General features: G+C 36.3%; 4 protein-coding genes and 1 long non-coding RNA gene across 23 annotated transcripts in view; 2 read left to right on the forward strand and 3 right to left on the reverse strand.

The window, feature by feature from the left end:
- Nucleotides 1–60,200: 60,200 nt before the first annotated feature.
- Nucleotides 60,201–810,626, forward strand: LOC307191226. Of its 5 annotated transcripts, XR_013829650.1 has the most exons (13): nt 60,201–60,307; nt 74,546–74,629; nt 203,076–203,214; nt 231,070–231,144; nt 292,681–292,763; nt 451,656–451,826; nt 452,952–453,042; nt 486,971–487,200; nt 575,530–575,626; nt 708,326–708,373; nt 731,268–731,370; nt 758,136–758,243; nt 810,402–810,626. It is a non-coding gene; the product is annotated as an uncharacterized lncRNA (long non-coding RNA). The 5 variants fall into 5 exon arrangements; XR_013829651.1 differs by lacking the exon at nt 708,326–708,373; XR_013829652.1 differs by lacking the exon at nt 231,070–231,144.
- On the reverse strand, nt 155,443–158,590 carry GPR85 (G protein-coupled receptor 85). Of its 2 annotated transcripts, none has more exons than XM_079932052.1 (2): nt 158,420–158,590; nt 155,443–157,035 (listed from the first exon to the last, which is right to left on the reverse strand). In XM_079932052.1, exon 2 carries the CDS (start codon nt 156,863–156,865, stop codon nt 155,753–155,755), a length of 1,113 nt encoding a protein of 370 aa, XP_079788178.1. In that variant the 5' UTR covers nt 156,866–157,035; nt 158,420–158,590; the 3' UTR covers nt 155,443–155,752. The 2 variants fall into 2 exon arrangements, with proteins under 2 accessions (XP_079788178.1, XP_079788177.1); XM_079932051.1 differs by having other exon boundaries at nt 158,139–158,590.
- Nucleotides 181,251–183,087, reverse strand: SMIM30 (small integral membrane protein 30). The gene is made up of 3 exons (XM_079931668.1): nt 183,065–183,087; nt 182,640–182,707; nt 181,251–182,177 (listed from the first exon to the last, which is right to left on the reverse strand). The coding sequence occupies exon 3, from the start codon at nt 182,130–182,132 to the stop codon at nt 181,953–181,955; it is 180 nt and encodes a 59-aa protein (XP_079787794.1). The 5' UTR covers nt 182,133–182,177; nt 182,640–182,707; nt 183,065–183,087; the 3' UTR covers nt 181,251–181,952.
- Nucleotides 797,834–834,536, reverse strand: PPP1R3A (protein phosphatase 1 regulatory subunit 3A; the record flags this gene model as incomplete). Its single annotated transcript, XM_079931090.1, has 4 exons — nt 833,351–834,536; nt 802,353–802,411; nt 802,132–802,256; nt 797,834–800,212 (listed from the first exon to the last, which is right to left on the reverse strand). The coding sequence occupies exons 1-4, from the start codon at nt 834,136–834,138 to the stop codon at nt 797,834–797,836; spliced, it is 3,351 nt and encodes a 1,116-aa protein (XP_079787216.1). The 5' UTR covers nt 834,139–834,536.
- Nucleotides 834,537–922,270: 87,734 nt separating this feature from the next.
- Nucleotides 922,271–1,153,433, forward strand: part of FOXP2 (forkhead box P2) — a 531,942-nt gene continuing 300,779 nt past the window's right edge. For 9 of the 14 annotated variants that reach the window (XM_079931091.1, XM_079931108.1, XM_079931092.1 and 6 more), the window contains exons 1-3: nt 923,094–923,674; nt 987,483–987,627; nt 1,087,744–1,087,834. The gene's annotated coding sequence lies outside the window, so the exon portion shown is untranslated. Of the gene's footprint in view, nt 922,399–923,093; nt 923,675–987,482; nt 987,628–1,056,017; nt 1,056,127–1,087,743; nt 1,087,835–1,153,433 lie in introns of those variants that run through there. The other 5 variants (XM_079931101.1, XM_079931102.1, XM_079931105.1 and 2 more) reach the window with 5 other exon arrangements.

A 1,153,433-nucleotide genomic window follows, 5' to 3' on the forward strand; every position in this document is an offset into this window, starting at 1 on the left:
CATACACTCTCAAGAACATAGGAGAAGCAAGAGGGAAGAAGTGAAAGCAGATACTGGTGAAATTTAAGATGGAAGATTATGTCCCTACCAGCACAGAGAAGAAGCAGATGAAACACAGATAAACTTCGTAAGAACTAATTGTAATTATGAGGAGAAATTACATGGACATGCCTAATAAAATGAGGATATGCTTCATGAGAATATGGGGGTCTTATTTGGGGGGATTTCATTTGGGAAAAAAGGGAGCTTGAAAAGACATACTTCGTTTGGCTCTTACGTATTTTAATATTTATCGGAGGCAGAAAGAGGTGCAAATATTTGGAAGTTATAATCATAGTAAAGAGAGCATTAAATTTCATTTATACTGAATTGTAGTTAAAAAATTTTTTTCCCTCCATGCGACTACTAGCACATGAATTTTAAAGTCCTTTTAAAAAGTAAAAATTACACTGAAGGACACCTGGAAAATACAGAAAGTAGTAAAGAAAGTAAAAGTGCTAAGAGAGTAGATCTTAAATGTTTCCATCACAAGAAGAAGTGGTAACTGTGATGGGATGGAGGTGGTAGCTAATACTACGGTGGTAATCATTTTGCAGTTTATAAAAGTTTCAAGTCAATTGGATGCCTTAAACTTACACAATATTATGTGTCAATTACATCTCCATAAAGCTGGTGGAAAAAAAGTAAAAGTCACCTGGAAACCCAGCATTGAAAGATAACAGTGCTTTTTTTTTTTCCTTTGCTTGTACATACTTATTTCAAATGAGATATTTCTTATGGCTGTGTGATATTCTATTATATGAATAGCCTATCGTTTTAGTAACCAATTCCCAGCTATTGTATATTTAGGTTTTTTCCAGTTTTTCTGTATTCCAAGTAATGCTTTGATGAACACCCTTGTACACAAATGCTTGTCCATTTCTTTAATTATACATTTCACTAGACTAAGTTTCTAAAAGTTGAATTTCTGAATCAAAGGATCAAACATGTTAAGGTTTTTCACGTATATCGTCAAATTGTCTTTTCTGAAAAGTGGTAGCAGTTTATGTCACCTCCAGCAGTAACTGTGAGTGTTTATTTGATTGCACCCTTACCAACTATAGGTAGTACCATTTACAAAGTCATTAATGAGATTTTTTTTAAAGGTCTCTATTTTTAAGAAACATGTGGGAATTTTCTGCTGTTTCTTAACTGGCTATTCTGGTTGGCATAATTTTTAACACTAAATACTAATATAAGAGCAAGTAAAAGGAACTTATTTAAGACTATCTAGTTGTCATTTTTCAAGCAAATTGAAGAGCTCCACACTTTTAATTTGTTTTTTGATTTCATATTTTCTCGAGAAGCAACTCAAGATTAGAAACTAAACAGCTGGATTTTATTCTAAATTTGAATGAATTCACATAGGGCAGAAGGCCAACATGTCCTGAGATACATCAATACTGAATTTTCTTTGGAGGGCTGTGGCAACCAGCCATAGACCACAGTATAAAAAGGAGTTTATAATCTTCCTCCAGTGTGATTAGCAATATTGGGAAAAGCTTTCTGGCTGTTAAGGTAGCAGAAGAATGGTAGCAATATTTTCCATTTAAGTAAAATAATTGTCCCAATTGCTGGTAAGAAGAATTCACTGCAGAAAGTAGGTTTGGTGCCATATTCAACGAGCATATCCTATGCTCAGGAAAATATCAGCATCTTCCCCCTACCCTCTCTATGTGTGACAGAATTTCATTTACTGTAAATATCTTTAAAAATTTTTTCTCATTATTATTATAAATGGCTCTTGGGAAAAGAGATGTTGGAATAAAACAGTATTCACTGAACGGGACAAAACAGTCTGGGAGGAAGAAACATTCCTAACGACTGCACTAAACCCCTGATAACTAAATTTCTCACCCTCATTCTTTACCTTACCTGATGGACTTTTGCACCCTTTCCCATGCACATTTGGTATGTCATAGTAAGCTTCCTATGTCAAAGGACCACTCAGTATAGGAAAATATCGTTGGCAAGAAAAATACCGTGTCTTCTTTGTTTGCAGCTATGTTCTTTGTAAGGAAAACAAGTTCCCACAGGCAACGAGAAGAGACAACATGTAAAAATAAAATGCATTCTATTTTCAGTATTAGTTCAAAACATATTAACTGGTGATGAAAAGTAAACTTGTAGGATCCATATCAAAATCTGGGTGGTGGCACTGAGTTAGCAAATAGAAAGATTCTGGGTGCACTTTGCAAAAGTGTTGTACTTTTCATTGCTACATTTATTGAGTTTTCCTGTAGGAGGGAGAAGCCTACACAATGGAAATTGGGGTTCTTTGATTATCTAAAGCATTAATCATTGGTATTTTTTACTCCTCTTTGACCCTCTTTATCATCAAAATCTTAAAAGCAATTAGGTTTTAATGTGTAATAGAAGTATTTATATTAAATTTCTGTTTATAAAATACACAGTGGTGTGCAACAGTGCAAAAAGACTTGATGAACCTCTTTATTATTGAAGATAGAGATATTGCAAGCTGGCTTAATCTTTGGCTCATGGCTATTTAGAAATAGAATTTTTAGAAATTCAGTTAAAATGAGGACTGGAAAAGTAAAATCTGTATTATTTTTTTAAATATTTATATATTATTTGTATAACTCTTACCCCTTAATATAAAAATATCCATGAGGTTTAGGTACTTTGTTTCTAGTAATTCAAATTTTTAAAGTGTAGAGGTATCATTAATTGGGCACATTTAGAGAAACTGTTGAGAAGCTTTTGTTTTTCAAATTTTATTTCAAATCACAGAAACTTTTTTTGGAATATGTATTTAATGTTTTGATAGAAACAAACATAGCAGAGAACTAGCAAGAAAAGAAATATTTTCAATGATATATCTTCATTCAGTATGGCAGATTACAACTTTAAAATTCCTTCTATTTATTGAAAATAAAATTATTTTCTTTAAAAATTTGTTTATAGTAACTAGTACAATGTGTCACCTGCAATTCTTAACATATCTGCCAACATAAAAATCTTTAAAATAACAGAGGTTAGCTGTCTTTCCAGAGTTAAAATGCAGAATGGTGTTAAGACTAGTATTAACTACAGCAAGTGGTAACAATTAACTACTGCCTCACTCCAAATGCAACTATAAAATTTACAATATTTTTGTGATTTACTAATTATGAAATACATTTAATTACCACAACAAGGCTAATGTAGGAGAAGATCTACATAGGAAATGGGAAGTATTCTTCTAGGTGATAGATGATGTCCTTATAATGCAGAGTAGGACTGAGAGATTTTCTGCATCTTGATTCCAGCTTTATGCTAACCGCCAGAGCAAGGTACTTGATTTCTCTGAGCCTTATTTTTTCTCCTTTAAATGTAAAATGAAGAGATTGGATTAGACTAGCATTTTTCAATTTTTTATATTCACCACGACTCACAGTAAAAAACATTTTACATTGGGGCTTGGGATGTACCCAAGCCCCAAAGTAAAAAAAAAAAAAAATATATATATATATATATATATGTATATATATATATACACACACACTATATATATACAAATATAAATATATATTATACATATGTATGAATACATATATATTGTACATATACATATATATACACATGTAGACACACATATACAATTAGGACAAAAGTTTCACCAGACAGTACTTACCTTCCCTAAGTGCAATCCATAGTGGTATTTTCAATTCTATTTTAATTTTTAAAACTATGGAGCACACTACATTGATTTTTATGATGTTCTAATGAGTCATGGCTAAAATTTGGAAAATATAGGCAATTTAAAAGATCCCTGTCAACCCCCAAACCACTGTCATTCAGTGACTCACAATGATTTTAAGAATGCTTTGTGACATGTACCTTGCCTTGTTGAGGCTATTCACTCCTTTTTAAATTTCATTTTTATGTTTGGAGAATTTCCCCCATTATGAATGTAGGCTCAAATAAGTGACTGGACTCTGCTAATCATATTCTCTGGAGTGACCTGTCTGTTCAGAAAAGGGCAGAACAATGAAGCAGAAGCTACAAGGAACCTTTTGGTTCGTTGAGGGAGACTGTGCTGGTGTGGGTCTTTTAGGATCATAGTGACCGAGGTCCTGTCTTCTAGTGTCCAACATTTGCCCTTTAAGCCAAAAAACAAAGGTAGTGAGGTCTGACCTAGCACATTAGTCACTGGGTCTGACTTAGGTGTTGATCTGGGCTGGGTAGTCTGCAAGTCTTCCTCACTGGTCCTTCTGGAGATTAGGGGGACACCTAACATCCTTTAATAAATGCCTTTTCTATTCGAACAGCTAGAGTGAATTCTATTTTTTGCACAGAAGTGTCTAATGAAGAAACATCTCAGAAGAGAATTAGGTGACCTGAAAGCAGTTTTCACTAGCTCTCACTGTGACTTTTGGTGATCTGTTATCTGCTGGGTTCCTCAATTTCCTCAGCTGTCAATGATGGCGACTTGTCATTCTTACTTCACAAAGTTGTATGAATAAAAGAAAATCGTGAACTGAAAGTGCTTTGAAAAGTTAAAAAATTACAAAAGCAAATGAATGTGATAGGTATTATTTGTTTTTAAGGGACCTGAAAAAGTGAAATTGCCTGGATGCAGGAAGCTAAATCTAGACATTCTTTTATTGAATGTTCATCTGTCTCCCTTTAGATTTTAATAGTTTGTCACCAAATCACTATTTTCTTTTTCTTTTTCTAAAGGTAGAGCATGCTCCAAAGATCTCGTATTAGTTCTGAAATTACAAGGTGTTATATGTCAAAGAATGAAGCAATTACAATACATTTCCTAACGTTGACCGTATCTCCCCCAAATTTTGAAAGTATAATTAGAATGTTTTATGAAAAGCCAAATCAAAATTCCCCGCCATAACATTTTAATAAACATGATATTTCTAATTTACCTAGAGTTTCTTAAAATTCTTTATTCTAAAACTGAACTTCAACAATTCTTCTTTTATCCCTTAAAAATGTATTCAGCCATTGGTCAGAAGACTCAATGTTGTTAGAATGTCGATTCTCCCTAAATTGTTGTAAAGATTCAGGGTAATCCCAATCAAAATCCAAGCAAGCCTTTTTGTAGAACTTGACAAGCTGATTCTAAAGTTCATGTGGAAAAAAAAAAAACTCAGAAGATTCCAAACAATTTTGAAAATGAAGAACAAAGTTGGAGATCTCAAGATTTAGTATATGGCCACAATAATCAAGACAGTGTGGCAGTGGCATAAAGAGAAACAAATACTTCAATGAAACAGGGGAGAACATTCAGAAATAGACCCATACATGTATAGACAACTGGTTTTTCCACAAAGTTGCAAAGCTTATTGGTGGAGAAAGGATAGTGTTTTTGACAAAGGTTGCTGGAAAAATTGGACATCCATATGCAAAACAATGTTCGTCAGTCCCTGCTTCATGCCATATATAAAAATTAACTCCAAATAGAACACAGACCTAAATATAAAATCTAACACTGTAAGACATTTAGATGAAAATCTTTATGACCTTGGGTTGGGCAAATAGTTGGCAAAAAGTGTGAAAAAGTGCTCAATATCGTTAGTCATTAGGGGCAAGCAAGTTAAAATCACAATGAGCTACCACTACACATCAGTGCTAATGACTAAAATTTAAAAGTTTGGCCATACCAAGTATTGGTTTGAACATAGAGAAGGGAGAATTCTCATACAATGCAGGTGCAAACGTTAAATGGTGCTACTACTTTGGAAAATGGTTTGACACTCTTAAAAAACTAAAAATACACCTACCATATGATCTAGCCATACCACTCCTAAGTATTTACCCAAGAGAAATGAAAGTACATATCTATATAAAGACATACATGAATGTTCACAGCAGTTTTATGTGTAACAGCCCCAAATGAAACAACCAAAATGTCCCTCAGCAGATGAATGGATAAACAAACTGTGGTTTAGCCATACAACAGAATACTTGTCAGCAATAAAAAGAAATAAACTATTGATTCACACAACAAAAAATAATCTCAAAATAATTAAGCTGAGTAAAAGAAGCTAGACAGAAAGCAAACCATACTTTATTATTTCACTTACATAGAACTCTGGAAAATGCAAACTAATCTATAGTGACAGAAAGTGGATCAGTAGTCATGATAGGAGGGATTACAAAGGAGCATGACAAAACTTTTGAGGACAATGGATATGTTTATTATCCTGAATTTGGTGGTAGTCTTATGAGTCTGTACAGATGTAAAAATTTGTCACACTGTACATTTTAAATGCATGTTCTTTGTTGTATATTAATTGTACCTCAATAAATCTGTTAAAAATAATATATTCAACACCTATTATATGCCAGACATTCTGCTAGGTATTGTAGCTTCAGTGGCAAAAAAAAAAAAGAGAGATTGTCTATATTTTCATGAAGTTAGCAGTTACTAGTAAGAGGATGCAAACCAATGGAATTCTTATTTATGTACTATTTATAAAATAAAGTAAGTGGAAATTTGATACAAACTACTTACTTATTTTGCTACCTAGATAAATTTAGTGTAAACATAGCAAGGACTCAGCATATCTGTTAAATGAGAAGATATATAAAAGTGAAAGAGAGATATCAAATACTTCTTGACTATATCTCTTAACAGTGTCCATAACTTGAAAATAGAAAGCGATAGACAAAGTTTTAAATTCTTTTTTTTTTTACATCTTTATTGGAGTATAATTGCTTTACAATGGTGTGTTAGTTTCTGCTTTATAACAGAGTGAATCAGTTATATATATACATATGTCCCATATCTCTTCCCTCTTGCATCTCCCTCCCTCCCACCCTCCCTATCTCACCTGTCTAGGTGGTCACAAAGCACTGAGCTGATCTCCCTTTGCTATGCAGCTGCTTGCCACTAACTATCTACTTTACGTTTGGTACTGTATATATGTCCATGCCACTCTCTCGCTCTGTCACAGCTTACCCTTCCTTCTCCCCATATCCTCAAGCCTATTCTCTAGTAGGTCTGTGTCTTTATTCCTGTCTTACCCCTAGGTTCCTCATGACATTATTTTTTCTTAGATTCCATATATATGTGTTAGCATATGATATTTGTTTTTCTCTTTCTGACTTACTTCACTCTGTATGACAGACTCTAGGTCCATCCACCTCATTACAAATAGCTAAATTTCTTTCTTTTTATGGCTGAGTAATATTCCATTGTATATATGTGCCACATCTTTATCCATTCATCCAATGATGGAAATTTAGGTTGTTTCCATCTCTCGGCTATTGTAAATAGAGCTGCAATGAACATTTTGGTACATGACTCTTTTTGAATTATGGTTTTCTCAGGGTATATGCCCACTAGTGGGATTGCTGGGTCATAAGGTAGGTCTATTTGTAGTTTTTTAAGGAACCTCCATACTGTTCTCCATAGTGGCTGTATCAAGTGATATTCCCACCAGCAGTGCAAGAGTGTTCTCTTTTCTCCACACCCTCTCCATCATTTATTACTTCTAGATATTTTGATGATGGCCATTCTGACCGGTGTGAGATGATATCTCATTGTAGTTCTGATTTGCATTTCTCTAATGATTAATCATCTTGAGCATCCTTTCATGTGTTTGTTGGCAATCTGTATATCTTCTTTGGAGAAATGTCTATTTAGGTCTTCTGCCCATTTCTGGATTGGGTTGTTTGTTTTTTTGTTATTGAGCTGCATGAGCTGCTTGTAAATTTTGGAGATTAATCCTTTGTCAGTTGCTTCATTTGCAAATATTTTCTCCCATTCTGAGGGTTGTCTTTTGGTCTTGTTCATGGTTTCCTTTGCTGTGCAAAAGCTTTGAAGTTTCATTAGGTCACATTTGTTTATTTTTGTTTTTATTTCCATTTCTCTAGGAGGTGGGTCAAAAAGGATCTTGCTGTGAATTATGTCATACAGTGTTCTGCCTATGTTTTCCTCTAAGAGTTTGATAGTTTCTGGACTTACACTTAGGTCTTTAATCCATTTTGAGCTTATTTTTGTGTATGGTGTTAGGGAGTGACCTAATCTCATAATTTTACATGTACCTGTCCAGCTTTCCCAGCACCACTTATTGAAGAGGCTGTCCTTTCTCCATTATACATTACTGCCTCCTTTATCAAAGATTAGGTGACCATAGGTGTGTGGGTTTATCTCTGGGCTTTCTATCCTGTTCCACTGATCTATCTTTCTGTTTTAGTGCCAGTACCATACTGTCTTGATTCCTGTAGCTTTATAGTATAGTCTGAAGTCAGGGAGCCTGAATCCTCCAGCTCCGTTTTTCGCTCTCAAGATTGTTTTGGCTATTCAGGATCTTCTGTATTTCCATAAAAATTGTGAAATTTTTTCTCTAGTTCTGTGAAAAATGCCAGTGGTAGTTTGATAGGGATTGCATTGAATCTATAGATTGCTTTGGGTAGTAGAGTCATTTTCACAATGTTGATTCTTCCAATCCAAGAACATGGTATATCTCTCCATCTGTTTGTATCATCTTTAATTTCTTTCATCAGTGTCTTATAATTTTCTGCATAGAGGTCTTTTGTCCCTTAGGTAGGTTTATTCCTAGATATTTTACTCTTTTTGTTGCAATGGTAAATGGGAGTGTTTTCTTGATTTCACTTTCAGATTTTTCATCATTAGTGTATAGGAATGCTAGAGATTTCTGTGCATTAATTTTTTATCCTGCTACTTTACCAAATTCAATGATTAGCTCTAGTAGTTTTCTGGTAGCATCTTTAGGATTCTCTGTGTATAGTATCATGTCCTCTGCAAACAGTGACAGATTTACTTCTTCTTTTTCGATTTGGATTCCTTTTATTTCCTTTTCTTCTCTGATTGCTGTGGCTAAAACTTCCAAAACTATGTGAAATAAGAGTGGTAAGAGTGGGCAACCTTGTCTTTTTCCTGATTTAGTGGAAATGTTTTCAGTTTTTCACCATTGAGGACTATGTTGACTGTGGGTTTGTCATATATGGCCTTTATTATGTTGAGGAAAGTTCCCTCTATGCCTACTTTCTGCAGGGTTTTTATCATAAATGGGTGTTGAATTTTGTCAAAAGCTTTCTCTGCATCTATTGAGATGATCATATGGTTTTTCTCCTTCAATTGGTTAATATGGTGTATCACGTTGATTGATTTTTGTATATTGATGTATCCTTGCATTCCTGTGATAAACCCCACTTTATCATGGTGTATGATCCTTTTAATGTCCTGTTGGATTCTGTTTGCTAGTATTTTGTTGAGGATTTTTGCATCTATGTTCATCAGTGATATTGGCCTGTAGTTTTCTTTCTTTGTGACATCTTTGTCTGGTTTTGGTATCAAGGGGATGGTGGCCTCGTAGAAGGAGTTTGGGAGTGTTCCTCCCTCTGCTATATTTTGGAAGAGTTTGAGAAGGATAGGTGTTAGCTCTTCTCTAAATGTTTGATAGAATTCACCTGTGAAGCCACCTGTCCTGGGCTTTTTTTTGTTGGAAGATTTTTAATCACAGTTTCAATTTCAGTGCTTGTGATTGGTCTGTTCATATTTTCTATTTCTTCCTTATTCAGTCTTGGCAGGCTATGCATTTCCAAGAATTTGTCCATTTCTTCCAGGTTGTCCATTTTATTGGCATAGAGTTCCTTGTAGTAATCTCTCATGATCTTTTGTATTTCTGCAGTGTAAGTTATTACTTCTCCTTTTTCATTTCTAATTCTATTGATTTGAGTCTGCTCCCTTTTTTTCTTGATGGGTCTGGCTAATGGTTTATCAATTTTGTTTATCTTCTCAAAGAACCAGCTTTTAGTTTTATTGATCTTTGTTATCGTTTCCTTCATTTCTTTTTCATTTATTTCTGATCTGATTTTTATGATTTCTTTCCTTCTGCTAGCTTTGGGGTTTTTTGCTTTTCTTTCTCTAATTGCTTTAGGTGCAAGGTTAGGTTGTTTATTTGAGATGTTTCCTGTTTCTTAAGGTAGGATTGTATTGCTATAAACTTCCTTCCTAGAACTGCTTTTGCTGCATCCCATAGGTTTTTGGTCGTCGTGTCTCCACTGTCATTTGTTTCTAGGTATTTTTTGATTTCCTCTTTGATTTCTTCAGTGATCACTTCGTTATTAAGTAGTGTATTGTTTAGCCTCCATGTGTTTGTATTTTTTACAGATATTTTCCTGTAATTGATACCTAGTCTCATAGCGTTGTGGTCAGAAAAGATACTTGATACAATTTCAATTTTCTTAAATTTACCAAGGCTTGATTTGTGACCCAAGATATGATCTATCCTGGAGAATGTTCCATGAATACTTGAGAAAAATTGTATTCTGTTGTTTTTGGATGGAATGTCTTATAAATATCAATTAAGTCCATCTTGTTTAATGTATCATTTAAAGCGTGTGTTTCCTTATTTATTTTCATTTTGGATGATCTGTCCATTGGTGAAAGTGGGGTGTTAAAGTCCCCTACTATGAATGTGTTACTGTCGATTTCCCCTTTTATGGCTGTTAGTACTTGCCTTATGTATTGAGGTGCTCCTATGTTGGGTGCATAAATATTTACAATTGTTATATCTTTTTCTTGGATCAATCCCTTGATCATTATGTAGTGTCCGTCTTTGTCTCTTGTAATAGTCTTTATTTTAAAGTCTATTTTGTCTGATACGAGAATTGCTACTCCAGCTTTCTTTTGGTTTCCATTTGCATGGAATGTCTTTTTCCATCCCCTTACTTTCAGTCTGTATGTGTCCCTAGGTCTGTAGTGGGTCTCTTGTAGACAGAATATATATGGGTCTTGTTTTTTTATCCATTCAGCAAATCTGTGTCTTTTGGTGGGAGCATTTAGTCCATTTACATTTAAGGTAATTATCGATATGTATGTTCCTATTCCCTTTTTCTTAATTATTTTGGGTTCATTATTGTAGGTCTTCCTTCTCTTGTGTTTCTTGCCTAGAGAAGATCCTTTAGCATTTGTTGTAAAGCTGGTTTGGTGGTGCTGAACTCTCTCAGCTTTTGCTTGTCTGTAAAGGTTTTAATTTCTCCATCAAATCTGAATGAGATCCTTGCTGGGTAGAGTAATCTTTGTTGCAGGTTTTTCTCCTTCATCACTTTAAATATGTCCTGCCAGTCCCTTCTGGCTTGCAGAGTTTCTGCTGAAAGATCAGCTGTTAACCTTATGGGGATTCCCTTATGTGTTATTTGTTGTTTTTCCCTTGCTGCTTTTAATATGTTTTCTTTGTATTTAATTTTTGACAGTTTGATTAATATGTGTCTTGGCCTATTTCTCCTTGTATTTATCCTGTATGGGATTCTCTGTGCTTCCTGGACTTGATTAACTATTTCCTTTCCCATATTAGGGAAGTTTTCAACTATAATCTCTTCAAATATTTTCTCAGTCCCTTTCGTTTTCTCTTCTTCTTCTGGGACCCCTATACATCAAATGTTGTTGTGTTTAATGTTGTTCCAGAGGTCTCTGAGACTGTCCTCAGTTGTTTTCATTCTTTGTTCTTTATTCTGCTCTGCAATAGTTATTTCCACTATTTTATCTTCCAAGTCACTTATCAGTTCTTCTGCCTCAGTTATTCTGCTGTTGATCCCATCTATAGTATTTTAAATTTCATTTATTGTGTTGTTCATCATTACTTGTTTCATCTTTAGTTCTTCTAGGTCCTTGTTAAATGTTTCTTGCATTTTCTCTATTCTATTTCCAAGATTTTGGATCATCTTTACTATCATTATTCTGAATTCTTTTTCAGGTAGACTGCCTATTTCCTCTTCATTTGTTAGGTCTGGTGGGTTTTTATCTTGCTCCTTCATCTGCTGTGTGTTTTTCTGTCTTCTTATTTTGCTTATCTTATTGTGTTTGGGGTCTCCATTTTTTGTAGGCTGCAGGTTCGTAGTTCCCGTTGATTTTGATGTGTGTCCCCAGTGCTAAAGTGGCACTGATCCTCTGTGCGGAAATCTCTCTGCTTTTCCCCCACACCCTTGTTGCTGTGCTCTTCTCCGCGGCCCCGAATCTTTCCCCCTCCACCACCCACAGTCTCCACCCGTGAAGGGGCTTCCTAGTGTGTGGAATCCTTTCCTCCTTCACGGCTCCCTCCCACTGGTGCAGGCTCCATCTCTATCCTTTTGTCTCTGTTTATTCCTTTTTCTTTTGCCCTACCCAGGTACGTGGTGACTTTCTTGCCTTTTGGGATGTCTGAGGTCTTCTGCCAGCATTTAGTAGGTGTTCTGTAGGAGTTGTTCCACGTGTAGATGTATTTCTGGTGTATCTGTGGGGAGGAAGGTCATCTCCGCATCTTACTCTTCTGCCATCTTCCCCCTAAATTCTTAATTTGGTTTAATTCCCAGAAGTTGACAGTGATAGAAACCGGATTTTTGTGTTGAATTGAAATATGTGCTACTTAATTTTAGGAGAATATGTTTTCTTAAATGGAAAAAGAAAATTCCCATTAAAATATCAGACTAGTTAAAGAGAACTAGTGGCAGACCAGTTGAAGAGGAATATAATACATTTTTGTTTTACCCTTTTGTTCACTTTACATGTTTTAGAAAAAGCATGACATGGGGAAAATCTTTTGTTTGTTGATTATTTTAAAATATTTATCTGTCAAGTTGATTTTAGCCTATAATAAATTGGCATATGAGGTTTATAAAGCAATCATAGTTAGTAATTAACTTTTCTCAACTGAAAGAAAGAAAACCTACGGAAGTGACATACACTTTAAAGTAGAGAAATCAAGAAAAGAAAAATTGTGATCTAGATAACCTGAAGCAATATAGCTTAAATTGGATGTTTGGGACTTTTATATGGTGATTTTATACTTTCTCTTTTCTTTCTTTTTCATTACATTCCCATCCTACCTCCTTTTCAGCACTTGCATCTTAAAGATATTCCTATCTGGAATTTCCCTGGTGGATCAGTGGTTAAGAATCCGCCTGCCAATGCAGGGCACACAGGTTTGAGCCCTGGTCCAGGAAGATCCCACATGCTGTGGAGCAACTAAGCCTGTGTGCCACAACTACTGAACCTGCGCTCTAGAGCCTGTGAGCCACAACTACTGAAGCCCACGCACCTAGAACCTGTGCTCTGCAACAGGAAAAGCCACTGCAATGAGAAGCCTGTGCGCCACACGAAGAGTAGCCCCTGTTCGCTGCAACTAGAGAATGCCCTCATGCAGCAATGAAGACCCAATGCAACCAAAAATAAATAAATAAATAAAAAGATATTCCTATCTTCCTTTGTTAAAAGATAAATAACATTAGAAGGAACATTTTGTCCATGCCACTCTCTCACTTCGTCCGAGCTTACCCTTCCCCCTCCCCGTGTCTTCAGGTCCATTCTCTACATCTGCATCTTTATTCCTGTCCTGCCCCTAGTGGCATGGACATATATATACTACCAAATGTAAAATAGCTAGTGGGAAGCAGTCACATAGCACAGAGAGATCGGCTCGGTGCTTTGAGACTACATATAGAGGTGGGATAGGGAGGGTGGGAGGGAGATGCAAGAGGGAGGTGATATGGGGATATATGTATATGTATAGCTGATTCACTTTGTTATAAAGCAGAAACTAACACACCATTGTAAAGCAATTATACTCCAATAAAGATGTTAAAAAAAAAAGGAACATTTTGACCTTTTTTAAAAATAAATTAACCAGTCATCATATGATATGGATTTTGAGGATAAAGATTTATGCTACATGGTAGAGAAGACAAAGTTGGGAAAGTGAATAATACTGAAGCAAGAGATCTTCACAGATAAATTTTGCTTGTTATAATTTTAACCCATATCAAGAAAAGAGGCAGTGATTCATTCCAAAATTTAATGATTTAAAATAGTATCAATCATTTATTTGCTCAAAATTCCAAAATTTAGGCAGGGCTGAGCAATGGTATCAGGTAAGTAGCTCAATTACTCCTAGAAAACCCACTTCCAAGGTGGCCTCACTCATGTTTCTGGCATATTGGTGCTGGCTGTTTCAGCTGGGAACTCAGGACCAGTGGCCTCAGGTCTCCATGTGACCTCTCCACATGGGTAGGTGGGGCTTCTCACAGCATGATGATAGGCTCAGGGTAGTTAGACTTTATTCATGGTGGCTAATTTCCTCCAGAGAATGAAAGACACTTGCAGGCCTTCAGGCCTGATTCTTCAGCAATTCTACATCTCCTCCGGATCATTGTTTAAGTTTTGTCCTCTGCCTATAATGTCTTCCCCATGCCTTTTTGCTAGCCTATGTCTTATACTTCCTCCAAGATCCAGCACAAGGAGCACTTCCTTCATGAAATCTTTTCTAAATTATTCCATATCGGTATGCTAATACCGATATAATCTGTAAAATTCATTTGTCACTGAAAATATACTGTCTTATATTATTACTTACTTTCCTGTGGATAGGATATTCTTTCTCCTCAACCCACAACATGGTTCTCAAAACACAAACCAAGGCCCATATCTCTATATCACAGTGACCACCATGAAATATGCACTAAATAAATATTTGATAGAAAGGGCAGCTGAATACTGGGGCATCTTAGTTCTTTTTAGGAGACGTTATTCTGCTTGAAGTGATGTATGTCTTGAACTTATTATAGATGCTTTGTAAAAAAATCTATTTAAGGAGATGTTTACCTGTACTACCAAAGGAGATTTTTAATTACTCATTAGGTATAATGAGTTTGGATCATTTATCTTATTACATTTTTTTCAATCTTTTTTTTTTTCTCTTCATGTCTCTTGGTCTTTCTCACTGATCCAAAGCAGCAACGGTTTTTTAGGATGTTCAGCATCAGTGAGGTAAGCCCAAAAATGCAAAGATAAAACTAGTTAGCATGCAAATAAATGAGGAGAAATGTTTATTAACCTAGTTGTCTTCAACTGGAGAGAGAACTAGAGTAACATTAATAGTATACATTTTCTGAACCACATAGCTCTATCAACACAGGCAGAGCTGTGATCAACACATTAACTGATTTTTGTCCTCTACTACTCCAGATGTTTGCAACTGTTATGACCTGGAGAGTAATAAATGTACCATTACAGTGAGGAAGGAAAACAGGTGAAAATAGGAACTTGACAAGGAATAAGTTGGAGCTGTAAAACAATAATTCAATCTAAAAAATGTCTTGGCTTACAGATGTGTCAGCATCTTCAAAAGTAGTTTCTTTTCAGGACACTGCAGTGATTTCAGTTTGAAGTTTCTAAACTTTTAACTCAAGGTAATGAGCCAGTTAATAGGAGACTGGGTTTTGTGTAGGAAGAAATTACCCAGATTGATAGGAAACTTGAGAAAATGAGCACAAGCTTTAATGCGATTGGCAAAAGGGTCATGTGTCTGAGAGCTGAGATGGAGTAAAAAGGAATGATAATGGGAGAAATCATTAAAGACCATGGCATGAAAACCAGTAAAAATAAGGATGAGATATAGTACCATTGGATCTACCTCTCTAAGAGGCCACAGGATTAATTTATTTAAAGATAAAGTGATCTCTAGATATTTGGGAGTAAGGAGTCCATGGTTCAATTGGAGCTTTGTCAATGATTTAGTTTTAGTTCAATCCAAAATAATGAAAAAATAAGTTTTAATAGAATAAATCATTCTATGCTGGTATATAGTCTAGTTTATAGGCAACTTTTGGAAAGAGCAGGTCATAAGCACTGCCTCCACTTCCTCTTCTCTCAGTCACTTCTCAAACCACTGCAATCTGGCTTCCACCCCCACCACCCTACTGAAATTGCTGTGAGAAAGGTTAGCAATCATGTGATTGCCAAATACGTTAGCCTCTTTTCAGCTCTCAGCCTATATTTCCTTCCAGCAGAATTTGATATCTTTGATCTTTTTTTTTTTTTCCTGTAAAGCTCTTTCTTGGCTTCTAAGACACAGTTATCTCTTATTCTTCCCTAACGTCTCTGACTGCTCTTTACTTTTCTCCTAGTTCCATCTCTTCTGATGGAGTTTCCCAAGGGAGTTACTATCTTTTCTCACTTTACATGATCTTCCTGAATGATCTCATGCAATCCTAACATTCCAACTATTGCCTTTGTGTCTCTGAAATACTGATTTTTCAACTCTTTCTTGAGTTTTGGATTTGTCATTGGATTTACTGTAACTCTTCAGTCTTGATATTGCCCCCTCAAACCTTGGTGGGGTTTTTTGTTTGTTTCTTTTCTTGTTTTTCATGTCTCAGTTATCAGCAATCATATTTATCCTGTTGCCCAAGCTAGAAATCTTGGAGTAATCTTTTCTTTTTCACCATTCCTCACTGCTTATATTAAAGTCTGGTCCTTTTTCACCTTTCCTCACTGCTTATATTAAAGTCCATCCAACCTCTGAAATGTGTCTGATATCCGTCCACGACTTTCCATTGCTACCACTGCTATCCCAAACCGAGTTCGTTTTATTTTTTTGCTTGGCATTTTTCTTAGTGTTTTCCTAACTCGACTATCTTTCTGAATCTAGTTTGTCTCTATGTATTCTTTATATTGCTGCCAGAGTTATCTTTTTAAATGTTGGGTTTGATCACGTTAATTCCGTATTAAAAAAAATAAATCCTCCTATGTCTTGATGATTTGAGGGCTGCCTGCTAAACTTCTAAAAATATTATCTTCTATGAACTCAGCTAGTGATCCACAGGAATGGGCTTCCAGAAACCATATTTATTCAGTGACAACCCACTCTCCAGCCATAGTTGATTGGAACAGAAGTAGATACCTGAACTGGCTCAATCTCTCTCCCTCCTGTAAAAACTTATGAGCAATGGGGTCACCATATTCTAATACATGAAATGGAGAAGAATTAAACAGACTGGAAAAGAAAAGAAAAGGAGAAATGAGTGACAATAAACACACTATATTCCAGTGCTTCCCAGGCCATTACTTCTTTTTCATTCTTGAATTCTGTAAGACACCTATATCCTTACCCCTTTCATTGTAGATACCACCCAAGTAGATATCTGTTATTTGCAACTCAAAGAGTCTTAATAATTATGGTTGTTAACAAATTAAGTTCAAATTCTTTGGCAGTCATGCAGTATCCTTCAAAAGCTAGCTTTCAAGTTTCATCTCTTTTCACTGCCTCCATTCTCCGTAATAGTCTCAGAAGACCATACAACTTTCGCTCAACCTTATGTCTCCATGAGGTCGTCCTCTTCCTTTTCCAAGCATACTTCCTTCTCAGAAGGTCAAGTATTCATTGCTCTTTCTAGCTTTCTTTATTTTTAAATTTATATTTATTTATTTATTTTTAGCTTTCTTTATTCATAGCTTTGTTTAGCTTTCATATCCTCTCCCCTCCTTGTCCAGCTTAGATTCCACAGGTCATCATTCTCTCAAGGACATCCCAATTACCATGCTCCTTCCTCAGACTTCTTTATTAATACTCCCTCTTTCCCTGAACCATCAGTCTCTTTGTACTAGAGCATCCCCATCAATGTACAAATATGCTGTGGTATCTCCTCTTGATTCAATACCACCTCTCATTCCATTTTTCTGCTTCCCTTTGAAACTAAACTTCTTGAAACTGTTGTCTACTCCTGCTTCCTCCATTGCCTTCCTTCCCATTTACTCTTCAGTCCTCTTTCATCTGAATTTTGTTCCAATAATTCTACTGAAATTGCTTTAATCAAGATTGCAAACAACCTTCAGTTTTCCATATCCAGTGGATACTTCTCTGCCCTTAACCCCATTGAACATATTTGATCACTTCTTCCTTCTTGAAATACTCTCCTCTTTTAGGGAGATTTTTAGATTTTGAGATACCTCATGCTCTAGAGTTCTCTGCTCCCTCTCTGGTTATTCTATATTCTTCCTTGGTTCCTTTTCTATCCAAATTTTAAATGTTGGAGTTGACCTATTCTTCCCCATCTATGTACATATTCACTTGATCCTCCCATTCTTGTAAACCAGAAACCTATGGGTCATTACTGATTCTTCTTTCTCCCTCACTCACATTCAATTCCTCACCAAGTCCTATCAAATCTCTCTTCGGATATATTCAGAGCAGCTCACTTTTCTCCATATGTACTGGAATCTCTGTAATTCACTGCCTCTGTCATCGCTCACCTGGACTTCTGTAAAACTTCCTAACTAATATTCACACCTCCATTTTGTCCACCTTCTAATCTATTTTAAATTTGGAAAAAGAAATCTTTTTAATCTTTTAAATATATAAATTGTATCATGCCATTTTATTGTTTAAAACCACTTAATAGATTCATATTGCCCTTAGAATAAAATCCAAACTTTCTACCATGGCCTACAAGGCTGTGAATTTAATAACCCCATCTATTAATCCACTTTCAACTTGTTCTACTTTCTATTTATGCTCTAGCCATTGGATTCTTTCAGGTCCTTGAACATGCTAAGTTTTTTCCAACCTCAAGTATTTTGAACATATTGCTTCCGCTAGAAACTCTCTATGCACTTTGCATTCTTGACTTCTTCTCATCATTAAAGTTTCTCCCTAGAGAGGTATTTCCTGACCATCCAATACAAAACAGTGCCTTTTACCTGACCCAAATTCTCCATCACAACATTATAATCATTTCCTTCATAATATTTATCACAAATTGTAATTCTTCTTTTTCTCTTGTTTATTATCTTTCTCCCTCACTAGACAGGAGGAGAGTTATCATATTTGCCTTGTTTACCACAGCATATACTGGCACATATGTCCATGACGCAGAGTAAATAATTAATAAATAAGTGTTGAATGAATGAATAAATAGATATATGTTTTTGTGCTAGACTTTCTCTTTACCACTAATCCCTAACAGACTGGAAGCTTCTCAAATGCAGAACTATGCCTTATTAACATTTGTATACCTTACTCTGAGCATAATTCCTGATACATAGGAAATGCTCAATAAATGCTTAGTATAATAATTTTCAGCTAAAATGAATACACATGAACCCCAATGTTCATTGCAGCACTATTTACAATAGCCAGGTCATGGAAGCAACCTAAATGCCCATCGACAGACAAATGGATAAAGAAGATGTGGTACATGTACACAATGGAATATTACTCAGCCATAAAAAGGAACAAAATTGGGTCATTTTTAGAGATGTGGATGGACCTAGAGACTGACATACAGAGTGAAGTAAGTCAGAGAGAGAAAAACAGATACAATGTATTAATGCATATATGTGGAATCTAGAAAAATGGTACAGATGTACTGGTTTGCAAGGCAGAAATAGAGACACAGATGTAGAGAACAAATGTATGGACACCAAACGTATGGACGTATGTGTGTGGGGGTGGCGGTGGTGGGATGAATTGGGAGATTGGGATTGACATATATACACTAATATGTATAAAATAGATAGCTAATAAGAACTTGCTGTATAAAATATAAACAAATAAAATAAAATGAATACAAATCATCAGACATTTTTGTAAAATAACTTCTTCACACTGCTGTATTCTTTATTATCTAGAAGAATTCTGCCATTTTGAACAAGACCAAAATTGTCCTTGGCTTGTAATAACTTGTTTACTCTTCACTGGTTCATCAAATATCGAGAGCATACTAGTGCCAGGCATTGTTCTAAGCTCTGGGGATATAAGAATGAACAAAAGAGAAAAAAATCAAAAAACAGCTCTTCCCTCATGAAGTTTTTATTTCAGGGAGGATAATAACTCAAGGATTCTGCTGTAATTAGTGAGGCTTAAGACTTAGTATTTATTTTTTTACAATCTGCCTAGGTTATTCTAATGTACAGCTGGAGTTGAGAACCATTGCTTTAGGATGACATACTCCTTTATTGCCTTTTGTTTGTTTGTTTTTGACCATGCACCACTAGTGACAACTTTTTCTATCAGAATGTGAGTTCACTTTCAATATGTCACTGTTTTTTTAACTTAAAATATTTTAGGATAAGATAAGTATGCAAGATAAAATGCCATGTTATAAATAATTATTCTCTTTAGCTGGACACAGAATCCATTCCAGAGGAGTGGAACAATTTGAATTCTCTCCCTCTTAAAATGTAAATTGGAATCCTGAATGCAAAAAGGGTCTTAACGAGGAACAGAAAATATCTTTGCAGTTTCCCTCTCCTAAGTAAGCACTGTTTTGTAAGTTTGGAAAATTTCTTGCTCCTTTTTTTTTTTTCTCATTGCTTTCTATATTTAGAATTTATATTTGATTGCATGGAAAACTATATATAGTGATAACTATTCATGGAGGACAATTATATGCAATAGGTCCATATTCTCTAATGATATTGCGGAATTTAAATTTTATAAGTGAGTATGTAGTCTACAGATACTTTCTGATACCATTTTTTTTTTTTTTTTTTTTTTTTTTGCGGTACGCGGGCCTCTCACTGTTGTGGCCTCTCCCGCTGCAGAGCACAGGCTCCGGACACGCAGGCTCAGTGGCCATGGCTCACGGGCCTAGCCACTCTGCGGCATGTGGGATCTTCCCAGACCGGGGCACGATCCCGTGTCCCCTGCATCGGCAGGCGGACTCTCAACCACTGCGCCATCAGGGAAGCCCTGATACCATTTTTATTGAGAAAAATTTACATACAGTTTGGTGAGTTACAACAGATGAATACGATCATGTAAGCATCAATTCAAATAAGATTTGGAATGTTTTTATCACTCCAAGAAATTATACTGTGCACCTTGCATTCAGTCTCCACTCCCCATATACAACTGATGTTCTGATTGTGTCACCATAGGAATGTTTTTCCTGTTCTTCAGCTTATTATAAAAGGAATATAAAAGGAATCATACAGTAAATATGCCTTTGTGTCTGGCTTCTTTCAAATCAAGCCTCCACAAGTTCATGGATATCAGCCAGTAACTTAATTGCCTGGTCACACTAAAATCAACACTTCTCAGAGAAATATAATGAAATCTGGAGTCTTTACAATACATCATCCACAATATTCAGTGTGCAATCAAAAAGTAATAGACATATCAAGAAACAAAGAGTCTCCCTAGTCAAGAGAAAAAAGAATCAATAGGAAGAAATCCCAAGGTGATCTAGATGTTAAAATTATCAGGCAAGTACTTTAAAGAAATAATTATTAAGATGTTCATGACTTAGGAAAAAGATGATCAGAATGAGTGAACGGATAGGCAAATCTCAGCAGAGAAATGAAACTATATAAGAGAACCAAATGGAAATTCTAGAACTAAAAAGTACAATAAGCATATGAAAAAATGATCAATTTCATTAGTCATCAGGAAAATGCAAATTAAAAACACAATGAAATACCATTTCATACCCTTAAAATAGCTAAAATTTAAAAGATGACAATACCAAATGTCAACAAGGATGCAGAGCAACTGGAACCTTCATACATTGCTGGTGGGAGTGTTAAATGATAGAGCCACTCTGGAAAAATTTTTGGCAGTTTCTTATAAAGTAAAATATATATGTCCTATGACTTAACATTTCTATTTCTAGGTAATTAATCAAGAGAAATGAAAACATATGTCCATACAAATACTTGCAAACAAATGTTAATAGCAGAAACAATTCAAAACCAACAACAGTTTAATAAACTAATTATGATATATTTATACAATGGAATACTACTCAGCAATAGGAAAAAATGTCTTAAAATGTATTTCTTCTAGATTGTGTTATAATGCCTCTGTATTCTTCTCCTGGAGGTAAAGGCTAAAATTATAATATGAGAATACTGAGATGTTCCTTCTAATTGAGAATAAATTTCTTGCAATTGTCACAATTAATAAATATCTTATGCCAGTTATTCCTAGCTTGACCTAAAGTAGAGAGAGAAATATTTTGAGGGGTTTCCAATGGATACCAAATATTATAAACTGAATCATGTTCCTACAAAGTTCTTATGTTAAAAGCATAACCCTCGGGGACTTCCCTGGTGGTCCAGGGGTTAAGACTACGTGCTTCCACTGCAGGGGGCACGGGTTCAGGGAACTAAGATGCCACATGCCGCATGGCTTAAGATACCACAAGCTGTATGGCACAGCACAAAAGAAAGGAAAAAAAAGCCTAACCTTCAATGTGACTGTACTTGGAGATAAGGCCTTTAAGGAGGTAATTGAAGGTAAATGAGATCATAAGGGTGAGGCTCTAGTCCAACAGAACAGATGTCTTTATGGGAAGAGGAAGAGACACCACAGCTCGCTCACTCTCTCTGCATATACACACACAGAGGAAAGGCCATGTGAGGACACACTGAGAAGGTGATTCTCTGCAAGTCAGGAAGGGAGGTCTCACCAGAAACCAAACATTGCCAGTGCCTTGCTCCTGGACTTCTGTGAGAAAATGAATTTTTGTTGTTTAAGCCACCCAGTGTGTGATACTTTGTTATAGTAGCCCAAGAAGTATAATACATCAAGGTTGAAATCTTCTTGACTGTTCATTATTAAACTCATGATGTTAATTACTAGGGTTTCTAACTGAAAGCTATTTAGATTTCTTTGACCAGGTAATACTATTATTTTCCTTAAATTTTCTCTTCCTCTCCTTATGCTATATATTTTGAAATAATTCATATTCACAAATAAGAAGATAGGAGCTGATTCTTAATATTTCTTGCATGATTGTGAAATTCTCTAGAAACAGAGAAATTGACAGTGAAATGCAGTATCTCATTGTATTTGAAAACGTGGCATCAAACTTACTTTAGATTCATATAATGTCAAATGTGCCACTCAAGATTATCTTCAGAGGTAGGCATCACTGAAATCCAAACATTAAACAAACAGAATAAGGAATCTTTCATCATTCCTGTGTGTACTCTTGACAAAGTGGTGAGGGGGATTTTTAGTTTTTCCAGTTTAGTTCATTTTACTATATTGCTATTATTGCTAAACAAAATAAATATTTTATCATAAGAATCTATAACCCAATACCATAATTGATTTTTTATAATTTTATAATAGTAATGTATGATGTTTTACTTACTAAGTGTTCCAATATATGGTATAATGCTGATTTATTGTCAGTTTTTTTTTCCAGTTCTAACCACACAAAGGAAATAGTTCAAAATTTAAGTGGGAAAAAAGAGCAATTACATGGATTAGACAGTTGCAACTTCATAGAATGTATGTCATCTTTAAAATTCTGAATACTTTATAGGAAGCTGATTAGGCTTACCATAGTGTCTCTCATATTGCATGTGTTATAATTTTATAATCAGACTATCACTTCGTTCTTCTGTAGACCTGCCACCATAATGGGAAAATCTCATAATTATACCTTTATGGACCTTTCAGAAATGAATGTTTATTAAAAACCTGAATTTAGTAAAGCAGCATGAAAGAGGAGATGCATTTGCTGGCTAACAAATTGCTGAACTATATTATTATCTGATTATATTACCATGATATATCATGGGATAGACATTGAAGTGGCTATTTTAATTTCCTATAATTAGATTTTAGGTTATATAGCTTAGCATCCCTGTTATACAGATGAGGAAAGAAAGTTCACAGAAGCTGATCACTGAGATTCCATAAGGAAGTGAAAAAACATTTTAAAATTGACATCTTTCATTCTCCCATATCTGAATTCAGTTGATAATCATTTCTCCAAGTCTTTCATGTCTCATGCATGTAGAAACATAGAGTTTTCTGTTTGCAAATGTTAAATGTTTATTTCTGGTACTTGAAAAGAAAAAAGAGCTACACTACAAGAGTGAGAAATGGGATTGCATTGATAGCAAATTGATAGCAGTGCAGATTAGATAGCAAAAATGACTTAAGAGTTTTTTAGAGAGGGATACTTAAAAGCTCAATATAACATATATGATCAAATAAAAAAAGAAAATGGGAGGGCTTCCCTGGTGGCGCAGTGGTTGAGGGTCCACCTGCCGATGCGGGGGACGCGGGTTCGTGCCCCGGTCCGGGAGTGATCCCACATGCCGCGGAGTGGCTGGGCTCGTGGGCCATGGCCGCTGGGCCTGCGCATCTGGAGCCTGTGCTCCGCGACGGGATAGACCGCGGCGATGAAAGGCCCCCCGTACCGCAAAAAAGAAAAAAAAAAAGAAAAAAGAAAATGCGAAACTAAATCTTTAAAAATTTAATCAGCAATAACTTAACAATATTTAGACATTTCTAAGTTATTGTATATATTAACTCACTAAGTTATTTTGCACCTTGAATGGCTCTAACAGATGTTAGATTTCATACATAATTTGATAGATGTCAACCTTGCTTTTTCTGGGTAGCATACCGCATATTATCACTATCATTTCTGATGCTATAGAGTCTGTCAGTCATTTGGATACAATACCATTGAGGTTCTTTGCCAATTATCAGAAAGCATTAATTATATATAACTGAAAAATTACCTTGGTTTCAGAATGGAAGAACCCATTTTACAGTCTCATTCATTTATTGACCTATTTGTTCATCCTTCGTCAATTCATGTAAAGCTAAAAAAAAGGACACGGAAAAAAGTTGACAGTTTTAGGGTTAGAAGCAAAATTATTACACAATGAATGGAACGTGAAAAAGATGCTTCAGGAATGGCTTAATCAGAGCAAGAGCTTAAGGGTTCTTAACTTTATGTGATGGCTTCAAAGAGAGGAAAGAGAAATAAGACTACGGTCCTCTCCACCTCCTATAATCTGGGAATATAAAGAAGAAAGTATAAAAGAGATAGTATTTTTGTTGTTGTTAAAAACTGTCAAAGAATTAATGTTGCTATTCCTAGGGTATTTTTCTAGATCTAAATAATAAAGCTTGAAATTTCCATATAGATTTTATTTCAACTTCACCATATTTCCACTGCTGAAATGTTGGCTCTTAGTGATTCAGACAATTGAATAAGGAAGTGGTGTGGTATCCTTGGGGGAAATGGCCTAAGGGAGTAAGGAAATTTAGGTTCTGAATAATTTAGCTTTGACCCTAAGTTGATGAATAACTGAGAGACTTGCTAAACCTCTCTGGGAAACACAGTTTACCTCTAAAATAAGATAATCTGCTGAACCAGATATCTCAGAGACCTTTTACAGATTTTGTTTCTAATAATTGTTAGACATCTGTTTTCACAGATATCAGGTGATCTGAGAGTGTAGTGAGCTCATGACAAGATGTGGAATGAACTGTTTCCAGATGAAAAGATTAAATTTGTTTTGTTAAGGGACATAGGGAAGGATGGTATGAGACTGAAGAAACTCTGATTATAATTTGAATTAATAATGCTAGAGATTGAAACTTGAGATGGCAAGATTGAAATTATCCGTCAAATACACAGAAGATTTAGATTTGCAAAGGTAGGGCATTCAAATTTCTGTGAACTATTCTAGAGACTACATTAGATTTTAAGAAAAAACTTTCTTTTTCATTGCGGAGCACAGGCTCCGGATGCGCAGGTTCCGGACGCGCAGGCTCAGCAGCCATGGCCCATGGGCCCAGCCACTCCACAGCATGTGGGATCTTCCCAGACTGGGGCACGAACCCGTGTCCCCTGCATGGGCAGGCGGACTCTCAACCACTGCACCACCAGGGAAGCCCAAGAAAAAACTTTTAAAATAGACCTAAATGAAATTCCAAGAGTTGATTAATAAATGTACAAAGGATTAGATAATTTAAATTTTTGTATGGGGAATTAAGAAGCGACACATACCTATAAAGTTAGCAAGAAAATAAACTTTGCCCAAATGTTTATTATTTCAGGTAATTCAGGTAGCCTGACAATTCTAAATGTGGACAAATGGAATGAAAACAGAGAAATTTACATTATGGAGGTTCTATTTTTACTGTTAATTTTTCAAGTCAGCAGAGTTTGTCAGGGCTTTCAGCAGAATGATCAAAGGCCCTAAACAAGCCCTTGGGTATTGCAAATTCAGAAACCAGCAGAATACTTAGCATATCTGCAAAAAATAGTTGGTAATACACCTGGCGAAGAGGCTCATTGGGGTGGAGAATTGGGAATATAATAGTGACATAGAAAAGGGAGGATAGATATCTCTATAAGCTTAATAAAGAGATACAAAGACCCTTATCAAAGCCACGATTGAATCTTACATTTTGAATTCTATGTCTATATTTCTGGAGACTAATTATGATAACTGAGAGGGAGGATACCATGCTGAGATTGTTTCCAAGCTTTCTCCTTCTCAGAGCTGCCACCCCTAAGACCCCTATTATAAATGTGTTGTAAATTGACCTAAGGTAATTTGCTCATTCATCATAATTAAGCTTCTGGGGTAGATAAGTGGAGTGACCTCCCTTAAAAGTTAGGTAAGACTGTAGGTCTTCTCCCCCATAGCTTCACTGTAAGGTGAAATGTCATAATGAAAGCAAGCTCAAATTTGCCACACATACAAACATTACATAGAAATGTTTATTGGGAAAAGTCATCATGCTCTATAAATTGCATCATTTTAGGCACTCTGACAGAATCTTGCATACAAGCTTCAATATAGATGAATGTGATTATATATATATATATATATATATATAATTTATTTTTTTGTGTGTGTGGTATGTGGGCCTCTCACTGTTGCGGCCTCTCCCGCTGCGGAGCACAGGCTCCAGACGCGCAGGCCCAGCGGCCATGGCCCACGGGCCTAGCCACTCTGCGGCACGCGGGATCCTCCCATACTGGGGCACGAACCCGTGTCCCTTGCATCAGCAGGCGGACTTCCAACAACTGCGCCACCAGGGAAGCCCGTGATTATATTTTAATGTCAAATATAGCTAACATTTTAGTTAGAGTCAGTTGAGAAAATCTGTCATTAGGCAGCCAAACAATTTATTTATAATCCTAAATCAGTGCTTTATTCTAAAAGGTGTAGGCTATTGGATTGCTTAGATATTAGGTTATTCATTCAAACGTATGAAAATCTGTATAATATTTCTAGCCAATGCATATATCTTAAACACTATTCATTTCACAGTGAAAAATTACTTCTAACATATATCAAAGCCTCTTGTGCTGATTGGAGATAAAGATATTTGAAAGGCTGGTGTAGGTGTTTCTGGATTGTTTTAGTTAGAGCTATTCAAAGCCAGTTAACCACCCATGAAGTGTATGTTCCTGATCAGGACACTTCAATGATAATTACTTGCTCCTACGGTAAAATTAAATAGAAACTCATATATATCTCCATTTACACTGGGGTATTCTAAAGTAAATTACAGATAATATAGAGCAATTTCTTTAAAATGTTAAAAATAACAATAATATGGGTTTATTTATAAATAAGTAAAATAATGAAAATAAATACTGGCCTAAAATCCTATCACCCAGGTAATATGTTGACATGTTAAATGAATACATACTTGAATATAATTAGAAAAATCCATGTTGTAGAGAAAGATACAAACTGAAAGGTAGAGCCTCTTTTTCCCATGTCTCTCTAAACAGCTTCACTCACAACCACAGTCTTCTTTGTGTAAAGTAATGATAGGCACCATTTTCTTGCTTTTTTCCAGAAAAAAAAAAAAACAACTCATTCCTCTTATTCTCTCCTACAAAATGATTCTTTCTTTCCTTATTAATTTATATGAGTTCTTTGTAAATTAATCCTTTTTTAACATGTTACAAATATTTTTTTGTATATGTTCATTAACTTTGTTTACAGTTATAATTTTAGTTTTAGCCATACAGAAGTTTTTTCACATCTATGTGAAACACAATTTTAATATAAAGGACATCTCTGTGCGTCCTGCACACTATTTTTTGACTTTGTTCTGTTTCATTGATCTATTTCTTTTCATGTTCCAATCTGTTTAATTATGGAAACTACACGATGTCTTAAGAGCTAATAGGGCTAGCCCCATTCACTCTTTTGTTTTAGAATTTTCTTCAACATCTTTGTGTGTTTATTTTTCCAAATGATCTTTAGTATAACTTTGTCCAGGTGCAAAAATCATCCTTTTGGTGTTTTGTGACTACATTTAACCTATAGAGTAATTTAGAAAGGAAATGACAATATTGTCTCCCTTGTATACAAGTGGATAGTGTGCATAATAATTTTTAAAAATCTTTTTATACACTCCTCAGTGTAGTTTTAAAGTTTTAGGAATAGAGATTCTGTAAAATTCCTGTAAGTTAATATTTAGACATTTAATCTTATTATTGTTCTTGTAAAAGATAATTTCTTCCACTGCAGTTTGTATCGTTGTTGCTTAAATATTGGAAAGCTAACGTTATTTTTAATATTAGCTCTGTAACCCATGGACATGAATTTTCTTATTATTTCTAATAGTTTCAGTTACCCTTAAATACACACACATTCCCTGATGTGGAAATTGTCAGTAGAGATATAGACATATGTACGACATTTTTTTTTAAACTATTTTTTATTATAAATTTATTTATTTATTTATTTTTGGCTGCTTTGGGTCTTCGCTGCTGCACGCAGACTTTCTCTAGTTGCTGGGGGATACTCTTGGTTGCTGTGGGCAGGCTTCTCATTGCTGTGGCTTCTCTTGTTGCAGAGCATGGGCTCTAGGCATCAGGTCTTCAGTAGTTGTGGCACACAGACTTCAGTAGCTGTGGCTCATGGATTATAGAGCGCAGGCTCAGTAGTTGTGGTGCACGGGCTTAGTTGCTCCGCGGCATGTGGGATCTTGCTGGACCAGGGCTCGAACCCATATGCCCTCAATTGGCAGGTGGATTCTTAACCACTGCACCACCAGGGAAGCCCCATGTATGACATTTTGAATCTCCACAAAATTCAACGCTAAAAGGGTAAGGTATCCCGTAAAAGTTTATTTCCACTTTAAACAGAATGGACAGACCAGATACGTATATTTTATTTAGGTAATGACTATATTGGATAAAAGAGAAAAAGAATTGTGCCTATTTACAACATTGTTATTGTAGCTGAACTCTTTGTCTGAAAGTCCTGGGATTTATAACTATGATTGAAACACTGCAATTCTGTGAACAGTTTGAGGAAAAGGTAATAGGTTAACCAATTCTTCAGACTTTCTGACATGTTATTTCAAGATTTAAGTCTGACAACATAACCTAATCTGTCCATTAGCCTTACTCTAGGTTTTTAATTGAACCTTTTGAAAAAAAATATTTGCTTTTATCATGGGCAAAGGGGAAAAAATGAGCAGAAGATGCAAACACCCAGGTCAAAACTGAGAAGAGGGCAGAAACAGCTCCTTCCGTCTCCACCAAATAGATCTATAATGGGGAGCAGCAATTTTCAGGCCAGAAGTGACTGAGACCGAGGTAGAGGCTTTTGCGTTAGAAGTGCCACCCAGGTAGCCTGGGGTATCCTGGGGTAGAAGTGGGGACCAGGAAGTAAGCCCCAGTTCCTGAGAGTCAGGCAGTAGACCTTTGTAAGGACCACTCCTCACCAGAATATAGGAACATAGGATTTTTTCTAATTTTAATTTTTATACAATATTTTAAAAATAAATTTATTTATTTATTTTTGGCTGCATTGGGTCTTTGTTGATGCGTGCGGGCTTTCCCTAGTTGCAGCGAGTGGGGGCTTCTCATTGTGGTGGCTTCTCTTGTTGCAGAGCACAGGCTCTAGGCATGCAGGCTTCAGCAGTTGTGGTGGGCAGGCTCAGCTGTGGCGCACGGGCTTAGTTGCTCCGCTGCATGTGGGATTTTCCCAGACCAGGGATCAAACCTGTGTCCCCTGCATTGGCAGGCGGATTCCCAACCACTGAGCCACCAGGGAAGTCCTTATACAATTTTTAAACAATTTTTAAAGGTTACACTCTATTTACAGTTATTACAGATTACTGGCTATATTCCCCATGTTGTACAATACATCCTTGTAGCCTATCTTACACCCAGTGGTTTGTACCTCCCACTCCCCTACCCTTATATTGCCCCTCCCCCTCCTCCCCACTATAATCACTAGTTTGTTCTCTATATCTGTGAGTCTGCTTCTTTTTTGTTATATTCACTAGTTTGTTGTACTTTTTAGATTCCACATATAAGCAATGTCATACAGTATTTGTCTTTCTCTGACTTATTTCACTTAGCACAATGTCCTCCAAGTCCATCCACATTGTTGCAAGTGACAAAATTTCATTCTTTTTTATAACTAAATAGTATTCCATTGTGTGTGTGTGTGTGTGTGTGTGTGTGTGTATATATATATATATATATCTCTCACATCTTCTTTATCTATTCATCTGTTGATGGACACTTAGGTTGCTTCCATGCCTTTGCTATTGTAAATAGAGTTGCTATGAATGTTGGGGGTGCATGTAGTATCTTTCTGAATTAAAGTTTTCACCAGACGTATGCCCAGGAGTGGGATTGCTGGGTTATATGGTAGTTCTATTTTTAGTTTTCTGAGGAACCTCCATACTGTTCTCCATAGTGGCTGCACCAACTTACATTTCCACCAACAGTGTAGGAGGGTTCCCTTTTCTCCACACCCTCTCCAGCATTTGTTATTTGTCAACATTTTAATGATGGCCATTCTAACTGGTGTGAGGTGATACCTCATTGTAGTTTTGATTTGCATTTTTCTAGTAATTAGCGATGTTGAGCATCTGTTCATGAAGGCACATAGATCTTGATGTGTATGTCTTCTTTGCATCTTTTCCCAAATTGTATATTCTTTTCTTAGTGAAAATTTCTAAAATAGGTCTTAAAATCAGGCTTTGTTGCCAGAATGCTTGGCAATGCTTGGTCTTTTATTCTTCCACATTCTTGGTAGAAATCAGAGTTCTCTCTTCCCTAAATGAAGGAGAACCCCTCTAAGGTTTCGAGCAGAGGAGAGCAGATTAATGTTTTAATGTCTGTGTTGAAGGCAGACTATAGGAGAGAAAGTATAAAAATAGAGCAGTTGTGAGGCCATTATAGTCCAGTCGTCCCTTGGTAACTGCGGGGAGCTGGTTCTAGGGCCCCTGCAGGTACCAAAATCTGAGGGAGCTCAAGTACCTTATATAAAATGTTGTAGTATTTGCATACAATATACATACACCCTTCCATACTTTAAATCACCTCTAGACTACTTATAATACCTAATACAATGTAAATGCTATGTAAGTAGTTGCTGGTCCACAGCAAATTTGTTTAGCTTTTTGGAACTTTCTGGAATTAAAAAAAAATATTTTCAATCTGCAGTTGGTTGAATCCGTGGATGCAAAATTGGTGCACGTGGAGGGCAGATTGTAATTCAAGGTGTAGTAATTCATAGTGGTCTATAGAGGTGCTGGCACTGCCATGGGAGGTGGAGAGGAGTGAGAGATGGTCAGATTCTGATATATTTTGAAAGAAGAGCCATTAAAATTTCTTGAAGATTGAATGTGAACTGAGGATCAAGGTTGACTCCAAAGGAAATGATGTAGATGTTTTCAAAAGAACTTATCTTCTGTAGCCCTTATGGCTAATATATTATAAAAACCTTTTTACCTTATCTGGAGGCCCATAAAACAGTGTCTCCATGATACATCTAATTCCAAGGGTTAGATAGTCTAAGCTGAACAAATAAATCTTGGAAGATTTCTCAATTAATGATGATTAGATGTCTACACTTCAGGGTTGCTGAACAAGCTGCCTAACTTGGGCAATGTCAAGTTTTGCAAAAATCTTCCCCTTCAGTAAGAATGGAGTTGATTGACTGTAGGAAATGGTTATGAGAGTTGCCTAAGGACATTATTTTTGTCCAACTGTAGTCTTCATAAAGGCTTAAAACATTAGGCTTGTACAGATATAATTTATGTAATCCACTGAGAATTAGAGAGAGTGTACTAAAGGCTAGAGTGAGATGATCTTACAACTAGAAAAATTAAGGTGAAATTCTAAGAGCTAAATAACGAACACCTTCATATAATTGACTAAATTAGCAAATCTGTGGGTCAAGTTAGGAGAATTGCACCTAGAAATATATTTAAAAGTAAGAGTAAATGTGAAAGAAGCTAGAGCCTAATGATATTGACACATATCTGAAGATAGATTGGTTTACAGAAGAGGGAAAATTTGAAACGGTCTGGAGAACAGGACCAAGAGTCTGTGTGTTTACTTGCACACTCTGCTCACTCTGATCAAAGCATAGGCACAGTTTTACAATTGCTTGTGTGGGAGAATGGCTACTCACTAGCTTGAAGAATAAGAACTAGTTTATCTAAAATCTTGTCTTTTGGGGGGCTCTTAGACCCAATTCCAATTTGTGTATGTATGTTGGAGAAGGGTGTTCCCCACACCAACAAGCAATGCTCAGGTTACCAGGTGGGTGTTCTTTAATTCTGACTCTATCTACTGGGAGGTAGCATCAGATTCCACAGGTTAAGGGCTCAGTCTTACAAGATCACTCCTCCTCTCATCTGAGATGCCAATCAGTCACAAGTCCAAGTTTTTACCTGTGCTTCTGACAAACTGGCTACAAATTGGAGGTTCCAACAACCTCCTCCAACTCAGGATGCCAATCATAAGCTCTGGTTATCACCTGTATATCTGACCAACTGGCTATAGATCAGAGGTTCCCACGGCTCTCTCCTTGGGTTTGATTAATTTGCTAGAGTGACTCACAGTACTTAGGAAACCTGTTTACTCACTAGATCACTGATTTATTATAAAAGGATATAATTCAGGAACAACCAGATGGAAGTGATGAACAGGGTAAGGTACAGGAAAAGGGCTCAGAACGTCCATGCTCTCTGGGAGTTCCACTTTCCCTGAATCTCCACATGTTCACCAACCCAGAAGCTCTCCAAACCCCATACTTTTGAGTTTTTTGAAGGCTTCATTACATAGTCATGATTGATTAAATCACTGGCCATTGGACATTGAACTCCAGCTCCTCTCCCTTCCCAGGAAGGTCAGGATGTACAACTGAAAGTTCCATCCCTTTAATCACATGGTTGATTCCCTTGGTAATCAGCCCCCACCCTAGGTTACCTAAGGGTTTTCCAAAAGTTTCCATCAAGAACATAACAAAAGACACCTTTATTGCTTTTGTCACTTAGGAAATTTCAAGGGTTTTAGGAGCTCTATGACTTTAATGGGGATAAAAACCAGATATATGTTTCTTATTATAAATCACAATATCACACAGCCCACTCAGAAGTTTCATGAAAATAAATACTCCGTGCCTTTGAAGAAGAAAAGGATACCTGCATTTAGATATTGCAGGCATTCAAGACTTCATAGACTCTTGCTTCCTAGCCCTGGTCCTAAAATAGGTTTAAGCTGAGTGTGTTCTTCCTCAGGACAGCCTGGTCTGATAATGGATAGGATGTTAATCACCCCATTGAACTATTCTCTAATTTTCTGGATCACATTCTTTGTTTATTCCTGCTTCCTTGGAGAATATCTTGTAAAGTTTATTTACAACTATTTGTAGTTTGGCCAAATTAAAAATATGAATATCTAGGACACAAATTCATAATTAGCTGAAACAGTGTTTCCCCCAAGATTTTTAACCTTAACTTTGAAATGGTGAAAACACCTCACAAAGGAGCAATGCTATATATGGACAACTTTCTTTCCTCTTGTTTCAGACAAAGAAGTACTTTGCTTCCCTTATAGGTTTTACCATTCTGCCGGTTTATAATCTCAATAATGATTTTTTTCATTAAATGTTTGTGTGGCAGTATTTTATTGATATAGCAGCTATTTTGTAAGATCCTGAAGATTATATCTATGTTGCTTACTCTTAAGTATCTTACAGTCTAGGAGGAGATATAGACCTATGTGAGATGACACATGTCTATAACATAATAAAAGATAACAAGTGTTTAGAAAGAAGTGTGGACAAAGACCTAGGAGATCACAGATAGTGCTATAAAAAATTAATACAAGGAAACCTCAGTTAAATAGAGTCAGGGAATTCCCTGGCAGACCAGTGGTTAGGATTCCGTGCTTCCACTGCAGGGGTCCCGCGTTCAATACTTGGTTGGGGAACTAAGATCCTGCAAGCTGCTGGGTGTGGCCAGAAAAACCAAAAACCAAAAGAAACAAACAAAAAAATAGAGTCAGGTGAACAGAAGGGGGAGCTCTCATGCCCTATGACCAACAACACTGGGAGCCCAACAGGAAGAAGACTTCTTCCTCCTTCCTGGCAAGAGCTCAGCCAATGAGAGACAGTCACAATTCAGCCAAGGAAAAGTCATGGAGTCTTTGTTTACTATAGGCCTCCCAAGTTCCTTTTCCCCTCTATGAAAGAATTCTCTCCATTTTTTTCTGGGGACTTGCACATGGCTCGCCACGGTTACACAACCTAAATTACAATTCTTTTTTATTTAATAAATAGGTTTTCTCTATTTTTTATTTTATACAGCAGGTTCTTAATAGTCATCAATTTTATACATATCAGTGTATATATGTCAATCACAATCGCCCAATTCATCACACCACCACCACCACACCCCTGCAGCTTTCCCCCCTTGTTGTCCATACGTTTGTTCTCTACATCTGTGTCTTAATTTCTGCCCTGCAAACTGGTTCACCTGTACCATTTTTCTAGGTTCCACATATACGTGTTAATATACAATATTTGTTTTTCTCTTTCTGACTTACTTCACTCTGTATGACAGTCTCTAGATCTATCCACTTCTCAACAAATGACCCAATTTTGTTCCTTTTTATGGCTGAGTAATATTCTGTTGTATATATGTACCACATCTTCTTTATCCATTCATCTGCCTGTCGATGGGCATTTAGGTTGCTTCCATGACCTGGCTATTGTAAATAGTGCTGCAATGAACATTGGGGTGCATGTGTCTTTTTGAATTGCAGTTTTCTCTGGGTGAGTGCCCAGTAGTGGGATTGCTGGATCATATAGTAATTCTATTTTTACTTTTTTAAGGAACCTCCATACTGTTCTCCATAGTGGCTGTATCAGTTTACATTCCCACCAACAGTGCAAGAGGGTTCCCTTTTCTCCACACCCTCTCCAGCATTTGTTGTTTGTAGATTTTCTGATGAAGCCCATTCTAACTGGTGTGAGATGATAGCTCATTGTTTTGATCTGCATTTCTCTAATAATTAGTGATGGTGAGCAGATGTCATGTGCTTCTTGGTCATCTGTATATCTTCTTTGGGGAAATGTCTATTTAGGTCTTCTGCCCATTTTTTGATTGGGTTGTTTATTCTTTTAATATTGAGCTGCATGAGCTGTTTATATATTTTGGAGATTAATCCTTTGTCCGTTGATATGTTTGCAAATATTTTCTCCCATTCTGAAGTTGTCTTTTGGTCTTGTTTATGGTCTCCTTTTCTGTGCAAAAGCTTTGAAGTTTCATTAGGTCCCATTTGTTTATTTTTGTTTTTATTTCCATTACTCTAGGAGGTGGATCAGAAAAGATCTTGCTGTGATTTATGTCAAAGAGTGTTCTTCCTACGTTTTACTCTAAGTGTTTTATAGTGTCTGGTCTTACATTTAGGTCTCTAATCCATTTTGAGTTTATTTTTGTGTATTGTGTTAGGGAGTGTTCTAATTTCATGCTTTTACATGTAGCTGTCCAGTTTTCCCAGCACCATTTATTGAAGAGGCTGTCTTTTCTCCATTGTATATTCTTGCCTCCTTTGTCATAGATTAGTTGACCATATGTGTGTGGGTTTATCTCTGGGCTTTCTATCTTGTTTCATTGATCTATGTTTCTGTTTCTGTGCCAGTACCATGTTGTCTTGATTACTGTAGCTTTGTAGTATAGTCTGAAGTCAGAGAGTCTGATTCCTCCAGCTCCATTTTTTTCCCTAAAGACTGCTTTGGCTATTCAGGGTCTTTGTTTCTCCATACAAATTTTAAGATTTTTTTGTTCTAGTTCCATAAAAAATGCCATTGGTAATTTGATAGGTATTGCATTGAATCTGTAGATTGCTTTGGGTAGTATAGTCATTTTCACAATATTGATTCTTCCAATCCAAGAACATGGTATATCTCTCCATCTGTTGGTATCATCTTTAATTACTTGCATCAGTGTCTTATAGTTTTCTGCATACAGGTCTTTTGTCTCCCTAGGTAGGTTTATCCCTAGGTATTTTATTCCTTTGTTGCAGTGGTAAATGGAAGTGCTTCCTTAATTTCCCTTTCAGATATTTCAACATTAGTGTATAAGAATGCAAGAGATTTCCGTGCATTAATTTTGTATCCTGCAACTTTACCAAATTCAATGATTAACTCTAGTAGTTTTCTGCTGGCATCTTTAGGATTCACTACATATAGTATCATGTCATCTGCAAAGAGTGACAGTTTTACTTCTTCTTTTCCAATTTGTATTCCTTTTATTTCTTTTTCTTCACTGATTGCCGAGGCTAGGACTTCCAAAACTAAGTTGAATAATAGCAGTGAGAGTGGAAATCCTTGTCTCATTCTTGATCTTACAGGAAGTGCTTTCAGTTTTTCACCATTGATAATGATGTTTGCTGTGGGTTTCTTGTATATGCCTTTATTAAGTTGAGGTAGGTTCCGTCTGTGCCTAATTTCTGTAGAGTTTTTATCATAAATGGGTGTTGAACTTTGTCAAAAGCTTTTCCTGCACCTATTAAGATGATCATATGGTTTTTATTCTTCAGTTTGTTAATATGGTGTATCACGTTGATTGATTTGCATATATTGAAGAACCCTTGTATCGCTGGGATAAATCCCACTTGATCATGGTGTATGATCCTTTTAATGTGTTGTTGGATTCTGTTTGCTAATATTTTGTTGAGGATTTTTGCATCTATATTCATCAGTGATATTGGTCTGTAATTTTCTTTCTTTGTAGTATCTTTGGTTTTAGTATCAGGGTGATGGTGGCCTCATAGAATGTATTTGGGAGTGTTCCTTCCTCTGTAATTTTTGGGAAGAGTTTGAGAAGGATGGGTGTTAGCTCTTCTCTAAATGTTTGATAGAATTCACCTGTGAAGCCATCCTGTCCTGGACTTTTTTTGTTGGATGATTTTTAATCACAGTTTCAATTTCATTACTTGTGATTGGTCTGTTCATATTTTCTGTTTCTTCCTGGTTCAGTCTTGGAAGGTTATACCTTTCTAAGAATTTGCCCATTTCTTCCAGGTTGTCCATTTTATTGGCATAGTGTTAGTGGCATAGTGTTTATTGGCTAGCAGTAGTCTCTTAGGATGCTTTGTGTTTCTGCGGTGTCTGTTGTAACTTCTCCTTTTTCATTTCTAATTTTATTGATTTGAGTTCTTTCCCTCTTTTTCCTGATGAGTCTGGTTAATGCTTTAACAATTTTGTTTATCTTCTCAAAGAACCATCTTTTAGTTTTCTTGATCTTTGCTATTGTTTTCTTTGTTTCTATTTCATTTATTTCTGCTCTGATCTTTATGATTTCTTTCCTTCTGCTAACTTTGGGTTTTGTTTGCTCTTCTTTCTCTAGTTCCTTTAGGTGTAAGGTTAGATAATTTATTTGAGATTTTTCTTGTTTCTTGAGATAGGCTTTTATTGCTATAAACTTCCCTCTTAGAACTGCTTTTGCTGCATCCCATAGGTTTTGGATTGTCGTGTTATCATTGTCATTTGTTTCTAGGTATTTTTTGATTTCCTCTTTGATTTCTTCAGTGACCTCTTAGTTAGTAACATAGTGTTTAATCTCCACGTGTTTGTGTTTTTTACGTTCTTCCCCCTGTATTTCATTTCTAATCTCATAACGTTGTGGTCAGAAAAGATGCTTGATATGATTTCAATTTTCTTAAATTTACTGAGGCTTGATTTGTGACCCAAGATGTGATCTATCCTGGAGAATTCCATGCACACTTGAGAAGAAAGTGTAATCTGCTGTTTTGGGATGGAATGTCCTATAAATATCAATTAAATCTATCTGGGGCTTCCCTGGTGGCACAGTGGCTGAGATTCTGCCTGCCAATGCAGAGGACACGGGTTCGTGCCCTGGTCCGGGAAGATCCCACATGCCACAGAGCGGCTGGGCCCGTGAACCATGGCCACTGAGCCTGCGCGTCCGGAACCTGTGTTCTGCAACGGGAGAGGCCACAGCAGTAAGAGCCCCGCGTACCGCAAAAAAAAAAAAATTAAATCTATCTGGTTTATTGTGTCACTTAAAGCTTCTGTTTCCTCATTAATTTTCTGTTTGGATGATCTGTCCACTGGTGTTAGTGAGGTGTTAAAGTCCCCCACTATTATTGTGTTACTGTCGATTTCCTGTTTTACAGTTGTTAGCACTTGCCTTATGTATTTAGGTGCTCCTATGTTGGGTGTGTGTATATTTATAATTGTTATATCTTCTTCTTGGATTGATCCCTTGATCATTATGTAGTGTCCTTCTTTGTCTCTTGTAACATTCTTTATTTTAAAGCATATTTTGTCTGATATGAGAATTGCTACTCCAGCTTTCATTTGATTTCCATTTGGTTGGAATATCTTTTTCCATTCCATCACTTTCAGTCTGTATGTGTCCCTAGGTCTGAAGTGGGTCTCTTGTAGACAGCATATATAAGGGTCTTGTTTTTGTATCCATTCAGCAAACCAGTGTCTTTTGGTTGGAGCATTTAATCCATTCACGTTTAAGGTAATTATCGATATGTATGTTCCTATGACCATTTTGTTAATTGTTTTGGGTTTGTTTCTGTAGGTCTTTTCTTCTTTTGTGTTTCCCACTTAGGGAAGTTCCTTTAGCATTTCTTGTAGAGCTGGTTTGGTGGTGCTGAATTCTCTTAGCTTTTGCTTGTCTGTAAATCTTATGGTTTCTCCATCAAATCTGAATGAGATCCTTGCCGGGTAGAGTAATCTTGGTTGTAGTTTCTTCCTTTTCATCACTATGTCATGCCACTCCCTTCTGGCTTGTAGAGTTTCTGCTGAGAAATCAGCTGTTAACCTTATGGGAGTTCCCTTGTATGTTATTTGTCATTTTTCCCTTGTTGCTTTCAATAATTTTTCTTTGTCTTCAATTTTTGCCAATTTGATTACTGTGTCTCAGTGTGTTTCTCCTTGGGTTTATCCTGTATGGGACTCTCTGGGCTTCCTGGACTTGGGTGACTCTTTTCTTTCCTATGTTAGGGAAGTTTTTGACTATAATCGCTTCAAATATTTTCTCGGGTCCTTTCTCTCTCTCTTCTCCTTCTGGGACCCCTATAATGCAAATGTTGTTGCGTCTAATGTTGTCCCAGAAGTCTCTTAGGTTGTCTTCATTTCTTTTCATTCTTTTTCCTTTATTCTCTTCCGCAGCAGTGAATTCGACCACTCCGTCTTCCAGGTCACTTATCCGTTCTTCTGCCTCAGTTATTCTGCTATTGATTCCTTCTATTGTAGTTTTCATTTCTGCTATTGTATTGTTCATCTCCGTTTGTTTGTTCTTTAATTCTTCTAGGTCTTCATTAAACATTTCTTGCATCTTCTTGATCTTTGCCTCCATTCTTTTTCCCAGGTCTTGGATCATCTTCACTATCATTATTCTGAATTCTTTTTCTGGAAGGTTGCCTATCTCCACTTCAGTTAGTTGTTTTTCTGGTGTTTTATCTTGTTCCTTCATCTGGTACATAGCCCTCTGTCTTCTCATCTTGTCTTTCTTTCTGTGAATGTGGTTTTTGTTCCAAAGGCTGCAGGATTGTAGTTCTTTCTTCTGCTATCTGCCCTCTGGTGGATGAGGCTGTCTAAGAGGCTTGTGCAGCTTTCCTGATGGGAGGGACTGGCAGTGGGTAGAGATGGCTGTTGCTCTGGTGGGCAGAGCTCAGTAAAACTTTAATCCACTTGACTGCTGGTGGGTGGGGCTGGGTTCCCTCCCTGTTGGAGGTTTGGCCTGAGGCAACCCAACACTGGAGCCTACCTGGGTTCTTTGGTTGGGTTAATGGCAGACTCTGGGAGGGCTCACGCCAAGGAGTACTTCCCAGAACTTCTGCTGCCAGTGTTCTTGTCCCCACCGTGAGCCACAGCCACCCCCTGCCTCTGCAGGAGACCCTCCAACACTAGCAGGTAGGTCTGGTTCAGTTCAGTCTCCCCCAGGGTCACTGCTCCTTCCCCTGTGTCCCAATGCGCACACTCCTTTGTGTGTGCCCTCCAAGAGTAGAGTCTCTGTTCCCCCCAGTCCTGTCCAAGTCTTGCAATCAAATCCCACTAGCCTTCAGTGTCTGATTCTCTAGGAATTCCTCCTCCCATTGCTTGACCCCCAGGTTGGGAAGCCTGACGTGGGGCTCAGAACCTTCACTCCAGTGGGTGGACTTCTGTGTTATAAGTGTTCTCCAGTCTGTGAGTCACCCACCTAGCAGTTATGGGATTTGATTTTGCTGTGATTGTGCCCTCCTACCGTCTCATTTTGGCTTCTCTTTTGTCTTTGGATGTGGGGTCTCTTTTTTGGTGAGTTCCAGTGTCTTCCTGTTGATGATTGTCCAGCAGCTAGATGTGATTCTGGTGTTCTCACAAGAGGGATTGAGAGCACGTCCTTCTAGTCTGCCATCTTGGTTCCAATCCCCCTGTATAACAATTCTTTGCTGAATTCAAATAAACCCATTTTTGATGCAGAAATAACTGGCAATCTATTTGTTTTAGGTCAGCAGTGCAATGCAATAAGTAATTCAAATCTAGTCGTTAATGATGGCTTCATATAGTACCTTTGAGTTGGCCTTGAAAAATAATACCAAATCTGTCAAATGTGAAAAAAAAGCTCAAGGGTATATCAGGCAGATGGATATAATAGCAGGCAGGAAAGTGTTAGCAGAAAGTAAGGCTGAAAAGGTAATTTTTTTCCCATATTATGACAAAGTTAGAATTTTTTCCTGGTGAATAAAGGAAACTATTAAAATTGAAATGTTTTAACTAAAAATGGAGACAACTATATCAAGTTTACTATTTTTAGAAACTATAATTTTACTATTAGGTGCTATCTAAATAGGAATTTAAAAAATAATTTATCTACTGAAAATACAGAGTTTACCTCCAATGACTGAAAGTGTCTGATAAGCTAGTGTGGGATCACAGATATTTTATGTGTTTCCAAATATGGAACATTATTTGTTTTATGAAAAGTTTAATATGGTCATATCATTAAGAAATATGAAATTTCTGAATTTGTAGTTTGTTTTCAAGGAACACTGAATTAGGAAAATGTTGTAGTAGATTGAATCTGTGCTTTTGAGCAGCTGTGAGGACAGTTTATTTAGTTGGTATAGAGAAAGAAACAATTTTATATATCTGTTTAAATGTATGTTATAGTCTGTTTTGAAATGGAAAGGCCATGCCATTTTAAATAACAACAAAAACAAGTAGATTTATGAGTGATCTAAAACCTCCTGTACCCATTACCAAGGGAAAATGCAATATGAGCCTAAGTATACAGTACAAATTTGGAGTTAAACCAGTCCTGGCTTCTTAAAGGAAGAAGAATGGGCATGAAAAAGAAATATGTTCAGAAGAGGAAATTTTTCTGCTGATTTGAAAAATGCTGTCACATGGAAGTTATACTGGGAAATATAGGACATATTCAAGCTTGGGCTCTTTCTGTCAAATCGTATAAGGAAGGAAAAGTTAGAACTCGGAGGCAAAGGGACTTAAACCTCTGGGGAATTCACTAGCTAAGTCAAAGGTAAGCTGAGATCATAGATAACTATTAAAATGAGAAAAGGTGCAGTAAAATTTTAACTCCAACAATTGAGGAACTTTGGACTTCCAAAACTTGAGAACAACAATACTCTGTTTAAATCTGTAGGGAATATAATTGGATTAAGATTCATAATTGTTACAAGTTAATGAAGATGTTCTCAAATTTTGCCCAGTTAGGACTTTCCTGGTGGTCCAGTGGATAAAACTTCACGGTAGAGCCAAAAAAATAAAATTTTTCCCCAAATATTTGTACTTTTTCAAACTTTGATCTAAATTATCTAATCTTTAAAAGCTATCGTTTTCATTTTATCATTTGTTCTAAATTTGTAAGCTCTAAGATGTATCATTATTTATTTTGGGCAATTTAACTATAATATGCTAAACTATTATTTCATTTTGCATATTTAGATTTTAGTGAGTTTGAACATTTTTTCTAGTCATCATCTTAGGTGAACTGTTGATTCATTCATGCCCTTTCTCATCTGTTATTGTGATTTTTGTGACTTTTCTTACTGATTTGATGAATATATTTGTAGGAATGTTAAAACTTTGCTATATTTACTGCTGAAATATAACATCATAATGTGAGTAAATATTTTATAGAAGTAACATAATTGAGTATAAATAAATGTTTTATTTTCATTATACAGTAATGGAAAGTCAGACTTTTTGGATCTGGAGGCCATAGCCTAGGTGTTCTAATTTATTGGCTGGCTAATTACAGGAATTTCAGGTATGTAACTTAGAAATAACCCCTAGAGTTTTTTTTTTTTTTTCAACTGAAGATCTGTAGAGAGGTAACTAAATTTAGAGCATGAAAATTCAATCAGCTTAAAAAATATTAATGATCTCTGTGCAAAATAACCTAAAATAAGAGCATTAGACACCCCCAGGAAAATTAAACATTCTCTAAAAACTTTTTACACCTTTATGATAGCATGAAATAAGTTGTTATTATTATTTATAGTAAGTCCTTTGAAAATGAAACTCATTCTGCAAATGAAATTTTTGAGGATAGTGTTTAGGATCAAGGGAATGAGATAATATGCTTCACAACCCACCCCTCAACTTGCTAAAAGTTCAGGTCAAATCCTAGTATAAAAAGACCTATATAAACAATGGTACTTAATAGTGACACTGAACCAGATTTCCCCCTCTGCCTAAAAATAGCACACCAGTCATGCTTAAAGGCTGAATCACATTCTTTAGGCATCAGAGAAATAAAGTTAGATACTGTGGAGCATTTCAGAGCCCATATAAGCACACTTTTCAGTCTAACTGATAAGATCCAGCTTATCCTCTTAATAGTTCTGATGCTTCTTTATCTGTCACACTGTTGTACAGGCAGCTTGCAGCAGATGTGTTTGACAAATGTTAGGGCATACTGGGATCACGATTGCTTCTGACACCAAGTACATGGATAGAACTTTATCATTTCCAAATACAGGCTGACCCCTAGCCAAGAAAATTTGTAATTTGGGGGCATCCTGACTTACAATGAGGACTCAGTTACGTTGCCATCAACTAGCTCATTTGGCTATGCCTTTGGGTGACAGAAGTGTTTGTTTTAAATGTTTGCTTGCATAGAGTTGGTAGATAAGTCTACCCTTATTTCGGCCTTCCTCTCTCTAGCGCTGTCTTTCTCAGGCAGAAGATATAACCCTTCCACCCAGCTAGAGGGGAAACTCAGAACATTCTGCAGTAATTTATACCTCTATTAATATTTTGACTTTTGCAACAGAAGTATGTGCCTCCCTTGGTTGAGAATTTCCATTTTAAAGTTACCAGGAGTAAATTAGGGGGTTTTGCCACCTGTGACTCTCTTTTTCCTCTCTCTCAAGCTCCATTCCATGGTTAGAATAGTCCTTTTCTTTTTCTTAGTAAATAAGTAGTGGCAATTAATTTCCATATTCTCAAAAGTCATCATTTTTGTATTTTTTCCTACAATACGTATTTTCCTTAGACCAAGTTGTATATGTCTGTGTATTTTGGGGGACCAAGATAAACCTAAGCTTTAGGCAGCTCAGCTACTACACATAGCAGGAGGTTAGAGCAAATGAAAAATTGAAAAGAATTCAAGAGATGATGGTTGTATTGGTAATTGAGTCAGGGCAAACTACTCTCATGCAAAAAAAAGAAAAGAGGATAATTTAAGAAACCTCGATTTCCTTTATGCCTCATGAGTAGCCGGTTAAAGCTCAACTGATTTTTTTTTTTTTTTTTTTGCATAACAGGATGTTGATGAGCCTTGTTAATAATGCATCACAGAAAAACATTTACCCAATGTACAAAGAGCTGATAAAACTTGAAATATATCTACCTGCCAAACATCAGGGTTTCAAGGTCTCTAAGCCCTTGCTTTGCAGCAGGGGGTTGTATTCATCACTTGAAAGAGTGATCTTTTAACAGCATACAGTGGTATTGGCATCTGACATACAACCTAGAGATAAAATTGAGCAAAATGGGTAATTTTTGGAAATGAATACCAGGGTAGGAAAAAAGATACTCTCTATAATTATTGAATAATGTCAATGTTTTCTGTCTAGGGGGATTTTGCTATATGTTAGTAATTGTTCCTGAAAACAGCTTATGAAATTGATCTTAAATATTTTTCATGTTTATACTCACCTCTATGAGGTATATGTGTGTGTGTGTGTGTGTGTGTGTGTGTGTGTGTGTGTGTTTGTGTTTAAACCAGAATCTAATTTCCATTTCCTATGGGCTTTTAAAGACTGTCTCCATAGTGATGGCCAATGAGCGGAGAGAATTTCACAGGTTTCTTTCTCAGTACATGTGGCACAGTCATCTCTTTTTATGTCCTTCTGTTTGTTCCCTGCACACCATTACTGGCTGCCTCCATGGCAACAGCCAATGAGCTCTTGCACATACATCAATGCTCTTCTGTGTGTGCCCTCGTGTACTCAGTGGTATCATAAAGCATCCGAGAGTCATACATGTCCAGTCAGTTGGTTTTGTTTCCCTGGCAACCTCCTTTTCCATCCATACCCTCAGGATAGCACCAATTATAATTGTCTTAAGAATTGTACCTGTTGAGTTGTCCATCTGCATCTGATACACATTAATGTTCTATGACCTAGGTTTCATGGATATAAACTGTTGATATGTTTAGAGATGGAGCTTATTGGCTACATAGTTATGGAAAAGCCCTAAGTTGTAAAATATCAAGTCTCAGTATGATAGCTGTTTAAGCCTAGCAGTATTTTTTTTTTTTAGTCAACGGTATGTCCTTTATTCATATTCTTCAATTCTTTTTCCTTGGCCCTTTTTATCAGTGGACACACAGCTTTGCTAAACAATTTTCACATATTTTTCCATATAAATATTCCATCAACATATCTGCCATTTTAATTTTTAATTTAATTTTTTATACAGCAGGTTCTTATTTGTTATCTATTTTATCCATATTAGTGTATATATGTCAATCCAAATCTCCCAATTCATCCCACCCCCACCCTCACCCCCAAGCCTAGCAGTATTTTCACATGAAAGGAGACATTCTACTCATACATTTTGGCATTTCATGCTATTTCTTACTAGAATTTAAAACACTTCAGCTTCAAATTTTTATTGTTTTATTGTTTGACTGACTTCTCTCTGTGTGGTATTTTATTTTACAAGGAAGCATTAAATTGCCCTCAAGAAGCTTGATTGTTTTGACAATCATCTGATATATCTGCCTTGACGAGATAAATGCCTAATAAGAAGAGTTGATGGTGATCTCAAGCAATATATGGATCCACCAACTAACTGACTCATCAAAAAAATCTGGCCATGAATGCAGGTAACTGAAAGTGTATATTCTTCTTTTTTTTTTAACAAGAGAGGGAAAAGAATAAAAAACAATTTGATATAAAGTCGATTTTTGTGAAAATAAAATAATGTTATTAGTAGCATATTGAACAATTACTGCTATTCCTCACCACACGTATTTGGGAAATGTATAGCTGAAAGATATGATTCTTTTGAATTGATCTAAATTATTCATGGATAAATGATTTGATGGCTGCAATAAACCAAAGATTGATTACTAAAGCTTCTTACATTGATACCTTAATTTGGACTGATGAATTTGATTTAGATCAAATGACATTAATCATAAAACTTTCCAAATTAAAAATATTTGGTTCAGAATAAAGTTATGAACCACAGGATGAAATTAACCCATACAATTATTAATTATTCTTTCAACTTATCTTAATTACTTTCTAAGAGAAAATTTTTACATGCTCTCTCTAAGCTTTATGATGAACAGTAGAAAATGCATATTTACTCATTTGGTACTCTGGGGCTTGGATCCTCATAAATATAATTCTGTTATCAATTATCTCAGAGTAAAGACCCTTTGTAAATAAGGGCAATGTTACTCATTCAAGGTATGAAAACATTTTTGAAGATTCCTTAACTTCAATCACAGATTAAAAGAGTTGCAAAAATGTGAAAGTGGAAAATTTTAATATCTAAATATTACATTTAAAATTTATTTTAGGTCAAAAGAGGCAAAAAATTAAAGAAAACAGAAGTGTTTATTAATAGCTCAGAAGTATACAGATGGTATGTACATTTAAAACATCAATATGAGGGACTTCCCTGCTAGTGCTGTGGTTAAGAATCTGCCTGCCAATGCAGGGGACATGGGTTCGAGTCCTGGTCCGGGAAGATCCCACATTCTGTGGTGTAACTAAGCCAGTGCACTATAACTACTGAGCCTGTGCTCTAGGGCTCGTGAGCCACAACTCCTGAGCCTGTGTGCCACAACTACTGAATCCCACGTGCCTAGAGCCTGTGCTCTGCAACAAGAGAAGCCACCGCAATGAGAGGCCTGCGCACTGCAACAAAGTGTAGTGCCCACTCACCACAACTAGAGAAAGCCTGCACGCAGCAAGGAAGACCCAACGCAGCTAAAAATAAATAAATAAATAAAAATTAAAAAAAAAAAAACAACATCAATATGAGATTAAACTAAAGAGAAGACTACTCTGGTATTTAGATGTTTTTGTTATTTTGCTTATTTTTAACTTTTAGATTTCTCATTGAGATATTTTAACCCTAAAATCATCATTTAATTTGAATCAATTTGGAGTTTGGGAGCATAGTTTAGACTGTTTGAACTTGATCACATCCAGTGATTTTCATCACTTTGTGTTTTTTAAAAAGTTAACAACAAATATTGCAATTGCAATAATATATTTCAAACTGGTGATCAAATGACAATAGGACTCCTTGTAAGGAAATGTTCCAAAGACAACATTCTCATGAAGGATAGGAACCTGTTGAATTGGTTGTCATCCACTGCATGGAAAAGCTGGTATTTGCTCTTCACTGATTGGGTCCTCAGTTCTGCATGGGGGTCCTTCTTGAATGAACGGTTGTAATTGTCTCTCTCTAGGCAAAAGACGTGGGCTGAAGATGTAGTGGACAGGGGAAGATTAAAGAATCACATTCAAGAGTAAGTCTTAAGCAGCAGAAGTCCAGTAGTTCTTCCAATGACCACTCAGAAGTCAACAACCATAGATCAGGAAACCTAGTCATAAGAACATAATAAGATTACTTAAACTTCGTGATTTTCCCATGCATTTTGGTTCTGTCATCCCCTTAAACCAGAAGCCCTATGTGTTTGCCTTTGGGGACAGCAAGAAAACTTGAAGCTGCAGAGACTATTATAGTATTATTCCATCCAAAGTTCTTATTAAGCAATACTTGGGAATCCATGTTATTTGGAAAATTTCTGATGCTTTTTTGAAGCAACTTTGTATTCCTAACTCTCATAGCTCTGTTTTAGCAATTCCTCACATGCCTCCCAATTTCCTCTTTTATTTATCTACTCCTTGGTATCAAACTACCAGTGATGGAACATTTGCAGTCATTCTTTGGTTTTCTCTGTTTGCCAAGTGTCATTTTATGTAATCGTTCAATATCAGCTTCTCTCACCCACCCTGTCTTACCTGCAGGTGTTAGGTTCTATCTCACTGTTATGTGAGATATTAAGCTGTCTGGTAAAATGAATAATTCTTCTAGTGTTAAAAATTATTCTTTGCTTATTGCAAAATTTTTCATCATGTATCCACATTTATTCCTATTTGTTTCCTTTAACTATGGTTGAACGTAAAATTATGCAAGACCAGAGATCTTTTAACGTTTATGTCCTAGCTATAGTTATGTAAAGAAGTGGAAAGTCATTTCCAATGCTAAAATTCACTTGGTTAACAGGGAATAAAATTTTTATTCCTTTTTTAAATTCAGTTTTCACACTGATAATTTAATCTTATTGACTCATAAGTAAATTATAAATTTTGTGCTTTATTATTATTATGGAATCATAATGATTATTAAGAAACCTTTATATTTCTCCATTTACAAGCTGAAATGCTCTCAAAAGGATTGTGAGAGTAAAGACAGCCTTTTTCTGCAGTCTCATTTCCTACCTTCCAGTGACAACTCCAAGTAAACCACAGTATGAGTTCCTAAAGTGCCACAAAAGTTAATATGATGCTTCCAATATTAATGGTCAAGTTTATTGAGGTCTTATTATACGTTAGACTATGTCCTAAGCACTTTATATGAATTTACTCAATTTATCCAACCTTGGAAAGCAGGTACTTATTATCCCAACTTTATAAATGAGGAAACTGAGGCACAGAGAGGTTAACTTGTCCACAGTCATGTAGTTAGTGAGGGGAAGAGCTGAGATTTTGAATCTGGACCATCTGGCTCTTGGTTACCCATTATTCTACAATTCCATGATCTTCACACACATTTTTCTGTTCCTCCACTAGGGGACTCTAGTTCTAATCCTCCCATCACCTGTATATGCTAAATGGACTACAAAAATTGAGATTGGGATCAGAAAGGCTACAAGGGAAACCAATGTGTCCCCAAAAGAAACTGCATAAGCTCTGTTTTTTCCCAAGTCCTCTGGATTTTTGCATAAAAGCCATTGCCTATGAGAATGCTTTTACTACTTTTGCTTCAGCAGAATGCTTTTGTTCTTTTAGTGCATTTATACTGAGAGGAAGAAAGGTGAAATATCTGGGAAAGCATAAGTATGAGGGAGGTTAATGTAAATTGGTGGTCAAAAATTGTTTAATGATTTTTTAAATCTATTTTATTTATTTATTTATATATTTTAAACATCTTTATTGGAGTATAATTGCTTTACAATGGTGGGTTAGTTTCTGCTTTATAACAAAGTGAATCAGCTACACATATACCTATATCCCCATATCCCTTCCCTCTTGCGTCTCCCTCCCACCGTCCCTAACCTACCCCTCTAGGTGGTCACAAAGCACCGAGCTCATCTCCCTGTGCTATGCGGCTGCTTCCCACTAGCTATCTGTTTTACATTTGGTAGTGTATATATGTCCATGCCACTCTCTCACTTCGTCCCAGCTTACCCTTCCCCCTCCCCATGTCCTCAAGTCCTGTATTTATATAGGCCCCACGGCCTATATATAATATGTAAATATTTCTAGCTAATCCTAGGATACCTGGCCTTGAATTGAGTGCTCCAAACAGTTTGTGTTATCTCACTTATCTTCCCAGTCCTCCTTAAAAGTATTAGGCATCCTCAATTAAGAGATGATACTGGGAAACTAAGAAAACACCTCTAGTGAATGTCACTCTTTCATTTAGCTCACTTTATCAACCACTTTTGATGGTGTGTGTAGTGAGTTCTCTATCCCTGGCTGTCCTGGTTGGATTTCATGACCACAGTTTTACAAGGCACAGCCATCTCTCTTCCTGGCTGATTTGCTTTGTCTTTGGGATGCACAGAAGGCTCATCTCAGAATCCCTGAGTCTTATTTCAGGTCTGTGTTCCAAAGAGCTCTAAAACCTACAAGGGAGTGTAATGAGTCTTTGGTAGAGGCAATATGACTCAGGCCAGGATGGAGAATAAGGATGGCACTTATTCCTTTCATGAGGACTCCATCCTCATGACCTAATTACCTCCCAAAGGTCCCACTGCCAAATACCATCACATTGGGGATTAGGTTACAACATATGAATTTGGGGGGGGGGGTGCATAAACGTCCAGTCCATAGAAATATTATTGACAAAATATACTTCTGTCTGGCAGTGTTCAATGAGTATTTCTCAAACCTTTTCCTGGGCAGTGGACAAATGACTGTGTGTTTAGTCTGTGGGAGGTGGTGGTGAGTCTTTGCAGTAGAGGGATGGAGGAGGGCGCTTCAGCTGAAGTTTATTTAGGCCACTGTATATAACTCACATGTGGTACTCATACTTGCTTTAGTATTTGAAGTAAAAGAGAAGGAAGGAGAGGAAAGAAGAGAAGGTGAAGGGAACAAAAGGAGTCTATTTTTTTTCATTGGGTGCTTTTATTCTGCAGTCCACAGTTTTTCTGGTATCCTTTACCTTCCTTTACGACCCATCTTTTTTTTATGACTTTCCAGGGCCCTCTTGTAGTTCCTAGCTTACATGCTTTCATTTGTACCAAGTCCTCTTCAGTTCAACATCCAGGTCTCCCATTGGTAATTACACTCTCTCATATGCTTTTTCTCTCAACAGCAAGTCTAATTTCAGCTGGCTGTTATGAGGATATGTGATTAAACTAACGTTTACTAATGTGTGAAGAGTGGAGAGCCATTTACCCTTTCAAGAAGAATTTGCATTTTAAAGAAAGATGTAAACCAGAGGATTATCTTTTTGGTAGAATTCTATAGTACCATTCTATGGTGTAATAACTGAAGTGAAAAAAACCCAAACAAACCAGGAAATATTTTGGGCATGCAGGACAATATTCAAGCAAGAAGTTCCATTTGGGAAACTGGATTCAGGGTGTGTTCACTGTTTTCACAACTTCTTCCCTTACTCACTCTTCTGAATGTAAGGATTGTCTAAAAAAATTCTGCCTACCTGTACTGCTCCTTTTCTACATCTTATGATAGCTCACCTGGCAATAGTTCTGGGACTTTTCTGTGGGGCTGTTGATATGTCCAAATAGAGGGAGAAAAGGTAGAGATACAGTTCAGGGAATGGAATTTGTGGATCATCAGTAAGTGCTGTTTCTCTTAAGTCAGATATTGCTTCTACTGAGAAGCAACATTATTTGACATCGGGTTGGAAGTTTCAGTAATGAATTTTTTAAATTATAAAAGTAACATGTGATCATTTTTTTTCAACTTTATTTAAATACTTGGTTTAATTTTTTTTTAACATCTTTATTGGGGTATAATTGCTTTACAATGGTGTGTTAGTTTCTGCTTTATAACAAAGTGAATCAGTCATACATAAACAAATGTTCCCATATGTCTTCCCTCTTGCGTCTCCCTCCCTCCCACCCTCCCTATCCCACCCCTCCAGGCTGTCACAAAGCACCGAGCCAATATCCCTGTGCCATGCGGCTGCTTCCCACTAGCTATCTACCTTACTACGTTTGTTAGTGTGTATATGTCCATGACTCTCTCTTGCCCTGTCACAGCTCACCCTTCCCCCTCCCCATAACCTCAAGTCAGTTCTCTAGGAGGTCTGCATCTTTATTCCTGCCTTACCCCTAGGTTCTTCATGACATTTTTTTTTCTTAAATTCCATATATATGTGTTAGCATACGGTATTTGTCTTCTTCTTTCTGACTTACTTCACTCTGTATGACAGACTCTAGGTCTATCCACCTCATTACAAATAGCTCAATTTCGTTTCTTTTTATGGCTGAGTAATATTCCATTGTATATATGTGCCACATCTTCTTTATCCATTCATCAGATAATGGGCACTTAGGTTGTTTCCATCTCCGGGCTATTGTAAATAGAGCTGCAATGAACATTTTGGTACATGACTCTTTTTGAATTTTGGTTTTCTCAGGGTATATGCCCAGTAGTGGAATTGCTGGGTCATATGGTAGTTCTATTTGTAGTTTTTTAAGGAACCTCCATACTGTTCTCCATAGTGGCTGAACCAATTCACATTCCCACCAACAGTGCAAGAGTGTTCCCTTTTCTCCACACCCTCTCCAGCATTTACTGTTTCTAGATTTTTTGATGATGGCCATTCTGACTGGTGTGAGATGATATCTCATTGTAGTTTTGATTTGCATTTCTCTAATGATGAATGATGTTGAGCATTCTTTCATGTGTTTGTTGGCAGTCTGTATATCTTCTTTGGAGAAATGTCTATTTAGGTCTTCTGCCCATTTTTGGATTGGATTGTTTGTTTTTTTGTTATTGAGCTGCATGAACTGCTTGTAAATTTTGGAGATTAATCCTTTGTCGGTTGCTTCATTTGCAAATATTTTCTCCCATTCTGAGGGTTGTCTTTTGGTCTTGTTTATGGTTTCCTTTGCTGTGCAAAAGCTTTGAAGTTTCATTAGGTCTCATTTGTTTATTTTTGTTTTTATTTCCATTACTCTAGGAGGTGGGTCAGAAAGGATATTGCTGTGATTTATGTCATAGAGTGTTCTGCCTATGTTTTCCTCTAAGAGTTTGATAGTTTCTGGCCTTACATTTAGGTCTTTAATCCATTTTGAGCTTATTTTTGTGTATGGTGTTAGGGAGTGATCTAATCTCATACTTTTACATGTACCTGTCCAGTTTTCCCAGCACCACTTATTGAAGAGGCTGTCCTTTCTCCACTGTACATTCCTGCCACCTTTATCAAAGATAAGGTGTCCATATGTGCATGGGTTTATCTCTGGGCTTTCTATCCTGTTCCATTGATCTATCTTTCTGTTTTTGTGCCAGTACCATACCGTCTTGATAACTGTAGCTTTGTAGTATAGTCTGAAGTCAGGGAGCCTGACTCCTCCAGCTCAGTTTTTCGCTCTCAAGATTGCTTTGGCTATTCGGGGTCTTTTGTGTTTCCATACAAATTGTGAAATTTTTTGTTCTAGTTCTGTGAAAAATGCCAGTGGTAGTTTGATAGGGATTGCATTGAATCTATAGATTGCTTTGGGTAGTAGAGTCATTTTCACAATGTTGATTCTTCCAATCCAAGAACATGGTATATCTCTCCATCTATTTGTATCATCTTTAATTTCTTTCATCAGTGTCTTATAATTTTCTGCATAAAGGTCTTTTGTCTCCTTAGGTATGTTTATTCCTAGATATTTTATTCTTTTTGTTGCAATGGTAAATGGGAGTGTTTTCTTGATTTCACTTTCAGATTTTTCATCATTAGTGTATAGGAATGCTAGAGATTTCTGTGCATTAATTTTGTATCCTGCCACTTTACCAAATTCATTGATTACCTCTAGTAGTTTTCTGGTAGCATCTTTAGGATTCTCTATGTATAGGATCATGTCATCTGCAAACAGTGACAGCTTTACTTCTTCTTTTCCGATTTGGATTCCTTTTATTTCCTTTTCTGCTCTGATTGCTGTGGCTAAAACTTCCAAAACTATGTTGAATAAGAGTGGTGAGAGTGGGCAACCTTGTCTTGTTCCTGATTTAGTGGAAATGCTTTCAGTTTTTCACCATTGAGGATGATGTTTGCTGTGGGTTTGTCATATATGGCCTTTATTATGTTGAGGAAAGTTCCCTCTATGCCTACTTTCTGCAGGGTTTTTATCATAAATGGGTGTTGAATTTTGTCAAAAGCTTTCTCTGCATCTATTGAGATGATCATATGGTTTTTCTCCTTCAATTTGTTAATATGGTTTATCACATTGATAGATTTGCGTATATTGAAGAATCCTTGCATTCCTGGAATAAACCCCACTTTATCATGGTGTATGATCCTTTTAATGTGCTGTTGGATTCTGTTTGCTAGTATTTTGTTGAGGATTTTTGCATCTATGTTCATCAGTGATATTGGCCTGTAGATTTCTTTCTTTGTGACATCCTTGTCTGGTTTTGGTATCAAGGTGATGGTGGCCTTGTAGAAGGAGTTTGGGAGTGTTCCTCCCTCTGCTATATTTTGGAAGAGTTTGAGAAGGATAGGTGTTAGCTCTTCTCTAAATGTTTGATAGAATTTGCCTGTGAAGCCATCTGGTCCTGGGCTTTTGTTTGTTGGAAGATTTTTAATCACAGTTTCAATTTCAGTGCTTGTGATTGGTCTGTTCATATTTTCTATTTCTTCCTGATTCAGTCTTGGCAGGTTGTGCATTTCTAAGAATTTGTCCATTTCTTCCAGGTTGTCCATTTTATTGGCATAGTGTTGCTTGTAGTAATCTCTCATGATCTTTTTTATTTCTGCAGTGTCAGTTGTTACCTCTCCTTTTTCATTTCTAATTCTATTGATTTGATTCTTCTCCCTTTTTTTCTTTATGAGTCTGGCTAGTGGTTTATCAATTTTGTTTATCTTCTCAAAGAACCAGCTTTTAGTTTTATTGATCTTTGCTATTGTTTCCTTCATTTCTTTTCCATTTATTTCTGATCTGATTTTTATGATTTCTTTCCTTCTGCTAGCTTTGGGGTTCTTTTTGTTCTTCTTTCTCTAATTGCTTGAGGTGCAAGGTTAGGTTGTTTATTCGAGATGTTTCCTGCTTCTTAAGGTGGGCTTGTATTGCTACAAACTTCCCCCTTAGAACTGCTTTTGCTGCATCCCATAGGTTTTGGGTCGTTGTGTCTCCATTGTCATTTGTTTCTAGGTATTTTTTGATTTCCTCTTTGATTTCTTCAGTGATCACTTTGTTATTAAGTAGTGTATTGTTTAGCCTCCATGTGTTTTTTTTTTTTACAGATCTTTTCCTGTAATTGATATCTAGTCTAATGGCGTTGTGGTCAGAAAAGATACTTGATACAATTTCAATTTTCTTAAATTTACCAAGGCTTGATTTGTGACCCAAGAAATGATTTATCCTGGAGAATGTTCCATGAGCACTTGAGAAAAATGTGTATTCTGTTGTTTTTGGATGGAGTGTCCTCTAAATATCAATTAATGTAGCATTTAAAGCTTGTGTTTCCTTATTTATTTTCTTGTTTAATGTAGCATTTAAAGCTTGTGTTTCCTTATTTATTTTCATTTTGGATAATCTGTCCATGGATGAAAGTGGGGTGTTTAAGTCCCCTACTATGAATGTGTTACTGTCGATTTCCCCTTTTATGGCTGTTAGTACTTGCCTTATGTATTGAGGTGCTCCTATGTTGGGTGCATAAATAATTACAATTGTTATATCTTCTTCTTGGATCAATCCCTTGATCATTATGTAGTGTCCTTCTTTCTCTCTTATAATAGTCCTTATTTTAAAGTCTATTTTGTCTGATATGAGAATTGCTACTCCAGCTTTCTTTTGGTTTCCATTTGCATGGAATATCTTTTTCCATCCCCTTACTTTCAGTCTGTATGTGTCTCTAGGTCTGAAGTGGGTCTCTTGTAGACAGCATATATAAGGGTCTTGTTTTTGTATCCATTCAGCTAATCTGTGTCTTTTGGTGGGAGCATTTAGTCCATTTACATTTAAGGTAATTATCGATATGTATGTTCCTATTCCCATTTTCTAAATTGTTTTGGGTTCGTTATTATAGGTCTTTTCCTTCTCTTGTGTTTCTTGCCTAGAGAAGATTCTTTAGCATTTGTTGTAAAGCTGGTTTGGTGGTGCTGAACTCTCTCAGCTTTTGCTTGTCTATAAAGGTTTTAATTTCTCCATCAAATCTGAATGAGATCCTTGCTGGGTAGAGTAGTCTTGGCTGCAGGTTTTTCTCCTTCATCACTTTCACTATGTCCTGCCACTCCCTTCTGGCTTGTAGGGTTTCTGCTGAGAGGTCAGCTGTTAACCTTATGGGGATTCCCTTATGTGTTATTTGTTGTTTTTCCCTTGCTGCTTTTAATATGCTTTCTTTGTATTTAATTTTTGACAGTTTGATTAATATGTGTCTTGGCGTATTTCTCCTTGTATTTATCCTGTATGACACTCTCTGTGCTTCCTGGACTTGATTAACTATTTCCTTTCCCATATTAGGGAAGTTTTCAACTATAATCTCTTCAAATATTTTCTCAGTCCCTTTCTTTTTCTCTTCCTCTTCTGGAACCCCTATAATTCGAATGTTGGTGCGTTTAATGTTGTCCCAGAGGTCTCTGAGACTGTCCTCAGTTCTTTTCATTCTTTGTTCTTTATTCTGCTCTGCATTAGTTATTTCCACTACTTTATCTTCCAGGTCACTTATCCGTTCTTCTGCCTCAGTTATTCTGCTATTGATCCCATCTAGAGTACTTTTAATTTCATTTATTGTGTTGTTCATCGTTGCTTGTTTCATCTTTATTTCTTCCAGGTACTTGTTGACTGTTTCTTGCATTTTGTCCATTCTGTTTCCAAGATTTCGGATCATCCTTACTATCATTATTCTGAATTCTTTTTCAGGTAGACTGCCTATTTCCTCTTCATTTGTTAGTTCTGGTGCATTTTTATCTTGCTCCTTTATCTGCTGTGTGTTTTTCTGTCTTCTCATTTTGCTTATTTTACTGTGTTTGGGGTCTCCTTTTTGCAGACTGCAGGTTCTTAATTCCCAGTGTTTTTGATGTCTGTCTCCAGTGGCTAAGGTTGGTTCAGTGGGTTGTGTAGGCTTCCTGGTGGAGGGGACTAGTGCCTGTGTTGTGGTGGATGAGGCTGGATCTTGTCTCTCTAGTGGGCAGGTTCATGTCTGGTGGTGTGTTTTGGGGTGTCTGTGGCCTTATTATGATTTTAGGCAGCCTCTCTGCTAATGGGTGGGGTTGTGTTCCTGTTTTGCTAGTTGTTTGGCATAGGTCGTCCAGCACTGTGGCTTGCTGGTCATTGAGTGAAGCTGGGTGCTGGTGTTAAGATGGAGGTCTCTGGGAGATTTTCGCCGTTTGATATTATGTGGAGCTGGGAGGCCTCTTGTTGACCAGTGTCCTGAAGTTAGCTCTCCTACCTCAGAGGCAGAGCCCTGACTCCTGGCTGGAGCACCAAGAGCTTTTCATCCACACTGCTCAGAATAAAAGGGAGAAAAAGTAGAGGGAATTAGTAGAAGTATGAGGAAAGAAAGAAGGAAAGGAGGGAAGGAAGGAAGGAAGAAAGAAAGAAAGAAGCAAAGAAGGAAAGAAGGCAAGAAGGAAAGAAAGGAGGGAGGGAGGGAGGAAGGAAGGAAGGAGGGGAAGAAGGAAAAAAGACAGAAAGAAAGAAGATACAGTAAAAATAAAATAAAGTATAATAAAATTATTGAATTAAATTCTTATTTAGAAAAAAAAAGGGACGGATAGAACCTTAGGACAAATGTTGGAAGCAAAGCTATACAGACAAAATCTCACACAGAAGCATACACATACACCCTCACTAAAAGAGGTAAAGGGGGAAAAATCATAAATCTTGCTGTCAGAGACCACCTCCTCAATTTGGGATGATTCGTTGTCTAAAGGAGGGAAGGAAGGAAGGAAGGAACGAAAGAAAGAAAGAAGGTAAAGCATAATAACGTTATTAAAATTAAAATTGATTATTAAGAATAAAATTTTTAAAAAAAAACATGGACGGATAGAGCCCTAGGACAAATGGTGGAAGCAAGACTATACAGACAAAATCTCACACAGAAGCATACACATACACATTCACAAAAAGAGGAATAGGGAAAAAAATCATAGATCTTGCTCCTAAAGTCCACTTCCTTAATTTGGGATGATTGGTTGTCTATTCAGGTATTCCACAGATGCAGGGTATATCAGGTTGATTGTGGAGCTTTAATCCGCTGCTTCTGAGGCTGCTGGGAGAGATTTCCCTTTCTCTTCTTTGTTCTCACAGCTCACAGGGGCTCAGCTTTGGATTTGGCCCTGCCTCTGCGCGTAGGTCGCTGGAGGGCGTCTGTTTTTTGCTCAGACAGGACGGGGTTAAAGGAGCCGCTGATTCGGGGGCTCTGGCGCACTCCGGCCGGCGGGGAGGGAGGGGCACGGAGTGCAGGGGCGGGCCTGTGGCGGCAAAGTCCGGCGTGACTTTGCACCAGCCTGAGGCCCGCCGTGCGTTCTCCCGGGTAAGTTGTCCCTGGATCCCGGGAACCTGGCAGTGGCGGGCTGCACAGGCTCCGCGGAAGAGGGGTGTGGAGAGCGACCTGTGCTCACACACAGGCCCCTTGGTGGCGGCAGCAGCAGCCTTAGCGTCTCCCGCCCGTCTCTGGGGTCCGCGCTTTTAGCCGCGGCTTGCGCCCGTTTCTGGGGTCCGCGCTTTTAGCCGCGGCTCGCGCCCGTCTCTGGGGTTCGCGCTTTTAGCCGCGGTTCGCGCCCGTCTCTGGAGTTCCTTTAAGCAGCGTTCTTAAACCCCTCTCCTCACGCACTAGGAAACAAAGAGGGAAGAAAAAGTCTCTTGCCTCTTCGGCAGGTGCAGACGTTTCCCTGGACTCCCTCCCGGCTAGCCGTGGTGCACCAACCCCTTCAGGCTATGTTCAAGCCGCCAACCCCAGTCCTCTCCCTGCGCTCCGTCCGAAACCGAAACCCGAGCCTCAGAGCCTCAGCTCGCAGCCCCGCCCGTCCCGGCGGGTGAGCAGACAAGCCTCTCGGGCTGGTGAGTGCCGGTCGGCACCGATGCTCTGTGCGGGAATCTCCCCGCTTTGCCCTCCGCACCCGTTGCTGTGCACTCCTCCGCGGCTTCGAAGCTCCCCCCTCCGCCTCCCGCAGTCTCCGCCCGCGAAGGGGCTTCCTAGTGTGTGGAAACTTTTCCTTCTTCACAGCTCCCTCCCACTGGTGCAGGTGCTGTCCCTATTCTTTTGTCTCTGTTTTTCCTTTTTTTTTTTTTCTTTTGCCCTACCCAGGTACGTGGGGAGTTTCTTGCCTTTTGGGAGGTCTGAGGTCTTCTGCCAGCCTTCAGTAGGTGTTCTGTAGGAGTTGTTCCACGTGTAGATGTATTTCTGGTGTAATCTGTGGGGAGGAAGGTGATCTCCGCGTCTTACTCTTCCGCCATCTTCCTAAAAGCCTTAACATGTGATCATTTTAACCAATCTAAACAAAAAATTTTTAACAGAAAATACATGATTTAAAAGTGATAATTCTCCTCTTTCCCCAGCTCTACTTCCATCCTGCAGAGGCAACCACTGTTAGCAATTTGGGGTATATCTTTCCACACTTTTATCCATGCTCAGCTAATTTTGGCTCTGCATAATCCTGACATTTAGCTTTTCTCGTATTCTCAGGGGCTATCTTGGACCAAAAGCTAGGTCAGATTTACATCTGGGCTATGGCACATAATATTTAATAAAGGAAGCAGTGCTGTAAAAGTGAACGTTTTCCATAACATTATTTTAGAGAGTCAGCAGTGAACATTTAGTCCTTTGTACCCATATGATAGTTCATTATCTTCCACAAAATTGTTGCTTGCAAACGTGGCTATGCCTAAGCTACTAATATGTTCCTGTTTTGTTCTTATGTCATTTTAAGCTTGAAGTCTTTCTTCATGTCTCTTTTCTTTGCATTCTGATTATTTGGTGATACATTTGAAATGGAGAAGTGCATACTGGTTGGAGCACAAAACAAACTAAAAGACCCTCAAATTCAGAAAGTTTTCTGTTCTTCTCCCTATATTGATCAATGATTAATTAACACTTCTGTTTCTTCATCTATAAATGAGCATACATTTTTGGACAGGTTTGCTATTTGGAATACATTTTAAAATAATCCCTTACGTCTTAAATCTATGATTATCTTCCATTTTCTTTTCTCCAGATGGAATAATTTAAGTAATTTTCATGCCAGTTTACTGTCATCTCCAGTAATTGTTAACTTGTTTCAAATGCATCTAGATAAAAACAATTTTTTTAAAATGGGATTTGCTTGAGAACAGAGGTCAGCTTTTGTTTTCTTATTTACATTTTTGAGGTGCTCTCTCTTTAAAAAACCGAATTTACTTGAATTGTGTTGATTGTGCAACTGTTCTGCACTTCAGATACTATTTTAAAAACATAGGGCTGGCAGAAACTAATGAAAATCAGTTATAGGAGAAGAATAGTTAATGGCGATATTGGAAAGAAACTGTAAGCTCTAGGAGTGTTAGCATACTTTAAACTGGATGTGAGTCAGCCATGAAATGCTGTTATCAAAAAAGAGAATGCATAAATGAGGCATCTATGCAAATCTGGCAACAATATGTTGAATTTATTATCATTTTATTATAAAGGATTAAGTAAGCAGTATAATGTAAAAATGGAGAAATTAAAGCCTGTTCAATTGTTTATTTTAAACCAGAGGTAAAGGAACTCTGCAGAAGAACCACGCCTATTTGGAGACAATGGTAACATTGAAGAGGAAAACAGTTTTTATCACGAATCTTAATTACTTGTATAAAATATTTACTGTATTCTATGTTAGGATCCAGGCCTTAAAAGCAGTGCACTATTTATTGCTTTCTTTTTTATACACTGGAGGTGGGAAATGTTATGTCCTTATCTCTGAGAAGATGCCTCTATCAAGTTCTCCCTGCTTTGGAATTAGCATTACTCTTTCCCACATACTAGAGTTAGGCTAGCTTCCGTCTTGATTACCAGTGTGGTAGTGAGTTCCTTTCTTCTTTCTGTGTCTTTATTTCACATTTTGGTGAGCAGTGGGCAAAGGCTGTGTGTAGGGTTGCTGAGGAAATGGTTGAAGTACAGTATCCTGTACTCAGCATGGGCTTAGTACGTAGTTATTGAAAGTGCTACCGACCCTCACGAGTCAGTCCCCAGGAAGGGTGCTCCTGCTTGGTGTCATTCGAGCCAAGAGAACGAGACTCAGTTCGGTTCCGTAGCAAAAGAAAGCTTGATTCTTTGATGAAAGAAGGCAGAGACGCCAGCTCGCACTATAGAGCACAACTCTCCCCAATAGGTGATGGGCGGGGCTGGTTTATAGAGTTCTCGCGGGTGGGTGGGGAGAACTGGAGCGTTCTCGTGGGTCGGGTGTGGCTATGCTGCTCTCGCGGCACTTCAGACTGAAGTGCGGGATACAGCGTCTCTGCACGCTGCAGGCCGCCGCCATCTTGAATGAGGTCTGCTGTGGAAACCGAGGTCTGACGCGTTAGGCGCAAAGCCTCTGCACCCGACCCACTATAAGCAGGTGAAACTGGACCGAGAAAAAGAGGTTAGACCTTATTTTATCACCTAAACGCTATCTTATTATTTTTCCCGGGGACCCCCGTGGGCTTTTCTGGTGACGAAAGAACAGCTGCATGAGCAAAGTTGAAAGAGCAAAGTGGATTAGCGTAGCAGAGCAGACCGCAATCACTTGACGTGATTTGAAAGGCACTAAAAAGACTGCCTGGTCCCTTGATTTGTCAGATGTAATATAGTGCCTGGGGTTCTCACCTTAGGTTTACAAATATTTACTTTATGTTTGGGCCTTGAATACTGTTCAAAAATGGAAATTATTCTGGAGATAAATCTTAATCAACAATTAAAACCTAGTGTCAACCAGTATGGCATTTTAGCTAGTTTGTCATCAGTTGGAGAAATTTAGCACAGAAAAAGCCTTCATTTCTGAAGAAGAGGGATGAGAAATGGAGGAGGGAAAAGTTTAGAATCTGGAATGTTTGTTTACAGAGTCTTTGGAGCAGGAAGGAGAGGGCTGGCCGGTGTGGAGAACCTCTCTGAATGGGGGGCTGGCACAGAGAAGGTGCTCATGACTGTGGTGGTGGCGGGTAGTGGGCTATGGTCAACAGAGAAGAAACTGGACCTCCTTTACAAGTTAGCCCACCTGTGAAAGACAGAGAGCCAGCCCAACTTACTACCTTGGTTTTCTCTTTATGGCAAAGAGGGCTAAAAAGGGGGTGGGGTGGGGGGACATTTCTTCCAACTGGTTATCTGTTGAATTCTCCAGAGAATAGCTGAACTGTCACCATGGTTGCCGCCTTATCTTGGTTTTTGCATTCATGAGACTTTCATTCTGGGGGAAAGGAAGGGATTGTGAGAAGCAAAGGAGGAAGAGAAGAAGAGTGCTGTGACAAATAGTCACTCAGCACTCATGGAGCCTGCTTCTTACAATCGCCTCCACCTGTCCTCTCAGCCATTTTCAGTGCTGTGCCCTGTGGACTGCACGTGCCCTCAGACTGACAGAAAAAAGAGACTAGGTTGGTGAGTGGAAAAAGAGCCCCTCTCCCACTGGAGAAATGTCCTCTCTTAATAAAAATACTCCACTTGCTCCTGTCTCCAGTGCAGAGTCTGGGAGTCAATTTAAGTAGAAGACTTGTGACATTTCTAAAGCTCCACTGGATTTTCCATATAAGGAACTAAGATACATTCTATATAGCTCTATACTTTTATTATATATATATTTTAAAACATTTATTTTTATTTTAGCCGCACCGGGTCTTAGTTGCGGCATGAGGGATCTTCGTTGTGGCATGTGGGATCTTTTTTAGTTGCAGCATGCAGGCTTCTTAGTTGTGGCATTCATGCGGAATCTAGTTCCCCGTCCAGGGTTCGAATTCGGGCCCCCGGAATTGGGAGCGGGGAGCCTTACCCACTGGACCACCAGGGAAGTCCCCTATTATATTTTTATTATACTTTTATGATTATTCTTTTGGGGGGATAATAACAGGTATAATGATAAATAGCAAACTGATATGGAATACTTTCAAGAAGTTAAATTTTATATAGCAACTGATTTTATTTTTAATTGAGATAAAATACAAATAACAAAATTTTCTTAACTGTTTTTTCAGTTTAAAAACTTCATTCTTTTAGAAGAATGTTAGATTTGTAGCAAAATTGAGAGAAAGGTACAGAGATGTTCCATATACCCCTGCCCCCCCCATATATATCGGTATTCCCCTCCTACCCCCACAGTGGTACGTTTGTTATAATTGATGAATCTACACTGACACATCATTATCACCCAAAGTCCATAATTTGCATTAGGGTTCACTCTTGGTGTTGTACATTCTATGTTGGAGAAATTTGTAGTGACATGTATCCACCAATACAGTATCATACAGAATAGTTTCACTGCCCTAAATAATCCTCTGTGTTCCATCTATCGTCCCTCCCTCCCCTAGCCCTTGGAAACCATTGATCTTTTTACTGTATATACTTTTGCCTTTTCCAGAATGTTATATACAGTAGGTGGAATCATACAGTATGTAGTCTTTTCATACTGGCTTCTTTCACCTAGTAATATACATATAAGGTTCCTCCGTGACTTTTCATGGCTTGATAGTGCATTTCCTTTTATTGTCAAATAATATTCCATTGTCTGGATGTACCACAGTTTATCCATTCTCCTACTTAAGGACTTCTTGGTTGCTTCCAGTGTTTGGCAATTATGAATAAAGCTGATATGAACATCCATATGCAGGTTTTTGTGTGGACATAACATTTCAATTCCTTTGGGTAATTTCAAGGAGTGCAGTTGCTGGGTTGTATGGTAAGAGTGTGTCTAGTTTTGTAAGAAACTGCCAAACTATCTTCCACAGTGACTGTACCACATTGCAGTCCCACTGGCAATAAATGAGAGTTCCTGTTGTTCTGTATCCTCGTCAGCATTTAGTGTTGTCTGCGTTCTGGATTTTGGTCATTCTAATAGGTGTGTAGTGATATCTCGTTGTTTTAATTTCTTAACTTCTTTGTATAGTTCAGTAGTAAGTATATTCACATTATTGTGCAACCAATCTCTAGAACTTTTTCATCTTCGAAACTGAAACACTATACCCATCAAACAACTACTCTCCATTTCCTCCTGTCCCTACCACCTGGCAACAACCATTTTATTTTCTGTTTCTGTGAGTTTGATTGCTCTTGATACCTCATATAACTGAAATCATACAGTATATATTTTGTGACTGGCTTATTTCACTTAGCATAATGTCCTCAAGATTTGTTTATGTGTAGTCAGAATTTTCTTGCTTTTTAAGTTTGAATAATATTCCATTATATGTATCACATTTTGTTTATCCATTTATCTGTCAATGGACACTTGGGTTGTTTCCACCTCTTGACTATTGTGAATCATGCTGTTATGAATATGAGTGTACAAATATCTCTTTGAGATGCTGCTTTTAGCATTTAGAAGGAGAATGCCTCCTCATTTAGAAGGAGAATTGCCAGATCATTTGGTAATTCTATTTTTAATTTTTTGAGGAATTGCCATACTGTTTTTCCATTGTGACTGCACCATTTTACATTCCTACCAACAGTGCAGAGGGGTTTCAGTTTTTCTCCAGCCTTGCCAACACTTGTTATTTTCACTTGTTATTTTCTGGTTGTTTTGAAGTTTTGTTTTGTTTTGATAACAGCTCCAGCAAGTGACTTTTTAAAGGTCCCTTTCACCAAGCTATCGTCTTTTCTTTACAGATGTGGAGATTGCAGTTCAAAGGAGCAGTGTTTGCCTTTAATAGAAGCTAAAGGATTGAAACTCAGGTTTTTAGAACCCAAGTACAAGGCTCTTTATACTATAGCACAACACATCAGACAAAACTATTAGAAATGGCAATCAAGAGGATCTTAAAATAAGAGAGATGAGATATTAGAAGCATGATGGAGGAGGTTTCTATTCTTTAGTGTTATGTTTGAGAATCTGTTGATAATAGTGTCAAAGGGAGGAAATTTTTAAAAAATTAGCTATGGGAACAGTAAAGCTTGACCCTCATTAATATGCAGAAATTAGCACTGGGTGATTTACATTTGTATTAGCCCAGGTGTTTGGAAGAGCAGCCAGGAGAATACCCCATATCATTACAAAACTGGAGATGTTTCTTCTGTCTCTCAGGATTTTCAAATAAACATTAATTATAACGGTACCCATTTAGGAATTGCTGATTACATAATTTCAGCAAACTTGTCATTATCTGTAAATATTTCATGAAATATAGAAGTACAGTGTTTTTGATAGCTTCATGAAGATATTCTTTTCTCTGAAGAAAAAAAACAATAACTATGTTCTTATATAATTTCCAGGTCAGGCAAATACTACTTCTGCAGCATAGAATTATACCTACAGTTTCAAATATCATTGTTAATCTTCCTGGCTATATATTTTGGGTACAATGTGGCAGAAACTGCTAAATGCTTATCTGATGACACTTTCTCTCTTGCATTGTGGAGAGAAATAAGGTATGATAATATAAGTGTAATGCAGTGTTCTGCACAGTTCAAAATCCTGCAGTTTCTTTGTGCTCTTCCTGCTTGGTATGCAAGTTACTTTTAAGCATCCTGAAAAAATACGGATCATGGTGAATTTAAAACACTGAGAGTATTGTGTTGAGAGAACAGTGACAGCCCGGTGAGAGTCATGTTCAGTTCATACTTAACTCTTCTTCATACTATTACCTCAGTTTTATGGATGACAAATGTGAAGAAGAGAGAAGTCAGGAGAAGACAATGCCAAACAAATCATAGAAATGATAGACCAATCATTAAATTCATTCATAGAAGAAGTATTTACTAAATATTGTGTGCCAGGGCATACATAGTATTGGACACTCATGGGAGTGATATAAAGATGGAAAGACACCATTCATGATTTCAAGGACCTTAAAAATAATCTCTAAAATGCAGTACTCTCGAACATTAGAATCACATGGAAGTCTTGTTCAGAGGTTGCTGGACCCCACCCCTATACTTTCTGATTCAATAGGTATGGGAAGTGGTGGGGGAGCAAATATTTGCATTTCTAAAACGTTCCTAGAGGATGTTGATGCTACTGGTCCTGGGACCACCCTTTGAGAACCACCATTATAATGGAACTCTTGTGGCAGCAAAAGGAGAGCCTAAATCTTAGAAATTTTTACTTGTAAAAGCCTTGTTTGCTTATATGTAGTAAAAATATTGAAGTTTTAGACAGTCAGTTGAGGCTGTGCAATTAACACTGGCCCTAAAAGGGAACTTAAAATAATTATGCTTCTGCCATATCTATATCCATATCTATACATCTATATCTGTCTCTCTATATATTTATTTCTTTTTTTTTAAAAGACAGGAAGAAATGGGACCCAGTGAAACAATTTTGGAGATTTTGGGAGGATCATCCATTTGTTGAGATAGCAAGTTTCCCAAACAGGCTTTGGTCTTAACCCAATCTAATAGGACATTTCAATGGGTTCTGGAGCTTCTTGAGGTACTTTGAGGTGTTCCTATAGCTCTTTGGAGTTAAGTGTCCAGCTAATGGCAGTGACTAATCCAGCCAGTGTATAACCACTGAGCAGAAAAGGAATTTGTACTAGTCTTGGGGCAGAGGATGCATTTCAGACTGTAATAAGCAGACAGAAGCCAACTGTAGCTTTAAGTTTAATTGAGTTTATAATGTGAGTGGTGGGTATGACAGGGAATAAGGGAATTTGGAGGAAAATTCCTGTGTATTTTTATATTGAAGAATAAAGCTGTTAGTCTGTAAACTATGAAAATAAGCTTATTTTATTTCCTAATTAACAACATCTAGGTTAGAGTTTGCATATGATTATGCTAATTCTTAGGATGCACAAAAAAATAAATCAAAGGCTTTTTGAGGGGTTAATTTTTCTAACCAAGTTATAGAATGGCACCATAGGGCATCCTTCACTTCTCACTTGACTTTTGTAGCATGCTCATAAACAGAGTTATTTTTGCAAAATATTCAAGGGCTTCTTCAAAGCCTCTTCTGAAGCATTTACTTTGTCATCAGATCTTTATTTCTCAGTGGCTTATCTGTTTTCTAATTTCACTTTTATGGACGTCAAGAAAGCCTGCACCTTTTGTAAGATTTTCAGTTTCACTGATAATTATAACATGTCATAATTTTTGTAAGAAAATGTCAAAGATATGAAAATGGTGCATAGGATAAAAGCTAGTGTGAAGCAGGAAAGGATTTTTGAGTATGAACTAATTTTATGTTTGGGAGTTCCTTAGCAAATATTCTTGTGTCATAATAGTTTTGCTTGCCTATGAAACCTTGTAAGTTTGAGAGCCTGAATAATACATATGTAGATAAAAAGGATGGCCTGTATAATTTTGTGTCTACTCAGGGCAGGAATCTTATGGCTTGTCCTTCCTAATGTGTTATTGACAGTAGAAGCGCCCACATTACTTTGATATTGGTTCCAACCTAGTAGCTCTGTTTTCTAGAATTGGGATTTAGAGATTTGATGATTCTTTTCTCAAACCAAAGATTTCTAAAAGTAAAAGGATGCCTACATTCATAGAGTAGTGCTCCAAGTTGTAATTATTTGACACCTATCATAGAGTTGATATGTCTTCAGAAAGTGAGGCTATCCAACTAGATTAATTCTTAAAATGGCAAATCTGTCCAGTGGCTGCCTTGCTATGGTGGCCAACAGATTCCCTCCTCTGGCATAATGGGCCTGGGACACTTGGTAGGGCAGACTCCACTTGGGCTCATGAAGAAAGGATTTGTCGCTATTTGTTCCTCCCTCTCTGCCAGGAAAATCAGAAGGAACTCTCATAAATTTAGACTTCATTGGCTCCTGTAGAGGCCGGATGCTGGGCATCTAAGCAGAAGTCCTGACTATGGTTACCCTCCATCTGGATGTGTTGGTGAATAAAGCCACCTCCAAACAGGCTTACTCATTATTCTTAGAACAAGCTCATTGGGGAGGTTTCTTTCTAATTTAGGCTGAGTCCACTGGCAGAATGGATTTTGCTAGAGTCTGTCCTCTTCCATGGGCATTTCAACAATAGTTTTAGCTTAGTGTCAAAATTGTTATAGAGGGCTCTCCTAAAGCATATAGTGGGGAAATTCACAGGGTAATGCTCAAAGTGCAACTGGAGCAGTGTTTCTCGACCTCAGCACAATTGGCATTTTTGGACTAGATAATTCTTTGTTGTGGCAAACAAAGAATGCTTAGCAGAATGCTTAGCAGCAGCCCTAGCCTCTATTCACTGAATGTCTATAGCATGCTTTTAGTCATGACAATCAAAGATGTCTCCAGACACTGCCAAATGCCTCTTGGGGGAAAATGGTCCCTGGCCGAGGCCCAAATCTAGGCTAATATCGGGAAATCCTATTGACTGTATCTTCAAAATATATTCAGAATTCAACCACTTCTCACCACTTCCCTTTTCTATCTTTGTTCAAGCCACCACCATCCCTTGTCTGGATTACTGCAGTAGCTTCCTAATTAGACTTCTAGCATCTGTCCCACCTTCTGCCCTTACATTTTCAGTGTCTTCTCAAAAGAGCATTCCAGAGTGATCTTTTAAAAACATGCCTGTTCACGGCACTCATCTGCCCACAACCCTCCAATGACTCCCCATTTCCTTTAGAGTAAAATGGTCTACCAGGTGAGTTTAGGATCTATGTGATATACCACTACCACTGGCTGAACCAGGGATCTTCACAGGAGCTGGATGTATGGCAGTCAGTTGCTCTTGACAAAGCTCAAGAACTTTCTAGAAGTTTTTCCTGAAGTTGTCTTCACAGCGAGTTTAGTCAAACAAGAATATTACCCTCATTCCTTATAGTCAGATACTTTTTCTCCCGGTCTGATCATCAACCTGTATAGACTATGGATGACAGTTACCTCTGTCCAAAAATTAAAGTCCACACTTAAAGGCTGAAGATTTACTACCACTGAGTTCATTTAAAATAAAGCAGCAGATTCTAAAGGCAAATCCAAAAGAGGAGTCCCCCAAATTGTTTTAAACAATGGCAAGATCAATGGAATAAAAGTAGAAATTCCTAAGTTATAGTGAAGGAGATAATATTCATTTATATTTTTAATTTTGGGGGGTCAATTAATATGAACTTTCCTTTTTTGTTCAAAATGGCCTCCTAGAATAGTTTAGTAATTTGACATTTTAAAATAATATTTTGTAAAATTTCAAGAATATGCCCTAGAAATGTGAAAAATAAGATAAAAATTCAACAATAAGATAAATCAAGAGATGGAACACCTTAATTACAAGTGAACCAAAGGTATTTTTACCCCCAGATCAACATGAAGTAAGATCCTATGAAAAGGGCAAAAGTAAAGGACAGTTAAATGTGGAAAAGTTACCCCCAAAACCCTTACTTTGATGGAAAAAAATGTTAGCAATCTTTCAGAGCACAGAAGTAGTGAATTCCCCCCCCCCCACTACAACTGAAGAAAATCACATTTGACTTTGCTAGTCTGCTTTCATTCTAGTCTCCTCACATGGGAAAAATAGAACTAACTGGATAGTTTTTTCAACCAGAAAAAAAGGAGCATGAATTCTAAAAAATTATGTAAAAATTGATATAAAAATGATAAAAATGTTTGACAAGTTCTAAATGGGAATGCAGATAAGAAAACATTCTATAGCTGTGTGCAATGGGTGAAGTCAAGCAAAGCAAACTTGAAAGTGGAATATCACAGAGAGTATTTTGATGACAAGCGGCAATGTTCCATTGCATAGTAAGAGCTCCTCGAAACAGGAGAATTTGAATGTAAATTGGAAATGCTCAGAGAGGTTCTCAAAGGTATAATCCTTGTCCAGTGAGAGAGATATAATTCCTTTTTTTTTTCTCCCTGACATAGTATAAACTTGCCATTTTTCAAGGATTTTGTGAACTATCATTAAAATATTTTTTTCTTTTACTGCTTGCTTTTTGGCCATTACACTTCTCTAGGGAGAGAATATGATAATCTGACAGCATGTTGGCTCATACACTTAACTTTAATCTCCTGTTAGTGAGTAAGTCTACTTTTTCTCCAGGCTTTTGGCTTGGGATAACTTTTTTGCTGCCATAGAAAATACTGCCATTTTTCATAGACATTTGCAAAAGTAAATTTCCTCTAATAACATTCTAAAAACTTGTTTATTAAATACAGAGATGCAATATAATAAGAGGCATGGCTGGTAAAATCATTTGTTAAGTGCATTTGTTAATAAAGACACATTTTCCCACACTAGAGACTCCATAAGTGGTTATGGTATCCAGCTAGGCAGCCAATTTTATTTAATTCAAAATGCAGTTGAAACTGAATGTTCTATAAATCAGTTACATTGTCAGTTAATAGGGCCTTTGGGGAGATTGAGATGGGAGGCAGTGAGAGGAATAGTCAGGGAATTTGACTGCCATTGTAAATTATTTCTAAGGTAATTGATATCCAAGTCAGACTTCAGGATGCCAAGACTAAACTAAAATATGTTCTGGGAAACTGAGATATTGAGACAGGGTGAAAAGGAAGAATAGGAGATGGAATTTTCTTCTTCTCAGGTCACATGTGGCAGTGGAAGCTCACCTCAGACTAAATTCTCTCATCATATTACCCAGTATGAAGAGGATTCATCTAACCTCAGTACCAGAAAAGTCACCAGGACAGGATTCTCTTTCTTCCTCCAAACTCTTTCCCTGGAAATCACTGCTTAGATTTGTTGAGAGACAATCTTCCATGAGTCCTGCATTTCTGCACCTCTTGCAAAGCAAGGCACTGACTACTCTTTGTTCTTGACTATGTTTCAAGGATGTTTGTATAAAGAAAAGACTTGGAAGACGGAGATTTTGTCTCCCTCCAGAGAAAAGGGTAGGATTGTTTATAGTCTAGGAAGATAGAGATAGTATCTCTGTCTGGAGCAGTGGGCAGGAACTCTCACAAATACAAGATTTGTGTTCCCTAAGCTCAGGGTACCTCTCTTTCTATTAAATGTTATGGGAATGTAGGGCTGGGTATCAATGCAAATGCTGACAGTCTGGCTATTGCTATTGCTTTGAGTCATTACCTGTGTTTTGTCTCTAAGGAGGTTCATGTCTTCTACCAGTACCCATGAAACTGTGGTAGGCTACCTTTTAACTTGCAAGTAGCTAGTATGTTAGCTTGTGGCAGGCTAATTTGTTAGCTTACTGCTTTTTTTTTTTTTTTTTTGCGGTATGCGGGCCTCTCACTGCTGTGGCCTCTCCCATTGCGGAGCACAGGCTCCGGATGTGCGGGCTCAGTGGCCATGGCTCACGGGCCCAGCTGCTCTGCGGCATGTGGGATCTTCCCAGACCGGGGCACGAACCCATGTCCCCTGCATTGGCAGGCGGACTCTCAACCACTGCACCACCAGGGAAGCCCTAGCTTACTGCTTTTTAATAAAAGCAACATATTTTGATTATATATATATATATATATATATACAGAATTAAATACACCACCTAATTTTTTTTACAGATAAAACTCTGCTCATTTATATACTAAATAATTTAGCATAGGGAACAAGATGTTTTGTGAAAAGGGAGACATGATTAATAAAAAAAAGGTTTGGGGATTAACTGTGACTGTTAATTTTTATGCTATTAATTTTTATTTTCATTATAATCCATAAAGTTTTATACATAGACTTCTACAGTTTTAAGGCTGCTTGTTGCATTTTTTTCCTGGTCTAAGTATTTGTTAAAAAAAAAAAAAGTAGGTTCCGTTATTCTAAATTTGCTCAATGGCCCAAAGGACAAGCTCAACTGAAGTTTCCTTTTCTACCATAAAAGTTTTTGAATTTACTCTGTTGCTGGGAAGCATATAGTTCTGAGTTTTCTAATGTTAGTGGCAGAGGATAGCTCAGTCCTAGTTAGGTGTGGATGAAGGTAGAGCCTAACACATCTTTAAGGGTCAACATAAAAATCAGACCAACATTTTATACCTTTAAACATACTTTATTGTTAGCTTCAAATGTAGATTTAGATTTTTTGGGGGGGTGGTGTGTTCTCAATACATATTCACTCTTTTACTCTCTTTATATTAGAGATTAAGAAAGCTCTTTTAATTGTTGAAACAGCCTTTTTCTCAAGATCTACCAGCTTCTGGTACAGACAGGCTATACAAAAAATGCAGCGGCTTCTCTTGCTTCTTAGTGTCTTAATTACTGTATTTTCAGTGCCTTGCACATAGCAGGATAGAGAAGGATACTGATTAAACACTAGAGTTGAATATATATATACTGTTCTTTAAGACTATCCTAGCGGTAAGATTAGGAATTAACCCAGGTTATTTCAATCAATAAAACAGAACAGTAGCATGTGCCCTTTCCTTCTGTAAATATAGACAAAGAACTATCTTGTCAGATAGGCCATTCTTTTAACTAATTAATAACCTTGGAAAATTCAAAGATTACTGTGAAAATACATATGTGTATTAGGATTTTTAAAAGATTGGATAATTGGAGTTGTCAGGATAATAATCACTTCCTTTAGGGGGTGTTCTGCCAGGTACATTAGACAGATTTGACATGAAGGAATAACAGAAAATAAGTTGAAAAATCATTTAAAATATTTGTCTTTGCTCAAGCTTTGGAGCTCAAGTTTGGCCCTACGGATTAAACGACCCACATGCATAATTATTTAATTGGAGGATAAAACCACTTCTCAAAACATTTAATAATAATAATAAACTGAGAAAATATTTTTCTGCCAAACAAGTATTAACTCTTGTTCCTGCATTGTCTCGTTTAATAGTCACAACTATTATTATCTCAGTATTACAGGTGAGGAAATTAAGACTTAGAGAAATTAAGTAATTTGCCCAAATTTACAAGGTGGTAGAATTTTAATTCAGCACTGTTAATTCTTATAGTCAGAAAATAATAGCATTTTTCAATGAAAATGAAAATTCCATTGTTTTTAAAAATACGGTCTGGAACTTGATATTATCTCAGAAACCAAATTCTGAAGAAGAATTTTGCATTTCTTTTGTTTTATCCAGTTCAACCTTAACGTGGAACTACCATGGAAAAGAAAAGAAAACAAATTATGCATATGTTGGGAATAGCTTGTTAAAAACCCATTAACTTTTAACTATCAGGATTTTAACCATTGAGGGTATTAGGTTAAAGCTATCACTTAAGAAAATTGCAAATACCTCCCTTGGGAAGAAATTAACTCAATTCTATGAAGCTAAGACTACAAGCTCTACAACTAGATGGTATACACTTTAGCAGCACTAATCAATTAAGCCTCATAATCCTGCTGAAATTGAGCTCTAGCTTTCCGGAGAGGACACACCAGTGGACATCTATAAACTTCAACTGCGGACACTCCAGTAGGTCTCCGCTGGGCAGCTGTGAGGCTGCTGCTGGTTCCTATTAGCTGCAGTGCCAGTGCCAGCAGGTTTCTAGATTACCCATGTTTGAGCGATCTAAACTTCCAGTGTTGATCAGGAGATAAAGTATTTGCTCCTGGTTCTGCTCCACCCTCTTTCCCAGCAGTTCTGCAAGGCATATAATCTCTCCAAACATGATTACTTTGTTCAACCAATCAGAATTAAGAGTGGTTTTATGTGCAGTTAAATAAGGTAACTGCTTCTATGGTGTGATTTATGAGACCCTCAGCAAAGGACCTTGATATACCTTGTCCCACCCTCTCACTCCTCACCCAATTTCCAGGGATTAACTTCCTATAAAATTGGCATGTCTAGAAGACCTCAAATTACTTTATTTAAAAGGATATAAATGATTTGGGAGACAGTCATCCTCCCTGGATGAAATCCAAACTTCTGCTCACTCTTTGATTTTTTTAGTTTTTATAATTCCTTGTTAATCAACATCAACCTCTGCTGTATTTGACTAAGCCGTTGGTCTCGCAATTGAGAACTTCTTCACAACCAAAGTGCCCTAGTTTCATAGGCTGTAATCTTCAAACCTCTCAAGGACCACCCATTACCCTCACCATACCAGAAGCCAGCTCTGTGAATGCATGTACCCATTGTTACTGCATCGGAGGCATTGCCAAGGGAAATTGTAATAGAAGAGCCATCTCCTCTAAGTCACCCAAATGAGATTAAAAACAGCATGTACAACTCTGATCTCCCTAACGGCAGTAGTTTCAACCTCTGTTTTCATCAAAACTGTTGTATTCAAACAAAATTTCACCCAGAACCTCAGTACTGATTGATGTGTTCAATAACTATTAAGCACTTATCATGTGACAAGCACTGAATACTTGCCTTAGTAAGTGGAAATGCCATCCGTCCACCAGATAAGTCCGGACCGAAGTCTGGGAGTCATCCTGATTCCTCTTTTTCCTTTACTGCACACGTTCAGTCCATCAGCAAGTTTTGGCAATTCCACTTCTACTATCTATCTCTACTTTTTCCACTTCTCTCTACCTATACCTGATCCAAGTCACTGTTAATCTCCTATATCTGCCAGGACACACCTCCCTGCTGACTCTGCTCTTGCTCTTCTATAATCTAATTCTACACATATCAGGCAAAGTAACCTAATGCTTCAGCATGATCTACAGTGCCCTATGTGAGCTGTCCCCTGCTTGCCATTCCCATTTCATCTCATTCCTGTCATTCACAAAGCCTTAGACACAATGGACTTCTTCATGCCCCTTAATGTCAAAGATTTTCCTGCCTTGGGTCCTTTGCACTTTGTTTTCTCTTTCTGGAGTGCTCAGCCACCAGGACGTCTCACGGCTGTCTCCTTCATATAATTCCCATCTCAACTCGTTACTTCCTTAGAGAGGTCTTCCCTGACCAGCCAATGTAAATTAATCCTCCAACCCTTAGTCACTCTTTATCACATTCCCTTGTCTGTTTTCTTCAAATCATTGGTTACTATCTGAACTATCCCGCTATTTTACGTGTATACTTTTATTGTCTGTCCCCCTCTCACTCTTCTATAATATAAACTTCTTTCATAGCTGTGTCTCTTAAAATGGTGCTTGGCACATAGTTGGTACTGAATGGCTATTTGTTAAACAGACAGTGGGGAACAAAACAAAGTCCCTGTCCTCACAGAACTTTCAATTAGACAAACAAGTAAATAATGAATAAATACAAATTGGTATAGGTACCATAAAATAATGATTTCTCTGTGGTCAGGAAGGTAGCTCCACTCAGGTGACATGCAGAAAGTGAGCTAGAGGGAATTAGCCCTGTGGCTATCTGAGAGAAGAGTGCCCAAGACAGAAGGAAGAGGCAATGCAAATGTTTTAAAGGCCTTTTTGAGGCAAGTCTGGCCTCTTTGAAGCTAGAGTGGAATGGGCCAGAGGGGAGAGTAATAGAAGATGAGGTCAAGGAGATAACGGGTTACAGTGTCAGGGCTATTTCTTTGAGCATAACTCCTAATAATTTAGATGTTAAAGCTCATGTTTTTCTGAGCAGTACTCCTGGCAGGTATTTCAGGCTTCATGGAAGGTTTTTCATAAGTAGTCTTAACTGGTTCCACGGAGGTTGGTATCATTCTGGATGATATTAGATTGTTCTGGTGTATCCAATCACAATATATATAAAAACCCCAGAAAAGAATGCAAACTTGTGAAGAACATATTTATAGTAAAATATAATTAGCAGATACTTCTTCTGATTCCCAGGAGACAGAACCTGGGAAGGAGGGACACATCTCACTGTAAAGTTTTGAATTTCTTTCCATGTACATATGGTATTTAAAAAACAAAAAGAAAATTGAAACAGCAACAACTTTAAAAACTGAAAAGATGGTATTTTTCCAGTTCACAGAAAGATCTGAATCTTACTTCAAATGAAGTACCTGATGCTTGAGATCCCAAGAAAGCAATTCACACAATGGAAGCCAGGTAAGCTAACCCTTGACTATAAGCTGAGGCCTTAACATTAAACCTCAGTGTTACGCGCTGTTAACCTGGACACTAAGATTACCTACAATTCCAGTGTGGTTTGTGAGACAATATGACAGCAAAAAACAGAAGAGTGTGTAAGAGACAGAGGGTTTGCCTCAATGCCCAGGTGTGGTGTGGGGAAAGGGAAAGACTTCCAGGCCTATCTTACTCACTGACTGGAAACAGAGGGGCAGGTTGGAGCCCGGCCTTACCCTTCCAGTCTCTTGGAAGGAAAACCCCCAAAGAACCATCTTTATATTTGTGTAATCTTTCAAACCTGTTTAATACTCTGTACTTTTGTGCTGTAGTCTAATCAAGGAGCACACTGTTCCTCCTTGGAGATAGAATTGAAGTCCTACATTTTAACCCATTTTTAGGAGAGGGGTTAAGGAAGGAAAGGGGACCTTTAATTTCCTATCTAGGGAGGAAATATGGTTGGACAGATGAGTTTATGATGGGGGTAGGACTGGGGGAACAGATGTTGGAGACAGGATAATATGAGGTGAAGTGATTTTGTAATGTCAGGTAGATTATGGAGAGTCTGGAAGTCATTATGAAGAGATTGGAATTTTTTCTTTTAGTTTATTTAATCATTCAGTAAAAGTTCCCTTGGTGCCCACATGATGCCAGGCCTGGGTTGGAGGTGGGGTGACAATGATGAACAGTGTAATCTTTTTGTGCTCAAGTAGCACAGATTCTCTAGGGGGGGAATAGATAAGTAAAGAGGCAATTAAAATAATGTATTAGTGCCATGTCTGGAGCAGATGGAGCTGTTCCAGGAAGACATATGACCTAATTCTGGGAAGACGGAGAAAGCTCCCTAGAGGAGGAGACTTTTGGGAGGTAGTCTTGAGCTAAACCTGCAGAGAGGGTGGTAAAAAGTACTCAGGCAAAAGGACCATCATGCAGATAGATCTGAAAGTGAGCACGACTTATTAGAAGACCTGTATTCCCTTCAGCTTATGTGAAGTGACCAGGAAAACAGTGAGTAATGAGATTGGAGAGCTCTTCAAGGCTGGATAGTCAAAGGCCTCATAAAACACATGTTAAGGGATTTGGAATTTGTCCCAAGAACAGTGGGAGCCATTGGATGACTTAATAGGGAAGTGACCTAAGCAGATTTATACTTTTAGAAAGATCACTCTGTCTTGTATGAATAATGGACTAGAAGGAAGCAAGACTGGAGGCAAGGAGACCAGTTCGGAGGATATTGAAATAATCCAGGCAGGAGATGATGGCCACTGTAATAAAATTATGGGTTTGCAGGACGTGTTTGAAATCTTTTGTTGCATCTCCTGATCCCCCTGTCTGCCTTTCTTGCTGCTACACTGGGCCTTGGGAAGCTGCCCCTTAGGGGCTATATCACCTTTGCCCTACAGCTTCCAGGTATATGTGGCCAATGGGAGACACCCGTAGGTGATCAGAGGGAAGGAGAAGAGTGAGGGTGAGATACAAGTTCCCCGCAGATCTTTCTTAGTTTGGTCACTGCAGGTTGGCAGCATCCCGCCAGCAAAGCCTATAGCTTGTGTCTGGCAGCCCTATCCATATAACTCTTCTCTCCAGGTCTGGTAGCCACTTACTAGTCTCGCCCGTTCTGGCCGAGGTGTGGTAGCTCCCAAGGCATCACTGTATTACCCTTATGGTTTCCTTCAGGCCCTTTGTAAATATTCTCATTATTAAGCTCCTATCAAATTATGTAGCTTAACGTACCATCTGTTTTCTGCCGGGGCCCTGACTGACGCACAAGAGGACAGAAGGAGTAGATAAATGTGGGGCATTGTAATATGGTATAATTGAAAGGATCCTGTGTGAGACAGAGTGTAGGAGAGGGGACAGTTGATAATAATTCCTATAGATAATATAAGAGGTGTTTGCTTCAGTTTGTTAGTTAAAAGGAATAGCTATAATAATAGCTAGTGTCTTACTAAACATAAGGCACAGTGCTAGGTTTTAACATTGTCTTGTTTAATTCTTATAAAGTTCATAAAGTAGGTATTATTTCACTTTATAGATATGAAAATCATATCTCACAGCAGTTACATAACCTGACGTAGGTTACTCATCCATCAGGTGGCAGAGGTAGAATTCAAATTCATCTCTGAATGACTCTATATTATATTTGTATGGAGCTCTGAGGGTATTTTCTGAATGCAGATACTTAGGTTTCTTTCTGTTTTTTTTTTTTTTTGGTACGTGGGCCTCTCACTGCTGTGGCCTTTACCGTTGCGGAGCACAGGCTCCGGACGCGCATGCTCAGCGGCCATGGCTCACGGGCCTAGCTGCTCCGCGACATGTGGGATCTTCCCAGACCAGGGCACGAACCCATGTCCCCTGCATCGGCAGGCGGACTCTCAACCACTGCGCCACCAGGGAAGCCCCCTTTTTTAAAAAATAAATTTATTTATTTTTTGGCTGTGTTGTGTCTTCGTTGCCGCACGCGGGAATTCTCTAGTTGCGGCCAGTGGGGGCTACTCTTCGTTGCGGTGCGTGGGCTTCTCACTGTGGTGGCTTCGCTTGTTGCAGAGCACGGCCTCTAGGCATGCAGGCTTCAGTAGTTGTGGCTCGCAGGCTCTAGAGTGCAGGCTCAGTAGTTGTGGCACATGGGCTTAGCTGCTCAATGGCATGTGTGAACTCGTATCCCGTGCATTGGCAGGTGGACTCTCAACCACTGTGCCACCAGGGAAGTTCAATACTTAGGTTTCTTAGACTAAGTATATACATGACTGTGAATGAACTATGTGTAGAGGAATTGAGATTGAATTTTGGGGAGTCATTTTCTTTAATCAGTTGTTTTAGTATTTTAATATTCTGGTGTGATTATTAAAAGGCTACAAAAACTATTTGACTCCATTTTCCAGGCTGATTTTTTACAGAGAGATTCAGTCCATCTTTGTATTGATTGAACTAATCATTTTTGATGACTTCCAATGGTCACATTAGATTATGCATAGCATTAATAAGTAAGATACAGAAAAAAACTTCAGGCAGGAGGGAAAAAATAAATCATTGACTTTATAAGAAGAGAAATATATACATGTACATTTCTTGAAAAAGATTAACGTTCCATACTGCATTTGCCACCAGAGGGAGTCATATGAATACCATAACATATTGACAAAGGAAAAGGAAAAATCATTAAGTATTTTCTCCCAGTACTACTGATACTTCAACTAGCATTCAGAATTTGGTAGAACTGGTGTAACTATGGGAAAAGACTTAAAACATCTCACTGTAGGGTTGGAAACAGAAAAAATGTCTCACTTAAATTAGTCATGCAGGGTGAAACATAGACATCAAAACAAACTAATAGGCACATTCCAGATTTTAGCAACATGAGCTTAATGTTGTACTAAAACTAAAAAAAGCAAGCTGTGATCTCCTTTGTTCCAAAAATCATTCTCTACTATTATCAAAACACTGCTTCTAAAAAAATTCTTTGAATCAACAATCTAATCAGCAATTTTACTAATGTTTCATTAAGCACATTTTATTTTACCATTATATTGCCTGTACCAGAATGACTGTGATTGTTATTGTCAGTAAGTAAAATAAAAGTACACTGTAAAGAAACTTAATAGGTAGAAAGATTCTGTATCCAAAGACCATTTTATGTATGTATGCTCTCTGAAAACTTGGCCAAGATTTTCTCAATTGGTAAATTGGGGGGGAAATGGGTTATTTAATAACTGGTAGATTTATAACCCAATTTATTTTATATTTAATTTTAGAATTGATCAGTTAATAACATTTACTGAAACCTACTATATACACGGCACTAAATTGTCCATTAAAATCAAGATCCAGTGACAATAAATCTTAGATGAGCTCTAAAGTGGTGTTTAATGTCTTTATATAGATCGCTAGTTCTCAAAATGTGGTCTCTGCTAGCCCCACCACTGTTGCCTGGGAACTTGTTCAAAACACAAATTCTCCTGTCTCATTCCCAGATCTGTGGAATTCAGAAAGTCTAGACATGGGGGCCCAGCAATCTGTGTTTAGACAAGCCCTTTAGATGATTCTGATACACACTTAAAGTTTGGGAATTTGGGAACCACTAATAGAGATGTAGTATCTGATTCATCAAAGTAAGTCTAGCAACTTATGCAAATTGGAACATGAGTTTTCTGTGTTTTGTTGTAATAGTTATTTTCTGATGGGTAAATTAAATTAAAAAATAAAAATTAAATGGATGATCATGGAAAAAATTGCAACTTGTAACACCAAATATTCATTGATTAAAGGAGTTGAATTTAGAAATAATAAACAGATGTGTTAAAGAAGCAAGAGTAAACAATACAAACTTTCTGCTAAGTGGCAGGGAATTTGTTTTTTCTCTGTCTTCATAAGCATTTCTTTGCCTAAATATCACAATTTGATTTTTCCATTTACAATTTTGAGATTACGTGATTGCTTAGGAACTTAGAAGATGATCTAAAAACATATACTTTGCAAGGGCAAAGTAAGATTTCCCTAGAAAACTAGAAACAAGGTTAATATTACAAGGTGACTTTAATTTTGTGCTTTATGTACTTTCATATTGTCTGAACTTTTTACAAGATGCATGAATTACTTTATAATAGAAAATACATTTCTATTAGATAAAAAGTGTTTCAAATTATTTTTTAAAGTCTAGCTGCAAGCGGGTAACTTCAGTGTGACAAAAGAGATCTAGTTTTTCTTTTGTTTACCTAATAAGTACTGAATTACTGATATGATTAGTTGTGTTTTATATTAGCTATTTCAGATATGGTCAAGTACAATGCAATCAATTAGATTACAGGCATACCCTGGAGATATTGTGGTTTTGGTTCCATACTACTGCAGTAAAGCAAATATTGCAGTAAAGCGAGTAACATAAATTTTTTGGCTTCCCAGTGCATATAAAAGTTATGTTTATACTATAGTGTAGTCTGTTAAGTGTACAATAGCATGATGTCTAAAACCGTAATGTACATACCTTAATTTAAAAATACTTTGTTGCTGAACAATGCTGACCATCATCTGAGCCTTTAACAAGTCATAATCTTTTTGCTGGTGAAGGGTCTTGCCTTGATATTGATAGCTCTTGACTGATCAGGGTAGTGGTGGCTGAAGACTGGGTGGCTGTGCACTTTCTTAAAATAAGACAGCGAAGTTTGCTGCATCAACTGATAATTTCTCTGTAGCATGTGATGCTGTTTGATAGCATTTTATCCACAGTACAACTTCTTTCAAAATTGGAGCCAGTCCTCTCAAGCCCTGCCTCTGCTTTTCAAATAATTTTATATAATATTCTAAATCACTTTTTTTTTTGTCCTTTCAACAGTCTTCACCAGGAGTAGATTCCACCTCAAGAAATAACTCACTTTGCTCTTCCATAAGGAGCACCTCCTCCTATATTAAACTTTTATCATGAGATTGCAGCAATTCACTTACATCTTCCAGATTCACTTCTAGTTCTCTTGCTATTTCCACCACAACTGCAGTAGTGGAATTTGAAACACTTTTACTTACTCCACTGAAGTCTTGAACCCCTCAAAATCATCCATGAGAGTTGGAATCAACTTTTTCCAAACTCCTGTTAGTGTTGATATTTTGACTTCTTCCCATGAATGTTCTTAATAACATCTAGAATAGTGAATCTTTTCCAGAAGGTTTTCAATTAACGTTGACCAGATCTCTCAGAGGAATTAATATTTATGCCAGTTATAGCCTTATAAATTGTATTTCCTAAATCATAAGACTTGAGAGTCAGAATGACTCCTTGATCCATGAGCTACAGAATGAATGTTGTGATAGCGGGCAAGAAAACAACATTAATCTTGTGGTATATCTCCATCAAAGCCCTTGCGTGACCCAGGTGTATTGTCAATAAGCAGTGATCTTTTTTTTCTGAGCAATAGGTCTCAACAGTGGCCTTAAAACATTCAGTAAACCAAGTTTAAACAAATGTGCTGTCATAGAAGTTTTGTTTTTCAATTTATAGAATAGATACAGAGTAGATTTAGCATAATTCTCAAGGGCTCTAGGAGTTTTGGAATGGTAAATGAGCATTGGCTTCAAAACTTAAAGTCATTTGTATCCTGCCCCCATTGTTTCATCCATAAAATGGGAATAATAATAGTTCATTCTTCATGTGGGGATTATATATGATAATGCAGGAAAAATACAGCCATTTAAAAATTAAATGTGTTGAGATTTCTTTTGTTATTTCCCAAAATGTAAAGAAATAGGTGAAGTTAAGTTCATGACTTATGAGAATATATAATTATGCCTGAGAGCTTGCCTTGAAACTTGAACACAAATGGTTTTTTATTAATCTTTGATCTTATTTACTGCTATTGCTTAGTGTCAGGTGTGTTCTAATCCTATGACAAGAAAACCATTTCAAATGAAGAGGTTATTATCAGTTGACTACAATTATGCAGCCTTTTGAAAATCCCAAGAATACTATCATATTTGCCATTATATTTTTCAATTTAAAAAATTTCATCGAAGTAAGTCCAGCAACTTACTGAATCAGTGAATCAGTAATAGATCAGGAAATGGAGAGGGCATCTTGTTTTTCTTTGATGTTTACATCAATTGAAATTTGGCATATTTTTTAATTTTAAGAAAAAATTTTTGTAGCTGCTAAACGAGTATTGTTGAAGTTAATATTGACATAAACCTTATTTTGTCTATGAAAGTAAGAAATGTTTGAGGAAGATATAATATAGTTGGTAAAACCATGGGGCACTCAGCTATCACTGGGAGTTATTAAAGGGCTGCCGGTGTCAGGGAACAGGGAATCAATCACCTGACACAGCTCACTTAAGAAGACTATTAAGTAGGGGCTTCGCTGGTGGCGCAGTGGTTGAGAATCTGCCTGCTAATGCAGGGGACACAGGTTCGAGCCCTGGTCTGGGAGGATCCCACATGCCACGGAGCAACTAGGCCCGTGAGCCACAACTGCTGAGCCTGCGCGTCTGGAGCCTGTGCTCTGCAACAAGAGAGGCCACGATGGTGAGAGGCCCGTGCACCGTGATGAAGAGTGGCCCCCGCTTGCCACAACTAGAGAAAGCCCTCGCACAGAAACGAAGACCCAACACAGCAAAAATAAATAAATAAAATTAATAAAAGGCAGAATAGGTGATAGTGTGCCCCGAGCACACTATTAAAAAAAAAAAAAAGACTATTAACTAGAGCTTGTGAGCAGCACTGTGATGGGGCTTTTTCCTCCCTGAATAAGAAAAGAAAGCAAGAAACTGAGAATAGAGAGATTATCTGTCATATAATTTAAAAAGCAGCAGACTTTTGATTCCTAGTCACTAAAAAAATTTTTTCAATATAAGAAAATCCTTACAAAATGGGAAAGGTAGACATATTATGATAAGAATAGCTTCTTAATTCTCTATTTCATTATTTTAAGTGGCATTTAAATCTCCGTAAGATCCTGTTTTTGTTGTGCTGTGAAAATCAGCTCAGATTCAAATAGCATAAGAAAGATAACGATTCAAAGGAAAAGATAGCAATCCTTAAGAGGATTTCTTTTGAACAGATAGTATTGCAAGGTGCAGATGAGGCTAATGTATTAAACATTTTTGCTGTAAACATCTTTCACCATATTTGAAAAATAGTTTATCCTAAAGTTTGGAATTGCTCTTATTTCCAATTTAGTTTTCACTGTGCTTTTGCTTGTCAGGAGAAGAAATGAATAGAAACAAGGTAGATGTTAATGATTTATGAAACCCCTGATATCAAAAGCTGGGCTACTGTCCCACTGCCCCCAAGAGTCACAAGCGATGAATTAGTATGTTACCAGTAGGTTATTCACCATAATGGTGAATTGAATTTGCTGCCTTTCTCCTGTGGCTCTAGGCTTTCATTTTTCAGTCAGACTAAGTGTTCAGTCTAGGGTCATGCTTTAGAGTGACCTAACCTGCCCTTAACTTCTTTGGAACCACACTCTAATTAGCGAGGCAACTCGCTTGTTTCTTTAAATGTTATTTGGTAGTCATTTATCTGTTCTCTCACCAAACATTTATTAGATCCCTATATTTATCATTTTCCCATTTCTTTTAAAAATGATTTTGTTTTAAAAATTTATATAATTTCTCGGGGCTTCCCTGGTGGCGCAGTGGTTGGGAGTCTGCCTGCTAATGCAGGGGACGTGGGTTCGAGCCCTGGTCTGGGAGGATCCCACAGGCCGCGGAGCAACTGGGCTTGTGGGCCACAACTGCTGAGCCTGCGCGTCTGGAGCCTGTGCTCCGCAACAAGAGAGGCCACGATGGTGAGAGGCCTGGGCACCGCGATGAAGAGTGGCCCCCGCTTGCCACAACTAGAGAAAGCCCTTGCACAGAGGCAAGGACCCAACACAGCAAAAATAAATAAATAAAATTAATAAAAGGCAGAATAGGTGATAGTGTGCCCCGAGCACACTATTAAAAAACAATTTATGTAATTTCTCAACAATGGATTTAATTTGTTTTAGTGTAGCTTGTTGTTTGTTTATAGAAGCAAGCCATGAGGTCTACCTTTAATACTATTATTGGAAATAGTAATGCTATTATTATTATCTTCAATAATACAGCCTTCACCTGTACAGTGACTTGTGCTTCTCCTATTGTTCCAAAAAGCTTTTCATCAGCTCTAGTTTTTGCTATTGTCTAGAATAAATTGTTGGAGTTTTTCTAGTGTATTATGACCAACATAAAGATAATTTATTAAATCACATTTGAAAACAATTTTACACTCATAAACCCACATATACTATTATTCTTCTTGTATACCTGTTGCTATTCTTACTTGTGATTTGGTGTGTGTATGTATGATATAAATTTATCCTGAATGACAGATTATTTTATATAATCCAGGAAGACTTTTTTTTTGTTCTTAGCCGGATGTTAAAGGCCATGAATGAGACCATCTTGAAAATAATACCTGAAATATTTCAAATTTTATAATGCCATTTCTGTCAATTCTTCTTACTCTAAAGAAATTTGAAATTAACATTAATTACAAACAGTTATTACTGTAAATGTTTAATAACCAGCTCTCTGGAAAGAAAAAAGCCTTGACTAGTAGTGTTTGCTGATCTCCATGGTGTAAATACTTTCACCAAGGCTGATTTCAGTTACCAACCTGATACCACTGAAAGCTGAGTGGGAAGATATGCACATAATTGGTTCTCCCAAACCAGTATGGGCCAACTGCAGCCAACCAGTGGTTTTAATTCCATTTTTATAAATCGTCATTTGACCTAATGAAAGTTGAAATTATTAGATTGTTTTAAATGAAGTTTTGAAAAATCCTAATAGATTGTGTTATATGCTAAATTAATATATATGTATTTTTTTGTTTCTTTTTTGTTTGTTTTTGAGAGGAGTGAAGCAGGAAAAAGATCTGAGTACTTCTAAACAGATGATCATTGCAGGAAATTCTGTGTTAAACAAATCCCAGACATCAGAAATAGAGCCAGGTAGTCAGAGACATAAATTACCCCAAATCATTTTTTATCTGGAGAGTTATCCCTCCAGGTTAACACTGACTTTTATTGCTATTTCTAATATTTGTGACTTATAACACTGATGAGTAGAAAGCATCCCTCTACAGTGAATTCAATGATTTTGAAAACATACAGCTTTATTTTGTTCATAGAGAGGGTAGTCTGGAGTAGTGCTCCCCAAACTATAGTTCACAAGCGGTGTGGGTCGAAGAACTGTGTGTAACTTCTGTGATGAGAAACAGGCAGAAGTTGAAGTAAGGGTTTGGAAACTTCTATAGTAATTTGACATTGTTGCAACATCCAAGTTCATGATCAGTGGATTTATAAGATAGGATTATAGTCATTGAATGGGGAATAGGCAGTTTGGGTTTTAGCTATATTCTTATAGAGTAATTTGTTATATCTGACTATGATGAGGGATTGAAGATTAATTTTGAAAATATATCACTTTATTTTGTATAAAAGTTAAAAGTGAATATCTCGAGCTTGCCAAAATTGCTTTAAAATCTTTTTCATTCCTATCAATATTCTTCTGCAAGACTGGTTTCTCTACTTTTGAGTGTTATTAAAAACAAAACAGAAGCTGTTTAGAAATACATTGTTGTCAGTCCGATCTTGATTAGATAATTTTTCTTTTTTTTTTTTAGCAGTTTAACACACATTTATTTTCTTACAGTGTTGTAAGAAAATGACACAGGTCGAATCTGACACAGGTTAGAATCATGGTGTCAGCAGGCTGTTCCTCTCTGGAGGCTCTAGATGAAAATGTTTTCTTGCTTATTCAAGTTGTTGGCAGAATTCAGTTCCTTGCATTTATAGCACTGTTTCTTTGCTGGTTGTCATTTGAGAGCCATTCCCAGATTCTGGAGGCCGTTGGATTACTAGGTTCATAGTCTGCTTCCTCCATAATGAACGCTAGCAATGACAGGTCAAGTCCCTGTCATGCTTTGACTTTCTGTTGCCTCTTCTCCCCGGGTTGCATCTCTTTGACAGCTCTTTTGCCTCCTTCTGTTTTTAAGGGCTCATGTAATTATACTGGGCCCATCAGAATAATCCAGGGTACTCTCCCTATTTTAAAGTTTACAGTTTTAACGTTATCTTCAAAGTCTCTTTGGCCTGGCTGTGTAAAATAATACACTCATGGGATTGTTGACTTAAAAAGAATATATGCACAACGTGAGAGCTGTGCGTAGTTTTGTTTGGGGCAAAATGAGGACTGTAGCCCAGGAGACAGCATTTCAGATAGCTCTGAGAAACTGCCTTAAGGAGGTGAGGGGAGAAGCCAGGATATAGAGGAGTTTTGCAACAAAGGACAGGTAGTCAGAAACGTCAAAAGATTATTGTTAAAGAAAACCAGATATTTCAAGTTAAGGAATTTAGCGCTTTTCTCTTTATGGGAAGATGCAAGAGTCTTGGCTCACTGACATCATTCCTGTGATATGCACCTCAGCCATCTGGGGCCAGTATCCTGACACATCCTGAGTTTCCTCAGGACTCACCAGCTGCAGTCTGATGGCTGCTAGATGGCAGGTATTCTTTTCAGCCCTGAGTTTCCTCGGCTAGGCTCACGTTGGAGGGCTACAGTTGTTGATGACTGTGACATCCTTTGTTTGTTGATATGGCAGAAAATATTTCATTTCTCAGATATCCTCCTCTTGGTCAGGAATGCGACCAATATTTGGAAAACATTTCATGACCAAATTTTGTCCCACGGTGCTGGGAGGCTCATCCCAGATCAGACGAAAATTGCTGTTGATATGCCACTCCAGGTGCTAATTTTCGGATTAGGCCCTGTTGATAATTAAAGATTCCTGGATCCTCTGTCTTACTAATTTAATTTGATCCAGGAAATGTTTTCCCTAGTTGCATCTTCCCGTATCTAGAGTTGCATTATTACAATCGTTGATCGCATACAGAACTATATATTTGATCAATTGCTTCAAGTCGCCTAGTCGTCATTATTTTTGTTGGAGGCTCAGTCATATATTTAGTAATACAAGAAATAATAATCTTGTAAAACAGGCAAAATACAAATAATATAGCCAATAACATTAATTGAGTTATAAGTAAATATTTAAGCCAAGAGCTTCCCATGCCAAACCATTTTTCTAAGAGGTCATCAAGACTTGGGAGTGGGTCACTTAAGGCAAAAATCTGATTTTTCATATGGTTAATTAAACGTGTTATATCAGAGGATTCATCAGATATGAAAACACAGCGTTCAGTTTGAATTGTGGCACAGGTACCTCCCTGAGATGCTGTAAGGATGTCAAGGACCACGCAGTTTTGTAGCACTGCTTTTCTCATCATAGAGACCTAAGAATTCAGTAGGCTAGTAGCCTGGTTACTATCACTGAGTGCTGTAAGAGACAACAATCTTATGAAATAGACAGGATAAGTAATGCAGCTAGTAATATTGGCAAAGTCATAATGCAGCAGGGAGACACAATCATAAACAATTTGGAAACAAAGAACAAATTAAAACAATTAGTATAACTAGTTGTAATCTAGTTGCAGTAAACCATCAAGTCCATAGGAGAGCCACTTGGAGAAGCCAAATTCTGGTAGGATCAGGTAGAGCGAAAAAGATAAATGTTTTATCTTTGTTTACAAGTGTTTACTTTAGCAACTTGTAAGTCATAGCATAAGAGAAAAGGTTTTTCTGAAAAACAAAGATTAAAGCTAGTATATTTCCCAAAGTCATAAAGTTATAAATCATATTCATCAGTTCATTCAGTCCCATGTAATTGATTCCTGTTGATTTGGATAAAGTAATCAGGTTTTCCGTCATTTGTTACATAGTTCAGTGGTATTATCTAAAGGCCATCAGAAACTTGTGTTTGTTTAAAAAGTTCTTTTTATGAGTCTTCTTGAAAATCTTCATTTTGTAAAAGCATCGGACAAAACTTAAAATAGCATGGTTAAAGATTTGAGTATAATGCAATTAGTAGAAACTTGGATATTTCTGTGACATACAGCATTTTAGAATAACTGGAATTATGACATTATATCAAGACATATGAGACGTTAGGGATTTCAGATAAATTTCCAAAGCAAATTTAGTTAGATTTTGAGAAGTTCGTTAAAAATATCAGAAAGTTTTTAAAACACAACAGGATCATAGGTCACTGTGAAACAATACTTATTCATTTAACCAAAGTTGGAAAACGAAAAGAAAACAACAAATATGGATCACTTAAGGGCACAGAAACTCACAGTCTGCTTCATATATCTTCATGGTGCCTATTCTCATGTGGAATTGTCCAGATTCGTCTGGACTCTCCGAGGAGGTGGATGGGTGCAAGCAGCCTCTGCTGGTACCAAGGCTCTGGTTCCTTGCAGAGTTCAGGTGAAGGAGAGAAGTCCAATCTGGGTCCCTTATTCGTGGTCGCCATAACTGTTGACTTAAAAAAATATATATGCACAACTGTGAGAGCTGTGAGTAAAGTTTTATTTGGGGCAAAATGAGAACTGCAGCCTGGGAGACAGTGTTTCAGATAACTCTGAGAAACTGCTCTCTTGATTAGATAATTTGACAAGCAAGAAGAAAGCTCATTTATTGCACTAAAAACTTTAAATATTGATATCTTGGTGTTTGAAGTGTGTGAATAGGTATTTAATGTGGGAAGTCACTATTTCCTCAAATACTCTTTAGTTACTATGGTGGAATGACAAAAAATTACAAATGTATTAAATTCTCTATATTAATCACCTGTGCACACACTTTTAAACTTGCTCAGTTTTGCAATTCTTTTTCTCTGCTTTGGTTATGTTTCTTCTGATTACATCTATTGAAATGTAATTTTATGTTTGTTAAATCTGATAATAATAAATTAAGCTTGTTTTCACCTTTTAAAATTATTTTTAATAACTTATTTTTATGTATTTTATAAAAATATTAGTCAACAATGAAAAAACTGGTCCTTCTCCACAGATAGTTTGAAAAGCACTAGGCAGAACAATACCTGGATACAGAAGTTATTCAATAATTAGTTATTGGACAAATGGAAGGTTAGATCTTTCAGTAAGGTACAGATAGAACCAGAGATTTTTGAAGTCTCACATTATTATAAATTAATGGTTAATAGCAAATCTTAAAATATATATGTTGTTAGTCATAAGGTAACTTCTTACTTACAGTCTGTAACTTGCTTTGCTTGGTATCAGTAGTGGAAATTTTCATTTATCTGCCCTGAATGCTGCATTTTCTATTGTGGCTACAATTGGGTCTAAGGTCATATCAGACAAAATCATCTTTACAAAATATAAATCTGGTTATGCTAGTCACTTCTCTGCTTAAAACTCTTTAATGGCTTCTCATCACATTTAGAATAAAATCCAGAATCCTTTTAATAATATGCAAGGTCCTACAGGATCTGCACTCCACCCATCCACCTGACTTCATCTCACCCTTAGAATACTCTAGCCATACTGATCATATTTATGTTTCTTGAATAAGCCAAGCACGCTCTCATCTCAGGGCCCTTTACTTGACGGTCCCTTTGCTAGGTACTCTCTTCCACTATTGGCTAAATCTCATCCTTTGAGATTTCAGATCAATATCACATTCTAGAGTCTTTCCCCTCACCTCGGTGACTCATCACATGACCTTCATTTATGGTCATCATGAACCTATCATTCTCTGAAATTATCTTGGTTGTTTGTTTACTTGTTTATTATTCCTCTTGCTTTCTACTAGAAAGCAAGCTCCATGAGAGTGGGAACCTTGTATTTTTTTGTTTGTGCCTATATCCTCAAAGCCTAGGAGGGTATAGACACAAAGAAAGTTCTAGGAGGATCCTAGCATGTAACAGGTACTCAATAAATATCTGTTTAATAAATGAATGAATGGGGGAGAAGAACCATTTTACTTGTGCTGGCAGCACCAAGCCACTTGAATTGACAATGATGTAAACCGTGGAGAAGACATCTCACCAAAGAGATGAATAAGCCAGTGGAGGCCCTTTTGTTGATATAAAAGCATTCATCTATGGAAATGAGATATGTTTCTCAATAAACGGATAAATTCCACTTCCAATGCTGTATGTAATCACCCCCCAAAATATTCTAAGATTCCATTCAGTAAGCTCACTGATCCATTTTTCCTTTGAGAAGTCCAACACATTTCATACATCCCCTCTGGAAAAATCAAGTATTTGTTATAGACCACAAGTTCTTAATCTGTGTCCATAGATGATCTGAAATTGGATGCAAACTGTGAATATGTACATTTTTTTTAAAAAGGGAAACATCATAGGTATCATCATATTCTAAAAAGATCCATGATTCCTAAAAGATTAAGAACTTCTTTTACATGAACTCCAGAGAACATAAACAGGAAAGGCTCAGAAATAACATACAATCTGTGATATTTTGGCATCAGTTTATAGCATATACAAAGATGAAGGTAGAAATTTATAAAAATACTTATTTCTATATAACTATTTTTGAATACATCTAGAATTAAATTCTCCATCATGCATGTGGTAAGATTGATAAAGAAAGTTAAATGGCAGGCTCTCTGAAGATGAGACACATTTTGCAATTAATTATTTTGGCAAAACAACATAATTGATGAAGCTTACTGCATTGATTTCAGATAAATCAAAAGATACCAACAATCTTATGGGATTTTTTTTTGGTATCTAAAAGTTTTCCTCTGTTAACTGTTCTAATAGCTCTAATCATGACTAATGGCTAAAATCCATCACACTTGATTTTCAGTCTACTTTGACTCTGATCAAATGGTCTACTTGAACTTTGTTTTTAAAAAACTAAGGCCTAGGGCTTCCCTGGTGGCACAGTGGTTAAGAATCTGCCTGACAATGCAGGGGACACGGGTTCGATCCCTGGTCCAGGAAGATTCCACATGCCGCGGAGCAACTAGGCCCGTGCGCCACAACTACTGAGCCTGCGTTCTAGAGCCCGTGGGCCACAACTACTGAAGCCCGCGTGCCTAGAGCCCGTATTCCACAAGAGAACGCACCGCAATGAGAAGCCCACTGCAACGAAGAGCAGCCCCTGCTCGCTGCAACCAGAGAAAAGCCCGCATGCAGCAATGAAGACCCAATGCAGCCAAAAATAAAAATAAATAAAATAAATTTTGAAAAAAAAAAAAATAAAAAGCTAAGGCCTAGAAAATACTGACATGATTTATCATTTCATGTCCACTATTTCATTTCTAGCCTAGGCTGCATTAAGTAGATTTAGATGTAGATTTCATCCTAATTTAGTTTAGAAACAGAGATGCTTTACCTCATGTCATTTTAGTTTTATTCAATCAATTCTAATCTATTTCAGATTATTGACAATATCACACATGCCAGTTTCTGTTGTTTCATTTTAATCTTTGTAATAAAGAATAATGAAAGTGCTATTTTTGGAAAATCTACTTTCAGTGAGTAATATTTATTTTGCACCTACTACTTGCTAGATGTTAATAGGCTGGCTGTTATTGCCTTCAACATTGTATTGTTAGATGGATGAATATATATCTATAACTTTCTATGTTAGTATTTCAAAACACGTAATACATACATATATCTTCTATAATTATTTTTCACAAGATACTTAACCTAAGTTGTTGAGGTCACTACAAACACCAAGTTGATATTATTATGTAACTATATGGTGAATATGAAGTATTCTAAAAATTTAAAGTTTTGCTCCCTCCTTTAATTTTCTAGTGCTTCATGGAGACCTTCTAGCATTCAGGGTATATCCGTATTTCATGTAAGACCAACATACTAAGAACTCATAGGAAAAGTTTAGAAATTTCTATGTGATTTGATACACAATATATCTGAATGAAAAAAGATAAAAATGTAATAAGAATAATTCTAGTATCTTTTTCCTAGTCTTAGCATTAGCCATTTTTATATTCATGCTATCCAAGTTATATCATGTAAAATAAAAAAATGCATCTTCTTTAAAAATAAAGGAAAAACTTTGAGCATTCTTGAGGCTACTCTAATTCCTTCTATGTTTCTCTTAAACAAAATGAAGCAATTGAGGAACCTACCAGAAAAAGTCATTACGTGCTTTGCTGACACAAAAATGCCTTCCATTATATCAAGCTTTTATACTCTTGTGAATCATAGTAAAGAACAGTAACTATAGAGAGATGTTTCTGACCACTGATGCCCTATTTTTTGGTGTTGGAGCTGGACCTATATATAAAATATCTCATGATACTGAGGTCGTGGCTACTTTCTTATCAAGAAGAGTGTCATCTATAGAATGGAATATGACTCAAACTAATAATGAGGTCTGCTGCTCTCTTTCTGTGGGTCCTAAAATTCCACAGTTAATTCTATTGCCACACTGGTACAATTTGTACTATTTCAACCTCTTTGGGTTACTTTCTTTTAAAATATGATTTTATTATATTTTTGATTACAAAAATGTTCTCCAATGAACATGATTCATTTTTATTATCAGGAAAAAAATCACCAATTAAAGTTATTTACTTTTTAAAATTGCTCTTGTATAGAAGTTAGTGTAGTCCAGTGTTGAAGAATGAGGTGATATGATTACAAGTGTTGGTTCTGGATTTGTAATGTATTTCTGACCCTAACAAGTCAGGTGATATGAAAAATTATGTAGTCTCTCTGTGCTTCAGTCTCCTCAAGTGAAAAATTAAAATCATAATTCCTACCTAGAAGATGGTTATGTTGATTGAGTTATTACATGACAAGCAATTTAGGCCTGGCACATGGTATGTGTTCAATAAATGTAAGTTATTAGATAGACATTATATTATGTTCTTTGTAACACGTGCAGTCCATATAGGAGTTTTTATAGGAAAACATTTTCTTTTATTTTTAGCAGATTGAATTGATTCAGATATTGAAAAGACTGTAAAATGCTGACTTTTATAATATACATAATTCTCCTGTCTTTGTTTAGGAAGTGACCAAAAAAATGATATAGAATTCATTTTGATTTTTTTTGAGATATATTTGAAAATTAAAAATTGTATATATTTGAGGTATACAATTATGATTTGATATACATAATGTATATGCTGTGAAATTACCACCACAGTCAAGATCATTAACGTATCTGTCACCTCAGATAATTACCATTTTCTTTACTGTGTGTGTGAGATGAGAACACTTTAAATCTATCATCTTAGCAAATTTCGAGTATACAGTAAAGTATTGTTAACTGTAGTCACATTGTTGTGCATTAGATCTCCAGAATTTATTCATCCTACATAACTGAAATTTTGTACTCCTTAACCAATGTCTCTCCATTTTCCCCTTTGCCCAGCTCCTGGTAGCCACCATTCTATTCTCTTCTTCCATGAGATTGACTATTTTAGATTCCACATATAATTGAGATTATGCAATATTTGTCTTTCTGCATCTGGCTGATTTCACTTAGCATAATGTCCTACAGGCTCATCTGTGTCGCTGCAAATAGTGGGATTTCCTTCTTTTTAAAGGCTGAACGATATTCCATTGTATGTACATACCACATTTTCTTTTTCCATTTATCCACAGACAGGTTGTTTCCATATCTTGGCTATTGTGAATAATGCTGAAATTAACATGGGAGTGCAGATACCTCTTTGAGATACTGATTTCTTTCTTTCTTTCTTTTTTTTTGTTTTTGGATATATAGCCAGAAGTAGGATTTCTGGATCATAAGTTAGTACTATTTTTAATTTTTTGAGAAACCTTCCCACTGTTTTCTATAATGGCTATACCAGCTTACATTCTCAGTAACAGCATACAAGGGTTACTTTTCTCTGCATCTTTGCCAATACATGTCTTTCATCTTTCTGATAATAGCCATTCTAACAGGTATGAAGTAATATTTCATTGTGGTTTTGGTTTGCATTTCCCTGATGATTAGTGAAGTTGAGCACCTTTTCATAAATCTGTTGGCCATTTGTATGTCTTTTTTGATAGATATCTGTTCAGGCCTTTTGCCATTTTAAATTGGGTTATTTGATTTTTGGATGAATTCCTTACATATTTGGGATATTAATCCATTATCAGGTATATGGTTTACAAATATTTTCTTCTGTAGGTTGACTTTTCAATCTGTTGATTTTTTCCTTTGCTGTGGAGAAGCTTATTTATTTATTTATTCTTCAGCTAAGGCAGCAGAAGAGATGATTTATTGTACACATGTTATAGTCAGCCACAACTGAGAACAGAAGTAGCCCAGAATGTCACCAAGTCCAGAGCAAAGGACCAAAAGGGACTGTTTTGGTATAAGCAAGGTAGGTCTTTCAGAGGTGGTCGGTCACAAGGATCAGATGGCAATGGATGTGCTAGATTCAATGAGACAATTCTAGATAGTAGCATCCAGTCCAGCAATTTCTACCTGTGTTCCTGGCCTCCAGCTTCCCATATTGTTGCTCCTGTCTCTTCCATAGGTGCATAGGCTAGCAGTTTACTTTGGAGCTCTGCCTCATCTTTCTTCTTTTGCACTTCAGCCTGTGCATTTGCTTCTCCCTCCACTTGGCTCTCATGATGCAAAGGTTTCTAAGAAGATGGTGCTAAGGCTGAGAGCTGCAGAAGCTTTTTAGTTTGATGCAATATCATTTGTCTACTTTTGCTTTTGTTGCCTGTGGTTTTGGTGTCATATTCAAAAAATCATTGCCGAAACTAACATCAGTAAGCTTTTTGTCTATGTTTTCTTCTAGTAGTTTTACAGTTTTAGGTCTTAGGTTTAGGTCTTTATTCAATTTTGCATTTATTTTTTGATATGGTGTGAGATAAGTGTCCAATATCATTCTTCTGCATGGGGATATCAAGTTTGCCCAACACCATTGATTGGAGAGACAGTTCTTTCCTCATTTTGGCACCCTTGATGAAGATTAGTTGACTGTAGATGCATTGATTTATTTCTGGGCTCTCTAAAAATCATCTATTTTGATTTTGCAGAACCATTTCAGAACAAGAACTTTTTGCTTATAGGATGCTCTTCCCAAAATAGTTTGGTGCTGCTCCTACTACTGCAATAATTAACAGTATGTGTCAATAAATTTAAACACACCAGATTTATAGTCATTTTTTCCCTAATCACCAGCCAGTCTTTACTTGAGTTTATTAACTTTGCAGAGAGAGCCTTTTCAGTTATATTTTAACCTCATATGCAAGCAAATGGTGAGGCTCAAAGGAGCTTGCAAGTGACAAAGGATGTCCTGAGGCAGATTTTTTGTGGGGAAAACTGACCTCTCAAACTTTCCAAATTTCTCAAAACTCAGCATGCTCTGTAAAGTTGTTTCATCCATTTGGAACAAACACAAGCGTTTATGAATAAATTTCTGTTGATAACTACTCTTTCCTCTTTTAAAAAAATGCATAGTGAAGGATGTGCTAATTTTTTTCTGACTGAGGAAACCTTTCACCCTTATACTTATTATGAAGAGGAATATTATGTATGCTGGGGATGTTTTTGTAGCTTTTAGGTCACTGTATTAACATCAGGCAGCAACTGAGCTAGCTCATAGCAGTTATTATTCATTGCCTAAATCTATACAGTTCCATATAAAGCACATACTTGTAGAACACTCATTACATGCCAGGCGTGGTACTGGGTACTTGCAACACAAAGATAAGTAAGACATGATCTCTTTCCCACAAAAAGAAATGGTTTAGTGAGTAAGACAGACTTTAAAAGGGAAATTACAGTACAGTGTAATAAAGGTTGTGATAGAAATATCAATAAATAGTTGTAAGTACTCAATGGGGACCATCCCTCTAGGTGGGAGTTTGCCAAGGGAAAAAGGGAATAACGACACTGAAGGTGGAGGAACCGTATGTACAGATGTGTAGAACTTCTTAGGATATCGTCTCCTGGGATGTATGAAAAGAATGAAAGGCATGGTAGGGAATGGGGCACCAGTGGTTCAGTGGACCAAATTGCATGGATCTTTGTCTCTAGTGCTAAGTATAAGGATGTCCAGATCAGCCATTAAGCAAGTGGAGAAGCAAAAACTTTTAACCAGAGGTATGACATCATCAGATTTTATAACAAAAACTTTGATAAAAGTTCTGGAAGCTGGGAGTGGATAACAGCATCAAATCTCCCACTTTAACAATCTCTAGATCTCAATAGCTCTAAAATTCTCTTCTGTACTTTTAGAGAAACGTTATTGCTGCAATCATTGACGAAACAAACTCTCTCTCTTCTTTACCCTTAGAAGCCCTCTGGTTTATTTCCTACATGTTCCACATGAGGAAACAGAATCGAACCATATAGTTGGCTGAGGAGCCAGGGTGTAACCAGATCTGCAGTGCTTTCTGTTTCACCATTCTGGTAGTTTGTTCTGGTTTGTGAGAGCAGATCAAATTGGGGATGCTGCTCAGCTCACCTGCATTATGAGTACAGCAGAAGATTTCATTAGGACAAATGGATAGTTAAATGAATTCTGATATTCCTGGAGGGAAAGAATGGAATAGAGTTTCATTTGATTTGGGCTTGATTTATTTTCTTTACACCATCTTCAGCATAAAAGTGATATGTTTGACAGTGGCTTCATATTGTGAAAGCCAACTTTACATACAGACATAGCAGTTTGGAAACAGATTGTATATATTAATATAGTGTAGAGTTGCAATTGTACTATATTGCTCTATTTCATGTGAATATGAAAATCATTTTTCTTTCCTATATTTTCTTTACAGACTAAGCCTATTGTAAAGTACCCAATCCTAATCTACTCCTTTAGAATCTTGCAATATATTATAAGGATTTTGAATAAAGGCATACCTTGGAGATACTAAGGTTCTAGACCACTGCAATAAAGTGAATATCACAATAAAGGGATTCACATGAATTTTTTGGTTTCCCAGTGCATATAAAGGTTATGTTTACACTATACTGTAGTCTATTACATGTGCAATAGCATTATGTCAAAAAATGTACATTCCTTAATTAAAAAATACTTTCTTGCTAAAAATTGCTAACCAAAATCTGAGCCTTCAGTGAGTGGTAATCTTTTTGCTGGTGGAGGGTCTTGCCTTTTTATTGCTAGTTCCTGACTGATCAGGTGGTGGCGGCTGAAGGTTGGCATGGCTGTGGTGATTTCTTAAGTAAGACAACAATGAAGTTTGTCACATTGGTTGACTCTTCCTTTCACTTGAACACTTAGAGGCCATTGTAGGGTAATTAACTGGCCTAATTTCAATATTATAGTGTCTCAGGGAATAGGGAGGCCTGAGGAGCAGGAAAGAGATGGGATTAGCCTGTCAATGGAGCAGTCAGAACACACACGTTTTATCAGTTAAGTTCACTGTCTTATATGGGTGTGATTTGTGGTGCCTGAAAACAATTACAATAGTAACATCAAAAATCACTGATCACAGATCACCAAAACAAATATATTAATATGAAAAAGTTTGAAATATCCTGAGAGTTACCAAAATGTGACGCAGAGACATTAAATGAGCAAATGCTGTTGGAAAAATGGTGCCAATAGATTGCTCCAGGCAAGGTTACCACAGAGCTTCAATTTGTAAAAAAAAAAAGCACTCTCTGTGAAGTGCAATAAAATGAGATGTACCCATAGTTACACTGAATAGAAAAAAATAACCTGACAAAAATTTAATATATGTTAGTTAATAGATTTAGTTAATATAAAATATTTTTAGCATTTTACCAGAAAATCTATTTTTGAGGTTATCTATTTTAATAATCTAATAAAGTTGGTCTTTTTTTACACTGTTTAATTTGAACTTTATATATTTCCTGCTTGAGAAAGCAGCTAGGGAATTCATATTGTTTTCGCCAAGGAATGATTTCCAGAGAAAGAAGTGGTCTCAAGGAAGGATATATTTCCAATATAAAACAGAATCCCCAACATAAAAATTTGCATTTGCATGTAATCTTGGAGATGATTAAATTCCTTTGGCTCTTTGATGCAGACATATGTAGTAGGGCCATTTTAAATATGGAAAAGAGTTCATTAAAACGAGTCTGTTACTTAAAGATATGTAATCTCTTAGGGCTTCTTCATAGAAAACAATGAATAGACCTGCTGACAAGAAATAAAACTGGTCTTAGCATGGGAACAATGATCGTTTTAGTTCTTGAGCCGATAAATGCAGATCCCTGCATTGGCTTTTATAATCATATCAGATATCCTTCAGTTTGGATTTAATGCCCCAAACCATTCACACACACAGATGGAGTAGAGGTTTCAGAAGGTTGTTAGATAATTTCATTATTGTAGATGATTAAAATGTATTATTTCTGAACTACTCTGTAATTACTCTGAGGGCCAGCATTATCTAGATTGGTGTTTATTTTGCTACATCCCTAGTTTATCTTGTGAGCATACACAGTGTGAGTCATGCTGAAGTAAAGGCTACCATTCTCCATATATATATATTGTGTAATATAGGAGAAACTTGGGTCATATTGAAAGCCATGTAGTATTTCAGAAATAATCCCTCTGATTAATTTACAGAATGAATTCACCTTGAGTGAAATGCATGTTCTTTCATTCTTTAACTTGTTCAACAAATACGTATTTGTTAACCTCTGAGTATTTGCCAGACACAATTCTAGATGCTGGGTTACAACAATGAACAAAACAGATGAAAGTATCAAAAAGGAACTTTTTGTTTTAGTGAGGGACGACAGACCATAAGCAAATGAGTAAGTAGACAATATGGGAGGTGGTTAAAAAGTGCTCTGAAGAGAAATAAAGCAGAGTAAAGTGAGATGGAAGACAAAGGGGGTGATATGTATGCTGTTTTATATGGGATGACCAAAGAAGGTTTCTGATAAAGAAAAAAATGTAAGCAGAGTCCTGAAGGAAATGAGGTAGACCTAAGCAGAAATCTGGGTGTAATGGTTATTGAGCAAAGAGAACCATAAGAACAAAGGCCCAGGTATGTGGTATTGTTTCATATCTACAGAAAAAGAGACTGGGATAGAAGAAGGGATAGGTAAACATGGTAAGAGTCATAGAAATGGTGGTGGGTGGTGCTGGGATTTGCACCTTGGTTTGCAGAAAGATGTAGGAAGTAGAGAAGATTTACCTATATCTGGGGAAAGAACCTTCTAGGCAGAGCCAAGGCCCTTAGGAGAGCATGTCCATGGTCTGTTGCAGGAACAGCAAAGAAGTCAGTTAGGCTGGAACACAGATTTAGGGAAGGAATGGTAGGAGATGAGACGCTGGAGGTGGCATGGGATGATAGGAGGGAGTGGTGCAGATTGTGTAGAGCCTTGTAGGCTGTTACAAGGGCTTTGGATTCTATTCTCAGGGTTTTGAGCAGGAGAGTGATATGATTTTATTTATGTTTTCCAAAGATACTTTCAGCCTTCATTTATACCAAGAAGGCATGATCAACGTCTAAGGCTCCTGTACAATACATTTATGGAGAATTGTGTATCAATTTTTGTTGCAGTAAACTCTACTGTGGTTATTTTTAGATACTGAAGTCATCTCAAGCCCTGTTATCTACAAGACAGAATCTGGTCTTTTGGTGACATTTTTAACTAATTCAAACATTTATACTCATACACATTAAAAACATAGTGTATTGTTACCAAGTGTAGGGTAGGTGACCCTACCAATTTAAGAAAGCTGAAAATAGCAATTGGAAAAATATGAAAATGAGAGCTCCTACCTAATGCATCTGGAATTATTCAATTATTAAATTTTATGTATTATCTCACATCACCATTTATTTATGTTCTGTTTCCCTTAAGTCAAAGTAATTGTGTGGTGTTAGGCAGAGTAAAAAAAAAAAAAAATCTCTTCTTCAGAGTAGGAGAAGCATTTTTTCCAGTTATAGCGAGACACACGTTAGCATTATGAATTTAATGACGTGAATTAGGTGCTTATACTTTGAATTCTATACCTTATGGAGTTAAAACTGCATAGTTTGTTACATCTTCATGTAGACTCAAATGGGCAGGTAATCAACTCTCTTGTGGAGCTATTTGGTAGTCTAAGGCTTAGGAGATAGATTTGGATTCGATATTGAGATTTGGGATTCATAAGTGTACAGCTGCTTGACATCATGGAACAGATGGCAGGAATGTGTGTAGGAGAAAATAGTGCCTGGTGCAAAAACCTCAGTACATTACAGTATGAAGGGCAGGTAGAAGAAGAGGAATCATCCAAGCAGCTGAGCAGTGAGCAAAAAAGCCAAAGAATTAGGGATGAGAGTCCTTATAGAGAGGTTGGAGAAAATGTTAGGAAACACGTGGTTACCAGTGTTTAATGTAACAAAGAGAACAGATAATACAAGGGCTGAAAATAATATATTGGGCTTGGTATTTAGATCTTTAGCAAGAACAGTTTCAGTGGTGTGCTAAAGACAGAAGACAGATTTTAGTGAATTGAAGAAAAAGTAGGTGAGAAAATGAGTCAGAATACAGAAGCTTGAAGGAGAGAAATAATACGTGATCAATTAGAAGTAGTGAGGGCATGAGTATTATAGGCCAAAAGCAGGAAGCTCATGAAAAGAGAAGGGTGAGGAGGAAGAGAGAATAAATATTGGAGTAAGTCCCTTGCCGAGGCACCGTGTAGAGCACACAGGAAGGACAGGTTTTTGCAGGAGAAAGCTTCTTCCTTTTGATACAACAGTAGAGGAAGCAAGTGTATTTTGTGGGGGTGAATTTTGGGCTGCTTGGGAGGGCGGGGAATGGGAAAGAAGATGCCTGAGTTCAGAGCTGACGTCTCATCTTGTGCCTTTACCAGCACCACACTTCTGTCTGTGATGCAAATAAAGACATTTCAGTTTATCTGAAAGTAATTGGTCAAATTTTCTCCTCTTCATTCCTGCACCCCTCCCACCGGATAACCACCGTATCATTTGTGGAGATTTCCATATGATTTTAGTTATGTATTCTTAGCATGCGATAATGTAGACAGGAGCTGGTATAATGTACATGGAAATATGGACTTGATTATCCCACACATTTTCACAGGAGTAAAAGTACTAAGCAAGCATATCTGAAGCATCTTTTAAATTTCATTTCAAGAATTTATTGCACTGGGAATTACGTTTTATTTGGGTAAAGAGCACTAATATTGAACCAACTGCAGAGTTAATATTTTAGTAGAGTGGGCCAGAATAATTTTTCGTTTCACTGAGGAACCATGAGACATGTGAGAGATTGGTGACACCTCTCAGACTCCTCCAGGTGACCCAAGGCACGAGGTCAGGGTTCTTCCGCCGCAACTGAAGCATTCAGTATATAAGAAGACTGAGCATCATCATTTAGGTAAAAGGCAGAGTGTGACTATCCTCATGGGATAGAATTTCAGTAGCTAAATTGTTTTTTTAAATGATGTCTTGCTTCCATTTTATTATCTAATTTTTTGTATACAGATAGGCTGCAATGAAAACCACACTTTTGAATGCTTGATGTAAAAGCAGTGAGAGTGATAGAGACAGTATTTTCTAGATTAGCACCTTTATCTTTCTGTTTCATTTTTAGTGAAAAGAAACGCACAGCTAAGTTGCATTGTTATAAAAAAAAAAAGAAGAAAGAAAGAAATGAACTGTATGTAGGCCAAATAGGATTATCTTCTTAATGATGCTAATGTGAATTACTTTTAATAGGATTTAATCTCATGGGTCAGAGTAATAGAGAATGATCTCAGCTGTTAAAACAAAATGTGCCCAAGTGGTGTACAAGGATTCTAAATAATATTAGCATTTTATAGGTAAAACAGTTGCTGGACATAATTAAAAGTCATCATTCAAAATTGAAAATTATGTTCCTATTAATATTTAGTTTAATTTCCTTATATCACACTATTCTTTTTTGAGAAATGGTAGGAAACTTTGACTAAAATGTTTATATACAGCACTATCCTATGCAGTGTCACACATTGGAGAGCATTTTTTCAAGAATCATTTTCCAGTGATTAAGAATCCATTGGATATTAGTATATTCAGAAATTAGAACATGATAAAAATGGCATTTCAAAACATCAAAGAAAAGATAGATTATTGAATAAATGATGTTGGGACAGTTGACTGTTTGGGAAAAGATAATTTCCTTACCTTACATATGTATATGCCAAGAATTTCCAGATAAATTAAGCATTATATATTTATATACATATATAATATATATATGTATGTACATAATTGTTAAAAAATACAGATCAATACTGATATAATCTTGGGGTGGAGAAGATCTTTCTAAGCATAACTCTCAAGTCAGAAATCATAAAGAAAAAAGATAAAAATATTTGACCATATAAACTAAAAGCTTCTGTTGTCAAATACCATTAAAAATTGAATATAAATATTACAGACTGAGAAAGAATATTTGCATTGCTTATGGGAGGTTTAGTATTCTTAGTATACAAAGAGCTTTTTAAAAAAGAACAAATCAACCTCCCCCTTGGCAAATCACCCGTATAGAAAAATGGGCAAATACCATAAATTGGCAATTCATAAAAAATTTAAAAATCACCAACAAACAAGATACCGTTATTCACCTTTCAAACAAGAAAGATGAAATTACTAATGATAGCATGTGGCATCAAAGTGAGGTGAACCAGGCACCCTCATACAGTACTGGTGATGTCAGTGTGGGGGGACATTATGCAAGGCTCAGATCCTCCTTCAATGAAGCATTGTTGTTTCAGTTTCTGGGGCTGTCTTATCTGCAGGGATTCGAGGATTGCCTTAGCAGAAGAAAGCCTTATCCAAAGTAACATTCCTTCCTTACATGGTCCACATCCAGTGGTTGATCAGTGTGGATGCATAAATTCCTAAGCATCTCAGCCCAACTCAGGACAATTCTGAAGAGCTATTCTAGTTCCAGAGGGCAACTGTTGTTTACTTTTGTCTGAGGGTAAACTGGGTATGGGTATCAAAGGACTTAAAAATGGTTTGTTGTTTGACTCAGCAATTCTATTTCTAAAAAAATAGTCATGAATGTAGGAAAAGATGTATTCCTAAGGATGTGATTGCAATACAATTGATAATATAGAAACTGTATAGGCAATCTACATGGCCAACTATTGGATATTTGCAAAATTGTTTCAACCATACAAGTAACACAAGGCCATGAGAAATGATCCTGTGGGAAAACATTGACTAGAGTACAAAAATACTTATGATGTAGTATGTAAAAATAACAGATTTCTAAGAAGCATATTCAGCATAATCTTTTTTCAAAGTATGTGTCAATGCATACAAAAAAGATAGAAAGGAAACATAATAAAATGTTATCGTTGGTTTCCTCTGGGAAAGTAAGGTTATAGAGCACTTTTTTCTTTGTGCTCTCTGAGTTTTCTAAATTTTCAGCAATAATAAGAAATGTCTTATAAATTTAGGGAAAATGCATATTTTACTTTTTTAAGTAGATTTTTTAAAACTCCTTCACAAACTCATGAGAACTACCAGGGAAACTTCTTTGATTCTGATTTATTTTGTTCCAGGAAGGGGTCGGGGGAGGGGCTCTCTAGAAACACGTATCTTTTGCAGCCTGTTCATAACCATTTCCAATGGGACACCTGCTCCCCTATTATGTGTATCTTGCATGTGAAATTTTTTTTTTTTTTTGCAACAACACAGTTCATCTGTACTCTAGACTCTCATCATGGAGCCTAAGCTTGAACTGATGACTACTCAGAACCTGTCAAAGGATAGTTGATAGAAGGACTAGTTAGCCAACCAATTTTTCTAGGGCAGTGGGTTTTGAAAAGTGCTCTGAGGAGGTCTGCCTGATCATTGGAGCTGACCAGAGATGGGGTAGGGGAGTAAAGTAAAGAGGGATTACTGAAAGATAGGGTCCTAGTCCTCCTCTATTCCTTCTTCAACCAGAGTAGTTGTACTTTGATCTATTTTCCATGTCTTACTTCTGAGTAAGGTGTACCTGGAACTGAGTTTTCCTTGGCTTAAAGCAATTTTTGAATGAACTTCTGAGTAAGGTGTACCTGGAACTGAGTTTTCCTTGGTTTAAAGCAATTTTTGAATGACAGTTTTCTATGGTCTTTCAGTTCTATCGCTTAGATCACTCAGAAGTAGGTATTTGGACTTTATTAGCTTAGCTACTATTAGAAATGTCTTCAATGAATTATGATTCAACATCTGCTTTATATAAGGGGTGAAATAACTGAACATCCAATTAAGTTTCCATTTTTGCATTGTCTGCAAGTATGCTCAAGTCAAATTGTGTTCAAGTTGTAGTAATTATCTTATTTTTCAACCATTATTCTGCAAATATCTTTCATTTTCAAGATTTATGATAGCTCTTATTTTCATATTTAATGACCTGTATACTTATGATGTGTTTTTATTATAACCTGTCCTAAAACTTTTTGACAATTAAATGGAATATACATTATAAACAATACTTTAAAATTTCATAGACTGTTACAAGTACTATATCAAATATGACTCATTTATAATTACAACTAACTTGTTCATTATCTGAATGCAAATATTACTATAGGCCTTTGGTTAATACTGTTCCATTTTACATACCAGATCAGTATTTCTGCTCCATCCCACCCCTCCATAACCATAGAGTAGTGTATTTGCATTACCAAGGTCCTATATGCCTCCATAGAACATGAACTGCTCACTTTAGACCAGATGTTTTCCTTAAACATTTGTTTTTCTCTTCACAGCTGGAAAAGTAGTTTTCCTGGTACCTAGAGAGTGATTAGAGCAGAACCATGATATATAAAAATGTTTTTCTAAGTTTCCAAACTGTACTATATAGAAAAGAAAAAACTGTGTGTGTGGGCGGGTGTATAAATATTAAATCACTCTCTTTAGGGGAAGTGAAGTTTTGAAATTCACTATGTATGCATAGGATGTTAAGTAGGATGTTTCCGTAGGAAATGAATGATTCATTTCAATTACAGAGAAAGGCATTTCATTAGTCGAAAACTTATCCAGACAAAAATTACATGAATCTGTAATAAGAGATTATTTTTCTATTTTATATCTCTAAGTAGTAGAACAAAGCTTGTTTTCCATTATTCTAGGTGTTGGTGAACATTGTCTCTGTGTCCCTTCTATAATTAGTGGGCATCCCATCTGTTTTTAAACACTTAGGTACTAAGATCTGGAAAAAGAGGTTTCCTCTTCCTTTTTGTTCCTCCAGTGGGGGATCGCAACATTTTGGGGTTGTGTGAAAACTCTGCAGTTGGCTGTTTGAGTGGAATCCTTGGTTCCTAGTGAGGGAGTGATGATGGTGCCAAAGCTTCTCCTAAGTAGCCCTAGTATGGACTCCTCCATTCCCTGGGGCAACTGAAGGCCTGAAAATGATGAAAGATGTAGGAAAAAGTAGATGTGTACAAAGTGTCATAAAGTAGGTATGCTATTATCTTCCCTCTGTTATCAGAACTATGTTATGCAGCTTAGACTAAATATTGTTTACTGTTTAGTTTTTCTACCTTACAGTCTTTATTCATTCACAAATCTTATTCTTTTGTGGAATACCTATTTAGCCTGGGGATACAGTGGGAGCAAGAAGGACATCATCCCTGGTCTGGTGAAGTTTAGAATTTAGTGTAGAGAGGCAGGAATTAAACAGTTTTCACAAATTACATATGCAAGTTGGAACTCTACTATTTTAAAGGAAAAGTTCAAGGAAACTTACTTAAAGTGGGGGCAAGGGTGGTAGTGGGAAATCAGCTTAGATCTAAAAATGAATAGGTGGGTGTAATCCAGGTGAGAAGTGAAGGGGTAGAGTATTTTATGCTCATTTTGCTTTGACTCTTTTCCTAAAAGCTAAATTGCATATATAATGAGCACCTTTCAAATTAATCACACAGATCACAAAATGAGGAATAATTAAAAAGATGGAAATAAAAAAATCAAAGTAAAATCTTTCATATCATTCTCCATGTGTACTTGAAACAATAGTTTCATAGATCATGACGTTTTGTATAAATTTTTCACTGTAGCCTTTTTATTATTTTTTTGAACACTAAAGGGCAAGTTTTCTTATCATTAGATTCTTAGATCTTACTTTTGAGAGATTCCTTGGAAAACCAAAGCTATACAAGGTGAGTATTTTTCTAGATTGCTGACAATCTTAGCATTTTGAATGTTGCCAGCTTTTCCTGAAGGATTAGTAGGCTAAGACCTTTCCAGAACTGATTTCTGCTCTCTCAGGACTATCATTTATTCTCTCTGAGAAAAATCTTCATTGAAGGACGATTTGTCTTCAATAACTTTTAGATCTTGACATGTTTTAATTGTGGTTCATCAACCTCATATTGATTGTCTTGTGGCCTGAGGCTGAACTCTTCCTTTAGTTTTACAGAGAGAGCACCATGGGAATTCAGGATAATATGGTAATGCTCGTCTTGTGGATTATCATACTACAAATTTGCCATCCTTTACATTATTCCCACTTGCAGACTTTGCATTTGAATGACTTGTATATAGTCATTTTAGCAGACAGTTATATGCACTCAGGTTGTGTTTATGAATATATGAATGTCTAAACAGACAAAAAGCAAATACTGTAGTCAGTTATCCAAAGGCTTTGTCTGCATGAGGTCAAACATGCAGAAACTCACCTTTACCTGTTTCTTCTCCATTAGTGGAAACTGTGAGAAGACATCCAGACCAAACATAGCCCCTAGGGAGACTGGATCTCACAGCTCCAATTCCACAAATATTTTGCTAAGTCTACTATCATGGGTTGACTTGTATTGCCCCAAAATTCATATTTCGAAGCTTTAAAAATCCCCCAGGGGACTTCCCTGGTGGCACAGTGGTTAAGGCTTCACGCTCCCAATGCAGGGAGCCTGGATTCGATCCTTGGTCAGGGAACTAGACCCTACATGCATGCCAAAACTAAGAGTTCTTACGCCACAACTAAGGAGCCAGCAAACTGCAACTAAGGAGCCTGCGAGCCGCAATTAAGGAGCACGCCTGCTGCAACCAAGATCTGGCGCAACCAAAAAGAAAAAGATCTAACGAATTATGTGAACAACTATTAAAAAAAAAACCCCAAACCCCAGTACCTCCCAATGGGACCTTATTTGGAAATAATGTGGTTGCAAATGTAATTAAGATAAGATCAAGCTGGAGTAGGGCAGGCCCCTGATCAAATATGACTTGGTGTTTTTACAAAATGGAGAAATTTGTACACAGGCTCACACACACAGGGAGAACTCCATAAGAATATGAAGGGCAGAGATCAGGGTGATGTTTCTATAGGCCAAGGAATGCCAAAGATTGCCAACAAACCAGCAGAAGCTAGGTGAGAGGCATGAAACAGATTCTCCCTCACAGTCCTCAGAAAGGACCAACCCTGAACATACCTTCATCTCAACCTTCTAACCTCCAGAACCTTGAGACAGTAAGTTTCTGTTGTTTAAGCCACCCAGTTTGTGGTACTTTGTTACAGCAGCCCTAACAAACAAATACACCCACATTTCAGTTGGTCCACCAGAATTAGTCGAGTCTCCAAACCCAAGTAAAACAATTTTGCAGCTCTCTTCTTGGATCTTACATCTTCCTTCATCTCTGTGACAGTCAGGGCCTTATCTGCCTCTTATGGAATATATATTTTTTCCATTTCAGCTCTTTTCACAACTGCTCTAGCCTACTGCCTCCCCTCCTCATCCTCTACTAGTTTCTTCCATTGTGCCTTGAGAAAACCTTTCATCTTCTCTGAGTATTTCTTCTGCTTTTTTCACTTCAAATAAAAACTGGCAGTTTAGTCCTGAGCATTGACATACACATACTTTGAAATCTATCGTAATGAAATAATGCTCTGTGACCAGTATCTGGTCTGTGATTCTTCCTCTGTCTGGCTACAACCGTGTTTTCTCCTCCCTTATGCCTATTCTTTCTTTTCCTCCCTTTTGTGATCCTCATATTGTGGGCTTGTCACTCTTCTGTCAGGCCATTGATCCAGAGTATTCACTTGCCTTCGTAACCAGGCTGGCCCTCTTGTATCTCTTCAGTATTTTCTGTGGCATCCTAAAATTCTTTGCAGTCTTGGCTTTCTGACATATCCATTATCAATGATAAGTTACTCACATCACCCATTTTTTTGTTCCAACTTTGTTGGATAAAATGACAAAATAGTGCTGTTGGGTCCAATATCCATTTATGCTGTGTAATCTCAGCTGGGCCCTTGCTATTGCAGAGCCATTATGACATTTTCGTAGCAATTCTTCTGTTCTATTCTCCTCTCTAATCAAATTTACCTCTGGTCCTGGTAAATCATTTTATCTTCTACTTTGGTGAGGTTCAGCCCATATGACTTTGTGCCCTTAGTGTCTAAAAATGGAATTAATTGCATTCCTTTTACAAACAACTCTACTCTTTGAATTCCTTATGATTGTCTGTGCAGTCAGCCAATGCAAGCCTCCAAATGTGAGCCTAAATTTACTTTCCTGGGAACATTTCCTGTTTATATTTTGGATATAGTTAAAGTAGAATATATGGCATCCCCCAAACAGGCTTTAAAATTTCCCAACTTTATGCCTCTGCGAATATTTCATGCTTCTGAATGCTGCTATTTTTCACTCTTCATTTTGTTCATATCAAATAATTTTCATCTTTCGAGACCCAGCTCAAATGCTGCATCTCCATTAAGCCATTCCTCATCACCCAGCTGGTACTGATCTTCTTCCCTCTTATGGCATATATTCCACAAGTTATATGATAATTATTTTATTATTATAAAGTATGCATTGTCCTTTTTATATTAATAGATTCTAAGCTTCTTTAGGGCAGACGTGCAATTTTATTACTCTTTATATCTCCTGTGTTGCCTGCATATGGTATTGAAACAAATATTGATGAATAAATAATTTTAAATGACTGTTTAATAATTATAGCCAAATAACTAGTTGCATGTTTAATTATTCATCTAGATATCGGAAGATTTTTAAACATAGAAATCTTAGTATAGAAACATCATTTAAAAAAATTTATTTACTTAATTTATTTTTGGCTGTGTTGGGTCTTCGTCGCTATGCATGGGCTTTCTCTAGTTGCGGTGAGTGGGCGCTCCTCTCTGTTGCGGTGCGCGGGCTTCTCATTGCAGTGGCTTCTCTTGTTGCAGAGCATGTGCTGTAGGACCGCAGGCTCCGTAGTTGTGGCCTGCGGGCTCTAGAGCGCGGGCTCTAGAGCGCAGGCTCAGTAGTTGTGGGGCACGGACTTAGTTGCTCTGTGGTATGTGGCATCTTGCCGCACCAGGGCTTGAACCCGTGTCCCCTACATTGGTAGGCGGATTCTTGACCACTGTGCCACAAGGGAAGCCCTGAAACATCATTTTTTGAGATGATGGAATAATCAGCCAAAACCAAACTGAAAGGAACCAAACACCCCCCCCCCAAAAAAACAAAACAAAACAAAAAACCAACCAACCAACCAAACAAAAACCAACCAAAAATAAAAAACTAGAGAATCTAATACATGAGGCTCAATTTTTTGTAACCAGTATTCTTTAGCTTTCTCTTACTGTAAGATATTATTTCCTAATTCAAAAGGGGGTTGTGAAGATAAATGAGAAGACAGATCTGTTTTTTTCTGTATATGCAGGAGTAAAGTTGTGCAAAGCATCCAAAAGCACCCTTTTAGTGTGTATGTCGATGATACACTTTATAGATTTACTCTGAATACTATCTGTTGTTTCCCAGAGGAGTTTCAGTGTAGGCGTTGTTCACCTCGTCTTGTCTGCCACAAGACACACTAACGTAATGCTGAGAAATGCAAATAAAAAACCATGAGGATAAATTCTGGACTTCTCAGTTCTGTAACCTCAAAAAAGCAACAGTGAATAAAATGTTGTCATTTGGGAACACAAAAAGAGATTCATGCCAAACTTTTCTTTCTTTTTTCTTTGAATTTTACCTTAATTTTTTAATACAGCAAGTTCTTATTAGTTATCTGTTTCATACATATTAGTGTATATATGTCAATCCCAATCACCCAGTTCATCCTACCACCCCCTGCTTTCCCCCTTTGGTGTCCATATGTTTGTTCTGTACATCAGTGTCTCTATTTCTGCCTTGCAAACTGGTTCATCTGTACCATTTTTCTAGATGCCACATATATGCGTTAATACATGATATTTGTGTTTCTCTTTCTGACTTACTTCACTCTGTATGACAGTCTCTAAGTCCATTCACATCTCTAGAAATGACCCAATTCCATTCCTTTTTATGGCTGAGTAATAGTCCATTGTATATATGTACCACATCTTTATCCATTCGTCTGTCGATGGGCATTTGGGTTGCTTCCATGACCTGGCTATTGTAAATAGTGCTGCAGTGAACATTGACATCCATGTGTCTTTTTGAATTATGGTTTTCTCTGGGTATATGCCCAGTAGTGGGATTGCTGGGTCATATGGTAATTCTATCTTTAGTTTTTTAAGGAACCTCTGTACTGTTCTCCATAGTGGCTGTATCAATTTATATTCCCACCAACAGTGCAAGAGGGTTCCCTTTTCTCCACACCCTCTCCAGCATTTGTTGTTTGTCGATTTTCTGATGATGCCCATTCTAACTGGTGTGAGGTGATACCTCATTGTAGTTTTGATTTGCATTTCTCTACTAATTAGTGATGTTGAGTACCTTTTCATGTGCCTCTTGGCCATCTGTTTGTCTTCTTTGGATAAATGTCTACTGAGGGCTTCTGCCCACTTTTTGATTGGGTTGTTTGTTTTTTTAAATATTGAGCTACATGAGATGTTTATATATTTTGGAGATTAATCCTTTGTCCATTGATTCATTTGCAAGTATTTTCTCCCATTCCAAGGGTTGTCTTTTCATCGTGTTTATGATTTCCTTTGCTGTGCAAAAGCTTTGAAGTTTCATTGGGTCCCATTTGTTTATTTTTGTTTTTATTTCTATTACTCTAGGAGGTGGATCAAAAAAGATCTTGCTATGATTTATGTCAAAGAGTGTTCTCCCTATGTTTTCCTCTAAGAGTTTTACAGTATCTGGTCTTACATTTAGGTCTCTAATCCATTTTGAATTTATTTTTGTGTATGGTGTTAGGGAGTGTTCTAAATTCATTATTTTACATGTAGCTGTCCAGTTTTCCCAGCGCCACTTATTGAAGAGGCTGTCTTTTCTCCATTGTATATTCTTGCCTTCTTTATCAAACAAAAGGTTACCATATGGGCGTGGGTTTATCTCTGGGCTTTCTATCCTGTTCCATTGATCTATGTTTCTGTTTTTGTGCCAGTACCATACTGTCTTGATTACTGTAGCTTTGTAGTATAGTCTGAAGTCAGGGAGTCTGATTCCTCCAGCTGTTTTTTTCCCTCAAGATTGCTTTGGCTATTTGGGGTCTTTTGTGTCTCCATACAAATTTTAAGATGATTTATTCTAGTTCCGTAAAAAATGCCACTGGTACTTTGGTAGGGATTGCACTGAATCTGTAGATTTCTTTGGGTAGTATAGTCATTTCACAATATTGATTCTTCCAATCCAAGCACATGGTATGTATATCTCCATCTGTTTGTGTCATCTTTGATTTCTTTCATCAGTGTCTTATAGTTTTCTAAGCACAGGTCTTTTATCTCCTTAGGTAGGTTTATTCCTAGGTATTTTATTCTTTTTGTTGCCTTGGTGAATGGGATTGTTTCCTTAATTTCTTGTTCTGATCTTTCATTGTCCGTGTATAAGAATGCAAGAGATTTGTGTGCATTAATTTTGTATCCTGCAGCTTTACCAAATTCATTGATTAGTTTTGAAATTTTCTGGTGGCATCTTTAGGATTCTCTATGGATTGTATCATGTTATCAGTGCACAGTAACAGTTTTACTGCTTTTCCAGTTTGTATTCCTTTTTATATCTTTTTCTTGTCTGATTGTCATGGCTAGGACTTCCAAAACTATGTTGAATAATAGTGGCGAGAGCGGACATCCTCGTCTTGTTCCTGATCTTAGAGGAAATGCTTTCAGTTTTTCACCATTGAAAATGATGTTTGCTGTGCGTTTGTCCTATATGGCCTTTATTATGTTGAGGTAGGTTCTCTCTATGCCCACTTTCTTGGAGAGTTTTTATCATAAATGGGTGTTGAATTTTGTCAAAAGCTTTTTCTGCATCTATTGAGATAATCATATGGTTTTTATTCATCATTTTGTTAATATGGTGTATCACATTGATTGATTTACATATATTGAAGAACCCTTGAATCCCTGGGATAAATCCCACTTGATCATTGTGACCTTTTTTTTTTTTTTTGCAGTACGCGGGCCTCTCACTGTTGTGGCCTCTCCCATTGCAGAGCACAGGCTCTGGACGCACAGGGTGAGCGGCCATGGCTCACGGGCCCAGCCGCTCTGTGGCATGTGGGGTCTTCCTGGACTGGGGCATGAACCCGTGTCCCCTGTATTGGTAGGCGGACTCTGATCCACTGCACTACCAGGGAAGCCCCCGTGTATGACCTTTTTAATGTGTTGTTGGATTCTGTTTGCTAGTATTTTGTTGAGGATTTTTGCATCTATATTCATCAGTGATGTTGGTCTATAATGTTCTTTTTTTGTAGTATCATTGTTGGGCTTTGGTATCAGCGTGATGATGGCCTTGTAGAATGAGTTTGGGAGTGTTCCTTCCTTTGCAGTTTTTTGGAAGAGTTTGAGAAGGATGGGTGTTAGCTCTTCTCTAAATGTTTGATAGAATTCACCTGTGAAGGCATCTGGTCTTGGACTTTTGTTTGTTGGGAGATTTTTAATCAGTTTCAATTTCATTACTTGTGATTAGTCTGTTCATATTTTCTATTTCTTCCTGGTTCAGTCTTGGAAGGTTATACCTTTCTAAGAATTTGTTCATTTCTTCCAGGTTGTCCATTTTATTGGCATAGAGTTGCTTGTAGTTGTCTCTTATGTTGCTTTGTAATTCTTCAGTGTCCGTTGTGACTTCTCCTTTCTCGTTTCTTATTTTATTGATTTGAGTCCTCTCCCTTTTTTTCTTGATGAGTCTGCTAAAGGTTTATCAATTTTGTTTATCTTTTCAGAGAACCAGATTGTAGTTTTATTGATGTTTGCTATATTTTTGTTTCTATTTCATTTATTTCTGATTTTATCTTTATGATTTCTTTCCTTTTGCTAATTTTGGGTTTTGTTTGTTCTCCTTTCTGTAGTTCCTTTAGGTATAAGGTTAGATTGTTTATTTGAGATTTTTCTTGTTTCTTGAGGTAGGATTGTATTGCTATACAGTTCCCTCTTAGAACTGCTTTTGCTGCATCCCATCAGTTTTGGATCATCATGTTTTCGTTGTCATTTATCTCTAGGTATTTTTTGATTTCCTTTTTGATTTCTTTGGTGATCTCTTGGTTATTTAGTAACGTATTGTTTAGCCTCCATGTGTTTGCTTTTTACGTTTTTTTCTACTATAATTTGTTTCTAATATCATAGCATTGTGGTTGGAAAAGATGCTTGATATGATTTCAGTTTTCTTAAATTTACCGAGTCTTGATTTGTGACCCAAGATGTGATCTGTCCTGGAGAATGTTCCATGCATACTTGAGAAGAATGTGTAATCTGCTGTTTTCGGATGGAATGTCTTATAAATATCAGTTAAATATAACTGGCCTGTTTTGTCATTTAAAGCTGTGTTTCCTTATTAATTTTCATTTTGGATTAGCTCTCCATTGGTGGTAGTGAGGTGTTAAAATCCCCCATGATTATTGTGTTACTGTCGATTTCCTCTTGTATAGCTCTTAGCGTTTGCCTTATGTATTGAGGTGCTCCTGTGTTGGGTGCATATATATTTGTAATTGTTATATCTTCTTCTTGGATTGATCCCTTGATCATTATGTAGTGTCCTTCCTTGTGTCTTGTAACATTCTTTATTTTAAAGCTTATTTTGTCTGATAAGAGTATTGCTACTCCACCTTTCTTTTGATTTCCATTTAATTGGAATATCTTTTTCCATCCCCTGTCTTTCAATCTGTATGTGTCTCTAGGTCTGAAGTGGGTCTCTTGTAGACACATGTATATGGGTCTTGTTTTTGTATCCATTCAGTGAGCCTGTGTCTTTTGGTTGGAGCATTTAATCCATTCACATGGAAGGTAATTATCGATATGTATGTTCCTATTACTCTTTTCTTAATTGTTTTGGGTTTGTTTTTGTAGGTCCTTTTCTTCTCTTGTGTTTCTCACTTAGAGAAGTTCCTTTAGCATTTGTTGTAAAGCTGGTTTGGTGGTGCTGAATTCTCTTAGCTTTTGCTTGTCTGTAAAGCTTTTGGTTTCTGTGTCGAATCTGAATGATATCCTTGCCGGGTAGCGTAATCTTGGTTGTAGTTTCTTCCTTTTCATCACTATGTCATGCCACTCCCTTCTGGCTTATAGAGTTTCTGCTGAGAAATCAGCTGTTAACCTTATGGGAGTTCCCTTGTATGTTGTCATTTTTCCCTTGTTGCTTTCAATAATTTTTCTTTGTCTTTAATTTTTCCAGTTTGATTACTGTGTGTCTTGGTGTGTTTCTCCTTTGGTTTATCCTTCCTGGGACTGTCTGTGCTTCCTGGACTTGGGTTGTTATTTCCTTTTCCATATTAGGGAAGTTTTCTAGTATCATCTCTTCAAATATTTTCTCAGGACCTTTCTTTCTCTCTTCTCCTTCTGGGACCCCTATAATGCAAATGTTGGTGTGTTTAATGTTGTCCCAGAGGTCTCTTAGGCTGTCTTCATTTCTTTTCATTCTTTTTTCTTTATTCTGTTCCACGGCAGTGAATTCCACCATTCTGTCTTCCAGGTCACTTATCCTTTCTTCTGCCTCAGTTATTCTGCTATTGATTCTTTCTATTGTAGTTTTCATTTCAGTTATTGTATTGTTCATCTCTGTTTTGTTTGTTTTTTAATTCTTTGAGGTGTTTGTTTTTAATTCTTCTAGGTCTTTGTTAAATATTTCTTGCATCTTCTCGATCTTTGCCTCCATTCTTTTTCCGAGGTCCTGGATCATCTTCACTGTCATTATTCTGAATTCTTTTTCTGGAAGGTTGCCTATTTCCACTGCATTTAGTTGTATTTCTGTGGTTTTATCTTGTTCCTTCATCTGGTACATAGTCCTCTGCCTTTTCATTTTGTCTGTTTTTCTGTGAATCTGGTTTTTGTTCCACAGGCTGCAGGATTGTAGTTCTTTTTGCTTATGCTGGCTGCTCTCTGGTGGAAGAGGCTTCCTTCCTTCCTTCCTTCCTCCCTCCCTCCCTCCTTCCCTCCCTCCCTCCCTCCCTTCCTTCCTTCCTTCCTTCCCCCTTTCTTTCTTTCTTTCTTTTTCTTTCTTTCTTTCTTTCTTTCTTTCTTTCTATCTTTCTTCCTTCCTTCCTTCCTTCCTTCCTTCCTTCCTTCCTTCCTTCCTTCCTTCCTTTCCTTCTTTCCTTCCTTCCTTCCTTTCTTTCTTGCAGCAATGGGCATTGTAACTAGTGCTTGAGTGCATTATTTAGACATATCTTTTCTGAGATATGCCTAGGAGTTGCTAGTATGGCCTCTCCTCATTTAATATTAGCTCCCCTCCTTTCTTCTAATCATTCTGTTTGTAACTTTCCTTTTATTTTTGCTGCCTAATTGAGTTGAAAGATGGAACTAGAGGACCTACAAATGAGTAATGCTTACCATTTTATTTTTTGATAGTCTTGAGCCATACGTTGTTGACTTGATAAGACATTTTGTTATTGGCAAATAGAGCATTTGCTTTTGAATTAGCTAAACCTAAATTTGGATTCCAGTTCTACTATATATCCCCAGTGACTTTGAGCAAATCATTTAACCTTTCTCAGCTTCAATATCCTTATCTTTAAGAAGGAGATAAAAACATTTACTTTGCAGAGTTTTTTTGAGTTTTACATTAAATAGTGTATATAAAGCACATAACACAGTGCTTGGCACATAGTGCTTGTAATAAATGGTGGGTATTCTGTTTCTATTTAGGGAGACATATGATAATTTTCATTTAAATAACACACATTTAATTGGCCATAAATTCTCTTTATAGAATGCTAAACAATTCGTAGATATGAATTGAGCTTACCCCATGTCTTCTCCACCACTTTGCCCTCCAAATCCAGCTTCCTTTTGGAAAGTACTTTCCCTGGGAAGACAGAGATGAGCTCCTGTGTTTGATGAACCACTGCAGGTAGAGTGGGGAGGGGACTATACGCTGTCTCTTCTATGCAATTCATATATAACTTGCCCACTTTACATGTATCTTCAGTCTTCTGTTTCCCCTGGATATTACTCCTGAGGAAAAACTATCTTTAGTGCCACATACAGGAACAATGTCTGCTGTGAAGCTCTGGGCAAAGGATAATGTAACTTCTCTCACCACGAAGTCTTGGTTTTACTCAGGATTGGACATCAACATGGAATTAGCTCCTTGGGAAAGGAGAAGAACCACTTAGGACTCTTCAGAAAAATCTTTAGGTATTTGAACCTGTTCTAGGAAATCGATGTTATAAAATTTTTAAGAAAACAATTATTCTTTCATTTGATAGAAATAAATTTTGTGATAGGAAATCTGAACTTTAGCTTACACAGAGCCACTATAGAATTTCACACAAATTAAAAGCATCAAAAGATTTAGTGATTTTTCTTACTTTTATTTTCCAGAAGAATATTAAAGAAAAGAGCCCAAACGAATATTTGACAATGTTTTAAGAATAAACAGAAAATTTAACTTTCATGTGATAATAGTTATAGAACCATTTCACCAGTTCATTAGGTTGATTATACATACTTGTGGTACTATATTTATTGGAATGAATATGCATTGTTTTGCTGTTTCCTTATTACTTCTTTAATTATGAAGTTTCCTGAGATTGTGTCTATAGCCACAGTTACATTTTATTAAAAATAGTTATTTGGCTATTATTTTATATATTTGGTGGTATATAATGTATCTTTATGTGCATCCAGTTGAATAATCATTTCCAGTTTTTTCTATTTTCTAATGAGTCATTTAATATGATATTAGATTTCAGATTATTAGTCATTTAAAAATAAACACTAAGCACTTTTTTAGGATTATTTTTTCCCCAAATTTAAATTGCCATTTCTGTAACCTCTTTTGAAGAGCATGGGATAAAATAGTTATATGGAATATGTGGTTTGTTTATTGGAAATAATTGTCGCTAACTACTTATGGCAAAATCTGCTAATTCCATTCATGCTAAGCCTATGAACGTAAAGTATAAAATTTGTTTTAGATAAGAGTCAGTGAATTTAATATCCACAAATGGTGCCAGGTTGGCAACCTTTGAATGCTACCAGATGGACACGGAGATTTTATTTTATTTTTTGTAATGAACAAAATAGAGAAGCAGGTGCTACAGGACTACTCTCAGGGTTCCGTGGGGGAAATTTGGCTTCTGTTTTCATTCTAGCATTATTTCTTGCTTTGAAACGGCTAAGGACTAGGTATTGAAGGAAGTGGGTGAATGGTCACCAGTTGGGAATTTCTGTTAAATGAATTACTACCATAACTACTACTGTGGTGTAGGTACGCTCACAATCAGGATTTCAATACTGGAACACTCAACGTGTTAGAGCTGTTAGAATCAATTAGTTTAGCATCACTGTATCTCAGTAGTGAAAGAGATTAGGATATTTTTACAGCTGTGACAGAAGAAGCCTACAGAAGTGAGGAGATTTGCCCAATGTTACATAGCTAGTTAGTGGTATACCCAGAACCCAACTCCACATTCCTAACTGTGAATCTATCACTCTTACCATCCCACTACATTGCCAAACTATTAACAAGGAGAAGAATAAAAATATCATCTGTTGGTTTTTCCCTCCTGCAGTATGAACGTATGAAACAAACCATCAAACAAAGGAATTAGCCATCTCTTGGAACATTTGCTTTGAGACAGCTCTTTCTTATTTGGTAGATTCTCCCCAGAGTTTCTATATAGACTTTCTTCTTTGGCAATTAGAATATTAGAAAGGAAAAAATATTTGCAGCCTAGTTTAAATCTTCTAATTAACAGTCATTATTGTTTTTAATGTAATCCAGTTATACTACAAACATTGGAGAAAACAAGGCAAGCTGAGAGAGAGAGAAAAAAACCTTTCACAATCATCACACTGCTGATCTCTTCTAGATCATTTCATATTGTGGATTTTTTCCTGGAGTTAAACAAAAGGTCATTCCCCAGTCTCTTCATATGAGTTGTATGGTATCTGACTGTGTCCAAATAACCTAAAAAAATACTCTGTATTAAATGGTTATAGCAGTGAAAATTCTGTCTCATCACAACATTGTAGAATGACCAAGTTATAGGTCATAAAGTGAACAGCAACATGTATAAATGTGTCTTGGTTTATAGTTAGAAGTTTTGCTAACCAAACTTTAAGTGGTTAAGATGATTTTATATTGCTTATTCTACATAATTCCTTTGCCATTTATTATTTCTATTAGCTGCCATTCATTCTTGGCTGGGTATCTAGCCTGTGTATTTCTCAACTCTGCATCACTGGGACCATGGGTCCTCTGGACAGGCTCTGTCCAGATTGCCTGGCACTCCTCCTCCCTTCTCTTCATGGACCTCGCCTCCCAGTTCACCTACCACTCATCCCAACCAGACTGGCTGCTACTAAGATCAGTCATGGCCAGGGCTGGCTGCAGGAAAGATTCAAGCCCTTCATTTCTAGCTCAGTGCTGAGACTCTATCCCAACAATCCCTTGTTAATTGTGTGGCCCTAATCCAGGACTCGTCTCCTCATAAAGATTAATTTTTAAGAGTGGGGATAACAATGCAAAGGATAAGCATTTGAGCTTTGGAGACAGGCAGACCTAGGTTTAAAATCCAACTCCATCTCTTGTTGCCTGTTTGACATCAGGCAAAATACTCTTCCTTTCTAAGTCTCATGTTCTATCTAATTAGAGTTGTAGGGGGGCTTAAATGAGAGAATTAATGCAATTAATCTGGCAGAGAGGAGTAAGCACCAGTATATGGTGCTTATTATGATGCAAGGCAGGAGATCATGGAAAGTCAGAGCTTGGGCTTGGGAGGCAGACAGACATATACTTAAATCTTGATTCCATTCATCACTAGCAAGTTATTTTTTTCTCAGAGCCTCAGTTTTCTCATTTGCAAAATAAAATGAATAATAGTGCCTATTTCGCATAAGATTTAGTGAGATAATAGTTCTAAATTACTTGACACTCTATGGTATATCTGGAGAAAGAATGCAAGAAATCAAGTTAACGCTGTCTGTCCTACATTGCCTTCTCTGGCTTCTTCACTGTTATGGTCAGCTTTTCCATCAGAAGACTAGGTTACTCTCTTGCCAGCCTCCTAGAGGCTAAGCACATTACCCAGAGAATCAGGAAATCAGCATTCATCCATCCATCCATTTATTTATTCATTCAACATGTATCTATTATTGGGCTGTTGCTGCCCTTTTTTTGATCTCCGTGTTGGATTTCCTCCCATACTGACAGATAGGTCTGTTCCCAAAGTCTTCCACCTCTCACTGGAAAAGCTTAATTTAAAGTCCCCAGCAATTTTCAGTCTTCCCTGTCCTGCTATGGGTACTGGAGCCATATCCCATGGCCGCTGACTCCCTGAGCTTGTCCTTTACACTTGTCCTGATTGACTCTATTTTTAATCCAGAATGTTTTGCTTTTAAACTAATACTCAACCCTTCCTCCCCCTGAAACTTATTTCTCCCTTATTTTCTTCTTTAAGGTCTAGGTTCTCATACCATCTCATACTATCTAACATGACAATGAACTCATTTGATAAATTATCCTGCGCTTACGGGAAAGAGTTAGAGGATATTATTTATTCATATATATATATATATATATATATATATATATATATATTCTAAGGACCTGCCAGATGCCAGGCACTGTAGTACCTGCTGTGGAAGGCAGTGGTGAATTAGATGGATGCAGTACTTGTCTCCACAGCTCTTACAGTCAAGAGGGTAAGATGGGGAAGTAAATAGACAGTTAAAACACTGTGTGCTGAAGATTTCCATGGCAGGGGAACCACTTAGGATGTGCACCTAATCCAGATTTGAGTGATCAGGGATGGCGTCCTGGAAGGAGAAATGTCTTAATCAAGAGAAAGGGGTGGTTGGAAGTCAGTATTCTGGGATAAAGCAAGTATAAAATTTCTGAGTAAAGAGAGGGCATGACTTGCTTACAGGAGCGGGAAACATTCAGTATGTCTGGGGAATGGCATGTAAACAGGGATTGAAAATAGATTAGGTGATAGAGGTACACAGGGCGCAGGTTAAAAGTGGCTTTATAAGATACATCAGAGAGCTTAGACTTTATCCTAAGAGCATTAGGGAGCCATTCAGGGGTTTTAAATAGGGCAAGGACATTATCAGGTTTGATTTTAGAAAGCTCATTTTGACTAATGTACAGAAAATGGTCTTGAAGCGGGGGCTAAATACTGAGAATAGTCCATCCAGTTAGAAAGCTACTGCAGTGATTCAGGTGAGCAGTGAGATTGCTTGAGCCAGAGAAGTAGAGGAAATCTGCAATCATTCATGCATCCATTTATTTATTCATTCAACAAATACATATTGTGCTGGGTACTGTGCTGGGTTTTAGGGATTAAATGGTGAATGAAAGAGGCTAGAGGGTCCCAGGCTTTAGTGGGGGATTCTGACTGGTTGCGATAAGTGCTAGGACTGTGTGCTGAGTATTATAGTGAGGGTATCCAGCTGATTTTTTTTTTTTTTTTTTTTTTTTTTTTTTGCGGTACGCGGGCCTCTCACCGCCGTGGCCCCTCCCGCCGCGGAGCACAGGCTCCGGACGCGCAGGCCCAGCGGCCATGGCTCACGGGCGCAGCCGCTCCGTGGCATGCGGGATCCTCCCGGACCGGTGCACGAACCTGCGTCCCCTGCATCGGCAGGAAGACTCCCAACCACTGCGCGACCAGGGAAGCCCCCAGCTGATACTTTTAGGGGTCAACTGAAAGACAAGTAAAAGAAGTAAAAAGCAAGTTCAGATCTAAATTCAGTTATTCCACAAATATTTATTAAACATTTCTTGTGTTTCAAGAACACTTCTTGGAGGATATAGTAGTGAAGAAGAAAAATTATCTATGTCATAGGGCTTATGTTCTTGTACAAGCTTTCCTTTCTAGTCTTCTGATTCACGGGTATCAGTAAGAACCTAGAATAGGGGATGGTGATAGAGAGATTTTATGAGATAGATTAACAATCAAAGGTAAAAAAGACTAAGAAAGCAAGGCTAATTAGTGTCCAGAGAATTCAGGAAGAGAAGCATATTTGGTTAAGGAATAATGAGCTCAATTTTGTATATGTTGAGTTTGAGGTATCCCAGAGATGTCAAACAAGAATTTTTCAGTAAACAATATTATAAAATGGTTAAACATGTGAGCTTTGTACATAGGTTGCCTGGATTTGAATACCGATTCCACCATTTATAAAGATTGGACAGATTATTTAACCTTCTTGTACCTTTGTTTTCTCAGCTGTGCAATGGAGATAATAGTACCAGTCTTACAGGTTTCTTTGAGGATTAAATGAGCTAATATATGTTAAGTGATTAAATGAGCGAATATATGTTAAGTGCTTAGAACAGTGAATAATGACACATAGTAAGTCCTAAATAAGTGTTAGCTAATGTTATATCTGAAGCTAGAGTAGTGTATTTGGGAATCATACCCATACATTGTTTTTTAAACATCTTTATTGGAGTATAATTGCTTTACAATGGTGTGTTAGTTTCTGCTTTATAACAAAGTGAATCACCTATACATATACATACATTCCCATATCTCTTCCCTCTTGTGGCTCCCTCCCTCACACCCTCCCTATCCCACCCCTCTAGGTCGTCACGAAGCACCGAGCTGATCTCCCTTTGCTATGCAGCTGCTTCCCACTAGCTATCAGTTTTACATTTGATAGTGCATATACGTATATGCCACTCTCTCACTTTGTCCCAGCTTACAATTCCCCCTCTCCGTGTCCTCAAGTCCATTCTCTAGTAGGTCTGCATGTTTATTCCCATCCTGGCCCTAGGTTCTTCATGACCAATTTTTTTTTTTAGATTCCATATATATGTGTTAGTATATGGATTTGTTTTTCTCTTTCTGACTAACTTCACTCTGTATGAGAGACTCTGGGTCCATCCACCTCACTACAATGACTTAATTTCGTATCTTTTTATGGCTGAGTACTATTCCATTGTATATATGTGCCACATCTTCTTTATCCATTCATCTGTTGATGGACACTTAGGTTGCTTCCATGTCCTGGCTACTGTAAATAGAACTGCAGTGAACATTGTGGTACATGTCTCTTTTTAAATTATGGTTTTCTCAGGGTATATAGCCACTAGTGGGATTGCTGGGTCGTATGGTAGTTCTATTTTTAGTTTTTAAAGGAACCTCCATACTGTTCTCCATAGTGGCTGTATCAATTTACAATCCCACCAACAGTGCAAGAGGGTTCCATTTTCTACATACCCTCTCCAGCATTTATTGTTTGTAGATTTTTTGATGATGGCCATTCTGACTGGTGTGAGGTGATATCTCATTGTAGTTTTGATTTGCATTTCTCTAATCACAAGTGATATTGAGTATCCTTTCATGTGTTTGTTGGCAATCCGAATATCTTCTTTGGAGAAATGTCTGTTTAGGTCTTCTGCCCATTTTTGGATTGGGTTGTTTGTTTTCTTGATATTGAGCTGCATGAACTGCTTGTAAATTTTGGAGATTAATCCTTTGTCAGTTGCTTCATTTGCAAATATTTTCTCCCATTCTGAGGGTTGTCTTTTGGTCTTATTTATGGTTTCCTTTGCTGTGCAAAAGCTTTGAAGTTTCATTAGGTCGCATTTGTTTACTTTTGTTTTTAATTTCCATTTCAGTTCAAGAAGGAGCTTGCTGTGGTTTATGTCATAGAGTGTTCTGACTATGTTTTCCCCTAAGAGTTTGATAGTGTCTGGTCTTATATTTAGTTCTCTAATCCATTTTGAGTCTGTCTTTTCTCCATTGTGTATTCTTGCCTCCTTTATCAAAGATAAGGTGACCATATGTGCGTGGGTTTATTTCTGGGCTTTCTATCCTGTTCCATTGATCTATATTTCTGTTTTTGTGCCAGTACCATACTGTCTTGATTACTGTAGCTTTGTAGCATAGTCTGAAGTCAGGGAGCCTGATTCCTCCAGCTCCATTTTTCTTTCTCAAGGCTGCTTTGGCTATTTGGGGTAATTTGTGTTTCCATAAAATTTGTAAACTTTTTACTCTAGTTCTGTGAAAAATGCCAGTGGTAGTTTGATAGGGATTGCATTGAATTTGTAGATTGCTTTGGGCACAGTGTTGATTCTTCCAATCCAAGAACATGGTATATCTCTCCATCTGTTTGTGTCATCTTTAATTTCTTTCATCAGTGTCTTATAGTTTTCTGAGTACAGGTCTTTTACCTCCTTAGGTAGGTTTATTCCTAGGTATTTTATTCTTTTTGTTGCAATGGTAAATGGGAGTGTTTCCTTAATTTCACTTTCAGGTTTTTCATCATTAGTGTATAGGAATGTCAGATTTCTGTGCATTCATTTTATATCCTGCTACTTTACCAAGTTCATTGATTAGCTCTAGTAGTTTTCTGGTAGCATCTTTAGGATTCTCTATGTATAGTATCATGTCATCTGCAAACAGTGACAGCTTTACTTCTTCTTTCCTGATTTGGATTGCTTTTATTTCCTTTTCTTCTCTGATTGCTGTGGCTAAAACTTCCAAAACTATGTTGAATAAGAGTGGTGAGAGTGGGCAAGCTTGTCTTGTCCTGATCTTACTGGAAATGCTTTCAGTTTTTCCCCATTGAGAACGATGTTGGCTGTGGGTTTGTCATATATGGCCTTTATTATGTTGAGGAAAGTTCCGTCTATGCCTACTTTCTAGAGGGTTTTTATCATAAATGGGTGTTGAATTTTGTCAAAAGCTTTTTCTGCATCTATTGAGATGATCATATGGCTTTTATTCTTCAGTTTGTTAATATGGTGTATCACATTGATTGATTTGCATGCATTGAAGAATCCTTGCATTCCTCGGGAAAACCACACTTGTTCATTGTGTATGATCCTTTTAATGTGCTGTTGGATTCTGTTTGCCAGTATTTTGTTGAGGATTTTTGCATCTATGTTCATCAGTGATATTGGCCTGTAGTTTTCTTTCTTTGTGACATCTTTGTCTGGTTTGGGTATCAGGGTGATGGTGGCCTCATAGAATGAGTTGGCGACTGTTCCTCCCTCTGCTATATTTTGAGAGAGTTTGAGAAGGATAGGTGTTATCTCCTCTCTAAATGTTTGATAGAATTCGCCTGTGAAGCCATCTAGTCCTGGGTTTTTGTTTGTTGGAAGATTGTTCATCACAGACTCAATTTCAGTGCTTGTGATTGGTCTGTTTATATTTTCTATTTCTTCCTGGTTCAGTCTCAGAAGGTTGTGCTTTTCTAAGAATTTGTCCACTTCTACCAGGTTGTCCATTTTATTGGCATATAGTTGCTTGTAGTAATCTCTCATGATCCTTTGTATTTCTGCAATGTCAGTTGTTACTTCTCCTTTTTAATTTCTAATTGTATTAATTTGAGTTTCTCCCTTTTTTTGTTGAAGCATCTGGCTAATGGTTTATCAATTTTGTTTATCTTCTCAAATAACCACATTTTAATTTTACTGATCTTTGCTATTGTTTACTTCATTTCTTTTTCATGTATTTCTGATCTCATCTTTATGATTTCTTTCCTTCTGCTAACTTTGGGGGTTTTTTGTTTTCTTTCTCCAATTGCTTTAGGTGTAAGTTTAGGTTGTGTATTTGAGATGTTTCTTGTTTCTTAAGGTAGGAATGTATTGCTATAAACTTCCCTCTTAGAACTGCTTTTGCTGCATCCCATAGGTTTTGGGTCATCGTGTTTTCCTTGTCATTTGTTTCTTGGTATTTTTTGATTTCCTCTTTGATTTTTTCAGTGATCTCTTGGTTATTAAGTAGTATATTGTTTAGCTTCCATGTGTTTGTATTTCTTACAGATTTTTTCGTGTAATTGATATCTAGGCTCATAGCATTTTGGTCAGAAAGATACTTGATATGATTTCAATTTTCTTAAATTTACCAGGGCTTGATTTGTGACCCGATATATGATCTATTCTGGAGAATGTTCCACGAGCACTTGAGAAGAAAGGGTATTCTGCAGTTTTTGGATGGAATGCCCTATAAATATTAATTAAGCCCATCTTGTTTAATGTACTATTTAAAGCTTGTGTTTCATTATTTATTTTCATTTTGGATGATGTGTCCATTGATGAAAGTGTTAAAGTCCTCAACTATGAGTGTGTTACTCTCGATTTCCTCTTTTATGGCTGTTAGCATTTGCCTTATGTATTGAAGTGCTCCTATGTTGGGTGCATAAATATTTACAATTGTTATATCTTCTTCTTGTATTGATCACTTGATCATTATGTCTTGTCTCTTGTAATAGTCTTTATTTTAAAGTTTATTTTGTCGCAGATGAGTACTACTCCTCCAGCTTTCTTTTGATTTCCATTTGCATGGAATATCTTTTTCCACTCCCTCACGTTCAGTCTGTATGTGTCCCTAGGTCTGAAGTGGGTCTCTTGTAGACAACATAATCGGGTCTTCTTTTTGTATCAGTTCAGCCAGTCTGTATCTTTTGGTTGTAGCATTTAATCCATTTGCATTTAAGGTAATTATTGATATGTATGTTCCTATTACCATTTTCTTAATTGTTTTGGGTTTGTTATTTTAGGTGTTTTCCTTCTCCTGTGTTTCCTGCCTAGAGAAGTTCCTTTAGCATTTGTTGTAAAGCTGGTTTGGTGGTGCTGAATTTTCTTAGATTTTGTTTGCCTGTAAAGGTGTTAATTTCTCTGTCGAATCTGAATGAGATCCTTGCTGTGTAGAGTAATCTTGACTGTAGGTTTTTCTCTTTCATCACTTTAAATATGTCCTGCCACTCCCTTCTGGCTTGCAGAGTTTCTGCTGAAAGATCAGCTGTTAACCTTATGCTGATTCCCTTGTATGTTATTTGTTGTTCTTCCCTTGCTGCTTTTAACAGTTTTTCTTTGTGTTTAATTTTTGATAGTTTGATTAATATGTGTCTTGGCATGTTTCTCCTTGGATTTATCCTGTATGGGACTCTCTGTGCTTCCTGGTCTTGATTGACTATTTCCTTTACCATATTAGGGAAGCTTTCAATTATAATCTCTTCAAATATTTTCTCAATCCCTTTTTCTCTTCTTCTGGGACCCCTATAATTTGAATGTTGGTTTGTTTAATGTTGTCCCAGAAGTCTCTGAGACTGTCCTCAATTCTTTTCATTCTTTTTTCTTTATTTTGCTCTGCAGTAGTTATTTCCACTATTTTATCTTCCAGGTCACTTACCCATTCTTATGCCTCTGGTATTCTGCTATTGATTCCTTCTAGAGAATTTTAAATTTCACTTATTGTGTTCATCATTTTTTGTTTGCTCTTTAGTTCTAATAGGTTCTTGTTAAACATTTCTTGTATTTTCTCCATTCTATTTCCAAGATTTTGGATCATGTTTACTATCATTATTCTGAATTCCTTTTCACATAGACTGCCTACTTCCTCCTCATTTGTTTGGTCTGTTGGGTTTTTACCTTGCTACTTCATCTGCTGTGTGTTTCTCTGTCTTCTCAGTTTGATGAACTTACTATGTTTGGGGTCTCCTTTGCGCAGGCTGCAGGTTGATAGGTCCCGTTGTTTTTGGTGTCTGCCCCTAGTGGCTAATGTTGGTTTAGTGGGTTGTGTAGGCTTCCTGGTGGAGTGTACTAGTGCCTGTGCTCTGGTGGATGAGGCTGCATCTTGTCTTTCTGGTGGGCAGGTCCACGTCCAGTGGTGTGTTTTGGGGTGTCTGTGACATTATTATGACTTTATGCAGCCTCTCTGCAAATGGGTGTGGTTGTGTTACTGTGTTGCTAGTTGTTTGGCATAGGTTGTCTGGCACTGTAGCTTGCTGGTAGTTGCGTGGAGCTGTGTCTTGGCATTGGGATGGAGATCTCTGGCAGATTTTCGCCATTTGATATTACATGGAGCTGGGAGGTCTCTCGTGGGCCAGTTTCCTGAACTCAGCTCTCCCACCTCAGAGGCACAGGCCTGATGCCCGGCCAGAGCACCAAGACCCTGTCATCCATGTGGCTCAGAATAAAAGGGAGGAAAAAAGAAAGAAAGACAAAATAAAATAAGATAAGGTTATTAAAATAAAAGTAAAAAATGTTGAAAAGTAATTGAAAAAAAGAAAGAAGGAAGAGAGCAACCAGACCAAAAAACAAATCCACCAATGATAACAAGTGCTAAAAAGTATACTAAAAAAACCCCTCAAACCAAAAAAACGGCTAGACAGAACCCTAGGAAAAGTGGTGAAAGCAAAGCTCTACAGACAAAATCACACACAGAAGCATACACATACACACTCAGAAAAAGAGAAAAAGGAAAAAAATATATATATCATTGTTCCCAAAGTCCACCACCTCAATTTGGGATTATTCGTTGTCTATTCAGGTATTCTAGAGATGCAGGGTACATCAAGTTGATTGTGGAAGTGTAGTCCACTGCTCCTGAGGCTGCTGGGAGAGATTTCCCTTTCTCTTCTTCGTTCGCACAGCTCCTGGGGTTCAGCTTTGGATTTGGCCCTGTCTCTGTGTGTAGGTTGCCTGAGGGTATCTGTTCCCGTCCGGACAGGACGGGGGTAAAGGAACAGATGATTAGGGTCTCTGACTCACTGAGGCCTGGGGGAGGGAGGGGTATGGATGCGGGGCGAGCCTGCGGTGGCAGAGGCTGGCATGATGTTTGAACAGCCTGAGGTGCGCTGTGTGTTCTCCCGGGGAAGTTATCCGTGGAACACGGGATGCTGCCAGTGGCGAGCTGCATAGGCTCCTGGGAGGGGAGGTGTGCATAGTGACATGTGCGTGCACACAGGCTTCTTGGTGGTGGCAGCAGCAGCCTTAGTGTCTCATTCCCGTCTCTGGGGTCTGTGCTGATAGCCGAGTCTCGTGTCCATCTCTGGAGCTCATTTAGGTGGTTTTCTGAATCCCCTCTCCTTGCTCACCATGAAACAAAGAGGCAAGAAAAAGTCTCTTGCCTCTTCAACAGGTCCAGACTTTTTCCCTGACTCCCTCCCAGCTAGCTGTGGTGTACTAGGCCCCTTCAGGCTGTCTTTATGCAGCCAACCCCAGTCCTCTCCCTGGGATCTGACGTCTGAAGCCCGAGCCTCAGCTCCCAGCCCCAACCTGCCCCGGTGGGTGAGCAGACAAGCCTCTTGGGCTGGTGAGTGCTGGTCGGCACCGATCCTCTGTGCACGAATCTCTCTGCTTTGCCCTCTGCACCCCTGTTGCTACGCTCTACTCCATGGTCCCAAAGGTTCCCCCCTCCACCACCCGCAGTCTCCGCCTGCGAAGGGGCTTCCGAGTGTGTGGAAACATTTCCTCCTTCACAGCTCCCTCCCACTGGTGCAGGTCCCATCCCTATTCTTTTGTCTCTGTTATTTTCTTTTGCCCTACCCAGGTATGTGGGGAGTTTCTTGCCTTTTGGGAGGTCTGAGGTCTTCTGCCAGCGTTCAGTAGGTATTCTGTAGGAGTTGTTCCACATGTAGATGTATTTCTGATGTATTTGTGGGGAGGAAGGTGATCTCCACTTTTTTTTGTTTTTTTTCTTTATTTAAACAAAGTCACAAAAATTATAATCATCCTCATCAGTTCACTCAGTCTCATGTAATTAATTTTTTTTTCATCTTGATCTTTTGTTAGCACTTTTATGAATTCATCAGTTTTCCATTAGAGTTCTGAAAATGCTTATTCATTCAGTCAGCAGTACAGTCAGTTACCAGAATCCTGTACTTGTCAGAGTCTTTTCCATGAATTCCTTGAAGATGAAACCCTTTTTTAGGAACATTTTTGCAAAAGCATCAGAGTACACCCAGAACTGTCTGTAAATGACAAAAGACTTAGAAATGACCACGGTTAAAGATTTGATGAAAGTTCATAATAATGCAATCGACAAGGAAATTTAGTTCTTTCTGAGATATACATTTTAATGTAATAACTAGAATTATGACATAACATTATACCAGAATATATAAGATTTTTCGAAATTTCATGTAATGTCTGAAACATTTATATTAACATATTTCCACACAAATAACCCAAAGAAAGTTTACTATTAGTTTTTCTTTTTTTTAATTTTTGAATTGTATTTACTTTTTTATACGGTAGGTTCTTACTAGTTATCAATTTTATACACATAACTGTATACATGTCAGTCCCAATTCATCACACCACCATCCCCACCCCACCACGGCTTTCCCCCCGTGGTGTCCATACGTTTGTTCTCTACATCTGTGTCTCAACTTCTGCCCTGCAAACCAGTTCATCTGTACCATATTTCTAGGTTCCACATACCTGTATTAATATATGATATTTATTTTTCTCTTTCTGACTTACTTCACTCTGTATGACAGTATCTAGATCCATCCATGTCTCAAAAAATGACCCAATTTCGTTCCTTTTTATGGCTGAGTAATATTCCATTGTATATATGGAATATATATTCCACAACTTCTTTATCCATTAGTCTGTCGATGGGCATTTAGGTTGCTTCCATGACCTGCTATTGTAAACAGTGCTGCAGTGAACATTTGGGTGCACGTGTCTTTCTGAATTATTGTTTTCTCTGGGTATATGCCCAGTAGTGGGATTGCTGGGTCACATGGTAATTCTGTTTTTAGTTTTTTAATGAACCTCCGTGCCGTTCTCCATAGTGGCTATATCAATTTACATTCCCACCAACAGTGCAAGAGGGTTCCCTTTTCTCCACACCCTCTCCAGCATTTGTTGTTTGTCGATTTTCTGATGATGCCCATTCTAACTGGTGTGAGGTGATACCTCATTGTAGTTTTGATTTGCATTTCTTTAATAATTAGTGATGTTGAGCAGCTTGTCATGTGCTTCTTGGCCACCTGTATGTCTTCTTTGGAGAAATGTCTATTTAGGTCTTCTGCCCATTTTTTGATTGGGTTGATTCTTTAATATTGAGCTGCATGAGCTCTTTATATATTTTGGAGATTAATCCTTTTTCTGTTGATTCATTTGCAAATATTTTCTCCCATTCTGAGGGTTGTCTTTTCGTCTTGTTTATGGTTTCCTTTGCCGTGCAAAACCTTTGAAGTTTCATTAGGTTCCATTAGTTTATTTTTGTTTTTATTTACATTACTCTAGGAGGTAGATCAAAAAAGATCTTGCTGTGATTTATGTCAAAGAGTGTTCTCCCTATGTTTTCCTCTAAGAGTTTTACAGTATCTCATCTTACATTTAGGTCTCTAATCCATTTTGAGTTTATTTTTGGTGTTAGGGAGTGTTCTACTTTCATTCTTTTATGTGTAGCTGTCCAGTTTTCCCAGGACCACTTATTGAAGAGACTGTCTTTTCTCTATTGTATATCCTTGCCTCTTTTGTCATAGATTAGTTGACCATAGGTGCGTAGGTTTATCTCTGGTCTTTCTATCCTGTTCCATTGATCTATGTTTCTGCTTTTGTGCCAGTATCATATTGTCTTGATTACTGTAGCTTTGTAATATTGTCTGAAGTCAGGGAGTCTGCTTCCTCCAGCTCTGTTGTTTTCCCTCAAGACTGCTTTGGCTATTTGGGGTCTTTTGTGTCTCCATACAAATTTTAAGATGATTTATTCTAGTTCCGTAAAAAATGCCATTGGTCATTTGATAGGGATTGCATTGAATCTGTAGATTGCTTTGGGTAGTATAGTCATTTTCACAGTATTAATTCTTCCAATCCAAGAACATGGTATATCTCTCCATCTGTTGGTGTCATCTTTAATTTCTTTTATCAGTGTCTTATAGTTTTCTGCGTATGGGTCTTTTGTCTTACAGGTATTTTATTCTTTTGTTGCAATGGTAAATGGGAGTGTTTCCTTAATTTCTCTTCCAGATTTTTCATCATTAGTGTACAGAAATGCAAGAGATTTCTGTGCATTAATTTTGTATCCTGCAACTTTAGCAAATTCATTGATTAGCTCTAGTAGTTTTATGGTGGCATCTTTAGGATTTTCCATGTGTAGTATCATGTTACCTACAAACAGTGACAGTTTTACTTCTTCTTTTCCAATTTGTATTCCTTTTATTTCTTTTTCTTCTCTGATTGCCATGACTAGGACTTCCAAAACTCTGTTGAATAATAGTGGCAAGAGTGGACATCCTTGTCTTATTCCTGATCTTAGAGGAAATGCTTTCAGTTTTTCACCATTGAGAATGATGTTTGCTGTGGGTTTGTCGTCTATTGCCTTGTATTATGTTGAGGTAGGTTCCCTCTGTGCCCAGTTTCTGGAGAGTTTTATCATAAATAGGTGTTGAATTTTGTCAAAAGCTTTTTCTGCATGTATTGAGATGATCATATGGTTTTTCTCCTTCAATTTGTTAGTGTGGTGTATCACATTGATTGATTTGCATATATTGAAGAATCCTTGCATCCCTGGGGTAAATCCCACTTGATCATGGTGTATGATCCTTTTAATGTGTTGTTGGATTCTGTTTGCTAGTATTTTGTTGAGGATTTTTGCATCTATATTCATCAGTGATATTGGTCTGTAATTTCGTTTTTTTGTAGTATCTTTGTCTGGTTTTGGTATCAGGGTGATGGTGGCCTCGTAGAAGGAGTTTGGGAGTGTTCCTTCCTCTGCAATTTTTTGGAAGAGTTTGAGAAGGACGGGTGTTAGCTCTTTTCTAAATGTTTGATAGAATTCACCTGTGAAGCCATCTGGTCCTGATCTGGTCCTGGTCGATTTCCTCTTTTATAGCTGTTAGCAGTTGCCTTATATATTGAGGTGCTCCTATGTTGGGTGCATATATATTTATAATTGTTATATCACCTTCTTGGATTGATCCCTTGATCATTATGTAGTATCTTTCCTTGTCTCTTGTAACATTCTTTATTTTAAAGTCTGTTTTATTTAATATGAGTATTGCTACTACAGCTTTCTTTTGATTTCCATTTGCATGGAATACCTTTTTCCAGTCCCTCACTTTCAGTCTGTATGTGTCCCTAGATCTGAAGTGGGTCTCTTGTAGACAGCATATATATGGGTCTTGTTTTTGTATCCATTCAGCAAGCCTGTGTCTTTTGGTTGGAGCATTTAATCCATTTATGTTTAAGGTAATTATCGTTATGTATGTTCCTGTGACAATTTTGTTAATTGTTTTGGGTTTGTTTTTGTAGGTCCTTTTATTCTCTTGTGTTTCCCACTTAGAGAAGTTCCTTTAGCATTTTTTGTAGAGCTGGTTTGGTGGTGTTGAATTCTCTTAGCTTTTGCTTGTATGTAAAGCTTTTGATTTCTGCATTGAATCTGAATGAAATAATTGCAGCATAGAGTAATTTTGGTTGTAGGTTCTTCCCTTTCATCGCTTTAAGTATATCATGCCACTCGCTTCTGGCTTTTAGAGTTTCTGTTGAGAAATCAGCCGTTAACCTTATGGGAGTTCCCTTGTATATTATTTGTCATTTTTCCCTTGCTGCTTTGAATAATTTTTCTTTGTCTTTAATTTTTCCAATTTGATTACTATGTGTCTCAGTGTGTTTTTCCTTGGGTTTATCCTGTATGGGACTCACTGTGCTTCCTGGACTTGGCTGGCTATTTCCTTTCCCATGTTAGAGAAATTTTCGACTATAATCTGTTCACATATTTTCTCGGGTCCTTTCTCTCTCTGTTCCTCTTCTGGGACCCCTATAATGTGAATGTTGTTGCGTTTAATGTTGTCCCACAGGTCTCTTAGACTGTCTTCATTTCTTTTCATTATTCTCTCTTTATTCTGTTCTGTAGCAGTGAATTCCACCATTCTGTCTTCCAAGTCACTTATCCGTTCTTCTGCCTCAGTTATTCTGCTATTGATTCCTTCTGTTGTAGTTTTCATTTCAGTTATTGTATTGTTCATCTCTGTTTGTTTGTTCTTTAATTCTTCTAGGTCTTTGTTAAACATTTCTTGCATCTTCTTGATCTTTGCCTCCATTCTTATTCTGAGGTCCTGGATCATCTTCACTATCATTATTCTGAATTCTTTTTCGGGAAAGTTGCCTATCTCCACTGCATTTAGTTGTTTTTCTGTGGTTTTATCTTGTTCCTTCATCTGGTACATAACCCTTTGCCTTTTCATCTTGTCTATCTTTATGTGAATCTGGTTTTTGTTCCACAGGCTGCAGGATTGTAGTTTTTTTTGCCTCTGCTGTCTGCCCTCTGGTGGATGAGGCTATTTAAGAGGCTTGTATAAGTTTCCTTATGGGAGGGACTGGTGGTGGGTAGTGCTGGCTGTTGCTCTGGTTAGTAGAGCTCAGTAAAACTTTAATCTCCTTGACTGCTGATGGGTGGGGCTCGGTTCCCTCCCTGTTGGTTGTTTGGCCTGAGGCAGCACAACACTGGAGCCTACCTGGGCTGTTTGGTGGGGCCAATGACAGACTCCGGGAGTTCTCACGCCAAGGCGCACCCCCAGAACCTCCGCCATCAGTGTCCTCATCCCCACGGTGAGCCACAGCCACACCCCGCCTCCGCAGGAGACCCTCCAACACTAGAAAGTAGGTCTGGCTCAGTCTCCCCTGGGGTCACTGCTCCTTCCACTGGGTCCCGATACTCACACTACTTTCTGTGTGTCCTCCAAGAGTGGACTCTCTGTTTCTCCCAGTCCTGTTGAAATTCTGCAGTGAAATCCCACTAGGCTTCAAAGTCTGATTCTCTAGGAATTCCTCCTTCCGTTGCTGGACCCCCAGGTTGGGAAGCCTGACGTGGGGCTCAGAACCTTCACTCCAGTGGGTGGACTTCTGTGGTCTAAGTGTTCTCCAGTCTGTTTGTCACCCACCCAGCAGTTACGGGATTTGATTTTACTGTGATTGCGCTCCTCCTACCGTCTCATTGTGGCTTCTCCTTTGTCTTTGGATGTGGGGTACCCTTTCTGGTGAGCTCCAGTGTCCTCCTGTCAATGATTGTCCAGAAGCTAGCCGTGACTCTGGCATTCTCACAAGAGGGAGTGAGAGCACGTCCTTCTCTCTGCCTACTTGGTTCGTTATTAATCTCCACTTCTTACTCTTCCACCATGTTGAAGCTCCTCCCCCATACATTTTTGTATGAGTTGTGCATATCACAAAGGTGCCACACCTAAGGTGATACCATTAATATCATAGACGTAGTAGATTTGCGTATTTATTATAACATCTGTCTGGCAGGTGTAGTCTGTACCAAGGTACTGAAATAGTTAATAATGGCCCTAATATAGTTGATTACTATTGTTATGTCTATGGTATTAGATTTCCCAAGGAGAGAGTGTTAAGAGAGAGGCATGAGAGGCCTAGGGTAGCTCTTTAAGGATCAAAAACAACATTTAAGGAAGAAGTGGAAACTGCAAAGGAGACTGAAAGATCATGGTCAGAGAAGTAGGAGGAAAACCAGATGCTTATGCTATTTTGAAGGCCAAGGAAAGAGCATAATAAGGGCAGAATGGTAAACTATGTCAAATGGTGCTGAGAAATCAGGCAACCTAAGGACCAAGAACTGTCTCTGGATTAGGAGCCAGGACATTATTGGTTACCTTGGGAATAGAAATAGTGAAGGAAATCTGGCTGTCATGGATGGAGAAGTGAATAGAAGATGATATTTGATTGTGAAAAGGTGAGGTGGCATGGTAACTGGAGGGAGATACAGAATTGAGAGGAGTTTCCCCCTTTTACTAGAGGCAGCAGAGTCATGAATGTATTTAAATGCTGAATATAAGAAGCTAGCAGAAAGGTCAAGTTCCAGGAGTGGAGTGGTGGTGATTGATAGAACAAGGTCTCTTGGAAGTTTGGGAGAAAATGGGATGGGACATGGGGCCTCCTCACATCTCCAGTGTCACACATGTACAACTTAACAGTGTCCTTCTGGAGGCTACTTCTCTTACAGGGCAGGAATTTCAGGCCAAGTAAGTGGAAAAAATTATTTTGAGAGACAGAATCTTGTGGCCTCAAATTACACACGGTAAGTGGTCATCTACTCTGTGTATCGTTAGTCTTAACCAGCTGTTGTCCAATTTACAAGCGCCTTTACCTTCATTAACTCTGCTCTCTGTGCGTCAATAACATAACTTTTTCGTTGATTTCAAGCTACAGGTACCTTCTAAAGCTGCAATTATTTTTAAGTTATCTAAGTTCTCTTGAGATTTCATTGCACACTTTTACTTTCTGCCACTATTTGGTTCCTAGAACCATAAATAAAGTAATACCTGGTTTCTACTTTCCAAGTACCCATAGGATCTGAATCTAGATGTCTCATGTCCCATCCATCTAATGTATTATTTCAGTCATTCTCAGACTTACGTCCTTCAAAGTATCAAAATGACATATTATCTTTCTTCCTAACATCAAAAAATATTTTCTCCTTAGTCATTTTATAGCTTGTATAACTTTCAGGATATATAATTGTTTAAAGTTCCTTTCTACATGCTGAGGGGTTTATGTGTGTAGGGCAGATTCTCCATAATTCACACATTTGGAATCTCCATAATTTCTTTTAGAGCATTTGGGTGCTATTTTTGGAACTAGAGTTTATTGTTATTATATGAATCCATTATTCTTTAATCTATTTGAAAGAAACAATGCAGTGTGTATGAATTAAAATTTCATCATGATAGTCTTAGTAGAATAAAAAAGCATAGTTTAAACGGTGGAAGAAACTGACTCTGAGAACAGAAAGAGTTTGTCTCAGAGGTCATTTTAAGAATGATGAGACTGAAGTCAAGAAAGATTGATGACATTGGCTGGGCCACTCAGTAGGTTGTCAGCAGCATTGAATTAGAATTGAATTCAGGTCTTCTGACTCTTAGTTAGAACTGCACTTTTTGTCATGATACTTAGAAAGAAATATTCTTGTTATTTCTAAAATATGCCAGTATAATCAATTTAAAGGTAAAAAATGTAAATAGTACACACACGTTTTTGGCTACATAATACCTATGAATAGGTTAACTAACCTTTTTTCCCATCGAATTTTTTTGTTCTAGGCTAATAAACCAGTGACTTGCTGTCAGTTGATAAGATAGAAACTAAAAGTCATAAATTTCTTTCCAGAAGGCTTTCAGGGTAATTAACAAAATACTTCCGGCTCGCGTGAAGTTTCACTCTATCCAATGATTTGTAATTTCTTTCATTTCACTGAAACAATATGATGTGCTATAATAAGAATTCAGTCTGTTGTGATATTATTGCCTAGGAATATTCATCAGACTCATAAACTTAGACACGATTGGGTCTGTCCTCTTCAGAGCCTTTCAGACTCCATTTTCCCATTAACTCATCCCTGTTGTGACATTTATGCCTTAGAAATGCCTTTTTATTTCCATAGACTTAAGACAGCTGTTTGTATTATTCATCCCACGATGCCATTTATTTCATGAGCAGAAATCATGACCTTTGTTTTGTGTCTTCTCTTCTGTTATTTTGGTTGGTTCATGAGATTGAGTCATTGGACTCCTGAGGGCAGTGTGAGGTGGGCAGCCTTGGTTTTGTGGACCCTGATTTGCCCTTTGGTGGGCATCCATTCACACATGGTTTTATTCAAATCCCTTTTACCACAATAACCTTGAAAATCTTAATTTTACGGTATATCCTTTAGGAAGAGGAAGCATCTAGCAATTTCAAGTCTGTACAGTGGTGATGAGGGAAGAGAAATAGGAAATTGCATTTTTCATTTGCCTCCTTTTGTTGTGATGCAGTGTAGCTGTATCTGAATTTCTCAAAAATAATGCTTGCTAAAAGTTTTGAAATAGTGTAGAAATTCAGAGTGAAAGCAATAGAAATTTGTGCAAAATAGAAGCCTGCATTTTTTAAAAGCAAATTCAATAGGGAAATTTTTGTGTTGGTTGTGGTCACTCAGAACAATCATCTGAATCTCTTGACCCAAAAAGTATTTCTTATTATTGCTGATGTGTTTATCATTGACATGATGGAGTCAGGCTGGTATTAGTCTTTAGCCATTTTATGAAAGGATGGCAGATGCATTGTGGAGTGGGAGAAGTAGAGCTGGCCCTAGAGAAGTAACAGGTGATTTTAAATTTCTTCTGCTTCTCAGAGAATCCAGTTTCTCCCTCATCTTACACTTACTTTTGTGCTGGCTTGTTAGAGTTGCAAAAATTAGAACTTATGTGAGGGCTTCCCTGGTGGCGCAGTGGTTGAGAGTCCGCCTGCCGATGCAGGGGACACGGGTTCGTGACCCGGTCCGGGAAGATCCCATGTGCCACGGAGTGGCTGGGCCCATGAGCCATGGCCGCTGAGCCTGCGCGTCCGGAGCCTGTGCTCCACAATGGGAGAGGCCACGACAGTGAGAGGCCCGCGTACCGCAAACAAAACAAAACAAACTTACTTGACTACCTTGCAGTCGAAGTGGATATTGTGTCTTTGTTTTATTCACTATTGTTATCATTGTACTGAATACAGTGGAACATAGTAGGTGGCGCATAAATGTTTGTTGAACGAGTAAATGAATTCTCTTGAACATTGATTTACAATCATTAAACAATCTTCTTTATGATCTGTCTCTCAGAAATAAACCATAAGCCAAGTTCAGTTAGCTGAATAGAGAAGGTCATTACTTGTAGTTTTTCTGGATTAATAAAATAAAGGCTTATAATTATTTGTCCCTGATTCTTACAATTAGTTAACTTTCAGGAGAACCACTGAACTGAAAGTTTTAGTTTTTTGTTTTTAAAAAAGGTATTAGCTGTAGGAATGGGTTTATACAGATACATGCCCATTTTCCTTTTTCTTTTAAATAGTTGTAAAATCAAGAAATCCAACCATCCATTTTTATTTTTCACTGATTAATACGCAGAGTGTTCATTTTTCTAACAAACTATTGAGATTTCAAGGTTCTGTTACTCTTATGTCCTACTGACACCCAAATTGTCTCCACTTATTTTGATTTAAAATAACTATGATCATAACAATGATATAATAAAATAATAAGTGCCCTCATATACCAAAGTCAACAGCATTTATGTTGTTGTTAACAGTCTATATTTGAAATGAAACAAAATTATTCTAAAGTGTACTTGAATATACCTTAAAAATTTAGTTGCTATTAGAAGGTTAATATTCTTAGCACATAAAAAATGTATTATAAAATTGTAGGGTTATATTCTTTTTTTTAAGTCTAAGTTTCCTTTGTTTTATTTATTTATTTACTATTTATTTTTATTATTTTTGGCTGCATTGGGTCTTTGTTGCTGCATACGGGCTTTCTCTAGTTGCAGTGAGTGGGAGCTACTCTTTATTGCGGTGCGCATGCTTCTCATTGTGGTGGCTTCTCTTGTTGCGGAGCATGGGTTCTAGGTGTGTGGGCTTCAGTAGTTGTGGCTCGTGGGCTGTAGAGCGCAGGCTCAGTAGTTGTGGTGCAAGGGCTTAGTTGCTCTGCGGCATGTGGGATCTTCCCGGACCAGGGATCGAACCCATGTCCCTTGCATTGGCAGGCAGATTCTTAACCACTGTGCCACCAGGGAAGTCCAGGGTTATATTCTTTTTTTGTTTTTGCGGTACGCGGGCCTCTCACTGTTGTGGCCTCTCTCGCTGCGGAGCACAGGCTCCCGACGCACAGGCTCATGGACCCAGCCGCTCCGTGGCATGTGGGATCTTCCCGGACCCGGGGCACGAACCCATGTCCCCTGCATCGGCAGGCGGACTCTCAACCACTGCACCACCAAGGAAGCCCCAGGGTCATATTCTTAATGGCATTTCAAAGAGATTTTTCAATCATGTCATTTGAATCATCTGGTAAAAATTGGGTTACTCTAGAATATATTTTACAATTTATTTTAATTATTGGGGAAAAATACTGATATTAAAACAATATTTATTTATACTTGATAAGCCTAACTCTTGTTCTTAGTGATGTAAAATGCATCTGTGTGCCTTATTCCTCTATAGCTTAATTGATTTCTAAATGATGCTGTTTTTGTAGTCATGATGTGATTATTAAAATCTAAGTCCTTATTGAATAATAGATTAAGAGATATCCTTTATTAACACAATGTGACCACCTCTGAATATTGTCCAACGTGAAGAATGTTCCAACATAAAAATGTCTTTAAAAATTTGAACATGTTGGGGCTTCCCTGGTGGCGCAGTGGTTGAGAGTCCGCTTGCTGATGCAGGGGACACGGGTTTGTGCCCCGGTCCACGAGGGTCCCACATGCCGCGGAGCGGCTGGGCCCGTGAGCCATGGCTGCTGAGCCTGCGCGTCCGGAGCCTGTGCTCCGCAACAGGAGAGGCCACAACAGTGAGAGGCCCGTGTACTGCAAAAAAAAAAAAAAAAATTTTTGAACATGTAGCTTCAATATTGCCTAGCATCTTAATGTTAAAATTGCAGAGCTGTTGTAAATAAAACGTCACATAGCCTTTCGGATTATGTAGGACATTTTTCTGAAACTGATCACAAGGAAACCAAGTGAGAAAGTATGATAGTTCAGAATTCATCACCACTAATGAAAACTTTAAAGTTCGTTTGCCATTAAAGGATTAGTAGCATATTTATTTACAAAGGAGAGGGCAGGATTATCTAGATTTTGATTACAGATTCTCTCTCTCTTTCTCTCTGCCTGTTTTGGAAATAATATTTGAGTTAACTTCTGAACTGGGACAAGGCAAAAATATTTCTAATTTAAAAATATCCAAAATTACTATTTTTGCTCTTCTGTCCTTATATGCAAATAATATTTCTACTTTTTAAGCATTTAGTTATCACCTAGTAGTAAGCTAGGGTACTTTGTGGGGGTGGAAAATAGGTAGATGACAAGGCCCACGAGCTTACAATCTTACTAGAGAAATCTGAAGCAGTTAGAGAACGGCATCATATCATGTAAAACCACACACAGATCACATATAACCTAGGCCTTGGAGAACTGAGAAGTTAACGTGGGTCAAAGTGTTCAAAGATGGAACTTGAGTGGGCCTGTGGATTGGGTTGGATAGCTTGGGAAGAGAAGTGTGTGCCTATATATTGGAGGAGGTGTGTGTGTGTGTGTATGTATGTGTGTGTCTGTGTGTGTGTGTGTGTGTGTGTGTGTGTGTATGTTTATATGGTATTGATAAGGAATGGAAAACAAAAGAAAAAGAGAAGAATATGGATAAATGACAACAGTGCTATATCATAAAATGTCTTATAATGGGGTTTGAACTTGGTCTTATGTATACAATAGAGAGACATTGGAAGTTCTTTAAAGTAAGGTCAAATTCTCAACTACTTAAAATATTAGCCCCATCCTTTTTTCCTATTACTTTCAAACTTTTCTAACTTTCCTACAGATGAAGATTTTTCCCCCTAGTGTCACTAGTTCACATCACTGGAACAATTTTATCATTCTCTATCATTTCTTAACTGCCTTCTGTTTGGTGATTATGTACATATGTCCTGCTACATCTTGTTTCTGCTACTAATAGTGAAATGTACTTAACTATATTTTTCTGTCTTCTGTCATAAATATCTAAGGAGAAAGTTGGGTCTGGTATTTTCTTTATATTTCTGCCTGTTCACTATAATGAACACTCTATAATTGATAATGATTATCAATATAAGTATAGCTTTAGTTGACTGAAAATAGAATAGTTCTCGGTTGAATATTTATGAGGATCTATTTTATCATGTACATAAAATTTAAGCTGCTCTTAAAATTATAACAGAGAGCACATATTCCTCAGCTAAAGTTAATATAGTAAGAACTGTCTTTCTCTCATACTGTTTTTCTTCCTAAAAATGATAGTTTTTCATGCCCATGATGGAAATACAAAGCACTGGGGCTCTGGCACTGCAGAAAATGCTCAAGACCTTCTAGGCATAACAAATAATAGCACTACAGAGAAGAATACAGGTTCTTTCTGCATCAGGGAACTGAGTGGCATCATATCTAAAAGCACTGATGCAATAATTGTACAGAATTCCTAGTGCAGGTTGGGTGTATAAGGGCCATGTAAAAATGGGAACATTTGTTTCCCTGAATTATGAATTCTAGCATGCATGAATATTTTCCCATGCTACCCACCAAATTCTTTATTAGTAGCTAAAAAGTTACTACCATAATAATATTTTTTCCTAGTTCATTCTCTTAAAAGTCAAGCCGCTAGACTCAAAATATATAAAAATGATGTATAACTAAATCATTTTGTTGCTGAAAATCAGAAATTGTAAATTTAAATGCACAGTTAATTATAGCCATTTAAACGTAAGCCTAGAGTGTGATTAAAAATAATAGCAAAACACTTCTGTACTGGGTTGAATTTAAAAGCCAGTGTTTTTATGCATGTAAAGCATAGCAAAAACAACTACAAAGAGAAAACTAGATTTGTGTTTATTTCACAAGTCTTTAAGACTAAAACCTTAGCCATACTAGATGCAATTAAAAGGTTTTTAAAGCATACAGTACAACTCGTTGTACACAGTAGATGCTTATTAAGTAAGCATGTTCAGTGATGGATCATTCAGAATTGCAAACTGGTGGCATACTAAAATGTCTTCCTAAATTTTAAGTTTCATATATTTGAAACAGGAACTTGAAACAAATGTAGTGGCCTCTAAAAGAAATCTATGAATTATTTATAATTGAGAATAGAACATAAAAAGGAATAACAGGGCACAGATATCCATAATTTGATCGTTTGAAATGGAAGCAGAGCATCAAGTCTGTCTGATTAAAACTAAAAGTGCTATTATGGGAGACCTTCAAGATGGCGGAGGAGTAAGACATGGAGATCACCTTCCTCCCCACAGATAGATAAAAAACATGTCTACATGTGGAACAACTCCTACAGAACACCTACTGAATGCTGGCAGAAGACCTCAGACTTCCCCAAAGGCAAGAAACTCCCCGTGTACCTGGGTAGGGCAAAAGAAAAAAGAAAAAAACAAAGATAAAAGAATAGGGATGGGACCTGCACCTCTGGGAGGGAGCTGTGAAGGAGGAAAGGTTTCCACACACTAGGAAGCCCCTTCACTGGCAGGGTTGGGGGTGGGTGGGGGGAAAGCTTCAGAGCCATGGAGGAGAGCACAGCAACAGGGGTGCAGAGGGCAAAGGAGAGAGATTCCCACACAGAGAATTGGTGCCGACCAGCACTCACCAACCTGAGACGCTTGTCTGCTCACCTGCTGGGGCGGGTGGGGGCTGGGAGCTGAGGCTCGGGCTTCGGAGGTCAGATCCCAGGGAGAGGACTGGGGTTGGCTGCGTGAACACAGCCTGAAGGGGCCTAGTGCACCACAGCTAGCTGGGAGGGAGTCAGGGAAAAAGTCTGGAGCTGCTGAAGAGGCAAGAGACAATTGTTTCAGGGTGTGCTAGGAGAGGGATTCCTACTCTGTGCTCCCACAGAAGGCAGAGCACCGCCTAAGCAAGCTCCAGAGATGGGCACAAGCCATGGTTATCAGACCCCAGAGACGAGCATGAAACGCTAATGCTGACACCGCTCCCACCAAGAATCCTGTGTGCAAGCACAGGTCACTACCCATACCCTCCCAGGAGCCTGTGCAGTACACCACTGTCAGGGTCCTGAGATCCAGGGACAACTTCCCTGGGAGAACACATGGCGTGCCTCAGGCTGTTGCAGTGTCATGCTGGCCTCTGCCGCAGCAGGCTTGCCCCACATTCCAGTTATGACTACCATACCCCTCACTCTCCATGGCCTGAGTGAGCAAGAGAGCCCTAATCAGCTGCTTCTTTAACCCCGTCCTGTCTGGGCGGGAACGGAAGCCTGAGGGCAACCTACGCACAGAGGTGGGGCCAAAACCAAAGCTGAACCCCAGGAGCTGTGTGAACAAAGAAGAGAAAGGGAAATTTCTCTGTGCAGCCTCAGGAGCAGCGGATTAAATCCCCACAATCAATTTGATGAACCCTGCATCTCTGGAATACCGGAATGGACAACAAATGTTCTCAAAATTGACGCAGTGGACATTGAGAGCAACTGTAGACTTGGGGCTTGCTTTCTGTGTCTGATTTGTTTCTGGTTTTTATGTTTATCTTAGTTTAGTTTTTAGTGCTTGTTTTCATTGGTGGATTTGTTTATTGGTCTGGTTACTCTCTTCTTTTTATTTTTTAAAATTTTATTATTCTATAAATTTTTAAATTTATTCTGTTTTGTTCCATTTTTTCTCTTTTTGTGAGTGTGTATGTTTCTTTGTGTGATTTGTCTGCTTAGATTTTCTTATACCTTTTGTCCTAGGGTTCTGATCATTCTTATTTTTGCTTTCTTTTTATGAGCGTGTGTATGTATGTTTCTTTGTGTGATTTTCTCTGTTTAGTTTTGCTTTTATCATTAGGTTTGGGATTCTATCTGTTTTTTTTTTTTCTTTACTTTTCTTTCTTCTTTTTCTTCTGAGCCATGTGGCTGGCAGGGTCTTGGTGCTCTGGCTGGGTGTCAGGCCTGAGCCTCCAAGGTGGGAGAGCCGAGTCCAGGACATCGGACCACCAGAGACCTCCTGGCCCCACATTATATCAGTCGGCGAGAGCTCTCTGAGACATCATGTCTCAACACTAAGACCCAGTTCCAGCCAATGGCCAGCAAGCTCCATTGCTGGACATCCCATACCAAACAACTAGCAAGACAGGAACACAACCCCACCCATTAACAGAGAGACTGCCTAAAGTCATCCTAAGTTCACAGACACCACAAACCATAGCACTGGACATGGCCCTGCCCAACAGAAGGACAAGATCCAGCCCCACCCACCAGAACACAAGAACAAGTCCCCTCCACCAGGAAACCTACAAAATCCCTTGAACCAACCTCACCCACTGGGTGCAGACACCAAAAACAACAGGAACTACGGACCTGCAACCTGTGAATAGGAGACCCCAAACACAGTAAGTTAAACAGAATGAGAAGACAGAGAAATATGTAGCAGATGAAAGAGCAAGGTAAAAACCCACCAGACCAAATAAATGAAGAGGGAATAGGCAGTCTACATAAAAAAGAATTCAGAGTAATGATAGTAAAGATGATCCAAAATCTTGAAAATAGAATGGAGCAAATAAAAGAAACGTTGTATTTTCTACATCTAGAAGGACCTAGAAGAACTAAAGAGCCTAGAAGAACTAAAGGACCTAGGAGAACTAAACAGCAAAAAAACAATAATGAACAACACAATAAATGAAATTAAAAATTCTCTAGAAGGAATCAATAGCAGAATAACTGATGCAGAAGAACGGATAAGTGACCTGAGAGATAAAATACTGGAAATACTGCCACAGAGGAGAATAAAGAAAAAAGAATGAAAAGAATTGAGGACAGTCGCAGAGACTTCTGGGAAATATTAAACGCACCAACATTTGAATAATAGGGGTCCCAGAAGAAGAAGAGAGAAAGAAAGGGAATGAGAAAATATTTGAAGAGGTTATAGTTGAAAATTCCCTAACATGGGAAAGGGTGTAGCCACCCAAGTCCAAGATGCACAGAGAGTCTCATACAGGATAAATCCAAGGAGAAACATGCCAAGACACATATTAATCAAACTATCAAAAATTAAATACAATGAAAAAATATTAAAAGCAGCAAGGGAAAAACAACAAATAACATACAAGGGAATCAGCATAAGGTTAACAGCTGATCTTTCAGCAGAAGCTCTGCAAGACAGAAGGGAGTGGCAGGACATATTTAAAGTGATGAAAGGGAAAAACCTACAACCAAGGTTACTCTACCCAGCAAGGATCATTCGGATTTGATGGAGAAATTAATACCTTTATAGACAAGCATAAGTTAAGAGAATTCAGCACCACCAAACCAGCTTTACAACAAATGCTAAAGGAACTTCTCTAGGCAGGAAACACAAGAGAAGGAAAAGACCTACAAAAACATATCCGAAACAACTAAGAAAATGGTAATAGGAACATACATATTGATAATTACCTTAAATGTAAATGGATTAAATGCTACAACCAAAAGATACAGGCTGGCTGAATGGATACAAAACAAGACCTGATATATGGTGTCTACAAGAGACCCCCTTCAGAACTAGGGACACAGACAGACTGCAAGCGAGGGGATGGAAAAAGGTATTCCATGCAAATGGAAATCAAAAGAAAGCTGGAGGAGCAGTACTCGTATCAGACAAAATAGACTTTAAAATAAAGACTGTTACAAGAGACAAAGAAAACATAATGATCAGGGATCAATCCAAGAAGAAGATATAACAGTTGTAAATATTTATGCACCCAACATAGGAGGACCTCAATACATAAGGCAAATGTTAACAGCCGTAAAAGAGGAAATCAACAGTAACACACTCATAGTAGAGGGCTTTAACACTTTCATCAATGGACAGATCATCCAAAATGAAAATAAATAATGAAACACAAGCTTTAAATAGTACATTAAACAAGATGGGCTTAATTAACATTTATAGGGCATTCCATCCAAAAACCACAGAATACACTTTCTTCTCAAGTGCTTGTAGAACATTCTTCAGAATAGATCATATCTTGGGTCACAAATCAAGCCTTGGTAAATTTAAGAAAATTGAGATCGTATCAAGTATCTTTTCTGACCACAATGCTATGAGCCTAGATATCAATTACACGAAAAAATCTGTAAAAAATACAAACACATGGAGACTAAACAATACACTACTTAATAACCAAGATATCACTGAAGAAATCAAAGAGGATATCAAAAATACCAAGAAACAAATGACAAGGAAAACACGATGACCCAAAACCTATGGGATGCACCAAAAGCAGTTCTAAGAGGAAAGTTCATAGCAATACGTTCCTACCTTAAGAAACAAGAAACATCTCAAATACACAACCTAACCTTACAACTAAAGCAATTAGAGAAAGAAAAACAAAAAACCCCAAAGTTAGCAGAAGAAAAGAAATCATAAAGATGAGATCAGAAATACATGAAAAAGAAATGAGGACAACAGTAGCAAAGATCAATAAAACTAAAAGCTGGTTCTTTGAGAAGATAAAAAAATTGATAAGCCATTAGCCAGACTCATCAAGAAAAAAAGGAAGCAGACTCAAATCAACAGAATTGGAAATTAAAAAGGAGAAGTAACAATTGACACTGCAGAAATATGAAGGATCATGAGAGATTACTACAAGTAACTATATGCCAATAAAATGGACAACCTGGAAGGAGTGGACAAGTTCCTAGAAAAGTACAACCTTCCAAGACTGAACCAGGAAGAAATAGAAAATATGAACAGACCAATCACAAGCACTGAAATTGAAACTGTGATTAAAAATCTTCCAACAAACAAAAGCCCAGTACAAATGCCTTCACAGGTGAATTCTATCAAACACTTAGAGAAGAGCTGACACCCATTCTTCTCAAACTCTTCCAAAATATAGCAGAGGGAGGAACACTCCCAAACTCATTCTATGAGGCCACCATCACCCTGATACCAACACCAGACAAGATGTCACAAAAAAAAGAAAACTACAGGCCAGTATCACTGGTGAACATAGATGCTATTCACTGATGAACGTAGATGCAAAAATCCTCAACAAAACAGTAGCAAAAAGAATCCAACAGCACATTAAAGTATCATACACCATGATTAGGGGGAGTTTATCCCAGGAATGCAAGGATTCTTCAATATATGCAAATAAATCAATATGATACACCATATTAACAAATTGAAGGATAAAAACCGTATGATCATCTCAATAGATGCAGAAAAATTTTTTGACAAAATTCAACACCCATTTATGATAAAAATTCTCCAAAAAGTAGGCGTAGAGGGAACCTACCTCAACCTAATAAAGGCCATATATGACAGACCCACAGCCAACATCGTTCTCAATGGTGAAAAACTGAAACCATTTCCTCTAAGATTAGGAACAATAGAACAGTGTCCACTCTCACCACTATTGTTCAACATAGTTTTGGAAGTTTTAGCCATAGCAATCAGAGGACAAAAAGAAATTAAAAAATCTAAATCGTTGAAGAAGAAGTAAAACTGTCACTGTTTGCTGATGACATGATACTGTACCTAGAGAATCCTAAGGATGCTATGAGAAACCTACTTGAGCTAATCAATGAATTTGGTAGAGTAGGAGGATACAAAATTAATGCACAGAAATCTCTTGCATTCCTATACACTGACAATGAAAGATCAGAAGGAGAAACTAAGGAAACACTCCCATTTACCACTGCAACAAAAAGAATAAAATTCCTAGGAATAAACCTACCTAAGGAGGTAAAAGACCTGTACTCAGAAAACTATAAGACACTGATTAAAGAAACTGAAGACGTTAAAAACAGATGGAGAGATATACCATGTTCTTGGATTGGAATAATCAACATTGGGAAAATGACTATACTACCCAAAGCAATCTGCAGATTCAGTGCAATCCCCATCAAACTACCAATGGCATTTTCCCCAGAACTGGGACAAAAAATTTTATAAATTGTATGGACACACAAAAGACTCCAAATAGCCAAAGCAATCTTGAGAAAGAAAAACGGAGCTGGAGGAATCAGGCTCCCAGACTTCAGACTACACTACAAAGCTACAGTAATCAAGACAGTATGGTACTGGCACAAAAACAGAAAGAGAGATCAATGGAACAGGATAGAAAGCCTAGAGATAAACCCATGCACATATGGTCACCTTATCTTTGATAAAGGAGGCAGGAATGTACAGTGGAGAAAAGACAGCCTCTTCAATAAGTGGTGCCAGGAAAACTGGACAGCTACATGTAAAAGAAGGAAATTAGAACACTCTAACACCAGACACAAAAATAAACTCTAAATGGATTAAAGACCTAAATGTAAGGCCAGACACTATAAAACTCTTAAGGAAAACATAGGCAGAACACTCTGACATCAATCACAGCAAGATCCTTTTTGACCCACCTCTAGAGATATGGAAATAAAATAAAAAATAAACAAATGTGACCTAATGAAACTTCAAAGCTTTTGCACAGCAAAGGAATCCATAAACAAGACGAAAAGACAACCCTCAGAATGGGAGAAAATATTTGCAAATGAAGCAACTGTCAAAGGATTTATCTCCAAAATATACAAGCAGCTCATGCAGCTCAATATCAAAAAAACAAACAACCCAATCCAAAAATGGGCAGAAGACCTACATAGACATTTCTCCAAAGAAGATATACAGATTGCCAACAAACACATGAAAGGATGTTGTACATCACTAATCATTAGAGAAATGCAAATCAAAACCACGATGAGGTATCATGTCACACCAGTCAGAATGGCCATCATCAAAAAATCTAGAAACAATAAATGCTGGAGAGTGTGTGGAGAATAAGAAACCCTCTTGTACTGTGGTGAGAATGTAAATTGATAAAGCCACTATGGAGAACAGTGTGGAGGTTCTTTAAAAAACTAAAAATAGAATTACCATATGACCCAGCAATCCCACTATTGGGCAGATACCCTAAGAAAACCATAATTCAAAAAGAGACATGTATCACAATGTTCAATGCAGCACTGTTTACAATAGCCTCGACATGGAAGCAACCTAAGTGTCCATTGAAAGATCAATGGATAAGGAAGATATGGCATATATATACAATGGAATATTACGCAGCCATAAAAAGAAATGAAATTGAGTCATTTGTAGTGAGGTGGATGGGTTTAGAGTCTGTCATACAGAGTGAAGTAAGTCAGAAAGAGAAAAACAAATGCCCTATGCTAACACATATATATGGAATCTAAAAACCAAAAAGAATGGTTCTGAAGAACCTAGGGACAGAACAGGAATAAAGACGCAGATGTAGAGAATGGACTTGAGGACATGGTGAGGGGGAAGGGTAAGCTGGGACGAAGTGAGAGAGTGGCATGGACATATATACACTACCAAATGTAAAATAGATAGCTAGTGGGCAGCAGCCGCATAGCACAGGGAGATCAGCTTCGTGTGACCACCTAGAGGGGTGGGATAGGGAGGGTGGGAGGGAGATGCAAGAGGGAGGAGATACGGTGATATATGTATATGTATAGCTGATTCCGTTTTGTTACAAAGCAGAAACTAACACACCATTGTAAAGCAATTATACTCCAAGAAAGATATTTTTAAAAAATGTTAAAAAAATAAATAATGTGTTGTTATGAAGTTAGCACATGAATAAAGGAGAAGCCTGGTGAAAAGCATCTTAATATGCTATAGATATTCTCTAGCATTGATATCAACAAGCTGGGATTAGTTTGGACCTACAGCTGCTTGGGTAGGAACCTAGTTAGTTGAAATATTGTATGTGAGAATTGGCTCTCAGGCAGTGGCTGTCACTTTAGAAGATGAAATCTCCTTGGTACTGTTACTGGTAAAGTAAGAGATCAAATAAAAAGAATGAAGCTGAATTGGGATGGATATAGGGGAGTTCAAATGGGCAAAACATCAGCTTTAGAAAATGCAGTGAAGGATCACCAGGCATGTAAACAATGACTATGAGTTAATAGTCATACAAGTGTGAGGACCATGTGGATGCATGAATGCCAAGTGGGCAGGACTCATGAGGTAATTCTGCCATTATATTCTCAATTAATCATTCCTTTACTATGTGTAGTTTTGAATGTTATGAATGCTAGAGTTACAGAAGTCTCTGGAGAGATTTCAGAGTAGGGAAATAAGTGTAAGTAGTTGGGACGTGGCTGGGAATGGTGATCCTGAAAGGTGAACTTTAAAGGGAGACTAGGTAACAGATGCCTTGAAAGGATTTTACCCAGCTTACTATAATCATCCCTTTAAAATCTCCACTTTATATAAAATGTGACAAAACTGATGTAGGACTGAAGAATATGAGCTAGATGTAGGTAAAACTCTCCACATGGTATGAGTTGTGTAGTCCACTTTCAAAATTTGAGTGATGTAATGTGAGCAATGTCCTTCTAAATATTCATTTGAAAGATCAGATGGATTCTTGTTTCTGTGCTAATATGATCCTACATGAAAGTGGAGAGGGCTGTTAGACAACTGACTACTTACTATTCTTTGCTTCCTTTAGTGGAAAAAGGGAGAACAGCAAGGTGGAGCTGAAGACTGAGGGCTGGAGCTCTTTTTTTTTTGGAGCTGTTTCTGCTCAGTCACTTCAGCTCCCATTAATCTCTAACCTTCTTCAGTTATTTTGTTAAAATGAACAATAGCAATAGCAGCGGCAGCATAGCTGATATTTAGTGAATGCTCACTCTGGGCTGCACGCTGTACTAAGTGCTTTACATCCATCTTTTGCCTATTACTGTTGGGTTGGCCAAAAAGTTTGTTCGGGATTTTTGGAACATCTTATAGAAAAATCCAAATGAAAATTTTGACCAACCCAATACTTAACTTCTCTGTGCTTCAGTTTCTTCATTTGTAAAGTATGGAGAATAATAGCATCTACTTCTTATGTTAATCAGATGAGTTCATATATGAAAAGTGTTTAGAACAGTTTTTAGCAAATAGTATTTAATTAATAATAGTTATTATTATCTCAATTTTTAATCTTCGAAAGTAGTGGTTGCTGCTACTTACTCCCCCATTTACAGATAAGCAAACTGAGACTCAAAGAGTTTAATGAACTTTTTTCAAGATCATAAAGATAGTAAGGGACAGAATAAGGACTTAAACTTCCATGTCTTGTGCTTTTTAACCCCTCTGCCATTTGGTCCTCCCCTTCCAGGCACCTAAGCCCCAGCCACACAACATTAAACTTCTCTGATTAGTACCGGATCCTTATGTTGAACACTTCATGAGCTTTCAAGTCTCTATACAGTTTGCTCATTTTATTATTTCCTTTCTCTGAAATGGCTTTCCTAACTTTGTCAAGTAGATATAATTAAAATTATCCTTCAAGACTGAGTTCAGCTGCCACCTTTTCTCTCACCTTCCTTCTCCCATCTTCACAGAGTTAATTGCTTGTCTGTGTTTCTTTTACACTTATCTCACATATCTCTCTTTCAGCACTTATCACATTGTCTCATAATTTGTTCATGTCTCTGCTGCTAAATGGTGAACTATGAGAGAACCAGTAAAAATTAAAATTTATTTAAGATGCTAGACTCTCTTCTAAAGGCTTCATAAGGATGCACTCATTGAGTCCTCTCAATAACATCAGGATGTATGCTGTATTATCCCTTTTTTATTGAGGAGGCATAGAAAGGTTAAGTAACTTGTCCAAGATGATATATGCAGTAGCCACACAATAAATGATTGTTGAATTATATTTAAGTAAAAATGCTTACTAAAAATGATCAAAATTTCTTTTTTTCCCTGGAGAAGATGAAATCTCTCAATTCAACATCTTTTAGGATGGAAGAGAAAAGAACAAACTCCTCTTTCATCTAGTCCAATTTTTTTTCTTAAAGCTATGAAAAGAAACAGCTAATTAACTTTAGCTAGTTGAAGCTCAATTATCAATTCAGCTTTAAAGTTTTTAAATAATATAATAACTTTTTCCTGTGCTGTAGTAAATGACTTACTTCCCATTGATCATTATTCCCATGATCTCGAATACCCATATAAGTTAAATGTTATTTTATTATCTGTTCAAAACTTCATAATCCAGGACATGCATTACAGTGTCAATTTTAATACTGTGTCAAGAACCTATAATTTTCCAAACACAAAGAGAAAAAAGGAACTGTTTTCTGCCTCTAAGCCAAGCTTGAGAACCTGTCTTTCTGAGGATGATGAGATCCTATGGCACCAGAAGGAGCTAAGGGACTAGCTGTGAATGCCAGGTGTGATTAATTTCAACCCCCAAACCACCTGTTACTCCTTTAAGGTCTTTTTTCACAGTCACTCAGAGGGAAACACACTCTTTTTTACTTTGCTCTGGGGCCTTTCAGGGCTCCAGCCCTTGTATTAACTACTTAATCTGGTGGGAGGAAAACTAGCTTTAAAAGCCTTTTAATCTAAAGGGTTTGAGCAGTTAATAGACATCATCCTCTTGGCAAAAGGATGTGATATAAAAACTGCTTCTCCATTTTAAAAACAAAGTCTTATTTATATAATCCTTTTATAAAGTTAAAGCCTCTTGGTTTAAATATATTTTTTAGAGCTTGTTACAATGCAGTAAATGGCAAAATGAGTTAGCCAAAACAATCTTTTCTCCATTGCCCCAGTTCTCAATAGCCCTTTAGCTTATTTGACTGCTTCGACTCATGGCAAAAAATAATCCAGTCATTTCCAAATGCTCCCTTAGTTTTAACCACTGTATAGACTAACTGTGAACTTGTGCCTCAAAATTGAGCAATTCTATCATTTTAATATGGTATAAAAAAAGTTTGTGAGAGAATTAGGAAAGTCACAGAACACTAGCATACCCAGAGTTAAGAACAAAAGAAAAATGTCAGCAACAAACAATTATCTTAGTAGACCTTGCAGTTTCCATTAAAAACATTTATGAGACTATTAACAAACATGAAAATGATGCATTTTTGCATAGAAAAACAGACTCACGTGATTCTAGAATCGTAAATAACCCATAATTCTGGTAATCATCGGTCTTGTATTTAGCCAGTACTTGAAACACTGCTATTTGTCGTCTTATCTTTTTAATTTTCTTTTTAAGATAAAGTTAATATAAGCTGGGGTTTTTGTTTTGCTCTGTTTTAATAACAATATAGTTTATGCTACACGTGGAATAAAGAATGGAACAAAGTAAATTTATCTAATGTAAAGTAAATTTATCTACAGAAGTGAAGGGTTTTCGTTCTGTTTGCAACTGTTCTACAGTAATTCCCATTGCAACACAATGCGCTATTACATGCCTTAGCTGAAAAGGATACGTCTCTATAATTTTAAGTACATTTCATTGTATTTGCAATAGAAGTAAATTTTGGAGGCCAAATAAACTTTTCAGCTGATGAGGGTAGGGGTAGGGAGTTTTGTTTTATCTCTAATAAGGAATAAGAAAAACATTGAAGGAGTAGCATGCTTTCATAATAAAAGATATGTACCCTGTGAGCACCATGGGAGGCCCCCTGGGAGTTGACATCTTAGTGCCTTCCTTTGATTGCACTTTACCCAGGCATTCTCATGCTAACTTGCAGGAAGGTATGAGTATGGAAGAAAGAACATCTCCCTGTCATTTGAAGGAATTGAAGTATCTCCACATGGAAGTGGAGAGTCAGGAGTGGGAGGACTTTAACACTCAGGGTTTGCTGTTACTTTGTGTAACCACTAACAATGAGGGAACTCAGGGTTCCAAAACACAGCACGGGTGATTCATCTAAATGAAATGTGAGCAGAATGGGGGGGCTCCCTCTGAATTGAGGGAGTATGATATATAAAAGATCCCAGGGAATACTGGGAAAGGTAGGGGGTAAGGCATGAAGGGAAAATGGAAGAGAGTCCATTTATGGTCATTAATATCAAGTCCATTTTAGAAACATTTACTATTGTAACACTTGTAACTTGTTGCTACTACATATTTAATTCTGTTCTGCCTGTTTTCTACTGTGCTTTCAGCACCAAGCTCAGTGACCAACACATATTTGTTGAATGAATGAATAAATAAGCATTTCAGTTAGTATTCATGGATGTAGAGGCAAATGGATAAGGGGCCATAACCATGTAAAGACAAATCAGTTATTAACCTCTATGAAAAATGCTGGTGTTGAAACCCAACCAGCTAACATTTGAGAAGATAATTCAGTCAATAGGTTGTCCCACAAATAATTTTAAAATCTAATCACTATGGTTAATTTTGTATTATTTAAATGGAGCCTCCACGGGAAACTGAGCCAGTTACTCACCTCCTTCTGCCTCAGTTAATATCTGCATAGGGTTTCACAGTCACAGACTTAATGCCTAGCTCCAGCCAGGCATCTCACAAATAAATCCACTGTGCACAAAAGGAACCAGATGAGATTATAGACACATCCATGCAAACACATTACCACTATTAAGGAAAACAATCTAAAGCCTGTTCAACTCAGATGTAATTAGTCCTAGAGGGACACATTATTACTGATAAAGGGTTTTTCTCACAGGGAAGTTGGACTCCCCAGTGGGAATGTATTTTTATGGGTTGAAGATTAGTAACATTTTCAAATTGAATTAGTTGCAACAGTTTTTCAATATTGAATATTGGAATGGGTGCCAAAATAGATAATGTGATTTGGTCCTTGAGTCACTGAAGCAGACTTTTATTTTATATGATTGCTACCATTACTTATTGACTTACAAATAGCATTGATTAACTGGGGATGTATCTCACCCACTGCTTGCCCCTTGACCTGAAATGCCAAGTTAGTCAAGAGTAGGCTTAAATGAGAGTCACCACAGTTCAGTATTATTCACTGATCACTGGGGTTGATCACTTACCAAAGCTGTTGGAATATGTTGTTCCAAATAGCTAGGTAGAATCAGGCAATCTCACTTGGTTGTTGCTCTTGACTTCCCAGTCTCCTAGTCTTAATCCATGCCGGGTTTTTGTGTATATAATGGAGGCCAGTGTTAATAAAACCTGGTCTCTCTGGCCTCAAGATCATTGTTGAATTTTCTACTGATTGCTGGTGATATTTGAACCTCTAAGCGAAGCTCTTTATAAATATAGTCATGGTAATTATGTCTCTACTGTAAACTTTTTGAGTTGGAAACATAATGTTATCCCAATACCTTTTGATAGCATTTCCTTAATTGTATTTTAGATAATGATTTTAGTACCAAAAGGGGTCTTTATTGCTAGATTCAGTTCACTGTTGTACATTAAATTTTGTCTCAGATCCAATCAACTTTGATATAAAGTAAAAATGAGTTCAAATAGAGTGCTCACTAAATCATGGCTTGAGCTGTCCTTATATGAGCAAAACTGAATTGTTGCATATATCATTGAAATATTTCAATGATTTATTTTTCCTTACTTATATTTATATTGATGTTTTCTTTACAGAAACACTGTAGCAATAAAGAGTTCTGTTCCATTAGATTCCTAATCTTAATTTTCAAGTACCAAATAAAAATAAAACCCCCAAACAAACAAAAACAATGAACAACAAACAAAAACAATAACAACTTTTCTGGTTTTGTCATAATGTAATTGTAAACCATTCTTCTTACAAGTTATGTATTTAGAATCCAAAATTTCTACCATGGCCCAAAATAAAATGTGATGTTTATATTAAAATTCTGAACCAACCAACTAAGCAGGTTTACATCTTTAAATATTACTGGCTTTGTAAGAATAAATAGGATAAATACGACAAAAGCTACCAAATAATGCTTTTGCAGATAATATTATTTGTCAGTTTATCAGCTTTAGGTTCCCCATCATTCATGCATTTTCAGTTCCAGAATATAGTAGCTACAAAAATAAAGAAACAAAACCATAATAAAGCTAGTCTTCCTATTTTGTGCTTGCCTCCCAATTAAAAAAAAAATTAACTGCCAAAAATGTAAAATTTATTCCAAGAAAAGTAACAGGCTACACAAGTAAATTTTGGCAAATGCAACTTTATATTGAAATTCACACATCTGTATCTTGAAGAATGAGACTCACAGACTCTAATGTATTTCTGAAATACTAGAAATCATATTATAAGCTTTCACAAGTTAGAACTGAAATAATTTAAACGACCAATACACTGAATGTGCAGAAAGTATAAACAAGACTGTGCCTTCGGTAGAATAAAGGCTTTACAAATTGTGCAGGATGTCATACTAAGGCTGTGGTCTCCCCTTGACAGCTGACTTAAAATATAAACACACATCAACTGCCTCCTTCTTAGAACACACTAGAATGGGTAGCACAACTCAGAAGAAAATCTCATTATCCCAGTGATGTGCACCTTAATTTTCAAACCATGTGAGGAAAAAGGAAAGAGTATTAAATGATCGTCCATGCACTTCCAGTTGCATGACCATGACCAGTTACTGATTCAATTTCCCATGACTCCAGTTTGCTCCAATGCTAAATAAGATGAAAGATACTAGATAATCCTTTAAGGCAACATGTGTTTATTCTGCATTATTAGAACTGCTCAGTTGTGACCGGTTGGTACCATTAATGTTGCCTCCCAGACCAGTATCTAGTATTTGTAAAATATAGATGAATTGGAAAAACTTTATACCAAATCAACAAAAACCACATAATACAGTTCGATGCTAGCAATTTCACTAGTAGGTAAGGAAAGTGGTATTTAGAAACAGTAATGTATTAATACAAAAAAAGTAAACTCTAATTGGAACCAATATACTGCTTTGGAATGCTCCCCAAAACTTACAAGGCGATTTTTTAAAAGTGTGGTAATCCAATAATTCATGGCATGTCTTTAGTGAATTACAGTACTTTAAGTCCCCAAATATTTTAGTCCTTGCAAAACAATAATAGTATGAAATGTTTTAAAGTCTTCAAACTTCTAAAATTAGTTTTTATCAACACATTTACCTCATGTCAACTTAATTTATTAAGATGTCCAATGCTAATTGGTTTTTTTTTGATGTTTTTTCGTAAGTAGTGATATACACAGCGTTTAGCACTGATACTTAGCACCTGCTACTTTCATTATCTAGTTTTCAACCACATAAAGAAACTTAGGGCAGTGGTTCAGTCCTTTCTTAATTACAAACCTTCGCCGGCAGTCAGCAGGATCACTCTGAGATTTAAAATAGGATTATAGGTGAACTATTGCAAAGACTGCAGAATGTTGCCCAAATCCTTATAACTGCTGATCCCATTCTTGATTTTCTTCTCAAGAAATGGCTACAGGCCACAATTGCTTAGCAGAGAAGGTTAGTGTTTCACAAGGCTAAAGATGTACAGATGCTCCTTCATATAACACAGTAAGGTTCCCTTGGTAACCTGGATTTTCTGCAGTAAAGAAGGGTTGTGCTGAAACAGCGCCTCAGCTCCCTGTTGGAGAAAATGCAGACAAAAGGATTGATTCCTGCTTGGGCAAAACTCATCCAGACAGCAGCTGTTAGAAATCCCCCTGGTACTACAGGCCCTCTTGCAAAAACTCTCCAGTAACAGGCCACCAGGTAGGGGCCCCACAAGGTTAAGAAGAGAAAAGTCATTATATAGAACATTCTGCTGATTCTTTTCTCCATTTTGAACTCATCTAAGACCAATAGCCTTCTTCTGCTCGTGGTGTTTGCATTTTGCCTGATGCCCAGCAAGGTGGGTGGTGTGGGACCCCTTCCAAATCCTGCTAGCCAATTGGCAGCTGCCTGGCCACTGGCTCCAGGGCCATGAAAAGTCCAGTTCTGGCTGACTGCTGCTACAAACTGGACTGGCTTCATTTTCCTTCGGTCGTGGACAAAAAATATCAGCTTGAGGTAGACAAGCTGTGTAGCTAGGAGGATGAGGGCAAGGAGCAGCATAAATCCTAAGGAATCATTAGCCCTGAAGGAGCGGTGTTGGAAGGTACATTGATCTTCTTCCCTAATGAATGAGTAAGTGCCCACATCCAGAACTGGGGGGAATGCCATGGCCACAGACAGAGTCCACACCATGCAGATCACAGCCAGACACGTCCAAAAGGTCAGCCTCTTTGTATAGAAGCGGTGATGGGCAATAGCTAAGTATCTGGTGACACTGATACAGAAGAGCATGAAAGCAGTGTGGAAACAGGACAAAACCCCCAGAAAGGCAATCACTTTGCAAGTCAGAGTCCCATAAGTCCAGGTAGAGCCATTTTTGACAGAGTTGAATACAAATGGGAAACAAATTGCAGATCTGAGGATATCTGAACAGCAGAGATCCAACAGGAAGTAGTAAGGTGCTCTATGCAAGGTCTTATCTTTCACTAGCAAAATGGAGATCAGAAGGTTGCCCACCACGCTGACTCCTATTATGAAACCCAAGGAAGTCAGTTTCAGAAAGGCTGTTAGAGGAGAGAGATTTTGCAAAATGTTGTCAGCTGCATGGCTATAGTTCGCCATAGATGGATGGAGGATAAAGATACAGCCTCAGTCAAGTCTCATGATCTAGATATAAGAACAAGGAAAAGATATATCCATGCATTTTACTGAAAATGTAATCCACAAAGAGAACTGATCCGATCTGCAGTCATGCTTCCTCTTTTCTTCCATTTGATTTGCCATCAGAATATCTGGAAAAAAAAAAGAGCTATCAGTTCTAAAGTTAACAAGCAATGATGTCAGGCAGTGCTAACATAAAGCTGTTCATTTATGGGGAAGCAAATAAAGTTTTAATTTTGAATATTATTTGCTTTAGTATTTTTGCTTGAGATTTCAGAGAATTGGCTTGTTCAGTTTTCTGAGCTAGATGAATTTTAAAATGTCTCTATTTAAAAGAACATACATTTGATTGGGCACCTTTAGGAGAGAAGGAATAAAATGTTCCCCAATTGTAAAATATGCCAGTCCTGGAGTTAATCACTAGTGTTGCAATGGAATCTACAAGATTGCTAATAGGAGACAGAGAAGAGACAACCCACATTTATCTGAGGTCTGTTAGTATCTGTCAGTGTTTTCCCTGCAGCTTCTCTGCTGATATGGATCCAAAGAACCCTTCCAAAATATATGTCTTTTGACTCAAGTGCCACTATTCATGCTGCATATTATAAGAGGAATATTTGTTGATTCATCTTAAAGCATGATTTCAACATTAGACTTCTAAATTAATAGGAACTTGTCCCAGGATTTGATGTGATTTAATCTTTTGTCTTTCCCTCCCCCCCCCATTTTTGGCAAATCTTTTCTCTTTTAAACCCACATGATTATTAAAAATGGTTAATGTAAATATTGGTCAGGGAAACACCCAGAGGAATAATGCACTTACATTTGTAGACCGGGGCTGCCTGAATTCAAATGAATTTAACATGAACCTGTATTTCTTGGGCAATTAAGCTTTTCCCATTTACACTGATTATCTTCGTTGCAAATCGCAAGTGGCTTCATTTTAAAACAAAATGCACATTGTCTCCTAGGTGTTGGGGAGCCCCACCAGGGAAATCGGCTTTCTCTGTTATTCCCACCAAGCATGTTTCCTTTGCCACTTCTCACTTGCCCGGAATATGCTGATAGAAGCCCAGGCAACACTGCGTTCGATGATTTTAATTTCCCCACCGGTACATCCCCGGGTAAATACCGATCGCATCATGCAACATTACGAAACCTGAAATCCGCCACCCCTGGATTTATAATGGGGGGGTGGAGGAGGGGGAGGGGGAGAGAGACATGCATTACATACGCGAAGATGGGGAGAGATTGCTTCTGTGCTGCAAGGGAACTGTTCCCGGTGATTCGCAGTCTGATATTCCTCAGTCTTGCAACGCTTTCCAGAAATGGAGCTCTCAGTAAGCCCTACTGAAGATGCATTGTCTGAATGTACTTCCATTATGCAGTTTATTGTCAAAAAAAAAAAAAAACAAAAAAAAAAAAACTCAAGGAGGGCTCTTTCCCGGTGAACCTGCAGTTTCATCAACAGTGTGCCCCCTCCCCCCAAACTTAACCGAGAGTATATCCTCCTACCTGTTGGTGTTGGATATCCCGACAGACTATAGCTTCTTCTTTCTATAAACTGCTGATTTTTTTTTTGCCTTAGTGCCTTGACTGAACATCCAGGCAGGGCTCGGCGGCGCCTGCGCGCTGGAGCCTCCTTGAGCTCCAGCCGCGTCCTCCCCTGTCGCAGCGGCACCGTCTCCCCCAGTAACGCAGGGGCAGCGGCGGCGGCGGCGGCAGCGGTGGCGAGGGCGGCGGCAGGGGGCTACCTCAGCCTCTGTGGAGCCAACAGGAGCCCCGACCCTTTTCCAGAGCGGGCTGGGTTTATTGAATGTCCTGTCCTGTTGAACTGGCAAAATTGGCCTGTGTCCCCTTGCGGCTGCTTCTGAACTTTTCCCTCCCTGCATTGGGAGTGGGGTTTGGAAAGGCTCGTTCAGGACCTCAGGCCCACCCTCTTCCCTTAGGGCAGCGCACCCCGGAGCCCGGGGTGCCCGCCTCCACCTCAGCTTCCGGGAACCCTCGCTTTCCCCATTTTCCTCCATGCTCTTTTAGGGCGGTCCAAAGCATTGGGAGCTTCTTTCAGCTTTCTTCTTTAATGATTTCCCGAGCTGACTGCATTTGCAGGTTAGCTTGGTGTGGGGGAGAGTGGAGGGGAGGGGAGAAAGGAAAAAGAAAGGAAAAGAAAAAAAAATTTTTTTTTAAAAAGAAAAAAGGCATAGTCAGGAAAAATCTTGTCAATGGGGAAGAAGGGAAGGCAGGTTAGGGCAGCCCTTTGTTAGTCTTCTTCTGTTCTCCAGTGCACGCAGATATGCGTTAAGTAGGAAGAAACTAAGTTCAGAGGAAAGCTGCAAAATGATTTATGTCCATTCTACTTTAACGAATATGACTATAGAACGAGGCTTACACAAATTTTAAATGACTGCTCCTTGCATTCCACCCCACCAAGCAATAGCCTTTCTTTTGCTTCTTGCAAGTAAAGCTGACCAGTAGATTGTAATGTCACAGCAGTTGTATGTATGTGAGTTTCCTTCCCCCCTTTGTTGTTAAGGAAGAAAAATACTAGGAATATAACGATTCATAAAACTTATACCCGTTCAAAAGGTCCGGTGATATCACACGACAGTACATAGCCTGACACCTGGGTGCTTAGGGATGTCTCTGGAATCATGGATTTCCTTATTTTACCATTTCGTAAGAATTTTGTTTGTGGGGGTGGTATAAGATTTTAAACGACAACTCCACCTCCAAAAAACGAGCAGAAATGCTTTCATTAATTCCCAAGGTAAAACGTCTGATTCTCCTCCTGCATGCTTATTGCTTTATAATAATCTGTTAATGAAACAGAAAAAATAAAGATCTTCTCTACAGCAATAATTTGATCTCCAGACAGCAGTAAAATACCTCATTGCTGGGTGGTGAGATTGTGACATTCGGGGGAACTCAAGCCAATCAGCATACAGATAATATGGATTAATTTACATATTGTATTTCTATTGGACATACCGAGGAAAAGCTTTCTCTGTTTAAAGCTTAAAAAGATTAAAAATGAATACTTCACTGTCATAATGTCACAGTCATGTTACAGTCATTACAAAATGCCCTATGTTGGTAATACTGAAATGAAGTTACATTTTCCTGATTTGTTTTGGGATGTCCTAAACCCAGTTAAGAAAAATAGATAATGATTAAAGAAAAAAAGAAGTATCTCTTCACTTTGGCGTTCCCTTAACCTAGAAAAATCAATTCTACAGCAGTACTGGAAATAACTTGAGGGCATTTCGATTCTAGTGAAACATTCCACTTTTTTGCAAAACAAATAAATTCAGAAGTGTTCAAAACTATACGTGGGTTTGCAACTTGTAAGTGAAATGTCAAATTCATTTCTGTGAAACTACAAATCAATTCAGTTTGTTCCTTTTTACTTCCCAATTAGTGTCCCAATGTACTTTGCAAAGAGTTATTATCTCCTGAATTTAGGGAGAAAAATCTAGAAAATGTAAACTTAAAAAAAAATTTTAACTAGAAAAATTTCTAGTTAAAAAATCTATAGAATAAGTGACTTAAGTTTGCTGAAAATTCATGATTGGCCCAATCTTAGGTGGTATGGATTAGGGAAGAGCTATTTAAAAGTAAATTAAAAGGATGACTGCACAGCCTGCCCTTGAGGCAATAATTTACTCTGCCAAAAGGTATAGGGCCAAGATCCAAGATTGATTCCTTAAAAATGAGGGAGGGGTTATGTGTATGCAATATTCTTTCATATCCACAACTCACGGTATATTAGAGCTATTATTTTCCTTTGCAATTGAGTGCAGTTACATCTATTAGTTCTTCGGTTTTTACAGCTGTTAGATGAGAATGTCATTTTCTTGCCTCACAAGGGGGTTTAAGAAATTAGTGAGATATTTTCCATTTAGTTCATTAACTCTACTGGAGAAAACATGGAAGCCTGCATCTTTCATCAACAGAGATTTTTAAAAATATATTTAATACGTTAATGGACAAAAGCTTCATATCATCTACAGATTCTCAAATATAAAATTATCACTTCAGTTGTTCAGATCATAACCTTATTTGATCATAGCTAATTTCTTTTTGATTCCTTATATCACCAAACCTAGAAAAATTGATTTTCAGGTTGAGAGTAAAGAGACAAAGCAAACAACAAAATACTATATACCCTGGGTTTGAAGGATTCTAAAAGTTTGAAGAAGTGTAACGGTTTTCAAACTCTCGTCATACTACATTTACTGTATTGATCAGTGGATTAGGAAGACTGATGTAATCTGCTTAATTTGGTTCTTGTAATATATACAGTTTTTATTTCAAGCAGCAATTATCTTCTTTTCAAAATTAATTGGACATGTCCGATTTTTGCCAAATTCACAGTCTCATGATGGACAAATGCAGTATTTTTGTTCTATGCATTATGTGAAAATGTGTCAGGAAGTAAACAATCCTTCACAAATGCAGAGAATGATAGACTAGGATAAGCATTCTAAAGATTTTGTGACCATTCATTTAAAGTACTATCTCTCCCACTTAACGCCTGTCATTAAACCTTTAAAAATATGTATCTTTGATAGTCCCAACTCTTAGTAAAGTCTAAAGTTATATATGAAAAAGAAGCTTCCATAAAATTTCTGGAACTTGGTAAGAATGGCTCTCACCAGGGACTTTTGCGCAGAAACATTTTCTAATAGATTATTAAAAAAAAAATCACTAACCTAGAATAAGTGACCAACAGAAAGGGAGAGTATGCATTTATATTTTGAAAATGGTTTTCACCTGCTAGTCTGTGGCAAAAAATGACCTTTTTCACAGGGACATCTAAGTAACTGAAAGTTTCTAGGGGGCTTTGTACTCATGCTTGAGGAACAGAATGGTGAAAGAATATACTATACCTAAAAAACTGCCACTGGATTTAAAAAATCATGCCTCTGGAGTTTGGAATAACCATAAGTGTGAACACCTCAAACAGTGAGATTTCTTCAGAATTTTAATGAGTTTTTAAAAGATTAAGAATATGGCATGTTTCTTCCCAAAATACTAAAAGTTCATTTGTCAGATTTTTCTCTTTACTCTGTCACAAAACAGGTTCCGATGTGTAAATATAATACATTTAAAAATTTAAAGCTAGCATCTCTTAAGACCTTCCTTCTCATTTTAAGATCCAGGCTTTTAAAACTTAGCAATTTACCTTTTCTGATCTTTATTGTTCACAATTTCCTTCTCTCTGAAAACTTTAAAACTTGTTCCTTTATTTAATTCATTTAACAAACATTTGTTGAGGTTACTCTCTAGGAATCACTGTGCTAGATCTTGCAAGAAATGAAAAATCAAGACATAGGATCAGTGTACAGGCAGTTGCATCAATGTAGGAAAAGCCTGAACTGGTAGAAGTTGAGGGGGTGGAATGAACAGAAACAAAGCGATAGATCTGATTGGTAAGAGAAGGTAGAAGCTGTGTTTTTTTGTTTGTTTTTTAATCAAGTGATTAGATAAGGGAAGCAAAGGAGATTGAGGAGTAAGAATTGACTCTAAGGTTTGGAGCTTGGATAACTAACTGGGAGATAGGAGATGCCATTAACTAGAGGTAGCAAAAGTTAAAAAAGGGGGAGCTGGTTTGTAAGGAAGATAATGAGTTAATTTTAGACAGATTGAATATGAAATGCTGGTGGAACATTTAAATGCTGATGTTTTATATGCAGTTGGAAGTGAAGACCCCAAATTCAGGAAGTACTTATAGGTAGGTGATGGTGGAAATAGGTTAACTGTTGGATGACATTGCCAAGGGAGAGACTGTTGAGAGGTAAGGTTGAGGTTAAATAAATAAACAGGCCCATCCTTCTCTTTCTGAACAAACTGCAAAGCTAAGATAATGTCTATATTTACGAAACAAGATGGAACATGTAAGAACCACAGCTAGAACAAAGGAAGAAACATCCGTGTCATAGACCTTGAGGGAGGAGAGAATTTCAAGGGAGGAGTGGTCGTCAGTATAAATTGTATCTAGGAGGTTTAAAAGGATGAAGGATTAGAAGATATGATTGAATCTGGTGGTGAGGAAATCATTAGCAGCCTTGGAGAGAGCAGTTTCAGAAGAGCAAGTCACACTGAAAGGGATTAACAAGTGAGGGGCATAGGCTTAAAGGCTTATAAGGTCAGGTTCAGAAACTATTTTGCTATTAATGACAGCACTGTTAGTGATGAAGGTTTCAATGAATTCTCTTGATGTTTTGTGAACAGTGTTAGTTATTTAAATAAATATAGCATGCCTTCTTCTTCTGGAAGTCTTTAAAACTCTTCTTCTATTACGCACTGTTTAAATGTGATGCTGTGAATGAGAGCAAATGCAAGTTTCCCTACCATGCCTGGTAAAACTTTAGAGATTTGATCAAAAGCCCTTGGTCTATTAAAATATTCTAAGTTGTCTCATTCTTTTTTGTCTTTTTTTTAAAGATAAAGTTAGTCTCAACCATGAAAAAGAGAAAAGTGACCTATGTGGTATAGTTTGAGTGAGTGTGGCCTGTGGGTGTAGGGGTGTGTGTGTGTGTGTGTGTGTGTTGGAGCGAGGTAGGGAGGAAAAGCAAGTGTTGGTAAAATAATTAAGAATTGGGAAATTTAATTTAATATTCAGGTTAATGGAGAGTCATACATATCTTATATGGATTATAAATTTTCACAGAATAAAAATGCAATATAATTTTAAAAACTCAAGAAGTCTAAGACATTTTTTTCTTTGATTATTCAGGGTTACCTCAGTAATACAGTGAGTTAAGGCCATTATTATAAGCACCAGTTATATGATAATATGAGTGGATTATGGTTATTTAAGCTTTTGTGGTGTTTAGCTTTTTGATAAATGGGCATTATTAAAACATGGCTGAAAGTAAAGAACCTTAGACTCTAATTTAAGAGCTTCCCGTAGTAACTGTCCAGTCCTGCATTCTGATTTTCTGGTTAGCCCTTTCACTTTCATTTCTCCTAATTTTTAAAACTTTATAATTTTCTCTTTACAGAGTAATAATTCTATAAAACAAGGACAAACACAAAATTCCCATACTTCATAAACATGGTTACTACTTTAACGTGGTTAACATTTGGGAAAAATAAAAGTGTGATATCTGCCTAATTTTACATCGGAAAGGACATAAGTCCTGGCACAACATTATTTCATTCCTTCTATAAATGTCAGTCTCCATCAGAATAGGAACCCTATGAGAGTTCAGACAGTATCTTATTTTGCCCTTTTCTTCCCTGGTGCCCAGATCCAGCACATAGAGGGCACTCCACCCTTTTTGTTGAATGGGTGATTATGAACCTACTACATAAAGGGTGCTGTGCTAGACACTGTGAGGAGGACACGAAAGAAAAAGAAGAAAAAAAACAGTGACACAGGCTCCAGCTGAACTCTATGTTTTCTTAATTTAATAAGGCTGGGATAATTATTTGTATTATGGGCAGAAAGTTTTCTTGGCCAAGGATTTACTCTGGATTTGGGCAAGTTTTGTTTGCTTCTTAGCCTTATTACATTAGCATTTACATGATTCCTTATTTGCCTTACTACTTAATAATTTCAAACCATTTTTTAATAACAGTGTCTGTCATGCAGATTATGAGCCAAGAGCAGAAATTTATGCTTTGAGCTCCTAACCTGGTGCTCACATACATGACAGAATATCTCAGCTTTTATCTGGCCTTGGACTTACGATCATTACTTTTTTTGCGGTACGTGGGCCTCTCACTGTTGTGGCCTCTCCCGTTGCGGACCACAGGCTCCGGACGCGCAGGCTCAACGGCCATGGGTCACGGGCCCAGCCGCTTCATGGCACATGGGATCTTCCCGGACCGGTGCACGAACCCATGTCCCCTGCATCCGCAGGCGGACTCTCAACCACTGCGCCACCAGGGAAGCCCTGATCATTACTTTTTTAACAGCCAAAAGGGTGGTGTGTCCTGAAAACAAATTTAAATCTGATTTACCAATACAGAAGTGAAAACTTGATAATATAAAAAGAAAATTTTAAATGATGAATACTCTTTAATTTTGCAAATGGATTTTCATAATTATAGAACAGACAGGAAAAGGGTTGAAACAGAATCTGGCCATTTAGCTACTTGGAAAAAGACTTCACAAAGGTGATATTACTCTTAGGTGAAAATCAGGATTATCTTTTCTTACACTTTGTCTTCTTTTTAGAAGATATTCCTTTCCCTCCTTTACCAGGCATAAATTAGAGCTGAATATAAGAGGTTCTTCTATAAAATAGTGCTGATTCATCTCATTAATTGAATACAATAAAAAAAGCTAAATCATTCTTTAAGTCCTCTTAGATTGAACAAAGCCCAGAGCTGATGATAGAGTTTGTAATCCTGGAACAAGGAGGGCATAGAAAAATGCTTCCAACAACTTGAAATAGGATGATAGCTCACTTTCAGAAGGTGGTAATGACTGAGAGTGGGTGTATACAATTTCACCATATAGAATTTGTTTGAGATTATCTTTCTCCTTTATCTGATCTAGAATCATGGCATGGTATTGACAGTTGGTATGTGATTTATAGCAGTTTTTTTCTGGCACAGCTATCGTTAATGGGTCATTAATCATTTCCATGGGGTATGAGGAATACTGTTGCTTGCATGTATTATGAAAAATGTGAGTCTTGTTTATAGAGATTCAAAATACCAAATGCCTTATACCTCTAAACTCTATAGTCTGTACTGCTAACTGTTACCCACCATCTCCTTGAATGTCACTGTGCTGTAGAGAGGTGGGCAGGCTTAACAAGGTGGAAATGGAAATGGTTCCATGCCAAGAGTTCCAATATTTGAAATATTTTTTGACTGTGGATTTCATATCACTTGATCCCAATTAAAACTGTAGAGTAGAGCTACGATTGTAGTTGTTAGTTGTTTGGGCAAGCAGTTGTCTAAGAGATACAGACCTGTGTTAGGTCCAGGTAAATAATCTGTCCTCCTGTGAGAATTCTTAGTGTGGAAATTTCTGACAGTTTTAGTTGGTGTAGTGTCTCCTTCAGTCACTATGGGGTTGTGGTGTAGCTCCAGGACTGCTGTCCTTTTATTCTATTTGTATTAAATTCTTTAACAATCAGGAGTCTTTTTAAGCTTCCAGGTCTTTACTATCAGGTTTCTTCCAGTGGAACCATGGATCTCTTGAGTTTCTTTCATAGCAAATCGGTCAGTTAATTAAAAACAACAAATCCATCATTTAAAATTTAAAATTCTCTATTCATTAGGTATTCACTGGTTCAGGTATATATACTGTGTGCAAGTCCAGGTGTATTTATTGCTTAGCATTATATAAAACAGTTCCACGTACATTGGTCCTTCTGTACCAAGAAGCTTGTAAGTTCTTGAGGCAGGGACTAAAAGCCAGTTTGTCTGTACATAAGACCAGGGAATGTTTTCCACTACACCATGCAGCCTTTTCAACATTCAGCCTCTGTTAAGCCAGCCTCTGTTAAGTCAGCACATGCTTAATCTGCGCCCCCACTTACAACCTAAACAGTTCTAAAATTTATCTTTAAAAGGCCCTTATCAACAACATATATAAAATGTGCACTTTTATCTTGGGGCTCTTCAAGATTTCACCTTCCACTTAAAAATTTTTTTTTACCCATTCACGCACTGTTTTTTGCGGTACGCGGGCCTCTCACTGTTGTGGCCTCACCCGTTGTGGAGCACAGGCTCTGGACGTGCAGGCTCAGCGGCCATGGCTCATGGGCCCAGCCGCTCCGCGGCATGTGGGATCCTCCCGGACCGGGGCACGAACCCGTGTCCCCTGCATCGGCAGGTGGACCCTCAACCACTGCGCCACCAGGGAAACCCTCATGCACTGTTAATTCCCGTAAATTCTAATGGGAATTAAGCACACAAATCCTTGGCACTTGGTTGAAAAACTAGGAATCATGCAGAGACAGCACTTTTGTATATAGCCTGCTTATAATCCACTCTATAATTGGTTTGTTTTTTGTGCCATCTGGCATTGAATTGGTGAGATTCTTGCTGATGTTTCATGATGTCCTAGTGCTGTAGAAGATCATACATACATTGACATTTGGTGAAGAGATGGACTGAAGGTTTGATTCTACTCACACACTATGTTCAGAATGATGTTTTAGTAAAGTCAAAAATCAGGATTGATACATGCCAACATCACCCTCTAACTTGGGCATATACACATATGCTCAATATTTAACTTTGTCTCTCAATAATTTTGATACTGCATAGCTCTATGAGTGCAAGATTTCTGTCTATGTTGCTCATCTTTGTGTCCCTGGTGGCTAGAATAGTACCTGGCAAATAATAGGCGTTTAGTAATTATTAGTTGAGTAAATATTTCTGTTAAAAACATCATCATAACTAAGAATTAAATGCTTTTTCTTTTACATATATTTCTTCTACTAAATCTCCAAGTACGTATGGTACTTTGAAAATGAATTAAAGAATAATCTCTTCCTTCCCCTCAGGAGTTGTACCATATATTATGGCTGAACTCTTTTTCTTATAATATGCTCAAATAGTTCTAAGTACAATATGTTCTAGAGAGCCCCAAGTCAACTTAAAAACTATGCAGTATCAAAATTAGCAAGAGAGCAAGTTAAATGCCCAGTATATGTGTATATACACAGCTTTGTGAAAAGGTTGGCATCTATCCTGAGCTTTTTTGACTTTTTACTAAAAGCTCATTCTGAACATAGCCTGCGATAGAATACAAAAAATATGTACAGTAGACTAATCTACTGATACCCTAGGGTAAAGGACTGTAAGTGCTGAACTCATGTTTATCTTGGAGGACTGAAACTTTGTAATGACCATCAGGGTTGCACAGATTTATTGACTTTTAGAGCTGAACGGTTACCAACATTTACCTAGTTTTTATGATTTATAATACATTATTTTATTGAATTCTAACTTCATCCTATGAAGTATCATTCTCCTTTCAATATAAAAAAAGACAAGTTTAGAGATAGGAATAATGAATAGTTATATGGTGTTTATAATGTGACAGGTGTTGTTCTTTGCATTCATTAACTTACTTGATTTTCACAAAACTTTATAAGACAGGTTGTATGATTCATTTTACTGGTGAGGAAACTTAAAGCACAGAATGATATAAGAACCTGCCCAAGGTCAATGGAAAAGTTGAGATTTGTGCTAAGTGACTTACCTCAAGAAGTGGTAAAACCAGAAACTTGATTTAGGTTTTTCTTACACTAAATCTGACTCTAGCATCTAAACCAGTCCAGAGGTGTTTAATGTGAGCCACATACGTAATTTTAAATTTCCTAGTAGCTAAAAAAAAGTAAAAAGAAACAAGTAAAACTAATTTTAATAATACACATTGTTTAAATCAGTATATCCAAAATAGTATCCCAAATATTAAGTCAACATATTATAATCCAAAAGTATTAAAGAGATATTTTATATATTTTTTGTTACTAAGTCTCCAAAATCCAGTGTGTATTTTGCAGCACTTACAGGGCATCTTAATTCAGACTAGCCACATTTCCAGTGTGCAAACCGGCCCTGAGCCATCAAGCCTAAAGTCTTTACATATAGGTAAGAATAAAAAGCTCGGAGAAGTGAATTCCCATACTCAGAGTTAATCAGGTGCATAAACGTCATGTTGGTAACCAGACTTGAAGAGAAAAATCAGTTGCCAAGACTTGAAGCCCGGTGAATCCTCTGCTGCCCTGTTGTGTGAGTTATGGCTCTGAGGGACCTCCTGCATGGTTTCTATCAACAGCCAGTCTTTGGACCTAAATACCCAGAATCCACTGTACTACATTCCATCTTCCACACCTTGAAGGTGAAACCAGCTGGTTTCACTCCAGTGAGACACATGTTAAACCCTATTTGTTTATTTACTGTTGCCAAGTTGCATGAAACGGAAAGAGCGAGCCAAAATTCAAATCTCCATGGAACATAGGAGCCTTTAAACTCTTTTTTTCCTAGATTCATTCGCTGTTTAACTACAAATGAGCTGTGGAAAGCATATTGTCATAAAGTGCTTCTGTTTGGGAAAAAGGCTGGAATCCTATGGACTTCAGAATGTGTGCTGTCTTAGAGATGTTTCCCTATTTCTTCACAGATGCTGTGGACTCTTAAAGGCTTATTACACTCTCCTCCTGTTGACTGTTTGGAAACCCAGAATAACTTATGTATTTTTACCCTAAATTTATTCAAACCCTTCAAGTTGCCAGAGCCAGAATTGATCTAAAGATGCATATTAATAAGTAGAAGTTTAAACTAGTAATTTCTTCAATTCTTTCTTAATAATTGTATTACTATATTTCACAGGACTTGAATTTTAGAGGTAAGAGGGCCTTAAAAAGTTACCTGACAGTGGTTTTGGAACTTTTTTCCTTAAGGTAATAGCACAGGTTTTTTCAGATGAGATCATACTTGGAATTCACACATAAAACAGATAATGGTGGAGCTGCTAGGAGTGAAGTGGGATTGGGGCTAGGGCCATACTCTGTTGATGTTTTACTGTTTGATTTGGCAGCTGCCAAGGCAGCTCTGTGGAGCCTAGATGTCTAATTAACACAGTGAAAAACACAGCTTTAGTCCATAAAAACCCCCTCCCCCCATTTTTTTTCTCCTTGCCAGGCTGATGATAGTCACAGACTTACAATTCTAAAATATTTGACTTTATGAAAAATGGTCCAGGTGTGAGTACTGGAGTGATAGAACAGTCAAGGGAAAAAATTGTAATGAGAAAGAACCAAGGTAAATCAGAATTATTGCCTGGGTATGAGAGTAGAACAAGTTCAAACTTGGCTGGTAGTAGATTGATGGGGACACACACACACAGAGGGGGTGGTAGGGGGAGAGAGAGAGAGAAAAATCAGACAAAGCATTCAGTTTGGGCAGGAAGATAAGTTTCATTTTAGCAAATGAATGTAAAGTAACAGCCAGCCATTCACATGGCGTCATTTATAAGTGCTAGACTCTCTTGAACTGGAGTGAGGAGAGTCAGAGCTAGCCATATGGAGTTGTCTACTCCAAATGGAAGCCCTGGGGCCCTACTCTGAGTGAAGTAATATGGAGACAGGAATTTTCTAAGAAAGAGTATTGGCAGAAGAGAAGGCCAAAGTCTGAGACTTGAAGAATGAATGAACATTAAGGCATCAGAAGAGCAAGAAAAAACAGTTAAGAAGATAGTAAAGGAGTAGCAGAGAGGTATGAGGAAAACAGTCCCACCATTCTCAGCCCCTCCCTGAGGCTCCCTTGACAAAACAACCAGTCTTTCTTCTTAAAGGCACTGTAACAGCCTTGTAATTGGACCAAGTATCTTTTTTTTTTTTTGCTTTTACAGCAAATAAAAGCATAAGTGAAAATTTATTTTATCCATACAATTATTCATTATAGTAAAAGATCTTTAAAATGACTATGGATTCTCTTAAATAGAATAACTTCATTCCTTCCTCCCTCCTTTTCTTCCTTCCTGCCTCCTTTTATTTTTTGAGTTCTGTCATTTGAGTACAATGAGATGTAGTCTCCCTTACCAGGCCCGAGGTAGGAGGGGAATCTCTTATTTGGAAGAGTGCTTCCATTCACATAAAAAATATGAAAGCAACCATTTTATGCCAGTTTTATTTAGAAAAATAAAACATATAAACAAATTGGCAACAGCCAACTTAATATAAAATCATGAAATGCTCCTTCCTTGCTTTGATTTTATATTTTTATGATAATGCTACTAATTTTGAATTTTATTTTGATTTTACTTGATTTTTGCCAGGCTACCAAAGTAGATTATATTTCCTATGAAATCCTTTATTTTGTCATTTAAACCATTTGGGGGTTTTTCTATGGACAGAGTCCTTGAGTCAGTCTTCAAATGTTTATTGAGTGCTCATTATGTTTTATGCTTTATCTTGGGTATTCTAGAATAATGCAAAATAAAAAAGACAAGTTTTCTGCTTTTAAGACTATTGCTATTAGATTGACCTGGTTAATTTAACGGATGATAAAGCAAAAGTTAACCTTCTTTTAAGCAGGATCAATCCTCAGTCACATGGTATAATTGTCTATATATTCTGGGAGCATTGACCACCCCTGACCTCTCCCCACTTCTGGAAACCTTACCCTTCATCCCTCTTCCTAGTCTCAATCTCAGGAGTCTAATCCCAATTTGGATTTCCATTTGGAAGTTCTTGATTTTAGCTTAAGATGCAGCCTCACATCATGTGATCATTCAGTAGACTCAGCCAGAATACCTCTAGGCCTTTAAGACCCAGAAGAGAGGTACCATTCACGGTGGAATTGCAGATATCACAAAAATATTGAAGGGTGTATAGAACAGAGGCATTTTGGTTTTGGGTGCTTCCTGCTGGCTTTTCTTAAATCATGTCGTCTATCAAGGAACCACTTCTGCCTTTTTTCAAGGCTGGCCCCACTTCTGGTAACCTGTTTGCCAAGGCCTTCCTTCACTTTGCACATCCTCCATCAAAGAGGAATTCTTGTTTGAAGTTCCTGTCAGTGGAATAGATATGTTGGGTAGACCATTCCTACTTATTTATATTTTCCTTTTACACATTAAGAAAATGAGGCCCACATTAACTTGTAAGTGATTTGCCCAGTGACCTCTAGCCTGTTTGCAGTGCAGCCAGAACTGGGATCCTTATCTCCTTGACTCCTCACTTACTGCTCTTTTCATTATATCACACAGCCTTTCTTAGCCATAAACTTCTGTCACTTAGCACTGACACTGAGGAAAGAAACACTTCACTGTGTGTGGTTTGCTGTTCATTGTTGTAATAATGATCAAATTAATATGATTTCTTGATAGCTATCATATTGACCACTAACAATAATAAATGTAGGGATCACTGGACAAGTAATGCTTATTTAAATTATGAAAACAATAAGAATAATCTTGAAAATGAATATTCAAGAATACATGATGATTTTTCTTTTCACTTCGTGTGCTCCCAATTATAGACTGCTTATTATAAAAGTACACAATGACTCTGGGCCTCTTCTCTAATAAGAGATTTGTTATCTTTTCTCCCTGGGTAGAAACCTTTCTTTCCACATTAGATTTCAAACAGTCTTTTATAAACCTAGACCTCTAGCATATCTGGTAAAATACTGTATAGTAACCTCAATTATCCTCCACTGTTGATTGTCTTTTTTTGTTTGTTTTTCTTCTGGCCACGCTGTGCATCATGCAGGATCTTAGTTCCCCGACCAGGGATTGAACCCGTGCCCCCTGCATTGGAAGCACGGAGTCCTAACCACTGGACTGCCAGGGAATTCCCCAATCCTCCATTTTAGAAAACATGGCTTCTTTAGAGGTTTAAGATAACAGATACTTTACAAATACGTTTGTGTACATATATCTGTCGAATTATAATCTTAAAATTAATATTTAAACATCAATGTCTACCTCACACCTGTCAGAATGGCTGTCGTCAAAAAGACCACAAATAACAAATATTGGCGAGGATATGGAGAAAAGGGAACCCTTTTGGTGGGAAAATAAATTGGTGCAGCCACTCTGGAGAACCGTATGGAGGTTCCTCAAAAAATTAAAAATAGAACTACCATATGATCCAGTAATTCCACTCCTGGGTATGTATCCGAAGAAAATGAAAACACTGATTTGGAGATACATGCACCTGAGTGTTCATAGCAGCATCATTTACAATTGCCAAGATACAGAAGCAACTGCACTGTCCATCAATAGATGAATGGATAAAGAAGATGTGGTATATATATACAGAATACTACTCAGCCATAAAAAAGAATGAAAATTTGCCATTTGCAACAACATGGATAGATCTGAAGGGTATTATGCCTAGTGAAATAAGTCAGAGAAAAACAAATACTGTATGTTATCACTTATATGTAAAATCTAAAAAATAAACAAATGAATATAACAAAACAGAAAAAGACTCACATATAGAGAACAAACTAATGGTTACCAGTGGAGAGAGGGAAGGGCAGAGGGGCAAGATAGAGGTAGGGAATTAAGAGGTACAAACTACTATATATAAAATGAATAAGCTACAAGGATATATTGTATACCATAGGGAATACAGCCAATATTTTATAATAACTTTAAATGGAGTATAATCTATAAAAATTTTGAATTACTAATGTTATATACCTGAAACTAATATAATATTGTAAATCAACTCTACCTCAATTAAAAAAAGTCAATTTCTAGGCTGGTTCAAAGGATATGAATATCTATTTGGCAACTGGTAAGAATTGCCTATTTTGCTTATTGCAGTGCAGTGTTATCAATAAATGACAAGATGTTGGAAAGCACTGCCATGTCCAGTATTATTTAAAAAATTGATTTTGAATAAATGATGGCAAATGTATGGGATGGAATATTATTTGGTTGTTAAAATATCCATTAAATACTTAAATGTTAAATGCTGGGAAAACAAAATGGTATGTGTGCTCTACCACAGTTTTGTTAAATTTATGTTGTGGAAGGTGGCCTTCAAAAGTGAGAATAGTGTAAAATGTGAGAGCACAAAGCTCTCAGACAATTTGAGAATTATCTCAAGTGGTTGTTCATTCTGTTTCTGGTCACCTACCTTACTTACAGGGCTCAGCACTGATTTACTTCTGGCTCATTTCCAAAACCAAATGCTCAGTGGTGAAGTCTTCCCTTTGTTGGGGATGTTCGAAGGAGCATGTCACAGGCCACATATGCTTTGAGTAATGGAAGCATCAATGAAATTAAGCCCACATTTTTCTAAGAGAACTATTTTATAGAGGCCCAAACATTTGGATGATCAAGTTGATATTTAAAAGGTGAATTTTATTGCTTCTTTATACCTTTAGTCATACCTGGACACTGAATTGATTTACTCTTCAGAAGGGGAAAGTCATAAGATCCAACATAACAGCAAGGCGGAATCATAGAGTGGCTACATGATCCATTTGCCATGGCTAAGGGTGAAAAGTGGAACCCTATTTGGGGCTCTTTACTTGAGAGTCATCTTTGGAAATGTAGAAGGACTTTGAGCTTCAGTTATCTTTTCTTATCTTTTTAAATTTTTGTCTGATAAAGGCTTCTCATCTGAATGAAATGTAGGCTTTGACATCACCTATGGTAGCATCATCTAAGAACTACAGTGTGTTGACAACTGTCTTGTGAGTACTTCACAGTGGATGATTTTCAATGGATGACGTTTCGAGTAAACACGAACTGCTTTCAGATAGACAGAGTTCACACATTTGTGTGTAAAAAGAAAACTCCCGGGCTTCCCTGGTGGCGCAGTGGTTGAAAGTCCGCCTGCCGATGTAGGGGACACGGGTTCATGCCCCGGTCCGGGAAGATCCCACATGCCGCGGAGTGGCTAGGCCCGTGAGCCATGGCTGCTAAGCCTGCACATACGGAGCCTGTGGTCTGCAACGGGAGAGGCCACAACAGTGAGAGGCCCACGTACCACCAAAAAAAAAAAAAAAAAAACTCCCAACCTGCAGTATTATTAAAAAGCAATTATATTAGCTTCAATATCGTACCTTTTTCAGCATATAGACTTGTTTATTCAATGCTGTGTTAATTCTTCAAGATTATTTAGGAAATAAATTCAGTGCACAAATAAACAAGTATTTACTGAAACCTCTAACAGTATAGACAAGGTATGTTAGTACTTACAATGATAAAAAGACACAATCTTGATTTCAAGAAATTTAAGATAAAGGTGACAGGGGCAGGGGTCGATGGGAAGGGGAGGGGTTGGTAGGGCTGGTGGTACAAAAGGGACAATAAGTATCTAAATAACCATAAAACAAGACTACAAGAAATGCAATACGACAGGTATAAACAATGAGCTATGGACTCTGGAGTTTAGATATCATTAACTTCTTTTGGGAAAGACTTCATGGAGGAGATGACATTTATAAAGCAAATGAAATATAAGCGTGGAGGCACGGCAAGACATTTGATTTTGGTAATTCAGGTAGTTTGGTGTTGCTGGAGTAGGAATAAAAGAATGAGAAATAAACAGGAAACATCTTGTGTTTCAAAATGGTGGATCATTTCTAAACTAAATTAAACAAGTCATTAAACGTGTGTACAATGCAAGATATTATAAACAGTGTTTGCAAACATTCAGATCAACTAACTAGACTGTATCTTAAAATTTACTAAAATCATGTTCTATAATTATAATTTAGATGTTCAAGAAAATGTTAAAATCTTGCAGTGAATCTCAGACCTGTCCTGGGCAAAATTTGAAAGGTTGGTAGCACTGTACTGAGGACATTAAGGGCACACACAGGCCCAGTGAGAGAGTGCCATGATCCACTGTGTATCCGGGGCTGGGGTGACCCTTTGCTACATTAACTCTGTAGCATATATTCATTCTAAAAAAGATTGAGCAGCAATTTCTATTTGCCAGGCATTGTGCTAGAAACTAGGAATACAACAGTGAATTAATGATTCAGTCCCTCTCCTCATAGAACTTACAATCCTGAAGATGGGGTTGAGGTTGGTTGAGATACAGTAGACAGAGATTCAAATACAGGGTGGTATGTGCCTGATGCGAGATGTAAAGAATGCTGTGTGAGCGTACTGTAGCCTGCATAGTTCAGAGAGGAGGGGTCAGGGAAGACGTCCTAAAGAAGTGCTGTCCAAGCCTAAGATTTTAGGAATAAGGCAGGTAAACTGGGAAAACTAGGCCAGGCAGAGGAAGGAACATGCACATGAAGAGAGCAGGGTAAGTGGGGGGAATGAGAGAGAGAGGAAAGGAACACACATGGTGCTTTTCTGGGAAGGCAATAGCTTAGTGTGGCTGAAAGCTAGAGTGTGAAATTGGTTGAGGGTCATGGACATAGAAGAGACTGGAAAAGTAGGGGAGGAAATAAGGGTAGATGAACAGTGCTAAGGTTTGTTAAGGATTTCATAAAACTAAGAAATCTGCTAAAAAATTTTGAGCTGGTATGTAACAGGGTCAGATTTGTGTTTTAAGAAGTTCACCATGGTTGTTGTGTTTAGATAAGATTGCAGAGGGTTAAGATGGGAGGTCAGAAGACAAGCTAGGGTTCTGCTGTGGATCTCATCCACATCATGATGGTGGTCTGAACTTGGGTAGAAGCCTTGAGGATGGAGAGAAGTGGGTGGATCCTAGGCATAATTTAGAGCTGGGTTCCATAGGACTTAGAGATGGACTGGATGTGGAGTGTGAGGGAGAGGAAGGCGCCACACACCCTCTCAAGTGTCTGTCTTGGCCACTGGGAAGATGGTGTGTCTGTTAGTTGAGTCTCACCAGTAGTGCCATAAAGGACTGAGCACACGAAACTTCAAGGTTGTTCCTGGATCCTGCCAGGCTGACTTCAATTAGTGTGTGGGCTGTTTGCTGTGAGTGGGAGTGGCAGGGCTACGGTTTGTTTTTATTCTTCCTTCTTGAGACAATCCCTAATCATACTCATTCAGTACAGAAAATGAGCTGCCCCTGCTTCACTAAATTGAAATCCAAAAATGTGCCAAATGACTAGACTACAGTTTTCACTGAAGAGTTCAAAGAGGAAATCAGCTCCTCATGCTGCCATATGAAAATGGGTAATTACAATATTTTTTAACACATTAGACCTTGTTATTTTTGAAATTAGGAAAACTATATGGGGCCACACATTTTTATCACTAGGAAGTCTTTTAGAGATTAGTGACAAATAATTCTACAGATGAAAAATTGTGGAGGTTAAATTATTGGCTCAAGGTCAGTCACCTGGTAGTTGATTAATTTCTTTCTAAGTTGTACTGATGTCTTGAAAAGTGTTGATTAAACAAGTGAAAGTGTGCACATGTCGTCACAGGGCCCATAAAACTGTTTTATGTAGGTATCGCAATGCCCTGGTAATTTTTGTGGCAAAATGAGAGTTGTTCTGACAAATCATCTGAAATAGAATATGGTATAGTTTCTGTTCTTGGTGCTCATGCCTGCTTCTAAAGTCTTTTGTTAAGTGATTTATGCACATTTATCTGGAGCATAATTATCTTGATTAATATTGAGACATATGGTATTTAAAATCCCAGTGTTTAACGAAGCACTTCATGATTAGCCGTTTAAAAATAATTAACCCTCTTGTATATAAAATTTTGTAATTTCATTTCAGATTATCAAGAGCTAACTAATATTTTCAAAATTTTAATCAGCCATATATAGTGGATTCAGTGGAAATAATGTGTGAGAGGGGTATTGTAGCTCTGATACTACAAATCAATGAGAAATTAAACCACATTTTAGTGTTTTACAGCAGTCATATTTTTCTGGTCTGCCTTTTGCATTTAGATGTTTGGTGTATATTAATCACAGAAGCAATTTAGAAAAATGAAGTTACTAAAAATTAGAAAAAAACCTTAAATATGCTATTCTGCACACATATTTATTGATTTGGACCTATTCTCACCTAAGAATAAAAATCCTGTCTGGGGTTCGTAAGTCAATATAAGGGCTTTCCCTACATTCTCCACGTAGGAAACAAATATTAAACACATTTTATGGTGCTTATATCTTTATGACTTCTAATGAGATGAGATATGTTAAGAGTATTTTTCCTAGTGGAATATGGACCAGATCTTCTATTTTCCTGAACAGAGAGAAGCAAATTCCTTGCATCTCCTTAAATGACCTGGGCAGTTGCTGCTAAGCTTTCATTATGTCATTTAGTAAAGACCCATGGTTGAGCACGTTAGGAATTACTAAAACAGATTCAATTATTTTCTTTCTTTTTTTCCTGTTTCTTTTCCTCAGGAGACTCAGGTACAGAAAAGGCTTGAGGAAACTTAGGGAAGCCAAATTTTCTTTTCTTCACAGATATCTTTGAGTTTTAGCAATTTGTAAGCCTAGAATGATGAGGGGAAAACTATAATAAAGAAAACAGACAAAGAAAATGTCAAAATTAAAATATAATGAACTGTTTAATAAGGGATTTGTTTACATAACTTTCTAAAGATGTCTTCTTTATATATAAATACAAAATTGATGCGAGTAGGTTTTTCTCCCCTTGTGTCTAGAAGATATCTCCAAATACCAATTATAATAACATCCAGCATGCCAAGTCTTTCACAGTCATTATTTCATGTATTCCTCACCCATCTATGAGGCACGTACTATTATTTTCCCCATTTAACAGATAGGGAGACAGAAATTTACAAGAGATTAAGTGACCTGTCTAAGATCACATTTTAAGTGATGGAATCTGGTTATCTGTCTAGATCTATTGGATTCCAGAGCTTGGGCTCTTAATCACTATTGTGATACCATCAAAGAGGCTGATATGTATCTCTGGGACGGAGATGGTTTGGTTCCTATGCAGAAAATTCTCCCTTCATTATGTGCTGCAGGCTATATAGATACATCACTTTTCCTACACTCAAGGTTGGAAATGGCATTTGACAAGCTTCTGCAGAGCTTAGAAAGCCTAAGAGGGTTAAGGTACATGGGATGTGTAGCTTCTGAGATTTCCTGGGCCTGGCTGGCTCCTTCACAGGTGGTACATTTGATAGTTTTTCAAAAAGCTGCCATTGCACTCTCAATGCTGAGACAAAATATGGATACAGTTCATTTTTTAAACTTCATCTGCACTCCTGCATTCTTGATTGAGCTTATTGGGTAAGAGACAGGAATAAACAATATATTATTGGATGGGTGAAAAGGGGAGGGTAGATGTGAGCGATCCTAGGACAAAGGTCTGTGAGTAAAATTCCTTGAATCGATCATTTACCTGGTGCTTTAATCCCTCCACTCTTTAAATACACACTGAGGAGACTTGTGCTTCCAGGAGGATGGAGTAGACATCTTTTTTCCTATTTCTCCCACTAAATACAGCTAAAAATCCTGGATATTATTTATAAAACAAACATAAGATTCTGAAAGGTAGAAAGAAGGCAGACTGGCTAGGGACCTTAGGACCAGAAGACACGGTGGTGAATTCTCTAGATTTTCTTTTTGCCTCATAGATCTCTGACTAGGTACTGGACGAGGTGGCAACCCAGAAATGCCAATGTGCTTAGACATGGCCATGGGCCAGTGGAGAACACATGCGGAGTCTGAACTCCTACTCCCACCCAGTAGCCACAAGGCACCCCACCTGCAGGGTCAGAGGAGGGCACATAGGGAACAGTAATGAGGTTCCCTCTGGACTTTTACCTCTGTCTGGCAGTGATAAGGCAGAGTCCCAGAAGGAAAGAAGTAGATGTGGTTGAAAGAGTATTTGAAAAAATAATGGCTGAAAATTACCTAAATTTGGGAAAAAGACACAACAAACCTGTAGGTTCGAGCTGAGCAAATCCCAAACAGGATAAACCCAAAGATATTTATGCCAAGACATACCACAGATCACTTTCTGAAAACTAAGAACAGAGAAAAAATATCTTGAAAGCAGCCAGAGAGAAATGACAGGAAACGCACTGATTTTTGGCATTGGAGGAATAGGCTGGTTACCAGCGCTTCCCTTGTTGATTTTGGCTATTAGTCTTCTTTTTAACCAGACTCAACCAAGCTAACATGTACAGAGCATTTACTAGTTATCTGCAAATTATGCTGGGCACCCAGGGGACATTTGCTAATCCCATTCTTCTTGTAATTGCTCCACAGTGGGTATTATCCCTCAGAGCAAATCAAGGAATTTCAGAATTGGAAAGAACCTCAAAAAAAGGAAATAAAAGGGCAGAAGTTTGTAATTTGGGATTTCTGGATGGGCTTCAGTTCTGCGAACTCCCTGAAATTAATCTAAAAAAATGCCAGCATGTATGTGCCTTTTTCTAGGGGAAGGACCATAGCTTTCATCAGAGTCTCAAAGGAGCTGGTGGCTCCCAAAACGTTAAGAGCCACCATTAAGAGTTTCTGCTCTTTTCAGGCAAAACTATATAATCCAACCTAGATAGAAAAGAGCTAAAAACAGAGAAGGTATTCCCCATCATATACATCAAAATTCCTGAAAGCCACCTCATAATTCTCTACTTTTAAGGAGAAAATAGGAAAATGGCAGTTTTCTGATTTCTTCTAGGCACTTGTGGAAATACAGGTTTATCAAAGAATGTTTGCTTGTAGTCTTATTTTGAACATTTAAAAAATAGTACCTATAGGTGGCTAAATAAACAGTGCACCGTGATTCAAAATGTACTTTAGATTTCCCCTACCCCTGAAGCCATTTTATGAACTGTCATGTGCTACCTGAGCCTCCAGTAAAAACAAAAACAGGCTTTCCTGTTTTTTAAAAAAATGTACTTTAGGTATGATTTCTCCCAATGCCAATCAAAAAGTTCAGACATACAAGGAAGCAGGAGCAGCCTCTCTACATCAGTACCAATAGGCTGGTATTTTATGAGATAGGACAAACTGGCCCGCAATCTGCATTCCTTTTTCCATCTTTCAAAAAAAAAACATGTAAAAAAGTTCTATTATAAAGCAACTAAACTCCAATAAAAATTAAAAAAATTCTATTGATTACACAATGTATAACAGCCAATTTATCAGAATAAAAAACTATCAGTGTTTTCTTTGGTGAAAAAACAAGTATAACAAAAACAGATCCATGTGGTTTCTGTGTCTACAGTGTGGCTGTCCCTCACTCTCTGTACCCTCTACCAAATCCCTCATGAAATCCAGGTCTGCTCACACCTGGAGAAATGCACATTAAGGATTTTAGATTGCTGCTGCCTGTTTTCTGATCAAAATTAAGGCTCCCAGTGTTACCTGGAGAGCTAGAGATGGGATAATGCATTATTTTAGGAAAAAATTTGACTACCTGCTTTCATTAAGACTCTATAGTAGTTTGATTTACTCATACAATTCTATGCTGGCTGCATCTACACAATCAAAGGAATCACTGGAGACCCTTGTTAAACATAGAATTCCAGACCCCAACCTACAATTACTACAGTGCAACCAGGAGAGGAACCTGAGAATCTAACAGTTTTTATCAAGTGCTTTGGGTGATCCTTGGGCTCAAACAAGTTAGAGCAATCTTCTTAAACTTGAATGTGCATATAAACTATCCTGGGTTCTTGAAACAAAAGTTCTGATCCAATTGGTCTGGGTGGGACCTGAGATTCTGCAGATCTAACAAGTCCTAAGGTGATGCTGCTGGTGTGAGGACACCTTAAGTAGCAAGGTCAGGGAGATTACGCCTCATCTGGCTTGTGTGTAAATCAGTATAGGCCATTACATTTTCCTTCTGCATCTGTGGATTCTCTACCAGAGGCCTCTCCCCTCCCTTGATGCTGCCCATTTCTCATTTTTTCACTGATTGTATCTCTACAAGCTAGTGTGATCAGTTAAGGTAAGGCATCCTACTCTTCTCCACTTACTTTATAAAAAGTTCACACAAAGATAAAAGCAGTCTGAAATAAACACCACACAGTAACTTACATAATGGGTTTATATTTAATATAGTACTTCTCACCATGGAGATGTTAGCAGTTTATAAAGATTTTTTTGTTTTTGTTAAACGTTAAATCTTTTCTCCATTTCAGTGTCAATATAAAGTATTTTTTTACATTAAATCTTTTCTCCATTTCAACGTTAGATACATCGAATACATTCTCTAAACTTTTTCCCCCACAAAGAGATAAGTTTTAATTTTTTGACCAACTGTATTTAATATCTAGGTACAATATTAACTTGGGAGATAACAAAACAAAAATGCATTAAAAATATGGAGAAAAGACTCCTCAGTGATGCAGGAGGCAGTGATTATAACTAAACAGTGGCAATTTCCTAGGATTCTGGGCAAGAGTTTTCTTCTTATTATTGAGAATTCTGAAATTATGAAATATTACTTATGCAGAGTTCAGCCATCTCACTTCTTTGACCTTCTTTCTAACTAGCAAATGCAAATTACAGACGGCATTTTTCAGTGCATTATTTGCTGTGAAGAAAACGTTTTGTTTTCCATTTAACATATCAGTTTGTTCCTATTTATAGGGAAATAACCAAGACTATGAAGCTACCCTATTTACTGTTTCTTGAGAACTTTCAGACACCAAAACTCAGTTCTGAACCTCAATAGCACAAAGGTTTTCAGGGCAAGGTTTGATTCAGGAGGCCCTTCAAAGTCACATCTGTCCATTTCTCTTTCGTGCATATACCCCCAAACAAGCACAAATGCCTGTAATGCTGAGAACCACACCTAACAAGAGAGCGATTGCATCTCCGGCTTCTACTGCTTCCACAACAGGCAGCACCAGAAGCAATGAAAAGAGAACTAGGAACAGTTGTGTTGAAACTGAGATCATGATGTCGAGATCTTGAGGTGACTGGTTCTTAAAGGCTGAAGGTTCCTAGAAATTAAAACATGGAAACAAAAAGGAACCATTAAAAATTCCTACCTTTTCAAATGACAGTATGAATACATGACAACAGTTCATACAACCTTTTAAATCAGAGACTTTATAAATTATATTCAGACCCATCTCCTCATTTTATGGTGGAAGAAACTGAGGGAAGTAAATGGTACTTAAAGATGGTCATTTGAGGCTAATCGCCCCTTCTCATGATAATTCCCCTACTCCAGCAATTTTTCCCCACTCTATAACGCCAACACCGTGTGAATCAACAAAACAGAAATTGAACAGTAGAATAAGAAAAGACAGAAGAGGCACAAGATACTAACTTGGAAACTATCCTAGTGAATGAAAATTATATTTTCTTAGGGTCGCTCCCATCCAGGAAATGCAAACAAATCTGGCAAAGTCAAACCACATATAACTCTGTGAAGTCGTGGGGGAAATAGTAAGACTTACCAAAGAAAGCGTTTTTTTTTTAATTCTACCAGTTCAGGATGCTAAGGCTAAGCTCCACGTGACAGCACCTATTATCAGAGGGGCGTAGCAGGATTTAAAAAATCGCACATTATTAATTATTATTTTAAAGCAGCAGCTAGAGTCAGTGCAGAGCGGGGAGGTTGTACGTAAGGGAGAAGAATGGGTAATAACTAACGACAACAGTTTGTTCAAGCAGGGGAACTAGATTTAAAAGTTGGTCAGTTAGCCTATAAAGGAAAAGCTAAAAAAAAACCCAAAACCAAAAAAACAAGTTCGTTCGAGGACTTGATAGTAGGACTTTAAAAAGAATCCCTGCTTTGGCCCGGCAACGTGCAAATCTGCCGCCTGTTTTACAAATACCCTGGGCAATCTAAGTAGCCTTCGGGGACAAGTTCGTACATTACCTTCCAGGAAGCAGCCATTACAGGAATGGCGAGCCGGGCGGAGTCTCTAAACTACACTTCCCACAATCCCCTGTGACGACAACTCACAGGATGCACCGGCGCGCTCCCTTGTAACTGGTTGCGGGAAGATGGTCACGCTCTACCGGAGACGCTGAGGAGCGAGCTCCCGGGGCTTCTTCACGTGGCCGAACCTGTCACTGGTGAAGTAGTTTAGTGTAGTTGTACGGAAGCTGACACCCACACAAAAAGGTAAAAAAAATGACAGCAAGTGTTTTTTTTCACCCTGTTCAAGGTTTCAAGACACAAGAAGTTACGTCCTTTTCTTTGACTGAAATGCAGACACAGCAGCCGGAAGAAATCACCCGAGCAGAGCCATCTGTTTCAGATGCATTTAACCTAGCGGCTTGTAACATTTTTGAAGGAGGGAATCCCCTGACACCATTTTCCAAATGTGCCTTATGATATTTGTTAACTCTTAAGCAATGGTGGAAAACATGTTTAATAAGACGTTTTGGAAAATGTCAGAAACATCTGTAGGGAAAAACAGGCCGTTTGAGGAAAAACAGGTTAAGCACTATAAGAGGGTCTCGGATTCAGGTTCTAGAGTTGTGTTTCCCTATTACTTCAGGAGTGCAGTGTATGGTACGCTTTAGAGATTTCTTCTCACTCATATGTTTATGATACCCACCCTATGTATCCCCAAATATTTATGGAAAGTTGTAAATTAATACTTTTAAGTCATAAGGATAAATTATTTGCATATGTAAGTCTTAGCCCTTTCTGAAAGGCTTTCTTAAAGTCTAATTTAATCTACGAAGTCCTTACTGAACCTTTCTAATCACCCAGTCTTCTGAACTCTCATTTACTGACTAGAGGACTTTTTTGGTACCCTGGAAATGATCAGTTAGTAATGATGTGGGTTAGGGGTGAAGTCACTTGCCCTGTCTGAAAGTCCCCCTAGGACTCTGAGACACAGCAGGTATATTTCAGTTCAGTGCCCATAATTGGCACGTAATTTTTTTATTGTTGTTCATCTTTTTTCTTACACTTTACTAATCTCTCTGGACTGACAGCAAAGCTTTACATTCCTAGCTTCTAACACACACACAGCAGGTGCTCAGAAATGTTGGTTAATAACAATTATTTGAATAAATAAATGTGCCAGCAGGATTTCTTGAGAGACAAAGCAGTGCCAAATAAACCAAAGCAAGGTGTCTTGCAAATTGGAAGTCTATGGAAAATTACACAGTAATGTCAGCATTGCTTCTCTAAACTTGATTATTTTAACAAGTTCTGTCTTTGACTCATTTGCCTTGTGCTACTTCTGGTTTTGTACCTTTCTAATCAGTTATATTTGAAATAGCAGCTCTTTAAAAATACTCTTTTGCATTCTAGTGTGAACAATTTGGGGATTTAATTTTTCCCTATATGTTTATTCAGTTTGCTGAAGTCAGCAGAGACCACAGTAAATTTAGTATTATTACAGACTTGTTTCTGGGGGTGTCAGTGTTGAAGATAATGGGTTAGTTTTAAGTTTGAAGGTCTGCTGATGATAAAATGCTTTTTCTTTATTATGTTAAGAGATCATGATGACCTGGCCTATCTGAAAAAGAGTGGCAGAAGTTTGTGCAGAGATGTTTTGGGCCCGTGTAGTTTCAAAATAAAATTGGTTAACTTTTCCTAACCAGCATCTACCCTCATCAGGCAACTTAACAAAGGTGTTGATGTATATGCTTTTGTCTGCCTTATTACAACCCTAGTTTCCAAGTAGAATGGTATTCTAGTTCTCAGTGTTCTCTTCTTACTACCCTAACTAGTGATTTAAAAATAAATCAGACACCAAGGGGGCAGAGCGGCGGGGGGTAGGGTGGGGGGGGTGGTGTGATGAATTGGGCCATTGGGATTGACATGTATACACTGATGTGTATAAAATGGATGACTAATAAGAACCTGCAGTATAAAAAAATAAATAAAATTAAATTCAAAAATTAAAAAAAAAGTCAGATCATTTATTCCTTGCTTAAAGCTCTCCAGTTCCATCACAATAAGCAGAAGTCTATGCTCCTTATCAAGACTTACAACCCCCTACACATTCTGGCCTCTGCCTGCCTTTCTGACATCAGCCTACTACTCACTCATGCTCATTCCAATCACACTCATCTTTTTGCTGTTTCTTAAGCATGCCAATTTTGTGTTTTTACTGATTCATATTTTTATAGAATCAAATTTTGTTGATTAATGTTTAGTCACTGTTACACTGTTCGTAGTAGAAACTACCTTATAAGTAGGAAGTCTGCTTTTAGGCTAAACCATAAGGTATTTCGACAGATTATTTTGAGTCTTTATTCAAAATTTAGGTCTCACATATTTTCTCCATAATATTAATAGCAAGGCTTTATGTCTATGTATGTATAAGACACAGTAGTACCTAAAACAGGAACTACTTTGTTCAGAAACCTGTCTATAATGGCCCCTATTTACTTCCTCTGTCCACTTGGGGTGCAAATATTGATTAAGCCCATCTGGATGGTGTATTTTTTTCTTAGCAATACCTGAATGGTTTCTTTAAGTACTTTCTAATGTTGGACGAGCAATACTGGCATTTTTAGTGAGACAGTGCTTTGTTGTGCCGACATAATATTGCAGGATATTTAGCATCTTTAGCCCCTGCCTGCTAAATGCCAGTAGAATCCCCTAATCGTGAAGACAATCAACTGCCCTCATGTATTGCCAGATAGTCTTTGGTGAGATACTGTCCCTAGTTGAGAACTACTCAAGATTTCATCAAGAAAAGAAAAGGAGTAGTTGAAAACAATGAAACGGTACATACACACGCACACACACACACACACACCCCAACATCAACACTGCAGTGCTCTAATGTTTTAGATTCTTTCTTCCTTGGTTATGCTGATTTTGTTGTTAACTACAGATTTTCTTCTGTGTCCTATCAGCATCCTTGCCAGACAGTTTCCACTGGTCACTTTTTTAAAGAATTATTTATTTATTCATTTGGCTGCGCCGGGTATTAGTTGCGTCATCGGGATCTAGTTCCCTGACCAGGGATCGAACCCAGGCCCCCTGCGTTGGGATTGCGGAGTCTTAACCACTGCACCACCAGGGACATCTTGGTCACTTTCTTATAACAGCACCGATATGCAAATTGAGGTGAGATTTCTGCTTTTATTTCTGCCACTTAGTCTTTAAGCTGTGGAGAGGTGCTGTGATGTAGTATATGGAATATTAGCTTTTTCCCTTGCTAGTTTTATGGATTTGAGTAGTTAATCTCTCTGAAACTTACTTTCCTTTTATAAAATATGCTGTGTGAGGATTAAATGAAATGTTTCTAAAGTGACCAAAAAGTTACCAGAGCTCAGTACTTATCAATTCCCTCTTATTTGTAGGTCTGTTCCCCTGGTTACTGATTAAGAGTTAGGGTCTTTGGGGTTAGACCAGTTGGTTAGAATTCTGGCCCTGCTGCTTACTAACTGTATGACAATAGACAAGTTGGTAAGTTTTTCTAAGACTCAGCTTATCCATCTATAAAATGGGGTATAATAGTACTTGCTTCATATGTATATTATGAGGATTAAATGAGTTAATTTCCAGAATTAGTGGCTAGCATATAGTAAGCTCTCATTAAATATTAACTGCTGTTACTATTTTCTGTTAAACAAATCCATGAAATATATGGGGTCTTCAGGATGTGGCTTCTCTCCATTGTGAATATGCTCTTCTGCAGACAAACATGGTAAATAGAAAATGTCTGTGGAACTCCCTGGATACAGAGGCATTTTAGGCTTCCTAGGCTTTGGGTTGGGAGCTGACTGGAAAACACTCCCTTGGTACTCAAAAGCTGTCCGTTTGTTGCCTTGATGGGATTTTACTATTTATTTCATACCTACTGGTGGTTACGTTTATGTTTAAAATATATTCTCCATTCAGTTATTGTCACATCATTGATTGATCATGTTAGGTCCAAAGGGTTTTGAAAATGTGATTGGGAGGGTCTAGATACGGGTGAATAGCTCCAAGAAATCAGTCAGCTGGAATGAACTCTGTGGCCACCCCAAGAAAACCCAGCAAACAAACAAAGACTCTTAATTCCTTTTGAATTCTAGTTACAGCAGCTAGTCTATAACTCTGCACTGCTTTTTCTATAAATTGCAGCAAAGGAAATGACAGCATTAGAAGATTTGCTAAGAGGGAATTATAATAACTGAGACTGTAGGCTCAGAGGAATGTATTACTCTTGATAGATTGTTATGGGATACTTAATTGCAGAGCTTGCAGGACAGAAAGAAATACTTTTGTATTACCCCTGAGAGATGGCACTGTGTTGAACATGGTACCAAGATTTTTACCTTACCTCCTTGGCTTCAGTAAGGTCCACTGTTTGAAGAGGATAAACATTATTCTTACAACCCCTACTTAGAACTAATTTGCTTATACTCATGGATGAAGGAACTCTGTTTTCCCAGATAGCTTCAAAAAATCATGTTTGTTTCTTTTAAAGTTTGTCTTTGACTTATAAGTCAAGAGTCATATAATTGGTTTTCATTAGTTTATATTGTATACTGTAACTGGAAATGTCAGCTCAGGGTTTACTAGTATTAAGTAATGTAGAGGCAGGGATTAATTTCTGGGATACAGTGAATATAATGATCTCCTCCACTCCTTTGACCTGAAGCTGCTTTTTGATTTCTGACGTTCTTGCAAACCATCTTAATGAACTGTTATTTCTTAGCTATAACTTAGATTTAGATGTTTTGTCCAGATCACTGACCAGGACAATGACTGCCATGTTGTACATGTGTAGTTCCCTCTTCTAAAAGAGATGATCATTTCCTTAAGCAGTACTAGGGAGATGAGCAGCTTCTTCTGTGCCAAGCGTCTGCTAGCTACAAGTTCTGCCTGTGAACATCTCTGATAGCAACGTGAACCACAGCTCTTCTGAAGCAGTGCCACATTCCATCTCCCCTGACGTTGCCCCGCCCAAGCTGTCTGAATGCTTCTGCAGGCTTTTATATAGTTCCTCTTTTGGCATTAAGTGTCTAGTGTTATCAGATCCAAAATGTAGTCTTTCAATTCGGAAGAACCTAAGCTTACACTATCCTTCACTGAAACAGAGATCACTGGTAGCCGATGATACTCAGAGACAAAGAACCTTACTTTAGACACTTGTCTGAGTGGTGGAGGGCAAAATTTCACAAGTCAATTGTTACTCAAAAGTGGTTTCAGAGAAGAATGAAGAAGTGGCTTCTGCTTATTTTATAATTGTTAGAAGTGAGGCATTGGTAGGCCCTGAAGGAAGGCACTTCTGGTATCAATCAGAGAAGGCATGATAGGCTGACATCAAGATTTTGCAGTCACTGATTTGTGTCAGGAAGTTCATACAACCCAGACTTCCTCATTAGCAATTGAACCAAGCCAAGTGAGTGGAGACATTTTATTGGAGCTTCACAATTAAAAAAGGCCAACCCAGAGTTAATCAGTATTTCCCATCAGTAATAGGACATTCATCACTGAGACTGTTACATTAGAGCCAACTAAGCTAACAGGATGAGATACGCTGCACTTTCCAGAGCTATTCAGCTGCTGCTGAATCTAAACACTCTGGTGTCAGTATCTTACAGACATGAATGGGCAAGCTGCAGAAGGTCATTTTTGACATGGTTCCCGGCACCATCTAGAGCCCGTTGCCGATGTAACCTTGATTTCCACTGATGAACCTCAGTAATCTGTGGGAGTCAGTCACACACACACAAGCCTATGGTGTCCAGGAAGCAGAGGAACCACACCCACAGGCACTGACAGATCCAAATTTAACATTTCTGGGCTTCCAGGAGCAGGCTAAGAATACCTGGACGGGACAAATTTATAGTTTTGAAAAGTTGTGAAATTATCTTTTTATGTAGTACTTTATCCATGGTAATGGACTGATTAAAAACATTGGCTTTGGATATGTCATCAGTTGGCCCATCTCTGCCACTTACTAACTCAGTGAATTTGTACAAATTATCTAACTTCTTTAAACTTGAGTTTTCTCATCTGTAATGAGAAAATCACCAATCTTTTGTAGGACTCCCACTGTAGATTAAATGAAGTGACACATAAAATGCTCAATATGGTCAGTGTCTATAACTCTCATAGATATGAGACTAGCTGATCGGATAATATTTAAGTGCTGCACAAGGAAATTTAAAGTGAGGATTATCTTGCCTCATGGGAGGGTGAAAAAATATTTCTCATGGGAAAAAATATTTTCTTAGAAAACATGGTTTCATGATACATAGGCTAGGACTGATTGACTGATTTATATTTAATAAACACTTAAATAGTGACTAATATGTGTCAGGAACTATTCCACACATTAACAAATGTAAATCCATTTGCTCCTTAAAATAATCCTGTGAGGGAGACACTATTATTATCCCCTGTTACAGGTGAGGAAACTGAGGCATGATTAAGTAATTTATCTAAGGTCACATAAGTGAGTGGTAGAATCAGGTTATGAACCCAGGAAATCTGACAAAGACTGACTCTTAGTCATTGCCCACATGGTTTCATGGGGAAAATGTCCACAGTATCAAACTGCATTTTAATTATCTTTGAAATAAGGTGCTCTAGTGTTGCTTAGGAAGCCTAACTGTGGTGAGTCACTGAAGAGTTGTTGGTGTTTATATACTTCCCCTCTAGGCCCTAGTTTGGTGAATGAATGAATACCAGTATTCACCTAATTTGTTAATTGAGTTTGACTTAGATTTAATAGGTATATACAAAAAATGTTTTTTAAAAATTAAGGGATGTTTGACTGAGGCTCAGAAGAGCACTTACTGATGGGCACAGACATCATATATCAAAGAACATAGATTGTGATGTGTTGGCAAATCTCAACTATCATGAAATCACTGAAGTCCATATAATATACAAGATTCAGAAAGGAAGAAAAGAAAGTCAAAAGAACCTTTTGAAAATCTTTGCTTAGAAGTGAAAAACTTAAACTAGTCATTGCAAAAGTATAGAGAAGTTATTAACAATTTAGTATGTGCAATTCATAAGGAAATAATAATTCCTGTGTATAGACTAGGGGCTCATTATGATTAAGCACTGGTAACCATGGAGACAGACAGCATGAAATTTATAAAATTAAAAACATACCAGATAGAAAATGCAGGTAGCATAGGAGAGTGAATCATGCCCCAACTGGTCTTTGCGTGATTTCTCTTAAGTCTAAAGACTTAAAAAATTTCTGTCTGGGCATTTTCTGAGTAAAATCACTCATTTTTCAAATCCTGAATTTCTTCTTTGGATATCTTAACTTGTTCTTTGAAAATGCTTTTTATCTAGAGTCAGTTTAGACATGATAGAATGTGTTGGGGTAGAGTTTTTATAGGTAAGAAATATCTTGGAAGTGGTAATGTTTAGATTGATCTTGGGAACTTATATGAGTACCTGAACCTTTTATGTAGATATTTACTGTGAATTTTCAGTTGACATGTTGTAAGTGATTGGTCACTTTAGTTTTTAAATCTGTTTCTTTTGCTAAATCATATAGATGGTCCAGGTAGAGAACTTTATGGTATAACACCAGTTTCTGTCATGGAATGATTTCTTCATCCATGAAATTGTGAGCTAGAGAACAACAATAAAGTTGCTTTACTCTTGCCTGTAATATTTTGATTGTTTATAAATCTATTCCCTGACAACAGGTTACTTGCCTGTAGATATTCTAAAAGTGGTATTGTTTGAATTTAAAATCTTCATGAATAAAAAATTATGACAAAAAGATCTTACTTTCTGGAAGAGTGACTTTACTCAAGGAGGTTGCCAGATTTTCTATTCAAAGGAAAATTCTTTATTTAAAAAATGGAGTAGATTATGTTTTAAAAACTGATTGCAGCTGGTTCAGTTGAGGAAAAAGTCCCAAACAGTGCTCTTCACAGTTTCATTTGATTGTGATTTGGACCCACTTTAATGCATTTTAAGCTCTCATTTGTCAAGAGAGTCAAAATAAGTCACTGAACTCAATCTGACAGTCAAAGTGAAGCACTGCTTTTGTGAGCATGCCTATCAACACTACTGCATATTAAAGTGAATGTGGTGTGCTGCATAAGAGTGGAGACATAACCCTTTCATCTGCTCTGCTTTAGTAGAATACTCAACATACCTTTTGGTCACCAGGCTTTTAAAGGGACCTCAAGAGACAACAGAGAGCCCAGGGATGAGTGACAGAGTTAATTCAAGTGATCCAAAAATTGGTCCTGGAAGAGGGTTCTAAACAATGTATTATGTGGTTCATTTGCATCCCAATTACATGGGGAGTTTATTTAAAAATGCAAATTTCTAAAACAAGTTCTCTAGGTAGTTCTTAGGTTCATCAGCTCTTAGAACCTTTGTCATTGGGGAGAATAAGTTATTGGGCCTGATTATTTGGGAAGAGGAAACATAGAGGCAACTGAACAACGATCTTTAACTTAATAATAAGTTTATTAAGACCCAATTTGAATTATCCATCTTGCTCTCATGGACCCCTTTTCAGCTGCTGATGAAGCAGGAAATACAAATATTTCTTGCTATTTGTTCATGTTTCAAGTGGCATTTTTTCTCATTATTTCTTATAGACTTACCTGTCTCTCTCTAAAATTTACTTTTTTAAAATATAAAGTCAATATATCTTATGTTATCTGATACGGAAATAATAGAAGAAAGAAAACAAAAATATTTGTTTAATATATATATATGTACACACAAATATATTCATAATAAAATAAGTAGAATACAAAAAAGAAACTTTTTTTAAAAATTTAATTTTATTTTTTAAACAGCAGGTTCTTATTAGTTATCCATTTTATACATGTTAGTATATATATGTCAATCCCAAGCTCCCAAACTCTAAAACTTACTTTTTAAAAAAATGTATAAAACATTCTGATGACTTCCATCTTTAGAATTGTAGAAACATCTCATTCCTCAGAGAAAACAAAGCCTTTCCTAGCAGTAAAAGGGACTCAGCCACAAAATGGACAGTATCAGCAGCTTTAAAACATAATAATGCAGTTGTGATTTTCACATGGTTACTTTTTACAACAATCTTCTGTTAAAGATTAGGACAAAGCATTAAATGCAACTCGCGGAAGGTGATCAGAAAGGTATTATGTGGTTGGTTCCTAACGTGTAGCTTTCTGGTGATTCAACATTAACCAAGGATTGAATTTTTAAAGCCTTGGACCTATCTTCCCTAAACATTTCTTCTCTCAGTAGGTGTTTGGAAGGGAAATGGATAACCTGGAGTGCTGGTATTCTAAATTGCTGGCTGAAGGCTCATCCATATGCTTTGGAACTGCGACCAGCAGGTAGCAAGCTAGTTCTGAAAATTGAGTAGGTCTAACAAGTGTTCTTGCCCACACAGTTACAGCTGGATAAAGTGGGGCTTGGGCCCAGGTCTTACCTCTTTCAATTATCTCTCACTAATTTCTCATACTGTTCCAAGTATTATAATATCCTTGTAGTAGCATTACATAAATATTTATTGAGTAAATGAATAACTTGTCAACTGAAAAAAATGCACAACATGAGAATTGTGAGTTAAGTTTTATTTGGGGCAAAATGAGGACTATAGACTGGGAGACAGCCTCTCAGATAGCTCTGAGGAATTGCTCCAAAGAGGTAGAGGAGGAGAGGTCAATATATATATGGTTTTGGCGAGAGGGGATATGTGCAATCAGGCACACATTTTGGCAGAAGGTGGCTGCTAGTCATGAAGAGCAGATGTCTCTGTTAGTGATTTTAGTGCTTTTCTGGATATGAGAAGATACAAGAAATTGGTCTCATAAAATCTTCTCTTGAAAATATCTAACTATCTGAAGGCCTGTTGTGCCAGTTTTTCCCAGAGCACAGAGTGCTTCATTCCTGATCTCCACCCTGAACTCCTTTCAGGGCATGTTGAGGGTCAGCGACTGCAGTGGCTACTGACTTCATCCTTGTAGAGGCAGATGGTGAGCAGCAGTCTTTAGTTGACGCACTAAGACTAAAGTTTTAGTCAACATAAAGCTCAGTTTGAATCAATATGTGTGACATAGCCATGGAAACAGTGAATGTAATCATGGGCTGCAGGAATAGATGTGTAGTATCTCGAATGGAGAGGGGAAGTTCTGCTTTGCTCTTTCCACTTTGGGCCAAGTCTAGCAATATAGTGTTCTTTTATGGGTTCCCCACTTTCAGAGAAACATTAACAAACTGGATATTAACCAGGACTGTGCTATGATAACACTAGAATCGTTAGTTGAAAAACATAGTTGAAAGACTATGGGATGTAAAGGAAAGGACTCATTGAGACTAACTAGTATTTTTGATAGCTTATCCCATAGGAGAGGCCTTAAACTAAAGGGAAGGAATTGGAGTTGTTCTGGATTGCCAGTGGGTGACAGAGATAGAGAAGCAAGTATTAGCTCAATATAAGGGAAAGCTTTCTAATGTTTTAAGAGAAATGGCTACCTTGGTGAGCAGTGAATTCTTGATCAGTCAATAGGCTGGCTTAATGAACACTTTACATGATGTAGAAAGGATTCAAACTTCAAAAGGATGATTAGTTTACATGTCCTTGAAGGTTCCGTCTGAACTTGACATTCTCTCATTCTCTTATCTCCTCCTCTTACCACCCAAGTCTTATGCTAGTTGTCTGGTGCTCATTTTAAGAGTTTATTCAAGAGTCTCTGAGACACTGCTATTTCTCTTTTCAAAGGCTTTATTCTTAGTATTTCTTTCTTTATTTCAAATAGGAAGGGAAAATGGACTTCTTTCTCTATTTCTGAAAAGAAAACTTTGTTAATGATTTCTTAATATTTATAAATACATAAGTATATATGACATATTGTTAATATTGTTCATCTTTTATCACCAGTCTGTGTAACTGATACTGTTCCCTAAACTATTGTGTAATACTAAAGTGAACAGATGAAAAGTGGGTTCTGTATATTTTATTCAGACCAGCGAAAGTTTATAATCTGAGGATCAAGATAAAAGCTTATTCAAGCTTTTGAATGTGATGTGTCCCGAAAATGGATTTGTTGTGGAATACCTACAAAATGCTTCCTGCCATTAGTCAGAATGATCTTAACAGACTTGTGGATATCAAGTCATTGTACTGTACATTTGTACATTTCTGGGTGATTAAATCTTGGGCCAAAGTAAGTTTTCATATTTCTTCTTATTCTAAATTTCAAATTGTGCTTTCCTGGGAAATGAACTATTTTGATTTAATTTCTGAATGAGTAAATCCATGAAACATTGGACATCAAAGTACAGTTGACCCTTGGGCAACATGGATTTGAACTGCGTGGGTCCACTTATACGTAGATTTTTTTCCAGTAAATGTATTGGAAAGTTTTGTGGAGATTTGTGACAATTTGATAAAGCTCTCAGATGAACTGTGTAGCCCAGAAGTATAGAAAAAAATTAAGCAAAAATGTGTCATGAATGCATAAAATACACGTAGATACAAGCCTCTTTTATCATTTAATACCATAAAGTGTACACAAATCTATTATAAAAAGTTAAAATTTATCAGAACTTACACATACACTTACAGACTGTACATGGCACCATTTGCAGTTGAGAGAAATGTAAACAAATGTCAAGATGCAATTTTAAATTATAAGCATATAGGGACTTCCCTGGTGGTTCTGTGGTTAAGATTCCATGCTTCCACTGCAGGGGGCATGGATTCGATCTCTGGTCAGGCAACTAAGATCCCGCATGCCACGGCTAAAAAAATAATTATAACTGTATAAAATCTGTAGTACATTATTGTCCTAATGTAATAATTTCATAGCCACCTCTTGTTGCTATTGTGGTGAGCTTGTTTTGTAGCAAGAACTGTATTAGAAATTTTTGTGTTTTCTTAAAGTAACGATGTTTCCTATACTGTATTATGAATGTGACCATAATACTGTATGCCATGAAAGTTTTATAACAATTCATTCCTTAGCATATAGGCTAGGCTACTGTGAAGCACTCCTATAGATTACACTAGGCTACTCTAAAGCAATTATATTGCTGCTTCATTATTAATACATGAATCATTATACCTGTAAATAAAAATGAATTTCTCTTTCAATATTTATTTATTTATATGGTTGTACCAGGTCTTAGTTGTGGCAGGCAGGCTCCTTAGTTGCGGCATGTGGGCTCCTTAGTTGTGGCATGCGAACTCTTAATTGTGGCATGCATGTGGGATCTAGTTCCCTGACCAGGGATCGAACCCAGGCCCCCTGCATTGGGAGCGTGGAGTCTTCACCACTGTGCTACCAGGGAAGTCCCTATCTTTTTGTTTTTGATGTCTAGTGTTAGTATTATGTATAACATCTACAGTGTTTTATACCATATAATAGAGTATTGATGTAGGTACTGACAGTTCATCTTGTCAACAGTTGATGTAAACTTATGGCATCTATAAATGCAGTATAGTACTGTAAATTTTCCTTATGGTTTTCTTACTGTTTTTTCTTTAGCTTTATTGTAAGAATACAGTATATAATACATATAACATACAAAATATGTGTAAATCAACTGTTTATGTTACTGGTAGGGCTTCCAGTCAGCAGTAGGCTATTAGTAGTTAAGATTTTGGGGAGTCAGAAATTTTCAACTGCATATGAGTTGGTTCCCTTAACCCCTGTGTCATTCAAGGGTCAATAGTATATTTGACTTTTGAGCATGTGAGACCAAAATATGTGCAGTGTGCTGATCTGTAAACATGTTGACCCTGCTTATCATACTGTCTAGGTGCTTAACTACTCAGGGAAGCAAAGCCTGAAAAAACACCAAGGTTAAATTTTTGGTGTCTTCTTTTCTAAACAATTCTTTGGAATCAGTTGTTTAGGTAAGAGATTTTCTCCCTGGATTGCCAGAGAGTTTGGGAAGGAAATGTTCAAATTCTTTTTAAAATTAATTTCCTCTTGAAAGTAAGAAATACAGATTTACTAATATTTATCACGTGGTTTAACACTGGTGCCCTTACACTGCCAACTTGTCAAATAATCATGTGTTCTAAAGAGTCTCCCAGCTATTCTAGGAAGAGTGAGAGTCAACCATAGTGCCCATATTTATTAGTTCACTTTCAACATATAATTGTTTACTGTAGTGTTTGTCTTTCTGGTTAAGTAGATGACCATATCGTGCTATCTGGTTTTGATTAACTTTCAAAGATTCTTGCAAAAAAACCATGGGTTAAATATAATACTAACCACTCAAAGGATTGTAAAATGAATTTCATGATTTAATAAACACAGCCAATAATGTGCCTCATCTATTTGGATCTTTTTATCTTTGTTTAGCATTTTATTTTTAGCTTATGACAATCATAATTGAATTTAGAACCATACTTTTGAATCATAGCATCAATAAATGTTAAGCTAAGTTTGAGAGAAATGATGTATATTTGATTGCATTGATCTTTATTTTAGAATTTTTATTAAGAATATTTTAGGGGCTTCCCTGGTGGCACAGTGGTTGAGAGTCCGCCTGCCGATGCAGGGGACACAGGTTCATGCCCCGGTCTGGGAAGATCCCACATGCCGCAGAGCGGCTAGGCCCGTGAGCCATGGCTGCTGAGCCTGTGTGTCCGGAGCCTGTGCTCCGCAACGGGAGAGGCCACACAGTGAGAGGCCCGTGTACCGCAAAAAAAAAAAAAAAAAAAAAAGAATATTTTCGTATGAGGAAAAATTTTTGGACCACTAATTAATAAACTGAAGTTATGTAAAGTTTTAATTTCATTTTTGTTTTATTTTTATAATACTTCTATTATTGTGTTTTTGAAATGTACCTACTAGCACAGTAATGGATATAATTTATATATTATATATATGAATATTTAAAACACTTTTACTCATAAAAGTACATAGTTCAGTTGACCCTTGGATAACAGATATTCAAACTGCACAAGTCCACTTATAAGCAGATTTCTTTCAATAAATATACAGTTGGCTCTCCGCATATGCTGGTTCTGAATCTGCTGGTTCTGCACCCATGGATACAGAGGGCCCACTATGGGACTTAGGCATACTTGGATCATGGTATCCATGGTGGGTCCTGGAACCAATTCCCTGTGAATGCTGAGGGACAACTGTAGAAAAATCTAGAAAAACTAGTCTAGGTTTGATACACTGGGAGTGAAAGAGAAAGACACATATCATTTTATTTTTCCTGTAAAACATAAAAGAATGGATCTCTGCCTCCACTTGCATCTTCCTTTCCCCAACAGGAATAGGGCCTTGTCATTCAGTTATAGGAAACTACTTTTAAGTTAGTGATTCTATTTGTACTTGACAGAAATTTCTACTTAAAGGAAACAGATTTATTTTTGTGGGCAAGCCTCCTTTTCTGTTTGGCAGTTTGCATCTATATATAAAAATTATATTTTCTTAAAAGGATAGCACATCAGCATTTGCTGTTGTACTGTGATCTATTTAGTTTTTGTGTCCATATGCTCTAGAAGAGAAACTTAGGTTTGTATCAACTAAGACAAATGAGACTACAGTTAGGCAGACCAACTGATTTAATTTCTACTCTTCAAAATGGTGACACCAAAACAACAACAACAAAACTCAAAAAACAAAAACAAAAAAACAAAGACAAAAAAGAAAAAACAAAGACCTCAAAACCTAGGATCTTTTCATATCCTTTGGATTGAGAAGTGAATGGAATAAATGAATCAGTTGATTTCATGGCAACCTTTCTTTCATTTCCAAAGGAGATTTTAAGAGATTGATTGAGAACATAAAAAGTAGATTCTATTCTAATAATTCTTTTATATTTTGATCAGAAAAGGCCTGAATCTTTATAAGTCCAACAAAAGTACATTTCCCCTATCTTTGAGAACATAGAGATCTACTGTGGACAAATCATTTTTATTCTCCTTTTCTTCTTATGCTCTTTTAATTAGAATTTCATCTAGAATATTTTTTCTCTTATAATTGGGTGATGATAAAATTATCCAGTAATTTTTGCCAAACATTCAAAATTGTTGAGGATAAAGGGTAAAGTAAGATAACCTATAGTACCAATGAGTTGGTTCCTAAATTTTCTTACAATTAAATGGGAACTGGAGTCAGTTAGTGGTGGATTAAATTTTAGATCTTGTCTTTGCCTCAGTTAATAGGTTGACATCTGTAACAAAAGACCAAGACTGATACCAAGACCTATGAAGTCAGCAAAATTACTGTATACTAGTATATTTGCCTTTCATAGTTACTGACTTGAGTCTTAGATTAGGCTGCCTGGAAGTAGATTCTCAGATGAAGAGGTTTTCTGAGAAGTCGTCTCCAGAAATGCACCTGTTAAGGAAGTGAGAAAAGGAGGATCAGGAAGCGGGAGAACCTGACCCACAGTGCAACTGAGGCATCAGTAGAGCCTTTAGGGAGCTCTTGAGCTGGGATGTTCCTTCAGAGATACTCTATATTGAAGCAAAGATGTTTTTGTTCCTTTGTATGAGTAGCTCATTGACTGTGAGCTCTCCCCTGAGAGGGAGCTTAACTTTAAGTGAGGCAGTTCTTTGTGGCCAAGGGCATTTCTCTGTGAGGGACACAAATGTGAACTGTCAAAAGATGGTATTCCCAACAGCTGAGGGAAGGATGAGGAAGGAATCTGGGTGGAGCATCCAGTACCAATTATACTTGGTTAGGTAGCACAGTATTCTGCACTCAGCCATACAGGATGTAGAATAGCAGCTTGGCTGGGAAGGTGAGTCCTTGTGGATTATGGCTTCTCTTACTGGCAAGATTAATTAGAACTGTGCTTACTGTGGACCATCAAAGCAAACAGAGAATATTCACATTTTACCCCCCTTCCTCACCCATCACCTTCCTCACCCATCATCCTGAAAATCAAAGCTTAGGTACTGTGTTTGACAGTTGAACCTTAGATTTTTTTATCCAAGAGATTCTTCTAAATTGGACAGATACAGAGTTTATATTGATGCTGACTGACTTATAACAGAATTAAGCTTTCACATTAGGAACTCCTAAGTCTTGGGTCACCTTGAAGTTTTTGTTCTAAATTTTTTTCATTAGATAACTAGTTTCATGTTAATCATTGAGAAAGTGGTAATGTTTCTTTTGATTGAATTTGCTTTCAGTTATCACATTTGTTTACATTCAGATAACACTAAGCATGTTACAGCTGTGCAATTCTCTACCCTCTGTTAACCAGGCAGTTCTTAATCACTGTGAAAAGGAAGCAGTTGATAAATTTTCAGACAGTTTTGTGTCACTGAGATGACCCTGAAACAATAAAGGTTGATTTTTATATTAATAAAACTAGAGTGAGCTCTTGCAAACTCAAACCTTGGTTTTCTGGTAAATATAAACCCATATATTTTTATATTTATAGGACTTGACTTTAATGATATCAGGGTCTCTGTCAACCCTTAATAGTATAAAGTTAAAATTGCCTAGTTTATGTGTGTCCAAGTAGTTAAATGTGGGATGCAAAGCTAAGCAGCTTGGTTCATTGTTAGTTAAGTTGGATCTTTATACACATATGCTACAGTAAAACCAACAGTCATGCAACAAAATGATTTGAATTAAAAATTTTTTTTCAACAAATACTTACTGATGTGTTGGGGAAGCTAAAAGTGAACACTGACTGATGATAATCAATTTCTATGGGAGTGCCAAGCAGGTAAGGTAGAAGGCATCCTGGAGGAACTAACATCTGAGATGAATCCTTTAGATTGAGTAAGTTTCAGCCATGTTAAAGGCAGGGATATGGCAGGGAGGATTTTCTAGTAAGAGGGGGCAACAGGTGCAAAGGCCTTAGAGCTTGGCTGTAGTTCATGATAGTGAAAACAGACTACTTTTGTAAGGGTCAGTAAGGTGAAGAGGAGTTGAGATAAGCAGGGGTCTGATTACAGAAACATATATTGTGAGCATACAAGACTATCCTAAGAACATGGGGGAGCCACTGAAGTGTCTTTAACAGGAATAACTTGACCAGATTTGCATTTTTGATTGATTACTCTAGCTGCAGTGTGGTGAGCAGATGGAAAGGCTATGAGTAGAGGCATCAAGGTCAGTGAGGAGACAAGGAAGAGATCGTGGAGACCCAGATTGTGTGGAGACATTGAGATGGTAGTAAGTGGACAGATTTGAGAGTATTAGCAAGAATAGTGGGTCTTGGTAACTTATTGGATATTAGAAGATAAAAAACAAAGGTGACATCCTAAGCTTTTGATGGAGACACCTAGATAGAAAAGAAACAGAATTTTTTCTCTGTGGGTAGGTGATGTGAAGAAGTGACAGGTTTACTCTGGGTGATGATCCATTGGTCTTCCAATGTAGCCTGAGATAGGGATTGCGGTACATGTAGACCTACTAGCACCCATTTTTTTTCACTATTGGAGAAAAGAAAAGACAATCTGGAGAGATGGAGAAAGGGGGAGAGAGGGAGGGAGGGAGGAAGGAAGGAGGGAAGGAAAAAAGGAAGGGGACCTAATGAATTTTTTTTAAAGCCTCATTTTACTAGTCATCAGTTGGAGGTACATAAATAACATCAGATGAGTGCAGCCAGTATATTAGCGTTATCATTGCTACCAGTAGGGATTAGCCTGCATGACACAGAGAGAGGGAGTTCCTTTGTAGGTCATGCTTTGAGAAACTGCAAAAGCCATCCTGACTTCTGCTGCTTTTGAATCCTTTTGTTTGTGAAAACACCTCAGTTTGGTGAGAGGGCATTGTAGGGAACAGTTGACTTGTATGGTATGCTGGTATATATTTCAAATACTTTTAGCAATGGGAATAGTATTGCCTGTTTGGGGGCTGTTCTGTGATAAGTGGAGAATCTAATTTTTTTTTAATTAAAATTTTTATTGAAGTATAATTGACTTAAAATATTACATTAGTTTCAGGTGTGCAACATAGTGATTCAGTATTTTTATACATTACAAAATGATCACCATGATAAATATAGTTACCATCGGTCACAATACAAAGGTATTACAATATTATTTAATTTAAAATTTTTAAATTCATTCTTTTTGCGGTGCGCGGGCCTCTCACTGCTGTGGCCTCTCCTGTTGTGGAGCACAGGCTCCGGATGTGCAGGCTCAGCGGCCATGGCTCACGGTCCCATCCACTCCGCGGCATGTGGGATCTTCCCAGACCGGGGCACGAACCCATGTCCCCTGCATCGGCAGGCGGACTCTCAACCACTGAACCACCAGGGAAGCCCTACAATATTATTGACTGTATTCCCCATGCAGTACATTACATCCCTCTGGCTTATTTACTTGATAACTGGAAGGTTATACCTCTCTTAATCTCCCTCACCTATTTCACTCATCCCCTCACTTCCCTCCACTGTGGCAACCACCAGTTTGTTCTCTGTATCTGTGTTTGTTTCTGTTTTGTTATGTTTATTTGTTTTAGATTCCACATATAAATGAAATCATACAGTATTTGTCTTTCTCTGTCTGACTTGTTTCACTTAGCATAATACCCTCTAGGTGCATCCATGTTGTCGCAAATGGCAAGGTTTCATTCTTTTTTATAGCTGAGTAATATTCCGTTGCATACTACATCTTCTTTATCCATTCATCTATCAATGGATACTTAGGTCCCAGCATGGCTGTCTGCATGACCTGGTGGGTCCTGGGGCTGGTACTGTCCCATTGGTGGGCAGGTAAGCCCCTAACACTGATAGGCTAGAAGGAGGACTCCAAAATGGTGCATGCCAGCACCAGTGTCTGCCTGGTAGATCAAGCTCCCAAAATTGACTGCCACCAGTGTTTATGTCCTCGGGGGAGTCTCAGTTGCCTCCCACCTCTCTAGGAAGCTTTCCAAGATTAGCAAGTTGTCTAACCCAAGCTCCTTTCAAATTACGGTCTCTGTGCTGGGACTGGGAGCATGTGAGCTTTTGTGTGCCTCGAGTCTCTCATTTCCAACAGCCCTTTGGCTCTCCTGTATATAAGCCCTGCTGGCTTTCAAAGTCAGATGTTATAGGGGCTTGTCTTCCTGGTGCAGGACCCCCAAGCTGGGGAGCCTGATGTGGAGGTGGAGCTCAGATCCCTTGCTTCCTAGGGAGAACCTCCACAGTTGTGATTATCTTCCCATTTGTGGTCGCCTACCCAGGGGTGTGGGTATTGATAACATAGTGTCTCTGCCCCTCCTACCCAGCTCATTGTGGTTCCTTTTTTATATCTTTAGTTGAGGAAAATCTTTTCTGCTAGTCTTCAGCTTGTTCCCATAGACAGTTGTTCTGTAAATAGTTGTAATTTTGGTGTGCCTGTGGGAGGAGGTGTGCTCAGGGCCTTCCTACTCTGCCATCTTGGCTACGCCCCAGGACTCTCATTTCTTTTTGTATGCTTAAGGAAATATGTAGGACAATTAAAAATACATTTTTAAAAGCAACAGAAATAACACCATCACTAAAATATCTGGTAGAATTTATTACGAGAAATTGTTTCTTTCCTGTGTTGAGGAGAAAACAATATTTTCACCCTTGAGACATTTATGAGATCCATTAATTTCCCTTTGAATTTCTTTTTTGTTAATTTGTATTTTTCCAGTGTCGAAGCTGGTCAATTTGTGCTAAAGGCCTTTTCTTTTGCACTTATATCACTTGAAATATATACACCATATGCTAAAATGTTTGTGTAAAGGTTTATGATACACACATTGTCATTTTTATATGTGACTGCCATAGATTTTTATTTTCCATTTTATCAAACCCTTTTGCCTCATGTCATCCTGACCATTACCTGGCACACAAGACACAAGCAGCAATTCACAAGCATTGTAAACCTTCATAAACTACTCAGCAAGTTTTGGGGTGAGTCATCTTTCCCAGTTGAAACTTCAGGTACTTATTTTCCCTCTGGGGAACTGTAGAAGTACAATGGGATGAATAAACATGCTACTATGTGTGAAAAAGCAAGACTCTTTAGGCCTTAGCCTACTGTCTTCTGATGTCATAACTCCAGTTTTTTTTTTTTTTTTTTTTTTTTTTTTTGCAGGTACTGAATATGTGACAGCTCTGTATCCATCTGTCTTCATTTTGGCATGTGGTCAGAGATTCTGATGCTCCTGAATGTGGGATTTGGACTGGGGATGGCTGGTCATGAGAAATAAAGAGTTTCTGGTTCCCGATTCCAAGTAAGTCACCTTCATATAATGAGAACCTATTATTTTATCCTGGGAGACATAGTCTTTACTAAATCATGGTAAAATTATGCCAAATAACACTTACCTTCATAGTCCCTCTGATCTGTTTATATTCTAACCATTCTCACTATGTTTCATTATAGTAAGTGGAGAACTGTCACTATAATTATTCTGTGCAATTTCATGATTAATGTGTACAACTAATTAAAATGATTTTATTAGACATTTTTTCCTCTAGATAAATCATTTTATTTTTTTAAGGAAAAATACTTCTAAACTGCCCTATAAAGAATATTGAGATTATTCAAAATCAAAGAACTAGATTTGTAGCCTATGTTGTTGTGTTGAAGACAGTATGTTAAATGAACTTGAAAATCTGTGATCAATTTCAGCAACTGAATTTCCTTTTTTCTTGTTTAATTGTTAGGGACAGCAGTAGAAATTTGACTTTAGAAGGGAATGAATAGCCATTTCCAGAAAGATGCTTGAGATTTAGGAATTGTTTGCATAGATGTTGTATATTAAACAGGTTAAACAAAGGTGTTCTTTTTCAAGTCTGAGAGTTTATATTCATGAATAATATTGCTTTTCTGACATTGGGCATTGCATTTAGAAAAAAATAATGTCTCTATAAACACATTTGTCCAAAAAAGGTACTTTTGTTCACAAAGATCAATATTTGTGACTGAGGCAGTGAGGCTTTTAAACATAAGTTGTTATGAGGTGATTTAAAATCCTTTAGAAGAGCAGTAGGAACTGCCTGATGCACATAGCCATAACTGTGAATCTCAAGATAACATCCTACAATTATAGGAAATGCTAGGTTTCAGGGTATACCTAATAGACTTATATACTTCTCCAAGCATACTGAGCTCTGACTCTGTGCCTCAAGGTGGAGCTAGATGGAGTGTGATGGTGTGGCCACAGACAGCACTATAAAACCAAAGCACTTCTTGTAGATTTATTGCAGATCACTATCTTGTTCCCCACCTTCATCTTTTTGTGACCTCACTTTCCCACTTGTGCTTTGGTGTTTTAATGGAGGAACTAGCAGCTAACAAATTCCTGCTCTACTTTTGATACCTTCAGGGGTCCACATATTTATCTTCCCCCCCCCTCACCTCCTCTGCATAATTCATTGAAACTGTTTGTTCTGTTGTGTTCCTGCCACACTACACTGGAGAAACATTTACGTCAAGTAATACATGATCCACTGGAAGTGTCTGCTCATTTCTTCAGATTCAGTTTGGGGCATCTTTTCCTTCAACCCTTCTTTGATCTCCCGAGGTTGGGGATAACTATTCCTGCCTTGGATCCCCAGAGCATGTTGTACCTGTTTCTTTCATAACCACATAACCCTTTATTGCGCTTGTCTTGTTCTTCACTCCCACTCCAGACTGCAGGTTCTTCTAGGATGGGAAGTGTGTCTCAATCATTTTTAATGCTACTGGGCCTAGCACCATGCGTAACCAGTTCAGAAGGACAAATGCATACATTTATGCTGTCTCTTTTCCTGAATAAATTATTTTAAAAAGGAAATGCTGATGGATAGGGAGGTAGGCATATTCAGTTCATCACCAAGTTCTGCCTATTTTGCCATTTAGACATGTCTTATTTCCTAGTTTTCCATCTTGTTCTCTCCACCCAAGTTCAAGTTCTCATTCTCTTTCTGTTGTATTTTAAAATGGTCTCCTTACTGTACTGTATACTTACAAATTATTAGAATAAATTCATGTTGTTTGTTTTTTACAGTAATAATAATAATAATAATAATAACGACGACTGTCTCCTAATGGACTCCCTTCCCTTTAGTCTTAACTGACATTCATCCTCCAAATAGCTGGCATAATCTGAAGACATTCTTCCATAGTTTATAGGATAAATTCTAAGAGCCTAGCATGTTACACAAGACTTTTTGTGGTCTGGCCCATAATTCTCTAATTTCATCTCTTGTTATTTCCTGCTTCAGTCATACGGTACTTACATGGTCCCGTACAGGGCAGTTTCTTGCCTTTGCCTTGCTCTCAATTTTCCTGTTGCAAAAAATGCTCCTCTTCAGTCTACTTTTCTGGCAAACTCCTACTCATATGCAGTATACTGTAGAGGTTAAGAGAGAATAGGTTCATATCCTGGCTCTACCACTTGTTTATAAATGGTTTAAGTTGCTCACTTCTCTGTGCTTCAATTTTTCTCAACTGTAAATCAGGGCTAATAATAGTATCTGCCTAGTAAGTACATAAATGTAAGCTGTTGTTGTTTCTTTTATTCCTTTAGACTCAACAAAGAATTCTGCTCCTCCAGGAAATCTTCCAGGATTTTCCAGGATGGATTAACTTTCCTTCCTATGTACTCCATAACTTCTTCTGCAAGTCTCTATTCTTGGACTCACCACATTTGGTTGAAATGGTTTCTTTCTATAACTGCCTCCTCACCAGACCAGAACTACTTGAAGGAAGAAATCATGTTTTACTTAGTTTTTTATCTTCAGCACAACACTTGCTAAGTAAATGTTTGATGAATGAATGAGTTGTATAGTGGGAAGAATTCATGCTTTGGAGTCAGACAGATGTGTTCAAATCCAGTACTTACTATCTGCATCTGTAGAGAAGTAGCTTAGTTTCTTTCACACTGTTTCTTTATGTATAAACAGGGATTATACCACCCCCTCCTTTTTTTTAGATTAGTGATAGTATGTAGAGTCTACTGCAGTGCCTGAAATAATGTTGTTATTAGTATTATCTTGAAAATGTATAATAATTTTATCTCAGAGTTAGTAGGAAGATACATTTTTTTCCCCTGAAGAATCATCTTAACTCTAAAGAATATATACTCTATTGCTTGTGTTTTTCTAAAGCTCATCTCTTGTTTAATTTCCCATGAAGTATCCATGGCCTCTTGAATACCTGCATTGTCCGTAACACTCAGTGGATACTTAGCTTTTTTTCCTTGCAATTTTACCAACCTCTGTATGTTTGTTTTGTCTGTGCAAATAGATTGTAAGCCTTTTGAGGACAATAATCATATCTTACATATCATTTAGCTGTCTTCCTATCTTCCCTGTCCATTGCTCTTACCCCGTCTTCCTAACAGAGATCTCTATATAAATAACAGGTCAATAAATGTTGATCTATGATGATAGAGGACCAAGAGCAGGCAGCAGCAACTGGAATGTTTTGTCTCTGGGAAGGTGCATCTCATTTGAAGTAGAATCTCAGCCAACAGTTAATGCAAAGATTGCACTGGATGTGAAGGGGGGAACATTAAAAGAAGTATAAGATATGGTCCCTTCTCTGCAGGAACTGACAATCTATTTGGCAAGATAAAGCATGCCCAAACTGAAATGTTAAGGAGTAACACTGGACAGAATGTGATTAGGTCTACACAGTGTTCAGAGGAAGAAAAATTAGTAATTCATGCAGGTGAGGCTGAAGTCAAGAGATTGTTGGGAGACTCAAAGGCAAAAAAGGCAAAACCTCATGGATATTTGAATACCTGTGATGTGCCAGACATTGTGATGAATCTGTGTTGTGCGTGTGTGTGTTTGTATGTGTGTGTGTGCCTGCACATGTGATAGGAACTTTATATTCATTCATTCATTCATTCAGTAAACATTTTTTTAAATTGTGGTAAACAACACAGAACATAAAGTTTACCATTGTATCTGTTTAAGTGTACAGTTCAGTAGTGTTAAATGTATTCACATTGCTGTGTAACAGATTTCCAGAACTTGTTACATCTTGCAGAACTGAAACTCTATGCCAACTAAACAACAACTCCCCATTTCTTCCCTCTCCTTGAACTTGTGTGGTTTTTTCTAATTCCTACAACAAAATGTGAGATAATGTTAGGGATTCCATTCCACAAGGAATTAAGTGAGGCTTAGAGGTTTAAGAAAATTTCCCGAGGTCTTAGAGTTAATAAAGGTAGAACCTCATGAGCCATGGTCTGGAAGGGAATGAACTATTAGGAACCCACAATTTTAGGCAAGATTGTGGAAGAGCTATATTTTGATTTTTTGTAAGAGTTGGTTTTTATGGGCCATTCAGGGCCACGGTGGCTCTTGCCTCTAAAATGTGCCATAACGCATCTGATACTGCTCTGCTTTCAGTAATTCTACCTAGGCCTTAGGTGTCTGATGTCTGGAATGTTGCTGAGGAAAATGGCTGCTGGATAGAGAACATCAGGAAAATGATAGTGAGTTCCTATGTCTGCTTTTTGGGCATGTGATCCTCCTGGCCACAAGGTATTGAAGACAATTCTTTGGGGTGAAAGGTGTTGGATCAAGTATGAAACATTGCTAGAACTGTTTGCGAAGTGGAAGGAAGGAACTTGAATGTGTCTTAATGGAAAGCCAGCCTATTGGATTGATGGTGGCAAGGGCAAGGAAGTGTGTAGGTGATATTTTTTGCCAGATTTTCAGGATGACAGGGAGGAATGGAAGTGAAAATACAACAGCCAAAATATGGTCCCCAACTTAGAAGATTTCCCTGTTGATTGAGGCCTTATAAATAGACTTTTCCTGCTGAGATATATTCTGGCAATAGATTAGGCCACACATGGGGTTCTACAATGTAGTTGTTTAAGGAAGGCACCAGAGGTGGCAGATGTACTTGGAAGGATGAATCAGGAGTGGAAACCATTAATTGTGAAAAAATGCATTTTATTTTTCAGGCACTATGTGAAGTACTTTATATATATTTTGTCTAATTCTCAAAACATCTTGTGGTAGGCATTATTGTCCTTATTTGACAAACTGTGTCTCCAAAAGGTAAATAATTTGCGCTAGATTGCTGGGATGGTTATTTAAACTATCATCTCTCAGTTTCAAAGCCACTCTTCTATACTTTGCTTTTTGATACTGGGGCTGGGCGTCTGCAAATCACATTTCTGCTTTGTCAATTGGTTTAACTCTGTCATTGGAGGTGCTAGAGGGAGACTGCAAGCAGGAGGAAGTAGATGGAACATGCTTCTTCCTCTTTGCTCTTATTTTCTGTTTTTCTTCCTATTTGTTTTCTATTGGCTTTTTTTCCCCCCGCGAGTGTCACCCCAGCAGTGCTTCTTTACCTCTGTAGCAGCAGTTTGTTCCAATAGCAGCAGTTGAGTCCAATTTGCAGTTTTTTCCCAACACCCATAGAGCCAACCCTTAAAGACCCCAGTAGCAGCTGGATAGCTCCCCATTTTCAGAGCTCTGGGACATCTCCTCCCCAGGTCTGGGATGCCTCCTACTTCTGAGCTCAGGGACCTAGCACCATCTGAGTATCTCCTCTTCTCAGAAATCTGAGTTTCAACACCATGGGGTCTGTCCTCCAGTCTTCTAACAGTTAATAATTCCCAGTTCTTCCTTTATTTCTCCAAACTCAGTGATGGCAGTTGCATCTTGCAGTTAGTATCTCTGTGATAACTTAGAGTTCTCTTTTTGTCTTTTCAATAGCTAATTAACAACTTTTACTGAATTAACAATTCTTTTTTGTACAGTATAGTGATTCACGATTTTTAAAGGTTATATTCCATTTATAGTTCTTATAAAATATTGTCTATATTCCCCATGTTGTACAATATATCTTGGTAGCTTATTTTATACATAAATAGTTTGTACCTCTTAATCCGCTACCCCTTTATTGCCTCTCCCCGCTTCCCTCTTCTCACTGGTAACCACTAGTTTGTTCTCCACATCTGTGAGTCTGATTCTTTTTTGTTATATTCACTATATTCACTTGTTGAAAGACAAACACTATATGATATCAGTTATATGTGGAATCTAAAAAATACAACAAACTAGTGAATATAACAATTCTTTATATTACTTTCTGTTTAAATAAATGATGTGATTTCAGTCTCTTGGTTGGATCATGAAACAAGTATATAACTACTCATCATCATCATCACCTTGTCCTCCATTTATTATTTAATATATGTTTATAAGGTCATAGAACTACATTTCTTTTCTTGCTACTGATCTGGCTGCCTGTGGGCTGGAGCAGAATTTTTCAGGGGCACAGGCAGTTCAATCTTGCTAACACTGGTAGTGTCCAACAGCCCTGTCTTGATGAAGTTTTTTAACCTAAATATTCACCACTACTCAAGCCCCGAAGCAATTCCAGCAAAGCTCTTTACAAGGGCAGGGATGATGCTTGTTTTTCCCTGTTGAATCCATAGGGCCAGGAACAGTGTCTAGCAATGTTTTGTAGGTGTTTAGTATGAATTTGTGAACAAAGGATTGGATAAATGAATGAATGAATGAATGAGCAAGGCTCAGCTAGAACTTTGTCTTTTCTAGTGGATAGATTCTAGAAATTGACTTCCTGGATTTCTGACTTTATACCTGATTTACACTTCTGTTTCCGTCTGGAACCCAGGATGTTTGACTGAGGCATGACTGCCATTCTAGAATTTGTCCATCTCACACTTCTTCCTTTCACTATTTACACCTTTGCGCTAGTGGCTGGGGATTTACTTCCAACCAGGTGGACCTTCCTTGAATCATGGTATTGCTATGGTCTTTGCCTGCTGCTGGGCTCCACTCGAAATGTCTCTGTGGAAGTAACCTCACCCTGAGCACTGGGGCAGTCCTCTTTGTCATTAGGATTTGCGTAGTAGCCAACCTCTCATGCTGTATACTTCCAGCTGCGTGAGCTCTATCTGCCCCTGTCCCAACCCCAGCCTCTTGCCCACCCTTACCCCCCCTGGGATCCTGGCCCATGCTCTTCTCACTGCGTACCTTTGGAGATTCTACATATCATGTGGTTAAGCCTCTACAGTTTAGGATGTTTATATTTCAGATATTTTTTTCACTGGTGCTTATTATATGCAGCACAAGCCAAGAAAACACTTTCTCCTTAACCTCACCTCAGAGGTGAAATAAAATTCACTTTTGTGTTTAAATGTTTCCCGGTCACTTTTATGCTTGAATAAACTTTTCCTGGGTATATGACTATTAAAGCAAGGGTACATTAATATACATCCCTATGTTTATATTTAAACATGACTTAATATTATTTCCCCTCAAATTGGGGTCAAACATGATTTTGTGTAAGATTTAAAAATGAATATCTCATGTTTTGTCTTCACTTTTTATTGTTTCTACTGTTTTTACTTTATCATGCAGAGAAGAACCATTCATGGATGGTTCTTCTTGGTATCACGTTGCTGACTTCTTTCTGGTTTTGTCTTCTCTACCTGTAATATCAGAGAGTGGTAGAAATTTCTGCATGACTCAGAATGTTAGAAAGCCTCATATCATAGTAATACAACATAACAGCATATCCTGAGCAGATTTTTCTTTTAATAATCAGAGTTCTGGTTGTCAGGTTGTACTAGAAAGCTTTTCAGGGTGGGATGCCTTTGAAGTAACCACACAACTGCTTCTCCTCTCTTTCCTCTGTGATTACTGTTGTTTTGGAATGAATAAATAGATGATTGATTTCATGGCCAGATGCAACAATGAGACCTCACAGAACAGAGTTAGTTGGAACACAGAAGTGGAGTAGAACCACAAGGTTCTACCCACAAGAGCAGATAGGGGAAGATATTAGCAGGAAATTACCCAATGAAATCTCAACAAATAGATTATGGTTAGCTGGGAAGTGTGTAGCAGGTAGTGGGGACCCAACAGTGAGGTCTGGAGAATAGGCACTACTGCCTAAGAAAACTGTGGAATGGTAGGAATACAAGAGACCTAGGTCCTGGAACAAAGTTTGAAATCAGGGATTTAAGAGCTCAAATTCATACAGACTGACTCAGTGCTGGGTCACTGAGCTATGGCCTAAGGCTCTGTAAGTCTTTTTACCAGTAACTGGAACAAGCAATCATGAACAATAATTTAGGAGTTAAGTGGGATACATAGTGAGTTGGGTCTGATTTCCCTGTGTGTAAAATTTAGAAATGGTAACATTGCCATTGGGCAAGGGTTAGATACTGCTTAGGATTAGGACAAAGGACTAAGACAGTAGTAATCCTCCTCCAGATAATATCCCTTGCACTTTTGTTCTCATTGTCGTCTGGGTGATTCTGTGATGTATTGGGATGAGGAAATAATTAGTCAGAAGGGATCTTGGAAGTCATTGTAATAAAATATTTGTGAATATCAGGTTGGGTCTGGGGTACCACTTGACTCCTGAAGTGTGGATGATGGTTAATTCTATATCTTAAGTTTCTGTAATCCACAGGTTCTCAACCAGTTGTGATTTTACCCTTTCCTCCCTCTATCTAGAACATCTGTCAGTGTCTGGAGACATTTTTGTTTGTCATGACTAAGGGAGGAGAAAAGGGAGCTGCTGTTACTCCATCTAGTGGGGAGAGGCCAGGGATGCTGTAAACTATCCTACAATGCACAGGAGCTCCTGACGACAAAGAATTATCCAGTCCAAATGTCAGTAGTACCGAGGTTGAGAAACTGCTGTAAACCAAATGAGATCTGTCATTCTTTTTATTATCTTAGGATTCTTTGTCACTATGGACATATTTCTTAGGCAGTTGTAATACCCCCTACAATTTTTAAAAAATTTATTTTGAATGTCACAGAATCATCTTTCAGCACACAGTTATCTACTTGTTCTCCACAGATGAGCATTCTCAAGCTATGGTCCCTCTGTGTTTATATTTGTATGTGCGTAATTCATAGTGGTGGGACAAGATGAAACTGCAGACCTTCATAGACAGACATTCACAAGGGATTAACACATGACCTTGACTTTTTTATTGACCTTGACTTTTGAGGCTTTCACCACCTGAGCTACTCAATGAAATAGGTACTCTATATAGAGATGAAAAATGGTTCTCTTTTTTTTCTCTAAGTTTGAAGCTGCAGTGTGACCTAATATTTGTTTTAATGCTGATGAGTTCTTTCAGCGCAGTCAAAAGCAACAAAACCTGGAGTGAAATCCTATTATTCTTGTAAGCTCATGTGCATATTCTCCCCTCATCCAGAAATAACTTAGAGACTTGGCCTGGATTTTTTAGTGTCTGTATACCCTGGGCTACCAATAAAATGTATGCTGACTGACCAGAGTGGAGGGACCTTTGTTAATCTTTTAATCAGCTGGGTTTACTTAGGTCTACTTGATTTTTTCAGAGGAAGTTTTCAGTAATGGGGAATTTCTGTGCACCTTTAATCCTGGGTTATTGAGGGGCTAGATGAGTTCATTCCCTCTTCTGGTGTTCAGGTGCCTTATATGTATCTAACATATAGAATCATAGATTTGAAAGAGCCTTGACAGGGGTTGGTAAGCTACTGCACAAAGCCAAATCTGTCCTGCTGCTTGCTTGTTTTTGAAAATAACATTTTATTGGAACACAGAAATGCCCACACATTTACGTATTATATATGGCTGCTCTTGCATTGAAACTGCAGAGTTGATTGGTTGCTACAGAGACTGTATGGCCCTCAAAGCGTAAAATACTTATTATCTGTCTCTTTACAGAACAAATTTGTTGATCCCAACACAATCCAACTTTCTGATTTTACAGATGAAGAAACTGATCTTAGAGATATTGACTAGCCCAAGGTCAGAATTGAGGTTTTAAAGCATGATAAATACGTTTTGAGGGAGGATGATGAGTATCAGACCAGTGACAAACTATGTTCTAACAGCAAAATGAGGGAAAAAATAAATATGCTATAGGTCATTTACCTAAGGACGAAAAAACCTGGCTTGATTGATTTATTTCCCCCCACAGAATCGATCTTTGTGTCATGCAGATATAGCTGAAGTAAGACTTGAGTGAAGTGATATCACAATTTTATGCAGTTAGGTCCCTGTTTTCCAAAGAATAGCAGCATATTTATTGGTCAGCCTCCTGTGTCTCAGTATTATATTCCTCAAAAGTTGAATTATTGATGGTAAGTCAGGGAAGACATTTTGGTAATTGCTGAAATCCTGAATGTATTAAGACTGACTAAGTGTTCCTGTGTTCTGCTGTGGCACCAGCTGACAGTGATGAAATCTATAGAAGTAGGACACATTTCCATAACATGAATATTCAGGGTTGGTGATGCAAGAATTATTATTAAACCACTGAGAAGGAACACGTTCTCCTTATTATTTGATTGAATACTAAACGTTGCCTTTTTAAAATAATTCAGTATGAATACTTTGATAATGAGGAAAGAGAGATGCATGGGAAAAAAAATCTCATACAATTTTCTCCTGATACGTAAGAAGGAAATTAAGTTAAAACATATAGCATGTCTAGAGGAACTATTTTGGAATCATTAGCTATATATATATATATATATATATATATATATATATATATATATATATATATAAATATATATATATATATATATATTTTTTTTTTTTTTCTTTTTTGCGGACCTCTCACTGTTGTGGCCTCTACCGTTGGGGAGCACAGGCTCCGTATGCGCAGGCTCAGCGGCCATGGCTCACGGGCCCAGCCGCTCCGCGGCATGTGGGATCCTTCCAGACTGGGGCACAAACCCGCGTCCCCTGCATTGGCAGGTGGATGCTCAACCACTGCGCCACCAGGGAAGCCCCATTAGCTATATTTTATCTAAATCTGTCTTACAAATATTGAAGTATAATGCAGTAGAAGTCAAGATAGAGTTTGATTTAAATGATTTATATAAAAATAGAATATGTAAAGAAGCATGCTTAACCATAAATAAAGACCCCTGAAAATAAGTAAAATGCCTATTACAAATGACAATAATTATCACCTAAACAGTATTTGTTAGATATTGGACATTACTACATTTCTGAGAAAAGATATTTGCTTTTCTGTAAATGAAACAGTTTATACTTTTCAAAGGGCCTTAGCACCTCTAAGAATCCTGAGTATACAGCTGAAGTGCCACCATATATGAAGTACATCTGGTTCTTCATAGCAAGGATTTTATGTAATAGAAAATAAAGGAAACTGATTTCATTCATTTACCCTTCAAACATGAATTGAGCCTCTACAGTGTGCGAGGCGGTGCACCAGGCTCTGGTCCCACACAAATAAAATATACACAGAGTCCCTGTCCTCTAAAAACCCATGACCTGGAGAAGGGTGCAAGCAAATAAATCGTTTCTACAAAGAGCGATATGTGATACTTATTCTGTAACGGAGATAGGCTCAGGAGTCTGTTGTGCCCAATTTACCTCCGCTTTTACTAGTTTCTCATTATTTGTTCTAGCTCTTTTCCCCTAATTAGTTTCCATGGGTTTGTCCCTTAGGCCAAGATTGGGTTTGGTACCCTTCTATTTTTCTCTTTCTACCGCCGCCTCCTGCCTTGAGGGTTTCAACTCTACCCTGATTGTTACAAATTGGGTTGTGTTTCCCCTTGACTGCCCTCCCCAAACTCTCCCTACCTCAGTGCCTTGGACTTTAGATTTTCCACTTCCTCCATCTTCTCTTCGTCTTTTCCCTCACCAAAACTAAGCTATCTAATGCTCCATTACTGAGGTTCACTCTGTTAACTAGTAAATTAAGTAAGTATTCTATTAATTCATCTATTAGGTGTTCCTATCAGGTATAAGCAAATATATCTCAGAATCTATGTAGCATTTCTAAATAGGAATTCTTGATGACCACAAATCCTTTATCCAAAGGGAGTGGAGGGAAGTGAGGCTAAAGTTTCAGGCATTGTCTTCAAAAGGTGGAAGGACATTTTTTTGTTTCTTAGATCACACTATGTAGGTAAAAGGTAAACAAATACGAGACTTGGTGAATCAAGGTTAGTGAGAGACTAGAACGCCATAGATGTTTCACAGGCAGTTCTTTTTAGCACAATGGCCACTCATCCCATACTTTTTTCTTCCCCAGTTTCTTAAAAATATACCAGCTCTGTATGGGGCATGGCAGCATGATGTATTGTGAAGAGATATGGATTTAGTGTTTCAACAGTGCTCAAATCAGACTCAGTTTCTGCAAAAATACAAATGTATGTGCAAACACTTAACGTGTGGTGTGGCTTCAGATGTCAGTATATGTGTTCAGCCCAATATATGTGTTACTTTTTTCATTATTTTTTACCCCTTCCTTTCTTTACTAAGAGGGATAATAAGCAGCAGCTATTTGCACAAGTCTGAGTAAAGAAGCTTTGTAGAGAAAGCAAAAAGTTTTTCTGGAACTGACCTCCGCAGGGCAAATTCGGAAACTGGCAGATCTACATTATTTATTTTTTTCAAAGAGAGAACTGCATCATAATCACACTCCTGGATGTATGGTGTGAATGAGTGACAGCTGAATACCTCAGTCAGGTTGAGATGGCAACCGGAAATGAGTGCCTCTGAGGGAAGGGGCAGGGACCTCCTCCAAGGTTGCACAGAAGCAAGACAGCAGGCGGCATTGCAGGGAAGGCAACTGCTGGGAGATGAGCTATTATGGGATGCCTCTCTCTGAGATAGGGTAACAGGGTGTATATGCTTCAAGATGCTGATCCTATTCAGTGAGCCACTCTGGAAACTCTGGTTTTGACCTCATTTTTTAGGCTTTTAAAAAGCAACACCCTGAAGATAATTTGTTTGTTTTGTTTTGCTTTAATGACTTATAACATTACAACATGGTTTAAGTGCAAGAGAGTTTAGAAAACATTTAGAGAAATGGAAAGTCACCGATGTAAGCAAAGTTGAAAAGGAAACACGAGTCTTCTGTTAATTTTACCAACAGGACTCAGGGCAGAACTGGCTGAACTTTTTGACAGAAGGAGTAGGGCATTGCTGGAAGGTATTTCGTGGCCCTGGCTGAGATAGTGAGGGTAGGGTGTGAGCCAGGAACTGTTATCCTTACTGGGAAGAGGGGAAGAATGTCTGAAACCACTTCTTTATTGAGCAGAGTGTCAGAGATAGAAACAAAAAGAACCAAATTAAACTCAGTCATTACAAAGCATCTTCTTTATCTCTGCAGGCCCACAGCAGAGTTGGGGTAGGGGTGGTCCTGGGGATGAATGGCTATTGTCCAAGATACCGTGGTGGGGCGGCTATGGAAAGATGACATCAGCAGTGATTTCAGGAATAAGTATATTAATTGTGAGTATTTGGACACTACCTGAGTCACTTGTGAGACCGGGAGGACACACTGGATAACCTTCAGGGATCTGAAAGTCAGAAAAAGGGCTAGGAAATGGGCCGGAGAATGGTATATAACCTATGATGTAGTCATGAGCCCAAAATGGGAAGACAAATAGGAAGCAAAATATGTGGGGGAGGAGCAGGTGCTGGGATTAGAGGCAATTCTAGGATAACTTCCAAAGGGTAGAGATGTGCCAACAGTAGCTTGATGATAATCAAGTATTTTGTCAGGGCAGCTTGGTTCTTTCTCTGGTAACCCACCCCCAAAACTGCTGTTCCATCAAAACTATAGCTTCTTTGGTCTAGGAGTTTCCTGAATCTGTCTTGAGAGGTAATAATACCTTCTGGGTAAACTGGAGACTTCACCAGAGCCAGATGGGAGCTGACTCTAAAGAGTCTCCATGATAACTGCTATTGGTCACATTCCTTATGTCTGGGCTCATATAGAGAGTTTAGATTGGGTCTCTTTTCTGTCTTTTCAAGGAATGGAAATCATAACTGCGTATTTCATTTTTTGTTACTGTAAGTGATAATAAAGTCATTGCCAGTATATCACAGGATTAAACAAAAATGACCAGAAAAAAAATGACCTTTCAGAGCATTTGTTTCTTGATGTTCAATGTAGCCAACCTTATTAAGGACAGTATATCAATAGTATTGTTCTAATTTGTAGCAAAATTAAAATAATATTTCTGCCTCATGTAAGAATATATAAAATAAAAAATTGTCATTTTCTGGTATAAATGCAGTGATAGAATATGTAGGAACTTGTGATAACTTACTGTTTTTTAAAGGATGGAATTCAGTTTTTTGGTCCTGAATTAGAGTTGTGATTTGCTAAGTTTATTGTAAAAAAAAAATGAACTCATTAATCTAGAGCTAGAAGCAATCAGTGAGGCAGATAAGGAAGTTTCCCTGAGTAACACTGCTAGAATGTGTCTCAGTATAGAGACTGTGAAGTCAGGGGGAGGCATAAGGAAGCCAAGTAAGAAGAATCTAGACTAGGAGAGGGATGGAGTGGGCTGACCCCGAGGACCAAACACTTCTATCATTCTTATTAGGGAGGAAATGCAATATTTCAAAAAACTCTTCTAAAGGAGAGGAATAGCTATATCTTCTAGGGCAACCTTCTCTCATAAGATATGCTTGTGTCCTGCTGCTGGGTCCTGTTTGCCTTCTATTGAATTGCTCTCCTCAGGCATGTTCAATACTATACCCAGAAGAAGACTGGTCATACAGGGAAGAGTGACTGTTTGGAGGGACTTGGGTCTCATCTGGAGAGTGAGATCATTTAACGTGCGCTTCAGCACATTCTTGCCAATGACAATGGATGAAAATTGCTCTTCATGTTGATCTTTGGAACTTCATAGGAGCAGAGCAGCATCCCAACATGAAGAGGATTTTTGACACCAGTGACTTTCTCACTTTTTTAAAATGAATGAATGAATGAATTTATTTATTTTTGGCTGTGTTGGGTCTTCGTTGTTGCACGCGGGCTTTTCTCTAGTTGCAGCGAGTGGAGGCTATTCTTCGTTGCAGGCTTCTCATTGCAGTGGCTTCTGTTTGTTGTGGAGCACGGGCTCTAGGCAGGCGGGCTTCAGTAGTTGAGGCCCGCAGACTTAGTTGCTCCGCAGCATGTGGGATCTTCCTGGACTAGGGCTCGAACCCATGTCCCCTGCATTGGCAGGTGGATTCTTAACCGCTGCACCACCAGGGAAGTCCCAGAGTTTTTCATTTTTACTTCTTATTCGTTTACTAGGACTGCCATAACAAAATACCACAGATTGGGTGGCTTAAACAACAGAAATTAATTTTCTCACAGTTTTGGAGGCTGGAAGTCCAAGATCAAGGTGCCAGCCAGTTTGGTTTCTCCTGAGGCCTCTCACCTTGGTTTGCAGATGGCCTTCGTCTTGCTGTGATCTCACATGACCTTTCTTTATGCATGTGCCTCCCTGGGGTCTCTTCCTCTTGTAAAGACACCTGTCCTATTGAATTAGAGCCCCACCCATATGACATCATTTAACCTTAATTACTTCTTCAAAGTCCTTGTTTCAAATACAGGAGTTAGGGTATAAACATTTGTGGAGGAGACAAGTTAATCCATAACACTTCTCATGCAGCTTCTGTTGGTGGAGAATGTCAGTAGAGATGTAGCATAAGCAAAAAATAAATACGATTTTTTCTGAGCCTCTGAGATTTTAGGATTGCTTGCTAATTCAGAACAACACAGTCTATTCAGATTAATAACTGTGGTTTATATTTTCTCTGAATTGAGCAGCAGCATATTTTTCCATTTAACAAGACAGGACAACTTTTAGTAGTTCCTGCGCTGCTATGCCCCTGCATATAATCAGGTATACTAGACTCCCCGGAAAGGATGCTTGAGTATGGTGACATTTAGGTGAGAAGCACCAGGTGGCATTGCAACATTACTTAACAACCATTTATTGAGCACCCACTATGCCAGGCCTTAGAGGTACAGTATAATAACTAAGACACTATATCCTTCCCACCCCAGATAGACCAGGGAAGGAGAGATAGTAAACAAACACATAATTTTATTAAAATGTAGGTAACTGCTAATAAAGGACTCTATTTCAGTTTTTATCTTTTCATTTTTGGCTTCAAAGATGACTGGTTTCCTGTAAATCAAATCTGGTGTATCTGGAAGTTAGGACACAGGCAAGCACTGAAAGGGTAGTGTGGTAGGTAGGATGACTGTGAAATTGTTTCAGCTCTTTGTGGTCAGAGTTGAGAGTCATCAGCATAGAGACAACAATTGAAGTTGTGAGAATGGATGAGATCACTCATGTTGGCTGAGACTAATGAGTGAGAAGAAAAGAGGAACTAGAGCAGGAGCCTGAGAACACCACCATTTAAAGAACAGATAGAGAACAAGGTACTTTGAAAATGACTGAGACAGGACCTCTTGGAGAGGTAGGAAAAAAGCCAAGAAAGTAGTACTACAAAGTCAAATGAAGAGAACATTTTCAGGAGTAGGAGGGAGTAGACAGTCCTGCTAATAGTTAAGTAACTTGAGAACTAAAATATGTACAAGGGATTTAGCAATAAGAGATCAGTCATTGGTGAGTTTAATAAAAATGGTTTTAATTGCACGGTGAAGGTAAAACCAGATCCAGTAGGTTGAAGTATGAATGAGAGTTGAGGAAATGGCCACGGGAATGCACACATCTCTTTTCAAAAATGTGGCTGTGAGAGGTACGAGGCAGAGTGATAGGAAGAAATAGAAATGGGAAGGTTAAGGGCAGGTTTTAATGTTTTAAATTAGGAGAAGCAATTACAAATTATGATGAGAAGGGACAAGAGAACACAAAGTGTTAAAGATACAGAGAAGAAGGAGTAGTTTATAGAGCTGAGTCCTGAGATATCAGGGGCAGAGGAGGGAGGGTAAATGTTAGTCAGGAAGGAGGACTTCTCTTGTTATAGGAGGGAAGGATGAGTAGGTGGATGAAGGAAAGTTTATAGATTTGTAGCAGGAAAGTGAAGGAATTTATGTCTGGTGGTGTGGTAATCATTAGTACTTCTGCCAGTTATTTCTGGTTTCTCCAGCAGGCATTTTGGGATTTCTGCCTTCTTGGAGTGATCATGAGTCTTGCTTTGGTCATTAAAATGTGTGCAAAATCTTCTAGGTTGAAACTGCTAGAGCCAGTGGGTGATTTATCACACTCTCTCCTTTTCCCTTTGCCAGTGTGATTAAGAGCATTCCAAAGAGTGGCTGCTCTATTAGCCAGCATTCTAGTGAGGACAGCACAGAGCAGACCCAGGTGATGTACAGTGAATGGGTAGCATGAGTGAAGAATAAATCTTGATTTTTTTTTTTGGAGCTACCGAGATTTTAGGATTGACTGTTGATGCAGTGTAACCTAGTCTATTGGAACTATAATTGCGGCGTGTATTTTCTTTGAGAAGCGAGAAGGGAAATCCTTCTAAGATGAGCCCTGAAGTGAAATTATTTTTTTTAAAGTCTATCTAGTTTATCAATCACATTTATCAATTTTATACAATTGGTTGAAAACAGAAGAAATGACTGACATGTTCATTTATTTCAGGACTTTAATTTTTTTTCACATAGAAGCAGTAAAGACTCACAGTTATAATATCACAAAACCACTTTTTTGAAATATGCAGAATAGGTATATTGTATTGAATAGTTTTAAAAAAGTAAAGGGCAAGCAGGCCATGAAGGAAATGCAGGAAGGAAGGAAGGAAATGCAGGAAGGAAAGCTTCATTGCTAAACACCTACTTTAGAATATCCCCTTTCTAAATTATCATAGAATGAAAAGATAAAAGCATGATATGGAGAGATATACAAAATGAGGGACTTGTGGGTTCCTGAAAACATCAAGAAGACTTGCTTTTCTACCAAAACATCAAGGCACAGTTAGGAATTTAAGGACAGAAAAAGATGGTAGAAAACCAGATCTCGATTCATGGTAAAAGTATGTGAAAGCTAGTGGTTTTATAAAATCCTTTCAACAGATAACTAGTGTCCAGTTAAAAACAATTTCAATACATAGGGCTTCATATACATATATTTACATGAATATGTGTATATATTATATATAAAAAACACAAAAATAGAAACACACATTTATATATAGTTTAAAGAGGGTAGATAGTTTTCAATGCAAACCTTATAACAACAATTTGATAATAAGAGGCTTTATTGTCTTTGTTCCACTTTAGTTTAACAGCATTTAAAAAAATTCCTAAGTGAATGGCTTTGCAAGATGGAGGAGGAAAAAAAATTCTCTTTTACCTTAAACTCAGTCATCACCCAGAATCATGCTTGTGTATATTTAATTGCTCAGATTGTTTAAAAACAAATGAAAAAAAGAATAATGCATCATCATTTATTCTTCCAATTTCTTACCTCCGATGAAGTTCTAGGCCAAGATACTGCTACAGCTTAGATCCTCAGAGATGTTTCGGGATGAATTTGGGTAGGTTCAGAGTTTCACTCTGGACTGGAGTGGAATTCATAACAATATGCTCAAAAAATAGGAATAGATAAACAAGTCAGTTTATCTGAAAAGAAATATGTTTTATTCTAAATAATTTAGAAATATCCCATATAGCTACAAAAATTATGGAAAATGATGGTGAACCTCAGTAGAGAATGGAAATGCCAGGATGTCCTGCTTGTGTTTTAGTGGGGCAGTTGGTATTTGGCTTATCCAGCTTTTATTTGGTGAAGGTTCATAGTTATTAAAAATTGAGACAAAAGAAAAATAAATGAATCAGCAGCAACAGAAAATCCAGCTCTAACTATCTTAACACAGAAAGTCGTTGGTCCCATATTTCTAAATCAAAAGGTGTTGTGGGCTTCATAGTTGCCTTGAGCAGTGTTCTCTTCACATACTTTCCTCCATGTGTATGATTCATCCATAGGCTATAAACAAGATGGTGGCTACAGTTCCTGGCTTTACAATCAATCACCTAGGGAAAAATTCCAAGGAAAAAGAGGAAATGCTTGTGTATCATGGTCATATGACACTGAATCAGTAATAAAGGCTAGGAAAAGTGAATGTTCTGTTTGGTTTAAGCCATATACAGTCATAGTGGGATTGAGTCATATCTGTTGTTTGTGGAAGAGCTAACTGACAGAAACGAGGAAGTAGAGAATGAAGGTTGGTTACAGTCAGGCAACAGTAGTATCTGTAACATTGGTTTTTATGATTGACACAACCTGTTTCTTTCTCTGCCTGTGACACAATCTCTGTTTCTTTCTCTGCCTGTGGTAGGATTTGCTATAGCAAATTTAAGGTGTTATTCTAGCAGCTGAATCCTGCTAGAGGGTCAAGTCAGTGATATAATTGGGGTCCCTTAGAGAGATTAATTTATATGAATGTACTTAACTTTATTGCTAAGGAATGCATTTCTCAGTCCTTCCCCCTCTCTAAGTGCTCAAAGTTATTTGCTCCAAAGGGAACTTTCATAAGTAGTTAATGAAGTTTCAGTGCCTGCACTACAGGGTATTTGGTGATTGGGAAATCTTCACATTTATCCCAAACTCTCTCTCAGCTCTCTGTCATTAAAGGCATCTCCTGATTGGTCAGGTTATCTCCACTGATATTGATCTTGCTGCATCTATTTACAGACCTACCCCTGTCTCACTGTGAAAATGGAAGGCTGTGGAGAATGCAGTACAACCCCTTTCATTCCTCTATTTCACACACACACATAATGCTTTTTCTTGTGGGGATCAGTGAGTTTAGAGCAGTGGTCCCCAACTGTTTTGGCACCAGAGACTGGTTTCATGGAAAACAATTTTTCCACGGACAGGGGTTGAGGAGGTTGGAGGGGTGATGGTTCAGGCAGTAATGCAAGCGATGGGGGGGATGGTTCAGCAGGCAGTAATGTGAGCGATTGTTCAGGCGGTAATGGGAGCGATGGGGAGCAATAGGGAGCAGCAGATGAAGCTTCACTCACTCGCTTGCCCGCCGCTCACCTCCTGCTGTGTGGCCCGGTTCCTAACAGGCCGCGGACCGCTAATCGGTCCGTGGTTGGGGGCTGGGGACTCCTGGTTTAGAGCATCACAGAACCAAGTGGGTTATATATTATTTGGGGCATAATTTTGTTGCCTTATCATTTTTTCATTGCTTTTACTAAGGTTACCCTTTTCACACCCACCAGGACTTGACATTTACACCTCACCTATAGTACCATTTTGCTGTCATGTGTGGGAAGTCTGTGTGGATCAGACACGTCCCTATCATTGTTTCATATCTTCTCAGCTTTACCTCTGAATCTAACCATAGCCATGGAGAACAGTTCTAATCAGACAACCATAGCCATGGAGAACAGTTCTAATCAGACTTCCATTTTTTTTTTTTAAATTTTGCCAGTGCCTCATCACAAGCATGAACTGTGCATCTCCTGATTTCTGCCTTGAGGCTTCTCTTAGTCCATATGGTGGACACCTGGGGGACACATTGGCACTCATGCACATGCAGAGAAATTAATGCCGTATCAGGCAAACCTCAATCAATAGGTTCTGGGATGTGATGGTTAAGCGTTTATCCCTTTCATCCCTTGGGTAAACAGTTTTAAGTTTCATTCCAAATAATACCTTGAAGATCCTGGCAGAATTAAACATTTATTACCTACAGTGTTGGTAAGCTCAATAAAGTTTTTTTTTTTTAAAGATTTTAAAAAATTGAGGCAAAATTTACATAAAACTTCACAAATCTTAGATGTATAGCTTTATGAATTTTTACATTGTATACAAGCATGTAGCTACTACCAAGTTCAAGATATAGAATATTTTGAGCACCTCAGAATGCTAGCTTGTGCCCCCTCTGTTTTAAAATTTTATATAAATAGATTCATATTGTATATCCTGTTTTGGGTCTGACTTCTTATACTCAGTATTATGCTGGTGGGGTTCACCTATGTTGTTTTTAGGTGTTAGTGGCTGGCTCTTTTTCACTCCTGATTGGTATTCTATATCAAACCATTCACTAAGCATTGTTATATTGGCTTTCCTTCCTTTACTCTCCATGGTTCCTCACTTATGTTCCCTGGGATCACATCTCATACTACCTGTACCCATTTTTCCTTCTCTCTCCAAACCCCTCTTGCAGGCTCCCAGTGCTATTCCTGTGAGTTAGGAGATAGGGATTCTTATTTAGCCCTGTTCTTTACTTGATATTTTTATCCTATGGAAGCCACTTCCTCACTTAGGGGCTGAACTTTCCTCATCTATAAGATATGAGGATCTCTGAGATATGTTCTTGTCTCAAATTTCTGCACTTCAGATCTGCAGTTTAAAAGGTGTCTTCTAGGGAAGACAATGCTCAAAAAATGGAAATAAATGGTAGAATTTCATGCACAAGAGACCATGGGGTGAGAGGTAAAATTTTTATGTAGAGACTTTCCTGTTGCCCTGAAGTCTCACCACCTGATTGGTTGCCTACTCTGTGGCTTTTCCTGAGGTGAGTCTGTCATCTACAAAGGAAGTCACTGGATGGAGAAATCAGTACTTCTGTGTGAGACACAGCCAGAAGGAGGCAAAGATCCTGGAATGGAAGAGCAGTGCATAGGCTATGAATTGCTTTATTTCATTTCTCATTTTTTCTGAGGATGACTAAATCTATGGACCACTTCTGAGATGATTTATATGACAAATTTATCCAAAAGAAGCATACATTTTAAGTGGGTGGCTGATGATAGAACTTACCTGAGATTGTAGGAGTAAAAAAGTGACTACACCCTCTCTCATGCTATGATATTTATTTTACATTAGATCAGATAACCCTTTCTAAGTAACTCTTATAAATTGCACAGCCATTATATTAATTGATTTCATATTTCATCACTTGTGGATATCACTGAGGTTTCCCCTTAGTTGATGACATTATTTCCATGGTAACTAATGCATTTTAAATGATTAGAAATGTGACGAGTAAAAACGATCAATTATAAATACATAAATCCAATTAATATATTGCAATGTAAATGTTTGAGGTTACAGATGTGAAATGCAATTTTTCAAAAGTGAACAAAACAGTCCAACAATTGTGGTTGGACACTGGTAGATAGTGCATATACTGGTGATAAAGAAATCTGTACTCTATTGCACAAATTGTTTGACCATGCCACACTTTAGGCTTTTATGTAAATGAGCAAATGTGAAAGAGATAATCATACAATCAGCCATTAATTAATTGTGGTTTTTTTTTTTTTTTTTTTTTGCGGTACGTGGGCCTCTCATTGTTGTGGCCTCTCCCATTGCGGAGCACAGGCTCCGGACACGCATACTCAGCGGCCATGGCTCACGGGCCCAGACCCTCCGTGGCATGTGGGATCTTCCCGGACCAGGGCACGAACCCGCGTCCCCTGTATTGGCAGGCGGACTCTCAACCACTGCGCCACCAAGGAAGCCCAATTAATTGTGTATTATCTTTATGCCTCCTGCCTCCCTCCTCTTATTTTTCTGCCATTTCATTCTTTATTGGCATTTCTATCGTAAAAGAAGGAAGAGAAGGTAAAATTTAAATGATTTTTATTTTGCTTCTCAATAGCTCTGTGAGGATGCATTAATTAATTAATTAATCAAAGGTTTATTGAGCACATACCAGAACTAGTCCATGCTTAGATACCACAGATACAAAGATGCATGGTTCTTAACTGCAAGAAGCTCATTGTCTGTTGGAAATATAGACTAATTAGCAAATAATTGCAGTTGGGTAAAATAAGCCATTTGAAGTTGTCTTTAATCTGTATTTTTGCCTCTTGCTATAGTTGCATAACCAAGGAAGTGCTAGAACTTCCCAAATATTTAGGGAAGTACTTACAGTTACTAATTTAGATAAAAAACATATAACTTACTGGAATTAAAATGCCATTTAAAAATATTAGAGTTCAAAACAGGAAGAAAGCTGAATTGGATTATGGGATTTCATGTAAGTGTCTTTATCCGATGGTTCCCTCAGTCTTACTAACTATAGTACCACTTAACTCAAAACTGCCAGAATAGACTTCCGTATAGAAAATATTGTTTTCCCAAGTAGACTTATCAGAGAAGGGCATGCTTTTGACCGAGGTGGTCTCTGCTGCTGAGGTGGACCCTAAAGTAGCTGACAGCTGTGACTGTCTGCTGCCCATGCTTCCTTAAACTGGGAAGCAAGTCCTTCCTTGAAGGGGGAATTTGGGTGGTGCATTTCCATGGTACTGTCTTCGTCATGACTGTGTTTCATCTGGTCGTTTCTCCTCATCTCCCAGACATCTAAACCTTGGCAAGCTCTGAGTCTCTGGACCTCTTCTCCTTCTACAATAATGTCCTTGGTAATTCCATCCTGTCTTGTCTTTTTGAATATTACCTATGCTCTGGCTAATCTTAAGTTTATATTTCCAGTCTGGACATCTTTTCTGAAGTTCAGAGTCATAAACATCCAATTGCTTCCATGACGTTCCCACTTGGATGCCCAATAGGCATCACAATTTTTGTCTAGCACTGAACTCCTGATTCTTCCCTTGCGCTCACCCCAGACTAATTCCTCCCATAGTCTTCTCCACCTCAGTAAATTAGTAACTTCCTCTGTTTAGTTTCTCAGGCCAAAAATTTTGACTCCTCTCTATTTTTCATACCCCACATGCAATCCATCAGCAAGTCTTGTTGTCTCCACCTCAAAATATATACAGAATCTGATAGCCTTTTACCATCCTGTCTGTTACCAGTCTGGTCCACTCCACCATCATTTGTTGCATTTCATTATGGCATTTCCCTCCTAACTGGTCTCCTTTGTTGACCTTTACCCTCCTTCCGTCTATTCTCAGTTTTGTAGCCACAGTAATATTATTAAAACATAAGCCAGATCACATCCCTCCTCCAGTGGCTTCCCATCTCATTCAGAGTAGAAGCCAGAGTCATCACAGTGGTCTGCCAGACCCTGCATGAACAGCTCCCCCTTCTCTTACCTTTCTCTGCAAATTCCTATTCCTGCCCTTGCTTCCTCCTCTTCAGCCACACTGGGTTCTTTGCTGTTCTTCAATCAGGCAAAACACTTTGTACTCAAGGACGTATGTGCTTAATGTTCCTTTTGTCTGGAAAGCTCTTCCTGGATATCTATGTGGATCACTCACCATTTCTTTTATGTCTTTGCTCAAATGTCACCTTCTTGGAGAGATCTCTGTTATCATTTATAAAATATCAACCCTCACTCCCACCCCAAAACCCTCTGTCCTATCTACCTTATGTTCCTTATTTCTTATTACCATGCAACATAGTCTGATTTTTCTTATTTATTTATACATTTATTCTGTATCTCCCCATAAGATCAAAAAGGCATGTGTACAGAGAATTCACTTGTTTTGTTCACTGCTATATGCCCAGTTTCTAAAATAATGGTATTTAGTAGGAGCTTAAAAACTATTTTTTGAATGACTAAATGAATATAAGGGTGAAAGAGACTCTGTCCCTTCAGGGAACTTATACTGGGAGATTGATAGCTAATAAACAAGCGATTATAGAAAAGAGTACATCGTATCAGATGTACTGGCCAGATTGGTCAGGCCAAGAAGCATATTGCTTTGCTATTCCATTTAGAGCAGAATGTATTCTTAGCCATATTTTATGTGATTGACACATGATTTAAAAAAAATTGAATTTGAATGTTCTTACATGGAATGTGCCCTCTCTAGTTAACCCTAGGTTCCCCCACTCCTGATTATATTATACTCCATAAGATTTATGTATTAAAATTACCTGCATGGACCCTCTAGAAATGTGTCGGCAACCTCTGATTCAGAGGATTCCAAGGATTTGGAGGTTTCCTGGAGTGTTCAGAAGGATGTATGCTGAGCCTGAGGTCTTGTAAGACTTTAGGGTGAATCAGAATAATTGATCTTATACACTAATGCTATTTTATGGTCTCAGAATACATTGGATAAAGTGTCATATCTTGGACTTTTACAAAATTCAGAGTAAATTTTTAAAATGAATGCATGTCTGCTGTATTTTTAGAAGGTAGAAATATGAATCAAAACGGCACAACCATATACTATTCAGAAAAACGTAAGATTTTAAAAATATGCATATTTGAAATGGGCTTTTATTTCCTTCACTGTTCATTTTTGGGGGTGAGGCTTGTGGGGGTAGTGGTTAGCATAGCTTGCAATGTAACAAGAACCAATACTGCAGTGTTTACCTTCATCAGACCCTTGTCTGATCACAGGTGCATCTTGTTTGTGGATAGCCAGGCAGCATGGCCTAGAATTTCGGAATGCAGACTCTGGAGCCAGACTGCTGGGGTTTGAATTCAGGTTTCCCCAGCTACCAGCTGTAACTATGGGAAATTACTAAACCTCTCTGTGCTTTAGTTCCTTCCTCTGTAAAATGGGAATAATAATAGTGCCTACTTGGTAGGGTTGTTATGAAGATTATGTAAGTTAATTTATGTAAAGCACTTAGAATGGTGTTTGTCATTAGTAATCTCACAATAAATGTTAGCCACTGTTACTACTATTATAATAATTATTGTAGAATATCCAAGAAAATTCTGGAAGCTGTTAAACTTTTCTGGAGAAAAGATATATTGTACTGATCATGTTGCTCTTAGGAAGAAGGTAAAATGTAGAACAATAATCACATGACTGAAAATAAAAACATTATAGGGACTTCTCTGGTGGCACAGTGGTTAAGAATCCACCTGCTGATGCAGGGGACACAGGTTTGAGCCCTGTTCCGGGAAGATCCCACATGCCATGGACCAACTAAGCCCATGCGCCACAGCAAGAGAAGCCACTGCAATGAGAAGCCCGTGCAGCAATGAAGACCCAACGCAGCCAAAAATAAATAAATAAAATAAATAAATTAAAAAAAAAAGAACATTATTAAGGCTGCCATCATTTAATTTAACAATATGGCTGTCAACTTACGTAATTTGGAAAAAGAAATGCAGTGTTGTTTTAAGATGCTAGGAAGAAGAACTCTTGCAGAATTTGCCTATCTCAAGATCTTATAAGTAGCTACTTTTAGAAAGAAATATCTAGTAGCCTGAAAAATACTTCACAAAAGCAATCTTGTTATAATCTTACAAGGAGAATCCTACAATTCAATAATGCTTTTGTGTACTTGCATACCTCAGGTATGCCTCATAAGGATAAAGTTGCAAGGGTCTTTTGTGTCCCACTTTTGAGTCTTCGTTAACATCGAATTGGGCAATGCAGCTTTTGGCTGTGCGCCCCCTTCTTAGGTTGTATAACATTTCACCCCATACCTCAAGAAGGATGAAACAGCAGTTCTTGGGGAGTGTATCTGGGCCAACTGCTGGAGGGAAACACCAAGTTCTCTCCCATTCTTGAGTACAGAGTTGCCAGTGGAGGAGAATGGGAACAACGCAGCAGACTATTTCCAGGCTTGGGAAATGGGAATTAACCCTGTCATCTAATTGTGTCTACATTTGCCTGTCTTATTTGTTTCTCTCTAATCAAGATCCACTGAGAACATGGTTGGGGGCCTGCTGGGGAGGACTGGTAATATTAGAAGCCTGGCTCACATTAAATCTGTCAGAATGGAAAGGGGTGTACTATAGCCTCTGCAGACTGCCATTCATCTGTGTGACTCCTGCCAACATTTAAAATTTAAAATTTTAGAAGAAAGTATTTCCAGGCATTTTTAAAGGTATTTAAAAGAATTCAGACAATTAGATAAAGTTGTTTGTTTTTAAACAGCTCTCACTTAGTGTAATATGTTTTGCATTTCTTATTTAAGATAAAGACTAACCTTGTAACATCATGTGTGAGCTAATGCACAACTACATTATCTATTTGAGGGGAGTGGTTATAATAATACTTCAGTAAACACTTACAGTGTGGGATGCCCTTTACCTGCATTCTCTTAGGGAATCCACATGGACAACTAAAGTAAGCACCACTATTAACTATGTAACAGATGAGGAAATTGAGTCTTAAGTACCTTGTCCAAAACACACAACTAGAAGTTGCTGAGTCAGGATTTGAAGCCAATCTTTTTGATTCATAGAGTTTTCTTGTTTAATCATTTGTGTTTAAAAACACCAAAAGATATGTAGGTCAAGAAGTGAACACCAACTCACAAATTGGTTAAGACTGAAAAAAGATATCTACAATGTAATGAAAAGAAAGAATTCTTAAGTAGGTTAAGGTAAAATTAAGGTTCAAAAGGCAGCTACATTTCTTATAGATTTCTGTACAACAGAGATTTGTTTGGAGTGAAAGTATGTAGCTCAATTCTATAGGAAAGCATAAAATAGTAGAATAAAGGAAAAATAACTGGGATTTAAAGCCAGTTTTATTATTATTTGTGCATATATTTCCCTATATGGAAATGGATTCTACGCCTACAATTTTAAATTCATGAGTTAGGGAATTCCTTGGTGGTCCAGTGGTTAGGACTCTGTGCTTTCACTGCTGAGGGTGCGGGTTTAGTCCCTGGTTAGGGAACTAAGATTCTGCAAGCTGTGTGGTGCAGCCAAAAAAAAAAAGAATGGTAGAATTTAAGTTCATTAGTTGTTCATTTGTTAATTCTCATGTTTAAATATAACTTAGCATTTGTGAATAATTAATGCTTTTACTTATACAGGATTGTAATAAGGAAGAATAAATCTGACTCCATAGTGGATCTGTTTCTTTTAATTTAACCTTTGTATTCTATTGTTCTTGCTATAAGTTAAGAATGTTGCCTACAGCTTGAAATATACTGGATAGCCCATTCTCAAGGCTGACCTTTAAAGGTAGCAACATAACACTTTTCCATTCATATAGAAGTAAAAAGTTATAGAACAGAGAATAACATTTGTCTTGTTGGAGGTTTACATGAACATCATGACCTGACCTAAGTGGACAGATGCAAGAACAAAGGATTCTGACACCCAAGAAGTTTTCAACAACCAACCACACCCCCTCCCCTTTTAGTATAAAAGCAGCCTGAATTCTAACTTGGGTAAGATGGTTCTTTGGGACAGTAGTCTACCATCTTCTTGGTCTGCTGCCTTTCCAACCTTTCCAAATAAGGTTGCTGTTCCTTGCCCCAACAACTCATCTCTTTATTTATTGGCCTGTTGTATGGGGAGCAGTACAAACTTGGACTCCGTAACAGGATGACACTATTTCAGGATGTTTTCAGGAGTTCTTTTTTCTCCTAGTTTTCCTACCTGCCTGTCTGCCATGTTGCACCCCCCAGGAGGTTTGTGGCAGTGTTGTTAACCAACTTGTAGTGACCGGGTTGAGAAATGCCATACAGCTCCCCCAGAGTGCTAAAGGAACAACAAAACAACAACAGCAACAAACAGCAGTACTCACAGGTAGCATCTCTCTCTGCTTCAGGTGTCAAAGCATGGGATTTTAGGGCAGAGGCTTCCCATATATGCATCAATACAAACACAGAACCTGAAGATTATGGTGAGTACTTTTTACACTGTGGTTTCAGCTTCTTATCTAAATTTAAAAAATTTTTCCTCCTCTGCTAATGGAGAGGAAAAGAGTGGTTAAAATATAAAGAAGTTTTAAAGTAATAGGCATTAGTGACAATCAAATGATGTACACATGTGCTATTCCTCCCTTCTCGTGCTACAATCTCATTCTTCATAGAGAGTCTACCTTAATGGTTCATAAATATCCTTCTAGACTTATTCTAAACATAAACACATAAGCACATGCACATATAGGCTTGTTAGCTTTTTTTTCAAAAAAATGGATTCATATAGAACATCATTTGCAACTTGCTTTCCATTTATTTAAAGCTATATAAGGGATATCATTCCATGTCAGTACACAAGCTTAGCCTCATTACTTTAAATCACTACATAGTAGTATATGGTATGTGAAATGTTTTATTTAGCCATTCCCCTTTTTTAAAAGATCATAATTCAGATTATTTCTAGTTTTGCTATTAGAAACAAAGCCTAAATGAACAGCCTCTTGTTCTGAGAGATGGTGTAAGTAGGATGGACTTCTAAAAGTAGAATTACTGAGCGAAAAATATATCCATAAATTTTTGGTAAATATTGCCAAATTCTCTTCCTAAAACATTATCTAAATTGTTTGCTCCTACAGTAATATATGAGACCTTGTTTTGGTCATATTCTTAGCATCTAGACATTATCAAGTTTGAAAATGTTATCAGTGCAACAGGTGAAACATGGCATCTTACTGTTTAAAGTCACATCTCTTTACTATAATAAGGCTGAACATCTTCTGTGAATTATCAGTTTATATCTTTTATTTATATTTCTTTTGGGCTATTATTTTTTTCTTATGGATATACATACAAAAGGATTTTATACATATATATTTATCAGTTAAACATGAAAATCTTTCTTCCTAATCTATCAGTTGAAGAATAATTTAGCTAACCTCTTTTAATTTTCCTAGCCCATTTTCTCATGAGCATGTTATTGAGTAGTAAAAGGTGAAATATTAAGCAGCAGGACTGAAATGGAGGAGAGATAAGCTATATAGATAATCCATATATTGTACCACAAATTGTTGAATTAGCAAGTTGATTGGGTCTCTCTGTCTCCCAACTAGCTGGTCAGCCTTGTTAATTTAGTAAAATATGAGATAATAATTACAATGGCTCATAACAGTTTTTACTTAACTGGAATAAGAATTCTTGAGGTTAGAGCCATTGTGCTTCTGTCTATTATTAGTGCTTAGTAGAGTGCTTGTTACATAGCTGGCTCTCGGTAATGATTGATGAATAAGTGGAGTAAGAAGAAAACCAGGCAAAACAGAGGTCTTTTGTTAAAAACCATAGCAATTCATTTTTAAATGACATTTAAACATTAGTAACTGATGTCATGGTCATACAGCCAGTATGATGCTTTAAGCCTACAATAGTTCCTAGGTAGTTTCATTTTTGCCATTTTTTTTTTGGCCAGTTTTAAGTAAGATTATTTTTCCCCCATGACTTGTGATATAAATATGTAAATTATTTAAACATATCTGACTACCTTTCTGCCTATTAAGAACTCATATCAATCCTTGTAATTGCCATTTAAAACCATTACCTTTTAAATGCAAACATCCATATGGAACTCAAGGCAATTTATTACGAAATGGACAGACCTCTTTTATTTACCTTTTTTTTTTCCTCTTGAGAAAACCCTTGGCAAGAGAAACGATCAGATCATTCAGGTGCCTGGGAAATGTCATGAAGGCATTACGACACTAGAAAAAGTCTCCATTTACCTTAGAAAGAAGCTAATTTTGTTATCCCAGGGTCCACTTTTAGTTCCTTCCACCTCATGACTCAGGACATATCCTCAAAAGATGTTAGTGACAATCCTTGAACCTCTAAATTATAGGTTGATCACTCTTGCCTTTCTTTTGGAGAGGGCAGTAGCAAAAGCCTATAGTAAGTCAGCTTGATTGGTGAAAATTTGGAAAAATTGTTGGTCTAATGTTACCACTTGAAAAATAAAGTCAGTTAGGCAGGACTGTGCTACCATCCCCATGGCATTTAGCTTAGTTTGCAAATGCCTGAAAGTGTCACTCATTTATTCTGTCCATCTAAAAACATTTACTGAACATCTACTCTATGCCAGGGGTGGGCTAGGCCTTGGGGATTAAAAGCAATTAAGACATAACACTGCTCTCCAGGGTCTCACAGTTTGAAGTAATAGTTGCTTTACTCTTTTCAATAATGGTAAATTACATTTTCAAATCAATTCTAAGAATAGCTATAGATGTAGTTTAGGTATGGCCAGTTATTGCCTATCTACTGTAACAGGATAGTGCTGTATAAGCAGAATAGAAATCTGAAATTAGATTGAACTATAGGAATAGAGCAGGTGTTTGGAGTACATGAGCAGTTGCAGGTGCTGGGAGGAAATCCAGTAGGAGGCAAAAATGATATCCAGAATTTCTGTCAATGAGTAGGCAAAGAGTCCTTCCTGGAGGGTCTAACAGTGATCAGTGACAATGTGCAATGAGAGATAATTCAACATCAGTAATCTTAGATGTCCAGATAGGCAGGCAGTTCGCATCCAAGAAGTTTGTCAGCAGATATTGAAGTGAGCAAGACATGGTTTCAGAGCTGGATTGTAGGGGAGAGTTTAACCTGAGGCAGGTTGGAAGGGAAAAGAATGGAAAGAGTGTGGAATGTTTCTAGTTCTAAGAATATTTTTAAGGTAGATACTTAGTCATAATAGAAGAAGGCAGAAAACTGGTTAAGCAAACTGGGGCATATAGACTGGTAGGGGGACCCCAGGGCTCTGCTCTTTGCTATTCTTGCCCTCCACCTCCTACCTCACCACCCCCCACCCCTTTCCTGCAGCTCCCTGCACCCCATATGCAGGCACATATTTCCCCCTTAAGGAGGAATGCTGTCAGGGATAGGTCAAGTTCAAAGGCCCTCTTTAGGTCCTAGTACTAGAAGGTGGAACATGCTAAGTGTACTTCTGCCCCAGAGCCTTTGTAGTTACTGTGATACTTCCATCTATCAAGGTACATGCACAGCTTGCACCTTCACTTTATCTTTTTGCTCAAATGTCACCTTCTCAGAGAGACCATCTTGGCTTTGCTATATAAAATAATACTCCAACTCTAGGAACTTCTACTGTCCTTACACATTTTTAGTTTTCTTCATAACACTCATAACCATCTGATGTATTGTGAGTTTCCTCCAGACTTTTATCTGTTTTATTGATTAGAGCAGAGCTTGGCACAAACAGAGCTTGTGCTCAATTAATACATTTTGAATGAAAAAGTTGATGAATTAATGAATAACTCTTAAATATCTGTTTATAACTGAGACTGCTTTCCTCGGCCCCAGAGTCCTGTGAGCCATGAAGAGTAGAAGTTAAGATGATGGACCTTGGGGCCTGACCATCTGGGCTTAGTTTCCAGCTCCATACAATTGTATGACCCAGTTACTTATTCTCTCTGTGCCTTAGTTTGCCATTTATAAAATAAGGATAGTATTAATAGTATTTACTTCATAAGTTGTTTTAAGGGATAAATTATAATGTAAGTGATAGATGTAAAACACTCAGAATAGTAGCTCTTATGTAATAGAAGTGCTCAATAGTTCTTAGCTATTATTATTATTGTTGTTATTACTATTAAAATATCTGGCTACCTGCTTATCTACTGGGTTGTCAAACAGGCATCTCAAACTTAATATGTCCAAAACAGATCTCTTGATGTTTTTCCCCAGACTTATCTCCCCTCCAGTGTTCACTGTCTCAGTCGATGGCACTATCCATTGTCCACAAAATTAGGGGAAATATCTTTGATTTTTCCCTTTCCTTATCTACCACATCCAGTCCACCAGTGAATTCAGGAAGATTCTGTCTTCAAAATATATCCATGTCTCTGTAACTCCATTGCTGTCACCCTAAGACAAGATACCATGCTTTCCCCCTTTAACTCTAGTGCTATCTGTAAACTGGTTTCTTTTTCCTCCTCTTGCTCCCTTACAATCCATTATCACATAGAAGCCACAGTAATTTTTCATAAAGACTCCCCTGCTCATGTCCTTCGGTGACTTCTCATTGCTTGTGGAATAAAATACAAACTCTTTACTGTGGCCTGCAAGGCCCTGACTATCTGAAACCCACCTGCTGATCCAGCATCATCTGTTCCACTTTCCCCTTCATGTGCAGTAATTCAGCCACACTTGCTGTCTTTTTTCTTCCTTGAAACTGTTGTCTACCCTTTACTGACTCAGGGCTTCTGCCCTGATTATTCCTATGGCATGGAATGCTCTTCCCTGAATTCTTTGAATAGTTGTTGCTTTTCATTCTGCACATCTTAGATCAAATGTCACTTGTGCAGAAAGACCTTCCCACAATACCCTTGGTAAAATTTAAAGATTATATGTGCATATTATATGATATTTTAACCTGAGTAGTTTGCTTTAGTGAAATAATTAGCATCTACTTTCAAGCTTTGTTTGTTGTTCTTTGGACAACAGTATATTATATTGAACCTGTCAGTAAGCTATTATATTGAACCTCATTATGTAAAAATGATAAAATCAGAATTGCTTTGCTTACACTGGGATGGGGTGAGGAATGAGGAACTAGATTCCTAACTGCACATCCTTTATGTGGTCCCCCAGAATGATACTGACTTTTTAGGAGCCCAGTTCGAATACCAGCAGTCTTTATAATCTACACATAAATTGATTTTTGAATTAGAAAGTTGATCACAAAAGATCAACATACCTGGTCAATGTAACAAAGTCTCTAGAATAAGAGTTTCTTACTGCATTTTTAAATAATTTTTTTCTCATGCATTTGTTCCTACAGCTACATTTTCCACCCTCTGAGGTCAGTAAATAGGTATCTTTTTACTCACTCACTACTATTAACTTTGTTTTGTCTCATAGGTTTTTTTAGAGATAGTTATAATGAGATTTGACCTACTATGGTCTATCCATTTTCAGTTCTTGTTCTTAAAACTTATCTTTAGAATATGCAATGACATCTATGTCCATGGAGATCAAATCATTTGTCTCTGTTACAACTCCGTAGAGATTAGATGTATGATTTTTCCTAAGATTGGTCACAATCATAGTAGATTAATTTTAGCATATTGAAAAGAAAATAATATCAACACACTGAGTACTGAAAATTTTATATGCTTGTTTAGAAAATTGTATTGAGGGTAAGACGTTTAAAATATACATCAGCCAGATCTAAACTTTTTTTAAAAATGATTTGACATATAGAAAGTATATTTGGTCAAAAACTTTGCTTTTCTCAGATATATTTATGCAGTTATTTCTCTATTCCTTTACTTTCTAATTCTCTCTGAATTTTCAGAGAAGTTATTATTGCATGTCACCTCTCATTTAACCACATATGATAATATACTTAGTTTTTGATACTGCATTTTACACATTATATTATTTTGTGAACTTTTTTCTATGCCATTTAAAAATATTTAAAAATATGTTTTAATATTTGAATAATAACTATTGCCTTATTTTTGTTATGCTGTTTCAATTTTTAATATTACAAATAATGCTGAAAAAGCATTGAAAACTTTGAATTTATGTCTGAAATCAGACCTGGAAATCAATCACAGGTTTTGATATTATGGCCCCATTTTTATTATTTTTCAAGTAGTCTCTCATTATAGATTGGCTTTGAATCAGTGGTTATTTAGGAGAATGTTAAGAGTATTTTCAGTTACCAAGATTTAATTTTTCTCCGTTAAACATTTTTAAAAAAAGGTTTCAAGCCTTAGTGGATTGCAGTTAGAAAATGTGAACTGTGCAGTTTCTGCTTTTTGGAATTGACTGGGACACGGAGGGAGGCAGTTCTTTGAAGCTATATTTATCTAGTTATCAAAGTCAGGAATGAAATAGGATCTTTGAAGTCCCCTGAAAGTGAGATAAAGAATTTTATTAAACATTTTGAAGTTGCATCTGAAACCCTCTCCTCTTCTCTTTTCCTTACAACATGTCTAGTTGATTAAAAACTAGAGGTTTGGATACAATTTATCATTATTAATGTATGCATTATTCACCATGTTTATTTTATTTTAAGAGTAGTTTATACATTTCTATTTAAAGGAAATTTCTGGATTATCAGAGGATTTTTATTTCTGTTGGTAACTCAAGAATTTACTCAGGAGTGTTTGCATGTAGAATACCTTTCTTAGATTTTATTTAGATCTGGTGAGCCACATCTATTTGCATATTCATTTTTTTTAATTCAGAAAAGTTTTCATCAATTATAATTTTGATGTTGCTTCTGTTTAATTGTTTTGCTTATTTTAAAGGATATCCATGATTGTTACGTTGAGTGTCCATTTTTTATTCTTAGTATTTGCATAGCTTTAATGCCTTTCCTTTTCCTCTATATTTTTGATGAAGCTTCTCAAGTTTGCCCTATATATTTCAATAACAGGTTTTTGCAGTGTCTATTCTTCCATTTATTGCTTCCAATAGACATATTGATCCTGTGTTGTACTTTTAGATTTCTTTTAATTCTCCCTTATTTTACTCAGTTCTTTTTCAGTTTCATCTAGGTTATTGCCCTCTTAGGGCTTTCTGCTCTCTTGTTATAGTGCTTCTTCTTGTGTTATAGTGAGGATGGCCAAATGGTTTTCAAAGATTCATTTCTATTCTAACTGTATATTCTATGCTAGAAACCTTGGAATCTCTTGACAGCACTCTATCATGCCTCTCTTTCCACATTTCTAATGAGTTTATCTGTTTCCCTTCCTCATTTATTCAGTATTGAGCACCTATCATGTGCTGACATCATGCTAAGTGCTTGAAATATAATGAATGGTTAGCAAAAGCTAACCCCTAACCCCAGGGGGCTTGACTCATTGAGTATAAGAAATTATTCAAATAAGTTGTCAACAATTGTAAATTTGCACCATTGATAATATTATAAAGAAAAAGTACACAGAGATTGTGAGAGCTCATAAAACGGGATTTTTAACTACTATTCTATTTTAGTCTAAATAATGATATTTCTCAGATGCCTATTGTTGCCCCTCTTCTCATACTATACATTCTTCTTAGAAGCATAGTTTTAACCACTTTTATATTTCAAATGTGCATGTAGGTGAGACACATCTGGGACCTAGAGAGTAAACTGCATGCCTGAGCTCAGCATGTCTCTTAAACTCTGACTCATACATCCTGTGACTCCTAGGCATTGCCCCTGGATGTCTCACAGACACTAAAATTCAGTATGGTCAAAATCTGGCACATCATCTTTCTTATTTTCACTACATCTTTGCTTCGCTTCTCATATTCAGTTTTCTGTTAGGGATATTACCACTTACCCAGAGAAATTATTGTATTTAATTTCTCTCTCTCTCTCTCTTTAGGTCTCTTTCCCTAAATTTCCCTCTCCTAACAGCATGTGTGTCATCTGAAATATTTCTGATACTGCAATATTTAAGGATGTCTGCTCTGGAGTCAGAAAACCCTGGGTTCAAGTCTCAGCTCCGTTGTTTACTAGCTATGGGTTAATGTTAATTAATCGCACTGTTCCTCAGTTTCTAATTTGTAAAGTTGGGATAATAATAGTACCTATCATATAGGATGTCAAGAGGATTAAGTGAGATAAGCATAGTACATTTCACCTGCCTTGCTGCTGTTCTCATTGCTATTATTATTTACAACTTAATTAAAGTGTTTCTGACTCTATACATACTATTCTGATATTTTCTGGCAGAATTGATACTTTTTCCCCTTGTATATTTCTGATACCATGTGGATACTTATATGTACAATACTCTCTTTATTGCATTTGTTTATTTACATGTCTTTCTCTCTTTCTAACTACATTGAGATAACCTTGAAGATAGGTGATATGTTTTTAAAATTTATATATATTCTAAGTGACAACAGTACTTAGTACACAGTAAGAAGTCAATACATATTTGTTCACAGGAAAAAAAACAGCATAAAAAACACTGTTGATATTCTGAAATGAGTAGGGCCCTGTTCCTGGTAATCTCTGATTTAGCACGGAGATTGCCCTGAGAAGTTAGATATTTTGAGCACTCAGGCTCCAGAGGTGTGGAAATCCTCAACCGCAGGTTTGCAGGCAGCTTTCAGAATTTCTATGTGCTGTCTTTGAAGGAAGTGTCAGGTATATATTTTATTGAAGGTGTGATTGAAAATAACACTGAATGCGAGATTGGTTCAAGGTGGCAGAATAGAAGGATGTGCTCTCACTCCCTCTTGCGAGAGCACCAGAATCACAACAAACTGCTGAACAATCATCGACAGGAAGACACTGGAACTCACCAAAAAAGATACCCCACATCCAAAGACAAAGGAGAAGCCACAATGAGATGGTAGGAGGGGTGCAATCACAATAAAATCAAATCCCGTAACTGCTGGGTGGGTGACTCACAAACTGGAGAACACTTATACCACAGAAGTCCACCCACTGGAGTGAAGGATCTGAGCCCCATGTCAGGCTTCCCAACCTGGGGGTCTGGCAATAGGAGGAGGATATCCTAGAGAATCAGACTTTGAAGGCTAGCAGGATTAGACTGCAGGACATCGACAGGACTGGGGGAAACAGAGACTCCATTCGTGGAGGGGACACACAAAGTAGTATGCGCATCAGGACGCAGGAAAGGAGCAGTGACCCCATAGGAGACTGAACTAGACCTACCTGCTAGTGTTGGAGGGTCTCCTGCAGAGGCAGGGTGTGGCTGTGTCTCACCGGGAGGACAAGGACACTGGCAGCAGAAGTCCTGGGAAGTACTCCTTGGCACGAGCCCTCCCAGAGTCTGCCATTAGCCCCACCAAAGAGCCAGGGTAGGCTCCAGTGTTGGGTCCCCTCAGGCTAAACAACCAACAGGGAGGGAACCCAGGCCCACCCATCAGCAGACAAGTGGATTAAAGTTTTACTGAGCTCTGCCCACCAGAGCAACAGCCAGCTCTACCCACCACCAGTCCTCCCATCAGGAAACTGGCACAAGCCTCCTAGATAGCCTCATCCACCAGAGGGCAGACAGTAGAAGCAAGAAGAACTACAGTCCTGCAGCCTGTGGAACAAAAACTATATTCACAGAAAGATAGACAAGATGAAAAGGTAGAGGGCTATGTACCAGATGAAAGAACAAGATAAAACCCCAGAAAAACAACTAAATGCAGTGGAGATAGGCAACCTTCTAAAAAAAGAATTCAGAATAATTATAATGAAGATGACCCAGGACCTCAGGAAAGAATGGAGCCAAAGATTGAGAAGATGCAAGAAATGTTTAACAAAGACCTAGAAGAATTAAATAACAAACACCTAGAAGATTTAAAGAACAAACAAACAGAGATAAATAACACAATAACTGAAATGAAAACTACATTAGAAGGAATCCATAGCAGAATAACTGAGGCAGAAGAAAGGATAAGTGACCTGGAAGGCAAAATGGTAGAATTCACTGCTGCAGAACAGAATACAGAAAAAAGAATGAAAAGAAATGAAGGCAGCCTAAGAAACCTCTGGGATGACAGTAAACACAACAACATTCACATTATAGGGGTCCCAGAAGGAGAAGAGAGAGAGAAAGAACCCGAGAAAATATTTGAAGAGGTTATAGTCGAAAACTTCCCTAACGTGGAAAAGGAAATAGCCAGCCAAGTCCAGGAAGTGCAGAGAGTCCCAGGCAAGATAAACCCAAGGAGAAACATGCCGAGACACATAATAATCAAATTGGCAAAAATTAAAGGCAAAGAAAAGTTATTGAAAGCAACAAGGGAAAAATGACAAATAACATACAAGGGAACTCCCATAAGGTTAACAGCTGATTTCTCAGCAGAAACTCCACAAGCCAGAAGGGAGTGGCATGACATATTTAAAGTGATGGAAGGGAAGAACCTACAACCAAGATTACTCTACCTGGCAGGGATATCATTCAGGTACGACGGAGAAACCAAAAGCTTTACAGACAAGCAAATGCTAAGAGAATTCAGCACCACCAAACCAGCTCTACAACAAATGCTAAAGGAACTTCTCTAAGTGGGAAACACAAGAGAAGAAAAGGACCTACAAAAACAAACCCATAACAATTAACAAAATGGTAATAGGAACATACATTTAGATAATTACCTTAAACGTGAATGGATTAAATGCTCCAACCAAAAGACCCAGACTGGCTGAATGGATACAAAAACAAGGCCCATATATATGCTGTCTACAAGAGACCAATTCAGACCTAGGGACACATACAGACTGAAAGTGAGGGCATGGGAAAAGATATTCCATGCAAATGGAAATCTAAAGAAAGCTGGAGTGGCAATACTCATATCAGATAAAATAGACTTTAAAATAAAGAATGTTACAAGAGACAAGGAAGGACACTACTTAATGATCAAGGGATCAATCCAAGAAGAAGATGTAACAATTATAAACATATATGCATCCAACATAGGAGCACCTCAATACACAAGGCAACTGCTAACAGCTATAAAAGAGGAAATCTACAGTAACACAATAATAGTGGGGGCTTTAACACCTCACTTACACCAATGGACAGATCATCCAAACAGAAATTAATAAGGAAATGCAAGCTTTAAGTGACACAATAGATGAGATAGATTTAATTGATATTTATAGGACATTCCATCCAAAAACAGCAGATTACACTTTCTTCTCAAGTGTGCACGGAACATTCTCCAGGATAGATCACATCTTGGGTCACAAATCCAGTCTCAGTAAATTTAAGAAAATTGAAATAATATGAAGCATCTTTCCTGACCACAATGCTATTAGATTAGATATCAATAACAGGGAAAAAAATGTAAAAAGCACAAACACGTGGAGGCTAAACAATATGTTACTAAATAACCAAGAGATCACTGAAGAAATCAAAGAGGAAATCAAAAAATACCTAGAGACAAATGACAACAAAAACACGATGATCAAAAACTTATGGGATGTAGCAAAAGCAGTTCTAAGAGAGAAGTTTATGGCAATACAAGCCTACCTCAAGAGACAAGAAAAATCTCATATAAACAATCTAACCTTACACCTAAAGAAACTAGAGAAAGAAGAACAAAACCCAAAGTTAGTAGAAGGAAAGAAATCATAAAAATCAGAGCAGAAATAAATGAAATAGAAACAAAGAAAACAATAGCAAAGATCAGTAAAACTAAAAGCTGGTTTTTTGAAAAGATAAAGAAAATTGATAAACCATTAGCCAGACTCATCAAGAAAAAGAGGGAGAGGACTCAATTCAATAAAATTAGGAATGAAAAAGGAGAAGTTACAACTGGCACCGTAGAAATACAAAGCATCCTAAGAGACTACTGCAAGCAACACTATGCCAATAAAATGGAAAACCTGGAAGAAAGGAACAAATTCTTAGAAAGGTATAACCTTCCCAAGACTGAACCAGGAAGAACTAGAAAATATGTACAGACCAATCGCAAGTAATGAAATAGAAACTGTGATTAAAAATCTCCCAACAAACAAAAGTCCAGGACCAGATGGCTTCACAGGTGAATTCTATCAAACATTTAGAGAAGAGCTAACACCCATCCTTCTCAAACTCTTCCAAAAAAATTGCAGAGGAAGGAACACTCCCAAACTCATTCTATGAGGCCACCATCACCCTGATACCAAAAGCAGACAAAGATAGTGCAAAAAAAGAAAATTATAGACCAATATCACTGATGAATAGAGATGCAAAAATCCTCAAGAAAATACTAGCAAGCAGAATACAGCAGCACATTAAAAGGATCATACACCATGACCAAGTGGGAGTTATCCCAGGAATGCAAGCATTCTTCAATATATGCAAATCAATCAATGTGATACAACATATTAACAAACTGAAGAATAAAAACCATATGATCATCTCAATAGATGCAGAAAAAGCTTTTGCCAAAATTCAACACCCATTTATGATAAAAACTCTCCAGAAAGTGGGCATAGAGGGATCCTACCTCAATATAATAAAGGCCATGGGGCTTCCCTGGTGGCGCAGTGGTTGAGAGTCCGCCTGCCGATGGAGGGGACATGGGTTCGTGCCCCGGTCTGGGAGGATCCCACATGCCACGGAGCGGCTGGTCCCGTGGGCCATGGCTGCTGAGCCTGCGTGTCCGGAGCCTGTGCTCTGCAGCGGGAGAGGCCACAGCAGTGAGAGGCCCACGTACCACAAAAAAAAAAAATAAATAAATAAAATAAAGGCCATATACGACAAACCCACAGCAAACATCATTCTCAATGATGAAAAACTGAAAGCATTTACTCTAAGCTTAATCAGGAACAAGACAAGGATGTCCACTCTTGCCACTGTTATTCAACATAGTTTTGGAAGTCTTAGCCACAGCAATCAGAGAAGAAAAAGAAATAAAAGGAATACAAATTGGAAAACAAGAAGTAAAACTGTCACTGTTTGCAGATGACATGATACTGTACGTAGAGAACACTAAAGATGCCACCAGAGAACTACTAGAGCTAATCAATGAATTTGCTAAAGTTGCAGCTACAAAATTAATGCACAGAAATCTCTTGCATTCCTATATACTAATAATGAAAAATCTGAAAGAGAAATTAAGGAAACACTCCCATTTACCATTCCAACAAAAATAATAAAATACCAAGGAATAAACCTACCTAGGGAGACAAAAGGCCTGTATGCAGAGAACTATAAGACACTGTTGAAAGAAATTAAAGATGATACCAACAGATGGAGAGAGATACCATGTTGTTGTGTTGGAAGAATCATTATTGTGAAAATGATTCTACTACCCAAAGCAATCTACAGATTCAATGCAATCCCTATCAAATTACCAATGGCCTTTTTTGACAGAACTAGAACAAAAAAATCTTAAAGTGTGTATGGAAACACAAAAGACCCCGAATAGCCAAAGCAGTCTTGAGGGAAAAAAAATGGAGCTGGAGGAATCGGACTCCCTGACTTTATACTACACTACAAAGCTACAGTGATCAAGACAGTATGGTACTGGCACCAAAACAGGAATATAGGTCAATGGAACAGGATAGAAAGCCCAGAGATAAACCCATGCACCTATGGTCAACTAAGCTATGACAAAGGAGGCAAGGATATACAATGGAGAAAAGACAGTCTCTTCAATAAGCGGTCCTGGGAAAACTGGACAGCTATATGTTAAAGAATGAAATTAGAACACTCCCTAACACCATACACAAAAATAAACTCTAAATCGATTAGAGACCTAAATGTGAGACTGGACACTGTAAAACTCTTAGAGGAAAACATAGGAAGAACACTCTTTGATATAAATAAGCAAGATCTTTTTTGATCCACCTCGTAGAGTAATGGAAATAAAACAAAAATAAATAAATGGGACCTAATGAAACTTCAAAGCTTTTGCACGGCAAAAGAAACTACAAACAAGACAAAACGACAACCCTCATAATGGGAGAAAATATTTGCAAACGAATCGACAGACAAAAGGTTAATCTCCAAAATATATAAATATCTCATGCAGCTCAATATTAAAAAAACAACAACCCAATCAAAAAGTGGACAGAAGACCTAAATAGACATTTCTCCAAAGAAGACATACAGATGGCCAAGAAGCACATGAAAAGCTACTCAACATCACTAATTATTAGAGAAATGCAAATCAAAACCACAATGAGGTATATCACCTCACACCAGTTAGAATTGGCATCATCAGAAAATCTACAAAACAACAAATGCTGGAGAGGATGTGGAGAAAAGGGAACCCTCTTGCATGTTGGTGGGAATGTAATTTGATACAGCCACTATCGGGAACAGTATGGAGATTCCTTAGAAAACTAATAATAGAATTATCATAGGACCCAGTACTCCCACTATTGGGCATATACCCAGAGAAAACCATAGTTCAAAAAGACACACGCACCCCTGTGTTCATTGCAGCACTATTTACAATATCCAGGTCATGGAAGTAACCTAAGTGCCCATTGGCAGATGAATGGATAAAGAAGATATGGTACATATATACAATGGACTATTACTCAGCCATAAAAAGGACTGAAATTGGGTCATTTTTAGAGATGTGGATGGATCTAGAGACTGTCATACAGAGTGAAGTAAGTCAGAAAGAGAAAAACAAATATCATATATTAATGCATATATGTGGAACCTAGAAAAATGGTACAGATGAACTGGTTTGCAGAGCAGACATAGAGACACAGATGTAGAGAACAAACGTATGGACGCCAAGTGGGGAACGTGGTGGAGTGGGTGCTGGTGGTGTGATGAATTGGGAGATTGGGATTGACATATGTACACTAATATGTATAAAATGGATAACTAATAAGAACCTTGTATATAAAAAATAAAATTAAAAAAAAAGAAAATATCACTGAATGCTTTAAATAGTGTAGAGTTGTAATATTACAACATGTCGGGTGGTAAGAAATTTTTAATTAACCTGCATTAATGAAATATTCTTTATAGAAAAAGCAGGGGTTTTTTGGTTTTTGAAAAAAAAAATCACTATCTTCTTTGAGCAGTGACACAGATGAATTCTGCCTCCTGCCCTTAGTGACCTGCACCTGTCCTTGCAAGTTTATGGAACATAAATTAAGGTTTCTTTTTCTGTTCAACATTATCATCAGTTACTTTGATGCAGACATTTGTGACATACCCATCAAATTTGCAGATAACATAAACCCGGGAAGAGTGGTGAATATGTCAAAATACAAAAAGACCAAGAGCTTAACAGTATTTAATATAACATTCTAATATTTGCTCAGGTAACGTGTGAACTTTTAACTAGGTACATAAAACAAATTGTACAAATGTACACATAGCCCTATGTCTTTTTTTAAAACTGAATTTTTCACCCAGGGAATAATGACCCAGAAAATTTCTCATGCTGGTTTGATCTGGATGAAAATGAAAATGGCTTCCTGATTAGGCAAGTGGTGGTGGTGGTGGTGAAGTGGTTCAAACTGGGGTTTTGAGCGATGGGTGCTGAAGAGTGGAGTGAAGTAGGATTCTCTGGAAGATTCATTTGCTTTTCAGAAGAACAGATTTCTGAACAAGTTGTTTTCACATTCCCCCTGTGCTAAGAAGGCTTGCCTGTGCCTGGTTTGGTGGGGGGTGGGTAGATAAAAGAGATAGATGGAGTTCTCTCCTCTCATTATCAAAGAGTTTATTATGAGCCTGCACAGCTAGAGACTAGGGGACAAAGTAGGATATTGGTATAAATTCATTATAACAGAAACATCAAAGAAGCGGTTAGATAATGGATTTGGTAGAGAGGAGACTGAATTAGTATAACAACTCATGTTAGCTATTGATTTGATATTGATATAGAAAGAAAATTGAATTGAAGGTCATAAGTCCTGAAGTATAACTTTGCCGTTACTCTTTATGTGACTTAGTCATTCTGGGTCTTTTAGATGAGGACTGACTTTCTTGTTCCTTTTTTCTAGAACATTCAGTTACTTTATTAAAATATTAATTCTGTCAAAGGAATTGCCAAACAATCCTTTTTCTAAACAGCTGATCTAATTTAGAATTGACCATCAAAATAACTTTATGGGATTGATTTTCTGTCTTATAAGCCTGAGTCAGGTAGTCTATTTTAGGCATGGACAATAGGAGTTGAACTGCCACTCACAATCCAGGTGATTATTCCATCTACCTGAAATCATCAAGTAATTAATTATCATAATTTTACCTGACTCCCTAATATTCAATGTCTAGTTTTAAAAAGGACAGTGTATTTTGATAGAACATATTGAAAAAAGTAAGACAATTCAATGAAATGATAAGCAATAAATTAGCTAGCTTAGTTACATAAAAGATTAAAGGAGAGAGAAGGTTGCAAACTAAGTGTGTAGTAGAAAATCTGTATTTTGAGGGTTTCAGAGAGACATTCTGAAATATGAAATAATTTCTTTGTTTATTCATTCAACAAATAATTGTTAAGTGCCTAGTGTGGTGAAGAAGATATAGAGTTTACAGTCTAATGGAAATATGAACAAATAAATAATTGGTTGATAAAGCAAAGTATGAAGAAGTACAAGGAGAGAGAAGAGTGACTGAACCCAGACATGGGCACCTGGACAGGTATCCCAGAGGACATAATGTCTAAAATGAGAAAGTGTTAACAACAGAGAGTGGTGGGGGAGATGGAAAAGGACAATGTTATCAGAGATGTTTTGTGTTTAGAACTTAAATACCTTTTTTAAAAAATAGGAATATAATAATTTTTAAATTAATTAATTAATTTTTCCAGCTTTATTGAGGTATGCTTGAGAAATAAAAACGGTATATATTTAGGTTGTACAATGTGATGTTTTGATATGTGTATACATTGTGAAATGGTACCACAATCAAGCTGATAAACATATGCATCACCTCACAGAGTTACATTTTGTGTTTGTGTATATTGACTCTCTTAGCAAACTTCAAGTATACAATACATTATAATTAACTATATTATAATTAACTATATTAACTATAATATAACTATAGTCAGTATGCTGTACATTAGGTTTCCAGAATTTATTCATCTTGTAACTGAAAGTTTGTACTCTTCCACCATTAGCTCCACTTTCCGCCTACCTGCCTCTCCCTGCCCCTAACTCCCCAACCTCTGGTAATCTCTATTCTACTCTCTGTCACTATAAGTTGAAACTTTTTTTTAAAGGTTCTACATGTAAGTGAGATCATGAATCATTTGTCTTTCTTTGCCTGGCTTATTTTGCTTAGCATAACATTCTCCTTTTTTATCCGTGTAGTCACAAATGGCAGGATTTCCTTTTTAAAAAAAATTGAGATATAATTGACATATAATATCATAGTAGTTTTCAGGTGTACAACATAGTGATTAAATATTTGTATGAACTGTGAAATGATCACCACAATAAGTCTAGTTAACATCCCTCAATCCATCACCACACGTAATTACAATTTTTTTCTTGTCATGAGAACTTTTAAGATTTGGTCTCTTAGCAACTTTCAAATACGCAATACAGTATTATTTACCATAGTCACTATACTCTACCTTACATCTCATGACTTATTTATTTTATAGCTTTAGGTTTGTACCTTTTGACCCCCTTCACCCATATCACCTACCTCCCACCCTCTGCCTATGGCAACAACCAGCGTATTCTCTGTATCTGTGAGTTCTTCTTTTTTTGTTTTTGTTTTGTTTTGTTTTAGACTCTACATGTAAGTGAGATCATATGGTATTTGTCTTTCTCTGTCTGATTTATTTCACTTAGTACAGTGCCCTCTAGGTCATCCATGTTATCTCAAATGGCAAGATTTCCTCCTTTTTTAGTGCTGAATAATATTCCTGTGTGTGTGTGTGTGTGTGCGTGTGTGTGTGTGTATACTGCATTTCCTTTATCCATTCATCTGCCAGTGGATTTTTAGGTTGTTTCCACATCTTGGTTACTGTGAATAATACTGCAATGAATATGGGATTGTAGATATCTCTTTGAGATAGTCATTTTATATCCTTTCAAGGTACACCCAGAAGTGGGATTGCTGCATCATATGTAGTTCTCTTTCAATTTTCTGAGGACCCACCATACTCTTTTCCTTACTGGCTGTACCATTTTACATTTCTACAAACAGTGCACAGATGTTCCCTGTTCTTCGTACCTTCACCAGCATATGTATCATTTGTCTTTTTGATAATAGCCATCTTAACAGATGTGAGGTCATACCTCATTATGGTTTTGATTTGAGTTTTTCTGACGATTTATGATGTTGAGCACGTTTTCATAGTCTGTTGACCATTTGTATGCTTTCTTTGGAAAAATGTCTATTCAGGTTCTCTGCCCATTTAAAAAAATCTTTTTTTTTTTTGTTGTTTGTTTTGTTTTGTTTGCTATTGAGTTGTGTGAGTTCTTTGTATATTTTGGATAGTGCTCCTTATCAGATATATGGCTTGCTAGTATTTTCTCTCATTCTTCAGGTTACTTTTTCATTTTGTTGATCGTTTCCTTTACTGTGCAGAAGCTTTTAAGTTTGATGTAGTCCCACTTGTTTATTTGTGCTTTTTTTGCCTGGGTTTTTGGTGTCATATCCAAGAAATCATTGTAAAGACTAATATCAAGGAACATTTTTCCTGTGTTTTCGTCTAGGACTTTAACAATTTCAGGTCTTATATTAAGTCTTTAATCCATTTTGAGTTCATTTTCATGTATGGTATAAGATAAAGATTCACTTATAATCTTTTGCATGTGGATATTTGGTTTTCCTAACACCGTTTATTGAATAGGCTATCCTTTCCCCATTGCATATTGTTGGAACTATTGTCAAAGATTGACTCTATATGCATGGGTTTATTTCTGGGTTATCAATTCTGTTCTCTTGGTCTGTATGTCTTTTTTTTTTTTTAATATACATTTATTTATTTTTGGCTGCATTGGATCTTCATTGCTGCCCATGGGCTTTCTCTTGTTGCGGCCACGGCGTGCTTCTCATTGCGGTGGCTTCTCTTGTTGCAGAGCACGGGCTCTAGGGCTCAGCAGAGCACAGGCTCTAGGGCTCAGCAGATCATGGGCTTTAGGGCTCATGGGCTTAGTTGCTCCCCGGCACATGGGTTCTTCCCGGACCAGGGCTCGAACCCATGTCTCCGGAATTGGAAGGTGGATTCTTAACCATTGCACCACCGGGGAAGACCTGTATGTCTATTTTTTATGCCAGTGCCAAACTATTTTGACTATTACAGCTTTGTAATATAGTTTGAAATCAGGATGTGTGATGCCTCCAACTTTCTTCTTCGTTTTCAAGATTGCTTTGGCCATTTGGAATCTTTTGTGATTCCAAGTGCATTTTAGGATTATTTTTTCTATTTCTGTGAAAAATGTCATTGGAAGTTTGATAGGATTACACTGAATCTGTAAATTATTTTGTGTAGTATGGGCATTTTAACAATGTTAATTCTCCCAATGCATAGACATGGGATATCTTTTCATTTATTTGTGTCTTCTTCAATTTCTTTAATCAGTATTTTATAGTTTTCAGTGTAAAGATCTTTTACTTCCTTGGTTAAATTTTTTCATAAGTATTTAGTTGTTTTTGATGTTGCTGTAAATGGGATTGTTTTCTTAATTTCTTTTTGAGTAACTCATTGTTAGTGTATAAAAACACAACTGATTTTTTATGTTGATTGTATGTCCTGCAACTTTACTGAATTCATTTACTAGTTTTAACAGTTTTTTGCTGGCGTCCTTAGGGAAGTATGAAAAGAAATATATTCATGTTATCTGCAAAGAGACAATTTCATTTCCTCCTTTTTGATTTGAATGCCTTTTATTTCTTTTTTTTCTCTAATTGCTCTGGCTAGGACTTCCAGTACTATGCTGAATAGAAGTGGCAAGAGTAGGCACCCTTGTCTTGTTCCTGATATTGGTGGAAAAGCTTTCAGCACTGAGTACGACGTTAGCTGTAGGCTGTCATTTATGGCCTTTATTATGTTGATATATATTCTTTGTATACCTAATTTGTTGAGAGTTTTTATCATGAAATGATTTTGAATTTTGTCAAATGCTTTTTCTGCATTTATTGAGATGATCATAAAGATTTTTATATTTTATTTTGTTTATGTGGTATATCACAATGATTGATTTGCCTAGGTTGAACTATGCTTGCATTACAGGGATAAATCCCACTTGATTGTGGTATAGGATCCTGTATCCTTTTACTGTGCCATTAAATTCTGCTTGCTAGCATTTTGTTGAGAATTCTTACATCTATGTTCGTAAGGGATATTGACTTGTAATTTTATTTTTTTAGTGTCCTTTTCTGCTTTGGTATCAGGGTAATTTTGGCCTGTAAAGTGAGTTTGGAAGTGTTCTTTCCTTTTCATTTTTTGGAAGAGTTTAAGAAAGATTGGTATTATTCTTTGTTAGATGTTTGATAAAATCACCAGTGAAGCCATCTGGTCCTAGACTTTAGTTTGTTAAGAGGTTTTTGATTACTGATTAAATCTCCGTATTCATTATTGAACTGTTCAGATTTTCTATTTCTTCCTGATTTAGTCTTGATAGGTTGTATATTTTTAGGAATTTCCATTTCTTCTAGGTTATCCAATTTGTTGGCATATAGTTATTCATAGTAGTCTCTTAGGATCCTTTGTATTTCTGTGGTGTTAGATAATACAATGAAGTAATAATGCAAATATTCTTCCATAATAAGAAAGATTACATATTTACCCAAGGCCTCCAATATAGTAAATGGTTGAGGTAGAATTTGTATCTAGCTCTATATGGTTCCATATTCTCTTTTCACTTGATTCACTGCCTCTCTTAGTATTTATGACAAGGCTCTTCAAAGTGTGCCTTGATGAGCAAGCACATTCTGCTTAAAGTGACCTAGAAATAGAAATTTACTATGGATGAGTGATAATGTAGCTTTTATTCATTTTGTAACTAGAAATTTTTTTGCTAGGGCAAGAAAGGTGAATAGGCAAGTTGGTGACTTAAACTCCCCAAATTGTTAACCAAAAACAGAGTCCTTAGCTACCAGTGATTGTTTTTCCTCTCCTCTTTAGACTGCTTTTGTTTGTCATCTGATTGTTTGTAAAGGCTGGGCCTGATGGCAGATAAGTAAATTCTGCTTAGGCAGCTATTGAACAGAGATTTTTACCTGGGTAAACCTGGTGACTTAATTACTCCAATGTGACTATTTTTCTTCCCCAGTCTTTCCTATCTTCATATTGTCATCATGTATGTTTGTACTTATAAAATATTTTATTTCCCTATGAAGTATCCTCAAGTAGATGTTCAAAGTGAAGTCTTTTAACAAAACATTTGATTTCTTGACTTTTATATATCTACAGGTTTTGTTTAACAGTAAGAAGAGCATCTGCTAAACACTATGACTCTAGTGGGGTATGATAGATAAATACATAGGATTCTCTTTTTATTTTTAAATATTGTACTTGCTTATACACTCAGAATAAAGCATCCTTTTAAAGCTCTCTTTAAATGGAGACTATACATATAATAATTGTCATGGTCTGAATGTTTGTGTTCCCCTCAAATACTTGTGTTGAAACCCTAAGCCCCAGTGTGATGGTAGAGATGGGGCCTTTGAGAGGTAATTAGGATTAAGTTAGGTCATGAAAGTGGGGTCCTCATGATGGAATAAGTGCCCTTATAAGAAGGGGCACTAGAGAGCTTGCTTTGTCTTTCCTTGAATAAAAGGAGAGGTCATGAGAGCACACAGGGAGATGGTAGCCCCCTAGAAGCCAAGAGAAGGGACCTTAGAATGAAACCTGCCTTTCAGGCATCTTGATCTTGGACTTCGTAGTCTCCAGAACTGTGAGAAATAAATTGCTGTTGTTTAAGCCACCCAGTCTATGGTCTTTTGTTATGGCAGCCCAAACTGATCAATAGAATGCTGTCACACAGATGTTACGAGAACTAAACTTAATATCTAAAACTTTGAGGTAGTCATTTCTTTTAAATACCCACATTTGTATTGAAACTTGTTATTTCTCACAATCTAAGAAAGATTGTAACAGATCCATTGTACTATATAGGTTAGACATTACCAAATTCATTACCTATCTGAATAATAATTGTCAGCCTTCCTCCCTATTATCTGTCTGATTTCTTTACCAGCCTTTTTTCCTTTTCTGACTTTGTGTTCATAATGAGAAATGTTAGCAATAATAGCTTTAATAATGGCAACACTGTCTTGAATTTTTATAGCACATTTCCTCTGAGAGGTTTAAAGTGATTCAGATGAATTTCCTAGTTTTCACTGGCAACTTTCCAATGAGTTAGCACATCAGAATGAATGCAGCCTCAGCTTCACAGCTATCCCTGTTGTCCTCTTCATGACTGCTTGTATTTTATACAAACCTACTCTTTTTCTCACCCTGTCTCCAGAGTCACAGGAGCCTATTATTATTCTCTTAAGTATGGGTGGGATTGTGTATGTGTGTGTGTGTTGCTTTCCACACCTCTCTCCTCCTGCCCCATGCACATCTGGGGGGTTAGCAATGCTCTGGAGTAAAGAATATAAAATGGAAATGAAATGCAAGGAGCTTAACAGAAGAGCCAATTCTGTTTATCAGAAACGTGACTACTTTAACCTTAACTCATGGCAAATGGCAATTTTCACATCTAGGCAAGAATAAGAAAGACTAGGATTCACTAAAACCTAATATAAAATATTCAGTTTTAGAATGAGTTGGATAAGAACACTGAAGCAGGCATTAAAGGCTGGGAGATGCAGGATAACACTTGTTGCATGCTAAGGGCATTTGATTAAATAACATCTCAGTGTTTTTTTGTTAATAACTAGTCACTGGTGTCAGTGCTGAACGTGCGTTTATGAGTCTTGGGGATCACAGTGAGTCCCCTACATAGGAACATTCAAGTTGCGAACTTTCGAAGATGTGAACATGCTACTACCCAGACATCACTGGATTGTTTTTTCAAGAGGGTAGATAGAATTGAATCTAGCAAGGAACCAGAACCCATGCCATCAATGTCAGGCATGAGTGAAATTGCAGCTTGCCCTCCGTCTCCTATTGCTGATGATCCTTCAGCTCTACCATCTCCCACCTTCTCTCCCTCCTCCAGTCAGTAACTCTTCTTGCCTGTATGCCAGCTGTTGTACTGTACTACTGTACTTTCCAAGGTACTGTACTGTAAGATTAAAAATGTTTTCTTTATTTTTTGTGTTTGTTTGTTTTTTATGTATTATTTGTGTGAAAAGTATTATAAACCTTTATAGTACAGTACTATATAGCTGATTGTATTAGCTGGGTACCTAGCCTAACTTTGTTGGACTTAAGAACAAATTTTGGAATGGAACTCGTTTGTATGTAGGGACTTACTGTATATTGCAGTAATATAGACTGAGAGAAAGAAGAGGAATTCTTGGACACAGACGTTAATTTTCTTTCTCGTTATCTTTATTCTAATAATGATTTTTAGTGCTTACATTTAAAGACATATGTAAAAGTAAAAGAGAATCTCAATTCAACCATATTTTTACATCTCAAAATCTTAAATGCATACTGGAAAAACAGTACACAAAATAATATAAAATCATGAAAATAGTCATATTTTAGTCAATCTTTTGAAAAATTTGTAATATGATTAAGAAATGGCATTAAAGTAATTTATATTATGAAAAGGGTAAATATTAAAATATCTATATTTAATTCACTTATAAAATGTTCAATAGTTTTGAATGCTGTTCTACCGTGAAAGTTGGATATCATTTTCCTATGATGCTTTAGTAGCTACTCATTCTTCACTTTTATAACAAGCTTTTTATTTTCATATCATACTATAGTTTTTTGTAGTTAAGGTATATATTAGAACATTATAAAATGCTGAACATTTAGGTTACTCTATAGATTTGTACAAATATATACTTTTAAAATTACAGATAATAATTATAATGTGTTATTAAGCACAATGTTATGTATTACAATGTTATATATGTTCATATATTTTTCTAGAGAATAAAGCTGTGGAATCAATGAAAAACATGTGACATATATCCCCTCAAATTCTAAAATTAATTGAAATATTCTAACTTATTTAAATACATAAACCAATTAGACCCTTATGGAGAACCACTTTGTTTTGACTGGTGATGTTAATTCGTTTGTTACATCTCTCTGATAACGCCTCAATTCAACCTATGTGATGGTGAGTCTATTATGTCAACTTGGCTAGGCTGTGGTCCTCAGTTGTTCAATCAAACACTAATTTAGGTGTTGTTGTGACGGTATTTTGTAGATGTGATGAACATTCATAATCAATTGAATTTAAGTAGGGAGGATTATCCTAGGTAATCAAGGTGGTCTGCTGTAATCAACTGAAAGACCTTAAGAGTAGTACTGAGATTTTCTGGAAAGAGAAGAAATACTGCTTGTGTGTAGCAGCTTTAACTCATGCCTTACTTTCTAGCCTCTTCTTCCTAACAGTATGCCCTATAGATTTCACACTTGCCTAGTCAGCCCCCAAAATTCCATAAAGCAATTTTTTACAATAAATTCATCAGTGTATATCCCCTACTTGTTTTGTTTTTCTGGTTGAACTCTGACTGATACAACCTATTGGTCAAGTTTGACTTCCAACTGCCTTTATTTTTTAACAGTTTCACGCAAACCATCTTTTAGAAATCACTATAAAGAATTACTGAGTTGTTGGTGAGTGAATTACAAGAGCAACCTCATCATTTTAATATAAAGTCTCCATAAATTGTCCTTAGTTTATACCAACATTTACTTCATGTGCCATTGCAGCTTGCAGTCTGTTTTGCCACATTCCTCTTTCTATCTATTGACCAAGATGGCCTTAATATTCCCCTCAGCTTGACTAAACTTTAGCCAGGTTTCTTCCTATCAGCTCTTGACCTCCCTTTTGTTAGAACTCTTTAGAAAACTTGCAACTGTAAATTATTTCTTTGCTCCTTTAAGATGTAAATCTTCTCCCGGTCTTTTGCCAGTTTTAGAACCCAGGAGTATCTTTCTCAAGGAGCAACCATTCTGAAAAGTAATCATCAACGCTAGATAGAACCTCTCTCTCCAAGTCTATGTGGGAGGTAGGAGCTTAATTTCTAGAATCAGTTAGCCCATACAGTTGGCCTAATCACATTGACAACCTCCCCACAAACGTCCTCCAGTACTTTTCCACTAGCTCACCCCACTTTTGTTTTAGAGGAGTAGATTTCAGTCTGTCTCTCCCCCTTGCCATAGTCTTGACCTCTACTGCAATACACTTGAAAAAAGTCTTCCTTGTCTGTTTAACTACATCCAGTGCAATTTTTCTTTGACACTGTGTAGGATGAGATTAGAGTATGCATTTTTCAGTTATTTGATTATTTGGGGAAGTATAAATTCATTTAAATAGAAGTTTGTGTGTGATTATATTGACTTTGGCATAAATATTGATATTTCAACAATATGTACTATTTATCAAAATATATTTTAGGAATTGTACACAATATTTTGTATGTATGAAAACTACAGATTATTACAAGATACCTATTTTAAATTAGTGAAGGTCAGAAGTAGTTTGTGTAATGCTATCACTACTATGAAAGTTAGGGTAAATATTGACTTGCTAATTATCACCATCATTTCCTTCTGGGCTTTTTAGCACTCTTTTGTTTTCTCTTCCCTCTCAAACCCTGTCTGCAAGACTAGGAACGAAAAAACAGTGGCCATCAGTATTTTTGTGACTTCACACAGAGTTTTTGTTGCTATCTCAAACAGAAAACATTTGACTGCAAAATTCTAATCTGAGTCTAATTGCTCATCTTTTGAAAACAGAACTTAAAGTAGAAATTGTGAAAAACCGTAGAGAGAGGTTCTGTTTGGATTTTCTGTTTGAGAAACTACTAAAAAACTTTCCATCTTTCTTCAGTCTCCTTAGAATATAATCATTTCCCTGAAATCACAAGGCTTTCTAGTTTGCGACCATTACTGATTATTGAGTTAACCAAACCAAGGTGGCCACTGATCCATATAATAAGAGTTCAAGGGAATTGTGTGGAGAACAACTCCAGCTCAAAACCTGTATTTTAGAGGCAAAGCATGCCAAACATAAGCAAATAGCTTCTATATGTTCATCTGAAATTTTAAGAGCACTGTCTTCTTGAAGCAAGGTGGACATTGTTATTACAGACATTGTTTATGTTGGAACTTAACAAATAATAACTCTCAAGAATTATCTGTGTTTAAGAATTTTCATACATAGGCTGTTCTTTTGAATATTTCATGGAAAAAGAAATTATCAACAATTTCCTTATGGGGCAAATATCTTTTGAAACTATTTTTCATGAAATATTGTAATCTTATTCAACTATGATTCTAAGAAAGTAAATGACAGAGTACTCTGTTTAGAATCCCCCAAAGGGAGTTAACATAAATATTTCCCCATATCTAACAATAGAGCCTTAACATTAAAAAAAATATACTGTATAATAGCATGCTGGCATTCATGCCTAATAAAGAGACATTCAGGTGTTCCAATTAAAGATATCCAAAAGCAGAAATCCTATGTTTGTTCTGAGTTAAAATGAGTTACAATTTATTATGAGGATCTCTGCTTTTCATTAATTAAAAGTTTAATCTGTAGTTATGTCAAAATAAATGACATATCACTTTCAAAATATCTAATAGTATGTTTGCAGGAGGTATATGTAAAAGTGGGTAGAAAAATTTTTAAATATTAACCAAAAGTTGGACTAGGAAAATGTCTGACTATCTGTCTAAGCATTTAATGTAAAAACACCAAGATATGGGCTTCCCTGGTGGCGCAGTGGTTGTGAGTCTGCCTGCCAATGCAGCGGACACGGGTTCGTGCCCCGGTCTGGGAGGATCCCACATGCCGCGGAGCGGCTGGGCCTGTGAGCCATGGCCGCTGAGTCTGTGCGTCCGGAGCCTGTGCTCCGCAACGGGAGAGGCCCCAACAGTGAGAGGCCCGCGTACCGCAAAAAAAAAACCAAAAAACACCAAGATATAAAAAAATATATCTAGAGAAACAAAGAGAGAAAGACCTGTAATTTAGTTTAAGAAGCAAACATTTATTAAACCAAGATAATATTGTGAATGCTCTGTCTTAGTTCAAACTGTTTTATACCATAGACTGGGTGGCTTATAAACAACAGAAATTTATTTCTTATAGTTCTGAAGGCTGGAAGTTGGAGATCAGGGTGCCAGTAAGGTCGGGTTCTGGTAAGACCCTTTTCCAGGTTGCAGACAGCCAACCTCTCATTGTATTTTCACATGGTGAAGGGTCTAGAAAGCTCACTAGGGCCCCTTTATAAGGGCACTAATCCCATTCCTGAGGGCTCTATCCTCAGACCTAATTACTTCCCAAAGGCCTCACCTTGAATACTATCACACTGGGGGTTAGATTTTAACAAATGAATTTTGCTGGTGGTGGGGGACACATATCCCAGCCATTGCATAATCCACTTCTGGACAAACTACTTTTTGAAGAATGTCTGTAGAATAAAATTCTCCTTACTTAATATCCTTCCTTAATTGACTTCTTTTTATACATTGCACTATAACTGTATCTACAGAGTCCCTGACTTCAGTGTTTTGTTTAAAACCCTTGTGCCAGTTAAAGTCATCAACAGTAAAAAAAAAAAAAAAAAAAAGGTCAAAGGTGAGAAAACCTTCAGTTACTTTACTGCCTATTCAGCAGTATTCACTTTAAAAATATTTGACATTTAGTTTATTCATTTGTTCATTTACCCATTTAACAATATTTTTTGTAATTGTACTTTACACCAAACCTTGGGCTAGGCATTCAGCAGTGATCAAGAGAAACACAGTTACGTACCTCATTTAGTAGAACTTTAGTGGAAGAGATAGAATTTAAATAAAGAACAACACACATAACTATATGATAATGATTGAGTTATCATTCATTCATTCATTGAGTTATCAAGTACTATGAAGGAAAAAACACAGGAATTGTATTTATAGAGCTATTGTTTCTTTTTTCTTAAAAATTTTCTGATAGGGTAGTTCCTCCTGTCTCTTACGGCCAGCTCCAGCCAATAAGGTAGCAGAATGGGTGCCTGGACTGTGAGTGTACAGAGATGAGAGTCTCTTGAAATACCTCCTTTAACTTGAGAGGGAGATTGATTAGGGGTCCTGGTGCAGAAGCAGCTTGGATGATCGTGCTCATTGTCACTAGTGTAGCCAGGGCAGAGATGATACAGTCCTCCTCTGTTGGCACTCCTGCAGCCTGGATCCTTGTGGGCTCTTACAAAAGCAAATGAAGATTGGTAAACTTATAGCAAAGTTAAAGGTTAAGATGGACTTAAACTAAAAATTAAAACTAAGTAGAAAGTTGAGAACTATCTTATATATAAAATTTAAAAGAAGGAAGACTAAAAGACCCAGTAAAAAGTATGGAAGTAAAGAAAGTTAACTAGATGAGGTAAAAAATGAGCTACATAAATGCCAAAATTAGTAGAAAAGTGAAAGAAAAAATTAGAAAATTGGGGAAATGCACTTTAAAAATATTTTAATAAAACAGGTAATATTAATATACATGATAATATTTTAATGTTAAGCCTCTGTTAATAGAAAATTTTAAAGTACTATACCATTAAATAAAGCTAAGGCCCACAATATTAAGCGCTAACCAAAAAAATATGGGGAAAATAGGAACAGGCTACATAGGAGTTATTTTAGGTAAAAGTGTGTCTGTGGTGGAGTCAGGGTGTTGAGGACAAGGAGGGCAGAACCAGAAATGGGGCCTCTGACAAGGCAGTGGCTGTATCCAGAGCATTTGTTTGTTTTTTTTAATCTATTTTCCTGGACAAAGTTACAGGGACCATGAACAGCCCATTGTTCCTTTTTCTTCCAGAACATTCCCAGCGAATCTTGCCTCTTGGAGTCTGTATGGAGAAAGACTGATGCTACAGTTGTTTCGTGCTGAGTTGATAGGGTCCTGTAGTCGCTGGAGAAATAGCCAAATTATTTCCATTTGTATGTAAATGTAATGAATCTATAATGAGAACTAAGCCCCAGATATGTAGCATTTTACTTAATGTTATAGAATGTTTGCCACATAATAAGAGGACATTTATAAACGACACAGAAAATTAAAGAGTATTTTCACTATGGGAAGAATCTCTAAAGTATTTGGGCAGTTGTCTTCCTGTAATTCCTAAGTTTGATGAACACTATCATCAGCAAGTTTACATATAATCTCCTGAGTATGCTATTGCTCTGCATTTATGAGTTCCTTCAAAGACACTCTCAAAACTTTTCCAAAGTTGCTTAATTTCAAAATGCTAAAAAGCAAATCCCTGATATGCCAACAACAGTGTCGATACTAATGAAATGTTTTTGTTGGTTTTTGCCAAAATGCTTAGGTAACCCTTAATGTCTGCCTCAGGCTTGCAGGAAAATGCAGTTTTTTAAGAGCCTTATTGGGCTCCCAACAAGGCAAACCGTTTCTTTCTAGAGTGCTGAGAGAACTATATTAGCAGTGAGAGGGAGTGTGTGGCCTAGTAGGTGTTGTAGGACTGATTCCTGTAACAGACTTAGAGATGAAGACCTATAACTATGTTCAGGAAATTTTGGGGCAAGGGCCCTAGGAATAACACCTGTCATAGAGGGAGGGAAGCAAGGTGGGCAGACAAGGATTTCGACGCAGCGGTGACAGTGGTCTCAGCCATCCTGCAGAGAGCTCTGACCTGGGAGTCCCTTCTGACCTCCCCATGGGGAAAAGTTTCTGTCTAGCACCACACAGGCAACCTTGACTGGCATGTGGAGGCATTGCAGTTAGCTTTGCCACTTTCAGTTACAAGGATACCCAGAAGCATAGTTTTCTCAATAATTGTTTAAATAAATTTTAAAAGGTCCTATTTTTTTTCTCCTTCAAAAAACAAATATTACACCAATACATTGCTAAGTGCTAGAAATCTGTTATGGCATTTCAAATTCTGTTCTGATCTAATTCAATTCTGGTAAAACAAATTTTGACCTGCAGAACATTGATTTTTCTATCTGGTGATCTCTTAAAAAATTACTTGAAACTGGGTTGATATATCAACAGGAAGATTCTATTTCTTCTACCTTCTTTGGCATCATTGTCAGTGCACAGCGAGAGACTAGAGAGGCTATCTTTGGATTATCTGTGCTTTTCTATCTAATCTTGTTTGAGACACTTTTTTGTGAAAAAAAATGAGAGGAAAGGTGTGAAAAATGAAAATTTCTTGAGATACTTCAAAGATTTATAGCTCTTTTTTCTTTAAATATATTCTCCAGTAAACATTTTTTTCTGTTTCTATGTATAAGTATACATAATGTAAGCAATGAAAATATAAGATAATGATTTCATGCCAATTCCAGAGTTCATATTATAAATTAGTTTCAAATTTAAAAATACGTAAATGATGTTTTATAGTGTATGAGACTGACGTGGTGCCAGCTGCACCAAGAGGGCAGCTTTGATATTTTATAGTTTAGGAAGAATTTTACCCCTACGGTATTTTCAATTTTTACCTCATTAGTTTAGTAATGAGCAGGTGTCAGGTATGACGCTAGACCCAAGGACTAAAACTTTCCATCTTCAAAGGTCCTACAGGGTAGTGGGACAATGGATAAGAAAGAGAGATTTACAATATGGTGTGATAAGTGCCTGAGTACATTTATTTCCCAATTTTTCCCATATTATAAATGATGTGGAAAGAAAATAAGTGTGGCTTAGGAAAAAGACTGGATATTTTTGTCTGGTTCTAATCCTGATTTTCTTACTTTGCAGCAGATACAAATTTTGTTCATGGGTAAGGTGGGGATAACCACAATCAAATTAGATGGTCTATATACAACAATTTTTGAAGTGTAAACATTAGTATAGGTAAGTTGATATTAATGTCATAGGTGAAACCTTCAAAAACTGTAGTGAGAATTTAAGAATTTACACACATAGAAAACAAATATAATGCAAATTAGATATATGTTTATACAAATCAATTACAAAAATAGTGTTGTGCAACAGTTTTTGAACATTGACTTATAATTAATTGCAGTTTAAAGTACTCAACAAAATCTTGAAATCCATCAACAATCCTCAGACCTGCTGAGTGTTTCTGAAATCTCCAGCAGTTTTGCTTAAATGAAATAGAAAGTTAAAAATGAAAGAGTGTTTATCTCCAAGAGTCAAGGTTAGCTAAGAATGCAATCTTAGCCTAATCCATTCGAGGTCACAAATTTGCACTATTATTCTCGATATGATAAAGAAGTCCAGGGTATTTCCTAATCTTTCAGTGTTGGTGGAAGAGGTAGTGTGGGGTGGATGTTCACTTCTGGGCTGAGACTATATAAGAAGGTTGCCTACTTCCTCCTTGGCTTAGCAAAATGTTTTTTCCTAAGGTATAGATCCACCAGCTCCTCATGATTCTGGACTTCCTTACCTTCTCATTTGAGCTTGCTTCTGTCAGTTTATGCTACTTGGGACTGAATTTGTAATCCTGTAAGAGGTGTCTCAGTTTTTTGGCCCTACATCAGTGTCTCTGAAATATCAGCCATGAAGTGCCACTTTCTCATACTCATCCAGGATACTTAAGTCATACTGTGTTGGTAAATCCACTCTCATGCTTCATTTGGGGAAGGGGGATCATAGTGGGAGAAACCAGTTAGTTTATCCATTATAAACAAACTAACCAATACTAATGGTAATACTATAGATTATAGACAGATAAACCTTTTTACATATTTTATTTAATGCTCACTACAAATATAACACTATTACAAAATTCCCACTTTACAGAAAGTAAAACTGATACTTGTAGAGGTTAAAAATCATACCGCCAGTAATCTTAGGAGAATGTTTGTACATTTTTACATAAAGAATTTAATAAGCAGTACAATGTAAAGTTTCATTAGTGTACAAAAAGAAAGATTTACTGAAATGCCTGATTAAAAAAGAACATAAACCTTTATTAATATGATCTTTTATAATATGACAGAGAAATAAGTTTAGAGAGTCCCACTTTAGGTAGGCAAGAGAAGAGAGAAAGGTAAACTTTGTAGTTGGAGTTTATAATCAATCTGAAAACTATAAAGGGGGAAAAAATGAGCCAGGCTTTTTAGAGAAGCTTGTTGAAACTTTTTAGTAATAGAACTTGGTGCTGATGACAGCCTTTTTTATTATATGAACATTTGTTGAAGATTAATGCACCTTGGTCACAAAGTCCTGTCAGTAAATTCCTATAGTGCAGTAAAGACCATGTAGAAGTGCCAACTAGAACAGATGCCATTCTTAACTTCATTTTCTCAAACAGGGAAATGCTTAAGGATTTAAAATTGGAACAAATCTTCAGATAAGCAACCATGAATTGGCAGAATTAGGAATTCTGAGAGAAGGCCTAAAAAATCCTGAAAAATTAAATGCATGTTTAGAAAGCTGATTTTGACAAATGTAAAATTATAAGGTAGACTTTCAGTCCATTTTTTAACACCCCTGCAAAGCTGTAGTCACAGATGTTCTTCATTCCAAGCCCAGACGTGAGCAATGCCCTGAGTCAATTCTACCAGAGCAGGGTGTACATGATGAGCCTGAGATGCTTGATTGGAATCAGGATAGACCATATTCATTCATCAGGGTCACACCTGATGTAGCCTGTGCCTAACAGATGTCCCTGTACTGGTAACACCTTCATTGCAGTACCTGCTTTGTTTCCTGGCTAGGATGAGTCCCACTCCTAGTACCTTCTGCAATTGACTGAGATCTTGTTCAGAAGTATCTTATTTTTCATAATTGGGATGATAACATTTACTCAATTTTGAGTATTGTTTATTGCGTTGTATCTCTAGCTTCATACCCAGATATTATCCTTCCTGCAGGTGCTGTTAGAAGTAAGCTGGAATTTGTTGTGACTTTTTGCATACCTTGGACAGGACCTAGCTTTTATGCTAGTCAGCTATTCTCAGAACAACTTGACCCCTTCAGACTTCTGGGCAGAGTTCCCAGCATATCTCATGGGCTTGCCTATATTATCATGTGGTTCTCATGAGATGGAATTACATTAGGGTAAAAAAGTTCCAAGAAAACAATATTAAGGATGTTAGAAAAATCTAATATTATGACTCATGGTATAGAAAACTTGACTTAAAAAATAATTCAGTAAAAATCAAGTACAGTTGAAATAAGGTATGTAATAGGAGCTAGGCTCTGGGTCCAGTGATGAATATAAAGTATAAAATTTGTAGAGTCTCAACACTTGAGTGAGAAAAGCAGGGGTTTTTGAACTTTCAGAGACAAAAGATGGATACTAGAATCACTAAACAAATGTGATCTTAGCAATTATTAAGTAAAATTCATTATATAATACAGGAATTCCTTTCTATGACATTGCGGAAACTGATCACCCACGACTTGAATTTTTGCAGCTCTGGGGAACTTATTACTTGTAAGTAGGCCACTCCATAAAGGAAAATAATAAGGGAATATATTTTCTTCTTAATAAGTGGAAAAGGGCCAATAACAAAACACTAAAGATTTTTTTTTTTTTTGGCGGTACGCGGGCCTCTCACTGTTGTGGCCTCTCCCGTTGCAGATCACAGGCTCCAGACGCGCAGGCTCAGCGGCCCAGCCGCTCCGTGGCATGTGGGATCTTCCCGGACTGGGGCACGAACCCATGTCCCCTGAATCGGCAGGCAGACGCTCAACCACTGCGCCACCAGGGAAGCCCAACAAAACACTAAAGATTTTTAATGGCTAAAAAGACTTTTAATATTTTTTAGCAGGGAAAGCTGAAATCTACAGTGTGAACTAGACTGGGCATGACTCTGGGCCTCAGGGCAAAAATGCTACAATAGGGAAGAATAAATAAATATTTCCTATTTACATTAGCTCCATTCAAATGTGCAGATCTGGATCCCCTACATCTAAGGGGATCTAAGAATATGCTTTAAATCACTGCAGCCACACGGTTATCCTGTTATTCCTTTTTTGATACTGAATAATGGCAAATGCCTAAGATGTGAGAGTCATATTGGAACGCATATTTCTTTCACCATAAAAAGACAAGTTATATATTTATATATAAATATATAAAAATATGTGTATAGATTTATATCTATATATATTTATCTGCATATATATGTGTATATATATTTATTTCCATTGACTGAAAAGACCAGTCAGATGAAAGAAGGAGACATGTTTTCACACTAGCCTTTCCCATGCTAATCTGAGAATCACAGACTAGAGAGAATATCACAGAATCACAGAGCAACAAAGCATTAGTACTGGAAAGGACCATGGAGATGTATTCTTCCTATAAATGGGCCTACAGACTGTTTTTAGTCTCAGAACTTCTTTTTCCAACAAAAAATTATACATGAAAATTCAGTGTTAAAAAAGATGAGAACCTGTCCCTCTCCCCACTTTCCTCCCTCCCCCTTCATTCCCTCTGCCCCTTTCTCCTGCTTTCCCTCTCTTCCTCCCTCCTGACCAGCACTGAGGCACCATCATTGAAGCCTATGACTGTATTGGCTGGACTGTCAAACAAGCCATCCTCTTCTAAAGGGCAGCGCTTATTTACTGGGGCATAGGACCATAGAAATAATTTGAATTACTCTCTTAGAACTACAAGAGGGGGAAAGCAAGACTGAGAATTTCTATCATTCAAGTAACTCATCAGGAATGATGATTTAAACAAATCAAGAAATTCAACTTGTAAGAGCTTTAGCCCACAAGGACACCAAGACCCTAACTTTGCTTCTTAAAGGCCCTCTCGCAAAGGAATGTAAATTTGGGGGGACAAAGCTTATCAAGAATCAAATTATCATTCTTGAAAGATATTGAAATCAATTGGAATCTTTTCTCAATTCATAAACTTGATCAGTTAGATCAAACTAAAATGGTGGTGTCTTTTTTGACATTAGGTAAAAGAATTAATTGAAGATCAGGTAGAAATCCTCAAATTAAAAAAGAACAGACAAGGTAAATATATATTGCACATATTTTTGACCAGTGTGAAGTATGTGATTGATAGTTTCCGTACCACTGAGGAAAATCTAAACTTGTTCACAATTTTGGATTTTCATGATTTTTCATGATTATTAGATGGATTGTCACCCCAGCTCTTGGTGAGGCAGGCAGCATCAAGCACAAATACCCTACTTCTCATTAACATTGAATAAGGGCCTACCTGAAGATTATGACTTTTCAGAGAGTACTGCATTCATTTGATCTCAATTAATAGAATCAAGAAAGTGGAATGTGATAGAAAAGCTTTAGGAAAATCTAAAGCACCAGGGGTTCTTTAACATTGACATGTGACAATTTTTGCTCCTCATAAGTCACAATAGAAATGTGGCCGTTATTCATAAGCAAGGTATTGCAGAGCTTTGTGTGCCCCTTTTCAGAAGGCTAAATTATACGTAGTGCAATAAGAGAGAGGAAGCTGTAATGCCTGCCAAATTTGTAGAAGATATCCCTCTTTACTCAGGAATTATGCTTACTTGTTGATTAACATTTCTGTCAGGGAGTAGAGAGGGAATTATCTCTTAATGTCCTAAACCAGGTAAGAGACTCTGCTTGGATGTCACCTCAGGTCCACTATTTTTGTCTTGATAAAGTAATAAAAAGATCATATGACCCTCTCCCTCTTAAGTGGTTGCTTGTTTTTGTTCATGGAGTTTGACTACCAGCTTTGAGCAAACTGCTGTGAATGACCCCTTGTTCAGATGAGCTATACCAGCTCTGGTTTCCTGGATATTCTGGTGTTGAAAGAAATCTTACCCTTGGAAAATGGCTTAAAGTTGTGCTTAATTACTTACTATTTTCTTGAATAGGAGATAGCTAACACATGAGACTGTACCTTAAGAGCATTACCTAATGTAATTCTTATTTTGCTTATATTTCTAGTCAATTATACTAAAGATATTCATTGAATGAGTTAATATTCAGGGTTAATAGAGTAGAATGAAGAAATGATTTACATGAAAAAGATTACAAGAATCTAAATTTGTAATTTAACAGAGAAAATTGGGTGCAAACAGAAGGGGTGAAAATGAAAACACATTACAAAATATTCTACGGAGATAGAACGCTCACAAAATCAAACATACCTAGCAGTTGCTGGACTGTGACCAACCAATGGTATTTGCAGGGAAAATATTCTTAAGTAAAGATGTCTAACAAACTTCATGGATGTTCTATAAAAGGTCAGAGATAATAAAACTTCTTGGGGCATTTCACTGGAACCACTATAGTGTTTTCTGCTTCATCATGACCAGACGGACTGCTTTGGATTATAGTATAACTTTTTACAGAAGAATGTGGTGTGTGTGTGTGTGTGAAAGAGAAACTATATCTCTGAATGAAATTAGGTGATTAATGCATCTTTTGAACATTTATATTCCATGTCTACTGACACTTTGTTTCAAAGTATTATAGAAATGAAACTAATTGATTATCTCACATGGGAAATTGGGAAAATATTTTTCTTTTTCCACTCCTTTAACTCTGCATCTGATTGGTCATTAGAACATGTTGAGCTTCTTTTAGCTCCTCTCTGCTCCTCTCCTTCTGCTCCTCTCCTCAATTGCTGACCCTGCCTTAAGTTTGGAGCTTACAAACTTTACTAGGTAATGGAATAGCTTACTCCTAAGTCTCTTGCCTCCCATGTGTTCTCCTTTCACTACATCTTTCACATTGCCCCTGAATTCTTCTGAAAAGAGAGATCTGATCCAATTGCTCCTTTTAAAAGCAGACAACTTAGATGGCTCCCCATGGTTGACAGAAAAAGTTTAGCATTCCTTTTTTTCAACTATGAATTCCTCTAAGAAACATTCTTTGACTATGTTTGCTGCCAATGTTCCATACTCTTAAAGATTTTTGTCTTTTCCCTGTCATAAGATCTTAACCAAAATGTGTTATAAATCTTGATTTAATTATTGACCTACTATGACCTACTATGACCTACTATGACCTACTATGCTTACATGGTCAGTCTTGTTTCCAGTTGTATCAGTCTTTCTAATAGTCACTGCTATATAGTACGTGCTCATTAAATATGAAAGTTAAGTCTTGGAACATTTGGGCCTTAATTCGGTTTAGTTGTATACTTCATGCCCTTCTTATGCCTTCTGCAGTACATCTGTTCCTCAACACTTTCCAAAAGCTCTTGGCCTTTCCCCTTGGTACTGTCTCCATGTAACATCTAGAGAGAATATCACACAATCACAGAGCAACAAAGCATTAGTACTGGAAAGGACCATGGAGATGTATTCTTCCTATAAATGGGCCTACAGACTGTTTTTAGTCTCAGAACTTAGCAAAATCTTACCTGTTTTTTAAGGCAGACTTCTATTATAATTCCACATTATCTTTGAGGACTTCTCTCATCTTTTTGGCTTATTTCCTTTATTTTTTGTAATCCAATTGCATGCTCTTTTGGACCTCTACTATGGCACTAAACTCTTTCTGCTTGGGAATGCAGTTAGTTTTTAATCTCTCATTTCTTTCACTTCTTTGAAAGTGTCTTGAGGGCACAGGTGATGCTTAACTCATCTTAGTTGCCTCCATAGCATAGATAAATCAATAATTTCATGAAGAAGAGGCTTACTAAGTTTTTATTAAGTGGAGGTTTGATAGATGAGTATATTTCTATGAGTATTCTTCTGAACTCATTGCTTTAGGATGTCAGAGATACTATATTAGATGAGTTCTTTGGCCAAATAGGTTTGGAAAATACTGCGTTAAACAGAGTCAAACACATTAAAAAAAAAAAAACTGAGATGCTTATCCGAGCCCTAAATGCTGAAGTTTTTTTTTTTTTTTTGAAGAAATATTGTACCTAGCATTTCCAAACTTACCTGGCCACAGAGTCTTCAGTCACAGAATGATGTGCTATGTATGAGTCCAGTGAGATCTGGCTGGTTCCTGTCTTAGAGGTGAGAACAGTTGCAAATTCCAAGCCAGACAGCCTGGGAGTTAAGTAGATTAGGGATTAAATCTTTAACAGAATTTGGCGCCTGAAGATGCTCTGATCTTCCTGCAGCTGCAGCCACTGACTTTTGAGCATTTTAGGGTTACTCAGCAGGTCAGGCATTGTTAGAAGATTTTTTTAACATTCTGAATGTATAAAGTACACTTAGGTGTTATAGAATGTCTCAATATTATGTAATTTATATGTGTATAGGATATTATATGAACATTCTCACAATGAATTGTTACGTGATTTCTCTTAACATATATATATATATTTACATATTTTCTATAGCATGTGAGGACAATGAAGAACAATTTTATAGGTGCACAATTGTGTGGACTTTTTTTTTTTAATTTTAACATCTTCAATGGAGTATAATTGCTTTACAATGGTCTGCTTGTTTCTGCTTTATAGCAAAGTGAATCAGCTATACACATACATATATCCCCATATCTCCTCCCTCTTGCGTCTCCCTCCCACCCTCCCTATCCCTCTCCTCTAGGTGGTCACAAAGCACTGAGCTAATCTCCCTGTGCTATGTGACTGCTTCCCACTAGCTATATATTTTACATTTGCTAGTGTGTATATGTCCAGGCCATTCTCTCACTTCGCCCCAGCTTACCCTTCCCACTCCCCGTGTCCTCAAGTCCATTCTGTACGTCTGTGTCTTTATTCCTGTCCTACCCCTAGGTTTGTCAGAACCACTTTTTTTTTTTTTTAGATTCCATATATATGTGTTAGCATATGGTATTTGTATTTCTCTTTCTGACTTATTTCACTCTGTATGACAGACTCTAAGTCCATCCACCTCACTGCAAATAACTCAATTTCATTTTTTTTATGGCTGAGTAATATTCCATTGTATATATGTGCCACATCTTCTTTATCCATTCATCTGTTGATGGACACTTAGGATGCTTCCATATCCTGGCTATTGTAAATAGGGCTGCAATGAACATTGTGGTACATGACTCTTTATGAATTATGGTTTTCTCAGTGTATATACCCAGTAGTGGGATTGATGGGTCGTATGGTAGTTCTGTTTTTAGTTTTTTAAGGAACTCCCATACTGTTCTCCATAGTGGCTGTATCAATTTACATTCCCACCAACAGTACAAGAGGGTTCCCTTTTTGCTATACCATCTTCAGCATTTATTGTTTGTAGATTTTTTGATGATGGCCACTCTGACTGGTGTGAGGTGATACCTCATTGTAGTTTTGATTTGCATTTCTCTAATGACTAGTGATGTTGAGCATCCTTTCATGTGTTTGTTGGCAGTCTGTATATCTTCTTGGGAGTAATGTCTATTTAGGTCTTCTGCCCATTTTCGGATTGGGTTGTTCGTTTTTTTGATATTGAGCTGCATGAGCTGCTTGTAAATTTTGGAGATTAATCCTTTGTCAGTTGCTTCATTTGCAAATATTTTCTCCCATTCTCAGGGTTGTCTTTTTGTCTTGTTTATGGTTTCCTTTGCTGTGCAAAAGCTTTGAAATTTCATTAGGTCCCATTTGTTAATTTTTGTTTTTATTTCCATTTCTCTAGGAGGAGGGTCAAAGAGGATCTTGCTGTGAATTATGTCATAGAGTGTTCTGCCTATGTTTTCCTCTAAGAGTTTTATAGTGTCTGGCCTTACATTTAGGTCTTTAATCCATTTTGAGTTTAGTTTTGTGTATGGTGCTAGGGAATATTCTAATTTCATTCTTTTACATGTAGCTGTCCAGTTTTCCCAGCATCACTTATTGAAGAGGATGTCTTTTCTCTATTGTATATTCTTGCCTCCTTTATCAAAGATAAGGTGACCATATGTGCGTGGGTGTATCGCTGCGCTTTCTATCCTGTTCCATTGATCTCTCTTTCTGTTTTTGTGCCAGTACCATACTGTCTTGATTACTGTAGCTTTGTAGTGTAATCTGAAGTCTGGGAGCCTGATTCCTCCAGATTCGTTTTTCTTTCTAAAGATTGCTTTGGCTATTTAGGGTCTTTTGTGTTACCATACAAATTGTGAAATTTTTTGTTCTAGTTCTGTGAAAAATGCCAGTGGTAGTTTGATAGGGACTGCATTGAATCTGTAGATTGCTTTGGGTAGTAGAGTCATTTTCACAATGTTGATTCTTTCAATCCAAGAACACGGTATATCTCTCCATCAGTGTCTTATAGTTTTCTGAGTATAGGTCTTTTACCTCCTTAAGTAGGTTTATTCCTAGATATTTTATTCTTTTTCTTGCAGTGGTAAATGTTTCCTTAATTCCTCTTTCTGATTTTTCATCTTAGTGTATAAGAATGCAAGAGATTACTGTGCATTAGCTTTGTATACTGCTACTTTACTCCAGTAGTTTTTTGGTAGCATCTTTAGGATTCTCTATGTATAATATGTCATCTGCAAACAGTGACAGCTTTACTTCTTCTTTTCTGACATGGATTCGTTTTATTTCTTTTTCTTCTCTGATTGCTGTGGGTAAAACTTCCAAAACTATGTTGAATAATAGCGGTGAGAGTGGACAGCCTTGTCTTGTTACTGATGTTAGAGGAAATGGTTTCAGGTTTTCACCATTGAGAAGGATGTTGGCTCTGGGTTTGTCATTTATGGCCTGCATTATGTTGAGGTAAGTTCCGTGTATGCCTACTTTCTGGAGGGTTTTTATCATAAACAGGTGTTGAATTTTGTCGATAGCTTTTTCTGCATCTATTGAAATGATCATATGGTTTTTCTCCTTCAATTTGTTAATATGGTGTATCACATTGTTTGATTTGCATATAGTGAAGAATCCTTGCATTCCTGGGATAAACCCGACTTGATAATGGTGTATGATCCTTTTAATGTGCTGTTGGATTCTGTTTGCTAGTATTTTGTTGAGGATTTTTGCATCTATGTTCATCAGTGCTATTGGCCTGTAGTTCTCTTTGTTTGTGACATCTTTGTCTGGTATTGGTATCAGGGTGACGGTGGCCTCGTAGAATGAGTTTGGGAGTGTTCCTCCCTCTGCTTTATTTTGGAAGAGTTTGAGAAGCATAGGTGTTAGCTCTTCTCTAAATGTTTTATAGATTTCGCCTTTGAAGCCATCGGGTTCTGAGCTTTTGTTTGTTGGAAGATTTTTCATCACAGTCTCAACTTCAGTGCTTGTGATTGGTCTGTTTATATTTTCTATTTCTTCCTGGTTCAGTCTTGGAAGGTTGTGATTTTCTAAGAATTTGTCCATTTCTTCCAGGTTGTCCATTTTGTTGGCATGTAGTTGCTTGTAGTAATCTCTCATGATCCTTTGAATTTCTGCAGTGTCAGTTGTTACTTCTCCTTTTTCATTTGTAATTCTGTTGATTTGAGCCTTCTCTTTTTCTTGATGAGTCTGGCTAATGGCTTATCAATTTTGTTTATCTTCTCAAAGAACCAGCTTTTAGTTTTATTGATCTTTGCTATTGTTGCCTTCATTTCTGTTTCATTTATTTCTGATCTGATCTTTGTGATTTCCGTCCTTCTGCTAACTTTGGGTGTTTTTTTTTTTTTTTGGTCTTCTTTCTCTAATTGCTTTAGGTGTAAGGTTACGTTATTTATTCGAGATGTTTCTTATTTCTTGAGGTTGGATTGTATTGCTATAAACTTCCCTCTTAGAACTGCTTTTGCTGCATCCCATAGATTTTGGGTCATCGTGTTTTCATTGTCATTTGTTTCTTGGTATTTTTTGATTTCCTCTTTGATTTGTTCAGTGATCTCTTGGTTATTAAATAGTGTACTGTTTAGCCTCCATTTGTTTGTATTTGTTACAGATTTTTTTCTGTAACTGATATCTAGTCTCATAGAATTGTGGTCAGAAAAGATACTTGATACGATTTCAGTTTTCTTAAATTTACCAAGGCTAGATTTGTGACCCAAGATATGATCTATCCTGGAGAATGTTCTGTGAGCACTTGAGAAGAAAGTGTTTTCTGTTGCTTTTGGTTGGAATGTCCTGTAAATGTCAATTAAGTGTGTCTTGTTTAATGTATCATTTAAAGCTTGTGTTTCCTTATTTATTTTCATTTTGGATGATCTTTCCATTGGTGAAAGTGGGGTGTTAAAGTCCCCTACTATGAATGTGTTACTGTCGATTTCCCCTTTTATGGCTGTTACTATTTGCCTTATGTATTGTGGTGCTCCTATGTTGGGTGCATAAATATTTACAATTGTTATATGTTCTTCTTGGATTGATCCCTTGATCATTATGTAGTGTCCTTCTTTATCTCTTGTAATAGTCTTTTTTTTTCTCTTTTTTTTTGCGGTACGCGGGCCTCTCACTGTTGTAGCCTCTCCTGTTATAGAGCACAGGCTCTGGACGTGCAGGCTCAGCGGCCATGGCTCATGGGCCTAGCCGCTCCGCGGCATGTGGGATCTTCCCTGACTGGGGCACGAACCCGTGTCACCTGCAACAGCAGGTAGACTCCCAACCACTGCACCACTAGGGACGCCCTCTTGTAATAGTCTTTATTTTCAAGTCTCTTTTTTCTGATATGAGAATTGCTACTCCAGCTTTCTTTTGATTTCCATTTGCATGGAATATCTTTTTCTATCCCCTCCCTTTTGGTCTGTGTGTGTCCCTAGGTCTGAATGGGTCTCTTGTAGACAGCTTATATATGGGTATTGTTTTTGTATCCATTCAGCCAGTGTATGTCTTTTGTTTGGAGCCTTTAATCCATTTACATTTAAGGTAATTATCGATATGTATGTTCCTATTACCATTTTCTTAATTGTTCTGGGATTGTTTGTAGGTCTTTTCCTTCTCTTATGTTTCCTGCCTAGAGAAGTTCCTTTAGCATTTGTTGTAAAGGTCATTTGGTGGTGCTGTATTCTCTTAGCTTTTGCTTGTTTGTAAAGGTTTTAATTTCTCCGTTGAATCTGAATGAGATCCTTGCTGGGAGAGTAATCTTGGCTGTAAGTTTTTCCCTTTCATCTCTTTAAATATGTCCTGCCACTCCCTTCTGGCATGCAGTTTCTGCTGAAAGATCAGCTGTTAACCTTATGGGGATTCCCTTGTGTGTTATTTGTTGTTTTTCCCTTGCTGCTTTCAATATTTTTTTCCTTGTATTTAATTTTTGATAGTTTGATTAATATGTGTTTTGGTGTGTTTTTCCTTGTATTTATCCTGTATGGGACTCTCTGTGCTTCCTGGACTTGATTGACTATTTCCTTTCCCACATTAGGGATGTTTTGAAGCATAACCTCTATAAATATTTTCTAAGTCCCTTTCTTTTCCTTTTCTTCTTCTGGGACCCCTATAATTCAAATGTTGGTGTGTTTAATGTTGTCCCAGAGGTCTCTAAGACTGTCCTGAATTCTTTTCATTCCTTTTTTAATTCTGCTCTGCAGTAGTTATTTGCACTATTTTATCTTCCAGGTCACTTATCTGTTCGCTGCCTCAGTTATTCTGCTATTGATTCCTTTTAGAGAATTTTTTTTTTTTTTTTTTTTTTTTTTGCGGAACGCGGGCCTCTCACTCTTGTGGCCTCCCCCGCCGTGGAGCACAGGCTCCGGACCCGCAGGCCCAGCAGCCATGGCCCACGGGCCCAGCCACTCTGCGGCATTGGGATCTTCCTGGACCCGGGCACGAACCCATGTCCCCTGCATCGGCAGGAAGATTCCCAACCACTGCGCCACCAGGGAAGCCCCTTTTAGAGAATTTTTAATTTCATTCATTGTGTTGTTTGTCATTGTTTGTTTGCTCTTTAGTTCTTCTAGGTCCTTGTTAAACGTTTCTTGTATTTTTTCCATTCTATTTCCAAGATTTTAGATCATCTTTACTATCATTACTCTGAATCCTTTTTCAGGTAGACTGCCTGTTTCCTCTTCACTTGTTTGGTCTGGTCGGTTTTTACCTTGCTCCTTCATGTGCTGTGTGTTTCTCTGTCTTCTCATTTTGCTTAAGTTACTGTGTTTGGGGTTTCCTTTTCACAGACTGCAGGTTCGTAGTTCCCGTTGTTTTTGGTGTCTGCTTCCAGTGGGTAAGGTTAGTTCATTGGGTTGTGTAGGCTTCCTGGTAGAGGGGACTAGTGCCTGTGTTCTGGTGGATGATGCTGGATCTTGTCTTTTTGTTGGGCAGGTCCACGTCCATTGGTGTGTTTTGGGGTGTCTGTGACCTTTTCATGATTTTAGGCAGCCTCTCTTCTAATGGGTGGGGTTGTGTTTCTGTCTTGCTAGTTGTTTGGTATGGGGTGTCCAGCACTGGAGCTTGCTGGTTGTTGAGTGTAGCTGGATCTTAGCATTGAGATGGAGATCTCTGGGAGAACTTTCACCATTTGATATTATGTGAAGTCAGGAGCTCTTTGGTGGACCAATGTCCTGAACTCGGCTCTCATTCCTCAGAGGCACAGGACTGACACTCGGCCGGAGTACTAAGACCCTGACAGACACACGGCTCATAAGAAAAGGGTGAAAAAAAGAAAGAAAGAAAGAGAGAGAAAGGAAGAAAGAAAAAATAAATTAAATAAAAGTTATTTGAAGAAATTATTAAAAATAAAAAGAATTTAAAAGTAATAAAAAAAAAGGTAGGTGAGAGCAAGCAAACCAAAAAGCAAATCCACCAATGATAACATGCTCTAAAAACTATACTTAAAAAAAAAAGGACAGACAGAACCCTAGGAGGAATGGTAAAAGCAAAGCTATAGACAAAATCACACAAAGATGCATACACATATACACTCACAAAAAAGAAAAAAATATATATATTATATTTAATAAAAAGAAGAGAAAGAGAGCAACCAAATCAATAAACAAATCTACCAATGATAGTAAACTCTAAATACTAAACTAAGATAAACATAAAACCAGAAACTAATTAGATGTAGAAAGCAAATCTTAGGTCCACAGTTGCTCCCAAAGTCCACCGCCTCAATTTTGGGATGATTTGTTGTCTGTTCAGGTACTCCACAGATGCAGGGTACATCAAATTGATTGTGGAGATTTAATCTGCTGCTTCTGAGGCTGCTGGGAGAAATTTCCCTTTCTCTTCTTTGTTTGCACAGTTCCTGGGGTTCAGCTTTGGATTGGCCCTGCCTCTGCATGTAGGTCGCCTGAGGGCGTCTGTTCCCTTTTGAGAAGTCTGAGGTCTTCTGCCAGCATTCAGTAGGTGTTCTGTAGGAGTTGTTCCACATGTAGATGTACTTCTGATGTATTTGTGGGGAGGAAGGTGATCTCCACGTCTTACTCCTCTGCCATCTTGAAGGTCTCCCTGTTTGGGCTTTTGATAAAAGGATTGAATCTCATTTTTTGGAGTCAAAATGAAAGGGGGCTTGATAAATAGTTTTTAAAAAGGGGATTCGTTCTGTTACAGTTTTAATACTGTTATCAGTAATATGCATTGTGACCTTCCTTGACAGATCACATATGATCCAATAATTTCTTAGCATTAATGTATGCTCAGTTTTCACTTGGAATCTGTACTTGGACATAATAGCAGCAGTTGCCTTGGGAAAATATGCTTCAGTTTCTGTGTGTCATTCTCTTCATCTCAAGTTCAATCTTTTAAAGAGCTGAGCTGTATCCCTTGTTTCCTTTGTATTTTCCTCTCACTCGAGTACTGTGCTGTGTACCCAGCAGGTACTTCAAAGACATTGTTAGGCTGACTCTCACAGTCATCATCTTCATTAAGTTTTACATGAAAGAACATCTTGATGATAAGGTAGGGTGGAGTGTAGGGGTGGTGGTGGGCAGAAGTACCAGCCCTCTGGAGACTAGGAACAGTATTCAAAAGACCTTGATGAGCAAGAAACAAATATAAGGCCATTCACTAGTACACTCAAAGAAAAAAAACCACATTGTACAAATGTAAAATGAGTAATGAGGAGCTAGATCCAAATACCTCAGAGAAACATCTAAAAGTCATAATGAATTACAAAAGTCTCCATGAGTCAGCAACATGGTGCTTTTAAAAACAGAGCATTTTCCCCAGGATGTGTTAAAAAGGAGTATAGTCTGCAACATTTAGGCTTGAAGTCTATCTCATATTAAATGGCATAATTACATGAGATAACTTGGAAGATATGTTGTGAGCTAAAGAAGTAAAACTCAATTTATATTTTAATTTTGTTAGCCTTCCTTGAAAGATTCCTGAAAATATGGTGCCCATTAAGTCCCTTTATAAATAATGGTAGCATTCATCCACAAGCTAAGATCTCAGGTTCTCAAGTAAATATTAGTTACAGTGCAGATGAAGTATCCACTGTGTTTTTAACCATAATGAAGTGACAGTCACCATACTGGGGAGACATTCCCATGCGAAGAAGAGTGACTTTTTCCTGTCTTTGTAATACCTCTGGTAGTATTAAGAACAGTATTCGCATACTGTCAATCTGTATGCAGCTCTGGTGCTGAATATTCATTTGAGTTCAGTTATGCATGCTATGGGATTTCAAAAATTTGTAACAATTAAAAAAATTCACATATCTGTTTTGGAAAATTTATGTTGAATATTAAAGATGAAATAAAATGATTCTTTCTCTGCCATTAACTCATTAAAACTATTGTCTAACATGTTTAAGAATTTTAAATAAATTATGTAACTGGAAAAAATTAAAGCAAGCACAGAGTTTTACCATAGTTTATAAGCAGTGTGTAAAAGGGCTCACTTTGTCATCAAATGGGTTTCATTAATGGGGAATGTACATATCAAGTAAATTCTAAAGCTGAAGAGTAGAAATTCCCTGTTTTATACAGGCCAGCCAAAACAGAAAATTTAAAGAGGTTTTAGATAGTATAGTTGATACACTGATAAGAAATATCAGCTCAGCTTTGTACTTCATAAAAAAGAATACACATTTTCAAATTGTACCTCTGTGAAAACAAGCCATCATGCTGGGAGAAGCCCAACAAGGCCAAAGAGAGACCCACATCAAGAGGTATTCAGTCCAGCCACCCTAATTTGCCAGTCATGGGAAAGGAGTAAGCCATCTTGAAAGAGGATCTTCCAACAGCCAGTTGAGCTGCCTACGGCATGTTAGGTTTTCTGGAAGCAAACACTGAGATGGAGCTGATGATATAAATGATTAGTAGACTTCAACACTTGTGTAAGGAGGGGCAACAGCAGAACTGGGCAGAGGAAAAATCTAAGCTTCAGTGAAGGTCTGACAAAGCCTTTGCCAACCAGTTGTGAAGATCTACCGTGAGTTTTGCTCATCAGATTTGTTCCTGGTCAATCTGAGATGGCTGGACCTTCATATTGCTGCCTTGTGCAGTTATCAGATGTGAGCTGTTCTGTAAAGGATGTGACCTCAGATGAAGCAGCTCTCTGTAGCTGAGGCCAGGCACTGAAGGAGCTGATCATCCCCCGCCCCACCCTGTAGCTGGACAGCAAGTCCTTCTTTGAAAAGAGGATCTTGGTAGTGCTTCTCCCTGCTGCCGCACTGCCCTACTTGGAGCAGAGATGAGTTGCCCTGGTGTAGTTTATTATACAGAAATATTAACTGTAATACATCAAGAAAATTTGGGGGAAATTAAGTTATAAAATGAAAAACAAACAGCAAAGTCTTTTACTTAATTTAGGTATTTATTTGATGTCCATATGGGTAAGAATTGTTTAGGTATTTACTTATATGGTCTCTGTATATAATGGAAGGAATCAAAAGGAGAAAACATCAAGGGATAAAAAACTCTTTAATGTCAAACTGTCATAAAATGAAAGTTTGAACAATAAATGGGACAATATTTGTAACAAAAAATAGGCAAAGGATTTCTATCTCTTAATATATACTTTCAAATAAAAATATATGAGATTTTTAGTACAGAAACAAGACGTGAGAAAAGATATATGTACAGATAATGAACATATGAAAAATATTCAATCTCATGAATAAAGAAATGTAAATTAAAACTATAAAAATACCATTTTAACTTATCAAATAAACAATATTAAAAGAAAGTGGTGCATAGCACAGGGAGATCAGCTTGGTGTTTTGTGACCACCTGGAGGGGTGGGATAGGGAGGGTTGGAGGGAGGTACAAGAGGAGGGGATATGGGGATATATGTATACATATAACTGATTCACTTTGTTTTTGTGTTAGCAGAAACTAACACAACATTGTAAAGCAATTTTACTCCAATGAAGATGTTAAAAAAAAAAAAGAAAGTGGTACTTATTGCTTATGCTGATGGATAAGGTCATTCACATAAATCCTGGTGGGAGAAGAACTCCTTAAGACTCTTGTAGAAAGCATTTTGGCAATATGCATTAAAAGTCATAGAACCATACATTCTCTCTCACCCAGCAATTAAATTTCCAAAACCCTGCCTTGGAGAAATGTTTCAATATTTATGTATTAAAATATTCATCCCAGCCTTTTATGTTTATTAGTAACCAAATGGGATAGTTATAGTAATTTGTTGGGATAGAACATTATATGGCCGTTAAGCATGCTATTTGGTAAAAAATTTTTATAGTGAGACAAACTGTTTATTATGTTCAAAAAATTCATAAAATCTATATATAATAAAAATTCAACTCTGAAGCATGTTTATACGTGTTTGAAAATGTGGCAGTGTGTCTATCGTTGCTTCTACGGCTAGGAAGATTCTCAAGTGGTGTTGATTTCTATGCACTTGGACAGGGGAAAGATTTTCATGTCAAGCTGCCTGACACCTTAATACAAGGCATTCATGTCATCACTGTCTGGCACTTAAAAGTATCCAGGTTCTGTCAGACATCGAGTGGTTCCCAGGCCATGATTAGCAAGCGGTTCACCCTCAAGTACATCCAAGTGCTGAGCTCTGTCCTCTCACCCTTTGATTCTTGTAGCCTTTCCTCTATTGGACTTCCTTTCTCTCTCTAGCTTCTCTAGGTCCAGTTACCACTGCTTCTTCTTACTCATCTTATCCAATCACAGTTTTCTCCCACGAATTGGATTCAGCCAGGGTTAGAGTGATGTTTAAATCTTTGTTTCTGCTCTAGTGAGAGCATCAGTTGCTACTGAGTAGTGACAGAGCAGAAGATATGGAAATATACATCTACATGATTTGGGCTAATAATTGTTTTGTCTTGATATATCCATATTATTGTCGTACGACTTGTGCTGGCCAAAGGAGACTAGATGAATTGAAAATCTGCTTGAAATCTTATAGTTGCTACTTGAAATCCTATAGTCTGAGAACTTTTGGAAAGTGTATTATATTTAGGTTTTAACATGGTTCTTATTCAGGGAATTTACAAGACTTTTAGAGAGCATTGAAGTCACACTGAAGATTTGTCATCTGAGGTGTAGAGGAATTTCTCAGTTACATCATGAGATCTCTGCTCAGTTTTTCCTCTAATCTGTTTCATGGCAGAAGCAGGCAGTGCCATAGTCTATTACACAACTGATAAGTAGTAGTCTTCTCTTATTCAGAAATTTCTCTGTTCTTGGCTCAGACTTTCTTTGTGAGGAAAATAGATACTGTGTGTGTGGGTTTTCAAGGCTATTTTAGGGGAATTTAGTGACTGTACCAACCTTTTAAGCAACCTCTCTGTTCTTACTTCTTTTCCAGTAGAGGAGAAAAATCAACAGAAGCTGTGTTCACATCAAAGAAAGCATTTCTGCCTGTGACAATGTGTCTGAGACACAAAGCATTGACCTTGAAGCGCTAGTCTATTCATTTGTGGATGTTTTAATCACTGAGTCCTTTTAACAGCTTGGCTGTTTCTCCCTGGTATATAACCCAGTGGTTCACCCTTGCTCTTATTTTCTATGTCTATCTTTATTACTCATCAAGAAAAAGGAAGCTCTAGACTTCCACTTCTAAGGGTATTTCCTCAGTCTTACAAAAACATGGAAGCAATGGAGCAAAATTTGAGAATAAAATAAACTATCAAACCATGCAAAATATTTGTGAAAATACACTCATAGACACAAAGAACTAGAGCCTTGCATATATAATATGGTGAAGATAGTTCTCAGTTCCTATTAAAATCCCTGCCACTTTTTGTAAATAATCTGTGCTCATCAATTAACTTCTTCTGAGCAGCTGGGATAAGTTTATGAAATTGTCTAATATGGGCCTTTAAGAAAACAGTTATATAAATATCCCTACCAGCAGTGTATATTCCCTAAAGTCACTAAACTTTAAATATACAATCATCACTTAAGCTTTTATGGAGAAAAAAACCAAATGACCATCATAGGAGCCAAAGTAAAAAAAGTTGGATTTCCTCTTTGCACCAGTCAATAAAAGTTATAATGGAATAATAACTTTAAAACCTTCAAAGAAAAAAGAGTGTTCTAATTAAGATCTTCAGCTGTGCCATCATTCATAGGTGAAGTCTGCTGAAACACATCCTCTGACTTACAACCATTCGGAATACTTACTACACAAATATCTTTTTTGTTGATATTACCAAAGGAAATTTATCTGCAACTACAGAAAAAAAATTAAATGGAGGTGAGGTAGATGAGTATGTGGAGAAGGAGAAAGATAAGGAAGTTGCTTGAAAATTATGATTAAAAAAGAAAAGAACCATCCAGTTTTAGAGATAATATGATAATAAAAGATGTGTGTGTGTGTGTGTGTATGATGAGTTGATGTTTGCTGAAATGACCATAGTAAAGGAAGTGTATTATTTCTAATTCACTTATCTGTGAAAACAAAAGCAGAACATAAAAGATAAAAAACTTATTTACTATGGAAGTACTGAACCTCTGTACAAAGTAATAAATTTGAAGTAGGGAAAGTTTCAGAAAGGGAAAAAGGCCCCAATTTTTACAAAACTTGAAGGAAATTTTAAAAAATATGTGCTTGATTATGTGGTTATGAATTAATATTTATAGAATGAGTAATGTCTGTTAAATTTGCTATATTAATCTCAATGTTATAAAAACCTTCAATTCATTCTAAAACATAAAAAGAGAGAAAGTGATCCATATTTCAAAACCATGTCAGAAAAATGGCAACATATTCAAAAAGAAAAACTTGAAGGAAAATAGCGTATCTTGGAGCTATTATTAAAATTATGAACACTACCCTACATAAAACTATTGAAAATGTTTGAGTAATATTGGGTAAATTATGTAAATAACTGTCATGTGGAATATAATATCATGTTAGGATAGTGGCACTAATACTATCATTACTATTAAGTTATTTTAATATTATTTTATTCTTTTTAATATTCCTACAGTTCCTTATCCTGAAAGATCAATTGCTTTTATAATCATATACTTGAAATAAAATGTCTTTGAATAAAATGCAGGGCTCTTCAAAAATTTTGCAAAGAAAATATTTATTTTTGTTTGTAAACAATTTTAATTATCCTGTATTATTTTTAATATCTAATAAGCTAACCATTTATACAAAAACATCACATATACAGTTATTTTAATGAATCTATGTTTTTGGTCCATGATAGAATAGAATTTTGGTTCAGATAATTATCAAATACTCAAAAAAATGGCTCTTAAAAAATATTCTTTAATAACCTTGTATGTTTTCCTCATTTGAAGCTATTGCAACATCACTGGAATAATCTGACTCATCTTCAGGCTGTTTCAGTGTATGTTATATTTCCCAGGATTAATAGTCTTAGTGTACATTTACTAGAGCAGAAATGGAAAGTGCCATTAAACAGAGCTCATGAGACTTATTTTTATTGAAGTCTCCCTGAGGACAGGGAACATTCCTATTTATGGTTGTTCATGCTATTGCTACCACAGCCCCAGTAAGTCAAAGAACAGTGAAGTAGCCCTGCAGTCAGGGGTGCACCATATTAAGGAGAGGCAGCAGGATTGGTCAGTGATGTGATGTGTCTATCCAATTAGCAGCATTGATAAGTATGGTCCTAGTAGTGGGATCCAAAGATCTATTGAGGAATTGTGCTATTGCCTGGACTCAGTTTTTGATAGAATACATTTTCTTTGAAAGGAGACATTTTTTCCCCAGTGATATAATTGTTTTCAAATGATAAAGTTCTAAATTAGGAAGAAAATATGGGTAGTGAGTAGCACTCATATTGTTCAGTCATGATCAATTACCCCATGTCCCTGGCACAGTCAATGGTTCTTTTAACACAGAATAAACATTGAGGTCACTGGAACTCTGCTGATGCCATGCAGAACTCAGAGTGATCCATCTTGGACTCTCAGTGAACCTTCAGATCCAAAAACAATGTGAAAATAGAGTGTAGATAAAGTTGATAAAATACCATTAATTCATTTAACCCTTTTGATAACCCTGTGAGGTATGTAAAGAAGCATGGCTTGAGAAGTAGAACCTGAAGATCCTTTGCTCCGCCTCCTAAAATAGACTCCATTAAGGCTGGCTGAGGTACTTATGTTCCCTGCAAAAACTAGTCTTATCTGAAATATACTTGCTACTCCTGCTAGAAAAAGTTACCCTGTTTCCTAACAATACAACAAAATATTATAGGCATGAGTGTTGTGGGCATGCCAGCTCCCTTATTCCCAGGTCTCTAAAATACAACTTTTAATCTACAAATTTTGGGGATAAAATTTAGATGCATCTAACCCTTAGATGCTATGGGTTAGAAATTTATTCCTAGATGAGTATTTATCTCAATCAAATTCTCTTTTATCAAAAGTATTTATAGCTCTTATAGAGTTCAATATGTAATGATTCTGTTATTAGAATTAGAAATTAATACTTCTTACATCAGCACAGGCATCACACTTGGATGTAGCAAGCTATATGAGTCTGATAGTTTTAATCTCAAGCCATAACTTTTTACCATAGAATATATTTATAAATATGGCATGTGTGGACATACACACACACAGGCACACAGACACAGCACATATATGTATGTATGTATATATATATATATATATATATATATATATGTATATGTACATGTATAGCTGTATATCACTTGGTCAATAAATATTCTTTGAGAACCTATCACATGGTAGGCACTGGTGATAAAGAAGATCCCTGTCCTGAGGTTGCTGACATTCCAGTAGGGAGAGACAGACAATAATAATGTCAAAAACAAACAAGGTAGTTTCAGGTACTGATAGGTGTTCTAGAGAGGACAAACATGGTGATATCAAGAGTGACTGTTGCAGTGCGGGGGTGTTACTGCTGGTGGGGAGCCAGTGAATACTTTTCTGAGGAAGTAGAAGGAGGTCTGAGCTGGGATCTCTGTGGAGAGAAAACAATGGTCATCCAAGTCTGGGGAAGAGGGTTCACAAGAACTAGCAAGTGCATAGGCACAGAGATGGGAAAGAAAATCCAGTATTTCTGGAGATTTATATTAAAAAATTGGAGAGCAATAAGGTTGGGGAGCAGTGAAGCTGAGGAAGTAGGCAGGGGCCAGATTTTATGAAGCCTTATAAGGCAACGGATAGAGTTTAGACTCTAATAAGTGTATTGGGAAGCCATTGGAGTGTTGTAAGCAGGTGAAAAATATGAACTTACTTCTCCTTTAGAAAGGTAATTCTGAAAAAATTCCTTCTACCCTTTGTACCTCACGTTCACTAGTTTGTAAGGCCTGCTAATTTTATCTCTGTCATAGCCCTTTCATCTACCTACTCTTCTCCATTCCTACTGTCACTACTTTAATTCAGGTTTTCGTTTTCTTCAGCTATTACTATCACCTACTAACTTGCCTCCCTGCCTCCAGTCTTTTTCCTTTTTGATCCATTCTAATTTCTGCCATTAGAGGTCTTTTATTTAAAAACTCATCAGCCTCTCAATGTTTCCAGAGTTAGGTCCAGAATCCCTATGTAGAAGGGTTTCAGAAAGAAGTCCTGTGTTTGTACCCAGATGTCTGGCAGGGTGGACCTAGCATTGTTAAATTTATTTGAGGAACCAAGTTTCTCAAAGGAAAAAACTAATTTTTAAAAACAATTTCAGCTCACTGGCTTGGTCCAAAGATAAGGGGTCAAAATTGGAGCAAAAGACTTATTTTTGAACGTAGTTAGGCATGCCACACCAGTTTCCCTAAGCCCAGTCCCATGGACTGAAGCAAAATGTCCAGGGAAAGTTAGATGTAACAAACAGAGATTCTTTAAGAGAAAATGAAGAACACAATGTAGCAATAGTTTGTGTCCTCATAAAAGGTATACCATGAGCTACTCCCTTATTTAGAAAACCCATGAATCCCAAAGACAAATACTAGTAACAAAAGTGAGGTTACTAAGCACTCTAGAAAGATTAGACAGTGGGGTCCTCACACTATTTAATGAAGAAAACCATCAGCATCCATTGGAATGATTGTAACAGTTTAGGTTTTAGCTTTACAACATACAAGCTTTATTCAAATCTGGACTAATCTTGTACAACTCAATGAGTTATTCAGGGCACTATTTGGTCTTTAGTGGAAATCATCACAGACAGGCTTGTATAGATAAGTGGGTGATATCAGTGGAGAACACATTGTGCTGCGGGTTTATATTACAGCAATTAATCCAGCATCTGGGAGGAACACAGACTTAGGCCTTAACATCATCTCTCCATCAGAATCATTCCTCATTTAGCTCATTTGGCAAGCCTTGCTACTGCCTGAAAATAAAGGATCACAGATGAAAGTTGCCACATCCTGTTGAGAATGGGCAATTATCCTTTATTTGGTTTCCAACTTTCCTTGTAAACATGCCAACAGATAAAGTGTTGGTTTGAATATAGTGCCATTAGAATTAATTTTTTCTCACCACATGAGTGAGGCATGTCCTCAGGTCTCATTTCCTGGAGATGGCTGTGTTCCTACCAGGCATTACTTTTCAGTATCTATGTCTGTATGACAATGAGTAATCATTCTAAAAGGGAATAAAGTGGTCAAGTCAGTGGACCAATGGCCTATCTTTGTGATCACGCCATACCGACCACTTGTTTTTAGGTAAAAAAAAATAAAGATAGTTTTAATGTTTTCCCTTGGAATATTGGGTCCAAGTATGGCAAGATGGGAACTGCTTCCTCAGGCTTTGTCCTGCAAGGGCCTGTGCTTATTCCCAATTCTTGTCCCACAAAGGATTGCTGATGCATGATTGCAATGGGCTTGCAGTCATGCAGGTGATATAGTCACCTATTATTTGGGGGAATAGTTCTTACAGGGGAATTCAGGGTAAAGAACACAAGATTTTGAATCACAGCCTAACTCTTGAACACGAGATTTTGAATCACAGCCTAACCAGTTTTATATATCTTTGAAATTACATTTATTTTTATTGTGGTAAAAAACACATAATATGAAATTTATCACTTTAAATATTTTCAAGTGTACAGTTCAGTAGTGTTAAGTACATCACACTGTTGTGAAACAAATCTCCAGAACTTTTTCAAATCTGAAACTCTATATCCATTACACAGCAACTTTCCATTTCCTTCTCCTTTCAGCCCCTAGTAATCACCATTCTGCTTCCCGTATCTATAAACTTGACTATCTTAGATACTTCATATAAGTGGAATCATGTAGTATTTAGCTTCTTTTGACTGCCTTTATTCCATTTAGCATAATTTCCTCAAGGTTCATCCACATTGTAGCATATGACAGGATTTCCCTCCTTTTCAAGGCTGAATAATATGTGTACACCACATTTTGTTTATCCATTTATCCACGGAGGTTACACTTTGTTATTTGAAAAATGGGAAATAACAAGTCATTTTTAGCTCAAAGAGTCACTGTCATCTTCTAGTGTAAACTTTGAAGCAGTACATGTTTGTTACTGTTATATTGGAAAGTTATGTTATAGTAGAAAGCATGGTAAAAGATTCATGAAATCTGGGTTCTAATCTTGACTCTGCTACCACTTTTCTAAATATATCAGCAGTCTACATGCTCTGGGGCTGCAAGGTACTCATCTGTAAAATCATTTCTATTAACTACTCAACAGGATTTTTGAGAGGTGAAGGAGGCAGATTCATTTCTCAGAGATCTCTCAGTAATTTTTGGTGCCAGGTGCTCAGCTGTTAGTTCTGGATGTGGCCTTTTTTATCATTCAGGAGGGACAAGCTTGTACCAGAGCCTCAGCCTCCTGATCTATGAAAATGATTGAAGCTAATCCAGAGCAATGAAGTCACTGAACTTTAAAACCACCAATTAAAAAAAAAAATTTATTGATAAACATAGACATTTTGTGTCCTACTCCAGTGTTATTGTAACATTTTAAAAGATGCTATGTGACAAAAAACAAAGTACTTTAGTTATAGAATGTGCTTTTTTCAAAACTGTATGTTCCAATCACTCCCTCCTTTTCCTCTTGAGAGTCTAATAACAACACTGTCCAGCACATACCCTCAAAATATCTTGTAGAATTGAAATAGAAAAGTTTTAAGGCACAATTTAGAATTCTCTGGCTTGTATTTTTGAACTTAGGTAGTTTTCCATTGCCTTGGTTCTTGCATTTGCAAGTTCTTTCTGTGCCAAATGTGTTGCTGGCCTTGTCACTAATGACTTCTGGCAGTGTAACTCTTATCAAAATGACAGACTTAACAGTAGATGGAGAGAGAGATCTATATTTTGAAGGACACTGGATACTAGATACATAATATTAATAAACATTACATTCATTTTTGTCTAAATTGGGTAAAATAAAGCAGTAGTAACATGTTTGAAAAGTGCCAGTCTAAGAAATGTGCTGCCTGTCTAAACATTGAGCAGTAGGAGGCAAGGACTAAGAAGATACAGAAGTTTGCTGAATCCTCGTTCTCTTCTGTTCTAGTGTGCCACTTAATCACCTTGTCACCAGGTTAAGTGTAAGCTTTGTGTTGGAGATGGAGTGGGCAAAGCGCATCAAGGGAGTGTGAAGTAGGAAACCTGTCAGAATAGAAGGAGCTTTCTGATTACAGTTAGAATTTTATTAGCTTGATTATCAACATCTCAGGTTAAATTAAATTCAGTTAGATAAACACTGATTCTCAAAGGTAATGTTTAAGATCTAGCTATCTTAGAATAACTTGTTAATTACATATTTATACCATTTAAATTTAATACTGAAAACTTCTTTAATAAAAGCCTAAACAATTAACAATATATGAAGTATGAATTATGTCTTATTGTGAATATCTAAATGTTTAGTCATCAAGAATCTTAAAAATAATGTCATATATAGTTTTTTACATATTACAAATTAAGACCGTCTATCCTGTTGATAAGCAATTATTTACATTTTGGGGTATTATTAATTGGACATGAAGCTATTAAAAACACACTTTGATAAGTATGTTGATGAAATGGAATGAAAGCCAGAACAAAGAACTTTAAAGAGATATTTTAGACAAGTCTTTTTATTGTATCTACCATAACCACTATCCTAAGTGAACATGATAGCCAGTGCTATTCAATTATAAGTGATGATTTAAAAAAACAAACAACCCAATCCAAAAATGGGTACAAGACCTAAATAGACATTTCTCCAAAGAAGATATACACATTGCCAACAAACATGAAAGGATGCTCAACATCACTAATCATTAGAGAAATGCAAATCAAGACTACAATGAGGTATCACCTCATACCTGTCAGACTGGCGATCATCAAAAAACCTACAAACAATAAATGCTGGAGAGGGTGTGGAGAAAAGGGAGCCCTCTTGCACTGTTGGTGGGAGGTTATTTCTTTAGAAATAAATATTAAATAATACCAGTTTGAGGGAGTGTCAAATTATTGGTCAGCTCTGAAGATGAACATGTTCTAGTCTGGTTGCAAGGACTTTTTATGGAAATCATGTGGTTTTGTCTATGCATGGGAAGAAGGCTGATCAGGCAGTTACAAAGAAGCATAGATGAAGGAGTGATTAATTGTACCTGGTAGTAAGGATGTTTATTCAGGAATCCTCTATATAAAGCACAGTGCTTGAGATGAGCTTTGACTTCTGACTTGGTGTTCACTGGGCAAAGGGGATATGTCCATCACAGAGGATGCAGTGTGAGTGCAAGGCACAGCATGTTGAGCAGTGTGGTTTGTCTGGGGAACTGGCAAGATTTCAGTGTGTACACAGAGATGAGGCCGGGTCAGAGATTGAGGAGACCTTAAATGCTTGCTGAATGATCAGAGGTGGAAGAAAGAGAAAATGGGATCAAAGATAAGGCTAACGTTTCAAATCATATTCATTTTTCCTTGAGAACATTTTTGATTGCTATGTACATAGGTACTACAATGTTTTTGATCAAAATCTTGTAAAAGTATTTACAAACAGGAAATCTCCTTGTCATCATACATTAGAAAAAAAAGGTTTTGTAACAATGATAATAATCCTGTTAAATAAAATATCTTCCTGAAACAAAAACACAAATCAATTTTAAAATAAGGAGTAAACCTCATTTAACCTTGTGACTTTTATGCAGTGTTAGAGATGCTGTCTAAAGTGTGGCAATTAACAAATCCTGCTCTAATCCAGGGAATGTAAAATCAATCTTTAAGCCTTTTAATGCTTTATTCAAGTGTGTGGTGGGGGGGGCACGGAGAAAGGTTTTAGAAATATTAAGAAGGACATATCAGGCAGATACAACATGCATGATCTGCACAGGGTTATAAACTTAATTGTATATAAAAGCAATAATTATTTGGCTGGTTAAATTATAAATGAAGTATGTAAACAACTGAATTTATTTAGAATTTTTTATACAAATAGACACCCATGATATGAAGTTGTAAAATAGAGCAGAGTGCATTATAACATTGTTTTTTCTTCATTGATGATATCAGATGTAGCAAGGATTTATCGCTCCCCCATTTCCTGGTTAAGGTGGTACAAAATTCACCACCACTCCATAAATACACTTAGAATGTCCTCAACTGTTTCTGCAAGACAAGCTAGTGTCTCATGAGTGTTCCTGAATAGGTCCTCTCAGTCACTACATGTTTCTTCCTCTTTTGGCCTTTGTTTCTTTTGGAGATGTTACCAAGAGGATTCATCAAGGTGTGTTTCCCTCTCCTTGCTTCTCAGATTGTCTCCTATGGCTCCCTGTTAATAACCACTGTGCTGAAATCTCACTGGACTGAACTTGTTGTTTTAAAGAGGAGAAGATACCTCCAAACACACACACATCTATGTGCCAAATCCTGTAAAGAAGGTTTCAAATATATGTCAGTTGTATTCCCTGAAACTTACTTCGATCATGCATAAACCATTATTTCAGCATCTGCTTGAGCATCTCTCTTCTTTGGGCTTAAACAGGAGTTCATACAAACTGGCCTGGAAGCTATCAGTCAACACAGGGATTGTTTTTTATGCTAAATCTTTTCTTTTCATTGAACTGTAGTTTAGAATTAACAAATAATTATTTGATTTTAAACTTTTAAATAATCCTATTAGGTAGGTAGGACAGGTATTATTATCACCATTTTATAGACCAGAAACCTGAAACTTGGAAAGCTGCATTTACTCAGCAAGTAAGTTGTAGAGGTGAAACTCAAATCCTGGTTATCTGAGTTCAGATCCAGTGTACTGTGGTCAACTGTCTCCACAAAGATGGAGATATGTCATCCTTTAATGCTTGCTGACTAATCACAGAATGTCATTCCACCCTTAACTGAAAGTAGATTCCCCTCATAGGAACCTCATCAGAGCCATGATTCCTCTCCCCAGAAAAATCCGTATTAGTGGGCAACCCCATGCACAGACACACACTTCACATCCTTTTGTAAGTAGTTACAAGGGTTTTAAGGATGTTGTGAACCACAAAGCCACATTTAGAGAGATGTCTCCCCTGTAGATGCTGATCCTGTCCTCCAAGGCTGGTTTTATAGAAGAAGCTTTACCATGTATATTTTGGTGCTAGTGCTATTTATTTCTTTTGTTTTCAAAATTCTTTATCCAAGGCATATGTCTTCATTTAAAAATAGGTAAACATGCATACAAGTGATTGGGTCTACATGGCAAAAAAGAAATTTAAATACTCAAGAGTTCTGTTTTCCTGGAAGTTGTCGTGACACATTATGGTTTCTTATCATGTTTACAGTATTGAATTGAACTGTTAAATAATACCTATATATTTGAATTTAATTTTTTGTTTATATATATACATATATATATATACACACACACATACATATTTAATTACTTCTTCAAATTACTTAGAGCAGATTTGAACAAAAGCTTCTTGAGCAAACACTTAACTAAATATTTTTAATATCTTAAGTATGTCTGGATGACCCTTTTGGTCAATTGAGTGGTTGACTGACTAGTATCTGATCAATATCAGTAATGTATGTGAACACTGTCAAGGATGGTAGCGGAGGCAGGGGCTCAGACTCAGTGGTTCCCAACCTTGGTTGCACTTCTAAATCACCTGGGGGACCTTTAAAAAAATGCTTTAGACTGTGGCTCCAATTCCAGGGATTTTGATTTAACTGTATGGTGCATGGCCTGAGCAATAGGATTTTTTAAAAGTTTTCAAGTGATTTCAGTTTGTACCTAAGGTTAACAATCACTGCCCTAATGTATTTGTTTCCCCTCAAAATGGGACAATTGTCAGAAAGCACAGGAGAGAGTATATTAATTATAATCTATCAAGCCAGGATAAACTGATATTATTTTGAGGAGAGGAGCTGAATTTAACTGGAGTATAGTAGACCAAAGTGATAAATTCAGCCCACTTTTTTATAAATCAGTCTTTATTTTTCCCTATTAAAAGTCACACAGAACATATAAAATCTGAATCTATAAACTGATGACATAGTCAATGTAATTAGCCTTTCCACTGTGCCTAAAGAATCATAATCCATGATTGTGTTTCATCAGAACCATGGAATGTAGTATCTGTAAGTCTCACCTGAGCTGTGATGCATTTATTTTTAACATACTGCAAAATATCATGTATACCCGGTTACATTTGTGAATCATAGTTTAATAAACCCTATCAAAAGTTTTATTGAAAAACCTTCAAGGCTGATTTCCTGTCATCAGAGGAACTTTCAGTTTTTTTGTCCCATATCTAGAGTGGTTTAGGGAGTTGGAATACTAGTGAAGGGGAAGGAAAGAAAGAGCTTTAGAGGAGCCCAGGGAATATGGGGCCAGCTTAATAATTTTAACTCATATTTATAATGGTGTCTTTCCTGGAAACTTATTCCTCCTGTACCATCATTTCAAGAAATGTAATATAAACAATTGAAGATGTGCAGTTACCTGAGGAGCAAGAAGAGTAGAGTTAGAAGGATGATTTCAGGGCTGACTCCTGATTACCTTGTGCCTCTCTCTACTCCTGCATTTAGCCTATGCAATAACTAGCAGAACTCTACCTGAAAGGACTGGGAGCAAAGAGCAATCTCTGGAAAAGCTTTAGCTTTTAAATGTAGATGATTAGATAAAAAATGGAGTGAATGGGAAAAAATGCAAATACATCTGCATCATTTTTCATATGCCTCCATTCTTTTTTCCTTCCTTCTCCATACTCTCTCATAATGCTAGTTTAGCAATGCAGTCTTTTTCTTAAAGTATAGTGTTCTATTTAATGATGGGCAACAGATACCCCTCCCTCCCCTAAATGATGGTATAAATCCAGGTTTACAAAACTGATAAAAATGATTAAAAGAGAAAATATCAAAGACTATAAAATCATCAGATTAATAATAATGGAAATGTGTCACCATCCTGCTCGAAATGTTAATACCTATGTCTTTTTATTCTATGTACAATTCAAAACAAATATTTTAAAAATGAGAATAGTAAAGAGCACTTCAGCAATGTAGGAAAGTTCTAGTTGCTCCCTGTCCTCATTAATCCTTGGTGCTGTCTTATTTTCATTTTAGTCATTCTGATATGTGGGTAGTAGTATCTCACAGTAGATTTAATTTGAATTCCTCTAGTGAATAAAGAAGTTGATTACTTTTTCATATATTTTTTGGCCTTTGGGATATCCCTTTTTAAACAAGGTATTAAAGTCTGTTACCCACTTTATTATTGGGTTGTCTGTCTTTTTCTTATTAATTTGTAGAATTTCTTTATATATTCTTAGTACAAGCCTTTTGTCAGTTTCATGCGTTGAGAATATTATCTTCCACAATGTGGCTTGTCTTTTTATTCCATTGATGATATCTTTTGAAAGTTTGGATCACCCCACCACTTAGGCCAACAGAGGCAATATCTGAGGGTGGGGGGTTATTTACGGTGGATACTGGAGAAAGGAGAGCATGCACGCCAGTAGGACCCTGAGATTAACCGTGTGACAGAGATGTGGTTCATCCCACTGACCTTCCTTTTTTGGATTTCTCCTCAGGAAGAAAAGCCTGTGAACATGGCACGAGTGGTGGACTGTGGCAGCCATGAGATGTGCCTCGCAGACCTCTAACTGCAGGGAGTGTGAGTAATGATGTTAAACACCTTTTCTTGTTTATCGGCCATTTATAAATCTTATTTTGTATAGTGTCTGTTCAGTTCTTTTGCTCACTTAAAATTTTGGTGTCTTTTTGTCTTATTGACGTACACTAGTTTTTTACACATTCTAAATATGAATTCTTTGTTAGATAAATGTGTAGAGACTATTTTTCTCTTAGTCTGTGGCTTGTTCTTAATGGTATTTTTTGGATGATTTTCATTTTAAAGAAGTCCAATTTAACTTTTTTCTTTTATGGTTAGTACTTTTTGCATCCTGCCCAATGAATTATAATCCATCCTAAGTTCTTTTTTTTTAACACCTTTATTGGAGTATAATTGCTTTACAATGGTGTGTTCGTTTCTGCTGTATAACAAAGTGAATCAGTTATACATATACATATGTTCCCATATCTCTTCCCTCTTCCGTCTCCCTCCCTCCCACTCTCCCTATCCCACCCCTCTAGGTGGTCATAAAGCACCAAGCTGATCTCCCTGTGCTATGTGGTGCTTCCCACTAGCTATCTATTTTACATTTGGTAGTGTATAAATGTCCATGCCACTCTCTCACTTTGTCACAGCTTACCCTTCCCCCTCCCCATATCCTCAAGTCCATTCTCTAGTAGGTCTGTGTCTTTATTCCCGTCTTGCCCCTAGGTTCTTCATGACCTTTTTTTTTTTCTTAGATTCCATATATATATGTGTTAGCATACTGTATTTGTTTTTCTCTTTCTGACTTACTTCACTCTGTATGACAGATTCTAGGTCTATCCACCTCACTACAAATAACTCAATTTCGTTTCTAAGTTCTTGAAAATATTCTGTTAAAGCCTTTAGATTTTAGCCTGCACATTAAAGCTATGATGCATCACAATTACTTTTATACGTAACGTTAGGTAGGTGTGAAGGTTCTCTCTGATATGTAGATGTTTCATAATAATTTATTGAAAAAAACCCCTCTACCCGCCCCACACTTTCCCATTGAATTGTATTGGTCAAAAACTATTGATCATGTGTGTGTGGTTTTTAAATGGACTTTGTTTTTTTATCTTGACCTGTTTATTTTCTTTGCATCAGTACCAAACTGTCTTATTTACTATAGCTTTATAGTAAATCTTAAATGTGATAGTATAAATCCTCCAACTTTGTTCTTCTTCAAAATTTTCTTGGTCCTTTATATAACCATATGAATTTTAGAATTAGCTTTTCAAGTTCCATAAGAAAGCCTACTAGGATTTTGGTTGGGATTTTACTGAGTCTTTAGATCAGTTTGGGGAGAATTGACCTCTTAACAAATTGATAATTGTCTATTCCTGCCTTAGAGGCAAAACTGACACAGTAGAAAACCAACTCAAGGTTACTCAGAACAGGCTGGAAAGAGTCTTATAGATAAAGAGGTGATTGTCATCTGAAAGAAGATGATATACATGAAAAATTTTTCAGAAGTACAGCATATGGCAAATAAAATGCTAAAGGGGAGAATGGAGCTAATGGGACAGAATCAACATTCAAATTCATAGTAGAGCATTTACTAAAGTAAAGCATCAATAAGGCTAATTATATTTTAGGAAAAACTAATAGAGGATAGCTTCATGAAGATAAGATTTAGGGAAGTTACTCAATTTCAAGGACAGAGAATAGTATATTAGATCTCTGGTCAATATGGTGTGCTAAACTAACATAGAAAATGCCACCCCTATCTAAAACACATGTTGATAAATTTAACAACAGACTTTCAAAAAAACATGTCAATTCTTAAAAACAACAAGGAAAGTCCCTAGGAGGTAGAAATAAAGAAGGATTGGAAAGCTATAGTTACAAGTGAGGGAAGCTGAAGCTGAAAGTTTATTAGAACTGGACATGTGCTGCAGTGGCTAAGATTCGAAGACCTGGACTCAAATCAGAGTGAAACCTAGGGCTGTGGTTGGCAGGGGACTAGAACTGAACTCCTTATATAAAACTTAGAACCATCAAGTGTTGTCTAGTCCTTGAAGTAGAGGCTACAAAAACTTAGAGACTAGGAAGTACCAGCATGGTGTGGTGGGAAAAGAACCACCATGAGAAATCACAACTCCAAATATGAATTGCCAGACTTGAGTGTGGAGTTCAAATTTGCACTTCTCATACATTTTAGCAATTATCAGTCCAAAAATAAGCACACATGAGTCTAAAATTAGTGAAATACATGAGGCTGTAGTAGAGCCATATGAAAAATCTCATGAAGAATTTTCCACAACCCAGCACATGTAGACTTCCCAGGAAATAGCACTAAGGGAATGATATCACAACAAATAATAATATATAATAGGAAGTAATGAACAGAGAATGAGAGTAAATGTACAAAATGGCTTGAATGACATGCCAAGAAATATCTGTATGAAATGACCAAAGGACTATTTTCCATATGTTAAAGAGAATAAAAGAAACAACATCAACTATTAGACAAAATCAGAACATTATAGAAAAAGAATAGGGAAATTTTAAAATACTAAAATATAAATTCCAGAAACTAAAAGCATGTGATTTTTGAAATTGAAACCATAGTATATATGACAAAGAAAAGGCTAGCTATAGTTGAAGAGAGGAAGATATTTAGAATACAACAGAGAGAAATTACGTGTTGGAAAATAGGAAGAAGAAATGAAAAGACATGGAAATATGGAGTGAAAAGACCAATATACAAGTTACAAAAGGATAGATAGAGAGTTGGGGAGAAAAAATGTTTGAAAACAGGTTTGATGGTCTAGAGTTTTAGAAAACTTGTGAAAACATAGATTTGCAGACTGAAAGATCCGTCTCAGTTCTGAAATGGAAAAATAAAAACAAATCTATTCCTAAATCTATTTCAAGTCAATAGAGAGAAATAAAGGGGAAAAAATAAAGAAGAAACATGTCAATTAATTCAGTGCAAGAGCAGAAAAAGAATGAAGCAAAGAAAAATCATTATAAAAATAAAACACAAAAGAAGATGGTGGAGATAGGATAAAACATACCAGAAATCATCATAAAAAATAGATTAAATTCACATATGTAAAAGAGACATTCAAATTTGTCAGATACTACATAGATATATTCCATTTGTACTAGATACAAAACATTACATAGTAACCCAGAAATGTAAAATACATTTTTGGAAAAAATGTATCAGGAAGTGCCAGTCAAATAAATACTTGTTGATTAATAAAAAATTATTTAACATGTGAAACATTAATAGAGATGAAAGCATTATCACATACAAGATAAAAGGACTATTCCACCAAGAAATAATAAAATTAAACTTTATGTATCATGGCTTCAAAATATTTGAAGCATATTTAAATATTTTAATATTAAATATTTAAAGAGTGAAGGTGTTCAAAGGTACAAACTTCTAGTTATAAAATAAATAAGACCTGGGGATGTAATATACAGCATGGTGATGATAGTTAACAATACTGTATTGTATATTTGAAAGTTGCTAAGAGAGTAGGTCTTAAAAGTTTTCTTCACAAGGGAAAAATTTGTTAAAAAAGTATATATTTAAAGCAAAAATTGACAGAATTATAAAAAGAATTTGACTAATCCATAGTTACGGCAGGAGATTTGCACATGCCTTTTTTAGTAACTAATAAGTCAAGCAGACAAAAAAATTTTCAAGCATACAGAAGGTCTAAAGAATTCAGTTAACAAACTTGATCTAATAGATATTTATGATACATGACACATACGGGTTCTGACCTTAACAAATAGAGAACCCATGTTCTTTCCAGGTGCTCAGAGATTAATGACCTTGATTTCTAAGTTTGTTAAAATATTTCAAAAGTGACAGATTTCAAAAATAAAGTGTTGTATATACAAAGTACAGCATGACTATTATATATGTATATTGATCTGATGCAATGCAAATTTAAAATGGTATTAATGTATGTAATAACACATAGAAACCTGAATGAGTTGGATGGTGGTTGTCTCCGAGAAGAAAGGAAGCAGAATGACTCAAACAAAGGCTCAAAGTCTGGAATGGTTAGTTTTTTAACAGTAATTAAAAAGAGATCTAAAGCAAAATGTTGTTAGCATATTAATTCTGGGTTGTGATTATGTAGGTATTTGTTATTTTTTTTCTATATGGATAATTTTTTTAAACATCTTTATTGGAGTATAATTGCTTTACAATGGTGTGTTGTTTCTGCTGTATAACAAAGTGAATCAGCTATACATATACATATATCCCTATATCCCCTCCCTCTTGTGTCTCCCTCCCGCCCTCCCTATCCCACACCTCCAGGTGGTCACAAAGCACCGAGCTGATCTCCCTGTGCTATGCGGCTGCTTCCCACTAGCTGTCTGTTTTACATTTGGTAGTGTATATATGTCCATGCCACTCTCTCACTTCATCCCAGTTTACCCTTCCCCCTCCCCATGTCCTCAAGTCCATTCTCTACATCTGCTTCTTTGTTCCTGTCCTGCCCCTAGGTTCTTCAGAACCATTTATTTATTTTTTTCAGATTCCATATATACGTGTTAGCATATGGTATTTGTTTTTCCCTTTCTTTCTTACTTGACTCTGTATGACAGACACTAGGTCCATCCACCTCACTACAAATAACTCAGTTTCATGTCTTTTTATTGCCGAGTAATATTCCATTGTATATATGTGCCACATCTTTATCCATTCATCTGTCGATGGACACTTAGGTTGCTTCCGTGTCCTGGCTATTGTAAATAGTGCTGCAGTGAACATTGTGGTACATGACTCTTTTTGAATTGTGGTTTTCTCAGGGTATATGCCCAGTAGTGGGATTGCTGGGTCGTGTGGTAGTTCTATTTTTAATTTTTTAAGGAACCTCCATACTGTTCTCCATAGTGGCTGTATCAATTTACATTCCCACCAACAGTGCAACAGGGTTCCCTTTTCTCCGCACCTTCTCCGGCATTTATTGTTTGCAGATTTCTTGATGATGTCCATTTGGACCAGTGTGAGGTGATACCTCATTGTAGTTTTGATTTGCATTTCTCTAATGATTAGTGATGTTGAGTATCCTTTCATGTGTTTATTGGCAATCTGTATATTTCTTTGGAGAAATGTCTATTTAGGTCTTTGCCCATTTTTGGATTGGGTTGTTTGTTTCTTTGATATTGAGCTGCATGAGCTGCTTGTATATTTTGGAGATTAATCCTTTTTCAGTTCGTTTGCAAATATTTATCCCATTCTGAGTGTTGTCTTTTCGTCTTATGGTTTTGTTTGCTGTGCAAAAGATTTTGAGTTTCATTAGGTCCCACTTATTAATTTTTGTTTTTATTCCCATTTCTCTAGAAGGTAGGTCAAAAAGGATCTTGCTGTGATTTATGTCATAGAGTGTTCTGCCTATGTTTTCCTCTAAGAGTTTTATAGTGTCTGGCCTTACATTTAGGTCTTTAATCCATTTTGAGTTTATTTTTGTGTATGGTGTTAGGGAGTGTTCTAATTTCATTCTTTTACATGTAGCTGTCCAGTTTTCCCAGCACCAATTATTAAAGAGGCTGTCTTTTCTCCATTGTATATTCTTGCCTCCTTTATCAAAGATAGGGTGACCATACATGCATGTGTTTATCTCTGAGCTTTCTATCCTGTTCCATTGATCTCTCTTTCTGTTTTTGTGCCAGTACCATACTGTCTTGATTACTGTAGCTTTGTAGTGTAGTCTGAAGTCTGGGAGCCTGATTCCTCCAGCTCCGTTTTTCTTTCTAAAGATTGCTTTGGCTCTTCGGGGTCATTTGTGTTTCCATATAAATTGTGCAATTTTTTGTTCCAGTTTTATGAAAAATGCCAGTTGCCGTTTGATAGAGATTGCATTGAATCTGTAGATTGGGTAGTAGAGTCATTTTCACAATGTTGATTCTTCCAATCCAAGAACATGGTATATCTCTCCATCTATTTGTATCATCTTTAATTTCTTTCATCAGTGTCTTATATTTTTCTGCATACAGGACTTTTGTCTCCTTAGGTACGTTTATTCCTAGGTATTTTATTCTTTTTGTTGCAGTGGTAAATGAGAGTGTTTCCTTAGTTTCTCTTTCAGATTTTTCATCATTAGTGTATAGGAATGCCAGAGATTTCTGTGCATTAATTTTGTATCCTGCTACTTTACCAAGTTCATTAATTAACTCTAGTTTTCTGGTAGCATGTTTAGGATTCTCTGGTATAGTATCAGGTCATCTGCAAACAGTGACAGCTTTACTTCCTCTTTTCCATTTGGAGTCCTTTTATTTTATTTTTTCTGATTGCTGTGGCTAAAACTTCCAAAACTATGTTGAATAATAGTGGTGAGAGTGGACAACCTTGTCTTTTTCCTGATGTTAGAGGAAATGGTTTCAGTTTTTCACCATTGAGAAGGATGTTGGCTCTGGGTTTGTCATTTATGGCCTGCATTATGTTGAGGTAAGTTCCGTGTATGACTACTTTCTGGACGGTTTTTATCATAAACAGGTGTTGAATTTTGTCAATAGCTTTTTCTGCATCTATTGAGATGATCATATGGTTTTTCTCCTTCAATTTGCTAATATGGTGTATCACATTGTTTGATTTGCATATATTGAAGAATCCTTGCATTCCTGGGAGAAACCCGGCTTGATAATGGTGTATGATCCTTTTAATGTGCTGTTGGATTCTGTTTGCTAGTATTTTGTTGAGGATTTTTGCATCTATGTTCATCAGTGCTATTGGCCTGTAGTTCTCTTTGTTTGTGACATCTTTGTCTGGTATTGGTATCAGGGTGATGGTGGCCTCGTAGAATGAGTTTGGGAGTGTTCCTCCCTCTGCTTTATTTTGGAAGAGTTTGAGAAGCATAGGTGTTAGCTCTTCTCTCAGTTTTTGATAGAATTCACCTTTGAAGCCATCTGGTCCCGGGAATTTGTTTGTTGGAAGATTTTTCATCACAGTCTCAATTTCATTGCTTGTGATTGGTCTGTTTATATTTTCTATTTCTTCCTGGTTCAGTCTCAGATGGTTGTGCTTTTCTAAGAATTTGTCCATTTCTTCCAGGTTTTCCATTTTGTTGGCATATAGTTGCTTGTAGTAATCTCTCATGATCCTTTGTATTTCTGCAGTGTCAGTTGTTACTTCTCCTTTTCATTTCTAATTCTGTTGATTTGAGTCTTCTCCCTTTTTTTCTTGATGAGTCTGACTAATGGTTTATCAATTTCGTTTATCTTCTCAAAGAACCAGCTTTTAGTTTTATCGATCTTTGCTATTGTTTCCTTCATTTCTTTTTCATTTATTTCTGCTCTGATCTTTATGATTTCTTTCCTTGTGCTAACTTTGGGGGTTTCTTTGTTCTTCTTTCTCTAATTACTTTAGGTGTAAGGTTAGGTTGTTTATTTGAGATGTTTCTTGTTTCTTGAGGTAGGATTGTATTGCCGTAAATTTCCTTCTTAGAACTGCTTTTGCTGCATCCCATAGGTTTTGGGTTGTCGTGTTTTCACTGTCATTTGTTTCTTGGTATTTTTTGACTTCCTCTTTGATTTCTTCAGTGATCTCTTGGTTATTAAGTAGTGTATTGTTTAGCCTCCATGTGTGTTTATTTCTTTCAGATTTTTTCCTGTAATTGATATCTAGTCTCATGGTGTTGTGGTCTGAAAAGATACTTGATAAGATTTCAATTTTCTTAAATTTACCAAGGCTTGATTTGTGACTCAAGATATGATGTATCCTGGAGAATGTTCCATTAGCAGTTGAGAAGAAAGTGTATTCTGTTGTTTTTGGATGAAATACCCTATAAATATCAATTAAGTCCATCTGGTTTAATGTATCATTTAAATCTTGTGTTTCCTTATTTATTTTCATTTTGGATGATCTTTCCATTGGTGAAAGTGGGGTGTTAAAGTCTCCTACTATTATTGTGTTACTGTCAGTAAAATTTATTGTGTTTGGGGTCTCCTTTTCACAGGCTGCAGGTTTGTAGTTCCTGTTGTTTTTGGTGTCTGCCTCCAGTGGGTAAGTTTGGTTCAGTAGGTTGTGTAGGTATTCCTGGTGTAGGGGGTGGTGCCTGTGTTCTGGTGGATGATGCTGGATCTTGTCTTTATGGTGGGCGGGACCATGTCTGGTGGTGTGTTTTGGTGTGTGTGTGACCTTATTATGATTTTAGGCAGCCTCTCTGCTAATGGGTGGTGGTGTGTTCCTGCTTTGCTAGTTGTTTGGCATGGGGTGTCCAGCCCTGGAGCTTGCTGGTCGATGAGTGGAGCTGGGTCTTAGCATTGAGATGTAGATCTCTGGGAGAGTTCTTGCTGATTGATATTATGAGGGGCTGGGAGGTCTCTGGTAGACCAGTGTCCTGAACTCGGCTCTTCCACCTCAGAGGCACAGGCCTGACACCTGGCTGGAGCACCAAGACCCTGTCAGCCACACGGCCAGGTTCGTAAGGAGTTTCTTGCCTTTTGGGAAGTCTGAGGTCTTTTACCAGCGTTCAGTAGGTGTTCTGTAGAAGGTGTTCCACATGTAGATGTATTTTTGATTTATTTGTGGGGAGGAAAGTGATCTCCATGTCGTAGTCCTCTGCCATGTTGAAGGTTCTCTGGTATCTGTTATCTTATACTGTAATTTTCTGTATGTTTGAAAATATAAAAGTATTTTAAAAAGAGTGAGAAAATCTTGTGGAAAAATTAACTGGTAGGTAAAAATTTGCTTTTGGGATATTACATCCTAAGTCATATCTTGATATGTTGATACAAGCTTGATATTATGGGCTCTGATAAAATGCAATGTTGGGAAAATCTTTATATTAGCAACAGGGTTTTAGCAAATTTCTTGGCATTCGTCCAAAAAAGTTCTGTAGAAGTGGAACAGTTTTGGGGCGGTTTATCCAAAGGACCATAGAGTCTTGCTTCTTTATCGCTAAGACCAGAGCTGATCACTTTGGATGTGTTGCAGTGAACCTCAGATATCATAGAGCTGTTTCAGTAATTAAGGGCAGTAATGTATGCCAGGTACATAATACAAATAAAAAACAAAATTATGCTGTTAATATTAAGTATCCAATCAGAAGAAACAGTTTGCTCAAAAATATGTAGAAAATCAAGCTAGCTTCAGTATTCTCTTGGGGACCTTAGATACCAGTAGTCAACCAAGCAATACATAAATACATAAAGAGTCAATAAGGATAGACTAACATGCCCCCAGTGTTTCACATCAGCCATGTTTTCATTCATGTATGAATGTAACCTAAAAATAAATATGCAAGGAATCCTCAGATATATCAACTGTGTGTTCTCGCTAAGAAACTTACCTAAACAAAGAATCCTTCATCAAAAAAAAGGAGCACCTCTCTTTGTTTTTGTTTAATGCTCTGTATATCGTGTTCACTTTTGCCCAACATTGATATTACTCCATTTGTTCTCTTTTTATTTGTATACTTCTGGTTTTCCTTTGCCTACTCTTTTATTTTCATGCTATGAATTATAGTTTAGATATATGTTTAGATATTTTAGATATCATCTTGTGTACAGTATATGTTTGAGACTTATTGTTTGTCTTACCTCTTCTCAATTTTAGTCAGTTTCTCTTAAAAAGTGATTTTTATCTCACTTACCTTCATTGTTGTGATAAATGTTTGGGCTTAATTCTCTTGTACTCATGTTTCTTTATGTATGATCCTATCTTTGTCTTTCTCGCTATGTCCTATTTCCTTTCTGTTTATATATAAACAGGGGGTACCTGTTTCCTTGGTACCCCCTCCCAACTCCTCCGTCACATCCCAGTAACTTGAAAGTATATACTGCAGCATATTTTTAGGTCTACTAATAATTAACTCCATTAATATAAGTTCTCATTTTACAGCTTGAGGAATAAAATGATACATGTTGATCTCCTCTTATAATAGGTAAGGAATTAAGTAAATGTGTAGTTCTGTTTTCTTTTTTTATTCTCTGGTATCATTAATCTTTTTGTCTTTACCTTACGTAGCTTTTGTTTAAATAATGATAACAATTGTATTCTCATTTGTAGAGAGCTATGTATTACATCAGTAATTTGGGCCTGACAGGGCAGGAAGATTAAAACATAGACAAAATGAATTTGAACAATTATTATAAATATATTCATTAATAGAATGTACCATACTTAATGCCCTTAAAAAAGAAACCAAATAGTTTAAATGCTATGATAACTTTACAAAAATGACCATACATTAGTCCACAAAGAAAACCTTAATAAATGCTTTAGATTGGAAAGAGTGCAACTATACCTTCTAATCACAGTGCAATAAAAATTAGAAGTCCACGACAAAGAAAAGGAGTAAACAATGAAAATTATTTTCAAACATTTAAGAAACTAAATAACATTTAGAAAAATAAACATTTCAAACATTGAGAAGAGTAAATAAATATAAAGTTTTAAAAACTTTTACAAAATAACCTTTTTTTAAAATTGGGGTATAGTTGCTTTACAATGTTATGTTAGTTTCTGTTGTACAACGAAGTGAATCAGCTATATGTATATATATACTCCCTCCCTCTTGGACCTCCCTCCCACCCCACTCCTCCATCCCATCCATCTAGGTCACCACAGAGCACCAAGCTGAGCTCCCTGTGCTATACAGCAGGTTCCCACTAAGCTATCTGTTGTGAAATAGAAAAACAAAATATTCACTAGCTGTGTGACTCTGAGTAAGTTATATTTCATCACTGTGCCAGTGTTTCTTTATATGTAATATGATTATCGTGAGGATTAAATAAGTTAATATATATAAGATCATTAGAACAGTGCCTGGCACATGGTTAAGCACTCAAGCAGTGAGGCTGAGATTCAAAATCAAACAGCCAGCTGCCCCAGCCACTGCTCTGAGCCACTCCACTGTGCTTCCTTGGTTTTTGGAGGGCAGATACTGTATGTTTGGCTTTCAACCTGCCAACAAAATTGATTTTTAAAAATTTACTGAGAGCCACCTATGTGCAAGATATCATGAAGACTTTGTAGCTGATAAACACATGAATATGACATATTTCTTGCCCTCAGGAACTAATTCTCTAGCCAAAGAGACAATACCAGTGAATAACCAATTATATTTCAAGGCTGGATGTAGGGTGTTTGACTGTGGCTGTGGGTAGGTCAGAGCTCCTCAAATTACACTTTGGGGATGAAGAGGCAGAGAACCTTCTTTGGAATATCATGCTTTTGGAGTTCCTTTTTTTTTTTTTCCCTTATGGGCCACAAATCTATGGTGATATTCTCTGAAGTTTATGGTGAGTTCTATACTTTCAGTGTTTTGATTGCATGTCCTAAAAAGACAATGAGACTTCCCCACCCAGGCATTTTGTTACTCATATGGCCAAGGAAACGACTTTGGGAGAAACTTAGTAAGTAAATTTATAAATAAATATGACTAAGTAGAATGCAACTTCTGAGCCTCTCCCCTTTCAGAAAACGAAATGAGTGATAACTATAAAAAGAAAGACACTATAATTTATTCTCTAATTTGGATGACCCACTGGGAAAATCTTTGATAGTCATAGATAGGAGGGTGAGAGAAATCAGTCCTGCTAGAATTGCTCTTTCAGTTGTCAGCACATTTTAATGAAATGCCACTCTTTTCATGCCAAATCCTGAAGGAAACCTCTGGGTATGATTGATGAAATGATTTCACTCCCAAATGGAGTCTAAACTATAATAAAGCCTCTCACATTTTGCAAAGGACAGCACTCTGTAAGTTCAAAAGGTAAGATATCCTTTCAGTATGTATAAACTGTGGAGTACATTTGAAAATAAAATTTTTAATTATGTTTGACATCTCAGGCCCAGTGCTGTCATCCTATAAGAAAGTAAAATCTGTTTTGACATTTCTAGTGGTAGAGACTTTAAATCAGTTTCCACATTGCTTATCTGTTGGCTAATCAGAATGGATGTGGCATTCTTACCAACTTATTCACAGGGAAAGAAAAAAAGATACGGAGAGAAGTAAGGTTGGGCTCAAACCGATATGATGAATTTAAATAAAAAATCTAAACCCCTTTGAATATGCTACATCTAACATCTAAGTTTTATTTTTTTTAACATCTTCATTGGAATATAATTGCTTTACAATGGTATGTCAGTTTCTGCTTTAGAACAAAGTGAATCAGCTATACATATACATATACATATATCACCATAGCTGGTCCCTCTTGCGTCTCCCTCCCACCCTCCCTATCCAACCCCTCTAGGTGGTCACAAAGCACCGAGCTGATCTCCCTGTGCTATGTGGCTGCTTCCCATTAGCTATCTGTTTTACATTTGGTAGTGTATATATGTCCATGCCACTCTCTCACTTCGTCCCAGCTTACCCTTCCCATGCCCCGTCTCCTCAAGTCCATTCTCTATTTCTGCATCTTTATTCCTGTCCTGCCTCTAGGTTTTTCAGAACAAATTTTTTTTCTAAGTTTCCATATTTTATGTGTTAGCATATGGTATTTGTTTTTCTCTTTCTGATTTGCTTCACTCTGTATGACAGACTCTAGGTCCATCCACCTAACTACAGATAACTCAATTTCATATCTTTTTATGGCCGAGTAATATTCCATTGTATATATGTGCCACATCTTCTTTATCCATTCACCTGTTGATGGACACCAGGGTTGCTTCCATCTCCTGGCTATTGTAAATAGTGCTGCAATGAACATTGTGGTACATGACTTCTTTTGAATTACGTTTTTCTCAGGGTATATGCCCAGTAGTGGGATTGCTGGGTCATATGGTAGTTCTATTTTTAGTTTTTAAGGAACCTCCATACTGTTCTCCATAGTGGCTGTATCAATTCACATTCCTACAAACAGTGCAAGAGGGTTCCCTTTTCTCCACACCCTCTGCAGCATTTATTCTTTGTAGATTTTTTGATGATGGCCATTCTGACTGGTGTGAGGTGATACTTCACTGTAGTTTTCATTTGCATTTCTCTAATGACTAGTGATGTTGAGCATCCTTTCATGTGTTTGTTGGCAATCTGTATATCTTTTGGAGAAATGTCTATTTAGGTCTTCTGCCTATTTAGGTCTTCTGCCCATTTTTGGATTGGGTTGTTTGTTTTTTTGATATTGAGCTGCATGAGCTGCTAGTATATTTTGGAGATTAATCATTTGTCATTTGCTTCATTTGCCACTATTTTCTTCCATTCTGAGGGTTGTCTTTTTGTCTTATGGTTTCCTTTGCTGTGCAAAAGCTTTTAAGTTTCATTAGGTCCCACTTATTAATTTTTGTTTTTAGATCCATTTCTCTAGGAGGAGGGTCAAAGAGGATCGTGCTGTGATTTATGTCAAAGAGTGTTCTTCCTGTGTTTTCCTCTAAGAGTTTTATAGTGTCTGGCCTTACATTTAGGTCTTTAATCCATTTTGAGTTTATTTTTGTGTATGGTGTTAGGGAGTGTTCTAATTTCATTCTTTTAAATGTAGCTGTCCAGTTTGCCCAGCACCACTTATTGAAGAAGCTGTCTTTTCTCCATTGTATATTTTTGCCTCCTTTATCAAAAATAAGGTGACCATATGTGCGTGGGTTTTTCTCTGGGCTTTCAATCCTGTTCCATTGATCTATATTTCTGTTTTAGTGCCAGTACCATACTGTCTTGATTACTGTAGCTATGTAGTGTAGTCTGAAGTCTGGGAGCCTGATTCCTCCAGCTCCGTTTTTCTTTCTAAAGATTGCTTTGGCTATTCGGGGTCTTTTGTGTTTCCATATAAATTGTGCAATTTTTTGTTCTAGTTCTGTGAAAAATGCTGGTGGTAGTTTGATAGGGATTGCACTGAATCTGTAGATTGCTTTGGGTAGTAGAGTCATTTTCACAATGTTGATTCTTCCAATCCAAGAACATGGTATATCTCTCCATCTATTTGTATCATCTTTAACTTCTTTCATCAGTGTTTTATAGTTTTCTGCATACAGGTCATTTTGCTCCTTAAGTAGGTTTATTCCAGGATTTTTATTCTTTTTGTTGCAGTGGTAAATGGGCGTGTTTCCTTAATTTCCCTTTAAGAATTTTCATCATTAGTGTATAGGAATGCAAGAGATTTTTGTGCATTGATTTTGTGTACTGCTGCTTTATGAAATTCATTGATTAGCTCTAGTAGTTTTCTGGTAGCATCTTTAGGATTCTCTATGTATAGTATCATGTCATCTACAAACAGTGAAACCTTTACTTTTTCTTTTCTGATTTAGATTCATTTTATTTCTTTTTCGTGTCTGATTGCTGTGGCTAAAACTTCCTAAATTATGTTGAATAATAGTGGTGAGAGTGGACAACGTTGTCTTGTTCCTGATCTTACAGGAAATGTTTTCAGTGTTTCAGCGTTGAGAACGATGTTGGCTATGGGTTTGTCATACATGGTCTGTATTATGTTGAGGTAAGTTTCCCCTATGCCCACTTTCTGGAGGGTTTTTATCATAAATGGGTGTTGAATTTTGTCAAAAGTTTTTTCTGCATCTCTTCAGATGATCATATGCTTTTTCTCCTTCAGTTTGTTAATATGGTTTATTACATTGATGATTTGCATATATTGAAGAATCCTTGCATTACTGGGAGAAACCCCACTTGATCATGGTGTATGATCCTTTTAATATGCTGTTGGATTCTGTTTGCTAGTATTTTGTTGAGGATTTTTGCATCTATGTTCATCAGTGCTATTGGCCTGTAGTTCTCTTTGTTTGTGACATCTTTGTCTGGTATTGGTATCAGGGTGATGGTGGCCTCGTAGAATGAGTTTGGGAGTGTTCCTCCCTCTGCTTTATTTTGGAAGAGTTTGAGAAGCACAGGTGTTAGCTCTTCTCTCAGTGTTTGACAGAATTTGCCTGTGAAGCTATTGGGTCCTGGACTTTTGTTTGTTGGAAGATTTTTCATCACAGTCTCTATTTCAGTGCCTGTGATTGGTCTGTTCATATTTTCTATTTCTTCCTGGTTCAATCTCAGAAGGTTGTGCTTTTGTAAGAATTTGTCCATTTTTTCCAGGTTTTCCATTTTATTGGCATATAGTTGCTTGTGGTAATCTCTCATGATTCTCTGTATTTTCGCAGTGTCAGTTGTTACTTCTCCTTTTTCGTTTCTAATTCTGTTGATTTGAGTCTTCTCCCTTTTTTTCTTGATGAGTCTGACTAATGGTTTATCAATTTCGTTTATCTTCTCAAAGAACCAGCTTTTAGTTTTATTGATCTTTGCTTCTGTTTCTTTCATTCCTTTTTCATTTATTTCTGCTCTCCTCTTTATGATTTCTTTCCTTCTGGTAACTTTAGGGTTTTTTCATTCTTCTTTCTCTAATTGCTTTAGGTGTAAGTTTAGGTTGTTTATTTGAGATGTTTCTTGTTTCTTGAGGTAGGATTGTATTGCTATAAATAACTTCCCTCATAGAACTGCTTTTGCTGCATCCCATAGGTTTTGGGTCGTCGTGTTTTCATTGTCATTTGTTTCTAGGTTTTTTTGACTTCCTCTTTGATTTCTTCAGTGATCTCTTGGTTATTTAGTAGTGTATTGTTTACTTCCATGTGTTTGTATTTTTTTCAGTTTATTTTTCCTGTAATTGATACCTAGTCATATAGCATTGTGGTCGGAAAAGATACGTGATACGATTTCAATTTTCTTTAATTTATCAGGGCTTGATTTGTGACCCCAGATGTGATCTATCCTGGAGAATGTTCCGTGTGCACTTGAGAAGAAAGTGTAATCTGCTGGTTTTGGATGGAATGTGCTATAAATACCAGTTAAATCTATCTGGTCTACTCTGTCATTTAAAGCTTGTGTTTCCTCATTAATTTTCTGTTTGGATGATCTGTTCATTGGTTTAAGTGAGGTGTGAAAGTCCCCCACTATTATTGTGTTATTGTTGATATCCTCTTTTATAGCTGTTAGCAGTTGCATTATGTATTGAGGTTCTCCTATGTTAGGTGCATATATATTTATAATTGTTACATTTTCTTGTTGGATTGATCACTTGATCGTTATGTAGTGTCCTTCTTTGTCTCGTGTAACATTCTTTATTTTAAAGTCTATTTTATCTGATACAAGTATTGCAACTCCAGCTTTCTTTTTATTTCCATTTGCATGGAATACCTTTTTCCATCCCCTCACTTTCAGTCTGTATGTGTCCCTAGGTCTGAAGTGGGTCTCTTGTAGACAGCATATATATGGGTCTTGTTTTTGTGTCCAGTCAGCAAGCCTGTGTCTTTTAGTTGGAGCATTTAATCCATTTATGTTTAAGGTAATTATCGTTATGTATGTTACTATTACCATTTTCTTAATTGTTTTGGGGTTTTTTTTATAGGTCCTTTTCTTCTCTTGTGTTTCCCACTTAGAGAAGTTCCTTTAGCACTTGTTGTAGAGCTGGTTTGGTGGTGCTGAATTCTCTTAGCTTTTGCTTGTCTGTAGAGATTTTGATTTCTCTGTCGAATCTGAATGAGATCCTTGCTGGGTAGAGTAATCTTGGTTGTATGTTTTTCCCTTTCATCTCTTTAAATATGTCCTGCCACTCCCTTCTGGCTTGCAGAGTTTCTGGTGAAAGATCAGCTGTTAACCTTATAGGGATTCACTTGTATGTTATTTGTTGTTTTTCCCTTGCTGCTTTCAGTATTTTTTCTTTGTGTTTAATTTTTGATAGTTTGATTAATATGTGTCTTCGCATGTTTCTCCTTGGATTTGTCCTGTATGGGACTCTGTGCATTTCCTGGAATTGATTATTTCCTTTCCCATATTAGGGAAGTTTTCAAGTATAATCTCTTCAAATATTTTCTCAATCCCTTTCTTTTTCCCTTCTTCTTCTGGGACCCCTATAATTCAAATGTTGGAGTGTTTAATGTTGTCCCAGAGGTCTCTGAGACTGTCCACAATTCTTTTCATTATTTTTTGTTTATTCTGCTCTGAAATAGTTATTTCCACTATTTTATCTTCCAGGTCACTTATCCGTTCTTCTGCCTCAGTTATTCTGTGCTTGATTCCTTCTAGAAAATTTCTGATTTCATTTATTGTGTTGTTCATCATTGTTTGTTTGCTCTTTAGTCTTCTAGGTCCTTCTTAAATGTTTCTTTTATTTTCTCCATTCTATTTCCAGCATTTGGGTTATCTTTGCTATCGTTACTCTGAATTCTTTTTCAGGTAGACTGCCTGTTTCCTCTTCATTTGTTTGGTCTGGTGGGTTTTTGCCTTGTCCTTCGTCTGTGTGTTTCTCTGTCTTCTCATTTTGCTTAACTTACTGTGTTTGTGGTCTCCTTTTTGCAGGCTGCAGGTTCATAGTTCCCGTTGTTTTTGGTGGCTGCCCCCGTGGGTAAGATTGGTTCAGTGGGTTGTGTAGGCTTCCTTGTGGAGGAGAGTAGTGGATTTGTTCTGGTGGATGAGGCTGGATCTTGTCTTTCTGGTGGGCCGGACCATGTCCAGTGGTGTGTTTTTGGGTGTCTGTGACCTTATTATGATTTTAGGCAGCCTCTCTGCTAATGGGTGGGGTTGTGTTGCCATCTTGCTAGTTGTTTGCCATAGGGTATTGAGCACTGGAGCTTGCAGGTTGTTGAGTGGAGCTGGCTCTTAGCTTTGAGATGGAGCTCTCTGGGAGAGCTTTCGCCGTTTGATATTACATGGAGTTGGGAGGTCTCTGGTGGACCTATGTCCTGAACTCGGCTCTCTCACCTCAGAGGCACAGGGCTGACACCTGTTTGGAGTACCTAGACCCTGTCAGCCACAAGTAAGGAAGGGAGGGTGGGAGGGAGGGAGGGAGGAAGAAAATAAAGCAAAGTAAAAAAAAATAAAATAAACGTTTTTAAAATAAAAATATTATTAAAAATAGAAAAAAGTTAAAATGTATAAAAAAAAGAAAGTGAAAAGAAGAGAGTAACTAAACCAAAAATGAAATCCACCAATGATAACAAGTGCTAAAAACTATAAAAACAAACAAACAAACCAAAAACACGGATAGACAGAACCCTAGGAGAAATGGTAAAAGCAAAGCTGTACAGACAACATGACACAAAGAAGCATACACATACACACAAAAAAAGAAAAAGGAAATAAATATATAATCTATATATATATATTAAAAAAGGAGGAGAGCAACTAAATCAATAACAAATCTACCAATGATTATAAACTCTAAATACTAAACTAAGATAAATATAAAACCAGAAACAAATTAGGTACAGAAAGCAAACCCTAAGTCTCAGTTGCTCCCGAAGTCCACTGCCTCAGTTTTGGGATGGTTTGTTGTCTATTCAGGTATTCCAGACATGCAAGGTACCACTGTTCCTGAGGCTTCTGGGAGAAATTTCCCTTCCTCTTCTTTTTTCCCACAGCTCCTGGGGTTCAACTTTGGATTTGGCCCCGCCTCTGCGTGTAGGTCGCCTGAGGGCATCTGTTCTTTGTTCAGACAGGACGGGGTTAAAGTAGCAGCTGATTAGGGGGCTTTGGCTCACTCGGCTTGTGGGGAAGGATGGGTGTGGAATGCTAAGCGAGCCTGCAGCAGCAGAGGCCAGCATGACATTGCAGCACCCTGAGGTGCGCCACATGTTCTCCTGGGGATGTTGGATCTCGGGACCCTGGCAGTGTCGGGCTGCACAGGCTCCCAGGAGGGGAGATATGGACAGTGACCTGTGCTTGCACACAGGCTTCTTGGTGACTGTAGCAGCAGCCTTAGTGTTTCATGCCCATCTCTGGGGTTCGCGGTGATAGCTGAGGCTTGCGCCCATCTCTGGAGCTCATTTAGGTGGTGCTCTGAATCCTTCTCCTCATGCACCCTGAAACAATGGTCTCTTGCTTCTTAAGCAGGTCCAGAGTTTTTTCCCCGACTCCTTCCCGGCTAGCTGGGGCTCACTAACACCCTTCAGGCTGTCTTCACACAGCCAACCCCAGTCCTCTCCCTGTGGTCTGACCTCGGAAGCCTGAGCCTCAGCTCTCAGCCCCCACCTGCCCTGGCAGGTGAGCAGATAAGACTCTCAGGCTGGTGAGTGCTGGTCGGCGCCGATCCTCTGCGGGAATCTCTCCACTTTGCCCTCTGCACCCCTGTTGCTGCGCTCTCCTCTGTGGCTCCGAAGCTTACCCCCTCTGCCCACCTGCCATCTCTGCCAGTGAAGGGGCTTCCTAGTGTGTGGAAACTTTTCCTCCTTCACAGCTCCCTCCCAGAGGTGCAGGTCCCATCTCTATTCTTTTGTCTCTGTTTTTGCTTTTTTTTTTTGCCCTATCCAGGTACATGGGGAGTTTTTTGCCTTTTGGGAAGTCTGAGGTCTTCTGCCAGCATTCAGTAGGTTTTCTGTAGGAGTTGTTTCACATGTAGATATATTTCTGATGTATTTGTGGGGAGGAAGGTGATCTCTACGTCTTACTCCTCCGCCATCTTGAAGGTCTCTACATCTAAGTTTTAATTCAGTGCAAAATTTGAAAATGTTCATTTAGTTCCTAAATGTGTAGAGTTTTTTTTCTTTATTTCTGATATATGCTTTTTATTTGACTTAAAACTAAGAGAACATTAAAGTATAGTTTACTTCTCAAACCAGTTGGTTTGATCTCAAGTTCAAGATTTTACTTGGAGAAAGTTGATTTGCTATTATCAATAAGAAGTGCTATAAAAATGGCTGAAATAGATTTTTTTTTATGTTTTGTGTTTCATATTGCAGGCATTTGAAAGGCATTATGTTATACTGTTTCCTTGATGGTTGTGTAGTCTTAACATGTCTTGGCTCATCATGTACATTATATTTAAAAGCATAGTCAGAACAGATTCTTATAGGAGTCATTGCTTCCATATCTTCCATGCTTATGGAGCTTTCTTAAAGATATACTAACAACTTAACTTTAGATATCTCTTTTGAAGAAAAGAAAAGATTTCTACCTGAACAATTTGGGATTTCCCTCAAAGTTTTATCTCTGTTATTTGGGTATTAATCATGTTGCCTCCATTGTCTTCTTTTTATATGTGTAAGCACAGACTTCCTATTTTTACTTAAGCACTGGACTATTAATTGTAAGCTGTTTGTTTGGGTTACAGAGCACAGACATCAAATTATTCAGTCCAGCTGGCCAACTCTGTTAAGCCATTTTGTTAGTACAGATGCAGCTGCAGTTAAGAGAGAAGCTGGGAGAAGCTTACAGAAGATTTTATTGATAAATATGTGGGAGGACAATCATTTAACTAGATTAATACTAAGAGAAACTTGTGTGTTCTTCAAAGAAAAAGGCAGAATTTAAGAAACCTAAAAATAATTTAAATAATTTTCACATTAAATGTACATTTATTGGAGGATATATTTGAATGAGTAAAGATGTGCCATATTTTTAGATCTAATTTACCAAACAAGCAAACAACAGACATGATTGCTTGGATGCAGAATGATTATAAATAATTACCAATACTCATTAATAATAAAGTAAGTTTTAATAGTTTTTCATTGTCTTTGACTCTGTTGATAATGCTTATATAAGCCTGTATTATTTAATGCTAGCGTGAAGGTCAATAACAATAGTATTTTGGCAAATCAGATAATAATTTCTAATGGATTAAAATAGGGAAATGGTTGAGACTTTTTAATTTATAATTATGATGCCATGTTTGGATAATGAGTTGTAAACATAATTACTTCTCTCGTCACCACATCATAGAATTGTTTCTTCAAAATACAGAACTTATGTAATCATCATAATTACTTAAATTATTATAAATGTTTTAATTCTCAGTAGACTCCTAGTGCATGCATGTACCCATAAGAAAGCGTATTATCTAAAAATATTTAGAATTTGAAGCTACATGGAAAGAATCTTACTTTTAAATTATTGGTTGTTTTTTCTTGTTAAATATAACATATTTATTGACTCAAGGAATAAAGGAACTAGCAATCTTCTATGTACAAATCATTTCATTTTATCCTCATAAAGTAAAAAACAGCTTTAATTCTAACTATATTGCTGGAAGGGAATACCACAGATAAACTTTGAACCAAAAAGTCATTTTTGGTAGATGTCATGCAACTTTAGTAACCTTGTTCTGTAAGGTATTTAATTTAGTTTGTAATAATTTTATCTTGGAGGATACAATAGGGAGTTACACTGGTGAAGACTAGACATTTTGTGGGTCTTTTATTGGGTAATTTTTTCATAGCTAGGGTGAATGTTGGATATATCTTCTTAAATATATTATTAACACCACTACAATTATAGCAATAATAGTAAATAACTGGGTTTTCTCCAAGAATTGTCATGAGTTGGTCTTAACCAAATTTCCTTGTCTACAAAATCTGTGTAAGCAATGGGTCAGGAGTGTTGCTGATATTCTAGGTCACATACTCTATGGAGACATCAAGATTTCCAATCCTCTTTCTATAATATTTTTCTGATATTATTGAAAGACAAAATTAATTTGTCAATAACTCAGAAATTAGTAATTTTCCTGGGGGGTTGAGTCTTTATTAGAAAGAATAATGGAATGATTAATTAATGAATTGTGACAACAGCAGATTTAGCTGTTTATTTCTTTTTACCAGCCTGTGATTCCAGTAGTGTGGTTGAGGACCTACAGGTTCCTCCCATTTCAGAAAATTCTCTCCATCTTGAAGTTCAGGTGGGACAAAAGTGAGGAAGACCAAGAGGAAAGAAACATCAAGTATCAGACTTAGGGCATTTTTAGTAGGAGGAAAGACTCTTGCAGACTTCATTTTCTCTACCCTTGCCATTTGAGTGATAAGTTTTGCAGGGTCAGAGTTTTGGAGAGTCAAAGCTAAGACAATGCCCAACAGAATAGACATAAAATGATGTTTAGGCTAGATTTTGGTTTAGACCTTGTCAGAAAAGAGCCAAGGGGTGGTGTCCTCGAGGTCTTGAGTGAGAAAAACTCAGCTTTCCAGGTTTGATAGCTTGTAGACATTGGGGTATAAAATCCTAATTAGCATTTTCATGGACTGAGGCTGATGGAGGCTTTGAAGATCTGAAGAAGCTGTCCATTTCATACTGTGGCCTTGATGAACAAATGCTTGAAGGCCAAAAAGTGTTGTAGGAATATATAGCGTCTGGAGTTCACAGAGCCTCAGAATTGCTTTTCAGGGTTACTCCATCATATTTTCCTCAAGTGATTGTGATTGTAGACAGTATTCTATGAATAGTTGATTTAAATTAGTTAAAATAGAAGTAAACAACCTATAACTCCTCATGTGTAGTGTGGTGAAGTATGAATGTAAGTTTTGGGCACATTTTAGCTTTTCATGTGTCTCTTCATTAAAAAAAGATATCCCATCTCAAGATTAATTTGGATTCCACATGCAATTTTATGTAGTAGGAAAATATAAGTTAGAGGTTTCTTTTCAAATTTTAGGCATTTTAATTATAAAGGAGAACCAGACTAACATTAGTAGCTTAAAAAAAGGTCAACAATATAATTATTCCTTCAATGTAATTTCAAATTCTGAGTCAAGCAATTAATTTTTTGGTTTTACGCCATTTCTCTTTAGGACACATGACTATGTACTTTGAAACAAGTGACACTGGCAATTTTGTATTAATTTCTGTCATTTTATACCATAATATGCATTTGCACTTGATCTATATAGGCTATATTTGAAATAAATAATAACACAATGCTTTAAAGTTTTCTGTGATTTTTTCATACGTGTATTCTGTTTGATATATTATTCCTTTTTGGAATCATTGAAGTTTCGTTGTATTCAAATGTGATTAAATAGAATTTGGACTGTTGCACTCTGTTAAAATAATTGTTTTTAACAACTAGCAATTACTAAATGAACTTGATTAATAAATAAGCAAAAGCAGTCTCAAACCTCCGTTCTGAACCTTGAATCATGTGTTTTTCTTCCTGATTGGATTTGCCAGATAATTTTTGAATCTCCACTTTGAGCTATGTATCTTGTATCTCCTGGCTTTCTTATTATATCTTATAAATATTAAATAGTAGCAAGAGTATTTTTTTCTGAGTTACTTGAGATTAGTTTTTCCTCAGACTTTCTCCCAGCATTTTTAAACTTGAATTCCTTAATGGTATCATTTTATGTTTGTCTTTTTCAAGGACAACTTTTACTTTTGAAACCTCAAATCCCTTTTTTCTATGGGAATGATGATATAAAAATTGCATCTGCATCCACGAGTCCATACTGATATAAATTAATGCATACATTTTTTAAAAGGGAGAGAATGGAGAAATCTGTGTGGAAGAATTCCAAATGATTATGTAGATACTTCACCCTCAAGGAGGGGGACCATGACTTCCTATGCCTTAGACATGAGCTGTGGATAATGACTTTGTTCCTAAGAGTAAAGAGGGAAAAATAATAACTTTATAGAAGAGAAATGTGATAAACATTATCTCAGCCAGGTGGTCAAGGCTAAAAATCAACATAATAAGAAATATTGAATAGTATGTGCCCTTGATATGATGTATTGAGTATCGCACTTTACTTCTGTAGTCTTCCTCCTTAAAACCTGTAGCCTAAGTCTAATCATAAGAAGAACATCAGAAAAATCCCAGTTGAGGGAAATTCTAAAAATTACCTGACCAGTACTCCTCAAAACTGCAAAGGTTATCAAAAGCAAGAAATTCCTGAGAAAATGTCACAGCCAAGAGGAACCTAAGGAGAAATGACAACTAAATGTAGTGTGGTATCCTGGAACAGAAAAAGAACATTAGGTAAAAACTAAGGAAGTATGAATTAAAACAGTTTTAGTTAATTAAAAAATGCATTTGCGGGCTTCCCTGGTGGCGCAGTGGTTAAGAATCTGCCTGCCAGTGCAAGGGGCACGGGTTCAAGCCCTGGCTCGGGAAGATCCCACATGCCGCGGAGCAACTAAGTCCATGCGCCACAACCACTCAGCCTGCGCTCTAGAGCCCGTGAGCCACAACTACTGAACCCACGAGCCACAACTACTGAAGCACGCATGCCTAGAGCCTGTGCTCTACAAGAGAAGCCACCGCAATGAGAAGCCGGCGCACTGCAACAAAGAGTAGGCCATGCTCGCCGCAACTAGAGAAAGCCCGTGCACAGCAACGAAGACCCGACACAGCCAAAAATAAATAAATAAATTTATTTAAAAAAAAATAATGCATTTGCTAGGCAATCTCTTTTGTTGATATATGAAAATGTATTCCTAGACTATTTATAATGCTTTCTCAGGCATTCAGTTTAATTCAACACTATGCTAGAAGAAAGAAAATGACACCATGCTCGGATAAAAGACAATCTGTAACAAATACCAGTACATTTTTCTTTTTCTTAATTTCATATACCAAGAAAAATTAGCCAAAATACCATATGGTATACTGGAATAAGAAAAGGACCAACTATCTGAAAACTTAGTAATGGGAAAAAGCTAAAATAGAAGCATCTCTAAATTAAAGAGGGAAATATCAATACATACATTTATAAAATATCAGGAATAACTACTTAGAATATAAGTTACTTGGGATTCTGTATGAAACATCTGTCTTGGAGACAATCTGTATTTGAAGATATGTCAAAAAGGACATGTAATTATGGAATCGTGCAGTTTTGGAAATTACATCTGCTATGATTCAAAACAAACTATTAGGTGATACCTCCCATACAGGAAAACTTTTACCAAATATGTAAGTTATGATTCTAATTTTTCTTTGATTTCCAAGCTTTATTAGGACTTTGATTAAATTTACTCATGACCCTGGGATAAATGAAAATACACACATTTTACATTTTGCGTCACCAGTGGTATCATCTTAAGAAGAATAGCACCTTTTTTTTTTTTTTTTTTTTTTTTTTTGTGGTATGTGGGCCTCTCACTGCTGTGGCCTCTCCCGTTGTGGAGCACAGGCTCCAGACGTGCAGGCTCAGCGGCCATGGCTCACAGGCCCAGCTGCTCTGTGGCATGTGGGATCTTCCCGGACCGGGACACGAACCCGTGTCCCCTGCATCGGCAGACGGACTCTCAACCACTGCGCCACCAGGGAAGCCCCAGAATAGCACCTTTTGGAGGAACCTTATGACTGAAGCATAATTATTTTTATTCTCTGTGGACTGTAGTGCATATATTAGTAGGCATATTCTCTGGTGAATAGCAGCATAATGTAGAGAAAGAGGACTCTGGAGAACCATATGGAGGTTCTGTGTTCCCATAGCAACTTGAGCATACATTGAAAGGATCTGTTTATATGACTATTCTCTATCTGTTGTATAATGAACTTAGTACAGGGACTGTATCTCGTTTTTCTTTCCTTATTGTCTACACAGTAATTAAGGTGAAACATTCTGATCTTAATTGATTTTAGAGTCAGATAGATGGACTACAACATAATATATAAATATAATCCCAACTCTGCTACTTAGTATCAGTATGGCAGTAGAAAAATTACATTTTCTAATTCATAGAAATGAGGTCATCAGTTTGTAATAGTTTAACCTAGAGTAGATGCTGAATAAATATTTGCCTCCCTCCAATCTAGGTGAGGTTATGGACATTTTTCAATATCATTTCAAGCATGTTTTTATTTCCATTATATAAAAAAAATTTGCTTCTATTACCATTGTTAGAATCAAACCTTATTTTGAAAGAAATGCCTCCATACAGGACAACTGATGGACTAGATGGCAGAGAATATTTTTAATGGTCGATGATTCCACCTTGGGCATAAAGGGAGAATGGGTAATTCTTCACTTGGTTTCTTTCAGGAAATGTAACTGAGTACAGTCATTGGCCTTATTTTCATAACTTTATAGGCTTTAGTTCCCTTTCTGTTTTGATTTTTCCATTTATAACTGTAATAAATACAAATGAGAAATATAAAATATAAGTAGTAGAAGTAAAATATGGAAGTTATGTATATAATGACTGCCTTCATTTTAATAAATATGGGCAAAGTACAAAAGACAATTTGTAACGTTAGGATGATAGACACATTTTTCAATATTTTCTTAAGTTTTACTATGCATTTTTAAGTTAAAAATATTTGAATTTCCTGTTTGTAATTTATTTCTAAGAAAGAACTGACATAGAGAAGGTCAGTTGTCGCTTCAATCAATAACTTTCTGAATTGCTGCTCAGCCTTCTACTCTTAACATTAACATGTGTATTTACTCTTGTCAAGCTGCCTCCCTTGCTATTACCAGACAGCATTACTCCAGGGTTCCACATCATTCTTCTGGAGTAGGGATCTCACACTCAAATATTTCAGGGGACTTCTGCAGGGAAGGCATCCTGTGACGTAGGGAGTGATGGTCCTATTACTGGAGTATGACGAACCTGCCTAGAGGCATAAAAATGTATTTCCTTTTTAACATTTTGGTACATTCTGATATACAAAGACAAATCTCTGGGCTAAATTCTTTTATCAGCTGGCAGTTTGCTAGTTCTGCTCTATCTAGAGTACATGTTCTTAACCTGGGGTCTAGAGACAGAATTCATCTTTATTTAGATGGAAAAAAATTTTTTTTACTCTAATTGAAATTAAGTATTTAATTTTGAATGAAAATAATCACAGTAATATTGGCAGTAATTATGAGTTTGTCACCGTTATAAATCAGAGATGTTTTCATATCACATTACAGCTGGTGTAAATATCTCAGCATGTTTACATTTGCTACTACTTTGAAATGCAGTACTTATTAGACTCAGCATTAGGTCTTGTTACTTAATGTCTTACTAAGGAAGATGGATATCTAATAAGGAAGATGGATTGATTAAGACACAATTTGGGATATGGAGGCTGGAAAATGAGATCAAGAAGCACTTTCTATTGTATTTGTAATATTCCATTTCTTAAGTTAGATGGTGAATTTATGGATGTTCATTTATTGCTGTGTTTTATAACCTACTTAATATTCTCTGTGTTCTTTTGTATGTAAAAATTTTATAACTTGTGAATCTTTTTATAATATCTCTATTAGATGCCAATATTGCCTGCTCTACTCTACCCCTTTCTGAAAAATTCTCACCCACTGTCCTTATTGAGCTGGTAGAGCACCATGTGAACCTATCCTATGGGATAGTATGTTGGACCAGAGGTGAACTCCTGACCTATGGGGTAACCTGTGAGGTACTATGGAGTAATTTTGAGGATGTGGTTTGAAAAGAAGAGCTGACTGGAACTGCCTCATGATCAAAGCCTTGAACGGAGACACAGAAAATTTACCAGTTATTATAGGTAATTGAACCTGAAGGCTTATACCTAATATAAGATACAGCAAAAGGGCCCATGGTTAGACCTTGTAGGCCAATGAACCCCTAAAATTATGTGCAGATTTTTAAGTGTATACTTCAGGAGGCTCATGGCTTTCACCTGGGGTTTCTGATCTAACCCAAGAACCACTGGGGCAAAGGCTTATAAGGAACCTAAGTAGTTAAGTGAAAACAAAGTAGATAGTAAGAGGAGATAGAGAAGCTAGGAGGGACAGTTGAGATAAAGGTGACTAGGCTAGTGCTCAGAGCTGGCTCTGTCTTTCCTGAGATCTTTTTTTTTTTTTTTTTTTTTTGCGGTATGTGGGCCTCTCACTGTTGTGGCCTCTCCTGTTGCGGAGCGCAGGCTCAGCGGCCATGGCTCACAGGCCTAGCCGCTCCGCGGCATGTGGGATCTTCCTGGACCGGGGCACGAACCTGAGTCCCCTGCATCGGCAGGCGGACTCTCAACCACTGCACCACCAGCGAAGCCCTCCTGAGATCTTTTAAATTCTTTGGACTAACAGAGTCCTGTTTATGAAAATGTGGAAATGACACTCAATAATTTTTAAATTAATTTTCAAATTTGCAAGTTTTTTGGAAGAGCAAATTAATGTATGGTTTTTGAAAAACTGTTCATAACTTTGGAGAATAGTTGCAGTGGTTAATTCTTGGCAACTAATTAGCACTTGAGCAAGAACCAAAGGGAGATTTTTTAATTACAGAAAATAGTACAGAGAGAATCCTCTAAGTCACTCTAGGAATATTAGCTGGGTTGAAATACTAGCAGGAATTCTTTTTTCTCATCAGTCATTGGTCTGGGAAGCACTGCTAGTCACCTTTCAAACTATAATGTACTTGGCTGGGTATTCCTTTTATAGGGTGATTTGTGGTTTCAAAGAAAACTCAATGCTTCTGATCACACATACTCAAAAACAAAAATCAACAGGCAAATCACAACAAAATAGTTCTTTCTGAGTTGCAAATCCCTATCTTATTCAACCAGAATGAACTCTGTCCAGTAGAAATAGAACCATGTTCTAGCTTCTAAAATGTAATTCTTTATTGCACATCCTGCTACTTGCTATTGTCCTTGCTGTTTCATTTTTAAAAAATTCATGAGGAAGGGGAACTAGAACTTGCAAAAATCTTTAAAATGTTTTTCTTACCATGTAAAGAATTTATTGGCTTTGTATCCTCCAACCAGTATTTCTGAAGTCCCTTTGGATTTGTACACTTCTATAATCATTCAGAGGAATTATTATCTTACTCATAAAAAGTATTTTTTGTTTTATGATGTTAGGAGACTTTGTCATTCAGCACTTAAGGAGGCAGTCATTTTATTTTTCCAAGTGGCAAAAGCTGCAAGAAAAACATATGACAGTTTGGCACCCTCTTGTAATATAGGGCAATGTCAGTCAGTGGCCCTGGACTGCAGATCTCTCCTTAAGATAATCTAGTAGAAAACAAACCAAATAGGAAGTTAATGGTTTTCTTCCTACCTTTTTCTCTGATTTTAGGCACTCACTCTCAAAGTTGTTGTTTTGGTGCTATTTGGAAAGTAACCAGTTGTGTACTTCACTGTCACACAGTTTGAAGTTAAACAAATGTGATTTCTGAACTTTCAATGCAAAGAAGTGTTACTGAACTGCACTTGGGTACTCTCACCTGCCACGCAGCAAAGCCAATCCACTGACACCAGGTTGTGGTAAAGGAAATTATAACGTTTATTGCAGGGCACCAAGCAAGGAGAATAGGCAACTCGTGTTCAAAAGACCAGAATTTCTCAATGGCTTTCAGGGAAGGGTTTTTGTTTGTTTTTGCCTCACTATGCGGCTTGTGGGATCCTAATTCCCCAAGCGGGGATTGAACCCGGGCCACTGAACTGCAAGTGCCAAGTCCTAACCACTGGACCCCGAGGGAACTCCCCGGGAAGGGTTTTTCAAGGCAACATTTGGGGTGAGGGTTACAGGGTATATGATTTTCCTCTGATTAATTGGTAGTAAGGTAGCAGGGTGATGTTTTGGGAATCTTAATCATTACCCTTCTGGTACCAACCAGTCTGTGGTCTGTGTGCTTGTGGTCAGTATGTAGTCACTATTATACACGTGGGGGGTGGTGTCTTAGTTTCTGCAGAACAACTCACAGATATGAGTCACATTGTTATGTACATCCCATGAAGAGAAACCAGGACTCCGTTGTTTTGCTGAACTGTTGTTTAAGATATCATTACTTTTCTTGCTTGACTGCTTTTCTTTTGTTTCTGCATTCCCTCACTTCCCTAATTAGTTAACTGCTTGAGCCTGCTGGTTGGAACTCAGGGAAGGCCTAGGAGACTAAAGCCTTTTCCTACAAACAAGAAAGAGGGAACACGAAGGAGTTTCTGTACCCAGGAGGGCCCTGCAGGGTCTTGCTCAGTTTCAGAAGTAATAAAAAATGGTACCTTTTAAGTAGGTATAAGTACTATTAAGCATTTTATATCATACATGAACAACCCACTGTAAATAACATACAAAAGCCAGTTTTTCGTGGTTTTAAGTGCAATTCAATTCAAATATATAGGCATCTTCAGCTATGCATGGTTTAATCTGATTTTTTCTATCAGTGAAAGTTTTCTTCTTTTGATATAGTAATATATATAATATCATACCTGTGATCTTGAGTTCATTCAGATAATGTAATTTTGATATATAACCTATGAATTTTATGAGGCTCAGTTGAAAAAGCAGCTTAAAGCGGACAGGCCAGGTGAGTAAGGTGACCAAATGATTCTAATGTTCTGAAAAAGTGTCATTAAAAAATATCACATATGGGAAGCACAAGAAAGGAGCATTGTCTGCATATCATTGGAAAGACTTCCTTATTGTAGGTTAGGGATAAAGGCAGTCTGAAAAATGTAAAGGAGTGCTCAGCATTGATTGCTGTTGCATCTTTAAGAAAAAGAAAGGAGAAGTCATAATGCTTGACTGTTAGAGAAGGTATCAGGATTTGGGAGTAATTCTCTAATGGGAATTAGCAAAACAAACAAACTGAACACAAAGAAGAAGAGATAGCTTTAACTAAAATTAAAAACTTGATGAAAATTGTGTTTATGTAATGTTGTAGTTTGACTCTAGTGGTACATACAGAGTCATTACACTTAAAAACTTGCAGAATGCTTTACATACACAGTATTTAATTATGTGAAAAAGTAGTTTATTATGTGAAAAGTAGTTCAGGTAATATTTTGAAAAGCCACATAACATTTATTACTGGATATGACTCTATTTATGGGTTGAAATGTGTTCCCTCAAAATTCGTATGTTAAAGTCCTAACTTCCAGCCTCAGAATGGGACTTTATTTGGAGAGAATACCTCTAAAGAAGTAATTAAGTTAAAATGAGGCCATTAGTGTGGGCCCTAATTGAATCTGACTGATGTCCTTATAAAAAAAATAGCATACACAAAAAGACACCAGGGATGCATGTGCACAGAGAAAAAATTATTTGAGGACATAGCAAGAAGGCATCCATCTGCCAGACAAGGAGAGAGGCTCTCAGACGAAACCAAAGCTGCCAACACCTTAATCTTGGACTTCCAGCTTCCAAAGCTGTGAGAAATAAATTTCTGTTGTTTAAGCCACCCTGTCTGTGATGTTTTGTTAGGGCAGCCCTAGCAAACTAATACATTCTATCTTATATAAGATACTGAAAGAGGCTAGTTCTAAAATGGCTATTGTAAATGAGCAAGAAACTGCTGCTCACTTGTGTGAGCTTGTTACTTGAATCGTCACAGAATTATAAGAAAAGTCAATACCAACTCAGATTCAAGAAACCTAAGAATAAATGAAATCAATTATAGTATCTCAGACAATATTTAAATGGAAACTTATATATCTCTTTAAAAGATATTCTGAGTATAAAATGTCCATTTCATAATGCTTCATGTTAATTCACATCATTTTATAAATTTAAGAAGAGTAACAAGTTTATTCAACAAGAAAATTTTTAGATGCTGCACTGGAAAGGATTACAACATATTATGGAATTGGTTCAGAGGAATAAAACCTATTACAGAATATTAAATGATACCTTCTTTGAGTACAAATTGGTAATAAATCCTTTTGTTGCCCTCAGTTTGACACTGCTTTATTTTAAATGCACAAGAAGCTTCCTTTTTTTGTCTTATCTTAATTTTAGATGAGTCTTTCATGTAGTTAATTTATCAGTTATTTTTGGTATTAGAGTCACTTAAATGACCACAGACCACCATTTCTAATTGAAATGTCTTTTATCTTCCACTGCAGCAGTGATGTTTGTTGTAGCTTTGATAGCATAGGTTATGCCTGCTTCATCAGTCAAGGCATCAGATTGAATGGTTTAAATAGTAGACTCAGTAAACCTCTCTACCCTAGCTCCTCCACTCTTTTTTTTTTTTTTTTTTTTTTTTGCAGTACGCGGGCCTCTCACTGTTGTGGCCTCTCCCATTGCGGAGCACAGGCTCTGGACACGCAGGCTCAGCAGCCATGGCTCACGGGCCCAGCCGCTCCATGGCATGTGGGATCTTCCCGGACCAGGGCACAAACCCTTGTCCCCTGAATTGGCAGGCGGACTCTCAACCACTGCGCCACCAGGGAAGCCCCCTCCACTCTTTTTTTTGATGTGTGACTCAGTTCATCTTAAATGTCAAACTGTCTTTATTTATAAAAAATATCTTCTTTCACATTATAATACATTTCTCAAGGGCTATTTATAAGATATACAAAAATGTACTGTTCCTTTATGAGTAAAAATGATGATCTTTGAAGAGATTGTGATGCTCAGAGGTTGCTCTAATAATAAATATGAATCTTCAGTTAATATATTTCTGTATGATAGTCACTTTTTAATTAGGGTTGATCAACTAGTGTGTGAAGTATTTTGCTTCATTATTTCTCCTCCATTCATTTGTCTGATCATATATAACCTGTAAAAAATGGTGGGGAAGCGTTATTAAAAGTAAGAAAATTTTAATCAGCATAGTAGTTGTGGTAAAGGATGAATGATTGGAGGTTTTAACTATCGATTAACATTAACTTTATAGGTTATTTATTAAATAAATGGTTTCTATTATATAATGGGAATATATTAACTTTACAACTAAATTCAAGTAATATAGAAAGCAAATTATTATACTGCTTTTTATCATTTTATAGAGGGAAAAATAACTGAAAAATAGAAATACAAAGTAACAATAATAATTAGGGTTAAACTAGACTCATAAAAGTGATCAAAGGGCCCAGGATTTTGTGTCACTTATAATTTGTCTTCTTCTCCCTGGAAAAGTATAAAATAATTGCAGATCATACTAACAACTATGAAAATGCTTTAATACTTTAAAAGCGGCTAATATTGTCTTCAGAAACTCATGCAAAAGAACACAGTTCCCTGTTCTTTTTATATTAGTTGTAAATATATTATGTATGAAATGCATGTGTATTTCACTGATGATTAAGATGGTAACAGAATTCACATGGAATGCTTTAGCCATCTTACAATATACCCTCAAAAGAAAACAAAAACCAAGGTAATGATATAACCTCCCCACCTCAAATCTGATTGTCAGGTTCCAAATGTACAGGGGTTAACGTGTCCATTTCTTCCTTCTCAACCTTCCTATTTATAGACTTAAGAAAAAAAAATTGGCATGACTGGTATAAGAAGAAAATGTCGAAAGGTTATAAAACACTGCAGAGAAGATGTTTTTAATGAGTCTTTCAAAACTCTGAAATAAGAAAGATCAGAAATAAGGTTATTATAATGAAACCAGATAATGAAACTAGTGTTCAGGACATGTTTTCTTGTATTATTTCTGCCTATCTGTACTGCATAATTAGTGGTAGGCAAGTTAGGTTATAAACTGTGAGAAAAACAACATATTTTCCAACTCTGGCTCCTAGCTCTGCTGCAGGCAGCTGGGAGTGTTTTCCAGAAATAGAAGATGGCTGTAACAAACAATAAAATATAGGCAGTGAGAGCCACGATGATCTCTTTATCACATCTGTCATCACTGCACATACTAATGGATTTATCAGAATGCCATGTGAATCTGAAAGCTAAGTGTCACAATCTGTGGGTATGCCTGGTCCTGAAGGATTTATTGCTTCATTAGGGAACAAGGGAAGAACTTAAGTAAAACATTTAAGAATGAATTCATATTCCCTGATAACCTGGAATGAGATTTTTTTTTTTGCGGTAGCGGGCCTCTCACTGTTGCAACCTCCCCCGTTGCGGAGCACAGGCTCCGGATGCGCAGGCCCAGCGGCCATGGCCCACGGGCCTAGCTGCTCCATGGCACATGGGATCCTCCCAGACCGGGGCACGAACCCGTGTCCCCCGCATTGGCAGGCAGATTCTCAACCACTGTGCCACCAGGGAAGCCCCCTGGAATGAGATTTTGAGTGCTGTAAAAAACATGTACTTCAGTTGTACAAATTTACTTCTGCCTTTACTAATTGCTTTTTTTTTTTTAAGTTAAGTTTTAGTTTCTTATAAATCAGGAATACAAAGGCTTGGCTGTTTATACTTAATAGTTTGATGATGCTGAAGACTGCAAAACCCAAATGATAAAACTGGCTGGAGGCTCTATTTTTTTTTTTTAACTGTCTCTTCTTATCAAGTCAGCCAGAAAATTAAACCACTTGTCCACATTGCTCAAGCCTGAGGTCTTATCCCATCATATAGATTAATTATATGACCTTAGGTCTAAATAGGAATGTGTCAAAAAGTGTGCAGATAAAGGTCAGAAAACCTAGGTTCCAGTTCAGCTCTTTGGAACTGTATGACCTTAGAGACTCATTACATTTTACCTCAGCGTGTTGTGAGATTAGTAGAATAGAGTATTGCAGGTCTTTTGTGAAGTAGAAAATGATATTCATTCATTTATTTGTTCATATATCTACATATTATTAAGGCAACCAAATTTTCCCAATGAAAATTATTGGACTGTAGTCAGAGAATTGGGGCTCTAGATCCAATACTATATGTTCATTAAGTTCTTCCAGTTGTGTGGGATTTACCTTAATTCCTCTTCGGAAGTATAAGACTGCTTTGTTGAAGATCTGCTAGTATCCTTTTTTTAATTTCTAAAGATTGTACCTGTATGACCTTGGGTTAGTCACTTAACCTCTTCGGAAAAATAGCTTACTTTATAGGAACACAAAGGGATTGGAGTAGATGATTATTAACGTCCATTCCAGTCTTATAGTATTCTACCACATTCATGCTGCTTATTCTTTGTTTTGAAATCTGGGACACCAGGCACAGAAAGGACCTTCAGACTCAGCATTTCCTCTTTGCATGTGGGTGAATGGAACTGAGATTGCCTCCATCATTGGGTTCCCTATCCAGTTTATCTTCACATTACAGATCCTGTTACAAAGTACTCACTATTTTGGTCATAGGGATTCTTGCTTGTTTTTGCCTGAGGCTTGCAGAGTTATGAGTAAATATTTCATCAGTCAAACTAACACCTAAACTAACCTTTCTTTTTCTTTTTCCCCCCCTGTTTTCATGAAAGATGGTTCACAGAAACCCCTACATACTATTGTTGTCATGGAAACAGACCATCAGTAATTCAAAATTCAGAACCATAGATTCTGGACCGATTGTCAATATTTTGAATTTTATTTTCGGCCTCGTTTGTGATTTTGAATCATGTTAAATCAGTTATCCCTTTTACCCTTTTTAAAATCAGCTTGTGTTCATCAGGGTTCTCCAGAGAAACAGAACCAATAGAGTGTTTATATCTCTATCTATCTTCCTGTCTATCTGGAAAGAGAGAGTTTTTTAAAAAGGAACAGGATTATGCAGTTGTGGAGGCTGGCAAGTCCAAAATCTGAGGGTTGGCCAGCACATTGGAGAATGGAATTGTTGCAGTTTGAATGTGAAGGCAGTCTGCTGGCAGAATTCCCTCTTCTTTTGGGGAGGGCAAGGTTTTTTTTTTTTCCTACTAAGGCCTTCAACTGACTGGATGAGACCCACCCACAATATAGAAGGCAGTCTGATTTATATGTTAATCTCATCTAAAAATACACCTTCACAGAAACATCTAGAATAATGTTTGACTAAATATCTGGGTACTTAAATATCTGCCTAGCCAAATTGACCCATAAAATTAACCATCATACAACTCTTTACATGTGCTTTATTGTTTTCTGCAGCATACTGTTTTTAGCCCCCCTTGGCAATCTCCAAGGCTAAACTACCACATAAAACCTTCAGTTCTCATCTCTTATCATAGTTCCAGCTGTCTCTTGAATATCTCCCCCCTGCATTCTCTTCAGGCCCTTTTGTTCCAGCAGGTTTAAAGCAAAATCTCATGATCTTTTCTCCCTTATATATCTTCTGTTTCCTTTTATTAATGATGACATTGTTCAATCTAGAAAGCTGGGAGTCATCTTTGAATTAATCCCCTTCATCCTTTCCTCTAATGAAATTCCAGCTCACTCACTTACTCAGGATAACATCCTAGGCAATGTAAACAAAATAGTGAGAAGGCAAACAATAAGCAAATAATTCCTCAAATAATTGTAATTGTGATAAATGCTATGATGAAAAAGTATAGGGTGCTAGAATATTGTATAACTGAGGGACCTCATGTAGTGTGAGAGGGTCAGGGAAGACTGATATCAGAAAGATACATATGAGTTAGTCAGGTGAAATTGGGGAGTAAGGAGTTGAAGAGTATTCCAGGCAGAGGAAACAGCGTGTGTAAAGACCCTGATGTAGGAAAAAAATGAGAAAGTATATGATGTCTCAGAGTACTAACTCTGAGTCAGGAACTTTTATTCTCACAATGACTCTATGATATAGGTATTATGATATAGATACTAATTTCAGTAAATTATAGGGGTTCAACAAATGTTTGTTGCATAAATAAATAAATCTTTATTTTAAATGAGAAAAGTGAGACTCAGAAAGATTAAGTAAGGAGTTCAGGTTTAGTCAAGATAAAGTGGCAGAATGAGGATTCTGCTGTTTGCAGGAGACACAGAGAAGAGAACCACTGCCTCTAATCACTCCATTATTGCCTCATCAGCAAGGCTAAGAAACACTGTCAAACTTCTAAATTATTGGTAAATCCTGGTGAAGCAGTGTACAATATTCTGAATTTGCTAGACCAATTTTTTTCTAGTGTTTGGTTTGCATGATCTTGATAACTTTGGAATATATTCACATTAAATAATCCTAGAGATTGATTAAATGATTTGGTTTCTCTTCTGCTCTTTTTTTTAAATTTAATTTAATTTATTTTTTTATACAGCAGGTTCTTATTCGTTATCTATTTTATACATATTAGTGTATACATGTCAATGCCAATCTCCCAATTCATCCCACCCCCACCCCCACCTCTGCTTCCCCCCTTGGTGTCCATACTTTTGTTCTCTACATCTGTGTCTCTATTTCTGCCTTGCACACCAGTTCATCTGTATCTCTTCTGCTCTTAATCTCAGCATTAGTTTATTTCTTTCTTTACTAAAAGTAATAATGACTTTTTTTAACCTACCAAAATATTTGCTTTAATCTCATAAAAATGAAGTGATTATGAATTTCAGATTGGCTAGATTTCAGAATATTTAGTACATCTTTTTTTTACTTGCAGTAATAAATAACACTTCTAATATAGAATACAGTATCTTGTAAAAATAGAATTAAATTTAAGAGAACTCCATTAACATCCCTTTTAATTTGCAGTTATAAGCTTCACCAAAGGAAGAATTAGAATTCTTATAAAGAGAATCACTTTGAAATTAAGAAATTTGTCATAGATTCCCAGCTTTAATATCACTGTGGTGGTAACAGAAAATTTGAAACAGATATGGAACATTCTCTGAACATGAAGATTCATTGCCAATAGGGATCAGAGCTGTTATCATTCTCTTGCCTGTGGCTACTTTTCAACTCATTACACTGAGGCTCTGGCCCCAGCGCTCCACTAAAATTGATTTTGTTCAGGGCCCCAGTGATGTCCAGGTTGCTGAATTCAGTAGAAACTTCTTAGTACCATTAGATACAGCAGACCTCTCTTCATTCTTCCTTAATTATAAGGACATCAGCCACTTGTGGTTTTCCTTTTGGCTTCTCCTAGTGACTCTTTCACCATGTTCTTTGCTGGCGCTTCTCCTTACTTAACCTCCAGATGCTGGAAGGCAGGCATATTGGTTCCTCTTCTTGAGCACCATGTCCTTTCTAGGTGATCACATTCATCACCATTACTTTAAATATTATCTGTGTGTCAAAGGCTTCCAAAGTTATCTTTCTAGTCCAGGTATTTAGAGCTTCAGGATCATTTATTCAGTAGTCTCTTTGATATTTCCATTTGGATTTCTCTTCCATCTCAAATTTAAAATGTCTAAAAACTGAGCTGCTCATCACCCCTCACACCCAAACCTGCTCCTTTCATTGTCTTCCCAGTTCAGTTAACACCTATCCAAAAAACTGTTTCATCTTTGATTTAGCTCTTTCCCTTCCAGCAAATCTCATTAATCTTACCTTCAAAATATATGAAATATTTTCACTTTTCTTCTTTTCACTGCTACCACTCTCATAAAAGCAACCATTGCCTTTTGCCTGAACTCCTTCAATAGCCTTGTAACTGGTCTCTTTGCTTTTACTCTTGCGTTTAGTCTGTTCTCAATACAAGGATCATTTAGAAATACAGGTAATCATCTAATGCCACTGCTCAAGACTCTTTTCATTGTACTTAGAATGGAATCAAATGTTACCATGGCTTCCAAGGCCCTGTGCTATCTGGCCCTGTCTACTCCCCTTACCATATTGTAAATCTCTCCTTGCTCACTATACTCTAATGTTGCTGATTAGCCTTGTCAAGGTAATTTCTGCCTTGTTTCTGTTTCTCAGACATGTAAGGTCTTTCCAGCTTTTGGGTTTTGTTGTTATTGCCCTGACTAAAAAACTCTTTCCTCAATTATTTTTTTGAGTTTTGTTTTTCTTTTTTATAATGGCTGATCCTTTTTTATCCTTTAGGACATTTCATGAAAGTTTCCCTCTTAGTAAGATTATTTCCAGACTGCCCTTCCTAAGTGCTTCTTCTAGTCCCAGTCATACTCTTATGTTGTTCTGTTTAGTTCCTGCCATCACTTACCCCAGTTTGAAAGTATCTTGTTTGTTTATTGCCTTATTCCTAAAGCTAGATTGTAAGCAGTTTTTCTGTAAATTTTAAACTAATCTTAAATATATAGAGTTGTTTTTTTTTCTTTAAGGTGACTGAGCAGACAAAAAATACTTTAAAGTGAGTTGGTGATCTGACAGGAAGCTTAGGAATTTGCAGAGGTCAAAAATGAAAGCAGGAATTCCTGAATTCATTGTGATTGCTACATTGGAAGAATGGTGTCTTTTCTTTTTTCTGAGAAATTATTTTTATGTTGGGATGAGCCGTTGAGGGTCTGTTTGCTCTGGGCCTCTTGTGCATCTGCTTGTCTTGCTGAGTCTTGCTAGGCCAAAATTGCAAGTCCTTGATTGAGCCACTTATCAGTACTTTTTTATGCTGAAGACAGTCTTGAAAAGTGAGGTTCTTGCACTACATCAGGTATCCCTCTGGACAAAGAAGTTGTGCTTACTTGTTATAAAAGCAATGGATTCTCTAAGTTCAGGTTTCCTCTCCTGTAGCACATCCTCATATGTTTGCAGATTTCCTCTAGCTCTCCTCGTTGCTCTGTAGAATTTGGGAATCAGTGAACCAGTGCAAGTAGACTGATAATCCTTGTATTGTTCTTCTGCAATAAAGTCCTTTTCTGTGGCCCAGGAGTCTTGCGTCTTCTGTCAGCTTCTGTGGAACTGTAGAAGGCTTGTACAGAGATTTTGGTGGGCATTCTCTTGGTTCTAGCCCTTCTCAAAACTGTTATATTTATTTAAGCAGCATAAAATCCCCAAAGAATGTCAATTTCCAATTCTTTCTTCTACTCCAAAACTGTGATTAAACATATATTGGCTTACTTATTATATTCTACAGGTTTTTTAAACATCTCTTTTATTTCTTCCATCTCTTTGGTTCCCTGTGTCTCATTATCTCAGTTCTCTTTTCAGTTGTTTTTATTATGCTTATTTAAATTGTCCATTGAGTATTTGATATCAACAATTATGCTTTTTTCTAGAAATTTCATCTGTTTTTTAAAAAAATCTGCCAGACAAAAAAAAGTCTCTTGTCTCTTATTCATGTTTTCAGTTTCATCTTTTACTTACTTTAAACATTTCAAAACACATTTAAAATTTTTGTTTTTGATAATTCCAATATCTGAATTCTTTGAAATTTCATAGTATGTTTTCTTTGCTGTCTCTTCCTCATGGTGCCTTATTTTCTCATGTGTTTTGTAATTTTGGAATGTAAGCACATGTTCCATTAGGCCTGCTTCAGTGACCTAGCTTGAGATCATACCTATAGAAAGGATTTGAATTTGCTTCAGCCAAGTACCCTGGAGGACCCCAATATGAGATCCTTTAAATTAATTACCATTAACTAAAGGTGAAACTATTGCCAGAATTATCCAGGGTGACTTCTTTGCCTGCTGAGCCAGATCCTAGAATCCATAGCCCAGGAGGAGACTGAAAAGTTTTCCTGTTACTTTTACCTGTAGGTAGATATTTTTCTAAGTTCATCATTTCATTAAGATTGTAGCTTTGAGGATCTCTACCTTACCCAAATTACTGTCTCTTTTTCACCTGTAGATTGTTGTACTACGATCTTCTTTCTTCTATTGTACACATAGAGCTTTCCTCCTTTTCCTATTTTTACAGTCCTAGCTTGGAAGTTTTACGTTTGTATTCTTTTGTGGTCACTGTTACCCTTAAATTTTATTATGCATACTTAACAATATTTTAGTCTTTCTATCCTCATTTAGAATAACACAAGCACATTATATCGGTATAACTGTAAATCTTCTCTTCCTATCTTCCATGTATCTTTATTTAGCATGTTAAGTGCTATCATTTTTCTTAAACTTGTAATTGAAATATAACATACATAGAGAAAAATAAACTTAATGTACTTGCTCAATGAAATTTTACAAAGATTTTACAAAGTGAACACAGCTGTGTATTCACTATTCAGATCAGAAATAGAGTATTTCTGAAAAAGAATATTTATAGCACTCCAGAGGCCCTTGTATACCCTCTCAGTCATTACCTCTCTCACATGTAACCACAGTTTTGTCCATTGATTAATTTTGACTGAGTTATGGTTTTGAACTTTATATAAGTAGAATAAATAAAATATTACTTTTTTATGTTTGGCATCTTTCACTCAGTATTATTTATGAGGTTTATCCATATTTTTGCATGTGGCAGTAGATTGTTTATTTTCATGTTGTAAAGTATTACAATGTATGGATATATGTTTTTATTTATCCATTTTATTATTGAGGGGTATGTGTGATGTTTCCAGTTTTTAGCTGATACTAATAACACCTATGCTGATATGATACCAATGATTCTGTGAAAATGCTATGAAAATTTTTATATATGTCTTTGGTTGCATATATGTGTACATTTCTGTTGGAGTAGAATTACTATAACATGAGAAAACACGTTCAACTTACCAGACATTGCCAAGCAGTCTACCAAAAGTGATTATTCCAATTTACACTCTTACATAAAGTGTTTGAGAATATCAGTTGCTGCACATCCTTGCCAATATTTGGTATTGCCAGTCTTTTTCATTTCAGCATGGTGTGTGGGTAGTTGTATTTTACTGTGCTCTTAATTTGCATGTCCCTGATGAATAATAATGTTGAGCACCTTTTCAAATGCCTATTGGCCATTTGTTTATCTGTTTTGTTTTGAAGTCCCCTTTAAAGTGCTTTGCCTCTTTTATTAAACATTTGTTTTTTTTTTTTTAATTATTGATTTGTTGAAGTCCTACATATGCTCTGGATACAAGTCCATTTTCAGATAAATATATTGCAAATATATTCTCCTTGACTCTTCATTCTCTTAATGGTATCTTTTCACAACAGAAGTTCTTAATTTAATGTAGTCCAGTTTATCATTTTGTCTTGTTTACAAAATCTTGGCCTACACCAAAACTTTTATCTTCTAGAGGCTGCATTGTTTTAACTTTCACATTCAGATCTACAATCTACCTGGAAGTGATTTTTTTACGCATGGTATATTACATGGGTCACTTTATTTTTCTGTTATGGATATGTAATTAATCTAATTTTTTTTAAAAGATCGTCCTATTCTTCACTATACTGCAATGCCATCTTTTCCATAAATCAAGAGCCTATATAAATGTAGGTCTGTCTCAGGACTATTTCTTCTGTTCCATTGGTCTTTTTGTTTATCCTTGCACCAATACCACAGTGCCTTAATTACCATAGCTTTAAAGCAAGTCTTGATAACCAAGTTAATCCTCCAAGTTTGTTCTATGTATTATTTAAGATTGTCTGGTTATACTTACCCCTTTGCTTTTCCACCTAAAGTTTGAATTGTCGTGCTGATTAAAAAAAACGTCATGCCAATATTTTGATTGGTATCTCATTAAATTTATAGGTCATTTTGGGAAGGCTTAAAATCTTTACAAAATTGAGTTTTACAATTTATGAACATGACATATTCCTCAATTAATTTAGGCCTTTATTTTCTCTTGATAATGTTTCATGTTTCTTTGCATTATACTACCCTCACCTTTTGTGCTGTTGTCATGCCACCTTGTTTTCAACCTCTCCCCAAGTAATAATTTTTATACTTTTTATATAATTATTTAGATCTACTAATCTACTTTGTAATTTATTTACTTACCACTGATTTTTGTATTCAACTCTTTCCATCGGGGATTAATTTCCTTCCTGTTCAGTATTGTCTTTCAGTGTTAATTTTAGAATGTGTTCATGATGTGTAAACTTTTTCAGTCCATGTTGTCAAAAACAGTTTTTATTTTGGCTGTTCCATGAATTTCTTTTTTAACTAGATTTATAATTCTAGGTTTGATGGTTATTTTTCCTCTGTACTTTGAACACCTATTTCTACCGTCTTCTAATTTCTTTTGATACTAATGCAATGTCTTCTGTCTGTTAAGAGCTCTGTTAGAAGGAATCTGTCTTTTTCCTGCAGGTGGACTCTTTTACAGTATCCCCTTGTAATTGATACTCTTCAGATACTTTATGTTCTTAAGGTTCCATCAAATTCTCTTTGCATTTTGTTTTCATCAGTCCTGCTAAGTATGTGGTGGTTTTCTTCAATCTGAGAATGTTTTAAAATTTTAAAAATTTCATTTTGGAAAACCTTAATCTAGCATCCCTGTAAACAATGACTCTCCTTAATTATCTGTTCTTTCATTTCAGAATCCTTGTTTGAACCAATTGTTTCCTCTTAATTCATGCTGCATGGCTTCCAACCTATCTTTCCTATTTTATATCTCTTTAAATTATTGTGTGGCATTCCAGATAATGTCCTCGGATATAACTTCTACTTACCTTACTTCTGCTTTAGCTGTCTATTCTAGTCACTAACGTAACCATTGAATTCGTCCAGTAGGTTTTTAAAAAAAATTTAAGTAACTGTATATGCAATTTTTGCAATCTCTATCTGGCTGTTTTTCAAATGAGTCTGCTGTTTTCATGTAACTGTAATTGCTTTACAGTTTTTGTTCTTTCTTTCATCTTTTTGAAATTTATATGTGCTAATTAAAATTAACCTTTCAGAATATATTATTTTGTTTTATTTATTTCTTGAGGTTAGAATTTTTCTATTTGTATTGTTTTCTATCTCTTCCTCTTTGTAGTATTCATATTACTTATACTTTGTGACTTTGAGCTCATTTTTAGCAGTGGTTAATTTTAGTGGAGGACCTGTTGCATCCTGGACTACAGAAGCATGAGTCTCTTGGTGTTTCATTAAGTTCTCTGCTGGAAATTTTAATAAATGTTTACTCCTTTTCTTTGGTTTTCAGCAGCAGGCAAGCATCAACGTTTTGACCTGTTTAGCTTAGAATTTCAGTTTCTTGGAAAAACTGTGTTTTCACCCATGTTGGGAACAGATAGCAAGCTTTAATCATGTTCAAAGAACCAGGGAACAGAATTTCTCTAGTTTCTATGCATGGTCAGGGTTGCCCTTTATGGATCTTAGCTTTATATATGGCCTTAAAGTTCACCTCTCTGCTTTATACTGTCTTGAGACCTCTGTTGCATTTATGTGCAAGAATTAAATTTTCAGCCCCTGCCACTAAGATCTATATACTACGATCCTAATGAACCATTTGGCTTTTGCTCCAAATTATTGTTGTGAATAGATTTTGTTTCTGGAACATGGAATTTTCTCTTCCTTCCTTTCTTCTTTCATTCATTCAAATTTGACCATATATTAAAAATATTTTGAATACAATTTATTTACATTTTTATATGTTTGGAGCATGGCAGATCAAACACATTGATCAGATGTCTTAGCCAAGACTCTTCATATATAGGAAACTATGTGTTGCAGTAGATAACATCCTGTCCCTATAATGTATATAATAAAGAACTGTATATTTCTTGTTCTTAAGTTATATCATTATTTTATTAACTTTTTTATATACTTATAAATTTATTGAGAGGTCACTTGTGTTAGACACTGTGCTATATACATTTCACATGAATTATGCTCACTCGCATAGAATTTATTGTCTAGTTGGGGAGAAATACATAAATAAATATTCTTACACATAAATGACTATTACAGAATGTTTTGAGGGACTGATTTTACATTGGAGAGATTTATAGGAAAGCCCTCCCTCAGAAAGTAATATTTAAGCTGATGAGAAGGAACTCATCAGCTTAAGGGGGAAGGAAGAACATCCCAGACAGAAAGAACAGCGTATGTAAAGATAGGAGAAAACTTGATACCTCTGAAGAACTGAAATAAGACCAGTGTTATTGGAGTGTCCTGGGAAAGGGGAGACTACCCAAAGGTGAAACTGTAGAAAAAATTAGGAATCAGGGCATCCAGGGCCTTGTCAACTTTGTAAGGAATATGGATTTTGTTCTGAATGCAATGGAAAACATTTGAAGGATTTTACGTAAGTGGTGATGTGACCTTATAAAATATCACTTTGATTGCTGTTTGTAATAGATTTGAAGGAAACAAAATTAGAAAGAAGAAAAAAGTTATTATAGGAGCCTAGATACAAGATACAATAGTGACTTGAACTAGAATGGTGGGGAAGATGGGCAGAAGTGGAAAGTGGAGAATGGCATATTAAACAATATAAGAAATTCTATAAGTGATAAGAATAATGACATCTAAGTATACAACTCTTTGAGGCTTGATCTAGGGTCAATTTTAGCATATATATTCAGGGGTTCTTAGCCTGGGAACTATATGAACTTAAAAGGGCCTTCAAGACTTATGAAATTTAATGTAAACTTTCGGTCTATAGATGTACGTGTGAAGTTTTCTAGGGAGATGGTCCACATATCTTACTAAATTTTCAAAGTATCTGTGTCCAAAATACCCAGAACTCCTGATATAGGGTAATTATTTATAAATATTGTTTTTCTAAAGTAGGCTTTTGATTAGAATTTTCTAATAAGACATAATTGTACCCCTTGGCAAGAACCTAGAAAGAATATGTCCCATGTAGGTATGATATTAAAAATATTTAACAACCAGTTGGCATATACCAATCTGAAGATGGCACAAACCAAATGGATGCTGGCCACAATAAATGACTGTTTCATTACTGTGCATTGAAGCCCAGATTCTACATTGTTAATTAAGGGAAAGGTTTGTTTGTAATCAACCATGAAGAGTATAGCACTAAAATCCATTTATGAAAATTGAGAGAGGATGCCTACATATGGAGTAAAAAGAAACCCATCACCCTTTATGGTAGTGGGTCATGGTTCCATATTAAGTAGCTTATTTTCTAAAACAATTTTGAATTATAGAACATGAAAACTGGTTAAAAATAGTGTAGATAGTAAGAAGGTATGCCATTATTTTTTCTTTGAGCTTCAGATTCTATAAGATTCATCCAACAGAATAGAAATTAGACTAATATTCAAGTAACTGAAATATTTTAAAATAATGGAAAATAATTTTTTAAACTGATTGACAACAGTAGTTGTTTCTAAGCTTTGTTCCATGGAGATATGAAGTAAATGGCAATTAGAGCACATGAAAAAAAAAAGTGTTGTTATGCTGGATATAATTTTTCTTCATCAGTTCTAGACTCTTCCATTACCTTGAGCAGTGTTAAGGTCTTAAGTCATGAAAGTAATACACGGAGTTTTATTTTACAACCCAAGCAAATTGAAAAAAATACATAGCAGAGAAACTAAAACCAGGCAGATGTTTTAAGACTCAAGATTTTGGACTAATGGAAGGAAAGACTACCCCGTATTCCTAAAAAGCCTGAATGATAGACTATTTGTGAAGACATGCAGTCTTGTTTTTCTTAAAAACACACGGTTATTTAAACAAGTTGTTCTCAAACCATTCCAAGCAGAGCTCCTATGGGTCTTCTTTTAAAGAATTAATGAGAGTGACTTGTAATTAAGAAAATCCATTTATGTAAACATTTGTTAAAAATCTATAAAAAATGATTCTTAGCCTATTTAGAAACACAATATCATCTCCTATAATTTTGTCTACACTGTTAATTTGATGAACAATAGCTTTTTCATAGTACATACTCCAGGTTTAATTATCATAAATCTTAAATTTGTGTAGTCCAAATTAATGAGGTTAGACTGTATTTTAAAATAATGCTTTTGGACTTCCCTGGTGGCTCAGTGGTTAAGAATCCGCCTGCCAGTGCAGGGGACACAGGTTCGAGCCCTGGTCCAGGAAGATCCCACATGCCACGGAGCAACAAAGCCTGTGCGCCACAACTACTGAGCCTGTGCTCTAGAGCCTGCGAGCCACAACTACTGAGCCTGTGCACCACAACTACTGAAGCCCACACACCTAGAACCCGTGCTCCGCAACAAGAGAAGCCACCGCAATGAGAAGCCTGCGCACCACAACGAAGAGTAGCCCCCACTCGCCGCAACTAGAGAAAGCCTGAGCACAGCAACGAAGACCCAGTGCAGCCAAAAAAAAAACAACAGCAACAAAAAAAATAAAAAATACAACATTGTAAGTCAACTATATTTCAATAAAAGTTATTTAAAACTTTAAAAAAACGAATGCTTTTTAAATGTAAACAATCTCTATCTACAAAAATTGATGAAACATAGATCTACAGAAATTCTAAACATATTTTTGACGTAATACTTATTATTGTTTTAAACTGACTTGGCTGGGATAGAGTTGAGAGTTAGATATACCAGCCAGGAGGACTTAGAAACACCTTTCCTTCCAAGTATATCTTTATATTCATTCATTCATTCATTCATTCAATACATATTAATGATGTCCCTTCATACATTTGTAGTACAGTTAGATCCTTTTGTCACATTCTACACTCCATTCTGAGATCCTCAGACCTCCTAAATGTTTTGTTATTTTTAATTAGCATACATTAAGGTGTTGCAAAGTTTTATGGGTTTTGACAAATACATAGTGTCATATATTCATCACAATAATGTCATACAAAATAGCTAAAAATCCCCTGAGCTTCATCTCTTTTGAACTACAGAGTACAGGCTTTAAGTAATCATCTTACTCATTTGTATTTGTGTTTAAAAGCTACCTTTTTTTACAACTAACATTTAATGAGCGCTACGACATGTTAGGTGCCATTTGCAAGGATTAACTCTTTTTTTTTTGCCACACTGTGGCTTGAGGGACCTTAATTCCCTGACCAGGGATTGAACCCATGCCCCGTGCAGTCCTGCGATGGAAGTGTGGAGTCCTAACAACTGGACCGCCAGGGAATTCCCAAAAGTTACTTTATAATAAGAATATAAAGAGGAGGAGTATGAATACGACTGTTCTAGTTATACAGTGCTGCTTAACAAATCACCTAAAACTCAGTCATGTAAAAGAGCAATCATTTTTCTTCTCTTCCCTTCCCTTCCCTTCCCTTCCCCTACCCCTGGGCCCCTCCCCTCTCTCTCTTTCTTATTACAAACTTTCAATTCATGCAAGGCTTACTGAAGAAGGCTTATCTTGATTCCTGTACTATGTGATCCAATTTTATTTCTTTGGTGACTGGTCTACTTATATAAAGATGTTATGTAATGAACATTTGGAGCGGTATGTTCAGTGCAACAAGTATTTATCGAGTACTCATTATGCATAAGGCATTCTGCTAAGCAAGATGATGAATACAAAAGATTCAAAAAGAAGATGTGATTCCTGCCCCTAAGGAATTTGTAGGACATACTCATTTTAATGGAGATTTAGGTTTAACAAATCTTTGCTTTAACAAAGACCAAAATAGCAGTGGATTCAATAAAATAAAGTAGTATTTATTTTTCAGATTATAATATAAGTGATTCAGGGTTGATACGGTGGATCCATGATGTCAAAGACCCAGGTGTCTTCTAGTTGTCTATCTAGTTGCTTCACCATTTCTAGGACTAGAGCGTTTCACAAACACCACCACATCCTGGGTAATAGAGTGCTAGAAGAAGGGACAGAAAGACTAATACATCACTCTTTTTAAGGCGGTGATGTGGAAATTGCTCATATTACTTCTGCTTGCCTCCCCTCGATGAGATTTTTATCATATGAACACACCTACATTCAAGGGAGAATGGAAGATTATCTAGGAAGCCGGTTCAAAGATTATGTTACTGAATGTAGATGGGGAGAATATTTCCACAAAGAAAATACAAATCATTTTGAAAAATGTGTATGATATAAGGAAGAATGATATAGACATTGTTCGACTGATATAAACAATGCAGTTTGGAAATTCAGAGGAGATAGAGATTAATTCTGGATTAATAAACAGGGAATTGGAGATACACTAGTGTGAACATTCAATTAGCCATAAGAATACGAAAGACAATTCTCATCAGAGTCTGAAAGATATAAAGTTGAATTTTGGGTGAGCAGAAACTCCAGGCTAGTCTAAGTCATGCTTCAGTAAAAGTATCAATAGCTGAAAATAAAGCTAGAATGGAGACAGTAACCAGTTGAAGAGGACCTTTAATCTTAGGATATATTCTGGAATGAGGTTTGTGGATGGACACTGCTTAAATGTATAGCACATTATAGATTATTAATAAATACATTTTAATAAATATCAGATATCCTTTCCTTTAATTCTACATTATTGAATGTGTTATTTTTAAAGGAAGTGACATATAACCTACTTTGGAGAAGTTGCTTCAATAGTGGGTGTCAGTCCCCCATGGCCAGTGGGTCTTTCCCAGCGCAAATGAAGGGCAGTTGGCCTATGCGCCCCCCTCTCATGCTGTAGTGGAAGGAGCTATGTGTGGTCTCCACAGAGTACAGATATAACAGTGGGGTTGGCCAGGTGCTTACGCAGAAAAAAAGAGCATATATTGGGCTTGTAACAGGGAAAGATATTCTTACACAGGTGATAAGCCCAGCACAGACTGTGAGGCTCTTCATCTCTTGGTAAGGAAGTGTTCCAGGCCCAAGGCCCATTCTTAAGTGACTGATTGGGGGTAAAAAGACTCCATGCATCTTTCCCAACACTACTTCCTACCATAATTTTAGAAAAGGTATAAAGAAGCTGATAAAAGATAAATTACCTAGAGGTACTCTTTTTCTTTAAAATAATTGCTTGGAAAAATGTCAATAGATAATACTGCAACATAGATGTTGCAGAAATGGCATATTCTATTATATGTAGAAATTATAAATAATTAATAAACATCATGTCATTTAATCTTCTTGATTCTAATAGTAAAGTACAAGCTTGATTTAAGTACTATGGCATTGAAAAATTATTTTTATAGCATGGTATGATTCACTGAGTTTTTCTTTTTGGTACTGCATTGATTTCTGCTTTTATCTTTATTCTTTCTTTCCTTGTACTTATTTTGAATTTATTTTGTCCTTCCTTCTCAAGGTGAAAACCTAGATTAGTTATTTGGGCTATCTGTTGTTTTTTAATGTAAAAATATGTTACTATAAATTTAATGCTTTTATGGCAGCCCACAAATTTTGTTATATTGGGTTTCTATTTTCATTATATTCAGAACATTTTTCTCATTTCCCTTGTGATTATCTCTTTGACACATGGATTATTTACAGGTGTGTTATTTAATTTCTGAATATTCGTTTTTTTCACATTATTTGTAGTTTAATTCCATTGTGGTCTGTAAATATACCTTGTATGATTTCAATTCTTTTCAATTTGTTGAGGTTCATTTCCTAGCCCAAAACATTGTCTGTCTTGGCGAACATTCCATTGTATTTGAAAACAATGCACATTCTGCTCTGATTGGGAGAGTGCCCTATAAATATCAGCTAGGTTAACTTGGTTGATAGTGTTCTTCAGGTCTCCTGTATCTTTATGAATTTCTTTCTACTTTTTCTGCCTTTTACTGAGAGAAGAGTGTTGAAGTTTCCAGCTATAACAATGGATTTGTCTATGTTTCCTTGGTTCTATCAGTTATTCTTTGATGTGTTACAAAATTTTGTTTTTAGGTACATAAACATTTAAGATTGTTACGATCTATATAATGCTAGTGAATCTATATAATTCAACAATTCTTGATGAATTGATTTTCTTCTAATTATGTAAGTCCTGGTACTATTCCTTGTTTTGAAGTCTGTTTTTATTTGACACTAATACAGTCACTTCAGTTTTCTTCTGCATAGTGCTTGCATGACATATCTTTTCTAACCTTTTACTTTTAACCTCTGTGTGTGTTTATGTTTAAATTGTTTCATAATTTCTTTATTTGGTTCTTATCCCATTGTCCAATCTGACAGTTTCTGCCTTTTGATTGGGATTATCAGATCATTTAAATGTAGTGCAGTTATTGTTACTTACGTTGTTTTAAAAGATTTATACCCACCATCTAGTTGTTTTCTATTTGTCTCATCTGTTCTTTGCTTTTTTTTAATTGAGTATTTTTATGATTCTCTTCTGTTTCTACTATTGGTTTATTAGTTAATACACTTAAAAACATTTTTGAGTGAATGCTCTAGGATTTGCAGTATACATTTGTCACATATCACAACCTCCAAATATTACTATATCACTTCATGTAAAGTTTAAGCAGCTTGTAACACTACCATTGTATCTACCCCCTCTCATTTTTTATGCTATGGTTGTCACACATTTTACTTCTGCATATCTTATAACCCCACAATCATGTTCCTATTTTTGCTTTAGACAGTTAATTTATCTTTAAAGTGATCAAAAATAAGAAAAAAAAATCTTTTGTGATTATATTTATTTTACTATTTCCGATCTTCTCATTCTTTGTGTACAGCCACATTTGCTTCTGGTATCACATTTCTTTTGCTTGAAGAACTTCCTTTAACATTTCTTGCTGTAGGTGTGTTATTGCCAATGAATTCATCTTTATTTTATCTGAAAAAAAAAAAGACCACTTTGCTATCAGTTTTGAAGAATACTTAGAATCAATAGATTTTTCTGTTTCAGTGCTTTAAAGATATGCTGTTGTATTCTGACTTGTTTAACTTCTGATAAGTCTGTGGTAAACCTTATGTGTTTTCCTCTATGAAATGTTTCATTTTCCTTAGCCTGCCTTCAAGATTTTCTCTTCATCTTTCAGCAGTTTGACTAGGTATGTTCAGTTTTGTTTTGTTTTGTATTTGGAATGTATATTAGATTGATGTTTTCCAACAGCTCTAATTTCTTTATTCTGTGTTTTCCAGTCTTTTTTTCTCTTTTTATTTTAGTTTGGATGATTTATTGTGCTCTGTCTTCAGGTTTACTGATTCTTTCCTTAGCTGTTTCTGCTCAGGTAATGAGTACATCAAAGGGATTTGTCATCTCTGTTACCATGTTTATTTTTATTATTTTTAGCATTTCCATTAGACTCTCATAGTTTCTATCTCTGTGATGAAATCCCCTATCTGTTCATACATATTGTCTATTTTTTCCTCTGGATCATTTAACATGACTATTATAGTCATTTTTAAGTCCTTATCTGATAGCATAGACTTACAGGTCAACTCTAAGTATGAATCTGTTGATTGCTTTATCACTTCACAATGGGTCATTGTTCTTTTTTTTTTAATTGTCTCATAGTTTTTTATTGAATTCTGTCATAATTTATAGAATAATAGAGACTGAGGTTAATTAACAGTGTTTATTCTAGAAATTCCTCTTCTTCAGTATGTATTCAGTACATTCGCTATGCATCAGATCATTAGTATGCATCAGTCTAGTCAGGAATTGAGCATGGTTTAGGATTTGTTGTTGTTATGATTACCTTCAGGGCAACAGGGGCTTCAAATTTATCCAGTGGTTGGAAGGAGTTACCTTGTGTTTTTCTCAGCATTCTTGCTGTACTTCAGCTTTAGAAATTTCTGCACACCTGAACAATAGAGTGGAGCCTTTGTGCTCTTGCCCCTTCTCTAGTGTTAGGCTGCTGTTGCTTGTTACTTGGTGTTAGTCTCATGTTAAGGATCAGGAGGGGTTTCTTCTTTTACTTCTTTTGTGTGTGTCCATCTTCAGTATTTGGCAGGATCTGTGTCCCTGGGCCTCAAAGGTGGGCCTTTGCTTTCATTCCTTCTCTTCCTTCCCATGATAGCCAGACTCTGAGTTGTAGCTGCGGTTGGTCTAGGGCAGAGATAATTTCTTGCCCCTTATTTAATGCTAGCTAATCTCTGCTTGCTATTGGTATTGAATCCTGGGTTCAGGAGGCTTTTCTGCACTTGCCTCATGAGTGTAAGGCTTTTGCTTATATACCTCTCGCAGCAGCAAAGTATTTTTGCCTGTGTCCTGTGACTGGGGAGTATTTCTATCCCAACCCTAATGGGTTTTCATTCTACCCCTGTACCAAAATAATGGATTTTTTACCTACATCTCAGGGAATGAGAGAGTTTGCTGCTCTTCTCCAAGTAGCTTAAAACTTAAGAAAGAAGAAAGAAGAAAGAAGGGTATAGAAAGAAGGGTATAGGGAAATAGAAGAGACTTTGTGCAATAGCAGGTTATATCCTGAATGCCTGTGCCAAGTGGGGAAAACTCTCTCCAGTCTCCCTCCCTGTACCAGACTTTCTCAGGATCACTAGGGGAAAGCCACAGAAAAGAGCTTGCAAGTGAATGCAAACTCCTCTTGTTTCTGGCTTCCCAGATATGACAACTGACAGGTTCCCCATACCTGTCCTTTAAAATTTTGTTAAAATTTTAGCTTATTTATTTTTATCTGCTTGTTTGATGACCACCTCCTTCTCCTTTGCTCTGTCATAGGTCAAACAGTCTATAAGTCCTGTCTCTACTCTTATAGGCTTGTCACTCTGTAGAATTCAGTTTCCTTGGTTGTCTGGAGAACTCAGCTCTCTGATGGGCTCTAGAAAAATTATGATTTTATAGATTATCAGTCTCTCATTATTAGTGTGAGAGCAGCATTCTCTTGTGGCCTTCTACATCTTTGTTCTAAGTGGAATTGAACGAATTATGGTGGATTCTTATTTTCATGCTTCTTAAGCATTAAGCATATTTTTTTCCCTATTTTATCCATAATTTTAATTGTTTTCAATGGAAAGGTCTACACAATGTTTAGTATTCTATGCCACTGGAATAATATTGATTGTCTTTTTTTTTTCTTTTTAAAAAAATTTATTTACTTTTTATTTTTGAAGTAGCCTCAGGCATTTTTAACGAAACATTTCAGCTTACATAAAAGTTTAAAACTTTACAAATGAAAACACATATTTCAAACATATATATAAATTGGAGGAATAGTATAATGAACCCCTGTGTACCCATCATCCAGCTTCAACACTTATCAGTACACAACAAATCTTGTCTCATCTCTTCTTCCATCCCCCTTCACCCACTGGATTATTTTGAAGCAAGTTCAGGAAGTCATGTAACTTCATTCATAAATACTTTAATATGGCTCTTTAAAAGGTAAGGACTCTTTTTAAAAGGATATAAGACTGAACCATATGAAACTGTCATTTTTGTAGGTTGAAATGTTGTAATATCAGCAATTCTATATGTTTCAACCTAAGCACAATACCATTAGCACACCTAAAAATTGAAGAAAATTCTTCTAATATAACCAAATTCAGTCATCGGCCAAATTTCACCACTGGCCTCATAATGTTTTTTCGACAGTTGGTTTGAATTGGATGCAAACAATGTCCACACATTGTATATGGTTAATATTTATCTGGTTATCTCTCAATTTTGTGATGTTAAGATTGGCTGAGACAATCCAACCATTCATTGTAAAGTTCCTCATCCTCTTTCAGTCAATGATAATCGTTTCCTGCATCAATTATTTCATTAGGAATTGCAAAATGGTGATATTCTAACATTTCTTCAACATTTATTAGACACTTTATAAAGCATAACTTTTCCTTGTTGCCTGTTTGCTTTCCCTGCAAAGGCAGAGTAAATGTTCACTTCTTTCCCTTTCCTTTAATTATCAGTTCTCAATTTGTTTCCTGGTTTCTTCCAAAGGTGGAAATATCATTATGAATTCATGAATTTTTACCATATTTGATGAGCTTTCTTTTAATATCTTTATTGGAGTATATTTGCTCTACAATGTTATATTAGTTCTGCTCTATAACAAGGTGAATCAGTTATACATATACATATATCCACATATCCCCTCCCTCTTGTGTCTCCCTCCCACCTTCCCTATCCCACCACTCTAGGTGGTCACAAAACACTGAGCTGATCTCCCTGTGCTATGCAATAGATAGCTTCCCACTAGCTAGCTATTTCACATTTAGTAGTGTATATATGTCAATGCCACTTTCTCATTTCGTCCCAACTTATCCTTCCCCCTCCCCGTGTCCTCAAGTCCATTCTCTACGTCTGTGTCTTTATTCCTGTCCGCCCCGAGGTTCATCAGAATCATTGTTTTTTTTGCTTTTTGTTTTTTTAGATTCCATATATATGTGTTAGCATACGGTATTAGTTTTTCTCTTTCTGATTTATTTCACTCTATGACAGACTCTAGGTCCATCCACCTCACTACAGATAACTCAATTTCATATCTTTTTATGGCTGAGTAATATTCCATTGTATATATGTGCCACATCTTCTTTATCCATTCATCTGTTGATGGACAACAGGGTTGCTTCCATGTCCTGGCTATTGTAAATAGTGCTGCAGTGAACACTGTGGTACATGACTCCTTTTGAATTACGGTTTTCTCAAGGTATATGCCCAGTAGTGGGATTGCTGGGTCATATGTTAGCTCTATTTTTAGTTTTTTAAGGAACGTCCATTACTGTTCTCCATAGTGGCTGTATCAATTTACATTTGCACCAACAGTGCAAGAGGATCCCCTTTTCTCCACACCCTCTCCAGCATTTATTGTTTGTAGATATTTTGATGATGGCCATTCTGACCGGTGTGAGGTGATCCCTCATTGTAGTTTTGATTTGCGTTTCTTTACTGATTAGTGATCTTGAGCATCCTTTCATGTGTTTGTTGGCAATCTATATATCTACTATGGAGAAATGTCTGTTTAGATCTTCTGCCCATTTTCGGATTGGGTTGTTTCTTTTTTTGATATTGAGCTGCATGAGCTGCATGTAAATTTTGGAGACCAATCCTTTGTCAGTTGCTTCATTTGCAAATATTTTCTCCCATTCTGAGAGTTATCTTCTCTCTTGTTTATGGTTTCCTTTCCTGTGAAAAAGCTTTTAAGTTTCATTAAGCCCCATTTGTTTATTTTTGTTTTTATATCCATTTCTCTAGGAGATGGGTAAAAAGGATCTTGCTGTGATTTATGTCAAAGAGTGTACTTCATATGTTTTCATTTTTCTGTTTTATAGTGTCTGGCCTCACATTTAGGTCTTTAATCCATTTTGAGTTTATTTTTGTGTATGGTGTTAGGGAGTGTTCTAGTTTCATTCTTTTACATGTAGCTGTCCAGTTTCCCAGGACCACTTATTGAAGAGGCTGTCCTTTCTCCATTGTATATTCTTGCCTCCTTTATCAAAAATAAGGTGAGCATGTGTGTGTGGGTTTATCTCTGGGCTTTCTATCCTGTTCCATTGATCTATATTTCTGTTTTTGTGCCAGTACCATACTGTCTTGATTACTGTGACTTTGTAGTATAGTCTGAAGTCAGGGAGCCTGATTCCTCCAGCTCCGTTTTTCTTTCTCAAGATTGCTTTGGCTATTTGGGGTCTTTTGTGTTACCATACAAATTGTGAAATTTTTTCTTCTAGTTCTGTGAAAAATGCCAGTGGCCGTTTGATAGGAATTACATTGAATCTGTAGACTGCTTTGGGTAGTAGAGTCATTTTCACAGTGTTGATTCTTCCAATCTAAGAACATGGTATATCTCTCCATCTGTTTGTGTCATCTTTAATTTCTTTCATCAGTGTCATAGTTTTCTGCATACAGGTCTTTTGTCTCCTTAGGTAGGTTTATTCCTAGACATTTTATTCTTTTCGTTGCAGGGGTAAATGGGAGTGTTTTCTTGATTTCACTTTCAGATTTTTCATCATTAGTGGATAGGAATGCAAGAGGTTTCTGTGCATTAATTTTTCTGTGCATTAATTTAGTAGTATCCTGCTACTTTACCAAATTCATTGATTAGCTCTAGTAGTTTTCTGGTAGCATCTTTAGGATTCTCTATGTATAGTATCATGTCATCTGCAAACAGGGACAGGTTTACTTCTTTTCCGATTTGGATTCCTTTTATTTCCTTTTCTTCTCTGATTGCTGTGGCTAAAACTTCCAAAACTATGTTGAATAAGAGTGGTGAGAGTGGGCAACCTTGTCTTTTTCCAGATCTTAGTGGAAATGCTTTCAGATTTTTACCATTGGCGACGGTGTTGGCTGTGGGTTTGTCATCTATGGCCTTTATTATGTTGAGGAAAGTTCCCTCTATGCCTACTTTCTGGAGGGTTTTTATCATAAATGGGTGTTGAATTTTGTCGAAAGCTTTCTCTGCATCTATTAAGATGATCATATGGTTTTTCTCCTTCAATTTGTTAATATGGTGTATCACATTGATAGATTTGCGTATATTAAAGAATCCTTGCATTCCTGGCATAAACCCGGCTTGATAATGGTGTATGATCCTTTTAATGTGCTGTTGGATTCTGTTTGCTAATACTTCGTTGAGGATTTTTGCAACTATGTTCATCAGTGATATTGGCCTGTTGTTTTCTTTCTGTGTCACATCCTTGTCTGGTTTTGGTATCAGGGTGATGGTGGCCTTGTAGAATGAGTTTGGGATTGTTCCTCCCTCTGCTATATTTTGGAAGAGTTTGAGAAGGATAGGTGTTAGTTCTTCTCTCAGTGTTTGATAAAATTCGCCTGTGAAGCCATCTGGTCCTGGGCTTTCGTTTGTGGAAGATTTTTAATCACAGTTTCAATTTCAGTGCTTGTGATTGGTCTTTTCATATTTTCTGTTTCTTCCTGGTTCAGTCTTGGAAGGTTGTGCGTTTCTAGAATTTGTCCATTTCTTCCAGGTTGTCCATTTTATTGGCACATAGTTGCTTGTAGTAATCTCCTGTGATGCTTTGTATTTCTGCAGTGTCAGGTGTTACTTCTCCTTTTTCATATCTAATTCTATTGATTTGAGTCTTCTCCCTTTTTTGTTGATGAGTCTGCCTAATGGTTTATCAATTTTGTTTATCTTCTCAAAGAATGAGCTTTTAGTTTTATTGATCTTTGCTATCGTTTCCATCATTTCTTTTTCATTTATTTCTGCTCTCATCTTTATGATTTCTTTCCTTCTGCTAAATTTGGGGTTTTTTTGTTCTTCTTTTTCTAATTGCTTTAGTTGTAAGGTTAGGTTGTTTATTTGTGATGTTTCTTGTTTCTTAAGGTAGGATTGTATTGCTATAAACTTCCCTCTTAGAACTGCTTTTGGTGCATGCCATAGGTTTTGGGTAGTCATGTTTTCATTGTCATTTGTTTCTTGGTATTTTTTGATTACCTCTTTGATTTCTTCAGTGATCTCTTGGTTATTAAGTAGTGTATTGTTTAGCCTCCATGTGTTTGTATTTTTTACAGGTTTTTTCCTGTAATTGATATCCAGTCTCATAGTGTTGTGGTTGGAAAAGTTACCTGATGTAATTTCAATTTTCTTAAATTTACCAAGGCTTGATTTGTGACCGAAGATATGATCTATCCTGAGAATGTTCTATGAGCACTTGAGAAGAATGTGTATTCTGTTGTTTTTGGATGGAATGTGCTATAAATATCAATTAAGTCCATCTTGTTTAATGTATTATTTAAAGCTTGTGTTTCCTTACTTATTTTCATTTTGGGTGATCTGTCCATTGGTGAAAGTGGGGTGTTAAAGTCTCCTAATATGATTGTGTTACTGTCGATTTCCCCTTTTATGGCTGTTAGTATTTGCCTTATGTATTGAGGTGTTCCTATTTTGGGTGCATAAATATTTAAAACTGTTATATCTTTTTGTGTTGGTCCCTTTATCATTATGTAGGGTCCTTCTTTGTCTCTTGTAATAGTCTTTGTTTTAAAGTCTATTTTGTCTGATATGAGAATTGCTACTCCAGTTTTCTTTTGGTTTCCATTTGCATGGAATATCTTTTTCCATTCCCTCACTTTCAGTCTGTATGTGTTCCTAGGTCTGAACTGGGTCTCTTGTAGACAGCATATATACGGGTCTTGTTTTTGTATTCATTCAGCCATCTATGTCTTTTGGTTGGAGCATTTAATCCCTTTACATTTAAGGTAATTATTGATACAGATGTTCCTATTACCATTTTCTTAATTGTTTTAGGTTTGTTATTGTAGATCTTTTCCTTCTCTTGTGTTTCCTGCCTAGAGAAGTTCCTTTAGCATTTGTTGTAAAGCTGATTTGGTGGTTCTGAATTCTCTTAGCTTTTGCTTTTCTATAAAGTTTTCAATTTCTCTGTCAAATCTGCATGAGTTCCTTGCTGGGTAGAGTAATATTGGTTGTAGGTTTTTCTCCTTCATCACTTTACATATGTTCTGCCACTGCTTCTGGCTTAAAGAGTTTCTGCTGAAAGATTAGCTGTTAACCCTATGGGGATTCCCTTGTGTTTTTGTTTTTTTTTTTCCCTTGCTGCTTTTAATAGTTTTTCTTCGTATTTATTTTTTGATAATTTGAGTAATATGTGTCTTGGCGTGTTTCTCCTTGGATTTATCCTTCATGGGACTCTCTGTGCTTACTGGACTTGAGTAACTATTTTGTTTACCATATTAGGGAAGTTTTCAACTATAATCTCTTCAAATATTTTCTCAGTTCCTTTCTTTTTCTCTTCTTCTTCTGGGACCCCTATAATTTGAATGTTGGTGTGTTTAACGTTGTCCCAGAGGTCTCCGAGACTGTCCTCAATTCTTTTCATTTTTTTTCCTTTATGATGCTCTGTGGTAGTTATTTCCACTGTTTTACGTTCCAGGTCACTTACCTGTTCTTCTGTTTCAGTTATTCTCTTATTGATCCCTTCTAGAAAATTTGTAATTTCATTTATTCTGTTGTTCATCACTGTTTCTTTGCTCTTTAGTTCTTCTACGTCCTTGTTAAATGTTTCTTGTATTTTCTCTATTTTGTTTCCAAGATTTTGGATCCTCTTTGCTATCATAACTCTGAGTTCTTTTTCAGGTAGACTGCGTGTTTCTTCTTCACTTGTTTGGTCTGATGGATTTTTACCTTGCTCCTTCATCTGCTGTGTGTTTCTCCGTCTTCTCATTTTGCTTAACTTACTGTGTTTGGGGTTTCCTTTTCACAGGCTGCAGGTTCTTAGTTCCCGTTGTTTTTGGTGTCTGCCCCCAGTGGCTAAGGTTGGTTCAGTGGGTTGTGTAGGCTTCCTGGTGGAGGGAACTGGTGCCTGTGTTCTGGTACCTGGGGCTGGATCTTGTCTTTCTGGTCAGCAGGGCTGCTTCCGGTGGTGTGTTTTGGGGTGTCTGGGAATTTAGTATGAGTTTAGGCAGCCTCTGTGCCAATGGGTGGGGTTGTGTTCCTGTGTTGCTAGTTGTTTGGCATGGGGCATCCAGCACTGGAGCTTGCTGGCCGTGGGTGGAGCTGGGTCTTAGCACTGAGGTGGAGATCTCTGGGAGAGCTCTTGCTGATTGATATTACATGGGGCCAGGAGGTCTCTGGTGATCCATCGTCCTGAACTCGGTTCTCCCACCTCACATGCTCAGACATGACACCTGGCCGGAGCACCAAGTCCCTGTCTGCCACACGGTTCAGAAGTAAAGGGAGAAAAAAAGAAAGAAAGAAAAATTTTAAAAATAGAATAATTAACATCAAGATATTTTAAAAATTATTAAAATTAAAAAAGTAAAAAGTAATAGAAAAAAAAGAGCAATAAACCAATAAACAAATCCACTGTTGATAACAAGCGCTAAAAACTATAATAAGATAAACATAGAAATCATAAACAATTCAGTCACAGACAGCAAACCTCAAGTCTGCCTTTGCTCCCAAAGTCTACCACCTCAATTTTGGGTTAATTTCTTTTCTATTCAGGTATTCCACAGATGCAGGGTACCTCAAGTTTACTGTGGGGATTTAATCTGCTGGCCCTGAGGCTGCATGGAGAAATTTCCCTTTCTGTTCTTTGTTCACACAGCTCCTGCCATTCAGCTTTGGTTTTGGCCCCACCTCTGCATGTAGGTCACCCTCAGGCTTCTATTCCCTGCGCAGACAGGACGGGGTTAAAGTGGCAGCTGCTTAGGGAGTCTGGTTCACTCACACAGGGGGGAGGGAAGTGTACGGTAGTTATAATTGGAACGCGGGGCAAACTTGCGATGGTAGAGGCCAGTGTGATGTTGCAACAGCCTGAGGAACACCGTGCGTTCTCCCAGGGAAGTGCCCCTAGATCATGGGACCCTGACAGTGGCAGCACAGGCCCCTGGGGTGGTGGACGCACATGTGGATAGTGATGTGTGCTTGCACACAGGATTCTTGTGGGCCACACCAGCAACATGAGCGTTTCATGGCCGTCTCTGGAGCTCTTTTAGGTGGTGCTCTGCCTTCTGTGGGCAGACAGGGAAGGAATCCCCTCTCCTCGCACACCCTGAAACAGTGGTCTCTTGCCTCTTCGGCATGTCCAGAGTTTTTCCCAGACTCCCTCTCAGCTAGCTGCGGTGCACTAACCCCCTTCAGGCTGTGATCACGCAGCCAACCCCAGTCCTCTCCCTGGGATCCGACCTCTGAAGCCCGAGCCTCAACTCCCAGCTCCCACCCACCCTGGCAGGTGAGCAGACAACCCTCTCAGGCTGGTGAGTACTGGTGGGCACCGATCCTTTGTGCAGGAATCTCTCTGCTTTGCCCTCTGTGCCTCTGTTGCTGCACTCTCCTCCGTGGCTCCAAAACTTCCCCCCGCCGCACCTATCCCCCGTTTTCACAGTGAAGGGGCTTCCTAGTGTGTGGAAACTTTTCCTCCTTCACAGCTCCCGCCCAGATGTGCAGGTCCCATCCCTATTCTTTTTTCTCTGTTTTTTCTTTTTTCTTTTGCCCTACCCAGGCGCGTGGGGATTTTCCTGCCTTTTGGGAAGTCTGAGGTCTTCTGCTAGCGTTCAGTAGGTGTTCTGTAGGAGCTGTTCCACATTTAGATGTATTTTTGATGTATTTGTGGGCAGGAGGGTGATCTCCACGTCTTAATCCTCTGCCATCTTGAAGGTCCCCCCTGATTAAGTCTTAAAAGTGGTAGCAAAACTCTACTCTTAAATATGAAAGTAAAATGTTTAGGATAATCACTAAAGCTTTATAATTAGCATATGTAATTTGTAACACATTAAAGGGGAAAAATACAGAATTTGACTAATTTAACTAAAGGTAGAGTATGTAATGACACTACTTTTCATCAGAAAAAAAAGTCCTGCATGTATTATTTCAGAGAATCCTCTTGAGTAGGAAACATTCTGCACATGTTATATTTTATTTATTTATTTTCTAAAGTCAGAATTTTTAGAAAACAATATAAAAGTATCTTCTCTGAAGAAACAAATGGGAATTTTTCATTTCTCTTAATGTCTGTGCTAGAGAAATGGACTTGCATTTTGATTAGGCTATTTATTATTAGAGTTGTTTTTCGTCATTAGCCCTCCAAGAGCATTTATTAAAAATAAAGAATCCAACATTAGGGACAGCTTATTCTACTGAAAGGTGGGATTTTCAGTACTTCTTCTCTGCAACCCTTCCCCTCGGGAAAAAGATCTTTTCTGACCTTTGCTTTTAGTACTAACAGAAATGTCTTTTAAGTGATGTGAAAATGTATTATACTTTCATGTTTGTGCTACCCAGCTCAAAAATGTAGTCAGTGTTATTTCCCTCTTTGAGGTCATTTTGTATGGAAATAATGGAGAATTGTGTTACTGTAGTACCCCAAAGTCATCTTTATATAGGTGAGCTGGTAATGGTGATAAATCCCTTGAAATGCTTAGTTAATTCTCATAGTTTACATACAGGTGGTTTACATTGACCACTCCTGCACCAGATAAAGGTGACATCGTTATCTTTTTTTTTTTCTTCAAATTCTGGATTTTCTTAAGAAAAAAAATATACTGGAAACTTGCTCTTCTCTCATGGAACCCCTCTAGCTCTAAAATTCAATAACTCTCTAGTCTCAGTAAATAAAGAGCTTAGTATAATGGTGAACCTGTCTTAGACCCCACCCGAGATTTTCTAACTTAAGTTTCAGTATATGACAGTTCCCCAATATGGAACCAAGAATAGTGAGATATGATAAAGCTTATCTGTTGTAGCATACTTCCTGGAAAAAAGAATCATCTCTTTATTTTATAGTGTGGTGAACAATTTAAAAGCATACTATTTGCAAGCTCTCTGATTTAGAATTCTAAACTGAATTCATGTCTATAAATTGTCTTTAATATGTAAATGTCTTGAGGAAGCATTTGTAGAACATTCAGTTTAGAGAGTGTGTTTAAATCCATTTGTTAGGGTAATACTCTGAGTTATGTTGAGTTTATTGCCATCTTACAGAGAAAAAAATAAGTATAGAAGGGTTTTTCAGCTGTCCTAGCATGATCATTAATTAAGTAACAATGAGACCTCCATTCTTTCATTCATTCACTACATGTTTATAGAGGATCTCCTTTAATATATAGGCACGCTGTTAAATACTGATAACACATAGATGAAACCTACAACTCCTGATCACAAGATGATTATGTAGTCATAATCCTCGTCTGGTAGGAAAGTAAAACCTAAAGTAAATAATGAATACAATATAATAATTGCTGTAATGAGAATATGGACAAAATGCAATGAGAGCATAGGCAAAGGAGAATCTAATTGTATTTGGGAGTGTTAGGAAAGACATCACTGAAAAATTACACAGAACCCTTGAATAGCACCTTGAAGAAGGAGTAGACATATGCTAATCACATATCGGGGGCTAATGATTGGGTGGTGAGAAGAGCTTTTAAGGTGTATGAAACAGCATGTCCAAAATTTGGGGTAATGTGAAGGTTTGAAACATTTGGGTAACTTCCAGTGTTTCCGGATTCATGAAGCAGAGATTGAGTGCAGAGATGGAAGAAAAGGAGGCTGGAGAGAGGGATAGGCCCAGTAATCAAAGATTTTGCATATTTTCCAAAGAGTTTTAGGCTCCTGCTTTAGGAAGTAGAGGCCATTGGAAAGTTTTAAGATAAATTGAAGGATTTGATTTGCATTTGGACAAGATTTATTCATTCTTTCTTTATGCCCCAAACAGTGTTAGAGAATGGGTGCTGTGTTAAGCACTGGGAGTGTAATAATAAAAAAGGATAGCCAGTGGAGCTTACAGTCTAGTGGAGGAGATGCACAAAAATCAAGCAAATATATACCCTTTAGAAATTACAAACTGAATGAAGGAAAGGGCTTCAGAACAGTCAGAGAAGGAGACTGAGAACTTTCATTACTGTAAACAACATATATACTATTAGTGACAAACCTTACAACTGATTACAGCAACTAGGTTGTCATGGCACTTGAGCTGAAAGCACTAAGGAACTCTCAGGTGACATTCAGTCTGGAATTTGCTCTCTTACTTCCCAAATCCAGGAAGATTTATAAAATCTTTTTCACTGCAGTTGTACACAGAAAAAGTTATTTTTGTAATCTGTATTTTTTAGGACTTGAGTTGGAAAATAGCCACACCTCTGGAAGTTACTGCATTGTTTGAATCTTTGTATAGGAATAGAAATACTTGAAGTCTGTATTTTAAAGATTTAATTTTGTGCAATTACAGAGGTATAAAAAGATGCTGCACTGTAGTTAGCATATGAGGACTGATATAACAGAATAACCAGATCTGTGTGAACTGGCAGAGATAATGGTGAGCCACGGACTGGTGTGATATACTGAAGTGGGTCAGGGCATAGCAGAGAAACAGCTGTCACAGAGAAGACTCCCTTAGGGAGTAGGAAAGACATTTCATAAGCTCCTCTGGCCAGTGATGGGGATTTGTGATTCAGAACAAAACCACAGTCTACTGCTTTTTATTTGATTACATGTGAGATTTTAAAAATTTTATTATACATATGCATGTCTATTAAAGTTACATATTATATAACTATAAAACATGTATTTTATAATGTAGGTTCTGTTCTTCTCAACTAGAAAATTTTAAATAATATTCCAAGTGATCTTTTACCAATGTATCTGGGTTGGTTAGATTCTCCAGCAATTGTGGAGAATTACATGAAGTAAGCAACACTTCTTCCCTAATGACATACAACCTAGGCCTCCTCCTGTGTGGTATATTGGCAAGTAGTTGATACTTGTTACACTAAAGGGATGTTTATGTCTTTTGGGAAGTGTCATGTTTTAGTGACTAAGAGTGATGACTCAGGTCTCAGATGGACTGGGTTCCAATCCTGCATCTGCCATTTGTTAGCTTGAACTTTAGGCAAGTTACCTAATCTTGTGAAGTCTCAGTTTCTTCACATTTAGATTAGGGAGAGAAATGCTTCCAATACATAGGCTGGTTTTAAAAGTTCAACAAGATAAGCCACAGTCTCTGCCATATGTTAATTGCTCAGTGTTTTGATTTATGATTATTTAGCAAAAACTATACACACGGTCTCCCTAAAGAAAATAATTTACTGGTTAAAATCAAAAGTGAAGTTTGAGCTTCCCTGGTAGTGCAGTGGTTGAGAATCTGCTTGCCAATGCAGGGGACATGAGTTCGAGCCCTGGTCTGGGAAGATTCCACATGCCGCGGAGCCACTGGGCCCGTGAGCCATGGCCGCTGACCCTGCGCGTCCGGAGCCTGTGCTCCGCAACAAGAGAGGCCACGATAATGAGAGGCCCGCGCACTGCGATGAAGAGTGGCCCCCGCTTGCCACAGCTAGAGAAAGCCCTCACAGAGAAACGAAGACCCAACACAGCCAAAAATAAATATATATTAAAAAAAAGTGAAGTTGGAAAATATGAACTTATTTTGCTCTGAATAAAGTAACAAATTTATATACAATTATAAGGTCATCTCATGATGAAAAGGAGGAGAAAAAAAAAAACCCTAAACTTTATCCATTTTAAGAAGTTTCATTAAAAAGCTTTCAATAATCCAGGTTTCACAATGTGGATATATAGATAACATAGTATTCATAAGGTATTCATTTTTAACAGGCTTATCTAGTTGATACATTGTTAGTTTTTATTAGTATTATCAGTTGGCTGGTCATGAGTATCTTGTTTGAAGACCAAAATCTCTTAGCATGTTTTAAGTATTTCAAGAAATGTTTCAAAAATCAAAGCTTACATTTATAAACTAAAATGCTAATAAAAGAGTAGAAGCAATAATATAATAAATGAATTGCTGTTTAGTGAAGTGCTCCCATTAAAATTAATGTCTTATTTGGGGCAAGAGGTGATGAAGAGAAAAGAATAAAGTTGAATAAAAATTCTCCTTGGTTTTTCCAGTATGCAAATGATGTCAAAATGCAAAAATGATGACCACTATTTTATTCCACTCCTAGGAATGTTTGAAATGTATCTGAATATTCATAGGAACACAAAGAAATCTTGCTATTGCCATGTCTAAAATGTTTGGGCATTATAGTTGAAAACATACTATAATGAAATTAACATTGTTATTTAAAAAATTATGTGTACTTTTCTTATATCTTTAGAATATTTTCATCTAAACATCTTGAGAGCAGTGACTATATTTTTCTTATTTTGTGTTTCCTTCAGGGTAAGGCACGTAAAAGTTTGTTTAACCATCATAATGTTCATAACATATTTCACTTGTACCAAGTTTTACTCTAAATAGGATGTGTTCTAATTAGATTCTAATGTAGTCATCAAATATCTCCACTTTGAATTTCACTATGAAGTAGATTTTCTGTCACTGTTAGGGCTTACTGGGAAGATGAAAGTACAGAATATTTTTAGTCTGTACTGACAAGTTTTCTAAACTGATATTTATTGACCTTTTGCAGATACACTAGCTATTAGAAATGTTGAAAAAATACATTTCAAAGATCTGTCATATAGATTGGAAAAGAAAAGAAACAACTCAAATTAATTTTGATGGCTATAAAATAATGAGAGCCAAATTTCATTTGAAACAAGGCATAAATTTTATATTTGGAAAGTAATAAAATTAAATAGATATACAATTAAAAACTTGATCTTCATGTGTAGTCTATATTTTTAGAGAGAACTGGTGCTGAGGTTATGTTTGGGAAAAAAATCTTTTAAATGAGGTGTGAGGGTCTACAGTGAACATTTTGATTGTATTACTTGTGTACAATAGAAAAAAATGTATAGAATATGATTAATCTGGCCCTTATTTCAAACAGAAAAGCTGAACTCTTTTAGTTTTATTTTTTCTTTTTAGTGTAATAATACCTTTATTTTGCAGTTGAAAATATCATTAGTAATGTTGAACTAGCCCCGCTAACAATGTTAGTGCTATGAAGTTTGGTCTAACTCTCTTCCTCCAAGCTTCAGTTTTCTTTTTTAAACTATTTTCCAAAAGCTAGCAGTTCATTAAAACATCATGACTTATACACTCCTTTTCTGAACACTTTTCTCTTGGCAATGGAGAATAGAATGTTAACCAAATCTTTGATTAAGTGGATATAGAAATTAATCTAATACCTTGCCATTTTTGTTTTATTTGGAACCTGTTAAGAGTTTGGAGTTTCATAATACATTCTAAGTGGCTTTTATATCTGAAGAGTAAAGTCCTTTAAGGGTGTTCCTAACATCCTACTTCCACTTTTTTTCTACAAAATGTTTGACTCTACATGCAACTTAAAACAATATTGTGTCAAATGCTGAATTTAAACTAACATTATCATTGACAGATATTTCAATATTGCCTTTTCTGTGAAAAATGCTAGTGTCATGTAGAAAGACAATTACATCTTTCAGCCTTACCAGAATCAATCCTTATATTTCTTCTGGGATTTTTTTCTGTCTCTCTTAATTCATTTGTGAAAGTAGATACTGCAACTAAGACCACAACTAAGATATAATTGTACATCCTGCTTCCATAAGAGAGTTTTATTTTTAAGGAGACATTCCTTTCTGTTTCAGGGTAGAAGTAGATATTTTTTAGTGGCATATTTGTCCTAAATCCAGCTGTGCTACCTTGGTATCTGGTTTTAATTATTTTTGGTGAGGAAAGCACTGTCCTAAACTCAAATAAGGACATGTGAATACATTTAGTTGGTGTTACAACTCAACACTTTGTGCTTATTATTAGCTGCGACTGTGTACAACCTGGAGTTCACGTAATTTGACATCTCTCAAATCTGAACTAAGACACACAGAACAGTTCTTTAAACACAGACACAGAAAACCTCCATTCCAAAATGATTATTTTAACCAAATACAACTGGAACTCTGCAGTTTTGAAATGTATCATTTTCCCCCAAAGGAACTTCTGGGAACAGTGCCCAAATCATACTTTTATCTTCTGAAACGAAACTTGAAATTTAGCAAAGATGAATTTCTTACCACACGTACATATCATTATATGAAAAAATTAAGGACATCACATCATCCCTATAGTGCCTGGATTGGTTGACTTACTGTTTAATTTTAAATGAGAAAAGGAAATTTTCTTAAAACTGAGAGTTTTCCCCCAAAGACCTAGTTAAAAAGCCTTCCAAAGGTAAGGGGGAAATGTCATTAGATGACAAATAGAATTTTCTTCAGAGAAAGAGAGATTCATGATCATTATTTCTTAACCTTACCAAAAAGTCTCTTGATTTTTATCCAGATTTAGTAGGAAACAGTTTACTTCTTTCATTTATAATGATAATTCTGTATAAACAACCATATTTGTATCTATTTATGTCTTTATCCATATTAATCTTTGTGTCAGTCAATACACCCTTGAGCATTTTGTAACAATCTCATAAAAGCAACATGAGCATTTTGTAACAATCTCATAAAAGCAACATGAATAATTTCTATACCTTTAAATACAAGTATCTTTGGTCATATGTAATCTGGGAACTCATAGGTGGTAATACCATTAAAATGAATTATTTGGAAACTTAACATTTGTAGATGAATTTCAGGGAAGGCTCAGTTTACACTAATTCTACTGCATGGAAGCTATTGACAATTATTATATATAAATTCCAGCATATATGATTCTTTTAGGTTATTTCTGATACATTAGGGACAAAAATTGATGTGTACAAAAGTCCTAGTGGAAATAGGTTATGTTCTTATGGATTCTGTGAATTAAAAATAATTCCTACAATTTGTACTCTATATTAACACAAATTAAAATTCTCAAAGTACTACTTTCATCATGCTGTACCTCTGCTCAGAAAAAAAAAATTGCTAACCCCCAAGATTCTACAGAAAAATTATTGCCCTGTATTGAAGGAACTTATTTTACCATATGCCCCAATTTGTCTTTTTTATTTAAACTTTGACCACGTTCCTACATAAATTATCACAAGTAGTCATATTTGTTTATTAACTTCCAAACATTCAGTCTCTTCCTTCCTGGTCCTCCAGTTTATCATCCCTGGTGAATCAAGTGTAGAGATTGGCATTTCAGCACAATGGATAGTTTTGTATTCTTGAAGTCCTTGGCCTCCTTTGATAAAAAAATCAGTCTTGATAACTTTATCTTTAAGCCCTTCAAAAAGCTGAGCCTTGTAACTCTGAGGGATGCTCATGGTCATTATCACTGAATATAGATAATGTTAACATTCTTGAGAAGGATATGAGTCTACTCTATGGTGTCCTGAGTTCCCATTCATTGAAGTCTTCTTCTCTGAGGTTTTGGGCCCTATTGGACCCCAGGAAATAAGTGTAGACATACATTAGGATTCAAGTCCCTTAATTTTTAGAAATGACTCTCTTCACAACACCAAACTAATTTAATAGTTTTTCATCATTCTTATGCCTAAACCAGAGGCTCAAAATGAGATGAGGATGGAAATGGGTGAAGCTTCGTTGAGAAGTTGGAACTTTAACCATTTGCCACTTCTCTCTGCTTTTTCCACAGTAGGCAGTTGTAAATATCATAACACCCTGAATCACACAGAAAGAAGAATCATAAGTTACAAACTAAAAATGCATGGAAGGGACTGTAAAATTACATACTTATGTAATTAAACTTTGTATAAATTCTGAAGTAAGTTTTAGATTTTTTTTTTTATTTCTGGATGGCTCTGTTCAGTTGCCCAAGGCTAAGAAATCTCAGTCCAGAACTTTTGTGAATCCCAAAAGTCCAATTTATTTTCTTCTCTTTACCTTGAGTTTAATCCATGAATGTCACGAAGGCCTATTTTTCTTGGTGTTTGCATTTTAAGTAATCCTGTCAGTAATGTGTCCCTTTTACACACATAACGTCTTCATCTTCATTGCAATCTCTGTCATTTTTTCAAAGAGATCTATGGTTTATAAAACTTTATTAATTTATTGGGAGAATCCAATTACATATGTGTAATGTTGGACATAACTGGATCCATTTTCCTGTTTCAAGATGAAGAATTTACCTACACAGTATTTCTCAGTTTTCCAGTCTGTATTTACATCTAACCTGGCTGCATCCATTTTTATAGTCGGTTCTGGTTGGCTAACAACTCTTTATTTATTTATTCCTCCTGATTTATCTCTTCTTCTTTTTTGTCTTTTGTTTACTTTATCCCTTTCACTGGAACCTGGATTCAATCTGGTATCCACTTATTTTCTCTTTTCCCCAGTCACCCTCTTAATTAGAACAAGTTAGCAATTAGAAACAGGTTTTGACATTAAGAATTATCAAGTCTTTCCTACAGCCAAAATCATATAAATAAAATAAAGACTTTAAAACTTCATACATTTTAAACTAATTTTACAATAGCAATATCAGGGATTTTAAAGAAATATAAAGTACATGATTTATCATTCAGTAACTTGCAAACTAACCAGAAATATAAGGAAGCAAGCACATGGATAGACAAACAGTAACATAAAGCAGAATAAAGACTGGATATTATTAATAAATGGCTCTTGGGTAGGTCCTTCTTGATAATGGAAATTTTTAGTTCTCTTCATTTGCTGAAATTTCTAATATCTGTCTTCCCTTACATGGAACTGATTAAATTAAGCAGGCTTACCATTCAGGCTTTAAAACCAAAGCCTATATATAGGATTTCAGAAGTAAAAGAGAAAAAGTGCAGTTCTGCTTTTCTCATCTTCCCCTGTCCTATTTCACACCTACTCCCTGATCCTAGACCATTAGGACTCCTCAAGATCATGGCTTTTAGGCATGTGAATCCCACAGATAAGGACACTGTGTATATAGAGAGATTTAGTTGATTTAGATGTGAATGGATCTCCCTTGGCAAGTCAGAGGCTTCCATATAGAATCCTTCTAATTGAGATCCTTCCATATGGGATCGTCCCATCAGCTTGCATGGGGTCTTTCTGTTTGACTGCTCATTTCTTTATGTCAAAGGAATTGTGTAGTACAGATAAATTTACAAATTGTCCATCTTTTACCCTCTCCAAGTTTTTCTGTGGAATCTGTTACATATTTACCCATTATTAGGCAACTGGATCATATTGTACCTGGACAGAACAGGGCCTCTGAACACACTGCTCGGGCAAGACATTACAAGATAGTTGATGGTTCATTTTTATTATCACTGATGAGTTTATGTTTGCAACTAAAACATCTTGTGGTTTTCAGTCTTTAAAAAAAGCCTTGTATCGGGAAAGTACTTATTAAAAAACAATAGTGAGGGGCTTCCCTGGTGGTGCAGTGGTTGAGAGTCTGCCTGCCGATGCAGGGGACACGGGTTCATGTCCCGGTCTGGAAAGATCCCACATGCCACGGAGCGGCTAGGCCCGTGAGCCATGGCCGCTGAGCCTGCGCGTCCGGAGCCTGTGCTTCGCAACGGGAGAGGCCACAACAGTGAGAGGCCCGCGTACCGCAAAAAAAACACACACAAAAACCAATAGTGAGGTATACCTTTAAAGGTGAACTTTTTGAAAGATCTTACTGCTTAGTATGTGAGGTGATGCCAAGTATTAAACTTAGAGTGAGCAGATATAAAATTAGTTCTGCACAGTAGCTCATCTTCACCTGAATGTCATATGAGTGTCATAATCTTTAAGTGATTTTAAACTATAGAGTGCCGTAAATGTAAAACACTGAAATTATTGTTGGTCATTGATAGTAATACGTTTTTATTCAGAAAAAGCTATTTAGTGCAAAGTATATTGGTAAGATTTAGGAAAATCTCATTGTGGAAATAGGTCTTGACATAGGCTGCAAAGGAAAATAAGAGTTGGATAAGCCATTCAGAATGGAAAGATATTAAAGACAGAGAAAACAGGATGATCACAGTCTCATAGACTAAACTGAGCGGATTGAGCAACAGCGAGATATATCATCAGCTGGTATGAAGAATGTGTCAAAAGAAGTTAGAAAACATATACCATACCTCTGATTAAAGAGATCTTTTTTCTAAAGAGATTATAATGTTACATTAGGTTGCTATGGCCAAAGATAAAAGAGGGATGTATGAAGTATATATTAAATTGTTCCTAATATCAAATATCAGTCAACATTTTAAAATGCTTTCTTATCCAAGGAAGAGAAGCCATTTATTGCCTCTTGGAGCACTTTTAACAAACCTAGAATGTAACGTATATTATTTTCCCAGATTTACATATAGACTAAAGCTTAAAAATGTTAGTTAACTTGCTTGATGTTACAAAAATGGTTAGGTATAGAGCTGGGATTTGAACTCTGACGTTTTTAGTTTGGAGGACAGATTCTTAATCATAAAGCTATACTGGCTCTCTTGGCCAAAAAACTAAATGATAGTATGCAGGAAATATGAATATTTAGCACAACTCTCAAACTAACATCGCTTTAATCATTCTTAGGATAAAATATTTCAAATACATAAACAATAATATAGAATATTTTAACAATCACTCCCATACCCAGGCTTAAGAAATTTTAGTATTGTACTATATTTGTTTTATATCATTAAACTAAAGAAAATATTATAGCTATAGTTAAGGTCTCTGGGAATCTTTCCTGATGCTAATTTCCTCACCTCCTAAAAGAAAGAACTACCAGGAATACAGTATTTATTATTCCCATGCAAGATTATTTTCTCTTTAAAAATAAATTTATTACATAAATTATTATATAAAAATAATATATGATAACTTTTACAAGTTTAAATATTATATGAATGGCATACTAAACTCAGTATTTTTGAGGATTATACATGATTATACATACAGCTTTTGTTCATTCATTTTAGCTTCTGTTGAGTCTTCTATATAACTTCTCTTAACCACTCACCTCTGATAGATAACTAAGCTGATTCCAACTTTTCTGTTTCATAAAGAATTCTGTCATGCATACAAGGAACGCTGCCAACAAAATTTTTTTTTATTGGCAACATTTGCAAAAGCTTCATGGACGCATATACCAAGAGGTGAAACCCCTGGATCCTGGAATATGAGCATCTTCAGCTTTACTACATGTTGCCAGATTACTCTTCAAAGTGAGTGGACCTATTTACACTCCCATCAGCAGTGTATGAGTGTTTCCATTTCCCTATATTTTAGTCAACACTTCCTATTTTTAGACTTTTATTTTTTAATCCAATGTAATGGGTATATTATATCACACAGTTTGCATTTTCCCTTTGACTAATGAGATTGAGAATCTTTTCATATATTTGTTGGAAGACAGTTATCCATGGGTCTTTTATGTTTTTGAACATCCTGCAAGTGAGGCACTGACTGCTCTTTATTTAGGACTTTAAATCGATGTTTGTAAAGATCATTATTGGGTATTAGAGACACCATTTCCCTCTGGAGCAAAAGAACAGGTTTTCTTACTTTCCAGTATAATATGTCTCCCTCTGGAGTGAAGGGCAGGCATGTTAACTACATACTATAAGAATTTGGGTTCCCTAAGCTCAGTGTTCCTCTCCTGTAATGCAGTCCATTGTATGTATAAGTGTCATCTGCTCCTCTTTGATTGCCTGTGGAAATTTGAGCTCAGGGAATTAGCACAAAAATACTGGCATTCTGGTACTTAAATCATTTTCTAAACTTTCTTCCTGTCCCTTCTATCATGGTCCAAAAGAAATGATATGGAATCCCATGAGAACAAAGGAAAACCTTTATTTAATTAGTGTTTCTGTTAATTAAGAACTTAAAGGCAAAGAGAAAGTGAGAAATGCATATCTTAATACAGCCACTTAAAAAGACTAACAGGAGCTGGAGGCTTATAGTGGTTTATCGCCAATAGTATTCAGTTGTATCTCCCAATGCCCTGGGTGTTTAGACACTGAGACTGTAACTTTATCTATTGCAGAGACTGATGGCACTTGTTACACAGTCTTAGACATGGCCAAAGTGACTTCTTATTTTTTCCTATCTCATTAGCACCTGTTTACGTGGCAAGGCGTCAATGACATATATGTTTTCAGTACTCCCTGGGAATATCCAAATTCCCCTGCTCTTTGCCACCAGTGGATAGTTGAGGGTTTAGCCTCTGGCTTCATGCGTGTTGATCTGTACCAATGATAGGAGTAGAACTTCTGGCAAACTCTGCTTGTTTCGGAATTCTAAGACTCACCGGCTTTCAGGTCCTGTCTCACACAGTGTTTCTGTTCTATGTCTTGACCGCAGAGCTGCTTATCTTTTATTTGATCTCAATTATGTCTTTTAGTTTTCTCCTTTTCTAGTTTGCCCATCCTTGCTATGTGATTATAGCATAGGGGAATATCAAAGCATAAACTTATTATATTATCTTGGTCAGGAGCTACCCCAAATATACTTTTTATACAAGGGATATGTGGTTGAAATAACTCCAGTCAATTCTGAAGACAAAGGAAAATAAATTACGAAAGGGGAGTCTGAGGGGCGTTGTGACTATTAAATGAATTTAAAGTCCGTAGACATGTCAAACACACCATCTGAAATATGGAAGGTATTTGGTAACTTTTTGTAATTTCTCTTATTCTTTTACCCCTCATTCCCTCCTTTCTACCTTTCTTTCAGTAGGTTGTAATGGCAGAGGGAGGAGGAAGTGGGAGGTATGCCTAACTGGAGATATTTTAACCCCAAGACTCTGAAAATTAGGGTTCTTCTTAGGATTAAATAAAATAATGTAGGTATATAATATCCACTGTTATTAATTTTTATTTCTGATGCTTCCTTTCTCATTCCCTTTTCAATTCCATCTGATTCTATCTCAGCAAAGGCCAGGTGGATCTTTTCCTCTAAAAGGCAATTCATACCTGAAGAGTAAATCAATGCCAAGTTGTAGGTGTTCCCTTTGTCTCTGAGGACCTCTAAATTGGGTTGCTCCACTGGTTTCCTGTTCTGCATGTAAGAAGCTTGAAGTCACTACTTCATCCTTACAAGAAGTAAAAAGCTGACCAGACAAAAATCAGCAAGTCTTCTTGGATCTGGAAGAGAGGGGATGACATAGGGTAAATCCTTGTGTCCAAGACTGGAGAGACAGACTGGTGATACAAGGAGTTACAGCTTCCTGGAGCATAGACACATGAGTGGAAACTGTGTGGGAACCAGTGTCAGGGTAGGAAAACCTGAACTGTAATTGACAAATTGCTGGAGGCTCAGTGTAGACAACTCTAAGAGTTAAAGACTGTAGAGGACCCTGTCATAGGGGGCCTCTATTCTATTGTGGGAATTACCTCCAAGAGCTTGATGCTGTTTTCGATAGTAAATACTGGAGAAAATTCCCCATATGCTTTCAGCAGGGAAAGAGGAAAAGGAACTATTATGAAATACACCAGAGCACTCTGTTCTTAACAAGGCCTGCCCTCACCTGGAACTTGTCCTGCTGGGGTTTTATCAGAGCCTAACTTACTTTGCAGGAGGGAAATAATTCAATTCCAGTCAGCCCTAGATTCCATGTGAGACCAGAGAATTATCTAACTTTAGCCCACTCCAGCAATCCTGTCCCACCTGAGGGGTGGGGGAAGGGAGGATTGAGAAGCATTTGTGAAGTTCGTAGTCTAGGGTTACAACCTCACTGAAAGACTGAGACCTAATTATGGGACTATCGAATGATTACCCTCCTGCCACAACTTCCTACCACATTTCTAAAGGCCTATTTACAACAGTTCCTTTTACCCAGTACATCATGTCCAGCTATCAAGAAAAAATTGCAAAGCATATTAAAAGGAAAAGCAACATAATTTGATGAGACAGAGCAAGTGTCAAAACCAGACATGGCAGGATTATGGGAATTATCAGATTGGGAATTTAAAACAACTCTGATTAATATGCTAAGGACTCTAATGGATAAAGTAGACAGCATACAAGATCAGATGGGTGATTTAAGCAGAGAGATGGAAATCCTAAGAAAAGTCCAAAAAGAAATGCTAGAGGTCAAAAACACTGTGACAGTAAAGAAGAATGCCTTTGATGGGCTTATTAATAGACTGGGTTACTTCTCTGTTTATGTGGTCTTTATAAAGACTTGCTGTAAAGACCCGGACATTTCCTTGTTGACAAGATGTACCAGAGGAATGAGGTAGTGAGTGCCAAATGTGTCTCGGAGGGACTTATCCTTGAACACTGGTATATGTTAAGGTGACCTTTCCATCCAGTGTCAGAACTGCAGTGTAGGGTGGCTGTTTAAATACATCATGCTTTTAAAAGCCCTTTTTAAAAGTCCTTCATGTAGGGTAAAGAACCTTTGAAATTGTGAGCAGCAAGGCACTGAACTTGTATTCATGTACTCTGGGGTAATTCATTTCCCAGAGGATTTCTAAAGTTGATAATTCTAAGAATTGGTGCACTTCTATTGGACTAAACCTTGATTGCTTGATTTCAACACTATGCTTTGAGTTTGTGAAGAATGAATGCAAGTAAAGCAGTGAAACCTTGAGTTTCTCTCATCACCCATTTGTTGCACTTCTATGTGACCTGAGCCCAAGTGAGCTGCATAGCTGGCTTTCTATGCTTTTTATGACGTATAATGTGTACCTCAACGGCAGCATCCTTATCTCCTCAACTGACCTTGAAACTTAGAGGAAACGTTTTATCTGCTTATCTTGTCATTTCAAGACTTTGTTGCTTAAAAATTACTTAACTGCTTTACAGAGTCGGCTTGATTTTCTTTATTCACTAAGATCTAAAGACCTGCCAAGTTTGAATGTTATGGCTTTAGAAGATTTTATATATATTTTTTCTCTGCATTCTAACAAAAAAGGTCAATATTCTTTCCTAAGTTTACATATTTGATAGTTGAGTGGCTTAATTAAAAATTATAGATAAACATAGGTTGAAACCACAAAATTCTGGAGTAATCACATTAGCTAATTTCTGAAAAAGCAAATCTGGGAATCAAGCTTTTAAACTTTAACTATTGTCATTTGCTTTCCATATTACATAATAATTGGGGTAGGGTGAGCCTTAGACAGTAAGAAAATAATTGGATTCAGTCTTATAAAGTGGACTTGGGAAGGTACTGAGAATGATTTTTTTTTTTTTACTGTGCTTCGTTAGCATATGTGATTTATAAACAATTGTATAATGTTGATGTGATTCGCTTTCTTTTATGCTTCCCCATGAATGTAACTAGTCATGTGTTGGTAAATATTTAATATTCGAGTCTTGGGGTGGGGGCAACTTCGTTTTGTAGAATTTGCCAGTTTCTGTGGTGTAAATACTTTTACCATGGCTGATGTCAACAAGTTTGCAAAAGTTCTGAAAATTTATCAGTAAGCTCTCAGAAGCTAAGCACACCTCATGTCTACTTCCATGAGGTGATATAAATCTGTGAAGCCATCTTATTTGGTAATGTTATTTTTAATGACATGTTTGTAGATCAAAAATAAATTTGAAGTATTATGAGATCTTTAAAATGAGGTAACTTAAACTCAAAATAAAGCCTAAATTGTATCTCAGTCTATCATTATCTTATTTTTTTGTTCAGTAAAGACAAAGAGATTTGTTTTTTATCCTCACAATGGACTTATTTTATGTTAAAAATGACTTTAGTATAGAGATCAACTTTTTAGAAATTTATATTTAATCTTTTAATTTGGTAGATTCTATATAATTTTGTGATTCAAAATATTGGAGAAGAAAAGAGGGCTCATTGTTTTTTGAGAGATAAGAAGATTTGGAACAAGGCTCCTTAGACTAATCTAGTTGTTTGATGGTAGGCTGGCTCAGTGATTCTCTAAGCGTCCAGAATTTTAAAGAAATGAATCAACCCATTATCTTCAGACATGTTCATATTTAGTCTGTACCTCTCAAATTTCTGTATCAAGATTGAATGAACATCAGTAGGACTTGATTCCTTTGGTCAGTAGGTGATTGCAGATGTGGCTTTATTTTCCTCCTTTAGTACTTGCCGAAGCTTTGGTCCCTTCCTAAATAATTATAAGAAAATAATTTTATTTCTTGAACCAAGGAAGAATTACTTTAGCAGTAAAAAGCCTTAGCTGTAGTAGCCAGTAGGATATGAAAAAGTTGAATTTTCTCTACTTCCCTCTACCTCCCTGGTATGGTTGCCTTGTTCTTTTTTTTTTTCTTTCAGTATAGTAGGACATAATCCACCAAATATAGTAAAAGCCTGGCTGATCCCATTTTGTGAATTCTTTTAGGTTCTAGAAGTTTCCTGATTGTACCATGCTCCCTAGATTCTAGGCCTTTGCATATTCTACTCCTGCTTTCTATACAATTATCCCTTTTCCTTGGTTGGCTAACTGTCATCACTGTTTATTTCTCAGCTTTGACATTGAAAATTTTTTGAAAAATTTTTCTAGGATAGCTTCTTTAATTCTATAATTCCAAGTTAGATACCTATACTGTGTGTTCCCATTATTTCATGTTACTGCTGGTATTGTTATTGCCTATTTGTTTGTCTTTCCCAACTAGTCTCACCTGTATTGGAACAGAAACCATAATCAGTCTTAGTTTTGTTATTCACCCAATATCTTGCATCATGCCTGGCACATAGTAAACTTTCAAAAAGAATTTGTTAAATAAATGAATGGAGATCTGGATAAATTATCTTGGACATTACTTTGAAAGTGATATAGCTTTCTTGATCAGTTATGAAAATTTGTTTCCTTATAATTCTAACTTTCCCTCAATGGGCTTTACCAAGTGGAGATCCTCTCATTGAGGATTCTTTATAATTAGACTGCTGTTAACTGAAACTTATAGATATATCTTAATTTCTCAGAAGAGCATATTTGGGGAATCAATTAACTCAGTTATTTCCCAGTTGAGAGCTGATGACTTTTTAAGCAGTGGTTTGGTAGGAAGGAACAATATTAAATGACAAGGTGAGAGAAAAGTAGCTTTAATTTTGTCATTTCCTTGAGATGTGTCAATAAATAGGAAAAAGAAACTGAGATAGACTCAACTTGATAACATTTTCTGAGATAATGTTATCTAGAATGTATTTTACAATTTAAAATATGTTGGGTAACATAGTCTTGCAATTTTGGTAGCCAAATTGTTTTAGAAAAACAACAAAAATAAACTATAAGATGGTCATATCTATATGCAAGTCGTTGATCTAGAGAGTTCCAGATTTTCGTGAGTGGAAGATTTTAAATAAAATAGCTTTCAGTATCTCTACTATACTGTCTGGTTTGAATTATTACATGGGATGGCCTATGTGACTATGTTGTCAAATCTCCTTTGAAAATATTGTAAAAATAAAAAATGCATGTGTGTGTGTAGTTTCTGTATAATTTTTAAATTCAATTCAATCTTGGTAGGAAAGTGTAATTCCAGCAAAAGCTACAAGCCTCAGTTAATGGTTAATCCAGCATCTTGCAAGAATAGGAGTCTGTGTTCATAGCTACTTTAAAGAGATAAGGTGTGTTTAAGGCACTGCATCTTATCATCTAAGGTTAGACTATTCTAGAAAATATGTTCTGTGTTTCACACTTCTCTTTGTTTGAACTATTTCTTCCACTAGAGTGCCTTACTGCTCAATCATGCAAGCCAAAATATCTTCATGCTCATCCTTTCAAGGCCTTTTTCGGATTCCTTTCCAGAACAATACAACCCCCATATATCCTTCTGTTGTTCTGAACTATAAAATAATTATTTTATTTACCATTATTTCAGCAATTGTGAATTAAAATAAATGCATGATAAATCAACAAATATTCATAAAAAAACAAAACATATGTAAGACTTTACCCTCCATAATTGTAATTGTTCACAATATTTTTGTTACATCACTCTTATTGACTTCTGTTGTTACTACTTTTCATTGTTATTGTATTGGCTACTCTCATAAAACTTGTAGTTTCCTCCCCAGCATACATTTGAGCCTTCTGCCTTTGTATGGTATCCATGGGATACAGGTGATATTAACTCCACCTCCAGCCTCAGTGATTAACTCTGATTGATTTTTGCGTCAGTATAATCTTATTGATTGGTTCAAGGATGGGAAGTAACTGAAGCTTAAGCAGATCAGTACACAATATATTCATAGCTGTAGTGATTGTTTGGGTTTGGTCAAATCATGTCCAAATAGGACTTTGATGGTTGAATATGTAGAAGCCCTCTTTTTTGTGACGTGCGGATATGAACCTGGAACCACTGCAGCCATTTTACCACCACGAGAAAAGCCAGCATGAGAATTAAGCCAACCTAGGTCCCTGATCAAAATTGAAATCTGCTTATACTCTCTATTGGTATTAATCAATAAGTTATCTTAATTTTTAAGCTATATGAGTTTTCTGATTCTTGCAAATGAAAACAGCCTAATTGATACAACTACCAAATGGACAGTAGGTAGAACAGGGTCTGTGTCTCATAGTTCTTTATGTCTCCAGCACCTAGGAAATGTCTAGTTACCAGAGTTTTACAGTAAATATTCAGTAAAAGTGAGAATATTGGTGAGTTCCAGGCCTCCAGTTTCTAAGTTTATCATAGCTGACATCATTTGGGAAGTTGTCAATTTCCAGCAGCCAATTTCACAAATTTTTCAACTGAAAAGTTTGCCATCTTGCCTGGGACATGTGTGATACAACCTGAGATCTGAGAGAATCTATCTCTAAACAAATTCTGGGAATATTCATTTCATGTTTTTCATCATAGGATTGACAAAAAGAAAAAAATTTGTTGTGATTCAACCTTAATGTATAACTTTCTTATTATGAAACTATGAAGATAAATTTAGTAAAAAATTATGAGAAGTGTGGCCTTTAAGAAGGAACTAATCTTGCCACTTCTAATGAACATTTCTGGTTCACCAGATAGATTTTGACATGCTCTCCTTCTTGAAATCCTTTTAAGGTATTTTAGGTACTTCAGTTTGGAATGGCAGGCTAGAACTAGCTTATCTTTTTGAGAAAATAATTTAAAAAGAGTAAAACCATATCCAATGACATATTTTTAAGACTAATATTTAGAAACAGTAACATTTTCAATGTTTCAAAAAACATTGTGTTAGAGATATAACGTTTTCATTGTAAATGTAATATATCTATGTTAAAAAATAGAAAATAAAGAAAAAAGGAACCACAGTGAAACTAGCACTATTTGTGTATTTTCTGTTTTTCTTCCTACTGAATATGCTTTTATTGCTTTCTTGTAATCAGAGGTAAGTTACAAAATTTAGGTTATATTTTTTGATGTAATCATTCATGTAAATGAACTGTGGTACCAGCAAATTCTTTAGGTCGTCAGACTGCAGATTTTAAGTATGATAGCCTTAGAGATGAAATCTGAGAATGACATTTGTTTAGACATATGAAGATCTTGTTTGCCTTGAGCAACTTTATGGAGCTATGGAGGCTGAAAAAAAAATGGATGACTGGAAAATAAAACACAGAGCAACTCCTTATACAGGTTGCAACAAAGGAAGAAAGCAGAGAAGGCTTTAAATCCTAATAGTCCATTTTTAACTAAGACACAATTTTTATTCCCTTTTCCAAATTTAAATAAGCATGCAAAATTATTTTTATTAACTGTATTTTGGTATGAAAATAATTCTATATCTGAAAAACTACCTTCGGGTGGCTATTATATTCCTCCATTTCAGATTGTATAATTTTATAAGGCATAGTAATACTACTGACAGTTTTTTATCCCTAAGAATTCTAGATCTTTATTTAGAATAGGATTAAAATACTTTGTGTATGTTCCTTGTGATGATCTGAACTTTGAAGAAGTACACACACACGCACACAAACAAACAAGTAGGAATAAAAATTTAGTAATGCTGGTATTGTTGATGAAGTAGTAACCTTAGGACTAAATTTGATTGTTCTTTCTACTGGATCACAATTAACTGTTGTTCTTCCCTGTTATTTCCAAGAGAAAAGTAGGTCTATGTATCTCTAGTTTTTTTTTTTTTTTTGGGAATGTTAAATCAGCATCTCAAAAATTCCATGGTTAGTTTTTCAATCTTTTACTGACCCCTCTTGTCTTTTGCTGGTTAGTCAGTTATTTCATGAAGTGACTGATAAGTTCAGCTGATTAAAATAATATAAAAATAAAATCAGTGTAATGATTTGGTGTGTCAGCAGGAATGATAAATAAGTTGTGCTGTGCGTTTACTATTACTCTCCACTCCTGAGTTCCTGGCAGACAAAGATTATCAGTTATGGAGCGTTTTTCAACTGGGTTTGAATATTGAGACATTTCAGTTGGCACTTGAGTCAAGACATATTTGCTGGCTTGATGTGAACCGCAAATTGCCTTTCCAACCCTGGTCAGCTGTCTTGCTTGGGAGAGAAAGTACAGCTGGGGTTAATATGAATGTATTGCCTCTACTAGAAAAAATCAATTCAGAGAGCATGTACGGATGATATATAATCAGAACTGCTGCTGCGTATATAAAGGACATAACATTATTAATGACCTAAACTGAGGGGGCTCTATTGGGACCAGCATATATGCATGAGCCTAACTGAGAGGACTCTTAGCTAACCTCACTCCTAGCTCTGGCAAGACACTGGGTGAATGCCAGGGAGCAGGGATTTCCCCATTTATCAAATGATTATATTGAGGTTTGAGGCAAGTTATTGAAGTAGAAGAATAGAGAATCTTTATGGTGACTAAGGTCAGTGTCTGAATTCCTTTTTAACCAGAAAAAAATCAGCTTAATACTATACCAGATCCCCTTTTTAATTAGTAATATTTTACACTCTTGTGCTAACAGTACCTATGCCCTTATGCTAATGGTGAACATACTCAATAGACATTTTAAAAATTTTTTATTGGAGTGGAGTTGCTTTACAATGTTGTGTTAGTTTCTACTGTACAGCAAGGTGAATCAGCTGTCTGTAGTCATACATCCCCTCTTTTTTGGATTTCCTTCCCATTTAGGTCACTGCAGAGCACTGAGTAGAGTTCCCTGTGCCTTACAGTAGGTTCTCATTAGTTATCTATTTTATACATAGTATCAATAGTGTATATATGTCAATCCCCATCTCCCAATTCATCCCACCCTCCCTTCACCCTTGGTTTCCTTATGTTTGTTCCCTATGTCTGTGTCTCTATTTCTGTTTTGCAGATAAGATCATCTATACCATTTGTTTAGATTCCACATATATGCGTTAATACATGATATTTGTTTTTCTCTTTCTGGCTTACTTCACTCTGTATGACAGTCTTTAGGTCCATCCACGTCTCTGCAAATCACCCAAATTCGTTCCTTTTTATGGCTGAGTAATATTCCATTATATATGTGTACCATATCTCCTTTATCAATCCACCTGTTGATGGACATTTAGGTTGCTTCCATGTCCTAGCTATTGTAAATTGTGTTGCAGTGAACATTGGGGTGCATGTGTCTTTTCAAATTATGGTTTTCTCTGGGTATATGCCCAGGAGTGGGATTGCTGGATCGTATGGTAGTTCTATTTTTAGTTTTTTAAGGAACCTCCATACTGTTCTCCACAGTGGCTGTATCAATTTACATTCCCACCAACAGTGCAGGAGGGTTCCCTTTTCTCCACACCCTCTCCAGCATTTATTGTTTGTAGATTTTTTGATGATGGCCATTCTGACTGGTGTGAGGTGATACCTCACTGTAGCTTTCATTTGCATTTCTCTAATGATTAGTGATGTTGAGCATCTTTTCATGTGTTTATTGGTCATCTGTATGTCTTCTTTGGAGAAATGTCTATTTAGGTCTTCCACCCATTTTTTGATTGGGTTGTTTGTCTTTTTGATATTGAGCTGCATGAGCTGTTTGTATATTTTGGAGATTAATCCTTTGTCCGTTGATTTGTTTGCAAATATTTTCTCCCATTCTGAGGGTTGTCTTTTCATCTTGTTTATGGTTTCCTTTGCTGTGCAAAAGCTTTTAAGTTTAATTAGGTCCCATTTGTTTATTTTTGGTTCCCAACAGACATTTTAAAATACTTTTCCTTTTAGAAATGAAATCTCAGGACTAAGAGCTATCTGTGACTTAGGTACTTTATGGCCTTTATTTAAGTCCTTACTGGTGAAATTTTATATGTTCTGACCAGATGATAGTAGACTCTGTGTACTTAATTTGGATACCTGAAAGAAAACAATGATAGTGCTGTACTCATGTTCACTTCCTTTTGGCTTCATGCTTTCCTCTTCATTAAAGCTTTAGCACATTCTCCTAGATCAACTAACCAGGACAATTGCATTATCTATAATCATTAGTTTCTCCCTGATTCATTGCTTTTAATTGACATCACCACATTTTGTTAAATTAAATTTGAAAAAGTGTTGTGATTAAAAATAACCAGTTAAGTGAACCAGCTAGAATGAACAGTGATTAGTAATAAAAAAGGTAATGATATGCATTGTGACAGTTATTGCAATGCTTTCTTATCAAATGATCCTTTTACTTTCTCTCCCCCCGTTTAAAAACTAATTAGCATTCTTTCTGTATTTTTAGAATTGAGTGTTTATTTTAAAACTAGTTGAGTCACACTGGTTGTGACATTCATTTTTATTGATCCTGACAATGAATTGAGACAAATGGATTAAGGAACTGTATTAGTAAAAAAAAAAAATGTAGTCTTCCCCCAGCCCCCATCACAGTTTCCACTCCCTCTGTGAATCTCCCTGATCCCTAAACATCACCTGGCAGTTTTGGCATTGGCCCATAACAAAATTTTCCACAATTGATCCATCCCATCTTCCAATGAAATATTAATAACAGAGCATAAAGCCAACTCAATAGAATATGTCCTTCCATAAAATAAAGTTTTTTTTGTTTATCATTTTTCAATGTCATTATCAATGTCATGGATGTGGCTTACAGCTACACTGCAGAACTATTTGTGATATCAGAATATACCATTCTTCTCAGGTAACCTACAAAAAGGCAACCTGCCTTTGTTATTCAATCTAATTTTCTGCTTTCAACCTTGAGTCCATCTAACAATTGGGCTATTATTGTTAGGCACAGTTATTTTCAGAGCATTTTCACCCGTTTCATTTAATTTCTTTTGCAGTATTTCTGTAAGTGTTAGCAACTTCGGGATTTTACAGTTATTCTTGGCATTTTAATTTGATGGCATTAGCTATGTCCCACAAGATAAAAACAACCTACTAGTAAATGAATAACACCTGAACTTTGAAAACTGGTCCTAAAGTCCAAAGACATGCGTTTCCCTCTGGATTCTTACAATTACTGGATATGTGACTTTGGATTGGGTTCGTTGGGCCTTAGTTTATTTAGGTTTAGTAGTATACATTTAAGAAGGTGATTTTGGGACTTCCTTGGTGGCACAGTGGTTAAGAATCCGCCTGCCAATGCAGGGGACACGGGTTAGAGCCCTGGTCCGGGAAGATCCCACATGCCCCGGAGCAACTGAGCCCATGAGCCACAACTACTGAGCCTGCGCTCTAAGAGCCTGTGAGCCACAATACTGAGCCTGAGTGCTACAACGACTGAAGCCTACGCGCCTAGAGCCGAGCTCCACAACAAGAGAAGCCACCGCAATGAGAAGCCCTCGCACCACAATGAAGAGCAGTCCCCGCTCGCCGCAACTATAGAAAGCCCGCGCACAGCAACGAAGACCCAACAACGAAGACCCAATGCAGCCATAAATAAATAAATAAATAAATAAATAAAAGGTGGTTTTGAGAATCAGTTAAAATAATGTGAAAATGCTTTGTAAAGAATTATGTTTAGCAGCTTGGTTGACTCTCCTGCATTTCACATGCATATGCTCATCTGAGGAAAATTGAGAGAATTCCCAATAATAGATTTATAATTTGTCAGAGTTGCAAACAGTTGTTCTAATGGTGATATACTGATATAAGATTTTGGATTTTTTCCCCCTCTTTGTGAAATTTGGTTTCCATGTGAATTTCACATTTATTCTAAATATCCTGATTATCTCTATGTTTACTTCTGGTAAAGATTAGGGACAAAAGAAGGGACCATTTTCTAGGGTAAATATTTACAACAGAGTACACATGGCTAAGCCTGTCCTAAGCTTCCACTCCCAAATTGTATTTTTTGACCAGGATAAAGTAGTTGAATTGAGGTGCTCTTCTCTTAACTGGTACCTTAGGATTTGATCCCAGAAAGAACCCAAAAGATCAAGGAGTGCCTTCCAGAAACATAAGAGCATTCCCCTGTGGGCAACAATAAACCTGCTACAAAAGAAAAAAATTTACAAAAGTTCAGTATATTTACGTACTTAAAATAGTGGGGGGTGGGGGGAGGCAACCAGAAAATGCAGTAGCCCTTCAAAATATTACTGATTTTCTATCTAGTCCTTGCAATTAGTTCTGGTCATGGTTCCCAACTTGACCATGCAATTTAGAGTTGTTACTCATTTTGAGAAACATGTTTGCTTCTCTTCCTAGAGTACCTTTTATCCCTCTTACCAATGGCAACGAATTATCTCATCTTTGATCACTTGTGTCAGCATTCTAACATTTTCCAACTCTGCCCTGAAAAATAGCCCCCATACGTTCAGGATTTTAAAATCTCTTCTCTTTTTCATTGAGTAAACTCAGAGCACTTCAGGATTGAATGCTGTCTGCTCTTGTGACTGTGATCCCTTTCATGCTAAGTATGTTCAAAGGGCTTTAACATACATATTTAAAACGTGGTTACCCTAGCTTTTAAGAGGGTATGCAATATTTTACTGTCACTGCAATGAATGCAAGCTTCTTTGAAGGACTACCAATATCAGTTACTTTTGTCAAGACATATTTATGCACTTACTCTGCTTATGAGAGTCTGTTATGCTCATTCTAAAAAAAAAGGTCATATACAAATGCTTTTAGTTTTTTCCCCAATGAATCAAGAAATTTTACCCCCATTTTAAAGGAAAACTCTATTAATATTAGAGGTGGAGAGACGAGTAGGTCATTGGAGTGTGTCCCTTGTGAAAGCTGGACAGTGTCTTAGTTTGCTATTATTTCTTCTTTAAAATGGGTGAAAATGGTACATACAGATTGGACTTTTATTTATATGACTGATACAGATGATCCGAGCATTTATGAAATTAAGCTAGGTAAAACTCTCTCTCATGATATCTCTAGTTATTTTGCCACAAATATAAATGCTATAATATTTTCCTAGAAATGTGATGGCAGAATTCATTCTTCTATTAAAAAGTACTGATGGGCTCTGTAGAATGTGACCTGAATAAACATAAAAATATATCCACATTTTAAAATGCTGAATACGGTTGTGTAAATTTCCTATGGCTGCTGTAACAAATTACTATAAATTTAGTGGCTTAAAGGAACACATTTATTCTCTTACATTTCTGGAGGTCAGAGGTCTAAAATGGATTGGCAGGACTGTGTTTTTTCTGGAAGCTTTAAGGGAAAATCTGTGACCTTGCCTTTTACATCTTCTAGAGGCTGCCTGCATTCCTTGGCATGGACTGACCCACGTCACTCCAACCTCTGCTGCTATTGTCTCATCTCCTTCTCTGACTTATTCTTTTGTCTCCCTCTTATAAGAACCTTATGATTTTATTGGGATAATGCAGAATAATCTACGTACATCAAGGTCTTTAATTACATCTGCAAAGTTGCTTTTGCCATGTAAGGTAACAAATTCACAGGTTCTGGAGATTAGGATGTGGACATCTTTGGGGGTCATGTTTTGTTTACCATAATGGTAATTTAAACATATGTGTTTATAAAAGATAAAAACACTAAATCTAAGCGGGAAAATTTTTTTGGTGCTTTTTGTGAGACCATTGTAGTAACCAGTTTAGACCGAGGCAATTTTACTTAAATCAATCTTGATTTAAAACTAGGGGAGAAGAGACATAATCATGGCTTATTCCAGGCGTTGTAAATCAGAAGGAGAACGACTTGTCGCTTCTTTTAACAATGACTAGTAGCAAAGTGCATTTTTACCGGATATCTAATCTCCAGGTGGAAGGAAAATGTACGTGATTGGGGTTTTGTGAAAGATTGCTTTTTTCTGACTTAATGGAGACGCGTGAACATGAACTATCCCCTTCACAGGGCAGGATTGTGTTCACCTCACTGACCACTAAGGAAGCATTTGCCTCCGGTAATTATATGAATAAAAACACACATTCAGTCCTCTGAAAATATCTCCAATAGCGTTTTTAAGATGATTCAACTATATCTTATAGTTGGGATTTTTAAAAACCTGAGTATTACTCTGCCACTATGGCAACTCATTGTGGCACCTCTAATAACGACATCCTGAAGAACATGATTAATGAGTTTTATTTTTTTCCTTTGTCTAGAAGGAACTTAGTCCAAAGTTTTAGATCTGTTTCATAAAAGCATGTAGAGTGATTACTGTCACTGTTCAGTTTTGAAATGATATTGGTAAGGATATTTGATATTTGGAACCCTAAATCTGAGCATTTGATCATATCCCTATCATCATTCTAAAAGACGAAATATAGATGTACCAGTTAGATTTTCATTATAATTTTTGATCAGAGGAGGGACAAAAGATAGAATTTTAGATATTTGAACTATTATTTTGAGAGAGATTTTTGGAGAAACTTAGGACAATATAAGCACAGTGAAAAAAACCATGAGATTGATGTGTATAGGGTGTGAGGGTCATCTTGCTGGAGGCAGTTGGGTCAAGGTGGTCAGAGGAGGTTAGCCTTCCCTTGATGATGCACAGTGACACCCCACCCTGAATCTCTTTTCCACTGGTGAATAATGTTCCTGACACATGAGATGCAGTTAATAAACACTTCTGAAAATAAAAGAAGGAAAGAATATAAAATTAGGGGATGGAATTACTGGAGCTTAGGTCACTCTCAATTTTATTTTTATACAAATATGAGTATATTAAGCTGAAGGATGAGAATGAGCATGTTTAATTTGACTAAAAATGATTAAACCTCTAAAATTATGTTATTTAGGACAAATCATTTGTTTCTAATTTCTAAATCTCTATATGAAAGAGAGGTAAGATTACAGGCTAGATGGAGAAGGATGGATTTAAAAATAAATTTCGTATGACTTATTTTTTATTTTTAAATAATATTACTAGATATTCTGATTGGACATAGTCACAATTGATGAACATAAATGAATTATATCTGCTTGTCATCCTGATATTGGTTATATAGGTGTTTGTATAATTCAAATCTGTAGTAGGTGAGACAAGTAATGCTACAGATATTGGATGTTATGGGGTCACTCAGATGACTATCAAGGGGCTCTGGTCCTTAAAATCCAAATGAAATGTACCTGAATCCCAAGGGGGCTGTTTACCTTTTTCCTAGATGTCTTTGGCTACAAACTCTTTTCCTAGCAAATTAGTCTGTTTCTGTATCTACTTTGAATTCTCACATATGCTAATATGCCCAGCAAGATCTCTATCCCTTTCCTTAAATCACATGCATTCACAGTCTCATTAGGTCAAGTTTTCAAGTGTAGAGAGTGAGCCTTGATGTTTTCGAGCCATGGAAAGGATTTTAAATCACAGGGCAGAGAACTTGTAATTGAATATTAGACATGCCTGTTCTTAAAAAAGTGTTTTAGTTATTTTTGCCAACTTTAGTCTCTAGCCTCATTAATTCTTGTCGGATCAATTCAGAACCCTTTAGCCCAGTCTTCCAGCTCAGTTTTGGACTTCTCTTCTCAATGGCCTTTTGGCCCTGAATCGCACCTTTTCTTTTTTTTTTTTTGCGGTACGCGGGCCTCTCACTGTTGTGGCCTCTCCCGTTGTGGAGCACAGGCTCCGGACGCGCAGGCTCAGCGGCCATGGCTCACGGGCCCAGCTGCTCCGTGGCATGTGAGATCTTCCCGGACCGGGGCACGAACCCGTGTCCCCTGCATCGGCAGGCGGACTCTCAACCACTGCGCCACCAGGGAAGCCCTCACCTTTTCTCTTTTTCCCACTCATCTCTCCAAAGAAAAAGGAGCTTGTTTCCCCATTGATATGAATTATGTTTTCCCCCACAAAAAGAATCACTACAGGCAGTTTATGGATTGAAATAACATTTTTGTCTGTATCTTGTCTACTATTTAAAATCTTAGTTGAAAAAAATAATAAAATAAAATATTAGTTGAAGGTATGGTACTGCTGTCAATGTTAGATTATAACCAGTAGAGATAAGAAAAAAGCCTGGGAAATTCAAATGGCTTAGAGCTTGTGACACATGACAGCTCTTTCTGTGTTCCTTAAATAGAGTAAAGATTAAATAAAAATGATTTTGTTCATAACGCTTGGGAAATTGAATAATAGAATATATGTGCAAGACTAATAGAGAATCAAGTTAGAGTTGTTTGGCTGGGAGCTCTCAGGAGCCTTGGTTGCTTGTATTCCTCCAAATATATGAACAGGATGATCACCTTGTACAGAGAGCTCAGCTCCCTCCTAGCTAGTAAAGGAAACACCACAAAAACTCAGCTTCATGCTCACAGAAACATTGCTTTGGGTTCCATTGTTACCAAGGCAGCAATGAGCTGGGACCTTTCTTTAGGTACATGAAAACATCTGCCATTGAAAGTTGGTATTTGAGAATTTCACAAGCTTTTCCCCAGAAAGGGGTTAACATGGTATAGATACACAATGAATCAAGTATTAGATACTCTGTTCAGATACTTCCAAGGAGAGGTAAAGTAAATTACTTCTTCAGTATATTTACATGTTAAGTGATAGTCCTTAGGTCTTGAAGGAGTTCATGAAACCTTCATAGCAACATGAATTCAAATCCAAATAGCTGCTTATTGAAATGAGAAGTTTTTTTCAAGTGATTGTCCATTTGTGGCCTAGAAAAGGTCTTGCCTACACAGTTTCAGATTATGCAGTAACTTGACTCAATTCAACAGCCTATTTGAAATTAGGTAGAAAAGATTGATTATTTGAATAGTTTTCAATGCATTGTTTTGGTGACACTTGAGATTAACCTGAGGCAGAAATTTAACCCATAGTCAAAGCCAGTGAAGATAGAATAGCACAGAAGACACAATGCCAGACTTGGGAGCCAGACAGCCTGGGTTTGAACCCTTCTTCTGTCATTCATTAGCTGTTTGAGTTTGGGAAAATTAACCTCTTTTTCTGACTTTTTCATCTGTAAAATAGAGATGTTACCAAACCAAACTTGGGTCTGCTTGCCTGTGCACAGTAAAGCCAATCTACTGACACCAGGTGGTGGTGAAGGAAAGTACAGTTTATTGTAAGGCTAAGCAAAGAGTATGGGCAGCTAATGGTCAAAAGTCCCAAACTCCCCAATAGTTTTCAGGGGCAGGTTTTTAAGACAGTGTGAGGGAGAGGCTTGTGGGTTGCGTGATCAGCTCATGGACATTATTCTGATTGGTTGGTTGTGATGTGGTTAAGAGTCAACATCATCAACTGTTTGATTCCAAACAGTCTGGGGTCTATGTGCTTGTGGTCAACATACAGTTAACTTCTTCCACCTAGTAGGTGTTTCAGTATCTGAAAAATAGCTCAAAGACATGGCTCTGAATATTATCTATAACCCTTGAGGAGGAACTAAAGGTCCTTGACTTTGTTTAATGGCTATACGATTATTATTTTGTCTCACTTGTTTTCCTTTCCTTTTGCATTTTCTTACTTCTCTTATTAAATTTGTTCTTTAGAACTTGGGGAAGGCCCAGGAGGATAAAGTTTTTCTACAAACAGCAGGCAGGTGAAGGACCAGGTTGGGGAGGTCTGTCCTGGGAAGGCCCCATGGGGTCCTGCTCAGTTAAAATCCCCCCTTTTCTTTGGTACTTCTCAACTTTGAGGGGGAACAGGTACAGGGCAAGAAAGGGAGTAAGTCTTTAGACAGAGCAGTTAATCATAAACTTGTCAGAGGAACTTGGGTTTAGGGGCAGTCAGTTTCACAGATAATAACAGATTCCTCTTCAGATAGTTGTTGGGGGAATAAATGAGTTAGTAAGTAAAGTGACCGGCAATAGAAGCTTTAAAAACATTTTTTTAATTTATGTAGTATTTTATCTATGAAACAGACATGCAAAAACATGTATGGAGAACATGCTAATCTTAAGCTATTTAGATTTCAAAATGCTCATTTCTTTTAAATGTAAGAAAGTGAGTGTTAATATGGAATTTTAATTAGACTGTCAATTGAGTGAATTTTTACCTTTTGGTTATATTTCTAGTTGGAGTAGCATATAAAATACCTATTAATTTTAACAAGCATTATAGTATAATAAACACTGAATATAGAAAATCTGTTAATTATCCAGGGCTAAATAAATTCACATAGCAGTGAGTAGAGTTCAGCCTTAGGTTGTTTTTCTGAGACTTACACTGTGTAATAAAGTGTTGCTCATAGTCTGTAGTTTTGTTGGGAAAAATATTAATTTAAGAAATAGGAGAATGAAAGTTTTTAATGGCAATAAATAGTGAGAAAATTGGTTTTGCAGTCTTCATGGAAGTGAAGCTGTTTTTTCTCTTTTAAATTCTTTTTACATTAACACAACAATTCATCTGTATTTAAGGGATAGTTGGTTAAATCTTAAAATAGCCTTGAACTGTTGAGATAAAACTGACTACAGAGTTTCCACGAAGGTTAATTTATCTTGTAAGATTAACCTTGTGACAACCATTATAAAATTTCAAATCTATTAATATTTTTGCTGTTTAAACTGAAATAAAACAGAGTATGTCTTGAATAGCATTAAGTTAATAAAAATGCAAATGAAAGAGTTAAGTCAATTAAAGATTGTAGGTGTTCTTCATTACTGCTGAATCATTCAAAAGAAAAACAGGCTGATCCTACAAACATATATATATATATATATATATATATATATATATATTTTACATCATTATTGGAGTATAATTGCTTTACAATGGTGTGTTAGTTTCTGCTTTATAACAAAGTGAATCGGTTATACATATACATATGTTCCCATATCTCTTCCCTCTTGCATCTCCCTCCCTCCCAACCTCCCTATCCCACACCTCTAGGTGGTCACAAAGCACCGAGCTGATCTCCATGTGCTATGTGGCTGCTTCCCACTAGCTATCTATCTTACGTTTGGTAGTGTATGTATGTCCATGCTACTCTCTCACTTTGTCACAGCTTACGCTTCCCCTTCCCCATATCCTCAAGTCCATTCTCTAGTAGGTCTGTGTCTTTATTCCTGTCTTACCCCTAGGTTCTACATGACATTTATTTTTCTTAAATTTCATATATATGTGTTACCATTACAGTGTTTGTCTTTCTCTTTCTGACTTACTTCACTCTATATGACAGACTCTAGGTCCATCCACCTCATTACAAATAGCTCAATTTCGTTTCTTTTTATGGCTGAGTAATATTCCATTGTATATATGTGCCACATCTTCTTTATCCATTCATCCGATGATGGGCACTTCGGTTGTTTCCATCTCCGGGCTGTTGTAAATAGAGCTGCAATGAACATTTTGGTACATGACACTTTATGAATTATGGTTTTCTCAGGGTATATGCCCAGTAGTGGGATTGCTGGGTCATATGGTAGTTCTATTTGTAGTTTTTTAAGGAACCTCCATACTGTTCTCCATAGTGGCTGTACCAATTCACATTCCCACCAGCAGTGCAAGAGAGTTCCCTTTTCTCCACACCCTCTGCAGAATTTGTTGTTTCTATATTTTTTGATGATGGCCATTCTGACTGCTGTGAGATGATATCTCGTTGAAGTTTTGATTTGCACTTCTCTAATGATTAATGATGTTGAGCATTCTTTCATGTGTTTGTTGGCAGTCAGTATATCTTCTTTGGAGAAATGTGTATTTAGGTCTTCTACCCATTTGTGGATTGGGTTGTTTGTTTCTTTCTTATTGAGCTGCATGAGCTGCTTGTAAATTCTGCAGATTAATCCTTTGTCAGTTGCTTCATTTGCAAATATTTTCTCCCATTCTTAGGGTTGTCTTTTGGTCTTGTTTATGGTTTCCTTTGCTGGACAAAAGCTTTGAAGTTTCATTAGGTCCCATTTGTTTATTTTTGTTTTTATTTCCATTTCTCTGGGAGGTGGATCAAAAAGGATCTTGCTGTGATTTATGTCATAGAGTGTTCTGCTTATGTTTTCCTCTAAGAGTTTGATAGTTTCTGGCCTTACATTTAGGTCTTTAATCCATTTTGAGCTTATTTTTGTGTATGGTGTTAGGGAGTGATCTAATCTCATACTTTTACATGTACCTGTCCAGTTTTCCCAGCATCACTTACTGAAGAGGCTGTTCCTTCTCCCCTGTACATTCCTGCCTCCTTTATCAAAGATAAGGTGACCATACGTGCGTGGGTTTATCTCTGGGCTTTCTATCCTGTTCCATAGATCTATCTTTCTGTTTTTGTGCCAGTACCATACTGTCTTGATTACTGTAGCTTTGTAGTATAGTCTGAAGTCAGGGAGCCTGACACATCCAGCTCCGTTTTTCGTTCTCAAGATTGCTTTGGCTATTCGGGGTCTTTTGTGTTTCCATACAAATTGTGAAATTTTTTGTTCTAGTTCTGTGAAAAATGCCAGTGGTAGTTCGATAGGGATTGCATTGAATCTATAGATTGCTTTGGGTAGTAGAGTCATTTTCACAATGTTGATTCTTCCAATCCAAGAACATGGTATATCTCTCCTTCTTTGTATCATCTTTAATTTCTTTCATCAGTGTCTTATAATTTTCTGCATACAACTCTTTTGTCTCCTTGGGTAGGTTTATTCCTAGATATTTTATTCTTTTTGTTGCAATGGTAAATGGGAGTGTTTTCTTGATTTCACTTTCAGATTTTTCATCATTAGTGTGTGGAATGCCAGAGATTTCTGTGCATTAATTTTTTATCCTGCTACTGTACCAAATTCGTTGATTAGCTCTAGTAGTTTTCTGGTAGCATCTGTAGGATTCTCTATGTATAGTATCACGTCATCTGAAACAGTGACAGCTTTACTTCTTCTTTTCCGATTTGGATTCCTTTTCTTCTCTGATTGCTGTGGCTAAAACTTCCAAAGCTATGTTGAATAAGAGTGGTGAGAGTGGGCAACCTTGTCTTGTTCCTGATCTTAGTGGAAATGCTTTCAGTTTCCCACCATTGAGGAGGACGTTTGTTGTGGGTTTGTCATATATGGCCTTCATTATGTTGAGGAAAGTTCCCTCTGTGCCTACTTTCTGCAGGGTTTTTATCAAAAATGGGTGTTGAATTTTGTCGAAAGCTTTCTCTGCATCTATTGAGATGACCATATGGTTTTTCTCCTTCAGTTTGTTAATATGGTGTATCACATTGATTGATTTGTGTATACTGAAGAATCCTTGCATTCCTGGAATAAACCCCACTTGATCATGGTGTATGGTCCTTTTAATGTACTGTTGGATTCTGTTTGCTAGTATTTTGTTGAGGATTTTTGTGTCTATGTTCATCAGTGATATTGGCCTGTAGTTTTCTTTTTTTGTGACATCCTTGTCTGGTTTTGGTATCAGGGTGATGGTGGCCTCCTAGAATGAGTTTGGGAGTGTTCCTCTCTCTGCTATATTTTGGAAGAGTTTGAGAAGGATAGGTGTTAGCTCTTCTCTAAATGTTTGATACAAGTTGCCTGTGAAGCCATCTGGTCCTGGGCTTTTGTCTGTTGGAAGATTTTTAATCACAGTTTCAATTTCATTGGTTGTGATTGGTCTTTTCATATTATCTATTTCTTCATGATTCAGTCTTGGCAGGTTGTGCATTTCTAAGAATTTGTCCATTTCTTCCAGGTTGTCCATTTTATTGGCATAGAGTTGCTTGTAGTAATCTCTCATGATCTTTTGTATTTCTGCAGTGTCAGTTGTTACTTCTCCTTTTTCATTTCTAATTCTATTGATTTGAGTCTTCTCCCTTTTTTTCTTGATGAGTCTGGCTAATGGTTTATCAATTTTGTTTATCTTCTCAAAGAATGAGCTTTTAGTTTTATTGATCTTTGCTATCGTTTCCTTCATTTCTTTTTCATTTATTTCTAATTTGATTTTTATGATTTCTTTCCTTCTGCTAAATTTGGGGGTTTTTTGTTCTTCTCTAATTGCTTTAGGTGCAATGTTAGGTTGTTTATTCGAGATGTTTCCTGTTTCTTAAGGTAGGATTGTATTGCTATAAACTTTCCTCTTAGAACTGCTTTTTCTGCATCCTGTAGGTTTTTGGTCATCGTGTCTCCACTGTCATTTGTTTCTAGGTATTTTTTGATTTCCTCTTTGATTTCTTCAATGATCACTTCTTTATTAAGTAGTGTATTGTTTAGCCTCCATCTGTTTGTATTTTTTACAGATCTTTTCCTGTAATTGATATCTAGTATCATAGCATTGTGGTTGGAAAGGATACTTCATACAATTTCAGTTATCTTAAATTTACCAAGGCTTGATTTGTGACCCAATATATGATCTATCCTGGAGAATGTTCCATGAGCACTTGAGAAAAATGTGTATTCTGTTGTTTCTGGATGGAATGTCCTATAAATATCAATTAAGTCCATCTTCTTTAATGTATCATTTAAAGCTCGTGTTTCCTTATTTATTCTCATTTTGGATGATTTGTCCATTGGTGAAAGTGGGGTGTTAAAGTCCCCTACTATGAATGTGTTACTGTCAGTTTCCCCTTTTATGGCTGTTAGTATTTGCCTTATGTATTGAGGTGCTCCTATGTTGGGTGCATAAATATTTACAATTGTTATATCTTCTTCTTGGATCGATCCCTTGATCATTATGTAGTGTCCTTCTTTGTCTCCTCTAATAGTCTTTATTTTAAAGTCTGTTTTGTCTGATATGAGAATTGCTACTCCAACTTTCTTTTGGTTTCCATTTGCATGGAGTATCTTTTTCCATCCCCTCACTTTCAGTGTATGTGTCTCTAGGTCTGAAGTGGGTCTCCTGTAGACAGCATATATATGGGTCTTGTTTTTGTGTCCATTCAGCCAGTCTGTGTCTTTTGGTGGCAGCATTTAATCCATTTACATTTAAGGGAATTATCAATATGTATGTTCCTATTCCCATTTTCTTAGTTGTTTTGGGTTTGTTATTATAGGTCTTTTCCTTCTCTTATGATTCTTGCCTAGAGAAGATCCTTTAGCATAGTAAAGCTGGTTTGGTGGTGCTGAACTCTCAGCTTTTGCTTGTCTGTAATGGTTTTTATTTCTCCATCAAATCTGAATGAGATCCTTGCTGGGTAGAGTAATCTTGGTTGCAGGTTTTTCTCCTTCATCACTTTAAATATGCCCTGCCAGTTCCTTCTTGCTTGCAGAGTTTCTGCTGAAAGATCAGCTGTTAACCTTATGGGGATTCCCTTGTGTGTTATTTGTTGTTTTTCCCTTGCTGCTTTTAATATGTTTTCTTTGTATTTAATTTTTGACAGTTTGATTAATATGTGTCTTGGCATATTTCTCCTTGGATTTATCCTGTATGGGACTCTCTGTGCTTCCTGGACTTGATTAACTGTTTCTTTTCCCATATTAGGGAAGTTTTCAACTATAATCTCTTCAAATATTTTCTCAATCCCTTTCTTTTCCTTTTCTTCTTCTGGAACCCCTATAATTCGAATGTTGGTGCATTTAATGTTGTCCCAGAGGTCTCTGAGACTGTCCTCAGTTCTTTTCATTCTTTGTTCTTTATTCTGCTCTGCAGTAGTTATTTCCACTATTTTATCTTCCAGGTCATTACCCGTTCTTCTGCCTCGTTTATTCTGCTATTGATCCCTCTAGGGTATTTTTAGTTTCATTTATTGTGTTGTTCATCGTTGTTTGTTTCATCTTTAGTTCTTCTAGGTCCTTGTTAAATGTTTCTTGCATTTTCTCTATTCTATTTCCAAGATTTTGGATCATCCTTACTATCATTATTCTGAATTATTTTTCAGGTAGACTGCCTATTTCCTCTTCATTTGTTAGGCCTGGTGGGTTTTCATCTTGCTCCTTCATCTGCTGTGTGTTTTTCTGTCTTCTCATTTAGCTTATCTTACTGTGTTTGGGGTCTCCTTTTTGCAGCCTGCAGGTTCGTAGATCTCGTTGTTTTTAGTGTCTGTCCCCAGTGGCTAAAGTTGGTTCAGTGGGTTGTGTAGGTTTCCTGGTGGATGGGACTAGTGCCTGTGTTCTGGTGGATGAGGCAGGATCTTGTCTTTTTGGTGGGCAGGTCCACGTCTTGTGGTGTGTTTTGGGGTGTTTGGGAATTCAGTATGAGTTTAGGCAGCCTGTGTTCTAATGCGTGGGGTTGTGTTCCTGTCTTGCTAGTTGGTTGGCATAGGGTGTCCAGCACTGTAGCTTGCTGGTCATTGAGTGAAGCTGGGTGTTGGTGTTGAGATGGAGATCTCTGGGAGATTTTTGCTGTTTGATATTACGTGGAGCTGGGAGGTCTCTTGTTGGCCAGTGTCCTGAAGTTGGCTCTCCCACCTCAGAGGCACAGCACTGACTGCTGGCTGCAGCACCAAGAGCCTTTATCCACATGGCTCAGTATAAAAGGGAGAAAAAGAAGAAAGAAAGAAAGAAGAAAGAAAGAGAGAAAGAAAGAAAGCAGAAAATAGAGAATAAAATAAAGTAAGGTAAAATAAAATAAAGTTATTAAAATTAAAAAGTAATTAGTAAGAAAGAAGTTTTTTAAAAAAGGAAAAAAAAAAAACTAGACTGATAGATCCCTAGGACAAATGGTGAAAGCAAAGCTATACAGACAAAATCTCACACAGAAGCATACACATACACACAAAAAGAGGAAAAGGGGAAAAAAAAATAAATCGTGCTCTCAAAGTCCACCTCCTGAATTTGGGATGATTCGTTCTACAGATGCAGGGTACATCAAGTTGATTGTGGAGGTTTAATCCGCTGCTCCTGAGGCTGCTGGGAGAGATGTCCCTTTCTCTTCTTTGTTCTCACAGCTTCCAGGGGCTCAGCTTTGGATTTGGCCCCGCCTCTGCGTGTAGGTCGCCGGAGGGCGTCTGTTGTTCGCTCAGACAGGACGGGGTTACAGGAGCCGCTGGTTTGGGGTCTCCGGCTCAATCAGGCCGGGAGGAGGGAAGGCTACGGAGTGCGGGGTGAGCCTGCAGCGGCAGAGGACGGCATGATGTTGAACCAGCCTGAGGTGCGCCGTGCGTTCTCCCGGGGAAGTTGTCCCTCCCCGGACGGGAGGTGTGGAGAGTGACCTGTGCTTGCACACAGGCTTCTTGGTGGCGGCAGCAGCAGCCTTAGCGTCTCATGCCCGTCCGCGGGGTCTGTTCTGTTAGCCGCGGCTCGCTCCCATCTCTGGAGCTCCTTTAATCAGCGCTCTTAATCCCCTCTCCTCGCGCACCAGGAAACAAAGAGGGAAGAAAAAGTCTCTTGCCTCTTTGGCAAGTCCAGACTTTTTCCCAGACTCCCTCCCGGCTAGCCGTGGTGCACTAATCCCTTCAGGCTGTGTTCACACCACCAGTCCTCTCCCTGTGCTGGCCGAAGCCGGAGCCTCAGGTCCCAGCTCCGCCCGCCCTGGCGGGTGAGCAGACAAGCCTCTCGGGCTAGTGAGTGCCAGTCGGCACTGATCCTCTGTGCGGGAATCTCTCCGCTTTGCCCTCTGCACCCCTGTTGCTGTGCTTTGTTCCGTGGCACTGAAGCTTTCCCCCTCCGCCACCCGCAGTCTCCGCCCCCGAAGGGGCTTCCTAGTGTGTGGAAACCTTTCGTCCTTCACAGCTCCCTCCCACTGGTGCAGGTCCCATCCCTATTTTTTTGTCTCTGTTTATTCTTTTTTCTTTTGCCCTACCCAGGTACGTGGGGAGTTTGTTGCCTTTTGCGACGTCTGAGGTCTTCTGCCAGCTTTCAGTAGGTGTTCTGTAGGAGTTGTTCCACGTGTAGATGTATTTCTGATGTATCTGTGGGGCGGAAGGTAATCTCCGCGTCTTACTCTTCCGCCATCTTCACCCTCTCCACAGTTATATTTTTGTATCTTGTCTTTGAGGGCAGGAACTCACCCTCCTATTCCTATTCTGTTTTGACCTCACCTACAGGATTCTTGCTACCAATCTCTATATTTCTCTGAGACTTTCTCATCATATTCTTGCACCTTAAATTTCTGTTTTTCCTTTTTTTATTTTTCAGCTTCAAAAGCTGCTAAAGACTTTTTGGCAAACTTCAGTAATGTATTTCTAGTTTTGTCTATACCTCAAGGTACCAAGGCAACTCCTTTCTTTTCTCACCTGCCAACCACTTTAATGGACCTTCTACACCCTTTCCCTCTATTTTCTCACTTCTCATTTGCTTCTTACCACAGTTTGATTGATTGCTCCCCAATCACTCTCCTGTCACTGCTCTTAAAAGTTACCAGAGATCAGCTTACATCAAATTAGATGGTCTCGTATAATCTGAAATCTACCAATTCTCTCTGCTGCATTGAACAAACTTTTTTGTTTTTAATTGAGATATAATTGGTATATAACATTGTGTAAGTTTAAGGTTTACAGTGTGTTGATTTGATACATTTAGGTATTGCAATATGATTACCACCAGAGTGTTAGCTAACATCTCTATTATATCACGTAATTATTATTTCTTTATTTTTTTGGTGAGAACATTTAACATCTAGGCTCTCAGTGACTTTGAAGTATGTAATGCAGTATTGTTAACTATCATCACTATGCTGTGCCTTAGATCTCCAGAACTTACTCACCTTCTAGTTGCAAATTTGTATCCTTTAATATCATCTCCCCAATTCCCCGACCCCCCAGCCCCTAACTCTACTCTCTATTTCTATGAGTTTAGCATTTTTAGATTCCACATATTAGTGAAAAACTTTTTACATGGTTTCTCTGCTGAGATCTAGTTTGCCTGTTTTACTTCTGGCAACTGTTTCAGTATTTCTTATTCCTCCTACTGTCCCTAAAATATTACTGTCCCCTGGGAATTTACCTGCATGTCTTAGAGGACACATAGACTTTATGTAACTGAAATTAAACTCATTTCTTTCTATTGCCCCATTTGTTTCTCTTCATTGTGACCTCATATCCTATGCTGTTCATTAAGCCAGCAACCTAAGCAGAATCATTGTATGCGTTCTTCTAGTGGGTCATGAACTTTTGGTATCAGCTCTTCTCTTCATCCTCTGCACCCTTCACCCTTAATAACAGCCTTCCACAATTTTCTCTATGCCTGTGGTGACATAGATGAAGTTCAGAAGTTTTTCTGTGACCCTTCCCAGTGGTATTCTAACATTTTGGCTGGTTCTCTGATTCATTGACTTTTCCCTGATTGCTGAATTTGCCCTCTAAAGGTCCTTCAGAATCAATATTCAGACTTTCTCTTGCTTCTCTAACCATCAATATCCAGAAGAAGTAAATACCAGCATCCCTTTGCCAAGGACCTCTAGGCCTATGCTCTGCCAAGGTCAGACTTTAAGTGTCTGCCTGCAGAACAAATGAGAGGGTAATGGGGCTATGATTAAAACACACAGCTGTCTAACTCCCCCAAAGATACTGCCTCTTTGAAAGCAAAATTAATTATTTTCACTGAACAAAAAATTGGGCCTAGTGAAAAATTCTCTACATCTTTGTAAAGATTACATATGTTTAAATTAGTTTCTAAACTAATTTTAGTTTCTAAAGCCATGTCATTTTGACTCTTTAAGATAAAAATGTTCAAGTCACTTGTTTAGATACAGGATATCCTGTGTTGGAGAAGAATTGTTAACGTGTTAATTTTGTATAGTGATGGTAGGGTGATCTACTCTGTTTTTTTGAGAGTGAGAAGAAAAGACAATATTTCTTAGTTGTCTACTTTTTTTGGTCCTTGGAAGTTAATTGTTAACTTGTGTTATCTTCTGAACATATTAACATAAGTAAATGATTACCTAACAAGTATCATATAGGGGAAAAACTGCAAAGGTGCTTTTAAAATCATATACTAGAAATGAGAATAGCTGCTGCTAAACATGCATAAAATCATGTTCTTTTAGATTATTTTAGGAGGCCTTCCTGTTGCCTCCAGGTCTGATTCCTATTCATCCAATTGTTTCCTTTATGAAAATATCTGAGTTTTTAATATAAGTATTAGGAATAAATAGAAAGAGCCATTTTGATTATCACAATGGGACCAAGACTAATCCAATATTTATCCCCAGCTTTCAAAACTTTTTTTTAAAAGATTTTATTCTCTTCCTTTAGAACTTAGAACTCAGACAACATTGTTTGTTATTGTCAGTGTTTCTAGGGAGCAGTTTTAAATGCAGTAAATATATTTTCCATGTTAATGTTCCTACTATATTTGTCATAATTTTCATGATTGCACCGGGCCAGTTAAAGATTTTCTGTTACCCTCTGGAAATTTATAATTATATAAATATATATGATTTGTAGTTAAAGATGAAAAATAAATTTTTAAATACATTTATTCATGTAACAAACATTTCATTTTATAGGACATAATAACAGAGAAAAACATTTTAAACTAAGAAAGTCTATTTGTAGGAGAGAAAGATCTTTCTGCACTCTCATTGCCTTTGATGATCATCAGGTGTGCAGCAACAGTTAATGCTGAACTCAATACGTCTTATTTATTGATTCATTTATTAATTAATTTATTCCTGCCAACTTTGGAAAACTTAGTTGTCCAGGAGAATCCAATTCTCTTATATGAAGCTAGTATATATTTGTCATTATAATACATTTACTATTTTTGTTTCACTGTTTGGATTCATATTTAGCAGTTCACTTATTGACATATATATGACATATACATACATACATATACATATATATATATTTATATATATATATATAACAGGGGTAAGTCTTGACAGATTTCAAACTGTATCTTCATGGAAATAGGGAATCATTAAAAGAGAATATCATTAAGAAGAGAACATAATTATACTTATATTTTAGAAAGCTCAAACTAACTTCAGTGGGTGAAAGAACTAGTTGGGCGTAAGAGAGGAGGGTGAGTAGCCAATTAGGATTTATTGTGATACAGGCAAAGAAATGGAGGGAACTAATCTTAGAGGAGTGATAGTGGGATGCAAGAAAAATGGAAGCTACCTTGTGAGTACAACCAATGAGACAGTGTGAGTAGATATGGGACTGGAAGGCAACAATGTGTATTGTGCAGCTGGAGAGACTGCTCTTCACGTAGACTATGATGGTAGCCAGAGTGGACCCTCACAGATGATACCCAGGTTGCTGGTTTGAGTAATGGAGTGGATAGTAATCCTATTCACTGACTTAGGGAAAAAAGGAAGAGGTATTCTTTTAGAGATATAGAAATATTGGGGAGGAGGGAGATAAAGACATAGAGATATTGGGGAAGATAAAGAGTTCAGTCTTGGATATGCTGATTTTGAGGTGTCTAGGATATCAAAAGGTTCAGGACTAGTAGGAAGTGGGATATAGGAGTCTGAAGTGCATAGAAATTTTGTTGACATTAGCTATGGATCCGACAATGTCAACATGTAGATAATATACAGGAATTGATGAATATTTTCAGGGAGAATAGGTAGTGTGAGAAAAGTTGAATGGCAGGACACCCATTTTACAGATAAAATTGGAGCAAACTGGCCCCTGTCACAGTGGTGTTAGGAGTATCTGCCCCTAAGGTCCATGTTATTTCTTATGAAGTCTCTTAGAAAATAGATTGGTAGCATCAAGCTTCTTCTCTTAATATTTAAAATAATTGGGTCAACTACAGTACTGGTTTTGAATATCTGTACTTATGCATAAAAATCGCTCACACTTGATTTTTGCTTTGCTTTGCAGAAAATGGCCTATTCTAGATTAAGTGTCCTTTTTGAAGTTTGTGCTGTGGACATTGAATTATAAGGGAAGATGTGGAACGAAATGATACTGTGTGACCTAGATTCTGTCAAGCTACTTTCAAGAGTTTAAAATTTGGCAGCAAATTTTTGATTTAGGCCTTACCATGGCATGTGAAATTTTCCTGCAGGGCAAATGTTAAAAATTAACTCATAGGGGCTTCCCTGGTGGCGCAGTGGTTGAGAGTCCGCCTGCCGATGCAGGGGACCTGGGTTCGTGCCCTGGTCCAGGAGGATCCCACATGCCGCGGAGCGGCTGGGCCCGTGAGCCATGGCCACCGAACCTGTGCGTCCAGAGCCTGTGCTCCGCAATGGGAGAGGCCACAACAGTGAGAGGCCCGCGTACCGCAAAAAAAAAAAAAAAAATTAACTCATAAAATAATTTGTTTGACTTCTATTAAACTCAAGGCAAAATGTGTCAAGATAGGTCATGGTTGGTTTTTTTTATTAATTTTTATTGGAGTATAGTTGCTTTACAATGTTGTGTTAGTTTCTGCTGTAGAGCAAAGTGAATGAGTTATATGTATACATATATCCTCTCTTTTTTAGATTTCCTTCCCATTTAGGTCACCACAGAGCACTGAGCAGAGTTCCCTGTGCTATACAGTAGGTTCTCATTAGTTATCTATTTTATACATATTAGTGTATATGTCAATCCCAATTTCCCAATTCATCCCATCCCCCACTTCCCCCCTTGGTATCTATAAATTTGTTCTCTACATCTGTATCTCTATTTTGGCTTTGCAAATAAGTTCATCTGTACCATTTTTCTAGATTCCACATATAAGTGGTATTATATGATATTTGTTTTTCTCTTTCTGACTCACTTCACTCTGTATGATGGTCTCTAGGTCTATCCACATCTCTGCAAATGGCACTATTTCATTCCTTTTTATGGCTGAGTAATATTCCATTGTATATATGTACCACATCTTCTTTATCGATTCCTCTGTCGATGGACATTTAGGTTGCTTCCATGTCCTGGCTATTGTAAGTAGTACTGCAGTGAACATTGGGGTGCTTGTATCTTTTTGAATTATGGTTTTTCTCAGGGTATATGCCCAGGAGTGGGATTGTTGGGTCATATGGTAGTTCTATTTTTAGGTTCTTAAGGAACCTCCATACTGTTTTCCATAGTGGCTGTATCAACTTACATTCACACCAACAGTGCAAGAGGGTTCCCTTTTCTCCACACCCTCTCCAGCATTTATTGTTTGTAGATTTTTTGATGATGGCCATTCTGACCTGTGTGAGGTGATACCTCATTGTAGTTTTGATTTGCATTTCTCTAATAATTAGTGATGTTGAGCATCTTTTCATGTGTTTGTTGGCCATCTGTATATCTTCTTTGGAGAAATGTCTATTTAGATCTTCCCCCCATTTTTTGATTGGGTTCTTTGGTTTTTTTGATATTGAGCTGCATGAGCTGTTTGTATATTTTGGAGATTAGTCCCTAGTTAATTGCTTCATTTGCAAATATTTTCTCTCATTCTGAGGGTTGTATTTTTGTTTGGTTTATGGTTTCCTTTGCTGTGCAAAAGCTTTTAAGTTTAATTAGATCCCATTTGTTTATTTTTGTTTTAATTTTCATTAATCTAGGTGGTAGATCAAAAAAGACCTTGCTGCGATTTATGTCAAAGAGTGTTCTGCCTACGTTTTCCTCTAAGAGTTTTATAGTGTCCGGCCTTACATTTAGGTCTTTGATCCATTTTGAGTTTATTTTTATGCATGGTTTTAGAGAGTGTTCTAATTTCATTCTTTTACATGTAGCTGTCCAGTTTTCCCAGCACCACTTATTGAAGAGACTGTCTTTTCTCCATTGTATATTCTTGCCTCCTTTGTCATAGATTAGGTGACCATAGGTGCATGGGTTTATCTTTGGGTTTTCTATCCTGTTCCATTGAGCTATATTTCTGTTTTTGTGCCAGTACCATACTGTATAGATTACTGTAACTTTGTAGTATGGTCTGAAGTCTGGGAGCCTGATTCCTCCAGTTCCATTTTTCTTTCTCAAGATTGCTCTGGCTATTCGGGGTCTTTTGTGTTTCCATACAAATTGTAAAATTTTTTGTTCTAATTCTGTGAAAAATGTCATTGGTAATTTGGGGGTCATAGTTTTATACATATGATATAGCAAAGCAAATGTTAAACCATTGGCAAACTACTCAATTTATTTTTTGACTGACCAATTTGAAGTTAGGTAAAAAGAATGGGTTTTCTGATGGGTCAAACTGTGCTGAGTATTTTAGTTTTTATTGAAGATTTAAAAGTAATGGGATTGAAGAGACTAAAGAATTGAACTCTTGATTTACCTTTGATATTGCTTTATAGTAAAGGGGACAAATTCATCTGACACAGGTAGAAATAGGAAATATGCATATCATAACCTATTTGAAGTATTGAACTGTTTTCTTTTTTGAAATGCTAGTCAAAATAATTAGATTTAAGAAAATCAGCATTTGGGTATTTCTCTAATATTACTCTATAATTTTGTCAAAACGTGGTACCTAAAACTTCTCTCTGAAACTTCCCTCTAATCTCTGGATGTATCTTCCTTACCGTTTACCACAGCTGCCCTTTCTTTTCTTCTGCCAAGGTTAATTATTTCTGTTTTTCCAAATACTGATAAGAACGTATCAGTTCTTATCCTAATCCGTTTGTCCAAAATGTATATATTTATTTACTAAGCACATATTCAAGCTGGTGACAGAAAGAGGAAATGCACAGATTCTGTCTTTTAGAAGCCAGTGTATAAGGAAGGACAGACAAGAGTAAGGAAAATTATAACAAATAAGAGGGGTAAGAGCCATGACATAGACCCCTGCACACAAAGTTTTGTGGTTGTACAGAGAAAACATGCTCTCCATGAAGCTTTCCATAATTTATGCAAATGATGATAAAAATAATAGTATATATTTATTGATATCTATTATGTGTAAAGGTACCTGGTAAAAATACTCTCCAAAGTGCCTTATGTACATTATTTCATTTAAATCTCACAAAAACCTGGGGGTTAGAAACTATCTACCTCCCTTTTATAGATGAGGAGTCTGGGGCTCAAGGAAGTCAGAAGAGCTTCCCTAGGTCACACAGTTAGTGAGTGAGGTAAGTGTGAAATAAGCACAAAAGGATGCAGGTTTGTCATCCCCAAAGGCTGACCTCTTATCATAGGCAGAGCTGCCTCAAGACAGTGCTCCTTAGTTCTATAGCCAGTGAAGAAATTGCTCTGTTCAGTGCATGACATTTGATACTGGGTTTTCTGTACATTTCTTTGTATATCTTTCTTCCATTATGTTCTGCTGCTTCTCTTCAACAGTGAACTTCTTGAGGACATCACACATTTATTTTGGTCAATTGATTTTGATTACTAAATAAACCTGGAGAGAGAAAGATAACAAAAGGAAAAGAGATCAATTATTGGTGAAACTGACTAAGCGAATGAGAAAAATGTGAAGTTACTAAATTTAGAAATTTTAGAACTTAAAACGGTTCTCATTTTGGATCAGACTGATGTTTTATCCAGCTCTAGTTCTGCCTTTAACACAGGCACTTTATGAGCCTGGTGCATTAGGATTTTGTGGTAGGCAGAATTCTAAGATAACCCCTAAGATTGTACTCTGGTGTACACACACCTTCTCCCAGTTATTCAATTAGATATGAATCTAGGTTCCACTGTGAAGGGATTTTGCAGAAGTAAAGTCTCAATTCTTAAAATGTTCGTAGGATTGGGAGATTATAATTAGTGGATGTAATCACATGAGCCCTTAAAAGGGACTGGACTCTTCTCGGAAAGAAATTGGAAGTGTGAGAGGGATTTGAGGCAAGGAAGGTTTTCTGTTGCTGGCTTTGAGGATGGAGGGGGCTATATGACAGGGAATGGTGGGTGGTATCTGGAAGCTGCGAGTGACTTTTAGACTACAGATAGCAAGAAGACAGGAACCTTAGTCTTACAACTGCAAGGAGGTGCATTTGCCAAGAACCTGAATGAGTATTGAAGCAGATTCTTCTCCAGAGCCTGATAAAAATCACAGCCTGGCCAATACCTTGAGTGTGAGTCCCTGAACAGCAAGCCCAGCCAAGCTGCTCCTGGACTTCTAACCCACAGTTTTGGAACAATAAATGAGTATTATTTTAAGCTACCAAGTTTGTGGTATTTGTTACACAGCAATGAAAACATATACAGATTGTTAAAAAACACAGAAAAATCTCAGTCTGTGCTGCTTATTGTGATGATTTTTTTAACTCCACACTATAGAAAACTTAGCTCTTATTCTCAGTTCATGTGATTACCACTGATGACTTAGGAATTTGGTAAATGAATTATTCATAGTACTTAATATATTTGTTAAAACTTTGTATTTTTAAGCCCAAGAATTCTAATCACTTTAGTCTGTTTGCATACATCAGTGCATCCATCTCCTGGATTTTTTTTTTTTTTGCTGGTCTTTTAAATTTCTATTTTGCTGGTCTTTTAAAATTTTATTTTTCCTGAAGAGCAGTGATTAGACCTGAATAGGAATGCATGTGGTAGACAAATCAGGATTCTATACAAAAGGCAGGATGGTTTTTCTGAATCAAAGAAAGAAATGGATGTTTAGGAGATTATGTAAAACATAGATGGCATACCACTTCCTATAACAAGCACATTTATTATTACATTTACTACAAAAGGTATGTGTTTTACATGTACATATATTTTTTATATTTACTATTGTGCTTTTGGTAGGAAATGGTCTATATATGTAAGTTTTCTTCATTAGACTGTGGAATGATTATTTCAAATCCAAAGACTAGTATTAATGGCAGATTCTAAAAACCAGTATTGAAACCTTGAGAAGATACCTCCTTACTCCATGTCTCAAGAAAAAAGAAGTCTAATCTGTGTCAAGAACCTCCCATTTGTTCACTTTCAGAAGCTGTAAAGGAGTTACAGTGGAGCTGGCTCTGAAGCCTGGATGCTCTTGGCTCTCTTTCACAGGGTTTATTTCTTCACCATTTCTATCATGTGACTGTGCCTTGAAGCACTTCCTGATAAGAGGAGGCCTCTGTAGAAGGAGCCACGGAGCAGGCTTCTTCAGTTGGAGAAAACCCTAGGCCTTAAAGGAGAGGGGCAAAATAAATAAAGCCCACAAGCTCATTTATGGTCTTTTTCAGTTCACTAGGGTTGAAGCTTATAATAAGCATGCAGTAAGAGTTCAATGAGTGACCAGATCAGGGGCCCCCAGGACCATTCCCAGCCCAGGTTAGATGAGGGCTCATAAGACTCAGCATATAGTCATACTTCTGGCTATTATTTTTTTTACAGTGAAAGAATGCAAGGCAAAATTAGCAAACAGAAAAGGTGCATGGAGGGAAGTATAGAGAAAACTAGGCATGAGTTCCAGAATTCTCTCCCAGTGGAGTCACACAGGAGAAGCTTAATTGCCCCAGGGGTGAGTTGTGTTAACACATGTGAAATGTTGTCTACTAGGGAAGCTCATTAGAAACTCAGTTTCCAGGGTTTTTCTTGGAGATGGGTCACTTAGTCAGCCTTTGCCTGGCAATCCAGACTTCCAGAAGGAAAGCAGGTATTCTGCATAAACCATATTGTTTGCACAACCAATTTAGGCACAGTGAACCACTCTTTTCAATTAGGGTGGTGAGAAGTCTCCCAAAATCTAAGTTCCCAAATGCCAGTTGAGTGTCAAACTTGCAAGCAGGCCTTTCTAAAGATAAGTCTCAGGCCTGCTGTGTTAACTCTTTTTCTGCACAGTGCCAAAGTAGAGATTTGGAGCCAAGACCTGTCTAGTGTATGCTTGGTCTGTACCCTTAGGAATAGAGCATATGGATTGGTAGCCAGAAAAGTATTTGAATATTTTTATGTTTTAGCCACCTGCAGCAATCCAAAGGCCAATAAATATATTTCAAAGGAAAATATGGACTATGGGAGATTAAAATAGGATATATTCATAATGTAGAGTGTCCCTCAAAGCTCTGAATAAGCCTATTCAACTATTTTTTCTTGTAGTGTGCCTACTACGTGTTAGGCATGTTCTTGGCACAAAATTATGGCTTGAGCAAGAGAAAAAAAAAAACCTTGCCTTCTGGAACTCATAGTGAGGGAAGGCAGACAAATACAAATGAATAAATAAGTGATAATTACTAAGAAAAAAAATAAGGCAGAGAAGAAGGATGGGGGACTGTAGGATGGTAGGGGGTAAATTTTTAAGTAGTTTATTTTGGAAAGACCTCACGAATATGGTGAAATTAAGCAAAGACTTGAAGAATGTGAAGGAGTAAGCCATGTAGATATATAGGGGAAAAGCACTTCATGTAGAAGGAACCATGAATGCCAGTGCAAAGGTTTTGAGGCGTGAGTATAAATGATGTGTTCAATGAACAGCAAAGAGGCAGTATAGCTGAAGTAAAGTGAGCCAGGGAGATAAGAAATGGTGGAAGGGCCAGAGGGTATAGAACCCTGAAGGCAATTATAAGAGCTTTGGCTTTTACCTTGAGTAAGTTGCAAGGTCTTTAGAGAGTTTTAATTAGAGAAGTGACATGACCAAACTTTGTTTAAAAGAATACTCTGGCTGCTGTGTTGAGGATATATTGTTGGGAGCAGTGGTGGAAACATAGAGACCAGTTCAGAAGCTAATGCACTGAGATACTGATGACTTGGATCAAAGTAATCATTTGGACATAGTGAGATGTGGTCATATTTTGGATATATTTTGAAGGTAAAGCCAAAATTCTATATTCTTCTTGACTTCTCAGCATTCAGTAGGGTTGAGCACTCTTTCCTCCCTCAAATATTGCCTTAATTTGTCTTCCAAGACACCACACTCTTGGCTGTCCTCCTCTCGCACATGTGATTCCTTCTCAGTCTCCATTGCCAGTGTCTCTGGCTTTCAAACAAAGAATGCCTAAGGTTGGATCCTTGGTCCTTTTCTGTGTTTACACACACTAACTTGGTGATCTCATCTGTCATGGATTTAAATACCATCTATTGGCTCACAATTCCCCAAATTAGACCTTCTGCCCAGACATTTTCCCTGACTCGCAGGCTTTTATTTCCAGCTGCCTACTTGGTACTTCCACATGTATATATCCAAAAAGCATCTCATATTCTTCAAAATTAAACTCCCAAGTTTCAACCTGAAATGTGCTGCACTGGCCCTTTTCCCCATCTAGTAAATGGAAGTTCTGTCCTTCCAGTTGCTCATACCAGAAGTCATGATATCATTCTTGACTCCTCTCTTTTTCTTATACCTCATATTCAGTTCCTCCCCACAAATGTTAGAATGTTTCTTTAGTTTTGCTTGTGTTGTACCAAATTGACCAAATTACTTTTTAGTCAAGTTTTTATAGCACTTATCTTCTAAGTTTAAGGACTATGTTAAAAGAAGAAAAAAATATATGACTTTTATAGAGAGTAAGATTGGATGCCTGTTTCCTTAATGCTATATGAAACACAGACGCAGGCATGGATGATTGGCAGAAATCACTTTTAAATAATTGTGCAATTCAGTTAGTGATTGGAACAGATTTAAAGGCTTTATATCTAATGTTAAATCATAATAAAATTTTAATGTTTTAATAAGTTGTTTAGAAAGAGTTCTTTTATTAGTTACATTTGTAAATGTTAGCTTTGATTATCTAGATGGTTTCTTACATCTTCATTGTTAGACTTTAACTTATTATAATGTGAGTCTTCTTCTAAATTGTAACGTTAATTGTCACGAGAACATTGATTTCTTAAAGCCTTTGGACTATAATTGACCTTTACATTTAAAAGAGAAATTTCTTCACCTTCTAAGAAGAAGGCGATACAGAAGGATATTAAACTACAGGAGAGAAACTTTAATTTGAAGTTCCTATATTAAATACACACTCAGAAAGCTAGTTGTGAGGCTGCATCATATATCTCATTCTTGTTTTATACAATTAGCTGCTGTTTATTTTGCTGACTAAAGTTTAAAGAAAAGGAAAGCCTTAAATATGCATATTGTCCAACACTGATTTTGTTTTTGCTTTCTCATGCTGAGAGATTCTTTAGTTTTAAGGAAAAGGTCCAGTTATTTTAACCATTAACATTGATGTTTTGGTTAGAGTAGCTCTTTCTATGCTGTCTAAACTAAGGAGTAGGAGGAATCATTATCTAGTAAATTAGAAAAGATACGTAGACTATGTGACTAGTCAAATGAATCTGACTCCCTCCTTTTAAAGATTGATGACACATTTTGTACTCTTCACTAGACTAAATCGTAGACTTGAGGAGGATATCACCTGTCTGAATATTTATAAAGGGTTCAGACAAGGCACCCTTATAGAATCACAGAACCCAAGAGTTTTGGTGAGGAAAGGGTCTTTTGAGAGCATCTACTTACTCAGCTCCTCATTTCATGGGGTGAAGAAATATGCCCTAAAGAGACTGTGATTTCCTAATCTCATATATTAAGTGGCAGGGAAAAAAACAAAAACTGATCTCTTGACTCTCAGTCCAGCACTCTGTTTACTACAGAGAAAGGCTGTTGTTGAGGCTGGAAAGAAAAGCTTTAGGTCAAATTTTAAAAAGCTGTATTTTCTATCATAGAGAGTAATCATTTGCTTCTCTGTAAATGCATGCAGACATAGAATAATGAAAAGAAATGTATATATTAATGTAAATAAAGTAGAAAAATATAAATTTAAAGTATTTATGAGACTGAAAATTAAACAGTAACTGCATATTCATTGATATTGTGGAATTAATGTTAATTTATTTTAAGTACAAGTAATGATGTTGTGGTTATGACTAAAAAGAGCCCTTATAGAGATACATACTAAAATATTCACAGATCAAATGAAAAATAAATATAAAAAGTGTTTAAGAGAAAGTTTTGCAGGAGAGAAACATAATGCTTGACTGAGAACTTGGCAGTTAAGGGCTATGTGCCTGCTGTGTAGGCAGAGACTCAAGGGAAACCACTACCTTGGTGGGCTCAGCAAGGGGTCAGGATCTGGTTCTCAGCATTCCATGTTCAGGAAGTTATTTTTATATACAAAACTCTGGGGACTTGATTGAAACTATCCAAGCTTACCAGTTTATTCATTCATAGTGAGGCGCTTCATTTCCAGTGGTAGAAATAATTATATCTGCTACCCCGGGCATTACCTTTGCAATATCAGAGTACCTGGGAGACTGATTGGAAATCAGAAAGTTTCCTAATGAATATGATGCTAGAGCCAAAAGAGTTGAATAGATGGTGGGATGTTTCAGTCATAAGTTGAACTGCTGGAGACTTGCTCTTGCTTCATTCTATGTCATTGCTTTCTTAAAGAGTATTCCTTTATAAAGATGTTTCCCCCTTAACAAGCCTTTGAATATGCTGAAATGATTATTCTTCACTTCTTGTTGTTGCTTATCAAGATTAGCAGAACTTCATGCTAAACTTGAATGAACGTAATGCAAAATTTTCAAGATTACATCTGACTGGTCTACCTAAAGTTAATCCTTGGTCGAGTAAAAAGGATTTGGTGGATACCTTAGTCCCATCATCACCACCTTTACAAAACTATCTTCCTCACTGCGGTCTCTCCAATGCCTGATGTTTAGGAGACCAGGGTCTCCGAAAACTATGGTTAGATGCCTGCTTTGTACAGCCTGTGGGCCAAGAATGGTTGTTATACTTTTAAATGATTGAAGAAAAGCAGAAGAAGAATATTTCACAGCACATGAAAATTACATGAAGTTTAAATTTGTGTGTCCATAAATAAAGTTTTATTGGAATATAGTCATTTATGGTGGAGTTGAATAGTTGCAACAGAGACCATATGGTCTGCAAAGTCCAGATGTCTACTGTCTGGCCCTTTAGGGAAAAAGTTTGCTGACCCCAGAGTAGATAATTAAAATTTATTTAATAAATTAAGGCATCTTTTGGAGTGGGCTACTCTTGCGAATGGCTAACCTCATTTAGATGTTGGTTCACAATTTCTTATTATAGAGGATGGGTGTTCTTATTTACAATATATGGAGGGTATTATTTATTTTATTCATTCATTTAATCATCATTCCATATTCATTATATGCTTACTACATGAAATTATGGCTTATTGTCCCAGCTAGAGAAATTAGGAAGGTCAAATTCAGTCTTAAATTTTAGAGGCCAGTGTCATAAAGGAAAATATTCCCTTTGCAAATTATTCTAAATGGGACTGTGAAAGTCAGCATTAGACAGGTTGGACCATAAGTTTAATTTGGTTTGTCTACAGTTCCTGAATTCATGAATAAGTTACGTAGATCCGTTGTGCTAATGATGCCTGCTCCTTCATTTTTCATTGGCTAAATCAGAGGTAGGGGTAGGGAGAAACTGGAAACAAAGAGGGATGTCTGAATCTCTAGTAGAGCACCATTATGTGAGTCAGGTCCATAAAGGCTCTGACAGAACCCCATCAACACAGAAAATCAGTTGACACATGTTTAGTGCTCCTGGGTGTGACTGGAATAGTTTACCATTGCATTTGGTTTAATATAGTCAAATAAACTTTTAATTAAAGTTTCTATACTTTTATCTTAGGAGACCAAATGCAAAGTAAATTTTCATTAGGGAAAAAATTCCTATCTTACATTTATTCCCAATTCTCTAAACTCCCAGTCACCTAATCTATATTTCTTAGATCTGAACTCTTTTAAAACACTTATATTTTCTAAAGTGAAGATTGAAAGATTGACTCCATGACTGTGGACCACTCTTAACCCCATCCAATTTACCTTCCTTAGAGCTGCTGGACTTTCTTTCTTTTTTTTTTTTTTGACCCAAACTAGGTCATATTTTTCCTTTGCTTAAAGCTTTTCAGTGGTTTCCCAACTCTTGCAATAAATCTAAGCTTTCAACCTTGGCCTGTAAGGTGCAATGTGACCTGGTCCCTGCCTGCCCATCAGTCTTACACCACTCTCTCTTCACTCCCATGTCACTGTCACCCTGGTCTTCTGGGAACATGGTGAGCTCTTTCCAGCCTCAGGGCTTTAATGCTTCTGGCTTCATCTGCCTGAAGTTCTCTTCCTTGATTCTACACATTGCTGCTGCTTTCATTATTTAGGTCAGAGCTTAAATGCCATCCCTTCATGGATGCCTTTCCTTCACTCTACTTAAAGTAGATGGCAGAGTTTCCCTCTTATTCATTTAATGAATAAGTATTAAACCACACTGAGTGGGAAAAATAATACAACAGTACATCTAATTAGTTCATATCATTCCTTTGTGTGCTGTTCCATATTCGTCCATGGCAGCTATGCTGCTAAAGTGAGACCTTGTACTTTTTATATCCATGGTAAACATGTCCATTCCAGGACTCAGAGAATATTAACATAATCAAATACAATTAAGAAAGATTCACTTTACAAGATTTTTTTAATATTAGAGGTAAGACCCCTAAAAAACTCAGGTCCATTCCAGATTCATGAAATCACTAAGGCATCAATGTGACTGTCATAATTAACTAAATCACAACATCCAAGTTGTAATATATTCATTTGATGCAAATGCATCAGTAAAGAGCAAAATGCTACAGTACTGGAAAATCATGTTTTTCATGAAAAAACAAGGATGACTCATTAGGCATGCATCCCACAAAGTCTGTTTTGTATTCAGAGAGCCAAGAAAATATAGATCAGATCTCATTTCTGAAAATTTTATTTTATTAGAAACACTGGTTCTGGATGACTGGCTTTTGAAAGCTGAGATAATCAGAAAATGATGACATCCTTTTCTTAAGGTTAATTGTACTCTCAATTGCCTTTAAAAGATCATGATTTTATGGTAATGAGGTAAAGCTAATGTCAAAAATTCAGATCACTTACAGTGAAGTTTTTAACAAGAAGTGTAATGCCATAAAGAATAATATATTCTTTTAAACTAAATAACTTTCATGCATCATATGTTTTTTCCTTAAACACATAGTATGTTTGATTGAGAAGTGGAGCACAACCTTTAAAATCTTTAATTAAAAAAAAGTTAGAATCACATAATTGCTTAAGAATATACAAAGTGATTTATTTCTAATGGAAAAGCATACAGAATTTTGAGATATTTTCAACCTGTAAAGATTTTTTCCCCTAAATATTCAAACACATACTAGTGCCCTGGTTATTCTAGACTCTATTCTTTTTATCATTTTTTTTTCTTTATACAATCTTGCTAGTAGATCTCACCTCTCCCTTAGTTTGGGATCCATCTGGGCATCTATTTATTGTTTACGTCCTTATCAGAATAAAACAATCACATCATTAGCAAGTCAGAGCAAATCAGATCAAGTATGAAGGATAGGAATTCTGGTGCTAGGGCGTAAAGCTACTTGTTCTGCAGGGTTTCCTTAGGTATGAGGGAGTTGAGCTGAATGGATGGAGTATCTGGGAAGTTAGGCAGCAGACACTGTGTGAAAATCAAAGTAGGCAATTGGCACACAAAAAGGAAAAGTGGTGGGTGTGGGGTGCAGCTGGCAGGGTGTAGAGTCAGGGACCTGTTCATGGGCACTGGCAATGAGGTCAAGATTCTTGTCCTCATTCAAAAAATATGTATGAAGCACTGTGAAAGGCACTGAATTCTCTTCATATGCTCTACCCCTCAATTACTCAATTACCTATGAGTAATTCTCATAGGTTCAATTATATTTTATGCTGGTCATCCCAGATATCTGACTTAACTCAGATCTTCTCTGCTCTAGACTAGCCTATGCAACTGTCTACTTGACATCTGCTCTTGGATATCTCATACACTTGTCAAATCATGGTAATGGAACTCTTGACTTCTTCCCACTCCACCCTCCCCAACTTGTATCCATCTGTTCCTCCCACTACTACAGCACATCTTCCCCATCTACACATTCTAAATAGTTTCTCAAGCCTGAGATTTATCCTGCATTCCTTACTCTGTCAATGCTTACGTTCAGGTCTTCAGTACATTCTGTGAAATAAATGGCTAAAATATGTCTTGGATCTGCCTTCTTCTCTCCATCTCTGTTGCCTTCATTTTGGTCCAGGTCTTCAAAATCTCTCACTTGGGATCATTTAAATAACCTGCTAAATCTTTCCCACATAGTAATCCATTACCCATAAAAAATGCTCTTCTCAAAATCCAAATTGGGTAATGTCATTTACTTGCTTATAACACTGCAATGGTCTTCTGTTGTGCTTAGAATAAAATCTGAATTTCTTACTACAGTTTCTAAAACTATCTACCTCCCTACTTCATTCTAGGCCATGATCCCCTCACATACTCCATTCGTACTCACTGGCCTTTTAAAATTATGTAAATACACCACTTCCTGATTCAGAGCCTCTGCACATACTCTTTATTCTGTTGAGATGTTCCCCCACCACAAATGCACACACACTTTTTACATAGATATTTCTCTTCCTTCAGATCTCATCTTTTAATTTCACCCCTCAGAGAGAGACTTGCTTTGATTATCCTACCTAAAGAAGGCCCTCCTCTACTATTCCCTATTTCTGCCTCTTTTTTAATCATAGAAATTATTGTAACTTGAAGTAATTCAATTTTTTGATCCCCTGTAGAATGTAATCTCCAAAAGTCAGAGACTTTGTTGGTCTTGTTCACCCTTCTATCTCCAGTGCCTAGCATAGGGTCTGGCACATAGTAGATGCTTCATGAATATTTTATGAATAAACAACTCTTGGGGATACAGAGAAGAATAATACAAGGCCCCTGTACTCAAGCCATCACTGCTGGGTGGGAGAGTAATCGTAGAGAAGCAGCCCACCCATACCTCATTAGTGCTGAATACAGGCTTACACAAAGTTCTCTGAATGCTAAAGGAACTCAAAGTGTACAGAGGGAGGGGGCATATGGAGAAATATGCAGAAATTAGGAACATTTCACTGATTAACTGATATTTTAACAGAGAAGTAATTTCTCTGTGACTAAGATTCAGTCTTTAGGAAGAATATGAGTGATTCTCTGCCCGACCCCTCTGTCTGCTCTTCCCATGGCCCTGGAAATATGTATGTGTAGGAAATGAAATCTATGGGGATGGACACCCAGGCAAGTCACTGCAGGTTAGATATCTCTTCTATAATTTTTTTCTAATCCTCTCTGTCTTTAGAAACTTTCCTAATGTGTGGGCAGCCATTATTTCTAATTTCATTAGTTTATTCCCTTTAAAAACTTCATGCATGGTTATCCTTCCTGTCTCAGAAAGAACATTCTTTCAAGCTTTTTTCAGGTCCAGTAATTGTGGACTCATATTTTTCTTCTGCTTAGAATATCAGGCATAAAAACTCAAACAATCTCTGCTGAGAGAGTTTGTCTTCTATTTGTTGTGTCTCCCTTACTCTGATGCCTTTGTAGGGCGTAATTATCGATGATGTTGACGTCTTTTCACCTATCTTCATCTGTTGATGAGCCAATACCTGACTGTGTAAGATAGGGTAAAGCTAGTTGCTGTAACAGCTAAACCCTAAATTTAGAGTTTTAATGTGATGTGATGAAACACATTTTATTTTTCACAAACTTAATGGTTATATATGAATGTTCCCAGTGGGCACATTTCCTCCATGTGGTAGTTCAGGGACCCAAACTCCTTCCATCTTGTGGCTTTGACATCTCACAGGGGCTCTTAGGTCAAAAGAAAAAGCGTTAGTGGAGAATTAACATTTGTTTTTTAAAAACTCAAGCATGAAGGTGACAAACATTATATCTGCCCACATCCACTGACAAGAGGTAAACTAATCATTCTTGGATGCAAGGGATGTCTGGGAAATGTATAGTTTCTGGGTGAGTTAATAGCTCCTAGCACTGAATCTTCCATATGTGAGGGAAGTATAACGTTTTGTTGGATACTAGCCACATTGACCAATAGGATAATAGAAATATTCACTTCCTTACTCCAATCTGATTTCTGCATAACAAAATTATCCATAGTAAATTTCTTTTATTTAATGTAAATAATTGATCTTATTACCAATTCCCCAATAACTTTATGTCTTATTTATCTCTCGTGTCATTTTCTTTACAGGATTGATGAGTACTTTGCTTTTATTCTCTTTTAAAGGCATCATGGCAAGGAGTGGTAAGCAGATTGGTTCTGCTTTTGGCACAGAGATGAAGTGCTCACTGTTAACGAATAATGCATTGGGTACATCAAACACATTTTAGCTCCCTTCCCCTAGGTAAAATAGGCCAACAGGGTAAGAGAACAGACTTTTGGGACATTTTTTTCTGCAAGAATGCCCCTGCAGTGTTTCTTGGCACTGCATTCCAGTTTCAGGAGCATTTACCCAAAGTATGTGAGTTTGTACCCATGGAATTATTATGTGTTTCTGTGGTTTCCTAGAAAGTTATTGAATCAATTCAAGTATCACATGTTTATTTTGATGAGATGTATATTTTCATTGATTTTTAAAATTATATTTGTATTACACCAAAATCTAATGAAATTTTAAGTATAAAATCTCATGATTTTGTATGAGAATTTAAGTATAAAATGCAAGACCAAATATAAGACAAATGACATTTGCAGCATCATTATTTTCAGACGTGATATAGACAAAGGGAAAGAATAGTATTTCACAAATGGCATTATATTTTTCTGGTCTCAGACTTCTTATCTTGTTAAAAGAAAAAAAAAAAAAGGAATAATGCAGAGTCTCTTTCCCAGTCTCAGAGAAGAGGATGAGATTGCTCCACTCTTCTTCCTTTAAATATCATTAGTGCAACAGAATATCCTTACATCAATATGTTCTTTCAGAGCTGCTAGTCATTTGCTAAATTCCTAAAATATTTTATTCCCAAATTCTTTGCATGCATATATATTACCAAATCATTTTGAAAACTGCAAAGTGTAATGTAAAAAGTGAGCAGTCACTTCCATCCTCTGCCCACCCCCCAAAAAAAATAGACACAAGCTAATCTTAAACTTGTTATTTGAGATATAAAGATATTTCTGTGTCTTCCTGAAAAACATTATGACTTTATAGTCCCAATGCATGGCCAGATATATGGCACTTATGGTTAAGATCACCTTCCTAATAACATTTTAAATTCCACTGAATAAATACCATAGAAGATGAGATAATACCTCCATTTTTCTGAATTGGTCATCCACTCCTGGATGATAAACAAGCAGAAACATGTACCCTGAGGGTTTGCTTCTTTGTGTCCTGACATGAACACTTTAAAGATTCTTGGCTAAATTTCCTTCACTGCTATTACCAGTGAGCTTGATGAGCTTGGTTCTAGCGGGATGGCTACTGTCAGGGGAGCAGTTCAGCTGCGTAAAATTACATAAAATAAAACCTGTTTTGGCAATAATAAAGAATGCGATTGCTCAACAGTAAGCTTGCCTAAGCCTGAACAGACGGAAGAAAAGTAGAGCAGACTGCTACACAGATTGATAATAAGCAACAGTTATACTCAAAGATGGGTGGCCTGATCTGAAGAGAATTAAAGAAGCCATTTGCATCAGATGTAGGAACGGTTAAGCCACGCTTGAAGTCAGTGAATGTCATTGGAAGCTGCTTTAAAAAGTGTGATGCAACACAGATATTTTACATATTTGCAAAGCCAGATGGGATAAGGAGCAAGAATTTTAGAGGGAACAAACTGACCAGAAACACTTTTACAGATGTCACAATACCTTATGGAGAAGTGAGCTAATGGGCTTAGGAAAGAGAGAAATATCATGAATATTAAACAGAAATCTTAGATTTCATCAGGAGTTTTCAGTTTATGTGTGTGCATTTTGTTGTACACACTAAAGCGGAACACACTTCTCATCCCTGCTATCTCATGCTTACCGAGGAAACTAACATGTATGTGTGCTTATGTGTATGTGTGAATGTTTGTGTGTGTTTATATCTAGATGCAGATAGATAGATAGATACCAGAACTGAACTTGCATCACTCTAGATATTTTATTTAAATATCTTAAATTAACAAATATGTATAAGCTCTCATAGTTACAAGTTCATTTTTAAATAACCTCTTTTATTTCAAAATAATTTTAGCATTATAGAAGAGTTGCAAAGATAGCCCAGAATGTTTCTGTATACCCTTCACTTAGCTTCCTCTAATGTTAATTTCTTACATAATCTCTACATTTATCAAAACTAAGAAATGAATATTGGTATAATACTATTAACTAAACTGTAGTCTTCATTCAAATTTCCACTGTTCTTCTACCATTCTTTTTCTGAATACCCAGGATACCACAATACATTTAGGCATTATGTTTCCTTAGTCTCTTCTGACATGTGATTGTTTCTTGATCTTTCCTTATCTTTCATAACTTCGATACCTTTGAAGAGTACTGGTCAAGTATTTTGTAGAATGCCTCTCAGTTTGGGTTTGCCTGATGTTTTCTCATGAATAGATTGAAGTTTTAGAGTTTGGAGAATACCACAGAGGTGATGTGCTCTTGTCACCCCATATTGGGAGCGTATGCTATCAAAATGACTTATTACTTTGTTAACTGGATGTGTGCCAGTTTTCTCCACTTAAAGTTATTACCCATCTACTTTAAACTCTCTGTATCTTTTATGCAGGAGTTACATATAGGATACAGTAATTATTATCAAGGTACCTTAAACTTTTTTTAAGGTTTTTTAGTGGTTTATTGAGAATAACGTATATACAAAAAAGTACATATATTATCATGAACAAATCAATACATTTTCATTACTAATGTAACCTCCACCTAGATCAAGAAATAGAACATTACTAGAACCCTAGAAGCACCCCCTGTGCCAGTTACTACTCCCTCACCTCACAGGTAACCATTATCCTGGTTATTACATAAGTTAGTTTTTTTCCCCTGTTTTTGAACTTTGTATAAGTGGGATCATACAGTATGTAGTCTCTTGAGCCTGGCTTCTTTTGCACAATATGTCTTACCGTATAGTAGTTCATTTGTTTTCATTGATGATTATTTATCCACTCTACTGTTGATGGATAATTGAGTTGTTTCCAGTTTTGGCTTTAGTGTACATTGCTATTATGTATGCATTACTTTTGGTGCATGAATGTAGACATTCCTGTTGGATTTATACCTAGGAATGAAATTGCTGGGTCATAAGGTATACACTCAGCTTTAATAGGTAGTACCAAACAATTTTCCGGAGTGGATTTTCCAATTGACACTTTCATCAGTAACGTATAAGAAGTCCAGTTGTTCTACATTCTTACTCACTTGGTATTAACAAGTGTCTGAGCTACCTTAAATTACTAGTCGTGTTGGGTGAATAGGAGGAGATTAATTTCAATGACATTGACAATAGCACAGAATATGGAGAAAATATCCTTTGCCTCCTGAATATACAAATAATAGAATATGCAGATAATCCCTAGATTAGCATTTTAAATATGTTACATAGAAATCATCTTTTTGATTTTGACACATTCAACATTGCCTATTTATATACAGCAATATTAGGAAATGGAAAATGAGTCCTTTATTACTCTCTTAACTTTTTAAAGTTTGGCTCTTTTTTTTCTCTTTTAAACACAAAACCATTTAATCAGTTCATTTTGGCACAGGTAAACAAGCTATCCAAACAACTGATAACATTTGTCTTTAATTTATCACTTGTTTTGGTGTATGTAGACACAGCCCCTCGTCATAGTTTATTGAGACTGTAAAGAGAAAAGCAAGGATATTGTAAATATGCAGAGGCACACCAGTCAGATTGCCAAGGTAGAAACAGAAAAGAAGGAAAGATGTATGAACATTTCTGTAATTCTAACATTTAGTTATTTAAAAACATTTTCAATGCACTTGACAATAAAGAAGAAACATTTTATACATTACAGTAACACACAGGTAACTTTCTTTATAACTTCCATGGTTTAAACAGTTCCACAGTGGTGCTGGGGTAATGTGAAGCATTTTGAAAGCTTCGGTTTTAGGCAACTTCCTCTTCCCACCATTTTTTCTAAGCTTACGATGCTAAAGGTAATCAAGGCTTGATCTCTGGGCTCATTTGAGGGGAACTTGTTGACAGTTAAGAGACTTTAGGAAGAAAAACTCTCTTCAAAGTAGATCAAAAGAAACATATGGGGGCTTCCCTGGTGGCGCAGTGGTTGAGAGTCCGCCTGCCGATGCAGGGGACACGGGTTCGTGCCCCGGTCCAGGAAGATCCCACATGCCGTGGAGCAGCTGGGCCCGTGAGCCATGGCCGCTGAGCCTGCGCGTCCGGAGCCTGTGCTCTGCAACAGGAGAGGCCACAACAGTGAGAGGCCCAAGTACCGCAAAAAAAAAAAAAAGAAAAAAGAAACATATGATTGGGAAAAAATGAAAAAGAGTAAATGCAAGTAATTAAAAAACTATGAGAAAAGTGTGCATCAGCAAATTACTTTTTAATTTGTCCAAAAATCTCATCTAGCTTTCAAGCCCACCAGTCAGCAACTGACAGTTCAGGATCCACTTTATTCTCAAGGAGAACAGCATGCCAGATGCTCACTGTTCTCAGAAGTTAGTCCCACTGTGAGAGGCAAAGGAGTGATGAGGAGGACAATTAGCCCCTCTAGCTTATTATCTAAGTTCCTAGCAATAGTGTAAGTCAAGTGCCATCTTATGTTTGTGGAGTAATTTTAAGGGTTAAAAACATTCTGCCCAGATGATATTATATTTCTATTCTCTTACCATCACCTACATTCTTATGAGATACTGATTCTAATGTGAAAATTACAAAACTAGTGATTAGTTACTAATCACCATCACATGGTTTTAAACACATGGATTTCTTATTGGAAGGCTCTCTTTAAACTGCAGGGCTGTTAACCATGAACTGAAACTAGTTAAGTTGTTTATGAAGAGCCTCTGTTTCTAAGGTTTAAGTAAGTAAGTAAGGTTAATCCTTACTTAATACCTGTTTCTCCTGATCAAGTTTATTTTTGGACCTACCTCTATTTTTTGGAGGAAGAATGTAAAAGTCAGTACTCTGAAGCATAGACAATCAGAAAGAAAGAGATAAAGAGAGAAAGGAGGGAGAGAGGGAAAGTATTAAAAATAGCATCCTTCGAGTGAGCCGGTTGGCGGTAGGAACAGCATCTGCACTTGGATCCCAACCTAACACACTGTGTGTCTTATAGAGAGGAAATGACCATTGAGAATTTAAAAAGAAGAGGCACTTTACTAAAATCACATCAAGATAGAGAAAGCATAGGGTGATAAACCTTACTTGTTGATTATGTTACAAATGTTTACTTTGGGGTGGCAGACGGAGTACTGTTTGAGGACATGACAGATGTCTGAACAGGGAGCTGTGCTTATCTACAACTGGTATTGAGAGACAGTGGAACAGAGCAAGGAGGCACAAATCATGATACCTTTGGCTTTGGCATCAGAATCTTTAGTAGCACATATTGCTCCAGGAAGTAAGGCCTGAGCAAGAGGGATGAAAATATTCCCTGTCTGGTAGCTGCTGAGAACAAAGGTTAGACGTGGCTTCCAGAAGTACTTAGAAGGGATTTGAGAGGCCTGGATTTTTTAATTTTTAATTAAGCAAATAGAAGCAGCACTAGAGAAATATTATTTTTGCCAATGTTATTGTGACCCTGTTTTTTTTACCCATGGCCTGGGCAAACAAAATACATAAGATGTTTAATTTATGTGCAGTTTTTTTTTTTAATTTTATTGGAAATGCATTTCTCTCTTTTTTTAAATTAATTTATTTTTGGCTGCATTGGGTCTAAGTTGCTGTGTGTGGGCTTTCTTTTTAGTTGCCGGGGGCTACTCTTCATTGCCGTGTGCAGGCCTCTCATTGTGGTGGCCTCTCTCGTCTTGGAGCACCAGCTCTAGGTGCGCGGGCTGTAGAGCGCAGGCTCAGTAGTTCTGGTGCACGGGCTTAGTTGCTCCGCAGCATGTGGGATCTTCCTGAACCAGGGTTCAAACCCATGTCCCCTGCATTGGCAGGCGGATTCCTAACCACTGCACCACCAGGGAAGCCCCTATGTGCAGTTTTGAATACTTTATTTGTATTCATAATCAATGCAGATTCTGTTTTACCTCTTTGGAGTTAGAGATTGAAATTCACTTCACAGAGATACATGACACAGCATCTGAATCTAGGCTTTATACATTTAGAGAAAAAAATATTAACAGTAGTACTCTTTTTTTCAATTCATTTTTATTGGAGTATAGTTACAATGTTGTGTTAGTTTCTATCGTACAGCAAAGTGAATCAGCTAACTAGCACTCTTGAAGGGACCTGGGAGTTAAAAAATTATGCATATAAATTTATGTGACCCAGATTTCCTTCTCTCTACAAATTAGTATGATTTTTTGGTAAACTGGTTTTAGTTGTTATGGCAAGAAGGAAGGAAAAAAGGAGGTGGGGAGGAAAGAAGGAGGACCAAGTTAGTTGTTTGGTTGACCAGCTTAATTAGTTTTGGACCACCTCAAGTATTTTTTAACAGACTTGACAAGTAAGTCAAAGGAGTAAAACCACTTTGTTAGTCCAAATGGCCCCAGAGGGTATGACTTAATATCCCTCATGTGAACGGTAGAGTTTGAATATATATAGGAGTGGGGAGTGATTAGGGAAGCATGCATAGCGGCTGATAATGGGAGAAAGAAAATTCTAAACCGTCAAACCATCCACTAGTTCTTAGGTGCTACTGAAGAATGAGACCCAGAGCAGAGGACACTTACTCTAGTAGGATTTGCAGACATCTAGTGTCAAATCTTGGACTCAGTAGGGAGTGGTGAGCCAAATTGATGTACATAATAAATAGAGGGGTCTGAAAGGTGAAAGAGCCTTCTAGAAGAGAGAAAGCTGAGCAGTATCTTATGGCCTGTATTATAATGTTAAAATGCCAAATTTAGTAAAACTAAAAGTCCTGGTCCTCCAAACCTTTACTGCTAGACATGATAACCTTGAGTGAGTGGGCTGGGAAAAATCAGAGAAAGGGCTAAATTCCATCATACCTGTGCCTTCACAGAGCAGAAGGAAGAGAATGGCTACAAGATAGAAGTCTTAGAATCCACAGGAAACTGAAGAAATTCAGAGCCAGAAGTGGCCATGAAATTTTAGGTCCTAGAAATTATCAGAAATATAGGAAAGACATTAAATTTAACCTTGAATTTTACTTACAAAGGCAGGATGACCTCAGCTGCCTTCTTGGTCTTTCAAGCAGCACACCAGTGGCAGTAGTGGAACCAAGTAGGCAGCCAGCAGCCCAGGGAGATGGTAGCCAAACGGCCCTGCTGCTAATCATTTAACTGCATAGAGTTGACAACAGGAATTTAGCCAGGAATCGCAGTTTAAATCATTTCCCAATTTTATGTCACTCAGAATATTTTCCTAGAAGTGTCCCAGTCTCAGAGAAGAGAAGGAGCAGTAATAGCATGTACCCTATGACTACTGAGGGAAATGTAGGGTGACTGGTCTTATATGACATTTACTTTTCTTTGGAAAGAGCAATGAGATACCTTGGTTATGAAGATAAATGGGATCAACCACGATGTATCATTTATAGCTCAAGTTACATTTTTTTAACAAGCCACATGGACCTGTTAAAACTGAAATTTAAACAAAACTGCAGGGAAATAATTAACCTGTTAAAACTGAAATTTAAACAAAACTGCAAGGAAATAATTATCTTAAGGTGAATTGCTTAAGAGGGAAATTGCAGTTTGACATGGGGGCTGGGTGGTTTATGAGTGTAGGGTCATAGAAATATTCTGCCCTGAACAAATGAAGCATTTAGCTGCCAGTCCTATTATGTATTTGATGTTACTGATCCTAGCAAAGTTAAGAGTAAAAATTGAGCATTTATACACACCAAGCAGAAGAAAGAGGCCTTTAAATTACTTTTCAGACTGTGAGTTTAATTGAACTTCTCCCATTTATTTCAGTCTAATGACAGCAGGTTTGTTGGGTGATGTCACCATTCTTTGAAAGCTGCTTTGTTCTTCCTAAGAGCACAGGACCTTCATACTTCATCTTTAGAGAGCGTTCCCAACAATACGTAATGCTTGCCTATAAATTGGAATGCACCAGAGTTCTATTTAAAGGCCAGCCTCACTGACAGCCTGGCAGGATCGAAAGGGAGAATGCTTTATGTTCATGCAACTTCTTGAGGAAATGGAGTATATACAGTCAGGTTATGATTATGGTATGGTTATGCTCATTTATTTGTCAAGTGCCAAGGAATACACTTGACAAAGCAAAAAAAAAAGAAAAGAAGATCAAGACAATATGCCTGTCTCATAAATGATGTTACTATAGGAAAAATAAAAGCTTCTATGAATCCTCAAGACAGATATATGCCATTATTTTTTTATCAGTTGAGTATTATGTGAAGTTGTTTTCATATTTTTTGGCACATAAATCTTTCCCCATTGAAATCATTGATTGTCTTTATCAGCTCAATGTAAAATATAGTGGATATTTGCTCTTCAGAGAGGATGCTTCTTATGAAAACTCCCAGAATCACAAGACAATATTGTTTTCCACTCCTGGCTTTCCTGAAAGTCGTATTTCTATCAAGGTATACACGCCTGCTATTCAAGTTGTCTTTTCATATGTTGCTAAGACTTTCTCTCACATTTAATGAGCTCTGTCCTGGCTGGAATATGCCCTGAAACAGTCATGCTAATTCTATCTGAATTTATTTAAACAAATTCTTATATAGTACTACTGTAAGCCCTTTATAAATGTTAACTAATTTTAACCCTCATAATAATCCCTTGAGAGGTATTATTACCCTCACTTTATATATGAGGAAACTAAGGCAGGTACTGCTGAGAATTTACCAGCAATCAGTTTGATTAAAACTCAAGAAGTCTGGTTCCAAAGTCTATATGTTCAACAATTATGCTATTCTCAGGAGTAGTATGGAACATAAACATTTCTTCTTATGCCATTCTTTAATTTAAAAATCCTGCTTTCCTTCAGAGATCCGTTTCTTTGACTTTTTATTTACTTCTATCACCAATTCTAAAAGCTAACTTTTGGGTGTAAGGGCGATGGTTCATAAGCATTATCACACATGTATAATTATGGTCACGTTTCCACTGCCCAGCTGCTGCCCAGGTGCCTTGATGGACTGCAGAACTCGCTCTGACATTCTGCCCTTTCAACACGTGTAATTCAAATTGTGCCTCATCAAAATTACAGATTACTGCAATGCGAGGGACACAGACATCTACAATAGACAAAACTATTAATGTCAAATCCATAAGTGCCAAGATTTTATTGCTTTCAGTGCTTAGGGCTAGTGAAGTGTTTCATTTTCTTAAATGTTTTCTGGCCACCCCCACACAAAATGCAAACATGTACTATTTTCCTTTGTGTAATTCTACTATGGAAAAATATTTCAGGAAGACTTTTTCCTTGGAAGATATTACTCTGCAGTCTCTTCCCAGTAGATGTGAAGAACATGTTTCCAAGTAAACTTACTCCTTTACTTTCATCTATTTCTCTTTCTATCTCCTCTCACTTTCCCCCTCATATTGCCTTGTTTGTTTGTTTTTGTTTATACGCTATATTTCTGTTTATCTTAACTCAGGCCAAGTATTCATGTTATTCTTTTTTTTTGGCATAGAACGTGTAATTTTATTTATTTATTTATTTTTACATGTTTATTGGAGTATAATTGCTTTACAATGGTGTGTTAGTTTCTGCTTTATAACAAAGTGAATCAGTTATACATACACATATGCTCCCATATCTCCTCCCTCCTACATCTGCCTCCCTCTCACCCTCCCTATCCCACCCCTCCAGGTGGTCAAAAAGCACGGAGCTGCCCTCCCTGTGCTATGCGGCTGCCTCCCACTAGCTATCTATCTTACACTTGGTATTGTATATATGTCCATGCCACTCTATCGCCTCGTCACAGCTTACCCTTCCCCTCCCCATATCCTCAAGTCCATTCTCTAGTAGGTCTGTGTCTTTATTCCTGTCTTACCCTAGGTTCTTCATGACATTTTTTTTTCTTAAATTCCACATATATGTGTTAGCATACGGTACCTGTCTCTCTCTTTCTGACTTACTTCACTCTGTATGACAGACTCCAGGTCCACCCACCTCATTACAAATAGCTCGATTTCGTTTCTTTTTATGGCTGAGTAAGATTCCATTGTATATATGTGCCACATCTTCTTTATCCATTCATCCGATGATGGACGCTTAGGTTGTTTCCATCTCAGGGCTATTGTAAATAGAGCTGCAATGAACATTTTGGTACATGACTCTTTTTGAATTTTGTTTTTCTCAGGGTATATGCCCAGTAGTGGGATTGCTGGGTCATATGGTAGTTCCATTTGTAGTTTTTTAAGGAACCTCCATACTGTTCTGCACAGTGGCTGAACCAATTCACATTCCCACCAGCAGTGCAAGAGTCTTCCCTTTTCTCCACACCCTCTCCAGCATTTATTGTTTCTAGATTTTTTGATGATGGCCATTCTGACTGGTGTGAGATGATATCTCGTTGAAGTTTTGATTTGCATTTCTCTAATGATAAATAATGTTAAGCATTCTTTCATGTATTTGTTGGCAGTCTGTATATTTCTTTGGAGAAATGTCTATTTAGGTCTTCTGCCCATTTGTGGATTGGGCTGTTTGTTTTTTTGTTATTGAGCTGCATGAGCTGCTTATAAATTTTGGAGATTAATCCTTTGACAGTTGCTTCATTTGCAAATATTTTCTCCATTCTGAGGGTTGTCTTTTGGTCTTGTTTATGGTTTCCTTTGCTGTGCAAAAGCTTTGAAATTTTATTAGGTCCCATTTGTTTATTTTTGTTTTTATTTCCATTTCTCTAGGAGGTGGGTCAAAAAGGATCTTGCTGTGATTTATGTCATAGAGTGTTCTGCGTATGTTTTCCTCTAAGAGTTTGATAGTTTCTGGCCTTACATTTAGGTCTCTAATCGATTTTGAGCTTATTTTTTGTATGATGTTAGGGAGTGATCTACTCTCATACTTTTACATGTACCTGTCCAGTTTTCCCAGCACCACTTATTGAAGAGGCTGTACTTTCTCCACTGTACATTCCTGCCTCCTTTATCAAAGATAAGGTGACCATATGTGCATGGGTTTATCTCTGGGCTTTCTATCCTGTTCCATTGATCTATCTTTCTGTTTTTATGCCAGTACCATACTGTCTTGATTACTGTAGCTTTGTAGTATAGTCTGAAGTCTGGGAGCCTGATTCCTCCAGCTCCATTTTTCGTTCTGAAGATTGCTTTGGGTATTCGGGGTCTTTTGTGTTTCCATGCAAACTGTGAATTTTTTTGTTCTAGTTTTGTGAAAAATGCCAGTGGTAGTTTGATAGGGATTGCATTGAAACTGTAGATTGCTTTGGGTAGTAGAGTCATTTTCACAATGTCGATTCTTCCAATCCAAGAACATGGTATATCTCTCCATCTGTTTGTGTCATCTTTAATTTCTTTCATCAGTGTCTTATAATATTCTGCATACAGGTCTTTTGTCTCCTTAGGTAGGTTTATTCCTAGATATTTTATTCTTTTTGTTGCAGTGGTAAATGGGAGTGTTTCCTTGATTTCACTTTCAGATTTTTCATCATTAGTGTATAGGAATGCCAGAGATTTCTGTGCATTAATTTTGTATCCTGCTACTTTACCAAATTCATTGATTAGCTCTAGTAGTTTTTTGGTAGCATATTTAGGATTCTCTGTGTATAGTATCATGTCATCTGCAAACAGTGACAGCTTTACTTCTTCTTTTCCGATTTGGATTCCTTTTATTTCCTTTTCTTCTCTGATTGCTGCGGCTAAAAACTTCCAAAACTATGTTGAATAAGAGTGGTGAGAGTGGGCAACTTTGTCTTGTTCCTGATCTTAGTGGAAATGCTTTCAGTTTTTCACCATTGAGGACGATGTTGGCTGCGGGTTTGTCATATATGGCCTTTATTACATTGAGGAAAGTTCCCTCTATGCCTACTTTCTGCAGGGTTTTTATCATAAATGGGTGTTGAATTTTGTGGAAAGCTTTCTCTGCATCTATTGAGATTATCATATGGTTTTTCTCCTTTAATTTGTTAATATGGTGTATCACGTTGATTGATTTGCGTATATTGAAGAATCCTGGCATTCCAGGCATAAATCTCACTTGATCATGGTGTATGATCCTTTTAATGTGCTGTTGGATTTTGTTTGCTAGTATTTTGTTGAGGATTTTTGCATCTATGTTCATCAGTGATATTGGCCTGTAGTTTTCTTTCTTTGTGACACCTTTGTCTGTTTTTGGTATCAGGGTGATGGTGGCTTTGTAGAATGAATTCGGGAGTGTTTCTCCCTATGCTATATTTTGGAAGAGTTTGAGAAGGATAGGTGTTAGCTCTTCTCTAAATGTTTGATAGAATTTGCCTGTGAAGCCAGCTGGTCCTGGGCTTATGTTTGTTGGAAGATTTTTAATCACAGTCTCAATTTCAGTGCTTGTGATTGATCTGTTTATATTTTCTGTTTCTTCCTAGTTCAGTCTTAGAAGGTTGTGCACTTCTAAGAATTTGTCCATTTCTTCCAGATTGTCCATTTTATTGGCATATAGTTGCTTGTAGTAATGTCTCATGATCCTTTGTATTTCTTATTGTCAGTTGTTACTTCTCTTTTTTCGTTTCTAATTCTATTGATTTGAGGCTTCTCCCTTTATTCTTCATGAGTCTGGCTAATGGTTTATCAATTTTGTTTATCTTCTCAAAGAACCAGCTTTTAGTTTTATTGATCTTTGCTATTGTTTCCTTCATTTCTTTTTCATTTATTTCTGATCTGATCTTTCTTTCTTTCCTTCCGCTAACTTTGGGGTTTTTTTGTTCTTCTTTCTCTAATTGCTTTAGGTGCAAGGTTAGGTTATTTATTTGAGATGTTTCCTTTTTCTTGAGGTAGGATTGTATTACTATAAACTTCCCTCTTAGAACTGCTTTTGCTGCATCCCATAGGTTTGGGATCGTTGTGTTTTCACTGTTATTTGTGTTTAGGTATTTTTTGATTTCCTCTTTGATTTCTTCAGTGATCTTTTGGTTATTAAGTAGTGTATTTTTAGCCTCCATTTATCTGTATTTTTGACGTATTTTTTCCTGTAATTGATATCTAGTCTCATAGTATTGTGGTCAGAAAAGATACTTGGTACAATTTCAATTTTTGTAAATTTACCAAGGCTTGATTTCTGACCCGTGGTATGATCTACCCTGGAGAATGTTGCATGAGCACTTGAGAAGAAAGTGTTTTCTGTCGTTTTTGGATGGAATGTCCTATAAGTATCAATTAAGTCTGTATTGTTTAATGTATCATTTAAAGCTTGTGTTTCCTTTTTTATCTTCATTTTTGTTGATCTGTCCATTGGTGGAAGTGGTGTGTTAAAGTCCCCTACTCTGATTGTATTACTGTCCATTTCCCCTTTTATGGCTGTTAGCATTTACCTTATGTTTTGAGGTGCTCCTATGTTCGGTGCATAAATATTTACAATTACTGTATTTTCTTCTTGAATTGATCCCTTGATCATTGTGTAGTGTCCTTCTTTATCTCTTGTAATAGTGTTTATTTTAAAGTCTGTTTTGTCTGATACGAGAATAGCTACTCCAGCTTTCTTTTGGTTTCCATTTGCATGGAATATCTTTTTCCATCCCCTCCCTTTAAGTCTGTATGTGTTTGTAGGTCTGAAGTGGGTCTCTTGGAGACAGCATATATACGTGTCTTCTTTTTGTATCCATTCAGCCAGTCTGTGTCTTTGGTTTGGAGCATTTAATCCATTTATATTTAAGGTAATTATCGATATGTATGTTCCTATTACCATTTTCTTAATTGTTTTGGGTTTGTTATTGTAGGTCTTTTCTTTCTCTTGTGTTTCTTGCCTAGAGAATTTCCTTTAGCATTTGTTGCAGAGCTGGTTTGGTGGTGCTGTATTCTCTTAGCTTTTGCTTGTCTGTAAAGGTTTTAATTTCTTCATCGAATGTGAATGAGATCCTTGCTGGGTAGAGTAATCTTGGTTGTAGGTTTTTCCCTTTCGTCACTTTAAATATGTCCTGCCACTCCCTTCTGTCGTGCAGAGTTTCTGCTGAAAGATCAGCTCTTAACCTTATGGTGATTCTCTTGTGTGTTATTTGTTGTCTTTCCCTTGCTGCTTTTAATATTTTGTCTTTGTATTTAATTTTTGATAGTTAGATTAATATGTGTCTTGGCATGTTTCTCCTTGGATTTGTCCTGTATGGGACTCTCTGGGCTTCCTGGACTTGACTATTACCCTTCCCATATTAGGGAAGTTTTCAACTATAATCTCTTCAAATATTTTCTTAGTCCCTTTCTTTTTCTCTTCTTCTTCTGGCACCCCTATAATTTGAATCTTGTTGTGTTTAATGTTGTCCCAGAAATCTCTGAGACTGTCTTCAATTCTTTTCATTCCTTTTTCTCTATTCTGCTCTGCTCTATCCTTCAGTATTTATTTCTACTCTTTTATCTTCCAGATCACATATCTGTTCTTCTGCCTCAGTTTTTCTGCTATTGATTTCTTCTAGAGAATTTTAAATTTCATTTATTGTGTTGTTCATCACTGTTTGTTTTCTCTTTACTTCTTCTATGTCCTTTTTAAATGTTTCTTGTATTTTCTCCATTGTATTTCCAAGACTTTGGATCATCTTTGCTATCATTATTCTGAATTATTTTTCAGGTAGACTGCCTATTTCCTCTTCATTTGTTTGTTCTGGCTTTTACCTTGCTCCTTCATCTGCTGTGTGTTTCTCTGTCTTCTCATTTTTGTAGCTTACTCCTTTTGGGGTCTCCTTTTCACAGGCTGCAGGGTCGTAATTCCCATTGTTTTTGGTGTCTGCCCCTAATGGCTAAGGTCTGTTCAGTGGGTTGTGTAGGCTTCCTGGTGGAGGGTAGTGGTGCTGTGTTCTGGTGGTTGAGGCTGGATCTTGTGTTTCTGCTGGCGAAGACTGTGTCCAGTAGTGTGTTTTGGGGTGTCTGTGACCTTATTATGATTTTAGATAGCCTCTCTGCTAATGGGTGGGGTTGTGTTCCTATCTTGCCAGTTTTTTGATATAGGGTGTCTAGCACTGCAGCTTGCGGGTCGTTGAGTGGACCTAGGTCTTATTGTTGAGCTGGAGATCTCTGGGAGAGCTTTCTCTATTTGATATTATGTGGAGCTGAGAGGTCTCTGTTGAACCAATGTCCCGAACTCAGCTCTCCTACCTTAGAGGCACAGGCCTGACACCTGTTCGGAGCACTAATACCCTGTCAGCCACACGGCTGATCCCCAGGGGCCGGCAGGGTGCGCATCCCCAATCTGGCCACAGGTTGGTGTGCTGCAGAAGGGCGAGAAGTGGGCAGGCGCGGGTCACCAGTGCCGTCGGGGATGGGGCCGGCTGAGCAGAGGGCGCAGAAACAGTCCGGTCCGAGCCGCGACTGTTTGCCCCTGCCGTACTTTATATTTGTACTATAGTTAGATTGTTTAGGCTCTTGCTACACTGAACACTGTTTATGTAGTGCTTTTGCAAATAGCTCCAGTGACTTCTTTTACTGCAATTTTTTCCTTTTTTAACTTTCTTTAAGGCAGTGAGCAGAATGAGAGTTATAAATTACCCTCCAACAAGTCAGTAGTTCTGTAGCATGTGAATCACTCAGGAGCCTATTGAAAATGCAGGTTACTGGGTTCCAGCCTTGGAAAATCTGGTTCAGGTGGTTCAGTCTGGGACCAAGAAATTGGATACCACTATCCAAGTAGTACTTGGATAACCACTCCAGTGATTCTGATGCACTTGCTCCATGGAAGACACTTTGCAAAATGTTGTTTCACAGTGTTCAGTGCTGAGTCTCCTCCACAATATTATTTCCTAAATAGGTTCCAATGTATGACATGTCAGTTGACATGTACACTAAAGCCATGGGAGTAAGAAAAGAATAGATAGGCTTAATTTGAAATTATCTTCTGCCAGTGATCAAGAAATGACTATAGGGACTTGCCTGGTGGCGCAGTGGTTAAGAATCCGCCTGCCAGTGCAGGGGACATGGATTCGAGCCCTGGTCTGGGAAGATCCCACATGCCACGGACCAGCTAAGCCCATGTGCCATAACTACTGAGTCTGTGTGCCACAACTACTGAAACCCTCACGCCTAGAGCCTGTGTTCTACAACAAGAGTAGCCACTGCAATGAGAAGCCCATGCAGTGCAACGACAAGCAGCACCTGCTTGCTGCAACTAGAGAAAGCCCGCGCATAGCAATGAAGACTCAATGCAGCCAAAAATAAATAAATAAATTAAAACAAAAAAAGAAATGACTACATCTGAAGTGGTACAGCCACTGTGGAAAGCAGTATGGAGGTTCCTCAAAAAACTAAAAATAGAGCTACCATGTGATCCAGAAATTCCATTTCTGGGTATATATATGAAAAAAAACCAACAACACGAGTTTGAAAAGGTACATGCACCCCAATTTTCATAGCAGCAATATTTACAATTGCAAACATATGGAAGCAACCTGAGCGTCCATCAACAGATGAATAGATAAAGAAGATGTGGTACATATATACAATGGAATATTACTCAGCCATAAAAAGGAATAAGATCATACCATTTGCAGCAACATGGATGGACCTAGAGATTATCATACTAAGTGAAGTAACCCACACAGAAAGACAAATATCAGATGATATTGCTTATATGTGGAATGTAAAAAAAGGTTACAAATGAACTCATTTACAAAACAGAAATAGACTCACAGAAAACAAACTTATGGTTACCAAAGGGAAGAGGGGAGAGGGATAAATTAGGAGTTTGGGATTATATATAAAATAGATAACCAACAGGACCTACAGTATAGCATAGGGAACTACACTCAATATCTTGTAATAACCTGTAATGGAAGAGAATGTAAGAAATATTTATATATCTGTATAACTGAATCACTTTACTGTACACCTGAAACTAACACAACATTGTAAACCAACTATGTTTCAATAATAAGAAAAAGAATGAAATTTTGCCATTTGCAGCAACGTGGTTGGACTTGGAGGGCATTGTGCTAAGTTAAGAAAGCCAGACAGAGAAGGACAAATACTATATGATATCATTTACATGTGGATTCTAAAAAATACAGCAAACTAGTGAATATAACAACAAAAGGACAGACTCACAGATACAGAGAACAGAACTAGTGGTTCTGGGGTGGGATAGGCAATATAGGAGTGGGGGAGTGGGAGGTACAAACTATTGGGTGTAAGATAGGCTACAAGGATGTATTGTACAACACAGTGAATATAGCCAATATTTTGTAATAACTATAAATGGAAAGTAATCTATAAAAATTGTATAAAAATTTAAAAAGAAAAGACTATATCTGTAGGCTTTTATCTTTCCCTGATCTGTGAATGTAAAGGGATAAGGTAGAGTAGTTAAGAGAAAAGTGTCTCTTCTTTTGAGTATTGGTATTAATAGTCCCCCTTCAAATACTCTATGTGATTTTTAAGTTTTGATTATTTATTTGTTTGTTTATTTTTTAGCATCTTTATTGGAGTATAATTTCTTTACAATGTTGTGTTAGTTTTTGCTGTACAACAAAGTGAATCAGCTGTATGTACACATATATCACTATATACCCTCCCTTGGGAGCCTCCCTCTCCCACCCTCCCTATCCCACCCCTCTACGTTGTCACAAAGCACGAAGCTGATCTCCCTGTACTATGCAGCAGCTTCCCACTAGCTATCTGTTTTACAATTGGTAGCATATATATGTCAATGCTACTCTCTCACTATGTCCCAGCCTCCTCTTCCTCCACTGTGTCCTCAAGTCCGTTCTCAACGTCTTCATCTTTATTTCTGCCCTACCACTAGGTTCATCAGTACCATTTTCCTAGATTCCATATATATGTGTTAGCATACGGTATTTGTTTTTCTCTTTCTGACTTACTTCACTTTGTATGACGGACTCTAGGTCCATCCACCTCACTACAAATAACTCAATTTCGTTCCTTTTTATGGCTGAGTAATATTCCATTGTATATATGTGCCACATCTTCTTTATCCATTCATCTGTCGATGGACATTTAGGTTGTTTCCATGTCCTGGCTATTGTAAATAGTGCTGCGATGAACATTGTGGTACATGTATCATTTTTAAAAAATTAAATTAAATTAAATTAATTTATTTATACAGCAGGTTCTTATTAGTTATCCATTTTATACATATTAGTGTATATATGTCAATCCCAATCTCCCAATTCATCACACCACCACCCCACCCCGCTTCCGCTTTCCCCCACTGGTGTCCATACGTTTGTTCCCTACATCTGTGTCTCAGTTTCTGCCCTGCAAACCAGTTCATCTGTACCATTTTCCTAGATTCCATATATATGTTTTAGCATATGATATTTGTTTTTCTCTTTCTGACTTACTTCACTTTGTATGACAGACTCTAGGTCCATCCACCTCACTACGAATAACTCAATTTCGCTCCTTTTTATGGCTGAGTAATATTACATTGTATATATGTGCCACATCTTCTTTATCCATTCATCTGTCGATGGACATTTAGGCTGTTTCCATGTCCTGGCTATTGTAAATAGTGCTGCAGTGAACATTGTGGTACATGTATCTTTTTGAATTAAGGTTTTCTCAGCATATGTGTCCAGTAGTGGGATTGCTGGGTCATATGGTAGTTCTATTTTTAGTTTTTTAAAGAATCTCCATACTGTTCTTCATAGTGGCTGTATCCATTTACATTCCCACTAACAGTGCAGGAGGGTTCCCTTTTCTCCACACGCTCTCCAGCATTTATTGTTTCTAGATTTTTTGATGATGGCTATTCTGACTGGTGTGAGGTGACACCTCATTGTGGTTTTGATTTACTTTTCTCTAATGATTAGTGATGTTGAGCATCCTTTCATATGTTGGCAATCTGTATATCTTCTTTAGAGAAATGTCTATTTAGGTCTTCTGCCCATTTTTGGATTGGATTGTTTGTTTTTTTGATATTGAGCTGCATGAGCTGCTTGTATATTTTGGAGCTTAATCTTTTGTCAGTTGCTTCTTTTGCAAATATTTTCTCCCATTCTGAGGTTTGACTTTTAGTCTTGGTTATGGTTTCCTTTGCTGTGCAAAAGCTTTTCAGTTTCATTGGTCCAATTTGTTTATTTTTGTTTTTATTTTCATTACTCTAGGAGGTAGGTCAAAAAGGATCTTGTAAGATAATGTTAAATAAGAAAGTTATGTTTTGGTTATAATGTATTTCTTGAAAACACAACATATCCTGTCTGCAGATCACTGCCTAAAATAAAGACACATTTTGGGACCATTTTGATCCCTACCTCCCGAAATTACATGGCAACACATCTAACCGCAACTCCAGAGAATTGAAGACATGACCCAAATCTCCAAATGAAGGTTTAATAGGAATTTAATTCAACCTGCTGATAGCACTCATAATCCACAGTAGCTAATGTGACAGCAGTGACCCATGTTAACAAATGGCAAGTGTAAAGGGAGGATTAGGAAAGGGAAAAGATGCTTTGTCTCTGGCTTGTTTAGTGATTCAGTCTGGAGTATTTTAACACTGATTTAGTTTTTCTGCCTTGGTTCCTCTATTTCCTTAGCCATTAACTATTTCTTAGAGTCTTCACTGGATTAGGAGTCAAAAATTATGAAATAAAATGTTGGCTTTAAAAACATATGATGAATAAATGCAGGTTTGGCTTTGATTACCTCAGTCATCATAAGATATCTGTAAGAAAATTTCATGATTTATTAATTGTTTTTAAAAATCCATGCCCTTCACCAAGAAACCTTTGTGTGATAAAAATACATTAAAACATTTAAATATTTTAGCAACAACAAACAGCATTACAAAAGCAAAGACGAGGGCTTCCCTGGTGTTGCGGTGGTTGAGAGTCCGCCTGCTGATGCAGGGGATACGGGGTTCGTGCCCCAGTCTGGGGAGATCCCACATGCCGCGGAGCGGCTGGTCCCGTGAGTCATGGCCTCTGGGCCTGCGCGTCCGGGGCCTGCGTGTCCAGAGCCTGTGCTCCGCGGCGGGAGAGGCCCGCATACCGCAAAAGAAAACAAACAACGAAACACCTATTAGGACTCTAGGCCCAGGCCTTTCTAATTGGATAGGTATTCCTGGAACTAATTACTTGGTGCTCTGCTGATTGCTGCCCAGAATGCCAGGTCTCAATTTAAATAAGTTGGTTAGAAAATCCTATTGTACGGATTTAAAACACTTGGCCACTTTTGGATCTTATGTAATTGCTGGACCTTACATAATTAATTGAGTATTAAAGAAAACATATTCTGTGGGTCATGAATAGAGCTAGGAATTTGTGGGTGGATCAAAGCAAATCCATCGTTATTGGAATAGCAGCTCAAAGTGTGAATCCTGACAATGGTAGGTCAGTAATGTCATTCCTGCATATGAGGATAATACAGCACCAGGAGCCCTCCCTCATGATCATTGGGTGTGATTCATCTACCTTTTGTCACTAAACAGTTCTGTGACCTTGATTGACTCACTCCACTTCCCTTTATGAGGGCCCAAAAAAACTTGGTTAACCATATGAAAGTACTTTCAAAAGTTCTATAAAAATGCTCCCATTGCCTATAGAAAAAGTGTCAGTTTATTATGGCCTACATACATAGAAAGTTTCTAGGAATTCTAGACCAGGAAAAGACATGAAAAACATGGGAAGAATAGCAAGGAAGCTGTAAAGTAAGGAAACTCGGTAAAAACATAATTGTAGAGACCTAGAAACCTTGTAAAATTCTCCTTTAAAGTTTGTTAGATTTCTGTTGAGCCACAAAAATCTTTAATTAAAGAAATAATACATGACTTCATAGTATCCACTATATTCTTGACACTCTTCTAGTTCTAGATATTTAACAAAAGCTAGATCTCAATTCTTGAGATGGTTAATTAGTTTTCTGTTTTACCTAGTACCTAGCACTGGGGAGATGACCTCCTAGAAGTGTAATTTCAGGCTTGACAAGACTAACATAAAAAATTTTAGCTCCTACTCTTTCCTGCTGGTGTTTCATAATCCACAGTTTTCTATTTTAAGACTTTAATCTCTGGCAAAATTCAAATCATCTCAAGATTTAGCATGCATGAGTTTCTGATGCTTCCTGAGAAAAGTCTCTAAAGTAGGAAGAAATACAGAAGCTCTTTTTTGAGAGTGTCTAACATAGAAGAAAGGGACCAGTGATCAGAATGGGGTTGGGGGGAATCACTAAGAATTCCAAACTGGGGAGAAAGAATACAAAGTACTCACTGCTTGAAATGAGAAAGGAAAATGGTATAAGTGGGAAAGGTGATGTATATAGGAATAAAAAACTGAGGCTCAAAGACCAACTCCATACTGTATAAAGTTTCCTAAAGCCCTCTACCTTCATGCTATAAAAAGAATAACCTCCTAAGTATGGCTCCTCAACTTACATATGTTTCTCAGTTTTGTCCCATTCCAGTTTTTCTCTGTTAAGGAAAGAAGGGAAAAGCAATAAGGGTAGCAGAAGTTAAACCAAAACTATTAGCCAGAGAGAAGAGAATATTCTATAATGAGCATAATGTTAAATATATTAATTTATTAAATGCACACTTATCAATTGCTTATATACAAGTGGGAAAGACAAGCAATAGACAAATACAAAAGTAAATATAGTGAATACAAATAAGATGGAAATGAGTGCTAGGAAGAAAAATATAGGAGGATAAGGGAGTTGGGAGAATTGGGGCATGGTTGTTGTTGTTGGGGTTATTTTATATGGATTGACCAGAGAGGGCTCTAAAATAAATTGATACTGGAGCAGAGACTCAGACAAAGTGAGGGAAGGAGCTGTGCTGATAGGTGAGTGAAGAGCTTGCCAAGCAGATAGAGCTGTTAACTGCAAAGGCCCTGTGGCAAGTGCCTGCTTAGTATGTTCGAGGGATGAAAAGGGGGCCAGTGTGAATGGAGTGATGTGGTACAGAATGAGAGTCAGAGTAAATGAGGTTCGTGAGGCAATAGGGTCCTGATCACTCATAACCTGAGGTAATTGTAAGGGCTTAGGCTTTACTTTAAAAGGGATGAGAAACCATGGGAGGGTACTGAGTCTCAATCTGGCTGTTTTCCTGGGAATAGACTGTGGAAGGCAGATGCGTGCCGAGAAACCAACTTAGAGATTGATTTGGATCAGGGTGGAGCAATGTAGGTGGTAAGAACTAGTAAAAAATCTTGATAAATACATATGGTCGTTAATTCATTCATCAAAAGAAATATTAGTGCAGGTACACTAGTCAAGGAGCATGTTCTATACCAGAGAGATAGCAAAGAGAGCAAAGTCCATGCCTGCCATCAGTAAACTCATTGCTTAATATAGGCAGACAGGTAAACACATGTTTTTACTGCCTGGTATGATAATTGAAACTAGTAGAAAGGAAAGAGCTATTACTTTTGCTTAGAGAATGGGAAGCATCAGCAAAGACTACCCAGAAGAAAATATTCATGAGGTGGGTAATGAAGGAGGAGCACAAGTTTGGCAGGAGATTAAAGGAAGGCAAGACAGAAGGCCTTCCACACAAAGGGAACAGCATAGACAGAGGTACAGAGACATGGATAGCATGGCATATTCAGGGGCTGTATGAAAGTTGCATTTATTCAAGTCAGGAGTAGTAGTAGATAAAGCTGAGGAGATGTGGGGCAAGGAGAGAGATGTGATAAAAGAACTTATGTATCATGACAAAGCGTTTGCATATTGTCATCCAGATTATGGGGAATCACTGAAGGATCTTATGCAAGGAAGTAGAATCAGCTTTATAATCTAGAAATGTCAGAAGTCTTCATTGATAGGAGCATTTCCATTCAACTTTAATTATACAGTTACATTTCGGTAATAGAGCAGTATATAGTAAAAATATTGTATGGCTTCCTTTTCAAACATGTTAATAAGCAGTCATTTGTTGAGCACCTACTCTATCAGGTATGGGGCAGAGGGCATTGCTCAGATTAATTCATCAGATCTCACTAATACCCACTGAGGTAACTATTGTTATGACTCCCTTTTAGAGGTAGGAAAATCAGTTCTTTGAGAGGTTCAGCAACTCATCCAAGTTCGCACATGACTAGTGATAGGTGGGGGTTGGGCTGGACTTTCAATCCGGTGTCACAGGCTGTGCTCTAACCCACTTCAGATACTGGTTTGATGTTCTTGAAAGGACAACAGAGCTTACTAGGAAGAGGTCTCTTCTAAAGACTGATCATGTTAAATCAAGTCTCTTTACAGAAGGCCAATCTAAATTATAATTTATTAATTTAATTATGTATGTTGCGAAGAATAGAAGGAAACGAATAATGTTCTAAGCATTGGGAATGAATTCATTCAATGTTTAGAATGAATTTATAAATAGATTTGTTGAGTAGTGCAGTTTTCATTAGAGCATAAATTTTGACTTGCAAAGACAGGCATCCAAATCCGCCGTGTCCACTCAAGACAGCGAAGTTTTCTTGAATGATATTTTCCCACTTCTTTACAAGCTGGTTTATTGATACTCTGTAGGGTTTGGCTGCAGTCTAAGACATTTAGCCCCTAAACTTTTCTGTTTACAGAAATTCATGGGATAAAGGACTGGTGTTGGAGGGAAGGGGGAAAGGGATTCTCAGAAGTTTGAATTCCACTGGGAAGGATTTATTAGGGGCTGAGGTATAATTACTGATATATTGGATTTGTTATTAGTAATCCTTTTGAATATATTCTTCATTGGCAAAAAAAATTCAGACTGAAAAATTTTCAGAGAATTACGAAGCTCTCTGGAGAATATCCAGAAATGTAAAATCAAAGATCAAGTCCAAATGTCTCAGAGTTATATTTTCTAAAAAGGAGATCAGTTGGGTGCAATGAGTGATTTTATACTGAAAGATAAAATTCCTAACTGGCAAAAATCTCAGTAAACAAATCTCCCAAATAAGTTCACCTTGCATTAAAAAAATTAATATAAGAAAACTGTCTAGATTGCTTTGAAAAGTTTTTGAAGAGAATGTTAAAAATACTTAGGGAGACCAATCATGTCTTGAAAAAGTGTAGTTGAAGGTTTAATTTCAGTTTCAATATTTCACTAAGGTAGAGAAAAGGAAGAAAATGTTATTTAGACCCTAATAGCAAGTTATCATTTATAGTACCATATCTAAGACAAGATGCATCCTTGATAGTACAGCTAAGTTTTGACAGTGTACCAATCTCTTAATATTTACTAGTATATGTTGCTGTCTGATCTTTAATACAGTATATACTGCAATTAAATTACTTTTAAACTCTCATTCTGCTATTGTACATTTTTCTTGCAGTAGTTAGCTCAGCCCTTTCAAGGTTTTAGCTGGTTCAACAAATCTGTCCAAGGATCGAAGTCTTCAGTACTCTAAAAAATGAACGTTTTTACCTGGCTCAATGGCCTATGTTATTCAGACATCAGGAGTAGTTTGCTATGTCACTCCTCATTGCTCTGAGGTTAAAACTGCTTTTGTGGAGGTGGTTGGCCAGGGTCTCTTGTAATTGTTCTCTTCTCTGTCGTTATGGAGATGGAGCACACGCAGTTTCTTCCCTGCTTACTTTATCATGCTTCATATCCAACAGCACAGTAAACAACTTATTAGGTGACCTACTTAGGTCTGCCAGCATGAATTCATAGACTTCTATTATTTAAGGTATGCAATTACTTGAATCTTCTGTGGTCTAGCTTTTTATTTACATTTTCCTTACATTTTCAGTGTGTTCTTTTTAGGTGGATTTATTTGGTCTAAATACTTTGTTCAATACCTTCTATTAAGGAAGAAGTAGTAGAGTGGGTACCTCGGCTGAGAAAGTGAATTTTAGATTATCACTATTGACACAATACCAAAATCCATACTAATTGAAGGACACAAGTGCAGCATGCCAAAACAGTAGCCTGATATTGTCAGGGACACAACACCAGTTTTCACAACTCTGAGCAGCTGAAGAAACAAAGGGATAGGAGGAAATAAATTTAGTAATTTATTGTCTTACCTTGCTTACTGTTAGAATGAGAGGGAAGAAAGTATAAAAGATTGAGTTATGGTACACTGAGTAGGAAAAGAAAAGTAGGCTATGGACAACATTTTATATATATATATGTTTGCTCAAAAGAAGGTATGTAGCAGTCTGGAGACCTGAATGCTGAATTTAAATTATGAATAATTAATTATTATTCAATAATTAAAGGGATGCAAAAAAATGTAAAATGTGTTATCAAAAGTATAAGGATAAATCTTTGGAATGTGTTCAAATTTAAGGTGCTAGCAACTTAAAACAGACTGCTGTTCATATAACATGTTATATGTGAACCTCGTGGTAACCACAAGGAAAAAATCATAGCAAATATACAAAAGATAATGAGAAATGAATCTAAACATAACACTAAAGAAAGCTACCAAAATGCAAGGGAAGAGAGAAAGAGAAGGAGAAAGGAGTGGAGAGGAACCACAAAAGCAGCCAGAAAACAATTAACAAAATGGCAACATACCTCTTAATAACTACTTTAAATGTAAGTGGACTAAATTTGACACTCAAAAGAAATAGAGTGGCTGAGTGGATAAAAAACAAGACCCATCTATATGCTGCTGACAAGAGACTCACTTCAGTAGTAAGAACACACACAGACTGAAGGTGAAGGGATGGAAAAAGATAGTCCACGCAGACAGAAATTAAAACAAAGCTGGGGTTAAACTTGTATCAGGCAAAATCAATGTCCACGCAGATGGAAATTAAAAGAATGCTGGGGTTAAACTTGTGTCAGGCAAAATCAACTTTAAAACAAAGGCTGTAATAAAAGACAAATAAGGGAATTACATAGTGATAAAGGGGTGAATCCAGCAAGAAGATACAAGATTTATAAATGTATATGCACCCAACATAGGAACAGTAAGATATACAAAGCAAATATTAGTGAACCTAGAGGGAGAAATTAACAGCAACACAATACTACAGGGGACTTAAACACCCAACTTACATCAATGGATAGATCACCCAAACAGAAAATCAACAAGGAAGGAGCAGACTTAAATGACACATAAGACAAAATGAACTTAATAGATATGTACAGAACATTCCATCCCAAAGCAACAGAGTATACACTCTTCTCAAGTATACATGGAACATTTCTAGGCTATATCACATGTTAGGTCACAAAACAAGTCTCAATAAATTCAGAAGATTGAAATCATACCGAGCATCCTTTACCACAGTGGTATGAAAATGGAGACCAATCATAAGAAACAAAACGGAAAAACCACAAAAATGTGGAGATTAAGCAACATACTACTGAATAATCAATGTGTCATTAAAGAAATCATAGGCTAGGGCTTCCCTGGTGGCACAGTGGTTAAGAATCCACCTGCCAATGCAGGGGACGCAGGTTCGAGCCCTGGCCTGCGAAGATCCCACATGCTGCAGAGCAACTAAGCCCGTGCGCCACAACGACTGAGCCTGTGCTCTAGAGCCCGCGAGCCACAACTACTTAGCCCATGTGCCACAACTACTGAAGCCTGTGCACCTAGAGCCTGTGCTTCACAACAGGAGAAGCCACCGCAATGAGAAGCCCGCACACTGCAATGAAGAGTAGCCCCTGCTCACTGCAACCAGAGAAAGCCTGGACACAGCAACTAAGACCCAAAGCAGCCAAAAATAAATAAATTAATAAATTAATTTTAAAAAATCATAGGATAAATCAAAATATACCTAGAGACAAATGAGAAAAAACATGTGACATACCACAATCTGTGGGATGTAGCAAAAGTGGTTCTGAAAGGGAAGTTCATAGCAATACAGGCCTACCTCAAGAAAAAAGAAAATCCTGAATAATCTAACTTTACACATAAAGGAACTATGGAAAAAAGGACAAAGTCCAAAATTAGTAGAAGAAAAGAAATAATAAAGATTAGGGTGGAAATACATGGAGACTAAAAAAAACCCAAGACAGTAGAAAAAAATCAATGAAAATAAGAGCTGGTTCTTTGAAAAAGATAAACAAAATCGACAAGCTATTAGCCAGACTAATGCAGAAAAGAGAGAGAGGGCTCAAATAAAAAAAATCAGAAATGAAAAAGGAGAACTTAAAACTGATACCACAGAAATACAAAGGATCATAAGAGACTACTATGAACAATTATATGCCAACAAATTGGACAACCAGGAAGTAAAAGATAAATTTCTAGAAACATACAGTCTTCCAAGACTGAATCATGAAGAAATAGAAAATGTGAATAGACTGATTACTAATAAGGAGATTGAAATAGTAATCAAAAAGACTGCAACAGACAAAAGCCCAGGACCAGGTGTCATCAGTGGTGAATTCTATCAAACAATCAAAGAAGATTTAATACCTGTCCTTCTCAAACTTTAGGAAACCAGCATTACCCTGATAGTAACAGCAGACGAAGACACCACAAAAAAAGAAAATTATAGGCCAATATCTTTGATGAACATAGATGAAAAAATCCTTAACAAAATATTAGTAAAGCAAATCCAGCAATACATTAAAAGGATCATACACCATAATCGAGTGGGATTTATTCCAGGGATACAAGGATGGTTCAGCATTCACAAGTCAATCAACATGATACATACATTAACAAAATAAAGCATAAAAATGATATCTCAATAGATGCAGAAAAACATTTGACAAAATTCAACATCCATTTATGATTTTAAAAAACTCTCAACAAAGTGGGTATAGAGGGAATGTACCTCAACATTATAAGGGCCATATATGACAAATTCACAGCTAACATACTCAATGGCAAAAAGCTGACGGTTTTTCTTCTAAGATCAGGAACAAGACAAGGATATCCACCCTTACCATTTTCATTCAACATAGTATTTGTAGTTCTTGCCATGATAATCAGACAAGAAAAAGAAATAAAAGACATCCAAATTGGAAAAGAAGAAGTAAAACTGTCAGTCTTTGCAGATGATGTGATACTTTATGTAGAATACCCTAAAGACTCCACAAAAAGCCTGTTAGAACTAATAAATTACTTAAGTAAAGTCTCTAGATGTAAAATCAATACATAGAAATCTGGCATTTCTATATACTAATAATAAGCTATCAGAAGAGAAAACAATTTCATTTACAGTTTCATCAAAAAGAATAGCAAACCTAGCAATGAATTTAGCCAAGGAAGTAAAATACCTCTACACTGAAAACTATAAGACAGTGTTGAAAGAAACTGAAGAAGATACAAAAATGGAAAGATATTATGTGCTCATAATTGGAAGAATTAGTGTTGTTAAAATGTCCATACTACCCAAAACAATCTATAGGTTCAATGCAATTCCTGTCAAAATGCCAGTGACATATTTTACAGAACTAGAACAAACAATTCTATAATTTGTATGGAACCGCAGAAGACCTTTAAATACCAAAACAATACTGGGAAAGAAAAAAGCTAGAGGTATCATGCTTCCTGATTTTAAATTATACTACAAAGTTATAGTAATCAAAACGGTATGGTATTGGCACAAAAACAGACACATTGATCAATGGAACAGAACTGACAGCCCAGAAATAAACCCAAACATATATGGGCAATTAATCTATGACAAAGGAACAAAGAACATACAATGGAAAAAGGACAGTCTCTTTAAGAAATGTTGTTGGGAAAACTGGAGGGCTACATGCAAAAGAATGAACATAGACCACAGCATCTGTGTTCATCTATCTTGCAGCATGCACAAAAATTAACTCAAAATGGATTAAAGACTTGAATGTAAGGCCTGAAGCCATAAAAGTTCTGGAAGAAATCATAAGTGGTAACCTCATTCACATGAGTCTTGGTGATGTTTTTGTAGATTTGACACCAAAGGCAAGGGAAACAAAAGCAAAAATAAACAAATGGGACTACATCAAACTAAAACCTCTGCACAGTGAAGGAAATCATCATCAAAATGAAAAGACTACCTAAGGAATGGGAAAAGATATTTTCAAATAACATCTGATAAGGGGTTAATATCCAAAATATATAGATAACTCATACAACTCAACAACAAAAAAATGAACAACCTGATTAAAAAACATACAGAGGTTCTAAATAGACACTTTTCCAAAGAAAAGACATACAGGTGAACAAAAGGCACAAGAAAAGATGTTCAACATCACTAATTATCAGGGAAATGTAAATCAAAACCACAATGAGGTATCACCTCATAGCTGTTAGAATGGCTTACCAAAAAGACAAGGAATAACAAATGTTGGGAAGGATGTGGAGAAAAGGAAACACATACACTGTTGGTGGGACTGTAAATTGGTGCAACCACTATGGAAACCAGCGTGGAGATGCTGCAAAAAATTAAGAGTTAGAACTACTGTATTTCACTTCTGGGCATTTATTCAAAGAAAACAAAAGCACTAATTTGAAAAGATATATGCACTCCTATGTTCATTGCAGCATTATTTACAATAGCCAAGATTTGGGAACAACTTAAGTGACCATCGATGGATAAATGGATAAAGAAGATGTGGTATACATACAAAGGAATACTACTCAGCCATAAAAAGAATGAAATCTTGGTATTTGCAGCAACATGATGGCTGTGAGGGTATTATTCTAAGTGAAATAAGTCAGATGAAGAAAGAAAAATGCCTTATTTTTTTTAAACATCTTTATTGGAATATAATTGCTTTACAATGCTGTGTTAGTTTCTGCTGTATAACAAAGTGAATATGGGGATATATGTGTATGCCTTATGATTTTACTCATCCTCTTTTTAGATTCCACTCATAGTGGAATCTAAAAAGAACAACAACAAAATAAATCCAACCAACAAAGAAAATAAATCAGAAACATCTCATAGTTGCAGAAAAGAGATTAGTGGTTACCAGACGGGAAGGAGGTGAGAGAGGGTGCACAAAATGGGTGAAGGGGGGGTCAACTGTGTGGATGTAACTAGACTGGTGATGGTGATCACACTGTAGTGTATACAGTTGTTGAACTACAATGCTGTATACCTGAAACTTACATAATAAAATAATAATAATAAATAGAATCATGGCATACGATACAATAATACAGTTCGGTTCAAATCCTTGTCAACCAGAGTCCTTTCTAGTGAATAATGTGAACATGTGTCAACATATGACATCCTCTCTGATTTTTAATAGCCTCCAAATAAGAGTTTTGAGAGTGGAATTGTGATATCTCCAAGCACAGTCTCTGGCAACACAACAACTTTGACATCTAGTGGGAAATGTGCAGAGATCTCTATCTGGCACAGGGTATTCAGAATATATGGCCTCTTGTTAGATAACAAGAATGAGACACAGTTGTATGCATCTGGCCCTCCAAAATGGTCTTGAGGTCCAGAATAAAGATCTGCGAGTGATGTCTGAGATGACTCAATTGAACAGACTAGCAATTTCTTCAAATCCTTAAGGCAATATAATAGACATAGATGCATATAACACTTAAAAATGATGCATGGTTTGTACATGCACACAAACTCTTCTTTGGGGTAGTATATTAAAAATGTCTAAATTCCAGAGGGAAGACATGGGAACATATGTTTATGTATGACTGATTCACTTTGTTATAAAGCAGAAACTAACACACCATTGTAAAGCAATTATACCCCAATAAAGATGTTAAAACAAAAAATGTCTAAATTCCTTTGAAGCGTCATAGGCACTTCAATTTTTAACGAGTGGAAGAATATCTTATTGACTCCTTACAAGTCATAACATATTGACATATTTGATTCTCGTTAACTATTACTGCTGTAACTGCTTCTGGACTAAAAGCTTAGTCTTAATACAGTCTTACAGTGTGTGCTGTTTTTTCTCTATGTGCCTCTCTCCCCTATCCCCAATCCTCTTTCTACTCTTCTCTGTGCCTGAGAATGCCAAACTCTGTAGAGTAAGTTGCCAGGGCTCCTTGCCTTTAGGGTTCCAAGTGAAGTGGGCCAATAGGAGGCACTGATAGAAGACAAGAGAGCACGAGAAGAGAGAGACTGGGCATTACTTCCCCTGGTTCCTTTCCTCTGGGTCTCCAATCTGGCAGCGGCTGCCTGACCCATAACTCATGGTGAGCAACCCCTCTTGCATGACTACAGCTCCTATTTTTAGACTCTTAACATAATTTCTCCCCTTACCCTGCAGGTGGTGGTTTCTTACTAATATTAGCTGCTGGGTGCCCACTCCTGTATAAATATTCCCTTACTTATGTACTCTTAGCAATCCTACTTGAATGTGCCTTGTTTTTTGCTGGGCCCCTGGCTAATGTGTGAATTCTCCTTCTCTTCATTATTATATCAAACTAAAATTAGGAACTCTAAGTTTTTCTCAGATACCCACTTATAGGGACAGGGATCAAGATGCAGAGTATAGAAGAAGAGAGGACTAGTTTATCACAAGTAAATATGTTTGAGAAGAGAATCATTCTGCCCCATTCACCATGCATACCCCCTTGCCTTTCCGGCCTTCCCACATTCTCATTCTTTCTCTGATACACAGGTCTTCATGTTTTCTCTTTTCTTTAGATATTCCTCTGAAATATCTGGTGGAAGAGTGGTTTGCCTCCTCACTTCTTTTGGACAATGCCCCAAAGTCATATTTTCATAGAGGCCTTCTTTGTTCATCTCAGTTAAAATCACAACTCTTGAGTCTATCCCCGCACCCTGCTTAATTTTATTTCCAAGTGATTATTTATTTATGTGTTTATAGTCTGTCTCTTCTCACTAGAATATTTTTTCAATGGTGGTATTTTCAGCACCTAGCACAGTTTTTGGCATGTATTAGTAGCTCCATTTTTTTTTTTTTGCATGAGTGGATAATGAGAAGAAAGCACATAATAAGATCAAGTGAACATCTACATTCTTTTTATTATGGGGACATCATAAGTCCTAACTCATCTACAAGGTACTTTGAATTCCTTAAAAAGAAGAGATAAAAAAACTCAATTGCAATTAAAATTTCACCAACATACATCATGAAAGCTACTTTAATTTGTAGATGAAGTAAACTGTAGGTTTTTTCAAGCAATTTAAAAAATATTATATTTCTGCACATTCTTCTAGGTAAATGTGAAGAACAACAACCAAAAAAACTCACTAGCTCTACTTCAGGCCTAAATTGTACTGAGTGTAATGATATGAAGTATAGAGGGAAGGACATAAGCTAGAATCGTGATTTCGACTAACTGATAGAATTTCCTCTTTTCTTAATAATGTAGATAATTGGTGGATTTGGGGAATTTGGAGAAGCTCATGAACAGAAACCCAATGAAAATCATAGGATAGTAAAATTGTAGCACACTATGGCTCCATCAGACAGATGTGAGTCTACTTGAGTTTTAAACATTTCAGTGCAAGAGAGTCACAGTTTTCAGTATTTTTCATTTAAGAGCTGAAGATTCTTAGTCCTCAAATGTTTTCCCTAACATTTGCCTACATTCCCTATGACATACACTCTGCTCATTTCATCCTTTGTTTAGGAAGTGTATGTAAATGTTGGTCACTATCCTTGGTAAAGTAATTCTATCTAGTGAGATCTTTTATTTACCTTATTTACCTCTCCATTTATCATTCAACCAAAATAGAACCTGCTTACTTAGTGGGTGTTCAAATAATCATTTGCTGAAAGTCAAGTTCAGAGTTGTTTCTCCTACAATTCCTTTACTTTTGCTTTTTGTTTTAATGTCTCACTTTTTAACACATATATTTTTATTTCAATCTCTGAGGCACTCAAAATGCCCTGTCTTTTTTTCAAATTTGGTTGAAATCTGACAAGACTTGGGCACACTTACTATTCTCAAAAGCTTTAAACAGTGGTTCTCAAATCTAGTTGCACTTTTAGAATCACTTGGGAAACTTTTAGAAAAACAATACTGATGTTCAGACCCCAAACCCAGAGAGACCTTTTTAATTTGTCTTTAATAGTACCTGGATATCAGCATTTTTAAAAACTTTCCCATGCAATTCTTTTGTGCATGAAGGGACTGGTACCGCTGCCTTAGAGGATTCAGGTTCGTGGATTTATTTTTACATTAACTTGCAGCAAATTTATTTAATCTGAAAGGACCCCTGATAACAAGATGACCTAGTGGGCACACAGTATTATGGATGCCTGGATGCTTGTTCACGTGTCTTGAATCTCTGTATGTCATATGGTTGCAGCCTTATGTTATCATCCAACAAGGAGGATTAGCTGGGAAAAATATGAACATATTTATCTCTATCAGAGTGGGAGGAATTATACAATCGCTGAAGTTTATCTTTGACATCTGGAGAGTAGGTCACACAGTTTTAAGCCAGCTTTCCAGCAGAGGTGGAAACATCAGACAGACTGCTTATCTGACATACCCATAATGCTTTAACATACTGTGCTTTTCCCCACTTTTTTGTTCATTTGCACCTCCAAGCATGATGAGTGACAAAGACACACTGTTAGCATTTAAATATTACAATGCATCCCTGTCTTTAACATGTGTTTTCTTTCTATCCATCTCTTTCTTTTTCTCCATTCTACCTCATTTTATATCTTTCCCTCCTCCACTTTAAGGAGCTTTTATGATAATAAGGGTTATTTTTAAATAATAAGTTTTAATAAGCAAGTGACACTGTGATGAATTCCTCCATATGATGTATGTAGTGGCACATTGCCTTACTCAAATGATTAATTAAAATTTATCATAAAAGAATGTTGATTTACTAAGACCTCTTTAATACCTCTGAATCCTCTGTTATGAGGGAAAATCACAATGATGTGCAGCAGCAAAGACATTAGTCTTTGAGTGAGGAATCCTTTGAGTTATGGACAGCTACAAGCTTCTCTGAAATTTGGTGCTTTTAAAGCAAGCAACCGAATGTCCTTTGGGGACCCCCTGACAGATTTCATAGGATTTGTTTCCTTTTTCTTTTGGGAAATATAGCACATACATCTAAGGGAATTGGGTAGACATAAAAATGTATCATTCTAATTATGTCTATATGGATGGAAGATTTATTCTAGTTCTTTGAAAATTTGAGTATATTTCTGGTGTTATATAACAATTACATGACACTGTATGAATGGTACTGCCTTATAATGGATCCCAGGAGACAAAAGAAATATTGCTGAGGACAGGATTTCAGGCCCAGCAGATCTCATCTTTACCTGTCATCAACCCCATTTTTCTAACCAGTTGACTAGAATCCAGCCATTAACATTATCCAGGAATAAAAACCACAAAGTGATTGCTGTAAAAAAAAAAAAAATAGGAAAAGAAGGAATGGAAAAGTAAATATAAAGAGATGTAAACTATTGAGAGCAAGGATTAAATCTGGCTGAATTTCCTTAATTCTTATGTCAGGTATTTTAAATATAAGTCAATAGAAGGGGGCATGATCCTAGTATTATTAATTTATACAGAGGAGAGAAGGCTAGAATTCATAACCTTTAGGTTGTGCTTCCTAGGTGAGACAAAAAAGTTACAGTAGGGCTTCCCTGGTGGCACAGTGGTTGAGAGTCCGCCTGCCGATGTAAGGGACACGGGTTCGTGCCCCGGTCCGGGAAGATCCCACATGCCGTGGAGCGGTTGGGTCCGTGAGCCATGGCCGCTGAGCCTCCGCGCCAGAGCCTGTGCTCCGCAACGGGAGAGGCCGCAACAGTGAGAGGCCCGCGTACCGCAAAAAAAAAAAAAAAAAAAGAAGTTACAGTAAATTCAGGGTGCAAAATCAGTTTTACTGATTATTAGGCAAGTCAGTCCAAAGGGATGATCTAGTGTTCTATTTATTAAAGATATACCCTGAAGATATGACACAGGGACGGAGAATAATCAAGGGCTCCTCTGTTTTGGATACATAACATCATAATCATCATCAAGCATTAATTGATGTTTGGGTGCAGTGGTAATCACTGGTGTTCTGAACGGTAATGAAGAGGTATTAGACATATTGGAATAACAATGTGAACAGAAGGTTGAAATCTTATTTTCCAAAAGAAGAAACAAATATTCAAAAAAGTATAAAGGATGGTGCTGTAAGGTCGCAAGATTTCTACGTAGTATCCCTGGATTTATAGATGAAGCCAGGACATACTTGGATCAGAATTAAACATAATGACTAAGCCTCTAAACAGAACTACCTCTGCCTCCCATGCCCAAAGCACCTCTTGGTTCACATTTACAAGAAGGAAGACATAATACACTTTTTTTTTTTTTTTTTTTTTTTTGGCGGTACGCGGGCCTCTCACTGTTGCGACCTCTTGGGAGCACAGGCTCCGGACGTGCACGCTCAGCGGCCATGGCTCACGGGCCCAGCCGCTCCGCGGCATGTGGGATCTTCCCAGACCGGGGCACGAACCCGTGTCCCCTGCATAGGCAGGCGGACTCTCAACCACTGCACCACCAGGGAAGCCCTAATACACATTTTTAAGTACATGAGGTCATGGGAAAGTATTTTAATTTTTCACATACTTGTGATTTGGAAAAAGAGGGACTCATGCTTTTGCTGGAGTACAAGAGGAATTGAAGGAGGAGCAAAGGAGCATCTGGATCTCTTTTTCACTTGAAAAACCTGTAAAGTAAATGTCTTTGAAAGTATAAATAAATATCCCTAGAAACAGAAACATAATCCTAAGGATAATAACTAATATTTATTGAATGCTTTTTATGTGCAAGGTGCTGTTGTTCTAGGCACTTGGCATAAATTAACTGATTTAATCCCCACTGCAGTCCTATGTGGTAGATATGTACTATTATTATCACAGATAATATCACTATTATTGTGATATGTAATATCACTATTATTGTGCAGAAGAACTAAACCAGAGAGGTTAAGTAGCTAGACCAGGGTCACAGAGCTGATAAATGGCAGAGCTGTCATTGGCACCTGAGAATTTTGGGTTCAGATTCTGTGTACAAAAACCATTATACTAGAGTGCCTGGATATATTAGGGTGATTTTTAAAAATCATCCTTGCCTCTGGCTAAGATTTTATCACAACCTTATAAGTTAGTTACTTTTTATTACGTGAATTTCATATAATTAAATGTTCAATGACTACAGTGAAAAGCTGAGCCTGTGTCAAAAAAACAATGAGATGATCATCAGCCATCAGAGGGCACATTTGTATATGGTTCTGGAAGCCTTTGGAGGGAGGGGGCAGGGTGGAGAAGAGGAGGACTAAGGGCACACAGCCTACCTGAATTTTCTTGGACTGTAATACCAGGTTGAGCCATAGAGAGTGTCAAGCAGACTACAGCTTCACAAATCAATGATAAAATTTCCTGGAGAAAAGAAGTTTGATGTGTACCTGTGGGGAAAGACTTTATTGTTCAAGCTATCTGAGGCAGCAGGGCCCTCAGGCTATATAGGTTGGTTCAAGGACCAACACAGGACTGAATAAATGGGGCCATAAATGGCTGCTTCTGATATGTTTTCTCACTATATTACAATGACATTTATTCCAGGCTGTGCTCTGATCCAAGAGATCAGGGTAGTAGCTCTCATTCTCAGGACCATTATGAAACAAACCATTGTATCTATCATATATACAGAGATGCTAAAGGGTGAATTCCTGGTGTACATCTCTTCAATATAACTAGTCAGTGCTCTCAAATAGTTGGTGGGGAAGCTGCTGTAATTTGTCCAGAATAACAGCATCTAAAACCCTTTAGACAGGAGATAATACAGTTCCCCTTATCTCATAAGTTTCAGAAGTCAAAAGTTCTCTCTAGTGTTCAACCAATAACCCTTTGTATAACAAATGTTTTGTAATGCTCCTTTTTAATCTCAAGATTAAATTGTAGATACTGTATCCTATGTGTAATATTAAAAAACCAATATAATGATCTGTTTTTATTATAAAAGAAAAACAAATGAAATAAATTTAAGTGAAATAATATGCATTGTAATATGAAAATAGTCATGACTACACAAGAAAATAAAATGAAGTTGTGGGATGCTTGCATCTATACATGGAATTCCAGACATGTGACTGTTCCAAATACAGGTTGATGCAGGTGTGTTGAATTGGTTATATTGGTGACTCAAAAGTCACAAGTGACATTGCTGTCAGGGATATGATTTTGTGAAATTATAAACAATTCTTTGTTAAAGTCCAGATAAAGCAAAATAAAATATTTCCACAATTTGCTTAGTACTGGCATTCCTGGAAAAATCTCTATAGGGAAAACTATGTAAAATACACTGTGCTTACTGTAAAATTTACTTAGATTCTAGGCTCAGATTATAAACAGATTTTTGTCTATGTAAATGACCAGCAGGACATTTGAAAGTCATGTGGGACGTAGAACAATTCTTGGTTGGTGTACTATAGAACACACAGCATTTTTGTCTCTCTCTCATGAAAAACAAGTGGTGCCCAGTCTTGTTATGACAAGCCAAAATAGCCCATGCTTAAAAAAATTTCCCCTGTAGGATAATGCCACCACCCTGAGAAACATTGGTCTGGCTCACACTTGCTTCAATAGAATTTTAAGTCTTTTATTTTTTTTAGTGGAAATAACGTAGTTATTCATCTACTCTCATGTACCAATGACTGCAGACTGTAGGTACTGCACACAAAGGTTATCGTTAAGGTCTTCTTTAACCTTATGAAATGCCAAGGAAGAAAAACAAAAATCTCTCTGTAAAACTGAAGTTGCTTTAAGAATGATTCAGTCATGGCAGGAGTGAAATTCATTTCTTAAAAAGAAAGTGTTCTTCAGTAAAAGTAAATTCCAGAAGGGGAAAAAAAAAGCCACAGATACCATCATGGTCATTTTGAAGGGCAAAGAAATCTAAACTATGGATTTTATCCAAAACAGAAGCACAAATGCAAAGCAGTTTTTCAGAGGGTCTGCAGCTCTTACACAAGATTATACAGTCAAGTCCAGATAGCATGAATCCAGCCACAAAAATCAATGTTACATATGTCCTGTCATAATGACCCACACATAAATCTCTTAAGTGCCAGACATATTGATAAATCCACCAAGCGCTAATGTTATCTGACTCTTTCACAGATAAGATGCCACATTTTTTGTGGAATCATATATTATTTTAGACAGGAATAAATTCCTAAAGGAAAAGAGGATAAGAAAATGAAGATAAAGTATATGCTATTAAATATGTTGATATTTCTTTTTTCTGCATTGTTTGAAAAAGCACAAACTTAGCAACCTTGCATTTTGTCAAAGTAGTTCTAAAACTTACGGTAATCCATGAAAACAAAATAGAGAATATGTATGGGAGATCAGGAAACCCATATGTTCCAATGACTGCCTTGATAGACTATCAGGACAATGCCCAAATGGATAAGGACTTGGTCAGACACAAACAGGACAGATTTTCATGCTTTTATCTTGGCAAACAGTGCTATTATTAAGAACTCTGTGAGGGCTTCCCTGGTGGCGCAGTGGTTGAGAGTCCGCCTGCCGATTCAGGGGACACGGGTCCAGCCACTCCGCGGCGTGTGGGATCTTCCCAGAAGGGGACACGGGTTTGTTCCCCGGTCTGGGAAGATCCCACACGCCGCGGAGTGGCTGGACCCGTGAGCCATGGCCTCTGAGCCTGCGCGTCTGGAGGCTGTGTTCCGCAACCGGAGAGGCCACAACAGTGAGAGGCCCTTGTACCGCAAAAAAAAAAAAAAACTCTGTGAGTAAGATTTCTGAAAGGTTTAAGATGCAGATAGATGCTCCCCCAATATGTCATATATTGACATAGAGTAACCATATATATTTAGTTTACTAAATGTAGTATGTCTTCAAATACATAAAACTTGTATTATTTTTGTATTCAACACAGTAACAAGAATTCAAAAAAGTGAACCTCTTGCACAACAATTAGAATATACCTACCACTACTGAACTGTTAATAAAATGTAATTAAGATTTTAGAAAGTGAACCTCGGCAGTCAAAACTCTGTACTTCTTAATAATTATTAGCCTTGTGTGGTACTCTATAATCATTGCAAAGGATACTGTCCCTGTGAGTACTGGGAAGTGATTTCTTTTGTTCACAGATAATATCTGCAGAGTCTAGAACTTGCCTCTCACAACAGGAGTTCACAATACTTGTTGAATTTATTATTAAATATTAGTTGCTCGCAAGAGCCCCAGTGTCTTTAAGTGTATAATGCAATCAGTAATAAAATATACTTATTGTTGGGATCAAGTCAGATAATGTATGTGGAAGTAGCTTACCAACTGTATCTGAATTATTATTACTGTTACATGATGTTATTTTGATAACATTATTTACCTTTTAAAATAACCCCCCAGGTGTTAATCCATAAATGAGTAAAAGCCAAGAGTACTTGACTTCTCAGTAATACAACACATATCCTGAAACGCTCTCTTCTTTTAATTTGCTTGATGTCTGGTGTCCCAGATTTCACTGGCCACTTCTCAGTCTCTTACTTTTACTTTTTGCTCTGGAACTTGGGCTTGGATCCCCTTCTCTTCTCTCTTTACCCTTTCTCTTCTGGTGATACTGCTTATTACTATCACTTTATTCATCATTTACAGACTGAGGACCCCTCAATTATGCCCATTTCAAATGTATCCTCATATACCTATTTAACTGCCCACCTGACATTTCAAAAAGAATATCTCACAGGCATCTCAAAATCTCTGTGACTACAGCTGAATTCCTCTCTATCCCACCCCACCTTGCTTTAAATTTCATTCTACTTTCAAACTTCCTCAACTCAGTAGATGTCAGTAGTATCCACTTAGTTGCTTAAGCCAGAAACCTGGGCGTCATCCTTAATTTACTTTTCTTAATCCTCTGCATTGCCCCAGCCAATCTAGCAACAGATTCTTTGAGCCTAGATTCGAAATCTACCTCAGGTCTCTATTTCTCTATCTTTCTCTCTAGTACAATATGCTCTCTCTTCTTCCTTGGAGGGCAGCAATAGTGTCCAACTGGACTTCCTTCTTTCACAGTCTATTTATTTGCCAAGAGGAACAATTTAAACTTTAAATCATTTTTGTCCCCCTTTATGCTCTCCCATTGTACATAGGATCTAATTCAAATTCCTTGATACTTCTTATATGGTTCTGATGATCTGACTGCAGTCTGTCTTTTATAAACTTATTTCATGTCTCTCTTCTCTTCCATCCTCTGTTCTAGCTACTGTGGCATGCACTCTGATCTTTGAACAAACTGACCTTTTTGTTTGTTTGTTTTAGGACCTTTATACATGCTTTTGCGTCTCCCTAACACCTCTTTAAATGGCTGGATCTTTCTCACACTTTAGCCCTCAGCACACGTGTCTCTCCTAAGAAAAGCACCTCTTAACTCTTTGTCTAAATTAGTTGTTCTTCATCACCGTACACTATGTTTTCTCCATAAGATCAACTGTGATTTGGAATGATGTATTTGTTTGTTTACTTACACAGTACTGTCCCTCCCTAACAGTAGCCTAGTTCCTTGAGGGCAGAAACGTGTCTAATTTTGCTGTTACTTTCCTGGTACATCATGTCTGTCTTCTCCACAAACCTGAAAACTCTAGGACAGAAACTGTGTCTGATTTTGACCACTTGGCACCTAGCACAGGGCCTGTGTTTCCTTGTTGGATTTTTTTTTTTTTTACTGAAAAGTAACTTTAGATTATATAGAAGGAAATTCTTATCAGATCAACAACCTTAGATTAAAAGTAGCAGATTCAAACCTGATCATCTGACATGTATAATTGCACTGTATTTTTCTCTTTACCTAAGAATGGGTCATTGCATTTGGTGTTCATTATCTTAAATCTTCATAAAATGATATTTTTAAAAATTATGCTTAAAATCCTTAAATATAAGAAACTTTCCATAAATAATTCTGACAACTGCCTGATTTCATAAAACCAGAGTGTGGAAAACCTTTGCTGAACAATGAATGTCATTCAAAACTAAAAAGTTGTATGACTTTGATAGTTACGCTTACTTGTAATGCCTATAAAGAAAATATGAACTATTATGCTTAATCTCTATGAGTTTTATTCTGAATTATAGAGCAGTTTTGGAGAGCAGTCTCCCTTCATGAAAAGGAAAAGACGGTGGATATTTTATTTACGCCTCAAGTTTTATTTATTATGGAGATGGTAGCACCGTAGATTCAAATACTGTGTACTGACTGTATTTCAGAACTTGATAACTTTAAAAATGGAGTTTGTCAAGCTTATGTTCAAGTGTTCAATGGAGGATTAAATGCCACATTGTTGACCTAAGGTCTCATGAAAAATGCTACCCCTTAAATTCCAAAGGACTTAGAGTTGTAATTTGCAATTCAGCTTCAGCTATGTGTTTTGCTTTATTTTAAAGAGATAAAGCCTCAAAGCTTCCTTTGCCATAAATGTCCACTGACTTCATTACAATGTCATTGTTTTAAATCCATGCTTTGTGAATTACTGTATTATAGGTAAGATCATGTTACAACATGACAACAACAAAAGTCCGTAGCATTTCTGCTCACTGAACTCTGCTAAATGATGAACTGTGAAGGGATCCTTGAAGAATTGGTGACAATTTGCATAGGTGACAGAAGAGGAAAGAAAGAACCTTGGAGGTGGCAATGAGGATATGTTTACAGGTCAGTGCAAATACTGATCCACGTTGCTCAGAGGGAATATGTGGGAAAGAAAAAGAAATAAGACTGGCTGGGTAGGGAGACCAGTGAGGACCTTGAAAAGCAGGCAGAATTATTCAAACTTGATCCAGTGGGAGATAGGGAGCCACTGAAAGTTATTAAGCAAATAAGAAAGTGCTCCAAAATCATCTAGAATCCTATTTGTGTTATACATGGTATCAGATTTTGCTTTGAAAGAGGTCAGAGTTACAGACAAACAGAATTGCGATGCAATGCTTACAAAAGATGTATCTTTATCTGTATCTATAGAGTGAGAAGGAGAGAGAGACCTTATTAACACGTAGTAGATCCTCAATGCATGTTAACTCCTAGCCCTCTTCTCTAAGGCTTAGCATCTTTGGACTAGTTAATTCTGCTCCAGCAACATGGTCATTTTATCTAAAGTATGACAGCTATAACACAATACTTGCCATTTGTGTATCTCACAAAAGCTTTTAGTAAGAGAGCATCCAAACATGCATATGATTATCAAATTTCTGGAGACATATTGCCAAGAGAGATGTATTTTGTACAGGTCTTAACTTTCTGCCAACAGATGACTGGTAATTCTGTACTCATCACACTTTAAGAAAAATATTGAATAATTGATGCAATTCAAGCATAATTTGGAGTTAGTTAGATATCCAGTTAAGGTTCAGGTATACTTGGGAATCATTAAGGCAAATGAAATTTTCAGTTGTAAATAGCAATCTACCTAGACTCTGTTCCAAGTCTAGTGTTTAGGATTCTCACCCTGGAACGATCCTGAAAGTATAATCCGATGTGCAAAAATCAGAGGTTTTACGAATCATATCCATCCAGATAGGCTTTAAAACTCAAATCTATTTCCAGCCTGCCTAGAGATGACAGTGCAGTCTTGAATACAGTACTGTTTCCTGGGAAGATAGTGACCCAGTTGAGACCTAGAGGTCCAGTGTGGACAGGTAAAGGCTCTTTAAGAGTGACAGAATTGCCACCAGGGTGATGGTGACTAAGCAAACACAAGCCATCTCACCCTAGGATTGATCCAACTGCTCTCTTGAATGTCTCTCTCAACTATTTCAAGTTGTTGTTTTCTTTCTGTTACAGTACATCTGAGGAATAAGATGGCCTCCTGTGCTCAGGAGCATCTGTTCATTGCAGTCATTCACACTCGGTCTGGGGAGCAGGGGTGGTCAAGGTAGGTCTCCCTAGAGAAGGTGGAATCAGAGAAATGTTTGTGAGTCCACCTGGCAGCTCTCTCTCCTTTTATGAGTATCAGCCACAAAGCCTGGCTCTAATATTGCCAATATGTGTGAGGCCCGACTTCTCTCTCCAAAATCTGAGGGTGTTTGACTTCTGGTTGTCGGCTTTCACGTGGGTTTCCCCCTGCTGACATCTATGGGATGACTTCAGCCTCTGGCCTGTTCTGACAGCGAACTTAACCCTCTTGTTCTAGAAATGCTGCTTTCTCAACTTGCCAACATTATTACTGACATAGCCAACCACTGCTATGTGTAAAATGGCTTAGTAGCGACAGCACTAAATAAAACTGCACCATAAACCGTGCTGTGGCTTTGGCTGATACCCAGTGGCGTGTGTATATTCTCAAATTACCAATCTAATCCAGAAATACTAATTGGCCAACTACTTTATGCCATCAGTGCTGGTTACTCCATGGTGTACCAGTATGCCTTCTGGCTCTTCAAAGGTCATTGACAATATTTAAGAACTGAAAAAAAAATCATTGATTCCAAAATATTAAAAAGAAAAAAGCCCAGAAAAATGAAAAATAATAAATGGGTTTTTTTTACATCTTTATTGGAGTATAATTGCTTTACAATGGTGTGTTAGTTTCTGCTTTAGAACAAAGTGAGTCAGTTATACATATACATATGTTCCCATATCTCTTCCCTCTTGCATCTCCCTCCCTCCCAACCTCCCTATCCCACCCCTCTAGGTGGTCACAAAGCACCGAGCTGATCTCCCTGTGCTATGCACCTGCTTCCCACTAGCTATCTATTTTACGTTTGGTATTGTATATATGTCCATGCCACTCTCTCACTTTGTCACAGCTTACCCTTCCCCCTCCCCATTTCCTCAAGTCCATTCTCTGGTAGGTCTGTGTCTTTATTCCCATCTTACCCCTAGGTTCTTCATGACCTTTTTTTTTTTTTTCTTAGATTCTATATATATGTGTTAGCATAGGGCATTTGTTTTTCTATTTCTGACTTACTTTACTCTGCATGACAGACTCTAAGTCCATCCACCTCACTACAAATAACTCAATTTCATTTCTTTTTAATGGCTGAGTAATATTCCATTGTATATATGTGCCACATCTTCTTTATCCATTCATCTGATGATGGACACTTAGGTTGTTTCCATCTCCGGGCTATTGTAAATAGAGCTGCAATGAACATTTTGGTACATGACTCTTTTTGAATTATGTTTTTCTCAGGATATATGCCCAGTAGTGGGATTGCTGGGTCATAGGGTAGTTCTATTTGTAGTTTTTTAAGGAACCTCCATACTGTTCTCCATAGTGGCTGTACCAATTCACATTCCCACCAGCAGTGCAAGAGGGTTCCCTTTTCTCCACACCCTCTCCAGCATTTATTGTTTCTAGATAAATGTTTAAATGTCTACCAAAATTAACATTGTTCCAACCTCATTAATTGTTAAGGTTCATTTCCATTAAAATTTCGTGACCATTGAAAACTATTTGTTATTTAGATTATTTCACTTTGCAAGAATTCCTGGGTGTGCATTATGACACTGTGGAGAATTTAGCACCAATCATAAAGTATTTGGCTTATAGCCAAATTCCAAAAATAGAATTATAAATATCTTTAAAATTTTATGGTAAAAATAATCATTTTAATGAGCCATAATGTGGCTCTTAAAATTTAACATGTTTCAAATGATGTGAGGCGGTGCTTCTAAAAAGTGTCTAAGTCCTACAGTGGCCCTAAGGCAGCACTGCTTGTCGTGCATGATGTTAAGAAACAAGGGTGAGCAAAACTGTACCTGCCTTCAGGGAACTCACAGTTAAATGAGTAGTCACAGGCACTGAAACAAACACATAAAATACAAGGTGATGTGTTAAGATACATAATCTGGCCAGGCAAAAATGAGTGTTATTAAAACATGATTCTGTAAAAGGTACTGCTTACTCATTCTGCTCATGCTGGACTCCAGAATTTCTGGGGTCTCTTTTGAGGCTGTCTCTGTATGTGGTTATGTAACATGGAATTTTATGGAGATCAAGAGAAGATTCCTTGAGAATTGTGGATCCCATACTTCAGAATGAAACAATGCATGTGTTATTATACCTTAATATGAACATAAATTCAAATACCTGTAAAATATATATTGTGTACTCAGATACAAATTTCCCATTTTCCTCCCTGAGGGACTAATTTTGACTAAGAGCTTAGGGGAGAGCCTTCCCTCCCCACCCTCATGCATACTGAGGTTCTCTTTCCCAAGTTTTATTCATATTTTTCTGTGTTCCACATTCTTGCCCCACAGTGTTCTGTCCTGAAAATGTCACTTCTTTGTGTCAGGGTCTTCATTTCTATCTAAATATATTTTAAAGTATCTGTTATATTTCTCTAGGTTTGCTTCAATAATAATAAAGTAACAAACCATGTCTTATTGAATACTTACCATATGTGGCCCTGTGCTAAACATACACATTTCAAATAGTTCTGATATCTTCTCAAGGTGAATATTATTATATCCTTTTTACAGATGAAGAAGAATAGTCTCAGATTTTATGTAACTGCTCATGGACATGTAGAAATATCTCAACCAAGATTCAGCTCCCTGATGTTAACTCCCACCATCTTTTCACTACAGGATACTTCTTTCCAAATCTTTATCACTTGTTTCTTATGGGATTGGCTTTTCAATATATTATATAGGGTGCCAGCTCCATATGGAAACTTCCAGTAACTATGATGTATGATAAGTCACCTTCCACTCAGTGGCTCTGCCTGCTGCATTTTGGCCATGATGAGAGTTCTTTCTGTGCATGAATTTCTTTTATGCTTTTAATACAGGGAGAGTTAAATAGATTTCCTCTGGACAGGAATCATTGTTTACTTGCTGGAGTCTCAGCTGGAGACAAATATTCTCCCACTGCAAAGTGTCAGGGCACTTCCCGCTTAATGCCATTAAATTATTTCTCATAACTGCAATCATAAGTCCTGTTGTTCAGTAGTATCCTTCCTGATACTAAATATACTACTGAATAATAGAGATAAGCCCAGAATGCTATGGGCACAAAAGGAGGAGACACCAATCCATGTGGTTCCTTTGTTGCAGGGTCCTTACTACTATTTACACATTATTCTAATTATTTGCTAATGTAATTGCTCAAAGTTTGTTTTAGTTGACAAGTCTTTATCAATTGATTTCTACAGCAGTCTGTTCCCTTTAATGCACTTTGCAAAATGCCTACTTCTATTTACTTAGTATTGAGGGGGGAATGGCTCCTTTCTAATCTGCATGCTCTGTCCTATGTCTGTTTTTCCTCTTTCTGTATAATCAGCAGTCTGTTTTCTATTTAATGCAGCAGTTGAAAGGATTATAATTTGTTCGCTTTAGTGGGAAGAGAAGCTTGCTGATTGGGATCATAGTTGAATATAAATCTTTTACAGGGCAGAAATGTGTTCAACATGTTTAGTGATTAAACGTTCCTTAGAGGGTGGTCTGGTTTATCCATTTTGTATTCAAAATCATGTGCATTATACAAAATTAGTTGATTATTAGGAAAACAATTAGTGTCCTACTTCCTACAATAGGTCAGAAAGAAAAAAAAAATTGGTAATTTCAATAAAATCAGAAAAAATCTAGAAAAAATTTACACTCATTTATTTTTAACTATCTTTTTGAACTCACATATAAAATTTCACTAACATATGTTGTTTCTGTAACAATATTCATCTCAAATCAATGGCGGACTTCATTTTTAATAATATCCAATTAAAATCAGGTGGAAAACAAAAATGCCTATTATTATCATTGTTATCTAATTGTTCTGAAAGCACTAATCAAAGCCATAAGGTATGAAACTGAAATAAGAGGTATAATTATTAGAAAGGAAATGCAAAATTATCCTCATTTGCAGATGGTATAATTATATACTAAGAAAAAAGAAGAATGAACTGAAAAACTATAAGAATTAATAGGAAACTAAAATAAATGTACTGATGCAAGAAGAATACACAGCCCCCTCATCCCATAAATGACCCACCAAGACAGGCTTTTTACTACTACTACTATTATTATTATTATTATTATTATTAAAGGTGAACTCTCAGGGATTCCCTCGCAGTGATGCCCTTGCTTTTGATGAATATGATGAAGATGGAGCATGTCCTGAGCATCAAGGCACAGGCACAAGCTCAAATTCTGAGGCCCTTCATCAAAGTTGTCACCATCATCCTAAAACTTGGCAATCTGACAGATTGAAAGCATGTTTTAAAGTAAAGATCTTGACACCACATTGGTACAGAAGAGGGTTTGATGCATCTGTGATGTTACATCCTTCCAGTTAGGATCCCAGTGAGCAAAGTAAACACATATTTAGGGTCCAATCTGTGTCTGCTCCCACTGACACTTCTGATAGCAATAGAAGCAACATGACCAAAGCCAAAACCAGAAGACATGGATCCAAAACTTCAGTGTGTTTGAATGGTTAGCAGAAAATAATAAATTACATGTTGCAGAAATAAAAGAAATCCACAACTGCATTAAAGACAGAAACACCACAATGTCTAAATCTCTGATTTCCCCAACTTGGGAGGACACTGAAGTTAAGAGATGGATGAAGGTAGGAAGTTGCAAGTGAAGTTCAGAGGCTACAAGAGGAGAGCAAACAATTAAAAGATGACCTTCCATATTAGTCAGCTCAGGCTGCTGTAACAAAATGCAACAGAGTGGGCAGCTTAAACAACAGACAGTTATTTTCGAAAAGTTGTAGAGCTAGAAGTCCATGATCATGGTGCCAGCAAATTTGGTTTCTGGTGAAGGCTGTCTTCCTGGCTTGTGGATGGCTACTTTCTTGATGTGTGCTCACATGGCCTTGCCTTTGTGGTTGTGTGTAGAGAGCGAATCTCTGGTGTCTCTTCCTCTGCTTATGAGGACACCAATCCTATAAGGGCCCTACCCACGTAACCTCATTTAACCTTAATTATCTCTCTAAAGACCTATCTCCAAACACAGTTGCACTGGGGGTGAGGTATTCAATATATGAATTTGGTATGGGGGGACACGATTCAAGTCCGTAATAGCTTCACATGAGGAAAACAGTGCAGAGCAATAACTCAGCTTCTGCTTTAGTCACAGCTCCTTGCTCTAACGGTTTCTTTCTTTGCTATTGGTGTATTATAAAGAAAATCACCTTGTAGAGGTAGCATGCATAGAATGGAATGCTGGATTAAGGAATCTACTGTATCTTGAGGTTTAAATTTATCTTAGCCATATTTAAAAAGACATTAATGATTGATGATATCTCACAGGTCTTGCCTTAAAAATTACCCCTCCCTGTGCACAAATACACACACACACACACACACACACACACACACACACACACCATAATCCTTTAGACAGTTTAAAATGTGCAGTAAATTATTTGGTCAGCGGGAGGTGAATGTTCTTTATTAAATAACAAAGGGAACTGTAAATAATACCACAATGGAATATTGTAAAGGTAATTTTAACCATTTGTAGACCTTGGTACATGTTGCTGGATTACCAAGGCATTCTTACTTTTATTGGTGATGCTGACTTTGGGAACTGGAGTCCATCATGATATCCCCATCACAATGTGATCACATCCATAGAGGAATCCACCACACTGTTCATTAACTTCAGAGGTTTCTTTCCCATGTCTTCGATTTTTCCAAGCCATCGGTTTCATGGGACCAATGAACAGACTTTGAAGTCAAAAATAATTGTATTGTGGCAATGTGAGATGTGAGATGTGCAGGTCATGAATGAAATGCATATAGTGCCTAATTTACCCAGTACACTGAAATCAGTCGCTGCTTTGTTCTCTTAAAGGGGACCAAACTATCAATAATTTACTGTTGGTTCACTTAGTGAAATTGAACTGTGATTCAGGGACGTTTAATGCATGTTTAATTTATTTAATGTATTTCATCTCACATTTTCTTGTAGTCACGGATTATAATAAATGCTGTGCCCTAAACTCCTGTGTCCTAATGAATGTAAGTGGGTTAAGCTGAGCATTGCCAGCTGAGAGCTCTGCTGGCCCCTTATCTCTACATTATTGTGGGAGGTGTGATTTATTTAAATGTTCAAAAACAGCTGTAAGGAAATGTTTTTCTGTGTAAATAAATAACGTATCATAGGCAGGGACATTTTCAGTAGCAGCAGTCAACTCTAGACTTTCCTTTTAATGGAAAAGAAACAGTAAGAGGCTGATCCTAACAAGCAGCACATATTATTTTTCCACAAATCCTCACCACCACTCATACTTCTAGCATACTTATCCTCCAGTTCTGATCTTTCTCAGATGGGCTTTAATTTTGAATCAGGAAGCATGAATCAGGCTGCAGAATGGTTAGGAGAGAGGGGAACCAGCTTTGGGTGGTAGAAGAAAGGAAGAGGAATCTGAGAAGCAGTAATTGAAAATTTGACTATGAATTTTTTTATGCTATAAGACTAAAGCAATTCTGTTTAATTATGTAGTATCTTAAGATAGAAAAAAATGAAAATAAAGCTCCAAAATTGAGTTCTTCCATTTTGAAACATTTGCTAAATGGGAGTGATTATTATTGTTATTACTTTGTCATTATTATTATTACTTTGTCGTCAGAAACTTGATTTTAGAATAGGCCTTTCAGTGAGAAAGAGATATTTTACTTAATGAATTAACTGTATTTTCTTTGATTGACTTCAGCTGAGGGTATGAAAATAACTACTGAAAAATCTTTTTAATTTTATTTTACTATTTTTTATTGAAGTACAGTTGATTTACAAATTATATTAGTTTCAGGTGTACAACTGAAACTATTGTGATTTTATGTTTTTATAGATTTTACTCTATTTAAAGTTATTATAAAATATTGGCTATATTCCCTGTGCTGTACAATATATCCTTGTAGCTTATTTATTTTATACATAGTAGTTTGTATTGCTTAATCCACTACCCTTATCTTGCCCGTCCCCCTCCCTCTCCCCACTGGTAACCACTAGTTTGTTCTCTATACATGTGAGTCTGTTTCTGTTTTGTTATATACAATCTTTGGTTTAATTTTTTTAGATTTCACGTATAAGTGTTAACATACAGTGTTTCTTTCCCTGTTGACTTATTTCATTAAGGATAATAACCTCCAGGTCCATCCATGTTGTCACAACTGCAAAATTTCATTAATTTTATGTCTGAGTAGTATTCCATTGTGTATATATATCACATGTTCTTTATCCATTCATCTGCTGATGGACCCTTAGGTTGCTTCCATATCTTGGCTATTATAAATAATGCTGGTATGAACATTGGGGTGCACATACCTTTTTGAATTAGTGTTTTCATTTTCTTCAGATATATACCCAGGAGTGGAATTTCTAGATCATATGATAGTTCTATATTCAGTTTTTTGAGGAACCTCCATATTGTTTCCCATAGGGGCTGCACCAATTTACTTTCCCAGCAACAATGTATTAGGGCTCCCTTTTCTCCACATCATTTCCAGCATTTGTTATTTGTAGACCTTTTCCTGATATTCTGACAGGTGTGAGGTGATATCTCATTTTTTATTTTGATTTGCAATTCTCTGATGATTGTCGATGTTGAGAATGTTTTCATATGCCTATAGGCCATTTATATATCTTCTTTGAAAAAAGGTCTATTCAGGTCTTCTGCCCATTTTTTAATTCAGTTGTTTGGTTTTTTTATATTGAGTTGCATAAGCAGTTTATATATTTTTGGTATTAAGTCCTTATCACTCATATTATTTGCAAGTATTTTCTCCCATTCAGTAGGTTGCCTTTTTGTTTTGTCAGTGGTTTCCTTTGCTGTGCAAAAGCTTTTAAGTTTAATTAGGTCCTATTTGTTTATTTTTACTTTTAGTTCCTTTGCCTCAGGAGACAGATAAAAAAAAATATTGCTACAATTTATGTCAAAGTGTATTCTGTCTATATTTTCTTCTAGGAGTTTTATGGTGTTCAGGTTTACATTTAGATCTTTAATCCAGTTTGAGTTTATTTTTGTATAAGGTTTGAGGAAATGTTCTAATCTCATTCTTTTATGTATAGCTGTCCAGTTTCCCCACCACCATTTACTGAAGAGGCTATCTTTTCTCCATTGTATATTCTTGCCTCCTTTGTTATAGATTAATTGACCAGAGGTGCATAGGTGTATTTCTGGGCTCTCTGTTCTGTTCCATTGATCCACGTGTCTGCTTTTGTGCCAGTACCATACTGTTTTGCTGACTGTAGCTCTGTAGTATAGTGTGAAGTCAGGGAGCATGATACCTATAAATTTTAGAACGGTTTGTTCTAGTTCTGTGAAAAATGTCTTGGGTATTTTGATTGGGATTACATTAAATCTGTAGATTGCTTTGGGTAGTATTGAACATGGAATATCTTTCCATTTATTTGTATCATCTTTAATTTCCTTCATCAGTGTCTTAGAGTTTTCAGAATATAGGTCTTTCACCTCCTTAGTTAAATCTATCCCTAGTTATTTTATTCTTTTTGATACAATTGTAAATGGAATTGTTTTCTTAATTTCTCTTTCTAGTAGTTCATTATTAGTGTAGAGAAAAGCAACAGATTTCTGTATCTTGTATCCTGCAATTTTACTGAATTCACATATTAGTTTTAATAGTATTTTTGGTGGAGACTTTAAGGTTTTTGATATATAATACCATGTCATCAGCAAATAGTGAGTTTTACTTCTTCCCTTCGAGTTTGGATACCTTTTACTTCTTTTTCTTTTCTATTTATTTATTTATTTTCTCTATTTATTTTTCTTTGGGTGCATCTGGTGTTAGTTGCGGCTATGGGATCTTTGTTGAGGCATGCAGGATCTTTCATTATGGCGTGCGGTCTCTTCAATGCAGTGCTTAGGCTTCTCTCTAGTTGCAGCACTTGGGCTTCTCTCTAGTTGTGGCGCGCAGGCTCCAGAGCGCATGGCCTCTGTAGTTTGCAGCATGTGGGCTCTCTCGTTGAGGCATGCGAGCTCAAAAGTTGTGGTGCACAGTCTTAGTTGCCCTGTAGCATGTGGGACCATGCTATATTCAATCCCCGACCAGGGATTGAACCTGTATCCTCTGCATTGGAAGGCAGATTCTTTACCACTGGACCACCAGGGAAGTCCCCTTTACTTCTTTTTCTTGTCTGATTGGTGTGGCTAAGACCTCAGACACTATGTTAAATAGAAGTGGTGAGAGTCTTGTCTTGTTCCTGATTTTAGGGGAAATGCTTTCAGCTTTTCACTGTTGAGTATAATGTTAGCTGTGGGTTTGTCATAAATGGCCTTTATTATGTTGAGATATCTTTCCTCCATACCAGCGGTCCTCAACCTTTTTGGCATCAGGGACCAGTTTCGTGGAAGACAGTTTTTCCACAGCCATGGTGGGGGTAGGGGAGGAATGGTTTTGGGATGATTCAAGCACATGACACTTATTGTGCACTTTATTTCTACTATTATTACATTGTAATATATAATGAAATGATTATACAACACACCATAATGCTGACAGGAGGTGGAGCTCAAGTGGTAATGCAAGTGATGGGAAGCAGCCTTAAATACAAATGAAGCTTCGCTCGCTCGCCCACCATTCACCTCCTGCTGTGCAGCCCTGTTCCTAACAGGCTGCGGACTGGTACTGGTCCACGGCCTGGGGGTTGGGGACCCCTGCTATACACCAATATTGGTGAGAATTTTTATCATGAATGGATGGTGAATTTTGTCAAGTGCTTTTTCTGAGTCTGTGGAGATGATCATATGATTTTCATCTTTCATTTTGCTACTGTGGTGTCTCATTGATTAATTTGTGGATATTGAACCATCCTTGCATCCCTGGAATAAATTCTACTTGATCTTCATTTATGATCCTTTTTATATATTGTTTAATTTCTTTTGCTAATGTTTTGTTGAGTATTTTTAAATCTATATTCATCAAAGATATTGGCCTTAATTTTTTTTTTTTGGTAGTGTCTTTGCTTTTGGTATCAGGGAAATGGTGATCTCATGTAATGAATTTGGACGTGTTCCCTCCCCTTCAATTTTGGGGAATAATTTGAGAAGGAGGGGTACTAGTTCTTCTTTATGTGTTTGGTAGAATTCCCCTGTGAAGCCGTCTGGTCCTAGACTTCTGTTTATTGGGAGTTTTTTCACTACTAATGATCTGTCTCTTCAGATTGTCTATTTCTTCCTGATTTAGTCTTGGGTGTTAATATGTTTCTAGAAATTTGTCCATTTCTTCTAGGTCGTCCAATTTGTGGGCATATAACTGTTTGTAGTATTCTCTTATGATTTTTTTGTATCTCTGTGATATTGATTGTTATCTTTCCTCTTTCATTTTTTATTTTGCTTATTTGGGTCCCCTTCTTCTCTTGATGAGTTTGGCTAAAGGTTTATCAATTTTGTTTATCTTAAAAAAATAGCTCTTGGTTTTATTGCTGTTTTCTATTGTGGTTTTTGCTTGTGTCTATTTTATTAATTTCCTCTCTGATCTTTATTATTTTCTTCTTTCTACTGACTTTCAGCTTTGTTTCTCTTCTTTTTATAATTCCTTTAGATGATAGGTTAGGTTGTTTATATTTTTCTTGTTTCTTGAGGGAGCCTTGTATTGCTGTAAAATTCCCTTTTAGAACTGCTTTTGCTGCATCCCATAGATTTTGGGAAGTTGGGTTTTCTTTTAAACTTTTATATATCTCAAGGTATTTTCTGATTTCCTGTTTGATTTCTTCATTGACCTGTTAATTTTTAGTAGCATGTTGTTTAGTCTCTGTGTGTTTGTGTTTTTCCCATTTTTCTTCCTGTAATTGATTTCTAATGTCATACCATTGTGGTCAGAAAAAATGTTTGATATAAGTTTTATCCTCTTAAATTTGTTGAGACTTGTTTTGTGGCCTAGCATGTGACCTATCCTGGAGAATGTTCCATGTGCACTCTACAAGAATGTGTGCTCTGCTGTTTCTGGAATGAATGTCTGTAGATATCTGGTAAGTCCAGCTGGTCTAATGTGTCATTTACGACCACTGTTTCCTTATTGATTTTATGTCTGGATGATCTGTCCATTGATGTAAGTGGGTTGTTAAAATTCCCTACTATTATTGTATTATTGTCAATTTCTCCCTTGATGTCTGTTAATATTTGCTTTATATATGTAGGTGCTCCTACATTAGGTGCATATGTTAATGAGTGTTATTATGTTCTCATCTTTATGTATCATTATGTAATGTCCTTCTTTATCTTTTGTTATAGACTTTGTTTTAAAGTCCATTTTGTCTGATATGGGTGCTGCTACTCCAGCTTTCTTGTCATTTCCATTTGTGTGGAGTGTCTTTTTCTATTTCCTCACTTTCAGTGTTTGTATGTCTTAGTCTGGTGAATATAGTGTAAGCAGCATATAGATGGGTCTTGTTTTTTCACCCAATCAGCCACTTTATGTCTTTTTATTAGAGTATTTAGTCTATTGACATTTAAAGTGATTATTGACAGGTATGTATTTATTGCCATTTTATTGTTTGTTTTATGGTTGTATTTATAGTTTTTCTCTCTTCTTTTCTTTTTCTCTTAGTTTCTTCCCGTGTGGTTTGATCATTTTCTTTAGTGATATGCTCGTGTTCCTTTCTCTTTAGCTTTTGTGTATCTATTGTAGGTTTTTGATTTGTGGTTACCATGAGGTTCATATATGTTGATCTATATTACTCGTTTTAAACTGGTTGTCATTTAAATTCAACCACATTTTAAAGATCTACATTTTTTAACTCCCTTCCCCATGTTTTGTTTTTTTGTTTTATTTTAAATTTTATTTATTTTTTTGAATTTATTTTATTTTTTATACAGCAGGTTCTTATTAGTTATCTATTTTATACATATTAGTGTATATATGTCAATCCCAATCTCCCAATTCATCCCACCACCACCAGCCCTCCTGCCACTTTCCCCCCTTGGTGTCCATACGTTTGTTCTCTACATCTGTCTCTATTTCTGCCCTACAAACTGGTTCATCTGTACCATTTTTCTAGGTTCCACATATATACATTAATATATGATATTTGTTTTTCTCTTTCTGACTTACTTCACTCTGTATGACAGTCTCTAGATCCATCCACATCTCTACAAATGACCCAATTTTGTTCCTTTTTATGGCTGAGTAATATTCCATTGTATATATGTGCCACATCTTCTTTATCCATTCGTCTGGCGATGGGCATTTAGGTTGCTTCCATGACGTGGCTATTGTAAATAGTGCTGCAGTGAACATTGGGGTGCATGTGTCTTTCTGAATTATGGTTTTCTCTGGGTATATGCCCAGTAGTGGTATTGCTGGGTCATATGGTAGTTCTATTTTTAGTTTTTTAAGAAACCTCCATACTGTTCTCCATAGTGACTGTATCAATTTACATTCCCACTCACAGTGCAAAAGCTTTTAAGTTTCATTAGGTCCCATTTCTTTATTTTTGTTTTTACTTCCATTTCTCTAGGAGGTGGGTCAAAAAGGATCTTGCTGTGATTTATGTCATAGAGTGTTCTGCCTATGTGTCTGGGCTTACATTTAGGTCTTTAATCCATTTTGAGTTTATTTTTGTGTATGGTGTTAGGGAGTGTTCTAATTTCATTCTTTTACATGTAGCTGTCCAGTTTTCCCAGCACCACTCATGCTTCATTTTTTGATATCATGTTTTACATCTTCATGTTTATCCCTTTACTGTTTATTGTAGTTATAGTTGATTTTACAATTTTTTTGTCTTTCAGTCTTCATATTAGCTTCTTTTAAGTGGTTGATCCACTTTTTTTTTTTACTATATATTTGGTTTTGCTAGTGGGATTTTTCCTTCCATATAGATTCTTACTTCTTGCTATTGCCTTTTCTTTTTCACTTAGAAAAGGCTCTTTAACATTTCTTTTAAGGTCAGTTTAGGATTGATGAATTCTTTTAGTTTTTGCTTATCTGAGAAGTTTTTTATTTCTTCAATTCTAAATGATAATCTTTCTGGGTAGAGTATCCTAGGTTGCAGGTTTTTCCCTTTCAGCACTTTATATATATTATGCCACTCCCTTCTGGCGTCGAGAAAAATCAGCTGATAGCCTTATGAGGGGTTCCCTTGTATACGACTCTTTGTTTTACTCTTGCTGCCTTTAGAATTCTCTCTTTAACTTTTGCCATTTTAATTATGATATGTCTTGTTGTGAGTCTATTTGGATTCACCTTGTTTGGGACCCTCTGTGCTTTCTATACCTAGATATCTGTATCATTTTCCAGGTTCAGAAGTTTCCAACCATAATTTTATTAAATATATTTTAAACCCTTTTCTTTCTCTTCTCCTTCTGGGACCCCTATAATTCAAATGTTGGTATACATGATATTGCCCCAGAGGTCCCTTAAACTGCTTTCATTTATTTTTTTTTCTTTTTGTTGTTCTGATTGGGAAAAATGTAAAAATCAATAGCCTTTTTACATTTCAACAATACAAATTAATTAATTAATTCAAACAACAATAAATGAAAATGTATAATTTGGAAATCTCATTTTCAATCCCAGTAAAAAGATAACTGACAAAAGAATGACCTTAATATTAGAAAATATGGACATTTACATGGAGAAAACTATAACAATCTACCTAAATGGTTTTTAATAAAGAGATGCTTATCATACTAGGAAGAATAAGTATTTTAAAGTATCAATCATTCCCAAATCAATTATAGTTTTGATAAAAATTCCAGTGATAGTTTTCCATGTGACAAAGTACTTCTAAAGGTATTTTGAAAGAATATAAAGTTATTATAATGGAGAACTTTCTATAAATCAGAGTAACAGGGAAGGATTATTCCTATAAAATATCAAAGTGTATCATAGAACTATTTTTAAAAGTTCTACGGGTAGAGGAACCAATGAAATATATTAGAGAACCCCCAAATATAACCTATAAAATAATTTAATATGTGATATAGGATGTATAATAAATCACTATAAAGGGAAACAGCACACAGTAAACAGGTTTTATAAAGTTAATTAGCTATATTAGAATAACAATGTTCAAGTACTTATATTACACCATATACTAAAATAAATTCCAGTTAGACTAGAGAGCTATTTATTGAGTGCCTATTACATCTTAGGCTGTGTTCTTGGCACTTGGCTAAAGGATTAAACAAAGTAGAAAAAAACTTCTCTCTTACAATCAGTGGAGGAGAAAGAAAATAAAAAAGCAAATACATCTGAAGTATAATACCATGTAGTTGTAAGTATCAAGAAGAAAAATAAAGCCAAAGAAGACAATAGAAGCTAATGGAGATTCTATGTCAGATATAGGGGTAGGGAGTAGTGACACTTTCTAAGGGAAGGGGACATTTGCACAGAGATCTGAATACAGCACAGGAGCAAGCCATCAAGATATCTGAGAGAAGGCCATTCTTGGTAGAGAGAATAGTAAGAGTTGAGACCTGGAATTGGGAATATGCAGGTGATGATACAGGAGAAACAAGAAGACCAGTGTGCTGCCACAAAGAGAAAGAGAGAGAGCGAGTTGAAAATGAAGTTGGTAATTTTTCAGGGGTCAGATCATGTAGAGTATTGTATGCTATACTATGGGATTTGGGTGTTATTCTAAGTATGATAAAAAGCCATTGGAGAAAGAGAGTAAGCAGCTCATTTGAAAATGATTACTCTAGCTTTTGTATGGATGATAAACCATAGTTCGTGGAATGGGGGGAGGTGGTAGTGGGCTGGAGTGAAAGAGGAAAATCAGTTGGGAGGCTATGGTGAAAGTCCTGAAGACAAATGCTAGTGGCTTGGATAATGTTGAGAGTGGTGAAGATCATGCTAAATGGTCAGATTCTGAATTTTGAAAGTAGGGCCAGGTGAATTTACTGGTGGATTGGATGTGTACTGTGAGAGAAAAGTATTCAAGGACAACACCAAGGTTTTGTCCTGAGCCAATGACGGTGCTATTTGCAAGAGAGGACAGACTAGAGGAAGAGCAAGTCGGAGGTAGCTGGGGATGGCTAGGGAGGTATCAGTAACTCTTTTTTGGGTATCTTAACTTGTGATGCCTACTAGACATGTGAGGAAGACATTCCGGTTGTAGTATATAAATTCTGGAGAACAGAGGACAACTCACCAGTTTATAAACTACATTTACAATAGACAATATTATCTAGGCATTGAGTGTAAATAAAATGGAAGAGTGATCCACAATTTATGTGGGATGAGAAAGTGGATCTAGCAAAAGATTGAGAAGGAGCAGAGAGTAAGGTACAAAACCAGAAGAATGTGATTGACCTAGAAGTTAAGTAAAGGAAATTTTTTTAAAAAGGGTGATTGATTCACTCTCGAGTAAATGAATACAGAGAATTAGATTTGATAATCTAGAGGTGATGGGTGGCTTTGATCAGAGTAGATTTAGTGCAGTGTGAATGAGTGTCTTATCGTGTGGGTTCAAGGGAGAATGGAAGATGAAAATGTGTATAGACAACTATTTTGAGTAGTTTGCAATAAAAAGGAGCAGCAAATGGGTGGAGGAGAGATTTTTATCTTACTTTTTTTTTCAAGAAAAGAATTATTACAGCATGCTTTTTGCACTGATGTGAATGATCCAGTAGAGAAGGAAAAATTAATGGTACAAAAGAGAAAAAGGATAATTACAGGAGCAAAGTCTTTGAACATGCTTAGGATGGATGGGATGCTAGGCAAAAGTAGAACTATATTAAATTCATGACAGAGGGTTATGGTTATATGATAAAATTAAACTAAGGTAAAAATAAGCAATGAAGATAATTAAATTAATGTAGGTAAGGAAAGGGTAATACTTTTTTCAGTAATATATACATTAATGAGAAAAAATACACACCTGTTAAATGTGTGATGAACAACCAGAAATATAAATTATGGTATATCCATTATAACAATCTTAAGTATTTTAAATAATGCGTACAGGCATTTCTGACCCATTCTCTAGTGATGCTGATGCTGCTGGTACCAGGATGACACTGTGCGAACCCACTGCTCTAAAATATGCCATGTGGCTGACAGGGCCTTGGTGCCGACTGGGTGACAGGCCTGAGGCTTTGAGGTGGGAGAGCCAAGTTCAGGACATTGGACTACCAGAGACCTCCTAGCCCCATGTAATATCAATCGGCAAGACCTCTCCCAGAGAACTCCATCTCAGTGCTAAGACCCAGCTCCACTCAATGACTAGCAAGCTCCAGTGCTGGACACTCCATGCCAAACAACTAGCAAGGCAGGAACACAACCACACCCATTAGCAGAGAGGCTGCCTAAAATCATAATAAGGGCACAGAAACCCCAAAACACACCACTGGATGTGGTCCTGCTCACCAGAAAGACAAGATCCAGCCTCATCCACCAGAAGACAGGCAGCAGTTCCCTCCACCAGGAAGCCTAGACAACTCACTGAAGCAACCTTACCCACTGGGGGCAGACACCAAAAACAACGGGAAATACGAACTTGCAGCCTGTGAAAAGGAGACCACAAACACAGAAAGTTAAGCAAAATGGGAAGACAGAGAAATACACAGAAGATGAAAGAGCAAGGTAAAAACCCACAAGACCAAACAAATAAAGAGGAGATAGGCAGTCTACCTGAAAAAGAATTCAAAGTAATGATAGTAAAGATGATCCAAAATCTAGGAAACGGAATGGAGAAAATACAAGAAACGTTTAACAAGGACCTAGAAGAACTAAAGAGCAAACAAACAATGATGAACAACACAATGAATGAAATTAAAAATTCTCTAGAAGAAATCAATAGCAGAATAACTGAGGCAGAAGAACGGGTAAGTGACCTGGAAGATAAAATAGTGGAAATAACTACTGCAGAGCAGAATAAAGAAAAAAGAATGAAAAGAATTGAGCACAGTCTCACAGACCTCTGGGACAACATTAAATGCACCAACATTTGAATTATAGGGGTCCCAGAAGAAGAAGAGAAAAAGAAAGGGACTGAGAAAATGTTTGAAGACATTATAGTTGAAAACTTCTCTAACATGGAAAAAGAAATAGTCGAGTCCATGAAGCAGAGAGTCCCATACAGGATAAATCCATGGAGAAACACACCAAGACACATATTAATCAAACTATCAAAAATTAAATACAAAGAAAAAATATTGAAAGCAGCAAGGGAAAAACAACAAATAACATACAAGGGAATCCCCATAAGGTTAACAGCTGAACTTTCAGTAGAAACTCTGCAAGCCAAAACGGAGTGGCAGGACATATTTAAGGTGATGGAAGGGAAAAGTCTACAACCAAGATTACTCTAACTAGCAAGGATCTCATTCACATTCAACGGAGAAATTAAAACCTTTACACACAAGCAAAAGCTAAGAGAATTCAGCACCACAAAACCAGCTTTACATCAAATGCTAAAGGAACTTGTCTAGGCAGGAAACACAAGAGAAGGAAAAGACCTAAAATAACAAACACAAAATGATTAAGAAAATGGTAATGGGAATATACATATTGATAATCACCTTAAAGGTAAATAGATTAAATACTCAAACCAAAAGACATAGCCTGGCTGAATGGTTACAAAAAGAAGACCTGTATATATGCTGTCTACAAGAGGCCCACTTCAGACCTAAGGACACATATAGACTGAAAGTGAGGAGATGGAAAAAGATATTCCATGCTAATTGAAATCAAAAGGAAGATGGAGTAGCAATTCTCATATCAGATAAAATAGACTTTAAAATAAAGACTATTACAAGAGACAAAGAAGGACACTACATAGTGATCAAGGGATCAATCCAAGAAGAAGATATAACAATTGTAAATATTTATGTACCCAACATAGGAGCACCTCAACACCTAAGGTAAATTCTAACGGCCATAACAGGGGAAATCGACAGTAACACAGTCATAGTAGAGGACTTTAACACCCCACTTTCACTAGGGTACATATCTTCCAAAATGAAAATAAATAAGGAAACACAAGCTTTAAATGATACATTAAACAAGATGGGCTTAATTGATATTTATAAGGCATTCCATCCGAAAACAACAGAATACACTTTCTTCTCAAGTGCTCATGGAACATTCTCCAGGATAGATCATATGTTGGGTCACAAATCAAGCCTTGGTAAATTTAAGAAAATTGAAATCATATCCAGTATCTTTTCCGACATCAATGCTATGAGACTAGATGTCAATTACAGGAAAAAATATGTAAAAAATACAAACACATGGAGGCTAAGCAATACACTACTAAATAAACAAGAGATCACTGAAGAAATCAAAGAGGAAATCAAAAAATACCTAGAAAGAAAGGACAATGAAAACACAACGACCCCAAACCTATGCGATGCAGCAAAAGCAGTTTTAAGAGGAAAGTTTATAGCAATACAATCCTACCTCAGGAAACAAGAAACATCACAAATAAACATTGTAGCGTTACTCCTAAAGCAATTAGAGATAGAACAAAAAATCCCCACAGTTAGCAAGAGGAAGGAAATCATAAAGATCAGATCAGAAATAAATGAAAAAGAAATGAAGGAAACAATATCAAAGAACAATAAAACTAAAAGCTGGTTCTTTGAATAGATAAACAAAATGGATAAACCATTAGCCACACTCATCAAGAAAAAAGGGACAAGACTCAAATCAGTAGAAGTAGAAATGAAAAAGGAGAAGTAACAACTGACACTGCAGAAATAAAAAGGATCATGAGGTATTACTACAAGCAACCGTATGCCAATAAAATGGACAACCTGGAAGAAATGAACAAATGCTTAGAGAAGCACAACCTTCCTAGACTGAACCAGGAAGAAATATAAAATATAAACAGACCAATCACAAGCACTGAAATTGAGACTGTGATTAAAAATCTTCCAACAAGGGATTTCCTGGTGTTGCAGTGGTTGAGAGTCCGCCAGCCGATGCAGGGGACACGGGTTCATGCCCCGGTCTGGGAAGATCCCACATGCCGCGGAGTGGCTGGGCCCGTGAGCCATGGCCGCTGAACCTGCACGTCTGGAGCCTGTGCTCTGCAACGGGAGAGGCCACAACAGTGAGAAACCCACATACCGCAAAAAACAAACAAACAAACAAAAAATCTTCCAACAAACAAAAGCCTAGGACCAGATGACTTCAAAGGCGAATTCTAGAAAACATTTAGAGAAGAGCTAACCACCTATCCTTCTCAAACTCTTCCAAAATATAGCAGAGGGAGGGATACTCTGAAACTCATTCTATGAGGCCAACATCACCCTGATACCATAACCAGACAAAGATGTCACAAAGAAAGAGAACTACCAGGAAATATCACTGATGAACACAGATGCAAAAATCCTCAACAAAATACTAGCAAACAGAATCCAACAGCACATTAAAAGGATCAAACACCGTGATTAAGTGGGATTTATCCCAGGAATGCAAGGATTATTCAATATTCGCACATCAATAAATGTGGTACACCATGTTAACAAATTGGAGGAGAAAAACCATATGATCATCTCAATAGATGCAGAAAAAGCTTCGATAAAATTCACTCATTTTTGATAAAAGTTGTCCAAAAAGTAGGCAAAGAGGGAACTTACCTCAGCATAATAAAGGCCATATATGAGAAACCCACAGCCATCATCGTTCTCAGTGTTGAAAAACTGAAACCATTTCCTCTAAATTCAGAAACAAGACAAGTTGTCCACTCTCACCACTATTATTCAACATAGTTTTGTAGGTTTTAACCATGGGAATCAGAGAAGAAAAAGAAAAGGAATCCAAATCGGAAAAGAAGTTATAAAGCTGTCACTGTTTGCAGATGACATGATACTATACATAGAGAATCTGAAAGATGGTACCAGAAAACTACTAGAGCTAATCAACGAATTTGGTAAAGTAACAGGATACAAAATTAATGCACAGAAATCTCTGGCATTCCTATACACTAATGATGAAAAATCTGAAAGAGAAATTAAGGAAACACTCCCATTTACCATTGCAACAAAAGGAATAAAATACCTAGGAATATACCAACCTCAGGAGACCAAAGACCTGTATGCAGAAAACTAGAAGACACTGATGAAACAAAGTAAAGATGATACAAACGGATGGAGAGATATACCATGTCCTTGGATTGGAAGAATCAACATTGTGAAAATGACTCTACTACCAAAAGTAATCTACAGATTCAATGCAATCCCTATCAAACTACCACTGGCATTTTTCACAGGACTAGAACAAAAAATTTCACAGTTTCTATGGAAACACAAAAGATCTCTAATAGCCAAAGCAATCCTGAGAAAGAAAAACAGAGCTGGAGGAATCAGGAGCCTGGACTTCAGACTATACTACAAAGCTATAATAATCAAGACAGTATGGTACTGGCACAAAAACATAGAAATATAGATCAATGGAACAGGATAGAAAGCCCAGAGATAAACCCATGAACATATGGTCACCTAATCTTTGATAAAGGAGGCAAGAATATACAATGGAGAAAAGACAGCCTCTTCAATAAGTGGTTCTGGGAAAACTGGACAGCTACATGTAAAAGAATGAAATTAGAAAACTCTCTAACACCATACACAAAAAAAACCTCTAAATGAATTAAAGACTTAAATGTAAGGCCAGACACTATAAAACTCTGAGAGGAAAACATAGGCAGAACACTCTATGACATAAATCACAGCAAGATCCTTTTTGACCCACCTGTTAGAGAAATGGAAATTAAAAAAAATAAACAAATGGGACCTAATGAAACTTAAAAGCTTTTGCACAGCAATGGAAAACTTAAACGAGACTAAAAGACAACCCTCAGAATGGGAGAAAGTATTTGCAAATGAAATAATTGACAAAGGGTTAATCTCCAAAATTTACAAGCGGCTCATGCAGCTCAATATCAAAAAAACAAGCCCAACCCCAAATAGGCAGAAGATCTAAATAGATATTTCTCCAGAGAAGATATACAGATTGCCAACAAATACATGAAAGCATGCTCAACACCACTAATCATCAGAGAAATGCAAATCAAAACTACAATGAGGTATCACCTCAACAGGTCAGAATGGCCATCATCAAAAAAATCTCCGAACAATAAATGCTGGAGTGGGTGTGAAATAAAGGGAACCCTCTTGCACTGTTTGGGGGGAATGTTAATTGATACAGCCACTATGGAGAACAGTGTGGAGATTCCTTAAAAAACTAAAAATAGGGCTTCCCTGGTGGCACAGTGGTTGAGAATCCCCCTGCCAATTCAGGGGATACGGGTTCATGCCCCGGTCTGGGAAGATCCCACATGCCGTGGAGTGGCTAGGCCCGTGAGCCATGGCCACTGAGCCTGCACGTCCGGAGCCTGTACTCTGCAACAGGAGAGGCCACAACAGTGAGAGGGCTGCATACCGCAAAAAAAAAAAAAAAAAAAAAAAACTAACTAAAAATAGAACTACCATATGACCCAGCAATCCCACTACTGGGCATATACCCTGAGAAAACCATAATTCAAAGAGAGTCATGTACCAAAATGTTCATTGCTGCTCTATTTACAATACCCAGGATATGGAAGCAACCTAAGTGTCCATCAACAGATGAATGGATAAAGAAGATGTGGCCCATATATACGATGGAATATTATTCAGCCATAAAAAGAAATGAAAATGAGTTATTTGTAGTGAGGTGGATGGACCTAGAGTCTGTCATAGAGTGAAGTAAGTCAGAAAGAGAAAAACAAATACCACATGCTGACACATATATACGTAATCTAAAAGAAAAAATAATGGTTCTGAAGAACCTAGGGGCAGGACAAGAATAAAAACTCAGATGTAGAGAATGGACTTGAGGACCCGTGGAGGGGGAAGGGTAAGCTGGGACGAAGTGAGAGAGTGGCATGTACATATATACACTACCAAATATAAAACAGCTAGTGGCAAGCAGCTGCATAGCACAGGAAGATAAGTTCAATGCTTTGTGACCACTTAGAGGGGTGGGATAGGGAGACACAAGAGGGAGGAGATACAGGGATATACGTGTATGTATAGCTGATTCACTTTGGTATAAAGTAGAAACTAACACATTATTGTAAATCAATTACACTCCAATAAAGATGTTAAAATAAAATCATATATATATATATATTTTTTTTTCCCTTCCTTCACCCTAAATGCCTTACATTCCTTCCATAACAGTATATTCATCATTTTCTGAACATATTCCGTTTTCTCATGTTCAGTGTCTTAGCCCGAAATATCCTTCCCCTATATCTCCACCTGTCACGGTTCTACCCTTCGAGGAACTATGGTATGTCATCTGTTCCACAAAGCTGCCTCTAATTTTAGATTATGCTCATTATTCAGGTATTTTAAGGCATTTAAAATATTTTTGACTGAGAGGGTGGAGTTTTTTAAATAAGAAGTAGATGACAGTGACCTCAGTGTTTACAGAATCTCTTTAGATGAGTGATACTCTTAAGCAACAAAAGCAAGAACAGTGACTAACGTGACATTCAGTTTCCTTCCATTTAGTAAAATTTTCTACATTGTCACGCTGGTGATTTTTATGAGCCTGTAGGAAACATTTTTAATTCACTATGATGCATATCTTATAACAAGGCAAGAAGAAATAAATCCAGCTAGATGTCTATCTAACATGACATTGTTGTCTTCTGAGGTAAAATTGGAATTAAGGCTGAGACCAGAAACTTTATCATGCATATGATGTACCATTCTTCTACAAGTATTTGGATGGAAGATTTGGCATGAAATCTAGCTAACAATATTACTCATACTACTCTCACTGTGTTGGGAGTATAACAACCACACAGTTTGTTGGATAAAGTACATCCCCATTCCTTATGTCAGTGATAAGAATAATTTTTTTCATTCTGTCCTGGAAATGAATAACTGTAGTTAGCAGATCTCTTCAGCTGGAGGCAGCCTGAAATGACTTCCAGATCCGAGGTATACTCAGGTTGGAAGATCAGTTCTATGTCTTTCTAAGATGACTTATAAGGGTTGTGTGATTATGAGGTTTCAAGGACTTTCTTCAGTAGGTAGATATCAGAGCGCTCTGTGATTTTCAGTGTTTCTAGAACTGATCTAGTTCAGTCCCACCTCCAGCTCATTCCTGGCAGTTAGCTATATAGGGAAAAAAGCTCTAAGGACAGTGCAAGGAATGATTCTTTTATAATGTGTATTTTTGTTGTCTGGTCACTTCATAAGCTAATGATTCAGTATTAATGAACAATTGCTAAATATCTAATCATTAATAGAGACTTTTTAGATAGCTTATTATATTTAGAATTGTGTTTTTATGAAATTATAGGCCTTTTTTAATGCAAGACAGTAAAACAGATGAACATTTGGGGTTTCTAATGTCATTATTCACCACAGTATGAATGAATAATTAGATTTATAGTATTAACATATCATTACTTATGAATAATAATAGTGCATTTTTCCAGTGAGTATAAAGGCATTTATTGTATTGAAATTACCAATTTCAGCCATATATTTATTGATTAAAATTTTGAATCATAAATCTATATATTCATTTAAAAATTTTTAAGGCAAAGCATGATCATGCTTTTTTTAAATATAAATTTATTTAGTTTTGGCTGCTTTGGGTCTTCACTTCTACATGTGGGCTTTCTCTAGTTGCGGTGAGCAGGGGCCACTCTTCTTTGTGTTGCACGGGCTTTTCATTGCAGTGGCTTCTCTTGTTGCGGAGCACAGGATCTAGTCACATGGGCTTCAGTAGTTGTGGCACACAGGCTTAGCCACTCCATGATATGTGGGATCCTCCTGGACCAGGGCTCGAACCTGTGTCTCCTGCATTGGTAGGTGGATTCTTAACCACTGCATCACGAGGGAAATCTGAAGCAAAGTATGCCTTTTAATAACTAGAATGTTTTAAAAACAAATGAAAAACAGAAAAAATAATTAAGAGGCATTTGACTAAAAAAACCAAAATTTTTAAAGTATTTATAAAATTACTATTTTCATAACAGTTTAATATTAAGTCAGAATAAACACACACCCTGTAGAATACTTTTTTCATGGTAATACTTTAAATGGATATTAGGTATTGTTTTGAGTTCATTGTTTTATTCATTTTCTAGGATATGTGAACAGTGCTTAGCAATTTAAGGAGAGAATCACACCAATTTACTAGTATAAAATTTGCAAATTCTATATACTTAGAAACAATACATAATGATGTTATTTAGTTTTCTTTGGGCATTGTTAGTTGGGGGTTAAAGGGAACTGTAAAGCAATTCATATACTGTAGTTTGTGATTAAAATAATCTTTCTTTGAAAAATAAGAATTCTGTAAATGATGAGCCTTATTGATGTTATTAGGGATATAAAGCAGAGGATATACCATTAAATTCCAATCTGTTGTGGGGCCTTTAGTTCTAGTGGGGAAGATTTATTTTCCAGTGTCTATTATTTTTGTTCCTTGATCTTCTTCATAGACTTCATTGACATATATTTTCTGAATACATACTGTGTGCAAGTCTAAAATTAGGTAATAAGAATGCCAGTTCCTATTTCCACAAGCCCCTCATCTGTGTCCCTTCATGAAGTCACTCTTTTAGTGATAAGGTTGATGACAATAGGTTCAGGTATAAGGGCTCAGACAATAATTTCACTTGAAAATTAAAATTGCTTTACTTTAATGTTGTGCTGTATCAACATTTGCACTAAAAGATAATCTTAAAATCTAAAAAAATTGTGCCAGATTTGCTTGCCAAAATTTATTAAAAACAACTTTGTTTTGGTATGCTTTAGTTACAGATTTTCAGCAACTAAATAAATTGAACAATGTTTAGCTTTATATTCTTCAACTGCTCAAACATTTTTATTATTAAATAATAAACAAAGAAATATTTATCCGTGATCAATTATGTCAAACTCAGTTTAGTTGAGCACCAAAGATAGGTCAATTTTATTTCAGTAAAAATTTTTCTGATTAAAAAAAAATTTAAGTGCCTGAGGAAACTTAAAAAATTTGAAGCATGCATGGAATGAAAATCCTTGGTTTAATTCCTTGATCTGGGTTGGCCAAGTATTTTCAGGTAGATGGTATAGTAAGTATATATTTTACCTCAAAAAAAAATTTAGCCAAGTTATCACATTCTCTCACACTTGGTTTACATTTTATTAAATTCTTAATACTCAGATTTGAAAAGATCTAATGCTTAACATGACTACATAAAGATCATTCTAACAACCATATTGATTTCTTTAGTGGTATAGAAAAAAAATCAAATGATATAAATCTGGAAGTTTAAGTCATTTCTCTGGGTATGATCTTCTTTCAATTGACTAGTCTCAATAATCCAGGCCTGCTATTCTAAGATCAAAAACTCTTCCAGAAAAGATCCTCTACAAAATCAAGCGGTGTTTGATAATTAAATATGTCATGTTCTTTATGACTCAGTGCTCAGTACCGCTGGGAACTGCTGTTCTGCATTTGATCATACATTCAGTGCATGTTTATTAAACAATTTTTATGCCAAGCCAAGTGCAAGGCTTTGGGATGTCAATGGGAGTGCTCTTTGCTCTTGAGCTGCTTTCAAGTAGAGCCAGACATAAATTTCAATTATATATAACTGCTACAGTAGATATGTGAACAAAGTGCTATGAGATCATTGAATAAGGAGCAACAAGGGATACCTTTCAATAAATGAGATGAAGCAAATGTTCAGGTGCTTGGTCACTAAAATAGGCTTGTTTCCATCAGAGAAAGTCTTACTTAGAAATAGTAATTAAATAATTGTTCCTTGGTATGGGAAGTGGGGAAGGTTGGTCCTAGGACCCCTGAAACCAAAATCTGTGGACGCTCAAGTTCCTTATATAAATTGGCATAGTACAGTCAGCCCTCTATATCTGCGGGTGAGGAACCCACAAATACAGAGAGCTGACTGTAATAGGTAACAGTTATTAGGTATTCGCTAGGTGCCAAACATTGTTCTAAAAATGTTATAAATAATATTAATCCGGCTATTCTTATCCAATTTAAATCAATGGGCTAGAAGAACATAGCTTCTATACTGCAAGATTCCCAGAGCAGCAACCTGGGGACATATTGGCTTTTTATGGGAAACACAGTGATGCCCAATAAGTATCAGACAGCAAATGAAATGCTAGCTTGAGGTACTTCACAATTTCTACATTAAATCACACTAAATTATTTCTTAGCAAAGTTGGGTTTTCATCAGTTGCTGTGATAAAAAGCACGTACTATGAAAAAATCATATGGGACAGAAATAGATGGTGACTGGTCATATCCAATCTGAAGGCACAGTTTGAGAAGTTGTGCAGTACTCAACAGGCATACACATCTCGTTAGTAGGTAACTGTAGTTATTTAAAGGTAAAGTAAAAATTTTTTTTCAAAAATTTTTGCATTACTTTTGCAAATAACAGTGGTTTTGTTAGGATATAAAAATGTATTATTAAGTTGTTGGCCCTAACTACTTAGTAAAAGCAACTGTTATTTTTTTTTTAATTGTTTTGTTTTGTTTGTTTTGGTTTTGGTCACTTGTTTAAAAAATTACTAAGACTCTAAAGGTGCTTTGAACTAAGACAGTTTAGGAATCTCTGATCTACAGCATTCTATTTAGAATATGATCCCAAATGCCTATTTTAAAGTTTATGTAAATAAAAACAATTTAAGTAGAATTAATTACATATACTTTACATCTGTTCCTTACTTTCTGTTAGGAACACAGTCATTCCAGGGTTGTATTGAGGGGCTACAAGATATAAATTAATGCAATAACTATTTTCCTTTATTAAACAATAGGGATAGAATCTGGTTCTATAAATTCATAGCCAGTCTATGCATGTATGTGGGACAACTTTACAAAATTACTCACACCCCACTCATGTAAATGATGTGGATAGCAAAAAAAAACAAAAACAAAGTACATATAATCTAATTCAGTTTACAATTTAGTCCAAGGTAGTAATTTAAGTGGTCCCTTTAGTTTTCACTCTGTTTCATTTGTACTCTTGCTTAGTCTTCCATAAGCCTCTATTTCTTTCCCCTTATTCATCTCCTAGGAGTGTGGAAAACTGACTGTGTCCTTGCTGTAGCAGGGGGAGCTGGCCATCTCCATGGAATCCCCTGGTCTTTCTCGACCATGTGGATGTTCTTCATCTGCCTGTGCTCTGATCAGCCTACCAGCACTCGAACTGAACTTGAATATCAGTATACACATCTGGTCTGGCCTCTTGGCATGGTAGGAGCTTGGCAGCCTTTCCTCATCTCACTTGGCCCCCACTATTGCCTTGTACCCACTGAACCTCTGCCACATTTTCCATCCTGCCCGTGACCTAGTAAACCCCATGCCAGGCCTGCTGGCTCACAGAGCAGCTGCTTTCATCTGCTCCTTCTAAGATCAGAGACCTTCTGGGTGCTGTCCTCAACACAAGCAAATGAGGAGCACTACAGGAAAGCTAAACCCTGTTCTCCTTCATAAGAACATGTATATATTATTTCCTGTCTCTCTTTCCTCTTACTCTGTTCTTCCCTTAATACCTTTGGATCAGAAGATGAGAACCTGCCTTTACCTTATCCATGTCCTGGTGTCCTGTTATAGTCTCTGGCCTCTTAGTGAAGTATTAATGGAAATCAGGGTGTTGCGGGGGAGAGAGATAGGCTTACAGATAAGGGACCTTAAATTGGGAGTAGCTTAAACATAGTTAACACATATGTAATAAGGAATTACAACACTAAAGACAAATGTTTGGATCCCAAGCCTTTGTATTTTAGATCTTTGCAAAATGAGCAAGTTGGGGATAGTTACAGATCAAAAGGTTTTGATTAAAAACTATCTGTCCATATAGTAGGGCACAGAGGACTGAAATTCATGTGGCTAGCACTGATAACTCTAGGTGGTAAGGTAGATAGTTTTATTCAGCATCCTTGGATTCTTCTTTCATGCCAACCAACCTTGGGTACCCAGTGCCTTATTCTGTTGACTGAATTACCCGCTTCCTCCCAGTCATCTACCACCATTCCTGACTGTAGTTACCAACCTGTATTTAAGTTCCATGGACACCATGTTCCACGATCAGAATTTTTCTGCAACACTCTTGACACTAGGCATTGTGTCCTATCTAGTTACCATGTTCATAGGTATGTTCTGTAATGGGGGATAAACAAATTTGCGTATTAACTAGAATTTTTTTCAATAATGCCTTAATATTTAACAGTGACTATAATGATGGTATATTCATTTAACACACCAGACACGGAGAATAAATTTTTGGACTGTGAACTCATTCAGTTACTCTCAAAATGCACCATATAGAAAACTGCACATTTAACTTATGCTGACCCTATTTACTAGTTCATTTTTTCACGAAGTATCAGTATACATGAAAATGTGGCTTCCGGATGGAGATGAGAGATCCAGGAAAGCAAACATTGCATTTCACTGTCAGCCAACTAACTTGTATAAGAGAGGCAGTGAAGTGTGATAGAACACCGGTCACAGAATTAGACAGCTTTTTATACAGCTGCTTGCATGCACTTGGATAAATCCATTCCTCTTTTGGAGTGGCATTTTCCTTATTTGCATAAGACAAAGTTCAACCAGATGATGCTTCTTGTTGAAACAGCTGTTATTCTAATGATGCATATTTCTACCATATTTTAACATTTTCTTCAAGAATACAATCTTTATAAAATCATTACAAGAAACTCACTATTATTGAATAGTCTATTTAAGTTATGTGTCATATATTGAATACTTCTATTAAATAGATAAAGAGAAGGCATCACCTGAATTCTATCCGTCATGGTCACTAAACATGCTAAAGACCATTGAGCAATACAGTTCTTAGCATTTGATCAAACAAATTAAACATTTGAAACCGAGAGGCCTTGTCTTTATTAAGCTAGGCTATAAAATAAATCTATCCTTTATGTATCTTGCTCTGGCATTGTGGTTCCCTGCATATGGGGCATTGGTACATGTAAACAAAATAGTTCCACTTAGCAGAGCACATAGCTCAGAGCCTTCTGTCCTGTTTTCAGTGACCTGGAAAGTACAAAGAAAGCAGTGTCACAAAAATGGCTTTCTAGTATATTTGTAGACATATGAGACCTTCATTATCAACATAAATTTAAGATCTATCCACTTCCTCCAAGAACGCTATTACAGGAGAAATAGAAATACTGAGTTCTGTTTTATTACAACTATTTCATTTGGGAGATTGTGAAAAATAAGAGGGAAAATGGATTGGGAACATCTTTACTCCTGATATGAAATAATAAATTAATAACCTAAAAGAGGAAGAAAATTCTACCAGTAGCTTATTGAAAAGAATTCTATTCACAGCCATACTACTTTTGTAAACAATATTTTACTTATTTGATATACCTACAAATTACTTTTCTGTACCAAGCTCATTTAATCACTGGTACTGGTGCCTTTCGTCTTCATAAGTAGAAAAACAAATATATAAACCCAAATGCATTAGACGATTTTATTGCTTACTAAATAGGTAATGGAGAAAGAGCTTATTGCAACATATTTGTATGTTAAAAACTTATTTATGGTCATCACTTTCAGTGAAGTAACTTCTTTTATGTACAAATTAAAGATATAATCCACCTATCAATACATAAATATACACTTTTTTAGAAATTCATGAAGAGGGTTTAATATTTCTTAATGGAAGTAAGTTAAACTGATTTGGAAATATGTTCTTATGGAATTACACTTCAGTTTCGTTTAATTTTTAATTCACAGTTGTATTTTCCCCTGCAACATCAGACATGGTAGAATATACTTATATTAAACAAAATATCTATTCTATATTCAGGTAGTTAATAAATGAGAAGATTCAGCTGTAAACGACTATTTTAAAAAATCTAGATGTCAATGGGATTGAGGACCCAGGTACCTGTATCTAGCTTAGCAAAGTAAAAGAAGAAATCTCAAGAAGAAATCAAAGCCAATCAGTTCCTCTAACTTCGATATTTTAAGGCTTTATAGTTTACACCTAATACTGTAGTTTGTAAATCTGAAGAGATTATGTAAATACCCAAGACATTTATCTTTAATGTTCCCATTTGTGCAGAAGGACGTTTTACATGTTTTATTTTATACACAAATTTATGACACTTGAAATAGACTTGAATTGTTATATGCTACCCTTTAAGATACCACTTTAAGAAGCTAGAATTCATTTCTTAAAATTTTATTTTTCATTAATAAGTAGGACTTATTATTGTGATCAGTAAACCTTATTTTCTATATTAAAGCAGACCATAAAGCATTGTCTATATAAAGCAGACAGTGCTTTATTTCAGTTACTGTTATGTGATGGATTGAATTCTCTCATGTTGTTAGGGCTCTTTGTTCTGTATTTCTGTTTTAGTAAATTTTAGTGTTTGTCCTTTATTAAATTAAGCTATAGCTGTGTTTTCAAATGAATGTCTACTATATTTAGAAACCTAGTGAAGACCCTCTTCCTTCCCACTTTTATCAACCCAGTTGATTTTTCCCCTTTAATATTGAACCTCTATAAATATTTATCTGTATTTTAAATATATTAGTATTTTAAATATACTACAATTAAAATATCAAGGCTGGCCTAATTAGCAAGTCAGTCCATGTAAACACATCGCTCATTTTAATTGTATTAATTCACTTCCTCAGAGAAAGAAGGCGAAGCTTCCATCTGTCTCTGTCAATTTTCTTTCTTTCCAGGAGATGACAAAGACATTTTTACCATACAGGTATGAAATGCACAAGTATGGTAACCCAAGTTCACTCCCATGCCTACTCATTTTCCCATAAAACATTTTATCAACAAGTTGAGAGCTTAAAGATGAGTGACACTAGTGGGCTCAACATCCTTACTTTCATCTCAGTCTCTAGTTAGAAAGCAACAACCCCAAGCCAGAAAACTTCAGTGAGTCTCTTATCCTTTTCCACTGCTACAGGATTCAGAGCTGCACTATTAGTGATGACCTGTCCTTCTGGGATATTGCATAGCCCCTTCATGCATGAAATTAATTCCTCAGTAAAGGCAAAATAACATCATATGAAGCCCCCTCATTGTAATTTCCAAAGAACCAAGACGGGAAATATTTGAGGAAGAAAGTGTGTTATGTGAGGTACAAAACATAGGTTTATAGATTTGACTAGTCTTGAAATAAATAAAGATTTAGGAAATGTTTTATATGGGCTTTGCTATAACATGTTAAATTAGTAAAACTGTCCAACGGTGACATGCTTTTCTACCTAAAAGGTAACAGGATCCTTTGGCTACACAGACTTTCTGCCTGGCGCAGCAAAACACAATGACATTGCTTCAGTTTGTGGCAGGGAGAAAAACTCTCCTCTTCCTGACTGTTTTCCCACAGTGTCCACACTTATTCCTAACTTTTGTTCTATACAAAACCCTGACCTTCAACTCTCCATTTCTTGTGATTCTCTTGATTACCACAGCTACACTTTTAGCAGTTTGACAACCCAAGATATACTTTCTCTCCCGCTTATGTCTTCACAGACACAGTCTGGTAGTCTGACAATTCACAGAGTAGGGATATATGGAGAAAAATCTGTCTGCCTACTCTTGCTCTGGCCACATCTTTCATTAGCTTTAACGTATTTGGAACAAGGAAGCAGGACCATCCCCAGTCAAGTTTCTGGCCCTTCAGCTTATTTGTAAAGCATTGGTTGATAGCAGGCTCCCAAAAGCAATTCCTTTTTCATTCAAGGGAGGAATTTTGTATAGAGAATTGTGAAAAAAATTATAGAAGTTTTAAAGTTTAGCATAGCAATAACCTTAGGAATAAAATATTTGTGTCTATCCCAGTGATTCTACTTAAGAAAGAAACCAAGCGCCAGCATGTCAGTGTATTAGGGGAGGCCTCACTTAATGGTTAAAGCAGAATCCCATTTCCTCCTTTTCTGATCACTGAGAAACACTCCATTTGCACATGTAATTACCTACTTGTACTTACTATCAAAACTAATACTTGTAGTGTTAAGTCAAGTAGAATGATAAATAATAAATATTAAATTTTCAATAAGAAGAATGAGTATCAAGAATGCATCCTATAGGCCAGCTAGTGGCAATTACACAATCTTACAATTGTGTCATTTAGGGAAAGAGTGGTTGGAAATTTAAGTAAGGAAAAAAATATTTCTGTGATGTTTTACATTCAACTCTTTCCTTTAATTTTAAAATGTTAACAGTAACTTGTATCACAACTTGCTTTTTTTAAATTAATAAGCTTTATTTTTTAAGCATTTTAGGTTATCAGCAAAATTAACCAGAAAGTACAGAGTTTCTGTATGTTCCTCACACATGCACAGCTTCCTCCACTATGGACATCCCGAATGACAGTGGTACATCTATCACAATTGTTGGACCTACATTGAGAACTCATTATCCCTCAAAGTCCATAGTTTACTTTAGGATTCACTCTTGGTGTTGTATGTTCCATGGATTTGGCCTGATATATAATGACATGTATCCACTATTGTAGTATCATGTCTATGTACATAGATTCACTCCCCTAAAAATCCTCTGTGCTCTCCCTGTTTATCCCTCCCTTCCCCCCACCAACCCCTGACCACCACTGATCTTTTTTACTGTGTCTGTAGTTTTGCCATTTCCAGAATGTCATATAGATGGAGTCATACAATATGTAATCTTTCCAGATTGGCTTCTTTCACTTAGCATGCATTTAAGGTTTCTTCAGGTTTTCTTTTTCTTTTTCTTTTTTTCCCTAAGTTTTGGTAACATAATTTTCCCCAACTCTCTTTTTCTACTGTCACTGAAATATAAAATCATTCAGAGATGAAAGAGTAAGGTTAGTAGGGTGCAATTAAGCATATGCCTGAATCACTTGTTTCTGTTGCTATAAGTTACCTTTAAGTTTTAAGAGAATTCATAAGAACAGTCTGGTCACAGAGAAACTGAGCACATCTGGGAAAATGTAATAAAATGTCTTGGATTTTACAAAATCCACTAAGTATGGCTTTATAACATCTATTCACAAAACCTCATTGAAAGGGATTCCAATAGGTGCTGAGGCATCATCCAAAATAACGTGCTACAAAATTACGTAATTTAGTAATTTCCTAAATTACTATTTAGGAAATTCAGGAATCAAATCAAAGAATTTCTTCCCCAATAGGGACATACCTTTCCACCTAGGTTATTCATTTTTGCTCTTGTCTAGATGATTCTGCTTGTATAGGAGGATCATCACAAAATCACAGCTTTGCCTTTCTGTTTTTCTGAACAGGAATTTCAACAATCAAAAGAAAATCCTAGTAATTAGAGATGAAATGTGGAAAATGAAATTCTAAAAAAGCCATGTGGGAGCTCATGAAGCTAAAATATTATAAACATTATATTCTCAAAAACAAATAAATCCAATTTTGAAATTGCAGCTTGAGTTGGAATATTTTAGGACTCAGTTTCCTGAAATTTACAAGAAAGATCATTGAAACCTGATTTTGAATTGATATATGTCAGGTTTATTTTTGCCAGCTATAGAAACCAAAATCAAGCTTAAAATATATAGAATTCAGTTCTCTTTCTCTTTCCCCTTTTAATATTTTTTTTCACAGTAATGCGTGCATAAAGTTTAAAAGGATCAAACAGTGCAGAAGAGATTATAATGAAGAGTAACTGTCCACCATCCCACTCAGTTCACCAGCTTACACTGCTCCTTGTTCTTCCTACCATAAAAATATCTCTTTTTAACTTTTATGCCAGTTATTACCAAGCAACTAAATATTAGACATAATTTATTTATTGATGTCAATATAAGAGTCTGTTTACCTATTGATTCAGCATTTTGAAAGTTGAAGATTTATTTCAATAAAATCCTCTCCATTTTAATAGTTACTATAGGCTTTTATTTGTCTGTTAACTACTTTTGTAATGTTAAAACTCTATTTCTGTACTTTCAGTTTCTGGTCCCACATGTAAGGTTCTTGGAAGTTGCCACTCCATCTTAACAACAAGTAAAAAGCTGAACAGTCTGAGAAGCCAACTACTCTTGTGGATCCATACGAGAGGGGAGGACAAAGGCCAAACGTCTGCCCCTGGGGTTGGAGAGATAGACAGACCAACACAAGGAGTCATGGCTTCCCATAGCAGAGACTCACGAGTGGAAACTGCCAGGGGAACCAGTGCCAAGGTAGGAAAACTTGAACTGTAATTGATGAATTGCTGGAGGCTCAGCGCAGACAACTCTGAGAGTTAAAAATCCCCAAGGGACCCAGTCTAATGGAGGGCTCCTATACTTTTGTGAGTTTTACCTCTTGGAGCTCAACCAGATTCTTTTGGTAGATATTGGAGAAAAATGCTTATGTATGCTTATATGTCAGTGAAATAAATGACAGCAGTGACACAACGCCAGGAAGGAGGAATTAGGATTATTTTGTTATTGTAAGGTACTCACACACTTGTGAAGCAATATGATATTATTTGAAAGTGGCCTTGGATTAGTTGTAAATGAGTATTGCAAACTCTAGAGCAACCACTAAAAAAAGTTTTTTTAAAAAAGTATAATTGAGGGCTTCCCTGGTGGCGCAGTGGTTGAGAGTCCGCCTGCCGATGCAGGGGACGCGGGTTCGTGTCCCAGTCCGGGAAGATCCCACATGCTGTGGAGCGGCTGGGCCCGTGAGCCATGGCCACTGAGCCTGCGTGTCCGGAGCCTGTGCTCCGCAATGGGAGAGAGGCCACAACAGTGAGAGGCCCACATACCGCAAAAAAAAAAAAAAAAAAAAAAAGTATAATTGATATGCTAAGAAAGGAAAGAAAATAGAATTATATAAAATATTTGATTAAAACCACAAAAGACAGAAAAACAAAAGTAGGAGACGAAAATAGGAGCAAAGAACAAGGGCCACAAATAGAAAACAGCAACAAATATGGTAGATATTAATCCAATTACATCAATAATTACTTTGAACATCAGTGTTCTAAATGCACCAATTAGAAGACAGTGATTGTTAAAGTGGATCCAAAAAAACAAGACCCAACTATGTATTGTCTACAATAAAACCACTTTAAATATAAAGATGCATATAGACTAAAAGTAAATGGATGGAGAAATGTACACCATACTAGCACTAATCAAAAGAAAGTAGGAGTAGGTATGTTAATTTCAGACAAAGTAAATTTCAAAGCAAGGAAAATTATCAGGGATAAAGAAAGGCATTACATAATGATAAAGGGGTCAGTTCACCAAGAAAACATAACAATCCTGAACATGTATGCATCTAACAACAGAGCATCAAATTATGTCAGGCAAAAACCAATAGAACTGCAAGGAGAAATAGATGACTACATTATCATAGTTGTAGACTTCAACAACCCTTTCCCAGAAATGGACGGATCCAGCAGATAGAAAATTAGTAAGGATACGGTTAAACTCAACAACACCATCAGTTGACTGTATTTATGGGGGTCTATTTCTGGGTTCTCTATTCTGTTCCATTGATCTATTTGTTATTCTTTTTCCGATACCACACTTTCTTGACTACTTTAGCTTTATAGTAAGTCTTGAAATTGGGTCATGACAGTCCTCCATCTTTGTTCTTCTTCAATATTGTGTCAGCTATTCTGGGTCTTTTGCCTCCCCATGTAAATTTTAGAATGAGTTTGACAAAAGAACAAAGGCAATTAATTCAATGGAGCAAAGATAGTCTTTTCAACAAATCGTGCTGGAATGACTAACATCGACATGCAGAAAAATGAATCTCTACACAGACCTTCACCCTTTACAAAAGTTAACTCAAAATGAATCACAGACCTAAATGTAAAATGCAAAAGTGTAAAATATACTTCTATAAAGCTCCTAAAATTCAAATTAAAACAACAGTGAGATACCAATACAAACCTATTAGAATGGCCAGATCCGGAACACTGTCAACAACAAACGCTGGTAAGGATGTGGAACAAAAGGAACTCTCTCTCCTTGCTGGTGATGATGCAAAATTGTACAGCCCTTCTGGAAGACTGTTTGGCAGTTTCTTAAAATACTAAACATACTCTCACCACATGATCCAGCAGTCACACACCTTGGTATTTACCCAAAGGAGCTGAAAACTTACGTCCACTCAAAAACCTGCACACAGGTGATTACAGCATCTTTATTCATAAATGCCGAAAGCTGGAGGCAACCAAATGTCCTTCAGTAGGTGAATGGATAAATAAACTGTAGTAAATCCAGAAAATGCGATATTATTCAGGACTAAAAAGAAATGAGCTATCAAACCATGAAAAGACATGGAAGAACCTTAAATGCTTATTACTAAGTGAAAGAAGCCAAGCTAAAAAGGCTACATAGTGTATGTCTCCAACATTCTGGAAAAGGCAAAACTATGGAGACAGTAAAAAGATCAGTGGTTGCCAGGGATGTGGGGAAGATGGCAGGGGAGGGATGAATATGCAGAGGGTGGAGGATTTTTAGGGCATTGAAAATGCTTTGTATGATAGCATAATGATGGATGCATGTCATTATACATTTGTCCAAACTCATAGGATGCAACACTAAGAGTGAACCTTAATGTAAACGATGGACTTTGGGTGATTATGAAATGTCAGTGTAGGGTCGTCAGTTATAACAAATATACCACTCTGGTGGGAGGATCTTGATAATGGAGGAGACTGTGGTTGTATGGGGGCAACAGGTTTATGGGATATCCCTGTACCTTCCTCTCAATTTTCTTTGAACCTAAAACTGCTGTAAAAAGTAAAGTCTTAAATGAAAAGCTCTATTTCTTGTTCCTTCGAACTTTAGAGAGCATCTGTTAACCACTCACCCCCCCAACTATTTGATGAGACTATTAGTGTCCCTCTGTTCTCTCCACTTCACCTTTCCATCATACCTCTCAATTTCTATCAGCTATACCTTTACTTCCACAGATCTATGGCTGAAAACATTAATGTTCTGTTTTGTAAGTGTATTTAAATCCTGTGTCAATTTATTAACCACTATTGACTCTGTTTTGGTCTTCCTCTTAATATAGAGTGTCATCATAATACTGGGTTGGCCAAAAAGTTTGTTCGGGTTTTCTGTAAGAGTGTATGAAAACCTGAATGAACTTTTTGGCCAACCCAATAAATAGTGGGCAAAAAGTAGTGGGCAACTTCTACTGTCTGCAAATTTTATGGGTTTTTTTAAGCTTGCAAGACTTTCCTTCTTGATAAATGATTAAGCTGAAGTTATTGAGACCAGTATTTTATGAGAGGGGTAGATGATGATTTAGGCTCTGTTATTGTTTTTGTCATCTCTGGGACAAATTTGTCAGGAACAACATAGAATTGTATGTAGCTTGTATTGATCCTTTTGTGGCCTTTGACTCTAATTACATGAATCAGTTAAAGGTCTAACCAAATGAATTCAGTATGGGCCAGTAGCTTAAGGTATAACCTGCACTTAGAAAGTCTCCTGATGAGTCAGATAATTTGCAGCAGATAAAACATGGCTGTGTACTGGCTTCCCTCTCTTCAACTGGTTATTTAATAACTCCATACTTTTTTTTGAGTGAGTTTGGCATAAACACCTTCTGGCTCTCCAACTAGAGAGAACAGGAAAATAATCTCTTTTGTGTGTTTTGGGAACATTGTATTACTGTCACAAATTAGGAGTGGTGTTAGCAGTGCTATCTAATTAATGTCAGATAGAATGGCTAATCATCAACTATTGCAAGAAGAGAGTTATCATTTTTGGTAATGAGCATCCAGCTTTCATCTAGTTTATAGTGAACAGGCTTGCAGCGTTCCCTAAATCTGGATGCATCAGAATCAGTTAGGAAGCATTTTAGGCATACAGTCTCTTGGGACCCACCCACAGAGATTCTTGGTTAGTGGATGTGTTGGAGTGGGGCCTGAGGATTTGTGATTTAGAAAATCTTCTCAAGTGATGCCAAGGCAAAGCCAGGTTTTGTAACTACTGTATTCAGCGAGCCAGCTTGCTCATTATTTAAAGATACATTGTGTAATCAACTTACATTAGAGGGCCATCAGGAAGTCACATGATATATATATATAAATATAACTAATCTTTAGAAGGAATTTTGAAAAAAAATTTCATATCTATAGCAGGTGTTTAGTGGCATTTACTTAAATGTTCTTTTTTTTCTTTCATTTTAAATTTATCATGGCCATGCTCTTGATGTATCCTTTGGAAACTTGATTATCCATTTTTATATAAGTTGGAATGGATGCAAAGTTGTTTTCCAAGGATATTTTGTCTCTCATGGTTACCCATAGAATCATTTACACTAAAGAGAGCTTTCTCTTAAGTTTCAGCTCATTTCCTTGAAGAGCTAGTGTATCTTTCTTTTTAGGAACAGATGCTTTATGTCTTTGGTTCTGTTAACCTAAATTTCTTCCTAAAAATTTAATCATCAATGTATATAAATCAACCACTAACTGGTAATATAAAATATACTGTAGATACTTATTAAATGATATAACCTTGAACTCTCTGCTGTCGAATACTTATAAAGCTTCTGTTGAAATAAATATTACTCTTGACGGATTCTGTAAAATATATGCATTCCAACCCTTAATAAAATTGATTTTTGAATCAAGTCAGACCAGCAGAGAATTGAGTAGTATTCTGCATTGTTTTGGTCCCTAGCGCATTGCTTTTGTTAGCATTAGACCACCAGTCTCCATTGAGAGAACAAAACTCTATATAAAATCATAATGATAGTTATTATTACGATCTTATATATCCAGTCTTTAAATTAATGGAAAAATTTGAAAAGCAGAGTATCTAAAACCTTCAAGAGATAGAGGAGAATGTGTCAGTATCTCTCAGTTACAGGATCTAACTGCACATGTAGAAATTAATTGTAGACTCACATTTTGTCTTAAATGCTTACCATTTTTTTTCTGCTACTACATACCTATCAGTGTTGATTTTACAAATAATGATTTGTATTTTCGTCTAAATTTTCAAATAAAGTTAAAATTCCACAAAGGTGAACTGTGCTTATCTGGTCTAGGTAGCACCAGGTATCTGGCATGACTCTTAGAGGTAAGCATACCCCAGTTTAAAAAGCAAAGTCAGTGTCCTCTTTTGAGAACCATTAGAGAAAAATTTTTATATCCTGTAATGATGGAAATCTGGGCTCCTGATGAACAACTCTTTGGTTTGTATCTTATAGATACTGTGAACATTGTAACTGATTCTGTTTCTACGTTTATTGTGTTATTCTCCAGAAAGTTTCAGGTAGAATTGTCAAGAACATATGTCTTGAACATATGTTCAGAACCATTGGGTATCTAATATTTTTCATTCTTGTCTTTTATCTGGCTGCATTTATTTTTTTCTACCTTTTTATTCTTCTGTAATATGTTGTGATCCATTTCATTGTTTAGGAAAACTCCCACTTTATAACACCAAATTCTAATATCCTGCTTTCAGACTATAACCTTCTATACTTCCACCACTTCATCTACAATTACATCCACTCTTTGACCTCATGAAACCCTTCATTTTATTTATTTTCTATTGATAGACTTACTTCCCATTTTGGTAAAATGGCATCAAGAGCCATCTGGTCACTCAAGCCTGTGACCTGGGAACAATCTTAAATGTCTCTTTCCATAGTCCTTTACTTCTGTCATTAAATTATTTCATTTCCATTTCTACAATCTTGAGAATTTGTCTTTTGCATCTTCTTTATTTACACAGCCATCACCTTAGTTCAGACCCTCAACACTTCTTGCCTATACTATTAGAATAGTCCCCTAATTGAGCCCCTTACTTCAAGAATTATCCTCACCAATTCTTTCCCATACTGTTGCCAGAGTTATTTTTTCAAAACATGAATCATCACGAATCATATTGTATCATTCATCTGATTAGAACTCTTTAGTCTTCCCACTGTCTACAGGATAGAGGCCGTATTTTGGCACGCCAAACATAGTCCCTCATGGTTAACTGATCCCTAACTACTCTGTAGAATGTTTTCCTCCGTATCCCACAACACCCTCTATTCCAGCCTGGTTAAGTACTTCAGTGTTCCAAGGGTACTCTACTGCTCCTTGGCTCTGGGCTTTTGTACATGAATATCTTTTCTCTGGAATATCCTGCCCAGTTCCTCTACCACCCCAGTTATACATCATGAATGTTTAATTCTTCATTCAAATATTATTTGTACTAATAAGGGCTTTGTCTCCTGACCTTTGTATCCTCAGTACTTTTAATAAAACTTCTTCCTCCCTGTCTAGCCTCTTTTCCTGTCACTCCCTTTTGTGTCCATGTTTCACCCATATAGGATCTCTGGTGCCTTGGCCTCTTCCCTTCCCATGTAGGACCGTCACATATGCTATTTCTCTTGACTGGAATGTTCTTTTGCCCTTCTTTTTCACCTAAACTATTCACACTCATTTTTCAGGTGTGTGCCTCTGTCACGAAAAGCAAAGACCTCCATGTGACCAAATCAAGTGGAAACTTTTCTGCTCTTATCACAACATGACCTCTTAGCAATATCTAATAAAATATGCAATCCCATTATTTTAAAAGCACTCTACTTTTTCCTTCCCTGAAGAAATATACTCTTTTTTCTCTCCTACCTCATTGACTTCTTTTTCTGGTTCTCTATTTGCTACCTAAAAGCTACATGCTGGATTTTCTCAGGATTGAGTCTGTGGTCCCCTTTTCTTCTCTTGCTATGGTATCTCCCTAGGAGATTTCATCAAGTTTCATGACTTAAAATACCAGGTGAGGATCTTCATCCCTAAACATCCACTCTAAGATCCAGAGTTGTAAGTACATGTTACATGACATCTACAGTTGGATGTGTCAGAGGCATCTCAAAATTAATTTGTTCAAAACAATTATTTTAGTTCTCTTCCCAAAATCCTGATATCCTCCACTCTCTTGACTCAACACATAGCACTGCCATCCATCCAGTTACTAAAGCAGAAGCTTGGAAATTTCATTGTTCTAATGCCAAACATATTTCAAATTCATCTACTTCTCTCCATCTCATTTACTGTGGTCTTTTCCTCTTACATCTTTAACATCCCCTATACTGGCCTCCCTGTTCTTCTCATGGCTCCCATCTATTCATTCTATGTGCAGAAACCAAAGTGACCTTATTAAAACCCAAATCATATAATATCACTCCGCTTAAAATCTATCAATAGTTTCTCAATTACAGTAAAATATGCACTTCTTACCACGACCTGTGTAGGGGCATGACCTCTCCAGTTCATCTAATGCCACTCTCCCCATCTCTTGCTCATTAGACTGAAAATGCCAGTGTTCTCTCAGTTCCAAGAGGAGGCCCAGCTCTTTCTTGCCTCAGGGCCTTTGCCCTTGCTACTCCTATTGCCAGGAACTCCTCTTCTCCAAACCCAAAACTGTTTAGGTCCTTATTCTTCAGATCACAGCTTGGATTTTACTCTTTCAGGAGTACTCTTCTGACCACCCTTAGAAGGCCCTGTTTTCCTTATATTTTGTTTATTCACTACTTATCACTTTATATAGTTGCTAACTTATTATTTATTTGTTTACCACCAAACTTTTGACTTCATGAAGATAGCGACTATGTCTGTGTTACACCTCCAATTCTAACATGGTGCCAGAGTAGGTACGTAGTAAATATTTGTTATATAAATGACTCTCTCAGCTTAAAAATCATTCCTTCCACCATAGGAAGCCTATGATCCTTCACACCAGAGTAGATGTACTTATTATATGGCCCTGTAGCTCTCTACACTTCTTAATAATACTTTACCTACTTATAACTGCTGTTTATCTTCCATATTAGACAGTAAAGACATGGAACCTTACATGTTTTTTTCACTGTGGTATTCCCAATACCTTGCACAGTGGCTGCGATGTGGCAAATGCTTCAGTAATGTTTGGGTGGTAAGGAATATCTGACATACTTTAGAAGCGTATTAATTTTCTGTTGACTGGATGAATTGAATCAAAATGGTTAATGGTGACTTAGAAACTTTTTTAAAATGTAGAAAAGAGTTAAGTATTAACAAGAAAATAGATCTCTTGTTGAATTAGAGCTTAGAGAAGATTGTTATTTGATCATTACAATCCAAATAATGTTTTCTCTATCTCTAAAAATAATCCATATGAAACTGAAAAAGTTATTTAATAAGTTATATATGAGAAGAGCATTGGTTCAGACAGAGTAAGAAGTAAGGCAGAATACTACAATATACCTGATTAAGCAACAATTCTTTTTATTGATAGTGTGTCCAAAGAACATAGGCAAAGCTTAGCAACATAGACAATTGATTCCCTTTGAAAGGAGAATATTAGATCTAAACCATTCATCCAGAACAGTAAATAAAAACCTATTACAACAAAGAGTAATACTGTGGAAATACAAAATCCTAGATCAAGAAACTCCAAAGTGTGCTACTGGTAAAATGGATTGGGGAGTGGGAGCAGGAATAGAGCTCCCAGGTGAAACAAGTGTGAGAAGCACTGGACCAGACAAAATCATATCTGTGTCTTTCCTGAGAATTTCTGAAAGCCTCTAATAGTCTACAGTGCCTTGGGGCCCATCAAGGGAAGTATATAGGATGCATATTTTTCCTAGATTTATTTGGTCATCATTCTTGTACAGAATATCTAGTGGGATTGATCTGGGAAGAATTAGTTTTAGTCCTGAAAATGACCTTCAGTTAGAGATTTAGCTCAGTTTTGTTAGGTGAGAACTATAATACTCATCCTTAGATTATTAACAAGGGACTTTCTCAACTAGGCAATTACTTGAATGTATTGCCTGTAGTTATTTAAGGACAGCTCCTGATGTTTCCCTCTATATGTCAAGAGAATGCAAGTTGTTCTGTGAGGGAATAGCAAGGGGAGAATTGATTGTTGGAAAGGAAGGAGGAAATAAGAATGGTGAAAACAGTGTACAGATATACCTTAAATGCAGAAAAAAAAAAGCTGTGGGAATCTTAGTCCAGTCCTTGACAGAGCCTGATTCATTCACTTCAAAGTCATTAAAGGGGTCAATAGTCAATATAAGGTAAGTTAATGGAGGCTTCATGATCTATTGACCTTATTACATCATTAAGAGATCAAATTTTGGACTGAAACTAGCAGATTCCTTCCCAGTGATTCACATTACCCAGAAGCCTAGGCCTTACTGGAATTCTTAATAAAAATTACAAATCTCCCTGAAATAAATTTCAAATGCCAGTTCTTGATAACTTTAAGTACAATTTACCATTAAACTTGCTCATTTTCAATTATTGCTTACCTTTCATTTTGTTTTGCTTTTAATATTTTTTCTGATGGTTTCTAGGTGGTACAGAACCTTCTGTTCTCAGTTCATCCATGGTCACCCAGGAAGTTGATTTTTGTTTTTGGCATAAAAAGTCCATATGGTGCTTTTCACTGTTGCTTATTTATACTGCGAGTGCTTCATTGTGGGGCTTCCTCAGACAGAGCCAACTCTCATCAATTAGCAAATTCTTTCTCTGGAAGAGAGCTGCCCTTCTAATCTCAGACCAGATTATAAACTCCCTTTCCTCATGCTCATTTCACTTTTTTTTTCCTTTTGGAGGAATGGAAAAGTAGGAAAAAGTTTAATTCTGGTTCTTTTCTCCTTTGTAACTGTATTTTTTTTTAAGATAATGGCTTTTTTTCTAGATAAAATGATATGAGCTCATCTTAAACATAGATCCAACTATATAGAGAAATACAAGGAAGAGACAATTCATCCAAAATTCTACAACCCTGAAGTGACCAGGGTCACATTTGGGAAGCATTTCCCCAGATATGTCTCTGTATGTATACACAGAGAGAAAGAGAAAGTGAGCCAAATATAGTTTTATAATAATGGAATGATAGACCACATGCTTTTTAAAAATAAAAAGTGTTAAATTTAATTCCACTTGAATCTACTAGCAGGACAAGAAACAAGTGAAACTGGAGAAATTGTTAAACTTGAAATAAATGTTTCTTTTTACCAAAGGATTATCAATTATAAAAAAAGAATAAACCATTTGAGGTTAAGGCAGAATATTATAAGTTTGAAGACTTTTAAACTCTACATCTATACTTAGTGTGGATGGACCAGTAGCTCTCCGTGGAAGATGGAGGGGTGACTCTTTTACACTTTCTTCCCCCTCCTATTCCTTCCTCATGAATGTTGTTGTCCATGTTATATTTATTCCATAATTATCTTAAATGACAGTTGAGCTGAGTATAATACGGTTGTGTCATACTTTCTTTCAGAATATCTAGACCTTGCTGCATTGTACTCTGGGATTGAACATTTGGGGAAAATTCTTAGGCCAGCCTGCTTCTCCGCTCTTTAGAAAACTTGTTTGATTCTTCCAGGATACCCTAAAGAATTCTTTTCTTATCTTTGAAGTTCAGTTATTTAACCAGGATATGTTTTGCTATTGTTTGTTTTTGTCAGCTTTTCCTAAATCTGAAGATATAGCTCTTGAAAATAGTCTGTAACACATCTTTAAGTACTTTGTTCAATTTTTTGAGCTTTCTACTTCAAATCACAATTACCTTCATGTTGTATTGTTTTGTACAAACAAATTGTACTGTGTTTTGTTACAAAACACAAGTTTTGTAAGAGGCTCTGCAGGGAAAAAAAGGTTAACTTCATAAACAAGTGATTTCAAAAGCAGGGAGTATCCCATGGCTTCTGAAAATTCACACTTTACATTGATAAATGATAAAGAACTGTATTAAAATATTTGTGCAATAAAAAGTATAGTTTAACCCAGATTTTTTCTAAACTTATTTGACAATAGATACCACCGTTTTTGGGAGAACGTATACTGACATCTTACAGAACTTGTATTTCTTGGAATTCACTTGGATCAGGCCAAACACAATACTATATGTTGGAAACCACCTGCAGCTATACTGCACAACAGTTGAGAGAAGTGTTTTCTTTTAAATATACCAAGGCTAGAATGAAAATAATTCTTTAGAGGTGTCCTATGGTTGAATGGCCTTTTTGTCAGAGTGCTAGATCTCCTTCCTTCATTTCCTTGAGCACCAATCCCTCTAGCTCAGGCTCAGTGTGGGTAACTTATCCAATAGTGGTACACGTGGGGTTGAGAATAATTTTCTCATCTGTCTCACTGAGCAGACACACAGTTAATTCAGACCATTTCTCCACAGCTCTGACAGTGTGATTTTCCAGGTGCTGTTTTCCTCATACGTCTTTAAGAGATGTATTCTGAAAGAGAGTGCATGATAGCCGTTAAGTAAGTGATGGATCATTTTTATGAATTCACTGAAGTTAAGGAAAATAAATTTAGTAAAATCTTGATCAATAAAAATGCAACTGATTAGAACAAACAATTACATAGAATCTTTTCCCACAATATTAGGAAGAGTTAGAGACAGAAGACAATAAAATGAATTGATATCAGGAAAATCAGCTTCAAATCAATTTTCACTTCAGATACACACTAAATTTAAAAAAAATTTTTTTAGCTTATAGAACTGTGACATAAAATTAGAATAGAATCATTTTTATTAATTATAATAAACATTTCAAGTTACTATTTTGTTTGTAATTAATATCAAGTGGTTTTGGGAAAACTTGACAGCTATATCTAAAAGAGTGAAACTAGAACATTTTCTCACACCATGTATGAAAATAAACTCAAAATGGATTAAAGACCTAAATGTAAGGCCTGAAACCATAAAATTTCTAGAAGAAAACATAGATGGTATGCTCTTTGACATTGGTCTTAGCAATATTTTTTTTTTGGATCTGTGTCCTCAGGTAGGGTAAACAATTGCAAAAATAAATAAATGAGACTTAATCAAACTTAAAAGTGTTTGCATAGCAAAGGAAACCACCAAAAATTAAAAAGGCAGCCTACTGAATGGGAGAAGATGTTTGCAAATGATGTGTTTGATGAGGAGTAATATCTAAAATATATAAAGAACTCATACAACTCAATATCAAAAAAACAAACAACCCAATTAAAAAATGGGTAGATGACCTGAATAGGCATTTTTCCAAAGAAGATGTACAGATGGCCAATAGGCACATGAAAAGATGCTCATCACTAACCATCAGGGAAATACAAATCAAAACCACAATGAGATATCACCTCACACCTGTCAGAATGGCTGTCATCAAAGAGACGAGGATATGGAGAAAGGGAATGCTTGTGTGCTGTTGGTGGGAATGTAGATTTCTACAATCACTATTAAAAACAGGATGGAGTTTCCTCAAAAAATTAAAAACAGGACTACCATATGATCCAGCAGTTCCACACCTGAGTATTTATCCAAAGAAATAAAAGCACTATTCAAAAATATATATGCACCCCAGTGTTCATAGCAGCATTATTTACAATAGCCAAGATATAGAATCAACATAGGTGTTCGTCACCAGATGAATGGATAAAGAAGATGTGGTATATATATACAATGGAATATTATTTATCCGTAAAAAGAATGAAAGTTTGCTATTTGCAGCAACATTGATGAACCTTTGATGAAGGTTTGAACCTTTGCCCATAAAGCATAAGGGCATTATGCTTACTGAAATAAGTCACACAGAGAAAGACAAATAACACGTTTTCACTTATATATGGAATCTAAAAAATAAAACAAATGAATAAATATAACAAAACAGAAACATACAGATACAGAGAAAAAACCAGCGGTTCGGTTGCCAGAGGGGAGGGGGTGGGGAGAAGGGCAAAATAGGTGAAGAGGATTAAGAGATAAAAACTACTAGGTATAGGGCTTCCCTGGTGGCGCAGTGGTTGAGAGTCCGCCTGCCGATGCAGGGGACACGGGTTCGTGCCCCGGTCCGGGAAGATCCCACATGCCGCGGAGTGGCTGGGCCCATGAGCCATGGCCACTGAGCCTACACATCTGGAGCCTGTGCTCTGCAATGGGAGAGGGCACAACAGTGAGAGGCCTGCGTACCACAAAAAAAAAAAAGCAAAAAACTACTAGGTATAAAATAAATAAATTACAAAGATGTAATGTTCAGTGCAAGGAATATAGTTTACATTTTATAATAACTTTATATGGAGTACAATCTATAAAAAGATAGAAATATTATATTGTACACCTGAAACTAATATAATATTGTGCCAACTATACTTTAAAAATTATAATTTAAAAATATATAAATACAAACAAACAAAAATATCTTATGGTGGGAGACTTTGAGGCTATGTAAAAATCTTATTCCTCATTAAATTTTCACTCTCTGGTTTTAGTTTCCATCGATGATTTTTGCCTGACTCACTTATTATGTTGATGGTTGCCAAATGATGATTTTCCAATTCTGTCATTCCTTCTACATTTAATGGCTGACATTCTATAATATTCTAAGAACATTTCTTTCTTTTTGGTTAATTGATTGATTGATATCAGCATGCATTCATGGATTCTTATTTTATTTAATGGGTTATAACTTGTTATGGTCATTATTCTGGTGCTCAGATTGTCCCAGATTTAACTAGTGGGAATGTGTTCAAGCTAGCTCTTGTGATCTTTTGACATGTTTCCATTATTATTTAGGTACTTCTTTATTGTCCTGCAATGCAAGATATTCCACTCCCGGGCTTATAGTTTGTAGCTCAGAACTCCTTGGCCTTGGATGTTGCCCATTTATGATGCCCCTTGTCTGACATTTTGTTTCTACATGAACCTAAAATGCTTATTTAACTTTATCTCCACCAGCTTCTTGAGTCTTCTCTGTGCTTCTGAACCCCTGCTTGTATGTGTCCTATCTCATCTATTTTGAAACCTGTCAGATATTATCTGTGCTTTTTTGAACATACCACTCAGTTGCACCCTGTATAATGCTGCACCCTGTGGGCCTTTTATAAGTATTGGTTGATAGATGATCATACACAGAAAAACTTGCTGTATTATAAGCCTCAGGAAGAAGAGCAAGTTAAGAACATGACTTAACCTTTCCAATTGTTAGGACCACAAGAACCTGCAGGGCACATGATTTTGGATGAGGACCCTAGGATTATTAATTTTCAGAATAGTTTAATTGTTAACAGAACACCTGTAGTGAGGAAAATGTTGTACTTGCTGAACAGAAAATAATGGAGCAAAAAAGTATTTGACATTGAAATATAGCTTAATGAGATATTTTGTATTTTTTATTATATTCTATTTATATTAGATATCACTGCTATTCCTCTCCCTTGTCATTCCAATTTTGGTAAACAGTCTTCTTATCATCCCCGTTTTGCTCAGTCATCTTGGCTTAAATTTGGCCAGAGTTCAGTGGATAGTGGTTTCTAGCTTCCATCAAGAGAACAAAGAGGAAAGAGATGAGGAGGAAAACACAAAAATAGTAGAGAAAATGTTTAAAGGGTGTGAAGCTCAGCACCTGAGGGTACAGTTGCTGCTTAGCAGAGCAATATTGATGCAAGGGAGGAAAGGTACATTTGAGAACTTCAACACCAAAGCTAATTTTATTGACATTTTTTTTCATTTTCTCTATAATATAATTTTCTCTGTAACAGGTACTTTACTAAGAGAAAATACCTTTCGTGTGTCATGCTAGGCATCCTTCAACACAATGTAGGGCAAGATATATTTTAATGTAAAGAATGCAGAGGGCTTCCCTGGTGGCGCAGTGGTTGAGAGTCCGCCTGTTGATGCAGGGGAAACGGGTTCATGCCCGGTCCAGGAAGATCCCACATGCTGCGGAGCGGCTGGGCCCGTGAGCCATGGCCGCTGAGCCTGCGCGTCTGGAGCCTGTGCTCCGCAACGGGAGAGGCCACAACAGTGAGAGGCCCGCGTACCGCAAAAAAAAGAAAAAAGAATGCAGACACTGGAATCAGTAGGAGTTGCTATTTCCACTCATTAGTTTTGAGACCTTGAACAAGACCATGAATGTCAGTTTCCTTATATTAGAATGGGGATAAAATATCTATCTTATTAACGTTGTCGTAAGATATAGAGACTGTATGTGCGTAAAGCTTAGAGTTCCTAACACATAATAGGTGCTTAACAAATGTTGCTATTAGACTAACAGATCCCTGAATTCCATGCTGGTAAGAATCCTTTAAAGGTATTTTTAAAACAAAATAAGACAAACAGGTCTCCGGGCCTTTCCTTGAAGATTCTGATCCACTCACTGTGGGAAAAGACCTGGGAATATCTTCTTTTCTTTTAAAAATTTCTTTAATAAATACATCAGGTGTTACTTATGATCACCAAAAGTGGGCAAACGTATAACAGAGCATCCACTGCAGCACGGGCCTCTTAAGGGGGAGGTTACCAGGACCAATGAAACTAATACCCATAGGATCATGATGCCCATGATCTATTTCTGATACTTTTTCTAAGCTCCTGTTCCCTATTTCATCGCTGTCTGTTTCTATTTCTGTGTTGTACATGCCATTGAAGCTGGAATATCCAAATTGAACTTGGCCTTTCCTTCACTATTCACCTTTCAAAGAAGGAAAATTCTCCTCCTCTGTGTTTCCATTTCCAGGTTTAAGCACAGCCATCTTTCCAGTTTTCTAACAGAGATAAAAGGGGCATTTTTCATTCCTTCTCTGCTCTTCCTAAGTGGTTTTCTGCCTCCTGTCTTGCTCAGCTTTTAATACCAGAGTGCTCTTTCTAAAATACAAAACTAGCTATGTTTGAAAATCTTTAGTGACCTCTTACAGATCTTCAGAATAAAATTCATATTTCTCCTGGAAGCATTTGAGGACTTTTATGATCTGACCCTAGCCTCTCTCTCTCTAGACTTGCCTCCTACAATAGTTCTGGTTTCTTACCCTTCTCTCCAGATAAACTACACTACTTGCCACTTTCCACAGGTGCTAATGCTTCAAATCTACTTGACTTTGCAGTTGCTGGCCTTTTTTTGGAATTATCTCTATGTCAGCAGCCACATTTTGCCATAACTCCAGGAGACTCCTTCACCCTTTGTCTCCGAGATAGCTGCGAAGTATCCTTCAAGGCTCAGATCAAGCATAACGTTCTCCTGAAAGCTTTTCTGAGCCCCCTTTGCTCACATCTACTAACCCTTCTATGACCTTCCTTTTGCGTCCATAGCCTTGATAATGCTATATCTTAAGCATCAATTTTCAAATTTATCTTCTTCTAGAGTGGGATTACTTTGAGGAGGATAATTACATTTTAGTCATCTTTTTTTCTCTGTTACTTGAAAAACTTCTGATATATGGAAGGCATTCACTAAATATGTGTTAAGTGAATGAATTGGGAGCCAAATAACTATTTCTTTTTTTATCCATTAACAATTCACATTTATCCACTAACAAGTCATATTTAACAATTAGGCATAGTAATATTTACCAATTATTAAGATCTCACCCTAATTATAATTACATAGATTTATCCTTATCTCAGGCACATCCTAAGTGTAGAGTAGGATGTTTCCCAGGGGATGTGATTAGGGATAAAAATTGTCTCTTAAAGATCCTGCAAAATATAGGTTATTACCATTTTTCATCCACATAAACTTAAGAAATGAGAAGTGGGAATATCTCAGAGATTATTCCTTAATTCTATTCCAGCAGACATGGAGAAAGATAGCTTGGATTTCATCTGCCCCACTTAGTGTGCCTTACTTCATGGATCATCCAATCACTAGTGACAACTTACAGTTAATTATTTCTTTCTGTCACTAACGTGAGTAGACAAATTCTGTCAGTAGAAACTGGCTCAGGAAAAATGATTCAGAGAAAGGAAAAAAACACAACTTTTAACAAATATCCAGGCAATGTTTTTCTGTTTTTTACTGATGAACAAAATCGCTAATTTGTGTAGTCACTGTCCTTTGTATGTAATGGGAACTATATGTAGACCCTGATGATTTGCATGTCAATTCCTGAGGAAAATCTCCCAGAAGAATGAAGAAGTAGTGGTGAATTTACAGTGTTTTACAGGTCATTTTCAAGAAAGCCATTTTCGTTTTCTCCAAGTTAAATGTAATTCATTTTCTGAAATAAACAGGAGTTTCGTTATAACAGCATTCATTATGTCATAGACTTCAGCGTAGCAGGGGTACATTTTTGATCTATTCAAGGAGGTTTAGACTACTAAGTACATCGTGTAACACACCATCTTACTTATTGCATGAATTCATTCTATAGAAAATATTTTAGAAGAATTCTTTCATAAAGGCTTTCCTGTATGAGGGTAGAGGTAAAGACAGTATCTGTCTTATTTACTAATGAACTCATGTATTAATAGTACTGTAGTGCTAATGTAATATGTGCGTGTGTGTGTGTGTGTGTGTGTATACAAACATCTATCAGAGAATAAAAGAATGCAAGTTATAATGTCAAGGATAAGGAAGAAAAATTAGGAAATTTATTTAGCATCTTCTATGTAATTCTCCAACTAAAAGTGATGGTTTAAGTATTAATGAAATATGTTATAAATTAATACTGACCAGCAGTGAACATCAGTAACTAACCTATGTTTACATTGCACAAAAATGTGTACATTTAAGTTTTACATCAGGTTGCTAACATCAGACATAGCACTTCCTCCAGGAACCTCTTACTAAGACAAAAAGCTTGATTTAGGCGCACTTAGTTTTGCTTTTTGATGAAAAGAAGGATTAATTTATTTCTTCCTCCCTGCTGTTAGTCAACACAGCTTGCAGCTTAAAAAATTAAAAATACACTTACATAGCAGAGCTATCAAATGATAAGAACATTTCTTTACTAATTCACAAAGATATTTTTAATGAATAGAGTGAATGTCTTAAGACCTTTTCTCCTCCACAAAAGTAGATCAGCTTTAACATTCTACCAGAGACTCAGGTTTCCGATTTTTCCAAGCTCATTAGACTTTAATGGTCCCTTATCACTGTTGGCATTGTCAGGGATTGGGTAGAAGTCCAGCAAAGCTGCGCATTAATTAGGCAAAGGTGTGAATATCCTCCTCACAGCTTCTGCATGTACTGCTGTGTGCCAGGTCCTACAAGAAAGCAGAAAAGTAAGAGTTAGACATTTTATAAGCTTTACATTTTAAGTAAGGACATGGGAAATGTTAACACTTTCAGCAGCTTTAAAAATTGTGGAAGGAAGGTAGTTCTTCATTCCTCCCACCCCTGCCCCCGATTTTGTTTCCTCTATAATCATCTCCTCAGCAGTAGACAGAGGTGGCTGGCATATTCTGAATTCACAAAATCAAGGGCATTCTTGTTCATTTCTGACTTAATGCTTTTGCATTAATTAATTGAATTCTGAGAGGAAAACAAAAATTTTTCATTATTATGGTCAAAGACTGAATAGCATTAATTAGTCAGTAGCCTCAACTGCAAGGAATAGAAACCACATTCAAAGTAGTTTTGGGTGAAAAGCAGAAATATTGGTTCACATGCTAAAATTATAAAGAAGGCAAGAGTGAAGTAGCCACGGGGAATGACTGCAACCAGGGATTTGCGTGTTTCAGGATTTGCACTCTTATCCTCTCCCTCTCTCTCTCTTCTTTCCTCTACACCCCCTTATACCTCTCTCTCTTTTGTTTCAGTTTTAAATCAGCGTTTGCTATAAAGTAAAGGATTTGCCCTCCAGGATCTGCAGACTTACCTTATATAACTTTGCAGCTGGAGAGGAAAGATGCTTCTCTTTCAACTCTAGTGGGAAATATTCAAAGGAAAAAACAAAGAACAAGAGAATAGCCATGGTCTCTTACTAGACACTTAAAAATGCCTTGGGCCAGAGCAAATGTTGACAAAGAAAAATAAATGTTCATATCATGCTTCTATTCTGAGGGATAATCTTTTTTTAGTTTATAATCTTATGTGATGCTTACAAGTCACCCTAAAGAAAACCATGATCTCAAAATACACAGAAAGACACATTTTCTTTAATATAGGGAAAACTAATGACTTCATGAAGAAGCAATATATTGCTTTTTAAAAAAGTGAACAGATGAATAATGAGATAATGAAGTATAAAAGAATTCCTCTAATTGAATTTGCTTGTTGTTGGAAAAACTGCTAGAGATCTTAGTCATTTGTTCTTGACATGTCCTCCTTCGTACCCGCTGCCCTGCCACACAAATTCATTAATCATTCTTCAGTCTGTTGAGAAGTGTTAACAAGTTATAGGGTTCCAGAGGCCTAATGTTACAGAGGCCTGATATCAATCATGTGGAAGCTGAATACACAAATAAAATCAGAAAGAACTTAGAGTGGCAGAATAATTCTGAGGGTTTCTGAATCTTCCTCATCCCAGATTCTCTACTAAGCATCTGACATTACGTCCTCAGGAAAGAAATATGACTGATCAGATCATTGCCTAATGGCTCTCCTACTTTTAATTTCATTGCCATTTAAAAATATCTCCTTAGGTTTGAGAATATTCCTAGTCAGTCAATTTTAATCTTCCCATGTTACCTCCCCCAGAGACTACAGATTAGTAAAGGCAATAAATGGAAAATTAATGTAGGTTCCTTTTATAATTGTATATAGCCTGGATCATGTAGGAGTCTGAACATGATCTATTTTGAATATCAAAAGAGGAGACCAGGTTCCTGGCATATAAACACATGGAACCTCTCTTAATTCTTCTTTTGAGTATGCTGCCTTGATGGAATATGGAAAGGTTGAAATTTGAGAATAGACTGAAAGATACTGTAAAAATGGACCTCTTAAAACTTAAAGAAGGAAAGGTGTTTTGTTTTGGTTTTGCCTTTTTCCATGAAAGGTTAGGCCAGGACAGTGTTCAAGTGTCAAGGCATGGGGACATTTTATTTGTCATAAAATTTCCTATGGACCTTCCAGTAAGATTGATCCTTTTTACTCTAATCCAGGATTTAAGGAGACATTGTTATTAGAGAGATGAGTCCTGGTATATTTAGTGAAGGCTTATTTTGTGGCAGGCGCTAAGGTACTTAAAGGCAATCCAAAAAAGAGAAGGTGCAATCCTGTGTTTCAAAAGCTTAATTTCTTAATGAGCGAAGTAAACAAAACAAAACAAAAAAACATAGTAAAGTAATACAAACATATACAAGGTACAGAAGGGGCACAGCTGAGGAAATCAGTTCTGTATGTGATAAAAAGAGAGATCAGGAAGAATTTACAGACGTTATTTTTGAGCTGAGTTCAAAGATGAGTAGGCATTTGCCAGAGAGGCCGGGGAAAGCATTCCAGGCTGAGTGAGCAGAATCAGCAAAAGTGTGAACTCTTGAGAGCAGTTTGGAGGATTGAATGGGAATGACAAGAATTGAAACAGGGAGAAGGTTAGGAGGCAATTGTCCTAGTCTAGGTGTGACAGTGATTTGGTCTGCACTGGGTTGAAGTGTAGGGATGTGTGGTGAGGCCTATTTACCTGCAAATATTTTTAGCATTTTTAAATTGTCAATGTCGTAGAATTGTCTGGTGTCTTGTTATAATTTCCATTTCTTTGATTATTATTAATGGCCATTTGTATTCTTTGTGATTCTTCTCATATCCCATGGCTTTGTTGTTTAGTTGGGGCAGTGTTTGACAGAGACTGCCAGCTATAACTCAGTATCTTCTCTCCTTTTTCAGTTGGGAATAAGTCCACACATTTTATCTGGGCACATTGTCATTGAGATAAAAACAACAAGTTCCAGCATCCTTGGTAGCTGGTGTAGTCCTATGTCTGCTTTCTGGCTAGTGGGTTGTGAGCAATATTGATGTATGCAACATCTGGGCAGTGTCCAAAAAGAGAAAGAGGGCAGGATGACTTCTACTATCCTTTTTTCCTTCTTGCCAGCTGGAATAGGACGTAATGGCAGAAACTGGAGCAGCCATTGTAGCTCACAAAGTGGAAGATGCATGTTAAGAATAACAGAACCACAAGCTAGAAGGAGCCTGGTGCTTAGGCAGCAAATGGAGCTGCCATGTTAGCCCGTATATGCTCGTGCTAAGATTATCATATGAGGGAGGAAATAATTTCTATGTTGTTTAAGTCACTGTTGTTTGATTAACTGGCATAGACTCTACACCTTTATTCATATATATATATATCTGGCGTATAAATATCTGTGAGGCTTAGAATTGTTATGTGTATATGTATATATAATTTTATATGTACGTGAAGTGTTTGAATCATTTTTTATTATAAATGTGAAAAAATTTTCTCCATTTTGTCCTTTTCCTTTTACATTTAAAAATTTTTTTAGCAGTTAAGACTGAAAAACTATTTCTTCTGGAAACTATTATAATTTTTCTTCTAAGATGACATTTTTGTCTTGTCTCTTCTTTTCTTATCCTTAAATACATGTACTTCTTAAAGTCCTGTCCTTGAATACCTTCTTATTTAAAAAAAATTCTCTTCCTGAATCTTTATCTACTTACACAATTTTTATATTGTTATTGCTTGGGCATATCTGAGTCTGAGGTATAATTCTCTAGCTTCGATCACTCTTCTGAGCTTTAGACCAATAACTGTTCACTTGCCATCTCTCCAACAGTGTATTGCTGGGACTTTGTGCTTAGTATGTATGTCCAATATCACGTTCATTGTCCTTTCTCCGGATCACATCCTTCTCCTTACACCCCAGTTTTCACTAATGGTACCAACATTCTCTAAGGTACCCAGACTTAAAACCCTGGAGTCATTTCATTCTCTTCCTTTATTCCTTATACCCAGGAAGTTGTCAAATACTATATATTCTGCCTCTGGATGATTTCTCTACTTCTTTCATAGCCTACTGCAATTCAGGCTCTAAAATGTGTTACATCCTTGACTAGATAAGTGGTTTTTATTTTGTTTTTTGTTTTATTTATTTTTTGTAACAGGTTCAGTTACCCTGGCATCCCATAAGTCTAGCACATGGATGGCAAATTTTTTCTGTAAATGCCCACATAGTAAATATTTTTGACTTGAGGGCCATATAGTCTGTTTTGTAACTACTCGACTCTGTCCTTACGGCGTGAAAGCAGAAATAAACAATTCTTAAATGAATGGGTATGGTTGTGTTCCAATAAAACTTTGTTTACAAAAATGGTGGTGGGCTGGGTTGGCCCTGAAGTGATAGTTTGTCATCCCCTGGTCTAGACCAGTTTACAAGAGGACAATTCCTGGACCTCAAATAACTACTAATTTAGACAAATAAGGAGACAAAACATAAAGAAGCAAGTAAATAAATGACCAAGTTTATGACTCATTTCATTGCTGTAGTAAACGTTATGAAGCCAGTGAATTGGATGATATGACAGCAAAGGACTAAGAATTCTCTTTAGACTGCATGACAAGGAAAGATTCTCTGAGGAGGTGATATTTGAACTGAAACCTAAATAATGTACAAACTCTGAGGAAGGTATATCCAAACAGAGGCAGAAACAAGTCAAAGGCTTGTACGGTGAAGGAGATTGGTTTATTTAAGGAACTTGTAAAAGAAGAGCTAAAAGAGGTTTCTGGTGTTGGGGGGACCTCATGGAGGCCTTCTTCACAGACCAAGGTAAAGACTTGGGGCTCTACTCTACCCCTGACATTTGCAAATTGCTAGAATGTTTTAAGGAGGGAAGTGAGAAGTTCTGATTACCTTAAAATGGATAACAGACGGGGAGAGGCATGTAGGCGGGAGACCAATTAGGAGGGTATTGTAGTAGTAGTAGTTTAGTAGTTTTAAGTGACTGTCATTAATATGGTTGCAGTCGAGATGAGGGGAAATAGACTCAGAATGCATTTTTTAGGAAGAACTAACATAACTTGGTTCTGTGGTTTAAATGCAGGAAGTGAAGGAAGGAAAAAATTAGAATAACTTCTAAGTTTGGGGCTTGAATAATTGGGCAGTGATTTTTACTGAGCTGGAGAAGAATTGGGGAGATGTTTAGAGAAGTGTGTAGTGGGCACAGGGGAAATCAAGAGACCCCTTCTTATGTTGTGGCAATGCTGCTAAGCTGAGAAGAGAGATATAAGGGTTAGGTTTTGCCAGAGGGAGGTGATTGACCTTAACAAGAGTGATTTTAGCAGAGTGGTTAGGACCAAGGTCCAATTATAGTGGATAAAGAAGAGAACGGAAGTAAGGGAGCATAGGCAGCAAGTAATAATACATTTTTTGAGAGCAATTGCTTTAACTATTTGTTATAGTATCTAGCCAGGTACTCTACATGTATGAGATTCTAAATAGTATTTATCAGTTGCTACTAACTCTATAAGTGCTTGAATAACAGAAAATTGTAGCTCTCAATGTTTTAAAGAAAAAAAGAGGACAATCATAGATATTCCATTCCTGGTAAGAAGCTATAACAAGTCTATGAAAAATTAATGTGTAATCATAAAGAAATCACAAAGTACTGGGTAGAAAATATTATGGCCTTTAGGACAGTATTTATATTGAATATGTTTCTTTCTTTGCAATAGTGATATACTATAGTGAAAAAAAAACAGCCTATATCCTGTACTCCATTGAGGCCTTTAACTCATTCCTTTATTCAAAAAATAATATATCAACATCTATTCTAAGTGAAAGATTTTAGTGTCTCTGATAGCCATATTTTCAGGGAAGGCATGGGTTAAGTCTGTATTATGCAAGTCTTAAATTAAGAAGGCATCAACATTTATTAGAGGTGATATCAGAATGTTTCCTCTGGGACTGTGTTATTTTTATGATTAACTATTTGATGATGCAGTTGAAATGGTGTGCAATAGAGTTGTTTGGGAATCACTAACATTTCAGAAGACTAAAACAACATTGAAAATGATGACAAATCACAATACAGATTTTGGAAGGGGCAAGAATAAAATCAGCAAGCCTAGAAACTGCCCATACTGATATTGACTGGGAAGGACATGAATCGTTACAGTGTAGTAGATATTAAGGTTACAAAGACAAGTAAATGAAGACCTCTGACTTTGAGAAGTTTAAAATCTAGTTCAGTTTGGCTGAAGCATAAGATTTATAAAGGGAAGAGTAAGGGATAATGTTTGAAGGATGAGTTAGGGCCAAATTTGTGGAAGATATTGAAAAGCAAGATAAGTTCAAACTTTATTCAGTGGGCAGTTGGGAATCCATGAAGATTTTTGAGCAAGAGAATAACAAGATGGTAATTGTTCGTTGGGAAGATTAATCCGGCAGAAGCTAAATCAGAGAGAGAAGACACAAAAGTTGGGAAGTAAATGAGAATGTTAATTCCTTTTAATACCACTATGTGTTCAAATAAATACCTGGTTACATTATTACTGTCTTCTTTTATAAAAATGAAATTTTTTTTTTTTTTTTTTTTTTTTTTTGCGGTACGCGGGCCTCTCACTGCTGTGGCCTCTCCCGTTGTGGAGCACAGGCTCCGGACGCGCAGGCTCAGCGGCCATGGCTCACGGGCCTAGCCACTCCGCGGCATGTGAGATCTTCCCGGACCAGGGCACGAACCAGTGTCCCCTGCATCGGCAGGCGGACTCTCAACCACTGCGCCACCAGGGAAGCCCCAAAATGAAAATATTTTTTTTAAATATTGCAGGGAGCTATGAAATATATGTTAAAATGAAAATAAATTTTCTTGTACTGTCTCATTTTTTGTGAGCTTCTTTATTGATTAGTACCTTCTAGCCAGCTGCTTAATCTAATGCATCACTGCTCTTTTTCAGCTCTTGCTTTGTGCCAGGCACTGTCCTGTGTGCTTGACAACTTTATCATTGATACTTATCATAACCCTATGAGGAAGGAATTTTCACCTCTTTTCTACTCAGAAGGAAATTTAGGTCTATAATAATTATGTAACCCATCTGCGTTCACACAACTAAGGACTCAAACACAATTCTGTTCCACTCCAGACCCTGTGCATTTGCTCTTAAGCACTTTACCGTTAGATTTCATTTAAGTGGTAATTTGTTCTCCAGCAATTCATATTAAAAATTAGCTTTTTTAGTAGTATGTCACTAACAGCTCTGGGAACACCAAGTCATACAATTTGGCTATTGTTATTTGGTTATTGTAGTTTCTTGTTTTCTTCAAATTTAATTTCGAAATTAAAATTGATTTTCTTTTTCCTTATCAGATTGTGAAGTTATAGCACACAAGTGAGGCATGACGTGGCGTTTAGAAATGTATCTGAAACCATATCAGTGTCTGCCAATTTATATAAATAGAGCCTGCAAGTCTTTGTGACATTAAACAGTGGTCAGATTACACGGCTGGGTTCTTCAGGAGATTATGGCTGCCTTTTTCTGCAGAGCATGAAGGTTATATTTAGAACTGGTGTTTATTTCACTGTTAGGAATCTTTTTTAAAATATAATTTTGTGCTGTGAAAACCTTTTCTAAGTGGAAGTTAAGGAAAATAATGTATGATGAAAAATGAAAATATTCAGTGAAAATCTGTGAATACAAATAGACTATCCTTTTTTTATAAATCTTTATGTTGTGTGTATGAAAACATTCTTGGAGTTGTTCTGAAAGAAAGAGCATAATGCTAGGTGTTGCAGATGACTTAAAGCTTTCATGCACCTCTTTTCTCCTTGTGGGTATCCTTTGAAGCCATGCTTTACATAAGAAATGATAGCCAAATTCATTTCTTAATTCCTAGGCAAGCTAGAACTTTCTCAAAGCAAGGCTTCTCTGATAAGTTAGACACAGAAGCTTCCCACTCCCTACCCGCTGGATTTAGAACACATGGGTCTTTCAAACAGACTCCAAATCCCATTGCTCAATCAGTCTCATGGAGTTAGGGGTACCCACCCATCCACAGGCAGAGACACTGGAACAGGGAGGACCTGTGTAGGCAGCCTTGCCTCCACACTTTGATGGCTGCTTCCCATCAGAGGGATTAAAAATCAAGATAAATGGCATGAAATAAGGTCTAAATCTTAGCAGACAATAGAATGAAGGGGAAGAGAGTTTCCCATATGGTTGCTGTTAAGATGCAATAATGGCTTCCCTGGCAGCGCAGTGGTTGAGAGTCCGCCTGCCGATGCGGGGGACATGGGTTTGTGCCCCGGTCTGGGAAGATCCTACATGCCGCGGAGCGGCTAGGCCCGTGAGCCATGGCCGCTGAGCCTGCGCGCCGGAGCCTGTGCTCCGCAATGGGAGAGGCCGCGGCCACAACAGTGAGAGGCCCGCGTACCGCAAAAAAAAAAAAAAAAAAAAAAAAGATGTAGTAACATTCCCCACTTGGAAAGCATAGTGACTGTTATAAGCTCTAACGAATTGCATTATCAGCCCTCCTTTGGTGAGGAGTTAGTAAGGAAATGGATATAGTGTTGAAAGAAGACTCTCTAATACTCCCCTAGGTGGGAAAAAAGGTGCCAAAAGTCCCTTCTCACTATAGGCAGAGCCACTTTGTATTCTTAAGGCCGAAACCTGAGCAAAAGGGAAGAATGGTCCCTGTTACACAACTGTACCCGATGAAGCATAGTGAGAGTTGTCTTAAAAATTAGGCTCAGCATAAAAAAAAAAAACTGTCCATATTCTTAGATTTTACCTGTTTAAGAGGTAATACACAATATAATTAAGAAAAATAGGAAAAACGTGAGTAAAAAGGGGTAATTATGGCATTTAAGCATTGAAAACACAACAAACTTTCTGCAGAAATGTATAATTAATTTACAGCCAAACATATATGTTAGACACAAATAAATAAATAAAGGAACTAGGCATCAATATTGTTAATGATAGTAGTTACCATATATTAGACACGTAGTGCCAAGCCCCCAAGTTAAGGCCTTTACTTGCATTAATCTCAGTTAATCCTGGAGAATCATATGCCATAGCAATTATTAGAATTCTTTTTTACAATGGGAAAAACAGAGGCTTACCAAGGTTAAAAAAAATTGGCTAAAGGCACATAGCACACAGTAAATGTAGGAGTGAAGGTTGATGGATGTCAATTTCCACACTAATATCAGCCAGTTTGAGCTACTTAACACATTTATCAGACCTGAACAAAGTTTCAGCAAAAGGTGTAAAGGTGAGAAGTGTCTGTGAAAATTAATTCTGAGGAATCTTTAAAAAGAGAGAAGACAAGCACTCCATTGGTTAACTTCAAATTATTTCCTAAGAAGTCTTTTTGGGAGGAAGACTCTCTTGAATTCTCTTTCTGTGCATAAATTTGAGTAAAGTTCACATGTTTGAAAAGTCTAATATAAAGTTTCAACCACCACAGGTACAATTTTGAGTAATCTGCAGATATTCACAATATTCACAATGATACAAAACAGGATGAAGAAGTGAATGTCAAAGCAGCTATTTCTAGGCTTTCATCTGGAGATAAGCTTCTGGCTGAATTCAATATGCTTGAGCCAATAGTACTCCCAGCAAAACAAATTAAATTTCATTAGGTCTTTTTAGGCCTCAGGACAAGTGAAAATTCTGGATGATACTGGTCTCATGCAATATCATGCTTCATAGCCCAGCACCATAGAAATGCAAAGGATATCTGGACTGTTTTATCAGAGCTTTGGGCATAAAATTTAGATCTGCATGGTTTACAGACAAAGTGCACATTCCAAAGTAGTTACCGATTTATGTATAGGAGCTGTACATTTCTTCCAAGTGAATGTAGGTTATATCAACTCTCTGAATGACTGAAGCTTCAAGGCAATCATCATCGCTAGCTCCTAAAATGCTCCTGGCAGAGTCCTAAGTTAGAGCAGCAGATATGACCAACACTCCAGTAATTCTTACCATGTCTGCCCAGTCGAAGCACCATGCTCTTGTTCCAAATATCTGTTGGCAGCAATGTTATTTTATTATGGAATGTTTAAAAGACAACATTGTAGTGATAAAATAGTTGTAGTATTAGTAGCAATAGAAGCTTTAAATGACTAAAACCACATTATGCCAACTGTGGAAGGCATTGTATAATTTGAAAATAATTTTTAAGCATAACTGACTGTATATTAAACTGCAACATATAGTGTGATTCATTCTTCCATTCCACTCAGTAAATATTAAGTGAGAAAGATACAATAGTAACAGCACAGATAAGGTCCCCATCTATGGAGCATGTAACAAAGGGGAAGACAGACAATAAACTAGTAAAATAAGTAAGCACATTAATTAATGATATAATTACAAATTGTGATAAATGATGCAAGATAAAAAAAGGTGATGTGATAGAAAGCAGAGAACTGAGTTCTTGCCACTCTTGACAATGTGATCAGAATCCTCTCTGATGAAGTGACATTTTAGCTTGCTAACAGCCCGAGTACACAAAATAGTGAATTGCAGAGGCTCAAAGGCACATAAGACCTTGTCTTGCTCAGGGAACAGAAAAGAGATCATTGTGGCTGAGAGTGAGTGATAACATTGGAGATGTAGCAGGAGCTGGATCATACATGGCTTGTAGAACAGTTTAACCTCAGTTTTGATGTTACTGGACAAGATTTCATTCTACATGCATGGGAGCCATCAACAGGTTTTGAAGGAGATTGAGAATTTGATTGATATTTTCAATGTCAGTCTGGCTGCCAAGAGAAGAACAAGGTTGAAATGACACAAAAAGTTACTTCAGGAGTCTAGTCAAGACATCGTGAGGCCTGGACCAGAATAATGGCAAGGATGATGAAAAGAAAAGGATAGATCCTAGGTATGTTTTTAGCAGAGCTGATAGGCTCTTCTGATGATTAGATGGGAGAGGTGAGGGAAAGGGAATGACTCCTGGGGTTTGGGCTTGAGAAACTGGGTGATAATGGGGCCATTCATATGAATGAGGAAGGTTCAGAGAGGAATAAAACTTGAGTTCTGTTCTGAACATTTTAGATTGTGATGCTTATTAGATAGTCACATAAAATGTCAAGTAAGCACCTTGATATACAAATCTTGAGCTCAGAGAGCATGTCTGAGCATCACATAAAACACCAGAGAACACCATGCAGAAATACCCCAGATAACTCACTCTTCAGAGATCTCATGAAGCTCACATTCCTCTCTTTATGTTCTGAGACACTAACTTAGGGGAAGAGTCGAGGAGAGAAGACCTTCCAAGGAACTGTGCTAATCGTAGGAAGTCTAACATTACCTTAGCTTAATTATTATTTAAATTATGATAAGTGTAAATGATATTGGATATTTAGTTAATTTTAGTTAATTTTTCCCTGCTAAAGGGTGGGTGGGGACTTGTGTAGAAGTATATAGATAATCTATAAAAAAAGAAAAAGGGGTTTGTTTTTTCTCTAAATATCCAGATTGTAGTATGAGTTAAATTTGTAACCTCACTCTACACTATAGAAAAATTACTCTGGTTGTGGAAACTTCTTTTCTTTCATAGATCACTTCTCTTGATGAAATATAGTTACCAGGTGGGCACTCATACCATAGGAAAAGGCATTGAGCAGGGTGGAAGGATGAACCTAGAAATGACTACATCTGGTATGACACTACCTTGCTTTTGGCACTCCATGATGGTTAGAACCACATGATAAATTAATTCTTAATAACCTGCACTACTGATCTTCAGCATATGCCCAGAGTCTACTTAATGCAGTTTTTCTAGGTTGGCACAAACATTATGGAGCTTCAGGTATTTCAGATAAGAATCTAAATGTCCTTGTGAAACAGCAAAGTCGTTAGGCTGCTGCATCACAAGCCTATTTCTAATTTATCTGGATTCTAAAACACCATGTCAAAGCAAGTGCTCTTGGGCTGGGAATGTATAGCCATGCATTTTTTTTTAACATCCTTTTAATGTGTTGTTGGATTCTGTTTGCTAGTATTTTGTTGAGGATTTTTGCATCTATATTCATCAGTGATATCAGTCTGTACTTTTCTTTTTTTGTAGTATCTTTGTCTGGTTTTGGTATCAGAGTGATGGTGGCCTCATAGAATGAGTTTGGGAGTATTCCTTCCTCTGCAATTTTTTGGAAGAGTTTGAGAAGGATGGGTATTAGCTGTTCTCTAAACGTGTGATAGAATTCACCTGTGAAGCCATCTGGTCCCGGACTTTGTTGGAAGATTTTTAATCACAGTTTCAATTTCATTACTTGTGATCGGTCTGTTCACATTTTCGGTTTCTTCCTGGTTCAGTCTTGGAAGGTTATACCTTTCTAAGAATTTGTCCATTTCTTCCAGATAGTCCATTTTATTGGCATAGAGTTGCTTGTAGTAGTCTCTTAGGATGCTTTGTATTTCTGCGGTGTCGTAACTTCTCCTTTTTCATTTCTAATTTTATTGATTTGACTCCTCTCCCTGTTTTTCTTGATGAGTCTGGCTAAAGGTTTATCAATATTGTTTATCTTCTCAAAGAACCAGCTTTTAGTTTTTTTGATCCTTGCTATTGTTTTCTTTGTTTCTGTTTCATTTATTTCTGCTCTGATCTTTATGATTTCTTTCCTTCTGCTAACTTTGCGTTTTGTTTGTTCTTCTTTCTCTAGTTCCTTTAGGTGTAAGGTTAGATTGTTTATATGAGATTTTTCTTGTTTCTTGAGGTAGGAATGTATAGCTATAAACTTCCATCTTAGAATTGCTTTTGCTGCATCCCATAGGTTTTGGATCGTTGTGTTTTCATTGTCATTTGTCTCTAGGTATTTTTCGATTTCCTCTTTGATTTCTTCAGTGATCTCTTGGTTATTTAGTAACGTATTGTTTAGCCTCCATGTGTTTGTGATTTTTACATTTTTCTCCCTGTAATTGATTTCTAATCTCATGGCATTGTGGTCAGAAAAGATGCTTGATATGATTTCAGTTTTCTTAAATTTACTGAGGCTGGATTTGTGACCCAAGATGTGATCTATCCTGAAGAATGTTCTGTGCGCACTTGAGAAGAAAGTGTAATCTGCTGTTTTTGGATGGAATGTCCTATAAATATCAATTAAATATATCTGGTCTATTGTGTTATTTAAAGCTTGTGTTTCCTTATTTATTTTCATTTTGGATGATCTGTCCATTGGTGTAAGTGAGGTGTTAAAGTCCCCCACTATTATTGTGTTACTGTCGATTTCCTCTTTTATAGCTATTAGCAGTTGCCTTATGTGTTGAGGTGCTCCTATGTTGGGTGCATATATATTTATAGTTATATCTTCTTCTTGGATTGATCCCTTGATCATTATGTAGTGTCCTTCTTTGTCTCTTGTAACATTCTTTATTTTAAAGTCTATTTTATCCGTTATGAGTATTGCTACTCCAGCTTTCTTTTGATTTCCATGGAATATCTTTTTCCATCCCTTCACTTTCAGTCTGTATGTGTCAGTAGGTCTGAAGTGGGTTTCTTGTAGACAGCATATATATGAATCTTGTTTTTGTATCCATTCAGCAAGCCTGTGTCTTTTGGTTGGAGGATTTAATCCATTCACGTTTAAGGTAACTATCGATATGTATGTTCCTATTACCATTTTCTTAATTGTTTTGGGTTTGTTTTTGTAGGTCCTTTTCTTGTGTTTCCCACTTAGAGAAGTTCCTTTACAACAAATACTTTACAAGCATTTGTTGTAAAGCTGGTTTGGTGGTACTGAATTCTCTTAGCTTTTGCCTGTCTGTAAAGCTTTTGATTTCTCCTTAGAATCTGAATGAGATCCTTGCCAGGTAATCTTGGTTGTAGGTTCTTCCCTTTCATCGCTTTAAGTATATCATGCCACCCCCTTCTGGCTTGTAGAGTTTCTCCTGAGAAATCAGCTGTTAACCTTATGGGAATTCCCTTGTATGTTGTCCTTTTTCCCTTGCTGCTTTCAATAATTTTTCTTTGTCTTTAATTTTTGCCAATTTCATTACTATGTGTCTCGGTGTGTTTCTCCTTGGGTTTATCCTGTATGGGACTCTCTGCGCTTCCTGGCCTTGTGTGGCTATTTCCTTTCCCATGTTAAGGAAGTTTTCGACTATAATCTCTTCAAATATTATCTCAGGTCCTTCCTCTCTCTCTTCTCCTTCTGGGACCCCTATAATGCAAATGTTGTTGCATTTAATGTTGTCCCAGAGGTCTTTTAGGCTCTCTTCATTTCTTTTCATTCTTTTTTTCTTTATTCTTATCTGTGGCAGTGAATTGCACCATTCTGTCTTCTAGGTCACTTATCTGTTCTTCTGCCTCAGTTATTCTGCTATTGATTCCTTCTAGTGTAGTTTTCGTTTCAGTTGTTGTATTGTTCATCTCTGTTTGTTTGTTCCTTAATTCTTCTAGGTCTTTGTTAAACATTTCTTGCATCCTCTCGATCTTTGCCTCCATTCTTTTTCTGAGGTCCTGAATCATCTTCACTATCATTAATCTGAATTTTTCTGGAAGGTTACCTATCTCCACTTCATTTAGTTGTTTTTCTGGGGATTTATCTTGTTCCTTCATCTGGTACATAGCCCTCTGCCTTTTCATCGTATCTATCTTTTCTGTGAATGTGGTTTTTGTTGCACAGGCTGTAGGATTGTAGTTCTTGCTTCTTAGCTGTGCATTTTATAGAGTGTATCCTCTTACTGCTGTTCACTGAGCTCTTACAAGTAACTGCTACTGTACTTAACACACTTAACCTCATTTGGTTCTTACAACAACCGACAACCACATGAAGTGGATAGTGCTATACTCACATTGCAATGCACCGAGGCTGAGATTAAACCCAAATTCAAGCAAGTAATGATGTCAGTATTGGGAGATAAATCCAGGTATTTCAGACTCCAAAGCCACGTCGAAGACACACTTCAGTGAAGGAAATATTATGAGATCAAATTGGGAATTTATTGAATGGAATAGCAGATAAAGAAGTTTCAGAATATCCTTTGCACTGAGCTTTAATTGAATATGTATTTAATCATTAGGCACATCATATCTTATATTGCTTTGTTAATGAAGCTTTGGCCAAGTGGTCTGGGCAGATGTCTCAACTGCTTTATTGGAAGTTCAGTCCAACTTATTCACTGGTTTATCTGTACACAATATAGAAAAATTAGTATAAGAGCAGTCACATTTTGTTGTAAAGAGAGAAAAAGTGCTCACTAAGTTCCTGACTTTGTATGTTCTGTATCCTCTACCACTCCTTCTTTGCCTGATTAGTTCCATTACTTCTTTGTACAAACTTTACTGAGCTCACCCCAGTCCACTATCCCAGGATAGGTGCACCTGGATGTGTTTACCCAATACCAAGTGCATGAATTCTGTCACAGTGCTTATCAAATCATGTTTTCTATTTTGTTTCTAACTTCAGAACAGATAGCAGTTTTATTGGCCGCAGGACTTTTCTGGGTCTTACTTGTCTTTAAATCCTCATTGTCTATTCTAGTGTTTGATATATATTGAATATTCAACAGTATTGTAGGAATATATGAATGAATGAATCAACCAAATCAGTGAGCTTCAGTCTAACTGTCTCTAATTTCTTATAGAAAGAAGTCAGGCAATTTAATTACTCATTGGGTCAATGATCAGTGTGTGAGTGATATAGGTCTAGTTTAGGAATTTTAAATTCTTTCAATGTTTCTGATTAAGTGATAAACCAAGAAAAAGAAAATTTCCACATCAACAAATGCTTGTCATCCTGAAAGACACCAAATATACAAAGACAGTTTTTTTTTCTTTAGAATCAGAAAGAATATTGATACAGGCTTCTCTTGGAGAAATCCACATTAAAGTTACTTTATCAGTGAAAAATAACCTACTTTAAATATGTGCATTGGGTAAGAGTGTTCCATGTAAGTCTTTGTCGAAATTTTTTCTAGGTATATATGTACATTTTAAGATGCTGTGCCTGCTACTGTGATTTCTAAATTTTCTGCCACCTGTTGCTACTACATTTTACCTACAGAGAATTTTGCAAGCTTTCAGACCAATTAAAACTCAGTAATTGTCGTCTGAAATGTTGCCTGTGATATTATATTTAAACACATTTTTCTTAGGTAACTTCTTGAACTACATTTCTATTTTTTCTTTTACATGACTTTCTTAAGATTGTGTTTGGGGAAAGGATATTTTTCTACAACTCTGTAACTTTTCAGGTTATCAATCCTACAGCTAACATGAGAGTTCTCACTCCAAAAGGTATAGATTTTTACCTCATTAGAACCAAGAATTTTTAAAGTATTGGTTTTCTTACCAGAGCAGATAAGGAACTTAGGCCAAATGTTTCACAAGCTAAGTCTCTGAGATAAAAGAAGTCACAACTATATTGATTTTAACAGTTTTATTGAGGTATAACTACAAACAATAAATTGAATAGATTTAAAGTATACAGTCTGATGTTTTAACACACACATATATGTTTAACATATACATGAGATCCTCACTGCAATCAAATATTAAACATATCCTAATGTCTTTTCTTTCTTGGCTTTTAAACAGTACTGTTTTTACTAACTTTTGTTTTGAATTCTTCTTTCATCCTTCCTGCTCCTTCCTTGAGCCATTTTCAGGGCATTTGTTCATGACATTTTTCTCTACTGACATTCTAGGTATGTGAGCTTTGATCAAACCTACCTGCTGTTCTCACCTCACTGGTTTTAGATTGTCTCAACACATCATTTAACTAAGGATGTTGGCTCATTATTGCTGCATCCCTACTGGGGTGTGATTGTTTTTTAATTTTCGAACTTCCTATTTTATTCCTAGTCTTTTATTCTTTCAGGGCACGTAATAGGAATCCAGAAACATCCTGCAATTTTGGTCAGAAATTCAGGAAAATCAATCAAAACTTTAGTCAGAGCTCTGTGAGTTGTGAAGATACAGATAATATGTTGTACTCAAATGACAGAATAGACCAGATGGCTTGGCATCTGAAGCCTTGACAAATCTGTGGTCATCATTACTCTGTTCTTTTTATGGCACCTTCTATTGTCCTTGCTGTTTATAGTGTAGGTTAAATTTGATTTTCTGTCTTAACTGCTCATTCTTTGGCTTACTGTTTTTGCCATATATGGTACTTCCTGGTACCATCTGGCCCCCCTTCCCTAGTAATCAAAATTTGAGAACTACCATGGGCCAGCTCAAGGCAATGTTTCAAATATATGACATGGTGCCCTTTACTGTGGCACTCAGATCTGGGTGTATTGTTCTAAAACATCACAAGATAACATATAGGTCAACAGTATAAGTTTGGGTTGCCAATGTAAAAGAAGGTTTGGCAAATTATCAGTGTATGATTGAAATGAGATATATTTCTGAGGAGAACTGACACAGGCTGAGGAGAGTTAGCTAACACATAGATCTGAAGCCTAGAGAAGGCAACAAGCCTGGAAAAACTACCCAAACTAAGTGTCAAGTACTCTGGCATGTGTTCATACAGTTCTTGGGGCCATTATTTTAAAGATTCTATCCAAGAAGAGTAATCATTCAAATTCAGCTTCTTGTATAACTGCTATATGCCTAATGGTTTGTCCTGCATTTTCTCTTCATTGATAGACCAGCACATTTTGGAAACAACTCAGTGTACCAGCCTGGAATTTTTTCACTAATTATTTGTTGGTAAATCTGTATTTCCATTTCTTCTTAATTATAAATCGTTCATTCAACAAATACTTACTGAGGGTTTACTATGTGCCAGACATTCTACCAAGTCCCAGGAAGCATTTTTGAGTAAAGTAATCATAGACTTTTCTGTGGTGAAGGTTATAGTCTTATGCATAAGAAAATATTATTGTCAAAAAATATTGAGAAAACTAGGTGTGGTAGGTCCCAGGTACATAAAATCTGGATGTGACTATATATGCTATAATTCTGCTCCCAGTTACCATGTGTGTGTTTTTTTTTCCACACCACCAAGCAATTCTCCTACGCACAAGCCACTGATAATAATTCATTCATGATAGAATAAAACTGCACATATATACAATGGAATATTACTCAGCCATAAAAAGAAACGAAATTGAGTTATTTGTAGTGAGGTGGATGAACCTAGAATGAAGTAAGAAAGAGAAAAACAAATACCGTATGCTAACACATATATATGGAATCTAAGGGAAAAAAATGACATGAAGAACCTAGGGGTAAGACAGGAATAAAGACACAGACCTACTAGAGAATGGACTTGATGATATGGGGAGGGGGAAGGGTAAGCTGTGAAAAAGCACGAGAGTGGCATGGACATATATACACTACCAAACGTAAAATAGATAGCTAGTGGGAAGCAGCCGCATAGCACAGGGAGATCAGCTCAGTGCTTTGTGACCACCTAGAGGGGTGGGATACGGAGGGTGGGAGGGAGGGAGACGCAAGAGGGAAGAGATGGGAACATATGTATGTATATAACTGATTCACTTTGTTATAAAGCAGAAACTAACACACCATTGTGAAGCAATTATACTCCAATAAAGATGTTTAAAAAAATAAAATTTATTAGCATAATCTAAACTTCCCTTTACAACATGCTTCTGACCAAATTCCTTGCTGTAGTCTGGTCCCTATCTTGTTGTACATTTTAACTATATGAACTCTCTGCTGTTCTATGGAGTTCCCACTTTCTCACGTACTTGCATGGCACTTGGCCTTTCCTCATGATAATCCCTCTGATTTCCTCCTCAACTTTGCTTGCCAGGAAAATTCTTATTCATTCCTAAAGCGCAAGCACAAAAGCCCCTCCTTCCATTGTTTCCCTAATCTCCTCAAGCAGAATTAGTTTCTTCTTCATAGTTTTTTATCACTTTTTTAATACCTAAATTATAGAATATATAATATTCTATAACTTTTATTATTACATTTTCATCAGGTAAAATGCACATTCAGTAAAATGATTAGGTCATTGGTGAGTTGTTTTTTTTTTGACATCTCTTTCTTTTTTTTTTACATCTTTATGCCCATTTTTATTTCTTTTTCTTCTCTGATTGCTGTGGCTAAAACTTCCAAAGCTATGTTGAAAAATAGTGGTGAGAGTGGGCAACCTTGTCTTGTTCCTGGTCTTATTGGAAATGGTTTCAGTTTTTCACCATTGAGGATGATGTTGGCTGTCGGTTTGTCATATATGGCCTCTATTATGTTGACGAAAGTTCCCTCTGTGCCTACTTTCTGGAGGGTTTTTATCATAAATGGGTGTTGAATTTTGTCAAAAGCTTTCTCTGCATCTATTGAGATGATCATACGATTTTGTGAATATGCTGTATCACATTGATTGATTTGGGTATATTGAAGAATCCTTGCATTCCTGGGATAAACCCCATTTGATCATAGTGTATGATCCTTTTAATGTACTGTTGGATTCTGTTTGCTAGTATTTTTGTGAGAATTTTTGCATGTATATTCATCAGTGATAGTGGCCTGTAGTTTTCTTTGTGACATCTTTGTCTGCTTTTGGTATCAGAGTGATGGTGGCCTCATAGAATGAGTTTGGGAGTGATCCTCCCTCTGCTATATTTTTGAAGAGTTTGAGAAGGAAAGGTGTTAGCTCTTCTCTAAATGTTTGCTAGAATTCTCCTGTGAAGCTATCTGGTCCTGGGCTTTTGTTTGTTCGAAGATTTTTAATCACAGTTTCAATTTCAGTGCTTGTGATTGGTCTGTTCATATTTTCTATTTCTTCCTGGTTCAGTCTCAGAAGGTTGTGCATTTCTAAGAATTTGTCCATTTCTTCCAGGTTGTCCATTTTATTGGCATACAATTGCTTGTAGTAGTAATCTCTCATGATCCTTTGTATTTCTGCAGTGTCAGTTGTTACTTCCCCTTTTTCATTTCTAATTCTATTGATTTGAATCTTTTCCCTTTTTTTCTTGGTAAGTCTGGCTAATGGTTTATCAATTTTGTTTATCTTCTCAAAGAACCAGCTTTTAGTTTTATTGATCTTTGCTATTGTTTCCTTCATTTCTTTTTCATTTATTTGTGTTCTGATCTTTATGATTTCTTTCCTTCTGCTAACTTTGGGGTTTTTTTGTTCTTCTTTCTCTAATTGCTTTAGGTGTAAGGTTAGGTTGTTTATTTGAGATGTTTCTTGTTTCTTAAGGTAGGATTGTATTGCTATAAACTTCCGTCTTAGAACCGCTTTTGCTGCATCCCATAGGTTTTGGTTCGTCATGTTTTCATTGTCATTTGTTTCTAGGTATTTTTTGATTTCCTCCTTGAGTTCTTCAGTGATCTCTTGGTTATTAAGTAGTGTGTTGTTTAGCCTCCATGTGTTTGTCTTTCTTACAGATTTTTTCCTGTAATTGATATCTAGTCTCATAACATTGTGGTCAGAAAAGATACTTGATACGATTTCAGTTTTCTAAATTTACCAAGACTTGATTTGTAACCCAAGATATGATATATGCTGGAGAATGTTCCATGAGCACTTGAGAAGAATGTATATTCTGTTGTTTTTGGATGGAATGTCCCATAAATATCAATTAAGTCCATCTTGTTTAGTATATCATTTAAAGCTTGTGTGTCCTTATTTGTTTTCATTTTGGATGATCTGTCCATTGTTGAAAGTGGGGTGTTAAAGTCCCCTACTATGATTGTGTTACTGTCGATTTACCCTTTTATGGCTGTTAGTATTTGCCTTATGTAATGAGGTGCTCCTATGTTGGGTGCATAAATATTTGCAATTGTTATATCTTCTTCTTGGATTGATCCCTTGATCATTATCTAGTGTCCTTCTTTGTCTCCTAATAAGTCTAATAGTCTTTGTTTTAAAGTCTATTTTGTGTGATATGAGAATAGCTATTCCAGCTTTCTGTTGAATTCCATTTGCATGGAATATCTTTTTCCATCCCCTCACTTTCAATCTGTATGTGTCCCTAGGTCTGAAGTGGGTCTCTTGTAGACAGCATATATACAGGTCTTCTTTGTATATCCATACAGCCAATATGTGTCTTTTGTTGGAGCATTTAAACCATTTACATTTAAGGTAATTATTGATATGTATGTTCTTATTAACATTTTCTTAATTGTTTTGGGTTTATTATTGTAGGTCTTTTCCTTCTCTTGTGTTTCCTGCCTAGAGAAGTTCCTTTAGCATTGGTTATAAAGCTGGTTTGGTGGTGCTGAATTGTCTTAGCTTTTGCTTGTCTGTAGAGCTTTTAATTTCTCCATGAAATCTGAATGAGATCCTTGCTGGGTAGAGTAATCTTGGTTGTAGGTTTTTCTCTTTCATCACTTTAAATATGTCCTGCCACTCCCTTCTGGTTTACAGAGTTTCTGCTGAAAGATCAGCTGTTAACCTTATGGGAATTCCCTTGTGTGTTATTTGTTGTTTTTCCCTTGCTGCTTTTAATATTTTTTGTTTGTATTTAATTTTTGATTTTTTGATTAATATTTGTCTTGGCGTGTTTCTCCTTGGATTTATCCTGTATGCGACTCTCTGTGACTCATGGACTTGATTAACTGTTTCCTTTCCCATATTAGGGCAGTTTTCAACTATAATCTCTTCAAGTATTTTCTCAGTCCCTTTCTTTTACTCTTCTTCTTCTGCGACCCCTATAATTAAAATGTTCGTGCCTTTAATGTTGTCCCAAAGGCCTCTGAGACTGTCCTCAGTTCTTTTCATTCTTTTTTCTTTATGCTGCTCTGCAGTAGTTATTTCCACTATTTTATCTTTCAGGTTACTTATCCGTTCTTCTGCCTCAGTTATTCTGCTATTGATCCCTTCTAAAGAATTTTTAATTTCGTTTATTGTGTTGTTCATCACTGTTTGTTTGCTCTTTAGTTCTTCTAGGTCCTTGTTAAACGTTTTTTGTATTTTCTCCATTCTGTTTCCAAGATTTTGGATCATATTTGCTATCATTACTCTGAATTCTTTTTCAGGTAGACTGCCTATTTCCTCTTCACTTGTTAGGTCTGGTGTGTTTTTGCCTTGCTTCTTCATCTGCTGTGTGTTTTTCTGTCTTCTCATTTTGCTTATCTTACTGTGTTTCGGGTCTCCTTTTTGCAGGATGCAGGTTCGTAATTCACGTTGTTTTTGGTGTCTGTCCCCAGTGGCTAAAGTTGGTTCAGTGGGTTGTGTACGCTTCCTGGTGGAGGGGACTAGTGCCTGTGTTCTGGTGGATGAGGCTGGATCTTGTCTTTCTGGTGGGCAGGTCCACATCGGTGCTGTGTTTTGGGGTGTCTGTGCCCTTATTATGATTTTAGGCAGCCTCTGTTCTAATGGATGGGGTTGTGTTCCTGTCTTGCTAGTTGTTTGGCATAGGGTGTCCAGCAGTGTAGCTTGCTGGTTTTTGAGTGGAGCTGGGTCTTGGCGTTGAGATGGAGACCTCTGGAGATTTTCGCTGTTTGATATTACATGGAGCTGGGAGGTCTCTTGTGGACCAGTGTCCTGAACTCGGCTCTCCCACCTCCATGGCACAGCCCTGATGCCTGGCTGGAGCACCAAGAGGCTGTCCTCCACATGGCTCAGAATAAAAGGGAGGGCAAAAAGAAAGAAAGAAAGAAGATAAAATAAAATAAAATAAAGTTATTAAAATAAAAATAATTATTAAGAAAAAAATTTTTTTCAGTAATAAAAAAAGAAAAAAACGGACAGACAGAACCCTAGGACAAATGGTAAAAGCAAAGCTATACAGACAAAATCACACACACAAGCATACACATACACTCTCACGAAAAGAAAAAGGGGAAAAAAAAAAATATATATATATATATATAGTTGCTCCTGAAGTCCACCTCCTCAATTTGGGATGATTCGTTGTCTATTCAGGTATTCCACTTCCACAGATTCAGGGTACATCAAGTTGATTGTGGAGATTTAATCCGCTGCTCCTGAGGCTGCTGGGAGAGATTTCCCTTTCTCTTCTTTGTTCGCACAGCTCCCGGGGTTCAGCTTTGGATTTGGACCCGCCTCTGCGTGTAGGTCGCCTGAGGGCGTCTGTTCCGGCTCAGACAGGACGGGGTTAAAGGAGCAGCTGATTCGGGGGTCTGGCTCACTCAGGCCGGGGAGAGGGAGGGGTACCGATGCAGGGCGAGCCTGGGGGGCAGAGGCCAGCATGAAGTTGCACCCGCCTGAGGCACAACTCCCCGGGGTGGGGGGTGGTATGGATAGTGACCTGTGCTTGCACACAGGCTTCTTGGTGGCGGCGGCAGCAGCCTTAGCGTCTCATGCCCGCCTCTGGGGTCCGCGCTGATAGCCGCAGCTCGCGCCCATCTCTGGAGCTCGTTTAAGCAGCTCTTAATCCCCTCTCCTCGTGCACCATGAAACAAAGAGGCAAGAAACAAAGAGGCAAGAAAAAGTCTCTTCCCTTTTCGGCAGCTCCAGACTTTTTCCTGGACTCCCTCCTGGCTAGCTGTGGCGCACTAGCCCCCTTTAGGCTGTGTTCACGCAGCCAACCCCAGTCCTCTCCCTGGGATCCGACCTCCGCAGCCTGAGCCTCAGCTCCCAGCCCCTGCCTGCCCCGGCGGGTGAGCAGACAAGCCTCTCTGGTGAGTGCTGGTCGGCACTGATCCCTCTGTGCGGGAATCTCTCTGCTTTGCCCTCCACACCTCTGTTGCTGCGCTCTCCTCCGTGGCTCGGAAGCTACCCCCTCCGTTACCCGCAGTCTCCTCCTGCAAAGGGGCTTCCTAATGTGTGGAGACCTTTCCTCCTTCACAGCTCCCTCCCAGAGATGCAAGTCCGGTCCCTGTTCTTTTGTCTCTGTTTTTTCGTTTCTCTTTTGCCCTATCCAGGTACGTGGGGAGTTTCTTGCATTTTGGGAAGTCTGAGGTCTTCTGCCAGCGTTCAGTGGGTGTTCTGTAGGAGTTGTTCCACATGTAGATGTACTTCTGATGTATTTGTGGGGAGGAAGGTGATCTCCACGTCTTACTCTTCCGCCATCTTGAAGCTCTCTATCTGGTATTGTTTCCTGAAAATACTTTTTCTCCTATTGCATTGCCTAGGTGACTGTCAAAAATTAGTTAACTATTTATTTTGGTGATTATTTCTACTTTCTCTGTTTTGTTTCGTTGATCTATTTGTGTATATTTGCACCAAAACCACACTATCTTGATTACTGAAGCTTTATACTAAGTCTCGAAATCAGGTCGAGTCATCCAACTTTTCCAAGATTGTTTTAACTCATTTGCATAGTGTATTAGTTTTCTATTCCTCTGTGACAGGTTACCACATACTTAGCAACTTAAATAATGCCATTTATTATCTCATAGTTTCTGTGAGTCAGGAATCCAGGCATGGCTTATGTAGGTGCTCTGCTCAGGCTCTCAGAAGGCTGCAGTCAAGATGTCAGCACAGGCTCAGTATAATCCTAGGCTTGGGATCCTCTTTCAACATCACATATTTATTATCAGAATGCATTTACTTGCAGCTGTAGAAATTATGGTGTCTTGCCTCTTCAACACCAATAGAAAAATCTCTCAACTCAGGGAAGGCCTAAGCCCTCTTTAGTTAGTTTAGTTGCATGACATTTTCTTTTCTTTTTCCTGCCTCAGGACCTTGGCATGTCCTCTTCTCTTTGCCTATAGTAATCTCCGTACAGGTAATATCCATTCTTCCATCCATCAGGTGTATATTTAGTAAGTAAAAGTAAATAACAAGTAACTTGTGGGGATATAAGCTTAAATTTAACTTTCTTGACTTCACATTCTAAACTATGTCCCTATGGTATTGTAATTTTTGAGACAACCTGGTATTTTTCTATATATTAATTATAATTTCCAATTATTTATTCATTGTGTCTGTTTGTCGTGGGTGTCTATCTGAATGAATTGTGTCTATTTTGTTAACCGTTATATTTGCAGTTCCTAGCACAGTGTGTGGTAAGAGTGGATGCTAATAAAATAATTATAAAGGAGTCAATGAATAAATTCATAATTACACTTAGAAAAATTATTTCCTAATTAAAGAATCATATTAAAGAATTAAAGAAATTACAGGATTTCTTCATATGGATGGTAGAAATAAAGCTTGTAAGACTTCATTCTAAATCCTGTCTACGTTTTACTGGTAATTTGCCATCCTATTCCTAGAGAGTTAGAAAGAAGATGATGCTGTTTCTCTAAACTGGGCATTTCTCTCTAATGCACATACTGTATTCTGAGCAGCACAGACCTGTAGGCAGAAAGACAGCAATGGAAATGAAAATCTTTTCTCTTGAATAATGGGCTCAGATGTTTTTTTGGAACAACAAATCCACTTGATTGATAGTCACACCTCATCTATAATGATCTATCCAATGTTAGACAATCTTTCTGCAGATTGGTACAGAACATTGGACATGTTTTTAGACTCGTAGTTTGTCATTCAGTTCAGAGAGGTAGACTGTGTAGAGGGGCTGTCAGAAATTATTCTTGGTAACATTTTTTAAAGTCACATATTATTAGGTTTTGAAATAATGAAATTACTTTTAGTCTTGAATTTTTTGCAGAAACTGATTTTTTTGCATACAGATCATTTTTTTTCTGTAATAATGAATTCTTCATTGCCTTTCCACTGCCCTCCAGGGTCACCTGTTTCCTTCTTACCACCTCCACTAAACATTTAGTTATACCTCAGAATACAGTAATGAAAAAACATGACTTTTACTAACAAAAGATTTTTAACCTTTTTTTCTGCAAAAGTCTGCTATTTTCCATAAAAGAGCAACCTTCCATTTAACAACTCAGAATTATCTTGGAAAATTCAGTAACAGATCTTCACCATATTCTGCTAATGCACTTCATTGTAATTGCAAAGCCCTATAGGATCTGATGAGTTTTGAGATATAAATGCTACATTTTATAACCTTTGATTTTTTTTTATACTCCTAGCGAGGATGTCCCCCTACTCTCAACAGTCTCTCTCTACAGAACTGGAGTAGGGCGTAGAGTACTCCACGTTTTTGGTAAGATCAGTTTTATCACCATCAGGTACGCTTGCTGACTTACCACCACAAACAGCTTGAGAACTAACTGTCCCAAGATAGAAGCTAAAATAGGAACTTCCCTCTAAGAGAATTACTTCATGATGCCTCCCATTTCTGGTTACTCTAGTCAACAGACTTAAGAAGTCCAAGGCTCATAGGCATCTCTCATTACTCAGAATCTTTTTACCACCTGGCTCTGCATATTCCATAAATGGATCCTTGGTTTTGCTCTAATTGAAAGCTAGTTTCCTCTGCAGCCTTCTCAGGTCGTGACATTCTACAGATTACTAGAGGTGTGTTAAATCCACCTTTCCTCATTTCTCCTGTTCCTTCATCCTCTATAAAAAACCCAGGTTTGATTCTCATGTTATTACACCTCCTTTTTCCAGTCGTCTTCATTCCTAATGGCTCTTTATCCTCATTTATTGATGATAATAGCAAATGTCTCAAGATCGTTTTCTTCACCATTATTCCCATTCTCAACCTGAGTAATTTCAATTTCATGTCCATCATCTATATAATAAATTCAATACTCTGAGTTATTAATTTCTTGACCTGTTCACTTCTATGATTTTTTCCCTCCACTTACCACAGTAAAATAATCTAATGAATTACAGGTCTTATTGTATGCAATAGCTACAACCCATCTAAAATCTTAACTTCAAGTATCCCTGTCTTAGACAACTAACTTCATCTTTCCATCTTTTTCTAGCACCTCAATTCTGACTGCTCTTTGGACTCACTACTCCAATATATTCTCATTAGCTTTTCACTGTCACCCATGTTATATCCTCATTTCCTTTCTTTTACAGAATTAGATTTCATGATTCACTATTATAATCACTCTTTTGCATATATCCGTAATTCTTTTTTAAATTTCTCCTTTCCTCTTGACAAAACTCCAAAGCTTGTTAAAGTCAAAACTCTTGGCCTATTTCAGATACACATCAGAGCAGTATAGCTGGAGAAAATACAGCCAAGCTGACTTGTCTCACTTCAGATTCTAAATCACAGAATTCACATTCAACCCCCAATGCTGTCTAATACTTCTATGACATTTTCGTAAACAATTTACATGCCCATTTTCTAAGGATACTCTTTCATATCTTGTCTACTCTCTTTCAATCTTTTATCCCTCCTGCCTCTCTACTCTTAGATGATGACCTATCTTATTAAATCAACAAAATACTTAAAGTAATCATCAAAGAACCTCTACATCTTCCTGAAAGTGACCTGTATGTATAATACACTCTATATACTTCCTTTTCTTACATTACAATGAATGTACTCTCTTCACCCAGCCTCCCCCGCCACAACCCCCAGTCCAAAGTCACTCTGTTTGTGTACTGGATTCTGTCCCTCATCACCTACTTAAGACTTTTATACTTCAATTATTCTCCCACTCATTAAGTCATCAGTGTTTCTCACTATACCGGATCACTTCCATCACAATGGAAACATAGTATATATCTCCCATTTTAAAACAACTATAACAAGTGCAAATCCTGAAACTTTATCTTCTTCCCACAGGCTTCTTCTTTCTCTGTTTCTCTTTGTGCTAGTATTCCTAGACAGAGCTGTGTATATTCGCTCTCTCCAATTCCTTACTTTCTAATCTGTATTGAATCATTCCAAACAGGCTCTGTTTTCCATTACTCCACTGAAACCATTCTTATCAAGGTTACTGGTGATACACTTGTTGCCAGATTCGAAGGGCAAATCTTAGTTTGCATCTCACTTGATCTGTCTGTAGCATTTGAAACTTCTGATTTCATCTTTCTTCTTTAAACATTTCTTCACACCACATTCTCCAGATTTTTTTTAACACAATGACCACTCCTCCCAGTGTCTTGCTGGAACCTTCTCACCTTTACAGTTCTTAAGTTTTAGAGTGGTCTCTGTCTTAGGCCTGGAACCTATTCTCTTCTGTCTAACCATTCATTCTCTAAGAGACCCTATCCATTGACTATGGCTTTAAGTTTTACATCTATGTGCTGTGGGCTTCCAATGTGTATCTCCAGTTTTTAACCCCTCTCTTGACTGTTAAAACCAAATTCCTTCTTACCATTTCTACTTAGATAGCTAATAGGCATCTAAATTTGAGATATCCAAAACTGGGTTGTTAACTCTACTTCTGAATCTCCTCCTTCCTGAATCTTCATTATTGTAAATCCAGTTTTTTCAGACCCAAAATGTGAAGTTATCTGGACTCCACACTTTCTCTTACATCCTTGTATAGCCTATTAGGCAATTTGGTGAGCTCTATTTTTAAACTATACACTTTGTCCACTGTTTATTAATTGCCAGGAGTTTAGGAAAGAAAGCAAACTAACAAAAACATAAGCATGACATTTAAACTCTATGCTACGTGTAAGTGTGATTTCCAAATTTGCATTGTCTCTTAAGTGTGAAATTAAGCCAAATGAGTCAAATTTGGTATAATTTAAACTCTAGTGTTACGGTAAGTGAAACTAAATACAAAAGATAGTAAAATAAAATTTGCTGTCATTGAGAATATTTTTCCAAAATCTGTCACCCTATGGTCTAAGTGTTATTTCTAGTCAGTTGGTAAAATAGAAACAAAGTCCAGAACTAAAAACGTTGTTATCAGTTCTATTTACTTCCTGTAATCTTCAAAGACTTATTAGAACTCCTTAGTAACCCAGATGCTCTCATCACATTTTATATCAAATGTCTGGGTAGGGTCTTAACCTGCTAAGGGAAATTATGGGAAGGCAGTATTATAGGAAATGGTGTATAATAGATTTATGAGTTCATGAAAGTACTTCTGTCACAGAGAAACTGCATAATTGCAATGTTCTACTGGGATGAATCTTAATGCCTCAGATAAATTGTCTTTTTGTTTATTTATGGCAAAGTCTATTGTCAAAGTAACAACTATATAGAACCGTCATGTCCATATGGTGTGACCAAATCTTCCACTTATAGTAAAGTCTTTTCTATCCAGCCCGATAGTAAGTAATCAACGGTCTCATACACGAAGTTTCTGTTTCAGTTGATTGCTCAACAATTGACTTTCACTCAGGGTGACTTTGTTTCCTAGAGCATTGAATTCAGTTCAGTTCAAAGGCTCAGCTTGAATAAATGATAATTCTTACTGGGAAAATTCTAGATATTAATGTGGTGCAGAGACCTTGGAAATTAATCCCTGAAAAATGAGCCCTTAAATGTGTATTCAACTAAAATGATCACAAAAATTCCATCTATACCCCAGAATTGATTTCACTGGACTCAGTTCCTTGAGAAAATGTTTCTTTTGTCTACAGGCCAAGTATTTGGTTTAACTGTACTTTTCTATTTTCACCATTTACTACTCTATCCACTTCTTGAAAGGTTAATAGGTGCAAAGAGCAATTCTCCCTTCTCAAAGTTGAAAAGTTTTACAGTAGCCATACAGGGAAGGCTTCATGGAATTCTTTGGCTCCTACTAACACATGACTATAAGTTTTTCTCTTTTGTGGACAAATTAATCAATTAGAAGATTGAAAGTAAAATAAAAAGGTCAATTAATCAATGATTCTGAGTCATCACTGATATGAGAGATCTGGATTTGCTTTCACATCCATTATTTTCTATTCCTTGGAACATATATTCATTGAAATTTTTGTAGCATACTAAAAGAGTTAAGAGAAAATGCTTAAAATTTTTTATGATCTGCTAAGATATATACCTCTTTATAATCCATTAACAAACAAGACAAGTTAAAAGTTAAATTTAAATTTTTTAAGCACATCATTGTACAAACTGTTGTTGCTTAGTTTAGGTAAGAACACTTAGGTCTAAGGTGGACTTTGACTTCATTCCATATATTAATCAATAAACAACTGTAGACGTGGAATACTGGAAAGAAGGTAGATATCTGAATCACTGATATAAACACATGCAACTTTATTGTTAGTTGCTTGAATGATCACCAAGCCCAGAGTTGCCCACAGTTTGGCAGTTAGGTTATGCTAGCATCTGTAAATGGACAGCTCGAATCATGTGTGATTTAGTGGCAGCCCCAGTCATTCATGTCATTTCAAATAGTTGAGTATGAAGGAAACTTAAAGATCAGAAATTACTATAAAGCGATGTAAAATAACCTCTGATTTCTATTAGTTACAAAGGTATAGATACCATTAATACTACTCTGTGCTGTTACCTACCTTCATAGTTGAAGTAAATGCTAAATTTCAGTAGAGATTTATGAAAATAAAAATGTTAGCCTTTTCCATATCAGAATATATACCTTCCTGAATTCTGTTCATGAGCCTCAGTTTAAGAACCCCTGATTTATGGAGTTTGAGAAATCAACTCAAAGATAACCTGGGAAAGTGCTATGTTTCAGGAGGAATACAGTCACCAGTGTTTATTAGGAGGCTGCTGAAGAAATAATAATGTTGTAGGTAACACAGTGAACAGAACAGAGGGGTAGGAAACGATGTCTTTACCCTTGAGGAGCTAACAATTAAATAGAGATGTAGAACATGCTGACATTGCATAACATTCGTAAATGATTTAGGTCCATTTTAAATTGTGAGGGTGGGGCATTTCCAAAGGTTGTGCAATGTCTAAGCTTAAATAGGAGAAAGGGTCAGTTGCCACTATCCTGTAAGCAGTAGAACTTGTTAATAACATGGCATTAATGTAGTCATTTTTCAGGTCTCCTAAGAGCTATACTGATGCTTAGTGAAGTCTTCAACTGGGATTCAAAATATAAGACATATCCTTGGTAAAGCAATTTCAGTAACTCCGAGGTAATTGATATTTCTTCAAAGTAGCAGTGCATAGGAATGTCATTCATATTTAAAGATATAAACAGATTTACTTCCTATGTGTTTGATTATAACTAGAACAGATCTAATGCACATTTGTACAACTCTTCCAAGTAGGCTGCTTTTTGGTTAATGTACTTAGCTAGATCTAGGAAAGCCTGTGGCTATGTGTAATGCTGTCTCAGCCTTTACTACCCAGTGAATATGGCATTTTGAGCTATCTAACAGATTTCTATTGGCAAAGCTGTATTCATTTTCACACAACACCAGTGACAAAACAACTTCCCTCCTTTATTCCCCCACCAAAAAAACTATTGTCATAAAAAAGTTCAGCACGTTTTCCAGAGATGTCCAATTTTCAATCAGGTTGTAGCTCAGCCAAAGCCTTGGGGAAAGTGACTCAAAGACAGAGTGTGACAGAAATTGATGAGAAACAGCTGCAGAACAGTGCAATTCTGTAATAAAATAAAGTAATTTATTATTGGTACTGACTTCATTAGCAAACCTTCATCAGGCACGTACTATGTGCCTGCCACTGTGCCTGCCATCACATGTTTGGTCACTAAACTTCCAAGGCTGGACATGCACAGCAATGCCAGCCTGTGGCCTCTGGGGGACAGTTCAGGAAAAAGGGCCTTAAAGCCTATTCAGAATCAGAGCATTGTCTGAGAAATGTTAAACCAGAAAGAATAAATTAAAGCAGTTGGTTCTGCAACTAAACATGGGAGTACAGCAAATTGGAGGTCAGAAAGCCAAACCCAGTTTATGTAGAGAGAAGCTGGGAAGGCAGAGCTGCAGACTTTATTTATTCTTTATTCATTACTTTTGCAATGTATGTTTTCTGGCCAGAGACTGGACTTCTAACTGAGCTGGAAATGAATTACTGTTTCTGGAGCCTGTGGGCCTGTGACCTTACTGGTGTTCATTTGCATGTGGTGTTCTGCTTGGATGCTTTAGATTTTGTGAGGTTGGAAAGAGATTTGTTTTGGTGCAGGAACATCAGCCAGCAAAACCAACAGAGAGAATGTTTCATTCTTGAGTTGGTTTAGGGGACTCAGTAGGGAGATGAATTAGCATCATAAACATGAGCTGTGTTCATAAATGACTATGGGAACAAGCATTAGTACTTTGAAGTTTCAGGACAAGTGCTTGAGGAGAGAACCATCGGCTCCTCCCCCTCCCTGCGATGCACATCACCCTGTAAGGAAGCTTTGCTGCCATGGTGTCGTGTCCGGAGGAGAAGCAAGAATAGTTTCTGTTGGGTATATAGGAAAATGCTACAGAAGAGCCAGACATGACTGTGAAAATAGCCAGCCATCACTATTGTCAAGATTACTAAAGCAGAAAAGCACTAATAATAATGTTCCTGTTCACATTAGTAAGTGTTCAGGTCCTAAGGATACAGAAGCTTGTAAATAAAACCAAAATAGCTATTTATGTAATTTGTTGCGGTTCAAGCAATACTGCTTTGAAATTACTCTAACATAAGACACAAAAGGAGGCTTATGTTCTCTAGTACTATTATAGACTACCCGTCAGGTTTGGCATCCTAATGTGAAACGAAAGAAGGGGTAAGACAGAGGCCCTGATGGCACAGACCACAAGAAATACTGTGCTTGGTGGAGGAGGCAGAAGGGCTAAGACATCCTGAGGCCGGTTCTGATAAGTGATAGCTCCTGGCGCAGCCTCACAGCTACTGTGGAAGTAGGACATAGATAGGACACCTTCTCTGGACTCTGAGATATACCTGGTGTAAGAGGCTGTAACACTTGCGGGGGGCTGGACAGACAGTTGCTGTGCTGGTCAAGCCAGCCAAACTAGCTGGCCAAGTTTGAAATTTATGTCAACTTATGATATGCTCTGTAGGAACTGGTGACACTTGGATTACGCATATGATGTATCTCAGTGGAAGTTTAAACAACACCTAATCAAAAGTCAAATAAAAAATTATTTTTTTATGTTTTAATTTAATTTAATTATTTTTAAATTTTTTTAACATCTTAATTGGAGTATAATTGCTTTACAATGGTGTGTTAGTTTCTGCTTTATAACAAAGTGAATCAGCTATACATATACATATATCCCCATATCTCTTTCCTCTTGCGTCTCCCTCCCTCCCACCCTCCCTATCCCACCCCTCTAGGTGGACACAAAGCACCGAGCTGATCTCCCTGTGCTATGCGGCTGCTTCCCACTAGCTATGTATTTTACATTTGGTAGTGTATATATGTCCATGCCACTCTCTCACTTTGTCCCAGCTTACACTTCCCCCTCCCCGTGTCCTCAAGTCCTTTCTCTATAAAAAAATTCTATAAACCATCAAAATTGCATGGTTCAGGATTGTAGCTTGTTGATGGCTCAGTTTGATTCAAAGATAAAAGTTAAAATGCCTAGAATTAATGGACTGCTTTTCCTTTAGGCAAGTTTCCATGAAACAATTACAGATCATCTAAGCTGACAATTTAGGTCATACACATTTGCTTTGGCAAACAATTGATTTATTGAAGTTTGGAATGAAATATTATGAAAATAAGATGCCCTAATCAGGATACGTGCCTGAGTAGAGGGCCATCTCACATGTGGTACAAGATAAGACAAGGCTGTGTTTATGAGCAGGGCCAATATTTCCTCAAAACATAACTCTGAAGCTGCTCGAATCCTGGGCTATGTGTCAATCAAAACCTCAAAGTTCGGGGCTCTATGGTGTTACATGAACATTTTAGCCTTGAAATGTCAAAAGCATTTCCAACATCCAGTGCAATCATTAAAAATTCTTAACGTCATACCCAAGAGTTGCAAAATGTCAAGTAGAGAAACAGTCTAAGAGGAACAGGTTTCAAAATATATCTCCAAGTATCCAAATGATTTTACCTACTCTCTAGGACTCATAAATACATACCAGTTAAATGTTAGAGGATAGCTGCCAAAAATGATCATTTGAGTTTTAAAATTATTCTTTCTGACAGTAATTAGCTGGCAGAGCATTTTTTATTGAAACTACTTTTATATTTGACAACAAAAGTATACCATCAGCATGTTTTTCCCCCTGTTTTTTAGAAAGAGATGACAGAAAATGATAATTTTCCACCTAGTCAAGAGTATCCAATCCAAGCATGACAACGCTAGCACGTTATGATACAATGATATAATCGTACAGGTTTATCAGTGTTGGAAGAGTTCATTGAGAGGATGTGACTGCCCGTTGACCTAAAATCTGGACCCAGGGAATCAGGGGCTCCTCACCCCTGCCCCTGTCCTTGGAATGTGCCCTCCACTTGCCTTACACGTGTTAGAAGCTGCCCAAGGACACAGCCTTGAGACAGTGATGTGGTGTTGAGACCATCTGGATTGTATAAGTGACTGAACCCACTTAAGACCTCTATATAAACTTTAAGATTCTGGTAGGTGGGTGAGGAGATCTACTCATCTTGCTGCAGCCCGAGACAAGCCTTGTAAGTAAATTCCCGTATTGAAATTTCCACCCAGCAATCTGGAGTAGTCTGTTTCTTTCTTTGGTCTCCCCTTACCCTGTCTGTACAGGGGTCAGTTTTCAACCCAACAAACAAAAGCTGGAGGGACATATACCTTTTATAGGTGACAAGTGGCTCTTTGGGTAAGTTTGATAGAAATCAGAGTGCCCATTCTTCCTTTACCTACATCAAGCCTTATTTTTAACTTTTAGCTGGAGAAATAAATAGATTTAAAACTCAAATATGATTTTTAAGACATGAGTAAGTAGTCATTAATATTAAAAAAAGAGAAACCTTTTCTCTTTCAGACATTATCCAGACATGTTCCAGATGAGGAATCTTAGTAATTGGAGGGACAGTGTGGTGGATTTACTAAATCTGAAAGAAGCCAAACAGAATTTTCATGGAATTTTCATGTGGCTTGGCACCAGCTAAAATGCAGTAGCTGTTTCAGAAGTTTGAACTGAAACTAGCAAGCTGGTATCATCTCATCTATGCAGTGACATATTCAAGTCAGTTCCTGAAACACAGTAGCCTGCACAGTTTCTAGACCAAGTCACCTTATTTGCACTAAAAATAATAAATGTCTCCTCCACTTTTCCCATCCTTTGAAAGTGTATTGAGGAGCTTAATAATACCACTTGGGTTCTTAGCAAAGTCATCTAAGGGTGGAGAGTTTCTCACCAGCAGACATTTCTGTTCATATTCCCTTCTTGAGTTGTAGCATAACATAAGGTTGGTCCAGATCCCACTGTTATATATGTTATAGTTTATTTTGGCTTTAGAACATATATAGCTGTTCATATGAGTATTAAATGTTGAGAAATGTTAAGACAATATTGCTTAAGTATATTAAGTATGCCACCTTCCAGAAGAGAAAAAAAAAATTGCTCTGTTAAGGATTAACCACTAAGTTTCCCAATGGGTATGCTGTTTAAAAGAAAAAAAAGAAGTAAGTAACCTTGGGAACTAAATAAGTGAAATTGAAGTTTTTAATAGGTCAACATATTAAGTATTAAATATTTTATATATTTAACCTAATATATCTTTTTCTTAAATGGAGAAATTCAACATTTTAAAGAAGATATTTCCCTCAAGATCATTCAAAATTTAATGCTTTTTGACCAAACAAAAATTTTTGGACCAATATGATAGTGAGTCCCTGGGTTTTCTTTCTCTCTCATATATTCCACGATTGGAGCTGAAGATGCAGGTAACTTGGAAATGCCAATGGACACAGACCAAAAACAAAAAAACAGCGAAGCCTGCTCTCTCTAACCGAAGGACCAGGGAAGGAGAAACTAGCAAGACAAAGCTTGTAGATAATGACCACTCTGCTCAGGCAAAACACCGCAAAAAAGGCTGTGGCCTGACCCCCCCCCATCCATGCCAGCAAGGACAAGTGGGGGCACCTTCTGCTGGGTGGTGTCGAAGAAAGCAAGTATGGGACCAGGACTTCCAACCCCACCAGCTAGTATAAAACCTCACTCTCAGGGTCAGTGGAGACCAAGTCCAAACTATGGACTTTCACCTCCACCTAACAGTAAGGAGGTACCCTTTCCACTCCTTGCTGTGGCTGCACAGAGGGAGACTAGTGGAGACTCAGAACTTTCACCACACCTCAGCACTAATGACGACAACCCCTCATCTCACCCTGTGGTTTCAGTAGAGGCCATGTGTTCTGTGCATCACTAAATGGGTAATCTGAAAGTCGATCAAGTGAGAATGAATGAACATATTACTAAAATATTAGACTGTTGACTGTGCTGACTAACTATATTGGTGTTATGACAAGTCTGTTATTAAAAAAACATATACTCAAACTTAATTTTTAGGAATGAGAGCTAGGTCTGAAAGAAATATTGGAAGTAAGTCAATTTACTCTTCTCTTAAGAGAAAGAAAAAGAAATTTTATTGGTTATCTAATGCAATTTATTTCGATCTATCAAAAAATGTGTGACTGTACTATAACTTCCCTTTAGTGAATACAGTAATCTTAACATTACCATAAAATATGTCATTACATCTTACAAAACATTGAAACTTGTGGTAATTTTCCCTTATGTCATATTCATTCTTCTTAATGTGCTATGAAGTCCAAGAAAGCTTTCCAAAGTTAAAACACACTGGAGAATATCATACAGATATAAGTACTTCTGATATTTCTTGTATGCTGTATGGAGGATCTCTTTTCAAAAATTAAATATTCCCTTAGTAGCTTTAATTGAATCATTAGCTGAGTTAACCTCTATAATCAGTGAAATATGTTGCTTGTATGAGTAATGTTAAGATTGAAAAGAATCCATTAGTTGGATGGCTGTGGATAGGAACAGTACAGTCTGTAAAGCTTGAATGCATGTTAAAATCCATGCAGTGATGATGAGAATAATGAGCAGCATAGGGGAAAGAGAGCTGTTACCAATACTTATATTAGTTTTCAGCTATTTAGAATAAGAATTTAATAACTAGGGAGAGTGATTATAAACCATGGAGGCTATTTCTATTAAGTCTATTAAGTAGATTATCAGTTTTATCTATGCATAAGGGAGTAAAATTGTTAACATAGACAAGAAACTTTGTGCCTTTTGCTTTCCCAAAGATGAGAAAAAGAATTATACAGCATAAATCAATAATTAATAACTTCACTATTTGGATGTTCTTTGTTAATTTTCCTATTTATTTACATGTTATAGGGAAATTATATTTTATGGTAAAAATAATAACCTGGCATACACTAAATGCAAATAAATTAAAAATAAGAAGCCTAATTCTCCTTGTTGAAAAGAAGGTAAGACACCTATCCCAATTTTTTCTTAGAGCATTTATTTTAGAAAACTGGTAATTATAAGCACTTTCTCCTTCCTTTAAAATGTATATGAATCCTTTTTTCAACTAGATAGGTCTTATGTTGGCTTTCTTCCCCAGCTGTGTTTTTCACAATGACCAGAGAACCATGTCTGTGAAATGTAAACATCAAGGGAGGTTGTATTCCTATATACAGCTTCTGTGGTAGGGTAGGAGCCTAACTTCAATGGGTGTCTTGCTCGAGTTTGCCAAACTACCTCCTATCATAAAGACATGAAAAGTTTGTTTTCTTCTGGCTGAATACACCAATTACCAAATAAAGTTAGGATGAACTCTGTGTGACAAGTGGTCCACTTACTTGAGGACTAGTTATTGTTTATCTTGGAAATATGTAATTGTAGTATCTGCTTGGTTATATACAAGGATGAGATTCCTTTCTGTCTTTGCAATCTCTTAGCAGATTGCCTGTGATGAAACCACATTCTGGTTGAATGCTCATTCAATAATAAAAGTGTCTCTTTTCTTTACTACCTCTGTGGAGAGGATTTCTGGGTTTGAGAGAGAGTTTACTGTTAATTATATTCCCCAACAATTTTGGCAACAAGGGCAGGATGAGTCTGGCAGTTCCTAAATTGAGTGGACAATTGAAGTCCTGTGGCCACATAACAGTGAGGGAAGAGACCCTGAATTATAAAAAGTCTTCCTTCCTTTGACATAGGAGACAGATCCAAAAAAAATATTGTTATGATTTATGATGAAGAGTATTCTAACGTATGTTTTCCTCTAGGAGTTTTATGGTTTCCACTCTTTCATTTAGGTCTTTAATCCATTTTGAGTTTATTTTTGTATATAGTGTGAGAAAATGTTCTAATTTCATTCTTTTACATGTAGTAAGAGAATGGTCAGTTTGCCCAGCACTGCTTATTGAAGAGACAGATCTGTCTAAGGTGAAGGGAATAAAAGCAAAAATAAATAAATGGGACCTAATTAAACCTAAAAGCTTTAGCACAGCAATGGAAACCATCAACAAAACAAAAAGACAACCTATTGAATGGTAGAAAATATTTGCAAATGATATGATTGATAAAGGGTTATATAAACTGCTCATACAATTCAATATCAAAACAAAACAAAACAAAAAACAAACAACCCAATCAAAAAATGGGCACAAGACCTGATTAGACATCTTTCCAAAGAAGACATACAGATGGCCAACAGGCACATGAAAATATGCTTATCATCGCTAATTATTAGAGAAATGAAAATCAAAACTATAATGAGGTATCACATCACACCAGTCAGAATGGCCATCATCAAAAAGTCTAGTAATAATAAATGCTGGAAAGGTTGTGGAGAAAAAGGAACCCTCGTACACCGTTGGTGGGAATGTAAATTGGTACAGCCACTATGGAGAACAGTACGGAGGTTCCTTAAAAAAATAAAAATAAAATTAGCATATGATCCTGCAATCCCACTCCTGGGCATATATATGGAGAAAACTATAATTTGAAAAGATACATGCACTCTAATGTTCATTGCAGTACTATTTACAATAGCCAAAACATGGAAGCAACCTAGATGTCCATCAATAGATGAATGGATAAAGAAGATGTGGTATATATATACAATGGAATATTACTCAGCCATTAGAAAAAATGAAATAATGCCATTTGCAGCAACATGGGTGGACCTAGAGATTATCATACCAAGTGAACAAGCCAGACAAAGACAAATATCATATGATATCACTTATACTGGAATCTTAAAAGAAAAATGAAGTTATTTACAGAACAGAAGGAAACTCACAGACATAGAAAACAAATTTATGGTTACCAAAGGGGAGAGGGATAAATTAGGGGATTGGGATTAACACATACACATTACTATATATAAAGTAGATAACCAACAAGGACTGACTGTATAGCATAGGAAGCTATACTCAATATTTTGTAATCACCTATAAGGGAAAAGAGTCTCAGATCTGTCTCTTCCAAGGCAAGAGACTCAGGATATTTATGGGATAAAGAATAAAGAAGCAGGGCAGTCTAAGGCATGGGGAATGTGGAGAGCATGGGGAAAGATGCTTGGAAAAAGGTGCAGTAATCGTCATTCTGCACAGATGTAACTACGCTACAGGCCTCTGCATGTTAAAAAATGAAGGTGCTTAGAAAGATCTGAGGACAGATTTTTCTGTCCTCTGATGTCAAAAGGTCACCAAGAGGACACTTGCTCATGCCTGGTTGGAGGGTCAGTGATCCTACCAAGTCTTAACCAGCTCGGCTTGAACTAGACATAGCTGACACCAATTTCCTAGAAAACAACCTGGGCAAATATCTTATTATTTAGGTTATACTGCTTGGAGGATATACAAGTTTTAAAATGGCCATGATTAGTGAAGGCAGGTGAAATGGATCTAATGATTACCCACTGGTTTTAAGAGGAGAGCTAGAAGGAAGACTTTTTTCTTATTGAGGTATAATTGATTTATATTAGTTTCAGGTGTACAACATAGTGATTCAAAATTTTTATATATTATACTTCATTTAAAGTTATTGTAAATTATTGGCTATACTCCCTGTGCTATACAATATATCCTTGCAGGTATTTATTTTATACATAGTAGTTTGTATCTCTTAATCTCCTACCCCTATCTTGCCCCTCCCTCCTTCCTTCTCCCCACTGGTAACCACTAGTTTGTTCTCTGTATCTGAGTCTATTTGTTTTCTTATATTCATTCCTTTGTTTCATTTTTTAGATTCCTCATATAAGTGATAACATACAGTATTTGTCTTTCTCTGACATTTCACTAATCATAGTACCCTAGGTGTCCATCCATGTTGCTGTAAATGGCAAAATTTTATTATTTTTATGGCTGAGTAGTATTCCATTGTGTGTATATATACCACATTTCTTTATCCATTCATCTGTTGGTGGACACTTAGGTTGCTTTCATATCTTGGCTGTTGTAAATAACGCTGCTATGAACATTGGGGTGCATGTATATTTCAAATTAGTGTTTTCATTTTCTTCAGATGTATACCAGGAGTGGAATTGCTGAATCATATGGTGGTTCTATTTTTAGTTTTTTAAGAAACATCCATACTGTTTTCCGTAGTGGCTGCACCAATTTACATTCCCACCGACAGTGTACAAGGATTCTCTTTTCTCTACATCCTCACCAACATTTATTTGTAGTCTTTTTGATGATAGCCATTCCGAATAGGTGTGAGGTGATATCTCATTGTGTTTTTGATTTGCATTTCTCTGATGGTTATCGATTTTGAGCATATTTTCATGTGCTATTTAGACCTTCTGCCCATTTTTTGATTGGGTTGTTTGTTTTTTTGATATTGAGCTGCATGAGCTGTTTGTATATTTTGGAAATTAATCCCTGGTTAGTCGCATCGTTTGCAAATATTTTCTCCCATTCTATGTGTTGTCTTTCATTCTGTTTATGGTTTTCTTTGCTGTGCAAAAGCGTAAGTCCCATTTGTTTATTTTTCTTTTTATTTCCATTACTCTAGGAGACGGATCCGAAAATATATTGCTGTAATTTATGTCAGTGTTCTGCCTATGTTTTCCTCTCGGGGTTTTATAGTATCCAGTCTTACATTTAAGTCTTTAAATCCATTTTGAGTTTATTTTTGTATATGGTGTTAGAGAATGTTCTAATTTCATTCTTTTACATGTAGCTGTCCAGTTTTCCCAGCACCACTTACTGAAGAGACTCTTTTCTCCATTGTATATTCTTGCCTCCTTTGTTGTAGATTAATTGACCATAGGTGTGTGGGTTTATTTCTGGGCTTTCTATCCTGTTCCATTGATCTATGTGTCTGTTTTTGTGCAAGTACTATACTGTTTTGATGACTGCAGCTTTGTATATAGTCTGAAGTCAGGAAGCCGAATTCCTCCAGCTCCGTTTTTCTTTCTCGAGGTTGCTTTGGCTACTCAGGGTCTTTTGTGTTTCCATACAAATTTAAAAATTCTTTGCTGTAGTTCTGTGAAAAATGCCAGTGGTAATTTGATAGGAATTGCATTGAATCTGTAGATTGCCTTGGGTAGTAGAGTCATTTTAACAATATTTAAGACAGTTCTTTTGATTTGGATAAAGTAACACATTGGCAGAGATTCTTGGAAGGGCCTCATTCCAATCAACTGGTTATTTATGGGATGAATATCATTCTAAGAGGAAAGTAAAAATGATTTTCATAGACAGAAAGAGACTGGAAAAAGTAGAAGGGGAAATGAGAATTAAAGGCACCTTCTATTTCATAGAAACCTCCTCCTCCTTTCTCTGCTGTCTCTGCTCCCTCTGCTCCCTCTACCTCAGAAGGGGAGGTGATGATCTTATAAAAGGGTGCTTCCTGTCATTAGTGGATTTCCTTGTAAAGAAGGATGAGGAGGTACTTTCTAAGCTGTTAATGAATGACCTGCTCTGTTTGAGAACACAGGATTATATACCTCGGGCCTAGTTCTGGGTCCACTTCATGTTATAAGCCAGATTCCACCTTCAGGAGTCCCTTAGCCTTCACGCACCACTTAGGGCAGACATGATAAAGAGACAGAATCATGGAATGATTATGAACTTGGATGTAAGACAGTGTTCCTTTATGAAGGCAACTGGATGGAGACTAGCTGCCCTAGTCACTTGGAAGAAAGCAAACAAACAAGGTGTTAAGCTGATGAATGCCAACCCAAGAAAGAAGACCAGAGTGCCACGGAGTTTATGTTTTTCTTATCTCGATGAGAGGAAAATTAGCCTTTCCTATTTGGACAGCCAGCAAAGCTAATGCCACTTAGAAGCTATCCAGGGCTCCTGGGTAATTTATGTGCCTTTCTCATCAGCTGATATAACTTATTTAAAGGCTTCTTTTGGGCTTCCCTGGTGGCGCAGTGGTTGAGAGTCTGCCTGCCGATGCAGGGGACATGGGTTCGTGCCCCGGTCCGGGAAGATCCCACGTGCTGTGGAGCAGCTAGGTCCGTGAGCCATGGCCGCTGAGCCTGCACGTCCGGAGCCTGTGCTCCGCAACGGGAGAGGCCACAACAGTGAGAGGCCCGCGTACCACAAAAAAAAAAAAAAAAAAAAAAGGCTTCTTTTCCCTATGCCCTAGTAATTTGCAGAAGTACTCAGAAGCATCTTTTCAGCTTACAGCCCAACACATGGAAGATGTGTACAAACTACTGCCTGGGTTTCTGCAACAAGAAGACATTTTTCCTTTGATAGAGCAAATTGGGGTCCAGACAATCACCATATTAAGTGGAATGGTGGCCAAGCAAAGTCAACTATCTGCCACTCCCCTTGTCCCCCATCCCCCTCACACCTATGGAAGAGCTATGAGTGTTAGAGATCCTTTGAGAGTGGTTGCTAACAGCCATACTTGATATCTTTCTGGTAAAGATAAGCTGAGAGAAGTTGCAGTGGTGTGCTCAGAAGATGCATCAGATCCCCACTGATTTCCATTATTGGTTTGTTGAGACTCTAAGAATTTTTTGGCATAAATCCAAGGGTAAATCACAATTGCCCTCTGGCCCTAAACCACTTTTGTCTTGGCTCAATTGCCAATTATCCAAATACAAGTCAAGGAAAAAGTGGTGGGATGGCAAGGACAGACTATTACTCAAATTTTAGCAGTAGCTACTCATTTTGAATATAATCTAGAGAAAGACAAAGGAGATTAGACTGTTGCCTTGGCTACTCAGTTAGAACTCTACTATAGGGAATATCCCTACCCTGGTCCATTTATGAAGGGAAGAAAGCAAGAAAAGAGATGGCAAATTGTTATTACAAGAGACTAGGACATTGGAAGAGGAATTGCAGAAAGAGACTCTGAAGGACGCAGGAATTGTAAGGATAAGAGAGTCAAAATAGCCCAAAAGGACAACCCTCAGCTAGGAAATACTTGACAAGTGGCTCAAAATGGACAGATTGAGAGAATCTTGGAGTTGGGAACTGATGAACTATGTGAGTCAATAACTTTTCCTCAGGCTAATCTATTTTTGCCTTTTCTGATAGCTGCTTATTATGCAATTTCCTTGGACATTTCTCGCTTTCCATCTGGCGACAGATCAGGTTGATGCTATTTCGGGTCATCCTTTACTTGTTCCTTGCCCTCCACAATTCCCATACAGATAGGTTCTCTGAGAAACAGGCATTCTTTCTGCTGAATCTCCTGTAAATCTACTGGGGAGAGAATTGCTATGCAAATTTAAGGCCGTCGTATTCTGTACTCCAGATATAGTGTTTGTGGAGCTCCCTTGGGAGAAAGATAAGCCATGGCCATGTGTAAAACAGCATCCTTTGTCAAGAGCATCCTTTGTCAAGAGCTCAAGAAAGAATAAAACCAGTTATAAAAGAATTAGAACGACAACAGATAATTTTCAAAAGGGGCATTCACTCTGTAATAGTCCCATATTTCCAATAAAAAGGAAGGTAAATTTGACAAAGATGGTTGACCACTATATAGATTTGTATGAGATCTCAAAGAAATAGATTTGTTGTCTCATTAACCCCTGTAGTTTCTAACCCTGCAACTATTCTGATTTTGATACCATTGTTTGCAGTCTTTTCTGTGATTGATCTGTATTCTACTTCTTTTTCTCTCCCTCTTGCAGACCGATCTGTTTTTATTTGATTTTACTTATGAAGGACCCCAATAACTATGGTAAAAAAATTCCTCACGAGTTTTGAGACTACCATTTTCTCAAGTCATTTATAGGAAAACTTTGAGGAATTTATCCTACCAGAGGAATCTATAACTATTCAAAAGTAGATGCTTTGCTGGTAGCCTCTGAAACTAAAGAACAATGCAAAATTAATACTTTGGCTTTGTTGAAATTTTCTTTGCTTTATAGATGTATAAGACCTCAATAGACAAATGGCACTTTTGTGCCATTATTATTATTGGCACAAGTAATATATCTGAGGTAAAATATTTAGGGCATCTGTTGTCAGCTGTAGTCGACAGTGTTACAATCTGGAAATCAGCCCATTTTGTGGACAAAATGGCCTACTATGAAAAAAGATTTAGACAATTTTTGGGACTAGTAAAACATCATAGCATTATAGACAGACTATTCTAGCTTTTGCAAATGAACCAAACCTCCGACGGAGCAATTACATGATAATTCCCCTGATCTTCTGGTTTGATCCTTAGTATCTGAATAAGATTTTGAACAACTGAAATTGTCTGTGGTCTCTCCCCCAGCTTTTTATTTTTTTAATTTATTTTATTTATTTATTTTTGACTGCATTGGGTCTTCGTTGCTGCAAGCAGGCTTTCTCTAGTTACGGCAAGCAGGGGCTGCTCTTCATTGTGGTGTGCAGGCTTCTTACTGCAGTGGCTTCTCTTGTTGCAGAGCATGGGCTCTAGGCACATGGGCTTCAGAAGTTGCAGCTCACGGGCTCAGTAGTTGTGGTGCATGGGCTCTAGAGCGCAGGCTCAGTAGTTGTTGCGCCCGGGCTTAGTTGCTCCGCAGCATGTGGGATCTTCCTGGACCAGGGCTCGAACCCGTGTCCCCTGCATTGGTAGGATTCTTAACCACTGAGCCACCAGGGAAGTCCCTCTCCCCCAGCTTTGAGGATAACAAAATTTAAAAAATCCAACCTGAAGTAACTGATATTCCAGTTTATATTGAATACTTGCTAATATTTACTGATGGGTTATATACTTGAGATAAAATGGCCAACTTAACGCTCTCTATTCTGTAGTGATTTATTTTAAAACTCTGGAAGCTTATGTTTTGTCTGAAATTGTGTCTGCGCAAGCAGGCAAGTTCATAGCAGTTACTAGAACTGCAAGTCTTGGTTCTTGATTTGAAATAAATACATAATATATATACTACCAATAAATATATTCTTGATTATAAAAGGGGCTAGAAGAAATTTGGGAACCATGGGAATTACCTAACAAAATAATTCCTATACCATAGTCTGATTTGCTTGGTTAGTGTTATTGTGATATCAACAAAATTATCTAAGTAAAAGAAGGATATTAGAGGTCCTAGACTCTTACTATGCCTGCCAAAAAGGTGAAATAATTCAAAACATATTTTTTAAAATGTACTATTTCCCAATGTGGGTGCAGGAAGCCCCAGCCAACTTTGCTAGGAACCAGGTAGCAGTTGACTTTTATAGAATTCATGCCTAGGGAAAAGTAAGAGACTTTTGTCTACTTCTGGTGTGTATGATGTCTGGATGGCCTGAAGTCTTTCCTTCTTCAAAAGTTGGTGCTCAGGCAGTGGTAAAAGCTCTCTTAATATGTATAATTCCCATTTTGGGGATACAAGAGTACATTGACTAGGATAGAAAAGATCATTTTATTTCTACCGTTGCCTAGGAACTATGCAAATGTTTGCAGATGCCTATAAGCTTCAGTCCTCTGAATAAGTAGAGCAAATGAATCAAACTCTGAAAAAGACTCCTTGACTAAGATTCAGCAATCTACTAGGTTAAGATGGCCTAGAACTTTACCACTAGTCTAATTAAAAATTAGAATGACCCCTGCAAGCAAGCATGGGATCTCTCCTATTAAATTTATGTTTGCAGGCCTATGACTTTGAGTCTGTGCTCCATTTAAATGACTCCTCCTATAATCATGTTCAGCACTTAGAATGGCTTCTCTAATCCCTAGAAACCCTAAGATTTAAAGTCACATGAAAGTACCTGTCAGAGGAAGTTAGCTTCCCCAACCAACTGAGAAAAAAAGGTGTTCCTCATGAAGATGTTCCAGAGGAAAGAGAGACTGTCACCATGTTGACAGGGAGCCTTCCAAGTGCATATCTCTCATTATGGCTTCCTATCAGATATTATATAGTTCATTTAGAGTTTCTTCCTTTTAGATACAATTCACCAAGCATGGGTCATTTCCATCATAATCAGTGTTGTGTGGTTGACATTTTATTCCTTTTTGATTACTAGGGGAAACAGAGCTAGAGAGTTAATCAAAGGTCTTTTTCACACAGCAGACAAAAATCTTAGTCCTTTTTCCCCTCTGCCTATGGCAACTTAGCCTTGAAGTCATCTTTCCTCAAACTGAAGATTTGGGGTAAAAGAGGGTAGTTGTTTAATACAACCACAATCTAATCTACTTAAAATAGAACTTGTTTTTTGAAAATTGTTTGACTATCGTAGCTGTCATATAATTTTCAGTGGATACCTATCTGCCATCATGTTGCTCAAGTCCTTACTCTTCATACCTCCATACCTTCTCCACTTCTCATGCTGCTCCCCATCTTCTCTTCTTCCAAGTTTTCTTTCCTTCCATAAGCAGAGATAAGTTGTCATCACCTTTCAAAAATTCAAAATACTTTACTAAAGAAAACAATTTTCTGTCAAGAAAATGTTGCTGCTTGGAAGGCAGAATAGTGGAAGAAATTTGATTTATAATCCCACCCCTCTCTCCCCAGCCTCTCTCTCTCTCTGTTTCTCTGTCTCTCTCTCTCCTGTCAGTTTCTACAATTTCTAGATTATTGGCTTTACTTCATTATCACCCAGATTCCAGCTTATTTCTCTGTCTAGTTTCAAAACCACTTTTTCTTAGAACACTGAACTCAGGCTGAGTTGTTTCTTAGAACGACTGAAATTGACTTCTACTGTTCTACTTTGACAAGGCTGTAGTGTAGTTTCTTTGAAAGCTGCATTCCCTGTGTTAGTAATCATAGTCTTATGATACATCATTCTAGCATTCATCCAAGAAAGAGAAAGACTGTCTTAAAATAAGAAGTTTCAGAGCTTTCCTCTCCTGAATTTAGTGACCTACAACCAATTTTTTATTTTACCAATAAGTGTGTGTGTTTTGAAATTTTCATTATAATTTTATAATGTAGATGTTGTAATATAAAAGCAAGAAGGGCATAGAATAAAAAGATGAATAAATTTAACTTTGTGAAGCACTTACCACATTTTTCGAATTTTCTCATTTTCTCTATGGCTCCAACAGTTTATTGTGCAGAGGTCATTGAAGACAGCATTTGAAGACAAGCTTTCAGACTTTTAGGTCTTCATTGTTCCATCCCTGTGATGTTACGATCCTGGAACTACCAGTACAGTAACAAGATGGAAGAGAAGGCAATACCTGGTTAGGATTAGGATTAAAGCTACCATGAATAGTTGTAGTGATAGCATTCCTATCTCTTCGAAGTGTTGGTCTGAGTTTTCAGGCCCTCGTTTAAAGAGACACTTTCCCTAGTAGTATAAGGATGGTTTTGACAAAAGATCATGCCAAGTGAAACACACCATAGGTTGTTCTTTTATAAACTTGCTAAGTACTAATTAGCATCTGGTATTAATTTTTTGTTTGTAGTTTGTCTTGCTTTTCATATGGTTTGAGAATTAGATATTAACCAAAAAAATTACTGAGATTGCAAGATTATTTATATGAGAATGCTACCTTTCTTAGCTACTTTTCTGTTTTATTTATTGGATTAGCTTCTTAAGAAATTCCAAAGAGTGAATTCTTAATATGGCATCTCAATATTAATTCTATTGAAAAATTATTTCATAAAAACAATTTTGTAAATACTTTTCAAACACATTTTCTCTAAACTCACAATGCAATTTTGAAGCATTCGTAGCAGAAAGTACTCTATATCTGAAATTATATTAAGGAATCATATAAGTTATGATAGCTGTTAACGAAATTTAGAAATTCCATGGTACCTTCACTTTTCCAGCCAATATATATTCCTATCAGTGTATAAATTTGAAAAGCTTAAAGAAGACTTCATTCAAAGGTTTCAGGACTAATTGAAGAAAGTTTTTCCTAAATTTAGATGAACATAAAATTTGTCCTCATTTTACTTTTTGTGGTTTATCTTGTTAGAAAATGAAAGGTAACAGGTAATGTAAATTCCATCAGCATTTCTTTTTTTTCAAGTAGAAATTAACCAGATGATCCTAAAATTCTTATGGAAATGTGATAGATATGGAATAGCCAAACAATCTTGGAAAAGAATAACACAATTGGAGGAATTGACTAAACTTACTTCAACCTTTATAATAAAGTTGTCAAGACAGTGTAGTGTTCACACAAGGATAGTGTTCAGAAGTAGATTCATACATACATAGTCAATTGATTTGAAATAAAGATTCATAGCAATTCAATGGAGAAAAGGAAAATCTCTTCAACAAATGGTTCTGGAACAACTGGAGATGCACATGGGAAAGAAAAAAAAACTTTGATGTCTATCTCATATACAAAAAGTTAATTTGAAACGGATCATAAATCTAAACACAAAAACTTAAGAAAAAAGGGAAATATCTGTTTAAATGAGGTTGGGAGGTAGGCAAAAATTTCTTGAATAGGACACAAAAAACAATAACATTCAAGGTTAATGTTAAAAGATAGACAAATTAGACTTCATCAAAAATGTTTAAAAAGAACTTTTACTCATCAAAAGATACTACTAAGAAATTGGAAGAGTCATCCACAGGCTGTAAGAAAATATTCATGACACATCTGACAAAGAATTCTATACAGATTATAGAATATATAATGGACTCATACAACACTATAATAAAAAGACAAACAACTGAATAAAAATGGTGAAAAACATGAATAGGCATTTCATAAAGGTAGCATGTAAACATCCAACAAGGATATGAAAAGGTCTCAACATTATTAGTCATTGGGAAATGCCAATTAAACCACGTAAGACCCCTATTTAACCACTGGAATGGCTAAAATCAGAAGAAAATGGCAACATCAAATATTGCTAAGGATGTAGAGCAACTGGAACTCTGAAATATTCTAGTGGTATGGTAAATTGATAAAACCACTGAGTTACAAATAAGAAAATGTTGAGGAATCATATGCTATGATGTGGGATTAGAAATGAAGGTATCAGTAGAAACACATGCCCAGATAGATGGTAGGTAGGTAGGTAGATAGATAGGTAGCTAGCTAGCTAGCTAGAAAGACAGAAATTACATATGTATGAATGCCTGTTTGAGTATGTGTTACAGTGAATTTATGTGTGTATTTCCTACACACATCAATCAAAAGGACCACACTAAGTGCCCAGACCTTGATTTCTAAATATTCTTCTTCACTAAAAGGAGTCAAGACCCCTTGGGGAAGTAGCTGATTCCAAGGCTAGGGACAAGGAAGTTTCAAAATGTATCTGGAAATTATTGTGACAGAACGTGAGGAAATAAAGTATAAGGGAGATATGTCAAAAAAAATAGAGGACACAGTTTGAAGGGGCTGCAGCTTCTCAAATCTGGGACATTTGTACATTAAAATAAACAATGAGATTAATGAACTATAGTGAGTAAAGTAGAAATCCGTGAATATATACTGATATAAATAAACAAGGAGAAGTAAAAACCCCTATTTGTATTAGAAAACATACTACTGAATGACCAAGGAATGATGGAGCTAGAAAATCATCAATAGAAGTGGAGGAAAGTTTGATGAAGAATAGGATAATTATATCATGTCAAAATATCTCCCACAAGTAAGTTATTAATTACAAATCAGATAACAGTAGCTTTACTGTATGTACACCTAGTATGCACCATCTGATCAAAGTTAAAATCAATAATATTGTGACGAATCAACAGCTTGTACCTCATAAGTTGCACTGAGAAGAACACAAAACCGGATATTGCTATTTCTGCCAAAATTCACAATCTACATCTAATAATAAGGAAATCCTCTTAATTTTGTTGTAAACCTAAAGCTGCTCTGAAAAAAATAATAAAGTCTTTAATAGAAATGAAGTATTTGAAAAGATTTTAAAAAAGAAAGTCCAAGGCAATTATGAGTGCTGAGCCGTGGCAAGGAAAGATATAGGTGCTTCTCTAGCTGTTCTGTTTTCTAGTGCTGTTCTGTGGTGGGAGTAATACTAATTAACTCCTAAATTGAGTTAGCAGCCATACCACTGCATTGTATGTGCATCAGGCCACATCCTCCTGAAAAGGTATTTATTAGATATTTCCAGCAGTTGCCTGGGAGCCTACTGTATTGCCTCAGATCTGAAGTGACAGCTGATGGGTCAATGATTTCCATTCTTCTAATAGGTGAGGAAGTGTATTTCCTACAGTAAAAAACAATGTTATTCTCTGATATAAAACACCTTGCCTTCAAAAATAACATAAGAATAACAGCCTCTACACTATTACTTGGTTGGTAATTTGTAAAATTTCACTAAATTATTCTGCTTTCTATGTTGTTACTCCTAGATTTTCTTGAAATACTTTTCTTATACTCTTTCATATACTTGACTTCAGCTTATAAAGTCTGAAGAATGCATGTTCATTATTATTTTATATATTCACATTTGGGAAAAATGTATAGTCTTATAAAAGCACACGTAACAGATAGTTCTGTTTTTAGTAACTAATTCCACTGGGAAAGATAATACTTTACATAGGATTAATAATTAAATGTGATCATCATCTAATAGTAAGTTATTAAGTATTTTAAATTTTAAGTATTTAAAATTCAGTTAATTTTAGAAGATTTAAGTTATAGCATCAATAAAAAGACAGTTTCTTTAATAAAGTTTGGGTTAAGACATAAAAAAATTTTAGGCTATTTACAACCCTGTAACACAGAAGCTTATTTCAGTTTAATTCAAAATCAGTGTATGAATGTTGTGTATACACACTTACACATACACACATATGTGTCTGCATATACAGACATGTATAATCATATAATTCTAAGAAGTCTGTTACATTATTTGTTATTCTGCTTTTAAAATTAACAGATACTTGTTGAGAACTAAGTGCTGAGGGTACAATTGTAAAAAAGACTCAACTCTACTGCTCAAATGGGTTACAGTTAAATAGGAGGAGACCACCAGTGGCACAAGAGGGTAATATGTGCTACAATGAGAGTAATGTGAGAATTTATGTAAGAAGACTTTAATATAGTCTCAAGGCTGAAGATGGAGTGTCAGAGAAATCTTTGCAGGAAAAGTGATGTCTAAGTCTACCAGTTAGCCTCAGTGGGATGGAGCTATCAAATAATGTCTCTACCTTTTCATAGACAACTATTTAAAAAATTGCCTATACAACCTGTCTATACATCTGCAATTTCTACTTCTGATCTTACCTGTCTTGCTTCAGCTGCCATCACTGCATTTAGCAGGTCTCCCTTCGGCCACCAATGATTTCTGTTGTCTTACTTTCAATGAACTTTTTGCTCAGTGCTCACCCACTGTTGATGACTCTGCATTTCTTAAAACATTCTTTTCGCTAAATTTCTCTGAAAGCAGGCTTTTTCTTTCTATATTTCTTTAATACATTCTCTTCCTGTTTCTCTTTGTAGGGCATCCCATTCTACCTAGCTCAGAAACGTTGGTGCTCCTCAAGGCTTGCACTAAATTTCTCCTCCTGGGCAATGATATTTTTCTAGGCAATCTTATCCACACCTATGGCTCCTATTCACCTATAGTCACAGACTTCTATCTCTACCTGAGACTTCTTATCTGAGCTCTAATCCCAGCTGAGAACTTTGTATCTTTTCTTGGATGTTTCAAAGACAACTCAAACCCAACAGGTTCAAAACTAAACTTACTATTGTTCTCCTAAATCTGGTACACTCCTAGTAAATGACACTACCATCCATCTAGCAGTACAAGACATAAACATAAAATTTATCCTTAAAACTTTCCTCTGCTTTATGAACCATATCCAATAAATCATTAATTTATGTCCAGCTTACTTCTTAAATCTCTCTCAAATTCATCAGTAGCTCTGTATCTCTGACATCAGCACCACTTAATTTAAGCTTCCATCTCTGGCCTGTACTACTAAAAACAACATTCTTTAAACTGATCTTTTCATATCCATTCTTGCTCCCTCAAGTACATTCTATACCCAGAAGCCACAGTAATATTTTAGAATGAGGGTTGGCGAAGTTTTTCTGTAAAGGGGCAGATGGTAAATATGTTTAGCTTTGCGGGCTATGTCTCTGTTGCAACTAGCCAACTCTGTCATTCATTATAGGTCAGAAGCATCCATAGAGAATGTGTAAATAAATGGGTATGGCTGCCTTCCCATAAAACTTTATTTACAAAACAGGCAGATTAGACCACAGGGACGTATTTGCCAACTCTTGCTTTAGGATACCAAACTGATCAGAGGAATCCCTTGCTTAAAACACATCAACAAACAGTTTCCCGGTACTATTAAGATAAATACTGGGCTTCCCTGGTGGTGCAGTGGTTGAGAATCCGCCTGCCTCTGCAGGGGACGCGGGTTCATGCCCTGGCCCGGGAAGATCCCACATGCCATGGAGCGGCTGGGCCCATGAACCATGGCCGCTGAGCCTGCGTGTCCGGAGCCTGTGCTCCATAATGGGAGAGGCCACAACAGTGAGAGGCCCGCGTACCGCAAAAAAAAAAAAAAAAAGAAAAAAGAAAGATAAATACCAAAACATAACCCATGGGTTTCTCAAGATCTGCTGTCTACCTACCTCTCTTAGCACCTACCTATATCTCTTCTTTACGTTCCTCATCTCTTTATTTCAGTATACTTTTGCAGTTCTTCAAATGTATGCTGTTTCTTCCTGCTACAGGACTTTTGTCTTTGCTTTTTCTTCTACCTGAAAACTCTAGACTATGTTAAATGCTCCATGTTAAATGTACCAAGTATCTTTCTTTTAAAGAACTGACTACATATGTACTTTCACATTCCTTTGTTTAACTATTTGATTAATGTCTAACACTCCCAGTAGATTAAAATCTAAAAAAGCAGGTTGTGTATCTATTCACCATTGCAGTCCCAGTACTTATCACGTTACTTGGTACATTATAAGTACTACATATACTTATACTCACACAAGATGAGAAATCATGCCTTGTTAAAGGAACTAAATATTCTTGTGGTGCCAGAAAGCCACTGAAGGATTTTAAGCAGAAGAGGGTCCGGCTTCAGAGTGTAGTATGCAGCAGATTTCAAAATACTATTTAGTTATTTATTGCTTCTTTTCTCTTTTACATGGAAAGCCTCTGTTTAAGCTCTCCTAGTCTACATTTCCATAAATTATTTTATGTATTTAAGTTTGCTTATGTTTCTCAACAAAATCATAACTTGTTCTGTTTTTTAAAAATTGTGTGTGTGTGTGTTTGTGTGTGTGTGTGTGTATTTTGGGGAGAAGTGTGCTGAGGCTTAGTATTCAGGTTTTGGTGCTTAATGCCTTTCCTAGTTCACAGCTACGTAGGAGCCAAGTCTGCTGAAAGAATCCAATAAAAATTTTAGTTGATCCATTACACATTGTAGATTGGGCTACTCATTATCACTCTATCAAGGTGTCCAGCACAGCCATAATTATTCTGCATGGGAGCTAGGTATTAAATTTTAAACCTGGCAATTCATTTCACCTTTTATTCTGCTGGAGAGAATTGGGAACCTAACATTCAAGACAGCAAAAGAAGGATTGGTGACTACTCTGTGTATGAATCCATGGCTTGTTAGAGTCTCTCCTGGCTGAATGCCATAAAAACACTTTTAGGTCATGGAACAGGAAAATAGATGCTCGTCGTTTTAAAGAGAGATAACACCACTGACTCACTACTGAATTGTTTTTTTATTCCATCTGGAGAAGAGGAATCAGTCCCCTCTCAGGCTGTGCTAGCATTAACCAACTGAGTTTATCACAGTCTCTACCTAGGAACTAGATAAGTTTGACCTAGCAATTACCCACCTTTATTTAACAACTCTCTTTCATCCAAGGTTTCAGGGTCCCTATTTAAAAAATATACTTTTATATAGTTATATACATAAACATGGGGCCATTTTGGAAGGGCAAGGTGGGAAAGACTGACTGTCCAAGATTGACATTTTGAAATCAGAAGAATGATACAAATAACTCACCTGTGAAAAACTTGGTAATCATGGAGTTCAAGGTGTAAAAACACAACACTAGTGAGGAAAAGGCAAATCTCAGGCCAATGAGAAATGAGTTAGTCATGTAAACTCAGTCCCTGTTGGATTTAAATTTTAGTGTGCTCTCATTTATTAAGTATTTTAAAACCATAAGCACTCTAAAAGTATCTGTGATCATGTCCAAGGAGTTATAGATATAGATCATTTAGTCAAAGCCCCTAGTTTTGCATTTAGAAAATAAATAAATTTAAATGCCTTGTCCAAGGTCACCCAGAAAAAAAATAATAGTAACAACTCTTTTTTTTTGAGTACTTAATATATACAAGCACACACTTAAAATTCAGCAGAACCCTATGAATTAGATATTATTATCTACATTTTATAAATGGGGATATTTAGAACAAAGTGATTCAATAACTATCTCAAAACCATGTCATTGGTAAGTGGTAGATGGAATTAAATTCCCAGTCACCCCAATTTCAGAGCCTAGAGTATAATCCAACCAGATGCTTTTTCCACAATAGCATTTATCCTTTATGTTTTTATCTTATTGGTTACTTCTGTTCTTTCAAGGGCATAACATTCTCTGCCCTGAAATCATTTGAATTTCAAACACAATATGAACATGTCCACCGGAACTTGACTAATACTTTATTTTTATTCCAAACAAACTTGTTGGGCTTTTATTTTCCACATCACATACATGCGTTAATACATGATATTTGTTTTTCTCTTTCTGACTTCACTCTGTGTGACAGTCTCTATATCCATCCACGTCTAAACAAATGACTCAATTTCATTCCTTTCTATGGCTGAGTAATATTCCATTGTATATATGTACCACATCTTCTTTATCCATTCGTCCGTCGATGGGCATTTAGGTTGCTTCCATGACCTGGATATTGTAAATAGTGCTGCAGTGAACATTGGGGTGCACGTATCTTTTTGAATTATGGTTTTCTCTGTGTATATGCCCAGTAGTGGGATTGCTGGGTCATATGGTAATTCTAGTTTTAGTTTTTTAAGGAACCTCCATACTGTTCTCCATAGTAGCTATATCAATTAACATTCCCACCAACAGTGCAAGAGGGTTCCCTTTTCTCCACACCCTTTCCAGCATTTGTAGTTTGTAGATTTTCTGATGATGCCCATTTTAACTGCTGTGAGGTGATACCTCATTGTAGTTTTGATTTGCATTACTCTAATAATTAGTGATGTTGAGCAGCTTTTCATGTGCCTCTTGGCTATCTGTATGTCTTCTTTGGAGAAATGTCTATTTAGGTCTTCTGCCATTTTTGGACTGGGTTGTTTGTTTCTTTAATATTGAGCTGCATGAGCTCTTTATGTATTTTGGAGATTAATCCTTTGTCCGTTGACTCGTTTGCAAATATTTTCTCCCATTCTGAGGGTTGTCTTTTTGTCTTGTTCATAGTTTCCTTTGCTGTGCAAAAGCTTTGAAGTTTCATTAGGTCTCATTTGTTTATTTTTGTTTTTATTTCCATTACTCTAGGAGGTGGATCAAAAAAGATCTTGCTGTGATTCATGTCAAAGAGTGTTCTTCCTATGTTTTCCTCTAAGAGTTTTATAGTGTCCGGCCTTACATTTAGGTCTTTGATCCATTTTGAGTTTATTTTTATGCATGGTTTTAGAGAGTGTTCTAATTTCATTCTTTTACATGTAGCTGTCCAGTTTTCCCAGAACCACTTATTGAAGAGACTTTTCTCCATTGTATATTCTTGCCTCCTTTGTCATAGATTAGTTGACCATAGGTGCGTGGGTTTATCTCTGGACTTTCTATTTGTTCCATTGATCTGTGTTTCTGTTTTTGTGCCAATACCATATTGTCTTGATGACTGTAGCTTTGTAATATATTTTTCCCTCAAATCCGCTTTGGCTATTTGGGGCCTTTTGTGTCTCCATACAAATTTTAAGATTTTTTGTCCTAGTTCCATAAAAAATGCCATTGGTAATTTGATAGGGACTGCATTGAATCTGTAGATTGCTTGGGTAGTATAGTCATTTTCACAATATTGATTCTTCCTATCCAAGAACATGGTATATCTCTCCATCTGTTGGTATCATCTTTAATTTCTTTCATCAGTGTCTTATAATTTTCTGCATACAGGTCTTTTGTCTCCCTCAGTAGGTTTAGTCCTAGGTATTTTATTCTTTTTGTTGCAGTGGTAAATGGGAGTGATTCCTTAATTTCGCTTTCAGATTTTTCATCATTAGTGTATAGGAATTCAAGAGACGTCTGTGCATTAATTTTGTATCCTGAAACTTTACCAAATTCATTGATTAGTTCTAGTAGTTTTCTGGTGGCATTTTTAGGATTCTCTATGTATAGTATTATGTCATCTGCAAACAGTGACAGTTTTACTTCTTCTTTTCCAATTTGTATTCCTTTTATTTCTTTTTCTTCTCTGATTGCTATGGCTAGGACTTCCAAAACTATATTGAACAATAGTGGTGAGAGTGGACATCCTTGTCTTGTTTCTGATCTTAGAGGAAATGCTTTCAGTTTTTCACCATTCAGAATGATGTTTGCTTTGGGTTTCTCGTATATGGCTTTTATCATGTTGAGGTAGGTTCCCTCTATGACTACTTTCTGGAGAGTTGTTATCATAAATGGGTGTTGAATTTTGTCAAAAGCTTTTTCTGCATCTATTGAGATGATCATATGGTTTTTATCCCTCAATTTGTTAATATGGTGTATCACATTGATTGATTTGCATATATTGAAGAATCCTTGCGTCCCTGGGATAAATCCCACTTGATCATAATGTATGATCCTTTTAATGTGTTGTTGGCTTCTGTTTACTAGTATTTTGTTGAGGATTTTTGCATCTGTATTCATCAGCGATATTGGTCTGTAATTTGCTTTTTTGTAGTATCTTTGTTTGGTTTTGGTATCAAGGTGATTGTGGCCTCATAGAATAAGTTTGGGAGTGTTCCTTCCTCTGCAATTTTTTGGAAGAGTTTGAGAAGGATGGGTGTTAGCTCTTCCCTAAATGTTTGTTAGAATTCACCTGTGACGCCATCTGGTCCTGGACTTTTGTTTGTTGGGAGATTTTTAATCACAGTTTCAATTTCATTACTTGTGATTGGTCTGTTCATATTTTCTGTTTCTTCCTGTTTCAGTCTTGGAAGGTTATACCTTTCTAAGAATTTGTCCATTTCTTCCAGGTTGTCCATTTTATTGGCGTAGAGTTGTTTGTAGTAGTCTCTTAGGATGCTTTCTATTTCTGTGGTGCCTATTGTAACCTCTCCTTTTTCATTTCTAATTTTATTGATTTGACTCCTCTCCCTGTTTTTCTTGATGAGTCTGGCTAATGGTTTATCAATTTTGTTTATCTTCTCAAAGAACCAGCTTTTAGTTTTATAGATCTTTGCTATTGTTTTCTTTGTTTCTATTTCATTTATTTATGGTCTGATCTTTATGATTTCTTTCCTTCTGCTAACTTTGCGTTTTGTTTGTTCTTCTTTCTCTAGTTCCTTTAGGTGTAAGGTTAGATTGCTTATTTGAGATTTTTCTTGTTTCTTGAGGTAGGGTTGTATAGCTATTAACTTCCCTCTTAGAACCGCTTTTGCTGCATCCCATAGGTTTTGGATTGTCATATTTTCATTGTCATTTGTCTCTAGGTATTTTTTGATTTCCTCTTTGATTTCTTCAGTGATCTCTTGGTTATTTAGTAACGTTTGTTTAGCCTCCATGTGTTTGTGTTTTTTACGTTTTATCCCTGTAATTCATTTCTAATCTCATAGCATTGTGGTCAGAAAAGATGCTTGATATGATTTCATTTTCTTAAATTTACTGAGGCTGGATTTGTGACCCAAGATGTGATCTATCCTGAAGAATGTTCTGTGTGCACTTGAGAAGAAAGTGTAATCTGCTGTTTTTGGATGGAATGTCCTATAAATATCAATTAAATCTATCTGGTCTATTGTGTCATTTAAAGCTCCTGTTTCCGTATTTATTTTCATTTTGGTTGATCTGTCCATTGGTGTAAGTGAGGTGTTAAAGTCCCCCACTATTACTGTGTTACTGTCAATTTCGTCTTTTATAGCTGTTAGCAGTTGCCTTATGTATTGAGGTGCTCCTATATTGGGTGCATATATATTTATAATTGTTATATCTTCTTCTTGGATTGATCCCTTGATTATTATGCAGTGTCTTTCCTTGTGTCTTGTAACATTCTTTATTTTTAAGTCTATTTTATCTGATATGAGTATTGCTACTCCAGCTTTCTTTTGATTTCCATTTGCATGGACTATCTTTTTCCATCCCTTTACTTTCAGTCTGTATGTGTCAGTAGGTCTGAAGTGGGTCTCTTGTAGACAGCATATAGATGGATCTTGTTTTTGTATCCATTGAGCAAGCCTGTGTCTTTTCTTTTCCTTTTTCTTTTTTCTTCATTTTTTTATTTTTTGTTAAGCCTGTGTCTCTTGGTTGAAGCATTTAATCCATTCACGTTTAAGGTAATTATCAATACGTATGTTCCTGTAACCATTTTCGTAATTGTTTTGGGTTTGTTTTTGTAGGTCCTTTTCTTCTCTTGTGTTTCCCACTTAGAGAAGTTTCATTAGCATTCGTTGTAGAGCTGGTTTTGTGGTGCTGAATTGTCTCAGCTTTTGCTTGTCTGTAAAGCTTTTGATTTCTCCATCGAATCTTAATGAGATCCTTGCCAGGTAGAGTAATCTTGGTTGTAGGTTCTTCCCTTTCATCACTTTAAGTATATCATGCCACTCCCTTCTGGCTTGTAGAGTTTCTGCTGAAAAATCAACTGTTAACCTTATGGGAGTTCCCTTTTGTGTTATTTGTCGTTTTTCCCTTGCTGCTTTCAATAATTTTTCTTTGTCTTTGTTTTTTGCCAGTTTCATTACTATGTGTCTTGGCATGTTTCTCCTTGGGTTTATCCTGTATGGGACTCTTTGCACTTACTGGGATTGGGTGGCTATTTCCTTTCCCATGTTAGGGATGTTTTGACTATTATCTCTTCAAATATTTTCTCTGGTCCTTTCTCTCTCTCTTCTCCTTCTGGGACCCCTATAATGCAAATGTTGTTGTGTTTAATGTTGTCCCAGAGGTCTCTTAAGCTGTCTTCATTTCTTTTCATTCTTTTTTCTTTATTCTGTTACGCAGCAGTGAATTTCACCATTCTGTCTTCCAGGTCACTTATCTATTCTTCTGCCTCAGTTATTCTGCTATTGATTCCTTCTAGTGTAGTTTTCATTTCAGTTATTGTATTGTTCATCTCTGTTTGTTTGCTCTTTAATTCTTCTAGGTCTTTGTTAAACATTTCTTGCAACTTCTTGATCTTTGCCTCCATTCTTTTTCTGAGGTCCTGGATCATCTTCACTATCATTATTCTGAATTCTTTTTCTGGAAGGTTGCCTATCTCCACTTCATTTAGTTGTTTTTCTGGGGATTTATCTTCTTCCTTCATCTGGTACATAGCCCTCTGCCTTTTCATCTTGTCTATCTTTCTGTGAATGTGGTTTTTGTTCCACAGGTTGCAGGATTGTAGTTCTTCTTGCTTCTGCTGTCTGCCCTCTGGTGGATGAGGCTATCTAAGAGGCTTGTGTAAGTTTCCTGATGGGAGGGTCTTGTGGTGGGTAGAGCTCCATCGATAGTTTTGTTCTCAGATGAAGTACAGACTACCATTGTCTCAACAGGCTGAATGTGGAAATAAAAGCAAACCTGCTAGGGTTGGAGGGTCTCCTGCAGAGGCAGGGGGTGATTGTGGCTTACTGTGGGGACAAGGACCTAAAACAAATTTTTAATGGCATTTTTATTAGTGTGCATGTAGGTGATAACTTATTAAAATAGCTCTTGAATATTCTCAGTTAGCCAGATCTATTCAGCTCTTCCAAAGCCAGACAGTAACATTTCTTCCACATTAATACCTCATTTCAGAACTGTTCTTGTCCTGATTCAATTGTGTGTTCTCTCTCTGTAGGCTCTTTCTTTAAAACATAAACCTATGCTAGTCCCTACTTCTCTGTCCCAACTGGCTGCTTTTTTATACCATAACTTTTGCTCTAACCCTAAAAAAGTGTCTTTATTAAGATACATTATTTCTTATAAAATTCTCTAAGAATACTTTTGTCTGTGAAACTAGAATAACCAAATTGAAAAACACTGTTTTTTTCGTTGCTACTGTTGTTTTGCCATCTTAAGAAAATATAGTAATTTACTCTAGTACAGTGATCATAAGGCAAAAAGATAAATTGGAAGTTTGTTTTAGTGTATAACATGGAAATTTTCATTAAGATGAAGTCTAAAAATTATCGTAACATCAGGAGTTTAGGCAAGCATGTATCAATATTAAAAGTAGATTAGTGAGCACAAAAAACAAGTATTTATTTTTTTCTGTAAGATTTATCACCAAATCAAATACTGAATTATTGGAGGCAAGGTGAAAAGGAATCTGATATTGGGAAGACCTGGTCTTCATTTCTGAATCCAAGAGGAGAGCAGAGGTTCAGCACAAGTCCCTCCTATCACTTGCCGGGTGTTGAGGGGACAATAAGGAGAGCCTGGCACTCAGCAGGTTGCCTGCCACTGTAGGGAAGGATACCTAATTGAAGAAAAACAGTTATTTGCATTAGCCCCTGCTCCATATTTTCCATCTCCAGGAGGGTTGATAACTCAATTGGGGGCAAAGAGTGGGAGGAATAACAAGTTCCACTCTGGCCTCTTTTTTTCCAACACAGTTCATAGGAAACCTGAATTTTCTGGGTTGTTAGGATGAGTGCTCAGATTAATAAAGTGTGCTTTAGTTCTCATTTGGGTATAAATCCTTGTCTGTATATTCCACAGGCCATTACCTCAGCAGGATGGAGGGGAAGCGGCATCAAGAACCCTTGTTTTTGCCCAAATGCCCTTCAGATTTCTCTCTGCCAAGATTTTGCTCATCCTGTGTCCTCTAAGTAGAATTCCTGTTAGTCCTATCCACCCATCATGAACTCTTTCCAACTCTTCCTCCCGTAAAGTGACTAAACCCTGATAGAATTTTGCTGGTGGCATTTATATAACTTTTTTTTTTTTTTTTTTTGTGGTATGTGGGCCTCTCACTGCCGTGGCCTCTCCCGTTGCGGAGCACAGGCTCCGGACGCGCAGGCTCAGCGGCCATGGCTCATGGGCCCAGCCACTCCGCGGCATGTGGGATCTTCCTGGACCAGGGCATGAACCCATGTCCCTTGCATTGGCAAACGGACTCTCAAGCACTGTGCCACCAGGGAAGCCCTAAATTGTCATTTGTAATATCCAAAAGCTAAAGACATTTTCATTGCCTTGAGTATAGGCAACCAAGTATCTATATTTACTATCTATATTATATATATCTATAATCTATATATTACTATCTATATTATATATATATATATATATAATATATCTATCTATATTTACCACGCGGAACGGCTGGGCCTGTGAGCCATGGCAGCTGAGCCTGTGCATCTGGAGCCTGTGCTCCACAACGGGAGAGGCCACAACAGTGAGAGGCCCACATAATGCAAAAAAAAAAAAAAAAAAAAACAGACAATTTAGTAAACAAAATCCTATATAGTACTTACAACCAAATTAAACAAACTAAAAAGAATAAATATAAGGTCCTGTATAGAGGGCCAAAACTTAATGCAGGAACTGTTACTTAACATTTAAAGTACCACTAACTTTTTAAAGCCTAGATATTATGGTTAATGATACACCTGAACTGAGTGAACTGCTTACTCTAAAGAAAATGTAATAATAAGTCCCTAGCAATATATTAATTATATCAAAATTTACTTCTCTACCAAATATTATTGTACACTTAGTAGATGCAAGTCAATGTGTTCTGCAATGCAGTTGTGATAGGCAGAAATAAAGGCTGCCCAAATATATATCTACATCATATTTCTAAGAGTAGATGAATATGATACTTTACATGGCAAAAGTGACTTTACAGATGTGATTAAATTAAGGACCTTGTGATGGAGGGATTATACAATCCAATTCTTTGGGTCCTTAAAATTGGAGAACCTTTTCTGGTTGTGGTGAGAAAAAGATGTGATGACAGAGGCATGGTCAGAGAGATGCTACGTGGCTGGTTTTGAAGATGGAGAAAGGGAGCCAAGGATGAGCCAAGGATGCAGGCAGCCTCTAGAAGCTGGAAAAGTCAAGGAGACAAATAGGTTTTCCCCAAGAGCTTCCAGAAAGGAAAGCAGCCCTGCCAACACCTTGATCTTGCCCACTGAGACCTCTGTTGGACTTCTGACCTACAGAACTATAAGATAATAGATTTGCATTTCTTTAAGCCACTACATTTGTGGTCATTTGTTACAGCAGCAATAGAAAACTAATTCCAGCAGCCCCTTATTCTTTAGTGAGGGAGTTTTACATAAAAGAATTATCTAATCACAAAGGTGAAAATTACTCTGAAGGAAAAATGACCAAAACTGTATGAGCCTGTCCATATCCAGTCTAATTATTGAATTGGTGACCAGGAAGGATTAGACATTCGTGAGTGATGAGTGATGATCTGGACAGTCATAAAGGCATGGTCAGGGACCACTGAAATACAGTGTTTATATGGGATAATATTGCAGTAGGGTTCAGTCAAGGAAGCAGAACCACTATGAATTCAGGAGTAGAAATTGATTATAACAATTGAATATCAGAGGACTTATGAACCAGTCAAGCTAAGCCAAGCATGTTTAACCACTAAAGAGGGACCATAATGGAGGAGTCAGTGGGAAGTTGTTGCCTCTGTGTGTCTGTAGCTAAGGGTCCAGTGAGAGGTCTGGGGCCGTTGTTGAACAACAGGCCATTAGTCAGGGAGAAGATCTTTTCCATGGAGTGGAAAAGACAAGGAGTACCTGAACCTTGGTAGTACCTTTGCATCTATCTGTCACCACATCTAACCACAACAACATTCGGAGAGTAGGGACTGCTGTGTCACTTCTGCCTCCATAGCTTATGCAGATTTCTCTCGACCAAATCAGAACCCATACCCATACAGGGAAGGGGATTCTGGGAAGTGCAGTTGCCAGCTTCATCAGGTTGACAGTAGAATTATTCATCACTACAGGAACCATACTTTAAGAGTAGCACAGATAATTTTTGTATTGGCATGGAAGGCGTCTAGGATGGTTTGGGAACATTAAAACAGAGCAATGTGAGAAATTCTACTTCGTCATTTTTTGTGCATCCTTTCATATCTACACATTCAGGTGTCAAGGTCAACTAAAAATTACTGTTACACATTTTTTCCCCAAATTTTTTAACTGCTTGACTTTCTTCATAGTAATTGATTTTACTCTTTTAGGGGCATTAATGAGAGAAACATCAATTGTATATGCATTGTGAGTAGGAAAAATCCAGTCGTCCTATGTGTTTTTCCTTTACTCTCATACCACTACCACACTCACAACTTTTCTGATATCAAGTTTTTCCCACACCAAGCAACTTTTTGTGACACCAGCTATGTGTCATACAATTTAACTCAATTCCGACACTGCCTGAAGATAGCCTCAGATCCCACAGGTTAAGGGCTCAGTCCCATGAGACTGCCCCCTACTTCGGATGCCAATTGCAAGTAGTAGTCCCCAGGTTATCCACAAATTCTGTCTGAGTTGGCTAAAAATCGGAAGTTCCCATGACCTCCTCCCGCTCGGATTCGGTTATTTGCTAGAACAGCTCACAGAGCTCAGAGAAACACTTACATTTATCAGTTTATTATATAATATTAAATAATAAAGGATGTGATGAAGCATATAGATGAACAGCCATATGAAGAGATACACAGGGCAAGGTCTGAGAGGATCTCAAGCACAGGAGCTTCTGTTCCCATGGAGTTGGTTGGGGTGCATCACCTTCCCTGTATGTGGATGTGTTCATTAACCTGGAAGCTCTTTGAACCCCACACTTCGGGGGTTTTTATGGAGACTTCATCATGTGGGCATGACAAATCACAAACTCCATTTTCAGCCCCTCTCCCGGCTCTGGAGAATGGAAGTTGGGGCTGAAAATTCCAAGTTTCTAATTATGACTTGATCTATCTGGTAACCAACCTCCATCCAGGATCCCACAAGAGTCACCTCATTAGAACAAAAGATATCGCTATCACTCAGGAAATTCCAAGGAATTTAGGAGATTTGAGTCTGGAAACGGGGTCAAAGAACAAATATTTAGAATAAAACATGCTCCTAATGCTCTTATTACTTAGGAAATTATAATGGTTTTAGAACCTCCGTGCCAGGGACTGGGGACAGAAACCAATATAAATATATTCTATACTTTCACACATTGAAGGAATAACATATACTGAATGAATTGTTCCAAGAAGAGCAAGTTAACAATATTTTGATGTAATGGATATTTCTTTTCATTTGCCTGAAGATGACCATATTAGAGTATTATTTAGGCTTTAAAAATAATCAGCTTATTAGAAAATACCACCAATTTCTTCTTAGAAGAATTATTTTGTTTTTGAGATTTTTATATTATTGTTCTTGAAACTTTGATCATGTACTACTCAACTTAGTGTCTTAAACAAGATATTTGAAAAAATTTTTAAATATATTACTGATCTGTTTTCTATAAAATATTCGAGAAATTCCAATTTTAGTACTATGCAAGTTACTGAAATACAATATTTCCAAGTTTATTTTGTTGTATTTCAGTTGTTATGGTGGCAAATATTGTACATATTTAAATGTGGGATAGCATTTCATATAAGCATCAGTAAAATCCCTAAAGTATTTTAAGTAGTGGAGACTGTCGATGTCAGTTACTTTATAAATTTTGTCAGTGATTTGGATTGCCGTGCACTGATGTGTAGAACACGTGAAGGATATCTCTAGGGTTTAACTTATACATCACAAGTGAAGTCACCATCACAAATTATCACACTGTATATTTTTCAATCCATAAATAAGCCCTTATTATCTATCTTCTTAATGTTATAAATCATTTTCATAAAATAACTATACTGGTAAAAGAGAAAAACATGATGTCATAGTTGAGTTGAGTTTATATTTTCTATCCTATCATAAAAATATTTAACAACCCACATATAATGGCCATTTTTCTCAATGCCATAAATATTAATTCAAGTACAAGTTATTTATATCTTAAGATATACTGCTTTCTATTATAGTTCACCTATTTATCTATATCTATATCCATACATATATCACACACTCGTATGTGTGATATATATATGGATATAGATATAGATAAAACTGTAAGAGAACAATCACCCACACTCCTCTTGTAGCTTTGTAGCTTAATATAACAATTTTTAGTTATGTTTTGTTTGGCTGGCACAGTATTTACAGAAATGTCTTTGAAAGGCTTTAAGTAGTGCAGGGACTCCCCAAATCCATCCACAGGCTCCCCTCCTCCCTATCACCTTTTGCCTGCTTAAGTCACACATTTATATTTTCATTAGCCATCTGTAGGCATTTCAATTAGCTGATTCCTTAGCCACAACATATTACGTATCACTCTCTCCTGTAGCTTAGTTTTATGAATCCATCTCATCTGCTATCCTTTAAGCATCTTGGGGATATGGGCTATGTTCTGTTCATCTTTGTATTCTCCAGAGTGCTTTCCACAAAGAGACAGTCAATAAAAATTTATTGAAATATTCGAGGAAGTGGGAAACAGCTTCAGCATATACACAGGATGCTCCCTGAACATTTAAAGAATTAAAAGCAAATTTCATATTTTATAAAACTGGTGTTTTTAGGAATGTAGCTATCTCTGGTAACAAAATAAATATACCTTATGGAATAAATAAAACCTTCCCCAAAATAATAACCATCATTCCTTAATCTTATTTCTTCCTGAGATCTAGAATTTTATTACCTGAGTGTAAGACTGCTAGGTTTTCTTTAATTTTTATGTTACTAAGGTATCAAATGTACATGCTTTAAAAAGTCATATATTTCAATGAACATGTAACAGAAAATAATAGCACCCTGATGTGTGTGTATGTGTATATTTGTGCCTTAAGTAATGATAAAAATTTAATAAGAATGTGAGATGGACTATAATTATTATTAGGATAAGAAAAGATTTTAAAAACTGAGTAAAGTGCATCTGAATCTCAACCTCGGCTCCATTCATTCACACTCCATAATAATAAATCAGTGATCATCTGAAAATGTTGCTAGTGGGTATAAGAATCATCATTTGTCTTAGATAAGTAAACAAGCAAATAGTGTTCATATGTTATTCACGTGAGGTCACTAATAACCTATGAAAAATGGCTTTGGGTACCAGAGAATTATTTTAGAATAACATAGATCTTTGAATGACTTTTTTACCCTTAAATACTTTTAGATTACAAGGCCAGAAATGATCATGTATATAGTCTCCAAAGAAAGCCCTTGAACAAAGATTTACAATTCTCTTAGAACCAGATATGGAAGAAAACCTTTCTTAATACAACTTATTTTGTTATTCACAGAAATTTGGCATATCGTTTTATTGGCTTTTACATCATTCAAATGACTAAAAAGAGGATGTTGTATTAGCAATGCTTCAAAAAGACATTTCTTAAACCCTGGGACAGGTAATTCTTTTCCATGACTATAATGCCAACCTGTATCCCTCACCCATAAAAGAATCATCTGGCATATTTAAGGAATAACCAGGATTCAGTTTGTTTATGACACCAGTGTACCCAGAAAAAATGTGAAAAAAAATCCATCAAATGCTTTGTCACACTTCATAAAAATAAATTTCTTGACTTAAATGGAAACATCTTAGTTACTTTATAATTAGCATTGTTGGGTTATAAAATCAGGAAAATTCAAATTGTGTAAACAAAACTAAAACCCTTTTATATTTCTATTGTGTCAGGGAGCTGATAGTTCATACCATGGTAACACACTATGGTTTCATACTGTACTTTTGTCTAGAATTTTTTTGTTTGTCTGTATTTTGGTATACTTTTAGTTTCTCATATCTGGGAGGGATCTCAAGAAAAAAGGTTTTATAAAGAAATGTGAGACCTCACAGTGGATTTACAGTTATCTCGCATGCTTTTAATTCAAAAGTTGGGCATTGAAATAGCAAGCAAAGGATTTTTAAAGTCATATTATTATTACATTAGATTATAATAAAGGTGATGAAATCTCCATGGAAACGCTTGCAGTAGCCACATAAATATCATGCTAATTTCTTTTCTTTATTATCATTAATCAGACATGAACTCTTAATGAGAGAATACTTCTAATGATTTTGATTTGCAAGCCTTTGTAATTTATTAACTTCTTCAAATTGGAAATCTCCAGGGTGAAAAAAAAATCTCATTTTTATGTATATTCTGTCAGTTCAGAGCACTTTACCAAGTCCATCTACCAGGAGAATGCAGCCAACTTGCAGACGAATTTTTTGATCTGTAGAGCTGATTACAGCTGCATTTTATTTCCAATTAGAGATAGGAGTTAAGTTCAGTGATGGATCCTTAGATAACTACCTTGAAAAGCCTAAATCCAAGGCCAACTTCCATTCCATTCAGGAGATATGTAGCATTTCAAATTCCCTCAGATGGAGAAGCCTCTACTGTGGCCCTGGAATAGTTTGCCTGGATTTAAATTTTGGCTTCACTTCTTGCTATGGCTATGATCTCTCCATGCCTCAATTTGATTATCATTAAAAGTTGAATAAAAAGTATGCTGCATAATATTGTTTTGAGAATTAAATCCAATAACCCACATAAACTGCTTGGCTTAAAGTGATGTTCAGGAAGGTTAGCTCTAGCCTGAATAAATGACCTTGAGACAATTTCTGAACTCTGAATAATTTGTAGTGTATCTTGATGGTTTTCCCCAGTTCTTCTCCATAAAGTAGAGACAAATAAAGGGTCTTGGTGGAATACATATTTGTTGGTTGCGTTCTTTAGGGCAAGGTTTCACAACCTCTATCTATAACGGGCCATAAAATAAAAACAGGCTGTAGGCTGGATTTGCCTGCTGGTTGTCATTTCCCAAGCCCTTCCTTAGAACAAAGAAATGCCATTTTTAGTGAATGATAGATTCATCTTTTAACAGGTTCTATTTTTTTCTAATTAAAGTTTAATCCATACTCACTGTGAAAGAAAAAAATAAAATAATTTGAAAAATACAGAAATGTTTAAAAGAATATACAACTTTTAATCATATAATTCATGAGTAACTGCTTTGAACAGTGGATGATTTTATAGAATTCTATTTATCTGCTCAACAAATTAGAAATACACTATGAACATAATTTTAATTCCTATTCTTTCTATTTAGCATTATACAATGAATGCTTTTTTAAAAACCTCATATTTATGTATCTTTCATTATACTGTACTAATTATACCTCATAAGTTATATACCTCTATTAATAATTTACCCCTTCCACTAGATTGCTTTCAATTTAAGACTAGATACTGTCTTACTTATCTTTGTAAGTCTTAGTACCATGACTGGTACATGGTAGGTGCTAGAGATTGAACCAGTTTGAAAATTAAAGAACATAATTACCCTTTACTCGATGTTATAGCTTAGAGTCCTGGCCCTAGTTCAAAGAGGACATTATCACACTCATTACCTGCTAGCCAGTTATGCAAAAAGCAAGAGTAGCATAATTTTTGATTACCAATTCATTTTAGACAGCTCATTACTTGAAAAAATAATATATTTAGTCAATTTCCAAAGTTCCAGTATTTCTTTCATTGCCTGAAAAGCAGTTTCACTTAAAATAATTTCCTCCAAATTGTTTCAAGTCAAATACTTCTGAATGACATTTCAGTTTGTACCTGAAATTCAATATTCAGTACTACAGAGGATAATATGTAATTTACCAAAAAAAAAAAGAAAGAAAACATTTGAAGACACTTTATCAGAATACAATGAACCATTTTTCTATGAGAAGCTACGTTTTCACATACATCCTATTCCACAAAGTAAACACCAAGAAGAAAGATAAGTGTAACTTCTTTGGTGAGAAAAGGTGTATCTGAGCTTATGTTGCATTTAGGAACACAAACTAGTTTACATATTTTTGCTGATGAAAAAATTCACTCACTAGTCCCAAAATAGTCAAAAATGTACTTTAATTCATCAGCTCAGTTGAAATGTTTGATTCCCTGGTAGTTTTTGGATTAATCTCAATATGCTTTTCTCAAAATAAACTCTATCTTGGAAATCTGGATAAAATATCATCCTGAGCACAGGCATCAAACTCTATTTTTCTCAGTTCCCTATTAAAGTGGTAAAAAGTAAGTAGGAAAATAGGTTCAGGGTAAATTAGCTTTATCCCTGGAAACTTGAAAAGTTGGCATCTGTGCAAGGCTAACTGATAATTTTCTTTCATATCCATACACCCTCACATACACACACTCTGTAACATAGGGAGCTACATTTCCCATGCTCCCTGCACATTGGCTTCTGTGTTGAATACTTGAAATATTGGTGGGTGGAAGATGAACAGAAACCAGGGCAGGTCTCCTCAGTATGATATCTTTGTAGTTTCTGGGGATCATCCATGACTTCTGCTCCTGCTCAGATACCACTTCCCTACTTATGTCCTGACTCTCAACAGGTGGTCCTCGCTGTGATTCTAGCTCTCAAGGGACATCCTGGGGTTCTAGGCTGTGGTAACACCACATGTTCTCTCTTCCCATTCTCTTGTCCTCTTTTCTGTATGTTCCAATTTTTTTTTTTTTTTTTTTTTTTTTTTTTTGCGGTACGTGGGCCTCTCACTGTTGTGGCCTCTCCTGTCGCGGAGCACAGGCTCCGGACGCGCGCAGGCTCAGCGGCCATGGCTCACAGGCCCAGCCGCTCCGCGACATGTGGGACCTTCCCGGACCGGGGCACGGACCCGCGTCCCCTGCATCGGCAGGCGGACTCTCAACCACTGCGCCACCAAGGAAGCCCTGTATGTTCCAATTTTTTGTCTCTCTGTGATTTGGCATGAATATTTGTTCCCTTCTGATCACTAATCCAGTTCACTAATTCTTACTTTGGGTCATCTTCTGTCAAACTCATTTACTGAGTCTTAATTTTAGTTTTCTTATTTCTAAATTTTCCATTTGTTTCCATTTCAGAGTTTCCAGTCCTCAGCTGAAATTCTTAATTTTTTTCTCTAGTTTATCATGTTATTTCAGTATACCATTTATTTTAGAGTTGATGTCTAGTTAAATCCAATGTCTGGATCATATGGTCTATTTCTACATTATGTTTTTTTCTTTCTCTTTTGGTCATTTTGTCTTGTTTCCTGGAGTGCAGCATTTTTTGCTGGAGTGAAAAACACTGATTATCAATTCTTATAAATATAATTTGAGGTTCTGATGATGCTATAATGCTCCACATAGGATTTTCTTTATGTTGGTAAAAATTAATAAAGGAGTTGATAATCTTAAATCAATCAAATCAGTTGCCCTAATTCAGAGACATATTTCAGTATTTGTGAAGGGGGTTTTATTTCTGTTTTGCCCGTACTCCTTCCAAGATGTAAATCTTCAATGGTCTCAGTGGAATCCTGGGCTGTTAACCAATGTCCCATCTCCTTGTGATTTCTAACCTCTAATTTTTGTTCCTCCAGCCTCTTATGACCTCTGAAAGCTCTGTTCAGCTTCTCAGCCTCCTACCTACTATTTTATGCTCAGCTTCTCAGTCTCTCAGCTGTGTTTTATAGATTGGAAAATGCTTCAAAAGTAGAATATTGGATTCACTTATCTATGTTCATCCTCTTTGGAAACATTGACTCCTCTGGTCCTTGCTGATTTCTTAACTAATGCCTTCAAACAGATTTTTAAAAAATGTTTTACACAGATATAGCAGTCATTCTTGGTGGAAGGGTTGGCTTAATATAATCTAGTCCAAAAAAATGATCAAAATCAAAAGGAAAAAATTGAATAACAACTAAACAGCAAAAAGTGGGAAAAAAGGAATATTTTTAAAATCTAGAAGCAAATCATAAAATGAGAAATGCAAATATAAAAATAATTTTGAAAAATAAGAATTGTGAAATTATAAAATAAAAATCCAGCAGATTTTTTGGAGTTTCTAAAGAGCCAAGAGAACCAGCACCATCTCCTAGTTTTGACAGCGAAACCATTTTCTTTCCCAAGACATATTTTTCCCTTGCTCTTCCATAGGAGTTCTCAGAAGGCTGAAGATGAGACAGAGCCTCTTTGTGAAACGTCCACAGTTCCTGCGGAGGTGCTCTGGAATTTCTCTGAAGTCCTGGCCCAAGTAGGTACATCTTTTTGGTTACCAAAGGGTACTTTGGAGGGAAATAATTGATTCCAGGTCTGAATCATGGAAGATACAAAAGGAATCTGGAATATCTTGTTGTGTTAGAAACTAATAAAGTGTTAAAAATATGATAGAGATATAATTAAAGGGCAAAGGAACCAACTTAAATGTCTCCCTTTGGACAAATCTGGAATAATTTGAGATAAATTGAAATAATGATAGGAATAGATTATGAAGTAATAATCCATTTGTCCAAGCTGATATAAATCAGAAAATACAAATAAGTAAATAAAGGAGTGATAAAAGAAAGCTCTTCCTTAAGTAGAGTGGCAACTAACAAATACAGAAGAAATAATACAATTAGAAGATCATTAATGGTTGCTGAAACTAGTGGGTGAAAGCTTGGTGAAAAACAGGATATTTATGTAATACAAGATATTTCCCCCCAAATAACTCATTAATTACACAGGGGAAAAGTAACCTCACAGTGAAGAAACTTGGTGGATACTTCCTTAAGTAAGTGATATAAGGTAACAATGCCAGTAATAGGACAAACCAACCTCATATTTCTCCTGATACTGAAAAGTATATATATTTTCTGTGGTGATCTTGCCCAAAATGCATAAGTTTACTCTAACAAGAACGTGCCAGATACATTAAATGCAGGGACATTCTACAAGATAACTGGTTTGTAGTCTTCAAAAAATGTTAAGATCAAGAAAAACAAAGACAGAAAAGCTGTGCAAGATTAAATGAGGCAAGAGACATGACACCTATCGGCAATCCATGATCCTGGATGGGATTCTATATTGGGCAGAAGAAGTAAATGTCAGGACAATTGACAAAATTTGAATATGAACTGTGGATTAGATAATAGCATTTTATCTATGTTACATTTTCTGATTTTTGATAGTTTTACTGTGGTTATACAAAAGAATGTCTTTGTTCTTAGGAAATATATATTGAAGTTGTATGTTGTGTGTTTGTAAGTAAATATATATATATGTGGAGAGAGAGAGAGAGAGAAAATAAGTGGGACCAAATATACCAACTGATGATCTAGGTAAAGGGCAAATGGGAATTCCTTGTGCTATTTTAGCAACTTTTTTTATAAATCTGAAATTATATCAAATTAAAAGTTTACAAGCAAACAAACTAGATGACAAGAAATCCTCAAAACTATAAAGTATATGTGGATGGAGTCCAACCACTGAGGGTAGAAAGAAGCCAGTGATATTTATAACTATGTAAGAGGAAGCAGAGGGCAAGAAAATAAAGACAACATCCTGATAGAAGAATAGGCAACAGATAGTTCATAGGGAAAAAATACAAATGGCCCTTGAACATATTAAAATGTGTTCAGTTTCACTGATGAGAAAATGAAACGTCATTGAGAAATTTGGTATGTTTAAACAAAATACTTGCCAAGGTTCTGGGAAAATAGGTATTCTTATATGTTTTTGATAGAAAAATGATATGCAATGTCTAGCAAAATTGTACCTGAGTTTACCTAATTACCTACCAATCCCATTTCTAGAGATCTATCTGGATGATACACTATAAAAATATTAAAAGATGTATGAACAAGGCCAATAAGTGCCAAATGCCCATAAACAAAGAAATGGCTGAATTTAAATGAGAATACATTTAAATGTAGTTTAATTAAATACACTAAATACACTACATTAAATACACTCAATGTAGTATTATGCTCCTTTAAAAAAAGGAGATAGATCTCTACACACTACATAGAGGTACCCAGGACAGCTTTTTAGGTGAAGAAAATGCAAGTTGAAGAAAAGTGTGTATAATAAACTGCCATTCATCTAAGAAAAGAGGGAAAGAAATAGCAGTATATTAACATATTTGTTTATAGTTAAAAACAGGAGGGGGAGAAGCCAAAAAGTGGAAGAAAAATGGTTGCCTACAGTGGAGTGGAGGGAAGGGGGGGAGGAGGAGACAGAGAACTTCTCTGAATATACCTTATTTTATACATTTGGCACAAAGATGTGAACAATTATTTAATAGATAAAATATAAAGAGTAAACGTACATTTGGAAACATTTAATTCTTTAATAATCAAATAAATGCAAAATAAAGCAACAGCTTGGATGTAGAGAAGGAGAGTAAGAAGGGTGAAGGATTACTCTGAGGTTGTTGCCCTGAGCAACTAGAAGAATGACTGGTCATTGATGACATGGGAAATACCTTGAGGAGGAAGATGAGAAGCCTGATTTTAAGTTAGGATGCCTTAACACTCCACCAGTGCTGTTGGTGTCTGTTTACCTCTGCAATTTGTGGGCTCTATGACCTTGGCCAGAGCTTTCTTGAGCTTCAGTTTCCACATCTTTAAAATGAGCTTAATAATAGTGCCCTACACTAGGGTTATGGTAAAGATTGAATGAGATACCGCACATAAAAGCTCTCAATACAGTGCCTTAGACAATAAAAGCATTCAGTAAATACTCAATTTTAAAACAAACCTTGTTTAGTATTATTAAAATAATGGTTTGTTTGAATTCAAGCATTCTATATTAACAACTTTTAGTTATGGAATGAAACAGTGATTTAAAAAATTATTAATGTTCATACAGATTTAAATATGTCCCAAAATAATTCTTACACCTAACATTCATTTTAATTACTTTAGTCATTACAAAGCCTGCAAGCTTCCATTCCTGCTGCTGACACTGATTATGTATACTTCTGTCAAAGAATCAGGAAAGAAGGAAATAATAACCAATATTCATTGCATGTTTACAATATGCCAGGTGCTTTTCTAAATGCTTTAATTTATATATATATTTTGCATATTTTTTAACACATTCAGTCTTCATGACACCCAGTAGGATAGCTTCTATTGTATCTCCATTTTACAGATGAGGAAACTTGAAACAAAGAGTAATGTTTAAGGTATTTGGAACAGAGACCAACCACCCATTTCATTTGTGGAATCTGCTATAAAAGACAACATATATTGAATCAGTAAAGACATAAACTTCTTGAAGAAAAATCAAATGAAACATTTTCTGCAGAAAACTTTGAAGTTCACATGCATTTGCTCATACAGTATTTCTGGACATGTGCTGTCCAATACAAGAGCCACCAGCTACATACAGAGTACTTGAAATGTGGTTGGCAGAAATTGAGATGTGCTGTAAGTGTGAAATACACAACAGATTTTGAACTTAATATAAAAAAAAATGAAAAACATCATGTTAATAAATTTTGTACTGATTGCATGTTAAAATGATAATATTTGATAATATTAAATAAAATATATTATTAAAATTAAAAAAAAAAAGTTGCCTTAAGACATCCAAATGAGAAGCCAACCTGCCCTTTGAATATATGAGCCTGGATCTAGGATAAAGTTCCAGACTTTAAAGGCTAGTGTTGCCCACAAAGAGATAATATTCAAAGTCTTGAAATTAGATGGAATCATCCTGCAAGTGACTGTATATATAAAACAGTTCTAAGGACTGAATCCTATGTTCAGTCCTAATGCATGCTAATGTTTATGTGTGGGGGAAAGTGGAGGAATCAGTAAAGGAATTTGTGAGACAGACGAATACTTAGGAGATTGTGTTTCTTCTGAAACAAAAAAAGTTTCAGGAAAGAGAGAAATAATCTAAATAAGATCTGGTCTTACTAAGAACTGATCATTGGATTCATCAATATGGAGGTTACTGAAAAGAAAGACCAGTTTCAGAGAAGTGATAGGGGTGAAAATCATTCAGGTGGGTTCAAGAGAGTAAGAGAGAATAGAAGGAGAGGATTTGTGGAAAGTGGTGTTAGAGAACTTTTTTTGAGGAGGTTTTCAATAAAGGGAAGTAGTGAAATAGGGAAATAGCTAGAGGGATTTGTGTCAAAGAGGGCTTTTCTTTTAAGAGGGGAGAAAGTATTGTATATAGGCTAATGAAACTTTATTAGCTGAACACAAGTTTGTATATTTATTTCTCCATGTGGTGAAAGAACCAATATTATTGTCACTGAAGCAGTGATATATATACATGGCTATCTTCAATCTTTGAAAATCTAAGTAAATTATTACATGATTAAGCTAAATATTTGGGCATTATAAATGACACTGTAACTTTTTCCACCCCTTTATTTTAATATCAAACATATTGATGTTTTTATTATCATTTACAGATAAATTTCCTTTGATTCAAACCCAGAGTGTCAGAGAGAGAATATGAAGGTCTAGTCTGATTTTCAAGAGCAAATCTTTTGTATTGCCGATGTTGACTCTCCAGACCATATGTGGAGGAACTCACATTCACATATTATCTAAATGAAAAGCTAGTGTAATTTGCATTTTATGCAAGATGGGTCATACAGAAGGATCTTTGTTCTGACAGATATTTTCTCCCACAGAAGTGCTTCATTTTGGTTACGGTTTGGATTTGGTTTAGAGTTCTTCCTTCAATGTTTTTCTTTAGTAAGGCTAATGGGAAGTGCTAATGTGTTTACCTCATGTGAATACTTCAACATGACAATCCTTTAGGTCTATACTACCCATTATGGTAGCCAACAAATGGCTATTCAATACTTGTGATGTGCTTCATGCAGCCAAGAAACTGAATTTTCAATTTCATTTAATTATAATTAAATTTTTAAAATGAATTATTTAAAAATATTTTTCCATTAAACACAACTTTACTGCTTTCGTAGGACTGCAGTTCACTTGAACCATTGAAAATTTAGTGTACAGTCGAGATGAGCTTTTTGTAAAATAAACAATGAATTTGAAGATTTAGTATGAAAAAAGGTGAAATATCAACTTGATAAATTTTTATGTTGACTGTTGAAATGATAATAAGTTGGATTAGTTAGAATAAATAAAAATTAAAATATTTTCTTTAGTTATAAAATATTTTATGTAAAATAAAATTTGAAATATTAAGAATAAATATGCTTTATTTTTTTAATGTGGCCCTTAGAAAATTCTAGATTACAGATGTGGCTCACATTATATTTCTACTGTGCAGCATTGCTCTAGGTTATTAAACATAAACTTTATGCCAGATGAATAGGAACGTCCATAGGTTGCTGCTGTTGTAAGGCATCTTTCTGTCTAGTGAGGCCAAGAGTATTAGTTCACCCTCTTCATTTATTTACTCTGTGGCTTCAGAATTAACATGGAGAAGCTTTGGAATTAGGACTACTTTTTTAAGATAATCATCTAACAATGTAAGGGTGCCCGAGAAGATAAGGGATCTTTCTTTTGGGATGGTTTTAAGAAGAGCTTGAATCAGTACTTTTTGATAGAGAAAATACAGGGAGGTGATAGAGAAATAAGTGCTTGTCTTGTGAAAGCTTTCCAGTAAGTTTCTTAGTTTCAAAGTCAGGGACAAAACTGATCTACACAGGTACCTTGCAAGACAAATTGTTAACATGTGCATTACAGGTCAAGAGTTAAAATACATACTGGCCATTCGTGTTTTGAGTTTTGTTTTATTTTGTTTGGTTGGTTAATGGTAGTGTTTTTTGTTTGTTTTTTTGATCATCACTTTTTCTTTTTCTTTTCTCTTTCTTTGCTTGTCTTATTTTATTTTTCCAAGAAAATAGCAGGGCAGCCTGACCAGCCCTGGGCAAATGTATCAGAATGGAGAAGTTTTATTTGGCATCTTCTTTTTCTCTTGGTGATATCCTTTCTCCTTTTGGCAGTATGTCCAATGCCTAGGGCTACCCAAGATCTCCATTTGATGCCCGCCAAAGATTTCCTTTTTGCAAGAGAATAAGTCAATCTGTGTTAATATATTTAATGACCATTTATTACTATTTCATGGGCATGATGCCTTATCCCAATAGAATAGATATTTCAGGCTCCATGACAGGTAATTTGTTGATACATTCCAGGAATGTCAGAAGTTTTGGACCAAACTTGAATTTTACTGTTTGACAGCTGTCTATTTCTCCTACTGGGCCTATTAAGGGTGTGTTGCTGGGTCCTATTAAAAGCAATTTAATTTATTGAATCTTTTATCTTTCTGGCAAAGGAAAGTATATAATTTTCCAAAGCTCTTGTAGAATGCAGTACTCTCTATGCAGAGGTAAATCATTCATTTACAAAATTCTCATATTCTCAGAGTTCCTTAAAAAGAAACTCATAATCTTTGATGCAGCAATGCTGCATACTCTTCCCCTAACCTGTGTAAGAGTTTCATGTGAATATTTGATGGGAGGCATTCCTGAGTTAGTGTAACTTTATTTATCCCTTGGTGCGTGGGATTTCATTACTTTGGTCCATGTGGGATAGTCCTCAGAGTGATGGATGACTCACTATGAAACAGCTGTGACCTGAAAGAGTTCTTGCTGGCATTGCATTTTCTGTGTAAATTTGATTTAAGAAAAAACAATCACCATTATGTCATCGCATTCTTCTGCTTCAGTGTTGGTGGCTACACTCCTTGAGGATGGAGTAACACCCTCAGACAGAAGTGGGGGCGGGTGATGGAACAGTTGGGCTGGTGTGGACAGCCTGAAGATGAAGGAAGAAAGATGACAATATATATAAGCATTTGCAGAACTAGACAGCATACAAGCTGGCCTATTTACTATTAAAGCTAGGACAGGCCCATTATGTGATGCTTTGAAATTCCGAGAAATGGGCTACTGGGACTGGTAATCATCAGTGAATGCTGTGTGAGTCAGATCCTAGGCAAAACTACACGGTGCCTAATCAGTCTCATACCCTCTTTCCTGTAGTGCTCTTTTGCCTCATAGCACACTCCCCTGCAGTCCATTTCCATCCCTTTCTAGAAGTGGGATCTTGGGCACATCCATAGCTTATCTGGTTTTCAGTTCCTTCATCAATAAAAAGAGATAAAAATTGTATCCATTTCTTGAAGCAGTTTTAAATATTAAGTAAATATGTGTAACATTTTTAGAACAGTGTCTGGCCTATGTATGTACTAAGGATGTGTGATTTTTATTACTTTAGAAAAACCAAACAGAATCATTTGGTATAAAGCTCAAGACCTTGGATCTGCTCTCTTTGAACAAAACTAAATAATCCAAATTTCTTTCTTTCTGGTACCCTCATCAAAACTTATTGGTCTTGTGTACCATTTCATCAGAGCCTTTTCCCCCAATTTCAGATTTTTAAAAGTCTCACACCACAGTTAACATCTGGATCTGGGGTGTAGATGATTCTTTTGTACCGCTACAGCTTTTTAAACAGTTTAATCAAATGCCAGTATTTACAAATTCAGATATTTCTTATAAAATTATGATCTCTCACTTCCCTTGGAAAAAAGTCAAAAGATCTGTCAACCATGGGACAGCAGTCCCACATGAGAACACTCAGTTGGAAATAGCAGCAGCCCTCTTTTGATTCTGCATATATCTCCCAACTTTCCAGTCCTCACTATCCCGTATTTTTCCTTACAATCCAACTTAATTCACTTTTCATTGCCATTCCAGGCCCTATGAATAGAGGGCAAAAGGAAGTTGGAGGCATACAGTAAACAAAGAGTTCATGGTTTTTCATTGGCTGAGTCCTTGCTTGGAAAGAAGAGGAGTTTTTCTTTTTTCTGTTGGGCTGTGCTATAATCACAGAGCGTGAGATCTCCCCTTTCTTGTCTCCTGAATTTATTTAATTGAAGTTTCTGTTTATTAATTTCTTACATTTTCCCCTTTTGACCAAGATCTTTCTCTGAAAGCATAGCCGATCAAGAGTGAGGTTTTCTAGTTTCAGTGGCTTTTTGTCCCTTAATGCCAGGAAGGACCTTTCCTGGGTGTAGCATCTCACATCAGAAAGAGAGTACACAGATTGGAAACCTACTGAGGTCACATTTGAGTAACAAAGAGGAGTACGAGGGAGAACTCTCAGGCACTTTTTTTCTAAAGTCCATATGTTATCAAGATCATAGACACTGGAGATCATCTGAAGTGTTGTCTTCATCAAAGATTTGGTGACAAACTTCCAGCAGACCTGGTCCAGATATCTTGGGAAAGCTGTCTTATCAGATGTCATTAGTTCAATTCTGGGAAGTCTTTACTTTCAGGTCACCAAATGATGTGCAGGTCTGGTCAGAGTTCCGTGCTTTCTTTAGGTATGTTGCATGAATCCAAAAGTCTATTTTTTGGAGTTTGGTGGCACTAGGGTTGGTTTGCAGTACCTGATAGGGTCCTCTCCAGGGAGTTTGAAGAAAGTTCCTCTGGAGGGTCTTTTCTGATAGATGAAACTTCTAGGTTGCAAGGTGTGATGCTTAAGGTCTTTGTCTCCAGAGAGTGCACTATGAAAAGATTGCTTTACAAAAGCATGGTTACTTTTAATAGAAGCAGTAAGGCCTTTGCAATATTGTAGTATCTCTCCTTTTATCCGTCAGTTGTGGGTCAAAGAAGTAGAAGCCAAGTGCATTGGGCATCCTGTGACTATCTCGAAAGGTGAGAATTCATGGGTTCCAAAAGGGCGGATCTGAGATTTAGAAGGACCAACAGCAATGCTTTTGGCCAGTGTATTTGGAGGGCCTCTACAGATTTTTCCAACTGAGTCTTAATAATGTTGTTAGTGCGTTTGACTAAACCAGAGGATTGAGGGTGGTAAGCACAGTAAAAGTGTTGTAAAACGAGCCAAACAGTGTAGACTTGTTGAAGTATCTAGCCAGTAAAGTGGGTTCCTTGATCTCTATGAAGTTTGAGAGGAGTTCCCTAGGAAGGAATCATTTTTTCCGAAAGGACATTAGCCACAGAAGAGTCAGTAACCTGAAGGGAAAGCTTCAGTCCAGTGTGAAAACATGCAGACCATAACTAAAACATATTGATATCCATGAGACAGAGGAAATTATATTGAATCCATTTGCCAGATGTCAAATTGTCCATTAGGCAGTTTAAAAAGTCTGAGAGTAGTGTGAACAGGTTTCCCTGGGTTGTACTTCAGACACATCAGACAAATGAGGTAGGCATTTTTTGTGGTCTTATTAATGTTCCCCTGCCAAATATTGATTCATGAAGACTATCATTTTGTCAGTAGATCAGTGGTTTAATGCATGTACAGTGGTGAGGAGTGAGAATTTTAGTCTTCGGTGGGACTTGGCTGTTATTTGGTCCAAACCTAAGGCTTATCTTCTTATCAAACCAAGAATTGTTGAATTTCTAGTCCTGTTTTCTCTTTTCTGAGGCCAATTGTTGGGTGTCTCTAGTTAGTGTTTCTAAATTACCATTTGCAGAAATACCCTTTGAACCATGACAGAGGTTTGGCTGCTCTTGGTCCCTTTAAGGGCAGCATTCCTTGCAGAAATATCAGTAAGATGATTTTCCATAACTTCCATAGAATCAAGTTTAGAATGCCCCAGAATCTTAATAATAGCTAGAGAGGCAGGTAAAAGTATTGCATCCAATAATTCCTGAATATAGGGGCCATTTAAAATTTTATTTCTGATGGAAGTAAGGAAACCACGTTGCTTCTACAACATTCCAAAATCATGAGCTACTCTGAAAGCATATCTACTATCAGTATAAATACAGGCAGTTGTGTCCTTGGCTAAAGTACAAGTCTGTGTAATAGTGTATAATTCAGCCTTTACCCGTAAGTAAAGATGCTGCCTCAACAACATCAAAAGAGCTTGCAAAAGCATACCTAGCACAATATTTGCCATTGTCACCTTTTAAATAAGAACTGTCTGTGAACCGCGGGAAGTCAGTGTTGCCAAAAGGAATTTCCTGCAAATCATCATGAGTAGTCAGGAGGTTGTCTGTCAGCATTAAAGATGGAGGGGAGAAGAATAGCAGGGTTAAGGTTATTATGTAAGAGAGTTATGTGAAGAGCAGTTAACAAAAGGACTTCATTAGGAGGTGAGGCAACTGAAAAATGTTGAGCATGATGAGAATTTAGGAGAGCTTTTACTGCATGAGGTACAAAAATGGTTAAAGGGGGATCCCACAATGATTTTCTCAGTGGTCTTAACCAAAAGGGCAGTGGCCATAATGGGTCTAAAGCTACAGCGGTATCCCCACGCCTCAGGGTCCAGTTGCTGGCTATAATACTCAGTGATAGTCCCCGTATATTGGGGTGACAACCCCAGGGGCATTCTCTTCCTTTTCATATACAAAAAAGGAAAAAAAGGAATCTGATAATTGGGATGCCCAAGGGCAGGTGGGTTCATCAAACTCTCCTTTAAGGTCTCAAAGGCTGTCGTCTGGTTCTTCCCGTAAAGTTGGGTTGGGGTTATTATTCTTGAATAAAACATACAGAGCTTTGGCTGTAAGAGATAAATTTGGAATCCAATTTCAGCAATAATCAACGAGCCTGAGAAAACCTCACAATTGGTGCTTAGTTTGGGGTTTGGAGAAAGTTAGGACACCACGATGTCTATCTGGATCTAGGTGTAGCCCTTGTTCTGATATTAGATGCCCTAAATAATGGGGAGATTGCAGTTTTTCTCTGATGACCTTATGCCCTTTTAAGAGTAAAAGCTTTAGCAAGTGGATGCTCTCTTCTTGTCAGGATGCTGGAGGAGAGCAAAGAAGCAAATCATCCACATATATGCAACAAAGTAGAACGTCTAGGAAACTTTATATCATCCTGATCAGCCTTCAGGGTTTATGAGAAATAAGAAAGACTTTCAGTATACCCCTGAGGCTATACTGTCCAGGTGAATTATTTTTCTTCTCAAGTGAAGGCAAAAAGGTATCCGTTAGCTTCATCAACTGGAATACTAAAGAATGCATTGCATAAATAATTACAGTAAAGAATTTACTTCTGGTGGGAATGGATGTTAGTAATACACGAGGGTTAGAAATAACAGGGTGTCCAGGGATAACAGTGTTGTTTATTTTTTTTATTTTTGCGGTACGCGGGCCTCTCACTGTTGTGGCCTCTCCTGTTGCGGAGCACAGGCTCTGGACGCGCAGGCTCAGTGGCAATGGCTCATGGGCCCAAGCCGCTCTGTGGTATGTGGGATCTTCCCGGACCAGGGCATGAACCCGTGTCCCCTGCATCAGCAGGCGGACTCTCAACCACTGTGCCACCAGGGAAGCCTGACAATGCTGTTTATTGCTCAGAGATCCTGGACAAACCTCCACCCTTGGCCCTTCGGTTTTCTCACCAGTAAAATGGGAGTGTTACAAGGCTAGTACAAGGGGTAATGAGGCCTTGAGTCTTATTCTATTATGGGCTTTATGCCTTGAGGAGCTTCTTTACTTATAGAGTATTGATTAATTCTGGGAAGAAGTTTTGTGGGGAGTCTTTTTGAATTTTGATGGGAGGTACCCTGTGAATTGTGATGTGGTTAACATCAGTTGGAGATTTTGCCCATAAGGAAAGTGGTAGCTGATTTAATAGGGACAAATGATCAGTATTTCCAGAATCTGCTTTAATGCTGTCAGAGATGGAACAAATAAAAGACATCAAAGGGCTTTTAATTCACCTGGTTGGTTGCAGGCATACCTCATTTTGTTGCACTTCGCTTTATTGTGCTTCAACAATGCAAAATAGATTGTTGCAAATTTAAGTGCTTTAGGTGGCTTTGGCCTGAAACTGTGTTTTTCTACAAGTTGAAAATTTGTGGCAACTCTGCGTTGTCAGATGACGGTTAGCATTTTTGAGCAATAAAGTATTTTTTAATTAAGGTATGTACATTGTTTTTCTAAGATATAATGCAATAATAGACTATAGTATAGTGTAAATACAGCTTTTATATGCACTGGGAAACCAAAAAAATATGTGACTCACGTTATGGTTATACTTGCTTCATCGCAGTGGTCTGGAACTGAACCCACCATATCTCCAAAGTATACCTGTACTTTGATGACTACTGTCAAATTCTAGAATTATTTCCCCCTTATGGGAGAAAGAAATTCCAGCATCATACTTCTCTAAGAAGTCTTGGCCTAATAAATGGATAGGGGCAGAGGAACTAAGGAGAAAACAGTATGTATCTTTCAAGGAGCCTAAACAAAATGGAATAGGTTCAGAGATAGGGTACTCTTGTGATTCGTTAGAGATCCCTGCTAGGTAAACTGTTTTAGGACTCTAAGGCAGGGGCTTTTTTATATGAGTGGGGTTAAGTACCAACAATGTGGCTTCGGTGTCAATTAGGACTAGAAGAGATTCATCCCCAATCTGGAGAACTGTTTCTCCAAGCCAATTAAGAGGGAGGATTGAGAAGAGACCCTGTAGTTCCTCAGAGCCTCATCATTGAAAATTGGGAGGAAAGGCTGGTTAGAGGGCTGAAGCCACCTTAAGTACTTAAATTTGCAACAATCTGTTTTGCATTGTTCTGGCTCTTTGCAATAATAGCAGAAACTAGGAGAGTTTTGGTTTCGTTTAGGAACCTTCATTTGCTGGAGTTGAAGATTAAGAATTTTGTCAGTAATATTTGGCTGATTTATCTACAGTGTGAGAGAGCTGGTTTGCCAGATAAACTAAATATGGAGTGGACATAGTTTTATATTATATCCTGGGCCTTTTTACTAGAAGGAAAAGGTCTCATTTTCAGTCCATTAATAAGCATAGAGTTAAAATTACCCAGGTGGAATTAACATCTGAAAGAAGACCAGAATATTCTTTAAAAATACAATCTAAAGTTGATTGTAATAGTCATGAACAGTTTCATCAGATTTTTGTACAAGCCTGAAATTTGTTCCAATTAACAGTCTTTGGAAAAGCCCTAGGAATTTTTTGATGAAGTCACTTAGGGATTGCTGGAGCCTGATCAAATAAATTAGCAAGTTGGTCTCCTGTTGTAATTCTAGAGACCTTTCAGATTTTCCCAGTTAGTGGTTTTCATCCAATGCTGGGCCTGGCCTTCATGAAAAACATATGAACTAGCTCATATAAGTTAGAGAATCCAGGTTGATAAGTTTGAATGATTATATTAAATTCGTCAGCAAATCTGTGAGGAGTTTTTAGTTATTTTGGGAAAATCTTTGATTGTGCTTGCAGTTCAGCTTTAGTCTAGGGAATATAAAACAATTAAGGGTTTAGCCTCTGGATCCTCAGAAGGCTTAATTTTAACAGGGCAGGTTCTGACAAGTTCAAGCACTGATGTTCAATGGCTGTGGCTTCCCCAGCCAGGTTCCACTCAGGGACTGGGTCTCTTCTGTGTTCCATGGTCCAGTCTTAGACCAGGTTGAGGCCACCGCAGATCCAGTGACATGCTGTGACATGGAGTGAGCGAGGCCAGAGCTTTTGCTCTGTTTGGGTTGGGACACATGCCAAGGTGATAGTGGGAAACTGGCAGCTGCTAGAGTAGACCCCTCTCCGTCCGGCCTTGGGGGTAGCCAGCTTGTGCACATTCTTCGCAAATGGAGTCCAGGCATCTCACTGCCCTCTTGTTAGTCCCAGTGGTCCTCCAACCAATCAAGGGGTCTCATCTCCCCCATATAGGACCCCAGGACTGGGGTGCCCAGTCTGTGGCTCTTACCACTCACTCTCCAGGGCAGGTGTCCACATGTGTATTCTCCCTTTTTCCTCTGAGTCCTCTCTTGGGCGTATGCCTTGATTTGATAGCTTTATTCTCCTTACCTGATTACGTGTGTATCTTTCTTATAGCCTTGGTTGTATGGGAGTCCTTCTGCCAGTTTTCAGTGATAATTGTTCCACGTGTAGATGTATTTTTGATGTGTTCATGGAGGGAGGTGAGCTCCATGTTTTCTTACTCTGCCATCTTGATCTATCCTGCTTTTGCTAATCTTATTTTGCAGAGAGGCAATTACAGGCTTCTGACAACACTTGGAAACCTCAAAATACCCATTGAAATAGGGGTACCATTCAGTTATGGAAATCTCAGAGCTATTGTATTCCAATTCAGTTTTAAGAAAATTAACTTTGGGGATTTCAAAAGTTCCCCATAATGTCCATTGATAGTCTAAATTGCCTTTAGTCAGGTCATCCATTAGTTAGGAATGCACATGCAGAGGGACCATGGTTTTCAAACATTAAAATTGCTCGAAGTCCCTGTAGGGGTGTTGTCCTCAAAATATTTAGATAACTTAGATCCCATTTCTCAGTTTTTCCTCTAGAGTAAAAGAATAATTTTCAAACAGCTCAAACAGCTTACAGCTCAAACAGCTCAATCCAAACAGCTTGCAAGCTAATCCTAACCAAGTCTAAGAAAAACAGCTTGGTCCTAGAGGCACCAGGCCAAAAGCTTTTCCAGCCAGTTTCCAGAGAACAGCTCCTGTTCCAAAGGAATGGGCTGACAGTTGAACCAGCACAGTTTCAGTGAAGCAGCCCTGTTCCTGAAGGAATGGGCCAACAGCTCCTCAGCTAGCTCCAGTTGAAACAGTCTCAACTCAAAATCAGATTGAAGTGCCAAATGAGTACTCACATACAGAACAAGGCCTTAACTGGAAAGACAAAACCTTAAAGTAGATTCCAAATAAAGTCTGGAGAGCTTCAAATGCAAAGAGGGTGTGAGCTCAGATCCAGAAGAAATATGTACCTTCAAACTCCAGGGTCAGTGAGAAAAGCAGGGAGCAGTAATGGACTCAATTGTGCGTCCTGCACTTGTTTGCTCACCAGACCCAGAGCCTTTGGGGGTCTTCTCTGGTCCCCATGTGAGTCACCAAAATGTTGAGCTGAAACAGATAGACTGCCAGATATTTCTCTAGCAAAAAAAGGTTTATTTGGGATCAGCAGAGACTTGCAATTCAGGTTCTCCAACCATGGCGAGTCACGTGCAAGTCTCCCACATGGCAAGGGAAGGAGAACACTTTTATAGAGAAGTAAAGAAAGTTGAGAGGTCTCTAGTAAACATAGAGCCCATGGCTTTTCATTGGTTGAGTTCTTTCCAGGAAAGAAGAGGAATGTTTCTTCTTCCTGTTGGATCTGCTATCATTGCAGGGCCTAAGAGCTCCCCCTTCTGGTTTCCTGACTCTATTTAATTGCGGTTTCTGTTTATTAATTTTTTACAACCTTAACTCTAGTCACAGTAATGTGTTAGAATGTATTCTAAGCACAATAGGAAGTCACTGAGTTATCTCTAAGTAGAGTACAGTCTCAATCCAATTTACATATTTAAATATAGCTGTAGTTTCTGTGCAGAGCTTGGAAGGGGAAATGAGAGCCAGTTAGGTAGTTTTTAAAGTAGTCAACAGAAACGAAATTGAGTTATTTGTAGTGAGGTGGATGGACCTAGAGTCTGTCCTACAGAGTGAAGTAAGTCAGAAAGAGAAAAACAAATACCATATGCTAGCATATATATATGGAATCTTAAAAAAAAATGGTCATGAAGAACCTAGGGCAAGACGGGAATAAAGACACAGCCCTACTAGAGAATGGACTTGAGGATACGGGGAGGGAGAAGGGTAAGCTGTGACAAAGTGAGAGAGCGGCATGGACATGTATACACTACCAAACGTAAAATAGATAGCTAGTGGGAAGCAGCCTCATAGCACAGGGAGATCAGTTTGGTGCTGTGTGTCCACCTAGAGGGGTGGGATAGGGAGGGTGGAAGGGAGGGAGACGCAAGAGGGAAGAGATATGGGGACATATGTATATGTATAACTGCTTCACTTTGTTATAAAGCAGAAACTAACACACCATTGTAAAGCAATTATACTCCAATAAAGATGTTTAAAAAAAACAAGGAGTAACAAAAAAAAAAAAAAAGAAAAAAACCTCACCAACTAAGCATTCACAGTTGAATATATCTTCAGTGGTTTTGTAGTTTTCTATTATCAATTACTTTTATTATTCTTTGTCTATTTTTAATTGGGCTTTTTTCAAATTATTAGTGTCTTTTTTTATACTCATGATAGTAAGCTATTATTTAATAGGATGAATATATTTTAACCTTTTTCATCAGTATTTTAACTAGCTATTGTGTTGCTTACAGGCAAGTTGTGGATTTTGCATATTTACTTTATGTTCTCTTTACTGAATGAGACAAAGATATTGTGAAAATGTCATACAATAGCAGTCAGTATAAAAGGATAGCTATGGTAATATGATTATAATTTATGACAGTATTGTATGAAGTGACATTGGATATATAGTGTAAAATTAGAATTATGCAGAGTAGTTTAAGAATCTAGAGGGTTTTTTTGTGGGTTTTTTTGTTTGTTTTCATTGTCTGTTGCTGGGCGCTGGCTTTCTAAAGTTGCGGTGAGCGGGAGCTACTCTTTGTTGTGGTGTGCAGGTTTCTCATTGCGGCGGCTTCTCTTGTTGCAGAGCACAGGCTCTAGGTGCATAGGCTTCAGTAGTTGTGGCTCACGGGCTCAGTAGTTGTGGCTCGCGGGCTCTAGAGCACAGGCTCAGTAGTTGTGGCGCACTGGCTTAGTTGCTCTGTGGCATGTGGGATCTTCCTGGAGCAGGGCTCAAACCCGTGTCCCCTGCATTGGCAGGCAGATTCTTAACCACTGTGCCACCAGAGAAGTCCAAGAATCCAGAGTTTTGAGCAGACCTACAAGGAATAAAATAGAGAATCTATTATTATAACTAAAGAAGAAAGAACAAAACCTGCAGCAGATTTGTGATTTAATGCTGAGTTATAAAACCAGAGATCTTTAGATTTCCCCTACTTAGGGGTAAGAGACTGAGGCAGATTTGGACTGGGAGCCCACGGGGTCCAGGGAACTGATGATTAAGCTGAATTCTTCCTAAATTAATCACATCACATCCAATCAGATAGGTGAAGAATAGTGATAATAGCATTTATATAGATTTTACACTTTAGAAAACCAAATGTAGAAGTGGCACAACCATGTGACTTGTTCACATAATGCAAATTAAGTCTTTAAGACTGAGAATCTTTGAGTTCATTATTCTTACATTTACCTTCATGGTAGAGTCTCACTTATATGACTGACCTTAATAACATTATTAATACTTGCTATCTGATTATGTAAATGTGGTAGAATAAACCTAACACTGCTTCCACTTTTTCAGTTGCTGACCCTCTGGCTAATTAGTCATTTCAGATCTCAAATTTTGTTTCATACTAATAAGAACATGATTTTTAAAAATATTTACCTCTATGGCTAATATTTGAATTATGTGAATGTCAGAAAAATTCAACGAATACCACAGAGAAGTTAGCAGAAAAGGTAATTTCAACTTGAGAAGCAATCAATAACAGACATGGTGACATTTGCGGTTCCAAGAGCAGATTATGCTTTTTTAAATGATATATCACTGCTTTGACAGGTATAGGACAAAGATAATAACTACACCCAAATTGGTCACTTCCAAGCCAAATTATCTCAAAGTAAATTTAGCTATTTGTCTCATTATAAAAGAAATGTAATTGTAAAACTTAGATTAGTTTTAGGATTATTTTTTGTGTAAACTTTTTCTACCCTTTCTGTCATCCTAAATGGAACTCTCATCCTTAAAAGGCTTCATTAGTTCTCTGAACATTTAAGATGACCAACATGATTTGAAACAGAATTTCCAATCTACTTTATGGTTCCTCATTATACATTATACTATGCTATGAAGTTCACTTACTCAGCTTCGTAAAAATCTATAATAATGCCTCATTTGGTGGTCCTTTGGCCAGACATTAAATGAAAATGATGCTTCATCTTTTGCTTCTTGCCTGTAGACTATCCTGAAGAATGGTAGCAAAAATTATTTCCTTTTTGCAGTATCCAATGTAGTGAGTAATCTATGACTTAGCCTATGAAAATGGCACCAATTTACGTAGTTTATTCATGCAGAGGTTACTAAATTACTAAAAGCTGGAGAGTCTTTTTAAAGCAAGTGCATTGTTTTCAGACATTTCAATTTACCAGTTTTTTACTTTACAAGAACATCTCCCAATCAAATCAGAGATTATAACTCAAATTAGAATAATCTGGGGATTTTATAAACTCTTAAAAATGTGTTATTTACTATCAACTCCATTAAGCTGTCCCCAAAATCTCGCTTGATGCAGAAGAAAACATCTTGTCACTATTTCATAGCTGAAAGATAATTAGCCTCCAATTTTCACAAGTTATATCTTCACCTATGCCCCTTGCAAAGCCCAGGGACTTCAGACTTGTCCAATTACTCTGACCCATCTTCCCAGGTGAGTGAAAATGGAAAGCAATTCTTTCCTGTAACAAATTAACTCATCACCTGCTAACCTCTAAGGCTGTATCTCAGGAGATGTTATACTGTCATTTAAAAATTATTTTCTTATTATTAACCCACAAATGCCCAGTTGGTCACTATAATATCAAGAAATATTGATCACTAATACAGAATATATTTGCACTGTTGAAGAATGCCACAGCAAATTTCTTCAGACATGATACTTTAAACTGCTTTCATCTAAAAAATGGGCAATTGTGTAGCTATATTACGTTTATAATTTTTGATTGCATTCCTAGTTTTATTTATAGGAAAAGAAATAGAATAATTGAAGAAGGATTGAATTGTCACTTCCTCTTTTGAGCATCTCAAACACTTCTGCTTTAGCAGCATAAATATATTCCCTAGCGCCTTCCACTCTCCCCTCATCCTGACACTCACCAACTGTGGAAATATATTTCTTTACATTATATTTTCTTTTGAGAAGCTTTGTACTATTATAAAAGAAGTATTCCTGAACATAAGTGAAACTTGAAGTTAGCTCAGTGATAGAAAGAGAATGCTCCTCTATTTTTTTTTTTTTTTTGAGAAAATAAATTAGAGAATGAGAGGATATGGCAGCTGAACAATCACAGATAAAGAAATAGTTGGCCAGGGTGCCTTCCCTAGAAGAAAACTAGCATATATTTCTAAGCATAACTCACCATACAAATTAGCAACTGAGAGCAGTCTGAGAGCAACATTGATGATTCAGAACTGAGAATAAATTGTTAGAGAACCTGCAAATGGTCTAAAAATGACAAATCATCCTGATTAGTACAGTGCATTATTTGGGACCCTAAAATGTTTCTGTTCCTTCTAAAAACTTGCTCTACATGACTATTTCTTTATAAACACCTATTTTCTGCAGAGTAATGCTAGAATAACTGTTCTATATACCATTTTGATTCTTTCAAACTATTTGTTTATCCCACACTGCCTCTCAAATATTCCCTTTGCCTGCCACATAGGTACATACTGTCTACTGAGTTGAATGATAGAAATAATAGAGTTCTGTTTTTCAGAGTCAGCAACAATGTGACCATATGGCCTCATTTTACCTCATCTTATTTCCTACTGTCCCTACAACTGGTTTCCCCGAAATTCAGTTAGACATGTTTCTTCACCTGTCTACAAGCATGGCTTGCACTTCTTTGATTCCTTGCTTTAAAAACCATTGTCACTCTCCCTGTGTAAATTCTATTCATTCCTCAAAGTAAATTTTAAGCCTCACTTTCTCAATGGAGCCACCTTTCATTTCCCTTGCCCTCATTGATCATTCTCTCTTTTCAGTGCCTACACTTGTAGTGCACAATTTTCAACCTAGATATTGATATATGGGTATAATATCTGGCATTGTACACAGTTGTCTTTGTGTATTAGTCTGTTTTACAAATAAAATGTTAAACAACTGAAGGATCAATGTCATGCCTTTAATTTCTTATGCACATACATATTACCTGGTGAACAATTGAGAATATAATAAGCCTACAGTAATGTTTATAAACAGATAGGAATATGTGATCAATCATAAAAGATGCCTAGCATTTAGATCACTGTCTCTTCCAAATTCTATATACTTTTTTATCATTGGTGTCTACAAACAATTTCAACAACAAATTTAAGCATTGCAAAGGGCAGTGGATAGAGACTGGAGAGGTGGAATGAAAATATCAATCCACAACCAACTGGCAACGTATGATGTTATATTTGGGTGATTTAAGATTTTACACAATGTAGTCAGAGGATGTTAGAATTTTGAATCATGAGTCATGAATCACAGATCATTTCAGTGTATCTCATAAAAAAATTTTAAATGACTCTTTCTTGAAGTAAATAATGTGATGTCCCAAAGAAAATAATATGTATGGTGTGAAGGACAGAGTTCAGAGACTTTAAAACTATTCATATTCAAAGAAATATAGCTGTAATGTAACTATATGGTAAAATATTTTATTAACAGAAGTGATGATTAGAAAAGTCATAGACCAAGACATGTAAGATAATTTACTTCTGGAGTATTGAAATCTTATTTCATGTGTGTTTGTTGTTGTTATTTGCTTGTTCATGCATGTTTTTGCTTAGTCATTGTGTTTATCAGGACTTGCAGATTGTACCTAAAAATAATTTCAGAGCTTGTTCACTTTTAGGCAAAGACATAAGAAGATAGGAGCCTCAGGGTGAACTGCTTCTTCACAAATAATAAAATTTTAAATTTAATCTTAAGCTCCTATAATCACCTTTGCAGAATAAAAAGATTTTGATTCCCTCTTTTATCTAATTTAAAATGCACAGTAAAAAAAAAAACCTTGTCCATGTTTGTGTAAATTTATAATTTTAAAATTTAATTTAAAAGTAGGGAGAAAAATATTTAAGTTCATTGTTCCCATTCATTGAAAATGAGCCATAAACATTTTTTGACTTTCTTTTTTTTTCACCCCTGAAAATCAAAAGAATAAATCAAACCCTATCAACTATTTGATTAAAAAGTAAAAGAGCATTTTCATATCCCAGGACCAACATTAATCTCCTGTTAGTGCTCTCAGGCATCTTGAGCAACTGACATATGCAATCATCTCTTCAGATGTTCTTTATAGTCTCACCACAAACTAAGGAAATAACCTAAATATCTCCAGCCTAACCTTGGCCCTTCAACCTAAGATGAGCTGAAGCATTTGAAGCTGAGGTGACAGGACCAGAGCCTGCTTTTCATCAGTGAAAGCACTCAGCTGAACTAGCCCCCCCTGCCTCCCCCTCCATCTTTGCTTAATTCATGCAGTCTCTAAAGAGGTAATCATAAAGTGGCTATCGGTATTAGAGTCAAAACTTATATAGCACTTATACTGATGCTAGTGTTTGCATCAGAGTACAAACTTCCTTTATCAATACCTTTCACCATCTTCTTTCCTCCCATATTCCATACTTTCAGAGCATCACAGGTCACTGCTGACAGATATCAACACCATGGACTACTGTGACCTCTACTCTGAGGTCTCTTCTTGCAGCATAACCATACCACACCTACAGTGTGTGGAGCCCTGCCTGCTCCCTTTCCCAGAGCTATTTTATGGCGTTCAAGAAATTCTAGTAAAGAATTTAATGCAAAATTAGCCATGACATGATTCCTGGAACAAGCCACTGGTTTTAGCTTAATATACCTTTTAACAGGTAATCTAAAGGACTAACAAAGAATTACAGAGAAAATAATAATCCCAAACAACCCCTCTCTCTAAACTACACTCCCATCAAAATCCCCTCTCTCTATCTTTCAGAGATCTTCCCTTTTTTCTCTTCTTAACCCTCTCAACAGAAGAAGGGTGGTAGTATTCTGTTGTGTCAGATTCCAAGGCACCATATGGCTGTGTTTACACGTGGAAGAAGTTACTATTTTTAAAATTTATGTATGCCCTCCTCCTTATGATTTCTGTTGACTACGTGCCACAGGCTTAGTAAGGTGTAGCAGGGCCCCCTTGGCGACTTGCCACCAAGCATTCTCTTACTTTCTCTCTATCCAGCTTGCCATTTACGTCCTGGCTAGTCTACTTCCAGTTACATGTCTAGTTACTTATGTCCCTAACTCCTAGTACCTTAGATCAGGTTCTCCTAATTTCTCAGCTAAATTACTGCTACAATCTCCTACCTGGTCATTCTGCCTCTGATATTACCTCCAATTCAATTTTCTCATTGCAGCCAGAGCAGCTCTCATGCTTAAAATCTTTTAGTAGCTCCTGTTGCCCTGAAGATAGTCTGTATTCTTTAAATATGGGCTATAATGCCCTTCAACATCCAGTCGCTGTTCACTTCTACAGCCGTTTTTTTTGGGAGGTGTGGGTTGCTGTTCACTTCTACAGCCTTCTCTTTTTTTTGGAGGGGGGTGGTAACTCCTTGCTCATATTCTATTTCCCACACTAGGAGGAAGGAGTTGAAGAAGCAGGTGGTCTATGATGCATTTACTCTTTTTTACTGTAGGACCACTGTCAGGGTGACAAAGAAGGTGGTTGACCTAATCTATTCTTGTTAACTGGACCTTTGAGTATTGAGAAGCAGTGTGACATGGGCCTCTTACGTTCCTATACTTCTTGCTGAGTATGCCACAGTCAAAAAGTTTTGACCATTTTTTCACCTGGGCCACTTTTCAGAGTTGTTATACATCTGGAAATTCTTGGAAGTGAAATAATGCATTGAAGGGATACATTTCTTACCCCTGAAATGCTGGTTGCTCACTGCCTATGATATAAGTGGCCAATTCCTACAGTCAGAGTTCCTTCAATTGCATTTTCAACTTTCAATTAAGTTGCAAAATTACATTTCACAGGAAGCCTTCATAGGCTTTGAAATCTAGGTTAGTACCCTTCTTGTATAGCTGACATAGCTGACCTTACTTCAGTAGGAGTTGTTAATCTTATTGTAAGTGCCTATTTAGCCAGTTCATTGCACAGAGCAAACTTGTTAAAGCACAACTATAAAACAGCTTTATTTCTACCTACTTACTTCTTGCAGGGATCCTCTCTGCTAAATCTCAACTGTCCCTTGGCTATTTCTCAGGCAGATCCTGTAGCTTGGCATTCATTCCCAGCTATAGGTATCGCCTCAAATTCAGGTAACAAAAATTCTAGCCTAAACTAAATTAAACTTTCAAACTTTCATCCAATTCAAAGCTCTTTCCCTCCCCTGGCTTAGGCCTGACTTTCAGCTGGGGGACACATAGTGAAGAGTGGGGGCATGGTCAGTTTGTCACTTCTCCTCCTATTGTTCTTCCAGCCTTAGAGAAAGAAGAATTGAAAGAAAAGATAGAGACTTCTGAGACTGGTGCTATTGTAACTTGGCTGGTGGTAGTCTTTATTATGTCAGGCATCACATGCCAGTTCTCACTCAAGGGGTGTTTTTGTGGGTTCTTTTGAGACTCCCTTTGCAGACTTTTGTACTGTATACAGAGTTCCCTGAAACACGTGAGTCACTCTCCTACTGTCTGCATACAACTCCCACTTCCCTCTAGGCTTTGTTCCTATGTCCAGTAGTTTGCCTCCAGTCTTTCTTTGTTAGGGTCCTCTCAGCTTCCAAGACAGCTCTTGGCCTTCTTCGGCGTCATACGGCTCACAGAAAATATCAGACACCCTGTCCTAGTCAGTATTAGAAGTGCCAACTGCTCCCCTATGGCTCTCTCCTCATCCTGTCTTGGTAGGTAGCTGTAGCCAGACTCCTTCACACTTCACTGAGTGAGATGGAACCACACGCTCTAAGGGCACATATTAAGCTCTCCCAACTTCTCTAGCACTGTGATTCATAAAACATGTACACTAGTATTACTCAGTACCTGACACATAATAGACATTAAATAAATATTTGTTGAACAAATAAATGAATTAATCATCCTTGACCTAGTGGAGGTAAACCAAAAACTCATGCTCACCTGGTGCAGTCTCTGGAAAGTACAGTTGTTCCTCAGTTCCCACGAATACCAAAATCCGAGGATGCTCAAATCCCTTATATAAAACACTGTAGTACAGTCAGTCCTTATCCACATATTCTGCATCCACAGATATGGAGAGCCAACTGTACTTTGATAGTTTTTTATCAGAGACCTTTTTAAAAATTTTCTTTTCTTTGACCTAGAAACCCCAATTCTAGGAATTTATCTTAAGGAAATAGCTGAGCAAGTACTCACTGATATATGTAGAAGGATAAGTAATACCTAAGATTAAAATGAAAATCATCTATGTCCAAAACAATAGTGGATTGGTTTAAAAGGTGTGGTTCATTCAAACATTTGGAATATTATTCTGTCATTAAAATTTTTTCTGTAGATGTATATTCATTGATGTAGAAATGAGAGTTGAAGCAGAAAATGACGACCTGAAAGAGGAAAAGAAAACAACTGTGACTTGCTAACAGATAAACTGTATCAAACTGTTATCTGCAGCACACATAATCTAAGCACAAATAAAATGTAGTAGCTCATTTTGGAATTCATGTGTCAAGCTCAGGTAATAGTAGCAGTAATGCCACCCAGATCCATATGTTCCAAAGACCACTGACTAGTTCAGCAAGTCACCTAGTTTACAGATCTGACAAATCTCTGCCCAGACCATACAACGCTTACTAACTTCTGCCATAAAACCATCCATGACTGACTCCAGTTCTTGAAATACTATAAATATTCTTCCCTAACTGACCCCCTTTTTGAGTCAGACTAAAACTCTGTCAAAATGATGTCCCTTTCTTAGCATGTTTAATAAACCCATTTTTGTATGTTCAACAGTTTACCTAGTGGATCAACCAAAGAACTAAATTCGCTCATTTTTTTTTCTCTTTTGTGTTTTGTTTTTACTACAACGTAGAAAAAATTTAGCCTGAGTATTTTCTTGGATGCTATCCTTTTACCTTTATTGGGAGTATTTTTGTTTGTCAAATTCTTTTAAATTATGGAACAAGTTGTTTCAATTTATGAATATTTTGAAATTTTCAGGAAATTAAGAAGTTGCAAAATTGTAGATTTTATCAGTTTTATTTCATTCCCAGATAATATAAATACAGTTGGCCCTTGAATAACAGGGGTTTGAACTGTGTGGGTCCAATTATACTCAGATTTTTTTTCCAGTAAATACATACAGTATTACACTTATCTGAGGTTGGTTAAACCCTCGGATGCAGAGCCTTGGACACCAAGGACTGACTATGAACTTTGAGCATCTGCGGATTTTGGTATCTGGGGCAGATCCTGGAACCAATACCCCATGGATACCAAAGGACAACTGTACATCTAACTTTAAAAAGGAGCTTTATCAAAATATTTTTTCCATAAATTCAAAAATAAATCTTGTATGCTACCTGAGGCCTCATTTATTCTGGTCTACCATAGATTTTATAAAGATGAGCTTATTTGCAAGCTGCTCTTACTGGTTTCATTTTGCCCAGATCCTCAAAACCTGAAGTGTTCCTTTGTGGAATACATTGATTAAAGATTTCCAAAAGATTTTGAATAAAATATAACCAAACTTTACAAGACAAATTCATACTAAAGTTAAATATCTTTTTAGGACATCTAGTTTGATTGAAATAGGTATTCAAAGGCTTTAATATTTCTAAAATCCATTTAATGATGGTCAACAGAGAGAAATCATGTACTGACAGTCTGAAGTATTGTTTTATTCAGTATTTGCATCATGACATTTTGTCATTCAGCTATTTTTGCACTATAACTAATCATAGTCTACTTTTAATGTTTTATAAGCTTCTTTATTCTAGTAAGCACACAATATAATTACTTTTTAAGTGTACAGTACAGAATTGTTAACTATAGGCTCTGCGCTGTACAGCAGATCTCTAGAACTTACTCATCTTGTGTAACTGAAACTAAACCAGTTGGACAGCAACTCTTATTTCCCCCTCCCTTCAATCCCTGGCAACCACCATTCTGCTGGGGTTTTTTGTATGACTATTTTAGGCACTTCATGTAAGTGGAATTATGCAGGGTTTGTCCTTCTGTGACTGGCTTATTTCACTTAGCATAATGCCCTGCAGGTTCATTCATGTTGTCGCATATTGTAGGATTTCCTTGCTTTTTAAAGCTGAATAGTGTTCTGTCATATATATGTATCATATTTTCTTCATCCATTCATTGGTCGATGGATATTTCAATTGTTGTGAATAGTGTTGCATTGAACATGGGATGAGGATACATTTTCAAGTTAGTGTTTTCATTTCTTCAGATAAATACTCAGAAGTGGAATTGCTAGATCATTTAGTAGTTCTATTTTTAATTTTTTCGAACTTCTATACTATTTTCCGGTATAGAGGCTGCACTGTTTTACGTTCCCATCAACGGTGTGCTTAATTTAGTAAGAACATTGTTTACATTGCTCTTTGCTTCACAAAAATTTGTCTTCAGATTATTATCACAAATGAGTAATATTATTTATATCTGCTATTGATTATTTTAACTGAATTTATAATAATAGTAAAAATAAGATCTGATGCTTTGCTTCAGACAGAATGAATTTCCAAAATTTCAATTCGATTTCAATAACACGATAAAAATTAAGATGTTATTCAAATTAAATTAACTGATCCTCTACTTGATGCATTTGATAACACTGGAAAGAAAAAACTCCTGCAAAATTTTACTTCTGCCAATTAAATACATTAACAGATATTGATGCACTTTTTACACATACATGAAGAAACTTGGCTTAAGAATGAGTTAATTAATGAGGTATTAATTTAGAAGAATAGTCATTTGATCTAAATGAAAAATCAGTATTTGTAGAGTGAAACATAATCCACCTTCTGCATCTACACATCTTAAATTTTCATCTTTAGTCTTTTCTGATTACTCAATTTTTGATACTTCTTCAGCAGATTTACATCTTCTGGTCTTCTCGTGGTTGGTGTTATTACTAGGGTCTCTATAGTGAATGGCAAATGTTAACACATTTATCCTGCAAATCATATGTTTCATCATCAAATTTATTGAGAAACAGAAATGTAATACCTAACTTTTTATTAAATATGTACTTTTTATGTTGAGCTTACTGATGCAAAAAGGGTTTACTGAAAAATTAAAAAGCCAAACAACAAACAAATAGTTGTAGGTTTATATCATGTAATAAATTACAAAGCCACTCAAGCAAGAGAATGCAGACTACTCTCTACATACACTAGAGCAGGATTTCTCAGCCTCTATCTTCCACACGTATATTTTGCAAACACCTATTATATAATCTCCACCGAACCCAGTGATGGACAGCCCGAGGACACTGTGCATCTCACAGGCCATGAAACAACTGGCTGGTGCACCAAATGGCTAGCAAGGACAATAAAGTATAATATTTTACAAACACAAAGCACTGGAAGGAGTCAGTTGTTCTTGGTTCCTCATGTCAGAGAGCACTTCATTGCCATGCTACCCAGGAAAAGGAAAAGTTGGTATCATTGCACCTGGAAAAGATTGGGAAAAGAGAGAGAGTTATCATTGGTCATCTCTTAGATTTAATCATGACTTAAAGTTTGAATTCTACCACTACACCTGAAGAGACTTACCAGACAAGACATACAGCAGAAGTTGGAAATCTAAAGAGGAGGTCTGCCAAAGAAGTAATGGGTGATTTGAAGGCAACTATTATCATAATACTTCACTATGCAATGAAATATCTGGGATAAATTCTAAAACATTTGAGACTCTGGCAAAACGGGACATATTGTCTCCCTAATTAAAGACCTAAATGTAAACTACAAATTAAAAATTCTAGAAGAAAGTATAGAAAAATATCTAAGACTTTGGAGTACAAAGTTATCAAACAGCACAGGAAAACACAAATTGTAAAAAGACTTACTGACAGATATAAATAAAACAGACACAAAAGAAATGGTGAAAATATAAGACAGATAGCAGAAAGATATTTTCAAAATATTAACAGATAAATTTGCAGTATCCAGATCATACAAAAACTCCTGCAACATATATCTTAAAAAAAATCAACAACCAAATACACCAATTTAATATGGGAAATATACATTTGTAAACTCATACATAGGATTCTTAATGTATAACTGGTATAAACTGGTACAGCATCTTTAAAGCCTAATTTGAAAATACCCATAAAAATTGAAAATATTCCAACATATCTTCTACTAGGTACATACACTGAAGATGTATTCACATAGAGAGATGTGTACAAAGATGTCCATTATATAATTAACTGTAATAGAAAATAGCTGGAAACAAGCTAAATATCCTTTTATCAAATAAAAATGGATAAATAACTTGTGGTTTATTTATATGGCAGAAAACCACACAGCTGCAAGAGTTATTAAATTTGATTTATATGTATCAACACTAGATTATTACAAAAGCCAGCTTTTATACTGTGTAATGTGTTTCTAAGATTTACTTATGTTAGTACACATAAGTCAAATTCATTCATTTTAACTGCTGTAGGATTTCCATAATTCTGCAGTTTGCATTTTTCACTCAGTATTGTTTAAAATGATACATAAATCATGATACATTCTATAGAATTTTAACACACATAAATCAGTTTTCTACTTTGGTGAAGGATGAAAACATGTTTGGTAACCATAGAAACAATGCAGGCAGGCAAGTTACACTTCAGGATTGTGATGGAAACTGGAAAGGGAGGTGAGTGAACGGATAGGGGAGGGATACAAAGAACCATGAACTGCTTCTTTAATGTTTTATTTTAAAAAATAAATAAAGCGAAGGGGAAGAGGAAGAGATCTGAAGCAAATATAACAAAATCTCTTTAATCTAGGTGGTAGGCACATGGATGTTTTATAACTCTCTATGATTTTCTGAATGTTTATACTACTTCAATGGTTTTTAAATTTTTTGATATGAAAAATTTAAGTTATCCAAATCAAAAATAAAACAGTATCTTCTAACATCTCCCTGTATGATAGGATGAAATTAGTGGCCATTTAAAAACAAAATTATCTACCCTCCCTCCATTTTCAACTTTAGTCTTTGTTTTAAATCCTGAGTTTTAGATGGCAATTATTCTCAGTAAGTGATGATTTTACAGCTTAAGGTTTCCTTTCAAAAACTTTTAAAAATACTTAGTCAGTTGCACAACTGTTCCGATGGTTTTAGTGAATGCCACTAATCCTCTTCTGTCCACATGACAAGGTTCTTGGGCACTTTGAACCAGTACAGCAGGTGAAAATCTCCCACTCCCATCATGCCTTGTTGTCCCCAGGTTTCTGGCTCTTCCCTCACCCAAGGAGATGAGCCATCCAAAAATGCCATTTCTAGCCAACTTCTATGCCATTCATTGGCAAACAGAGTATCTGAATAGCTATAGAAGTGTAAGTAATAATGAGGTGTGGGTGAGTGCAAGAGTAAACCAAATCTTTGTGGAAGCACTCTTCATGCAGTTTTAAGTAAGTGAGCCAATCATCTGTTTAGATATGTGCCAAATATCTATTTTAAGATGAAATCCAGAGAAAATAGAATAGCTAAAATTTCTATCTACCTAGTTCTTGGCTAGCAGACTTCTGTGTTTCAGAGAATGTGCAAGCCAAATTTGTGCTTTTTAATTAACTCCTTGGTATTTTTATTAAAATAGAAGTTCCTTCTGGATTTTAGCATTCTTATTTTTATTTCTTTTTACAAGTTCACAGGAAATGTTGCGAGAGTCAGAATCAGAGATTGTCAATTTGACCCCTTCTTAGACAACAAAGGGAAAGTATTAAGTATTCAAGTAATTTTGCATGTGTTTAAAAAATAGTTGATATATATTAAAAATAAAGTGGTCTGAAAACAGCATTTTAAAATAATTCCTACAAATCAAATATCTCCTCTCTGCTTGTATATTTGAAACGTGACCAAACTATGTTTGGTATCTATAACTACAGGTATTCAAAGTTGTAGAAAAAGTTACTGGTGAAAATCTGTGAAAGGTCAAGTTCACTACTTCATTAAAATTGTACAAGTTTTTAAGAATGTTAGTAATTGGTATTGTCATGGTAATAGTTACGGTCATGTCATTCATATATAAATATATAGATTTGGAGGGATATATATTATAGACATATCTATATCATATCTATATTCATACTATCTATGAATTTCACAACCATGAGCATTTTATAGTTCAACTCAGCTTGTCAAAGGTATTGAACAATTATCTAATATATTCTAGGTGCTCTGAGAGATAAAAAGATGAATAAGATAATAACTAGATGTTTTTCATCTTTTTACTATTAAGAGAATTGTTAAATAGGAGAAGTATAGCTTTCATTCACTGAATCATTCATTCACAAATATTTGATGCCTATCATGTGCCAATAATATGCTAAGACCTGGATTTACAACAGGAAGAAAGCATAGTCACTGCCATTATAGGTAAGAAATAGGCTGGCAAGGAGGAAAAAGCAAATACTGAGAGTCATTTGAGGGGAGTCACTAATAAGATGATATGTAAAAGATCCAAAAATCCTGAGGAAGAGAAAAACTGTGACTTGAGGAAAAGCTTAGGGCAGCCACAGAGTCAAATACAGCATACAGAGTGGGGAGTAGGGAGCATCATAATAGATGCAGTTGAAGAATCTAGCTGCAGTCAGACCATACATGGCCATCTAATCTGAGGGAAGGATCCTGGCATTCTTTTTAAAGTGTAATAGGAAAACACTGAAAGATTTTAACAAGTAATGATGCAAAGAGACATAATTTAAAATAATTATGGTTAGTGTATCCATTTACTGGATTAAAAGGCAAGATGGAAGTTTTCAGAGAAAATTGGAAACTAAAAAACAACCAGAAGGATATTCTAGAACTAAAAAATATAGGAATTAAAATAAAGACCAATGGAAATGTTCACCAGCAGATTAGACAATGTTGAAAAGGGAAATAGGATAGGAACAAAGGATAGGTCAGGAGAAAATAACCAGATGGAAGCAAAGAGACAAAAAGATGAAAAATAGAGGAAAAGGTATAATGGTACATATGGGATATATGTGTAGTCTAGAAAAAGAGGGAAGAAAAGTCTTAGAGAAGAAGCGATATTTGAAGAGATGATGGCAAAGAATTTTCTAAAAGCAATTGAAGACATCAAATCATAGATACTAGAGCATCAAAACCCTGTGGATATAAATAATATCACACCCAGACACATCACTATGAATCTGCTAAAAATAAAAGACAAAGAGAAAATGTATAAAGCAGTCAAATTTTGCAGCAATGAATCATATTACCTGTAAGAATGCAATAAGACTGACAGCTGATTTATTAATAGAAGAGCACAAATGAAGTCAGTGATAACAGAATGATATCTTTAATGGTTGAAAGAAAATAACTGCTAACTAAAATTCAGTAATCAGTGAAAATAGCCTTCCAAATGAGGGAGAAATAAAGACATTTTCAAAAATGAAAACTCAGAGTATTCCTCACCAGCAGACCCACACCACAGGATCTACTGAATGACATTATTCAAGTAGAAGGAAAAGGATACCAGAAGGAAGCTCAGAGATATAATAAAGACTGAGTAAAGAGGAATGAAAAGGGTAAATCCATAGGGATACACATAGTCAAGAAAGGGTGAATACCTAAATACTTGAAAAAATATTAACCATAGTGACTTCAATATATCAAGCATATATGGTATAATCTCTTGAGAGCCTACTATTAAGATTCTTCATATGTAAAACTAGCAAATCAATAGAAGGGATGCATGAAATAATAAAAATGTTCTTAATCTATCCAAAAGGAGACAAAAAGAAAAGAAAAGAAAAAAAACTGCATGGGTTAATTAGAAAGCAAATAGTAAAATGATAAATTTTAAAAACCCAAAGCAATAGTAATAATAAGAAGATTGTAATATTGGAATAAAAGAAACTCAACTCTATATTAGTTATAAGAGACTATCTTAAATATAAGAACACAGATGGAGGGAATAAACTGTGGCACACCCATGCAATGAAATACTATTGAGCAACAGAAAGGAATGAACATATTGATATAAGCAACAACATGGATGAATCCCAAAATACATTCTGTGTGAAAGAAGCCAAGCCCCCCAAAAAGTACATACTATATTATTTTATTCATCACAAATTCCAGAAAATGCAAATGAATCTGTATTAACAGAAATTGCATGGGATGAAGGGGGAAGAAAAGATGGATTGCAAAGGGCCATGAGAAAACTTGCAGAGATGAGGAAAGTGGCTATCTTGAATGTGGCAGTTGTTTCACAGGTGTATACATATACCAAAACAGATCAGATTTTGCTTTTTAAATATATACTGTTTAGTGTACTTCAACAGTTATCTCATTGCAGTTGTAATAAAAAAATACAATAGGAAACAAATATGCAATAAAAAATTAACAAAACCAAAATGTCCTTTCTTAGAGAAACTGATGCAATTTATAAATGCTTGGCAGAGAAGGTGAAGAAAAAAATCCTGAGAAGATGTTACAAATTCTTAATATGAAGAATAAAAAAGAGAACATCACTGTAGATCCTACTTGTATTTAAATGCTAATAAAAAGACATGAACTACTTCATAAAAGTAAATTTGAAGTTTTAGATGAAATTTATAAAAATCTTACTAAACCTGTCATGGGAGGAAACAATATATTGCACACACCTGACTTTAGTAGTGAAATTTCTAAATACTTATGGACAAAGTAACACCAGCCTTAAACAGATATTTTCAGATAATGGTGGAAATACTCCCTAACTCACTTCTGAGATTATCATAATCTTATACCAAAACATCTAAATATGACAAAGATATTAAGAAAGATAATATATCATGACAAGGTTGTTTTAATTCCAGGAATTAAATGTTGGTTTAACATTAGAAAAGTAGTGTAATTACTCAGTAAAGGAGAAAATTTATCATCCATTTACAATATAAACTCTTAGTAAACTAAAGAATATCTACACAAAATAATTCAGAAAGGGTAGTACTTAATTATGAAAAGATGAATGTATTCTCCCCTGAAAGCAAAAATAAGACATGCATTTCCTGCTATCATCCCATCTGTTTAACATTACCCTGGAGGTTTGTGCCAGTGAAATAAAGCAATTGAAAAATATAAAATATACAAGAATTTTATAGGGACAAATAAATTACAATTTACAGGCATCATTATGTTCATAGAAAACCCAAAGTTCCTACAGATTGTTTGAATTAATAAGTAATTTCATTAAGATTTCTGAATATAAGGTCAATATACATTAATTGTATTTCTGTATATCAGCAACAAAAAGAAGAAATTTAAAAACTTGTTCCTTTATCACAAGATCAAAAGATCACAAATATGTAGGTATAAACTTAACGTTATGTTTAAAATTTCTTCGTGGAAAACTAAAGAAAATTAATTGCTGACATATAGAAAATATAAATTCATAGATGAAACATGTTTATGGTTTGGAAGTCTAAGTAATGTAAAAAATGTCAAGAATTCTACTCAAAGAGATCTTTAGATTTTATGCAATCACAATAAAACTCCCAATAGATTATGTGTTTATGTATAAATTGACAAGCTTATTGTACAATTTCAATAGAAAACAATGGGCCAAGAATAGCCAAGTTAACTTGAGAAGGGCATACTCTATTAGATATTAAGACCTATTAAAAAGCTACAGAGTAAAAACTATTGATGTACTATTGGTGCAAGAATAGAAACATTATCAATGAAATTGAATAGAGAACTCAGAACCATACCACACATATAAGTATGTTGATTAAAATAAAGGTGGCACTGCAGGAAAGGGCAGAGTCTTTTCAATTATTGGCACTGTATTAACTGGGTATTGACGTGAGGGGAAAATACTTGACCCCCTGCCTCACCTCATATACAAAAGTCAATTCTTAGTTGATTGTAGACATGAAAATGAAAAGCAGAACAGCAAGTCTTCAAGAAGATAACAGGGGAATATCTTAATCACTGTAGTACAGGTAAAATTTTCTTAAATTGGACTCAAAAAGCATCACCCATAAAGGAAATGATAGTCTGACAAATTGAAATTTAAATTACATTAAAATTAAAGAATGAAATGTCCTGAAAGGATATCAGTAAGAGAAAGAAAAGGCACAGCACTGAATAGGACAAGAAAATTGCAGCACAAAATAACTCATAAAGGGCTCATATCCAGAATATATAAAAAATGCTACGATAAAAAAATGACAATGCTCCCTCAAAATAGGTAAGTGATATAAACAGGCACTTCATGATCGATATATGATATATACAAATAGCCAATAAGCATATGCAAAGTTGCTCAACATCATTAGTAATTTGGTAAAAAAAAAAAAAAAGGTCTGCAACACCAAGTGTTGGCAAGAAAGGGGAGCAACTAGAATTCTCAGATACTGTGGATGGAAGTGTAAATTGGTGCTGCCACTTTGAAAAACTGGCCATAAAAGGAACACATTCCTACCATTTGACTCAGCTACTAGACAAGAGAAATGTATATGCACAAAAACTTGTACAGAATGTTTAAAGCAGTATTATTTGTTATAATTCCAAACTAAGGACAATCCAAATGACTGTCAACTGTAGCATGGCAAAAATACTTTTGAAGGGTCTTCTAAGAAGCAAATAATGTTCTATTTATTGAATTGAATTGTGGTTACTCATTTTGTGTTTAATTTTGTTATAATTTTTCTAATACTTTTTTGCATGAATTAATGTTACACTTAAAAATATTTTAATTGGAGAAGCAATTGCAATAATCCCTCTGCAGGATGCCAGAGGCTTGGGCTAATTTGCTGTCAGTGGAAATGGAAATAAATGGTTGGATTTGAGACTATAATGTAGAAATAAAGTATTAGAAGCTACAAGAAGTAAAGATGGATTGCATGTGAGAGAGGGATAGTAAGGAGGATTTTTTTTTTTAAGTTAGCTTTAATGGTATTGATTATAACATGGTTCACTAGTTACTAGTTTCAGACCAGGCCAGATAAGAAAACAATTTTATCCTTGTGTCAGTGGTTATTTTTCACTTCTAAACTGAGTTAAGATTTGAGAGATCGTCTAAATATTCTTTTTTCATTTCAGTGCTTTGGTCATTTTATTTGAATGTTATTCTCCTTGGTGTAGGGGAAAATTGGAAAGGAGACAGCAAAATGTAATTAGAGAAGTTCCCCTTCTCAGCAGTTCACACTAGAACTCAGAATGAATGTGCCAGGTATTACACAGAAAATCAAGGAAATTTTCAAGTCAGTCTTCAAATTCGAAACTACTAGAGAATTTAAATAAGCTTTGGTATTACCTTAAATTTCAATTCATATAACTCTACCTGTTAAAAAAAAAATAAAGTTGTTCATCTTACCTCTTTATGGAAGTGATTCAGATGAGAGTGACCAGGTGAAGTTTTTGAGAACTGAAGCTGTTAGACCTTAGATTTATGTGTCACAGCAGATGAAATAGCTGTTTCTCAACCAATTTAACATATTTCACTCAAATTTGCTGTGAGACCTTTAGTTGATCATATCAAAATAGGAATGTTCTCTCTCTCACTTTTCCAGTGAACTTAGGAGCAGCTCAAGATATACTCTGACATTAGGGGCAGCAGTTATCTTGTCCTGCTCTAGTGGAAGAAATGTTGGAAGGATCAGAGCCTCTTTTTTTTTTTTCTTTTTTTTAATCTTTATTGGAGTATAATTGCTTTACAATGCTGTGTTAGTTTCTGCTGTAGAACAAAATGAATCAGCTCTATGTATACATATACCCCCGTGTCCTCTCACTCTTGAAGCTCCCTCCGGAGTCTTCCTCCCACCCTCCCTATCCCACCCCTCTAGGTCTTCACAAAGCCTCGAGCTGACCTCCCTGTGCTATGCAGCAACTTCTTCTTTCCCTGCTGTGTCCTCAAGTCTGTTCTGTACATCTGCATCTTTATTCCTGCCCTGCCAGTAAGTTCATCAGTACCGTTGTTTTAGATTCCATATATGTGCATTAGCATGCGGTATTTGTTTTTCTCTTTGTGACTTACTTCACTCTGTATGACAGACTCTAGGTCCATCCACCTCATTACAAATAACTCAGTTTTATTCCTTTTTATGGCTGAGAAATATTCCATTGTATATATGTGTATTTGGTGGTCTAGGATATGTCCTAGATTGGTTTACCAGGAGATGAGCAATAGCTAGTACTGATGCTTAGACTTACATAAACATGCCTTTGCTATATTTAAGAAAGCAGGACACTCTGTATAGGATTGGCCAAGCAACTGGAAGCACTGAGCATTAGAGCTAGTAATATTATATCTGTAACTAGTGTTGGAGAAGCTAGGGACAATTTGATTACACCAATACAAATGGAGAATCTAGAAGGTGTGCTGGGTGTATTTAATAAGTAACCTTAATTCACCTGAACAAATATTGGCATTTGTTCATCAGTTTTAAGAGATGCATAAAACATTTTCTCCTTAATTCTATGATTTTAATTGTTTGAAGAATATAAATTAAGATGATGTTCACAGTGAAGGTTATGGTAGCTGATTTTGTTTCACTTCTATGGAATGAACATTTTTATTTATTTTTGTTTTATTTCTGTCAATAGAAAAAAATAGTAGTTTTATTGTTAAGTTTTATTGCTAATTTCTCTGTGGATGTTTAAAAACCACTTATACTCTTGTTTTAAGGTATAGTACAGTGTAAACAGGAATCATTACTTCATCTTGATTTTAAATATATCTGTGCTCTACCGATTTTGAATGGCATGGCATACAGGGGAAATGAGAATGAATACCTTGGAGTCAGAGTATTTGTTCTATTTAGGTGGCACAGATATTGAATGTTCTTGAAGGACTTGGACGCAAGGATGTAAAGTATACTAATCAGCAGATTGCTTCTTAGTTATTCTTAAAAGAAGCATATGTGCTACCAAAGCTTGCCAAGAAATAATTTACATAGTCTTCTATAGCACCAAGTGCTACTGATTTTCAATTGCAAATCAATACAGCAAAAGAGAAAAATTAGAATAAAATGAACACAAACGTTTCAAAAAATAAGTTTTCCTTTGAAAATATAATGGTTAATATTTTCAAATTGTGGCTGATATTTAGAAATGCAGCTGAAATTTAAAAATAAATGAATCTTCTTTGATCATTTTTGAAATAGGTTGCTAACTAATGAAATAAAGATAAAATGTGTCTTGTTTTTAGTTTAAAAATTACTGTAAAATATATGTGCTTTTAACATAGAAAATTATAGTAACTGGAGAAAGTAAAATATTTTAATGTTAACTTCTTAGTTTAATTGAAAATATTGATATAAACTCTCCAATTTTTCTATAATTACATGTGCAAATCAGTTTGATTATGACATTATTACAAGTTTAAGTAGTGTTTTGATTGGGATTCACTTTCAATCCAAATTGGTTAATACTACTGAGTGCCTACATTTTTGTAGTGTAAGAAATCACACTACAAAAATGTTTTGCATGTTAGAACAATTAACCTCCAAAACAACTCTAAGAAAGTAATATGATTTTCAGTTTTAGCAATGTGAAATCTGAGGTCCTGTCCAGCTAAATGACTTGACAGGGGTATAATGGCTATAAACAGTAAAACTAAGAACTAGAACCACATTTCCTGATATATCATGGTTTTCTAAAATTGTAGTAAATAACTGAAACAAAATTTTAATATTTTGATGAAACTCTAAATGCAGTTATACTGGTGAGCAATTTTTGTAAACTTTAACTCTCCATCTTCAACACTTTTAAACAGATACAACTGGCATTAATAAACTGAAATGAATAAACTTAATACTTAAGCTCAGTATACTAAAATAAGACAAATTCCAAAATAGTAAATGTAATTTTTCTTTTCTATGATTCTTTTTCATATTGTATGATTTTACTGAACAAAATTTTGCAAATCATTTTGAAATGTTTGATTTCTTTATACTATGGACAAAATATTATTTAAATTCTTTTTTTATACTATCAGTATTTATTTATTTATTGTTATTGAGAAGTAATTGACATATAACATTGTATTAGTTTTAGGTGTGAAACATAATGATTTGATATATGGATATATTGCAAAATGGTTGCCATGGTGAGTTTAGTTAAAATCCGTTACCACACATTGTTACAGCTTTTTGTCTTGGGATAAGAACTTTTAAGATGTACTATCTTAGCAGCTTTCAAATTTACAATACAGTATTGTTAACAGAACTATAGTCACCATGCTATACATTACACCCCCAGGACTTACTTATCTTCTAACTGGAAGATTGCACCTTTTGACCACCTTCACTCATTTCACCCACTCTCCCATATTTAAATTCTTAAAAAGGGTCTCACTTTGTTTTTTCTACACAGAGTTTTGCATAATCTTGACCTATTTTTGAATAAATAGTTCATTTAAAATCATATTTTCTGAGTGTAACCATATGTCAAGCACTCTATGAGACACTTCTGAATGTACAAAAATAAGTAAAACAGTTCCTACACAAGAGTGTCTTCTGGGGTCACATACAGAATGAGGAACCATGAAGCATAGCAAAGAACAGCTGATGGGGGTGTAGAGATCTAGTCAGAGATATCATAAGCCATGCAATCCTGAGAGAAGTTGGAGCTGCAGCCCAGCTAGAGTGGAGAGATACTACTGAGCTCTTCATGTGTTCAAGTGAAATCCTAGGAGGCCATGCTTAAAGTAAGGACTACACATTAGGATTAAGGAAAAATGCAAAGTAAACCCATCTTAATAAACAAAAAATAAGCATGACAGAAGTTTTAAAAATCTCCTGGTAAGCTACTACAAGTCAAAGTAAAATTCAAAACACTTAAAAAGAATAGTAAATAATGGGGGCTCTCTCAAAAATAAAATAGAATGCAAAGTTACCACACACACAGAAAGAAGCAGGAAATAGTGCCTTGTAATCAACATAAAAAGCAGTTAACAGGAAAATAAACAAGCAAGCAAAGTCAGAGTTTAGAATGAATAGACAGGGACTTTAAAACTGCTATTATAGGGCTTCCCTGGTGGGGAAATCCGCCTGCCGATGCAAGGGACACGGGTTCGTGCCCCGGTCCGGGAAGATTCCACATGCTGCGGAGCGGCTAGGCCTGTGAGCCATGGCCGCTGAGCCTGCGCGTCTGGAGCCTGTGCTTCGCAACGGGAAAGCACAACAGTGAGAGGCCTGCGTACTGCAAAACAAACAAACAAACAAACAAAAAACTGCTATTATAGAAGGCAGGATCAAGATGGCAGAGCAGGAAGACACTGAGCTCACTTCCTCCCATGAACGTAGCAAAACTACAACTACATATAGAGCAACTCTCTCTGAGAACGACCTGAAGACTAGCAGAATGAGTCTTCTATGACTAAGGATATAAAGGGGGAAAAACCCACAGACACACACACAAACTGAGATGGGTAGGATGGGAAAAGAAGTGATCTAGTCAAGATCTGCACCCCAGTCTGGTGACCCGAAAGGGAAGGGGATATCACAAACTCAAAGATCCTCCCTAAGGAGTGAGGGGTTCAGGTTGCACATTGGGCACCCAAGCCCTGGGGTCCAGCACTGGGAAGATCAGCCCCCTTAACAGGTATTGAAAACCAGTGGGGCTTACCACTGAGAGAACTGGAAAGCTATAGGAAACTGAGAATCCACCCTTAAGGGACATGAACACAAACTTATTTGCTTCCAGTAACAGCACAGAGGTAGCTGATTGAAAAGCTCCTGGTGTTCTAGAGAGGCTGACAAGACCACCTGAGCACACCCACCAGCCCACATCGGGCTGAAGCTCCAAATACCACTCCAACAAAGGTATCAGCCCTCACACACCCCAGGAGAAGCCCCCGGACCAGACTCTGCAGTCTTCAGTCTATTCCCTTCATCCCCAGCCTCCCCATCAAAGGAGCACATGCCAGTGTGCCCTGGGAGAAGCCCCAGCTTGTGTCAGATTCCATCTCTAGCCTCTCTAGCTTCAACCCCTCTTGCTCCAGCTCCAGCCCCCAAAAGGCAGCAGCTGCCAGTGTGCCTCAGGAGAAACCCCAGCTTGCACTGAGCTCCCATCTAGACCCTAAAATTCTAGCCGTACCACCAAAATGGTAGCCACCAGTGCCCCCTCAGAGAAGCCCGATCCATATCTAGCCCACCCCTGCCAAGTTGGTGGCTGCCAGCGTATCCTGGGAAAATCTCTGGCCCATGCCAGGCTCCAGCTCTAGTACTTCTGGCTCTACCCCTACTCCCCAAATGTAACAGCCACCACTACACTCTGGGAGAGGCCCCAGTTTGAACCAAACACTGATCTAGCCCCCACCACCCACCCAGGTTCAACTCACCCCCACCAAGTTGGCAGCATTGGCATGTCCTGGAAAAAAGCTGTGGTCCCTCACACTTTAGCTCCAGCTCTCTTGTCAAAGCCATAGGAACATGCAGGCTGCATAGGGATGCTCCTACACAAGGACACACATTCAACTCCAGTATAGGTAACTGTTTTGCCTAATTTCACAGAGACAGAGAAAGTCAAAAGAAAATTAAAAAACAAAGGAATATGGTCCAAACAAAAGAACAAGGTAGAGAGGGCAGACAGCAGAAGAAAGAAGAACTACAGTCCTGCAGCCTGTGGAACAAAAACCACATTCACAGAAAGATAGACAAAATGAAAAGGCAGAGGGCAATGTACCAGATGAAGGAACAAGATAAAACCCCAGAAAAACAATTAAATGAAGTGGAGATAGGCAACCTTCCAGAAAAAGAATTCAGAATAATGATAGTGAAGATGATCCAGGACCTCGGAAAAAGAATGGAGGCAAAGATCGAGAAGATGCAAGAAATGTTTAACAAAGACCTAGAAGAATTAAAGAGCAAACAAACAGAGATAAACAATACAATAACTGAAATGAAAACTACACTAGAAGGAATCAATAGCAGAATAACTAAGGCAGAAGAACGGAGAAGTGACCTGGAAAACAGAATGGTGGAATTCACTGCTGCAGAACAGAATAAAGAAAAAAGAACGAAAAGAAATGAAGACAGCCTAAGAGACCTCTGGGATAACATTAAACGCAACAACATTCGCATTATAGGGGTCCCAGAAGGAGAAGAGAGAGAGAAAGGACAAGAGAAAATATTTGAAGAGGTTATAGTCAAAAACTTCCCTATTAGATAGCTAGTGGGAAGCAGCCACATGGCACAGGGATATCGGCTCGGTGCTTTGTGACCGCCTGGAAGGGTGGGATAGGGAGGGTGGGAGGGAGGGAGATGCAAGAGGGAAGAGATATGGGAACATATGTATATGTATAACTGATTCACTTTGTTATGGGGCAGAAACTAACACACCATTGTAAAGCAATTATACCCCAATAAATCGGTTAAAAAAAAAAAAAAAAAAAAAACTTCCCTAACATGGGAAAGGAAATAGCGACCCAAATCCAGGAAGCGCAGAGTCCCATACAGGATAAACCCAAGGAGAAACATGCCAAGACACATAGTAATCAAATTGGCAAAAATTAAAGGCAAAGAAAAATTATTGAAAGCAGCAAGGGAAAAACGACAAATAACATAAAAGGGAACACCCATAAGGTTAACAGCTGATTTCTCAGCATAAACTCTACAAGCCAGAAGGGAGTGGCATGATATATTTAAAGTGATGAAAGGGAAGACCGTAAACCAAGATAACCTGGCAAGGATCTCATTAAGATTCTAAGGAGAAATCAAAAACTTTACAGACAAGCAAAAGCTAAGAGAGTTCAGCACCACCAAACCAGCTCTACAACAAATGCTAAAGGAACTTCTCTAAGTGGGAAACACAAGAGAAGAAAAGGACCTACAAGAACAAACCCAATACAATTAAGAAAATGGTAATAGTAACATACATATCGATAATTACCTTAAATGTAAATGGATTAAATGTTCCAACCAAAAGACACAGGCTCTCTGAATGGATACAAAAACAAGACCCATCTATATGCTGTCTACAAGAGACCCTCTTCAGACCTAAAGACACATACAGACTGAAAGTGAAGGGATTGACAAAGATATTCTATGCAAATTGAAATCAATAGAAAGCTGGAGTAGCAATACTCATACCGGATAAAATAGACTTTAAAATAAAGAATGTTACAAGAAACAAGGAAGGACACTACATTATGATCAAGGGGTCAGTCCAAGGAGAACATATAACAATTATAAATATATATGCACTCAACATAGGAGCACCTCAATACATAGGGCAGATGCTAACAGCTATAAAAGAGGGAATCGACAGTAACACAATAATAGTGGGGGACTTTAACACCTCACTTACAGCAATGGACAGATCATCCAGAGAGAAAATCAATAAGGAAACACAAACTTTAAATGACACAATAGACCAGATAGATTTAATTGGTATTCATAGGACATTCCATCCGAAAACAGCAGTTTACATTTTCTTCTCAGGTGCACATGGAACATTCTCCACAGGATTGATCACATCTTGGATCACAGATCAAGCCTCAGTAAATTTAAGAAAATTGAAATCATATCACGCATCTTTTCTGACCACAGTGCTATGTGATTAGAAATAAATTACAGAGGAGAAAATGTAAAAAACACAAATACCTGGAGGCTAAACAATACATTACTAAATAACCAAGAGATCACTGAAGAAATCAAAGGGGAAATCAAAAAGTAACCGGAGACAAATGACAATGAAAACACGATGATCCAAAACCTATGGGATACAGCAAAAACAATTCTAAGAGGGATGTTTGTAGCAATACAATCCTACCTCAAGAAACAAGAAAAATCTCAAATAAACTATCTAACCTGATACCTAAAGGAACTAGAGAAAGAAGAACAAACAAAACCCAAAGTTAATAGAAGGAAAGAAATCATAAAGCTAAGAGCAGAAATAAGTGAAATAGAAATGAAGAAAACAGTAGCAAAGATCAATAAAAGTAAAAGGTGGCTCTTTGAGAAGACAAACAAAATTGATAAACCTTTAGCCAGACTCATCAAGAAAAAGAGGGAGAGGACTCAAATCAATAAAATTAGAAATGAAAGAGGAGAAGTTACAACAGATACTGCAGAAATACAAAGCATCATTAGAGACTACTACAAGCAACTCTATGTCAATAAAATGCACAACCTGGAAGAAATGGACAAATTCTTAGAAAGGTATAACCTTCCAAGACTGAACCAGGAAGAAATAGAAAACATGAACAGACCAATCACAAGTAATGAAATTGAAACTGTGATTAAAAATCTTCCAACAAACAAGAAGGTCAGGACCAGATGGCTTCACAGGTGAATTCTATCAAACATTTAGAGAAGAGCTAACACCCATGCTTCTCAAACTCTTCCAAAAAATTGCAGAGGAAGGAACACTCACAAACTCATTCTATGAGGCCACCTTCACCCTGATACCAAAACCAGACAAAGATACTACGATAAAAGAAAAATTACAGACCAATATCACTGATGAATATAGATCCAAAAATCCTCAACAAAATACTAGCAAACAGAATCCAACAACACATTAAAAGGATCATACACCATGATCAAGTGGGATTTATCCCAGGGTTGCAAGAATTCTTCAATATATGCAAATCAATCAATATGATACACCATTTTAACAAACTGAAGAATAAAAAGCATATGATCATCTCAATAGATGCAGGGAAAGCTTTTCACAAAATTCGACACCTGTTTTTGATAAAAACTCTCCAGAAAGTGGGCATAGAGGGAACCTACCTCATATAATAAAGGCCGTATATGACAAACCCACAACAGACATCATTCTCAGTGGTGAAAAACTGAAAGCATTTTCTCTAAGATCAGGAACAAGACAAGGATGTCCACTTGCCACTATTATTCAACATAGTTTTGGAAGTCCTAGGCACAGCAATCAGAGAAGAAAAAGAAATTAAAGGAATACAAATTGGAAAAGAAGAAGTAAAACCGTCACTGTTTGCAGATGACATGATACTATACATAGAGAATCCTAAAAATGCCACCAGAAAACTACTAGAGCTAATCAGTGAATTTGGTAAAGTTGCAGGATACAAAATTAATGCACAGAAATCTCTTGCATTCCTATACACTGACAACAAAGGATCAGAAAGAGAAATTAAGGAAACTATCCCATTCACCATTGCAACAGAAAGAATAAAATACCTAGGAATAAACCTACCTAAAGAGGTAAAAGACCTGTACTCAGAAAACTATAAGGCACTGATGAAAGAAATCAAAGATGACACAAACAGTTTGATGGAGAGATATACCATGTTCTTGGATTGGAAGAATCAATATTGTGAAAATGACTATACTACCCAAAACAATGTATAGATTCAGTGCAATCCCTATCAAATTACCAGTGGTATTTTTTACAGAACTAGAACAAAAAAATCTTAAAATTTGTATGGAGACACAAAAGACCCCAAATAGCCAAAGCAGTCTTGAGGGAAAAACGGAGCTACAGGAATCAGACTCCCTGACTTCAGACTATACTACAAAACTACAGTAATCAAGACAATATGGTACCAGTACAAAAACAGAAATATAGAATCCCAGAGGTAAACCCACATTCCTGTGGTCAACTAATCAATGACAAAGGAGGCAAGGATATACAATGGAGAAAAGACAGCCTCTTCAATAAGTGGTGCTGGGAAAACTGGACAGCTACATGTAAAAGGATGAAATTAGAACACTCCGTAACACCATACACAAAAATAAAATCAAAATGGATTAGAGACCTAAATGTAAGACTGAACACTATAAAACTCTTAGAGGAAAACATAGGAAGAACACTCTGACATAAATCACAGCAAGATCTTTTTTGATCCACCTCCTAGAGTAATGGAAATAACAAAAATAAACAAATGGGACCTAAAAACTTTTGCAAAGCAAAGGAAACTAGAACAAGACGAAAAGACAACCCTCAGAATGGGAGAAAATATTTGCAAACGAATCAACGGACAAAGGATTAATCTCCAAAATATATAAACAACTCACTCAGCTCAATATTAAAAAAACAAACAATCAAAAAATAGGCAGAAGAGCTAAATAGACATTTCTTCAAAGAAGTCATAAAGATGGCCAACAAACACATGAAAAGATGCTCAACATCACTAATCATTAGAGAAGAGTAAATCAAAACTGCAATGAGGTGTCACCTCACACCAGTTAGAATGGGCATCCTCAGAAAGTCTAGAAACAACAAATGCTGTAGAGGGTGTAGAGAAAAGGGAAACCTCTTGCACTGTTGGTGGGAATGTATATTGATACAACCACTATGGAGAACAGTATGGAAGTTCCTTAAAAAAACTAAAAATAGAATTACCCTAGGACCCAGCAATCCCACTACTGAGCATATACCCAGAGAAAACCATAATTCAAAAAGACACATGCACCCCAGTGTTCATTGCGGCATTATTTACAATAGCCAGGTCATGGAAGCAATCTAATGCCCATCGACAGATGAATGAAGAAGATGTGATGCATATATACAATGGAATATTACTCAGCCATAAAAAGGAACGAAATTGGGTCATTTCTAGAGATTTGGATGGATTTAGAGACTGTCATACAGGGTGAAGTAAGTCAGAAAGAGAAAAACAAATATTGTATATTAACGCATATATGTGGAACCTAGAAAAATGGTACAAATGAACCATTTTGCAAGGCAGAAATAGAGACAGATGTAGAGAACAAATGTATGGACATCAATGGGGGAAAGTGGCAGGGGGTTGTTGGTGGTGGGATGAATTGGGAGATTGGAATTGACATATATACACTAATATGTATAAAATAGATAAGTAATAATAACCTGCTGTATAAAAAAATAAAATTAAAAAAAAAGAAAAGCCAATGATAGAGACCAATGAATATATCCATAAGTAAAAATTAACTATTTTAATATAACAAAAATTGTATCTATTACCTGCTCATAGTTTAAACGTTGAATTTCTAAAATTTCTTTTGGCTTTGTATAAAGCATGTAATCTCCTATAGAAAGAAATTGTAAAGTTACCTTTTAAAAATATTACTTTTTTTCTAATTACAAAGGTAATATATTTTAATTATAAATTGTAGCAATAGATAACATAGAAGATTGACACACACACACCCCATTCAGAGAAAATCAATGTTAAGTGTTAGCTAAGGTCTCACATATTTTTTCAGTGTACACCCTATTTTTTTTTTGGTTTTTTGTTTTTTTGTTTTGCGGTACGCAGGCCTCTCACTGTCGTGGCCTCTCCTGTTGTGGAGCACAGGCTCCGGACGTGCAGGCTCATCGGCCATGGCTCATGGGCCCAGCCGCTCTGTGGCATGTGGGATCTTCCCGAACCTGGGCATGAACCCGTGTCCCCTACATCGGCAGGCGGACTCTCAACCACTGCGCCACCAGGGAAGCCCACATCCTATGTTTTGAACTTTCTTTCCATGTCACTACAATAAAGCTCTAAAAGGTTTTTAAAAAAACAAACAGTTGAAAAGATCAATGAAACTAAGAGCTGGGTTTTTTTGTCTGTTTGTTTTAAAAGATCAATTAAATTGGTAAACCTTTGGCCAACTTCATCAAGGAAAAAGGAGACAGAGAGAGGGGGCAAATAAATAAAATTAGAAATGAAAGAAAAGTTACAACTTCTCATTCTGATATCACAGAAATATAAACTATTCTAAGAAAATACTATGAACAATTATAGGCCAACAAATTGAACAATTTAGAAGAAATGGATAAATTCCTAGAAACATACAATCTTCTCAGATTGAATCAGGAAGAAATAAGAAGTCTGAACAGACTTAATTACTAGTAATGAATTGAATCACTAACCAAAAAATCTCCCACCAAATGAAAGTCCAGGACCAGATAGCTTCACAGAGGAATTCTACCAAATATTTAGAGAAGAGTTAATACTTGTTCTTCTCAAACTATTCCAAAATATTGAAGCGGGAACACCTCCAAACTGATTCTACAAGGACAGCATTACCCTGATACTAAAACCAGACAAAAACACTACAATAAAAGAAAATTACAAGCCAATATCCCTGATGAACATAGATGCAAAAATCCCCAACAAAATATTAGCAAACCAAATACAATAATACATTAAAAGGATCATATACCATGATCAAGTGGGATTTATTCCAAGGCTGCAAGAGTTGTTTAATATCCACAAATCAATCAACATGATACACCACATTTACAAAACTAAGGATAAAAATCACATGGTTATCTCAATAGATACAGAAAAAGCATTTGATAAAGTTCATCATCCATTCATGATGGAAACTCTCAACAAAGTTGTTATAGAGGGAACAATACCTCAACATAATAAATCCCATTTATGACCCACAGTTAGCATTATACTGAATGGTGAAAAACTGAAAGCTTTACCTCCAAAACCAGGAAAAAGATACGGCCACCACTCTCACCACTTTTATTCAACAGAGTGTTAGAAGTCCTAGCCACAGCAATCAGATGAAAAAATAATGATAAAGAGCATCCAAATTGGAAGAAAAGAAGTAAACTGTCATTATTTGCAGATGACGTGATACTATCTATAGAAAACTCACTCAAAACACTATTGGAACTAATAAATAAATTCACTACATTTTCAGGAATCAAAATTAATACACAGAAATCAGTTACATTTCTATATAGCAATAATGAACAGTCACAAAGAAATCAAGAAAATAATCTCATTTACAGTCAAGTCAAGAAAAAACCCCTAGGAATAAATTTAATCAAGGAGATGAAAGATCTGTACTCTGAAAAATATAAGACATTGATTAAATAAAGACAACACAAATAAATGGAAAAGTATTTCATGTTCATGGATTGGAAGAATTAATATTGTTAAAATGTCCATACTTCTCAATGTCATCTACAGATTCAATGCAATCCCTATCAAAATACCAAAAACATTTTTCATGGAACTAGAACAAATAATTTAAAAATTTTTATGGAAACACAAAAGACCCCAAATAGCCAAAGCTATTTGAGAAAGAACGGAGCTGGAGGTATCATGCTCCCTGACTTCGACTATACTACAAAACTACATTCATCAAAACAATATGGTATTGGCACAAAAACAGACACATACATCAATGGAACAGAATAGAGAGCCCAGAAATAAACTGACACACATATGGTCAATTATTCTACAACAAAGGGGGCAAAAATATACAATGGAGAAATGACAGTCTCTTCAATAAGTGGTGTTGGGAAAATTGGACAGCTACATGTAAAACAAAGAAACTAGAACATTTTCTCACACCATATGAAAAAATAAACTCAAAGTGGATTAAAGGCTTAAATGTAAGACTTAAAACTTCTAAGAGAAAACAGGTGGTAGCTCCTTGACATCAGTCTTTTTTTTTTTTTTTAATTATTTATTTATTTATTTTTGGCTATGTCGGGTCCTCGTTTCTGTGCAAGGGCTTTCTCTAGTTGCAGCAAGTGGGGGCACTCTTCATCGCGGTGCGCAGGCCTCTCACTATTGCGGCCGCTCTTGTTGTGGAGCACAGGCTCCAGACGCACAGGCTCAGTAGTTGTGACTCACGGGCCCAGTTGCTCCGTGGCATGTGGGATCTTCCCAGACCAGGGCTTGAACCCATGTCCCCTGCATTGTCAGGCAAATTCTCAACCACTGCGCCACCAGGGAAGCCCTGACATCAGTCTTAATATTTTTTGATCTCTTTCCTCAGCAAGGACAAGAGAAAAATAAACAAATGGGACCACACCAAACAAAAAACCTTTTGCACAGTGAAGGAAATCATCAGTAAAATGAAAAGCCTGCCTCCTGAATGGGAGAAGATATTTGCAAATGATATGTCTGATATGAGGTAAATATCTGATTAAAAATGGTCAGAGGACCTGAATAGGCATTTTCCCAAAGAAGATATACAGATGGCCAACAGGCACATGAGAGTATGCTCAACATCACTAACCATCAGGAAAATGCAAATCAAAACCACAATGAAGTATCCCCTCACACCTGTCAGAATGGCTGTCATCCAAAATACAAGAAATAACAAGTGTTGGCGAGGATGTGGAGAAAAGTAAACCCTCATGCACTGTTTTTGGGAGTGTAAATTAGTAAAGCCATTATAGAAAACAACATGGAGATTTCTCAAAAAATTAAAAATATTATTACCATACCATCTAGCACTTCTGCTCCTCAGTGTTTATCCGAAAAAAAGAAAACACTAATTTCAAAAGATATATGCACCCCAGTGTTCATAGCAGTACAATAGCCAAGATATGGAAGTAACCTAAGTGCCCACCAGCAGATGAATGGATAAAGAATATGTGGTATATATTATAAATACAGTAGAGTATTCCTCAGCCATAATAAAGAATGCAGTCTTGCCATTTGTGACAACATGGATGGATCTGTAGGGTACTATGCTTAGTGAAGTAAGTCAGGCAGAGAAAGACAAGTGCTTATGCTTTCACTTAAATGTGGAATCTAAAAAAACAAAACAAAGAATAAATATAACAAAACAGAAACAGACTCACAGATACAAAGAACAAACTAGTAGTTGCCAGAGGGGAGGGGGTAGGAGTAGGGGCAAAGTATGTGAATGGAATTAAAAGGTACAAACTATCAGTTATAAAATAAAGTCACAGGCATGTAATGTTCATCACAGACAATATAGTCGATATTGTATAATAACTTTTTATAGTGTATAATCTATAAAATATCAAATCACTGTGTTGTACACCTGAAACTAATATAATATTGTAAGTCAACTATACTTCAGTTTTTAAAAAGCCTACTATTATAAACATGTTTAATGACTTAATAGAACAGATGGATAAACAGATATGGAATTGAGCACATAAATGAAAACTACAAAAGAACCAGAAAGAAAATTCTAGAAGTGAAAAGTATAATAGTTGAAAATTAAAAGATGGGCTTTGTAGCACTTGGAACACTACAGCAATAAGATTCAGTGAACCAAATGAAATTAATAGAAATTATACTAACCAAGAAAAAAAGAGAAGAAAATTAAATTAATAAAATCACAAATGAAAGGACCTCACTATTGACCTTAAGAAATAAAAGGAATTATAAAGGAATACTGTGAACAACTGTATGCCTGCAAATTAGATAACTTATATGAAATGGAAAATTTTAAGGAAACAAAATATTAATGTTTATTTAAGTTTTGTATATATCAAAATATTAAGAGCAACTATGAATATTTTGGTTGATTTTTTTCTTACTTGGAATTTTTTATTTTGCACAATGAATATGTGTTACTTGTGTTATGAGAAATATTTAAAGGAAATTTAGAAAATAGGGCATGTTAATCTGTTTAGTTTTGCGTGCTTCTCTTTGTTTTGATTGGGGTGTTAAGGAAATAACATTTGCTAAATACGAGTAATGCCTTGCAGGAGAAACTCTGAAACAAACTTTACATCCTTTTAATGTGTATAACCTGTGAAGGCTTAAGTGTAAGTTTCCATGTATTCATTACATGCCAGTCTATCTCAAGAGTTCAGTGATTCAAGGCAATAACCCTGAGCACTGTGAGGAGACCTACTGGCAGTCTGAATAGTCACACTTGACTAACCAGAGAGAAAGTCTTTTAGGTGTGAACACACACACACACACACACACACACACACACACACATTCCTCATTCTTTTCTTCTTCCTCTTTTCTAAGTTCATCTCTAAATAATTAGTAGGTTTGGAATCTCAGACAAACTGATTACCCGGAACTCAGAATCCACCTACAGGGCAAGTCCCCCTCCCTAATGATTATATTCATTAGATTTGCACTTCTGATGGAAGAACAGTTTTCTGACTTGGGTTTTGTATTATCTGAAATTTTACTTAAATAATACCTGTTTCTGATATAACTTGAAAATATCTGAGTCTTATTATCTTGCTTCAAGTCCCTTTTCATTGCATTTTTAAAAATCACAAACCAAATTACAAAGTATTGGAAAATATTTCTATCTTCGGTAAGAAGTCTTCACTGAAATTTCTTAATAAAGAAAAAACAAAAAGGAGAATTAAAAAATACAGGTCAAAACTTCACAAAGTATGCTTTATACATTTCTCTCCACTCAAATTCCATTTCACTTGGCAACTCCAAAATTACTTCTTTTTTGCTCTCTTCCTCTCACGCTTAGAGTCAAGGGTACTCTTTCTGCTCCACCCACTTTTTGATGCCTGTCCTCCCACCTTCTCACTCCCTTCTCTTCCTCAGTGATACCTCCATGCCTTTCCCAATGTAAAGCAATTACAGCTCTAGTGTTCTCTCAATGTTCTCTCTTCCGTATACATCAAATCAGCAAAATCAAGGCTTAAGATTAAGTAGTGGGGGTTGAGGGGCTGGGTGTGAGCATGAAGAGACCCTCCTTAGAAAGGATATGCATTCCGGTGCTTTTTTTTTGTAGCCCTGTTACAGCTATCAGTTTGCATGAGCTCTATCATGCTATATATCTGGAACTTTATATTTCTAGGTACATGAATAGTGATGAGTTGAATTCTCTTATGCGTATTCTTGGCCTTCCTCCTCTGCTTTTCAGGCAGTGGGAGGGCAGGTGCTTGGCTACAGTATAATTACATTGTGCATCCATCAACAAGTCTCCTCTTACAACCTTGAAACAACCCCAAGGAGTTTGGGAGCAATGGAACAAACATGAATTGGACCTAAATATAAAAGGGAGAAAATATTTGTTTTATTTATTTATTTATTTATGTTTTAAGGATAAAGTTATTTACATTCAACTGCATCATAAAATAGTAAATTTCTTTAATATTCATGAATCATTAGCTTGGAAGGAAATTTTAAACGTCATGCATCCTACCTTTGCTTTAATTCTGATCCAAAGTAATAATATTATTAAATAATACTTTTGGGAAAAGATAAAATATTAATTGTCAAGAGCATTATACTTTCAATTGGTTCAACTCCTAATCATATAATGTTTCCAGTATCAAACAGAGACCACAGTATTCAAGTCATATGTTAAGGAAAATTTATTGACCCTCAGAGAGATGAAGTTTAGTGATTACAGTATAAATACGTGTAGTGGAGGAGATTAAGGTAAATTTGTACTTATTCAAGAGTATATTCTGGAAGATTTCTAAAACGGTAAAACCTTTGCCTTGTGTCTGACTTTTTAAAATTAACACTTGTTAAATGGAGCACAGGGTGCCATATGGTGTGTGGAGGTTCAACAACAGACCGCAAGAGAAATTCAAATAGAGCAGTCTATTACTCACAGGTCCTGGAGGAAGTACACGGCATGTTTCAAGGGGCCACATTGGGAGGTCAAAGCAGAGTGCAGACAGAGGGTAGAACCTGGGGCACATGTCTTAGGGTCCGAGAGTAGAATGCTTTGAGGTTCATGGCCTTCTGGTGAATTGGTCAATTCCAACCAAAAAAGCAGGGTGCTGGTAAGCGCTACAGAGGTCTTTCCTAAGGGGTGCACAGGGGAGGCTGGTGATCACAAGGGCTGTTAGGGAAGTCACTCAGGAACCTGCATTTGCTTGTGACTCGGGGGCTGTTATCTGGGGCATGTGCTTGTGTGAGGGAGCTGACGTATAATGATAAAATTTATTGAAATTTAGTTTACACTGAACACCAAATACAGTGTGCAAGACCAAGACTATGATGTTCTGTGTACATATTTTAAATAACTGATATTTTTACAAGTAATGTAATTAAATTATCATACTAAGATTTTTTTTCTCTCTGAAGGTCATTAAATATTAAGGAATAATTTGTCCATTAGATGCTTGAAATCATTGTAAATTATTTTTATCATAAATCTGCTAATTGTTAGACTATGTATCCAGATATGCGGGCAAATGGTCCAAACCATTTGGGCATATTATTGTAACATGTTATTGGGTTCTTTTTTTTTTCCTATTTGAGATACAGGCTTTATAGCGGTTTTTTTCTTCCTTAATGTGATGCCTTGAACTCTTGCTTCAGAATCACCTGATGTTTTCGTGACAAAAATGTAAATTTCTAGACCTTCCACGGACCTACTAATTCAGAATAATTAGAGGCTAGGAGTTAGAACTCTCCAGTTTTTAACAAGCTCCTTGGGTGAAATTTATGTCTCTAAAGTTTGAAAACTACTGCTCTACTTTGTAGCTCTTATTTTGTTTTTCATTTGCAGTATTTATAGATCATATTGAAAAATTAGTGACTTTGCCTAACTTTAGTTAATTCCATTCTGGAGACTTTGGAAGTAGAATTTATGCTCAAATCTCACCAATCCCTATTTGTAAATCTGTCTCACTCTCTTGTGGTTTCAGAGGATATCAGTGTCTATTAAAACCCATTCATTTGTGTTATTAAGCTCTTAGAGCAAATATAGCATCAAAATTCAAATCATCAGGGTGGTCTCTGAAATTTTAGTGGGTTTTTTTTGTTTTTATATTTTCTTCCAGTGAATTTTTTATATATCAGGAACAAGCTGCTATTTTAACAGCCTGCCTCATGTTTTTCTCTATTGTTTTAGTAATAGAAGCAGAATATATCTTTAAGAGTATACTGTTCTTTGGTTTTGGAAAACATGCACACACGTTACAAAGAGACATTTTAATAGGATTTTTAGTCATGAAATAGTAAAGTAAAAATGCCATTCTAGAAGGGAGAAATTTGAGTCAATGAGAAAATTAGCTACTCTCCATAATAATGTGAAAGCCCACCTTTATTTTTAACTGGGAGAAAACTCGGCAAGTTTCTTAGACATCAGTGGGGTTTCAATATTGGCTAAGGGTATTCCCTTTTTAGCGAGGCAAGCTGTTTCTTGCAACAATAGAGAGAAGCAAGACCAAGGAGAAATATAAAAAGGATCTCTCTGTGGAGGATCAGGGAAAAGTACTCTAAACACAATGCTATCAAATATTCCAGGTGAAAATTTGCTGTTGTGGCATTACATTTTTTCCCCTCACATCCAAAAGATTCCAGTAAAGATTTCTTAATGCCATATCTTAATGTCAACTCTGCTTTGTGGCTCCTCATAAGGCAAACTGCTGTTATAATAGGCACAAACCTTGAGAAGTGGCCCTGTGATTTGTGTGAAGTCTCGTATCATCAGAAAGATGACAAGCAACAGTCAGTACTAAATGATAGAGCATATGATGACTCCCTGGAAGTTTCTAGACTTATGTTCTTTGACTCTAAGGTGCCATTATTTTAAGGTGCACTGTTATTTTATGTGCCACAATGAAAGAAAAATTTCTGCAAATTAAATTATCATATAATGTTTTCTTATAACTTACATTTTTATTTTCTACTTAAGGAAAGGGCCCTTTTAGATTTACCTAAACATAGACTTTTATCACATATCACTCTTGCACATACATAAAAATAAAAATATAAGAAAATAAAATGAATAAAATAGTTCTAAAGCTTCTTTATATTTGACTCTGCTTTCTAAGTCTGACTCTTTGAGTCACTTTTTGACCCAGTCATTGATATCTTGGTCTTCCCAACACTTTCTTGGTGAGGCAACATATCTTCAAAGAGTGCTCTACTATTGATTCTGATATTTTCTTCCAAGCCAATGATGCTAGTTTTGAAGCTAGTGCTTTTCTAATCTTGCTGTGGGATTCATGAGAAAGATTTTGTACAACAAATAGTTACCATATTTCTTCATCAAATTGTCCTTACATTCAAGTGTTCAGAATGTTGAGAAGTTACATTTAGCCAGTTTTGCCACCAGGAATATCTACAAAGTCACACATGTGATGACAGTGATAGCTATTTCATAACTGTTGCCTGGTTGACAATGATTGAAAGATTACATTGACTATAGGGTACATCCTACTTCAGTGATATCAAAATGTGAACAGCTATGCCCCTCATACTTCATAAAATACAGCACTTAGATCATTGGACTTCTGTCATGATTATACAGGATGGAGACTTAGGGGTTTTAGTTGAATACTAAAGGAAGAGTATCCCTCCCGCAAGGCTAAAGAATTTGGGAATATACACAAGTTATAATTGTATTCATTGAAATATTTACAATTGTACTTACAAATACATGTATTTTTAAAATATGATTTATCCTCTTTACCAAAAATGGTTTCATCATAATAAATGAAATGTCAGCTTGTCACATTAAATTATAAATTACTATCTCCTTAGTCCTCTAAGTGTCCTTCACCCTCATTATGACACTGCCTTTCAGAGGTAAGGAACAGGAAGACTTTAATGAGAACTTCAGCTAATGTAATAATTAGAGAAAGTTGAGCTAATTAAAAATTATGCAAAGACTAATTTAAATGACTCATGCCTAAATCGTATGGGTTAAATGGAGGCAATAAAACTTTAAAAAATACAATATATTCTACTATTTAATTTTAAATCACATTAAATACTGAAACACATGCAAAAATCATATCATTGATATATTTATTTTCTTCCACTTAGAACCAGAAATTAAAATATACTTCATAAATGGAGAGAACATGAAGATGTGCTTTACAGTCCAATTATAACACTCAGAGCACACATACTTCTTTAACAAGTAATACTTTACATGATTTGTTGTCCAAAACACTGAAGTATTACATTCGCCCAGATTTGCCACCTGGAATGCCAACCCACACACACGTGATGACAATGACAGCTACTTCTAAACTGTTGCCTGGCTAATCTGTTATAAATAATCTAATGTACACAATCTAGATAAGTTTTCTTAAGGTAGTTGAGAACCAAAAAAGAAAACGTAACTTCAGGAAATCTGACTTCCAAGACGTTGACTCAATTCTTATATCCTTATTTACAGTGATCAAGGTAGCTGAACAGAATGCCTAGGTGGTAGGTTCTTGTTCTTCCATCTCCTACACAAAGACAGTTGATACAGAGTTTTCTTCATTTCTGGCTGCAGGTTTTTATATTATTCTTCTTTCTCCTCCTTCAATGTCCCCACAAAGCTCAAAATATTAAATAATATGTATATAAAATAAGTTCAGCAGAAAGCAATCATCAAGATTGAGTTGTATTTGTATAGAGAAGAGAAAAATATACCATTTCCCCCTTTTTTTCTTTAAGTCTTCTACTAGGTTGGTTTTGTGGGAACAAATGGATAGGACTAGAAAAGAAGGGTCATCAAAATTTCTGCTCAGAATCATCTCATTTAGATTATATGGGATATTTATTCACATGCAAACTTTTATAAGCAAATTGGATTAAAGTCTGTCTTTGAAATTATTATTATTATAATAAAATCAATTGCGAGAGGTTCAACATTAGCAATTAAGCACATCCAGGGGAATGCAGTGAGGATGATGAAGGATATATGGACACTATTGCATGAATAACTTTTAATAGATCTGGAGAGGTGAATTCTGAAATAGAGAAAAGCATGATCCAAGTTTGAAAATATTGGAAGGGCTGTTGAGCTGTGTTACTCTAAGAGACTTTGAGACGGGCAATGGACAGGTGGGAATCATAAGGATGTGGATTCAAGGTCCACTAGAAGATCTTTGTTACATTGTCTCAGATTTTATCCAGTTGTGTGTCAGAGAGTGAGCTCCCTATTCCTGGGGAGTGTTCAGGAAGCTCTCAGACCTCCTTAGAATTTTGTGAATTATTATAGCCAAGTGATATTTTCTAACAAGTCATTTGGAGCAGGTCATCGAGAAATGGGTGTTGAACAGAGCATATGACAGTCAGTAACAACATGAGAGATAGTAAGGGCTAAATAAAAAACTTTTCCGTCAGGGCAGCAGACCTTCATGAGCCCTAGACTCCAATCTCAGTTCTGCCACTAATTTGCTCTGTGACCTGTACCAGCTTCTTAATCTATTTTCACATAAATTAGGGCTTTGAATGTATGATTTGTAATTTTCCTTCCATCTTATGTATACCTTCCTTACATTTTTAGATAAGGTTGACCCTGTTGGTATTTATCCATGGATACAGCACCCTTTGAGCCCCACCAGCACCAGCCCTGGATTCATTACAGATCATAGGACAGTGTGTCAACACCAGCTCTGACAAAAACATTCAATGCAACTTGTAGATATCAAAGAAACATGGCACAATTCGGAGGGAAAAATAATGAGGAGTAGTTGAGGGTCTCCTTTAACCTAAATAGGACAACAGTAGCTTTAAATAATCTAGCTAGTGTGGCAAAAACTCAGATTATACCTTTAAAAATATTATTATTATTACATTTAATAATCTTAAAATCATTTGCATAATGATATTTAGGTACAAATATCAGCAATGTCAATCAATTTGCTTAACAATGATTACAACACATGTCATTTAAATGGAGAAGTATTTGGTAGTCCTTACATTTGTTCTCTGGTAATGCCTGCATTGGACTGATATAACAAAAAGAGTGTTTAACTACATCTATTATTTTTAGTTCTATATTTGCTAATTAATATCTCAACATTCAGAGTTTTTTTTCCCTTTGTGCAGGCTGATGTTGACATTGTACATGGTACCTTTCTCCAGAATGACTACTAAGTTGATTCAGCACTTTTCTAATAAAAGGAGAAGCCATCAAAAGAGGAACTTTAGCAAGTTTCTCTAAATTACACTGTCTTTTTCAGGCTACTTAGATGAGCAAAAATAATGTAAAAGAGCATGGAAAGAAATTGTATTTCTGTCAGGTAGTCTAGATGTGTCATAATAAATGCCTTATCAGCAGGGTAGGACTAAAATAAAATTTATTAGAAAACAGGAAGTAGACTAAGAAGAAAACTTTATTTTATAGTTTCCAAAACATCGACTTACTATTTAAATTAGGTGTTACTCTCACTGGTTTGAAATTTAAAAAAGAAATGAAGGAAGGAAGGGAGGGAGGGAGGGAGGAAGAAATACCATCTTATTTAGTAAATAATTGATAAATAATAAAATATAATCACTTGGTGTTTATATATCATTTAAGGAAACTCTGAGAACTGGTAAAAGTATTTTTTATAAATCTTACAATTTTGTCTGAACATAGCATCATTAAATACAGAGTTTTTATAATTAGATATTTTATATTTAAAACTCATTGAATACAGGAAGTTTGACACTAAAATAATTCTTTAACTTCATCACTTATGAAGCCTGAATATCATGCAAGGAAAAATTAAAAATCTGAAGTAGAAAAACAAAGGTCAACGGTATTTTTCTCTTAAAGTAACTTTCCAGTCACATTGGAAAATAATGACAAGTCCAAATAATGTTATGTTGAAAATGTGTCCCTATAAAAATATATGCAAAAAGAATATTTATACGCATGTACACATGTGCTTTGAGTAAATAGGTCACAAATGACACAGAAAAACAGTATTCTTTAGATATAAATATACAACCAATATTTTATATTTATTTTCTGATAAAATAAATATAAATCTGTTTAACTCTGTCTTTGTACCACAGTCAATTAAGATTTATTTCTGAAAGAGTATTTCTGAAAAGTATACAACTAAATACTTGCTTCTCAGTATTTCCTAGCTGATACCAAAAAAATGATTCCAAGACTATAACTATAAAATCCCTCTGACTTAATTTTTATGTCATGAATCATAGTAAAAAAGAATATTACTAGATTTGCATTATTAGGCACGCAAATAAATTGGATATTTGAATATACCAGTGGCAGAAAGGTTTTCAAAGATCTGTTATCATATCCCAAAAGACAAAGTTGGGAAATTGCACACAAAAACCAGGACCAAGGAGAGAGACTGGTTAAGGAAATCCATCAAAAGGATGCAAACAGGGCTTCCCTGGTGGCACAGTGGTTGAGAGTCCGATGCAGGGGACACAGGTTCGTGCCCTGGTCCGGGAAGATCCCACGTGCTGCGGAGCGCCTGGGCACATGAGCCATGGCCGCTGGGCCTGCGCGTCTGGAGCCTGTGCTCCGCAACGGGAGAGGCCACAACAGTGAGAGGCCCGCGTACCGCAAAAAAATAAAAAAAATTTAAAAAAGGATGCAAATAGCATATGAATCCAAGTATGTAACTTTTCAAATATTTAAAACCAAAGAGAACAAAGAAACAAAGCCAATGGGAGAGGTTAATACCACTAGGTTCAGACAAAGCCAATGTGTGAATCAGAGGAAGTGGATTTTAGAGATTTCCCTCCTGTTCTTCATAGAGCCTTTCCTACCTTAGTAGCCAGACACCTATCTTGTCAACTGATACTGACAGACTTGGCTTCCAGTGAGAGCTTTGGCCTCGCTCCCCACACCACATTCCAGGAGCAGGAGGAGTTCAAGAGTCTTTGGGGCCACTCTGCTACAGGGTGAAGCTTTTTTTTGGACACTGGTCTTTTTGGATTCACCTTTCTCTGGCTCCTCCCCTTCTTTAACTTTCAAATCTAGATTGATTTTCCTTACATTTTTTAATAAACTTTATTGAGAGGTACCATGTATATAATAAAATGAATATGCCCATTTAAATACCATACAATTTGGTAAATTTTGACATAGGTGTATACCTATGTAACTGTCATCTCATTCAAGCTATAGAATATTTCTATCAACCCAAACACAAGTTCCCTTGTGCCCTTCCCAGTCATGGCCCCACCACCACCCCATACCTTGCGCCTCAGGCAACCATTGATAAGCTTCTGGTCTCTATAGATTAGTTCTGCCTTTATCTAAAACTTCAAAAATACAGAGTCATGTACTATGTATCCTTTTGTGTCTCACTTTTCTCACTTAGCAGGATGTTTTTTAGATACATTCATGTTGTTTTGTTGCAGTGGATTATTCCTTTTTGTTGCTGAGTAGTATTTGTTATATTAATATGGAAATTATATTAATTCATTATATTAATATAGAATAACCATATGTTGCCAACTATCACTTAGTATAACAAATGTTGTTGAAGGTGTGGGGCAATTGGAACTCTCTACACTGCTGGTGGGGCTACTTAGACGGTACAACCACTCTAGAAAATAGTTCGGCAGTATCTTACAAAGTTGCATGTATGCTTACTATATGATCCAGCAGCTCCTTTTCTAGGTATTTATCTAAATAAGTTAAAATAAATGCCCACAAAAATGTTTATACATGAGTGTTCATAGCAGCTTTACTAATTAGATTTGTTTTACACACTTTGGGTAAGGTAAGGTAAATTGGACTAGGGCTACTTCCCACTTGGGAGGGGCTTCCTGTTTTGAGAAAGCTGTACAGGATTCAGATTATCACCAAGGAAAAGAAATCACCATCCAGGTCTGTCAGGGAAAAATTAATGACTTTAAAACAAATAAATAGCAGTCAATCTAAACCAAGTCTCTCGAGTGATCTAACCCAGCTATCTTCATATGGGAGTTTGGGTTAAAGCCTTTGCTAATAATAAAGAGGGAGATTTTCACCCACTCTTTCCTTATCTTCCTCAAAACACAAATTTTGGCTTCAGGATCTTGGCCAAATATCTTGGCTGTCTCATTCTATCTATGAAGAGCCTCTCTCCTTTGCCTTCTAAGTAATCTGGTTTTCGTTTTTTTTTAATCATTGAATTCCTAAAGTAGTGAAGTACAGTAGCACCTTGACAGATAAATAGAAAACTACTGTTGGATAGGTGGAAACCTGAGAAACCCTTCAAATCAAAGTGTGTATGCAGATACCTACTTGCATAAGGAAAAACAGCTATTAATCCCACTAGCTGGCATACTCTTGAGAAAAAAGTACACCTGTAATCTCTGAATCATCAATATTAATGTAGCTCACAGGCATCCTTAATATAAAAGTTATTGGGTCGTACTGGAAATCCTACTTTCTGATCCACAGTTGTTCTGTTTTATCTGGTTGTCAAACCTGGTCATTCACTGAAGGAGAAGGAAAGCATTTTATTGCATTTATTGAGGGGTTGAAGAAATAGACATTGTATTGACTTCTGTTCAGTTTTCTGATAACAATGTATTGTAAAGAACAGTTACCTCCTTTAGTGAGTCAGTCAACTTGACAGAGCATCTCTCTACCTCGTAAATCACAGTCCATCATTTTGAAAACTATACTCTTTCAAGAGTTATTTCTGTTCCACAAAAAGATTAATATAGATTAAAATAACAGCAAGGAAACACAGCTAGAAAAGGGAATCCTACTTATCTCAGACCTTGTCTCCTACCTATTTCCAAGATCAAAGAGCAGACTACTCAGGAAACCTAATTTAATAGGTCACCTTTCCCTTATCTTCATTCTGGCTTTTTTCACTTGTAAAGGTAAACTCTTCCAGAGTTCTTGTTTGTTTGTTTTCTTGCTTGCTTCCCAGCCACCTCTGGTCTCTATTTTTCTTTACACCTTTGCTTCGCTTTATCCCTTTTCATCATTATTTTCATGCTAAAATGGCCTGTTGATTAAAGTGAGAAACAAATGAAATGGAACTCTTTGTGAATGGCTGCAGATGGGCAAATATAAAATAGGAAGTTTGGTCCACAGCTTCTTCTAACGTAGATAGCGTAAAGAAAACCAAAGAGCCGGATGATTTCAAGCTCAACCAGATGAGACCAGATAACAACAATGCTCTCTGTACCACCTCAAGCATCTCTTGTCTCTTTAAGGGTTTAACCCTAACCTTCCCCAGTCTAGCCATAATTGGCTCTATCCTGTAAACAACTCGCTCTTTCCTCTTCATGGTATTCTATCTAAATCAGTAAATTATAGAGTTGGAAAGATTCTAAGTAATTAGGTAGCAATTTGAAAAGAGTGACTAATGGATTATATTTTCAGTTTGTTAGTAGGAAACAAGCTTCCTGCTTTTGTTAACTTTTTAATCTTGATCATTTCAGTAGAGATGGGAAACACATAATATGACTTTATAAGTTACCTGTGACTCTTTGGTTGGTAAAACTATTTTACTTGGGCACGTATTATTACATGGGTTATTTAAATTAATAGGTCATTAAGGCACAATTTCAGGAAACTTCAATGTCTCCAAGAGATTTTGGAAGACTTAAATGTCTAATCACTCCCCAAATAAAAGAAGAATGAAAAGAACCCAGTTTTTTTGTTTGGTTTGTTTTGTTTTACTTTGATGTGTTTGATTTTAGCATGAGATTAGAAGCCACACTGATAAGCAATGTGCAACATCAAAACGTAATTAAGAGCTTTCCAGAGAGCCATGCCAGAACTGAAATACTGAAGAGAGAACTGATACTATCCCTGATCTGTTTTGGGGAAATGGATATTTTGAACTGACATTGGAATGGTGTGTCTTTGTTGAATTTAAAGAGCCAGTGAATGGGAGCAGAAATAGAAGTGGCACACATTCTGTTAGTACCAAGGAATTAGGGCTATTTTCATTTCTCATTCCTTCCTAAATAATAATAACAGCCCTATTTTTAGGAACAAGAATGAGTCTCTTATTTAAGTTGAAATTATTTTTTCTTGTGAAATCCCTTATAATTGTATTAACTAGGAAAAAATATATTGAGAAAAGTAAAACTTTGAAATGAACTAATCAAAGGAGAAAACTGCATGTGGCATTATTAGAGCAGTAGTTAAATACATTAGAATTATATTTAAGGTGGGTAAATGAATTTCAACTCACTTTAAAACTGATTTGAGATTTGATTTTTTTTTTATTGATTCATGAATGCCAAGAATCAGAGGGGTAAGGATATGGATTGTGCATAGTTAAAACAAAGATATTTTTGTTATACTTTATGTTTCAGTGCTAAAGTCTTTAAAATGACCTTATTATGGTTATGATTAAATTGTAGAATGTAACATCAAAGATTTTGGGAGGAAAAACTCTCTCTATTAAAAATATAGTAATCATTTAACTTTTCCCTAGCTTCAATTAACAGAGGTAACTAGGGGGAAAACCCTTTGAAACATTACTTCTTTATTAGTGTTAATAGAATAGTATAGACCTTTGCTACACAAAGTATGGTCTATGGACCAGCAACATCAGTATTATCCAGGAGCTTATTAACAGTGCAGGATCTCAGACCCTACCCCAGACCTTCTGACCAGAATTAACATGTAAACAAGATACCCAGGGAATTCATTTGCACATTAAAGTGAGAGAGACTGCTATAGACCATGGCACTGTAAGTAAGTACTGTCCAATAGGACTTTCTGTAATGATGGAAATGCCCTGTGCCTGTGCCATTCAATACAGTAATCAGTAACCACATTAAGCACTTCAAATATGGCTAATGACCAATAAAGAACTGATCTTTTTGTTTTATGTAGTTTTAACTAATTCAAATTTAAATAGACACAGGTGGCCAGTGGCTACCACATTATATACAATGCACCTTTAACTTTTTATGCAGATGTATTTATGAGAATAACATGTGACTCCTGAAACTCTGGGGCATTTTTTCTTTTCACATCATTTGCCTTTGTAAGTCATAGGCTTATAATACATTGATACTTCTAAGCGTTGTTTATTTGTATATCACTTACACTATTCCTGGTATGTATTTATCATTTTCTACCACAGTTATTTGTTTACATGGCTGTTATCCACCATGTCCCACCATCAATCTAACCCCAAGAAGATTAACTGTAAGCCTCTCAAGAGAGAGATCATGTCTTAATGATCTTTGTATTCCCATACACCCAGTCCCAAGTTTGGCATGTATGAGGTATTCAATGCAGTCTCATGGAATTGAATTGGCAAAGAAATAAACCCATGGGTATTCATTTTAATAAGACTTAGAAAAGCATGGGATTAAATTTAATGTTACATTATCTTAGACAATATCCATTAGCATTCATCCCACCAAAAAAGAAATAGTCAAATAAACAGAAACAATAACAACTATAACAACAATAAAATCTTGCATAGCTGAATCAGTTTTAGTCCTTTCAAGTCAGGCTGATGTAAGGAAAATGCTGATGCAGGTTGGTAAACATTACACGTCATGGCCAAGTTATTTATGAGTAACATGCAAATCAACATTTTGTACTGTCAGTTCTAAATTGGCAAGAACATAGAGTTGGACTTGGGACACGGAAGGGATGCCTCCCTGAGCGGGTGACTGGCTGAGATGCCGAGACTGGACAGCTGAATTCTCCAAGTCCCAAGCTAATATGAGCTAAAAAAAAATTAGCTGCAGAAGAAAAATAACCCTGGGGTCACTAGCACCAGGTGGGTAGCCTGACCCTCATGCCATGGTGGGAATATCCAAATGCTATTCTGACAAGCAGAGCAAACAGCCAGATAAACAGCGTGGGATGTGAGCAGATGGCTGTGTAATGCCAACTTTTTTTTTTTTTTTTTTTTTTTTTAAGAGAAGGGGCATACTGCTTGTGGCAATAATGGCTTCTGACTTTGGACTCAACAGTCCTCCTCATCACAGTTCTCAAATCATGTGGCTTGTGAATAAACTATTACTTTACTAACTCCTTGTACTTTGCTCATTTACATTGTCTTGTGAACAAAGATAAGTCTACTTTAAGTTTTGAATTATCTGTACCTTTATTTGAAATCACCAGACATTAGGAGAATGCTATGTTATTTTGTTGATGAATTTCATACTCAGAGTTCATTCTTTAGTAAGTCCCCAATATTGGGCTTCCCTGGTGGCGTATTGGTTGAGAGTCCGCCTGCCGATGCAGGGGACACGGGTTCGTGCCCCGTTCTGGGAAGATCCCACATGCCGCGGAGCAGCTGGACCCGTGAGCCATGGCCGCTGAGCCTGCGCGTCGGAGCCTGTGCTCCTCAACGGGAGAGGCCACAACACTGAGAGGCCCGTGTACCGAAAAAATAAAAAAAATAAGTCCCCAATATTTATAAAGAATTCTGGCAAAAAGAGGCCTTTGCTTATTTATTTTTTAAATCTTTTACTCTGGAAAATTTCAAACATATTTAAAAGTAGAGAGAGAATTATAAAAATCCACATACCTATCACTCACCTTCAGAAATGATCAACATCCTTATTTCATCTCTCTTTGTTATTTGAATGGAGTATTTTAATCCAAATTCCACCATGCTATTATTTCATCCATAAACACTTCACTATGAATCTCTAACACATAAGGATTTAAAAAATTAAAAAATGAGCAGCAATACTATCACATTAACAATTTCTTCTTATTATTTAATATTCAGTCCTTTTTCAGTTTCCCCTGGCTATCTCAAAATTATCTTTGTACAGTTGGCTGGTTTTGAATCATATCCAAGCAAGGTACAAATTGCATTTATTTGATGTGACTCTTAAAATATATGTATTTTCTGTATTCTTAAAAAATCTTTTTTCAAAGTTGTGGTAAGGACACTTAACATGTGATCTACCCTTTTAACAAAATTTTAAGTGTACAATACAGTATTGTTAACAATAGGCACAATGAGCAAATCTCTATAATTTAATCAACTTGATTAATTGAAACTTTATACCAATTGAATAGCAACTCTCCACTTCCCTCTTCCCTCAAGGTCTTGGCAACCACCATTGTACGCTCTGCTTCCATGTCTTTGACTGTTTTAGTGTATGGGGAAGAAAAATAAATTTCCTTTTACCTTTCTGAGTTCTTAGCTGTGACTACTGTATTTTAGATTAATAAGGGAAAAACAAACAGAAATTTATTAACCTGTATACTTTGTGTACACATGGGAGATGCCCAGGGAAGAATAAGTAACTCTCAGAGGTAGGCTAAGCCATCACTTTAAATATTATCTTCAGCTAAATAGAAAAAAGAGAAACTTTGAGGGGTAGGGGCAGGAAACCGTTACCAGGAAAATCACAGTAAACGAGGAAGGTAATGTTTGTTATGCAGATCTAAGTTGATGCCTCCTCCATTGGTAAGATTCTCTTATGATTTAGAGTCATCCTTCTATTCTTATTGTAGAGAGGGAGACACCCTCACAAACAGAGATTTCCTTTACACATGTAAATTTCCCTTACAAAAGGATAACTTCTCCTCTGTTTTCAGAGCTTCTCCTGTGTCTGCTGTTTGTCAAAATAATCAGCTCAAATAATCCTTATGAGCTGATAATCCAAAATATCCAGTGAGGAATATTTTGGGGTGAAATATTCTGCTACCTTTCATTAAATACCTGAAACCAGTGGAATCATGCAGTATTTGTCCTTCTGTGACCTGTTCATTTCATTTAGCATTATGTCCTCAAGGTTCATCCATGTTGTCACATATGGTAGGATTTCCTTGTTTTTGAAAGTTGAATAATATATCCATGTATGTATATACCACATTTTAATCGATAACAATTCTCTCTTTTAATTATGTGTATTTATTGAAGAAATTAGGTCATGTGTGCTGTAAAATTTCCTACATTCTGAATCTGACTAACTATTCTTGTGGTGTTCTTTAACATGTTCCACTTCTATCTTCTGTTACTTATTAATCTGTGATCAGATGCAGAAATCTATTAGATTCAAGCTCAAAGCCTTTTTAGCAAGAATTCCGCATTGTGGCTCTCTGTCCTGTTATTGCATCACACCTGAAAGTTCTTCTTCATAAAGTAGGTCTCTGAAAATGGAGGCTAATCAAAGTGGAAGTCCTCAATCAAAGAATATTTGAAGCTTACTGAAGGATTAAATGTGAAAATGGGTTCCCATGAGAGTTTTTCAGAATATTTTTACTATAGGAGAAGATACGCCCTAGAATTTTTAATTATCTCTAGTTTATAGGATTTTCATAATTTGGGAGAAAATTGTATTAAAACAATAACAAAAAAATGAATTTCCATATCCGTCAGATGAGCTGTCTATTTCAAAGGGAGCAAATGCATGAATGAATTTGGAGAAGTGCATCAGAAAGACAGATCTCAAACTTGGTCTGTGGTTGCTCCATGGGGAATGGGATCAACAGCCCACTTAAAATTTGATCTGAATGTAGAGTGGTAATGCCACACATACACATACCAAGAGGGTATGAAGAGATTTATTATGCACAAAATGGGGCTTTCTGGGGACAGCAGGGAAGGCTCTCCAGCAGGTCTGAAAATGGCTTGCAAGAGTAGGGAGGACACTAACTTTGATTTCATTGTAGTTAGGGGGCAGCAATGGAGTGAGGATTCCTCTTGTGTAATTTGAACTTGCTACATCCTGGCTTTCTTATGGGCTTTCCCAAATGTGGGGCTAGAGGAGAAAAGACAGGGTTGGGGGTTGGAAACTGTTAAAATCAAATATCAAAGACAGAGTTAAACTCTTTACTACAAACCTAAATTTGTTGTTTAATTTTATGTTTGAAAAATACAGTGAAAAGGAGAAACTAAGACATTTGGGGGTTTTGCTTTTCAAGATCTGTCTATGTAAGTACACATATATAGACAGATATAGGTATATATCTTTTCAAGATCTACGTGTATATGTATATTTAAATAATAACCGTAACTAAACTTTATGGCACCACTTCTGTGTGCTGGACACTAGTTCTTTATTTGTATTACCCATTTATTACAACATTCTTAACAACCATATGAATTGCCTATTATTAACCCCGTTTTACAAATGAGGAAACTGAGATTCAAATACATTAAGATACTTGCTCTAAGTCATATAGCTAAAAGTGGTAGAACCAGGGTTAAAATCCATATGGTCTGGCTGGAGGCAAGAAACCGTCTTAGCCATGATGTAGATACTAGTGGTTCCCAAACTCTGCAAACATAAGAATCACCTGCAGGGCTTGTTAAAGCACAAATTGCCAGGTAGTTCCCAGCTCCAGCTTCTGAATCAGCAGGTCTGAGATGGAGCATGGGAAATTGCCTTTCTAGTGAGTTCCCAGGATGCTGCGATCTGAAACAGCACTTTGAGAACCACTGTTAAAATTTTCTCTTAACACAAATTTGTATAGCACATGTGACTCAGTTACCTCCATGGTGATATATCCTCTTTGAAGTTTACGTGACACTGGACTTAACCAAAGCTGTTTAGAGCATACTGCTAATCACATCATAATACTAATCACTCCAAAACTGAGAGAAAAATAACATAATGGTTAAAGGCTTGGCATTAGGAAAAAAACAGAATTTTCTTTTTGATTCTCTCACCAAAGAGCAGTGAAACATTGACCATTTGCTTAATTTTATGACTCAGTTCCCTCATCTGTAAAATGAGGAAGGAAAATAGAACTGTTGTAAGGATTAAATGAGATAATATATATATGAAAAACCTGGCAAGTATTTTAAGTCTTTAGCATGATGTTAGAGGTTGGTTAATGTCCTTACCTTGGGTGCCTAGAGCTTGAAGTTTAATATGGCTTGGCATTTGCTGAATAGTTCTCAATAGTAGTGCAAAAGTCTTAGGAGTTTTGCAAGAACTATTCTTGAGAGTATAAAAATTCTATTTGGTTTATAATATGCTGTAAGGAGATTTAACTTGTAGCTTTGGAAAAGTTTTTGGAGAGCCATAAGCAAGAAAAAGTTAGTTCATAAAATCAAACGTGTATCTTCCATTGTATAGGGGAAGTAGAGGAATACTTCTTTTTTAAGGTGCTCATACAATGTGAATCAAAGTCTTTCAGAGTCCCAGGAACATTTTTGTCTATCTTCTTTAAAAAACTATCTTCTTTAAAAAAATCTACTGATGCTGTGGTCAACCAACAGAGGATCAATTTAGTCAATTTATTTTAAAAAACAATTTCCATTAAAGAAATTGACACATTGTCAAACTAATTGGATGATTGACAACACTTTCTATCTTGCAGTCAGATGTTTTGGCATTATAGCAGATCCTAGAAATTTTGCTATACTGCCCTTACCACTGGAATAAAATGAAATTACTTAATGTTTGGTTTTTTGGTGCACTTTGTGCCCTCTGAGTTTGTACTGCACTGCCCTCTGGAGGAAAGAACTCATCATAGCACATGCATAGTAATTTTAGGAAAATCTTATACTCCATAAGGACAAATTGTGCTTTAAGAATGTGTGATTCATGACAATAGCACCAGAATGTAATCGAAAAATAAACAATTATAATTTATGCTGATATTTCATTTGGCATCATTGAGTATTTTTTTATTCCAAGTATTTTAATTTCTATAACAAGCATAATTAAAATCTTTAATTATGCACGTGTCTTGGTTGGCTTTTAAAATGACTGTAAATTTTTCTATATTTTAGTATATTAATATTTAAATCATGAGTCAATCAAACATACTTTTCTGATAATCAGTTTGCCCCTTTTATTTTGAATGTGCATATGTTTTACTATTTAAAGAATATGTATGTCTTTTTATTCACTTGCCATAGATTTTCACACATAATCAAAAGTTAGTCCTTCACAATAGATATGAGTGTGAAAATTGGTTGTTTGGTTTATAAAAATAAGCTATTCAGATATTTCTTTGGAAAATAAATCTGTTGAACTTGACTGACTGATATAATCAATGAAACCAAGAAAGAAGGATGGGGAAATATTTTAAGCAGATCTAAGTGACTTTAAAATCTTTCTCGAACTTTGAAAATTATTATTTTTAAAAGATGACTGCCACAGAATGAAATTCAGGATGAATTTCACGAGACAAAACTTGTCAAAAATTACAGGGTGACAGTATTATCCATGATTATCCTGTATTATTGTCTAATTTTATTTGGTCTGTATGAAGTTGGTATAAGAAAAGTTACTTCATGTGTTTTTCTCTTTTACTTCAGGCTAGATATCTAAGATTTTGGGGGGCTATGGTCTTTGACCTGAGAACTAAACTAATTTTACCACATGAAAGATGAAAAGAGAAAGAAAGTAGGAATCCTTGGGATTTCTTCTATTTTCCTTTTCTATTCTTATCTAGATTTTTCAACCAAAACAAAAGCATCTGCATGACCCCAGATTGTTAACTAAAGCCCCAAATGGGTAAATTCTTATTTAACACTTCTAAGCTGCCAGTTCAAATAGGGATGGATGACCAAAAAAAACAACAACAAAAGAATGGAACTAAATAGTAAATGTTACTTGTCTCTCATAGCAGTTTTTCTCCTTCTGCCACCTGAAAACTACTCCACATTTCAAGTGTCAGAATCTATCAGTAAATAGGTGACTTTCTATTTACTTTTCAACTATAATTTAGGTACATGTCAAATGGCCAGTTAATAAAAACTAATCAAAACATGAGAATCCATTTCCAAATGACACTACATGCCAGCATTGAGATCTAAAAGAAAGAAGGGAGTGAAGGAAAAACTGAAGGGGAGAGGTTCACTCTTTTTAATTGTACTTCTTTTACTGGGATAGTCAGGTGTTAAGAATACAAGTTAATTTCTAAATTAACAACCTTAAGGCTACAAAACTGTGTTAGAAATAAGTGCTGCTTTTTATTTATCCATTCAATTAATATTTGTTCATTAAATGTCAGCTATGTGCAAATTATAGTGCTGTTATGTGCAAGTTATGGTACTGCCCCCCTTGATTAGTTTAAATAGGAATAAAATAGATAATGCCTTGCTTTTAAATGTGGGACTTTAAATCTCTATTCACTGCTCCTTTCTCCTCTTCAACTGTCAATATCTTCCTAAAATATGTGAGTATTTCAACATTCCAATGGAAATAGCAAGTTTATATAAATCAGAATCAGATGCAAGATTATACCTCATTTTTCAGGTTTACTTACATATTATAAAATTCTTATTTAACAAACCATTAGAGTATGTTTATCTCTTTTCTTCTGGATACAAGCCTTTTATAATAAATGCTCACTCTGCCTGTAGATTCTTTCAATTAATTTATTAAGTCAGGGAATCCCTGTGTCACTATTTCATTATATTGCATTGCCTTTCTAGTGCATTTTAGTTTTCTCATGATAAAGCAAATTCTGAAGTCATTACTACCAATTGCAAATTAGCTTTAATCCCACTCTGACTATTGAAATATTTTAATGTGCCAATAATTTTGTAACCGAATAGTCATGGACTTTATCTGTTAAACACCATAACCTGAATTAATCTAGCTATATATTTGATTTATTTGTATTGTTTTATGATCCCAGAGGGATTACAGCATATTTCAGAGTCCTATCTATGTTCATATTTAGTTTTCTTGTTGCTTAAAATTTTAGGCTAAGACTTTGGCTTTCTGTGATGATTTTTAAAATAAAATTTAAAAGAAAAGTTTTGAGGTTGCTAAAACATGTGCTTGGTATATAATAATGTTGACTTCTGAATACGTGCATGTAAGATTTCTTATTTCCTGATTTCTCACTACAATACAAATATTGCAAATATTGTCACCCCTACCCGCTAAGTATATATATATTTTTTTTTTGCGGTACACAGGCGTCTCACTGTTGTGGCCTCTCCCATTGCGGAGCACAGGCTCCGGACGCGCAGGCTCAGCAGCCATGGCTCACGGGCCTAGGCGCTCCGCGGCATGATCTTCCCGGAACGGGGCACGAACCCGTGTCCCCTGCATCGGCAGGAGGACTCTCAAGCACTGCGCCACCAGGGAAGCCCTAGATAGATTTTTAAAACCAGAATAGGTGAACTTAACGACTACTGAACTTCACATTCAGAGAAGTTGCAGAGTTAAATTCATGCATATATCTGTCCCTCAACCTTCTCGGCTAAATATACATTTTATTAACTGTTTAAAGTACAGTTACTCTGATAACAAACACAAGTGGATTGTACTGAACTGAACTTTGAAGTTTCCTTTGCAAGGGCTTACTGAAGCAGCTGAAAAACTAAGCAGCTGAAAAAATGTACACAATTTCAGGTTCTCATTTTTTTCACTCTCCTTTCAAATACACTACCACCAATAAGCTTAGCAATAGGCAAAATGCTGTGCTATCCTTTATTTTCTTAAACAAGATGAGACTCCATTGTTAACAAGGCAAATCATTTCGTCCTTTGAGGACAAAGTTATAAGAGCAAACATAGTCACTCCAGTGTCTCTGAGAGGAAAAATCTGGTAGACCAGCTGAACTCCATGAAGTATAATGAGGTTGGTATATAAATGTCTGAGAAATAAATTTATTTAATTAATCTTAAGTACTCTATGCCTCTCCAGTCTTTACATTTGGGGCAACTTCAACTTTTGATCAGTAGCTTTATAAAGCTTCTGCTAGAACTAGATATCATCAGCGTAAAGAGCTGTTGTACATCTGTCACTCTTTGGAATTATCTCTTAAGCTAATGATTTTATCATCTTCATTAATGGCTCTAGAGAGGGAGTATAACCCACTAATGCATTTTTGCAGATGATCTAAAGGTAGGAGTTTCAGTGTATGTTAGTTAAAATGAGAAAACTATTCTAATTGACCTTGAGAGCTTAAAGAATGGATTTGATAGAAAAAAAAAAAGATACATAGGAAAAAAACAAGCTGAAAAATATGATCCTCTGAAAAGTAACAAACAACAGTTAGGAGGATTCAGTTAAGTATGAAATAGACAATAATAATTTAGGAAAATATACGCAGAATATTACCTATAGCTGTTTTAGAGCAAAAGTATAAGTGTAATATCCAGCATAAAATTGACACTAATTTAAATTACATATGTGATTGTTTTTTGACTGAGAAAAGCAATTAACAATTAGTAAGTTTTCCAATATCATTGAGAAGTTAGATCTTTTATCAGTTGGAAATTGGTCTTACTTAGCCTCAGGTTAGATTTCCTCTTGATTTTTCCACTTCTAAAATTCAACCCTGGGGTAAAAATCTTAGAGGAAAACATAGGCAGAACTCTTTGACATAAATCACAGCAAGATCCTTTTTGATCCACCTCCTAGAGAAATAGAAATAAAAACAAAAATTAATAAATGGAACCTAATGAAACTTAAAAGCTTTTGCACAGCAAAGGAAACCATAAACAAGACCAAAAGACAACCCTCAGAGTGGGAGAAAATATTTGCAAACGAAGCAACTGACAAAGCATTAATCTCCAAAATATACAAGCAGCTCATGCAGCTCAATATCAAAAAAAAAAAAAAATAACCCAATCCAAAAATGAGCAGAAGACCTAAATAGACATTTCTCCAAAGAAGATATACAGATTGCCAACAAACACATGAAAGGATGCTCAACATCACTAATCATTAAAGAAATGCAAATCAAAACCACAGTGAGGTATCACCTCATACCAGTCAGAATGGCCATCATCAAAAAATCTACAAACAGTAAATGATGGAGAGGGTGTGGAGAAAAGGGAACCCTCTTGCACTGTTGGTGTGAATGTAAGTTGATACAGCCACTGTGGAGAACAGTATGGAGGTTCCTTAAAAAACTACAAATAGAACTGCCATACGACCCAGCAATCCCACTGCTGGGCATATACCCTGAGAAAACCATAATTCAAAAAGAGACATACCACAGTGTTCATTGCAGCACTATTTACAATAGCCAGGACATGGAATCAACGTAAGTGTCCATCGACAGATGAATGGATAAAGATGTAGCACATATATACAAGGGAATATTACTCAGCCATAAAAAGAAATGAAATTGAGTTATTTGTAGTGAGGTGGATGAACCTAGAGTCTGTCATACAAAGTGAAGTAAGTCAGAAAGAGAAAAACAAACACTGTATGCTAAAGCATATATATGGAATCTAAAAAAATAATTAAAAATAAATGGTTTCGATGAACCTAGGGGCAGGACAGGAATAAAGACACAGATGTAGAGAATGGACTTGAGGACATGATGAGGGGGAAGGATAAGCTGGGATGAAGTGAGAGAGTAGCCTGGACACATATACACTACCAAATGTAAAATAGATAGCTAGTGAGAAGCAGCTGTATAGCACAGGGAGATCAGCTTGGTGCTTTGTGACCACCTAGAGGGGTGGGATAGGGAGGGTGGGAGGGAGGCGCAAGAGGGAGGGGATATGGGGATATATGTATATGTATAACTGATTCACTTTGTTATACAGCAGAAACTAACACAACATTGTAAAGCAGTTGTACTCCAATAAAGATGTTAAAAATAAAAAAAATTAAAAATAAAATTCAACCCTGGGAAAAGACAGTCTTTTCAACAAGTGGCACTAGGAAAACTGGATATCCACATGCAAAGGAATGAAGTTGGGCCCTTACCTTACACCATATACAAAAATTAACTCAAAATGGATCAAGGACATAAACATAAGACCCAAAACTACAAAACTTTTAGAAGAAAACACAGGGAAAAAGTTCATGACATTTTTGGATATGATACTAAAGTACAGGCAACACAAGAAAACTAAATAAATTTGGACTTAATGAAAAATAAAAACTTTTGTGCATCAAAGGACACTATTAAGAGAGCAAAAAAAGCAATTCACAGAATGGGAGAAAATGTTTGTAAGTCATAATCTGATAAGGAATTAATATTCAAAATATATAAAGAACTCCTTCAACTCACCTACAAAAAATACCTGATTGTAAAATGGACAAAGAACTTAAATAGTATTTCTTCAAAGATATACAAATGGCTAATAAGCACGTGAAAAGATGTTCAATATTGACTAATGATAGGGAAATGAAAATAAAAACCCCAATAAGATACCACTTCAAGCCCATTAAAATGGCTATTCTAAAAAAAACCAAAACAAAGAAACGAACAAAAACAGAAAATAATAGGTGGTGGCCAGAATGTGGAGAAATTGGAATACTTGTACACTGCTGGTGGGAATGTAAAATGATGTAGATACTGTGGAAAACAGTTTGCCAGTTCCTCAGAAAATTAAACATATGATCCAGCAAATCCACTTCTGGGTGTATATCCAAAATAACTGAAAGCAGCGACTCAAACAGGTATTTTTACAACATGTTCATAACAGTATTATTCACCAGCCAAAAGGTGGAAACATTCCAAATGTCCATCCATAGATGAATAGGTAAACAAAATGTGGTATGTACCTACTGTGATGGTTAACTTAACCTGTCAACTTGGAGGATGATTTTGGATGAGACTGACATTTAAAATGGTGAACTTTGAGTAAGCAGATTGTCCTCCATAATATGGGTGGGTCTCATCCAGTCAGTTGAAGGAACTATAGAACTAAAAGACTGGCCTCCCTGAGCAAGAGGGAATTCTCCAGCAAACTGCCTTCTGTCTTCATCTGTACTATAAGTTCTCCTGGGTCTCTTCCTGTTGACCTTCAGACTGGAACAACTCTGTTGATTCTCCTCAGTCTCCAGTCTGCCAGCCTTAGGACTGGATCCACAGCACTGATTCTCCTGGGTCTTGAACATGCTGTCCCACATTGCAGATTTTGGACTTCTCAGCATCCATAATCACATGAGCCAATTGCTTATAATAAATCTCTTTACATAGAGATTGGTTCTGTTTATTTGGAGAACCCTGAATAACAGAGTTACCTAAAATTGATAGGTGTAAGTATCTGTGTACTTATCTCACTTATCTTTAGAAGCTGTAAAATTTCTCAACATTACAGTTATCAGTTGATATTGCTAGTGTCTTATACTTTGCTCTCAGAATTCCCTGGCGCTGGATTTCTGTCTGTTTTCGGTACTCTGGTATCCTATGACTCATTTATATTTACAAGTGCATTCCTCACTTTTGTGAATCCTTGTTTTAGGCGTCAGTCAGCAGTTTCATTCACCTTTAGTGGTTCACTCTAATCTTTCTCATCCCCCTTCCTTGCCTCCTTGCATTCGTTCCAGCATTGGCACCTTAAGCACAAAGCACCCTGCCTCCCTCTTTGGCACTCAGGAACCGCCAAATGTGAGCTCTGAGGTCCCTCCAATCTCCTCTAGGGAGAGGAAGGAGTAAGGTCCCAGGCAGGACAGGCTGTCAGACAGGCAGCTGAGTAGGTGCCAGAGAGTACTGGCTGTTCCTGCACAATGTTCCCAAAGGCTCTCTCAAGGGAGCTTAAGAGGGTGGGAAGGAGCTGAACCCAACAGCTGTGCTTTGCAGATACCCAGCTGGAATAGACCCCTGGCACAGAAAACGGAAGAGTGTGTGAACATAGCCAGGCTGGTAGCAGCAGAGGAACTTTTCCAAAAGTTTTAGTACTTAAACTATATTAAATGTCAATGATTTTTAATTTTATAAATTCTGACCATTGTCAATAAAATACTTATACTGATATCAATTAAATAATGACAGACTGACATTTTGCCACAGTATTGCATTCACTAATGTGGATTTTAACTATCTCCCTTCTGAAATTCTTGTCATTGTGTTTTCTGTTCATTGAACATGGCTTTCCTTAAATCACCCCCCTAGGCTTGCCAAAGTTAGCAGATAAAAATACAGAATACCCACTTAAATTTGAATTTAAGATAAACAACAAATAATTTTAGTATATGTTCCATGCAAAAATACGTATTGTTTATCAGAAATTCAAATTTTACTGGGTGACCTGTATTTTATCTGGCAACCTTACCTACCCCCCAGTTTTGACTATTAATCTTGTCTTAGACCTTCAAATAGTAAACCATGACCACCAAAGTGGACTTTCTCTCTCAAACCCACAATTGGTTTATTTCCTTGGAATGCCTTTATCCCCCTCATCCAGGTCATGGGTATCTATATCCTAAAGTATGACAGCCAGTAAACTTTTGATAGTGTTTGCACTTAGAACCAAGCACAATATTCTACTTGAGAAGTGACCTGAGCTGAACAGGATAGAACTAGCACCTCCCTCACTGTAGACTCACTTCTGTTAATAGAGTCTAAAGTAACATCAGCCTGTTGGGCAGCTTTATCACACTGATAACTAATATTGATCTTCACCTAATTAATTTTGTTTTTACATATGTTCAATTAAATGATATTTTACTCCTTATTTTCTTTTCAAAACTTACTTCATTTTACTGTAAAAGATCATGGAGGACTTTCCTGGTGGTCCAGTGGCTAAAGACTCTGCACTCCCAGTGCAGGGAGCCCAGGTTTGATCCCTGGTCCAGGAACTAGATCCCACATGCCGCAACTAAGAGTTCGCATGCCGCAGCTAAAGATCCCACATGCCACAACTAAGACCCGGCATAGACAAATAAATAAATACTTCTTAAAAAAGATCATGGAAACAAATTTTCCTTGTCCCTTTCATTTCTGGGCTCCTCTGAGAGCAAGTTGAGTAGCTCCATCCCTTTCTGTATACCTAATCAGGCTTGTTTGAGATTGTATCACTGGAATTTAATTTTATCTCTGAACATTTTTTCTCTAAATATTAAAAAATCAAATTCTACAAAGTGCATGTCAACCTGTGCCCGTGTATTTGATGCTTTACATGTATCTTTTAATTCTCACATAACCATTGGAGCAAGTTCTATTATTTTCAATTTACAGATGAGGGATCAGAGATACAGATAAAATAAGAGCTTATAAAATCCAAACACATATGAGACTAGCGTAGGCTGAGGTCGCCAAATATCTGGAATTTCTAAAAATTAAAATAGTGTTTGTAAAACAGTAAATGAAACAAATTTTAAAAGAAAATATAAATTTCACCAGATGCCTGAATAAGTTTAATTGGTTTTTTTTTTCATATATTGCCTCAAATGGTATTATGGAATTGCAGCACTGGAAAAGGATCTTAGAAATCACCTAGTTCTTCATTTTATAGGACATAGAAGTCCAGAGTGGTCACATGACTCATCTAAAAGTCACATTTGTAGTGATGCAAAGTCTAGAGCCTACATTCTTTACTCCAATCTCTTTTAATTAGACTATATTGATATTATTATACTTGATTTTAACTCTTAAGTATGTAACTAATATTTAATTCATATTTATTCTATTGACAAGTAGAATATCTCTATCATCTATCTATCATCTATGTATGATCATCACCCTTCTATCTATAATATTAAGCAACTTGCCTTCTTATGGCTACTTGTTGGATGGGTTTGAGATGCTTGCTCTTTGCAAATAAGCAACATGCCATCTAGTGGTAGGTAGCCTGAATTGCAGTCAGAAGTCCCATAGCATTAACAGCTGAACTCATCATCCAGGCACTAATCCAAATGTCTCAGATACATAGGATATAGCTCTCATTCTACACAAAAACCTGTATGTGGCCCGTTATTTTTTATTTTTAATTATAAATTTTAAATATTAGCTTATTTTTCCAAACCAGAGAGTAAGCACTGGGTCCTGTAAGCCAATAAGAAGTTTCAAAGGGCTGAGAAGGCATCCAAATATATCATACTGTCCCAGAGCAACACTCTACCTGGCTGTATATTAGTATATAAAAATATTTAGGAACAGAATGACATTTCCTAAGATGCTGTCCTGAAAGTTTCCTAAGAACCTCTCAGAGTGCCCAGAAGTTAGCAGCTTAATAAATTCAATTACTAATTTTCTTCCAGCGAATATAAATACAGTGACTTAAGATTATTCAAGGGGCTAGTTATTCCATGGGCTAAACTTAACATTTGTTTTATTTGAAATTAACATAGCAACAGTAGCTTTCTTTGTTTAGTATTTTTCAGTATATCATTTACCATCTCTTTACTTTTGGCCTTGCTGTGTTTTGATGCTTAGGTATTCGCATGAGACAAAGCTAGATTAAACAAATTCAATATGATGAATAAAGTTAATATTTTATCAATCTAGTTACATTTTTTGATATTATGATATATCTGGACTTATTTCCACCACCTTATTTTGTTTACTATTTTACGTGCTTTCTTGCTTATTCTTTCTGCTCAAGTTTTCTAATTTCTCTTTTATTCCTCTACTAATTTAGAAATGTGTTCTATTAGAAATGTGTTCTAGCAGTTGTCCTTTTGTTTTTAACATTCCCTCTTGACAGAACAAAATTTAGCAATAAATAATATTAAATAATATCCTCTCAAAAAGATTAGAAAATTTTAATTTCTAACTTATCCTTCCCCTCTTTTATGTTAGTTGTCTAGTATTTTAGATACTACTTGCTTTTAAAATCTTCAAAAAAATGTTTTTTTTCAATTAAAGCTTATTTAGTTTACTGAAATATTTAAAATTTCTTTGGGAGAATTGTTTCTTGCATCCTAGTTTTTTTCTTCAAAATTCTTTTTTCTTTCTTTTTTGGTACTTAAATGCATCATTTAATATTTCTTTCAGTGAAGCCCACAGGTTGAAAAAGCTCTCAGACTTTGTCTGAAAAAAATGTTTTTATCTTACCTTCTTTCTTAACCAGTCATTTAGCTGGGTATAAAAGCTAATTGTTCACTGATTTCTCCTGAGCTTTTGGTAGATATCTTTCCATTACCTTATATAGCTCTTAATGCCAATAAGCAGTCTGCTCTCATTCTAATTACCTTTCTTTACTAGATGGTTGGTATTTTATTCTGAAACCTTGGAATATTTTCTTTTTACCTTTTATGTTCTGCAGTTTCATAACAACATGACTAGTTATGGATTTTATTTTATTTTATTGCTCTGAATTTGTGTGCCACTTCAATCTAAAATCTCATGTTTTCTTTCAATTTTGACAAACTTTCAGGCAATATTGCTTTGGATATTGATTCACTCCTAATTCCCTATCTCTCTTTCTATACCACCTTTCAGATGGATGTAGGGTTTTCTCACTTTATCCTCCACATCTTTCAATATTCATTCATTGTGATGGTTAATTTTATGTGTCGACTTAGCTACACAAAGGTACCCAGTGGTTTTGTGAAAAAACAGTCTAGATGTTGCTGTGAGGTAATTTTTAGACATGATTAACATTTAGCTCAGTAAACTTTGACCAAAGCAGATTACTCTGCCTAATTTGTGTAGACCTTATTCACTCATCTGAAAGCCTTAAGAAAAAAACAGATCGGGCTTCCCTGGTGGCACAGTGGTTGGGAGTCCGCCTGCCGATGCAGGGGACGCGGGCTCGTGCCCTGGTCCGGGAGGATCCCACATGACGCGGAGTGGCCCGTGAGCCATGGTCGCTGAGCCTGTGCGTCCGGAGCCTGTGCTCCGCAATGGGAGAGGCCACAACAGTGAGAGGCCTGCGTACCGCAAAAACAAAACAAAACAAAACAAAATACTGAGATCATTTGAGGAGGAAGAGATTCTGCCTCTAGACTGTCTCTGACTCAAGACTGCAAATCAACTCTTCCCTGGGTCTTCAGCCTGCCAGCCTGCCCTGCAGACTTGGGACTCACCAGCCCCCAAAATTGTTGCTTTTTATATCTATTAAGTGATTTCTTCAGATCCAGCTTCCTGTTTACTAACATCATTTGAGCAGTTCCCAATCTGTTTAACTCTTCCATTAAATTATTTTATTTCTTTAATGAATTTAAAAATTTTGATTGGTCCTTCTTTTCAAATTTTCCTGTCTATGGTTATGGTTATCCTATCATACATTATGATAGGTTATCCTATCATACATTATGGTTTCCATTCCTGTGTTGATATTTTTAGATTATTTTAAAATACTTACTTTATAATATTTAAGGTTGTTTATCAGTCCAGATTTTGGGGACCTAAGTTTCTTGTGTGTTGCCTCTGCTAATGCTTCATCATAGTGGGGTTATTTTTCTGTATAAGACTTGTGATTCTTAAGTGGTAAAAGTGTCTGTACAAAGGTTACTTCTCCTGAAGCCTTAGGAGTTTCCATGGTTTTCAGATAACTGTCTCACCCTTGAGCCTTCTCTGACCACTGACTCCCAGTACTCCCCTCACCCCACGATCTAAATCAACTTCCTTCATTACAGGATTTCATAGAGTACTTTTTATTTGGTATCATGTATCTGAGTTTGTAATTACACTTTTATTAGTATGATTTTTCTGACAATGATCTGTCCCTCCTTCACCCTCAATAAACTCTTAACTCCATGAGAACAGGAAGTATACATGTTTTAGTTCACCATTTTATCCCTAGCACTTGGCACAGTGCTGGACACATAGTAATTACCAATTAAATTGAATATCTGTTGAATGAATGAATGAATAAGTAAATACATTCTTTTATCCTGATTACCATGAGAAATTTCCTCCTGGGTATATTTCATGCAGACACTGAATGGATCAGATTTATTGAAACTGTTTTGTTTTGTTTTGTTTTTCTCCTACTGCTGCTCTTCTTGGTGCTTCTATGGCTAAAACATTCAAATACCTGAAACATCCAAATATAGATATAATGCTAATTATGGAGTTTCATCTGAGTTTTTAAATTTTTGAATTTGGAGTCATGTAAAAACATCAAAACTTGCCTTCTATAAGTCCACAAAGCACTTGAGTATCTCCAGCAGAAGAATTGCAAACTCTCATCCACCTGAAGAAATGTTTGATCAGAGTTAATACCGTGAGGTGGTTGCAAAGAAGAATGAGATCCCTAATTCATGGTTTAAGGAAACTTGATCTTTATTTCAAGTTGGACAACTGCAGCCCAAGACTTTCTTTTTTTATTTTATTTATTTATTTTGGGCTGTGTTGGGTCTTTGTTGCCGCACGTAGGCTTTCTCTACTTGCTGTGAGCAGGGTTACTCTTCATTGCGGTGTGCAGGCTTCTCATTGCGGTGGCTTCTCTTGTTGTGGAGCACGGGCTCTAGGCATGCGGGGTTCAGTAGTTGTGGTACACGGGCTCAGTAGTTGTGGCTCGCAGGCTCTAGAGTGCAGTCTCAGTAGTTGCGGTACACTGGCTTAGTTGCTCCGTGGCATCTTCCAGGACTAGGGCTCGAACCTGTGTCCCCTGTATTGGCAGGTGGATTCGTAACCACTGTGCCACCAGGGAAGTCCCAGCCCAGGACTGTCTTAATGCTCAGGTGAGATGTTTGGTGCTTGGAAGCTTTTGAGTTTAGTGAATAGGAGTTTCGATTGTTGGTTTCAGAACATTATAAGACTGCTAATTCTAGAGTTTAAATGAAACTTCTGGTACCTCTCTCTAGCATTCTTCAACATCCCCATGTACTATTATAATCATTAAGGAGTATAGGTTTAGTATCAAATTCTGAAGTCAAAGAAAGATCCTCCTTGCTGAATTACTAGTTGTTGACATAGCTTCAGCTTCATGTTGACAGGTTGTGTGTGTGTGTGTGTGTGTGTGTGTGTGTGTGTGTGTCTGTGTGTGTTTGTATGTTTGTGTATTATGCTGGCTTCACACATTTTAGTCAAACTAGATTTTAATAGTAGTATCCTTTTTTGATTGTTTGGGTATCCCTTCTGAATAATTGACATCCTTTTCAAATCAGTGGTTAAATAACTGGTGTTCAATATTTTGACTTTTATATATGTAGATATACATGAGGTTGGATGGAAAGATAAATGAGTGGGAAAGCCATTTGTTACATGGATGCATTGGGTTTAATCAATCCATACATAGCTTCATATCGTGACTTCGGAACAATGAATGAGTTTTTAAATATTCAAACTTCGACATTAAAAATAAGCAGGTCTATATACCTCTGTTATATTGTCTCACTTATAGGGAATTTAAATTAATTTTTATTTTATAACTGGCATAGCTCATAGCTTAGACATTTTAATTTACTGTAAATACAAAGCAAACATTTTCATCAGAAGTATAATCGAATCTTTGTAAATTTAATGGTTGATCAATTACAAATGGCCAGTAAATCTTTTCTTTTCTTTTTTTTTATTTTAACCTCATAAATAGTCATCTGGCATTAAATATTTGTGATCTAGGCCAGTAACCTTTTTCAATCTCACAGGACCTTTTTTAATTAAACTATGTCTTTGTCCCATGTCTGTAATCCTCTCACTGACATTTTATATACAAGACACCTTGCTGAAAAAAGGTCAAGCAGTACAGTTATAAATGGAAAAGAGATTAAAAGAATTCTCAAGCCATGGTGTGATCTAAGAGCGAGTTAAATATGGAGCAGTACTTAGTAGACATGCTCAGTAGATAAGGAGGAATCCCTCTGGGTAGATTTTAATGATTGAGGCAGCAAAGCAAATGAAAATTATTTTTAATGGCAAAAATGAAACTTACACATTTTTTTCATAGTCCACAGTACTTATTGTGAAAGACCACCATGAGGCTTAAATAGCCATAAAGTGTTCAGGAAAACGATTGCAAAATACAGTCACAGTGTTTGTATAATTCTTGCCTACAAAGACACTTTTGTTGCTCCGTAAACTTGCCAGTGTCAGTCTAGTGTTAAGGTTAACTCTAGAAGTAAAAGAAACATGTTGAAACATATATGCATCAATGAAGAGTAAGAAAGGAATGCAAAAGCTGAGTAAGGTAGAGGGAGTGAGCAAACACTAAATTACTGAAAACTCTCTTTTAGTACCTATATTATTGAAGAGTAGTTAGAGTGTTTGGAAGGTAAATACTTTCACAGAAGTGACTTACATTATTTTCACCAGAACATTAAGCAGAAATTGAAAACAGATTTTTCCCCCCTTAATATTCTCCAGCTGGCATGTTATGACTAAAACTTGCTGAATCCGTGCCACACTGTGATGCATTTAATGGTGTACATGGGTACAACTAAACAATACATTACTTGTAATGTCTGAAATAACCTAGCAAAGCATGGTACTCAAGTGTTGAAATACCGCTGACTTTCTCAGAGGTTGCTTAGTTATACCCAAGAGACCAACATTCTTCTGAAAGCCTTTACTCCTAACTTCTTTCTGTCACTTTCGTGTAGTCCAGTGATAAAAGGGTACCCTTTCACTCCTATGTCGTCAGAATGGCCTTATGTAGATGTTAATGCTGGAGGCAGAGCAGTTGACACGGGACTTTTAATCACAGGGCTCATGGTTTCAGGGTTCTTAGTATTGTTGTTTGCAAACAATCCACTTGGTTGCAAACACCCCTTAATTTAAAAAAAAAAGAAAAAAGACTAAAAAATAAGATAAAAATAAAACCAGAACTTTTACTTTGACTTGAGCGAAATCTTTTTTGGTGTCTCCCAGGCTTTAGGTTTTTGGACAGAATCTTTGTGTTAAATGAAAAGGTTACTGTTTGCAATTTCCATCAGCTATTATAAGACTGCTGGCAGTGACTGAACTGTCAGGTTCCAGCAGGCCAGTCCCTGTCCAAAGTAACTGGATGCTGTGTTGGAGAAATGTGATAGTTGACAGGCTGACATTATGATGCTTGTGACCCAGGCTGTGCCTCAAGCTTCAAATCAGCTATCAATCTACACAATAAGACCAGTTTCTATACATAAAAACCCAGGGGTTGTTTTATTTGTACATTTGCTTAGGAAAGAAGAGTGTAAATACGTGGTCAAATGAAAATGAATATTGAATATACAAAATAATTCTAATATCTATGAGATTTTAAATACATGTAAAAGACTGGGGAATATACACTTGTCAAAACTCATAGAACCTTACAGCACAAAAAGCAAGACCTTAATGAATGCAATTAAAAAAAATCAATTTGGCTGTTGTGGGCTTCATAATGGAATGCATATTGTGACAAAGGAATCTAACTGTGTTACAGATGTATGGTATAACTTCATTGAAGGGAGTGAGAGAAAATTTAACCTAAGTAAATTAGAAAATAAGTAGAGACTATAAAACTAAGGATTAAAGAAACTATACATAAGCACTGTACTCTAGTAAATAAAGTTGTTTCCCATGGGAGTATAGGTTAACAATTCTGGCACCACTATACATGTATATTGGGGTTGAGCAAATAAGCAAAGAGATGATGTATAGTGGGATCCAGGTTTCTTAAGATTGGAGTGAGAAGTTACAGATAAGAAAAGACTAGAATTAACCATGTGGTACTAGATGAGAGTCAGGGACATCAATATAAACTCATATTTAACTTATGTAACAGATGGTTACATATACAAATAATTACAGACATCTATAAATACATCTGTCGGTATACCACATGTATTTCCTAGTTCTGTCTGCTGAGGACAGGAATCAAGAGCATCTCAGTAGCAAAAAACATATCCAGAATATAGATCTTGATTCCGAATACCATCTTCCAGTAAAAGAAACTAGGAGTCTTTGAAGAAATGGCTGTTTCTAGTCTGGGACAGGGAATATACAAGAAGAGCTTGGATCGTCTTGTAGTGCCACAAAGTAGGGAATTGTTCAAAAAAATGATACAATGGGGATATGTCAAAGAGACACAGGAACCAACTGAAAGAGTTCGTAATGGCCAAAGCAGTAATGATTTGAGTAACAAAGTAATGTGATATTGGGTTATAACCCAAAGTATAAAATAAATACCAATGAGTCCATACTTATGTAAATAACTGGTTGAATGAATAGTTGAAAAGGGAATAGTAGACAGATTTTCCTTACAGAAGAATTATAAATAATTTACACAGACACTCTGCCTTCAAGGAAGTGGAGCATGACTCCGTACTCCTTAAGTATGGATTCTGTGCAGTAACTTCTTTCTAAAAAGTACAGTATTGGAAAGCAAGAAAAAAAAAGGGTAAAATTTACACTGGAGAAATGTGGCAGACATTATCTTTAGCAAGGCGATCAAGGTTAATATTATCAGTGATAAATCATACCTTTGATACGTGATGAGAATGGCACTTTACCTCTGTGACCATCCTCCCCCAAACTTGCAATGCCTGTTTAACCATAAGGAAAACATCAGGCAAATCCAAATTGAAGGACGTTATACAAAATACCTGCACTCTTAAAAAAAAGAAAAAAAAAAACAAAGAAAAAACCTGACCTGTACCCCTCAAAATCCTCAAGATATCAAAACAAGGAAGGTCTCAGAAACTGTCACAGTAGACAAGAACCTAAAGAGATATGACAAGTAAACATGTTGTGGATCCTGGATAAGATCCCAGAACACAAAGAGAACATTGGGGAAAAAACAAGAAAATCTGAATAAAGTATGGACTTTACTTAATGATAGGGTATCAATATAGGTTCATTAATTATGACAAAGTAGCATAATAATGTGAGATGGTAACAAAAGGGGAAATGGGAAATTGTATATATGGGAACTCTATAATATTCTTGCAACATTTGTGTAAATCTAAAACTATTCTAAAGTAAAAGTTTATTAAATATTCAAAAATATGTAAAATTTGGGCAACAGCACAAAAGATGGTGAGGAAGTGTGTAAATAGAGTAAAACTTTCCTAATTCCTTGCCTCATCTGACAAGTGGTAAAAGTATTAATTTATATTACACATTTAAAAGTCAAGGGTACATTTGTAATCTCTGGGTTAACCACCCAAAGAAAAGTAAAAAACAGTGTAAGTAACACACTCATGTAGGAGAAAACATAAAATAAAATTGATTAATCTAAAAGAAGACAAGACTAGAGATTAAAGAACATAAAAGTTTGTAAAAATAGGAAACAAATAGTAAGATGGTAGATTTAAACCCAAATACATTACTAATTATTAGATTTAATCACATAAAATTGCAGATCTTCTATTTTTCTGTAAAGATGGCAATTACATATGATGCAGTCTAATACATTAAAAAATTCAAATAAGTACTCCAATTAAAAGACAAAAATTGTCATTTTAGATGCGAAATGCAAAAGTTACTAAGTACAAAAAGCACACCCTAAACATAAGAATACAGAAAGATTTAAAATAATCGGGTGGGAAAAGTTGTGTTATATAAGCACTAAACCTAAGAAAGTTGGTATAGCTATATTGATATCAGGGGAAGTAAATTTTAAAGCAACAAGAGTTACAAAAAATAAAAAAATATTTCCTAGTGTTGTTTTCTACCAAAAAGGATAACAATTGTAAATTTGGGTGTACTTAACAAAGACTTTAAAAAATGTAAAATTATAAAATAACATAAATGAAAGCAGTCAAATCTACAGTCAAGTTAGGAAAAATTCTAACATCTTCTTCAGTAATTGAAAGAATATGTAGATTTAAAACATGGGTAAACATGATAAATAAACTTGACCATAATTAGCAATACAGAGAACACTGAACACAACTACAGAGTATTTTTGAGTGTATATGAATCCTTAATAAAATTTACTTTATATAAAGTAAAAAATTTATATATAATAAAGTCCTTATATAAAATAAAATTTATATTCTGAAACACATCAATTCTCAAACTAATATTGTAATCACACATTGAAATAAAGTTGAATATCAATAACAAAAAAGCGACTGGAAATAAATCCAAATGTTTTGATATTAAGCAATTATTTCTGGATAATCCCTGGATAAAAGAAATCACAGTGGAAGTTAGAAAATACTTTGATTAAATGATAATGTAAATATCATCTATCAAAATTTGTGCAATACATCTAAAATTATAACTTGAATTTATTTATGCCAATAAATCTAAGACTTTTTATAAATGAAGAACTCAAGGAATGATGTAATTTATGAAAACTGACATTAGAAGAAATAGAAAATCTGAATAGTTCTGTATCCACTTTAAAAAACATATAATTAGCAGGCTTTCTCAAAAGAAAACCTTGGGCTATGTTGGCTTCAGAAGTGAATATTTCTAACATTTAAGAAGTAATACCAAACTTACAGAAACTCTTCAAGAGCATAGAAAAAGAGAAAACACTTCCCAAATCATGTTACAAGGCAAGTAACTTTGATATGAAAACCTGACAAAAGCATTGCAGGAAAGAATAATTATAGGCTAATCTGTCTCATGAACATAGATACAAAAATTCTAAAGAGGTTATTAACAAATAAAATTCAAAGTTATATAAAGAAAAATTATACATGACAACCAAATTGGTTTATTCCAGAAATAAATAATATATATGTTTATATATATATACACCCAAATGCATATATACATATCCATAATCACATATATATAATTATTCAACAGTTGCAAAAAAAAAAACACTTGACAATATTTAGAAATCATCCATAATAAAGCTCTAAACTAAGAGTAAAAGGGGACTTGTGAACTTTCCTAAACTGATAAAAGAGTCTACAACAAACCCTACAGCAAACGCTATACTTTCTCTAAAATATTAAAAGCTTTCCCTCTGAGTTTAGAACTAAGAAGAAGATGCCTGCTCTTGCCACCTATATTTGACACTGCACCAGAGTTGCTATCTAGTGGAGTAAGGCAATATAAGGAAATAAAACTTACAAAGATTGGAAAGACAAAAAAGCAAAAACAAAAAAAAGCCCCAAAATACTATCATCATTCACAATTGTATTCACTATTGTATATTATTTTTTTTTAATTATTAGAATTAAGGGAATACAGCAAAATCACTACAGGTGATCTTCATTATTTGAGAATTCCATATTTGTGAATTCTTCTACTTGTTAAAATTTATTTGTGGCAGCAAAATCAGTACAGGTAGCAATTTCATGGTCATTTGTAAACATACACGAAGGGTGAAAAATTTGAGTCGCCCAACACATGTTCCCAGCTGAGATCAAACAAGGTGACATTCTGCCTTCTTGTTTCAGCTCTCATATTATAGACTTTGTCCTTTTCACAGTCTACTGTGACATATTTTATGCAATTTTGTGCTTTTCTTGGTGGTTTTGCTGTTTAAAATAGCCCCCAAGGATAGAGCTAAAGTGCTGTCTTGTGCCTTATAGAGAAAATATGTGTGTTAGATAAGCTTTATTCAGGTGTGAATTATAAGGCCGTTGACCGTGAAGTCAATATTAATGAATCAACAATATAGATTAAAATAAAGATGTTTTTGGGTAGAAACATACATAAAACAAGGTTATGCATTGATTGATTGACAAAAATGTTGTGACCAGAGGTTCATAAGAAGATAACTGCATTCCCCCCAGGATTCCATGGTTCAATATTCTCTAATTCAGTGACTTTATGGAACATAACTACTGTGAATAATGAGAAATAATTGTATATGCAAAATCTGTATATATATATATATATATATATATATCTTGAATTTTTTATATTTGCCAGGAATAAGCAATTAGAGAGTAAAAATGTTTAGATATCACTTATAATAGTTTAAAAAATAAGAAGACCTAGGGATAATTCTAACAAGAGGTAAACAAGACTCTACACAAAAAAGTACAAGATATTACTAGGAGAAATTAAAGGAGCTACATTTTCCTGTGTTCAACCCTCTTACAGACACACTTCCATAACATGTGTGGAAATACAATTTAATAAATTTCCCTGCGTCCTCCTTATTGTCTGTTACCCTTGAAGTCAGACTTGTCTTAAGTATCTGTTGTTGGATTTGGTGACAACTTTTTTGATTCAAACTTAAAGAACTTCCTTGAACAAATACATTAACCTACTCATTTTTTTAAATATCATTATCCCCAAATATTCTTTTTGCTTTTGAGGTATTCTTGTTTTTAAGATTTTTCACACTAAATGCAAAGTCTGTTGAGAGGGTGAAGTCTCAAGCTACATTTCTGAAATACCTTATGTAATAGGAACATGTAACCAGAATGGGAAGAGGTGCAGACTGGGGAGGTTACAGGAAGGAGAGAGCTTTAACAAGTGTTGCATAACAGTGCTTTACTATTACCCTGCTCACACTCATAATGTATTTCTTTTATTAAAGTTAAATCTCACATATTACAGTTAAATTCCTTTTCTTCTTCCTGAACCCCCAGAAGAAATGGAGAAATGTAATACTTATTTACTAAGGTTAGTTTCTCAGGGGAAGTCTACTATGAAGATCTTGCTTTCTTTTACATGGTTTATATCCATCTCTATTTTCTGCAGCCCCACTTTTGACTCAGAAATGAGCTTCACTGCTTAATGAGTCTGTTCTCTCACTGCTATTTTGAATAATTATGGGTGTTATCAACAAAAAGTTGCTTAGTCATTTTTGTTTTTTTGCATCATTCCTAATTTTCACTATTTGAAACATATGTTATAGACTACAGATTCCACAGTCACAAAATAGGAAATGGCATATTTTTTTTAAATGCCGTTGTTATAATGTGTAATGTTAAGTTCTAGATACTGAGAAAACATGCTTTCTGGTCATATTCTTGAAACCTCTCAGAAGTAGAAAAAATACAGTATATGTCAAGCCTAACCATCCCAGATCAGGAAACCGAGGTTACTCTCCTAAAAATACAAAGTTATAAATGGAGAGCCTAGAATCTTGCCTCACTGCCACAGTTCTTCGAGTATTATTTCGTGGTGAATAAGAATCATTCAGTTTCTCCTCATCTTGGCCAAGTGAATATTTCATTGTTCAGCTGTGCTGACAGAACAGATGAAGGCAAAAGAAGCAATACTCAGGAGCACAGTTACTGATAAATAATTACAACAAGGACATTATAATTTTTTAATTAAAATCTGTGCACAGGGAGAGATTATGAGTCCATTCAGCTTGCTACCTTATTTAGATGATACTAGTCATTAACCAATTTAGCTGGAGTCAGCACCTAAATGTCCACATGCTCCATTTTATCTTTGAAGCTGTGCAGTCAGCAGCCATGGCTGCATGCTCTGGGTCCCAGTGCTGGGGAGCACAGGCACGCTCTCTCATGGCTTAGGACTTGCGTGGCTTAACTACCCGTAACCATCTTATAAACCTTCTCTGGGATTCTGAATGTTTTCCTTTGAAACATAGTGCCCGGAAATTTTGGTGGCATTTACTTTTATTAAAAACATACTGAAACCTCTGCCAGAGAATAGATATCAACAGAATTCAGGTCTGTCTGACACTTTCTTTAAAAGAGGTGTCTTTTTTGATGTATTGAAAGGAGCTGGTTTGAAGGAGGAGGGTTCACCTCTTAACAATTCTTAGTAAGAGGCCAGAGTATCAATATTTCAATTTCCACATAGAAATTAAAGCCCCTGTTCTTCAAATCTTTCCTTTTTTTCGGTATAAAGAAAGAGGCAATTAAATTCTTACTACATAAGAGACTATTGGGACAAAGGAAATAGGGGGGAGAATCATTTACTAAATTTCTATATTTGATAATGGAGTCTCCTCTTTTTCTCTGTGTCTCTGTCTCCGTCTCTATCTCTCTTACATACACACAAACTTTATTTATTTTAGTTTTACTTTGAAAGTCATTTATATTACTATGTCATGGCCCAATTCTGCAAATTCACCTAGTTTCTAAAATTGTAACAAATTACTCTGTCTCTGAAATCGGCTTGAAGTAGGACATCCTGGCAAATCAGTGAAGTCCCACAGGCACAGTACCTAAGAAAAATAAGACAACTTGGACCATGGTTTAGCAGAAATTTTAATAAAAATTAAAAATATGATTCTGGAACCTGGGCTACTTCTTTGAAAGTCTAATATGTTATGACCACCCAAACTGGTGAGTCATCTCCAGAAACTCGAAGACAAAAAACAATTTAAAAATTTTATGTAACCTATGTAAACTGTATAAATAGGCCTCTGGTCTTCCAGTGACCCTCCAAAATATAAATTTCAGGAATGCTAAATGTTCCAGATATGGTAGAACACAAAGAAAACCAAATACACAAATATCCTCTTGAGAATTTGCTTGTCTAGTCTCCTTCCTTGTCATAGGGGATGAATGTTCTATCCAAATAGGAAAAGTGAGACTTGGATTAAGTAGGAAGGGGTTAGACTAGGTAACTTTTAGAATTTGTTTTATCTGCATTAATAATTATTTATCGATATGTCAATTCATATGTCTTTCCCTATAAGTTGCTTCTTACGTAAAAATATACTTTCCCCTTTCTTCTGCTTAAATACATTCTCTGCTACAGCAACTGTTTCTTCTTCCAGGGACCAATCTAATTTCTGTCTCAATGCTTTGACTCTTGTTCTTGTTTGACTCTTGTTTGACTCTTGTTCTTCCCTCTACCTAGAATACTCCCTTTTACACACGCTCAGATTTCTAGCTCCTTTTTGTCATGCAGATATTAACTTAAACATCACTTCCTCTGACAGGTTTTCCCTTACTACCCTGTTTAAATCAGGCAGCCACTTATTATTGTCCATCTTAATACCTTGTTTGTTACTTCCATAGCACTCATCAGTATTCTTAATTACCTGAATATTCATTTGATTACTCAAATATTGACTGTTTCTCTCTGTAGACTATAACTTCCATGAATAGAGATGTCATGTTGGTCTTATCCACTGTTAAGAGTCCCATTGTCTGGCACAGTGCATGAATGAATGAACCCCAGTCAACTTGGAAGTAATAAACAGAAAGTTTCAGTTAAATATCTTTGCTCCTTTTTTAATTTTCCCTTTTCATCTGAGCTGGTTAAATTATTGGCTAGTGGTTGATTATGCTTGACAAGTAGTGTCTAGTACTTTGTGCATTACAATGTAATTTTTATCTTCATTCTTGCAATGTGTGTTTTTTTTTAATTTTTTGGTATTTTTCTCTATTGAATCTTATTCTGTTTATTTTTGACCACTTCTCTAATAGGATAATGTGATTAAAATTCGGAATCTATCTCACAAAAATATTAAAATATGTTAGTTTAATTCCCCTTCATTTTTCAAATTTCTTTGTTTTATTGGGATCTTGATCTCTATCATTTATGTATACTTCTTTCAAAGAATCCCTCACCTCATCTTCCAGCTCAAAGTTATCAAGTCAGTTATTATAGCATCTATCTATACTTATGAGATTACATCAACAGTAAGTAAAAAACTAAAAAAATTTTTAGTAATTAGCCTGTTATTCAAGGTTTTTTTAAATTAGATTTCTTTGTTAAAGTAGGCATGTATCATTTTGTCTAATAATAAAAAATAAGATCTTTCTATATTGGCTTGTTTGCCCGTTGTATAGTGGCCCTAAAAAGTTTTAATTAACGTGTAAATTCTGTCATACCTAAATAAAATAATGCACAAAACTGAATAATATTTTTTTTTATGCTAAGTTAAGGTTATATGTCATTCTACCTGGAGCAAAGTATTATCAAGCCTTAAAAACATGCTTAGCCAAATCCTGCCTGTTCAATATATTGTTCCTGGATTTGGGATGACTAACATATTTTCAAGAAGATTGTTCGTAATACAAAGTCTGATAAAGTCTTACTTTCCTGTTCATATTATTGTAATTTAGCTATGAATATATTCACACTCTTCCCTAGCATTTACTTTCCTTTACTACTCCATGCAGTTGAAACTAAAACACTATTTCAATTTATGTCTTACAGCTCAGGAGTTTTTTAAATCACAAAGTTGACCATACCATTGCTTTCAGTACTATTTATATTGAAGTTGTTGCTGTCTTTGTTGTAGAATGGAGGGCAACTGAGCAAGTTGAGAGAGCAACTTATCCAGTGACTTGTGGGTTATGTATTGTGATGTGGCTTCAAAGTCTTGTTTGGAGTTCATGCATTCCTGGGGGGCAGTATGAGAAGACTATTTATACATAAGAACAAAGACAATTCTGGGACCAAATATAAACAGTTTTCCAATTCTTCACTATTTCAAATTTCCTACATAATATCTTCTAGTCAGAGACATAGATCCTTATGTTTGCTCAAGTGTTTTATTTTGTAATTTTGATCGGAGGATTTACTGAAGACAACCCCCCAAAAGTCACAGGAAATAATAAAACACATAAAACAGTATTGGAAAGTCAAACATCACAATTTTACTCTGCATGTAACTATTTCTCCATTCTCTCATCTTCTTGTCTCTAGAGATGGTGAGCATAATGAAAGAAGTTTTTTTTTTTTTTTTTTTTTTTCCACATTCCTGTTTGTATCTCTGAAATTCCTACTCTGAGCCTTGGCCATAGTGAATACTCATTCAACACTTGTTGAAAAGAATTGAATTAAAACTCCTTCTGCTGTGAATGTCCAACTTTAAAAATGCATAGGATATTAAATAGTATGAAATTTCTAAAATGAAAACTCATTAAAGGCATTGAGATGCTATAAAATATTAGGATATATACCCAGATTTTGTTGGATTTCCAGTCTAAACTGATTGTTTAGTAGAAATAGGCTTTCCCCTCCAGACAGCCTATTCAGAATAGGTACTCATTTCTGAAATAGCACCACTCTGGCAACCTGTGAGGTTAGATTCAGTGTCATGCAAGAGATCAACTGAGCCAGAAAGAAAGAGCCCACATCTCATAAAAACCTTTAACACAAATAAGCAGCAAAAATAGTTGCCAAAAAACGTAGCTAATGACATAGTGAATTTTTTACAGATGAATTGGCATTACAATTTTTGACATATTACTGTGAAGTTTTGCTTCTTCACTTGAGGTTGACGACTTTATTAATATAACCTCACAGGGGAAGATATTACATCACCTTCTACATGCGATCTGCACACAGTTGTTAAAGACCTTTAAATCTAATGTGAACTGACCTCTTGAACATTTGCTGTCACTGGCGGTTTCCAATTTCTTCTATATCAAATGGTGACCTTAACATTCTAACTCACAGATATAACTATTAGAATTGAGCTGACATGATAAATGACTATTCTTGCCCCTCTGATCATATTTTTATTTTTCACAGATTCAGTTAATCATTCGGTCTTTTCAGTTTGCCTTTTACTTCTGAATAATGGGCATTTCATTGTTAATTTGCATCCCCCATAAAAGAAAAAAAGTACTCAAATAATTTTATTAGCAAATATGATCTCTGTACTTTATGGTTTGATATTATTGATCAACTTCTTTGAATATTTTCAGAATTAACTGAGGAACAGTATGTGCAACTGTGTATACTCATGATTATCTAAAACTTTATCTTCCACATTTGCAAATGTCATCGTTTACCCTATTGCACACGATTCTACAGTTCTCACGATGATCTACAATTATTTTTAAAAGACTTTATTATTTAGGTGACCATCAAAATTTTCTCTAGCCTTGACTCTCCCCATAGGTTAGTTTCCACAGTTTATGCCCCCGTTGATATTTATCTTCCTGCCACCTGATACTAAATATGTCTGAACCCAAATTTAGCCTCTCCAGGCTCTGTTATTCCCAAACTGTCTGTCCTTGATTATCATCAATGGCAGAACAGTTCTGTCCCAGCTTATGAAAATAACAGATTGAGATTTATCCCTCAGTTATGCCCATGTAAATAATCTGTCCTACCTGAAGGATTATTTTTCATTTACCTAGATTTTAGCAATCCTAATCAATATTTAATGTTTAGTCAAAATATTCATCAATTGGCTTAACTGAATTTGTAGCCACATGCTTGCCTAAATCATGATATACAGCTGTAAGATGGTCAGATAAGAGACTTTTAATGTTAATGAGGATTTATTTAATGGACAATAATAGTTTCATTATTTAAACACTAAGAGGGTAAGTGCTACAGTCAGAAATTAAGCTATCTCCTGAATTATAAATCTGTTTCCATTTAGATGTCATCCTTAGAACATTTTATATCTAAAACAACTGTGACTGTTGTATGATCATTAAACTTTTACTGAAAGAGTTAAAGCATTTTCTAAGTGTCTGATACACATCCAAAATTGCTTTATTTGGCTTGACAAACAGTCTAATACATGTTTAAGCTATTTTGAAAAGGATGGGAAAATATTATTAATAGCTGTTTTCTCTTGTGGGGTGTGGTGAATATTAATTTAGGGCAGGTGAAAGCAAAGCAATTTAACATTTCCCTTGTTAATTCCTTTGACCTACAAGTTTGGAGGTCTTTGCAATACCCTAGAGCTTTTCCCACAGGATAAAGTAATAGTTACTAAGACTTTGCCAAAAAGTTTTCTATTTTGCTGTTAACCTAACTTGTATCTTGTTAACCTAACTTGTATCTACCTGTATCTTGTTCAGGTATTTATTTTTTATATTATTCTTGCCTCCAAGAAGAGAAAAAACGTATGTGTGTTGCTTATATATGTGTATAATATATAATATAATATTATATATGTATATATTTCTTTTCACATACATTGTATCTTGTCTAAAGTTGATACTGCACGAGGAATGATGCCTTCTAACTTGATCTTATATAATGGATCTATGTGTCTGATGAATTATGTGTGTATTGCCTTTATTTTAAACTGTATGGCCATTGGCTTTAACCTACCCATGTAGGTTACCTACCTCCACTATTGTGGCCATTCCCATTGTCTTCAATCTTTGTCAATCTTTACTCTTCAGCCAGTCTGAGAGAATAAATTCATGATGGTATACTTTTGAGGCAATCAAGTAAATGCCTACTAGAAATAATTTACTTGAAGTAAACAACTTGATTTCCTGTAAGGTCTCTCTGAGTCTTTTCATGTTCTGGGTTTCTGTGTGACTGTGTACTTTCACTATCCTGACCCAAAGCCAAATCAAAGCATCATCCAGTAAAAGGTGCTTAGTGCTGCGAGTCAGCCAACCTTGAGTGCTGCTTTAATTATACCATTACCTGACTCTGAGTATTCTGATAATCCCTGAAATTTCCTGGATTTCATTTTCATTGTTGGTAACGTGAAGTGGTTGGTTTAAGTTATCTAACATTTCCTCCTATCCAAAAGCTCTGTGATTGAGAAAGTTCTAAACAGAATTGAGAAAAGGTAGTTTGACTCCCATGAATCCCATTTGCAGCTTTGTCTTTTTCCTCCTTCTGGAGGTGCCTGGTACACTCATGCTGCCAAGCCCTCCTCGACTCGTGAATTGCCTGCCTGACTCCCGACAAGTTTGAGCTGGTGACCTCTGAGCCTAGGCAATGTGTGCTTTGTCTTGAAATAATGCTGCTGACCTCCATGAGATGAAAGCAATATCCAGATATCTAGTTGTCCTTATTATCTTCTACTCCTTGAGCTCCTTCACCAGTTCAGGAGTGTTTTACAATAATACTAATATCCAGTAGTAGAGAAAACTGCCATTTTCATACAATTCAATGACAGTTTAAATTAGTATAATCTTTATAAATAGTAAATTGGTAATAAGTAACAAGAGGCTTTCCAATTTTTTTCATAATCTTTGACCCAGAAATTCAAAATTTAGGACTTTGCTTTAAAGAAATGTCGGGAGGGGCACATAAAGATATAAATATAGCACTATTCCCTATTGGGGGGGGAGATTGGAAACAACAGTAATGTCCAAAATATGATATTTGTTAAATTAATTATGATGACTCCTGTAATGGACTATTATGTAGCCATCAAAATCAAAAGAATAATAATATGTCAAAAATGTGACTGGTTAATATAAAGTACAAAAATGATACAAAACTGTATAAGCAGTCTAATTTCTAATTGGGAAAATTATTGGAAAATAATTTCCAAAATTCTAATTTGAAAAACAAACAAAAATATATGGATTCCCACCATTCAAGACTATTCTTTATACATTTGTAAATCTTTCATATCTCTGCTAAAACCAAGTATTGCTTTATAATGTGAACAATAGCAAAAACAACAAACCAAAAACAATTCTTATTTTAAAGAACTTCTCTGTGTCAATGGCCAAATAGTAAGAAGAGACCAAAGATATATATATGTGTGTGCTGGGGGTGGGGGAGGGTGAACAAGGGGGCAGTGAAAACCGGAGATGTCAATTCACAGAGAGTTTGTGTACATATAAGTGTGAAAATCATACAGACACATGGAGCCTTCAAATATACTGTAGGTTCTGCCACTGAGCAGGGTTTCTCAACATCAGCGCTAATGATGTTTGGGGCAGATAATTATTTGGCCAGGGGTTCCCTGTACGTTATAAGATGTTTAGTAATGTATCTGGTCTCTATCCAATAGATACCAGTACAACCTCCCCCATCACCAATTTGTGACAAGCACAAAATGTCTCCAGTTGTTACCAGATTCCTCTTGGGCGGGGAGGGGTGCAATTTCAACCCTGCTTGAGAACCACTGCCCTAAATCTATATTCTCCTAGACTGTGTCTTTTTAATAACAAATCAGAGAGATTATTAGATTGTTTTCAATATTAAAAGCAGAGGAACCAGATAAAAATCACTATGAGGAAAACTGTCACATACTCTCAACTCCTAAATATTTTTCTTTTAACGTTCTCAAGTATTGACACTGTCTCCTAAGACAGGGCTTCCTCATGCAGCATTTGGGGCTGGAGAGCTCAGAAGCACCTGATCCCAAAATAATATCCTCTTTCAGTCTCTAACATGTGACAATCAGGCAGTTTCAAGTACTATTTTTATATCTCTAGGTCCACCCCATCGCCAGTCCATGAGAAATGTAACTGCCACAGGTCGCGTATCTGGGTGAGAGCTGCTTAGCCCTTGTGTGGAAAGTGACATTACATAGAGGCATGTAAGCCATGCATCTTGGCCCTTAGCATCTGTAATATTAATGATAATAACAAAATCCACATTACCAAACAAGATAACTCTCTTTGATCTCTGGAAGTTCATTACAGACTAAATGGCATTACTTTTTATGATGAAAGGAGGTTTGATAATAAACAAGATCCACAAACTTTTGGTTTTGCACAGACAACATTGCCACACATGCCACCTCTCTTCCACACAGCAGAAGCAGAGTTCTGTCCCTCAAGAAACTCACAATATAATGGAAGATAGAGACATGCCCCAAGGTAATAGCAAAACATACAAACAAATAATGAGAATTAAGGAAATAACCAAAATTTAAAAAATAAATCATATAGTGAAATATGCTTGGGAGGCTGGAAGTCTATTTCAGCAATAGAATAAGGGTGTGGCTTTAAAACCACTTAAACTCTATTGATATCTATAACTTTAACAATGGTATATAATACTCATTCAATACCTTCATCACAGATTCAGATATTGTACTAGCCACATTTTGAAATAAGACTATGGGAGAATAAGAGTTTGTTTCAAGCCCTTCGAGCTGGGAAAACTTGTCATCATACAGGAATCCCTCAGGTAGCTGACATCCTTAGATTGGAGATATTCTACCCAAATCAAATTTCAATAAAGCATGACCTTTCAAGCAGAAACTTTTAAGGAAAGATTTTCTTTTCTGCTTTTATTTTCATATATTTCATATCTACACAAAAAAGTATGGAAAATAGTAAATCAAGCACCTTAAGAAATAAAGTATCCAAAATACCTTTGAAACTCCCTTCTGTTTCTTCCTGAACAAATACCTTTCTCTTCTTTGCCTCAGAGGTAACCACCATCCTGCTTGTGGTGTGTTCCTGAATAAACAGTGGCATTATTTTGTTTTTACCTTTACATAAATGTATATAACACTGCACATTCCTTCTGCAACCTGTTTCTTTGCTTTTGTTTTTGAACTCTGTTCTTGTTGATTCATGTTAACTGTTATGTGGTATTCCATTGTAGAAATATTCTAAATGTATTTGTCCATTTTTCTCTTTATAATCATTTGTTCCATTTTTTTCTTACTTTTACATACAATGCAGTATGTATCTCAAAGAGCAGATACCAGAGTGAAATTATTAGATCACAAAGTTCGAAGAGTTTCAACTTTGCTAATTATTGCCAAAGTGCTTTCCAAAGTGGTTGTTTAGCTTATACTCTTACTAGAAAATATGAGAGTACTTTTGGTTTCAGGTTTTGGCCAGCTCCTCGGAATGATTTCTGCCAATCTCATGAGTATGACACAAGTCATTTACATTTCCCTAAATAGTAGTAACTTTGAAAATATTTAAACATTTATTGGCCTTTCAAGTTTCCTCATTTGTGAAATGACTTTCTGTCACTTGCCTATTTTCAATTGTGTTGTTTGCCTTTTTTCTTATTAATTATTGGAGTTCTTTGGTGAAGATGTATATCTTTTCACTTTTGTAGCTTGTGTTTTCACTATCTTTGTGGTCATTTGATGAAAAGATCTTAAATTTAATGTAGTCCAATTATCAATTGTACGGTAGGAAAAATAACTTTTCCTCTATCCTTCTAGGTTCTTGGCTGAGACCCCGCCCCCTGTAATAAGAGACAGTTTATCAGAAAAACAAATTTAGTAGGAGTTTAATAGTATGGTGTCAACTGAAAATGCACACACGCACACACACACACACACACACAATGTAAGAGCAGTGAGTTTTAGTTTTATTTAAGGACCTTACTGAGGGCTATAGCCAAGGAAACAGCCTCTTAGATAGCTCTAAGGAACTGCTTCAAAGAGGTAGGAGAGAAGCCATTATAGATAAATTATTATTATTTTTTTGTCTGGGAAATACATGTAGTCAAGTATACATTTTGGTAAAAGGTTACTGCTTACCATACACACACACACACACACACACACACACACACACACACACACACACACACACACACACACACACAACCAGATATCTCAAGTTAATGATTGTAATGCTTATCCATGTATGGGAAGATGAAGAATCTGAGGCCATTGAAATTCTTCCTTAGATATGCATCTCAACTACCTTGGGTCCCATATATCCAAAACAGAATGCTTCACCCTGATTTTTGTCCTGAATTCCTTTCAGGGTGTACTGAAGGTCAGCGAATGCAATGGCTAGTGATTCTTATAGAACTGGATGGCAGGCAACATTGTTTGTTTTACAAGGTATACGTATCTTCTATACACATGGGAGAGACCCAGGAAGACTGAGTAACTCTCAAAAATGACCCAAACCACCACCTTAAGTAGCATTCCCAGCTAAAGACAAAAGAAGATGTTAGGGGCAGGAGCCAGTTATGGGAAGATATCAGGAAGAGCACAGTAAACAGGATACGGTTGTTATGCAGGTTTATGTCATGGTCTTCTCCATTGATAAGGAGTTTCTAGAGATTTAGTCATCATCTTCCTGGTACAGAGGAAGAAGTCCTTACAGATGGAGATTTCCCTTATAAATGTAAATGTTTCTTACAAAAGTGTAACTTCTACATACTCAGTTTTCAGAGCTTTTCCTGTACCTGCTATTTCTTATAAATAATCAGCTTAAGCTAATCCTTATGCCCAAGAGACATATTTTGGGGTGGCAAATTTTGCCCTCTTTCACAGTCTTTTCTATTGTGGTTTGCACTTTTTTAATCTTGTTTAAGAAATTTGTTCCCTCTTTCCATGTGAAAGGGGGGCAGTACAGTGTAGTGGCTTACACAGAGAGTCAAGAGTCAGATTACCTGAATTCAAATCACAGCTCTTCTACTTAGGGTTCTGTGGCCTGGGACAAATTAATTAACCTGTTTTGTCTCAGTTTTCTCTGAAATGGGAATGATATTAATAGTACTTACTTCACTGGTTGTTATGAGGACTAAGTGGGTTGGCATATATGAAATGCTTAGAATCACACTGGGCACATAATAAGAACTGAGTAAGTGTTTGCCATTATTTGCATTTTTATTCTACCTGACCTGACTTTTTGTAGGTTTTGACATAGAAAGCTAACAGATTTTTGATCTGTAGAGATAACCAATTATTAAAGCACCATTTATTGAATAACTCATCCTTTCTGCATTGTGTTTTCATGTTTCAAGTTAGTCTGTTCTGTAGCTCTCTTTTCTATTCCATTGGCCTATTTGTCTGCCTCTTTTTTAGTAACCTTTTGTAGCTTTAATGTGTCTTTCTTGCTAGTAGGATAAATCCTTCTACCTTGTTAGTCATCTTCAAATTATCTTACCTATTCTTAAACCTTTGCTCTTAAATATAGATTTAGAATAAATTTGTCAAATTCCATAAAATTTCCGTGGGTATTTTGATTGGAACTGCATTGAACTTATAGATTAATTTTGGTGGAATTTATATCTTCATGATGCCTCTGCACTACCAATAAGAGGATAAATTAAAACTCTCCAAAAACATGTTTCCTCATATAATTCACTTTCAGATATGATTCTTGCACGTATATGTCTAGCTGTCATATGATGATGCCTTAGCTATAAAAGAAGCTGAAAATATTAGTTCAGCCTTCTACTTTGAGGGCAGTTGAAGAGAAGATAGGCAGTCACATAATATGATGAAGATGCATTATATATTTAGCTCACTGTAGCATCTTTAAATGAGTATAGTTTTGTTTCTTCTTTTCAAAATCCTACAAATTTCATTTCTTTTTCCTCTCCAGCTGCTATTGTGGGAAGCTAGAAATATATTGAATAGAAACAGTGATAATAGATATTGTCTCATTCTTATTTTAAAGGGAATGATTCTTACATTTCACCATTAGGTATAATAATTTGGATTTTTATTAGATAATCTTTATTTGGTTAAGAGTTTCCTTTTATTTTAATTTTAATTGAATTTCTTTTTAGATCGAAAAAGGAGTATAACTTTATCAAAAATGTTCTGTACCTAATGAGATGATCTATTTTTAATTTTAATTTATTAATGCATTAAATCGTATGATTAGACTTTTCAATGATAAATAATTCTTCTTTGTACAAACAAAACTTTGTTTATGTGTATCCATATATATGCATACACTCAAATACATGCATACATGCATGATGTGTGTATGTGTGTATCCATATAGAAGTACATAGAATATACATGATACTTTGCTAATGTTTTATTAAACATATTTTTTCATATTTGTTGGTAAAATTGTATATGATTTTACTCTCTTATGTCTTCTCTCTCTTTATCTTTGTCACTCTTGCAGAAGGATTGTCAATTTTACAGATCTTTTCAACAAACGATCTTTGTTTTATTGACATTCCTCATCATTTCACTGTTTTCAATGTCATTGACTTCTGCTCTTATTTTTATTCTTCTTTTCCATCTGTTCGCTTTGTGTTCATTTTGCTCTTGGATTTCTAGGTTCTTTAGGTGACACCTGAGATTAATGATTTAAAACTTTTCCCCATTTCTAGTGTATGCATGATTGTTCTCTGTGTAAATTTTTTTTTCTGTTTCCTTTTCCTGTCTTCCTGTGTATTACTAAGTTTAAACTTTTCTTTTAAAGTCCATTCTGATTTAGTTATAGTGTTTTTGAATGGATCTCTTTTTATATATAGCTTTTGGGGGTTGGGGTCATTGTAGATAGATGATAGATAATATCTATAGATTATATAATATATAATCACAATCTCTTGGTGTCATCATTTTATCAGTTTAAGTGCAGAAATCTTACCTCCCTTTACATCATTACCTCTCCCTTCTCTATAATATAATTGTACTATATATTTCCTGTATATTCATTTAGAACCACATCACACAATTTTATAATTTTTGCTTCAACAATCAAGCATAATTTAGAAAATCCAAGAGGAAAAAGAAATATTGTTTACCAGTATTTTTGCTTATTATATTTTTTTCTTCCTTCCTGATATTCCAAAACTAATTCTTTTATCATTTACTTTCTGTTTAGAGGACTTGTTTTATTAGCCATTCTTTTAGGGTATGTCTGCTGGTGACAAATTCTCTTAGTTTTCCTTTATACCTCAGAATGTTTTGATTTCCCCAATATTCCTGAAGGACATTTTTTAATGGGAACAGAATTGTGAGTTGGCAGTTCTTTTTTTTCAGCATGTAAAAAAGTTATGCCACTTCCTTCTGGCCTCTAAGGTGTCTGATGAGAAATGCACTGTTGTTCATATTATTTCTCCCGTAGGGGGCAAAGTGTCATTTCTGTCTCACTGCTCTCAAGATTTTTCTTTGTCTTTATTTTTCAGAATTTGATGATGATGTGTCTTGGTGTGGATTTCTTTGAGTTTATCCTCTTAGAGATTTGTTCACTTTCTCGAGTCTGAAATTTTATGTCTCTTGACAAATTTGGGATGTTTTCAGCCATTATTTCGTCAAGTACTTTTAGCCCCTCCAGTGACACAAATGTTAGATCAATTGTTACAGTCACATGGGTTCTTGAGGCTCTGGTTTTTTGTTTGTTTCTTTGTTTTAGTCTATTTTCTCTCTGTTTTTCTAATGACATAACTTCTATTGTTCTAACTTCTTGTTCACTGACTATTTTCTTTCGCCTCCATTCTGAGTTCATCCACTGAGTGTTTTATTTCAGTTATTTTTTTTAGTTCTAAAATTTCCATTTCTTTTTCTTTTTTACATCTTCTCTATCTCTGCCAAGACTATCAATTTCTCTGCTGAGACTTTTAATATTTTTTTCATTTTTTTCAAGTACACTCTTAATTGCTTTTGGAAACATTTTTATGATATCTGCCTATTTGTCAGGTAGGTTTGACATCTCTGTCATGTTGGTGTTGGCATTTATTGAGTGTGTTTTCTCATGTGGTTAGAGATATTCCTGGTTCTTCAATTGAAACATGAGTATTATGTTATGAAACTGAATGTTGTTTAAACATTGTTTAGGCTGGCTTCTCTGGCACTATTCCACAGGAGGAGCCGGGTACTGCCTCATCACTGCCAGGTGGTGGTAGAAATCTAGGTTCTTCACTTGGCTTCCATTGAGTACAAAGCCCAGAGGGGCCTCTCCTCATCACTGTTGGATTAGGGTGGAAGTTCTTGCTCCTCACTGTGACTCACTGATACCTCCCTGGCTGGGAGGGATAGGAGTGTCTCACTACTGTTCCCTATGGACCTCCACTGACACTGCAGAGGAGAGGAGGGACCTTGTTGCTTCTGGGCAGTGGTGAATGAACTCAGTCTCCACTAGATTTCCTTTGACAGCACCCCACTGAGGATGAGAGGGGCTGGCTCCTAGTCATTGCTACTAAGGTTGGAAATCCAGGCTCCTCACCCACGTGGTCTCCACTGACTCCACAGGGTGGGACCTCATCCCTGACAGAAATCATATTCCTGGTTACCTTCTTTGCTGTCTCTGACACCACATTAGTGGGGGGAAGGTTGGGACACCTCATTAAGGCCTGGCATGGGTGGAATTCCAGGATCCCTACATGGCCTTTGCTGGTGTAGATGGCAATGAGGCCACCATTTATTCTATGCTGTTTAGCTGGAGTAAAGCAGCTATTTTCTAAAAGTTTTCTCTGTTGCCAGGTTGCCCCTTACTTAGTCATTGGCTAGAGAGAGCAGGCTTTTGGGGGGGGGTTATTTTTGTCTGCATCCATTGGCATTTCCAGGTTGCCTGCCTCTTAAGCTCCAAATCTGGGCTATATGAGGTAATATTATACATATTAATATAATATGTAGTTTCCCCCAAATCATCTATTTCATTGACATTTTCAAAGTTATTAGCATAAGGATATACACTGAAATGTTTTTAATCTACATATCTGCAAATTCTTCACTTTTAATTTGTGTTCTTGTGCTTTCTTGAATTCAAGAAAAAATGTTGACCCCCCAAGCCACACTGAAGGTGTAGAATATTGTTTTGAATTGATGTATATTATTACTCTTCTAGAACAATATTATAAGGAAAGTTAAATTTACAAATAATTAGGTAGTCCGAGATTGGGATATTATTCATGCCATTTTTTTTCCTATGGGACCATTAGCTGGCCATTAATTCTGCATGGGTCTCCTCTTGATCCTCTCAGATAGATATGATAATTTCTTTCCTACAGTGTTGAATTAAGGCTGAAATAAAATTAAATAAATAAATACTGGCAAATTAGTACAGTTTCCAGCTTCTAGGAGGTGCTTGATAAATGCTAGATTTTAGCTGTTTTAGGGAACGAAAAAGTTTTCCTCACCCTTCTTAGGGTCCCTGGCTGGATCTGAAAATTAAACTGACAAAGACATATTAACAGGAGAAAATCATGCAAATTAAATTAATATTAGTTTTACATGACACAAGAGCCTTCATAAAGAAATGAAGACCCAAAGAAACAGACCTTTGTATTTCTATGCCAAGTTTGATGACGAATGAATCGTTGTAGAGGAATATGATAGGTTAAGGAGTATAGGTAATTGCAGTAAACTGGGGAAACTTGGCAAGGCTCGTTGGTTAGGAGTCCACTTGGCGTCCCTTTGTTCTCTGAGATAAAGATACTCCTTTCTTCTGATTATAGGGAAGGCATCTCTCACTTAAGGGTTTTATGACCTGTTTCAGGGAAGTAGGACAAGGGTGGGGAGGAAGTCAAAGTGACCTTCCCGATTCTGCTGGATTTTCAAACTCCTTCAGCTTAGAATATTCAATATGCCAGGGTGCCATGTTTTGGGGTAGTGTGTCCTGCATCCCAGCACTATTTTAAAGTATAATGAGTGATTATATTGATGGTGATGTTCTTTATCTTTTCAAATTTATTAGTAAAATATTCTAATTTTAATTTATGCTCTCAGTAAATTTGTCTTGAATATTATATCATATTTCAATATAATGTTAATTAGTGAAAGGGAGCAGAATATGCCACCCAAAATATGTCACTTTGGCATGTGGATTATTTTGAGCTGAGGGCTATCAAGACCCAGCAGACTCCTGAAAAACTCTATCCTCCCTCTTAACTGCCTAAAAGAATTTAAATAGGGAGCCTACACCAGAAAGAAAGCTATTACCACAGAGATAACATCTTTATCTGAAAGGCCTATCTGCATGGTGGGGCAAACTTCTGATTACCAAACATCTGCTCTTTGTCCTGTGAATCACCTTTCTCCCCTTTGAAGCCCCAGGTCCCTCCATATCTCATTCCTTAGCTCAGGATGGTATATAAGCCTCAATTGCCTGCCTTGCCTTTGAGTCATATCTTTGGGGCTCCAGTATGTTCAAAATTAAAATTGTTTTTCTCCTGTTAATCTGCATTATGTCAATTTAATTTTTAATCCAGCCAAAGAAACTAAAAGGAAAGAAGGGAAAATATTTCTGCCCCTGTTAGTAAGAAAGTTCTCCATAAAGTAATTTCTCAAAAAGAATGCAAGCCAAAGTAAAGAGATTCATGACATTTATCTTAGTAAGGGGATATTCATTTTCTTGTGTGTCCATCCTCCTCTGTTCATATTTGATTGTATTATGCTCTTGTTATCTTGACACACCCCATGTGTAATCCTGAACCCTTCATCCTTTCTCATGTGATCCTGTAAGCAGTTCACATTCATAAGAATTTTCAATATTGGAATACAAAAGCAATTTGGAAGTTTTAGTCTTGATAATCAGTGATTAAACAAGAGGTTCAGCTAAATTAAAGAGCCCCAAAACCACTTGACTCAATGTTTGGTTTTTTAATCTAGGTCTTGCCCTGCTATCTAATTGGCTAGACACTGAAAATAATCAGAAACGTTGTGCCCCACCTGGGGAACTGTTTTCAAGTAAATTGCTCTACAGGAGCAGAATTTAATATTAAGAAAGCAAGTATGCTACCCACGGGGTGCCAAAACTTGCTCTGAAATGGAGGTTTTTCCACTTAACTAAATTATACTTAGTATATGAATTTGTTCATCGCTGAAAATCCTCTGTCTCAGGTAAATGGCTTTAAAAAGCACTTTGACCAGAACATTGTTAAGTAGCTATGTATATACATCTCTTAATTCTCTACCAGTTAATGTTAAACCAGTGTTCTTATCCAGAATATCTGCTTTTATATCTCTCTCATTTTCTCTATAACACCATTCACCCTCTAGCCAATATTCTATCTCATTTATTTACTTATAAATATGTTTTTTGAGTGCCTGCAAGGTGCCAAAGATTTTTTCAGGTGCTAGAAATACAAGAGTGAACAAAACAGACAACACAGACCAAAAAATCCAGTAGGGATTACATATAATTTACATGCTAGTGGGAAAAAGAGATGGCAAATAAATTATGGGAACATAAAGTATGCAGGGATAGTTGGAGAGTGTGAACTGTAAATTTTACTGAAGTATAGCATTGTTGCAGGAAAGAAAGTGAGGTGTGAAAGGATGGTCATGTCCCAAGTCTCAGGGGAGCCTCTGGTTGGGCCACCAAGTGTGGGTTCTTGGCTTCGTGCAGGGAAGAATTCAAGAGCGAGCCAGAGTAAAGTGGAGCACACTCCATAGACAGAGTGTGGGTCATCTCAGAAGGCAAGATGCCATGGGAGATGCACACTCAACAGACAAGAGTGTGGGCTATTTTAGAAGGTGAGAGGCCCTGAAATATGGGGTGGTTAGTTTTTATAGGCTGAGTAATTTCATAGGCTAATGAGTGGGAGGATTATTCCAGGGATTAGGTCACCACCCACTTTTTGGCCTTTTATGGTCAGCCTCGGAACTGTCATGGCACCTGTGGGTGTGTCATTTAGCATGCTGATGTATTACAATGAGCGTATAATGAGGCCTGCTGGAAGTCAGTCATTCACCATCTTGAACCTAGTTGGTTCTAACTAGTTTATGTCATGTCCTCAACAGCTATGTCATTCTTTTAAAGGTTGTGCCCTGCCCCTTCCTGTTTCAGCATAAATGCAGAAAAGTGCACCAATTACAAGTGCACAGCTAAATGAACTTTCAGTGTGAACACACTTATAAAACCATCATCAAGACCAAGAAGCAGAATATTAGGAGAGCTCTAGTAGTCCCTCATGGCCCTTTCCAGGCACTGCCCCTACTTGCCCCAAGGGTAACTCTATCCTATGTTCATTCGGAAGCTCTGCTGCACTGGCCAGAGCTATATTCCATGACTTTTGGTAAGAAGAGAACATTCTATTTGAGATCCAAGATGAGATAAGATTTTCTTGCTTTATGAATGCTGTGTTGCTTCTCTCATTATATAGTGTAGGGGAGGGAAACTTTTCCCTTCTTCCTTTCTAGGTTCTTTGGCTGGTCTAAAATTAAATTGACATAAGATAGAGTCACAGGAGAAAAACGAATTTCACGCATAAGGGAGTCCATAAAAGTATGAGATTCAAAGAAGTGGCCACGAAAGTGGCCATTTTATACCTTTTAGGCAAGTAAACAATAAATTTATGAAGAAATTGACAAGCAAAGGGGTGTGGGCTTGGGGTAGCAAATTAGTGAGGAAGTAACAAGGTTTGTTTATACAGCCTTCTCAGCCCTAAATTCATTATCTCTGGTGATAAAGATGCCTTCTATTCTCCTGGTATAGAGATGGTACCTTTCACCTGGAAGATTTATTTCCTGCTTTCAGGGAGACAAAGCAGGTCAGAATGACCTTCTTGCACCATCTGTTTCTTAAGTAACTTTAATTCAAAATAAGTTAACTGCCAAAGTAGTGTGTTTTGGGGGGGGCATATTCTGATCCCCTTCAATAGCAACATTAAAATGTCCATCTCCCAGCCTCTTAAGATCTTAAGACTTAACTATTTCATAGCCAGTATAAAGACAGTTTTAATTAAGTGCCAAGGTACTTTATATAATCACAAAATAACCCAATGAATCAAGGACTATTTATAATTATTTCACATGTAGAGTTGAGGAAACTGAGGATAAGTTACTTGGCCACAGTCTCAGTGCTAATAAGTGGCAGGATCAGGATTAGAGTTCAAATTATTCCGATTCTAAAGTATAAATTCTTAACCACAAGTCTATTCTCACACTCTCTCAAAGATACCAATAATATCTCTGGTATTATTGAAACACTTTCCTTTATTTTGCCTTGGTTGTTTCACATTCAGGAGATCATTGTGAAAATTCCTCCCATAATTTGGTTCTTTTGGAAGTTAAATGTAGAAGCAAAGATGAAGAAGAGAGCTATTAGCAATAATGAACCCCGTAAAAACAAATATCCTGGAAATCTTCATGGAGACTCTTCCACCTTAAATGCTGGAGTATGTCCTTGACTTTTAGCTATTAAAATCATATGAAAACTTCCTCCTAGTTATTATGTTTGATTCAGGAATAACCGTTTCATGAGAAAGTCATGTATTGTAGCTCCTAGAATCTTCAGACTTTTTTAATCAATAAAGTTTACCTGGAACTAGATCATTAAGTGTTCATGGGATACTTTATTCATATTTAAAGGTTTAAAATCCAAATACTTCTTTAAAATGTGATTATCTCTGAATCTATTAAAATAGAAGTTCCAAGGATTAGGTTTCAGTTATCAATGGGCTTATAGGATGAACAGTATTCTCTAATAATAAATAAATTCACATCAAAAAATTATTTAAGATAAAATAGATAACTAATGACAGCCTGCTGTATAGCACAGGGAACTCTACTTCTCTGTACAGTAGAAACTAACACAACATTGTAAAACAACTATACCCCAATTAAAAAAAAAACAAGATTTCACCTTTTTAAACTTTCTACCCAGCATTTCACTCCTAGGAGACATAACATATATTTTCTCTAGTAAATAACCAAATGTCGCTATAGTTCAAATGTAAAGTAACAGGTTGATGATGAAATAGATTTATTCTACAGGATGAAACTCTCGTATTATTCCTGATACATTAATACATAGGTCTTCATGCCTTAAATTTACACAGTCTTTAAGCAAGGCTAAAAGCTTATTAAAATTAATTTTTCCCTTAGGACTTTTCCTGGATTTTCACACACATTGTACAAATGAAATGGCTTTTTAAAACTCATGCTTTTTGTCATCATAATTGTGTTACACCCCTTGGCAACTTTTCACACCCTGCATAAAACAGGGGTTCATTAGTAGTCATTAAAAGAAAATATTTATCTTGCAAATGCATTAGAGAATTTGCACATTATTTTATACCATTTTCAGAAGAGATATAAAATTGTGACTAACTATGAAGCAAACAGGGTCACTTAACAATAACGCAGGAAAGAGTCTCTCTCAACAGAATTTCAGAAATGAGGGCCTCCCTGGTGGCGCAGTGGTTAAGAGTCTGCCTGCCGATTCAGGGGACACGGGTTCGTGCCCCGGTCTGGGAAGATCCCACATGCTGCGGAGTGGCTGGGCCCGTGAGCCATGGCCGCTGAGCCTGCGTGTCCAGCCTGTGCTCCGCAATGGGAGAGGCCACAACTGTGAGAGGCCTGCATACCGCAAAAGAAAAAAAAAGAATTTCAGAAATGAGAACTTGATGGGATTTGGAAATGGAACTATTATTACCTGATAATAAATGTTTAACACTATATTTTTATTTGGTTGTTTTTAGCTCTTAAGTGGCTAGGCAATATTTTTATATATTCTTAAGTATTACAAGAAGAAAATAAGTGTAAGGAAAATGAATAATAAAATCAAATCAAAGGTGAAAATTGTATTCTTAATTTACTCTTACAAATTATTTCTTACTGAAAGAACATAGATATGGGGTGGGACTGGGGAATGGAACATAAGGTAAATTTAGCAGAAGTATGCAGTCTAGGTGGTGAGATATTTTTGACAGAAGAAAAAGACAGGCAAGCATTTCAGTATTACCAATGTGTAAGTCATACAAATGAAAATATCTGATTTTATGGCCACTTTATGGAGGATCCAGGCATAGTGTTACTATTAGATACTTAAGAACAACAAAAAAATAGTCAAATCGTCACCATTTAAATGAAGTACAAATGTGAAGAGTGAATAAAAAGCATTTTCTAACTTTGTTTCAGCAAAGTTAGATACAGCAACCTGTATTTATTGAGTCAATAAATACAGCAACCTGTATTTATTGAGTCATATACGATTGCACATGTGCTTAGGTCCTAAACAAATCAATTGTTAGAATCATGTAGTAAAATTTACACTCTGTGTCTATACTATCTCCAAGTTAAGCTAGGCAATAAATCTGGTCCCAACATATAGGAGAGCCAATATTGACTTGATCATTTGGGAGGGAAGGATCATCTTAACGTTACTTTGATAATTGCCATTGTGTGTGAAAGGAGTCAAATCATAGAAGTCACTTTGAATCTTCATGTAGAGACAGTCTCAACCTCTCCTTTTTTGAGAGAGGGATGGTGGGGGTGTACATATATATATGTGTGTGTGTGTGTGTATTTATTTTAACTTTTTGTTTGAAATAACATTAGATTTATAGAAGTATTATAAAAATATTACCATATAACCTTCATTCAGCTTTGTCTGTTCTTGACACTTTATATAACCAAGTTACATTTATTAAAACTAAGAAATTAACATTGACATAAAACTATTAACTAATCTGTAGATTTTATTCAGAGTTCTCCCATTTTTCCACTGATGTCCTTTTTCTGTTGCCAGATCTAGTTCGTTACCACATTGTATTTAGCCATGATATCTCCTTAGTCTCCTCTAATCTGTGATGATTTCTCAATCTTTATCTTTCATGACTTTGATGCTTTTGAAGGGGAATTGTCCAGTATTTTGTAGAATGCCCCTCAATTTGAGTTTGATGTTTACTCATGATTGGATTGAGCTAACTGGATTTAGGGGAAGAATATCACAAACATAATGTACCCTTCTCATAGCATCATATGAGGTCAATCCCTCCTTTCAAACTGTAATTTAATTTGGTTTCATGGGAAACTTATTTTTGTGATGCAGATCTCTAGGTATGCAAGCTACAGTCATGTGCTTGGTCTTTCTTGCCTATAAGAGTAACTGAAAATATTGGAAAAGGTCAAGACAAATATTTTTGTGGACCAAATAGAATATTAACAGGGTCTAAGAAATTGTGAAAATTGTTTTCAAAAATATCAGAGTTGTCTTATGCTATTTTCATTTTATGGACCATGGTGAAATGATATCTGTGGTTTTTTCCATCTCAATTAAGAATAAATAATATCAGTGGCCACCATATTCTGTTATAAGCTACTTAATTCAATGAGTATTCTCACTATAGTGGCCTCTGCATCAGGAGAAAGGTAATGATTAACTTATTTGCTGAAGGTGGACTGATAGATGATGAGGATCATGTTCAAATACACACTTATAGTCTTCTTCCTTGGCTGAAAATCTGCTTTGTTACTTTTTGTTTACAAATCAGCTTCGGGGTTCACATAATTTGGTTCCACAGGTAAACTTTGGAGCCAAACTACTTAGGCTAAAATCTTGCCCTTCCTCTTCTAGTTACCAAATCACTGTCCCTTGCTGGATAATTTCCTCTTCTCCTAAGGTTGATAAGAAGATTAAGTTGAGTTAATGCACATAAATCCCTAGAACAACAATGCCTGGCACATAAACACTTAATACATGTTAGCTACTATCATTATTATTCAAAGCTACAAGGCTTTCTTTAAAAAAAAAAAAAAACAGAGAACAGGAGTATTTATTTATTTATTTTTAAATTTATTTATTTTTGGCTGTATTGGGTCTTCATTTCTGTGCAAGGGCTTTCTCTAGTTGTGGCAAGCAGGGGCCACTCTTCATCGCGGCGCGCGGGCCTCTCACTTTCGCGGCCTCTCTTGTTGTGGAGCACAGGCTCCAGACGCGCAGGCTCAGTAGTTGTGGCTCACGGGCCTAGTTGCTCTGCGGCATGTGGAATCTGCCCAGACCATGGCTCGAACCCGTGTCCCCTGCATTAGCAGGCAGATTCTCAACCACTGCGCCACCAGGGAAGCCCTACAAGGCTTTCTTAGTAAATATTCTATGTATGACATTTTAGTGTGTACAACTAAGGAATATAGCTTTTTAGGGGGAAAGGGGCATTATATAAGTACTCTTACATATAGTTTGTCTAGCCTTTTTTTATATCATCCATTATATATGTTTCTCTATATTTCAAAATTAAATGCTTACTTTCCTATTTAAGATTGAATTCATGAATTTAATATTCATTTCTGATACACTATAGCAGTTAAAACCATTTATTTAGTACTCTTAAATAGTTTATTTAGTAACCTACTCTGCTGATAAAAATGGGAAATCAAAATATTGTAAATAAACTTAAGAGTTTGTAGAATGAAATATGAAGAACTGTTTATATAAAAAGTAAGAGTGACTGTGTAATCATTTTTTATGGTCTAACTTGCCTGATCTTGTTTGTGCATGCAAAATGGCCTAGGTGAGATCACTCCTTGCTTCTCTGAATCAGAGGATCCTACAAACTTCATAAAATAGCTCTGTAATAAATTTGTATTCTCATGAAAATCCAATTTCTCTATCCTCACACTGAAGAAATTATATCCAACACATGATGTAAACACTCTTGCTTAAATGAAGTGGTTTTTTTTTTTTATCACTCATTACAAGTGAATTTCATGACTCCCGTTGACCATGATCAGTGGAACAAAGAGAAAGATGTTCTTGAAGCTCTTACAGAAAATGAGGAAGAGCTTTCTCAGAAGTCTCTGTCAAGTCCCTCTTCAAGTCTCATTGGCTCAAATAGGTTCATATGTCCAAGGGGACTCATTGCCTGGAGTTGGCATTGGTCCAGTTTTCCCTGACAGATCAGTGAAGGGGGAAGGATGAAAAGTACAACCTATGAGTTCTGTTAGGAGGAAGGAAGGAAAATGGATGATAAATAGGCAACTAAAAAGTATATAATGGTAACAAATTGGATATATATTAATTAAACATGTATTCATATGACTGTTTATTATATGTAAAGCACTCTTCTAGAAGCTGGGGTTATAAGTGTGAATAAGGAAGATAGTTGCTGCCCTCATTAACTTACATTCTATTTGGTGAATTCAGACAATCAAGTTAATAATATAATTTCAATGATTAATATGTGCAGTGAAGAAACTGAAACAGGGTAATGGAGTAGAATGTATGTGAACACTTGTTTTAGGGAGGTGGCCTCTCAGAGTTGGTGATATCCCAGCTGAGACTGGAATGATGAGAAAAGGCAGCCAGGTGAAGACCTGGGAAAAGAATGTTCCATTTCAGAGAGAATAGCGGTGCAAAATCTTGATATAAGCTTGGCCTTTTCAAGTGAAAGAAGGAAGGACGACTTCTGAGAAGTCATTGGGGCCAGCTCATGTGAAGCTGCCAATGAAAGAACGTCACTTGCCATCTGGTTCGACAAGAACTGAGTCATTAGCCAGTGCAGTTGCTGACCTTCAACACACCCTGAAAGGAAATTAGATCAGGAATGAGGCACTCTGTGCTCTGTGAAAACTGGCAGAACAGACCTTCAGATATTTTCAGGAGAAAACGTTATGAACCCAAAATCTTGCATCTTCCGGTACTTAGAAAAGCACTAAAACCATTAAGTAAGATATCTGTTCCTCATGACTAGCAGGAATCCACAGCTGAGATGTGTAATTGATTACCCATACCCTTCACCAAAAATCACATATATACTGACCTCCCCCGTTACCTCTATGAACAGTTTCCCAGAGCTATGTGAGAGGCTTTGTCTCCCGGACTATAGTCTTCAATAAGACACTGAATAAACTCAAGTCACAACTCTTACCGTTGCATTTGTTTGTTTTTTTTTTCAAGTCAACCAGACTTTCCAGGTCTTAATGAAATGTTTCAATTTTATTCTTCTTGACCTCGAAAACCACTGGGGTTGGATTTATGAGGAGGAAACAGAGGCCTCAAAGGAAAGTAAAGCTTTCTGTTGTCTGTCACAGTTTCACCTGTATTCATTTGTATTTCCCAAATCAGCTGATATCTTTAATCATGGTTTGAGACCATTTGTGTACACAAAATATTGTTCCGCACTGAATCATTGGTCAGTTTTTCACATGCAGCCGTTCTACAACATGATTCACTTTCTAATTTTAGAGAATGCACACCATTAACTTGAAAACACAATTTTACAGCTGTATTATATGGAAGTTGGGCTTTATTGCAGAAGTACTGAGGTAGTCAAAACATCCAGATTGGCTGGGAAGTATTCTAAATGAGCAGATTTGTCATGGCGTGTACCAGAAGTTAGAAGTAACTGCTATTCACTCGGCAGTCTAAACTGTCCATCCTCCTCCTGGATGAAAATAAACATGTTCTCCACAATAAAGGCTTTTTATAAAAGCAATAAAACAACTCAAGGGAGCATTGTCATCATGAGCTAATCACACCCTTGGGGAATTAGAGGCACTTGGCTGCACCCAGTGCCTCACAGCACCTGAGGGCTGTGATTATCTCCTGATAACCTCCCAGTCTGTCAGGCCTTGTTAATTAAGTAGATGATATTCAACTTGGTAATATTGTATTTGAAGGTTCTTTTAGAAGTTACATAAGCAAGCACAGTTTATAAAAAACACATACATACATACACATATCAGCAAAAATTTGGATAATTAGAATTTCCTCCAAATGAACCTAAGTTTTAAATAACTATTAATAAAATAGAGTCCAAGAACTAAACCCTGAGGCGATACTTCAACAATGAGTAATTCTGATGAGCTGACCCAGGAAATCTTTGAGAGAAACCGCCAAAAATTACATAATGTAGTTTATTTCCAATCAATAAATGGTTGTGACACTTCAGTCCTCCTTATAAGACTCAGTTGCCCATTGTTTAAAAAAGAATTGGGGCAGAATAATAAATACATATTGTTAATAATTAACCCAGGTATAAACATATACATCAGTTTGGGAAATTATCATAATAAGAATTGTAATAAAGTGAGTGAGAAAAACCTAGAAATAAACTTGAATATTGACATAGTTATTTGGCAGTTCAAATTTTTAATTAGTTTAAATATTTAAGTAAATAAACTACTTCTTTCTTACTTACGTCCCTAACACAAGTTACTATGCAAAATAAATGTACCCATCCATAGAATATAGTATTTATGAATCCTATAAATTACGGTATTACATTAACAAATGAGAAAATTTTTTAAAATAAAAGACATCATAACTGAAAATACTTTATAGCACTATCACTTTTCACAAGTACTAGAAAATTAAGAAAAATTATCCAAATGTTTTGTTTTGCTTTGCTTTCTTACAGTAATTAAATATGAACAAACTTAATAGACGTAAATAATAACTCAGGGTAGAATGTAAGTTTTGAAAACTTAGTTTATAATGTAGTATGCTAAATATTGATAGTATACTAACAAGGGATGATGGGACTTTAAAGGGAGTATCAGGAATTGAGGATAAGTAGCTAAGGATGGATAAAAAAGAGAGAAATTAAAATGGATTTCTGAGAGAGGTTATAGAATTTTTTTCACCTTGACATTGTCAAAATGCCAACAAACAAAACAGGATTCACTGAGTCACCATTATATACCAAGTACCGTTATGGCCTCATTGTATATAAAAGTCAAATTTCAAATAAGGTAGAACCCCTGAACTTGAGTAATTTATCTTTATGTTGGACATGAAATGTCTCACATGCATGAACTTAGTAGATGTTTTTATAGGTCAATACGAATAATCAAATTAGTCCAGTATCCCAATGCCCATCCATCAGGATCACCAGGGAGCATTTATTTTTAAACACAAATTCTTAGACCCTGAGAAATTCTAACTCAGCAGATCTATGGAAAGAATTTGTTTATTAAGTCCCTCAAGTGACTCATATTAACAGTTCTTCTTGGAAAGCATTTAAATATCGTTTGAGAAATATAGTTAAAAGCAAAATCTTCCCAACCCAGAAAACCTCTCCACCAAGGTAGATGAGAAAGAAAACAATTTTATTTTTGAAGAAGCATTAAACCAGTATGTCACGCACATCACAGGCAATCTGCTAAGACAGAAAGACAGAAAGAAATCTCATCCTTTTTTATAGCCAAGCAGATATGACCTATTATATACATGTTTGCAAGATAAACAATAGCAAGTCCTCAAGTAAGAGAACTTGACAGCACCATTTATCACACTCAGTTTATCCTAAATTCACCTGGTAGTTAGGTTTATACAAAGGAAAAACAAATTTCTCATATCTTTATGACAAGAGATAGTTTTGCAACTGGAGTTAAGCTCCTACCTCCCACAGAAACTGGGAGATAGGGGCACTGTCTCCTTTGATGTTTACATTCCAAAGGGAAGGATCCCAGGCCACTGAGAAAGATATTTCTGGGTTGTAAAAGTAGCAAGAGGCTTTCAAAATGATTTACATACATCTCAAAGGGGCAGAGAAAGAATTTACAATTGCAAGTTTACAAAAGAAAATGCTCTCAGAAATGGGAAAGGGATGTATCTTTCCTACTTTTTAACAGGGAAAATTAAGCCTCTTATTTTTAATTTGTATTTGCCCTTAAAACATACAATATCATAATCCCATCATCTAAGATGGTCTGTGAACAGAATCTCCTGTGAAATAAAGATCACTTTTAATAACTCTTTTAAATTTGAATTCCAAAGAGGTAATAGACTTGGACAATCTAAGACTGATTACTTAACAAGTAAATGAGTGAATTGAAGAGTTGATGAATGAATATCCCTTCCTAGGAGGGGCATTCCATGGGAGGTCTGCTGTCCCACTTTGTTCCCTTGGACTCTTTGAGGAGATTTCAGTTTGGGATAGGAATTCCACTAGGTGGTCTTTAATTCCCCTTCCATCAGTAAGATTCTGAGAGTGTCTAATTTAAATTATGTTCAAGGATACATGGGTTAAAATAGAACAGGCATGTTAGAATCACTCTCTTCTAACATGAGATTCTAGTCTCTGAGACAAAAAGATATTTTAGTGTTTGAGGTACAACTGGTAGAATTTATTGCCATCCTATGGGATAAAGTATAGCCAAGTTGGCTATAGCCATTGGTGTCTTTCATATAAGCAACAAAAATTCTAAATGACCAGAAAAACAAAAGATAAATTAATCTGACATCTTCTGAAATACAATCATATCCCGTTATGAAATTGTGAAGTTAACACAATACCCCAGAAAATGACAACCCGTATGTACTCTGCAGGGGCTCTTATTAAAATCAAACATTTGAACATACTTCAGAGAAGCTACTAAATAGCCAGGTAAAACATATTTCTAAGGGGAGTGTTTGAGCCAATTGTCAAGATGACAAAAATTTTAAGCCTATGAAAAAATGTTGCCCACTATCGTGTTGTGCAAGGATTAAGTCATTAGCCATTGCAGTTGCTGACCTACAGTACATCCTGAAAGAAATTCAGGATGAAGAACAGGATGAGGCACTCTGTGCTTTAGGAAAAACAGACAATATAGGCCCTTAGAGAGTTGTTTTTCAGGGGAAAAAAAATTGTTTATGAACACGGATTATTGCATTTTTCCATACTTACAAAAGCACTAAAATCATTAACTGAAATATCTGTTCTTTATGACTAGCAATAACCTACTGAGATGTATGCTGGATTGCAGGTACTTCTTAGTCAAAATCACTTATATACTGGCCTCTCCCCTTACCTCTTCGGAACAGATCCTCAGAGCATCTGTCTCCTGGGCTATAGTCCTCAGTAAGACACTGAATAAAACTCACCTTACCTTGTGTGTTTTTTTTCAGTTGACAAGCCCAATCACATTCTTAAATTATCTACTCTATCTTTTGCTGCCCCCAAATAACGCATCCACCCAATAAGGCAGTTCAATAAATTGCTTGCAAGGTTGTTCTGGGAATAATCCTTCTGAATCAACCTGTGCCTTATCTTACTTCTCTTTACACAGTATTCTGGATTGTTTTTCAGTGGGTTAGCTGTTTTTCTTATCTGCAAGAAGGAAAAAAAAATATTGTTTTATGAGCAAGGAAACCAAGAAATATTTTTAGGAGCAAGTAGTTCTATTACTGGAATAGTGACACAAAAATATGATGTCAAGCCTTCTTCTGAACTGTAATAGGACAATAACAGCTATTGAACACAGTTTTTGAGCTAACCTTCCTTTTTGTATGGATTGATATATTTAATGCAATTACTTTTTCAAAGTTTCAAAAGAACTGTTTTTCAAACTATTTAATTTTCCAATTAAAATTGACCTTACAAATCCATTGAAAATGTTGAAAGATAAGTGGAGGCATATTAAAAATGTTAAGAGTTTATTTCAGCAAAAATTGATTTGAACAGGGCAGTGCCAAACTGGAAGTGGTTAGGAGCACTGCATCCCACAGGAGCTCAGAGAGAGACTTTTATAGGAAAAAGATGAAAGCAAAGTAAGGAAATCATTGATTGGCTCTAGCTTAAAGTCTAGTTGGATGTTCATGATTGGTTGTCCTTAGGTTTCAATTTTGTAACCTTGAGGCATTTACAGGCTTAGATTTTGGTTTCCTTACATAGTTCACCATGGCATTAGAGCTACCTCAGTCTAATGGCCTCTTTGTTTTATTAATTTAACAGAAATTATCCCATAGGCGCTGTCTAGAACAAAAAGAACATCTTTATTCTATCATTTAAAAATTATTTATAATGCCTTAATATTTTTTAATGAGATCTTTTCAAGACAGTGTGATGTCTGGAGTGTATTTCTTGACCATAAAGTAACTGAACTAAGCTTTAATGTCACTGATTCTAAGCCTAGCTCCTAGCAGAGGGCTTTGCCCATTTATACTAAGAAACCAGTGAGATCAGAGATCAGAGAGATCATAAAATATGTTTAAGAATGTAGGCTTTGAGGAATTCTTGGAGGTCTGAGGAGTAATATATCTTTAAACATTACCTTCTTTCTTTCACACTAGCTTCTTTGGTTTTTTTGTTTCTTTGTTTTGTTTTGTTTTTAACTGTAATAATAGGCGTAGTTAAAAGTCCCAGAAGGCAACTGAGAAGTCTTCTAAAGTGATTACATTTTCAGGCAAAGTTATCATATCTAAAAATAGGCTGGCTCTACTTTGTGGAACTTTCCCAGGTATAAGGAGAAAATTGCAACAACATGACATTACTAAACATATTGCCTAATACTTTGCCATCTGGGTATTTGTTGATTTGCTTACTGTGGATGATATAGAAAACTTTAACATATGCAGGTAATACTCCATAGAGTTTGTGGTTGAAATACCTCCCAAATAGAGATGCGCAAATCAGTAATTGTAACTGTATAAAGTAAGTTTTATTTTAATCCAAGTGATGCATATGCATAGTTAACAATTTACCAGTGATTAAATTGCTTATATTTAAAAAGTTGTCATTTTCCGACACAACGGTTTTACCACCTTTACCAGTACTACACCTTTTTTTTTTTATATCTTTATTGGAGTATAATTGCTTTACAATAGTGTGTTACTTTCTGCTTTATAACAAAGTGAATCAGTTATACATATACATATGTTCCCATATCTCTTCCCTCTTGCGTCTCCCTCCCTCCCACCCTCCCTATCCCACCCCTCTAGGTGGTCACAAAGCACTGAGCTGATCTCTCTGTGCTATGCAGCTGCTTCCCACTAGCTATCTATTTTACATTTGGTAGTGTATATATGTCCATGCCATTCTCTAGCTTTGTCACAGCTTACCCTTCCCCCTCCCCATATCCTCAAGTCCATTCTGTAGTAGGTCTGTGTATGTATTCCTGTCTTACCCCTAGGTTCTTCATGACATTTTTTTTTCTTAAATTCCATATATATGTGTTAGCATATGGTATTTGTCTTTCTCTTTCTGACTTACTTCACTCTGTATGACAGACTCTAGGTCCATCCACCTCATTACAAATAGCTCAATTTCATCTCTTTTAATGGCTGAGTAATATTCCATTGTATATATGTGCCACATCTTCTTTATCCATTCATCTGATGATGGACACTTAGGTTGCTTCCATGTCCTGGCTATTGTAAATAGAGCTGCAATGAATATTTTGGTACATGACTCTTTTTGAATTATGGTTTTCCCAGGGTATATGCCCAGTAGTGGGATTGCTGGGCCATATGGTAGTTCTATTTGTAGTTTTTTAAGGAACCTCCATACTGTTCTCCATAGTGGCTCTACCAATTCACATTCCCACCAGCAGTGCAAGACTGTTCCCTTTTCTCCACACCCTCTCCAGCATTTATTGTTTCTAGATTTTTTGATGATGGCCATTCTGACTGGTGTGAGATGATATCTCATTGTTGTTTTGATTTGAATTTCTCTAATGATTAATGGATGTTGAGCATTCTTACATGTGTTTGTTGGCAGTCTGTATATCTTCTTTGGAGAAATGTCTATTTAGGTCTTTTACCCATTTTTGGATTGGGTTGTTTGTTTTTTTGTTATTGAGCTGCATGAGCTCCTTATAAATTCTGGAGATTAATCCTTTGTCAGTTGCTTCATTTGCAAATATTTTCTCCAATTCTGAAGATTGTTTTTTGGTCTTGTTTATGGTTTCCTTTGCTGTGCAAAAGCTTTGCAGTTTCATTAGGTCCCATTTGTTTATTTTTGTTATTATTTCCATTTCTCTAGGAGGTGGGTCAAAAAGGATCTTGCTGTGATTTATGTCATAGAGTGTTCTGCCTATGTCTTCCTCTAAGAGTTTGATAGTGTCTGGCCTTACATTTAGGTCTTTAATCCATTTTGAGCTTATTTTTATGTATGGTGTTAAGGAGTGATCTAATCTCATACTTTTACATGTACCTGTCCAGTTTTCCCAGCACCACTTATTGAAGAGGCTGTCCTTTCTCCACTGTACATTCCTGCCACCTTTATCAAAGATAAGGTGACCATATGTGCGTGGGTTTATCTCTGGGCTTTCAATCCTGTTCCATTGATCTATATTTCTATGTTTTTGTGCCAGTACCATACTGTCTTGATTACTGTAGCTTTGTAGTATAGTCTGAAGTCAAGGAGCCTGATTCTTCCAGCTCCGTTTTTCGTTCTGAAGATTGCTTTGGCTATTCGGGGTCTTTTGTGTTTCCATACAAATTGTGAAATTTTTTATTCTAGTTCTGTGCAAAATGCCAGTCGTAGTTTGATAGGGATTGCATTGAATCTGTAGATTGCTTTGGGTAGTAGCGTCGTTTTCACAATGTTGATTCTTCCAATCCAAGAACATGGTATATCTCTCCATCTATTTGTATCTTTAATTTCTTTCATCAGTGTCATAATTTTCTGCATACAGGTCTTTTGTCTCCTTAGGTAGGTTTATTCCTAGATATTTTATTCTTTTTGTTGCAATGGTAAATGGGAGTGTTTTCTTGATTTCACTTTCAGATTTTTCATCATTAGTGTATAGGAATGCCAGAGATTTCTGTGCATTAATTTTGTATCCTGCTACTTTACCAAATTTATTGATTAGCTCTAGTAGTTTTCTGGTAGCATCTTTAGGATTCTCTATGTATAGTATCATGTCATCTGCAAACAGCTTTACTTCTTCTTTTCCGATTTGGATTCCTTTTATTTCCTTTTCTTCTCTGATTGCTGTGGCTAAAACTTCCAAAACTATGTTGAATAAGAGTGGTGAGAGTGGGCAACCTTGTCTTGTTCCTGATCTTAGTGGAAATGCTTTCAGTTTTTCACCATTGAGGACAACATTGGCTGTGGATTTGTCATATATGGTCTTTATTATGTTGAGGAAAGTTCCCTCTATGCCTACTTTCTGGAGGGTTTTTATTATAAATCGGTGTTGAATTTTGTCAAAAGCTTTCTCTGCATCTATTGAGATGATCATATGGTTTTATCCTTCAGTTTGTTAATATGGCTTATCACACCGATTGATTTGCATATATTGAAGAATCCTTGCATTCCTGGAATAAACCCCACTTGATCGTGGTGTGTGATCCTTTTAATGTGTTGTTGGATTCTGTTTGCTAGTATTTTGTTGAGGATTTTTGCATCTATGTTCATCAGTGATATTGGCCTGTAGTTTTCTTTCTTTGTGACATCCTTGTCTGGTTTTGGTACCAAGGTGATGATGGCCTCGTAGGATGAGTTTGGGAGCGTTCTTCGCTCTGCTATATTTTGGAAGAGTTTGAGAAGGATAGGTGTTAGCTCCTCTCTAAATGTTTGATAGAATTCGCCTGTGAAGCCATCTGGTCCTGGGCTTTTGTTTGTTGGAAGATTTTTAATCACAGTTTCAATTTCAGTGCTTCTGATTGGTCAGTTCATATTTTCTGTTTCCTCCTGATTCAGTCTTGGCACGTTGTGCATTTCTAAGAATTTGTCCATTTCTTCCAGGTTGTCCATTTTATTGGCATAGAGTTGCTGGTAGTAATCTCTCATGATGTTTTGTATTTCTGCAGTGTCAGTTGTTACTTCTCCTTTTTCATTTCTAATTCTATTGATTTGCGTCTTCTCCCTTTTTTTCTTGATGAGTCTGGCTAATCGTTTATCAATTTTGTTTATCTTCTCAAAGAACCAGCTTTTAGTTTTATTGATCTTTGCTATCGTTTACTTCATTTCTTTTTCATTTATTTCTGATCTGATCTTTATGATTTCTTTCCTTCTGCTAACTTTGGGGTTTTTTTTGTTCTTCTTTCTCTAATTGCTTTAGGTGCAAGGTTAGGTTGTTTATTCGAGATGTTTCCTGTTTCTTAAGGTACGATTGTATTGCTATAAACTTCCCTTTTAGAACGGCTTTTGCTGCATCCCATATGTTTGGGTCGTTGTGTCTCCATTGTCATTTGTTTCTAGGTATATTTTTATTTCTATTTGATTTCTTCAGTGATCACTTCGTTATTAAGTAGTCTATTGTTTAGCCTTTTGGCTATTCGGGGTCTTTTGTGTTTCCATACAAATTGTGAAATTTTTTGTTCTAGTTCTGTGAAAAATGCCAGTGGTCATTTGATAGGGATTGCATTGAATCTGTAGATTGCTTTGGGTAGTAGAGTCATTTTCACAATGTTGATTCTTCCAATCCAAGAACATGGTATATCTCTCCATCTATTTGTATCATCTTTAATGAATATAAGAAAAGATACTTGATACAATTTCAATTTTCTTAAATTTACCAAGGCTTGATTTGTGACCCAAGATATGATCTATCCTGGAGAATGTTCCATGAGCACTTGAGAAAAATGTGTATTCTGTTGTTTTTGGATGGAATGTCCTATAAATATCAATTAGGTCCATCTCGTTTAATGTATCACTTAAAGCTTGTGTTCCTTATTTATTTTCAGTTTGGATGATCTGTCCATTGGAGAAAGTGGGGTGTTAAAGTCCCCTACTATGAATGTGTTACTGTCGATTTCCCCTTTTATGGCTGTTAGTATTTGCCTTATTTATTGAGGTGCTCCTATGTTGGGTGTATAAATATTTACAATTGTTATATCTTCTTCTTGGATCGATCCCTTGATCATTATGTAGTGTCCTTCTTTGTCTCTTCTAATAGTCTTTATTTTAAAGTCTACTTTGTCTGATATGAGAATTGCTACTCCAGCTTTCTTTTGGTTTCCATTTGCATAGAATATCTTTCTCCATCCCCTTACTTTCAGTCTTTATGTGTCTCTAGGTCTGAAGTGGGTCTCTTGTAGACAGCATATATATGGGTCTTGTTTTTGTATCCATTCAGCCAATCTGTGTCTTTTGGTGGGAGCATTTAAGGTAATTATCGATATGTATGTTCCTATTCCCATTTTCTTAATTGTTTTGGGTTCGTTATTGTAGGTCTTTTCTTCTCTTGTGTTTCTTGCCTAGAGAAGTTCCTTTAGCATTTGTTGTAAAGCTGGTTTGGTGGTGCTGAACTCCCTCAGCTTTTGCTTGTCTGTAAAGGTTTTAATTTCTCCATCAAATCTGAATGAGATCCTTGCTGGGTAGAGTAATCCTGGTTGCAGCTTTTTCTCCTTCATCACTTTAAATATGTCCTGCCACTCCCTTCTGGCTTGCAGAGTTTCTGCTGAAAGATCAGCTGTTAACTTTATGGGGATTCCCTTGTGTGTTATTTGTTGTTTTTCCCTTGCTGCTTTTAATATGCTTTCTTTGTATTTAATTTTTGATAGTTTGATTAATATGTGTCTTGGCATATTTCTCCTTGGATTTATCCTGTATGGGACTCTCTGTGCTTCCTGGACTTGATTATCTATTTCCTTTCCCATATTAGGGAAGTTTTCAACTGTAATCTTTTCAAATATTTTCTCAGTCCCTTGTTTTTCTCTTCTTCTTCTGTAACCCCTGTAATTCGAATGTTGGTGCGTTTAATGTTGTCCCAGAGGTCTCTGAGACTGTCCTCAGTTCTTTTCATTCTTTGTTCTTTTTTCTGCTCTGCAGTAGTTATTTCCACTATTTTATCTTCCAGGCACTTATCCGTTCTTCTGCCTCAGTTATTCTGCTATTGATCCCATCTAGAGTATTTTTAATTTCATTTATTGTGTTGTTCATCGTTGCTTGTTTCATCTTTAGTTCTTCTAGGTCCTTGATAAATGTTTCTTGCATTTTCTCTATTCTATTTCCAAGATTTTGGATCATCTTTACTATCATTATTCTGAATTCTTTTTCAGGTAGACTGCCTATTTCCTCTTCATTTGTTAGGTCTGGTGGGTTTTTATCTTGCTCCTTCATCTGCTGTGTGTTTTTCTGTCTTCTCATTTTGCTTATCTTACTGTGTTTGGGGTCTCCTTTTTGTAGGCTGCAGGTTTGTAGTTCCCATTGTTTTTGGTGTCTGTCCCCAGTGGCTTAAGTTGGTTCAGTGGGTTGTGTAGGCTTCTTGGTGGAGGGGACTAGTGCCTGTGTTCTGGTGGATGAGGCTGGATCTTGTCTTCCTGGTGGGCAGGTCCACGTCTGGTGGTGTGTTTTGGGGTGTCTGTGGCCTTATTATGATTTTAGGCAGCCTCTCTGCTAGTGGATGGGGTTGTGTTCCTGTGTTGCTAGTTGTTTGGCATAGGGTGTCCAGCACTGTAGTTTGCTGGTCGTTGAGTGAAGCTGGGTGATGGTGTTGAGATGGAGATCTCTGGGAGATTTTCACCGTTTGCTATTATGTGGAGCTGCGAGGTCTCTTGTGGACCAGTGTCCTAAAGTTGGCTCTCCCACCTCAGAGGCACAGCACTGACGCCTGGCTGCAGCACCAAGAGCCTTTCATCCACACGGTTCAGAATAAAAGGGAGAAAAAGTAGAAAGAAAGAGAGAGAGAGGGAGAAAGGAAGGAAGGAAAGAAGCTAAAATAAAGTAAGTTAAAATAAAATAAAGTTATTAAAATAAAAAATAATTATTAAGAAAAAAAATTTTTAAAGAAAGGAAAATAAAACAAAACAGATGGATAGAACCCTACCTAGGAGAAGTGGTGAAAGCAAAGCTATACAGACAAAATCTCACACAGAAGCATACATATACACACTCACAAAAAGAGGAAAAGGGGAAAAAAATCATAAATCTTGCTCCCAAAGTCCACCTCCTCAATTTGGGATGATTCCTTCTCTATTCAGGCCTTCCACAGATGCAGGGTACATCAGGTTGATTGTGGAACTTTAATCCGCTGCTTCTGAGGCTGCTGGGAGAGATTCCCCTTTCTCTTCATTGTTCGCACAGCTCCCGGGGCTCAGCTTTGGATTTGGCCCAGCCTCTGCGTGTAGGTCGCTGGAGGATGTCTGTTCTTCGCTCAGACAGGATGGGGTTAAAGGAGCGGCCGCTTCGGGGACTCTGGCTCACTCACGCCGCAGGGAGGGAGGGCTTTGGAGTGTGGGGCGAACCTGCGGCAGCAGAGGCCGGCATAACATTGCACCAGCCTGAGGCGCGCTGTGTGTTCTCCCGGGGAAGTTGTCTCTGGATCACGGGACCCTGGCAGTGGCGGGCTGCACAGGCTCCCGGGAGGGGAGGTGTGGATAGTGACCTGTGCTCGCACACAGGCTTCTTGGTGGCGGCAGCAGCAGCCTTAGCGTCTCATGCCCGTCTCTGGCGTCCACGCTTTTAGTCGCAGCTCGCGCCCGTCTCTGGAGCTCCTTTAAGCAGCGCTCTTAATCCCCTCTCCTCGCGCACCAGGAAACAAAGAGGGAAGGAAAAGTCTCTTGCCTCTTCGACAGGTCCAGACTTTTCCCCGGACTCCCTCCCGGCTAGCCGTGGTGCACTAACCCCCTGCAGGCTGTGTTCACGCCGCCAACCCCAGTCCTATCCCTGCACTCCGGCCGAAGCCCGAGCCTCAGCTCCCAGCCCCGCCCACCCCGGCAGGTGAGCAGACAATCCTCTCAGGCTGGTGAGTGCCGGTCGGCCCTGATCCTCTGTGCGGGAATCTCTCCGCTTTGCGCTCCGCACCCCTGTTGCTGTGCTCTCCTCCGCGGCGCCGAAGCTTTCCCCCTCTGCCACCCGCAGTCTCCGCCCGTGAAGGGGCTTCCTAGTGTGTGGAAACCTTTCCTCCTTCACAGCTCCCTCCCCGTGGTGCAGGTCCCGTCCCTATCCTTTTGTCTCTGTTTATTCTTTTTTCTTTTGCTCTACCCAGATACGTGGGGACTTTCTTGCCTTTGGGGAGGTCTGAGGTCTTCTGCCAGCGTTCAGTAGGTGTTCTGTAGGAGTTGTTCCACGTGTAGATGTATTTCTGGTGTATCTGTGGGGAGGAAGGTGATCTCCGCGTCTTACTCTTCCGCCGCCTTACCCTCGTCCCAGTCCTGTACCTAACAGGCAGAATCTTTCAACTTTCTTAGCTGTTTCTTCAGGTATTAACTTAAATATTCCTACAGAATTTATTTATACTAGATATACTTGATTTATCAATATTATACAGTATCGGCTTAATTTCCTAATTTATAACTAGTTAATTAGCTCTTTTAAACTACTATACACTTCCTCTCACTCACTTCTGCCTCCTTGCTCTCAGTTAAACAATAGTAAGTGTTTACATTGTTAAGACTATGCAACTCTTTTCAGTGCTGAGCTGACCCAAGTAATGAACTAGAATTTCTTTTTCACAAAGAACATTTGTTTGCTTAGTTATCTAGGTGCTTATCATTAATTTTAGTAATGGGTGATGTAGCTTTCACTGTTTTTGCCGATTATTTTGATAGATCTATCAAACACCTAACAATATTTTCTAGATGTTGAAACTCATCTTAGTTTCATTTTCTTTTCTGGGTAAGACCTTTTCCTTATACCTTCGTTTTTCTCAACTTTGGACTGATTCTCTCTCAGCCTGAAATAGAACTGTCATTCTACGACCTACGTTCACCAGTTTTCTGTGTTGGATCACCCATTCCCTAAATCCTAAATTTTCCCTATTCTTAGTTTATTCCTGTATTTTGCTGATACTTACCCTTTATTAGGTTCCTAAGAAAAGATGTATTGGAATTACACTTCTTTTGCCCATGCACATTAGAAAGTACCTTTATTCTACTTTCATACTTGATTGATAGTTTTGCTAGCTACTGATAATTTGGCTGGGTATTTGTATCAAATAGAAAATGATTTGTCCTCAGAAATTTGAAAATATTGCTCCATTGTTCTCTAATTTCCAGTGTTATTCTTGAGAGAATTCCAGCTGTGCTCTGATTTCCCGTTATTGTTTGTGACCTGTCCTGTGTCTGTCACTTTGGGGATCTTCTTTTTATTCCTTTATTCAGAACATCTTTATGGTATTCTGAAATGTCTTAATGAGGTGTCTTTGTCCTGGGTCTGTTTGCATTCACCGAACTAGGAGTGTGCCCTTTAAGGGTGAGGGGGATCATAGCAGGCTTCTCAGAAAGAATGAGGAGACCCAAGGACATAATTGTTCTGAATAAGACCATCCATCTCATCCTCCATCTTTTCTCATAGCTGGTGCTTCTAATCCCTGTGTTCAAGAGTTCTTGAGAAAATTCTCTTGCTTTTTTTTGCTTTTTCTCCCCTCCTTAGGCATTTATCTTATAACTGCCTCAATTCCCCCTTTAGTTATCAATTATCCTTCTGAGTTTCATTTTTAGAAACTGTGTTGAAAGCTTTCATTCAGTTTTTACTTCTTCCCCCAACTTTATTTTTTCTTTTTTTCTAACACTTTACTATTTCTTTACTGTATTTTAATGGCATTTGAATAGGTGTAGGAAATAAACACAAGAAGACTGTGTGTGTCTCATGTTTAAGCAGATGCCCCAATTTAATTTTTGAAAGGGAAGGATCAACAAACTTAAACCTTCCCAATGCTAGCCTTTATTTCCTTCCTGTTGAGACTCCAAAAAAGAGGAGGGTAAAGGGCAATAGTATGGAAATTTTTTAAAGCAGAAGGTCTTTCTTCAATACCTCCTGTCTTTCTTTCCCTATCGCTACTACTTCCTGGCATATACCTTTCCCTTCCTAGCAGCTATTTCCACTAAATTTAATTTACATTGATTTTGTTTTAAATAATTTTGTTGTATTTCTTTTTTACTCCTTGGCATATATTTTCCCCTTCCCGTAACTACCTTTAATAGTTTTACTTTATATTGCTTTTGTCTCAAGTAAATGTTATTGTATTTAATTTTAAGAATATTGGAATGTGTATAATCGACTTTAGAGGGATTTACATCAAGACAAAATGAGTAATATTTTATAGCATATTTGTAAATATTATTTAAGTGAGCTCCTCATTTCTCTATTCCCATATGAGATAAGACATCTCAGAATGAAGGCACCCATGTGTTTCCTCACTTGAACAAGTAGTGTAGCATTGATGAGAATAGAAATTTAAATATGTTACCAGCACAATTTCCATAATCAGTTTCACGCATACCCGACTTTCTTTTTCTTTGCTCCCATCATTAAAAAAGATGAAGGTAAATAAGTAGAACTAACATTTCTAACAACAATAAAACTGTATTCACATTTATATTAGCATTAATCAGGTGTGATCTAGAGTGCTAATAGATTATTCACACAGATTTTGTGGGCTCTGATTCAATAGAGCATTATTTCTACAATGGCATCAAGACAATTGAGCTAAAAATAAATAAATAAAAGTGCCATGCAAATACAAATGAGTCATGTGGGCTTTTTTATTGTCTAACACCCACTATGTAATAATAATAAACCCTTGTATTTATAGATGATTTTCTCTAAGGAACTCAAAAAGATTTTCTAGACATGGTTTTAATATTCATGTTTCACAGTTACAATAAGACATGAAGGAAAAAGGAAACATATACAGTTTCAAAAAGTGGTTGTATTTATTCATCACCACTTTAATAAGAAAATCATATTTTTGCAACAAAAATGTTAGGTATTGTAGAAATGATTTTACATGGTATGGAATGTCACCTAAAGCAGCATCTGTAGAACCAATTTTGTTTAAAATAACCAGCCACTAGTGTTAGTGACACACTTTACCTGGTTGTTTAACTGAATTGAACAATCTCCCTTTTCCACTCAACCTTTTCCAATTCCTTACCTCCCTAGAATCTGTATCTTGAACCTGGAAACATGGTGGGTCTTCAACTTAAAAAATTTAAATGACACTGCTTAATCTCTAGTGTCTTCCCTAGGCTATGCTGGGTATTAAAAATACCTAAGAATATTGGGGAATCAAAGGTCACTTCGCTCATAAACTAGGCAATGGTTTCATGTATCACACATCCTAATCTTCATCACAATACCTAAATACTACTATTCTCCCCTTAATTTTGGAGTCCTTAGTATTTGTCAGGCCTCCCTCTCAGTCTCTAAATTTAGCATTTGTTATGCCCTGTATCCTCCTAACTATCAAAACTGCCACTCCCACTATTTGGCATGCCAAGGATACATCAGTTTCCTACTAATTAAATGGACACAGCTGAGGATACCTGAACTTGAATCATCTTGTTGGGACCCCAGCGCTAGAAGCTGAGAGTGGGTTTTGGAGCTAGAGTTTTATTCTGGAAGTAGAAGGAAGTTGAACGAGGCTGAGTTGGAGCAGCTACAAGGCTAAGGCACATTTCCTAGAAGAGTACCAGCATCAATACTCCCTCCATACAGCGTTAACCAGTGATACCTAAGAAAGCAGCATCACCCAACACAGCACTCCACCATGTGCTCAGTTCGGAAAAAGATTTTTGCCCTTTCTCCATAATCCTTCTACCCGATCCCAAATTTAAGAGTCTAGAATCAGAGTGCAGTAGCATACCAATTTTCCTCCCCTTTCCGTGATTGAGGTTCTAGCTGGGAGGAAACAACTTGGACTAAGAGTAACTGAGATTTTAATAACTGGAAATGACTAGAAAGCTATAGAAATCTGCTCAGATATTCTTAGGAGATCTGATACCTACAAGAAAAATAAGATTTAACATAGCTCTGGGTAGGGCAGTGATTGGTAAAAAAAATAATTTCATGTTATGTCCTACTGACATTTCAATATCCTGGTTACACAAATCTCTTCAAAGCTTTAGATAGTGGGACACAGTTATAGTGATGGGTTACTGTTTTCATTAGTATTTCATTTTTAAAACTCAGAGACAGGTGTTAACTCATTATAATGGCACTAGTTATGATAGGAAAGAATATTGCACCAAATTACTCTCAATATAAATCTCTAAGTGCTTATAGAAGGGCCTAGATAAGTAGTTTCCAAACTTCAAATCACCAAATAAGTTAAGAACCTCCTTAATTATTTTTTTATTTTGCATCTAAATAGTCTTTATTTTCCAATCCACCATGAGTTTTTTCACTTATCCATCAAATATCTCTCCTAAATATTCCTCCTAAAATACTATCTCCTTAAAGGTGACAACATTGTGTATCTTGTTCATAGATATATCCCCAGATCCTTGCTTATAGTAGATATTCAATAAATATTTGTTGATTGAAGGTAACCTTTGCACCCATGCATTTTGTATATAATTTCTACTAAACAAGTAATATTTCATAAGTTCTAAATATTTCATTTCCCATTAACTCACCAGGATTGCTACATAGAAATGATGTCCTTTCAGGTCAGATTAGAGAATCTTGATAAATCTTTGCTTTATCATGGGGTTAATGTGGAATTTCCCAAGTTGGAAGTGACTGATCAAAATTGAGTGATAGGGACTTCCCTGGTGGCGCAGTGGTTAAGAATCCACCTGCCAATTTAGGGAACACTGGTTCGAGCCCTGGTCCGGGAAGATCCCACAAGCCGCAGAGCAAATAAGCCCCTGCATCACAACTACTGAGCCTGTGCTCTAGAGCCTGCGAGCCACAACTACTGAGCCTGCGCGCCTACAGCCCGTGCTCTGCAACAAGAGAAGCCACCACAATGGGAAGCCTGGGCACCACAATGAAGAGTAGCCCCCGCTCGCTGCAACTAGAGAAGGCCTGTGCACAGCAATGAAGACCCAATGCAGCCAAAAATAAATAAATAAATTTATTTTAAAAAGTGAGTGATAACTTACCAAAATAAAATGAATGTGTTATATCAAAACTATATAGTAAATGTATATAAACGCCAGATGTCAAGATGATGTTAATGTTAATTTTCCTCAATTTTCACTTTGATTTGATCAAATGAGCAGTAACTCATTTACCATTTCTTTATAGATTTTTGTTAAAATCAGAATAAGTATCAATATCAAGTAATGCATCACATTATTATGCTTATTAAAGGCACAACATTAGATGCACTACAATTTATTTATTTATTATTATTTTTTTAAGATTTTCTTGCTGTGGGCCATTTTTAAAGTCTTTAATTTGTCACAATATTGCTTCTGTTTTTTATGTTTTGGTGTTTTGGCTGAGAGGCATGTGGGATCTCAGCTCCCCTACCAGGGGTTGAACCCATACCCCCTGCACTGGAAGGTGAAATCCCAACCATTGGACCACCAGGGAAGTCCCTATAATTTATTAATCTTTTATTTCCAACAAGTTCTTGGAAACAGAATTCTTAACATTCACCAGAACTGGTTTTCGTCCACATTTCTCTCTAGTTCTAAATACGGGAATTCTAAAATGTTAAAGATTTTCTTGAGACTTTACATCTATATTCTGTATAAATCCAAAGCTATTGACTTTCTACACTCAAAATGACTAACTATGAGCATTATTAATGGCAGTCAAATACTTCTGTTTGACCCTTTGTCTAGCTTTGTGGGGCATCCCCAACTTAGATATAATTTGGGGAAGAAAATGAAAACATAGATTTGAGACTTTTGGAAAACAATACAATATCTGACATTCATTTTAATTAGAATATACTAGATGAGAATATCCCTTCGACTAAAATCAAGTAAGAAAATCTCTTGACACAAAGTTGAAATGTTAAACCAATCAAGATTCTAAACAGACACCAATAGCTCTGAAGGTAATTTCACTTGTAGAAATAGAAATTTGAGGAAGTTGAAGCCTGGTTAAAATGGATTATATCATTCAGAAAGAGATAAATATAACTCACCATGAAAAAAAGGAGAAAATCAGGATACTTTGGAATTCTTGTGAACATTTGTCTTACCTCTCAATGGCCACTAGATGGCACCTAGTATTTGGCAACCATAACACTTTAATTCTAGGGCTTAAAATAACTATAGCACCAGGTCAGTTCTGACAGAGCAAAAATTAATCCTGCCACAGACATGTAACACTTTCTTGTCAGATATCTAAATTTGAAATGCATATGATTTTATGGTTACACAAGAAAATATATAATACCTTTTTATTTTTTTCAGGTTTTCTAACTTCTAAAGAAATTGTGAGATTTAAACTTTCTTACACAGGTTAGTTGATTTGCATCATTCTAAGGTAGGGATTGGGACCATTTTGCTTTAAATATGTTTCCTTTTTTAAGTATTCATTTTATTCTACTGAGGCCAAATTAAGGTATGATCTAAAATAGATGTTCTAAAATTTAAAAAGCCAGTTGTGACCAAAACTACCCTTAAAGGACTTAAAGTAATAGCCCCTTTTTAATTTCATTTATTAATTCTTCAACAAACTTCTTAAAAAAATTTATTGGAGTATAGTTGATTTACAATATTGTGTTAGTTTCTGCTGTACAGCAAAGTGAATCTGTTATACATATATCCACTCTTTTTTAGATTCTTTTCCCATGTGGGCCATTACAGAGTATTGAGTAGAGTTCCCTGTGCTATACAGTGGGTCCTTATTAGTTATCTATTTTATATATAGTAGTGTGTATATGTCAGTCCCAATCTCCCAATTTATCTCCCCCTGCCTTCCAAGCCCCCTGGTAACCATAAGTGTGTTTTCTACATCTGTGACTGTATTTCTGTTTTGTAAATAAACTCATTTGTACCATTTTTTAAGATTCCACATATAAGAGATATCATATGATAATTGTCTTTCTCTGTCTGGCTTACTTCACTCAGTATGATAATATCTAGGTCCATCTGTGTTGCTGCAAGCGACATTATTTCATTCTTTTCTATGGCTGAGTAATATTCCATTGTATATATGTACTACCTCTTCTTTATCCATTCCTCTGTCAATGGACATTTAGGTTGGTTTTGTGTCCTGGCTATTATAAACAATGCTTATGACAAAACTCTGTGCTTGCCCAGTAGCTCCTGAATGTACTACTGTTTATCTTTCCAGAATACTTCATTATGAAATAAGAAAGAAAAAATAATAATAAACTATTTCAATCCATATCTAATGACATAAATTATCTAAGAGAATGGCACCATTCAAGTGATTGTAGATTTCCCATCATCAGTGAATCCAGAATAATAAGATTTAGGTTAAAATAAATGATTTTTAGGGTAAAACAAGAACACAGTTTTTAAAAAGCATTAATTGTTAAAACTGTTTATTATTTTCCATAAGATTGTATATTTTCATACTTAGGGACAACTTAATTGTAGCATGGCCAAGGGAAGAGAGACAGATGTCCTCTTGCCTTCAGATACACCGTTTTCTGTTTACCCCATCTATGACACTTTCCTTGATATCACCAGACAGAGCTGGCCATGGTGCCAAATCAATACCTTGACAATGGATATCTGGGCTTTTGTTTTGTCATCCGGTAAAAATGGGCAAATAATGAATTTACATTATTGCATTTTTAAGAGCAATGAAATGAAGTGCTTAGAAAAGTGCCTTGTATATAGCAAACATTCAATAAATGTCAGCCACTAGTAGTAACAGTAGTAGTTGTAGCAGTAGTAGTGTTACCACTATTATTAGTATTACTATTAAAATGCCTTGCATATCCCAGGTTCTGAACTCGGTGCTAGAAATATATGATGGACATGTATTATTACTTGGTTGTCCTTCTTTTAGACACTAAGATCTTTGAAATTAGGAACTGCATTCTACTTAACTTTGAATGTCAAATACCTGGCATAATCCCTGATTAGACTAGCATCCTAAATGAATTAAGAAAGGTTTGGTGGCATGCCAATTTCCTGTAACCTGATTATTTCCATCATTAGTCTCAGGATAGAGTAGATTCTCTAATATCAATAGATGGAGGAAGTGGGGAAAAAACTATATTTTACTATGAGATGGAATGTATAGTTTAGGATTAATATATAACCAATGTTTTATTACCTATGCGCAGTATTCAGTTGGAGATTATAGTATAGTCGGGTCTTGCTATTATGGCATGATCTCAGGATTGATATTAAGGAAGAATAACACCTCTGAAATTTTTATTTTGTCTTCCTGACAGTAATGAATTCACCTGAATGTTGTATAAGTTAAACCAGCCTTATGCCAAATTCCACTTTGCAGGATATGTAGAATGGGTGATGTTATATAAGTTTTCACTATATATTTCAATATCTACTGTACAAGGGTATAAAAAATACATTTTAAGAAGTCTGGATAGAAGATATTAGTATTGCTTTAAACTCAAACACACTAAAATTTTGAAAAGGGAATTAATGTGGAAGCTAATTTGATGCCCCTCCCCCTTTTGTCAGGAATATTAGGTATAGTAGCATGACTACTTATTAATAGCTGGCAATATTTCTTTTAACAGTGTATTTTCTTATTTTATTTAAGTATTTTTACAGTTATCTGAATGAAGCTTTATTTTCAAATATATTGGTGGCACTAAAAGATTACACAGTAAAAATAGTGAAGTAGAACTGCAAAAAATGACTCAAGAACTGGATATGGACAAAATGTTTGAATTAACTCCACAATGTACATTTTGAATAATACTTTTCCACTGATGTTGACATTTTTATTGTTTCCTTCTTTTCCTATCCAGTTTTCACTGGCAAGCAGAAAAAATTAAAACTTGAATTACAATTATATATTATTATTGACTTAAAATTGCCCTACACATAACTGCCTGAGAGAACGTACTAAATTCAAACAACATCTTCCAAATGCTAACATTAAAATTATGTTTTGGGGCTTCCCTGGTGGCGCAGTGGTTGGGAGTCCGCCTGCCAATGCAGGGGACACGGGTTCGTGACCCGGTCCGGGAAGATCCCACATGCCGCGGAGAGGCTGGGCCCGTGAGCCATGGCCGCTGAGCCTGCACGTCCAGAGCTCTGCAACGGGAGAGGCCTCAGCAGTGAGAGGCCCATGTACCGCAAAAAAAAAAAAAAAAAAAAAAAAAAAAATTATGTTTTGATTTCACATAGAAGTGGTAAAGAAAAACAAAACACAACAGGACTATGGGGAAGACAAGAAAAATAATCCATCTGTTGACATCGTGTCCACAAAACTCCTCATTTTCTTTTCTTGTCTAAGTAACTTATCAAAGATACCAAAGTTCTTCTCACTCTAAGTAAATACCCTAAGGAAGTCACCTCTATTGCACTTCTTCCCTCATTAAGATTCATCAAAATGCTTTAAGATATGTGAATGGGAAGAAATCTATAAATGTTCCAAAAATAAGGAAAAGTTTTCATTCAACTTTTTCAGGAGATAAATTTTTTAACAAAGATTCATTGTTTAAAGTACACAAGATTATATATACCTTTTCAGTTAAACATAATAAATGATACCGTAAGTATCATTTTGGTGGTAAATGATACCACACTTAATAAATTAATATGTGCTGGGTATTCATAAAAATATTTGAGAAGTAGAATAAATAATAATTCCACTTGAAGAAAAATATTTATTTTACACTAATAATTTTATACTTCCATCATAAAACAGGTACTATTACCATCAATAATAAAACTAAGAAAGGGAAAGAAAGATACAAGAAGTTTTTTGTTTTTTTTTTTTAATTTAAATGCTTGTGTTTTTTACTTTTTGGGCACACCACACGGCATGCGGGATCTTAGTTCCCTGACCAGGGATTGAACCTGCACCCCCTGCAGTGGAGGCATGGAGTCTTAACTGCAGGACTACCAGGGAAGTTCCAAAATATGAGAAGTTAATGGCTAGCTCATTTAAATGTTCTAATGTAAGAAATCAATGTTTTGGTCAATTTAGAAATATTAGCAAATTGTAAAGGAGACAACCAATGTGACCTCATCATCTTAAGAAAGGAAAAAGAAGAACTTGAATTATTATAAACTATTATGTCTAGCTCAACCTAAGATAATTATTCTTCAGTTAAATAAATTATTCATGAAAATATTGTGATCATAGTTCTGAAAGTTTGGAAAATGTAGAACAAATATTCCAAATCAATAATAATCTGCTATAGATTATTGTCTTGATGAATTTTTCTCCAGAATATTTTCATGTTTACCATGCCAGAGACTCTCAGTTGTCTCCCAACATTGCTTTCTTGCTAAAAGAAACCACCTTCCACAACAGAGGCCAAAATTACCCAATGCTTGTTTTCCCAGACTCCTTTGCAGCAAGGGCATGTGACCCAGTCCTGGCCAGTGAGGGCTGAGGGGTAGTCTGAATAAGGAAGGGCACTTACTTCTTATGGGAAATATCTTGCTTCCCGTTAAATTAGAGATGTGTGAGAAGGATTTGAGGTGAGAAATGTTCAGCCACCTCATGATCATGAGATGATGGCCAACAGAAGCTGACACTGTGGAGCCAACATTGAAACAGTATACCTCTATTGAAGTATACAACTGACTGAAGTGAGAAAAAAGAAGCACTTATTTTTTATACCACTTTTGGCCAGGTATTCTGTTACTTGCAGCCAAAAACATCATAAATGACATACGTGCTTAAATATACAGTTATGATCACAGTGTGTATAAAATTGTGTCTTATTTTTGTCACACAATATTTCATTGTCATTTTCTTATGTTAGAATATAGTCCTCAAAATTATTATTTAATGGCTGCATAACATGACATTATAAATATACTACAATGAGAATTTCCACAAGGCTCACAAATGTTATTGTAAATGAAATCGTATTAAGACTAATACCTCCAGTTCCAGTGTTTTTGAACTCCCACTGCTTACATGACAACTTTGCTTTTTAAAGCAGGTGTCTGTGAATGGGCTTCAGGTTTCAGAAAGCCCCATTAATTATCTGCAGTATTTAGAGTATACTTTGTGCTGATGTGTACTTTTTCTAGGGAATCAATTCATAGTTTTTAGCACATTCTCAAATCGAAATATAACACTAAAAAGTTTAAAAGAAAACTGTCCTCTTATTATTTAAGTCTCTTTGAAAGATAATTGACTGCTTAAAAACAATAAGAATATTGTGTGAGGTATATAACATATGTAAATATATGGCAACAAAAACACAAGACCAGAGAGAAATGAAAGTATATAATTATGAGGTCCCTATTCAGTATAATATCACTTGAAGTTACTCTAATTAGTTAAAGATGTTTACTATAAATCCTAATACAATAACCAAAGTAAAAAATTAAAGACCATCAAAGGAGATAAAATGCAATCATGGAAGATAGTCTGTAATCAAAAAGAAGGCAGAAAAAGAAGAAAAGGGGAGCAAACAACAGATGGGACACAGAAAGCAGATAGCAAGGTAATTGACTTAAACCTGACCATATCAGTATGCAGATGAAATGAAAATAACCTACCCACCCCAATTCAGAGATAGAAGCTGTTAGATTGGGTAGAAAAGCAAGACCCAACAATACGCTGCCTACAAGAAATGTGCTTTAACTATAAAACACAAATAGATTAAAAATAAAAGTATAAGAAATATTATAATACCAAGCTAACATTAGTTTAAAAATGATAGAATAGCTATAATATCATACGAAGTAGATTTCAGAGCAAAGAATTGTAATGAGGATAAAGAAAATTACCTCATAATAATAAAAACGAAATTCATTAAGAGCACAAAACAATCCTAAACACTTATGCATCTAATACAGAGCTACACAATTCATGGGGAAAAAAACTGGGTAGAACTGCAAGATGTAGACAGATCCACAATTATGGACAGATAGTTAAATACCACACTCTCAGTAACTGACAAAACAAATAGACAGAAAGTCAGTCTGGATGTAGAAGACTTGAACAACCCCATCAACTAATTTGACCTGCTTGACATTTGTAAAACATTCCATCCAACAACAACAGAATATACATTCTTTTCAAGTGCACATGGAACATTTACGAAGATAGGCCATAATATGGATCATAGAACAAATTTTAATAAATTTAAAAGGGTTCAAGTCATATACAGTATATTCTCTGGTCATAATTATCATAGAACAGTCATTAGCAGAAAGATCTCTAAAAATCTCAAAGATATGAACTAGATATGTTATTTAGAAATAACATACTTCTAAATAGCCTATTGGACAAAGAAGAAATGAAAAAAGAAAATTAGAGAGTATTTTGAACTGAACAAAAATGAAAACAGGCCAAAATTTGTGAGATACAGTAATACAGTAATTTATAGCACTACAGTGTTTGTGGCACTAAACACAAAGATTATAAAAGAAGAAAGGTCTCAAATCAATAATCTCAGCTTCCAACTTAAGAAATAAGAGAAGAGGAAATTAAAACCAAATGAAGTAAAAGAAAGGAAAAAATAAATATCAGAGCAGAAATCAATAGATTATAAAACAGAAAAACAATAGAGAAAATCAACACAAACAAAAGCTGGCCCTCTGAGACGATAAAATCTCTGAAATTCTATCCAAGTTGATTAGTAATAAAACAGAGAAATCACAAATTACTGATATCAGGAATGACAGAGGTGACATCACTAGAGAATCTATAGATAGTTAAGCAGTAAAAATAAATTATTATGAATATCTTTAAGCCTTAAAAGACACAAACTAGCAAAACTCATTCAAAAAGAAATATATAACCTGAATAACCCCATATCTATTAAAGAAACTTAATTTGTAGTTAAAACCTTTACATAGAGAAAACTCCAGATCCTGATGGTTTTACTGGGGAACAAATATTTGAAGAAAAAATGTTACCAATTCTAAATAAACCCTTCCAGAAAATTGAAGAGAATAGAGCGATTCCCAATGTATTCTATGGGTTTGGCATTTCCCAGATTCTAAAATTAAAATAAAAAAGACTTCATAAGAAAAACAAAATTACGGCCACTATCCTTTGTGTTAATAGATTCGCACTCCTCAGCAAATATTAGCAAATCAAATTCAGCAATATATAAAAATGACAATATATCATTACCAAATGAGGTTTATCTGAGGAATGCATGGCTGGTTTAAAACTGCAAAAGCAAAAAGTCTTATCTTACATAGCCCAGAAAATAAATCTAAACCTTTTCCTTTTCTGACCTCAAGAGACCTTCATACTATGGAGTCAGGATTATTTTCCATCCTCTGCCTCAACTCTATGTTATTATGGCTCTATTGTTGTTGGCATGAATATATGAGCTACAACTTACTAGGGAATGATCACCTACTAGGTACACTACCAACATATTTTATTTAATACTGGAGACCTAAAAAGTGGATGACTACCATTTCACAGGGGACAAAATTCAGATCTAAGAGGTTAATTAATTTATCCACTTTTCCAGGATGTCTGTAGGGAAGTAACAGAGCAAAGATTTTTAATACTTAATGATTCATGAACCTATGACTTTTCCATTAGATCCTAGGACTCTCTTGTAACTCCCCAAACACATGTTTTGAATATTTCTTTGCACTGTCACCTACTGTTCTTTTTTGTTTGGAAAGAATGTCTTTTCTTCTTCTTCACTTAGTGACCTTTTATTCAACCTTCAAGATATAGTATGTCTCTGGAGAAACAGGTATTCTCAGATACTACTGGTATCAGTGTCAACTGGTAAACTTGCTGCATGACAACTGGAAGAAAAATCAGAAGCCCAAATTGCTTTTTTTTCTATCAGAAGGTTCATATGTATGAATTTATTCTAAGAAAAACAAATTAAACTAGTGTGTAAAGAACACATAGAGAAATGTTTACTATAACATTAATGCTTTCCAGCAACATGGAAACATATAGATGTACTAGACAAAATAAAACAAAACCACATAAATCACAGCCATGCTTAAAGAAAAGAACAGAATAAAAGAAAGGGAAATTCTTTACTGCCAAAACTGAAGAGTATACTCAAAACCATATATATGCAATTGATACCATAACCAGGCACAAGGGTATCGGACATGACACAGCCCCAGGGCACTCGGGAATGAGCTATTAACACTCACCTGAAATAGGAGAGTATCGTTAAACCAGTGCAAGGAGAGTAGTTGGGACCCCATGTCCTGCAAACACCTCACAGCGAAAGCGGCTGCATTCATATGAATGGGCCTTGAAAGTGCAGTCACAACAGCCAGAGAAAGTTGCAAAGTATCTTGCTGAATTTTAAAATGATTGAAGAAATATATGAAGAAATAGAAATTATAATAAAGTAATAGAAGTATAACAAAGGCTAAAAAGAAGGAAAGAATGGGAAAAATGATAATCAATAGAACAAAAAATAAAAAATATTGTAAGTGATATTAAAAACACAATAGATGAATTAAAGCAATTCATGATAAAATTTCTAGCAATCTAAGAATAGACAAGAGCTTCTTAACCAGATAAAGTGCATCTACAGAAATCTACAGCAAACTTAAGTTGGCCATGGACAATCTAGTGGGAAATAGCACTTGGAAAGTTGAGTTCATGATCAAGAATCACAAATCACAAATACTTAAGACCACCTAGAGGGGTCGTATAGGGAGGGTGGGATGGAGGGAGATGCAAGAGGGAAGAGAGATGGGAACATATGTATATGTATAACTGATTCACTTTGTTATAAAGCAGAAGCTAGCACACCATTGTAAAGCAATTATACTCCAATAAAGATGTTAAAAAAAAAAAAAGCACCAACATTATGAAGGACAGGGCAATAAAACCATCAATCTGAATTTACACTTGAAAAAACAGAATTAATATAGTAATAGGAATGGGACTTTAAAATAACTAAAAATAACCTCAAAGAGAGTACTATAATATAAAAAAGGAACAGTTAAAGGAGAGAAGCCACTTAATGTTTAAAAAAAAAAGAAGCAAATACCTTTGTATTTATATTTTATATAAAATATTTTGTATTGTAAGCAAATATTGCTTAACAAATAACAAATATTTTCCTGAACTAAAGAGCAGTAATATTTACTCTATTTTCTCTCTTTTGCTTCTCTACTGCTTTTTAAATTTTTAACCAATTTCATCTTTGCAGATTGGTAGGTGAAGAGGGGGAATCATAGAATGGTAGAAATCATAGAAATAAAGTACAAATCCAGCTGTCTCAGCTTGAGTAAGGAGAAAATTAAAACCGAGAGTGAGTAATTTGTCCAAGGTCACACAATCTCTTGTAGGGAGCAAGGGCTGAGAAGAAGAAGGCTGAGCTCTTGGTCCTGAGCGTCTTTACAAAACCTAGTAGTTCACATCATAGTCTTTTAAGACAGCAGACTTGGGTCTTCTGTTTATTTCCATGTAATCTTGACTAATTTAATTTACTAAATCCAGGTTCCATAATTTGTAGAGTGAAATATGGTATCTACTTTATAATCACCTGTAAGGATTAAATAAGGTAACATATGTGTTAGCTCCTGGCTCATGGAAGGAACTTAATGTTTAGATGCTACATTATCACCACCATCATCACTGTAATTGTCCTATCCTCGAGGTGGTCCCTTCTATGAACAGGATTGTGGAGTTTTTAGATACTTTTGCTTTGGCAGCCATTACAAGCACTGAAGAAATGTGTGCCCCTCTCCATCTACTTGACAGCCTCATAGACTCAGCTATTATTGCATGACATTTGCTGATGACAATGGACTTCATGACTTTCCCAGTTGCCACAGGTTGAGCCTGCCAGTATCTCTCAGGTTACCGTCCAGCAGCTACCAACACCACTCACATTTATTTTGGCGGCCTCCCCCAAGTCTCCACCAGGGATACTCTTCTCACTAAGCTGCTCAGAGAAGTATTGCTCTCTTGATGTTTTAACAGTGTTACAACTCTTCCTTTAGAGTTTGTTTCCCTCCTCCTTCCATAACAGTGATAAATGAGAAACTGTCTTTGTAAGCACATTGCTCAGAGTCTAGCAAAGGAGATGGACATATTAACAACAGGCTATAAAATTATGTGATAAGTTTCATTTGCTATAATTTCACTCGGTTCTCCTTTCCCTCTCGCATGATGTTTATGTTTTTGTCTTCCTAGTTCCCCGGTCACAACCATAAGTCAGACCATAGGCTTACTTGTCTAATAGTCCTTCCTGTCTCCAGATTCTCACTCCTCCTTTTCATCTAACGTGTCATTGCTAGATTAATCTTTTCAATAGGCTACTTTAATCATATCAACTACTTAAAAAATTTGGAGTCTACTATCTATGTTTCTTAAAAGAGCCTTGAGGAACTGGGAGAAGATCTCTTGACCTGGGGTCCAAAGACAATTAAGATGTACAATTATCCCACCCACTGAGATGACTCTGTGCCAAAGAGTTGTCCAGCTCTTCCAATCTCTGCATCTCAGGATAAACTTCCTGTCTCCTAGGCACATTCCTTGGCATTTGAGAGAGTGCATTTCTTAGCATCCTATCCTTAACTTATTTTCAAAATTTACAAAAGCATTAAGGATATGGACCTCTCCGTCTGCAGAACTGTGCCCCTCAGCTATCTTCCGGAGCAGCTGGCTCATCAGGAAGGACTGCTCAGTGTCCAGTTGAAATTTAGGCTGTGGGCAGACTCATCAAGTCACTGAATTAAAGCCAGAATTAGAAAGGTCCTCTCTCTAGCAAGCCCCTTCCTCCACACACACAGCCCAAGACCTTCTGATTTCCATTTGTGCTGCTTATCAAGCTGTTGTCTGTTAGCTCCAGACTCACTGTTCCATACTTGGCTTTGTGATGCCAGTGCTGGAACTCTGCAAAGCACATTTCTGCGTCTCACGTCCATGGTGAAGGCTATTAGGCTGTGCAGTAGGAGACACTGGAGGGATTCTGCTAGGATAAAGAGGAAGAAGAGCTCTCTCCTGCTTTGTTTGCTTTCTGCTTCCTGTTCCTCTGAGCATCATCCCAGCAATGACTCCTCATCCTGGCAGTGGCAGTTCTTTCCAGTAGAAGCAGCTGTCTCTCCTCTCTCTACTTCCTCTGCCACTAGGAATCTGGTTTCTTTTTACTTATTTATAGACTCCCCTGCCCTCTACTTCATGTCTTATTTTGCACCAGATTAATTCTTCTAAAATGCTCATCTCCTCGTCTCTCTCTCATTGGCATAAAATCCTTGACTGACTTCCCATTGCTCTCAAGGTGAAGTTCCTTAGCAAAGACCTTTTATCACCTGCTCCTTTTGGCCGTGCTAGCCTCCTTTACTAGCTTCACTCCTGTCCGGGTGCATTTAATGTTGCAGCTTTACCAACCTGCTAGTGGTGTCCCTGAATACACCACGCTGCTTTGCATGTGGGCATCCTCCCTTTTTGCTCCTCAGCTGGAAGTTCCCATCATCTCCTGATCTGTTCTTCAAAAGCCAGTGCTGACTTGACCTTTGACCAGAGGGTTCCCCTGACTTCCTAACAGAGATAACCCCTTTCCTGTGGTCATCTCTCATTTTATCTTTCACATATCCTCTTATCATACGCATGATTCTAAATATTAATTTAGAATCACATGTTTTCTTTTCTACCCCTGTGAACACCTAGAGACTAGGAACTATCCATTATTTACCACTATATGGCCAGAACCAGCACAGTGCCTAACAATTGGTGCCCCATAAATATCTGTTCATATTTGCATCTATTATTAGTGTCTTCTTAAGATCCATTTTTTGACATCTCTCAGTATTTGATATGTAACCTTTAGGAAGCATCTCAGTATGAATTTATGCCTCTGGTTTTAGAGAATTTTTAAAACAATTCTCATATACTTAAAAAGACTTCCTTAAAAAATATTTTCCCTGACGGTAAAATGAATTCTTCCTTTGCTCAGCTTGGAAAAAAATGTCTTGTGATCTGGAAGTCAGAGTTCTCATAATAATAGGATTAAGTCAATTTATATAACCTGGATCCCAGTCTATTCCTCCTGGTTAGATAAACTGGTAAGCAGGTCAGGAATTTATAAGCCAAATGATAAGCACTTTTTTAATGTTATAACTGTTATTTATTTACCATATCTTTTAGAGTGTAATTTTCTGTTTTTAGCTTAAGTATTTCTGGAAATTGAGAGACACTTACCGTCATCCCAGCATCATCAAATGGGAGAATATAGACGCTGTAGAAGGTAGTACCACAATTCCATCCCAATATTTTAAATCAAGTGAAGTATGGATAAAACGAACACCAAGGACAGCATTGAATGGGGAAAGAGTTCATGACCTGTAGGAGAGGGAAGCAGAGAATGTATTGTAAAGTGGAAAGGAAAAGTCCTGTTTTGGTGGAAGCTTAGGGTTCACAAATGTAAGCAAACAAAAAGAAAAGAATTGTTAGAAAACTCTGAATTTTGCCTCATATGGCTTCTTTTTTCCTGATTCATGTCCTAGTCACAGGTATTAATAAAAAAAATTTATTTTGTAATGTTCGTTAAAACCCACTTTGTAGGGTTATTTTCTCTGCTATGCAGATGAAATTGAAAGGAAATATTATGACTTTGGGGTCACTCATAGGTAATAAAAAGTCTTCTGATCACGTGTGGTCACAAAAAGAAAGTTTCATTTCAGCAATTAAAATGTCCAGTCATCTAAAATTAGGGCTTCTCCTCAGCCCCTATTGACTCCTATAGGTGGTTACCTGAAGGGGGAAAAGGGCTTTGTGGATTCCTTCTTCATTTCCTCCATTTCTTTACAAGTCCTACATAGGTGGTCTAGCTTTAGAATGTGGAATAGTTGGCAAATATTGTCTTGGGGCTTTAGCCAAAACAGAGTCAGAAATAGTTCAACTTTAACATCCTGTTGCATATCCTTAGTAGCATAACTAAAACACAATTTTCATACAGTTTTCAACTCCATATATTGCCAGTTGAGATGGAGAATTCAAGAGCAGGCACTAGAATAACAAAGTAGGCACGTTTACACTCTTTACAGGAAATACCTAACCACACATGTCACAATCAACTGCAGTGTTTTCTACCCACCAGCTTACCCTGAATCACTGAGAAAGAAGACAGAGCTCTATAGGATGTGAGGTCTTGGACTAAAGAGGCATTTTTATTTATGATATTTCTTAACAGGCATGTGTTTTACTAATTAAAGCACACAAACTTCATATTCTGTACCATAAAGCCTGTGTTTATTTTAGCATAAAATTATTAGTTTTTTTCTAACATTTTCTTAAAATTGTTTCTCCAGGGATATACACCACATTTAACCTCTAATTCCAGTTAAATCCTGGCAAAATGTCATATTCTTCAGTTTGATAATTGTAAAACTGTAGAAATGATGGTATTTATGTAATTCTAAAGGATGCTTTTGGACATGGTTTTTCTTGTGTTTTCCCTTATTAATATTAATAACCATTCAAGCTGTGCTTAGCAGAGGAGTTTAAATTCCTATTACGAGGGGAGCAAACATTTATTTGCAGAAAACTTACTGCCCAAATAAATACCCAGATCCCTTTACAAACAACGTTTTTTTTTTCCCTTAACCTGTCCTCTTAAAATATCACCTTCCAGTCTCTGATTAGTCTCCAGTTTCAGGAAGCACTCAGCTTAAAATAGAAAATCAGAAATATCTTTGGAAGGGGAAAGGAAAGTTTAGAAATATAACTGTTTTAACTCCTTCAAACGAAAATTGGTCCTGCAAGAGAACCAAGCTAAAAGTAGTCCTGAGTTGAGAGGACACTTACAAATTTATTTCATGCCAGTTGTTCTGCTACACCTGTTGTGGATTCATTTACCCATTAGAGTTTATCTAAAGTTTTTCTACCTATAACTCCAACTATAAGGGGAACAGGGGCCTCCTTGCACAACTCTGTAAGCTCAAGCTGATACTCTGGTGAGACAGATATTCAAAGATAAGTGGAAATTATTCAGCTCTATTTCAGTTCAAAAAGCTAACTCCTGCCATTGCAAGATAAACATCCCTGAAGAGTTATTGGTGAAATTAATATCATACTAGGAAGTCAATGGCTATAGGACTTGTCTGCAGAAGTAGCCAGACTCAGAGAGGAAGAACAAGAGAATAAGTGAGTTAGCTGTTTCTGCATTTAAAAAACAAAAAGCCTCAAAATCCAGATTACACCTGGAACTAAGGACATTAGTAGTTTACCATAGTGAAGCATAAAGTCTAGGACAGTATTTTCAAAGTGTGAATCCCAAGGCTTTCTGCATCAGAATCACAGGTGGTGATGGGCCTGCCTAGCTTGTTAAAAAGGCAGATTCTCAGGTGTTACCTTAGACCTACTGAACAAAAATTTAGGAGTTGAAAACTGCCCCCTTTATTGATGCTGAAGCGTGAGAACTATTGGACTGGGATCTAACAGCTCAATAAAGTAAGGAGGGGGAAATTATGGATCTGAGCCTACAGTAACTGTTAACAATAGTGCAAAAGATATAGGTTCACAATTCTGAAAACCAAACACCTTTTTTTTGGTAATTTATTTAGAGACCATTCCCACTCTGATCTAGACGTATTTATTGGCAATAAAGTGACCTATAATTATGTGATATCATGTATAGCCTCTATTTATCCTACTTTGTGTGTGTGTGTGTTTGGATTTTACTGCATAATACTCCAGATGGGGTCAGTATATAATATAAGGTAGATGCACCATATTCTGAATTCAGAAAACCCTTTGGCTCAAAGGGTTTCAGGTAAAAGAGTGAGTACCTGCAGAAGTTTAAAGACTTCTCAGTTGCAAGAAAGTAGTGCAGCTAAATGAGCTTGAACCTACAACAAATATTGGAGGGAATATTTGTGAAAGGTATTTAAAAGGGGAGAGGGAGAAGAAGAGGTGGGGAGAGGCTTTTGGCCTGAGCGCGGTTTTGACACCTGTGAAAGGAGAGCAGGAGGTAAGAAGGATGGGCAGGGTATGTTCCAAACTAAAGAACATCTCTGAGAAATGTCAGCCAAGCCAATGTGGACTCCCTGAACAGAATTTCCCATGAGAAGGTCCTGCATCAGGCAAAGATGGCCTGGCTCTGGCACCCCGGCCATGCTTAGTCATTGGCTGAGAGTAGCCTGGGGGGCTAGTATGGCATCAACATGAATGTCTTGGAGGATCTGAAGGTGCAGCAGCTTGTCTTCTAGCAGGTTTTCTTTAAGAAAATCTGGGGGGTACCCCTTCATGGTCACCAAAGTCCATGACTTACCACATGGGGCAGACCAGCCCAGCAGCCAGGAGCTTCCCTTTGGATTGGGATATTACAATGAAATATCTTCTTTGTTCTGTAAACTCCTGTTTTATTGGGTCTCTTTGTTACATTAGCCTAATGGTATTCTAGTCAATACATTACACAATTGTAATTGTCTTTCTTCATGTATATTTGTCAAACTAAATGTCATCATTTAGGAGCAGGAAAATATGATCATTGTAGGTGAAAAAAGAAAATAAACCACACTTTTGAACTATCATAGTCATTGAGGCCTGAGGGGAAAAAGCTATCAAAGGAATTACTGGGCTCTAGATCTTCTGGAGAAACCTTAAAACATTTGCCTACTGCTCTAATTCACATTCTGCCCAGTCCATGTTAATGAAAGAGACTGAGGTCAAAAACATCCTGGTTGATAAGGACCAAGGCCAGATGGATGCCACCAGGGTCTCTGCCTTTCTGTGTATTTCCTAAGGGGATCCTGAGCTGAAAGAACCTATCTGGCTGTTATAAGCCAAGGTTAGTAAGGAAAGATAAATCTTATAAAGTTTGTTACCAAGCCTACTAATTTGAACACTTTGTATTGCCTCAGAACCCCATTTGTTCTTTTTCTTTACAGGCAGATAATGTAGAGTTTTCCAGATAAGTCTTATGAGGTACTAATAAAGGCCATTGCTTGACAAGAATAGAGGGATAAATTGAGACATGGTGCTGACCTCTGTTACTAAGGCACATAGAAAATATGTTTTAGTCCATAGAAAATATGTTTTAGTCGAGTCCTTTCACAAAACAAACATTTATAGGCCAATCCTTCCTCTCCCTCTCTCCCTCATTTTCTAAACTGTCTTGTTAGTGGTGTTTAGATACAGCTCTGTTTTCTCGTTTCTTTGCTCTTTCAAAATAGTGGTCACCTTGAATATCAAATATAAAAATATCACTTAAGAACATAAGTGTTTGTAATTGTTCTGGATTTTGCAGGGGCTCTGTGGGTTTCAGGTAAGAAAATATGGGAAAAATATGTTCACTAGTCAGTGCCCTTGCCTCAGACTTCAATTTTAGTTGTTCTCAGAGGTTTTAGCATCATGCTCATTATTTATTTATATCTTCCCTCTTTTTTTTCCCACTTTGCAGATAATTGCTACTTAATTGATGCTGCTTCTATGCAAACCTAGTCACAAGACACACTGCTAAATAGAGGAATCATTAATCTGAGTATGTGCTGTAGATTTCCTTGAAAGGGTGCCTGGAATAAGCAAAGTCATTAGCAGTTTATTTGCAACAGTGCACTTAGGAAAAGCTCTGTGGAAAACACATCAACAGTCAGTATGTAACTGAGCAATTAACACAGGACCTCTGTTCTTTGGGGTGTTAGCATGGGAGTAAACAGAAGCAGATGTGAAGTGTTTGTGCTGTTAGCATGCACGGTCTGTTCTGACATATGCAAATACCACTCACGCTTACAAAACCTGTAGCCCCTGTTGTACCATGACTTTACTGATGAAGCCCTATGACAGAAGTGCTTCATCTGCACTGGGTGCTATTAATTATTAACAGGCCAATACCACCTCCTCTTGTTATTAGAGCTTTGCAGAAAGCCAGGTGAGAAAGCATCACAAACAAGTTGATAACACTCTGGTTCCCAGCTTGCCTTGACTACTGCTCTTTTGCCAGAAGACTCGCTGAAAACAGAGAACAAGTAAGGCCAGAGAGCAGAAAGGATTTCAAAGGACTGACAGATGGGATCACCTGTGTAATCCAGACATGAGTTTGAATAATTTTCTCCATGGGATGTAGGTAAACCCTGTGATGATCCAGTGGTTTCTACATGAAGGCTAGAGAATTCTGGTCTTGGATGGATTTGTACATAAGAACTTAATTTACCATTTTCCCTTCTTTGACAAGGAGCTCGAAAATTATTGCTCACTAGAACAATTAAAATTAGAAGCAAATGGCATGCCTTTCTGTCCTTGTATCTTTAAAGGACATGTCATAGGCCTCACTTATCATATTACTTGAATTCTGGAACAGAAAGCAAGTTTTATGGTGTAAAATGTAATACCTTCCATCTCACTGTCAGTAAGCGCTGAGATTTCTCATCATTAAAGAAATGTTAAGTATTTCTAAAGTCATATATGCATCTCAGAAATGGTTGCACTTCATTAAAAGGAAAGTAGCAACAAAGATTATTCTAGATCCTTTTTACTCTGTAAATGGGCAGCCTACTCGTGGGTAGTCTGACAAAAGATAAGTGGTTGATATTAACTCATTAGGATTTGTTTATAATTCTCTAAATTACAATACAGCATACTTTTAGGATGATGAAGGGAAACTTTCCCTCAATTCTTTATTTTATAAAGAATTTTTTTGTGGTCATGCATTGCTGGATATGCGCATATATTTTGGACTTCTCATGTTTTTCTATGACTGAGCTACACCCAGTTTAAGTACATCCCATTGGAATGAATTAATTTGAACCATTAGTATATTCTGCTATAGATGTCCTAACATTTACTCTGATCTTACACCAAAACCCTGGTATTCCATCGTCCCTTTATATAAACATCTTATATAGAATCTGACTGAAGGTATTAAGGTAAGGGCTGAAACAACGTATCTTAGAGTTATTGAATTGAAATCTTATTTCCTCTGTAAAAACTTAATCAAATAAATGAAATATGAGGCAGAGTCCTCCCTCCTCAACTTCATTCTATAATGCAATTCTCAGAATTGAGGGGAAATAGCAAATACTAAATCTTGTGCAGAGTGTAAATCTTCATTTGCTCATAAACTTAACATATTGTCTCCACCTTTATTTGAGTACTGGCTATACTTTTCTAGGTTTTAAAATAGCTGTCCAGAATAAAGTAGGTTTTTCCCTAGTCATATTCTCAACATACTGAGTATAATATTTAATAAAATCTATTTCATTTATTAAAACAGTATTTAAATTTTAGGAATATAATCTATCATGAAGTATAATCTACCCATGAAAAGGGTAAAAGAAGGGGTGAAAGAGGAAGTAAGAAAACTAGAAAAGTGAATAAGGAATTATGCTGTGCAACATAACTTTGCCTTGAATGCCTTGATTTTTGAACTGGCATATGTCCCAATATAACAGGAACTCTCAAAGGAAAGGTTTACAGTCTAAGTACTATGTTAACCATGGTGAAATGAGTCAGAGCTAAACATTCTGAACCTTGGAATCTGGCACCTGGTTCCTGGGCTGTGGTGGAGTGTGTAGAGAGGAAAGTAAGAGAGTATCTCCGTGGTTCTTTCATGTTTCTGCGTATCTTGGGAGAAGAGTGCTTTGCCCCAGATTATCTTTTTAAGGATATTTGTATAGAAAGCAGCCTTAGAAGATAGAGATGGTATCTCCCTCCAGAGGAAGAGGCAGATTTGCTTACTGTCTGGGGTAATAAAGATAATGTCTCCCTCCAGGGCATAGTCAGGTATGCTTACTGCCCACTATAAAAGATTTGGGTTCCCAAGTTCTGAGTTCATCTCCTGGAGTGCAACCTACTGCACATGCAGGTATCATCTGGCCCTCTTTGTGAGAACTTGGGCTCGGAGACTCTGCATAATGTATGCTGACTTTCATGCTAGTTTCTGTGCCATGAGTAATGAAGTTCTTTGACTCTGACAAAGGAGTCTCACATCTACTGCAAGCATCCATAGACCCCCTGTAAAGTAAAGCTCAGATCCTTCACAGTTCTTGACAGTTTGGTGGTGAATATGATACTGACAAAGACATGCTTTCTGGAAGAGGAAAAATTAGTGCCACAGGGCAATTAATGGTATCTGAGGGAGGTCCATAGGACTCAGTAGTAGACATATTGACCAAATGGTATGGCCAGCCTGTCAGTAAATGGTGTTCTGTTTTATTACTTATGAATGAGGAAACGTTAGGAGGGTGGTTGTAGGCCAAGTATCAGGAAGTTGGTTCAGAGATAGATGCGTGAATGGTGCCCTGGTTGCTGCTAATTTTTCTCCTAAGGTGGAGGGTGAGGATTCCTTGACAATCTGGTAGTCAGTCTCAGGTCTGCCCCATTGTCACCCAGACAACTAACATTAAGGGTCATCCTGAGTAGGCAGATGTTTCCAATCCATTTCAGACAATAACTAAAGAATGTACACTACACTGGCTGAAAGAAGGAAAATTAATGAATAGTATGGACAGGACGCAGACAAAGTTTAGAACGTTGGCTGGTTTACTTGAGACATGAGGAAATGAGAGGCAGGGGACTTAATTGCTTGTTAAGGAGGAATGCAACAGCCAGGCAGGCTTATAGCTCAGCCCCACCCACAGTCTAGTATGACTAACTTAGATCCATTAGAATTGACAGCAAAAGGTCACAAAGGTCTTTTTGTTGTCGTTTTCTGTTTGTTTGTTGCAGTGGTTCATGGCTGTTATAAGGGAGATATGGCCCTTTTACAGAGATTTCCCTGAGACAGACGAGCTCCCTTGAGAAACCCCAGATGAGGCATTGACTAAACTTTGGACTCTTATTGCCCTGATTGACTTAACAATACCAGTGGAGTGTTGGAGTTCACCCCACTGGAGAATTAGAAACCCACTCAAAGACATGTAGATAAATTGTTGCAGTCAGCCTTGACACCATAGAAAACTCTCCTAGCCTTTATGTTGAAATTGAGTAAGCACTTAAGGTATACTGTTTTGATAATGGGATAGCAAATGGTGTAGATTAAGGTAGATTCCTTTTAAAAAGAAGACTTCTATGTGAGTTAAGCCCAAGTCAAGCAAGGAATACAAACCTCAGGGTCACAGTCTCAAAGCAATTTGTCTGTGGCTGCTCAAAGGCTATTTGTCCATGGCTGAATCAAAGGGCCCCCAGATCTGTAATATAGGCGCCAGCAATGCTGACTTTGCTGCCCCATATAGGCCTTTGGTGGGCCAATAACATTGGAAGTTTGTTTGGTTGAGCCATGAACAGCCACCATGTTGCTGGAGACCTAAGGTAAATGTGCTTTATTTAATAGCCTAGTTCCACTCTCACCCTGCACATTCCCTGTTCCCTCTCTCCTTCTCTAACCTTACACAACTGCTTTAAAAAGAAAGATAATTAGGGGGAACTTCCTTATCCCGAAGGGGAACTGAAGTCCATACATACCCATCCTAGTAATCTGGGGAACTTTGGAGAGGGTAAGGACTCAAATTTTTATAGCTCTGTTTGGTATAGGGAGAAAGTTACTATCCTATACAGTCCCATGGGGGGAAGGGACACTCAAATTCAACTGATAGGCTTTGGGCAAGGTTTGCAGTGGGGAAAAGAAGTTAACAGTGATCTTGTATGGGTGTGACGCTTTGAGTTAATTTAATGTAGTATTGTTGTGACCTCCCTTGCTGAATGTATAATTGACACTGGTGTTTCACATGATGGTACTGAGAATGTTCATAAAGTCTAGGGGGACTTTTCTGATCAAAAAGATCTACATCTGGGGCTTCCCTGGTGGTGCAGTGGTTGAGAATCTACCTGCCAATGCAGGGGACACAGGTTCGAGCCCTGGTCTGGGAAGATCCCACATGCCATGGAGCAACTGGGCCCGTGAGCCACAGTTACTGAGCCTGCGCGTCTGGAGCCTGTGCTCCACAACAAGAGAGGCCGCGATAGTGAGAGGCCCGCACACCACAAAGAAGAGTGGCCCCCACTTGCCACAACTAGAGAAAGCCCTCACACAGAAATGAAGACCCAACACAGCCATAAATAAATTAATTAAAAAAGAAAAAAAAAGATCTACATCTGGAGAAGTGCTAGGGGGACACATAAAATACTTCTTAACCCATCTCTCTGTCATCCCTGCAGCCTAAAGCAAAGCTTTTGGCTGAATGGAACCCTGAATTCACAGAATTTCCCCTAAATATCTGGGCCTGGTTCTTTGAACAATTCAGCGGAGCAGAAACCTGGTGGTGTCCACTGGGGTATTGTGGCTCTTCAACCTCAGCGCCAGCTGTACAGAATCAAAGATATCTGTGGTTTTTCCTTTTAGTGTGGCAGTTCTCATAGCTCTAGCTATTACAGCCCTTGCTGAACCTAGTTATAGTTTTAATGAATCTTGAGCTATTGCCAAGTAGCCTAGATGTTTAGTCTGCCACTTGGGAAACTATAATCCAGCAGATTATAAGCATCTTCCTGGCAGATTGGCTATATCTAGCCTTTGGTCCCCTTTCAGGGTTTTTAGTGGTGCCTCACCATCACTGACATCTTTTCAGATTATGATGTTGCTGTTCTAGTCCAATCAGCCAACTGGCCACTAACAGGTATCAGGGTTTCAGCTTTCCAGTCCATTTGCAGTTTGAAAATCATGCAACAGCCAGTGAACAAGAGGATAATACTCAAGGTTTTGATGGTCTTCCATGTACTCTGCCATTCACAATCATCTTGTATTGTTGAGTGTTGGAACAGTCTCATAAAACATTGACTTCAGAAGCTTTCTGACTCTCCCTTACCTTGTCCTGGTCCACACTGTTCAGAAAGACAGTTTGGTCACTGAATATGACTTTCTACAAAAGTGGATCATCTTCTCTGGCCACTTCCTGTATAATGATCATAATGATCAGGGCAAAATGAGGGGGGTATGTAGAACTATTTTGATAATTCTGGAGTATGAGTCATTACTGGGCATGATGAATTTTTCTTCTCTCTAAAAGCAACCCCAGGCAAGAGATGGTAAGACACTGTAATAGAACCTAGCAGTGGGGGTGGCAATGATGGGATGACTTTGAGAGACGTATCAGAAGGAACATTAACAGGATATGGTATATCTTTGGATGCCACTATGTCAGGCAGGGATGAAAGGAAATTGTGAAAGAGAAAATGTTAAAGATGATACCCAGGTCAATTGTAATATCTTCTTTAAGAGGTGGAATCTGGGAGAGGGAGTGGGCCTGGATTAGGTTCCCACTGAATAATGACCTTCTTTAAGAACATGTTGAACAAACAAGTGGATATGTCCTATAGTTTTAAAGCTGAAGAGTGAGCTGGGCTGGGAGTGTAGATTTGGGAGCTGTTGATACAAAGAAAAGATTTTAAATTATGGTACAGAATGAGATTTCCCAGAGAGAGTATATGAAATATGACAAAAATTCTGAAGATGGAAATGTACAAAGCAACATTTTTTGTGGTCAGCAAAAGAAGTTTAGACAATGAAAGTAGGGATATTGTATTTAGAAAGAACTCTTTTAGAAAGTGACTCTTAAAATGAATGACTCTTCTTATTCCGAAGAAGAGGGAAGATAATCCTTGGAGAAGTACAACTCTTATTGACACACATAACTTTATTATATTAAATCATTGTTTCCATGGACATTTTGAAAAACTCAGTGATATTTAGATATTTAGGGTGAAAAAAATGTAGTGAGGAGTATAGATTATATATATTTTTTAACTGTTAAAGTACAACACATTTCTTTTGTAATGAAAATACTAAAAATAAAACTCTATAATCTTTCTGGCAAGAAGAAATGTTCAGAAGACAGTGATTCTCAAGATAAGTGACTGAAGGAAGATGTGATATATTTATCTTCCTAAAAAAAGATGGCATAGCTTTTTAAATGTCTTGATACCTGTCTGACAGGAGGGGAAATCCATTGACCATGCTCATCCAACCACGGATGAGTGCTTTTTCCTCAGCCACTCTGGTTCTCTGGGCCAGATGGGAAGAGAGCTAAGAATGCAGATGTGTACAACTCATCCCTAGCTCAGGCATGTCAGAATCTATTTTAATTCCTCTTTAAAAATAACAGTTCTTTTTAAAAATAAATCATAAAGGCCAGTAATAAAGAATATTCTAGAGAAGTGCCAAATATGATGGTGGTTACATTTGCCAATTCTTTGCCCTGCTAAAAAACGGAAAAAGTATTATGTTTGATATAGGATTTGAAAGACTGCTTCTTTATTTCAAGCATTTGGAAATATTATGGAAAGGAGTCCTTGAAAATACAATAAAAGACAACAAAACATATCAAAGAATTAATTGTAAAATATCGACCCTCTCACACTCTGCTTTTCCATCCTTAGCCCCCTTCCATCACCCCTAGCATCTTATAGAATTGAAAATCAGAACAAAGGGATGAGAAGAGACAAACAACACAGGACCTGACACGTGTGTGAAGAATGACAGGTAAAGTGGTCTTCTGTGTTATTTGGAGGAAGGTTCATTACAGAATGGTAATTAAAATTATCCCTCACACTGGTAAGTTAGAAGCGGGGCATACTACTTCTCCGAAATATTTCATAGACGACTAAGCCTTATCCCTCCTGTGCTCTCCTGACAATTTGTGCCATATTCCCAAATTCCCTCCTCATCAAGAGAAGCGCAAGTCATTTTCCAGACCTAATTCTTTGTGCTTGTTATTGCCTTAAAAGGGATGTGCTGTGAGACTATACATTTTAAGGACACGGGAGGCTCACTGTGTAATCTATGCACCACATGAAGGATTTATAAAATAAAAGACTATTTATAGATTATGATCTAAACTCTCATCACGTTCTTTTCCTTCGTAGAGAATCCCACTTGGATTTCTCTCTTTTCTCCCTTCCTTGCTAATTGAATCTTCCTTTTTTAATGTTTCTTTTCTTTGTCTTTTCTTTGCTTTCTTTGAAGAGAAAGTTAGGTTTTTATTCTCATTTTATCCCTTTTCATCTTGTTTTCTACTGTATAGATGATCTGTTGTTTTGTACCTCACCGCTAAGTTGGGAAATTCTCCATATTATTTATTTAATGAACTAACTACAATTCTTCTGACTTTAATTTGGTCAGTTACAACTTATTATGTTTGGTTACCTCGAGTTCCTAGACTGACATAAATTGTGTCACTTCTAGCAGCTACAAATGCCATTGAAAATAAAAATTTGGTGTCGTTCCAATCAGTCAGCTCTCCCTTCTCCTTTTTAATTATTTATTTTATTTTTAAGGCTTAAAGTTCTGTCATTATGAAGAGGGTTGTTCATTATTCCAAAAACTGCTAAGAACAGGATTGCTACCCAAGCAGAAGAGAATCTGTTTTAAGTGGTGAGGCATTTGGGTTGATTGTGGAAGAAAAAGGTGCCTCACACTTTCCCTTCACTGGTAGAAATGCTTTATTTTAGACCTCTCAGACCTGGTCCTTATTCACATTATTCTCAAAATAGAATGTAGTGACATTTATAAAAGGACAGATGAATTCTTTGTGTTTTTTCTAACTAAATGCTTTAAAATTTAAACACTTCATGAAAAAAAGATTAAAAGAGTATATCTATTAACACTAGTATACTCAAATTAGTGGATTCAGGTCTGTAGAATGTTAAAACAATAAGATTAAGTGTTAAAAGGGTCATTGTAAATATTTATTTAGCCCCACCTACCTATATCACTATAATTGGTATTTCTCTGAGATACAAAGAAAGCAGAATTCAATTTGATTCAACAAATATTTATTAAATTACTATTATGGCCAAGACACTGTGCTAAGTACTGTATGGAATACAAATATAGGAAATGTTGTCTAGTAAAGGCTTGAGTTCAGTACTGTTTATTTTAGACAAGATTTATTGAACAGCTAGGTACTGTGCTAAGTATTAAAAAATACAACACATCTGTAGGTAAAGGAACTTGCAGTCTGGTAAGCTGGCGTTGATAAATCCTTAAAATCGTATACAAAATTGTTTGCATAGATGGTGTGTGTGTGTGTGTGTGTGTGTGTGTGTGTGTGTGTGTACATTTATGGTTTTTCTGAGGGGCACTATCTGCTGGATTCTCAAAAAGTTCAGTGACCCCTCAAATGTTAAAGTTCATGTATGCAATACAGGGTAGACTCTCAGAGCTATGAGAGTGATCAAACAAAGGACTCTTTCTGACCTGGTCCTTCAATTGCCAACTGCCTACATGGTGCTTGGGACTAAGCTATGTGCTGAGATGACCATTTAACGAAGTATTTTGCAAAGCAAGGGAAGACAAACCTCCAAATCAGAAGGAAATTTTAAAAGCGAGTGCTAAACGCCGTTATTAAATATTACAAGAGAGAAACGAATAGTCACTAAACTTTGGAATAGTGGGAACAGGCTTCTGGATCCCTGAAGGAGTACAGCTCTAAGTGGAGCCTTGAAGGTCATGTAGGGCTTGAGTAACTGGAAGCAAAAGACAATGCATGCTTCGAATGGGCTACAGACAGAGTGAGCAGGAAATGGACAGGGATGTTTTCCCTGATGCTTCCGGATACATCCTCAACTGATGGAGTTCTGGACCCAAACTCTTTGGAGTCCAATTATCCTTTAACCCAGCTCTAAAAGTTGTTGCACCTGTTACACCACTGTTAGTTAGGCCAGAAATCAGAGATTTTGTGTGCACATATTTATGTACATAAGCACACACATACACACACACATTAACATCACATACATACGTATGTGCAAATATATATATGTTATTATCTTTCACACAGCTCTTTTGATCACAGTTAATAATTCATGTATTTTTGAAGAGTCTACCTTTTGCTAAGCCTTGTGTAAGAGCTAAAGATGAAAAATACTTCCCATCGTTAAGGAGCAAATGTCCATCAAGTGAAGAAGGAAAAGTAAAGTATTGCAAAGAGAACAGCATAAATAAAGGCCGGGAAGTAGGTAGCCTTGTGCCCCTTCTTGACAATGGCAAGTATTTCATTTGAACCGTTGTTGAAAGAGGAGTCCATTAGGGAATGAATTTGATGAAGAAAGACCTCATGGAAAACAACGTATATCATGTTCAGAAGCTTAGGATTTAGATAACAGAGAAGCTTTAAAAGGTTTTCACTGGAAGGACAATGTAATTAGATTTAGACTTTAGACAGTCTCTCTGGCAGCAATGTAGACAGTAAGACTAAAGATCTGGACAAATTTGCACAGTATTATAAAAGAATAAGTGATAGGACACACCACATAGTCAATGAAATATTAAACAGAATCAGTAAGATTTGGTTCCATATTAGATGTGGGAAATGAAGGAAATGAGAAATCTAGGATAACTACCAGGTTTAAGGTTTGGGTGACAAAGTAGATGGTGGTTCCACTCAGCAAGGCAGGGAACACAAAAGAGGAGAAAGTATAAACCAGATTAGATAACAGAGAAGGACAGGATGACCTGCCCTAGGAACAGGTTGAGTTTGAGGAAATCTGAGGAAGTGAAGACGTAGTTGTCTGCTTTATAAAACGAAGCTTGAAAAGGGACTTCTGGATCAGGGCTCAGCAAACGAGGGCCTGCCCATCACCTGTTTGTGTACCTCCTGTGATGTAAAAATAGTTTTGCCTAATTTAAATGGTTGAAAAAAAATGAAGAAGTGTGACATGTACACACTGCTATATTTAAAATAAATAACCAACAAGGACCTACTGTAAAAAAATTAATTAATTTAAAAAAGAAGAAGAATATGTTACATTAGTTTTATAGGACTGTCACAACAAAGTACCACAGACTGGATAGCTTAAACAACAGAAATTTATTTTCTCACGGTTCTGGAGGCTGGAAGTCTGAGTTGTCCACACGGTATTGTCAGGGTTGGTTTCTTCCGAGGCCTCTCTCCTGAATTTGTAGGTGGCTGTCTTCTCCTTATGTTGTCACATGGTCTTCCTTCTATATCATTCTGTCTAAATTTCCTCTTCTTATAAGGGCACAAGTCATAATGGATTAGGGCCCACCATAATGACCTCATTTTAATTACCTCTTTAAAGATTCTATTTACAAATACAGTTACATTCTGAGGTATTAGGAGTTAGGACTACATCCACATTGCATGAAATTCAAATTCCAGTGTTTTATTGGAACATGGCTGTGCTCCTTCATTTACGTTGCCTATGGCTGCTTTTGTGCTACAACAGTGGGGTTGAATAGTTGTGACAGAGACCGTGTGGCCTGCAAAGCCTAAATTATATACTATCTGGGCCTTTACAGAAAAAGTTTGCATCCTCTACTCTAGATAAAAGATGTGTTGGCAATTACCAGTTTAGGGCTGGTAATATGAGCGATGAGATTACTAAGGAAGAGTGAGTTGTGTGAAAGGAAAGAGGGCGAAGCATGCACCCTTTAGACACAAACAGGTCAAAGAAGAAAGAAGAAAAGAAGCTACCAAGGTAATGGGGACAGAATGAGCAGAGCTGTCAGAGGAAAAGAGTAGTTGAACTGTGTACACTGTCTTTCTCATGAGAGGGAGCAATGAACAGTGACAAGAAAACAGAAGGGTTCTAGTGTCACGGAAGCCAGCATTTCACATAGACGGAGCTGGTGAATTAAAGCAAACACTATAAAAAGGAGAGGATAATAAGCATTAAAAATGGCTTTTAGATTTATTAATGGTCTATTTGCTTTGGAAATGTCATGTAATAGATAATTTAATATATATTAAATACTTAATTTATTATATATTTAATTATACATAAATTTAATTAATATATATTTAATTTTATAAATGTTTAATATATAAATACTTAATTTAATATTTCTGAAAGGCAGTTTTGCCTTCATAGGGCTTGCAGAATAGTCCCAATAAAATAATCAGGTTTCTGTACTGTAACTATTTATATTCTGAAGACACTTCTTGTGAAATTATCTCTAGAATAATACTTTAACCAGTGAGTAAAGGGAGATAAAAAGAACAATTTCAAATACATTCTAAAATCAGTTATTGTGTACACATTTTAAAAAGTGAAATTTTCAAATATTTCTGCATATATGTCAAACTTACCAGAAAAACACCAAATTTCCATTTCACTTTATGCTGAGAAAATTATTGTACTTTGAAATTTACTCCTTTCATGTTACTATCAAATCTGTAACTATTCCTCCTTAAAGCAAGCCACTTTCATATAAAGAATGGATATTACTAACCTTCCATATTTTGTACTATTTTATATTTGGTGCCTTGAAAGAAGTTATTCAAAAAGAATAGCACTGAGAACTTTATCAAAGTTCAAAACAGGTATTTGAATAGAAAAGTGAGCCATAATCATGAACCAGTGGTTTCAAAATTATGATTAGATCAAAACAGATGCACTGTTTCTATGAGTTGTTAAGACCAGTGCAGAGGACCTATGTATGCTTATAAGCATTACTTGCTATCAACAAGAAATTAGCTCAAACATATAGATTCAGAGTGCAAGAGCCAAAGCATATTGCAAAAGTACTAAAGAAGGAACTGTCACTAAAATTCAATGCATTAAAGACAAATACGTAATGAACACACAGAATAACTATTGGTTTTTTGAGTGTAATTTTATTACTATTAAATTCTCTTATGCTTCTTATATTTACTCTTGAATCTCGTTTTTCTCTATTAATATTATAATCATCTTTAAATCTGCAGTTTTCTTGAAAGATTTTTGACCCTTTCTACATTTTTTGGAACATTATTTATGTTTCTACCCAAAGTTATTTATTTTCTAATATTTTGCTTTTTAGGAAAGAAAAAATATTTAAAGGAAAAAGTGAAAATTATTCTTGAGAACACATCCATCTGAAATAAGTACTTTGATGTGCGTTTTCTATTACCTTATCATTTCAGAAGCAATGGAACAAATTGGTCTGCACATGAGAAAAGTATTTTCATTTGAAAGACCCAATGCTCTATTTAGAAATGGTTCCTGCATAACAAAGTACTGGAAATAGATTTTTTTTAACATCTTTATTGGAGTATAATTGCTGTACAATGTGTGTTAGTTTCTGATTTATAACAAAGTGAATCAGCTATACATACAACCCCGTATCTCCTCCCTCTTGCGTCTCCCTCTCACCCTCCCTATCCCACCCCTCTAGGTGGTCACAAAGCACCGAGTTGATCTCTCTGTGCTATGCGTCTGCATCCCACTAGCTATCTGTTTTACATTTGGTAGTATATATTAGTCCATGTCACTCTCTCACTTCGTCCCAGTTACTTAATGTCTTAACACTACCTCTACCTTGAAGAAAGCTTTTGTGTCAGTTCTTTAAAATGTGTTCTCAAAGAAGACTATTTCCTAGAAAACGCGATCATATCTTTTGTCCCAATTTTGTTAAATGGATGCTACATTGATACAACTTTTAGTTGCATTTCACTTTAAGGAAAGAAGAAATGCTCTGGCTGTAGAGGGACCAGAAAAAAAAGAAGAATGTGTGGTGAAAATATTCTTAATACTGTCTACCATTCACTTAATTATTTAGATGTTTTGATGAACAAAATCCTATGCTTTGTTGTTCTTAGAATGTGAGATGAGTGTTAAATCCAGCATACACCAAATTCTCCAAAAGGGTAGCAATCATTTTATAACGATGTAGTGACTCTTTGTATGACCAAAATTTACATGCTGGGTGCTCAGCTCATAAAGTGCTTATGGGGAAGTCAAGGCTGAACTCAAACTTCACTGTGGGACCTGCTAGTAACTATCATTTTTTATTCCTAACATATTAGGCAGAGGAGGGAGTTGAAGCCTAACTTTTTTTGTTCAGTCAAAGTGCAGATGGCAGAACGGCTGCATAGTCTTCAGCCTACTTTTGAGTTAATCAAGAGTTAAGTCCAGAAACAAGGGAGAATGAGTAAGTAGTCTTACTTTTTAGCAAGCATCTTTACCATTTGCCAAAGTTTTTCAGAAATAAAATTGATCAATTTCTACATGTATCACTTAATCATGAACAATGTAGAATTTGACCAAATTTTGTGAGTTACATATTTTTGGTTATTTGTTTGCATGCCTGTTCTCTAACTATACCCCTTCCCTCAACACTCTACGCATACATGCAACACTTAGACTGCCAGGTAGCCAAGCAGAAAAAAATATCCCCAGTCTCAGAAGTTTGTTTCCTAAGTTAGACAATATTTTCAACTTTCCTAAAGATGTTCCTTTCATCACTTTTTGGTGAAAATACCATATGTCCCCATGGCTTGCATAATAGAAAATGTAATCATATACATCTGAGCAAGGTGAAGAATGCCAAGGCAGACCCAGAAGCCAAATTTTGTTATCTTAATCTTCCACACTTAGTTCCAGAAAAAATATTAAACCTTAAAATAATAGGGTATAAAAGCACTAAAATGTTTCTATTTCATAGAATGTGGAATTGTAGTTTTAAAACCCTTTACAATTTTTTTAAAAAGCTACCAATTAAGCTGCTAAAGTTTGGAGGGTTTTTCCTTCACTATAAAACCCCCCATAATTCAATTTTCATTTGAACAGTCAAGATATATATACAAAGGATCTGCGTAAATTGTAAGCCTTGCCATTTTTTTCTTTTTTCCATTTACAGCCTCCACCTTTCTCGTCTTCCCCAACCCTATCCTTTAACCTATTCTCTAAGTCACTTTTTGCTGCTGATAATCTTTTCAATTTTGTTATAATTATATATTAACTGGGTCTCCTAAAGTCTGAATGCGTTGTCGCAAAATACTGAATGTAAAGGACTTGATAGGCTGTGAAAAAAGCTATTTCTCTTCCTAAGTAAACTCTGGTTATCATCTTCATCTATTGAAATCAAGTTTCTGTCTATATTGGTTATTGGGTCACAGGAGAATGGCTGGGTGGATTTGGATGGTGTGTTTGGTATGGTATGTACAAGATTCATTTTGGAGCATCCTGGCTGGCGGTGGTGATAAAGGGCATCTCCAAGGGTGGGCAGTCATCTGCAGATTGCTGCTGAAAGTGACCCTTAGGACTGCTATGCAGAAAGAAGACAGTGGTTTCAAATATGAGCCCAAAAGGCAGGGGTTGACTTGCAGTTGGGCTACCTTTCTTGTGGACATTCCCGTAAGTGAGCAGTAGCAAGGACTTCTATATTTAAAGATAGTCTTTGATTATGCCAAGCGATTTTGGAGTGTCCAGCTGGTATATGACAATACCATGTTGTAGCTTTAATTTCTCAAAAATATTATTTATACTCTTACCAAAATGGTATAAATTGATAGCTTTACGTTGTTTCACACTTGGACCAAAATATTTCTGGAAGAGAACCAATGCAAATTTCAAGAGAAGAAATCAAGACCTAAACCAAGCTCAAACTCAATACACTTTTTTCTTTGGTTTTGTTTAGTTTTCCTATATACCAAGTGTCAAGTACTATGCTATATATAGTGAATTGAAAGAAATATTTAAGTTGTAGTACTTGACCTCAAATAACTGACAGTCCTGTGAGGTAAGAAACTATATTTGCCTCATGTAATGCATGATGGAGAAGGGGTTTAGACAGTGTATTATGTCAACACTGAGCAAAGCTGACTAGTCTTTCCTGGATATATAGAAAGCCTTCTTTAAGGTATCTGCTTCCATATATAAAAACCTGCAATTTTAACTGTTTACAAAGCAGACATTCATGCCACTAGAAGTCTGAAAAAATTTTGGCAACATCAAACAAAAAATCTCAATATATAAACGTTCTGATTCATTTTGTTTGACCTAAAACATTAGTCAACAAGTTTTTACACAGAAACTATGTAAATTTACCATTTTTCTCTCTTCTTCCCATTTCCCATGTGCTCTCCCTTTGATCTGCTCCAACATTGTCCAGGGTCGTGTTGCCATAATTCTCTTGCACTTGGTCTTGATCTCCCAAACTAAAAGAAAGGGCAGAGTTGTCCAGGGAGGAAATGGACAACAATGGCATTTGGGGGCAGAGAGGCTACCTGAAATTGTGGCTTTGGAACAGACCAGGAAAGGCTCTGTCTGCCATATATGGAGGTGTTCCCTTGGAGGCTTTATGCAGCACATTGGCAAGATCAGATCTTTATTTCAGAAATATGATTGCAAAGCACAGAGATAAAAGAATAATTTCATTAACACAGAAGAGATAAAACAAGGGTCTAGAGGGCTGTTATAGAAGGATTTCATCATCTCCTTTCAGCCCAAGAGGCTGTGTTAGTTTGCTAGGGCTGCTGTGACAAAGTACTACAAACTGAGTAGTTTAAACAACAGAAACTTATTGTCTCAAAGTTCTGGAGTCTAGAGGTCTGAAATCAAGTTGTTGGCAGGGTCTTTTCCTTCTGAGGGCTGTGAGGGAGAGATCTGATCAAGGCTTCTGTCTTGAATTTATAGATGACTGTCTTTATATTCACATAGTGTTTTCCCTGTGTACATGTCTGTATACGAATTTCCCCTTCTTATAAGGACACCAGTCATAACAGATTAGGGCCCACCCTAGTTGACCTCATTTTAAACCTGACTACCTCTGTAAAGACCCTATATCCAATAAGGTTGTATTTGAGGTCCTGGGGCTTAGGACTTCCACATATGAATTTTGAGAGGGAAACAATCCAACCCAACAGAGGCCAATAGCCAAGGATTAAATAATTTGAAATCACACAGTTAGTCAGGATTAAAATCTAGATCTGTTAACCCCTAGTCCAGGACTCTGTCTGTGATACTAGAGGTGATGCTGGAAAGCTGTCTGTTGCCAGCCAGCATTGTGGTTTCAATAAGGTAGCATATAAAGTGCTGATATTTGTCCGTAAGGAATCAGTTATCAGCAAAGAGATTGACTAATGTCTTGAGAAAACTTTAAATTAGAATACTGTTTTTGGAAACCAAATTGATTTTTTAATAGAATTTAGAAAGCAAAGTTCCTCCTCTTAAAGCAAACATCAGGAGGTAATTCAAAGTACTACCCCCAAGCCCTACTCATGCAGTATTACTCAGCATTATCCAGTGGTGCTTTCAAACAAATCCCAGGAGCACAGTTTGTGAAAAATTAAATGCAATAGTGTGATTTTACTGGTTAAAACTCCACTTTTTAATGTTCAATAATTTTTTTGCTTCTATAATAATGTTATAGTGCTTACATCATAGTATCCAAACCAAGACAAGGTCTAAGTGGTGGTAATATGGAGTCTAAACTTGGGAACAAACATCAAATTTGCTTTCCCTTATGCCATAAGTCAGCTCGTATAATGATTAATACAGGATTTATATAGGTAGTGCTCAAATGCTATAAACCATTCAATAGATGGTTAACCACAGATAATTCAAATTATTCATTAACTAAATCTTTGCAACCATCTAATAGAAATTTGCTTAGCACTACTAAAAAGACTTCATTACTTGAAGAGGTAGAACAGTTTTATTAGTTGTCAAAATTGTTATGCCAAGGCCATTTATCTATTTTTTTGGTGAGAGAAAGTATATGATAACATTTCTTAATAAGTATGAGCTTACACAGAGATGTCCCTCAAGGAACTTGGAAATAAGTAAAATGAACTTGTCCATGGAGAAGTAAATTGTAAAAGCAACAAGTAATGGATCAGAGAAGACATAACGCAATCACTGGAAAGAGACGGGACGGCTTATAGGCCATATATTTGGATTTAATTCTAATCCAGTTATACACACATATGCTTGCATACACACATACATGCACACCCATTCAAAAGGACTATGTCTATTAGAAAAGCAATTGGTCAGCATAAAAATAAGAAGAGTCAGAGAGGCAGCTGTTAGCAGTGCCTGCTCAAACACCATAAGGTAGAGAAAAACTTAGCCTCCAACCATGAGGTATTTTCAGTCCATATGGCAAGTCTATCCCTCCAATGGAGACGGACGGAGGTGATGATAACTGGTGGACTTTACTGATTTCTGGTTTTATTGGCAAACACTTTACTTTGTGAGAGGGGTATGTTAAACCACCCTAGAATGAGGCAATTCCATATTTATATAGTTTAACTTATTTTGTTCTGATTCTACTCTCAAATAGCATCTTTCTGATTATGATTTACTTTCTCTATGTAGCTTGACTATAGAGAGAGAATATGCTAATCAGGCTAGTAGAGTACTCTAGTCCCATGCGATTGAGCTAGTTCTAACTGCAAATTAATACATTGACATTCTGGTATCTGTCCCTCATGACTATTGTGCATGCCAGTTATCCTCAGGAATTTTCTTAAGACTATATTTGAGTTAGTGTTATGGCCTTCAAAAAGAATGAGCAGCCTAATCTGTACTTTATCTGACTCTGTCTGGCTCCAGGAGGCCTGCCCTTAGATGACACTATTATCACTTCCTTCCTTTTCTTATTCATTTCTACACTGAACAGTAAGTAAATGTTCTCACCAGTATGTTTCTAAGAAGTTTTTCTCTTTCTCTATTCTTAAACAAGAGAAACATGTCTAGTTGGCCTAAAGTCAACCATATGCATCCTCTAATTAATCTCTTTAAAACACAAACACACACACAAATTATTACTTTTAAGACCTTAAAGATTTCACTCAATTAACACTGAGTTTCATTGTAGAACTAATATTGTACTTTATTAGAAATACAATTTCATTCCATTAGTTCATATTCTTAAAAATGCTTCAAATGGAAATGTCTTTGAGTGTTAAGTATTTAACCGCCTGAAGGCTTGTTATTTATCATTAATGTTTCATTAAGAAATAACTTTTTTATAGCCTAGTTTTAGAATTCCATCAATAAGTACAAAGCTTCACAATAGATCCTTGAGCCTCCATTCCTAATAATAAGTAACATTTATCTCTTTGTTTTACACACGTTATGTGGAATTAGAGCCCCCTGTAGAGACATTTGATTAGGAATTATAAAACCAATGTGGCATGCAGTCGTTGTCCTGATATTTTCAAACCATCAACAAAGAATGGAAAAAGGGGCACCTGGGCCCTGACCTGCCATGTGGGAACATATTATACAGGAGGGTAGCTCTCTGAGAGTCACTAGCTAGACTGCCTGTGTAAAGTTAGATAAGGGGTAAACTTAATGTTGAGAGAAATCTATAAATAATTATGCAGTTCACCAAGCAAGGTAACACTGCACCCTGTGGGGTCTGAATCAGATGACTCAGTATGTGAAGAAAAATATTTGTATTTAACTGGAATTTAATTTAGTTTCACATCCTCAATATACGTTACTCTTCCCTAAATTAGGTCACTAAATTGGTAGTGTTTTGAAGTGTTAATTACTTTTGCCATGTCTGTCAGGCCTACAAACCAACTTTTGTAGTTTATAATGTAAATCCACACTGATCCAGACTAATTTGAGGGGTTAATTCCATGGTGATCAATGAAATGGCTAAAATGATGACTACAGACTAAAATTCAACACCCATTTATGATAAAAACCCTCCAGAAAGTAGGCATAGAGGGAACTTTCCTCAACATAATAAAGGCCATATATGACAAACCCACAGCCAACATCGTCGTCAATGGTGAAAAACTGAAACCATTTCCACTAAGATCAGGAACAAGACAAGGTTGCCCACTCTCACCACTTCTATTCAACATAGTTTTGGAAGTTTTAGCCACAGCAATCAGAGAAGAAAGGAAATAAAAGGAATCCAAATTGGAAAAGAAGAAGTAAAGCTGTCACTGTTTGCAGATGACATGATACTATACATAGAGAATCCTAAGGATGCTACCAGAAAACTACTAGAGCTAATCAATGAACTTGGTAAAGTAGCAGGATATAAAATGAATACACAGAAATCTCTGACATTCCTATACACTAATGATGAAAAATCTGAAAGTGAAATTAAGAAAACACTCCGATTTACCATTGCAACAAAAAGAATAAAATATCTAGGAATAAACCTACCTGAGGAGACAAAAGACCTGTATGCAGAAAATTATCAGACACTGATGAAAGAAATTAAAGATGATACAAACAGATGGAGAGATATACCATGTTCTTGGATTAGAAGAATCAACATTGTGAAAATGACTATACTACCCAAAGCAATCTACAGATTCAATGCAATGCCTATCAAGCTACCACTGGCATTTTTCACAGAACTAGAACAAAGAATTTCACAATTTGTATGGAAACACAAAAGACCTCGAATAGTCAAAGCAATCTTGAGAACGAAAAACGGAGCTGGAGGAATCAGGCTCCCTGACTTCAGATTATACTACAAAGCTACAGTAATCAAGACAGTATGGTACTGGCACAAAAACAGAAATATACATCCATGGAACAGGATAGAAAGCCCAGAGATAAACCCATGCACATATGGTTACCTTATCTTTGATAAAGGAGGCAGGAATGTACAGTGGAGAAAGGACAGCCTCTTCAATAAGTGGTGCTGGGAAAACTGGACAGGCACATGTAAAAGTATGAGAACACTCCCTAACACCATACACAAAAATAAGCTCAAAGTGGATTAAAGACCTAAATGTAAGGCCAGAAACTCAAACTCTTAGAGGAAGACATAGGCAGAAAACTCTATGACATAAGTCACAGCAAGATCCTTTTTGACCCACCTCTTAGAGAAATGGAAATAAAAACAAAAATAAACAAATGCGACCTAATGAAACTGCAAAGCTTTTGCACAGCAAAGGAAACCATAAACAAGACGAAAAAACAACCTTCAGAATTGGAGAAAATATTTGCAAATGAAGCAACTGACAAAGGATTAATCTCCAGAATTTATAAGGAGCTCATGCAGCTCAATAACAAAAAAACAAAGAACCCAATCCAAAAATGGGCAGAAGACCTAAATAGACATTTCTCCAAAGAAGATATACAGACTACCAACAAACACACGAAAGAATGCTCAACATCAGAGAAATGCAAATCAAAACTACAATGAGATATCATCTCACACCAGTCAGAATGGCCATCATCAAAAAATCTAGAACCAATAAATGCTGGAGAGGGTGTGGAGAAAAGGGAACAGTCTTGCACTGCTGGTGGGAATGTGAATTGGTAGAGCCACTATGGAGAACAGTATGGAGGTTCATTAAAAATCTACAAATAGAACTACCATATGACCCAGCAATCCCACTACTGGGCATATACCCTGAGAAAACCATAATTCAAAAAGAGTCACATACCAAAATGTTCATTGCAGCTCTATTTACAATAGCCAGGAGATGGAAGCAACCTAAGTGTCCATCATCAGATGAATGGATAAAGAAGATGTGGCACATATATACAATGGAATATTACTCAGCCATAAAAAGAAACGAAATTGAGTTATTTGTAGTGAGGTGGATGGACCTAGAGTCTGTCATACAGAGTGAAGTAAGTCAGAAAGAGAAAGACAAATACCATATGCTAACACATATATATGGAATCTAAGAAAAAAAAATGTCATGAATAACCTAGGGGTAAGATGGGAATAAAGACACAGACCTACTAGAGAATGGACTTGAGGATATGGGGAGGGGGAAGGGTAAACTGTGACAAAGTGAGAGAGTGGCATGGACATATATACACTACCAAACATAAAATAGATAGCTAGTGGGAAGCAGCTGCATAGCACAGGGAGATCAGCTCGGTGCTTTGTGACCACCTAGAGGGGTGGGATAGGGAGGGTGGGAGGGAGGGAGACACAAGAGGGAAGAGATATGGGAACATATTTATATGTATAACTGATTCACTTTGATATAAAGCAGGAACTAACACACCATTGTAAAGCAATTATGCTCCAATAAAGATGTAAAAAAAAAAAATGAGGATTTCAAGTAAAGATCCTTCAAAACCTAATTTAATGAGAAGGGATTCATTTGTAATTAGCTCCATCATTTTTAGATATGTGCTAATAACTGTATTTAAATAAATAACCTCTGAAGTTAAATACACATCTCACTTTTTAATTTATTTCATCAAAAAGTTTTTTCTTTATAGATATTGTTCAGGAAATCTCCAGATCAACCCAAATCCAATTTTCATAACTGATGAATAACTTTGGAGGACACAGTGGGTTGTGGGCATTTGTGTTGTGTCTCCTTACAAACAGACATTGTGATGCAGAATCAACCAGAGCTTCCTGCAGCTTTGAAAGGAACATTAATTTTTGCATCCATCAGAAGAGCAAACTTCACTATTATTTTTATTGCTACCTTGTTAATTTTCCCCCATAACTCCTAGTAGTGTCTAATTATAGAGCCAGCTAATGCTATGGTAAGGTCTGCTGGTTAATAGAGATGTTTCTGATTCAACTGACAAATGTCCTCTGAAACACTTGAGCTCTTAAATTAAACTGATGACTCATGCTTCATAAGAGGCAGTAAATATCCCTGTTCATTTTGGCAATCCAAGGAGATTTTTTATAAACTGGAAAAGGTTAAGAGATGCAGCTCAGGTTCCTGGGACAATATTTGACGTATAATGACCTTACCCTAGGAAAAGCTATTCTTCCCTAGAATATCAAGGCAAATACATGGTTCATTCAAATATACATTATAGGCTGTGTATATACAGTATAGAAAAGAGTGTTGGGGAGAGAGAGCTAGTGTTTATTGAACAGCTATTATATAGCCAACAAGTGATAAGAACTTTACACAGACAGCCTTACTTCATACTCACCAAGATCCTACAAGGTATATAGTGTCAGCTTATCAAATTAATTAAACAAATAAAGAAATATAGTTGATAACACTGTATTGTATCATTGACATTTTCTAAGAGAGTAAAATTTAAAAAAGAAAGAAGGAAAAACTCAGAAGAATCAATGTGGCTTTGGGAAAAGAGAGATTTAGGCCATGCTGTTCACAGTATGTAGCCTCCAACATAGAGGGCATTAACCAGTTATGATTGGAATCCTTCAAAACCTGTTATCAAGAGTTAACATGTCCTTTAGTTAATAGACCAAAGGGAAAGAGAGGAAGTTACACAGGGTTAGCTGAGATAATAGCTATCCTTTCACATATTTTTTCAAGGTAAATTTTCTAGTAGGTTCTATTTTGAATCCCATAATTTGATGTATCTCATGTGGATGAGATGTGATGTATCTCATGTGCATCAATGAGAAGATACACTATTTTAAAATGAAAATTTGAAGCTCAGATTATTTTGTAATCTCTTCATCATAAACAGTATGATTATAGGTATGCCTGGTAATAACTATAGAGTATGTGTGCCTGTGTATGTGTCAGCCTAGGGGAAATCTGTGAAAAGCATTTTGCCTATATTATTAATGAATGTACTTAAGACCACTCAGGCAGCATAGTTTCGTAACCACAGATCTAGCACTGAATTAGATTGAACCAAAAGATAGTCAAGTCAGTAGTCATGGGATTAACACCACAGAGTTACCTTGCTTAACTGATTTTAAAATAGTCTATTTGACATATTAAGTTACAAAGAGAATGCTTTCATTATTTGAAAACAAGGCTTTTCATTTATCAAATACTTCTTTCTTTTCAATATGCTGATATTTAGATGCAGGTTAAATTAACAGTCTACTTGTCACTTTACCTCTGAAGTGATATGGTTAGGCCATGGAAAAGTGCTGTGAATAATTATATTGCACATGGCTGAATGTGACCAAGTTGTCCACTCCTTGGGTGTACCCAAGCCTCAGGCCTCCAGCATTCTGGAAATACTCTTTGCTGTGACCCTCAGATAAAAGTGATTTTATCCCCCTTTCTAGAGAAGAAACTTCAGTGTCCTTATAGATAAGGAGATTCTCTGGGGGCTTCTTAAATGTTAACTTTTAATTCAGCTTCCCCAGCTTCTCTGTCTCTGCTCTGTGTCTCACTTATTACTCATGCCATTCCTATTTTATATCATATTATTCCACAAAAGCAATTACTCACTTCTGAGAGTCCTACCAGCAACACATTGTGACCTGGGTGAATTCTATAACCTGGGAGAGGTGAAAATATTGGGCTGGCCTAAAAGTTTGTTCGGGTTTGTCCATAACATCTCATGAAAATCCCAAACGAACTTTTTGGCCAACCCAATATTTCTAACAGTGACAAACTCTAGAAGCAAAAATAAAAAAAGAAAGAAAAAAAAAATTGATAAATTTGACAACATAAAAATAAAATTTTATTTGGTATATTAAGACACACACAACCACCACCAAAGTCAAAAGATAAATGACAAAATAGTACAAAAATATTTGCAAATTATATCACAAAGAATTAATATCTTTAATACCAATATATAAAGGACTTCTAAAGATAGAGAAGAAAACAATGTATCAATGATACAATAGAATAATGGACAAAATATATGAATTACAAAATCACAGAAAAAGAAATAAGTGAATGTGGTGCTCAAATATGTGAAAAGATATTCCATATCACATGTAAGATAAATTAAAATCCACTGAGATACAGTTTCTCACCTAATTAGCAAAATTCAAAATTTTGTTATTATCTGCTAGCAATGCAAAATCTAGACTCAAAAGGAAAAATAACCCACTTACATACACCTATAAATTGACAGGAAAAATAGAGTGAGAGATGGATCAATATACATTGATTCAAAGATATACATCAATCAACTGAAAAATTTGAACCTTATTTGGATTTCAATTTGAAAAACAGATAGATTCATGAGACAATCAGAAAATTTGAATACTGACTAGACGATTATGAAAATAAATTTTTGGTAAAATTTATGTGTGATAATTATATTGTGTTTTTTTTTTTTAACTAAGTCCTTGTATTTTGAGGAAAGACACTGACATATTCATGGATAAAATGATAGGATGTTTGGCATTTGCTTCAAAATAATCCGGGCAGGCTGGCAGCAAAGGATGAGGTGGTATACATACAACAAAATTGATTATGAGTTGATCGCTGTTTATGTTAGGCGATAACTTCATTAAATTAATGTCTCCTTTTTATGTTATAGAAATTCTCCATATTAATGTTTCCAAAAGAACATCAAATATGTGTTAAAAAATATAGTTGTCAGTCTGAAGCTCATTTTACTATAGAATATTTTAAATTGTGATATAAAAGGCAATGTCTGTACCACGCTCTGAAAGTCTGAAGTCAAAGACAGGTTTATTTTGTCAGGATTGTGTAATAAACAATTTGTAGCTCAAGATCAGACCCTTATTCTTTCACATTCCTTAGACATTTCCCATCACTTCTTAGACAATGCCCTTCCTAAGTCCTCTCTTCTCGTCCTCCTCTTCACTCTTGTCTCTGTTTACTTTACTTTGGGCCCTACCAACACTTCTCTCAGGAAACTAAAGAATTTTTAATGCAGAATAATTTTCTCTCTCGTTTTCTCTCCTTACTAATTGAGGGACTGCCTTGAGAACCATGTTTCTACATACAAAGTGACCATGAACTTGTTTCTTTTAAGGAAATATCCCCCTAAATTTAAATCAATCCTCCGTGCTACAAATTCATTACCTTATGTATTAAATAGATATATAGTCTCAAAATCTTAGTCTTTTGATAAAGTCATTGACTTACACCGTTCATGTATTAGCAAATCAGTTTGTTAAGAATGATTATATTGTTTTTATTTAAAATTTTTAATTTATAAAGATTAATTTTGGCTGCTGTTAAAATATATAGGATATACTTTAAAATATATATATAAGAAAAAATGTATATCATCAAAGAAACAATTATCTTTAAGTAGTTCTGAATTAGAAAATCATCACATAAGTTTTATTTTTTTAAAAATCACTTTAAATTATTTTCACCATTTTATTTCCTCAATCTTTCCCAAAATCATTATTGAGACATTACAACTATAAAAATTTCAACCCACTAGAAAACTTTTGTATGACTTTATAGTTAAAATTTATCTGTAGCAATTTTTTGTACTGTGCAGAATTATTCATAACTGCATATCAAAAGTCATTCCTTATTATTTCAACAAACATTTATTGAGTTCCAGACAACTTATTAGTTCCTGACAATACCGAAACATCACTTCTTTCCCCTGTATCCCTAAGGATCTCCTGGCAGAGCCTCTTCTCTTCCCAGGGTGCACGGCTATAAAAATGCACCTCCAGCTTCCCCTGCAACTTATGTAGTTTGGATCAAGAAAATGCTGTTGATTCCTTTCTCCATTTATTTTGTACATGAAACCCTTGCCTCTTTTGGAATTCACATATCTCAGAGAAGTACACCATTTACTCCTGGGGAGCTACTCATTTATTTTAGGCTTCTTGGACAATCATTTTTACATTGCTTCTGGAAAAAAAATAAAGTGTTTTCAAGGAAATATCCCCAATCCCCAATGCAAACTTATGCACTAAACTATTGCCTAATTTAAATGCATGAGAATAACATTCTTGGAAAGGCTGGCTATAGACAGGACATTTTTAGAAGAAGCTAGAAACAGTATTATAACTTTCTGGGATGGTCAACAGTGACTTTGCTTCATTGATGTCATGTCTCCAATATAAGGTATTGTCACCTGATAAGTCTTAGAATACATTTTTTTGCTGCAGTATGAGGAAGTTTTTTTTTTTTAACCATATGTACCTTAGTTGATTAGTTAATAAATTCACTACTATAATTCAATCTGAAATAGGAAAACAAGTTTAATTCCCTTTTCCTGGAAGCAAGTTCTTTTTGAGAAATAGCACACCATTTAGCTAGTTAGTTTGGAAAGGACTCAGTAACTTTTTATTTGAGCCCTCCCAAATACAATAGCAACATTATTCCACATAGTTTTGGTTCTTTCCTGGTTCCTCTTACTCTGAAATTTCTGACTTAATGCAAAAGCTCATGTCACACATTTTAGTCCTGAGGGAAATTACTGTGACCTGTTTTTTTACTTTCTTCAGGGAGTTTTTTTTTCACTTCCCCTTCCCCCAATTGTTGACTACTTCTTACCAGCCACACTCCACTAAATCCTCCTTCTGGCAGGGCATGCCAGCTGTCTACTGAGGATGCATCTAATCTTGGTCCCTGTCTGTCATTTGGCTTTTTTAAAATGGTCCCAGTTAAAAGTGTTGTGTAATAAAAATAAACAGGTTCACCTCCCTGAGTGCTATGACTCACCCTCATTAAAGCCGTTGATGCCTTAAACGACACTGATTTTACCTTTCTCTTCAGAGTAGAAAAGCTAACGTGTGTACTTTCCAATAGAGTCAGGGCCACAAGATTCTTGTATTTTAGTAAATCCACATTTATGGATCACATACTATATGTATGCATGGATCAGGAAAGTGCAACCAAACTGCGTAAAAAGAAAAAAAATCCAACAACTTCATCCCAGCATATTTAGATTTAATATCAACAATCTGAAATCCACAAATCTTTCAAGAGTTGGTGCCTTAGGAATTCCTTCAGCTGTGCATTCTTGGCATTTACAACCCTGAACAGAATATATATTTTAGTTGCTTTGGCTTTTCTGTGGTAAAATTCTCCTTTTACCCCACCTGCATGCCTCTCCCAGCTTCTGCTACTTCTTTGACAAAAAGCCCTAGGTGCCAGATATACTTCTGTGTGTTTTTTTCCCATATGTCCAAATTTCTGTAAATAGTGCATACATTATACTTTAGTTCTTTTACATTATAAGTTACTACCACCAGCTGGCAAATATTAAATAGCTTCCTCTGTTGGTTTGTTCAGGACCAGTCTCAGTAAATTATTTTGTAAAGGCATGAACATGAATCTGAGGGAGGAAAAGTCTATTAGAAATTTGATTTTGATCATTTGTTTTATGCATTCCTATGATATTTTGTAAGTTCATCCTACTAAATTTTCAAATATATTAACTATATATTATACACAGATAAGCAAAACAACAACAACAACAAAATCCTGCCTAGTATTGACAAACGTTAACACTAATTAAGACAGAGATGGCACTTTTTTTTTTTTTTTGGAAAAAGCAGGTTTTTAAAAAATTCATCATAAGCAAAATCAACTTATTAGTAGTTTCCCCCTAGTATTCAATTAAATGTCCCCACTTTAAAACTGGGAGGTCCTGGGTGCAATATGGGCAAATCATTTGTTTAAGTAGTATGCAGTAATCCTAGACTGTCATCTGCCAGTTGTTACATGTCAAGGCCATTTGATGTAGACAGTCCTTCTAAAAGGGGAGCAGAGAGGCTGATTGACAGTTTGCCACAGTGGCAATACTTATACTTAGAGGGAATATACTTAGAGGGAAAAATTATAGGGCTTTAAATATGTACATCGGAGAGTAGATAAAATTAATTTAAAAATTTCTAAATTATAGTTTTACATGTTAAAGGTCAGGATTTCTTTAATAGAAAAGTCCCTATGTGGCTCCATTTATTTGGCTCTTAAAAGTATTGTTCCTTTAAAATAGAAAGTTAAAACAAAATTCAAGGTAAACTATTACCACATATTTTGTGTAAAAATAGTTCTCTCACCAGGACGAGAATTGGTTTAGCATAGTTTCAGAAACTGGTTTCCCAGGATCTCTAGAAAACTTGGAATGAAACAGGGCACACAATTTCAAGGTCAAAACTTCTACAGTAATATTTCAAATCTGTATTTTCATTTTGATCATAGCCTCTTTAAAAATTATCAGTATAAAAGTCCTCTCTTTGGGTATACATTTTATTTTATTTTATTTATTTATTTTTTAATAAATTTTATTTATTTATTTTTGGCTGTGTTGGGTCTTCATTTCTGTGTGAGGGCTTTCTCTAGTACCGCGACCAGGGGCCACTCTTCATCGTGGCACGTGAGCCTCTCACTATCGCGGCCTCTCTTGTTGCGGAGCACAGGCTCCAGACGCGCAGGCTCAGTAGCTGTGGCTCAGAGGCCTAGTTGCTCCGCTAGGGGTGTGGAGGGCAAAGTGGAGAGATTCCCACACAGAGGATCAGTGCCGGCCAGCACTCACCAGCCCAAGAGGCTTGTCTGCTCACCCACCGGGGCAGGTCAGGGCTGGGCGCTGAGGCTCGGGCTTCGGAGGTCGGATCCCAGGGAGAGGAGTGGGGTTGGCAGCGTGAACACAGCCTGAAGGGGGCTAGTGTGCCACAGCGAGCCAGGAGGGAGTCAAATCAAGCCTTGGTGAATTTTAAAAAGTTGAAATTATATCAAGTGTCTTTTCTGACCACAACGCTATGAGACTAGATATCAATTACAGGAAAAAGCCTATAAAACATACAAACACATGGAGGCTAAACAATACACTACTAAATAACCAAGAGATCACTGAGGAAATCAAAGAGGAAATCAAAAAATACCTAGAAACAAATGACAATGAAAACACGACAACCTGAAACACATGGGATGCAGCAAAAGCAGTTCTAAGAGGGAAGTTTATAGCAATACAGTCCTACCTCAAGAAACAAGAAACATCTCAAATAAACAACCTAAACTTACACCTAAAGCAATTAGAGAAAGAAGAACAAAAAAACCCCAAACTTAGCAGAAGGAAAGAAATCATAAAGGTCAGATCAGAAATAAATGAAAATAAAGGAAACGATAGCAAAGATCAATAAAACTAAAAGCTGGTTCTTTGAGAAGATAAACAAAATTGATAAACCATTAGCCAGACTCATCAAGAAAAAAAGGGAGAAGACTCAAATCAGTAGAGTTAGAAATGAAGAAGTAACAACTGACACTGCAGAAATACAAAGGATCATGAGAGATTACTACAAGCATTTATATGCTAATAAAATGGACAACCGGGAAGAAATAGACAAATTCTTAGAAAAGCACAACCTTCCAAGACTGAACCAGGAAGAAATAGGAAAAATAAACAGATCAATCACAAGCACTGAAATTGAGATTGTGATTAAAAATCTTCCAACAAACAAAAGCCCAGGACCAGATGGCTTCACAGGCAAATTCTATTAAACATTTAGATAATAGCTAACACCTATCCTTCTCAAACTCTTCCAAAATATAGCAGAGAGAGGAACACTCTCCAACTTGTTCTGCGTGACCACCATCAGCCTGATACCAAAACCAGACAGAGATATCACAAAAAAGAAAACTACAGGCCAATATCACTGATGAACATAGATGCAAAAATCCTCAACAAAATACTAGCAAACAGAATCCAACAGCACATTAAAAGGATCATACACCATGATCAAGTGGGGTTTATTCCAGGAATGCAAGGATTCTTCAATATATGCAAATCAATCGGTGTGATAAGCCATATTAACAAACTGAAGGATAAAACCATATGATCATCTCATAGGTGCAGAAAAGTCTTTCAACAAAGTTCAGTACCCATTTATGATAAAAACTCTCCAGAAAGTAGGCATAGAGGGAACTAACGTCAACATAATAAAGGCCATATATGACAAACCCACAGCCAACATCATTCTTAATGGTGAAAAATGGAAAGCATTTCCTCTAAGATCAGGAACAAGACAAGGATGTCCACTCTCACCACTATTATTTGACATAGTTTTGGAAGTTTTAACGACAGCAATCAGAGAAGAAAAGGAAATAAAAGGAATTCAAATCAGAAAAGAAGAAGTAAGCCTGTCACTGTTTGCAGATGACATGATGCTATACTTAGAGAATCCTAAAGATGTTACCAGAAAACTACTAGAGCCAATCAGTGAATTTGGTAAAGTAGCAGGATACAAAATTATTGCACAGAAATCTCTGGCATTCCTATACACTAATGATGAAAAGTCTGAAAGAGAAATTAAGGAAACACTCCCATTTACCATTGCAACAAAAGAATAAAATACCTAGGAATAAACTTACCTAAGGAGACAAAAGACCTATATGCAGAAACTATAAGACACTGATGAAAGAAATTAGAGATGACACAAATAGATGGAGAGATACACCGTGTTCTTGGATTGGAAGAATCAACATTGTGAAAATGACTATACTACCTAAAGCAATCTACAGATTCAATGAAATCCCTATCAAATTACCAATGGCATATTTTCATAGAACTAGCACAAAAAATTTCACAATTTGTATGGAAACACAAAAGACCCCGAATAGCCAAAGCAATCTTGAGAAAGAAAAATGGAGCTGGACGAATCAGGCTCCCTGACTTCAGACTGTACTACAAAGCTACAGTAATCAAGATAGTATGGTACTGGCACAAAACAGAAATACAGATCAATGGAACAGGCTAGAAAGCCCAGAGATAAACCCACGCACATGTGGTTACCTTATTTCTGATAAAGGAGGCAAGAATATACAATGGAGAAAAACAGGCTTTTCAATAAGGGGTGGTGGGAAAACTGGACAGCTACATGTAGAAGAACGAAATTAGAACACTCCCTAACACCATACACAAAAATAAGCTCAAAATGGATTAAATACCTAAATGTAAGGCCAGACACTATAAAATTCTTTGAGGAAAACATAGGCAGAACACTCTATGACATAAATCACAGCAAGATCCTTTTTGACCCACCTCCTAGAGAAATGGAAATAAAAACAAAAATAAACAATTGGGAACTAATGAAACTTAAAATCTTTTGCACAGCAAAGGACACCATAAACAAGATGCAAAGACAACCCTCAGAATGGAAGAAAATATTTGCAAATGAAGCAACAGACATAGGATTAATCTACAAAATTTATAAGCAGCTCATGCCGCTCAATATCAAAAAAACAACCCAATCCAAAAATGGGCAGAAGACCTAAATAGACATTTCTCCAAAGAAGATAAACAGATTGCCAACAAACACATGAAAGGATGCTCAACATGATTAATCATTAGAGAAACGCAAATCAAAACCACAATGAGGTAACACCTCACACCGGTCAGAATGGCCATCATCAAAAAATCTAGAAACAATAAATGCTGGAGAGGGTGTGGAGAAAAGGGAACACTCTTGCACTGTTGGTAGGAATGTAAATTGATAGAGCCACTATGGAGAACAGTATGGAGGTTCCTTAAAATACTACAAACAGAACTACCATATGACCCAGCAATCCCACTACTGGGCATATACCCTGAAAAAACCATAATTCAAAAAGGGTCATGTACCACAATGTTCATTGCAACACTATTTACAATAGCCAGGACATGGAAGCAACCTAAGTGTCCATCATCAGATGAATGGATAAAGAAGATGTGGCACATATATACAATGGAATATTACTCAGCCATAAAAAGAAATGAAATTGAGTTATTTGTAGTGAGGTGGATCGACCTAGAGTTTGTCATACAAAGTGAAGTCAGTCAGAAAGAGAAAAACAAATACCATATGCTAACACATATATATGGAATCTAAAAAAAAAAAAAAAATGTTTCTTAAGAACCTAGGGGAAGGACAGGTATAAAGATGCAGACTTAGAGAATGGACTTGAGGACATGTGGAGGGCGAAGGGTAAGCTAGGACGAAGTGAGAGGGTGGTATGGACATGTATACACTACCAAATGTAAAATAGATAGCTAGTGGGAAGCAGCCACATAGCACAGGAAGATCAGCTTGGTGCTTTGTGACCACTTAGAGGGGTGGGACTCGGAGGATGGGAGGGAGACGCAAGAGGGAAGAGATATGGGGATATATGTATATGTGTAGCTGATTCACTTTGTTATAAAGCAGAAACTAACACACCGTTGTAAAGCAATTATACTCCAATAAATATGTTAAAAAATTGAAAAATAAAACTAGAACATAAATGTCTATCCACAAAATAACTAAATCATGATATAGTCTCCTAAAGGAATATTACACAGCCAGAAAAATTACAGCCTAATATAGCAATAGAGAATATGAGTTATTACCTACTTTGTAAAACTGCAAGATATGAAAATATAATAATTAATACTTTTATGGATTCTATGTAGTTAAAAATAAAATTGAAATAAAAGTTTACGAAGGACAGTCTTTCTATTAAAACAATGCTTAAATAAGAATTTAGCAGTTATGAACCAGGAAGGAGATTTGTCAGTGAGAACAGTCCTGATGTTCTCCTTTTGAGCTTTTCCTTTTGCCTTTATGTTGTACTTAGAGCTGCTTACTTACTATCACCACTAGCTGCCAGGGTTGCTTTCCTTTCCTAAGGCCTACTCATGGATTAAGAAATATTTCTGGGGCTTCCCTGGTGGTGCAGTGGTTGAGAGTCCGCCTGTCGATGCAGGGGACACAGATTCGTGCCCTGGTCCAGGGGGATCCCACATGCTGCGGAGTAGCTGCGCCCGTGAGCCATGGCCGCTGGGCCTGCGCATCCGGAGCCTGTGCTCCGCAACGGGAGAGGCCACAACGGTGAGAGGCCCGCGTACCGCAAAAAAAAAAAAAAAAAAAATTCTGGATGTAGCAGCGTTCAGGAACTAGCCAATCCGTTTATTTTGTCCCTTTCTAGGACAAAGGCCAATTTCATTAAAATTAAAACATTACCTGGCTCAAATCTTGGGAGATTTAGTGTTTTATTTTGATAAGGGAGGCTGCTCTATTTCTCTGAGGTGTTTTTAAAACATTAAGAATTTTCATATGCCCTAAATTAGACTCAGAACTGTAGAACTCATTTTTTAAGCTCTATAAATAGATCTAAGTGTTGTAGTGCTAGATAATAAATCCTATGAAATCAAGTTATTAAAAATATTCATGTTTATGGCTAGTAAATATTCTATTTGATTTTACATCTCTCCTTCTTATCGTCATTATTTAAGAAGTGCAACAATGGTTACTAAAGTATGCCAGTCCATATCAACACAACTTCACTTTGAGCCATATGCATTATAAAAAGGTAAATTTTAAATTTTAGTGGAAAAACAAGAGAGGAGGTTTTATTTATTCTGTATTCTTCCAACTCAACGTAAGCAGTGTATTCCTCATCTAAGATATAACTTATAGTTTACTACTATTACAACATTGCTTCATTTATCATCTATATGTATGTGTAGGTATATAGATATCTGTATGATATATGCAGTTATCATGTATCATGTTATAATTACATAGATCATGGTATATTTAAATAAATATTTTATTTCTGCTGGTAATAGTTAACACTTCTATAACTTACACTTTATCAGGCACTGTTCTAAGTGCTTTGCTGTTAAACCTTGCAACTGTGAGGTGAGTAGTCTTATTATCCACATTTTGCAGATGAGGAAACTAAGACACAGAGAGGTTAAGGAATAAGATCAAGGTTGCACAGTTCATAAGTATTAGACCTGGGATTCAAACCCACATGTCTGGCTCCAGGGTCTGTGCTCTCAAATCTTACCTTATATTGCCTTTACAAAACAGCTATTAAATGAAGCCACTTGAAATACCAGTGTGGAGAGTGAGGCTAACAGCCCAACCCAAAGAAGATATTTTGAGTTGGGGTAGTTATTTTGAAAATTAATCTTCAAAGTCTTTTTGCCTATATTAACTAGATACAATTTTTTATTTTCCATTAGCACTGCCTGTAAGACTGTGACCTCTTCCAGCATAAGGACCACTCAACTATTTCTACTCTCCTGAACCTGATGTATTTTCTGTCGCACAGTCAAAAATTTGTTGAAAAGGTAAGTGATGGAATGACCAATGCAACACACTGACAAGTTAAAGGAATGGTTTGGGGTAACTGGATGGTTCAGATTGAAATTTTGTTTTTGAGAAAATAAAATATTTTGGCCTGAATTAATCAGATGGATAGGCTATATTAATCTACTTCATTGGATTAAAAGAAAATTGATCACTAATTTAATTAGCCTAGTCTATTACCTGTGCCCTTGAGTCATAAACTACCATAGATTTTTCTTGTGATTATTTTAACAGGGCTAAAAAATTTAACTCAACAATTTGAGTACATAGCGTTCTGATAACACCATATTGTTGTCTAACAGTGAAATACAAAATCTTATTCAAATGTGAACATTTTCAGCAGATATTATAGTGTGTTAAAATACATTTAAAAATCTACTAAACTACTAAATCCTATTAACAACCAGTTTTAAAGATACAAAATTTTCAATTAAAGAAAAATATAAAGCATTTGCTACTGTGTACAAAAAAACCCTCAGCATTGATGAAAGATAGCTAAATATTAATCCTCAAAGTATTTTAATGGAGGAAGATATGAGGTAAACATTTGTAGGTTTCCTATCTTTATCACCTGGCACTTACAGATATAAAATACATGTAAGAAAGGTAAGTCAGAGTCCTACTCTCCCAATCGCTGTATCACAAGGCTGATCTTGTTATTACAATGGTTCTGTCCATTCAGTTAATATTTATTAAACACCCATTATACAAAAGGTACTGCACTAAGTTCTCTGTAATAGCACATTGTTTGCATGTGGTAATTTAAAGTGCTTCCAGCATTCACAAGTATTGTCACGTTTTGAGTTATGAGGTGGGCCACATTGATGTCCTTCTTATATTACAAGCGTGGAAACTGAGGCCCAACATGGTTAATTATACTATCCAAAGTCACGGAAGTGATGGTGAAACTGGGGCTATAGAAGCAATACTGGTAATAATACAAAGGAGAGATGGAACAGAAATAGCCCATCAAAAGGTTCTGCTTCATAAAAGTCTTGATTTGAAAGCAATGTTAAATGGCTTGGTCATACATGGAATACACACCAAACTCATTTTATTATTAAGGGTTAAGTTTCTTTTGATTAATACAAACCAACTTATAATAATAATATTCTTTTAAAATATAATTGGCATATTCTTATATCATACTTTTCTCTCTTCTTGCTTAAACTTAATAGAATAAAACAAGCTTCAAAAAAGGCACCCTAAGAATAAATAGGGTGTGTAATGAGCAACCATTATACATGATTTCTTCACTCATGTGGAACTCCTATAACCCACTAATGAGATCACCACTTGTGAGGTACTGAGGCCTTTTGTTTCAACTAGGTTAATCATATTTTATGACCAGCCATTATGTCTCTTCTATTCATGTATACAACTATTTCATTGCTAGGTACAGTATTCATACTTTATGGTCCAATTTATTATTTGGCTGCATCTGAAAACCAAGACTATATGAATATTTTATTTTATATGCAAAATACACTAAAGTTACTGTTACTTTTATAAACATATAATAAATCCTATAAAAAGGGATATTTTAGAAAAATAAGAAAATTGAATAGAGAGTACTTAAGCTTTCCCTTCTTCAGTGTCAACACAATGAGCATTCAAAAATTCATTTGTCCCAATATTGATGGTAATAATGGCTACTATATATTGAGAACCTTCTCTGTGCCTCTTCTCTTTATATATACATTTATATATTCATAATTTCACCTAATGGAATCTTTAAATTGGACATACAATAGTGATTATCATTTCAAAGCTGAGAAAACTGACATTCAGCAAGGGTAAGTAATTTTTCCATGTCGCAGAATGGCAAATTTGAGCTTTTATTCCATCTGAACACACTGTCTACCACATCATGGTTCTTCCCTCCCTGCCTCCTTCCACCCTGTCAGACTAGCCCACTGAGGTTCTGTCTTAATTCGTGCTCCATTATCTCTGTAGCTCATTTATTTAGTTATTCATTTGGCATACATTTATTGAATACCTTCTACAGGGCAGGCTTGGTTTTAGGAACTGGGGACAAAAAGTTAACAAGACAAAGTCCCTGCTCATAAGCACATATAAACTCAGGGCAGAGTCAGGCAACAAGACGAAAATAAGACAATTTCAAAAAGGGATAAGTCCTAGGAAAACAAACAGAGTGAAGAGATAGAGAATGCAGGAAGCAGGGCTGGTAGAAATGGAGAGTGTCTATTTTAAGTTGGAAGACATTTCTAAGGAGGTGACCTCTGAGCTGGACCATGAATGACATGAAAAAGACACCAGATGATTTGGGGCTGGGCGTTCCTGGCAGAGGGAACACCAAGTACAAAGACCTAGGCAGAACAAGTTTAGCATGTTCAAGGAATAGCTGGAATGCCAGTGTGGCTGAAATTTAGTGAGCTGAGAAGAAGGTGGTGGTAAGAAATGGGGTTGAAGAAATAAACAAATGCCTGATTCAGTAGAGCTGAATAGGTCCTGGGAAAGAGTGTGGTTTTAAGTGTCATAGGAGGCCATTGGAAATGTGTGGAAAAGTCTTAGTCTTATCACAGCCAGTTTAGGTCGTTTATCGCTAGCTACTATCCGTTATCCTATTGAGATGGAGCGGCTGCCTCAACTATCAATTACCCCATTAGAATCACTTCTATTTCTCGTGGGTTTACCTGACAAATTTTGCCTCCTGATACTGACGCCAGAGTCACATTAGCTTGATACACATTTTGGGTGCCTTGGCATTGCCCTGAGTCTGCTGAACCATTCACTAAAATTATCTTTACTTTCTCTGCCCCAGTGCTACTGACCTCAGCTAGATATTAGAGAAACATCGAGGGGGGTGAAGGTGGGAGGTAATTCTCTTTAAAGTGTGGAGAACTGACACCACTTACTAAACTCTAAAAGCCATATCACATCTTTAAAGGAGAATTCATGTTAACCCAAATGAAATTTTCATCTGTAGAGTGTCATAACTTTAATAAAGTGTGACTTGAAATATAATAAGATGACTTGGGAATCACTACATATACAAGTGTTTCCAGGGTTAGCCTTCTAAATTAATTCTGCTTTCAAGTTCCTTGACTTTCTTCCCTTCTAAATAGTTCTTTAAAAGCTCCAAAATTTTTCCTACACTCATTCTCTCAGCAGCCGTATTGGGGAGGAGGGAACCAGTGGGAACAAGAGGATGAGTCAGAGGCAACTATTTTTTTTTTTTTCCGGTACGCGGGCCTCTCACTGTTGTGGCCTCTCCCGTTGCGGAGCACAGGCTCCGGACGCACAGGCTCAGCGGCCATGGCTCACGGGCCCAGCCGCTCCGCGGCACGTGGGATCCTTCTGGACCGGGGCACGAACCCACATCCCCTGCATCGGCAGGCGAACTCTCAACCACCGCGCCACCAGGGAAGCCCAGAGGCAACTATTTTTAAGTGCAAATTAGTTTAGGTATATAACACAAGTGTATATTTATGCATAATAGGTACAAAAACCATTTCCAGAGAGAATGAATTCTAATATACAATAAAAGCTTCAATATTAATTAAAATTTGAATCCCAAGATTATTAATAAATGAGATTCCAAGTCATTTTTATGATCTTGAAAAGTAGTTATCATTTATATTGTATTTTGCTCATAATTCAGTCAAACTGGTTAAGGGAAAGGAGCTAAGAGAAGGCAATTATTTTATTACACATATATTTGAATGTAGTGGCCTAGCAGTTACTTTAGACTTTATGTAAACATTATCCTTTAGAAATTTTCACACATGTAAGAGCTCAGAAATTTTAATTCTCTTACATCTAACATTAGGAAGTAGCTTTAGTGACACCAGAAATCAAGAAAGAGAGAGACATAGGAACCAGGAGAAGTGGATGCAGCCCAGGAGCAACAGACCTGGAAAGCAACTAGTCCTAACTGAAGCAGGAAAAATGGAAAGACATCTTGGGGGGAAAAGCCATATGACAGAATTTCTGATATGACAGAGAGTTTGAAAAAAGAAATATGACAAAGGCATACAGTGTAGGAAAAAAGAAATGCAAGAAGCAACACTATGAAAACCAAAAAGTAAAATGATAAATGAAAAGAAATAAAACTGAAAGTCTTGTCTCCGTAGTGTACAATATATGCAGGCTTAATTATGAAAATATTCTTCACTCATTTAACTAAAATAATTATACAGGAGAATGGGTGAGGCAAGGTGTTGAGGTCATATAACAGCCAAATCTCTCATCTATCTTCCCAGGAATTGAATACATGTTTCAAAAAGATAAATCAAGAAATGCTCCGTGTATTAATAGAGATGTTAGAAATAGTTAAGAGCATTAAAAGTGATCCCAGCTCTGGTTATTATCACTAGACTGTCTCCCACTATTTCTTCTGATGTGGACGACTTGAGTATGTACTGGAATGTATCCTTATGGAATTTCTGAGGTCAGTCCCATTTGTGGAACTTTAAAGAATTGCTGAGCTACAGCCTTATTACTGTATTGTCTCATTCATTCAATGTCTTATATCTAATGCCTACTCTATGCCAGGTACTGTGTTAGGTAGTAAAACTACGAAGCAGTAAACTTAATACTGAGAAATTGATTGTATTTCTTTAGTTAATTTGGCCTTACATGTAGATAGATGCAGAAGAAAACAAGTAGAAATGTGGTATGTGTTATGTAGGGGGCAGGTTCAAAATGTTCTTTGATTTTGAACTTGATCCCATGTGTGTATCTTTGAACAAAATAAGCAAACCAAAAGAAATAGAGACAAACAAACAAATAAAAATATATTTCCTACTTCTTTCCTCTGAAGAAAATTTCTGGCCTAGGGACCACAGTTTTAGTTATTTGTTCTACGATCATCTTTATTTCCATCAGTTACTCTATTCAATCATTAGATAAACATTTCATAAGAAAAAAATTATTAGCAGTAAACTGTTAGAAAACAGTCTTGCTGATATTTCTAAAATGCATTTTGGATCTTAACAGTCATCTATGTAAAAATTTCCAAAGTTTTCACTTTGGCCACATGGTTCCTCTTCCATGTCTTACCCTTCTTTTCTTTTCTCTTCTTTTTCCTCCCCTTCCCTTTCCTTCATTTCCTTCTCTTTCCTAAACTAGTCAATGATAATGCTATTGAATGAGACAGAGTAAGGCAGGTATCTGTGCAGAGGGGTTGACCAAAGTGGAGAGTCAGAGCCCAAGCAGGGTGAGTAAGGCATCCACACAGAGGTGGGGGGCAGTCTAGCATCAAGTGTCTGAGTCCCATGAGAAAGAAAGAAGATCCATCTCAGGGTAGCAATATCCAAGTAGAATCAGGAGAGCATCCACATAAGAGTAGGGACAATATAATTTATAAAAGATTGGTTAGATACAGGAGGATCGATCAAACAACTAAAGATATTAAGGAAAATGGGAGTCAGATTTCCCAAGTTTTGAAAGGGTGGGGTACAAATTAGGAAAGGGAGACAGCTAGAATGAACCCTGTGGTGTTGCATTATAATGGAGGTATGCGTTCTGGCCATGTATTAATGCATCACAAATTACCCCCAAATGCAGTGATTTAAAACATTACAATTATTATGTTATTTCTCATGATTTATGTGCATCAGGAACTTGCAAATAAACTGTCCCAGAAACTGGGACACTTTATCCCCAGGAGCTCAGGTGCGAAGCTTGAAAGCTGGGGATGACTTTGCAGCTGGGAGCTAGAATCATCCAGAGGCTAGAGTTTGATGCTGCCTGTTAGCTGGGGTCTCCACTGAGGCTGTTGACTAGAGCATGTACACCTGTCCTTTCCTTGTAGCTGTCTGGTTTTTCACAGGATGCTGACTGGATTCTAAGAGCAAGCATCCCAAGAGGACCAGAAAGAAGTTGTATAATCTTTTAAGTGCTAGACTGGGAAGTCTCTAGCCTCATTTACGCTATCGTCACAAGTATTAATTAGCTTGGGATGCCATAACAAAATACCAAAGATGGGGTATCTTAAATGACAGAAATTTATTTTCTCACAGCTTTGGAGGCTGGAAGACCAAGATCAGGGTGCCAGCATGATTGGGGGGTCTGCCTTCTTACTGTGTCCTCACATGGAAGAGAGAGAGAGAGAGAGAGAACCCTCTCTGGTGGCTCTCTAAATAAGGTCACTAATCCCATCATGAGGCCTCACTCTCATGACCTCATTTAAACCTAACTAACTCCTAAAAGCCCCATTTCAAATACCATAACACTGGATGGTTAGGGCTTCAACTTACGAATTTGTGTGGACACAGTTCAGTCCCTAGCAACCACTGGTGCAAGGTAGGAGACAAGCGTGGCTCTCACTTCTGGATGGGAGGAGCATTAACGGTATATTGTAAAAAGAACATATGGATTATATGGAATGGGAGATCTTGTTATAGCTAGCTTGCAAAATACAATTTGCCACATTATGTATGCTTGTATACACACATATACATATATACACACATACATGTGTGTGTTTGTGTGCACATTCCCTAACTAAGTCCAATGAGAGGGCACAAGAGCAGCAACTGCACTCTGCTTCAGCAGCAGTGAGCACACCTGGTGCCCAGATCTTGACTTCCAGATATCACTCTTTATTATAAGGAACCAGGGCTCCTTGGAGAAATGGCTGATTCAAGAGCTAGAGAAAAAACAAGGTGACTTTAGAACCACTTGTGACAGAAATAAAAGAATGATGAGGGTTGTCAAAAGGACACAGGGGAAAGCTTAAAGGAGCTCCGTTGGCCAATTCTGGAACCACTTGAACATCAAAATAATGAAAGTAACTGGTTATAACCCATTGAATTAAATAAATAAATAAAACTTTTAGTGAAGAATGGGATATATACACACTTTCCAATTACCTCCCCATGCAAATATTTATTATGTACAAAAGTAGAAAAGGAACTTCACAGATAGGAATCCTGGAAGACCCTATCTTAATCCAGTGATCAAAGTGAACATCATCATTAATGGGACAAATTAAAATTACACACCACCTGACATGCAGTGAGAAAAACATAGCCCCTCTCCTGTGATGTTCCTGCAAAACATGCATAACTTGAAACAAATCATGAGGAAGCATCAGACACCAAATTAAGGAACAGTTACAAAATAACTGGCCTGTAATCTTTAATAGTGTCAAAATCATTAAAGTCAAGGAAAGATTGAAGAACTGTTCCAGACTGGAGATGACCAAAAGGGCTAACTGCAACATGTGATTCTGAACTGGGTGTGTTTGATGTAAAGAGCATCATCAAGACCATGAGAAAACTTGGATGGAGTCTGAAAATCACATGACGGTAATGTATCAATGTTGATTTTCTGAATTATACAAGGCTTAGTAAACATCCAAGTTGTTTAGCATGGAATCCACAGACTTTCCAATTTTGTATCTTACCTTGCATCTTACCACTTCCCTGGCAATAACCACATGTTTTAGCTTCAGAGCTGGTTAAGCCTTCACTAATCCTTTTCCAGGAAGACCTGTTTCTTGTCTCTCTCCTGGAAAGTCTTTCCTTATTCTTTATGACCCATTGAAATGCTCACTCTCCTGTCGAGCCTTATTAATTGTCCTGAACACTTTTACTTAGGTCCTCTATTTCCACCACTTTCGTACATTACTTTGTGTGTACTGTCATAATACAGGACACAGCATGAAGGGAAGGCCTGCATATATTCATATTCACATTCCCAGGACTCATCACAATCCCTAGAACATAGGAGCAGCTCAATATATTGTGTCGAATGAGTAAACAGTACTGCTCTGTTAATATTGTGTTTTAAAAGGAGTTCTATTTCTTAATCTTTGTTATCACACACACTTATGGACATATAATCTTTGGGGGAGCTTTCAGTTGTCTAGTTATACATGTATTTCATTGTAAGTTCCTTCTAATCATTTTTGGAGTCGAATGAAAGGAATGAAAGAAGGAAGGGAGGGAGGAAGGAGAGAGAGAAAGTGAGAGGGAGAGAGAGAGGGAGGAAAAAAGAAAGGGAGAGAAATAAGAAGGGGGGTCATTTTGAGTTTGGAAAATCCAGTGAATTGGTAAGACTTGTCATCTCTAACATCTGGTCAGCACAGCTACTTGGGCACAGTAGACAGAAAACGTATTTCAGGGTAGATGAACCTGCATATGACCCCAGTTCCGCCACTTTTCAGTTATGTGATCTTGGGCAAGCTAGCTGATTCTAAGATAACCTCATCTATTAAATGGAAACGATACTGTTAAATCCATAGGCTTATTGTGGGGATTAGAGGGAAATTTTTAAATAAAGAGTTTAGCATTATGCTTGGAATATTGTAAATGATTAGAAGGTGGACCTATTATTTTCACTATCTTTAAATTTTTTTTTAATATTTTTTATTGAGGTATATTTCATGTACAATATTACGTAAGTTTCAGGCGTACAACATAGTGATTCACAACTTTAAAGGTTATATTCCATTTATAGTTATTATAAAATATTGCATATTCCCTGTGTTATACATTATACCTTTGTAGCTTATTTATTTTATACACAGTAGTTTTTACCTCTTAATCCCCTACCTTTATCTTCCCCCTCCCCGCTTCTCTCTCCCCACTGGTAACCACTAGTTTGTTCTCTATATGTGTGAGTCTGTATCTTTTTTGTTATATTCACTAGTTTGTTTTATTTTTTAGATTCCACATATAAGTGATATCATTCAGTATTTTTCCTTCTCTGTCTGACTTATTTCACTTAGCATAATGCCCTCCAAGTCCATCCATGTTGCTGCAAATGGCAAAATTTCATTCTTTGTTATGGCTGAGTAGTACTCCATTGTATGTATACACCACATCTTCCACATCTTCTTTTCTTTTACATCTTTATTGGAGTACAGTTGCCCTAAAATGGTGTGTTAGTTTCTGCTCCACAACAAAGTGAATCAGCCACACACATACACACGTTCCCATATCTCCTCCCTCCTGCGTCTCCCTCCCTCCCACCCTCCCCATCCCACCCCTCCAGGCGGTCACAAAGCACTGAGCTGGTCTCCCTGTGCCATGCGGCTGCTTCCCACTAGCTATCTCTTTTATGTTTGGTAGTGTATATATGTCCATGCCACTCTCGCGCTTTGTCACAGCTTACCCTTCCCCCTCCGCATATCCTCAAGTCCATTCTCTAGTACGTTTGTGCCTTTATTCCTCTTTTACCCCTAGTTTCTTCATGACATTTTTTTTTCTTAAATTCCATATATATGTGTTAGTATACGGTATTTGTCTTTCTCTTTCTGACTTACTTCACTCTGTATGACAGACTCTAGGTTCATCCACCTCATTACAAATAGCTCAATTTGGTTTCTTTTTATGGCTGAGTAATATTCCATTGTACATATGTGCCACATCTTCTTTATCCATTCATCCGATGATGGACACGTTGGTTGTTTCCATCTCCTGGCTATTGTAAATAGAGCTGCAATGAACATTTTGGTACATGACTCTTTTTGAATTATGGTTTTCCCAGGGTATATGCCCAGTAGTGGGATTGCTGGGTCATATGGTAGTTCTATTTGTAGTTTTTTAAGGAACCTCCATACTGTTCTCCATAGTGGCTCTACCAATTCACATTCCCACCAGCAGTGCAAGAGTGTTCCCTTTTCTCCACACCTCTCCAGCATTTATTGTTTCTAGATTTTTTGATGATGGCCATTCTGACTGGTGTGAGTTTATATCACATTGTAGTTTTGATTTGCATTTCTCTAATGATTAATGATGTTGAGCATTATTTCATGTGTTTGTTGGCAGTCTGTATGTCTTCTTTGGAGAAATATCTATTTAGGTCTTCTGCCCATTTTTGGATTGGGTTGTTTGTTTTTCTGTTATTGAGCTGCATGAGCTCCTTATAAATTTTGGAGATTAATCCTTTGTCATTTGCTTCATTTGTAAATATTTTCTCCCATTCTGAGGGTTGTCTTTTTGTCTTGTTTATGGTTTCCTTTGCTGTGCAAAAGCTTTTAAGTTTCATTAGTTCCCATTTCTTTATTTTTGTTTTTATTTCCATTTCTCTAAGAGGTGAGTCAAAAAGGATCTTGCTGTGATAGATGTCATAGAGTGTTCTGCCTATGTTTTCCTCTAAGAGTTTGATAGTTTCTGGCCCTACATTTAGGTCTTTAATCCATTTTGAGCTTATTTTTCTGTATGGAGTTAGTGACTGATCTAATCTCATACATTTACCTGAACCTGTCCAGTTTTCCCAGCACCACTTATTGAAGAGGCTGTCCTTTCTCCACTGTATTATCCTGCTTCCTTTATCAAAGATAAGGTGACCATACGTGCGTGGGTTTATCTCTGGGCTTTCTATCCTGTTCCATTGATCTATATTTCTGTTTTTGTGCCAGTACCATACTGTCTTGATTACTGTAGCCTTGTAGTATAGTCTGAAGTCAGGGAGCCTGATTCCTCCAGCTCCGTTTTTCGTTCTCAAGATTGCTTTGGCTATTCGGGGTCTTTTGTGTTTCCATACAAACTGTGAAATTTTTTGTTCTAGTTCTGTGAAAAATGCCAGTGGTCATTTGATAGGGATTGCATTGAATCTATAGATTGCTTTGGGTAGTAGAGTCATTTTCACAATGTTGATTCTTCCAATCCAAGAACATGGTATATCTCTCCATCTATTTGTATCATCTTTAATTTCTTTCATCAGTGTCTTATAATTTTCTGCATACAGGTCTTTTGTCTCCTTAGGTAGGTTTATTCCTAGATATTTTATTCTTTTTGTTGCAATGGTAAATGGGAGTGTTTTTTTGATTTCACTTTCAGATTTTTCATTATTAGTGTATAGGAATGCCAGAGATTTCTGTGTCTTAATTTTGTTTCCTGCTACTTTACCAAATTTATTGATTAGCTCTAGTAGTTTTCTGGTAGCATCTTTAGGATTCTCTATGTATAGGATCATGTCATCTGCAAACACTGACAGCTTTACTTCTTCTTTTTCAATTTGGATTCCTTTTATTTCCTTTTCTTCTCTGATTGCTGTGGCTTAAACTTCCAAAACTATGTTGAATAAGAGGGGTGAGAGTGGGCAACCTTGTCTTGTTCCTGATCTTAGAGGAAATGCTTTCAGTTTTTCACCATTAAGAATGATGTTGGCTGTGGATTTGTCATATATGGCCTTTATTATGTTGAGGAAAGTTCCCTCTATGCCTACTTTCTGCTGGGTTTTTATCATAAATGGGTACTGAATTTTATCGAAAGCTTTCTCTGCATCTATTGAGATTATCATATGGTTGTTATCCTTCGATTTGTTACTGTGGTGTATCACATTGATTGATTCACATATAATGAAGAATCCTTGCATTCCTGGGATAAACCCCACTTGATCATGGTGTATGATCCTTTTAATGTGCTGTTGGATTCTGTTTGCTAGTATTTTGTTGAGGATTTTTGCATCTATGTTCATAAGTGATATTGGCCTGTAGTTTTCTTTCTTTGTGACATTCTTGTCTGGTTTTGGTATCAAGGGGATGGTGGCCTTGTAGAATGTGTTTGGGAGTGTTTCTCCCTCTGCTATATTTTTGAAGAGTTTGAGAAGGATAGGTGTTAGCTCTTCTCTAAATGTTTGATGGAATTCGCCTGTGAAGCCATCTGGTCCTGGGCTTTTGTTTGTTGGAAGATTTTTAATCACAGTTGCAATTTCAGTGCTTGTGATTGGTCTGTTCATATTTTCTATTTCTTCGTGATTCAGTCTTGGCAGGTTGTGCATTTCTAAGAATTTGTCTATTTATTCCAGGTTGTCCATTTTATTGGCATAGAGTTGCTTGTAGTAATATCTCATGATTTTTTGTATTTCTGCAGTGTCAGTTTTTACTTCTCTGTTTTCATTTCTAATTCTATTGATTTGAGTCATCTCCCTTTTTTTCTTGATGAGTCTGGCTAATGGTTTATCAATTTTGTTTATCTTCTCAAAGAACCAGCTTTTTGTTTTATTGATCTTTGCTTTCATTTATTTCTGATCTGATTTTTATGATTTCTTTCCTTCTGCTAACTTTGGGGTTTTTTTGTTCTTCTTTCTCTAATTACTTTAGGTGCAAGGTTAGGTTGTTTATTCGAGATGTTTCCTGTTTCTTAAGGTAGGATTGTATTGCTATAAACTTCCCTCTTAGAACTGCTTTTGCTGCATCCCATATGTTTTGGGTCGTCGTGTCTCCATTGTCATTTGTATCTAGGTATTTTTTTATTTCCTCTTTGATTTCTTCAGTGATCACTTCGTTATTAAGTAGAGTATTGTTTAGCCTCCATGTGTTTGTATTTTTTACAGATCTTTTTCTGTAATTGATATCTAGTCTCATAGCGTTGTGGTCAGAAAAGATACTTGATAAAATTTCAATTTTCTTAAATTTACCAAGGCTTGGTTTGTGACCCAAGATATGATATATCCTGGAGAATGTTCCATGAGCACTTGTGTATTCTGTTGTTTTTGGATGGAATGTCCTATAAATATCAATTAAGTCCATCTTGTTTAATGTATCATTTAAAGCTTGTGTTTCCTTATTTATTTTCCTTTTGGATGATCTGTCCATTGGTGAAAGTGGGGTGTTAAAGTCCCCTACTATGAATGTGTTACTGTCAATTTCCCCTTTTATGGCTGTTAGTATTTGCCTTATTTATTGAGGTGCTCCTATGTTGGGTGCATAAATATTTACAATTGTTATATCTTCTTCTTGGATCGATCCCTTGATCATTATGCAGTGTCCTTCTATGTCTCTTCTAATAGTCTTTATATTAAAGTCTGTTTTGTCTGATATCAGAATTGCTCCTCCAGCTTTCTTTTGGTTTTCATTTGCATGGAATATCTTTTTCCATCCCCTTACTTTCAGTCTGTATGTGTCTCTAGGTCTGAAGTGGGTCTCTTGTAGACAGCATATATATGGGTATTGTTTTTGTATCCATTCAGCCAATCTGTGTCTTTTGGTGGGAGCATTTAAGGTAATTATCGATATGTATGTTCCTATTCCCATTTTCTTAATTGTTTTGGGTTCGTTATTGTAGGTCTTTTCCTTCTCTTGTGTTTCTTGCCTAGAGAAGTTCCTTTATCATTTCTTGTAAAGCTGGTTTGGTGGTGCTGAACTCTCTCAGCTTTTGCTTGTCTGTAAAGGTTTTAATTTCTCCTTCAAATCTGAATGAGATCCTTGCTGGGTAGAGTAATGTTGGTTGTAGGTTTTTCTTCTTCATCACTTTAAATATGTCCTGCCAGTCCTTTCTGGCCTGCAGAGTTTCTGCTGAAAGATCAGCTGTTAACCTTATGGGGATTCCCTTGTGTGTTATTTGTTGTTTTTCCCTTGCTGCTTTTAATATGCTTTCTTTGTATTTAATTTTTGATAGTTTGATTAATATGTGTCTTGTGTGTTTCTCTTTGGCTTTATCCTGTATGGGACTCTCTGTGCTTCCTGGACTTGATTAACTATTTCCTTTCCCATATTAGGGAAGTTTTCAACTGTAATCTCTTCAAATATTTTCTCAGTCCCTTTCTTTTTCTCTTCTTCTTTTGGGACCCCTGTAATTCGAATGTTGGTGCATTTAATGTTGTCCCAGAGGTCTCTGAGACTGTCCTCAGTTCTTTTCATTCTTTTTTTCTTTATTTTGCTCTGCAGTAGTTATTTCCACTGTTTTATCTTCCAGGTCACTTATCCGTTCTTTTGCCTCAGTTATTCTGCTATTGATCCCATCTAGAGTAATTTTAATTTCATTTATTGTGTTGTTCATCGTTGCTTTTTTCATCTTTAGTTCTTCTAGGTCCCTGTTAGATGTTTCTTGCATGTTGTCTATTCTATTTCCAAGATTTTGGATCATCTTTACTATCATTATTCTGAATTCCTGTTAGGGTAGACTGCCTATTTCCTCTTCATTTGTTAGGTCTGGTGGGTTTTTATCTTGCTCCTTCATCTGCTGTGTGTTTTTCTGTCTTCTCATTTTGCTTAACTTACTGTGTTTGGGGTCTCCTTTTTGTAGCCTGCAGGTTCGTAGTTCCCGTTGTTTTTGGTGTCTGTCCCCAGTGGCTTAAGTTGGTTTAGTGCGTTATGTAGGCTTCCTGGTAGAGGGGACTAGTGCCTGTGTTCTGGTGGATGAGGCTGGATCTTGTCTTTCTGCTGGGCAGGTCCACGTCTGGTGGTGTGTTTTGGGGTGTCTGTGGCCTTATTATGATTTTAGGCAGCCTCTCTGCTAATGGGTGGGGCTGTGTTCATGTCTTGGTAGTTGTTTGGCATAGGGTGTCCAGCACTGTAGCTTGCTGGTCGTTGAGTGAAGCTGGGTGATGGTGTTGAGATGGAGATCTCTGGGAGATTTTCACCGTTTGTTATTATGTGGAGCTGGGAGGTCTCTTGTGGACCAGTGTCCTAAAGTTGGCTCTCCCACCTCGGAGGCACAGCACTGACACCTGGCTGCAGCACCAAGAGCCTTTCATGCACACGGCTCAGAATAAAAGGGAGAAAGAAAGAAAGAAAGATTGAAAGAAAGAAAGAAAAGAAAGAAGGAAAGAAAGATAAAATAAAGTAAGATAAAATAAAATGAAGTTATTAAAATAAAAAATAATTATTAAGAGAAAAAAATTTTTTTAAATGGACAGAGAGAACCCTATGACAAATGGTGGAAGCAAAGCTAGACAAAATCTCACACAGAAGCATACACATACACACTCACAAAAAAAGGAAAAGGGGAAAAAATCATAAATCTTTCTCTCAAAGTCCACCTCCTCAATTTGGGATGATTCATTGTCTATTCATGTATTCCACAGATGCAGGGTACATCAAGTTGATTGCGGAGATTTAATCCGCTGCTTCTGAGGCTGCTGGGAGGGATTTCCCTTTCTCTTCTTTGTTCACACAGCTCCCAGTGCTCAGCTTTGGATTTGGCCCCACCTCTGCGTGTAGGTCGTTGGAGGAGGTGAGGGAGGGGTAAGGAGTGCGGGGTGGGCCTGAGGCAGCAGAGGCCGGCATAACGTTGCACCAGCCTGAGGCGCGCTGGGTGTTCTCCCAGGGAAGTTGTCCCTGGATCCCTGGACCCTGACAGTGGCGGGCTGCACAGGCTCTCAGGAGGGGAGGTGTGGATAGTGACCTGTGCTCGCACACAGGCTTCTTGGTGGCAGCAGCAGCCGTCTCATGCCCGTCTCTGGGGTCCGCGCTTTTAGCTGCGGCTCGTGCCCTTCTCTGGAGCTCCTTTAAGTAGCGCCCTTAATCCCCTCTCCTCGAGCACCAGGAAACAAAGAGGGGAGAAAAAGTTTCTTGCCTCTTCGGCAGGTCCAGACTTTTCCCCGGACTCCCTCCCGGCTAGCCGTGGTGCACTAACCCCCTGCAGGCTGTGTTCATGCTGCCAACCCCAGTCCTCTCCCTGCGCTCTGGCTGAAGCCCGAGCCTCAGCTCCCAGCCCCACCCGCCCTGGCGGGTGAGCAGACAAGCCTCCTGGTCTGCTGAGTGCCGGTCGGCACCGATCCTCTGTGCGGGAATCTCTCCGCTTTGTCCCCCGCACCCCTGTTGCTGTGTTCTCCTCCGTGATCGGAGGCTTTTCCGCTCCGCCACCCGCAGTGTCCGCCCGCGAAGGGGCTTCCTAGTGTGTGGAAACCTTTCCTCCTTCACAGCTCCCTCCCACTGGTGCCGGCCCCGTCCCTATCCTTTTGTCTCTGTTTATTCTTTTTTCTTTTGCCCTACCCAGGTATGTGGGGACTTTCTTGCCTTTTGGAAGGTCTGAGGTCTTCTGCCAGCGTTCAGTAGGTGCTCTGTAGGAGTTGCTCCCCGTGTAGATGTATTTCTGGTGTATCTGTGGGGAGGAAGGTGATCTCCGCAACTTAACTCTTCCGCCATCTTTCCCTCCTTATCTTTAAAATTTTGATGCTCTATATTCTCTAACTGTAAACTATCACCTTGTTATACTTTACCAATAAGTTGATATACTAGAATAAATATTTAAAGGTATAGAGCAGCAAAATCCTACTTCTGAAAAAAATCCTATGGTTGTTTGTTTTTAATCTATAAAAATATTGTGTTTATGATTGCAGGTTTTATTTTCAACTTGGTTATTTTCCAAGTCAGATGAATTTCCAAGTTAGTTGTGTATTGAGAATACAGAATTGGACATTTTGCACATGTAAAGCACCTTCTTTGGTTTTGATAAGATGAGAGGTATATTGTTCTTAGTTCTTATGATCATTTTCGTACTTTTCAGACAAAAGGTTTTCTGCTGCTAATCTGTCAGTCTTAAATCTCCTGGGATATGCCTTCTTCAACCCTCCTCTCTCTTGTTTTTTGAGTAAATAGTTATATGATGTTTTCCTGCTAATGCATACATTGCTCTAAATCAAAGATCTCTAAATGAAAAATTTACATGGAAGTGAATCACATAGTAAGTATTCATGGCGTTTTGAACTAATAAACAGCAGCTACAATGGCTTTTAGCCAAGTCAAACTAAAAAAAAAGTAGAGGTTACTGAGTTCAGACTGATGTTATTTTTCACGTCACTTCTCTTAGAGTTAGAAAATCCATGAGGAATAACAATAAAATCCCCCAAACTGGAGGCAACAAAAGAATTAGCAGAGTAAACCCAAGATATCACACTTCTAACTTTTAAGGTCAAGGAGAGAGAGAAACCTAAGGATGTAGATACATTCAAAGTCTTATTTGTCTGGCTTCCTTTAACCCCCAGTATTACCTGTGAATTTCTGTGGTGTTGGATAGCCACATTCCTCACACAAATTGCTAAAGGAGTTTCTACACAGCATCTCTCCTTCAGTATTCACTGCAAACAAATCAGCAATCACTATTCACTCTGTTAAGTTTGAAGAACTTCCTTTTTATGTGCTTTGAAAAAATGTTGTATAAAATAGGAAATTTCCAGGGTGGTGTTTATGTTCAAGGACAGATTTAAACAATGAGGTGACATCAGGCTTGGAAGAGTCTTTGAAAACAAAGACAACCTATATCTTTTATGAAGAAAAAAGTATTATTTGGAAAATGCTGTGAGTGGGTAAATCACAGAACACGCATGCACCAGTCTAATTATCACTGCTAAGTCCCTCTCCTCATGCTCTGCGCCTGTATTGCTGGCTCTTTAACAGGACTCAAGAGTTGCACTTTGCACTGTGGATTTCAGAGGGCACCTAACAAGCCACCCATATTTTGGAAGCAGTGAGCAGGAGAATTAATGAGTTGCTTAGCCCCCTTCCTTTGAATGAGTATTTATTGATTCTGACAGAAGCATAGGGAAGAGGATGATAGAGAGTAGAGTTGCATACCTCATCTGGCTCTCTGCCTTAATTTGTTTGTGAAAATGAATTAAGACTGATGGCAAATAAGACTGTGCAGGAAAGACAGGACACAGAAAACTATAATGGTCACAGAAAGAGTATCAACTAAAAAAATCCAGTTCTTAGCTAGATGCTATTTTTATAATCTAGGATTTTAGGCACAGATAAGCTATTTTAATATCATGCTTATGAATACATTCACAAAGTTATATGCAGTTTACAGCCTTAAAAACAAGGTTCTCCTAACTTGCAGCACTGTAAGCTCAATTTCATGTACCTGGGTCTGAAAAAAAATCAGATTGTGTTCTTTTACTTGCGTACATCATCACCAATAAAAGAGATTTCTGGGGTTGGACCGCAATGGCACCTTTGTTAAAGATGCATGAAGTCAATGGAATAGACCTTATATCTCTACAGCTGGGGAGGCTCTGGAGGTCTAGCAGTGATAAACATTTGTCGCTTAAATGAGGCATAAATGACTCAGCAGGGAAGATCCAATTAATGTGTATGTGGAGGGGTGTTTGTTTGCCTTGCTTTATTGCTGGGATTTGTTTTGATTTTGCTAAGGCATGCTGTTGGCCAGACCAAAATCAAGGTTAAGAATAAAATGGTATTGGTACCCTCTCATTCCATGTGGTTTTTAGCTTATCTTGTTTGATGGAGCAAAAACTACACATTGAAGGTTACAGTCAGCTAGGTCTCTGTGTGGCTCTACTCTTGTGTTAGTTTCCTAGGGCAGCGGTGACAAAGTACCACAAACTGGGTGGCTTAAAATAAATGAAATTTATTGTCCTACAGTTCTGAAAACTAGAAGTCTGAAATCAGGGTGCCAGCAGGGCCATCCTTCCCCTGAAATCTATAGGGGAGAATCCGTCCTTGCCTATTCCAGCTGCTGCTATTTGCCAGCGGGCCTTGGCATTCCTTGGCTTGTAGACATATTACTCCAGTCTCTATCTCTGTTGTCACATGGCCATCTTTTCCCTAAGTGTCTCTGTCTCTCTGTTCTCCACGTCTTATAAGGACACCAGTAATATTGTACTAAGGGCCGTTCTATTCCAGAATGAACTCATCTTAGCTACATCTGCAAAGACCCTATTTCCAAATAAGTTCACATTCTGAATTACTAGGGGGTTAGGACTTCAACATATCTTTTTGAAGGACACAGTTTAACCCATACAATTCTCAATTATATTCCTCCTAAACCTGATACCTTTTGAATCATATATTTAGATGAGAAGTACATTTCAGGAAGGAACAAAATTGTAGGAATACTTGAAGTTATGTTTGTTTTCAATCTAATTACAGCATTCTTCTCACATTGTTATATTTTAAAAATTATAGAATATTTGAAGCACAGAGTTTCTTAGTTTATGATTTGTTTGATGGAATTTTTTAAATAACCTGAAATTTTTTTAACATTGTATGACAATTATACTTCAATGAAAAAACAAAACAAAAGAAGCCCACAAACTTAATTCTGTACTGCTTAAAAGAGATAAAGACAAAGATCAAATATAAAAAGGTATAAATAGATATAACAGAAAAGATTAGCCAAAAGTAAGCTGGTAGTTATATTAATATCATACAAAGTAGGTTTTTAAATTTTATTTATATATATTTAAAAATTTTTATTTTATATTGGAATATTAAAGAATCAGCTGAGCGTCCATAACCTCTAATTCTGTCATTCAGATTCTCTTTAGATGGGCCTGTAACTCTGGTTATAAACCAAGTGCCTACTATGTTCCAGGCTCTGGGAAAGAAGCTTTTCATAGAGTTCTCCCTAAAATCCCATTATACTGGCATTATTCTATCCATCTTACATATAATTGAACAAAGTAATCATAGTTACATGAGGCCAACTGCTTCTTATAAAGTGTTAAATGCAGAAAACCCACCCTTTTGAATTCTCCCTGAAGCTAAATAAGTGGCTTCCCTAATTTTTCCTCACTGACTTGAGTGGTTGTTTGGCATTATGTGCAGACTGACTCATTACTGTTTTATGCTTGGGCTATGTTTATTATAGAGGGTAAAATTCATCCTTAATTTACCTTTTGGAAGATTTATTTCCCCACTAGTCTTTCAGAAGACTGGTAAAATATTTTTCTGCTTTTTTTAAAGATAAAAGGGATATAATTTTATTTTACTTGATTGTAGAGCACACACTCAGCATTTAAAACCATTATACTATGTCAATGTATTTGTTTACCTGGTATAACCAATATCGAATCAATTCAAGCTATACAAACCTTTGCTTTTAGAATTAATATGTCAATCTGATATTTTTAAGACAGTATCCCTAGATCTGGTCCATTTACAGGAACCTGAATAAATAATTTGTTGTAATGGTAAGATTTAGCTTTTGTCTACTGTATTATCCTCTTTCTTCTCTCCCTATTCCAATCATCTCCATCCATAAATTATTACTACACAGCAGCAAGGGAAGGTTCTGTTAGTCTCTACCTGAAGCCCATTACACATTAAATGAGATTCAAACTCCCCATCATGGTTCATGAGATACTGCCTGGTCTTAACTCAGTTCTTTTGTCCTGCTGTCCAGCACACACCACACTGCCGCACCAACCACCCTGTAGTTAGTTCCTCAACAAGAGCAAGTTCTTTTCCTTCCTGGATCCTCCACTCACGCTGTTCCCTCTGCTCTTCCAGGGCTGTTCCTTCTATTTACAGGCCTCAGCTCAAATTGCAACACTTCTTCACTGCCCTCCTGGCTTATTCTTTGTATATAGATTCCAGCCATGTCATTCTCTAACATTTTGCACTGTTTACTTCCTTGAGAACACAACACCTTTTACTATTTATTTGTTTACCTGTTATTATCAGTTCACCCTTTAGACTGTAAGCTCTGTGAATACAGATAATATGTCTGTTTTTTTGACCACAATACACCCAGTTTCTAAGTCATTGGCTGGCATATATTAGGTGTTTATTAAATATTTGTGGAAAAATAAATAGATATATAATACTTGGTTTCCTTGTGAAACCCTGGTGCATTTTTAATACTATTTATGTTTTTGTCAGTCTGCTTACTACTGTGTGGCAGAAGTCAAAGAAATACCAAGACACTGAATGTTCTGCTTTTATTTCTTGTTATGTGGTTAAGTAACAACATTAAGATTTTAGGAGTTTTATAGTTGATTGATAGCTCTTTTAAAAACAATATTTGACCACACCCCTCCATCATTATTTTCTAAAAGTAACAAAAATCATCATCCTTCTGTGTGTGCATTACATTTTACATGAAGTAACTGGGAACATAAAAGAGAAAAATATACTTAACAGTAAACTCCAAAGCACATATTTTTTTAAAAAGATAGCTCTTTATATTTTCTGAAAATGATACAAGAAATCAGGTGAAAAATATGTGTAGCTATAAAAATTGTTCATACCTTTCATAGGTTGCTGGGGAATTTTAATGTTGATATAAGTACTACAAATAATGACTCAATTATGTATATGAAATGGTTGGACTGGTGTCTACTCTCTTTATTACCATCAGTTAGAGTATCAAACTGCATTTATTTAAACTATGAATGTGATAGATTATTGTTTAAAAAAAATCCCCCATGCTTAATTTTGGCTATTTTTCATACCTCTTCAGAACACAGCCCATAATGACATAATAAGTAAGCATTCCCTACATGTTAAATAAATGAGTGGCCATTGAATGTATGCTATTAAGTTGAGAATTGAAGTATATGTAGTGTCTGTGTGACCTTTCCTAAACCTGACCTTCACCCTGTCCCTGTAGTATAATGCTCAGGAGCAGATACTTGGGGGATGTTTTCCAGCTTTGCAACTTATTGCCACTTAGCCACCTTTTTCTATTATGTGTGAATAATATTATTTATCTCACTGGGAATTCTTCAGACTGCATATGCAATACTTTGTATCATAAGCACCCAGTAAGCTGGTTATGAAACTAATTATCAGGCATGCCGATAAACCAGATGGCCATTTGATCTCTTCCAGAACCTTAGCCAGGTAACTCTAAACAGCTTTTTAAAGGCCCTATCCGGACAAGGTTCTCTAGAAACTATAGTGATACGCAAAATGTAAATGAGTTCAATAATAGCTAATAAAATCCAAAAAGGTATGCCTGGTTTATTCCACAGTTTACAAAATCTCCAATGGCAATTAGAAAATAATAATAAGTCTTATGGGGAGTTACTGATAAATGTTATGCTTTGGCATTATATAGCTACATTCAGATATGCAGTGGTATCTTTTGTCCAATTACAGTGTACTTTTTTTCCTTAATTTTACCTGTAGGGGTCACTGGTGTCACAGGGCAATCTTCCTCTCTGTTTAGGTTTTGATGGGTAATTACCTGCTGACAGGTAATGTGTTAGAGGAATAAGGTAATATATTCTTACAATTTACTATTCAGTAAGGAATTCATTAACATAAAGATTATGACCTAGAATATACCCTTGGGAAACTTTCATGTTGATATGCTTTTATTTGGAAGGTGAGTCACTATGTTTGCTAGTGGAAAATAGTTGACAGAAACTTCATTTTTAACTTAGTTCTTATTGGATATAACTGTGGGGTTCAGTCAAATGACAATGAACCAAGAAAAAATTTATTTAAAATTTAAAAATTATTTTAAAAATTCATTTAAAATTTATTAAACACATATATCTTTGAATGTCATAAGAGGTATGATTGTCATAAGAAAAATGCATTATGTAAACCTAGTTAATAGAACTAACTTTACACATTTTACTGGATATGTTAGTAAATTCTAAATAGTAGCCTTCATTTCATTCAGGTAGTTAATATATTAGTGGCCGTAAGAGATGCTTTCCATGAATTATTTAGTTGAGATGGTGACAATAAACCTTTGCATTTCACAGTCTAACACAAACTAAATTTTTGTATTCATATAATTCTTATATATATGGTATTTACCTAAGTATCAAATGTTGATTTTTGAATAACAAGTTTCTAGTTGGTGAAAATGGCCCAATTAGACTTATTATTGATTTTGCTTCTTTTCTTTGACCAAATGTTAAGATACCGACGTTAGAGACAAATTGAACTAAGTCCAATTTTCTTCCTTTTCTAGAACAAAAAAATGATGTCAGCCAGAGACACCTTAAATGTAGAAAGTCTCCACCCAACTCCTGACTGGGGAGACGTGTCATTCACAGGCAATTCTATCTCAGCTGTGTTGGTCAGAGAACAGTACAGGGAATCCATTGCTGCTATGTTTGTCTTCAGTGGGGAAAAATAATAAATGTAACCAAAAGTATAAAGGATGTTTAGTAATTTTCCACTAAAGTTTAGATTGGCAATACAGTCAGTTCAGAGAATTTTTTATGAACCTGATTTTGTTTTCTTCAAAGCCCAAATTGGCAATGAGACCATTCTAAATCTATCAGATAATTGTGTAACTCTACTGTGGTTAGGACTGGGCCTATTAGGTTTTTGCAAAATTAAAATAGGATTTTAAGAGTTAATTTTTTAATTCCTTGGAAATTTCTTCATAACCTTTCTCTGTTTCACAATGAAAGGCAAACACTATCTTGAAGTTGAAATGCAGGTGAATTAATTCTGAAAAAAAAATAAATGTATTTGTACTAGAACTGCAAATGTTTGACAGAAATTGGAAAGTGGCTCTTGAAGAAACTCTCAGCAGGAGAACCATAATTAGTTTTAAGATTTACTTCTAGTGGCTTCTCAGACCAACGGGACTTTGTTTGCTATAACATCTTAAAGTATCTAGGGGACATTCAGGCTTCAAATATCAAGGGATATTATGTCTTACTCTAGTTCAAAAAGCTATGTGAAAATATGCTCATACTGTAAAAATCATAGAAAAAGTTCCCAAATAGAAGCCATTTAACTTGACGTTAGTTCTCCTTACTTGGAATAGATAATATATTTAGACTTTTCATAATCTTAAAAGTAATCTTTGTATAATTGTTTCTTATGCTATGGATTTGTATATTTATTTTGAGAAAAAGAAAACATATCCTCTTCCACTCTTTTTTGTAGTATGTCTTCTGGTTTTGGATATGAGATATAAAAATACACACAATGGAAATTAATATCAATTTTTTACTTTACATAAGCAGTGATGGTAAAATAAATTATCCTTTTAATTTCACATATAAAATTTGTTCTGAAAGCTGGATTTGGTAAATTTTTCACCTCACTGGTAAAGGAACATAAAGCATATATAAAAGTATAAAATATGGTCTTTTTCTCAATGAACTAACAGTTGAGAAGAAATGAACATAAGGGAAAAATAATATAGTATGTGCTAAATGAATAGAAATATTAAATAAAAATAGGTATTTACTAAGAGATGGAAGATATTCATATTTGTGACCACCATCATGAACAAAAATTACATGTGAAAATATATAGGCACAAAGTCAAGTCACAGAGAGTCCATGACTTCTCAAAACTGTTGATCATATACTTATCAATTCAGCTCCCTTATTCTGTAAGTGAGGAAACAGAGGACCGAAATAGTAAGTGACTTGTCCAGCACACACAAAAAATTAATAATAGAGTGTGCTGTTAGAATTATGAAGATAGAAGAAAACGGTGGCAGCAAACCTGAATCTTTTCATGTCTATAGTGATAGCCCTGCCCTCCTTTCCTCCACTCTGTGCCTTGTTACTAAAATGTGTTCCAAAAATGCCTTTGAACTGTCACTGATTTGTTTAAAGACCTCTTCAAGGCTCCATGAGATATGAACTTAAGGCTGCCTTCCTGCCTTTCCTCTCACTGCTCTTCCCTCTCTTATACAAAGTAAATATAAGCTAACCTATTCTCCAAACACATTCTGAACATTGTGTCTTTGTGCACATGGTCCTTTCACCCTGTAAGCCTTCCCTCTTATCTTTTCAACTGCAAGCATATCCATTCTATGTTCAGCTCAAAAACCACCTCTGGGGTTTTCCTTCATCTCTTCCAGTTGAAATTAATCTCCCCCATATTTAGCCTATTATACCTCTGGGGTATATATCTATTGCTCCCAAAAAACTGAAAGTTCATTGAAGACTGAGACCTTCAATCTAGCATATTTGCATAATCTGCAATACATTGAATAACTTACACATAGCCACAGAGAAGTAGCAATGACAGAGCAGTTCACTAGTAATAACAATAAACATATTTAAAATAGTTAACATTTATTAGGCACTTACCCAGTGGGGGTAGGCACTAACCTAAGTGTTATAGATGAAGTCAGAATTTGAAGGCAGGCAGTTGATCCTTGTTTTTAGAAGTGTGGGCTCTGGGGTCAGCTGCTCGGGATTGAATCCTGATTCTACCACTTAACAGCTGAGTGATCTCTCTGTGCCTCAGGGATTTATCTATAAAATGAAAATATTGATAACATCTAACTCATGGGTTTTTTAATAGATTAAATTAGATAATTAATTAATAGATTAAATTAGATAATTCATGTTATCAAGGTTTGTTCTAAATTAGATAATTCATGTTATCGAGTTTGTTCTAAGTATTTGTTGAGTTAAATTAATTCAACCCTCTTAGGTAAAACACTTCTTACTTTCTCACCTCCTATCAAAATCCTGTTCTAGCTTTAAGAACCTGTCCGTGAGCTAACTTCTCCGTGAAATCATTCCCAGTGCCACCAGGATTATTTTCACAGAGTTGTATACTTGTAACCTTATATAGCAGCTGACTATAAAGTTACTTCAGGGGACGTCCCTGGTGGCGCAGTGGTTGAGAGTCCGCCTGCCGATGCAGGGGACACGGACTCATGCCCCAGTCCGGGAAGATGCCACATGCCGCGGAGCGGCTGGGCCCGTGAGCCATGGACGCTGAGCCTGCGCGTCCGGACCCTGCTCTGCAATGGGAGAGGCCACAACAGTGAGAGACCCGTGTACCGCAAAAAAAAAAAAAAAAAAGTTACTTCAGGAAATAGTTATGGTCAACTATAGTTGCAATAATGTAAGAAATTGCTATAGAGTTATCAACTTTTTCTCATTATAAAAAACATTATTGTCTAAACTCTTGTGTTTTGAATTCAATCTTTCTACTGACTTGCCTAAGTTATTCTAAAAACTCTTCTTGTGGTAGGTAGGATACTCTGAAAAACCTGAGTGGGAATATACAAAACTCTATACTTTGTCACAACTACAGCAGAATTTTAATTTATAAATTGGAAGGAAAAAATCTCTCAAGGTACCCAGGTAGCATTAACATATCAAAGATGAAGTGTTTACTCAATACTCTAGTAAAATCCCAATTTAATTCAGTCTTTTCCCATGCAGGAATTGTTTTGGTATCTGAGGAACCATACTCAATTTTCTAGGTAATATTAAGGCATGTTTTTGATGAGGTAATCCATAAAAATGTATTTTCCTATAATGAAAAGTAAATATATACCAGGCATTTTCCCTGAATAAGATGAAAGGGATTTTACAATTGTCAGGACTTGATAGCTTATTAGTTCAGCCATGCTCCATGATGTGGTTCAGGAGAGTGGCACAAATAATCAGCAGTGAGGTTGCAATGAAGTATTTTGATGTTGCTAGATTTGGTGATGCCTTTTGAAACTGAAACATAAGAGTAATCTAAGTCAATCATTGGCTAATGTGGTTTTTAGCACTGAAATAATTTTTCATCTCTTTTCTCTAGTTATTTAATGAGAATAATCTATATAATATTAGGTATTAGTTCATATTTTAGTGAGATCATACTTTAGTTGCACCATAGCAAACACAAATCTTCCTTGACTCAGTCCTAAATCTTGTGAGATTGTGTGTGTGTATATATATATATTTGTGTGTATACATATACACATATATATATATTTAATGTCTGAGATCACTTGACTTGTAAAATACTCATAGTGGCAAAGACAGAAAGAAAAAAGAGGAGAGTTGGATGTAAAATGAAAGTGGAAAAGATAAAGCCTAAAAATCCAAAAGCTGAGTTTTCTCTCAGGTTTCTCAATGAAATTGTTTTCTCTTGCACAGGCCACTTTCAGTTTCCCTGCTACAAGTGTGAGGAATATGAGAAAAATAATGTCAATTACTTCAAATTCATGTACCTGGATTTCATGACAAAAGGGTGTTTGATTCCACCAGTAATTCAGACATATACCTTTCAAGCCCTAGAGAATCCGTGGATCACAATGAAACAAGCGTTTTATCAAGTGTCTAAGAGCCCCTAATAATAGGTCATTTCCTTCTCTTTCAAACATAATGATTTTCAAATATAAGCTCTACATGTTTTGCAATCCATAAAAGGACATGTAGTGGTATGATTTATGGATACATCATAAATATTTGAGAAGTTAATTTCACGTATCATCTTTGATCTAATTCTAAATTCTTATTAATTTTAGGATACTCTTAGCACCTGTCAAAGAGAATAAGAGACAACACACTCAACCACTGTCTCTTACTACTGTTAAAATTGGCATTGATCAATTAAGCCTTCTAAACAGATTCTTTCTTTGGAGTAAACTGGGCTATAAGGTAATCCTAAATATACAGTATTGAAACAGAGACAGCCAGTGCACCTAATGTCTTCATATCCCTTTAATATCCTTTTTAGCTTATACACAGGGCTGAATTTCTCTCCCTCCTAATTCTCACTCCTGCCATTTCCTAGGATATGACACATACAAAATTACAATAACTAAAAACATTTGACAATGTGACTCAAGGCATGTTAATTTTTTTAATTAATTTTTATTGGAGTATATTTGCTTTACAGTGCTGTGTTAGTTTCTGCTGTACAGAAGGCATGTTCCATTTGAAACCATGGATTAAAGTGGTCTCTCCTTTTCATGAATAAACTAAAACCTAAAATGTAACTTTAACAAGCTCCAGACCTAAGGAGAATACAGACATATCATATCCTCCCTACTAAAAATAGCACAAAACAACCAGCTGACTTTGCAATTGACAGAATTTGCAGTATTTCTATTTTCCCCATAGTACAGAAGCCCCCACTTCTGGTAATATTATTAGGCTCCACGTGTGAGGATCAAGAAGCCAGGTGAAGACAATGATGAACAGAGTTGAGACAGGGAGAAATAAACTCAGAGAAGGAGAGAGACAATGAATTTATAAACAAAAATTCTAAAACACATGAAGGAATCAAATACCAAATACAGCTAAAACCAAACCAAGAATTGGCACACTCACTTCAAACTAATGGGATATTCCACTAAAGATTTTAAATATCTACATTTAAGATACTCAAAGTGATAAATGGAGGAATAACTTTTATTTTTTAAATGGGAAGGAATTATTTTTTTATTGAAGTATACTTGATTTACAATATTGTGTTAGTTTCAGGTGTGTGGAATTATTTTTTTAAAGAAGAAAAAAATGGCTAGGTATGAAAAAGAACAAATTCTATATATTTAAATAAAAGTCATCATTATTGAAATGAAAAATAATTCTATATTAAACAAAGTAGAAGAGAGAACTAGTAAATTGGAAAGATAATTCAAGAAATTAAGAATGAAGGACAGAGAACAAGGAGAGAAAAATATAAAATAGAAACTCAAAATGACATGGTAAAAATAAGTCCAAATGTATTAGCTGATCGAAATACCATGAATGGCTCAAACTCCTCTATTAAAGGACAGACTATAGGTTGAATTTTTTAAAATATAGCTATAAGTTTCTGGCAAGAGATACGATAAAGTTATGAGGAAAGCTATGTTATGTCAATATTAATCATGAGAAAACTAGTGCAGCAATATTAATATCTGATGGCATATAATTTAAGATGAATATTAATAAGAATATCATGTATAATAATAAAGGACAAATTCACTAAGAAGTGGTAACAATGAGCTTATTTGCAGCTAAGAATTAAGAGTCTTAAATATTTAAAGCAAAACTGACACAATTACAAGAAGAAATGGATAGTTTCATAATATTAGGAGATTTCAAGTAATGGTAGTCAAAGCACACTAAATATTAGTTAGAATACAGGTTTTTTTATTAATTAATTTTTATTGGAGTATAGTTGATTTACAGTGTTGTGTTAGTTTCTGCTGAACAGCAAAGTGAATCTGTTATACATATACATTTATCCACTCTTTTTTAGATTCTATTCCCATTTAGATCATTACAGAGTATTGAGTAGAATTCCCTGTGCTATAAAGTAGGTTCTTATTAGTTATCTATTTTATATATATAGTAGTGTGTATATGTCAATCCCAATCTCCCAATTTATCCCTCCCCTCCTTTTCCCCCTTGGTAACCATAAGTTTGTTTTCTACATCTGTGACTCTATTTCTGTTTTGTAAATAGGTTAAATGAATGTATTTTTATAGATTCCACAGGTAAGCAGTATCATATGATATTTGTCTCTCTCTGTCTAACTTACTTCACTCAGTATGACAATTTCTAGGTTCATCCATGTCACTGCAAATGGAATTATTTCATTCTTTTTATGGCTGAGTAATATTCCATCATATATATGTACCACATCTTCTTTATCCATTCCTGTTGATGGACATTTAGTTTGCTTCCATGTCCTGGCTATTGTAAACAATGCTACAATGAACATTGGGGTACATGTATCTTTTCAAATTATGGTTTTCTCTGGATATATGCCCAGGAGTGGGATTGTTGGATCATATGGTAGCTCTATTTTTAGGTTTTTGTGGAAACTCCATACTGTTCTCCATAGTGGCTGTACCAATTTACATTCCCACTAACAGTGCAGGAGGGTTCCCTTTCTCCACACCCTCTCCGGCATTTATTGTTTGTAGATATTTTGATGATGGCCATTCTGACTGATGTGAGGTGATACCTCATTGTAGTTTTGATTTACATTTCTTTAATAATTAGTGATGTTGAGTAGCTTTTCATGTGCCTGTTGTCCATCTATATGTCCTTTTTGGAGAAATGTCTATTTAGGTCTTCCGCCCATTTTTGGATTGGGTTGTTTGTTTTTTCGATATTGAGCTGCATGAGCTGTTTGTATATTTTGGAGATTAATCCCTTGTCAGTTGCTTGATTTGCAAATATTTTCTCCCATTCTATGGGTTGTCTTTTCATTCTGTTTATGGTTTCCTTTGCTGTGCAAAAGCTTTTACTTTTTGTTAGGTCCCATTTGTTTATTTTTGTTTTTATTTCCATTTCTCTAGGAGGTGGGTCAAAAAGGATCTTGCTGTGATTTATGTCAAAGAGTGTTCTTCCTTCGTTTTCCTCTTAAGAGTTTTATAGTGTCCAGTCTTACATTTAGGTCTTTAATCCATTTTGAGTTTATTTTTGTGTATGGTGTTAGGGAGTGTTCTAATTTCATTCTTTTACATGGAGCTGTCTAGTTTTCCCAGCACCACTTATCGAAGAGACTGTCTTTCCTCCATTGTATATTCTTGCCTCCTTTGCCATAGAGTAGGTGACCACAGGTGCGTGGGATTACCTCTGGACTTAGAATATAGTTTTGAACAACAGACTTATGAAGCATGACCTGATAAATACATAAAGAACTCTGTACCCCCCAAAAGAATGAATACATAGAATAATAATTACATTGACAGTGCAGTGGATCACAAAGGAAGTATTATCACATTTCAAATAATTGGCAGTCAACCACATTCTATGACAATAGTCTAATGTAATTTGTACCAATTATTAAAGATCATAACAAATTAAATGTCCTGTTAAATAACTCATGTGTTAAATTACAGTGGGAATTATAGAGGGAAACAGGAAATAAAAGGGAATAAAAATGTTTAAAATGTTATATATATGTATTCACACATATATTTTTGAGTTACAGGTAATTATCTCAAAATCAATTCAATGTAGTTAAAAATATTTGGTTTATTTTATAGTATTATATGAACTTTTTTAAGGGAAAGGATTAAAAATAAATAAGACATACATTTACCTCAAGAAGACAAGAAAAAGAAAATAGAAGCAAGTGAATTAAAAATAATACCAACTAGTTGTATTAATGATAGAATTTGGCAAGATGCATAAAAGAACATACAAAAATCAATACTGTTCTTATACATTATTGGCATAATGACCAAAATATCAAACTAATAACTAGTAGGACTAATGAGAAACTTTGGCAAAATAGTTGAATAAGTGACAAATAAAAATCAAGTGTTACGAAATATCAATAATTTCCCTAAAGAAAATATAATAGGAAAAAGTGATTCATTCAAAATAGTAACAAAATCCATGAGGTACTTAGGAGTATATCTGATAGTAAATATGCAATGTATTCATGGAGAATATTATAAATCATAATTGAAGGAACAAAAAATGAATAAGAAATATACTATTCTCATGGGTGGAAAGACTCAATATTTTTAAATGTCAGTTCTCCTCAAATTAATGTACACATTCAGTAAAATTCCATTAAAAATCAAGTTTTTTCATGAAACTTGGTAAGCTGATCCTACAATTCATATGGAACAGCAAGGGGCCAAGAGTTACAGAGTTTTAAAGAAAAATGTATAGGAACTTGCCTCACCTAATATCAAGATCTACTATAAATCTACAGAAATTTGGGCCATGTAGATCTACAAAAGGAAAAAGAGAAGCAGAAATATATCCATAAATATATGACAATTGGCACGTTAGAGATACACATTACAAATTCCATATTCCCACCTACCCTTCGAGAACCTACAAACATTTCCGTTACAGTGAGTCCCTCTATCACCCTGTGCCTCCAGTTACGGGGAAACAATGGATTGCACGTAGAACGAACAACTGTATAAACTTCTGTCTTCTAAGAGTTTAGAACTGAGATCCAGGTATCTCTAAGCAGTTAACCTTTGGACATATATAATCAGGATGCAAGATTGCCATTGGAAAATTCTACTTCAGGGACCATGCATCTTGAGTAAGTTGAAAGAGAAAATCCACTGGCAAAAAACAGAAAAATAAAGTAGACTCAGAAAAGGGAAAAAAAGATGGGAAAACAGGAAAGTCGGGAGAGATTCCATTTCTGATGGCTTTTCATGACCCGGCTTCTGTCCCTACTGATGCCTGTTTTCACATCTAGCCCTGGGGTAGTGGTCTTGTTTCCTTAAGATATGTTTTTTTCTGTGTGTTTTGTTTTGTTTTGCTTAAACTACTTTGAAAGGTTTTGGTTATTTCCAACCAAAGGGCTTTGAGTAATGCACATTGACTATTATCAAAATTCCCTTGTCTCTAACAATTAAAAATGATAATATGCAACTTTATAAAATATCATGAGCTCTACACCTTCAGTGATAGAACAGCTTTATAGGTACATAAAAGTGACCCCAGTGACATTTTTTAAATGAACAAAGAGTACATAGAGAAAGACCACTATTTAAAAACTGTTCTTCTACACCCTGTAAGTGTAAGGCTGGGTTGAAGTCACCAGAGGCACAACACTTTTAGGGCAACTATGCTAGCCTTTTGCCATTCATTCAGTATGAACATATTTTGTGGTCTTAAATTATGGTAGTAGTTCTTTGGATAAGGTTCCAGTGCACATATCCCTTAAGCAGAAGTGAAGGGAATGCTGATCCATCGTCATTCACAGTGTCAGCACAGCACACCTGTGTGAAGTGAGGCCAAAAGTAATGGTTATTGCAAAGGCCAAAACTAGATGGAGTGACACTGGTTCTGCCTTAAAATGTCCTTGTCTCTTATTGAAATCTTGGCTCATTTGTTTATATTTTAATTTATTTTTGCTACTGAAATACTATTAGCTTGTCTCATGATTGTTAAATGCCAGTAATATGTAGCTTAATTTCCAAAAATATTTGTTTCTCTTACAAATGATGAGCAGCATGTACACTCATAATACAGCTTCCAGAAACATAACGCCATTATAATTTTGAGTAACACACAGTGGCTTCCACAACTTTTGCTAAAGGTTCTTCCATGTTGTTCCACTTTGACTATCCTGGATGGTGGAAGTATCATGTCCTGTGCCCTCTGAATAGGCTATAGGCTATAGTATCAGGTTCCACAAAGTTACAGTTATCCAGTGTCAGTAATGTAAATGACTTCTTTCTAATGGATTTTGACCAGCACATTCTTTACAAAATGTCCCTACTTTTTAAAAAAATCATTGCCCTCTGCAATACTGAATCTGCAAAAATGTTGCTCTTCTTTACTTAGGCTGACCAGGGACTGGTACATCTGAGCTATATTCTACAACCCTAAGGACAAGAATTCTGCCGGTAGGTTATAGATGGCATTCATATTGGAAGTTTCCCCTTTTATTCTTGTGACACAGAGTGATATACACCTGCTGGCTAAAATATTTTCTTGGACTTTTAGGCTGACCTTAGCATTTTTCATCCAAATCATTTTACTTTTGAAAGTGAAAGGAGTGCTATTAATAATTACACTGGGACATCAGGCATAAATAAATACTATACCAGTCACATCAAGATGTATTCTCATTGTAGTTATTATGTCTGTAAAACGCCAGTTGTAATGAGGCATTTGGAGGGTTTTATTCTGATCTCCTTGATACCTAAAATTGTTATGCAAAAAAGATGGCACATTTATGAAATATAAGAAGCAAAGTGCTTACAGGACCAAACATTCCTTTCTTTGTGCCACTTCTGTGCTTAGATCTTACCTCTATTGTTGAACTGGTCACAAGATATTGCAATTACTGGTCTCTAACTCCTTCGCTATACTCAAGCTAGGCAAGATTTGGGACTAGTGCAATGTTTGTGTCCTGGAAGGAAGTCAAAGTGTATTTTTTGAGGTCATTTGAATAAATTGAAAAGAACAGAATACTTTTAGGAGCTTTCTTTTTTTAGGAGCATTAATAAAGATAGGATTATCTGTGCAAGATATAGTGGTATACTCATATCTCATAGTATGTAATGTACTTATATATTAGTATAGCACCATGCAGCATGCTAACATATAACTGCAATTTGTAAGATAACTTAGTATATCTGAACTGAAGGAACAACATGGTACAGAGTTTAAGAGGCTCAGCTCTGGGGAAAGACTGGTGGAGTCTGAATCTAGACTAGCATGTGACCTTGGGAAAACCAGCCTTTGTGCATCTATCTGTAAAATGGGAAAGTAATAACACTTCTCTCATGAAGTCATAAAACATAAATGAGTTTTTCACATAAAGAGTTTAAAACAGTGCCCAATTATTGTAAACACTCAAAAGTTGGCAATTATGTTTTTATAACAATAATAATTATTACAACTACTATTATTATTATTAAAGGTTGAACCTCACATGCATAGATCAATAAAGATACAGATGTAGCTGTTATACTCAAAGATTCAGGCTGCAACTGGTTTCCTTACTTATTCACATAATGAAAAATCAACATGTTGCACTTAAATATTAATTTAAGCATGGGAGTAAGATCATGTAGGCCAAAGAATTTATATGGGAGAAGACAACTGACTTAAATTGAAGTCTATATGCCTGATCCCAAATATTAAAGACTATGAAATAAATATGAAGGACATTTATAATCTCTTATCTCATTTTCCTTTCCAACTTTCAAAGTGTAGAAATGTATTTAAAATATACCCACTCATATCTGTGAAGGTAGGAAATAAATTATCCTTTCTTTAACCTTTATTCTCTTTCTTAGGCAGGACTGAGAAGTGAGAAACACAGGGAAAGTTTATGTGCATAATAAAAAATGACAATTGAATTTTCCCAAAGATTTATGGATTAACTGGGAAGAGACACTTAATGTGTAGTAACAAAATATCAATATCATTTGTAGAATGTATGTGTAAAAATGATTTACATGTGTGATATATTCATAAATACCCCACACTAAAAAATTTTATAAACTGTACATTAAAACCTACATAGAATTAATTATTAAAAGTAGGTTATGGGTTATTTAAGTGTTTACAAAGAGAATTTCTAACCTCGTATAGTGATTTTTAAACTTTCTCTCTGCTATTATGTTTTATAGAGTGTGTCTTTAGGAAATTTTAAATGTTTCCACTCAGAACCAACTCAACCGATGCATGATACTGATGAATTCTACAATAGACTAGACATGTATCTGGCTTTTCTTTAAGTCTTAAGAGACTAATTGCTAATGGTCTTAAGCTGTCATATGGCATGCTACTACATCTCTAGGCCATATACTGCTTTCGTTTAGACTCTGCCCCCCAAACAGGCTATCTTTGTGTTATCATTTTAATTTCATATCTAAATATGATAGAATGAATCTCTTCAAAGAAAGGATAAACCCTTTATATATTACATTATATATATTCACTATGCATAGTATTAGTAGACTGTTTACTGCCATATTGTCATTTATCAGATCTTGGAATACATGTATGTATGTGTGTGCCTTTGTGTGTATGTGTGCATGTATATGTGTGTGTGTTTCAGTATATATAGGCTAATCAGGCAAATGTTTCCTTTTTAAAAATCCACTTACTAGTTTTGCTAGTTGTTCTGTTTGCTTATCCTAAAAGTTGACATGCAGAACAGGTGTGAAATTCAGAGATCAGCCATTTTCAAAGGGCATGGCAGCAGTTGGGAAGATTGAGTTTCTTACACTTTATATCTTGTGATGTTTGTTGGTTTTTAATCTACTAAGCTTCTTTATCTGAAGACATGCCTTGTTCTCTTAATTTTCACATTAGCCAGCAAATTAAGTTATGCGTTATTATTCTTTTAATATATAATCTGTATAGTATTTCCCATGAAATAGAATGAAGGGAATGTTGCCTGTGCTAGGAAGAATTAATATATATAGAAAGCTAATTTAATTGTTAAGAAGAATGGAGAGGAAGGATTTTTTTCTTTCTTTCCCACATCCCAGATCCACTGCACCACTCTGTCTTGTAGCTACATTCTCTTTGCCTTTTTCTACATTGTCTTTGGTAGTTTATGAAAACATTCCAGCTTTGCTTTGATTAAGTTTATTCATTTTAAAATCAGACCTCAAAGTATCCTGTCCACGTTTCAGGGACAGCATAGGAAGGAGACATCACTGCAATTCAATTCTATCCACAAGTATTGACTGAGGATTCCTATAAACTAGACCTTGTGAGGTGATTGGAGGGAAGAAGCCACATTCCTGTCTTGAACAAGCAGATGGTCCAGTTAGTATAATCAGTCAAATACCTAGCACATGCAAGATGGTTAGTGTCATAAGAGACCTGAAAACGAAGAGATCCCACCAACAGAAATATTAGGAGACTTCAAAAGGATGGGGACTAAAACAGTACATAGAAAAATGTACAGAGTTGGGTAGGAAGAGAGGAGGAAAGATAACTGAAAGTGATTTCTAGACAGAGGGGTGTACACGAGCAGTCACAGAGGAATGGATGAGCATGGCATGTTCTAGGGACAGCGTGACTTGCTTGACTGACAGAGGACTTGAAGCAAAGAGCAGTGGGAATTAGGGCTGCGTGGTTCAGATGGGGTGATAAGAAGGACGATGCGCTGATTCCAACCAAGACCAGTAACTTAACTAGGCATTGAAATATGCTGCAAAATCAGATCTTTGCATCGTCTCAGACAAATAAAAGTGATTTCTTGGTGATCCACTATTGATTTACCCATGATACTCTTTACTTTACTATTATGAATACAAAGAGCTGAATATATTAAGAAAAGACTTAGGGAATTTTTCCTTAAATTTTCACATACTACATTGCTTCATATTTGATGAATGAAGGTAGTATGTATGTATCTAACAAATATAGAAATGACACAAAATAAAAATGCTGAACTTTTTAAAGAGTTGTTTGTTTAATAAGGTTTTAACACACTGTAATAATATTTCTTATAAAACATGTTCAAACTAGGCTGAAATTCTAGTGAAAATTTGATTAGCTATTTAAAGAGGTTTGGGTAAAATTATGGAAATGTATTAATGACTGAATCTATTTTTAAAAGATGAAAAGTAACTTATGTTGCCATGAGTTTTATTATGAATTATTTCTGAAAGTAGAAAAAAATTAAGTAGAAAAAAATTAAGCAAATTAATTTAATCCAATAAATAAAAGTAACTTTTTTAGTTGTTCTCTTTATGTAGGAGTACAACTGTGGAGATGCTGGAGGAGCATGGCCTGTCATAGTCCTTTCATACCTTGTTTCAGAATCAGAGTCAGTCCTATTCCTCAGTTCCATGGAATTGGCTAAGACAGGACTTAAATTAACAAACCACGATCTTTATTGCATCGTTCAATTTCTGTATTCACTCAGTGAAATTTTAAAAAGTCAGAGATCATGACATCAGAAATCAGTAGATGTACTGGCTCTGGGGATGACAGCTTTCCTACCTGCATCTTTACTAGTTTTCCTGCTAGTTTTTTGTTTTGCTTTGTTTGCTTTTTTGCAAAAATTTATATGTAAAAATTGAGACTAATAAAGAAGACAACAGGTCTAGTGAAATAAAATAATATTCATGACTGAAAAAATTATTAAGAAAGTATCATGAATGCTATTTGGGAAAAATACTTATTTCCCCAAATTTGGTCTGGATATTTTTAAGTTTTCCATTTAACCAGAAGACTGGTTTAAGATGACAAAAGATGATCCTGTTTCTCTCACAAAATGGTGCAGAATATATATATATTCTTTGAAAAAATTCACTATCAAAATATTGGAACTCAGCAGGGAAACACAATTGCATTAAGCCAATGTTCTTGAATATTGAGAGGTGAATGTCATCTCATTGACCTATTTCTCTTACATTGAAAAATCTGTTGAGATATTGGTGGCTTATACAGATGTGATTTTTTGAGATAGTTGATTTTACTACCTACACTTGCTTGACTCATCAATTAATTTTTAGAACTTTGTTTCTAATAGTCAGAAGCCCAGCAAGATAAAAAGGTGATAGTTATTACATCACATTTCTTACCCACTATAGAAGCAGATGTACAATATATTTTTTTGTTTATTCTTATGCCACACCCTTTTGGCCCTTAACCAATACTTGAGGGGACACGATGAAGGCAGCTTTGCTTATAAAGTTGACCCTTGTCATGATGATTCACAGTCAAATCTTTATTAACCAGGGGCTGCCAGTTCTTCCTGAGATCCACTTTTCTTGTTCAACATAGTGATGTGACCAAAACAGGTTGCAAAAATCTACCTCTCCACCTGGCAATAGTTTCATAGCTCTTATGACTTTATTTCTAATTCTTCATAAGTAATGTTTGGAAAGTCAGTTAAATCACCAATTATTTCTTCTTTGCCTGCAGAAAAGTACACAATGGAGTATTTTAAATCCTTTGAAACTTCTATTGTCACATTACAAATATGCATGAGAAGGTATAGTAAGTTAATGTTACCAAAAGTCAAATAAAAGAGATAAAAAAAGGTACATTCTTTTATGTATAAGGGAACAATTACAGTTTGGGCACCTGTGTTCATAAAGTAATATAGTGTTCTTTGCGTTAATAAGATATGGCATATTGACTGAAACTCTTAAAGGTAGAATGCAAAAACCAAGCCATTAGGAACTGAAGAAATGCTAACCCTAACTTCATAGTAATCTAGACCTGTCAACAAAATTATCAAGATAGCAATTTTAGAGATAATATTCTAGGTACAGCCTACAGTATCCCACTTGTATTAAATGAAAATATGCTCTCTCAAACAATCAAATATTTGCCCTAAGTTCTACTTCAGGATGTTTGTATTTGTTCAACTAAAAAGTTAAAGTCAAGCATTCAATTTCAATGGGACTTAAGACAAGCATGCAATTAGGGGATTTGGAAATAGTTGTGTACCTAATGAAAATTAAGGAAATCATTTACTACCACATGAAAGTCAGTTTAAATGCTTCATTCTCATGTTGTCTTCCCATGCATGCATGTTTCTTAGGAGTATAGGATAATATATACAAGTGTTAGTCATTGAATTTACCTTTACAGGTTAATAAATAGATTACTTTTTCTCTCTGAAGATCAATGTTATATTCTCCATAAAAGAAGTTCCTGTTAAAAAGAAATCATCCAAGTGGGCTCCCTCAATGTGACTGTCTCCCATATTTCTGGCCAAGTCAAAAGCATCAAAATACATATCGATGCCTCCTCCCTGAGGACTAGCCATTCAGGGTATCAAAGGAAGTGCTCTGCCATAGAACAGAGCACAAGGTTTTGCATATATTAGTCATTCAATAAATAGTTGTTGAAATCAATTGTGTAAGATTATTTGCATTACCACTGTGTGGCTAAAATGATTAGTTCATTATTTCACATACTTAGCCATAGATAATAACAGTAACTGAAGTCACTGCTGTACTGGATATTCATTTCTCTCTCAGTAGATCTCCATATCTACCTATTTGTCTCCTTAAAAATTTGAATTGTCATTTAACAACCTGATAACTATATAATAAATATCACCAATGATTAGTTGTTTGTTCTCTAAATGCACCTTGGGGAATAATTTATTGTTTTATAATGAGAAAAGTTAAAAATTTGTTTGAAGACAAAAAATACTACCAAGTAAAATAGTTCATTAGGAAATCTTTTTTTAATTATTGTTATCATTTAATGCTTTATGCTTTATAGATACAAATTCATTCTGAAGCAATGCTTCTGGAACTTTTAATTTAAATTTCCAACTGAATAATAGTTGGCATCAAAATTGTTCAGCTGTGTTATACAGTCTCCCTGTAAAGGAGAAAAATATTGCTAAAAGACAGGCCATCCCCCAAATTTTGTAGAACTGAAAGATCATCTCTTGATTGTTTCAGTCTTTGTCAAATTTGGGTTACGAATGCCCTGACTTTGTAGGTATGCAGGATATAAAACATGTGTATGTGTATTAAGTGTTATTCAAGTACACAATGTGTTTCTTCAGGTTAAATCTACACATTTCAATATGCATGGGTGTTGTTCTTAAAAATATGTAATCAAAGTTGAAAGATTCGATTTATCAAACTGTGCTGATAAATGATACAGTGGTAAATGCAAATTTCATGGTCAGTATTAAAAGACAAAAAAAAAGTCCTCTGCCATTGTCCATGTTTTATCTATTTTTAGAAACAGTAGAGGGAAAAATACACTCAGGAAAAAAAAAATGAAGCTTTACTGCAAAAGAAATGAATGCAAGAAATGGCACTTTAAGTAGTGAAGAGACATGAAGCATTGAAACTTCATAGCCTGCTAAGGAGCAACAGCTGTACCTAATTTCAACTTGACGTGCTTCAGATCTCATATTCATATAGGTATTTAATGATCCAAACATAATGGTCCTATATAGAATAATTACTTATATGAAGGAGCAAACTTCATACGCATTCCTTTCTAAATGATCCTTCAAGAGAAAAACTGCGCTGGCTCTTTGAACAACGAATAGTCTCTTTAACCAATCCAAATGTTTGGGGCTAAATAGCTTATCTTTTAAGAGAGAATAATAATAGTGCTGAGGTTACTTCTTTTTGACAGACTCTTTCTGTCTTCCCCCTTCCCAGCACAGCCAGTACAATGAAAAAACGTAGAATGCCAAGCCGGTCATTAAGTCATACTGATAGATGGTTACAAGAAATATCAGAAACAAAAGGAAATAAGGTATTTTAGAGTTGGTGTATTTCGAAAGCAGAGATTCCCTTTGAGCTTGACTTTCCTGGGCAGGGAGATTGTCAGAATCAGGGCTCTCAGATTCCTTGTCTCCTGAAGAGCACAGTGATTGTCCAGAGTTTATTAATCCTTCTTTTTCATTCCTTGCCTCTTCCATGTTCTCAAAAGCTTCACTGAGTAAAATTGTTGGCCCTAGAGATTTCTCCACACTGCATTCTCCTTGTTGGACAATCTGGCCTATACATCTTTCCCTCCTACTACCTGATGTCACTATTCTTGAACTTTTGGAAACTTCTTCAGGTGTAGACGCAGGATGATGGTGATTCTCAGCACCCTGGATTTCACTTGTTGGATTACAATTATATTTTGATTTAGAAGAAATAGATTGGAGAGTTTTGGGAGTAATTGCATTCTCTATAGCAGTGGCCTGTTCATGAGATGGCAGTGAAGTTTTAACATGGTGATTAGAAATGTGAGAGCCATTCTGAGAAGCTCTATTAGTGTCTGAGTTTAAAGCAGAATGAATAATGGCATCTATATTCGTTTTCTTTGATAATTCTTGGATCTGCCCGTGATCTCTATTTTCTGGAAATATTTTTTCATCTGTTGGTAACATTCCCAAATGTAAATCTAGTTTTGAGGCTGCTTTTTGATAGTCTGTAATGACCTGTGAGGATTCTTCTACAGATGTTGTATTTCCAATGACACATTTCTTCCTGTCATGTGTCTCCCCAGGATTGTAAACAGATATGGTTTCTTCCTTCTCCATTTCACCTACATGTACATTACAAATACCTAAACATGATTCCTTTTCAAAATCATTGTCATAGATTATACCTACTGTATCTCGTTGACAAAGGGTATCATGTGAATCATCATTTCTCCCTTCATGTGGATCAAACGCTGTTTCCTTTACCTCGATGGGCCTGTCACTTCGTGCTGTCTCTTGAGGTAGCTTAGCAATTATTGCTTTTTCTCTAGCAGACATGCTTTCTAGAGTACTTTCTGATGTTGTCTTAATTATATAAGCTGTACCTGCTTCTGCTTTCTCAGTAATACCATGATCAGCTAGAGAAGACAGTTCACAGCTCGCTGTTTCTTGGCAGGTAAACAATTCTTCTGTAGGATTAGCTTTCAAATTCCTTGTATTATCTCTTTTTTCCCACATGTCTCCACAATCTGCTTGTTCTTTGGTCTGCTCTGTTATATTTGTCTTACTCTCTCTTGCTCTTCCCTGACTTTCCAGAACATTCCAACTTTGTTTATGCTGGGTGTTCTTATTTTGATCTTCGGGATTAATCCAAGCTGATTTTTCTTCTTCAGCTTGGAAAAGATACTCATTCCTCAAAACATTTCTATTTCTTGGTAAACAAGCTTGACCAGGCATCCCTCCTAAAATAGTGCCTTCACTAGTCGAGAGCTCAAGTTCTGAGGTTGTTAACACAGCTTCCTCCCAGCTTAGATTTGTCCTCGGTGAATGAAATATATCTGCTCTGATTGACTGGTCATGAATTGGGGTATCCTTACTCGGCAGAGCAGTTAGGTCTCTGTTACTGGCTCCCATCCCTTCCACACTTATTTCAGAGTGGCTCATCTTCCTTTCTTGGTCATGTAAGATTGACTGTAAATCTTTGCTGTGTTTTTCATTAACACCTAAACATATTCTTTGCCCCTCCTCATTCTTACCATTGCCATAAGCTTTCTTGGAAGATCCTTTTTCTATAGACTCTTCTGAATGGAAATCCAAACGGAAATCACTTCTTAAACATTCCCAATCTTTTACTTCAGTTTGTTTAGCTTCTCCTTCAAGTTTTTGATTAAGGTTGTCTGCCATTAGTTGATCTGCAGAGGGACAAGATATTTGCACTCTGCCTCTCCCTTGGGCTGGATTAGCATTATTATCCAGTACTTCTTTGCTACCAATATGTACTTGCACTAATTCATCACTACTAGTATTTCCCAATGATGGCTTGATTTCTCCCATATCTGAAGTAATTTCCTCTGAAGGTTGATAACTACACTTATTTCCTGAGGAATATTTTTCATTGTGGTAAAACTCTCCCTTTAAGGATCTTTCTGCTGATGAACTTGAAGACAAAGGCCTGTTAAACAAGTCAGTGTATACTTCATCATGGATTTGCTTCTTCTGTAACCCCTCAGCTTTATTTGGAAAATTGACTGTATTCTTTTCATCTCTGGAAGCAGTACTTCTTATTAAATGTTGATTTATCTTAAGGGATAAAAACACAAAAAATAATGATCAAATGATTTTAAATATACAAAGCAAATTAGATAGTTTTCATTAACTTGGCTAGTAATTATCTGGTATATATCCTTGATTCATTTCATTTGTGGGTTTTGCACAGATTGTGGAAGCTGGATGTTTTGGGGGGATCCATGTAGGCTATGACTTGGGAATGAGATTAATCAGAAAAGGGGCCAAAATTAATCACTCTCTTTCCTAGCTTCCAAATATCACCTTGTATTATTCAACTATTCTTGCTTGTCATTGCACTTTCTCCTCACTTAGGATATACACATTGATAGCTCCATGCTAATCAATTAGAGAGCAGCTTCCTAGATGCCCCTTTCTGCATTTACACTTGCTGTAGGTGCCCCTATTACAGTTTCTCTTATTAATATGTTTTCTGCAAAGCCTCTGCAAACTATTAATAGCAAAACGTCACTCAAAGAAAAGTGAGGGAGTTAATGTCTCTGCAAATTCTGTTTTAATGACCCTCTGCCAACTGGTGCTCAAATGTATTTGAGCTCTTCAGTGATGCCAACTGTCAGGATTTAACAGTGAGATGCCTGTGTTTTTTTTTTTTTTCCTCATAACTGACATTTGCATGATCTCAATAATTATATGCAAATCTTACGTTTTCCCCTTCTTCTCACATAAGGCTCATGTTACTTGTCAACTGCACAGCTGTCTTGTAAGCCAATGCCTGTGGGTTCCACAGATTTGGTTGTATTTCCATCTATTATAGAGCTTCATTGTTTTATGCATTAACATCAGCATGGAGCAAATTAGCATCTAAATTACAGCTCCCTATTCATTTATTGGATGTACAATCTCAGTAACTTCCAAACAAACTTTTATATTTGAGCCTGCTGATTGTAATGAGGTATATTGGTGAAGTATGTGATTTTTCAGGGCCCTTTCATTATATTCTGTGGTTTGAAAAAGATGGCGATGTTAACTTTCAGCTGGTGAGAATTCTCACAATGGATGACAACTTTGTAGTTTCTTAAAGTTGGAGCAAAGTAAATTGCATACTTTAGTGATGCAGCTTCCATATCACTATAGAAAGGGTGGAATGTGTGGGGAAAGAGGTGAGCTCCATTTCTTTTCTGTTTCAGCACTGACACTTGAAGAGGCAAATGTCATTTTAATCTTAGATGATTATGAATCCATGTATCCTAATGATATGAGCTCCAACCAAATACAGTAAAGGATAAATTGCATTATGTGACTCATTTACTCCTATTTCTTCCTTTGTGATAAAAATGCTATCTAAACCATCCCCCTAAAAATCCCCAATAGATTGAATGTTCACCAAGTGTGAAATTTATGATAACAAATTTAATACTAAATTGTACAGTTCTGAATTTGTTTCCTGTTTGAAAAATATGGCACAGGCTATGTTATCCTCATTTGGTAATTTAATACTTTCCAATGATATAGAGCTTAGAGATTCTCACAGATGTAAGTAAGTAAAAAAAAAAAAAAAATGCTGCTAAATGCAAGAATCAGACTTGTAGAGCTGTACAGAACCCTAACAATCATCTAGCCCAGCCCTCTCATTTTATAGACGAGTTTATGATAAGTGTACACTTGTCACAAAGATTAGAAATGCACATCAGGATAGTACTACCTCTTCTGTAATTCCTACAAACTATTACTCAGAGCCACTGGTAAATAGGTAAGAAATGAATGTCATTAATTTACCATTGCAGAGACCGGAAGCAACATACTGAAATCAAAGTGCCTTGTTGATCAAGCTAGAGATGCAAGGACAGAATAGGCTGCACTTTCACATTTGCAAATTACTTATTAATTGAAGCTATTGAAAGGCAGGCATTGCAGCATCTTTGAAGCATAAATGGATTCATCTTCTCTAATACCGAGGCAAACAGAACACTTACCATCAAATCTAATTCTTTTTCATTATGTTCATCATGTTCCGTGTTTACATCTTTTACATTCTGATTACTGGTTTCCAAGTCTTGCTTGTCCTCATGAGAAAAAACAATTGTTGGGACATAGGTGTCTGAAAAGTTAAGATAATTGCACCTATGTAAGATTGTTATAATTGTAGGCTTTAACAAAATAAATATATTCTGTTTAAAAATTAAAGAAATATTACCTGTAATCTTTGAATTCTCAGAGTTATTCTCATCTGATGTTACCAATGATTCTTCTTTACTGTTAAATTTAAAACAAAATGTTATACTTTTTTCTGGGACTATATTTCTAAGTATTTTTATAGAGGAGGAAATTCAAACCAATTACAAGCCAAACAAATATTATATAACCTTTCACATTTTCTTGCATTACTTTGTATATTTTTAAATTAAATTGATCTCTTAGAATGATGCAATAATATATATTAGTTGTAGAAAAATGTAAAAATTATTTACACAATTCCATAATTCTAAATAAAATTATTTTACTCATATTAAAACACATAATAACCAAAGGAAAATATATATGTAAGTGTAGATTATTCCATCATTCATGAATTTAATCTTTGCAAGTGAAAACATTTTTCTCTTCTTTTAAATTATGAAGTTTTATGAACTGACAGTCCATTTGTGGTCATTGAAATTACTTTCTAACGTTCCAGTTATTTTTTTGTGTTCCATTTTACTCAAAATTCTTCCAGTTGAACTGACATATTATTAACTCTGTCTCTCTAGAAAAGGAGAAAAAAAACAAACTTACTAGAAACTGAAAGGCAGCTAAATTTATATCCAGTTTAAAGACTTCATGTATCGCCAAAGGCCAATTTTACAACCAAGGCTTTAGATCATTCATATGGAAGCATACATTTTCTTTCTTTAAAATAATTCAGATTATACTAGCTTTTCTCTCATATTCTGCATGCTTATTGAGAAAGATAAATACTTTTTCCTCCAAATGTAATGTTTGTAGGTGTATTTGTGGAATTATAAGAATTTAGATTTGTCCATGACACTCAGCAAGAAAAGAGTTAGTGAAGAGCTCACTTTGTGTATAGTTATGTCACAAGTCAGTCTATCAGAAATGATTGGCCCAGTCTCCCCATTTTCTTGTACTGTCTCAGCTGAATTTTCTCCTAGTGACTTTTCTCAATGACTTTTTTCTGCAATAAAAGAAATACAGAGAGTTCACAATGGATGATAAATTTGTGTAATAGAGCCTAGTTTTCGTTGCATGGACAATGTTGATTCAAATCCCCGGAAGGCTAATCTTGTTTCAGCAAATCACAAGAAAATTGCAAATTCTTCCATCTTGACCATGTAAGAAGTAATTCAGCTTTGTGTACATTTTATGATGCTTAATTTTAGCTTTACTAGGGTACTATTTGATACCTTGAAGTGGGCCCAGAAATGAAAATAATGTTTTTACCTAAGTATAATTTTATTAGAAAAATATTGTACTTCTAATAAGTGATACTGCTTTAATCTATAAATCTATATTGTTTATGAGGCCTATAATTATGCAAAGATTCAATTTTTGTGGAATCGAACTGCAAGCTGACACATTTTTCTTTCATAGAGTACATAGAAGATCTGTGTACTCTTAAAAATATATAAACCATTAAACAGCATTTAATTATCCCTTCTTTATCTTTAGTCCCATAGCAATGCTGAAAATCTCATTTGTAGAAGGAAAGATCATAACCATTTAAAGCTTTTTGTTTTTGCCTAAGCAAAATGCTATTAATCATTTTTCTTATTAAATTCTCTAAAATGCTTTAATTTTTAAAGTGATTGCATCAAAAGGAAAGAAACCTGCTTTTAGCTCACTTTGGAGACAAATAATTAGGTATCAAACCATGTATTATTATATTGACTTCTTACAAAAACATATAAATACAGAAATATAGGAAGGAAATCTTAGATTCAGGGGTAAATACAAGAAAGAGAACCTGAAATAGATGATATTTAAATGTTATATCAAATATATGTTAAAAAATGAATAGAAAATGTGTAAGACTTCTACAGGGAAAAGAATAAAATTGTATCAATAAATATTAAAGACCTAGAAATTATTGAGAGATATACCATGTTCATAGATAGGAAGAAGATTGTGAAGATATTATCTCCCAATTTGATCTACAGATTCAATTCAATTCTAATCAAAATTTCAAAACATGTTTTCACAAAATTTGAAAATATGATTCTAAAGAGAAGAATAAAGGACTGAAAATAGCTAGACTACAGAGAAATAGAAGGGTAGAGGAAACTGCTCTACCTAGTTTCAATAGTTCTTATGAGGATATAGTTATTAGGACAGTTATATTGGTACAGAGACAGGCAAGTATTGAGAGCTTAGTAACAGATCCCTACTTATATAGAACTTTGGTATATGACAAATATAGCATGTCACCAAGCAGGGAAATAAGGGACTTTTCAGTAAATGGAGATGGGGAAAGTGGCTACCCTCATGGAAAAAATATGAAATAGGTAAAACATATATTTGGTAATCAATTCCACATGGATTAAGATCTTAAATGTCAAAAACCTTGAAATTCTTAGTAGAATATGTAAATATCTTTCAGCCCTCAGAGTAGAAAATGTTTTCTTAAATAAGAAAAAGAAAAGTGACTATAAAAAAGATTGTCAGTTTAGCTCTATTAAAATTAAAAATTTTTGTTCATTGAAAGACATCTTTATAATAGAAAAATATAAATAAACTGGAAGAAGATGCTTATGTTATACAAAATCAACACAAAATAAATATCAAGAATATATAAAGAACTTCCACAAATCAGTAAGAAAGCACAAACATTTCAATAGAATCAGGGGAGAGGAGCAGACATTTCACAGAAGAGAAAATACATATGGCCCATAAGCACGTAAAGGATGGTCAGCATTATTAGAAAACAGAGAAATGCAAATCAAGATCACAAGGAGATGCTATCTTATACTTATTTAATTGGTAAAAATTGCTGTCAACTGCATAAATTGAACCAATCCAAATGCCTATCAACAGAAGAGTAGATACAAAACTTGGAATACCACAAAAGAAATATTATAAAGCACTAAAAATTAATAAACTACAGAAACATACAACAATATGGATAAATCTTAGCAACATAATATTGAATGAACAGTGCTAAAACATTACATCAGAGGAGGTTCTTTTTTATTGAGCTAAAACCTACTAAAATAATTTAAATATATTTATCAAGGAATATGTATAATATAATATATAGAATATAACAAGAAAGGTTGATTTTCAAGATTATGCTTACATCAAGTGGGGTGAGTCAGAGGAAAGGAATGAGCAAAGGAAATGGTGAGAAATCGATTGTTTTGAGTGGTAGTTTTGCAGGTGTTTATTATTTAAAATATCTAAATGGTTAAATTCTAGTTTTAGATCATTTATTAAGACAAATGGGTTGCTGTCTGGCCAAAATTACAGAATGTTTATAGATAAAATCCCACTCCAAAATCCAAAGTGTCTGTTATATGACCAATTACATTTAAAGGGTTTAATTAAAACCACTTCAGAAAATTTGAGGAAAAAGGCAAAGAACTTGATGGTTGATGAAGATAGGACCCACAACTATATACAATTGTGGTATAAGTGAAATATGCTAGTGAAGATTTCTAGTCTCCCCTTTATATTCCCTGAGTCCTTTTGGAGTAGGGGAATTTCTTATTGATCTGTATTCCCAGGGGCTAATACATTACCTGACACATAATAGTGGCATAATAAATGCTGCTGAATAAATGCACAGTGTCCTTTCTACTCTTCCCTTCTGTCCACCTCTTGTCAAAATTATCATGACAGGGCTTCCCTGGTGGCGCAGTGGTTGAGAGTCCGCCTGCCGATGCAGGGGACGCGGGTTCGTGCCCCGGTCCAGGAAGATCCCAAGTGCCGCGGAGCGGCTGGGCCCGTGAGCCATGGCCGCTGAGCCTGCGCGTCCAGAGCCTGTGCTCCACAATGGGAGAGGCCACAACAGTGAGAGGCCCGCGTACCGCAAAAAAAAAAAAAAATTATCATAACATTATTCTTCTTTTCTTTCCTCATTAAAATTTATTTTCATGAAAGATTCTAATAAATTAAAACGTGCATGTTTTTGTGTGTCTTATAATGTTTACCTCCCACTCTAAAGCTAAAAACAGTGCTTTTAATTATGGGTTTAAATAGCTAAACAAAAATTTTAAAATCTTCTAATATAAAGTTAGAAATTAAAAAGTCAAAAAGGTATGTAGTTTGTGGAGGGAGAGTTCATTTCTAGTGCACCTTAAATCATATAATATAGTCACTAGTATTATTTAATCATAAGAGGGGTCATTCATTCTTCTAATAGATATTTTGAATATCCACTATATGCCATAAGTTCTAATAAACACTGGGAAATCAAAGGTGAATAATATATATGTAGCCTCTTACCTCAAGGAAGCTATAATGTAACGATGGAAATAGACACATCAACAGGCAATTATTATAATGTGATAAATATTATAATAATGGGATATGATATTCTCTAGAGGAAAAATAACAGAAATGAGGAGAGCACTCAGTTGGAAGAATCAGGGAATTTTTCACAAAGGAAGTAACATTCTAATTAGGTTTTAGGGGAAATAGGAGTTCCTCAAATAGAGAATGGTAAGGTCATTTCAGGCAGAGAGAATAAGAAGTGCTCAAAGAAGTACAGGTAAGAAAGCACAAAAAGAAGAGAACCATCCAGGAACAATGAGATGTTCAGAGGGCTTGGACTGTGTTTTGAGGAAAGAATGCCAAAGAATAGAACTGGGGTTGGTTTGAGCCAGGTTTAAACGGCTTAGCATGCCAGGAAGTGTGGGACTGAATTCTTTCTGTACTTTTAAAGCAGTGCTCCCGTTGCGGGGGAGGCGAGTGGAGGAGTTAAATGGGAGAGAGACACCATCAGATTTACATTTAGGGACCAATCTCTGCAAGTACATTTAAGGATCTATTTTAGGAGAGCCTGGATGGGATGAGCCATAGTGAAGCAGGAAGACAAGTCAGGAGACTCCTTCAATATTTCAGGCACAAATAATGACTGTTAAAGGTGATGGCAATGAGGAAAGAGAAAAGGAATCAAATTTGAGTTAAACTTTTGATGTAGCATCAATGCGATTTGTTGATCAATTCCCTGAATGTAGATTTTAAAAATGCCTTCTTTCTGCCTGACCTTGGCTGTGTTCATGAGATTTAGAAATCAAGTATTGCCCTTTCCAAGACCTAAGCAAGAGAGAGTTAAGTCTGGTGGTTAACCGCGGCTCCTTCACTGTTAAGTCGGTAAGGTCTTGAATTAGTCTGCTGGCTGGTTTCTGATGTCTTGCACACTGGGTAATCTGCTTCTCCGGTGCCCATGTAGACACCTTTCAGCCTTTTTCTCTAATCTCTGGTACGTGTGCCTGGACAGTGCATCAGCAAGTTATACCTAGTTTCCTGGCTTTTATTCTAGTCAATTCATAGCGAAAAAGAGCAGAAAGACCTGGATTCAAATCACAGTCTTTCCTGTTATTTACCTTACTAAGTCACTTACTAGCCATGTAACCTCCAACAAGATACTTAACCTCTCTGTATCTCATTTTTCTCCAAAATATTGCCTAGTCCTTACACAGGGCAATTATTTATCATAATTCTCAATATGCGGAAGTGTTTAATAAATGTATTATCACTACTGTTATTACCATTATTATTAGTGACATGTAGTAAATACCGCACTGATCATTAGTTCTATACTGCCACAGTACCCGATTCCCGTGCTTCTCCTTTTACTTGGAATTATGTATATTTTTTTAAAGTTTACTCCATTCTCTCGTATCTTTAATTCACAAATTACTTATTTTTCCACAAGTTACTTTCAGGAGTAAAATTTGCAGCCCATGATGACATACTAGCTTATTAGTCTTTCTAAAGTATACTCTTATTATCAGGACCACCCTCCAAAGAAAGATCACTAGATCATCAGTGAAAGTAACTTTTTATTTAAAATACAAATACAGTGTGCATGTGAATGCAAATTCACACTTTCTGCTATTACCCAATTGATTTATTCACTGTCAGAATTTAGGCACCCTGTTAATATTCTTGCAGTTTCTGGGTATGTGGCACTTATGCTTTTGGAGTTATGGTTAATTTTAACACTGTCAAAATACAGTAGTTTTAGTATAAGTAATAATATCATTTTTCCTGGGTTTCTGTAATGCTATTGTGCTAAAAGCCCATATGTCTCTTAAAATATGAGTAAAACCTGTTCCACCCAGTCTAAGTCTGAAGTGGTGGAATTACCCAACTAGTCAGGGTAAATGTGAGGATTAGGTTGTAGGTGGCAGAAATGTAACTCTGTTCCAAGAGGAATCAAAAAGTTGGCATAAAAAAAGGATCATTTCCAAAATGAGTCATGAATATTGCGTTTGTGTCTCTTTAACACTCTGCTTGAAAGTACTCAGCATTGCCTAAAGAAAACCAACTTGGAATTCTTAGGCATCACCTCTCACTCTGATAAACAGCTAAAAAGTCAATATTGAACTCTTCAAGAAGACGTTAAGTGTGCCTTCTTACTTCGAAGCTTGTGCTCTCATTTGATTTCCTCTACCCACTCTCCCTAAATGAATGGAGAGATTTTAAGTTAAAAATATTATGTACCTCACTTGAAAATTTTTTAAAGACACTTAAGAAGAATATATCAGGATTGGCATTGCTAAGTGGATACTTACAGAAATACTGAAAAGGTTTTCCTGGAATAAATAATTACATATTGTGTACTGTTTATTTTCATAATTTTATGGTGATATTTCTCTAAAAATGGACTTTCTAGTATTCTGACATTTTATAGCCATGAATTGGAGGAGGGAGGAAAGCAGAAACTTGTACTTAATGAGAAGTAAAGTTCATAATACATTAACCAACTACTAGGGCTTAGTATCTATTCCTTTGGTGTTACAGTACCAATAGTCTTTTGATCAGGAATAAAACCAGAACAGAAGAGAAATATTTGATCAAAAGAGAGACAATTAGAGCAATAAATGTCTAATTGTGAACAGAAGTGTCTAAGGAAAAAGTTTAAAGGCATAATGCAAGAAGGAATCTAGGATGAAAAGGTGAATTAAAATTCAGTTCCTTGATAATAATTCCACAGACGAAAACAAAATGAAGACAGTTCTGCATTAATAACGGGGATTGAAAGAAGCAAGAAATAATCTCAAAGAAAAAAAACATCAAATATTTTAAATGGCTTCTATTTCCTTTAGATGCTGAATCTGGAGACTAATAACTAATATGGTAAAGAACATGGTTTTTGTGGGATTCCTCATCTTCAAAGTGAAAGCTCTGGATTAGATTAGGGATATCAAATACAATACTCTCATGCTGGCCTCTTTCTCTCGCACCCATGGCAAGCACTGATAACAGATCAAGGGACTTCCTAGCTGAGACCAGATTGAGCACTGTGATCCTTCTCTATACAATCAGGCAGCCACTACCCCTTTATTTCTCAACCCCTTTATTGCTCAAAATGGAAACAATTTGCCTTTCTCAATTTTGACATTAAATAACATGCTTTCCAGTTTTAGGAGTTCCATATTTATGTAACTAATAATATTCCATAAATATAATTTTGAAATGTAATTTGGAAGTTTCTTAAATTTGTTTTCAAAAGATATAAATGCTAGTAGGATCAATAGAAATAACCATTAACTTTGTAATACAAAGATAAATTTTCAGTTAAATCTTATGGTCAGCATTTCAAATTTAATACCTACAGAAATCCTACCCACACAGTTTGTGAGCTAGACTTACATTATTTATAATGCAGATTATACAATGATTTATTCCCAAATTATTTTACTATGTCCAGATAAAACTTTTCAAATAGTGGAACATTATCAATATCTACAAATGATTGGGATAAATGAATATATTGGATAATACATATGATATAAGTTAATTTATTACTTTTAAAATGTAAGCATAAACCACGGCAAACCACAAGCCCCTTGAGTAAAGTCTAGTGAACTGCTCAAGTATTCAAGTAACTAAGAACATATCACCACATTAGTGACCAGATGGTTTTATTGAGTCACTTTCCTGTTTTCCACAAACCTGAATTGCTATGTTCCTAAAAATCTTCTCTATTTCTTTTACTAAATTAGAACATTCCCTATTGCCTCAGTGCTTGATCTTGAAAATATATTGAAAACGATGGTATGATGCCTTCTTGATGCAGGAAATTTCAATAGCAGAGAAAGAAGCAACTAAAAAGCATAACCTGGACTTCCTGGTGGCGCAGTGGTTGAGAGTCCGCCTGCCGATGCAGGGGGCACGGGTTCGTGCCCCGGTCCGGGAAGATCCCACATGCCGCAGAGCGGCTGGGCCCGGGAGCCATGGCCGCTGAGCCTGCGCATCCGGAGCCTGTGCTCCGCAACGGGAGAGGCCACAGCAGTGAGTGGCCCGCGTACCGCAAAAAAAAAAGCATAACCTTGTTGAAGAATTCTTTGGTAAGTTTCTTTTCCAAAGTTGCTTCATTTCCTAACTCTTTGTCTTCTGCCAAGGATTGCTGTTTTCAAATCTGCTTTGTCATGTCAAAGCAGTGGGTGCTATTTTTTCTTGCTCACCCACCCCACAGAAATCAGGGAGAAAACATTATTTGGATTTAATTCTGTGATTGAATCTGGGCATCATGTGCAATTTTGTAGAGATGGGATCTCCTTAGAGTGTCTTCTAAAGGAGTACTAAATTGCGAGAATCTAGTGCTTAATTAAGTCAAACCTTGGAGGTTCACGTATGAACAACAACAAAAATTGTAGGTTGCTTTGGGAGAGATGTAATTACAAGCAGAATCCATGAATTTTCAGTGAAAGAAGAGTTATAGGTAAACCTGGCCCAAAGGACTTCTCTGCCACAATCTGCCAATTATATTCTACCAAGAGAGAAATGTAAATGTTTTTAAGTGATGGATACTGGAAAAACTAAAGAATATACATCAGACAGATATCAGAAAAGAATTCTTAACTTTATTGGTCTAAAGTCCTTATTTTACCTGAGTTCTTAATGGAAGTAATTGTTATCCGTGGAGCATGTGGGTGACAGAAAAATTAGTCATTGTCCAGCTGAGACTCTTACTACTTCAGAATTCTGACATTCTGATTCTCCACAATTCCCCTACAAAGTGATTTCTAAGAACTTTATACAGCATCCATCTTTTGAAAATTATCAGAGAATTGTTAATATCTATTTTTTCCTAAGGATACTAATTTTCAGGCATTATTTCCTTCATAAAGATACTGATTTGTCTGTGTTCGTGTAAAAAGTCATTATCACAAAATCATGACTATGAGCTAACTAACTGCAATTAAGGAAATCCTGATTAAACATGTTTTCTCTGTGAAATCTACATGTAAGTATCACCTAAGATATTTGGTCTGTTAAATACTGAGATTTGACATCCAAGCTCTACAGAATTTGTATTAAATATTGTTTTGAAAACTGTTTTAAGAAAAGGTAATTTAAAATGTAAATTGATATTCCCAGTGTATGTGTGGAAAGGTTGTATTTGGAAGGGCTAGGAGCGGGAAGGAAAACAAAGGAGCATGAGACTTACAAACTGAAATCAAATCATTCCGAAGTGACACTTCTCAAAAGGATCTGTTGCCCAGCTGAGGGTGGCAGCCACTCCCCTGAGCACCTGTGCCCTCTATTGTTCCCCAAGATAGTAAAGTTTACATGGGGTTGTTCGTTTTGTTTTTTCTTTAATGGGGAACAAAGTGCCAAACTTCTCCAACTCTTTCCCCAGCTTTTCTCCTCTTCCTGGCTCTTGACAGAGAATTTCAAGCATGTATCAATACTCTTCCCCTTATCTGGAGAGTAAATCAGGTGAAATGATGTATAATTCAGTAAAATATTGGTAAAGCAGTTCTTCAGTATTCCGTATAGGAGATGGTAGGTTTTATGTTCATAAGAAAAATCACCAAGTATCTTAAATATAATAATTAGGGCCAACAAAAGTCAGGGCATGCCAAATCAAGTTAGAAATGTTAAAGTACTGCCTTCCTGTTATTGCTTTTAATTAAATGTTAAATTTAAAGTTATGAAATCATTTTTTCAAAATCCTAGGACCTTTTATTTATGGCTATGCAATTAATAAACGTATTTTCTCTAAATTTAAAATTCTTTTATATTTAAAATTTTTTAATATTATCAGCTACTGCTTTTTAGTTTTAATAAGTGTTTAGTAACCTCTATCATGTGAAATCCATTGGAATTCATTTCCATTTTCAAGAAATTCAGTTTCACAAACATTTTTAAACTACCTACTCTACTTATGCTAATCACAGCATAAATTGATATATCAGGGAAAAGAGAAATATGGTAAATTGGGTTGGATGGCTTGTGTTAAATTCCAAATAAGAACCCTATTATCGAACTGGATTTGTATTTAACTGCATTTGAAAAGTTTTCTAGGCAGACTCAGGAAGTCTTAAAGCATTATTTCTAAATTTAATGCTTTTGTGAACTTACGTCACACATTAAAATCATCTTAATGCACCTTTTTGTCGAATCTTCACAATAGGATTACAAAAGGAAGGGAGGAGAGGATACATTTAAAAAGCAAATGAAAAAGAACTCAATGGAAGCCTATTAGGCTACCTGTTGATGAGCCTGTAAGAGAGTCATTAATATGCGGATCATTGACATGATAGGCCATAATGACTCCTCCAGGGACACTCATTCTATTGTGTCAGAGACTAGTTAGGGATTCATTAACGTGAAGACTCGTGACTTCTTAATATGCAAATTATTAATGCAATGCACTGAGGCATACTCACAAATGTCCACATCTTGTGTTACAGGTTTTCTTTGCCAGCCCTTCACCCACACCTTTTGTGAATTAGTATTTTCTTTCTGTCCTCTTGTGGATTTCTTCACAAAAGATTCTGCACTCCTGTGGAATCTACCACTTCATATTCAAAGACCTCCTCCCCTTCAGCCCACATTTCTTTGATTTAAGGCAGGTTTATATATACAAACCACTTGAACATTTTGACTAAATCAGTCAAAATTCAGCACAAAATCTGATTTGCTATTTTTCTGCAATGTCAAATTGCTTTTTGGCTAAAGGCAGAACAATGTGAACGAATCACTTGTTTTTAAAAAATGAGATTCTGAAACATGAATAGTGTAACCAGCAGTTGAATAATTTTGCTCTGCAGGTGGGTAGGGAAAGAGTAGTAGAATAGAAAAAAGAAAATGAGAGCAGAGAAAGGCCATGAAAGAGGACACAAGAAAGAAAAGTTTAATTAAACTAAGAAGAGTAGGTGTTCGTACCAATGTAACACATTAAATGAGGAAATGGATTTAAACTGCTCAGTGTCTGGCATACAGCAAGCAATCAATAAACATTACCTATTATTATTACATCAACACTTTGCAAAAAGATAAAATTAATATCCACATTCCCTGTTGAAACAATAAGAAAAATGTTACGGAGTGAAAGTTGTTCAGTCCTTGAATTAACATACTCTGAAGAAGGGGATCAAACTTATAGTCCTTATTCCTGCAGCAGAATTATCTACAGAATTCATGGAAAGGTACTCAAGTATCTTTCAAAGCTTATACGCATACCATGTATGGGAAATATAATTTTTCATCTGGGACTATGTATGCAACCTGTATTCATTTTCTTGCCATTTTATTCTAGCCTCATCTAAAATACAAAACAATCTTTTACTACTATTTCTCTACTAAATTTCAGGGGAAATTTCAGACCCTAAACTTATAAACCCTAAATTCTACAGTCCGTCTATAGAAATCTATATCTGTTTATCATAAAATATTAGTATCCCCATACAAAATTAGTAAAATATTTTTTTTTTTTTTTTTCCTGCGGTACGCGGGCCTCTCACTGCTGTGGCCTCTCCCGTCGTGGAGCACAGGCTCCGGACGCGCAGGCTCAGCGGCCATGGCTCACGGGCCCAGCCGCTCCGCGGCATGCGGGATACTCCCGGACCGGGGCACGAACCCGCGTCCCCTGCATCGGCAGGCGGAGTCTCAACCACTGCGCCACCAGGGGAGCCCCGTAAAATAATTTTTTAAGTTAACAGCTTTACTGAGGTATCATTTGCATACCACAAAATCCACCCATTTTAAGTGTTCAATTCAGTGACATTTAGTATATTTAATATATTTACAGAGTTGTTCAGTTATCACCAAATCTAATTTTAGAACATTTCCAGCACCCCCAAAGAATAAGCCTGTTAGAGTCACTCTTTACTCCCATCCCCAGTCCTAGGCAACCACTAATCTTCTTTCTGTTTTGAGATATTTGCCTATTCTAGATATTTCATATTAGGAGAATCATACAATATGCATTCTTTGTGTCTGGCCTCTTTCATGGAGGAAAATGTTTCTGAGGTTCATCAGTGTTGTAGGATGTATCAATATTTCATTTTTATTGATGAATAGTATTCCATTGTATAGATACACTCACTTTACGCATTAACCAGTTGTTGGGTATTTGAGTTGTTTCCACCGTTTGGCTCTTGTGGACAGTGCTTCTATGAACATTTACATACCAGTGTTTGCATGGACATGTTTTCATTTCCCCTGGGTAGATACCTAGAAGTGAAATTGCTGGGTTTATGATAATCCTATAATTTGTTTCTCCACATCCTCACCGACACTTATTATCTGTCTTATTGATTGTTGTCATTATAGTGGGCGTGAAGTGACATCACATTGTGGTTTTGATTAGCATTTTCATAGTAACTAATGATATCGAATACTTTTTCATGTGCTTATTGGTCATTAATATATCTTCTCTGGAGAAATATCTATTTAAGTCCTTTGCTCATTTTAAAATTAGGCTGTCTTTTTATTATTGAGTTGTAAGAGTTCTTCTGGATAAGTCACTTATTAGATATATTTGTAAATGTTTTCTCCCATTTTCACTGTCTTGACTGTGTCTTTGGGTGCAAGAGTTCTTAATCTGGACGATGTCCAAGTAATAGAATTTTTAAATTAGCTTTAAGGTCTTTGCTAACTTGCAGAGATCCTTCATAGAATCTATTTGATTAAAACTCTTTAAATAAGAGGCAATATTGTTTTTAACATAAATAATCTTTATTAGTGTAGTTATCACATGCAACCAACTACATTTCGTATTCTTGCTCATGTTAATTTCAATACTAAAATGCTAGAAAATGTCCACCAGTTATTGGTCCTAGCCAAGTTCTAGACTGGAGAAGATGTAAGCAGATTCAGGGATGATGCAAATGAACCTATAGAGTCAAGAAAAGAAGTCCAACTGATTTAAGAAGCTTACAGTACAAACACCACCTTACTCCTCTGGTTGGTGCCTTTCACTGGAAGAGATGGAATAGGTAGGAGGAGCTCATCACTGCCAAGATGGCTCTCCCAGTTGAAGGCTTTTGGATCCCTGATTAAGTAAAGCAAAATTCATTGCCAGCAAACCTAAGAAGATGAAGTGTGAAGGTCTCACTAAGACAGACTATGGTTAGAGATTAATAGAAGAGCAATACGATGCTTGGGAAGGACAAGTTGAGAACCAGTATGAACTAAAAGGCAAGGAACAGGCAACTGAAGAAGTTGGGCCACAGGCTGGGATTGCTGAAGGAGTCAAATGCAAGGGCTGAATCCTGAAGGGATGCAGTTATGTTGCCAAAGATGGGGATCTCTGCCACACTTTTAACAAGGCAGCACAAGACTTTACAGTCAACATTCTGAAGAATACAGCTATCAAGTGGCTTTAAAAGGATTCAGTCCTTCTACTGGACATCATGCTAAGTCAGAATAATGTTGGACAAAATTTAGTATGTATTCATTCAGCAAGTAGTTAATCTGTGCTAGGCATCATGCTAGACGTTAAACTACTAGCACAACCTGAGATTGAACCAACTCTGACTTCATAGAGCTTACAGTCTAAAGAATGATAAATGAAAACTGGCAGTATAAAATCACAGCTGTACATTTCATGATTGGGGAAGCATGGAGTGCTATAGAAGAAAATACAGTCGACTCTTGAAAAACACAGGTTTGAACTGCGTGGGTCCACTTATATGCAGATTTTTTTTTCAATAGTAAATGCTACAGTACTACGTGGCCTGCAGTTGGTTAAATCTGATGATGCAGAACCATGGATACAGAGGAACTGAGTATATGGAGGACCAACTATAAGTTATACTCAGATTTTCAACTACAAAGAGGGTCAGCACCCCTGATATCTCTGTTGTAATAAGATCCATAACAGGGTCCATACAGGATCCATACAGGGTCAACTGTAATAAAATCCATAAGTCAAACTCAGGGAAGGCAGTAGCAACTGTGTATATACATGGGCTTGTAAAGAGAGCAGACTGAAGGAAGATCATATCCTTTAATATGATTACAAATCATATTTAAAAGTTTGACTTTTCTGAACTGTAAAATATATACTTTTCAAAAAGAAAAGTAAATACTTTCTGAAAGTTTACTTCATTCTAAATGGAAATTAACTTTACCATGCTATTTAAAGTGTCTTTTTCGCCTTCCCCAAGTCATCACAAATGATGGGGCAAAATTTCTTTAATAGATGCCCTATTTAAAAAGCTTATCTTTTGTATCGTAATTCCCACAGTACTTAATGTTGCTATTAATGCTTAAAAATCCCTCAGGCCATATTTGCAAAAGCATTATTTTATTTGCTAATTTTTCTTTGTTTAATAGCATTATTCTTTTGGTGGATACTGAGACTAATTGATTTTCAAATTTAAAAAAAAGTTACAACTCAAAACACATGTGTTTAGTCTTTTGTTTATATCATTCTCAACCCTGGTGCATATCAGAATCAGCTGGGGAGCTTTTTAAAAATACCAGTGCCTGCAACCTGACCCCAACCAATGAAATTGGGGTCTTATAGGAGGATCTAGGTGTGGGTGCCTTATTTTTCCCCTTCCTATGCACACCCAAGTTTAAGAAACACTGGTTTACACTACTATTCTACCCTGGCTTTTACTATATCAAAGTATGGTTAGTGGGAAAATAAATCCTTCAGTGAAAATACTCTGCTCTTAAGATTTTCTGTGGGGTGGGAGGAGAGGGTATACATAATCAGGCAGGTTAGCAATAATGTAAATTCTTTAGGGATTTTACTTCTGCTACTGTTAGGTCTATTAAACAATTAATTTTTTTTTTTTTTTTTTTTTTGCGGTACGCGGGCCTCTCACTGTTGTGGCCTCTCCCGTTGCGGAGCACAGGCTCCGGACGCGCAGGCTCAGTGGCCATGGCTCAGGGGCCTAGCCGCTTCGCGGCATGTGGGATCTTCCCGGACCGGGACATGAACCCGTGTCCCCTGCATCGGCAGGCGGACTCTCAACCACTGCGCCACCAGGGAAGCCCACAATTAATTTTTATTCATCATGGGAATTACCAATCCATACATCAGTGAATTTAAATTTACTGATTTTTTTTAACTGAAATGAAATCTAGATGCTGTTTAGGGTAAGAGACATTAATCTTTTCTACCCTAACACTGATCATGTTTGTTAAGATTTAGACCTGGGATGGTAAAATGTTTTCCAGTTGTACTATGGCAAATTGCCCAAACGATTATTGTAAATGCAAGCACCGTAAAGTGTATTGCCAAGGACACTAGTTGGTTAGATCCCATAAAAGAGACAATTAGTCTTGAGATGAAAATGGTAGCGATGAGGTGACAGTTATTGAAAAAGCAGAACACGCAATGTAGTGGCTTAAATGTAAGTTGTGGATAATGCTGATAGTTTAATGTGTTTGGAGTTTATAATATGTAAAATAATGTTTCATATAAAAAGATCAAAACTGCTTATATTCCGGTCTTCTTTTTTCCTCATTTGCTACATAAGTAAAGGCACTTGCAAGATTACACTTGCTTTCTTTCCAAATCATCATTACAATGGTTTGCTTGATTTATTATACATATACAGTGTTAATTTATGAAAAATGTTTTCTTCTTACAGGTATCAGTTTACATAAACTTATCCAGTATCTACAGTACTTATAGTCTATTGTCAGGATAATCAAAAAAATTTGAAATAAAATAATAATAGATAGAATTTTTCAGTGCTTTTTAAGATAACTCAAATGTGGAATTTCTTCTTTGATTAGATTACCTGTAACACAACTGCACCTTCACCAAGACAAAATTGCAACTCAGTCCTTCAGTTGCAAAGATGAATCTAAAAGATTGGATATAGGGATTTGGGCAGCCAGAGAAAGCAGAAAGGGACCCTAAAAGACTTTAGAGTCAAAGACAAACTGCTGATGACATATTTTCATCTGTACCTTTGCTACCCTGCCCCTTTCTCTCAGAGACCCTGTGGGTAGTGATGGGTCCTGTGGGAAATAAGCCCAAGAATGTACAGGCGACCTAAAGAGCATGAGAACCTAATGTAAACAGAAGGGGAGATCCATCACTTGAACTTACTTAGAATATTTGCACTGGTTGCTTTGCTCTGCATGGAACTCGCTTCCCCCATATTTCTTCATGACTGACTTTCTTCAAGTCTCTGATCAATTGTCATCTTCTCAATGAAGTAGTCTTTATTCCTTATTCTTTTTATGCTGCTCTGTTTTGTATATTCTCAATTGCATATGTCATCTTCTAAAATAACTTACTTATTCTTTGTGTTTATTACTTATTAGTTTTCCTTCCATTAGAATGTAAGCTACATGAGGACAGGGATTGTCATTTCTTTCATGATGTATCTCTAGTACTGAGAACAGTACCTGACACATAGTATGTGTTCAACAAAGATTTGTTGAATGTATGAAGATCCTGTATTCATTTCTTCTAGTCATCGATCTTTTTTTTTTACTCTCTTTTAATACACAAGCTGAAAAGCATAGTTAGAACTTTGATACTAATATTTTGATTCTTTTTTTTCATGTGAACCAAGATTCATACCCTCTTAATCTTGAGGTCATTGGTACTATAGAAAAAAATATACTAGTGTAATTTCCATGTATCCATCCAAGAAGATAAAGACTGAGATGCCTGGACTAATCTTTTTCACTAAATTAAAACGTAAACCTTAGATTTTGAAGGAAGAATTTGGGTAAGAAAGAATTATAGAAATAAATTTCCCCCAAGTGTCACCAGAGTAGTAAAATAAATCACCCATGAAATAGTATAGAAATACCTAAAAATTAGTGCCATAATATATATGTGTGTTTATTTATGTTAAAGATGACCTATAGCAGAATTCAGTTAATATTGATAATGAGAAAAGGATAAAACCTATGTTTTAAACATTCTAACATACAGAAACAGTAAGTAAAAAACAGTTATGAACATAGAAAATCAATATCCCTTCTTATGGACAGTGACCTATTTCATACTTTTCACTCTATTCTGCATATGCTTACTGGATTGATATAACTAAAATAATACTTTATCCTTGAGCATAGGAACTAAAGTTCAAAATCCTTGGTCTAACAAGATTGTGCAATTCTTTTTCAACCTTTTTCTTCAAGTTTGGCTCTCACAATTCTTTCCATTCCAGGCAGTCAAATTGACAACAAAATCTCCGACTTATCTTTTTTGCTGCCGTGTCCACAAGTATTTTTTATTCTATGTAAACAGTCTCCTAACTCTTCTCCACCTACCCAAGTTTTACCATTTCCAGATCAAGTTCAGTTCCTCTGTGATGCTGTTTCTGATCAGGTCCGCCTGCAGTAAATCATTTCTCTAAAGCCTGTTGCCCTGCATCTCCTATGCTGTCCTCTAAGTCTGTGTCATTCCATTTATGTTGATAAGTAACTTCTCATGTGCATAAATGTTATCCATTTATCAAATTAATGCTTGAAAATAGAAGCTAACTAGAAGAATCCTACATAAATTAAGGACTCTGTAATTTCTTTATGGTTAATTGGCTGATTGGGGCAGTATGGTTCAATGCCACAGGGAATTAGAGACCTTAAATCACAAAAAGAGCTTTTCCTCTTATATATTTCCTGGTCTTGATCAAATAAATCCCTTTTGCCTAAATTTCTTCTTATGTAAATAGGACTGGCCTCTTGACTACAATGTATAAAAGTGATCTAGTAGGAGGTAATTTTATATCACTTAAGAAATAATGATAGAGACATTTAAAGTATGTATTCCTTAAGTTTATATAATTAGAAATTTCTAAACCAAAGAACGAGCTAACTTGTTAAAGTAGTAAAATATCATAAATTTAAAGTTGTCAATGGGCTACAATCCATGCACAAGATGAGAGTCCCACCTGGTTTTGTAGACAAGTTCTAATAAATGTTACAGATGCTCAGATAAAAATTAAAAGAATGAAAGCAAACTGGTCCAAAATTACCATAAGTGGTCAAGGAATTCCCCAGGAATTGAAGAATAACACAGAAAAAAAAAGACTCTTATAATCACACCAACATAATTTTGAGGGTTTTCAAAAAAATTAATTGCCTCAATTAGTCACAGACAGGAGTATTCTGTTGTACTAATAAGAATACCCCTCCAGGATGCTCAGTCAATAGCTAAGCTTTCCCCAGAAATTGTTTAAATCAGTCTCAAAAATGCCATTTTCAGTAGGATCCCATCCATATTTGTATACTAAAAGTTAATTGGACAACAACAAACATAAATGATAAAACTTTAATTTTCAGCAAGTTTCATTAAAACACTTCTTCTGAAAAAGTGAAACATAACTATTTACAAATGCTATGCATTACCTACCTCAATAATACATTTATACTTTGGGTGGAAACTTCAGGTTTTATACAATAAAGCTCTTTAGGATATTAGGAAAATTATAGTAAAACTCTTAATGAAAACTATGAGATGATAGTTGAGGGTAGTGATGTAAGAGTTAATTGATGTGTCATTATAGACGGGGTATATTATTATTTTGCCATATGAAATATGTAATTATTTATGCTAATTTCCTAAAAACATATATTTGTTTCCCAATTCTTATATCATAAAAAGAAAAATATAATTTTAAAATTTAAAGCATTATAATATAATAACAGTACTATTTCCATCTGAGTTTGTTAATATTTTCACAAAACATTTTAATTGTAGTTTATATTCTGCAAAAATCAGCAGTTAGCTACAAACTAGAAAGTCACCATTGCTTATGGTTTTCAAAGGTAAAAGCTTTTGCCTATAAGAATCAATGTAACTGGACTCCTCTTATATAGTTTTAAAACATTTATATACAAGCATATGGGAAGTCTTCATATTATTTCTATAAATTTCTTTAAATCTAAAATTATATTAAAGTAATTTTTTGAAAAAGTACTCAATAGGGAGTTCCCTGCAGTGGCTAGGACTCTGTGCTCCCATGCAGGAAACCCAGGTTCAATCCCTGGTCAGGGAGCTAGATCCCACATGCCACAACTAAGACCCAGCACAGCTAAATAAAGAAATATTTTTTTTAAAAAAGTACTCAATAGAATGTAGCAGATTCATCATACTACCTTTTTGTAGGTTTTAAGGTTAAACATTTACATGCACTGCATTTTTTCTCTTTAATTGTTTTTGTTTTTATGGTTTCATATAAGCGAAGGCCAAGAATCTGCAATCTCAAGACAGAGAGGACGTGGTTTAGGTGTTTAGGTTTAGGTACAGGGGAGGAATCTGGTAGAGGCAAAAGGCCCAGTCAAAGGAAGTCATTAAGGTAAAGAAAAGCAGACAGAACAACAGCCAGACCCAGAATCCACAGGTGTCAGAATCAGTGAGTGCCACAAGCAGCAGCAGCAGAACTAACATGAGTACTGGCCCTGGTCCTGGGCCTGGCAAAGAGAAAGAATGAATGACTCAGTTCTGATCAGTGGACGTTCGATATCTGCCTTTGGTCTTTTATTATTCAGCCTGTTGGATTTTTCTCTTGTCCCACTAGTCTGGATTGTGATATGAAGGAAGCCAAAAGCTGACCAATGCGTATTTCTTTTATTTGGGATGTTAAGATTACTTGATATTACAGAATAGTAACATTGTACTGACTCAATGAATCAGCTCATTAGAAGACAGGAAAGAAGGAAAGACTAAATAAAGTGTCAACTATATTAACTTATTTCTCAATTTGATCTTTCTTTGATACCCTGGTAACTGCAAGTAAATTTAGACTACTACAAGATGTTAATATGGTTAATATGTTCAATTCTATATTTAATTTTGAGTCAATTTAGACAACAAATATATGGTTACTGAAGAAATAAATTTCCCTCTTAGCTGTTGTTTTTATAATGTGTATGTTTTTTGTATACTCTGTTCTTTATTTTTTAAATAATGTGCTTTTTTAAATTAATTTATTTAATTAATTTATTTATTTTTGGCTGCATTGGATCTTTCTTGCTACGTGCGGGCTTTCTCTAGTTGCAGCGAGCGGGGGCTACTCTTCGTTGAGGTGCATGGACTTCTTATTGTGGTGGCTTCTCTTGTTGCAGGACATGGGCTCTAGGCACGCGGGCTTCAGTAGTTGTGGCATGCGGGCTCAGTAGTTGTGGCTCGAGGGCTCTGGAACGCAGGCTCAGTAGTTGTGGCACAAGGGCTCAGTTGCTCTGTGGCATGTGGGATCTTCCTGGACCAGGGCTCGAACCCATGTCCCCTGCATTGGCAGGTGGATTCTTAACCACTGCGCCAGCAGGGAAGCCCCAGAAACAATGTTTATTTTTATTCAAATGAACAATCATTACTTATGTGGCAATGGAATCGAATATGAGTGTAGAATTAATAGGAGTTGGCAAAAGAGAAATCAGTTCTTATGTTGACGTTTCTTATTTGCATGACTGGAATGATGATTATGACTTTAAACAAAGTACAGGATAGAGGAAGAAGGATTAGGATTGAAAGGGAAATGTAACTTTGGTTTGGGACGTAAGGGAATTAATTTGCCACGTGGATATCCAGATGGAGATGACCCGTAGGACCCTGATTTTTAAAGATTGTGAAAACAATAAAAGCACTCATCATTAAAATTATAAAAAGCATAATTCATTCTTTAAGTATTCAGAATGAATACCTTAGGATTTTACCAGGCTCTACGGTTATCAGGTTTAATCAATATTTTTTCAGAGCTTTTCCACACAAAACCCTTTGTTAGTCACAGTGGGGAATAATGCTTAAACTAATATACCACTGCTGACCTCAAGGATCTTGCAATCCATTTGAGAGGATGGCACACACATAAAAGTTTTTAAAAGTGCAGGAAAAGGCCACCATTTGAAAGGCCACCATTGGAAGAATTCTGGCTAAACAGATATAGAGGGACATATGACAAAAGTTCTCTTCCTCCAAATAAAAATATCTGATAAACAGTAAGTTTCACTGAATGTTAATTTCTTTGCTTATAAATTGCATCAGATGCAAACATGGCAAACAGCAACCCTTTCATTTAAGGAAAGTTGTTTTATTTTGCATCATAGGAGTAGCTACTCCATGGGAAAATATTGCCAGAAACGCTGGTAATTTTAAGGCAGTATAGTGAAGCTATGAAAGGGCAAAAGCAAGTTCCGTAACATGGATAAATCGACAGTAGGAGTAGCCCTGGTGAACTACACGAGTTTTATGAGATTTGTAAACAAGTGCCTTGAATGTTCACATAATTGCCATTGTCTAAAGCTTAACTTGGTTTGCCAAAGGTAACTTTGAATGAGGTATTACTAATACAAACAATATAAAATACTAGAAAATTATGAACTATCTTTGTGAAAAGTGAAAAGCTCATATATACATAGGCATGTGTGCTTTCCACACAAAAAAGCAGTGCATCAAGGATAACTTGAATGGAGGTGGGCAATATTACTTATACTGCTCCCTATGTTCAATCTACTAAATAAATTATCAGCTCGATTGACTGTACCAGTCCTCTGTACATATTCATTGCTTCAAACAATGCCTTTTAGTTAAAATTGTACACACACATAGACACATACACACAGAATCAATAATTTTAACATATATTCAAATGACTTCTGCTTGTGAGCACAGTATTAATCTTAAGGTACACTTACAACAGTTTAAATTTCAGCTGGTCAGTGTTACATTTGGTTTTTACAAATCTATTCAAAATTTCTTTTCAATGTACTTACAAAATTATATTATTGAATGAAATTGTATTAAAAATGAGCTTTCTAAAAAAGGGTGTAGCCATTATTCAAAATTATTCATTATTTGTCTAAGAGAGTTTCAACAATTCTAATGCAGCTATCTTTTTAGGTAGGATTGAGAAATAAATGACATGATCTTCTGAAGTACTTTTAATTTTGTGATTTAGTGAAATAAAGCCTCTTTCCCTTCTCTGACTCTCACAGGAGTCCAATACTCAGGATTCAGAGCTAAAGAGGGCAGGACTGGGAAAGCTGCTTAGCTAGCCTATTAACCTATCCAGCTGCCCTGATACCTTGGTTGCGGCAGTGCACAGTCCTTGTAACAGTGCTATCATTCACTGGTTGGTGATGATTTTTTTCTTCTCTGACTTTTGCATTGAAATACTACAAACTAGTTTATTAGTTTGATCATTAGGAACTCAGGGGGGAAATCTAATGTTGTTGAGCTTATTTGACATGGAAAATAGAAATTAAATACTTTAATTTTAAAGTATAAGTATAGGAACTCCAACATTTAATTCAGTTGAGAATCGAAGTAAACAAATGACAAGATTAAAGGTATATAACAACATGAATGGCTACATGAAAAACATAGAATTTCCTGATCGAATACTTTACTAAAGAACACAGTCTTTCCAGGAGATGTTTAAAAAGAGAATATTATAAGCATTTGGCTTGGTAGTTTTCAGAATAATTCTGCCTGAAAGCAAAGGATAGAATTAGATGGTCTCTTCTACAATACAATTCAAGGAAGACTCTTCAGAAATCAAGTGCTGTATTAGCATTGGAAAAAAATGATTATAACTTTATTTACACTAAGCACAGTAGTCTTATACACTTACTCAAGATTATATGTGAAGATCATATTTTCTTCTGCTTGTGCCTGAATGTGATTTTAAAATTCGGTGAGATTTTTCCATTGGCAAATACTCAAGAGATTTAAGTTGTAACAATATATTATTATAAAATTATTTATAAACATTAATCCTCAGAAGGAGATATTAGTAAAATGTGAAAATACTCAGCTTTATATCATATGTGGCTTATGAAGCTGAAAGTTACCTGAGCAGTTCTATGTAATTTGTAATTGTGTGAATACATCCACAATAATTTTTAAGAATGAAAATCAGCTTAGGGTTTTTATCACAGCTTTAGAGTCAATAGGTTAGCTTTGTATCATGGTTTAATTCTGTAAAACAAGCAGAGTACTATCAGTGTTAAATGGGTGTAAAATCTGTTTCACATAATTAGGAAAAGCATCTACAATTTGGCATGCTTTACAGATTTAAATTTGGGGGATATTTTGATCTTTTTTACTACTGCAAACTTCAAAAGGGGTGAATGAAATTCAAATCTACAACCACACCCAGGACAATGATTGTCTTATGATATTAGAATCCCATTTGTAGTTGTGACTTGAATAACACTGATGTACAGCACAGACAGACCATTTTCAGAATAACTAGAGGGGGAGGGAACAGTAAAATTTCCTAAAGCAGGTTTGTTTAATGTACAATTGGTCTCTGTCACTAAACAATGCTGTGTAACTGTCCAATTTAGCAATCTATTTCTATTTGTCATTAAATCTCTAAACAGCAGGATAGTATGACTGAGGTTATAAACTGAGGTTAAAAACCAGTTATTATTTATATAATAGATAATAACACTACCATGCCAGTTACCCAAGTAAAGCTATTAGGGAAGCAGAATAAAAACCAGAAGAGATTTGAGAGTTATGCCCTGAGGAGCTTTTTCTTTTTATATAGTGGTGGTGGGGTACAGAAAATGCTTCAAAAGCAGAGAAATGACCAAAATTCAATGGTGTATAATAGATCTTCTTAGAGGAAATAATTATATCAAATCCAGTTTCATTAACTGAGTTATTTGTAATGAGGTAGATGGACCTAGAGTCTGTCATACAGAGTGAAGTAAGTCAGAAAGAGAAAAACAAATACCATATGCTAACACACATATATGGAATCTAAAAAATCAGTACTGATGAACCTAGGGGCAGGGCAGGAATAAAGACACAAACGTAGAGAACGGACTTGAGGACACAGAAGGGGAAGGGGAAGCTGAGACGAAGTAAGAGTGTAGCATTGACATATATGCACTACCAAATGTAAAATGGATGGCTAGTGGGAAGTTGCTGCATAGCACAGGGAGATCAGCTCAATGCTTTGTGACGACCTAGAGGGGTGGGGTATGGAGGGTGGGAGGGAGGCTCAAGACGGAGGGGATATGGGGATATATGTATACTTATAGCTGATTTACTTTGTTATACAGCAGCAACTAACACAACATTGTACAGCAATTATACTCCAATAGAGATATAATAAAAAAATTCAATTTCTATTCATATGTATACAGGGATGATAAGGTGAAACTGTGTATAGCTAACTCAGTTTTTTACTCCAAAAGAACCATCTTAAGAAGAACTACCTTAAGAAAAAACATGTTGTACTTCATTAAAAAAATACCTAAAAAATCCAGTCGATGTTCCAAAATTTTTTTGTAACCCAGAAGTTGCTGGAATTTAGGAATCATTTTTCCCCACAGTAGCAATGCCATAAAATATTAGCTTCCCTGGTTAGTGCCCAAAAGCTTATTGAACCCATAATTTTGAAACTATGTATTTGTACTAACCTGGATCCAGGCAGCAGGAATGATACTGAGGGGAAAAATCATCTCTCCATTAATCTTGGGCATAAGACTAGCCATGTACAAGATTTTAAAATATGGAATTTATCACCAATGCCATTTTGAGTATCTACTAAGTGTCAGCAACTGGGATAGATGTTTATATATGTTAGCTAATGTATTTGTCATAGCAACTCTTCCAAGTGGAGATTATTATCCCTATTTTATACCTGAATAAAATGGATACAAAGCGTAATTTATTCAAGTTCATACAGCTACTAATTAGTTAGAATGAAAGCCCAAATCTGCCCTACTTTAAAGCCCATGCTGTTTCCAATATGCCTTGTTTTTGGAATCCTCCTTCCCTCCCAAATACACACACACACTCCAGACCCCCAGGGTCCTCCTGCTTCTGTGGATCTCCTACCAAAACTCTGTATTCAAATCTGCCTTGTACACCATAGTGCTCCCTGCTCTAAAATTATCCATTTCCACTGTCTCAATCCAAACTCAAAGCCCATTTGTGCAGCTGACTTTAATTGGGTGTAAGATAGTGATAGTCCCTGCCAGCCTAGAGGTCTGCATTTAAGGAAAGGAATTTCTATGTGTGTGTGTATTATATAAATATGTGCTTACACATATAAACACACACACACACACACTTATATATGTATGATCTTTTAAGTCTGACAATGCAGTAGACAATCAGGCCTACTTCAGGTGACTGCCCCTGAGGTAACTTCTCTTATACTATTCCTGTTGGGGTGCTGGGGTAAAACCTTGGAACAAGGACAAGAGTCACAGTGAGCAGAATTGGAAGAAGGTGAAAAACTGAAGTGTCCCACTTCACAGTCATCTTTTGCCTGGAGTGTTATTGGCTCAGAGTTCTTGGTCCCTGCTCCATTTTTACAGGCTGCAGATGGGCTTCAGGTGGGAAGTTAGGCTCGTAGAGATCCCAGAGGATCCATGTGAGGCCTGGCATCCGTAGTAATTCCCTTCCGCTAGGGCTTGAGAGAAACCCTGAGTGGTGAGACCCTCTTCTTCCTCTTCTCTCAGAAAAGATTCAGAACTACTCTAGGGAAAGTCTAGGCTTATAGGGGTATGGATTTCCCACAAGACCAGGAAGCCACAAAGCCCTGGTAGATCTCCAAGGAAACTCTAAACTAGCTGGTTCCTTGCTGTCAACCATCTGGCAGCTTCCAAACAGTCCTCCTGATGGGTCCTGTGCAGCTGTGTTCTGGGTTTCCATATGGCCCTGCCAGAGGTCCCTCCCTTAAACAGACCCGGCTTCCACAATTAGCGTGCGCTCAGAACAGGTTAGTTATGGAATACATTAAGTCCTAAAGGCCTCATGGGGCTATTGACACTTTGCACTACTTCCAGGACCCCAGGTTATACTGTAAGTGAAAATTAAGGAAGTCTCACAATCCTAAAGCTCTGACTGGAACATGCAACAGGACCATATCTTAGGCACCATTTTCCAGTGCTTTTCTTGGCTTCATTTTAATGATTTTCCCACCCTGAAAGATAAACTCTCTCTAATCTTAAAGTCATGCTTTAGAAAGTATCTCTCTCTTTCCCATTCTTGAATGTACCTGGGTCTGTTCCTCAAGGACAAAAATTGAAGACTGGTCAGTTTTTTTCCTTTGGCATTGAAATCTTTCGGGCATTTATTTGCATTCACTTGGCCAAGTTATAAATACCATCCAACACCTATATCATGCCATTTCATTACTTAAAATAATAAATTGGTTTCACTTAACAAAATACAAAACCATATGAAGTCAGTCTGTGTACCCAATGGTTAGGAACATTTAGCAGCTGTTGGGAGGAAAAAAGAGATGCTGAAAAGGTCAGTCCGCTGTCCAGAACACAAGATCAGTTATAGATCACAGATCCGAGAACACCTGAAATGTAATGTAAATAGTTCTTTTTCATCCATGGCTTCCCTGGTATACCCAGAGAATCTGAGCTTTGTTTTGGTGTTCTTCCCCCCTCACCCCAACTGCTCTCTGCCCCTGTGAGGCCTGTTCCCTTGGGGCCTCTGGTCTTCACGGGGTCATGTTTCCAGCCATATGCCTAACAACACAGTACCTGACACACAGGCCCTTAATAAACACCTGTGGAATGAATTTTGAAACCTGAACAAGGAAGACTATGATGTCAGGAGAAAAAACACAAGTCCAAGAACCAAGAAATTAGTTAGGTGAACACAATTTGGTAATAATGACGGCAATTATATTTGGGTTTTAATGACTACTTTATATGTGCCCAACACTTTACTAGAAGTTTTTAAAATATAATCTCATTTTATTTTAGCTTAATCATCACAACATTAGGCAGGCAGTATTACCCCTATTTACAGATGAATAAACTGAGGCTGTGAGACGTAAAGTAATATGTCCATGGCCACATAGTTAAATGTATATTACCTGGGATTAATATGTGTGTCTGTTCAATGCCATAATCAATGCCTTTTTTAACCCTTTTGATCTGGTCCTCCATTTTTTCATCTATTAAACATGGAAATTTTAATAGTCATTAAGATCTCTTCCAACTTTAAGATGTTCTAGATATCAGGTGACTACATCTCAAGAAAATTTAGAATTCAATGAGTTTCCCTTGTTGATTAAAAGCCTGCAAAAGACAAAGAAATGGCTCTCTAAAGGTAAAAATTTAGAACCCATGAGAGGAAAGAGAAAAGGAACTTTGGGGCAGTTTGGGCTTTTCTAGGGTTTTTCAGATCCACCTAAAGCTAGAGTTAGCCTTGTCTTTTTGCAGGATTTATTATTTACTGATAACTTACTATGTTCCAGACACTATGCCAAAACTTTATATGTATTATTTTATGGAAATCTCTTACAATGTCTATGAGATAGTACTATTGTTATTCACAATTAACAGAAGGGGTACCAAGTTTAACTTGCATAAAGTCACACAGCTAGCATGTGGTGCATCTTGGACTCAAACCCAGACATGTTTAATTCTGAAGCCCCAAATTTTAACTTTGAAGTTATACTACTTATGCATGCTATTTTTAGTTTATTTATCTATGTACATTTAATATTATTTATATCAATGTCATTTAATTCTTTTGGTCTTTTTTTTTTTTTTTTTTTTCCGGTACGCAGGCCTCTCACTGCTGTGGCCTCTCCCGTCGCGGAGCACAGGCTCCAGACGCGCAGGCTCAGCGGCCATGGCTCACGGGCCCAGCCGCTCTGCGGCATGTGGCATTCCCCCCGGACCGGGGCACGAACCCGTGTCCCCTGCATCGGCAGGCGGACTCCCAACCACCGCGCCACCAGGGAAGCCCCTGGTCGTTTATTTTGAAATAATGGCCCTGAGATGTAGATCAGAAATCTGCTTAGTTTGTTTGCTAACACATACACCAGTGCCACATATGTGGTGACACTTACCAAGTATTTCATGATGCATGACTTTCGGTGCAATTAAATACCTTTGGGTCACTCTCAGTCATATGCCTATGCGTTACAAACTGTTTCCCTCTCCCTCTAGATATTTCTTTCTGTCTAAAGTGGATAGATTAACAAGAATCAAAGAAAAGAGACAACCACATCGATGTGGAGGTTTGCAAACTCTGACCTGAAAAAAATCTCCGTAGAGAAAACATAACAGAAATCTTACCTCACTCAGTGTGTTCCCACAGTTCATTCTGTACTTATTAGAAGGGATTATTGACACTTCTAGAAGATACAATCTCTGAGACCCTGATAGCAAATTAACTTTGGTATCAAGAGGAATTCAAGTTAGTTGTTACTCTCTACATTAAGACAGACTTATTTTCAGTTTAACTCTGACTTTTGTTACACACTACTATTAATCTACTTGCATGTGTGAAGTAAAAATTCACATACATTTCTCTTCTGCATTTACCTTCTCAAAGAAGTGACCTCCAAATTAAGTTACATAGGAAGTGTGGAAATGCTCAAAACAGACCCATTTAGATTCTGTAACTTTTGATGGGAGGAAGATATTTTAGAAGCTATAACTTTTTTGATCAAATAAGTATTAGTCCATTTTTGCTTTAGCCAAGTACACATTTTGTAAAAGAACACTAATAAGGTGTGCTGTTTTTCCCTAACCAAATTCTTCACAATGAAATCCAACTGCAATATTCATTTAGAAATTTGATAATGCTCTCTTGTGTGAGTTTTAGGAATATTTGAAACCCCATTGCATATAAATTATATCATGGAAAAGCTGTATAAATATTCTATTAAGGCACATGCTGTTCTAAGGATCTGTCAGGATTTCCTTTATACACTCCATTTTGAGTGGTATATAAATCAGATGTAAAAATTCACGTTGGACTGAAATTCAGCACAAAAGGCCTCCTCCAGAGGCAAATGCTTGTTTTCAAAATGTGGTTTGAATTATGTTGGTCATTTTTAAGTTATAGAAGTGCAGAAAATGTATTTGTGGTTTTGAAGGAGAGAGATTTTTTCCATTTTTATAACTCATTAGGAAACTTTACAGGCCTTTAGACCATTTTGTGGTTTAGATCTTCTCAAGTTTTTCCCCAAAGCAATATTAAAACTTGAATGGTGTCCGCCATGAATCCAATGGTTACTGTTCTGAATACAAATGTGGGTATTGATATATATCCAGTTATACATATCTTAGACTAGGAGAAGTTTCAATAATATCATGACTGGGATAGATTAGGCCTAGCAGTTATCCTTTTTTGTTCTTGCTATCAAGTCAAGTTTGCTCTATCAAAGGAATCCTCTATCTTTACCATAGTTCAGCATGTAATGCTTGTAATTTTAAAGCTGCATTTCTTAACTTGCAGAAAAATCCAGAGTTAAACGCTGCTTCTTTTATGAGGTCTTTGACAATAAGGCTATGCCTTTTTTAAGTTTCACTTTTCTCTAATATATAGGGCAACTTGCAGCATGTATATTAGATATTCACAGATGATGATCTTATTTGTAAAGTATTTAATATGTGTATGTTTATGTATATAAATAGTTTATTAAATAGTGTTGAACTTATTTTATCTATATAGCTAACATGTTGCTGAATAATTTCATAAACTAATAAACTATTACTTTAGCACATAGAGATTATGATTATATTATCTCTCAATAGCATCAGTTAAAACCTGAGAAACTTTTGTTTGGACTAAGAAATGTAGCATATCTCACAAAGTCAGATAAACCAATCTTTCAAATGACTTTAAAGGATAATGAAAACAGAAATATTTTATATGATTGAATTGCTTCACCTACATTATATTTAGTTCATTAATGCATTAGAATAACACATTTAGTAGTTATTATTTATTGCTGTATAAGAGATCAAGGCATTAAAGCATAAGAGGTTAGAACCTTCCCAATGTAATTCTTTATGTTTTTATTTAATTCCACTTAGAATCTGGGTGTCTTGATTCTTAATACAGTTCCCTTTTCATCATCTTACACGATTTCTGGTGCAGTTACTAGAATCCTTGGGTCCAGTGACAGTTATGGTGGACCATCCAGAGGATAATCAAACATTTGCCTGTGGCTGGTAGAGCATGTGGATTCGGAGGAACAGGAGACATCCGTCTCCTCTTGGATATTTTATCTACTCGCCTACTGTCATGGAAATTAGCCAACTCTACAAGAGATAGAATTGAAGACTCAGTTTTCTTTATTTTTTACATTAACAAGAGAGCAAGGTTACTAATGAGGGGTCATATCCCAAATCTCTAATCTATAAAGCTAATATCCTTATTTCTATTTGGGTCATTTTTTTATTCTGCTCCATTTACTTTTACTAAATTATACTACTTTGTGTTCTATAATGTTACATTTGGTTATAATTATAAACTTTTATGTGTAATTCATCCATCACTCATATACTTCTGTCTTTCTCTTAGCTTATCATTAAAGTCATAGCTCTTCCAATTTAACTTAATATGTATCACTCCAAACATCCCTGTATGACTCAATCAGTCGTTAAAAAGTTCGTTACAGCTTTGGGGGGAAGTCTGTGAATTTCTGAGCACTAGATACATACTGAAATAAGTTTTATGTTAATCAGAAATGTTTTGAAGTACGGCAAAAGTATTTAAAAACCACTGAAAATAAATATACATTAAATGACAAAATAAATAGTTTTATATGTTAAGAATCTAGATTCTGTGGTTTGAATTTAAGCAATTTATAACTTGCTAGGTAGGCAACATACACATTGCAGTCCCCCTGCCATCTGTTACATTATACCCATATTTTCCTTACATTTGGAGGATAGATAACACAGTGCTTTTATTTGAATAGCACTGACCTTATTAAAGCCTAGCACCATTGTTTTATACATAACAAAAATATATTTTTAAACAGAATGGCTATTTCTTACAACCAGTGAAATAAAGAATGACCTTAAATAACCTTAAGATTATAAAAAAGTAAGGAATGTAAGATATATCCTCACCTTGATTTTACCTTTAAGCAGCCTTTTATTTGTCTGTTAGGAACTTCTTCCTGTAGTTTTCCAGGCTCCAGCTCTTGTTCTTTCTTTTGACAAACCAGTATATAATTTGTGCCATTATTATTTGACCAAAATGTACCAACAGAAGTTTCATAACGTATACAAAACTCAACTTTACTGCCATCTTTTTGATAAGGAGGAACCAATAAAATTTTAAAGGAGAATTGGTCAGTTTCACCATCACATGAATTTGGGACATATTCTGCTAATATGTCATAATATGTCTGCCAGTCATCTAAGGACATTCTCACATATACTAACTTCTCAAAAGAAATATTCAAAACTCGAATAATGCCCTTCATACTTGTAGATCCATGAAGATACTCAGTTGATTCCAGTATTGCTTTCTGTACTTGAAGTTGTTGCATAAGGTCTTCTTTTGAAGAAGGCAAGTCAAATAGTGGAGATAAAACATATTCTTCTGTGTGGAAAATGTCCTTCATTAAGTCAAAATCAGTTGAACCACTCGGAAATTCCCAGGAATCAAATTCTTTAACAGACACAAGATTGAACCCAAAGTTGTCAGCAAATGAAACTCTTCTTGCACCTGAAGGTGGATTGTCCAGGTAACTGTCTTCAGATGAATCAGAACCTCGTCTGCTAGGTTGAGGGGAGAAACCAGGTCTGAAGGTAGCTTTAACTTCTTCATCTTCAGAAAGAGAATCAGGTACATTAGGAACTTCTAAAAAGTTATCTTTGCTAATCTGACTAGGTTCTTCAGAAGGCTCCATTGGGCTCTCTGATATCAAATAAGGGAGAACTGTACGACTAGTAGAGGCTGATACTTGAGACACTGAGGCTTAAAATAAGTATAAGGTTACAGTTGACATTGCAGAAAGGAGTCAGCTCTATAAATAGGTCTGATGGCGTGTAAACTATGCTCGCTTGCCTCCAAAGGCCTTTAATATGATAGCATCCATGTTACTCTCACCAGCATGTTTCAGGTTTAACTCTCAGTTTTTAAAGTTGCATATGTTTATGAGTTCCAAAGAGACATCTTAAATCATTTTCTGCTGTGTTCAACAATCTGAAACTTTAAAATAAAAATATTATTTTAACCAGTTGATATTAAAAATGAAAACTTGAACCATTTATTTTAAAAGACAATAAAATTAATATCACAATACTAAATATGTAGTTTGAGCTAAATTCATCCATTGGAGCAGGCAAGGGAACACAGGAGAGAATGAGAACATTTATAGAACTGGAAAGATCCAGTGTCTAATAATAATGATAGCTACCATTTATCATGGACTTATATATAATGTGAACTCTAAAGGGTTAAATAGAGGTGCTGGGAGTTCTGAGGAAATAAACATGATTTAGGTGGAGAAGGTATCATTTGAAATAAACCGTGAAGGGTAGGTAGAATATATACATCCAGGGTTGGAATGAGGTGGATTTTCCAGGTGGAAGAAATAGCATAAGCCAAGGCCTAGAACAAATAATTAGTCAAATTTGTTATTTTAAACATTATTGTTTCTTTCAATTAAGCCATGGAAAAATACAAACAAGTAATGTTTAATTAACTTGAAAATATAAGTGGGCAATGGTAAACCCGGCCCAGGAGTAAAATATTTATGTAGAATAAAATGTTCTTCTTTGGCAAATTGCCATTTTATGCCCACAGAGCAGAAGTTAATACCATGACATGTTGGGGTTCTATGTGAGTTTTAAAGTGTGAGCAGCCTGTTTAGACTCTCATATTTTTTTGTATTAATGTAAAACCCACTTTGGAATTGGCAATTGGGAAAAACCTTAAAAGATTTAAACATACATATGCTTTGACCCAGAAAATGCTATGAATTTGCCTTATCAGTAGGGATAAGTATGCAAAGATAAATGTAGATGTATGTTCATAATAGGATTGGATTATTTTTAAAATTCTAGAAACTATCTAAATTATCCATCAACAGGGAAATGAACAAATAATGTTACACCCATTCAGTAGAATGTTTTATAGTCATTACAAAGGATAAGGTACCACTTTATGTGTTGATATGGAAAGGCAACCAAAATAAATGGCTAAGTGAAGAAAGGAAAGTGTGAACAAATATGTGCATAGAAAATTTCTGGAAAGACACAAAAGAAACTATTAGCAGTGGTTATCTCTAACCACAGAGGGTGAAGCTTCTAAGGGAAAAGGACTCATTCATTTCAGTTTATGGTCTCTGTACTGTTTGAAATATTAGCCATGAGAAAGGTTTTCTTTCAATATATCTTCAACTCAAATTAATAAGTGTGAGGTGATCATTTTTTTTTAAAAAGAGACCTCAATAGCATAATTTCTTTAAAATTACTGCTTTATAAATACATTATAACTTACTGAATAGTTTGAATTGCATACAGTAGTGGATCAAGAAATTATTTTTGAAATTAAAAATAAATAGTGTCTAGGATAAGGGAATAAAATTATTTAGGCTTTACCACATAGCTAGAATGGGTGATGACCACATGGATTGTTCAAGAATGGAAAATGGCTGTGGAAATGACTGTCCCTTGCAAATGTAATGCCCATGAGCCATGAGTAGCCATATTCCAAGGTACCTAAAATATGTCATTAGCTAGTCAAGGAAATTCATAACAAAGTACTCCATAGAATTTGTAACTAATCCATACAGTCATATAAACAATAGAATAATGAAAATTTGCAGATAGAATAATGTACTAAAGTAGTACATCCAGGGATTATAAGCAGAGACATGGAGATAAAGACCCCTGGGTTTGTACACTGGCTGTGACACTTACTAGCTGGGTGACCTTCAAATGTTGCTCAAATTTTCTTACCCTAAGTTTCCCTGATTGCTAAAATGCAATGTTAACAATTAAATGAGATGCTTGCTAAAATGTTTAGCACAAAACTTATAGTAATAGAAGCAATCATTATTTTTATTTCTATGTACGTTTGTGAAAGGTTGATTTTAAGATACACCGGTAGATCAGATAGATAGATAGATAGACGGACAGACATAGAGAATCTACCTATACAATATTAAGTAATGGTTTATAATTTGCATCATTTTTGTCTTTTTTTAAAGGCTATAGTATATAACATTTAGCTTTACAAGACATAAAATAGCTCTACATTAGAAAATGGTCCTGTATTTGAGCTTAACTTTCCTGTTCTTAATTTCTCTTCCCACAGAGCAATACTCCCTTGATTTGTAATAATCACTGCCTATCTTTTGGAGTGTATAACCTTTGCGTAATTGTAGACGGTTGACATGTTCCCCCTTAGTCACCACTTAGCTAAAGCAGAGTGATTTCATCTTTTCAGTCTCTTCTCACATGTCAGTCCTTTGGCACTTCTTATCGTTTTGTTACTCCTCTGTGAACTCCTTCCAGCTTGCCTATATTATTCTGTTAATGAGCTGCCCCCAGATGAATGCAGTAGCATAGATCGAGTGTCTCTGGGGCATGTAAAGAAACTCTGCCAATTTCAGCCTTGTGACTTGGTGTTTGTATCAGTTAAAATTCACATCTCCTTGCTTTTTTTCCATATCATAGATCAAACCAACATCTCATTTTCTCATACTCACTACTACCTCAGTTTTAACGTGACTTTTACCACACTCTTCCTCAATACCTTAGGTACACCGGTTTTATCAGAGTTATGACTTTTTAAAAAATTTATTTATTTGTTCATTTACCAAACGGCAGCTCAAGTTTCCACACATTCCACTTCCTTTGTATTAATAAAACATTCTCAACGTTACCTTTAACATAAAAGGCTCTTTCAATAAGGATCCCTGTAAACAGGAAGTAGATGTCATGCTCAAAATAAGATAATTCCAGGAGGGCTTATTTACAAGGGTCTATTTATAACGTGTAAATGCAGAAAAGCCACAAGGGTTAGTGCAGTAAACTGGGGCCAATCGCATCAGAGCTGTTACATTCCTCAAGGGAAGAGGAAAGGGGACAATCATCAAAACTTGAAAGCACAGAGTGCCATAAACTATATACCGGCCTGAAGGGGATCAGTGATCTTTGGTCAAGGGACACAGCCAGCTGAAGATGACCTTGCCAGGAGTGATCCATGGACAAAAATACACTGAATTCACTCTTCTTTCCTACACTATCCTGCCTGGGCTACCCATTGGCCAGAGGCTATGGGTTCTATTACAGTTCATTCAGGTCAGTCTCCCAGAGCAGAGAGCAGGGTGGAAAAGGGTGAAAAAAGTGGTGAGTGGGTTTGGAAGAGCAAACAAAAGATATTGGAGATTAAGATTTTGTATTTACTTATCTTTATCTGCTTATGCGTTATATTTAAGCATATGTATGTGTTGCTCTTTCTTCATACATATTCCATCTCAATGCCAACTGAGTTTCTATTACCTGATCTTTTATTATCCTAGCAAAAGATGTTCAAATATCTAAGATCTTTAAGCTCTGATCCAGCCACATAAGAAATATTGAGCTTATCCATGGATGACTAAGAAAGAAATGATCTTTTTGAGATTAATTATAACGTTGCATTTGTTTCCCTTGTTAGCATGTCTTTGTCTGCAACCTAAACTCAAGAAAATTTTGTCAAAAGAGAACCTGGAACAGTGATTCTTAACAAGAGATACATAGTAAAAATCACTGAGTGAGATGTTCAGACTCCACAGGCTCAGGTGCACTATCAGGTCTACTGAATGTGAGCTTCCAGGTTGATGATGCCCCGCAAGTGATTCTGGCATACAGACTGGTTACAAGGCATGATCCCCATAGGGTCCAGGACTTAGGTTCTAGTTAGAAAGAGATGTAGCTATCATACCTCAAGTACCACATGCTTTTTTTTATACAGAGGCTATAAAATACTTTTACCAAAAAAATGACATAAAAATTTAGTTGAGTTTCAGAGTATCAGAACTTTAAACTTTAAGGCATTTAGCAATCATCTAGTCTAGTCCCTTCATTTTCACCTAAGGAAACTGAAATCCAGAGCAATGAAGGACCCCATCATTTGATAACAGAGCTGGGACTTGAACTCAGCTCTCTCTTGCTTTCAGTCCCGTATTCTCCACATTATACCATCCATACACCAATTCATAATTAACAAATTAATCATTCTTTGAAAAATAGTCATTAAAATTTGTTTTGTTCTAGATCTAGTTTATTTTTTTAATCAATTAACTTTTGTGAACTTTCTTTTTTCCATTTGTTGAAATATCTCCAGAGGTGTCCAGATAGTTTTCATTTGTGGCAGAGTCTCTCAACCTTTTTTAACCTATGCTCCTTTGGTAAATATAATACCTTACACTGTTTTCTCTTGCTCCCTCAGAGACTTTGCTATACTCCTATTTGGTAATTACTGGTCTCAGTTATAAAAATGAATTATATGATCTCTTTAGAACTAATATTGATATTTATTATTTTAAAGGACTGTTAAAGGGTCCTACTTCAAACATAGCTTGAGACACAGGTTTGTTCATCAGATCCCAGTCACTGGAAAAAAAAATCCTTTGAAAATGTACACATCTACCAATAAAGCATACCCAGATAAGTCAGCAGAAAATGAAAACTTTGCCATATGCAGGTAAATGTTTAAAGGGATGTGTCATTTATTCCGTGGAGAGGTGAATAATTCAGTATAGGTAATTGATCATGTTACAACAGAAGGCTTTGCCACCAAAGGCAGCATCTAGATTCTTTAGCTTAATTTATAAAAGAAAAACTAGTAACATACTCAAGCACCAAGTGCTTATTTTATATGTATTGTATAATATGCTTTAATCTCCTTTGATCAAAATAAAGGCATGTAAGCATAGAGTAGTTATAGAAATCTAGAGTTTTAAGGACAGTTAGCAAGCAAGCATCAGGGCTACCCCCTTCATTTTACATATAAGAAAATTGAAATCTAAGTGGTCAACTGGATCCTTACCTTGGGTTGTGGGTGATTTCAGCATTAACCTTAGAAGGAAATCATATTGTAAACTTCTGAAAGACAGATACCATCTGATAATATCTTAGTAAATTGCTGATTGACCCATAAAAAGCATGCTCATAGTGTATGTGTTTTGATATTAAAAAGTACAGCTAGGCACACTGCACTAGGAGTAAGTAGGCCTGAATTCTGGAGTCATGTTTATCACTAGGAAATTGTATAACATTGGAAATTATTTACCTGCTTTGTATAAATACCCAGATATTTATTTAAGATCTCTTCAAAACTTGGGAATCTGCAAACCCTTGAGCCTTTTATTTTGCAGGTTGCCATTTGTATGTGAAACAAACATACACTGACTTCCTTCTCTGTGCCACATACTGTGCTATAACCTAAGGCTACAAAGTTAAATATAAAATCGCAATCTTTTCTCAGTAGCCTAGCATCTGGTGGAGAGATAGGCAACAATAGGTCCCCTTCATCATAATATAGCTCACTTTCTTGCCCTAACATCCTTAGTCATTGATTGGAAAATTTGGGGAACTTGGCTTACAATATTCTTCTCTTGATTGTGTTAGAAGTATATTGGGTTAGAATTGGACTCTTGTCTCGTAGACAGGTTTTTAAATTCTTTCATCTGCAGCCAGGACTGATCTATCCCTTTTTTAAAAGAAGTTCAGACTCCACATCCTACAAAATACTGATTCTTGTGGCTGCTATTTACTTCGTTAATTTTATTGACTATTTTTTCAGAGACTCTAGTGTTAGAATGTTAACCAAACCTGCTCTGCTCAATTTTCGCCCCACATTTTTCCTGTAGGTGAGGGAATCAGCTAAGAAATACTTAGGAGTCCACCTGAGAGCGCAATATCCCTTGGTATGATATAGATAGCCCTAGCCTAGAATTGCTGCTTTACACAATTAAGAAAAGCAAATTCAAGGGTTTTTCCCCCTAATTATATTAATATGAATTATCAAAAAATTATTTTAAATATTAACCTAATACTTAAAGTTATAAATTCTAGTAGTTAAATTTTATTTATTTATTTATTTATTTTTAACATCTTTATTGGGGTATAATTGCTTTACAATGGTGTGTTAGTTTCTGCTTTATAACAAAGTGAATCAGTTATACTTATACATATGATCCCATATCTCTTCCCTCTTGCGTCTCCCTCCCTCCCACCCTCCCTAGTAGTAGTTAAATTTTAGATAATGTTTATCTAGATTCACTCTGACACATTTGTCGTATTTTTCAGACACAAATGTTTATTTCATTGAACATATTTAATGGTGGAAGTTTAATAAACTGGTTAAGAGTAAGTTTTGGAGTCAAACAAACCTGGTTCAAATGCCTGCTGTTTTTCTTATAAGCTTTTTGCTTTGGGGCAGGATGTTCAACTACTCTGTGCCTCATTTTTCATTCTGTGAATGGAGCACAATAATGCTTAAGTCATTGGGTTGTTGTAAAGATTAAACTAGGACTTGTGTATAAGCAGTTGTCAACAGTGACAAGTCTATATAAACAATAAAAATTGTGTATATCATTATTGTTATTCTTGCTGATGCTAATATTGCAATATTGTTGATCATATTAACATACCTCCATTCTTGAGAGATAATACAACTGTGGGATTTGAGAACACAGTGTATGGAGATGCACTGCATATGTTCAAATCCTGCTTCTATATATTAGCTGAGTGACTTTAGGTAATTATTTACCTTTGTGTGCTTTTATTTCTGCATCTGTGCAATAAGTAATACTAGTAGTTCTTACCTCCAAGAGTGGTTACAAGGATCAAATAGTTAATGAATGGAAAGCTTATGAAGCAATAAAAAATATACAATTATGGTGGTTAAAATTTACAAGGAAAAAGACCACTTGAAATCTCATCATCTAAATTATGTGACAGGATATAAGTGTTAGCTAACGCTATGGTGGTAATCATATTGCAAAATATAAATTTATCAAATCAACATGTACACCTTAAACTTGAACAATGTTATATGTCAATTATATCTCACTAAATTTTTAAAAATTCAATCATCTAGTATAGTCATTGTGTATTTTTCTTACATTTTTATTCATGACAGTTTCATAAGAAAAATTATCCATTTTGTGTACCACTCTATTTCCATATATCCCATATTATGTAAAATGGATGAGTGGGTGTATGCATGGATGGATAGAAACACAGATGGATAGCTGGATGGATGGGTGGATGAGTGGTAGGCAGAATGAATGACTTCAACATAAGCCATCATCTTCCTGGAATTCAAGTATACCTTTTATTACTATTTCTGTACTTCTGCAATGTAGTAAAAATCAATGTTTATAATGTAAGGTCCTGAAGTAACTCCTAAATTATTAAAAATAATTATTCATATGTGGAATATGTGGCAGTTCTCCATCTGCCAAAATAATTTGTTAAGCAGAGTACTCTATTCTTTGTTCAGGCTGGATACTTCCCATAGTAAACAGAATGTAAATACCAATGCATGCGGTTGGTGACGTTTTATTATGTGCACATCCAGATAAAAGCAGAAGAAAGAATTGCATTAGTTGTTTCAGATTCATTTTCTGCTACATTATTTTAGAGGTATATATTTTCTTTCCACTGTGTCGCCATAGGTTCAAACCACTAGAAGACTTTTGCCTTCTTCTCCACTTCATACTAGTCCTTCCTTGTAGTCATTGAATTCAATAAATTGTTTAAGATAGAATGAAACAACATAGGGCATGGAAGGAAATTAAGAGTTTCTGGGATTTTACTATGGGAGCCTACAGAAGTAAGCATGTAGGTAACTACATTTATTTCCAATCTACTTACAAGGTAGTATTGTAATATATGTGACGTACATTTTTATGTCTTATGTCATTTGAGTTGGTTAATATAGGCAAAAATTCAGCATTAACTGTGGATTTCTCTCAAAATTTCAAAGACAGGTAAATGCTTTATTCAATGCTTGGCGCAATTTTGGGTGATGATAAATACTTAATGCTTCCACAACAACTTAAAGAATCTCAAACTGAATTTACCATGCAGGGTAGGATGCCTAATAGTGTTTAATATTATAACAAAGCCAGCAACATTGTCAGTGTTTGTGCCAACTATACATTATTTTAGTTAACCAGGCCAGGACCTGTGATATATGTGTACAGGACACTGCCAGATACGTGGGTAGAAAACAAAGGGTCTGAAAAGTCTCTAAAATTATATTTTAAATTTATTCATGTCTACATTTTACTGTGCTGACCATACACAATTTTTATTCCAGGTCCTGAGCCAAAAAATTTAAGAATTATTGATATCTGCAAATAATTGTTTGACAACCAGGAGGAGCTGGTCCTATGAATTAAAAATAGAATATGTGCCAGTCTCTGCCTTTCATGCACCTAAAGTTCAGCCCAAACTGAATCAGTATCCATTATAAATATCTCTTTGCTATGTAGTGTGAAAAATACACGATGGTGTTTATATCAACACATATACACATTATGCATATCTAATCTGACTATTTAGGTGAGCGATAAATAGAACTTGCTTAATTTTTCATAAGGCAGTCCTGGTACAGTGAATAGATATAGTTAGCAACATTCTAAATTTTCCCATGGCAAAACATCTTTGACCAATAGAGCAGTCAACTGTCCCTAGATTATTTTAGGTTTTTGTTAAGAACATTAAAAAAATCTAGGCATAATTTAATGTATTGCTTAACTCAGTAGTTTAATATATATATTTTAAATTATGTAACTAAAAGTTGTCAAACATATAAGGAAGTGAGAAATATATTTTCTTTTAAGTGGAATCAGCTTGATAGTTTAAATGATTTGCTCACTGATGAACAGTGTTTGGCAAATTGTTTGGTATGACCCACTTGGGAGGTTGTGTTTGTTCATTGTAAGGTTGACATTATTTTGTCTTAGAGTTGAAAAGATCCTTGGAAATCGTTTTATCCAAAGTCCACCCTTTAAAGACTCCCTTTTAAGATTATTTAATAGGAATGCTTCTATCTTTACCTTGTATAAATCCAGTGATAACAAACTCACTGCTTCATGAGGCATCACATTCTACTTTAAAAAATTAATAAAAGTTCTATTATTTTGTGCTACAGTTTAATTTATATTAGTTTTTGTGTTTTATTTTTATTTTTGTCTCAGAAGCAGGATTTGATATCTTCATAAGAACTTACTGCCTTAACCAAAGTCTTCATAAAAATTTGTGTCAACTGAAGCAAAACTTTTAAAAGTACTACATTTATTCTAAAACTTCACAAATCATTAGTGTGCAGCCCACTGAATTTTTCCTAAAGTGATCTTAGCCATTTAACCAACTAGTTTGAAAAATAGATTACCAACTCCAGCAAGAAATCCATCTCATACTTACTCCCAATAGCTGCCTCTAAAGGTAACCACTATCTTGACTTCCAATCACCACTGATGAGTTTTTCTTGTTTTTAAGCTTAATTTTTCTGGAACCAAACTCTTTGGCCTACTGTCTTTTGCTTAATATTATATGTTTGAGATTCATCCATTCTCTCTGTTGTATACTCTTCTATTTTATGAATAGATCATAACTTATTATTCATTCTACCGTTGAAAGACGTGGGTTTGTTAATAGATGAACCACTAAAGACAGTTATCCTGTAAACATTCTTGTATATGTCATTTGGTGCACAGGTGTATGCACCCCTGTTAGGTATATACCCAGGAGTGCATTTGCTGGATCTTAAGGTATGTGTACATTTACCTTTAATAGCTACTACCAAGCAGTTTATCAAAGCGGTGGGACAAATATACACTCCCAACAGCAATGTATGAGGGTTTGAGTTACTTGAAGTCCTTGCAAGCCCTTGGCATTGTCAACAGTTTTCTTTGTCACCCTGGTAGTTATAAAATGGTATCTTACTGTTGTTCCCTGATGTCTAATGAAATAAAGCATCTTTTCATTTTTTGAACATTTGGATGTATTCTTTTGTGAAGTGACTGTTCAAGTCAGATAAATAGATCGATCGATTGATAGATAGATATTGTTTTTTTGTCATAAATACATGTGTGCATGTCTATATGTGTATTATTTCTCCTGTTATGTGACCTATCTTTTCACTCTTAATGGTGTCTTTTTTTGTTGTTGTTGTTTTTTGTTTTTGTTTTTTTGCGGTATGTGGGCCTTTCACCGTTGTGGCCTCTCCCACTGCGGAGCACAGGCTCCGGATGCGCAGGCTCAGCGGCCATGGCTCACGGGCCCAGCCGCTCCGCGGCATGTGGGATCTTCGTGGACCGGGGCACGAACCCGTGTCCCCTGCATCGGCAGGCGGACTCTCAACCACTGCGCCACCAGGGAAGCCCTAGTGGTGTCTTTTGATACATGGAATTTATTTTAAGTAGAATTCATTTGCCAGTCCTTGAGGTGAATTCTTTATGATTTACCTTTCACATTTAAATCTACAGTCCATCTGGAATTGATTTATGGATACAATATGAGGTAGGAGAATCAAGATTTATTTTTGTTGCATAAAAATATCCAGTGTGTGCAGCATAACTTATTGAAAAGATTGTTCTTTCTCCCTACACCATGGTGTCACTTTTGTAATAAAATTAGTGACCATATGTGTGAGAGTCTGATTCTGTACTCTCTAATCTAGAAAATTGTTCTAGGGACTTCCCTGGTGGTCCAGTGGTAAGGAATCCACCTTCCAATGCAGGGGACGCGGGTTCCATCCCTGGTCAGAGAACTAAGATCCCATATGCCGTGGGGCAACTAAGCCCATGCACCACAACTACTGAGCTCGCGTGCCTCAACTAGAGCCCGTGTGTCACAAGCTACAGAGCTCACTGCCTCTGGACCCCGCATGCTACAGCTACAGAGCCCATGTGCCCTGGAGCCTGTGCACCACAACTAGAAAGAGAATACCCACACGCCACAACTAGAGAGAAGCCCGCACGCCACAGAGAAGAGCCTGTATACCTCAACGAAGATCCTGAGTGCCGCAGCTAAGACCTGATGCAGCCAAAAATAAATAAATAAATCTTTAAAAAGAAGAAAACTGTTCTATCTTACTATTTTTGTGCTGATATCACATTTTAATTATTGTAGCTTCATAATGTCTTCATATTCTCTAAAGTGAATCCAAACTTGTTCTTTTTCAAAATTTTCTTGACCCTTTGTAACTCCACTTAAACCTTAAAATCAGTTTGTTAATTTCTACAAAAAATTCTGTCTGCTAGGATTTTATTTGGAATGCATTGAGCCTATAGGTTACTTGAAGAGAATTTGAAGAGAAATGACACTTTTACAATACTGAGTTTTCCAAACTGTAAACATTGTGTGGCCTATGTTTTTAGCTCTTTTAAAATTTCTCTTAATAATACTTGATAGTTTTCAGTGAGGAGTCCTTTCACATATATCATTAGATTCATTTCTTGGTATTTAATTTGCTGTGCTAGCGTATATAATGTCATTCTAAGTATTTAATTTTCTATTTTTCCATTTCTATTTTCCCTTTTGTTGGTATATAGAAATGCAATTGACTTTGGTAAGCTGACCTTGTAGCTAGTGACCTCACTAAATTCATTTATTCATTGTAGTAGTTTATTTAGTTTATTTTGTGTTTTATGTGTACAATGTCACATCATCTGTGAATACTGGAAGTTTATTTCTTAGTTTCTTATATTTTTATCTGTTGCTTTACTTTCTTGATTTATTGCACTAGGAAAAAAGAAAAATCTAGTACAATGTTCAATAGTAGTGGCTGTAACTATCATCCTTGTGTAAGTCTCATCTATATGGTAAAGATTACAATATTTTACCATCAAGTATGAAATTTAACCTTGGTTAAAGTAGATATCCACATGCAGAAGAATTAAGTTGGACCCCACCTCCCAATAAACAAAAATTAATTCAAAAAGACTTACATTTTAAGAGCTTAGACTAGAAAACTTTTACACAAAAGCATAGGCATAAATATTTATGAACTTGGATTAGACAATAGTTTCTTAGACATGATACCAAAAGCACAAATGATAAAAGAAAAAAATAAACTGGACTTCATCAAAATTAAAGACTTTTGTGTCCAAAAGACACTATCAAGAAAATGCAAAGACTACCTACAGAATGAGAGAAAAATATTTGCAAATAATATATGATAAAGATCTCATATGTAAAATATATAAAGAGCCCTTAGAATTCAACAATAAAAAGACAAATAACCGCATTCAAAAATGGGCAAAGGAGGGCTTCCCTGGTGGCGCAGTGGTTGAGAGTCCGCCTGCCGATGCAGGGGACACGGGTTCGTGCCCCGGCCTGGGAGGATCCCACATGCCGCGGAGCGGCTGGGCCCGTGAGCCATGGCCGCTGAGCCTGCGTGTCCGGAGCTTGTGCTCCGCAACGGAAAAGGCCACAACAGTGAGACGCCCACGTACCGCAAAAAAATAAAAAAAAAAAAAAAAAAAAAAAAATGGGCAAAGGATTTGAATAGGCATTTATCCAAAGAAGATTTATGAATGGTCAATAAGCACATGAAAATATGCTTAACCTCCTTAGTAATTAAGGAAATATGGATCAAAACCACGATGTGATTCCACTCCATACCCACAAGCATGGCTATAATCAGAAAGCAGACAATAAGAAGTGTTGTTGAGGATTTGGAGAAATACGAAGTCTCATGCATTTCTTGTGGGAATGTAAAATGCTATAGCCATTTTGGAAAACAGCTTGGCAGTTTCTCACATGGTTAAATATGAGTTGCCATATGAATCAGCAATTTCACTCCTAGGTATATGCCCAAGAGAAATGAAAACATCTATGTACACAAAAACTCATAAATGATAGCCCCAAAGTGAAAAAAAAAACCCAAATATTCATCAGCAGATGAATGGATAAACAAACTGCAGTGTATCAATGAAATGTGGTATATACAATGAAACTGTGGTATATACAATGAAATGCCATTCGGCAATAGAAAATAATGAAGTTCATGTTACAACATGGATGAACCTTGAAAACATTATGCTAAGTTAAAGAAGGCAGACAGAAAAGGCCACATATTGTGTAATTCCATTTACACGAAATGTCCAGAATAGGCAAATCCGTTGAGAGAGAAAGTAGATTAGTGGTTGTCAGAGGCTGAGGGTAAGGGGAATGGGAAGTAACTGTTCATGGGCACTGGGTTTCTTTTTGCAATGATGAAAATATTATATAATACTGATGTTGCACATATCTGTGAAAATACTAAAAACTCGCTAACCTGTATACTTTAAAGAGTGAATTTGAAGATATGTGAATTATGTCTCAATTTTTACAGATACAATTCTCTGGTGAAATTCTCCATCTTGCCCTATTTTCTCACACTATGTTCACAGCGATTTTAAAATCCATGTCTGATAACCATTTTTCTTTCTTTCTCATTGGTCTTGGCAGGATAATTAGTCTGCCACAAGATATATGGCATCGTAACAGAAAGGGAAATTAATTTTTCTGTCTTTTAAATATACCAATTCTCCCTCAATGTGTATTAGTGTAATTGATTTTATGAACCTAAATGTAAGATAATATTATTCTTGTCAGCTTCTTTCATCTGCTATAGCATCCAGCTTTCGTATTAGTTATAGCATTCAGCTTTGTTACAACAAGCATTCCTAGGTAGGATACAATTTTCTAACATCTATATTCTCTATAGATTTATAGGTGCAATATTTCCAAACTTCCTCACCCATACAAGTACAAACTTCCAGTAAACTAGTAATGATGATCTATGAGATTGTTCTGATAAAAAGAAAAAAACTTAAAAGCTATTTCCATGTTTTTTAGATGGTCTCCAGCAAGAAAGTCTTTGAAAAAAATTAAATAGAACATATTTCTAGAGCAATAAAGAACTTTAGCTAAAACCCTTCTTTTTTAGAGATGTAGATATTAAAGGGCAGGTACACGGCATATCTTGACCCCATCACAGCTAGTTAGTAAAAGGATGGCATTAGTCCCAGAGCTAGTACTTTTTATCTGCTCACCGCTTTACAATAAATTCAATTCAGCTGAAATCCACTGGGGAGAGAGCAGCATATTATGAAAAGAGCATTAGAGTCTGGAAAGTTCTGTTCAAACTATGGTTCATATATTACCAGTCATGTGAACTTGGGCAAGTATTTAACTTTTCTAAAGAGTCTCATTTTCTTTACATATGTAAAACAAAGATGATAACTATACCGTTATGAATGTTAAATGAGGTGTTTTTTTTAAAGGTCAAGCGCAGTGCCTAGCACATAGCCGGTGTTCAGTTAGCAATAATGTACAGGAAATTAAAAATAAGGTAATTTTGGGCTTCCCTGGTGGCGCAGTGGTTGAGAGTCCGCCTGCCGATGCAGGGGACGCGGGTTTGTGCCCCGGTCCGGGAAGATCCCACATGCCGCGGAGCGGCTGGGCCTGTGAGCCATGGCCGCTGAGCCTGCGCGTCCGGAGCCTGTGCTCCACAACGGGAGAGGCCACACAGTGAGAGGCCCGCGCAAAAAATAAATAAATAAAAATAAAAATAAGGTAGTCCATTGCCTAAAACTCGTGTAAAAATATTACATTTTTTAAAGCACAACATTCATTACATATTATCACTTTTATAACATTTTATTCTGTTTCTGTCTGTGTAGCTTTCGTTTAAAGACAGTAACTTGTAGTGCTTAATTTGTACTTGAACAACCATAGAAGAAGAGTCCTAATTATTGTATCTTGTTTCATTGAAGATGTTAAGTCCCAATCTTCCTATCTCCACTCCCAAATCCCATCAGCCCATCTGAAAAACACCCACCTATACTCTCAAACCACACCAAAATAGCCTAACAGAACACAAGAACTTCCTACAGGCCTAAAGTGTAAAGAGGTGGGGATAGGAAGGCTCTGATACTACCCTTTTTACGCTTCTGGAATTTAAACTTATTTCAATTTGATAATTCCCTCAGAAAGGATAAATATAAATTCTTTCTCATCCCCAGCTCCCACAGAAAGAGAATGTGATTCCTCATCATGTTCTCTCATTAAAACAAAATTTCACTATCATAAAACAATTAGTTGATCTCCAAGGTCCTTTTTAATTTTCTGATTCTGACTCTATGCCCCATGAAATTTATTGCAATGTGCTTAAACCTGTATATTGAATTTTGCCAATTTGTTGATTGTGTGTGTACATGTATGTGCTGGGACAGGCACTATTGATTGACCCCCAGGACTTCCATTTTATAAGATTCACTTCAGTAAATATTTATTGATACTCTAACCTCATGAAAGGGTGAATAAGAACATGCCCTTGCCTTCAAGGGCACCACAATTTATCACAGAAAATGTAACTTAAATAACTTCTCCATTGTGAATTAGACAAATATTTTTGTATGCAATCATTAGAGTTCATGCTTTTACTTCCTTAAAAGTTTATCAGCCTGTGACTTTCTTTTAATTTTTAAAATGTTAGTGCATAGCTTTCCACACGTTATTTAGGTAAGTTGCCTACATCAAATATGCATCAGGTTGAAGTACACTGGATTGCTGTGGTGAATGGTGTTTTATTCTTATTAGGAGATCTGCATATCCAAGAAACAGACTATGAAGATAGTATCATAGTTGTCACTAGGTTCAGATCAGACAACATTATGAGCTCTTTTCCATTACTTGCATAGTATTATAGGATTGGCTCAAAATTTCAGTTCATCTCCATCATTTTCACATATGATGAAGTGAGAGCTAGCTATTGAAGGGCTGGAAAAGCATTCGTATGATATCACGTCTCCCACAGCTCCAAGTACAGAGCCTTACTAGAAGATGTTTGTGTACTAGAACATGTTTAAACTGGAAGGGATTCTAGAGAGCATTTTGATCCTCTGCTTCATTTTATTGTGGAAAGAAGCAGGTCTATAGGAGAGAAGGGAATTTCCCCCCTCCTTTTATGAGTGCACTAGCAGCATAGGCAAAGCCAGCACTTCATCAGCTGGCTCACAATTCAATGGTCTTTCCCTCAAACTCATTAAGCAGATCTTGTTTAATAATTAAGAGGACTGCTTGAAATGTGTCCCTGTGCCTTTCCTGAAGGAGTCCTCCAGATCAGTAGCAGCTGAACCCTTCTTTTCTAGATATTTTTATTGTATCCATACTTGAGACAGGGATGGTCTATAAAATGGAACTCTGAGAATCAATCAAGTCCCCTTAATGGAAGTGGTATCTAGCCTCTTAATCGAAGTAAACCACACTGGGATAATTATCAAATTCCAGTGCAGTGAGAAAGTACAAAGATGATTCCTCAATTGATAAAGGATTCCTACAACACTGATATGTCATCATTTTTCTGCTTATCCTCACTTGGAGGCGATTTCTCCACTGCCTATCTGGAGTCTAAAGGAGAGTGCTTTTTATCTTTCTGAAGAAATCCTTTTAAAAGAACAATAAGCATGTGTTAATGTAATATGAAGCTATTTACCATACTCATTTATATAAGAAGCCCTATGGGATAAATTTGCATCATGTAGTATATAGACTTCGCAAAAGATAAAAGAAACTTTAAAGAATAGAGTAGAAAACAGAGTTATGAATACATGGACAAGCAGACTAACATTAGATCATTTTCAAGTGTAGTTTTAAATAAAATATAAAGATGTGAGGGAAATGATCCATTAAAAAGTGACATTAGGGAATTAGAATCGTTAGAGAAGATGTGATAAATACATACTGTCACTACTTCCACCTGATTGTAAAAGTTTTAAATTTAGGTCTGGCCATTTCCTTTCCCCAGGGGACTAATCAAAACTTAAATTGAAGTTGGGAAGGTTTACAAGGTTTCTGATCCAGAACTTTCCCAGACATGAGGGGTAAAAAAAAAAGTCCTAGCTTACTTGGAAGGCAATATTTTTTTCCATCCTTAAACACCAGAAATTATAATTACTGCAGCAAAGAATAAGGATTAACCATCTTATATAATTATAGGTTAAGTCTTCTGAGCATAGGTGAAGTGAAAATAGAATATGAATAAAGTTCATTTGCCCAGTCTAAAATTCAGAAGTGGCATAGCAATCTCGGTTTCCAGGATTCAAGTTACTACAATCAGCATACATGGTCTGTGGCCTAACACTGCAAATACCAAAAAGGAAATAAAAATCTAGAGTCATTTTAGTCTCCTCTATGTGTCCAGGTGTCACTCATTCACCCTCTACTGAAAGTTGAGGAGTTTGGAGGCCAGGCAGGTGAATTTACTTTCTACACCATCCCTATGAGCTTTTGTCTAAATTATCTAGCGACACAAAAGATCAGCTTGAAACCTATTGCTCACCTCTTATCTGTTCAATGGTTTGAGGGAACAGCAAGGAATATCGTTAAAGACAATGAGGCATCAACTCCTTTATTTAATTATTCTCTCTTAAGAATCTGCCATTTCAGACCATCTATTTCAGATTTGGAATCGTGACATTTAACCTCTTCTTGATTAAAGGTTTCTATCTCCATCTCAAAGAATGCTTACTTATATGTGGTTTCTCACAAATGGCTTAACCTTTCTGCATCTCAGTTTCATCCATTATAAAATAGAGATAATTACAGTGGGTTCTATTTGCCCAGCATGTGGCAGTCATGATCCATGCCTGGACTCCCTGTAAGGTCTTCATATGGAGTTCAAAATATGTCCTAAGAGCAAAGAAAGAACTGAAAACAGATTTGGGACTAAAAACAAGGCAGGGCTCAAGGCAGAGGAGAGTTGAATGTTGATGTTCTAGAGTCCTTTGGTATCTTTCTGTCTTTTATACACTTAATTCATTTACCTAAAAAAAAATATAAAAATATCCACAACTTTACAGCTGGTATAGATTAAAATTTTCATCAAGCTTCCAAGTAATATAGCACTTTTCCTTTTTAACAGTAATAAAAACACAAAGTTGAGAACGGATGTGATTTTAGTTTTCAAAGTTATTTTTCTAAAGGAGATAAAAGTTGTGGTATACTGATATTTTAATGAAGAAGTGAATTATTATCCCATGATTTCTCCATTAAGAATGAAAACAGCCTCCACATGCAGAAGGGTTTGTGTTACTTTGTCAGTAATTTTAAATTTGAATGGCATTTATACTTCCATTTATTAATTATAGACTTTTTGTATTGTCACTGAAAAGTGCTTTTAGGCAATCTGCTCCATCAGTCGTTAGTGATTAATGGTTTTAGTCTATATTGGTAAGTATTTGGGAAGTGTTTCTCACACGATATAGATAATACCTATCAATAAATTCCAATAACTATGAACATGTCTTTGAAGCAATTTGTTCTTTCCCTGTATTAGAAGAACTATGTACAGCTGTTACTAGTAACATACTATCAAAATGTGATCCATAATCAGATATTAATCCAATGCCATTGATAAACACTGAGAACTTCAGGAATTTTGACAACAGTATTCACTATTAGCAAAATGTTGGCATCATTAAAGTGTCCCTTTTATGACTTTCTTTAGTTGACTAGAAAGGCTTACCAATTAATTAAAAAATGCATGTACTTAAACCAAAATATTTTCACAAGGTAATATCTCCTTGCTTTAGGTAAAATAGCAAGTCCAAGGCAAACAGGAGACATTGATTCTATGTCAATAGATTATGATTTTATCCCTCTTTCAATAAGTGGTCAAATGGAATGTTCTTATTCATTTTATGTGAAGAATGTTGAAGTGGAAAGAAGTTGTTCACTAAATTATTATTGATTTACCTATTATTTTTAATAGCCTTAGAAAATCAGATCCTAATAGAATTTTGACAGGAAGAAACTATTTGCCATTAAATAAATCCTAGCATATGAGGTAAATTTATTCTTTAGTTTGATTGATGAGATAAAATTCTAATATCTTTAAATTTCCTTCTAAATATAGTAGTCTTTTGTGATATTAGACATGTAAAGTTTGTATGGTTATGTGTTTTGTAATATATTTTCTAAGAAAAATGGATAAAACTTTCTATATAAGTCTCAGCTCTTTGAAGAAATAGTACTATTTTCACATTGACAATCAGTCTTATATCATTCCCTGAACACTTGAAGAGCCTGCAGGTTTACAACGTTAATTCAAATTTTAAAATCAAAATTTGGCAAGTGAATATAGTTCAGTGTAATTGAAACTTGCCCAAATTTATATTTATTTGATAACAATTCTGTGACATTCTAGATTTGATTTTTTTTTGTTTTTTATTCCTCAAACAGCCTATAGCATGTTTACTTCCTCCTCCAAAGTGTTAGATTTCCAGCAGATAACTAAGGGTTAAGTATTTAATTGATATTTTGAATTGGTCAAGGACCACACTCACTTGGACTCCCGAGCCTCTTGGTCCTATTTTGAGAGTGGCCTGCCCCATATAAGCCATAATACAGTTTGTAAATTGTCCAACTTAGCTGTTCAGCTGCCGTAGCCCAAAGTTTAAAAATATGTAAGTGGGTCAGTTCTAAAATTAATGCAGCCTAACTTTGCCTGAAAACACTAAGAATATTACCCATCACAAGAGCTGAAGTATCGCCCCCAAGCAGACAGAAACAATCCCTGGAGAATGACTGCCCAGGATGATGGCTCTGTGACATGCTCACTCTACTCTCCTGTCTGCAGCCCTTGATTACAACCTAGGGTGCTCTGATCCTGCTTTTCAGACAAGAACGATGTTGGTTTTAGCTGACATGCAAATGAAAATAGGCTGATCAAATGAAGCACAGTTAAATGATAACAATCACAACTAACATTTATTGAGCATTTGTAATTTACCAGACACACTCCTTTAATCTTCTAACAATTAAAAAAGAGAGGCATTATATATGCCTATTTTACAGATTTAAAAACTGGGTTTGTATAAGAGGTATAGCTGGAACTTGAAGAAAAGCCTCAAAAGTCTGTGTCCTTAATCACCACATTATACTGCATTTTGCATGTATTACTTTCCTTTGTGTCTATTCATTATTTATTAAGCACTTAAAATGTGTCAGCTAGGGATTAGGGATATAATGATAAGGTTCCTGTCTTCAGATAACTAATATAGTAATGGAGACTGCTATGGACTGAATGTGTTCCCCCCCACCCCCTGCCAAACTCCTATGCTGAAGCCCTATTCTTCAGTGTGATTGTATTGGAGATAGGGTCTTTAAGGAGGTAATTAAGGTTAAATGAGATCATAAGGGTGGGGCCCTCATCCAATACAACTGGTGTCCTTATTAGAAAAGGAAGAGACACCAGGAGGGTCCATGCATGGAGAAAAGGTCATCTGAGAATACAGTGAGAAGGAACCAAGGAGAGAGGTCTCACCAGAAACCAATTCTGCTAACACCTTGATTTTGGATTTCCAGGCTCCAGAACTGTGCAAAAGTAAATTTCTGTTGTTGAAGGCACCCAGTCTGTGGTATTCTTTAGGGCAGCTTTGAAGACTAGTGCAAAGACAGATACATGTATCATTTTCTATAAAAGAATATGAAAAGAATAGATGTATAAATCAAATATCTGGAAAGAATAAATTTAATTTTTTTTCTAATAAAAATATGAAGATGGGTTACAAAATTTAATCCCTAGAGAGCATGCATTTTTTTACTTTTGTCTATAGCTGATATGGTCTTCTTCAAGAGGCCCCCCCCCCCCCCGGTTTATTGAGAGAAGCGTTAACTAATTGTCTAATCCAGTCTAAAACTTAATCCAACAATTGAAGTAATACAGTGAGGTACTATTCAGGAACTCCAAGAAACTGTTATCAGTCTCTCAGACTTATTACGCTTTGTTCTGCCTCTCAGGTTCGTCTCCAACAGGGCATCTGGGTGTGGCGTAAGGGTGGCAGGGGTGGGAAGTTCTCCTGGTGAAGTAGTCTGGCTCTTCCAGCCTCCTGGTGGTGTTCCTTGAGTGCCCAGTTTATGGATGCTCTATGGGCCTCCAGTGCTAAAATGTGAGCAAGAAAATTGTGAACCATTCTTTTGGCATCTACAATGTACGGATTGCTCCCTTAGTGGGTTCAGCCTCAGTTTTGCCCATATTGCTGATATAAACAGTAAGCTGAATGTCGCATTCAATACAAGCCTAGGTGGTCCACTCACAGAAGTACACTTCTCTTAGCCATCCAAGGGCCTGTGCTACACAGGAAAGAGTAAAAGTGAATTGGAAAAATAAAATATCAAGTTGTGCCTTTAAAATAATTCTCTTATGGCTGAGTCCCCGACAGGATGGTACAAAGGAAAGTATGAGGGGGCCCTCCACCCAAAGTCCCAAATGGGGATGGGGGCGAGGCCTCACTCTGCTCCCAGTGATATTCATTCATAGAAAGGATAGATCTGTTCATCATATTCTCCCACATCTCTCTTTTCTTGACACATTTCTCCAAGATTTGAAAGGGACAGGCTTCTTTTCCATCCTCTTCTTGTCTAGAATGCTTATGTAAATATCTATGGACTAAGTTCCTAAGTCTATGCTAATAATAAATAATGAAATTTGGACAGTCCAGTTCTCAATCACTGAGCTCCAGACTATGGCCTTGCTACAAATTCTATTCTTGAACCTTTATTACTACCTCAAACTGTATCTTTTCATTCCTTTTGGAAGAAACCTTAACCAAATCAAAGCAGAAGGATCTCTTTGGTGGAATATAGTTCAGAAAGGCAAAAGAGTAAGCCACGTAAATAATGTTCAACATATAGATCCTATTATACTCTTGCTGAGTAGCTAGAGGTGAATGATTGATTCTGACTTAAAAACGCTTCCCAGAAGAGATAACCTTTGTGCCGAATCTAGAAGGAAGAAAGGAATATTTGTTAAAATATTTTTAGGATCAGCTCAGTTTAAAAATGCACAACCATGGGTTTTGTCTAAACTGGGCACATTTTTATATCACCAGAAAATAGCAACAGCAACAAGAACACTTGACAATTACGGATCAAACTCAATAAATCTGAAAAAAAAAAAAAAAAAACTCTTCCATTAGTTGACAGGCACTATAAGGCACCTATTACATCTATGAATTGTGCCAGGTGTTACCCAAAATGGAAAAGACACACTTCCTATTCTCAGGCAACATACAAGCATACTATTGAAAATGCTTAGCTTGCAGTGCAGCACACACATTTTAGAAGGGAAGAAGAGTTGTAATCACTGAGTAGGGTTAAAAAATAATTTTCCAAATGATGAAAGTCAAGTATTTCATAGTAAAATCAGGACTAATCCTTTTATCAGAGTCCCATCTATCCAGTTGTTCAGAGAGTCACAGATGGTACCTCCCTTGCATTCCATGAGAAGAAACATGCTGAAAGATTATGACCAGTATAGAAAAGTTTATTGAAAGATTATAGGTAGAATAGGGTATATTTTGGCACACATGTTTATTATTGAAATTCTATTTACAATAATGACTAAGACTTTTAATCACCTGTCCAATAAGTATTTTTAAGTTTATAAGTTTGCACTCATTATTCTTTAATTTGATAACATTGTAAGAAAAGTACACAAAATACAATTCTGAAGGTATAATATGTAAATAATCATTTTCCGTTTATTGTAAAAATTATCTTAACCTATAATACTATTTTTTATGTAAAATGTATTTTATTGAATACAAAGTAACAGGATATAAATGGAAGTGAGGCAGGTAGAAAAACTAGCTTATAAAGTGTTATGACTGAAAACAAATATTGTCTGATTAACCAACCAATAAAGTATTAAAATTATCATCTATAAGTATTTTTAAATCAATGACATTCTATAACTTTCATCATTACTGCAATTGGTGGGGACAAGATTGGGTTTCAGAAACAAATAATGCTGTACTTGTATTCTGCTTGTATTGACTCCATACTTTTAGGGAGAAATTACCGTCCTCATGAATTATATACTGTTCAACAGCAAATAAAAGTAGAACCTCCTCTTAAAAAATACTGAATTTAGGGCTTCCCTGTGGCGCAATGGTTGAGAGTCCGCCTGCCGATGCAGGGGACACGGGTTCATGCCCCGGTCCGGGAAGATCCCGAGGAGCGGCTAGGCCCTTGAGCCATGGCCGCTGAGCCTGCGCATCCGGAGCCTGTGCTCCACAACGGGAAAGGCCTCAACAGTGAGAGGCCCGCGCACCGCAAAAAAAAAAAAAAAAAAAAAATTATACTGAATTTGTAACCAGCAAAGTCTTGAATATCTTGAAGAAAATGAAGCCCAGAAATTTATATGTAACACAATCAATGGTGGCTTTGAAATTCTACATAAGTGGGGCTTTAGGACAGAAATCTGGTTAAGCCAAGGATCTTGTGTTGAGGTTACATTTGCAGAGCAAGTACACTACTTTTATTTGGGTTGTTAATTATAGTGGATAAAAACATCAATATTTTATAAAATTTTATTTGGCTTTTACATAAGTTTAAGAAAACACAAATCTTCACGTGAAAAATATTATCATTACAGTTGTCCCTCGATATCTGCAAGGGATTGGTTCCAGGACCACCTCGAAGTGGTGGAGTTTCGTATGGCATACTAGAGTCGGTTTTATGTATCAACAGTTTCTACATCTCATGGATGCAGAGAGTCAACCATATTTTTATGTAAGTGACAGTTTAAAATATTATTGGGAATTAATATGTTCTCCCTCCCTCCAGCCATTCAGTGGTACTGCCACTGTAGACACATAAAATCATGTGTGAATAACTCCCATATCTTTCTAATACTAACCCTCTCCTAAAGTCAAGAGTTATATATTTACCTTCATTCTCAAAGGCATATTAAACTTATGTCCAAAATTATGTTCATAATTTACTACAGTCTCCCCAAACATTTCTCTCTTTCAGATTTTCTATTTTAGTTAGTTGATGGCACGACCAGCCAGCCAGTCAGCAGACTGGCTTCATTCTTCGTCCTTTTCTTGGCCTCATCTTCTATTATTTATTCCTTCTGTATCTCAAATGGAGGCATCAACGTTCATCCAACAATTCAGGCCAGAAATGTGGAGCAGGCTCATGTCAATATCCCATCTATGTAGCTAGAGAGAAAGTGATAGTAGCAATGTAGATAGTACTTTCTCCCCACCCAATGCAATCAGTCACCAAAGCTGGTAGATCTTACCATCGGAAAAGTTTCTTAGATTTATTCTCTCACATGATAGAGCGGTTGATCATACTGAGCTTTGTGTAAACTTGAATACTTGGAAGATTCACATATTTAAGATTCGAGTTCACACACTTGAATACTTTAATTTCATAGCAGAAGACTATGCAAAAGGCAGAACTGGAATGCTGCCCATGTAGCCAAAATGGAAATAAAAAGGGACAAGAAGGCCCTGGAAGTAGGTCACGAGACAAAAACTCCATCCCTAAAATTAGGTATAAGACCTGAAGGTGTCAAGAATAGAAGACAAGTTTAAAGCTCTGTGCTACGAGTCTAGGATCTTATACATTTCCTCTGATTAGAGACAAGATTAGTTTAAGGATCAGAGGCAGAACCAAACACCTATACATCCATGCATATACACATACATACACATAAATATAAAACAAAAATATTCACAGTATAGGGCAATATACAAAACTGCAGAAGCCATCAAGTCATTAGTCTTTTTCAGTGCAGCTCTGAAGCTCAAATTCTTAGGTTCTAGCTTAATCTCTGCCGTATACTGTATGGTCTTGGAGAAGTAACCTACATACTCTGAGCTTCATCTGTGAAACAGGGATTATAATACCATCTACCCCGTAAGACTTGAGAGGTTTAAGTGAGATAACGCCAGGGGATAAAATAAACAGTTTATTATTACATATTGAAACCTCTTGCAGTGTAATCTTTAACTACAACTAACTTCCTTTAGCATAACACTCTACTCCTTTTTTCCTCTCATCACTATATTGATGACACTCTAGTCCTCATTTCAGGTCATAAAGCTCGCCTATGCCTTGCTTATCTTTATTATTTATTTGGATGTCTCCACTTGAATGGCCTTTGATACATTTTACAAATCTGAAACTGAATACATTATCTTCTCTTATTTACTTTATGTGGCAATAGCCTCAGCAAGTAATTGAGAACTTTGGTTGAAAAGACTGCGAAGAAAGACAGCATTCCTCCCCTTAAGGTAAGTTAACCTTAGTCTTCTCAACTAGATTGTAAACTCCTTAAAAATTTAGAACAATTCTCCTTTTTACTGTTGTGAGGCTGGGCACCCCAGGAGAGATGAAATTGATATGTTGTGGGAGGGTGATGAGGAGGATGTTTCTCATATTTTTTCAGCTGATAGTGTAGCCAGAGAATGACCTTTGTATCCTTGAACCAGTCCTCCTACCTAGAACCTCCCTTAGGGGACAAGTCAGCATGGAGTCCCTGTGGGTAGCATCCTCAGTAAAGCAGGCAAGCAGCCCATTACCTAAGGAAAAGTTACTTGAGAATTTTAAAATGAAAGATTACCTTCCTTTGAGGGGTTTGCACCCAGACAGGTATCATATTCTGGAACCAGTCCTACCTCAGCATTCCTGATTCCTTTTGGAATTCCTCTTTCCTTTTACCCTCATGAGATTATCCAATGCCTTTGGCTGTTTCCTCTGTTTGAAGGATCTTCTCCCCAGATATCTGATGGCTCATTCCCTGGCTTCCTTTAACCTTAACTATAAAACAACTTTCTTCTCTTGGGGCTTGCCTGTTGGCGCAGTGGTTGAGAGTCCACCTGCCGAGGCAGGGGACACGGGTTCGTGCCCCGGTCTGGGAGGATCCCACATGCCGCAGAGCGGCTGGGCCCGTGAGCCATGGCCGCTGAGCCTGCGCATCCGGAGCCTGTGCTCTGCAACGGGAGAGGCCACGACAGTGAGAGGCCCGCATACCACAAAAAAAAAAAAAAAAAAAATCAACAACAACTTTCTTCTCTAAAATTACAAGCTCCTCTCTGGGAAGCACACATACACACAAACTTCTTGTCCCCTTTCCCTGCTTTCTTTTTCTCCTTAACCCATGTCAATATTTAACACACATTCGATCTGTGTCTCTGTGTCTCTCTCTGTGTCTCTGTCTCTCTCTCTCTCTATATATATAGTTGGCTCATTTATCATTGTTTTTTGTCTGTCTTCCCCATTAGAATTAAAGGTCCATGAAGACAGGGATTTTTGTCTGTTTTATTAACTACCCTAGCCCCAGCACCAAGGACAGTGTCTTCTGCATTATTATATGGGCTCAATAAATATTTGTTGAGTGAATAATTCAATTACTGGACATGTTCTTTGTAATCTCAAATGGATGGCCTCCTTCTCTAGGGATTTTCATGCTCACAAGCCACCACTGGGGAATTTTACCTGGTAACTTTTGTCTTAAACAATTCTTCATTCACTTCCCCACTCCCATGTTCCATTCTCTTGGAATTTTTTTAGATGATTGGGAATTATTCTTAAAAAAATTAGGTGAATGCAGATGGCTAAAATTAAGTACAGTGTAGTCCAGGTACAATTTTCCACGGTGGGGGTCCTCAGTGACTCATCCCAAAGAGTCAAAAATGTGAAAATTTCAGGAAATGTGGCAGTCTTTTGGGAAAAATTTGAGGGCAAGCGAGTGTTAAACATACAGTGTAGAAAGCTGCCTTTGCCTTCTACGTCTGTGTTCAACCCTGGGTCTTCCAATGTAATCACCCTGGCTTAAAGCTGATGTATTGTAAAGATAAAAATTAGTAGGTTCAATAGCTGTTTACTGAAAGGGCAATTCATTTAGGAATACTTTTTAGCACAGATATGGGCTTTTTAGCCAAGACATTTTTACTTGACTACAATTAAGCCAATTTCCTTTTGTTTAGCCCACAAGAGAGAGTCAATAGCTAGTTCTCGTTATCCATCTTTCTCACAGTAATATTTCAAAGGTTTAATAAAGGACAATACAAAACTTTTGCAAGTATAAACTGCGAGAGAAATAATGATGGCTTTATTCTTTAGTGGTTCCATGTCACCTTGCTATATCTTGCTTGTCATTCACTAATTAAATGTCAGTTCCCAATTGCTACATGGGTAAAAGTGTTATTTGACATAATCTAAAATAGAATCTAATTAAAACTCAGTTGCGCTTGGATGCCTATACTGTTTGTCCTCCCATTCCTCATGTTCCGCCCAGTCTCTCTAGTCTCCTTTACTGTTCTCCCCCTCCCTCTACTACTCACCTGTCAATTTCCACCCCATTTCCCACCACGACATAGAATAAGTGAAGGCCAACTCCTCTCCAGCTGTAATTTACTATTACCATTCCCATATATTTTCAACTGATAGTGTAGCCAGAGAATGACCTTTACCAGTCCCATCCCCATTGTCCTAGTGTTGTATCGTGCTACCTACAGATTTCATGCTGGTTTTGTCTTTTGGCTTCTATTTTATTTTATTGTCAGGAAATGTGTCACTGAAGATCACTTGGCAAAACTAAGAACCGGTGTTAAATAACCTTACTGTGAGTGAAGCATGTGTTTAGGAGGCAGTAAGAGATGAAGGCTGGCAGTAAGTGGCAGCCACAGTCGAAATTTACTGGTTCTTGGATTAACCTCAACCCCACAACAGAAGCAAATGTGTGATTTTGCCAATGGAAGGACAGCAATTTTCAGAATAAGCTTGTTCTTAGAATAGGTAACTTGTGGCACTAACTGGCTCCTATATTTCCTTATTTTACCTCAAACAACATTAAAACCATGAGCAGTATTTTGAGAAAATAGAGTTGTCTCTTGAGGAAGATTCCATAAAACAAAAAACAGAAAGTATATCATAACATACTTGTATGAGTCTCTGCACAATATCACTGTGAGGCAGGAAACTAAGTTACAGAAAATTCAGACGACCTGCCTCAGTTTGCAAAGAAAGTCACATTCAACTCTCAAACCCAGGTCTTTTTTTTTTTTCTTTTGGAGTAAAACTGCTTTACAATGTTGTGTTAGTTTCTGCTGTACAATGAAGTGAATCAGCTCTATGTATACATATATTCCCCTCCCCCTTGGACCTCCCTCCCACACACCCCCCATCCCACCCATCTAGGTCATCACAGAGCTGAGCTTCCTGTGCTACACAGCAGGTTCCCACTAGCTATCTATTTTATACATGGTAGTGTATTTATGTCAAATTTAATCTCCCAATTCATCCCACCCCCTCCTCCCCCCCATGTCCACATGTCCATTCTCTACGTCTACGTCTCTATTCCTGCCCTACAAATAGGTTCATCTGTACCATTTTTCTAGATTCCACATATATGCGTTAATATACAATATTTGTTTTTCTCTTTCTGACTTACTTCACTCTGTATGACAGACTCTAGGTCCATCTACATCTCTACAAATGACCCAATTTTGTTCCTTTTTATGTCTGAGTAATATTCCATTGTATATATGTACCACATCTTCTTTATCCATTCATCTATCGTTGGACATTTAGGTTGTATCCATGTCCTGGCTATTGTAAATAGTGCTGCAATGAACATTGTGGTACATGACTCTTTTTGAATTATGGTTTTCTCAGGGTATATGCCCAGTAGTGGGATTGCTGCGTCATATGGTAGTTCTACTTTTAGTTTTTTAAGGAACCTCCATACTGTTCTCCATAGTGGCTGTGTCAATTTACATTCCCACCAACAGTGTAAGAGGGTTCCCTTTTCTCCACACCCTCTCCAGCATTTCTTGTTTGTAGCTTTTTGATGATGGCCATTCTAACCAGTGTGAGGTGATACATCATTGTAGTTTTGACTTGAATTTCTCTAATAATTAGTGACGTTGAGCATCTTTTCATGTGCCTCTTGGCCATCTGTATGTCTTCTTTGGTGAAACGTCTATTTAGTTCTTTCACCCATTTCTTTAGTTGGGTTGTTTGTTTTTTTTGATACTGAGCTCCATGAGCTGTTTGTATATTTTGGGATTAATCCTTTGTCTGTTGCTTCATTTGCAAATATTTTCTCCCATTCTGAGAGTTGTCTTTTCGTCTTGTTAATGGTTTCCTTTGCTCTTCAAAATGTTTTAAGTTTCAATAGGTCCCATTTGTTTACTTTTGTTTTTATTTTCATAACTCTAGGACGTGGGTCAAAAAAGATCTTGCTGTGGTTTATGTCAAAGAGTGTTTTTCCTGTTTTCCTCTAAGAGTTTTATAGTGTCCAGTCTTACATTTAGGTCTCTAATCCATTTTGAGTTTATTTTTGTGTATGGTGTTAGGGAGTGTTCTAATTTCATTCTTCTATATGTAGCTGTCCAGTTTTCCCAGCACCACTTATTGAAGAGACTGTCTTTTCTCCATTGTATGTTCTTGCCTCCTTTGTCATAAATTAGGTGACCACATGTGCATGGGTTTGTCTCTGGGCTTTCTATCCTGTACCATAGATCTATATTTCTATTTTTGTGTCAGTTCCATACTGTCTTGCTTAGCGTAGCTTTGTAGTATAGTCTGAAGTTGGGGAGCCTGATTCCTCCAGCTCCATTTTTCTTTCTCAAGATTGCTTTGGCTATTCGGGGTCTTTTGTGTTTCCATACAAATTGTGAAATTTTTTGTTCTAGCTCTGTGAAGAATGCCATTGGTAGTTTGATAGGGATTGCATTGAATCTGTAGATTGCTTTGGGTAGTATAGTCATTTTCACAATGTGGATTCTTCCAATCCAAGAACATGGTATATCTCTCCATCTATTTGTATCATCTTTAATTTCTTTCATCAATGTCTTATAATTTTCTGCATACAGGTCTTTTGTCTCCCTTGGTAGGTTTATTCCTAGGTATTATATTCTTTTGGTTGCAGTGGTAAATGTGAGTATTTCCTTAATTTCTCTTTCAGATTTTTCATCATTAGTGTATAGGAAAGCAAGAGATTTCTGTGCATTAATTTTGTATTCTGCTGCTTTACCAAATTCATTGATTAGCTCTAGTAGTTTTCTGGTAGCATCTTTAGGATTCTCTATGTATAGTATCATGTCATCTGCAAACTGGTTTCTGTTTCTTACAACTGATGATGAATTGGCACACTTCCTTACTGGGCACATTAATTATTAGTTTCTAAATGGATACAAAAGTCCAAAGGTTTATTTCCATTTTCTACTCTTTTTTCTTGTGTCAAATAAAAATATGAACATGATAGAGATCTATTTACCTTCTTTCTCTTTCAGTACTGCTGTTAAGGAGTACTTGTTTTCATGCAAAGGCATTGCAAGTATATGAAGAAACAGACCTGGGTGACTCATTACCTCGCTTTGGATAATTTAGCGAGAAATTAGCTCAGCAGGTCTTAGCTCAAGAGAAGAATAGATTGATATTAGAGGCTGTGATCCAGAGGCTCCTCCTTTCTAACAAGGCCAGTTCCTCCAGCAGGGAAGTAATGCTTGCCTAGATTTATCTTACCACTGAAGCCTCTTCAGCTGAGCACTTTGCAAGGTGCACACAGCCAAGCTAGGCACAATATAACCTCACTTCTACTGGGGATTGTGAGACTTTAAAGATGGTACACTTTGCTATTTCTTTGCTTGAAAGTTTTTCTCCTAATAAAATCTATTTTATATTTACACCATGTGGTACTAGGGGTATGTGCTCATCTTTTCTTGGCGTAACAAAGCCAAACCAATAAACACGATGAGAGACACACCTATAATCAAAAGTCCTTATTCATTTTTTTTTTAAAGTCCTTACTCTTAAAGAGCTCAAGTCTAGTAGGGAAAATACCATGAACACAAACTACTATAAGATAAATAATGGTGATTGAATCATAAATCCTATAATATCCACACTCAGGGAACATCCAGAGTTTGCTGAAATGCTTCCTTTGAAGAAATAATTCACTGTTTCTTGAAGCAGATACTAAAGTTGCTGCAACCTATCCCACCATAATATATCCATCTGGTTCTTGTTCTTCCCAGAGCCTACCCTTCTTCCAGCTGAGTGCTCTTCTAATATCTGAAGACAGTTGTCACAGCAAATTCTTGTAGAGTCTAAACATCCTCAATAACTTTAGTTGTCACCTAGCTACAAAGCTCTATGGAAACAGAGGCAGGAGAGAATACTTCCAGGTGGAGTCCTGAGCTGTATTTATTGAATAAGAAGCATTTCACTTTCGGGTGAAAAGCATTTCTATAAGTGATGGGGAAAGGAGGGATTATTCCAGGTGGAGTGAGCAGAGAAAGCAAAGTATGAATTTGGAAAAGGGATGATTAGCTCCCAAAGATGTAAAGAGTTCAGCGGAGGTGTTTGAGGGAGCACAGTGAGACCACGTCAATGAAGAGCATAAACTAAAGTTTGTCATGTAGTTAATTAGAAACCTTGAAACACTTTCAAACAGAAGAATGACATGATAAAAGATATGCTTTGGGAACATTACTTCAGTATAGAAGGGAACCAGAGAGAGAGGAGAATAATTAAGGGGTTATTATGGAAATCTAAATGGGGTGTAACAAATGCCTGAAATAGAAAAATAGTGGGAGGTATGATAAGAATAGGTTAAATGCAAGATTTGGTGCAGAAATAGAATCACCATTCATAGTACTACCAGATCTATTTTATTTATTTTAATATTAAGAAATCACTGCAAAAGATTTGTAGATTACGTACTTCTACCAAGGCAGGTTGGTGAAGTAGAAAGCAGCTTTAGAGTCAGAAAGACTGGAGTTAAAATCTTGGATCTGCTGCTTCTTAACTGTTGTCATGTACAAATTATTTTACCTGGGAATCTGCCTAGTTTGTAACAAGGTGGTAATAAAGCATGGTGGTGCCTGATACAATGACACTAAATAAATGTTATATCCCTTCCTCTTTTTCTTATTTCACTCAAAAACAATTTTACTAACCTGCAGTTATGTACCAGGAATATATAAAGTAGATGGAATGCTTTCTAGGTAGAATGTTAATCTAAAAAAGCACGAAGTCAGGACAAAATGAAAATTTTGGTGGGAAGAAATGATTTATTTGAAATGAATAAAAAAATCTGTGACATATTGTTGTCAATAGAAGATGGCAAAATTAAAAAGAAAATCTGTCAACCAGAGTATACTCTAGAGATTAGATAAAAATACTTTATATATAACATTTGTTACCATAAGCATTACAGACAGGGATGCTATTACCTATATTACATATATTTTACAAAGACAGAAAAAGAGTCACATACTTTACACTGAAAATCATTAAATAACATTTCTATATTGATTTCAAGATCTTACAAAGTAAAAGAAGTGTGAAGCAAGTTTAGTATCATAAACTAGAATATCTTTTAGATTAAAGGAATAAAAGAAGATATTTAAGTTTATGCTACTTGTCAGTATGTCTAAAGTTTTTTTAAAAAAAGAACAAAATGAGCATAGGTTGCATCATGAGGAATTTAATGTTAATTGTATTTTCTAACAGATGATAATGGCTAAAAAACACAATTAAAGGGATATTCAGGGGACTATGTTAAATAAGCAAGGAAGGTTTATGTGAGGGATGGGTTACAAGGAGTCAAAGCAGCGTATTGTAATAGAACACTTGACTAAGAACCTGGAAACTGATTCTCAGAGTTGCCTCTAACACTATGTAGCTTGTTATCTATTAAAGTTTATGAACCTTTTGCAGTCATTTCCAGTTCCATTCTTTTGAGTCAATAAACTGAGTATAATGTAAGAGGATGGATAATGTCTTCTGGATCTGAACTTTAGAAATCAATCAACTCTAAAGAGAATTCTGACCATTAAATTGTGTCTTTACTAAATAAGCATTTTTTCCTAAATTGTCCTCTATGGTGTGATCTAAATTACTATTTTCACTTTCTTTTTAAATCTATATAGGGATTAAAAGTATATCCAAGTAAGGCAGAATATAAGTTTGGTCTTTCCTTTACTGCTCTTGAATGGAAAAGTCTCTTTAGTATAACAGTTTTTTTTTTTAAATAAAGTTTTGATCCAGTGTGAAGACCAGTTTCCATCTTAAAAAATTATTTCTCGTGGTAATAATATTCAGAAAACATTTCAGGGGTTACCAACCAGTGGCTCTGATCCCATTGAGTAAAACCAAGGATAATTATTGATGTCACACTCATTTGTTGCTGTGCAGAATAACATTAGGAACAAACTTCCCAAAATATATTTTCTGCTTCTAAATTTCAATGCCATTGCAATTCCTTATCTAGTTCCTTGCTTCTTTAACGACATCTAATCACAAGACTCAGGCAGATGTCAGAGGAACTTGATTGACCTTCAAGATCTCACTTCAATGATTGTCCAATGTGTAAAGAAGAGTAACTGTTAAAATTTACACAGATGTTTCCATAATGAAGATCCACTGTAGATGTTATATTTAATGCATTAAAAGCAGAGTATGAAAATTCAAAAGATGTAACTCCAATATTAAAATATTGGTAAGTGTAAATGACCAAAGGATATCAATAAGATGTAGTCTTATTATTTGCAGTCTTCAGATTTTTAGAAAAGAGACATATATTTTACTTGAATCCACCGTAACAAAACAACGAATAAAGAAGAGATACTTTATTGGAGAAGATATTATGGTATTTGAAAACAAAACAAAACAAAACTGGCAATAGATAAACAACAGGAAATCCAGTAAGTAAAGATTTGTATATAACTGAAAAATTTTTACAAACATTTGTCATTCACACTTACAGAATTGACTAAGAAAAAGGGAATATAAAATTTTGTATAGTACTTCCTAGTTTTTAAATTGTTTGCTGCCTTCATAGATTTACTTCATAAGAACATATCCAAAAGGGAGAAGTATTAAGGGAATTATTATATTCTTTAGGTACTAACTGAGAGTAGTTTTCTTATGCTTCAATTAAAAGCCCTAACTCATTAATCATAGTGAATTATGTAGAATATAGTTAGAACGGTCTAAGAATGCAACTTTAAAAATAGAATAATGGAAAAAGCAATTTGATGTTGTTATAACATAAATGTTGAGAATATTATGACTGCAAACACAAGATTGCAGAAGGTATCCTAATTTCAAGAATAAAAAGCAGTAAAACAAATTTCACTGCATCTATCAAAAATCATACTCAGGATAGAATGTATGACTAATATTACTTCCCTGGTTTTCTATGCTTTAAATTTACCTGAATATGCATATTTTTTAAAAAAAAGTTTCTTTAGGAAAAGCTTTTTTTAGTTGGAGTACAACCTCCTGAACCCCAATTTAGTAAGAAATGTCAGAAATGCTATGATCGATAATTATGGAGTGAATCTAAGTCAAATGATAGCTTTTTAATCATTAGAATGATCATAGTAATTTGAAAGGTGAACATAACAAGAATGATGTTAACATAAAATTGTTGATATCAAAAACTGAAATTAATATGGGATCATTCCCATCATTAATCAGGAAATAAATCTATCTTGGAAGAGGATTTTCTGAGAGCAGCTAATAACTGCTATCACACTTTCCTGAATCCATAGACCAAATATAGATAGAAGAGTGACTGATATTAGGAGCCTGAAAGTGACAGTTTCCTCATGAATATCACCAGACCACGTGACCTCTATGGTATTAAGATTTGAAGGAAAATTATCTTATCATGAAATAATTCACCAGTCAGCTTGTTGAGTACGCTGCACTGCAAAAGCACAGTTGTCTGTGTCAAGCTGATTTTCTGCCATTATCCGCACATTTAGAGAGTTACTTGAAAATAGAAAAAAAAATAGAATTAATAAGTTTTGTATAAGTACATACAATACAGCAAATACAATAAAAATAGGTTCAATAAGTGGGAGTGGCCTCTAAATCTTTATTCATGATTGCTACTGGCACGCCCCAAATCACCATTTAGATTTTATCAGCATCTGTCAAATACTTCCAATGACAGTAACATCCCTTTAGTCTTAAAAGACAGACATATAGGAAACTATTCCAATAGAATTTTTTGATGTCCCAAAAAATTGATGTCCCCCCAAATTTGATGTCCCAAACCACTAAACCAAAATTATTCTATTCAGTATGATTTTTAATCAATATACTACTATTCCAAGAAAAGCAGATGTAAATGTTTTCTTCATGTTATGCAGTGTCCATGACAAATATTGCAAAGCAGGAGGCTTTGCTTCCTCTGTGACTTCCATCCTAGGACTTTAGAATTGCTATCAAGGTTATATGATCAACAATTTAGGCAAAAAAATCAAAATTTCAAATAGCAATATTAATTGACCCGCAAGATCTAGCTCTAGGAATTTATTTAACAAATAAATTCATTTATTTATTTAAGATATATATATATATATATATATATATACTCACATTAGTGTTCAAAGATACATATACACACACATATACATCTGCACATATATGAGTGTGTAAAAGATATTCATTGTAGCAATATTGTAATAACAAATAGAAGCAACATATTTATTAGTGTTTTATATATTCATATAGTAGAACACTATACAACCCAGTAAAATGAATAAGGTAATTACCTATAATATTTAGTTACACAAAATATACAAACATTCACACATACACACATATACATATACACATATGTGTGTGCATTAGAACAGAATATGTAACATGATTCCATTTGTTCTTAATAAATATAATCCTTTATATATGGAAATCAGAAAAATTCATATTTTAAAAGCTAACTACATTTGGACTTCTTCTAATATGATAAATTTGAGTCAAGGAAAGGTCTTAAACTATATTACAAAGTAGCAAGAGCCGGGGTGCTGAGACTCAGAAAACCAAGGAGATAAAAAAAAACTTTCTAGAGGAAGTTAGTAGGTCCTAGCTGCCAGCCTTTAAAGACAGTTGGAAAGCCATTGCTTCTGGCAGGAGGTAGCCGGAAGCCTTAACTACATCATTACTAACAGAGGGGAGGCCAAGATTGCTTGAGGCACTTAACAATGAAATATGGAAAAAGAGTTCGGAGTGACTCCAGCAAGGGGACGGGACTTCCCTATACTACACAAAATAACGGTGAAGACCATGAGGTTACTCAGGTTACACATACAGCATTTATTAAAACTAAAGCTCGCTTTTTTCCCTGAAATGTGTCTTGCAATCAGTAGTAGTGTCTACTCACTACTGGTAGTGTCTTTTTTATTGATATATTTTTGCTAAAATATTTTATTTGAATGGAGCCTCTTACAATTGGTGACCTCTTAAAACCAAGGAAAACTGGTTCATACTTATAAAGCCATATAAAATTTACAGAAGCAAACATCACTGAGGAATGCAGTAGAATAGCAGGCGAAGGTCAGATGAATGGGACACTTTTAGTTTCTAATACATAACTAATATTTAGTTAGAGGCTTTTTTGCTTGTTTGTTTTTACTGCAAATATCTTTACCTTAATCAGCATAAACCATGTTTTTCTGTTCCAACCTATCATTTTGGAAGAATGAGTTTATAACACTTACTTCAGTCCCTGCTAGGATGCAAACTCCATGAGGGCAGGAATGTTTGTCTGTTTTGGTCAGTGATGTATCCAATCACCCAGAAAGGGCTTACCATTAATAAGTGCTCAAGAATATACAGACGAGTAAATGAATGAATGAATGAATGAATACATGAAGTTGCTTTTTAAAATGAGCCTTGACATTTGCCCTATAGTTGTGTGGACATAAAAGCCTCATACTTTTCTCATGCTCCCAAAGGAAAAAACTCTTGTCTACTGATGCATGTGGTTAAGATTTAGCCAGAAGAAATAATTTCAGTTCCAGAATTTTCCTTCATGAATTATGGACTGACTACCTCTATACTCTTGAATAAGGTACAAAATTCACCTTGATATTCTCCTGAAAAAGTTAGAAGTTTAAAAAGGTAAGTATTTTTTCTAACCAGTTTAGCCCAATTTGATTAGGAAATGTTCATCTCTGCCAATTCATTATTTTTTTTATCAAAGCTTTTAATAGCATTAATTTTTCGTATTAGCTATTTGGATGTCATATATTGCTAATAAGTTTGTTTCTGTCTCTTCTCTTCTGAGAAGGCAGTGGCGCCTTTGAATTTGTGCATCTATACAGCGTCTCACTTTCAGGTATTCCCAAGGGTGTCCCATAAAGGGAAATCTGATGCATGGTATGATAACAAAAGTGCTTCACTGAAGTTTGAAGCCTGTTTATGCTGGAGGAAGAAATGAGATATGAGTTGAGTAAAAGAGGGTGTGAAAGCCAAAGTATTTCCCACTTTGTTGTTTTTATGATTGAGCCCCCCAGTTCCCACAGTGACTTTCTAGACCTTACAAATCAATGTATTTTTAAAATGACTCTCTTTTTGCAATACATCAAAAGACTTCTTGACGTATCTATTCCCAATTCCCAGATTATTCTAAATACTACTTCAGAAAATAACCCCTTGTCCCATAAACTGCCATTTTTTAACCACAATCATTTTGACACGTTTATAGCCAAAATGCTATTTCCATCCCTTCATATACTGACAAAAATGTGCACAGCTTGTCAGAGGGATTAACAAAATAGAGATGGTGTGGGAAAAAGAGAGCATAGAGTTTAGTTACATTATTTTTTTTCTTTTGACAGAAAAATGTAGCAAGTATGAATGCCCATTGAATAATTACATATTTCCTTCTACAGTCTTATCACAGCATAAAGTTATGTGGGAATTTTGTAGCTCCCCACCAATTATAAAATACCAAAGCACTAGTCAGTTGACTACATGGAGCAATTATCGTTCTAATAAATCCAACAAATTTGTTCTTACATACCAAGAAGACATACCTCCAATAATATATGTGTGTATACATGTTTCATACAAAAAAAGATATATCTGAGGCCATTCCATAACTTCACTTTATAAGATTCTAAAGATATAAGAATAAATTAGTTTACGATTACTATTTCATCTTTGAAAATAATATATTTGTAGTAAATTGAATTTTCCACTAAACATTCCATACTTCCCCCTTCCCACAAAAAAGATAATGCAGTCATCATAATGTGCTAAATATCATACTGAACATTTAAAGGCTAATAATCATAACTTTTTTAATGATGTTATTGAAAAGACCAAATAATTTCTAAATTATTTCATTAAATAAACAAAACATTTGAGGTTCACTTATCAAAACTAATCTCAAGATGTAACTCTGAGGTTACTGTTTCTGATTTCATAACAACATGAAGGCAGCTCATCATGTCACAATTTACATAGTCTTAACGACGTACGGGTTTTCACCGTTTATAGTGAACTCTTTAGTAACTCTGAGACATTTCTCTGGTCAAATTATTAACAGCAATAAAAATTTAAAAACAGAGCTGTGGGTGATAGATTATGCTTCCTAAGATGGTCCCTTGCTTGCTTCCAATGTGACCTTGACACCCCCCCATCAAGGGATGAAGACTATTTTCTACACCCTTTAAACTGCGTGGACACTGTGACTGCTTTGACCGGTATACTGAGGCAAAAGTGACATTCTGGGAACTCTGGACCTAGGTCTAAAAAGTACCGGCAGCTTCTATCCCCGGCCTCTTAGAACGCTCCCTCCAAGGACACTCGCTCTCAGAACTCAGCCGCCATGTTGTGAGAAAACCAAGTCACGTGGAGGAGTCGCGTAGCCGTGGGCATTTCCGTCAACAGCCCGCGCCGCTGAGTTCCGCGCACAGACTGTCCGCGGCAGCGCGCCGGCCTGTGCGTGAGTCTAAATAGCCCAGTCCAACCTTCAGAGACTCCAGCCTCAGCTTCCAACTGACTGAAACCCAGGAGACACCAAGTGAGAGCCACCCAGGTAAACTCAGTCAACACGTAGAACCGTGAGATAATAATAAGCTGCTGTTTTCAGCCGTTAAATGTTTGGAGTAGTTTGCTATGCAGCAATATATAACCAGAACTTAATATGACTGCCACTTTATTCGTCCTGTAACACACCTCTTTCTTGCTCCATCTGTTAGGTGAAGAAACGGGAAAAGTCAATGAGGAAATAAAACGTGACGTAGACATTAGAGAATAGGATAGTTCATGTTTAACTTTATTGTGGGTCCTATAACAAAGCTTTTCTTTGAGAATTTTATCATAACTATACTGAAGAATTGTGTTAAACATTAAATTTAATCTACACTCTATGTACTTCACTTTTTTCAAAGTCATCCACTTTCTTTGAAAAGCTGAAGGTTGTCTTATGATTCAGAGTCTTTTCTACTATTTCAAATAACCGTTTAGATAGGGTTATTCAGGAAAAGTTGCCACCAGAGAAGGCATATGATTTCTGGTCTTCCCTCATTGCTATGTGTTATTCATTAGAATAGAAAGGAGGAAAAGAAACCTCGGTGCATTGAGGTCTCCCCAGCCTTATATTTATGGCGGCAACTAGAGGTGATACTATGTGAATAGCATCTTCTCATCACCTCGTGGCAGCCCCTTCCTATGATAGCAGTGGCTCTCTATTGGTGGTCATTATGAGAAGAGCAGCAGTTCACACCTGCAAGCAATCTGAGATGTTTCCCTCGTCTGTCACGGAGGCCATTTCTTGATATTAAAGCTACAAAGAGCTCCTCCTGTAGCCAATTCTAATAGTGCATCCTTAGAACAATAGCATTTTTAAAAACTGTGGTCACATTAGGATCACCTGGCACTCTTAACTATCCCAGTTCTAAGTGTGTATCCTTGACCAGTTAAATGTGAATCTCTGGAGGCAGAAGCCAGATATTAGTATTTTTTAAAGCTCCCCAGGTGATTTTAATGAGAAGCCAAGGCTGCGAACCACTACTCTAGAACAGTCTTAGTTCTGTGAATAGCTTGCCTGCTCAGCATCACCCTTTTAGTAGCATAACTAGATAGCATCTACTCACAGATTTCTTATTGGGCCACCGAGGAGCAGCTGTGGGGCTGGCACACTTTCTTCCCAGATCTTAGTAAACTCTCCATAAGGTTAAACTCATCTCATATCTGGCAATATGATGAGCTCTGGGAAAGCAAAAACTAGTTATATTTGACCCCTGGTCTTCAGGAGATTAAGGTCCAGTTGCAGGGAGGTGGGAAAGGCAGGAATGGAATAAACATAAAAATAAGTCATTCAAATATAATGTGCCTCATATATTAATAGAGCAGTACTGCAGGAGCATCAGGAAAGGATACTTCAAGAGAGTTTGTGGAGGCTCAGTCAAGCAGAGGGAAGTGCATGCACAGAGGCCCAAATGAAAGTCAGGCAGAAGACAGGACAGGTCTGTTTTGATAAGGCCATGGATTTGGGGGTGATGGGGAGAGAGTTTGGGGGTCGTGGAGAAGGTTAACAGTGTTACATTTCCATTTTTTCCTCTACTGTTATTTTTAAGAAAGTAGTATGTGTTATAAAAATAAGAAAATAGACATAAGCAGAAACTCAAATAGTCAATAGATACATGAAAAGAAGCTCAGTGTGAAGAAAATGCAAAGTTAAACCTCAATGAGACACCATTTCATACCCATCAGATTGGCAAACAATGTGGCAATAATAAGAACCAGAAAGGTTGTGGAGCCGTGGGAACTCTTCTATGCTATCAGAATGTAAATAGGTATACGAATTTTGGAGGGAAATTTGACAATACCTGATAGAGTTGAAGATACATAATAAAACTCAGAACCCAGAAATTCCATTCCTAGGCATGCATTCTAGAGAAACTCTTACAAAAGAACGCAAGGAAACGTATATGAGAATGTTTCTAATAGTATTATTTGTAAAAGTAAAAAGTTAGTAAAAAGCCTATCAAGGGAGGACAGATGAATAAAGTGTAGTATATTTAACTATTGCACAGAAGTGAAGTAAACTAGAGCTATAAGTATCAACAGGAATAAATCTACCAAGCAAGATGTTAAGGGAGAAAAGCAAGTTGCAAAAAATATATATATATATCATATGATATCAGTTATCAATAAAGCTAAATACTATTATATTTTGATTTGGTGACTCATACAATCTAGTGAAATAAATATAGGCACAGAAATAAACATGAAATTCAGTATATTGGTAACAAGGAGAGATAGGAGAATGGATGGCACAGTGAGTAAGGGTGTATGATCAGAGAAGATTCCACAGAGAACTTACAAGTGTATTTGTTATGTTAATTTCTTAGCTTAATGAAAGGGACACATGCAATTTTATTTACTTTTTTATTGATGTATAGTTGATCACAATATTGTGTTAGTTTCAGGTGTACAGAAAAGTGATTCAGTTATATATATATATATATATATATATATTCAGATTATTTTCCATTGTAGATTATTAAAAGATATTGAATATTGTTCCTGTGTTATACAGTAAATCCTGTTGTTTATCTATTTTATCTATAGTAGTGTTTATCTGTTAATCCCATACTCCTAATTTATCCCTCCCCCACTGCTTTCCCCTTTGGTAACCATAGGTTTGTTTTCTATGTCTGTGAGTCTGTTTCTGTCTTGTATATATATTCATTTGTACTCTGTTTTAGAATCGACATATAAGTGATATATAATGTTTGTTTTTCTCTGTCTGACCTATTTTGCTCAGTATGGTATTCTCTAGGTCCATCCATGTTGCTGAAAATGGTAATATTTTATTATTTTTTATGGCTGAGTAATATTGAGTTGGCCAGAAAGTTCGTTCTCATTTTTCCATACAAGGTTATGGAAAACCCAAATATATATATTTCGTTTCACATATATTATAATCCTTTTTATGTGTTGTTAGATTCAGTTTGCTAATATTTTCTTGAGGATTTTTGCATCTACATTCATCAGAGATATTGCCCTGTAATTTTCTTTTTGCCATGTCACTTTCATGTTTTTTGTCTTTCTGTCTGCTGTTCTGATTGGGTGATTTCCATTATTCTGTCTTCCATATCACTTATTCATTCTTCTGCATTAGTTAGTCTGCTATTCATTGTTTTTAGATCAGTGTTTATCTCAGCAATTGAGTTGTCTAATTTTGATTGGTTCCTCTTTATAGTTTCTAGTTCCTTGTTACAGTGACCTGCATTTCTATCAATAAGCTTTCTTAATTCCTTTAGCATTTTTATTATCTCCTTTTCGAGCTCGGGGTGTAGTAGACTGGAGATGTCTATTTCATTGGTGGTTCTTTCAGGGGATTTCTCTTCTCTTAATTTGGAGTGGTTCCTCTGCTTTTTCATTTTCCCTAAATTTCTCTTTTTCTATGAATATCTACTGTGGTCTCGAAGCACTGTTTTTATGTGGGAACGTCCCTGGGGAGACTGTGTGAGTCCAGTATTTTTGGTGCGAGGGCTGTTTTTGGTATGGATGCCTGCCATGTCTTTCCTCAGAGTGTGCTGGCCATTATCCCCTTGATGGGGTTGTGATTGGGGTGGTGACCAGAGCCTACGCTGGATGTTGGGTGGGGCCTCCTCTTTGCTCTGTGCTGTCACAGTTCTGTCAGGGGCAGGGTCTGCTCCCCAGCTGTTGGAGTGGAAGCCTTGAGGGTTGGGTTTGATAAGGCTCTGTTGCCCTTCAGTGTGTGCTCTGGAGTCATCAAGGAGATGAGCACTGAAGCGAGTGAGGGCTGTGTGGTCACAGCAAACCTATGCGCCACCTGTGCAGGCGTCTGAGGTTCTGCCGAGAAGCAGCCCAAGGTTGTGACCCTTTCTCCGTTGTGTTTGTCCCAGACCTAGTACTAGGATGACACCGGGGGCCAGGGTGTTGTGGCTTCGAGGATCGAAGTGGTTGTGCTGCCACCTGAGACCTGGGCTGCCTACATGGGAGGGCGCCCCCAGGGCCTGTCTGCCCCAAATCTGGCTCCAAGCTGCGGTATGAGGTAGGTGGAATGGAGCACTCCTGCCAGGAAAGCAACCACTGAGTCCTCCTCCCCAGGGGCTGCCTGCCCAGGCCGTGTGATCCTGTGGTGCTGCCCCGTGTGCACGCCAACAAAGTCTGCAGCTGCTAGAACTGCCCTCCGGCCTGCGCCTGCTGTGGGAGTGCTGATAATGGGCTGTAATGTCAGCCCTGGCCCCCACTGTGTGTGTGCTCACCAAGCCCTGGCCCTGCCGTAGCCAGGCTGCCGATGGGGCTCTTGTGGCGGGCCCACGCGCCACCCTGCACATGCTAACAGTGGCGGCCTGGAGTGTGATCCTTCCAGCTGTCTCTGCGCAGCTAGACTGAGTCCTCTCCGGGGTCCACCTGCTGGAGCCTGAGTTGTAGCGCCCTGCCGCCGTGTGCAGAAGCAGCCCTTCCCAGCCTGGGAAGTACTGCGACACGGCAGCAGTCAGCGCTGCTGTCCCCCCTCCGCCCTGATGGCTAGCAAGCCAGCACAGGTGCACTCCTCATGGACAGAGTTCAGGCCCCTCCAGCTCCGCTGTCTGTCCTGGCGGACCTCTCAGCTGGTGAAGGGAGTTCCCAGGGTGAGGGCACCTTTCCTCTTTTACAGCTCCCTCCCATGGGCGCCAGTCTCTTCCAACTTTTGATATTTGGTTGGTTAGTTGACTGAGATGTGGCTGAAAGTGGAAGGTCTGAAATGGATTAAATATATTCACTTTTACACATATTATATTTGAGATGCCTGGGGAATATTTAAGTAGATATGTCAGGCAGTCAAATCAATGTAGGACTCAAACTTAAAAACTGGTTCAGTGATGGAAATATGTATACAGGTATCATCAGTTTATGGAGGTATGTAAGTCATGAGAAGTTCTAATGAAAGCATATAGAGTTAGACTGAACATGAGCATTTTCTAAAAACAGGCAAAGTTGAGAGAAGGATTAGTCAAATCATGAGACAAGATCATGGAAAGAATAATCATGGATTGGAAGTTCCAGGTAGATAACTCCTAATGCATTAGGAAACAAGCCAATTCTAGCTGCCCTATTAACAAACTTTTGCCCTTCCCGGAATCAGGGTCCTCTTGCACACTATCACATCCACTGCTAAGCAAAGGACTGAAGTGTAGGCTTCTTCTTGTCCTTTTGCGTATTCAAATTCAGGAAGTATAGCCACTTGGTAAGCGAAGTATCACCACATCTTAAGGGGAAAGAGAAAGGGCATGGGGAACATTTCCGTTCAGGCTTGTGCGGGCATGGATCCAGTCCTTGCACTCATCCCACTCTCTCTCCTACTTCATCCCATATTCATCTTCGTTTGAATTGTTTAGGACATTGAACTCCTGCTTGTGGGCTGTCCTCTGTAACAGTGTTCCATTCACCACCTTGTTCCAGCCCGTGAATTTGATGTGCCTCAGTTTTTCCTCTCTCAAGTTCACCATTTGGGCTTCTGATTTCCGCTCTCTGACATCGTCTGTTCTCAGACGGCTGCTCTTTGACCCCTCTTCTCCTTCTCCTTGTATACCGCCAGGTCCGATACGTGGGGGAGGCGGCAGTGGACCCCAGCCTTTTAAAATTCACAATATTTTTTTCTGTTTAGCCAGTGATTTGTCCAGGCAATTAGAAAATGAGACGTAAGATCTACAGGAAAAAGATAATCTTTCTGAAAAGGTTCAAATCCCGAAGGGCTAGGCCGAAGACAGTTTCCATGTGTTGCAAATTTGGACTAAAAAAACACTTAGTGTTGAGAGTAGAGAAGAAGGATGTGAAAGGAAAGCAGCAAGCAGAAAGATGATGTGAGAAATATTAGAGATAAATTTTGCTTAATTTACAGTGCTTAGTCACATCTTACATTGTAAATAATATATCTGTCATCAATTATAAAGTATGGAGTATTTTACTTAAATCTCTTGTTGCAAAAGCTTAATTGCCATGTTCCTACATCTATTTTAAACTGAACTCCTTGGAGGTAGAAAAGATAGCGTCTTATGCAACTCTGTATCCCCAACATTTAGTATAATTCCAGGCATATAAAAGACGCAGAATGAATAAATGAATATAAGAATAAGAGCAAACACTTGTATAGTGCTTCCCATGTGTCAGGCATTATTCTACATGCCTAACATATATTAAATCATTTTAATTATTTACTTTCAAATTATAATTTATTTACACACAAGAATGAAATTATAAATTTTCTGAACTGTTAGTCCTGTAAAAAAGAAACACTACAAGAAATACAGATGTTGGCAGATACAGTAAATAATTTTAAACGTGGTATGATATCATCCTATCTCAAATATTCCTTTGAAAGACATTAAGAAAATTCTTTGAGAAAGCTTTCTAAATTTTAATAGACAAGTAGAAGAATTCAGGAATCCCCAAAACTTATGTGCATGTAACAGAGCATGAAAATGCAAGAGTCAGGGAAAATTTTGCCTTGTTTAATAATAAAGGTCAGAGCTGGTAAAGCAACTGACAAGACATTTGTCAATCCTACTACCAAAGAAATGGAGAGAGTGATTGTGAGAAGAAAAACATGGAATGTTACTAATTGAATGTTCCTTTCCACACTTCATTTTTGCCCTGGGACATTGCCCATTCTCATGGTTGAACCCAACCTCCATTATGTCAAGGGGTAACAGAGAGCTAAGTTATCAAATTTTTGTCTTTTTAAGTTTAATAAAACTGTCTGAGATTTCTTCCCAGTAGCATCAATCCTGCCTTCCACCTTATGAGTGCAACCACCAAACTTCATACACATCTGATCAGAGAAGGAAGAGAGAGACTCCCTCAGATGGAGTTACTGGGATTGGAGTGAGATAATAAAATTCCACCTAAGATTATGAATCTAAGAGAAAAGATGTGTTCTCTACTTACTTTCAGGAGCTCTGAGGAAAGGAAATCTCTCATAGTGTTCTCTCGGCCTCTGGGGCACAAGAGAGGCAGAGAGAGAGCAGAAGAGTAATGTACAGGCAGAGACTCCATCCTTACCCACCTGTGTATCCCTGGCCCCAAGCACCGAGTGTGCCCGGAGTGGGCTACCAATAAATGTTTGTTGAATAACATTATGAGGGACAAAAAGATACACTAATTGGTTGGAGGAAAGTCAAAACTACTGTTAAAACCTGGTATGTATTAAGATGTAATATTCAACTGAAAGAACAGAAAAACATCACAATCAGGATGCTAATTAGAGGTAAAAGGACCAAGGCTATAAACTCTTTGAGAGGAGAAAGCATGTTCCCCTGTATCAGCATTGCCAGGCCCCATGCTTCACACATTTTTATTATTTAATAAGTGTTGAGTGCATAAAGAATAACTGAACAAACAGAAAAAGAATGAATCAACAAATGAATGAATAAAATTAAAGGAAACCATCCTTCTCCTCCATACACTCCGCCCCCATGCTTGTTTCTCAAGCTAGATGACTGCTCCTTCCCCACCCAGAATACAGGAGGTTTACTTTCTGGGGACATTAAAGATGCAGAGTGCCAGAAGCAGCTGAGCGGGTGGCTGACTTGCCACCAAAAAGGATGAAATGTCCGAACACTAGAAGTAAAATAAAGATTTTAGACCTTGCATGGAGAGAGAAAATACAGGACAAATACAGAGGGTAGGAAGAGAAATATGTTAGATTTCTCAGTAGCAACCCTGGAACTGGATCACAATGGAGCCATTTAAAAAATCCTGAGAGGATGTTATTTCCAATAGAGCATTATGTAAGAAGCCAAACCATTTATCCAGTATAAGGGTCAGTTAAACAATATGCAGGATCACAAAAACTTCCTATACTATACACCCTCTTCTAGGAAACTGATGAAAGGAGTAATTCAAGAAGAAAAAAAACACATGGAATTCTAGGCAAGAGAGGGGCAAAGGCAGCTCTGGGTGACAGATGTGAAGCAAGACTAGCAAGTGAATAGTTTAGACTGTGGCAGGAGGCTAGAGGGTCCCCACGAGGGATGCCGCCAAGGGAAGGAAGAAGAAAGTCTATCTGGTATGTTTGATCACATAGACAAGTTTTATAGCTCCAAATGGTTTGAGGATAAGTTAGTGATTAATGATGTAAAACTAAACACACAACAAAAGGGGACAATATAACATGTACAAGAATATAATTAACTATGAATAACAGTTACATAGACACACTAGTGAAAATATCAGCTACTGATTCTAGCCAAAAATCATGTTATAATTATACTTGAGAGGTGGAGTGGAGAGGAATTACATATCAGTGGAGATGGGGAGTGCATAAGATAGCTAATTTCATAACAGGAAGTCAATCTGAATTTAAAATATTTTAAATAGATGTCCTGGCACATTATTCAGAAATGTGGAACAAAGTAGCAGATAACACAGCTAAGAGAGATGACAGTGGATGCCTCTGAAAAAGTAGGATTGGTGGTAGGTAGGAGTGAGCCGAGGACTGCTGTTGTTGGTGAGAAACCTTATAATACAATGTGACTTTTAAAATTATGCATCAATTCATACGATAAAATAAAAATTAAGTTAAAAACTGTCAAGTTATTGAAAAATACGAATAACAGATATAGCAAGTTCCTGCATGGGAAGAAGAAGCACAGTAAAGGTAACAAAGCTCAAATTAAAAAAAAGAAAAATGGCCTATATGATGAGAAAGTTTATCCTCACTAATAATCTAATGAGTATTGAAACTAGAAGACTTCCATTTCACCTATAAAATTAGGCAAGACTACGGAAGCTCAGCGTTGGTAAGGGTGCATGAATACAGGAGCACATAGATACAGCCTGAAGCAGTGCAGCATGTTCTCGGGCAAATCCACATCTAGGAACCCAGCTGGGAGAAATCCTTGCAGGAGTACGTAAAGATTTACTTACCGAGACGTTTGTGGAAGAATTATCTATATTAGGGATAGATTGAAACAAATGAGGAGTACAGGAACATGATTAAATTAGCTATAGATGGTTTCCATGAAAGATTTCTGTAATTATTAAAGTAACCTTTTTTCCAAAAGTTTTTAAAGCCATAAGAAAATGCTTATAATATGATATCAAATATAATCTCAAGAGTTGCACATACTCTTACTCCAGTTACATCTAACACACACACACTTATACACTCCTACACAGAAAAAACAAATTTAGAAAAAAATATGGCAAAATGTTAACAAATACTCTCTTTAAAGTTGTGGGATTACGAGTTATTTGGGGATTTCTTCTTTGTACTTTTCAGCATTTCCTAGGCTTTTTACAGTTGACGAGTGTGACCTCTAAAATTGAAGCCTAAATATGCATTATGTTTTTTTTTTAATGAAACATTTTTATGTTTTGATTTTTACAAAGATAGCTTCTAGATGGAAGTCTGTGGACTGGTAAAGATGAAAGCCTCATGAAGAAAGAGAAACTAAAGGAATACACTAGAAGAGCCTACAATAGTCTGCCCAGCCTGACAAAAGATATGGGCATCCCTTTCTTAACACAGATTAAAAATCTGTCACAGAGAAAAGCTATAACAGTAATGGGGCACTTCCACTATAAAGACATCTGCTAGAAATCTCATTAGACTAAAAAGCTGAGAATCAGACAAATTCTTGACTTGTCTTGCTGACAATTTCATCTCTCAGAAGGTAGTAGAAGCAAAAGGTGGGACTGCTACTTTATTCTGACCAGAAGGGAAGAAGTGGTTGGTATTGAGAAGTGAGAGGAGATCTAGACAAGGATGTTACAATAACGTGAATTCATACCTGCGTCAGCAACACTCCTAAAACTTGTCGGTTAGTGTCTATGTAGATTGTGAAGTGGAAAAGAGCTGGGAGCCCAATGACAGTAGATGACCATAAATTCAGTATGTACTCAGATTTTGTATAACCTTGGGGAGGGAAGAAGAATGTTTGTTTTGAACTTCTCACACCTTTGGATGAATAATTTCACTTTGGAAATACCTGCAAAAGATTTCTCAAAAATTATAAAAATATGCACGAAGAGATGTTTGTGATAATGTTGTCATTGCAGCAAAATATTAAAAACACTCTAAGTGTCCAAAATAAGGACAGAATATTCACTCAATAGAGTATTATGCAGTCATTATGGTGAGAGTTGGAATTCATGATGACATAAAAATACTAGTACTATTAATAACTTAATATGAACTGAAAAACATTAGGATACAAAACTTAGTGGATCCTAATATGTACTCAAAAATAATGTATACACTTCAATATTTTATTCATTCAACAAATTTTAATTGAATACCTAATAATATATGTCAGGCATTACTCTAGGCACAGAGTAAACACTGAACAAAATAAATCAAAGTTCTGCCCACAAAGCTCCTCCTTTCTGGTGGGAAAAGACACAGAACATTTAGAGAAGTTATTTTGGGATAGACGAACTGGGTGATATATGAGTGATTTCTTGCTTTTTCTGTACTTAGCAAACATTGTACAGTGAATATATATGACATTCATAATGGAGATATAAAATGTTATGTTAAAATTTGCTGAAAGGCATGCATATTTAATAAAAGTATTGTATCTTAATTTAATCCATGTGTGATGTGCTAAGCAAGGAAGGTAATCCAGTCTGTTATGTGTTTTTTCAGATTACTCTTGAATATTACACACACTTCCAAATACACATCTTAATTAGAAAATTAACAGGCGGGAACGCATTCAGGGAAGAACGACCTGAATTATAGGACGTCTGAGAGTTATGTCAGAAGTGACAGAGCTGAGGAAACTGAGACATTTAGATGAAAAAAAGACCAAGCCAAAACAAAAGGTGTGGTGGGAAGAATAATAGTTAGAAAATCTGAGCTTAAATTTTGTTCCACCATTCTCAACAAACCTCAGAAAATCACTCTCATAAAATCATTTCATTCTTCTGGGTTCCAGGTATGTGTGTGTGTACAGAACAAAAATAACATCTCCCTTGTCTTTCATTAAAAATTGTTATGAAGATCAAGACCAAATAAATAATGCCATGGAGCAACTAAGCTCGTGCACCACAACTACTGAGCCTGCGCTCCAGAGCCCGCGAGCCACAACTACTGAGCTCATATGCCACAACTACTGAAGCCTGCGTAGAACCCGTGCTCCGCAACAAGAGAAGCCACCGCAATGAGAAGCCCATGCACCGCAATGAAGAGTAGCCCCCCTCACCACAACTAGAGAAAGCCTGCACACAGCAATGAAGACCCAATGCAACCAAAAAAAAAAACCAAAAAAAAGACCAAATAAATAGATAAAAGACTATATTATATTTGAAAATATGTGCTAATGAAAGAGAAAAATGATGTAGTATAGAGTTTTTATTAGGAAGAAATGTTTCTATAATACCAATGCACAGTTAACAGCTATTAAAATTTTATATAAATCTAGCAGATGTCTGTACACATACATATATACATATGTGAGTATGTTTATATATCTTTTAACCAAAACAGCATCACAATTTACATAATACTTGATAATCTGGCTTTAAAACTTGAATGACTACCATTATATGTGCAGTTCTAAAGAACAACATTTAAAAGAATGGGTCACATATTTGACTCAGGTGTACATCAGTGAAGGAGAATCCATCACTAAAAAAAATAAATTTGCAGTCTCTGAGCAATCTTCAGGCAGCTACTAAATGACCATCTGATGTGGACATTTTGAAAGGAACTCCCCAGGGTGGCTGGACTAGATAGCTTTCAACCCCTTCCCAGTGTGAGACTCTATCATTTTATTTTGATTCCATAAATTGTCCACTAGGGCCAAGATATGGTGAAAGCAAGAAAATTAACATTTATTGAGGCTCCCATGCCCTTTGAGCTTTGCACTGACACACTATCTCATCTGATGCTAACAAGCCCATGAAGTAATTATATTTTATAGCTGAGGAACATAAGACTGAGAAATCCTAAGCAGTTTGTTCATAAATTTGTTTCATAAAGTGCATACTGTTTACCTATAACAGTGATTTTCTGTGTCCTATAAAACCCTAGGGTCCTAAGGAGATGCCTAAGGGGCTACTATAGAAATAAAATGGGATCTGAGTGAACCTTGTTCTGGGACATACACTCAGCTTTAATTAGAACAACCCTGATTTATCTCTCATCTATTAGAGCTCATTTGAAACATTGATCCCACTGATTAAAAAAAAAAATTTACAGACCACTGCATTCTACCGTGTGTATTTCCCTGTGTTTGTCAGGGAGGCCTAGGCACCTGGAAGATGGTACAAGTATAGGAAGTCAGCAGATTGAAGCCAGTGGTTTGATAAATAAAGACTTTACAAGTAGTATGGAGCCAAAGAAGCTGAGATTCTGTCAGCTTCTTTGTTCATTAGAGATGTCAGGACATCCCTAATGAACAGGAGTAACAAGAGGATGCCTGGGTTATACCCAGCATCTGGGAGGCCAGTGAGTTCAGGAGAAGCAGGCAGATAATTACCAAGTACAGACCAAGATGGAGTCAACCAAGGCAACAGTGACCAAGTGAATCAAGAGTTAACTTGCAAGCAGTCTGTGACCTCTCACCCTGCAGCCACTCTCCCATAAACAGAGATGTTTCCACTTTGCCCTGTTCTTCTCTTTCTAAACCTCTTTGAATGAACTCATTCTTTCTCATGTTTTTAAATACCTTTAAAATCTGTATGTTTAAATTCTCCAAATGTGTGTCTGAAGCCCTGACATCTCTCTGGAACTTCAGACCTACATATTCAATTGCTTGTTTTTTTGTAGTCAAATAAATGTCCTACAGGAACCTCAAGTGCAATTCATCTAATATGCCTTATTATCTTTGCCTTAAATCTCCGTTTTGTTGTAACATATTTCCTGTCTCTGTGAGACCACCTTCTACCCGATCAGTAAAGGCAGAATCATGAGACATCTTGAGTTCCCCTCCCCCCAATATCCAGTGATAGGCTAAAGCCTTTCAATTCTACCTTCTAAATTTTTCTCAAATGCATCTTCTCTACCCTTATCACCAGTGCCTTGAGCCCTCAATGCTTGTCATCTGTGTTAGATTGAGTGTTCCTTATATACACCATACAGTGTTGTATTTCTACCCACAGAGTCATAGAGGTCCGTCTCCTAGAATGCCCTTCTCCCATTCTTTACCAGATCAACCAAAATTAACTCTTTTTGACATCTTCTCTGGGGAATTTCCCCAAAATCTCAGACTGGCTTAGTGTCTTTTCATTATGCACCCAAAGTACTTTGTGTATCCCTCTGGCATGGTATGTATGAAGTTATATTGGACTTTTTTAGTTGTGCTTGCTTTAACTGGATTTTTCATTTTTGTATCTCAAGTGCTTAGATGATGACTAGATTCTCAGTGAAAGGATGTGAACATGAACTACACTGCCACATAAAAGCAAGCAAAGGCTGTTGGATGAGTATTGGAAGCCAGGGGCAGAGTCCCAGAACTTCTGGTACTTTCTGTTTACCTCAGGCACAGGGAGGTGAGCTCTCCTGGGAGTTCCTACATCCAATTTAATTCAGTAGATTTACATTGGGCACCTTGTATATATTCTAAATACAAGCATGAGAAGACTCAGGCCCTGTGGTTGGAAGCAAAGCTTTGAAAGACTTAATTCTGCCCTGTTTGTCATCTCTGTCCTATCCTGTTAGCCTAGTGTTGTGCCTGGGCTGTGCAAACGCTGACAGTACTACCCTCCCACTCTGCCAGGGCAGTGGCTTATAGTAGGACCCACTTACCCCTTTACTTTGGTCTGAGAAATACTCTTATATTCTAGTTTTTACTTTATACCCCATGACTTGAATAGTTCTGTTCAAAAATGAATCTCTATCACTGTGCTAATTGTGAGGGCTTGGGGGTGTTAGGTTATCTGTTCTCTCCACCTTTTTTCTCTTCCTAACTTGTACTCTTCTGGGAAAAAAATTTATCTTAAATTAGCAATTTATGGTGAAAAATTCAGGTATGTATGGTGACATTTTAGTGCCAAAGATACGCTTGATCCAATAGTACCCCTAAAATCATTTTTGTGGTTCAATTCGTACCCGTAGCACTGAAAGGTAAGTAGTGGGAAGGGCTGGGGCCACTGGTAACCCTCCATCTTTCCTGCCCTTCAGATCTCAAGGTTGGGACATGGTCAATTTTAGGTTGAAAGGAGGAGCTCACAACTAACGAGAAATCCACATCTGCTCTATTTAGGTATTTCAAATAGCGTTTCTCTTGTCCAGAAAGTGATTTATGTCAGAGAAGTCCATATAACCATATAACAGTTATCTTTAACATTTAAATTATGCATACATCATTTACACAGTGATTTTAAAGTAAATTTAGTGAAGATAACAAATTTTTCTCCAGTATAAAAGTCCTCCAAATTAATTGTAGTTAACCAAAAGAGGTTTGAGTAATAAAGACTGATTTAACCATGGAGTGATTTTTAACAATTTAATCAGCTAGAGTGTTGGTTCCCAAGTTGGTTACAAATCAGAAGGACCTGGGGCACTTTTTCAAAAAGTTTCCCCTAAGCCCTGACCCTGGCGGGGCAGAGGGTGAGGGCATCTGGGGTGCAGCCTGGGAGTCTGTATTTGTTTTCATAAGCACTTGAGTGATACTGAAGCAGACAATTTTTGGAGATACCACTAAAGTAGAAAATAAAACCTTTCTTAACATGTTTGTAAAACTGATGTAAATACTGGTTGATATGAAAGAGCAGCGGAACACTATATTCTAGCGATACGTAGTGGAATCTCAACTCATGCACGAGGAGTACAAGGACTATTGTTTATGGAACAACTTCATTTTAGCTTCTAGCCCCTGTTCTGCTTGGATCTTGAAGACTTAACCTCAGCCCTCTCTGGAATCCTCCTAGGATTCCAGAATCCACTTCTAGGATCTGGATCCACTTCTAGGATCTTACACAGGGTCAAGGATGGGGTAAAAGGGACCAACTGGTCTTGGTCATCACTACAGGTCTCTCTGCCACATGGCCCTGCACATCCCAGAGCTCTTTGCTGCTCCTTTTGAGGTATTATGGAGACAGGAAGGATTTTTTGTGGCTGTTTATGGTTCCTTCTGCCTAGACCAAATATACAGCCATTTCCTTCCTGGGGTCTTGTCACCTTACCCCATCCCCTCCCTCAGCAATGTTTTCAAGAAATAGGGCTTAACTGCCCCTCTGTTTTCTAGTCCTACAAACCGCTTTCTTTTCCACTTCCCAGTATCAGTCGTTAGGTTCTGCTCCATCCCCAGCAAATGTAAGCAGGAAATCCCTACCCCACCCACTCACCTCCACCCCTCAGTAAAACAGCCCCAGGCAATAAAGAAATTGTCACAGCAGGACACATCTTCTTAGATTTTTATTAGTAGTTCTCTCTGAAAAATCAAAATAGTTAGGAAATTAGATTCATCAAGACTGTATATCTTTTGTATTTAGAGACTAGAGAAATTCTGTCTCACTTCTGTTTCTCCAAGACATGGGCTTATGCCATATAACAATCCTAAATCCAAACCCCCTTAACAAGCACAGCCCCAGCCTAGAGCTTCTGGAAACCTAAGCCAGGAACATCACTGTTTACACACACACCATACACCCAAATACCTCTCCTATGAGGCAACAAGTTAGGTATTTGCTAAACAGGAGGAAAGGAAAGGGAAATACAGGAGAAAAAACACATGTCTTAAAATATTATCAAAGCCACAATTAAAGATCTGGAAATTCAGTATAAAATTAAAATTTCAGTCAAATATTCTGTAATTTCCTGGTGACAGCCAATATTCACAGACATTTTGGGAAAGGCATCATTCCCATCTGGTGAAATATATTTCACCAAATTTGAAGTATTTCAGAATTGAAATATCCCACTCTGTAATGTGGGATCATTTGGTTGAAAGGATCAAAAATTCCTAGATCAAATAAGAAGCAAGTTATGTGAAGGTGTCGTCAGAGGCAACAAGGACAAGACACAAGCTAAAAGCTTGAGCACAGGAACTGAAAGTCAAGAATGAGACTGCTCCTTTCTCTCATAAATTATAGTCCTTCCTCATCTTTGTTTTCCCCCCTATATGGCTTGACTACTCTAATTTCTCTGAAGACTGGCCTATTCTGTTTCTTTGTGGATTTTGTAACTTGAAAATGACTTTGACATTCCATTGTAGTAGTCTCATCCTTGGTTTATCAGGAATTTTCACATTAAACGCTTACTTTCATTCATTTGATGTAGCCTCTCAGTGTCCCCATCCCAAAGGTCGGAAGAAAGAATTCAGTTATTTCAGTTTTATCCCAGTATCCACTCAGGCCAATCAACTGTGCCCCAGGGATGGGCACATGTGCATCCTCTCCTTCTGGATGCTGTGAGTAGATCAGCTTCTCTAGAGAGGAGGGTACTTGGGCAGGAGGTATGTCTATGTGACCACTAAAATAATGGGAATGCCTATTATTCCTGAATTGTGAAAAACAATCTGGCACTTTTATATGTTCTGTGTGCTACAGGCATATGTTATTTTCACTTTGTCCACAGAATGGTATGATTATGTCATTTCCTATATTGATAATGTTTAATTAATAATAATTAAATCTGAGATGATACACCATCTCTAAGTTTATATCAATCCTAGATCTATCCTTGACCTTAGAAACCAACCAGTCAACCGAGCAACAAAGAATAAAACAATAAAAATAACGTAAAAACCTGTCAACCCCAAATCTCTTTTTAGTCAGAAAACATTCTGAATCAGTCAAATCAAATGTTTCTCCACTGTTGAGGGTAAGAGACAATCTCAGTTAATGTCTATGAATGCCAAATATACTTTGTCTTAACTTTTATCTCTTTAAGGAGACAGTCTAGCCATCTGTGAATTATTTTTCATTACAAATTTTCTAAATTTAAACTTAAACTGATTTTAAAAGCCGTCTACCACTAGGTGGCACCAAATAGCCATAATTCATAGATTGTATCCTAAAACCATACACAGGCCATTAAAGGATTATCATTCTTTCTTTGCTTATGAAGTCAATATTTTAAAAATTTTAAATACAAATAATTTGGGATTTTATAGAATAAGAAATACAGCACAGTTTTTTTTCCTAAGTAAATAGAACATAATTTAAAAAATAAGTTGAAGTATAATCGTGTAGTCTATAATAAATTCATGGTAAAATTCTTTGTTGAATTTCAAAATATGTTACTCTTTTCTCCCATTAAATTATTGCAGTATTATAAATATATTTTTTATATCTGCTTAAAAGCATGTAAGATCCTTTTTATAGGTTTTATTTTTGTTTTTTAAGATCTCCTTTACTGAGATCTCTTTTCCTGTCATTACACAACATGCCTTTATTTTAATAGTGATGTTCTCAGTCCAAGGAAGAGTTTGGATTATGATACAGGTGCTGTGGCAAGAGATGCTTCTTCCCATCTACACTTGTAAATTTCTCTCTGTAATACAGGGCTCACCACACTACTTTAGGTTTTTGTCACCTCGAGGTTTGACTACTGCCATGTCCTCTACCTTGGTTGACAGAGGAAGAGCCCTGGAATATTCAGCTAGTACAGAATGTGACAGCTTGTCTGTTTAGCAATGCCAACCACACAGAGCACATTATACGGATGCTCTGTGCATAGCTCTGGCTTCCAACAGTCATTCTGGGTGTTCATTTTAATTTATAAAGCTCTCCATGGCCTAGGACTTATAAGTAAGTTATATGACATCCTCATTTCCTATCCTGGCAGTTAAGGCATTTTACCAGGTAGTTCCTAAGATGCGATGATGAACTCAAAGTTAGAGGTCCTGGATTCTGCACTCAATGTCATTTTCTGGCTTTAAAAGACTCATTTTGCACAATACAGAATTTCCTTGAAAATGTGGGTCCTTAATTTAGAGTCTATAAATAGTGTTTATTTGTGGAGAAAAAGATAGAGACTACCAAAACACAGGGTTCTTTCAGTTTTCACAACTAGCAGAAATAATCTTTCAGTAATAGATATCTATAACAAAAATTACTAAAAAAAAAAAATGAAATTAACAGAATAGCAAAACTAGCTTAAATGTACCACAGTTCATTATGGTTACATTTAGCAGACATTTCTTGAATGTTGAGTATGATTAAGATACTGTGTTATAAACTGCAAGACACTGTAGCCAATTATAAAAAGCTATACTGTTATAAAGTGGATAATTGTAGCAAATATAAAACAGTAATATTGAATTACTAGTTTTACCTTGGAATTATACAGTATCTCTCCAAATAAGTTGTTGCTTTGGTAGAATATAAAATAAAGACAGATGTAAGTGTCTCAAGATTACAAACTTGCCTGGGTTTTAAGCAACTGAGAGATCTGGGAACTAAATTCAATATGAATAACAGAAATAAATTAGCTTGAGTATGCTTAACATGTAACACACATATATTGTGTGCATGTCTAATTTTCTCAATCAGAAACTACTGATTAGAAGAAAACAAGGGCTTAGCAGGTATTCTATTTCAAATCTGTGCCTTTTCCAGAGGCATGCATGTCAAATTCTTCCATGACCTGCAAAAGAAAAGTGGGTAAATTAAAGATTATATTTACCTGACCAGAGTCTAGCATATATGGGACTTGTGATTGCCTACTTCCAAACATTAGTTAATTTAAAGGTTCTACATTTGTCAGTAAAAAAATAGGTTAAAAAAATGGCTGGGGAAACTGCAGTGAGAGAAATGAAATGTTAATACCTACACATTTCTTGATTTTAATGATAAAACTCTGTTCTCATCAGAAGTAGGAATAGTAAACAGAATTTTTAAACTGTCAGTGAGATGACTTTTGGAAAGATTATCACTTTAAAATGGAAAATATATTTTTGTATAAATAAAAGCAATGTTTATTTTAATAAATTTCATTTATTAAAAGGCTCTTAAGTTATTGTACAACAAAAGAGTGCCAGATCTACTCTGAGGTCCCTCCCGTTTTGGTCGCTTTTATTATCTCTCCTTTCAGTATCTGTCATTACTTGTGGTTTTCTCTTTTCTGAATCAAAAATAGTTTTATATTTGGTTTTCTGATTATCTTCAGCCAGAATGATCTTTCGGCATATGCATCTCCAGGAATGATGGAAACGTTGTATTGACAAAATACACCCTTGAACACTTCTGCCTAATGTTTATTAGGCTATCCAGTTAAGTTTCAGTTTGGGTGTCATCCATTTTCCACATAAGGCTGACCCTGACACTGACAGAAAAACTGACTAATATTTACTATTGGTTTCAGTGGCCAAACAACGACTTCTCTCTAGAGCTGCCTTATTGGAGGTGGTGGTATGACCTTGCATGTTTATAAGGATGCATGGAAGTAGCTGATGAAATTTGTTCTGTTGCAAAGTCAACGGTCTCAGAGGTAGACTATATTTTGCTACCATATTTTGCGTATAATGTATAGAACTATCTAATACCAAAACAGCAGCTAAAAGAGGGAAGGAGAATTTCACAAATACATCATCTTGAATACATAACTTTCCCATAGCCAGATACATGTGTACTGCTATTGACCCACTACAAAAATAGCATGGATTTCTGATTAAAAATATACCATTAAAATGTTTTCAAATGAATGGGCAAAGAAGATGTGGTACATATGTACAATGAAATACTACTCAGCCAAAAAAAATGTTGCCATTTGAGACAACATGGATGGACTTTGAAGGTATTATGCTAAGTAAAATAAGTCAGAATGAGAAAGGCAAATACCATATCATTTCACTTGTGCAGAATCCACCAAAGTAAAACAAATGAACAAATAAAAGAAAAACAAACTTGTAGGTACAAAGATCTGATTAGTGGTTACCAGAAGGGAAAGGGGTTGGTATGTGGGTGAAATGGATGAAGGGGGTCAACTGCGCGGACATGGAGGTCAGCTAGACTTGTGGTGGTGATCACTTAGTAGTGTATACAGATATTGAATTATAATGTTGTACACCTGAAACTTAGTTAATTTCAAAAGAAACTAAGAAAAAAACCCAATTATTTTGATTCAATAAAGGGTGGAGGCATTACAGCTAACAAGATCGCAGTAGCTGACCAGTACCTCTGAAAAATGTATCCAGAGATTTTTAAGTAAATCCTCTGGATTTAGTTTCATAACATTAATCTCCAATGAATAATAATGGCCATTATTTTTGGAGAATTTACTCAATGTAGTAGGAACTATGCTAAGTATTTTATATCCATTACCAATTATTATTGGTAAGGTGCTATAAGTAGGAATTTGTTATATAGACAAATCTTGGGCAATGTCACTCAGCTGACTGGCTTAGATTTGAACCCAGTCACATGAAAGAACCTGTGTTTTAAATCATTTCAGTATATGATAACATAGCATAGCATAGCTTCCATATCCTCTTAATTAATAGTTTTAACCAATAAGCAATGATTTATTTTTCATATTACTATCTTTCATCACTATGATAATCCCATTTTACTGGCTTAATTTTGTTTTGTCTTTACTATTCCTTTTATTTAGGTAACAATTCATGAATATATCCTTATTGGAAAAGATTTAAGCAATAGTTATAAAAGATCGAAGTTCCCTCTCACCTCTCCATTCCAATGTCTTGTCTGAAAGGCAACGTATGTTAAAATTCTGCTTTATGGCCTTTCAGTCCTTTTGCTAAGAACTAACACAAATACACATACAAATATCTTATGAAAACATAATTATACTGTGCCAGTTCTTCCAGTACTCTTTTAAATATCTAACACACATGTATATATACACATAGAAATATTATTTTCATATAATCATAATTATTCTATACCCATTCTTCCAATTTTTTTAATAATTATATATCTTACGCTTTCCTTATAAGTAGATATGGGTCTTCGGCTTTTTTTTAACTGTTGTCCAATATTTCATAATTTAGATACACCACATTTATTGAATCCCTCACCTGCTCAACAAATATATAGGATGTCTTCACTTTTGCTATTATAAACAATTCTGAAAGTGACATCCTTGTACATATTACTACTGTACACATACGTGAGTCTGTCTTTAAAATAGATTCCTAGAAATGGACTTGCTTAGTCCAAGAGTATATATAAAATATATGTATGTATATGTATACACACATACGCATATATACACATATACATAATTTAAATATTTTTGCTAGCTACCACTCAACTGGTCTTCCAAAAGATTTTTACCTTTTATACTGTCAACAACACTGTAATAAAAATGCATAGTTTTCTGTGTGCTTACAAACACTAAAATTAATTTATCAATTTCAGGTTTGTGGTGGTTTTTTTTCTTTTGCTGATCTGGTGGGAAATTATATTTGATTGTTTTATTTTCCCTATTTCTGAATACTGGAGAGAAAATTTCTCTTTATCGGTAAAATAGAAACTTTATCATTCTCTAGCTTCATACATTACTAGATATGACCCAGACATAACATATTCAGGTAATGTAGTGATTTCTTTTACATTTCATATACTTTACCAATGTTTCAGTATTAAGGAGTTTAGGTAAAAATACAGATTTACAGCTTTTCTTTAAAAAATCATAAGATCTGGCAACGCTAAGCCTCTGTTTCTTAGTGGCACAATGCATTGACACCAAGCAGTGGCTATATCACCTAGATGGGGTGAGCCTTCTCCCAATTGCCCTAAGGTGGCCTGAGTTTCTCAGCTTTATTTCCTCCAAAGTCCTTAGACAATTTGACTTGGCTACACCTGAACTAACTATTCCTTAAGCATATAAAATTTTGACATAATTTGTTAAAATTAAAAGTTAACCTTTTATTTGCTTTCGTTATTAACCCAATGAATCACCAAGCCTACTTCATTTGCAAAATATAAATGGAAAACAAGGCATTGTCAAATGTTTCCTTCCAAAAATATCAATATATTTTTCTATAAATAGTTTAGAACCACCCCTTTGGGTTTTTTTTGATGATACAAATTGTTTTAATATATTACTAAATAATATTTGAAAGAAGCTCCTATTTCTTTATGTAACAAAAGAATAGACTAATACCAGATGCAACTGAATACATTTGAATTAGACATTTTCACTGAGTCGATGTAATATTTTAAGCTTGACGCTCATTTTAAAATGAGATACCAAAAAATGATTTTCTCTGATAGTTTAAGTACTCATAGACTATTATATATTAAATTAGCCCCTTAAATAGTACCTGAACAATTACCTCGTTAAACTACAAAGTACCTCTCTACAGAACTTCTTATTGCAATCTTCATTTCACAAAGGACATGGCCACAACTCTGCTTACCTAAGGCATGCCAGGGCACAAGAATTTCCTTTTTATCTGCCAACCAAAGTTGGCGTTTGGAGGAGGATTCCCTCAGTTGTAGGCAAGTATACTGCTCTGTTTGCAGAGGGAATTCCTCTGTCTCTAGGTGGAGGGTAGTCTCCATGCCTGGGGAGCAGCCGCTTGGAACCTAACCAAAAGGAAGGCCTGATCAGTGGAATCAAGGACAGAATCATTTCCCTCTATTGTTCTCTTTTTCCTATCATATATACATTTTTGCCATAAAATTTTTTTAAATTCTAAGCAATTACTTTTTTATGCAAGATTTGTGAGTTGTCAATTCCATGTATACAGTTACCATCATCTCTACCTAGAATAATTTCTCAAACTGCTTTTGAATTTATTATTTATCAAATATTCATTAGCGTCTTTGATGTGCCAGTGACTGTACTAAGTACCAGTTATAAAAGGGTGAACAAAAAGACTAGATTCCTGCCATCATGTGACATGTTCAGGTAAGAGGGAGAAATAATAAACAAACATATACTTATTGAATTAATTAGTCAGCTCATTAATAAAGAAAATATTCCCAATAAGGATAAGGTGCTGTGAAGCAGGGCAAAGGGACTGATAAAGATAAGATGGTGTAGGGAATGGAGAATAAACATCTCAAAAATTATTTTATATAACCCATCTCCAGAGAACCGTCCCCGATTACAGGCACCATCATTCCATAAAGATATTTATAAAGTACAATATGCACTTACATGAAGGAAATAGAATAGTGAGGGATTGGAAGAACATGGCCATACAAGGAATGGCTGAAGGAAATGGTGATATTTAGACTGAAAAAGAAAAGAGTAAAAGAAGAAATACGACACTTAGGTTTAGACATTTTGAAAGTTGTCATGAAATAAAAGGAACAGAACAATTTTGTTTCATATAGGAAGAACCAGACTAGGGATAATAGGAGAAAAGATAAAATTAGTATATGATTTATTGGATCATCACTTTGTACGCAGCACTAGATGATGCCTTACAAATAATTAGTAATTAATATTATCATGATTCTTTGAGATTTTTCTTTTATTCCTCTTTATCAGGACACTTAGGTCAGTGAAGTCAAAAACAAAAACATGCTCAGATTCATACAGATAGTGAATGGTGAAGCTGGAATTTGGCCTTGGGCCTTCTCCATAGCAAATGTTCTTTTCTCTACATCCTGATACCTCTTGATTTTAGCTTAATATAAAACGTAACTTTTTAACATCTAAAACTGCCTTACCTGGTGAAGTAGTGTACTTCCTATAATAGGAACTGTTACTGAAGAGGTCCCTTAGGTGGGATTCTTGCACTGTGTGGAGTGTAACCTCTAAGTTCTCCTATAATCCTAAGAGACTGCAATTTTCACTAACTGAATTAGGAAGTCTTAGTCTATGGCACCCTACCCAATTATTAGCACAGTTTACTTCATAGGATTAGCAAGTCATCACCTATTAGAGATCTGGACCCTGCAGGATTTGGAAGCCTGTTCCATAAATGGGCAACCCTGAAATAGAATGAGAGTACTGCATTAGACACCAAAGGGAAGTGAGCTAGCCTCAAAGGAAAACTTCACCTAGTTCACAGCTTTGACTAGGACCAGATTGCAACTGAATACATTTGGTGTAGTTTTCATTTTCCAAAATGAAATGAAGACTGATATTTTAGGCTCAGCAAGATTGAAAAAAAATCTCTTGCAATAACAGGGATTTTTGTTTTGACTCATTTTGTAAATATCTCCTCAAGCAGGACACAAACAGGATATTTCACATTTCACATTGCTTTTATCTATCAGTAATGCCTGGTGTTTCCACATTAGGTAAAATTATCAAAAAGCTGCACATCTTCAGTTGAATAAGTGGTTCTTTTCAGTTGATAAAACTTAACACATGCCCTTAAACCTTAGTTTTATGTCTGTTATGAGTTTTTAAATCAAACTAAAATGAATTTTTAAGTCATTTAAAAAAATCTAACTGTGGAATTTAACACTAAATTTTTAGTGGTTAAGTATTTCATAGTTTGGTTTTGTGCTGGATGATTAAGTACCTCTTTTTATTGGTTTTACATTTATATGCCACTAATAACAACCAGTGACTAGTTTTGACATGTCATTGGATTGATTCAAAGAAGAGACTCATCAGCTTTTGCTACATCATTTATAGCATTAATTTTATTTACTTTCCTTCTCTTCTGCAACTTTAAGTGATCCCAGTTGCTGTAGTTTCTCATCATTTCATTTGTAAGTTCTGGCATAGCTTCAACCACACTGTTCTTGGCCTCTTAATTACATCTCCTAAGTAAGATGGGCGACACTGAGGTTAGGCCTCACTTAGCTAATGAGATTGGACTAAATCATGGCCCCCAGGGTACTTGGTTTGCTAATTTCTTAAAATTAGTAGTACTTGTTTAAAAACTTTAAGAGGGATGTAAAAGAGAGAAAATTAAGGTAGTTTGCCTTTAGTTCCACTTGAGTGTGGGAACCTGGCATTAAAGAGGCCAACTAGAATCTAAATGAATATTAACAATTAATGAGCAGAAGACAGAATGGGGAACAATCTTCAGAAAGACTATCAGTGATTTTTGTACTTTCTACCATTCTCCAAACTTTAATTTGTGAGGACATGTTTCATCACACTTTCAAATTAGCCTAGATTCTATAATTTTTTCTTTTTCATTAACTTTGCCTGCAAGGTATACAGCTGCCACATATTTCATGTAACAATTTTATGCTATCAATTCACATATAATAAAAGAAAACTAGTATTCTTATAAACCCAGCACGTGGACACACATACACAAACATATATACGTAGTGATTTAGTAAAAAAATATTTCTGCAAAGATCATTAGCAATATATCATGCTGATGTTATTAAAGTATAATAAATAATGTTTTATTATTGATATTTATATATTAAAACACTAAACTACATGTATGAAAAATAAAGTCATGTTGCTGTCCTCAAATATGCAAATGATTTCACCAGTAGAAGCAGTATCAATATAAGTAGCATGAAGCTAGAAACAGCATTATCATTCATTTAATCAACAAATATTTATTGATTCTTTACTAAATGCTCTGCTAGGTCATGGGAACATATTGATGAATAAAACTTTTCCTGTAATTAAAAAGCTTATATTCCTGAAAGGAAACAGAAATAAACAGATGATTTCTAAAATCATGGGGTTTAACAGTTATTCTCAAAGAGTGGTTTGCAGACCAGTAGCATTAGTGACTCCTGGGAACTTAGACGTGAAAATTCCCGGTTTGCACTACAGACCCACTGAATCAGACTCTCTCCAGATGATTTTGATAAAGTTTTGAGAACCACTGTACTATAATTTTAAGTAATCCAAAGTGAGTAAAATACATGACTAGAGATGCAGTTGCTTAGGGGACCTTTAATGGTATTACACAGGAAGCGTCAGGTCTCTCAGAAAATGATGATCCATTTTCAGTTCCTTCCTCTGGTGGGATAAGACTTTTCCTGACAATGGGACTAGGGTCTGATGGGGTGAAATGTGCCTTCATCCAATCTGGCAAAATTAGGTTGACAGTCAATGCAGTTATATTGCCTAGTGGTCAAGACAGCACACTAGTTCTCTACCTGTGCAACTCTATATGAACGGAAGTGGACTGAACAGGAGGCATTGGCTTGACTAGTATTGCTACTGCAATCTGAACCAGCACAGTGTCTCAACCTAACATCCCTTCCAAAGATGAAAAAGTGTAGGTATAAATGTAGAGAAGGAGGAATAGTAGTTAATGATAAGAGAAGGAATAAGTGGGTTTTACAATGAGGAAAATCCAATATTATATTGCCTACTCAAGAGACCCATAGCAAGAGATGATACTGTCTCTTAGTTTAATTATGCCACGTATCTGAAAGAATGAAGCTACTCCTGCTTTTGGAAACTATTTTGGAAACTTACAAGGTTGACTAGAAGCCTGCAAACCTGAGTAGCATCACTCTGGGAGATGTTTTGGTCACATACTATAATTATAGACTGGACTAACTGTTAATGACAAGTGAGAATATAGTAATATGCCAATATCTTTTTACTATTCTTTTCAGGTTATATCTACTACCATAAGGTGATACGTTTTAACACTAGCACTGTTGGTAGGATTATAATATGATATTGATGATCAAATATATTGGGAAACTAAGTTAGAACCTCCTCAGGATGTAATATGGCTGGAAAATGACTGGCCTGATAAAGAACTACATTTAGTTAACCATCAGCTAATCTATATGCTAAGTAGTTCTACACAAATTTATCACAAGATACAAACAGTGGTAGATCAAAAGACAAAAATATGAAAATGAATATGATGGCTTTATAAGATGGATTAGTTTTTTTCTTAAAATCTATTGCTACCCCTACACTGTCTCCTCCAAATGTTAGGCATATTTATAATGATACTATTTCTCTGTCTGTCATAAATGCTATATTAAGTGGAGATGCTCAAACTTGATTGTTTTGCTGTAGGAGAGCCTTGACCAAAGACCGGTTGTGGCCTAGGTAGTAAAGAATTTGCTCTTGCCCAAGGAGAGGTCTGGATTTAGCCTTCAGTTTCTAGGAAGTAATCTATGTCATACACGATAGAAGTGTCCTTGTTGAGTGTGGGGACTGGTCACACTAGACTTAGGGTGTGACCAGCCACACTCAACTGTCCTAGGAAACAGGCTGGACATGCCAGACAGGCCAGCAGTGTCACTTAGGGTGAGGACTTTGGATCATCCAGTGTCAGTCAACCAGGAGAATGAGAGTAACCATGTGGGACGTCGGTCAATCCATAATACCTACAGAATGAAGTCCTAAGACAAATTTTGAATTCCCAAACTTGGCTGAGCTTTCCTGGTTGGCAGTACTTCATGCATGTTGTCACACGTCAACGCTGAGAAAGTGACACATCCTTCTCCATGGGGAGCGGACAATGCAAGCTTCATGTTTGGAACCTTACTGGACTCTGCTCTATGTGTCCCTTCCTTTGGCTGATTTTAACCCAGTTAATTCATATCCTTTTCCTGTGATGAACTGTAACTGTGAGTGTAATAGTTTTCAGTGAGTTCTATGAGTACTTTTAGAGAATTATCAAACTTGAGAGTGGTTTGGGGAACACCCTGATCTTGTAATTGGTGTCAGAAATGAGAGTGGTCTTAGAGGTGGCACCCTCCAATTGTGTAGTTGGCCCTAATTCCTTGGAATTCTTAATTTTTTTGTTGTTTATGAATTTCTATATTTCTTAAATGTGTGAAATTCCCATGTTACATTATAAGACCTGTGGTTTTGAACGAACAGTTTCTTATATGTATAAAACTCCAAGTGAAAGATTCCATCTAGGCATTTATAGAGGGATATCTGGATTGTGCAGACCTTACATTAAAAAAAAAAAAAACAAGAAACTAAAATTCTGTTGCCCTAGAATCAGCAAGACTGGGAAACAGCTTGTCTGGGCATATTCCATAGCAGTAGGGCAAAGAAGAAAGAGCTGGGCGCCCAGGGGATATGCAATTACTATGCTTGAGGAATGCCACTGGGAGCTTTCCAGGGTTACCATGACATATATGTGTGTGTGTGTGTTTGTGTATTTGTGTATTCAAATGGCAACGCTACACGAGAGGATCAGCTGTATATCCTAGGGACCTGGTTTTAATGAGTAGCTACAGTATATAACTGCAGTGAGAGCAATTCTTGGCAAGACTTGGGCAAGTCACTTAAGCTTTCCTTGACTTAGTTAATTGGGATAGTATCTACCCTGCCAACTTTAACACTGTGTGTGAGGCTCAAATGACACAATGTCAGACCAATTTATAAGCTGAAAAGTCCCATGTAAAAGTAAGTTACTATATTTCTGTGTCTTTGACAGTGCGTCTCTCATTTGCTTTTCTCGCTAGAACCCTAAAACTGCCTCACCCACATGCATTGGAGAAAATTTGTATTGTTCAGTTTCATTCATTTACACTTCTCAGTGGGATTTGATTTGAAGGGAAGAGGTCCTTTAAAGTTTTTAAAGCATTTCCCTAAAGCATTCTGGGAAAAAATGTGACATATGATTAGTACTTATGTAATTTTCTTTTAACTCTATATCCCTTTCTTCCAGCATATTACTTCAATGAATTGTGGCTTTCGTTTGCAGTAAAGTTTTATTTAATAAGTTTTATCCCATACCTATATTCAAATATTGTATTAGATGGCCTAATTCACTTATTAAAGTACGTGTATTCCATACATATTTATTAGGTTCTGTCCATATGTGATATACTTTCTGTGAGGGCTCTAGTGAAAGAAAAGAATTGGTCCCTACTCTCTAGGAGCTTAGAATCTCATGAAGAGAAAACTATTCAGAGAAATACATGGAGATATTTTCCTTAATGGGATATAGGCAAAGTGCAGTGAGAGCTTGGAAGGAACAAGTAAAACTTCCCCCAGGTTAACAAGTCTAGGCAGAGGAGACACTATGGGCATGACAAATTCTGGAAACCCCAAGACTGTAATTTTGAAAAAGGAAAGTCTCAGGGGGCAAGTAAGGAGAAGGGACAAGAGTAGACAAGGGTAAAAAGCAGGCACAATGGCTTTTTGTGCTAAGAAAAGGATTTTTAATTTCATTCTGCATCTGTGCAGAGCTGTTGAAGAATTTTGAATGTGATAGTGATTCCGTCCCAGCCTCTTTGGGTTTTAAAATGCATAATGTGAATCAGTGTCTTATCTGTGAGATCATATTTCTTTTCAATCAAAAAACTATATGTTCACTAATCATCAGGAAAATGCTAATCAAAACCACAATGAGATGTCACCTCACACCTGTCATAATGGCCGTCACCAAAAAGACAACACGTAACAAGTTCTGGCAAGGATGTGGAGAAAGGGGAACCTTAGTGCACTATTGGTGGGAATGTAAATTAGTACAGCTGCTATGGAAAATAGTATGGAGGTCCCTCAAAAATTTAAAATAGAACTACCATACGATCCGCAACTCCACTTCTGGGTATTTATCTGAAGAAAACTAAAACAGTAATTCACAAAGATATTTGCACCCGTATGTTCATTGCAGCATTATTCACAATAGCCAAGCTATGGAGGCAACCTAAGTGGGCATTGATAGATGAATGGTTAAAGAATATTATGCAGCCATAAAAGAAAGAATGAAATCTTCCCGTCCGTGATAACATAGATGGACCTAGATGGTATTATGCTAAGTGAAATAAGTTAGACAGAGGAAGACAAATACCATATCATTTCATTTATATGTGGAATCTAAAAAACAGAACAAATGAACAAACATAACAAAACAGAGTCATAAAGAGAACAGATTGGTGGCTGCCAGATAGGAAGGGAGTGGGCAGTGGAAGGGTGGGTGAAATGGGTGAAGGGGATCAAAAGGTACAAACTTCCAGTTATCAAGTAAGTCATGAGGATCTAATGTACAACATGGTGACTATAGTTAATAATACTGTATTGCATATTTGAAAGTTGCTAGAAGAGTGAATCTTAAATGTTCTCGCCACAAAAAAGAAATGGTAATTATTTAAAGTGATGGAAGTGTTAACTAACCCTACTATGGTAAGCATTTGGCAATATGTAAGTGTATCAAATCAAAATTATATACCTTAAACTTACCCAATGTCATATGTCAATTATATCTAAATAAAGTTGGGAAAAATAATGTATCTTAAAAATTCTTGTGAATTTGACATTCTATACCATAGGATAATTAGCAATGATATTTTGATTACCAGAAAGTAAAATTGAGGTTCCAGGAAAATGTGTTCTGTTTCTCTTATGCCTTAAGACACCCCCATCCGCCACCCCAAAACACACACACACACACACACACACACACACACTCACACAAACACTGACTTCTGCCTCAGAGGTTACTTGCTGTTCAGTTTGCACAGCACAGACCTGCTCCTTGGCTATGCACTTGGCCTAAAGGCCTCCTCCAAGGTGGCTTTGTCCTCCTGTTACTCTGACCATGGTAAGGCTTTTCTCATCTATCCATTAACTTTCTTTTATAATTACATCATCACACTTCTTTTCTTTGTATTCAAAGCTCTGGCCACTGATCGCCATCTGTATGAAAAGAGCCTCATTTTCCCATTATTATACACATAGTCCAGTCCCTTTATTCTTTTTTTTCTTTCAGCATATACTTTCACTCCCCCTCACCCTTTTTCTCACTCTTATTGTCTATTCTTTTATCATAGTTCCTTTTTGCCTGACAGTGCCTCATAAAATTCACTGGGGTTAAATCCTTTGATGATTCTTCAAGTGCTTTCTCTGCCCAAATTGTATGACATTTTTGTTTTAGGTTAGTTTTACATTTTCACTGGATTCAAAGTCTAGTGAATTTTTCACATTGCTTTTCTAGTACTCTGTGTTTTTCCTGCGCATTTTAATTGCTTGATTTTTGAACAAATCTTCTTCAATTAAACCTTTCTGAATTCATCTGGCATGTGCCTTTGGTGGAAGAGAAGGTGAGCATTGCTAGAGGTTAGATCATTAGAAACTGCTGATGGCAATAATGATAAAGTGGGAGAAATACACCACATTTAAATTTTATGTTTTCTTGGGTTTCCTAGATTCTATTTTATCCAACATAAATAAAGAGTTCTCTAATATTATCAAGGTTTGCACTCATTTGGCTTCTTGGGATGTTTGGTTGGTTGGTTGTTCGTTCTTCATTAATTTTAAAAATCTGGATGATAAATCCACAGAACTGGATTTACTTTTTAATGTGACCTAGGACAAATTACTTAACTCCTCTGCCTCTTAGTTTTCTCACGATATTTGGAGAGGACTAAATCACAGGCAGTGTACAAAGCACCAGGTTTATTGCTTGGAATATCTTAAGTGTTCAATAATTATTAGCTTCTTTATGTTTTCTTTTTCAATGAGATTATTATTTTTTTAATGTAAAACATTTAGATTTTAAGAATACACTTTTATCTCTATCTTCAAATTATTTTCATAGATAGCTTTATGATTATGCTAATAATATTAATATTTTTAAATGACTGACTAGAGAAAAACACAGGATTTTAAAATTAATTTTGAATCTGTTAGGTTTTTTTTTTTTAAACACATAGCTATCAAAGACCCAGATGTGCACCATATGAGTTGATGAAAATGTACATAGGAAGTTGTGATAAAAGCTTTTCTTTTTAGTCTTATCATATCTTAAATTCAAGGTTACTTTTATACAGCTGGTATATATTAAATATAATATTTGGTTCATATACAAATGGTTGGTCTAAGTATGGAAAAGTTGAACAGAAAATTGGGAACATTTCCTCCTGGGACATGGACATGGTAAAATTGGAATGGTATCATCGTATTTCTAGAGCATCTCTTCAGTATGAACAGGATATCACAATTAGAGACAAATATTTTGGTGACTATATTTTGCCCTAAATGTAGACTTTTATTCATCTACAGTCTCTTTTAAAACAAACAAATAAAAATTTTATAGTATATATCTATACAAGTGCCATTGGAAGAATTGCATTTCTTTAAAAATATTTGAGGTGATAGAAGTTAAGAAGAACTCTTACCTGAGGAAACAAAATATAAATTAGTAAAAAGAGATCAAGGGAAGGTACTATGGCAGACACTATTAGATCCATATCTATCAGCCATTCCTCTGTCTCTCTGCTAACAGAACCCTAATTTGTCTGGGTTGACAATGGACTCCATCCCAAGTGATGAAATATGATTGTTTCAGGGAAGCTGATCATTAGAATTTTGCCCTCTTTCCCAGCTGTTCTTGAGCCAGTGATGTAACAGTTCAGAGCTGTGAGACATGAGGGGAAGTCTGCTGGGGAGCTTTGGCAAAGTTTTTCTTTCTTATAGAAAGACATAGGAGAGAATATGCTGGAACTGCCCTGTTCCTCTCTTTCTTGCTGTGAACAGGAATTTAAGTCAACTTGCAAGCATAAGGTCACAAGCATATGGAGAAGAATCAACACACCAAGGATGATAGAACAAAAAATTAAAATAATCTAGTAACTTGTAACATGTTTAAGCTGCTAGACCAACCCTGGAAGTATGCATCTTCAGAGTTTTTTGTTTTTTTTTTGTTTTTTTTTTTGGTTAGGGCACAATAAATGTCCATATGTTGATTAAATATGCTATTACTTAAAGGCAAAAGAATTCCTAAATGACACAAGGGTTTTCTTTTTGTTTGGGGGTTTGTAACTATAGTTGTTGCTGTTACTGTTATTGGAAGCAACCCACACAGTCATCAAAAAATGCATGAGTAAGAAATTGTAGTATATATCTTCAATAGAATACCGCTCAGCAATGAAAAGAAATGAACTATTGACACACGTAACGTGGATGAACCTCAAAATCATTATTCTAGTGAAAGAAAACAGACACAAACACTATTATATGAGTCAGCTCATATTAAGTTCTATAACAGGAAAATCGAACCTAACCTATTACCTATTTAGGCATGAAGAAATAGGCATAACTGTGTTTAATAAAAGAATGAGGATTTGTTTTTCTTAAATACTATTCACGAACATAAACAAATAGACTGGTTTCATGCTGTGGCTTTGTTATTAATACAATGCATTGTCTTCCCCTTTAATTCTTGGCTTTCTTTATCGGTTCTACATATTTACTTTTTAAAAACGTTTTGTTTTGAAGTAGTTACAGGAAGATTTTTAAACATTACAGAGAGGTTCTGTGTTCTCTTCACCCAGTTTCCCCCAATGGTTACATCTTATATAACTATAGTGTAACATTAAAAGTAGGAAACTGACATTGGTACAGTGTATGTGTATAGTTCTATGACATTTTATCACATATATATTTGTGTAACCACCACAGCAATCAAGATACAGTACTGTTCCATCACAGTGATCTCTCGTGCTACCCCTCTATAATCATAACCACGCCCCTCACCCCATGGTCCCTAAGCCCTGTTAACTACTAATCTGTTTTCCATTTCTATAATTTGGTTATTCTGAGAGTGTTACATAAATGGAATCATACACTATGTGACTCTTTTTCACTCAGCAAAATGCCCTTGATCTACCCAAGTTGTGTGCATCAATAGTTCTTCCTTTTAATTCCATGCACCCCATGGTATCAATGTAACAGTTTGTTTAGCCATTCAGTTATTGATGGATATTTTGATTGTTCCAAGTTTGGGGATATTACAAATAAAGCTGCTATAAACATTCTTGTACAGGTTTTTGGTGGACCTAAATGTTCATTTCTCTGGGATAAATGCCCACTAGTGCAATTGCTGGGTTGTGTGATAAGTTTATGTTTACTTTTTTAAGAAACTATTTTCCAGGGTGGCTGTACCATTTTACATTCCCACCAGCAATGTTTGAGAAATCCAGTTTCTTCACATCCTTGCCAGCATTTGACATTGCCACTATTTTTAAATTTTTTATCAGTCCTAAAAGGTGTGTAATAGCCATCTACAGATGTAGATGTTAAACATCTTTTCATGTGCTTATTTGTCATTTGTATATCCTCTCTGATAAATTGTCTCTTCATGTCTTTTGTCAGTTTTCTAGTTGAATTGTTGCTTGCTTTCTTCCTTTGTTTCTTTTTGTATTTATTTCTTTTTCCCTTCCTTCCTTCCTTCCTTCCTCCCTCCCTTTCTTTTTTTTTTGCTTTTAATTTTTGAGGATAGTTTATATGCTCTAGATACAAATCTCTTTTCAGATATGTGGTTGCCAATACTTCCTCCCAGTTTATAGCTTATCTTTTCATGCCTTTCTGACAGGTTTTTTGAAAAACAAAGGTTTTCTTTAAGTTTTGAGGAAGTCCAATTTACACTTTTATTTTTAGTATAATAAGCTATCATTTTGGTTTATATGGGTGCTTCTGTCCAAGAAATAGCTCTCTTCCATTTTCGAGGTATTCTTCAAATGTCTACCTAGTAAATAAATATCTCTTTGGATCCATCTCCTAGAGTAATGAAAAGAAAAACAAAAATAAACACATGGGGCCTAATTAAACTTAAAAGCTTTTGCAAGGAACTTGCAAAATTAAACTTAATTAAACTTAAAATTATTTACTTAATTAAACTTAAAAGCTTTTGCTTTTGAAAGGAAACTAAACAAAATGAAAAGACAGCCTACAGAATGGGAGAAAATATTTGCAAACAATGGGACTGACCAGGGTTTAAGCTCCAAAATATACAGACAGCTCATATAGCTCAATACAACAACCCAAATCAAAAAGACAAACAACCCGGGCTTCCCTTGTGGCGCAGTGGTTGAGAATCTGCCTGCCGATGCAGGGGACAAGGGTTCGAGCCCTGGTCTGGGAAGATCCCACATGCCACAGAGCAACTAGGCCCGTGAGCCACAACTACTGAGCCTGCGCGTCTGGAGCCTGTGCTCTGCAACAAGAGAGGCCACGATAGTGAGAGGCCCGCGCACTGCAATGAAGAGTGGCCCCCGCTTGCCGCAACTGGAGAAAGACCTCGCACAGAAACGAAGACCCAACATAGCCAAAAATAAATAAACCAACGAACCGACATTTAAAAAAAAAAAAAAAAAAAGACAACCCAACCAAAAAATGGGCAGAAAACCTAAATAGATATTTCTCCAAAGAAGATATACAAATGGCCAACAAGCACATGAAAAGATGCTCAACATCCCTAATTATTAGAGAAATTGAAGCCAAAGCTACAATGAGGTATGACCTCGCACCGGTCAGAATGGCCATCATCAAAATATCTACAAGTAATAAATGCTGGAGAGGATGTGGAGAAAAGGGAACCTTCCTACATACTTGGTGGGGATGTAAATTGGTACAGCCACTATGGAGAACAGTATGGGGGTTCCTTAAAATCTAAAATCAAATCTACTGTATGATCCAGCAATCCCATTCCTGGATGTATCTGCAGAAAACCATAATTCGGAAAGATACATGCAGCCCATTGTTCATTACAACGCTATTTACCACAGCCAAGACATGGAAGCAGCCTAAACGTCAATCAACAGATGAATGGATACAGAAGATATGGTACATATATACAATGGAATGTTACTTATCCATAAAAAAGAATGAAATAATACCATTTGCAGCAACATGGATGGACCTAGAGATTATCATGCTAAGTGAAATAAGCCAGACAAAGACAAATATCATACGATATCACTTATATATGGAATCTAAAACAAAAAAGAATGATAACAAATGAACTTATATACAAAAGAGATATAAAAAACAAGACATAGAAAACAAACTTATGGTTACCAAAGGGGAAAGGGGGGGAGGGATAAATTAGGATTTTGGGATTAACGTGTACACACTGCTATGTATAAAACAGATAACCAGCAAGGACCTACTGTATCGCACAGGGAACTATACTCAATATTTTGTAATAACCTATAAGGGAAAAAAATCTGAAAAAGAATGGATAGATATATATGTATAATTGAATCACTCTGCTGTACCCCTGAAACTAACACAACATTGTAAATCAACTATACTTTGATTAAAAAAAAAGAAACCAAAAAAAAATTTAAACCTATCCTAAGAAAGGCCAATCTAATAAGTAACCGGGTTACTTTAAATAAGTATTACAAAATTTAGCTGTGTTATCATTTAAACATCAATAAACACCCATAAATTTATTACCTTTCATGAAAGTCAGAAATCTACCAAAACCAGAATCAATAATCAAAAACTGAAAATAGAAAGATTTAGTTTGTAGAAAATGTCAGAATACACAGAAGAAAAATGAAAATGTATTAGTAATATACTTTCCTTATGTGATTTTAAAATTTGCAACATAAAATCAATTGATTAATACTTAAGTGCTTTTTTTTTTTTTTTTTTTTTTTTTTTTTTCCCGCCGTACGCGGGCCTCTCACTGTTGTGGCCTCTCCCGTTGCGGAGCACAGGCTCCGGACGCGCAGGCTCAGCGGCCATAGCTCACGGGCCCAGCCGCTCCGCGGCATGTGGGGTCTTCCCGGACCGGGGCACGAACCCGTGTCCCCTGCATCGGCAGGCGGACTCTCAACCACTGCGCCACCAGGGAAGCCCTTCAGTGCATTTTTTATGCCTATTATATGTTAATCTCAAATCTCTCTAATTGAGGTGAACCATTTTTCGTGGTGATTTTTCTTTTTGTTTCTATCATTATTATAAAAACAATATTCAAGATTCAATATGTTCAGTCATCTCTCTTTTTACATGTTTTTCTCAGTTTGTATATTAGAAATCTAAGTCTACACAGTCATCCCTCAATATTGTACCCAGGGAAGTTTGGTTCCAGGACGCAGCAGATACCAAAATCCAAGGATGCTCAAGTCACTTACATAAAGTAGCATAGTACAGTCAGCCCACCACATCCGCAGGTTGGGAGGGCTGACTGTAGTTGGCAAAATAATAGTGTCACCTATTCTGTTTAATGGTTATGAATGGTAAAGACAGGATTTGTGTAAAACACTTTTTTATTGGCCATGCTGTGTGGCTTGCGGGATTTTAGTTCCCCAACAGGGATTGAACCCTGCCCCTTACAGTGAGAGGGGGGATTCCTAACCACTGGCCTGCCGGGGGATTCCCTAAAACACTTTTAACTGAGGCTGCCCCACCAAATCTCCACTCAGATCATGCATCTTACAAGCCCCTTAGATTTCATCTTATGTTTAGCAACTAATATGTGGAGAAGCAAATGTACCTGATTGTTCTGTATATCCACCTCAAGATGATTTGCTCTTGCCAGTGAGTACCTTAGGAGAAGCACTGCTTTAGAATGAGCAAGGTAAGGAAACTTAAGCATCCACTGCAAAGGTCTGCAGCCCAGAATATTTTCAGGGAAGCACTTCTTGAGGTTCTGCTGTAGGAAAGAACTGGACTAGTAGGCCTGTTCCAACAAATGTGCTCAGCATTTGTCTTCTCTTCCAGCTGAGTCAGCTCTTGACATTAGAAGCATCTTTGATGATTCCTCGTCAAAGATGAGATATCGAATCCTTGGTGAACTTGATTATTGTGGAATTAAGGACTGCCCTCAAATAATCAGTGTAAAGTTAAGGATGGCAACCAAAATATGTATCCTATGCTATATCCAAAGCCAACAATGAAGAAGCAATGCAAAAGCAAGATCACCTAAGGGGAGTCTGACTCCTGACTTTATTTTAGAAGGATGAAGAGTTAGCTCCAGGATAAACCTCTAGGAAGAAGTAAACCTTTAGGAAACTGACAGGAGGGAGTCTAGGTTTGCCTGGGGGAAGCAGGAAGCATACTTATTTCCAAGAAATAAGTATGTTCAGCTTCAGTTTAGGCTACAAATGTCAAGAGGTAAATTGTTCAACATGCAATCGAGAAATGCACTGAAGACATTTACTCATTGAAATGCAAGAATTTTTGGAAAAATCTTGGGAAGCCAGCCACCTCTGGACTCTATTTCCTGGCTATTCTTAATAAAAAGTCTCCAAGAAATATCACTTCGTTACAAAAATCCAAATCCAAATTCCTTCCTTGGGAAGAATCTTGGATTAGGTGACCTCTAAGCCCTTATCTAACCTAAAGATTATGATTCTAAGATGTTAATATTGACAGACAAATAATGTAGACTCAATAAATATTTGCTGAAATGAACTGAGTTGAATTCAGGAAGTAAAAGGGTCTACATTTTATGACCACAGTTTATCTAATTCTCACAAACAGCTGTATGAACTTCCTTTTCTTTGAAAGTCTTACATTTGCTCACCACATTTCCCTGCTAAAATCTGTGAGGTAGAGCTCATCTTACTAACCCTATTTTAGAGGTCAAGTTGGCCTTTGGTGGTTCATTTTTGTGTCTTTTCCTCAGTATTATGTCCCAACATAGAGTTTTCATATCTCTTATCTGAAAATAAATTACCTGAATTTGATTCCATATAGGATCATAGACTAATGGGCATGGACTTTTTGCTTAATGGATACTGGATTTTTTTCTAGCAAAGATCCTTTATGATTTATGATCCTTAATGACCTAGTTATTTGAAAAAAAACATGGATGGTATCAAGGAGTTTTCTTCAATTGGTTAAAATATCATACATTTCTTTCACCAGTTCAGACATCTTTGTCTTTGATCCTGATTCACAGAATTTAGTGAAGAGGTGGAAAAGAGAATTGTTATAGAAGATGAATCAACAACATGATGGACAAAGGATCATAGAAGTAATGAAAAGATTTTTTAACTTCAAAAAATAAGTCAGAAAATGTGAGAATCTTTGGATAAGGAAATGAAATCTTGCTTTAGCAGAAAATTATCTGTCTAATACTTATGATATATTCTTATGGGAGGAACTATATGTATTTATGATCATGAACACAATGATAATATTCTGTATAATAGTTTCCTGAAGTAAACTCAACAATGTACTTGATGTTCGTAGTTATTATCAACATAACTAAATAATATACCCACACTGCATATTCCAATGTTATGAACATTATTTAATGTACCTATTTTATCAACATTTAAATCCGTAAGACAATCTAGATATAATCAAAAATTGATTATATAAAAATACTATAAAAATCCAAAAATGACTTTTATGGTTTTTAATGACTTAAACTTTTTGAGAAATCAACTGAGCATAAAATTGTTATTTGCGGTTTTTATAATATGAAGAGAAAAGGCATAATTATTAACAGGTTAGGCAATCCATTTGTTTTAGCATGTTTATTGTAATTTGAAAAAACATGCTTATTGACTTGCTAATTTTTGCTAAACTAATTTAAAGCTTGCATTGACCTTCTCTACTCAACTGCTGTAACTGTGCTATAACCTAATTAGGAAAACCTCAAGAGACAATCATTGTTTCTTATGATTAAATATGAAGTGAAAATCTAGTCTTTATCAGTTCACAGTTTGTTTTTATTCATTTACCTGGAATAAGACTGCAAGTACTTTAACATTTATGCTGTTCACTATAATCAAAGCTTAACAGGTCTTTTACCTGTGTGATTTTTTGATTGGCATGTACAGATGTCCCTCAGTCCCTGAGGGGAATTGATTTCAGGACCGCTTGCACATACCAATATCCAAGGGTGCTCAAGTTAGTTATATAAAATGGTGTAATATTAGCATATAACCTACGCAATTCTCTAGTATACTTTAAATCATCTCTGTATTACTTAATACAATGTAAATGCTATGTAAATAGTTGTAAATACAGTGTAAATGCTATGTAAATAGTTGAGAGGCAAGTTCAAGTTTTGCTTTTTGAAACTTTCTGGAATTTTTTTTCAAATATTTTCAGTCCACGGTTGGTTAAAGCTGAGGATGTGGAACCCAAGGTTACTTATGAAGAACCAACTGTATAGGAAGATAGTTAAAATAGATTACGTTGTAAGTGAGTTGTATAAAACTTGGAATGCATTTTCTCAGAAACAGTGTTGTGAATGGTGTTCAGATACCCTGCTAATTCATGAAAGATACTTATCATATGTGGATATGCTGTTTATTTGTATTAACAAAATGTAAAATACTACTCTGTATCTCGCTTCAGTAAATAAAGTACAAAGGAAAATTGAAATGTAATTTTATATTTATGTCCTATGTTTGAGATAAATCCAGTTTTCTTAGAGAATGTTGATTGGGGGAACTAAATTTTAGCAATTCTAAAAAGTACTTTAGGGCACTGTCTTTTCAAACATAATTTTTAAAACAGTTATTTAATAAAGTATTTTTCCCAATTATAAAGTAATAAATCTTCATTGCAGAGAATTTGAAAATATGAAAAATAGAAAGGAAAAAAAAATCACCTGAAATTCTATTATTTAAATACAACCTTTCTTATCTTGTTTATATTAGCCATCTATTACTGTGTAACAAATCCCCCCACCCAAAAAAAAAAAAACTTAACAGTTTTATGTCGACAAACATTTTTTTAGCTCATAGTTTTTGAAGGTCAGGAATCCAGGAGTGGTTTAACTGAGTGGTTCTTGTTCAGTTTCACTCATGAGGTTGTAATCAAGTTGTTGGCCAGGGTTGCAGTCATTTCAAGAAGTCCTAATTGGGAAAGAAGAATCTGCTTCCAAGTTCACTCTCATGGTTCTTGGCAGGCTCACTTCATCCCTGGCTGTTGGCCGAAGACAGCACTTGCTCACCATATAGGCCTCTCTACAGAGCTGCTGGCAGCATGGCAGCTTGCCTGAGCAAGTGACCTAAGGGACAGATCCAGAGCCCTAGACAGAAGTCACATAGTCTTTTATAACCCAAGCTCAACTGTGACATACCATCACTTATACCAAATAGATGGAGCCTGAAGCAATGTGGGAGGGGACTACACAGAATGTGACCCTCAGGATGGTAGGGGTCATTGTAGGCCGGCTTAGCAGTATCAAAATGGTATGTTTCTTTCTGGCCTTTTTTTGTATTTTTATATACTATTGTTCCACCAAATGATATAAGTAAAACATTTTATGTGTTGTTAAAACATCTCATAATATTGTTTTAGTGGTTAGACTACATTATATATTGTTGACTTTTTGTATTGTTTCCAAATATGCACTATTGTAAATAATTCTGTGATAAACAGCTTTTGCATGAAGCTTTTCCATCTGTATTTCAGATCATTTCTTTTGGATTGCTGTCTAGCTATGGGACTAGTTTAAAAAGCCTCAACACAAGTTGCCAAATTGCTTTCCAATTGGATTGTATTGATTTAACTCACAGAGGGGTATAACAGTGTCTGTTTCACTGCTCCTTTATATGGGGACTTTCAAGGTTTTAGAAGCTAATAGTACTAGTTTTTAGGGTTTTTTTTCTATTTTCATGTTAATTTCCCTGTTCTTTGATTTCTTGTATCACTAGTTCTGCTTTTAAGCATGTTACCGTGATTGTGTGTGTGTGTATGTATGTATGTGCACGTGTGTGTTTTCTTGGAAGAGAGGGAGAAAGAAAAAAAAGATAGAGACAGAATTAGTGAGAAATGTTTTCCTGAGTTAAAATGAAAAAGAATCAGAAATGTGTGGGTGGATGGAAGAACTTAGAGAGGAGGTAGTATATAACTGTGAAAGTATTGCCTAATACTATATTTAATGAGGTGAGAGTGGGGTTAAAAAAAGAGGGGCATAAGGAAACCAGCATGCACCTTGATGAGGCAGAAAAAGGTGATTGGTGGGGGAAACAGATTTCCCCCACCAATCAGCAATTTCCTATGACTGTCCCCAGGGAACCATATTGGCCCAGGATCAGGTGCTTTCCTCACCTCAGAGTTAGAGGCTGATAAGAGAGGTAAACACGTGAATCCCTTCTAAACTCCAAATATTTATGTTCTCTTACTTTTTTTTCAGTTCTTTTTACTTTCTTTTGCTTTTTCTTTCTTTTCTATCTATTACAAAACTCTTTTCCTGGAGTGAAATCATGACAAATTAGAAGTAGTCTTTCCATAAAAGTGCATTCTGTATTTAAGAGTACTATGAGATAATTCAAGGGATTGCCTGATACCTCTTCACAATTGTTAAACCCTCCATTGTCTTTGATTTAACCATGTTTTTACCACAGCTTTGCAATTTTATCCAAAAATTATGTTTTCTGAAGCTGCTATTTGATTATAAATTTTTGATTAAAAGATATATTTATTTCTTAAGTTTTCATCACAAACAAAAAAATAGCCTTAAGAAGTATTTTCCCTGGTTTCATTGTATCCTGTATATACCTCTGTGTTATGCTGTATTGAAATTTATGTTTTATTGAAATAAACTTTTATATATCTTATATCTCTTACTAGAATATAAGCTCTGGGCAGAGACCTAATCTCATATGTCTTTAGATCTCAGAATAGCTACCACAGTGCTTAGTATGTAAATATTTGTTGAGCCATTAAACAGTACAGTTGGGAATTTGAATACAAGGTTGAATATACTTTTATATCTGTCTGGTAAGTTCTTTCATATAAAAATAAAGTCTTTTGTTATTACTTTACTATTTTAGCCAAATGATTGGGTAGCAAAGTAGACTTAAAATTTGCTGAAAATAATACACAGCTAAAAATATATCTGACAACATCTGACAGAATATACTTAACATCTAAAATATATTTGTCTGGGGCATTCATTCATTCATCCATTCCAAAAAAAGATTATTAGCTATCTCATACTTGCCAGACATATTTGCTCTGTCAGACTATAGAATTTAAGATTAAATTCCATTAGCTATAGAGAAGCTTGGCATAATTCTAAGTGACATGTGTTTTAGGTATGTTTTGTTGTTTTTCTTATAGTTTTTTTTTTTAACATCTTAATTGGAGTATAATTGCTTTACAATGATGTGTTAGTTTCTGCTGTATAACAAAGTGAATCAGCTATACATATACATATTAGGTATGTTTTAAAAAGAAGTGAGGAGGATGAACTGAAAGAGCAACTGAAAGCAGGAAGGTGATGAGAAAGTTATAAAGAATGACCAGGTAAGAAATGGGAATCGATGGAAGAGGACAATGGAAGATTAAATAGGTAACAGTGAACGAAACCTAACGCTGCTTGGATATAAGAAGATGGAGGAGGTGGCATTTTCTGGCTTTGGGAACTGGGTGGATTAAGGTGTCATTAACCATTAATCAGACAGCATAAGGAGTAGCTGGGCAAGGAGTGAAGAGGGCAAGTTGGTAGCTTTTCACAATTCAAATGGTGCTATCATTAAGCAATTGAATAAACCTAGAGCTTAGAAGAGAAACATCTATGGGGAATTTTGGAAGTTGTTATTGTGAGGGTGGTAACAAAGATCACAGCAGAGGGAAGAAAATGAAGGAGGAAAAGGAGGGGGATATACAGAAGGAGAACCCAAAGGAGGAGCAGAAGGGGAAGGAGGAGAGAACAAATGGCTGAACTTTTATATGATTTGTGACAATTAACCACTTCAGTACATTGTTTGGGTAAGCTATGATGGTTATCGGAGCCATGTAGTTGTTAAACTAAATAAAAGTCTACAGTGACGCAGGATCTTGATATAGTGATTTTTGCTCATAACTTAAAAAAAAATCAAGGTTATATTTTGTCTCATAGCTTTATTTCTTAAGAATATAGTGAAGGCCCCCTAGGAGTGGTTTTTGCTCCCCTAGGAGTTCCTGAAGATTATTAACCCTGAAAAACATCATAAACTGTGGTTTGTGTTAGCACCTCCTGCCATCATTTTTTCTATGATGAACACTTGCAATCAACAGTGATGAACCTCTTTACATTATTGAAGAAATCTTATAGACTCTGACTTTCAAGAGAAACAAGTCATCAGACTTTATTTTTTTCCTGTGTATTACAGTGGACGTGACATGACAGCTAGCCATCAGTAATACTGTACTGATATCCAAATAAAGGTACCACTGAGCCATGTCAGTTTTGATGGATATGAAGGAAACATAAAAAGATGGGGGTGTGTGGCAAAAATGTCTTTTGTGGAGTAAGGAAGGAGGGTCATTGAATGTTTAGAAACATGAAATAGTTAAATAATAGTAATCAGAGTTTTATTAACTAGCTGTTTGATCCTGCTGTCACCTCTGGACCTTTGCTTTATGATTTTTAAAATGAAGAGAGTATACTAGAATATCTTGAAGTTTTCTTCAGCTCTAAAATTTCACAGTAACTCAGAGACATACAAACTCTAAGGCTAATTTAATTGTAGAAACATCAACAAGCAAAGGGCCCCTGCACCAGGCAATTCAACATATTTGAATCAATGTGGCAGGAAGTAAATATTGGGGATTGGGCAATTTAACTAATGCTTACTCTTACAGAGACAGAATATGTCTCAGAAAAAATCTGGGTTCTATTAATTTAAGCATATGAAATTTTCATTTGTGTGGGTCAAATTTGGTCAAATATAGACAATTTAGTATGATTCAGCTTCATACTATTATTTCTAGTGAAGTACATTTACATTTTATTTTAAATTCTTTTCTAGAAAATAGAAATTTGATAATCAAATCCCTAACATGGAGAGGGGTGCAATATTATAGATACTGAGATATTTGAAGAGCCTTAAAAAAATAGATGTAATATATAAACACGTGCCATTGAAGTGTTGTGGGAAAAAGTTTTCATTGCTTAATGGAGGCTTTTGAGTCAGCAATGGAATTCTTTATCCAGGAATTTTCCCCTTTCTGTGTTCATTTGGATAAAGGCTTCCTTGGTAAGATTCTAGCCCAGAGCAATTGATCTTTGTCTCCACAGCAAGGTCAACCAGAACTGGAACCTGATATTAACTGCCTTTCAATCAGTTTTTAAAGACACTCACAGTCACCCTCTTAGCAGAGATATGCTGTGTTTACACGTTTCAAGATTAGATATACTACCAGAGAACTAGGTTACGTTCAAGAGAGAATTAAGAGCGTATTCTTCACTCCAGGACAAGGGTGGACCCTGCAGTTTGGGCTCCATTTTTCCTATCAACAGTCTATTAGAAGCAAGGAAGGCGGGAGGGGTGAAAATGTGCAGTCCCACAGCTGATTTGAAAAATCTGTATCTGGAGGTTGGCAGATGAAGGGTTTTTGGTTTTGTTATTTTAATTTTTGTTTTGTTTTTTGTTTCTTTTTCTGAAGATGAGATGACTAGAGAACCCAGGTAGAAGCATTGGGCTTATGAAGACATATTCGTTCATTCAGGATCCAGGTAATTTTAGGGCGTGTGTTATAAAAACACAAACGGAAAGAGTAGTCTGCGATTAAAAAAAAAAAAAGTTGGGCAAGCTCATTAAGATTTATTATAGGTCCCAAATTTTGTAGTCCCGAAGCTTAACGACAGATGGTGGTGTAACTCCACCAATTTTGCAACCTCTACATTCAATTTAACGTCGTAACATAGATTATCCTTGATTTGACTTCGGTGAAACTGGAATGTTCTCTGTTTTCCTAAAAATGTGTCTGGGAGGAGAGTAAGGATAGGAGAATGTCTAAAAGTCTGTTTAGTTGCTTATCTTCAGAAAACTGTAGTGGATGTGAAAAATAGGAACCTGATATGTGCCTGTTCTTCTACGTGAAAAAAAAAATGTTTTACCTTGCATTTAAAGAAGACTTTGTTAGTCTATTTGAAGTGAGTAATACAACTTTGAAGATGATATCTCTATTAGATAAAAATGATTTAAAAAACCATTCCCCTTTCCCTCTCTGCTAGCAATCTCTCTGCAGTTACATTTTTAAGTATTAGTCACAATTACACCAATAAACCGACTCTGAAGAAGAAAAATGTAATTGTTGTTTAACTGAAAGTTCTGGAGAAAACAGACCTAAATGTGTGAATAATTATATTCTTATAGCAAATAACTAAAAATCCAAGCGGTTCACTCGGAGAAGCATTAACCAACGTTTCTAATACATGTCATTCGCGTCAGTTGCTTCCCTTCATCCTGGCTTTAGTCTTGTTTGGGGTGGTTTAGTTCGCTGAAGATGCGCTGGCTGGGACCATTTCAAACGAATTTATCTTTTGCTTGGACCGTAATAGAGCAATGGCTCGGAATTTGTTGATTTGCGGTTCCATCGTGCAATAAACTTGAAATCAAATAAATTTTAGTGAGAGAACTTCGAGGGCCACTTGGTGAAACTCCTCAATTACCCAGTAGCCCTGTTTAACTTTCCCCTGGAACCTCTTTAAATGACTTCTGCAGACCCACGTGCTGCAAAGGAGACTTGAACTGTGGCTACGACCCTGCGTAGCGACTACAGGGACAGAATTTGGCTTCCCTCCTCTCTCTGATATGCAGTGTTTCGTTTCAAGGCTGCCTTGATCCAGTGGGCTGACCAGTGACTTGTGCAAAAGAAAACTATTCGTTCGCTGTTTGCCCTTTCAGCATTTCCCTAGGCTGCGGAAACCCGGTTTTCCTATTATTATACTTCAACTTTTTTTGGAGTCTCTTAGCATAGAGCGCTAAACCCCGGCCGGCTCCAGCAGCAGCGAGGCGAACAAAGCCTGCAGTGTTCGGGGCCATGTCGGGGCGGGGGTGGTGGGCGAGGGAAAGGAATTGCAAATAAATATATTTTATGACCACCCATCAACAAACTACATGCCACCATGGCAGCCCCTGGTAGCAGGGCTGGGTCTGCAGTGTGGCCCGGGGCGCTGGCTGGGAGGGAGGCGACGGCAGAGGGGGAGCGAGCCGCAAGCCCCGGGCCTGAACTTTCACCTCTCGAACCCGGGCCCAGCCCATTGGCTGCGGGCGAGGGGTCCGCCGAGGGCAGCCGCTCCTGGCAGGATCTTCTTTCTCAACTCCCGGGGCGTCTTCCCTGGGGGAAGAGTGGGTGGCCCGGGAATGGCAGCAGGCGACGAGGAGATAGATAACAGGGGCGAAGCTAGGCAGGGCGCCCAAGGGGGCTGCGGGCTCATACCCGCTTAGAAAGATCCCTGCCAGGGTACGCGGCCGGTAGAGAGAGATGTGCTCCTCCAACTGAGATATCCGTTTGCACCTCTTGGCGCCTGGCTATTTGTACTCACAGGAAAGAAACGTCAGTGGCTGTGAATTTCACCAAAACGTGTCTTTGTGTACAGAAAAGTGAAAGGCTAACTAAATCCGCTCCTCTCCAAGCCTCGAGAGCATAACCCTCTTTCTTTTCTCCTCGTTGGGAACTTGAACTTCTCTTCCAAGTTGCCCAGACTCATTTATAATAAACCTTTCCCGCTCACTTCCTCCGTCGGACCCCTAGAGAGAAAGGGAAGTAAGTGGGGTCGGTGTGTGTGGGGGAGGAAGAAGAAGGAAAAAAAGTGAGGAGCTGTAGACCTTTAGACTGTTCTGTTGCCTTTATTCACAAACCCAGTGGAAAGATACATCCTCGGATCTCCAAGGATTTCGACGCCGTTCTTCTCTTTTCCAAAATGGTTTCAGGTTAATTCAGAAAATCCGCTTTTTATTTAGGGTTGCTTGTGAAGTATAAACGCAAATTACTTATCATAAAATGATCTCCACCTTTCAGAAGGGCGAGGTGTGGTCATTTACATCTGGCGTTTTGTATTATAATTTAAATGACTGCTCCCTCCTTCTCTCCTCGCTCCCATCTTTAAAAAAATTCGGTTTATTTGTCCACTATTCAGACAGCATTTCGAAAAAAGACAATTTAAAAAAAGAGCGAGGACACAATCCACTGGCAGAGCACTTACGGACTGCCTGGAGTTTTGAAAGCTCACAGAAAGCACCGCAATTCAAAGCCCAACTCTACCTCTTCCCTTGTCCTCCTGGCAGGGGCCGTCTTCCCAGGACCAGACCCGTGGCTTATTGTTGGTTTCACTAGAAAACCCGACGGTGTGTTTATAGATGTGGGTGCCAGGGCTGCTTCCTCCGCGGGAGAACTGCGGGTTCTGGAGGGAAGAGTTGGTGCCAAGTGTGTGTGTGTGTGAGTTCGCTTCTGCCCTTTAGAGAAAGGGCGCGCTGCTCTTTGAGGAAAAGAAAGACTCAGAGGCGTAAGTTGGTCCTGCTCGCCCGTCTCCCCAGTCACCCCCTCCCCTCTTCTGCCGCTAGAGATGTTAAAGTTGGCCGGGAAGAAGCCGGGGGCCGGGGTCTGTTCGCCACGGCCTCTCGTCTGCAGCTATTTGGAGGAAAGTTTCAGCACCTTTCGGAACACCACACTTCACGACGGATTTGCTGGCAGAGCGGCCGGCTCCGCCGCGGCGCGAGGGGGACGCGGCCAGTGGAGGGTCGCGCGGCCCGCGGGCGAGGGAGGGGTTGGTGGGGGCCTGCGGGGAGGAACGGCCTGCGAGGAGCGGCGGTGGAATAGGGGCTACGGTACACCCCTCCCCTCGGGTCACATGTCCCACCCGGGCCCGTCTCGTCCTCCCTCGGCCTTTCCCTTGTCATCCCCTCGGTCCCGCGTGGGACCTGGCCGAGTCACACCCCACGGACAGGAGCGGAGACCCGGGCTCTGGAAGCTAGGCCTGCGCACTCCCCACGCCGGCGCCTCGGCTTTGAAGTGCGCACGGCAGTTCCGGCAGTTTCTTCCTTCCTTTCATTCCGGTTACTTTGCTCCCCTCAGCCACTGATAGGGCCCGTCTCGAAAGCCGCAGACCCCTAAGAGTCCTAGCTCGGCGGCCCCTTCCTTCCAAGCTCCGCCCCGGCCGGCCCGCAGCCCGGCCCCAAGCCCGTGACCAGGGCTGTGCGACCACGAGGAAGCCCGAGAACTCCCGGGCCCAAGTGAGACAGGAGCCACGACAACAATGAAAAGTGAGAAAGACACTCGGCCTCTCTCCACCCCAGGCCGCGGAGGCACACACCGTGAAAAGAAAGGCCAATCAGCGTTTTAACGCACGCTTGGGTCTCCCTTTCTGACTATCGAGTACTTTCACTCCTTGCCACCGAGGGCTTCGGATCCCTTCGAGGCTTCCTGTACTTCGCTTGGAATCCCCTGTTTCATTTGCCAGCAGCTCCGTCTGCTGAGAGGACGTACTTTGGGGACTGCCAAGGAGCAGCAGACACAACTCGGCTTTGCCAATACAGCATACGGTTTTGTTCTCTCCTCCCTCCCCAACCCCCTTCCTCGACTCGCTGTCTGGGCCGAGCGGGAGGAGGCGGAGCAGGAGGTGGGGAGAAGGGTGGGGGTGGGGGAGGAACCGGCGCAGAACAAACAAGTTCTCCGGCGAGTTGTTTACAGAGCAGGTGGACCTGACGTCAGCCAGGAGGCTCCCCTGGAAATCGGAACAACAGTCTACTCCGCGCTTCCCCCTCCCTTAAAGAAGTTGGGGGAGCCGGGGGAGGAGATAGGTGGATGGGGGTGACAGGCATTCTAACCAGCTGGTTCCAAACCACTTTGGGGATCAACAACAACAACAGTCAACGTTAACAACGCAAAGTAAAACAAAAATAAACAAGTGGCCCAACAGTACTTCAGAATCCTCGGAGGCGTCCCTTCCCTCCGCCCGCCCCTCCGAGAAGAGGCGGCTCGGCGCGCAGCGTGTGTACAGTTTGCATTGCCAACAACACGCGCGCGCGGCCGGGTGCGCGCGCTCGCCAGAGCACACTCACACACATACACACATACACACACACATACACACACACGCACACACACACAGAGATCCGGGTGGGGGGAGCGGCAGCGCGAGACAGCGCGAGCCTCCGAGAAAGCGCGAGACACGCCGGCGCGTGCAGCTCTGCGGCGGCCGCAGCGCCCCGGCTTGAGCCCAGCGCAGCCCGCCCTTGAGCGCCGGTCCGGGTTATTTATGCGGCGGCCGCGTCCGCCAGCTGCGGCTTCCTCCAGCCCCCACCCCGGGCGCGCCCCCACTCGCGGCAGCAGCTGCCAGGAATCGCGCGTGGGTGTGTTGTTTGGGAGCTTCTGCCTCGGCGCCGCGGGTGCCACCTCCCGGGACGCTGACCAGGCGTCTTCGGTCGCGGTAAGTTTCTTTGCCCTCACTGTGGCGCGCTTCACCTCCGCCCCCCAGCCCGTCCCAGCCACCTCCACCCAGGGCCGGTCTGCGTGCGCCTTTACTCTGCTCCGCGCTCCTCCCAGGGCGGTGGCGGCGGCGGCGGCAAAGTTTCGCCCCAGTCGCTGCGCTCGGTGCGGCGCGGCGCGGCGGGGCGGGTGTGACATGTGTCAAATTTCGGCTCGGCATCCGGGTCGCGTTCCGGACCCAACATCACCGCTTGTGCTTTTTCATTTTGCTTTGTGATGTGGGGAAGGGGGAGTCGAGAGAGGGGAGGTTGCTGTTGCCTCACGGACGATTTTTAGTTTTGTATGTGCCAAGTGTTGCCTTGTCTGGCGACACCGCGGCTGGAGGAATATGTGTGTTGAGACGCCAGTTGTGTTCGTTTACTCCTTTATTTCTCTTGTTTGTTGTCTCTTCCTCTTCCTTCCTACCCCTCCTCCCGCCCCCCCCCTCCCCGAGAGGAGAAACGAGAGTAAGAACATCTGGCGGTTGGGCCAACTTTACTGATCCAACTGCTGACCTTTATTTATTCAATGGGGCAAGTGCACGCTTCTGGTCTCAAAGTTAGACACTTCAGCGTACAATTCACAAGTACTTCTCTGGAATGGGAGGCGGAGAGGGGACAGTCCTGCTTCTCCAGCGAAGAAACTCCTGGCCCCTAGTGACGCTTCAGGATGATCGTGCATCTCGACTGCTGCCCCCGATCGCGCTCTTTCCCCTGTCCACGGTTAGCAGGAGCCGCTTCACCCGGGGTCTGTCCTACTCTTATTTTTATTCAGCTTTGGAAAGGTCTCCCCACTCTGAGGGTGGGTTTGGGGGTGAAATCCCTCTTCCCGGTTCTTCAGGGAGGGCACGAGGGAGGGGCGCAGACACCTTTCGGAGAAAGGGAGTGTTCTCGGTTGGCTTTTACCTGTAAATCCGCGGAGGCCCCGGGCGAGCGGAGGGCGGGCGCGCAGGGTTGACTTTGACCCCGGGGGAGCGCGGGTCCCGACGTCCCGTAGCGCTCGCGGCGGCGCACGTGCGGCGGCGGCGCGGGCTGGACCCGCTAGGTGGCCGCGCCCGCCGTCCGCACGTCTCCCGCGCGCCTCTCCCCGCCCCTCGGGCCGCAAAGCGCCCGGACGCCCGGGCACCCGGACCTAGGGACTAGCGTCTGCGTGGACCCTCGCTTGCCCCGGGCGTTCGGGTCGGCCTAGAGCAGGGAGGGAAAGTTGCCCTCCTATCCTCAGACCCTGAGATATCTTAGGTAAGTCTCTCAGGGCACCTGGCGCGCGGGTGAAACTCATTAGGAGTAACGGGAGGGAAAGGCACGTGCGAGTCTCGGGCATTTGAGAGCGGAACCAGTGCGCGCTTTGCACGCGGACTAGGCAAGAGAGGCCCAACTGGACACCGCTCGGGGGGGGCTCCTCAGACTCCGGAGTCCCCAAGGAACTAGACCCATCTGTGTATTTGTTTATTCAGCTTTGTAACCAACAGTTTTAAACCACTTAATGGACAGCTGCTGTCTGTAGTGCTCCTATCCCCCCCGCCCCGCCCATTTTCTCTCACCACATGTTGAAATCCAGTCAGTTTCTTGATCTTGAGGATTGTTCCTCGAGTCCTGTCTGCTCCCAGGTGGTCAGGCTTTCGCGACGTGTGAAAGACCTGTGGGAGTGTGTTAGGTGTGTACATTTGTAGTCGTCATGGATTCAGAAGTGCTGAAAGAGCTACCTTCCCCAACTTGTCCAGAGCCTGCTTAGAAGAATAATTAAGTAGTAGCAGGTAAGCCAAGGGGAGAAAGTGACGCCCTGGTGTCAAGTAGCTCAAGTGGACGATTTCCAACTGGAAGTATTTCGGGAGATTAACTTTTAGAAAACAAAAGTTTGCCTGGAAGGCACATCTTTGCACACTCTCCTAACTCAAATAGTTTGGTTAGGCTTCAGTGGAGACAGGAGGGGTGTGTTTAATAGCACGTCTATGCTAGAGGTCAAAACTCAGAGATGAGCTTTCAGATATTTTCGTCTTCAATTTTGCATTGTGGTGTACCTCAGGAAATGTTTTATGTTGTCAAAAGGCCTGTTTATCTTTTCTGTCATTGTGAGTTATGGATAAGTATATTCTCAGTGTCCTGGAATTTTAAAGTGTAGTGTTTGTTTAATACTGCTAACCAATAATTTACAATTTCGATTTAGTTGTATATGTATTAATAAAGTGGGTATAAAGTTATATACACTATGGTCATTAGGGTCATAAAATTTCATTTCAGCTTTAGAGCTTTTAAAAGTTGTTTCTTTCCTTCCATCCATCCTTCCATTTTTATTACTAAACTACACGCACGTTCAGTAGTTGTTCAGTTCAGTTCTTCTCTAAGAAACCCACTATTTCATTGTTATCTAAAACTTAAGTGAAAGAAAGGTTTAACTGTGATAAAGTTACTGACTTTTAAAGAGGAGACTAGAAACCTGATGATACATCCCTGTTGGTAAGTGACAGAAGACACTCAATTTTAAAAGATCATCTTAAATTTCACTTTTAAGTACAAGAATACAAAAAAAAATTAAGGGAATAATTTTTAACATTCAATTTAAATGTGAGTACAAGTTTTTTTTAATACATAGTTTATTAAATGTTACTATTACACTATGATGAATATTAAAATAGAGCAATCAAAGGGAAATGTATACAAATAACAGTTATGAGCTATTTTAAACTATCTTTCAAAATTCCTCAACTTATACATTAGGATTCAGATGATGGAAATTCTAGAACTGAATATTGTTTTCAAGTGAAAAGAGACCTATAATTACATTATGATAGGAATAGATTTATGAATAGTTATATCTGAGTAAACTGTCATTAGAGTTTTATTTCTTTGCATTGATGGTAGTACAGTGGTTTTGCTTTAAAAATAAAATAAAATAAATCTTTGTGATATTCTAAAATCCTAAAATAGGGGAAATTGTTGTATGTGACACACCAAAAAATAGGAAAAAATGTGAACATTAAAATTACAGAAAAACTGTAATGAGAAATTATATTCCTTTTGTACAAGCAAAAACTCAGAAACACAAAACAACTCTCTTTGCATAACTATTAAAATTGTACTTTATGAAAAGTATATTTAAATATGTGAAAATACCTTCATGGCTTGATTGAGACTTTTAGAGCATATAATAATATGTTGAACATAGCCAAATTTACCAGACATTTTTATTTCAAGAGAAAATGTGAGGGTTACGGTACTTCATTACATAAAAGAGATATTGTTTGTGTTATATGTAAAGATTTATAGCTGCTCTGCCTCATCACCCTTGTCTGTTTCTGTGTGGACAGTCTCATGTTGTGTCAACTATTAGTTATAATACTGATAGAAAAGTGAATGTTGGAAGTGGTTATGTATTTTCTGTCTCTCTTAATTAAAATAGAAAGAAACCAAGGGGGTAATGGCAGGGTGGGATGAATTGGGAGATTGGGATTGACATGTATAAACTGTTGATACTATGTATAAAATAGATAACTAATGAGAACCTACTGTATAGCACAGGGAACTCTACTCATCACTCTGTGGTGACTTAAATGGGAAGGAAATCCAAAAAAGAGGGGATATATGTATACGTATGGCTGATTCACTTTGCTATACAGCAGAAACTAACAGAATATTGTAAAGCAACTATACTCCAATAAAAATTAAAAAAAAAAGAGACCATTGACTTGTAAGAGAATATCACTAAGAAGTTCTCTTGGCATGAGTGTTGCTAAATAAAATTGCAAATCACAGTTGAATTCCAAAATAATATCAGTTGCATTACAGTCACTGAATACTAATTCATGGCACAGTTTTTTGTTTGTTTGTTTGTTTTTCTCTTTAACTTTGTGACAGATGGTAGTGATCTTAGTGATAAATGAATGGATCTAAAATGTTCTAACCAGTGCCCAGATTCATACTGCCCTTTGATAAAAGAACGTTTATTTCTTAAATTAGGCCCCCTAATTAGTGTATTTTAAGATTTGCATAGATTTTGAAAGTGACCTTGTTTATGTAGTGCTTAATTCATAGAGTTCTAACAAACTTGGTCAAATCCAACCCAGAAAGATTGTTGTTTATCTTCTTAAGCCTTCTGAAAGGTGCTTGAAACTTTCCTTAAACATATTCCAGTGCTTATGATCCACAAATAACCTAATGCCTAATTTGAGTTTTATATGCCATAGTTTACATCTCTTCTTTTTTTTAGATGACATGAATATTTGCTTAGGTCCAACTACTTATCTCTTAATATACTTGGACTCCAGTCATATCACTTACAGAGTGTTATCTGTAAAGGTAACACTTTACAGGTAAAGGTAAAAATAATTTAAAGGTAAAAATAATTTAAGTTCTTTAGGTTTGTTTGTTTTTTTCATGAGGCTTAGGTCATTTTCAGTGCTTTCTTATGGAGTTGTTCCAAACTTTAGCTTCTTCATTTGTCCCATAACTATTTTGTTTTTTAACACCTTGACTAAGAATAGTTAGGAGGGTTGATTAAAAATAACATTACTTTGTTTTTAAGTCCAGCATTGGTTATATGAAAATTCACTACTATTGAATTTCATAAATACTAATAAGTAGAATAGCCTTTCCTTGTAGGTGTTCCTACCTACTAAAATAAATGGTACTTACTTCCACTTGCTTATTTCCTTCTGCCCTGTCATTACCTTTGATGTATTTTTGTATATACTCTTTTGCTCTGCACAGTGTTTTCATCTATCCCCTGTCTGCAATTTTCCAAACAAAATGAACAAAAAAAGAGAGTAACTTTGCTGAAATATAAAGAGATATTATAGCTAAGAGGTTAACATTAGAATATTGAGTTGCTGGAGAGAGGTCCTTAGAGAATATTTAGATTTGTTATGTTCCAACACTATTAATGTTAAAATGAAAAAGTAAACCTATGTGTGTGTGGTGACTTATTTTCAGTAATGGTATTCATTTAAACTATTTTTTCTCTAAATAGATGCTTCAGTGATTTGCTGTTTTCTCAAACGTGATATTGTTAAGTATTGACCTAATTATTTTTAGGAGCATAATCTCAATTTTATAATTGGAGTGACTAGGAATTTGTGTTTATCTATACAGCATTTTGCCCAGCAGCCAAATTAACAGAATATACCTGTGCTCTGAAGTGAGGTATACTTGTATCACCCCTGTTTCATTTTAAAGCAACATTATATTTTAACAGTTTATAGCTTATAGTTCACACTGAATCCTAATACTTTTTCATTTTGTGATTGTGAACTTGGTTCACTTTCTCTAAATTGACTTGTATTCGTTCATTTGTTTAGCTTCCTTACCACGAACAATTTGAATTCTAAAATTCCCTCAATTTATATGATTTGTGTAAAATTTTATTAAAAATCCATTTTCTCCACAAATTATCTGTGGAGTGCAGGTTCAACCTTTTGAATTCCTTGATATTTGAGATATGTGTTCTTTAACTTTAATATACTCTGTTGATTGAATTCAGCTTCCCAGTCAGTTGTACACTTCTTTCTTTCTACAATCCACCAAGGGTCTCGAGAACATACCTTACCATTATATTGATAAATATATCATATGGAGCTGACATCTTCATTCCTTTCTGCTGTGGCAAATTATTTTCATTAGCAGGAGCCAATAAAATTTAAATGTTGAAAAAGCACATTGCTGTGAAGCAGATGAGTCCCCAGGGGTTTAAAGGCTCTCAGCATTTTTAGTTTATTAAGATTCCTCAATTTCCTTTGATTTCTGTCTTGGAAACCTTAAAATATACTTCGCGGAAGATAACGTTGATTTGAAATTTATTTAAGTTTTTAGTGTTTCTTTTTAAAGCTCTTTCTAACATAAGTCTAAAAGATTTGTACCATGAGAATATCATAAAATTAAAGGAAAAAACCAGGTTAAGGAAATTAACTTTAAATTCCTCAAAGAAAGGATGCTACTACAAAGAACCTAAAGTTTTCCTGGTATTCATTTATTTCTTTTCTTCTCCACTTTTATGATGGCATTTTCTGTGAAATATTTTTTTTTGCATTATTTTTGTTTTGGTACACATACAGAACCACAACCATCATTTTGCAACTTTTTCTCCGTTTAAGAAAAAAAAAAGTTTCTTAAAGTGTATTTTAGGGGGTAAGAAAAAAATCTGTGGTAGGCGTATTTCAGAGAAAGCGTTTATAAAATGTCTTGCTGGCAGATAGTGTGGAGAAACTTATAGTACATTAATCCAAATATCTTAACATCTTAGCATATGTAGACTGTCATAAAATCATCTCATTTAAAAAAAAAAGATCCCCAACATCCTTAAAAGCTATTCCTCACCATTACTTCACCCAAATTTATGTTCCAGGATTTGGTTGAGCTATATCTGTGTGCCTGCAGCTAGCTCTTCACTTCCTTTTTGTCTTCGTTTTTTCCCCTTTCTCAGTCTGTCTTTAGTTGAGCTAAATGGTCCCCCCAAATCTTGTTTTATACATCTGGTTAGTACACCCCCAACCAGTCTGATCAGACAGACCATCAGCAACTCCCTGAATTGTGGCAGCAGCTGCTTATTTATCCCCTTTCTTCTCCCTCCAGGCACCACAGTTTATTCTCCATGTAGCAGAGTGATCTTTTGAAGATATATCTGTTTGATTATGTCACTCTTTTGTATAAACCTTCCAACAGCTTCTCTGTCTCTCAGAATAAAAGACAAAGACCTTACATAAGTCCATATTATTTGACACCTGCTACCTGACAGTATTTTCTATCATTTTCCTCTTATTCAGTCAACTCTAGACACTGACTTCCTTGACATTCCTCAAAATGGGATCAGCTGATTCCTACCTCAGAGTTTTCCTCTCTGTTCTCTCTGTCTGGAGTGCTCTACCCTCAGGTATCTTCACTAACTTCAGGTCTCTGCTCAAACGTATCCTTATAAAAGAAGCCTTCTCTGACCGCCCTATATAAAATAACAATCCTCATTGATCATGCACTGTCACCTTTACTATACGTTATTTTCCCCCATAGCACTATCAGCTGACTTTAAAAAGATTGTTTATTTATCATCTGTTCCCTCAATGAGATTGTATATTCCATGGATCCAAAGATTTTCGTTTGGGCACTGTTCTAACCCAGTGCTTAGAACATGCCTTGTCCTTGGTAGGAGCTCTAAAACTACTCTTGATCTGAGAAACAATATGACATTTAACTGGAAAGTTGTGAGTGGATGTTCGTGCTTTTGTATGACAAACGCTCAATAGTTGAGTGCTTCAATATAATAATGTTTAGCACTGTTTAACTGACATTTAATCATATGCCTTATCATTATATCTTAATATGACTAGCATAAGTCACGTGTATAGATGTTTCTAATGGCTACACTATGAGTACAATACGGGCATTCCAAGTAATTCTGGGGATCTTCTGTGAGGAAAGAGGGAGGAAAATGGGTTAAGTCAAGGTCTGTTGTGAAACCTTTAGATTTAGGTAGCTTTACTTTTTTTGCATTGGCACACACATCATAGTTTACAACGTGTCTTGCCTTTCATCCTTTCAGTATCTATCTTTAAACAGAGCAGGTTGTGGCTTTATGATTTGCCGGAAAGTCCATCTTTCCAAATTTAAAGTCCCACTCTTTAGTTTGCTCACATTGCTTTGGGACATCTTCAGCTAAGGCCTGAATAAGTGATACAACTCTCCATGTAACACCACCCACATACACAGATCATGTTCTCACAAACCTAATGTCCTACAGAGCCCTCTCTCACACACTGTGTCCATATTTAAAATCTGCATTAGCTTGCTCAGCAGTTTTGTTCTAAATACCTTGAGAAAGAGAAAGGAGTCTATAATCTCTTCTATTGGTAATGAAGGAGGTCTCTCTTTGCCTGCTTCATCTCATTTTTCTCTTTTTCTTCCCTCCTCCTGACTGAATTATGAGATCTTTCAGAATACTTCTGATCTCTTATTATATCACGAGTGAATGTGTGGTCCTTGGGAAGCTGAAGCAAGGCAAAGTGGGGCTTTATTACATAATTACCCCACTTTTCCCTTTTTAAAAAATTACTAACCTATGCCTTCTGCCTGTTTTATCCTGGTCCTTAGGTACCCAGTGCCCTCTGTGTTGCCATCTAGCTATTCCAAGTCCCAGTGTATTCTCCTTTCCTTGTTCCAAGTAGGAAATTTTGTATTAAAGACCTTGTCTGATAATAATAATGCATATTAGAATGTGAACGAAAATGACTCCTTCTGGAAAGCATAATTATTATCTCAGATAGTAAAACAGCCCGCTTGGTTTACTGTTCAGAGTTCCACATTAAGTGCCAGGAGACCTGCATTCTGGTCCTTGGTCTGACTTTAATTATTGTGCAATATTGGGTGAGTCATTTCCTCCAAAATTAAAAAGAGACTGGATTCGTTTTTAGGTTGCTTTCAACTGAAACCTTTTATGAAATACATGGAATCAAATTTGAAGCTGTGAACAGGTTCTCTCTTACTACCATGTAAACACACATGTAAGAGTGACTGGGAGAAAAAGATAATTCCTAAAATAAAAACAATTAAAACCAGCAAAAAATTACTGCAGATAACTTTGTTTACGAAGCTCAGGAGGCTCCGTTAAAATGTGAGAGTATTTTTCTTCAGTGGTCTTAGCCCGCGTAGGATTCTCACATCCCTCCCCTCCTTCTGAGTCAGGAATGGAGCCGCCCCTTATTTAACCAGGATGATGAAACAAGGAGAGGAGAAGTGAGTGCATGTGGAGTTGGTCATGTTAGGGTTGAGAAAAATAAATAACCGCCTGGCATCCTCTTCCCTGAAGCGCATACCATTAACATCCCATAAATATTAATTTCTTCACAATTTTGCCTCGGTCCTGTGCTCAGTTATATATTTAGCTGGTGGTGGCACCAATCCAGAAATAAAATATGGAGTTGGATGAGCTGTTTGATAAACTTTGTCTTTCCAAAATTAGAGCTCTCCTTTTTAATGGACCTTACACACACACCTGAAACGTTGGGTCGCCTCATGGTCCAGTCCGTGCATTGTGCTACGTTAAAAGGAAACATAACTTCCAGCTGTAGGGGTGCTGCGTGTCTTGGCTGTAGTTTGGCTTAAAGGGTGTGACCCGAGGTTTTATACAGCGTACCGCATAGGAAGCTTGGTCCCACGTTTCTTGAGACATTTTTTTTTTTTCTTCTCCTGGGAAATGCTGAAAAGTCTTTAGAGCCTCGTCTAGGTTATTCCTTCACTGTTTTGCTGTCCCGTCCCCCAATCATGCAATGCGTGCAAGTTACACCAAGTGCACATACCCCATGAAGTGTGCCGTCCCATGCATGGTGTTGTGTCTTTTCTCATTCTGACCATCAGCCTACTATGTAGACAAATCAGGAGTGTAGCTACAGATTACTTCTCAGAAGGCAGGGGATTATAAACTGTGGTCGTTTTTAGCAGTGATGTAAGCCTGCAGATGTTCACTTTTCAATACATTTTACCTTGTTGTATGTTACAGAGAATGTATACTCCTGTAACTAAAAATAAAATTCATTTGACAGTCTCACTTTGTGTTGTCCCAAATATAATAATTTTAAAGATGTATTTTCTTGATCTATTTATAATATTTCTCTACTTCCAGAAAAGTATGCTTTTAAGTTGCCCTCTTATCACTTCCAATTCTTTGCTCTTTTGTAATTTTCAGTAATTTCAAACTATCTCTAGTCCCACATGTCTGTTGCTCAGACTATTCCACAAATAGAAGAAAGGCAATGCAGTTTGTCATTTCTAATAGTTATTTGATTTTACATATCTGTTCTCCTTGATATCTCTCTAATGGTGTCCTAGAAATATCTCGTTCCCACTTGGCTGAAACGATGCCAGATTCTGAAGTATGACCAAGTACATGCTTACTCATATAACTATATTAAAGGAACATCGTTATTATAAGTTTTTTTTTTATTTTGAGAGACAACTTGTTTTTCTGACTATATAAGATCAAATTTTAAGAGCAATTGTACAGTAATAGAGAATATATGGTAACAAGATATGAATACATAATTAATAAAATATTTAATGTTTATTTTCTTATTACTAGAATTACATTTTTATGAGAGGACATTTAAAAATAGAATGTGAATGATTAATTTTATTTTTACATGTTACCTATTTATAAGACAGTGAAAATATATTTATTTTAAAAAAGCTATTTGGCTATACATTTGATATTTCATTTTTAAATAAGATATTGGTCACTGTATTGTAGAAATGATCCTGATAAGTTTCTATCAAAATTGTTACCTTCACTGTGATTTATTAATGATACAAATGATATTTTAATTGCTCATCTTTACCAAGTTGTTTTAATACCTTTAATTTTTTCCATTTTTCAGTTGAACTGTGGTTGATGTACAATATTGTGTTTCAGGTGTATAGCAAAGTGATTCAGTTATATGTTCAGATTCTTTTCCATTATAGGTTATTACAAAATATTGGATATAGTTCCCTATGCTATACAGTAAATCCTTGCTGTTTATTTTATGTATAGTGGTATGTATCTGTTAATTCCATACTCCTAATTTATCCCTGCCTCCCCCTTTACCCTTTGGTAACCATAGTTTGTTCTCTATGTCTGTGAGTCTGTTTCTGTTTTGTAAATGAGTTCATTTGCATTATTTTTTAGATTCCACATATAAGTGATGTCATATGATACTTGTCTTTCTCTGCCTTACTTCACTTAGTATGATAATTTCTAGGTCCATCCATGTTGCTGCAAATGGCAATATTTCATTCTTTTTATGGCTGAGTAGTATTCCATTGTATGTGTGTGTGTGTGTTTAAAAACACCACATCTTCACTCATCTGTTGATGGACGCTTAGGTTGCTTCCATGTCTTGGCTGTTGTAAATAGCACTGCTATGAACATTGGGGTGCATGTATCTTTTTGAATTAGGGTTTTTGTCTTTTCTGGATACATGTCCAGGAATGGGATTGCTGGATCATATGGTAGTTCTATTTTTAGTATTTTAAGGAAACTCCCTGCAGTTTTCCAAAGTGACTGCACCAATTTACATTCCCACCGATAGTGAAGGAGGGTTCCCTTTTCTCCATATCTTATTTATTGTTTGTAGACTTTTATTTTTTTTAATATGGTCACCCCTTGCATGGCTTGCAGGATCTCGGTTCCCTGACCAGGGATTGAACCTGGGCCACACAGCAGTGAAAGCCTGGAATCCTAACCATTAGGCAAACAGGGAACTCCCTATTATTTGTAGACTTTTTGATGATGGCCATTCTGACCAGTGTGAGGTGATACCTCATTGTAGTTTTGATTTGCATTTCTCTAATAATTAGTGACCTTGAGCATGTTTTCATGTGCCTGTTGGCCATCTGTATGTCTTCTTTGAGAAATGTGTATTTAGGTTTTCTGCCCATTGTTTCATTGGGTTGTTTGGGGTTTTTTTGATATTGAATTGTATGAGCTGTTTGTATATTTTGGAAATTAAGCCCTTGTCGGTCACATCATTTGCAAATATTTTCTCCCAGTCCGTAGGTTGGCTTTTCATTTTGTTGATGGTTTCCTGTGCTGTGCAAAAGCTTGTAAGTTTGATTAGGTCCCATTTGTTTATTTTTGCTTTTATTTCTTTTGCCTTGGGAGACTGATCTAAGAAAATATTGCTATGATTTTATTGTGATTTAGTAATAACACACACCATGTTTTAATTGCTCATCTTTACAGAGTTGTTTTAAGCTCTTTAATTTTTTTCCATTTTTAAAGATAATTTACATACAGAAAAATTTGCTTCTTTTTAACGTACAGTTCTATATATTTTGACAAACATATATAGTTGTGTAATCACTACCACAATTAAGATTAGGAACAGTTCCATCATGCTCCAAAATTTTTTCATACGGTTTTTAGTCAACCCCTCCTCTCATCCTGTAGTATCTAGTAACCACTGATCTATTTTCTATCCCTAGAGTTTTGTTTTTTTCAAGTCTGTTTTTTGGGGGAGGGGAACAGTTTTTTTAATTGAATGAATTTGATATGTAACACTGTTTACATTTAAGTTGTCCAGCATGTTATATATTGTAGATGATTGGTATTGTAGCCATATCTATCACATTGCAATATTGTTGTCTATATTCATTATACTGTGTATTAGATCTCTGTGGCTTATTTACTACTGCTTCCAAGTTTGTACCCTTAAACAACATCAGTCTTAAACCCCATCCCCCTCTCTTGGTAACCACCATTTCGGTCTCTGTTTTTTACACGTTTGACTTTATTAGATTCCATATTTATATGTGGTGTCATACAGTACATGTCTTCCTCTCTCTGACTTGTCTCAGCATAATGTGCTCAGGGTCCATCCATGTTGTTGCAAATGGCAGGATATACTCCTTTCTCAAGGTTGAATAATATTACATTGTGTATGTATATATATGTATATTATGTATATATGTATGTATTACATTCAACTCTGGCTTATATTTATACGTCATGCAGTATGTAGCCTTCTGAGGCAGGCTTCTTTCACCTGGCTTAATGCATGAGATTCACCAATATTGTTGTGTATAACATTTTTGTCTTTGCAAGAATGTAGTTGCTTGCTCCTGTCATAAGTTCTGAGGAGTTTAGAATTCTCCTCTCACTTTTTTATTCAAATATATGTTAATTTAATATATCCTTAAATTTTATTTTGGCTTATAAATTGGCTTGGCTTATGGACTAGAGACTTTACTAGTTAATCATTTCTGAGAGTTAATTTTGTGGTCTTCTCCATAGCTGTCTACCCTCATTTCTGTTTCCACCCCTAATCTTTCTCTTGCTCTCATACTTCATTCCTTCGTTTCCACAGGTGTTTGCTCTTCTTGTCTTTTCACTCCTTGTCATCTGTTTGACTGGTTGAAAGATGTGAGACCCATTCAGGTACCTAGTTTTTAAAGAAGAAAGCAGCTTATTATGAATTTCTTAATAATACTCATTTATTCATTCACTTATTCATCAATTACTGCTCATCCACCAATCTGTGTATGTGGCAAAAGAAGTAAGAAGGATCCAAGAATCCTAGAATTGAAACAAACCTTTGAGATCATGAAATTAATTTTTTATTCTCCCTTCCAAAGCAGACGGGAGATGGGGCCAGGGTCTGTTACCCAGGTGCTACTGTGAGATGGCCTATGGGCTGCAGTGTATGGAAAAAGGAAATAATCAGAGAGGTCAATCAAAAAGCCAGGTGGGCAGCTAAGAACAAATCATCGGTTTGAAGAGGCCAGCTAGGCTGAAATGGAACAGAAACCAGGGAGGCAAGACAGGAGTGAAAATACACAAGAGGCCTGGACAAACTCCCTGTGGGTTGCCTTTTTTTACAGATAAGAAGTGAGCAGTTTAAAGACATCTGTACGTGAAAGAGGCAATCCCCATTTTCATAGTCCTGGCTAGTGGCTTTCAGAAACTTCCATGAATGAAGAACTTATCTTAATACCCAATATTTGAAAACTTTAATTGATAGAAAGTTCTTCTTTACACTGAATTGAAATCAATTAGCCATTTTTCTAACTCCACCCTTTGGCTTTACATAGACTGTTTCACACAGATAATTTTGCAGATGTCTGAAAAATTTTTATCCTCAATAAACCTTTCCTTTCTCAGGATAAAGTAGTCAAATTTCTTCAGTTATACTTTATATATACTATATGGATTTATTTCACCCTTCACAGCTCTGATCACTCTCCTCTGGGTATGCTTCTCTTTGCTGGAGTTTCCCTTTAAAGTATATCCAGAGCTAAATATCATATCATGAATGTAGCCTAACCAACACAGAACACAATGAAAATTTATCTCTATTCTTCTCTAACATAATGGCAAATTTGTTTTTTTTTCCAGTCGTGTTACATTGTTATTAGAATTGTAATTCATTTCATGTAGGTTGCAATTAATATACAACTTGAATACTTTATTTGTATGTCTGTTAAATTTGTTTCTTTATAGTTTAGTGTATTCAGCATGTCAAGATTTTTTAAATATCCTGATTCTATTATCTGTGTTAGCAATTGTGTCATCCATAATTTTGATTAATACATTTTTATAGCGCTACTTAATTAATTATGAAAATATTGAGCAGAACAGGGTTAAGAATAGAGCCTTTTCTGAACTTCGTGAGTTTGGACTTTTTGACTTGTCATTACTCCTTCGGATGGGATTATTTACCTACCTATATACATTTGAAATGAATCATAACTATCATTATAATAATAGCTAACATTTGTTGAGCAGTTAGCTTAAGTAGGTACTTTTCTAAGCAATTTGTGTATGAATTAATTTATTCTTCATACTACCTTTTTGAGGACTTACTGTTATTTCCCCATTTTACCAATGGCAAAGCTGAGTCACAGGTTGTCAAGCACTGTGAAGTATCTGAGATTTCACCCTACTTGTATGCTGACAGATTAGCCAGCCACTGTTTTGTGGATGATTATAGAAGACAGAAGACTTCCAGGTCAGAGACAAAGGACTGTATTGCTCTTGGTACAGCAGCAGCATGAGCCTCATGTGTTTTTTGGTTCCTGTACCCCAGGCCCACAGGGGCTCCACAGGGTGGCTCAAGTCCACACTGCACACAATGTATCACACCTAAGGAACTCCAAGTTTAGGAACCCTGATCTTTTATAATGGGCTATAAGCAAACCTTCCCTTTGTTCCAGAGGGAGATACTATCGGTCTTCAAATGCTATTTGCTATACAAACATCCATGAAAAGACAGTCTAGAACAAAGGCTTCCAGTGCCTCTGCTCACAAAACGTGCAGAAACTTGACAGGTCTGTGACATTTGCCTCTTAATCCCAGATAATAAGAAACTTCCCCAAAGTTACACAGATAGTGAGTGGACTTACCCCAGTTGGCCACGAGAGACTTACTCCATACTTTTCTTGGTCCAGGCATTATACAGCCAATGCATTTCTCGCATCCACTCATCTAATAACATGTCAGAGAAGGAAACGAGGTTTAGCATGGCTTATTTTTAACAAATCCATGGCAGGTTTTAAAAAAAAATTTAAGTGCTCACAAACCATCTGTTTAGTAACCTGTTCTAGAATGTTGGGGAATAGTGTCAAGATCACTGATCTTCATTTCCTAGAATCATTTTACCTTCAAAAAATAAAATAACATTTGTCCCTCTTATGTATTACATCTGCTCTTCTGTTGTTTGTAACTCTGTCAAGGTTGTCAACTGTAGTTCTGTGATAACATATACAAGCCACTTTTTAAAAATATCTTGAAATTGTAGTCTATTGGTCCTGTATACGTAAACTTATTTAAAGTGACTCAGAGTCCTCTTACTAATTCCTGAGCTTTGATTTTCCTGTTAATCATATTTGATTTTCCATTTTAGTTTCATCACTTCTTTCTGGTGCAGAAGGTAAAAACCACCCAAGAATCAAGAAGTTTGGCATATCTCAGTTATCTGATAACATACCATTGTCCCCAAACAGTAGGCTTATACCTTTAATATTTTCCCCATATCTAAATAATATCTTGAAATGTTCCTAGCTTTTTTTTTGGGGGGGGGGGCGGGATTTTCTTCAGCCCATTTCAAGCATTTATTGAAGCTTTGAGTCATGTTTCTGTACTATTTCTTGCCATGTAATATCACTTCTGAGGTTGAATAATCCCTGTGTAACACTGTGTTTTTTTAAGATATTTTCTAATTTCTTTTTTTTGTTAGTGTTTTCTGAGACTGGAAGCTTGTAATTTCACTTTCAAGATTTCATAATTTCTATTGATATGATATTTATCCCAAACCATTTTTTATTTTAGAGTTTCATGTCAAGCCATGTATATAAGCAGGGCTTGGTAATTTTTTTCTGTAAAGGGCTAGATAGTAAATACAGTTGCGGGCCATTGGTCCCTTTACAAATATTTGACTCGTCCATTGTAGTGTAAAAGAAGCTATGGACAACACCTAAATGCATGAATGTGGCTGTGTGCCAGTACTTTTATTTATGGACACTAAAGTTTGAATTTCATATAATTTTTATGTTTCACAAGATATTCTTCTTTTGATTCAGCCACTTAAAACTGTAAAAACTGTTCTTACCTCACAGACCATCCAAAATCAGGTGGTGAGCTAGTTTTAGCCCATGGACTATATTTTGCCCAGTGCACGCACGCATGCGCGCGCACGTGCGCGCGCGCGCACACACACACACACACACACACACACACACACACACACACAGAGTTATTCATATAAATATAGACATATCTTTTTAAAATTTCTGTTTCTAAAATCCATGCCACATTTTGTTCACTGGCTTGGAATTATGAGCTTAAAATTGACATGGACTTCTAAGAATTCTGTGACAAAATTTTTCATCTTGGTTCTTCCCTTTTCACTGCTGTTAAGTAGTAGTTCTCCTTATTGCTTCTTTTTCTTTTCTTTTTTTTTTTTTTCCTTATTGCTTCTTAAGCCTTCAGAGAGAAGAAATTATTAGTAAGCCAATAATTCATTAGATGCTCAATTTTTGTCATTATCAGTATTAGGTGTCAATCTGGATCATAAAGTGCAGTGACCAGCTGAGTCATCAGTGGTCTAGGTAGTGAACCCAGAACAACATTCACATCATTTTCTCCGTGGTCAGGGCGAAACAAAAATGTACTGAAGGTCCCCAGACAGGTAGAAGAGTCGTGAAGCATCATGACGAGCAGAGGCAACTTTAAGTATGAGACGAAGCTTTGGCACGACCCAGAGCTTTTAATATACCCCTTGGTAAGTGAGGGTATGGGTAGGTCAGGCGCCTAGGGTATGATTTGATGAGTGAGTATCTGGCTGGAATCAGAAATTTGAAAACTTATCACATAAGGGCTCTCAATCAGCCAGAAGGACTGTGTAACTGGGTTTGCTTCTGTGCTTTTGGGTAAGGAGGATCTCCTACTGTGTTTACTCATGGTAGCTCTTTAGGTTTTTTATGTGTTCTGGTATTTCTTTATTTATATTTTTAAGATAGCCAACCTTGCAGAGTCTGTTTCAGGGAATGTTTCTGTTCTTATATTTGATGTAAACTTTGTAGATTATACAATCTCAGCTGGAGGAGATGGGAAGATGGATGAAAAAGACTAAGAATGAGGAATAGTAAAGTTCTTTCCCTTGATGTTTTTCTTCCTTGCTATGAGCAAATCCACAATACTCAGCTAGCTTAGTAAACTATTTGACTCTTTTTTTTTTTTCCCTTCAGAATACATATCTCTCTTTTCGGCAGGAGGCCTGATTTAGAGGTAACATTTGTTACTTTATCATATGAAAGAGTTGTAAATTGAACAATATCAGTTCTGTTTCTTTCTTGGCATTTTAATCTTTTTTGCTTCCACTGTTCAACTTCTTGAATAAGCAATTTGTGATTTTTAATTCTCAACTAACCCATAACACCCATTCTCCCGAAACTCCCTCTCTGAACTCATCTTGTATTTTCCTTGCTTTCTTTGACCTAAAGGCGCTTATGTGAACAGTATTCTTACCATTTTAAGGCTCAGAAAACATACTTCAATCATATAATATTGAATTTCCTTGTGAAATAACTTATTTCAGAATTACGTGAATTTTATAGTTCTGTGTCTTAAAAATTTTTGGTTCATTGGTCTGGGTAGTTGCCATTGTGTTGAATCAGAGTTCTTTCTATGAGGTAGTGTGTATTAGTTTACCAAAGTCGTGGTCAGAATCACTTTCAGAAGAGAGGTTTCAAAACAGAGCTTGAAAAATACAGACAAATCTCTTTTAGAGTTAAGACAACAATAAATGAAATATTTATGAGTCAGGGCTTGGCTGTATGAGAAAATACAGGCAAGCCTGTGGTTTCATTACATTACTTACAGTATTTCTGTGACCTAAAAAATGAGAAGTGCAAAGAGACCTAATGCAGTCAGGTGTGGGGCTGCTGAGGTCTGTAGGGCTAATGAACTATTATGGTCTTCCTCAGAGAGTGAAGTTCTCTTTTTATTTTTTTGAAAATGTTAATAGAGTATGAAGAAATACAATGAGAGGTTAAAAATATTGTTTGATGACACAGTGATAGAAATTTTAAAAAGAGTTAATTGAAAATCTATGAATATGTGTATTTATAGTCTTTATTTTCCTGAAGAGCTATACCATTATTTCTGTTTTCTAATCACATTTTCCAACCATAATATTTAATCATTTTAACTAGTTCTTAATTTACATTTCAATATGTCATGATAAAAGTTAAAGTAAATTTAGTGTGTCTTTTGATGTGGCAGTTGAATTCTCCTTGTAAAGTGCATAAATAAATTATAACAAACCAAACTAAATATATTATTAGTTGAAGAAATAATCTTTTATTGCTAGAAAATAACACTTATTCAAATAAAGAGAGCTAATATGTTTTAACATAGTAAGGTTATAAAATGTTATAGATGGTGCTGTTGAGGAAATGTCCTAAACATAATATAAATAAGTGAAAAAACTCATTTGTGATAATCTTGCTGGTCATAAGAATCATTTGGGGAAAATTGCCACAGTGCTGACCAATCTGACTTTGATTATCTGATTCATTAGTAATTCTGGAGAGGGATCAGGAATTTGCCTTTTTAGAAGATGTTCTACATGGTTCAGGTTAGGTGGTGTGAAGACCATATTTTAGAAACACCAGAGTAAAATATTACATGGCATTTCTAAAGCTTTTTTTTTTCCCCAGAAAATAGGGAGTTGAAATAGAACCCAGATTTCACTGGTTATCAGAAATAAAATTGTGATTTAGAATATAAAATTTATAACTACTCCTGTAAGAATAAATTCATAACCTCTAAAGGTCTAACGGTTTTCACTTCCATTTTTTTATTGATCCAGTGAGCATTTTGAGTTTCTGTTATAATCTAATAGGAGTCTACAGTTTCACATGTAGAAAAGAAATTATAGAAAGGAGAGAATACTGTTAGCTTCCTTTAAATAAGACAGAGACAGAAGGGAGGAGGTTTGGGGGTGGAAGGGCGGGGGGAGCAGAAAGAGAGAGAGAGAAAGAGGGAAAGAGAGAGAGATAGGTAGAGGTAGTTGTGTTGTGTGTGTGTGTGTGTGTTTAAAGCCTGAGACATTTAAGTTTGTCAAGTTGTGTGTATATTTCTCCTGTGACATTTCAGTTAAAATGAAATTTTTTGTTTTGTCTTCATTGAGCTACATTTATGCTGTATCATAATGGTTGGATTAAAATTACACAAAATAAAATGAAGATTTGGGAATTATCTGAAGAATTACAGTAACTCTTTTTCCATCAAACGTATTTGGAATCTAGATAGCCTTCTAAAGCTTGTCAATTGGCTGTTTGAAATTGGGAATAATTCTTCCCATTGAAAAAGAATGTTCTAAATATTGATTAATTTTCAGTGAAAAAGTTGATAGGAAATTACGTTTGAATACTAGCATGTAAGACAGAAAATTAGTTCATTTATTTTAAATGCTTGTGGTTGGTACAGCCTAGTTTAAACGGAAACTTTCCAGTCAGCAAAAGACTGTTTCTTGTTTTGCAAATTCTCCACCTCCTCAGAGAATCTCTTCATCACCTGGTTTCTGAACCTAGTTCCTCCAGTCTCTCTCAGGGAATGGGTCTCTCATACTTTTCTTTGAGTTGACAGAAAGAAGGAATTTATAATTTGAGGTACAGCTTTGGGTTAGAGAGTGGATGGACACTTGAGCATGGAGTTCTAATTTTATAAGATAGCTTATGAAGAAGGGAGAAAAGGAAATGAAGGAGAGAAGAGAGGGAAATAGGGCTACCTTACCTTTCGGCTAACAGTGAGCTTGCACCTGGACGGGCTTGGGTGCAGCTGTAGCGAGGAAAAGTGGTTTCGTCATGGGTCCCACCTTCAGAACCGTGCAGGGAGCAAGAGCCAGAACCAGAACCAGCACCAGTTGGTTAATCCTTCACCCTTACAGCACTAACTCTCTAAACAAGACAAACTAAAGCAAAACAAAAAGGAGGGGACACAAAAGTGAGTCAGCTAATCCTTTTATTGCTGAATTCAGATATCTGTCCAGAGTTCTGTAATGACAAGACTATGGACACTTGCAAAGCAGTATTAGCATTTCATATTTCTAAAATATTTAGTAGCTAATAAGGCTCTTTGTAAAAAAATTTTTATTGAAATATAGTTGATGTACAATGTTGTGCTTGTCTCAGGTGTACAGCAAAGTGATTCAGTCATATATATATGACTGAATATATATATGACTGTGTATATATACACACACACACACACACATTTTTAGATTCTTTTCCATTATAGGTTATTATACGATATTGAGTATAGTTCCCTGTTCTATACAGTAAATCCATGTTGATTATCTATTTTATATATAGTAGTATGTATTTTAATACATACCAAACTCCTAATTTATCCCTCCCCCCACCTTTCCCCTTTGGTAACCATAAGTTTGTTTCTTATGTCTGTGAATCTATTTCTGTTTTGTAAATAAGTTCATTTATATCACTTTTTTTTAGATTCTGCATATAAGTGATATCATATGATATTTGTGTTTCTCTGTCTGACTTACTTCACTTAGTATGATAATCTCTGGGTCCATCCATGTTGCTGCAAATGGCATTATTTCATTGATTTTTTATGGCTGAGTAATATTCTATTGTATATATATATACCACACCTTTATCCATTCATCTGTCAATGGACACTTAGGTTGCTTCCATGTCTTGGCTGTTGTAAACAGTGCCGCAGTGAACAGTGCATGCAGGTTGCATGTACCCTTTCAAACCACATTTTTCTCCGGATATATGCTTGGGGGGGGTGGGATTGCTGGATCATATGGTAGCTCTATTTTTAGTTTTTTAAGGAACCTGTGTACTGTTCTCCGTAGTGGCTGTAACAATTTACATCCCCACCAACAGTGTAGTAGGGTTCCTTTTTCTCCACACCCTCTCCAGCATTTATTAGTTGTAGACTTTTTAATGATGGCCATTCTGACCAGTGTGAAGTGAAACCTCACTGTAGTTTTGGCTTGCATTTCTCTAATAATTAGAGATGTTGAGCATCTTTTCATGTGCCTGTTGGCCATTTGTATGTCTTCTCTGGAGGAACGTCTATTTAGGTTTTCTGCCCATTTTGGTTTTCTGCCCATTTTTTGATTGGGTTGTTTGTTTGGGTTTTTTTCAGATTGGGCTGTATGAGCTATGTGTATATTTTGGAAATTAAGCCCTTGTCAGTCGCTCCCATTCCACAGGTTTATTATCTAATTGGATCTTTGAACTAATTGTGAGATAATTAAGGTAGATGTTATAGTGTCTCCTCTCTGCAGATGAGGAAATAATAGAAATGCTTATTTACCCAAGGTTGTACGGCTAGTAAGTAGCACAGCCCAGAGTGAGTCATCTCCCTCTCCCTGGTCTAGTGCTCTTCCCTGTCTGTAACCACACTGCCTATCATGAATTGGGCACCTGAATCTTCAGAATGCCTCTTAGATGTTAACCGCATGGAGGGCAAAGGCGATGTCCTCTGTTTCTTTTGTAGTTCTTTGTAGCATGGGTACACACAGTGGAAGCCCAGCAGGAATATTTGTTAACTTAGATGTGGGCTTGACATCATGGCAAGAGGAGGGCTTGGCATTAGACAGATGGAGAGCAAATCCGAGGCTCGGCCATATGCTGACTGTGTGAACTTGGGCAAGTTATTTGATCTCTGAACTTGATTTTCTCATCTGTAAAATATGGATGAAAATTCTATATAGTGGGTTTCTTGGTGTATGAATTAAAAATAACGTTTGTAAGATTCCCTACACGGTAGCTGCCAGATAGTAGATGCCCTTCCTTCAATGGTAACTATGGATCTTATGACTGTGCTTTTTCCTAGCTCCTTCCTCCACTTTTTTTTTTTTTTCCTGCAGGGGTGTTTTGTTTGTTGGCTTTGTTTTGTATGTTTTTCATCTTAAAAAACAGTACCAGGGTATAGGATGGAGCCACCTGTTCTGCAAAGGGGGCATCCCTCATACCAGACTCCATGAATTCTGAGGACCTGGAAGAAAGGGAAATAGGCAGTTTACCAGAAACAAATATATCCTGTTCCTCATTTCTTGCCCCCTTTGGTTAGGCAGTTACGTTACAAACAGCTGGTCCAGGAATAGTCTTTAGAGGAAAATCTGATTTTTGTGGATGTGCTCAGAAGTCAAATATTGTCTCTGCCTGAACCAGTATATCCTTGGAAACTTGAAACCTGAAACTTAAAAATTAATTTTGAATTTTGTTTGTGGTATTTGTAAGTGAAGCTACAATTGTTTATTCATGAAGTTCTTTGAAGCTATTAGATGTGGCAAAACTAGATGTTGCTCTATTTTAAGATTGTCTCAGTTTTACAGTATTTTTTCATATATATATCATATATATATAATCAGTAAGGTATAAAGCTTTGATATATATGGCTTTAAACATGATTTTTTTAATTAAATTCATCATTTAAACAAATTCCCATTTTCTGGAGAAATATGTTTTGTAAGCAGTCTTATGTAATAAATTTAAAAGATTCCTCCTTTCTGGGTATCAGTCTGACTCCCCTGTTAATATTTTTCTTGTATTTCAGTAATGTATATGGTTAACATGATCTGCATATCATTTAATTTGGAATCATAGGTACTTTCACTGAGTCGCTGCTCTCTTGTTCTGAGGACCTCTTCCTGAGCCTACAGTTAAGCTAAGTTTACTCTTAACTTGGCTGTGTTTTAAATTTAGGAAGCCAGTTTTTCTGATTCTGAAATGGAGTAATTTTCTCTTTTTATAATAAGGCTAATTAATTACTAGTTTCTGTTGGAATTGGGATCCTCTCCTTTGTGTCTCATGGCTCAGACCGTTGTTTTCTATGATGTGAGCTCTTCACAGAGTACTGCTATATCCTGTAATACACTATCCTGTGTATACTGTTGACCACCATTTTACATGTGCACACTGAGGAAATGAGGTTGAAAATATTGGACTTTTCCTTATAGGTTTCAGGCACTAAGGAAGCACTAGGAAGAATATTTTGAAGATGTTTCACATTTATGTCTCTTCCCTCTCCTTCAGTACTAGGAAAATACAATAGATAATTTAGTCAAAGAAGCACAATTTCCTTTCCCATTTGTCTGGAAATCATTATTTACTGAGTAGATATGTGCTCAGTGGAAGAAAGGTTTGGCAAGCGGTACCTATTCCTTAGCTCGTGGATGTTGGGAGCATATGTTAGTGATCCCCTAATAGAAAGCACGTGCTCAAAAGGTGCTTACTGTGTGTGCTTGGTAACTCTTCTAACAATATTGTGTTATGGGAGGGGCCTCATTTTGAGTGGGAATAATGGATGAATTGAAACCAATACACAAGTTCTGTAATGGTAGTTTTCAAGATCTAGTCCAGCCCTAGAAATATCTATCCATAAAATATAGAAAATTGGGCTTCCATTGTACTTTCTTAGAGGTCAACGTTAGTGAAAGTCTAAAGTAAATATATCGTGAAATTGGTGTTAAGTAATTTAAATGTGAATTTAGCAACCAGAGAAAGATAAAAATAAAACTAAACTGCTTAGACATAGTCATATCACCTGATAAGAATGTCAGTATATTTTGCTGCTACTTTAAAGTTTTCTTCCATATACCTGCCAACTTGATTATTTACTTGAGGGGAAAAAAAAGCATATGAAGCAGGTTTAATGTTCAATAAAAGTCTAGCATTATAATTTTATTTAGAGGACATAGCCTCTTCCTTGTTTCTTATCTTCAGGGTTGGTCTCTTTAAAATTAATTGACCCGACTATATGAAGAATTACTTAACAGCAGTTTAGACATGGAATTTATTTCAGGCCCAAGACCAGTGTGTGCCACAAAGTGTGGAGAGGTTCTGAATGCATATACCTCTTTCTCTTTCCCAATCAAAGTCTACTCTTCTCTAAAAGCAGCCTTTTAAAATTTTAGTTATATAGTATTTTGCTTTTGTTAATAAGTTTATTGGCAAGGTATTATGATTTCTTTAAAGTTTTAAGAACTATTTTTTTGTGTCCAACCTAGTATTTTTCTTCCTGCCATTAGCCCTGATAATTATTAGAGGTTACATGTCAGAATTAAGGTGTTTAGGATTATATCAAAATGCAGATTATCTAAGTGTATTTTTAAATGTAAAAATTATGTATGTATAAGTTAGTCTTTATAAATGGAATTTCATTAGTACTATTAGTTTAGCAACATTTAAAACAATCATAATATTCTTTAGTTTCCTAGTTTTGCATCATATATTTGTCTCTTTAGGCTATATGTTAAAATTGTTTTGTTGGCAAATTCCAACTTATCAGAATACCAGTGTTATTTAGAAATTAATTTTTATATGCCTAAATATCTATATTGGTTTAAACATGTTTCATTTAATTGCTATATTTAATCTTTTTAAAACTAGGTTACTTAGAATGGTGAACTATATCTAGCAATATTTGTCTGCCCTGTTTTTAGGGAAAAAATAGACTTATACATTTAACGTATGAAGAACTCACAATACTATAATTTAACAAAATAATAAAATAATATCAAAACTTTAGATATTTTACTTGATTTTTTTAAAGGGAATAAGCACTTTGTTTTCTCCTCCTAATTGTACACTATGTACGGTGGGTTAGACACCAAAAAGGTGTCAGATCTTTTGTTGTCCTGCAGTTTTATTGCTTCAATAAAATCAGGGCATTTCAAAGAACATGGTGAATGTTCTGCTGTATTAAGGATATTTGTTGACTTTATTAATCTCTTTTAAAATAATTGTTCATATTTCATAATATAGTTTGAATTATATATGTCATTAATAAAGGTGGGGAGAATTTCTTTTTAAATCAGTTATTTTTTTATTCCAATAGCATATATTATGTACATATCTATGTCTTTAATGTTATGCATTCTGTGTCATCTTCATAATTGTAATAGTAGTATAAATCAAAATAATAGTATAGTTTTGTGGAGCCATGAGTGCAGTCATAAAATGAGAATGCATCATGTTGAAATACAAAGAGTAAATTTTGGAAGTTTAACTTTCTATAAAATTGAGCCTGCCTGAAGAGACTTTAGGTTGATTTTATGAAAGAGCAAGTGGCTGAGTCATCTAAATTTTGTAACTTTAGGAAATCAAGAACTACGTTAGTCACTGTAGAATCTGAAAATGCTGTATGATTTAAATGTTAACTTTTAATCATAAATGTAAGTCGACACATTCATTCACACTTTATCTCTTCCCTTACAACTTATTTATTTTACTAAAAATGATTAAAGGAAAAAAACTCCAAAATATTGTTTTTTAAAATAGATATATATGATTTATTTGTTGTTAACTGATAAAGATCTGTCAGATTAGTTATAGTCTTAATTGCATCTGAATGCAAACCTCATACTTTAAGATAGAGATATCTTTTATTTCCATGAGAGCTTTAAGAATTTAGGATTTGAGCATTTGCTGTGGCATATGGTGCGTTTTCTGTCCTATTTTGTATACCAGCCCATTAAGAAGAGAAAGTGAAGTAAGTAATCTAAAAATAACTCTGCTGTTGGCCTAATTTAACAACAACAAAAAAAGTCTTCTGTGCATAAGTAAAGTTCCACATTTTGTCTCCCCTGGTGGAAAATCTCTGAAGCGTTTTGCCACCTATTCACAGAACAACATGTTGTTTGGCATCATAATTGCAGCCAGAAGGTCTGTTTTGACTTTTTTTAGTTATGTGTGCCCCAGTCATAGTGCAAACCTCGGCAGTCCAAAGAGACCTACCTTACCTGATATCAGTCTAGTTACCCTTCAAGTCACATATGCACACACCTTTTTCCAAAACACATTCATTTTCACAAAAACTTACAGTCTTTAATTGAATTTGCAGTTGGTGTTTTAAAAAAGCCAATGGGATAAAAAGTGCATATTAAAACTAATCACAAGAAGTACAGTCATGTCCTTAAGAGTTTAATTTTTTTAATGCCTATTCAACTTATCTTTAAATTATCATAGGGCATCTTAAAAATAGTAACAGCTTGTAAGATGAAACAAGTTTAATGAATTCTTTTCATCTTTACACCTTTTCTTTGGTGATTTTTTTTTTGCCATTTTGTTTATATTATTTACTGTTCTTCAGATTAACATTTTTGTATTTTTTCAGCATCTTCTTGTCTTGCTAATTGGAGTACTTTGTGTAAAAGTACTCAGTGTAGATAATGGTTCTTTTTCTGACTTTAAGATTTCAGGCATTTTGGACACTTTTTGATAATACATTCAATATTGATTAGAGATACAAAGTACATCAAGAGCTTGAGTGTGGGACATCACCAGTGGAATGATGCATTTCTTCCTGGTGGGGGAACTAATTGGCCCTGATGTTTGTAAAGGCTTTTGCAACTTAAATTCAAAGGAATTTTTATTCCTTTTATGAGAGCTTTAAGAATTTAGGAGTGAGCATTTGCTGTGGCATATGGTGCATTTAAAATTTTAAAATACTCTTGAATCCTACATAAGCATTCATTCACTGATATGTTGGACTAGTATGAGCTTAGAACACCCATAAGGGATATTTTAGCTCTGAAAAAGATAAGATATGGAGCGGAGAGGAAATAAACTTTGTTAAAGAATAACATTCAAGTATTAGAAGGATTGGAAGAAGAATAAGTAACAGCCTTATTAGGAAGCTGCTGTGGTAGATAGTTACACTAGTGGTCTGCAATGAGTCACGCCTTCCAGTATCCACACCCTCCCACAGTGACTCTGGCTTGTGTATGTGACTTACTTTGGCCAGTGGGACATAAGCAGATATGATTCAAGTAGACAGTTGATAAGAGCTTGCACGTTGGAGCTTGCCTTCTTGGAATGTCGTTGTCACCACATAAAGAAGTCTGGTCTAGCTTCCCGAAGATGAAAGGCCACATGGAGAGATCTGGCTTGTTCAAGGCCCAATAGGCCCAAGGGAACTCTGCCCAGGGCTGACCTACCAGGTGAATGCAGCTGCATGAGTGAGCCCGTGCCAGATCCATATAAGAACCACACAGCTTACTCACAGAATCATGAGAAATAGTTGTTTTAAGCTACTGAGTTCGGGAGTTGTTTGTTATGCAGCAGTTGATAAAAGGATACAGGAATTCATGCAGATACAGGATGCAGCACAGAAAGTCACTACAATGACAGATGTCTACCAAAAGCAAAGACGTGGAGACCTATACTTAAGCTCCTAATTTGCTTCTGAGGTTCCCGTCAGTTAAAGTGGAATGTAGTTAGTTTTAGAATATCCATTTTGAAAAACAAGGAAGAATACCATTTTTCAGGAAAGGGAATGCCATTCCTTGGCCTAAATTCTAAAAGAGATTTCTCATGTCAGGCCTTACATGAGAGTAATGAGTGCTACGTAAGGGGCTATGTCCTCGACCACATTCCAGCAATAGATTTTCTGAAGGGGCTCTTTTGTGTATTTCTGTAAAGCCTAAAGATATATCATCAAAGTACAACTCTGTGAGTTTGATTATGAGAAGGACTGAAATATATAGTACTCTTTATTTTATTATTATACAGTTTCCTATTTGACTTTATTCATTTCCACAACTTCAGTTAAATCCTTTGATACAACAGCTCCAAATATATGTTTTTAAATCCCTAATTTCTCCTTGTGCTGTGCTACAGATTTGAATGCTTTCAACAGTGTACTCTGCATCTCTTCCTGGATAATCGTTCTTCTTTGAGTTTCTTGGTTGGAATGTAAAATATTGCTTTCTTTCAAGAAGGTTAAATTGTGTTATTTCTAATGCCACAGTGTCTTAGAGTTATTGAGGTTCAGATCTCAGAATGAACCTAATAGTGATGGCTGGTGGATTTTAGAGCCTGGTTGCCTGAAAATATTAAAGTTATATCATTCTAAAATTCTGACTTATATTAGAGAAATCAGAGATTGAATACAGTAACCAAATAGAAGGACTGAATTCATGGAAGAACTGAAATAAAGAAAAGAAATAGAGTTCTCTACTTTAAGCAATTGAAAATTTATAAACCCTGTGTGAAACAGAACAGAACATAACATACAACTGTTTTGTTCTGTTTTGAATCAGTGATTACTAAGCGTCCATTTGACTTTCTAAGTATCACCTTAGTGAATCTACTTTTCTCCATGTCCAGAACCACTGTCAGTGTCTAAGGCACTCCCAGCTCTTGCTTGGCTAATGCAATATAGTCTTCTGAAATAAGTATTAACTGTACATACTTCTGGTATGTGGTTTTTCTTATTTTTTTCCCCCCGCTATATCAGTGCCTACCAGAGTACAGGCACGTGGTAGTTGCTTAATAAATATTTGTTGAATGAATGATTGAGTTCTTCATGGACACTTTTATACCTCTCTAGTAGGTTCTGTAACATAGCAACTGGAATGATACTTATAAAACACTTATTTTTATATCATCCCTCTGGTTATAAGGTCTCCTCATTTCCTTTAGGTCATTTAGGTCATAACGACCCCAAGTCTATTGGGGTTATATTTTGGAATTACGAATTTTAAAATAGACAGAATGGCTAGTATAAAGCCTGGATAACGTGAGAAGTTAACAAATGACACCACTGGAGCAAAACCAGATGCCATTTGCAGAATGAGCCTTATGGTCCTGGGGGAGGGAATTAGTTGGCTTTGTCCCCTGGGAGCTAAAGATATTTTGGAGAGCCATCCAGGACTAGGCCAGGGAATCTTTTGGGGAATCAGAGTGGCAGAAAAAGCAGTTGCAAGGAAGGAAACTACCATCCCTTCTGGTTTATAATGACTTTCTTTACTTTTAGCTCTTTTCCGGACTTTTTGCTCCCCCCAAAAACACATATCATAAAAAATAATAATAAATAGAATGCAGAAGTGACAAAGGGAAAAAGTTTAAGAAGACTAGAATATTATAAAAATCAGAAATTGAATTAAACATTTGAAAACATTTAACGCATTTAAAATGGTAGCTATAAATGAGAACAATAAGGGAAAAAAAAGACTAGAACTATAATTCCAGAAAATAGGGGTAAGAGTTAATAGAATAAAAATGTGACACAAAAATTAGAAGCTGAAAGTTGGATAAGGAAGTATAGTATACAATAAGCAAAAATAACAGTAAAGTATGTAAGATTAAAATTTTAAATAGGGTGATTTTGATTAAGAATGCACGTGGAAGAAGAGTGATTAGAGGCAATTGTGAGGAGCTTGGAGATGAGTCGTCTTCACAAGAGAATTACCTCTTACTAAAGCTTTGGACCTTTTGTCTCCCATCCTTCAAGGGCACTCATGCCTTCCCCATGTCTCAATCTAAGATTATCCTTTGGCGGATACCTGTGGAAGCTGGGACAGCGCCGACCCACCCCAGTTTTTTTACATGACACGTGCTCAGAGTCAATTGCAGAAGCTTTAACAAGAACCTGCATCTATATAACTCTCTAAACCTGGCTGGTGAAAATAATTTTGCTATTTCAAGAGAAAATTTTTACTTTGGTCTACAAGTGATTCTACTTTGGGTCACCCTATATTCCCTTATTTATTGTTATATAATTATAATAGTGAATGCATGTATGAATGTTCACAATATACATTATTTGCATTACTTTATTTGATCTTGATAGCTACCTCTGGGACAAGTACCTTCATTATTTCCCATTACTTTAAACTTGTATTTTAGAGTTGGAGAATCTGAGGTCTTGATAAGATAGTTTAGTGTTTATTAGTCAAGCTGAGGTTAACACCTGGATCTTTTGATTCCCTGTATAGTTGTGTTTCTACCATAGCCTTTTACTGTATTTCCACTTACTGTTTCTTGGGTTCACAGTGGTTTAATGTTTTGTAACATTTATGAATAAGAATGGCAAAAAAGAATGTGAAGTTTTAATAGAAACTGTGTTCTCATTCTAGATTATGAACGAATTAATAGAGAATTTATGCCACTCATACTGTCCTTATGCATAATTTCTTACTCTCTGTGAAATTTGTCATCATTAAAGCATGATTTTCAAAATGGGAAAAATTAATGGTTTTCAAAATGACTGAAGATAGAAAAAAGTATGTGATGAAGCTAAGAATAGACAGGTATAGTAAATGACTGGTTATATATCAGCCTAGAATTTTTTTGACTACTTCTTTCTTTACATAGGCAGAATCAAGCTTTGAAAAGATCTTGACAGACACAAAAGTTAACAGATTTTTCACTACCCCGTGAGTACAGTTACAGAGGTTTGCACGGCATGCTAAAGATAGACAGAGAAGGGACAACTACCACAGAATGGGTGTATGGGGAGAGGAGAGCCTTCCCAGAAGAAAACCCTGAATTGTTATAGGCAGGCTGATTCATGTACCAGTGCTGGAAATGAAGGTTTTTCTGGCTCTTTCAAGCAATGATTGTCAAAGTGGTTGGCCACCTCCTGATTGGGGAGACAGTCCATTTTAGAATTAAATTAATCCCAAATGCAAATCCATTCTTTCATTTTCACGAGTGAAAAAATTTTGCACAGGTTTGCACAGGTTTTTGCTTCCATGAACAACTAAGGACTACTTACTAGTAAACCTAAGTTGGATATGAAAGTTTACTGAAATACAGCATTGCCAAAATAAAACTCATTACTAGAGTCTACTGAAGATACTAGTAATTTATCAGAAGTGGAAGTGCGATGAAATACTTGGTAAGTTGTAGAACTCCAGCTGCTCACGCCCAAGAAACAGGTGGCTGGAATTACCAGTGTTTTCTCACAGAATGTTTTGTTATCAGTATATCAGGTGGGCTGTTGTAAATTGGTCATGGTGTTTAAATGCTGCTGATTTGCTTGTGAATTATAAATGATTAATGTAGATTCATCATCATATTTTTCTCAGGATTGTATCCTTTACTTAATGTGTTAATTTGTATTTGTATCAATAGTATTTTTTGGCTCTTGCATGTCTTACAGGTGGTAAATCATGAGTGAAAAATTAACCATGAATCATTTTCATTAGAGCTTCTCAAATATTGGCATGAGTAGGAGTCACCCAGAGAGCTTGTTACAAAAGAGATGCCTGGGCCCCACACCCAGAAATTCTAATTCAGTAGCCTGTGTGGAGCCTGATAATTAACAGTTCTAACAAGCTCCCAGGTGATTCTGATGCTGCTGATTTTTCAGGCATACTTTGAATAAAACCGATCTGTATCATCCTTGCTCAAGCAGATGAACAGACAACCCATGAAAACATTCCAGGGTAATGGCATCTCCTATCATTTAGTCCTTTTCTACTGGAAGGTAAGCATTCGTAAGATGGGATGAGTAGGTGGGTGGGTAGCAGAGTCTCAGAGTATTTTGGGCAATTTCAGTAACTCACCAAAAAAAAAAAAAAAGAAAAACATTGAGAGTCTCTGAACAAATTAAAGCTGATCAAATGTGGCTCAAACATCACATGCTAGAAAAACAGAGGAGATAAATCAGTGTGACTCAAGCATCATGTGCTAGGAGAACAGAGGAGATCAATGGGGCTAGAGAAATTTACCAGATTATCTAGGGTTTTGTATACCATACTCACTAATTTACATTTATCCTAAGAACAGTAGTAAACCGTCAAGGCATTTGGAACTGGGGGATGGCATGATCAAAGTTATAAAAACAAGAGTGTGGCAAGAAGGGAAGCAGACACAACAGTTTTGAAGCTGCAACAATAATCTGGGTGAAAAGCAATGAAGGACCTGAACTAAATAATAAGCAGTGATGAGAATGATAAACAGATGTGAGAGATACTAAGGCAGTGGTAATAATGATTATAATAGCAGCTAACATTTACTGTGCACTCACTATGGGCTATGGGCTGTGGACTGATGACTCTACCAAGCACACTGTGTATATGAATTTAGTCCTTACAGCAGCCTCGTGAGGAAAATGTTATTTTTAATTCCATTTTACAAATGAGGAAACTGAGTCACAGAGAGGCTCAGTTACTTGTTAAGGCCACAACCGGTTAGGGCAGAGCAATAATTTAGACTCTAGCAGTTTGGCTTAGAGCCCAAACTCTTAAACTGCATGGTAGATTTGTGGAATTGGGTGATAGATATGAGGTGAAGGAGGTAGTCTAGACATTGATATAGGAAAATTAGGAGGAGAAGTGTGTTAGGAGTGTGATGAAGTAGAGAAGTGAAGGGCAAGGGAGAGGATAAATTCAGTTTTGGACATTTTGAGTTTGAGAAGTCTGTAGGAAATCCAAGAGAAGAGATCTACTGGTCAGTGAATATCTGGATCTTGATGGTAAAAATCTAATGCAAACCCTTAAGAACTTGGTGGCTAGATTAGATGCAGGGGGTGTGTGATAAACCGTGTGTGTAGTACTGTATTCAGTTTTGAAAGTCACTTTAATTGAAACTGAAGTTTATCTGGAGGTAAACATGGTTTCAAAGGATTGGGAAACAATGTAAGAAGACTGGGATGAAGAACTGGGCTGTTTAGTACAGAGTTAAGGAGGCTTGGGGAGGTTTGATAGTGCACAATATTTTTTTTTTTTTTTTTTTTTTTTTTTGCGGTACGCGGGCCTCTCACTGTTGTGGCCTCTCCCGTTGCGGAGCACAGGCTCCGGACGCGGAGGCTCAGCGGCCATGGCTCACAGGCCCAGACGGTCCGCGGCATGTGGGATCTTCCCGGACCGGGACATGAACCCGTGTCCCCTGCATCGGCAGGCGGACTCTCAACCACTGCGCCACCAGGGAAGCCCAGTGCACAATATTTTAAAGAATAGTTATGTAGAACAGGGAATTTATGTAGCCTTAGTAGTGAGAATAGGACCAAATAGAGGAAAGTTATTCAGTTATAGATATGCTGAGAATAAAAACATGTCTGAAACGGGAAAGGATTGCCTTGTGAGGTAGTGCCTATGTAAGGAAATATTGAAATACCAACTGGAGTGCCACACAGTAGGGGTATTGTAGAGGTAATTCCTGTTCCGTACGGATTGTTGAGTCCATCAGAACTTAACAGCATTGTAATAAAATGTTTTGGGTTGTTTTATAATTTGATTATAGATTACTAATAGGTCTATTCTGAGTTTTTCTTCACAAAACTTGAAAGCAAAGTAAATCATTATTTTTCTCGGCATAAAGCACATTAAACCATTACCATCTAAGATGATAGTTGCTGGAAATGTGTAAGGATTTTCCCTATTAATCCACTTCTCATTACTGCTTCAGTTCTTTTAGCAGAATGCAGTTGTTTGGTTGCACAAATTGTTTACCATATCAGTGATTCCAAGGAAAGGTAGTGGAGTTTTTAATTCCACTTGGAGCAAAATGTCAAAATAAAGTGTAGTTTCTCATTACTGGATTTACAATCTTTGTAGCTCCTTTTTTTTTCTTGGCAACTGGGAGTTTTGTTACCGGCAATGAAATACAACCTTCATGTTGTACTGTATAGGATAGATACTGTAAAATTCTGGCCTTGCTTTTCCATTGATCTGGATTGCCGTATGGGAATCCTATTCAGCTGATCTTTATTTCCTGAGTCAGAAATTCTGTTTTACCCATCTTTGGGGCTTTCAGCAGCTATTCTCAGTGGGCCTTCAGGTATTGCACATGAAAGAGAAGGTTCAAAGGCATAGAAAGAAGGTTCAGGGCTGAAATGTTTACACTGCATTTTAAAAAATTTTGCAAACATTTCCTAAGCTGATGGATCAGCCTGAAAGCTTAGTAGATCTAAGGCTTTTTATATGCTATAGGATAGGTAGCATTTGAATATACACAATTTTTAATGAGTGGTAAAGTACTCATCAGTTATCAATTTGATACAGAAATGACTCATTTGTATGTTTCCAGAAAGTGTAATTAACAATATTGTAACTAATGTTTTAGGTTTCTTGATTTTTTTTCCACAAGTTTGTTTGCCTGTTCTTACTCGGATTTATTTTGAAGCTGACAATTAGTATTGAACTGAGGTAAAGTACAGTTTACAGTCAAAATAAGAAATTAATAAATCACTAGAAATTTTAAAATAAACAGATATTTTTGAGGTTTTGCCACTTCTTGTGTGGTCAGCTACATATATTGCGTAGCAATAGAAGTGTTGATTTTTAAAAAATTAATGAAAGTACCAATATGGAAAAGCCAACTGTTATAAGTTTATCACTTATTTAGTAAAATATATTTTAATTATAAAGATCTTTTATCATCATAGATTGATTTTTTTATAGCATGATATTTGCTAATGTGCCAGTAGCTTGTTTGAACATAATCTGGTTCTCTGTGTCTAGCTACATATTACACATTTATAAATGTTAGATGGATAACTTTACTACTTCTCTCAGCTTTGTGTACAAACAAAATATTCAGTGTGGAATATAAAAGTTTGATAAAGGTCTTGTGTTTATTCTGAAGTACATAAATGTTTGTAGAATATTTTTAAAAGCCTTGTAAAGTAAGTATTTGAGTTTTCTACCATATACAGCATTTTCTTATTAAACAGATTTTTGACATTATGTTAAGCTATAACAGAATCCATGCTTCTGGGAAGTTTACATACATTAAAAGACTTTTTGACAAGATGAAATTAGTCTTCTGTATGAAATTATGGGAGAATTTACAAAATGAGCGTACATTCTTAGGAGCTGATTTATCAAAATATTTTTGACTTGATTTTCCTTTTATGGACTTCTCTTCCATTTTTATCCCATCTTGTGTGTGTGTGTGTGTGTGTGTGTGTGTGTGTGTGTGTGTGTGTGTGTGTGTGTGTGTTAGCCTAGAAAATTTGCATAATGGAGGCATACCTTCCAACCACAGTCAAAGTGGTTATTTGGAGACATATTGTTTGGCCCTGGGGAGTAGGTAGGTTTGTAAGGAAAAGAATACTGGGTATTGTGTAACACCGTCTATCCTCCCTCACTCCTAACTACAAATAATTGTGCAATTCTAATAAACCTAGGGTCATTCTCATGTTAAATGCTATCCACGCCTGGATTTGAAAAGTGATAATATAATAATAACTAACCTATTGAAAGCAATTGACTTTTATTCTAATCATGAAGATCAAATCATGATGATTTTGTGAAAATCATTCTATAATTTAGTTTTAAAATTTAAATTATTTTTTAGGGTGGATTCCCAAGGTTCCTGGAATTTCTTGTAATATCTGGAGATTGATTTATTTGGTTGTAATAGTGTGTTGCCATTTCTAAGTTCCCAAAGGACTCTGTTTTTATCTATATTATAACGTGACACAATCTGTTGTTATAGATCTGCTTTCCAGTAGACTTTGAGATTTTGTGGTCAGGGACTATGTTTCATCTTTCTTTGTCCAAGGCCGAGTGGTAGTATATTAAGAGGCAGTGAGGTAAGAGTATGGCTGTCCTGTTAAAGACAGCTTCAAAATAGGGTATGTTTTCTTCTTCCTCGTTGTCGTCTCCTCTTCTTCTCTTCCTTCTTCCTCCTCCTCTACTCTTCCTTCTCTGTCTTCTCCTACATCATCATCATCACCATCACCATCACGATCACCATTATCATTGTCATCTTTATCTTATAGAGCATATGCAAGAAACTATGATAATTGCTGGAATTCATGATTACTTTAATTCTTACCCCAACTCTATGAGGCATATATATTATGAATGAGGAAACAAGGATATAAACATTAAGATATCTCTCCTAGTGATACCCAACTAATAAGTAGTGAAGTCAGAACTCAGACCCAGGTCTGTTCTCTAGGTCTGTGCTCATAACCACTACTGACTTCAAGGAATCATAGACTCAGCCTTTGCCAATTTGTGGATTTCTGTCACTAAATATGCATAATCTAGTATTTAAATTTTTTAAAACCATCTTTCACATGGCCTTATATCTTACACTAAATAAAAGTTAGAATAAGTGAGTGATGAATGAATAAATGGCTCTCATATTTGCATTTTATTATATAACCTATTATATAGTCAAAGATCTTTTAATTCATTCAGTATTAAAATGTAAGAAATGAATGTTTTCTCCTAGCCAGTATGCAGAATCAATAGTAAGTTAATGACTATAAAGTATTCTTGCATCTTAAGTAACTGCATACTTAAGTGTGAATCTTCTCTTTTGGACTTGGATTGTAGCTCATGCATATTATGTTAATCTAAAATATGAACCCATAGTGGCAGCAAAGGAACCTGGACTTCTAGGCCTAGAAGTTTCCAGGAGAGATAATAATAATGATGACTGTGGAGAATTCAGAGACCTTGGAAGTCCTTTGAGAAGCCTGATTCTCCAGAAATCTTTTCTGTGTTACCTAGTGTTGCTGTAGACTATAAAGCCTCACCATAGCTTGGGTCCCTGGTGTTCAGTGAATCGGAATTCCTGCCCTTCCTCCCCACTAGACAGTCCCCCTACACAAAGAAAGCCTAACCACTGTTTAATTTTAGAGCAGGTTGTCCAGCTAAGGGATTCCCTCTCTTGGTCTTAGGTTGATAACATGCCAGTTTGGGCACATGCCCATCACATGTTTATTTCACAAAACACTCATTTATATGTACTATGAAAATTGTGCATATCAAGAAAAAGATACTTGGTTTTAGTGAATAATGTTACCTTTCTTTAGTGAGATTAATAAGAAGAAGTAACAATTCGTTTGAACTTCATATGGATTTCTCTATAAAAACCTCTGAATGCAAGGAAGGTACTGTGCTAGGTCTTTGGAAATTTAAAGTTGAAGAGTACCTAGTATTGCTCTCAAGGAGCTTAACATATAGTGGGAGATATATGTGTGCGTGTGTGTGTGTGTGTGTGTGTGTGTGTGTGTGTGTATCTATGTAAGTATAATGCAGAACAAACTATGGGAATGTTCTATTCTAATACGAACTTCAGGAAAAAAATATGGAGGAGATGACACTTGACCTGAGTTTTGAATAATGCAAAACTAGATGCTTAATAGGTTTGTTTATGTAAATATTCAAGCATATAATAGCACACATTCTCAGTATGAATATATGTTGATATATTTGTGCTCCGTACAGATGTGTGTATGTGTGTGTGCAAATGCATAGTCATGGTGAGATTAGCAGGTACTCCTCTTAAATACTTTTTTTTCATGAAATGTGACTCTATTGAAGGATATATAAAATCTCTCTCCCTTAGTTGATGTTATTGGAATATTATTTTGACTTAGATCTTGAGTTTGGCAACTAAAACTCTTGGGAGTCATTATTAAATAGTATAGTAACCTGTACAGTTCTTATAGCGACATATGGCTATGTGCTAAGGTGAAATAACTGATAGATTTTAAGAATAACCTGGTCATGAAGGGACATACATAATTTTGTTGGGAAAGCTCCTAAGTCCAGCACTTTGGCAGCTCTGTAGTATTCAGACAATAATTGTGTTAACTTAGATTAGCCTGGATAAGTAGGAAGCTACATGGAGGAAGACATTATAGATCGTGTATTCCTACCCATGTCATCTTGAAATGATTAAACCAAAGTAATTCTTTGGTTTACCCTTAAAGTAGGTCTTTTAGATGCTTCTTCCCAAATCTCTTTACTTTTTTGTTGATACCTATATGAGTTATCTATTGTTTCATAACAAATTACCAAAAATCAGTAGCTTAGGAGAACACATTTATCATCTCATAGTTTCTTTGAGTCAGGAATCTGGGTGTGGCTTAGCTGGGTACTCTGCTTTACTGACCCTCACAAGCTGCGGTCACAGTGCCAATCACAGCTGAAGTCTCAGCTGAAGGTTCAACTGGGAAACGATCCAATTCTAATCCATGTGGTTTGGCAAGATCCAGTTCCTCATGGTTGTTGGACCGAGGGCCTCAGGTCCTTGCTGGCCTTTGACTGGAGACAGCCCTCAGTTTCTTGCCATGTAGGTCTCTGCATATGAAAGTCTGCTTTATCAGAGTCAACAAGGGAGAGGGTCAATAGAGTCTACAAGCAAGATGGGAGTTACAGTCTTATGTAACACAATCATGGAAGTGTTATCCCATCACTTTTGGTGTACCTGCTTGGTTAAAAGTAAGTCGCCGGTCTTTCCCACACTCAAGGGGAAGGGATTAAGTATGCCTTATAGGCATAAATACCAGGCAGTGGAGATCACTGTGGGCCACCTTAGAGTCTGTCTGCTACAATGCCTAAAATTTATTTTGGGTGGGATAGACCTTTTCTATAATGATATATAAAAGATGTAGAATTCAGAAGGGTGAAACTCATCAATAGTTAATTTCACTTGTCAGTGAATAATTGCAAATGATGTCAGAGTTTTCCCCTTTTTTTTTTTTTTTTTGCTGTATGCAGGCCTCTCACTGTTGTGGCCTCTCCCATCGCAGAGCACAGGCTCCGGACGCGCAGGCCCAATGGCCATGGCTCACGGGCCCAGCCGCTCCACGGCATGTGGGATCTTCCTAGACTGGGGCACGAACCCGTGTCCCCTGCATCGGCAGGCGGACTCTCAACCACTGTGCCACCAGGGAAGCCCAGGGTTTTCCCTTTTTTAATGTCCAGAGAATATAAAGAGACTAAGAAGGCATTGGATTGATGAGTTCGAAAGAAACGATTGCATTAAGCTAGAACATTCAAAGAAAAGAAGGACAGATTTTTGTTCAGTTTATGAATTTTATCTTTATCTAAAACATTTATTGCTTTCTTCAACTACATAGAGATAAGTGGAGGCTGTACTCAGAGATGTTCTAGCCTGTGACTACTTATAATTATAACTTTGTTGTTATTAGAAAGCAATTTGAAATCATGACTTCTCCTACCATTCCTTTCCCTCTTCCCTTTTCCAGAGTATTCCTTATTTGATGTATCACAGTAGCTGCATGTGTTTGTAGTCAGTTCTAGAAAATAAAAATAAATAAAATAAATAGGGAAGTAAAATGAACATATTCCTTGTTAAATATTTTATGAGTCACAAAATAGTAATGATATAAAACTTATAGCTGGTTTTGAAAATGGACAGGTGCATGACATAGTTATTTGCATATGTTGAAATATTAGGGACAGGCCACTGGGTTAATGATTACATTGGATTGAATGATGATCAGAGAATTGTATGTGGTAAATTCTCTTGTGCTTTGTTTGCTTCTTAATACCTTTTAAATTTTAAGAATATTCCAATGATCATTGCTATTTCACCATCAGAGTTAGTAAAATACCTCAATTTTAATGTGCGGCCAAACCTAGGGGATTTTCTCCAACTCCTAATCAATGCATTTCTCCTGCTTTAGTTAACAAGATCATCTGTGGTTGATCATGGCCCAGTATTACCCTGAAATGAAAGAAATATAGTCATCAAAAGCAGGGAATTCAACTTCAGGTCACTACCTCTTATCCAAATATAAACTACTAAAACTCTTGTAAACTACTAAACTCTTGTAAGGGTCCTTTCTCCCCCTAAAATGACTCATCTCTTGTTTAAGAAGCAGATTCTTAGCCTTGGCCTTTCTTATTACATTTTCAGTATAGATATTCTATTATTAATGTAGTTTTAAAACTTTATTTTCCATTTAGTTAGTTCTGAAAGTTTCTTTTTACCCTCAAACTACTCATAGTCTGGGATCCAAACACTCAAAAAATTGAATTTAAAAAAATTTATTGATAAAATATATTTAGTATATTATCTATATTGTCCTGAACATGCCCATTTTAGTGTTATTTGACCTAGATTTAAAAAGCCCAGGAACTCAAGGACTGTCACTATGTAAATATCTTTGTGTAGAACTTCATGCCATTAGGCATTCAATAAATGCTTTCTGATGATGGTAACCCAGTTAAAAGTCTTCTGAGGAAATCCAGACTTTTTAAACAACCAAATACAGAGTCATAATAATGTAAAGATTCTCCAGTATTCTGAAATGACTTCTTTCTTCATAGCTACTTAGCCTTATGTCCCTTTTCATCCTCTCCATGTCTTATTAAGACATTAAAACAAACAAACAAAACAAAGCACTCTTTGTGCTTCTTTTATCTGAAATACCATAGATCTCTGGCTGCCAGAACCTTTTCCTTTTGACTTGGTTATGTTGGAGATATCACATCTTCCACTCTCATTTGTCCTATCCATTCAGGAATGTGAGTACTCGGTTAGAGTTATGAAGCAAGAAGGTACCTTAGGAATTACACTGTCTAGCATTCTTAACTGAGCCTAGATATTTAGTGGAAAACCCCTGACTAAAAATGTTTGAACTGCAAGCTCTATATTTTTTTGTTAGTGAACCAGGATAATATTATTATCTTGTATGTGTTACTTGTAGTTTAGTGAGACCTGGTGACACAATTGATACTAACTTGTTCATGCATCTTTGCCATAATGACACACATTGATTATTGGCTATTGAGTGATATTGTAGATATTTAGTACGTTAGCCACTGGACAATTTTGAGTCAATGCCGGGTGGCAGGTCTTATTTTGACTGGCAAGTAACTTGCAACTAAAAAAATGTGGTTTTAGAGAATTATAATAAAATTGCACTTTTACTACTCTTATGTGTGTTTTGGGGATATTTCAAGTAAGTATCCTTTAATTTGATGTTTGATTACTGCAAGTCATGTGATCTTACCTTTTTTGTGAAAACTTGGAAGCCTATGCCAGTTCATTTCACTTTTACTACTGATTAGCACTAGAGTGTAGGCTGAACTTCATAATTTAACCCTAACTGTATTTTGCTTTGTGTTGTTCTGTAATTGCTTTCTATATCTTTATTTTTTCTGTCACTAACTAGAATTATAGTTTTGCAAAGACAGGAACTTTCTTATTGTTCTCTTGTATTGTATGTAGTAATTACCTTACTTTTGGGCACATATTAGGCAGTTAATTAAAAAAATTAAAATTATTTTTAAGTCTTAAAGTATATTCTTTGAATGTCATTAAAATGTAGTAAAAGAAACCTAAATACTTCTCTTGAGGGAAAAAGAAAAACTTTGTTCAAACTTTTAGCAAAAAAATCTATCTCTAGAACACATCAGAAAGATTTGCTATTAAAAATTCTGCACAATTAAGCACGTCATTAATTGGATTCCATGAACGTATTTTTTTGTATACATGCCTATAATGTTATTTTTCCTCAGTATTTTTGTAGATTTCTTTTTTTTTTTTGTTGAGAGGAAGCAATTAAGAAAAAGAAAATTTCTAGGCAAACCATTCCTAGTATTTTATCACCACAAATGAAACAAATGCCCTGTTAAATGTTAATAATTGCATACTATTGATATGAAAAAGTAACTTAGAATATTTAAATTTCTGCCATTCTGGGATTTTTATTTTAACATATTTTGTGTGTTAATTTTTAGTGTGTGAAGTAGGCATTTTGGTAAATCACATGCTATAGAAGTAAAAATACAAAAATATTTTTATAAATCATGTACTACAGAAAAAAGTACAAAGACATCAGAGTAGGTATTTTAGAAAATTGGGAATTTATTATTTTTTTCTGGGAAAAAATTTAAACTGCCATTGAATTTCATTTTCCTTTAATTTTTTAAAAGGAAATGTTGGCTTTGTTATGCTAGATCATTATAAGCTTTATTTCTACTACATTTTATCATAATGCACACTGAGTATAAATAAAACTCTGGTATGCTAAACCTAATAGCAATTAAACTGGAAGTGTTTGTATTTCATCACTGTGAACTTCGCAGAAATGTTTCCATGACAACCTCCATGCTAGTTAAGACAACCAGAGGTGATCAACAGTTTACGTATTTTTTTTCTCTTGTAAGAATGGAATTTGTGTTGACAGTTTTGGCCTTTAATGGCACTTTTGTTCTGTGTGAAAGTATTTGTTTATCAGATCATATGTTGTTAACTGTCAGACTGAGGTAGAGTTACTGCTTTTGATAAAAGGCTGCATTAGAATTTCTGGTCTGTGAAGCTCTTATACTCTAATTATCCCCATCAGTATAGAAGAGTCCATTTGCTTCAGTACGCTACAAATTATACTTTATTAAGACCAAGTATTATGCTGAGTAAAATTGGGAGGATCTTGATTTTGTTTGACCATATAAATACTGAAATTCCTTTTAAGTTTACTTCTTAACGAATGCCACCTTCACCCCCGAAAAATCCCATGCACATGCATACACACACACACACACACACACACACACACACACACACACACGTACGTTTCAAAAAACAACATTTAAGTGACCTCTTTGGAAAAGGTTATTGGGGCAGTTTTAGGGATTTTCCTTAAATCACTCACTCCCCTAGAATATTGTAACTACATCAGTAGAGTCTGCTACCAAAGATGTGCAAAAAGAGGAAAGGTAATTTTGCAGTTTCAAACAGGAATTGCCAAGCTGATCGGGGAACTAAGGACTTCCCCCTGTTTACTCTTAAAATAGAGGCACATTAAAAACTTTTCCTACTTTCAGATTCTCGAAATAAGCATCTGTGTATATGTTCTTATAAAGAGGACTGGAGTTGTGAAGTTTCTCCAGAGCTGTGTGAGCTCCACAAGAGAGGAAAGATACTCACTCAGGGATGGTGTACTTGTCCTCTTCTGTAACTGTCCTCGTGATCACTTGTCAGCATTGTCTAATACCTGAAGGCGGCAAGGCATATTAAATATATGCTTTATATGTGGAAAAAAACTCATTACTTTCTAAAGTAAATACTTCCTAAAATAAAGCTTGACAATTTTCTCGGATAGTATGACTATGTAGATGTTAGGCTTTATCACATGTCTTCTCAGAAAAGGAAATAGTTTAGTTTTCATCAACTTTGTTAAAGTAATATTAAATCATAACTTTCTGTGACCAAAAATTATCCTTGCTTTCTTTAAAATTACCTATTTAAATGTATTAACATCAATGAAGATATTTCTATAAAGTAATATATGGTTTTATCTTAGTTTAAAGAACATAATTCTGATTTTCCAAATTTTTTTTCTTCAGTCTTTGTCTTGACATCATCGTCCATTCTGTCTTAGAAGCCAGAAGCTTGGAAATGACCTTGAAACCTACTTCTTTCATTCAATCATTCATTCACTTGTTTCTTCTCATGCACTCTAGGCACTGAGGTAGAGCACAGAATAAACACAAAAATCCCTTCGCTCATGTAGGCTGTTGTCTCATGAGGAGAAGTCAACGATAAAATAAATCAGTAAAAGGTAAAGAATATGAGATGATGGTGAGTGCCGTGGAGAAAAATAAAACAAAAGAAGAGATGGAATGGGGTTTGCAATTTTAAATGGGATGGTCAAGGAAGTCTTCATTGAAAAGTTGACATTTATGCAAAGATCTGAAAGAGGTGAAAGCAAGAGCTATGTTGGTACCTGAAAGGAAAGCATGCTAAAGCAGAGGGAAAGCAAATGTAACAGTCTTGAAGTTTGAGAAACGGCGAGCGGGCAGTGCAGCTCCTGCAGAATAAGCAGAGATAGTAGGAGCTAGAATTGGGGATTAAGGGATAGAGAACATAGGGCCTTGTGGGCTACTCTAGACCACTGAATAGACGAGCAGCACAATATTATTTACCTCTTGACAAAATCACTCTGGCTGCTGTGTTGAAAATAACCTGTAGAGAGGTAGGGATGAAGACAAGGAAGGGAGCAAAGATGAAACCAGTTAGGAATTTATTGCAGGAATCCAAACAAGAGATGGTAGTAGCTTGAACAAGAGTGAAATCATAGTGTAGGTGAGGAAAGGGATCAAATTCTGGATGTATTTTGAAGATTTAGCCAACAAGATTCCCTGACAGATTGAACATGGTGTTTGAGGCAAAGAGAGCCTCAAACGTTAAAGTTGACCCAAGGTTTCTGCCTGAAAACTGACAGGATGATATTTCCTTTTTCTGAGTTGGGGAAGACCATAGAGGGAATGGGTTTTGTGGAGGAACATTAAAAATTCAATTTCGGACGTGTTTGAGAGCTCTGTTAGATATCCGATTGTAGATAGTAAATAGACGATTGGATATAGGAACCTGGAGTTTGGAGCAGAGATGTGAGCTGTAGGGAAACACTTGTAAGTTAGTACGTAGATGTTATTTGAAACCATGTGAAGCTAGGAAAGATAACCAAAAGAGGGCTCCTCGAGAGAAACAGGCCAATGTGTTCTCTTACCCAAGCTCTGGCAGGGCGAGTACCTCAGTGTGGCCAGAACAGTCCCAGTTTATGCCTGGCCCCAGCGTAACTAAGAGTGCCCCCTTCTCCCTCTACAGGGAACCTCTTTGGACAATAAATTACATGATCACACAGTGAATATCTTTTGTCTCTACTCTTCTTCATATTCACTGCCTTTCCTCTAGTTCATTAATCCAATGGCCTCTCACCAGATTTCTTACCTTCTCTCTATCTCCACCTTTTCCCACCAACCGTTACTGTTTCCAGAATAATCACTCCACACATAAACCTAATAATGCCATTCCCCTTGCTAGGCTTTTTCTATGGCTTCTAATGTCTGAGGAGCAAAATAGATTCTATAATATGAAATTTCAAAAGTCTTTATCTTATTCTTGCCTCTCTGTCCAGCCCTTCCTTTTGCCATTTCCTCCTTATCTAGCCCCTTAGAAACGAGGAATTTTTTACTGCTATTTGGGAGCTGCCACTCAGGTGCTAAGCCCCCCGAGGCTGCTCTCCTGTAGTATGGAGCTGTGTGGGGCTGGCGGACTGCACTGCTTACTACTGCCCCTCCCAAAGCATCTTCCCTGCCTAGTGGGAACTGGGGGCGAGTGAATAGGCACCTCCACCCAGCTGCTTCCATGTGCTTGGTGTAGGTTTTCTGCAGCACAGAGCTGTGGAAATGAGATTGCCAAAAGTCGCCAATGTCTAACCCGACCTAGAAGCTGGGGGAGATGGATACTGTTACTGGCTGCCAGCTCATCCAGGATGGGAGCCGTCCCTGGCTGGAACTCCACGACTCTCCAGTGTTCTTACTGAGTTCTGGTAGATTTGGTTGTTACACATCTTTTTATTCTTCTCCAGAGACTTTTAATCATTGTCTTTGTTCATTTTGATCAGCTTAATAGATATCTCTCCTAGTATATATATATAAACTTAACATGTCATAAATATTTTCTGAGATCAAATAAACTCTGAGTATCATTTATGACCATCATATGGTCAGTAGAGCATATATAACATACCATAAATACCAGTAAATATATACCACAGTTACCAGATTCTCTCTATAATGTTAGATTACTTTCAGTTCTTCACTGCTGTTAATAAAGCTATTATTAACAGTTTTTGTGCATATATTTTTGTCCAGGTTTTGAGTATTTCATTAGTGTGTATTTCTAGAGGTAGAATTATGGAGCAGAACATGGGGAACATTGCCAGATTTCTTCCCAGATGAGTTATTTCTAATCCCTCTAGAAATAGATACATCTTTTATTGATTTTCACTGAATCAGATACTATTGTTTTTAACCTTGCTGCTAATTTGATGACCAACTGGAAATTTAACTTATGATAAAATGATTTTAATCTTGTGCTCTTGATCTTCAGCTAAATTTTTCAATTTAGCACTAAAGCCTGTTTTGTAGGAAAAGGCAAAATTAAAAAAAAAAGAAAATAGGCAAGGAAAATCCGAGTGGAACCAGAATAACAAACCAAAGGTGCTGTTTTCATTGCTGTTGGCTATGCAAGGCGTGCTATAGATTTTTTTCTTAGTTTTGATGAACAGTATAGGTTTTAGAACATATATTCACTTCCTGTTCAGCTTCTTTCACACTTTCACTTTCTAAAAGTAAAGTCTCAGAGGGAGAAATAAACTTTTACTTGCTTATATGAAAAATATGTAAAAGAAATTTAAAGATGATCTAATAATATATAGCTTGTTGGTAAATGTAAATCGAGAGTAGCTTTGAAATTTAAAATATATATAGCAGTAGATTCAGTGGCCCACGTAGTGTTACGTATTAGATCAAAGAGAAATCTGTGATGTTTTAAATTTCTCTTTGATTTTGAAAAAGTTGATTATCTGCAAAGTCTACATTATTTCATCTACAAAATGCTGGCAGTGCCTGTAGATTTGATGTGCCATTCCCCACATAATAATTCCTTTCTAAGTCTCTGCTCAAATCGCTGATAATTAGAGAAAGATATGCTTCATATGTATTTAAGACATCTTATAGGTAATCATGACTTTCTTACAACACTACGTGAATGTCTTCCATGTACCTAATATTCCCCCTTCGTTTTCAATATAAAACCAAACAAAGATATACCTGTCAGTGACATACACCATTTAGGAGTGGTAGAAGAAACTGGAACAGCAAGGTTTAGCTAGAGTCTGGCCATTGACATTCTCTCCTTGCTGCTAGAGATTAAGGTTTCTGCAACTGTGTACCTTTTTATTTTAAAATTTTTATTTTATATTGGAGTATAGTTGATTAACAATGTTGTATTAGTTTCAGGTACACAGCAAAGTGACTCAGTTATACATATACATATATCTACTCTTTTCCAAATTCTTTTCCCATTTAGGTTATTACAGAATATTGAGTAGAGTTCCCTGAGCTATACAGTAGATCCTTGTTGGTCATATATTTTAAATATAGTAGTGTGTATATGTCATTCTGCAACTGTGGACCTTAATCCATGTATTACACTGCAACTTTCATGATACTTCCATCTGTCCTCCACTCTCAGTATCCTAGAACAGTTACTTTTATCTTGTCCTCTGTTTTTTTTATTTCTGAAAAACTTTTATTAAATACCGATGTCAGCTCTAGCTTACCCCTTTGGTTAACTGCACTTTGCCATTTAAGATATGCTAGCTTGAATTGATTAACTTACAGTGTCGATTTTTAGCTTCATTTTATTGACAGAATTCAAATTTCAGGATTTGACAGAGTTTGAACAGAAGGTAGTATGATGTAACCTAAAATTTGATGATGTTTACACAGTAAAAGTTAGCAAAATATTTTTATGTTGTAAAAGATTATAGTTATATAATAAAAGTTAGCTTTTTAAAATAAATTTATTTGGCTGCATTGGGTCTTTGTTGCTGTGCGCGGGCTTTCTCTAGTTGTGGCGAGTGGGGGCTACTCTTCGTTGCGGTGTGTGGGCTTCTCATTGCGATGGCTTCTCTTTTTGCGGAGCACGGACTCTAGGCACGCGGGCTTCAGTAGTTGTGGCACGTGGACTCAGTAGTTGTGGCTTGCGGGCTCTAGAGCGCAGGCTCAGTAGTCGTGGCGCATAGGCTTAGTTGCTCTGCAGCATGTGGGATCTTTCCGGACCAGGGCTCGAACCCATGTCCCCTGAATTGGCAGGCAGATTCTTAACGACTGGGCCACGAGGGGAGTCCCTAGCTTTTCTTTAATAAAAAGTTTGCAAGACTATGAATTCTGTTGCTTTCCAAAAATGGGCAATAGCCTTTTGAGGATATAGTTTCCCTTTTTGAAAAAATTGGCCTCAGATTGTCTTCCAAGAATTGTAAGGACACTTAGGAAAATGAGTCTAAGCTAGGCATCAGGAAAAAAAAGCAAATTTAAAAGTAACACTAGATATAACAGCAAAATCAAACCTGTTATAATGAATTATTCATGCATTCTAAAAATTCATTCTAATTTGGCTATACCTTTATTACTGCAGTAGAGGCTAGAGACTATTATCTTTAGACATATTCTCCAACACCATAGCATCAACAATAATAAGCCAGTATTATTCCTTAGTGAGTCAGAGCTACTGTGATTCTTTAAAGATTGTATACAGCAACATCCTTAAAAATCCAAACAAGAGACTGATGTTTGCTGAAAATGCTGAGGGATGTGAACCTCATTTATAAATTTTAAATTAATGATTTTAAAATAAAATAGTACTAGAAAAACTTAATGAGTTTTATGAGTTTGCCTTTCATCAAGATTTATCATGCTTTATTCCAAAAATTAATAAAATAACACCAGCTTGAATTATTGAGTAGTCTTGTACTGAAGTATTTGTTTTTTGATACTCACGTCTACATTTGTTAGGAATATATTTCTGTGCTAAGGAGGATAGCAGAGGGTATGATGTATTAAGTTTTAAGGATAAGGAAATAAAGATTAAGATAGTGGAAGGTAGATTGAACAAGTATTGGGTTAATTCATTACTGTGAGTCTATAAGTGAATGACTGACATTTACATATAGAGAAAGTTTCTTCGGTTTACTTATTTAACATCTCAGAGGATACATGTTGGGCTATCTGTGACAAGTATTATAAGTAAACAGATGTTTTCTTTACATAATTTTAGATGATTAGAGACATATTTTCAATAAACTTCTGTACATGAAATGCTTACATAGACCGGTAATTGAGAGGTGCTTTCTGTATCACTATTGGACACATTAAATTGTACACTTTTTGAGTTTTGTTCAGTTCTGTTTAAGTTATACCCTGGCTGAAAAGTTTGGTTTCACTTGGAGAAGTTCAAGAAGCTTTAGTGAAAAAATACCTTATTTATGAAGTATTTTAATGGGACAAGGTGTTAATCAAAAGTTTATTTTAGGGTTTATGGCTAAGCAAGAGGAGGAGGAAGAAAATAATATTAATAATGATAATAATATTAATATTATTACTATTACTAATAATAATCTATTACCATGTGGTAATAGATTAGAGCTGGAGACGTAGACTTCAGGTTTAGCTTAGTAAAAACTTTAGCTTAATGTACGTATTCATGATTACAAGTAGAAGTGTTTATAGATATTTGCATATACACTGGTTCGTATACACACTTATTTCCTTGCTCTGTCAACTGAGAGGACCTAAAAGCGACAAGCATACTTAGTGCCTGTATCTTGGTTTCTAACACCATTCTCCAAAAAAAAAGAACCAGGGATCCTTGGAGAAATGGGGCTTATTCTCAGATTGGGGCAGAAAATACACAAGATGCAGCTGGAACTCTTGTAATGCCAGAAAATAAGAAAATGTTCAAAAAAGCACAATATGTAAAATGTATCTCCATGAGTCCGTACCATACTTATATAGATAAAGGGTTCAGTAGATAAGCGGGAGAACAGACATTTCCAGAAGAGAAGAACTTCAGATAATTTATGTAGATGCTTCACCTTCAAGAAAGTGGAGCATAACTCCTGACTTAATTGTGGGCTGTGCATGGTGATTTTCTTCCAAAGAGTACAGTATGGAAAAAAGGAAAAAGGGTAACTCCATTAGAGAAACCTGACAAACCTATCCTCAGCCAGGTCATCAAGGTAAACAGCAACAGTGATGTTTCATGTTCATAGTATATAAACGATATGATGTGATGAAAATGGCAATTTTCTACTATGGTCCTCTGCCCCCCAAAATCTATAAGCTTAATCTAATCATTAGAAGAACATCTGACAGATCCCAGCCTAGGGACATTTTACAAAATACAGTTTGAGAAACTGTCACAGCCAAGGGGAGGGAGCCTAAGGAGATATAATGACAAAATACAATATGGTATCCTGGATGGGATCCTGAAACAGGAAAATAACATTAAGTAAAAACTATGGAAATATGAGCATGATGTGGACTTCAGTTAATGTTCAAAAAAAATTTAATGTTGGCATTTCTGCATCTGTGGGCTTAGTGTGGCTAAAATGGGTATGGTGGGAGATTGGGGGGTGAGGACTTGCGGTAGGATTGAATAATAAAAATAGCTAACACTATTTAGAGTTTACTGTAGGCCAGGAATTCTTTAAACATTTTACATGTCTTAATTTCTTTAAAACAACTCTTTGGCAGGTAGTGTTATTCTTTTGTTAGAGCTGAAGAAATGAAATGTTAAATGGCTTGCCCAAGACTAAGCATTAATACCCAGGCTCTAGATCCTCTTCTCTTAACTATTAGGCTTTACTGAGAATGGCTGTTTTGGGTGTAACTGCAGAAAACAGTTCCCCTCTGTCACCAGGGTTGGTAGATATGTATGTGTAGGTGATAAAACATAATAAGAAGACTTTACATATATATATATATATATACACACACACACACACACACACACACACACATATGTATATACATATATATGTATATATATAAAATGAAACACAATAGAAAGTTTACTCCTTTAGATTATGGTGTGTGATTATTTCATGTTCATTTTCCTGATACTTTTTGTCCTTTTATATGTCAGGTATACTGAAATTCTACAAATCGCTGGAGTCCCCAACTCACTAGTATTTCAGTAACTGAGCAAATACTCTCTGACAATAATACCTTAGGCAAAATAATCATTATTTAGCATTGCCGTTGTATTACAGTATTTTAAAGTATTTCTCCTCTTCTTTTACTACATCCTTTCTTACAACAGCATTTGGGTTTTGTTGACTTTGTAATCTTCAAATAACAGATAAAGTAACTGAGGCCTAAGAACATTAAATCAAGCTTGTTGGACAACTTTATGTATGAAGAGCTCCAAACCATGTAATCCTGCACACTTCTATTGTGCTTTTCTGTGACGTGGAAATAGTATAAAGTTAGTCCCCAACAATTCTCAGTTTTCTAGAGTGCAGCTGACAATGAGCTCACCTTTATTATTTTTATAAAAATTATTTAATATTTACATAATTGCAATCTAAGTAGAGGTGACGCTAATAGGCAGAGAGGAATATCTGCCCAGAAGAATCTTTTCTGTCCCTTGAGGTGAACTGTTTGCCCTTGGCTTAAATCTTTAGGATGCCTCACGATCCAGTTTCTTAATTTACACATAGTGAGTAGTGAGGCCCTAGTGAGACTTATTTATTATCGGACACAGAAAAATTGCCAGAGTATTTTCTTTTTGGTGAACTGTAATAAAATTCTGTAATTTAACCTACAGTAAAGCAGTCCATCCTTTTATACCTGCAGCCCATTACATTCTGACTAGAGATCGCCATGCCACTGGCAGGTAACTAAGCTGTCCCACTTAACCTTTATTTAGCTACTACTTCTGTGGTCGTGCCTCCTGATTTTATTCATGCCTCACACACATAGAAAGTGACGGTATTTGGAGAGTGCCTTGGGTTAACTTGTGGCCAGAGGTGATTGGCCTGAGGGCTCTGGCTGCCCCAGGCTCCTCTTGCCACCCTGAGGGCAGAAGGGATCAGCATCTTGGCATCCCTGTAACATATTTGTGACATATCAGGTGCTTTAGCACTCTTCTGTGACATGCACTGGTGTGTTTTCCCCCCGTGTACTTAGTTTCCACACCACGTTGTTTAAGATTTTTTACAAAAATAGTTACACTGAAACCTGGATTATATAGAGGACACATAACATTATAATTTCTGAGACGGATTTGAATCTTGCTCTTCACAATTTCCATGGACAGTTTCATTATTCTGGGTGGGGAACGTGTCTTATGTGGCCCAATATATCATTCTTCTTTCCCATCTATGTTCTGAATTAAATGAGAAATAAAAGAGAGGCCCATGTTTCCCAATAAGATTACCCTTCCTTCCCTGGCAAGAGGTGGAAGACCGAGAGACTGAGAGAAGACCAAGAACTTGCAGGGGTTATGTGAGTAAGCTCTCTACAGACTCTCAGGAAACAGCATGAGTGGGGAAGAAAATCACCAGTACCATTAAGTGATTGGCCATCATTAATTGTGGAGAGCTGTGAAAAGTAAAACGCTTTACATACCAGTAGAGAAAATAGAGCCTTATAAGGGGCTCTTACTAGAGCCTCTCTTATATATCCTGAAAGAGTACTTCAAACTGAAGTTTTTCCAGCTAATGATTTAGGAAATTGATCAGTATTTTATAAAATCATAAAAAAATCAGATTCTTCTTCTAGTTTTGGTTGACAGTAAGCTTAGAAAGCACAGATATTTCAGACACAGTATTGTTTATAGGTAAATATCAGTTTTCTTACTATTATAAATTCCAAAGAATCACTAGAACTTAAAAAGTGTATAAGCTATGAATTTTAAATGAGGGGGTGGATTAAAATTTCAAGGATCCAAGAACATTTAGAATAATTTCCAGAAGATCCATTTCAAGTAGAATAGTCTGGAAAAGTAAGAGCTTAACTTATAGATGGTATTATACCATTTATGTTAATCTAAAAATACCTCTTCAAAAGGAATTGGATGGCATTTGCTATATTAGTTCCACCTTAACTCAAGGCTCTCCGTCTATCTTCTGCCATATGGTCAGGTCTCAGCAAATGGTGTTTCCCTCTTTTCCTTTCTCCATGTTGGTTTGTAAATCATTTATAGGCTGAACTACTAGGCAAGTATTGCTGTTAATGAAAGATAAAATTAAATGTAACTGTTATGTATCCTTGAGAAAGCATACTGAAAGAAAAATTAAAATATTATTTTTTAAAAGCCCACTTTCAACTTAGAGAAATTAAGCTATGTCCCACAATATCCCCAAAATGATTGACAATCTTTTTAACATTTGAAAATATACTTTCTAGTACTACTTTAAAAGGCATAATTTATCAGAGTAATATTATAAAGCACTGTGATTAGATTCTCTTGAGGTTTAGTTTTCTTTCACAGTTTGCCCTTGCTCCTAAAAAGGAAGTGCTTTAGTGTATTGGTCAGGACAGGTTAGGTATGTCTCCTGGCCTCTGCACAAAACCATATGACCTACAAAAGATAACTGTGGTTACACCTGGAGAAGGGAAACAGTAACTATATTCAATATACAAAGGCTGTCAAAATGAAATACAGTACCTTTAGCATTTTATAGTTTGCAAAGCCCTATCATATATATTAACTTTGTGATTCCCCATAACAACCCTATCTTATATGTGTGTGTGTATGTATATATATACATATATATATGTGTATATATATATATGTAATATATGTGTGTGTGTGTGTGTGTGTGTGTGTATATATATATATATATGTAAAGCTCAGAGGTTAAATGACTTGACCAAGAATAACAAGTGGCTGATTTGTGAGACAGATCCAAATCCTCACATATTATGTCCAGTGCCATTCCCTCTATACTTTTCCACCTAAGAAGCAGATGTCATTTATGTAAATGCCAAGTATTCAATCAGGGACAATGACAAGTTTCACATAGCTAGATTTTGCTGGATTTAAGGCGCCTTGTAAGTGCTAAGACTATTCAACTGTATAACTGGCTACCACAGAAAGCAACGATGATTAGAAATGGTTAGGCAGAGGCTAGATGGCCATCTGTCGAGCTTGCTGTTGGACTGGATGACCTTTAATATCCTTTCCAATTCGGAGATTCCATGACTCTATGGTGATAATGATGCTGTTTCAGCGTGTTGCCAAGTAACATGTCTATTGTTTTTTCTGCCTGTCACACACAGCAGTGACAATAAATATCGTTTTCCTTATATGCCATGACAAATTTATATCATAGTGTCCTATTAGCAATTAGCATTCCCGAAGTTTCTTACCTTTATAATGTTCAAATCTATTCTAAAAATGCTGCCCAAAATTTCATTTTAAAAGGTGTGCAAATAAAATTCCTTTGATGGATGACATACCCTAAAGCAATATCCCTGATTCCTTCCCCTTTCTTTTGCTTTCAAGCTTCATCATTCACACCCTCCTCAATCTACCGTTGCCTGTACTGATTAATAAAATGACTCATTCATTCATCCACTCATTCTGTAGACATTCATTGAATCTATGAGCAGAGCACTCTTTGTAGTTAAGAAAATACAAGACAAGATTTAGAATCTTACTAGCTATCAGGGTGGTAAAGCAGAGGAATCAATTCATGTCAATTCAACATGTATTTATTAGGCAACAGACAGTAAGGTTACATAGTATCTGAATCAGATCCACCACCAAAAATGAATGAGTTGGTTTCTGAATCCAGATAAATTGACTAACTCTAGGAGGTACAAGGTTTACTTTATCTTACTCTTTGGCTATAAAGCAAATGAAACTCACCACTCTACAGAAGCTATCCAGTGTCAGACATAAATACATACAAAGGCAGAAACACATACACATAAAGGATGATCTTTTGCAGCTATAAAATACTTTATTCTTAGCTCAAGAAAACCCAAGTCCCTTGTGGAAGGTTTTGAATGCTTTCATTGACTTTTGCTGAACTCTTATATCTACAGCCAACTTACGTTTGCAATTGATGAATGAATGAGTTTAGTTCTAGTATGAATGTTGGTTAATATTTTGCTTATATTAAGGGGAAAGATATGAGTGAAATAACAAAGTTGTATATTGAAACTTAATCATAATATAATAATAATAATGAGATGAACTTAATAATTTATCATTTGTGTGAGTAACTCCTTTGCTGAACCAGATAATAGTTTTTGAATATTGGGAGAACATTTCCTCAGTTTTTTTGTGCTGTTCACATAAAAGATGTGGGCCTGTCACTTGGGCATTCACCTGGGCCTAATTATAGGAAAACTCACAACGTGGCAACTGGCTTCCATCAGAGTGAGCACGTGAGAGTGAAAAGACAGAAGTCAGAGTTATTTTGAAACCTAATCATAGAAATGAGATGCCATCATTTTGCCATATTCTGCTGATTAGAATCAAGGCACTAGATCCAGCCCACACTCCAGAAGAGGGGATTGCCTGGGACAGAGGTAGCAGAGGCTGGGATCACTGGGAATCTTTGAGGCTGCTATCACAGTATAAATCCCACTAGACTGCTTTCCTTGCGGTATCTACGACATATAACCAAGCCCAAAAATCTGAAAGTCATTTTCAATTTTCCCTCTCTTAGTCAATCACAAAGTGAAATGGACACTAATATAAATGTCTATCAAATATGGCCTCTTTGCTTCATCTCCTTTGGTATGGTCCTCCTTCAGATTTTCATTCCTTCTTATTTGGATTACTACTTTTTATTCATTCTTATGCCTATAGTTCCTTCAGTTCCTCTTTCTGTGCAAAATATTTGACACCAACTGTTCCCCAGTTCCACCTTCTATCCCAGGCTTTTATACAGCTTGTGGGGCTGCATCATTGAATTTCTAGTGCTAAACACAGCATCTGGAGATGGTGTACGTACAGATATTTTTGACTGAGTGATTAGGCGTTAGAGGCAGAATGGGAGTCAGTATTAAAAACTCCTTAAATATCCCAATGCCAATGAATCCTCCTTATTTTATCCTAGAATACTGGCTCTTTCTTCCATTGGGGAAAATGTTGAATCCATCTTTTTTCCTAATCACACATAGCTTCTTCTTGTCTTTTTTCCTGAGTCCTCATCTTTTACCTGTGATTTTTTGAAAGTGATCTTGACTTCTTTCTCCTTGGAACACCTCCATAATCTGACATATTATCATAAATACAAAATTGCCAAATGTATAGATGTGTGATTCTTCGCATAAGCTTTTTTATACAAAGTAATAAAAAAAGCTATTATATAATTTCACTGTGAAAACCAACTAAAATGTCCTTCTGAAAGGTGCAAATCATACTTTCTTTACAAAAAAGTGCTTTCTAGCACACATCTGCTATTTGCTGAGGTTATAAGTAATATCAGCAGCAGTAGCCGTTTAACTACCACCCAAAATTTCTTTTATTATTAATTCCCACTATGCTTCGAGTATTTTTTATCTGTGTAACAAATTGCATTCATTAAAGTAATAAAATAATAAATTGTTTCCACCTTTGTCAATCAAATAAAAATAAATGTCAACTGGAGCTTCTTAAGCTAACAAGTGAGACTTTTGACTTATCTGCTTTATATGTGTTAAAAATAAATTAAAAATAAAATATAGCAGAGTAATGGATAAAATTTGACTTAATTTTCAGAACCCTTATCTTGAGTGAAAAAATAATTTCCGTTTAAATTTTCGAAATCCTAAGGATGTGGTAAACGTATCATAGAGCAATATAGTGCAAGCAACTCTGGTTTGAAGACTCTTGGTGTGTATGTACTCTATAAATATCGTAATCAGCAGCATTTTAAAATTAGAAAAATTGTGAGATTATTGGAGTACCATCTAATGTGCAGTGAGATTTTCTAGCAGGTGCTAGTTTAAAAAAATTTAAACTGTAAAAAGATTGAGTAGATATTTCAAGTTTATTCTCCACTGATAAGCTTTAAATGGTCAGTTTGGCTTGTTCAACTTTAATTTAATTATTAAAAACAGGTAACACGTAATACTTCATAGCTTACTGTGTCTCAGCCACTTTAAGGGTATGAAGAGATAGTTATGTTTTTAACCCCCAACTAAGCAAGGTGGGACCTGTGACAGATGGCCCTTCGTTTGTCCCAGTGTGCCACATAATTGGTACTGGTTTTTATGTGTATGTAGTTATGAAAAAGTTTGAGAAGCAGGGCCTTAAGTATCCATTTTCCCTTTTCAAGAATCAGTCACACCAACCAGTTTCTTAGTGTTCTTCTAGAAATAGTGATGCATATATAAACATATATGTATCTCTATATGTCACTTTTTCACAGATGGTAATATAAACATATACACTTTGATGTATCCTGCTTTTTTCACTTAACAGTGTACCTTGGAAATTGCTCTCTGTCAGTACATCAGTATGTATAGTGCTGCTCTGTTGTTTTTTTTTTCTGCTGCATAATGTTGCTTATTAAATAGATATATTATCTTTATTTACAAGTGGTACATTTTTAAGAAGCTTTGTTAATATCTGCCTAAGATAGGTGTATATTCTTTATATGATATCTACCTCAGCAAGAACAACTTTTCAAACTTAAAATTGCAGTGGTTTATGTCACTGATGGTCACTTTCACTGTTGAGGTTTTCCTAGATATCAATTTTCCCTCCTTGGCTGGACTATTGTGTTTCTAGCTGGGTTTTTTTTATTGTACAAGCAGAATGTTTTTGATCAGATTGTATTTACAGGACAGCCTGGAACTGCAGCATTCTGTCAAGTATATCACACACATTTAAAATATTGTCTAAATATTTATTCACATGATGGATTACTGTGGCTCACAAAAGGCAGTTACGACCTATTGAGTAAATAATTTTAGTTTTTAAACATTTGGAAAGGCTTTGAAAGGGTCATAATAACGTCTCATCTCAGTTGTGAGAAACAGCCACTGAATACCCTTGCTTTTTTCTTTAAATGGTATTTTAATTCTTTAGTGTTTAAGCAACAAGACAGGAAAAAAAAAAAAGAAAAAATGGAAACAAATTGTCTGCAGATATAGTCTTTCTTTCTTCCTTCCCATGATACTATTTCTCCATTATGAAAAAACAGACAAACAAAATCAAGTCAAACAAACAAAAGAATATTGCAGCAGAGTTTAAAGGTTCTTGGAGGCTAAAACAAAATTCCAAAGATGTACGATGGAAATTGCAAAAACATTTAAAATAAGTGGATGTATTTCACTCAAATTTGAAAGGTTAATTTTTATAATAAACTGTGGTTTGATTTAAATGTCTTTTGTGAAACTTCTGTTTAAAAAGTAGTTTATTTCTAAGTCAGCTTGAAAACTGTGCACTTCATGCTACTTCTGTTCTTTCAAAAAGGAGACGAGGTTTTTATTCTTAATAATTAATTTAAACTTATGTACGTGTGTGTGATTTTCTTTTTTCAATCATGTGGCACCAGGTTCTTTTATTTATAATTCAGAGGTTGCTTGAACTTTACAAACCTTTTGCATTTATTTGAGATTAATTTGTTATTTCTAAAGAAAGTGAGGAAAATAGTTTGTTTTTCCATTCGATATTAAGTTTATCTAGACATTGTAGGTTTGTGATTGTAACATCTTTTGACAAGCAAATTAGACCATAGAAAGAGCATCCAACTTGGAGCTTGGGGCATGTGGTGCTACCTTCTGCAAATATAACTCAAAAACAAGTCATTCTGTTCAGTAAGGGGTCATGTTCAGACTCGGGTTCTTTACCTTGGTGTGCAAGGGAAAAAGTAGCCTCTTAAAGAAAATTGTAATCTCAGAATGTCAGAAAAATGTGCCTCTCTAAATTGAAGCTCAAAGTAAGAGAGATTAAGATACCCATGCCTACAATTTCATTATTTTTAAGATCTAAAATTACAACTTGAATGTAAAAATGGTTAAGGAAAACAATTACGGTAGTAGAACTCCAACAGAGTAGTTATTTAGGTTATTATTACAGCAACTAGAATTATTAATCCTGTGAAAATTTTGCTCTAAAATAATACTGTGATTAAAATTCAGTACCTGGCATCTCACAGTGTGTCAGCATGGTGAAAAGAACTGTTCTGAGATGATCAATTGAACACATTACTTTTGCATGTCAACATTTCTATTTTCCTTATCTAGGACTGATAGGTAAAATAGCCCAATATATACACATCTTGGGATTTCAATGTATGGATAAAGATGAGGGAAGGCCTATTGATCACTGTTTAATTCATATTGTCATTTTGAGCACACGCTTCTACAGATGGTGGAGTTTTGACTGCCCATCATAGCACCAATACCTTTGAGACAGCTGTTGCAGATAAACCTCTTTTACATGCTTTAGGTCAAGAGTAGTCAAACCTGTTACAGCACCTGCTTTTGCATATGTAAATCTGTTGTTTTGTCATTGTGTTAAACAAGAAGAGGTAACAGTCTCTTGTGGTTGTAAATAAGTCTGGAACATTGCCTACATGAAATGAAATCCAGCAAAAAGGCAACCGTGATTTCTGTTGTGTAGTCATGGGAGGTTTCTTCTGTTTGGGGCTTTGTTTCTGGAAGACTGCCCGTAATTCGGAGGGAGGGTAGAGAGGCAAGTTTATGTTTGGAGGCAAGAAGAGGGAAGGTGTTTGCTGTCATTGACTGTGGGGTTGTTGTGAAGTTTGACATGCCCAGAAGCTACCAAATGCCACGTGGGGCCCCCCTGCTGCATACCTCGGTTTTCATCATCTGGTGAGCCCGCAGCAGGATTTCCAGGCACTGGAGTCGACAACATGTCTACTTTGGTTTGGAGCTGATTGATCCACGGAGCAGAACTTGCTTGTGGGATCTTCCCTTGCTATAGAACGACATAAATGATTGAAATGCTTTCTTTAGGAAAAACAAAATTATCATTTGTTTACGGACCTTAACTGCTTATGGGGAAGAAATTGTCAAATAGTAATGCAAGTAGAGTTTGCTGGAAACTTTCACTAATGTTTGTGAATTATTGTCTTCTTCAACTTTGACATAAATAAAAGTGGGAAAACACAATTAGGGAGGAAGAGAGGGTGAAAAGAAATTCTTATTTACTGTGTCTCTTTAAAAGGTGAGCAGCATGTAATAAAAATGGCACCTCAAGATTTGCAAAATGACTGAAGATTTTACTGTGTTGCCATAGATGGCTGTGGGGCAGAAAAAGGAAATACTAGAATTGATGAACAAATGTTGCATGCTGTCATTTTATATTACATATTTTACTGTGAAGTTGTTCCTAATTTTCATTTTTGAAAAAATAGTGCAGAATGCGTATACCATAGAAGGTAATGTTATAAATTTGTTAATTGTGTTAATTATGTTGAAGTTTGTTTATTCTGACATGGATTTACGATAAGCAGGTATAAAAAATATAATTTTCTAGCTTTGGGAGAAAAATTAAAAATTCTTCCCTGACCTTTTAACCTTGTCAAATGATTTCCCTGCTCTTGACACGGTGCATTATATTTGCAAAGGTTGGAAGTTAACTCTTCAAGGTACCAGACATCATTTTTATTGGGATATTAATTCTCAGAGGTGCTAATCTCATCAAGATTTGTGGGCATTTTCTTTCATAGGCCATTCTGATTTGTAGCTCTTTCTTTTCACAGCAGTATTAAATACCAAACCTTCTCTGATATGGAAGTTCATTAGAGATATGTCTTTGATGGCAGCCCTTTCCTGGCTTCAGTTTCAAATACCTTGATGTAAAGCTTAAGAAGCCATTGTGTTGTAAGCCCTCCTTGATGTGCCTTATTTAGATCTGCATAGTAAATCAAGGAAAGTAAATAACAAGGCAGCAGATGGAAGCATGGAGATAAGGCCAGTGAACAATTGTATTTGTATTTTGTTATGATGTTGACAGGAGCTAAAATTCACTAATCTAGTTCAACTGATCTGCATTTCAAAGAAATCTCATTTAGCAGCAACTTGAAGGTTTGTAGGATAAAGTTCTTTTATTGCAGCCTTTATTGCATTCTTTGCTAATTTATCTGGTCAAGATTTAGCCTTGCTTACTTAAAGCTGCAAGCATGTTACAAGGAGTCTTAAATACTATGAAAGCATTAATGTCTAGACTATGAACTGAAGGTAATTACATATCCAGCCCTGAATAGGGTACATTTAGAAAATACTGTTGTCCAAACTCAATTGTCAGGGCAATATAGATAAGGTAGTTTTTTTTTTCCCGTCGCCTGCTCGTTTGTTCTGAGATTTTTTTCTACTTCATAAGTAAGCTAATATACAATCAACTACTCAGAAATTGTGTACAGAATGAGTCGATCTCTTTTAAATGTGAACCTAGTGATGCTGATACTGGTTGTGCCCTTTTGAGAGTGGATGATTATTAGTTTTGGAAGTCTGATATCCTCATTTGACTCTGCAGTTATAAACATGTATAATACATAAGTGAAATATGTTTAATGTGAAATTTAAAGTGTTGTAATAAGCATACTTTGAGGTGACATACACAAATATTGGTATTTTCTAATTTTGATTATAGTGTATGTTATTTAACGGAAATTAGTTATTTTCAAATACAGTTAGAGAAATTAAATATTATATGTGTATATTTACCTATCAATTAAATTTTGGGTAAATTTGGCTTGCATTGGTTTCAAAAGGAAAGTGAGCTCAAGTTCCGTCTCTGCCACTCACACCCTCTGAGATCTTGGATAAATTTCTCTCTTCTGTAAATCTCTCCTGTAAACTGGAGGGAAAGCCAGAGGCACACAAAATTTTCCCTGTTAGAAGATCCAATAAATAAATAAATATTTTGGTATATATTTAAGAAAACTTGAGTGTTCTTGAGTAAAGAGAAGGTTTGAGATAAAATTCTGAAGATATATAAACCATGATTAATTTGAAGAAGGGTCAGAACCGTAATATTCAAGTGAAGATGTTTAAGAGGCAGTAGAGGATAAAGAGCTGAGCCAAAGAGAAGGTGGAAAATTGCGTTCATAGGATGTTTTAGGCAATACAATTAAATAGCAAGCTTTTCGCAAAATGTAAATGGTTGTATAACAAAAGATTTTGTATTGTGTTGGTTGCTCAGAACTCAGACCACACTTTCCTTAAGAAGCCATGTTATATACACATGGCTTTTAAGTCAAAGGCTAGCCCTTCAATTTAACCTTGAGGTCAAAAAGGAGTGCTTTATGTCCTTAGCTTGCAAATATTATTATATTTATTATTTTTTAAAATATGAAATTTGTTACTAAATCTTAAAAATTGGATTTGTCTCTCTTTGTTTCTGTTTCTCTCCCTCTCTCTCTTCTCTCTCTCTCTCACATACACACACACACACACACACACACGTGCACAGCTTTTCTAACTTCTCTTGAAAACTCACATTTGGCAGGGCTAAGACTGCATTCCTGTGGAGCAAATGCAGGAGCATATGCAGTAATCTGATGGGGGTTAAAAAACACCTCCTTAGAGCCTTTGCCACAGTACCCTACAACTTTCTTTTATCTTGCACCTAGCTGCTCTACACTTTTATCTTTGGGTATTTTATTTTGTGATCCTTATGATATATTTGACGTTTATCATATTATTCTTTCTAGTAATATTTGCCTTGAAACCTATCCACTACATGCAACAATTTTTATAAGTGAAACATGCTTGGATTACAAATGAGATACCAGGAACAGGTTGCCTCTCACTCTACTGGGTTTGGATTTCCCTGCCTTGTCTTCCGTTGCCTGTGAATTCTTGCAGGACTTCACTTTCTCCTTAACTGTTGGTTGCTTCCTTGGTCTTGGAGTTAAGACTGGAGGAAGTGGGGACAGATAGGAGATTGTATATTCAGTAGGAACTTTCGATCTGCAGGTCAGGAGAGAGGTGTGGACTGGATATACACACCTGGGAATCATTTGCAATAAATTGTGGTTATTGCAAGAACTGGAGCGCAGATTAGGAAAAGAAGAGGACTAGAATGAAGTCTTGAGAAAACTGACATTGAGGAAATACATGTAAGAATAGGAACTAGCAGACACTGAAAAAAGGAGGTCTCAGAGGTAGGAGGGGAATCAAGAAAGAGGGGTGTCATGTAGGCCAAAGGTAGAGTTTTATGAAGGAAAGAATGAAAACTAAGCTAAATGAATTAGCAAAGTTAAGCAAACCAAGAATTAAGAAGTCACATTGGATTGGTCAGCTAGGAGATAATTCCTTTGTTGATGATGAAATGTTTAGCTTCAAGGATGTGAGGGCTTCCCTGGTGGCGCAGTGGTTGAGAGTCCGCCTGCCGATGCAGGGGACACGGGTCCGTGCCCCGGTCCGGGAAGATCCCACATGCGGCGGAGCGGCTGGGCCCGTGAGCCATGGCCGCTGAGCCTGCGCGTCCGGAGCCTGTGCTCCGCAATGGGAGAGGCCACAGCAGTGAGAGGCCTGCGTACCGCAAAAAAAAAAAAAAAAAAAAAAAAAAAAAAAAAAAAAACGTGAGGATTTAATAAACCCTTGACCTTCTCTGTGAATGTACTGATGTTAAAAGAATGGAATGTTGTTCATCCCAATCCCAATAAAATAGTTTTGTCATGTAACAGCATCATAGAAAACAAGAAAAAGAGTAACTTGTTGATAAAAAGAAATAATCATGTAAATGAATTATAATAAATTAATGATACTTTGGAGGAATAAAGTTGCCATCTAAACTGGGACACTTTTGAGAAGAAAAGTGGTAGCTGTTAATAATGAATGTTCAATCTGATTATATAGTTCACAGTTTTTTGAGTGCTAGCTCTGTACCAGACACTGAGATGAGTTCTTTACGAGTTTATTTGATTTAATGAGTAAGGGTTTCAGTTGCCAACACTAACAATTATTTCTTTGTATATACTGAATTCACTGACAAAAATGTGATACATAATTTTGATGTCTTTACTGACCTTAACTCTATTTTTTTTAAAAAAAGCTGGTACCCACTATATACCAAACTGTGTCCTAGGGAATGGGGAGATGAAGATGATTAACGCATAGTTCCCATTGTTAACAGTCTACCAGTGGAGTTGAGAGAATCTGGGAACACATTTCAATGTAAAGTGTCATGATGATAGTGTAGTTTCTGAAGACCCTGACTAGTATTTTAGTACATTATGTCCTGTATTTTTTAAGCTTAAGATTATAGTGTATTTGAACATGGCAAGGTAGAGTTTGCTCTTTGTAAAAAGTTTTACCAATGGAATAGACAAGGTATAGCTAATTGTACATATAAGTGGGTTTTTTCCTATCACAGAAAGTATATTCTTTTTTTTTTTTTTCCTCCTCTTCCACTCTCTCACAGAAAGTATATTCTATGTATATGTATATATATGTGTGTGTGATACATGGGGGGAGGGAGAGAGAGAGAGAGAGAGAGAGAGAGAGAGAGAGAGAGAGAACGATCAGTTCTTTATCACAAAGGGATGCATTTCCATATCTATAATGTAATTTTAGCCGCACTCAAACGGAATATTCTGTGAAGGGTCTGGCATATTTCTCTGACACATCTGGTAGATATGTATGGCATTAATTAGCATAGGTATTGCTATAAATGACATGTCAGTCCAGGACAACAAAAAGTATTTGTTACTGATGTCAATCATTCACCCTTTGTCAGTTCAAAAGGCTTCCCTAAAGGAATGTGCATTGATCTGCACTGATCCAAAATATAGCAAAATCATTTCTGTGTTCTTGAAACTAAGGTAGAACTACCTATGTTTGAAAAGCCATATGGAAATATTCATATAGAATGCATGTTGATAAGTTTTAGTAGTAAGACTATTAAGTTAGGCCAAGATTAGTTGTATCTTTCTAAAAGAAAATATACCAGTTTTCTGTAATCCTAAAATCTAGTCTTGAGTGAGTTTTCTCCTTCAATAGCTTTAATTTTTGATAGTCAAATTTCTGTTCGTTTCACTTTGAAATAATTTTGAGGTGTTCCAGGTAGATACTTACAAGTACCCCTGACTCTGATTAAAATCAGAAGGGGCTCACGTAAGTATCAGTTTGTGACCAGATGGATGGCTTAAAGAGACATTCTTCTGCCCACATACATTTTGGTTTTTGTATTTAGCTATTCCTATACAGCTATTAATTGGCTTCATTTGTTTACTATATTGCCACTATAGTTTTTTTGGAATAGTAATCACAAGTGTAATAGTTTTAAATTTCTGAACGAAAACTGGCTTTAAAGTGCTAACAGACACATTTCCCCCATCTGTATTTTATTTCCAAATTTCTCTAAATGTTCCCCCTACATTCTAATTTATTATTTAATGGAAAGCAATATGAATGACTTAAAGATAAGGCAAGAGAGTGTGATCCAGGGTATGGCACAAGTTGAAGACATTTATCTTGATATTTCATTTTAATGAGGCAGAAAATATCCGTTATTAGAAAACTACAATTTGATGAAGTTTGTAGAATACAATTAACTCCTTTAAAGTTATGTATGTTCATACCACCAAAGATCAAATAATCATATATTATGTTTCTGTGTTCTTGTGAAGGTAGGATGTGTTGCAATTTTAGATTAATGGATTTCTTAGAGAGTTAACATCAAACCATATTAAAAATGTACTCCTGTTATAGGCTTTAATTTGACCAACATGCTCTGTTTGAATAGCAGTTCCCAACCTTTGTACCATCTCCCAAATTCTTACTCTAGATTTCTTGCCCTGCCTACAGGCCCTTTGCTATCTGTTTCTGGTCTGTCTCATGCTCTTGAAGTCATCTTTTTTATTATTCCATTAAAATTTTTTTAAATGGATTTCCCTTTACACTTTTCTAATCATCCTGTAATTCTTTAGCCCTAAGACATTAAAATGAATGAGTAAAAATATTTGATACCTAATCATCTCTGCCAGTCCATTCAAACTCATGGATTTGCAAAATTATGTTAAAGTCTTTTAAAAATACATTTGAGTAGGCTTTTGTAGTCATTTGGATTTTGAATATTAATTTTCTCTTGCTGTGCTGCTTAACCATAAAAATGAAAAAGAAGATAGATGTGGGTTTCTTTTAGTGGTGTTAATTTAAACTACTTGATTTATTTATTGTAATATGCAACAATGGCAACTCCTATTTTCTCTGTTCACCTCAGATCCAAGAGAAAATAATGAGAAACCGCCACCCCCCAGCACAATGAGAAAAAAGTTTGATGCATTTTGTAATAATTGATTAAAAGTATAATTTCCCCCTAGATCAAACAAATAATAGAAGTCTGTTGAAGCTTTGTCCTGACCTATTCTGGAAGTAGAAGAATACCCTGGAGAAAGGAGCATTGTAAGCACAAAGAATAAAACTCCTCAATCCTGGGAGAGAGAATTAAAGTCTAACCCTCCATATGTAAGTCATCTGCACTCTATATTTTCCATCTCTCAGTTTTTGTGGCTATTCAGGTGTTAGTAATAGAAAACTATGCGATGACAATATTCTTTGGATTTTTTTTCTCTACAAAATATACGGGTGTTTTGGTAGGTAACTTAAATTTCTATTTGTGTTAACATTTTCTAACTAATAACATAGGGTGATGCCGTACAATAATAACATTTAATGCAAAATGGATTAGTTTTAATTTTACCTTCTGGCAGAGAACTGTTAAGAATTTTGAGAGTATTCTGATGAAAAGAAGGTAACTTCATTTGATTTAATATGTGCAATTGTGCCAGCATAATCCCTTTATGCGCTAAACTTTGATTCTCTCTTTTTCTTTTGTATTTCTTCATATCTGAGAATAAGGCTATCTTAACATATCTATTTAAGTACACCTTCCAGTAAGAGAGACGTTAAGTCCTTTTTTCACTTTGCATGGTGAAAATGAATTTGACTGAATTTGTATCCATAATCTACTATAAAATATATATAACTTCTGTCAGCTCAGTGTATTGGAAAGACTGATTTCCTATTTTGTCAGGAAGAACTTAAAAGATGTCTGTTAATGATTTTATAGAAACATAGAATTCAGTTGCTGTTCAGAAAGTGGTAGAAAGAATGATGACTAAAGGCAACGCTTGTTTTAGGAAAATTATTTAGGAAGAAATTTCTTATCATCACTACCTTTATCTGGAAAGTTACCTCGTGCAGCATCCTTGTGATAAGGCACTTGATATGTGAGGTAATGGCTTAACTGCCAGAAATCTGACTTTTGCTTATAATTGATAACACTTTTCATTCATCAGTGAAAGAACTCAGTGATAGAGTATTGTTTTGGTTTTAAAAGGTCCAAATTATGCAATAGAAAATGAATGCTTATTAGAGTTGAATAAAACCAAATCATACATTCTCCCAATTATTTCCAGAACTGAAATATGAACCTTTACAGGTTTTGAATGTGATATTCTTAATCACATAGTATCTGACAAAGCTGTCAAAGTAGTCTACAGTGAGAATTCTTCAACATTACTAGGTTCATGTTTAATCTTGTTGGTTGGAACATCTGATAGAGCCAGGAAACACTGTTGCCATTCCTGACAATCTATAATTGTGAGTTAGGAATCTTGAATTTAGCAGAAACTATGCATAAAAAAGAAACTTTTTTGGTTTTAGCAGTTCAGTTCAAAATTTTTCCATCATTGAACTAGAATAGACAACTTGGAGAAAGACTACAGACATTAGTATTGCTTTCATGACATGAAACAGTTGCTTTTCACTTAAAACATTAATTTTTATTATTGAGAAGTGTGATGAAACTTTAAAGAGTTATTTAAATTTGATAAGTCAGTAGTGAACTCTCATTTACTGGTTTGAGTTTGATGACAAATTGGAAAATATTGTCATTCACAGAAAAAATTTTCTCATCTTCTGCTCTACAGCAATGAAATTGGATAAAGTATGGCAACATGGTCGAATCTCCTAAGCATAATGTTGATAAAAAACACCTAGACCCAAAAGAATAATACTGTATGATTTATTTTATATGAAGTTCCAAAACTAGACTTTAGTGTTTAGGGATGCAAGAAGCGATTACAACAAAACTAAAGATAATGGTTAAGTTGTATATAGGTGGTAGAAATTGGGGTGGAGGTTCCAGGAGCTTCTGGCATATCAGCAACATTTTGTTTATTCACTAGGCTGGTGGTTGCATGGATATTTGCTTTATGAAAAACCATCAATGAGAAATTACGTGCTTCTCTACTAAGATCAGGAGCAAAGTAGAATGTCCCCTCTTAACAGTCCTATTCAGTATCATACTGGAAATCCTAGCCAAGGTAGTAAGATAAGAAAGGGAAATAAAAGGCGTACAGATTGGGAAGCAAGAAATGCAATTGTCTATTTGCAGATGACATGATTGTCTATGTAGAAAATCCAAAATAATCAACCAAGGAAAGCTCCTGGTATTAATAAACAATTATAGCAGGGTAGCAGAAAACAAGATTAATATACAGAAGTCAATTGCTTTCCTATATGTGAACAATGAACAACTGGAATTTTGAAATTAAAAATACAATACCATTGTATTAGCATCAAAAAAAGAAACACAGGAATAACTTTAACAAAATATGTACAACAACAATATTAGGAAAACTACAAAATTCTGATGAAAGAAAATCAAAGATCTAAATAAATGGAGAGGTAGTCCATGTTCTTGTCTAGGCATACTCAAATATGGTTATGATGTCAGGTCTTCTTAACTTGAAGATTATAGATTCAACAAAATCCCGATCAAATCCCTGTAAGTTATTTTGTGAATATTGATAAACTGATCTTAAGTTTATATGGAAAAGCAAAAGACCCAGAATAGACAACACAATATTGATGAAGAAGAACAATGTCAGAAGACTGACACTACCTGACTTCAAGACATTTTTTAAAGTTACAGTAATCAAGACAGTATGATATTGCTGAAATAATAGACAGATCTTTGTAACAGAATAGAGAATCTGGAAATAGACCCACGCAAGCATAGGCAGCTGATCTTTGACAAAGGAGTGAAGACAGCTCAGTTGAAAAATGACAGTGACTTCAAAAAGTGGCACTGGAACAGCTAACTGGACATCCATATGCAAAAAAAAAGAAATTTAGACACAAAATTTATACTTTTTACAAAAATGAATTAAAAATGAATCATAGAGCTAAGTGTAAAATGTAAAACTATAAAACAGCTGGAAGGTAACATAGGAGAAAATCTAGAAGTTGATTTTTTAGATAAAACACCGAAAGCACAATCCATGAAAGAAAAAACTGGTAAGTTGGGTAAGTTGTACTTTATTAAAATGAAAAACTTCTATTCTGAGAAAGACACTGTTAAGAAAATGAAAAGATAAGTCAGACTGGAAGAAAGTGTTTGTAAAACACATATCTGATAAAGGAGTTGTATCCAAAATATACAAAGAACTCAACTATAAGAAATGGATCTCACCAAAGAAGATATACAGATGGCAAAAAAGCTTATGAAAAGATGCTTGGCATTTATTTCATAAGGGAATTGCAAATTAAAACAACAAGATACCACTACATGGGCTTCCCTGGTGGCGCAGTGGTTGCGAGTCCGCCTGCCGATGCAGGGGACACGGGTTCGTGTCCCGGTCTGGGCAGATCCCACATGTCGCGGAGCAGCTGGGCCCGTGAGCCATGGCCGCTGAGCCTGCGCGTCCGGAGCCTGTGCTCCGCAATGGGAGAGGCCGCAACAGTGAGAGGCCCGCGTACCGCAAAAAAAAAAAAAAAAAAAGATACCACTACACACCTATTAGAATGGCTAAAATTCACAACACTGACAACACCAAATGCTGCCAAGGATGTGGAGCAAGCAGCAAGGACTGTGATTCACTGGTGGTGGAATGGATATAGCTTCTTTGGAAAATAGTTTGGCAGTTTATTATGAAGCTAAACATGCATACAGTATTCACTATTATACAACCTAGTAATTGCATTCCTGGGTAGTTACCCAGATGAGTTGAAAACTCATGTCTATGAAAAATTTGCACAAGAATGTTTATATAAGCTTTATGCATAATTGCCAAGACTTGGAAGCAACCAGGATGCCCTTCAATAGATAAATGGAAAAACAAACTGTGATATAGTTATACAATTGACTGTTATTCAGTTGATGAAAAGAAATGACCTATTAAGCTACAGAAAGACATGGAGGAACCTTAAATGAATATCACTGAGTGAATGAAGTCATTTGAAAAGGCTACATCCTGTGATTCCAACTATATGACATTCTGGAAAAGGCAAAACTATGGAGACAGTAAAAAGCTCAGTGGTTGCCAGGGGTTGAGGAGAGGGAAGGACGAATAGGCAGAGCACAGGGGATCTTTAGGGTGGTGAAACTATTCTGTATGGTACTTTAATGATGGATACATAGCATTATGTATTTGCCAGCTGTACAACTGTAGAACTATACAACACAAACAATAAACCGTAATGGGAACTCTAGACTTTAATTCATAACTATGTTTTAATATGGTTCATCAGTTGTAGCAAATGTACCACAGTCATCCAAATGTTAATAACAGTAGAAACTTTATGTCTATTGGGAATGGGGAAGAAGATATATATGGGAACTCTGTACTTCCTGTTCAATTTTCCTGTAAAAGTAAAACTGCTCTAAAAAATTAAGGCTTTATTTTAGATATGTTTCTGCATGTCTAATATAACTGAAAAAAAGAATTAAAAAAGCAATCTCAATGATTCTGTTAAGTAGAGTTCTGAGAAAAGGTGAGATAATTTCATATTTGATCTGTCTACTCTGAATATTCAAAATTTTTTTAAAAGATAGGGTCTTAAAATCAATATTTTGTGATATTATAAAGTAGTGTGTTTTACTTGGAGAAAGTGCTAAGATCCATAGAGGGGAACCTCTGCTTGCATATGTTTAGTAACTTTTAATGACAATTTATTTATGTAGTATAAACTTGTCTTAAGATAGATATTTCAATTTTGAATTTAAAAATGGATATTTGTTTTACAGTATAACCAAAACCCATTCTATAGTAATGAACTACTGATCTTTACTGAGTTGTTTGTAGCTTCTTTCCTTAAATTTTAATGCATTTTATGCAATGGTCCGTCATCCTCAGACACACTTGCTTTTACACAAGTGGGACTTTAATTTGTTGATGTTAATATTAGTATATTGTAAAAGAAATGAAAAACAAATGCACTATGTATTCTTTCTTTGAATAGAAATTTTCAAATATAGTTTTAGTTCAAGGAGTACCAGATATAGTTTTCTTTCTAGTCTCTTTAAAATTTTTCTCGCTTTTCTTTTTTCTCCCTCCCATCCTCTTTTTCCTCCTTATTTTCTTTTTTCTTTCTCAGTATATTCTACCATCTAATTTTCCAAGGAGTGAATATGATCTTATTTAACTGGTTGACATGAACAGAAATCAGGAATTTATTATTCATTAAAATGAAATTTAAAGATCCCCCTTTTCTTCAGACTCTGGATATAGCTAGGCTCAACACAAATGTCTATGGAGAATGCATCTGTTGCTATTACATTTTTTTTGTTTCTCTGAAAACTTGGCATTTGTAAAATATCTATGATTTTGATTTGTCTTGGCCAAAACCCAGATTACCAGGGAATTAAATTTTGAACATATTCAACTAAGAATTATCTTTGTAGCAACTTTTCCTTTGCCATATTGAAATTTTGGGAATAAAATCAGATTTTGTTTTAAAAACCAGCTATGTTTCTTCATAGTGCCAAAATGAATTTTTTTCTATGTTAAAGTGATACAAAGCAATACTTACAATCGACCTAAAACTTATTTTAAGCATACTATGGAGGAAAGAGGCTCATTTTTGCATTTGACAGACCTGGGTTTGCTCTGCCACGTATTCTTTTTATAATGATCTTGGGTAAGTTTTGCATGTGCAAAAAATAATAATAACTTTCTTATAGGGTTTTGTGAAGATTAAAAGATCAAACTTAAAAATACCTGGCACAGAGTAGACACTTAATGGTAGTAGTCTCTCTTGCCCTACCTATGTATGTAGAAATGTGTGTGTACACATAAGTGTGTGTATGTTTGCATATATGTATGTGTTTATATATACATGTATGTGTATTTATCTCTGTGTTTCTGTCTTTTTCTCTCTCTACCCATTTATGTGTCTCTATTTATTCCCTATACCTCTTCGATTTTAAGACAAGACAGTAAAGACAAAACTTCTTATTAAACACAAAATGGATGGTAACCTCCAAATCCATTTGAAGGACCAGTTAGCTAACCACTGAGTCCACTTCCAAGTTAATGACGCAAAGTGATATCTGGGAAAAGGGACTGAGTATTCCTGGGATGAATAACTCTTTTTAGTGGGTGTCTCGATGATCTAGTTTTGTGGAGTTGACGATTCTACCCATGCAACCATTATTACTTAAATACTTCATTTTGATTATAGCCCAGTGGAATGCATAAAGGAGCAACAAAGTTGCCTTGGGTTTTAAAGAATTAGTTTGAAGGTATATTTTCTCCTAAAGACCATTTCTGCTGAACTCTCTCAAATGTTGAATGATTTTTATTACTGTACAGCTTAAAAGGCCCAAATTATCTTTTTGCAAATAAGAGTGTACTGTTTTTCTATATATAGAGTGTATTTTAGTAAACATTTTACCTAAAATAAACACCCATCAGCCATCTCAGATACTTAAGCTATATATAAAAGCATTTGTTAATCAGCTGATCTGGGCAAATGGTTAAGAATGTTTTTCACTGAAAAATATTTTAAAGATTCTCTTCATTCTAGAATACAAAGTCATAGCTTTCTTTAAGATTTTTATTTTAAAATATTGTAGATATACAGAAGATAACACAATAGGCACTCACATATTCAAATTTGACATACGTGAATATTTTGTTATATTCAGATCTCTCTCTTTTTAAGAAATACAATACCATGAATATAGCAAAAGCTGTGTGATCTCATCCTGTTCCTTTTTCTCTCTCTAGAGGTATTTACTATACTGAAGTTGGTTTTTATCTGTATTCTTACACTTTTTATGTGATTTTAAAATTTATGTGAGTGACATCATATTAAATTTGCCCTTCTGAAAAATTTTTGCTTTCAAAAATTATGTTTAGGGGACTTATCCATGGTGATACATACAGGTCTGATTTCTTAGGTTTTTTTTTAAGTAAGCTTTTATTAAGTATATATTGTACATTTATGAGTTTTGCAGTTGTATACTGAAAACTGCTAAAATTATATTTGTACATCTTGATGAATTTTCACAGAATGAACACATCTGTGTAATCAGTACCCAGCTCAAGAAGTAGCATGCTACCAGTGCTTCAGAAGCCTTCCCACCCTTTTTCCACCTTTTAGTTACTGTCTCTCCCCACCCCCCACTGGGGAAACCATATTCTGACCTCTAACAACATAGATTAGTTTTGTGTTTTTGAACTTTATATAAATGGAATCATTTAGTACATAGTCTTTTGTGTGTATCTGGCTTCTGTTTCTTACTATTAGGTTTACATGCTTCCTCCATGTTATTGTGTGTAATTAAATGTCTATCGTGAGTGCTAGCTAGTATTCCATTACATGAATATACCACTGTTTCTTTCCATTCGGTTTTGGGACATTTGTGTTGTTTTCTTGTTTTGACTATTAGGCATAATACCACTCTGAAGATTCTTGTGCATATCCGTTACATATTATGCATATCTGTATAGCTAGGAAGAGAAATTTTGTATGATAAGATATCTACATCATTGTATCAACTTAGTGTCTGTATCCTAGCTTATCTGTAATTAGTGTCAGTGTCAACATTAGTAGACATTGCCAAGCAGTCTTCTAAAGTGGTTATCCCAGTTGACCGTCCCACCATCAATGCATGTGAGTTCAAGTTGTTCCACATCTTTCCAAAACTGAGATTGTCTTTTTTCATTTTGCCATTGTTGTGGGTAATAATTAGGTTTTAATTGCTCTGTAACATTCCATGGTTTGAATAAAGCACAGTTATTTTAAAATTCCTTCCTCGGTAAATGAACAATTTGGCTGTTTTCCATTTTTTACTATTCCACACACTAATAACAGTGAGCATATCTGTATATATCTTTTTGTGTGCATGTTTGAGAGTTTTTCTAAAGTTATAACTTGTAGTAGAGTGTCTGAGTTTTAGAATACTACATCTTTATTTTTATAATATATTGCTAAATGTCTCGCTAATGGGGTTATATCACAAAGTGGTAATTTTTGTTTTATTATAAATCATGCTCGTCAAGTACAGAGTATAAATGTTGCTTTTTTAAAGGCATTATATAAAGCTTAGTACCAGATGATTTGGGGAAAATTTAGTGGGGAGAGATGAAACAGCCTGCACAGCTCCTGGCATATAGATTATGTAAAGCTTCCATTATTATTGTTTTCACTGTTGGATTACTCATCATTATATTGCTGTACAATGCTTATTCTAGAGTCCTTACAATTCATGTGAATTCTCCCACGATCCATTTAAGGTAGCTTCTTCCAATCTTTGAAATTTCCTTCTTCACTAAAGTCTGTTTTTCCCTGCATAACAGAGTCATTGCATATATTTGATCTTGATTTTCGATCACCCAGGGACATTATATATGGAGATGGTTTGGAAAGTTTATATGATTTGATTAATAGACTTATACCTTCGTGACATTCTTATTGGAGATTTGATCCTAAGCAAAATGGTGAAGGGGAGCCAACATTTACTTTGCCAGCTCCCACTGAGTTTTATGAAAATGGCATGTACTTTTATTTTATAGTTTTTAGTCAGTAATACGAAGATATTTATCTTTTCTGTTCGACGTAAGAATAGTTAGTGTTGGTAGGGTGACCAAAGCAAGACTTTTAATCTCAATTCTTAGGTTTGACCCTATCAGTGAGGTGGGTCAGCATTTGTCTCAAAGAAGGAATGTAATTAGTTTGTTACCATTACTTTAAAAAATAATCTCCATTTCTCTCATTGCCCTTTCCCCCTTCCAGGATACTTTCCCCCCCACCCCCAGGAAGTATTTTGTTTTAACGTCTTTATTGGAGTATAATTGCTTTACAATGGTGTGTTAGTGTCTGCTTTATAACAGAGTGAATCAGCTATACATATATCCCCATATTTCTTCCCTCTTGCGTCTCCTTCCCTCTCACCCTCCCTATCCCACCCCTCTACCAGCAATCCCACTACTGGGCATATACCCTGAGAAAACCGTAATTCAAAAAGAGTCATGTACCACAATGTTCATTGCAGCACTGTTTACAATCGCCAGGACATGGAAGCAACCTAAGTGTCCATCGACAGATGAATGGATAAAGAAGATGTGGCACACATATACAGTGGAATATTACTCAGCCATAAAAAGAAACGAAATTGAGTTATTTGTAGTGAGGTGGATGGACCTAGAGTCTGTCATACAGAGTGAAGTAAGTCAGAAACAGGATCCTTAATTAGTCTTGATCTAGTCAACCCCTAGTTTCTCTCTTCAGATGAGAAATGCATGTTGCTACACAGAATCTGTTTCAGTCACTCTCTCTCCCCTTCTTCTTCATTGTGGGTATCTCTCCACCAAGTGTGTTTTGAATTAGCAAACCAAATATCAACTCAAAATTTCAGGTTGATTTTTCAGAGCAAACTTGTACCAGTAAATTTTAACTGAGTCCTCAATTATTGCCAACTTCTTAATTTTTCAAAATCCTTTACACTTAACTGGTTCTTAGAAGGCTTGTGCAAAAGACAATTTTGGCTTTGTTGTGCAGTTTTAAAATAGTATTTCTATTGTGTTCCTGTTTTCTTATGGTTAAAGTGATCTGAGATTGAATTTGTTTTTATTATTTTAAATCTAGTTATATTTGGATTTATATAGATCATGATTTGAGGTGGTATAATTTCTCAATAGTTTCATTATAGAGATGAATGCTAATAGATATGATGTTTATATGGAAATACTGAAAATAATAATTTTTGTTTTCCACTAGATTTTAAGAATCAGTGTCATAAGGTACCATCCTATTTCCCACTCTTATCCTTTCCATACAGTGTTGTATAAACTCCTTTATGCCTCATTCAACCCTATGTCCCCACTGCCCAGAATAGTACTGGTACACAGTCCACATTTAATACGTATTTGGTGAATGAATTGATTTTGATGTTCTCTCTCAGAAAAGGACATTGCCTCTTTATGCTGTGATACAAGGTGAATGTTAGTCTTTTGCCTTGAAGTGTAATCCTTTGGAATGCCATGTTGAAATGAAATGAATATGAATTATAATGGCTGATCAGTTAACATCCTGATGTGTAACAGGAGTTACACACCAGAAAAAATTCTCAAAACTGATGACAATGACCCTACTGTAATACAGCTTAGTTTTTTGTTTACTCTTTTTTTTTTTAACTCAGAGGAACTATATTTGGCTTAATTAATAAGATCGTTTTCTTCAAGCAGAACCTTTGAGTTAAGGAAAAAAAAAGAGCAAACCAAAAAACTATGCTGTATTACAGTAGATTCTTATCTACCTTAAAAAATCTACAAATGTAAATATATCTAGTTTAAGTTCACTCAGAGGGAGACAGGGACATTTTCATCAGCTCTGAGAATTTTTCCTGGGGTGTAACTCATGTATAATTTCTCCTCTGCATTTTTTGACTCCCGGAACAGTTTCCTTTTCTACAAGATGAGGATTGAATGATTGAGTAAAGTACTGATTGATTCCTTCAACAACTTTCTTTGAGGATCTGTGTTAGACCATGTAGTGCATACAGAGATGTGTTGTCATGTCTTGTTGGGAGTCACCCCTTCGGCTATGATCTTTTTCATGGGTTCATAACTTTTTATTCTTGTATTGCCACTGTATTAGTATTTTGCAAAGCACTGGATGTAATTGCATGTGTTCAGACTGCTATGCTTAACCAGAAGTCCCTCAATGTTATTATCGTTGCTAAATCTTAGGACAGTTTCCATTACTCGCCTTCCGTGAAGTCTTTAACACTGCTGACTGCTTCCTCCTTTTATCATCTCATGTTCTCTCTGTGGCGTGTCCTCCCGCTTACTCTCCGTCCTAAGTCTCCTTTATGAGTCTTTTCTTTGCCCACCTCATAAATTTAGGTCTTTTCCTGTGCTCTGTCTTTCTCCTCCAGCTTTACCTTCTCACTCTGTGTGTACATTATTCTAGATGAGCTCCCTTACTTCCAAAGCTCTGACTACCACTTTTAGTGTTGGGGCTCCCTCTTTTGTACCTCTAGCTCGTATTCCGCCTCTGAGTTCAAGATCTGCATTTACAACTGTCTTCTTGATATCTCTACTTAAATGTCCCACAGGAATCCATCTAAAATAAGCTCATTGCCAGCTCCTGTCTCACGTATCAAAATAGGATAGGAAATATGCTTCTTTTATGCTGTTTTCTGTCTTAGTGAATGGCAAGCACCATTATATACCCAGGTGCCTAAGTCAGAAATGTCGGGTCACCAATTTTGGGCCACCTGGACATCTCTCTTCTCTCATGTCCACTCTCCTACTCTCATTAATTCAACCTCAAGATTTGATCAAAATGTGTTTCTTTCTCCACATCCCACTGACACTACCCTGTTTTAAAATGTTCATTTGGACCACTGCAGTGACTACCTGTTTTACTCAGTTCTTTGTACCCTTTATCCCTTCTAACTCACTAGGGAGCAATTTTCATTTAAAGATAAAGATTGGATGATTTTTATTTTCTTCTTAAAATTTTGCATTTGTTTTCCCTTGAACGTAGGGTAAGACCCAAACTGACTCTTCACAGTGATCTATAAATCCCTGCAGAAATTGGACCATGCCTGCTGCTCTAGCATCATCTTTCTCTACTCAGCACATTTTAGACTCTTCTTTCTTGCTCCACTTACTCTGGCCTAATTTCATTAATTGATGGCTTCAAGTTCTTTTGTGCCTTGTGGCTTTTGTGCATGTTGTTCCTTCTCTAGGACTTGATAATGGATGCATGGGGCAAAAGATCAGCATGATCCTAAGATTTCAAACTTAGTAATTCTGTTTTCTTTTGTCATAGACTTTACCCTAGTAAATTGACATATATACAATCTAAGCATCGAAGTATAACGTGCATATAAGCCCTCTCTAGCCTAACCTTCTGCAACCTAAAATATTTCAGAACTTCATACAGTGATTCTCCAAAGATATCTTGCACTCCATACCTCTTTGCATGTTCTGTTCTCTTTGTATGGAAAGTCCTCCACTGCTTTTGTGGTAGATGAACCCCCTACTGTCCTTCAAAACCCAGTTCAAGCACAGATTCTCTGGGAGGCTATGAGCTGTCGAGTTGTCGATGACAGCTTCCTTTATGTTACTTATGTATATTTTGCAGATGATGAACCTGAGACTTGGAAAAGTTAGTTTCTCCAGTTACTAAGTGACAGAGCCAGAATTTGAACCTTCACATGTCAGACTTGGAAGCATCAGTCTTTAACTATCCTTTGCTAGACACAGTCAGTATTTAATAAGTACTTATTAAATATAGGCATCAATAAAAAGATAAAATACTGTATGAACTAATTAGCTGAAAAAGCTTTTATGGCATCAGTGAGAAGTGATTTGACTGACATAGAAAATAAAACGTTTGATAGAAAGAGAAAAGAAATCCTTATCTGTAGGATGGTTCAACTTCTAAGCCAGTTTACTTCAGCCTTGTTTGTAACAACCTGAGATGTCTCTGGTTCTCAAAAAAGGAATGAGGTTGAACTTTATTTAAATAGGCCATGAAATGAACAAATTCCTTTAAATTAATAGTGGCAAATATATATCATGTTTATTTGTTCTTAAACTTTCATCGCTTTATGCATGTGTCTTTCTCCCTCAACTTGATTGTTAGCTTCTTTTGAACAAAAGCATGCCTTATCTTTTCTTAGCATCTTCTATAATGGTTGGTTCTACTTGATAATTTTTTTGTGTGTGTTAAATAAATGATGGTGTCTTATCTGTTCATAACTTAATTTTATAAAACTTCAAATATTTTCAGGTAGAGTAATGCAGCTGATAATTAGTTTATACATACCAACAGCTGGAAGCATTAATGTACATGAAAAATGGAACTAACTCTTCAGTACTGGGTTTAATATTATCTTTTTAAAAAGAAAAATACTCAGGTGTGCATAATGTCAAGGACATACTCAGTGAAGAAAAGCAGTTTGTGTTGGATCTAGGCTAGAAGAATTCTCTATTCTAACATTTAACTAGTAGGTAAGTTCAAATATCTGTGCAACTCTATCTTAGGACTTATTTTGCCTTTTACTTTTCATTTTCTTTTGAACATCAAGAGACATTCACATTTGGAAGGACATATTCTTACTAGCTTTAATGAGTTGTTTTGGTAAATGAATTGAATATAAACAACTATTGTGTTTGTCTTTTTTTTTTGGTAAGAAAGATTTCAAGCTGAAGATCCTAGTCATATAATTAAAAGGACTAATCCCATTCAATCCTGAATCCATCTATAGAAATAGAATTCTTAAAACATATACACAAAAGGGAATATGGTGCCTGTTGAATTTATATTATGTTCAGTTGAACTGTTATACTTCTAAAACAATTTTGATTATGAAAAATGATTGTTTTTCTGTGCATTTATAAATGTAGACATTATAGGCCATTGCTGGCACTAGGGAAGTTGAGGGGGGAGAAGTAACACTTGTATTATGTTAAATCAGAGAAATAATTGTACTTGGCAGTTTTTGTTTGCAGAATGCAGGAAAGGCTGAAGGCTTTTGTACAGTTCAAAGAGCACATTCCACAGTTACAGCAGTTGGTTGCCTGCAGGGATTGTCAGAATTGGGGGTGGTGGTAGAGGTCTGTATCACAAAAGTCCAGGCTGTTGGGCTGTGTTTGTTTTTAAAAAAATATTTGCGCCTTTTTGAAAAGTTGTTTGGAAATTATCCTCGTATCATTTAAGTATATTTTACATATAGCACTTTTGCATTCAGTTTTAATCTGTACAGTAATCAGATGACATTCTTGTTTAGCCTTTACTGCCTCTTGTTCTTTAATCATTTGTTATCAGATTCAGGTTTACATGTTCAAATGTGGAAGCATAGAACTGTTGACTATTAAACTGTCAAACTTTGTAGAAAGATATAAATAAATTATATTTCACACTCATATATTCAACCATCATCTATACAGTTAGCATATTAAGCAATTTCAACAAGTTAAGACTCTTAGGAATGCCTTCTTTAACTGAAAATATGCCAAAGGCTAGCGTTATCAGCTGGCATGCCAAGACTTGTTCTGAATTAACACTTGTATCATTCCCCTGCAGAATATACAAGTTATAGTTTCTACAGTTAAGTGAAATAATATAGCTGTAAGTTCTCTGAAAACTGTAAATTGCAGCGTAGGTATAAATTAGCTTTATTACATTTCTTGAACTATCTGGTTTACTTGATATTATTTGTGTACTTTATTTATTTCAAGTTTTGGCAAATCGTATCAGCATAATTTTGTTGGCTATATTATTAGATTTAAAAAAACCACTAATTAGTGATACTCTGTTATAATTTTTGGTTTTAGGAAAAGTCTGCAAAGCCTTATCTTGACCTAGTGTTAAATTCATAAGAATTTGGGATAAAGTGTTTTGTTGCATCCAGGTGTGTTTTATCCATCCTGTCATACCCAATTGCCAGAGGATTAGTGGTGTAGTACAGTAGTGTACTAGTGTAGTGTAGTAGTGTGGTACAAAACAAGAGAAACATTAAAATTGGAATTAGCTGTTGAACCTATTTCTGTGTCCATTGTAATAAGAACTTCTTTATTCTTGCTTTATATGATTTGTTACTTTCAGGTTAAGAAATGCTTAAAACATACAGAAACATACATAAACCAACTTAGCAGAATCCATGCACCCACCATTCAGATTTCATAAATGTTGCTCTTTTGCCATTTTACTATTAGGTCTCTTTATTAAGAAATCTTAAAAGATCAAAGCCTTCCTTTTTAGTCCTGAAATGCTCATTTCTGAACTGGTTATTTGCCAGCAACATCCTAAGGCTCTTAACTGATATTTCTTTCTGATTTTAATATTGGTTATTATACTACTGGTTAATGTAGCTTCCTCAGAAAGGCTGCAACTCCTGAGCAGTGTGACTTAAAGAAGACCCAGTGGCCCTTCTGTCCCAGAATTTCAGCTTTCCTTCTCATTATTTCTATAAGATCTGAAATTATTTTATTTTCCAATTTTTAGCTATAGGACTTTGGGGACTATTATTAAACGTAAATGCTTTATGGAAGGAATAACACATTAAGCCATTATTAGCCATTATCCTCATCACTCAGAAGCTGGTCTGATGGAACTGGATTCCAAGAAGAGGGTGACTGGGAGGAAGGAGGTGCTTCGGGTTAGGTTTGCCTTTAGCGTTTCCTAGATGTGTAGAAATAAGAAGTTCCAAATGAAACGCAGCAAAGAATCATATAATGTGTCACAGCATTCTTCACTGGGGCTAGGTCGGAAAAGAGAAACAAAAACAACATTATATGAGGTCCCTGCCTTTTGGCCAAATGAAATGTTTACTATATGTATAAAACTGCTAAGGGAAGTTGCTTTTCAGTTTGCCACATACACTCATATACTTTCACAAGCAGAGGTTATTAAACACATTTTGCCAATGAGAATATTGAGTATCAAGGGAGTTAAGTAACTTTCTAAAATGTCACTTCTAGGAGGTTAAAAATCTAGACGTTCTGCCATTAAGTTTATCTTTTGACTATACCCTAATACTTCATATGATTCATTGCTTTCGTTACCAAAATTACTTCCTCCACCTTTAAGCTTATCTAAAGGGTACCGAATTTTTTAAAGAAACAGTTCAAGTCTTACACTTGCCCTAAAACATTCCCCCCAAATTCAGAGCTCTCCTTTTGCTGAATACTTAGTGCTAGTGATACTAAAGTAAGTATTTTTATGGTCTCCCATGTTCCACTAATGATATATACATATGTGTGTTTGTTATACTTATAAACTGTTTTATTGGTGCCTTAAGATCTGGACCCTGGCTTATACATTTTTGGGGTTCTAATTATTGCCAACCCAATACTGAGCACTTAGTAGATGCTCAGTAATCCCTCACTCTGGATTTAGTCCAGGCCTCCATTCCCAGTACTGACAATTACCAGCTGTGTGGTATTGGGCAAATTACTTAATATCTCTGAGCTTTAATTTTCTCATTGTAAAAAAGGGGGTAACAATAAAGCCTCTACCTCAAAGGGTTGTTATGAGAATTAAACCAGACATTGCACTGCAAAGCACTTTGCTTAGTACCTGGAACATAGTAAGTGCTCAATAAATACTAGCTCTTGTCATCAGTGCTTATCATTATAATCAATCAATGCTCACAGAATGAAGGATTGCCTATAGGACAACTTCTATTAGAAAAATTCTCCAATATAAACTTTTTGGTTCTACATAAGAGAAAATGTCCTTTAAAATACACAAATATAGAGGAGTTTGATTAAAAAGAAAACAGACACACATTTTTATCCATGCTCAAAAATTTGGACCTACGTAATAAGCAAAGAATCCAAAAATGCTAATTTTTTCTTGGAGTCATCCATTCCTGTCCACATCCACCGCCATTGCCTTCTAACTCTACTTTCACTTATGTTCACTAGCAGGTATTCTTCACCCTGGGTTCTTTGCCTCCAAGGGTCCCTGATAGAAATAAATTTCAATATAATTAGTTTCCTTTGTAACTATATGTATTCTGTTCTATGCATCTATAAATATTATTCTGAGGAGGGATTTATAGGCTTCAGGGGACTGATGGAAGGTCTCATGGTGCCCAAAACAGCTAAGAATCCCCACGAGAAATCTAATTTATTTTCTACAGAGCGCAGTGATGGTGCTGTACTAAGAATGTTAATTGGGTCATGTCACTTCTCGGCGTTAAAGCCTTTATGTGTACTTGGCATAAAATGTAAACTTCTTACCTTGGCTTTGAAAGGCTCTCGGTAACGGCTCCTGCCTAGCTTTCCTACCTCATCTATTGCCTCCTTTTCCCTTGCTCATTCTCCCTGGTGTCACTGGCTTTCTGTTAGTTCTTGCAGCCCTGCCTGACTCAGGGCATTTGCACTTGCTGTTTCCACTGTTTGGAATGCTCCTCTCCATGCCTGGCCTGCCCCTTCTTAACCTTTGGGTCTCAGTTTAAATGGTGCCTTCTCTGGGAGCTTTTGCTGACCTCCCTCTCTAAATTAATTCCCCATTCCTCTATGCTTTTGTTCTTTTCCACAGCTCACTTCATCTACTTCGTTACTGGTAACACATAAATACATTTGTTTAATGTCTGTTTTCATATTAACTTGTGAATTCTGTGGGGGCATAGAATGTTTGTCTTAGGCTATCATTTAGGGTAGAGCCTGACCCTTTATAGATCAATAAGTATCTATTGAATGAATGAAGGAATGAATGAATGAATTGGGGTACATGACTGGTCTGCTGTTTGCAATATATAAATTCATTTGTTTATTCATAAACTCATTTACTAGACAATGAAAAATGAGAGACCAGCTATTACATTTAAATTCTGAATCGCTTTCAGAGTAATTCATGAGCTACAGTTGAATGCTTTAATCTCCTCAGTTATTCAGAAATGAAATGTAATAGTTCATTATATGACAAGGGGAACCACCCAGAAAATCAGAATTCAAAAAGTGTGCTTAACTTCCTTTCATATGTTACACCTTCCATCTGCCATACCTCAAGCCTATACCTAATTAACTCTATTTCATGATAACTTTGTCTTATGATTGATTCACTTGATTACCATACACCAAAATCGTGTGTGCATCCATTGAAACTGCTTTTCTGTCATATATAACATTTGCTTTTAAAAATATTTTATCGTTTGTATAAAAAGTTATATCTCAAAATTATGATAATGAAATACTTTTTATCCTGTTACAGACTAAGGCAATTACCTTTTATTATTATTCTCTAAATTAAAGTATGTTTATTGAGCTGATTCTTCATAAAAATGGAAGATACATCTCAGTGATGCATAGATTTAAACAGTCACCCTTTTATATTATATGTGGAAATAAATCCCACGAAGATATAATCTCTCCCACCTCTTTTTTGAGGGAAACGTATTCAGTAGCGTTGGAGAAAGGCTTGTGTACAGTGTTTTCTTTCTCTGACTAGGTCAGTGATAACCTGAGAATATTTTTCTTATTATCCTAAATAACCAGTATCATCTTATTCTACATGACCTTGTCATCTATAAAAATGAAGAAAATCATAAAATTTAGTTTATACTTTGATCATTATTTAGAGGACTTTTGTGGGCCAAAGAAGTAGATAATTTTCTTCTTGAAGAAAAAGTGATTGTTTTTGACTGTATTACTTTTGATCCTTTAATTCTTTAGAACTCACTAAATGATTGAAGAGATTCTTTTTCTTATTTCACCTGTGGCTCAACATGATTGATTGCTTGTCCTTTCCTTGAGTCTTTGTAGAGAAATTCACACAGATAAATGTATGTTTATAAATGCATATTTTTTGAGGAAGTTTTGCTTTAGGTCAGTTACGATATAACAGGAAGTGGCTTCCCTGGTGGCGCAGTGGTTGGGAGTCCGCCTGCCGATGCAGGGGACACGGGTTTGTGCCCCAGTCCGGGAAGATCCCACATGCCGCAGAGTGGCTGGGCCTGTGAGCCATGGCCACTGAGCCTGTGCGTCCGAAGCCTGTGCTCTGCGGCGGGAGAGGCCACAGCAGTGAGAGGCCCGCGTACCGCTAAAAAAAAAAAAAAAAAAAAAAAAATGTGTTAAGATATAACAGGAAGGAAAAAGAAGGCCTGTGTGCTCCTTTGATACACCCCCTGAGAACACAAGGGCATTGTTAGTACGCTGTTACTAAATGTTAAGTGCCATCTCCTACTACTATTTCTCTCCTCATCATTTAATGCACCGAAGTTTTGTCTGATCCCAATTTTTAATATTTTTATGTCTTATTGATTTCCCTCCTCCCTCCCTTCTATCTCTTCCTCCTTGCCTTCCTCTCCTCCTCTTCCCCCCTCCACTCCTATCCTTCTTCCAAAAAATATGTGAAAGCAATGCATTTGATATTAGAAAATATAAGAAAACAAGCAAATCAATCAATGTAGAAAGAAAAATTGGTGTTAGATAGTAAACTGAGTTTCTGCATGGGAGTGAGGAAGGGTTGTTGCCTGGCTCTGTGGAATAGGGGAGGGGAAGCAGGAGAGTCTGATTCCTTCTTAAATGTCTTCAGTCTTATTCCAGAGGTGCCTCATGCTACCAAGTTTGGGGCTTCTGCTATGGATCAAGTAGCTTCTTGGTTTGTCCCCAGTGTTAGCCAAGGATTCAGGTTTTTGAGGTTTGTTAAATCAACTATAACTCATGTGTTAGCTTGCCAGCTTCCAGAATTTTGTTGCTATTGCCTTCTCTCTTGAACTTTCTATCCTTGTAGGTTTATTCCTTTATTGAACAGCCTTTAGCTGTCATGTTTGTATGGTTTATTATGGAGGGAGAAGGGAGGTGGTCCATTCTGTTTTGAACCGGAAGGTCTCATGTCATGTTCTACAAAGATAGGTGAAGAATCTGGTTACACATGGAAGGAGAGAAAGAAATACTCTTAAATAATTTAAAAATCCTCAGAGAAACCATGTCTTGTGGCCCAATAAAAATGTTTGACTTCACCCATGCCTAAAAGTGTTTAACTTCACCCGTGCCCTAGAGTGTGATTTGGGGTGAGGGTGGGGATTAAAAACTGAGCTGTAACTAGAGGCACATATGCAGCCGAACAGTTAAGCTCAAATTCTTAGAGGGCATATGGTGTCAGTCCACCCAAATTTCCATTGAAGTTTTGTGAACATATAGCCTGATTTATTAACTATTTTTAATAGACTTTATTTTTTAAAGAATTCTTAAATTTACAGAAAAAATGAGCAGTAAGTACAGAGAGTTTTGGTAATAACCCTCATCCTCGAAGTAATTTCCCTTATTATTAACATCTTACATTAGTGTGGTTCATTTGATATAATTGATGAACCAAACTTGACACATTATTATTAACTAAATTGAAGAGTTTACATTAGGGCTCGTTTTTTTGTTTGTTTGTTTGTTTTTGCGGTACACGGGCCTCTCACGGTTGTGGCCTCTCCCGTTGCAGAGCACAGGCTCCGGACGCGCAGGCTCAGCGGCCATGGCTCACGGGCCCAGCCGCTCCGCGGCATGTGGGATCTTCCCGGACCGGGGCACGAACCCGTGTCCCCTGCATCGGCAGGCGGACTCAACCACTGCGCCACCAGGGAAGCCCAGGGCTCGTTTTTTTGTGTTGTACAGGTCTATGGGTTTTGACAAATACATTGTGTCATGTATTCACCATTACAGTATCATAAAGAATAATATCACTGCCCTAAGAAATCCCATGTTCCACCTATTCATTGCTCTCCCCCTCCTTCCCCTTCAAGCCTCTGGCAAGAACTTATCTTTTTACTGTCTGTAGTTTTACCTTTTCCAGAGCATCATGTAGTTGAAACCATGCAATATGTAGCATTTTCAGACTGCCTTCTTTAACTTGGGAATCTACAGTTAAGGTTTCTCCATGTCTTTTCATGGCTTGATATGGTTGCTCATTTCTTTATATTGTTGAATAACCTTCTCTTACATGGATTTATCACAGTTTGTTTATTCATTGACCTATTGAAGGACATATTGGTTGCTTCCTAGTTTCGGCAATTATAAGTAAAGCTGCTATAAACATTCATATGCAGGTTTTTGTGTGGATATAGTTTTCAGCTCATTTGGTGAAATCTAGAGCATAATTTCTGGGTTTTGTGATAAAACTATATTTAGCTTTGTAATAAACTACCAAACTGTCTTCCAAAGTGGCTATAGATTAACTTGCTTTTATATTTTGGAAATAATCTAGATTGTCTTATAGAGCAATGTACATGACAGTAAATAGTAATTTGTATTTCACTTGTCATTGTTTATACAAGTAAAAATTCATTATAAAGGTTTTATGATTTCAGTAGTTACTGCTACATTACTGTTTGATGTTGCATTGACCCTAACATTGCCAGAAGAGAGATTCTAATTAGAAGAAGGTGCTATATAAATTTAAAGTAATCATATCAACATACTTTATTTTCCACATACTGAAAATATTCTCTACCCCTTAATAGACATAAACATACATAAGAAGAGAACGATGGACTGCGTTGGAATGATGGTGTTTTATTTGCGTTATACTTCGTTTACTCATTCAGTAAACATTCATTGAGCACCTATGGTCCCTAATCTTAAAGAGGCCTAAATAATTATAAATATGTTTTTACCTAAAAGAATGTCCTGCAGGAAATTGGAACATATCTAGTCTCCCTCACCCTTACCTATTAAATACTAGCTGTTCCCATCAATTATTATGACAACTTAAAATACCCCCTCAAATAATTTTTGAAACTCTCAGTGGCACTACTGTTGCTGGGAACGATTGATCATTTAAAAGTAAGTCTATTTGTAATTCAGTTTGTCATTTATGATACATTTTATTTCACTGTAAAATAAGTTAGTGACTTCAGAGTCAGAGCCAGTGATGGATTGTATGTAAAGTCAGAACATTTAGTCAGCTAAGGACATCAGAAATAAGGTGAGAGTGGCTTCAATATGTAAATTAGAAAATTGTGAGATGTAGTGTGGGGCAGAGAAGGTAAGTTCCTTATGAAACAACGCAGAGCCTGTGTTCCTTATGAAACACCACAGAGCCTGCTTACTAACCCATGCTGCATCCCTGTACATTGGAAATACTGTTCTAAATCTCCTGTGCCTGAAGACTGATTTTCTTCTTTTTATCAATAACAGAGCCAAGAAGATGAAAAAAAAAAATTGAAAGCCCATTAACATTGTATCTGTCCTATACTGTGTTTAAAATTAATTTACAACTGCTTTTATTTTACTTTCTTTTTTCTCTCTTCTTTTCATTACTTCAAGTATCTTTTCTTTAGCACTTGCTGTCCCTTTGTCATTACTGCATGTCTTTTCTTCTTACTGGCTTCTTAAATCCTGCTGCATTGCTTTTTGCCTTTCCTTCTTTAATCTTTTCTCTTCTGTTTAATTTTTAAATCCTTTGCCCTTTATCTTTCTTTTGGTCTTTTTAGCTGCTCTCCCTTCCTTTGATTTCCTCTTAAACGTTACTTCTTCTTAACATTGTGCTATTTCATTGATTTTTTTCCTTTTGTTTTATCTTTTTAATTTTACGTTTTCCTTTGTGTATAAGGAAAACCTACTCTGCCTACACATATTGAATTAAAGAGAGAGAATACTACTAAATCCTCCATACTACATGGAAAAAAACCCAACAGTGCTTATTCAGCCTTATTGTGTGGATACTGAAAGATTTATATGACACATTTTCTCCTCTTTTTTTTTCTTCTTCTTTGTTTTTGAATTAAAGCCCAAATAATTGATGTGCTGATATATTGCAAATTCGGTTATTTTCCATTTTTCTAATACCCTAAATTTAACTGTATACAAACTATACTTTTGAGACATAAACATTTGTTTGTAGCTAGACTACAAGTAATTTTGCCTTTCATTAAATCTTTGGAATTAGATGGGATACATTTATAATACTATTATGAGTGCAGATCAAGGGTATAATAAAAAAATAAGAGAGTATAATGAAATTGTTATCCTTTCACAGAATTTCTTTAACTGTCCCAACAGTCTATACATTTGGTTTAATATATGCTCATTCTTAAACATTAATTTCATAACTTATTTTCTTGGGACTTAAGAAAGATCCATAGCAAATATATTAACCAAACTCTACTAAACTGGGTTGGTTGTTGGTTTATGAGTCTGTCCTTAGGCTTCTAAGAAATAAAACTGTGCAGTAGAGCTCCAGATACTCACTTTTCACAGAGGGAAAGAGGAGCAGATAAGTATTCTAAGGAAAAGCAGAAGTGCATGAAATCTTGGGTGTAACATTTCTGCTTCGAGCAAGAACTATCTTGAGGGACATTCTGTAGTTGAAGAAAGAGAGACCAAGAGAAATCAAGTGACTTGCCTTAGTTCACACAGAAAGTGGCCGCTGGGAATTGAGTTCAGATTTACTTTATTGATCGTCTTGCTTCACATTTATCTTATATATCTATACATTCTGTTGATTACAATTCTGACCCATACTCAAGCTTCATTTTACTTTGTAGTTCATTCAGTGGACATAGTATTCTCAAGCATCTTTTCATTGCTGCTTATGATAGATTTTTATCTATATAATATTTATATAAAATATATCAATTTGTCATTTATATATTTATAAGTTATATATATATTATTTATTAGATAAAACTCATTATTGATATTTTAAACAATAATTCTTTCATTCATTAATGTCATTGAACAAATATTACTGAAGCTTACTGTTGTTAAAGCTAACTGCTGGAGATGTTTTTCTGTGTCTGATGATCATTTTTAAATGATTTTGTGCTTTCTTTGAGAGTGTTGTTGCTGTATCTGTTGATTTCCCTCTGGTTAAGTTTAGACTAGTTTACATATATCCTGCCCAGGATGAAAGGGCTTAAGTAAATGAGTAATGTCCACAGGATTTTAATGATACATTTCAAACATATTCAAAATAACAAACTATTTTCTGACAGTGTACTTTATAAATAAAAACTTGGTATTTTAACTTTATATTAAGAAAATTTTGAAAGAATTTTTTTACTACATATTATCTTCTTAACCTAGTTTTTTTACGGTAGATAATTAAAGGAATGAAACGTACTTCTTTTCTAATATGATAATCTTAGACTATTAATTCTTCAAACCTGGTGATTATTAAAACAAACTGGAGAAATTTTTAAAACTTCCTTTTGAAAACATGCCCCACTCAAGATACCCAGGGTTAAATGCTTAGAAATCCAGTTTGGTGTTCTGTGTATATGTGTGTGTTTAAAATGCACTCTTAGTGCTCTTAATAGACTGTGATTTACACCTTTTATCAACCTATATCAGTCATTTACAAAATACGGTTCAGCATCACTGTCACCTGGGAACTGTTGTTAGAAATGCAGAATTTGGGGCCACAACCCGAACTTGTTGAATTACACGCTACGGGTGTGGGGTCAGCAGTATTATACTTTAGTAATCTTTGCGAGGGATTCTGATGAACCTGGAGTCTGAGTTCCACTTATTTATGTGATCTTTATCATTGATTAGTATAATTTTACTTGTTTCTTTTTTAAAATCTTCTTAATATATAATCTTTGAATGGGTTGTAGTATTCAATAACACTCAGAATTTGCAAGTCTATGTGTTAGCACTGGCTGCCATAGACTCTGTGGCTTGAACAACAGAAATTTATTTCTTACAGGTCTGGAAGCCAGAAGTCCGAGATCAGGGTGCTAGCATGGTTGAGTTCTGGTGAGAGCTTTCTTCCTGGCTTGTCTTCTCACTGTGTCCTCACGTGGTAGAGAGAGAGATGGATCTTCTTATAGGGGTACTAGTCCCATCATTAGAGCCTCACCTTCATGGCCTTATCTAAACCTAAGTACCTGTCAAAGGCCCCATTTCCAAAAACCATCACATTGGGGGTTAGGGCTTCAACATATGAATTTTGAGAGGACACAGTTCAATCCACAGCAGTCCAATTTCCATGGATTTATTTCTTATATTAAACAAGAGGTGATGCTAAAGTATTTAAAAAGACTTCCAGAGTCTAGTCCTAATTCTTTCCCTAAGTAAGAGTGTATCTTTTTGACAGTCATTTCTTTGTTTGAAATTATGATAAAAATATAAGCTATATGTGGCGTGGATTGTTGGGAAATTCAAATGTAGTAGTTATGTGAAAGAATGGTGTATAGATTACAGCATAGTATAACTGTAATAAAGGTCATTATAATTTTTGATCAGTATTCTTTATTTCATTTGTCAGCTGCCTGTGTTTCAGCTATAGGTCCATCTAAGCAGTGAGCTGTGTGACACCCAAAGATTGTACTGATTAGAAAGAACAGGTCACTAGCAGTCATGAAGGAACACTGAATATGAAAATGATCATAGAAATAATCCAGACTATCTTCTGTCTGTTACAAAAGCCCCCTCTAGAGCATCCCAACCTTGGCTTGGGAATAATGCTGAAGGTCCCTATAATAGTCAGAGTTCTCCAGAGAAACAGAACCTATAGAATATGTGTCGTATTTGTATGGAGAGAGAGAGAGAGAGAGAGAGATGGACAGAGAGAGACTGATTTAAGGAATTGGGGTCTGGCAAGTCTGAAATCTGCAGGACAGGCTTGCAGGCTGGAGATCCTCAGAAGAGTTGATGTTGTAGTTCAAGTCCAAAGGCAGTTTGGAGGCAGAATTCCTTCTTCCTTGGGAGATCTCTCTTTTTTCTCCCTACTACGGCTTTCAGTAGAGTGAATGAGGCCCACTCACGTTATAGAGGGTAATCTGCTTTACTCAGATGTTAATCCCATCTAAAAATTACTTCCCCATTGACATCTAGACTGGTGTGTGACTAAATATCTGAGTACCATGGCCTAGCACAGTTGACACAAAATTAGCCATCACAGCATCACTTAATATTTAGGGTCAGTTCTACTTTTAAAATATTATGTAATCCTTCTAATTTTGAAATGATCTGAAAATAAAATAAGTAGATGTATATGTAAATGAATGAATAGATAGTGCTGATCAATACCATATATATTACCTTATTACTTAATAAGATTCAGTGCCCTCTCAACTTTGTGGAAACTTTAGAAATGGAGCGGCTAACAGAAGTGTGTGTAGAGCACATTGATTCACTAACACAGTAATGAATCACAGAGCTCTTTGCTTGGCCTTACCTGGTAAGGTTATCACAGTGAGCAAAATACGTGAACTAAGGAAGTGTAGCTACTGTGTTGAATGTCCAAATTGAGATCCAACAAGGATTTTGGCACAGTGGTCTGAGAATAGCAAGATGAAAATTAATGGAATGAATATAAAATCTTGTTCTAAAGTTTCAAGAAAGTTGTATAAGTATGGATGAAAATGACACTTAGAAATACACCAGCTCAAAATACCACAGAAGATTATAGGAATTGGTAAAACAGATTGTACATTCAACACAGCTGTTGCCTAATATGGGGTAAAAGAGAAATTTGTCACATTATAATCTATACTTATAAAACTTTTTAAAATCAAACAAATATTGTCATAAATAAGGCAGTATAGAAGATTATGTCACTTAACTCATTCTGCCTTATAACTAATAAGCTGAAAATTATAATAAATTTTCTTTTACTTTAGACTATGAATTTATCCTCTAGTTAGTCCCATACATGCAAAATCAACCCTCAATTAATCTTAGTTCCACTGACTTAAAAGTAGGCATCGCCAAATAGCTTTGGGAGTAATACCTTCAAGTGATATTCGCTAATGTTATATTAACTGATAACTAGCAGAAGTGTGAACTAGCAAACAGGTCATTGAGGGAGAGTTTTCTGATAGGGTGCTACGTGTAGAATCCTGATCAACCTGTAAAGTTTAAAGTTTTCTTAAATCTGCTTCTGTATGTCTCTGAGTTTTGATCCTGACACAGATGTAATATTTGACTTCTTGAGCAATTTATCCAATTTATTCTGAACCCCCTATTATGTCCACTATACTGAGTATGATTGGAGAACACACTGTAGTGAGATGTCTGACGATTTCCCATATGGTGAATAGGAATACAGGAAACACTGTAAAACAAATACACTATTTATTAAACCTAGATCTATTCTTTTGCAAAAGTGACATTTATAGATCTCACAGTTCCTACAACTTCTGTAAAATCCAGGTGTGGAACAGCTTAGCTAATACCAATATTAATAGACATATCATTGCTACTTACTAGTACAAAATAGGAATTTCAGAGCTGATGTCATGTGACCAAGAACTATGAAGCAATGTTACGTTTTAGCCCACATTTCTTCTGACTTCACTTAAATTACGTAACTTAAAGATTATGCACCTTGGATTTTTCCTTCAATTTGCTTTTATAAGTCACTTTTTTCCTCTGTGTTGATATAATGATTTGACTTTCCTGCTTAAGATGCTTTTTCCAAATACTGACCATTTCTAAGAGGTGTCCTTCATAATTAATGGATAACCTAATTGAAGGAATTTGAAAAGAAACATAGCTACTTTGAACTGATAATTTTACTGATGTATTTTTATTTAGTTATACCTTACCTTGTTCATAAAATAATTATAGTTGTTTTCTGCAGAATGTGTACAATCTATGGATTTATTTTCATTAAAGGCATTTCTGGAACCATAGACCTGATAATATAGTATAGATAATAGAGTCACTAAAAAGGTTACAACCATATTAAATTTTATTGGAATAAAAAGTGACCCATCTGCTTTATCCAGCATGAAAATTCTGTAGTTAAGCAATGGCTGAAAATTCCCTAAGTAGCGGGAGTATGGAAGTAGGGCAATTAACTTGTTATAAATCTGAAACCATACTTGATAGTACCCTAAAGCAGTCAAAAATTTGGATTCTAGTGCCTTGTCAATTCTGAGTCAACAAATTTCAGAGAATTTGGTCACAATCAAACGTTTTAGGAAATGAAACATCTCCCCTGAAAACTGTTCTCTCTCTTATCTCTCTTTCTCTATGTCTTCCTCTCCTCCTTCCTTTTTCCCTTTCCTTCCATTCATCCACCTTTCTATTTATTTTTCTTTAAGAAATATTTATTTAGTTCCTTCTTTTTGCAAGACACTGTCCTAACATGTGCATCCTACAGGGTTATAAGACATGGATTCATCAATGCCGTTACCTGTTTCAGGTCTATTACAACCACGCAGATAATTTTTTTAAAGAGCCAGTTTATTTCATACTCACACCTAAACATTGTGCTTGAAATTAAAAAAAACCTTTTTCTCTATTGTATTTGTCACCTTTTATTGTCTCTTAATCTTTTTTTTTTTTAAATTAAGACTTTAAGTATTAGAGCAGTTTTAGGTTCACTGCTAAATTGAGAGGACAGTACAGAGATTTCCTGTATACTCCCTGTTGCCAAGCATTCATAGTCTCCCCATTATTGACATTCTCCACCAGAGTTAGAACAAGTTGTAACATTTGTTACACTTGATGAACCTATGTTGACACATCATAATCATCCAAAGTCCATAGCTAACATTAGGCTTCACTTTTGGTATTGTACGTTATGGGTTTGAATAAGTATATAATGACATCTATCTGTCGTCATGGTATCATACAGAGTTGTTTCATTGCCCTAAAAATCGCCTGTGTTCCTCCTGCTTACTTCCCCCCGAACCCTTGGCAACCACTGATCGTTTTATTGTCTCCATAGTTTTGTCTTCTCCAGAATGTCACATAGTTGGAATCGTAGAGTATGTAACCTTTTCCTTTTTCCTTTTTTGAATTTTATTTTATTTATTTTTTTATACAGCAGGTTCTTATTAGTTATCCATTTTATACACATCAGTGTCTACATGTCAATCCCAATCGCCCAATTCATCCCATCCCCACCCCCACCCCCTGCCACTTTCCCCCCTTGGTGTCCATACGTTTGTTCTCTACATCTGTGTCTCAATCTCTACCCTGCAAACAGGTTCATCTGTACCATTTTCTAGGTTCCACATATATGCATTAATATATGATATTTGTTTTTCTCTTTCTGACTTACTTCACTCTGTATGACAGTCTCTAGATTCATCCACGTCTCTACAAATGACCCAATTTTGTTTCTTTTTATGGCAGAGTAATATTCCATTGTATTGTGTACCACATCTTCTTTACTCATTCGTCTGTCGATGGGCATTTTGGTTGCTTCCATGTCCTGGCTATTGTAAATAGTGCTGCAATGAACATTGGGGTGCATGTGTCTTTTTGAATTATGGTTTTCTCTGGGTATATGCCCAGTAGTGGGATTGCTGGGTCATATGGTAATACTATTTTTAGTTTTTTAAGGAACCTCCATACTGTTTTCCATAGTGGCTGTATCAATTTACATTCCCACCAACAGTGCAAGAGGGTTCCCTTTTCTCCACACCCTGTCCAGCATTTGTTGTTTGTAGACTTTCTGATGATGCCTATTCTAAATGGTGTGAGGTGATACCTCATTGTAGTTTTGATTTGCATTTCTCTAATAATTAGTGATGTTGAGCAGCTTTTCATGTTCTTCTTGGCCATCTTTATGTCTTCTTTGGAGAAATGTCTATTTAGGTCTTCTGCCCTTTTTTTTTTTTTTTTTTTTTTTTTGTGTGTGTGTGTGGGGTATGCGGGCCTCTCACTGTTGTGGCCTCTCCCGTTGCGGAGCACAGGCTCTGGACGCGCAGGCTCAGTGGCCATGGCTCACGGGCCTAGCCGCTCCGCGGCATGTGGGATCTTCCCGGACCGGGGCACGAACCTGTGTCCCCTGCATCGGCAGGCGGACTCTCAACCACTGCGCCACCAGGGAAGCCCGTTCTGCCCATTTTTGAATTGGGTTGTTTGTTTTTTTAATACTGAGCTGCATGAGCTGTTTATATATTTTGGAGAGTAATCCTTTGTCCGTTGATTCGTTTGCGAATATTTTCTCCCGTTCTGAGGTTTGTCTTTTGGTCTTATTGGTAGTTTCCTCTGGTTTTCAAAAGCTTTTAAGTTTCATTAGGTACCATTTGTTTATTTTTGTTTTTATTTCCATTACTCTAGGAGGTGGATCAAAAAAGATCTTCCTGTGATTTATGTCAAAGAATGTTCTTCCTATGTTTTCCTCTAAGAGTTTTATAGTGTCCAGTCTTACATTTAGGTCTCTAATCCATTTTGAGTTTATTTTTGTGTATGGTGTTAGGGAGTGTTCTAATTTCATTCTTCTACATGTAGTTGTCCAGGTTTCCCAGCACCACTTATTGAAGAGACTGTCTTTTCTCCATTGTATATCTTTGCCTCCTTTGTCATAGATTAGTTAACCATAGGTGCGTGGGTTTATCTCTGGGCTTTCTATCCTGTTCCATTGATCTATATTTCTGTTTTTGTGCCAGTACCATATTGTCTTGATTACTGTAGCTTTGTAGTATAGTCTGAGGTCAGGGAGCCTGATTCCTCCATCTCCATTTTTTTCTCTCAAGACTGCTTTGGCTATTCGGGGTCTTTTGTGTCTCTATACAAATTTTAAGTTTTTTTGTTCTAGTTCTGTAAAAAATGCCATTGGTAATTTGATAGGGATTGCATTGAATCTGTAGATTGTTTTGGGTAGTATAGTCATTTTCACAATATTGATACTTCCAATCCAAGAACATGGTATATCTCTCCATCTGTTGGTATCATCTTTAATTTCTTTCATCAGTGTCTTATAGTTTTCTGCATACAGGTCTTCTGTCTCCCTATGTAGGGTTATTCCTACGTATTTTGTTCTTTTTGTTGCAGTGGTAAATGGGAGTGTTTCCTTAATTTCTCTTTCAGATTTTTCATTATTAGTGTATAGGAATGCATGAGATTTCTGTGCATTAATTTTGTATCCTGCAACTTTAGCAAATTCATTGATTAGCTCTAGTAGTTTTCTGGTGGCATCTTTAGGATTCTCTATGTATAATAGCATGTCATCTGCAAACAGTGACAGTTTTACTTCTTCTTTTCCAATTTGTATTCCTTTTATTTCTTTTTCTTCTCTGATTGCCATGGCTAGGACTTGCAAAACTATGTTCAATAATAGTGGTGACACTGGACATCCTTGTCTTGTTCCTCATCTTAGAGGAAATGCTTTCAGTTTTTCACCACTGAGAATGATGTTGGCTGTGGGTTTGTCATATACGGCCTTTATGATGTTGAGGTAGGTTCCCTCTATGCCCACTTTTTGGAGAGTTTTTATCATAAATGGGTGGTGAATTTCGTCAAAAGCTTTTTCTTCATCTATTCAGATGATCGTATGGTTTTTATTCTTCAATTTGTTAATATGGTGTATCACATTGTTTGATTTGCGTATATTGAGGAATCCTTGCATCCCTGGGATCAATCCCACTTGATCATGGTGTATGATCCTTTTAATGTGTTGTTGGATTCTGTTTGCTAGTATTTTGTTGAGGATTTTTGCATCTATATTCATCAGTGATATTGGTCTGTAATTCTCTTTTTTTGTAGTATCTGTGTCTGGTTTTGTTATCAGGGTGATGGTGGCCTCATAGAATTAGTTTGGGAGTGTTCCTTTGCAGTTTTTTGGAAGCATTTGAGAAGGACTGGTGTTAGCTCTTTTCTAAATGTTTAATAGAATTCTCCTGTGAAGCCATCTGGTCCTAGACTTTTGTTTGTTGGAAGATTTCTAATCACAGTTTCAATTTCATTACTTGTGATTGGTCTATTCATAATTTCTATTTCTTCCTGGTTCAGTCTTGGAAGGTTATACCTTTCTAAGAATTTGTCCATTTCTTCCAGGTTGTCCATTTTATTCGCATAGAGTTGCTTGTAGTAGTCTCTTAGGATGTTTTGTATTTCTGCAGTATCTGTGTGACTTCTCCTTTTTCATTTCTAATTTTATTGATTTGAGTCCTCTCCCTGTTTTTTTTTTTTCTTTTATGCAGTACGCGGGCCTCTCACTGCCATGGCCTCTCCCACTGTGGAGCACAGGCTCCGGACGTGCAGGCTCAGCGGCCATGGCCCACGGGCTCAGCCACTCCGTGGCATGTGGGATCCTCCCGGACCGGGGCATGAACCTGTGTCTTCTGCATTGGCAGGTGGACTCTCAACCACTGTGCCACCAGGGAAGCCCTCCCTGTTTTTCTTCATGTGTCTGGCTAATGGTTTATCAATTTTGTTTATCTTCTCAAAGAACCAGCTTTTAGTTTTATTGATCTTTGCTATTGTTTTCTTTGTTTCTATTTCATTTATTTCTGCTCTGATCCTTATGATTTCTTTCCTTCTTGCTAACTTTGGGTTTTGTTTGTTCTTCCTTCTCTAGTTCCTTTAGGTGTAAGTTTTGATTGTTCATTTGCGATTTTTCTTGTTTGTTGAGGTAGGCTTGTATTGCCATAAACTTCCCTCTTAGAACTGCTTTTCTGCATCCCGTAGGATTTGGGTCGTAGTGTTTTCATTGTCATTTATCTCTAGGTATTTTCTGATTTCCTTTTTGATTTCTTCAGTGATCTCTTGGTTATTTAGTAACATATTGTTTAGCCTCCATGTGTTTGTGTTTTTTACGTTTCTTTCTCTGTAATTCATTTCTAATTTCATAGCATTGTGGTCAGAAAAGATGCTTGATATGATTTCAGTTTTCTTAAATTAACTGAGGCTTGATTTGTCATCCAAGATGTGATCGATCCTTGAGAATGTTCCATGTGCACTTGAGAAGAAAGTGTAATCTGCTGTTTTTGGATAGAATGCCCTATAAATACCATTTAAATATATCTGGTCTATTATGTCATTTAAAGCTTGTGTTTCTTATTAATTTTCTGTTTGGATGATCCGTCCATTGGTGTAAGTGAGGTGTTAAAGTCCCCCACTATTATTGTGTTACTGTCGATTTCCTCTTTTATAGCTGTTAGCAGTTGCTTTATGTATTGTGGTGCTCCTATGTTGGGTGCATATATATTTATAATTGTTATATCTTCTTCTTGAATTGATCCCTTGATCATTATGTAGTGTCCTTCCTTGTCTCTTGTAACATTCTTTATTTTAAAGTCTATTTTATCTGTTATGAGAATTGTTACTCCAGCTTTCTTTGCTACTCCAGCTTTCTTTTGATTTCCATTCGCATGGAATATCTTTTTCCACCTCTGTGTGTGTCCCTAGGTCTGAAGTGGGTCTCTTGTAGACAGCATATATATGGGTCTTGTTTTTGTATCCATTCAGCAAGCCTGTGTCTTTTGGTTGGACCATTTAATCCATTCACGTTTAAGGTAATTATCGATATGTATGTTCCTATGACCATTTTCTTAATTGTTTTGGATTTGTTTTTGTAGGTCCTGCTCTTCTCTTGTGTTTCCTACTTAGAGAAGTTCCTTTAGCATTTGTTGTAGAGCTGGTTTGGTGGTGCTGAATTCTCTTAGCTTTTGCTTATCCGTAAAGCTTTTGATTTCTTCATGGAATCTGAATGAGATCCTTGCCCAGTAAAGTTATCTTGGTTGTAGTTTCTTCCCTTTCATCACTTTAAGTATATCATGCCACTCCCTTCTGGCTTGTAGAGTTTCTGCTGCGAAATCAGCTCTTAACCTTATGGGGGTTCACTTGTATGTTATTTGTCATTTTTCCCTTGCTGCTTTCAATAATTTTTCTGTCTTTAATTTTTGCCAGTTTGATTACTATGTGTCTCGGTGTGTTTATCCTTGGGTTTATCCTGCCTGGGACTCTCCACGCTACCTGGCCTTGGGTGGCTATTTCCTTTCCCATGTTAGGGAAGTTTTTGACTATAATCTTTTCAAATGTTTTCTCGGGTCCTTTCTCTCTCTCTTCTCCTTCTGGGACCCCTATAATGTGAATGTTGTTGCATTTAATGTTGTCCCAGAGGTCTCTTAGGCTGTCTTCATTTCTTTCATTCATTTTTCTTTATTCTGCCACAACAGTGAATTCCACCATTCTGTCTTCCAGGTCAGTTATCCGTTCTTCTGCCTCAGTTATTCTGCTATTGATTCCTTCTAGTGTATTTTTCATTTCAGTTATTGTATTGTCCATCTCTGTTTGTTTGTTCTTTAATTCTTCTAGGTCTTTGTTAAACATTTCTTTCATCTTCTCAATCTTTGCCTCCATTCTTTTTCTGAGGTCCTGGATTATCTTCACTATCATTATTCTGAATTCTTGCTCTGGAAGGTTGCCTATCTCCACTTCATTTAGTTGTTTTTCTGGGGGTTTTATCTTGTTCCTTCATCTGGTACATAGCCCTCTGCCTTTTCATCTTGTCTATCTTTCTGTGAATGTGGTTTTTTGTTCCACAGGCTGCAGGATTGTTCTTCTTGTTTCTTCTGTCTGCCCTCTGGTGGATGAGGTTATCTAAGAGGCTTGTGCAGCTTTCCTGATGGGAGGGACTGGTGGTTGGTAGAGCTGGCTGTTGCTGTGGTGGGCAGAGCTCAGTAAAACTTTAATCCACTTTTCTGCTGTTGGGTGGGGCTGGGTTCCCTCCCTGTTGGTTGTTTGGCCTATGGCGACCCAACACTGGAACCTACCCAGGCTCTTTGGTGGGGCTAATGGTGGACTCTCAGAGGGCTCACGCCAAGGAGTGCTTCCCGAACTTCTGCTGCCAGTGTCCTTGTCCTCACGGTGAGACACAGCCACCCCCTGCCTCTGCAGGAGACCCTCCAACACTAGCAGGTAGGTTTGGTTCAGTCTCCTACGGGGTCACTGCTCCTTCCCCTGGGTCCCAGTGCACACACTACTTTGTGTGTGCCCTCCTAGAGTGGAGCCTCTGTTTACCCCAGTCCTGTCGAAGTCCTGCAATCAAATCTTGCTAGCCGTTGCCAGACCCACAGGTTGAGAAGCCTGACATGGGGCTCAGAACTTTCACTCCAGTACGTGGACTTCTTTGGTATAAGTGTTCTCCAGTTTGTGAGTCACCCACCCAGCAGTTATGGGATTTGATTTTATTGTGATTGCGCCCCTCCTACCATCTCATTGTGGCTTCTCCTTTGTCTTTGGATGTGGAGTATCTTTTTTGGTGAGTTCCAGTGTCTTCCTGTTGATGATTGTTTGGCAGTTAGTTGTGATTCCCGTGCTCTCGCAAGAGGGAGTGAGTGCACGTCCTTCTACTCCGCCATCTTGAACCAGTCTCCCTATGTAGCCTTTTCAGATTGCTTTCTTTCACTCAGTAATATGCATTTAAGGTTCTTCCGTGTTTTTTCCGTAGATTGATGGCCCATAATTTTTTAGCCGTAAGTAATACAATATGTGTGGAGATATATATATATATATATATATATATATATATATATATACACACACACACACACACACACACACCATAGTTTATCTGCATCTGAAATTTTGAAACCCAGATTTTAGTTCTGACATTGGCATTAACTATCTTTGACTTCTTAAATAGGTCACTTCAAGCTCTTTAGGCCTCAGTATTGCTTCATTTCTAAAATGAGAGGCTTTCTTCCCTTGTAATAGAGTGGAATTTCAGATTTTTAAGATTACAGTGTTATTGGAGACCTGGTTAAGTAGCTTGAGAAAGACAGAAGTTGGTTTGACTCATGACTCTGTGATGAAAGTTCAAATTATTTAATCTCTAATTTGCATATGTAATAGAAGGATAAATAATTATACTCATCTAATTAGACGTCTGGGGGATTAAATGAGAAAATACATGTAAAATGCTCAGCCAGTGGCAGGTACATAATAAGAACTCAATAAATTTTCTCTAGTTTTATTACTGTTTAATTGATGTTCAACACCTCTTACCACTCCTTTTACTACTTCCTCTTGGTTAGCTCCTTCCATTCCTTTCATTTCTGTGCTACTACAAATTCTTTTTTACTATTTTCAAGTCCCCATCCATTTTCAGTCCTTTAGGCTTAACAATATATCATCACTTAATTTATAGATAAAAATAAAGGTATGATACCTCCAGACTTTCCTACCACCCCTTCCCAAATTATCTGCATCAGGACCCATCCCTATTATCCCCTACAGTTTCTGAGGATAAATTGCCATCTGTGTGGTCATGGAAGGTTTCTTAATTTTTTGTTTGTTTTTTTTCAGCTATAAACAATGATGCCAAATTAAAGAATATAGGTAAACCACTTAGCCAAGTGCATGGAACTCAGGAAGCATTAGTTTCCTTCCTTGCCATTCTCCGTTTTTCTTCACCCCAGTCTACCTATATTCTATACAGTGAGAGCTGTCTTCATAAATTACAGTTCAGATTATGCCCCTTCCCTTTGGTCACTCTCCAGTATCTTTTGAATAAAGATAAAATGTCTTTGCATGGCTTACAGACCTGATGTAGCTGCCCCATATGTCCTTGTTTTCTTCTATTCTCTCCTACATTTTACTCAGCTGTCCCATTGCTGCTGGGTACACTTTTCCTCCACCTGGAATGCCTTTCCAAATTTTCTTTATTTCTCCTTTGTTTCTCTTCATTCCTTTAGATGTAGCTTAACACCCTAAATGTAAAACTTCATTGAGATTATGGGTAGGGCTAATCACTGCCATCACAGTATTTTTATAGAATCTGTGCTGTATTTTATATATTCATGTTTAAAAATGTCAAACAGTATATGATACTATAATGACAAATTAAAATTTAAAAGATCACTTCTTCCCTTCTCTCAATCTCATTCTCCAGTGGGAGTCTCTCTTCTTTGTCTACCTTTTCCTATCGATCAGTGTGCCTGATAGAAATGTAATGCACACCACATATGCATTTACATTTAACATTTTTAAGTAACCACATTTTTTAGAAAAAGCAAAAGAAGCAGTGAAATTAATTTTAATAATACATTTTATTTAACTAGTACTTCAAAATATTATTAACATGTAATTTATATAAAAATATTGGTGAATAATTTTACATTCATTTTTAAAAATATTTTCCTTTGAAAGCTAGTGTGTACTTTGCACTTATAGCTCAACTCAGCTCAGACTTGCCACATTTCAAGTGCTCATCAGCAACACGTGGCTGGTGACTACTTGCGTTAGACAGTGCAGCTACAGAAAAACTCTGAGAACTGAGTTAGTGAGGCAGCATTTTGACTGACAGCTCTGCAGCTTATTAGCTACATTATCTTGGGTAAGTTATTTATGGTCTCTGAACTTCTTTCCCTCTCCCCCCCACCCCATTTTTTAACATGGGATGATATCTCATAAGCTGTTGTGAAGACTGAAAAATAAACACTTTTTTCCACATGGTCATCTGCTTTTTACTGACTTCTTTACACTTGGTTTTCAAATATACTCTCTTAGTTGAGGAAATCTGTGTATGTGGAAGCACAGAACTAAAGAATCTTCCTTTTTGGTTTCTTTTGTTGAGTGCTGTGTTCCAGGCTCCATATGACACACTGGAAATAGAATGATCCAGTTGTATTTCCCACCTCAAGGAACTCACAGTCATACATAACTTATTGCCTGGCTATTTCAAAAACAGAGTGAAAATTATTTTATAATATAGAATTAAAATATGGAGACATATTTCCAAATTTCAGTAAAAATTGTTACTGATTTTTAAATCTCTGAAATCCTCTCTTTGCTCTATTTGGATCTTCATAACTCATATTAAGGATCACACCGTACCCTCTTTTTGCTCTGGAAGTCTTGCAGTGGCCTTGGGCAAAAGGCAGTAAAATTCTGATCTGGGCTGAAACTCCAGAGAGAAGATCCTTTCTATATATATATATTTTGCCAACACAACCAACAGTAAACTCTAAGTTATTTAAGATGTAGAATACTTTGAGGATTATTTAGGGACTTTGCTACTTCTGAGTTGACTCCCTCATGTTGCTGCCCTTTGGCCGTTTCACTGTTGTAGAACCTTTATGAAATAAGAGAAAGGTAAAACTCAAGTTAGATTATTTAGCTACTGGCAAGCAGTCTGGGAAAATTGTTTGCTAGGCAAGAAGATTGTATGTGATGAGTTAAATGGGGTAGATTTTAGTGATATATTTCTTCTATCACCCTAAATAATCAAGATTTGATTATATGTTGTTCTTATGTACCTCAAATTGTTTCATAAATTATACTGCTTATAAATATAGAGAGCAACTGTAGTTTGGAAGACTAGAATTGCATATGTAAATTTTTCATGTTTTTCTGATTGTAGGAAATAATGTTCTGGGCTAATAGAAACATCGTGCTCCATTGAATTTTTACTTTTGATTAGTATGGAGTGGGATGATATGTTTCAATTATAATGGTTCACATTAATTGATCTGATCAGCAGTTGTAAATAATGCTTTATCTTCTTATCTAGCAGTGAAAGACACTTAGAAAACTTTATACTTTTGTTCCTAGGTTCTTCAGAGTGATTAATGGTACAATTTATTTTGCCATTTATTTTATTTTTTACTATTGCCTTTTTGCTGAAATAGAATTCAAATGTGTTTACAAACAAAAGATTTAATTAGGATACATGTAGTATGAATGGGTTATGGTACAAATGTCAGTCATATTTGCAAAGTATCGCTGTATTGTTAAGGATTTTTAAAAATGGTATTATCATTTCAAGTTTATTATTATTGACCATCTATAAATTAAGGTAAACTGAGGACCATGTACTGAGATTTATGAAATCAGTGTCAGATTGAGTTCCTGGGAAGCAGATTATGAGATGGAGATTATCATAGAGGACAATGATTAAGGAACACTCCTGAGATCAGTAGCTTCGGGAGGGAAAGGAAGGAAACAGAACTGGGGAGAGGGATGTAGTTTCAGTGAAGGCATCGTGGACCTCATGGGGAGGTCTGAAGCTGGATGGCTCATTCAGGTAAGGGGCCAGGCCTCTCTACCTTTGTGCTGATCACTGGATGAAGGCTGCTCCAGGAAGTCTGTTTTCATCTGAGTCAGTAGCTGGGGAAATAATTCCTTCATCCCAGAAGTGAGTTTGGGCAATATATCACAGTATCCACTATACTTAGAATAGGCTAGAACCTGAAGTGTTGGATGCAGTTACATAAAGAGACTCCATCAGTCTGGGCCAATCCACCCATCTCTCCAGGAAGACAGCTAGAGCCATTTATTTACTCTTCCTGTTTTCGTTGTTGCCCTCTTCCAGTCTGTTCTCTGCATGACAGACAAAACAAGCTTTTAAAATTGGATCGTGTAAATCAGACAGTGTCACTACTCTGCCTAAAATCTTCCCATGGCTTCCACTTGAAGGAAGGATAAAATCTAAATTCGTAACTGTAGCTTCCATGCTCTGCCTGATCTAACTCTTGTTTATTTCTGCAGCATTTTCTCGTGCCACTTTTCCCCCTCATATATTATGTTTTAGACACACTGGCCTTCTGTCAATTTCTCGAACATGCCGAGTTGTCTTCTAGTTGAGGGCATTTGGACTTCCCATTTCCCAACCAGGCATGCACCCCTCCACACCTTTTATGTGATAGTTTTTGTCTTATTCTTTGGATCAAATCCCCATAGAGGCCTTCTCTGACTACCTTGTTTAACGTAGGCCTCCAATAATTTTTCTCTGTCAGGTCACTATATTTTCCTTCATGGCCTTTATTACAAGCTGTAATTGTCTTGTTTATTTAATTTTTTTCTATGTTTTCTGTCTTCCCCTGTTGGAATTAAAGCTCTGTGAGTCATTTTCCCAATCTACACCTCTTCCTATAATATGTCCTTGACAAGTTTTTTTATTCCTTACTGAATGATGGTCCTGATCTATCTTAAGTGGCCCACCCGATTTGACTTATTTTTCTGATTACAGCTTTATTGAGACATAATTCACATACTATTAAATCCTTCATTTTAAAGTGTACAATTCAGTGTTATTTTACTCTTCATACATTTGTGCAACTGTTGGCCACTATCAAATTTTAGAACATTTTCCTCACTTCAGAAAGAAACCCCACACCCATTAGCAGTCTCTTACCACCTCCCTCTCTCCCCAGCCCTTGTAAACGACTGTTCTACCTTCTATTTTCCCATTCTGTACATTTCGTATACATAGAATCATGCGGCACACAGCCTTTTATGTCTGGCTTCTTTCACTTGGTATAATGTTTTGAAGGTTCATCCATGTTGTAGCATGCATCAATACTTCATACCTTTTTAGGGCCAAATGATATTCCATTGTAATAGATATACCACATTTTGTTTATCCATTTATTCGTTGATGGCCATTTGGATTACTACCACTTTTCGGCTATTATGAATAATACTGGTATGAACACTTATGCTTTTATTTAGACATATGCTTACCAGTTCTCTTAGTTATATACTTAGGAGTCATATGGTAACTCTATGCTTAACCTTTTGAGGAGTTGACAAACTTTTTCAAAGTGGATACACCATTTTATAATTCCAAATATTGTCTTCTTTTAAAAAATTGGGTATATTTCTTTTTATTGTTGAGTTTTAATACTTTTTTATACATTCTAGATACTAAACTCATTCTAGATACTAATCTCAGGTATATGATTTGCAAATATTTTCTCCATTTCTGTGGATTATCTTTTCAGTTTCTTTATGGTGTCCTTTGAAGCACAAAAATTTTAAATTTTTACAGAGTCCGATTTGTTTTTTTCTGATGTCACTTGTGTTTTTGATGCCACATCTAAGAAAATCATTGCCTAATCTAGGGTCACAAAGATGTGTTCTTCTGAGAATTTTATAGTTTTAGATTTTACATTTAGGTCTGTGATTCAGTTTGATTTAATTTTTACGTATCTTGTGAGATAGGAGTCCAAGTTCATTCTTTTGCATTTAGCTATCCAGTAGTCCCAGCACCTTGTGTTGAAAATACTGTTCTTGAATTGTCTTCCCTTGCCGAAAATCAATTGACCATAAGTGTGTTGATTTCTGTACTCTGAGTTTTATTCCATTAATCTGTATGTCTGTTCTTCTGTTGGTACTGCATTGTCTTGATTATCTAGTTTTGTAGTAAGTTTTGAAATCTGGAAGTGCGAGTCCTCTAACTTTTTTCTTTTTCTATATTGTTTTGGCATTTCCATGTGAATTTTAGGATCAGCTGGTCGATTTCTGCAAAAAAATACAGCTGGGACTTTGATAAAGATTGTTTTGAATCTATAGATCTATTTTGGGAATATTGCCATCTTAATATTAAGTCTTCAAATCCATGAACATTAGATGTCTTTCTATTTATTCAGGTCTTCTGTGATTGTTTTCAATGATATTTAGTATTTTTCAGTGTATAAGCTCTGCATTTATTTTCATGAGTTTATTTTGAAGTATTTTATTCTTTTTGATGCTATTGTAAATTGATTTTTTTCTTAATTTTATTTTCACATTCTTCATTGCTAGTATACAGTTCACTTTTGTATATCAATCCTGTGTCCTGCTACCTTGCTGAACTCATTTATTAGTTCTAACAGACTTTTTGTATGGATTCCTTAGGATTTCCTATATACACAGTTTTTGTTTACAAAATCACATACATTTAATATTTCCCTCCCAAAATCTTGATGCCTTTTCATGTTTTTTCATGTAATTACCCTAGCTAGTTCCTAACAGTGTTAAATAGATGTTACAACAAGTGACATTCTTTTCTTCTTTCTGAACTTAGAGAGAAAGCATTTAATCTTTCACCACTAAATATGATGTTAGATGTGTTTTGTTTTGTTTTGTTTTGTAAGTGCCCTTTATCAGGTCCAGGAAGTTTTCTTCTATTCCTAGTTTCTGAATGTTTTTATTAAATGCTTTTTCTTTGTCTGTTGAGATGATCATCTTAACTTGTTTAAAAAAAAAAAAAGAGCTAATTGAACACACAGGAAACACACTGAAGTAGGCTCATAGATAACCAAGAGCAAGCCAGTAGCTGTTATTTGCTGTCCAGTTCAACTACATCTTCCTGCCATGTTTAAAATCTCATCTCTTTAAAGAGTAAAATGACCTAATGAATACAAAATTTGAAATTAGAAAAGTATAAACCTAAAACACATATGTATGCACGCATATGTATAGTATTCTCTGGTTATGAACAAGGTAGAAAATGTCACAGTAAGGGTATTGTTTGCAATAGTTTATTAAAATAAGTATTGCTTTATTAAAATTCCAAGGTTTTAATCGCCAAGGCAAAAACTATAGTCTCAGAAGTTTCACTGAAATTTTAAGCATGTGTTTCTGTCTATAATATAACATCTACCTTATTTTGTTTTAGTTGATGCTGATGTATCCTATGAACCCCCATCACCTCTCCACTACAGAGATTATTCTTGAAATAATAGTTTTACTTGAGCTCAGTTCAGATGTTTTTCAAGGCAAGAAGAGATTTATTTTGACAATAACTATTACTTATAACACAGCACAATAGTTACATAATTCTACTCTTTTTTCTCCTGCTGAAAATTGTTATTTTTGTTAAGAAAGAAATGAATAAAATTATCTTTTCATATCAGTACCTTACCTCCTTATATTAAAAAAAAATTGATAATTTTTTTTGAAAAGATGTACTCCAAAACTTATCAGATCAGAAGACAGCTTATTATTGGCTATAAGATGACCCTCTATGCTGTTACAGTTAGAGTAAGCATCCCCAGTAGCTGCCTGGGCCAGACTCAGTATATTCATCAAGAACCTTAACAACTTCACTTTCAGACCCATTATATATTAGGGTCATCAGACAAGTAGAGGCTTTGTTTTAGGCCCTGGACTGGACTGTAATTTTGACTTTGAGTGCCCATTTGTCTCAAGGCTACCCTCATTTTTAATGTGTCAGTTCAGTGGCAGAAATAAAGATAATAAAAATATCCTAAAAATGAAAGGAATCTTGGGGGTCATCTGATTTATTATTCAATTCCATTCCATGTAGGAGTTGGCTCTGAGCAATACTAGCTAGTCAATTAACCATTTAAAACAGTTTCAGTAACAAGAAATAGACTGACTCATGGAGCATCCTGTTAAATGTTCACAGCTCATTTTTTGGAAACTTTGGCTCTTAATTTTAGAGAGTTCTCAGTGTATTGATTTGTATTTGTATTCTTATAATTTATTTGTTCTAATTAAGACCCATTAGCCTTAGTTGTCCTTTGAAGGGCACATTACATATGTGTACATATGCATACATATATCGTATGTTAGAAATACATCAGGTATTTGAAAATAGTTATGTTTCTACTTTATGTCCACTTCTTTGGGTTAAACATCTTAAACTAATGATTGATTAATCATTGCAAAAATAGTCTATGGCTTTAGTTTAGAACTTTGCATACTCATTTGTTCTTATTTTTTAATTTTTAAAAATTGAAGTATAGTTGATTTACAATGTTGTGTTAATTTTAACAGCGTTAATGAGGTATAATTTTCATACCATAAAATTCACTCATTGCAGTTGATGGAATTCAATGATTTTAGTATATTTAGAGTTGTGTAATCATCACCAGATCCAGTTCTATAATTTCTTTATTACCCCCCGAAAACTCACTCATGCTCATTTGCGGTCGAGCCCTGCTACCAGTCCCATCCTAGGCAACTGCTGATTTGTATTCGGTGTTCACAGATTGGCCTTTCCTAGAAATTTTTTATAAATAGAATCTTACAATATGTAATCTTTTGTGCCTGGCTACTTTCAGTTAGCATAATGCTTTTGAGATTCATCAATGCTGTAGCGTGTTTAGAATTTTTTTCCTTTTATTGCTAAGAAATATCCCATTGAATGGATCAAATTTTGTTTATCAATTCACCAGTTTATAGACATTTGGATTTCTTGCTTTTTGGCTATTCTAAATAATGCTGCTGTAAACTTCTGTGTATAAGTCTTCATGTGGACATATATTTTCATTCCCTTAGGTAGTTTTCTAGGGGTATGAATACAAGGTTCAATGATAAGTTTATGTATATCCACTAAGAAACTACTAAACAGAAACTTTTTTTCAAAAGTGGTGTTTGTTTTGTTTTTTACATCCCCACCAGAAATGTATGAGGACCCCAAGTTTTCCTTGTCCTTGCCAACTTCTGGTATTTTTGGTCCTTTTGATAAGAGCCATTCTGGTGGGCATATAATGGTATCTCATTGTGGTTTTAATTTGCGTTTCATTAATAACTAATGATATTCATGTGGCCATTAGTATATTTTCTTTGGTGAATTGTCTATTCAATCTCTTGGCAATTTTTTGATTGGGTTGTTTGACTTTTCATTATTGAGTTGTAAGGGTTCTTTATATATTCTGGATACAAGTTCCATATCAGATATATGATTTCCAAAATTTTCCTCCTAATTAGTGATATTTTCTTAATGGCATTTTGAGGAGCAAAATATTTTAATTTTGATTGAGCCCAATTTATTATTTTTTACCTTATGGGTTATCCTTTTGGTGTATGTCTAAGAAGTTGTTGCTTGATCTCAGATCGTAAAGATTTTCTATTATTTTTTGTCAAGTTTTATAGTTTTAGCTCTCACATTTAGGTTTGATCCATTCTGTGTTAATTTTTGTATATGGTATGAAGGGGTCGTTAGTGGAAAAGACCATCTTTTATTCTTAAATTGTCTTGGCTCTATTGTCAAAAATCAGTTGATGACCATACATATTAAGGGCATATTTCTGTACTTTCTTATCTGTTTTAATGATCTCTAGGTCTGTCTTTATACCAGTACCACTGTTTTAATAACTGCAGCTTTATAGCAAGCTTTGAAACCAGATTGCGTGTGTACCCCAACTTTTTACTTCCTTTTAAAAATTGTTGTGGATAATCTAAGTTCTTTGAATTTTCATATACATTTTAGGTTCAGCCTGTCAGTTTCAACAACAACAACAAAAAGCCTGCTGAGATTTTAGGAGGGGTTGTTTTAAATATATAGATCAATTTGGGGAGAATTAACTGAAAAATCACTTTGCAATTGAAAATCATCACTGATATCTCAAGCTTCCCCCTCCTCTGCCCCTATATTCAAGGGAATCTTGATTCCTATTTTGTCGTCTAGTTATATTTTATACAAAAATGTTTGTTGACAATTTTTCAAAACTAATACGACAAAATGTTCATCCTTTGGTTTCTTAATGTACACTCTGGGGGTCATATATGTACCCTGACTAAGAAGCAGAAATTTAGAGGAAGTAATGGACCATTTTTTTCATTAAAAAATATCTCTGTTTCATTCTGCAAAGTATTTGAGTTTGGTGTAGTAACTATAAGAAAATGTGGGCAGAATTTTTAAATGAATTTTTATCTTGATATTTTTGGTTTTACTGTCTTAATAGTTTTATCCATATACTGGTTTTACATTTGTTCTGTTTTTGCTAACAAGACATGCCATGTTGTTGACTGACATTTTACTGCAATATTAGAGCAATAGACAGCTAATGAGTTTGTAAAGGAAGGAAATAAAATTGATTTTTGTTGAACATTTCTTCCATACCAACTACTCTGCAATATGCAGACAAAATCCTGTGACATGGCTGTTTTTACCTTTACTTACAGATGATAAAACAGATGATAAAACTGAGGCTTAGTAAGGATCAGAATCATGCCTAAAATTTTATAGATATTGAGGTAGCATTAAAATCTTGATATTCTGACTTCAAGGCCAATATGCCAGCTGAGAAAGAAGAGTTGGACATTTAAAATTTGATTTTCAGGTGTGTCCTGGAATATCTTGACTTGATTTTCTTCTTCTGTGTTTGTCTTCTATTTGTTTCTTTATACCCTGCCGCATTCTACAATGGTCTTAAGGCAACTTAGAGTATGCAGAATACAACAAGATGGCATAAATTAAAAATAGGAATAAAATGAGACAGAAAAGCAAGGGTGGGGAAAGTCCTTTTCCCAGAAAATCAACAACAACAACATCGTGTAAGTGAATATTGCTGGGAGACTGGAAAAATTTGAGCTGGAAAAGGACGTGGAAGTAAATGGGTTTACTTGGTGTCAGCTTTGGTGTCTGCTCCAATCATAATATAAGTGAGAAAGTGAAGTCTTGTTTGCTTTTGCTTCCTCTAAGTGCCAAGCACAGTGCCTTGTCTGTGGTAAGCCCTTAATGAGTGATTGCTGAACTTGATCCTCTAATGAACTTTATTGTCAGCATTCCTGTTACCAAGCTGGTTAGAAGGTTTTTATTTTATTAAAAGTCAAATAGTCAGGAATTTTAGATTTCTCTGTCAGTGTTATTTGTTGTAAACACCATCTCATTGTTTTCCTGATCTTCATTAAATTTGAAAATGTTATTTCAGAAATGCTTATAAGTCATCTTTTTTTACATAAGTACATCCAGAAATTGCCTCATCTGAGGAGTGTTATAGAAAGACATATGCTCTTGTAGTTGAGAATGTAAGTTTTGTGCATCTGAAGGTTTCACTGTGATTATGTGCTCTCCATTTCAAATCTTTTTTTTTTTTCCATTTCAACTCTTTTCTGGGTTTTAAAACAAAGACTGTACATGTGGAGAGTTTAAAATTCATAAATATAAGGCACTTCAGCTTATAAGCATCTCAGAGATGTAAGTCTATGTTTACTCAAATAATACTCAGAATAATTTTATAATGCCTGTTGACATCATCTGTAATGCCTATTTGACCTACTTATTTTGTAAACATATGTAATTAATTTCTTTCCATGGGTTGGACTTTATCTCCCAGACTCAAATCTTTTCTAGAAAGTTTTAAAAACTACATTAAGATTTATAGCAACTTAATTTTGTCATTTTAAAAACTAAGTATTTTGTAAGAGTTTATCCTCAGATGACTCTTAAATATGACCCAACTATTAGTTTACCTGAACCATAATATTTATTTTGACTCGTGTCACTTCAATTCTGTTTGGTTTTTTATTTGGCTGCGTTGGGTCTTCATTGCTGCATGCGGGCTTTCTCTAGTTATGGCAAGCAGGGCCTACTCTTCGTTGCTGCACGCAGGCTTCTCATTGTGATGCCTTCTCTTGTTGCGGAGCACGGGTTCTAGGCACGCTGGCTTCAGTAGTTGTGGTGCATGGGCACAGTAGTTGTGGCTCACGGGCTCTAGAGTGCAGGCCCAGTAGTTGTGGCGGGCGGGCTTAGTTGCTCCTCAGCATGTGGGATCTTCCCGGACCAGGGCTCAAACCCGTGTCCCCTGCATTGGAAGGCGGATTCTTAACCACTGTGCCACCAGGGAAGTCCCTCAATGCTGTTTTAAAATAACAGAAAAGTAACTACATAAAAGGGTATATTTTAATTTTTGAAAGTTAATTTAATGTTACAAAAATTAGAAAGGATTGGCTTTAGGGAAAACCAGTAAAACTTCAGCAATCCTTGATGAGCATAGTTGTAGGTATTTGAACTACAGAGCTCTCACCTTGCAACAGATTATACTGAAAATGTACTTTTAAATCATCTCAATTAATTTTGTATAGAAAGGAAAAATGAGAGGATAAGCTATGACATAAGTTTCTGTAGGGTATGCTCATTTTAACACTATCATTTTTGTTCTGAAATGTTATCATCATGCTAGAGTTTTCAAGATCCTATCTCCAATTGAGATTTCAGAGGTGAAAAATCTAAAGTAACTGCATAGTATTTCATAAAATTTCTTATTGCCTTTCAGGAAATCATCTTTTATCCTATATATCGTGTCCTCTCTTGAAGTTCAGAGACTTGTAATAAACTAGCACCTATTCTAGCACCTATGCCTATTCTCAGCATGTATAGACTGTGATAGATGTAGTAACATCAAGACATGGCATTGGGTGAGACACCTCAGTCTGACCTGGAGCACACTGCTACTGCAGGCTGGCTCTGCCTCTGCTGGGGTAACCGTTCACTGACTGCCTTTCTGCCTTGTTCCACTGACAAAATCATTCTTTTCCCTCTGCTGTCCTTTACTCCTAACTTTAAATAATTCTGTATTTAGTATCGAATTTTTTAAGAATTTTAATTTTCTAGGGAGCAGAACAGCTCTCATACCAGTTGGCAAAATGCCACCTCTTCTCTGTTAGTATCATAGTGGTTATAATCTTCTATAAATACAAAAAAGTGTTATATTTTGTGTCTTTGTTAGCTGGTATTAGCGATTTGTCAGAGTTTTTGTAAAGTCTTCTGTTTTCATACGTATAAAGCTTTTTGGATATAGACTATCTTTGAAACATATGAATATTATCCATCTTGGATTGACACTATTAATGATTTTTTGGAATTAATATTTGTAAAGTACTTTAAATATGAGAAAGACATTAGAGGGGATAAGTGTTGTTATTAATATGAATCCTTAATATTCAATTGCATTAAAAGAAAATCAGTGCTACTTTTAATATTTAATCTTTAATATTCAGATGTATTAAAAGAAAACTGATACTGCTTCTGTTAGTTTGTCATGGAATAGGATATGGTATTATTACCCAGAACTGATAAGATTCAATCAATCTGTACAAGTGGTTTTCCCACATCAAACCCTATTCATTATTTATATATTTAAACCCTACTTTAAATTAAAATATCTCTTTATAATCATTAATTAGTTTTATTTTAGATTTTTCGATATTTATATGGTCTTTTGTGTCATTCCAAGAGGATAGAATTTGCTCACTTATTCTTTAGTGTCAAATTATTAGTCTCCATTGTAAGACAACTGCTATTTTTGTAGGTCAAATGGATGACTATCTGCAGTTTTATATCAGCCTATTATTATTTTTTGTTGCAATTAATATGTTGAAATACTGTAATTTATACTCTGAAGTCCATGAAAAAGAAAACACAGGTGTATTCCTCTTCCTATTTCCCTGCTGATTTACTCAACAGCCTGGTGGTGTGTGCTTAGAGTTGGTTTCCTAAGATACTGGCTTTTGTTTTTCTCGCCTGCCATATTCCCATACCTAGAGAATACCTGGCACATACTCAATGTTCAGTAAATACTTACTGAATGAATAAATAAGAATAGGCAATCTTACAGTATTCAGTCTATGTAGATCTCTATCTCTATGTCAGCAGTCGACTTGGTTTGGGGTTTTAGAGGTTGGATAAATCACATTAATCACGTCCCCTCCAGACTTTGGAAACTTCAGAGAAACAGACACAGGTGCCAGGCAGATGGAGATCAAAGTACCAGTTTTATTACTGGTAGAGGCTGAATTGGAGGACATGCATTATGTGTCCATATGAAATTGGCTTCAGCTCTGGATTAGACAGTGGTACCCTCCCAGCTGCTGGCACAGTGGGACATCCACAGTCCTCTGTCACTGAGGAATGGATAAAAACAGGCCTGAATGTGTCTTCTCTACAGGTAGCACTGAACTGAGAAAAAGGAATTGAACTGGGCCCGTTCGTATATTCTCTTAAACTCACCAGTGTGATGAGTCTCTGCCACTCTCATGGTAAGAAGTGAGGGACAGAATAAAACTAATGGCATTTCTTGATCAAAAGTCTCCTCATGAAAATATGAGGAAAAAGAAACAGAGTTTTCCCTGTTGTTCCCCAAGATACTCTAATTAAACATAAATCCCTCCAACCAATTATACTATTAATTTTTTCTGCAGTTTTTATTTGGCATTTATAAGATTCAATTTAAATTACTGTCATATATGCCAACACTTTCAGATCATTAAAATGAATATTGTTTATGGTAGTGAACATAGGTAGACATTGAACTAATCTAACACAGTGGAGGTTTGGACAAGGTAAGCTTAAGAGTAAAACAATGAGTAAGAAAAGCATATTCATATTTCCATTTTTATATACGATATATATGATACATGCATTCACTGTGATCTTGGTTTCTACTAAAGAATTTTTAATGTATTTGCTTCATTCTTACAGCTGACATTATGAAAAAAACCTTTCAGGTTTATCTTATATGTACACATCTCTGATTTCTGGTGGCTAAGTTGGTATTCTACTTTGTGGATTATTATTGTGAGATAAAATATTTGCAGCTTCTACATTCCTTATTTCCAATTTCCATCTCAAACACAATGAAACAAAATAAAACATCATGAAGCAAATGGAATATATTAGTAAAGTCTGGCTTTATCCAAATGTCTAAGTAAATTATCCTTGACAGAATGAAATCATAGGCATCATCATTTTTAAAAATAATAAGAGTATTGTGGTTTGCGAATATAATATAAGAGATAATAAAATAATTATTTTAACCTGTTAACATTAAAGTCCTTCTGACTGATTGGCAAGTACATTGATAACAACAGTTTGGCATTATTTATCACCAAATAGGACAGATACTTAATGTTTTAAAATAACTATATAGGGCTTCCCTGGTGGCGCAGTAGTTGAGAGTCCGTCAGCCGATGCAGGGGACACGGGTTCGTGCCCCGGTCCGGGAAGACCCCACATGCCGTGGAGCGGCTGGGCCCGTGAGCCATGGCCACTGAGCCTGCGCGTCCGGAGCCTGTGCTCCGCAACGGGAGAGGCCACAACAGTGAGAGGCCCGCGTACTGAAAAAAAAAAAAAAAACTATATAAAAGGTAAAATTATGAGCTAGTTTATTGTAGGAGATATTGTCTTCCATTCTACCCTTTGGAATTAACCATAAAGGAAGAAAAATATATGGTTTGTAGAAATTAATGCTGTCATCTTATTGTCATCAAGGGAGGGGACTGGCAGAGAGGTCCAGTAGGACCAGAAGACTAGCATTCATTTCCTCTCATGGTCTGGGATGTAGTCCCTGGCCTATAAAATAGACTCACATTTCTGAGGATAGACTCACGTTAAGCAAGCTCATGAAATTAGTGTTTAAAACTAAAAAGATTGATTTATGGTGATAAATTATTTTCTAGGACAAAAATAATTAGAATAGGAAGAATCCGTGAGTTCTGTGTATGTAAAATTTAAAATGAGGAATTTGGTCATTAGAAGCTTTCTTTTCCTTTAGGCAGAGCAGCACTGGCAGCCGAAAAGCAACAGAATCACCAGATTGCTTGGGGATTGTAGAATCAGAATTGAAAGGAAGTTCACGTATCAGCTGTTTTATGGTATTGGGCCCAGGCAATCTGATATAGCCATATCCGCCATATGTGTGGTCTTGCTACTAGAATTAGAATAATAAAGCCTATTGGCTACCTATCACGCCTACCAGTTAGGGGAGGAATATTCCAAATGTGAAGTCTAAAATACCGTCTCCCCAGATAGTGCTTAGATGAACATTTTCAGTTATCTCTGTGACTTGTTTTCTTCTATGCTCTCATGCATAGAAATGGGATCTGTATAGTAAAAGAGATGGAATAAAAAACATTAAAAAGTAGCCTAATTTTAGCAAAATTACCCAAATAGTATAATGCGTGAATACATTAACTTTAAAAGAATACACTTTGCTTCCCTGGTAGAATTGCAGCATGCTTATGCGATATTTCAATTGCATATATTGGACATCGTCAACCACTGAGGTTGATCAGCCCCCTCCTTGCCTTAGGATTTATACACATGATTATAACGCAGTGCAATGTAATTCTTAACAGAGTGTATGCCAGTGCAAAATGAAGGGAAAACAGGCAGAAGAATTATTTCACATTATTCTATGATATTTGTAGTTTATAGTGCAGGGATTAAAGTTAAATCAAGTTACTATCAAATACATGTTTACTATAGCAAGGCTTTGTGATAAAACGGGGGATGAAAAGAATAATGTGATTCTTTTTCTCTAGAATGCTTATAATCACCACAGTGTAGGCCACTCATGATGTATTTGATAAATACTCTTAGAGAGCATTAAGAAAAAAGGAAAAGTTTATAATACTTAGGCTTACACGGGTTTTTCCTGTACGGGACAGCAATAAAGTTAAATCTTGAAAAGTAGGCAGGATTTTGAGGTAAATAGGGTTGGGAAGGAAATGGTACAATGTAGAGAGGGGAAAAACGTGAGCAAAGCAAAACTTTGGAGTCACATGTGGGAGAAACATCAAGTGGTCTGTTGGCTCTGGAGAGTAGGATACTTGAAGAGTGGAAAAAGAGTCATGATCACAACACAGAAGACCTTACGTGTGAACTAGTATAAAACTAATAGAGCTTGCTGATCACATACTTGGGTACCTTGATCCATGCTAGGCACCAGAAAGATGAATAAAATGTAGTTCTTGGCCCTCCCAAGAGTTGTCAGCCCAAGGGTTGAGATAGATATAACATACTACAATACAAATTTCACCATGGACGTACTGTGACAGAAGTATAAACAAAATACTCCAGGAGCCAGATGATCAATTCTTTTGGTGTTGAGGAAGGTGGTTGAACTGGGTTTTGACAGATGAATAAATTTGGAACCACTGGTAAAGGCTAATAAGGTCACTAGACGCACACAGAGCAGCATGCTAAAATGTGAGGAGGTGTGAGTTGTCTGGGCTCTATAAGGTTGGTGGCAAGGACTGGGGAGAGATGTGAGGCTGGAATGACTGGTTGGAATCTGAATACCAGTCAGTATGGAGTTGGGGAACTAGTTGAGGTTGGAGCCCGACACCTACATTTGGATTCCATTTCTGTCATTTACTATATTTTTAATCACTGGTAAATTTCTTAACCTCAGTGTCTTGGTTTGCATAATGGGAATGATGATATCAATTTAGCAGGAGTATTATTGTGATTGAAAATTAATATACATACTGCACAAAGTGATGGGCATGAAATCTTCCCAGTAACAAATGGGAGTCAATAGTGATACATTCATAGTGTTGCTGTAAGAACTAAATGGAGTAAAAGAAAACGAGTACAGGACACCATTTGACATAAAGTCCTCATGCTCAAATAATGGCATTAAAAATAAAACTTTAAAAGCTGTTCAGTGCAGTTATAGAGCATTGCCTTTATAAAAAATAATTCCCAGAATTTAGGAAAAGTTTTATCATTATCTGTGTGAAGATTAGTTTAAACGTATTAGCCTGTGTTGATTCTAGGTCCCTCTCCAAGTAACACCTCTTCTCATTTTAGGCCTGGATGCTGTGATAGTAAGTTTTATTAAAATCTGTATGATATTAAGATCGTACTTTGTGCATATATGCATGTCCTTACTACATATATTACAATTAATTGTTATTTTACCTGTTTTCTCCACTAGACAGCGAGTGCTTTATCCCCAATGCTTCAGAAAATGTTAGGCTCATAAAAGTTGGCTGAAATGATCTGAAGCTTAGAAAGAATTAATATGCATATGTACTCTAAGTGTGTATTATAAAAGTGCTTATTTTTTGACCATCATATGGAAAAGCCTGCTCTAATTGTGTTACAGTACCTTCTACACTCTGAAAGCAGTGTGATATTTTTCTGTCCAAATTTATGGGTTAGATGCATGTATTGTTAGAGGAGTAGAGATGGCCCTCAGCCTCACCCCCAGAAGAATTCTCTCCACTGCATCCTTGCTCACCAAGCAGCAAGAATTAAAAGGTACCTCTTAAATGTAGGTCTTTCTTATAGCAATTGACTGTGTGAAAATGCCCCCGGGCCATATGAAAATGATATTTTTCATGCAGTGGGAGTGACTCTTCAGAGTTGAGTAGTATTTAAAGACAGGAGGCTCTTCAAGAAGGCCACATTCTCTATTCCTGCACAGAATAAGCAGCAATGGAATAGATATGGGAAAGAAGAGAGAATAAAAATCAATTAAAAAAGAGTCTAAGCAAAACTGAAATAGTGTCAAGCACTGAATATATTAGCTATGAAAGAATAATCTTCACTTGTCTGGCAGGATTGTAATATGGTTCTGTTGTGTGCTATTTCAGTTGCTTATATTGGGCAGTGTCAATCATTAAGGGTAGTATTATTTATCTCCAGCCATTCATGTTTCTATAGCAACAGTATACAGGTTTATGCAATTATATATTATTATATCAAGTCATGCTTGATATATTTTGGTACCAGTTTCTGTCCTAAACTCATACAAGTTTTGTATAATATTCACTGCCTAATGGCAGTCCCTGCCTCCCTTATTGCTTGAGTCTGGGCAAGTAACACATGAAGTGGAAAGCCAACTTGATATTCAGTGGTTAGACTAAATCTAAGGAACCGAAGTCCCATTTTATTTTAGTTTAAAAGCTGCTAGTTTTTCAAATAGATTAATTATACTAATTTTTACAAGTAGGTTATATAGTAGTCAAAATTTTCATTTTATAAAATTTTCCAAATACAAAAGATTATGTAAATTTTAATTATATTATCATTTAAGCCATAGCCATTTTAATGATAAAAATTAATTATCCAATCATAAGAAGAACATAAGGTTGATTTCAATGACAATAAAAAAATGAAAACTGTAATTCTTTATTACTTAGTAGAGTTAGATAAGAATACAATTTTAAAGGGGTAAAATAACATGTGACCTTCCCTTTTAGAAAAGTGTTTACCTTTCCCTTTTAGAAGATTGTTAACATTTTAATATACTTAGTTTGGTCATGCTAAAATATATTCTTTTCTCTGCTTTTGAGTTTCTCTTTTCAGTAGTAACAACTATATTTGGTATATTTCTTTGTTAGCACTTTAGAACCACCTACTTTACTAGATAAAACTTTCTCCATATTTACTTGGAATTTTGAGTCACCTTTTTTTGTGGCTATGATTTTTTAAACCTATTTGTATTTATTTGGTATTATTAGCAAGACGTATTGCCTGTATAAAATATCTTTATAAAATTTTAAATGATTTTCATCAGTCATACCTTTTTATATCTCCAACGTATTGCCCCTTCATTCATTGCTATTTGGTAAATAATTTCTGCCTTTTTTTCCACCCATTTATTTAGTTTCGTTGTCCAAGCACAGGATAATCACATTGTAGCCATAGCTGACATGAGATTTCTGTTTTCATAATGCTGTGAGTGTTAAGAAGTCTTTTATAAAGTTTGATGGTAGAACTTGGTGATAGTTGTTTTTTTTTTTCTTCTCCTAAAAATATTACAATATAGAAGAAAATATAGGAAAAATATTGATAAGCCTACATTATTATATAACAGTATCTGTTGTCCATATATTTACATGGATTCATGACTGCTGTCATTGTGTATATACCATTTTGTATTCTTTGTTTTTTTAATAAATTTATTTATTTATCACTTTTGGCAGTGTAGGGTCTTCATTGCTTTGCGCGGGCTTTCTCTAGTTGCAGTGAGTGGGGGCTAGTCTAAATTGAGGTGCGCGGGCTTCTCATTGAAGTGGCTTCTCTTGTTGCGGAACATGGGCTCTAGAGCTCCCGGGCTTCAGTAGATGAGGCGCGTGGGCTCAGTAGTTGTGGCTCGTGGGCTCCAGCGGGCAGGCTCAGTAGTTGTGGCGGGTGGGCTAAGTTGCTCCGCGGCATGGGGGATCTTCCTGGACCAGGGCTTGAACCCGTGTCCCCTGAGTTAGCAGGCTGATTCTTAACCACTGCACCACCAGGGAAGCCTTACCATTTTTTATTCTGATTGCTTCCTTAACTTCATAGTATGACATTATTTTGATAATTATTACCTGTAATGAATATGCACTATTTCTTCTGATTCATAGTGGGAATTTCCTTACTTCAAATGAACATTAATTCATGTAGCATCATTTACCCAAATGGACATTATTTCAAGTTGCTTTTCTTATCCTTTGGTGGTAGCCCTTATTGGATATAATTCAGGCGGTCTCTGCTTAGGAGAAAAAGGAAAGGGGAAAAAAATGGCAGTTCAGACTTTACTTTTCAAAAAGTTTTTAGTCAAAGAAATACCACCACTTTCATCACCAATACCACAACAATAATAGAAATTTTTCAATATTCACTTGATTGACGTAGTCCTAAGGTAAATGGACAAATGTAATTTTTTGAATGCCTATTTTTTCTTGAAGAGTTACCTGAACAAGGCATCCACTCAAACTTCTTTTGATTAAAAGAAAACTCTAAGTTCTTCTAAATTCTAAATTAGTTTAGTTGCAATTAAGTGGCATTGTATGGTTATCACCATCATTCTTATTAAGTGTAGGAGTAGTAGTAGCATGAAGTATATTAGTTTTAGGACAAATTTATGATACAGCAGATTTGCAGTGTCAGCTGATTGTTATACATCTTGTAGTATTGTCTTATGATCAGTATTTTAAATATCTGTCAGCAGTATGTGGTTATTGAAGTTTAATTTTATTATTTAAATGACTTCATTTTATGACTATGATTTTAGTTTTACTGGCTTAGTTCTTCTGTTATTATTTTTCATAATTTTGATACTAAGCCCTTTAGTCAGTATTAAGCTCTGAATTATAATGTCCTTCACATGGGTAAAAACAGTTCACTTTGTGGTTTTCTGGTTCATGACACAATTTCCAGGAAATTGTGGGGGGGAAATGGGTACTGCCAAGACAATTTATTTTGTACTTCACTATGTCCTAAAATTTATGGCCTAGAAACAAATAAGTAATATCAATATTTTTCTAAGAAATATTTGGATTTACTATACTTAGGGCCAAAAAAGCCAGGGGAAAAGAAGGTATAAGCATCAGTCCTAGGAAAAACAGGCAAGTAACTTTTTTTTTCATGTGTATCCTCTCCATTTTCTGTTTATCCCCTTTATTTTCCCAGCCATCGGGTAGCATTTATTCTAACTCCTCCACACGGTATCTATGGCCCCTCTTGTCTCTTTAAGGCTGTGGACTGCAGTAAATCATCCTTCTTCAGAAGTGGAATTTTATATGCTTTTGTTCCTTTCTTCCTTCTCTAATTAGATCATAATTTGTGTGTCATGATCATGGGAATTTTTTGAACTGAATGACTTGAAATATCTGATAGATTATTGATACTGTGTGGCTCCTGATTTTAGGCTCCACAGATACAACTGTGGCCATGACCCAAGATAAATAACTGTTCTCAAGACTTGTTGGGTTCAGTCTTCATGCTATTCTCTTAAGCCTTGCTCCAGTTCCACTCACCTTAAGGACATACTGCTGACTTTCCAGCAGATAGAAAGGACTTATGGCAGAAGTATATGTACCTATTTAGTCATGTGAACCAGACCAGTCCCTATTTTCCAAGACAAGAATGGGCTGCTTCCAGGGGGCCCTTCTGAGAGAATTTATCTTCAAGCATAACATGGTGGTTTAGGAGTAATCCTTGACATTGTTTCTGATACTTTAATTTATCCATTTATTCATTCACTAATTTGTTTTAATTTGCATTTGTATATGTATTTATTCAGCATTTGCTCTGTGCAGGTATTAGGTACCATGCTACGGAGAGAAACAGGTCTCTTCACCTTATGCAGTTTGCTTATGGTCTAGTAGAGTAACTAGGCTATAAGGGTCTATGGAAAGAAAAACAGAGAAGGAAATGTGTTTATAATAAGATATGTTTCACGTTAAAAGGGGTTTCCATGAGTTGCTTCGCGAGCATAAAGATAGTATTGTAATTAATTCATTAATTAATAAGTTAAAAATTTTTATTGCAGTAAAGTTGATTTACAATATTATATTGGTTTCAGGTGTACAACATAGTAATTTGGTATTTTTATAGATAATACTACATACAAAGTTATTATATTATAAAATATTGACTGCATTTCCTGTGTTGTACATTACATCCTTATAACTTATTTTGTACCTAGTAGTTTGTGCCTCTTGATACCCTTCACCTGTTTGCCTGTCCTCCCACCTCTCTCCCCTCTGGTAACCACTAGTTTGTTCTCTGTATCTGTGAGTTCATTTCTGTTTTGTTATATTCGTTCATTTGTTTTATTTTTTAGATTACACATGTACGTGAAAACACAGTATTTGTCTTTCTCTGTATCACTTATTTCACTAAGCATAATACCCTCCAGGACCATCCATGTTGTTGCAAATGGTGAAATTTCATTCCTTTTTATGGCTGAGTAGTATTTCATTGTCAATATATACCACTTCTTATTTATTCATTCATCTGTTGATAAACACTTAGGTTGCTTCCATATCTTGGCTATTGTAAATAATGCTGCTATGCACATTGGGTTGCATGTATCTTTTCAAATTATTGTTTTCATTTTCTTTGGATAAATACCCAGGAGTGGAATTGCTGGATCATATGGTGGTTCTATTTTTAATTTTTTGAGCAGCCACTAAACTGTTATCCATTGTGTCTGCACCAACATACATTCTCACCAACAGTGTACAAGGGTTTCCTTTTCTCCACATCCTGGCCAACACTTGTTATTTCTTGTCTTTTTGACAGTAGCCATTCTAACAGGTGTGAGGTGATATCTTATGATAGTTTTGATTTTCATTTCCCTGATGATTAGTGATGTTGGACATCTTTTCATGGGCCTGTTGTCCATATGTATGTCTTCTTAGAAAAAAATGCCTATTTGGGTCCTCTGCCCATTTTTTGATTGGGTTGTTTGGTTTTCTGATATTGAGTTATATGAGTCTTTTAAAATATATTTTGGATATTAATTCCTTCTTGGACATATTTGTTTGAAAATATTTTCTCCCACTGAGCAGGTTGCCTTTTTCTTTTGTTGATGGTTCCTTTACTGTGCAAAAGTTTTTAAGTTTGATTAGGTCCTATTTGTTTAATTTTGCTGTTGTTGCCCTTGCCTGAGGAGACAGATCCAGAAAAAATTGCTAAGACATTTGTCAAAGAACATACTGCCCATGTTTTCTTCTAGGAGTTTTATGGCTTCGGGTTTTACATTTAGGTCTTTAATCCATTTTGTGTTTATTTTTGTATGTGGTGTGAGAAGATGTTTGTTTCATTCTTTTACGTGTAGCTGTCCAGTTTCCCAACACCACTTATTGAAGAGACTGTCTTTTTCCCATTTTATATTCTTGCTTTCTCTGTTGTAGATTAATTGACCATATGTGTGTGGGTTTATTTCTGGGCTCTCTATTCTGTTCCATTGATTGATCTATGTGTCTGTTTTTGTGCCAATACCATACTCTTTGGATTACTGTAGTTTTGTAGTTTAGTCTGAAGTCAGGGAGCATGATACCTCTAGTTTGTTCGTTTTTCTCAAAGTTGCTTTGGCTGTTTGGGGTCTTTCATGGTTCCAAACCAATTTTAGAGTTATTTGTCCTTTTTCTATGAAAAATGTCTTGGGTATTTTGACAGGGATTGCATTAAATCTATAGATTGTTTTGGGTAGTATGGACATTTTAACAACATTAATTCTTGCAGTCCATGAACACCAGATATATTTCCATTTATTTGTATTGTTTTCAGTTTCCTTCATCAATGTCTTATGGTTTTCAGGGTGCAGGTCTTTCACCTCCTTGGTTAAATTTATCCTTTGGTATCTTATCCTTTTTGATGTGATTGTAAATGGAATTATTTTCTTGATTTTTCTTTCTGAGAGTTCATCATTAGTGTATGGTAAGTGCAACAGATTTCTGTATTTTAATCTTGTATCCTGCAACTGTACTGAATTCATTTATTAGTTCTAAGTTTTTATGTTGGAGTCTTTAGGATTTTCTATGAATAGTATCATGTCATCTGCAAATAGTGATAGTTTTACTTCTTTCCTTCTGAACTGAATGGCTTTTGCTTCTTTTTCTGTCTGATTGCTGTGGCTACGACTCCTAATACTATGTTAAATAGGAGTGGCAAGAGTAGGAATCCTTGTCTTGTTTCTGATCTTAGAGGAAAAGCTTTTGGCTTTTCACTGTTGAGTATGATGTTAGCTGTGGCTTTGTCATAAATGGCATAATGGTAGTGTTTAAAGCAATCCCAAGGATGTGATGGTTCTGGAAGAAGGCACATTTGAGTTGAGTCTTGAAGAACATGGAAAAATTAGTTACAAGATGAAGAGAAAAAGAATCCCAGAAGAGAATGAGGGCAGGAGATAGTGTAATCTCAGAGACCTATAAAGAGTTATTGAATAAATGGACAAAAGGATTACTCTTACCAGTAATATATGAAAATGAGAGTGCCAATTTTCCTGAAGGTTTGCCAGCAAATGCATTGTAATTTACCATAATATTGTTAGTACTTGAATAAACAAAAATCAATTATTAATGATATCAAATTTAAATGTCTTTGCTAGCGAGGATATTTTTTTTCCATGTTGTCTTCCAGCAGTACTGTTTTGGTTTGTATATTTTTGGATTTTTGTGTTTCAATTTGCATAATCTCTTTGAATATTAAAGACAGTACTCTATTTTTTTCTGTAAATTATTTTCTTTGTGTGCTTTAAGTACTTTAAAATAGATATTTTTCATATTAAAGAAATTTCTTTCAATTATTGCTATTTAGTATTTTGACTAGAAATGTAGTAAAATTATCTTTTGCCTGTTCATAAGCATATTCATGTGATTTAGCTTAAGATGTTACAGATTTGTGTATATCATTTTTCCATTATATGTTTCTTTAACCATCATTATTAAGTATAATAGGCCCATGGCCTATTTTTTGAGAAATGGCTTAAAGGTTTGATTCAGTTGGGTCTTTGTATGTTAGTCACACCCATAATTCATTATCTGTACTTTCTAGTTACATTAAATTGGAGCTTTAGAACCTAAAGACCCTTGAAGAGCAATCTGAGGGTAAAATTCTTCTGAGGGTAAAAGATTTTTACTATTTTCCCAGCTTTTTACAGTTTACATCTATATCTAATTTAATAGTAGTTGTTTTAAGTCAACTTATCTTTAGCGATTTTTCCAAAGCATTCAATTCAGTTTTCAAAGTATTCTGCTTTTTCATTTTTGAATTCATATTTTATTACATTACCTAATGAATGTTTAATTTAATCATGGAATCACAATGACAACTTCAATAGGAATAAACAAGTTCAAACCGTAGGAAATAGCATACTCAAGTAATTCAAAGAGAGTTTAATAAAGGGCCTATATAACAAAGGGGTAGGCAGGGTATAGGGAAATCATAAGGGATTATGCAACACCCAAGAATGGTTATTCTAAAGTTGTGTGCCTCCTTCTGACCTCTCACTGGTTGGACCTGACTGGAAGCTGAAGATATATATTCATGTATATGGCATTGCTTACTTTGATAGAACAGACGGGAGAAAGAGCAGAGTGGAGAGTGGCACTGAACAGGCAAGCGAAAAATATTTGGCAAACTTATGAACCAACACAGTCAGTCCTGATTTAGCATAATGGAGAACTGTATACACATCATATGTGTTCACATTCACTGTGATATGGGCATCAGTCAGTGTATTTAGTAAAAGGAATGAGGAACACTGTTGATCCAATCAGTGAGTTAAGAGTGCTTCTACTCTGGCACTCTAAACTATCAGCAACTTACTTTCCCCAAATTTGTTCTTACTCTTCATATCCAGATTAGATTTCTATCTTGATCTTTCTAACTCTTCCCAAATTACTGCAGCTTTCTTATCCTCTAAGGCTTCCCGTATCTGCATTAAATACTCCGGCAAATAAATTAGGCTGTCAGTTTTTTTTTATTATAGTCAAGAAAATTTCAGTGAAAAATTTGGAAAAAATTTTCCCTGGTGGTTTGGGTAACTGTTGTAGTCCAGGGAGTTGCTTTAGTTATGGTTATTGGATTTCTTTCTTTCCCCCTCTTTATTATGTAATAGTTGATACATACAAAAGAATGTATGTAATGTTTTCATAAGTTCTGAAATGTAATAAGACAAACATCCTGAATCCACACCCAATAAAAGAATTAGAACATTACCAATAAAATGCATTAATTCATTTTCACTATTTAATATTCCATTTTATAATTATCCCATATTTTACTTATCTATTTTATTGTCTGTGGACATTTTTAGTTTGTTTTTGCTATTGCAAACAACAGTAGAACATTTTTGTACATTTCATACATATTTATTAGTACATATATGCAAGAGTTTCCCTAGGGTCTTTCCTTAGGAGTGGGATAGCTCAGCCATAACGTGTGCATGTTTGGCTTTAAAAGACACAATGCCAGGGCTTCCCTGGTGGAGCAGTGGTTGACAGTCCGCCTGCCAGTGCAGGGGACACGGGTCCGTGTCCCGGTCCGGGAAGATCCCACATGCCGCGGAGCGGCTGGGCCTGTGAGCCATGGCCGCTGAGCCTGCGCGTCCGGAGCCTGTGCTCCGCAACGGGAGAGGCCACAATGTTGAGAGGCCCGTGTACCGCAAAAAAAAAAAAAAGACAATGCCAAATTATTTTCCTAAATGTATGTATCAGTTTACACTTCTGCCCGCACCTATAAGTCTTCTATGTGCTGTGTATGCTCATCAGCATTTGTCAGACAAGTCCCTTTTTTTTTTCTTTTGATCAAACTAATGGGTAAAAAAAAAAGGTAAATCATGATGTTCTTAATTTGCATTTCCTGGATCACTAAACAGGTTGATCAGCCTTTAATTTGTTTATTGGTCATTGGGCATTTATGTTTTTTTCTTCTTCCGTCTCCCATTTTTCTATTGGGTTATGCATCTGTTGCATATTGATTTGAAGGAATTCTTTATATATAGTATTTATAAGTTGATAGATACATAGATAGATAGGTAGATAGATAGATAGATGGCAAAAACAGTCTCTTAATTTGTGATTATACTTAGTGAATATATTATCCCAATTTATGGTATATCTCTTTACTTTAAGTGACTTGATGAAGTGAAAGTCTTAATTTTAATTTAATTTATCCATGTTTCTGTTATGGTTAGGATTTTTTGTTTCTTATTTAAGCAAACATTTCCAATTTTGCAACCACAAAGTTATTTTTCTTTGTTTCCTTCTAGAAATTTAAAGGTCTGTCTTTTTCATTTAAGTCTTCCTTCCATTGGGAATATACATATATATATATATATATATATATATAATACATATATATGTGTTTTGTGTGTGGTATGATGGAGATCAATTTCATTTTATTCGTTATAGCTAACTGGTAATTCTAGCACTGTTTTTGGCAAGTCCATGCCTTCTCTGTCCTATTCTGTTGCCATTTATGTATGACCCTATTTTGGGGGCTTTATTCTGTTTTATTAGTAAATTACTCCATCTCTGAACTTCACTGTCTTAATTACTATATATTTCCTAAGACTTCCGCTTTCTTAGAAATGCCTTGGTTATTCATAGGTTGTTGCTTTTCCATATGAATTTTACAGTCAGCTTTGTAGTTTGCATAAAAGCCTTTGGGATTTTCATGGAAATAATATTGATTCCATAAATTTGTATGGGAGAACTCTGAGTGATACTGAGTCTTCCTATTGATGAACATTTTATTCCTCTCTATTTATATATTCTCAGCTTCTTTCAGTAGAGTTTTACAGTTTTCTTTACAAAGAACATGTACAAATTTCTAAATATTTATATTTTTAGAATCTTTATACATTATGTTTTTTAGTTATTATACAAAATACACTTCCTGTGTCAACAATTATATGTAAATCACCAGTTTTATTGTTTCCTTTTAAAATCTTCTACCTGTTATTATTTTTTTCTTTATTTCTCAGCTGACAACAACTTCGAGGAGAGTTTACAGTGTTGGAAGAAGCACTCACAGTGGGCATCTTTGTTTTTTTCCTTATTTTAAAGAAAGTATTTCCAGTGTTTTTGGAAGATAGTTGATAAGATTAAAAAAGTTATATTAATAGATTTTAAGAGATGTAAAAACTCTTATAGATGTGACCCCTCTCGCGTGCTTTTTTTGCCTTCGAGAAGAGGTTCTCCCCGATTAGCTACTGAATTTAAATTATAGCTTTCCTGTTGTTAACTTTTCCTGAATGTTGTGATTAAACCCTACTTGATCACAATAGATTCGCTATTATTCTTATATCCTGCTGGCTTTGGTTTGCTAATATTTGTTTAGGATTTTGGCCTGTTATTTGTCTTTCTCAAATAGAACTTTTCTGACTGAGCTATTAGGATGGGAGTATTTTGTTTTTTATTTTTGTTTTGTATTGTGTGGCATGTTTGTAAGATTGGAAGGATAAATTCCTTCAAAATTTGATAGAATTTTGCCTCTTGCTTATAAATTAATCTGGGTCTTTTGTGGCTTTTCTTTCTTTTCTTTCCCTTTTTTAAGGAAATATCTTTCTTTTTTTTTTTTCTTTTAGAAATTACTGGTTCATCTTATTTTGCCTTTCAACTGCTCCTTCTCCTTGAGTAAATATTTTTTTCTAGCAATTTTTAACTTTCTTCTGTATTTTGTCATAATGTTCATATTATTCTGTTATTTTCCCACTGAGTTGCTTTTTTTGTTTGTTTGCTTGTTTCCCCCTCTTTTCCCCTCTGACTTTTAGTAAATGCTTCATATATGCCAGGCAGTCTGCCAAAAATCCTTACAAAAATTATTACATTATTTTTTCCCATTTTATTTATAAGCGGCTCTGAGAGGATAACGGGCCCAAAGTCACATAGTTGGTGGTGGAGCTGAATTGCACTTGTTTTCCTTATGGATCACACAGGCTCTTGTCAGTAGAACACAATGTCTGTTTTCTAATCCCTGAGTTGAAGGAAGTGAGCCATGACATTTGTCTGAAAGAGTCAACTTGGAGGAAAAAAAAACAACTCATAAAATGTTTTGCCTTCCATCTGTGACTTTGAAGCACATTTTAAAGCACTCCAGTTTACATTTTTATCCATTATTGAAAATCCTAATAGATTCTATTTTGAGTTTTTAAAAAATGTTATTATGGAAATATTCTTATTGTAGCTTTTCCCTTTGTACACTAAATAAAACCTCAGATCATTTGTTTGACTCACAGGAACATATTGTGGTGACTCGGGATGCCTTTGTGCAATGACCTGATGGTTTTCTTCCTCCAAATATAGTCATTGGTTGTTCTCAGCCACTCCCTTGAAGATGGAACAATTCATATGAAACTTGAAACTCTTCACCACTTTTTATTTATATGTCCAGTAACATTTGGCACCTTTCTGTACAATGGCTGGGCTGTTTTATGTTCCTCTAAATATTTACTTCATCTCATCTTCTTTATTTTAATGTGCTTCAGCAAGAATAGCTTGCTCTTAGAATTTCTTTGTTTAGCAGATTAGAAAATGAGAATTTCCAGCTTTCCAGGATATTTGGAAACATTAATGTTGCCATTTAAGCTTTCAGCTTTTGAAAGTTTGCCATTTCATTATCTCTTTTCCATTTTTGTCAGATAACGTGGTAGAAATATCATTATTATGTCTGTCTTATTTACCTTAATCATTCTCTTTATTATTTTGTTAATTTCTTGGTTTTATGCAGGGAACAACATTGCTGGTATATATTTCTCTTACAGTCTTTCCCAATATCGATTTCTGCTTGAGTCAACCTAGATTGAAATTCTTACTTATTTTAGTGTTAAGCTGCAGTAACACAGGCTTCAGTGAAATCCATTTTACCTACGGCTTCTTGATTATTTGAAGTTATAGACTCCAATGTGTTGAGCCACTGAAATCTTTGCAAGAGAGAAAAGGGAATCATTTTCTTCCCCTGAAACTGTGGTGTACTAAACCAGTGCTCTATGTCAGATTGCATGAAGTTCAAACAAATTTTGGTACGCGGGTTTGGAATAGTTACATAATTGTAATCATTCGTAAAAATAGGGAATACTATTTAGAGTGTTTCGACAATTATAGATTTTATAGGCAGGCTACAAGATTTCCATCATTTTGTTATGGTGGAATCACTGTGAGCATGGAAGAAATTCAAAAAGTTTGTGGCCTGACTTCAGGGTTGAGGTTCAGTTCCCTTCTAGCTGAGGTTTTATATTTCAAATGCCAGTCTTTATTTATTTATTTATTTATTTATTTAGTGTTTCTAGAGGAAAAAAAACAAAACAAAACACATTTTATGCTCAGAGCAAAGACCCCAAACACCCAAACAGCATTCTGATTTGTCTATCTTCTGGTCCCTAATGCTTTTACTTTCCTAAAGCTTTGTGCTTTCTTTTTCTTCAGTAAACACTTAAAAAATATATTGCTTGCCATTGTAATTCAACACAAGGACCAGAGAGTTGCAAGCCTTTCTTGAATATCTGTCTTAGATTTCTGCATTTTACTTATGTTGTGAAACTTCATTTTTACAGAGTTAGAGGGAATTTATTTATTTAGGTAGAGTTCTTTTATTGTTTCTCTTATAATAACTATTTTCTACCCTTCTAAAAATATTTGAGGTGGTTTACAACATTTAGTGCAACAAAAATTATGAAGCAAAGAAACAGAGCAAAAGGATAATATCAGTGGGAAATTTAAAATGAAACAAGGAGCAAAGTTAATATATACATGGACAATATCAAGTCTAATGTACTTGCAAGAGATGGGCCACAAACTGGGCTCTCCCTTACCACAGATGGCAAAAGAGAAATGTGGTAATTTACGTGACTCACACAGTATCTGTTATATTACAGCAAACCAGTCTTACGAGGGTATTGAGGGCATGGTGAAATAAAAACTTTCAATAATACCACTGCCTTCCATGCAATAATATGTTCCACTGGGACTTTTTCATATACGTTTCTTAATTTATTCTGATAGCATATCAGAAAAGGCTCATATCAACAAATTTAGTTCTTTGAAAGATCAAACTATTCTACTAGACAGATCTTCCTCAATTTACAGTGGGATTATGTCCAGATAAATCCATCCCTGGGTTGAAAATATTGTATGTCGGAAATGTATTTAATACACCTAACATACCAAACATCATAGCTTAGCCTAGCTTGCAGTTGGGCATAGTCATGTAACACAAAGCCTATTTTATAATAGCACGTTGGATATCTCATGTAGTTTATTGAATACTGTACTGAAAGTGAAAACCAGAATGGTTGTATGGATGCAAAATGGTTGTAAGTGGCTGGGTTGTTTACCCTCATGATCACGTGGCTGACTGGGAGCTACAGCTTGCTGCCACTGCCCAGTATCCCAAGAGAGTATCATACCACATATCACTAGCCTGGGAAAAGACCAAATTTCAAAATTTGAAGTACGGTTTCTATGGAATGCATATTGTTTTCACACCATTGTAAAGTCAAAAAATTGTAAGTCGAACCATCTTAAGTCAGGGACCATCTGTAGTACAATACTATCTGCTCATGTGACCAAATCAGATAAGTTTCAGATTATGCCACTGTGTAGTCTCCAGAGTGGGATGCGCAAGAGTATCTTTGAGTGTTGTTGGAATGACATACCGAGACTTTTTCTGCATTTTAATTTTGTTTCAGCTTTAATAAAAGAAAAGTAAACTTTAAGCCTTAGTAGTCTTACTCTATAGATTGAGACTGTTGTACTCAGTTAGTGCCTTGGTTAGATTGTCACATGTCCTTTTAGTTTCAAGAGCTATCTTGAAGAAGAGAGAAGGTATCCCATGAGGCACAGAGTTTAATTGTGGTACCTTCACTGTTTAGCTCATTACACTTAGATGATATCTGATTAAGCGGATTTTTTGGAATGTTTAATTTTGTTTTACCTGTGAAATAAGTGACTTAAAGTAATTGTAGTGTGAAAATAATAGTAATGTCAACCGGCAAACAGCAAGAAGAAAAGAGCTACTACTTCTACTCTTAGCCCTTTGCCATTAACAAAACTAGTTTTAAAACAATCTAAACAACTCTGACAAGAAGTCATCCAAAAATATTTGATTATTAGAAAGACTATTTGAAATAAAGATTTACTTCCACTATCATTAAATATGTACCTATTGTGCCTCGAAATAGTAGGTACTGTGAACCTATTATAAGTTATATGGCATGTTTAGAACTAGACATCCAGAACATGAAGCCAAATCCCATTTTCTTCAGCAGTTCAGATTCAGTTGATACTCAACCAAGTATTTTACAAAATTTCACTAAACACAATGATAAATAAAAGTCCCCTTTGTGATTCTTAATAGTGAAAGACAAAACGCATAGCCTCTGGGAAATCTCTTGTTCTCCCTGTCATAAGAAGTTTGCCATATAATTGGATGAAACTACAGATGTCTCTAATTTGTCTCAGCTTACTTTATTTCTAAATTTTGATTGAATTAATGAGTAAGGAAAAAACTTGAAAGAAACTTATTCTATGGCAAGAGAATTCTGAAAATGGATTTTGGAAATGTTTCATCATTATTTATAATGCTTTCTTTTTGCTGAAAACAGTATTGTGTCACATATCAAAAACTCTCACATTTGTACACTTAAAACATTTGGAAATAGCTTTTCTAATCTATTTTTAAAACCTACAAAATGAAATGTTTTCATGAGCTTTGAAGCCGTTTGTCAAAAATGTAAAGGTTCCAGTCAGTTTGCAAAAACAACTGACTGTAGGGAATATGAAAATTTACTAAATGAAATGTTTATATACTGACTGGTTTCATACAGAGAAATCACCCATCAGCCTGGCCCAAGATTCTGGGAGCCTTTCAGACCTTTTCTGTGGGTAGACTTGTGCCTACTAAGATTCCTAATTAGAGGGATTTGCCAGTTTCCTTTTTTTCAGCAGCTTGTAATCTCTGGCTCCCTCTTTTATAACAGATGAAGGAGTTTGGAAAATAATACCGTGATTTAGTAAACAGATAAAGATGCATTTCCATTTTGATCCATGTGAGTTATTGTTATGAAATTAGGTCGTCTTGTGAAACTAAATATGAAATAAAATGTGAAATTTAAAAAAAAACCCTTAAAACCACACCTTCTAGTTGTTGCTAAGGTAAAGACATTCAAAAGCATGATTGGAATGAAGTAATAAGCAAGATGGCAGAACAGGAAGACCCTGACCCTCCTTCCTTGCCCAGAAACCCAGATTGAACAGCAGTATATGGACTAATTCCCTTGACGAGAAATCCAGAAACCACTTAAAAGTTTCCTGCACCCTGAGTAAGGATAAAACCAGCTTCAGCGCAGCTGGTGGGAAATTTGTGGTGTCTCTCAACGTAGCTGCTACCCTTGGCACAGCTGTGGTCAGGGGGAAACACCCAGCTCCCAGGCTTTCCCTGGCGAGGAAAAGACTGGACCATGCATGCAGCATTCTGACTTTTCACAGGTGTGGGAGGGCTGCCTGATGGACTAGCTTCCGTCTCACTTGTATTAGAGTGCTGATGGGACAAGGCATATCCTAGCTGACAACAAAAAAGAACTGGGCACCATATTGCTGCTCCAGAAAGCCCATACAGCTTTGGGGCCCCTCCCTTAAGAGAAAAAAAGAAGAGTGGAGCATATGCCCAATGTACTAGCTTTTCAGGGGACTGTCTGAGGCATTAGTTTCTGACGAGCTCAATTCAGGGTCCTGATGCGACCTGGCATACTGTTTTTTTAGTTTTGTTTTGTTTTTTGACATCTTTATTGGAATATAATTGCTTTAGAGTCGTGTGTTTCTGCTTTATAACAAAGTGAATCAGCTATACATATACATATATCCCCATATCTCCTTCCTCTTGCGTCTCCCTCCCACCCTCCCTATCCCACCCTTCTAGGTCGACCTGGCGTACTCTTGATGCCTACAGGCTGCTGAGAACAAAAAAGAGCTGGGCAGCATGCTGCTGCTTGAGGACCCACAGTATAGCGGACAGACACCAGAGGGAGCAAGAGATTACAACCTGCTGAAGAAAAGGAAACTGGCAAATCCCTCTAGGAATCTTAGTAGGCACAAGTGCAGAGAAGATATATCCACAAAACAGGTTTGAAAGGTTCCCAGAATCTTTGGCTGGGCTGATGGGTGATTTCCCTATATGAAACCAGTCATTAAAGACTGGGAGATATAGTTTTTTTCCCCAAACGCACAGATATCAGTACAAAGTTACAAAGAACATTAAGAAACAGGGGGAAATGGCCCAATCAAAGCAACAAACTACATCTCCATAAACCAACCCTAAAGAAATGGAGGCATACGAATGACCTGACAGAGTATTCAAAATAACCTTCTTAAAGATGCTCATTGAGCGCAGAAAAACAGTACATGAACAAAATGAGAATTTCTAAATAAGCCTGTGTCTATTGAATACCTTTTATCCATAATTAATAACCTTAAAAAAAAAAACACCTGGCCTAGGTGGATTTGCTAGTTACATTACATCAAACATTTAAGGAGGAAATTATGCCAATTCTCTATAATTTTTTTCACAAGATAGAAGCATAAGGAATACTTCCCAAATTGCTCTATGAGGCCACCATTACCTAGTACAAAAGCAGACAAAGATATTGCAGGAAAAGAAAAGTACAGACCAGTATTTCTCATGAACATATGTGTAAAAGTCCTCACATAAGATTAGCAAATTGTATCCATCAGTGTATGAAAAGAATTATTTACCATGACCAAGTGGGATTTACCCCAGGCCTACCAGGCTGTTTCACCATTTGAAAATCAGTCAATGTAGTCCATCACATCAACAAGCTAAAGAAGAAAAATCACATGATCCTATCAGTAGATGAAAAAGCATGAAAAATCCAACATCCGCTCATCATAAAAACTCTCAATAAGAAAAGAACTTCCTCATCTTGATAAAGAATATTTATAAAAAACATAGAGGTAACATTATACTTAATGGTGAGAAGCTAAAAGCTTTCCCATTTAGGGTCAGGAACAAGGCAAGGATGTTACTTCTGACATCATTCCTTTTCAACATTGTGCTGGAAGTCCTAGATCATGCAATAAAACAAGAAGAGGAAATGAAAGATATATAGACTGGGAAGGAGGAAATAGAACTTTTTTGTTTGCAGATGACATGATCATCTATATAGAATATCTGAATAAATTTCTTAAAAAAACCCGTAGAACTAATGAACAATTAAAAGCAAGGTTGCAGGATACAAGGTTAATATACAAATGTTAATTGCATTCTTATATACAAGCAGTGAACACATGGAATTTGAAATTAAAAACCACAATACCATATATATTAGAACCCCACAAATGAAATACTTAGGTATAAATCTAACAAGATAGGTATAGGTTCTATATGAGGAAATCTACAAAACTTTGATGAAGTTAATCAAAGAACTGAATAAATGGAGAGGTGTTGCATGTTCACGGATAAGAAGACTCAGTACACTGTCAGATGTCAGTTCTTCCCAAATGTATCCATAGATTCAGTGCACAATCACACACCACAGCAAGTTATTTTGTGGATATTGACAAACTGATTCTAAAGTTTATGTAGAGAGGCAAAAGATCCAGAATAGTCAACACAATATTGAAAACAAATTTGGAGGACTGACACTACCCGACTACAAGATTTACTACAGTAAAGCTGCAGTAATGAAGACGTTGTGGTATTGCCAAAAGAATAGGGGAATCGATTAATGGAACAGAAGAGAGAGCCCAGAAATTGGCCCATATAAATATAGTCAACTGATTTTGACAAGGAGCAAAGGCAATTGAGTGGAGAAAAAATAGTCTTTTCAGCAAATGGTGTTGGAACAACTGGACATGCACAGTCAGAAAAAAGTGCATCTAGACACAGTTCTTACATCCTTCACAAAATTTAATTCAAAATGGATCACAGACCTAAATGTAAAATATAAAACTATAAAGCTAGAAAGTAACATCAGAGAAAATCTAAATGACCATATGTTTGACAATGACTTCTTAGATGTAAAACCAAAGGCATGATTTGTGAAAGAAAGAATTGATAAGCTGGAATTAATTTAAATTACAGTTTTCTCCTCTATAAAAGACACTGTCAAGAGAATGAAAAGAGAAGCCACAGACTTGCAAGTACATATCTGATGAAAGGACTATTATCCAAAACATATAAAGAACCCTTAAAACTCAACAATATGAAAACAAAGAGCCTAATTAAAAAGTGGGCCAAAGACCTTAACAGACACCTCACCAGTGAAGATGGCATGAAAAAATGCCCCACAGCAATGTCATCAGGGAAATGCAAATTAAAACAAAGATACTACTACAAACTTATTAGGACCACTACAAGTGGTCCTAACACCAACTGCTGATGAGGATAGGGAGAAGCTGAACTCTCATTCATTGCTATTGGGAATGCGAAGTGGTACAGCCACTTTGAAAGAGAGTTTGGTGGTTTCTCACAATACTAAACATAACACTTACCATTTGATCCAAAAATTGCTCTCTTTGGTATTTACCCAAAAGAGTTGAAAACTTATGTCCGCACAGAAACTTGCACACAAATGTTTTTGGAAGTGTCATTCATAATTGCTCAAACTTGGAAGCAATCAAGATGTCTTTTTTTTGATAAGTGGATAAATAAACTGTGGTATATCCAATCGATGGAATATTAGTGCTAAAAAGAAATGAGCTCTCAAGCCATGAGAGACATGAAAGAAACTTAAATGCATTATACTAAGTAAAAGAAATCAATCTTAAAAGGCTGTAAACTATATGATTCCAACTATATGACGATCTGGAAAGGTAAAACCATGAAGACAGTTAAAAAGATTAGTGATTACCAGGGGTTGGTGGGGGGAGAGAGATGAATAGGCAGAACATAGAGGATTTTTAGGGCAGTGTAACTGCTCTGTCTGATACTATAACAGATACATGCTATTATAAATTTGTCCAAACTCTTAGAATGAACAACAGTGTAAGCTAACCCTAATGTAAACTGTGGATTCCGCATGATAATGATGTGTCAATGTAGGTTCCTTTATTGTAACAAATATACCACTCTGGTTTGGAGTGTTGATAATGGTTGAGACTATACATGTGTGGGGATAGGGAGCATATGAGAAATCTCTGTACCTTAAAACTGCTCTCGGGCTTCCCTGGTGGCGCAGTGGTTGAGAGTCTGCCTGCCGATGCAGGGGACACGGGTTCGTGCCCCGGTCCGGGAAGATCCCACATGCCGCGGAACGGCTGGGCCCGTGAGCCATGGCCGCTGAGCCTGCGCCTCCGGAGCCTGTGCTCCGCAATGGGAGAGGCCACACCAGTGAAAGGCCCGTGTAGCGCAAAAAAAAAAAAAAAAAAAAAAAGCTCTAAAAAATCGTCTTATAGCATTCCTTAGAAACTTAGTATTTATGGTCCAAAATGCAGGTTTTCAAACTTTTAACTCTGTAAAAATGCAGGCAAAAATTAGTACTTAGTGGCTATTTCCTAATGGTTAGGTGAATTGACTGATTAATCTACTATCACAAATGAAACAGTATTACAGCAGCTCTTTGTTTACTTTTTAAAAGTGAGGGAGAATCAAGTTCTATATTTTTGGAGTTCCATCTATTTCATTTGTTTTATCATTCAAAAGTGTTAACATCTAGTAAATACATTGCCATATTATATTGTTACTAATTCAGCCAGATATTTCTTTGGAATGTAGCAAAATATTTTGCATTAGAACAAATAATTTCTTTGAGACGTCTTTTATCATAAGGACAGATGTCATGAGTTTCAAGCAGTAAATGTGTAGATACCAGGGTTTTTTTATTGCTAGTTTTTGTAAGTCCCTGCAAATTTGTGTTAAAGGTTTTGCGTCATGTCAAAAACTTTTGTGAGCTCCTCTTCCCTTTTTATGTGTCTTATGCATATATAGTATTTTTATTTGTTTTGGTAGGAAATGTTCATGTATTAAATGTGGTGGCAGTCGGTTTTGATATACACTGGTTTAGGAAAAAGCATCTGCAGAAGAAACTGAGTATTTGGTTATGTTGAAATGTGGGTGGAAGACAGCTGCTTTTAGACCCCGTCTTCATCACCCAGTGCCACACCAGTGAATGTAAAATGCTAGCGGGAATTTCAGGAACTGAGATTGCCTACTCAGCCAAAAAAAGCATAAATAAAATAATTAAAAGATTTCATCATATTACCATAGTTACATGAGCATTTTGGTTTCAGAAGTAAAAAAAAAAAAAAAAAGTTAAAGAAAAAAAAGAAAAGATCTCTACAGAAGTCTTCTACAAGGAACCATTCTTCTGCATGGGGTTCTAAGGTCTGGAATAAGTAAAAAGTTTTATTTAAAACATATTCTGCATTTTGTGACATTCACGTGGAACTTTTTGTGTCTGTCTATGTCTGTATATGGCATGCCTGATTTGGAAAACAAAATGTACTTTACGTGTGTTTTGCCAAAAATAGGCAAGAGCTTAGAACAACTGTTCACCTTCAAAGAACGATCTAGTATGAAGACAGATGCAGCATTTAATCTTTTACCATACTCAAGCCTCCTTCATGAAATATTCACATGATCAGTGTTGGGATTGTCCTATTTATTACCTTAGTAAATGCTAAAAGATGTATTGTCTTCCTTGTTTCTGTAGAAGCAAAGGAAAGGAAACAATAGTACTGAGAAGAATTATATGTTTCACTTTTTTTTGTAGGAAACCTCTACTTCATTTCTGTATAGCCTATGATTACAAATAACTTCCCTTCAAATTCTAAAGTACATTCATTTCCTTATATTAGTCATATTTTACTATATTTGCTTCATATTTGTTTCATATCATGTACTGAAATATTTGCATTTTATAAGTACAAACTTTTCATCAATAGAATAATAAACTCACAAAATGTGGATACACACTCTGAAATGTCTTTTCCTTGAGAATTTTCTTCAAAATATAAAAACCATGCATTGTTTCATTATATTTTGTTTGTTTCTTTTAAAACATATTATTTATTTCATGGGTATTGTATGCATCGTTATATGAGGGGTTGTTATGGGAATTGTTTTAATCATTTATTATTCTAGTTAGAGAAGAAAATTGTTTACATGATAGCTCTCAGAACTATACCTAATTTTGTTATAAATATTACTAAAAAGAGTTATTTAAAAACAGCCTTCTTTCAAAGTTTAAACTGCTCTTCCCAGGGAGTAATGACTTTTAGACTGAGCTTATTCATTTCCACTTTCTTTAAAGTTGATCTTTTTTCTTTAAATTTTATTTGGATAACTGATGATTCAGGATTTTCTAGACAGATTTGTTGCATGACTATTTATATCACTGTTAACACCACTTCAGTATTTGTCTTATTTCTACATTTAATACTTAAGATGCTTATTGATTTTTCTTCTGCAAGTTATTGGCAATTCTTAGGTTTTTTCATTAATCATATAAAGATTCCAGATATTTCTAGATTGGACCTTTTTAACTCCTTCCATAGGATTTTATGATTTTGTTAATAAGTAATGGAAATTAGATAAAATGTGATCCATGAATCTGGAATTAATTCTCCTTGAATTTCTAATGCATTTATGGTATTCTGATGACACAAATGGTTGTCTTTTCATCATAGAATAGAGTTGATAACAAATTCAATTTTTATATTTTATTACTACAACCAAGTATTTCTTATGTCCACTTTTACTAACTTAAATACAAAAGTAATACACATATAAGATATTCTCTGCCTTCTAAGAGCTTTCATTCTAATTTAGGAAGAAAAGATGTTTATAGTCCTTTATTTTTGTTCCATATGTTCATTGAGTAAAAGATTTTTTGAATATCTACTGTAAGTATGCCAGGCAGGTTACTGATGATGAATAATACTTACTTTCTCCCCTCAAGGAGCCAAAATCAAACTAGGTAAAGGATTAACTATGCAAATTATTACTATGTTAAAAATACTGCCCTTAAGATGTATACAAAGCTATGGGATTACAGAAGGCTAAAGAACTAATTCTATTGGACAGAGTAGTGGAAAGCTCCACAGATGGTGTGACAGAGGTATTGGCCTTGATATGAGTGGGATTTTTACTGCCATAAAATGTTGAGAAAGGCATTGTAGGCTATGTTAATGTTGTGAACACACATCTAAAAATGTGTGAAAATACATGGTGAGCTCAAGGCTTATGAGAAATCTAGTGTGGTTATAATGTTGGGCATGATATAGAGTGGCATGATAGGAAATGAAACTGAAAAAGGAGATTTGGAGCCATGTTCAAATTTTTATTTTATTCTGTAGGTAATGGGAACCCATTACAGGACTTAAAATAGGGAATGACATAATTAGATGCCCTCCATTACTGTCTGCCCAATCCAGGCTACCAGTGTTAATGTCAGTACTGCCCTCCCTGCTTCCATTCTTCCCCACAACTAAAATCACTCCCATGCCTGAAATCTTCCAGTGGCCTCCCAGTGTATTTAATACAACACACAATGTCCTTATTCCAATTTACACAAATTCATAGGTGACTTGGCTCCTGTGTGGCTCTCCAGTACTATCTTTTAGCTTGTTCTCGACCCACGAAGCTTCAGTCGTGGAGGAGAGAAAGTATGGAGTCAGGAGAACCTTTTGTAAGACTATTGGAGAAATTTAGATGAAGAAACAATGGAGCTATCCTGGAATCAGGGCAGTGGGGATGAGGGTGAAAGGAGGTAACTTGAAAATTCCAGCCTCTGTAGGTCGTTGGTTGGAAGGAACAATGAAAGATATGAAAGATGATTTCCCTGATAGGAAAGATATTTAAACCTAGGTTACCAGAAAAAACTGAAAGGTTTATTAATAAAATTTGAGAAGTAGTTTGGGATGGGTAGTTTAGTTTAAGATACAAACATTTAGTTTGGGATTTAGTTTGGGATTAGGCACCGTATACCGATTAGGATGTCTGCTCAGCTCACAATCCCTTCTATAATTTGCCCCTGTCACCCACACACCCTCACTTCTACAGAGGTGGCATCTTAAGTCAAATTTATAATTTGACCCTATCCCCATGGCCATTTTTGATTGGACTAGAGGTCAGCTTCCAGAATTTAAGATTGGCACAAGCAGGGTCAATATGTTTATAACTGGGACCCTTCCTTACAGTGTGCGTTTGAGAGCTGACAGTCTCCTTTAATACTTTAATCCACTTACTTTGTGGACTGATAACCTTGCTAGAAAGTTACTCTTTAGTAAGAAGATTGAAGCAGATGTGCAAGGAGAAACAGACAGGAAAAGAGAGAGGGAACATACTCTCTGCTCTCATACTTCTTGAGGAGTGGCTACGTTTCTGTTTCTGAATTCCTATAATTAAGTCCTCTTGTGTACTTAAACTAGCTCAAGCTGGTTTCTTCTACTTATAAGTAGAAACGTACTGCCTAATACAATTGACCTTGGACTTGTCAAGTTTGTGGTTCTGATAGGACTCCTAGATGGGAATATCCAGCACCTATGTAAAACTGCAGGTGTCAAACTCAGAAGAGAATCCTGTTCTGGGTACAGAAATTTGAAAGTCATTCAGATTGAGATTCCACTAACTTTTGTCAGGCACATTCTATTATTGGCTGGGCGTTATGCCAGTCCTTTTTATATTTATCTATACCACACTGTAGTGATTCTTTGATTTCTTCAGGGGTTAGGTGGGCCAGGTATGTGCTGGCTGGGGCTAGGACTAAGGGTTTAGTTTCAAGGTGTTCATCATCACCCAGTGAAACATTCAAAACTAGAAGGAGATAGCCCAACACACTGATGATAAAAGCATTTGAGAAAACAAAAACGAAGGTGAGGTATAAGGGAAAGGAGAGGGATAGTAAAGCGGGACAGAGCTCCAAATCAGGGGCAGGACAGAAACCAGATTAAAGCAGGTGTAGGTTTGAAATAAGCGACCAGGGTGATTACCCTGAACATCTTTGTGTGTCCAATAGGTCACCTTCATGCTCTGGCTAGTGCCTGGAGTGGGAGTGGGAGAGTATTTTTTTTTAATGTAAGGAGGAGGTTGTTGTTAAGATTGGGACCTTTTTTGCATTATGTTTTTGAACCAATTGTTGGCTTTCAGAAAAGCTGTAGGACTTTATATGTTTATCTTACTACCTACTGATCTTATATTTGTTCTAAGTTTTTGTCAGTGTATTCTCTTCAGATTTACAAATAAAAATTATATTGTATAAAAGTAATAGTAGTAGTTCCTTTCCCTTTCCAGGTTGTGTTGCTAAGGACCTACAGAAAATAATGTTCTGTTTTATTATTTATTCCTTCTTTTCTTCGAAATTTCTCTGTGTGTGTGTGAAAGAGAAGTTCTGAGGAAAGATTAAGCTCTTTTGATATGTTTGGACCACCATAAGAAGGCCGAGGTAACTGTTTAGTGAGGCAGGAGGAGTCCATGAAACAGATGAAGTGTGACCTTCTAGACCAGGATAAAGAGCCTTTTGTGTTTGTTTTTGCAGGAGGTGGTGAGAGAGGATAATTGACAAATTTCAGTATTTAGGTTTTTTTCCATATAATAAATTAGGCCATATGCCATCCTTTCTTAGTCTCTAGAACATTTTCAATATAGCAATGGTATTTTCTGTTTCTAGGAAGTTTCATGCATAACATTTTCATTTCCATTATGTTCTAACTCACCTGATTTCCTTTTCGAAATAAACTTTTTGTTTTAAGTTGACTGAAAAATAGAGAAATTGTACAGATAGTTTCTGTATACCCCCTAACCCCCCACACACTCAATTTCCCCTATTATTATTGTATGATATTACTATGGTATATTTGTCACAATTCATGAACTAATATTGATATATTATTATTAGCTAAAGTTTATATTTTATACATATTTCCTTAGTTTTTGCCTAATGTAATTTTTCTGGATACCGCATCCAGAATAACACACTAAATTTAGTTATTATGTTTCCTTAGGCTCCTGATGGCTGAACCGTTCTGCTTTCCTTTTACGCCCCCAAATTATTTAGGAAAATAAAATTTTCAACTGGTTGAGCAATTTTCTTTTTTTTTTTTTTTTCCTGTGGTATATATATATTTGGCCCATGCAATATAGTTTTTGAAATTTGTTGAAATTTTCTCAGTGTCCTATGATATGGTCAATATTATAAAAGTATGAATGCTAGTCAGTGTAGTATATTCCATAAGGGACAGGACTTTTGTTACAGATTATATATACGTGCATACACATAAATTCAATTCTGTTATACCTTTTACTCTTATTTCTATTTATCAAATATTTTTACTCATGCTAATACATTTGATTTTATTCATGCTAATACAGCTGATAAACAGGCACGTTAAAATCTTCCTAAAACCTTGTGTTTCTGTCATTTGTTCTTTGCATTTCTGACAGTTTTCCATATACATACATTCTATTTTATTCATTTTATAAAGGTTCATGATCATTATTTTTTCATTACGGAATGTACCTTTTATTTACCCTCTTGGTCTAGTTTGTTTCCTTGCCTTTATTTCTACTCTGACATTAACATTGCCTTCCTGTTTTCTTTCACTCTGCAAAGTGAATTCCACAGTGCCTTGAACATCATTTGGGCTCAAATATTTGGAGAGTGAGTGAATGAATATATGGATACTGTGTTCATACCTCTTTATAAAAAGGAGTGCAGGAAATACATGAGCAATTTTCCATGGAAGAGCTGGCAATTTCAGCATGTATGAAATATGTTGATGTTTTCTTCCTGTCCTCTAAAAACTTTTAGAGTTGAAGAAGCTGTGAATATCCATAAACCCAGCCAAACATATCCAATAGCCAATGTTACATAAAAGAAATAGAGGGACAATAATGGTTAACCATAGCTTTTTTTTTGACACTTAAAATATGACTGTTGTCTCCCGATGGTTCATTTACTTGACATTTTAGTAGTTTCCTCACTGCTTTTTCAAACTAATTCATCTTACAAATAAAAATGCATATTATTTATAACACTGAATCTGCCACATGAGTTTTGTAACTGAAAGATTTTCTGTTTCTTTATAAAATGACCTACAAATATATAGGTGAATAATATTTATACACTTAAAAGTTTTATTAGTGTATGAGATTTATTCTATTAAAAAGGACGCAGGAAAAAAGCGTTTAACATTCTAAACTTTTTTTTTTTCTCTCACTGTAGAAGTATTTCATTTTCATATTCGGAAACACGTTGGGACAAAACTGTGCTAAAGGGTTATTGTAGAAGAACTGTAAGAATGAGTCAAGAACACATATATGAGCTATTCACAGGCAGAATATAAAAGTGATTGCCCTCTGGCATTAAAAAAGGTGTAAAGATGGTTTGAAGATTCATTGAACATATCTACACAGGTACAGTGACATGATGGATTTGAAATAATAGACAGTAGAAGCCAAAGTTGCTTCCACTGACTACAAAGTATATCCTTCAAGTTAAACAAGCTTTTTTTTTCCAGTCAAGCTACATTACCACTTTAAGTGAGACTTGTCTTCAAAGCATCTTTTAATCAACTTACTTAACAAAAATTTATTGACTCTTTATACTAGGGGTAAAGTAGTGAACAAGAAAGGATCTTATCCTTAGCAATCTTAAAATCTTGGGCTTATTCCATTTAGTAATGTACTTCTCCATTTTTTAAAGCACACCTAGATTCTTCTTCAGGTGTCATCTTTAAACCATTAAAAAAAGTCAAGGAGGGCTTCCCTGGTGGCACAGTGGTTGAGAGTCCGCCTGCCGATGCAGGGGACACGGGTTCGTGCCCCAGTCCAGGAAGATCCCACATGCCGCGGATTCGCTGGGCCCGTGAGCCATGGCCGCTGAGCTTGCGTGTCTGGAGCCTGTGCTCCGCAATGGGAGAGGCCACAACAGTGAGAGGCCCGCATAGAGGGAAAAAAAAAAAAAAAAAGTCAAGGTAACATAAAGAGAAACACAATTTATTAATTTATTGTCCAGATACTTTACAGGGCTTTATATATGTTATTTATACTTTACTACAACTTAAAGAATTTGGGGGTTTATGAGTTAATGGGTCCATTTTATTTTAAAGTATTTTTAAATTTAATTAATTTATTTATTTTTGGCTGCATTGGGTCTTCATTGCTGCACACAGGCTTTCTCTAGTTGCAGCAAGCAGGGGCTTCATTGTGGTGTGCAGGCTTCTCATTACAGTGGCTTCTCTTGTTGCAGAGCACAGGCTCTAGGCACATGGCTTCAGTAATTGTGGCATGCTGGCTCAGCAGTTGTGGCTCTCAGGCTGTAGAGCGCAGGGTTAATAGTTATGGCGCACGGGCTTAGTTGCTCCGCGGCATGTGGGATCTTCCCGGACCAGGGCTCGAGCCCATGTCCCCTGCATTGGCAGGCAGATTCTTAACCACTGTGCCACCAGGGAAGCCCCAGTAGGTCCATTTTATGTTTAAAGAAACTAATGTTCAAAGAAGTCCTAACTCATTCATTTAATTTATTTAAGAAATATTTATTGAGCCCTTATAACTAGACATAGTTCTAAGTATCAGGGATTCAGGTCACACAGCTAATAAGCATCAAGGCCAGGACTCAAATTCTTGTCTTACTCCTAAAACTTGTGCTTTTTGCAAGATTTCTTTTAGAACCCTTGTTGAATGAATTGTCTTCATAATTAGGTAACTTTGTAAAGGTAGACGGAGGTACCAGATACTTGAGAGGTAAGGTGCAGTAGATATGTTAATTACACTTTCAGTAAGCTATCCACACTTTATTTTTTAAAATTATGGTGTACTGTACCATATCGTGTGTTCTGTCTTTTCAGAACTCGAGTATTTCACACATGGCTTTTTCCATGTGTTGTTGAAAGGCACATTTGGAATCGTGTAATTTTTGTGTAACGTTGTCTTCAAGGTTATCTTCTTTTTATTGATCACTGTGTTTTATAAAATAATCTCATGATAAACTCCTTTCAAAATTCTAAAGCTACAGCTTTGCTCAAACAGGATTTGAGATATCGTTTTCTTCCATATATTCTATGTAATATGGTTTTGTTCTTAGTATACTTATTTTATCTCTGATTATATTTCAGAAACTTGCAAATCTATATTTATAATCCAGAACTTTTTAAAAAGCTCTCCATCAGAGTATCTCATTGTCTACCAACATATCTCTTATACCTTAATATCTCACAGACATGTAAAATTCAACCTGGTAAAAGTGGTAATCCATCATCTTTTACCCCAGATCTTCTTCTCTTCTGATGCTTGTCTTGGGAATGGCAACATCATCTGCCCAAGTCAGACATATGCGTGCTAAGCTGTCTTTGTTTTTCTTTTATTTCCACATGCCCAGTTAGTGACAAAGTCTTATTTATTCTATTTCTTTAAAACTTCTTGTATCACCTCCCTCTCCTCTCCATCCCTTTTGCTACTGCCTGAGTGAGTCACACTTCTGTTCAGCAGTATTCTTCTCACTGGCACCTTGCCTCCTCCTTGACAAACCTTTCCTGAGTCCCAGAATGAATGGTGGTCTCATGCCCACTGACCATGATTCTAACATGGTACCCATTGCAATTGATGTTTTACTTGTTTTCCATGTTTTCAGTTCACTCCTAGGCTAGAAGCTCTTTGAGAATAGAGGGATATCTTGGCTTTCCAATCATTGTATAGTGCCTAGCATGTAGGAGATATAATAATAGTTGGAAGGAGTGAAAGAATGAAGAGTCTATCTTAAAACTTTTGGAAGTACCTGGGATAAAAATAAATTAAAACTGAAAGAAAAGTCAATGCATGGTCATTCAGATTATAGTTTCTTTGTGCCTGGAAAATCTGTTGCCATTTAATTCAGAACATGTGAGTTTCAGCTTACTGTTAGTTACAAGTGGGTTTTTAAAATAAATATCAACAAAAATATAAGGATAAAAGAAGGAAAATATTGAATCAGCTTATTTTTCAAGTCTATCCTTGTCCCCAGTAAAGACTACAGCTATGTGGATTTGACTTTATACACTTATGAAAATTAGCAGTAGCTAAAACTTAATGTAACACTTATTTTGGGCCAGGCAATGTTCTAAGCATGTTATATGTATTAACTGTTTTTATCCTCACAACAGCTAAACAGGGCTGATATTATTATTATTACTTATTATTAACATTTCCAATTTACAGTGAGTAAACTGAGCCACAGAGGGGCTAAATGTTTTTTCCAAAGTCCAACAGCTGAAACAGGATGGATTCAAACTTTATCCAGTTCATCACTCAAAAATATTTATTGTGTTCCAGGCACTCTTCTTGCCACTGGGGATACAGCAGTGAACAAGACAAAGTCCCTGCTAAATATGTGACTTATGTATTTGTGTAGGATGTCAGATAGTAATATGGGATCGGGGGGGAAAGGAGTGCCTGGGTTGGAGAAGAGTGGTATTTACCATTATATATGGAGTAACCAAAGAAGATCTTCTAATAGAGTCACGTTTGAGCAGAGTCATGAGGGAAGTGAGCCAACCAGATACGCTGATATCTTGGGAAAAAATATTCCAGGGAAGTAGAGTAGCAAGAACAGATTCCCTTAGGTAGGAGCATGCTTTTTATGCTTAAAGAACAACAAGGAGGCCCGCATGGCTAGAGCCCAGTGCATAAGAGAAACAAGAGTGGTAGGAAATGAAGGCAGAGAAAGAGAAGAGCCAAACCCTATGAGAATTTCTAGACAATTGCAAGTGCTTTGGTTTTTAACCCCTTAAAACGAAAGTTGTTGTTTCAATTGGAGAAGAGGCGTTTTGAAACATGATTTAGCTTTTGCGTTAATACCATCACATCAGTTGCTGTGTTCAGCGTAGTCAATAGGGGCAAGAGAGAGAAAAAAAAAAAGACTATTTGGGAAGCGAACATAATAATCCAGATTAGAGATAATGGTGGCTTGGACCTAGATGGTAGTAGTAGAGGTAGTGGTGGATGGTAATTCAAGAGCTTGCTTTTTCAAGGTAGAAACAATAGAATTTGCTGGAGTCTTATGTGTCTTAGTCATCTTATTGGTGGATTGGTGGATATTTTATGATCAGTTAATGTCCTTATACAAAGCAGGAACAGAAGGCCAGGGATTGACCAATTATGCCAATTATCTGTTGACAAAGAAATACAGTATTATAGAACGATTTCTTTAAGAGTGAGCATAGGGAAACAGCAGTTGCATAGGCTGGTATTGGAGTTCTATAATGGCCCAAATATACCAGAACTGTATGAGGCAATGAAAGAAAGGATCTCAAGATAGCAAAAAAGACAGTGTCAATGTGCACATTCCAAAATTAAAAAAAGAAGCTGTCAGTAGTTTTACTTATCATAACTATTCAGTTTCCTGCCATAACATTTTAAAATATTACAAACCTTATGGCAGTGCTTATGACAATATTTTTTGACTTTTAAGTGGAGTTTGACATTGTCTTTTTCTCAGGTTGAATGTGAAGAAGTTTTCTGTCTTAAAAACATCAGAAACATTGAGTCGTAGACTAGCTGAAGAACACCTAGAGAGTTTTACTTATATGAATATAAACTGTATTGTTTTACAGTGCTTAGACTGTGATGAAGTCTGTGGTTCCGTAGTAGGCAGAGAAAGCCTGGCTAAGCTATTAATAGTTTAGTATCTTATTTCCTATGGGAATGTGGCTTCCATTTGAAGGGGAGAATATTATAGTCTTATTTAGTATAAAATTCATATATTGTAGAGGAGTATATTAGAGGTCCCAGTTGGGTTTTTCCTGAATTTATTGTTTTACAAAGTCAAATACAGATGCGTCTTTCACAAAAAGGAATAAGCCTATTCTAAAGTAATACCTGAGACTCTTCGATCAACTTATTACATTTTGATGACCATTTCACCCGATGAACAGTAGAAGTAGAATAACTGGAAGAATACAAATGAGCGTGAAAAGTTATTGATGAACAGCAACAGAGTTCAAAACTCAACAGCTGTTTAACAAGTATTTTAGGCAAACTCATTCACAAAAAGAATAATTATCCCAAGATATATTAAAGCTGTTTACACCAAAACAGGCCATTTAAAAAATTCTGTTTGGGATCAATCATATTCAGTGACCTAACATTTTAAAACAGATTTGGTTTCTGAGGTTAAGAAAAAATCTCTAGAGGAATTCTTCATCTCACCTTAATATAAAGTGATTTTTTTGACTAGGAATGAAAGATATAGCCAGAACATAATAGTAACCAGAGAAAGATGTTTGAGTCTCGGTGGTACCTACTAAATTCTTAATTCAGCCTTCATTTAGAGGATATGAACAGCTTTTGTGCTGTATGGTTTCTCAGTCATAAAACAAGTTTTCACCAGGAAAACCAAGTTAAATTTGTATATGTTGGGAGAATAGGATTACTAGGGAAGAAAAGGATAGGATCATTAAGGCAGGAGCAGTTTGATAATAGCTGGAAACCTGACATTGAGAAAAAGGACGATGCTTAAAGTGCTGAATTGTAAAATGATGGCCTTGTTATTGCTGGATTTTCCAAACAATAATCTTGAGTCAGCAGATCCTGAATTATCATTTATTAAAAGTCTGAACATAATCCATCTTAGAAAGAGTTCCATTTAAGGTAAGTTACAAAATAATGGCCACAGGTTCCTCCCATTCTTGAATGAATGTCTTTTTACCATGTGACCTGAAAACTTCTCCCATGAAAAGTCTATTTCTCCACTCTTTTGAATCAGGGATGGTCTTGTGGAATATAAACAGGTTCTAAAGCTGTTTGCCTACGTTTGTAAGTGGCAGATCCTAGTTAGTTAATGGAGGCAAGTTACCTTTACTTTTTGTTGTTGTTGTTGTTACCTTTACCTTTGAAGCAAACTTCATAAAATCATCTAAGAACTTGTAATCATATAAAATATCCTTTAACAACTCTATTAAAAACAAAATACTATGCTAAACAGACCATTTCACTGACCTAAATTTTCTAGCTTAGTATTATTATATATTTTTAGAATGTTGAAACAAATATTTGCTTTATTTTTAATAGCTTAAGAACAAAAATCACTATGAACAGCTAAGGATTTTTTATTTTTAGTTTTCAGACTTTTAATTACATACCCCAAAACCTTCAAATTTTAGTTTTATTCCTCCTAATTTAAAATGAGGTCATATATCTTTTAAAGAAAGAACAAGATTTGTACTTGTGAATACTTAGTGGTTAGAGCTGCACAGGTTAGTTTGTGTAATGGCATTTTAAAAGACATTCCCAGGCAATTAGCTGAACACACGAAGAAAGAAATTAAAGAGTGGGTGGAAGAAGAGCTGCATATTTTTGACAATAAAACAATAGGAGATGGTTTTCAGCTTGGTAGAAGAAACAAGAAGGTGAATATCTGTGTAAGATTACTGTCTGTCTTTCTTTTTGAATAGTAGGAGATGGTGTATAATCTATGTGAATCCGTTAGAGAGCAATGAAGTTTCCTTTTGTTTGATCTGCAATTGTTGTTGTATGCTATTAGCTAAATTTTGATGCACTTTCAATAAAAGAACTATTAATTAATGTTATAAGTCTCTTTGAGCTCATCAGATGAAAGGTGTTACATAAGTGTAAAGTAGTAGTATTATGGTGGTTTCCATGGCAATAATAACTTTCCCACCTGATTGGGACTCACAAGTAAGGTGGGTGAGTTAAAATTGCTGTGATAACTTTTAACACTTTCTAATTTAAAACGTTTCAAGTTGGTACTTTAATGTTACATAGATATTTTATTTCCATTAAATATAAATTATATTTGTTCACATAGCCTTCCACTCTAGTTACTCTCGTGTATTTCATAGTATTCTGATTATCCAAAGTAAATACGATTTATCTTCAAATTACCACTCTAGTTACTCTCTAGTTACTCTAGTTACTCTACTCTAGTTACTCTCTAGTTACTTCCACTCTAGTTACTCTTGTGTATTTCTACTCTAGTTACTCTCGTGTATTTCATAGTATTCTGATTATCCAAAGTAAATACAATTTATCTTCAAATTACCAGGATATTATCACTTTCAAAAGATTATTCTTTTTCCTCATTTTCTGTCCTTGGGGTCAGAAAGTCCCGGGGTTCAATCTTTTCTCCGCTACAGAGTGATCTGAAACAGGTTATTTGTCTCTCTTAATCTGTTTTGTCATTTGTAAAATGGAAATATAATAGAACCTATCTCAAAAGATCATTGCGAGGACTGAATGCAATCATTGTGAAGTGTTTATTTAGTACACTGTCTGATGCCTAGTAAATACACAGTAACAAACTACTATATAATGCATTATTTCACCCTTCTAATAAATGCATCTAGGGCATCTCTATGTCCAATAGAACTTACTGTTATGATGGAAGTGTTCAATATTACATTATTCAGTGTGGTTGCTACTAGCCGCACATGGTCATTGAACATTTGAACTCTGGTTAATGCCATTAAATAACTGAATTTTAAATTTTATTTTAATAAATTTAAATAATCACATGTGGGTACAGGCTACCTATATTGGATAATGTGGATCTAGTATAAACCTTTATTTGTTGTCCCCCTGAGAAACTATCTTATTAGCATTCCAGTTGGAATCCTGGGGTTTCATTCTCTGTCGTTTTCTCTTCCCTGTTTTTTTTAAAGTAATATTTGAAGACTGAGTCATAAAGTAATTGCAGATTTCCTACCTACTATTTTAGAAGTAATTGAACAATATAAGTGGTTTTCAAATTGATCAATTCTTGATCTCTATTAAATTTACGTAGGGAGTCTGTGAAATAGTAAGAAAAATTTGACTTTTTAAAAAGAGAGCAAAAGTTGTAACTAAATTAGGAAATCATTAGTTTCATTCCTTTTATCAAAATATTCATTAATATTGACATTTATTATGTGTGCTTTCTTATAAATTCAACTTTTTTTTTTTTTTTTTTTTTGCTGTACGTGGGCCTCTCACTGTTGTGGCCTCTCCCGTTGTGGAGCACAGGCTCTGGACGCGCAGGCTCAGCGGCCATGGCTCACGGGCCTAGCCGCTTCGCGGCATGTGGGATCTTCCCGTACCGGGGCACGAACACGTGTCCCCTGCATCGGCAGGCAGACTCTCAACCACTGCGCCACCAGGGAAGCCCAAATTCAACTTATTTAAACTGAAAAAACAGTTTACCCATTTTTCCCACCTTCCACCCCTGCCTTTTGCAACCACCAATCTGTTATCTGTGTCTGAGTTTGGATTTTTGTTTGTTTGCTTGTTTTTAAGATTCACATAGAAGAGAGATCATATAATATTTGTCCTTCTATGTCTGCCTTATTTCACTAAGCATAATACCCTCAAAGTCTATCCATGTTTTCACAAATGGCAAGATTTCATTTTTTATGGCTGAGTAATATTCCATAGTGTCTATATACCACAATTTCTTTATCCATTCATTCATCTGTGGACACTTAGGTTGTTTCCATATCTTGGCTATTGTATATATTGCTGCAGTGGATATGGAGTGCATATATCTTTTCGAACTAGTGTTTTCATTTTCTTCGATAAATACCTAGAATTGGAATTGCTGGATAATATGGTTCTATTTTTAATTTTTTGAGGAACCTCCATACTCTTTTCCACAGTGGTTGAACCAATTTACATTCTCATTAACAGTGTATAAGGATTCCCTTTTCTCCATATCATTGCCAACACTTGTGTGAGGTGATATCACATTGTGGTTTTGATTTGCATTTCCCTGATGATTAATGATGCTGAACATTTTTTCATGTACCTGTTGGCCATCTGTATGTGTTCTTTGGAAAAAATGTCTATTCAGATCTTCTGACCATTTTTGATATCAAATTTTTTTTTTTGCTTTTGAGTTATATGAGTTCTTTGTATATTTTGGATATTAGCTCCTTATCAGATATATGATTTGCAATTATTTTCTTCCATTTGGTATGTTTCCTTTTCATTTTGTTGTTGGTTTCCTTTGCTATGCAGGAACTTTTCAGTTTGATGTGGTTCCACTTTTTTTTTTTTTTTTTTTTTTTTGCCTTTGTTGCTTTTGCTTTTGGTGTCAGATTGAAAAAATAAAGACCAAGAACTATGTCAAGGAGCTTACTGCTTACATTTTCTTCTAGGAGTTTTATGGTTTCAGGTCTTACATTCAAGCCTTTAATCCATTCTGAGTTAATTTTTATGTATGGTAGAAGATGTTGGTTTAGTTTCATTCTTTTGCATGTGGCTGTTCAATATTCCCAGCACCATTTATTGAAGAGGCTGCCCTTTCCTCATTGTATATTCTTGGCTCCTTTGTCATAAATTAGTTGGCCATATATGTATGGGTTTATTTCTAGGCTCTCTGTTTACTTCCAGTGACCTATGTGTCTATGCCAATACCATACTGTTTTAATTACTGTAGCTTTGTAATATAGTTTGAAATCAGGGGGCATGATGTCTCCAGCTTTGTTCTTTTTTCTGAAGGTTGCTTTGGCTATTCAAGGTCTTTTGTGGTTCCATACAAATATTGGATTGTTTGTTATATTTATGTGAAAAATACCTTTGTAATTTTGATAGGGATTACACTGAATCTGCATATTGCTTTGGGCAGCATGGCTGTCTAAAACTATACCATCTACATTATCTCTTGATGTTTTTGGTAACTTCTGTAGCTCCTTTAAGATGCTTTTGTTTTCTTCTTTCTTCCAGCACTGTCCCCATGTACTAATTACTTGCCCCAGGTAAATTATTTTATAGGTTTCTAACTAGACTCTAGATTGCCTTCCCATACCTCTGTACCCATTTCTGTCTTTCTGAATGAATCCTTATAAAGTCAGCTCACCACCAAGTGATTGCTTTGTATAAAAATCTTTAATATTTTTCTGTTTTAAAATCGCTAGCTTGGCCTTCAGTAAAATCAGGCATATTCTGGCTCTCTGTATTTATTCTTCTGCCATCTTCTCCATTCTGAAACTGAGAAATTCTTAAAGTATGGTCTAGGGAATCTAAGACCTTTTATGGTGACTGTTAAATCAAAATTATTTTCATGCTAATATTAAGATCTCATTTGTCTTTTTCACTCTTTTCATTCTTTCTGTCTTGTAAATATGCAGTAGAGTTTTCTAGAGGCTAAATGACAATTGACGTCATTGTTCTGATAAGGAATGGAATATGTACTTGTCTATTCTTGTGATTTAAAAGTCCCTCAGTTTAATACCTAATAAAATACTCATAGAAAGAGATCATCCACTTAAGCAGAAGCTTTTTTTTGTGAGGGAAGAGGATTCTTGTTAATTTTTAAAAGTATAAAGGTGACCTGAGAGAAAAAAGTTTTAAGAACTTCCATTGTAACCTAATGTGACTATTCCAGTGTTATTTTTTTCACAAATATGCTCATATTTTCCTACCTTACCCTGTTTAAATATCATCTATCTTTAATGTTTAGTGAGATGTTAAGTCCTTCATCAGCCTTTCCTGATCTCCACCTTCACCCAAAACAGTACATAATCATTCTTGTTTATGAACTCTACCTGTAGTACTTCACAGATTTACTCCTACATGAAGTTCTACAAATTTTAATAATAAATTAAAATTTTAGTTACATATACCTAACATAAAATTTACCATTTCAACCATTTAAAAATGTATGGTTCAGTGGCATGAAGTACCTTTTCACTTTTGTGCAAACATCACCAGAAGTTTCTTCAACTTGTGAAACTGAAACTCTGTACCCATTAAATAATAACTCCTTACTTCCCCCTCTCCAAGCCCCTGGCAACCACCATTTCACTTTCTATCTCTGTGAATTTTACTTCTCTAGATATATCATATAAGTCATGCAATATTTTTCTTTTTGTGACTGGCATATTTTACATAGCACTAATGTCTTCAAGGTTCATCTATTTTGTAACATCTGTCAGAATTTATTTCCTTTTTTAAGGAAATTAAAATAATATAATAAAAAAAATTATTATAAAAAAATAATATTCCATTGTATACATATATCACATTTTGTTTATTCATTCATCTACTTATGAACATGAATATGTAAACTGGGATTTTACTTTTCATGTATGGAATTCATTACAATCAAATCAACAAAGCATTATATTTATAGGCTACCTGGTAGGACATGGAGTTAAGGCCATTATGTGATTATAGGTATTTGTGTAAAAGGGAATCTGCTCACATGTAGGGTAATATTAGAACATATTTATTTGACCAGAACCTAGGCAAATAAAAATTCAGGTTAAAAATTCAGATTGAGTGCAAACATACTCACATTTTGAAAACTACCACTCAAGTTTCTATGCAAGCTATGCATTAGACTTTGTTTGTCAACAAAAATACAACATCTGTCAGAATATAGATACAGTGTTTTAAGAAACAGCATAGTGGGAGCAAACAGCCAGTTCTTTTTTGCTGGGGAAGTGATCCTAGAACTATTGCTTCTGACTTTCTTACAGTTGTTGCTTCTTGAATGTGTTCTGTTAGTGCCACTACTCACTCTGATGATGGGTAATGTCTACACCCCTCACAGGCTAAAATGAAGAAAATCAATTTCAGACTCACAGAGTATCCACAGAAGGCACAGCTTCTATGTCAGTAGGTCACTCATTTTCAGTACTGTGATACTGTAGCCCTATTATTGCTGTTAAAGAGAAAAATTGGAAAAATCATTTGTAGGACTACTCAGGACTATGTGTATGTGTGTCTGTGAGGGGATTATTTTCCAGTGTTTGTTTCTTGATATCCACTGCTATAGATTAGTAGTAGTGCTAAATTATGGGAGGCATAAAAATGAATTAGGGGAAGTAAAATTTTCTTGTGTTGAGTATGTATTATATTGAATGTGTATTATAAAGGAATTATGATCAACAATTGAGGACAAAATAATTCTCCCTTTATTTTGGAGCGATCAGACCCATGATTAAATACTATATAAAGATAACACTAGCTTATTGTGTTTATCTGTACCTTTTGTATTTAGATATAATTGACATATAACTGTTTATCTGAACCTTAAATACCAGTGGATATTCTAGGTAAATAAACAAATAATTCATATACTTTATGTACAAGTTGCTGAGCTTGATATGGTTTAGAGCTTAAGGTATGCCCAGGGGTATACAAGCAGACCAATATATAGTTGTAAGTTGTTTAGAGGGTCATGCTGTTGATATTTTGAATAGGGATAAAAAGAGAGAAAATAATTATTTGAGACAAAATTAACTGTAAAAAGGAAAGTGTTTTACATTTGTAATGAAAATTAAAGATGCCGGATGAGAAAGTAGAAGTGACAGTTAAGGATCTCCTTTTCCTTATTTATTAGTACATATTATTCTTGAGTTAAACAGTTTATATTTGATGTGCAAATTACATGATTCTATTGGGTTTGTTTCAGAATTTATTTTAATACCATTAAATTGTGATTCTACTAATATGAATCTCTTAAATGAGTTAATGCAGCTCTTTTTAATGTATATTTAAAAGCCTTTTGGTCCTTCTGTTGTTCATGACTGTCAATAAAACAGGCATTTCAGAATTATATTTCCCCCCACCAGCATTAGGGATACATTTAAGGTTGTCCATCAGAGATTACTTCATTTTATAATCTAGAGCCATATGTTTTTAAGGTAATGATCATTCATTCATTCATTCAATTTCAGACAAATATTTAGAGCTTACTTATGGCAGATACTTTTATTTACAAATAAAAAACTCAAGAAAACAAAAAATTGTGATCAGTCTTAATGGAAGGAAAGATAATTCTGTAAAGTTGAATTTTCTGGGTTGTATTTGAAGAGTCAGCCAGAAACCACTTATTTTTAAAATACTGTAGTTGACTATCTCAGTAAACTTTCAAGTTACTATTTATTTTTCCAGAAAGTAAACCATATTTATTTGTATCCTACCAAGTATAAGTTTTCATTTATATAATACAGAAATAGCTAGCTTATCTAGAATGCTTCATATTTGTATAACTGACTCAATGATAAATTAATTTTCTCATTCTATGATATAACATGACCCACACAAATAATAACTGTAGCAGTTCTCTAACCATGTATAAGGTATGTCTCTTTAAATACATTCTCTGAGATTTTGTAGATAAATAGGCCAAATGAGAAAGCAATTTATGTTTTCAAAAACACATTGTATCCAGATATCTCAATAAATCTTTGTTAATCCAATAATTCTACGGAAGTTTTGGAAATAAAAATAAATAGTGGAGTTGCTAAAATTAACATTTGAAATGATGGATACAGCCACATTAAGAAAGTATAAAGAGTTTAACTACTTTCTCCCCTTTCATATAGGTACCTAAGTGCTTAGAAATTAGAACACACTGACAAATAATTCACTTCATCAGGAAAGTTCTTTGTAAGGAAGACTGATATTGGTTAATAAGAATCTAGCACGGTTGAATAATTGATTGAGAAACATTTTCAATAGCTAAGTGAGTATACTTGCAAATATTTTTGTCTTGTCTTTGGTATACTTCTGTGGCTCTTCAAATGGTACCCCTGAAATGGTTTTGTAAAATGTTAGGCTTGATATGCTGTGAAGAGTACTTTCAGATAATTCAGAAAACTGTATGAGAATGGGATTTTAGATTTCCTGCTGAATCTTCAGGGATATATGTTTAACTGTTGTGAATTCCTGGTGAGCTTCTTGTCAGTTTGGTTTGGTATCTGGGAAGCTCCAAGCGCAGTGCTTACACATCATAAATCCTCAATAAACGTTGGCCTACAGATATGTTTTTGTGGCTAAAAACCATTAGAAAAGAACCCACCAGATTATACTTGGAATCCAGTTCCCTACAGATTCTCATCTAAATAAAAATACACAGAAAAGGGTACAGCGCTGTCAAATTGGTGCTCTACTCTGTCAATTTTCAAGCTGTGTTTACATGAATATTTGAAAAAACAGTGTTTTTTAAAGTTTCTGGCAATATATTCATATAATCACAATCTCTTTTTCAATTCTGAAACTAATGATGCTTTTGTGATTTTTAGCTCACGTAAATTTTATCACTTGTTGACCCTGATAATTTGCTTTATTTCACACTGTATGGTGGTAAAATATCCACCAATTTTTGATTAAAAAAATAGAAAGAAGAATTGGCGTAATAGATAGTTTTATCTATGAAATGGACTATTTCTTAGTGATTTGAATGCATTGGGGGCCTTTATATGAATCTCATCTTAGAGTTATAAGCATTCACCTGGGGCATAGAATAAAATAAACTCCCAGAATCAAATGATGATTAAGAATTATTGTCAGCAATACATAAACAACATAACAGTTAGCTATCAGATAAACGATGACTGTTCTTTTAGTGAAAGAAAAAAAGAAAGAGAAGGTAGTGTTTTTATTAAAGCTGCCAGCCTGAAATTTGAACAACCTATATTGAATTAGATACAAGATTATGTAAGAAAATTCGATCAAAGCATTTTGTTTCATAACTTACATAGCTATGTTGTTTTACTTTAATAAATGTATGGAATAGCTTCTGTAAACAGATGAAATAAGTACACCTGTGAAGTAAGCAGCATTGAAGAGAGATTCAGTACTGTAAAATGGGCATACCTCTTCACCTGATCTAGCTTCTTTGAACCTACATTCTGACTTCATTTTCTTTACTGACAATAAATTGACTTCAGAATCCATTGCTTGACCCAGTGCATTCCAGTGGAAGTGATTTTCTTAATCATTGCTCTCAACATGTACACACTGCTGTATTTAAAAGGATAACCAACAAGGACCTACTATATAGCACAGGGAATTCAGCTCAATGTTATGTGGCAGCCTGGATGGGAGGGGAGCCTGGGGGAGAATGGATGCATGTATACGTATGGCTGAGTCGCTTTGCAGTGTACTTGAAACTATCACAACATTGTTAATCGGCTATACTCCAATATAAAATAAAAAGTTAAAAAAAAAACATTGCTCAATTCAAGTTGCATTTCATTCAAGAGCTTATATTTTCTGAAAAAATTTTTTTTTTAAATTTTGGGTTCTGGGTAGATTAGGTTAGATGATAGAAGTAGCTCAGTGTTGGTGGAACTTCCGCTGAATATTCAATTTGAGAAAACAAAAGTATTGGATAAAAAGCTGTGGGTAGGCAAGAAGTAAGAGGTTCATAAATTTAAGTAGCTTTAATATTAATTTAGCACTTATGAAACAAATACTGTATCCTGGGTGACAATATGCTGGTGTTACCCTTGAAAAGTTTTTATGACAAACGTCAATATGCAGAGGATTCTCCTTATTGATAAATGAATTGTATTGTGGTAGAAGCCAAGAGAACTGGTATAAGATTAGGACTATGAATTTGTCAAGGAAGGGATCTGGGGATGGAATCATTTGACAAGTGGTTGAGAAAACATGAAATTTCCAAGTCATCCAGGGTTATCAGACTCCTTATATAGTTGCAGCTGTGGATCCCTCAAAGGACTGGGAAGTCCTACAACTCCCGATACGTCAAATCTTTCTTACATCCTTTTAAAGCCTTTCCCTAAGGTTGGAGTTCTGGTTCTCTAGACTGCCTGCATCATGCTTCTTTTGGTTTGAAAGAGATGGACCAAGCATCTCCAGCATCAAGAAAGCAGCTGCAGAGTCATTTTCACCCACGTTAAGGTTGTCCACTTACTTCTCCAAGCCCTGTTTCCAGACTTGAGCATTATGTTATTTTTGTTGAAAATGAGACCTTCTTGTCACTGAAAATAGGAGAGGAAAATTAAAAAATTATAGATCCAGGGATTTGCTCTGAAGGTCATCAATGTTGATCTGCTATTCAACTCGGTATCGATATTAATAAAAACAATTATTGGTCAACATCAAAAGGAATGAGCATACTTACTTTCTTCTACAAGTAAAATGGAAAGGAGGGAATTACCATAATAGGAAGGGATGAGCAAGAGAATAAAAGGAAACAGAGAAAGAAAGCACTTTTGTCTCATGCATTTTTTTAAGGCTTAGGCATCGTACTACAATGAAGGACGTGAAAGGAAATCTGATCTATGTGTTCTTTGTAATATGAGTGTTTAAACCTGCCTTACTAATTCTACTAGTAGCACTCTTGAATTTTTCTTTGCCATTTTCCTCTAATTTAGTCTTATACTCTCAGTCAAAAACAACAATAAAAACTAAAGTGGTTTTTGAAGAAATTCTCTTTTATTAACTTAGTGCTGTGTTTTTTGAGCTCCCACTGAGCACATGCCTCTGTAGAACTAATTAAAGTCACCTCTAGCCTGTGTTTGAACCCAGGAGTTTGTTTTCAACCTATTACCTATGGTTGTAAAAGTTTTTGAATTTAGGGTCAGAATTCATACTTTACTTTTATTGCCTGAAGTGCTTTTTTCCCTTCTCCAATTTTTCATATTTTACTCTATTAGTAATGGTGTCAAGAGTACTGTGTGGTTTTTCTTTCTTCCACAACCTGTTAGAAATAGTAAACAGTATTTATGTTATTTTGGAATTTATTATTCAGTTTGATTTATAGAAGCATATATTTGAATGTTTATGGTTTATATGACTTTAATAGTTCTCATTCAAATAACTGACAATTATTATTATAAAATAGCTCCACTAAGGTTGAAAGTTTTTTTTATGAAAGTTACGTGTTGTGTAAAAAGTGAGTTATGCTCACTTGATGAACCTTTTTTCTAACTTTAAATGTCATCAAAATTATTTACTTCCAGTAATTTTTTTATAAAACATAGAGAAAAATTTCAATATACTCAAAAGTCTCCAGCTTTTAGAATATAAGAATTATTCTTTTTGTTACTTCATGAGAAATTCAGAAGGGCATTTAGTTCCAATTCAGACAGAGGTGTCACCTTCTACTTCTGCCACATAAATAATTATTTTCACAAGACAAATTGCTGTTATAGTTGGTATCACCCCATGCTTACTTTTGCTTACACGGTATCACATTTTAACTTAGGATCTATCTTTGGCTTCGGGGAATATCATTCATTCAGAAGCGTATTTATTGCATGTTTAACCAGTCCTTCAGCAGTCAGTAGAGAGAATATCTTTTATCTCTGTGTCTCCAGCAGATAGCAAACCTGGTACTTAGGAGGTGTTCAGTAACTGCAGTGATTGAAGAGGAAGAAAGTCTTTTATGCAATGAACCATTGTTGTTCAGCAGATATAAAATTTTGGTTATGCAGGATAAATAGATTTTAGAGAGCTGCAGTACAGCATTATGCCTACAGATAACTGTACTGTATTGTGCACTTAGAAATTTATTGAGCCAAGATCTCATGTTAAATGTTCTTCCTACGATGAAGAATAGAAACAAATGAAATTTGCTTTTAAAGTGTTTTTACGTATTTGTGTAAATATGGTCATGTATTTTTACACAGTTCCACCCGGCGGCTCTGACTTTTGCTCTGAGTGAAGTCTAAGAGAGCAGAATCCTTTATGTCACTGACCTAGCATTACTTCTACCTTTAAATTAATTAATGCTAATTGTAGTGAGCTCTCTATATTTCCGTGGGCAGTTTCACAGCGTTTAGCCTTTGCGGAACCAGCTTTAAAAAATTTTAGTTATGTCCTTTCTTGATATTTGCAACATCTGTACAAAATGATAATGATATGATGTTCCTCTCATGTAAATGCCTGATGCAAAAAGAAAAAATGCCGGTTGCAAAACACCTTCCAAACCCTTCATAAATTTTTGTAGGAATGGAATAACTATTCATATAGAATATGGACTCCCTTCTGAATAATTTTAAAAAACCTTTCCCCATTCCTCCAAAGCCTATGATTGTTTCTTTTATGCTATTAGCGTATATCCACATTGCCCAACAACTGGAATTAAACCTATGAGTTTATTGCTCTGCTGGGGTTTGGTTGTTTATTTTCTCTTCCCTGAAACATTGGTTATACTATCAGCCTTTGTAACCAATGGTCAATTATTACATTCTCAGATGTGGTTATAGTTAACTAGTTTGTTTTGAGATAAGAAAATAATTCTTAGGTTTCACCATTCTCTGAGAAGACCTATGCTGAATTTTCAAAATTATAACCACATCTGTGTGAAAACAGTATCTAAAATGTTAGTGTAATTTTTACTTTTGAATGTCAGTTACACATTATGACCTATATAACAAATGCATTTTGTTTATTTACTTCAGATTTTGAGTATATTTTTCCAAATCATGATGTTCACTAGACAGAGGATTTTGTATTATGCTATTTTGCAGTAGAATTCAAAAGACACTTTTTTTTACACTTAATGTTTGCACAGTGTATTTTTTTCTCTTGTTTAGAAAACAATTGAATGATAGTATTTCTTTTAGGACATATCTTCATTTTTATTAATTAAAAGACAGGAGAGTAGAAACAAAGAGTTCCAAGTAACACATTAGAAAACTAAATCTCTTTCTTGAGTATCCAGGAGCTCCTAGGAAAATATAAATACAGCAAAATTAAACCACCTAGTAATTGTTCACTTCATCTAATACAGTTCCTTAAAAGAAGACAGTTCAAACGCTCTGGGAATGTTTGAGTGATGCTGTCCTCTCCTACCACAGCAAACCTTAAATAAATTTGCAATCCCGTTTAAAAGGCTAGAAGAAATTAGAAAAGGGAGTGTTTGTAATTGTGAACTTTTATCCAGGACATCTTTGAGTGTCTTAGCTTAAATTGGATGGTGCCCCTGTGTGTATATACATACACACACACATACATCATATTTCTCAACACACTGAAATCATCATCCTTTACATATTCCTCATTGTACTGCACACTACATGAGAGCAGGGTTGTGGCTTTATCTCAGAGCCCGGACAGTGCCTGGCATATAGTCAGCAACCAATACACGCATGTGAATGTGTAAATGTAAGAGAGTCCTCATTTGCCTCTCTGGCTCTGCTTTTGCCTTTTCCAATTTCTTAGTTTTCTTTACTGGCTTAAGTTTTTTTTTTTTTTTTCTTTGTTTTTTTAATTAAGCTTTTTCCCCCTTATCCAGTTAAGTGATCATTTGATTCTTAAGTTATCATTTGGTGTATAATTAAGTGGTCATTATGATCACTGTGATCAATATTCTGTGACATGTTCTGTTTTTTTCTTGAGGTTTAAGTTACTAAAATAATATATGCTTATTAAAATAAAATCTGTATGCTGCAATGATGATATGTTCTTTGTTTATTTTTAAAATTAGCTTCTTGCTTTTTCTTTTGTATTTAAAATTGACTTTGGTCAAAGAAATACATGCACAGAGTTAAAAAAATCAAATAAAAGAGAAGGCTTATTATAATGAAAAATAGCAGACCTCTGCCTTGTACCTTCCCACTGCCCAGTCCAGCTATACAGAAGCAACACATTTCTGGTGTTTACATCCGTAGTTTTAAATGATATTCTTATTGCCATTTCTTGATTTATCAGTTTTCAACATTAATTTTGATTAATGAAAATGGAGAAACTAGTGGGAGAGAAAGGCATGTCAATACAAAAGCGAAATTAAAACTAAGCTGATATATGCTATACTAGAGCTCAGCACAGGGTGTTTTGGGTCCATAAAAAACAGGTTGACATTTTAGGTTTTCCAGATTGCTTTTAAGAATAGCTGTATTGTTTATGCTTCCATCAGCAGTAAACAAGAGAGTGCTCGTCTTTCTGCATTCTTGCCAACACTGGGTAGAACCCAGCATTCAAATTTATGCTATTCTGATGACAAGTGGTGTCTCATTGGTTTTTAATTTGCATCTTCTTGATAACAAGTGATTTTGAGCATTTTAAACTATACTTGAGAGCTATTCTGTCTTCCCCTTCTAAGAAAGTATACCGTTTTAAGTGCTGTGCTTATTTTTCTATTAGCTTCTTCTGAGTATTTATTCTAATATTGATTCCTTGTTTGTGTTAGGTCTTCTCTCAGTTTATCTGTGAAATTTACCTATGGTATTATTCACTGAAAAATTCTCATTTTGACTTAGCCAAATCCATCAATTTTACGCCTCATTATTTATGCTTTTTGGGTCTTGTTTCAGAATTGCTTTTTACTTCTAATTCTCAGAAAGACTCGCCTAAATATTTTCTATTAGCTTTGAAAAGATAACTTTCACATTTAAAACTCTTTAATCTAGGTGGAATCCAAATTTGTATATGGTGTGAAATAAGGAGCTAAGTTTACTTTTTGCCATATTCTGAGACTATTTTTCTTTCTCCATACAATAAGTCAATATCAACCTTCTCTTTTACTTTTGATATCATCCTTATCATACATAAAGGTAGCATTGATATGTGGATTTATTTCTGAACTCTATATCTCAGTGTCTGTCTCCGGCCTTGTAGTGTATCCTAACGTTTGGTAGAGTGGGTTCCTTCTCTTTGCCGTTCATTTTTTAATTTAACTTTGATAATGATAGACCTTTTATAGCATATACTTTAAAATGTGTTTTTAGGTTTTCTTTAAAAATCTAGAACTTATAGATTGATTTAGGAAAAATTGATATCCATGAATACAGGAAGGGGGAAAATAAGCCAATATGGAGTTAGGAAATAATTTAGACTGCTATATTTTAATAAGAAATCTTTTGGTGGCATATAGCAGGCAAGAAATAATTATGGAAGAAAGATTAACACAAGGAAAGTCAAGGGTGGAGCCTGCTCCTATGCAAAATTTTGTCATTGAGAGAAATATAGAGAACAGAAGCAATAGAGGAAGAATGCTAGAATGTTAACAACAGGAGTTTGAATTACCTACATTTCTGTGACTTTGAGTTACCTAATACTTAAGATTAACTAAAACAGTGATTTCAAGTTATGCTTTGTGGTATAACTAAAGCTTCGTGGAATACCTCCAGGGAAACTGGGGAGAGAATAGTGGTGGAACTGAGTATTTGGGGTCCGGTTTCAACCAGAATGTTTCGTTTCTACCTGTTTAATTAATTGATCTCTCACTAAGATTGCACTGGAAGAAAGGATTTTTAGCCAAAAGTGTTTGGACATGATTTAAATAAAATTACTGAAATGCCTAAATGTTCAACAGATATGGCATATGATGTCATTCATCATTTTCAATGCCTGTGGCAGACATTGCTAATTGAACACAGTACTCTTTCCTGTAGTAGACTTAGATTTAGTCTCCCTACAGCTTTTCGTGTGGTCCCTACCAGTCAGTCAGAGTTGTTTTATGAGTCGAAGTCCATTTGCTATCTATACACTAAGTCCTATCATGTTGTTGGACCTTCAGAACATTTATTTTAGCCTAAGAAATGTATGAGCTAAATCATTCAGATTAAAGAAGTAAGGGACTAGAAAAGAGAGTGGTTAAATAGGAAATGGGTATGGAAAATATAAATTCAAATAAGTATTAGTGTAATACCCTTACATTGTGATTATAAGGAGAAAATGCTTACTACCAATTGGTTAATTGTGGAAAGGCCTACAAAGCTCATTAAGTATGTGCTGAAGAGGCAGTTGAAATCAGCCATGTTTTCAGTTGGGAACCTTGAGACATAAATGATTTTATTCTATAAATTGCAAAATTTAATCATCAAAAGTTTAAACTTGGCAAATCAATGTAAGAGTCGGAAGTAAAATCTGCATTTCTTAGAAATGTATCTAGTGCTGCTTCTGCGGTCTTTGCCTTGTACCAAACAATGGATTTAAAGTTCTCTAAATTAAAATGTAGAAAAGTAATTTTATGCGCGTTTGAAGATTCACAAAGCAATGAATGCATTATGCTTGAATGTGTTTTATGTTCTATGAAGTCATGGAACTAATTGGGACATAAATGCAAACTTAATTTTCAAAGCAGTGACAATTATTTGTCTCTGTTAACAGGGCTACTCTAATGTGATGCTGGGATTGAATTTACCTAGGGCTCCATATCAAGGTTGACTCGAAAGTCTTGTGGAAGATCTGGAAGAAATAGGTAAGTGATCTTTCGGTGATAAGTCTCTTTTGTTCGTTGTGCTTATTTTTGTTTTTCTGATACTTATTTTGTCCTTTAATTTTTGGGTTAAATATCTTTGCCCAAAGGTTAAAAAAATTGTCAGTGAACCGTAGAGACATATCAAGGATGGCAATAGGAGTTTTTACCACTGTCTCTTCTCTTGGGTTTTTCGTTTCACGCCTTGCTGTGCTCCTTCTTCCTTTTAAAACTGGTCTCACTTTGGTTTTTGAAAATTAACACAAATTTACGTGGAATGTGAATCTGGTTTTGAAATACTGAAAGGAAATGACTAGACAAGAAAAGTGTTTGGAGTATTTTCTGTTACCATTCTGCTGGCCTTTTATACTGATGTTTTCAATATTATTTTATTAAGGCCCAGGTGATATTGAGGTTTTTGGGAGGATCTAGAAATGTCAGCAACTAAAGAGTAGAATACTAGTCATGATTTTTTCTTGAAAGTTTGATTTTCTTAAATAAACTTTTTGAGACCTAGCAAGTCAGCTGTTTAGAAAGCACTTGTTTACTTTTTAATGTTATACTTCTTTGAATCTAATGGTAGTTTTCCTTGGTATTTACAATGTCAATTTAGATAACTTTAAATCCATTGTTTGGTACAAAATAAGGACCACAAAGACAGCATGAATTGCATTTCCAAGAAATGCAGACTTTATCTCCCACTCTTACTCTATAAAGTTTCTGTGAAATTAGTTTTTCAGTGTCATTCTTGACTATGGTATCAATCAAGCAGTGTGTTATAGGTGGCCAAATCTGTAATAATATGCTTATAAAAAGAAAACTGAAAGAAATTCTTGATGAGTTTACATCATTTTTCTCTCCAGTCTTTACCCCCAAAGAGAGGGGAACCCTGGTGCCCTGACTTCTTCAGATTTCTTTGTTTTTCTTGCCCATTCCACCCCAGAATTCTTTATCAAGCGGGTTTGCCATAAGTGTAGGAAGTGTCTCAGGATCCTCACCAGAATTCTTTATCAAGGGGTTCACCATAAGCATAGGACAGGTCTCAGGATCCTCACTGTGATGACTGCATTGCTCTAACCTTTTCTAAAACTTTCTCTAGATAGAGACTCCATATCTTCCCTGAGAGATTTTTGTCAATGTGCTTGAATTGTATAGTCAATTATTTCTCAGGTACTGTTTTGCCTATGGAATTTTGCTTGTTTTGTACCAACTTTATAATTTTGTCAGACATACAAGCAAAACGATTCCGCATTTATTTAGCATGTAAGATTTTTGAAACACTTTGGCAACTTTTTACTTCATTTTGCTCTTTAATTAAACTTATTAATTTTACTCTTGCATTGCTTATGATGTAAGTAAGGTTGACATTATTAGTCATTGTTTAGTAAGTGGAGAAACTAAAAGACAAAGAATTTCAATGACTTGGAAAAAGTAGTATAGCTTGTTGTGATCTTATAGCTAATAATGAACTGTTACGTGTTATTAGAACCCATACCTGCTTATGCTCAATCTTTCTTTTTTCTGAGTTAGTGATTTATGCTTACTTTAGACAATGGTTATGTTGATATATCTCATCTTTGTAAGACCTTTTATATTTAAATTCTCATTTGTTGAGTAGTAACAGGACATTTGTTTTAGTAATAGCCGGGGGATTTTAGGTTTATAAGTAAGAGTTGCCTGACAGTGAACATCATGGAACCATGAAAGAAATGACTTTTAGAAAATAGAGTCTTTTTCCCAGAAGGGTACATAATTGTGTATGTATGAAAATACATAGCCATTTTCAAGAAATACTAATTTTCTTCTTCCCTTACCACTCCTCTGTTCCTTTCCCCCAGAAATCCCTAAAGTAAATACTCAGTTGAATCTTCCTATTTTCGAACAATTATACCCATTTTACCTCTCAGAGAGGTTACAGAACCTGACCTAGGTTATACTTCTGAAACGGGAACTAAAATATTTCGCACAACTTCCAACTGAGAGTGTTTGTGTATATGGGTAAATGGTTAGTTGAGTGTGTATATGTATATTTTACTTCATGATATTTACAATTATTTCCAGAGTTTCTATTGTAAGAATATTAAATCCAAATAAAAGATCAGTTTTAGTTATTTCAGTGGAGTAGAAATAAACTTCATTCATATACTTATAGAAAATTGCTGTAAGTTTCATATAGAAAATTGCTGTAAGTTTCATAAATACTTGCTAAAAATTAGGCATCATACCTGACAAAATATTTGCTCTAATTTTAAAATTATTGAAAAGTAAATGAACTGTACAGGAAGATGATTTGGCCTAGGAGGGGCTGGGCAAGTGTTCAAATACATGGTGTGCATACATTTCTTGGCAAAATGAAACAGAGTGAATAAGACTGTAAACAAAGAGGCTATAGAGTGTAGCTGTTGAGAATGTAAGCTTGGAAATCAGATTGCCTAGATTTGAATTATGGTTCCAAAACAAACCTACCGTATGTGAAACCTTGGACAAGTCATTTAACTCTCTAACACTTAATTTCTGAATCTGGAAAAAAGAGATAGTAATACCTACTTTACAGAATCGATTTGAGGACTAAATGTTTGAATACATATGAAGGCCATAGTAAGCATTTTTTTTTTTTAAAGTTAGCTGTTGTTTTGTTCTCCATTATATTAATCTCAAAGTTTGACTGTATTATCCAGGCCACCTGGTCAGTATACCCAGAATACCATTCTAACTTCGGTCCATGAAATGGTAAAAAGGAACTAATTTGTAAATGTACATTCTGTGATTTGATTAGCATGTGTATTAGTTTTTGATTGCTATATAAGATGTTACATATTTTAAAGCTTAAAACGACATACATTTATTATCTTAACAGTTTCCACAGGTCAGGAGTCCAGGCATGGCTTAGCTCAGGATCTTACAAGGCTACTCAAAATATTGGCCAGGCTGCATTTTCATTTGGAGTTCAGGATCCTCTTCCAAACTTACTGGGCTTTGGCCGAATCTAGTTCATTGCATTTGTAGGACTGAGATCTTCAGGTCCTAGAGGTTATCCACAGTTCCCAGCCATGTGGCCCGCTCCATATGCAGTTCACATCATAGTTGCTTGCTTCTTTAAAGTCAGTAGGAGAGTTCCTACTAAATGCTAGCAAAATGGAGCCATATATGTATGTGTGTGTATATGTATTAACATAGCCATTGAAATAACATCCCATAAGCTTTGCCATATTCTATTAGTTAGAAGCAAGTCACAGTCCTGCCTACATGCAAGGAGAGGGAATTATACAGGGCATGAATGTGGGGACCACACTAGAGTCTGTCTGCCACAGCATGTTGAATTTCTTAATTTAAAATTGATTTAACCTATTATTTTAGGGTTTTTTACAATTATGTAAGATTTAATAAAAAAGGAATATTGTCACTAACTGTAAAATTTTATTCTCAGTTATGTTCACAGTATAAATCCTAACAGGCCATTCCTCCCTGCCTAATACTGATCCATTATTTTAAGCTGGCTAACCACCAGACTAAAACAGCCTGCCCTGGTATTTAATACTCTCCAGGATCTGACAAAACCCCAGTATCCGACATTTCCTCCCCATAACACTGATATGTATACCTTGAACTACGTGCCTTACACTTGCCCACATCTTTGTCAATGCATACCCTACTGTTTCGTTCCCTTTCTCCATGCCTGTAAAGCACATTTACATCTCTACTTCTTCCATTACATACTTCCTTGTTCTTTCCTCCTTTTTAGGCAACCCAGGACTTTTTCTGCATAATATCATGTGTGTATTTCCTGTAGCCTTGCACAAAATAGTATCTTAAAAAATATTCTCTAAATATATGAAATACCTCCTTGATTCAGAACAGTGGTTGATTTGAGGGTCATATTTCAAAGGATGTTCTTTATAAATTATCCACTCTTACACTGACTCAGTAATCTGAAGTGTACCTCAATCAACCCTTAAATGACCTTTCGGAATCCAGTACAACTTACATATTTGGAACTGATTGCACATGGGAAGAATGTGAATGTTTATTGTCCAGAGGGTGGGCTGTGGTAGGCAGCCTCTAAAATGGACCTTAATGATCCTCTTCTCCTAGTTTTCATACAACTGTATTTTTCCCTCCCACATTTACCAGAGTTGCTCATTCTTGCTGATAGAATAGAATATGGTACAAGTGATGGGATTTTGCTTTTCAGATTGGGTTATACAAGATATTAGGACATCTGTTTCGGGTGTTCTTGTTTCTGTTTCTCTCTGTTTCTTCCTCACTCTCTCTCTCTCTCCCTCCCTCCCTCTCTCCCTCCCTCTCCCCCTTCCTCCTTCCCTCCCTTTCTTCCTCCTCCCCTTTCTCCCTCTCTTTCTCTCTCTTCCTTCCTCTTTCCTTCCCTTCCTCCCTCTTTCCCTCCCTTCCTCTCTTTCTCTCTCTTTCACTCTCTCTCCCTTCCTCCTTCCCTCCCTCTCTCCTTCCCTTTCTTTCTCTCTCTCTCCTTTCCTTCTTCCCTTCCTTCCTCCTTCCCTTTCTCCCTCTCTTTCTTTCACTCTGTCTCTCACTCTCAGTCTCATGACCTGTTCTGGGGGAGGCTAGTTGCCTTGGAGAGGTTCACGTGGTGAGGATCTATGCCCTCTTGCCAGTAGACATGGAGGAACTGGCAATACCCTGCATCTTCTTGAGGAGCCCTGAGCCTGAGCCAGCCAGCCGAACTACTCCTGGATTCCTGATCCTCAGAAAATGTGACATAATAAATGTGTTTTTTGGTCAAAACCTGCTAAATTTGGAGGTAATTTGTTATGTAGCAGTAGATAATTAATACATTTAATATTATATTACCCCTAAAAATTATTTCCACTAATTTCATTACTGGCCTGGACTTTGCAGGGAATACAAGGATTAATGGTATACTGAATATGTGGTCTCTAAAGTAAATGTAATGGGGTAGGCATGCATGTTTATAAGAAAGTGAGCCAAGTGAGAAGAAAATGTGAAATATTTAGGTTTCACCTGGAATACTGATTTTATAATACGCAGAGGCCACTTTTAGTCTCTTGTTCATTGATCACATTAGTGTTGGAGAGTCATGCTTCCTGGGTTGGTCTGGGTAGGTCTGGGTGCTGGTCTGGTACTGGTTTTCTTACGGAAGAGCTGTTTGGAATAGTTAAAAACACTCTTACCTTTACAGAATCTGAGTTTCAAGAATCTATTCTACTAATCTGTCATGCTAGTTTTCCATTCTTCTCCTTTAATGTCCTTATAGAGTTGTAAGGAATAGCATTACACGAAAGCATCTAGATATATGTACACATAATTGGGGTGCTGTACTTTGAAATGTAAAATTAGAAGAAGAATACATTTGGTCTCCAGAAAAATGAGTTGAGAAGTATGTATCAGCAAGTAATAGAACAACATTCTTGTATAAATTCACATTAAACCGTCATTCCAAATTTTCCTCCTATTGATTATACTGTGATGATAGAACCTGGGCAAAAATACAGCATTATATAAAAAAAAAAAAGGAAAAAAAATGGAAATTTGTTCCTATAAAAAAGAGAGTTTACATTTATTGTTTTAAATTTGTGGGTTGGAGTGATCCACTAGTCAAATTTTTGATACCATTATACAAAATAGCAAAATATGGATTTTTAACTGGCCTGCTTTTCAATTCAACTGAACATTAAGTACTTTTGCAATGGTCTTATTTGCTGGGAAGAACACCATTACAATAATCTGCTTTTTACAGCCCATATCAAATATGAACCAGCATCACTTATTACAAAGTTTGTACTTTGGGAGACATTTTCACGGTATCTAACAGGACTGCCCCACATTTCTTGGAATTAGTCTTTAATGATATCATTTTCCAAAATGAGTTGTTGCTCAAACGTACTGACTGTTTTGTGGTTAAAATCTAATCCAGCGGCTATATTTAAAATGTCATACAAATTTGTAAGGAAGGGTCCACTGAAACTACTGTTGTATTAGTGATTGCGTAAAAATGTTATAGAAGAAATGCTATGCAGTTTGAGTGTTTTTAGGGTTTTTTTCCCCTCTATAATATCCGAGGGGTGAATATGAAACTTCATTTTTAACTGTTGGCATTTCAAGTTTTTACTACTGGCTGCTGGAGTACAGAGGACTATTACTCTGGTGTAATAGTAGGTGTCATGTAAAATAAAGTTAGAGTCTGAAGCCTCCTTTTAGCTGTCAGCCTTATGAAGGAGTTCTTCATGTGTTGAACCCAGCACCTGGTATTGTGTAAGCGATGCTTGTGATAGCCTGGGGAGAGCTTTCTTTCTCTTCACTGTGCCTTTATTAGGCCTCGCTCACATTTTTGCCGTTGCTCTGCCGTATCCAACTTTCTAGCTGCAACTCAGAGCACAGTAGGTCTAATATAGATTGACGCCTTTGCCTGAAGACTGATTGAAACCTGTGTTTCAGAGTTGCTAATGCTCACTGAACCATTTTATTGAAGATGAAGTAAATAAAATAGATTGCCGTATGAGAATTCTCTGAAATCAAATGGAATAATTTGGCAGGTTTAAGCCCATGAAGAAGGCAAAGCAGTGAAACAGATGTGAATACTTCTCATGTTCAGTATATCAAGGGAAAAATATTCTTGTTATATTGGGCCTAAATATTCATTCTTGGCCATACAATTAAATGTTAAGCATAAGTCTCAATTGCCATTTTATTTTTGGTCTTAAACAGTGGGTCCTCTGCATGAAAGTAATATGGATAAGAACTTTTGAGACTACAATACTGTGATGATTTTTTTCTTTGTCTTTTTCTGACACCTAAATGCATGGATCAGTAGCCTCAGAGAGTTTAATAAACAACACGAATGGATTTGCCAAACCGCACTCTAGATTCATAAGGTTGGAAAATAACCGTAAACCTTAGTCTGCTAAAAGATGCTAGTGAACTTGAGTGTTTTATTCATTAATTAAAAATATGTGTTCACATGAAAACACCCTTTTTTGGACACTGTCCAGTGATTTTTTTTTCTTTTTTGAATACAAGTGTTAGATTTATATGAAGAATTTTAAAATATTTATTTTGTATATATTATCATCTGAAATAATCTTGAGGAGGAATAAAGAAGTTAGAGTGACCTTAGCATCTGGGATTCTATGAGATTTTGATGACAGTAGCATATGATGCCATGATAACATGTATTGACATATTTAATTTGTAAAATACAAGGATCTGAGCACCTGTGTGAAAATGTGTGGAAAGACTGATGCAGGGAAATGAAGATCTGTTATTTGATTGCCTGGGTCAGATTAAAAGTAAATATTTATAGAAGAAAAATCAATAAAAGGGTTTTGTTAGAAAAGTTTCTGAACTTGCTAATTAAGGACAGCATTTCTCTTCCACATTATAAAGAATCTGTCACGTTAATAATTTCTTCTGTAATTTCTCTTGTGGCTTCTCCAAATTCAAGATAACTTCAGTTTATACCCTCTTAAATATTTAGTTCATTTAAAAAAAAATCTGCTAATATATTTTATTCATTTATTTCTCAGGTAATGATTCATGCTTAATTTTAGTTATAGTCATTAAATACATGTTTTCTTGTCTCTGGGTACCCAATAGTTTTATCAGTTCTCACAACTATGAACTATTTATGCCATAATGATTTCAACTGTCATCAGTTAGATGTAAAGCATACATGACACTCTCATATTAGCAATGAGCCATCTTAAAGAAATCTTTGACACTCTTTTTTGACCTCTTAAGTAATATTATCAGTTAATAACTGCTTGATTCTTAACCATAAATGTGACCCTTTTTCCTCCATAGGGTTCAGTAAGGTTCAGGGTGACTCTGAGAGCATGCAAGCCTGAATGGAATAAACATGCTTCATGTTCTCTTGTGAGTGAACTCAAAGAGAAGTTACTACATTTCAGTTTTCCTCATATAGCAAGGCTATAAGTATAATCAGCTACCCAATATTTATTAAATAATTTTATATTCCTAGTGTTCTAGTGCCCTTACATTTTATATTTGTTTTCTTCATTGTTCTAGTCTGTACATATTTCTCTCTGATTAACCAGTAATGTTAAAGTTCATTCCTCTCTCCAGAACTGCATCTCATTTACTCTGGACTCAAACCATTTATCTGCTTTGACATTTTGGTTTTCATTGTGAACTTGCCTTCAGAAAATCATGTGTAAAGAAGTTTTCTTGAAATGAGGAGAGCATTACACTGAGACTCTGAGAAGCCTCAGTCCCTTATAAATATATTCTAGACATTTAGCAACATGCCAAACTGAAAATGAGAGGAACTTGTAGTAAAGAGGTGCATTTAGTGTGTCTGTTTCTGATCCCACCCTTGATTTCTTTATACCCTACTTTTTTTCTCTCTGGTCACCTCTTGTTCCTTTGCACTTAATTCTACTTTTCATAATACTTTATTGTCTCTTTACATTGCTAGTTTTGAGATTGTATGTGTCCTTCTAGCATTAGAATCTGGTCCCTCAGACAGCAGCCTGAGCTCCACATGATGATGATGGGGATGATGATGATGATGATGATGATGATGATGATGATGATGATGATAGCTGACATTTAAATTATTTAGTACTGGTACTCTTCTAAGATTCACCAGTATTAACTCTTTTAATTCTCACAACCTATGAGTTAGATACTTCTGAGGTAGAGAACATTATTGTCCCCATTTTACAGGGGAAGGAGTGGGGCCCAGAGAGTTGCACAGTTCATGTGTGGCAGAACTAGGATATGAGCTAAGGCAGACTAGGTCTAAAGCCCTTTAATGCTCTGTTGCCCAGGACTGTTGAATAGCCCTTCTTCTCTTGTGGTTCTTACTTACGGCCCAAAACGCAGTGTGTATTTAAGCATAAAGAGGTTTATGATGCAGTTTTTTTTTGTTTTTCTTCTCCTTTTTGTTTTTTCCGGTACGCGGGCCTCTCACTGTTGTGGCCTCTGCCGTTGCGGAGCACAGGCTCCAGACGCGCAGACTCAGCGGCCATGGCTCATGGGCCTAGCCTCTCCGCAGTATGTGGGATCCTCCCGGACCGGGGCACGAACCCAGGTCCCCTGCATCGGCAGGCGGACTCTCAACCACTGCGCCACCAGGGAAGCCCGATGCAGTTTATAGTTCTGTATATTAAATGCTTGGAGGCTAGCACAATCCAAATGAGTTAACTTCTGAATTATAGAATATATTTTTAAATAAAGCACTTCTTTCAAATGGAAAAACATGGACTAAGGTATGAAAATATTAGTAAGAATCCATAAAATCTGTTTAAGAAGTTGGTGAGAATGAGTTGTAATGAGTGTCTCAGTCAATATAAAGGGATTGTTTCATAATTACTCTAAAATTTTATTAGGCTGACTATGCATCCTGAAACCTTATTTTTATTTTCACTGTAGGTTTAGCAATTTTCCTTTATAATTGTAACAAAGATACGTTAGAAGTTAATTCTGAAATCTTAAAAATATACAACTAGTAGCTAGACAGCTGTATTATACATCATCCAGGACATTTTTGAGAGAATTATTATTATTAATATTATTATTTACCCTAGACAACAGGTGTGCCTTGGAGTTGTCTTAGGTGAAGACGTATAGTCACTTTGCTTGAAGTAGACACTACTGGTTGTTGCTTGAACATCCTTTCTCTGTTACCAGAACCCTGATGTTGTTGAGATATACGTCATTACTCCGCATAGCATATACTTCATGGGAAACTGACCCTATCCCCAGTTCCAATGTGTGGATACTGACTAGTTTAGGCCAATTATGATAATTCTATTCCCTAGCGAAGAATTTTTAATTTATATTATATTATTAAATTAAAATATTAAATAATGTTAAATAACTTCATTAAACTTATATAAATAAATGCATTTGATATTTGATTAATTAATTTACTATATCTGGAGGCCTTTCTACCTCTTGACCAAGTGAGATAGTAACTTTCTATTCTACTTAATCCTTTATTGTTTAGTTTTTTTGTTACTTGAAGCTGTAAATATTCTGATATACTCATTTTAATCATTATTTGAGGAGTTGGACCCTAACCGGACTTTCACTCTATAGGAATCTATTTGCACAATACAGGGTGTGCTTAGGCAAGAGGACTAAGGAGCGTAAGGGGAAAAACAGGGATGGAAGTTTATCTCCCAAGAGTTCAGAAAGGTTATTAAAATAATAGAAAAGTGGTTTCTATGTCTTTTGTCTTCTAAAAATAATTTAAGAAAATCAAAGGATTACACAGTAGCCATTTACACTTCTAGGTTGGCACAGAAATGTTCCTAGTTTCTGGAGAGTTTTCTTACAGTAAGGCTTATTCCAATTTTTCTAGAATCTATCCCTGCAAACACCCCCCCCCCCCACACACACACATACACATGCACACACAGGTAACACTTCACTTTGGTGGGATTTTGAAGGGAGTGGAAAAGAGATTTAAACTACCTTTTTTTTCTCATCTGAAGATAGCTGCTTCTCTGGTTCAACTTATTGTTGTCCTATTATGAATTAGGTGATTAGATATATAGATTCTTATGTTTTCTCACATCACAGATGAGGAATCATCCTAAGTAACCATGGGAAAGGAAACTGGTTAAATAAATTATAGCATAAATAAATAGCAGAATAACCTAGAATATTTAGGTAAGTCAGTAATGCAAGTTACAAAACACTGTTTCAATAGCATGTAAGTTTTGCTTAAACTCTTTAATTTTTCACAGGAAAATTACTAGAAATATGTATATATTCTATATAGTACATATGTATGTGAATATATATATATATATATATATATATATATATATAGCCCACAATATTATCAGTGGTTATTTCCGGGAGTTAGTTATAAGATTTTCATTTTCTCATTTATACTTTTTTGTATGTTTTAAACTTTGTTCATTGAGCATGTATTTTTTTCTTGAAATAAGAAAAAAACCTTAAAATAGAAAAACAATTTTAAAATTCTCAACCAGTTGCAGTTCTCTAATTAATGAATAATTTTCTGCTATATACCATTAGCCAGGTGTCCCATTGCTCAACAGTTCTGAGTAATAGAGATTTAACATATCCTTGTTTGTATTTTTGCTCAGGATTTTAACACCGTTAAAGACAATGATGTTGTGAAGCACATGGCTCCAGAGCCTTTAGAAATTGGAATTTTACAAGACTTTTTTCCTTGATACCTGTACACTTCTACAAAAAAACCTAGATGTTAACTACTCAGTGACTTATCTTGTAGAACTGTCATTTGTAAAACCTGAAATACACCTCTTTCCACTGTGTAAGCTAATTTAGAATTAATCCTAAGAGGAAATGACTAGGCCGAGTGTTTCTTAGCCCCATGAGACATAAGTCCACTGTTTATAGCAAATATTTTGTAGTTTTCCCTTTATTAATATGAAATGAAATTCTTAGATATGTTGATATATAATTTTTAAAAACCAATGTAGCATAAAATGTAAATTATTCGGCATGACTAAATTAGAAGATCTTATGAAGTAATCATGTAATGCCCTACTTATAGACTAACTATAAATATGACAGCTAAAAATATAGTGATACATGAGCCATTATTAGTGCTGTTTCCCAAAATGATAAAAATTAGACAAGTTCTGAAGAAAATAAATATTACCTTGATATACAGTATCCTGGCTGAGTATATATTAAAACCACGAAAAATATTTTAGACTATATATATGAAATAAGATTAGATCTAGTCACAAGTTTTTAATTTCTATGAATTTTTAGAAAGTCTCGCAAGATGCAATAGCATTCTTCATTATTGCAGGATGACTAACAAAACCCCTGTCCACACTTGATAGCAATGTCTCAAATTGTTCCAACGAAAAATTTGTTCCCCCACAGATTTCCAAAACTCTCCTTAGAAAGCAATATGGTCCCTGCTGGGCGGCTCTGGTTTCATGTTGAGAGATCCGAGTTGTTCTTTGTCTCTGCTGCTATTTATGAACTTAAACAGCCTGCTTATCTGTCTGAGGTTCAGATCTATGATTTATTGGTGAAAAATGATTTCTAAAAAGGCATTCTGCACTAGACTTCTATGATCTCTTCTAAGTATCACCTTTTGTAGTTCTGTAAAATAAAGTCATCTTATTTTTGTCAGCCTGTCTTGGAGAAATCCTCTAAGAGTGTTTGTGCAGAAGGACTTACCTCGTAGATGAGTCCATTGCATCTCAAGTTCTGATCAACATCCCAAAGGATGGGTGTTTTCCCTGATCTCTAGCACTTGGCATTTGTGTAATTCTCTGTGGGCATCTGCCTGATTTTTTAGTCAGCTCATGGAAGGTAATTAAAAGGGTGGAAGTATCACTCATCACCAAATGGCAATATTTGAGAAGTTAGGCTTTTGTGAATTGTGTGATAGAAAGCAGAGGTAAGTTTCTGAGCTGGTGATTAGCAGAAGTTGATCCATAACTTACTCTTACTGAATTGTAACTGTGGATTTCAATTACCATCATGATTACTTAACATATTTATTGACTGCTCTTTTGCACATTATTTCATATTTTGATCTTTGTTAGCCAATTTAAATGCTCTTTAGGAATTTCCATGTTGTTACAGTGGTTGGTAGAGCACACATTTGCGCATATGCAAATGTGAATCATTCAGAGAAATGACAATATACGTTTTTACAGTCACAATGTACAAAATTTTGATGGTAGAAATGTATTCCCTGGGGCTTCCCTGGTGGCGCAGTGGTTGGGAGTCCGCCTGCCGATGCAGGGGACGCGGGTTCGTGCCCCGGTTCGGGAGGATCCCATGTGCCGCCCTTCTCTCTCTTCTTTTGGATCATTTTTTTACCTTTCTTTTATGTTTCCTTAATCTGGGCACCCTTTCCTATTTGTTGTATGTCTTAGAAATCTGAAACTATTATCTCTCTTTTTGAAAGTATACTTTTCATCTCAAAATTTTGGACAAATTATTTAGTTTCTTAACTGCCCATGTTGAACAGTTGAAAACTTTATGAACCATTATGATCAATAACTTACAATATAAGCTAATTTTAATTAAAGCATGTAAAAGTAGAACATTGATGGCATAAATAGATTGATGCTATAAGAATGAGGAAAGCATACAGTATTTTATTCAATTATTTATTTTGTATTTTAGAGCTACAGCTTTTTTGTGTCAAATAAGCATTTCTTTTTCTTATTTTTAGTTGTACATACTTTTATTTATATTTTGAAACCATAGTATTTTTATGAATTTTTGTGAGATCTTTCCATGTTAAGTCTTTTTACCCTTTGTAATATTTCTTTTTTTAAAGTAATTTTTATTGGAGTATACTTGATTTACAATGTTGTGTTAGTTTCTGCTGTATAGCAAAGTGAATCAATTATACACATACATATATTCACTTTTTTTAGATTCTATTCCCTTATAGGTCATTACAGAGTATTGAGTAGAGTTCCCTGTGCTATGCAGTAGGTTCTTATTAGTTACCTATTTTATATATAGTAGTGTGTATATGTCAATCCCAATCTCCCAATGTATCCCTTCCCACCCCCTTTCCCCCTTGGTAACCGTAAGTTTGTCTTCTATATCTGTGACTTTATTTGTTTTGTAAATAGGTTCATTTGTACCATTTTATTAGATTCCACATGTAAGTGATATCATATGATATTTGTCTTTCTCTGACTTAGTTCACTCAGTATGACAATCTGTAGGTCCATGCATGTTCTGCAAGTGGCATTATTTCATTCTTTTTTATGGCTGAGTAATATTCCATTGTATGTATGTACCACATCTTCTTTATCCATTCCTTTGTCAATGGACATTTAGGTTGCTTCTGTGTCTTGGCTATTGTAAATAATGCTACAATGAACATTGGGGTACATGTATCTTTTTGAATTATGGTTTTCTTGGGATATATGCCCAGGAGTGGGATTGCTGGATCAGATGGTAGCTTTATTTTTAGTTTTTCAAGGAACCTCCATACTGTTCTCCATAGTGGCTGTATCAATTTACATTCCCACCAGCAGTGTAGGAGGGTTCCCTTTTCTCCAAGAGCTATAGCTTTTATCATAAATGTATTGAATACCTTAATAAAACTCTGCTTAACAATTTTAAAGTTATCAAAATAAATATGGTGCTGGATATTAAACAGAAGTACTTTAAATGCAATTGTAATTAGATAACTTTATTAGGTAAATGTAACTAGATACAGTGAATAGCTACATTTTAGTTTGTATGTTAACAAAGAGGCATATGGCTCTACTTTAAATTTTTAAAATCTCTCACTATGGGATTGTTGGTTAATGATACTGTAATGTAAGTGACCTAGTATTTATGACCACAGAAATTAGCCTTTAACAAACACTTTAGCTTCTACAGGTCTTTAATTAATATGGGTTTCTAATTTTTACATCTTTAACTCTTCAGTAATCAACCACTGGGAGGATAGTGTGTGTGTCTTTTTCGGCGGGGCTCCATGTTGGACTGGAGAATAAATAAAATGTGCAAATTTTCTTGAAAGTACCCTTTCTTGTTATGTTTAAAATAAAGTTTGTACATGAAAATCTTGTAATTTGAGATTCAGAGGATTTCTATTCTTTCTCTAAAATCCATGTTCTCTCAGTGATACTTTGTCTTTACTGATTATAGTTAACATTTCCCACATGTTCTCCTTTGCACATCTAAAGAAGTGGTTTGGAATGTTTCAGTAATGACTTTAAAAGCAAAACATCTAAGAATAGAAAACAATTCTGCAAGCTAAAAAGAAGACACAATACATATATAGTCAATAGTAACCTAGATACCTCATATAAATTTTATCTTGAAATATTTTAATGTAATTTTTGTTATGCCCTCTTATTCTGTATATCTTTTAACACTATTGTTTATATCATTAATATGAGAATGAAAAAATACAATATGTTTGACCTCATTTGACTTTTTTGACGTTCAATCAGTTAAAAGGTTTGTAAGACGTTTAATTACCAAATGGTATGATCATTATTCATCTCATCATTTGATATATAATGTCAACTGAATTGCCTCCCTGGAGTGCACTGTGTTTCACAGATCAATAGATTTACCAAGAGCTTGAAGGAGAGCTTTAAACATTCATTGAAAAGAAGGAAAAATTTATCCCTCTTGTAAAATGGCTTATGTAGTCATTTTATCAGCTTCATACTTTTTTATTTACTTCTGTGAATAAATCTCCTTATAACAATAGTTTTAGAGTATTACAGCTCCTTTAACTAAATTAAATTATAGTGTTAATCAGATTTCTTTTACTCAAATGCACTGAAAACTACATAACAGAAATACAGAGGCAGATTTCTTGAATAAATTCTGCTTTTGAGATTTATCTTGAATGACTTCCATTTAAAATGCAATTCTCAATATTCTATACCTTCCCCTTAAATAACTCATATAAAAGCATTATTTTATATTACGTGCAGTCCTTATTTGTTATGAAGGAATTGTTATAGTGAGAGGTTTGGGACCAGAAGGGCAGTTGTTCCTTCTTTCCCACCCCTTAGATGCTCACCAGTCCTGATCAATTCCCACTGAAGTGCAGTTAGTAATAAAAACATTTAAAATTCATTGAGTGCTACTGTGTGCCAGCCTCTTCTAATCAGTTCACGTGTATTAACTCATTTAATATCTCAGCAGCCTTGTGAGGTAGCTATTGCTATTCCCATTCTGACAGATGAGTTATATAACTTACCCAAGGTCACACAGCTAATAAATAGAAGAACTTGTAAGTGGCTCTTACCCACTTATACATACTGCTCCTTGGGTAGAAGGGGAGAGTAGTAAAACAGCTATCGGAATTTTAAAATGCTGTATCGCTTTTCTCTATACCCCTAATCTGTGGCGATTTGGAGAATGAAATTTACATATTAAAGTATGGGATGCTCAGTGTTCTGTTAGATTAGCCACAGAGTGTCAGGTCTGGTATTAGATTTCATCCTGCTTTCAATCTAATAAATTAATCTATTGCTGTTTCATGGATGCTGGCAGAAGACATGAAACTCCTGGATCAGAGACAAAGGAAAGTGTTAGTTACAGCACAGCAAGCAGCGTGCACATCAGTTAGCATGTTTGCATTGGTTCCCCTTGTTCCCAAGTGCTGCAGGCCAATAGGGCCCAGACAGATGTTATGCACATAGTGCATATATGTTACAAGTAAGGAACACTGAGTTATGGAAATCTGCCACATTTATAGAAAGCAGTAAACAAGCCTGAGATTCAATACATCATCCCTCCAGGTTCCTCACTGTAAACACAACACTGAGCAACTGACCAGGTGAAGGCAGGATAGGGTCTTGCATTCTTGGTGCCTCTGTAAGAGCTGTAGGAGGGCAAGATGCTCGTGGAGGAATGTCTTTCCCACCCCTGAACCCTACTTTCTGTTAGTGTCTTATCATTACTCTCACAAATTACCACAAACTTTGTGGCTTAAGACAACACAAATTTATTATCTTATAGTTCTGGAGGTCAGCAGTATGAAATGGATCTCGCTGGGCTAAAATCAAGTTATCAGCAGGGCTGTGTTCCTTTCTGGAAGCTCAGGGGGAGAATCTTGTTTTCTAGCCTTTTCCAGCTTCTAAAAGCTATTACATTCCTTAGCTCTTGGGCCTTTTCCATCTTCAAAGCCAGCAGTGGGTGGTTGAGTCTTTCTCATGTCACAAAATTCTGACATTGCTTCATCTGCCTCTTTCTTTCACATTTAAGGATTATCTGATTACAATATAATCCAGGATAATCTCCCTATTTTAAGGTCAGCTGATTAGTAACCTTAATTTCATCTATAACCTTAATTCCCCTTTGTAATATAATGTAACAGGTTCCAGGGGTTAAGACGTGGACAACTTTTGGACGAGGGCGTTATTTTACTTACCACATACACTGTCTTGGCTTTTGGTGAGTTTATGAGTTGGCTACCTTGCTGGCCACTCTGATTAACCTGACAGAGGTTGAGATCAAACCATTCAACTTGTCTCATAAAACATGTAATTAAAGCTACTATTAATATGATTCTAAGCAGCGGGATAAGGACAACCCGCACTATTGATCTTATTTATGCCCCCAGAGCCCTGGACTCAGCCAATTTTGAATAAACACCAAGAAAGACTAGTAGGTCTTATTTTAATCAGCCAAGATAAGTGTAAGGCCAGTCAATTACCCAGTATGACTCACACAAGGGAGTTTAGACCGACATTCTGATCTTTGGTGTCATTGCCAATTATTACAGGGGGAAATAGGGCCAATGGAGAGATATTTCTATGGCCCTTCTCCCTCACATAAAAACATGTGACTGAAAGGGTCCTGTTCCTCCTTTTTGAGACGTATTGCTAAGCTTTGTCTGGATCACCACTCCACATTAGTTTGATTCAGTCACATGGGCAGGGTCGCTGACTAGCTGTGGCTTTGGTTGCTGTACACTCTATAAGTCAAGGCCAGTGGGCATCAGGAGAAACATGAATTCATATCAGGAAGGTTTAACTAATGCTTAAGGATCAAGGGGCATTAATTTTTCCTCCCCTTTCCCACCTCCAGGGATCTAAAGTGTTCCTTCCCGAGTGCCCTGATGGGCGGGCCGCTCTAAGAAGCTGAGTGAATAGTATATTCAACCCAGTGGCCATTATATTTATACCTAGGGCCATGTTAATCCAACTATAGCCTGCAGGAGACTGACCTACAATTAACTTGGGATTCTCTTGCTCCCCTCATAACTGGGTTGCCACCTGGAAGGTATACTAATCAGCCTAATCAGTTGGCTGAGGTTGGAGTGAAACAGTGCCACTGTAACCTGCAAGTGTCAACAGCAGTGAAGTACCAACAGACAGTGTATCCCTGGGATACAGAGGGGATAAGCTTATTTCCCGTTATAAAATATCCAGGTTCCCTGAGCTTAGTGATCTTCTCCTATGCAGGAACCACTGTGTATGCAGTTGTCACTTGGCCCTCTTTGCATCACTTGGTGGAAATTGGAGCTCAGGAAACTGGCTAACCTTTTAGTTTTCATGTTAGACCCTTCACAGTTCTTGACAAACACCAAGTGAAACGTGGCCTCCTGTACCACCACACCAATGGGCCAACTTTCGGCCCGTGTTGAAAGTCTGGCATGAAGTGGTAACTTCTGCATCGGAAACATGGAGTCCTTCATTGTGTGTTCAGTTTATGATGGTGGATGCAGTGCCATGCCTGGTGTGATGATGGATCCAGGTGGCAATGCTGGTAATCTGGCTGGTGCAGCATTTATCAGCATCTTGATTCCAGTTGATCTCTTCAGAGAACAGGTTCTTACTGGGGGCCTCTATAGGAATGACCCAGACTATCTGATCAGCAGCCACAATTTTTTTCCCTGGAGTTTGAAGCCCTAGAGGTAGGTGTCTTTAATCTACCAACCTGTGGTCTTTCAGGTGGCAGACCATACAGTTGGGTCATTTGGCAACAGTCCAAGAATTAGAAAAAAATGTAGCATGGCTCATCAAGGGGAGTTTTGGTCGGGTTTAGAAGGACGGCCTTGAGTCCTGCCCACTGAGCAGAGTGACTGAGCAGCAGTAGCATAAGGAACATCATCAGGTTTCTACTTAGCCAAAGTATCAGTGGAACAAGTCAATGCATTTAGAGGAAGCTCTGTGAATTGAGGGACTCATTTAGATAGCAGCTTTACTTTGGGTAGAAGGTTGGGGAGATAGTTTCCCCCAAAGGAGTAGCTGCCACTTGTTTATATAAAATTGAGATATAGTTAGGACCAGGCTAGCTGGCTCTTGAATATACCATTTCCATTTGATTGGAGAGACCTGTCAGGTCCCACCTTAGTGCTTCTTGGTTTCTTTCAGACAGCATGGGGAAGGTGTGGACCATAGACCAGCAGTGCTGAACCACCTGAGCAATCAGTGCTAGGCAGTTTTCTCATAGTCCAATTGGATGTGCAAGCCTATGATATTGTTTTATAAAACTAGATATAGTTCTGTATAAGATGACTGTGACCCTTTGACTAAATGCAAAGGCTGGGAGCTATTTCTTATTCATCTTTGTATCCCTGGTACCTAGTTTAGTGCTGGTACATAGGAAGTACTTAATAAGCACTTCCTGAAGAAAGGAATAAATAGGCGATCACATTGTAAATTTGGAAAGAGGTTGTGTTGGCAATTGATAAGGTATGTCTAGCAAATCAGGAGAATGATTTTATTAATAATGTGCTATCTGCCCCATTATTATCAACAGCTGTGTGTTCTGTGAGGCTTGGCTTCAATTTTCCACTACAACAATTAGGAAAATGAATAAAGTCAAGATGCTCTTTGTGTTCTATGTGCAGTGATTATGCAGATGACTACTTGTTTAACTTCTCTCGTGCATTACTGCTTACTCCTGGAAGGAAAAAAAAAGTGTTGACAAAATAATAAGCATTATTAAGCATCCTAATAGTTGCCACAAAAATCTGACAGTATCTTTGTCAGCAGTGTACATATACTTTGAGTTCATAATACTAAACAAAATTAATCCAGATTATCATCCCTGTTTTGTAGTGGCTTTTTTCCCAAACTCCAAGAGGTATAATTGTCCAAATTTCCCCTCTGGGAATTTTATAGGCAATTTCCTGGGTGTTTAACAGAGGACAAAGAAAGTTATGTTCGTTAAGCAAGTGAAATGATTTGGGCATTGTATTTAGCACATTTACCGGTTTATCTAATTTAATATTCATGAACACCATTTTATAAAGGGGCATAAAGGTAAGTACTAACAAAGCCCACACAACTAGTAAGTCTTTCAATTAATATTTAAATTTAGGATTATCTGGTTCCTAAGCTTCTATTCTTTCCACTAGGCCTCAGTTATTCAACACTTTCAATTGACGAAACCATGTGATTAACATGGATGTCAACCATTCTGTTTGTATGAAGGATTATATTCTTGACTAGAGTGTTCTGTGCATTCCTACCAGCTATGAAGATTTTTTAGTTCTTCTTTCTTTAGTTTGTATATAAAAGGTCACTATGCACATATACATAAATATAGCCAATTCTCATTATTCACAGTAACCATATTCTTTAAAGTCACTACAAACACTGAATTAGCAAATGCTGAAATCATTGCTCCTAGAGGAAATGCAGGGCTAGGTTCCTGTGAGCCTCTGCTCACAACATTTTCATCAACTGATTAATACATAACCTTGTTTTATCCGCTATTCTGTTTAAAAACACTTTATTGAATATAGGCTGTTGATTCATCAACATGTAATTCATCGCCAACATCACTGTTAGCTCATGTCTGAACAGAGCTTATGTAACTAACACACATATGTTCTTCATAAGGCACAGCACAGCCTTCTTGGGTTAGGACCACTAGCCAGCAGTTCAACAGTACACTTGAGGGCTATTTTAAACAGTGTAATCACCAACAAAAAGCACAAATAGGGCACTGCATAGCCCACTAAAAGGACATTTGTGTACAGTACAAGAGCTGAAACAAGAAGGCAGAGTGTCATCTTGTTTGACCTCAGCTAGGAATATGCATGTCAGGCCAGTCAAATGTTTTGCTGCTCTGTGCATGTGTGTGAAGGATCATGAAATTGCTGTGAGTATTGATTTGGGGTTACAAATAAATTTTAGCACATAGGTGAATTTGCAAATGTAGAATCTACGAAAACTGAGGAATAAGTGTGAATAATATATATATATATATATATATATATATAATTACTAAAAATACTTTTTTGAAGGACATATTACTCCCATTTTCCAACATCATGTTTTTGACTGACGTGTTTATTCAGCATACATACTGAGCATATACATTGTGACAGGCACTGTTCTAGGCACTGTGGGTTTAATAGTGAATAAAATAAAGTCCCTACTTTCATTGAAGGATTTTTTTTAGAATACTATGTCAGATGATGATCAGTACCACAAGGAAAAATAAGGCAGGGACCAAGGATAGAGACTAATGTTGAGAGCTATTTTATATAAAGTGGTCAAGGAAGACCTAACTGATATGGTGGCCATATAGTAGAGACCGGAGGTAAATGAGGGAATGAGCCCTGTATGTACTGTATTTGAGGAAAGAGCATTCCAGAGAGAAGGAACTGCAAGTGGAAAAGACTAGCAGAGTTACATACTTACGGTGTCTGAGAAGAGCAGAGAGGCCAGTGTTGAAGCACAGAGTAAGCTTGGACCTTAGGAGATTTGGTCAGAAAGTCAGCTGGGGGCTATTTTAGAGTCTTGTAGGTAAGGCCATGGAGCGTAGCCATACCCAAACCTCTCTAATAAAACATACCTAATTTAAAACTATTATCCTTTATCCTCTAAAGAAATAAATGGCCCTAAAAATGATATAAACACTTTGTTATTAGCAGCTGATTTAAGTACTTGATCCCATTTCAGAGTACCTTCCAGATCTACCCACAGAACTGCCCTGGACTCTCCTGCACCTGTTTCCCTCTTAATCTGAGCCAAAGACAAGTAGTTTCTTAAAGTTTGGTTTACTTTTTTCCTGGGGAAGTAAAAGTATGAGTTTTCAAAATTTTTTTTCTGATGATTTCTAAATTAAAATTATAATTGTTTTCTTGTACTTGCATTCTCTCATTCTCCTCCACCTCAGTGCTTTATCTTCCCCTGGCATCTGGATGCCTAATGAGTTTTCTCCTTCTCTTTTCCTAATTCTTGTAGTTGTCCCAATGTATTATCTGTTGAAAGACTGTCATTAGAATTATAGCTCATCTTATCCTGGCTTGACAGCAGACATTTCTGAATGTAAGCAATAGATTGAGACCAACAGTTTAGAGATACTTTATTGCAGTGGGTGGACTTGAGAAAGTAGAGATGTTAAATGACACAGTGACAGTCTAAAATTGTAGGATGATATTTAACCTGTACAGTGCTTTGCTCATAATAAATGCACAGTAAATGCTTGATAATTAACTGAATAAATAGAAGTGAATGAATTTTAAAAAATAAACAATTAGGTAGATTTGGCTGTGTGTGAGCTCCACTAAAATGTATATGGATTTCAATTCGTTCTGTCTCCACATCTGCCACCCTGTTCCACGCCACCATCATCTCCTGCCTTTATTTTTGCCACTGTCCTGTAGTTAGTCTAAGTTCCTACATACTTGATCACCTACAGTCTGTTTTCAGCACAGCAGTTAGAGAGAAACTTAAAACCTAAATCAGATCATGTTACTTCACCATTCAAAACCCTCCTTCCCCCCTCCCTTTGCCCCAGGCTCTGCTGCCATTTTCTTAAAAGTAAAATGAAAAAACCTTAAAATGGTCTACAAGACCATATACAAACTACCCTCTTTCTTCTTCATTCGGGTCTCGCTGCATCAGCCTTCTTGCTGTTTCTCAAACATCCTAGGCATGCCCCCTCCTCAGGGCCTTTGCAGTGGCTGTTCCCTCTGCCTGAGTGGCTCTTCCTCCAGATGTCTGCGCCTAACTTCATCAACTCCTTCAGGTCTTTGCTTAAATGTCACTTTCTCAATGAGGTTTGCCCTGACAATCCTATTTAAATTTCCGATCAACAACCACATTGGCTAATCACCCTCATCCTTCTCTAATTCTTCCTATAACATTTATCACCTTTTAACATACAATAGAAGTTCCTATTTTTAAATTTGAGTAACTCTCTTCACCCTTTGGAATGTAAGCTGTTTGCAGTGGGGAAGAGAAGGGTTTACTCAAGGTTATTTTTCCTCTTAAAATGCTTTTCCTGGATCTAGATGCATTTGAATCTTACCTATAATTCAGGTTCCAATTCAAGTATTCACGTAAAGAATTCCTGGCAGTTCTTTCTCACACCCTATCTTCAACTTATCACAGTTACTGTCTTTGTACTACCAAAACATACGCTCATTTTCATAGGAAGATCAATAAAGAAAAATCTGGGCGTTCGTTATTTCGGGTCCTGGCAGCTCGTTTATTTTGATTTACACTGAATTAATTGAGCATTGTTGTATAGATGACTCTAGTGTGTACATTTTAACTTCTGTTTTGTAACTATTCACTCGCTAACTTATTGCACTGCAGAGCCTAAAATTGGAATCTTGAACATTTCGGTAGATATCCCTGAAAAATCTGCCTGTTTCTGTCACTAGTGAAGATTTCAGATTTAGAGTCACATTGGAATTCTAGATAATAGCGTCCTACTTCTTCTGTTCAATAGAAGTGTAAGTTGGGATCTCCAGAGGATTGTTAAATGTTTTGGGCAATTTGAGTCCCCAGACTTGCATCTGATCATGGACTCCAGGTCTCACAATACATACTTTCTTGAGTCACTGTTTTTTAGCACTTTGCTCCCTTTAAGTTATGCCACCTGTGATTTGTTGCTTGCACTGGGCTATTCATCATTTCCTCAATACCTCATGCCATTCCATGAATTTTCATTTATTCTTGATACTCTGGGGTCATGGCTCTTCTCTCCATCTTCTCTTTATCACTTCTGCTTTCAAAATACTGCTTAAACGTCACTTCTTTGAAGTCTTCCCTGATTAAAGCTAGGTAGAATTTATCCCTACCACACCTGTGCTCTTGTGGTATTTTGTATATGCTGCCACTGTTATAGAACTACTTATTATTTAAGTCACTTTATTCTGTTTTTGTTTCTATTTCCTCGCTCCCATGTCACCATATTGTGACTTTTTAAAAAAATTTTATTGGAGTATAGCTGATTTATAATGTGTTAGTTTCAAGGGTACAGCAAAGTGAATCAGTTATACATATACATATATCCACTCTTTTTGTTTAATTTTATATTCCTGGCACCACATTCAGTACTGATTCACAGGAAGCTAAAAGATTTAGAGGCCCAAAATTTTCTGGTTATTCAATCACTCCATCTTGTGTAGCAGGAAGGACTTAATATATCCTCAAAATATTTGAGGAGTCATTCTCATCATCTCTTATGAGTGCTCAACTCAGCTGTTCCACAGATCTGTTTTGGTAGCTGCTTGTGGCACCTTCCAGCCCCTGTTCTCAGGTTATCTTGAGCAATCTTGTCAGACTCACACAAAATATGAGATGCCTCTCTGCTCCGAGGCCACAGCTTTTCCAGCCCCACCCTGAGAAATCAGAACATTTCTAGCTCCTGGCACACTAGGTACCTGCAAGAAGCAGAAGCCCTGGGGAGGAAGGAAAGGAGGAAGAGCCAGCCCAGCCTTCACTGATGATCTAAAGACCTCCAACTCCTGGAGGTCACTGTGCTTTTAAGGCACCATTTATTTTATTAAATATAAGACTGAAAATCCTAAGATGAACAACTTGTTTTGAATTATTTCTCTACTGTTTGAACTTCTCCAGACAAGGAAAGAGTATTTGTTTTACATTTGTGTGACAAAAGGAATATGCTGATGATCTCTCTACCTCCACCAAAAAAAAAAAAAAAATTAAGGGAGGGTAGAGGTCAAAGAGCCTTGCTATTGGTGCAACCATGAGTATCTAGTAAGTTTTAAAGTAAGTTTTCTCATTAAAAATAACTTTAATTGTACTTTACGAGGAATTCTGCAACAAATCAATCCTTGGAATAGTATCTCATAATGGCTGAGCATTATTCTCCATTTCCCTTTTCAGCAAAAATGTATATACAGTGGATAATGGAGAAATGTGTAGAAGGTAATTTCAACTCTTGTTGCTGCAAGCTGGTAGGGTTGCAATGAAATATTCACAAAGCAAATGAAAATATACTGACCATTCATTCTAGGTACTTTTTTGTTTACATTATTTCATTTTAAATTTCTCAAACAATTTTCAAAATAAGTACTTTTATTCACAATTTGCATGTGAGAAAACTAAGACTCAGAGAGGTTAAGTAATTGGTCCACAGTTCGTGGACCCATGCATTTTTACTACTATAAGTCGATGATTTTATTATGAGCTTAAAATAAATGCTGTAAGAATTCAGAGAATTACTCTATACAAAGTCTCAGTTTTAAAGAAACTTAGGTTACTTTGCCCTTAACAATATATAGGCACACAACATTAAAGCAAATATGATCTCACTGAATCTTAGCAATAACCTTATGAGATGTGTATTATTTTTTCTATTTTATAGACAAGATATCTGAGACAAAGAGAGGTTAAGTAAAATGTCAGAAATCTACAAATTTTAAGGGCAGAAGCTGTGTTTGAAACCAGCCTTTCCTAAGGATAGAGTTCACATTCTAAGGAATGTGGTGACTCTGGCTTTACAAACCTAGCATTCACATTTGTCACTATCAGATGGTTAAATACAGGGTTTATTGTAAATTAATTATGTTTGTGCTGTTATGTTTCGTGTACTGATTTCATTGTGTGTTCATACAAAACTATTTTCTTGTTATGACATACATGTATTTGTGTGTGAGGAAGGTTTAGAATATGTGTGGCTGCTCTTCACATCTGATTTTTTTCTTCAAGCAAAATTAACTATTATTGTCATGGATATCATAGTGAACTTGTATGTATCGAAAGGCATGAGTTCTTTGGCAGATTTATACCTAAGTCATTAATGTCTTTTGTTTAAGTGTGTTGCACATTTTATATTCAGTTAAATTTAACTTCTGCATATATTAGTTTACATAGAGTATTGATATGTATATGTCAAGGCGTGTCTGTGTGTGATTTTGGGGCATGTTTTCACCATCTATGAGTGTACTCCCTAGTGAGTGTAAACACATCAGAGCCTCTCTTCATGCAATTACAATCCATTATCTATCTTAATTTTACAACCAATATTTCCAAAATGGAATGGTTCCTGTTACCAGAGGTTAAACTGTAATTTGAGTTTATCTGCTTCAGACTAAAATCAGCACAGCAGTATATCGCCTTTGTGATACTGTTAAACGTTGTAAAATCTTCTTGCGCATTGGTTTTCTTTACAGAGAAATCATTCGTTTTACAAGTACAGAAGACATGAATTTCAATTCTATTATTTAAGTATAAAAGAGAGAGGGAGATGCATAATAGGTTTATATATGACACATATGTATCCAGTGAGAGGATGGGTCGCTGAAAGGTCTTCTCCTCACTAGGGAAAGGTAATCATTCTAAGCAAGAGTTACAGTGATTTGCCACCAAAAATGTGACATTGAAAAAGGAAATGCCTTCCAATTTTCCAATTTATTCAGTTACTCATTTTTAGAAGAAATAATTACTTTCCTATCAACTGACCATACAAAAAAGAATTACATGTCAGTATTTTTGAGTCACTTTTATGTAACCAATATGAAATACCAGCAAATAACTTATAACTTTCCTCCAAAGAACAAGTACAATATGAAAATTCTGATACTGCTTTTATTTTTAGAATTTATCTTTGTTTAGTATTTTACTACCTCAAGTGACTTCACAGCTATTACAACTAGGAAACCAACTAAAACGTTCTATCTCTTTTCTAGATTCAAACCAGAAGTTATATGTTAGTGCTGGGATTATTCTTCAAGATGCAGAACTCTATACTTTTTATTCTAAAAATCCTATCAATCCTTATGCTTATCAATATTTTGGAAGTAAGGTTTTTTTCTCTATCATATGTCTGATTTTCAAAGTGAGAGATTGTGATTTTGGGCTCATCACAATCTTTACACAGAGAATATGTTTGGAATTTTTTGTCATTAGAACCTTCCTTTTAAAAAAAAATTCAACATCATAAATCCTTCCAATTCTCTCACTACAACTCCTGCTTTCACTTTTTGGTAATATTCCTTTGAAAGGTGTTTCTTCTGTTCACTCCCTGACCATATCTCCATCTTTCTTTATATTCAGATACCATGCTCAGTGCTCTTTGAACTAGCCTGTGTTCACTGTTTATTTATCTGCGGTATCTGCACATTTCAAGCTTTCTTACTTATTCTTTTTCAGGGAAATTTGTTGCTATTCATCAGGGCTCTCTCTTCCAGCTTTTTATAAATTATTACTTGCTGGTATTGATGAATCTTTTCTATCTCCTTATCCTCCAGAGTTGTGTGTTTTTTTTTTAAATCTGCTCTTTGCTATTTATCTGTGCTAATAATCATTTATAATAGATTATAAAATTCATTGGCAACAGAGGATTTATATGTTTCTACCTTAAACTTCCAGTTATTCAACATTATGTTCGGATAAATTTAATTAATACTTGAAAAATTTAATATTGATGCTTATGACAAACAGTCTGTAAAGGTTCTCAGTCTAAACTTGTTCCTCGTATTAAGGGAGGATCAGAACACTGGACAAAGAGAAGTCAGATATCTCTGAGTGTTCTTGTTTCTGGTACCATTTACCCACACTCTCCAGAACGTAAGTTTATCAGATGATTAGTATTTGAAATCCCATATAGTCCCATTTTTATCTTATTGTAGTCTCTGGAATCTTTTCTTTCAAATTAAACATTTTTGCTCTCCAGAAAGTACAAAATGTATGAAAAATGACTTTTTTGGTCCTGGGTCACACATCAAACTTAAAAACGTAGTAGGAGGGCTTCCCTGGTGGTGCAGTGGTTGAGAGTCCTCCTGCCGAGACAGGGGACACGGGTTCATGCCCCGGTCCAGGAGGATCCCACATGCTGCAGAGCGGCTGGGCCCGTGGGCCATGGCCACTGAGCCTGCGCGTCTGGAGCCTGTGCCCCGCAACGGGAGAGGCCACAGCAGTGAGAGGCCCGCATACCGCCAAAAAAAAAAAAAAAAAAAAAAAAAAAAAAATTTAAATACCCAGTTTCTAGAAGGAATCATTATTTTTCTAGATACTTAGACCTGCAGGAATTTTTTCCTAGTCCTCATGAAGGCCCACTGTGTAGTATAGTGAATGAGCAAGAGGCCCATAATAGACAAAATAAAGCCATTTCTTATGATATCTGTGTGCCGAATAGATAACTCCAACGAGAAGTTCAATAAAAGCAATTTTAAGAGATACTGAAGCATTACTTTTGTAGTTAGAATTAGTTCATTCATGGTCTGGTCAGACTGAGATGTAACATTTAGACTCTCTGGCCTGAGTAATGGCTGCTCTGTGTGTCATTTAAGCAATCCTCCATGAATATTATTTCTTTCAACTAGAATTTTGATAAAGGATTAGATAGCAAAGAGTGCAAACCTTGTACACTTTTACAAGAATGTGAGGTTCAGAAGTCATTTGTGGCTTAGGCAGATTATCTACAGAGAATGTAAAGTTGAGGTTTCTGTAAATTAAGGTGCCTGAATCAGAGCTCTGTTTGAATAGATGGCCCCCGATCCCACCTAGTCATGGGAATGGGTTTAGAAAGGGTGAATGGGAAGAGCAAAGTCTTTTGCAAAAACATTTCAGAATCCACTCCAAAGGAGGTGATTAGAAGGGTGGGAGGGAGGGAGACACAAGAGGGAAGAGATATGGGAACATATGTATATGTATAACTGATTCACTTTGTTATAAAGCAGAAACTAACACACCATTGTAAAGCAATTATACCCCAATAAAGAGGTTAAAAATAACAAAGGAGGTGATTAGGGATTTAAGACCTTGAAGTTGATCTCTATGATGTAATTTGCAGCTCCTAATGTGACAGCTGATACTCATTTGGGGGCACAGGGACTATGGTCTCACTGCAAGTTGTTTGTGAATCCAACCATTTGTTCTCCAATGTCTTTAGGTAAATAATAAAGCCAAAGTAAAGGTTGGCACACTATGATGTCTTCTTTACAGTGTTTTACCAGTTAAAGATAGACCATGCATTCTTCTCTGAGCCTGGGTTTGATAATCATTAACTCACAAAAATATTCAAAGCAGTTGTCTCTGGTCACTTACCATAACCACAGATAAAACTTGAGGAAAGATTTCAGTAATGTTTACTTTCAAGCAGTTATCTTCATAATGAACAGATTAGGACACGTGTCTTTAATAGATCCAAAAAAGTTAGAGGTAATATGGTTAGCAGTTTTTGCTAACCTGTGTAGAGTCCTTCAGGTGGCTTACCTTTCTCTTTTTTCTCCGGCACTTCACGTAAACATAGATTACTCCACGTAATCATAGATTACTCTCTCCTGCACCTCACCTGCCTTAGTGATGACCTTTCATCCTGGGGGTCAGAGCTCAGAGATTCATTTCCTCAAGAAAACCTTCTGACTTCCCAGACTTGATTAAGTTTTCCTGATAAGCGATCTCATTGAATCCTGGACTTTCCCTTCACATCAGTATCACAGTTTGCAATGATATATTTGTGTGATTATTAACTTTTGTCTACATACTTCATGAATGTACTGAATGTGTCTGTTCTTTTCCTTCTGTCATCCAGGTACTTGGCAGTAGTTGGCACATAGTTACTCAGATATGTGTTGCATGAATAAATGAATACATCAATGAACGAACAAATGAAGTACCACTAAAATTCTCAAATTTTGATTTAATTGTGAAACTTAGTCGTCATTTAATAAGTGTTTTGAATCTTGGAGTTATTGCACATAAAAAGCAGTGTTAAGTATTTCCTGATATTATGTAGGTTTATACTACATTTTATTACAGGTTATTTTACTTTGTATTCTCTTTTCTTTTCATCACGTTCTGTTTTTATTTTTGGATGTGAAATGATAACTTATACCTGGAGGTTAAAATTTAAGGCACTTGAACTAGTTAGAACAAAAATATGAACTCAGTAAGCAGGCAAGCAGACAAACTCACCGAAAGTGCAAAGAGTCTCTAATTCAGGTCTTAACATGCCCTTACCTTTATAGTAAAAGAGGTCCTCTTTATTACTCGTCATTTGTTTAGCTGACTTCCTAGACAGATACCCCATCAAATTCCATGCAAAATGTGATAGCCTCATATCAAGAGAAATTAGCATTTTAAAAATCCCTTGAAATAATGCACAACTATGATACACTCTCTGGGTTCATGAAGTGAAGGGCAAGTGGCTCTGCACATCAGTGGCCCTGAAGAGTCATTAGGACGTTGTACTGGTGGCCATGAAATAGTAGGAAGAAGTTGTGTGTGTGTGTGTGTGTGTGTGTGTGTGTGTGTGTGTGTGTGTACACCTTGATGGAGAAAGGAACATCAGTAAACTGTTTTAAAATCATGAGCTTTCATTTGATTTCAACACTTTTACAAACAGAAACATTAAATTTTGGGCCTATGTAAAAAACTGGATTGTGTGCTGATTGAATGGTGTTTGCCTTTAGTTATTTGGAAAAATAAATTGTAGCACTTTATTCCCCATGATGATGGATAAATGAAAACGTTTGGTTAGATAATAAAAGTCAGTTATCTGAGAAAATATATTTCATGAGCAGGGGCCAAGCTCTTTCACTTTATATGAATATGTGATAATGATACATGCCCTACTTTTCGTTATTTGGGTTTAATATTTTTTAGTTCCTTCAGTTTTTCTTTCAAGCCATTCAAGGTTGCTTTCTTTCAAGTTGCTTTAGTTTTTCTTTCAAGTATAGTTATATATGGAAAACTTTTCTCTGCTTCAGTTTAACTGATTTTGATTGGTTTAATTCACCACAAGGAATAATTCTTGTTACATTTGATTTGAGCCTATAGATTTATTTTTTCTGATAATATTTAAGTAAATATTACTGCAATGTCATGATGTTTATGCTTTCATATTACTCATTTAAAACATCATTAGATTTAAACTTTAGCCTAGGATGGCATTTGTGCACCTGTTTCTTTGTATAGCAACTGATGGTCTACCATTATAAAGTTTCACTCTGACTTAGGGGGCATGTGTGAAACATGGCAAGGATAATGAAAGGTTGTAACTGAAGGAGAAATATTATATCAATGTACATATGTCTGAATGAATATCTGTGCATGAATTACTGGCAGACTGGTGGAAGGAAATATTTTGCAACTGTCAAGGGATTTATATGAATCGTAAAATAACCTGTAGGAGGGGAAGTTATGAGAGGTACACAAATTAGCTTTGAGGACAGTCATTCATCTTAGTTATTTATTGTCAATAAAGATATGCCTTTTATATAAGGAAGAAATGATAAATTTGACAACAATTTCTGTTGATATTCTCCAGGCACCTCCTATCCCCAGAATAAACTAAGGCAAGGATATAGCATTGTTTATAATAATAACAAAAACAGAAAACATCCAAATGTGCATAAACAGTGAATAATAACTGGCAGCCTTTTTAAAAAATAAAAAAGAGTAGTATTTCTATTACATGTTACATTGTCCAGTAAAAAAGCAGGATTATATTTCAGAAAACAAAATTATATATGTGTGGTCTTGTGAGTATATTTTACAGGGGTATAGGTGCAACTGACAGCTGTTTAAATCTAAGAAGATGGGGAAAATATGACTCAAATTTTTAATAGTGGTTACCTCTGGGGGACAAAAGGGTCAAATTAGATGTACAGAGGCATTTCTTTGTACATAATTATTTTTTAAATGGGAGTATGAGCAGTTTTTTGTATTTTTTTCTTTATTTTTGAGATTTTTTTTTTTAAAACAGCACAAACCAAAGAGACTCACGATATAGGACTGGCATTATTTAACATTTTAATTTGGCTTTGATTGCATCCTATAAAAAACATACTATGGGAACATAATTAAAAAAAAAAAGACAACTATAGTCTACTAGGAGGCTGAATGAGCTTATAAACTAATGGGCTCCTTGAAATCAGTGCCTTTGTGATTGTAACTACTAATGTCTCACTGGACAGAAATGGGCCTCGGAGTTCATTAAGTTCTTGTTGAGGACAGATTGAAGTAACTGGCTACCCAGAGATTTACTGGGTTAACATCAGTTTGGTGAAAATTTTGGATATATTAAAGTCAGGTAATTCTGTTGTGGGGAAAACAAACAAACAAAAACTTGACAGTTTATGAGTAGATGCACGTTGAAAAAAGGAATTGGATGAAGTTTTTAAAGTTTTTAAATTACCTTCTAATTTTACAAATGCCTTCTATATCTACCATGATTGTTCTTTGAAAGGTAATAGTTTAAATTTATGAAATGTCTTATCCCTCAACCCCAACCTCCTTATATACCTACCTTAGATATATGATGTATGAATGCCAGGAATCTAATAAAATTTTACCAATTTCTCCCATAATTTGTTGTGAATGAGACTTGTCTTTGCATCCTTTCTTCCTTTGAAGTCCTTGGGTGGCACTAAAGCCCCTGATGAAGTTTCTTTATTATATATTAATTAAATTATCAACTGTTACTGAAATAATTGAAATATAGTTCTTGGTGGAACATAACCTTATGAAACACTTTAAACAAGAAAACCTCTTAAGGCTCAAAAATAATTTGTAAACTGTAAAACTAAACATTTGAATTATAATTTAATTGAATACAAAATATTTATACTGAACCTATGATTATATCCTATAATAATGTGTTTTTCAATTCCCTTACTGAACATATGTTTCAGGCTAAAATGACAAGAATAATGGTTAAAAAAGGAAAAAAACATAATAACAATCTAATATAAAGGGGATCTTTCAATATGTATATGTAACTGTAGACGAATTAAAGAGTGTGTCAGGAATAATAGCTAAGATGAAGCACGAAGATGAAGCTTGATGTATAAAAGTTAATTTTTTGGCTACCGTGTCAAGAAATATGCGTACTGGTCATTGGGTTGGCTGTGGAAGAAAATTTCTCACCTCCTACTCAGGCTAGGAAGGCTTTGTTCATTTTCTCCAAGGACTAACATTACTTTCTTATAAAATGTCAAATATTCTTAGCTAGAATAAGGGCGTCAAGTCCTTTTCTGACATTTTCAACAGTCACATATCATATGTGCAACAAATAACAACTCCGTATTACCTAACAGAAGGCATACCCACCCACTAAATTGCCAGCAGACTTTGATTAGTCCCAGTGAAGTTCACTAAATTGTTCACTGTCTGTGCCTGTGTGTGTAGACGTGTGTGTGTGTGTGTGTGTGTGTGTGTGTGTGTGTGTGTGTGTGTGTGTAGGGGAGCTGTTAGAGAAGCATTGTGAATGATGGAAGTAAAAGCTGTTTAATGAACTGAATATGGACACATGCAACTTATGCTGTTACTCAAATAACTTAATAATTTAGTAGACAAAGTTACTTATTTTTCCCTTCTAGAAGAGAAAATTTATTACCTTAACTGAGGGAAAATTTGTTTTTTTTCCTTCCATCATGAAATACGTTTATAATTGTGTAATAAACTGGTGATTTGGACAATCAGTGAAAAATGCTGCTCTGTAGGGTTCTGTCGTTCATTTTCAGGTGGGGATATTGCTCTTAATGTTAGAATTTAGGTCTTGATTTATAATTTTTTATCTGATAGTATGTCTTGCTACATTGAAGTGTGATTAGAAAAAACTGCTTCACAAATCAGCATTTTTCACACATTTTTATTTGCCTTTTCTGAGCCACTCCATTTTATTCTCCTTCTCCTAACTCCAAATACTGCCATTCTAGAAGTAAGGAAAGTTGAGACTCAAATATAGTATTAAAAATAAGGGTGGGTTGGGTGAAGAAGTTCATTGCCCCATTCATAATTCCCTGGATGCTGTTTTATAGAGTTCTGTGGTTTGTGAAACATCAGTCAGGAACTGAGTTGAAAAGAGTTGGTGATGTTGACTTCTTCCACAGCTGAAAATGTAGAAGTATCAATGGTAAATCTTATCCTAGAAGGAAAAACATGTTACATTATTGAAAACCTTCAGAAGTCTTCTGTCCCTCACAGGGAGGGGAAAGGGTAAGCTGGGACGAAGTAAGAGAGTGGCATGGACATAGATACACTACCAAATATCAAATAGATAGCTAGAGGGAAGCAGCCACATAGCACAGGGAGATCAGCTCAGTGCTTTGTGACCACCTAGAGGGGTGGAATAGGGAGGATGGGAGGGAGATGCAAGAGGGAGGAGATATGGGGATATATGTATATGTATAGCTGATTCACTTTGTTACACAGCAGAAACTAACACACCATTGTAAAGCAATTATACTCTGATAAAGATGTTAAAAAAAAAAAAAAGTCTTCTGTCCCTTTCTTCTCTGAAAGAACTATTGAAAGATCAGGATCAGTGCAGGTTGGAAGAACTAAAGGATTTATGGAAGATGTATTTCATGAAGGAAAAGGAAATGTTCTGGTTCTCTAGATTCCTCTCTACCACAAGACAAAAGTCTGCAGACCAGTTTTGGAACAAGAAAATAGTCTCTTCTCAGAGGAACAGCGCTATTTCCAAATAAAAAACCTGCCAGTGAGTCCACGCCTCATGTTATTTGGAGAAAGAGTAATACTGATAATAATAAAGGGTTTCAGGGTAATCCTCAAGCCCACTCTTCCCCTAGAAGAGATTATTCATTTGATGTTATAAGCTTACCAATTGGTAACTTTCATTTTAGTTTGGTCTAGAAAGAGAGGAATTTTTAGAACCAAAGAGTTTAGTACATCACGTTTACTTTTACCTTTTTCTTACTGCTAAAATTTTCCTCACTTAATTTTTTCAGTGACTGTAATTAAGTTCGCCTCAGGCTTCTATGATTGGAGGTTATTTTCACCATTCAAAAAACAAGCAGCTATACTTATGCTTGTGTGAATAAAAGTTTTCTCAAGCTTTTTTTCCCCTCTTTCATTATATCCATTTTGTGTGAAATTTTAAGTGTTGTGCTACAGTATGTCACAAAGGATATGCAAAAGAATTCGATTTAGGGTAATTATTTAGAAACTACTGTTTTAGAGTCATCAGAAGTTTTAAATCTTGCATAGTAGTTTACTTTTCTCACTTTTGGGTAATCTACACTGAAATTCCTTGGATTGTGTGTGTACCTAAATGAAATGTACTGTAGATCAACCATGAGTCATTAAAATTAATAAATAAAAATTGATTTGTCTTTTCTGTTTTAACCTGGGTTAGCATTGTGTATATTAGTCTTTGAACAATACACACCTGTCCTTAAAATGCAATTCCGTATTTGTATAAAATAAGTCTGGGAAGTAAGAGAGAGAGTAGCTCCCAAATTTACACCTCTCCCTGAAAGAAGCTATTTTTTAATGGAATGACAGTAACAGAGTGAATTATAAGAAATAGAGCAGGGACCATTTGTAGTGCAAAATAAATTTCATATTTATGCAGGATTATTATAGATTTTTGAGTGCCTCAGTTTTCAAAGCTGATTTTGAAATTGAAATAAATAATATAACTCGGGCCAAATCTAATATTTTAGTTGTGGTGCTTATTTCTTCTTAAGTTAGTGTGAAAATATCTGTGTCCCTTGACTAAAGGAAAAAACAAAAACTATGGAGAAACTAGGTTCAATTTTAGATATGAGTCTTTTTGGGGTTGGAGTTGGTATTTACATGCCATCTGAATTTCCCTTCTTCCTAACTACTGGTTTTTGCTAATTAAAATGATGAATTTACTCCATTGTTGAAGTGACACTTTTTTATTTTCAAGATTGAAATTGATTGTAAATGCACAAGGTTTTAAGAGCTAGAATAAACAATTAGTAGATTTTTTTAATAAAGGGTGTCTCTGTGTGTGTTTGTGTATGTATATACACAAATAAAAGTACTGACTTTTTACTTCTTTATCTTTGAAGATTCAAAAGCTGTTCCTAATTTTTTACACAAAAGCGTGAACACAGGATGTGGTTGCAAAATACTGGGTGATGAATTATATTGCCATTCCCTGCTTTTCTATGAACTCTTATTTGTATAGTAGCTATATGCTCAGACTTAGAGAGTATAAGAAGTGAAGTACCCTGAAAAGTATCACATGATGGCACTGTTTCCATTTCTACATCCAATATTATGAAATAAAGCTATAATAAACTGGTATTAAGAATGGGGTGTAATGCCAATGTATTTTGTTCAATATATGTAAAATAAAAATCTAACCATTAAGGTTATTAATCCGGGTACTAAAGTGAAGGCATAGATTTTTTACAAAGTATTTTGTAAAAGTTTGTATATTTATCATGTCTGTAATTTAGATCACAAAGAAACAATTTATCTGGAATTCTAGAAATTTTAATATGACAGAAAGCAGTTTCATTCAATACTTGAGTTCTTTTAGGAATTATTTTTTATAAATACTATACTATATTTTGTACTTAATTTTATTTTGGAAGGAATAATGCTGCATCACACACGAGATTTAACTGTGCTAAATATGACCATTCACACAGAAATATGTCTGGGGAATGCCAAGGAAGTGTAGAAATGAGGCTAATACGAAGAAGGTACATGGATCGAAGGTTGAAGGGATCAAGCATAATTTTAAAGTGAACAAATTTCAAGTATGGTCAGCCTGAATATTTAAAAGGTTCATTAATCTGAGGAATGTACGTGTTGAATGGTGTGTGATTTCAAATACCATAATTTATTATGGTAAACAGTCTCTCCTAAATAATAGGCATGACGAAAATGGTATAGAGTGACTATCATTTCGAGTATGCAAGTACAATCATTTTCTGTTCACAACAAAAAGGAAAAAAGATTGCTCAAAACACATTGATATATTGAAGTGCAATATATATAAAGTGCAATATATATAAAGATGTGTATCTTTAAAGATTAACCAAGCATCAGTATTTCACCATGTTTTATCCTTAATATTGAATTAACAATAGCAGATATTGATGCATCTTCCCAGTGGCAGGTATGGTTAAAATAATTTTATATATATATATATATATATATATATATATAGCTCTAAGGATATGAAATGATGCCCCCCTCCCCTGGTGATGATGAAGAACCTAATGGCCAGAAATTACAAGTGCAACAAGCAAGTTCCTTAAGAATATTTTGAAATGTTGTCAGTTTTCTTTATTTTGATATGACAAATAAAACAGACCTTGTACAGTTCTCTTTTTAGTTTATCTGTGAACTTGACTTGGGAAAAATATACATATAGGAAGTTTTCCTAGTGTTGTTCTTTTGAAAATAAATATCTAAAATCATCATGCATGTAAACAAACTACAAATATTTATCTTAATAAAATGCCAAATATCTTATATATGTTAGGCATAAGCCTTAAACTTTTAATCACAAAAAAAATACCTCCTACAAAAACTGTGTGTGGTAGATAACTAACTGTTCTATTATTATTTTGAATTAGTTTTCACTTCTAATTCTAAACAAGTAGTTACATTTTTATATAGAGAAAATAAGTATCTTAGTAAACCATCTTGAAACAAGGGTTTCTTACCTTATAGGTTCAAGGATACGTTGGCGTCATATCATCTCTTTTGCAAAAGTGACAGTTTGCATAATATTTTTCACCATAGGAGGGAAACTTAAATTTTGATATTGAGGAAACTGTTGAAAAATTGCTTAATGATATATTGCTAAAACGTGTTTATAAATCTGTACTGTAAAAGGAAAATATCCACTGCAAGAATCTGTTCATTTGTTTTACATGAGAAGGTGGGGGGGAACCCTAGCATACTGAAATAGGAGATTTCCATGTTCACTGTATTTCACCATGCAAATTACTTGCAATTTCCAAATGCCAGTGTTACTTTTCAGTACAAATTTCACACAAAAGGAATTCAGTGATTATTCATCCAGTTTAATTAATTCAATTAAATAAGTCTGATGCTGTCAGGTGTTCTTTTAATAATTGAATCAACATGCAGATACATAATAAGCATAAAAGCGTTTCTATGGCTGCAGTTAATTTAGATCCAAAAGAATCTGCTGTTCCTCTACATTTGATATAGATTATTCTATAATATTTCAGTAATGGGTTGCACAAAGGCTGGCTTTTAATTCTTTGCTTTCTCGAATGTCTTTATATATAATGGTTTAAAACAGAAGGTGTTCAAGAGAGGGTGACCTTTTTTCCATTACCATGGTTCCTGTCATTAATGCATTATAATTTTCTTTAGAAGTCTGGAAAAATGTGTATGTGTGTAGTACGTAGCAGGTATGAATCAAAGCGTGTTAGTGAAAGTTTAGAATTGTCTGTGTTAGTACTTTGAAAAAGGACAGATTCATAAGACATATTTTATTGTTCTCAATATATACTTATTTTTCTCACTATGAGCAATTAAATGTTTTTACATATTATTCTCATCACATTTAAAAATTTGGGTTTTCATTTTATAACAATAGTCATCTTACTAATATTCCAAAAATATGTATTATTAACTAAATTTAAATCAGAAAGGAGAGTGGTTTTTAATTCTGATTTTTATGTAATGGTAACCTCATATAAAGCATTAAATTATGAAAGGATATTAATCATATATAAAAAAGATGGGGGTAAATGATTTACTTGGAGTTCTCAGCAGTGCTTGATGTCATAATTATTGTAAATATTAATTGCTGTGCTAAAAATGTAAGCAAGCCGATTTTGTATTAGATGAAAAATGAAAATAGACTGTGTACTGGTAAATAGATAATCATACAAAAGTAATTGGGGTTTTAAAACCCCAATCTATTCTGCCAGCATGAGCTCGTTTGCATGTTAATCACAAGAGTGATTTCCTACTTCACAAGGAAGTCCGCACTCTTTCATAACCACTTTTAATTGCATTTAAAATGATTCAGGTTTGTAACATTTGAAATGAAGGCGTATCTGTGTCAAATTAATAAAAATGTCCCTGAAAATCTTTATAGACGATAAATACTCAAATATTTTAAGGACTTCTAATTTTAATTGGAATATGTAGAGGCCCATTACATATTTTGAGTGTTATTAATGATAGCATAGCTATGGTATAATGTGCCAATTTTAAAAGATCACTTAAAAATGAGTGTTTTATTATATTTTCAATTATGTGAATTTTCTCTGATTTTAATATGCAAATACTTACACTGAAACTCAATTTTAAAATTTTGCAATAAAAATATGATTTTACAGTAAAAGAATGTAATGCTGAAATTTTGTAGATTATTTTTTTTATAAATTTTCATGGCAAATGACTTCATCATTCAATCTTCCTTAGATGCACATATTCTCAAAGTTAAATTTTTTCTAGCAATAAGCTTTTCAATAACAAAATTTAATGCTGAAAGTTATTAACTATTTTCAGCCATATTATTTTAGTATTAACTAAGAAGTATTTTATTATTAACAGTAAATATTAAAATTATCATTTAAAAAGTATTATAGAATAAGAAAATGTATAAAATCAAAAAAATATTTTTTAACTTTTAAAAATCATCAGTGTTATTTGTTTCCAGGACCAATATGAATGGCATTTTAGTGTTCACATCATGAAATTTCTCTAACTTACTCTGCATTATGCAATGAGTAAATATCAGAGTTAAGGCAAAATTATTAATTTGTAGAACATAAGCAAGGACTGCATTTTTGGTAAATTCAAGATTTACAATCTCCTCAGTCACAAAAATGCAAAAAACTAAATTCTAAGCAGGATGTTTACAGACACGCACATACACATCTATATACATATTTGATGAAAAGTTTGATTATTAAAGAAAAAGCACTCACAGTTTAAGAGAGAGTACATTTTCTTTCATCACCAGGTGTTCTTTCTAATATAAATGACCAAGATGATGTTTCCATAACATAGCTTGAGGTGCTCTGGAGATTAAAACTACCAAAACAGATCTATTAAATTTTTCATAGAGAGGGTCCACAAGGGATAATAAGGCAATATTTCTTGTCCCATATTCCAGATGTTTTTTTGTAATTCTGCATCTTTCTAAACTAAATCGTACCTTTTCCAGAAAAAAATGTGCTGTAGAGACTGAGATGAAAGGCAAGAGCTGTGGAAATATTAATTTTACTATCTGATGTTGAGGTCTGCTACCTTTTTGTGTTTTTTTCCTACTCCCAGTAGCTCAGTTCTGTTTTATGAATGTTGTGGTATTTCAGTTGTTTGAAGTTTAGAAACTGGGAGCATGACTTTGACTTAACAAAACAGAGTGCCACATGGTATATGACAATATGATAGATGAGCTTTATCTTAATGATTCCTTCTTTCAACTTCAGTGTATTAAGAATTTAAATATTATCGTGATCATCAGAAATATAATAATGAGTATAGATTTTTTTTTTCTTTTTGCGAGCTTTTAAAATTATAGACAAATAACTAAGGAAGAAAATGATCACTGAGAACTACCCTGTTTCTTGCATGTGCTTAGTTTTTCTTTTAGGTTTGGTTTGTTGCCACAATCCCCCATCATGGGTCCAATGCAAAACATTTCCAGAAGCTTTACTTTCTTTCAGGCTTAGTTGGGTGAGTGTTAGCAAGTGGTAGCCCTTCTGAGGCGATAGACCTGGGAGAGATTTCTTGATTCTCCAGTAACAAATCCTTGCTTAGCTAAAGGTCAAATTATTTGTGTGATTGTGTTCATTTACACATCTCTGTATAAAAAGGGTACCCTAGGGCTTCCCTGGTGGTGCAGTGGTTGAGAGTCTACCTGCCGATGCAGGGGACACGGGTTCGTGCCCCGGTCCGGGAAGATCCCACATGCCGCAGAGCGGCTGGGCCCGTGAGCCATGGCCGCTGAGCCTGCGCGTCTGGAGCCTGTGCTCCGCAATGGGAGAGGCCACAACAGTGAGAGGACCGCGTAAGGCAAAAAAAAAAAAAAAAAGGTACCCCCTCTTCATTTTGGGGGGAATATATTGCTCTATAATGTCTTCAGAGAAAGATGCTATTTTTTTATGACCACATAGAATTTACCTGATTTATACAGACCTGCTTTACAAGATAAGAATTCTTAAACTTTTTTATATCTTATGCAGTATGTGAATATAATTGAGTTTATGTTTCTGAAATAGTTGGTTTCTGCCTCACATCTATAGCCTTGGTATTTTTCCAGCAGCGTGTTCACAATTTAAAAAAAAAAAAAGAAGTAACCACTTTAGCCATCTGAATCTAAATAGCAACTTGTGGTGTTTAGCCTCTCTAGAAATTCTAGAAATTCTAGGAAACTCTAGAAATTGCTCCTTCATTCCCAATACTATTTAAGTAAAATCATTTAAAACCAATAATTTCATTAAAAAATACTAGCAAAACAACCTTTTTATTTGTGTTAGGGCTATTAGAGGAAACTATATGATGATGATTTCTTCTGATCCCACAAAGCCATTTTATACAATTGCTTGGTTTCACTTGAATTGTGAAGATGGTGATTCCATATGTTGGAGACGGAGTTGCATTGTTTTATGACAGTATCTCTGTGTTGCTGGGAAAAAGTGCGAAAAAGTGTGACCCATGATGTATAAACACACCAAGAAACATATAGAAAATTATAGACCTTGTGTTGTGGTGACAAAAAAAATGAAGTGCCAAAATGGATGATACATGTATTTTCTTCGATTACTCTCTGTATCACCCAGTTGAATGTTTATCATATGTTCTGTTTAATTTTGAACTTCAAATCCAGGCATATACTCTTTTTAAATTCAAATTTGCTATCCTGGGTTGACTTCTACAACCCTTTGAGGAAAATAAGTCTGCTAAGTGCCTCACATGCCTTCATACAGTGTAAAACTTAGAGGCTCCTCTTAACCACTGAGGTGTGATTCTGTAGTTGGTAGCGTTTGTTGATAGTGCTTTTTGAAGTTTACAGTTACAGAAGTTGATTTTTGAAACATTAATTTTGCAACTCAATTGTTACTCCCTTGTGTTTGTACCCTCACTGTTTTGCAACACCACCCTATAGAATTAAACTTCTGCAATTTTAACTTTCTCTTGTAAATATCTATGAAATCATATGAGGTTCAAGGATCTCTTAGACATGCTGTTTTGGATAGATTATCTTGTTTCATCAAATAGTTGAATTTTAATTAACGCCCATACTTAACATCAAAAGTATCCTTAAAGATAAGCAAAATGTATTACTCAGCCATATAAAGGAATGAAATGATGCCATTTGCAGAGACTTGGATAGACCTAGTGACGGTCATACAGAGTGAAGTAAGTCAGAAAGAAAAAAAAAAAGGTATAATATTGCTTATATGTGGAATCTAGAAAAATGGTACAGATGAACTTATTTGCAAAGCAGAAATAGAGACACAGATGTAGAGAACAAACTTATGGATACCAAGGGGGGAAGAGAGGGTGGGATGAATTGGGAGATTGGGATTGACATATATACACTGTTGATACCATGTGTAAAATAGATAACTAATGAGAACCTACTGTATAGCACAGGGAACTCTACTCAGTGCTCTGTGGTGACCTAAATGGGAAGGAAATCTAAAAAAGAGGGGATATATGTATACATATAACTGATTCACTTTGCTGTACAGCAGAAACTAACACAGCATTGTAAAGCAACTATACTCCAATAAAAATTTAAAAAAATAAAAAAGAAACAAAGTTTTAGAGACCATGGTAAATGTACTTGTATGCTGAATTCTTAAGAAATGATTATTAAATATTATAGAATTGTGTTGATGTAACAGTGAGAGTAATGAAAAGCCCTGAGGATAAAATGATTTCATAGATGCATGTATTTTGAATGATATTTTGTTAATAATATGTAATATGTTATGTTATATAATATGTTAATATATAATAGATATATAATAATATGTAACAAAATAAATGTTAATACAAAGAAAAAAGATAAGCTAAATGCTTCATGTACTGTATTTTAAACTTCTATCTTTTAATTTCTCATGATCGAGAGAATAAATTATATCTTCAATTGTTTTTAACTATCAGGAAAGTATAAACAATTACTTAACATTAATTAATCAATCCAACATCTTCTGGAAGTACACCATTTTTATGGATGTATTCCTTATTCTTAAAATCAGTAAAGATTGTTAGAACTTCCATGTTTTTAGCAGCAGCCAAGATATCAATAGGCAAGGATGAGGTTGAAAGTTAGAATATGATATAAAATATGCCTAAACTCAATTTTTTCTAACTCAATCAAGATATCATCTTTAGATAGATAAATAGATATCTCCAGAATTGTTAAAACAAACAAAACAGGGACTTCCCTGGCAGCCCAGTGGTTAAGACTCCACGCTTCCACTGCAGGGGGTATGGGTTCATCCCTGGTCTGGGAACTAAGATCCCATATGCTGTGGGATCCATGAGGATTTTATGGATTCATGAAATTATCCATGAGGATAATTTCTCTACTCTGAGCATCACGTATATTTAAAAATAGTTTATTGCTAAGAAAATCGTTCTAGTAAGCATTGATGTTTCCTAACAACTATGGTAATCATAAAAAATAGTCCATCTATCCATCAGTTAATTCCTTTTCTCTGATTCAGAGGAGAGCTTCTTTGTATTTTATTTTCCAGGTCTCATTTTTAGTTTCTAACCCAAAGAACTAAAGAAAAATGTTCACTCCCTCATTAGTTTGCTAGGCCATTTTTCAGGAATCTTTTCCCATTCTTCACCTTTATGGTTTACACCCTGACTGGGTCAGCTGCCAGGCCAACACTACATTTTATAGTTGGCTCATAAACTTACCCACCTGGCAGGAGTTTTGACTGCTCAAAGGAATCACTGCCAAAGTCTACTAGATTCTTACTAGTGTGGAAGCTGATTATCAGGAACTTAGGGTTCTGTTCCTATCCTGGGACTTAACCTCCTTTACGCTTCATTTTGCACCTTGATAAAATGGGTAACTAAGTCCTTTGAGGCTATAAGATTCCTGGCCAGAGGCTTTACATATGTGCAAGGTGTCACTGCTTATTGATTCACGAAGTTTTGTAAGATATTGCTATTACTTTTGTAAGTTAAAGAGCCATCTTGAACTTAGAATCACCAACAAAATACTTCCATTTTGACTATTCCTTTTATTTTCTGAAATTCAAATCAATAAACTTTCACTAGTTTTCAGTTGAAATTATGCAAGTAATACAACATCCTCTAAATCTCCAAAATTGTCTACAGTATTACATTATTACACGTGATAGTATTTAAGTAATTATTCTTAAGTACCTCGACATAAAATTCTGTTCAGTATAGTTTAGTTCTAAGCGTAGCCTGTTATATTTTAGTGTCTTGAATACAGGCTTTCCTAATCATCGGATATTTTCATAGTTTATCTTATCACATTTATAAAAGCATTTTACTTATGAAAAGTTTAGAAAAGACTCTAGGTAAATACCTAGAAGTTAGATAAATACCTAAGTTAATTATAAGGTCGATAACCATTTTTAAGGCTTTGAATATCTATTGTCAACTGGCTTCAAAAATTTTCCCACTCATACAACTTGATTGATATGTGAATCTTGAACGTGTATATATTTCACCTCAAAGTTTTCCTACCTGCTGTGGCTATTCCTGTCAAAAGTTTGTCTTCTCAACAGTTCCCTGCCTGTAACTGTGTTCTCCGTTCATCTTCTCTATGCCAGCATTGAAGATAAACTTTAAGGAAATTAAAAAAAAAAGGGTTTCCAGAGAAAAGATGAATGGTTATACGATAATGAACTATGCAATCACTATATTTTATTAATTTTGACTTCTCATATCAGACCAGTTTATTTGAAGAGAATTTTACTATATTCTTATACTCTTTAGAGAAGAAAATGTTCAGCAATATAAAATGCTTAAAGTACTAATAACTGAATTTTGATGATATAGTTAATAAATAAATTTAAATTTATTTATTTAAATTAAACATAATTTATCAAGCACTAACTCTTCTGTACTTTTTTCTTTATCATCCCTGTACCATAATTTGGGGATTAGCAAGCATTTTTAAAATGTTACCATTAGAACCCAATATCGTCCGTACGTAGTCTATTTGTGCAGTTCTTTGTGGCTTACCAAACGCTTCCCCATAATTATAACGCATTTTATTCTCAGCAATTTTTGAGGGATTATTCTGTCCACCTTTTTCCTTGCCACCACCTCATGGTATTAATGGAACTTTTTCTCAGATAAGCAAAGAAGCTTGCTTAATTAACCCAGATAGTTAAGAGCAGAACTGTTAATAAAAATTTATTCATTCTTATTCCAAGTTCAGTGCATTTTTCCTTCTGTCTGTAATACTCCTCATTTATATGGGATGAAGAAGTGAAATAAAGGTGGGGGGGAGGACAAAGTGAGTAGAGGAAGAATGGAAGAAAATAGAGAATTAGAGTTAGCATTATAGTATTAAGTGACCTACCCCTGAGGTTGTCTAATAAATGTGAAATAGAAAAGGAGACCAATAATGATTTGTATTATACAACATTTTTTTATATCTACCAGGCAATTCATGCTTAAAAAGATTGTTCTTGACTGAATGGTGACATGTAATTTGTACATGTACTTCTCTCACCTTAGGGCCTCTGTGCTGTTCGTTGCCTTGAATGTGCTTCCTCAAGATATCTGCATGGCTAACTCGTTTACTTTTTTTAAATATTTACCCGTATGTCGCCTTAATGCAACTGCCTTACCGTTTTATTTAAAAATGTAATAAACTCTTCCTTCCCTGGTTCTGTCCAGCTTCATCTGCTCCATCTGTTGTATCTGTCACTGAACATTCTATATATACACTTTTCTCATTTATTATGTTTGTTGTCTATCATTCCTGGCTAGAATGTAAGCCTCATGAGGTCAGGGGTTTTTGCAAATTTGTTTTTTATTGTCTATCTCTGCCCAGAGTATAAGCTAATGATGACAGGAATTTTTGTCTGTTTCATTTGTTGACATAGTCTAAATGTCCAAAACATACCTGGTATGTGATTCCCAGTCACTGCTTGTTTATGAGGTTGAACTGGAGTGCAGGGTGTAGTATCAATAGAGAAGAACTCTAAGACAAGGTAATTCCCAAGGTACTTAAAATCTACTCTCAGCCTGCTACACCTGTGATTTTTGGCTTAAGTTCTGTGATACTCATGAATGTCTAAGTTTATGTCAAAGACGGGGGTAGTGGGGAAATCCTATGCCCACTAAAAAGCTTCATAGCTGTGGTCTGTACTTTGTCGTACCCAGTGTCATGTTACAAAGATAATAACATTAGCACAGCACCCACAAGAAGAAGAAAATCCATGATTCCCCATTGGATGCCAACATACTGTTTGGAAAGCGTAGTATGGTACAACTTTATTCTTCATTTGGGACATTTTTATATTGTATTAGTGCACTGTGCACTATTCCAGTTAATCAGTGTTCCAAATGTAGGCTGGGGTTTAGTGCCAGGTGGCTGGCATGCCTGAGACAAATAAAGATTTTATGGATAACAGACGTAGAGAAATGTAGGGCTTTCTCATATTTACTGTAGACATATTTTCTTAAGAGATACACAGAATATTTATTCTGTTAATCAATACTAAAGATAATGAAATTGTTACCTAAATATAGGACTTCCAAATTCCAGTTGAATCTTTATGAACTAAATAGAAACTGTTTACATTAGGGCTTAAAATAAAGGTAAAATAAGCATTTTTCCCAATTTCTTTTATATTGCCTTGTGTAAAGAGAAATAAGAAATGATATTAAAAGATACAAATTAATCTAGTGGACATACACAAACTCAAGCTCAAATGCACAAACATATTCCCGTTTTATTGTGCATTCTTTTTTCACCACCGTTCCCCTTTCTATTCTGTAAGAATCTACTCCATTCGTAAAAGGAGTGTGTTTTAAAAGAATTGTATAAACAGGGAAATGGATTGGAAGTAGAAATATTTAAAGTTGCTTTACTTTAGAATGAAGACAATTTGTTGTGACAAGAAATATAAAACAATGTTTTTTTTAATTTCTTCTTTCAAAAATAGGAATACTAAAAATACTATTTTTGTACCAGTTTCCAGTTGAAAGAATGCGTTGCAATACGGCCATTAAATTGTATAGTTTTCTCAAAATATTTCAATAAAAATAAACAATGGTGAAATTGGATGTGTCCCAAATAAGACATTATTTTAAAATTGTATAGACTGATGACAGCCAATCTTATTAAGTAAGCAGATTCCATATGTCGCATTAGGCAAATCATTTTCTGATTTTGATAGTTGTATATTATGATGAATAATCGTGTAATGTACCATTATGTCTGAAGTTATTTTTTGTTATTCTATATCCAACTTATGATTATTTAGTCTGCAAATGCTTAAACTAAAACCTCTTTCAAGGTAGTGGCTAACAGTTGTTTTCAAAGTAAATGCTAAGTCTGCAGAGGCATTCCTTAATACTTTTTCTTTCTTTCTTTGCTGGAATTAAGAACTTGATTTGTGTTCATGTTCTGAGTTCCTTTAGTGTTACTAGTATGGCTGTTGAAATCTGTATTTCATATGATCTCATTGTAATGCCTGCATTTCATTAATGACTGATTCTGTCTAAGGCTTGGGAGTGAAATATTTTTCATATGACACTACCCAAAATGAGTATAGTGCACCAGCTGCAAAAACCACAAACCATCTGATTTTGTGGCTTTGGAGGGTGTGAAAAGTTCAATTGCTTAAAGTAAAGCTTATATCTGTATTATACCATATGTACGTGGGACTACTGTAGACTTAAGACAAATGTCGAAAATATTATATTCTCATCAGTAGCCTTGTTTCAAATAAAGATGAGTAATGCGCTTATGTTGTATTTGCCTTAGAAGCCCAATGTACCTTTTTAACATTTGGCTGCATAATTATGGGTTTTATATTATTGTTACAAATACCAACTTGAAGTTGATCAAAGAAACAGAAAAAAATGATCATCCATAGGTTTATAATAAAACTTTAAATGATTTTTAAGTTAACTTACGGTTATATAATGTTCCTATTATGAAATTTTAAACAACTATAATCATGTAAAAATCACAGAAATTAGAAATTTTATATTAGTTTTAAAAAATTAATTTGATGTTGAGTACTTTTAAATCAGTTAATTTACAGGTATTATAAAAGAAAACAAACAATTTTAAAATAAATCAGAAGACTTGCATATGCCCTAGGTCGTAATAAAACTGTGATCTTGCTTTGATAACAGCCATTTAAACCAAGTAATAATAGTTTATAAGTGTTGATTATAGAAAATAACATTAAGATCTCCCTGACCTATTAACAATTTATGTATAACCAAATTACAGAGTAATTTTGTTTTCTGGATGTGTCTACTAGACTTTCTTTGAAGAACAAAATGTATATATGTTTATGTGTGTGTATATATGCTGTTATTATATACACACACACAGATACACATACACACATATGTTTATATATTTATTAAATATTTTAATATATATCATATTTATTTTAATCTATAAATATTAACTATTTTTATTAAAATATATACACATATATGTATATATAGTTGTTTATGATAGGAAAAATGTGAGACATAGTCACACTCATTCTTTGCATTTTATACTCTCTTGGTAAATTTGCCGTGCCACTTTATTTCTAATCGACTAGTAGTTAAATGCTGTCATTTAACTGCCACCAATTTTACCCCCACCAATTTTATCAAAAACTTAAACATTTCTAGATAATCTATTTTTAAAAATCCTTTACCCTTTTTCTTTTTATTCTTATGTGGTTAATAGTACAAGATTCTTAACATAACCATTCTATTAAATGGTTATGTGGTTTATGACAGTTAATACAAGAGCTGTATAGCAAGAATTATTAAGAATATCTAATTACCTTTAGCAACATTGGTAAATCAAAACCTGCCAGTGAAAGTTTAAAAATTAGGTCTCGTATCTTTTTTGTTTATGGTTGACATCTAAACTCACCATTCTTTGTCTTTTTCTTTCTTATGCTTTACTCCCTTCCCTTTCCTGTTACCTTCATTAATTGGTTTATCTTTCTTTCCCATGCTTCTCTTTTTCTTTTTAGGGTTTTTTTCCTCCTTTTCTCTACTTTGTTCATAGTTTTTCTCCCCCAGATGTTTAAGGCATGCTTCCTCATATCATTAAAAATGATGTTCTTGTACATTTTCTTCTTTTACTTTTCTTTTCATGTATTCTCTCCTTTTTTAGTTTTTTTTTTTTAATTTATGCTTCTGGTTCTCTCTTTCTCTCTCATTGTGTTCTGCTAGAAGCTTTATTAAGTCAAAACTTATTTGGAAATTTCTGACATATCTGTTCTGCAGCTTTGTATCAGCTGTTTCTGGTTCCTCTTGTAAAGCCTGGTCTTATGGAAAGAATAATGGCCAGAATCCAAAAGACATGGAGTTGAATGCAATTCTGGCCCCAGCTTGCTTATCTATAAAATGAGATCAGAATAGAACAGACTGAATTTCCTTACAGCTCTAAGATTCTGTGAAGTATTCTTAAGTGTGTGGAGCCAGGAAGGCTGGGATTTTTACCTTTGAAAGAGAGAAGGATGGTTTTGCAAGGGCCACATCATGTGACAGCACCTTATCCTGGGGCAGTATCCAGCCCTAAGTCAGAGAACAATCCAGGCATCAACTTATCGTTACCCAACACCTTGCCTCAGTTTTCCCTGAAGGTCAAATGAGCTGAATGGGCTCATGATAGGGCCAGAATCTTGTAGCAGGATAAGGACCCAAATATATTTCACAGCTTGACTTTTAACATTTTAGCTGTGAACCATGTCTAGCGATTCACTGACATAGATCATACAGGGTAGATCTAGAGTTCTAGAGAGACCCACTTGTTCCTGTCTGAATAATGCATTTTACCATAAAATACTATTATAGAGGCAGTTTCAGACATTGCTCTTGTCTCAACGATGGGACACTTTACAGTGTTTTTCTATATTCCTTGAAAGTACCTTCAACTAACTGTAGACCTCAGATGCAACTCAGAGATTTGGAGCAAATGGTAACTGATTTTTAATAACCAAGGCATTTCACTAAAAGTTCTTCTAATGTCTGAAAGTCATTTGTTTTGATAGTAGGAATGTATAGGATTATGTAGTAAAATTCAAAGGATAAAGCATTGGGCTTCCCTGATGGCGCAGTGGTTGAGAGTCCGCCTGCCGATGCAGGGGACACGGGTTCCTGCCCTGGTCCGGGAGGATCCCACATGCCGCGGAGCGGCTGGGCCCGTGAGCCATGGCTGCTGAGCCTGCGTGTCCGGAGCCTGTGCTCCACAACAGGAGAGGCCACAGCAGTGAGAGGCCCGCGTACCGCAAAAAAAAAAAAAAAAACCACAAAAAAAACCAAAGGATAAAATATTAATAATATTATGAGATAGAAACTATTATCATTCCATTTTAGTGATAAGGATGACAAGGCTTAGAGGGGTTGAGTAAGGAGCCCAAGGTCACAAGCCAGTGAAGGATGGGGCAGGAAACCTTCTAGAGCCTACATTCTTAACTCCTGTGCTATCTTTCCATTACATAAAACAAATAATTTCATGTTTATCATTTATTCTATCTTCCTTTTTGGTAGAATATATTTTGAGTATGTGATATTTAAAATATAAAACTGTCTAAGATTCTACTGTTGAAAGGACAATGAAATTTTACTTAATACGTATTTTGATTGTTTCATTTACTTTACAAAAAGAAGTGTTAATTATTTTTGCCTTACATCTTCACTCATGTATTAGTTAGCATATTTTATAGTCAATTAAATATGAAAATAGAAGAAATAATATTTATGGAGATGCATACTGGTATGGATGGGGTTTATTAATGAAGTCAATTAGTGTCTAAAATCCTAGGTTAATCTGATTTGTTACACTTACAATGTTTCTGAATCATAAAATAATTGCATAATTACGAATTACACATTGATTAAAGTGATTTCAAAGGACGACCATAGTTGGGCTTGTAGGGTATCTCTTGAGGAAATTCTTTGAAACAGAACCCCCCCACTTATACATAGAGAAAATGACTTTAAAATATCACTAAGGATCTATGTAATACTCTATATCAAGAAATAAACAATGCCTGTCTGAAAATTAGCTGCACATAAGTGTGTCTGGAATGAATAAAAGAATAGTAATCACCACTCAAAACTGATGTATTATGTTTTCTTTAAACACCTAGTTACTGATGCTGTTTTTTAATACTCTCCTATAACGTTCTCCTTGTATGAATCTGTCTATGCCTCATTTAACGTCATTTACAGTGTACTGCTAATGCTACTCAGAATGAAGCTGGCCATGGTCCTTGATTAAACCCTTCTCACGAGAGTCCCAGCCACTGTTCAGGAGTCCCTTAACATATAATTGCCTCTAATTCCAGAGAACCAGGGGCAACCAAGAAGGCAAAAGAATTTTTTCACAGCTTTCTTGAGGGATAACTGACACAAACTGCGTATATTTAAATTGTACAATTTGGTAAATCTTGATATATGTATATTGTCTATGCAAACATCATCACAATCAAGATAATGAACACATCTGGCAACCCCCAAATTTCTCCCTGCCCCTTTATGTTCCCTCCCTCCCAGCCATCCCTGTCTCTACCCCATCTGCATGCAGCCACTGATTTGCTTTGTCTCTATATATTAGTTACAAATTTTTAGAATTTTTAAATAAATGGAAACCTATCTTATGTACTCTTTTTTGTCTGCCATTTTCACCCAGATTATTTTGAGATTCATCGATGTTGTGTTTATCAGTAGTTCATTCCTTTTACTGCTGAGTAAAATTCCATTGCACGTATTGCACAGTTTATGATTTCACTTGTTAATGGACATTTGGGTTATTTCCAGGTTTGGGCTGTTACACATTAAGCTGCTATTGAGCATTCATGTACAAGTCTTTATGTGGACATAGATTTTCATTTCTCTTAGGTAATATCTAGAGGTGGAACGGCTGGGTCAAATAGTAAGTGTATATTTAACTTTTTAAGAAACTGCTAAACGGTTTTCCAAAGTGGTTATACAGTTTTATATTCCCTCCAGCATTGGATGGGAATTCCAGTTGCTCTCATCCTTGCTAAAACTTGGCATGGTTAGTATTTAATTGAAGCTATTTAAATATGTGTGTAATAGTATCTCACTGTGGTTTTAATTTGCAGTTTCTTAATGACTAATTATATTGAGCATCTTTCATATGCTTATTTCTCTTCTATACAACTTCTTTGGTGAAGTGTCTGCTCAAACATCCTGCGCATTTTTGAAAGGGTTTATGGAAAACAGCAAGATACAGTTTGTGTTGTTGATAGATACAGTTCTTGTCTAGAGAGCTGGTATGGGTTATCCTCTACAACTTACTTAATTGTATTGAAAATATTCATAAAATTATTCCCATGATTCTGTATATAACGTTTGATTGCCTGGAGTGGTTTATGTCTGTGGCAGTGAGATTTGATTGGAGTGGTTTATGTCTGTGGCAGTGAGATTTGATCAATACAATAAACTTGTTTATTTGCAAATATAAAGAGTAAACTTTTAGAATAAAGGGCAATTTGCACCATTGTTATTTTCAAGAAATATATAGAATGCTAATGGTATATTTGTTGTGTACATTACATCAATTGAAAACATAGTAGCTCATTATGTATTACATATGAATCCCTGACAAAAGCATCTTTAAAAAGAAGAATAAAGCATTATATGTCTACAATAAGTAGTAGTCTTTGAGTAGTGCCTTAATATTATATTAAAAATATTGGTACTTGATAATCCAAATGAAACTATAACTCAATCCAAATTCAGTTGCTTTATTTTCATAAGTGTTATCAAATATATTTTATTTTAAATATATTTTAAGTTTTATCAAATATATTTATTCTTCTCTATCATCATAAAAAGTATCATATAAAGTAGTAATTAGTTTCCCCAAATGTCATAATATGAAACGTAAAACTGGGCTCATTAAGACAGATAACATATTTTATATTATCTTATCTTACAGTATATAATAAATGGTAATGGCACAGATGGGAGATTTCTGTATGAGTACTTTTATTACCTTTTCCTTCACTGTTATGGAGGTGCTTGAAATTAATATCATAATCAGAAGTATCAAATAGCAATATGGCAAAAAATAAAAACTATGTTTTTAAAAAAAGTCGATCAAGTTGTTTCATTGTAGCACTATGTTAACTATAGTATCGGATATAGGAAACTATTGTATAGCATTCACTCATTAGATGTCAGATGTTATTACCATGTCTGAACAGGGTGAAATTTCAAGTCCATTGAGTTAGAAGATGAGAAGGGCCATATTTGCTGCACTTCAGGCCTTAGGATCTTAACACAGTTTTTGCTTCAGCCTTGTTTTAGAATTTTACTCGTGATTAATCTAGAAGGCAGCATCAGTAGCATAGAACAGTGTCATAAATTTCTGTATTAGTTTTCTAGGACTTCTGTAACAGAGTACTACAGATTGGATGGCTTAAACAGCAGACTGTATTGTCTCACAATTTTGGAGGCCAGAAGTCTGAGATTAAGTTGTAGGCAAGGTTGGTTCCTTCTGAGGGCTGAGAAGGAAGGAAGGATTTGTTCCAGGCCTCTCTCCTTGGCGTGAAGATGTCTGTCTTCTCCCCGCACTTTCACGTTGTCTTTCCTTTGTACGTGTTTGTGTCCACATTTCCTCTTTTTTAAAGGACACAGTCATATTTTGGATTAGGGCCCACCCTTATGACCTCATTCTAACTTAATTACCTCTATAAAGATCCTATCTCCAAATACAGTCACATTGTGAGGCACAAGGGGTTAGGACTTGAACATATGACTTTTGAGGGGGACACAATTCAGCCCATGATAATGGTCCTTTGTTCTAATAGTTCCAAATTTGTATTTACAGTATTCTTGAGAGATTTTCAAACTGGAAGTCACAAAGTCTAATTTGAATGACCAGGAAACTATATTCCTGAATCCTTTAACCTACTAGATATAGAGGAAGAAGAGGTTTTGTTACGGTATTTGCAAAGAGGTTAGGCTTTGGAGAAGTAACTAATCCACATCACATGGGATAGGATCTCTTTAGAGACTCCACATCAGCTTCTCACCAACTGTCGTTAAGAGAGTTCTTTAGCCCTACACCAAAAACCCCACAGATCTCATCCTATCCTGATATGACAGAAATCTTACAGCATTGCCAAAGACAAGTTCTTCTTACTGTCTGAAGTCTTATTTCCTTATTTATGTATAGATGATCTTCTCCTCCAGAATTTCCATCTTTCACAAACCTTTCTTCAGGTATCATCTTTTCTTTTGCCATTTGTTAATCTGTAGAGGAGCCTTTGCTTTATCAGAAGCTCTATCTATCACAGAGTTTGGAGGCAGATTTACTGTCATCCTAGGTCCCCAAGCCAGCTCTCACTTTTTAAATCATTGCTCAATGAAAGATGATATTCACACACTTCCAAGCACAATTCTGAACATACTAGCTGTAATGCCAACCCCTTTTCTATTATGAAAGCATATTGGAATTTACATGAGAGTGGTGTCATTATGGAATGAAACAACATTCAATCCATTCCAGTTTCTTTTAATAAGAAATTTGGTAAGCAGTAAACTTAACGGTTATCAAAGGGGAAAGGTAGAGGGAGAGGGATAAATTAGATGTCTGGGATTAACAAGTACACACTACTATATATAAAATAGATAATCAACAAGAACCTTCTGTATGGCACAGGGAACTCTAGTCAATATTCTGTGATAACATAAATGGGAAAAGAATTTGAAAAAGAATAGATATATGTATATGTATAACTGAATCACTTTGCTGTATACCTGAAACTAACACAACATTATAAATCAGCTACACTCCAATATAAAAAAAAAAATCAGAAAGCTTTGACACTTTCTTTAGTAACACTCTACTCCCTGTAGGCCTCACAAGTGATCAGACTACTTCTGAAACTTTGTTTTAAAGAGATAACTACTTTTATGAAACCCACTCCTCCTTTAAGGCTTGGGTCATTCAACTGTGTCACCTTCTACCTCTCCTCTCCATTGTCATCTACTGATCTCGACGTCACTTCTCACATTCAGTGAATAACTTGGCACAGAACTCAGAGTCTTCCTCCCCATTCCATATCTCATAATCATACTCGGTGATATTTTTAACTATTATTTTTTTAATTGAAGTATAGTTGATTTACAATATTACACTTGGTGATTTTTGAGCTAATATGTGTGACCCATCTCATACAGTAGTTTTACAGTCTCTTGACTGGTCCACATGGTCTCTATTTCTGCTTTACTTTAGCAACCCACTCCTGTTGTCACATCCTGAACTTTGTCATTATCTGAAACAGCTTCACTCTCCAAATCAAAAATCCAGTATTTCACTTTTTAACCATTACCGTATCTCATCAAATCTTTTACTTCCTTACCCCCACTATATATTCACTGGCGATGAATTTCTCTCAGCCTTTCTCCTTTTTTCGTATTAACATTTCATTCACCCTTCTGCTATACTTGATTGGCAAAATGCCAACAACACTGCCGCTACACCTACCAAGACTGTGCTTTCTCCGCATTCCCCCTGTCAGACTGTCAAGGGAAACAAATAAGCTTAAATTGCTCTTGTCTTAAAAACAAGGGTCTCCAGCATTTATTGTTTGTAGATTTTTTGATGGTGGCCATTCTGACTGGTGTGAGATGATATCTCATTGTACTTTTGATTTGCATTTCTCTAATGATTAATGATGTTGAGCATTCTTTCATGTGTTTGTTGGCAATCTGTATATCTTCTTTGGAGAAATGTCTATTTAGGTCTTCTGCCCATTTTTGGTTTGGGTTATTTGTTTTTTTGGTATTGAGCTGCATGAGCTGCTTGTAAACTTTGGAGTTTAATCCTTTGTCAGTTGCTTCATTTGAAAATATGTTCTCCCATTCTGAGGGTTGTCCTTTCGCCTTGTTTATGGTTTCCTTTGCTGTGCAAAAGCTTTTAAGTTTCATTAGGTCCCATTTGTTTATTTTTGTTTTTATTTCCATTTCTCCAGGAGGTGGGTCGAAAAGGATCTTACTGTGATCTATGAAAAGGGAACCCTCTTGCACTGTTGATGGGAATGTAAATTGATACAGCCACTATGGAGAACAGTATAGAGGTTCCTTAAAAAACTAAAAATAGAACTACCATACAACCCAGCAGTCCCACAACTGGGCATATACCCTGAGAAAACCATAATTCAAAAAGAATCATGTACCACAATGTTCATTGCAGCTCTATTTACAATAGCCAGGACATGGAAGCAAGCTAAGTGTCCACTGACAGATGAATAGATAAAGAAGATGTTGCACATACATACAATGGAATATTACTCAGCCATAAAAGGAAACGAAATTGAGTTATTTGTAGTGAGGTGGATGGACCTAGGGTCTGTCATACAGAGTGAAGTAAGTCAGAAAGAGAAAAACAAATACCATATGCTAACACATATATATGGAATCTAAAAAAAAAAAAATGGTCATGAAGAACCTAGGGGCAGGACGGGAATAAAGATGCAGACCTACTAGACAATGGACTTGAGGACACAGGGTGGGGGAAGGGTAAGCTGGGACAAAGTGAGAGAGTGGCATGGATATATATACACTACCAAATGTAAAATAGATAGCTAGTGGGAATCAGCCGCATAGCACGGGGATATCAGCTCAGTGCTTTTTGACCACCTAGAGGGGTGGGATAGGGAGGGTAGGAGGGAGGGAGACACAAGAGGGAGGAGATATGGGGATATATGTATATGTATAGCTGATTCACTTTGTTATAAAACAGAAACTAACACTCCATTGTAAAGCAATTATACTCCAATAAAGATGTTAAACAAAACAAGGGTCTCCCTGATCCTATAGATGATTTCCCAGTTCTCTTTTATTCCCTTCAAATCCAAGTTTCTAAATGCTTTGTTTCTTCTTTTTCCCCCTCTATAACATATAAGTTTGTTAAAGGAGTTAAGAATCTCTGTGAATACCTGCTCAGTTATTTTTAGTCCATTAAAAGTTCTGAAATTGCATATTCATGAAAAATACACAAATGACATCTCATAGTTATTTTTTTAATGTATGGGATTTTTTTTTTTTTTTTTTTTGCGGTACGCGGGCCTCTCACTGTTGTGGCCTCTCCCGTTGCGGAGCACAGGCTCCAGACGCGCAGGCTGAGCAGCCATGGCTCACGGGCCCAGCCGCTCTGCGGCATGTGGGATCTTTCTGGACCGGGGCACGAACCCGTGTCCCCTAGCATCGGCAGGCGGACTCTCAACCGCTGCACCACCAGGGAAGCCCCTATATGGGATATTTTTTAAAGGCATATGTTGTGGAGAGAGTGTGTATAATTGCAGCTTTGATGTTTACATTTAATGACAATTAAAATTATTTTCATATCTGTAAATAAATGAACATTGTTATTGCTTTTCCCACCACTGTTTACAATTCTGAATTTTATTCTTTGGGGAAATGAATAAGTCATCCATCTATAATTATAAGACATGACATATCTGTAACTAACCTTCTAACTTTTGTTCTCTGTGTTTTTGAGTATTACACTGGTAGAAAATACTCTTTTGTCCTCAGAAGCAGCCCTCCCTCCCCTTCTAGGATTTAGGGAAATAAAAATAATAGGCACTCTTTCAGAAACAAGCCAGACTACTGGGGAACTGAGCATCTAGCCTGACCTGTGTGGGCCCCTCTGTGGAGTCCACAAGTACCAGGTTAGTTTGGCCTCCATAGGTGGTTCAAGTCTGGAATGAGATCAAACTTGACTGTACTTTGATTTACCTGTCCCATGGGGAGGCTGGAGCTACTTTGGGCTTTTAGGCTTAGGGCCTTTTCTATAAAGGTACCAGAATATCCAGTAACCATATGTGTGGTGTTTACCTTTGTTCTGCAGGAACGGAAATAAAGAATTCATATTTTTAATAATGCACTTAGGTCAGAGTTATTTCTCTGAAGAGTTTTCCTGTTTTCTGTGGCTCAGATGAGATTCTTTTGGAATGTAATGAAGACTGCATTTTGGCCCTGTCTTTCAGTGAACTGAAACATGCCACAGAGCTGATTCTTATCTGTAGCAAGTCATTTATGTCATTTTAAAAAATAACTAACCTTTGATCTTGTGTATCAGCTGGGAGACAAACTAGACTTTGTGTGTCTTTATGGAGCAAATGCTATATAGCCTGTTGAAGGGGATGGCCAGGGCTGGTTGAGGAAGGGGGTGAATAGCATTGTTTCTTACACCTATAAGAAAAGTACCTCTGTACCCTTAAAAAAAATGCCCTTTAAAGCTCTCTTCTCCTACTGTCCTGGACTCTCTGCTTCTCTCATTTGGCCATTAACTTTTAACATGGATAATCATTTTGTTTACATTTTGGTACTTCAGATGCCAAAATCTTCAAGTGATATTTAACTCTGTTCAAACCACTTCTGTCCTCATTTGATGAATTTCTGACTTTTTTCTTGCTATCATTTTTAATTAGTCAGTTGGTGCCATTGTTATCTTTATCACTGTCATTACCTAACCAAGTGCCTCCAATGAATTTTACAGAACTAAAGACTTTTCCTGTTTAAGAAGCCCCAAACTATGAAAAGTAGCCTTACTCTCTCATTGCAATAAATAAATTAATCTGTAAATAAATCAATAAAATGTATCTTCTAGCACTTGGAGCAGCTTCCAGTTTCAGTTAAGTAACTGATTTTAATCTTACCACATATCTGCATACTGTCAATTTTGTGTGCTACACAGGTTGGCTGAGTGATTAATTCGGAAAATAATTTCATGAAATGACTAATCATCTTGTTTAAGCTACACGATATAAAGGGCATTCTGTTAATTCAGGGTCAGGCCAGAAGGTAAGGCAAGAAAGTGGCCTCTATGTAGCTAAACTTGAAAAAGTACAGTTGAGAAATTAAATGAGGACTCCAGGAAATAGCACCTCTAGGAAATACTTCCAGGAAATAACACCTACTCAGAGAGTGAGGAATGATTCCCGGTTGCTGTTAATGCAAGCATCGTATGTGTAAATATTGGCAAGCTTGGAAGCTTGGGTTCAAAATCAAGGAAAGCTTTGTGAGTACCACATGTTATTGCAGATTTCTTAAATGGTGTCAGTGAGAGCAGTAGAGAAACATTTTTTATCAATTCAACTAATAAAACAGATGCATCCTTCTAATATTTTTGTCAAAGCCGAATAATGATAGTTGTGATTCAAAACAATGACAGGACACTTTTTGGCATAATATAGACATAGACTTATTAAATTATATTCATGATTGAATGAATGATTACCCATCTAAAAACAAAGGGAAATGGGGCTAGTCCATAGTAATCACTCAGACATTTTCCTCAGCTGAAGGTCTCTTTATTTATTATTATTATATTTATCTGTATGATGTGGGGAGGGGTTAATTTTTGCCAGTGAAGAGCATATTTCAACCATTTGCCGGTAAGAGAAGAATCAGAATTGAGAAGCCCCCAGTCTTAGCTCACAGAATTTCTTAGAAGAAGTACAGATTACTATCTAGGTTATTGCCCTTTTTTTATAATAACTTGATTAACTTTCAGGTTTCTTCTTGGCTGTTTGAAAACCCTTATAAGACTACAAGGCTAGATTCTCTTATGCTGGGAACTTATTATAATAATACATATAATTGCATATATTTGGTGTGCTTAAGTAGTACAAAGTAGCATCATGTCTTGAAAACATACTGCCCCTAAGTTAAATAACTGCAGACTGCTATCACCTGGGATAGATTTCAGAGTGATAGGAAATCCACTTCAGATGGCAAAAACAGAAACTGGGATTGATTAGTTCAATTAACTGGAAATCAGAAATTAGTTTGGGTTTCAAGATTGGTTTGCTTTATTGGTTCAGTGATGTCATTAAGCATCTGTCTACTTTGTCTACCACATCTACTTTCTCTTCACAATGTCAGCCTTATCCTAAGGCTTATCTTAAGCTGTCTCCCTTTTGTGGTTGCGAGATGGCTGCCCACTACTCAAAGGACTACGAGGTTCTCTAGCCACGTCTCAGAAGAGGAATAAGGAGTGGTTTCTATAGCTCTTTCAGAAACTAGAGAGCTTCTGTCTTAGAGGTCTTCAGTCAATGCCTTCTCCAGTCTCAGTGAGCAGAACTGGGTCATATGGCACCCACAGGAATTAGTTTACAAATACACTGATTTCATAGGGTCTATATCTACGGGTACTTACATATCGACCCTGAACATACTTTTTTTCAATATTTATTCCACCGAATATTCTGAGTAGCAGCAATGCAGTTTGGACAATTAACCTTTAATTAACTTCTTGCTTACAGCTAGTTAAGAAATTGTCATTTGTCCCAATTTTTGTCATTGATAAATGAGGAAAGGTTGGCTGGAGGTGACTAGGAATGTTCTACCTTTCTCTTAAGAGAGAGTGACAAGAAATGTGCCTCCACCCCCACGTTCCTCTGTTTCACTCCTACCTTCTCTCCCTTTCTCCTTCCCTCCTACCACTTTTGGTGGAAAAAGAGGAAAGACACATGTTGCCTTTATTTCTCCTGGTAGCCATCTTTTGACTGTGAGAATAACCATCTATAGGATAAATCCAATGCTGTGAAGCCTTCATGACATTGTTGAGTCACTAAATCAAACCCACCCAACTACTTCTGAGTTTCCTATTATATGCAAATAAAATTCCTTCTTCCTTAAGCCAGAAAATTAGGTTTTCTAATGCTCATAGCCAAAAATATTGTAAGTAATGCAATTTTTAAGCCAAAATGTCAGTTATCAGGAAAATGAAAATCGATGTTGTAACGTTACCACAATATTTATTGTACAGATTACGATGTGAAGAATATAATCAACACTTAATCTTCCAAGCTAATAAAGACAAGGAGAATAATGTGTAATTTAAATTTGCAAAACATTCAAAAGTCATTTTAGTTTGGCTTTGGGTAATAGTTGGTGTTCTATGCACAAAGGCTCTGATATGCTTTGTGCTCTTAAAACAGCAGTGAAGATATACTTCATCTCTTTTAGGAAGTGCTGGTAATTTTCTAATTTGTTTAGTCTCTTAAGGGCAGGTACATCTTTTTGGAGTAGGGCACCATCCTTGTCAGCTAAGATAGATCTGCCCTTCCTCTCTCTTCAGAGGCTTCTCTCTTCCTCTAAATAGAGCAGTGCTTTGGCTTCAAATGATCTCCCATCAGAGAAATGTTAGGGAAATATGAATAAACATTAGGGACAGTACTCAAATCATGATCAAACTATATAACGAATTATATTTGGTGTTAAATGTCAATAAGAACTTGAAAGCATAATTTGCCTAGGATAATTAAGAATTGATTTCAGTCTCTTGTACGAACATAGAGAAAAACATACAGGGAAATGCCTCAATGGACTGCATTCTTTCTAACCAATATAAAAGAATGGTTGACAGTATAAAAGGAAAGAGAATGTTTAAGATAGTTGCCATATTAAATTAGAGTTTGAAATGGCCAATGAAGAAAATCCTCGTTATGGTCGGAAGCAGACTGTATGCCTTAGGGAGAGTAGACTTCAAATATAATTTGTTCAGCCATAATAATGATAGTTCTATACCTAAGAATGCTCAAATTATAAAATAATTATTTCAATGGAAAAAAACTTTTAGGAGCAACAGAGTTGACAACAATTTGTTTTTTCCATAGACATTTTAGTAACAATTTTTTAAATAGCAGTAAGTGTGCATTCACACAATTCAGCAAATGTAACATTTCGTGACATCTAAGGATCTTCTCATTACTTTTGGCATTGTCATTAATTCAAAATATCTTAAACATTATTAAAAAATTTTGCAAAGTGTTATGAAAAAGTAAAAGCCCACCCCAAATAAGCAGCTGAGTTGCTTATGGAATGCATTTTTTCCAAGACTAGATTGCTAGTTCTTGATGAAGATTGAAAGGTAACCTAGAATGGGCTGAATAATGCAAATAATATTTATGTCATTTATTATTATTATTATTTTTTTTTTTTTTTGTGGTATGCGGGCCTCTCACTGTTGCGACCTCTCCAGTTGTGGAGCACAGGGTCCGGACGCGCAGGCTCAGTAGCCATGGCTCACGGGCCTAGCCGCTCTGCGGCATGTGGGATCTTCCCGGACCGGGGCACGAACCCGTGTCCCCTGCATCAGCAGGCAGACTCTCAACCACTGCGCCACCAGGGAAGCCCTATTATTTTTTTTTAGTGACTAAAATCTACTTTAGTGAGAATATCTGAAGATCTAGGTGAGTCCATAGCCCAAAATCCTAAAAGGGAGCCTTAAAATTCTAACAGTGTTGATATGATGAAACTATGATGACCTGTGGGGCGGGATGAGGCAGAATATAAGGAAAAAAAAGACAAGTAGAAAAAAATCTGTGAACTTAGAGTACATGGTTAATAGAAAATTAGGATTCATAACCATGAGAAAACATCAGGCAAGATAAACGAGATTGGTGTAAGGCTTACAAAAATGGCAAGGAAATTAAAATTGTAAGCAGGTCTTTTTTGAGCCATGTTCAAATAGAAAGAACAATGCATAGATTTATTGCTTAGAATAAATGGTGAGATGTTGAAAGATTATGGTAAGATAGTAGAACGCAAGTCCTACTTTGCTTCTTTTTTTATTAAGGAGAGTGATTTGCAATGGGTAGAAAAAACAGATTGCAGAGGAATTCTAAGCTAAGTGAGAGAGAATACTTAGCTACTTTAGTGTCTAGGGTCATACAGAATGCAAGTACTGAAACAACTTATGCTTATCACAAAACCAAAGTGGGTGATGCTTGAAATATCAAAAACAGGAAGAATTTAAACAAATTGAGGTGAGCTCAAGGGACAAATTTTTAAAAGTAGAAAAGTTGGATATTAGTAGAACTGTTCAAATTGGTCTTGTGATTTTTGATAATTAAGTTGAAGGTGTGTGAGTGTTTAGAATTGTTGGTATTACTAAAAGCCATGTATTTTTCACTAAGGGTATGCTACATAAAATCAAACTTGTTTTCTTTGATAGAATACTTAGTGAAAGCTGTGGATATAATTAATCCTGATTATAGCAAGCCTTTTGACAAAGTCTTTGAAAATATTTGTGTGGACAAGTTAGAGGAAAATAGATTGTAGAATTAAATGGAGTACAGTTGCCTCCATACTGCATGATCATACTCTAGGTTTGCTTGTTAATGGATGGATGACAACTAGAAGAGAGGTCCATGATTGACATGCCCAGAGACCCTGTCATTTCCAACTCTTATCATTGACTTTGAGAAAAATGTAGGAGAGACCTCACTATCAAATTTAAGGACGATATAAGGTTGGATGGCAGAGTTAATATAATCCTTATTCAAGCAGGTCTCAATAGGATCATAGACCAAAACAAAGAAAGTAGAATTTAATAGGGATTCATTCATTATTTTTTCTATTCAGTGTTCCCTTATTAAGTGCCTTTTATACGTAAAGCCCTTAGCTTGTTGCTGAAGAGGCAAAGATGAATAAGACATGTCTCTGTTTTAGAAGTATAGAAGACATTTTAAGAAATAATTGTGATTAAATATAAGCCTTGCTATATTATAAGCACATACATTTGTTATAGAAGCATAGGTTTGTGAATAAATAATGGATTGAGTGGGAAATACTAGATACAGGTTTTTGGATGAATTACAAAATAGTAGGCATGCTTAGTTTAACATTATGAGGGGAAAAAAATGTGTCAGTGACATAATGTCAGTGCCTTAAAATGTAAATGCATTGAAAGTATAATGTTTAAACAGAGTAAATAGAAACTGTTGTATCCTGTTCTGTGCTCACCTTTCAAACGGATGTGATTAGAAGTGAAAGAATACAAACACAGATATGCAGATCCAAGAGGAGATGCCAACTAAATAAACTATCTCTAGTGTTAATAAGGAAAAAAGCTTAACAGTTGACTAAACTACGACTGTCCAATTTTTCCATGTTACATTTTTTATTCTTACTCGATCTTTTTTAAGGTTATTCATTAATGATGCTTATAATCTAATCATAATTCATCCTCTAGGTTAGAAGTTACCTTCTTTCATATCCCTTCCCCTGTTGCTGATGTGTGTGTATGTGTATGTGTGTGTTTCAAAAGTAAAATTTACGCCAATGATAAGAGAAAGGAGCAAACTTGTGATTGCTAAGGGATAGATTTATTATTCCTGTTTATAAGGGATACTTACTTGTATGTCTTCAATTATTTTCATTAAAATTATTTTGTTAGAAGTTTATTTAATTCAGGTCCTTCCTCTTAAGAGACATTTCGATTTAAAGTTGACTTTTAACCAGTGGAATTCATCTCAGTTGAATTAGCCTTCAGTACTTAATGTCTTTTTGAAGCTCATTTTCCCCTTCAATTTTATAATAGTTTCGCGGTAATCACGGTAGCGTTTAATTTCATGAAATTTGTTTCTTATACCGATTTGTTTAAGAAAGTGTACTTGAGAAAGCAAAAAAAAAATGTTTCTCATATCAATATATTGAAGTTTGGTGCTAGTGTTTCTGGTCTTCAAGGTATACATTTATTTTAATCAGTGACCAGTTAGCTCACTGGGCTACCCATGTTGTTAATGAAGGCGAAGTCATGGGTTTCATCCTGGTGCAGGCCAGCAAGCTTCTCTTTGTTATGTGGCAGAGGATATACCCCTCACCCCAGCCAGCTGGCTGGCAAATGTGTGCAGTTGGTGACAAGGAGAACTGGGTGAGACTGTGTAGATGGATTGGTGCAAATTCATCACCATAGCTAGGAAAATAACCCTGAGCGAATGTCTCCCTAATGGACAACACATGGTTGTTTATATTCAGTTGAACTGTAGATATATAGTTTGTCATTAATCTTACTTACAGAAAATCTCACTTATATTTAATAGATAAAATGCCTTCCTGCTTTAATTCTTTTGGATTAAAATTTTAGAACTATATTTGACAGATATTTCACATTTTGTTTTCACACAATATCATTCTTTTACGTGTAAAATTTCGTAGCTTTTTAGGACATTCTGGATTTGCAACAGTCTTGTTTAGTTTTTAAGACCATGGGCAAAAATCACATGAGCATTGATGGTTTTGATGAGACTAAGTCAGTCTGTGCTGAATATCAGTTGTGAAAAAATGTTTAATCAAGCACATAATCTTTGGTTAGTGCCATTCAGACATCCCTTCCTCTGCATTTATTAGTATGATTTGGGTAAAAGAGTAAATTTAGTACTGTCTTGGTATTTGGAAGTCTGTGTGCTTTCACCAGCACAAATTAAATTAAGCTATTCACTACTTTCAAAAAGGGTGCTTAATAATGTTGAGTAAGCTTTCAAACTCAGTTTACTTCAGCATACACTAATTACTCCCATCTAATCATGCTGTATCATGTAATTAATATGAACATAGCTAGGATCCACTTTTAATTTTTTTTCTTTCCGCAGGCTATCATACAAAATAGCATTACATATATTTAAAAATTAAAATTTAACAAACCAAGTCTAACTTTTCCTTTAAAAGCAGTGTACATTTCATTTGGTCATCTCAGACATTGCATAAGAGGCAACTTTAGTATAATTGTATGCATTCTCTTTTAAAAATGGTGAGTTTAATTTAATACAGCCAAAACCTATTTTATTCTTTCAGCCTAATTAATCATCATATATCAAAACCTTAGTTTTAGAACAAGTAGTTTATGGAGTGTACACAGTGAATTCCTGTTAGGCTCAAAATGGCTCTTCTAAACCTGTCCAGAGTTTCGATTCTAATACAAGATGTAAAATATAAATGTTAAAACTGAGTACCACTATTGGTAAGGAAGTCTGAGAGCCATGGAATATATAATTATCTGGGCTTTTCAAAAATTAAACTCTGTGGTTTTCACTGCATAATTTTTTACATTGAAATGACTTCTGTGTTTAGAGAAGATTAATTTCTTTAGATCTCTAAAAGACCATTTTCAGACCACTAGGATCTGACAATAGCTCTTTACTGAGATTTTAAGTTGTTTCAATCTAATTTTTACAATAAGCTATAGCATGGTACAATTGATAGCAACTGTCGTGTAGGTTTCTTATTCGTAATGTAGT

This window comes from Stenella coeruleoalba, assembly GCF_951394435.1.
Source record: "Stenella coeruleoalba genome assembly, chromosome: 9".
Taxonomy (NCBI): domain Eukaryota; kingdom Metazoa; phylum Chordata; class Mammalia; order Artiodactyla; family Delphinidae; genus Stenella; species Stenella coeruleoalba.

Excerpts from the sequence above, each read along its gene's own strand:
- GPR85 (XM_079932052.1), bottom strand. The coding sequence starts at position 156,865 with ATGGCGAACTATAGCCATGCAGCTGACAACATTTTGCAAAATCTCTCT.
- SMIM30 (XM_079931668.1), bottom strand. The coding sequence starts at position 182,132 with ATGATCTCAGTTTCAACACAACTGTTCCTAGTTCTCTTTTCATTGCTT.